A 1,098,494-nucleotide genomic window follows, 5' to 3' on the forward strand; every position below is an offset into this window, starting at 1 on the left:
CATTATGGGTCTGGTAGGCACAATTGTACAGTGATAATAAGTAAAGATCATGGTAAAGTTGTAGAGAGCATGAGAGATAGAAGTATTGAAATAATGGAGTCAGACACGATTCATGGTAGCATGCTCACCTTAGCTCCGCTTGGTGGTCCACGTAGAGGGAGCGAGTTTAATGCTAGCCCAGGCTTTTTATCTTCTCTGGGGACATGCAAGCCCCCCAATTACAGGTGAGAACATACGTCACAGGAAGGGGCTGTGCTATAGGTAATACAGTAATGAGAGGGGGTGGTCTAGGGACATATACGCAATAGGAAGCGGGATTGGGGGTATACAAATGGCAAGATGGATGGATCCTAGATTTAGGATGGCAGCTTAACCTTGACCTGTTCTCTGGATCTCCATAGGAACCATTCTCAGTAGGGTGTAAACCCCACCCACAGGAACCAAATACATGACTGCAGGCATCCATTGTCATAAGATTTGTAAGAGAACAAAAAAAAAAGATTTGTAAGAGCCCCCCCCCAATAAATGATAGAAAAAAGTCACCCCCCACTACCATGACCACACTACTGATTCTCAATTCAGACTAGACCAGAACACGTACACAGGTATAGAAAAGAGATGGGGCTCATGACACACGGAATCCAGAAACAGGAGTGGGAATAGCGATACCAGAAGGGTAGGGATAAAGTGGGGGAGAGGAAGGAAGAAAGGGGGAATCGATTGCAATGATTGACACATAGCCATATACCCCTCTCCAGGAGAAGGAAGAACAGAACACACGGGAAGGGAGACAGCGGCCAGTGTCAGATATTAAAATAATAATTTATAATCTACCAAGGGGGTATGAGGGTGGGGTGGGGACAGAAAAAATGAGGAGCTGATACCAAGGGCTCAATAGAAAGTAAATGTCTAGAAATGAATGAAGGCAACATATGTACAAATATGCCTGATGAAATCAATGTATGGATTGTAGAAAGAGTTCTAAGAGTCCCCAATAAAATTATCTTTAAAAAAAAGTGTTAATAGATTTTGTTCAAAGGGAATTAAGTGACTCATAAAAGAAGTTAAATGTAATTTTCCCCAAAAAACTTAATTAAAAGTTTGAAGCATTAAAAAAAGTGTTTATAGTAAGGAATGTAAATTTGTGATTTCTACATTGGGCAGCTTCCCAACCACCCACCTCAGAGAGGGCCCTGATTTAAAGCGCCATTTTAACAGCTGGTTTGCCAAACTTAACAGCAAATTAAGTATTGGTTCTGCCCAACCAATGTGAGCTGGCTGAATCCCATGACTGCTTGCAAGGCTTTATCACCCTACTGAAGCCTTTCGATGGGTCGTCCATCGATTCCTGGATGGACTAATGCTTTCCGTGCAGCTTGACATCCTTCCTTCAACGCCACTGGTTCTTGCTCATCATCTGCTACACCTCCTGAAATGGTGAAATGTCAACTAGGGTTTTTTTGGTGCAGTAACTCTGGGCATTCTTTCCATATTGTTTTGATACTTCCTGCATCATTTACTATTTTATCCATAGAATTTCTAAAAATTGCAACTCGAGGCTTGAATTATTTTCTAGAGTTCTGTCAGTTTAAGATGCTGAGTTTGTTCCTCCGTTTTGGTTTTCTAACTATAGGTCTTTTCACATTTCTTTATTGTCTTTTTTAATTGGTTTATTAGGGACTCATACAACTCTTACCACAATCCACACATACATCAATTGGGTAAAGCACATTTATACATTCATTGTCCTCATCGTTCTCAAAACATTTGCTCTCCATCTAAGCCCCTGGCATCAGCTCCTCATTTTTTCCCTCCCTCCCCTCTTCCCCATCCCTCATGAACCCTTTATAATTTATTATTTTGTCATATCTTGCCCTGTCCTAAATCTCCCTTCACCCACTTTTCTGTTGTCTGTCCCCCAGGGAGGAGGTCACATGTAGATCCTTGTAATTGGTTCTCCCTTTCGAACCCACCTTTCCTCTACCCTCCCAGTATTGCCACTCTCACCACTAGTCCTGAAGGGATCATCCACCCTGGATTCCCTGTGTTTCCAGTTCCTATCTGTACCAGTGTACATCCTCTGGTCTAGCCAGATTTGTAAGGTAGAATTGGGATCATGATAGTGGGGGAGGAGGAAGCATTTAGGAATTAGAGGAAAGTTGTATTTTTCATTGATGCTGCATCGCACCCTGACTGGCTCGTCTCCTCCCTGTGACACTTCTGTAAGGGGATGTCCAGTTGCCTACAGATGGGCTTTGGGTCTCCACTCTACACTCCCCCACTCATTCACTATGATATGATTTTTTTGTTGTTCTGATGATTCCTGATACCTGATCCCTTTGACACCTCGTGATTGCACAGGCTGGCGTGCTTTTTCCAAGTGGGCTTTTTTGCTTCTGAGCTAGATGGCCGCTTGTTTACCTTCAAACCTTTAAGACCCCAGATGTTATCTCTTTTGATAGCCGGGCACCATCAGCTTTCTTCACCACCTTTGCTTATACACCCATTTGTCTTCAGCGGTCCTATCATGGAGGTGGCACACAATGATATGATATTTTGTTCTTTGATGCCTGATAACTGATCCCTTCAGTACCTCATGATCACACAGGCTGGTGTGCTTCTTCCATGTGGGCTTTGATGCTTCTGAGCTAGATGGCCGCTTGTTTACCTTCAAGTCTTTAAGACCCCAGACACTATATCTTTTGATAGCTTGGCACCATCAGCTTTCTTCACCACATTTTCTTATTCACCTGCTTTGTTTTCAGTGGTTGTGTTGGGAAGGTGAGCATCATAGAATGCCAATTTAATAGAAGAAAGTATTCTTGCATTGAGGGAGTACTTGAGTGAAGGCCCAATGTCCTCCTTCTACCTTAATTCTAAACCTATAAATATATGCACACAGATCTATTTCCTTCTTTATTGTCTTTTATGTTGTTGGGAAAAGGTATTTGCTGTGACCAAGTCATTGATCTTGCAAAATTCTCTCATTTGATCTCCAACTTTGATTCTGTCACCAAGAGCTTATGTTCCAACTCTTGTTCCTTTTTCTTTATTTCCAACATTTGCATTCCAATCTCCAATAATTATCAATGCATTTTGATTGTATGGTTGATCAATTTCAGACTGAAGACGTTGGTAGAATTCTTCAATTTCTGCAACTTTTATAGTTGGTGCATAAATTTGAATAAGAGTTGTACATAAGGCCTGAGAAGTCACCAATACCAGCTAACATCACACACCTCACCAGAGAAACAGGTCTAGCCAACACATTAGGGGTGAGTTAATTAAATGTTTGACCAGTATAGCTCATAAATGATGTTCTAAATATCCAAGTAGCCCTTGGCAGAGAAAAGGTTTCCCACCCCTGGAAGAATGTAATTGTTCGCTCAATGTCTCAGAGGTAGTAAAAGACAGAAAGCATTAGAATTTAACCTAAGTCACACCACTGCAAACGTTTTTTGCATCAGGATTGATGAGGCAAAGAAATTGCACAATAGTTGATACAAATTCTTTTCTGTTAGAAATGTATTCTTACTCAAACACTGAATAGGCATTTCTAATCCAGGAATATCCTACAAGTAAAACAATGAGAAGAAAACAAAGAAAAAACCGAAGAGCTCTCAATTCACACATTCTTGTGGAGGAGAGAGGCTCACAAAGAGGTGACGCTAAGTTTAGAATATGAAAGTAAAATTGCCTTAGGTAATTAATTAAGTATTAAGGAGGGAAAATGTCACTTTGAGGACCAAGGTGCACCTGACCCAAGCCATGCTCATTTCAAGCACCTCGCATGTACGTGAAAGTGGGACGGTGGCTAAGGACCCCTGGAGGACTGGTGTCTATGAATTCCAGTGTTGGTTAAGAAGGCTGCATCGACAGGGGCTGCAAGAAGAGCACATGCATCTGCATGGGATAAGCACAGCTAGAGCGATGGGGAGACGTCTGTTTATTTGGGCTGACTTTCAGAATCTCTCTGGAGCCCCGACCCTGCCACGCTCAAATACATGGGTGGATTCTGTAGGAAAATTGGCAGCGCCAAGGCAACTCTGCACATTGCTACCTTTCCTAGAAGTCTCATTGATTTGTCAGTCTTTCAGTATTGTAACCTGTAGCCTGAATTTTTTTTTTCTCGAGTTCTTTCAGTTTGCTGAGCAAGATGTGCTGAGCATGTTCTTGCTTTTCGGTTTTCTAACTCTAGGGGCGTGCACATTTTATGATAGTAGTTTGCTTTGTCTTCTCAAGCTACCCTTTGAGACTTTCTGTTCAGCTCTTTGCCGTCATCATTTTCCCCTTGCCTTCGCTACTCTACAATTAAGAGCAAGTTTCAGAGTCCCTTCTGACATCTACTTTGATCTTTTTCTCTTTCGTTCCTGCCTTTTGAGTTACCTTTTTGCTTTCTTGGTGAATGATGTTCTTCATGTCCTCAAACAGCTCCTCAGATCTTGGGTTATTAGCATTCCGTGCGGCAAATGCATCCTTGAAATTATCTCAAAACTCAGGCGGGGTAAACGCAAGGTCATATGTGACTATAGACTTGTTTGATTTTCTTCAGCTTCAACCCAAACTGACTTATAAGCAATGATTATCTGTTCTACCGTTGGCCCCTGGCTCTCCATCATCTCTTCCCACAGATGTAGTCCATCTGATTTGGGGGTAGTTCCTCTGGAGAAGTCCATGTGTATAGTCATTGTTTGTACTGTTGAAATAATGGCACGTGTGATTATGAAGTCGTTCCTCTTGCAAAATTCTATCATGTGATCTCCAGCTACTATAGAAATGAAGCTGCGATCACTAAGGCCATATTTTCCAACTCCCATTCCTTCTTTGTTTCTAACTTTTGCATTCCAATTATGAGTAATTATCTATGCATCTTGAATGCATGATTGATCGATTTCAGGCTGAAGATGGTAGGGGAAAATCTTCAGTTTCTGCATCACTAGCTTTCATGGTTGGTGCATGAAACTGAATAAAAATTGTATGACGAGACTCCCTTGTGTGCAGATTGATATTATCCTATCACATACAGCGTTGTACTTCAAGCTGAGTCTTGAAATGTCCTTTTGATGAAGAAAGCAACACAGTTCCTCGTGTCCTTCCATATGATTTTCTCACTCAAAATGGCCAGTACCAGTCCATTTCAGCTCATTAGTGCCCAGAATGTTGGTTTGTAGGTCTTCTGTTTAATTTCTGACAACTTCCAATTTTCCAAGATTCACATTTCATACATTCCAAGCTCCAATTATTAATTGATGTTTGAAGCTGTGACTACTCATCTTCAGTCATGCTCCAGTAGCAAATGAAGTTCCTCAGGCTCTGCTCCATCCCCATCATTACGGTGGACTCTGCTTTAAGAAGGCAGCTCTTCCTCAGTCATATTTTCAGTGCCTTCTGACCCGACGAGCTCATCGTCTGGCACTGTCTGTGACAACGTTCTGCTTCTCTTCATGAGGTTTTCAAGGTCTGACACTATTTCAATGCTCTCCATAAGAGTTTCAGTGGCTAGTTCCCCAGAAGTGGACAGCCTGTCCTGTTCTTTGTCTGGAAGCTCTGTTGAAACCTCTTCACTTTGGGTGATCCTGCTGGCATTTGAAATACCAATGACCAGCTTCCAGCAACATATAAGCTACCACAGTGTGACAAACTAACAGACAAGCGGAGGAACCCTCCAAGAGGCTGGAGGTTCAAACTGACCAGCCGCTTTGTGGTAGAAAAATGTGGCAATCCATTTCCAAACAGATTACAGCTTTGGAAACTCTATGTAGGCAGTTCTACTCTGTCTACAGGGTTCCTATTAGTTAGAAATAACTTGGTAGCTAAAAAAGAAAGGGACTTGGTAGCAATGGGTTTGGCAAGAAAGAAAGAAAGAAAGAAAGAAAGAAAGAAAGAAAGAAAGAAAGAAAGAAAGAAAGAAAGAAAGAAAGAAAGAAAGAAAGAAAGAGACTTGGTAGCAATGGGTTTGGCTTTTGTGTTTTGTTTTCATCCACTCTCCCTAGAAGACTCTTACTCCAAATCTTCAAATAATTGCCTTCAAGTCTTTGTTCAAGTCCTCTCTTATCTATAAGGCATACTCTGACTACCATGTTGGTAGGAGCCCTGGTAGTGTAGTGGTTACATATTGGGCTGAGAAGAACAGGTCAGTAGTTTGAAACCACCAGCTGCTCTGCAGAAGAAAGATGAGGCTTTCTACTCTTTGGATCCAGGAGGTTTCTCCCTGGCACCAATTCCCATACTAAGGATCCACAGAGCTCAACTGAATGGGAGATCAAACTGTGTAGGGCAACAACTCGTGGCTTGCAGTTCGAGGTGGAACTGTACTTGAATAGACTCCTCATACTGACAATGCCCAGAGTGTCATGTCATTGGGAAAATTGACGAGGCTATCAATGAAATCACCTTATACCCCAGGGGGATGATTGATAATTTTTACTTATTTGTGTCTATGGGATTTTTGTTTTCCTGCTTTTAGCTTGTTGGTGGTGGTGTAGTTGGTCTTAGGGGGGTTTGATTTTGTCAAAACATGACTGCTAAAGTAAACCTGAGCCATGTATATCCCATAGACAAACATGTAGATTCTGAGCTCCCACTAAACTCTAACCCAAATCCAAGAACAGTTAGTACTGATAACATGGCCCTGCTCAACACTCACCATCATGAAATGATCACTGAAGATAAGGGTGCTACAGTAAAGTGTGGTGAAGAAAGCAGATGGTGCCCAGTTATCAATTGGAATAGTGTCATTGTTATGTTTGGGCCCATTGTTGCGACTACTGTTTCAATCCATCCATCTCCAAGTTTGCTATGATCCACACAGTCAATAAAACATGAATAAACAAACAAAAGAACTGATTCTGATTACCCAACTCTTTTAAAAGTGGTTTAACTATGGGGAGGGAGCTGTTCAAAAATTCATTTTGGTAATGATTATACAATTCTGCTTGATATGATTGATCTATTGAATTGTATGCTATGTAGATTACATGCCAATAAAGCAGGTTTTTTTAATGGGAAGAAAAAAAGAGTTATACTCTCAGAAACCCATAGGGGCAGTTCTACCCTGTCCTATAGGGTCACTATAAGTCAAAATCAACTCATGGCAGTGAGTTTGGTTTTTATTTTAAATGATCTTATTTAAATCTGTAATCCCCCTTCCCCCTCCCCCCACCATGACTCTCAGCATTTACAATTACCCTATCCCTATTTTGCAGATAACCAAAGCATAGAGAGGGTAATCTCTTTGTCCAAGCTCACATGGTTGGCAAGTGAGTTAGGCAACTTTTGCAAAGAAACTGTACTTAAGTTAGGCTATATTCTCTAAAACCCTTATGGAGTAAGGTGGAACTTTACGTAGTAAATCAATGAATCTATCCCTATATAAGATGTGAAGTGGCAAGAACATTACAAAAGGAGTAAATAGTCTGGACAAAAAGTACAAGAATAACAGAGGGAAAGGCAAGTGGTGCAGAGTGCCAGAATGAAAGGGGAAATGGAGGGTATCCGCAGGATAGAACGTTGGAAAGGTAAAACGAGGTCTTCAAGAAAGAGCTGATGAGCCGGCTATCAAAAGATAGAGCATCTGGGGTCTTAAAGGGTTGAAGGTAAACAAGTGGCCATCTGGCTCAGAAGCAACAAAGCCCACATGGAAGCACACCAGCCTGTGTGATCATGAAGAGTCAATAGGATTAGGTAACAGGCATCAAAGAACAAAACATCATATCACTGTGAATGAGGGAGAGTGCGGAGTAGGCACCCAAAGCCCATCTGTAGGCAACTGGACATCCCCTTACAGAAGGGTCGTGGGGAGGAGACGAGTCAGTCAGGGTGCAGTGTAGCAACAATGAAACATACAACTTTCCTCTAGTTCCTAAGTGCTTCCTCCCTCCAACTATCATGATCCCAATTCTACCTTACAAATCTGGCTAGACCAGAGGATGTAGACTGGTACAGATAGGAACTGGAAACATAGGGAATCCAGGCAGATGATCCCTTCAGGACCAGTGGTGAGAGTGGAGATACTGGGAGGGTGGAGGGAGTGTGGGGTGCAAAGGGGGAACCGATTACAGGGGTTCTACATATAATCTCCTCCCTGAGGAATGGACAACAAAAAAGTGGGTGAAGGGAGACATCAAACAGTGTAAGATATGACAAAATAATAATTTATAAATTATCAAGGGTTCATGATGGAGGAGGGAGCGGGGAGGGAGGGAGAAAAATGCACAGCTGATGCCAGGGGCTTAAGTGGAGAGCAAATGTTTTGAGAATGATGAGAGCAATGAATATACAAATGTGCTTTACACAATTGATGTATGTGTGGATTGTGATAAGAGTTGTATGAGCCCCCAATAAAATGATTAAATAAATAAAAATAAAGAGCTGATGAGAAACAAATACGTAATTGTATTGTTATTGTAAAGGAAACAATTTTTTTTTCCAACTCAAGCATTCTTTGAAGGAAAATAACCCCATACAATGAAAACCTGGGCAGGAGGGGTGTGTGTGTGTGCTAATTTGAATTCACACACAGGTGTGGTCTCAAAATTAAGTTGTTCACTTAGATTTGCCTTTACTTTCCCACTGCAATCGACACCAGCACAACGTAAATCATTTTCAGTAAGAGGAAACTTTTCTCAGATTGAAGTAACTGGTGGCTGTGAGGTCTGTAGTTCAAGCCCACCAGGCACTCCATAGGAGGAAGGTGAAGCTGTTTGCTCCTGGGAACCTCTGGCTAGGGTTGATGTGAGTTGGAATCGCCTGGGTAGTAGTGGGTTTAGGGAAGTTTCTGAGCCTAAAGAAAATGGTGTTATGAGAGGCTAAAGCCAAACACTGCCTTCCATCTCACAGACAGAGAGCATGAATAAGGAAAAGGCTGTCCTTAACTGCTTCCTTTGCCCTTGGAGGACTCACTCTCTGAAACAAAACAATGTAGGGAAGGATGGGGGTGATTTCTTCATCATCCTCTGCAACGCTCTGCATGAGAAGGATAAACCTTTCTGCGCCTTTGCTCTGTGAACACACAGTGATTAGGAGCGTTATTCAACAAATGTCTCATGACAGGCATCCTAAGTGAGCCAGATACAATAAGAAATGCAGACTTCTCCTTGACTCAACTTTTTTAGAGCTTATTCTACCCAGTGCCTTTTTGGTGTACTCAGTGCTTTCGCAAGTCAACCAGCTGCTAGTACGCATTATGATCGCAGCATTTTCCCCCAAAGCCAAGGACAAGCCTCAGACTCAGCAATCCTATAACCCAACACATCTTTCTGTGTGAGGAATGGTGGGTAGGCAGAACTGAGCGAAGTGGGGATTTGAGCTGCAAGTAACTTTCTTGAAATTTGGGTTTATCAGGCCTAGGTAACCCAGCAGTGCAGGCTGGAATTCCAAAGGAGCTTAAACTCCAAGAAAAACTAATGACATTCATTGGCTAAGGGAGGAAGCAGCATCTTTTCCCACAAGTCATCAGAGCTGGTTTGAATCTTATGGTGATCCGGAGCGTTGAAAGGACAATGGTACCTTCCTCTTCCCTTTCCACCCCACACATACTTCTCCCCCCTAACACCTAACTAAAAAAGAGGACAATGAATGTCAAGCCCAATGCTTAAACATTCGACTGCTGGCAGAAAGGCTGGGAGTTCAAGCCCACCAGCAGCTCTGCGGGAGAAAAGACCTGATCATCTGCTCCATGGAGATCACAGTTTGGGAGACCCTCTGGAGTGGTTCGACCAATAGAGTTGCAGGTCTAATCTGATAGGGCTGTGAGTCAGAAGAGACAGCACAGAACAATTCCAATAATGTGCTTCTTTCATAATGAGAATAACTCCAATACTTGATTTTAAGTGCCAAATATGGTATTATTTCCAAATAAGGAAACAAACATTTACAGTTGCTCCTCTGACTTTGTTAGTAACTTCAGCATCTGTTGAACACATCATTTGGGTAAACTTATCAGGATATATCAGGAACTGATGAAAACCCCAATGGCGAGATTCCCCTAACTGGCTCAAATTTGCTTAGGGCTCAAGGCTGCCCAGTGAACTTCCTAACCACAGAGGGAGTCCGATTGTGGGAGTGACAACCTGCGGACCAAGAAAGCTGAACATCTTCAGGCAGGGGGCTTCCTCATGAAGTGAGGGTGCCTTCGGGTACTTATTGTCAGTGCTGAAGAGCTTTGTACCACTTGTCCAAGCAGGGGAGAGGCTAAGTTAAAGAGCTAAAAGAAGCCAGTCTGTGGGTAGTCAAAAAGCTGTCCTGACTGAAGAACTGTATCTTGAGTTGCTCTTGATCCTGAATTGTAACCTGTTACTTCCCTAATAATCATTCCTCTCTTCAAGAAGAAAAAATGGATTTGTTGCAGTTGGTCCACAACCAAATATGGTGACTCAAGTGGCCAGCCAATTCTTGATGAATCCCAATTCTAACCTGGCCTATTCAACATAGTCGATACAAAGGATCAGAGTCCATTTTAGAAGTCTGTCTGTGAGATGGTAGAGAAGGGAGAAGACACTCACTACCATAGCTGTGATGCATTCTTCGCTCAACATCCAGAAGCAACAGCCACCAATACTGGTTGCTAATACCTATTCTGAAACCCAAGTGGAAGGTGAATTATGAGAGTGACGAGTGCAACGATTGTATAAGGGTGCTTTGCTCATTTGATGTATGCACAGATTGTGATAAGAGCCTTATGAGCCCCAATAAAAAGATTTAAAAAAAAAAGAAAGAAAGCGGGGATTTCTACTCCTGTAAAGTTGGAATCTCAGAAACCCATAGGGGGCAGTTCTGTCTTGTTCTATGAGTCAGTATCCACTTGATGGCAGTGAGCTTGGCCTTCGCTTTTTTAAATACCTATGCCCGTCAAGGGCTAGACAGGCCTGAGGATTGAGGAGAAGCTGCCTATTCTGAACCAACACACCAATTTGTTGCCAATGGAAAGGCAGTGTTACAGCGGGAGAGATGCTGGGCTGACTACTGTGACTGGGGGCAAGGACACCATGCCAGTACAATCACCAGGCTGGTGGACAATACCAAAGGAATGACTAGCACTGTGAAGAGCACCAAGTCTTTGGCCGATGGGAGCCTTAACAGAGTCTTGGAAAATCAGATGATGCAGTTGGTGAACCATGGAATGGAAAATGCATTTACTAAACCAGAACTACTGATAGACCAGAATCTCCCTCTCGCCCAGGAAGAACCAGAAAGAAAAAAAAAAAAGAAGCGAAAGGTCAAAGGATTTGATATGGTTCAGAAGCTGAATTGTTACATTAGATCAAAATGCCTTGGAAATAAATGACGGCTTTGGTCCAGATTCTCGTCCTCACTCAAGCGAGCGCTATCTTTCACCTGGTGGTCTTCCTGCCGGCCCTGTGCCGTAAAATGGGGGTCCCCTACTGCATCATCAAGAGCAAGGCCCGGCTGGGGCGTCTGGTGCACAGGAAGACCTGCACCACCGTTGCCTTCACACAGGTGAACTCGGAAGACAAAGGAGCCTTGGCTAAGCTGGTGGAGGCCATCAGGACCAACTATAATGACAGGTTTGACGAGATCCACTGCCACTGGGGTGGCAATGTGCTGGGCCCCAAATCAGTGGCCCGAATTGCCAAGCTAGAAAAGGCCAAGGCCAAAGAACTCGCCACCAAGCTGGGCTAGCTTGTGCATGGCTGGTTTTTGTACATAATAAAACTAGTCCTTCAGAAAAAAAAAATTTCTGTCAACCATACATCATTTGCATGTCCACTAGCAGGGTTAAAGAAGCTAAGCAAAGCAGTCAAGAAACCATTATCAACTCTATTCTATTAACTTGATTAGATTGATTTTGCCAAGAAGAATGTGCATGGTGATAACAAGATATTCAGGATGGATGCTCAAGGTAAGTTCTACCTCTTATGGATGACATGGTAGAGAAGCATCAACCATGATACCAGTGAATCCCCCTGTGCTGAGCACATCAAGGTCTCTAATCTTGCTATAGCCCACACCTGACTCAGCAGCCCCAGACCACCTGTTACACCCTCTTAACAAACAGCCAAGGGTTACCTTGGGAACATTCAAGATCAAGCCAACAAGCATCAATGGTGCCTCCTTCTCATTTCTAGTAAGGGGCAGCCACTTCTCGTAAGGGGCAGCTGCAGAAGATGAAGGTGTCTTTAGGTGGTATCATGTATTATTTTGTTAACAACATGCCATTCAGCTGGCTGGTCGGCCCCTTTCATCCTCACCTAACTGCATCTCAGAAGGCCAAGGACCCAGCTGCAAAGTAGGACAAAACCGGCCAGTAGGTCCAGCAACCTGATCGTCCTGTTGTTTTTAGTGCCAGGGAATTGGTTCCGACTCACAGAGACCCTCTGCAGAGTGGAAGAAAACACTGCTCAGTCATGCCCATCCTCAGAATCGTTATGTTGAAGCCCATTGCTGCAGCCACTACGTCAGTCCATTTCTTTGAGAGTCTTTCTCTCTCTGCTGACCCTCCACCTCACCAAGCAGGATGTCCTTTTCCAGTGACCGGTGCCTCCAGACACTATGTCCAAAATAAGTGAGAGGAAACCTTGCCATCCTTGCCTTCATGAAACATTCTGACTGTACTTCTTCCAAGACAGATTTGTTTGTTTGTCTGATACTTTCCATTTTCTTTGCCAACACTATAATTCAAATGTGTCCATTCTTCTGCACTCTTCCTTATTCATTATTCAACATTCAGGTGTGTACGGGGTGAGTGAAAAAAGCATGGCTTGGGCCAGGCGTACCTAAGTCTTCAAAGTGACATCCTTGTTCTTCAATACTTTAAAGAGGTTTTGTGCAGCAGGTTGACCCAATGCAACACACCATTTGAATTCCAGGCAGCTGCTTCCATGAACATTGATTGGGGATCCAAGCAAGACAAAATCCTTGGCAACTTAAATCTATTCTCTATTTATCATGAGGTAGTTCATCGGTCCAGTTGTGAGGCTTTTGATTTTCTTTCTATCGAGTTGTAATCCATACTGAAGGTTACAGTTCTTGATCTTCATCAGCAAGTATTTTAAGTCCTCTTCGTTTTCAGCAAGCCAGTTTATGCCATCTGTACATCACAAGTTATTAATGACCTTCCTCCAATCTTGATGCTGTATTCAGCTTCTTGGATTACTTGTCCATCATATAGATTAAATAAGTATGGTGAAAGGACACAACCTTTCTGATTTTAAAGCACATAGTATTCCCTTGTTCAGTTTGAAAAACTACTTCTTGATCCTTGTACTGGTTCTGCACAAGCACAATGAAGTGTTCTGGAATTCCCATTATTCTCAATGTTATCCATAATTTGTTATGATCCACTTAGTTGAATGTCTTTGCATAGTTAATAATATATAAGTAAACAACTTTCTGGTGTTCTCTGATTTGAGCCTAAATCTACCTGATATCAGTAATGTTCCGTGTCCTCTTCTGAATCTAGCTGGAATTTCTGGAAGCTCCCTATCAATATACTGCTCCAACCACTGTTAAATTAACTTCATTAAAATTATATTTGCATAGGATATTGATATTTCTCAATAATGTCTACATTCTGTTAGGTGACTTTTTTTTAATTGGGCAAAAATATAATCTGACCATAAAACACACTAAAAAAAAGCCTGACCCTGTCATCAGTGCATATTACAGCCAGCTAAATGACACATCCTATTGTTGAAATTAACCTGCTAGGCAAATCTGAACTGGGTAATCAAGTAACTAGACAAAACATCCTTTATTGTAGTTACTTCCATCAGGTTTAAAATCTAGTGGGTTTGAACCACAAGCCTTTCAGTTAGCAGCCAAGAGCTATAACTACTGTATCACCAAAGCTCCTTGCTGTTCAGGGAACAAAAGAAAAGACCACTGCCATTGAGCCTTACTCATAGTGATCCTAGGGACCCTACACAAGGTTTCTGAGGCTATCAATCTTTCCTGGAGCAGATAACCTCAACTTTCTTCCCAGGAGGGGCTGGTAGGTTTGAACTGAAACCTTATGGTTAGCAGCCCAGCGCCTAATCCACCATGCTACAAAGAGGGTCCTGAGTCAAGGAATGCGAGGCATAATTACACCCAATCAATTCTGTGACCGAGTCTGCCTTTGATAAAGAAGACTGTGCTGAATACTTACCCATACAGTGGACATATGCAATTTTAATACTGTCATAGTCTGCATTGGCAGGTGACATTAATATGATACGATTCTAGCAGGAGCTGAAGTCATAGGCCTGAATTTCTGCCCCTATCATTTTACCAGGCGTGTTAGTTGTGCAGCGGTTAGAGCACTCTACTGCTACAGGAATATGACAAGTCCTAACTGACCAGCCAGCTCAGTGGAAGAACGATATGTGGTCTGTTTCCACCAAGATGGACAGCCTTGGAAACCCTGGGGGCCGGGTTTCTAGAGAGTCACGATGAATCAGAATCAACTCAATCATAATGGGTTTTTTGATTAGTATGTGATCCTTCCCGACACCTTTCATATCTATTAGCTAACCTCTTTATCAGCCTTGGCGAGAGAATAGAGTCCATGGTTAGTTGCTGCTGACCCTTATGCTGAGGCCCTGTGCCAGCTAGGAGTCTGCCCCTGGAGTTGCTATGGAAACTGTCCCCTTCTTCTGCCTACAACCTATATTGTGGCTTTCTGCTTCCCCATGGACTGCAGAAGAGGAGACCTACACATCTCCCTGTACTCCTTTTGATTCAGATCCACAATCGTGGCACAGGGAGGTGGAGTGGAACAGGGCCTCATGTATCATGTAGGGTGAGGGACCCCTACTATGTGAGGTTCTGCCAGGCCTCTTATCTCCCTCTTTGTGCTACAAACAAGATTTTCAGGGCTAGAGCTGATCTGGTTGCAGAATGGACTAGCTGTTTCACTAAGACACTCTGTGATAGGGACACATGCTCTGTGGTCCTTAACATGCAGACAACAGCCCAAGCCTCCTCAGAGCCTTCAGGGAGAAGATGGGTCAGAAGGTGGCTCAAAAGTCACATTCATCCCCAAAGTGTCAGGCAAATGGGAAAAAAAAGGCAAATTGTGGCTGGAGTCCTAGGGGGACAGACAGACTATCCGACACATACATGAACACCATGTCCCTGGTAAAAGAAGCTCCTGTAATGCAGACTAGGGTGTGGGGACACAGGGAGCAGGTGTGTGGGGGAGGTGTGGAGAGGGGGTACCTTTATAGCACCATTTTCCCAAGGATATTCCAATCAGTCATTTAACGGTGCCAGAAAGTCTCAGCCCCTGGTCCTTGGGCTTTGGGAAGGTCACCCGCTTTTCTGGTTTAAACATTGCCACCTTCCTGTGTTGAGTATTCTCCAGGGGAAGCAAACATGTTTCTCAAGGTTACACATCACTGGGAGTAGGGAAGGCATTTCCTGGGTTTTACTCAAATTCCCCCTTGCTGCAGTCTGAGCTCATTGCGCTGCAAGAGATGGAGACTGGCCAGCCCACTGCTTTCAGAATTGCAACTCACTAGGGACTCAGGGCCGGAAGGTCACTCTGTCCCCTCCAATACCTTCCCGAGCACTCCGAAGGCCAGGGGCAAGGAGGGTAGGAAGCCAAGGATGGAGACCAGGGTCTTGGCAAGCAGTGGGGAATACGATTTCCGCTTCAATTGAAAAAGAAAAGAGGCAGCCGGAGATGGAGACAATGATACGAACTTGGGAGACACCGATGGACAAGATGGCTCCCCTCCGTTTTAGCCAAACCGTGGAACTGCAGGATGGCACAAATCGAAGTGACATCCTAACTAGAAGCTTCTTCCGGCGCCGAGCGAAAGTCCTCCCCTCCGCACCGGGCCCCGCAGAGGCCCACCTCTAACCAAGCAGGAGTGCAAGCTCCCCGGGGGACTGGGGGGCTGGGGGGCCGGGGGCGGAGAAGCAGCCTGGAGCTGAAAGGGGCGGTCACCCACACGTCCGCGGCCAGCAGGAGAGACCGCAGCTCCGGGGCGTCCCCCCTCCAGCCCCGCCCCTGCGGCGCCTGTGCTCCGCCCCCCGGCAGGCAGCAGCCAATGACAGGCTTCGGCCGCCGGCCTTTAAGAACGGCGCGCACTCTCCCTGCAGCGGACGGTGCCGGCGTAGCCCTCCGTGGGAGTTTCCATGGAGACCGAGGCAGGGCCCGGGCTGCCTCGCAGCGTTGCCATGGAGACAACTCTGGGACCTGGGCTGCGGAGCCCAGACGCCGCTCCGCTGCCTCCGAACCCTGCGGAGCAGCTGTGCGAGGCCGGAGCCGGCGTGGCCGCGGCTCGCTGGGACCAGCGGAAACACTCTTTGCTCATCGTGATCGGTGATATCGGTACTGAGAGTCAGCTGAGGGCCGTGCGGGCCCACCTTGAACAAGGTGAGCCGCTGTCCTGGCTGGGCATCCTTCCTCCCGTGCTTCACCGCCATCTGCATTCTCCTCTCGGTGCGGACGTCTGCATTCTGCATCCCTAATGTGCGTTCCCTGAGAGCCCCCGGTTGAGCTCGATCATCAGCCCTTGTCGCCTGCATCTTCCATGCCATAGGTCCATATACTCTCTAACTACTCACATATCCTATCCTTCCCCGCACAGCCCTTGGCATCCCGCAGTCTCCCAGGAGGGTGGCAGTTCTGTACAGCCCCTGGGGGCCCCTCCCACCACTCTCCTCTTTCGCTGTGTCTCAGGGAGAGATGCTGAAAAGCCCTCACCATTCCCTGGAGAGTCCATGTTCCCTACCTTACAGTGTCTTCTTTGGGGGTCCCTGAACAGGCCCAAGGTACTTTCTGAATGCCAGGAACGAGTGCTGGCGGCCAAACTGAGGGAGTGACCTTCGTGGTCACTGACTCCTCAGTCCTCACCTCCCTCCCCAGTTGCTGCGTCTGGTCTGTGGCGCAGTGCTGCGGAGCCACCTGCGGGTGGAAGCTAGCTGAGGAGGGATGGAGGCAGAGGGGAGGCATGAAAGCTCTTGGGTGTCATTTCTCCCCCAATCAGTCAATTCTGCAAGAAAAGTCCTCTCTATGAACAAATTAATGACCAAGTTTCATCTAAATTCTGACCTTTTCCCTCTGGCTTAGGCAAATTCCAGGGAAAGAGGCATCTTTGAGGTTGTTCATGATTGTTGCCAGCCCTTTTCCTCCCCTTCCTTTTCCCTCTGTATTCCCGGCAGTCTGACCTTCCTGGCCTTATCCAGAGCCTTCTTTGCTTCTCTTTCTCTCACAGGGATTCTCTCCTGGAACATTGACTTATCATCCTTTGACCTGAACCAACAGTTGAGACTCTTCATCACCCGGCACCTAGCTCACTTCTCTTCAGAGGTCAAAGGTTAGGACTAGTACCATTTGTCTCAATCCTCTGGGTAGAGCTGGTCACAGAAGAGCAGAGGTTCCCTCGCTGGCAGAACTAGCCTTGTGGGAGGTTTGGGTAAGAAAGAAGGGAGGGAAGTCTTCAGGGGGTGGGCAGTTGCAGAGCTCCACAATCACCCCCAGAATCATGAGTACACTTTGCAGACAGATGGCATGATGGTGGAGGGAGCTTGGAGAGCATAATTTTCAACCTGAGAAGAGGGTGGTTTGTGGACAGCTACTGATGTGCACTGAGGGAATGAGGTACTTTGCTGAGTAATTGTCTTCCATGCAAAGACACATTATCTTCTTTCTGCATCCTCCAGCCTTCGCCTTTCCCTTTCCAGAGACCCCCAAATCTCCCACGCACCTTCCCAGACCTTTGCTTAGTGCTCTCCCTTAGGCTGTACACCCTACCTACCACATTTCAGGAGTTCTGGGTTTCTCCTTTGGTTCAGCCAACAGATCTTCCCAACAGAGCAGTAGCCTGGGGCCAAAAGTTGATAAGCACCCCCAAATCCCAGGTGGAAAGCAAGAGCCCGGATTTACTGCTACAAGAGCTAGTTACATTCTGAGGCTTGGCTTTGAGGTCAAAGTTTACAGGATATAGTTTACCATTCTGCTGGGTGGGAAGAAATAAGTTAGAGATTTTGGAAACTTCCATTTTCAGAAACAATCATCCTATGAGTGTAGGTGGCAGGATATGTATGGCAAGACTGCAGAAAGCCCTCTATCCCAGTAAAAACATCAGGCATCTGGTCGTGTTATCGATAAGTGCTGACATAGCAATTCATGTACCAATGCCTTTTATGGACGATGAAATCCACCCAGCTACAGTAGTCTCTGCCGCCAAATGATGGAATTCATATCTTATGCCAATACCTCTACATTATCCAGTATGATAGATAGTTACCTCTTCTTCACGTTCGACTCTTTGTCCTAACTGCCAGATCTTTGGTCACTTCACTGATCACTAGTTTCTATGGAGATGCTGCCCTCAAGAAGAGGAGACAAAGTTCATATGATGAGTGCTCCATTGTCCTAGGAATATGTGCAGCAAGTTTAAAAATGTGAGGCTGGCCTCTTCCTGACGTGCCCGGCTTCCTATAAAGCTAATCACTCACTGTTTTACGTCGCCCTTCTCAAAATTACTCATCACGGCTTCCTCCATGCACACTGATGCGGATAAATCAGCAGGTTTACTACTGAGCCCTCCTGCAAATTTGTTTGCAAGGGTGGATGTGGGCACGACAGTATATAAAATTAATGACTGAATTCATGTTTGGGGGCAGGGTATATCTGATATTCATAAGTCACTGAATTCTCTAGCTTGACCATTGTGACCAGAGTTGGCTGGAGACTTGGGTGCCTTTTGGAAACATATAAGACCTAAAGAAAAATGAAATCAAGGTGCTTAGCTAAACTCCAGATAAAGATGCAGGGATGCTTAGCAAGGTGCTTACAGGGAAATGCATAGTTACTCTCAGGCACTTCAGATAAATATCCACTGGACCTAGTCAAGGGGTTTTGTCAGAGAAATTAGGGCTACGCACTTCAGATCAGGGTTTACTTTGGTAAACGGATTTCTATTTTATTATTTTAGAAAATTTCATACTGGCCTGTCTATGTCTATAAGGATAGAGAAGATGTCCTGGAAAAACCCACATGGCTGAAGATAGCCCAGACCCACCCCTGCTTGCTCCTCTTTCAATTGTCCCCACAAATACTTAGTGGAGAGCAACTGCAGACACTGACCCTCCCTTCAGCCTCCAGTTAGCGGAGAGGCAAAGGAAATGAGGAGACTGGGGTGGGTTCAAGGGAATAGTCTAGTACCCTGTGATCTCATTCCTTCTGCCCATTGTACTGACTGGGCCATTATCCCTATCACCTGCCCTTGATCCCTGGGCAAAATTCTGAGAAAGATGACAAAAATGTACAATGATGAGAATGCAAGGAAATCCCACAGCCACACACCCACACATAGAAAAGAAGAGACAGTCTGATAGAGAGTTAGTGGTCCAGCTCCTACTCATGTTCAAGGCTTGGTCATGGTTATAAACAATGGCTTTTGCACCAGGGGGTCATCAGGGGTGACTTGGAATCTAGCCTTTTAACTCCTGCAAAATAGCTAGTTTCTGATGATAACACAAACCCAGAAACAATTAGAACAGTGCCTATAGGGGAAGGTGGGGCCTTATCATTTATAACTGGTATACGGGGACGCTAAGGAACATAGACAGAGGCACCAGTTTGATGTACTCAGAAAGTGATAGCTACTTCTACAAACATGAAATTAATAGAGAAGCTCTCGGGTCCCTGGAACTGGGATTTGCATGCTCTGAAATGGGAAAGCAAGGACATGACAAGTACTTCAAGTCCCACCCTGAAGTCCTCTCCATCTCTGGGTTCACTTGGAAGCTAAGGGTATGCTGCAGCTGGCTGGTGTGAGATTCTGACTTAATTAAGAAATCCCTGGACACCCAGATCTGCCAGGATGACCTCTCAGAAATATTTCGCCAGAGACAGAGTACCAGGGGCATCTGTGCACGAAAGACGTAGGATTCTAGGACTTAGACATTTGTTCACCCTTTATGTCAGTCTTTACCGTATTGTTGGAAGACGATAGGTCTGATGTCAATGACACTCACTTTCTAGTGCAAAGCCTTCGAGTGGTTAAGTACTTGGTTTGTTTCACAGCGTAATTTGTAAAATGGTGGAGCCATGTCTCTGCTGTCGCTTGTATCTGAGCTCAGGGCTCGCTCACTCTCTGTTCCCCTGTGGCATCACACCATTCCCTGCAGCAGAGCCTGGGAACCCAGCAGCTGGTGGTGGGAGGTGGCTGTTCCGAGGATGAGGGATGAAGGAAAACTCCGCTGCTAGTTGGAACCATGCCTGGCCTCGGGTGTGGCTCTTGGGGTGGCAGCTGAGCTAAGGGTGGTCTCTGCATTGGGCCGAGAAATGTTATTTTGTCCTCAAGCCAAATGTCTACTCAAGTTTCCCTAACTCGCTCCAGAGAGCCATAGAAAGCAGAGCGGAGACTGAAGACTGGAGGTTGGAGGGAATAACTATGAGTTTGCAATAAGGAGGTTTTCCTTTTTGTGTACTCAGACCCCTGCGTGGTCTGTGCTGGGTAGCTCTGCAGATAGATGGCTTCTAGTCAAAGGGCGATGTTGGACGATGTTGGATGTTGCCGTCTTGCTCTCTGCATCCCCTGATCTGAACAAGGTTTCCTCCTACCCTCCTGCCCCAAACCCCCTACACACACACACACACACACACACACACACACACACCCCGGTGACTCAGCTCCTCTTCTCCTCTGGCTGCAGTAATGGGGGGAGGAGGATGCTGAGAACAGAGACTATTTTGGCTTCTCTGACCTTCAATGCAGTTCTTGGCAACCCAGGCCAAGGGTGGAGCTGGTGCTCGCTCCTGAGTGGGATGGATGCTAATGTGAGGAAGGCATTAGGAGCTGGCCAGGGCTTGGGGAAGATTGGAGAAATGAAAGAGGGCCGAAAGCACGCCTATCACCCGGCTGGAACTGAGCCCTGGACCGTTCCAGATCCACCCTTTGAGCCCTGGAGTGCTTCACGAAATCTGAGCCGGAGTTAGAGACTAAGAGAGATAGGGCCAGCACTAGAAGAATCAAGGGGGTATAAGAGATGTGAAAAAAACGGCAGCGACAAGGAGAGGTAATGGGGACTCGACCATCCTATGAAGTCAGTACAAACCCAAAGAGTACTTCATGTTCTAGTCATCATTGATCTACCATCAGAAAACCCGGCTCAGGCAGGAGTCCTGAAAGTGCTCTTTGGTCTCTGTTAACCCCATTGTCACTGAAAGGCAGAAAGCCCCCTGGCCAGTCACCGCAGTGGGAGACTGCCTCCTCACACCCAGTGCCTACGTAGTCAGTGCCTGTGTGGTTCGGGTGTGGTGCTGCATTGGCACAGGGCTGCATGCAGTTCCCGGGCCCCTGTTCTCTGCCCAGCCTCCCCACCACAGGCCAGGGACTTGTTTCTGCTGCTGTGACCTGTAAGATGACCAAACTCGAAGTCATCAAGTCCTCTCTTTTCTGAGGCCATCAAGCTTTAAGGGAGTACCAAGCCTAACTGCTCTCCCACGGAGCGGGCTCCCCTAGAAGTCCAACTTGTAACTGACCTAGCAACGCACCTCCCCAACCCCAGCTTTCTTCTCAGGCATCGCCTCCCCCCAATGACACCCACCCTTTTAGCCCCCAACCTCTTTCCTGTTGTTCCTCTGGGGACTGAAGACCCCTCCCAGGGTCTCTCTGAGGGGACGGGCAGAAGTTGGTTCCTCCGGAAAAGGGGGAGAGTCCAGGCAGCCCACGCCCCCCTACCTACCCACTTCTTGCTTTGGGCTGGTATTAAATGGATCTTTCTTAACTAAGCAGGGCTGGGGAGAAGGGTCTCTAACCTGTGAACTGCTAGCGATCCCCCTGCCCCCCGTGAGCGCCTAGCTGACTCCTCGGCCCCACACAACTAACTAGACAGAAACGGCACCAAAGCCCTGACAGAGTGCAGGCAAAGAAACAGTTAAATCTCCAGTGGCTCGTCAGGGACCAGCCCTTCTTCCCCGCCCTGGCACCGCCCTCCCCATCAAACGCCCCCCCCCCCCCTTCCACCCCAAGTGCCGCAGACTCTTCCCTGAAGCTGCCAGCTGGGGCCAGAGCCACCACCTCCATGAGGGGCTCCCTCCCACACCCCAGGGTAAGAACCCACCCGGTGGGCTTCTGGTGGGGGCTGGAGGGCCTTGTGATAGAGAGGCAGAGCGGGGCTAACTAGACAGACCCACTGGGTGGGTGCTCCTCCTTGGGTGCGATGGAGCCAGCCTAGCCAGCGGGCAGGCTAAGGGTGGGAGAGTGCGGACGCATATTCCCAAGAGCGGAGCCTGCCTGGCCCAGAACCAGGCAGCGCCCTAGAGGGCCCGGGCAGCCCGTCCACTCCTGGCCTGGGCTGGGCAGGGCTGGCTTGGGGTGGGAGACACTGGCCGCCTGCCAGCAGCGGCACAGGGTGGTGACACTGGCTCCGCCTGGCAGCCTGGGGTGCTGGAGAAATCTGGGGCCGAATCTCTGGCTGGGTGGAAGAATCCGGAAGGATGGGAGGCTGGGGGAAGGGGGGGCGGGTGGCGGCGGCATGAACGGGAATGTGCCTAATGAGAGGGTCCCCGGGCGTCAGCTGCTGATGGCTCAGCGGCTCCTCTGCTGTGGGTAAGCGGGGCAGCGAGTTTTGGCCAAGTAAGGGAAGGTGGGGGACCCCGTGAAGAAGGGAGGACAGGGTCATCAAGACGTGGCACCAGTTTGCAGTAGACCCCCCCCCCCATTCCCTGAGGCTGGGACTCTGAGACACCCCCCCCCCTTTGCCGGCCCCCCGGAGGCCACTCCAGACGTGGAGAGGCCTCCCTCCCCAGCAGCTGCCCGCATTCCCAGTCCCGTCAAGCCTTCCAGCTCCCAGCCCCACCCCCACCTCCCCTAGCCTTCTCTTCCCAAGATGGGGGCCCTCCAACAGAGGAGCCAGTTTCTTCTCCCTCTTTGCGTCCCCCCCCCGCTCCCTCCCCCCCCATGCAGAGGCAGCCAAGAAAATGACTTGTCATGCTGGGGTGGGGGGTGGGGGCGGAGCGAGCACCACGCGCACACGCACTGCGCGTTCACACACACTGCGGCAGACTGCAGCTGCCTGAGCCGCCCCCACCCCCTCTGCAGAGACACCTGCCCTCCTCCCCGCTCAACCTCAGCACCCTCCGCCCGCCCCCACCCCAGCTCTGGCCAGGGATAGTGTCCCTGCCTCCCAAGATAAGCCCCTCCAAGGATAAAGGACAAACCAGGCAATTCCCACCAGAGGAGGGATCTGGGAGCTGGGGGTGGGGTGGGGGGAGCCGAGGAAAAGAGAGACCAAGGGCTTTCAAAAATCCCAGGCCTAGAAGAGACCGGCAGGATTGAAACCTTGTTAAACTTTGTAGCCGCAATCAAAGCTGGAGAGTTTGTAAGTTCTATTCTGTTCTGTTCTGCTTTGGGGGTCTTGGACCAGGATAGGAACGGGAGGCCAAAGAGTCTTGTGTTTATAGACTGGCTAGGAGGGATGGTATGCTTGTGGGGAGAGGTAGATAACAAAGCAAATTGGCCTGTACCACATGTCATGACCCTCTTCCTGACCCTACTGGTTTCCACATGTGACCTCGTGTGAGAGAGCGCTTCTAAATTTGCCCTTCTAAATTTGAATGTGGGCTGGCTGCTCCCTGAACCTTAATGTCCCTCACCTACCCAAGCTCTGCCCTTCCTGTCCATGAGGTGGCTCATATCCTCAAAGCTGACTCAGAGCCTCCCTCAAATCCCAAATTAACAGAAGAGAATGCCTGCACTCCTCTTGGGCGGTACCTACTACCCTGCATAGAGTGTGGTCTTCTAACACCATCCATAGTTCATTCTCCGGCAAGTGCACCTGCAGCCCTGGGCCGCCACATCTGCCTGACCCTCCTACCATGGCTCTGCATCCACACGAAAGCCCTGGCCCCATGCTCTTTCTGCTGGGGGCTCAGAAGGAACAGGTAGACTTGGATCACAGAAGAGGGTCCAGGGGATTGATTATGAACCCATCTCCAACAGACCGCCTACGCCCAAAGCCATCTTTTTTATCCTCTGTAAGGTTACTCCTCCCAAAGTCATCTTTTTCATGCTCTGTAAGGCAACTCCTCAGTGCCCCCCTCTTCAGTTGGAGGCAAGGTAGGGGGAAGAAGGCCCAAGCGAGGGATGGAAGTGCCCGTCAGCACGTTCTATTGGACCTATGGCTTTCTTTGCTGAATTGTGTGATGTTTCATGTGAGGTTGCAAAAGGGAGATAGGAAATTCGGGATGTCTTGCCTTTTTCTATGACCTGGGGAATTCTCTCAATGTCTTCTTCCTGATTTATGGACCTCTTGTTTGTGAACCCCTAGGCCCCCCACCTCCGTGGTAGAAGGCTGGGATGAGAGGAGAAACAGTTGACAAGGATGTGTTGTGGGGTAGTGAGCCTGGAGAAGAGGAGGTGGGAGAGGGGGCTTTGGGAGGGAACATTAACTGGGCGCAGGCATAGGAGTACAGGCTTGGACAGAGAAAACTGTTCCCTGTGGTTTCTAAGACAATCTTTACAGCCTCATCTTTCTCTCATGGAATTGCTGGTGTGTTTGAATCACTGACCTTGCTAGTTAGCAGCCCAGTGCTTAACCCACTGTATCACCAGGGCTCCTTCACAGGGGCCAGAGAACAGAATAGAAAGTTATAACTCTCTTTCTACTCTTTGAATTGTAAAATCCCTAGGGTTAGATAGCACGCAAGCCCCTCTGAGCCTCCTGGAATGGGGATTGTGGCCTTGGATCGAGGGAGAGGAAAAGAGTAGAGGTGGGAGGTGTCTGTAGACACAGAAGCCTCCAGCTCCTTATTTCCAGGTATTCAGCTGGCATGGAAGGCCAAGACAGTCACAAGCTAGTGAGAAAGCCGAGGGAGGATCATGGTCCCAGGAGCCCTCCCTCCAGCTGAGCCCCTCATCCCCAGGCAGCACCAGGAGCTTAGTGTTCGAGAGGGACAAAGGCTTCTTGTCAACAAGGCAAACTGAAGCAGAGTTCTAGGCAAGGGGGGTGAGTGGGCACTGGGTAGGCAGAGGGTGTGGCAGATTAAGGGAAGAGGAAAGACGGTACTGGAGAAACTAAAACAAAAAACAAAAACAAACTTACTGCCATCAAGTCGATGCTGACTCATAGCGACCCTATAGGTCAGGGCCGAGCCGCCTTTCTGGGTGTCCAAGGCTGTAACTCTTTACTAGACAGAATGCTACTGAGTGGCAGGTGGTTTTGAACCGCTGACCTTATGGTTAGCAGCCCAACATGTAAACACCAAGGTTCCTCAGTGTGGGAGAGGGGAGGTGGAAACCCCTGAAAGGGAAGGGCTAGAGGAGGTGACAGGGTCTAAGGAGAGCCAGCCCTCTCTTTCCCAGGTCTCAGTTTCTGCTCCTGCCTTCTTTCCCCTCCTGTCCCACACAACGCTTCCCCATTTTAGTCCACACCCATTCCCTTCTATACAAATTCCGACATCTCTCCCTCAGGCCAAAGGACCCTCTGCCACCAGAGTGAGACCCTTGAAACCGTCATCCTGGTAAACCCCAGTACAGACAGCATCAGCTCTGAGGTAAGGCTGGGGCCTAGGCTTAAGTGGGCATGCTGGAAGGACGGTAAATCACCCTTGTCAGCGCTACCGCTGGAAGGGAAGAACTCCTCCACTTGGCTTAGAGCTGCCTCCTTTCTGCCATCTAAGCTACCTTACAACCCCCAGCCCCGTTCTGGGAGTGTTCAGGGAGACTCCAGGGAGGGGCGTGTCTTTGTAGCTCTGAAGGGGTGCAGGTATGTTCCTCTCCCTTCCTAGGTTCCCCCACCACTCTGATCACTCCCCTCCATCCGTTCTAGGTTCACCATCTCCTTCGAAGCCCATCTGCGCACAAACTGCTGATCTTGAGTGGGCAAAGTGTAGAGCCAGGGGGTGACCTCATCCTCCAGAGTGGCACCTACTCCTACCAAAACTTTGCCCATGTCCTTCACAACCCAGAGGTACGTTCAACGGCCGAGTATCGGGGAGCGTGAAGGGGACGTGGGCAGCTGGCAGTGTGGGAAAGCTGGCCGAGAAGGGAGCCCGTGTCTCGCGGGGCTCTTGGAAGCCCTTCCAGAAAGATAGGAGCTCACTTCCACAAGCCCCAGTGACCTGATCAGGCTTCTATCTCCCGTTCCTCTAGATTGCCCAATTGCTCAGCAATAGAGACCCTGCGATCCAGGCCTTCCTCACCGTGTCCTGCTTAGGGGAGGGTGATTGGAGCCATCTGGGACTATCCAGTACCCAAGAGACCCTGCACCTCCGGCTAAACCCTGAGCCCACGCTGCCCACCATGGATGGTGTGGCTGAGTTCTCCGAGTACGTCTCCGAGACCGTAGATGTGCCATCCCCCTTTGACCTGCTAGAGCCCCCCACCTCGGGGGGCTTCCTCAAGCTCTCCAAACCTTGCTGCTACATCTTTCCTGGTGGCCGCGGGGACTCTGCCCTCTTTGCCGTCAACGGTTTCAACATCCTGGTGGATGGTGGCTCCGATCGCAAGTCCTGTTTCTGGAAGCTGGTGCGGCACCTGGACCGCATTGACTCTGTGTTGCTCACCCACATCGGGGCGGACAACCTGCCAGGCATCAATGGGCTCCTCCAGCGCAAGGTGGCGGAGCTTGAGGAGGAACAGTCTCAAGGGTCCAGCAGCTACAGCGACTGGGTGAAGAACCTCATCTCTCCCGAGCTCGGAGTGGTCTTCTTCAACGTGCCCGATAAATTGCGGCTGCCGGATGCTTCCCGGAAGGCCAAGCGGAGCATCGAAGAGGCCTGCCTCACCCTGCAGCATCTAAATCGCCTGGGCATTCAGGCCGAGCCTTTGTACCGGGTGGTCAGCAACACCATCGAGCCCCTGACTCTCTTCCACAAAATGGGTGTCGGCCGGCTGGACATGTACGTCCTCAACCCTGTGAAGGACAGCAAGGAGATGCAGTTCCTCATGCAGAAGTGGGCAGGCAACAGCAAGGCCAAAACAGGAATTGTGCTGGCCAATGGGAAGGAGGCTGAGATCTCGGTGCCCTACCTGACTTCGATCACTGCTCTGGTGGTCTGGCTGCCAGCCAACCCCACTGAGAAGATTGTGCGTGTGCTTTTCCCAGGGAACGCGCCTCAAAACAAGATCTTAGAGGGCCTAGAAAAACTGCGGCACCTGGACTTCCTGCGTTACCCTGTGGTCACCCAGAAGGACCTGGCTGCTGGGGCTGTGCCGGCCAGCCTCAAGCCCAGCAAAATTAAGCAGCGGGCCGACAGCAAGGAGAGCCTCAAAGCCACGACGAAGACAGCCGTGAGCAAGCTGGCAAAACGGGAGGAGGTGGCCGAAGAGGGAGCCAAGGAGGCCCGGTCAGAGCTGGCCAAGGAGTTAGGGAAGACAGAGAAAAAGACCAAAGAGCCAGCTGACAAGCCCCCCGAGAAGCCTGCCAAGCCAGAGAGGGCGAGGACCGAGTCCAGCGAGGCCCTGAAGGCAGAGAAGCGAAAGCTGATCAAGGACAAAGTGGGGAAGAAGCACCTGAAAGAAAAGATCTCAAAGCTGGAAGAGAAGAAGGACAAGGAGAAGAAAGAGATGAAAAAGGAGAGGAAGGAGTTCAAGAAGGACGAAGGCAGGAAGGAGGAGAAGAAGGATGCGAAGAAGGAGGAGAAGAGGAAAGACACCAAAGCTGAAGTCAAGAAGCTCTCCAAGCCAGACCTGAAACCCTTCACCCCCGAGGTACGGAAGACTTTGTACAAGGCCAAGGCCCCTGCAAGAGTCAAGGCGGATAAGAACCGAATGGCCCGTGCAGAGAAGGAGAATTCTTCCTTGGAGCCGCGGGCACCCACAGCCCCAAAGGGTTCTATCCCAGTGCCGCCAGTCACTGGGCAGAGGGAGCTAGCCCTGTCCTCACCAGAGGACCTCACGCAGGACTTTGAGGAGATGAAGCACCAGGAGAGGGGGCTGCTGGCTGAACAGAGGGACACAGGACCAGGAGAGAAAGCACTCCTTCCAAGTACCGACGACGAGGGACCCCCAAGCTCAGCCACCCAAAGAGCACTGCCCTCTCTCTCAGGCCCAGAACAGCAAGAGCCCGTGCTGGAGAACGAGGTGGTCCCCAAAGTCCTTGGGGAACAAGGCGGCCAGGCCCGAGGTCCAGACGCTGGGGCTGAGCTGGAAGAAAAACAGCATGCCTGGGAGGAAAAGCAGCAGAGGGAAGCAGAGGGGCTCCTAGGCGAGGCCAGAGAGGAAAGTGAGCCGGAGGTCAAGGAGGATGTGATAGAGAAGGCGGAGTTAGAAGAGATGGAGGAGGTGCACCCTTCCGATGGGGAGGAAGAGGAGGAGACAAAGGCTGAGAGTTTCTACCAGAAGCATATGCAGGCAGCCTTGAAGGTAACCTCAAGGGGCAGAGAGGCTCTCGGAGGCCGGGAACTGGGAGTCCCGGGTAAGGTCCCTGAGAAGGAAGCCTCGTCCTTCCTGAGCAGCCTGGCCACGCCAGCAGGAGCCACCGAGCATGTCTCCTACATCCAGGACGAGACCATCCCCGGCTACTCGGAGACTGAGCAGACCATCTCAGACGAGGAGATCCACGAGGAGCCCGAGGAGCGCCCGGTCCCACCCCGATTTCCCCCAAGTCCGTATGACCTCCCAGGACCTGAAGGTCCAGGCCCCTTGGAGGCCCGTCAGCCTGCGGACAGGGCTGCTCCGGCCGCCCCCGGCCAAGGCTATGGAGCAGCGGAGTCTGAACTCCCCTGCCCTCCCAACATGGTGGCTGCTCCGCTGGCTGAAGAGGAGCACGTGTCCTCCGCCACCTCAATCACCGAATGCGACAAACTGTCTTCTTTTGCCACGTCTGTGGCCGAAGACCAGTCCGCCGCCTCTCTCACGGCGCCACAGACTGAGGAGACCGGCAAGAGCTCCCTGCTGCTCGACACGGTCACGAGCATCCCTTCTTCTCGCACTGAAGCCACCCAGGGCTTGGACTACGTGCCGTCAGCCGGCACCATCTCGCCTACCTCCTCCCTGGAAGAAGACAAGGGCTTTAAGTCACCACCTTGTGAGGACTTCGCTGTGGCCGGCGAGTCAGAGAAGAAAGGAGAAACAGGGAGAAGCTTGCCTGGAGGGCGAGTCTTGAGAGGGGCAGAGGAGCGAGCAGATGGGGGGTTGTCTGAGACACTTCAGAGTCAATATGGACCCTCAACGTTGGGTGCCCCCGGGCATGCCCTACTCCCCGGGGAAGCAGCCCTCGGCGAGGTGGAGGAGCGCTGCCTCAGCCCGGATGAAAGCACAGTCAAGATGGCCTCTCCTCCCCCGTCAGGCCCACCCAGCGCCACTCATACACCCTTCCATCAGTCTCCAGTGGAAGAAAAGTCTGAGCCCCAAGACTTTGAGGAAGCGGGCTCCTGGGCAGATACGAGGCGAACCCCGGGAGTTGGCGAGGAAGAGGCTCCAGGGGAGACGGCCAGGCCCACACCTGAAGAGGACGCACTCAAGAAGGAGGAGGAGGAGGAGGAGTCTCTGCCCAGGAGTCCCCAGGCCCAGGAAGCATCTATCAGCATCGTTGGGGGGCACGCAGGCTGTACCATCCAGCTGTTGCCAGAACAGGACAGAGCAATCGTTTTCGAGACGGTGGAGGCACGAGAGCCCACAGGACTCGTTCTGGGAGAAGCAGCCCTTTCCAGAGACGTGAAAACATCCCTCCAAGAACCCAGAGAGTCTCCGAAAGATGAGGGGCTCCAATTTTCCGACCGAGGCCTCTCCCCTGAAGATGCAGACTCCCTTTCTGTCCTTAGCGTGATCTCCCCAGACACTGTCAACCAAGAGCCCAGCCCTAGGTCTGCCTGTGGCCCAACAGAGCAGCCCCTACACAAAGACCTCTGGCCAGAGATGTCCCCAGAAGACACCCGGTCACTTTCCCTTTCCGAAGAGAGCCCCAGCAAGGAGACTTCTCTGGATATCTCTTCGAAGCAGCTCTCCCCAGAAAGCCTCGGCCCTCTCCAGTTTGGGGATTTAAGCCTTGGAAAGGAAGACAGGGGACCTCGAATGCCAAGTGAGGACACTTCTCACCAGCTAGCCCCTGAGTTTGGTCAACAGCCCCATCCAGCCACAGTGGCACTTCCTACAGATAGGAGCCCTGGGGATTCTTCACAGCCAGACATCATGGATGGGGGCCCTGGCAGAAAACCACCTGCTGGCTCCCCCTCTCGCTCTGCACTCTCAGGCGATGAGAAACAGTCCTCCGGAGTGACCACGAGCCCCGGCGAACACATTCTGACACCTGATAGTTCTCTCACGCAGAGTCCCGAGTCTCTGCCAAGTCCTGTCACGGAGGGCATTGCCATGGAAGGGGAAGAAAAAGTCCCGGGGTCACAAGACCAAAGAACCCCAGAGCAGGAGGACAAAGTATGTAAACCAACAGCCGCAGCACCACAGCAGCAGGACAAAAGCCTGGAGCAGAAAGATATTTATGTAGAGAAGAAGGATCTAGCCATCAGTCAGAAAAACGAGACCCAGGAAGAACAGGACAAGACAACGGAACAGCAGGAGACAACATTAGACCAAAGAGACCGAGACCTAGAGCAAACCAACCAGGCTCCGGATCAGACAGAGAAGACCCTGGAACCCAAAGACACAGACTTAAAACAAAAAGACCGAGACTCAGAGCAAAAAGACGCCTCCCTGAGACAGAAGGATGAGGCTCTGGGACCCAAAGACACAGACTTAAAACAAAAAGACGAGGTCCTAGAACCAAAGGACAAGACATTGGAAAAGAAACAGGTAGACTTGGAACAAAAAGAAGACAAGGTCCTAGAACCGAAGGACAAGGTCCTGGAAGAGAAAGGCCAAAAGCCAGAGCAAACCGCCAGAGACTTTGAACATAAAGATAAGGCTGCAGAAGACGAGGTCCCGGAGCCAAAGGGCCAGGCCTTTGAGCAGACAGAGGCGGCTCAGCAGCAAAAGGACCAGGACTTACAGGAAACATATTGGGCCTTAGAACAGAAGGATGAAGCCCTGGGACGAAGCAGTATGGACACTGAACAGAAAGACAAGGCTCTGGAAGTAAAGGACGCTATCCGGGGACAGGTGAGTCCAATGCAGGACGACACAACCAGCAAACCAGAGGAAGCAGCCCTACCTGGGAAACTCCCAGCAAAGGTTCAGACCGCAGAACAGGAGGGCCTGGAAGAGATCCCAGTGCAAAAGAGCCTGGCTGGAGAGCAAGAGGAGAAATACCTGCAGGAGGAGGAAGGGGGTGTGGTCCCGGAGTGGCAGCAAACAGCTCTGAGCAGGGGGGAGCCGGTGGGAGAACAGAAAGAGCCTGCCCAGGCATGGGAGGCCGCATCTCCTGAGCAAGAGAACACATACTGGAGGGGCAGAGAGGCCGTGCGCCAGGAAGAGGACACGTACTGGAGGGAGCTGAGCTGTGAAAGGAAAGTCTGGTTCCCTCATGAGCTGGATGGCCAGGGGGCCCGCCCCCGCTACACCGAGGAGCGGGAGAGCACTTTTCTCGATGAGGGACCAGATGATGAGCAGGAAGTGCCCCCGCTGGAGCACACCCCCCGGAGCCCTTGGACATCGGACTTCAAGGGCTTCCAGGAGGCCTCCTCACAGAAGGGACTGGAGGTGGAGCGCTGGCTTGCTGAATCACCAGTCGGACTGCCACCGGAAGAAGACGACAAGCTGACCCACTCCCCCTTTGAGATCATCTCCCCACCGTCTTCTCCACCCGAGATGGGTGGACCCCGGGCTCCTCCAGCCCCCAGACAAGAAAGCCCAAGCCCAGAGTCTAAGCCCTTGCCGCCGTCAAGGAAAGAGCCCACCACTCCCTCCTGGCTGGCTGACATCCCACCATGGGTGCCCAAGGACACGCCCTTGCCCCCTGCACCTCTCTCTCCAGCTCCAGCTCCTCCCAGCCCTGCCCCAGAGCCACTCACTCCCGCCCCCTTCTCCTGGGGCACAGCGGAGTATGACAGCGTGGTGGCAGCCGTGCAGGAGGGAGCAGCTGAGTTGGAAGGTGGGCCATACTCTCCCCTGGGGAAGGACTACCGAAAGGCTGAAGGGGAAACGGAAGAAGAGGGTGGGGTTGGGGCTCGTGACCGCATCCCTTGCAGCTCAGAGAGCCCGGGGGCTGTCAAGAGCCATGCCACCAAGGAGCCTGAGCCCACTGAGCAGGAGCAGCGAGAGCCCACGCCCTACCCTGATGAGAGAAGCTTTCAGTACACAGACATCTACGAGCAAATGATGCTGACCGGGCTTGGCCCCGTGTGTCCCACTAGGGAGCCTCTGCTCGAAGCAGCCAGGGATTGGCCCCCACGCATGTCAACCAAGGAGGAGGCTGCCGGCCGAAACACATCTGCCGAGAAGGAGCTTTCTTCTCCGATCTCGCCCAAGAGCCTCCAATCTGACGCTCCAGCCTTCAGCTATGCAGCCCTGGCGGGACCCCCTGTGCCCCCCAGACAGGAGCTTGAACCAGGGTCTAGTGTGGAGCCCAGTCTCACACCGCCTGCAGTGCCCCCTCGCGCTCCTGTCTCCCTGGACAAAGGCCCAGGCCCCTCTCTTTGCGATGACATCCTGAGCTGCTGCCCAGATAGGAGGCCCCTGCCCTCCAAGGAGGCAGGTGGGGGTCCCTGGGATGACATCACTAGCGACTCTGAGCTGGAGAAGGGGGCTCGGGAGCAGCCAGAGAAAGAGGCCCAGTCTCCAAGTCCCCCCCACCCTGTCCCTGAAGGGCCCTCCACTTTGTGGTCTACCAGTCCTTCCTCAGGCTCACCCCCAGGTCCTGCCCGGCCTTGCCTGGACTTCCCTGCCTCAGCCTTTGGCTTCTCCTCCTCCTTACAGCCAGCTCCCCCACAGCTGCCCTCTCCAGCGGAACCCCGCTCTGCCCCCTGTGGCTCCCTTGCCTTCTCGGGGGACCAAGCTCTGGCTCTGGCTCCGGGGCCCCCCACCAGAGCCCGGTATGACGAGTACCTAGAAGTAAGCAAGGCCCCCAGCCTGGACTCCTCACTGCCCCAGATACCCTCACCCAGCTCTCCCAGGGCCCCCCTCGTCGCCAGCCTGCCCCGCCCGGCCTCGCCAGCCCTGTCTGCAGGCTCTTCCTCTGAGGCCACCACGCCCGTGATGTCCAGCGTGGCCGAGCGCTTCCCTCCAGGCCCAGGTCCACAGGCGACTGAGCAGGGGTCTGAAGAGCTAGTGTCAGGAACGGAGCCCGCTGCTCACAGTCTCTGGGACCTCCCTCCTCTGAGCCCAGCAGCCCCAGCTTCACTGGACTTGGCCCCAGCTCCAGATCCACACCTGCCTGGAGACATGGCCGATGGCACCTTACCCTGCCGCCTGGAGTGCCCGGGGGGAGACGCCAGGAGGCCAAGCCCCTTCCAGGGTCCCTCTGGGGATTGTGCAGCCAATGGCCCAAGTGGAACCAGCACCAAACCTTCAGGGCCTGGCCTGGCTGGGGACGAGAAGGAGGAGGCTGGGGCCTGCCCTGCTTGGGAACGTGGGGCCTGGCCTGAAGGAGCCGAGAGGGGCATCAGGCCCCACACGCTGCTGTCCCCTGAGCAGCCACTGTGTCCCAGAGGGGTCCCTGAAGACCGCCTCAGCAGTGTGTCCCCTGAGCCTGAGGCTGGGCCCCAAGGATGTGCTGTTGAGCCCCGACCCCACCGCGGAGAGCTCTCCCCATCCTTCCTGAATCCCCCGCTGCCTCAATCCACAGATGATGGTGACCGCTCAACTGAAGAAGCCCGGCTGGTAGGGAGAGTGGGGAGACGCCGGGCGGGGGGCCCAGGAACCACAGGGGGCCCATGCCCTGTGGCCGATGAGACCCCCCCAACATCAGCCAGTGACTCGGGCTCCTCACAGTCCGATTCGGACGTTCCTCCAGAAACGGAGGAATGTCCATCCATCACAGCTGAGGCAGCGCTCGACTCAGATGAAGATGGGGACTTCCTGCCTGTGGACAAAGCTGGGGGGATCAGTGGAACCCACCATCCCCGGCCAGGCCATGACCCACCCCCTATACCTCAGCCAGACCCCCGCCCATCCCCTCCTCGTCCTGACGTGTGCATGGCTGACCCCGAGGGGCTCAGCTCAGAGTCTGGGAGGGTGGAGAGGCTACGGGAGAAGGAGAAGGCTCAGGGGCGAGTGGGGCGCAAGGCCCCTGGCAGGGCCAAGCCAGCGTCCCCAGCACGGCGCCTGGATCTCCGGGGGAAACGTTCACCCACCCCCGGTAAAGGGCCTGCGGACCGAGCATCCCGGACCCCACTCCGACCACGGAGCACCCCAAGCCAGGTGGCCCCCGGGGAGGAAAAGGATGGCCACAGCCCCATGTCCAAAGGCCTAGTCCATGGACTCAAGGCAGGAGCCGGTAAGTCAAGGAGGGAAAGCGGAGGAGTGGGTGGTGGGCTGGGTGTGGCAGGTCAGAGCCCAGGAGTCGGGGGAGGGGAAGGCTGCCACAAGTGTTCTCCCTTCTACAATGAGTGCTGGCTTGTCTCTACAGCAGCCTTGGGTTCCAAGGGTGGCTCTGGTGCCCCTGTGTATGTGGATCTCGCCTATATCCCGAATCATTGCAGTGGCAAGACTGCTGACCTTGACTTCTTCCGACGAGTTCGTGCATCCTACTATGTGGTCAGTGGGAATGACCCTCCCAATGGCGAGCCAAGCCGGGCTGTACTGGATGCCCTGCTGGAGGGCAAGGCCCAGTGGGGGGAGAATCTTCAGGTGAGTATCAAGGGGCCACAGAGGAGGTTATCTGGACAAAGCTTGCTCAGAGGCAACAGGGGAACACACTCCTGAGGACTGGACCCCTCCCACGGGCAGCAGTGTCTGGGGAGACCGTCAGGTGCCCTATCTCCTTCACTCCCCGTTCTCACTTCAGGCCTGTCTTATCTCCCTCCTAGGTGACTCTGATCCCTACTCATGACACAGAGGTGACTCGTGAGTGGTACCAGCAGACTCATGAGCAGCAGCAACAACTCAACGTCCTGGTCCTGGCTAGCAGCAGCACGGTGGTCATGCAGGATGAGTCCTTTCCCGCCTGCAAGATTGAGTTCTAAAAGAACCACACGCCCTTCCCCAAGGATCCTTCCCCCCATCCCCCAACTCCCTTAGAGAATGGCTACTGCTGAGGCCTTTGGGGTTGGAGGAAGTGAGAGCTGGCTGCGGTGGAGGGCAGGGGGATGCCTTGTTGTGAACACTTGGGCTGGGCTACATGGGAGGAATTCTCTCTCCCCCTGAGAGGGGGTCTTAGAACCAAAGGTAACAGGACTAGGATGGGAGGAGGGCACAGAATGAGGACAGACAGCCATCTGATGCCTGAGAACTCCTGGTCCCAGCACTGCCACACGCTGGGATTGGGTGGAGAGGGAGGATGGGCCGCAGAAAGCAACCTCCTCCCGGGTGGAGGGTGATCATATCCCCAACTCCAGGGACCTTTCAGTCTCTATTTACTGAGCATCCCAGGAAGGATTTCTAGTAGTAATGTATGTGGCCTGGGGTAGGATACTGTCAGTGAGGTGCCCAGAGCTGCACCCCTTCCTCCATCTCCCAGGCCTTCACCCACCAGGGGCTTGGTTCCAGCTGAAGGCTAGTGGTACACAGCTGCTACACTGTCCCACTGCTTCCCTCCATCGCTGAATGTCTGCATCCCAAACTTGAAGCTCTTTTGACCAACAAACTGGTAGGAGGAGAATGAAACTTACCTTCTCTCTCAGCCCTGTTTCACACCGTTCACCTCCCCAGGGGTGTGTCCCGACCAGGCCTATGGGCAGCAGAAAGGGGCAAGGAGAGCCCAGCCCCAATTCCAGAATGGTTCCAAACTTCCTGACCCCTTGCCGTTGTTACCCACCCCATTCCCATTATTCTGACCCCTTCTCATCCATCCCCTGCTTGGCTTCTCTGCATGTGGCCATCTGCTGTGGCCCGGTGTGTGATGGATTAAAAATAAGCCACTGCCTGACATCCCCACACTTGACACCCCAGCAATGTGTGACTCCCCAACATTCCACCGTTGCCATCCTGCAGCTGAAGTGGGAACACTGGCTGCCTCTCCCACCCCCAAACTCTTCGAAAGGGGATCTGGGACATGGAGGCCACGCCAGAGGACTTGGGGAAAATGAGAGGGAAGAAAGAAAAGAGGAAGGTGAAGCTGAGCTAAAGCTTAGAGCCTAGAGAGTAAAATGGAAACAGGCTGAGCATACCATCCCATGGAAGACTCTGTCTCAAGCGAGCCAACGAGCAGCCAGATCACTCTGCTGCCAACCAAGAAACCCAGGTACGGACAGCCATCTGGGCCGGGCTTCTCTGCCAAACGGTGTGGATACCAAAATGAGCCCGCCTTGTTTTCTTCCCAGCAAACACCCTCCCCACGCTGCTGTGCTCTGCTCCTTCCCACACTTCCCCGCAAGATTCCCAGCTGTAATGGAGCCGCCTCCAACTCTTACCAATAAACCAGTTCATTGCAAATGCCGTAGTGCTGGTTAGGCTTTTTCTGACTCCATACATTGCTCAGTCGCTGGGCCTCGCTTCTACCTCTCTGCTTCTCCCAGCATTGTCGTTTATCTAGGAGGACTTTGATGCCTTTGATAATGGGAAGCAGTTCTAAGACCCAGTAGTATCAGAGAACATAGGCTATGTGAAGGGAGAACAAATTATGGGGAGTCAACCTGATTTCTGAAAATGAATGGGAATCTGTGAGGGTGGAATGGAGAAAGGAGCCTAGGATGGGGACCTATGTTTGTTTTGGAGAGGGAAGAGACAAGAGGCCTGGGGAGGGGGATCTGCATCCATGGAGTCAAGAGCTGAGGAACAAAGAACCAGTATCAGATGCTATGGATAGGGGAGCACCAAAGACCTAAGGAGTTGAGGGACCCTCCCGAGGTCCAGCAAACCTATTGCCGTAGAGTCAGTTCTGACTCAAAGCAACCCCATAGGGAAGAGTAGAACTGCCCCTTTCGGTTTCCGAGAGTTTAAATCTTTAAGAGCTGACCGTCCTATCATTTTTCTGAGGAGCGGCTGGTGGGTTTGAACCACTGACCTTGTAGTTAGCAGATCAAGGCATAGCCCACTATGTCACCAGCGCTCTGTAAGAGATCCAGAAGGACCCCACATGGGGCAGCCCTATAAGGTCACTAAAAGTCAGAATTGACTCAATGAAAGTAGGTTGGATTTGTATTTCTAAAAGCAATCCAGAGCCTATTCGGTTTGGAAGCACCTGTAACTTAACTGTGCAGTTAAGGTTTTCTAGAGTGGCGAGTGGCATTTTTCCCCTCCAGTGAAACCATCGATTCTCCTATATATGTCAGGAGTGGCTAGGTTGTGGATATGTGCATATGGGGTGGGGGTGGGTGCAATTCTAGCCCTCCCCATGTTCTGGGATCTCCCTACATAAAGAGGTCAAGGAGATGCAGGGAGGGAGAGTATAATCCCTAAAAGCATTCGAGTAAAAAATTAAAAGTGTGATCCTACGGAGCAGCCATGTACTTTCTGGTAAGAGGGTCGGGGGTGGGGTGGGAGAAAATCACCCTCCCCACCCCAACACTCATCAAAGACCTTCTTGGATGGTTGGCTGACTACCATACGGATCTTCCTGGGATGCCTGATCTCTGTGTTTTCATGGGCACCTCGAGGGGTGTCTGCTCTCTCTGTTCTTATAGCCCATCTTGGTCGGCTACATTGGCTTTCCACTGGTTCAGAGGAATCCAGTTGCAAGTGGACACGCTGGATCCACACATGTATTTAGTATTCCATTCACAAAGGTGTCATCACCAAAACGTAGCCTCCCCCACCGCCGAATTTACAGTGAAAAATAAAGTTATGTTAAAAAGACCTCATCACCACTACTACTATCATTCTCATTATTTGAATTTATTGAGCACTCATCATGTTGTCCCCCCCACCCCCCACTTGAATGACTGAATTACCTCTCCTACCCACCCCGATTTCCATCCTCAGATCTTTGGGTAAAGCTTCATAATCACGCCTGGCCCTAAAAGCACAATGATAGGAGGATAAATATCTCGGGAGTGTTTGGTCTTTGGCCAGTCTGCCCCTGACACCACTACAGAAGTATGTGTGCGTGTGTGTGTGTGTGTATATATATATATATATATTAAATCTTTGCTTATGTCTGTACAATATTGATCTCTTCTGATTGCTTAAAATAGAACCTGATTCTCTACTACAGCATTGCCTAAGTCAGACAGCCCCACAACAGAGGAGGACTCAGCTTTACAGATTGGCCAAGAACCCCCCGACGGCATTTTAAGTAGTTATTCTGAAATTGGTACAGCAATCTACTACCCATTTCTCCCAAGGGCTGTTGCTCACAGGAATTGTCCTAGGGCAGAGGGGCCCTCAGCAATGATGTGGGACACCCACAGGCCCAGTCTAGAGATTCATGGTCATGATGGAGGTTTGTTTGGGAAGGGGGACTCTTTTCCCCCCAGATATTTCAGATGTCCATCCAGGACCCACCTGAGGAGCAAAGGCAAGAGTCCCCCTGAATGCACATATGGTCTCGGGGTACCTTGAAAACTTGTGACTATTTCTCCAGAAAAATATCGTGTCTTCAGCAGTTAAGTGGCATTCCTTTAACGATTTGGGAGGTTGGGGGATGATAAACCAGCCCGCACCAAGGAAAGTCCTTTCCAGTCTGAAAGCTAGGTGGGGAGCCAATGAGTGTTTTGAACATAAAAGTGGCTCTTCCCAAACCCGGCCCTGACACAGGTATGCTTCACACCAAGAGGAAGGACTGCTTCCTCCGGTACATCAGGTGAGAGCCAAGGCCGCTGGCAAGGGAGTTAGCCAACAGAAACGTTGGCTCAAATGGCTGGTATAGTGTGACACCACGAATGAGACCGTGATTAATCCCATGTTGCTGGTGGAAAGGGTGAGTGCTGGTCATGGTCTTGAGGCTGGCTCTGAGGGTTTGGAACACTGGAGGGATACTGGGCTTGTGAGACATCCTCACCAGGAAGTTGGTCAGTCACTGCCGAAACCACCCAGGACTGCTGAGGAGCCTCTTCGGGGAACCCCAGGGCCTGCACATCCTCTCCAGCGCACTCTTGATATAACTTATCGACCTCAGGGATGTTCTGAGACAACAGACTGATTGCAGAATACTCATGGGCCAACCTGCCAACCTCTACAGAGAGCCCCTGGCATGGCTGGATGACCTCTTCCAGGACCACTTGGGCTGGTCTACAGACCGGACCACCAATTTCCACGGGCTCTTCCAGGCATGGCTGGCTGATCTCTTTAGAGTTCTCCTGGTGAAGCTGACAGATGTCCTCCGAGACTTGGCTGGTCTTCTGGCGAGGCAGGGTGTTTACAGGGGTCTCCTGGCATGGCTGGTTAACATTGTCATGGGCCTCCAGGGGTGGCTGGCTGATCTGAGGGATTTCCCAGCATAGCTGGCTAATATCAGGAACTTCCTGGCATGGCTGACTGTCCTCCTCAGGGACATCCTGACATGGATGGCTGGTCTCCACAGGGGGTTCCTGTGGGGACTGATTCGGTTCAAAAGTTTCTTTCTCCCCTTCTATTGGCTCTTGTGCTCCATTCCCAGTAGTCTTCTGGGGCTCCCCAAGGCTTTGACGTTCTTCAGTCACCCGTGAACTTAGGGAAGATTGATCACTGAAGCCAAAATGGGTGTTACCATCCACGCCAGTGGGAGAAGATGGACCAGCACTGGACACAGTGCTGGACGGGCCACTGCTGTCTGTAAAGCAAAGCCAGGAGACTGAGTCAGAACAGCTGAAAATGTAGACTTCACCTTACACATGTAGTTCAAATATTAGAATGGGCGGCTTTTGCTACTCATGTCTTGGGAAAATAGGGTCTGAATTTCTCTTAAGTTAGGCAGAGACTCTGATCAAGTCAGGAATTGTAAAAGAGTACACAAAGGTGCTTCAGGAGGGAATGCTGGGGCCCACCTCATCTTGTTCTTTTAAGTATCTGCACCCCAACTGTAAATTGTCCTGGTTCTTCACTCCTACTTTGGAAGCATATGAACATTTTAACCCAATGGCTCATAATTAGGGTCATATAAAAATGTTACCTAAGAAGTTTTGTTTTTCAAATATAGATTTCTAGGTTCCATCTTCAAAGATTCTAATTCTATAGGTTTAGGATAAAGATTGTGGGGAAGGGTGTGGGGGCGGGGAGGGGTGGAACAGCACAATTTCATTTTGTTTAAAATATGTTTAATTAATTCTGATAGCTTTTGTCAAGAATGCCTTCTTTTACACTGCTAGTGCTTTGTGAAGTGGTCTTGTTGCTTACTATAACAAGCAATAAAATCCATTTTATCAAAAAAAGAAAAGAAAATTGAACTTTTTATGTGATCAAAGGATGGCTGTGCACTATTCTCATGGGGAGGTGGGTCCTGCATCTATGGGACAATGGTAATTACTATTTGTAGCCCAAGAGATAAGCCATACAGAAAAACCTTGTAGGGCAGAGAAATAGGAAAGAAATTTATTTCTCAAAGCTAGGGTCTCCAAATAGTAGCAGTTTTTAATGAACCTTTCAGGGGTTCAGACACACTTAAAGCTATCATGAAGTTATAGACCATCTTCCCTGGAAAATGTGCATACTATTGTTCAATAATTTTTACATGTAGTTCCTGGAGCTCACAGACTACCCTTAAACCTATACATGGATCCAAGGTTAAGATCCTCAGTGTTACAGGCTTGTGCACACAGAGAAAATATCCAATGAATTTCCTAGATCCAGACAGTAGTATAATGAAGACTTCAGAGTTTTAATTATCTTGTGTAGTGATTCCTATCCCAACCTCCATGTCGCCATTCACCTTTAATGGGAGACTCACCCACTTTTCCCTTTGTTAAGACTATCTCCACTGATGTTACTGTAATGTTTAATCCATTCTGCCATCAACAATGCTAGCTTCTGAAACTCGTGAATATCAACAGCCTATCATCGAAGAGCTGGCCGCCTAGGCCTCGACGAGCTGGATCAGTGATGAGGTCTAAGGGGGGCCAGCTCTTCTCCTTTGTGAAGGCTCAGGAGGCAGGCTTCCGGCAGAAAAACACAGGTCCATGATTTTTGGCTAACGAGGCTTTACGTAATAAATGGAGCCTACTTCTGTGCAGATAGAGCCCAAAGAAGGTAATGACCAATGAGGTCACGTGCCTGATAGTAAGTCAAATGTCTGATTCTAGATTAAAAAAAATAAGACTGTAACCTGAGCTTCAACCAAGGGCAGAGGTAGCCTTAAAATTCAGCTCGTGATTTGATTCAGGCAAATAAAAAAGATCAGACAAAAATAGAAGAAGGATGAGCTTCTGGGGCACAAAATACTAAATACTAAAGTCGAGAAGTAAAAAGGGCAACAATAGGAAGGGGAGGATAATCTGAAAGTCAGGAGACTCCGTGGTGTCAGGGAGGAAAGTTCCTTTTTCTTACAGAAAACGGGCAAGATTCTACAACTGTGAACCTCATGCTAAAACCATGACTCCTCTATGGAATGTTAGGACATCTGTAACAGCTCCCAGTAAAATAATTAAAACTAAGAAACAACAAAAAAACAAAACCATGACTCTCTGTTTCAGTCCTAAAACGAGTAAAATAATGGAAGTCATGTTTGATTTCAGTTATTCCCTTGAGGTAAAGCAAACCAGGAAGGAAATTCCCATCATCGGTGTCTCAGTTCTGATTACCACAGGTATCTCTGCTTCCTTACCATCACACTGAGAACCCTGGTGGGTGCCCTGTTCACACTGTTACCAAGAATCCTTAGAGACAGTATTGGCGAGATGGGAAAGACTATTGTCAGCTTGAATTATAACTGATACCAGACAACTAGAGAGAAGGCACATGGAGGTCATAGACTAGATTCTCGTTTCCTACTCCCAGCTTTTCCATTTCTCGACTTTGCCTCCCTAGCCATCTTTTCCTAATAAAGCTACAGAGATCATTTCCACCCTTATGTGTTCCCAGGGGCTCCTAGGTCACTCCTTATGAGCTTCTCCAGTGAGACAGAAGGCAGCAAATGAGACGGCTTCTCTGCCTAGATATTCCTGGTCTCTCAATGCTCATCTTCCTGCCCATCATCCTACAGGGCCTCCTTTCGCCAAACCCTCACCCCCTCTTGCCCTTTGGCTAGGCAGTTGTAAAAGAATCACTTACACCAGGGGGGCTTCTCAGAACGCTGTCGCAGTTGCAGGGGGGGTGAATGGAGAGCACGGGGTGGGGGGAATGGACTGATTGAGGAGGGATTGCCGTGCATCGAGTGAAAGAGGGCTGGGTAGGTAGGAGAGAAAGGGAAGAAAAAAATGTATATACATGAGGAAGGGTCCAAGAGCCAGAAATTCTCAGCAAACATCAAAATCAACTTATATATCCTCAGGTTGAAAAGTAACCTTTCTTAGGGATTTTTCCCCCTAATCACTTTCAGTTTTTAAAGTTTTACATTATAAAGATTTTCAAATATTCTTTTCAAAGCAGTTGAAAGACTAGGACAATGATATGCTCATCATCTCCTAGAGCTACCAAGAAGACATTATTAAATATCCTACCTATAAATACTTCAATGTGCATCTCTAAAATATAAAAAAAATTCCATGTACTGCTAACATACTTACCAAAATTAATAATTCTTTCACATCATTGGCTACCTAGTCTATATTCAAATTTCTCTAGTTATTCCTAAAACGTCTTTTATAACAAGATTCAAACATGAACCATACATTGCATTTTGTCAGAGTAAAGTGCTGGTGAAAAATCTTTTCCAATCACAGCAGATGGGTTTTACTGTATTTTATATTTGCTTCCATTTGTGTAAGACTATAGGCTCATGGATTTCACTTCAAACAATTATAGTGATTATTCTTTTTAATACTCAAGTTGTTCCCATTGCAGCCAGTGGGAACCCCCTCTGTCCTCATTGCCTACTTCCTTTCTGCTACGATGCTCCAGGACCAGGTTCTTGTGCTTTCCTTGGCCCAGACCATCCATCCTCAACTTAACTGGTCCTTTACTAAAGTGAAAAACACAAAAAACTTAGATATTACAAAAGCCTATGGCCATGTAAAAGGTCACAGCACATACACAGGCTTCTCAAGTATGTAATATGTATGGTATTAAACTTCCCATGGGGTGGAGTGAAGAGTGGAAAAGAAGAAGAGTCCAAACTGACTGTCTGGAAGCGAGCACGAGTCATTTGCACAGGGCGCTCTCGTGCTTTCTCGTGGAAAATGTTACGTAGAGACCAAGATCGCGGCGCTACGGGGCTCGTTATTATTGCTCCTGCCGGAGTTTCATAAACTAGGTTCACATTGATATTGCCACATCCTCACTGGCTCAATCTTGTCTAGGGGTTTTGTGTTTATTCTGAATTACCACAGTCACACCGTGGCTGTTTGGAGGTTCCATAGAGTTGGGTCCAGATCATCAGCAACCCTGCACCCACCAGAATGAAACACTGCCTGGTCGTGCACCATCCTCCCAGTGGGAACAAAACGGTATCACATTGTGGTTTGGGTTTGCATTTTCCTGATGATTAATGATGCTCAGCATCTTTTCTTTCTCTTTTTTTTTTTTTGAGCATTTTTTCATGTGCTGGTTGGCCAATCTGTGTATCCTCTTTGGAGGAAGGGTTATTCAAGTTCTTTGCATATTCTTAAATTGGGTTGTATGTCTTTCGGATGCGGAGTTATAAAGCTTGTGTACTCTAGATTTTACAATCCTATCAGTAGCATATGAGAATTCTAATCTCTCTACCCTCTCACCAGCATTTTCTCCTTTTGATATTATTGAACTGTGCTATTATTGCTGGGTCTGCATCCTTCAAAGACCAAATACACTATTAAGATAAACTCAGGACTTCCAGCAAAGATTCAGCCTAGGCAAACAGGCTGCACCAACCCTTTGCAATAAAGATGTGATAAAAACAGAGAGGAAGAAAAAATCTGAAGCCCTGAATCTCTTGATTTATGCATAATGGTTTTTAATCTTGATGAAGTCCATTTATATGTTTTTAAATTTTGTTGCTTATTCTTTTGGTTCTTATCCTAAGAATCCATTCACAAATCCAAGATCACAAAAATTTACTCCTATGTGTTCTTCTAAGAGTTTTATAGCATGAACTCTCTTATTTACATCCTTTGAATACATTGAAGACAGTTGCTTTAGAATTTGGTCTTATAAGTCCAATGTCTATGCTTTCTCCTAGACATTTTTTTTCTCTAAATGAGTCAGTATTGGGTCAAACAATGACAAGAGTTTTGTGTCCATCCTTTAGATTTATAACAGATCAGGATAAGTTCTGCTTCTCTGAAAGCAAGACTCAAGGTCTAGCCTTGAGAAAGCAGACTGCCATCTACAAGACCACGGCCAAGTTGGGGAGTGAGGAAAGAACATGGCCAATAAAGATGGTGCAATAAATAAATAAAAATTAAAATGGTGCAAAGCTTTCCTACAGTTTTTAAATTGTCTTTTTCTTGATTCAGCCTTTGCTTCTTTGCTATAAACCTTTGACTATTTTTAAGCGTTCTGACAAAGTTGATTTGACCAGTTTTGGTTTGATGTGTGTGTGTGTGCATGTGTGTGTGTGTGCGTGTGCATGCGTGTGTATGTGTGTTCCTCCAAAAGAGAAGGCCCATAGAGCTACTATTCCAGTATTTTCATTACATGGTTTAATTCTCATATTTAGATTTCTGACTCCTATGGAGTTTGGACTCAGTTTTTATTTTAGTTCAATGGCTATTGAGTTCCCAAACTCTATTTATTATAAAGGTGATCTTTTCCCTAATATTTTGACATCGTAACTTCATTAGGAGTCCTGGGTGGTGCAGAGCTAAGTGTTCAACTTCTGCCTGAATGACTGCTGGTTCAAACCTCCCCAAAGGTGCTCCAAACCTGGAAAGAAGCAGCTGGCACCTACTTCTGAAAGGCGGCAGTCTTGCAGCCCTGCGGAGAACCGCTCTACTCTCCGACACGTGAGGTTACTGTAAGCTAAGGTGACCAGATTTTCACATTGGTCAAGTGGGACACCATTGATCAAACTCAGATCCTGGCTAAATACCCACATGGCAGCCGAAAACCGTATACCCTAGCTTGTCGTGCAGTCTTTCCAAAAATCGGGACTTTAAATTGCTGTGAGATGCGGGAAAAAAATTGTTAAAAATTGGGACTGTCCCGCCAAAAGCGGGACATCTGGTCACCTTACCTGGGTTTATAATTTGAAATTCATCCATTTCTAGATTTTCTATTTTGTTTCACTGGTCTCCCTGTCTAATCATGTACGAACACAATACTGTTTTAATTATAGTAGTTTGATTTTTAAAAACCACTTTATTATAAGCTAATCCAGACATTATACTATTCCATAGTTCAACCTAATTATACAAGTTTTATAGTATGTTTAATAATGTTAGCAATAGTACCCACCCCTTAATTGTCTTGTGGGATTTTTTTTTTGTCATGTAGGAATTTTCCTGGCTCCTTTTACTTATTTATCTTTTATGAGACCTTCAGAATTGATTTGTCTTACTTAAGAAAAATAACAGTATTTCTATAGGTATCACATTAAATTTATAAATTAACTTGGAGAGGAATAATATTTCTATGATGTTGACTTGGTCTATGCAATTAAAAATTTTCCCCCAAGTCTACTTTTGTGTATTTTAGGAGCATTTATCTTTAATGATAAACGCCTCGTGCTCTAGGAAGCATGGGAAGCAGGAGTACAAAATGAGAGTATTCTTCATACCTGCAGATGCCTGGGCCTGGGCATCAGGGTGGTGGCGCTGGCACACTCTACTTAAGAATTCACTCACTTGGCGCAAGGAAAGGGCATTATGCAGTGTTTCCAGGGGGTAAATGGTAGGCACCATGGAGCATCCTTCAAATCCTGTTAGGTAGAGACAGATGGCGTCAGTGTTATACCTGCCACAAGTACCACAGCTGGCCCGGGCAGCATGGAGAGTGCCTGAGAACCATCAGGAGAATTGGAGCTTTTTGGAGTACAGAGTATCCAAGATTCTCAGGGAAAGGAGCTCTTCAGAGTCCCTAGGGGCATCTTTTCATTTCACCTCCAACTTACCTAAAAACTCTACCTGCTACGGCTCCTGGTGAATCAAATCACCTCTCTTAACCTACCTATGGAGAGCCTGTAACGTCCCATCAAGAAAACAGAACCCCAGTAGGCTAAGTACCTACATTGCTTCTACAGCTTTCTGGGGAATAAGACAAGTGTTCCGAGGTAAGGGGTGAAATTGTAGGGTCTAACATGAGGTAGGGAGGTCACAGAGCTGGGAAGAAACAGCAGATTTCAGGGATCGTGAACAAAAGAACTATATTAAGGAGGAGGAGGACATGGAATCTGAAAAGGGGTTCATGCAGATTTAGGATGGAGGTAGAAAGGCTAAAATGTTTGGAAGCAAGCTGGAGAGCATGCAATACACATGAAGCTCAGCCCAGGAAAACCACATGCATGATCAGGCGTGGGAATGGATGTTCTTTCTTGGTCATTTCCATTACATTAAAGCTTGTCCTTTCTGATCTCACTGGAAGATCCCAGACTTGTTAGGATCTCTCTATTGCATCAGGAAAATGAGGCAAGCCCCCTAAAAAATAAAGAATCCTGTCTCTGTTCTCTAAACACAAACCTTCAATGTAGGTCCACCAGTCGGGGAGGATCGAGGACAAACCTAATATTAAGGACTGCTGATGGGAAGAAAATGTCCCATCTGAAGATCAAGAAACACACATTACCAGTGACTTCTCCCATCCCCAATCTTTCCTATGCTTCCATGGCATCTCCTAAAGGGACTACAGGTAGGCAGAAGAGCAGTATCTATGTAATACTCAGCCTCTTGTTCACCAATAACTCAAATGGAATTATCTGAGCAGCTTCGAGCTTTTGGCCCTTGTTTACCTCAAAGATTCAAGAAAGGGCCTATAAAATCTCTGTGCCTCAGTTTCATCCTGCGATCACATGGGAAGGGGATGGGAGGAGTCATTTGTAGCTCCTCAGAGTGGATAGAAAATGTTTAGATTGGAAGATGGTGGTAGTAGAGGATTTTAGAGATAAGAACAAGTCCAAGGGCAAGAGATTAATTCCTAAAGTGAAAAGACCTGGGAAAAGATAACGTTAGCATGTGGTAAGGAAGGAGACTAGGAAGGAATGAGCAGCCAATGCTACAGCTACGAAACAGTCTGGCGCCAATCTCATTCAAGCTGCTAAATGCAAGTCACATCACTTTGGGGGAAATAGAAAGGCACAGGTGGGCACTCCTGCCAGAAACACCACGATAAGCGAAGCAGTCAGTTCCAGCCAGGGCAGTGGCAGCAGCCAGCTGGGTGGCAGGGGGTACCGTAGAGGCACTCGGGGTCATCCTGGCCTGAGCGCAGCCAGTTCCGGAAGAGGCGCAGGTGGTAGGAGCACTGGTGCAGGTGATGCGCCAGCGTGGCATCCAAGGAGACTGGCCGGCCCCCCGGGCAGTCAGAGGAAAAACTGCGCAGCAACTGGACCACAGGGTGCTGGTCATCCAGCAGCTCTGGAGGGGTTGGGGGGGACCACGGCAGGAAGCACAAAGATAAAGAAAGAGAAGAGGGAGAGACAATGAGGAGGGCACTGACTAGCACAAGCACACTGGGAGGCGGGGGCTGCTTAGCTCCAATGTGAGCTAAGAGAGAAGCAGAGCCACTGGGCATCTATGTAGGCAGACAGTGTTGGCACGGCGAAGTGAGTCTTAAAGAAGGGGCTGGTGAGACTGCATGATACAGCAAAGCTCTCCCTTCTACCTGGGGCACATTCAGTGAGTCTGTAGACGAGAGCAGCATTCGTTCTCAGCGGGGGTGAACTGTCACTTCTGTGCTGGGGAGCCTTGTGTAGAGCTCCTGTGTCCCTGATCCTTCATGGGCTAACCTAGCTGAAGGGGGCTTCTCAGGAAAATGAACTTAAAAAGTTGGGACAGAGATGAAAGGTTTCATAATCACCCCGAGAACAGGACCAAGAATGGTATAAGGTATCAAGATAAAGTCAGAAGCTTAAAAATTATCCTGAAGGTTCAGATCAGGCCCTCTGGACCAGGTTCTAAGATAGCTCCAGAGAGAAGTGGTACTGGGCAGCTGGCATAGCAGGTTAGCAGACCAGGTTTAGGGTTCCTTTAAAACAGAGCATGTTTACATATATATATTAACATGTGTTATATATATAATGTGAAAATGCCACAACTGGTTAATCAACCCTTTAATTTACTCTTGGTAAGCAGATTTTTTAAAATGTTGGCTTATATGTCAGAACTTGGGCAACAATGAATCCAGATAACCAAAAGTTGGATCATTTATGTTTTCTCCCCACTGCTGATGAATCTGACTGTGCTTTGTCCAGTTGGTGAGTGGAGAAATTTTGAGCCTGTACCACTCTTTTTTGATTTTTGGCTGCTTGACAACTTCTGTGGGCACTTACAAATCAGTTGCAAAAGGCAATGAGGGACCAGGGTAGGAGTGGGGAAGCTGTTGGAAAACCCGTTTAGGAAAGGTCTCGACGGGGAAGATATAGGACCTTGAGGCGTGATGGGAGAGTGGGTAAGAAGGTAAGCACAAGTAGACCTCATGTTACTGTGCTTCCCTTTCCCATAGATACTGCTGCTGCTTCTTTTTTTTTTTTTTTACAAATTGAAGGTGTGTGGGCAACCCTGGATCCAGAGATTCTATCAGTTCCATTTTCCAAGAGTGAGTGCTCACGGAATGTCTTTGTACTGCATTTTGGTAATTTGCACAAGATTTCAAACTCTTTCAATAACGCTCTCGTGTACTTAACATAACTTTCTAAGTATAACATGTATATGCCCTGGGAAATTAAAAATTCATGTGACTCATCTCATTGCGACAGTCACTTTACTGCAGTGGTCTGACTCCAAACCTGCAATGGCTCTACTGTTTGTCTCTTCAAGAGATTGGAGCAGAAATATCCACTACAGTGGTTCAGCAAGGTAGAACCCAGGTATCTGAGGATAACAGCTCAGAGATCGCAGAACAAAACTGGTCCCACAGGATGATCCCACACGAGGCTATGGATCCCAGAGATAATTGTTTGGATGTCAGGACAGATTCCAGCTCTACTCAGGCTAGTCTGGCAACACTAACTGTGCTGACAGTCGCCTCGTTGTGTGGATCCCTAGGAGATGATGGGACTGGATATCCAGTGGGCGCCGTCTGGGTGAGGTGAGCCACAGTCTCTCTCCCAGCATGTTTCCTTTGGAGAGTTTAACACGCGGTTTAGTAACAGTCCATATGTGGGTGATTGATGTAGTCAGAGGATATGACAGAAGCTTATCGAAAACCGATGCACAGACGTGTTGAGGGCTACCTTCCCAACAAGCCAGGGGCAGCCTTGCCTGCTTTCCACGGCTAGGCCTAGTTTTTCCATTTTCCATTTCAAAGCTGGACATCGTGGCAAGGAGACGGTGATGACAGGGCAGCAGGCTGACACACTGCTGTGACTAATTTTCCATAAGCATCTGCAGATAGAACATCCACGCTATAGTTTCTAGGTCAGTTAAGCAAGATCTTAACCATGGACTAGAGCCCCTCATATTGCCCTGAGGGCCAAATAAATCTAGATAATCTTTAGCAAGAGACAGAATAGTTCCAACAGGAAGTCCCAGATTCCGGTTTCTCAAGCCCTTTTAGCCTTCAAGCTCAAGAAGAACAAAGGAGGCCAGAAGTCTCCTAAGGAAGAATTCAGGGTATTAGGAAAAATCTTGAATGGCCTCTACACCATATCTGAATTATCCAGGCTTCTCTTTCTTTCGTCTTTCTGTTAGGATTGGTTTTTTTTTTCTTCAACTGGTAAGGCTGTTAACCAAGGTATCAGGGCTTGGAGGTACATAGTTTGAGTATCTGTTTTATGAACATGGATCTTTTAGCATTAAGTCTTCATACCAGGAGATCTTTGATTGAATTCTGTTTTCAAGTTTCCAAGCCCTATTAACACATTGTGTACCTTAAGTAATATGTCTCTTCAGTACAAGTACTAGGCTCTGGGATTAGTACATCAGGTTGTACTTCAGAGAGGATTGTAGCACATGAAAGTCAGAGAATGTCAATTTAAATGAGTAGGCACAGCTGTGCTACGCTGACTGGGAGTCTGTGAGGAGGGGGATAGCCGGGGTAGTGCAGCCCAGCACCCAGGGAAGGATTCTGGCAGTGCCTAGTGCAGATGCATGGCAGGACTGAGCTAAAATCCAGCAGATGCCCCTGGTTAGGGTGCAAGAGATCGGCACTTGGAGGTTTCTCCAGCTGGGAAACCAGACTAATGTGACCTCCCTTAGAAGGTCTTAGCTGCTGGACAGAGAAAACGAAGTGTCGTGACATCCGATTGATCAGATAAGTTGCAATGGCGAGAGAAAGCTAAGGACACGGAGGATAAACCTTCAACAGGCAGTGAGTCTGGTTCCCCTATCATACCTATCAAGACAGTTCAGCCCTCTGGTTTTTGCTTTACTCAGTCTCAGAACTCTCCCGCCATCCTGCAGACAGAATGAGTTCTTTAATGCTCTTTAAAAAGTTATTAATTCCTAAACTCCCTTAAGAGTCCCCAGAAGGTGTCCACCTTCACTTGTAGCTGCTCTGTGAAAGCAGTGCCCTCTGTCGGCGGGGCCACAAGAAAACCACCCTGAGAAACTCCACGTACAATCTGTTATCCTTTCCTGACCGCCCTACACCCTTCTTTTTCTCTTTCGCCCCAAGTCAACTTAGGCTCCTGCTTTCTAGGCCCAGGTACTAGGTTAGTAGTCATCACAGAAAGCAGATGTCAGGTGCACAAGAGCCACACAGAGCACACACAGTGGGAATGTGAAGAGGAAAACCGGACTCGAGACCGATACCCTCGGGGAAGGCCTGGGAACTGGGGACTGCAGCGCCGTTCCAAGAGAGGAGCAAAACTGTCATTCCTCCCCAAGGAAAAGAGTTGCAGTTAAAAACCAGAAAGATGAGAATTATATGAGCTGAGCGGTAGAGGAAAACTGAGAAGAAATGGTGATCTGGGAAATACTATTCACTTGGACAGTCTGGCAGTCATGTGATGGAAATGGGCAAGGCTCAATCCATATTCGGGGGTGGTGCTGACAGAAGTGACCCAATGGGGATGACAGTGGCTATGGGAGTAAGACCTTGAATTGCCACAGGGACGGGGCAGCTGGGCTCTGGCCAGCGGGCGGTTGCCACAAGGGAAATGCCCAGGAGGGACACTTAGTGAGGGGCTCATTCAGAGGCAGCATGGTGTCAGCACAGTGGCAGGAGAGACAGATCAGTGTCAAGACTCGGAGGTTCAGTGCCTGGAAATGAGATGATGAGGAGGAATGATGTTGAGTCAGAAGCAAACGTACCGTTAGTCGGATGCTTTGCAAACGACACAGAAAATCGTTTTACGGCCGGGACAAACAAGAGCTCTGGGGAGAAAAGACATCAGGGGGGTTATACCCACTCCTGCGCCCACCGTCTACTCCGGAATCTGCCCCAAATATATTCTGCAGGCTGCTCCTCACTGTTAGTTATTGGAAATACTCCCATGCCCACCCTTCAGCTTTATGCTTATGTCTCAACATTCCCCTGGGTCTCACCGCCTCTGAGGAATCTGTATGTCATCTCCACCTCAAAACAGCCCCACACACAGCCCTAATTTAACCACCACATCCCTTTTCTGGTCATTCGGACACAAAGTCTTTCTAGAAGCTTTCGTCCCAACCCCCAATCTCTTTCCATATCCTCTTCCCTGCCTTGGCTGCTGAACTTCCCCATTCTTAAACCTGACCCCCTGGGTTCTCTTGAAGGCTCCCCTGCATTCCTGCTGACCTTCATGGTCCTTACCCTACAGGCCAGAGTCCAGGAAAGAGTACAAAAGTGAGGTACATTGATATAGCAGCGCTGTGCGAAGGGATGAGCGTACATAAGTGGTGTCTGAATGGTAAAAGGAATGCAAATGGAGGGGGGGGGGGTCCTGGCTTCTCCTCCCATCTATAATTGATGAAGGAAATTTCTGTTATATGGTCGATGTCAGTGCCATCGTAAGCATGAATAGCTCTGAGCTGTGTCCTCGATAGAGGACAAATGAAAATAGGAATTGCCCCCCCCAAAACCCACCCACATACCATCTCGGTGCTTCAGACTGGCAGGCGGTAGCTTTTTGCCATGGCTGCAGGCGTAGTCCTGTAGATTCGGGGCACTGGAGGAGCCGCCCAGCACGGTGGTGCTGAACAGCCCCGTGCACTGTGAGCCTGCAAGGCCGGGAGTGCGTTAGTAGCCACACACGACTGCCACTCCTACACAGACGTGCACACGCTTCACATGACAACGTCAAGACACAGACACAGGCACCACACGCAACCACAAATAGCTTTTACTACTGTCCAGAGCCAAACTGGACAAGCAGAACAGGGGTTCCCCTGAAGAGGCTACAGGCAAAGCCAAAAGGCAACTACAAAGGCAAAGTTAGTCATATTAGGAGAATCAAAGCTACTTACAGACTAAGCTCACTCTCAGGAATGCCAAAAAATAAGGAGAGCCCTCTAGGTTTAGTGTAATGCCTCTTACCCTGAATCTAAGGTTTGAGGAATCCAGAAATCCATTCTTTTTTAAGTTTAAATGTCAACAGCAAAACAAAGTAAAAAGCTTTGACTGAAGCTTGAGACTAGGTTTTGAGTCCTCAGCTGGTACCCTTCCGATTTTTCCAAAATTCTTTATCCGGTGTCCCCTTCCTTCTCTCTTCTTCCAGGCCTCTTACCTCTCTCAAGAAAGCAAATTCAAGACTCATTGAATTTTTACAGCTATGAAGGACTCGGAGATTATCTAGCTCAATGTTTTCATTTTATAGATCCCAAAGGTATCTCATTTGCTCACGAGATGACTGCTTAGAAGCTAAACGGAATGAAAATCTGCTCTTCTGACGAAGAGGACCAATTGTGCTCAGAAAAAAAAAATTCTATTTTTCATCAAGAGGAAACAAAGCATTGATTCTGAAGACAAGACAGACACAAACTGAATAATCAGATGATTACATGTAGCGCATGCCTACTATGTGCTAAACACCCTACTAAGGAGGAAGGCCCAGTGGGCAAGAAACAACAAAAATGATCTGTTTTCTAATCTCAGAAGTTTGCTGTCTTGTAAGGTCTATTTCAAAATCATAGGCTCACATACAAAAATTCAAAGAGAGAAGAGAATTCCATTGCTAATCAGAAGAATAAATAAAATAACTCTGAAGAAAATTAACCAGGTTTGTATTGTTCTTAGAATCTCATACAAAGTAGGGTTAGGACTCTATTGGCCCGTTCTCCAGCTATCGTTCACAGGCCGATGCGGCACATAGAAATGAAGCTGACACCCAAGGTCGTGGGATTTGCCCTTCTGCTTCCAAGCCCATCTTAGAGCCAAGGCCCTAGGTTTGACATGGGGCTGTAACACTCACGCACGGGGGAGCTGGACAGAGGGGTAAGAGCCCAATTTCCTTTGAATCCACAAAGAAGACACCATGATTTTAGGAGCCTGAGGATTTTAGGGTCACTATAGAACTTAAGAAATCCAAATGACCAGTAATCTCCATTCTGGAGTTTCTCAGTGCAGGCACTTTCCCTCCCTCTCGTGGTCACACAGGCTCTGGAATGACGCTCCAGAGAGTAGAGTTGGCTCTATCCCAAACCACCCGAAGAGCTGTTCTACATGTATTTCCTGCTCTGAATAATTTCCAGGCATAGTCCTGCTGACCGTGATTTGCCCAGCCCTTGGAACATCTCAGCGGGTAGCCTCTACCTGACCACTACCATCTGTCAACCAGTCGCTGGCTCACACCGCTCCCTTGTTCTGGACAGTACCTCCACTTAACGCCAGGTACATATACTTCTTCATTTTTTTCCCATGCTATCATAGTAACCTATTCTTTTGGGGGACTTATAAAAAGAAAAATTTGTATTATAGATCTATAAACATGTTTATCATTTATTTCTCAGATCCCAAATAATTTACCTCATTTCAGGATTCTGAAATACTGCCTGGCCATATAAAATTAGCCTGGAACATGAAAAAAAAATTCTTTTTCCTGTTAGACTACATGCTGACCCTTTGGCAGGGCTTGGGGTGGAATTGTGTATCAAGGTCAAAGGTCAAATATAACAAAAACAATAAGAGGAGCCACATAGAGAGAAGTATAAGAAAATATGATGGAAAGCATCAGGGGAACCAAATGCAAACCCCACACAATTGTCTCTAACCTTCCATCTACTGATTCACAAGGCACTCTGCTTGAGGATAGCCCCTTCCAAGGGCCACCTTCTCACCCAAAGAATACGGCCTCCTCTGAGGCTTGTTCCTTCGTACAGTCTGTATTCTCAGGAAAGCTTGGCTGATGCTCCCCAGCTTCTCTAGGGATCAAGAATATCAAAAGATATTCCCTCAAAGGTCTGAGACAAGCCTCCATTGCTAAAGAAGTCTCAAGTGTCCCTTTGCTGTTTAAGAAGGAAAGGGACAATGTTATAGGATTAAGAGAGGGGACGGGGGGAGGGAGGGGGGGCGAGGGCTTGGAGGAGGAGGGGCCAGAGCAGGGATGGGAAAGCATAGGTTTCAGAGGAAGACGGAACAAGTCTTCAAATGAGGAATATGACACTCACAGGGTCACAATACCTCTCTTTATAGCTCTGTCTCTGATAACTCTGAAGGTTCAGAGTCTCCATGGACCTTAAGCTCTGGCATAGACTGGGGGGACAGATAAGGAATGAGCAGGGAAGGCAGGAAACTGGCCTTCAGCCAGAGAATTAGGGGTTGGTGTAGAAAATCAAAATGACAAACACCTTCCCGGAATGGAAACAACCATCTGGGACCAAAGTTTGCACCTCCATTTGGCTTCTCCCGTTTCACCCTCCCTGTCCCCGCCTGACAATCCTGCCTACTAGATGACCCCAGTTTCCATGACTAAGATTTCCCACCATAAAACTATTAAAAAACCAAACCCAGACAGACACCCTTTCTCAACACCGGGTGAGAAATGTCGGAAAACCATACCTAGGCCACTCTGCTTCATCTCTGTTGGTGGCCGTGAAGATGAAAAGAGCCGATAGCCGCCAGGCCTCGAGGAGGATGTCTCAGAAAGCACCTGCGGAAAAAGGACTCTATAATCACCGTTTTTCTAGCTCAGCCCCACAATCTAACGCCTGGGTCCTGAACTGTCGCCCCTACAAAGCCAAGCAGGGTCAGGAAGTTTAGAAGAACCAAAGGACTTCGATGGGAGAAGAAGAAAGCAAAGAGAACAGAGTGCACTCGGAGGAGGAAATTGCCCACGTGTTCCTTCTCTACTAGAAGGCACTTCTATTTCCAAGACGCCTCGGATGTCCCTTAGTCTTCTCATCCCAAATCTGAAAAATCACTACCCATCCCATCTAGTTCTCAGCAGAGCAAGCATCCTAATTGTTACCTCTCCCTCCCCAGGACTCAAGAACACATCACAGTCGTGTCTGGCCACCCTCTCTTCTCTCCAGGGACAGCTGTGGCTATGGCAGCCACGTTCAGTTTCTTATTGGGACTCAGAAGTCTTCCCTCCAAATATCTCACTAGTGGAGACACGAAACACATTTCCAAAAAGCCCATCAGGCAACCCCCAACATACACGCACCCCACTTAGATAGTGTTCTGAGTCCTAGATCCCACAAAGCAAGCACAGAAGGCAGAAGAGGAAGGGAAGGTAGGGAGGGGACACCTGTGTGCAGGATGCCAGGTGAGTGGTAGACACAGCCCGGGGCTGTAGGCCGATGGCTGGGGAAGGCCGGGGGAGGTCTCCTGACCTCCGGCGGCGCCGTCCCCTCAAGGGGATCAGGTCCAGGCTCCCCGTACACTGCATGTTCATGACCTGCAATCAGACCGGGTGGAAAGCCGGTCACGGCTCCTTTAACCCCCAGGCTCCCAAAAGCCCCAGTGCCCACAGGGCAGAGCTAGTTACAAGGACAGAGAGGATGACCATTCGAGGCATAGTTGTTATGACGGTCACAGGTTTTGTAATCTAAAGAACCACGCCCAAAAATATGGTGATAAGAGGAAGAGAGATGGGGGAAGGGTTGCAGATGGCAAGGATGAGCTTGACTGACACCTACATTTATAGAGCAAGGAGAGGCTATATTAACATCACAGAGCTGTGTGACCAAGAAGCAGAGAAAGAACTTTCTTCAAAGCTTAGGAGCACATTCTAGGCAGCCATCATTCTAGATGACCAGCACTAGTAACTGAAAGGAAGGAATGAGATGACCAGAGGAAGTTTTCTGTAGACCTCAAAGGAAGAAGTCAATCTCTAGTCAAAGAGATCCTACAGAGACGCTCCCTTTTGCCCTGTGTCTCTTGGCTGCTTAAGCCAGGAGATCAAAGTGGGGGCCAAGCACACGAAGCTGAGGAAACTATCAGATGTACGGGCGGACGTTTAGAGGTGGAGGGAGTCTGTTGATAGAAGACTGTGTCCTTCTGCCCATTTGATCTACTTTAGGTAAGCCTGTATTTTGTACTACTAAGTTCCTATGGGTACTGAATTACACCTGTACCTTAGAGAATAATACTTATCTCAGTTAAAGGAACTCTACAGATTCCTAACTTCAAGTCCATTTAAAAATAATCGAGGAAGCAAAGGATGAGTCGTCCAGCTTTAAGTCTATAGATGAATACGTCTAATTAAAAGAGTCTTCTAAGGTATCCCTAGAATGGAGGTGGGCTGGGGGCAGGGCAGCAGCTCCTCCTAGTCCGAGAGAGAGGACAGATTTATCAGGTCACAGTAGGACCCAAATGAGAGGGTCCGAGACAAAAAGAAATCGTGGAGTCAAAAGGAGTGCTGTTGGGCTGAAGCGAGAAACAATCTTTCCAAGGAAAAAAAAGGACCCGAACAACTAAAGAGCCAGATCCAAAGGTAGAGACCAACTTCGAGAAGGGCAGATAAGCCTCTGTGACAGAACAGAAAGACAGACCCCCCGACTGCACTTCCTTTCTGCAACGACAGCACACAACCTAAGGGATCAGGTATCCATCAAGGGCCCTTGGTGGCACCAGGGATCATGCACTGGGAGGCCAGCCACGAGCTCAGTAGTCTCGAACACCCAAAGGGCTGATCAACTGACTGTCAGAGTTGATTTGAGTGTGCAGGGATTAAATTAAAATGCCAGGGTTTTTGCCCCCACCAAAACTATAATTCTTACTTAAGGCAACAAAGAATGGGAGAAAGTCTGGCTTTTTAATATCAATAATACTGGTACTATAGTTACTGCTTAATGAGTGCTTACAAGGCAGATATAATTCCTATTTTACAGATGAAAAAAGCTAGAGACTTGGAGAAGTTAAGGTACCTGTCTAAGGTCACACAGCTTCTAAGACCAGACTGGAATTTTAGCCCAGGGCTGTCAGACTACAGAGTTCAAGTTATTTTTCTTGTATTTCCATTTGAAGAACTGTTTTTTTCCATATTTATGTATAGATCTCCTCCACCATCTCCTATCTTAATGACCTTATCTACCAGGGACCCCTCACTGACATCTCTGTAACCTCAGAAGTAGAAGCCAGTATAGAAGTGCCCAATTGGCGGTCAACTGTGAAAGAGAGATTAAGTAAAATATATTCATTAGGGCAGGAAAACTCAGCTCCCAAGAGTGGTTTCCTAGTGGCAGCCTAAGAAGATTCAAAGAACACAGGGATATTAAACCAGGAGCCCTTCTACCCTTTCCAGTCTTTGTCCCAAGCCCCTCCCATTACCTCCATGGAACCAGCTTTGCGGTTACGAATGAGAGGTGATCTCCTTGGGAGGCCAGGGCCCTCGAAGGGCTGGGGTGAAGTCTGCAGTGCCCGGTCTGGCTCATCTGATGCCTTCCCAGGGCACAGGTTCTCCATGCTGCCTTGATCTGTTTTCATCTCTTCATTCTGGTCAAGAGAACAGAGGAGAGGCACTGACGTCCTCCAGCCTCTCACATTCCGACTCTCCCCATTCTGTTACAGTCCTATTATTGTTTCCCAGTTTCACATCACTAGCGTCCCACGTCCTCTGGTCCCTAGTCAAGCACCATGACCCACCTCAGAAGAAGCCGGGCGGAATCCATAGCCAGTGGGGGCACTGCCTTCTTCCTCAACACCTTTCACTCCAGGGCTGAAGTGCAGCTCCACATGGAATCGCTCCTCTGAGAAAGGATCCTAGGGGCACCGTGAGATGAAAGAGCAGTTGGCAGAAGCTGGATATGGTGGTTGAAGAGCTCCAGAGAATATACTCTTCCAGGATTGAGGTGTAGTGTTTTGCCTCACCTTAGGGCCGATCTGCTAGAGCTTTAACCAAGGCATACTATTACAGAACAGCTCTGGAGGTAAGTGCCGGAGTGCCTGCTAACAGCAAGGTCAGAGGTACAAACCCACCAGCCACCCAACAGGAGAGAGACGAGGCTGTCGCTTCCACAAAGACTGACAACCTTGGGAGCCCTCTATAGGGTCGAGGGTAGTCAGAACCAACCTGATGGCAATGGGTTTGGTTTGGGGGCTTACTGGCACCCTCACCCCGCTGTTTCTAGCTCCCCACTCCGCATGACTTTCCAACATGCAGTCCTGCAGGCCTTTATCTCTGCCCTTCACAGTACCTCATCTTGTCTACAATGCATACAGCAGCATACTTAAAGACACCTTTGTGGAATCAGCTGATGAAGTTGTACATGTGACAGTGTTTGGAGGGCAAAGGGCTCATTGTAAGAAGGGTTCTAAGGAATACCATCCCTAACTCTTTATCATACCTAATACCAGAGCTAAATTCTAAGGTGTGCTCTAATTTTGAAGGTAAGGATTTCCCCGCTCCTTAAAAAGGCATGGAGGTAAGAGATTAGGGACCCTCGCCTCCCTGCACCCTACCAGCTTCTCACCCGTGTGTTGTCCTCATAAAGCATGATGACAATCTGGGTCATGTAGTTGAGCTCTGAGATGGCACTGAGATAAGCCAAAGCACGCTGCCATTGCGCATCCTGCGTCTCCTACCAAACACAAGGAGATGGGAGCCAGGTCCAAGGATGAGAGTCGGGGGGTGGGCAGGGACACAGAGAAAAGAACATAGAACATGCTTGCACTTCACACACACACACACACACACACACACACATCAAGGTCCAAGGATGAGAGAGTCGGGGGATGGACAGGGACACAGAGAAAAGAACATAGAACATGCTTGCAGTTCACACACATACACACACACACACACACACACACACATACACTGTATCAGAAGGAACATCAAAGAAGGCTGAGAAAGAGGCTCAGACGGTTGACACAGAACAGGACCCTTACATCGAGAAGTCCTCCGTAACGGAAGACACTGAGGAGGGAGTGGACGTGGCTCTCACTGGTGAAATAGAGGCGTGTTCGCACGTGGCGGCCCGGGGAGAGCACCCCTCGAGAATACCTGAGAGAAGAGCTACGTCGTTGCCCACACTGCCAGGCGCCCTCTTTCCACCCCTCCACAAAGGCTCTCCTCCCAACCACAGCGACTTCTCTTCCCCTTTCTCTCCCAGCATGGTTCCACCATGCTCCTGACACGCCCGCCCTCCAGCAGCACCCCGCCCAGCCCTCCCTCACAAGGGATGCAGCTTGTTGACAGACTCATCCTCGTGGGTTCTCTGCAGGTCAAGCAGTATCTTCCTTAGCAGTGGAAGACAGAAGCCGACGGCAATTTCCAGTTTCTCCTCTCGGCTGATTCCGTATTCCTGTCACAGACCAGAAATAAGTACCTCCATAAGTCTTCTTTTCCTCTTGCCTCATCCTCCCCGGCCCAAGAGCATGCCCGTCTTTACCTCAGGTCTAGGGTTCCTCTCGTATCAACTATATTCTCCTCTCCACGTTTATCCAAAGTTCGTCAGAGCGTACCTTGGGGTTTGTATCGACTCGCCTCATTTCTTCAGTAAGTTTCCCCTGCATCTCACACCACCCCTCCTTATCGCCCCTGCTCTGCTTCCTTCCACCGAGATATTATCCCTTCCCCAGGCCAGATTCCTAGAGATCTAAGAGAGAATGTTATCTGGCCAAAGGAGATAGGCTTCTAAAATTGTGTGTTGTAAATCTAGATTCTATGCTTAAGGTTATTAGTAAGGCAGAATTGAGAGGTGTCTTTAATCAATCTCTTTTGAAGCATAAAGAGGTTAAGCAAGGCAACTCTATAGACAGTAAGTACATGAACTGACGGTTTCTTAGGGGTGTGGCGGGGGAGGCGGGGGAAATGGGGAGCTAAACACAGTGAGAACATGATGGAAGAAAATGTTCTAAAATCGATTGTGGCCATGAGTGCACAACTCTTCTTAGTATGATTGAACTACTAAGTTATATGAGGTGTGAATTATATACCAAAAACCTTTTTTTAAAAAGGCTGAACAAATGAGCAAGTAGAAGAAGAGGCACGATAGATTCCAAGGAAGCAGAAACTGAAGTCCCAAGGCCCGTCCTCCTGAGCTGACAGAAAGAAAGCCGTGTCCCAGCGTCAGCACACTGAATTCGAACTTCACCTCGGTTTGTTAAAGCCACCCACTGGCGGAGCCTGTGCAGCAGCAGCACGACGTCACTAGACAGAAGTCGATACCAGGGGGGTGAAGTGCGGCTCTGACAGACACCTACACTCTGCAGGTGGTTTGGGAAGTCGGCAATGAGCAAAGCCTACAAGAGTTTTAGGGTGCCCACGAGTAAATGCCTAGGGTGACCTGGTGTCCTAGTAGGTTAAGCATTGGGCTGATAACCTCAAGGTCAGTGGTTCACACCCACCAGCTGCTCCATGAGAGAAAGAGAAGGCTGCCTGCTCCTGTTCAGATGGACAATCCTGGGAACTCTGTCCTCGCTCTCAGTCGGAGGTGACTGGATGGGGTGGGTAGCAGCATAAGCCTAAATTGCCTTGAGAAGACTGCTGGTAGAATTGGGGCCATCACAGGTAATTTTGGTGCGGGCTCCGAAGGAAGTGAGGAGAGCGAGAGAGAACATTTGTATCGTCTTAGGGAATTCCGCCAGCAAGAGAATGTTGCTAGAAACGTGGCCGTTCAATGGGCCTCTTGTAAGGCTTTTGGAGGGAGTGATGGACACGCAACAGGGCTTGTCGGAATTATGTTGGAATGGTTGGTGGAAGGTAAGACTGGTAAGTGATGAAACTGCATATTTGGCTGAGGAGATTTCAAAGGAGGATCTTAAAGGGGTCACATGGTTCCACCTTGCTGCTTTTAGTGAAATGTTAGAGGAAAACGCCGGGCTTAAAAATGAACTGTGAAAAATGAAAACAAAATATTTGAAAATTTAAACTAACAACATGTGTCCTTGAATTTTCACCAGGGACAAAACTACATAAACTTTGGTTAAAGACATTAAGCTTGTGACTGATGGAGCTAACTCACACAGCAAAAACCTATTGGCTTAGGCTAAAGGGGAAACAAAACAAAAGGAAAAAGATTATTGTCTGCCTTTTAGGATTCTGCAGGCAGGAAAAGAGACCAAAGAAGCTACATCTGCTGTACACCAGTCAAAGAGAAAAGGTCTTTGGAGAAGCTCAGAGATCAGCAGATCTGCCCAAAGGACCACGGGGAGTGGAGCTCTCTAGGTCTCCACGGGCAACCTCAACCACGGTCTCCTGGTTCTCCAAGGTAGGACCACTGCCTCCTAGGTTTCCAAGAGTTGGAGCTTTACCAACAAGTTCTGGAGTGTGGAGCGATCCTTAAGGTATGCCAGGAAGATGGGGCCACCACCCAAAGCTGAGGGGTCAAGGCTGCCATGCCCAAGAGGCAGAATGGGCTCTGCCAGGGCTGAAGGACTAGCTAGCATTGCCGCTTGAACAGACTAGAGAGGAGTGCCGTCTCAGTGGGCCTAGAAGGCCGTGCTCAAGTCCAGGGCCAAGGGCTTCTCCCATTTGTAATGAGAATACCTACCTTGTACCCATTCCACCATTACAGTTTGGAAACACAACCTGTAGTCCAGATTTTACAAATTCACTGATTAAGAACAATTTTGTCGCTGGATGGCATTACACCTAAAATCTTACCAATATTTGACGTAAACAATTCAACAAATGAGATTTTGGACTTGGAATTGATTTAAGACTTTTGGAGATGATCTGATGGGGTGGATACATTTTGCATGCAGGAAGGGTGCCAAGGGAGGAATGCTATAAATTGTGGCTCCCAAAATATATATGCCTGTGGTTATAACTCCATTTGGGAATGAGTTATCACCGTGATAAAACAGGAATAATGTAGGGTGTGCCTTAAATCAATCTCTTCCACGATATATAAAAGAGGTTAGGTGAGCAGAAGAGAAATGGATAAGAGAGATGCCAAGATACATGGAAATCTTGAAGGAACCAGGGAGAAACCCTTCCAGAGCTGACCGAGAGAATGCCTTCCCTTCAAGTCAGTGCTCCAAACTCAGATGTCTGCCCCCAAACTATGCAAAAATACACTTCAGTTTGTTAAAGCCATCTACTGTGGTATTTCTGTTGCAGCGGCACTAGATAACTAAGACACCTCGTATGAGGCATACCTGGGGAATGACCACATCGGCCAGTGCCTTCGAGAGACGGAGCAATTCTGCTGTGCCTTCAAGTCCCAGACTTCCATTGTGCTGCACATCATACTTGACACAGTCGTAAATATCAGGGATCTTACTGATGTCATAGCGCCCACTCTTCTGTCGGAAATCACGCTCCAGCTTGCTCCAACGCTGCAGCATCAGCTCCAGTGTCTCACTGTGGTAGAGTTGCAGGTCTGGAAGGCAGGTGGGCAGAGGAAATGTTTTACCTCTATTCTGAGACGGTGACCCTTAGACACTCTTTAGGCCTAGAACTGAACTCACTTCCATGCCTCGACTTTCAGCCAAGTGAAAGACAGGCCTGTGAGGTGAAAATAAACCAAGGTGGCATGCATTCTGTCGAACAGTCAGTCAGCATTTACCCAGAGATAAGCTCAGCGGCAGGAAGAGATAGGACAGGAGTGGAAACAGTAAACACGGGGAGGAATTGAAATGAGTATGATATATTATGGAGACAGCAATCAATATAAAACCAAAATGTGTATGAACTGTTAAATAGCCAATTTTCATTTAAAACTTTTGTCCAAATCACAATTTGAGAAATTAAAAAATGAGAAAAGAAAAGATTTTATTTCTAACTAAAGGCCCTGAGAACTCGGAAGTAGAACCAGAAAGGTAAAATTTTCTTGTCTCTGATACTTAAGAGATGAGACAGAATACCTGAGAAACACATTCATACCTGAGACCCTGAAGGAAAAGAAAGGTAGCAATATGCATACCCACCTACAGAGTTGGGGTCCTGCATCCTTTCCCGGATCTGGTGGGTAAGGTTTTCAATCAGGGCAAATACCTGATCACAGATTTTTACGGGATTCTGGATGACCGCCATGGAGTTCAGGAGGGACGTGCTGCCGGTGGGAGCCAGCTACGGGAAACAGAGAGAAGAAAACCACTGCGGGCTCAGTGACAGCTGCCCGGGCTCCCGTGAGCTTATTACAACGAGCTGTGGGTTGGCTCAGTATCAGGTCACTGGGAATACAGTAGCTCAGATGAGAGGACTGCTTTAGCAGTTGAGAAGCTGATGTTAGAAATGTCTGGGAGTCTAGTGGTCTTTTCTCATCAGAGATTCCAAAATATACATGGAAACACTAGGGAATAAGGACTAAACCAAAATTTCTCAAAACGACCCTAAAATGTTGTCACGGATGCATGTTAGAGACAAGATTTTCCTGTTCCTCTGGACAAGAAGATAGCCTGAACCTAGAACAGAGGTGCTGTCACAGAACAGGGCCCCAGGTGAAGCTTTGGGGGCCTCCACAGTGCATGAAGGGCACCACCACATGGGGAGGGAAAGAGGCTAAGCGTGAAATACGCACATTCTATGTAGGTTCTAACAAGCGCCATTTTTGCTAGCAAAGGGATTAGGGAGAAAGGGAAAAGTGCCTTGAAAATAAAATCTGGTCCTTTATCAAGCCTTCTCAGAGGCCTAGGCAATGACTCATCAGAGAATTGTGGGTAGAAAGCAATTATCTAGCAAATGATCTCTTGTCAATCATGGCCTGGATCATTCTCAGTCAGATCCACATGATGCTGATATAAGGCTAAGTCTGAATTCTAGGATGGGACCTGAAATAAGGAATTTCCTCAACATCCTGGAGTTGGAACAGCTCCCTACAGGAAAAAAGGAATGTTCTTGAACTTGTGTAGACACTCATCCATTTCCCTGTTAAAGCCCTAAAAGGCTCTGGGCCCGTTCCCTATTCTAGAGGGGAAGGCCAGGGAACCTCACGCTCAGCAATTGCTGAGAGGTACACAGGAAAAAGGATGACTACATTGGGTGTCGGCATCCACTGTGATTCTTACTGTGAGCTACTGCACTGAAATAGTTACAGCCTGATCTGCGGAGTCAAACTCTCTGGGTTCACACTATCTGGTTCACTTTAGAGAATGTTGCTTAAATTCTTCTGAGTTTAGGATCCCTCAGCTGTAAAATAAGGGGAAAGTTGTAGAGGTTCCTAACCCTTGTTCTGGATTAAAAAGAGCCATTGAGTCTTTGTCACCCTCTAATCTCCTTGTTATCTGGGCTAGCCCAGTAACCGCTTCCCCAATAAAAAGTAACAAGAGATACGTGACTCCGTTTTCAACCAAAAGAGAGGTCTGTGACATGAACAACAACACTTGTGAAGTATGCACCTTGGAATAAGCAACCATTTGCAAAAAAAGAGAAAAAGGGGCAGCATTCGCCCAAGGACAAAGTTAAGAAGGAAAGAAAGAGAAATGGAAACAGGAAACAGAGAGAGGAGATGGAGTAGGCGATGTTACATTAAAGGGACTGTAATGAATGAGCTGAAACAAAATTGTTCACTGGAAAAATGAAGACTCGTTCTGTAAATCTTCACCTACTTCACAATAAAAAGGTTTGTTTTGTAATGAACACAGACAAACAATGTTGTGAGGTGCTACTTCTGAGCCTATACTTTAAGGACTCCTGGAAGTTTCTGCATTTGTGGTTTGGGAGAACCGTCAGCTACCATCAGAGAGACCTGGTGACGCTGCCGGCTGACTGTTAAGCAAGGCCAGTGTTCAAATGGCTCGAAACCGCCATGTCCTCCACGGGAGAAAGATAAGGCGACCTGCCCCTGAAGAGAAAGACAGGTAGCTGTTTATATATTTAGATAGATAGAGAGATAGATAGATATGTACACATATATGACTGCTATGAGCTGAGTCATCTTTTTTCCCTGCATCATCTTTTTTTTTTTTTTAATTTTTTTTTTTTTTTTTTTCCCTGCATCATCTTAATGGCCGTTGGGAAGTACCATCCGGAGCGCTGGTGGCCCCGTCGTTAAGAGCTTGACTGAAAACCCAAAGTCTGACAGTTTGAAGTAACCAGCCTAAAGGTTACAGCCTTCGGATCCCGATGGGGGAGTTCTCCTCTGTTGTGTAGAGTTAGAGTTTGGTTCGGGAAGCTGTCGTGTGGGAGGAACCACACAGAACAGGAAACAGAGGGAGAGGAGGGACTCTGAAACTACGTGGAGAGCATCGAGAGAGAGAGAGACAGAGAGAGAGAGAGAGAGAGAGAGAGAGAGAGAGAGAGAGAGAGAGAGAGAGAGAGGATATTCCAGCATCCCAGTGAAGCCTCTGGATGCTGGTCTGAATCAAACCTCATGAGAGACCCCAAATTAACTTAAAACTACAAGCATTTTATTATCTCTCACAGTCCTCGGCTCAGTTGACCCCTTCCCTATGAGAGATAATAATATTATTCTCTTTTTGAGGATACTAAAACTTTAGTTTTTTTAGATGGCTGTAGGGAGCATTCTTTTCTTCAAAATCCTTGGAACCAGCTGTGTTTGGGAACTGAGAATTTTTTGGACTTCAGCAAGTTAAAACAACACATAAAATAGATATGTACTTCTAGCAGGGTCCAGGGCATGATCAGCTACACTAAAATTTCTACAGCAAAATACGTGACGACACTACGTGGGATAAGAATAAAATTATAAATAGCCCCGGGACAGGAGAGACCATGCCAGGTTTTGCCACCAAGTGAGCTTTGATGTCAAACTTACAAATATCTGTTCAGTTTCCGGAGTCACGGATAAGACACGATCAACCTGTACTGACCCCCTAGGACTGTCATGAGGACTAACTGAGATCATGTATGTGCAGCACCCAGAACAGTGGCTGACACACAGTCAGCTCGGTTGTTTTAAACTCCTGGAATTTGGGATCTGGGATATCTGGGGCAGAGACATAGGGAGCGGCTGACCTGGTCGTAGTCTTCAGGGCAAAAGGGTGCATCCTGCTGTAAAATATGGTGCAGTCGAGCCTTCACTCGGTGCTGGCAGCTGCTCAAGGAATCGCTGTCACTGTCCAGGAGCCCGTTCATGTTGGCGCTCTTCACCATTTGTACCAAGATGGGTGTCAACTCTCCTTCTAGAGCCAGAAGGCCCTGGAGGGGAAAGAGGTTTGCTCATGGCCTTTCCAGCTCGTTCCCTTAGACCTTGCAGGTTCCAGCTATCAAAGCAGAACACACCTGGGGAGCTGGAATAGACACCAAGGGGCCTATTCATTCTCAGGAGTATCAAATGGAGCAGGTACAAGCAGAAACTTCTGAGTTGGTATACAACACCCTGAAATTTTCCAACTCATGGTCTAAGCCAGGGGTGGAGATTTTTTTTTTCCTGCCAAGGGCCAATTTGGATATATATATGACATCATTTGTGGGCCAGACCCTGGTCAAACATTTAATTAACTCACGCCTTATATGATAGCTAGAACTGCTTCTCGTTAGGAGGTACGTGTCGTCTCAGGCCTAATATGGTTCTCAGGCCAGACATGAGACTAGGCCCATCCCTACTCTAAACAATGTGTTTTGCTACCTAATGTAAGCTCGGGTTGTACGAGAAAGGTAGTGTGTACCTTAGCAAAGGCAGCAGCAGTCATCTGGACACGGCCCTCATCAGAAGCATAGATCTTGAGGTCATGGCGAAAAGTGCTATGAAGACGAAGCAGCCCACATCCGGGAAAGCCAGCATAGTCACCTGGGCGCAATACAGGGGACCATACATGAGCGGTTATAAATAGCCATATTTAAACATGCATTCCCCTTTAACTCCCCTATTTCCCCCAACTCATTCTCAGTCTTAGTCCAGCTCTGCTAGGTAGTTACCCTCCAAAACACTTACCCTGTCCTCCAGGGTACATGCAGCGGAAAGCTCGCCCCAGCTCCTCAGCCTGCACACGACCAGCAGGAGTCAGTTCTCCACCCCACTTCAGGACCAAGAGTAGAGATGGAGCCGGACTCTCTTGCTGTGGATCTGAGAGAATAAGGGGTGATGAAAAGGTCCAGATCTAAGGTAAATAGTGGGGACATCTAACGTTAAGTCTTTTGAGGAGACCAGAAAGGGGCTGGAGGCAATTGAACAGTTCAAGAATAAAGATGTGAGGGGTAATAGGAATGGGGTATTAATATCTTACCCTGCCCTTCATTAGAAGCTTTTACTCCATGAGGGTAGTAAGTTAACTGCACCTTCCGGTTGATGCCGGAGAAGTGACCATACCTGCAGGACAAAGTCCCCATTTACTGCCTTTCCTGCCAGACAATTCTCACTGTTACTGGCTCCCCTTTCCCATTTCCCTTCTCACATCTCTAGCACAGACTTCAGTTGCTCCAGTTTCCCAGTCTTCTCCTCGATCTCACCACCTGGCTCTTTCTCCAGCTCAGTCAACAGCAGCCGTGTGATGTCCAGCACCTCCTGGAAGAAATATTAGGGCATTCATGTAGGAAGCCAAGCCCTGTGGTCTTCTCCTACCAAGTCTCTAATGGAGGTTTCTATTGCATACACCTTATATTTTCCAATGTGAAGAGCCCTAGTGTCGTAATGCCTATATACTGGGCTACTAACAGCAAGGTCAGCAGTTCAAAACCACTAGTTGCTCCTTGGGGGAAAGAGGGGCCTTTCTACTTCCGTAAAAAGTTAGTCTCGGATACCCGCAGGGGCAGTTCTATGCTGTTCTATAGTCACTTTGAGTCAACATCTACTCAATGGCAGTGAGTTATGTTTTCCATAGCACTGCTCTTCCCAATTCACCACCTTACCTGTAGCTGCTCAGGTCGTTTTAATTTTAATTTCCCTGTCTTGTAGCCACCATGTTTTTCAAATAGAGTAAAAAATCTGAAGAAGTAAGGAGAAGTGTCAGTGTGGGGCCAGACAAAGCCTCTGGGAGATGCCTCTGGTCATCTCCCCACCATCAACATCTATTATCTAACTAGGACATCCTTCCTACCTTGAGTGTGTCACTTCCATCTTCATTTTCTGTTTGGGGGTACGATCTCCATGACGGATAATTGCAATGACACAACGAAGCTCCATCCTAGGATGGGGAATGTGATCAGAGCCTCCCCCACCCGACAAATCTTATCCTATGTAACATGTCACAGAGCAGAGGAGAAACTGAGAGTCAGACTATTGGTTAGGTTGGGGAGAGTGCCAGATTATGCATGGTCAGGAATTTTCCATTGGTTTGTCTGAGGAAGTGCCAAGAGCCTTAAGTAGATTACTCTACGTTTTTACTTTTGCTCACATGGTACCAGATGTGGTAGGAACAATGGGAATGTCCTCAGCCTCTGTTGGGATGGACCATGGGATCTGGAACTGTGGGGCCAGCTCCCGCATTATGGTATTCCTAAAAGGAGAAACACCAACAAGCGAATGAAATTCCCAAATATAACACTAAGTAAAACTAGCAAGATGAGGAGAATGCATTCATGTAATGTCTAAAACCATTCCAAATAAGTTCCACAGATCTACTACAAATAGAAGCAAATGAGCCACCTCAGATTTAGGACCGTGGTGAACTTTGGATAAATGGAATGGAGATATGTAATCAAGGAAGATTAGGACATCAACAGTATTCTTAATATTTTATTTCCTAAGTTAGAAGTTTCAACTTAGATGAATTTATTACGTATTCATCATTCTTCACATCATTTTGAATATTTTAAATGTTCCATGAAATTCTTTGTAAAGTCAGGTTGCACAAAACAATTATCTATAGAATGATCACATGTAGTAAAATGAAACATGTAAAATATAGTTTGTTAACATAGCGATGAAAGAAGCATTGTTGTGTTCAGTTTGTTCATAGTAATTATCATTGGAAGTACAATGCTGGGAAGATGAGGGGCTACAAAATCCTTTCCCTTTTAAAGAATTTTTACAATATTTAAAATAACAGCTTCACAATCTTCCCTAAGCCCATTCTCCCCAGCTCTTACCCTAGAATCTTGGCACAGTCATCATAGTATTTCATCGAGTTCTTAACGAAACTGAAGCCGTTGACATCACACACAAAAGAGTGGCCATTGGCACGAAGAAGGTCAAATCCACAAACGGTTTGCTGCAGGGAAGCGAGGCAAGAAGAAGATAGAAGGGGCCGCTCTTACAACACTCCTGCCCGTCTTTCTCCCTCATCCCACAAACCCCCATGAGCCTTCGGCCACCTTAAAAGCTACGCAGACTTTCCTGGCCACCAGTTTTTCCATGGCAGTCAGCATGACAGGATACCGGATCTCCTTCCCCTCACTGTCTCGCTCCACCTTTCCATCCAAAGCGGGAGACTTTCTGGCTTCCGCGTGAGCATAATCCGGCCCCACTGTATATACCTGCAGGTACATAGCATCACTGAGTATGTCCACAGCTCACCCTGTGTATGAGAAGACAGTATGAGCACTAGCTCTGGACACTAGTTTCAGAATTAAAAAAGCAAAACAAAAAAAACCACAGAGCATTAAGAATGAGATTGACTTTTGTTTTTCCTTCTGAGCACTACTGAAGTATTGTTACGAAAGTTTCTCCACAGGACTCCACGACTATCGTGTAGTCTCTATTAATAAATAAGTTATCAACATTATACCATTTTCTATGTGACCCTTGCCCGTGCTGATAGCAATAATGTGAATGTCTACAACACTCCCTGCTTTATCTTCATCTGAATATGAAAGCCAATCTCATTCACACTTTATTTCTCCCCACGCAGGCATTTGTAAACTATATCCACCATAACCTTGACATCAGTGCCATCTGTCGGCATGAACTCTTCGTAGATGTACGACCCCGTCTTTCGGACACTGCTCTCAGGAGAATACACGCTGCTTCGGCTGCCAATCTTCAAAAGGGAGAGAGGGGGGAAAGCATGTTGCTTCCATCCTCCGCTTTGTGTCTAAAACCTCCAGCTTCCCTCCCTATGACTTCAGCCCTGGCCTTCTACCTCTTTAATTCTTCAAATGCTTCTCTTTGACTCCCCAAATGCTCACATGTCCCCCACCTACCCAGCCCACCCCACACACCTTACGGAAGAGGCGCTGGCTTCCTCCCCCTGCTGAGCTGGGGTAGTAGATGTACACATTGTGGTCCTCGGCACTCACTGGCTTCTCCACAAAAGGCTTGGGAAAGACAGCTCCATTGACCTCTACCTGGTCTTCCCCTTCGATCAGGTTGCATTCTGAAAGTTAAGTGATTACAGAATACTTCCAACTCCTATTCCCCAGAGTTTTAATCTCTGAAACCCTCACATTTCCATTAGCTTATCTTGGTAATAGGTATTACAATATCTTTATTACCAGTCCAAATCTTTGTCCAAGGACCCATGGTTCTAATTCTCCCCATAATCCAGTATTCAAAGTCCCACTTAGATAAATGTACATAGGAAGTGTGTAGAGGCTGAAGAACTGGACTGAGTCATGCACAGCAAGACAGAGAAGGTGGGGGTAAAACCAGGTACTCACCCTCCGGCCGGGCGGGGTCACGATTGAGCACAGCATATCGAGGCAGATCAATGCCCTCTTCCTGCAGGATCCGGTACACCTCCCTCCTGTCACCCCCAAATAAATTAGCTGGGAGAGTTGGGATGAAGGACTAGGGGCAGGGCTGGAGATTATAGTTGCACAGAACCCAAGTGGGCATGGTATAAAAATTAAGCAAGTTTGTTTGACTCTGCCCCTCCCAGAGTGAGTTCCCTAAACATCTCTGGAAAAGACTGGGATAGAATCTCAGAGCCCCGCTCCCCCCTCCCCCGCCCCCAAGCCCACTGGTCAACAGAAAGCTGTACCTATCTTGGATGTAATACTGCATGGCCAAATCATTGATAAGAAAGGGATTTCGAAGCTTGGAGTAAGCAACAGCCTTATCCAGAGGAAATCCTGGGATGAAGAAAGAAACAGGCCACAGAGTGAAAGAGAAAGAACTATTAAACATATTAAGATTACTAGTTAACATTGAGCTCCCACCCATCCGACTTCATCACTAGCCTTCTTACCATCTTCCCAAAAGTCTAGGACAGCCATCAAGAAAAAGTAAGAAGAAATTATTTATAAGTTCCTTCCAGAGACCCAATTCCCTCAGAGACTCTAAGAACCCTACAACTGTCCAAGGGCTAGAACAGGGGTCCTCAAATTTTTTAAACAGGGGGCCAGCTCACTGTCCCTCAGACCCATTGGAGGGCCGGACAATAGTTTAAAAAAAAAACTATGAACAAGTTCCTATGCACACTGCACATATCTTATTTTGAAGTAAAAAACAAAACAGGGCAAAAACACCCGGTGGGTGGGATAAATGTCCTCGGCGGGCCGCATGTGGCCCACCAGCCATAGTTTGAGGATGCATGGGCTAGATCATGGGCTATAAACTACCTCCATCGAGTCCTCCAAGACACAGGGAAAGTAAACCCCTTCACACTATTATCTAGTGTGTCAGGGAGAATTGGTGGCATCTTTATCAATACAATACAGCAGCAAGAACCTCAAGTCCCAGTCTAGCATCTCCAACACCATTCCTTCCCATTCTCCCTCCCAGATCCCAACCTTTGGAGTGGAAAGAGATGAGGCAGTGGCAGGATGGCCAGTTTTCCACAGGTTCATTGAGAATCACATCTTCTCCCAGAATGATAACAGTCAGGTAGTCAAATCGGCAGAGTCGCTCTAGGATTTGGGTCATTGGCTTGGACTTAGATTTCTTGGTCATGGCACAAATGCCGACAATGATCTGTGGTTCGGGAGGCTACAGGAAGGAAGTGTTATCAGGAACTCAGGAACCTCCTACCTATACCAATATACCATCAGGGAACAGTGTCCCAGATTCTTAAGACACGGGGTTGTTCTGCTGGGACTTCAGAACTGTGGGATCATGGTTGCGTCTCTAAATTCAGAATAGGTTGGGGAAGGAATGGGGATTCTATTGCCTACCAAATAGGAGACTTTCCACGATAGAAAATGTGTGTGTTCAGGCAGATGAATGAGAACCAACTATCATGGTTAATATAAGGACGGCACAAGGGCCGGGGTTTCACAGAGATGTCATGTAACCCGTCTCCACCGGCCCTCCCCTTAAGTTAGAGAAGAGCCTAAATTAGAGTTCATGCATTTGGAAAGAATAGAGAGATGTCTTCATCCAATGAAACCTCAACTTCGTCACATGGGCCCCACCACCGGGTTCCGTCACTTCCCCTGGTCTTACCCCTTCGTCCTCCTCATCCTCAAGGAGCTCGCTGTCACTCTCTTCTGACCTCATGCCTATTCCACGGGTGCCCAGTCCTTCATCTCCAGCTCCAAGGAAGAAGTGGGCCGTGGCGCTCTCGCCCTCACTGGCCGGCAATGACCACATCCCCACCGGAGCACCCACTCATCCCGCTCTGTGGAGGGGAGCACACTGTCAGCCTGGAATCTAAGTGTCCTGGCGATGGGTTGAGGATGAGGTAGGGAAATAAGACTCCAAGTGGGAACTACTTGAGGGCTCTAGGGGAAATAGGGAATAAGGTTATGGGAAACAAGCACAACAAGAAAGGAGGCATGAGGGCTATGACTAAAGATCCATAAGAGAAAAAGCAAAGTCTCCTCTCTTCCCATAGCTCCCCGACCTCCAATAGACACTGGTCAGAGGACAAGGGGGATTAATTCTTACAGTGCTGGCATGTCCCTGATTCTGCCAGAAAGAAACAAGTTCACATCCAGCCCCAAATGGAAGAGGCAGTTCCTCATGGAAGGCTCCTGTTGATTCCTGCCCGAAGAGAAGGTCGCAGTGACATATCAAATGTTGAAGGCATCCCAAAATGTTCTTAACCCTTCCCCGACTTACGGATTTCATTAAGGATCAAAGGAGTTAGAGTGCTCAGCTGCCTCTGCCCTTAGCCTCCGGCTTCAACCCTACCAGGGATTGAGTTGAAAAACACTTCTGGGAGGCACTTTACGCTTTAAGCATTATAGCAGATCCTTAAACTCCCATCTCACTTTAAAATTCCCTGTGTGCCCTTTTACCTTAAGAAACAGTTGTCAAAAAAAATAAAAATAATAATAAAAAGGAAAAAAAAAGAAACAGTTGTCCAAGCCCAGAAAATCTATTCAAGGAAAGAGGTCTAGCACTGACTGGGAGGCTGCAATTGCTAGCCCATTCTCAGACTGGATGAACATTTTCTCTACCAGGCCCTGCTACTACAGACCCAGCACTGATCTAGACCAGAGTACCTCCGTTAGCATTAAGAGCCCCTCTTAAAGCTGTCGTCAGTAAGAACATCTTGAGTCCTAACAACCTAATGGGTCTCCTTCTGGATGGGGATAACTAGCTTGGTGATGCTCAACTGGGGGTGATTTTTGCCCCCAGGGACATTTGGTAGGAGGTATTTTTAGTTTCCACAACTGAGGAGGTACTATTGACACCTGGTAGCTAGAAATCAGGGGAAAGACTGGGCATTCTACTCCCATAAAGTTACAGTCTAGAAAACCCACAGGTGGGGGTGGGATGGGGCGGGGGTGGGGGCTCTGAGTCAGCAGTGACTTGGTAGCAGTGAATTTGAAGAATGAGTGGTCAGGGGTATGTCTAAACATTCTACAAGGCCTAGACTACCCCCCATCCCCACAACACACACACCACTAAAGAATTATCCAGCCCACTGTGTTAATAGTGCCGAGGTTGAGAACCCCTGATTGAGAAAAACTCTCCCATATAAGAAGACATGTACAAGGATGTTACTAACACTCTTGGTAATAACAAAAAACAACAACAAAAAACTGGAAACAACGCAACTGTCATTAAATAAAACGATAGAGAAATACAATCTAGTATTTAACAACAGTCTCCAAATGCAGGCTGCAAAGATACATTGTGTATACGTGCAGTACAAATCCATTTGTATGGTTAAAATATTACATACTGTTTATGACTACACACACATGTAGTACTCACTGCCGTCAATGCTGACTCATGGTGACCCTATAGGGTAGGGCAGCACTATCCCCGTGAGTTTCCCAGAGAATCTGTTTACGGAAGTAGAAAGCCCTGTCTTTCTCCCTTGGAGCTGACTGGTAGTTTTGAAATGCTGACCTTTCAGATCACAGCCCAATTTGTTACCACTACACCACGAGGGCTCCTTTCATAAGTAGTAGACGTATGAAAACATGGACTGGAATGACATCAAACTTTTCAAAATGATTACCACTGAGGAGAGCGAAGAATGGAATTGAGTCAGATTCAAATGGTACTTCATGATCTTATTTCTGTTATTAAAAAGAGTTGAAGCAAATATATAAAGGGTCAACATTTGTTAAGACTGAACTGTGGGGTACGGGTATCTGTTATTTTCCAAAAAGAGAGACACATCAGCAATTTTCTGTGGTCTCCCAGAGTTCTCATGAATACACACCAGTAACTTTGTAATGAAAGATTCGAACTCTTTAAGTAACTGGATTTACAGTCTGACGGACTTTCAGAAACAATCTTCAATAACTGCTTCCTGTTTTAATTTAAAACCCTTCCATTACAAATGAGACGTCCAGCTGTGATTAGAAGGTCGTAGTTAGCCTTTATATAGCCCTCGACCTTTCTAGTCTTCATCATGTCTTCTCTTCATTGCGCAACATCCAGGGGGGAGGGGAGGGGCAGCAGGCGCCTCAGACACAGTATTTCCAGTTGTGCACTACGAGTCTAGAGTCTAACAGACTCCTGATAAGTAGGCTAGTTCTTTGAATTAGTCTCTTTAGTGAACTGGCCTGATTTCCCTGGCTTGTGGAGTTCCCAAGATCCCAGGAAAGTTTAAGCAATTCGAATTTTGTTGCACTCTTTATCCTTTCTCCGAATCTTCTAAGATTCCTAAGCTTTTGCCCTTTCTTTCATGAAGTCCTTCCTGGTTGTCTGAGTGAATGGGCAACAGTCAGGTTCCTGAAAATATTATTACGGCTGTATAATAATGGGGGATGGTAAGAAGTAGGGGCAAGAATCTGCTTACAAGTAAGGGGTTGAAGGCATATGAAAGGCCTACATTAAAAGTTAACAAAGCAAACATAGAAGCCTAACAGAAATGTCTATGAAGTAAGCCAAGATTTATTTAGATGTACCTTTAAGAGGTGTTGGGGTTTGATGTGATGTTCCCTGAGGCATTGCTGTTTTCTCTTCCCTTCTCACCTTTTTCCTGTCCCCCAATGCTTAATTGCAAAAGAAAAGCCTCAGCTTCTACACTAGGCTGAAGGGCAGTCTTACTCAGGCCTGGATCAATGTGGGCAAAAATCATGGGCAGAGGAAGAAAAGGGAAAGAGGGAGAAAGAAGAGAAGGCAGCAAGAAAAAGGCAGGAGGGTCATACAAAGACTTCTTAGGAATATTTTTGTTGAATAAGATCTAAAGAAGGAGAAAGAGAGAGGATAAATAAAAGCAACTTCCTCTGTCTGTGTAACTTCTTTATTCCTTCGAGTTGTAAAACCCTTCCAGTTTAGGGCTGGAGTTGAGGGCTGCTTGCAGTAGGCTTCCAATTTCCTACATCGGCGATGCAGGGTGGGGAAACCCTAGAGATTCAAACTCCTCAGGCCACCACCATTAAGTCTCCTTCTCACCTTTGCCAGTGGACCCCTCATTTCCTTCTTGATGCAATTCCTAGTCGCTCACACCAAGCCCAGAGTCGAGTCGATTCCAACTCACAGGCCCCCTCTAGAACAGAGTATTACTGCCTCCATAGGGTTTCCAAAGCTGTCATCTTTGGGGGAGCACACTGCCCACCTTTCTCCCTGAGCAAATGGTGGGTTCAAATGACCAACCTAGTTAGCAGCTAAATGTTAACCCCCATCCCACCCCACCCCCACCCCTGTTCATACTACCAGGATTCCCCAGCCGCCCTATCTACATACACCCTTATTCTGACGGACAGAGCGCACTGCCATCCCTGGGCTGTTATCAGTTCCCTCATACTGACTCCCCCCTCCCCCAATTTACCGTCATCATGCCTCACTGACTCTCCTAATCCAGCTAATCCAATTGATCTTTCATGCACAGATCCCCCAAGTATAAGCAGTCCTTCAAACCCAGACATGAGTCAGGTGACATCTTTTTTCTTTTCTTTGGACCCTCAGACCCTCTTTGGGAACCCCTCCCACCCCCACAAACTGCCCGAGATCTCTCTCTCTCTGTCTCCCTGCGCCTGAGATGCATCCTGTCCTTCCGCACACAACCCCTCTCTGCAGGCTCCATCACAAGCACTCCCCTTCCTCAAGTTGACCCTGCCCACTGCTGATTCCACTCCTCACGCAGAACCCCACTCCCACGCTACTTCATGCAGAACCCCCGAGACACACACACTTCGGCCCTCCCCCGGGTGGCCTTCACCCCCACTCTTCCTCTCACGCTGGCCCTCGCACACCCTCCTCCGTCCGTCTTCGCCTCGCACAGCTGCCGGGCACCAAGACCGCCCGCAATCGACTCCGCGCAACGGGCTCCCGGGGATCCCGACTCTGCCCGCCCCCGCCTTCTCCGCCTCACTCTCCCTCCGTTGACATTGAGGCCTCTCCGCAGGGCCGCTTTCCGAAGCCGCCCCAAGCTCGGGCTGCGGCCGCCGGACCCCAGCGGAGACCCCTCGGCCGAGCCCACCTCCTCAGATACCGCCCCCAGCCCCCAGCCACTCCCCCACCGCCCCCGGCCCTCACTCACCCGCCTCCCTCTGCTGGCGCAGCCGAACCTGCCGGCAGCGACTCCCGGCAGCGGCCCAATCAAAGCGCGACTTCCCTGCGGGGCCGCCAATCAGCGGAGAGCGCACGCCGGACTCGAGTCAGGCTGCGTTGGCCGGCGCTCCTGCGCGGAGGAGGGCCGCCCCTAGTGGCGCGGACGGGAAAGTGCAACCTGATGCCTCCCTTCCTCGGCTTTCCTACTGCGTCGCCAAGGCTCACGCAGACGCTCCGTCTAGACTAGGGGCACTGACGTCCGCGGAATGGAAAAGTCCGCGTTTGTGCCATTGCACGTCCTGGGGGCAAAGCGGAATCTTCTGTTTGTTTCGAAAAGATCCAATAAACGTAGCTTGAGAAGGCCGAACTGGAAACAGGAGTGATAGGGACATGGAGAGAAAAAAGAAACAAAGGAAATCATCACAAAGGTAAAGGACAGAACAGAGTATGCATGGAGGCGATAAGATGATGAACGAACATGGAAGACTAATCAAGTTAATTCCCTGTCTCTCCACCCACACCTTGCTTGCTCTCTACCCTTCCGGATTAAAAACAAAACAAAACCTCAAAACACAAATTGTCATCGAATAGGTTCCGAGTCATAGAGATCCTATACAGAACCCCGTTGATGTCTTGGTTATGCATTGGGCTGCTAATCGCAAGCTAACCTGCAGGCAGCTACACCTGACAGCGGCCCAATCAAAGTGCGACTTCCCTGCCGTTCCAAACCACCAATTGCTCCTCAGGAGAAAGACGAGGCTTTCTATTCTCTTGAAAACCCACAACGGCAGTTCTACCCTGTTCTAGAAGGTCACTATGAGTTCCAGATTTAGAGTCAGACAACTATGACTTTGAATCCCAGCCTTGCCCTTAATAGTTGGGTAGTCTTAGACAAATTACTTAAATCTTCCCAGCTTCCATAATCTTATCTCTAAGATAAGAATGGAATTAAAAGGTACTGAAAACATTTTGTATATGACGGGGTTCAAAAAGTCCTCAGGGAAATGGAAAACATAATGGAATCTTTCCACAAACTTTATGACGCACTCTCAAACATTTTTATTGTCCTTGCTGTCCTCGCATCTTCACTTGGTCAGGAGAAGTGACACTGATCAAAAGTTGCAAGTCCCCAGTCTTCAGGCTTAGGAATCTTGCCAATTTTCAGTCAGGTGCCTCATTACTCTGAGCCCCAAGGCCTTCATAGCCGTTATCCTCAGAACTAGCCTCCCTAATTCATATTCAAGTTCACACACCCCTCTGCCACTCCAATAATTCACACATTATCTTCCAGGTAATTACCTCATCATTCTTGGGGAAGCCTAGTGGTATAATGGGTTAAACATTTGGGTGCTAACCAAAAGGTCAGCAGTTCAAATCCATCCGCTGCAGTCCCAGCAACCTTAAGGAGTTATTCTACTCTATTTTATAGGTTCCCTGTGGTCAAAATGAACAAGATGGCCGTGGTGGGTCACAATTAGCAAATAGGGAGACTTAATCCCTAATCATGTGCTGGAACAATTCAATTCAATATTTATTTTAAAAAACCACACCCAAACTCATTACCACCAAGTTGATTCTGACGCATAGTGACCCAACAAGACAGAGTGGAACAGCCCCCTTTGGGTTTCAGAGATTAAATCATTTTTTTAATTATTTAATATTTTTATTGGGGCTCATACAACTCTTATCACAATCCGTACATACATCAATTGAGCAAAGCACCCGTATACATTTGTTGCACTCGTCATTCTCAAAATTCACCTTCCACTTGGGTTCCTGGAATCAGCTCGGTTTCCCTTTTTTTCCCCCTCCCCGCCTCCCCGCTCCCCCCTTCTCCCTGGTCCCTTGATAGTTTATAAATAATTATTATTATATCTTATCTTACACTCCCCGGTGTCTCCCCTCACCCACCTCCCCATTGCCCATCTCCCAGAGAGGAGGTTACACATAGATCTCCAAGATCAGTTCTCCCTTTCTACACCCCCTTCCATCCTGGCGTCGCCACTCCTACCATGGGTGTTGAGGGGTTCGTCTGTCCTAGATTCCCTGTGTTTCCAGATCCCTACTGCACCGCTGTACATCCTCTGGTATAACCAGGTCCGCAAGGTAGAATTGGGGTCATGATAATTGGGAGGGGAGGAAGCGTTCAGGAACTAGAGGAAGGTTTCGAGTTTCATTGTTACTACACTGAACCCTGAGTGACTCATCTCCTCCCCACTACTCCTCTGGAAGGGATGTCCAGCTGTCTACAGATGGGCATTGGGTCCCCATCACACACTCCCCCTCATTCACGGTGATGTTATTCTCACCACCACCCCACCTTTGTTGTTTGAGACCTGGTCTCCTCTGCCCTTCACGATCACCTATGTTGGTGTGCTGCTTTCGTGTGGGCTTTGTTGCTTCTGGGCTAGATGGCCGCTTGTTTGCTTTTAAGTTCCCAGACGCTATATCTCTCAGTAGCCGGGAACCATCAGCCTTCTTCACCACACTTGCTTATGCACACTTTTGTCTTCAGCAATTATGTGAGGAAGGTGATCACACAATGATTGTTTTTGTTCCCTGGTATCTGCTACATGGTCCATTCAACACCTTGTATTCGCTTAGGCTGTGTGCTTCTTCTCTGTGGGCTTTGTTGCTTCTCAGCTAGATGGCCGCTTATTTGCCTTCAAGCCTTTAAGACCCCAGAGGGGCACCATCAGCTTTCTTCACCACATTTGCTTACACACACGTCTGTCTTCAGTGATCATGTCGGGAAGGTGGGTATCATGCAATGACCGTTTAGCAGGGCGAGGTGCTATTGTATTGGGGGAAGAGATTAAATCTTTACAGGAGCAGTCTCATCTTTCGCCCCACTGAGCAAACAGTGGGTTCAAAAGACCAACGTGTAGCCCACTACACCACTGGGGTTCCTTCATATTTAGAGATATTTTTCTCTAATTGTTGAGTGCTTTATAAAAATTAAAATAGTGTTAATACTTATTGTTATTAAATCAATTAAGTACCATATTATCTCTTCCTATATGTTGTTGGATAGGTTTTTCCCCCCTTTTTTCTTTTAATGAATGTTGTTGCAGTATGTGCCTGTCAGAGTCTCACAGTTGAAAAGTTATTAAGGGCATTACAAAAATACCTGTATTTCCCTAGTGGAGCTATTATTCCGATTCCTTCCAACAGCTACTCTCTAAACCTAAATAATCTCTCTTTTCTCTGGGTAAGTCTAATTTCTAATTTGATTAGTCTCTTTTCCTGTCAGAGTCTCACAGTTGAAAAGTTATTAAGGGCATTACAAAAATACCTGTATTTCCCTAGTGGAGCTATTATTCCGATTCCTTCCAACAGCTACTCTCTAAACCTAAATAATCTCTCTTTTCTCTGGGTAAGTCTAATTTCTAATTTGATTAGTCTCTTTTCCATCCCCCACCACTTAAAAAAAATCATTTTATGGGGGGTTCGTACAACTCTTATCACAATCCACCCATTCATCCATTGTGTCAAACCCATTTGTACATATGTTGCCATCATCATTCTCAAATATGTGCTTTCTACTTGAGCCCTTGGTCTCAGCTCCTCATTTTCCCCTCCCTCCCTGTTCCCCCCTCCCTCACGAACCCTTAATAATTTACAAATTATTATTATTTTGTCATATCTTATATCGTCCAAGGTCTCCCTTCACCCACTTCCCCGTCCCCCTTATATGTAGATCCTGGTAATCTGTTCCCCCTTTCTCCCTCACCTTCCCTCCACCTCCCGGATCCCCCACTTTAATCTTAGTGGTCACCCTGTCAATCAAATGACAGCCCTACTGCTCTGGGGACTTCTTTCATGTCATTACACTCACTCATGCATAGCTACTCCTAGACAACCAGCCCAGCCACACAGATAACATCTCTTTCTCTCTGAGTGGCCTCATTCCAACCATAGACTTTAACCTATTCTCTGATAAACCACTCTCTTAACGGAGGCCGGAGAGCTAATGCTGTACCCAGTGCGCATGAATGAGGAAGGCAGGAGAGGGACACGGAGAAGTCTTAGAACAAAAGAAATGAGAATATGGGGAATGGGGGTGAGGTCACATCAGTGGACTCAAAGGAATTCATGAAGGGAATGTCTCCTTCCCAAATACTCCCTTCGAATATTTCCTATGGATATTCCAGGATCGCTGAAAGAAGAAACCAAGGCCTATACCCCTAGAATTCACTCTCCTTCCTTCCAGGATAAAAAACACCCAGGTCACGCTTGGAGTGGCATGGAAGACACCCTCTCAAATCTGAGGGGAGACGGGGAAGGACCAGAAGGAAGGCAGAAGTTCTTGGTCGCCTGTCTTCCTTGAACTCTGGATTAAACATTAGAGAGCCAAGCAAGGAAAGGATTTACACGTGGTGCCTGGAGACCTGTGCCTACCTGTTCCCGTTCCACACCCAGTCATTGCACCACACCCTTCACTGTATTGTACTTTCCTCGGTTCAGGAACTTGGAGTCACAGAAAGGGAGGGAGTAAAGGGGGTGGGGGTAGGAAGAGGAAGCTAACTATTCCTTGCCCAACCCCTGTCCCACGCCCCAAGCAACCAACAGATAAGCCGGTTTTAAAAGAATGCTCAGTGTGAGTCCTGTGACTGAAGCCGCACTCGGGTCTGAGCCTGGGGAGGACATCAGAGAGAAGTAAACGATCGAAGGTGACTTATGGATGAGTTAGTGAGTGTGTGTGGGGTAACAAAAGTGCGTGTGTGTGTTGGGGGGGGGATTATTGGGATTATGAGAGGAGGAGGCAGGAAATGACAGAGCTTCAGACGTGGGGCAGTGGGGGGTAGGGTAAGGGGTAGCCTACCCGGTAGGGACAAAACAGATGAGGTAGGGAGATAATAGTGTTTCCCGGGCTCTTCTTCAGGAATCTTCCCCCAAGCTTATAAAACGCGAGCAGTGTGGCGAGAGGGTGCTTTGGTCCCCTTCCTGGTTCTAAGGCCAGGGTGACCTTGAGCCGAGTGGGTGTCGCTCCCGGTGCCTGCCTCTAGCTAACCCTGCGCTTTCTCAACGTCTCCCTCTGGTCTCCTGTTTATTCCGTGGTTTCTCCGCGGCTGCCTCCCCTGGGACCTCGGGGGGGGGGGTGTTGCTGGGGGCAGGCTGAAAGGAGAGAAGCGCTTGGGCAATGCCACCCTTTCACAACCACAGGGTAGAGGGCTCCGAGTTCCAATTAAATCGAGAGGATTGGGGGTGGGGGGTGATCGGGTTTCCGCGGGCCCCTTAGGTGCTGTCCTCCACTTGGTGCTGAAATCTGGGTGACCTCATCTCAGGTGGGCCTCGGGCATCTCTGGAGTCCCCTCCATCACCTGGCTGGAGCTGCCCCTCGTGCCCCTGCATACCTCCGGCGCTGGCAGGCGGGAGGCGGAGCCTGCGTGAGCCCCACCCCTGGAGATTGCGGCTCTGCCTCCCTCTCCTCCGCCCGCCCGCCTGCCAGCAGCTCGCTCATTGCGCCTCTCCTGCAGTCTGCTTGGTACCGTCTCCGGCTCCGACTCCGGCCCCCATTTCGGCTGCAGCCTCGGATCTCCTCCGGCCCTCGGCCCACCAGGTCGCATCCTCCCGCCGAGTCCCTGCCCTGAGCCTGCATCTGCTCCGGGAATCCCTGTCGTCTGAGCCTCCAGGCATGGCTGGTCCCTTCTCCCGCCTGCTGTCTGCCCGCCCAGGGCTCAAGTTCGTGGCTTTGGCCGGAGCTGGATCTCTAGCCGCCGGGTTTCTGCTTCGCCCTGAACCTGTGCGAGCCGCCGGTGAACGAAGGAGGCTCTATCCTCCGAGGTATGCGAGTCAGAGGTGCGGGGGGTGGGGGTGGGGGTAGGGTGGGTCATGAGAACGAAAGTGGGGTGGAGATGGAGCCGGGCAATCATCACCCGGGGCCCTGTAATTTGGGAACTGCACAGCGAGGAGAGGGTGGGATCCAAAGCCATAAGGTAAACACATCCCTGAGAACCTGTAACCAGAGGATCCCGCCCCCAGGAACAGCTACAGTCCTGTGAGTTCAGGCTGCACCCACTCTTGCCCGCATTCCCGAACTATCCGATTCGCTCCCCTCCATCTCCTTTCCCTGCTTGCTTTCCCTCATTCCCCTTCCTTAAGCTTTCTCCTCCCCCAGTCGTACTGAGATCTTGTTCATGGGAGGAAACCACTGAACAGATCCGGGAGAAGGGAGCCAGTCAGTCAGAGGCAGCTAGAACTGTTGGGGAGGGACAGATCCTGCTAGTAGTCTCTAAAAAGATTACCGAGGTTTAGCTTTTCCTAATCCCCTGTCCCCACAAGGAGCAAAGCCAGACAAGCTGACAGGACAGCTCCCAGCCAACTGAACTGACTACAGGCCCCCTGTGTCCTCCCCCATGGTTACTGGGTACCCCCTCCCCAGCGCTGAGTACCCAGATCTTCGAAAGCACAACAACTGCATGGCCAGTCACCTGACCCCAGCAGTCTATGCCCGGCTCTGCGACAAGACCACACCCGCTGGTTGGACGCTAGATCAGTGTATCCAGACTGGCGTGGACAACCCTGGCCACCCCTTCATCAAGACTGTGGGCATGGTGGCTGGAGATGAGGAGACCTATGAGGTAGGGGGACCCCAGACTGTCCTGGTGACCCAGTTCATCTCCTCAGTGATCCCAGACCCTTACCTCAAAAAGATCCTCTGCTTCCCCCCAGCAAGATGCTGGGTCATCCACACTCAAGTTTTGTGACCCAGTGTTGTCAACCCAAATCAGAAGCCTGGGGAGGGATCCCCTCTCCTTAAGTATCTTCTCCTCTCTAACACGCCCCTCAGATATTTGCTGAGCTGTTTGACCCTGTAATCGAAGAACGACACAATGGGTATAACCCCCGGACAATGAAGCACCCTACAGACCTGGATGCCAGCAAGGTAAGCCAAACGCCTGGTTGCTGCTCCAAACACTTCACCTTGATTATTTCCTGACTCATGGTCATACTGCTGAGGTTTTAATCTTGATGTAGGGAAAGAATCATATCTTAAGAAACAGCAGATAAGGGGAGAAGGTGGATGAAAAGGGTCATGCACCAAGGCAGGCAATTTGAAAGAAGGTCCACAATGCCCCACCCCCTTCCCTTGGAAGGCTTGCCCAATGAGACCCCATCACCCCTTCTTCATGCATGCTCAGCCTAAGCAGTGGGGAGTCCTGTAATCCCTTGGGTCTCTGGTCCCACCTATAATTCCCCAAGGGTCTAGGTCCCGCCTACTGTGTTTCTGTGACTTACATTAATGTCCCTTGCCTTCCAGATTCGTTCCGGCAACTTTGATGAGAGGTACGTCCTGTCCTCGAGAGTCAGAACGGGCCGGAGCATCCGTGGACTTAGTCTGCCTCCAGCCTGCACTCGGGCCGAGCGGCGGGAAGTGGAACGTGTTGTGGTCGATGCACTGAGTGGCCTGAAAGGAGATCTGACTGGACGTTACTATCGGCTCAGTGAGATGACAGAGGCTGAACAGCAGCAGCTCATTGATGTGAGGGTCCTTAAGTGGGACCTGGGACAAGGGAACCGATGCAAAGATGAGCCAGGGAGGTGGGACCAGATGAGCTGGCTGGACTCTGGAAGGCCTGGGGGCATTAGGATTCTCAACCCAGGCCCCTTTTGCTCTCCCTAGGACCACTTTCTGTTCGATAAGCCCGTGTCCCCCTTGCTGACCGCAGCAGGAATGGCTCGAGACTGGCCAGATGCTCGTGGAATCTGGTAGGAGGCTGCTGCTGCTTTTGTCCTTATCCCCCCATCAATGCTGCTTTTCTGTGTCTCCCCCAGTGCGTGCCTTGCCCTTTGACCCCTGTCCCTCCCTCCTCCTCTCAGGCACAACAATGAGAAGAGCTTTTTGATCTGGGTGAATGAAGAGGATCATACGCGGGTCATCTCCATGGAGAAGGGGGGCAACATGAAGAGAGTGTTTGAAAGATTCTGCCGGGGCCTCAAGGAGGTTGGACAAGGGGAGCCGGGTGGGAAGACTTTATAAAGAGAACAAAAGACAAGCGAGGACAGAGGACAGAGTGAACCGTGTATTTTCTCGGCCAATCTTGGGCACTTCAGAGAGCAGACCATTAATGACCACAGGACAACGGATATAAACCAAGACTTATCTGGACAAATCAGGACACATGGTCACCCTAAAAATAGGAGGAAATACCAAGAACATAAGGAGGCAAAAACAGAGCAAGCAGTTGCCAAATAGTGCCAAGTAGGAGTAACTGATTTGAAGTGGTGGGGCACTGTGGCGTGTTGTATGAGGTGGTGACGTAGGCAGATGGGGAACTGTTTCATTCTGGCTTGACACAGGGGTTGAGAGACTGACGTAGTCAAGATTCTAATGTACCTCCCCAAAGAAGCCTAGTGGCTCTGAGTTGGGCATTGGGCTGCTAACCGCAAGGTTGTTGGTTCAAACCCACCAGTTGCTCTGTGGGAGAGAGATGAGGCTGTCTGCTCCCCTAAAAAATGAACAGTCTTGGAAACTCTATGGGGCAGTTCTACTCTGACCTGTAAGGTCACTATGAGAGTCAACTCAATGGCAGTGGGGCTATAATGGTCCCTGTTTTGACCCAAGGTGGCCCTGACTGTGGAATCCATCATTTTTGCTAAAGGATCATGTTTGGGTTTTAAGTTGAGAGTAGAAGGGAGAGTAGGGAATGTGGAATGGCTTAAGTTCCATAATGGGGCTCTAGATAAGTGCTAAATTCAATGGATTCTAGATTCAATTCTAGAATCCTCAGAAACCCAACTCTCATTGTATGTTCTCACGTATGCTGTTCTATTTTGGACTTGTATGCAGAGAAAGAGCTTTTCTTTAAATACTAGTGAGGAAGTTCTGCTGGTTAGGTTTGGGGCAAGTGGTAGATAACACATTCTCTGGATGTAAATGAGTACTTTTAAAATTATATGCATCTGCTTCCTCATCTGTAAAATTGGGATACTACGATATCCAACTCTAGGTTGTTATGGGGATGAAATGGGATGTTACATGTGAAGTGCTTAACAGAGTACCCAGCCATACTAAGTCCTCAATTAGGGTTAGTTGTTGTGACTCTTAATCTCGATGGGTTTATTCTGGTTGGATGGTGGTCTTCCTGTCAATCACTCTCCAGTTCTAATAGTCATGCTCATGATTGGATGCCACACACAACTGCAAGCCTTTGGCCTTTATGCTCTGTTTTCACCTTACTCTTCTTTCTCAATGTACTCTCAACAACTAATGGAGGCCTCCCTTATAAGGCCCTTACTTTGAGAACTCTGAATAATGAATCTTTTCTCTGTTCCATTTACCGCCTCGGCCGTTCCCTTACATTCCCCCTTAATGCATCCCTGCCTCAAGCTACTTCTTTTCCCTTGACATACCACTGACCTGTGCCATCCAACGTACCTTGTGTGCACTGTAACAACAGCAAACTATTTCCGCCAAGCAAAAGCCTTCTCAGACCCTCGAGTTTCTCGTTGCAGACATGAAAAGGAATACCTGTGCTCTAGCTAAGGGGAGGATCCACATATCCCCGAGCTTCACTAACAGAGCCTTTGTGGACTCAGGTGGAGCGGCTGATCCAGGAGCGTGGCTGGGAGTTCATGTGGAACGAGCGTTTGGGATACATCTTGACTTGTCCCTCCAACCTGGGCACCGGACTTCGGGCTGGAGTGCACATCAAGCTGCCCTTGCTAAGCAAAGTAAGTGAATTGTAGGGTTCAAGGGTGTGGGTGGGTGGGTGGTTACGGAGGGCGAGGGATGGGCATTTTGGAAGGGGGCCAGACCATCGACATTGTGGCGAAAGGAAAAGGTCTGGAGGAAGAGTGGTTCTGTACAGCTCTGCAACCCTCAGGTAATGAGCCTCTGCTTCTATTGACCCTAAGCTCCATCGCTGTCTCCTAGGATAACCGCTTCCCAAAGATCCTGGAGAACCTCAGACTCCAAAAGCGGGGTACTGGAGGAGTGGACACGGCTGCCACCGGCAGCACCTTTGACATCTCGAACTTGGATCGACTGGGAAAGTCAGAGGTGAGATCCTTGGAGATTAGAAAGCAGGGGGAGGCGGGGTGAGTGTGGAGGGGCTGAGATGGGGTGAGTGTGGAGGGGCTGAGATAGGAGAGAATGAGGTGTTTCTTTGTTTTTTGAGAATGAGTTTAAAGAACGTAGTAGAACCTAAAATGAGCAGGGAGGCAACTGGCAGTGAGTTCCCAGTGTGAGAAAGCCAATGTTAGAGCAATACAGGTTATGGGAACCAGAAATCAAAGGTATGTGTTGTGTTCTTCAGGTGGAGCTAGTGCAGCTGGTCATTGACGGAGTAAACTATTTGATCGACTGTGAGAGACGTCTGGAAAGAGGCCAAGATATCCGCATCCCTCCACCTCTCGTACACAGCAAGCATTAACTCCTCCTTGCTAACAGATCACGCGAGATCCCTGGGACTTCTTTCTGCACATTATAAGAGTGGCCAATCCTATTTGTCCCAGACTTGCTTCTACCCTAATAAAGACTCCTTGCTACAGCCCAGTTGTCTGTTCTTTCTTCCTTCTTAATTGTATTACATCATTTTATTGGGGCTCTTACAGCTCACAACAATTCATACATCAATTATATCAAGCACATGTTGCCATGGTTATTTCTGATGGTGGAGTCAGAAGGAAACAGCCTTCCAGGAGAGGAAAGGATGGGTTATTTGTGATGGAAAGAGACTCTGGATATGGAATTCCAGGAACCCTGAGTCTTAGGGTGGGTGGAGAAATTAGCATTTTACCCATATTCCTCTTCAACCTCCTGAGAAAAATTTGGAGACACTTCTATTTGCACTTTATTGGTTATGATTTAAAATTTCTCTCCCAACAGTCTTCCTCCTTAATGTAGACAGTTTCAGAACAGTTGGCCAAGGAGACATATGGTCAATGCTAAGACCCAGGAGGGCTGTGACCAGTCCTGGAGGCCCAAGGCTGTACTTCGACCTATAGTGAGATGAGGGAAAGGAGAAATGTCACAACTCTGCTCCATAGAAGCCATTGGCACCTGAAAAGTCGCTCTTCACTTTCAAGGGTCTCCCTTGGGTAGATTTGAAGTCGGACAACAGCAAGCTCGGGGTCATTTTCGAGTTCAGCTGGTGGAGGGTCAAACTGAGAATTTGGAGGGTCTCCAGTGCAATGGGGAGCTCACCCTGATGTTCTGGGCTTTCCTTCCCCTCGTGCTGGGCCCATGCAACAGCTTGTCGCTGCTCAGGACTCAAAAAGGCCATTTGCTCCGGGGTGACGGAGACAGCTTGGACACTGGTGAGACTAGATAACTGGGTGGGACTGAATACCACCTGGAAGAAGGGACAGGAATCAGTACATCCACTGGAGTCACCACCAGGCCCTGGCTTTCCTGAGTTCACCCTAGACCTAAGTTCACCAGTACGTACAGCAAATTTAGGAGCAGGGATGACCGAAATGGCAAGTGGAGTTAGACCTTGGATCTGCCCCCGCAGCAGTGCTGAAATGGCCAGGTCTGGGATCCCAGCTGTTGAAGTAGACATCCATATCTTATCTGGCCCCTTCTTCAAACTGAGAAACCTCTTTTAATTACTCTCAAAGCACCCTATCCACAGACTTTCCAACATGTCCCCAACTTCTGAAGTAGACCTTTCCTCAGAACCCCCCACCTTAAGAATTATCTCCATCTAATCCACCTCCCTCCTAGGGAGACCAATCCCCGACGGCTAGTACCAGCCAAGTCCCAGACTTTCCACCTGCTATTGTGCCAACTTCAGTGAAGATCTCAGGCCCCCAGTTACTGACTGGACCGAAGCCACCAGGCAGTACAAGGAGCTGGGCCAGCACTTCTAGTTGCTCCTCAGAGCACTGGAGAGGCAGGTGGCCCAGGAATAAGGCTGCTTGACTGTGGAGGAGAAGAACTCAGCTTCAGTGATAGGACAATCGATCTAAAGCAGGCTTCCAATAAGTCCCTCCCATAGCCCCTCCATGACCCTCTCCTGCCTGGTCACCACCTCTAGAACACCACTCACAACCCCCTCCACACGTGACCTAAATTCCCAACTGCTGATAAGCTGCAGCTCCTCCGGCCGCAGTCCACAGAGGGTGTAACCCAGGGCCGTCAAGTGAATGAAGTCCAGGTGGCTCACGTGCCGGCCACTTTGCCGCAGGAAACTGGAGACCACGATCCGGAGCTGCAGGTGCGGGTGGCAAGGAAAATCCACAAGACAGGAAGAAATATCACAGGGAGTTCATGGAAGGGGGAGAGATCAAAGAATGGATGGGTGCCATTGGATGTTTATTATTAAGTCCTGAAGATCCAATAGCTATGGGGAAAGTGAAGACAAAACACATTCAGGAGGCAAGAGGGAGTATTATGTGTGCAGGGCCTCAGAGGGAATAAATTATAGTCCCTCAGGTTACTAGGATAGGGTCTTAGAACAGAAAGAATGGCCAGGTGGGTCACAAGAAAAAATTCCTCATGCTCCAGGTGGCCTGGAGGCATAAGTCCATGGCCATGTTTCTCAACCTGTGGGTCGAAGGACCCTTTCACAGGGGTCACCTGATTCATAACAGTAGCAAAAGGACAGTTTGAAGTAGAAACGAAAATAATTTTATGATAGGGGGGGTCACCACAACACGAGGAACTGTATGAAAGGATCTCGGCAGGAGGAAGGTGGTCTATCAGGTAGGTGCTGTTGGGGAGGAGGCAAGGTGTCACCTGGGCGGAGCTCCAGCCATCTAGCTGTCCCAGGGTGCTCAGCACTCCCCAGTCCACCAGTGTCAGCTCTTGGAGTTCCCGATCTCCTAATCCTATTAAGAGCCGACCCAGCTGCAGGATCTGTTCTGGACGGAATCCTCTGGGGGCACCCCACAACTAGGAGAAATAGAGGAACTATGTGAAGGGAAAAGGCACTTGACTAGGGAGTCAAAATGCTGAGTCTCAGTTGGCCTCTGAATTTTGCTGTATAACTCTAGGCAAATCACTTGCCTTCTCTGGCTCTTTTGTTTCTTCAACTGTAAAATGAGTAGGTTATTCACAGTGTTATTGCAAGACTGTAGAATCTCAGTAGGAAAGAACAGCAAAAGTTCACGAGTCCATGAGGTCTAAACTTGCTGTGCAACAGACTCACACACGATGGGGTCTGATTCCAAAAAGATGCCCAGGGCCCATCCCCAGAGATTCTTACTCAGTCAGTCTAACATAGGACTTTGCATCAGCATTTTAAAAACCTGCTCCCCAGGATGACTTTGATTTACACTCAAATTTGCTTACCTCTCATCGCTCTACCCATTGTACCGGCTCCCTCTCCTCAATCGTCACACGCTTTCTTCCGACTTGCTATACAACCTAATTCTTTATTTCCCATTTCTCCCTTCCTCTCACCAATTCTTGTGTCCCATGCCACCCCCAGCTAGTTTTTTGTTTTTCCATCTCCAATCTCACTTGATTTCTTCATCCCTAACCTGCTTTGCCTTGCCCATGGCTGCCCGTAGTTCCTCAGGCCCAAGTCCTGGATCTGCTGCAAAGAGTGCCAGGCAGTCTTCAAAGTCTGTGAGCTCCATCTCTGCGATCTGGGTTGCAGACCAGGCTGCTGGAAACGTCCCCCGAATATCTGCACAATTTGGCACCGGTTCTGAAGGGGAAAGGAGAGCCACGGAGGGTCAGTGTAGTGCTAACATATGCCCACATTGAGATCAATCCTTTTATATACTGACCACTTCTAGAATGACCGCTCACACATCGTTGGTGGATGGGGCAATGCAGGTAACATAGGCAGAGGGATTATTGTAATGTGAGACTTATAGGACTTGAAGGATGGTAGAACAAGAGGTACTAAAGAGAACAAGTTTCCCTTTTTACAGGTGCGAAGGTTGAGGCCTAGATGTTTCCCAGGAATTTAATAGCAGGGCTGGGATTAGAATCTAGATCCCTAGCTCTTTCCTACATCCCAGGATCTCCCCAGTTGAAGCACTCCTTGTTTAGCCAAGCCTAGACCTGAGCTAAGGAGCCCTGGGTGGCATAGTGGATTATACCAGTAGGCAGTAGGATAGCCCTGGTGGTATAGGGCAGGCTGCTAACTAACTACAAGGTCAGCAGTTCAAATCCACCAGCCTCTCTGAAGGAGAAAGGTGAGGCTTTCTGCTCCCATAAAGAGTTACAGCCTCAGAAAGTCACAAGGGCAAGTCTATGCAGGTCCTATAGACTCCATGGCAGGGAATGAGACCTGTGCTATCTGTCGTCAGGGATACGAGAATAAGAAAAGGAGCATCCTAGGTCAAAAACACATGGGTCATAAACTCCCAGAACTAAGGATGCTGGAACTAGAAGAAACGCTGCAGATTATCCTAACAACTCCTTGCTTTTCTAGACAGAGAAAGAGGTTTGCAAATCTGCTCCAAAGGCACACTGTGAACCCAGAGTCTGGCGTGTGCTGTTGGCTCTTCTTTCTTGGTCACTGCTGGAGGTCTGGGTGATGAGGGCACTACCTGGGAGATATTCTGCAACCGGCCGGACAACCCCAGACACTAGGGCTGCTTTCTTGGGAGCCAGGTCTGGTCCCCCACACAACTGCCCAGCTCTGCTCTGCTCCCAGCTCTGCTGCTCCGCTAGCAGCCGCTCCAGAGTCTCAGGGCCCAGGATCTCCTGCATGACGTGGGGGAGGCAGGATGGGAGACCAGGATCAGTTGCTGCAGCTGTTGAGTCCAAAAGCCTGTCTCTGTTTAGCAGTCTCGCCCAGCTCCAGGCTGCACATTCTTTCCTCCCCCCCACCCCCCTGCAATCCCTATGTACTTAGATCCCCAGAACCAGCTCACCAGTCTCTGGTTATGTTCCTCCTCCCTCCCTGTTCCTGCACCTTACCCTGGGGATCAAGGAAATGGCCTCAGCAGAGAGAGTAAAGACTAGGCGTCCAACTTGTTCTACTTCATCCTGGCTCCACAACTCTGGCTTCCTGGGAGACAGAAAGAAGACCAGGGGCTGGAAAACGAAGGGAACTGGGAGGAACAGGAAAAAGGGGAAGTGGACATGGTAGGATTGGGGACTCAGGGGCCCAAGGGACCTCAAGCACGTGGAAGGAGCTGCCACTGATGGTAACGTTGGAGCGGTTGGGCTTGGGGCAGATTGAGTTGGCATGTGACACTCCTAAAAACCATACCCAAGAAGAGGCTCCTGCAACAACAGCCATCCCAGCTCAGTAGCAAATGACTCTCCCAGGCAGTAGTCCTGCAGCTGACTGAGACAGGAGAGCAAGGTCTGTAGAGGGATCCGTCGTGTGCTTTCTATCCCCAGGAATCCAACCAAGGGGCCCAGTGCGTCCAGCACTTCCCTTGAGACCGGAGTCTCCCCTGGAGCCTGGGAAAGGGCAATAGAACAATGCCACCTCTGACCCAGAGTACCAGATTCTCCCAGCAAGACACTAGTCCCCTTGACCATCTCTTGCCTCTAACTCTCAGCATAAGGCCCTGTGCTGGCCTAGGTCATGATTTTCTTTCTTACATGATGGGCTCCGGCAAGAGCAGACAGAGAGACTAGAAAAAAGCAATCTAAGAGATTTTGTAGAAAAGTACGGAGTAAGAACAGGGAGTATGAAACAGGCTACTGAGTATAACCCAGAAGCAGATCTGAGGGGTGGACAGCAGAACCTGGCTGGCAGCAGGGCATCACCAGAGGGGCAAGACTTGCCAAGGGCAGAAGGTTTGTATTTGGTAAGGGTGGGGGGCAGAAAAGTTATTCCCCAGGTTGTCCCCTCATAATATTTGCCAAACCCAACGTGCTGCTTGCTAACGCGTGGTCAATGGCTAGGTACTTGGAGGTCAACTGCTCAAAGGTTATCTGCCTGAAGGTTATCAGCCATCTAGCGCAATCAGACCCCATAGAGCAGGGGTCCTCAAATATTTTTAACAGGGGTTCAGTTCACTGTCCCTCAGACCCGTTGGAGGGCTGGACTATAGTTTAAAAAAAAAAACTATGAACAAATTCCTATGCACACTGCACATATCTTATTTTGAATTAAAAAACAAAATGGGGCAAAAACACCCGGTGGGAGGGATAAATGTCCTCGGCGGTCCACATGCGGCCTGCGGGCCATAGTTTGAGGACCCCTGCTATAGAGCATAATCTGTCCCTCCCTAAGTAGAACCCATTCCCTTCTAAGGAGGATAATGGATTGTTTCCCTGAAGGAGAGCCCAGACACCTAAGGTCAACATTTTGACTCCAGAGCCCACCCATCGTGTTACACATGTTTTACATATGCGGTTACCTGTAATTAGGGGGGCTTGCACACCCCCTGAGTGTATATAAGCTTGCTTGGAAATATGTTCCCTCTCTCTGCATGGCGATCCCAGAGGTGATCACTGGGATGCTTTATCTTGTCTGATGTCTCCTTAATTCTGCCCCTCGATTACACAACCGCCCCTTAGACCCATTCAATTGTGGGGGCTGGAACCCCACAGATAAGGTAGACAGTTACCAAGCTCTGTAGTGCTTTCTCTGCCAGGGCTGCTCGATGAGGTGGGGTCAGTGCCAGCAGCTGCTCTGGGGCTCCTTGTACCAGATCCACTACTAACATAATGGACTCATTGGTCAGTCTGTCCATTAGGCGGATCCTATAGCAATTAGGTAAAAAGGGCATTCAGGAAACTAACAAAGTCAAGAAGGGATTATAGAACCTTCTATTTCTCAGATAGGAGGTCATACTAACCTGGACCCTGTGGGCCTACACAGGCACTGACATGAAACAATCCCGGATCCTAGTCTAACCTTTGGTGCTTAAAGGGAGAGAACAAAGGACGGAGATATTGCTAGTCTTCCAGAAACATAAATGATAAACAATTCTATGCGATCTAGTTGACTCAAATGGTTGCTTGTGAAGTATCATTCCATGTTCCTCACTTTGTAGACTGAAATATTGAGCTTCAAAGAGAGCAAATAGTTGGGTCCATATTCTCAACGAATATTCTTTCCACAGTACCCTCTTTCCTCTGTCTGTGAGGCAGTTCCCTCTCTTCTGGGTAGAGCTATACCATTGACAAGGAGCCCTGTGGCACCGTGGGTGTTGCATTCTAACAGAAAGGTCAGTGGTTCAAACCTGATAGCTGCAACACGGGAGAAAGACGAGACTGTCTGTTTCCAGAAAGATTTACAGTCTCTAAAACTTAAGGCAGAGGTTCTCAACCTGTGAGTGGAGGCCCCTTTGGGGGTGGAGTGACCCTTTCACAGGGGTTGCTTAAGACCATAGGAAAAGACACATTTCCCATGGTCTTAGGAACCGAAACAGCATTTGTGGGTTAATTGGGGTACTTTTTGTTTGGGCCGGGTCCGAACTAGGCAGCCCTGTTTGGACTAAACTGAAGCAGGTCGGGCCTGCATGTGCTTCCTGCACATCCCAAAGGTCAGCAGCAGATAGATAACCAGAGAAACCAGATGCTCTGGGTTCAAAGAAAGCCTCAAGGAGTGGACAAAGCTAATTGCCATACATTCCTCATCACCCTTTAAAAACCCTTGACCCCAGCTGCTCAGCACGACTTCCCTGACCTATTGGCCTAGGTCAGGAGCTTCCCCTCCTAATACAGCTATTCTGTTTCTGCTCTCCCTTGTCCTGTCAGTTATGTCTGTCCGGCTCCCTCCCTGTACCTCAGTTTCACCTTTACACTTTTAGTACCCCTTTTTTTTCACAAATTAGAAATTCAGACCTTTTGACCTGTGGTCCAGGATCCTCCACTCACCATGGTCCTTGAGATTCTAAATTCTTAATCAACACACTTAAATGGAGTTAAATGACATTTTTAAAAAACTGTACCCATCCTATACTCTGCATTGTGTCTAGGATTGTCAACTCTGGACTTGGGCTAAGTAATACAAGAGCCAAAATCTCTGGAGTGGTCTAGAAAAACGGAAGGCTGGAATGAACTGGTTTTTCCATCCTCCTCTCCCCGAAAGGTGTGACCCTAATCCTTTCCTATTCCAACTTCCAGTTCAGATGGCAATGGCATTGGTGGGGGCTGAAATGAAAAAGCATATGCGTGAGAAGCAGCTCATGAACTCCTAGGCTCTCTGGCTGGATGGAGCCTTAGGTTCACCTAAGTCTCTCTTGCTTCCACCTCGCAGGTTCACCTTGAATCTGCTTTACAATATACCCCTATGGGATCATCAAGCTTAGGAAGAATAGCTACGAATATGGGGAACCCACTATCTAAATTTTCCATACATTGTCCAAGAATCCGCTGTTCATCCATTCATTTCAGTTATGTGCAATGGGATCACTCATAAACATTCAATCTATTTCTTACTTGAGAGCCCCCTCAGGTATTTGAAGGCCCTTAATGTATTTTCACATTTGGGGGTGCATTTTCTCTTTTAGCTGCACCTCTGAACACATTGAGAGCAACCTCCTAAACAGACTACAATCCTCTGGGACAGAATTCGACCACTACATCACTTGTTTCAGAGACTCTAGTAATGTTTCCTAGGCTACTTTAAGATTATGTGGCAATCCTATCACTATGCTGTCACGTTTAGTTACCCCCCCCCATCCCCCCCACCCTCCCACCCCCATGCTGGGGACCGAATTGTGAGAGCCAGTGTGGGATGCAAAAGCATAGTTCCCCAGGTTGTCTGCAGCTTGCTAGCACCAGGTGGGCAATAAACTACTTAGCTGGTTTTTGTCCTTGAGGGCAACAGCCATCTAGGGCAATCAGACACTATTGTCTGTCCCACCCTAGGTGGGGCCGACTCCCTGCTGAGATGGATAGTGGATCATTTCCTTGAAGGAGAGCCCAGAGACAGGTCAAGCCAACTCAAGGACAACCAAGGGTAGGCTTTCACCTTGAATCTAGGCCCGTCCATCTTGTCACACGTGTACTCCCAGTGATGGTCCTTCTGATTGCATGTATCCCACTAGCTTGTCTCCCTTCGATTGATGTATGCCGACTATCCAATCCCTTCCCTTTATGATGTAATCAGGGGGGCTTGAACATCCCCTGAAGTGTATATATACCACGATTGGAAATCTACTCTCTCCTCCTGTGCTCTCTGTGCAGACCTGGCTGCTGAGATCATGACTGTCCCGGAGGTGAGCGTGCTACCATGAATTGTGTCTGGCTTCTGTTATTCTCTCTCCTATCTCCCATGACTTTACCAGGATCTTCATATAGAATAAGCACCGAATCGCACCTACGAACCCCTGGGTTGTTAGAAGCTGGTTTACTCGGACAAGCCAGTCCATATGTACAGCAACTTCGAACAAGTCCTCTGCTTGGGGTTATAAGTGACCTCAGGGAACCATCAGCAGGAAATCACCACCTCTACAGCACTTCTGAAGGGATGGTAGTCTACCGCAAGTTGGGCATTCTGCGGACCTAAGATCTTCAGCCTGAGCACTTACGGTAGATCAAGGAGCAGCCTGGTGTCCAGCGCACTCAGCTCAGGCCCCAGGGCTGTCAACTCTGGCTCTGGCATTGCTAGTCTCCGCTGTAGCTCCTCCCAGATACAGATTCTCTGTGGCACACGGCGGAGAAGCAGGGTCAGGGCAGAGCTGAACATGGACTGAGCACAGGGACCCACAGACCCTGCCTCCCTGCTCCCATTAACCCCCAAGTATCTCCTCTCACCAAACCTCCTCGAACACCAGTGGGCAGTTGATAGATCAGATACACCACTTCAATGAAGTCTGCCATTGAGTTGATCTGCTGCAAAAACTCACAGGACATGCCCCCTGCCAGAGTGCCTAGAGTCCTGTGGGTGTACGGGTGAGCGGGAGTCCATTCAACACATGCCACAGCCTGTCCGCTCCTTGATATCGATGCTCTCAAAATAAGCCCAGATGCTTATGGATGGTCACTTACTATTTGAGCAAGTGCATTTACATAAGTATATAAGTATTCCTATTTGGCTCACCCCAACATTAGTGCTGTTTTTCAGAGGTGTACATTATTAGTTTATTAGCAATAAACTGAGACTAGAGCCCCACAACTTGAGGTTCTGAAGCCAACAGCTCTATTACTGTGGGTGCCTTCTTACTCCTGCTTATTCCTGCTTGGCCAGGAGCTCTGCAGTCCCGCTGAATTAAATTAGCAGCAGATCTCTATAGGGAGCTTGCATCAAGCCAGGCACTCTGTTAAATACCTTACTTGCTTTATCTCGTTTAATTTCCACAATGGCTACCTGTGGGGTAGATGCCACTGTCATCCTCATTCTAGAGAAGGTAAGAGAGTTCGTTGTCTCATGATTATGAATGCGGGTCTTCTGACTCCTAATCCTAAGATTCGGAGAAGATGAGGAAGCATAGGAGCTGGGAGAATGAGTGACCCCAAGGCTGGGACTCTGGGTCTTCTGACCTCGTGCCCATCCTTGCATATCACGTGGTGCCCACACACTTGGTAAGTGCTCAGAAAAGTATTCACTGAATTAAAGTCACTGCTCAATCACTGCTCATCACACGTTACTCACTGAAGCGTTCTAAGGGTTGGGTTGGCGGGCACCTGCATCTTCTTCCAGAGAAACTGTGCCTACAAAAGAAAGAGGACCTTGAACTAACTACAGGCTTTTCTTTCTTGTTGTGGTTTTTGTTTTTTTTTTTGACATTGGTTTTTTATTTTGTTATGGTTGTTTTGTTGTATATTGTTGCTTGGTTTTGCTCTGTCTTGTTTTTGTGCATATTATTATCTCCTCAGGTCTGTAGGCTGGATGAACAATCTGGAGGAGAAAACAATGGGACCTACAGTTCCGGGGGGACATGGGAGAGAGGAAGGTGGGGAGAAGGGTAGTGGTGTTCACAAACCCAGGGACAAGGGAATAACAAGTGATCCAATTTGGTGGTGAGGAGGGTGTAGGAGGCCTGGTAGGGCATGATCAAGGGTAATATAACCAAGAGGAATTGCTGAAACCCTGGTGGGGACTGAGCATGATAGTGGGACAGGAGGAAAGTCAAAGGAAATAGAGGAAAGAGCTAGGAGGCAAAGGCCATTTATAGAGGTCTAGATAAAGACATGTACATATGCAAATATATTTATATATGGGGATGGGGAAATAGATCTATGTGCATATATTTATAGGTTGAGTATTAAGGTAGCAGAAGGACATTGGGCCTCCACTCAAGTACTCCCTCAATGCAAGAATACTTTCTTCTATTAAATTGGCATTCTATGATGCTCACCTTCCCAACACAACCACTGAAGACAAAGCAGGTGAATAAGAAAATGTGGTGAAGAAAGCTGATGGTGCCCAGCTATCAAAAGATATAGCGTCTAGGGTCTTAAAGACTTGAAGGTAAACAAGTGGCCATCTAGCTGAGAAGTAAAAAAGCGCACATGGAAGAAGCGCACCAGCCTGTGCGATCACGAGGTGCCGAAGGGATCATTTATCAGGCATCAAAAAACAACAAAAAAAATCATATCATTGTGTGCTCACCTGCAATATAGGATTGCTGAAGACAAATGGGTGCATAAGCAAATGTGGCAAAGAAAGCTGATGATGCTCAGCTATCAAAAGATATAGCATTTAGGGTCTTAAAGGCGTCAAGGTCAATAAGCGGCCATCTAGCTCAGAAGCAACAAAGCCCACATGGAAGAAGCACACCAGCCGGTGTGATCACAAGGTGTGAAGGGATCAGGTATCAGGCATCAAAGAACAAAAAATCTTACCATAGTGAATGAGGGGAGGAGTGCAGAGTGGAGACCCAAAACCCATTTGTAAGCCACTGGACATCCCCTTACAGAAGGGTCTTGGGGAGGAAATGAGCCAGTCAGGGTGTGATGTAGCAACTATGAAAAATACAACTTTCCTCTAGTTCCTAAATGCTTCCTCCCCTCCCCCCATCTGTCATGATCCCAATTCTACCTTGCAAGTCTGGCTAGACCAGAGGATGTAGACTAGTACAGATAGGAACTGGAAACACAGGAAATCAGGGCCGATGATCCCTTCAGGACCAGTGGTGAGAGTGGTGATGCTGGGAGGATAAAGGGAGAGTGGGTTGGAAAGGGGGAATGGATTACAAGGATCTCCATGTGACCTCCTCCCTGGGGGACAGACAACAGAAAAGTGGGTGAAGGAAAACGTTGGGCAGGGCAAGATATGACAAAATAATAATTTATAAATTATCAAGGGTTTATGACGGAGGGGGCAGCGGGGAGGGAGGGGAAAAAGGAGGACCTGATGCCTGGGCTTAAGTGGAGAGCAAATGTTTTGAGAATGATGAGGGCAATGACTGTACTAATGTGCTTTATACAATTGATGCGTGTTTGGATTGTGATAAGAGTTGTATGAGCTCTTAATAAAACGAATAAAAAGAAAGAGGAACCTCTTCCTAGCAGACATATTGTCCAAAGACCCAACACGCTATGGACCCAGATCTGTCTCTCCGCATTGTGAGCCCCACCAGCCTCTCCCACTCCCCCAAATGCTCGCTCCTCTCAGAAAAACAAAAACCTCACTGTCATTGAGTTGATGCCGACTCATAGTGACCCTAGAGGACAGAGTAGAACTGCTCCTGTGGGTTTCCCAAACTATAACTCTTTACAGGAGTAGAAAGCCTCGTCTTTCTCCCACGGAGCGGCTGGTGGCTTCAAACTGCTGTCTGTGGGTTAGCAGCCCAATATGAGAGAGAAATGGAAGGAAAGAAGCAGAGGTAGAAAGAAAGGAAGGGCAAAGTAAGTCACAGTGTGAGTATAAGGGCTTCAGATGAGATAGATGGTAACATTAAAATGTGAGCTTTTTTGATAGTAATATCATTTAGAAGTAATTAATGCATTATTTGGTGAACCAACATCTTCCAATCGATGTTACAAAATTTGCAACATTTTCACATGTTGTTACTAAAAATCCATTATATGTGAAGGAGAGTCTAGTTTTAAGGTTATAGTACAAAAAAAGTTTATTGATGTGAGTATTCATTTTAACTAATCTTGAAGAAACTATCACTTGTCAACTCAGCTGTATCTGGAATGATATTAAAATCTTTTTCTCCTTAACTGAAAAATACCACCTGAAGTCTCCTTAAGATCAACTTAGCTAGTAAAGACTTCCTGCCTGGGAATTATGCTATTTTAAGACCAATCCATACATACATCAGCTGTGTCAAGCACATTTGTCCATCCGTTGCCCTCATCATTCTCAACATATTTGCTCTCCCCTTAAGCCCTTGGCATCAGCTCCTCATTTTTTTGAAGACCAATCTTTTTGTGATCAAATTGACAATACATATTTGAAAGATTAGATGGGGCGATGAGCTTGTAAATGAGAAAGAGAGAAAAGAAAGAGTGAAAATGGTTGTGCAACATGAAGAATGTAATCAGTATCGCTAAATTGCTCACATAGAAACTATATGTTGCTTTACTAGGTATTCTCTCAGCAAAATAAATTTTTGAAAATCTTTTTCAACTATTAAAACAAGAGGAGGAAAGAAGGCCTGGGTAGTGCTGAAAGAAAGGGGAAAGGAGCAGAGTGAAGGAGGGCCATCGAGAGAAGTGGGGAGAATTACCTGCTGTTCAGACCAGAGCACCTCCCGGTAGCGCCTTCGGTCAGCCAGCAGAGCTGCGGCATCCAGCTGGAGCAGCTTTAATGGGAGCAAGGGAAGCAGACAATCTGGCCAGGTGGTGGCGCTGGGCTGTTGGTGGTGATGGGCAGATCAATGGCGTGGCAGGTGAGAGGGTCTGGACTCAGCCCTCTGAGAAGGGGAGCCACAGGGCCAGGAAGGGACCGACGTTAGGACAGGGTTAGAGTGGCATTTGCCCCTGTAGAAATATGCACACCTGAGTGCCTCGCATTTGGTCAACTGTTTGGCCCAATGGTCCTGGTTTATAGACACCTGATGGATTAAACATCCCTCAGCCTCTCTGAGCCTTGGTCTTTCATCTGAAACTGGGTAGTTGGCCTGGGAGCCTTCTCAGGCCCTTCTGAGACAGGGTGGCTCATGATGCCCTGGGTCTGAGACTGGAGAGCTGCTGGCATCTGGGTGGGTGCAGAGCTAACTCTCAGGGCCACTGCAGGGAGTGCGCAGGGCAGCACCAGTCACAGAAAACTGTCCTGTGACAGGAAGAGGCTCTCGGACAGGAGATCCCACACGTACCTGACCGGGGATGCACACAGCTGCACCGGTGCCTGGTGAACCCGTATTTCTCAGGCCATCTTTCACCTGCACAATAATTGGGAGTCTGTGTGTTTAAGAGACACGGAAAGGAGGCCCTCCCAGGCCTAGGGAAGATCAGTCCCATCCTCCCTGGCACTGTCTTACCCGGAAGCTCTGCAGCAGTGCTGCCCTCTGGCAGGCTGAGAGGCGGGACAGTTCAGGAGCCAGACAGGGACAGGCTGCACTCAGCACTCTTGGAGGGATGGAGTGCAGTGTCTGCGGGCTTAGGCCAGGCAGCAGAGGGTGCAGGGAGCAGAGCTCTTCCAGGGACAGCTGGGGAGAAAGACAAGAGGCACGAAGAAGAGGGCCCGTGGGTGGGGAAGACAGCACACCTGACACTGCAGGGCAGCAGGTGTGAGGGCACCGGAAGGGAGGGAGGGGGCAGGTTGGGAGCCAAGAAGAGGGAGCAAAGCGAGACAGACCTCCAGAGGTCAGGGAGAAGTCGCAGTCACTGTACTCACATCGTGCCTTGGGAGGAGCCGTCCAAGCAGCAGAAGGGCCTGAGGCGGTGGGGGTGGGGGTGACAAAAACAATAGCTCTCAAGCGCCAGTGCCCAGGCCCTTGGCAGAAACCCATCCTCTTTACTGGACTGGCCCAGCTTCCGCTAGAGCAGTGGTTCTCAACCTTCCTCATGCCGCAACCCTTTCATACAGTTCCTCATGTGGTGGTGACCCCCCCCAACCATGAAATTATTTTTATTGTTCCTTCATCGCTGTTATGAATCGGGCTACCCCCGTGAAAGGGTCGTTTGGCACCCAAAGGGGTCGCGGCCCACAGGTTGAGAACCGCTGTGCTAGAGGGACAAGCGTCCGCAACATGTCTCCTAGCGGCCCCTCCCAACAAATGTCCCAGAGTGACAGCTCTCCACCAGTCCAGTGACCAGGCTGGTTCAAGGCCCTTTGTTTGATCTAAGGAAGGTTGGGGGTGAGAAGGGGGTGGGAAGGGGGAGGGGATCCTCCTAGAGGAGGAATTCACCTCCTGTGCTCACCCAGGGCAAGGAGGCCTCAGGGGGGCTGATGACATCCCTGAGTGTGAGTCTCTTCAGTTGGGGGGGATCCAGGGATTGGAGGGTGCATGCCTGGGAGTGGGACAGGTAGGCCCACCTGGGCAGGTGTGATACTGGTTCCCTGCAGGGCAGGAAGCATGGCTCTGAGTTGGGGCTCTGACAGCTCCTGCAGGAATCGGAGGCCCAGCTGAGGAAAGAGAGGGGCCCAGACCCGTAGCTCTGGGGGGCTCAGCACAGTTCCTCCAGCTGAGCGCAACACCCCCAGAAGTTCATACGCCACCTACAACCAAGGAAGGTTTCAAACTGCAGAGAGAAGACGTAAGAACCTTGAACCTCCTCTCACCCTACATCTGGAGTTTGCAGGGCCTGAACTGGTTCTAGCAGGGACACCGTCCATCCTCATAGATTCAGGGGCAGCATGGAGTCTTGTAGGTCAATGCCAACAGGCTTACCCGTCCTTGTGGGCTGAGGGTCCCGTTGGCCGCACATTCCAACAGCCCCCGTTCTACTGGTCCCATCGGGTCATTCAAGGGTACCAGGCTCTGCAGCTCCTCTGGGCTCAGGAAACAGGCGAGGGACCCCAGCCTGTGGAGGACATAAAACTGGCCGTTGTGGGGTCACTGAGGCTTGGACTAAGGCGGGGATCATGTGGGTGCCTGGCATAGGCATTCTGACCACAGAAGTACACGGGCATCACAGAGCAAAGAAGCTTCTCTCTTCGGAAGCCCTGGACTGCCTGGACCCACTGCCTAATCTCTTGCCCCTTCCATTCAAGGACCTCAGACCATTGTGACAGCTGTACCTGCCTCTCTCTTCCTCTCCCACCCTGACCTGGATCCCTGATTCCACAACCACTCACCTGCGTACCTGCTCCTCCCCATCCTGGACACTCTGGTTCACCAGACTGCGTAGCACATGCCGGGCGTGCCCTGGACCAAGGCCTGCCCCGGGCCAGCTATCCTCCAGGGCCTGGATCTGAGATGGGGAAGGTCAGCTCATGGTGAACTACTGTAGGATTCTTGTTGGGAAGGTCCCACAACGAGCCATGCTAGCGCAGTCTGTCCCACCTTGCAGAAGAGAAGCGAGTCAAGCAAAGAGGGGGATTCTTGTACCTGGTGAGGGCTGAGCTGCAGAAAATTCTCCAAAGGGAGGTGGGGAAGCAGAGGCATTACTGCCCACAGCAGCTCCTGGGACCAGGCAGGCACCTCTCCAAACAGCTCCGGGGCCAGCAGTCTCTTTGCCAGAGCCTCCTTCTGTTCAGGTCTCATTTCTGGGCTGTAATCCCGGATAGCAGCCAGGCTAGAAAGAGAAATGGCCCTGTTCCAACCTGCTCTCCTTTGACCTGTTGCAACTCCCTGCTATGAACACTGAGGAGACTGTCTCTGGTTTCACTAGAGAAAGAATTCAGCCAGGGGCTGCAGGCAGCAAGGGACTGGGGACAGAAGCAGGCTGGGTGGTGTGGGGACCATACACAGTGTCGTTGGCCAACAGGGACGGTGGGAAGCGCATCAAGTCAGAGACAGCCAGGAAAGGGATGAGCGGTGACAAGTCAACGAAGAGCTGCGAAGTGAGGCGTGGATACCGCTGAAGCAGCAAGGCTGTCAGACGGCCCAGAGCTGGCTCCTCGGACGGGGGTACCTGTGTGGGCATGGGAACGGATGCTGGTTCCGGAGAGGTTCAGTATCCTTGCCATCACCTCCCTTAAGTCCCTCCTTCCACTGAGGCAACCTCTTTGCACATCAGGTCTAGATACTCTTCAGTGCCAGATTGCCTCTCCATCCTTGTTCACCTCTCCCTCTATGCCTACCTGTAGCTGGGCCCAAGACCGGTGCATGAGTGTCAAGAAGCTCTGAGCGGCCTCCCTCTCTGCTGAAAGCACCAACTGCTGGAGATTTTCTGGGGGCATGTGCAGGTACTCCTAGGAATTGGGAGGGCATGATGGACAGGGACCACTCAGCCCACCCACCTACCCCTCCTGCCCACCCTCCTCCTGTTACCTGCATGAGAATCTGCAGGGCCCAAACACTCTTCTCCCTCTGGAGCAGATCCCACAACACAGGCTGGTGGGGAGATAGACAAGATGCCAAGAAAGCTATCTTCTCTGTCCTTCTGTAGCTTCCCCAGCCACTGCCACTCCACTTGCTAGGACACTTATCCTTCATCTGAAGCGAGTATGCATGTCTCCTCAGAGATCAAGCTCTGGGAGGGGTCAGGAACCACATCTCTAACTCCTGTCCCTTCTCCAATGTGAGCTCCACAGTTAGCTCAATACATGCTTGTAGCTGTGCGTCAGATTACTGTTGGTCCGTCTTATCCCGGGCCTTGAGAAAGGTCGCCTCTCATACGAAGTAAGGAATCTTTATACAGGCCATCCAAACCAAAAATCAAACTCACTGCCATCAGTCAATGCTGACTCACAACAACCCCTGTGAGTTTCTGAGACTGTCACTGATTCCCAGAGCAAGGATTTTACTGAATGGACTACAGAATATACATATTCTAGCCCTTCACTCTACAGAGAAAAAACTGAAACCCAGAAAACCAAATCACTTGCCCAAACCAATGTGTGGCAGAGATGAACCTAGAATGCAAGTCTTGCTCTGTGGTATCCCTGAATTTTTTTTCTTCCATTTGTGTCTTATCCTCCTATCCTCCATCAGCTTCCAATTCTCATTCTCCAGGAATAGAATTAGAGCCCTCAAATTTGACCAGTTATCCCTTGAGCAGAAAAAGGGAGAGTCAAAGAGCCAGAAAACATAATAATGACCTAACTGTTGTGGCATATTTCTGTCCCATGCTGAACATGGTAAAGGGGCTGAACCTGCAAAATACCGGAGCAGAATATTCTAAAGAGAAGCTCGAGAAGACAAAACCTTATCATGAAATAAGCAAAAACCTGGAGTTAGGAAACCAAAACGGAAGAACACACTTGGCATTCTTCCAGTTGAAAGAACTGGGGGGAAAAGAAAAAAATCAAACCTCAAGTTGCAATATTGAAGGATTCTGAGCAAAATATTGAAAGATATGGGAAGCAGCTAAGGAAGATGGGATGGGTTGAGAGCAAATGCTATTATATTCACAATCATGCAGTAGCAAAAATCCACATTATTGCTGATGCATAGATAAACATGCAAGCTGGACAGGGGTGGGAAGGAAAATGAGACTATGTCCATGAACATAGCTAGGTTTGACAGAGGATAGTTCTATGGATATGTTTCTCTGTGCTTCAAATACATCCATGAGCAGGAGTGTATACAGGGAAAAAGTTATGGAAAATTCTTAGTCATAACCAAACACTTTATGGAAATGAGTTGCTGGGTGTGAGGGCTCAGGACCATAGTATTGGGGGACGCCAAGGTCAACTGGCATCACACGGTCCACATAGACAATGTTCTGCCTCCTGCTTTGGTGAGTAATGACTTTGGTCTTAAAAGTTCAGGAGCAGCCATCCAAGGTGCAACTACTGGCCTTTCCTTGTCCAGAGCAGAGAAGAGTGAGGAAAATCGGAGTGGCATGGAAGCAATGAATCCAGTAGATAGAGAAACCACATGAATTTCAGTCTCCACAAGCTGAGGCCATAAATAGATGGTGCCTGGCTACCACCACCCATCATGGAAAGGATCACATTAGAAGATCCTGGGTAGAGTGGGAGAAAAATGTGGAGCAATACTCAGTCATTTTTTAAAAATCCAGCTTACGGGTCATATAGAAAGTGGTGGAATCCCCAAGACAATGGTCCTTCGTCACCCATTAGCCCTGGAACTAAACTGACTCCCTTTGCTGAGTTTTCAGCCAGAAAACACTCACTGCCATCATGCTGAAACTCAGAGTGTCTCTATAGGACAAAGTAGAACTGCTCCATAGGGTTTCAAAGACTTTAAATAAATCTGTACAGGAACACACAGCCTCATTAGTCTCCCACAGAGTAGCTGGTGGGTTTGAACCAGCAACCTTCTGTTAGCAGTCCAATGCTTAAGCGACTGTGTCACCAAGGCTCTAGCCAAACAATAGTGAGGTTTCTAAGGGGAACAATCATACCAGGGAAGTACTCACTCTTCATCGCTTTCAACCATTTGAGATTAAGAGGGCAGCATCTGCACAGGGAGAGAGAGTTCAGAAGCCATAAGGGTTAAGACAAAAGGAGGAATGAACCCAGGGAACGCAGGGAGGAAGTGGTGCTCCATTGTGAGGATGGCGATCAATGATATGAAACCAAAGACGTATGAATTATTGAATGAAGAAGTGATTTGCTCTGTAAATCTTTCCCCGATTCACTATAAACCTGCTTTCAAAAGAAAATAGAAAGAACACCTAGAGTCACTGAACCGAAAACAAATGATCAAGGTCCCACAATTTTAAGAGCTGATGGTGTTGAAGGAAGAAGCCCAAGTTGCACTAAAAGCATTCGTGAAAACCCAGCCTCCGGGGATTGATGGCATGCCAATGGAGATGTCTCACCGACGGAAGCTGCACTGGGAATCCCTCAGTAATCTATGCCAAGAAATTTGGGAGACAGCTACCCAGCCAACCAACTGGAAGAGATTCCCATTTGTGCTCATTCCAAAGGAAAAAATGCAACGGCATGGGAAAACTTTTGAACAATGCCATTCATATCAGAGAAAAGTAAGATTTTGCTGCTGATATATATATTTTTAAATGGTTACAGCAGGGTATCAACAGGAAACTACCAGCAGTTCAAACCAGCTTCAGAAGAAGTTGTGGAATGAAGAATATAATTATTGATGTCAGGTGGATTGTGGCTGAAAGCAGAGAAGACTAGAAAGAGGTTGACCTGTGTTTTATTGACCACGCGAGGGCATTCAACTATAGATCAGAACAAATTATGGACAACATTTTGAAGAACAGAAATTCCAGAATTCTTAATGATGCTCACGCGGAACCTGTGCATACATCAGGAGGAGGTCAGAGCCAGGGGAGACCGCCTCGTTTAAAATCAGGAAAGGTGTACTTCAGAGTTGCAGCCTTTCACGCTACTTGTTTGATCTCAGCTGGGCTAAGAATTTGAGAAACTGGACTGCACGCAGAACATGGCATCAGATTAGAGGAAGACTCAGGAGCACCCGGGAAAACGTAAATGACACGACCTTGCTTTCTGAAAGTGGAGTGGACTGAAAGCTCTTGCTGATAAACAGCAAAACCTTCAAGATGGATTAGGCCCTCCTCTGAGCTGAGCTCTCTGCCCTGAGTGTAATTGGCCCAACAGATCCTGTCCAAGTCCCTGTATGGATTGAACCGGTTTTTCTTTTTCTTTTTTTGGTCTATTTTTCCCATTTTTTCTTAAATTTTTTATATTTCAGTTTTAAATCATTTTATTGGGGGCTCATACAACTCTAATTACAATCCATGCATCCATCCATTGTGTCAAGCACATTTGTACATTCATTGCCATCATCATCCTCAAAACATTTGCTTTCTACTTGAGCCCTTGGTATCAGCTCCTTATTTTTCCCCTCCCTCCCCGTTCCCCCTCCTTCTTGAACCCTTGGTGGTTTATAAACTATTATTATTTTATATAAAAACGGAACGCTTCACGAATTTGCGTCTCATCCTTGCGGAGAGGCCATGCTAATCTTCTCTGTATTGTTCCAATTTTAGTATACGTGCTGCTGAAACATTTAAAAAAAACATTCTAAAGAGAACCTAAAACCAAACTCACGGCTGTCAGTCAATCAAGTTCATTTTGATTCATAGCAACCCTACAGGGCAGGGTAGAACTGTGCCTGTGGGTTTCATAACTCTTTACAGGAGCAGAAAGTAGAAAGCTTGTCTTTTCCCCTGAAGAGAGGCGACAAGACTAAGACAAGAACTTGTCTACAACCACACCTGCTCGCAGAGACTTGTTGAGACATGTTTGTTTGGACTGAACCTCTGCATGTATGAACCGGCTCTCTTCTTTATGCAATCTTACAACCTCCTGAAGCAAGCAGTGCCATTACGCTTCCCAGTTTATAGACTATTGTTCAGGTTAAATAACTTGCCCAAGCTTGGCCACAAGCCTAAACTGTAAAGGGCCCGATTCCAGAGCCCTGTGCTGAAACCACTGCCCTATCTCCCTCGCCTCTCAGCAGGAAGGACTTCCTTTGGCAGTCCCTCCTCAATTCCAGGAGCTTCCCGCGTGGTGATTCACTCACACTAAAGCAGGCCAGCAGCTCCATCTTGCTCACTCCCGAGTCCGGGCTCACAGGAGGGTCCAGGCCCAGTGAGGTCTGCAGCTCCTCCTGCTCCAGGTACTCCCCGACGGTCCGCAGAACGCTCCGCCGGCCCTCTGGGCGGAAGGCGTCCCAGAAGGAACAGTTGTCTGGGAGACTGGAGAGCAGCAGGGCCTGGCCCAGCATCCCCTGGGCCTCGGTCCCTCCTGCCCCTGGACCCAGGAGGAAGGTCAGCAGACGAAGGACATAGTGTATGCGCGTGGTGTGGGCAGGGGCTGGCACAGACGACTGACAGCGGGGCAACTGGGCTAGCAAGCCAAGCAGGAAGGGCCCGGGAGCCAGGCAGAGTGGAGATGGGCCCAGCGGGGGCAGGGAGGGCAAAAGGGGGCCCAGGAGGCCATCGAGGAAGCAAGTGTCGTTGCCTCCACGACTGATTCTGCACTGGCCTGCGAGCCAAGGCCAGAAGGGCACAAGGGCCTCATACATGGTGTCATTGATACAGACCATCACCAGGAAGCTGCCCCCATCTGGGCAGCGCTCCCCACAGGGGCCGGTGCGGCAGGGTGGGAAGTCAGTGATATCCGGAGTGGGGCCCTGGCACACGTGGTGAACCCAAGCCTGGTTGCTGGGGGGTACAGCTTGCAGACTTGCCTCCCCACACATCCGCTCAGCCCATAGAGTCTCGTTCTCTAAGAAGCAGCCCCAGAAGATGTCTGGGGTCAGGGGGACGGGCGGCAGGCCTTCAGGGCAGCTTGTGGGGGGCGGGAGCAGGCCAGCACATAGCTGCTTTACCAGGCGGCGGTTAGCACCCGACAAGGCTGAGAAGGAGAGGTTGCCACAGACGGCCTCAAGGAACTGATCAGGAAACTGGTCATGGCAGGCCTGGAGCCAACCTTGGGCGCCTGGTGCCCAGGAGACAGCATACCACACCGCAGTCTGGCAGATGGCAGCGGTGCTGGGAGGGGGCTGTGGGGTGGCGGGCCTGGCATGCTGGCAGAGCAAGTGGATGGAGAAGTTGGAAATGCTGTAGGAGGGTGCGGGGCCTGAGTGGTTCTCGCAGAGGGCCTCCACAGAGATGGCTCGCCGCTGGCGAGGGCTGATGTGGGCCACAGGCTGGGATGCCCTGGGCAGAGGCACCCCCGTGCTCAGGCAGTGGAGGAGAGCAGGGGGTGGGGGTGGCGATCCAGACAGAAAGCCCAGCGCCTGGACGTCCCAGGAGAGGTTGTGCCGGACGCCCCTGGGTGCAGAGGGAGGAGCAGACAGAATCTGATCAGTTCATATTTCCTCCAGCTGAAGATGCTTGCTTACCCTGGCCCTGAGCCCTGCAGCAGAGCCTGTGGCAAGGTCCTTGGGAGTGCGGTGTCACTAGCTTGAATGGTAGGGGGGGCGCGGGGAGCAAGCTATATCCCGCCAAGGTGCCAGTTGCCTCAGGAGCAGCCCAGATGAAGTCCCTTGTTTCTCCTTCTTCAAATGCTTAAACATAACCTCGGTCGGTCTCCTATCAGGAAATCTGTCTAGCAACTGAATGTGTCGAATTGTCCTCTGGCGCGGTTGGGATGGGACGGAAATATTAAGGGGTTTAGGACTCCAGTCTTGAACTTTCTCCATACCCTTCTATAGCAAAACAATACAATTGCCGTCGAGCGGATCCATCTTTAGTAGCCAATGTTCACTAAGCCCAGTGTGCCAGGCAGTATTCTAAGTGGTTCGTTCATCTAGTGCCCACTCCTTCATCCTTGCCACAATCGGGGAGAGGAAGCAGGGAAAGAGTATGGCTGTCCTGAGTCATGGCGAGGGAGAGCGAGGCAGAGCGGGGACACCCACGCAAGCAGCCACACTCCACAACCACTGAACGCCACTCTTCCCCCTAGTTTTTGATTCAGCTTGGGAGGCTGATACCTTCCGGATTCCCCAGCCCCAATCCTTCCCAACAGGTCCCCTGTGACTTACCAGAGGAGGAGCTGCCGGAGGTTAGCTGGGGGGGTGGGGCAAAGTAAGGCAGATGACTGCCCTGATCCCACTCTCCTGGCCCAGCCACAACCCAGCCCCAGCGCCAGCAGCACTCACCTCCCTGGCACTGCCCATTGGCATCAGGTTCTGGTTGTCCCAGGACGGAAAAGACCTCATCCTGCAGAGAGCGAGTGACACGGAGCAGCCCCTCCTGGAAGGCAGCGTAGAGGGGGGCCCCCACTGTGCGTAGCAGACCTCCCCAAAGAGCCTCCTCAGAGCCCAGCTCCTCTGTCGGTGCGAGCAAACCCAATAGCCCCTGCAAAAGGTGAGGGGCTGGTTCCCTCCCATAGAGGTCTGTGGCATTGAGCAGGTCCACACCGGCCTGCACCTGCACCAGTGCCTGCCAGCGTGTGCCTTCCAACAACACCAGCAGAGAAGGGAGCCAGTCAGCCACCAGGACGCAGTCAGAGGGCCCATCTCGGGTGCATGGAGGTCGAGTAGGGGCCGGAGGACCTCCAGGAATTAAGGCTCCCAAGAGCACTTCTGCGAGTCCGGCCAGCACACCGGCCTGGTGCCCCAGAAAGTCCCGGGGCGTCTGCTCCTGTCCCAGCAGGGCCAGCACATCCCCCAATAGTCCAAGCATTGGCTCCCAGTCCCGGCTGCCTCTCAGTGTCACTAGGAAGTCATGGAGCCGGAGGGCAGGGGGCTGGAGAGGTGGGGGCTCTCCCACTGGACCCTCCCCCATTCTCCCAAGCTCAAAGGATGTAGAAATATTGGCCAGGAACGTAGAGAACTGTGAGCGGCTGAGGAAACTCTGGGGTGCCTGATCCAGGGCCGAGAGCAATGACTTCAAGAGGGAGAGACCAGGGTCCAGGGACCGAGACCCCATAGGGGTCAGAGTCACTGTCAAGAAAGAAACCAGAGGTCATTGAAAGGGTAGAGTTTAGAGGCCCAGCCCTGAGATCCCAGTTGCCTGCCTGGATCTAAAGATGAGGTGAAGGAGCTGGTGAGCTGGGCCCTTTTCTCCCTTAGGACCAACCTCTGCCCCTTGCCCTTGCCCCTTGATTTATTTTTAAAATCGAACCTGTTACCCTCTTTCCAGCACCCATCCTCTTCACCCCCAGCTCTCCTCCCTGCCCTCTCACCGGAACAGGACAGCAGCAGCAGCAGCAGGCCAGGCCAGGGGCTCGGAGCCATGTTTCCAGGGGAGCACCGGTGCTAGAGGTGGGTTCTGGTCATTCTCATCTTGCGTGGGACACAGGCAGCCTGAGGCCCGGCTGACACTGCAGGGTGGACTTTCAGGAAACAGTATCTGTAATCCGACAGCAGCTTTGTCACCTGAGCCACGGACTATCTGATCCTTCGGCTTTAGAGAAAGGTGTGTTGCTGTGAGAGGAATCAGTGATAGGGGATCTCAGGGGGCCCTTGGAGGAACTCAAGACGACAGCTTGCAGTAGGAGGCAGGGATGCAGAGGGGTGGGTAGACAGGGAATTGGAGAACTGGGGCCCAGGGGCGTGATCTGGGCATTGAGAGAAAAATATGAAAAAGAAAACAAAGCAAGTACACAGGTGCTAAGAAGCCATCAACACCGAACTGTAGGATTTAAGGGAACTGAAGAAGAAAGAAGCCAGGTCTAAATATAGCAAAGGAAGGAAGACAGAGGTCTGGGACCAGAATGGAGCATTTGAGAAGAGATTTGGCTTCGACTCAGTACCCAGGACACCAAATGTCAGAGCTAGGGGGGATCCTGATCACCTGAGTCAAAGCTCTCATGTTATGGATGGTGAAACAGACCCAGGGAGGTGTGGCTTGCTCATTAGGCCATTCAAGTCACTCATGATTCCGCCCCTCTTGTCTTGGAGTCTTCCTCCTTGTGCCCCTAAGCACACACTGTCCACTTCATCACGAATGCGCTCTCAGGGTCATGGAATTGTCACGGTGGAAGAGACTGAAGAACTCTGGTAAAATCTTGTGATTTTATAGATGGCAAGGAGGAAACGGTGACCCACAGAAATGGAAGCACTTAGGCCAGGCCACACAAGGAACTGGGGATAGTGCTGCGATGACAAAGGCGAATCAAAGAGTAGGACCGGCGACGTGACCGATTGCATCGTTTTGCCAATGGTGCCCATCAAAAGGTACCACATCGAGTCTGAAAAGCAAAGAGGAGAAAGAGCATATGGCCTTTCTGGTTCCCGTTTCCAGTCCCACCTGCAATTCACCTGTATTTTTCCCTTTATTCTATGGTGCGTCTCTTAGAATACCCCCCTTTTGCTTGTAGTGTGGCCCTGGGTTGAAACCCTTATCCCAGCATTCATTGGCTGTGTGTCCCAGGGCACTTTCAAAGGCTCTCTGTGCCACCATGTCCTTTTCCGTAGGAAAGGAGACACTATTAGTACAGAGCTGTTGTCAGGATCAGACAATTCGTGTGAGGCACCGAGCACCGTGTCTGGTATCCGACAAATATTAAGCACCTGCCCTGTGCCAAGGGAAGTCCTGGTGGAGTAGGGGGTTGCAAAGTGGGCTGCTGACCCCAAGGTCAGCAATTCAAACTCACCAGCAACAACTTGGGAGAGAGGTAAAGAAAGGGTTTCTACTCTGCAAAGATTTACAGCGCCACCCCTGCCCCCCACCCCACCCCCTACCACCTACCCAGGGGGATGAACAACAGAAACCGGGTAAAGGGAGACAGCTATACATGTAAGATATGAAAACCATAATAATTTATAATTTACCAAGGGGACACGGGCAAGGGAGGGGGAAAGAGGAGCTGATATCAAGGGCTCAAATACAAAGTAAAATGTTTAGAAAATGATGATGGCAACATATGTACAAATATGCTTGATACGATTGATGTATGGAATATAAGAGCTGTAAGAGCCCCAATAAAATGATTTTAAAAAAGATTTACAGCCTCAGAAATCCATAGAGGCACTTCTAGTCCATCTAAAGGCTTGCTGAGTCAGAACGGACTGTCTGACAGTAAGTTGCCTGGTTTTGATTTTGTCATGTGTCAGGCCCGGGTACAGAAGAAACATTCACTAAATGTTAGCTATTGCTAATCTACATTAAAATCATTCTATTTGGGGGGGAAAAGTCATAAATAATACAGAAATTGTTACCAAGAAGTGGCATCTTGAGTGAAAGACCTTTGGAACAAATGTGGAACTAGTTGAGTCAAGCCCAGAGGGGAACAATGAGAATTCCCGTCATCCAGGAAGGAATGCTTCTTGGCAATCTGCATATCTAGATGATGCTCTAGTAAGAAGTTAGTTCCGCAGTTGCTAAGGGCTCATATTATGTGCCAACTGAGAAATATTAAAAGTGTTATCAAATGAAGTGAATCCCTTGTTGGATATTTGGGTCTAATTAGTGCAATGTCTTAAGGAATGAGGTGGAATGAAACCTAGGGATTCTCAGAGGTTTTAAACTTATGGATGCATAATTAATTTTTATAATATTAATTAAAAAATAAAATATATTTATATTCAATTTAAGGATATGGTTATACAGACAGATTATGATACAGCAAATTGCTACTGATTTAATAACCCCTTGTTGAATATAGAAAAAGTTACTTTGCTAACACAGTAAATAGAAGGTAAACTATGGCAACATTTATCTTTCTTTTCCACCATAGGAGCCCTGGTGGAATAGTGGTTATGTGTTGGGCTGTTAACCACCAGGTCAGCAGTTCAAAACCACCAGTAGCTCCTCAGAAGAAAGACACTTTCTATTCACAAAAGAGTTACAGTCTCAGAAACCCACAGGGGCAATTCTACCCTGTGCTATGAGCCAGAATAAACTTGATAGCATTGAGTTGGGATTTTTGTCTCCTCTTATTTTTTTTACATAGTTTGTTATAATAAAACAAATGCTATTTTTTTCCTTCCAAGTGAGAAAGCATTAAGTTCTAGTATGGAATATGTGGGTTGTGCAAACAGTTAACATGTTCAAAATGTTTGAGGTTTGAGTCCACTCCAAAGCGTGTCAAAAGAGAGGCCTGGTAATCTATCTCCCCAACAGCCCTTATTGAAAAGCCTCTAACAACAACAACAACAACAACAACAACAACAACAAAAGCCTCTAACACACATGGGACCGTCACGAATCAGAATCAACTTAATGATAACTGGTTGTATTGTACTTAGAGATATGCAATAATTAGAGAGCAAAACAAAAAATATATGTAGAAATTAAATCTTTTTTTTAAGTTTTATTTTCACAGAGTTCAAATAGCATACAATTTAATTATTCAGTCATATTAGGAAGAGTTCTGCAATCATCACAACCAATTTCAGAACATTCTCTTCTTGTACTTATTGCTATTTGCACCTCCCCTCCCCAAAAATCTTCCCCTCCAGTTCCCCTAGGTAATTATTAATCCAGTTACTGTCTCTATAGATTTACCTAGCCTGGATTTCAGATACAGAAAATCATATAAAACACAAACAGGAAAAAAAAAAAAACAGAAACCGGAAGCACACACAAAAAAACAAATAGCAATGACCCAAAAAAACAAACAAAACCAGACTCCCTGGGGGATGGACAACAGAAAAGTGGGTGAAGGGAGATGTTGGACAGAGCAAGATATGACACAATAATAATTTTATAAATGATCAAGGGTTCCTGAGGGAGGGGGAAGTGGGGAAGGAGAGGGAAAAATGAGGAGCTGATGCCAGGGGCTTAGGTGGAGAGCAAATGTTTTGAGGATGATGAGAGCAATGAATGTACTGATGTGCTTGACACAATTGATGGATGGATGGATTGTGATAAGAGTTGTATGAGCCCCTAATAAAACGATTTTTAAAAAAGAAAAAATATACAGAGAAAAACTTCCATTGAAAATAAAAGTAGAAAATATTGAAAACTGAAATTTTAAAGTGGGTCAAAAGATAAGGTGTTCCATCTTAACCTAACTACACCTGCCACAGTTGACTTGACAATGTTCTCTGATAGCAAGGCTGTTTGCACCCCTGACGTGTGTTAGAGGAGTCACTGAACTGAAGCTTCTTTCCCTCCTTCAGATCTAGATTTCATTATTTACAGTCCTTGCTTCACCCAGGCTGGCATGCTGCTTCCACGTGGACTTAGTTGCCACCTTGCTTGGATGGCTGCTTGGTTTAAGAGAAGTCTATAAGACCCCGGATGATACTTTCTTCCTGATAACCAGGCATCTCTGGTTTACCATCACCAGCTTGCTACAACTGCTCAGCTCTTCAGTGATCCTTTCCTGAGGGCCAGCATCCAGCAGGCCCGTGTCATAGAACTGATTGCTCTTAGATTTGGCCTAGAATTGTGTGCAAGCCCACCATCCTCTCATCCATCTATGGTTTACATATGCCTCTGGTTCACCATGGAGACGTCACCATTTTATGATAGAGAATATTATAAATTGTCCCCCTGGGGCATAACGTAATTTTATTGATAGTGTCATTAATTTAGCCAATGGCATAGTATTTACAACACTGTGGAGGAAAGGAATTTATTGTATTGGCTGGTTTCAGACTGCACTACAGGAGTTACTGAACTGTGTAGATTAAACTCTTCAGTGATTGGATACTATTTATACAAACAGTGGGGGTTAATGATAAGACAAAATTTTCAATACCATTCATTCACAAAGGCAGAGCCATGCCTATCAGACTACAATGTCATAAAAAAGCAAGGAGAGCATTAAAATAGTAACTATTTTAATTTACTATGATAGCACCCAGCCATACAAACTATACATGTAAAAAATTTAAAATTCAGTTATATCAAAACATCTAAATCCTAATTTCACTTCCAAAACAATCCTCAGGAATTTTCAAGGGTTACCTGGCATAAAACTTGAATATCTTGTTGATTTAAGGATTCTGGTGAAAGACATAGGAGACCTGTATTGAGAATCAGAGCAAGGTCAAAATGGAAGCCAGAAGAGGTAATAGATGATTTTGCCAGTGGGGACTTGATCCATAGATCTTAGAATACTATCTATCTATCTGTCTATTTATTTATTTATGAATACTTGTATTTAATTTTAAAAATCTCTATTTTTTCCCTCTCTATTTCTTTAACAGCTATTATCACATGACTCTGGGCTACTGGAAGAATGATATGTAAACAAGTGGGAGTAAATCACACCACTGTTTTCATGGATGTTATCAGGTGTGACTTAGTGATCTGAAGGGAATTGGTCAGGAGGAGCAGAGAGTTCTACCTTTGTTCACTGATGCATCCCAAGAGCCTAGATTAGTATTGGCACATAGCAAACACTCAACAAATACTGTGTGTTGAATTAATTTCCATTACAGTGGAATTTAAGCTAGATCATTCTTTGTTCTTCCCAGAAGAAACTGGAGACTAAGAAGCATCAGGCATGGAACATTCCCAGGTGCAGCCAATGCCTCAGACCACATTTTGAGCAGATCTACTCCAAGATGCTACTCAAGGGCATTTACAATTATTTACCTCACAGGAGAGGTGTCGGACCACAAAGAGCATCTCCATTGGGGATAGCACAGGTAGGGTTTGTAAACAGCACTTCCTTACTCTGCTCCATTAAGCTTACTTATATTCGAGTTGCCAGGTTCCGAAGATGCTTCTGGTACTAATGTGACTGGATTATTCTTTTCTTGAAATTCTCTCTCAACTTTAGAAACTAGAGTATAACCTAGACTGGTTACACTCCTGTCTCTCCCCCTCCAGGCACTTTTGCTGGCTCCTCTCCCTATCTTACCCGTTAATTGTTCCAATTCCCCAGGCCCTTCTCATTGTGTAATGAAAACCTTTTGTTATTTCTGATTCTAGTTGATTCCATTAGAGTTTCTAGATCTATTTTCATATCTGAAAATAGCTTTCACTTATTTTCAAATATGTATTCCATATTTCTTAGACAAGGAGAATGTCTAAAACACTAAATATATTAAAGACATATCATGTATTGAAAATCTTGGAAGCCCCTCCGCAGAAGAATGCACTTCTGCGGACAGCTCAGGGAGGTGGGGCGGGTCTGCCCTGAACTCATGGGAGCAAACTAAGAGGGAAATAGAGAGAGAGAGAGAGCTGCATCCTGGGCCCCCCAAGCCCCAAGGCCAATATTCCTTCTCGGAGAAGCCAATGCACAGAGAAGGCCATAGGGCCAACCCCACCACGGGACACAGTGTCCCCTTACTGACTCATAGTGCTACAGGGGACAACACTGGAGACACAGTGCGGGAATTGTGCCCGGTCTGAACCCCACACACCAGGTGAAAGACAAAGGGAGCACAACAGGGCAGCAAGGGAAGCAAAGCATTTAAGTCCCCGAGGAACCCCAAAAATAGACTTCGGGGCAGGGCTTGGCACCTCATCAGACTCGATCGGAAAACATACATAAGAGTCAGCAGACAGATCTGGAACTATTTATAGACTCTTCTCCCTCCCTTTCTATATAAGACAGGTAGGATAAATAATTCCAAGGAGAAAACAATGGGACCAACTGTTCCAAGGGGACATGGGAGAGGGGGAGGTGGGAGTCAACAAATCCATGGACAAGAGATCTAAAATCAATGGCTAGGAGGGCCTGGTGGGGTTTGATCAAGTGCAATGTAGCCAAGAGGAATTACTGAAAGCTGAAAGAGGAAACTAAAGGAAATAGAGGAAAGAACTGGGAGGCAAAGGACATTTATAGAGGTATAAATACAGGCGTGTACATATGTAAGTAAATTTATATATAATGATAGGGATATAGTTCTATGTGCATATATTTATAGGTTAAGTATTAAGGTAGCAGACAGACATTGGGCCTCTAGTCAAGTACTCCATCGATGCAAGAACACTTTGTTCTGATAAACTGGCATTCTGTGATGCTCACCTTTCCAACATGATCAGTGAAGACAAAATGGGTGAAAATGTGGTGAAGAAAGCTGATGGACTTGATGCAAAGGGCTTACGTGCAGAGCAAATGCTTTGAAAATGATGAGGGCAAAGAATGTACAGATGTGCTTTATACAACTGATGTATGTATGGATTGTGATAAGAGTCATATGAGTCCCTAATAAAATGTTTAAAAAAAGAGAAAGCTGATGGTACCCAGCTATCAGTAGATATAGCATCTGGGGTATTGAAGACTTGAAGGTAAACAAGCAGTCATCTAGCTGGGAAGCAACAAAGCCCCCATGGAAGAAGCACACCAGCTTGTATGATCACAAGGTGTTGACAGGATCAGTTATCAGAAGACCCAAAATAAACAAACCATATTGATGTGAACAAGGGGGGTGAGGTGGAGACCCAAAGTCCATCTGTAGACAATAGAATATTCCCTTACAGAAGGGTCACAAGGAAGAGATGTGCAGTGCAGTATAGCACTGACAAAACACAACTTTCCTCTAGTTCTTTTGTTAGATCTCTCTGGAGAGAGAGTTGTACCTCGGTCCTTGGCTCCATGCGAGAAAGAAGTCACACCGAAGCCTGGTTCGTGATCCAAGTGAGTTTTATGAGAGTTAGAAGAAGTTTCAGGTTTACACGGCACCCATAGGACTCCTCCCGACCATGCAACCTGGTGGAAGCTGCTCAGCTTCACGCAGACAGTCTCTCTGTTGACTCTGAGCTCCTGCCTTTTCAAGGATTCCACGGGGAGGTGTGGTGGACGACCCCTGATCGACCCCATTGGTTGAATTGAATTCACCTGGCCCAGGTGGGCCAATCCAGGTGGCCTAGTTGGGCCAATCCAGCTTTAGCGCTCACCCATGCCCATCTGCGGGAAACCTGAATCTCTGAGCATGTGCAGTGCATCACTCCTTGTTCCCGTGCTTGGCTCTCTGGGCATGCGTTAATGGACATTTTTTAGCCCTGCCTAACACTTCTTCCTACCCTCCTCCCTCATCATGACTCCAGTTCTATCTTACAAATGCAGCTAGACCAGAGCATGTACACTGGTACAGATAAGAGCTCTCAACATATGGACTCCAGGACAGAGCAACCCCTCAGGAACAATAATAAGAGTAGGGATACTATGAGGGTAGGGGGAAAGTGGGGGGAGAAAGGAAACCAATCTCAATGATCAACGTATAAACTCCCCACCTCCAGGGTGATGAACAACAGAAACATGGGTGAAGGGAGACAGCAAATGGTGTAAGATATGAAAATAATAATTTATAATTTATCAAGAGTTCATGAGGGTGGGGGAGTAGTGAGGAACTGATATCAATGGCTCAAGTGTGGGGAGAGGTGGTTCCCCAACAAATCATCACGGGTCCGGTAGGCGCAATTGCACAGCGATAATAAGTAAAGATTATAGTCAAGTCATAGAAAGCATGAGAGATAGAAGAGAGATTGAATTAATGGCGTCAGACACCATTCATGGTAGCATGTTTACCTCAGCCCCGCTTGGTGGTCCTCCTGTGGGGAGCCTGGCCGCGAGAGCAGGAGGGAGCCTCAACTTTATTGCTAACCAAGGGTTATGATTACAGGTAACCACACGTCACAGGAAGGGGCAGTACCATAGGCATACACATCGCAGGAAGGGGATGTCTGATAGGCATACGCGTGACAGGAAGGGGATGAGCTCGGGGTGTGCCCGTAGGAATGGAAGGGAGTAGGGGTATACGTGTGACAAGATGGGTGGACCCTAGATTCATGATGGGGGCCTAACCTTGGTCACCCTTGGGCGGCTTGACCTCTCTGGGGTCTCCTATGAGTAAACAGACAACTAGTATCCTTATCACAAGGGAGTGGGCCCTACTTGTGTGATAAACAATGGTGACTGCTTGCTCTAGATGGCTGATAGCTCTTAGGGAGAATAATCTTTGATTTACTTCTGATGACCTCCAAGTCATTCATAAGCAGCTACATTTGGCATATATTTCGGGGAGACAACTTGGGAGAAATCCTTCTGCTTCCCACACTCAAGTAGAAAGAGGTTTTGAAAAGGATGCTGGCCATCACGCCATGAAATGTGCTTGACACAATGGATATCTGGAGCGTTACAAGAGCTGTAAGAGCCCCAATAAAATGATTTATGAAAATTAAAAAACACTTGTTGCCACTTTTTTGGGAAATGGTTAAAATAGTTTCCCTTGAAGTATAATGTTGATCCTTGGTTTTTAGACTAGATAACCTTTACTTAATTTTTTTTGAGATTAAATGCATTTTATTTTAGACAACTTACACGACATTTTTTTCTTTAAAAAAAAAAGCCTCCACTACAAATAAATCAAGGTCAAAAGTAAATGAAGAGCTCACGATGGTATCAGTTCCGTCTAAGTCCTGGTGTCGTGTGGATGAACAGCAGCCAGTCGGGATGAGGCATCGGTCGTGAGTTGCCCACTGTGTTAGCATTTCTCCATCTCTGAGCCATCCTTAAAGAAGATCATATATGGGGTGACACCATCTTCACGGTAGTCCAGCAGAGCAACCATGCCATCTGGATTCATGTTCTCACCAATGAAGAACTGGTAGTTTTTGACATTTGCAAGGATGTTCTTGATTTGTTCTGCAGCACCTGTCATAAAAGGCTTTACTCTTTCTGGTTTCTGTTCTTCAAGTTTGCCTTTGATTGACTTCATGTAGTCTTTGATGTACTTCTTGTAGGCTTCTTTTGTGAAGCTGGTTTCCTGCAAGTGATGGTTCACGACAATACCAACACCAGTGACCACGGTGCTTTCTGCTGCATCACCATCGGGGCCTTCAGCTGAGGCGTTACCCCCAATGAGGGAGTCATCGATGGCACCTTCGGTCCTACTGACCATCTTCCCCTCCACTTCCAGACACCGCCCGTCTGCGATCTCCCGGATCTTGTAGATGTCGGAGAACATCTCATCATGGCTGATGAGGTCGCGGTAGATGATCATGATGGCGGCTGAAGGGAGACAGCAGCAGCGGTGCTAGCTTAGCAGGAGCCCGGAGCTCTGAGTGAGTGCAGTGCGGCCAGAGCGGCGCTGGGGGGGAAGGGGGAGCAGGCGGAAAGTCCTTTACTTACTTTTTATTAATTAATTTTTTTTTACATTTTATTAGGGGCTCATACAACTCTTATCACAATCCATACTTATACATACATCAATTGTATAAAGCACATCCATACATTCTTTGCCCTAATCATTTTCAAAGCATTTGCTCTCCACTTAAGCCCTTTGCATCAGGTCCTCTTTTTTTCCTTTACTAAATTTTAAAATTATTAATTCATGTAACATAAACTTCACCATTTCAAAGTGTAAGATTTTGTGCTTCTTAGTATATTCATTATTGTGTTAGTCTGGATAGGCTAGAGAAACAAATCCGTGGACACACATATGTGTATAAGGGAGAGCTTTAGATAAAAGAGCAATTGAGCATTGAGATAACATCCCAGCTTAGTCCAGATCAAGTCCATAAATCCAACATTAGCCCATAGGTCGGACAGCAAACCATAAAGTCCTCTTCAGACTCATGAAACACATGCAATGATGCCGAATGCAGGACAATCACAGGCCAGTGGGTACAAAGTCTTTGGATCCGGTGGTGTTGTAAACATCTCAGCTCCGGCAGGGTTCTCTCTATGTGGCTTCTCCAGCTTCAGAGGTCTTGTCAGCTGCAATGTCTTCCAGAGAGTAGCAGAGAGAGAAGTGTCTTCGGCCTCCAAGGAGGAAGTACCAGATTTCCCAGAATTCTCAGGAGAAGGTCATGCCCACACAGAACCCTCATTGGCTAGCTCCAGATTGACAGCCTAGACTCCACCCCTACACTCTGAATCCTGAAACTGACACCACAATTATATTGGGCAACCATTACCACTCCTTAATTCCATAACATTTCCATCACCCCAAAAAGGAACTGCATACTCCCTTCCTCCCCACTAATCTACTTTCTATTTCTCTGGAGATAAATTGGACATTCATTTTTATTTTTCCTATTTCGACTTTTTCTAGAGATAATCTTTGGTAATTACTGCTACAGAGAATATCATGTTGTCAGTGTCGTCAGGTGCCAGTTGAATTGGTTCCAAACCATCGTGGCCCCATACAAACAGAACAAAACACTGCCTGGTCCTGCTCCATCCCAATAATTATTGTTGTTTGAGTCCACCGTCGTGGCCACCAAGTCAATCCATATTATTAGGCATCTTCCTCTCTTTCACTGACCCTCAACTTTGCCAACCATAATGTCCTTGTTTCGGGACTAATCTCTCCTAACAACATCTCCAAAGTACATGAGATGAAGTCTTTGCCATCCTTGCTTCTAAGGAGCATTCTGGAAGGACTTCTTCCAAGACAGATTGGTTTCTTTTTCTGGTAATTTGTACTACTTTCAGCATTCTTCGTCAATACCGTAACTCAATGCATCAATTCTTCTGCGGACTTCCTTATTTATCTTCCAGCTTTCACATGCAGAGGAGGCAAATGAAAACACTATGGCTTGGGCCAGGTGCACCTTAGTCCTCAGATTGACTTCTTTGTTCTTTTACACTTTAATGAGGTCTTGTAAAACAACAGACTTGCCCAATGAAATGTGTCATTCGAAATCTCAGTGACATAGCTTCTGGCTTCACACACAAGCCCTCACTATATGACAAGCTGACAGATAAGTGGTAGATGGAAGATTTTAAAATCATTTCATTAGGGGCTCATATAACACTTATCATAATCCATACATACATATAAGCACATATATACATATACGCATATATACACATATAAGCACACGCATACATATTAGCACACACATACATACAAGCACACACATACATATAAGCACACACATACATATAAGCACACACCTACATATAAGCACACACCTACATATAAGCACACGCATACATATAAGCACACACCTACATATGAGCACACGCATACATATAAGCACATGCATACATATAAGCACGCACATACATATAAGCACACACATACATACAAGCACACACATACATACAAGCACGCACATACATATAAGCACACACATACATACGAGCACACACATACATACGAGCACACACATACATATGAGCACACACATACATACAAGCACACACATACATACAAGCACACACATACATTTAAGCACACACATACATACAAGCACACACATACATACAAGCACACACATACATACAAGCACACACATACATACAAGCACACACATACATACAAGCACACACATACATATAAGCACACACCTACATATTAGCACACACATACATACAAGCACACACATACATACAAGCACACACATACATACAAGCACACACATACATACAAGCACGCACATACATACAAGCACACACATACATACAAGCACACACATACATATAAGCACACACCTACATATTAGCACACACCTACATACAAGCACACACCTACATACAAGCACACACATACATACAAGCACGCACATACATACAAGCACACACATATATACAAGCACACACATACATATAAGCACACACCTACATATTAGCACACACATACATACAAGCACACACATATATACAAGCACACACATATATACAAGCACACACATACATACAAGCACACGCATACATACAAGCACACATACATACAAGCACATTTGTACATTCATCGCCCAGATGATTTTATAGTTGCCTCCTTAGCATCCATCCTCTCTCTTCCTAGTTGTCTAGCACTTCTTAAGGCTGGACAGGATCACTTTTTGTCAGTGCTAGGAGAGATTTAGTGATCCCCATTCACCTTACATCTGTGCTGGGTTCAGGAGTGGGTATATGATCGGTCTAGATCCATTCACAGTGGTGCTAAGGACTTTGTATGTGTGTGTGATTGAGGTTTCATTTACACACAGTTAATGCTCAGATCTTGAGTGTACAGCTTGTTGAGTTTTTACATCTGTACCTAACTGTGTAACCACCATGCACACCAACAGAAGGACCACTCACAGTACCCTTCCTTCCCAGCCAGTCTCCACACTTTAAGAAAGACCACTATTCTGACTCCAAACCCTGGCGCTTTGTTCCATGACTGAGAAAGGAGTTGGAGTTTCCCTTCACTTGTATGTGACTGAAGAAATCCCGAGGCCTGGGAGCTACAGGAGACTATCTGGCTACCTGAGCAGAGACAGCCTAAGGATAAAGAGGACACATGGAGAAAAATAACAGAGACAAAGGGCTGCAGAGAAACCAACCCCGTTCTAACAATGGTGACATTCTATCAAATCAATTATGAAGCCCTATTACCTTTGAGCTAACAGGTTACAAGAGGCAGTAATTTTATAATTTAAATGATTTCTCTCGTTCTTGAATGCTTTCCCCACCCCCACTATTATGACTCCAGTTCTACCCTACAAATCCGGCTAGACCAGAGCGTGTACACTGGTACAGATAAGAGCTCTTGACACGTAGAATCCAGGACAGACACCCCCCCCCCAGGAACAATAATGGGAGTAGTGACACCATGAGGGTAGGGGGAAGGTGGAGGGAGAAGGGAGAGAGAGGGGGAACCGATTACAATGATCAATGTATAACTCTCCCCACCCCAGGGTGACAAACAACAGAAACATGGGTGAAGGGAACCAGCAGACGGTGTAAGATATAAAGATAACAGGAATTTATCATTGATAAAGGGTTCGTGAGGTGGGAGGATGGGAGAGGGAGGGAAAAAAGAGGAGCTGATACAAAGGACTCAAGAAAATGTTTTGAAAAGGCTAATGGCAACATATGTACAAATGTGCTTAACACGATGGGTGAATGGATTGTTATAAGAGCTGTAAGTACCCCAATAAATTGATTGACTTAAAATAATAATAATTAAATATTTTCTGCAAGGTTTTTGAAGCTCCCTGGCATATCATCCAAATATCCCAGGCTCTTTCCAACAAAAAAAAAAGACTTTAGTCCTCAACAGTGTGATGGGACCCCTTCTAGACAATGAATCCCCGGGAACTCAAATATTGAGCATCAACTGGGCAATCACTTTCAGTGATGCTGCCTTGATGGGAAATAGACTAATGCATAGGTCCTTTCCAACACTAAACATCTATTGAAATGCTTACTGATGTGGGCTCTGGTGGTGGTGTGGGTTAGGTGTTGGGTTGCTAACCACAAGGTTGGCAGTTCAAGCCCACCAGTCCCTCTAAGGGGAAAAGATGAGGTTGTCTGCTCCCGTAAAGTTTTATAGTCTCGGAAGCCCTACATAGGGTTGCTCTGAGTCGGAACTGACTTGATAGCAGTGGGCCACCAGGAAGCAGAGGCTGCTGGAAGGGTGGAACTAATAAGGAGGAAAAAGTCAGACGCCAGAGCTGTGAAGAGAACAAAAGGCTAAGGGCCACGGGCTCCACTGGCAACTGAACTAATCCTTTGACCGGACCTTCTGCCTTAGCAGGATCCATTAAGTCTCAGAGACAGACCAACGAGCAACCGTAAGCAATTTTTATTTATATTTTGAACTCTTCCTTTCCTTTATTATTTTGTTGCTGGGCCCGAAGATACCGAAGTCATCCATTGTCTGCTTTATTTGTCTTCAAAGTTCATCAGTGCCCTGACTGTAAAGAAACAGGCTGTGAGGCTCCATAGCTAAGAATGTTTACAACATACAATTGTTAGGTGATGACTCCCCGCCCCCGAGGGAGTGGTGCTGAGTTCCCACACATGAATCTTTACTTTAATTGAAGCCATATGATTCTGTCTATGCTTTCCTATACGGAATCAAGTGAGTCCGGGTTAAAGAAGCCACCCTGCTACCTACTTCTTTCTACCAGCCAGGACTCTAAAATCCTCAGAGAACAATCGGGAAAGGCAGGACTGGATTAACCCTAGGCAACACTGCAAATAGGCAAAGTCTGCCCTTTAAGGAATCCTCCTGGTGTGATGGTTAAGCCTTCACCAGCTAACGAAAAGGTCAGGGGTTCAAACCTATTAGCTACTCAGAGGTCTGCTCTGGAAAGATTTACAGCCTAGGGCCCTCTAGGGGCCATTCTGTGCTGAGCAGATTGCACCCAACAACAAAGCCTGCCCCCATTCCAGATTCCAATATTATTAGTTCCTCTTAGTGGCCCCCTATGCCTACTACACACACACACACACGCACACACACACACACACACACACTCATATACCATCTCCCCCTCTCACTTCTAACTTAATTCTTATTTTCATATTGGGTGGATTTCGACTAGTTATGAAGAAGAAAACTCAGAAACACTAAGTCATCTTAAACTGTAAAAAAAATGGTCTTAATCCTTCTAGATTTTTATTTTTAAAGGAAACATTTAGTAATACAAATTAGTCTCCAAGTAGTGAAATTTCAAGTAAAAATTTTAGAAGATTTAATTTTGAGTGGCAAGATTTCAGCTTAAACCAAACCCTACTATTAAATCACCCCACTTCTATCTAGGCTGACATTACCCCCAAAGACATCCAAAGCCCTGCCATTGAGTGGTCTCCCACTCAGTGACTCTACCTCAGTGACTGTCTGTCACTCTTGATGGGGCCAGAGAGGTCCATCTTCCTGCTGAGGAGCAGCTGGGGGATTGGGACCAGCAACCGTGCAGCCCCATGCCTAATCCACACTGCCACCAGCATTTCTAGACACACATCCACTCACTCACTCCCTCGGCCATCTAGTCAACTCCAACTCCAGCAACCCTGTGTAAGGTGTCTGAGTCTAATAGTTTTGAATCACCAATCTTGCAGTTAATACCTGACAACACTACTGGGCTAGTTCTAGGCAGACACTAGAAAGGGGTAAAAGGAAGAGAAGACCACAATTCATCAAGTTCTTTTGGGGACTGGAGACAGTGAGCATTTGTGGAGTTTCTACCTACTGCCTAATTCCCACAGATGCCTACCTTGGAAGTCCCTGCTGTTCAGGTCTGAAAGGTGGCTTTCAAAGATAGGAAATCTATACAGAAGGGGGTGGGCTCCCTATAACCAGCAGGAGACCATTTTGTCCAAATTCCCATCAAATGAAATTGGACACACTCCTCTTGGGAAACAAGATCTCATAGGATTTGTGCGCCCCCTACTGGAGAAGCAGAACGGCCAGGTTCTCTCTAGCTTAGGGGAAATTCATGTGCCAGGCATGTGACACACCAAACCAAGGGTTTGCCTTTTTCAGGTCTGAAGTGGAAATGGAGAAGCTGAGATGCCAAAATAGTGGACACCATCCTTCCTTCTTCCCAGTTATAGCTGTGCTAACTCCTGGCCCCCATCGCTGCCCTAAATCCATACCTGCAAACTCCTGCAATTGCTTACGCTCCTCGAGGTTATACTGAAGCTTTTCCAGTAACTCAAAATAGCGGAAGAGTGAATCTCTGGGCCAAACGACACGTTCTTCTCGATCCATTTCCATCAGCCCAGGCAGATTCTGGTGCACATGAGTCTCCCAGTCCAACATATCTGTGGGAAAGAAGGTTTCTGAAACATATATCTTGATTTGTAGAAGTTGGTCAAAGGCTGAAAAGATTTACTGGGGATAGGGGTTGGGGCAGAGTTGCAAGAGATAACAGGCAGCAAAGGAGGAAAAGGATTTATTACCAAGAAGCTATGTTTTCACAAAGTAAGCTGGGCCTCACTTCCCGAAAGTGAAGCAGAAGTGCACAGGAAATGGAAAAGCTCAAAGTCAGAAATTCAGACCAGGGAATCAGATGGGCAGGGAAAAAAAAGGTGGTTCCAATGAGATAGCTTCTATTAAGATTAGAATGTTTTACAGAGGAAAAAAGAAGTCTGGATTTAAAAAGATGAAATTCTTCCTCTCACCAATATTTTCAAAATCTTTGGAGTCAGAGGAATAGTAGGAAAATTCTGAAAAATGAAAGGACTCTTTTTCTTTTGATGATACCATTGAAGTGTGTTTAGTAATGTTTTGTTTAATCTCATCTCCTTCAGGTTCTAAGTCCACAGATTCCTTTTCAAGATTACTTGGTTCACTGTAAATAAAAAGAGAAATGTTATTGCTTTAAAAAGGAGCGGGCTTCCAAAAGTACGCGAACATGGAATGGCAAAAAGGTAATGGACTTCCCCCCACAAACTTGTGGGCGGTCCCTTGTGCTTATTTCTCACTCTGCCCCTACCCTGGCCCTTCCTGTGGCTTGGACTTCTGGCCAACGAGAGCCAAAGTGCTCTCAAAATCTAAGCTTAGATGCCTCAACCACAAGCATTCCCGTCTGGTACAGCTCCACACTACCGTTCTGTGCTCAGTTCCACTCAGTCCTCTGTAAGCCCATCTGGTCTTGGATCCCTAATTCAAATTTATCTCATAATAATAGGGAACCTGTAGGTTCAGCTTCTCGTTAATCTTTTCTATCCACACTCCCTCTGTTGGTGGCCCCATTTCCTAACTTTAAAATGCTTACTAAATGGCCATTTTAAACCCCTAGTCTACTTCACATCCAAATCCAGACTTGTGATGTAACTTTAGTTTACACAACACCATTTAAATGTCTAATACCAAGGGAATGGTAGAACCACCAATGAAAGATCCCTTTTTCATTAAAATAATAATAAATGTCTAATAAACATCTCAAATTCAACCCAAACTGAACTCTTCTCCCATCAAACCTGTTCCACCTTTACCCTTTCGAGGCCCAACATATTTCTTCATCCTTCTAGTTGCTCAAGTAAAACTTCAGTCTTTTTTATAGTTTTAATTGTTCAATCACATTAGGATATGTGCCAGGTATCAAAAGATCCAAAGCAAGCAAGTATATTGATGCAAAAGAGGAAGGTGGAGTGGAGACCCAAAGCCTATCTGTAGCTAGTTGGACAGCCCCCCACAGAAGTAATGTAGGATTGATTCAACCAAGATGCAGTATAGTGCTGATGAATCTTCCTCCCCTGCACTAGCACAACCCAGTTCTACCTTACAAACCTGGCTAGACCAGAGAACACACATTGGCACACATGAGAGCTCCCGACACAGGGAATTCAGGAAAGACAAACCCCTCAGGAACAGTAATGGGAGTAGGAATATCATGAGGGTAGGGAGGGGGGAGAGTGAGAAAAGGGGAACCCATCACAAGACTAGATATATTGTGCCCCTCCACCCTGTAAAGGGGAGAAATAATGGAAATGTGGGTGAAGGGAGACAAAGGACAGTGTAAGATACAAACTAACAATAACTGTATAATTGATCAAGGATACAGGAGGGTGGGAAGGTGGCAGAGTGGGGGAGGGAGGGGAAAAAGAGGAGCTTATATCAAAGGCTCAAGCAGAAAATGTTTTGGAAATGATGATGACAAACCTATGTACAAACATGTTGATTCAGCTGACGTTTGGAATGTCAAAGGGTGAGAAAAACATTTAAAAGAGTTGTGCGAGCAGCACCCCAATCGATCCCACAGTATTTTCTTCTCCTGCTCATTGATAGGGTCCCATGTCCCCTGCCACGCCCCTAGGACGTTATTAATCCAGTTACCGTCTTTATGGATTTACCTTACTTGGATTTCATATACAGAAAATCATGCAAAATGCAAACAGGAAGCACGTATACACACAACAACAACAACAATGGCTAAACAGAAAAACCCGAATCAAAAAGAAAGCAGAAAATACTAAAAATGGAAATAGCTTTAAAATGGGTCAAAAGGAAGATCAAAAGATAAGGTGTTACATTTTAACTTAATGGACTTCACAATGCTGCTGTCTGATAGCAAGGTTGCTCATGTCCCTGGGTTATGTTCAGAGGGGATTCATCAGAGACTTACTCCATGAGGGGACCCCGCAAATGCAGTTGTTCATAGTCTTCTGCAAACCGGTGTTCACAATTTAAGCTTGTAGAGTCTCCTCCAAGTCCTCGCAAACACCACATCAAAACCACTAAGGAAATCTTGTTTAAGCTAATTTGCTCTGTAAACTTTCACCCAAATCACAATAAAAATGCTTGTTTGTTTGTTTTTTAAAAAAAGGAAAGAAAAGAAAATCCTAAGAAGCACAATTCTACTTTTCCATGAAAAAGAAAAAAAGTTATGTTTACCTTCAAAATACATCTTTTTTACTATCTTACTAGTACCATGCTGGACCAAGCCACGGGCACTTCTAGGGGTGTCGCTCTGCCCCTTTCCTTCATCAACATAGCACGCTGAGTCATTCTTCTTTACATTTTTTTTTACTTTCATAAACCATTTTATTTGGGGCTCTTACAACAATTCATAGATCAATTGTATCAAGCACATCTGTACATATACTGCCATCAACATTTCCAAAACATTTTCTTTTTAATTGAGCCCTTGGTATCAGTTCCTGTCTTTCCCCCTCCCTCTGCTGCCCTCCCACCCTTGTGAACCCTTGATAATTTATAAATTATTTTGATTTTCATATTTTACACTGTTTGCTGTCTCCCTTTACCCATGCTTCTGCTGTTTGTCCCCCTGGGGTGGGAGGTGGTGGGGTTGTCCATTGATCATTATGATCGGTTCTCCCTTTCTCCCCCACCTTCCCCGTACCCTCATGGCATCACTGCTCTCATTATTGGTCATAAGGGGTTACCTGTCCTGGATTCCATGTGTTGAGAGTTCTTATCTGTACCAGTGTACGGGCTTTGGTCTAGCCAGATTTGAAACATAGAACTGGGGTCATGATAGTGGGGAGGGGGGAAGCATGAAAGAACTAGAGAAATGTTGTGTGTTTCATTGGTGCAATATTACACCCTGGCTGGCTCGTTTCTTCCTTGTGACCCTTCTGTGAAGGGATGTCCAATTGCCTACAGATGGGCTCTGGGTCTCCATTTGGACCCCGCACATTTGCATTGAAATGGTTGCTTATTTTGGGTCTTCTGATGCCTGATACCTGATCCTGTGGACATCTCGTGATCACACAGATTGGCGTGCTTCTTTCATGTGGGCTTTGTTGCTTCCATGCTTGATGGCCATTTGTTTGCCTTCAAGCCTTTAAGACCCCAGACACTATCTCTTGTAATAGCCGAGGAGGGGAGGGTGGCACCATCAGCTTTCTTCACCACATTAGCTTATGTACCCATTTTGTCTTCAGTGATTGTGTCAGAAAGGTGAGCATCATAGAATGCAAGTTTATTAGAACAAAGTGTTCTTGCGTTGAGGGAGGACTGGAGTAGAGGCCCAATGTCCATCTGCTACCTAAATACTTAACCTATACATATATGTACATAGACCTATATTCCTATCACTTTATATGAATATATTTACACATATACATGCCTATGGTTATACCTCTGTAAGTGCCTTTTGTCTCCTAGTTCTTGCTTCTGTTTCCTTTGACTTTCCTCCTGTCTCACTACCATGTTCGACCTTCATTCAACAATCTGCACTTCCTCTTGGCTACACTGCACTTGATTGAACTCCACCAGGCCTTCTATGCTCTCCTGGCCACCGACTTTAGATCTCTTGTTGTTCCCTTGTCCCTGAATTTGTTGGCTCCCCCCTCCTCTTCTCCACCCTCCTCCTCTCCCCTGTACCCTAAATTCTTCTTAAATGTAAGTGAATTTATAACACTTCTCTGCTCACCATATCACAAAGAGTGAAAAACTAAGTCCCCACCCTGACACTCATGGCCCAAAGGATTGGGACTCAGCTGGCTCCTATCACTTTCCCACTGCTCTCACGATGGCTTCCTTGTTTCTCAATCAACTCAGCTACGCTTCTGCCTTAGGACTTTTACACTAGCTGTTCCTACTGCCCCAAACACTCTCATATATATATTCTCCTAGCAAGCTCCTCCTCTGCAAAACCGACCTTCAACCCTAGCCCTGCACACCCAATCCTTCTTACGCTGTTCTACTGTTCGTTTTTAATAATATGTACTAATATAGCTTAACAGTAAAAATTAATTATTCAGTAAGTTCATTCTCTCTCCGCCCCACTCCCCTACAAGTATGTAAGCTTCTTAAAGGAAAGCATTATTGTTTATTTTGTTCACTTGCTATATCCCAAATACCTAATAAACATTCAAGAATTATTTGTTGAAGGGATAAATGAATTTCTCAATTCTCCTTCAGTTAGGTTCAAGCTCCCAGCCAGGAAGGGGTGGTACACCTAGGTGGGTGTTACACCTGGATTGGCCCATCTAGGCCAGGTGAATTTGATTCAGCCAATGGGCTCGACCAGTATCATGGACCACGCCTCCCATCGAGGCCCCTGAGGTTTTGCTCTGGCCATTCTCCCAGAGGCTCCGACACACAGTTCAGCGTGGCAATGCCGCGTCCCGCCAACCTTGCCGCAGGCTCTGTCTGGCTTGTGTTCCATTTACTGTAGAACCTGAAACTGCTTTTAAGTCTCATAAAGCTCACTGGGATCACAAACCAGGCTTCAGTGTGAATTCTTTCTCGCGCGAAGTCAAAGACCAAGGTCTATCTCTCCCACGAGAGGGAGAGATCTGACACTTCTGCTAGCTTATTTACTATTCGACTCGGGATTCCAAATACTATCTGTTTCATAGAAGGTTCTTCTTTTCCTAGGGCTCCCATAACAAGTGAACACAAATGTGGTGTCTTTAAAACGACAGAAATTAGCGCTCAGTTCTAGAGCCTAAAATCAGGGGTGGCCCTCGGGAGGCCCTAAGTGGGGCGGTTACTCTTCTCTCTGCCTTCTGATAGCTCTCTTGCAGTTTTTGGATCTCCTTGGCCTATGGCTACCTGGGACCCTGGTGGTTGGGCTGATCTGCATGGTCGGTAGTTTGAAACCACCAGCAGCTCCTTGGGAGGAAGACTGGGCTTTCTACTCCCATAAATAGTTACTGTCTCAGAAACCCACAGGGTGCCACCATGAGTCAGCTTGACTCAATAGCAGGGAGTTTGCTTTGGTTTTCCTGGTTCATTATACTAATCTCTTCCTCTATTTGCACATTACCTTGTCCTCTTCTCTGTGTCTTCCCCTACTCTAGCTTATCAGGATACTTTTTGTTGGGTTTAGGGCCTACCCAGATAACCAGGATGAGCTCCTATTGAGATCCTTAACTTAAAAAAGATCTGCAAAATCCTTTTTGCTAAATAAGGTCATATTACAGGTTCTAGACTCTAGAGGGTTATGATATGGACATATCTTTTGGAGGCACCATTCAACCCACTATAATAAACAGTTACTAAATGAATGGACTCTCTCTCAAACTCAATCTTTATCTTTGATTTTGTATTTCCACCCCAATTCTCGATCTATCACTAACCTGGTATCATTTTTGCTTTGGCTCGACCTTAGTGCGTCTCGGGACTGGTATTGTCTCCTGCAAAACAAAACACGAAAAATGAAGAGAGAAATATAGTATCACTTTAACAGGGATTTAGGAAGAGAAAAGTGGGGAGGGGGAAGCAAAGAATTCAAATGACAACACTAAGTGAGGGAAAAGATTTGTAGTAAAGGGGTGAAAATAAATGGATGGGCCCCAGCTATGGATTAAAAAGTCAGGCTTGCTCTACATTTAGGGAATTTCTAACCCTGGGGCAAATCTTCTGTTACAGGAGGGAAAGTAGGGTCAAGGTCACGGAGCAGAAATAGGGAATGGGATCCAGAAACCCTGGAGAACAGAAGTAGGGCTTGAAAATGGGAAGCAAACCTCTGGATAATCTGCCGCTTGAATATGTCAGCCTTGTGCTGAACCTCCAGATACGTCATCTCCTCATTCAGCTCAGTCCTGATACTCTGGAAGTTAGTAACTGCCCCAAAGGGCCAGTAAGTGTTAAGAGATGGTAATGACTAGATATGGGGAAAAAGACTTAGAGACCGAGTGAAACATCCACCAGGCCCCAAGCCTTCCTGTGACCCCAAGTTCTACCCATATCCACCGACCCCAGCTTTCCTAGCAATTTCTTTCCAGCGATGCCTCCCTTCCAGTTCCGCTTCCTGCATGCTTACCCATCAAGGCCACCATGATATTTCGAAAGAGAATGGAGCCAAGCAACAACCAAAGGACGACATAGATGCTGCTAAAGGTACGGCTGACTTCAGGCACCTTCCAGACGTCTTGAAGCAGTGCGTACCAGTGGTCCAAGGTGAAAAGGATGAACACAGTCACCAGGGAATTTGGGATGTCCCTGGAGATGGTGGAGAAACAGAGACCTTCCAAAACTTAGAGCATCACAAGAGCGTTTCTCTGTGATGTATTTGAAAACATTTGGCTCCTTTCCTAAGGAATCCCTCTCACTGTTCTGACACTTTTTAAAAAATCCGTAAGTAGAATAAGTTTTCTTCCACACTGCTCTGTGGACATCACCTAACAGGTCACTCGCAAACTTCACAAGCACCATCCTCATTTAGATTCTTTAGAGAAACTGATAAATGGGTGAAAGGATGAATGTTACATAAACTTATGTGATCCCACATCACCGTCAAGACATATCACAGCAGGTCTCAGGAAGAACTCTAAATAGACCTGCTTTCCTTCTTAGTCCCCCAGGTACAATGTATTAAAAGCACCAGCGCCTAAGACGAATGGATCCAAAGACTTCCCTCACTCAATACTTCCACAAAACGATCTACTGGAGTCTAAGAAAGATGTGAGAGGTATTGAAAATATGAGATTCAAATTTACAAATAAAATTGTCATTGGCGCTGTTACGTACAGTCGATTCTGATTTATCAACTCAAAAATTCAAACCGATGGCCCTTTAGTCTATCTAGACTCATAGGAACCATATAGGAGAAACCCTGTGGGAGAAAGTAGAAGTGTCCCTGTAAGCTTCTACAGCTAAATATCTTTATCGAAAGAGAAAGCCTCATCTCTCTCCTGAGTGGGTAGTGGGTTCTGATTGATGATCTGGTGGCCCAATGTGTAACCCACTATGACACAGAACAGCACCATTGAGTTTCCTAGGCTGTAATCATGATAGGAGCAACATGTGAAGTCTAGTCTTCTGCAGAGTGGCTGGTGGACTCGAACCAGCAACCATACCCACGACAGATTATCTCCTCCCAATTCAAATAGCCTTTCTGTAACCATTCAGTGCTTTCTCTGTGACGTTATCCAGATTTGACTTTTGAATGAGTAGAGGTAAGTGCATGTATAGTCCCCACACCTAGGGAGTCCATCACAGAATCAGGGACCATGCTTAGGAGTAGAAGTAACATGTACTGATCGCTTGCAATGTGTCAAGTGCTAAGTGCATAAATGCAGACCTCACTTCATCCCTACACTTCTTTGAGGTAGGACGATTATCCTCATTTTTTCAGGTGAGCTAATTGAGGCATAGAAACCAGAGCTTACCCATCAGGATATACTGCCACAATAAACATGGAATTAGCTGCCTCACATTAGAATTCAGATAGTAACCCCACTTTGCTCTTTTCTCCTCCTTATAGTATTCAATTTTATTCTCTTCTATTAAACTATACTTTTTTTATTAATTATATTTTGGATGAGCTTCCCCTTCCCTTTCCCAAATTCTCTCCCCACACCCAGGATTCACCCAGCCTTGCCTACAAGAAGTACATGTGGAACATCAGGTCCTGGCGATTGGAACGGGTGTAACTTTCGAAGAAGTAGACTCCAGCCACACCAAAGATGTAGAAGAACATGAGCAGCAGCATAAAGAGGGGAGTCATGGTCTAGAAGGCACGATCTGCAGTCAGAGGTGGGCCGGACAAGGCTGCTATCCACCCAGTCAAGCCCACTCTGGTAACCCCCAAACCAAACCTGCCTGTTCCATCTTAAACCGAGTCCTCTCCACAGCTTTGTCCCTGGACCCTTCCCAACCACGAACGGTTCCCTGAGTCTTTTCAGCACCTTCTGTGACCCACCCAGGTGTCTGGTTCAACTTAAAACTCCAGTGTTTATCCGCTTTGCCCCCGGGCTTAGCTAAAACAGTCAAATCACCTTAAGGGCCCTGACTAGGGCCAAAATAATGACTCGGATCTGACGGAAGCGCGCAAAGAGTTTGAGAGACCTCAGCACTCGGCAGATTCTCAGCAGCTGCAGCCACACTGACTGGCCGTTGACGCCCACCAGCACCACGACCTCAGGAAACAGGGACTGCGAGAGACACACAGATTATACCCCAGAGCACCCAGGCACCCATGCTCCCTCTTCATCTCATTCTTCTCATAGTTCCTTAGGCGTTATTCTTTGAATAGCATCTTTCTAGGGATTGGTTGTGACTCAACCTTTCTGTACTCAATTATTTAAATTCTGTAACTCAACTAATTAGGATGTGAGAAGGGGATTATAAAAGTTCTATCTCATAGACTTGTTACGGGACTCAAATGAGTTAACACATACTATAGTGTCTGGTATTTAATAAACATTTAGTAGCTGACAGCCGTTAATGTTTAGGGTTAATATTATGGTTCGAGTCTGCCTTACCCCTAATACAAACAATTCGTACAATGATTGCTTTACACTTTTAAGAGAAAAAAGCAAAAGAAGAAAATCAGCTAAATTTACTTTTTCTTTCTGAAATCGAATCATCTTAGTTTTCCTTATCACATGGACACATTCTTCAGCCATCCAATAAATGCCATCAACATATCCACTCTTACCAACATGGTGACAACAAAGTCAAAGACATTCCAGGCATTTGTCCAGAAGAGGAAGAAGTTGGATATCCACATCAGAAGAATCTCCAAGAGGAAAATAAGCAAGATGAACCAGGCCGCCACCTCCAGAGTCAGCTTCAGGGGCAACAGCTTTTGGTTTGTGGACTCCTGCAATTCTGTGAGAGCACACAAAGGAGGGAGGCTAGTTAGCAAAGAGGGGGAAATTAAATGATGGGAAAAGATCAAAAACCATGATATACAAAATAAAAATGAGGAGAGCAAATGCTTTGAAAATGATGAGGGCAAAGAATATACAGATGTGCTTTATACAATTGATGCATGTATATGTATGGATTGTGATAAGAGTTGTATGAGTCTCTAATAAAATGTTAAAAAAATAAATAAAATAAAAATTTTAAAAACTGTTGTCAGTCACAGTTCTGCCTGTTGCTATTCCATTTGTCTCTGAGCTCCTCTTTTTAAACACTGCTATTACCTCAACCTGTGAAATACAGGGGAGAAAATGTACCATTAACAATTAGCCATGGCTCTTCCACCCAGGCAGACAGAAGTGCCTCTGGGTCGCTGTCAGCCGTCGCCGACGGGTACGTCTAGAAGCCATGTCTACTTTGTTTCCCTCACTCTTCCCCTGTGTGACTCAGACGCTCTGGTTAATCTGGATCGGCCCTGTGTGGAGGAGACCCAACTGCAACAGCAGGAGCAGCAGCATCAGGCCTGGCTCCAGGGCATTACAGAAAAGGACAACAACCTGGTACCTACTGGCAAGTCAGCCTCAGAGCACTGTGATGACGAGGAGGAAGAAGATGATGAAGACAGCGAGGAAGACTCAGAGGATGATGGGATATGCAGGACAGGGACGAGATGAATGATTACAATGAGTCACCTGACGATGGAGAGGTCAATGAGGTGGACATGGAAGGCAATGAGCAGGGTCAAGACCAGTGGATGATCTAGGCGCACAGGAGTGACATCCTGGCCAGCCCAACCCACCGTGCACCCCCCGCAGAACCAAGTGGAGGTCCCAGTACCTAAAAGCTGAACCTTAGACACTTCCACGGCCACTGCCAATGCCTAGTCTCCTGGGCCTCTCCCAGGTCATTGGCCTTTCTTGAATCCCTAGGGCCTGCACCCACCCCATCTTCCTGGCCAGTACGTCTCTCCTTGGCTGCCAGGTCTAGTTTAGTTTTGATTCTCTTTAATAAAGACACAGGACTGGTTGACATTAAAAAAAAATTAGCCATGAGGAAATATACAACTTTCCTCTAGTTCCTAATGCTTCCTCCTCCCCACTATCATAATCCCAATTCTACCTTACAAATCCGGCTAGACCAGAGAATGTACACTGGTACAGTTAGGAACTGGAAACACAGGGAATCCAGGGTGGATGATCCCTTCAGGACCAGTGGTGAGAGTGGTGATACTGGGAGGGTAGAGGAAGGGTGGGTTGGAAAGAGGGAACCGATTATGAGGATCTACATATCACCTCCTCCCTGGGGGACGGACAACAGAAAAGTGGGTGAAGGGAGATGTCAGACAATGCAAGATATGACAAAAAATAATAATTTACATATTATCAAGGGCTCATGAGGGAGGGGGCAGCGGGAAGGAAGGGGCAAAAATGAGGAGCTGATGCCAGGGGCTTAGGTGGAGAGCAAATGTTTTGAAAATGATGAGGGCAATGAATGTACAAATGTGCTTTACACAATTGATGTATGTATGGATTGTGATAAGAGTTGTATGAGCCGCTAATAAAATGATTTTAAAAAAAGAAAAATTAGCCATGAGGGAGTTTCACAAAGTTTGTGGAAAATTCCATTAGATTTGAATTTCATTTTCCCATGAATTTTTTGAGGCCATTTCATACAAGTCAAGGGTTGCATAGGCAATTGTTGAAAGTACTGTCAAAGAAAGAAAGAAAGAAAGAAAGAAAGAAAGAAAGAAAGAAAGAAAGACAGTACTGTCAATAAGTTACAAACCTGTTAAAAGTTGAATTGGCAATGGCATAAGTTGTGAGATACATATATTTACAACAAGAAAGGTTTGTTGCTGAGGCTGCCTATGGACCATCAATTACTTCATGCGATTTGGTTCCTTGGTTTAGGGCTGTGATTTCATCAGAAATCCCAGTTAATTTGTCTAAAAATTAGGTGGCTTAGTGCTTCTGTTCCTCTGGCACAAAGGTTCCTAAATTTATTTGGCCTTTTCAGAAAAATAATTACTCAGCACTCCCCTAGCAATTAAAAACTATTTTTTTACTGTAGCCCATACTGCAGAATAAAGTGTAGGTATCTGCTTTTGAAGTCCCCTGGATCGGTGTCAGTCACTTAGGAAACACTGTCCTAGTTTGGTGCACACTGCCTGGGTCCTCACAAGCCTGCCAGTGGCCTTCCCGGGCACACACATTGGTCTTTATTTGCCTGGAACAACAGTGGAAGAAGGAGAGTCGGGAAAGAAGGATATGGAAGGCACCACTCAAGTGCCTCCTTGAACAACCGCTTCCTTTACCATGAGACCCAAGAACATGGATGGCGCCCAGCTACCATTATTCAATGTTTAGATCAAAGATTCTGTAAAAGAATCCTGAAGAGGGGGCAGGGAGGAGGGGAAAAAGAGGAGTTGACACCAAGGGCTCAATAGAAAGTAAATGTCTAGAAAATCATGATGGCAACATATGTACAAATGTGCTCGATATAATCGATGTATGGATTGTTACAAGAGCTGTAAGAGCCCTCAATAAAATGTTTTAAAAAAGAATCCTGAACAAAAGCAAGAAAACGCGAAATAGAATTTAAAATTCTTATGGAATTCAGATTTTCTAGAGCCTTGGAGGCTGGATGAACCCCTAAAATTACTCCCTTGACATAATCTTTCAAATTAAACCAGAAATTACCCTTGACATTGTCTTAAAACTAAGCAATAGATAAGTTTTAACTAGTAAAGGATGTCTACCTTAGGTATTTTGTTCTCTCTTTTTCACTGATTATTTTATTGGGGGCTTTCACAGAAATTACAACAACCATAAATCAATTATTTTTTTTAACATTTTATTAGGGGCTCATACAACTCTTATCACAATCCATACATGCATCAATTATATAAAGCATATCTGTATATTCATTGCCCTCATCATTTTCAAAGCATTTGCTCTCCAATTAAACCCTTGGCATCAGGTCCTCTTTTTTCCCCCTCCCTCCCCACTCCCCCTCCTTCATGAGTCCTTGATAATTTATAATTTATTATTTTGTCATATCTTTCCCTGTCTGACATCTCCCTTCACTCCCCTTTTCTGTTGTCCGTCCCCCAGGGAGGAGGTGACATGTAGATCCTTGTAATCGGTTCCCTCTTTCCAACCCCCGCTCCCTCTACCCTCCCAGTATCGCCACTCACACCCCTGGTCCTGAAGGTATTATCCGCCCTAGATTCCCTGTGCCTCCAGCTCTGATCTGCACCAGTGTACATCCTCTGGTCTAGTTAGACTTGCAAGGTAGAATTCGGATCATGACAGTGGGGGAGGGGGGAAGAAGCATTTAGGAATTGGAGGAAAGCTGCGTTCTTCATCGGTGCTACATTGCACCCTGACTCATCTCCTCCCCTAGACCCCTCTGCAAGGGGATCTCCAGTGGCCCACAAAAGGGCTTTGGGTCTCCACTCTGCACTTCCCCCTTCATTCACTGTGGTAAGATATTTTTGTTCTGATGATGCCTTACACCTGATCCCTTCAACATCTCCATAAATCAATTATATGAAGGTATCTTGCTCTTTTAAACTCTATCTATATGGTATCAAACTCAACAGATTACATAGGAGTTTTAGGGGGCAGTGAGTTGATGTCAATAGAAGGAGAAACAACTCAGAAAAGGTGGGTGAGAATGGTTGCATTATTCAAGTAATGTAATAAAAGTTGCTGAATCATACACGTAGAAAGTGCTGAACTGGTTTATGGTATTCCATGAATACTCAACAACCACCACAAACAAATAAAATAGGTTACTTAAAAAAATCATTTTATTGGGGGCTCATACATCTCTTATCACCATCCACATAATCCATCCATCATGTCAAGCACATGTTGCCATCATCATTCAGAAAACATTTGCTTTCTACTTGAGTCCTTGGTATCAGCTCTTCATTTTTCCCCCTCCCTCCCTCCCTCCCTCCCTCATGAACTCTTGATAATTTATAAATTATTATTATTTCATGTCTTACACTGACCAATATCTCCCTTCACCCACTTTTCTGTTGTCCATCTCCCTGGGAGAAAGTTATATGTAGATCATTGTGATTGATTCCCCCTTCTTGCCCCCCTCCAACTCTCCCACCTTTCCTTTTCCCTCCTGGTATCACTACTCTCATTATTGGTCATGAGGGTTTATCTGTCCTGTATTCCCTGTGTTTCCAGCTCTGATCTGTACCCATATACATGCTCTGGTCTAGCCAGATTTGTAAGGTAGAATTGGTGCCATGATAGTGCGGGAATCAAAGCATTAAAGAACTAGAGGAAAGTTGTATGTTTCATTGGTGCTATACTGCACCCTGACTGGCTCATCTCTTCCTTGTGACCCTTCTGTAAGGAGATGTCAAATTGTCTACAGATGGGCTTTGGGTCTCCACTCCGCACTCCCTTCGTTCACATTAATATGATTTTTTTGTTCTGTGTCTTTGATACCTGATACCTGACCCCACTGACACTTCATGATCACACAGGCTGGTGTGCTTCTTCCATGTTGGCTTTGTTGCTTCTCAGCTAGATGGCCGCTTGTTTATCTTCAAGCCTTTAAGACCCCAGATACTATATCTTTTGTTAGCCAGGCACATTTGCTTATGCACCCATTGTGTCTTCAGCTATCATGTCAGGAAGCTGAGCATCACGGAATAAAGTGGATGTATGGATTGTGATAAGAGCTGTATGAGCCCCCAATGAAATGATTAAATATATATATATTATATTTTATTGAATCTACACTGTCAGCAATGGAAAAATGCACTGCTTAATGGTCAAAAGAAAAATCATTTAAAATTAAACTGAATTTTTACCACTAATTATAAGATGCATCCTGTTATCAGAGATATTACAATGTGAAAAACTTTCTAGTAGAATTAGAGTGATATTTTATGTAAAAATGAAAACTTCTGAAGAAACACATCGTCTGAGGAAGCATGGGAGTAAATAATTCCAGTGGCTTTAAAGAGAGGTTTTCTTATTCTTATTCTTGAAAGGGTTGAATCATGGGGTGGGTCTTTTGTCTTCTCCATTCCAGAGTCAGGATGACTGTAAAGTTCATAGCAGCAGAATGTCAGTTTGACTTTCGTGTCTATTTTGAGTTCAATGGTTTTTTCCCTCTAGCGTTGGGTATACCTCCTAGTGTGAGTTAAAAAGTATTGCTACAAAATCACAGAAGCCTTCATTAAACAAAAACATCAAAAATGTGAACTGTTTCTTGACGTAGCCTCTATTAAGTCTGAATACTTCTGCAGGCATGGTTTCCGTCTCTCTAACCCTTCCTCAAAGAATTCTGTATTCTTTGCCTTATTCCACATCAAAATAGTCATTTTAGCATTCTCAAGGGACTCAAATGTTCTTTGAATGTGGGGCTAGACGTGTGAAGGCCAGGCTGTCTGGTGGATGGGGTAAAGCATCCTAAGAAAATGCTCATGAAACCGCCCTTGAAGAAGGGACAGGCGCATTGTCCCGATGTGAAAACAATTCCTCGGCACAGCTCTCCTGGCCTTTTCATGCCAATGCCGCTTTCAACCTTCTGAAAATTCCCGCCTAATACCCACCCATCCTCAATGGTCCAGTGTCCTTTGAGAAAATCTATCAAAATTACCCTTTGGGAATACTGAAAAATAGTTACCATGCTTTTCTGAGCTGACCTCTCTGCACTGGCCTTAACTGGACCAGCAGACCCCTTGGATGCCACTGTCTTGACTGGACCTTTTTTGGATGGGGCCCTGACAAGATTAAGACAGTGAGCGTTTGTCTGGAGCCATCCACTGACCAGAGACATGTTTAACCATGTATTGTTTGGAATGAAATGATGCATGAACGAAATAAAACCCTATCACAATGTTTTTACTCATCTCGTACATCTCTTAAGTATGTGAAAGATTTGAAGAGGGTTAAATAGACAGTGAGTTAAATAATAGTCATTAGTAAATGCAACCAAGGCTAGAGGGAGCTATAGAATCTATTTGCTTTATAAAACAAAACTCAATTTTATGCAGAGAAGAAAAGAAAAATTTTAAATGGAAGCTAGTAATAGGGAATCAAATGAAGAGTTGTTTGAGTCCCTAATAAAATGTAAAAGAAGAAAAGAGAAAAAAATGATTAGGGCAAAGACTGTACAGATGTGCTTTATACAATTGATGTATGTATATGTATGAACTGTGAAAAGAATTGTATCAGCCCCAATAAATTGTTAAAATAAAAAAATTTTTTAAAAAAAGGGAATCAAATGATTTCTTATTAGAACTCAGTATGCTTCCATGAATCTGCCCCGTTTCTACAGTCCTTTGAAAATACTTCTTATATCATGGTCTTATATTTTCCTTCCATTCGCAAGGTCTGCTGTGGGTCTGGGGTACAGCAGACAGGGTTGGTGGTACTATAGAAAGCAATTCTTAAAATAGTCATTGCTAGCCACAAGGTCAACAGTTTGAACACACTAGCAGCTCCATGGAGCAACTGGTGGCTCGCAGCTCAATATGCTATTCTCTCACCAAGTCCACAGCCCTCTAGTCGATTTCAAGTCAAAGCGACTGAGGTTATAAATCTTTATGGGATAAAATAGGTTCAACTTTCCCCCAGGGAGTGGCTAGTGGATTTGAACTGCTGCCCAATGCTTACCCCAAATCATCACCAGGACAGAAGCCCCCCAAACATTCCTAGGTCTTATCATTTGCACAAATTCTACTGAAAGGGCTTAACATAATTGTCCCTATCACAATATAAGTGACATTGTAAAAACGAAAATTGTCGATTTATAAGAAAAATTACTCCACCCACTTCTTTCCGTGTCAGCTCTCACCTATTTCAACCATCAGTACAATCGTATTTAAAAAGATGAGGAAGATGATAAAATATGTAAAAATAGGACCTGTTTTCTTTTAAGGAAACAAAACGGAGTCATCACTGATGTATATAGTTGAAATAACAAGGGGGTAATAGCAGTAAAAAAATATGAGAACAAAATGGAATTTTGGGAGAGAAAAAGTAAGTTAATTAGGCAGACCATGAAACATGTAAAGCCAGGGGATAAAAATGACAGGTAGGAAGGATACGCTCAAGGACCCATCCGGCCCACAAAGAAAGCGGCGGAGTTTGACTGCAGCGCACCGGAAGCCTGGACAGCAGTCTTCTGGCAGGTGTAATCTGTTCTGTATGACGAGGCTTTATGGAGAGGCGCACCAGCTGGTGTTGATCTCCCAACATAAGTTTCTTCTGATGGGAAGGATCTGCAACCAACATTACAAAGAACAGTAGGTAAATCTAAAGCTAAGCCTTTTGAGGATATGAAAAATAGATAGGGTTGGAGACAGGGATTTAAAAATATAAAAGAAAAATAAATTTTAAAAAGAAGCCTTGTTATCAGACAGAGAACATTGTAAATTTGATTATGGCAGATATAGGTAGGTTAAAATGTCATATATTATCATTTGATCTTTCTTTTGACCCATTTAAAAGTTGGTTCAGTAAAAGTAAAAAGAAAAGAAAAAAGTGAATTTTCTCTGACTATAAAACTAGGAATGTGAATAGTCTTGCTATCATGCAGAATGCATTAGAAACATTATTGTAGATGCAGTTAGGTAAAAATTTAACAGCCTATCATCTGATCTCTTTTGACTCATTTTTAATTTGTTCTAGTTTTTACTACTTTCTACTTTCTTTTCAATTGAAGTTTTCCTGTTTTACTTCATTATTGGTGTCAGGCTTGTTTTGTTTTTTGCATTTTTTATATGAAAGCCAGGATGCATAAATCTATAGAGACAGTAACTGGATTAACAGCTTCTTGGCAGGAGGGCTTGGGGGCATGGAGAGTTAATAACAATGAGTAAAAGAAAGAAGAAAATGTTATGAAACTGATTGTGGTAATGACTGTACAACTGTTCTAGATATATTGTATGGTATGTGGATCATGTGCCAATAAAATGGTTTTAGTAAATAAACAAAACAAAAAACGTGTTGCTTTTCAGTATATTCTGGTTTATGGCAAGCCCAGGTATAACAGCAGAATTGGGCTCCACAGGTCTGATATTTTAAAAGTACATCACCCACTTTCTCCTTGAATGTGTCCACGGATGGGCTTCAACTTTTTGGTTAGCCAGTTACAGCACTCTGGAATTCCAGAGAGCCACACTACTGCTCAGTTAATGGGCCACCTAGGGAGTAGCCTGGCTGTAGCTCCTCAAAGCTTGGAGGGAGGGCGAATGTACTGTTATTGACCAACACTGCTCAGGCCCAAACAAAAGCAGCAGGCTCAACTCTCACAGTTTCAGGCATCTTTAGTAGGGTTTTCCCCAAGTAAGACACGGCTGATAGCTATCCTACACCTAACAGGGTGACAAGGGTTTTATCCCCTGGATTCAAGGGATTTTATTTATAAAACCCTTGATTTATTAAGTTTGGCATAATTTCCAAACCAGTAACCAAACCAACCTTCCTAATTTTCCACCCTTAGATTTGTCTCTCTGCTCTTCTCTTCAGAGCAGGGTTTTCAACCTGTGGGTTTAGAACACTTTGGGTGGGGAGGGGTTGAACTACCCTTTCACAGGGGTTGCCTAGGACCATCAGAAAACACCTATTTCCGATGGTCTTAGGAACTGAGATACCACTTCTCTACTGAGACACCACTCCTCTATCCATCTCCAGGCAGGTCCGCCCACATGCAGATACGCACACATGAGAGTACCCTGGCGTGAAGCCTGTTACCCATGTTCTACCATGCTTCAAGACAAAATTTCATTTGTCATTAGAAATAAATATTTCACATTATAGAATTACATGTTGCTTTTGTGATGAATCATTATGCTTTCATTATGTTCAATTTGTAACAATGGAAATATACCCTGCCTATCAGACATTTATATGATGATTCATAATAGTAGCCAAATGACCATTATGAAGTAGCAATGAAAATAATTTATGGTTACAGGATTTACATATAACCTCCTCCCTGGGGGATGGGCAAAAGAAAAGTGGGTGAAGGGAGACGTAGGACAGTATAAGATGTGACAAAATAATAATAATTTATAAATTATTAAAGGTTCATGAAGGAGGGAGGGGACAAATGAGGAGCTGATACCAAGGACTCAAGCAGAAAGCAAATGTTTTGAGAATGATGATGGCAACAAATGTACAAATGTGCTTGACACAATGGATGTATGTATGGATTGTGATAAGGTTCTACCAGCCCCCAATAAAGTGATTTTTTTAAGATAATAATTTATGGTTGGGGGTCACTGTATGAAAGCAGCATGAGGAAGGTTGGGAGTCACTGCTCTAGAGAGTTTGGGATCAGAGTCTTCAGCCTGGTGAAGAAGAGAGCTGCTGACCAAGTAATTCCCGGATAGTATGCCTTGGAACCGCTTGACTCAAGCCTTGCAAATGCTCGATGAGTGAGAAGGTGTCGATAAGCCGGGACCGAATGGCATCTGCACGGGGCAAATGCATAGACCCTTCTTCGTGATAAGTGGCCATGTCTGTCAAGAAAATGGAGAATTCTTAGAATTGTACCATGGATTCCCAAACACAAACCCATTACATCGCGACCATACAAGGCAGCGTAGAACTGCCCTTCGGTGTTTCCTGGACCGTGAACCTTCCAGGATCAGTCTCATCTTATCTCAGCACAACTGGTGGAAGCAAACTGCTGAGCTTGCAGTTAGCCGCCCACCTTGTGACCCACGAATCCACTAGGGGTCCTTGTACCAGTGACCAGAGAGCATTTTTCCCCACTCCACCTCTGCTCTTGGATCTGAAGAGATGTTAGTGACCTCCAGTTGATTTTGACACAGAGAAGACCCTATAGAACTGCCCCTATAGGGTTTTCTTGGCTGTATTCTTTAGGGGAGGAGCCTGGTCCGGGGTTACAGCGCTAGGTTTGGGGGGTGAAAGGCCCCTTGTTGTTGGGTGCTTCACCGTTGTAGCATCAAGGCTTCTATATATTGGAATTTTGAGCAATTAGGAAGAACAAACGGAAGGTTTTCGAAACGGGAAACAAGAGTGCATGGTCAGGCACCGTGGTTTGGCAGGAGTCGTTCTTAATTAAAAACTGGAAATCCTCAGCCCTAGGTGGGAGCCCCAGGGCTGGACAAAGGAATGTGGACTCTACCTGAACTGAGGTGGGATGGTGGAGGGGCTTAGGGCTGGCATACAAGTTAAGGGCAACTAGGCAAAACCGCCTGAAGGCATGGGTGACCTTTTGAAGACGTGTCCCTGCCCAAGTGTATTGGGCCCCGGCTCCCTTCCATTAGCCTCACCTCCGCCCCGACTCACTTCCGCCCACTCAGCTCTGACTTCACTCCTCCGCCTGCGGCTCTAGCGCCCCCAAGCCCCCCAGCTCCCTTCCCCACCGCCCGGAAGGACCCCCGGCTGGCCCCCGACGGTCAGCGTCCAGTCCTGCCCCGCCCCGGCCGACCCCAGGATCCGGCTTGTGGCCCGCCCACTCCCGGACGTCCCCGCAGGCCCGCCCCTCGGCGCCCGGCCCCGCCCCTCGGCGCCCGGCCCCGCCCCTCGGCGCCCGGCCCCGCCCCGCGCTCCGGCCACTCGGCGGTTAGCAGCTGGTCCCGCCCTCCCGACGCAGGCGCCGCGCAGCCAATCGGCCGGTGCCACACTGCGGCCCGAGCCCGGCTGGGGGGTTGGGACCTCCGGCTGCAGGTCCGCCTGGGCCAGACGCGCGAGCGCAGAGCCAGGGTGCGCGGTCCCCGGCCCGACTTCTGAATTCCCCGCCGAGCGCCGACCCTCCCTCCCGGCCGCCCCCACCTCACCTCGCCGCCATGCGCCTCCGCCGGCCAGCGCCGTTCGGGGTCTTCACGCTGCTGCTGCTGGCCGCGGCCCGCGTCGCCGCGGCCTCCGACGTCCTGGAACTCACGGACGAGAACTTCGAGAGTCGGGTCGGCGACACGGGCTCTGCGGGCCTCATGCTGGTCGAGTTTTTCGCCCCCTGGTAAGGAAGGCCCCGGGTGCCGGAGCCGGGGAGGGAGGCCGGCTGGCGGGACGGTTGGGCCTGGGCAGCCATGGCCGCGGGCCCCGCGGAGCCCAGGAGCCGGGGCTGCTCGCCTGGGTGCGAGACCCGGGAAGGAAAACCTGAAGGCCTCTTCCTCCTCCTCACCCCCCCCCCCCGCAGGCCGCATCCTCACCGCGGCACTCTTGCGGCACTTCCTATTAGAAGAGGGTTTCATATACCCAGCGCGTGCCCCCCCACTCCCCCACCCCCGCCACGATCCGAGCCTTTACAGTTTGTGAGTGAGTCAGTGTTAACGTCCTCGGGGCTGCGAACGAGCCATCCCAAGGCCTTCTCGTTGGGCGTTTCACGACCCCCCCCCCCGGCTCCCCGAGTATTTCATTTCACCCAGCGCTCCAGCTACTGGTTTCTAGCCAAGGTCACTCCGTGGCTGCAGAATGGTCTGAAAGTGCTTTTCGCGAGGCAACCAGTGTACTCGCTTCACGTTGAGCGAATCACTCATTTCCCCGCCCTGGAGAAGCTGGATGACCAAGACTTAAGTCCAACCCTAGCCAGCAGATTGTCCCTTTGAGTTAGGCTTTCCGGGAAATGCCCCAAAGATTCCATGGAGAAAGTCACCACCGTTGGACAGAATATCCCACTTCGGAGTGACTTGATTGAAAATGAGCTGTCAGTTTTTCAGTTTAGAACTTACTGGAAATGAAATCCATCCTGGGGGGAATGGAAAAGGAGAAGGGAGCAGAAAGGACTCTGGACCAAAAAAACATGAGTGTAGCCGGTTGGTTGGTTGCTTGTTAACCCCAATCTTTGCCATGGCAAATAAAAGCTGTCTTCAGTCTCTAGGGAACTAAAAGCAAAAAGCTTGGATGCACTTCCTACATCCATGCTGATTACAGTCCTTAATTTTCCCCTTTGTGACCCATGAATTCTTAATTAAAAGCAGGTCTGTATTCAAGAAGTATCAGTAAAGCATCGTTAGTGTTTAACTTTCACTTCTGATTCTTCTCTTCGCTCCCTAGGCTGGGGCTCGATTGAAGCCCTGTAGCGAGGACCACCTGAATCAGAAGAGGCAGCCAGTTTTCCTTTTCAGCCACTTGAGGTTCTCTGTACAGTATTTGAGTGGCAGTACTGATTACACTCGAACATCTCTGAACGCCTAATTCTTTCTTGGGAAAAACTCATTTTAGTTGAGTAGCCATGCTGTTCAAAGAAGGGTGAGGAGTGGGGAGTTGTCACTGGAATTACAGTGCCTTTATGGAATTGTATCAGAACTGAGTTAGTGCTACAGGCGTTAATTGCTGGAGAGCTATTAGTTTAAAACACTTTGGGATTTGTTTTTCAATCGGAGGTGTTCTTTGAAATTCATGTGCTTCCTCAAAAACTATATATCCCATCATGCACTAAACTTTAGAATTGGGTGGGTCTTAGCTGTGGTGTCTGCTTTCAATTGGCTAGAAGGTAAACTCGTCCTCCACAGCACCAACCGGAGAGGTCAGTTTTCCGAATGAATAATTTGGAATCAAGGAAGTCTGCTATTGATAGCATCATATCTTCACATTCAGCTATTTTCATTTACTAATACATAAGCTAGAAATGCTTTCTAATGCCTACATTCTTCTGTGAGAAGCCCTGCTGGTGTAGTGGTTAAAACACTGCTCCTGCTAGCTGAAAGGTTGGTATTTTGAACTCAGTAGCCACTCTATGGGAAAAATCTGACAGTCCACTTCAATGAAGATTTACTACCTTGAGGCAGGCAGTCTTTGCCCTGTAGAGTTTCCAGGAGTTGAAAGTGACTTTCTACTCTTTTTTTTTAACAATTTATTGGGGCTCATACAATTCTTATCACAGTTCATACATATACATACATCAATTGTATAAAGCACATCTGTACAGTCTTTGCCCTAATCATTTTTTTCTCCTCTTTTCTTTTTTTACATTTTATTAGGGACTCATATAACTCTTATTACAATCCATACATATACATACCTCAATTGTATAAAGCACATCCATACATTCCCTGCCCCAATCATTCTCATAGCATTTGCTCTCCACTTAAGCTCCTTGCATCAGGTCCTCTTTTTTTTTTTTTTCCCCTCCCTCCGACTTTCTACTCTTGTATAGATGTATAGCCTCTGAAACCCACAGAGGCAGTTCTTCTCTATCCAGGTCAGTATGAGTTGGAATCAGCTCAATGACAGTGACTTTTTTTTTTTTTTGAGCTTTGGTTGTTAGCACTTAGTATGCAAACATCTATTTACATTGTAGATTTAAATTATTTTCCAGGTAAGTAGTTGTTTCTTCCTTTCTACTGGTTCCTAATTTTACTGTCACTCCTGCGAGACTGATGTGGGTTGTTCAATGGCAACAACCCACAGCCTTGTGTGTTACTTTTTAAAATTGTAACAATTTATATAACTTGTTCTGTGCCATTGGTTACAATTTTTCAATGTGTCTTTCATTTCCATTCTGTTTGTTCTGTTTCCATTTATCTTATTTCTCTGCCCCTTCCTGGCCTATTTTGTTTTCTGGCTAAATGTTGACTTATTTTTTAGTGACCTTATAGGACAGAATAGAACTGCCCCTGTGCGTTTCTGAGAATAAATAACTTGACAGTAGTAGAAGCTCCCAACTTTCTCTCCAAGAGCTGGCTGGTGAGCTGGTGGTTTCAAACTGCTGACCTTGTATTAGCAGCCCAATGTGTAACCACTTTGCCGCCAGGGCTCTATAAGGTGATATCAATTAGATGGCAGTGAATTTGGGGTTTGGGTTTTTATTTGGGGGTGGGTGTCTGGTCTTATATTAGTTAATTGCTTAAGGAAGCAACATTACTCAAGAATGATACTGTTTATAACCCAGTATATTGTTTGGCTGAAAGATAGCCTGCAGAAATAGCTTCATATTCAAACAGTCTTAGGGTGTTAGTAACAAGAGTTCCTGTAATTTCTTTTGGTACAGTAAGTCTGGCTTTTTTTTTTTTTAAAGGAATTTGAGTTCTACATTTTTCTATCATTCTGTTCAGGATCCCCTATTTGTGTTCGTTGTTAATCCTGATAGATCTGTGAAACTAACTCTGAGTTCCATTCCAGATGGACTTGGGGGAAGAGAATATTCTCCAGACTATTGAGACTTGTGAAACAGGTCAACCGTCTCTTTTTGCATGTCATCACCTCGTGCATATTGCCAGTGCTTTGGTTTTCAGTCCTAGCCTTGGGCGCTCGTGCGCTCGCTCTCTCTCGCGCTCGCTCTCGCTCTCTCTCTCTCTCTCTCTCTCTCTCTCTTTCTCTCTCACACAGATTTTTTCCTCTCTATTTTCTAGTTTCCTTGAAGACTCCCATCCACTAAGCTCTCCAGAGGTTTTTTTAATGCTTCATGGGTACTTTTGATTAGTATGTAGAACATCATTACACTATTATAATCACAGGTTTTGAGGTGGTTGAAATGAAGTGATTTAACTCTTAATTGTCATAGCACCACTCTGGTCCAGATCTTTATTAACCTTCATTACCTGCCATGTGGAAGATATTATTAGGTGACTTTTTTTTTTTTTGGTGACTTTTCTATATCTTTTTTTTTTTTTACATTTTATTAGGGGCTCATACAACTCTTATCACAATCCATACATATACATACATCAATTATACATACATCAATTGTATAAAGCACATCCGTATATATCTATTTTTTTCACCCTTTCTGTACACCATTGATTGGTGAAACCTTAATGCACATATACACACACTTATTCTGAAAATAAAGACTTTCACAGTTCTCTGAATGCACTGTTCTCATTAGTACTCCTATCTTTGTTCTATCACCTTTATCCAAAAGATTCTACCTTTCCTCTCTGATGCTTTAAATCTTTTTTCTTTTTTTTAATAAATCATTTTATTGGGGCTCCTACAACTCTTATCACAATTCATACATACATCAATTGAGCAAAGCACCCTTATACATTCGTTGCCCTCGTCATTCTCAAAATTCGCCTTCCACTTGGGTTCCTGGAATCAGCTCATTTTCCTTTTTTCCCTCCCTGCTTTAAATCTTGCGTGACCAGATCCAATTCTTACTTATCGCCCTAATCTTCAATCTTCTCTGAACCCACAGAGCCCTGGTAACTGAAAGGTGGGCAGCTCAGACCCACCAGCCACTCCATGGGAGAAAGATGCAGCAGTTTGTTTCCACAGAGATTTATAACTTGGCAAGCCCTATGGAATGGTTCAACTCCATCCCATAGAGTTATGAACCTGAATTCAACTCAACACCAGTGAATTGTATTTTATCTGAACTCTGACTGTGCTTATGTTCTCAGCTACATAACTCAGTAGAGAAATCACAGCTGGTCAGCGCAACTGAGGAGTCCGTGGAAAGAATATGTAATTTATATCCAAAGGAAGCACACATTAAATGCATGTTGAAATGAAATGGCTGTAGTTCTAGGATGCCACGGGATGTACAACTGCTTAACTTATTCATGTAAATGGTTTCTCTCAATGTGAGTGACTTGTAGTGCACTGTGTTCTCTAGTTGGTGTTGGGTAAATGTTCTCTACGGCTGGGATATGTGGAGGGCTTGAAGAGCAGGACCTCATTGAGACGCATCTATCTGAACATGAGAACTGTTGCCCAGATACGTGTCATTGAGGAGCCCGAGTGCTTTTACATGTTGGGCTGCTAAGAGCAAGGCCTGCAATGTGAAACCTCCAGCCACTCTGAGGGGGAAAGAGTAGGCTTTCTACTCCCATAAAGAGTTTGCAGTCTCAGAAGTCCACAGGGACCCCTGGAAGCCCCGTCCATTCTGATCATTATGCATCAGAATCAATTTGATGGCAGTGAGATTGGTGTTTTTTGGGTTGCCATTGAATTGATCCCAACTCATACTGACACACTAGACTGACTAGAACTGTCCTGAAGGGTTTCCAAGACTTTTACGTCTTTGTGGAAGGCGATTTGCCATATCTTTCTCCTGTGGCTCAAAACTACTAACCTTTCAGTTTGCTAAGTACTTAGCTATCATGCCTCGGGACTCCTTAAGAAGGATAAAAAAGCGGAGCTGATTTTTTCTCATCGTGACCCTTCGGGCAGAGTAGAGCTGTCCCATAGGGATTCCAAGACTAAAATCTTTACAGAAGCAGACAGTTAACATCGTTCTCCCACGGATGACTTAGTGGTTTTGAACTGCTAACCTTTCAGTTAGCAGCCAAGTACTTAACCACGGTGCCACCAGATTTCCTTAACTTTTAAAGGCATTAAGACTACAACAGAAACCAGAGGGGAAGGGAGACGGCCGTCCGAGTGAGATTTGAAAATAATTAACAATCTACAATCTATCAGGGGGCTATGAGGGTTGGGGGGAAGAGGGAGGGGGAAAAGGAGCCGATTCCAAGGGCTCAATGGAAAGTAAATGTCTAGAAAAAGAACGATGGAATGTATGTGCAAACATGTCTGATACAATTGATGTATGGTTTGTAACCAGTTGTAAGAGCCCCCAATAAAATGATTTTTTTTTTAAAAAAGGACTACAGTAGGATCTAGGCCCAGTAAGAATGAAGTTTCTGACTTTCCTTATGAAAGACTGTATTCGTAAAAGTGGGTTTCCCCGGCATTTGGTTGTTTTCTTATATTAAATCAGTTGTAATTTGTATAGTTTGGTTAGAGTAGAAGTACAATAACTTTTAACTATTATGCAAGACCAAAGGAATATAGAGTACAATGATTAATTCCATATCTCAAACGCATTTAAGGCGTTACTGGTTGTGAGACTATTGAAAAGCACCCAGCTCTGCCCAAAGAACGAACACACCTGTGTGGGCAGAAGTACAGCCGGAGTGCTCCTTAGATGGAGAGAGCTCATCTCCCAGACTTTGGACATGCTCTTAGGCAAAACCAGTCCTTGGAAAAGGCCGTTATGCTTGGAAAAAAAGAAGACCCTTGTTCAGATGGATTGACACAGTGGCTGCAACAATGGGCTTAAGCCTAACAGTTGTGGGAATGGCAGGACCTGGTGGTATTTTGTTTGTTGGGGTCTCTCTGAGTCAGAACTGACTAAGACAACACCTAACAATCAAAAAGAAAAGCTGCCATTGACACCGATACATACAAATCACATCCTGATTTCAGATGCAACAAATTGTGTATACATGCATTATGGTATAAGGAATAGCATTTACCGTATATACTGGAGTATAAGCCAATGCAGATATCAGCCAAAGCACTTAATTTTTTAAAAATCATTTTATTGGGGGCTCTTACAATTCTTACCACAATCCATACATGCATCAATTGTGTAAAGTACTTTTGTACATTTGTTGCCCTCATCATTCTCAGAACATTTGCTTTCCACTTGGCATCAGCTCTTTTTTTTCCCTTCAGGCACCTAATTTTACCAGAAAAGCTGCATTAAAAATGTGCTGGGAAACTTGGCTTATACATGAGTATATACGGTATTTACTACCTGCACTACACTAAGAAATAAGCTCATGTATTTGTAATGCCCTGAGTACTCCCTCCCCCTTCCTCATTCCCCCATCCTGATTTGGGTGTCTTTATCATTTCATCCTTTTATATTTTGATATGTATGTGTCTGACATGTACTACTCTGTTTTCATTTCACTGCTCCATTTCAACTTACTATTTTTGAATAGGACACTAAGACATTGAAGAATATGAGCTCATATAAGTCTTTGCTTTAAATATGTTTTAGGAGTAGAATATTTGCATGCTTCTTAGCCATCATTGCTTACATTGAAATCAGTTTTGAGACTGTTGGCAATGAAGTACATCACTAGAAGTTTCTTCCCGTCTTGTTTCTATTTCTTTCTCTTGCGGTCCATGGGGAGGTTACAGAGCTCCTCACCTTCTCAAGGTGATCCCTCTGCAGCCCTTTGGCCTCTGAAAGGAAGATGTACAGCTGGTGCTAGCTGTATCCTGAGGAGACGTGGATCCCCGCCCCTCTGGTTGCATGTACAGTGTGCCTGTGAGGCTGTTAGGTCTTTATGGGCAGAGGAGCAGGTGTTCCTGGTAGCCCTTTGGGGAACCTATTCTAGTTGACAAGATTTTAATTATAGTTTCCTCATAGCCAAATGAACTGTGTAGCTCTGAAAATCAGATGCCAACGTTCTGTCGTTATACTGAAGTTGAATGAAGCTTCCAACTTGCTTTTGGGATTCCTATTCATAACAAATGAGTGCCTTCTGAGCTTGATTACACTACCCCCTCAAACGAGATTTCTGGTCACATACAGCCATGCGCAAGGGATGGAGAAAAAGTAGTTGATGGTGATTCTGAAAGAGTTAATACACTGTACTCCTGGTCAGGTGCTACCGGGAGTCGGACTGTGCTTTCTGTACTTCATTTTAGCCTTATCATTGGAATGAAAGGACTTGAACCCATTCCCTCTGCCACTCAACAGTACACAACAGCATACTTTTGATTGTGACCTCAGGGACCCAATTACACTTGTCACTGAGACAAAAATACTCCAAGACGGAGCCAGTCCTTCAGTGTCACGCTCAGGCTTGAGATAGGAGCGCTACCTTCTGAGCACTCTGGTTCACATGATGGCTTTCTTCTGGAAGCAGCTCCTGTTTTAAAAGTAGAGTAATATGAGAGTCTTCTAAATGCAAATAAAGTAAGCAAACAAGGATTACTAAGAGTTTGATTTTTTTTTCTATATATAGGTGTGGACACTGCAAGAGGCTTGCCCCTGAATATGAAGCTGCAGCTACCAGATTAAAAGGAATAGTACCGTTAGCAAAGGTGAGTGCAAATGGATTCTTCATGCAAGGAAATGCAGTATTTTAAACAGTAGTTTGTAAAACTAATGTTCACTGTCTATAATGGTACTAAGAAGACAATACTAATTTCTGGGCAGTGATACAACAGACTATAGAGTTTCAAAGATTATTAAGTAGTGAAACTAAGGGAATGATTGACATAAGGACAGACTATGGTAAATAAAATCTCAGAGGGAAATATGGATAGTAAATGATATGTATATATAATAATACATGTAGACCAGTAAAGCCTAGAAAATTGTCACTGAGCCCATACAAAACTGCTATGTGATATTCAAAATGAGAAATAGAAAAATGTTAGGAAGATATTGATATGTCACCGATAGCTTACTTGTGAACTTGGCATTTGTTTTTAAAATCAAGTAATCAGCTAATGCTTCCAGGGTATTGTCATTATTCTTTGATCAGCCCTTAGCTTTTCCATTCAAAAGCTCCCACCTTGGCAGCCTCTCATAAATAGCATGTGCGGGTGTGTGTTTCGAAAGAACTTTGAATGGTGCTGTGAAGCCGCATGCTACAGGGAAAAAGATCACTTGTGATTCAGTATCTGCCTCACATAACTATAGACAAATTAATTTTTTGGATCTCAGTTTATTCACTTACAGCATTTGGATTATAACATTTTCAAAGTGCCGTAGCATTTCTTGGTTTGGAGAAAATGGTTAAATAGATGAATCTCTTCCTGATCTCACTAGATACGTTATGGTTTAGTCCAGAAAGTAGATATAGGTACTGAAGAGGATAGCCTTTGTTAATAACTATGTATTGTTTGCCAAAGTAATATCCCACACCACCTAATAGTCATCAGATTAACTCACAGCTGTTACTGTAAGTGATTTATCTTTCACATGTTGTTAGGTACCAATTAGTTCCAACTCAAAACAACCCTCCAGGGTTCACAGGGTGAAACACTGCGCAATCCCGCATGACCCTCACACAATTGCTATGGTTAAGCCCTTTCTTTGCAGCTAGTGTATCCCACGTATTCTCCCATATACTGAGGCAGAAAGCATATGGCGACTGACACCATATTGACCCGGGGCAGAAATAATAGTCATATGCCTTTTTTTATATATATTATATATTTTTAAACGTTTTATTAGGGGCTCATACAACTCTTATCACAGTCCATACATATACATACATCAATTGTATAAAGCACATCCATACATTCTTTGCCCTCATTTTCTTTCTTTTTTTCCCCCTTTTCTTTTTTTACATTTTATTAGGGACTCATACAACTCTTATCACAATCCATACATATACATACATCAATTGTATAAAGTACATCCATACATTCCCCGCCCCAGTCATAAGCCTTTTTTAAACAGTTTTATTGGCATTTCATCCACATATCTTACAATGTAATAGTTCAGTCATATAAATAATTGTAAATGCATTTTGAAACTAAGCCCCAGAAATGTGAGTTTCAAAGAGCTCCTTTCGTGATTATTTAGGTTGACTGTACGGCCAACACCAACACGTGTAATAAGTACGGGGTCAGTGGCTACCCGACCTTGAAGATCTTTAGAGATGGGGAAGAAGCAGGCGCTTATGATGGGCCGAGGACTGCTGGTAAGGGTCCTGTGGGAACAGAATTTATTGACTGCCTTATTTTTTGCCATAGCACATTTCCCTTGGCTACATGTTTTCAGTCTTAAAGATTCTTGACCTAAGGATTTATATCATTTGGTAGATTAGAAAGAACTTCTAAATGAGCAGGGTTACTCATTTGATAAATAGCTACTGTGCCAGATAGATATTTTCCAGTGGTAAGATATTGAAATGGGGTTATAATCAAGGTGGTCAGGGAAGTAACCTTTGAGTCCTAAGAGATAGGAAGGAGCCTTTCCTCAGACTCTCTGGGCCAGAACTTTCCAGGCATAAAGAATGAAAACTGCTGTTGACTTAATTCCCACCCTATAGGATGGTAGAAACCTCCCTAAGGTGTCTGAAGCTCTAAATCTGTACTGGGGCAGACAGCCTTATTTTCTTCCCTTGTGGTGGCGGATAGGTTTGACCTGCTGAACTTCCAGATAGCAACCTGGCATGTTGTAACCAGTTAGCTGTGCCACCACGGCTCTCAGGCATACAGAGCAAATGCTGTGTAAGGCCCTTGGGGTGTGTTCAAGAACTGAATACTGAACTGTAACTAGCAAGGATGAGAGGTGGTGTTAGGGTAAGTGGGAGCTGGATCCTGAAGGGCCCATAGTTGTGAAGCGTAAAGGTGAGAATACGTCCAAGAGAAAGTAGAGAAGGGCAGCTCATCTGTCCGTGGAGAAGTAGCACTTCCCCCAGCCCTGAGCCGTAGTTCCAGAGAGGAGGAAGTGAAGGTCTGCCAGGCAGGCTTGAGGGATGAGCATGGCTTCTCAAGTTATCTAAACCGTTGGACCTTAAGAGGGATATGATTTGGGATGAATCCTATATATAGCACAATCTAGCCAATAAATAGTAAAACTCCTCTATAAATTACATATTCCTTTTTAAATGTAGCATTATAGGTGACTAAACATAAGGGATTTATTTCATTTACTTGAAAAATAAATTATTTTTGTGCACTATTCTAAGGAAAGCAGACAAAAATCTATTTGGTATATGCTTCATAGTAGTAAGAGAAATAGAGTCACATCGTGTATAGTAAAGGGTGAAAAGTGTAGAAAATTCAAAAAGGAAAGGAGTGTCAGAGGTTGAACTGTTCACTTAATAATTTAAAAAATAATGATTGGTCAGAGAAAGGCCCATTGAGAAGAAGATAATTTGAGTAATGTGGTGGGGAAAGAATATTCAGAACAAAGAATAGGAGTAAGTATGATTTAATTTGTATTCTTACAAGCATCTAAGCACACATTTGGTCATATTATAAATAGATATAGTATTTTTGGAAGCCAGCTTAACAATTCTAAGTTCATCCATCCATTGACTTGTTGACTTTGCTTCTTGAAGTTTGCCGTGCTCTCACTTGTCATGTACAAAATGGCACCTAGTACAGGTAGTTTGATACAGGATCATTTGTAAGAGCAAGAGATTAAAAAAAGTGTTCGTTAGCAGTGGCTAAGGCTAAATAAATTGTGGTATAAGTCATGTAATAAAACATAAGGCAGCTATAAAAAAGATTGAGGCGGTTCTTTTAACTAAATTATTGCAGATATTTCATGATAAACATTAAATTGAAAAGTGCTTATGTATGATGCCGTTTGCATATGAAGGAAGGGATAATAGCTATGACTTGATTTCTTGTATACATAAAATGTTTGGAGGTTGTATAAGGAACGGGACTAGGAACAAGGAGGGGACAATGACTGTTGTATACCTTTTTGTACCTTTTGCATTTGAATCATAGTTAGCATTGTCGAATAACTTCTAAAACATTATAATGAATGGCATTGCAATAAACATTCATCTTCCTCCTAAGATGGGATTGTCAGCCACTTGAAGAAGCAGGCAGGGCCTGCTTCAGTTGTTCTGAAGACTGAGGAAGAATTTGAGAAGTTCATTGGTGATAAAGATGCCTCTGTGGTGGGTAAGTCACAAATATGTATTTGTCCTCTCCATTACCAACTCAGTTGTGTAATCCTTCTATGGCTGGAAAACAGCACTGTGAAAAGTGTAGAATGCTTAGGGGCAATTAAAAAGATAACTCACAGGGTTAGAATAATATGGGGGAAATTGGTGTTTCCCTGGAATGTCTTTGTGTTTGTTTGGTTTTTAAAATCATTTTATTAGGAGCTCATACAACTCTGATCACAGTCCACACATGCATCAATTGTGTAAAGCACATCTGTACACTCATGCCCTCATCATTCTCACAACATTTGCTCTCCACTTAAGCCCTAAGCATCAGGTCCTCATTTTTACCCACTCCCTCCCTTCTCCCCAATCCCTCATGAACCCTTGATAACTTATAAATTATTATTTTGTCATGTCCTACATTGTCCGAAGTCTCCCTTCACCCACTTTGCTATTGTCTGTCCCCCACGGAGAAGGTTATATGTAGATCCCTGTAATCAGTTCCCCTTCTATATCCCACCCTCCCGGTATCGCCACTCTCACCACTGGTCCTGAAGGGATCATCTGTCCTGGATTCCTTGTGTTTCCAGTTACTCTCTGTACCAGTGTACATCCTCTGGTCCAGCCAGATATGTAAGGTAAAATTAGGATCATGATAGCGGGTGGGGAGGAAGCATTTAAGAACTAGAGGAACATTATATGTTTCATTGTTGCTACACTGCATCCTGACCGACTCCTGTCCTCCAGCGACCCTTCTGTAAGGGGATGTCCAGTTGCCTACAGACGGGCTTTGGGTCCCCACTCCACACTCTCCCTCGTTCAAATGATAAAATTTTTTGTTCTTTAATGCCTGATACCTCATCCCTTTGACACCTCGTGATCACACAGACTGGTGTGCTTCTTCTATGTGGGCTTTGTTGCTTTTGAGCTAGATGGCCGCTTGTTTACCATCAAGCCTTTAAGACCTCAGATGCTATATCCGACACCTCGTGATCACACAGGATGGAGTGCTTATTCCATGTGGGCTTCGTTGCTTCTGAGCTAGATGGCCACTTGTTTGCCTTTAAGACCCCAGACACTATATCTTTTGATAGCCAGGCTCCATCAGCTTTCTTCACCACATTTGCTTATGCACCCGTTTTTTTCTTCAGCCATTGTGTTAGGAAGGTGAGCATCATAGAATGCCAGTGTAATAGAACAAAGTATCCTTGCATTGAGGGAGTACTTGAGTGGAGGCCCAATGTCCATCTGTTACCTTGATACTAAATCTATACAGATATGCACATAGCTCCATTTCCCCATCTTCTCATATAAATATATTTACATATGGACATGCCTTTATTTAGCCCTCTATAAGTACCCTTTTCCTCCTAGTTCTTTTCCTCTGTTTCCTTTTACTTTCCTCTTGTTCCACTATCATGCTCAGTCTTCATTTGGGTTTCAGTAATGCCTCTTGGTTACATTACCCTTGATCACGCCCCAGAAGGCCTCCTACACCCTCCTCACCACGGATTTTGATCACTTGTTCCCTTGTCCCTGGGTTTGTTAACACTACTTCCTCTCCCCCCCCCCATCTCCCCTCTCCCATGTTCCCCAGAACCGTTGGTCCCGTTTTCTCTTACAGATTGTTCATCCAGCCTATCTTATTTAGACAGACCTGCAGAGATAATAACATGCACAACAACAAAGAAAAGCTTGTAGTTAGTTCAAGGACTGTCTGTTGGCCTTTGTAAGTGTTTTCTGGTCGAGTCTGTTGGCGAGCCAGACCCTACCCCCAAAGTCTATTTTTGGTATTCCCTGGGGACCTCATTACTCTGTTCTCCTTACTGTTCAGTTACACCCCCTTAGTGTTTTGCCTCGGTGTTGTGGGATCAGATCAGGCGCAATTCCCACACTGTGTCTCCTGTAGGGCTATGGGTCAGTGAGGGATGTCGTGTCTCATAGTGGGGCCGGCCATTTGATCTTCTCTGTGAATTGACCACTCTGGGTGGGAATATCATCAAGGCTTGGTGGGCCAGAATGTGCTCCACTCTCTTCCTCCCTCTTCATTTGTTCCTGTGTGCTCTGGTCAGACATGTCCCTCTCCCTGAGCTGCAGCTTCAGTGCTGTCCTCTGAAATAAATTCTTCTGGGGGGATGTCTTAGTGTTCTTATAGGTAGATCTGCATGTTTAATTTCAATGAAAGGATTGGAATAAGAAATCACCTCCACTTATTCTACCACTTACTAAATTCTGACGTTAAACTCATGATAGAGTAATTAAGACTGAAATAGGGTAGGGTTTCAAAGTGAGAGGAAACATTACTAATAAGTAATAAATATTTTCCTGGAAATTGGGAATTAAAATTGTTTAAAGCAGATTGCTAGAATTTGCCTAAGTTTTTACAACAATCATTGCTTTCTTGGGAGTTTACTGTATTTAATTTTATCCTTAAAATAGCGTTATCAGCCAACTCGACACCTTCTACATCCTAGGCTTGTTTTTTTATATGATATACGATGCATCTGATTATAAAATAAATTTATGTAAGTATTCTAGAAAGAGCAAATGTTCTGTACCGTAGTAGTAATAAATACATGTTTATAAGTCATGTGTGTATATTTATTGACCTGTTAGAAAATTGCTATAATGAAACTAACCAGCAATAGAAGATTGTTTTCTTTTTCATTTAAATTTGACTAAAAGCCACTTCTTACCATTTGAAGCCTACTAATGCTGTATATTTTACAAGAGGTTAACCATAAGCAGGCATTTAGTAGTTATGTTTTAGGCCCCTTTTGTAGATTCGGGGTTGAAAAGAAAAGCACAACATGGACAGAAATGTGTGGTAAAATGCTTACATTCATAATATATTTTGACAAACTGCCTTATTTAATTTTTCTGGCACCTGAAGTAGTTTCTAAAACTCATAGAGATTAAACTGTTTGTCTAAGAAATCTTCCTTGGATTTCCCAAATGTGTTTATTTAAAGGATAAGAGAAAGTATTCTCATCCCAAATATTTTGTCCGAGAACCTAGGTAGAGTCATGTTAAAGTCTAGTAGACGGTTTCTTTTACTTATGCTTTGCTTAGCCACGATTGAAGGCTGAGAAAAATAGAAGAATTTGAAAGCTTTGAATATGTGTCAGAACTTAATGGTTTTTCCTTATGCTTGCTATTTTCTATATAGGTTTTTTTGAGAATTTATTCAGTGAAGCTCACTCTGAATTCCTAAAAGCAGCCAGCAACTTGAGGGATAACTACCGATTTGCACATACCAATGTTGAGGCTCTGGTCAACAAATACGATAATGACGGAGAGTAAGTGACGGAGACGTATGTCCTCTGTAGTATTATCATGATGCTTTTTTTTTCGATGGAAGTTTTATGCAAGACTATTTTACTCAAAAAAAAAAAAAGACTATTTTACTCTTAGTTCATCTGATTGTTGCTTGCAAATAAGTTTTGAGAGAGGGTTAGTTTTTCTGATAGTTGTTTACTGAGACTTGTTTTGTTTTCCTTAAGGGGAATCACTTTGTTTCGTCCTTCACATTTGATGAACAAGTTTGAGGACAGAACTGTGGCATATATGGAACAGAAAATGACCACTGGCAAGATTAAAAAATTTATCCAGGAAAACATGTGAGTACCTCTTTATACCCTGTCTAGAATTCCCTGGCTTCGTTTTCATTTGCTGACCACAGTTATTAAGCAGAGCGATGTTTTGGTGTAAATGACTTTATTCAGGGGATTGTGACCAGCTGGTAGTGTATATTAAAACAGTAAAATGTGGGTACTCGAATGCCTATTGTATTACTGGATGTACACAGTATTTTGCTTAGTAACCCCCAGCCAACAATTCTGGCTCATCTCAACCTTCTATAGGGCTTCTAAGACTGTGCCTCTTTAGGGTGCCTCATCTTTCTCCCTGAGAGTGACTGATGGGTTTGAACTGCCGGCTTTGCAGTTAACAGCCCAACCTCTAACCCACAGTGACACCAGGCCTCCTTTTATAGTGCTTAATCTTAATCCTAACCATTAAAAACTTCTTTATATGCGCTGTCAACTTCTCTGTTAAGTCCACAGTATAACTATCAACCATCTGAATTTGATAATGGATTATTTCATTTCAGTTTTGGGATCTGCCCTCACATGACAGAAGATAATAAAGATTTGATACAGGGCAAGGACTTACTTGTTGCTTACTATGATGTGGACTATGAAAAGAATGCTAAAGGTTCCAACTACTGGAGAAACAGGTATAGTTTACATAATTATTTTTAAAATATTGGGGGCTCTTATAACAATCCATACATCCATGTGTCAAGCACATTTATACATATGTTGCCATCATCCTTTGCAAAACATTTCCTACTTGAGCCCTTGGTATCAACTCCTCTTTTCTTCCCTCCCTCCCCACCACCCCTCCCTCCCCACCACCCCTCCCTCATGAACCCTTGATAATTTATAAATTATTATTATTTTCATATCTCACACCAACCACTGTCTCCCTTCACCCACCCGAAACAGAGTGTTTTCCTTTTGTAAACAAGTTGACTCTGTGTGTAAACAACTCCAAGTGTTATGTGAGGTCAAATAAGCATAGGAACAGTTGACTCTCCAAAACTACACTTGAATTCATAAAGACAAGTAATAAACTACTTTCAAAACATGTTGGGCATGTCATTGCCTTGTTTTATTTTCCGGTCAGATAGTATGATTGCAGTAAATAGGTTTCACAGATAATACAATATAGCAAAATTTGTTGGGAATGGAGCATTTGATTGATTTTCCATTTAAGCAATTAAATGAGTTGAGACATTGGAGTAGCATGATCTGGTGCCAGTGCGCGAGAACACAGGTTTAGACTGAGTGCAGAGAGCTGCCTGGCTTGTAGAAGTTAGTCTTCCTTCCACCTCCTCTGGTTCTTTGCTATTCAACGTGTTTTAGCGCCTTTTATAATCTTGGCACAAACACCTCTTGCTTCCAACAGAGTGATGATGGTGGCAAAGAAATTCCTGGATGCGGGACACAAACTCAACTTTGCTGTGGCTAGCCGTAAAACGTTTGGCCACGACCTTTCTGATTTTGGCTTGGAAAGCACTGCTGGAGAGATCCCTGTTGTTGCCATCAGAACTGCTAAAGGAGAGAAGTTTGTCATGCAGGAGGAGTTCTCGTGAGTTGCAAGTTACTTAGATTTCTATTCTTCAGAGAGACTGTTAGAACTTTCTACACTGCTGAGGATTTCTAAACATTGGAATGTAAAGATATATCTTTTAGTCAAGACCAATTAATTGTAGGAACTTCAAACCCTGTGCTCTTTAATGGATTCTGACAGCTGCAGAAGGATCTCATCTTGTAATTCTTAAAATTGTTCCTGTCCCATCACCAGAAGTAGCAGAATACTAGCTTTAGAAGCCAGTGTAATTTCAGACCACCACACCCCCTCCCACCCCCTGCAGAAGGAAAGCCGTAGTATGAAGGCATTGGCGTAAGTAAATAAAAGGAAGGAGAGAGATTAAGACCATAGACAGATGTTTTACTCAACTGCTGCAACATCACGGGGGATCAGGCAGAAATGGAAATCTTCCTTGTGAGCCAGCCAGGAAAAGATAGCAGTTGATCAGGCACATTCTCCAGGGCAAGACGGTCTTACCTTCCATTATCTGATTGTTTCTCCCCATTAACATAAGATTGCTGCCTCCTAAATTTCTTATCTCGTCTTTTTAGTTGCTGTTGTCAATTTGATCTCATCATTCCCTACCTTTCTAATCTGCAAATAATATGCTAGCAATAAATTTATTGGTCAGTTCTGGTCAAAAGCCATTTTTTCCCCCCCTGAATCCCAACTTCCTATCTTGAAATTGAAGCTAAACTCTGTAAAAATCTTTTAAGGTACTGCTTTTACTCTCACTTTCAGTTTCACCTCTCGAGTGTGAAAATAAATGAACAAGCCTGATCCTTGTCTTTCCCTCCGTAGGCGTGACGGCAAGGCTCTTGAAAGATTCCTGCAGGATTACTTTGATGGCAACCTGAAAAAATACTTGAAGTCTGAGCCTATCCCAGAAAGCAACGATGGGCCTGTGAAGGTGAAGTGCTCAGAGCCTCGTCACACCTATGAGTGGCTCTACCTTATTTCTCTGTTCCCTACCTGTGCTAGCTAAATTAGGGTTTCCCGGCGGCCCTGGCATGGTCTAGGCATGCTGCAAGCACAGAGACCTACATTTTATATCCTAGATTATGGGCTCTCGTTCAAAAGTTTTTAATTGCAAAAGGGGCACTGAGTAATTTTCTTTTTCTTCCCCTGGAAAGTGGTCACAAGTTTGGGAACCTGGGTGGTCTAAATGATGACCTTGTTAACTCTCTTTTTTGTGGTTTGTTAAATCTTGTCACCTCCCTGAGTTGTAAAGAAACGTTGGCAAGCCTCATAATATTTAATAGGTGTATAAAACCTTCATAGGATTTTATGTGTGAGTTAAATTACCCTTTGGGGTAGGACAAGCTAGCCCTAAAAAATAGAGTTTAAAAGATTGTTATGAGATTGTTTTAAAGAAAAATTGTGCGGCACTTATACTTTCTATGACCTACTGAGCATAGCTAGATGTTTGACAGACATGAAACGGAATTCGTTTCTGGGGAATGCCAACATTTTACATGTAGTCTTTGGATACGAGTGGGTTTCTATGACTTATTTTCAGTAGCAGCATGACAAATTTGAGACGGAGTAGGCCGAGAGATAAATAAGCTCATGAATTTATCCTTCAGGATGCCTTACCAACTAAAGAATCTTCTGTGTGTTCTAGGTAGTGGTAGCAGAGAATTTTGATGAAATAGTAAACAAGGAAGATAAAGATGTGCTGATTGAATTTTATGCCCCTTGGTGTGGCCACTGTAAAAATCTGGAGCCTAAGTATAAAGAACTGGGAGAGAAGGTAAGTGTGAACCCTAGTCATTGTTTAACCCTGTTCGGAAGATTAGGATCCCTGGTGGCACAATGGTTATGCTGTGCGCTGCTCACTGAAAGGTCAGCGGCTCACCCCCAGCCATCCCCCAGGGAAAAGACAGGCTTTCTCCTCCTGTGAAGAGTTGGAGTCTTGGAAACTCACAGGGACAGTTAGCTGCACGGCCTGCTCTGTTGGGTTTCTGTGCGTCAGAATTGACTGTGTGTCAGGGAGTCTGGGTTGTTTGAGTATTCAGAAGATTAAATGTAGAAGTTAATCTCAATTCAGTATATGCCTTATTTGTAGGCTTTTAAGAATCCAGGGGTTTCTGAATTTTGGTATAAGGATCCATTATTTCCTTTAGTTTAAAACATCGAGTTTAACGTTTATAATTTCTTATTTGCGCTGAGTCAATTTATTTTTTATTTATTTATTTTAAGCATTTTATTAGGGGCTCATACAACTCTTATCACTATCCACACATATACATACATCAATTGTATAAAGCACATCCGTACATTCTTTGCCCTAATCATTCTCAAAGCATTTGCTCTCCACTTAAGCCCTTTGCATCAGGTCCTCTTTTTTTTTCCCCCTCCCTCCCCGCTCCCCCCTCCCTTGACAATCCACAAATTGTTATTTTGTCATATCTTGCCCTATCCGGAGTCTCCCTTCCCCCGCTTCTCTGCTGCCCATCTTCCTGGGAGGAGGTCACATGTGGATCCTTGTAATCAGTTCCCCCTTTCCAACCCACTCACCCTCCACTCTCCCAGCATTGCCCCTCACACCCCTGGTGCGCTGAGTCAATTTAGAGATGGCAGAATATAGAGTCTTAATTACAGGAGCCAAGAGCTATTTTACATCCTGATTTGATTACCTTATTTTAATGTAAATGACATGTTATTGGGGCCCCTTGCATGTTAGTATCTGGTGTGTTGCATGTGAAAATATGGTAAAGGGTCCTTGGTTGCTGAAAATTTGATATTTAAACATCTATTTTATTAACAGCTCAGCAAAGACCCAAATATTGTCATAGCTAAGATGGATGCTACAGCCAATGATGTGCCTTCTCCATATGAAGTCAGAGGGTGAGTAGATTAAAAACGGAGTAGGACGTTTAGGCACTAGGTAGGAAAAGTAAACTACCAAGAAACCATTTCTTTACTGCTCATGGTTCTGGAGGTTTTCATACTCCAATTAAGGATAAAACTAATCCTTTCTGCAGTGTGGCCAAAAGTTTTGTGAGCTCCCTATTCTTGAGTTTTGGGGGATATAATTTAGCCACTAATGGAGGTGTAGTAGTTGATAAGAAATCATGAACGCAAAACAAAAGAAGTTGTGAATGCTAGTTTATTCCCATAAGCACTTCTTGAGGAAATATGTCAGAATTACTTTAGAAACTGAAGCTAATGAACTCTTTATCTCTCCCTAGTTTCCCTACCATCTACTTCTCTCCAGCCAACAAGAAGCTAAATCCAAAGAAATATGAGGTAAGTGCATTGTTCCATCCCTCTAAATATACATATATACAAACTTGGACATGAAGGGGTTTTTGAGTTTGAGTTGAGTTTATTGACTGGAAGTTGTTTCCACTCTCTTGGTCAGTATATATTGTCATTTTTGAGTTTTTATAAACTTGAAAGTCTTCCAAGTGGGGGAGGAAATTCAAGGTTCTAGAAAATACACACTTTTCAGAGAAATCTTTCTGTTTTCAGGGTGGCCGTGAATTAAATGATTTCATTAGCTACCTACAGCGAGAGGCTACGAACCCCCCTGTAATTCAAGAAGAGAAACCCAAGAAGAAGAAGAAGGCACAGGAGGACCTCTAAAGCCGCAGCCAAGCCTAATGTTTTGTAAAAGGACTCTTCCACGAGAGATGGGAAAACCTCTTGGGAGGACTGGGACCCACGTGGGGATTATTCTGAAAGGACAGAATGGTTATAATCTGAATCCTATTCATTTTTCTCTAAACTTTTCTTAGCTGCACTGTTTATGGAAACACCAGGACCAGTTTATGTTTGTGGTTTTGGGGAAAATTATTTGTGTGTGGGAGGGTGGGGGGATTAAGTTGGGGGTTGTTTTATAATTTTTTTTTTAACATTTGAAAAGGTAACAATAAATGAGCCCCCTTTAAACTGTCTTCTTCCATGGGCTAAAGCCCCCAACTTCTCCTGTCCGACACTGTCCCAATAGATTTTCTACAGTGATGGAAGTATTCTGCCCTCTGCTCTGTCCAATACATGCAGCTAGTGAGCATTTGAAACGTGGCTGGGCACGTGTTAAAATTTTATGAGTTTACATCTAAGTAGCCATATGTAAGGCTAGTGAGGCTCTAGAGCAGTGGTTCTCAACCTTCCTCATGCTGCGGCCCTTTCATACAGTTCCTCATGTGGTGGTGACCCTCTCTCCCACCCCCAACCATAAAATTATGTTCATTGCTACTTCAGCACTGTATTTTTGCTACTGTTATGAATTGGGCGACCCCCAAAGGGGTGGTGGCCCACAGGTTGAGAACTGCTGCTCTAGACCAAGTAATTGGATTCAAAGCTGTGATTACAAGTTTGTCTTCTCTTTTTACCCTTACCTATTTATTGCCCAAGCTTCTGGCCTAATGACTACAACAGGGCTGTTTGTGGCCCTGCCCATGCCCAAAGGATGGGTTGCTATTTATCCTTGTGGTGCAGCTGAGCGTTCTGCGTGTTTATGCCTCCCAGGGGCTGTTGCCTGCCTCTGAATGCCCTGTATGTGGGTGTGGCCTCGGGTTGAGGTTCCACCTAAAATGTTCTTGAAATTGCTAACGTTACTGGGTGCCTGTCTTCCCTCAAAGCCTAGGGTGAGGCTGTTACTTTTCCTTCTCCAGTAGAACCAGGAAAGTGTCACATCCACTTTCTTCAACTTAGACGATATACCTCTTTTCGTGTGAGTAAAGCCAAATCCTATCAAAATTTTATTTCATTTTTACCAGTCATTAGGTAATTCCAGATAGGAAAGCCCTAATGGTAGGTGGTGGATTTGGTAGGAAAAACACACCAAGATAACTCCTAGTGCTTTGAGAAGGTGCCTATGCCACAATCCTGGGGGTTCGATTACCCAAGTCTTAGATGGGATTTGGCCCCTAGAAAGCCCCCGGGTGGTTCAAATACATAGCCAGGCATAAGATCCACAACCTAGCCGGACTTAAAAAGAGCGCGTAGACTTGTACAAAGGACACAGAAGCACTCAGTTGTTCAGGCATGTTTGTAAAAAATGTTACTTTGGGTACATGTCAACAACCCAGCCCTTTCCCTTTAATGAGATCGTGCCCATTACATTCAGCTGTGCTACAAGGGCTGTTAGCTTGGGACTACTAGCTGCCATCGACGTTTCCTTAGGGAGACCACCAGGCTAAATTCACTGAAATCCCGAAGGTACTCTGGCCTGCTGATGGTGTCATTTTTCGGGATGTGAATTTGATTGGACTCAAACTAAAGAAGCCAATTATCTGACACTTCTGGGCACAGCTGTGAGTCTTGGCACTTTGCCTAGCCCTAAAACTTAAAACGTGGCAACAATCAAAATCAACCCTCAAGAACCTAGAGCTGCCCTCCTAGCGCCAACATGGACTCCAGCGGTCAACAATAAAGGAAAGCAGACAGTTGCACTCGACTAAGTTCTCGGCCGCATTGTTCCTTCACAGCTCCTAGGGCAGAGGATCCAGGAGCCCTTGGGTGGCTTTAGCTGCCCCTGTTCTTTTCTTCAAATTCGAGGATGAGACCTTTGATGTGGGATAACTTCTGGTGCAGGTATTCACAGCGATGTTTGTCTTCTCTGTAACCTGGGTACCGCTGCCCAGAAAAAGCATCCATGTCAGAAAAATAAAAGTCCTCATTTTGACCTTTTCTTGCTACCTCTCCCAGGCCTTGTCTTACCTTCCTGAACTTTTTATATTCCTTGACTATCTTGACTTCCAACATCTGAAACCAAGAAAATGCCAGTTCAACACAGAAACGACCTCCGGTCAACTTGAGAGAAATCATTTCCCTTCTCATTCTTTACTATATGACACAAGCATGCTCAAAATTGCACACAGTTGTTGCCCTGAAGAAACTCGTTTCTAAACAGTTAAAGCAAACTCTTTACCATCCAGTCGGTTCTAACTCCCAGTGACCCTATTTAGGATGTAAATCCTGTTGAGGGCAGATTGCCTTCTCTCGCCTTCCAAGGGGGCTGGTGGACTTGACCTGCCAATATCAACATTGGGGCTAGCAGTCCAGTGCTTAATCCATAGCACTACTAAGGCTCCTAATGGGCAAGTATGGAGTTATGTCAGTGGTAGACTTTTCACCTTCCATGTGGAAGACCCAGGCTCAATTCCCACGTAGTACAGCCACCACCATCTATCAGTGAAAGCTTCTGTATATGCTATGACATGGGACAGATTTCTGCAGCTAACAGACTAGGAGGAAAAGTATACCAATCTACTGAGAAATTGGCCAGGAAAAAGCTCTATAGATCTTCTCGTGTACAGAGTCACCAAGAGTTGGAGGACCAACCTGGTGGCAGCTGACAACAGTAATGGCCAGTAGAGCTGAAAGCCAGCCTAACCCAATCTTTACCTTGTGTTCTGGAGTACCTCGCTGAACTCTCTTGATCTCAGCTCCCAACTCTATGAACCTTTGGCTTGCAGCTCCAACTTGAGCGTGTAGGACGCGATATTCAGCATAATCTGTCTCAAAGTCCTGCTCATAAGCATGTTGCTGTTCTGCACTGTGGATGGTCCTATATTGCCTGCCAAAAAAACCACAGAAACTCACTACCATTGAGTCACTGAGACTCGGTGCACCCTATAGGCCTTGGTAGAACTGTCCCTCTGGGTTTCTAAGATGAATGTTTTATAGGAGTGGAAAGAGTGGTTTTGAACCACTGACCTAATGGCTCACTCAATGTGTAACAACCACTAGGGCACTAAGGGCTGCAGTTACATTGCCTGCCAGGGGCAGAGAATGACCCTCAATTTCAGTGTGTCCCCGGGGAGTTTAATCTTGATGTGAGGGGAGGAGAGCTAGGGCCATATGCACAAGGATTGAGGAAATTGGAAATGGTACTCACAGGAGGTAATCCGGTACCTCTTCTGGGCTTGGTGATTCAGAGTCTAGGAAGGAAGCAGAAGAAGACCCAAAGGTGATTTTAGGTACGTGGTCCATCAAAGTTTGACCTCTCTCTCCTGAACTCACCTGCTTGAGCTGTGGGACTGTCCTCCAGCCTGGGGCCCAGGTCTTCATTTTCTTGTTCCCAGTCTTCCTCTTGTAGGTCCTGACCTGGGAGTCCTTGGAGGGGACTTTGAGCTAGGGGCAGAGCTCTGAGTCTCTTTTCTTCTGGTTCTGTAGTGGCTGTAGATGATGGGCGTTTCTGTTGGGGGAAATATTGATCACACAGCCCGTATCCTATTCTGCCCTTCTCAACCGTAACCTCCCATGTGATGCGTTCCCAGAGCTACAAAATGAAGGCTTTGACCCAGGTTTTTAAATCCAGGGCTCTCTGAAAGTCCCTGCTATTACAACTTACCTTGTCCAGATGTTTCTGGCTGGCAGAGGAAGGCAGTCTCTGATCAGGCTCTCTGTTTGGAAGATGAGTCTGGTTCCTAGGATTTGCAAAGAGAGAATGAGAGAAAAGCCCAGGGTGGGGATGGGGCTGGCTCTCATTACAGCATTTTAGGGTGGAGAATTGGAAAGGAAGACAATTCCTGAGCCTCTAGAGTTACCCCACCCTGCCCCCAAGTACCTCACTTCCCACTGTGCCATGTGTTCCCTGGAGGATCCTGGGAGTGACTGTCCTTGGTTGCTTGCCAGGTGATCTGGCACCTGGCGGGGAAAGTGGTAGAGGCACTTGGCTTGCTGGGCATCAGGCTTTGCCCCCACCTTATCCCCAACTCCTTGCAGTTTTTGGCCTTACCTCTTCTAGTGCCACCTGTGGCTGTGACACGGACTCTTCTTCAGAATCATCTCCAGTATTCTGCCAAGTGTCTGGATCTCTGGCTGCTTCAGTCAGGATGTGCCTCTGAACTAGGGACGGGGCTGGGATAGAATCCATGGCTGCCCAAATGGTGAGGCGTTCCCTGAGCGGGCCCAGGCAGTAGAGGCGGTCAGGCGCCGATCTAGAAAACGGCGGTGGGAAAAACAACCGGGAGGGTGGAGGACTTTACAACCCTTATCTCCCAACCACCTCCACGCATCCCAACCCAAACACCTTTTTTTACCTGCCCAACCTTTGGGACACAAGATCCAGGCCACCACCAAGACTCTCCTGGCCACACTGCGACACTACGAAGGAGAAGAGGCAAGACCAGCCAGGACCTGGGAGCCTTAGGTACTGGGGGTGGGGGGGAAGGATGGGAGGAGACCGTAAGCCCCATGAAGTCTGTCCCTCCCCCATCTGCCTACACTATTCTCCCCGAGCCAGCCCAGAACACAAGACACGTCCCACGGGGCTCGTTAGCACGCCAGGTGCAGCTGGGCCTGAGTTCCCCCAGGAGACCCAGACGGCACAGGCTCCCCGACCACATCCTCCTGGGGCCGCCAGCCCAGAAGCCCCTCGGTTCTCGGAACTGCCTCGGACCGTGACTGCTTCCCTCCGCTGGGCCCGGCCCCGGCTGCGCGGGTCCGCCCGGCCGGCCTCTGCCCCAGCCTCCATCAGTGGTCCCCGCACCTCCCGCCCCACCGCGGGCGCGCACTCACCCCGCGGCTGCCCTGGAAGGCGATCACCGGCCGCACCTGCGGGGAGCACACGGACACGCGCTGAGCTCCAGTGAAGACTCGCCGTCGGGGACCCGGGAGCGCCTGCCTCTCAGGGTTCGCTTGGCGAGGCTGGCGCCTGCGGATGCCGCCCCCTCCCCGGGTCCCTGTGCCCGCGGGCGCCCGGGGTCCCGCGCCGAAGGGGCCGGCCGCACCTGTTGCCGCTGACAGTCCCGCAGCGCCCGCAGCGCCGCGTCGTTGAGCCTGAGCAGCAGGAGGCTGGTCCGCGCCGCCGCGGGGGGACAGCAGAGCCGGAGCTTCCCGCTCAGCGGTTCCTGGGGTCCTTCCATGGCGCCGAGGACGAGCTCCAGGCGAGCGGGGCCCCGGGCGAGGGCCACCTCCGCTGTGCCGGCTGCGGCGGCCACGCCCCGCAGCCCAGGTCGGCCCCGCCCCGCCCCGCCCGCGCCACCCCGGAGGGCGCCCCGACGCGTGGGCGGCGCTTGGCACTCCGGGGCCGTCGGTCCCCAACGACCCCGCCGCCGCCTCGCCGCGAGCGGGAGCGCACCGTGCGCCTGGCCTTGGACTTTCCAGCGAGCCTGCCCGGTTCCGGGGAGAGAGTCTGCGCCCAGCTTCGGGGCGCGCGCCCAGCCAGCTCTTAAGTACTGCTCCCCCGGCTGCTCCCCGGAGGGCTTCGCGAGGGAGCGCCCGCCCTGGGGCGGGGAAGGGGGCGAGGACGACGGGGGAGAATGGCAGGACAATAAAGGGACGGCTCCATGGATTCGCAGAGCTCACCTCCAGAGCTGAGAAAGGGGGCGGGCCCGTTCCCTTGAGAAGTTCAGTGCGCCCCACCACGAGCAGCCCTAGGCTGGGCCTTAGGCGCTTCCTTCCCCTGGTTTGAATGTTTCCCAAGATCCCTGATGTTGTACTCTTTTCCTTTTTTCTTTCTTTTTGTTCTCTTTTTCCCACCAAGGGTCCCTTTGCGAAATCCCATGGCGCTTCATCTCTTCCGGTCCCAAATGACCGACACATTTGTCAAAACTCACCCCAAGGTACATTCAAACATGTGTATGTTGTATGCAGATTGTACCTCCATAAACTAAACTTATTCTTTTGAAATTGATGCGATAATGCTCACTTTAGCACCACACATATTGGAACACCACAGAGGAGATTGGGATGTAGAAATGCTAAAGATCACAGGCACATTTGGGAAGCGATCAATATTTTTGTGAAATTTGCCACATCCAATGAGGATGCAGTTATGGGTGCAACAAGCCTTTCATTCCAACAACGGAAACATTTCCTGTTCCTCTCTTCAAGGTTCTCTGCTTCTCTGGGTGACAATTTGCTACTCTGAAAAACAGATGTGATAATGGGTCTCCCAGGCCTCCTGTTTTCTTGGATGACATCTGCGGCCATTGGAGGATTGTCCTGGGTTTGAATTCAAAGGGAACACTAAACTGTAAACTTTTCAAGAGGGGTCCAGGGAGGGCTGGCTGTAAAAGCAGGAGTCTGAGAAAGCTAGAGAGGAACCTAACAGTTATTGTGTGCCCATTGTGGGCCAGGAGTTTAGTATGTTGTAACCCCTACAGCACCTTTTTAGAATGGGTATTTTACGCACAATTTTATTCACTCAACAAACATGTAGCAAGCACTTACTCTGCATAAAGCATTGTAATAGATCCTTGAACTACAAACAATGAACTGATTCTTGCTTTGACATAGTATGCATTCTAGAGGGAGAGGGAACAGATGATAAATAATGTGATAAATAAGCATAAGAAATATTATAGTGTATGTTAGAAGGTGGTAAGCACTATAGAAAAAAAACCAGAACAAAGTAAGAGGGCTTGGGAATCAGGGAGGGAGGGAGAGTTGACTGCATATCAAATCAGGTGGTCAACCAAGTCCTTTGGGGCAGCAGTTCTCAACCTGGGGGTTGAACGACCCTTTCACAGGAATGGCCCAATTCAGAACAGTAACAAAATGACAGTGATGAAGTAGCAACGAAAATAATTTGATGGTTGGGGTCACCACCACATGAGGAACTGTCTGAAAGGGTCGAGGTATTAGGAAGATTGAGAACCACTGATCTGGGGGAAGATGAAGATTAAGAAACACCCCAAGGGAGGTATGTGGATTGGCCCAATTGTACTGCTGGCAGAGATACCTTATAGGCAGAGGGAACAGCCTTGTAAACTCCGGACGTGTGCCAGGGTGGGGGGTGGGGGTGCGGGCAGTGTTGAGCCAAAGTAGCTTAAAGGGAGCTAGAACGGTTTGGTCCACGGCAGTAAAACAAAGGTTCGAACTCATGTAGCCCAACACAATCATCAAGGATTGAGATTCCTTTTGCTTCTTCCTGAGGCTGGCCCCCTTAAGTCCAAAGAGTAAAGCTGCCAGGAGTTTTAGGGGCTACATGTGTCTCTGTCAAGTCAGCGAGAGAGAGGATGGCAATGGAACACAAACCTCTTTAGTCTGATCCAGGAGAAAAAGGAGGCTGTCTACTCCCATAAAGAGTGAACGCTCCTGGGAACCCACATGGGGCAGTTCTGCACTGTCCTATAGGGTGGCTAAGAGTTGCCACTGACTCTGCGACATGGCAGCTAGTTAGTTTGATCAGGCTAATTTGGGTCATGAACCACTGAACCACTATGACCAAGTAAATATCATACAATTGGCATAGGCCTGGGTTCTTAAACCAATCAGTACTCAGAGGGATGGGTTTGCCTGATTGTCTTGTCATTTAGGCGTGCCCTTGAAGCACAGAGAGGAAGCGGAGATCTTCCCTAAACCGCCGTGCTCTTCCATAATTAAGGACCCATGTTAGGAACTTTGGGGATTCAACTGCACTGCCCGTGATAGGCTGCAGCCGTATTTTACTTTCCCTAAAACTAGTTCCTTCTCATCCTTCACGCCTATGTTAAATGTCAGCACAGAAACGGGGATAGATTAGTCTTTACCCTTCCACTTCTCTCTCCTAACACTTAGCACGCGTTGTAATTATATGCTGAGTGGTTTGTGCACTTGTTTACCCGTGTATCTTCAGTCTCCTCTCCTAAAGCGTTCCCTTCATGAGGTCAGAGGTCATGTCTGTTTTGTTCGCCACTGGATTCCCAGTGCCTGGCACACAGATACAATGAATATTGTATGAATGAACTGGGAGAGCAACAATATCTTTCTCACCATGACCGCTCATCCAATCGCTCGCTGAACCTCCAACACATTTAGAAAGGCTACTGTTGCCCTTCCTGGTGGCTCCGCCTCAGTCTGAGTGGCTCTCTGCTGTGATGGGCATCCGTTCTCTGGAAGGGTCCTTTTGAGGGGGTGGGGGTACCAGGACAAGCTCCTCTTCTTTGAGGAAATTGCTCTTCTCCCATGCTAATCATGGGCTCTGGTGGGGATCTAGTTAGGGTAGAGGAATCATGTCATCTTATTTTGACTCACACCCACTGCACCACCACAAAAGTGGGCATCTGACCCATCGCAAGCCCTGTCCTGGAGTTTTTTAAAAAATGGAACTAAGAGATCTGGGTATCTTAGACAAACTGAGAGATGAGGGCAGTGGTGGCCATTTCTTGTCATGTAAAGGAATCTTGGTCTGAAAAAGTGGAACCAGAGGTAAGGAGGCATCCTGGAGTGACAAGTTCTAGTTTCCCATATGGCCAGTTACACCCTAGCCCATCACCAGTTCCCTCCCCCAGCCCCTTTGCCAAAATCAGTCTGAATTTCATTTTACTCTTAGCAGATGAGGCCTAGTATCCAGGATGCCTGTGATGATCTCCTGACTGGCCCTCCTGCCTCCATCCCTCTGCTCGAATTCATTCCTTACCCAAAGAGTGAGCTTGTCAAAATGTACACCCTGCTGCTGCTAATGAAGAAAGAGTACGGGCTGGGTTAGACTCCCAGCTCCACCCTTCATTACCTGTGTTTCTTTGGGAAAGTTATGTAACCTCCTGATGTCAAGGTTTCTAAATCAATAAGAGATGGATAATACACCTCAAAAGGTCACTGTGAGGCTCAAGTAGGAACAGTTCACTTAATGTCCCTCAAAAGCACTGGCTTCATGTAAGCTCATAGTTATATCCGCAACAGCACCCCAATCAATCACTTCACGGCCCTACCTACAGCTGACCTAGTTTCACCATAGGGATCAGTGACTCACCATCTTGGTGGTTCTTGCTGGAATGGCCTGGGGACAGCAGGGCCTTAGGGCAAAGCTTCACACCTGCTGTTCCCTCTTCTGGGGCGTTCTACTTACCCTTCCTCTCCTGACTTGGCGACCTCCTCATTCGTAGCTCACATGTGAGCTGCTTCAAAATTAGAGACTGAATATGTTCTTCATGGAACTAGCTATTCTATTCGGCTAGCTCCTGGCAGCCGGGGCAGGTAGAAGAGGCCTTCATCTCTTGCCTTCATTCCGATTATATTCACATGCTTTGATGGGTAGGTGTCTGTGCTGTACTGCCTGTTAAATCGTTTTCATAGCACTCTTGCATAGAATTTGCTCTTTTCTTTAAAAGCAATTATTACAATCAATTTAAATAATATGTATATCAATATGTATAATATGAATTTTCTTCTTTTTTAAAAAAAGAATAATGTTATTGGAGGCTAATACAGCTCTTCTCACAATCTATCCATCCATGTGTCCAGCACATTTGTACATATGTTGCCATGATCATTTTCTAAACGTTTTCTTTCTACTTGAACCCTTCATATCAGCTCATCCCCAGCCACCTTCATAATATTTATTTTCATATATGTTTCTTATAAAATCAAACCAAACTCTATTAAATTGGCATTCTTTTTTTTCAATCATTTTCTTAGGGGCTCCTACAACTCTTATCACTATCCATACATACATCAATTGTGTAAAGCACATTTGTACATTCATTGCCCTCATCATTCTCAAAACATTTGCTCTCCACCTAAGCCCCTGGTAAACTGGCATTCTATGATGCTCACTTTCCCGACACAATTGCTGAAGACAAAGCAGGTGAATAAGTAAATGTGGTCAAAAAAGCTGATGGTGCCGGCTATCAAAAGATATCATCTGGGGTCTTAAAGGCTTGAAGATAAACAAGCGACCATCTAGCTCAGAAGCAACAAAGTCCACATGGAAGAAGCACACCAACCTGCGCGCTCATGAGGTGACAAAGAGATCAGATATCCGGCATCATCAGAACAAAAAATCATATCATTGTGAATGAGTGGGGGAGTACGGAATGGAGACCCAAAGCCCATTTGTAGGCCACTGGACATCCTCTTACAGAAGGGTTGCTGGGAGGAGATGAGCAATGTAGCAACGATGAAACATACAACTTTCCTCTCCTTCCTAAATGCTTCTTCTCCCCCCCAGTATCATGATCCCAATTCTACCTTACAAATCTGGCTAGACCAGAGGATGTACACTGGGACAGATAGGAACTGGAAACACAGGGAATCCAGGATGGATGATCCTTTCAGAACCAGTGGTGAGAGTGGCCGTACCGGGAGGGTGAAGGGAGGGTGGGCTGGAAAGGGGGAACCGATTACAAGGATGGACAACAGAAAAGTGGGGGAAGGGAGACTTCAGACAGTGCAAGATAAGACAAAATAATAATTTAAGACTATGAGGGAGGGGGGAGCAGTGAGGGAGAGGAAAAAAATGAGGAGCTGATGCCAGGGCTTAAGGGGAGAGCAAATGTTTTGAGAATGATGAGGGCAATGAATGTACAAATTGCCCTCAAGTCAATGCTGATTCACAGTGACCCTCTAGGACAGGGTGGAGCTGCCCCTGTACGTTTCTGAAAGTGTAACTGTCTACCGGAGTAGAAAGCCTTAGATTTCTCCTTTGGTGCTGCTGGTAGCTTCCAAATGCTGACCTTGCCACTCATAGCCCAACAAATAACCACGATGCCACCGGGGCTCCTATATTTCACGTATATGTGTAGCAATAGTATTGCTACTACGGTTCCAGATTCATACATGCTTGGGTTTACACCAAACACAAAGTGTTGAAATGTGTCTCTGTGATCAGTGGATTGCTGCAGCCAAGTTCTCTCAGTAATACACTTGTCTCCTTTGTCTCCTTAGGGTCCAAGGCCAACAGAGGCTTCCAAGAGCATCATTAGGAGCCAGTTCAATTCAAGGCAGAGAGGTCAGCTCAGATGCTAATGCACTGAGTTATTTAATACGGCCCTTCTAGCCACCCTCTTTCTTCCTCTCACCAAATGACTTCTCCCTGATGGCTCTGGCTGGGAAGGTGGGGAAAGTTAATGATTGTATTAAATGAGGCAGCTGTGAATGGTTGCCATTCTGCTGGATACAAATCAGTCATCTCAGAAGCAGGCAGGAGGATTTCACTACCAACAAGGGAGAAGAGGCAGAAGTGGCATGTGTTCTTTAGACTCTGACATCCCTCTGCAGGGAACCTCCTTGATCTAGGAGTCACCTTTGACCTCTGAGGAGAAACAGTGGTAGAGGAGCAGCCTCAGAACCAGGCGCCAGAGCAGGAATCAGAAAGGTGGAAAAGAAAGAAAAGAAAGACCAATCACAATGATCTCCATATAACCCCTTCCCAGGGGGACACACAACAGAAAAGTGAGTCAAGGGAGACATTGTTCAGTGTAAGACATGAAAAGACAATTTATAAATTATCCAGGGTTCATGAGGGAGGAAGGGAGTGTGGTGAAGGAAGGGGAAAAAATGAGCTGTTATCTAGGGCTCAAGTAGAAGAAATTGATGACAACATATATACAAATGTGCTTGACACAATGGATGGATGGATTGTGATAAGAGCTGTATGAGCCCCCAATAAAATGATTAAAAATATATAAATAAAACAATTAAAATGTCAGATTAAAAAATACAAAGAAAATGATGGCAATGAATGTACAAATGTGCTTGACACAATGGATGGATGTATGGATTGTGATAAGAGCTGTATGAGCTCCCAATAAAAGGACATTTAAAATAAGAAAGAAAAAGGATAGAAAGATGGACTTATTCCATCCAGCAAACTGAATGTCTTCAGTCAAGAAGTTGACTTGTGGAGTGGAGTGCCTCTGGACACTTAATTGGGGGAGCTAGGTTTGCTGACCAATGAGCTGGAACTGGGTGCCATCAACTGAGGCTTATGGTACAACGCCATGTCCTTTGGGCATTGATCAGCAGCCCTAGAAGGGCTTTGTAACATGTCCTGGCTGAACAACTGTATCTTGAACATGTCTCATCTGAACTGTAACTTGTTTACTTCCATAAAAAAACCGCATAATTGTGAGGATCTCTTGTGAGTTCTGTATGGTCAATGCAATTAATTACTGAACCAGGCCGCAGAAGTAGAATGCAGTGGGAGGGACTGTTGGTTTCAGGGTAGGGTCAAGGGGATGGAGGGGAGACACATGTCTGACCCCAGCCTCATAGAGATCTGCCTTAGGAGATCTTAACCGAGTTAGATTTTCTTTCCCCCTTGCATAGCTGGAGCAGGACAGATGCCACCCTTACATCATTTTTCTTCGCAACTATTTTTTTATTCTAAAAGGGTAATCTTGATACATTTTCTTAAAGCACACAGGACAGTCATGAAGGCTTATAATTAAGAAGTTTTAAGAAAATGAAAACTACACTAGTGAGAAAAGGACCAGGAGAATTGTGCCAAGGAGAGGGGAAGGTGGGGGGAAAGGAAGTGGTGTTAACAAACCCAGGGACAAGGAAACAGCAAGTGATCCAAATCGGTGGTGTAGAGGGTGTAGGAGGCCTGGTAGGTGAGGAAGGTGTAGGAGGCGTGATCAAGGATAATGTAACCAAGCGGAATTACTGAAACCCAAATGAAGGCTGAGCATGATAGTGGGATAAGAGGAAAGTAAAAGGAAATAGAGGAAATAACTAGGAGGCAAAGGCATTTGTAGAGGTCTAAATAAAAGCATGTACATATGTAAGTATATTTACATATGAGGATGGGGAAATAAATTTATGTGCATATATTTATAAGTTTAGTACTAAGGTAGCAGAAGGACATTGGGCCTCCACTCAAGTACTTCCTCAATGCAAGAATACTTTGATCTACTAAACCGGCATTCCTTGATGCTCATCTTCCCGACACAATTGCTGAAGACAAAGTGGGTGCATAAGCAAATGTGGTGAAGAAAGCCGACGGTGCTCGGTTATTAAAAGATATAGCATCTGGGGTCTTAAAGGCTTGAAGGTAAATAAGCGGCCATCTAGCTCAGAAGCAACAAAGCCCACATGGAAGAAGCACACCAGCCTGTGTACTCATGAGGTGCCGTGATCAGTTAACAGGCATCAAAGAACAAAAATCATATAATTGTGAATGAGGGGGAGTGCAGAGTGGGGACCCAAAGCCCATCTGTAGGCACTAGACATCCCCCTATGGAAGGAAGACGAGCCAGTCAGGGTTCAGTGTAGCAACCTTAAAACTTTCCTCTAGTTCCTAAATGCTTCCTCATTCTCAAATGTGTTGAGAATGATGAGGATAACGAATGTACAAATGCGCTTTACACAATTGATGTATGTATGGATTGTGATAAGAGTTGTATGAGTCGCCAAGAAAATGATTAAAAAAAAAGAAAAAAAGAATTGTGCCAAGGAATTTTTTCCCTTTATGATAATGCATCTGTTCACTCTTGGAGGACAGCAAGGGCTGTCCTCCAAGCGTTCCCATCAGGATGGGTTAGGAAAGAAAGAAGAATGGAAACGGGAGAGGACACAGAATTAGTGACGCCGTACAGCGAGGGCATTGCAATGGGTGAGTTAAAATAATATGTAGCAGAATTGTCTAACACAAAGTCAATTATCTGCTCTTTAAGCTGTCACATAATTCACAATAAAATCCCCTTACAGAGGGTCACGAGGAAGAGACTAGCCAGTCAGGGTGCAGTATAGCATTGATGAAACACACAACTTTCCTCTAGTTCTTTAATGTTTCCTCTCCCCCACTATCATGACCCCAATTCTACCAAATCCGGCTAGACCAGATCATGTACACTGGTACAGATAAGAGCTGGCAACACAGGGAACCCAGGATAGATAAACCCCTCAGGACTAATAATGAGAGTAGCCCTACCAGGAGGGGAAGGGGAAGGTGGGAGCAGTGTCATGAGTGGTGAGATCAATGATTACATTACACTCTTAGATATTTTCAAATTCTTGGTTTATTCATTTCAAACACACACCAAACAGTGTAACATACTTCCAATTTACTTAAGTATTAACTACGGGGTAAACATTACATCTGTTAAATTCATTATCAAGTCATCAATCATTAGCCCTTAGTCCCATTAAGCACTGCCTTCATCGGTGTACTCACCCAGGTAGAGTTGGAGAGGGTAGATGATGTCTCCTCCTTGGTTCCTAGCTCTCTGAGTTCAGTCTCTCTACTCGGGCCTTTTATAGCCATCTTGCTGGCTCCTTGACGTCATTTTGGAAATTCCAAGATGCAAGGCTTGAGTCCCTTGAGGATGCTAAAACTGCCATTTGTAAATTGTAGAGCACAGTATTCTTTGGTAGGAAGGGTTAGAGATGAAAACCCTGCCTTCAGAATTTTACAGACCTTCATGTAGGCTATGTCGAGAAACAATAGCTTGACATTTTGTTATTTTTAAGAAAGGTTTCTGTGACTTTGTAGCCAATAGATGTGGATATATTTTTCACTTACCCTCATGTACTTTGTAGCCAATAGATGTAACTATCTTTTACTTACCCTTATAAATGTATAGAGTGAGCACTCGCTAAAGCAAGTGCTATTTCCTCTACTCTATATTTCTCAGAGATAAATGTTTTCTTCACCATGGGATATCCAATGTCTAACAGTTGGCACACATTTAGCGTGCAATTACTATCTGTTGAAAGAATATGCAAATCTCTCCAAAACCTGGAAAGATTAGACTGGAGGTAAGGGGATCAGACTGGTTAGGCTAGGATTGGGAATACTCTCCGGGCCAGGGATGGTGTGGGGTGACTTGGTAAGAGGTGGTCATGGTACTGCTCCACTTTCCCCCATCTGATAACTTCCCTCCACGTGTGCTTCCTTTGACTCATCTCTTAGCCTAGTTTAGTTTTTTCCACACGGCTGACCGACTCCGTGGGTTCTGCACATGCAGCAGGAACTGCACGCCATCCACGGGGATCTTGCCATTGAGAAGTCAGTTAGTCCAGCTTCTTTTTAGGTTTACAGGTCTAAGTCCTGTTTCCTCCTCTTCTGCTCTATATGCAGCGTCCCTGGCGGAGTCTTAGAAAAATAATGGAAAAGGGAGAGAAGGGGGCGTCCCTCGGTGGTTCCATTGCCGATCTACTTGTGAGCAGTTAGTCCACCACCACGAGTTGGCATCAACTCCACGGTGGGTGAATGGGATGGTTTGCGAGAGAATGGGTTTTGAGGGAAACCTTAGCTTCGAGCTCTATCAAACAACCTGGTAAAAGCGAGTATGGCTGATCGCGACAGTCCAGGGGCAGAAATGGACATATGGTGTGTTTCCCCCAATGTCTCCCCCTCTCCTTCGTGTTTGTGGAGTCCTTCAATACTTCTGCGCTGCTACTGCAACTTTGTGCTGAAATGATCTGGGGGATAAGGGAGCAGAGCCAAACACACTGGCCTCGAGTTGACCCCAAATCAAAGTGACCTTGCCTACAGGGCAGGGTAGAAGTGCCCCGGGAGTTCCTTGAGAAGCAATTTCCTTGGAAGGAGGAGTGGTTCTAAAGCTGCAGAGTTTACATCAGATGGAGAACACTTCGTGTGCAAGAAGAGGAGGAGGAAGGGGAGGAGGAGGACCCCTGACTAACGGGCCCAAATTTAGTCTGTGTCCCTGTGGGCATTCTTCCTGCGCCCACAACTGCGTTCCCTCTGGGCGCACAAGTTAGCGCCCTAAACGGTCCCTAAGTGAGGTCACTCTTTAGTCACGTGCTCGGGCCCGCGGGAGCGCCACATCGTCGGCCACAACCCTCCACGCCGTCGTGCCCACGTGACCCGGTCTAGTTTCTACGGGCTGGAGAAGCCCCGCCCCACGCTGCGCGCTCCGCCCGCGAAGCTCCGCCCCTTACCCGCTCCGGCTCGTGAGTGGCCCGCAGCCCCACGTGCTTCTTTCTACCCAATGGGAACAGTCGCCTCGGAGAGAAGAGGCGGGGAGGAAAGGGACGGATTGTGACGTCGTAGAAGGGGGCGGGGCCTGCAACGTCAGCCAGAACGAGGGGACGCAACCTAGGCAGGCCGGAGCCGCTGCCGTCGCCATGACCCGTGAGCACCGAGACCCCCTCCTCCGGTCCTTTCCTCCCTGTGCACCCTGCACGCGGCCGCCTAATCGTCGGCATTGACCTCCTCGCAGCTTCCCCGCCGAGCCCTTTCTCAGAGCGTTCTTTAGCGACCCTCACATTTGGAGCCCGGAAATGGAGACTTTTCGCCCATCGATACTTCTCGAGAGCACCCCCCCCCCGTTAGGCATATACCCGCCCCGGCCGTCTGCATTGAGGGGAGACGCCTTGTGCCCTGTGATGGGCCCAGAGCCCCCTACTTCAGACCCAGCCCCTCCCCCCACAGAGACCCAGCCCCGTCGGTGCATCACCACCCGTCCTGGACCCTATGCCGTCCCGAAACCCTACACCCCTTCGCCGGCTCCTCGGGACAGTCTTTCCCCACCTCTGCCCCCCAGCTTGACCCGTCCATGCAGCTCCACTCCCTCCCGCCCCTAACCCTCCTGTCAGCAGCCTGGACCCCGAGGTGGGCGGGTGTGGGTCCCGGAGGAAGTGTAGAATCTCCCGGGGATCCTGGGGAGGGAGGGAGAGTCGCCTGTGTGTGGCCCGAGCGGCCCCCAAGTCTCACCTTTTACCTCTTTCTTTCAGGCGGTAACCAACGCGAGCTTGCCCGCCAGAAGAATATGAAAAAGCAGAGCGACTCGGTTAAGGGAAAGCGCCGAGATGACGGGCTTTCTGCTGCTGCCCGCAAGCAGAGGTAGCCCCAGGGAGGGGAGGAGTGGGCGGGGACTCGGGGAGGAACCTGGGTGAGGTGAAGGGTTGTACCTGGAGAGAGAGAGAGGGACTCAGGGCTCAAGCCTGGCCTTGTCGTGAGGGGCAGAATGCATTGCTTTCTTCAGGGTTTTATTTCCTCCCTACCCTCCAAATGGTTAGCTCAGAGTCTGACAGGAAGAGACTGGGGCGTGTGCCTGCCCTCAGTCTGGTTTCCCTGGAGCAAGGGCAAGGGCAGGAAGCTTCCCATTTCAAATCCAGTCCTGGTGATGAGAAAGCCCCGAATTTTTTGCTCCTTGCTATTCTTTGTTCCACCTCCCTTCTCCCAGCCTTCTCACTGGTGTTCCTGGGTGTGGTACTCAGCAGAGTAGAGAGCGTAAGCCTTGGGCCTGTGAGGCCAGACTTCTGACCTTTGGGCCACAGCCAGATGGAGACTGGCTGCCTTTTGAGCTTCAGCTCTCTTCCTCTTTGTTCTCCTAGGGTGGGAATACAGCAGTCAAATGCTGAATTTTGTCCCATCCACTTCCATCTTATCCTTTGTGCCCTCCATCCCCCTGCATCTTGTCCTTTTTGCCCTCTGGTACCTCCCAGTGCCCCATCATCTCTACCCCCAGGGACTCGGAGATCATGCAGCAGAAGCAGAAAAAGGCAAACGAGAAGAAGGAGGAACCCAAGTAGCTCTGTGGCTTCGTGTCCAACCCTCTTGCCCTCCGCCTGTGTGCCTGGAGCCAGTCCTACCACGCTCGCGTTCCTCCTGTAGTGCTCACAGGTCCCAGCACCGATGGCATTCCCTTTGCCCTGAGTCTGCAGCGGGTCCCTGTTGTGCTCCCTTCCCCTCAGGTAGCCCCTCGCCCCCTGGGCCACACCTGGGGGGTGAGGGGGTTACCCCTTCCCAGTGTTTTTTATTCCTGTGGGGCTCACCCCAAAGTATTAAACGTAGCTTTGTAATTCCTTGAGCGCCTGGTTTGACTGGGGTTTGGGGTGGGGGGGATGGGGATGGAGGAATGGCTGCCCTTTCCCACCAAAAGGGGAGATAACTTTAGACTCCTAAAAGGTTGTGGGTGTGTAGACTGATAAATGAAACATCACCGAAAGAAAACTCTTTTTATTATACTATGGCAATCAAATAAGTACTGTGGGATGCAGTCGAGGAATCTTCTAGGAACTTCCCTGATTTTTGTGCCACCCCCAACTTGGAGACTAGCTTAACGATGGAATTGCGAGCCTAAGTGGGAAGGTTCTGGGACCTAAGTTTATGCCCCTCTTTCTCATTCTTCCTCAGTCTGCCTGCCTGCTTGAAAGTTGGCTAAAAAATCTTGCTGCTCTCAAGTATTCACATTCTCTTCTGCTCTGTCATTTCTCAAGGAATTTCGGTAGTATTTCTCGCCTTGACCTTCATGTGAGGATTAAAACCTGGGGTAAGCCTTGTGCTCCTTTCATCTAACGTCCTGGTTTTGTGGTTCTGGGCATCTTTCATTCCTGGGCCCAGGATTGAACTTATTTTCTTTTTAGCTCGAAGGACAGAGCCAAGTCTTTAGTCCCTGTTTGTGTGCCCATCCCCCTTGGCCCCCCAGCTCAAGAACCTGGTGAGGGCTGGTGCCACTCTCTGTTGGGATCAGCACTGGTGCCTGGGTTGCTGACTTGAGCTGGGATGAAGATCTAATGGCAGCATCCCCGAGTCAGACTCTCTGCCAGAGCATTGGGACGTATAGGACTACATCTTCCAATTCAGACATAGGGCTGTCTAACTTAAAAGGAGTTAATTGCCTGTTGTGTCCTTGAGATAGTGAAACAAGGCTCTCCTGAGTCAGAACTAGGGGTAGAACCTCAAGGCGATTTCAGCTTATGAACCCAGACTAGAGGCCAGGAGCAGCCCCAGATAGAGGAGTACACAGGCCCAGCATGAGGCAACCTTGACCCAGAAGGTAGCCCAGCTACCCCTGGTGAATGTGTCTTCCAGTTCCGCTTCCTCATAGCTGTGAAACCAAAGGCTCTGGTTAGAGAATATGCAGCTCTTAAGCTTTTCAACTGCCCTGTCTTCCCACCAAAGAGTAGAGCTGATTGGTGCGTGTCGCCTGAGAAGCCTTAGGAATGGCCTTGGTTTGTTCTTTGCCCCAAATAGCCACGTGTTCCAGAGCATGCATGCCCCTGGCCCAACTCCATCCTACCTGAACCAGTTGGTAAGGGTAACCATGATGTAGAGTGATGCAAGGAAGAAGACAAAGTGGAAGGCGGAATAGCTGTAGGGAAGGTGCTGGGCTTGAGCTGCAGCTGTTTCTTGGTCACTTGGCCTGACAGCTCTTGCCCTTGGCCCTGGAGAGATGGAAGAACTACTGGGAACAGTTTGACTATAAAATACCTCTTCCTGCCCCTGGCTGCTTTCCTGGAGGCTCCCCAGGGCTCTTTGGCACTTTACGGAAATGATTGTTTCTTAGGGATCCTCACTTGACAACTCACCTTCCTCTGGCTCCACTGTTTGGGGGCAGCAAAACCAGAGAGAGGGTTTCTGCAAAGAGAGAAGGCGGCATGTCTTGGAGGGAACGGAAGGGCAAAGTAGGAAACTCCCTGTCTTTGAAAAGGTTAGTCTCCTGGAAAGGGGCGGGGTGGGGGGGGGCACGCCTAGGTTCAAATTCCAGCCCTATTACCTAACGGACCATGGGACCTTTGGTGTAAGTTGTTTCACCTGTGCCTTGATTCCTCCATTTGTAAAATGGAGCAAGTACCTACCTCACAGGGTTGTTGTGAGGGTGAAATTAAATGAGATTATGTATGTAACGTAGCCAGTGCCTAGCGCATTGTGGGTCCTCAATAAAAGGTCTTGACAGCTAGAATCTGAGCATTCTGGGTAGAGGCTGGTAGGATGTGTGTGGGTGTGTATGGTGGGCGTGTGCTGGTTTGCAGGATGAGGGGTGGGATCTTGAGCTCTCCTCACCTGAAACTCATAGCTGTAAACCTTGATGATCCACAAGGGCCCGAATACCTCCGCCAGGTAGGAAGCCTCATTGCTGAGAAAGGAAAGAGTTCTAAGCAGGTCCAGGCTCACCTTTGGGAGGGTTGTTAACTGCTCTCTGAGCAGCTCCTCCTCAAAATGTATCCAGAGCTCACAGGGATTTAGGAATCTTGTATCTTGTGAGGGCCCTAAGAGCTTTATGTGTATTTTTAATTCTTGAGTCTCCACCCACTGCCCCAGCCCCGCCCCACCCCCTCATGCAGATCATCTGACAAAACGCTATTCTTAGAAAGTGTCCCTGTTCACGGGGAGCTTTCCTCTAGTCTTGCTTTAGAGTCTAAATAAACCACTGACGCGGGCATGACCGTCTCTCCCTCTGGGCGCCCTCCCTCCTCCCATACCTCTCTCTCCTGACACCTTGACGCACGCACCAAGCAAAAAGCACACAAGCATACATGATGCCAGCACTCAGCACAGCCAGGGAGCTGTCCGGTGTCTGGGCTCCCACGTTCCTCAGGCCAGGTCTGCAAAAGGTGTGATTCTGCCCTTGAAGAATTACTGAGAAGTTATAACGGAAGGGTGGTAAGAAGCAGCAGCTGGGTATTTGACGGGGGCAAAAAAACCTAGGAGGGGACTGGAGTCTTGTCCTTACCTCTCTCTGGAGGACGACTGGAGAGTGCAGAGAAGGTGAGGTACACGACATAGCAGCTGATGATAGAAGCTTGTAGAAGGCCAGAACGAGTTTGCTCTGGGGAGAATGGGGACCATTTGTCACAGCAGGGGTCCTCAGACTTTTTAAACGGGGCCAGTTCGCTGTCCCTCAGACCCGTTGGAGGGCCAGACTATAGTTAAAAAAACTATGAACAAATTCCTATGCACACTGCACATATCTTATTTTGAAGTAAAATAACAAACAGGGCAAAAACACCCTGTGGGCTGCATAAATGTCATGGGCAGGCCAGATGTGGCCCATGGGCCGTAGTTTGAGGACCCTTGGCCTACAGGGTGGTAAACTTCCTTCACTTCTATATTCCCACTCCTACTTCTGCCTCCCCACTCTCCAGGGAAGCAGAGGTTCTGTCAGATTCTTGCATAGAGATTTGGTAAGTGAGTGAAATGTGCTACCTAGAAAGCCAGCCCCCAAGATGGAATGTTACAGGGCGTGTACCCACTGAGGCGGATGCAGGGAGCGATGGAGAGGAAGGAGAGGAGGCCACAGAAGCAAAGGTGCAGACTGAGCAGCATCTTGTTGAGCAGGCAGCCAGCCGGGTGGGTGTAGTGGCGGAACAAGAGTGCAGCTCCCACACCTGCCATGCTGTAGAAGCCCAGGGTGGCCAGCAGCACTGCTGTGAACCAGCCGCAGTTGTGAGCTGCACCTCTCTCCCTAAAAGTGGGATGTGGGCAATGGCTGGGAGCGCCACCTTATTCTTTCTGCCTCCCGCCCTTTCTTTTGGTATGACTACCCACCCAACTTGGGCCACAGTCATCACATTCCGGAGAAGCTGTGCAACCCTGACCTGCCTGCCCTCTGTCCCCGCCCCACTCCCGGCATGTCAATGCCAGGCAGGTCTCCCCGGGAAAGGCCTTGGGGTTCTGTGCTTCTTACCAGCTCTTGTTCCAGGATTGGGCAAAGGCTGTGATAAGTACCAGTTGCAGTAGGATGAACATGAAGCCTCCACCAATGCCAATGTAATGCCAAACTGCAGGTGGGGAGAGGGAGCTGGTCACATGGCTCCCAGCCTCTTCCTCCCCTTTCTTTGACATGGAATACCTTTACCCTTTCTCTGCTGGAGGGGGGGGGATTGGGAGGGGGGGAGGTGCGATGGTGTGTACCTGGGAAGAGATGCTCCTCAGGGAGGCAGAAGGCCACAGCACAGAGGCTGAGCAGCAACAGCAGCTTGAGGAGCCAGAAGCTGTTTTGGCGGGAAAGGAAACCAGACTCAGAAGACAAAATGAATTATTAAAACAAAGAAAAGGCAAAGGACAGCGAACAGTATCTACAGGGAAAGATGGAAGAGATGGCAAAACAGGTTAGCGGGTGGAGAAAAAAACTAAAAATAGAAGAAAAGGTTATTCCACCCCTTGGATACCATTGATTTTTGCTTATAATCTCACTGTTAATGGTCCATTTTAGAGACTAAAAACTCAGATTAAATATCTGGCTTATGGTCACACAGCAAGTAACGGGAAGCAAGGGCCTTAAACCCACATTTCTTGTCTTCACAGTACGATTAATTTTTACCCTTGAATTTCCTTTACTCAACTTGTGCCTCCATCCCGCCTTCAGTCCGCCCCTCCTAGAGAGTACCCACAAACCTATTGTGCAGCTGTGCCCGTGGGCTGGCAGGGGAGTGGAGGTGGACCAGCAGCACAGCCTGCAGCAGATGGAAAGTGGCAGTTCCTGCACAGACTCTGTACACAGCCCCAGAGCCAGTGAGCACTGGACAGTCAGCATTGCCAAACAGGTGGACACACAGCCCAAAGGGCATCTGGATCTAGAGAGAGGGGGCATGTGTGAGAAATGGGAGCGAAGGCATACAAGGAGAGGGACCTACTCCTTGCTGCTGGGTCCACTTACTGGCCACTTCCAGCAAGGCTACATCTCTTGGAAGGTTTTTGGTTTTTTATAATTATTTTATTAGAGGCTCATACAACTCTGATCACAATCCATACATACATCAATTGTGTCAAGCACATTTGTACATTCATTGTCCTCATCATTATTAAAACATTTGCTCTCTACTTAAGTCCCTGGCATTGACTCCTTATTTTTCCCCTCCCTCCCCGCTCCCTCCCTCATAAACCCTTGATACTTTATAAATTATTATTTTGTCATATCTTGCACTGTCCGACGTCTCCCTTCACCCACTTTCCTGTTGTCCGTCCCTTAGGGAGGAGGTTATATGTAGATCCTTGTAATCAGTTCCCCCTTTCCACATCACCCTCCCGGTATCGCCACTCACCTGAAGGGGTCATCTGTCCTGGATTCCCTGTGTTTCCAGTTCCTATCTGTACCAGTGTACATCCTCTGGTCTAGCCAGATTTGTAAGGTAGAATTGGGATCATGATAGTGGGGGGGGGGGGTGCAGGAAGCATTTAGGAACGAGAGGAAAGATGTGTTTCATTGTTGCTACACTGCACCCTGACTGGCTTGTCTCCTCCCCTCTTGGAAGGTTTTTTGCTTTCAGGATCAAAATATGGGGCAGCCCATAGTCTAACCCAATCCCTACCCACTTACCCCGTGCCCCTTGCCCCAGACCTTGTCCACGACTGCCTGTGACAACAGGAGGCAGCAGGCTGCTGAGGCTCCCATATGTAGGAGGATGTAGAACAGGCGGCTACAAGTGGCCTCTCTGAGAGGGGCCCACCTAGAGTGGCAGCAGCTGGCACATGGCACAGGACCACAGCAGGACACCTGGAGGTGGAGCAGAGGCAGGACAGCAGGGTGGACATTGACCGAGGAAAGGCTTACATTAATGTAGGTGTGAGGTTAACCCATGAGATTGGATTAAAAAATGTATTCTAGAATTTTCAAGGTCTACTTCCAAGGTACTCAGAATGGCTTTTCATCGGCAACTTTCTCCTGAAGACTTTCATCATAAGAGCTTAACTGCAGGGGTGAGGAAAACTTCCTAAAAGGCTGTTACACGTGGCCTCTGACATTTCCCTACAACTAAACATCTGGGGCTGAGAGAGCATGGGAGAGATTTACTACTCAGTAATTTTAGAGACAAGAAATCCCAGTGGTACAAGAGGTTAAGTGCTGGGCTGCGAATTGTGGTTGGTGGTTCAGACCCAACAGCCTCTCCTTAGGACAATGATGAGGTTGTCTGCAGCTGTGAGGACCTGGCAGTGTAGCACTGAGGGGTGCAAGAGTTAATGGCAACGGCGACAAATACCGTTATACACATAGTCCTGCAACGGTGGTGGTCTATGAGTAGATGCACAGGTGTGGGAGGGAGAGCCGGACTATACCCATAGATGTCTGGAGGTTTGATAGAGGATATTTGTAAATGTTTACCCTGTTGCAAAGATATCCATGAATGCGGTGGAGTAAAGATGAAAACTCAAGACATAATAATTAAAAAAAAAAAAGACAATCAAACACCTTGAGGGCTACCATGGTCACAACAAGGTTGGTCATTTGTCATAACACAGTGTTTTGGTCAGTAATGACTGGGGTCCTAAAAGCTCCTGAGCACCTATCTAAGGTGCAACTCCCCTCATCTGGAGGCAAGAAAAGTGAAGAAAAAAAACACACAGGGAAATAGTCCAATGGACCACTCAAACAGCAGCCTCCAGGACCCTGAGACCTGAGTAAGTAGATTGTGTGCGGCTAGCATGACCAATTGCTATGAAAAGTGTCACGTGAGAAGGTGCTGGGATGGAGCCAGGGAAAAGGGTAGGACCCAACTCAAAACCATCACAAAGACCAGGCTTACTGGTTGAGTGGATACTGATGGAACCCCAGGGACCATGGCCCTTGGTCACCCTTGAATCTGGAAATGAACCTCACCCCCATGACTCAGCTTGTAGGGCAACAGTAGACAGGGAGAAAGGAACCTTGGTGCCTAGTGGTTACAGACAGGTTAGACCTCTAACTGCAAGGTCAGCACTTAAGCACAAGCCACTCCATGGGATAAGGATGAGGCTCTTTACTCTCTGGAGAGTTAACAGTTTTCGGCACCCCAGAGTGGCAGTTCTACCCCGGTTCTATAGACTGGAACAATAAAAGGTTTGTTTACTCAACCTGGAACAATGGAACCAGGTAAGATGGAAAGGGCAGCATTTGCCTCAGGACAAAATTCAGCAAGTAAGGAATGGAAACATTACCATAAAGATGTGATGTTACATTGTTAGTGTTGCAGTCAATGACATGAAACAAAATGATGTATAAATTGAATGGGAAAACTGATCTGTAAACTGCCCAATTGATAAAAATTACAGTTTCCTACAATTACCATCGTGGAACCCATATACAGCCGCTCAGGTCTGCCCTATCCGAATCGACTGTAACGGGGTTTGGAATTTTAGAGGCAAAGAAATAAAAGGTGTCGGGAAAGGAAAGCCTGTCGCCTCGATTGGGTTGCTTTCATTTTCCTCCTAAGCTCCAGCTGCCCTTTCGTTGTTAATTTCGATCAAGGGAGCTTTCACATCTATTTGCCCAAAGACGTCTCACCTGGTAGAAGGGGGGATTCATGGTGGCACTGCTGAGTCCACTGCGTTGCTGTGGCAGGCGGAGGGAGGTGCTGGGGCCTGCAATAAGCTGGGCGCCCACCGTCCTTTTCCCGGTAATGAGGCCCAGGTGCAGCAGTGGGAAAAGAGCGGCTTTATTTTCTTCTCAGCCCATCCGACTGCATCAGGGGTACAGCTGGCCTTCCAGTGGAAGGCGGAAAGGCCCGAGCATGGGAAACATTAAGGAAAGTTACCTTGGTGTGGTCAATACAAATGCCCCTGTGAAGGTGGTTTCTTTCCAGCGGCCCATGCTAAGGCTGTCCTTCCCCAGAGGAAGGAACATTTGCATATCTGGCCTCCCCTGGATTAGCAGTCCTAATTGGTTTAGGATTAGAAATGCACCTAGGTTGAACAGATTGTGTGTCTGTGTGGAGGAAGGATGTCGGTTGGGACGTCCTGCTTAAGAACATGGTCCGTGCGGGGTGAGGTGTTGGCACGTGGTAGGTCTGGGAGACGGCCTTGCAGAAACCGAGCACGACGTTCCCCAAAGCAGCCTTTCCCGTGGGAGCGTGATGGGGGCGTGGCCGGAACTAGCCCCGCCTTCCTCCGCCCCGAGCGGAAGCTGCGAGGCGGCGCCCGGAAGTCGTGGTCCCGCAGAGCGGCTGCGCGCTGGGATCGCTATGGCTACCGAGGGGGACGTGGAACTGGAGTTGGAGACTGAGACCAGTGGTCCGGAGCGGCCTCCAGAAAAGCCCCGGAAGCATGATAGTGGCGCAGCGGACCTGGAGCGAGTCACCGACTATGCGGAGGAGAAGGAGATCCAGAGTTCCAACCTGGAGACGGTGAGGTCGGCCGCGAGCGTGTCTGGGCAGGCGGAGCGGGAGAGGGCCCCCGAGGTGGTAGCGGGCAGCCCAAGTGCCAGGACTGGGTCCCGACCACATGGCAGAGGTTAGAACCAAGGGAAACTGAGCTGCCAGCGGGAGCTGTCCACTTAGCGAAGAGGTGGATGGAAATTGGATTTAAAGTGGCCCAGGATTGAATGTCTTTGGGTCCTTTGACACACTTGTCTTCACGAATAGCTGCATACTCCGCGTAGCTTTGGCTTTTTGGATCATCGGGGACTGCGGTAGGCAGAACATGTGGCAATAACGAAACCCGCCTTTTCCATAGGCCATGTCCGTGATTGGAGACAGACGGTCCCGGGAACAGAAAGCCAAACAGGAGCGGTACGTTCTCCACATGCATCCAGGCCTCCTGTTTCCTTCATATAAAAGAACACCTATTATTGTGTCGGGTTCCTGCCCATCTAAGGCTTACAACACCTTGCTGTTGGTTATGAAGTGGAGAGGGTGGAGTCATTTTCAAAACCAAAACTGTCATCTGGTTCTGATTCATAGGGACCCAGTTGGACAAAGTAGACCTGCTTCTGTGGGTTTCCGAGACTCCACATCTCGAGGGGGGTATAAAGGTGGTTTGCAAGGCACCGCTGGGACTGGTTCTTCCCGGGAGTTTACGGTGGCGGTAGATTGAAGACTAATGCGCCGGCATGTTTACAGGGAGAAGGAACTGGCAAAAGTCACCATCAAGAAAGAAGATCTGGAGCTGATAGTGAGTAGGAATGGCGGTGCTAAGTGGGCAGGGGAGGGTGCTTTGCTTAAAAGTAGTCAGCACATTTGGGTGACAATTGATCATCTTCCTGCAGATGACTGAGATGGAGATCTCCAGAGCAGCAGCGGAGCGGAGCTTGCGGGAGCACATGGGCAATGTGGTGGAGGCTCTTATTGCACTAACCAACTAATCTGTGGATGTCACTGGATTAATTTATTGCAATAAAGATGCTTTTGTTTTATTATCTGGGACCAAGTACAATGTCTGTTATATTACACTGTTAGATGTTGGAGTGTAACTGAGTCTATGTGTGCCTCATCATAACCTATCCTGTGTGAAGGGGTCATACAGGTTTTCTTTTGTACTCTTTGTTGAGTAAAGGCCTTCAGGTGGTCAAGGCTCACTCATCTGACTAGACATTTACTCAGTTGCACTCCCCCATGGTATAACTGGATTCTCAGCAAAGGTACTATACTCCATGGTATGTGGCTCTAGCAGGGCTTTGAATCTTTTTAGTCGGATCCTTGTTTCCATCTCAGATCTACTGAATCAGAATTTACACTTTAACAAGATCCCGGAGGATTCTATAAGCTTAGCTTATGAGTAAGTTACCTGCCAAAGACATTGTAGGTGTAAATACCAATTTACCGTACATTCCATTTCCTATTGCAGAGAAGATAAATTATACATTCAGTTTATTAAATTTGGCCAAGTTACCCTTGCTGAGCATTTGTTTCAACTGTAGAATAAATAATAAGGTTTTAAGTATTTCATGATCTGGTTATGTAAAATGCATGGACTTGGACTTGCCATCAGAGTGGACACTTGGAATGATGCCAGCTGCAAACTTTGAAAAGAATTCCCAGGCCTAAATTAATCTTGGCTTTATAATTTTTTAAGATCTCTCCTCCAGCACACAACAGTGACGTGTATTTGTGTTCATCTTTATGTGCTTACTTTATCACTGCAATTATTTGTACTCATACTTTTATTCTGGGACATTAAAAGATGTTTTTGTGTGATTCTCCAAGTGGGCATTTACTTAAAGGATGCCTGGAAGGACCTTAGTCTTAATTTTTTTGTGCAGTAAAGAAATAGCCTTTCCACTGATGAAATGTCTTAAGCCAGGCCCTAAGAGTTAGTGCTCTGCCTTGTTCAAATGGTGGTTATAATACAGGAAAAAAAGTATTGACTTGATTTTAACTCAGGCAGGCTATCACTACATTGCCTCTTGTAAAGTCCTAGTGCCCTCCTTGATAATATGAGCTGGGTAAGAAGATTCTAGTAGGTACTTAATCCTTGGATTCATTAAAATGGATGCCCATTTCAAGGGTCAATTTTTGCTCCATGTACAACTAGAGATCTGGGAAAACCAAACATCTGTAGCTGCTCAGGGAGCATGGTGGCACAGTGGGTAAGTGTTTGGCTGCATCTGTCAGATCAGCAGTTTGAAACCATCAGATGCTGAGAAAGATGGGATTTTCTCCTCCTGTAAAAAGACTGTCTTGAATCAGCAGGAAAAGGACATTTATAGAGGCCTAACTAAATACAGGCATGTACATATGTGACTACATAATGAGAGGGGAACAGAACTATGTAATATCTATGTTAAGAATTAAGATTGCAGATGGTTGTTGGGCCTCGACTCAAGTACTCCCTTAACACAAGAACACTTTGTTCTAACAATCCAGCATTCTGTGATACTCACCTTCCTGACAAGAGCGCCGAAGACAAAATGGGTGCATAAGCAAATGTGAAGAAAGCTGATGGTGTCTGGCTATCAAAAGATACAGCGTCTGGGGTCTTAAAGTGGCCATCTAGCTGAGAAGCAACAAAGCCCACATGAAAGAAGCACACCAGCCTATGTGATCATGAGGTGTCAATGGTATCAGGCATCTAAGACCCAGAGCAAAACCATATCCAAGGCGAATTGGGGGGCATGGAGTGGAGACCCAATGTCCATCTGTAGACTCCCCTCACAGAGTCTCTGGGAAGAGATGAGCCAGTCAGGGAGCAAGAGAGCACCGATGAAACATAACTTTCCTCTTGTTCTTTGGTGTTTCCTTCACCCCACTATCATGACTTCGATTCTGCCTTACAAATCAGATTAGACCAGAACATGCACACTGCTAGAGGTAAGAGCCCGAAACACAGGGAATCCAGGATAGATAAACCCCTCAGGGCCAACAAGGAGTAGAGATACCAGTAGGATTAGGGGATGGTGGGGTGAAAAAGGGGGAATCGATCACAAGGATCTTAGAACCCCCTCCCAGGGGGACAAATAATGATGGAGGACGATATAAGATATGGAAATAATAATCTATAACTTATCAAGGGCTCATGAGGATGGGCAGGGGAGGGAGGGGGAAAATTGGGTAGCTAATATCGGGTTCAAATGGGAAGAGAATATGCTTTGAAAATGATGGCAGGATATGTGCAAATATGCTTGACACACTGGATGAATGTATGGATTGTGAGGAGATGTAAGAGTCCCCAATAAAAGTAATAAATAACTTACTTAAAAACAGTGGTAAGAAGGAAATTAAAATAACAATGGAAAAAAGTTTTGAGAGGTATGACTTAAAGTACGGTGATCATTGAAGGTCATCATGAAGGTGCCTTTGAGAAACTATCTGAAAGATAAGCTCCATCTTACTATCTGGGGTCATGTGCAGGCAGGGGAAACAAGTGTAAAGATCCTCAGGCAGGACAATGCCTGTTAAGGGCATATTCTAGGAAGAGTAATCTACCTACAAGGAACGGTGACGTGAGTACAGGAGTCTTAAGTGATGCACTCTCAGAAGGACGGAGGTGTAGTAAAGGTAGACAATGTGTGGATGCTACTGTCAGGACTCTCACTCTGAGTAAAACAGGGACAGCTATTGCAATTTTGAACAGGGACGTTAACATGCCGACAGCACTGCTCTGTAATGCCGTAAGTACGTCTTAAGATCAAATATGACCGAAGGTTTGATCAACAGAATACGTTATCATTTGATTTCTTGACTGCTGCTTCCATTGGTATTCATTGTGGATCCAAGTGAAATAAAACCCTTGACAACTTTAATATTTTCTGCATTTATCTTGATGGTCCCTATTTATGATAGGCCCATAAAAGAAAAAAAAATACTGTCTCAGAAACTCATAGGAGCAGTTCTGCTTATGAGATCAAAGATGATCAAAAGGTGAACTACTGCCTAAAAACGTCCTGAGGCTTTTGATTTTAGTTAGCAGGCAGACACTTGTTAGCCTATACGTTTTATTTCCCGTACCATGCTAAGAATTCTTTTGTGGGATTCTTTTATTCCTTAATTATATAAATGGGTCAAAAAAGCATGTTTCATCTAGAAAAAAATTATTCCAACCATGAAATGCTAAACAGGTTTTCACTGAGCTTAGATTTCCTGGTATGTTAACTCTAGCCCTAGGGCAGAAGTAATAATTGTCCATTTATGTGCCCACATTTCTGACTCAAGTTCAGGCTCTGGGAAAAAAAAACGAAAATGAACAATCTCATGTGATTATGGGAAGTCTCAGCGGTGAGGAAATCTAAAATTTCTCACAAGTTTTCTGTGGGTGGTCTCTAATCCTACCTGGACATTGCTTTTCTGTAGGTTTCTCTGCATGAGTCCAAACCTCACAAAGCACCTTCAAATGCTGGGCTGCCCAGTGTCCCACATATGGCAATAGTTTGGATACCATATAAATACCATCAACTCAAGACCCAAGTGCTGTGATTCCCCCGTGTGTCCTCCAGTCGGTAGACTAAATAGCTGGACTTTAGGTAGTTTTCCGCTTCTTGGCAGATGGCCGCTCAAATACATCTCGGACTCCAGCTGCTTTTTGTTTAAAGAACTTTGTGTTCTGGGCGCTCTCTTGACCCCAAGCTGAGTCGAAGGAGGTGGTGTCTTGATCCACAAGGTGGGTGTATTTGGTGCGGCCTGAGCGTCCAAAGTTCTTAACCTGAGGAAAGGAGGGGTGATGAATACCCCACGTAATGACCATGCCCCAGCCCTTTCCTGTTAGTGAGGCCCCACATACCTGCATGACTTTGGGAAGAATGGTTTTATTGAAATGATCTTCTAGAGTAGGCGCACTGAAATCTCTCTTGTATACTTCTTCATCTTCATCCTGGAGAAGATAATCTTATCAGTTTCATGGTTTTATTTTCCATATTCTCAACTAAAAGTTTATTAAATGTGGGAGACAAAGAAAGCAAAGGCTATTGGACATCGTCTAGTTCGGGAGAGAATGCTTTTCCTGTTTCATCTTCCTAAGCACTGACATATTTTGGAGGCTACTATCCTAGTTCCATTCAGTCACACCTGTGACTCCCCAACCCAACTCACTGCTATGGAGTCAATTCTGACTCAGAGGGACTTGTAAGGACAGAGCAGAACTCCACACTGGGTTTCTAAGGCCTTACACACGCAGACAGCCTCATCTTTCTTCCACACAGCAGCTAGTAGGCACCAACTGCCCACCTTCTGATTTGCAGTTCAGTGTTAAACTGGGCACTTCAAGGCCTCTCAAATCCCTTTCCAAATTTGCCTCTTCTGATTTAAATTTTTATTAACAGGACCAACAGTTTCTCGCTGAAAATTGAGCATTCTATGCACACAAAGGGGCCACATTTTTGTTAATCTTATCCCTGGGTTCTATTTTTTCGTCTGGAATCAGCCTTACACTTGCTGGATTTATTTCCAAAACAACACATTACGTAATCTTGCTAAAAAAGCCTTCCACTCATTCTCTTAAATTAGCACAACTCCTCACTAGCTAGCAAGGCCGACTTGCTTTTTTTATCTTTCCTTGAAACTTCCTCTTACAGCTGATACTTAAAAAAATCATTTTATTGAGGGCTCATACAACTCTTATCACAATCCATAAATACATCCATTGTGTCAAGCATATTTGTTGCCATCATCATTCTGAAAACATTTTCTTTCTCCTTGAGCCCTTGGTATCAGCTCATTTTTTGTCCCCTTGCTCCCCCACCCATGAACACTTGATAATTTATTTAAAAAAATTTCATGTCTTACCCTGACTGATGTCTCCCTTCACCCACTTTCTGTTGTCGGTCCCCGTGAGGGGTTTTATGTAGATCATTGTGATCGGTTCCCCTGGCTTCCCCTTCCCCTCCTGGTATGGCTACTCTCAATACTGATCCTGAGGGGTTTATCTGTCCTGGAGTCCCTGTGTTTCCAGTTACAGCTGATACTTTCTGCCTCAGTTCTTGCTAGTCTACGCATCGATATCTTGTGTCTTCTTACCACTGAATGCTGTCTTACCAATCCTTTTCACTCTTTTGCCAACTACACCATTTCCCTCTTAAGAATTTGCAGTTCTTTACGCGCCTCCTTATACTGTGCATTTGCCTTAGCCCCATTTCAAGGTCGTGAATCTTCTGATGGCATAGATTATGTCTTTTCTAGGGTGTTAACCTGATCCTTAGACAGTAAATGCTCCAAAGATTATTTACCCAATGAAATCTAAAATGACTACTGAGACTAGTTTCAAATAAACACATTAATTAGCAAGAGCACATTATTATGATACAGATCATAAGCAAATATACATAAGAAATCAAAAATTGCACTGTCATGTGAAGGAAGGCTTTACGGAACTGCTGAGTCCCTGGTACAATGTGCTTTGGTAATATTCTTTTCCCGTCATGTACCAACATCCAATTTAAAGGCTAGAAGTTTAATTCCTAGGAGATCTACCATCTGGTTAGGGCCTGAAACTCCTCCTTAATCTACAGAACCTATTTCAACTTCACTCTTAGGCTCTCCTGGCCCAGATGCAAAACACCAACATTTGAGGACCCTTTTATGATGTATGTTAGCCAGCCATGCACTGCTGCTCTGAAAAAGCCTGCTGAAACCCTTCCGTAAAAATACTTCATGGTTGCTGAAGCAGTGTAAGAAAGAGTTGATAATCTCCACTGGTTTCAATCAAGCAAACTGCCTGGCCGAAAGGGATCATAATGTTTCTGTTGATCACACGGACTGAAATTACTTTCGGAAGGGAATAAGGAAATCCCCATTAAAATCTGCTTTCCACATCCTTGTCTTACCATGAAGAAGGCGCCCCGGTGGTAATATTTCTGGAGGAACTTGTATTTGCCCTTGACAGCTTTGTTGGTGATGACTTTGCCGTTTGCCCGCAGCTCAGCTCTCCTCTCTTCCTCAGTCAGGTTCCGCATGCGTTCAATTTCTGCCTTTTCTTTCTCGAGCCTGGCCAGGGAGTAAGATTATTTATTAGCATATTATTCCAGCGTCAAAAAGACCCAACGATCTGAAAATAACACAATCCCATCTTACTGCCTATTAGGAATCAACACCAGGAGTTCTTCAATTAAAAAGGTAAGGCAGACAGACATATGTTTGGAAGTTGTTTTCAGCTTTTGGGGGGTTGAAGCACACGACTACACTTCACTTTTGCAACATTAACTATTCCTCTCATCTAAAAATCTCTTTTGGTTTAACAACAAAAAAAAATCAAAGGAAATTTATAGTAATCAGTGAGACCGCTGGTATTCTGTTAGAAACCATGAATATACTTACATGTCATAAATCATTAATTTGATCGCAGTAATTTTCTAGCCTTTGATTTCTTTTTGCTCACAGCTTTCTCCAGTAAGATGAACAGACCCAGACTTTGGCATATAACCTTATATAACCTTACAGCGTGCACAGATTTCTTCAGGCCCAGAATAAGTACGGAACCCTAGAAATGCAAGCTGAGGGCAGAGTTACCTGCTGAGAGCATTATGTTCTCATTCCAGCCATTTGCAGAAATGGACGATGGTGCACAGAAACAATTCTGTTCTAACACAGTGCACGCAATACATTACACCTAAGGGCCACAAATGCTTCCTGCCGTAACAATGCATACCTTTTTGCAATTTAACTGTGGGGCTTCTTTTCAGAGGTAAAGTTTAATCTTCTTCCCCCTTGAGCCCAAGTTGGCCTTGTGACTCACTTTGGCCAATATACGTGAAAGAAACAACGTGTGAGTTCTGGAATCTAGGCCCCGGCAAGTTCCCACTTTGGTTCTTCGAATGCTGCCCTGAGAGCGCTCTGAAAGGGCGTGTAGCACTGTAAGGAAGCCCAGCAACAACTGCACCTTCTCGCTCAGTCAGCCCTCCGGCTGGAGGCAAGTGCAAAAGCCCGGATGAAACCCACAGAGGAATGCTCAGCTCCCTAAGCTGTGGGAATAACACATTGAGGTGCTACACACCCATTACCAACTAGTTGCAGCCACCACTCACATTTACAAATAATCCTATCCAGTTATTGTATGCATTAATGACCTATCTTTGGCAATCATGAGTGCCAAGGTTTAAGGCTAGACAAACGCTGGCTGTGATAGTTAAGGTTAAATGTCAACTTGGCTGGACCATGTGGCCCCATGGTGTGATAGTTACATGCTAATGAAACCTGGCAGTTTTATGATGATGTAATCATCCTTTCCTTTTGTGATCTCATGTGGCCATCCCTTATTTCCACACAACACAGATTTCTGCCTGACCGACCTGGTCTTTGGTAGCTACCATGTCAATAAGTGAGGATTGAGCACCGTAAATTGTGTGTGTCTGACAGGAAATGAAAGGGAGTATTAGCTGGCACTCGTACCTTGGAGAAAGACTGGGTCAGCGTGTGTGTTACTTTTACTTGATTTCATAGTGACAAGAAATCTCTAGTTACAGGAAACTCATTTAGTCCACGGACAAGAAAACAAAGCCTCCTGCTCATGGCGACCCGTCAGAGCGGAACTGCTCCATAGGGCTTCCATGGGAGCGACCTTCACAGGCGCCAGTCGCTCGGCCTTTCTTCTGCAGAACCAATAGGTGGATTTGAACTGTCCACATTTAAGCTAGTAGGTGAGTGCAAAAGGTTTAAGCCAGTGGTTCTTAACCTGTGGGTCATTTGTAGGCTGAATGATCCTTTCACAGGGGCCGCCCGATTCATAACAGTAGCAAAATTACAGTTATGAAGTAGCAATGAAAATAATTTTATGGTTGGGGGGGGGTCACCACTACATGAGGAACTGTATGAAAGGGTCGTGACATGAGGAAGGTTGAGAACCACTGGTGTAAGCCATCCTCACCCAGCCCAGGACCCCCAAGAAAGTGAGACTGAAATGCAGTGGTTGTTTCAGACCTGCACTATCAGGAGCCTTCCTGATTAACAGCATTGACTTTAGGTTCAGCTAATACTCACGCTTCGCGATCCTCTCTGTCCCGCTTGATTCTCTTTAACTCCCGAACTTTCCATGCCTCATATTCCTCCTCATCGTTTTCGTCATCAGTATTGAGCGCATCCAGCGCAGCCAGGGACCGCTTATTCTCTTCCAGCTCCTTCTTAGTCTCTTCTTCTACCATCTGGACAGGCAGAGCACCTCACTTACCAGACTTCCTATAATTCTCTAACCCCATCGCCCGCTCGCCCCGCCCTCCAAGCCACTCCTCCTTCATGCCTTCAGGGTGTACTTGCGTCTCTCCTCAGCCATGCGCTTTGCCTCCTGCTCCAGCTCCTTCTGTTTCAGTGCTTCGGCCTCACGCTCCTGAACGGTCACTCGATCCTTCCTACAGCACAGAGGTCATGTCAGTGACCAAAAGCCCTGAAGAAGACAGCTCCTATATGATAGGGTTTTCCTCTATCCAGTCTCATCGGTTCAGAAACCAGCAATCAGTCTCTGGTTCTGTTAGACTTTCAAAGAGGCAGGGGTTGTAGGGAGGAGAGATGGGAGTCATCTCAGGTCTTTGGAACAGCAAAATTACTCATCTCAGAGAAGCGCCTGGATAGCCTCGAGGAGCTACTGGATTGTAGTAGCAGAACTCGAGCCGCTGGGAGAGGAATAGGACCTTGCTCTTGAGTTTAATTTTGTGCCTAAAATCATGTGCTATCTGTCTTCTCAGACAGGGGCAGATAGTGGCTCTGTAACGGGAAGGGCGGTGCGGAAACAAACCTAGGCTCTTCACTAACACCAGGCAACCCCAGGGCTGGGGCACTCACTGGGTGTAGGGCTTTCTCTGCGTGCTCAGGCTTCAGAAGAGCACGGGATAGAGTAAAGAAGCCCGTCAAGCCGGCTCATTCCGGGGTGGCTGCCAGGATACTTACTTGCGGATGAAGACTGGCTTCAGGCGGGGCTCCATCTCATCTTCACTGTCGGTGTACTCTTCGTACTCCGACTCTGACCCCGACTCCTCCCCAGAGCGCCCCTCGTCCTCCACCTCCATGACCTCCAGCTCGTCAGTTTTTCTCTCCTGTGCTCGCTGCCGCATCAGCCCTCGGCGCCGTTCTATTTCCTGTCAAGGAACACGTCTCAGCCAGTTCCTCAGAAGGCCGAGGCCCTCCAAGTGGCCTTTTGTTTTTCTCTATTCACATCCAACGAATTCTGATCTGGGTAAATTCAAGCCATCACCACTGTTTTCCAGTATCTTCCCAGCAATGACCCCCGACCTTGTGTTTCAGAAAGAACTGCCTCTCTTCCTTTGAACCTACCTCATCATCAATTTCTTCCTCCTCCTCTTCACTGCTGTCTTCTCGATCCACTCGCCAGGCATCTCCTTCTACTTCTGAGTCACTCTCTCCTACCACTTCAGGCTCCACTATTTTCCGATGTCGAGCCAGTCTGAAAAACAGTCATCTCTATGTTCACCAAATTTCACAAAAATGTGGGGCATCAACCCCACTTCCTTAGTCACGGAGCCCTATGCATGACATTGTATGGTTTCATTAATACTGAAGCCTTGTGATGTGGAAACTGAGGCACGGGTAAAAGAAATTAAACCAACGCATCAGAGTGCACAGTCAATTTGAGCCCTAAACAAGCTTAGGCTGTGGGTATCTCAGGCTCTCACAGGCCAGCCCGCTTTTGTGGTTCCCAAACCGTGGGTGCACCTGCCCTAGGTAACACAGCAAACTCAAGGGGCACCGTGGGACTTCACATCCTTTCACTTCCTTACATTTTATTTTGTTGGTGAGAATACACAGTAAAACATACACCAAGCAACAGTTTTACCTGTATGTTTAGTGGCACTGATTACACTCTGAGTTGTACAGCCATTTTCACCCTCCTCTCTCGAGCTGTTTCCCCCTAATTAACTCACTGCCCCCTAAAGATCCCTATCCAGTCTTTTGAGTTGCTCTGGTCTCATCTCCCCCCGCTGCCAATTCTGGCTCCTCATGACCCTAGTGGACAGAGTGGAAGCCCTGTGGGTTTCTGGACTGTCACACTGAACAGAAGTCAACAGGCTTGTCTTTCTCCCTCAGAAACAGTTAGCAGCCTACCATGCGGCCCACTATACCACAGGTCATTCTCAGCAGCATAACGCTCAAGGCGGAGCTTCCTAGTTAACCTAAACTAAAACATTATTATGTTTTAAAGACTAACTCAGGACACACACACACACACTCTCTCTCTCTCCCAAACTTTTATTTGTGAGTTATGTGGGGGTTTGGAGCCCTGGTGGCACAGTGGTTACGTGCTGGATTGCTAACTGCAAGGTCAGCTGTTTGAAACCAACAGCTGCTCCATGGCAGAAAGGGCTTTCTCCTCGTATAAAGAGTAAGTCTCGGAAACTCACAGGGGCAGTTCCATAGGGGCCTTTGAGTTGTCCTGTAGGATCACTGTGAGTTCGCAGAGTCTCCACGGCAGTGCGTTTGCACTTCAGATCCTCATTTATGTATTCAACAATTTAGACAGGCTATCAAATCTCCCAATAGCTTGCCCTATTTACCCTTTTAAAAGCTTCTCCATCTTATACAGCGGTTCTCAACCTGCGGGTCGAGACCCCATTTGGGGATCGAAGGACCCTTTCACAGGGGTCGCCTAAGACCATCAGAAAACACGCATTTCCGATGGTCCTAGGAACCGAGACACCACTCCTCTATCTGTCCCCAGGCGGGTCTGCCTACATGCAGATACGCCCACCTACGTGTACCCGGCGTGAAGACTGTTACCCACGCTACACCATGCTTCAAGACAAAATTTCATTGATTTGTCATTAGAAATAAATATTTCATAATAGGTAATTACATATTGTTTGTGATTAATCACTATGCTTTAATTATGTTCAATTTCTAACAATGAAAATACATCCTGCATATCAGATATTTATATTACGATACATAACTGTAGCAAAATTAGTTATTAAGTAGCAACAAAAATAATTTTATGGTTGTGTGTTCCTCATACAATATGAAGGGTCGTGGCATTAGGAGGGCTGAGAACATCACTTTCCCCTTTACTCTCGTGACCACCTGTCTACCCTCTAGCCTTCTCTTTCCCTCCCACCCTGGTAGCCATCAAAGGCTGTTTCTATTGGAAACCAAGCCCCGCCGTGATTCTTTCTAACAGCGCTCTCACACAAGGTTTACCCGCCTCACTCAGCACAATGTCCTCTAACCATCCCTGTCACGAGGCGCTTCAGTCTCATCTTTCGGTAACCATGTGTAATGTTCCACTCCATGTACCAAACTTAACTCATCCATTTTTCAACTGTGAGGAATTTAGCTTGTTTCCATCTTACCACTACCGTGACTAGTGCTACGATGAACATGGGTGTGCATTTATCTCCTTGTGCTACATCTCCTTCTCTCTCTAAGGAAGGGGGGGAACCTTTCTTCTGCCAATGATCATTTGGATCTTTAGAACATCATTTGTGGGCCATACTGGTCAAGATTTGAATGAACTCACCCATAATGTGATGGCTGGAATGGCTTCTCTTTGGTGAGGTGGGAATGATTGTGCTGGTCTTACACAGCCCACAGGCTGGACATTGCTCACACCTGTTACAGGGCGTGCTGGGTCTCAACGTATTTCTATCTCCAGCTGTCTATGTCTATGTCCTATCAGCAGTCTATGTGGGCTCCAATCTCTCCACACCCTCTCTAGCACTTACTTTGAACTTTGCTGCCAATGCTAGTGTGAGGTAATATTTCATTGCGTTTGGAACTGCACTGTTTGGATGACAAGCATTTCTTCAAGTTTATTGGCTACCTGTCTGTTCATGTCTTCTGCCTATATTTTAGTTGAATTACTTGCCTTTTTCTCATTGAAGGGTTGCAGTTTTCTATAGATTTCAATGATAACAGTCCTTTGATATACCATTGCCATATATATATGTATTACTGCACGTAAGTGTCTTAGTATTAGGAGGTCTCAGTCATCCAGTTTGTCTTCTGTGTTTTTCTTTATGTTTGACAGTGTATTTATGACATGTTTTAGGGCTCTATATTTTCATTGATCTTTATGGTTCTAGGGTTTACATTTAGTTCTTCAAATCGTCAAGTTGGTTTTTTATAGAGTGAGGAATGGGTCCTGTTTCATCTTCTGCTAATGGAAATTCAATTTTGTCAGCACCATTTGTTGAAATGACTACCTTTCCCCCATTTAATCTTTCGGTAAAAAAAGCAGTTGTCGTTAGGTGGATGGATTGATTTCTGGGTTCTCTGTTGTCTCACTGGTCTCTCTCCTTGTACCAGTCTGAGGCTGTTCAGACCACCATAGCTGTGGAGGAGGTTTTGAGGAAGGGAAGGGGTCTTTTACTCTTGCTTATATAGAGTTCAGTCCTTATCCCGGGTCTCTCTCGTTTCCATATAAAGTTGGCGATCTAGTCTTTCTATTTCTTTAGAAACAGATTAGAGCTGTGTTATCTTTACACAGATTGCTTTAGGTAGTACTGATATTATCCAAATGTCTTCCTATCCATGAACATGAAGCTTCCTTCCTTTATGTGGGTCTCTACTAGTTTCTTGCAACCCTTTTTGTACTTTTCTTTGTACGTCTTTCATTTCTCTGGTTAGGATTTTCCCTAAGTGTTTTATCTTGTGTGTGACTATTGTACAGTATTGTTTTCGTGATTGCTTTGCAGAGTTCTCTTCATTTGTATACAGGAATTCGATAGATGTTTTGGTATTTTGATTTTATACCCTGTCACACTGTCAACGCTTTCAATTATTTCCAACAATTTCCTTATCTTCTCTCTGGGGTTTTCTACATATAGAATGCTATCATTTACAAATAGTTTTATCTCTTCTTTGCTAATTTGGATGCCTTCTTTCTGTTGTCTAAATAGAATGAACAAGCACTCTAGTACAGTGGTTCTCAACCTGTGGGTCGTGACCCCTGGGGGGGGTTGTCGAACGACCCTTGCACAGGGGTTGCCCAACTCCTAATAGTGGCAAAATTATAGTTATGAAGCAGTAACAAAATTTTATGGTTGGGGAGTCACCACAACACAAGGAACTGTATGAAACAGTCTTGGCATTAGGAAGGTTGAGAACCACTGCTCTAGTACAATAAGTGTCTAAGAGGGTATCGTGGTTTGGTTCTAGTTCATAAGGGGAATGTTTTCAGTTTCTTCTCATTAAGTGAGATGTTAACCATTGGTTTTGTGTGTATGACCTTGAGAATTCCCTATTTTTGCTAAAGCCCCACCTCTCTCCCAACCAGGCATGGGTGTTGGATTTCATCAAATGCCTTTCCTGGATCAACTGATATAACCATGTAGTTTTAACTTTATTCTATAGAGTGGATTATATTGATTGTATTTCTAATGTTGTTATTCTTGCATACCTGGTGTGAATCCCACTTCTTTTTTTTAAATGTATTGTGGTAGTTACATAAGTCAATCTGAGAGTATTAAGAATGAAGGGGTAGAGACTAGCCTGTTAATCAGGTCACAGCCTGATGGCCTCATTTGGAGGCACTAAGGAGATAAATAGCTTGCTGGAGGCAGGACACATGCAAACTCCCTGCGAGACATTGCGGACAATGAGCCACATGGAGTTACGCTGATGGCAGCCAGAGTCCTGAGAGCTGGAGAAGCCACGTGGAAACCCCTGCCAGCACTGAGATGCTTCTATCACTACTGGATCCACAAGACTTTCCATCCATGGGACTTCCTGCATTTGGCATCATTGCATGGCTGCATGAGTCTAAAGAGGAATTTATGGACTAGTATTGGACATATGGGTTAAAGTAGGACTTATGGACTTGATCCGGGCTGGATTGTTTTTTCAATATCTAATTGCTCTTGTATATAAAGCTCTTTCTTATACACATGAGTGTCTATCTGGATTTGTTTTTCTAGTCAACCCAGGCTAACACAATTGTTTTAAAACTGTTTTGTTGGATTTTATTGAGAACCTGTACATCAATGTTCATAAGGAATACTAGTTTGTAATTTTCTATTCTGGTAATGTCTTTGCCTGGTTGTAGTATTAGGTGTAGTATTGTAGTGATGTAGAATAATACCGAAAATACCACGACCACTAAAAGGACAAACCATTTGTCTTGGAAGAAATACTGCTAGAGTGCACTTATAGGCAAGGATGTTAAGACTTCGTCTTACACATTTTGGATATGTTGCCAGGAGAGACAGTCCCTGGAGGACATCGTGTTTGGTAGAGGGGCAGCGAAAAAAAGGGAATGCCCTCAAGGCGATGGACTGCCACAGTGGCTGCAACAATGGGCTTAGCAAAGGAACAATTGTGAGAATGGCGCAGAACCAGCCGGCTAGGGTTTGTTCTTTTGGGCATTGGGTGACTATGGGTAGGAGCTGGCTTGATGGTAACTAACAAGCATAAATAAGGGTTAGGCACACTTCACAAAATAAGTTTGGGAGCCTGCCATCTTTTTCTATATTCTAGAATGGTTTGTATAGAAGAATTGGTGTCAATTCTGCTGAATTCCCTGGTGCACTTGTCTGGTCCCAAGTATTGTAGCTTGAGGGTATTCATTGGGTACATAGCTATTTATTATGGTTATATCTTCTTGTTCAATCGTCTCTCTAGCTATACATAAGACCCTTCTTTCATGATGGATTTTGCCTTCAGATCTATCTTACCAGAGATTAATGGTCACTCTTGCTTTTGCTTTTAAATTGGTACTAGCTTGATACATTTCTTTCACCCTTTGAATTTTAGTCTATTTTTGTCTAAGGTGTGTTTCCTATCAGGAACAGAGTGAAGAGTCCTGTTTGCTTATCCATCTGTTACTCTCTCCCTTGTGACGGATGCATTTAATCCATTTACATTCACTGTTATCATTAACTGGTATGAATTTATTAGTGTCATTTTGCTTTTTTTGATGGTATTATTGGTTTGTTTTTCCTTATAATTTTCTGCAGAGTTTTGTCTGTCTTTGCGTGTCATTTTCACTTTGATGTCATTATAACACTTACATAGGTCTTTGTGCTTACCTTTTAAAATTCTGGATGAGGTTTCCCCACATTTTCTGAAGCTGTCTTATTATTTTCCTCCCAAGTTTGAGAAAGTTTTCCCTCTTACAAACAACTCAGCTTCCTCTCCATTAGTGTTTTGTGTCTACACTATTCCTGAATTGTCTTCAGTTTGGAATGATCTCTGGCTCCCTATTTCTGTTCTGGTAATCTTGCTTTAGTGGTCTGATTTCTGGATGGGCGTGTCCTGTATGCTGATGTCAGGGAGACATCTGTTGTTGAGTCGGTGTCCGCAGACGTCCCCCAGCGATCTCTGTCAGTCTAGTCCTTATCTCCCCCACTGAGAGCACCTGACACTAGCTTTCTGAAGTCCTTTTCTGACCACTCTAGTGCTTCCTTCTCCAGGGGGTCCTCCGACTATTAGTCCCTTATTTGTGGCAATTCTGTCTTGTTTCTCTGCATGAACACAAATTGCTGTCTCTAAGACACTATGCCGTTTGTTATTTTTATTGATTAGGTGGAAATGGAGTGGGAAGTAGTTTCCACCTGCTAGTTTTAGCTATAGAATGTGAGGGGGTGGGCTGGATAGCATCAGGACAGTTGGCTCCATCAGGTGGTTTGGGAAAGAAATAACACCAAACCAAACCAAACCAAACGTGCACACCAATAACAAGACCCACCTCCCTCAACACCCAAGCCCGAACCTACGCTGCTTTCTCCTTTCTAATCACCAGTGTGTGCTTGTCAAGGGACTGACCGGGGTGCCCCAGGAGGCCTGCAACCTTGGGTATACCAGGATGAGAGTTGCTAACTTATTCTGGTCCACAGAGGTCTGAGGGGAACAGGAGCGGGCTCTATCCCTACTGTCCTGTTGTCTCTCCACTTGTGGTTTACCCAAACAGCAAAGAAAAGGGAAAAAGCCAAATACCGAATTCCAAAATCAGAACAACTAGATGCTTTTTCTCAAGGCCCCCTCCTGCGGTGAGATCACTCTGAGGTGGCCAGGGGTCGTGGGCACCAGGGATGGTTCTACCCTGTTTTGTGTTGTCAGCCAAAAGCAAGAAGGGAAAAAAGAAAACAAATTGCAAGAAGGGATAAAAGCAAGATGAGGGGAAAATCAAACAAACAAACAAAACCCTGTCACCATTGAGACTGCTTTAGCCCCAGGCTGCCGCTGTCCTGAGCCTTTGTGGGAGCAGAGGCGGAGGGGGAGCTGGATTACAGCTACCACCACTGCACATGGTGTCCGAGCGAAGCTATAGGCCCATATCCTCTCTGGGCCCCAGGGAACTGTGGGAAACCTGTTCTCATTCAGCCACGCTTGTATTTGCTGCCTGGGTTGGGTGGTGGTCTCCACTTTCGGAGCTCACACACTGCCCCGGGAGTAATAGTGGGGAGTACTGTCATCTTATCAGTGGACTAGGTCAAATCTCGGGTATTTCTTTGTTTTACCAGTCAGTTCTTCTGGTCCCATAAAGAAGGCAGTCTACACATGGCCGCCCCACTATGAGACATGGCATCCCTCACTGACCCATAGCTCCACAGGGGACAACACTGGGGACACAGCGTGGGAATTCCACCCGATCTGATCCCACCACACCGAGGCAAAACACTAAGGGCATGCAACAGAACAGCAAGGAAGTCCCCAGGGAATACCAAAAACAGACTTTGGGGTCAGGGCTTGGTGCCCCATCAGACTGGACCAGAAAACACTCCTAAAGACTAACAAACAGTCCTTGAACTAACTACAAGCTTTTATTTCTTGTTGTGTTTTTGTCATTTGGTTTGTTGTTTTGTTTTCTTTTGTTGCTTGGTTTTGCTCTGTCTTGTTTTTGTGCATGTTATTATCTCTGTGCATGATATTATCTCTGCAGGTCTGTCTAAATAAGATAGGCTGGATGAACACTCTGGAGAAAACAACAGGACCGACAGTTCTGGGGGGACATGGGAGAAGGGGAGGTGGGGGGAAAGGTAGTGGTGTTAACAAACCCAGGGACAAGGGAACAACAAATTATCCAAATTGGCGGTGAGGAGGGTGTAGGAGGCCTGGTAGGGCGTGATCAAGGGTAATGTAATCAAGAGGCATTACTGAAACCCAAATGAAGACTGAGCATGATAGGGGGACAAGAGGAAAGTAAAAAGAGGAAAGGGCATTTACAGAGATCTAAATAAAAGCATGCAAATATGTAAATATATTTACATGAGGATGAGGAAATAGATCTATGTGCATATATTTATAGGTTTAGTATTAAAGTAGCAGGTGGACATTGGGCTTCCATTCAAGTACTCCCTCAATGCAAGAATACTTGGTTCTATTAAACTGGCATCCCATGATGTTCACCTTCCCAACACACTCGCTGAAGACAGTGCAGATGCATAAGCAAATGTGGTGAAGAAAGCTGATGGTACCCAGCTATCAAAAGATATAGCGTCTGGCGTCTTAAAGGCTTGACGGTAAACAAGCAGCCACCTAGCTGAGAAGCAACAAAGCCCACATGGGAGAAGCATTCCAGCTTGCATGATCACGAGGTGTCAAAGGGATCAGGTATCAAAGAACAAAAAATCATATCATTATGAATGAGGGGTTGTGCAGAGTGGAGACCCAAAGCCCATCTATAGGCAATTGGACATCTCCTTATGGAAGGGTTTCAGGTAGGAGACGAGCCAGTCAGGGTGCAATGTTGCAAGGGTGCAATGTAGCAACGATGAAAAATATAACCTTCCTCTAGTTCCTAAATGCTTCATTCCCGCCCCCGCCCCCCCCACTATAATGATCCCAATTCTATCTTACAAATCTGGCTAGACTAAAGGATGTACACTGGTACAGATAGGAACTGGAAACACGGGGAATCCAGGGTGGATGACCCCTTCAGGACCAGTGGTGAGAGTGGTGATACTGAGAGGGTGGAGTGGAAAGGGGGAACCGATTACCAGGATCTACATATAACCTCCTCCCTGGGGGATGGACAACAGAAAAGTAGGTGAAGGGAGACATCGGACAGGGCAAGATATGACAAAATAATAATTTATAAATTATCAAGGGTTCATGAGGGAGTGAGGGAGGAGCGGGGAGGGAGGGAAAAATGAGGAACTAATGCCAGGGGCTTAAGTGGAGAGCAAATGTTTTGAGAATGATGAGGGCAATGAATGTACAAATGTACTTGACACAATTGATGCATGTATGGATTGTGATAAGAGCCCCTAATAAATGATTTAAAAAAAAAGAAAGCAGTCTAGTCTTTCATGGAGGCAATTAGTCCTCCATGCCACATCCTCTTTTCTTGTTCCAGGTGAATAAAGGCCAGTTATTGTGGCACTGGAGTATTTTTAAAAGCTCAAGGCTACCCACAATTTCAGTATTAAGTCTCACTACATTCTTTCAATTGTGCTTTATCTTCATGAAACTTTTTTGTAAACCAACATGGCATAGGAAATGAGTGGGGGTATCCAATCTGATTCCAAAGTTTTGAGTATTTGAAACCCAATCCAACCCAACCCACAGCCAGCAAGTAGATTCTTTCTCATAGTGACCTTGTAGGGCAGGGTAGACCTGTCCGTAAGGGTCCCAAGGCCGGACTCTATATTAGAACAACGTGCACCCCTTCTCCCATGGAGTGGCTGGTGGGTTCAAACTGCTGACATCTCAGATAGCAGCCGAGCACTTAACCACCGCACCACCACAACTCCTTTGTATCCAATAGGTACTCAAATCCTATTAGCTAATCACTGTGCTATTAATGAATAATGACTCGAAACAGAAAACACATGGTGGAAGTGGGATAAGCAGTGTTCCATTGTGGAGCTTACAATCAATGAGTTGAGACAAAATATGTATAAGAATTGTTGAATGGAAAACTTTCCTGCTCTATAACCTTCACCCAATTCAAAATAAAAAGGTAAAAAGATAATGAAATAATTTGTCCTTTTATGTGTATTTTTTCCCCCAACGACTATATTGTTAACACATAAGTACCTAGGCAATTAATATTTTGAATCTAATTACAATTAACCCTTGAAATCTGCAATGTGGACAGAAGGGTGCTCACCTCCCCTCATTGAAAAACACAGAACCATCTGACTGAACTGACCAGGTCCACTCATGCGGTGTGATGGTAATCACCCCCACGAGGAGCTGTCTCTCCAGCACAGATAGCTGCTCACATGGAAATGATCACAATCCATACAGACCTTAACGGTGTCAATCCATACAGACCTCAACGGTGTCAAGCAGTGTACATTCACTGCCCTCATCATTCTCCAAACCCTTGCTCTGCACCTAAGCCCCTGGCATCAGCTCCTCCTCCTCACAAGGTGTTTTAAGCAGACATTTTACAACACTGGAGCTCATTGCAATGGCAGTAGGGAAGAGTCCACATGCTAGCAGCCCATACCGTTCAAACTGTGTTGTTTAATAGTCAACGCGACGTACTTAAATGGGAATATTCTGGCCAGTGTGTACTGAAGAAGCTTGGAACCTCTGGTTTACTCTGTAAGGCAGTGCCTCAGTCAATATATGAAATATGAAACCTTCTTTGGGAGCTCTCTCCTACTGGAGACCATATATCTGGCATCCTTCTACTTCATTTTACTTTCCTTTCAATAGCCTTTAGAAACAAGAGATAAAATCAATGACTCACATTTTATAAAACGTCTTACAACAAAAAACAAATCCCAACAAATCGACTAACGGTCTGTTTCCTAGACCTTTAGTGAATTAAATAAGACCTTTGGGCCTGAGGTCACCTGGAGTTTTCTGAAGCTGCCACCTACCAGCTATATCGTTTTCACCATGCTTTTATTTAATCCCTTTGTGCCTTAGACACCCATGTTTAAAAGGTAACAGTATCTACTTGCTAAAAGGCCACAGCATGGATTAGAAGTAGGACTGTAATATACTTGGTATAGTGCCCAGCACGTAGTTAGTATCTCTAGGCTTAGCTATTCTTCTTCTTCTTGGTTAGCCTGTAGGGGTTCAAGTACAGCAAAATACAGCCAAAGTCATTACCTTTCTTCGACATCTTCACTAATACGGTTCTGCAAGCGCCTCAGGCGAGGATCACTGGATGAATCTTCTTCCTGTTCCTCAGGCTCTGCCTCTTGTTCCTTGGCTTTCTTAATGAACTGAAATTCTTCATCCTCCTCATCCGATGACTCCATAGGAGCATAGTCTGGCCTCTTTCCTGACACATAGCGTTTCACCTTCACTTTTTCCATGGAAATCTCACCTGCGTGACAAAGATAACATTATAGTTCACTAGTCTCTTTCCCAAAGTCCTTCAACCCTGGGCTTCTACGGGCAGAGGCCAGTATTCTCCGTAGACAAGGGTCTGAGCAGAAGAGGAGAGCTCGTACATCATCTGTTCACCTAATGGTGTTTTCCTACCAAACTAAGTGGAGAGAGGGCATCGCAGGGAACACCAACACGAATTATAATAAGGCCAGCAGGAACACAAGGAATTGGAGGAAAATAGGCAGATAAATGGCTTAAAAAATAAATAAGACCCCCCACAAAGTAATTAAATAAGTCATTTAAACAACCAGATGGCTATTATCTTACGCATACTATTTTTTGTAGCAATGCCCGGCCCTAGTGAGTTGAGTAGGAGCATACAATTAAAACGCTGCTTGGTCATGCTTTCAGTTCTCTCTGTAATTTTTCACGGCAGTCTTTATAATATATGACTGCAAAACTCAATCTTTATCAAACCTAAAAGAGTAGGTGATCTATTATTACAAATAATTTTAATGAACAGAAAAAGAATTAGATTGAACCAATTCACTTTATGTGTATAACTTGATGGCTAAACTGATCTTTTTAAAGAAAAACTTTGGGTGGATTTCACTTAAGGCCATACACACAAAGGTTCTACACTTGATCTTAGCCAAAAGACCGAGAAGCGATTCACACAAAGGTCCTAAATTTCACAATTTATCCTAGCAATGTTAAAAAAAGAAGAAAGAATAAATGAGAATTCCCAAGCCATCATAACTTGGTAGAATTTATTAGCCCAGGACTGAAAGGATGGCTTAACCTTATAAAAATTGAAATGCCATTCATCATACTAAGTAACGGCATGTATTGCTTTATGTATCTATTACTTAAATGTTAGTTTATATGTAATGTTCCAATCCCTAAAGGCAAATAAAGATTAGATGAAGAAAACATAATTTGTACACTGGCTATAAAAAATTAGAAAAGTTTACAGATGTAATTTACAATAGAACTGAATCTCCAATGTACCTAGAGATAAATTCAACAATGCTTCCTTTATGAGGAACAATCTCAATTGTACTGCAAGATAAAAATGAGTTAAATAAATGGGGAATTTCACTAGGTCCACGATGATGGCTGTATTGTATTGAGTTAATCTAAAAATCTACTCATGTGTAATTTGAATGCAATGACATTAAGTTTTCTCCAAGATGATTCTAAAACCACAGAGAAGATGAGAAGCTGAAGAAAAGTCAAGATAATTCTGAAGACAAAGCAGGAGTGGTGTTAGAATGATTTAAGCAGTGTGTCATTCACTTAGGTACACAGAGACCAAGAGAACAGAACAGAGAGCAGAAACACAAACCCACAGGAGAACTGGGTAGATAAGTGACATTAAAAATGAGAGGCAAATAGATGGGACTAGTCAACCGGAGAAGGGACTACCAGCTAATTTTAAAGTAGAAAGTAAAATTATAGTCTAACTCACTAACCAACCCCAGCCCCACATCAATCCATTAATTTGAGAACTATATTTTAAACATTTATATCCCCTACTGGATTTTAAACTCTGCAACTTAAATCCTGCTATATATAACTGCATTCAATTCTATTTCAAACAAACAAAGCCACTCACTGCCATCTAGTCGATTCCAACTCAAGTTGGTATAGTGCCCAGCATGTAGTTAGGTAGAACTGCTCCTGTGGGTTTCAGACAGTGAGGTCTCTATGGGAGTAGAAAGCCTCATCTTTCTCCTTTGGAGAGGGTGGCTGGTGGTTTGAACTGCTGACCTTGAGGTTAGTAGCCCAACTTGTGCCTCCAAGGGCCCTTACACAAACATTTAGACGTTAGAAAGAAACTTTATAACCTAAACAACTGTGTGATTTCAAAGCAGGAAAACTTTTTTTTGAACAATACAAAACTCCCTCACAAAATATAAAAGAGCAGTAAGTTGGATTAAGTTAAAGTTAAAACTATGTAACCAAAAGCTAAGACTTGATCATTTAAGTCAAGACAGTAAAAAAATAGTTGAAAACGGGGGGGGGGGGGGGGGGGCCGCGAGCGGGCGTGTAGAGGAGACTCAAAGCCTATCTGTAGACAATTGGACATCTCCTTACAGAAGGGGTCATAAGGTAGAGAGGAGGTCGGTCTGGGGGCAGTGTAGCACCAATGAAACATAGAACTTTCCTCTAGTTCTTTAATGCTTTTTCCCCCCACTATCATGACCTCAATTCTACCTTACAAATCTGACTAGACCAGAACATGTACACTGCTACAGAGAAGAGCCTGCAATACAAGGAATCCAGAACAGATAAACCCCCCCAAGACTAATAATGAGAACAGAGATACCAGGAGGGTAAGGGGAAGGTGGAGGGAGAAAGGGGTAATCGATCACAAGGATTGACATATAACCCCCTTCCAGGAGGATGAACAACAGAAAAGTGGGTGAAGGGAGACAGTGGCTGATGTAAGCTATGAAAATAATTTTTAATTTATCATTAGGGAGGGAAGATGGGGAGGGAGGGAAAAATGAGGAGCTGATATCAAGGGCTCAAGTAGAAAGAAAATGCTTTGAAAATGATATTGGCAACATGTACAAAATGCTTGACACAATGGATGAATGTATGGATTGTGGTAAGAGTTGTAAGAGTCCCAATAAAAGTATTTAATTAAAGAAAATACGGGAAAATACATTGCAGGTTAGGAATGTAAAAGATACAACTAAATAGTAAAGGGGCAAAGAAGAGGAACAAGTAACAAACAAGAGGAAACCCAGAAAGCCAATAAACACAAGGACAAGATGTCTAACCTGGGACGCACTGGGAAACAGGGAAATGTACATTAAAATGAGATACTGTCTCACACTTGTCAGATTGGGTACAAATTTTAAAATCTGATTATAATCAACTATGTGGATATACAGGTAAATACTCATATTCTAACAACCGACTTAAAAAATTTAGAAATAGGTTATAAAGTTAATGAAGAAATTTTAAGTCTGCTCTACTAAACTCACATGCGTATTCTAAAGAGATTTATTTTAAAAGTATATTTGCTCCACATTGTTTGCAATAGGAGGAAAACAAAAGAACACAATTGTCCCTCAAGAGGGAATAGATTAATTGGTTTAATTATAATTCTCAAAAGCAACGTTTTCTTTTCTTTAAGACATAAAAAAACACAAACAACAAAACCCCACTGCCATCTAAGGCATAGGTACTGTAACTTTTTAAAACAAACAAAAAAAGTATTCTAACATCTTTATTGGAAAAACTTGACTGCCATGTTTCTTTTTCCATTTGCACGCATTGTAATAATATCCATACTTTATGACTCAACTTAAATCCAACCTTTTTCTTTTTCTAAAAAAAAAATCATTTTATTGGGGGTTCATACAATTCTTATCACAATCCATACATACATCCATTGTGTCATCTGTACATTAGTTGCCATCATCCTTCTCAAAACATTTGCTTTCCACTTGAGCCCCTAATATTGGCTCCTCATTTTCCCCCTCCCTCCCCGCTCCCCACTCCTTCATGAACCCTCCATAATTCATAAATTATTTTGTCATATCTTACACTGTTCCACATCTCCTTCACCCACTTTTCTGTTGTCCATCCCCCAGGGAGGAGGTTATATGTAGATCCTTGTAATCGTTTCCCCCTTTCTACCCTACCTCCCCCTTCAGCCTCCAGGTATCGCCACTCTCAGCACTGGTCCTGAAGGGGTCATCTGTCCTGGATTCCCTGTGTTTCTAGTTCCTATCTGTACCAGTGTACACTCTCTGGTCTAGCCAGATTTGTAGGAATGAATTGGGATCTTGTTAGTGGGGGGAGGAATCAAGGCATTTAAGAACTAGAGGAAAGTTGTGCTTCATCATTGCTACCCTGCACCCTGACTGGCTCGTCTCCTTCCTGCAACCTTTCAGTAAGGGGGTGTCCAGTTGTCCACAGATGGGCTTTGGGTCTCCACTCTGCACTCACCCTCATTTACAATGATATGATTTTTTTGTTCTTTGATGTCTGGTACCTGATCCCTTTGACACCTCGTGGGCACACAGGCTGGTGTGCTTCCTCCATGTGGGCTTTGTTGCTTCTGAGCTAGATGGCTGCTTGTTTATCTTCAAGTCTTTAAGACCCCAGATGCTATATCTTTTGATAGCCAGGCACCATCAGCTTTTTCCACCACATTTGTTTATGCACACATTTGTCTTCAGTGATTGTGTTAGGAAGGTGTGCATCATGGAAAGCCAATTTAATAGAAAAAAGTGTTCTTGCATTCAGTAAGTACTTGAGTGGAGGCCCAATGTCCATCTGCTGCCTTAATACTAAATCTATAAATATATGCACGTGGATCTATTTCCCCACCATCCTGTATAAATGTATTTACATGTACATGCCTGTATTTAGACCTCTATAAATACCTTTTTGTCTCCTAGTTCTTTCTTCTATTTCCTCTTGAACCACTCTCATGCTCAGCCTTCATATGGGTTTCAGTAATTTCGTTCAGTTACATTGCCCTTGCTGAATCCCTACCACACCTCTCACACCTTCCTTGCCACTAATTTTGAGTCACTTGTTGCTCCAAATCCAACCTTTTCCAAAAAGCCTTCCCTGAAAATAAGCGTCTAAAACAAAATGTTGTCTCTGATTAACCCCTCTGAAGTGATTTCTTTCTCTGCCTTCCTAAAAGGCTCGCCTTATACCAGGTATGACAGGTACACAGGGCTGAAAGACTATCTGCATACTACTTGGAATGTGCCTTTTGCACGCTTTTCCTCAAGACACGAACTAGAACTGAGTAGGATGCTTATGGGCACTGTCTTACACAATTCTGTATTCAACTTAATAACCACAGTCAGTTGGTTGAAAGGCTAAAAAGTTGAATAAGATACTGATCCTGTCCCAAGAAGGAGGGGAGATAACTATGTTGATGTATTATAGAAGCTTAAACACTGCTATGAAGACCAAGACTGCAACCCGCCTAAGTGCCTGCAAAAAGTGAATTCTTGGAGGTAAGGGGCCGCAAAAGCCACAGGAACAAAACCAGACGCCAAGCAGGTTCCCTGGTTCCATCTCCCCTGGGTGAGTTCAGGGTGGGACAAATGGCGGGTCAGGTGTTAGGGGTGGAAAGGAGGAGGGGTTGGGGCGGTCGGCCAGGGCATGTTTGCAAGATGTTGGGGCAGGAAGAGGGAAAACGCCACCGTAAGGGGAGTCAGACAGTACCTTTCTCATTGCGGACTGGGACGGCCCCAGCCGTAGACTGAATAGGTGGTTGTTTCATGAGGGCGCTTGGGACCGACATGTTGAAGGCGGTGGCGGCGACTCCTTAAACCCGAATGATTCCAAACCGTGAACGGCAGCGTCAGCGAACAGAAAAAATCCTCTCGTTCCCCACAGCACTGGAGACAGCTGCGCGACTTAGAGAAACACTAGCCAGAGATAGACAAACCGGAAACGGGTGTTGAGAGGATTGTGGGAAGTTGGAGGGCGGAAGGCTGAGTCTGTTACTGCGCATGCCCGAAGGCTGCAGTCACGTCCTCGTTCTCGCAGGATTTGGAGCCCGCTTCTGGCGGGAAATTGCGAAGCCCAGCGGCGGCGGAGGTCCGAAGTAAAGTTTCGCTTGTTAGTTTGGTTTAAAGTCCGTGGAATGGTTTAATGATGAGTGAGAAACTGGGGAAATAGTTAAGATATTTTGTATTGTTGAAAGCCCAGAAGGATTAGGGTTGGCTCTGAATAGAAATCCTGTGTAGGTCCGTTGATGTGGCCAGGATGGGCGATGGTGTGGCATGGGGGGTAGTGATGTAGGCCCTAGCAAGGAGTAGATAAAAACTTCCCAAGAGACCTGTGTTGTTCCCTAAAATCTAATAATTCAGTTTTAGGCTTTTTTTTTTGTAAAGCCAGAAGGCTGTTTATTTTTTTAAATCATTTTTATTAGGGGCTTATACAACTCTTAGCACAACCCATACATCAGTTGTGTAAAGCACATCTGTACATTCATTGCCTTCATCATTCTCAACATTTGCTTTCCACGTAGTCCCCTAGTATCAGCTCCTCATTTATCCCCCTCCTGTCCCGCTTCCCCCTCCCTCCAATTTAGACTTTAACGTTAGTTTATGGAAGTACATTTTTGAGATGCTCCAAAGAAAGGCCTGGTGATCTAATGAAAAATAAATTACTGAAAACCTTGTGGAGCACAGTTGTAATCTGACATGAGGCACTTCTTGGCAACGATTTCTCCCTTGCAGTGTTCAGCCAGTTTATCACTCTGTAGAGTATGGCAACTTGATGAAAGGCTTATGTTCTCCATCTTGAATTCTATTTAGGAAGTCTTTAATAAGAACTTATACAATCACAACAGGGCAGTCCCAATTTTCTAGTTGGGGTCATGTAATTGAAGTTGGCCTCCTAGTTGAAGTCAGGGAAAAAGTTGAGGCTTTCTACTCCAGTAGTTACAGGCTCGGAAACTCATGGGCAGTTCCACCCCGTCCTGTAGGCTCACTATGAACTGGCATCGATTTGATGACAGTGTTTTGTTTCTTTTTTTAATTGGAAGTCGAAAACTTTTTACCAAAGAAAGGACATTATATGATGTGATGAGGGAGAGGGAACAATATGAGGAATGTCTTGAAGGGTGATGTCAAACAAGGACTAGTGAGGACCAAGTAACCACACAAGGGAAAGGTTGGGGCTAGAAAACAAGCTTAGACTTAGAATTCCCCCCACCCCCATGGGGTTTACAAGGTTGTAAACCTTGACCACAGCGGAATGGCACATTTCTTTTCTGCAGTGGTTAGTCACTCAAATGACCATCCTTTGGCTTTCCAGCCCAGTGTTTAAGCGTTTCTCTCAAGCTATAATAGACTTTTTTACCGAGTTTGTCAGCTCAAAGAATTATGCTGTTCAGCAGTGAATATGGTGGTAAGGTGATTGTTTTGCCTCGTGGTTATCCAGAGACTGGAAAAAAGGTTTAGTGAGGCTGTGACTATAGGAAATAGGATGTGCTAAAAACATATCTGGTTATTTTGTGATACATAATCTCTTTTTGCCAGGCTTAAGGCCATTTGATGTCATCATTAGGATCTTAGTTCACAGCTGGGCAGATGGTCAGGTCAAATTTAACCCAGCTTGTCAGCTCTTGGGGAAAAAAACGAAAATACTTCCCTTTCCTAGGAAGATGCCAAAGTAGCAATAGGGCATAAATCTCTGGTAGTGGGGTTAAGGAACCACGCAAGGCGGAAAAAGAGGCTGCATGCTGATTTCTATTCCTTTCCCCCTCCATTCTGTACCAAATCGAACGGAGTCTGAATGTTTTCCAAACTCCCAGCGCAAGGCAAGGTGCGTTTCCCGCAGTAGAGAAACGCCAGTTGTTTCTGAAAGTGAGATTCGGTCACCACGAACATTTAAAAAAAAAAAAAAAAAAAGAGGCTCCAAGGTACAAAAGTGGTTTCCACTACAATTAGCGCAGCCGCAAAGACTTTGCACGCTGGGGGGGGTGGGCGGGCGAGGGGGCGGCGGAAGGGCACGCTGGGGGGCGGGTCCCTCCGCTTTTAAGACAGCGCGTAACTGCACGCCCCCGCGGGCCAGCTGCGAGGGCGGCTGGGACTTCCGCCTCTCGCTCCGCACCCCGCCCCTGCCCCGCCCCCGAGGCACCGCCCTCCCCTCGAGGCCCCGCCCATCGCCTCGAGGCCCCGCCCCCCGACTCCCGCCACGTCTGGGCGGGAAGGTGCCGGCTGCCGAGCGGCGGCAACATGTCCGACCCCTGCTCCGCGGTCGTGGGGAAGGCGGCTTCCAGACGCAGTCTCCAGGTGAGCGTGAGAGACAAGGTGACACTCCCGGTGTTCGGAGCCGGTCTGAGGGACCGCTGGACGGTTCTGCCCGACGCCGACCCGGGAAGGCACGGGGCCCTTCGGGACTCTTGCCCCCTCGGACTTCACGCCGTTTGCCGGGCTTTTCGGGGGTGTTGCTTAAAAACAAACAAGCGGGGGTTCCCGCTGTGGTTTTCCTCTGTGGAAAACTAGGTCTCTTGCGTGGAGGGAGAGTTAAAAAATTTTTTTTTAAAAATCAAGTTTCAAGAACCTTTGAAATACGGTAGCAGGATCGTCTTAGAACTCCTTGGACTGGCCTGTCAGTTGCTTTTGCAGCAAATTTTACTGGGGAGTCTCATAAGTTATAGGCTGAACCTGGCAAACTTTTATGGACGAGAAATGTGTCCTGTATAATAAATAACGAATAAGCACCGGAATTCTGTTGAGCTTAACGAATGAGAGAGCTAGATTTTGGAGGTTTCCCTTATCGACTGTCAGTTTGGATTTCTGTTGGAATCACAGATTTGTTTACAGACCTCTGTTGGGGACACTGAGAAAAGCCTTAGGATCTGAGATTCTCATACTCGATTTTCCTCTTGCTCTGACTAGGTACTTGAATATAAAGAAAATCAAAACATCCCTTACGTCGCTCTGAGACCAATACCAAGGACACTTTTAGAAAAAACAGTTAAGAAGCACCTTGCTACCTTTTCACTCAGTAATGACAAGCTAGACCAGTTTAAGCGCCCCAGATACGTATTGGAAGAGGAGAAGTCTATCAATGTCATGCTGGGAAAGAAGATGGAGAGAAATAAAACTTGCAGAGGGATTTTAACCCTGAAGATGGAAACCGCAGCTACTGGGGCAGGATCCACTCTGCAGCTAACACCCTTAGATGCTTATTCTGAAAGTAAAAAGTCACAGTGCAAAAGCGCTTCTGAGGCAGCAGTTCTCAGCGAAGATGGAGAGAGCGATGACGATGCCCCAGCAGACCTGGTAAGAATTTAGTAGCTTATTCTAGGGCTTATCTATCAGGAGTCTCTGTAGCTTAGGTTATTTTATCTAAGTTTCCTTGAAAAATAATTTTTAAAATTTGAATACCTTGGTTATTAATGTTGTACTTGGTTTTTAGGCCTCAAGGACAGAATTGACAAAATCTCCACTCTGCTTCCCTTTACTCCTCAGCCTACGGCATAAACGTTTTCTCTTAAGGCAATATATATATATTTTTATATATTTGACTTTATTTGTCCTTCATTGCATATATTTTTGGGTTTGCATGTTCTTTTTTTGGTGCCTTGCGCACCTTTTGGGACAAAGAGCATTTGAGTCACCCTTGACTGCTAGGATAATACATTGTGTTAATGTACTGGGTAATACTTCCCTTAAACCACAAAAAGGGAACAAATAACACAATAAAGAAGATAAGCAGAGAAGCACTTACCATAGGGTATTAGGTTTATGTTTTATTGCCCCAGAGCTAAGAACCAGGATGTAGGCTGAGGCCGGAAACACTCAAGTGCATTTAAGTCAATTTCAACTCTCATTTGTGGGTTTCAGCATAGGATTTGCAAGACTAAATCTTTACTATGGAGCAGACTGCCTTTCTCCTTTGGAGTGGCTGGTGGGTGTGAAAGGCACCTAGGCAGGGAAATTTGTGCCTTTAGGCAAATCACTTCTGTTAAGTTCATACATTAGCCTAATTCTGCATTACCAAGAGGGCTTTTAAAATACAATAGCTAGGTACTTGTGAATACAGATGAACTTGGCTGTAAGAGAAGTAGCTATGATTTGGACCTCCCAAGATCGATTACATTTTTGGTCCTCCCCACCCCATGCTTCTGCTCTTTTTCTACTTTCTAAATTTCTTGAACCCTTCAGTGAAAATAAGATTTCTGTTATTTGGGACTGGGGAATAGCAAGAGATCTAAAATTGACTGTGAAGACGGTGTAGTGTTCCTGGTCATGTTTGATCCATTGAAATGTATCCAAGAGGAATGAATTACTGAGACGTGAATGATGAGTAAACATGATGGTGGAGCAGGAGGAAAGGAAAAAGAGGAAAGGACAAGAAAGTAAAAATTTTATATATATAGGTATAAATATAGGTATGTATATATGTGAATATATAATATATAAAGATAATAAGGGAGCAGATGGACTTTGGGCCTCTACTTAAATCTTATGGTTTGTTCTAATGTGGCAATGTATGACATTTACTTTACTGACAAGATTGCTGAAGACAAATGGGTTCATAAGTAAATGTGATAAAGAAAGCTGATGGTGCCTGGCTTCTAAAAGATACAGTGTGTGGGGACTCAAGGGCTTGACGTTAAACAAGGGCCCATCTAGCAGGGAAGCAGCAAAGCCTACCAGCCTGTGTGATCAGGAGGTGTTCATGGGACTAGGTATCAGAAGTTAAAAAAGCAATCAAATTGACATGAAGGAACGAACGTTGACAAAGTGGAGGCCCAAAACCCAGCTGTAAGATAATTGGACAGTCCCTCTCAAAAGGACCACGTGGAAGGGATGATATACCCAGAGTGCAGTGTAGCACTAAGGAAACATAACCACCCTCTAGTTCTTTAATATTCCCTCCTCCTACTGTTATGGCCTTGGCTTTACTTTATTAATCTTGTTAGACCTGTGTATGTTCGTTTGTATAATTAAAATTGTTCATTGCATGAAAGCCAAGATAGATAAACCCTTCAGAAATAGTAATGATTCCTTGAGGATATGGGAAGAGAGGGGACAGGGACTGATAGCAATCAATGATGACCGTGTAGGGGAACAGATACATTGTATACAGTCACACACATACATACACACACACTACTAAGGGTTCCAGGGGGGGTAGTAGGATGGAGAGGGAGGAAATAAAGGAGAGCTGATATCAAAGAGTTCAAGAAGAAAGTAAATGTTTTGATAATGATGGTAGCCCTACTTGTACAATTATGCTGGTATCTAATTGAATTATGGATGTTCTAATGTCTGTAAGAGCTTCCAATATAATGGTTTAAAAAAACCGATTTCTATTATTGAAGTCTTTTTGTTCTTTGAATTTTCGTGTACGGTAGTATCCTGTTTTTATTCCATGAATACAACACTTCTTTGATATCTGGGGCTATTCTTTACTAGTTTACTGTCATATTATGGAAGGAACTTTGTTGATGCTGTGGATGACTAACCATAAGTTGAGTTGGGCTCTCCCAGCTACTCAGTGGGGCAGAGGCGGCTGTGGCTCCTGTGAAGATTTGCTCTGTAGCCCGTGGATTCCACCTCAGGGTTGCCAAGTCAGCCAGTTCAATGGCAGTGAGCATTTCCCCCTTTCTTGAGTCATGTTATTGGATTTTTAGGGGAAGTAGAGACAGCTGCTCTACCGTGTTCAATGGAAGTTCTTTTTGTTGAACAAGAATACCACTTTTAGAAAGCAACCAGTCATTTCCTTCTTCAACGTGCCAACCAATGTTTTCAGTAATTGTATAGCGAATGGCTCCTAGGACCAGTTTTCTTCTGTTAGGTTATACCAAGCTGCTTCTAATTCCAGATCACGTCTGATTGTAAACACTATACAAATGCCTTGTGATGGGCCCCTATGCAAATATTCTCTGTCTTACATAGCAAAATTACGTGCTGTTTGGTAAGACACCGTGGAATGGAGCGGGGGTGGGATTTGAAGATTTGGAGTACAGGGTTTCCTTAGAATGAAAGCCCTGGTTTGGTGACGTGCTTTTGCCATGGCTTATGTCTAGTAACACATTTTTTTCTGGTGTGTGTGACTTCCTAGGATGATTTCTCAGGATTGTCACCGTACGAAAGGAAGAGGCTTAAGAACATATCAGAAAATGCGAACTTTTTTGCTTCTCTTCAGTTGTCTGAGGTAAAGCCAAGAAGCGATTATAGATCACTCATAATATTGTCAGATGAGGGAGGCCAAAATTGGAGTAAGTTTTGCTCACTGTAGATTCTAAGGCCCCCCTGCCCCCATATTTAATATTTCTAAAGTTGACATCTTAAAAGTATGATTGCAGTCCTCTGCCTCCTTTTCTTGGTGACAACATAAAATAACATCTTTTGATTGGTTGTCTTGGATTCAAAGAAATAGGGGCTTTAACTAGAAGATAAAGGAAGACAGATGTGAGTTGAAGGAAGTGCAATGCAGGAGGAAGGGGGCAGCTTTTTTAAAAAAAAATTAAATTTCGATCCTTGGAATAAATAAATGAGAATAGTGTTTCTATAGAGAGTTTTAAGAATAAATTGCCAGATGCATGCTAATGTTGGATAATCATGATAACTAATGTTATCATTTGTATGCGGTTTAGGAGGGGCCCCCTCCTCCTTGTCTCCAGAAATCCCAAACCCTTAGGACTTTATGAGATAATTTCTCAGAAGGGCAGTGTCTCAAAAAAGTATTTATATCTTAGGGAGAGAGAGGTAGGGTGAGTTACTTGAACTATATTGTTGTCATTAACAATTGAAAATCCATCAGGAAACTTGATAAAAGTATTTCCAATTTGGATTTTAATTCACAGGATATGAATGAGTTCTAGAAGTGTAACCTAAAGCTTTTGGGAAATAAAGTAGGTTAGCCTGTATTAGCAGTTAAACCTTTTAGTTCATAGTAGTTTGTATAACTAAAAAGCATATTTAATCATGTAAACTCATTAGCAACTTGTTTCAAGGTACCCGGATATTAGCATATTAGATAGTATTAAATACTTACTTTATTGATACTAGAAAGGGGCTTCACAAAGTTCATGGGGAAAATGTATGTTTAACATATACATCCACTACCAAAAGCGGCTATTCTATTTTAGTTCAGTGCATGTATAGTAGTAGATATTTAATATTTTGAAATGTAAGTTGTGTCGCTATAAAATAGCATGTTTTGTATATTGCAGTCAGCAGCTAGACTCCGTGAAATAATAGAGAAGAGACAACCTGAATCCAAGAGGTAAAAGAACTGGTTTGTAGCGCTTGGGCCATGATATATTTCTGTGCTGTTTGTAACTTAAAATGTTTTCATATAGTAGGCTAATGAAGAAGGCAGACACCGCAGTTAAATCTCTATGGGGTCTTATGAGGGAAAGTTACTTTTTAGTACAGGGGGGTTTCAAAGTGTTAGTGGGAAAATTCCATTATCTTTTCATTCTGTATTTCCACACTTTTTGATGTTCTTTGTGACTTTACAATTTTCTTAAAGGAATGTAGGAATTCTCATAAAGGAATCTCCAGAGCTGAGTTTTTATTATATTTACTCTTCTGCTAATTGGAGGGAAATCTTTATTTCTACCAGTTAATTTTTTTCCCCTGAGTTTTTACTTTTTATTGTGAATTGGGTATTTTCTACCCAATTCTGTTTAATAATTCATATTCATATAGCTCGATGGCATTGACTGTACTCCCTACAATGTAGCATCACTTATCCCTCTACCTCCTTGTACCATTGGGATTCTTATCTGATTGTGATCTTTTTTTTTTTTTTTAACAATTTATTAGGGGCTCATACAACTCTTATCACAGTCCATACATATACATACATCAATTGTATAAAGCACATCTGTACATTCTTTGCCCTAATCATTTTTTTCTCCTGTTTTCTTTTTTTACATTTTATTAGGGACTCATACAACTCTTATCACAATCCATACATATACATACATCAATTGTAAAAAGCACATCCATACATTCCCTGCCCCAATCATTCTCAAAGCATTTGCTCTCCACTTAAGCCCTTTGGATCAGGTCCTCTTTTTTTTTTTTCCCCTCCCTCCCCTCTCCCCCCTCCCTCATGTGCCCTTGGTAATTTATGCATCGTTATTTTGTCATATCTTGCCCTATCCGGAGTCTCCCTTCCCCCCCTTCTCTGCTGTCCCTCTCCCAGGGAAGAGGTCACATGTGGATCCTTGTAATCAGTTCCCCCTTTCCAACCCACTCACCCTCCACTCTCCCAGCATTGCCCCTCATACCCTTGGTCCTGAAGGTATCATCTACCCTGGATTCCCTGTGCCTCCAGCCTTCATATGTACCAGTGTACAGCCTCTGCCCTATCCAGCCCTGCAAGGTAGAATTCGGATCATGGTAGTTGGGGAGAGGAAGCATCCAGGATCTGGGGGAAAGCTGTGTTCTTCATCAGTACTACCTTGCACCCTAATTAACCCATCTACTCTCCTAAACCCCTCTATGAAGGGATCTCCATTGGCCGACACTTGGGCCTTGGGTCTCCACTATGCACTTCCCCCTTCATTTAATATGGTATATATATATACATATATATACACATATACATACATACACACACATATATCTTTTTTTTTTTGAGTCTGGTCTTTTTTTATGATTTTTCTTGTACCCCGTATCTAGGACCTTCTAATGTGATCCTGTTCTGAGCAGTTGGTGGTGGTAGCTGGACACCCATCTAGTGGAGACTGATATTTGCATAGTCAATTGGACTAATTATTATCTTGTTTGCAGTTTTGTCACTCTTCTTTCCTCTGGACAGGGAGAAACCATTAATTGCACCTTAGAGGACTGCTCGTTTGCTTTTACGACCCCAGACTATACTTACCAAAGTAGCATGTAGAATATTGTCTTTGTGGACTGTGTTAGGCCAGTTGACCTTGATAAACCCCGGAGAGTATGTTCTCAAGTCCCCAGATCCAATGACTCATTAGCTCAAGTTGTTTAGTTATGTCTAAGATGTTTTCATCATTTTGCCCACTGTATGCTCTACCACATTCATGGATAGATCTGTAGCAAAGGTAAACACACATTTGAAATATCCTCTATCAAGTTATACTCTCCCACATCTGTCCAACTTGCATGTCTATCCATGCAGTTTCCTGTTAAATTTTTTATGGTCCTAAACAGGACAAAACTAAAACTCACTGCTACGAAGTCAATTCCAACTCATAGTGACCCTGCAGGAGCAGGAGTGGGGCCATGATTGGGCTATGTGCATTGTGGTAGACAGAGGAACTTACAAGATTGGGCCAGGAGCCTCCTAAACACCATCAGTCAGGGCATGATTCTCATGTCTAGATGCAGTTACCTCTTAGCTTGATTTTTTTTTCAAATTGCATTTTCACCGTGCTTATGTGCAAATGAAGAAATTAAAATTTTCAATATCATTAGGTCAACTGATGGGTTTGATTCTATTATAGGTCAGTTAGCTTGAGAAAAGCTAAACCTATCATCATGACAATGGACTTTTGAGAGTGAAAGGGATGTCACTAACGGGAAAAACAGTAGCACTGGCCCTGGTGCCAGTTTTTATGTGCATATTTTCATTAGCCAAGGTTGATTGGTTTTCTGTACTTTAATGCAGCGTTATCATGCTGCTAATGTGAGAGTTATATAGAGGAACGAGCTCAGCCATTGTAACTTGACAACTTGAGTGCAAATTTTGACTCAGCTACTTGCAACTCTTGTTGATCCTTAAGTGATGTGTCAGTCTCTCCTCATTTATAAAATGGGTACTATGCTAATCCAAAGGGATATTAATTTCTTTAAACTATTAAATAAATTACATCTACAAAAGGAGTACATAGCACACATTTGTATAGTTGAAAGGGGAACCCTGGTGGCACAATGGTTAACCACTCAGCTGCCAAACAGAAGGTTGGCACTTGGAACCTACCAGTGACTCCCAGGGGGAAAAGACCAAAGATCTGCTCTTGTCAAGATAAAGAGTCTCCTCACAGGGAAGGCATGAGTCAATCAGGGTGTGCAGCAGAATATAATGTCATCCAGAGTATAATACTTTAAATAAATTACAGCTCTTACCGTTTCTCGGCCTATTGGCTGAGATCAAGTGTCGTATCTGTTCTTAATCAGTTTAATATCTGATACGTCCTCTATCTGAGGACAGCGTATTAAATGTATTTTTGCAAGTAGCAGTTGGACTAGGAGCTTGCTCCACCCACCCCACACATCAGCCTGGTATTGCAGTGCTTCCAGGAATGGTGCAGCCCCCTGGAGGCTTTCAAAAGGAAGAAAAATAAAATAGAATTATAACTCTTCGTCTTGGCGGTCACCAAGGTAAACTGGCTTAACAATTCACAAAGACAGTGTTCCTTATCCTACTTGTGAACGGCCATCTAAGGGCAACTCGATCGGTCCCGTCTGGAGGAAAGAATGATGAAATTGGAAGGCCGTACGGAAATAGTCAGTCGAATGAACTAATGGACCAGGCAAACATCAGTCTGCATGGTCCTGCTGGTGCCCAGTTAAGATCACCAGCTGCTCTGAAAGGTCCTGGATAGAGTGGAGGGAAAAAGGTGGAACAAACCCCCAAATCGTCAAAGAGATCAGGCTTTCTGCACAGACTGGTGGGCACCCCCCCCCCCCACCGGAGTATGGCCCTTAGTCACCCTTCAGGTTTGGAACTGAACTGGTTCTCATGGTAGAAGAATCAACCGTTTCAGAGTAGGAGGGCAGCATGTTCCTAAGAACAAAGTACAGAGGCTTACAAAGAAGCAGAAATGGAAACACAAAAGGAAGTGGGATAAGTGATGCTAGGCTGAGGGGATTGAAATGGATGAGTTTACACAAAATGTGTATGAACTGTGGAATGTAAAACTGATCATTTGGCCTATAAACCTTTACCTAATACACAAGAATAAAAAAACTCAGACCTCCTGCCATAGTCGATGCGGACTCAGCAACCCTGTAGGACGGGAGAACTGGCTCCTGTGGGTTTCCAAGACTAACTGTTTACAGGAGTAGAACTCCTCCTTTGCAGGCTTCAGTGCACCGGGGGCGGGGGAGGGCGAAGAAAAAATGAGCTGATACCAAGGACTCAAGTAGAAAGCAAATGTGAGGATGATGACGGCAACAAATGTACAAATGTGCTTGACACGATGGATGGATGGATTGTGATGAGTTTCACGAGCCCCCAATGAAATGATTTAAAAAAAGAAAGCGTCTCTCCCTTGGAGTGGCTGGTGGTTTCAAACTGCTGACCTTGTGGTTAATAGCCCAAAGCTATGCCAGCAGGTCCAGAATTCATGGTAAGAAGTTTAAAAAAATAGATGTTACTCATTGTTCTCAACTAATGTGGACTGTGAGTTAAGTGTAGGGCTACGTGCCAATAGGGGGGCAGTTCAAACCCACCAGCTAGTCCATGGGAAAAGATGGGTCTGTTTGCTTTCATAGAGAGAGCCTGGAGAACCCTATGGGACACCTCTATTCTGTGAAGCTGCTAGCGCATGAAATTGGCGAGGGATCTGCTTTTTAAAAACCTATGCAGCGGTTGAGAGGCTTTTTAAAAATAGATTGCTGGGGGAGGGAGGAGTAAAGGGGAGCTGATATCATGGAGCTCAAGAAGAAAGAACATATTTTGAAACTAATGGGTAGCAATTGTACCATACTGCTTGATATGATTGAACTATGGAATGTTAAAATATCTAAGCTAATAAAATGATAAAAAGTAAAAATGAAAGCTTTATTAAGGCTTGATGTGATTTTAACTGGGGAACTGCATGGGGCACAAGAAGTAAAACCAACTCAGGACCAATAAATGAAAGCAGTGATAGCATGATGGTAGTGGGACAGTGGGGAGATTTGTGGGATACATTTCTAGACACTTCACGCCGCAATATACATAAATACATTTCACTTTTCTGAGGATGAGTTTTGCCTTCTCCCCACTTTAGGAAGAAGCCCAAGAAGAGAGAAATTGAGATTGGCTGTAGAAGGTCGATGCGGCTACTGAAAGTAGACCCTCCAGGAGTTTCAGCAGTAGCAGCTGCCACCCAGTCAGCTTTAGAAGAAGAAAATGTAAGAAAAAGTAAATACATGTAGTAATACAATGCCGAGAAGATTATACTTGAAGCTGGACGGAAAGTTTATTAAATTGTTTTTTGTTTGTTTAGTTTTCAGTTCATTAATTTTCGAAGGTTGTATAGTTTAGGTCAGAAGGTAATTTCAAAGTCATAAAAACCAAGGCTCTATTTTGTTACTTCTGCTGGGCTTACCTGCAGTGCGGTTGTGGGTAAATCTACCTCTTTGAGCCTTCGTCTCCCCATCTTTAAAATGGCAGCAAGTAATACACATCTCATAGGGCTGTTGTGAGCATCCAATGAAATAATAGCTGTAAAATTTTCTATATTATGCTAAGGACTTCATAATAGCAGTTATTAATAAATGTGAGGTAAAAGTGATGGGAGGCTTGCTGTAGTTTCATATTAGTAGAAAGTTTTATCTAACACAGAGATTATAATTCTATTTTTAATTCAAGCGCACTTTAAAAAATACCTTAGGTGAAACTTTACATGGTCAACTACTCTGTCCTCATTTTAGAATTTTTATACAAATTGTTTCATGACATCCATTGGCTATCATGTCACAATGTGTCAGCATTCTCCTTATTTCCATTCTGTTTGTTTGGTTTCCATTCCTCTAACCATCTTTCTTCTCCTTACCGCCTTGGCTTTTGACTATTTTGGAAATATGTGCTGCTCACACAAACACATACCTACAAATACACCTAACCCGCATGTGTATTTAGTTGCACATGCCTTCCGGTGCACATACACGCAATCAAACATACCTTTGTAGCCACACATAATTTGGACCGATGACTCGTATATATACTTTTTAAACATTTTATTAGGGGCTCATATAACTCTTATCACAATTCATGTATATACATACATCAGTTGTATAAAGCACATCTGTACATTCTTTGCCCTCATCATTTTCAAAGCATTTGCTCTCCACTTAAGCCCTTTGCATCAGGTCCTTTTTTTCCCCTCCCTCCCCGCTCCCCCCTCTTTCCTGAGCCCTTGATAATTTATAGATTATTTTGTCATATCTTGCCCTATCCGGCATCTCCCTTAACCCCCTTCTCTGTTGTCTGTCCCGCCGGGAGGAGGACACATGTAGATCCTTGTAATCGGTTCCCCCTTTCCAACCCACTCACTCTCTACTCTCCCAGTATCGCCCCTCACACTCCTGGTCCTGAAGGTATCATCTGCCCTGGATTCCCTGTGCCTCCAGCCTTCATATGTACCAGTGTACAGCCTCTGCCCTATCCAGCCCTGCAAGGTAGAATTTGGATCATGGTAGTTGGAGGGGAGGAAGCATCCAGGATCTGGGGGAAAGCTGTATTCTTCATCGGTGCTACATCACACCCTGACTGACTCATCTCCTCCCCTAGACCCTTCTGCAAGGGGATCTCCAGTGGCCGACAAATGGGCTTTGGGTCTCCACTCTGCACTTTCCCCTTCATTCACTATGGTATTTTTTTTTTTTTGGATGATGCCTTATACCTGATCCCTTTGGCACCTCGTGATCGCACAGGCTGGTATGCTTCTTCCATGTGGGCTTTGTTGCTTCTGAGCTAGATGGCCGCTTATTCACCTTCAAGCCTTTAAGACCCCAGACACTATCTCTTGATAGCCGGGCACCATCAGCTTTCTTCACCACATTTGCTTATGCACCCGTTTGTCTTCAGCGATCGTATCATGGAGGTGTGCAGCCAATGATATGATTTTTTTGTTCTTTGATGCCTGATAACTGATCCCCTCGGGACCACGTGATCACACAGGCTGGTGTGTTCTTCCATGTGGACTTTGTTGCTTCTGAGCTAGATGGCCGCTTGTTTATCTTCAAGCCTTTAAGACCTCAGACACTATCTCTTTTGATAGCCGGGCACCATCAGCTTTCTTCACCACATTTACTTGTTTACTTGCTTTGGCTTCAGCAGTTGTGTCGGAGGGTGAGCATCATAGAGTGCCAATTTAATAGAAGAAAGTATTCATGCATTGAGGGAGTGCTTGAGTAGAGGCCCAAGGTCCTTCTGCCACCTTAATGCTAAACCTATAAATATAGACACATAGATCTATTTCCCCATCCTCACATATATATTTGCATGTACTTGTCTTTGTCTAGAACTCTATAAATGTCACCTAAGTCAAGGGAAATAGAGGAAAGAGCTAGGTGACTTGTATATGTTACAGCATTTACCAGAATTATCTCTTGGCTGTTTACTTCTTAGTATCTTTCTTTACCTTGGTGAAGGTGTTTAAGTTTTACCTATATTGGGCATTGCTTTTCCCATCACCAAAAATAAGGTGAAAGTGTGCCCTTCCTCTTTACTCTCATCTCTGATAATCTTCAAAAGCACTGCTATTTTTAATATTTTATGTCTAAGTGCTTAATTACAAATTGGAAGATGGCACTAATTAGGCTGGTGCTTTTGGAACTAATTGCAAATGACAGTGTTATGGAAAGATGCACAGAAGAATAGCTTTCAGTTTTTTTTTAAGCTTTGGCTTACAGTGAGAACCCACAATAAAACCTGTGTAAAACAGAATCCGTATAAGGTAGAAACTTGCCTGAGTAGGAAAATTCAAATATTTGACACTAAGTTGAGAGATAGGAAAGTAAGAGTGCTGTGTCATAGGGGGAAAACTTGTGAGGCCCCAGGAAACAGGGCAGGTACATCAAGTTCCGGCTCACAGGTTTCATGGTACACACATTGCTACCCATTACCCACATAATTGAAACCAAACACTTGGTGAAACCAAGTTTAGTCTTCAAACGATGCACTTTGGTATTTTCTTCAAGTTTTATTTTTTTATTGGGAACTGGGTGAGGGTTTACACAGCAAATGAACAGTTATCTATTAAACAGTTTATGTACATTTTGTTACATCCCATTAATGGCGATCCCCACAGTGTAGCATCAGTTATCCCACTTCCTCCCTGAGCTTCCTGTTTCCATCCCTGCTTCTTTCCTAGCCCTTCTGGACTTTGTCCTTGGGTGCATGCTGCCCTCTTGAGTTCAGATAGTTGACTGTTTTAAGGTGTACATACTGTACTGTTCCTGTTACAGACCTGTCTGTTGCTTGACTGGAGGAACCTGGTAGCTTAGTGAGCTCTACTTCAGACCATTAACCATAAAATGAGCAGTTTGAAACTACCAGTTGGTCCATGGTTCGAACGACGAATCTTTCTGCTCTAATGAAGACTTAGTAGCTCCAGAAAGCTACAGGGACAGTTCTGCTCCGGACCACAGGGTCTCTGTGAGGCAGAATTGACTTGATAGCAGTGAGATTGCTTGGCTGAAAATTCAGCCATGGGCGAGTTTCAAACCTGAAGACTGCCTGAGAGCCACAGGCTTGGGGGTTCTAAGAATTTTACCAGAGCAGCAAGTCTGATCCCTTTCCAAGCAGCTGGTGACTGGGCACCATCAAGTTCTGGCCTCTCTGGGTTATGGGGATTGCTGCTCACGTGGTCCATTGGACTCATGGTTCCTGTGTGCCTCCTGTTTTCATCATCGTTCTTTCCAGGACAGAGAGCCCGGCAGTTGGATCTTAGGTGGCTCGTCTTTTCTGTTTCATTGTCATGGCTTCGACAGATGCTAGCTGCGTTGCACTAAATGATTGCATGACCCACTAATGAGTTTGGTTTTTTCTTCTCTTTTTTTTTTAATAGACTCTGCTGCCTTCTGGGCCTTTCGAAATGACTCCTGACAATCAAGGTGATGACAGTGAACTATTTAAAGGATTTCTGCAGACCTGGACAGCAATGGGCAAGGTATCAGTAGGGAGGGCTGTGGCTTTTCAAGGCATTGGCTGAGGGACTGTTCAGTACAGATATTAATATCTTACTGTGGTCTTTCCCAATGTTTCAGACAAGTAGTAAGACTACTAAGGAGTCATCTAACCTCGAAAGGTAAGCTAAATTCCTTGCCTTTCTTTTAAATTTCCTAAGATCTTTGAGTTCTAAAGACTATATGCCATTACAGAAAGTTTTTTTTTTCTTTTAAAAAGTGAGGTTTATTGAGGTATAAGTTGCCTACAGTAAAACTCATCTCTCTTGCTTGTACAGTTCTATGAATCTGGACCAATGCATTCAGCCAAGGAACTATCTTACAGAAAGTTTTTTAAGTGAAAAAATTGCTTACGGTATTTCCATGCAAATGGTTGGTTTTGTTTTCGGGTATTTTAAGTGTTGGCTTTACTACCACTACGCTTGTTTTCACGAGGGCAAAGATTTTGACTCAGTAACCAAAACACAGCCTAGGATATGTCTTCACTAAATGTTGACTAAAGCATGTATAATTTTGAATTATGCTTTTATCAGTTAACATTGTAATTACATATTACTGTAACCTCAAATTATTGAATGATTTCATAAGATCCTATTTAGTAAATATTTCACATTTTACCTAATCTCTAGCCTCTGATATTTAAGGTTGCTTTCTATGTAGTGTATGCATGTTTCTGTGGGCGCACGTGTGTATTTCTCAGACAAACAGACAATGAATTATTGTGACAGACTTCTAGAAATGGGATTAGCAAGTCCAATACTATTACTTTGGTAATACATGGTCAAGCTCTTCTCTCCCCTTTTTCCCCCCCTGGAAACATGAACTTACTCTGCCACTAGCAGTATAATGAGTAATTGAAGCCTACTCACTTTTGGTGTTACCATTAAGATTATCAAGGATAATTTTTAAAAAATCATTTTATTGAGGCCTCTTACAACTCTCATCACAATCCATACACACTTCTATTGTATCAAACACATTTGTACATTCATTGTCATCATCCTCAAAATATTTGCTTTCTACTTGAGGCCTTGGTATCAGTTACTCATTTTCTTCCCTCCTTCCCCGCTCCCGCCTCCCTCATGTACCCTTGATAATTGATAAATTATTATTACTTTGTCATATCTTACAGTGTCCGATGTCTCCCTTCACCCACTTTCTGTTGTCCGTCCCCCAGGGAAGAGATTATATGTAGATCCTTGTAATTGGTTCCCTCTTTCTACCCTCCCAGTATTCCTCTACCCTCCACCCTCCCAGTATCGCCACTCTCACCACTGGTCCTGAAGGGATCATCTGTCTTGGATTCCTTGTGTTTCCAGTTCCCATCTGTATCAGTGTACATCCTCTGGTCTAGTCGGATTTGTAAAGTAGAATTGGGATCATGATAGTGGGGGTGGGGTGGGGCCACAGGGAAGCATTTAAGAACTAGAGGAAAGTTGCATGTTTTATTGTTGCTACACTGCACCCTGACTGGCCTGTCTCCTCCCCACAACTCTTCTGTAAGGGATGTCCAGTTGTCTACAGATGGGCTTTGGGTCCCCAATCTGTACTGCCCCTCATTCACAATGATAATGATTTTTTGTTCTTTGCCTGATATCTGATCTCTTCGACACCTCGTGATCGCACAGGCTGATGTGCTTCTTCCATGTGGGCTTTGTTGCTTCTGAGCTAGACCCCAGACATTATCTCTTTTGATAGCTGGGCACCATCAGCTTTCTTCACCATATTTGCTTATGTACCCATTTGTCTTCAGCGATCGTATCGGGAAGGTGAGCACACAATGATACAATTTGTTTGTTTTTTGATGGCTGATACCTGATCCTCCAGGGTAATTTTACAAATGAAAAAAAAAGTACCTTGTAAAAGTAGCTGATATCAAGGGGCTTAAAAGTAGAAAGAAAATATTTTGAAAATGATGATAGTAGCACCTGTACAAGTTCATTTGATGTAATTGATTTATGGATTATTATAATATCTGTAAGAGCCCTCAATGAAAATATATTTAAAAAAATTCAAGAATAGGCTCACACTTGAAAAATAACACTTAAAAAATGTACCTCGCCATTTGATATTCTTGGTTACCAGGAGGATGAATATTTTTCCATATTTATTTATTAGTTTTATTCTTTGTTTTTTTTTTAGTTGTAATCTTTGTTTGATTTTATTTTATTTTGCCTATTGGTGTTGGTTTTACTTTTAAAATTTAACTGTTTAATTTTCTAGCTACCAAGCCAATTTAAGTGGCATGGTCATTAGTGAAGATAATATTTGTAAAGTTACCAGTGGCGCAGTATTCTCTGTGGCTCTCCATCCATCAGAAACTAGAACATTGGTGGCTGCTGGAGCCAAATTTGGGCAAATTGGACTTTGGGATTTGGTAAGTTGTTAAGTTTTAAATGTTAAAATGTGATGTAAATGGGAAGAAATTAGCCTGGAACCATGTGTTTATGAATATTCTTTGAGATTTTTGAATTTGGGGTTAGTTTAAGGTGACCAGACGTCCCGCTTTTTAATAATTTTTCCCGCGTCCGCGGCAATTTAAAAAGTCCCGAGTTTTGGAAAGACCGCACAACAAGCTAGGGTGTGCGGTTCTCAGCTACCATGTGGCTATTTCGCCAGGATATGCATTTTATCAGTGGTGTCCTGCTGGTGTCCCGCTTTACTAATGTTAAAATCTGGTCACATTAGGTTAGTTGCTTCTAAACTTTAGGAATCTGAAAGAATTTAAGGTTTTATTTTAATAGAGTTTTAGCATCCTTATTTTGCTTGTCATTAGCTAACTGGGTATAGATTAACTGCTAAGAAACGTAAGTATCTGTAAAAAGATCACACAAAGCCCTCACTTTCCTAGTTATGTTTAGAATATGCTCTCCAGTCTGGATTAAATATTTTCTCAATGATTTGCTAAGATGATCCTAGTCATCTTTTGGTAGTTCAGAAACATAACTGACTTGGCATTTATTGTGCATCATTAAGTGCTTTTAGGGATTACAGAATTGAGGGAAGCCAAGGTAATGGTCTTTGAGTTTATTTTATAATTCAAGAAGTAGAACAAAGCCATGAGCAATTAATGGAGGTGAAGAAACAGTGGTGACTTGAAGGTGATTTAGGAAACAGATCGGATCTTGGGCGGCATAGGCTTTCCCTTATTGGGAGGTAGAAGGATTGACCAAGCAAACAAGCAGAGAAGTGGTAGGAGAACCAGAGTAATGGGAAGTGATGAGCGAGTCTCAAGAAAGGAAGCTGCCAGGGCCCCCATGAGCTAACACCAACTATCCACCACCACTCTCATGTCTTTGCTGCTGGCTACAGACAAACCCTTAAAACTCTCTTTATTCAGAAGCTCCGAGGGGATAAAATAAAGGCACCAGATGCAATGCCAAAGCATCAAGATTTTATGTTACAGCTCTGATTATGGACAGTTATTTAACCAACACGAAAATGAGAAATGCAGGGCACCTGGTCAGGAAAACCCAGCATGCAAAAGATAGCAAAAAGAAACATCGCTCATGAAAATGACGGAATTCTTAGCAGTTGCTTTAGGTAATAATGTCTGAAGGAAAGAAGTGTGAACTTAGAATACTTTACCCAGCCTAAGATGTGCTTGTAACATAAAGGCAACAAGTAGTATTCTCACTTGGGAAAAAAAAAAAACTTAGGCCATTCAGGACTAAGGAACCTCTTGAAAAACTGCTTATAACTGATGGTGTCTGGCTGTCTAAAGATACAGCATCTGGGGTCTTGAAGGCCTGAAGATAAACAAGCGGCCATCTAGCTCAGAAGCAACAAAGCTCACATGGAAGAACACACCAGCCTGTGTGATCATGAGAGGTTGATGGGATCCGGTATCAGGCCTCAAAGACCCAAAACAAAAACAAAAAATCATAACAATGTGAATGAGGGGGAGGGCAGAATAGAGACCCAAGGCTCTCCAGTAGTTAATTAGACACCCCGGTCAGCAGGGCTACAAGGAAGAGACGGGCCAGTCGGGTACAGTATAGCACTGATGAAACACACAGCTGTCCTCTAGTTCTTTTTTTTTTTTTTTTCCATTTTATTAGGGACTCATACAACTCTTACCACGATCCATACATATACATACATCAATTGTATAAAGCACATCCATACATTCCCTGCCCCAATCATTCTCAAGGCATTTGCTCTCCACTTAAGCCCCTTGCATCAGGTCCTCTTTTTTTTTCCCCCCTCCCTCCCCATTCCCCCCTCCCTCATATGCCCTTGGTAATTTATACATCGTTGTTTTGTCATATCTTGCCCTATCCGGAGTCTCCCTTCCCCCCTTCTCTGCTGTCCCTCTCCCAGGGAGGCGGTCACATGTGGATCCTTGTAATCAGTTCCCCCTTTCCAACCCACTCACCCTCCACTCTCCCAGCATCGTCCCTCACACCCTTGGTCCTGAAGGTATCATCCACCCTGGATTCCCTGTACCTCCAACCCTCATATGCACCAGTGTACAGCCTCTGTCCTATCCAGCCCTGCAAGGTAGAATTCGGATCATGGTAGTTGGGGGGAGGAAGCATCCAGGATCCGGGGGAAAGCTGTGTTCTTCATCGATACTACCTCACACCCTAATTAACCCATCTCTCCTAAACCCCTCTATGAGGGGATTTCCATTGGTTGACACTTGGGCCTTGGGTCTCCACTCTGCACTTCCCCCTTCATTTAATATGATATATATATACATATATACACATACATATATACATATACACATATGTACACATACATACACACACATATCTTTTTTTTTTTTGCATGATGCCTTATACCTGGTCCCTTGGGCACCTCGTGATCGCACTGGCCGGTGTGCTTCTTCCATGTGGGCTTCTTTGCTTCTGAGCTAGATGGCCGCTTGATCACCTTCAAGCCTTTAAGACCCCAGACACTATCTCATTTGATAGCCGGGCACCATCAGCTTTCTTCACCACATTTGCTTATGCACCCATTTGTCTTCAGCGATCCTATCATGGAGGTGTGCAGTCAATGATATGATTTTTTGTTCTTTGATGCCTGGTAACTGATCCCTTTGGGACCACGTGATCACACAGGCTGGTGTGTTCTTCCATGTGGACTTTGTTGCTTCTGAGCTAGATGGCCGCTTGTTTATCTTTGTCCTCTAGTTCTTTAATGCTTCCTCCTCCCCAACTATTAAGACCCCAATTCTACCTTACAAATCTGCCTAGACCAGAACATGTATACTGGAACAGATATGAGCTCACAGCACAGGGAATCCAGGACAGATAAACTCCTTAGGACCAATACGGGGAGTAGCAATACTAGGAGGGAAAGGGAAGGGGGGAGTAGTAAAGGGGCACTGGTCAGAATAATTGATGTATGGTCCCCCTCCTGGGGGATGGACAACAGAAAAGTGGGTATAGGGAGACAGTGGTTGATGTAAGACATGGGAAAAAATTTTAAATAATTTCCAAGGGTTCATCAGGGAGGGAGGGAAAAAATGAGCTAATACCAAGGGCTCAAGTAGAAAGAAAGTGTTTTGGAAAAGATGATGACAACATATACAGGTGTTGTGACACAGTGGATGTATGTATGGATTGTGATAAAAGCTATAAGAGCCCCCAATAAAGTAAAATTAAACAAAAAGAAAAACTGCTTAACAGCAAATACCAGCTAGTTAAGAATTAATCACAATGAATTCAGGAATGAAGAAGTTTTAACAAAAGGATTGGTGAGTACTGACTCCGTAATAAGACATGCATTACAGTTACAGAACTGAGTGTGAATGTTATCAACTTGGACATTTTAGAGCTTAGTAAAGTAAGGAGATGCTGGCAAATGTAAGAATAATTTCTCAAGCGATAAGGATTACCTAAAATGGAGATGCTCCTGTAGTTAAAAATAATTAGAAAACACAATAACTGTAGCCACTTTGGTGTTTATTTTATATTTTTTCCATTTTTTAGTCAATTTCTTTTGCGTATGAAGAAATAGTAGGTTTAGAAATTAACTCACTGATTTTTCTTTTATCATACTGTGAAGTATAGTTAAAATCAGTACTATTAAAGTGATAGATGTATTTCATGGTCTACTTTTTTCTGAATTTTGGTTTTTTGTTTCTAAATTTTTAAAAAGTTTGGTTGGCATATAATTCACAAACTATACAATTCAGTAGTTCCATCATAACAAGAAGAGCTGTACAATTGTATTTTTTCTGAATTTCTCTCTTCCCCTCTCATTCCATCTGTATAGGCTCATGCAGGTATCTGTAGTGATCACTCTCTCAGTGATCATTTTGGGTTTGGGGTGATGTTTTAAATACTTAAAAAAACACTTTAATCTTTGTGTAATCTGCATTGTTTAAATTCTTATTAACAAGGGAGAGAGGGTTATTTTTTTTCCTATAAGCAAATATGTCAAGCTGTAACAGTGGCTCACCCTGGGTCAGAGAAGAACTGTATATTATTATAATGTTGTCCTTTTTATTTTCTTCCCCTTCTTTCCTTTAAAAAAATCTATTCTTACAAAATAATAATAATTTATGAACTATGAAGGGTTCATGAGGGAGGGGGAAAATGAGCAGCCTTGAGTAAGGGCTCAAGTAGAAAGCAAATGTTTTGAGAATGATGATGGCAACAAATGTACAAATGTGCTTGACACGATGGATGGATGTATGGATTGTGATAAGAATTGTACGAGCCCCAGTAAAATGATTAATCATATCTAGTCTTTATTTAAAAGAGCATCCAAATTCTTGAGTATTGCAGAAGAGCCTAAAAGCACGTTTGGAAGTAATAGTTGTCCTAGCTTATATGACATGACATAGAAATACAATAGGGGCTTCACAAAGTTTGTGGAGAAATTAGAATTAAAGATAGGGAATTTTTGAAGCCCCCTTTTGAAGCTTGTTCATATCTGAAAATTTACTTTTTAGAAGTTATTGTAACAGTTGTAGAAAAGAATAATTTTTAAAATGTGATAATAATTCAAATTATTGGTTAAGTAAAAACGAATGCATTTTTAAGGTCTATTTTTTGTTTTGTTTTTGTTTTAAATCATTAGGGGCACATAACAACTCTGATCACAATCCATACATACATTAATTGTGTAAAGCACATTTGTATATTCATTGCTCTCATCATCCTCAAAACATTTGCTCTCCACTTAAGCCCCTGGCATCAGCTCTTTATTTTTCCCCATTTCTCCCTGTTCCCCCTCCCTCATGAACCCTTGATAATTTATTGTTTATTATTTTGTTATATCTTAGACTGTCTGACGTCCCCCTTCACCTACTTTTCTATTGTCCATCCCTCAGGGAGGAGGTTATATGTAGATCCTTGTAATCGGTTCCCCCTTTCAACCCTACCTTTCCTCTACCCTCCCGGTATCGCCACTCTCACCACTGATCCCGAAGGGATCATCCGCCCTGGATTCACTGTGTTTCCAGTTCCTATCTGTACCAGTGTACATCCTCTGGTCTAGCCAGATTTGTAAGGTAGAATTGGGATCATGATAGTGGGTAGGGAGGAAGCATTTAGGAACTGGAGGAAAGTTGTATTTCATTGTTGCTCCATCGCACCCTGACTGGCTCGTCCCTGCGACCCTTCTGTAAGGGGATATCCAGTTGCCGACAGATGGGCTTTGAGTTTCCACTCTGCACTCCCCCTCGTTCACAATGATAGGAGTTTTTGTTCTTTGATGCCTGACACCTGATCCCTTCTACAGACACCTCGTGATCACAGAGGCTGGTGTTTTTCTTCCATGTGGGCTTTGTTGCTTCTGAGCTAGATGGCCGCTTGTTTACCTTCAAGGTCTGTTTTGAGGACAAAATATTGACCATTTTGTGCTGGAGCCCACCATCTTATAAAAATTCTGCGAGTGCTATACTAGTAATGCTACATAGAAGTATACTTAGAAAGCAGAGTGATCTGGTACTGATTACATCGTCTTTGGCTGTAAGGAATTATACTGAGTAGATTTCTCATTTCTTGAGAATATCATGAATTGCAGTTCAAGTGAACATTTTTTCCTCTGGGTTATTAAAAGATCTAGTGTACTATCATTGGCTTTGAAAACTAGTGAAAAATAATTTAGTGACAGTGTAAAGTGTTCAGGTGTGACTTTCTGAAAATGAGGGTGGATACAATTATAGACTGAGAAGAGACAGTATAATCCTGATGTAATGGTTTAATGCCCTAATGACAGTAAATATTACTACTTTTCACCATTCTCTGTCTCCTATACAAACTCTTCCAGAGCCAACAGCCGAAAGAAGATGGTGTGTATGTTTTCCAGCCCCATAGTCGGCCAGTTAGCTGCCTGTACTTTTCACCTGCCAACCCGGCCCACATACTGTCGCTGAGTTACGATGGCACAGTACGTTGCGGAGATTTTTCCACAGCTGTATTTGATGAGGTAAGCGTTAATATGATTATGTTCTGGTTTCAAATGACTCTTTTTGAAATTGTTACTGATTTTTTAAAGACACGAATGATTATTTTATCAGTCAGATGGGGAGGACATAGTGTAACGTAGCTACTTTAGGACTACTCTGCCTAAGTTCAGATCCCAGACCATCAGTTACGATTTTGTGTGAGTTTGGCTAATTACTTAGTCTCTATGCCGCAGTCTCCATAGATGGTTGTGAGGGTTGAATGAGCTAATGCAAATTCAGTGCTTTGAACAGTCTGGCACGTGGTGAGTGTTGGTTTTTATTATGATTATATTGCAAAGTGGTGAAATGCAGTACTGATTTTTAGGCTGAAGACTTGGTATTTCTATTTCATTCAGGGGAAAAAAAGATTAGAATATTGTGATAATTGTGTTCACCATTCCTGGTCTTTGCGGACTTGAGTCTACGACTTGATAAAAAGAGACCAAAGAAATTCATCACATAATGGTTATATGTTGTTGGGTGCTGCCGCTGTCTGCTAGCGACCTGATACACAGCAGAATAAAGCACTGTCCTGGGCAGTCCTCCGACAGCCAGCCACGATGTCAGTCCATCTCTTTGAGGGCTTCCTCTTGTTTTTGGTAAAGTGGCAGCGAAAAAGAAGGCTCTGTATTACACATGCCTAAAACTTTGGCTTGCAACATAAATAGAAAGTGTGTATTCTGGTTTTCTGTAACCTTTCAACTAAGACATCTTTTAAAAAAAATCATTTTATTAGGGCCTCATACAACTCTTATCACAATCCATCCATACATCAATTGTGTAAAGCACATTTGTACATTCATTGCCCCAACTAAGACCTCTTATATAAGTCGTTATGTGCCATAGAAGATGCACTCAGCTTCCGATCTGGGGAGTTTGGAATGAGAAACTGCTATATAATTATACCCAGGCAAAGAATGGCCACCTATGGAGATTTGTTTAGAAGACTTCAGGCCAGGCTTGTTTGTAACCACTTCTTGAGGATAGGTCTTTTCCTGTGCTGGTCTAACTGGCAAACTGAAGTGAGTCCAAGTCTGTTTAAGAACAGCTGAAGGATCTTTGGCCTACACTACCCTTCCTTCTACCTAGATCATAGACAACTCGTTGGAGGTTTCCTCATCCATTTGGTCTGTGGTAGAGCAGGACAGACACTTTCAAATCCCGGAGTCCCCTTCACTGTATTGGTCTGGTGAATGCTTACAGTGAACATTTGGTTGGGTGTTCAGATTTGTGTAATCACTTTAGAGTTCCTTAAGAGAATCCTTTCAAACTTTTTTCTTTTTCAGTATGAATTTAATCTTTGAAATTTAGGATAGTCAAGATGTACGTTTTTATTCTTTATTTTCACTTTAAAATTTTTTTAGAGGTCCTCAATGTAAGTAAAATATCTATGTGATTAAATAGTGAAGAGAAGAGGACACTTGGCACTGAGGTTGCTTTGTAAGGACTACTTATTGATGATCTAATTTTTGCTTTAAGTTGTTATCAAAACTCGCACTCAAAAAGAACACATGATGATGTCTTTGTAATAATTTTAAATATTCTGCTTCATAACTACTTTTTAAAAGGTTTACCAATCATTATCTTAATTTTGGTATAGTATTTCACTTCTTGTTCTTCACCGATGATCTTGCTTATAATTGGAGGTTTTTGCTTCCTGCTGAGAGTTAGTAGTTTTTGATTTTTTTTTTAATTTTAACAATTTATTAGGGGCTCATACAATTCTTATCATAGTTCATACATATACATACATCAATTGTATAAAGCACATCTGTACAGTCTTTGCCCTAATCATTTTTTTCTCCTCTTTTCTTTTTTTACATTTTATTAGGGACTCATACAACTCTTATCACCATCCATACATATACATACATCAATTGTATAAAGCACATCCATACATTCCCTGCCCCAATCAGTCTCAAGGCATTTGCTCTCCACTTAAGGCCCTTGCATCAGGTCCTTTTTTTTTTTTTCCCCTCCCTCCCCTTTCCCCCCTCCCTCATGTGCCCTTGGTAATTTATACCTCGTTATTTTGTCATATCTTGCCCTATCCGGAGTCTCCCTTCCCCCCTTCTCTGCTGTCCCTCTCCCAGGGAAGAGGTCACATGTGGATCCTTGTAATCAGTTCCCCCTTTCCAACCCACTCACCCTCCACTCTCCCAGCATCGTCCCTCACACCCTTGGTCCTGAAGGTATCATCCACCCTGGATTCCCTGTACCTCCAGCCCTCATATGTACCAGTGTACAGCCTCTGTCCTATCCAGGCCTGCAAGGTAGAATTCGGATCATGGTAGTTGGGGGGAGGAAGCATCCAGGATCTGGGGGAAAGCTGTGTTCTTCATCGGTACTACCTCGCACCCTAATTAACCCATCTCCTCTCCTAAACGCCTCTATGAGGGGATCTCCATTGGCCGACACTTGGGCCTTGGGTCTCCACTCTGCACTTCCCCCTTCATTTAATATGGTATATATATACATATACATATAAACATATATACACATACATACACACACTTATATCGTTGTTGTTTTTTTTGCAGTTTTTGATTTTTAAGAGAGGCTTATGTGAGGTCTGTCTTCAAGCAGCCCTGGTGCAGTGGTTAAAGCAAGCACGCCACTGCTAACTGAAGTGTTGATAGTTTGAACCCACCAGCTGCTCCGTACTCAGGTGTTACTGATCAGACTAATGTAATTACTGAAAATTAGAGGAAACAGAGATCGTTTATTTGATACTTACCTATGTCCTTTTCCCCTCTTGATAATTGTTGTGAAAACCTCTTATGAATCGTTAGCTGGTAATACTGGATAATGTTACCCTCATGTAACTTGAAAATACTGAGGCAGAGAGGTTTATGAATTTGCTTAAGGACATAAGTGGTCGAACTAGACTTTGTGCAAGTCTGTATGACTCAGAACCCATGTCCTAGTCACTGTAATATGCAGACTGGATATCTCAAATTTTGTTTGTATTTGGGATATTTTGGGTGTGTGATACCAGCGCTATATTAATCTGTTTCTACTAAGACTGTTAAAGTGAAGAATCAGCTGCAATTCATGATTCAATAATATGAATGGTATTATTTTCTCTTACCTGGTGCAGGTATTTATTTCTGATCATTATGCTAGGGGGCTTCAAAAATTCATGGAAATATTCCATCTTTCTGCAGACTTGTTGAAGCCCCTGTACATGCTCATGAGAAAATATCTGCAGTACATAGAGTATGCTGCGTCAGTCTGCCTTCCCTTTCCCCACTCTCTAGGGGTAAAAGATTGTTGTAGTTCCTGAGTCTGTCTCCAGAAAGTGACGGTCTACTCACAAAGCATGCAGATACCTAGAGTTCCCCCCTTTCTTTGGTTCATACTGATGGGTTCATATTATAAACACACTCTTGCAACTTGCTTCTTTACTCTCCTAGATAGTCTACCTTGGACAGGAAGTAATACAAGTCTACCTCATTATTGTTAGCATTGTATAGACTTTCAGAATAGATACATGTAATCAAGCCAATTATTTAGCCAGGTGTTTTTTGGTTGACATTTAGGTGGCTTGCTGCTATTACAAACAGTCTTGGAGTAGACATCCTTGCGTATATCTTAGTGAAATTATTAAAATCAAGAGTATAAGTATGATCAATTTCGATAGGTATAACCTAAGTAGCCATCAAAATATAAATTTACACTTCAAGAGTAGACGAGCACTCAGCCTTCTGTATTGTATTTTATTGGTCTTGTTTCTTGATATAGTAAGATACAATTTCATAACCACAAGAGGGCGGGACTGGGCTGGAACTTCAATGGGGTGTGTTTTGAGGAGACGTGCACCCACATAGAGTGGTACTGTGTAACTTTTTAGGATTACATTGCATCCAAGCAAAGAAAAAAAAAGATACAATTTCAAGTTTATAAAATTTAGATTTTATTCATGGTCTTGTAAGCTTCACAGGAAGATCTGGAACAGAGGTTTATTTGTTTCTAGAAATTTGGGCTGTGGCCCTGATGTAGGACCATGCACCACTGAGTGTTGACAAATGCCGTTTCTACCAGGGGCTGTCTGTCCTGTGCCTTTTGTATGGGATGGTGGGAGCATAAAGGTTATTTGTGTGCACGGTTTGCTGTATTAATACAAACAAGCTCAATTGTTACTTTTATCCCTAGGTCTATAGAGATGACAGCAGTGCCTTTTCTTCCTTTGACTTCTTGGCAGAAGATGCCTGCACTTTAGTCGTGGGCCACTGGGAAGGGAACGTGTCCATAGTGGATAGACGAACACCCGGAACGTCTCATGAGAAATTTATCCAGTGTTCTTTGGAAAAAATAAGAACTGTTCATGTCCACCCAGTGCATAGACAGTATTTTGTTACTGCAGGATCGAGGTATGATTTTGATCATATTTTAAGATTTGGGCCCATTAATGCCAGGAATACATTTTTACCTGAGTTTTCAAAGACCATCTGACTTTTGTGATGCCTAAGGGGTAAATTTTTTTTTTATCCACTGAGTGAAAGGTTTGTTGTTGTTTTTAGTGTGTGTGGTCACCTGAATAGTCAGGGAACATTCACCTATTTCACTGAGATTTTCACCTTTTCAAATTTTAACGAGAGGCTTAATACAAGCACTAGTTTACTCCAAAGGAATTAGGATCACTCCGATTTACTCCCAGTAAGTAGGCAACCTTTACACAAAACTTCTCGTCATTTAAATAGGGAAAATGAGAGGAATTAGTGGGAGGTGAAAGATGGGTAAATGTAACAGTGGGATATGGTGAGGGAGATATATGTGTGTGTATTTGTTTAAATATGTATATGTATGCATACGTAACAAGGAAGCAGACGGACTTTGGGCTTCTACATAAATCTTGCCCCAGTACAAGAATGGTTTGTTCTAATGTGGCATACTCACCTTTCTGACACGATCGCTGAAGACAAAATGGGTGCATAAGCAAATCAGGTGAAGAAAGCTGAGGTGCCTGGCTATCGAAAGACACAAGCATCTGGGGTCTTAAAGATTGGTAATTAAACACTCGGCCAGCTATCAGGGAAGCAACAAAGCCCACATGGAGGAAGCACACCAGCCTGTGTGATCATGACGTGTCAACGGGAAGAGGTATCAGAAGTTCAAAAACATACAACCAAATCGATGTGAAGGGCTGTGGATGCAATAGAGACCTCAAATCCACCTGCGAGATAATTGGACAGTCCGCCTCAGAAGGGCCACAGGGAGCTAATGATCAATCCAGGGTGCGGTATGGCATTGAAGAACCACTTAACTATCCTCTAGTTCTTTTTAAAGATTTCCTCCCCTTATTACGAAGGGCTTTATGTGTTTTACCTCATTAGTCATGCTAGATTTGTATGTGTTCATTTGTAGATTTACGAACACTCAGTACATGGAAGTCAAGCTAGATGACCCTCAGAGTCTGTGACAGGAGTAATGCTTCCCTGGGGGGACTGGGGAAGGGGGGGAAGGGGAGCTGAAAGCACTGATGATTGTATAACCCCACCCAATGGGATTGAACAGCAGAATTGTATGTGAGTGGATATATCGGAATGTGTAAGATAAGTCAGTAAAAATAGTACTAAAAAAATAAAAGGTAAAAGGAGGGCAAACAAGCAACTATATAGTCTTTTCCTGTGTTCATTCCATAAAATGTGCTCTGTAAGATGATGTAGAAGAAACCTGCATTTCTGCACAACTCAGGGAGGTTTTTAAAAAAATACGATTTTCATAAAAAGGAAATTCTCTTAGGTTTAATAGTAAAATTATTGAAACAGATACATACATACTTTTGTTTTCCTTGGTATCATTTATGAATTTTTAATCTTTAGGGAAGAAAAATAAATTACATGGCCCCTAGCTTTTAGGTTGGTCCGTGGTAACTTTATTTTGGAGAGACAGGAAAACCAAGTAGAAAATTAACTCTCTATCCACTGGTTACAGACAGCTGTTACAGTTTGGGATTTTCCTAATACTCTATTGTTTTCTATGTCGATGTTCACAAAATTAATACAGACAATGAGAGAGTTCTATCTTAAATGTTCTCCAGTGTAGCAAGTAACTAAATGTGTCTAACTTATGTTTAGCCCTACACTAGAGGGCAGCTCTGTGTCTTATGGCAACACTGATCATTATCCTTCCCATTACAGGGATGTACATATTTATGATGTAAGAAACCTGACTCCCAGGGGAAGCCAGCCTTTGGTTTCTTTGACTCAGCATACAAGGAGCCTCGCCTCTGCCTATTTTTCAGCTCTAACTGGTAACAGAATACTGACCACGTGTGCTGACTCGAATCTGAGGTAAATTTGGAAGGCAGAAGTATGTATTAAGGAATCTAGCTAGCCTAGCTATTGTGTCAGGAAACCAGAAGCTTGGTGTATTGCTCCCAGTGTAGTCACTTCCTTAGGATTCTCAAGTCTATTTTGTGCGTTTTTATTGAATAGTCCAGCTTCTCAGGTTCTTTGCTAAGCACTGTTAGTAAATATATTGAAAGGGTACAGCCTTGACACACACCTTCCTTGATTTTAAGCCACGCAGGGTCTGGTTTGGTTCGGACGACTGCCCCTTGGTCTGTGTACAGGTTCCATATGGGCACAGTTCAGTGCTCTATAATTCCCATTCTTTGCAATGTTATCTCTAATTTGTTATGATTCACATAGTCGAATGCCTTTGCAGTTAGTGTTCAGCAGTCTGAGCATCACCAGGTGGTGCATGAAGAGAGCTCACCACCAAATGGCAGCCCAGCATCCACTTTCCACTCATGTTATGTTCTTTGTCTCAAGCACTACCCCTTTGTCCTCCTGCTCACCTACATTCTTCTCCTGTTCCATTAACCGTTAGTGACTTGGGTTTCTTGTAGTCTGACTAGACGATAGGTTCTCTTGTTAAGAAACCGTGCCAGAACAGCTGAGCATTGGGAGAAGGTGGTGATCATATGGTTAGCTTCCTTCTGCCAGGGTGACCAGTAGAGGCTCCTGGATTCTTAGCCAATTGCTTCCATAAGAACTAACCTTGATTCCTGGCCTTTTATCTCATTGGCTCTTGGAGATGACAGTGTCAGACCCCCGGGTAATGAATCTAATGGGGAAATTGCTCTTGATCCATGCAAGTTTTGGAATTTATTCATTTCAGTCTGCATCCCTCTTATATGTCCCTTATTAGAACCTAGATATAGTTTTAAGTCCAGATTTCCCTTATGATGTATCTTTTATATCGGAAAGGAGCCCGGTGGCATAGTGGTTCAAACGCTGTGCTGCTAATGGGAAGTTTGGTACTTGAATCGCACCAGCCACTCTGGGCGAAAGCCGTGGCGATCTGTTTCTGGAAGATTTACAGCCTTGGAAGCCCAGGGCAATTCTCCTCCCTCCTTTTAGGTTGTTTTCAGTGGCAGGGGGTTCAGATTGGGTTTTAAGTGTGGAGTAATAATTTAAGAGTAAATTCCAGTAATTTCCACATGAAGCCAAACTTTATAGTATTTCCTTGTAACTTTTTTTGTTGCTACATGTGTTAGCTGAGATTTGTTAGAACGTCAGCCTTCTTATTTAAAAATAAGTCATATTTCATGTCATGAACCATCAGGAAGCTTGTTAAAATACACTGAGGTTATTTCAGAAGACTTTCAAAATATAACAAAGAATTTGTTGCTTTTCCTCTGATGTTTATGTTGCAGGATCTTTGACAGCAGCTGCCTGACTGCCCAGCTTCCTCTCCTCACCACCATCAGGTAGGTTTCCATTTGTCCAGCCGTGTAGACCCTGGTGGAAGTGCAGGTGTGCTGTGTGTCAGAGAGATGGACCAGGCCTGCTGTTCGGGGTCGCGGAGCTGGTTCCGATTCTTAGTGACCCTGTGTGACCCTGTATGCACAACAGAACAAAGCACCGGGCCAGGCCTGCTTCATTATAATTGCATTGTTTCTGTGGCCTAGTTTCTGCTCAGAAGGGTTCTTTGTTTTCAGAGGATTTTTACTCCTAGGCTCCCTGTACCTATAGAGGGTTTAATCTCTGTCAAGTTACTGTGTTGCTGAGAAGATGTTTTTGGTTAAGGTTATGATTTTAGTTAGTCCTGAATTACTCATGTCATCTTCTGATCTCATTCACAGCTTCTTGTCTGAGCTGTTTTGAATGCATGTGTGCATGCTTCATGTCAAACACAGATGTTTACTCCTTGACTTGCCCATAGTATCCCTTATGGTCGGCATTTATGAAATTGGCAGGGTGTGATACTATGAGGGGGTACCCCAAAAAACCCCGGAATTTTTCCTCAAAGTTATGCATGTAAATTTTTTACAAAACAACCTTATCACCTTCAAAATACTCTCCATTACACTTAATAAATTTGTCAAATCTGCGAACCCATTCTGGAAACACTTTTCAAACTCATCTTTTTGGATGGCTGACAGCACCTCACTTTGTTTTTTTCTTCACCTCTTCTCTGTTGTCAAATCACTGTCTTTTCATGTCCCTCAGCATTAGAGGAAACGAAAGGAAGTTGCACAGAGCGGGGTCAGGTGAGTTAGGTGCATGGGGCATGCTGTTTTTGCCAAAAATTGGCACACAGATGGCTGCGTGAACAGGTACATTGTTGTGGTGGCAAAACCAGTTTGCAGCGACCCTTCTCATTCCCAAATCTTCCATTAAAACCCGCTAACCTGAACTCCAACATGGTGTAGATAACTTCCCCATCTCTTTAATGGTCTGTCGTAGGTCTCCAAGCACAATGCACAAATTTTGTCATCCGTTGGGGAAGTTGATGGACATCTAGAACGAGGTTTGCCTTCAGTCAGCATTTCGCCTTTTTTGAAATGAGAAAACCGCTCACCACCTGAGTGTTTCCCGCAGCGCTGCCCTTGTAAACTGTGGTGAACATCACAAGATCTGCTGTGGTATTTTTTTCCTCAGTAGGAAACAAAATTTCACAGCCGCTCACTATTCTCTTAAATCAGCCATCACAAAAAGTGAGGTTCGAGGGAAATTGCTTTTATGAAAAAAATTACCGACCAGCAGGAACCTTCCCAGGCGATGCCACTGGGTACACTAACTCAGAGTGAGTTGCTCGTTGCTCACCTAGCAGGAAAAATGCATACTACGGAAGGCCCAGTGAAGCTTTATTCTGTTGTGGTGTTTTTTTTGGGGGGGGGTAACTCCCTAGCATTTGACGGTTGCTTCATGAGTTTTAGAGCTTGAAATATGTTAGTCTCTTTTTCAGAAGTTTTCCACCTTTTAAAAATTTAATTTCAAACTCTTCACTTCAATCTTTCAGTTTCTGATGTATTTCTGTTTCCAGAATTAACGAGAGTGATGATTGTTGTGTCAGGAATTTTTATTAAAGATTGGGTGGTGGAAATATATTTCTATAGTCTGTGCTAGCTAGTACTATTATGATAGGATAAAAGTGAGCCCTTATGTTTTTGCTTTAGAGAGCTGTGTAAGACCCAACATACATGTATTTTGGACTTTAATGTTGTATGGATGATAGTTTCAGGCCTCAGTTGCCAGGGGAACACGGACATGGGAAACAGCAGGCCCTGTCCAAACGGCCACCAATAAGCTAGACTGCAGATTTTTTTATTTCTAAGGCAGCATGTTTGGGTGTGTTAGAAAAGGGATTTGCCCTGGGACAGTCCTGGCCCCTGCATTGGCCATTGAGCTAGGAAAAGAGCAAAATGAAGCACCATTTCAACCGAGGGAACTGCTGTTGTGCACTAACCACTGGCCAGCTCAGGAGAAGGCTGCTGCCGCCTCTCCCCTGTAATAGTGCAGTGGGGAGGAGAGAAAGTAAATGGAAATTCAGTGATTTGGGAGGAGGCTTAGCAGAGGAAACAAGCATATGTGGGACCATTGTCTTCTTTACCCCTGTGCGGTACTGTGGAGTTATTTAACATTTCTTTTGAAAGATACTGTTGTTGTTTTAAAATCCCCTAGGCATGATACCAACTCTGGGCGCTGGCTGACCAGGTTCCAAGCCATCTGGGACCCTAAACAAGAAGATTGTGTTGTCGTTGGCAGCATGGCCTACCCGCGGCGGGTAGAGGTCTTCCATGAGACTGGAAAGAGGCTGCATTCTTTTCTTGGAGAATCCCTTGCCTCTGTGTGTTCCATCAATGCCATGCATCCGACTCGGTTTATTTTGGCTGGAGGCAATTCCAGCGGGAAGATACATGTGTTCATGAATCAGAATGATGCTGGGTGTTTGGTTTAGCGGCATAGATGTGTTCATATTAATCAAGGCCTAAGGACCCTGTGAAGAGAAAGTCGAAATCATGTAGCTTAGTTTGTTGGCTTGGTGATAAGAATATTCCAATGGGGGGAAAAACAAAAACATACTCTAATGAGCACAAATTCCTGTTGGTTAGGGAGCCCTGGGGGCCTGGTTTTTCTACAGGGGAGGAAGGGCCATGAGGACAGGCTGACACACCTTTAGTGCTGTTACTCAGCCAGTATGTCAAAAGATTCAATTAATATAAAGCTTTGAATGGTCAGTATTATGTTTTTGTGGTCCAATGATACTGTTTTGAATCTAGAGTGAAATTTTGATTTGTGGTTTATATTTTAGCTTGGTGTATTTTGAGACCCACACAGTTGGGGGTGAAAAAAACCAACAAGAAAAATCCTTTGCCATCGAGTTGAAGGGGTCAGGAAAGTCCATTCAATAATTTTGAAGCTTCGTTTTTGTTTTGTTTTTTAATTGAAAACTCCCCCCACCCCCTAATGTGAAACTGCAAGGTTTGGTGGTGGTGGTCGATGTGGGGTAGGGACTGGGTCTCTGTGCTGAGCCTTTCTCTTACTCCCTCTTTTGGATGGGGTCCTGAGACATCACCAAGACAACTAGGCCTCTTTGGCACACAGACTAGATCTGTATCCCAAAAGGATTGCCTTAACAATCATTAACTACAAACTCAATGGTCACAGAGAGTGCTTAAATAAGTGAGAAATAAAGAACAGTATTGTGAAACTTGTTTCATTTGCTTATATCTATGTAGGCGTGTGTGTGTGAGATTATGATATAAATTTATTTATCGCTGTTGAATTGTGAGTCAAGGGTAAGCAAGTGAAAGCTGTAGTCTTCCTTAACTCTGTAAATGCGCCAGGAGAGATTGAATAGCTTGTTAAGTGAATACGTTCGTTCATGTGGTGGAAATGTCATGGAATATTCACAACTCTGTATTTCTTCACTGAGCTGCTTCCTCAGAAGCTAAGATGATCTAAATGTGGGGGTTGTGGGGAAAGGGAACGACAAGTCACTTTACTAATATTACTGACTTTACCGTCTAACTGGAAATGCTTTAAGTTTTATGAAATATTTTTTCATAATTGTAACAAAAATAAAGTGATACTTATAATTTCTTTAAAGGACAGTTTTCTAAATTTTTCTGTGATTGAATGTTTTGAAGACTTCATTTTTTAATTAATAAGTTGTAGTAGGTGTTAAGGATTTTGCCATTGAGTGCTGTTGAGTTGATTCTGACTCGGAGTTGTCCATCCTAAGGTTCCTTAAATTGTAATCTTTTTTGTGGGGTGGGGTGGGCGAGTTGAGGAGATTTTATTGGGGTGAAGATTTACAGAGTGGATCGGTTTTCCATTTTCATTTAACAATTCATGCATACTTTCCTCATGTTGTGGATCACAAGTCCACTTCTTCCCTAGGCTGATTCCCATTCCTTCTCCTTTTTTAACTCTCTGAACTTTGTCATTGGGCAAATGCTGCCCTTTGATCTTAAATGGTTGATTATTCTTCCACTTACAAACCTGTTTGTTGTTTGGCTGAAAATTGAGCCATGGGAGAGAGAGAGTTTGTTTTTAGACCGGAAGTCCCCTAAGGGTCCCTCCAGTCTTCATTCAACCAGTAAGCCTGATCTTTGTAATGATTTTGAGTTTTGTCCCAAGTAATAAAGGTGTAATCTTTCAGAAACATTGCCAGGTGGTTTTCCTGTGGAGCCATTGGATGAGCTCGAACTAGCAACTTGCCCATTCGCAGCTGAGCACTTAACCATGATGACATCAGGGTTCTATATTTCTCTGAGTGTTAAGAGTCCAGGAATTGGTAAGATAGATAGTACATTATGAAATGGAAGTTTAAGCTGCAAGGTTGTTAAATAAATTGTGCAAGAAACAGTGAGGGAAGCCTCTCCTTCTTAATCTCTCAAGTTCTGGAGTGGCTACTTCTATGACAGTTCTTTTTTCAGTTGCTGAAAAATACTTTTGATCTAATTAGTACCATCATTTACGCTTTGAATACTGGGCAGTAATCGCCTGGCTTTTGCCTTACATTTTAGCAAACGCTTGACACTTCTCTCGTTTATGGTTCTGCCCCTTATATCCAATTCCACTTAGTAGTGTTATGTCTTGGGCTGTTTCAGGAAAGGGCGAGTAGGAGCTTCTTTGGTGATAAGCTTTATAATGCATTAATTGTTTAAATCTAGAAAGCACTTGAAGGAAATTGTCTCCCTTAGGACATTCTTAACTGTAGCGAAAGGTATGTTTTCCCCGAGACTCCTTTAAAATTGTGTGTGTTGTAGCTCCCTCCCTTCCAGATAAACCTTTTTTACATAAGCTCCAGATTCCACTTGAATTATTTTGGGATGCCTAGCCTTTTCCCCACCCCACCCCAAAACATGACTTGCAGGAAGCAAACAGTTCTCATGCTTAGTGGACAGAGGCTTAGACTAGGAGAGAGTTTAAATAATTAGAAATTCATAGTCTGGGTGCTTTAAACCCTATTAGTATTCTCTTGTTGTAAGGTTCCTGCCCAAAGAAGACTTTGCAAAGGCAGTGCACTAGGAATTTGGGGAGTGCTAGGCTGTAGATTCAAAGATTTAAATCCTATCAGCCAGCACACAGAACACAAGGGCAAAAGGGGCTGAGGCAGGCAAAACACACCTGCGCCGCCTCTGTCAAACCCAGGAGGAAGTACATGCCCTCTAAATTAGTCAGCTTACTATGCTGGGAATGACAGCTTCAAGAGGAATGGTGTTGCATTCATCCAAAAGGATTTTTCAGCATCTTAAAGTACAATGTATATAATGGGATAAAATCTAAATACAAAGAAATCCAGTCACTGTAACTCTTAAAATCTATGCAGCAACCACTGGAGCTAGTGATGAAGAAATTGAAGAATTTTACAACTTCAGTCAAATTGATCAAACATGCTCTCAAGATGCATTGATAATTATTGACAATTGGAGGATAAAAGTTGTAAACAAATCGGAAGGAATCGTAGTTGGAAAATAAAGTGGTGATAGAAACAAAGCTGGAAATCGCATGACAGAGTTTTACAAGCCCACTGACTATATTGCAAATAACTTTTTCCCAACACAAAAGACAATCACAGATGTGACTTTCTCCGAGAGGAATGCACAGAGATCAAATTGACTGCATCTGTGGGAGAAGACAATGGCGAGCTTCCATAGCAGCAGCTAAAACCAGGCCAGGGACCAAAGCAAATTCTCATATATAAGTTGAAGGAAATGAAATCAGTCCCATGAGAGCCAAATAGTGACTTTGTCTATCTCACCTGGATTTTGAGTGCATCTCAGAAACAGATTTGGTACAGCGAATACTAGTAACAAAAGACTTGAGCTGTGGGGTGATACCAAGTACATACACGAGGGAAGCAAAAGGCTATTTAAAAAGGTCCTTGGGCCTAAATATTGATCTGTGTGGCTGCAAAAATAACGGGGCGGGAAGACAGGAAAGAAGAAGAAGAAACTGAAACTTGCTCTTAATCGTCGAGTAGCTAAGGCAAACGAAATGCTGAAGTCAAAAATCTGAACAAAATTTCAAAGGGAAGTTTAAGACAGGAAAAAATGAAAACCAAAGAAAATGCAAAGAAAACCTGAAAGAATAAACTCTGCATATCTTAAACTGAAAGAGTTCAAGGAAAAAATTCAAGCCTCGAGTTGCCATATTGAAAGATTCTATGGGCAAAAGATTGAATGGTACAGGAAGCATTAAAGAAAAATGGAAAATGCCGAAGGGATCCGTTATCAGGCATCAAAGAACAAAAAATATCGTGTGCTCACCTCCATGATACAATCTCTGAAGACAAATGGGTGCATAAGCAAATGTAAAGAAAGCTGATGGTGCCTGGCAGCATCTGGGGTCTTACAGGCTTGAAGGTAAACAAGTGGCCATCTAGCTCAGAAGCAACAAAGGCCACATGGAAGAAGCACACCAGCCTGTGCAATCACAAGGTGTTGAAGGGATCAGGTATCAGGCATCAGAACAAAAAAAAATCTTACCATAGCGAATGAGGGGGGAGTGTGGAGTGGAGACCCAAAGTCCATTTGTTGGCTACTGGAGATCCCCTTGCAGAGGGGTCTTGGGGAGGAGACGAGCCAAATGGTGTGTGATGTAGCAGCGATGGAAAATGCAACTTTCCTCTAGTTCCTAAATGCTTCCTCCTCCCCTCACCCCCCACTATCATGATCCTAATTCTACCTTGCAAGTCTGGCTAGACCAGCGGATGTACACTGGCACATATAGGAACCAGAAACTGAATGCAGGACGGATGATCCCTTCAGGACCAGTGGTGTGAGTGGTGATACTGGGAGGGCATAGGGAGGGTGGGTTGGAAAGGGGGAACCAATTTTAAGGATCTACATGTGACCTCCTCCCCGGGGGACAGACAAGTGGGTGAAGGGAGACATAGGACAGGGCAAGATATGACAAAATAATTTATAAATTATCAAGGGTTCATGAGGCAGGGGGGAGCGGGGATGGAAGGGGGAAAATGAGCTGATGCCAGGGGCTTAGGTGGAAAGCAAATGTTTTGAGAATGATGAGGGCAATCAGTATACAAATGTGTTTTACACAATTGATGTATCTATGGATTGTGATACGAGTTGTAGGAGCCCCTAATAAAACGATTTAAAAAATGGAAAGAATATACAGTCACTTTTTTTAACAGCCAATTTACTAAAAAGAACACTGGCATTCCACCATTTCAAATGGTAGCATACAAGCTAGAACTAATGCATTAGTTCAAAACAAGCATTAGTTGAAAGCATTAGTTCAAAACAAGCCTTCAGGAATTGAAACCAATTGAAATGTTTCAACAAGCTGATGAAATGCTGGAAGCACTCATTCCTCTATGCCAGGAAATTTGGAAGACAGTTCACCAACTGAATAGAAGTGATCCATATTTACACCCATTCTGTAGAAAGGAGACCCAATAGAATGTGCAAATTATAGAACAGTATCATTAATATTACAGGCAAATAAAGTTTTGCTGAATGTCCAACAATGGTTGAGCAACGGTACATTGCCAGAGGTTCAGACTGGATTCAGAAGATGTGGAACAAGGGATAGCATTGCTGATGTCAGATGAGTCTTGGCCGAAAGTAGAGAACACCAGAAAGATGTTTCCTTGTGTTTCATTGACCATGCAAAGGCATTCATCTGTGGATCATAACAAACTGGATAGCCTTGGGAAGAATGGGAGTCCCCAAACACAAAATTGTCTTCATGCAGAACCTGAACATGGGTCAAGAGGCATTTGAGTGCCCAGAACAAAGGCATACTGCAATGTTTAAAATTTGGAAAGGTGTGCATTAGGGTTGTGTCCTGTCACCATACTTACAAAATCTGGGCTGAGTAAGTCATCAGAGAAGCTGGGCTATATGAAGAAGAATGCAGCATCAGGATGAGGGAGGCTGATCAACAATCTGCAATAGCAGGTAAGACAATCTTGCTGAAAGTGAGATGGCCTTGAAGCACTTGCTGATGAAGGTGGGGTATTGCAGCCTTTGACATGAATTACAACTTAATGTAAAGATGACCAAGATTCTCACAACTGGACCAGTAGATAACACTAAGAAACAGAGATCCATGGCTCATGGAATCGTTAGGTAAGATATCAAAGAAGGCATTGCATTGGGTTAAACTTGCTGCCCTAGATCTCTTATAAGTATTGAAAGGATGTTAATTTGGGGGACTAAGGTGGCCCTAACCCTAGTTTTGGTGTTTTCAATTGTCTCACATGTGCGTGAAAGATGGACATCGAATGAAGAAGACTGAAGAGGAATCTGCATTTAAATTAGGGTGCTGGTAAGAACACAGTACTATGGACTGCCAAAAGAACATACAAATCTGTCTTGGAAGATAAACAGCTTGAATGTGCTTTAGAAGCAAGGGCAGCAAGGCTTTGTCTGGCGTACTTTGGGTGTGTTACCAGGAGAGGCCTGTTCCCTGGAGAAAACGTCATGCTTGGTAGAGGGGGCAGCAGGGAGGAGGGGAAAACGAGGAGCTGACGCCAGGGGCTTAGGTGGAGAGCAAATGTTTTGAGAATGATGAGGGAAATGAATGTACAAATGCACTTTACACAACTGATGTATGTATGGATTGTGATACGAGTTGTAGAAGCCCCCAATAAAATGATTTTAAAAAAGTGATTGGCTGTGATTGAGGATCCTTAAGGGAGTGGACACTAGAACCCCATACATTTTATAGGGTTTTAGAGTCTAAAGGTATATGCACAGGTGAGTTCTTGATTTGGTGCCAGCTGGAAGGGAGGCTGCTGGGACTGTGAAGGGTCTTGTGGGACCACACAGGTTCAGGCGTTCTTGGGATACATTGGTAATGGGAACCACAGTCAGTTTTGAGGTAATACTCCCTGACTGGAGGGCAGGTCGTCCTGTGGACCAGGCCCTTTATTGACCTTTGTAGCCCGTAGAATTTAGAAGACCATTACCAGTTCTGTAGTTACAGGGTTCCATAGACAGCTGGGAGAATGTCACAGAGTTCCCGGGGGGGGGGGGGGGAATCCATTCTTTTCACTCTCTGCTTTGAAGAGCCCCCTCATATGAATAAAAATGAAAAATAGGAGCTTTGTTGCTGTAGTAATAGCGTGTTCTTTTCATTTCGAAGGAAGTGCTGTCTGCTTTGTGCTCAGGGCTTCAGTAAGAACACTAGATAGAAGCTGATCCGTCAAGGTTCTAGTTTGGGTTTTAAAACGAAGTAGTTAACCTTGGGGTGGGGGTTGGGGGTCCACCTTGGTTTTCCTCACCAGGAAATGAGACCCATTTTATTTATAAATTAGCCCCCCATATTTCTCAGTTTCTAATAGCATATATATTTGGTGGGAGGTTGAAAAACAAAGCAAAAAATAAACTCACTGCCATCGAGCCAAATCTGACTCACAGTGGCCCTATAGGACAGGGCAGAACCACCCCGTGAGTTTCCAAAACTAATAGAAAATCTTTCTCCCTTGGACTTGGCTGGCGGTTTCCCACCACTGAACTTGTCGTTAGTGTAACGTGTCACCATGATGCCACCAGGGCCAAATAGTGGCTATAAGTAAAGTGCTTGTTTGGAATGATCCCTGCCCTGAGCAGCAATCAGGTTGTGTGTGCCCACTGGTATTTTTAATGGATGTGTTTTATCTCTTAAGGGGAAGAGGGACTGTTAGTGTAGAAAGAAAGAGCCCACTCTTTTCTATGGTATTTAAATATTTATTTAAGTTTAAAAATAATCTTCATGGCACCAATGAGTTTATGCTAACTACATTACTGCATATGTAGAAAAAAGTACATTGCTTGGAAGGAAAAATGTAACCTAGCATTGTTGGCACACAAAAGGTTAACAACGATTACTTTTTCAATGAAACTAAGAAATTCACATTTGCAGGTAGTTTACCCTCTACTGCGTTACAGCTGCAGTACACTGTTCGTTAGTAAGAATGATTTCCTCTGATGGATGAAGCTATGGAAGTCATTCTTTTTCCTACAATGAGATCAAACTAATTTTCAGAGAAAAGAGGAGACACAATGGAACACAATCAAATCAGGGTAAAAGCTCTGAACAATTTTAAATGGTAGGGAGAATCCAAAACAAGATTGGTTGCCATCAAAGGAGGTGTGTTAATTCAAGCACTATTTAAAAAGCAACGTGAAGGAAACTCCTATCCATCTCTTATGAGATGAACCCTGGGAGAAAACCCCCATCCAACCCCTACATTTCTGTTTAGAGAACATAATTCAGCTGTTGGAAGGTGGGATGGCCTATTGGATGTTTACTACTCTGGACACGAGTAACACAGATCAGGGAATGGAATCCTGCATCTTTCTTCAATGTGGACATGAAAGGTCGAGGGTTGAGGCTATGGCTCACTGCATAGAAACACCATATTCTACAGACTGAGGTAGGAGCACTACACTAAAAGATAATCTATGTTGCATAAGACAGTAGATACCCAGGTCAGAACTAGCCCCCTATCTCCTGACAGCCTTTCCTCTCTGTCTACTCCCTCCCGCCCCGTCTACTTTTCAATCCAGCCCTGCCCTGAAGGAAGTCTCCCGTGGAGATGACAAGTGGCAGTGACCGTTGGTTTTCAGGGATCCTTCGTTTTTATCAGGATCTCCGTTTGTTTGTGTCACATGGGAACTAGATGTTGGTGGCTCTGCTCAAATCATTGCTGGTATGGAAATGATCAGCTCAGCCCTCTTCCCGTGTAGATTCCAAGGCGTGTGAGCAATCCGTTCTTGGTCTTGCTCATGGTGGTTCCAGACATCTCTCTGCTGGTTGGTTGTTCAAGCACCCGTTAAACAAGCAACCCCGGGGCCTCCACTGGCCAAAGGGGGGCGGTGTCCTAGATCTCTAAAATGTGTTGGAGCCGAAGCAGATCCAACCCCCTCTGTAGTCCATACTGTGAAGAAGCAAGTTTTTTGTGTGTGTGTTTAGATCTAGGTGGGCAAATCACGACCTGTGCGCCAAACTGAGCTCACCGCCTGTTTTTGTAACTAAGTCGTGGGCCACAGCCAGGCTTGGCTTATCTGTGACTGCTTCTGTGCTACCAACGGCCACAGAGTTGAATAACTGGCAGGGAATGGCCCGGAAAATCAAAGTTAAAAAGAAAATTACCTGCTGGCACCTTGCAGAAGTTAACCGAACCCCAGGTCTAGCTGAAAGAGTTCTCTCTTTAAAATCTTCCCCACCCCAAAAACACCTGTTATATTCTAAACGTGGGCTTAAGTCTACTGTCTTGGGACAGGCTGGGGGTTGCGCCTATAAATGATTCATTCTGCTCAGCCTTTGGGCTGCCCAGCATCACGGGTGTCGCTGACCACAATTAAGAGGCGTCTGCAGTCCTTCACTGTGGGTTGGGTCCCAGGAATCTGTCCACTAATAATCCTTAAATGAGTCGTTGGGTCCCAGATGGCTCAGACACCCGTCCCTGTGTTGAAAACAGGATTTTGTGTGTGATTGGTGATGGGTTTTCAGCGGTGCTTGGGCCTCAGGCCTCCCACTCATCACAGGCTTCCTTCCCTACAAGGACGGCTTCCCTTCGGTTAGAACTTGGTTTCCTGGTGCAGAGGCTGACCCTAGAGGGCAGTCTTTCTACATCTAAGCGTCCTCTCTTTGCAACGTCTTTTGTAGCCATCTCTTAACAATCCTACTTAGAGGGATTCTCTTCTCGGTCCCTTCCAAGCCTGTTTGTCGATCTTGGAAATTCTATTTTCTGAAGCTTTGCGTTCTCAGGATCAGTTTCTTTTCTTGCATCGTTTAGTTCATCAGGTGCTATTTTCTTAATCCATAAAGTAAAAACAAAATAGGAATTGATAAGAAAATAATATTTCGTTGTTAAAATATAAATTGAAATAGTCTTTTTTTTTTTTTTTTTGGTGTGTACAAAATAAGCACTGCTCCCTGACTCGCAACAGTGTCTCAGGTAACTTTAGCTCTGATGTCTGTCAGCCACACCTTGTCAGTACTTCTGTCAGTACTCTCTCTGGCACCACGGAATTCAATTAATGCCACCGAAGCACTAGAAAAATCTTGAGGTTCTTTAGAAAAGGGAAAAGAAAAATAGAAGAGGAAAAAGAAGAAGAAAATCCACCACAAAACCACAGAAGGCTACAATTTCATTATACACAACTCATGGCGATGCCCTCCCGGCTCTAGTCTAAGGGGACAGACTTACCCCACCCCTGCTGCTGCTGGCTGCTGCTGTAGCCGTGGTCCCTTCAGATGCCCACTCTGCTCAGATTTGAAAAAAAAAAAAAGGAAAAGAAAATCCAGCTCAGACCATCATAAGGAGCAAACGTTCCATTTAATCATTCTATACGGGTGATCACTTGTTAAAAAGTTCTGCCTGGCGAGAACGGAAAACAATCCCCGTTGTCCAGCCCCCTGGCCTGGCCTGGCCCTCTGAGGCTGCGGCGATGAGTCTACCGGATGTGCCAGTAACGCCAGTAGGTAAGCTCCCGTAGGACACACAAGACAACCAACCGCTCCCCGGCCAGTCTTCAACCAGTGTCCCACTACTGCGATCATCAGTAATCATAGTAAAATAAATGATCTTTATTCGATACTTTCAAAATAATACACATCTATGAAACAAAAAAACCAAAATTGAAACCCAAAAATTCTGCAAATTGGAAGGATGAGAAAGAGAGTCACGGAGCCTTTCTTGAAAGAACCTCTGAAGAAAATAGCTTCTCCCAGTTTGTTGAGACAGACAGAGCTCGGGCCTGTGCCTTTCTTCTGGGAAACAACCCTCCCGGGCTGCAGTGGGCTTTGAGTCATGAGAGGAGGACTTGGTACATGTGCCGATGGTTCCGCGGTGGGTCCCTTTGCTGGGAATGGGTAGCCCGGCTCTCCTGGGTCCACCTGGCTACTTATTGGGAGGAGTCAGGCCTTCTCAGGTGTCAATGAGCAGGCCCACCACTGAGCGGATTTTGCAGGCAAACCATCGCCTGAGGGGACAAAAGTATTGATAGTGGAACTGTTCAAACTCGGGGGTCTGGCGGATATCTCGGAAAAAGGCAATGTCAAGGTCAGACTCGGTAAGGACGATCAGGAGGAGGAGCAAAACAAAGAGGAGTCCCATGGTCACAAGGAGCAAACGGAGGACACTTAAAACAAACTTATTCACCTGTTCCTCCTCCGGCCTGCCGTGCCTGTGACACAGGGCCCTCAGCTCTCCCCCAAGGGCCTCCACCTGGGCCGCCGTCGGGGTGCTGGCCTCAGACTCCCGCTCCTCCTCGATGCTGCGGGTGGCGCCGTTGATCTGCCGGGAGAGCAGCATCAGCTCCAGGCTGCGCTCGGCCACGGGCGTGGGCAGCACGCTGTCTGCGGGGCTGTAGGCCTCGTCCGCGATGACGGCCACGCGCTCATTGCTGTCGGCCCGGCTGCTTCTCACGTGAGGCAGGAAGGAGTCCCCGTGGGAAGAGGAGCGCACCGGCGTGGAGTGGGCGCTGTCCCGGAGGGACTCGAGGCCTGGTGGGGGGTGGGGGAGACAAGAGAAACAGGAGTAGGCTTTCCAAGGCACAACACACCCTGCTGTTTCGTTTGGCCCCTATGTTGGGAGAGGATGCTCCCTGCACCCCTCCTCTGGCTGGACCAAGTGGCCGCTGCACGCCACTCTAAGGGGTCAAGAACAGGACAAGGGTGGCCGAATGGCCATGACTTCTGGCTTTGGAAGGGAGTGCACATCGCAGCCAGAGCTGAGGCCATGCTGCATGAGAGGCAGGGAGGGGACAAAGCGTCTGGGGCTGAGAGTCCTTGAGCCCGCCCAGCATGCAGTTCCTCAAGGGCATGGGGTCAACCCGCTGGGATTCTGCACTTGCTGGTCCCAGTTCAGGGATCCTGAAAACGTAGGTTAGAGAAAACCCAAGCCGCCTTTCCTGAATGCTTCCCGATGGAGTCCGGCGAGTCCTGGCCAGCCCTTGTTCCCACCTTTGAACCAACAGACCCTTTCTGGGTCTAGAATAAATGGACAGATTATAGCTTATAAATGGAGAGATTGAGACTCCTGAGATCAACACAGTCTGAGAGGATCTTGTTCTCTTGGGGGGCTGGGGGGGCGGGGGGAGAGTTGAGGTATTCACCTATTCTTGCCAGCAAGCTACCTATCCTATGAATCTTTTTTTTTTTTTTTGCTGAGGGATAAAAACATGTTCTTTTTTCCAGCACCTGCAAAGGGCTAAAGGTATGGCAGGGACCAGCAACACTCCAGACTAGTGGACTTGGGCTCACAGGCTTTGAGCGTGGCCTACATCGCAGCTGCCAGGAGCGGCTGCCTGCTTCAGGGTCCACGTGGGCATTGCCCACTCCTGACCTCTCTGCGCTGCCTCAGTGGCTCTCCCTGCCTCTCTAGCCTAAGACAAGAAAAACCAGTCCCACTTCCGTTGCTAGGAAATAGATCTCAGGGTTCCAAGATGGAGCCAGATTCCCAGGCTTCGGGAACGTTCCGACTCAGGAGGGCAGAGTAGGGAGTTTGTCACTGTTCATCTTTAGCCACAGGCCCAAGGGTTCCTGAAAGGCATCTGTAACCTTGATCAGTGTCACATGCTCCTCGCCTCCTATGGGATGACCCAGGTGGCCTTGTCCCAGCAGCCTCTCGGAGGCCAGCTGAGGTTCTCCAGAAGGTGCACCCTGAGAACCAGGTATGAGCCAAGGGGAGTGGGGCGGGGCTGGGGAGGGGAGGCCAGACACCTGCGACTGTTGCCTCGCCAGGAAAATATTTCCCACAGCTCCCAACCTCTGCTCTCAGACAGCTACGGTCCCAGCTCTATTCTGTTTCCCCGGTGCATCGATGCTAAAATCTTAGACGAGGATGTTTTCAACTTTCCAAACGTGCAGGGAATCTTTCAGCAACTCCACGCAGCAGTGAGAGTGCAAGATTCTGGAACTTGCCTGAGGTCAAGTGGATCGCTGGTACTGGCAAAGTCAAGGTCAGAAGCCAAGGCTCTTTCTAGTTCACAGTGCCGCTGTCGGGGCCAGCCAGCATTTAAGTCAACAGTCTGCCCCTGCCTAAGATGGAATTCTCAACTGCTCAAGAACTGTTGTGAAGTGCCCTGGAAGAGCCCCTGCCCACCTTTCTAGCGCTCCTGATGTCCCTCTGACCAATACTTCCTTTGTCCAGGATTCTTTGCTGAGTCACACATGCAGTGTGAGGAGTCTGTAACGGTGTTATGAGTTCTTGACAGCTGCAGTTGTTCGCTCGGCTCCCTCCCCAAGCGCTTCTCTAGCCCCACCCCAACCTCAACCTCAGCCAGGTGCGCAGGGCACCCGACAAGCCTCCCAAGGGCCCCCCACCACAAGGACAGCTCTGATGGGCCAGCCTAGCTGCCACCAGTTGGCTTAATCCAAGTTTCGCTTGGGTTACATTTCAACTCCACGGTTGCTGGGGAAGGCGTAAGAGGCAGAAGTGGTGACATCGGAGAAGAAACGACGGACACCGAAGCCACATTCGTGGTGGGTGCCCTCAGGAAACAAGAGAACGGCCAGGCAGGCACTTCCAGTAGACTCCCTGACAGTTACAATTAGGCAGTGCACGTCAATCTCCCTGCCACAGAAGTTAGTCCGGCGCTGCTTAGAGCCTGACAAGCAGCATCCTCTTCACTCTGGTGGAAGCCACCACCCGCCCTGTCCTGTCCTCACCCCCTCCCTTCCTGTTAGGACATTTACCTTTGGAAGGTTCCCGCTGGCTCCCTGGCCCAGAGGTGGCTCCCGGAGGGTTGAGGGGCACAGCGGCCAGGACCCGACCCCGGAGCCGGGGCCCCATCCTCAGGATGCGCACACTCAGGGGCCGAGCGCAGTGATTAGTCACCCGCAGTTGAACGTGGACTCTGGTGTGAATCTGAATTAGACTCTTTCCCATCGGGGCCCCCCCGGGAGGCAGACGCTTCTTCACGTAAGCAGTTCTCTTCGTGAAAGCCGGCCAGGTAGGGGCGGTGTGCAGAGAGGGTAGGGACAGAAAGCCAGCTAGGGACACAGGGTGTCAGCTGATCTCGGGGTACCGGATCCCCATGACAGTGTCTCTGTGCTGGAGAGAGGAGGCAGCTGGCTCCCGGGCCTCGGAGCTGCAGGGAAGGAGCAGCTCTGGGAGGCCGCCTTATCAGGGGACCGGACTCCGTCAGAGGCACACAGAGCCATAAAAAGGAACACGCGCCCAGCCTGTAGCTCTATCCCCGAGACTCGTGTAAGGGAGCATGAGACCCAGCACAGGGAACAGCCCCAAGGTCGTTGGAATCTGGTATGTCCCAGAAAGTCCCCAAGACACGGGACTCTATCGCGGCCGTGTATGGTAGAGGTCAGGCCATGGTGTCGGTGAAGTCCCACTGTCACCACTAGGCTTGGGCTGAGTGGCTCTACGTTGTGAGGAGTGTCAATGAGTTGAGGAGGCTCTGGCATGGGAAATGGGCGGTGACCAGCGCCCACTGGACTCTACACGATTGGCTCCCTGCTACTGGGTGGAACAGGGCGCAGTGGGTGGAAGTCACGGACACACCCCAGGGTCCTTTCTGGGTCAGCCCTCCTGCTAAGAATAGGGCCAGCCCAAAGCAGAGTCCTTCTCTGAAGGGTCCCGGTTTATGGAGGCGACAGTGTTTTGTTCAAACTAACCTGGTGTTTTTATGCACCTCCCCAACCATGTGCAGTCCCAGAGACTGTAAATAAGGCCGTCCCCTGGAACCTGATAGTCCTGTGCCGTACTCAGGGGACGTGGAGTCTTGCACTGGGAAGGTAACACACCAGGCAGTCCTCAATGCACACCCCGATGTCATCCCAGGAGAATAACCGAGATGTTGCCTTCTTAACCCACAAATTCATTTTCACTAGCAAGCAGCGCTCTGATGGAAAGGGCAGAGGGCGCTCTCTCCCGCAGCCTCAGACCTGCAGTCCCCATCCCGGCCCGCGTGATACTCCCCAGTGCCTGAGAGATCATTTGCAACCCCTGGTGGAGCAGCGTGTTAAGCACCGGGCCTCGACCCACAACGTCGATGGTTCAAATCCACCAGCCAGCACTTTGTGGGAGAGCGGCGAGGCCATCTGCCTCTGCGAAGATGTTGGGAACCCGAGGGAGCCCTGTGCTGTGTCACAGGGTGGCTCTGAGCTGGATCGGGATGACCGGCAGTGGGGTTGGTTTGGTGTCGCTCCGGGGAGGAGCCCTGAAGGCATGTCCAGGAAGTCACGCTCACCTTCCATGATGGAGATGTGCACAGCTCTCCGGCGGGTCCTGGGGACGCTGCTCAGCCTGGGGCCATGGGTGATGGAGGGGCAGCTCTGACTGGGGACCATCCCCGCCCTGAGTTACAGGATAAAGAGAACCCCGTTAGTGCCATGCATGTCTGAGATGCTCGGGACTCGGATTCCAACCCCAGCCGCGAGCGCCATGGCATTGAGTTTGGTGTTGGCCTGGGGGTGCCGTGGGTGACACACTGGTCTGCTACGCGGGGGCAGCGGTTTGAAACTACCAGCCGGATCTGTGGGTCAAGGAGGGCACTTTCCACTCCCGTAAAGAGTTCACGGTCTTGGAAGCCTGCGGGGAGGAGATTGACTCTGGAACTATCTGATGGCAGTGACTTTGGTCTTCCGATTTGGTTTAAAAACTTTTCATCCCATGTCTTTGCCTCTGTCTTCAGTTCTCCGTCAGCAACACTGGCTCAAACTTCTGAACCTCCTTCTATCCCAGGCCCACCTGAACATGTCTTGCATCCCACTGGTCTCCGGGAGGAGAGGCCCTGGATGAGCAGGGATCCAATACCGGCAGCCTCCCTTGACTGCCGCCAGAGCTGCTGGAGGCAGGGGATGAAGCTCCCGTTCTCAGTGGTGAGGGCCGGTGGGGGACTCTGAGTCCTGGCCAGTTATGTTCTAACTGAAATTTGCCAGGCCAAGAACACAGTGGCTGCTGGATCTGTAAGTAGCTCTCCCTCCCTCCCTCCCTCCCTCCCTCATTCTCCCTCAAGGCCTGGGGAACACCAAGGTGAGAGACTTACACCCCCACTTTCCTGCCCTGTCCACCTGCCCTTCCTGGTCACTGCCATGGTCAGGAGCTCTGCAATAGTCATGCTCTTGAGAGTCTGAGATCTGGGCTGGAACTGGTTTACATGGGGGTGGAGGTGGGGGAGCCCCCGGCAGCCTACCTGTGGATCTCCGGTGGCTCCCGCTTAATCTTGGCACTAGACTCCATTACCTCCTTCGCGACTCGGCCACTGTAAGTGGTAGAATAAAGTCCAGCATCAAGGAAGGACTCAGAGTTCCTCAGGGCTCCTCTCCAGGGTCTCAGAGGCTTGGGGTGAAGCAGGAGGTGTGGGCCCTTGGGCCTTGTGGTTCCTGAGAGAGGCTTGTTTGTTGGGGCAAAGAGTCCTACAAGATCCTGGAAGCCTGGCTTAAGAGGGTCTAGCTCTGGCATCTTTGGGCCCCTCCATTCCCATTTGGGAATGATTGTCCAGGACAGCATCGCCCAGATAAAGAGAACTAGAATCTGACAGTGAGTCAAAAATAGACTCCCCGGGCCCGCTCGTATTTGTGGCTGTGAGGAGAGAAGGGAAAAGGTAGAAAAGCGTCAACCCCACAGGGAAAGGAGGGAAAAGCAAAGGGGCGAGGAGACAGGAGTGTTGCCTAGCAACCCGAGGCTTTTCTGGGGGTCCCCCAGTTTCTTTGTTCTCGAGGGCAAGGGCCACTGAGCACCTGTACCCCAGAGAGGGGTCTGAAAGTAGATGCACAACGTCTACTTACTGTCACTATTTACCTGTATCGGAACCGGCTCCCTTTGAAGAACAAGTTGCTGCTGGACACGGTGCGGACCTGGCTTGACTTCTCCAGCCTGCAGCAAAAGGCAAAGTGCACGGTGATGGGTGGCCAGGTGCTTCCCCGGCCTTGGCTAAGGCCCTGTGTCCCCCGCTCCGTCCAAAGGCTCCTTCTAGGGAACTCGACTGAGGAAAAGCCTTCCAGAGCCCACACACATCTCTGCCCTTCCTTTAGCGTCCACACACTGGGCTCTTGCCCAGTGGGCCTCCTGCCTCAGGGTCAGGGGTCAGCCTGATCAAAACACATTTTAAGGTCAGGAGAGGGGAGGTACCCCCAGAACACTTCATGGGGCCATCACGGAACTGAGTGAATTCACATTGGGGATGATGGTCTGGGGGCAATAACAGAATGACACGTTATCTAAGCCCAGGCAGGCCACTTACGTGCAGTGTGGCCTTGGGCAAACCTCTTAGCCTCCGTCTTCTGATCTAGAAAGTGATGGAGCTGGAGCTACTGGACCTCGTGGTCCCCTCCAGTCCTAGCCTCTGGCAGCTTGTGTCAGCCCATGCCTGGGTAGGGAAGAAGCTGTCCTTTCTACCCCGTCTCCCGCTTGGAGAATCTCAAAGGGTTAAATTTCAAGAACGTACATTTAAGCTCTTCAATGAAGAAACTAGCTTAAGGTTTTCACAGAAGCTCCCTTGATTTCAGGATTTTAAGTTGGCACCATCCCTCTTGAGATGCCTGTGGTGGTTGTATTGGGCTTTGGGTGAGAGTTGACACGGCAAGGTCGCTCGCCATCCGATGACTCTGGCACACAGCCCTCCACGCCCTTAGCTGCGGCCTTCAAGGTCTACGGGTGCGCTCCTCATTTCCACCCTGGGGCCCCCCTTGCCATCTGTCTGGGTCCCTGCCACTCCCTCCCGGCCTCCTCGGCTTTGTTCTGGGCAAATGGTGCCCATCAGGTCTGTTAGCTGGCTGTGGGGCGCGCATTCCAGATGGGCATTGTTCCTTATTGTACAGCCAGCCTGCTCTGTGGCACAGAGGCTGCCTCTGGGAGAGGCTTGAGTGCCACATTAAAGGGGTCACAGAGGGCGGAATCTGGGGAGTCTTCCAGTCTCTCTCAGACCAGTGAGTCTTATTTCCCCCCTGAATTTGGATTTTGTTCTACATTTTTCCCTCCCATACTAACCAGTACTTTCTTTCGTGTCTCTGGCCAGAGTGGTCATTGGTGGTTGCCGGGCCTCACCTGGGTCTCTGGTCTCCGGCTACCGAAGGTTGTGGCTCATGTGGGTCGTTAGTAATGGCTGTACCAGGCTAAGCATTGGGCTAACTGAACAGTTGGCGGTTCGAACCCACCAGCTACAGCTTTGGCTAATTACTTCCTTGAATCTTTGTTTGTATATATATCTTTTCCCCTTTCACTCTCCTTGGCTCTGGGAAGGAAAAGACCAATAGTTCGTTCCTAGATGGCCACTTGTAAGTTTTGAGAAGACACAGTAACATCACTTTCGGGCTCCGCGGCTCCGAGGGAGCCTCTGTGAGCTTTCCACAACATGGTCTCGGATGACTCCTCTATCCTCTCTCTCACACTTTGGAAAGAAAGTTTGGTCAGAGCTGCCTGGAACTTGTCTCCCAAGATCGGACAGACCTTGTAACATCCTATTACTAATCCAGCCAGGAGTCAGACCTTTGCCAGGCGTGGGCAGCATTTCGGAAGCTGACCACGTCATTCATGAACGCGGTTCCCTGGAGATAACATCTCAACCCATCTTTGGGCTCCAAGAAGTTCTGAGCCACTGGTCTTCCTGCCAGAGTCTGTTCTCCAAGTCCAACCCAGGTCCCTTCAAGGCACTAGGCCGGGGGCGGGGAGCATCAGCCCTCCGACTCTGCGGCCTGGGAAATGTCAACACCAGCTAACATCACACGCCTCCCTAAAGAGAAGCAGTCTCAGGGATCACATTATGGTCAGTTATTTCAGTGCTTGACCAGGATGGCCTGAAAATGAGGTTATAAACACGTAAATGGCCCTTCTCAGCAATAGGACTCCCCACCCATGCATACAGCGAGGCAGGAGAAACTGCTGCCAGAGACTTGGCGTAAACCGAGGACCTGGCCCAGCAGAGATTTGAACACTCAGGTAGAATATGGAGGAGTTAAGGGAAGATAGTGAAAAACGTGCTCTGTTTTGGTGGGGGTTCTGGCAAGACTGGCTAGGTTTGGGGATCTGTTCGTGGAAGAACTCAGAAATTGAGTGTGTGGTTGCAGCTTCAGAAACATAACTGCTTCCGTGATATAAACAGAGAAACACAGCAGCCTTCAGAAACGGTGCTGGAGGCAATGCAAATACAGGGAGGCTGCTGTCATTTCTATTAGATCTTTGCCCCGAGCAGGGGAGGCTGGGAGTAATCAGGGCACTGTCCGCTAACACCTTCTTCCCTGCTGGGAAGACCCAGGGGACTCGGTCCTTCCTGCTACTCTCTGGTCCTACAGGCAAGAGAGTTTCCATCTCAAGAGTCTCTCTCCGGGTTCTTCTCACTAGCCAACCCTGGGCTGTGCCCACAGGGGAAGGGAAGGTGCTGACTGTAGGAAAATAAATGTTTTCTTGGCCTTGCCTGGATAGGAAGTATTGACCAGGCAAGAAATGTGACCAAATCTAAGGCCCTCCTGTTTCTTCTCCCTTAGGAGACAAGAGAAGATGCTGAGGCTGGTAGTTTGGCGGTCCATTCAATTCATCCTTGATTGTAGTGTCAATTACATAATGACTCTTAAGTAGTTCAGCGAGTCTCCCTCCAAGACCACGTGTGGAGTGGAGGCCTAGGTCAGTAGGAGATCTGTTCTGCTGGCCAGCGCCCCCTTGCGGGCAGCAGGCAGTGGGGTGTCTGTGCACTGGAAAGGGGGTTGGTGCCCACATAGGTCAGAATAATTCTGCTTTCTCTAGGACACGCTGGAGGGGAAGCTGGTGACAATCTGGGGACCACAGGGATCACGGTAGACACTATGGGACATACTTTGTCTTGTTTCCTGTTTAAAAGACAGCTTGGTGAAGTATAAATCAGGACGTTCTATTTTAGAGACGCCCAAGAGGTCTAGTGGGACAAACTTTGTGTAGCAAAATCCCAGTTTTCCCAAGGGGCCATTTCTTCGCCTCCTAATGTTTTTATCGCCATGTTCTTAATAAAAAATTGAACGCACAAAATCCCCCAACCGAACCAACACAGTGGAAGACTCAGATGCTTGACAACATCTTTTAGTAAGTGAAGTTCTTGCCTTTAGCCCAAATCTGCCTTCCCCTTACCAGGCTAGCTCTCACCCCACCCCCCACCCCCCCACCCCCACCCCGGGTTCCCGGGCTCCTAGGTTCCTGGCCTGTCACCATGATCCCATTGGCAGCGATGCATCTGGAGGCGCAGCATCAACCTCAGTTTAGCAGCAGACCACTCCTTGGAAAGCTGGGAAGCGGATTCTAGTGTCTCCCAGCCTCTCCAGGGCTGGGGCCTGGTGCTAAGGAGTCTATTTTGATTGTAGTGAGACCTCTATGAAGCTAGGTATTCCAGGACTTCCCAGGACTCGAGGGGACTTTGTAAGGGTGGTTGGGGTATGTGAGGTACCCATGGGTTTCTTCTGACTGGAGATTGCCCAAGTACATCCCGAGACAGGCTCCTTGAAACACACCCCCAGAGCTTGTCTGTACCTCCAGAGAGGCAGATGCTCAGGGAGGGCCCTGAGGTTTACAAAGAAGCCAAGCCTTGCCATCTCTTATCTCCTTTCTCAGGGCATCCGTGTGCCGGCTCCCCGTTCCTCCGAAAGTCGTCTCAGTGACTTGGGGTCTGATAAAGACACTCCCCGTGGCCCGAGTCCACTTACTTGTAGAAGGCTTGGTTCTCAATCCCACATTTCCACAGATGCTTGCAGGCTTCTGGAGTTGGAGCAAAATATGTGAGAATAATTTTCTTTTCCTACAAGAGATTTCACATAGGAACCGTTGAGTGTGGACAGAGAAACGACGGGTGAAGCAGATCAGGATGCTGACGCCTGAACTGTGGAGGGTTCCCCAACATATGGGGCAGGGGCTGCCCAGTTAGAAGAGAAAGTCTGCTAGGCCCACTGGGCAGAGCTTAGCTCAGTAGTAATTCCCGCCTTCAAAGTCCAACCAGAGTCACTCTGAGTGGGAACAGACTGAACCAAGAGCCCTAGGTACTCCCACTTGGGGGTTCACATGGAGTCAAAGATTCTTACTTTGATTCCAATTCCTGGAGGCAGCGTTCTCTCAAATGGAAGCTTTGGCTGTCACCAGCACCACAGAGGTAGCCAGTCTGCTGTTCCAGGGCCCCGCCACCCCTCCACACCTCACCTCCAAGTCTTGATTTTGGTCGGGATGTAGCATGCAGAGCTGAGCTGCACCTAAGCCGCCCAGGCTCAGCCCCGGCCCTCCAGAAGCATCCCAGTGCCCCCGCTCTCCCTGAAGAGAAAGAAGCCGTTACTCACCTCTTTCTGACTTACGTGTAAATAGAAAGTCTTGCCTTCGAATTTCAGCTTGGTCACCTCGTTCCTAGAAGCACAAAGAGCGTGCCTGTCAGCTTGTGGTGGGTTGCCTGTCCACAGCTCAGTCCTGTAGATGGACAGCCCACCCAGACTGGAGGGGGCTCCAGGCACAGACACAATTTTAGCCAAAGTCAGAACTGAAACAAGACAGCAACGCCGGGGCCTTGGAGAGCAGTTGCTGGGGAAGTTCAAGTCCCCAATGTCCTCCTCCACCGCAGTATAATAATGGGGGGGGCAGGAGGATGGGGAGGTGGGGGCCCATTGACAGTGGCTGCCAAAGGGACACCCTGCATGGGAAGTGAGTCTAGGTAGAGTGTCCACGGTCATTTCAGGGTTCATGACACAGGCGCATTGTCTGGATGGGACTGGCAAACGGAAAATGCCACAGGTAGCTAATGAGGCCAGAGTTCAAGGTACAGCAAATAATGGAAAACAACGCGACCAGGTTCTGAGGGGGCTGCCTTTCAGGTGACGGTGCCACTGGATGGAGAATGCAACTGAATGCAGACAAATGTCACAGTCTCGGGGAGGGGGCGGGGTAACAGACCAAGAGAGAGAACAGATTACATGGAAGAGTCATGCAGCGTACTGACCAGGAAAGGGGCTTAGGGGGTTTTGTAGAAAAATCCTTGAAGCCACCAGCCCAGTGAATGGCTGCAGTAAAAGAGGCAAACAGGAGACTGGGGTGCGTCACCCGTGGGACAGACACAAATCAGAAGAAGTCACATGGTTACTGGACACGGCCCGGCTTAGACCTCACCTGCACCTACTGCTCGTGGCCTTGGTTACATTTGCAAAGTGGAAACATTACCAGGGTCTCAGGCGGATCTCCCTGAGAGCCAGAAATCTAGGCCTCAGCACCGGCCATGCCTCACTCTCCCCCACCCCCCTCTGCCCAACACAGCTGCCCTCTGGAGCCCCAAGGCCCTCTCCACCTCACTGAGAAGGGAGTCCTTGTTTTTCTACCCAACGGGGACCCCGGCCTGGCCCAGGGCATCTGATCATGCATGTCTGCCTCTGTTTGGCTTCTTCCTCTTGGTAGTCTAGGGAGATTTACTAGGAAGTAGCAGAAAGACAGTGAGAACCACGTGCCCAATTTACCAATGGACAAAACTCAGGGGCGAGCAGGACCTCGCTTGCTTTCTGTGGTCCTGATGATCACACTGGGTCAGGAGGAGAGTTAACAATGTCTGACAACCAGTCTGAGTTAATATGCATCTCCTGGTATTCCCTGCCCTGCCCTATTCCCTCTCAAGTAATCACACACACACACACACACACACACTCACACACACACACACAATACAAATAAACATCAATTGATTAATAGACAAGCACAGGTCATCTAGGCTCCAACAAGCAAGAAAGAAAAATAAGGGGGTTTGGGTTGTCTTGAGAGCAAGGTTAGGTCCACCTCCATGATTAAATGCGGAGACACGGGGACAAAGGGACTTCCCAGCAGAGTAGTACTTGAAGGGAAGCCATAGGAGGAGCAGGGTCTGGGAAGACCTGGTGCAAATCATAACTTAACAGGTGTGCTAACAGGTGTGTTCTGCCTGTCTGCTGCTGAACATACCCCTTCCAGGGGCCTTTAAGAATGTGGTCCCGGATTTGGCCCCTCTATGCTGCGTCAAGGGCTCTGCATGTGGCCAGGCTGCAAGCATCCCTCACCAGGACAATGAGCCCGACCCCACGCATGAGCTTTTCGTGGAAAGGATTTTGTTGGGCAGGAAACCCAATCCCCCACCATCTTTCTTCCGGGAGATCCAGGAAGTGGGCCAACTTCAGAAAGCTTGGGAAATGGGGGTGTTGGGTATACACTGGTAACTCCAGTGCACCAGCTTGCTTGCTTGGGACCTGGTCCTGCCGGGTCCGAAGAGCCACTTCCCTAGCGCTTTGGTCGTTCGTCATAATGCTGTTCTTCCCAAGAGCAGTACGGGGTGGGAAGTGCTGTCTATCCACAGCCTCAGTAGAGGAGGAAGAGAGCCTGCAGCACTATGAGCAGGAACTCCCCAAGAGGTGAGGCTGTGCTCAGGTACCCCGGTTCCCAATCAGAGCAGGCAAAGGAACCAAAACATGGAGCAGGGCTTGCAAGCAAGGCTTTCTTGGGCCCAGAGCAGTCACGGGAGCTGCTGGACAGCATGGACTGCGCAGCCCAAGGCCCAAGAAGGTACAGAAGTCACTGGACCTTGGGAGAATTTGCCAAATTCGAGGATGAAGATGAAGGATGTGTGTGAGGACCAGCAAAAGTCTCTAAGATAGCCCAGCATCCATCAGCAGATGAGAGTCTTTGCTACCTCCTAGCTCTCAGGAGCCAGGCAGCAGGACAGCCCCTCACAAGACAAAGGCCAAATAGGGGAAGGGTAGCTGCAGCCAGTGATTCTTGACTGACAGAAGTAAGGGGGCAGGGCGTCTGATTCCTAGAGCCTGCAGCACTTAATCCCTACGGAAGGATCAAGGAGGGAGACGAGACGGCAGCATGTCAGTTCTTGCAGAGAGAATGTTTGCAGTGGGGGACTTGGATCTATGCCAAGGGTCCTTGTATGTGTTGAGCCCGTTCCTGGTTAGGAGCACAGAGATGCCCCAGAACAGCCAACTCAATAGGGCTGACTATGCCCTCAGGGGTGATGGTCCTCGAGACTCAGTTATTAGGGGGGGCTTGGCTTTCCTGGCATTGGACCCAGCCTTAGATCTCTCAGCTTCTGCAATCAAGCCTCCATCAATCCTTCTGATCTCTCAGGAACAGCCCTGGGCAAGAATGAGGGCCATCACCCAGGGAAAGGACTGCCGTCCATGGTCACTATGCTCGCTGGTCACTATGCTCGGTGCAGGGCTTTAGCGAGGCTTCAGAACCCTAACTGCCCGATCATACACAAAGGTCATGGGGACTGTGGCCCCTTCCCAGGGGGTAAGGCCTAACGAGCCGAGTTTGGAAATGAAGATACTCACCACTTAATGAAGTGGACTCTCTTATTTCCTTGTAGAACAACAAACCCGGAAGGAGTGAAGGCCAGGAAGGCGGCATTCCCTGACACGTCCTGCAACACAGAGAGACTGCTCCTCAGGGTGATGCGGGCGCCCAGGGCAGAGGACGGGAAGTCTAGGGTCGGTACTTGACGGTAGGTCACTGAGTGCAGGGTGGGGTGTCGGGACTGGGGAGTGACTGCCACATGCAGGTCTCTTTTTGGGGTATTGAAGATGTTCTAAAATTAGTCAAGGATGGTCGCTACCCAATGCACCAATATCCCTGAGCTCTGTGAATGGGTGTGGTCGTGTCATAATCTATCAACTTGCGAAGGGGTGGAGTCTAGCTTGTCAATCAGGTCATAGCCAATGAGGCCTCTGTGTGGGCGAGGCCTTCTCCTGAGGAGTCTGGGAATCCTATATTCCTCCCTGGAGGTGGGACACACACTCTCCCTGTGAGACATTCCTGCTGACAAAGCCGCATGGAGCTACACTGATGGGGCCAGAGCCCTGGAGCTGAAGGAGTCACGTGGAGACCCACACCAGTGCAGAGATGCTTCCACTGCCACTGGATCCACAAGACTTTCCATCCACTGGCTTGTGATCTTCCTGCACTCAGTGTGATTGTATGTATTGCATGAGTCTGAAGAGGAATTTAGATTGGTACCAGACATATATCGTACTTATGGACCTGATCTGGGCTGGGATGTTTTCTTAATATCCAATTACTCTTTGATAAAAAGTTCTCTATTACACATATATGAGTGTCTGTGAGTTTGTTTCTCTTGTCAACTCGGACTAACACAGTGGCTGGCCTTATGGTATGTGAGTTGTGTCTGAGTAAGAGGTTATCTAACAAGAAAGAGAGAGAGAAAAGATGATATTTATTATTGCCTGGAACGTCATAGACCTCTAGTCTCCCTTAGGCACGTTCAGCTGAAGAAACAGTCAGAAGCAACTGGTCCAGTGAACAGTGGTCACCAGCCCCGCAGTGCCCAAGAAGACCTCCTGGTCACCTGTCATGATTAGCTTCTAAGCAATAGGCTAAGCAAAGTGGGGGAAGAGGCGGAGGTCACTCTTCCCTCATAGGGAAACCAGCTCCCTGAGGACCCGGCCTGCGCTGGGACAGAGAAGCTGGGTGGAAGGGTTAGGCTCCCTGTGGTGGGCTCCCTTAGTGGCCTCTGCCAGGCCCCACGGAAGATGACTGAGTCAGAGTGGGTTAAGGTGGCCAGAAAATGATGCCAGGCTACTGGTCAAATGTCCTCCCAGGATAGTTGTCTGGGCCACCCCCCACCTGGCTGGAGGCCTATAAGGGGTCCCCTGGCTGTGGGCCAGGCCAGCCTGGGTTTAGCTCTCCTGTCCTCAGAGCTTGCCTCCCATACCAATATTTAGCTTGACCAGGCCCAGGCGGAGCAGGGCCTCCTAAGCCTTGCCTGGAGGAAAGAGGCAGTTTCGCCTTGAGGCTGTCTCTCAGCGTCAGGGCTCCCACCGTGAGTGTCTGGGCCCAAGGAAAAGACTAAGCATACGTCTTGCAACGTCTCGATGAATATGTTTTCCTTATTGTTCTTTTCTTTGGGTCTGTCAGGACCCAGCCACTTGGCTGGAAGCCAATGCCATTCAACCCACAGGCATGGGACAAAGCTGTTTAAAAATAACCTGGATGGAGATACTGCCAAGCCAGAGGGCTGGATTTCCTCTCGCCTGTCATCAGTGCTTAGCAGTGGTTATTAATATCTGAGCACCAGGCACTGAACACAAATACTGTTCCTGCCAGGAAGCACAGGGCTGAGCTGGCAGACTTGGCTGAGTCGGGGGGAGGGCAGGGTGGTCTCGTGGGGGGACAGTGGTGAGGGAGGGCCCTGCTCTCCCTTAGATGCGGGGTAGGGGGGGACATCTTGAGGCCTCTTGCTCCCTGTGCAGACAGTGAGCTCCAAGGAGGTGCGGAGCCTAGGCTTCCAAAACCGAGCCTCGAAGGTAGAGGCCTTATCTCGAAGGTCTGGGACAGAGCGGCCAGCGGGGACCGTTTATCAGATGAATGCTTGAAACAGGGAGGTGGGTCCTGGGGACCAGTTTGTCAGCAGTGTAGGCAGAATACATATGAGCAAGAAGGAGGGGAGAAGACCCAGGCGGGTGGGGGTGGCCACTGTGAGAGTGAGGGAAGGAAGGACAGCCATGGAGGGTCAGGTCTGCAGGAGGACTGTGGACCTGAGGGAACGGGGAGAGAAGTGGCCAGGGGAAGCAGAGGGCAGGCCCGGAAGGGCGGACTCAGAAACAAAGTGGACGGAGCAGCACGGCGCCTGCGCGATCGTCACAGTGGGACGGGCTCTGGGCTCAGACCACTCAGGTCTAGGGCTGGCTCTGACTTTTTTGCGTGCGCCGCCTTGGCTGAGTCCCTTAATCCCTCTGCCCTACAGACTGAGTCCTCATGGTGAAATTCACGTGGAAAGAGCTTCTCTCGCACAGGTCGCTGTGCCGACACACGAGTGTACACGTACTCAAAACCTACGAGCCATAGATGTTCTAGCACGTTGTCACCTGACTTCAAGTCAGTCCCAACTCAGAGCAACCTGTCCAACCGAGGAGATCGCCCCGCTCGGGCCTCCGGGCTGGCACCTGCATGGGGGTAGGATGCTCCGCGTTTGCTCCCCTGCAGAGCTGCTACTAACGCAGCAGAGTCTGTTGAGCTTAATACCACAAAACCCTGTAAAAACAAAACCAAAGAAACATAAAAACCCTGCCACTTGGCTGCTGTTTTTTTCTGCTGTTGGTTTACATTTTGCCAGTTAGGAAATGCAGGCCTGGCAAGCGGGGGCAGGAGAGGGGAAGGCACTCACAGCCGTGGGAAGGGGGGTTTGGGAGTCACATGAAACGGAGTGAGCAGAAGGGGAGGGGTCAGAGGCGGCAGGGATGCAGTTAGGAACCTTCCAGAAGAACCCATCCCAGTGACAGGCCTTCCTCCTGCTGGCGCACAGGGACACAGCTGGCCCTGGGGGGCCCTGGTGTGCAGACCCTCCAGGATTGGCCTCAGGGTGGATGCCGCTGTTAGAGGGGCCACAGCGCCCCCTGACCAGGATGGCTGGTTTGGAAGTGGGTGCAAACTGGGAGCCCTGGCCATGTAGTGGTTATGGCTGGGCTGGGATCCACATGGTCCAAAGTTTGAAACCTGCAGCAGATCCTTGGGAGGAAACTGGGCTTTCTGCTCCTGTCAACAGCTACGATGCCGGTAGCTCGCTATGAGTTAGCATTGACTCGATGGCAGGCAGAGCGAGCAAGGACCCACATCAGAAACATCGCGATTTCGTGGTTCCGTGCCTGGCTGCCAACGGAGAGGTTAGCAGTTCAGACCCACCGAGCTCTCTGTAGCCGAGAAACCCACGGGACCAGATCTCCTTTGTCATATGGAGTCACTTTGAGTCAGAATGGATTTGAGGACACCTACAAACCACCACGAAGGACCCCCCATCCTCCCACTACGTGCTCAGAGGGCCTGGAACAACCTCAGTCCCAGCTCTCGCAGGAAGTAAGCAGCTCTCTAATCTTCCTGCTTAATATGCAACAGGCACGGATGCAGGAGGCTGCCAAGCTCCTCCAGGTAAGCGTCCAGAGGGGGCGGGGCCAGCTGGACCGTTCACTCTTTGCCTATAAGGCTCTGCACACTGTGATCAGAGCGGGACTTGGCTCGGTGAGAAATCGCACATCTGTCCTGGCAGGAAAACGCAGTTGGGCAGCCTCACTGACACTTCCTCTGGAGCGCTCCCACAACATGTCATTCTCCTTGTGAGCCTGCCCTTGGGAGTTGTGTGCAAATAACAAGTTCTGTGACCAGAAGGGAAAGAAATGAGGACGAGGAACCAAGTGACCCAGATGGCAGTAACCGGGTTCTCAGCTCTTTTCCTCCCGTCCCAGTGAACTCAGCATCTGTGGGGCAGAGGCTGTAGGGCATTTCGGGGTGGGGGTGGGTGGGCTGAAAACATGGATCTTGATAGGAGAGATCACCAGTCCGACTCTGTGGGTGAGATCAGAAGGCTCTGGCTCACGGTGACGGTTGTGAGTTCAAATGAAAACAATAAAAAAAGTTTGAAATGTTCCATTCTTCTAGAAAAAAAGCTTCAGTCTTAGTTTAGTTTGCTCTGTGACTTAGTTCTCTGAAGCCCAGCTTCTGGCTTGTATAATGATGATAGTAAGATGTACTTCAAGGAATACAATTTCTATAATGCCTTACTGCCCAGACATGCCCAAGGGGGCTTTTTTGGGAGGGGGTGGATTTGCACTGAGGATTCACACATTCACTTGGAATCTGTCACCAAACGGTATCTGTTCACCCTCGGTTCATCACTGCCCACCAAACAGGTCTCTGGATATCACAGCACCAATGGGTTCTTGGGAGTAGGGGACCCTGACTCTCTTTTCCCAGTCCCCACAGATTCCACCTCTGGTTACAGATGACATCAGCTCCTGTCTGCTGCCCCTCCAGAGGCCATCCTGAATGCGACGGAGTCAGGAGCTTGGCATTCCTGGTGGTCAGGTCTCTTGGGATCCCCAAGCCCCCTCTCTGGGGCAGGCCTTTGATAAGTTCAGTTGGGATGGATGAGTCTCTTCTTGTTCAAAAGGCTTGGGAAAGATGAGCTTACATGCTCTCCCAGACAAGTGTCCATGCCCGGAGGTGCTCCCAGCCGGACACCTTTATTAACACGAACTCACGGATGCCATGCGGTTTCCATGGACTTGACCATGACCACAAGAAGCAGGGGTGGACTGGGGACACATTCACGATCAGAGGCCTGCAAGCACAGGGTGGCTTCAAAATGGGGATTCTAGGCAGGCGTTTGCATCAGACTGGCCTTGGTCTTGTTCTTCATGTTGACCATGAATCGATGCCCTCCTGCCCAGCACAGCCATGGGCCCAGCGGAGGATGAAGGGGAGCTCTCACAGAGCTCCTGGCCTGTTTCAGTGGCCCGGGCCACTGAGCTAGATGGGAGGGGAGCTCATCTAGAGAGGTGGCCAGGCGGTTGGATTGGAGCGTCGCGGTCTGACGTTAAGGAGAAAGCACAAACATGTTGATATTTTGTTGATGGCTGACCTCACCTAGATACGGCTGACGTCAGCTTTCCTCCTGGTCTGTGCAGAACAAATATAAAGGCGGCACAGAAGGGATTATGATTTTATTAAAAATCATTTTTTGGGGGACTTGTACAACTCTGATCACAATCCATCCATCCATCCATCCACTGTGTCCAGCACATTTGTCCATTTGTTGCCATCATCGTTTTCAAAACATTTTCTTTCTACTTGAGCCCTTGGTAGCAACTTCTCATTTTTGCCCCTCCCTCCTTCATGAACCCTTGATAATTTATAAATTATTATTATAGTTTCATGTCTTACACTGACTGATGTCTGTTGTCCATCCCCTTGGAGGGGGGTGGGATTGTGATTTTGTACGCAATGATTTTGGTCATCTTTGTAGGTCTTTTGTCCTCTCTTGGGGACAAGCGGCCATGACTCCTGTTGTCCCCAAGTACACATTGCCTCTCCCGGAGGAGGCCTATGCCCCAGGATGGAAAGGGCACAGCACAGGGGCCAGGTGGAGTGGGCTGAGTCCCGCAGCATCCTTACAAGCACCTGTGTCCGTGCTGGTCAGTGCTTGGGAGGCTCAGCACGCTCGTGTTCAAATGGGGCCGAGAGGGTCATCGTGGCCCAGTTGTTGCGTGCATTAAGTGAGATCATGTGAGTGTGTGCCTGGCACTGGCCAGCTCTCAGGCAGCTGCATTACGCTCAGGCTGAGTCCAGGCTGGCTGCCTGTTGACAGGCTGGACTAGCCCACGAACCCTGAGAAGGCAACCCCATTGGCCAGGCCCAGGGGAGGACTGAGTGTAGTCACTGACTGGGCTGCAGGAGACTCAGGGCAAGTGACCAGTATCGGGGCGACCTGGATGGAACACGCTGTGGCTGGAGAGGTGTCAGGACTGGGGACAAATGCAAAAGTGGGCGGGAAGCCCTTCGCTTCATTCTCCTCTCCCAGCTGCTGCCAGCTGGGCTGGCTGGGCTCCAGGTGAAGGGAACTACGGACTTAACATGGCCTGTTTAGCGATGCATGGGTTTGTGACGTCTGCAGAGTGAGTGGGTGGGGTTATGCAAATAAGGGGTCTGTGGCTCATGGACGGGATTGCACAGCTGGCTGATCATGCAAACGAGGTGCATGACACCCATGTGGGGGAGGGACCATGAAAAAAAGTGTATGGAACCCTAACAAAGCTCCATGTTGCCATCCCTCAAGGCTCAGAAGGAGAGTCCCCTCCCCCAGATGTAGGAAGGGGGAGGCTCATGAGCATGCAGTAAGAAGAGTTGGGAGGGGAGCGCATCCTTTGGACCCAGGGTCCCAGAGCCAGATGTGGGGTGGGTGGAGAGTGAGCTGTAGCACTGGAGGCTGGGAGGGGGCGAGAAGCAGAAGTGGTGCCTAGTGGTGGTGTGGTGGGTTACTACGCAGCGGGCTGCTGAGCTTCAGGTTAGCAGTTTGAAACCATGGGAGAAAGATGAGGCTTTCCGCTCCTGTCAGGAGCTAGTCTCGAACGCCCACAGGATGGCTATGAGTACGATTGGCTCCCCAGCAGCGAGCTGTTTGTGTGGGTGGACATGCGGAGCAAGAAAGCTGACAGTATTTGAACTAAAGAGCCTTGTCACCCTTGATCTAGCAGGGCACAGGCCAGGCTTAAGTGGGGCCAAGAGTTGAGAGAGGAAGCCTGAGGAAGCCTTAAGGGGGTGGGGAAGGGGAGGCGCAGAGAGACTCCCTGCCTACTTGCCTCCTGATCCTAAGCTGTAACTGAGTACTTCCTTTAGTAAATCCCATAGCAGGTGATTATGCTCTGGGGTTCCATGTGACCATGGCAATGAATGACAGAATCCAGTTGAGAGGTAAAAGGTGCCATGGGAGGGGCGGCTGGTGTCAGAATTGGCAAAAAGCTTGGCGGAGGTATGCCTGGCTGCCATCTTGGGCTGGTGTGGACTTGTCCTCTCCTGGACTCTCATGCAATCAAAAGAGGTCAGTCTGCCCCTTCCCCCTCCCCCCTGCCATTTTTACAGGGTTCCCCTGGGAGCTGGGAGCTGAGGGATGAAGCAGAATGTGCAGAGAGTGTTGTGAAAGCTCAGGAGTTAGGAGTGATTGCAAGCCAGCTGGCTCAGGAGCCCTGTCGATAGCTGTCCCACCCAGGGTCTGCGGGATCTGCCGGCCTGGTGCCAGAGCTGTGCCCAGTGCAGGAAACCCACAGTGTGCCCAGGAAGAGCAGCAGCTCCTTCATCAGTCCACAAGAACCGAGCCCGGCTGAAGCGCTGTTCTGCTCCCATTTAATTATCAAAATGATTCCTCTTCTTCTGCCCTCCCCAGAGCTGCATGTCCTAGATTCCCTGGGCCCAGTAATTGCCTCTCTGCTAATAGAAATCACCTGTATTTATTACACCAAGTGCGCCGGCTGATTTCGGCTCTCCTTGTAGCAACATTAAGGCGAGTGCTAGGTGACTCTACTTAACGACAAGAGTGAAGTTCGGCTCCCTAACTGTTCCCTTTCCTTGGGAGGGCTGAGGAAACTGTGAGCTGGGGACTGAGAGGGGACCTATAGGGCCTGGTGTGGGGTCTGCAGCGGGGCCTTGGCAGGACCTTGGGTGAGCAGGAAGCACTGTTGAGGTGACCACCTGTCCCCTTACCTAAAGTAGGTCTCCCACATAGGGGACATAGTGGAGGCTTGATGTGAGTTCAGATTCTTCCTCTTCCAGTAAGGCCTGGTGAACTATGGCCTCCTGATACTTCAGACTTCACATGTATAAGGCAAGGACACAAATGTCTCCTTCCCAGGGCCGGTGCCAAGATTGAATGAGAAACTAATACAAATCCACTCCACTGGGTTCACCATGGACGGTGTCCCACAAATCTCCCTCCCTCCTTCCTGCTTCCGTCTAGAAGTGATTGCCGTGGGGGTGCAATGACATGACAGATGAGACTGGGCCTCACAGTGCCTGGTATGAAAGCCGGTTCCTTCTGGCAGCTTCCATACCCTGTGGTTGATGATGGGCTTGCTCACAGGTAGTTTGGTCGTGGGTAGCCTGTGGGTTTGGGGTGGACCAGGCTGGTGGCAGTGGGTGGGGGTGGTGGGTGGGAGGGCTTCAACGATGGCTGTTATGTATGATTTAGAAAGCATTGCCAGTTCATTTGTGGGTACCCACATGCCAGTTCTCTGGCACGTACAGGCCTGAGTGTGTCTTCTGACCGCGGGCCCCCCAGGAACACGCGGCTTATCTGGCAGGAGGCTGTGTTTGGTGAAGAGGGAGCTGTGGGATACGGGGAGGGGACCAGGGTTCCGAGCCTCCGAATGTTCTCAAGGGTCACATGAGAAGTGCCAGCATGAAGATCCAGGCAGGAACAAATTGAACAAATCACCACCTCACCAAGGGACCAGGGAAAAACCTCCCTCTGCCCGCGTGACTCCTTGTCCTCCCTTTGGTTCCTTTGAAACTTCTCATGGTTCTCACGCAAAGCCAGTTTCCTGACTCCACACACAGCCCCCCCCCCACCTGCTGTTTCAGAATCTGCTGTCTTGGGGTGGGGGGGTGCCAGAGCCCCTTTGGTAATGGAGAGACTGAAGGGCAAAAAGATGGAGCAAGGGAAGCAGAGCCCAGGGATGTGGAGATGAAGCAGAGGGACAGGGACACCGCCCAGACAGGACAGAGGGAGGGGTTCCACCCTGCAAGCCCCCACCCCACCGGCGGGTCTCTGCAGTGAGGCAGCTGCCTGACCTCATCCCCCAAACGCCGCCCACCGCCCACCGCACCTGAGTAGAGGGTTGGCTCCCCTTCTTCTCTCGCAGCCACATAATGGAATTAAATGGGGCTCCACCGCAGTTCCGCGCAAGTGACTTATGCCACCACCGTCAATAAAACCCACTCTTGGAAAGGAAGTTTATTACGGGTCAGGGAAGGGTGGGCGGTCTGCTGAGCTGCTTCCGATCGGTCCCTCTTGGGGGTCCTCCATATTCCTCCTCTTCATTTCCACCAAATTACCCACTGAGCCGCCAAAGTGTTCCCCCCTCCACCCTTTCCAGATCTGTTATTTAGATCAACCGTGCCTTCAGTCATTGCGCTTGCGTGTGGAAGGCTGAGACATTGGGGGGAATACTCATCTTCCTCGGCATCTGCCACTGGAAGCGCCAGTCAATTCAGATGGCGAAGGGGGCACTGGCCTTTTGGGGCCTCCTGCTCAGTGCCTTCGTCAACCACGGGAGCTTACCTTACACGGGTGGGGATCCACCCCATAGGTCTCCAGGGTCTGCGCCTTCCTTAGAAAGTTCAGCTCTGAGCTTGCTGGTGTTTGGCCGCTGGAATAAAGAAAGCGAGATGACTTCAGGACTTCCCACAGGTAGGTCCCTGTAGGCTCCACATATCCCACTGGGGTAAAGGGCATGTTAAAAGTGCTCAGGTGGCTGCAGGGTGGAGAAAAGTGTGTGTGTGTGATTGCTTATGGAATATTAACTTTTGAGTTATGGGGATAAAACAATCACATCGATTAAGCGCGGGGTTGTACAGCCGTCAATGTGTTGCGCACCTGTAAAAAGCTGAATTGGCAAAAGTGTGATAGACACATTTACAACAATGAGAGAGAGAGAATGAGTGAGGTTGCTTATGTACGACTAAACACCTCCTGGGGTTTGGTTTCTTGGTTTGGGAGTGGAGGGTCCTGGTTTCCTGGGCTGTCTCAGTCAATTGGCTCAATCCCATGGTTACTGCCTCTGCGCTACTTCCTACGTTGAGGCCTGGGGTCCTACAAACTTGCAAGAAGTCATGCCAGGCACAGCCATTGGCCCCCTTCACCTGGAACACTAGAGGGAGGAGAGTCAGGGACAGGAGGAGGGACTGGAACGTGTGTCTGGGTGCCTCCAGGAACAACTGTCTCCTTTGCTGCGAGACCAGAAGGACTGCACGGTGCTTGGTACCGTGACCGAATGTGTGATCCAAGATTCCATAGAAGAATACTGTTCACAAGTGGGGGATGTAGAACGAAATCCCAAATCCTCATGGACTGTGGACTTTCTGGAGTTATGGAGGCCGGAGGATCCCTCTTTAAACTGTACATGCAAAAAATGTCTTTTTAACTCATGTAAGAATCAAACAGAAGTTTAGCTTCACTAGTGACAAATGTCTGCCTGAAGATCATGCCTGAGGTGGTTAATTGTGCCAACCTGGCCCATAAACACATGTAGGGTTCATTGAAGGGCAGAGGGATAAATGGCTCGGTGAGCCTCACCTTGCTAGTTCTTGGGTCCCTTGCTTTCTGATGGTCGGACCAGGGTGCAGCTACCTTAGCCTTTCAGCTGGCAAGACTCACTTCTTGCAAGACATCCCCAAGGAGAAGCTGCATGAATCTACCCCCATGCAGCACTGGGTGCTGGAGCAGCCATGTGGAGACCCCTGCCAGTGCTGAGATGCTTAGACATTCACTGACGTGGCTTTCCTCCTGAAGTCGGCATTGTTGTGTCTGTTTTGTGAGATGGAGGAGGACTTTGTGGACTGGTTTTGGACATATGGGTTAATGTTGGACTTGTGGGCATGGGCAGCACTGGGTTGGGATGTTTTCTTGATGTGCACTTACCCTTTATATAAAACTCTCTCTTATACATGAGTTTCTGTGGATTTGTTTCTCTAAAGTACCCAGACTAGCACAATGCCCATTAAAATCTTCCTCCAGAAAAAAAAAAAAAAACCAAACCCAAGTCAAAACACAACAAACTCACTGCCATTGAGTTGATGCCAACTCAGAGTGAGCCCTCTGTGGGGTTCCAAGACCATAACTGTTTATGGGAGGAGAAAGCCCCATCTTCCTAAGAAGTGGCTGGAGGTTTCGAACCGCCAATCTTGCGGATCGAAGCCCAACTCATTACCAGAATTAAGGTGACACCAGCGATGTGAGGGGTTAGAAAGAGTTTTCAGGGGCAGTGAGCTCATGTTAATGGGGGAGAAAGCACGCAGAGGTGGGAACAGTTGTACCATGTGGAGAAGGTATATTTTCAATGGCAGCAAATATGTCATCGAAGGAAGGAGATGCGGCCGAGGAGAGCACTGCCTTCCCCGGCCCAGGTTTGCCCGCACATCTTCTGCGTTGTTCCAGGACTAACTTCGGAGGCTCCTGCGTGGGACCAGCTGCGCTCAGGGCTGGTGCGGGCTGTGGTGCCACACAATGTGACCTGTGGCAAAAGGTCGATTCCCTTCTGCATCCAGCGGGCCCTCAGCTCTGACTTGGCAGTCACGTGGGAAGGTGGGGCCCAGAATGGCTAGATGGCTCAGTTTTTTTGTTTTTTAGGAGAAGGCAGAGATATGGATCTTTATGTGACACTGCAGGATTTAAAGAACTCTGGGCGGGCACAGTGGTTGAACCCTCAGCCGCCAAGAGGAAAGTCGCTGCTTAGACTCCAGCAGCGGGAGAAAGATACAGTAATCTCCTGCCAGGAAGGCCTGGGAACCTTGTGGGACAGTTCGTCTTGGGCTGGAGGGTCTACGGGATCGCAGTGAATCAGAATGGGCCGGATGGCTTTAATTTGTCAATACGAGGAGCCAAAGAAACCCAGCGGCAAGCTGCTGGAAGCCCGTGGTGTGTCCTCTGTAATCTAGAGCAAAATACCAAGAAGGGGTCTGTGTCAAAGGTGACATCGAACCCCCTGGGTGGGTGGGTCTACGAGATGAGGAACAGAAGAGATCGGGGGGATGCCTCTGACCCAGCGCCACTCTGCTCGCCCACAGGGTCCTGCACACCAGTGAGCCCAGCTCTCGGCTGGCCGGGGAAGCAGGGGCTGGCTGCCATCACCCTTCCCCTCCTGGCAGCCTCTTTAGCAGGTGTGCTGAGGAGCTCAAAGCAGAGCCAGTGGGCCTGTCACCATCCGGCTTGCGAGCCCCAGGAAACCCAGTGCACTGCTGTAGACGTGGGACTGGGTCCAGCGTGTGCGGCGGGCGGGCAGCTTGTGAGGTCAACCACAACTCGGATGGCGGCTCATCTTTTGCCTCAAGTCAGATGTCAGGGCAGGGAGGTGAGGCTGGATTCCTGGGGAGCTCTTTCGGGAGAGACTTGTCAACCAACACCTCCTCTACATGCCATTTTCTCTGCTGTTGCCGCTCCTCTTCGGTACCTTTGAATAAGTTCCAACTCACAGCGACTCTATCTATACACAACAGGACGAAACAGGACTCTATCTATATACAACAGCCCGCTCTATCGGACAATGCTGTGCTGCTACTGATGAGGTTTTCAGCGACGAATCGCTCAGAAATGGACCATCTAGCCCTTCCTCTTGGTCTGTTCTTAGTCTGGAAGCGTCACTACCATCTGTCCACCGTGGGTGAAGCTGCTGGTCTTTGAAATACCAGTGGCATAGCGTCCAGCATCCCAGCCACCTGCAAGCTACCACAGCACGACAAACTGGCAGAGGGCGGGCCGTCTTTGTGGCTGCTTGTTATACAATAGATACTCCACATAAGGAGACCGTGCACAGTCTGGGCCTCCAGGAGCGTACCGCCGAGGGGGAGGAAGGAGACACAGCCACCTGCTGAGACGTGAAGAAGAGGCTGAACCTGTGTAGGTCATACCTGTGTCCACGGCCATCAAGTCGATTCCCACACACAGTGACCCTATGGGACAGAGCAGAACTGCCCCCTAGGGTCTCTGAGATGGTAAACCTTTTGGGGAGCAGAGTCTTATCTTTCCCCCCCAAGCAGCTGACCTTATGGTAAGCAGACATGTAACCCATCGGCCTTTGCTGAAGGTGCCCAGGTGGGGCAGTGGGTTATGCACTGAGATGATAACAGCAAGGCCAGTGGTTCGAACCCACCAGCCACTTGAAAGAAAGCTTCCTACTCCCATAAAGATTTACACCCTCAGAAGCCCATAGGGACCCTTCTGCGTTGTCTTATAGGGGCACTAGGAGTCAAAAGGAACTTGATGGCTGTGAACTTTTTTGGAGGCAGGTATTATTGTGGAAATCCAACGTCTGAAAGGCACCAGAGCACCAAGACACAGAGGAGGTGTTTGTAAAACCCCTGTAGAATGCAGAAAGGCTGTCCTGTCAGTGCGGCCCCGGGCTGGGAACCAGAAGTGGCTGGGGCACAGGGTCTTTGATAGGAAGATTTCTCATTGGTGAGGTGTGCTCTCTGAGGGGTGGGCTCTGTGGGCTCCAGAGGTGACCCACAGGGCCCTCAAAACAGGCATCATTTCCTTGGGCTGCCCTGCCTTGAATCCGCTGGGCAGAGCCTTCTGATGGGCAAGCACCAGTCTCTCCAGGCTGACCCATGCATATGCTGGTCATAACCACAAGAGGGCACTATTCCCCAAGAGCTCTGGAGGAGCCCTGGGTCAGGTACTGGCGATGGCGGTACCTGCAGGGCCAAAAGGGATGGGAATTCCACTTCCGAGCGCTGCTACTTTACTCTGCGAAGGTGGAGAAGTAGTTAGTTCTGCAGAGAGACTTTGGGATGTATTCATTGGTAGGACGGGAGCTTACATGGATTGCTGAAATTCTTTGTGGGAACAGGAAGGTTTGTATTTTGCTGTGGGGTGGTGTGGTAGGGTGGGTTGGGTAGAAACTGCTGTGAGCTTACTATTATTGTTAGAAACACACATAAAAACAAACATACATATATTTGTGCCCTAGTCCTTCTCTAGCAAGGAAGTGATGCAAACATTCACAAAGTGTCATGCATTACAATGGTGGTATTATGCTTAACTTGTATGTGACTCTTCATAGTTTGTTTATCAATTTGGGGGAATTTGTGCCACAGAAGGGGAACTCAAACACTCGGTTGGCAGTTTTTGTTTGTTTGTTTTTACATTAGTCTGTGTAGAACATCACATTTCAGACAGGCGAAAAGATGTGTTAACACTATTTTATGAGATTCCGAATTTTGTGGGTGAGCTCCAAGGAACTGAGGCCAATAAACCTCCATGCTCCTTGCTGCTCCCTTTGCAGTGTGCAGGGCTGTGGGCAGCGTGTTTGTGTGTGTGTGCATGTGTGGCGGTTGAGCTGGACATTGCTGAGGACATAGGCCCCGACCAATGTGTTCTCAGGGCACCCATAAAAATCAAGTGCAAAAAGACAAATAATCATAAAATGCACACAGGACTTGAAACTATATTTCACCAAGGAGGACATTCAAGAGGCCGTCAAAACATGCGAAGACCCTCAGCAGAAGAAGTCATCAGAGAGATGCAATCACCGTGAGCTACCATTCACCCCTCCATGGATGGCGAAGATAAAAAGAAAATAACAAATGTTGGCCCAAAACGAAAACCCAAACTGCCTCCCAGCGAGTTGAGGCCGACTCACAGTGACCTGATCGGCAGGGTAGACCTGCCCCCTCTGAGTTTCTGAGACTGTAACTCAACAGTAGAGAGCCTCGTCTTTCTCCCAGGGTTGGCAAGGATGTGGGAGACCTGGAAGCCTTAGCCCTTGCTGGTAGGAATGCAAAATGGTACAGCCGTATGGTTGTTCTTAAAAAAACAAACAGGGAACTATCAAAGGAGCAATTCCACACCTAGGTACATACCCCAAAAGGCATGAAAACGGACACTCAAATGGGGACTATTCCAATGATCATTAGTTACAATGGTCAGAGGGGAGAGCCAACCTTAATGCCCATCAGCAGGTCAGTGGATAAGCACAATGTGACATGTATATAGGAGATAGGAGAAATGAAGTCTTGATACACGCATGCTACTACATGATGGGACTGGAAGACACATAGGCTGAGAGAAAGAAGTCAATCACAACACGTTGCATGACCTCACTTACCGTATATAACAAGACAAGGAAAGGCAAACACATACAAAACAAAGTTTAGCCAGTGATTACCAGGGGTGGGCAGGGAGGGTAAGAGTTGTGCATAACTGTGATAGAAGTATCGCAGGGATTAAGGGCACAGCTATTCATTGTAATTGCTGCCCGTAAATTGTATAAAAGGTTGAACTGGCAGAAGTTGTGTGATAGACCCATGTACAACAATGACGACAGGCAAACAGAGTCGCTGCAGGGGCTGCTTATGTACACAAAACACGCCAAGGAGTATGATTTCTTGGTTTGGAGGCATAGGGTCATGGTTTAACTAGACAACCCAGTCAATGGACTGAAAGGTTAGGTCGCTTAATGCTTATATTTTCCTAGTCAATGCATAGTGCCTAGGGTCTTAAACGCTTTCAAGGGGCCATTGAAGGCGCACTGGTTGGTCTCTAATTGCCGGGAGCAATAGTGGAAGAAGGAGAGTAGGGAAAAGGAGGAAGTCAGGGAATGTGTGGCTAATGGTCTCCATGAACCACTGGCCCCTTTGCTATAAGACCAGAAGAACCGGATAGTGCCTGCCTACGATCACTGAACATTTAAATCGAAGCGAGAAGAATCTTGACCCAAAGGGGACAAATGCAGAGCTGAATTTCAAATTCTCACGGAATCCTGCCTTTCTACAGTCACGGATGCTGGATGAACCTGCAAAACAGTCTCCTTGAGATCATCTTGAAGTCTTAAGACAAAAATATTCCTTGAAGTATTAGAACTAAATAACAGTTCAGCTTAAATAGTTAAAAAAAAACATGCATCAAGATGATGCTCTTTCCCTCCCTGGGGGACGGACAACAGAAACGTGGGTGAAGGGAGACAGCGGTCGGGGTAAGACATGAAAAAAACAATATATCAATTAATAAGGGTTCATGAGGGAGGGAGGTGGGGGGAAGAGGGAAAATGAGCTGATACCAAAGGCTCAAGTAGAAAGAAAATGTTTTGAGAATGGTGAAGGCAACAAATGTACCAATGTGCTTGACACAATGGATGGATGTATGGATTGTGATAAGAGCTGTACAAGCCCCCAGTAAAATGATTTTTTTAAAAAAAGATGATGCTTTTTAAAGAACTGGCTATATAGGATCAACTTGACAACAGCAATTTGAAAGAGTAGAAAGGAAGCTTGTGGGGCACTGGATTTATATTAATGGGGAGGAGTGAGTCAGGAAAAGAGAGTGAGTTTCACAACCTGAGGAATGTCGTCAGGGTCACTAGATGGGACATGTGCGCACTGTCGAATTAGTTCTAAAACTAGCATGTGCTTTTGCTGGGGATATGCTTAGCACTAACAGAATGAACAAAAGGATATATGTTTATATATAGGAAAGGAGTCCTGGCGATGCAGTGGTTATGTGTTGGGCCGCGATCTGCAAGGTCAGTAGTTCAAACCCACCAGCCGCTCCGAGGGAGAATGGTGAGGTTTTCTACTTCTGTCATGAGGGACAGGCTTGGAAGCCCACAGGGGCCGTTCTATCCTGTCCTCTGGGGTTACCAGGAGTCAGAACCGACTTGATGGCAGAGTTGTGTGTGTGTTTACATAGCCAAACACACACCAACTAGTTGCTATCAAGTTGATTTTGACTCCTTGTGGCCCGCTGGGGGTCAGAACACAACTGGGCTCTATGGGGTTCCTGACGGCTGGCTTTTCCGAAGCAGACCACCAGGACACTTTGTCTGAGGTGTTCAGATTAGCAGCAGTGTGTGTCTTACCATTTGTGCCACATCGGACTCAGGGCATCCAGAGTGCTTATGAGTCAGGACCAGTCCTGTGCCCTCCCATTGGGGACCCAGGAACCATGTGTCATACTGTCACCGCCTGAGGGCAGGGGCTTGCCCTCTTTTACCTTCCCATTCAACCCTTCCCTTTTCTTTGATCATTTTTCCTGCTTCTTTTATATTTTTCTTTTCTCCATTTTATGCTTTTCCTCCCCTGCCTCTTTATTGGGGAGCCCTGGTGGGAGAGTTGGTTACAAGGTGGGCTGTGAACCACAAGGTCAGCAGTGCAAAATCACCAGTTGCTCTGTGGCGAAAGGATGAGGCTTTCTACTCCCGTCAAGTGTTACTGCCTCAGAAACTCATCGGGGCAATTCAACCCCGGGTCACGATGAGTCAGAATCAACTTGATGTCCATGTGACTTTGTTGTTTGTTTTTGGTCTCTCCGCTGATCTCAGTGAAGTGAATAGCGTTGAAAAGCCAGCCCTTCTCTGAGTTCCCTGCAATCTCACCTTTCCCTTGCCTCAGCTAGTGCTGTCAGTGGGTGACCAGATTTTAACATTGGTAAAGCGGGACACCATCGATAAAACTCAGATCCTGGCGAAATAGCCACATGGCAGCCGAAAACTGTATACGTTAGCTTGTCGTGCATTCGTTCCAAAAATCAGGACTTTAAAAAAATGCCACAGGATACGGGAAACATTGTTAAAAATCGGGAGTGTCCCACTCAAAGCGGGACGTCTGAGCCCTGTGCACAGGCTGTGGGGCAGGCTAGGGTCCTGGACCTGAATGGAGTGCCACCTACCTGAGTTCTGTCTTGTGAATCTCGGCGATCTTCCGTTCCAGCTTCTCCGAGTGCTTCGGGAAGAACTGGAACTTGGAGCTGTAGCCTTCGGGGTGTTTCCCAGGATCGTAGTCGCCAATCTCCGCTTTAACAAGGAAGGCAGAGGGAACGAATTGTGGAGCAAGGCACAGCTTACTGGCAAAGCAGCCAGGAGAGTAACACAGAAAGAGAAAGCCAAAAAGCACAGGTGGCATTTACAAAGAACAGGGGTTCCTAAGCCTGGTTCTGGGGGGCAGAGGCACAGGGCAGGAAGGCAGACCAGTCCAGAGCACGCCCATCTTTGTCTTCCTCCCCCAAGTGCACTCTGGGCTGACTTCCCAGGGAAAACACACAGAGAACAGTCTTGCCCGGTGTCCGGAAGTCATCATAAATACATGTCTGACCACAGAGTAAGAGCCTGTGGCCCGTCCTCATCCATCATCCATGAACAGAGGCCCCGAGCGATTCTCCTTGCTAGCCACACAGGACACGGCGCGCTCGACAGGGAAGACAGAACCTCTGGAGGCTACGTCAGCTCGGCTATCTTTTAGCAGCGAATTGATGACTGAGCCATGATCCACACTCAGAACTCAACTCTCAGTTGAAATAAAATCAAATCAATAGATGCTTTGAGGGCTGATGAGGTGCCAGGCACTACTGAGAGAACTGCCAAGCTGTAATCAGAGAATGTCGGAGACCAGGGTCCCCAAGCCCCATAGTGGACTCCCCAGTCCTCTGCCTGGGGTGACTTTCTCCTCTGATGACTCAGAACGAGTCGAACTCCAGTGTCCCACTGCTGTGGAGAAGGCCATGGAGCCAGGGTGCTTCCCACAATGCATTCTGGGTCAACCTCCATCATTCTCCACATAAAGATGGGGCAGTTGAAAACTCCACATTTCTTTCTTCTTGGAAACGAATTTCCTTATGCCCGCAAATAGAAATGGCGTGAATGAATTTTTCGGGTTTGTGCCCTTTCACCCCAATTGCTCATCACATGTCCCCACCCCCTTCTACCACCCACCACTCACCACTGTCATTGAGCCCATTCTAACTCATAGCAACCCTGTAGTTCAGAGTAGAACTGCTCCTTTGGGTTTCTGAGACTGTACCTTTTTATGGGACTAGACAGCCTCATCTTTCCCCCAAAGAGCAGCTGGTGGTTTTGAACCGCCAACCTTGCAACGAGCAGCCAATGCGTCATCTGCTCTACCACCAGGGCTTCTCACAATTGCTCAGAGTTTCTTCCAAAATACGTTGGAAGTAAATAATTGAGCAAGTGAATAAAGGCTTCCCAAGTCTGAACTTCATAATGACCTTTAAGTTACAGAGCCATTGATTATGATTTTCTTCAAGAAAGTCCCAAACAGAAAATCTCAATGTTTATCATCAAGTAGAAACAAAACAGCTAAGTCCAATATGATTGTCAAGGTCAAACTGAAGGAAAGTACTGAGTTGCAAACTTCACTTAGACTGGGCTAGGCTTTCTTGTTAAAAATGTTCAAAGGCATCTTTGCATACTTTGGAGGCAGCAAGCTCCGTCTAGACGCAGAGAGGTCTAAGAAGACCAGGTTGCAATGGACTGCCTTCCCATTCCAACACAGTTGGGATCTGTCTCTTGAAGAGGGACTTTAGTTTCTCACTGACTAAAAGCTTCTAGTCTGGCTTTCCAAAACAGCTCTTGGGACTTCTAGACTTCCAACTCTGAGTCGCGTCTTTGATGGCAACGCTGTGATTTTAATGTTAGGCCCTTAGTGATCCCATGGTAACGAGAGCTTCAAGTCTCAGGACTGAGAGAGCTGGAGGAAGGGGCACGCCAGGAAAGGCTCACCTGTGAAGAGCGCATATCAGGTTTCTCCCGCAGCTTTGCCAACTGCCAGTCTGGGTACAGGCCCAGCTCTTCATTATTAGGAGGTGAGGAAATGGGCTTGTTCCTTGGGAACAAGCTTAACTTGGTTGGTCTCTGACATAGAGACCCGAGGCTTCACACGTTGGAATGTTCTTGAGAGGCTAGGGGAAGATCAATTCAGATGAGGGTCTCAGTAACCTTAGCAACTAAGGATCCAGAGCACATCCTCCAGACAGAGTCAAAGTGACAGACTCTGGAGTAAGACCTTAAGCACGGTTTTGGGTGATGTGTTGAGGGCTTTCGGCTCTGGGGGAGCCCAGGGAAATCCTCTGTCTTGGACTCTGCTTTGCGTTAGATGCTGTCTGTATCCAAGAAGTAGTCAGCTGTGGCAACTGCAATAATGTAATCTGTACTTAGCACGAAAAGCAAATCTATCCTGTCAAAAGCCATTACCTTGCAGGATATAGGCTGCTAACAAGGCAGCATCTGATGTTTTACAGAGGAGGCGCCCGTGGTAAAGATCTCTTTTGATCTGTAGAAAGACCAAGTACCTGGAGAGAAAACAGACAATGAACTTTAGAGGATTTCTTCGACGGCTTTGAAGACATAAATAGGTAATGTAGGCCAATTAAAATCTTGATCAGGATTCTGACAACTACACTTTAAAAATCATTTTATTAGGGGTTCATACAACTCTATCACAATCCATACATACATCAATTGTGTAAAGCACATTTGTACATTCATTGCCCTCGTCATTCTCAAAACATTTGCTCTCCACCTAAGCCCGTGGCATCAGCTCCTCATTTTTTCCCCCTCTCTCCCCTCCCCCTGCCCTCATGAACGCTTCACAATTTATAAATTATTGTTTTGTCATATCTTGCCCTGTCTAACGTCTCCCTTCACCCTCACCCACTTTTCTGTTGTCCATCCCCCAGAGAGGAGGTCACATGTAGATCCTTGTAATCGGTTCCCCCTTTCCAACCCACCCTCCCTCCACCCTTCCAGTATCGCCACTCACACCACTGGTCCTGAAGGTATCATCCGCCCTGGATTCCCTGTGTTTCCAGTTCCTATCTGTACCAGTGTACATCTTCTGGTCTAGCCAGACTTGCAAGGTAGAATTGGGATCATGATAGTGAGGTGGGGGTAGGGGGAAGGAAGCATTTAGGAACTAGAGGAAAGTTGTATTTTTCATCGTTGCTACATCGCACTGGCTTGTCTCCTCCCCGAGATGTCCAGTGGGATGTCCAGTGGCCTACAGATGGGCTTTAGGTCTCCACTCCGTACTTTTCCCCTCATTCATTATGGTAAGATTTTTTTGTTCTGATGATGCCTGATACCTGATGCCTTTGACACCTTGCGATCACACAGGCTGGTGTGCTTCTTCCATGTGGGTTTTGTTGCTTCCAAGCTAGATGACCACTTGTTTACCTTCAAGCCTTTAAGACCCCAGATGCTATATCTTTTACTAGCCGGGCACCATCAGCTTTCTTCACCACATTTGCTTATGCACCCATTTGTCTTCAGCGATCGTATCATGGATGTGAGCACAAAATGATATGAGTTTTTGTTCTTCGATGCCTGATAACTGATCTAACGACTACGTTTTTTTTATGACTATGTTTTTAAGAAAGAAAAAACATCTCAAAAGATACCATAGAACAACAATAACAACAACAAAAATATTTTCTAATTCCCTGGAGACTCTTTCATGTGATTTCCTCTTAGCTGATTTGAAGTTCAATTCAAAAAAGCCTGTCGGTTTCCTTCTGCAGCTCAAAACTGAAATGGTGTTTTCTGGTGAAGGCATTGCCCATCAGCTCTGGACTCTGGAAGGAGCTCATCTCCCCGCTCTCCTCCCCCGGTCAATACAGGACCAGAAACAAAAACCGTGCCTTCAGAAAGGGGTAACCTGGGCTCTCTCTCCATCTTGGACTTAGGTTCCTTCATAAGGAGGGGGATGGGGGTGAAGGGACTAACTCCCCCAAGCTCGGTGAACCATGGGAATCTGTCCATGTGGAGGAGTGGTCATCTTCTTCTTGGCAGAGGTCAGCCAGGCCTCTCGGAATCTGAGCTAGGTGTAAGAGGAGGCCTCAGGGAAGGGAACCCAAGCAGAAACCTGGGTCCCCCCATTCAAGCACGCAGGTCGGAGCAGTTTATCAAGAGGGAATAGTGGCTGACATACATGTCTTGAGCCCTTGTTATCTGCCAGCCCAGGTGTTACATGCTTTACATCCACTACCATAGTCGCTCTCATGTGACGCTTTAGAATCTCCCAAACCCCTTGCTGTTGAGTTGATTCTAACTCGAAGTGACCTTCTAGGACAGAACTGCCCCGTGCGGTTTCCAAGGTGTTGAAGCAGATCTCCCCTCTTTCTCCTGCAGTGCTACTGGTGGGGTTGGACCATTGACCTCTTAGTTAGCAGCCGAGGGCATTTTGAGATAAGTCCTATTAATACCAGCCCCTCCTCCCTGTGTGCCTTCCCCCACCCGTCCAGATAAAGAAACTGAGGTTTAAGTGATTTTCTCTTGGACACACACCTAAGAGGTGGCAGAGCCAGGATTCAAATTCAGGTTGTCAGGCTCTTGAACTTGGTTCTTAATCATGATACTCTATAATCACTACGTGGTAGAAGCTAAACTACCAGTAGTTTATTTAAAAATAATTGTATGGGGGGGTTCTTACAGCTCTTATAACATTGCATACATCAATTGCATCAGCATATTTGGACATAGGTTGCCTTCACCATTTCCCACGCATTTTCTCCTTAAGCTCCTATTTTTCCCCTCCCTCCCGGGCCTCCCACCCTTATGTAGCCTTGATCAATTATATATTGTTATTTTGGATCTTACACTGTCCATGGTCCCCTTCACCCACATTTCTGTTTTTCATCCTTTTCGGGGAGGGGCGCCCTATATATCCAATCTGGTGATTGGTTCCCCCTTTCTCCCCCATCCTCCTCTCTGACCATCCCCCTACTGCCAGTATTTTAAATGCCAGCAGGATCAGCTTGGAAGACAGGCTTCAGCAGAACTTCCAGACTAAGACAGTCTCGGCAGTAAGGCCTGGTCATCTACTTATAGAAATTAGCCAACGAAACTCTATGAATCATGTGAGAATGTCGTCCTCTGTAGTGCTGGGTGACACGCACTCCCCTGGGTTGGCAGGCGCTGGAAGGACACGGGGCTGCAGCAAGGAACTCAAACACACCAATGATGGTGAAGGTGGGGCAGGACTAGGAAGCATTTCATTCTTCTTCTTTTTAAAAAATCACTTGATTGGGGGTTCATGCAACTCTTATCACAATCCATCTATCCATTCATTGTATCAAGTACATTTGTACATATGTTGCCATCATCATTTTCAAAACATTTTCTTTCTACTTGAGCCCTTGGTATCTGCTCCTCATTTTTCCCTCTCCCTCCCTCCCTCATGAACCCTTGATAATTTATAAATTTTTATTATTTTTTTTTCATGTGTTACACTGACAGATGTCTCCCTCCACCCACTTTTCTGTTGTCCATCCCCCTGGGAGGGGTTATAGATCATTGTGATCAGTTCCTCCTTTCTCAACCCACCTTCTTTCCCCCTACCCTGCTGTTATTGCCACTCTCAATATTGGTCCTGAGGGGTTTATCTGTCTTGGATTCCCTGTGTTTCCAGCTCTTATCTGTACCAGTGTACATGCTCTGGCCTAGCCAGATTTATAAGGTAGAATTAGGGTCATGATAGTGGGGGGAGGAAGCATTAAAGAATGAGAGGAAAGTTGTATGCTTCATCGGTGCTATATTGCCTCCTGACTGGCTCATCTCTTCCTTGTGACCCTTCTATAAAGGGATGTCCAATTGTCTACAGATGGGCTTTGGGTCTCTATTCCGTGGCCCCCCTCATTCACATTGATATGATTTTTTTTGTTCTGGGTCTCTGATGCCTGATACCCGATCCCATCAACACCTCATGATGACACAGGCTTGTCTGCTTCTTCCATGTGGGTTTTGTTGCTCTTCAAGCCTTTAAGACTCCAGACGCTATATCTTTTGATAGCCAGGCACCATCAGGGAAGCATTTCTTTCTACTGTACATTATTCACCATGAGTTGGAGTCAACGTGTGGTATCTCGCAACAGCAACAATATCCAGCCCTTCTGACACTGTGGTGATAACTGCTGTATAGCCTCACCTGAAACCCAACCCCATCCATTGCTGTCAAGTCAACTGAAGCTCATTGTGATGCTAGCAGACAGAGGAGACTGGCCCTGTAGGGTTTCCACCGCCACTTGTCTGTCGTTTGCCAGGCCGTGGCGGCTCGTGTGTTGCTAGAAGCTATGCCACTGGCATTTCAAGTGCCAGCAGGGCCACCCAAAATGAAGAGGTTTCCGCAGAGCCTCCAGGACAAGAACAGGTACAAAGAAGGAATAGGCTGTCCACTTCTGAGAAATTTGTTGCCCAAACCTTATGGATAGCATGGAAACATTGTCGGATACTGAAAACTCATGAACAGAAGCAGAATGGTGCCCAACGATGAGCCCCTCAGGTCAGAAGGCACTAAAATATGACCAAGGAAGAGTTATCTCCTTAAAGTAGAGTCTACCATAATGACACCAGGAAGAAAGTCTTGGGGACTTTTCTTGCTGATAGGGCATGACTCAAAATGCGAGGAAGTAGCTGAAAGCATCAATTAATACTCAGAATTCAGAATGTACTAAGTATGAATCTAGAACAATTGGAAGTTGTCAAAAATGAAAAAGGATGCATCAAGATCGATATTCTAGGTGTGAATGAGTTGACGTGACTGATATTGGCCATTTTAAACCAGAAAATCATATGTAGTGTATTATGCTGGGAGTGACAGATTCAAAAGGAATGGTGTTACATTCATCCTCAAGAAGGACATTTCAAGGTCTGTCTTGAAATACAATGCTGTCTGTGATCAGATAATATCTATTTGCATATAAGGAAATCCAATGCATAAAACTATTATTCAGATTTATGCACCAACCACTAAAGCTAGTGATGCGAAATTAAAATCGACCAAACATGCAATCAAAATGCATCGATAATTACTGATGATTGGAATGCAAAAGTTGGAAACAAAGCGAAGGAATAGTAGTTGGGAAATAGGGTCGGAGGGTGGCACAAGACTGGGTAGTGCTTTCTTCTGTGGTCCATGGGGTTGCCAGGAGGCAGACAATAGGGTCTCCAAGGTGGTCACCCTGACAGAAGAGGACTGGCACATCTGTCTTCTAAGGAGTGGCTGGTGGATTCCAACCACTGACCTTTGGGTTAGCTCCATCCACCGTGCACTGAGAGGCAGGATTTCCATTGCTCATAATGTGGCAGTACCACAAGAAGAGCAACAGCCAGGAGCATCAAAGCCTGCACGGTCAGCTCCACATCGGCTTCTGGACCAAGGAGCAACCATGGTGGCTTGGGAAAAGTTGCTGATTTTTGTATGGCGAGTTTGCTTCCTCCCCTTTGAATGCCAGTGGGATTGCATGACTCACTTGTAACAGAGAGAAATACAAATAGTGACTCACTTCGAACAAAATACAGCTACAAAGGTCAAAGAGATAGTGTCTGCCTTCGAAGATGCGGTCATGAAGATGCGGAAGTTGTCCTCTCTCTTAAGTCACTCATTCTGTTGAAGGCACTGAAGCAGCCCTCTAAAGAGGGGTCTCTTTGGCAAAGAACTGAGGGTTTTTGCTAATTGCCAGCAAAACCGGACGCATTCTGCCAAGTGGCTTGGAAGTGGTTTCTTCAGCCCCAATCAAACTTTCTGATGATTAGTCACGGCCAACTTCTTGACTACCTAAGCCCGAAATACCCGTGTCAGCTAAACGGCTCCTACATTTCCGATAGTAGAAACAGTGAGCAATCAATGTTTACTTTAAGTTTGGGAGTAATTTGTTATGCACCTATTATTCTTCAGGGAGCAATGGGAATAATTCCCTTAACTATGCCAGCCAGTACCAAAAAGAGATCGGGGCTTCCCTTGAACAAATGGTGATTCCATTGCTTCTGTTTTCAGGCTGAAGAATCAAATAGGCCAGGCGATGCTCGCTTGATCATGTGAAAATGTCCAAGAGGAGGAGAACCACTGACCGTGTAACTTCTGAACGGAGGTGAGGAGTCAGACCAACAGATGATGTTGAGGGTCTTCAGTTTGGTGACACAAGTAGTGAGCAAGCAGAGATGAAGGAGTAAACAAACCATCTCAAGGTCTTGCTACCCGAAGAATAACTGAACAGGAGAATCAGCATCACGGGGGAGCTTGTTGGGAATCAGGCCATTCCTGATGCGTGGAATCACAAGCATACCTAGGTGATTCGTCTATAAATTTAAGAAGCACTGTTCTAAGAACACAGGGGAAAGATGTGACGGTCTACGTCTGTAAAGATCCACATGCCTTGGAGGCTGGGAAGCCCTCTGAGCATCTCTACTCCGTCCTATTGGGTCCTGTGAAGCGGAATTGACTCCATGGCGATGGGTTTCCTTGGATCGGTTCTAAGGAAATTCGAAAGCATGCTTCTGACCACATCAAGGTAGAGTGTCTTCCTCATACCAAAGGGAAGCTCAAGATTGCCATGTGGAAGTTAATAAGGCCCTATCTTTTCCCTTCCCTGACTCTGCTCCAAGGTTTGCTAGGAGAAACGGAAGGAGGAAGGTATCCTGCAGAGTGAATAATTAAGATGGATCTACCAAATCAAGTTTGTCATCACATCAATTCCCACAGTGAAATGCCACACGGTGTGTGGGAGAGAGATAGCACTTCTCTGCCTTTCCCGGTTCCAACTCCCACCTTCCGCAGGCTTTGGTGGGATGTAGATGCAAACCTTTCACCCCTTGCTCACTGGTCACTCCCTGGGCCTGTGTTCATGCATTGCCCCTCCCACACTTCTCTGCTTGTGGCTAAAATTCAGGGGCAATCTCTACTGGGCTGGAGGTGATACTTCAGTGGGCTCCCGGAGCCCTGGACAGTGATTCTCGCTGTGCTATTGAGAGGACTGTCCCCTGGGGGAGCCTACTAGAATCTCTAGGAGGTGCACCTGAACTCTGAAGAGCTTCTGACTTGCTGTCCTGGCCCTCATGGGGACCATCTCCTCCACACACTGAGAGCCATCATGACTGTGGCCCACATGGCAGGTGACCCCGGTGCGCTAGGATGGAAACAAGTCTGTGCATTGCTGGGTGGAGTCCCTCTAGATGTCTGGTGGCAGAAGAGCTACAGGACACCAAGGAGCAGTCTCTGGCAATGGCATAGCAATGAGAGTGCAGGGAAGAGGTAACGAGGGGCAAGGCAACACCCTAAAGAAACCCAGTACAGTCTTCAGAGGACAAGGAGAGATGCGCTCATGAAAAAGAATCAACTGACAGCTCCCAAGGGGCAGAGCTGCATGCCCGCCCCCCAACACAGCACAGCATGTCCATTATGTTTTGTCTCCTGTTCACTTACGGAGGAAACCAATGACTGACTCAGAATTGATGGTGAGGAAAGGCAACCCACATGACGCGCGGCGATGCATTCCCAGGACACCCTGGCGTGGTTTCTCCTGACCCATGTGGGAGGAAGGAAGACGAACTTTTTGCCAGAGGCCCTGTTGCCAGGGTCACTAGGTGCTGCCTCCTGGGCCCCCCTGGTCCAGCTGGTTCCTGAGGAGCAGGCTAGCTGAGCTACCCAATCTTAGCCCTTCAGATGAGGCAAAGTGTTTAGCGTCCCAGAGCCCAATGCCCTCCTTTCTTAACCATCTCAAGCCCAGGGTCGTAGAACGACTCGTCTGAGGTGACACTGTGATCAGAATCGGGGACTCTCTACCCCCACAGCACACCAGTTACGCATCTGTCTGGAGACCCTGCTGTGAAAATCTAATGAGAAACTCACAAGAATGGTTAAGAGATTTAAGGCAGGTCTCTCTGACTTCTTAAGCCGGTGGTGACACACGACAGGCTGCTGTCAGAGTTTCCAATACAATTTTATTGGAATGCAGCCATTCTCAGTCACGTCTGTATCATCGGTGCCTGCCTTTACACGACGCTGTCAGCAGTGAGCCTTTGCAAGAGACCACTTATAGCCTAGGAAGCTTAAAATACGCACTCTGGCCCTTTCCAGAAAAAAGTTTGCTGATCCATCTTAGTCTAAGCTGCTAACCGTTATATAACCGTTATATTAGACTCAACTGATATTCACTGAGTTTTGTTTAGTTTTTTTTGGTCATTGGCTTTTTGTGGTGATTTTGTTTTCTTTTGTTGCTTGGTTTTTCTCTGTCTTGCTTTTGTGCATGTTATTATCACTGCAGGTCTGTCTAAATAAGACAGGCTGGACGAACAATTTGGAGGAGAAAACATTTGGGACCGACAGTTCCGGGGGACATGGCAGAGGTGGAAAGGGGGAGGTGAAGGGAAAGGAAGTGGTGTTAGCAAACGCAGGGACAAGGGAGCAACAAATGATCCAAATAGGTGGTGAGGAGGGTGTAGGAGGCTTGGTAGGGCTTGATCAAGGGCAATGTAACCAAGAGGAATTACTGAAAACCAAATGAAGGCTGAGCATGATAGTGGGACAAGAGGAAAGTAAAAGAAAGTAGAGGAAAGAGCTAGGTGGCAAAGGGAATTTATAGGGGTCTAAATAAAGGCATGTACATATGTAAATATATTTATATATGAAATTGGGGAAATAGATTTATGTGCATATATTTATAGGTTTAGTATTAAGGTAGCAGATGGACATTGGGCCTCCACTCAAGTACTCCCTCAATGCAAGAACACTTTGTTCTATTAACCTGGCATTCCAGGATGCTCACCCTCTCAACACGATTGCTGAAGACAAAGTGGGTACATAAGCAAGTGTGGTGAAGAAAGCTGATGGAGGCCGGCTATCCAAAGATATAGTATCTAGGGTCTTAAAGGCTTGAAGGTAAACAGGTGGCCATGTACTCAGAAGCAACAAAGCCCTCATGGAAGAAGCACACCAGCCTGTGTGATCACAAGGCACCAAAGGGAACAGTTATCAGGCATCAAAGAACAAAAAATCATATCGTTGTGCGCTCACCTCCCCTATATGATAGCTGAAGACAAATGGGTGCATAAGCAAATGTAGTGAAGAAAGCTGATGGTGCCCAGCTATCAAGAGATATAGTGTCTGGGGTCTTAAAGGCTTGAAGGTAAACAAGTGGCCATCTAGCTGGGAAGCAACAAAGCCCACATGGAAGAAGCACACCAGCCTGTGTGATCACAAGGTGTCGAAGGGATGAGATATCAGGCATCAAAGAACAAAAAAATCATATTATTGTGAATGATGGGGAGTGCGGAGTGGGGACCCAAAGCCCATCTGTATGCAACTGGACATCCCCTTATGGAAGGGTCACGGGGAGGAGAGGAGCCAATAAGGTGCAGTGTAGCAATGATGAAACATACAACTTTCCTGTAGTCCCTAAATTCTTCCTCCCCCCACCCACTATCATGATCCCAATTCTACCTTACAAATCCAGCTAGACCAGAGGATGTACACTGGTACAGATGGGAACTGGAAACACAGGGAATCCAGGACAGATGATTCCTTTGGGACCAGTGGTGAGAGTAGCAATATCAGGAGGGTGGAGGGAGAGTGAGGTAGAAAGGGGGAACCTATTACAAGGATCTACATATAACCTGTCTGGGGAATGGACAACAGAAAAGTGGGTGAGACTCACTCTCACTCACTCACTCACTCACTCACTCACTCACTCACTCACCCACTCTCACTCTCTCACTCACTCATTCTCTCACTCACTCACTCTCTCACTCTCTTTCACAGTCACTCACTCACTCTCTCTCACTCCCTCTCACAGTCACTCACCCACTCACTCTCTCTCACACTCACTCACTCTCTCACTAATTCAACCACTCACTCTCTCTCACTAATTCACTCACTCACTCTCACTAATTCAAGAAAAAAAAAAGAAAAAAATACTATTTAATTTAAATGAAAGAAAGAATGCTACAGTTAGCCTTGAAAAAGTTTCTGGTTAAAATTCAAGGAGCAAATTACTTGTAACTACTCAGTGATTCTCAACTTGTTCATGTATTTGTTGTCGTTGGTAGGTGCAAGAGAGTCAGCTACCAGAACATTGTGGACAACTGCATCAATACACCTCAATGAGGGCCTTCCTCTTTTTCACTGCCCACCCCACCCCACCCTCTCTTGCTGATTTTGCCAAGGGTGATGTCCTGCTCCAAGGACTGGGTTTCCTGATACAAAAGAAAAAAAAAAGAAAAGTGGTGAAGGGAGGCATTGGACAGTGTAAGATATGACAAAATAATAATTTATAAATTATCAAGGGTTCATGAGGTAGGGGGAGCAGGGAGGGAGGGGGAAAATGAGCTGATGCCAGGGACTTAAGTGGAGAGCAAATGTTTTCAGAATGATGAGGGCAATGAATGTACAAATGTGCTTTATACAATTGATGTATGTATGGATTGTGATAAGAGTTGTATCAGCCCCATTTAATGATAGAATGATTTAAAAAAAAGCTCCCTTCATTCATGCACCCATATCCATTCATTATTTTAACTTTCTTTGTTGAGCACCTGCAGTGTCAAAAAAAAAAAGTGTTTCCTTGGGAGACGGGACCCCAAACTGCCCTAGTTTCTTTGTATTCATCTTTCCCAAATGTTCCCATATCTGCAATCCTGTTAAAAGGTAAATCTGGTGCTTGCTTCGGCAGCACATATACTAAAATTGGAACGATACAGAGAAGGAAAAAAAAAAAAGGTAAATCTGGTGCCTAATTCCCATTTTCTAGGCCTTGTCTCTAGCCCTGGCAAGAAAATGTATTTATTACTTTAAAACACGACAAAAGAGATTGATCAGAATTTGGCAACTAAATTCATCATCTGGGAAGAGTCCAAGAGATAAATTGAAGCATAGTTCTTGATTCCCCACTTGTTCATCCTCTCCTTTTAGCCTGGCTTTATGGGCATGGCTGAGACAGGGGCAAAATTTAGGACCCACCGTGCCAGGAAAAAGCACACTGACAGCTAAATTAGTTTGGCAGCAAGGCGGTGTGGAGGGCTCCAAGCCAGAAAGGAATTGTGGGTAATGAGTGAGAAGGGGTGGTGGTGTGTGTGTGTGTGGGGGGGATATGAGTAAGGGGGAAAACGCAGCTAGTCCTAGGTGCTCAGCAGAGTGCCTCTGGGAGGGGAGACGCAGAAACTCCTTGGGCCCAGGCACTGCAGGGCTGCGAGTCCTGAGGATGCGGCCTGGCAGGGAAGGGAAGCTCATGGTGTGGAGAACAAGGGGACACAGTGCAGGCGGTTAGCACAGGAGACGAGCTCATATGCTTGCCGGTGTCTTTGCGATGTGGTGCTGCTATCGCTGGCCTGGCACGGGTGGGAGGCGGAAGGACAAACCCAACCTCACTGCCATCGGGTCAATGCAGGCACATGGCAACCCTTGAGGGCAGGGTAGACTTGCCCCTGTCGGTTTCTGAGTCTAAATCTTTGTGAGAGTAGAAAGCCTCATCTTTCTCCTCCAGAGCAGCTGGGGGTCTCAAACTGCTGGCCTTGTAGTTAGCAGTCCAATGTGGAACCCACGCCGCCACCAGGGCTCCTTTGCAGACATACATGTATTTTCCCACCGTGCAGGAGGCTTGAGGTTTCAATCCAGGCACCCTCTCTACAGGAAAGTTTTCTCTGCCGGTTGGTTCTGGAGGAAGGTCCTTGTCTCTCGAAGCTTCTGCCCCTGGATGATCGTCACGTGGCTTCGCATGCACTGTTCTTCTCACTGCTCTCTGCTCATGTGTAACCTCGCTCACGTCTCACCCAAGGAGAGCTCCATATCCAGCTCACACGAATCCTGCCTCATTCACATCACGAAGTCAACCCCGTCTGGAGTGGGGTTATAACCACTGGCACACAGGCCAGGGTTCCCCGCACTGACTGGGGGCGGGATCACAATGCAATCCGTAACAATGTGGGTGAAGTCTGCTGACTTGGTGAGCGTCTTGGCATGGTTCGAATACTCCACTGGAATGATACCTGAGCTGGCTCTCTCTCGCTCTCAAAAGTTAGCTGCTTCAATGGTAGGAGTCTCGTTGGTGGGGAAGGAGCCCTATTGGTATAGTGGGTTACATGTGCGGGTGCTACCGGCAAGGTCAGCAGTTCAAAACCACCAGCCACTATGAGGAAGAAAGACAAGGCCTCCTACCCCTGCAAACCTACAGAAGGGAGTTCTTCTCTGGCCTCTAGGGCTGTTATGAGTTGGAATCCACTAGATGGCAGTGAGGCTTTGTCGGTGGGGACAGAGGACTGAGCCAGTGTCTCCCCATAGATGGGGGGTGGGAGGGGGGGGAGACACTGTCCCTATGCTCTTTGTGGGGCCCAGGGGTTTGTTGTTGCTGCTGTGCACTCAGTCCCTACTCAGTGCGACCCCGTGGACAGCAGAATGAAACACTGCCCAGTTCCGCATCACCTTCACCGCTGTCCTTGTACTTGAGTCTGCTGCTTCAGCCACCGTGTTAATTGTGATAGTACGCTACCTCAAAATGGCTGCAGGGCCACCAGTGCTTGCTGCTAGAGTGGCTGTGTATATGGCTTCCCTCTTCTTTCAAGGTTTCCTGCTCGGTTCAGCGTTTGTCTTAGGGTTTATGAGTCCTGTCGGCAATCTGCTGGCAAACAGTCCCTTTGGCAGCTCAAGGCTCACTGTAGAGCGCATTACGACAGTCCAATTGTCATCCGGTGGATCTCGACTCCTGTAGACTCCATGGGTGTCAGAGTGGAGCCGTGGAGACAGATCAACAAACCTCTCTTCTGACGTGCCTTTGGGGAAACTAGAACTGTTCACCTTTTGGTTACTAGTCTTAACTGTTAGTGACACCCAACTGCTTCCATGAAGATACCCAGGACCCTAGTGGAATGGTTAATTTTCCCAACCCTTGTCTGATGTAGATATTACAATCCCTAGTTTATATCAGTGGGCGCCCTGGTGGTGTCGTGGTTACTTGTTGGGCTGTGATCTGCATGGCTGGCCGTTGGACACCACCAGCAGCTCTCAGGGAGAAAGGCTGGGCTCTCTGCCTCCGTAAGTTATAGTCTTGAAAACCGACGGGGAGAGGGGTCGCTATGTGTCCCCATTGTCTCCACGGCAGTGAGTTTGGTTTTGAGTTTTATTTTATAATCAAGGAGACTGATTGTCAGTCTCAATTGTTCGATATTGTGTCGAAGGCCACACAACTAAGAAGGGAGAGAAGATTCGAGCTCCCAGCTCTATGCTGCTTCTTGGGTAAGAGAGTCTGTAGACTTGCTATTTTGTAGTGACATTTGATCTAGAACAGTGGGTTTTTAAGGGACCCTCCTAAAGGCCCAGGCAACCTTATGCTTTTGTCTTCAAGAAACAAGAACACCACGTGTCATGGCTCTGTGACTAGTAACTCACTAGGTTGTGTTATATCAACTCTTACTTTCCACTGTTGATCCAGGTGCTGGTGCTGGTCTCTCAACAAAGATGTGTTACATTTGCCTGGTGTGTGAACAGCAACTGTGGACTTCTGGGTATTCCCTGCCAATGACACCTCTTTCTACAGACAGATCGCAGCTCAGTGCTAAGGCACACAGTCAGCAGGTGGTGAGCAGGGGACGCTAGTATTTTGCTTACACTCATGTCTGGCTCAAACCCTCCCTCAATGCAAGAACACTTTGTTCTAATGACCTGGAATTCTGTGATACTCACCCTCCTGGAACGATTGGTGAAGACAAAATGGGTACACAAGCAAATGTGGTGAAGAAAGCTGACGGTGCTTCGCTATCAAAAGATAGAGCATCTGGCGTCTTAAAGACTTGAAGTTATACAAGAAGCCAGCTAGCTGAGAAGCAACAAGTCCACATGGAAGAAGCACACCAGCCTGTGCGATCAATGGGATTCAGTAACAGGCATCAGAAGACCCCCAAACAAAAAACAAACAACATGTTGCTGAGAACAAGGGGGTCAGAGACAAGACCCCCAAGTCTATCTGTAGACAATGGGACATTCCTTCATAGAAGGGTCACAAGGAAGGCATGAGTCAACCAGGGTGCAGTAAGCACCGAAGAAACGCACAACATTCCTCCGGTTCCTTGAGGCTTCCTCACTCCCCCAATGTCATGACCCCAACCCTGTCTTTCCCTGTGGGCTAGGCTGGAGCATGTATACAGGTGTGAATAAGAGCTCATGACACACGGAATCCAGGTCAGAGAAACCCTTCAGGAACAGAAATGGGAGTAGCAATACCAGGCTGGATAGGGGGAAGATGGGGAGAGGAGAGGGGAAGTAATCTCAGGAGAAGGGAGACAGCAGTCGGTGTTAGATATGAAAATAATAAAAATTTTTAATGTATCAAGGGTCATGAGGATGGGAGGGGGAGACAGAAGGTAAAAAGAGGAGCTGATACCCAGGGCTTAAATAGAAAGTAAGTGCTTAGAAAATAATGATGGCAACCTATGTACAAATATGCTGGATACAATTGATGTATGGATTGTTATAAGAGCCCCCAATAAAGTGATCTAAACAAACAAACAAACAAACAAACAAACAAACAAACAAACAAACGCCCGAACCTGGTCTCTGTTTAAGAACACAGTGAAAGCTACAGGGTCCCTCATCAGTAGGAGGCAGCTACATCCAGTTCCAGGCTAACGAGCGGAGCCTGCGGTTTCCACGCCGAGCAAGGAGTAGGGATCCTTTCTAAGCCCACTGCGCTCAGTGTTTCAGTGGAGGCGGGTGTGTACTGTCCTGTGTAGCTGGGAGCCATGGCTCCTGGGTCCTTGCGATGCCACCAACTCCCACGGGCGCCCCTAGGAGAGAGCCACGTCACCCCTTCACTTCTTGGCTCCCTTTGTACCGCTTCTTCTTGGTCCTCGCCATCTTCCTTCCCTGTTTCCCTTGTGGTGACAGAAACTCTTGCTCCTCCGGCCTGACATACAGCTCCTGGCGTGCTCTGTAGAGCACACACTCACTCACTGCCACGGAGTCGATTCCCACTCCCGGCCACCCTGGGGGACAGGCTAGAACAGCCCTTGTGGTTTCAGAGACTGTGACTGGTTCACGGGAGCAGAGAGCCCACTTGTCTCCAGAGGAGGGTTGGGGGCTTTGAAGCCCACGTTGCAGTTAGCAGCCCGGCATGTAACCACTATGCCACTAGGGTCCTTGCTCTTCAGAACAGGAAATGAAACTAATTCCCGGGTTGTTCCCCTCCCTCTCTTTCCTCCTCCTCCTCCTTCTTCCTCTTCTCTTTCTTTCTAAGCAGGTCAGTCACTCAGAGTGAATCACTAAACCTTATAAGAAAAGCAGTTTCTATGAGCAGCAACGACCTGCGGGCCATCACTAACGCTTTAGAGAGAGGCTGACAGCCGGCGCCGCTGTCTCTTCTTCAGCTCTGGGATGCTCCGGCACCATCTCTGCACTCTCTATGTCGGGGTCCTCAAACTTCGGCCCGCGAGCCACATGCGGCCCACTGAGGACATTTATCTGGCCCGCCAGGTGTTTTTGCCCCATTTGTTTTGTTTTACTTCAAAATAAGATATGTGCAGTGTGCATAGGAATTTGTTTAAAGCTTTTTAAAAAAACTATAGTCCGGCCCTCCAACAGTCTGAGGGACAGTGAACTGGCCCCCTGCTTAAAAAGCTTGAGGACCCCTGCTCTACGTGGTAACATCAACGGTTTGGTCTTTTCAAAATGAAAACCCCCAGCTGCAGTGGAGCGGACTGGCATACGTCGACCCCTGTGTGTTGTCAGACTGGTATTATGCGCCACGCAGTTTCTTTGGGGGGATGTTTTACGTGCAGACGGCTTGCTCTTTCTCCCAAGGTGCTTCTGAGTGGCCTTGAACCTTCAACCTTCCAGTGAGCCACTGGGCACCCTGACCATTTGCGCTACCGAGGGATTCCATGTCAAAACCAAGTGTTTCTAATGTAAAGACCAGGGCCCTGCTTTGGAGCGTTCCCGGATCTGCCAGGCAAGACTTCCCGTGTGAATGTGGCTCAGATACAGTCAATGCCCGGGGAGGGTTGAAGCACCTGTTCCCGACCCTCTGGTAGGCGGCTGGGGCACAGAGTTTTGTTTCCTCCTCAAATGAGCCTGTGTGATACAGGATTTGTTCCACACTGCCCGCCTGACACGGGACCATGATCCCCCACAGCAAGACCTGGCCACGGGACACGGGCGTTTCCCATCTGAACTTAAAATCCCCAGTGTCTCCCAGCATCTCCCAAATGCAACGTCTGGATCATTGACATTCCTTCTTAACATCCCAGATCCGCAGAACTAGTGACCGTCCCTCGAACGTCCACAGCGGCCACATCCTCTCTTAGCAGACACCCCCACCCATGGGTGGCCTTAGCACACTGAAACCAGAAGGCTAGATGTCTTCATTCCGGCTGCTGACGCTAGGCGGAAAGCCTCAGGGGATGAAGGTCCATATTCCTTGGTTCCCTGGTGATCTTCGTGTGTGTGTGTGTGTGTGTGTGTGTGTGTGAGGTCTGTCTTCCCCCACCTGCTTGCTGGTTTAATCTCTTTATTGTCACCAAAGAGATGGGCTTAAAACACACCCTCCCCAGGCAGAAGGATGGTATTTACAGCACACACACACACACACACACACACACACACTTCCAACCATAACGATCAATAGAAGAACAATGGGTTTGATGACTTGAGCTTCCGGAGGGGGACCAGCTTAAGATGCAAGTCCTCATACGCCTCTGGAAGGAACGGCTCACTCGGCTCCGAGACCACCGAGCGTGTGAGCCAGGCAGTCAAGTCCAGAGACGTGAGGTTATCTCTTTTGGAGCACTTCATTGTCTGTAAGAGGAGCTCCTACATTGGAGGATCTAGGACAGGGCAGGGGGAATGTCCACAGCCTGCGGGCCCTAGGAGGCCTGTGAAATCCTTCTTGGTACCAGCTAACGTCACAAGAGAAGCAGGGCCAGCCATCGCATTCAAAAAAATAACAACGACACAAAAACTCCTTGCCATCGAGTTGATCTGGCCTCATAAGCACCCTACAGGACAAGGTGGAACTGCCTCTGTGGGTTCCCAAGACGTCACTCTAGGGGAGTGCAAAACCTCATCCATTCTCTGTGTTTCGAACTGTCGACCTTGCAGTTAGCAGCCCTGTGGGTGACCATGACGCCACCGGGGTTCCAGCCATCGCATTGGGCATGAATAAATTAAACGTTTGACCAGCTTGACCCAGGAATTATGTTACAAATAGCCAAATGGTTACTCGGCAGAGAAAAGGTTCCCTGTGCCTGATCTACGAGGTCGCGTTGTCCCTGCCCCATCCCCTTGAATAGGTGTCCGTGGCTGGGGGCGGGGGCGGGGGGTATTTAGGCTCACCTGGTTATTTCTTCCTTCAGGGCAGCAGGGTCTGCCGGGTAAAACTTCACACGGAAACACATGGTGAATGGAGGCTGGGCTGCGGAGAAACGGAAGTGCCCATCAGAGAAGATTACTCACCGAGAGATGAGTGGGTCTCCCACTCTGGGCCATCAGAAGGAGATGCTCCTTTGCTCAGAGCAGTGGCCCATTGCAGATGCAGACCGAGGCTTGTGATGTGTGGGAGGTTTTAACCCACCACCAAGGGTGAGGTTTTAGTCTTCTCATGGACAATACTTACATCTCAATTGCTTCACAACCGACTTCGTAAACTCCAACCAGTGCTGAAACAGAGAACACAGAACAAGAAAGGCCCAGTGAGAAGAAGCAGAGTCAAAGAAGACTTGGCTTATCCCGTTTAAATAATGAGAGATCGTAGCGCAGGGTGAACGCGGCCCCAAAGCTTGTGAGATGTAGGTTTGGAGATGAAGGAGTGATAGGGGGGTTTGAAATAAGCTCCCACGGGACCAGATGGGAAAGGGGGGTGTGGGCAGTTCTGATGACTTCAACTGTCGTATCTGTGCTTTCCTGGAGATGTCTCCTTCCAAAGCCGGGGGTCAAGGTCCTGAGCCCTGCTGGGAGGCACAGGGTGTGCATGCAGGAGTGTTGGGGGCAGAGCCCCCATGTGACTCGAGGAAGGAAATGCTGGCGTTCATGGGCAGCGGTCGTTTGTGTGATGTGCCAGCTCTTTTTGACACAAAGATGGGCGCAGAGGTATCAGTGGCATCAATCTGGAGTCATTGACAGGCATAACTCCAGGAATGAGGCAAAGGCAGGCTGGGTGGCTGGTGGAGAGATGCGCTTCTTTGGTTCAACAGCGCAGACGGCCAGCCTTTGCGGCAGAGGCTACGCACTCAGGACGGACTGCTCGTCGTCCCAAACCCACTGCCAGCGAGTCGGCTCCCACTCAGAGCGCCTGACACAGGGTTTCTGAGGCGGTACATCTGGAGGCGAGTAGACAGCCTCAGCTTTCTCCCGCGGAGCAGTCGGTGAGTCTGAACTGCTGACCTTGCGCTTCGCAGCCAACGCTTCTTTGGCACCTGAGGCTGTTTAAAGTCTGCCTCATCAGCTATCTGACCCCAACCAATGTGTGGGATTGGTGAATCATCCTTTTTCACTGGAGCCATCTCTCTCCTACACCCCCGCCCCCTAAAGCACATGGGCTTGTGGCAAGGAAGCAGTGAGGTCACTCTAGAGCCGTTTCCTAGTTGTACGTGCGTGCTTTATAAAAACGCCTTATTGATTTGTATGGCTTTTATGCTAATACAGAAACGTCCCACTCCGCAGAGAGCTAGAAGGACTGTGCTTTGGGGCTTGAGTACAGCCATCAGATGTTTGGGGAGGGCAGAAAACTTGTCTGTGGTAGTTACTGCTGCTTTTCCGTGCCCGGCATCGTGGGCACCATGCGGCTGGTGGGTGAACGAGGAGAACTGGGTCCAGGCCACCTTCTTGCCTGGCTCTTTCCAATGCAATGTCTTGGCTGAGTCCTCCCTCTGACAGGAAGACAGCCAGGGCCAGCCGGGCAGCATCCTGGCCTCCCCTGGTCCCCGGCTTTCACCTTCTGGGCTGGGCCTGGGTCATGTGGTTAAAGCACCCACTGAGAGCCAGTTCTTCTGTCAGCTCCACACAGATCGTCCACATTGACTTTCTGCTTTCTTGCTTCCTCTGATCTGCGTTCCCACGAGGCTGGCAACTCATTATAGCCACTCACTGTGGTTAAGAGGCCCTGCTCGCATTACACAGCCTACTGAGGCGTGGCTTCGCAGGGAAGGGAAGGCAAGAGAGGAGACAGCCCAGGAAGACCTGGGGTGCCAGCCTTGCTGGTGAAGGTGGCAGAAGCCTGTTCTGAGCCCGCTGGACTTATGTGCAGGGAGGAGGACGTAGCCAGTGTCTGAGACCAGTCAACGAGGGAGAGGAGTGGTGGTGAGGTGCATCATCAGTCGAGGGCAGAGGAAGCTGAGTGACTCAAAGGCCGCTGGTACCCTTGGCAACAGCTGCAGAGTTTTAGCGTGCACAGTGAGTGCTCTCGAGAAAGGGTTGATTTGAGGAGATTAGGAAGAGTCTGGGAAGGGAGTGGAATGCTGCCAACTGCTCGCCCAAGAGACTATAAGGATCTGCTAGAGAAATCGCGAGGCTCTCCAGAATAGGGTGGTGGCTGGAATGACCTTTTGCGGCTCTCTGGCCCTGTCTGGGTCCCAGGACCACTCACAAACTGCTAACAAGGGGTCTGGGAAGAGGGGTCAGGCGAAGAGACGAAGATGATTGGGTGAGAGGGGTTCCCGTTTTTCCTTGGGTGAATGCTCCCGGGGACCCCACTCTGGGGCATAGAGGGGTACAGTGGGAGGCTGCGAACACTCTCCCCTACTGCTCCTGAATCTGGAACATCAGGAGGGGCCGGCGAGGGCAGCTCCCCAGGCTGGAAAAGGGAGTTCCCAGAGACTGCCAAGGGTCTTGCAGAGGAAGCAAGGGTGTGGGGTTGAGTGGGAGGCTGGGTGCAGACTACCTGGTGACCGAGGGGGGCAGGTTTATTTCAGGGGTGCCCAGGCAGCTTACCTCCTCCGTCCCTGCCATGAATGAGTGGGTCTAGGATACCATCTCCTTGAGAGGTCCACTTCCCCTCGACACTCAGGACCTTGTCAAGTCACCTGCTCCCCCCCGGCACCCAATCTTACACCTCAGGGGCTCCCAGGTCTGAGTCCAGCAACCACACAGGCTCTGCAGCCAGAGAGGTATGTCCCTGTGACTTACCTTGGGTTTGTCACTTCACCCACCTGAGGCTTCATTTTCTCATTGGGAAAATGGAGCTTATGATTGTGGATTCCCATCCCGTTCGTGGTCAGAATGAACCGAAATAACACACGCACGCTCTGTCTGGCACAGCTCCATGCTCAGGAAAGACCAGCCGAGAGAACGGGGCGCTTACTTGGTGCAGAGCCTGGGCCACAGTGGGTGTGCGGCCCAGGCTTACTTCTCCCTCTTCCCCATTGTCAGAGCGCACTCTGCGTCCTCACCTTGGGATCTTTCTCGTTTCCTACCCATACACTTGCTATTCTCTTTGAGCACTCTCTGACCTAACTGAGAAATAACCACAGGACGCACTGTGCCCTTTGGAAAGTTCATGCACACCCCCCTGGGGGATAAAGAGGTCTGGGGTAACTGCACAGGCAGCTCAGGGCAGAAAGAACAAAGGCAAAGCCACTGTGAACAGAGTCCATCACCGCACGGGAAATGGGCCCCGACAGCAGGTGAGGACCTGGGTTTGTTTGGAAGATAGTCCCACGCTAAGGAGTCTGTCTGTGTGCCAAGACACAGAAGCCTACAGGGTGAGGGCCTGACTCCTGAGGCTAAGCTCGGAATATGAAGTGCCAGTTTAAAGCCTCAGGCCTGCTAATCCTGCCCGCCCTTTATGCTTTGAATAATGACTTACCCGCTGCTTATCCGGGTCCACAAAGCGGATCCCAAAATAGTCTTTCTCAAGTAGGTTCAGGTGGTGGCAAAGAAGGTCGAACAGGTACTGGCCTTTGGCATCTCTCTGCAGAGAAAGAAAGTGCCACTGAGAAACGAGTGGGATTGTTTTCATCATCATTAAAGAATGGTCTGTAACAGCAGCACAGGGAGAGGGAATGGGCACATAGCCAGACCCGTGCCCTCCCTAGTGTGATGTATTGGGTTTGCAGTTCTCTGGAACCAGAGACTTTCAGCACTCGAAAGCAGCCTAAGCTTGATCAAAGGCAATGTCACTGAGAGGAATTACTGAAACCCAAATGAAGGCTGAGCATGATAGTGGGACAAGAGGAAAGTAAAAGGAAATAGAGAAAAGAACTAGGAGGCAGAGGGCATTTATAGTGGTCTAAATCCAGGCATGTACACATGTAAATATATTTATATATGATGATATGGAAATAGATCTAAGTACATATATTTATAGGTTTAGTATTAAGGTAGCAGATGGACATTGGGCTTCCACTCAAGCATTCCCTCAATGCAAGAATACTTTGTTCTATTAAACTGGCATTCCATGATGCTCACCTTCTCAACACGATTGCTGAAGACAAAGTGGGTGCATAAGCAAATGTGGTGAAGAAAGCTGATGGTGCCCGGCTATCAAAAGATATAGCATCTGGGGTCTTAAAGGCTTGAAGACTAATAAGCATCCATCTAGCTGAAAAGCAACAAAGCCCATGTGGAAGAAGCACCCCAGCCTGTGTGATCATGAGGTGTCAATAGGATCAGTTATCAGGCATCAAAGAACAAAAAATCATATCATTGCGAATGAGGAGGAGTGTGGAGTGGAGACCCAAAACCCATCTGTAGGCAATTGGACATCCTCTTACAGAAGGGTCTTGGGGAGGAGACGAGCCAGTCAGGGTGCAGTGTAGCACCGATGAAACATAAAAATTTCCTCTAGTTCTTTAATGCTCCCCACCCTCCAACTTTCACGACCCCAATTCTACCTTACAAATCTGGCTAGACCAGAGCATGTACACTGGTACACATAGGAGCTGGAAACACAGGGAATCCAGGACAGATAAACCCCTCACGACCAATATTGAGAATAGCGATACCAGGAGGGTAAGGGAAAGGTGGGGGAGAAAAGGGGAACCGATCAAAATCATCTACATATAACCCCCTCCCAGGGGAATTGACAACAGAAAAGTGGGTGATGGGAGACATTAGTCAGTGTAAGACATGAAAAAATATTTATAAATTATCAAGGGTTCATGAGGGAGGGAGCATGGGAGAGGGAGGGTTAAAAATGAGGAGCTGATACCAAGGGCTCAAGTAGAAAGCAAATATTTTGAGGATGATGATGGCAACAAATGTACAAATGTGCTTGACACAATGGATGGGTGTATGGACTGTGATAAGAGCTGTATGAGGCCCTAATAAAAGGATTTTAAAATAGAAAGAAAGAAAGAAAGAAAGAAAGCAACCCAAGAACACTTCCCCTCACAAAGCTATCAGAGCCTTGTGCAAGCAGCTCAGTCCGGATCCCTAAGGAAGTTCGTGGGCATGCGCACTGTCAGCATGGAGTGTCCCTAGCGCACATCTTGAACCCACCCATTTCCCTGCGGCTCCGTTACCGACCCCATAGGGCAGTCAGTCACATTGTCTCTTGACTGGACCACTGCCAGTCTTCTAGCTGGTCCCTGCTTCCACTCGCACCACTTACAATCCATCCCCCCACAGCAGCCGGCGTGATCGCACACGGAGTCCCTCTTTTTGAATGAGTCGTGCACACACACCTGCAAACAGTACAAAAGAACAGAAGGAGTTCTCCCTCCCTCAATCATCCTATGCTCCAGCTTCCATCTCCAGAAGCAAGCCTTGTTCCCCGTTTCTTGTATAGTCTTGATACAGTTCTTCAGCACGCAGGCGAGCCTAGACACACACCATTGTGAATCAAAACAAACCAGTTGCTATGGAGTTGATTCAAACCCACAGCGACACCATGTGTTTCAGAGAAGCTGGCGCTTCGCGAGCTTTCCAATGTGGTTTCCCTTCGAAAGTAGATCACCAGAGAGAGAGTGCGATCGAAATGCCAGTGTTGGGGTCAGTAGTCAAGCACTTAACTATTGGTATCACCAGAAACTCATAGACCTGCACATTTCTCTAAAAAGAAAAAGGATAGAATAACATACTATATCCACTATTCTGCTACCTGTCCCCCGCCCCACCAACTTATCATAACTTACAAATTCTCCCGTAGCAGGCATGATGCACGCGTCACAGTTTTTAACTGCTAGGATCCCTTCCTAGCCCAGTCCACGATGGTCAAGTCCACTCTGAATCCTAATGACCCAGTAAGACAGAGAACAGCCGTCCCATTGGGTTTCCAAGACTGAACCTGTATGGAAGCAGGCGACTTCCACGTGTTTCTCCTGCACAGTGGCTGATAGATTCGAACTGCTGACCTTTCGATTAGCAGCCAAGTGCTTAACCATTATACCACCAGGGCTCCTGGCATACCATCCAACGAGCCTGCCTTTCTTTACCCAGTTCCTCCTCGATGGGATTTGTTTCAGACAATGCAGCAGGGAGCATACCGGGACCTTTAGTTCTGTTTCTATTCCTGCTTCACCTTGCTGGTTGTTTGCCTTTGCCCTCAGGATAAAACCCAAATTATGTTCATGGCTTCCCGGGGTCTACATGACCTGGCTCCAGCCTCCTTCCTGACCTTTTCTCAAATATTCTTCTTCACTACTCTGGAGGTCTACAGTCTCTCTACTGCTGAACACCCCAGGGCTCTTCTTCCTCTCCCTGCAAGGCTCTTCTCCGTTTTCCCCCAAACTCCTTCTACCCTTGAATCCCATCTGCAGAAAGGTCTCTCCCCTACAGAATGGCCTTTCCCTGCTTATTTCTCACAGCATACAAGGGCTAACCACCCCCCTAAAAAACCCGGCTGTGATGTGAGGAACATAGTGCATTTGGTGTTGGTTCTACCGGGTCAGACTGTTTATCAAGCTTTCTATATAGAGGTGCTGAAAAGATTGCAAACAGTGTGCACCAAAAAAGGCCTGATTTGTGGCAGATGGGGGATTGGTTCTGCCACCCCAACAATGCACCTGCTCACCCAGCCATCTCAGTGACCCAGTTTTTGGCAAAAAACAGCATGCCTCTCTTTCCCCACGCACCTGACTCACCTGACCTCACTCCCGTGTGACTTCTTTTTGTTTCTGCTAATGAAGAGGGACATGGAAGGACAGTGATTTGACTCCATAGAAGAGAAGAAAAAAATGAGGGAGGTGCTGCCAGCCATCCAAACAGATGAGTTTGAAAAATGTTTCCAAGAACGGAATTGCAGATTTGACAAATGTATTAAGTATAACAGAGCGTATTTGAAGGTGATATGGTTGTTTTGTAAAAGAAATATAGATTTTAAATGCATAGCTCTAGGGATTTTGGGGGGTACCCCCTCGTACATGCTGTTATGTGCCGGGCCCAACTCACAGCGGCACTACTAGGAAACAGGACAAAACGCTGCCTGACCCCGTGTCATCACAACGGAGCTGTTTGAGCCCATGTCTGTAGCCACTGTCAATCTATCTCAGGGAAGGTCTTCCTTTTTTTCGCTGGGTGGTGTCCTCAGGGACTGGTCCCTCCTGGTAACTACATCCGAAACACTTGCGACAAAGCCTCCCCACCCTCGCTTCTTAGGTGCCTGCTGGCTATAGTTCTCTCCAGACAGATTTGCTCCCTCTTCTGGCCGTCTAGGGTGAATTCAGCACACATCACACCTCCAATGCTGTCTTTGGTCTTGCTGCTTCATGGTTCAGCTTGGGAATGCATACGAGGTGATGGGAAATGCCATGCTTGGGTGAGGTGCATCTAACTCCTAAAAAGTGACCTCTTTGCTTCCTGGCACGTTAAAGAGGTCTTTGGTAGCAGCTTTGCCCAATACAATATGCACGGCACAGCGTGCTCTGGCATTGTCTTGTGGATCTATTTGTTTACTCATTCCTGTTCTGCAGGGCAGCAGCCTTCTGCACAGACCTTCGGCCATGACAGGGAGCTCCTCTATCATCAGTTGTTGAGTAAATCAACGACTGAATGGCTAGGACATACAGGTTTCACAAGATGTTAGAAACCTAGGCTGCTTCTAACCACAACCTTCTCCTCCGAGACCCACTTAGCCATGAGAATGAGATGGGAAGAAAAGGACTTGCCCAGCAAATGGTCAGACTACGGGGGGCCCCCCCGCAAGGCCTGTCCCCAGGGGTCTTTGCTGGCTTTCTTCTCCCATCAAGAGTGACAGTCTCAGAAACCCACGGGGGCAGGTCTACCTGGGCCTGTAGGGTGGCCGCGGGTCATCATTGACTCGATGGTGGTGAGTTGAGTCATGATTCAGCTGCGGGTGGCTTGTCCCTGAAGGCTGCCTCAGGCCGCTCCACCGGTCTCGGTGAACTGTCCCAGTGGGCGCTTGGCAACGGGTGACAGCTTCCTTTCTTTGTTGAATCCCTTAGCACTTGCAGATGTCAAGTTTCCTATGTCCCAGGGATACCCTTGGACCCTGCAGTCTGGGGGCTGCTGGAATGTGCCATGGCAGCCAGCCAGTTTTCTCCTTGGGTGGGATGGGAAAGCCTAGCAACTTCCGTCTTCTTTTCCCTTTGCCTGAAGCTGCCCTGGTGCTATGGCTCAGCCCTGTGCTGGGCGCTGAACGTGCTGCCGTGGATTACAGTGGAGAAACAGGCCCTCACGCTGACAGGGGATTGCTATTCCATCCCAAAGGCAGAGAGCTCCAGGCCTGAGGACATTTATCTTTAGGACTAGGGAGCTGCTGCGGAGAGAGCACCACATCCTTACCTCCCCGCTACACCCCCGAGGGTAGGCTCTTTACAGAGACACGATCGAGGCGAAATAACTTACTAAGCACCCATAAAAAATAAACGTATACTTTATAACCCCCCCGCAGCACCTGCCCATATTTGGAAATCATGTTACACACAAGTGCAACCCATTTCTCCTCTCCCTGTGGCACATACCATGATCCGTGAACCCCTTCGCATCGCCCTGCGTGCCGAGGGTGGGGAAATTCCCACTTGTGCCTATCCATGCCTTGCCAGGTTCTGGTTCTCTACGGGTTGGTTGACTTTTTAGGGAAGGACAAAGGCAGCAGGCATAAACAAACCTGAGCCAGTGACCTGGACCATACGGGGCTGACCGCATCTTTCCGCCTAACATTAGTACCCTTGATCAGGAGCAGGACTTTGAAAAATGGGGCCCCCTGAACTAAGCAAAGCCCCGGGGAGATCTGATAAGTTTTTAATGCAAAAGGATGATCGGATATGTAAGCCCTCACCTAACTCACAATCAAAAGTTGAAAAATATATATTAAACCCATGCTGGAGTCCCTCCAGGGCCTCGGGCATTATGGAGGAGGGTTCACATTTGTGGAGTTCCTAGGGGGATGGGGGATGCAGCCCTTTGGCCCCATCAGAGGGAGTGACACCCCAAAGACCCAGGGTCCGCTGTGTCACCACCCCACCCGCTCCCAGTCAGGGTGCAGGCAGGTGGGCAAGAGCTGAGGGAGGTGGGCTGGGGAAGAGGGTGGGCTTGCTGGATAGCTTGCCCAGAGAGGTGCGGGGGGCTGTGGTGTTTCCCACTGTGAGTTATGTCCAGGGCGACCCGGTGGTACACGTAGGAGTTCCTACTCATTAGCTGCCTACCTGGGCTGCAGGAGGGCTTTCAGAAGAGCTTGTCCTCCCTCAAGGTCATGGGCAAGAACAAGCACCACTTTTTCACATCGTGGGCTACTTTACGTGCTGCTCAATGGGAGCTGGCGGGGTTTCGTGGTCCTTGAAGAAGGCAGAGGTGAGCTGGGGGGTGGGGGTGGCAGAAAGTAGGTGCACATGGGCCTCACCAGGCGTCCTCAGCGGAGGCCTGGCAGGGAAGGGGCAGTAGGTCAGGTTAACGTCCTACTTAAACTTCCTGTAGACCAAGGATGTCCTTGTTTCCCTTAGCGACGTCCTTCTAAGGGCACGGACGGGTGGACCAGCGCTTGAAAGCCACATTAGCCCAGCTTCCCGGGGCAGGGCACTGGTGAACCAGCAGAGACCTGTGAATTAATTACTAGGAAGCGGTTCCTGCCCCCCATGTTCACACCACAGCCCACCCCAGCTTTCCCAGGCACAGAAAGAAGAGGAGTACAAGGGCTAACAGCAGGGCCCCACATTTCCTAACTTGAGCACCCTCGGCTCTCATTTGCATTTGCGTTGAAGGGAAGGAACCCCTGCTGAGTGCCTGGCCCAGGAGCCCACTCTTCTTGTTTAGTCTTAAACCAGCACCATTTGTCCTGGAGCTGCTGAGGTGGCAGCCAGAAGAGGAGCTGCCAGCGCACCCTGGGAGAGGGTCAGGTACCCACCCCAGGGGCATATGCAGAGATGCCCAGTTCTCAGTGATCTGGTGCCACGGGTCTCCACAAAAGCAGCAGGGCCACCACGCTGGACCCTGCCCAGGCAGTCCCTCCGCCTGACTCCAAGGAGACAGACCCTAGAATTTAGCATGATCGAGCAGAATCGCGCCCCTCTTGGGGCTGTCCATGTTGTTGTTGTTGCAGTGAGGTGGTGTCTGCATGGTGCTGGGGGGAGAGGCAGCACTCTATGTGAATTTGTGCCATTCAGAGAAACCACAGGCCAGGGGTCAGGCCCTGGGACAGACCTCAGAGCCCTGTCTGCTGTGACGGACTTCTGGGACCCCCTGGCCATTCTTCCAAGAGAAGTAGTGTAACTGGCCTGTCTGGGGAGGTAGTGGCTGGGTGGGAGTGACTGAGTATGTGCTGGGGACCTTGGACTTCTGAGCAGAGAGCTGTGGGCTCCACTTACACACCCCCCCCCGCCCCTTTACCCGTCGGCATGAGCAGCAATCACCTGGGGATTTCAGAGAGAGGACTGGGAGGCCCCTAGAGCTGTAACCCCAGAGAGAATCAGTTCTGTTTTCTGAGGGAGGTTGAGACTCTGGGTTAATTTTGTGAAATACATTTTACCAAATCCTTTTCCCTTATAACCCATGTGTGTTAGTCTGGGTAAACTAGAGAAACAAATCCACAGAAGCTCATCTATGTATAAGAGAGAGTTTTATATATAGGGCGAGTGTACATTCAAGAAAGCATCCCAACGCCATCCAGTCCAAACCCATAAGTCCGACTTAGCCCCCATGTCTGACACCGATCTACAAAGTCCTCCTCAAACTCACAAAACACACAATGACACTGAATGCAGGAGGAGCACAGGCCAGTGGGTAAGAAGCCTTTGAATCCAGTGGCAGTGTAAGCATCTCAGCGCTGGCAGGGGTTTCCACATGGCTTCTCCAGCACCCAGGGCTGCATCAGGGTAAGGCCATGTGGCTTCTCCTCAGGGAAGTCTCACAGGAAGTGAGCCTTGCCAGCGAAGGCAGCCACTCACTGGTCCGACCATCAGAGAACAAGAGACCAAGAACCAGAAGGGCGAGGCTCACTAGCCATTGATCTCTCTGCCCTTTAATTAATCCCACATGTGTTTATGGTGCAGGTTGGCACAATAATTTCACCATGTGAAATCATTAAAATCATTCAAAGGTCTTCTGAAACGGCACCTTAGCTCATTCTCCACCTTATTCAACTCCTCCTTCCCCAGTGTGAGGAGGGCCTCGTAGAAGCTCCGCTTTCCCCTCTGTGCCCCTGAGGAGAAGCTGCCACACCGTGTGTGTGTGTGTGTGTGTGTGTGTTGCACCGATGGCACGGATTGCCTGCTATCCACTCTTCTGACCCTGCCTGGGGAAAACAGCCCCGTGGTAAGGAAAAGGTGCCAGCCTGAGCTTTGAGAGCCCTGTGGGGGCAGACTCCCAAACTGGCGGCCATCCTCACAAGCTTGGGGACGTTGCCCTTGTGACCATGTACCAGGGCCCGCCGGTGTGCTCTTTGCTCTTGTCCAGAGAGGACTGACGGTCAGTCATGGAGCGCAGAGTCTCATTGCCACCGCTTTCCCTCCTTCAAGTTCATCTAGCTTAAAGGAAGGAGATGGGGGAAGTTGGTAAGAAAAATACTCAGGGTTCCTGTGCATGGGATGCCTTTTGTTTGGGGGCCGCAGAGTCATGCGAGAGCTGCAATATTAACCCTGTTTTACCGATGAGGAAGCTGAAGCTCAGAGAGACCAGGGATTGGCCTGAGGGCACAAGCTAAGCAGTGGCAGAGAAGGGTCTTGATCCATGATCCATGCTCTTCCCAGTGTCTTTTCCCCTTTCCCAGATTCTTTCTCCTCTGCTTCCCATGCAGCCACCCCAGTGGTATCAGGACTCAAAGATCCTCACCCCTTTCATTTACAGGATGGGCCCAGCTCAGAATCTATCCCATGGCTGGTGCTGGCTGATCAGCTGTTCCCGCCTCTGCATTCCAAAAGGACAGACAGGGCTGAGGGGGGAGGGAAAGTGGAAGAACCAGTGAGGGTGCTGTGTTCGGCAAATTTCTCCTGACCCTGGCCACCCAAACCACTCCCTACAGTCCCAGATCTTCCCAGATCTGCCAAAGAACATGCACATTTGCCTTCTGCATGGAGGGGAGGGGGCAGTAACACGAGTTGTCAAAGGAGACAGGGAAACGTTCGTGTGCCGAAAACATTCGAGACTTTGTTCACACGTCATCTGGAGTGACATTGTATGACAGGGTGCGCGTGTGTGAGAGGCAGAGACACAGAGAAGAGCAGGGAGGGAGGAAGGGAGAAAGAGGACAGAGAACAGACGAGGGAGAGAGAGAGAGAGAGAGAGAGAGAGAGAGAGAGAGAGAGAGAGAGAGAGAGAGAGAGAGAGAGAGAGAAAACAAGGGAGAGAGAAAACAAGCATCACACAAATACCCAATAATGAGGCTTTTTGTAACAAGCTTGGCTGGGTTTTCAGTAATTTTGCAGCCGCTCCATGACTAGTCCACTGAGCTATTCAGAGCCGGCTGTAAAAAATTACAACCAAAATGTATTCAATCAATAGTAAGAAACGGCAATGCTTCTAAGAGTCGCCTTGCTGTAAGGGGCTTTGCCGCAGGGAGACAGAAGCAGTCTGAGTTTCTTCGAGCCCAGTTCTGTCGTTTTCTCTCCTGCGTGTAAGGAATACAGGTAGGGAGAGGACGCCTGGAGCTTGCGGCAGCACCATTGAAATTTCAGTAAGTCTAGCTCTCTCCTTAGCCCTGCCCTACAAGGTCTCCACTGCCCTGGTTGAATCTGGTTTGGGCCAACTGCGCCGACAGGACACTGGATCCTCCCTCCCATGGCATCTGCTTGTACCGAGTGACCTCTGTGTTCCAGATGTCCCACACCGCGTGCACAACGTCTGCATGCAAAAATACCATGTGCTGATGAGCTAAGCCGGTCCTCTGACCCTGGGGAGGACTGCCAAGAGGACTCCCTGAGGCACCAAGCTTGGCATCTGACCCCACAGATTTCTACTTGGCATCATACCCGCCCCCAAGCTCCCTCAACTTGTGTGGGGAGGGGGGGCTGTTGGGGCAAAGAGGGTGCAGCCTTTATTAGGGATCAGGCAAGGCCAGTGACTGCAGGAGTCTACGTGAGCAGGGAGCCCCTCGCCCTCAGGACGGATCCCATCCATTTCGGGTCTGGCTTCTCCCCCAGGACTCACATGGTCACCTCCTGGCACTACAGTCTGGATACCAAGTGGCTGCACAGGTCCCCTGAGGGGCGCTATGAGCAAGGTAAGCCTGTGTTTAAGAGGAAGGCCCTCAAGGCAGGGTTGACAGGGTGGCTGTGACAATGGGCACATGCCTCTGAACAAGTGCCGGATGGGCAGCATTTCATTCTGCTGCGCACAGGGTCACGGTGGGCTGGAACTGACACGCTGGCACCGAATAATAACAATCTGTAACGACGAATTTCACACGGACTTGAAAAACCCACGTGAGGTCGTTCCCTACTGTTTAGGGAGTAAGTACAAGCAGAGTCCATGCTTACTGTGCTTCCTGGGCGATCCGAGTGAGCTAGCTATGGTCCCACAGGGGCATGGAGAGATGGCTGGCTGGCCAAATGCTGAGTTCTGGGAAAGCTCTGGGACAAGTCCCTAGTCTCCCGTCGGTGGCTGCCCCGGTGGTGGGTGGCGGCGAAAGGTGCAAGTGTGGAGGAGACAGCGAGCGCACCCAGAAGGTCGTTTCCTTAACACACAGCAAATGTAGAACCACACCAGGACCAGACGCCCCCGAGCCCGGGGGGAGGTGGGGAGTCAACACCAGACTCTGCAGCTTTGTTCATTCCCCCACTCCTCCATCTAGAAGGCTGAGAGACACCTGGGTGATTGTGGAGTCTCCCACAGGCAGGGAGGAGGGCTCTACCTGAGCCAGGACTGAAGGGAGGCAGCACAGCTCCAGGGAAACCCATTCCCATGGGCTACCTGGCTTCCTCAGCCCCAGTTCTTCCCACATCTAACCTACAGCCTCCGCGCTGCAGCTCACTCCCACTTCAATTGCTCTCTTTTGGGGGGAGGCGTCATGTCTTAACACCTGCTGCACAAATCGGATGCAATTATATGAAGATTAAATAAATATGATACATTCACTAAAAGATGAACTCATTTGACAAGCGATTCGCTTTTGAGATACAGCCTGATACTCGAAGACCCAGCGGAATGTCATATTAAAGCCAAATTCAGCTGACATAAAACATATAAGTTCAATTTTTCAATGCCTATCCGATTTGAAGATCATTAAGGATTTGGGGACACAGTCTTCTCTCTCATAGGAGACTCGAGCTTGGACTTTTGATGGACCGTGTCCATCAAATAAGTGAGACAGAACTCACGGTGCCCCCCCAGATTCTAGGAAGTGATGCTGCAGCAGAGTTCTCGAGCAGGATTTTAATCTTTCTGAGACTCAACTCGTATCCTCTATGAGCAGTGGTTCCCAACCTTCCTAACGCACGACCCTTTCATACAGTTCCTCATGTGGTGGTGACCCCCCAACCATGAAATTATTTTCATTGCTACTTCATCTCTGTCATTTTGCTACTGTTAGGAATCGGGTGACCCCTGTGAAAGGGTCGTTTGGCCCCCAAGGGGTCACGACCCACAGGTTGAGAACCACTGCATGAACTGATGAACTGGAGCTAATCATATGTACCAGGTTGCGGGTTTATTGTGAGGATGACTACTGCATTACCGGCACAGAGTGGACATGCAGGACAGGGCACCTTAGCTTCCTTTCCTCCTCAGCAACTTGGGAGCAGCTGCCATTTCCCTCAAGGTCACAGGCTCATCCTCCTCTCTCTGATCTCATGTGCCAACCACCTGGGCCACTCAACGCTCTTACTGCTAACCCTCCTTGCCGGTCCTCACGGGGACACTGGTACCCAGGGCGTGTGCTCATGGCGCACAGCCTGGTGCCTGAACACCGTTTCCTGCAAATGTTTGTTGATTACTGCCAACTGAAAGGAGCCTGGTGGCCCAGTGCTTATACTGCGAATCACAAGGTCCCTGAAGCGTTGCAGTCTCAGAAACGTGCAGGCGCAGTTCTACCCCGTCCTATAGGGTTGCTATGAGCCAGCACCAACGCGATGGCAGTGAGCTTGGCTTTTGCTTTGTTTACTAACTGTAAATAGGCAGGACAGTAGCTGAAGAGTAGCAACCAGCTAACTTCCCCCAATGAACCCTGCCCTCCTAAATCTTCAGCTTTTAGAAATCCATCCCGGCACCTCTGACAAGGCCTTCCTTGGGCTTCAGCACCTGAGCCCAACGGAGAAGTAAGGATAATGCAGGACTGGATATCTGCCTTATCACGGGTCTTAGATCACGTTCCGCAGGAAGCAGCGTCTGGGAGGGAGCCTAGCAAGCAGGATGCTTATTAAGGAGTATGCAGGGAAGGGAGGGAAGGGGCAGAAGCTGGAGGGAACCTACTGCAATGCAGGCTAGGCCTGGCTTGGCTGAACCGTGCGGATCCTTGGAGCTAGTCTTTCAGAGTTGTTTCAAGTTGAGCTACGATAGCTAGGCTTTTTCGTATAAAAGTATACACTACTTATTGGTCCGTGGAGGTGGGTCACTGTCAACTGCATCCCCAGAGGGATCTGCCTGGCACATCAGCGCCCAGCACACTGCTCTCAGACCGAAACACAACACATATGCCTATTTCTTTTTGTCTGAATAAAAAATGATTAGTGCTTTTTTTATGTGGCCTTCTGCCAATTACAATTGCTCTCCATCTACAATGATTTTTTTCTCCCGCTCGGGCAAGACACAGTCAGTCAATAGGTGGATGGAGTTTTTACCCAACAGTCTGTCATCTCAACAACCTTTGGTCTCTGACATGGTATAGTTGCAGTGAATATGGTTGAACTAAAACAAACTAATAAATAAAAGCCCAGATGTCTGGCTGGAGGATTGAAAGGGGTAACGTCAATGAACCAGAAAGTACCAAGGAGAGCCATGTTTGTAAGAAGCTGCGGACAGTGGTCCCATCACATTGTTAGGAACTCCTGGGCTCACCCTTGAGCTATGCACACATGAACTTGATCCTTAATAGCATATCCTGAACTCTGATAATGAACAAGAGATAAGCCACCTCCCAGGTCCTCAAATGGCCACTGGGTAGCTCATACACAGGACAGATCAAGGACACTGCAAAGGCTTTGAAAACGGAAGTGCCATTGGGAAAAACCTCACAGAAGATTGGTCAGAACTTAAGGTTTGATTGTAACCAAGCCAATTACCCCACAAACCCAAAATAAGGTTATCTGTAGGATTGAAATAAGATCAAGGGTTTCTTAATATCATATTCAAAATATCCAGGATACAAGCTAACATTACTCAGCATATTAAGAACCAGGACAATCTTAACTGGAACGAGGAAAAGCAATGACCAAATCCTAAGACCTAGAGAATGCAATCCTCTTAAAACAAAGGAACACTTAGTCCTAGCAAGGAAACAAGCTATAAGGAAGAACCAGATGGGAATTTTAGAACCAGAAAATTCCAGGACTTAGTTTAGTGACAGAAGCACAAGGCCAGGGTTGCTTTGTCTTGCTCTGCTTCCAATAATCCAAGCCATTGTGAGGATACAGATGCAGAGAGAGAGAGAGAGAGAGAGAGAGAGAGAGAGAGAGAGAGAGAGAGAGAGAGAGAGAGAGAGAGAGAGAGAGAGAGAGAGAGAGAGAGAGAAAAGGACCCCACCTCTTCTATTTTGGGTGAGAACCCCTGGTTGCACGAAACATGGACAGCTAAAAGCTGAAGAACCTAAACTGTGCTGCACTCGGCTCCTCCTTCTGGGTGCATTTTTAATTGCCAGGCATATTTATCTAGTACTTTATCTACAGTGCCCTTGACACACATTATCTAATTATCCCTTAGAACCCCAAAGGGAGGCAGGTAGTCATGTTCATTACAGTACTTTAAAATCGAGCCCCTCTCTAGAATCACTCCTAGGCACAGTACTGCCCTGCTGGAACCATTCCCGTTGGACGTAGTATGAATGCTGGACCCTCCATAATGGTACACAGAGGATACCAGTAAGTTCATCAACAGCATTGGAAGATGTGAAGTAAGTAAATAAGCTGCATTTAAAACTAGATATCTTCCTTTTTCCTTAAAGATCTGTTTTGTTCAGAACAATTCCACCTGTCTACATCCTAGGGATCAGGGCTCAACTGGCCAACTAACCTCAAATCTCTCAGACTGGGACGCTGGGTTCTGTGTCCATTAGGTACAAGCCAGTGTAACGTTCGAGGTCCTATCTCACGTTTCTATACTCCCGAAGAATGTTACAGTCCTATTCTTTGTGCATTCCTGATTTCCCTAGTCTTCCTCCTGGCATGCACGGGTCACAGGACGTCCTTGCCCTCTGCCTTAGCTAACAAAGCATCATTAGCAAATTTATTTGGCCCCATGGGTCTTGCCTTATATGTTGTTGTCTGGCGTGTTCTTTTTAATTTGTCAATGGTGCTTACGTGGGAAGGCATGGCATCAGACCATGTGTTGTAGAGTCAACAGAAGAAGCTCAAAGCAGCCTGCTCAGTGTATTCAAGCCACCCACCCCCAGTCTCCAAGTAAGAATCCCTTTGAGGCCCTATTACTTAAACTTATTACTCCCAGAGAATAGGAATAATGGGTTGATTCCCTCAATTTTATATTAACTAGAAGCAGAACCTCTTTTGGGGGAGGAAAAAAAATCTTTCCAACTACAGTCAGAAAGTATGAGTCACAACTGAGGTACAGGGGTAAACTGGTGGCGGAGAGCCTTCTGGGGAGACTTCAGAGCAAAAGTGACTTGCAAGTTGAGCCACGAAAAATATAGAGAAGCTTTTTGGTCTAGGAATGGAACCTTATGTGCACAGCAGGGCATGTTCTGGGAACTTTATTTTCGCTATGCCAGGTAAAAGGAAGGCTGTTTCAGGAGCCCAATATGGAGAGGGAGACAAGGACCAGATGGTGAAGGGTCATGTGTGCCTTGTTGGGGACTTTTACTCTGCAGCTAAGGAATGGAAAAGTTGTAACTCAGAAAAAGATTTGAGTCGATTTTATGTTGGAGGAAGAGGAGGACTGAAAGACCAACTCAAGGTCAGTTGTGAAGTCCTTGTAACAATTCAGGTGAGAGCTGATCTGGTGGCTTCGTGTGTTACACAAGGTCAGCAGTTCAAAGCCACCAGTCAGTCCTCAGGAGAAAGATGAAGCTTTGGATTTCCCTAACGATTCTTTTTAGCCTCAGAAGACCACAGGGCCGCTCTGTTCTATCAGAGAGACAGGAGTAGGTGTCGACTCGAAGGCAGTGAGTTTGGTTTGGGTTAACTTTTTAAGATAAAGGCAGTGAGGATAGAAATGTGATGGATTAAGTAACCATTCAGTGGCAAGACAAACAACAGCATTTAAGTGTTCAATCTGAAGCACAGGGCAAGGGAATTAGGAATGGAAATTTTCACAATTTCCGTTCAGCAAGGAGGCTAGGAGTACAGGCGAGTGGAAATACATGTTAAAAAGCTATCTCTAAATCGAGCATTATCATGGTGACTTTGGTGAATGGGTCATTAATTCCTTTAATGCTCTGACTACTGAATTAATTAAGGAAATAATTAAGATTTCTTAGATCAGTCATTACACTGACTTACTTTAGAGCATATTGTTTTGGCAAATCTCATCTTTAAAATATATTTGCTCCTTCTAGGCACTGAGGTTGAATTCAATGATCAAACCATAGAAATCATACTTGTGTAAACAGAGACTTGCATATTTCCTTAAATCAAGCTTTTTATATCGGTCCTCTGAGCATCCATTGCTCTCTGGGTGTAGTCTCTCTCTCTCTCTCTCTCTCTCTCCTCTTCTCTCTCTCTGTTATAATCATGTACTAATTGGTCATGGTGTGCAGGTGGATGGAATAGGAACCTTGTCTTACTTCTCTTGGTCTCCCTAATCCTTGCAATGAAGTCCCTGGGTAGTACACACGGTGAATGAACTTGGTTACTAAGTGCAAGGTTCACGTTCAAGCCCACCCAGAGGCACCTTGGACAACAGACCTGCTGATCGACTCCCAAGAAATCAGTTGTAGGAAACCTCTTTAGAACACAGTTCTATTGACACGAGATTGGCAAGCGTTAGAATCAACTCAATTGTAACTGGTCTATCTGTGGTGTGTGTGTGTGTTCTTGAAACACAATGGGCACTCAAGATATTGATCTACTGAGTAAATGGAAACAAGCAAACTAACTCAACCTACTGCTGAGTCGGTTGTGACTCATACTGACACCATAGCACGCAGCAGAACTGCCCCATAGAGTTTCCAAGGCTGTGAATCTTTACAGCAGCAGAGTGCTGTAGCTTTCTCCTTAGCAGTGTCTGATGGGTTTGAATAACCAACCTTTGGGTTAGTCATCAAGTGCTTTAACCACTGCACAACCAGACCTCCTGTCTACTGAGTCAGAGTTCTAAAAATAAAATATAGAAAAGAATGTCTCACAAGTTCCATTCAGAGTGCCCTTTTCTCCCCGACTGGCCAGCAGAACTGAACAGTTCTGCACAGAAAGATAAGAAGATGCTTTAGTTGATTTGGGCGATTTCTCAATACTCTCTCAACACCGCTTTTAGAGCAAGAAGAGTCGATTCCGGGCATATGTAATGCAAGACAATTGAAGATTCAGCCCATCCAGTAGCCACTTGGGAGGCAGTACTCCCCCTCCCAAACTTCCAGATTCTTATTCAAGAAATATAATAAGAGAATTAATGGCACTCCTATTTATGATCAAATTAGCTATGACAGGTACAAAATATTTCTGCTTGAGTTTACACCCCAAAGCTTCATTTGAATTTTTTTCTAACTTAGGGATATTGTTAGAAAATGCTAGGGTTGCTGGTATAGGCATGGTAGGAAAGAGAAAGAGAAAGGAAGTTTCATCTTTGAATGTCTGGAGTTGAGTTAAATATTTTGAACTAATCTGTCATAAGGGATTTGTCCATAAATTACAGCTGCTAATAATGGACCAACTTAAGAATTTATGAAGGTCAAATAAACAAACCATATCTATTGCTACCGAGTCAATTTAGATTCATAGTGACCCTGTAAGACAGAATAGACTGCCCTATAGGGGTTCCGAGGCTTAAGTACTTGGGGGAGCCCAGTGGTGCAATGGGTTACATGTTGGGCTGCTAACTGCAAGGTCAGCAGTTCAACTCCAAGAGCTGCTCCGTGGGACAAAGATGAGGTTTCTGTTCCTATGAAGGTTTAGTCTTGGAAACCTTATGTAGGGTCATTGTGTTGGAATCAAGTCAATGGTTGTGGGTTTGAGTCCAATCTTTATGGAAACAGACTACCACAGCTTTCTCCCACGGCACTCCTGGTGGGTCAGACGGCTGGCCTTTCAGTTAGCAGCTGAACACTTAACCACTGCTCCACCATTAAGAAGCTCCTTTATAAGAAAAAAAAAAAAAAAAGAAGCTCTTTTATGGGTTCCTTTAAGAAGGTAAGGAATGTGGAATTTCGACTAACATCTGAAATGATAATATTTTGAGCTATCCAGTACTAATACAACAGAAGTACCACAAGTGAACGGCTTTGAAAAACAGACATGTATTCCCTCACTGTTTAGGAGGCTAGAAGTTCAAATTCACAGCACTAGCTCCAGGGGCAGGATTTCGCTCTCTGTTGGTTCCGGAGGAAGATCCTTGTCTCCTTCCAAAGAGCACAGATCTTCTCTGTGGGGCTTGGCATCAGTCTTCCTCTGGGCCTAGGGGCTTCTCAGCAAAGGGACCCTGTGTCCAAGATTGTACTCGACTCCAGGTTCTTCTTTCCTGGTGGGATCCAGGTCCCACCATCTCTGCTCACTTGTTCAATCTCGTTCAAGGCTCTAGAATGGTTGAATTATGATACAACTTAATCCTGTCAATTGTATTCTGCCTCATTAACATAACCGCCTCCAATCCTGCTTCACCAGCATCACAGAGATCAGGATAATTACAATGAATTTCAAAATGGAAGATAATCACACTAGAGCACAAACTTGAGCATAAATACATAACACTGAGAATCATACTCTAGCCAAATTAACACGCATTTTGGGGGTCCTAATTCCATTGCTAACAGGTAGCCTCAAACACGAGCATCCCTAGATACCTGTCCTCTCCCTTTTTTAGAGCAATCTAGTACAAGGGCCGCTGCTGAGAAGCAGACATTTCCAAATGTAACAACACTGAAAGTCATTATGAGTGGTAACAATTGCTTTCCAGAGTCTATGGGGCTCTGACGGTCTAAATTTAGGTCTGCTTAATGGAGTGACTTTGCTTAAGAAAACAGATTTTGTCAAGGGCCTTATATCCCTGCTCTGCTCCAAATACATTTAGTCTTACTCATTTGGAATCATGGAAGGGAGGAAGGGATAGAGAGCTATTCAGTAATGCCTTAATTTATAATCAATGTTTATAATGAAATTAAGCTTTTGTTGCTTTTAATGACAACATCTATAAAAATCCAAAGACAGATGAGTCATGAGTAATTAGGGACTAAGAATCATAGCATATAATATGCTTTCAGAAATAATGACATTCTATAAAACAGAATAATATTTACGGATTAACTAAATCCAGAACTTTATGACAATGAATGCTTCACAAGACCTTTTACTCACTTCTTCAGGGTGAATGTTAAGTCCCACTTTGTCCATAAAGCCTTTCCTCACCAAACCTGGTCTTTGTGACCTCCCTTCCGATTCAGAGCAAAGCAGACTTCTGTCCCTTGCACTTGGGGCTCCTCAGAACTTGTCACTGATTTATCTTTTCAAAGTCATCCCCCATTAGTCACTCCCCTCCACATTCCCAGGCTGCCACACATTTATTGTTTTGGTTAAGGCTTGTTATGTAACACTTCCCAGTCCATCTTGACTTTCCCACCTCCATGCCTTTGGTCACACTGTTCCCTCTCCCTGGAATGCCTCCTCTGGTCTCTTCCTGCCAGAGTTCTAGCCAGTCTGCAACGATCAGACCACATGCTACCAACTCAATGGAGCAATCCTTTATTTTTCCCACCATAATGAATTTTTCCTTTATTGTATCATCTATCATATACCACATTAGCACTCTCATGCTGACTGTTAACTCTTTAAGGGCAAGGACGATGTTGAATTTTCTTAATTCCTAAGGCATGAGCGCACATGGCATTGGAAGTGGCGATTTATTATTTAATCATTTCATAAATGTTTGTGCTGGCTCACAGTGATATTTAAATCTTTTAGCACACAGTTGACCACCAAGAAGGCAAGCCAAAAGTCAGCTCTGAAATAATACCCTCAGCCTAGAGCTTTTAAGGTCTCTTGGTTGCTAAGTCCTAAATTTAGTGCCAGGTAATTAAGAAAATAGAGGAGCCTTGGTGACACTTTGGTTAAACACTTGGCTGCTAACTGAGAGGTTGGCGGTTCAAACCCACCAGCCGCTCAGAGAGAGCAAACTCTAGCCATCTGCTTCTGTGAAGATTTACAGCCTGGAAAACCCACGGGGCAGTTCCACTCTGTCTGTGGTAGATATATAATCCTTTGTCAATTTGAGGATTGAGAGTGAAGGGGTGGAGTCTAGCTTGTCAATCAGATCAGAGCCAGTGAAGCCTCTGTGTGGGCATGGCCTTCTCCTGAGAATTCTGGGAAATCTGATACTTCCTCTTTGGAGGTGGGAGACACATCTCTCTCTGCCCCCACCCCCTGGAGACATTGCAGCTGACAAGATACATAGAACTACGCTAGTGCCCTAAGTTGGAGAAGCCACATGGACCTACCCTGACGCAACCAGACCTCTGAAGCTGGAGAAGCCACAGAGAGACCCTTGCCAGCGCTGAGATGCTTACAGTGCCACTGGATCCAAAGACGTTCGATCCACTGGCTTGTGATCATCCTGCATTCGGCATCATTGCATGTGTTTCGTGAGTCTGAAGAGGACTTTATATATTTGTATTGGACATATGGGCTATTATCGGACGTATAGACTTGATCTGGACTGGGCTGGGATGCTTTCTCAATGTTCAATTGTTCTTATACATAAATCTCTTTCTCAGACACATGTGTGTGTCCATGGACTTATTTCTTTAGTCTACCCAGACTAACACACTGTCCTATTGAATTACTATGAGGACAAATCTACTCGATGGTGATGGGTTTGGAATACTTAACAAAATAAGAGTATTTTTGCAAACTTAGTTCCTAGACCAAGAATTTATTTTCATCATTTCAAACACAAGATGGTACTTGGAAATGATGTAACCCATCATTTATCATTCCCAGTTCTTTTAGGTTTGGAATCTGTTCATACACATAGGTAAGGGGTCAGCCAGAGACTTGGGCAGAATTTCTGAACAGAATGTGGGACTCCTCTCACCTGCCTCTCTCACCTGCCTCTCTCACCTGCCTCTCTCACCTGCCTCTCTCACCTGCCTCTCTCACCTGCCTCTCTCACCTGCCTCTCTCACCTGCCTCTCTCACCTGCCTCTCTCACCTGCCTCTCTCACCTGCCTCTCTCTCTCCTGGAGTTTTCCTTCTCACTTTCTTCCCCCCAGGCCGATCTCTGTGGGTCTGATACAAACGGTGGGCTTTGCTGAGTTGGATCTGCCTTGTCGTTGTTGGTTAGGTGCCTTCGACCCCCCCAGTGACTCTCTGTACAACAGAATGGAGGGCCACCTGTCCGGCGCCGCTCACACAATTGTTCTGTTCGGTCCACTGTGGCAGTCCATCCAGTGTGTTTCAGGCCTGCCTCTTTTTTGCTGACCCTGCACTTTACCAAGCAAGCACTGCCTTAAGTGACTCCAAATGGGCCATGTCTTCAAGCTGAGGGTCATGGAAGTATGAGAACTCATGGACTGTTGACCGCTTCTCCCAAGCGTACACCCCGCTTCAGTTTCTGCTGGCTCTCGATCATCTTCTTGCGTCTTGTCCAGTGTCTTCAGTTGTGGTTATGATCTTGGGGCGCTGGATCATGAAGAGTAATTATCTCTGACAAGAAGTGGGACCTACTCCATTTCGATAAAAATACTTGGTGTCATGTATTTGAAATCAAAACCTTTCCTGAACTCAAAGAACTCGGAAGAGTACTAATGAAAACCTCAGCCGTAGTCAGGTAGAAGCAGAAGAGAACTGATCACTCGTTCATTGCCATCGAGTCAGTTCTGATGCAGAGTGACCCTATAGGACAGAGTAGAATTGCCACCGTGTGTGTGTCTGATATTATAATTCTTTACAGAGTAGAAAGTCTCATCTTTCTCCCAAGGTCCAAAGCATAACTCAACTATGCAGCCAGAATTCTTTCTTATTATTTTTTTCATTTTTGAAAATTTAGTTTTTTATTGTGAATTAGGAGAAGCATTACAGAGCAGATCACCAGTTCTACATTCAATGATTTGTACACATTTTGCTTCATCTTATCAATTGCAAAACCCTCAGTGCAACATCCTAGCTCCTCCCATTTTCCCCACCTCTGCTCTTTCACCCCTAAGCCTTCTGAACTTTGTCCCTGGGCAAGCTTCTCTTAGTTTTGCAAAGACACGTATATTACTGGCTGAATAGGTTTATAGATATGAATATAAACGACAGCTATTGCATTATGAATGGGGGCGCTGGTTAATTTTAAAAATACCGTTGGAAGATTTCCATATTTTACCTGAAGAGATTACAATTGATTCAAGATAAATACTGTAATCTCCAGAGCAATTACACACACACACACACACACAATCAAAACAAATAGCACAATGGCATACTTAAGTAAGCAGACATTATTCCCCTCTGGTGGTGTAGTGGATCCATGATGGATTGGCAATTGCAAGGTCTGCAGGTGAAAGCACCCACCACTCTGTGGGAGAAAGTCAAGGCTTTCTACTCGACTCAAGAGGTGCAGTCTCAGAAACCCACAGTGGCAGTTGTACCCTGACCTATAGAGTCAGAAGTGACGTGATGGCAGTGAGTTTGGGTTTTTGGTTTGGTTTAAATGTCTATTCAGGAGGCCTCGATTTATTACTTCAGAAATATGAACTTACTTGCACCCATCACAGTCGGGTTGCATGATGAGTGAGGTGATCTTGGGGCTCTGAGCCATTGTGTGCCTGCCTGGCTCGGTCTGTGCCCACCGTGAGGACACGATTCCAAGACCATGACTCCAGACAGACTGCAGAGTAAGGCAACCTTTGTGAAGATTTCCCAGGGCACGAGAAGGAGGAACTGCAGGCAATGACCAACATTTCCCCCAACTTCTCCCCCAAAGTCTCCCGTCTTCTGGCAGCTATTTAAATTTCTCCACTTTCCCCGCCCATTCCATTCGGTCCCCTTTGGGGCTCTCTTGCTTATAAGGCAAAGCCCTTCTAAACACTCCTCGTGGTAAAATACACGGAAACACTGTCATGTTACCCATCGAAGCGCACAGTCTGCAATTTGGTGACATTGCCGACACTCACCGTCACCACTGTCCATCCGCAAGCTTCACTACATTAGCCTTGTCCATCCCTCCACGTGGACACGTCAAGGTCCCGGGGGGAGCAAATGGCTTATGTTTGGGGACTCATAGAAAACGTGATTTGAACCCACCCAGCAATGTCGCGGAAGAAAGGCCAGGCGGTCTCTCTCTGTCGGAATCCCTGTGAAATCCAGCTCTCCTCTGTAATCCGGTGGAGTTGCCGTGAGTCAGAAGGGGCTCCATGGCCCTGGGTTTGCTTTTGTGCTGGTTGCTCTCCCTACGGCCTCTTCTCTTTCTCAAACTCTCCAAGCTCAATATTTTAGAGAGACCTCTGAGCGATGACTTGGCTAACGGAATTACCAAAGCGAAAGCAGACGCTGAAAGGGAAGTGTCTACGGCAATGTCAGTCTCTACAACCCTGGGTCACCACTTCAAACCACAAACGACTTTTCTCGGGTTGCCCACCAGCTGGAGAATGAGCAGTTCTTCCGTTCCCGAACAACTGGCCCACTGTGAGGTGAACGGATGCAGAGGGAAAAGCAGACAGAAAGATTTCCCCTGTGCTTGGAGAAGTGGCCAGTTTTAAAGCTATGACTCGAAGCAAGAGAATTTAATGATTCCTGGCAATTGAGTCCTGTTTCTTTCTAAATTTCCCAGTCGAACTGTCTGGACTAGCTCACTCAGTCCACGTTACACAGGAATTCACCTCACAGCCGACAGCTCTACCTTGGACCCTGGAGTGTATGTCTATTAGCTGGGAAACACCCTACTAGCTGATAACAAAGAGCCACGTGTGGCTACACACATCCCCACGTCTCCTGCGCTCCAACCTTTATATATTTAGAAGCTGTCACTTCAATTTCATGCTCGGGGAAAACTGGCAGCTACAACAGTCTTCCTAGAGGGCTTCGGTATTTGTTTTTATGGAAAACCATTTCCAAAACAAAAGGCACTTAAAGTTAAGAATTTTGATTGTTTTTTGAAATGATGCTTAAAAAGATGTTTGAATCCCTGGTGTCGCCATGGTTTCCAGGCATAGGAAGACGGGTGACCCAACCACAGTGGAGACGGGCCCAGAGCAAGGGGCCGAGCTGCCCAGTGGCCAAGGTGAGAGAACGACAAAGGCGCACCTTCCCCAGGAGCGAGCACCGCTGCGCAGTGTGGCTGAGGGCGAGTCAGTAGAGCCCAGCGAAAGCTTACGTTTTGACCAATTCAGGTTTCCTGGTAACTGAGGAAGAGCTGCTCGGAGACATGAACATGACCCGATAATTCAAGCCATCACCACATCTTAAGCGCCCGCAGTACTTAAAACCTTCTACCCCAGAGCATAGCTTTCCCCCAGATCCTAGATGCTTCCTCCCCCCAACTACCATGATCCGAATTCTACCTTGCAGGCCTGGATAGGACAGAGGCTGTACACTGGTACATATGAGGGCGGGAGGTACAGGGAATCCAGGGTGGATGATACCTTCAGGACCAAGGGTGTGAGGGACGATGCTGGGAGAGTGGAGGGTGAGTGGGTTGGAAAGGGGGAACTGATTATAAGGATCCACATGTGACCTCTTCCCTGGGAGAGGGACAGCAGAGAAGGCGGGAAGGGAGACTCCGGATAGGGCAAGATATGACAAAATAACGAGGTATAAATTACCAAGGGCACATGAGGGAGGGGGAAAAGGGGAGGGAGGGGGAAAAAAAGAGGACCTGATGCAAGGGGCTTAAGTGGAGAGCAAATGCCTTGAGAATGATTGGGGCAGGGAATGTATGGATGTGCTTTATACAATTGATGTATGTATATGTATGGATGGTGATAAGAGTTGTATGAGTCCCTAATAAAATGTAAAAAAAGAAAAGAGGAGAAAAAAATGATTAGGGCAAAGACTATACAGATGTGCTTTATACAATTGATGTATGTATATGTATGAACTGTGATAAGAATTGTATGAGCCCCTAATAAATTGTTAAAATTAAAAAAAAAAAAAACCTTCTACCCCAGAGGTTTGCGAAAGCTGACAAGTGACCAGACTGACAGTGGAAATGGGGAATGTTCCTTCCTGTTCTTCCACAGGTGGGGACGTCAAGGAAGCAAGTGCGGAGGGAAGAAGACAGCAAGCCAAGGTCGACGGAGTGTAGACATGTGTCAGGAACTGGTTAAACCCCTCGTGGGTCTCATTTAATCCTCTGTAATCCTCGTGACCACTCCCTGAGGCAGGTCTTATCACGATCACACCCATTTTACAGATGGGAAAGCTAACGCACAGAGAGCAGGTAGGTAACTTGCTCGGCGTCCCACAGGAAGGACGCGGCTGAGCTGTGAACTAAACTTAAGCAGTTTCACTCCAGCCAGGACTCAAATCCATAAGCATTGTGTCATATGGCACTTTCTAAAATAACCCCAGATAACGAAGCAGACAGTACGGGGATGGAAATGTACTGCCCGCCGAGCAGCTAAGGCCGAGCGGTGAGAGGGGAGACCAGTTGGCAGAGTGATCGAGGTCCCAGTCCTCACCAGGGCCAGTCTCTGCCAGCTGATCATTATTTTTAAACCCGGAAAACAAAACGAAAACAATCCCCCAGACAATTTACCGGAAGCCAGCCCCTTTTTTTCTAAGTTCAAATACAAATCAATTAAAGAATTTAAAAAAAATCTGTTTTGGATTTTCGGCATAGTCACTTCATTATATTAAAATTTCTACTAAATGTCAACCACTCCTTGAGGGGGACATTTCAGCCAGTTGGTGGTTGAATCATGTGGCAATTAGCAGCATTGCTTCTAAAGTCGCCTCCATCAAGAGGGTGTAATTTTTTCCCAAGTATGTATAAATGCACACACCAATACTCTCTAAGATATCTTCATGTCAAGTTAATCTCCCCACCCCAACATTCCATGTATATGTTGCCAATTTAAAAGAATGCTCAGAAAAGGCCAGGCCAGCACTGTCCCCTCACTAACATCCCATCTGAGCAAGAGCCCTCACCCGCTCCCCACTTTTTTCTGCCACACATGACCCCAGTAGTGGGGTCATACCAAGGGAGAGTTCATACTAAGGGAGGGTTCATACTAAGGGAGGGTTCATACCAAGGGCTGTGATGATATTAAAATGACCAAAATGTTTAGTCACCACCTTATCCTATTCTCCCTTTCCTATTTGCCACCTCTCCACCCTCACTGGGTTCCAATCACGTTGGGGACCTGTCCAGAGAGCACTTCTGTTCCACGACCACCCGAGTCTAGAGTGCAGTCTCTATTGGCTGGCAGGCAAAACCCGGCAGAACAGTGCTCAAAAAGACTCACTGACGGGGACACTGCAGGCACCCAGGTTTACCATGTCGATGTCTCGTGCAGGTGACTCAGCACGATCTTACAAAGACCTGGCAGCTCTTTGCTCCCTGCGAGTTCTTTGCTCCCTGCCATTCTCTTGTCCCATCTCCCCCTGTCTGTAGTCACTGGTCATAGTGTCTCTCTTCACAGTGGACCTCCCAGCACTTTTCTACATCAGTCTTCGGACCACCCCACGCAGGTCATAGGAGGACTGCGCAATGCCTGACTTTCCAGAAGTGGATCACCAGGCCTTTCTTCCGAGGCACTGCTGGGTAGGCTTGAATCTCCTCCTGTTCAGTCAGCAGCCGAATGCATTAGTTATTTCACCACTCCAACACCGGCCCCAAGACTCCTCTAACTTTCCAGCTGGTGCTCTTACTCATGAACACACTCTTTTCCCTCCCGGTCTCGCGCTTCCACCGGCACCTACTCCTCTCTTCTGGAACTCGTGGAATTGGGCTGGACTAGATGCTCCAGCAAGACTGAAGGAGGAATGTATAAATTACCAAGGGCACATGAGGGAGGGGGGAGTGGGGAGGGAGGGAAAAAAAAAGAGAGGACCTGATGCAAAGGGCTTAAGTGGAGAGCAAATGCTTTGAAATGATTGGGGCAGGGAATGTGCTTTATACAATTGATGTACGTATATGTATGGATTGTGATAAGAGTTGTATGAGCCCCTAATAAAATGTAAAAAAAGAAGAGAAAAAAAAAGAAAATGATTAGGGTAAAGAATGTACAGATGTGCTTTATACAATTGATGTGTGTATATGTATGGATTGTGACAAGAGTTGTATGAGCCCCTAATAAAATGTTTAAAAAATAAAATAAAATAAAAGACTGAAGGAGGATCCAGTCTCTGAAAAGCAAAGGACCCCATGCAGCTCAGTGGAGAGCACAGGCCTGGATGGGCCCTTACGAGCTCAGAACGTTCATTCCTGCCTGACGCTAGCGTTTGTCGAGATCATGCTTCACAAGCGGATGGTCATTTCTCTCCGTCTTCTTGGTGTGCTTAGCAGCGTCCCACAGGCGATGCATCCGATTAGGCCACGATTGTTCACACGCACATCAATCATGCATTAGGAGCCATCAATTGAACACAGGGAAATACTTTGAATGCAAGGCATCCATTACTGACGGGCGAGCTCTCATGGCCTGCTGTGCGTATATTTGGAAGTGCACCTCTGGGGGCTCTGCTCCCTGAAAGAGGAGGAGGGGAGAAGAGAAGGTATCCGCATGCCGTGTGGAAGTCTCTTGGCTTGGGAGGGCTGCTTGTCCGGCCTGCAGAGGCTTTGGGGTTTGTGCTGACAATCACCACAGAGAGCCGCTCGACACAGGCAGGCCTCGGCCTCTCTAATTCGCTCTTCTTCCTTTTGGTGTGCAGGAAGGCGAGGGGGGTGTCCCACACGGAGTCAGGGTAGGATCTGATTAGAAATACAGGCCTACTGTGCTGGGGCCTCAGGCCTCTCTGCTGAAGTCCCAGCAGTTAGCACCCCAGCTTAGAACTCCGGACCAGGGGCCCTGAGTCCTGAATGTACATCTGCAGAACAGGGTGGTGGGCGGGGTAAGGGTAGGGGAGAATTCGATCAGGCAGGAATGTGGACCCTTTTTAAAGATCTCCAAATCCGGGCAGTGAATCAAGAAGACTGGAGCAGAATGGAAGCAGTTAAATGATGGTTTGGAGAAGAACCACGGACTTCCAGAACAAACGGATCCATCTCGGGAGAAGCACAGCCAGAAGGCTCCTTCGAAGTGTCTTTGGCAAGACTTCTTCTCAGCTACATCGGACCATACTTGATCAGGCGAGGCCAGTCCCTGGAAAAGGGCATCATGCTTGGTAAGGCAGGAGACCAGCCAACAACGAGGAAGATGGTCACCACGATGGACTGACACTGTCACTGCAGCAATGGGCTCCCACACAAGTGTGAGGATGGCCCAAGACCGGACAGGGTTCTGTGTCTATGAACCAAGAGGCCACTCGAAGGCACCCGGACAACAACAAACCCATTGCCAATCTCCTCGAGAGAAAGAGGTGGTCCTAGTCGGGGGAGGAAATTGGCTTCATTCATTAAAATCATAACAATGAGAGAGGTCGGTCCCCGCAGGTGATGTTTCTGTGTCCGCTCGCCTCAGCTCTCCAGACCGCTCGTCACATCTGCACGCACACGTCCCTCGGGGCAGACACATGACTAGAGCCACCCCCCGAGCCTCTCTTCACCCACAGCTTCGGGATGAGGCAAGCAGGGGCCAAGTGTTCCCATGGGAGGGATGGAAGTCCCCAGAGGGAGCTCAGCCTGGGACCCTGCATCCTGAGATGATAAGAGAACCAGAAGAGCCAGGCACAGCTGGGGTGCCAATCCAACCTCGGGACTCTCCGGCTGCCCGCCTTGGCTGTTTTCATGGCCAGAGGGAGAGGCGGTGCTCACCCGGACCAATGCTCCTTCCACGTCCACGTCCCCTGGCGCCTGGATTACAAGTGACGCTGCCTCTGAACCAGAGCGAGTGGCCTTTATACCATCAGGGCCTGACTCGGCTTGGTTTTCTTTCCTCGGAGCACGGTGTGAGCCCTGATTGTAAGAGTCTCACGGGACAGTGTGAACCTCTAGAGGGAAAACATTTAAAAAAAGTATAACCATCATTGGAAAGGGGGAACTGATTACAAGGATCTACATGTGACCTCCTCCCTGGGGGACGGACAACAGAGAAGGTGGGGAAGGGAGACGCCGGATAGGGCAAGATATGACAAAATAATGATCTATAAATTATCAAGGGCTCATGAGGGAGGGGGGAATAGGGAGGGAGGGAGGGAGGGAAAAAATAAAGAGGACCTGATGCAAAGGGCTTAAGTGGAGAGCAAATGCTTTGAAAAATGATGAGGGCAAAGAATGTACGGATGTGCTTTATACAATTGATGTATGTATATGTATGGATTGTGATAAGAGTTATATGAGCCCCTAATAAAATGTTAAAAAAGAGTAAATTTTATCAACAGCTTTGTTCAAATAGTATAGTATGTGTACATATCTGTACATAACTTGAATAAACATGCAAATCATCAAAAAGGTATAACCATCTTTTTTTTTTTGCAAGGGTATAACCATCTTATGACTGAGTGTACAAAAGTGCATAAGAAAAAGGAACAGAAGGAAGTAAGGCCCATGACATCAGTACATGAAAGAGAGAACATCAGTACATGAAAGAGAGAACATCAGTACATGAAAGAGAGAACATCAGCACATGAAAGAGAGAACATCAGCACATGAAAGAGAGAACATCAGTACATGAAAGAGAGAACATCAGCACATGAAAGAGAGAACATCAGCACATGAAAGAGAGAACATCAGTACATGAAAGAGAGAACATCAGTACATGAAAGAGAGAACATCAGTACATGAAAGAGAGAACATCAGTACATGAAAGAGAGAACATCAGTACATGAAAGAGAGAACATCAGTACATGAAAGCACTGAAGTGAGGTTGCGTGTGTTTGCCTTTTAGCTTCTAAGTATTGTAAACGCACCAAGTCGTGGTGCTCTTAAGCACGCAGCACTGTGTGCTCTGGATCGTGGGACCTGGCGCACCCAATTCTCCTGTGAGGGAAAGCACCTCATCGACGGTACACCGGTAGAAATGGCTTAGGTAGGGGTGCACCTCGATGCCTGAGCAGTGTGCTGCTATGTGTGCAAACAGTTTGAGTTACTCGGGTTTGTCGTGGTGAGTAATAGTCAGCATGGTTGAAGGGACAATTCGTACCGTAACAACCTCAACTATCCTTTTAGCGAAAAGAGAGCTTACCCCATGTATCCTGTTGAAAACCAAGGACAAGTTCTATCCTGGTCAAGCTTCTCCCGGAAAGTTACACTTGCTAAGAGGGAACATTTCTTTCTTTCTGTTTTTTTTTTTTTACATTTTATTAGGGACTCATACAACTCTTAACATAATCCATACATATACATACATCAATTGTATAAAGCACATCCGTACATTCTTTGCCCTAAGCATTTTCAAAGCATTTGCTCTCCACTTAAGCCCTTTGCATCAGGTCCTCTTTTTTCCCCCCTCCCTCCCCGCTCTTCGCTCCCTCATGAGCCCTTGCTAATTTATAGTTATTTTGTCATATCTTGCTCTATCCTGAGTCTCCCTTCACCCCCTTCTCTGCCGTCCGTCTCCCAGGGAGGAGGTCACATGTGGATCCTTGTAATCAGTTCCCCCTTTCCAACCCACTCACCCTCCACTCTCCCAGCATCGCCCCTCACACCCCTGGTCCTGAAGGTATCGTCCACCCTGGATTCCCTGTGCCTCCAGCTCCCATATGCACCAGTGTACAACCTCTGTCCTATTCAGTCCTGCAAGGTAGAATTCGGATCATGGTAGCTGGGGGGAGGAAGCATCCAGGATCTGGGGGAAAGCTGTGTTCTTCATCGGTACTACATCGCAGAGGGAACATTTCTCTAGGATGAGTCTATGTGTGCGTGTGCGTGTATGTGTGTGTTTCTTTCTGAGTTGTCACATGTTCAGACTGACCCAGAGTGTCCCTTCCAAGCCGGCAGGTGGCTCTCTCAGGAGGAGTAAGGCCAAACAACAATTTGCTCAGCACAGCGCCCAGCTTCCTCACCAGGTGGGAACATCTGGGGCTGCCCCAATACACAGATTTCCCCCCGCCCCCAGGCCCCACCTAAGGAGATGTTTCACTAAATATATTTTCCAAATATATCAGGAAGCCAGGCAAATGCTCTATTATGTGGATTATAGTCAACTGGAATAAAATGAATATTCTCCACCACAACTCAATTGTTCTTTATCCAGCTTTTAATGAGATTCCGCCCCGTGTCCCAGCAGTACTGATGTAATTACTCCATATAGCTCTGCCAGAAGAGGAAATGGAATCTCCTTATCAGGGTATTTCAGCAAAGTGGCTCTGCTGGTGCCCTGCTGCATCCAGAGAGTCTGGGGGTGGGCCACCGGGTAGAGGACTGCAGACTGGCTTCACGGACGGAGACTGCACTTGCTTGGAATTTCTCAAGCAAATAATAGAAAACGAATGAGAATCTGCAGCTTCTGACCGGAGCCTTCTTTAATTGGAATGGTTGATGGGACACATGTGGTCAGTGTGCAGTCAGGCTGCTGGCTTGCAGCCTGCGTCAGAGCCTGGGGCCAGAACGCTGCGACCATCCTTCAGGGAGGGTAGTGAGCAAGAGGAAGGTGGAGAACGAAAAACAGTTTCTTTGGCTCCTTGAGGAAAACTTCTAAGTCAGTAGAAAGCAGAATAAAGAGAGGGAGGAAAAAACGGGCAGCCGAGAGAGGTTCCATCTGGTCTTAGGAATTTATATATGCTAGCAAGATGGGCCTCCATTCTCCAAAGTGGGGCCGGGTAGGTGGGGGGTGGGGGAGGGGATTTCCACAAAAACCAAGGGCTAGACCTTGGGGGGAAAACTCATGGAGACTGTGTCCTGCGGCTCTAGGAGTGACGTTGTTCTCTACCCGGATTCTGATCCAGATTGTAAGAGAGGAAGCACCAGGCTGATGATGCCCAAGGCTGTACAAACTCTGAGAACACAGCCCCGGGACTCCACCACCGGATGAGGGAATTCTGACAGGAGGACAGAGCAAGACAAGGGCTTCTCTTGTTTCTCCTAACGAGGTTCTAGAAACTTTTCTAGGGAAGCCAAACTCCACAGCCTCTTGCAAAGTTGACCAAAGAAGAAGGGGCCGGATCCGCACATGATCCGGGCCTGGAAGCGGCTTTCGGGGCTTCCCTCTGATAGACTCCTGCGCGTGAGGCTGATCAAGAGGGAGGGGATGGACAGAGAGGAGAATTAGGAAGTAAATACCTCTCTTACTCCACAAACAAAACAAGATCAACAGGAAGAAGTGGTCCTGGTTCATTATCAATGGGGAGACCAAGATGAGATTCAGACTCCAATGAGCTAGACCTACAGACTAAATAGACCCTTCTACCAGGAAGACTTCACTCATCGACACCACGTCACTCACCAAGACTTGTAGATCTTTCCTTGTTCCTGAATTCCCAGCCCTGTATGAACTTCCCACTTCTCGCCTCCCACCATTGACACCAACAGGAACCTCACACCTTTGCTATAATTTACACTCCTTTTGTAAACAGGCTGCTTAGCAAGCTTGCACATTGTACCTTTCATTATTTGCACTTAGGTGTGTTAATAGTAGACTCTCCTAATAATAACACCCAACACATTTTTAACCCTTCAAGGGTGTTCTGAGTTATGATGTGATTTTATAGCCTCAGACACAAAATCCAAGGGCATCAGTAGAATGGCTATTCTTAGTGTTTTACAAACGAGGGACGTATAATGAGTAGATATTAAGTGACTTGCCTAAAGAAGATGGCATGGTTGGAAATAGTCCCCAGGTTTCTGAATCCTTACTCCAGGACCCAGACTATGAAAATCCTCTGTGCTATCTGGGTGGAATGAGCTTTATGGAGGAAATTCGACAGTGCAGCACTACACACATTTTGGGAAGAAAGCTACTTGGCCAAGACTATCAGTGCTCAGTTCAGAGAGTCGACAGCTTAAGCACGTCTAATTTCTCCTGCTCTGGAGACTGGCATGGAGCCACACAGGATGGGCATTCTTCTTCTTTTTAAAATAATTTTATTGGGGGATCATACAACTCGTATCACAATCCATACATGCATCAATCGTGTAAAGCACATTTGTACATTCGTTGCCCTCATCATTCTCAAAACATTTGCTCTCCACTTAGGCCTTGGTATCAGCTCTGCATTTCCCCCCTCCTCCCTCGCTGCTCCCTCTCCCTCATGAACCCTTGATAATTTATAAATTATTATTTTGTCCTATCTTACATTGTCTGACGTCTCCCTTCACCCACTTTTCTGTTGTCTGTCCCCTAGGGAGGAGATTATATGTAGATCCTTGTAATCAGTTCCCCCTTTCTACCCCACCCTCCTTCCACGCTCCCATATCGCCACACTCAGCCCTGGTCCTGAAGGGATCGTCTGTCCTGGATTCCTATCTGTACCAGTGTACATCCTCTGGTCTAGCCAGATTTGTAAGGCAGAATTGGGATCATGATAGTGGGGAGTGGGGTGGGGAGAGGAAGCACTTAGGAACTAGAGGAAAGTTGGATGTTTCATTGTAGCTACCCTGGCACCCTGACTGGCTCGTCTCCTCCCCGCCACCCTTCTCTAAGGGGATGTCTAGTTGACCACAGATGGGTCTTGGGTCCCCAATCTGCACTCCCCTCACTCACAATGATTTGATTTTTTGTTCTATGCTGCCTAATACCTGATCCCTTCAACACTTTGTGATCACACAGGCTGATGTGCTTCTTCCATGTGGGCTTTGTTGCTTCTGAGCTAGATGGCCACGTGTTTACCTTCAAGCCTTTAAGACCCCAGACATTGTCTCTTTTGATAGCTGGGCACCATCAGCTTTCTTCACCATATTTGCTTATATACCCATTTGTCTTCAGCAATCATGTTGAAAAGGTGAGCATCATGGGATGCCAGTTTAATAGAACAAAGTGTTCTTGCATTGAGGGAGTACTTGAATGGAGGGATGGGAATTCTTTTAGGTCAAAGACTCCTCTGTCCATAGCTTTCCCAGGAGATAAGCAACATGAGACAATAACTCAAATATTACAATTATAGTTGTCCTATGTGCTTCTCCACCCCAAGGACAGAGGCAGAATGAGAAGGAAGAATTTGGGAGTCAGAAGAAACCCAATCACTATCAAGTTGACTCCAACTCATGGCAAATCCATCTGCTGCAGAGTAAAGCTCTGCTCCATAGGGATTTGTGACCTTTGAGAAGTAGGTTGTCAAGTCTTTCTCCTGAGTCACCACTGGCTGGACTTGAACCTCCAGCTTTTTGATCAGTAGTTGAGTGCTTACTCATTTACACCACCCAAGGACTTCTTGGGGGCCAAAGTAAGACCAGTAATATTAAAGGGCAGGCATAAGAATGCCTCAACACTTGTAAATGGGTTGTTTTTTTGGATGCAATCCCCAAGTATGTAGGTGGGGAAGGGGGTTGGCTTAACCTAACTTGTCATATCTGAACAACAATCATGGCATTTCATAGTATTACTGTAGCATCTCTTTCTACAGAGCTGGGCACTTGCCACATGCATCTTCTCTTGACTTAGTGAAATAGTCTTATTCAGCAGGAATCAGACTCTTCCCTTGATCTTATTTACCACCATCAAGCAAAGCCCACAATAAAATTTATCTTTCTCCAAGAAATCTTCCCTGACTCCAATTAGATATGGTATTTCCTACCTTTAAATGCCCAAATTCATGTTTCCCAGACATTTGTGCAGAAGTCTCATTGCCCCAGTTTTTTTTTTTTTCATATCATGTTCCTTAATGGAAGGGACAGTGTCCCATCTGCTGCTTATGGGTTTCAAGGCTTGGCAGTAAAGCCTTGACCTTAATGAGGGCTCTGTAAAAACTGGTTACAACTAGGATTATTTCCCCCCAAATTTTAATGTGGGGTCCTCTCACAGTTGCATGCTATCGAGTAGATTTTGATTCCCAGGGACTCCAGGGGGGCGGAGGGGGGGGCGTAGAATAGAACTGTCCCACAGGGTTTTCCAGGCTGCAATCTTTGCAGGGCAAATTACCAGGTCTTTGCTTCCCCAGAGCAGCTGGTGGGTTCACACCGCCAATCTTTTGGTTCCTAGTGGAGCGCTTAACCCTTGTCTCGTTGAGGCTCCTCCTCCTACAGTCCTCCCTCAGTAGTCTCCCAGGCAGCCTGTGAGTATTCACTTTGATGGAGGTCACTAAGCCTTGCTCTCTGAGGCATGTGGTGCAAGGAGAGCACAAACTGACGGGCCCTCGGTAAGGAAGGCCGATTGCTGAGGTTCCTTCTGATTCCCAAATGCTGTAATTCTGAAATTGTGACTAAATGAAAACAAGAGGTTAGTGAATTAGTGCAAAGGGACGTGGGCACATTGTAGGTCTAAGAAAATATTGTACGAAATATTTAGGAAGGTTATCATTTAAGACACTCTGTGAATTATGGGAAGACCATTTCCCAGGTGAAGCAGGGTATGCCTAATCATCTCGTTTAGGAAATGTCTTTAAAGGAGAAAAACTAATAGTTAGGATTATAGATGTTGAGCAAATCAGACCAAGGGCAATGGGGGTAGTCTGAAACAAGCGGGAATCTACAAAGACAGTGAGCTCAAAGGTGCTGTGTCTATACGGGTAGGTAGGTTGGTAGACGCCGTACTATAAAATACAGACGTTAAGAGCAGAGAGAATCTTGGATCCAATGCCTACTAGCTGTATGGTATTGGGCAAGTTATTCAACATAAGTCTTAGTTTCCTCGTTCATATCATGCAGATCATGCATGAAGGAAATGCATATGAAGTGCTTAGAGAAGCTCCTGGCACTCATTGATCTAACCTGCCTTTCCTGAGTTACCTCTCAAATGCTGAATAACATGCTAAACAATCCGAAAACGGAAGTTGCACTGGTAGCTCCTTTTCCAAATGATGCAACTTTTGATTTCCAAACGCAAAAGAAAGAATGACATTTTATTGGACCCGCGAGTTATTTATTTGCCTTTGGTACATTGTGCTTACAAACAAAAACAAAGCCCACAAGTTCCAAACATCGGAAACCTGCCCTTAGCTTTAGGTGCACTGTGAATGCTGCCAATTAAATAACAAGGAGTTTTCTTAAACTGCCAACTCTTTAAAACACATTCACGCTTCTGCGCACACAGGTGTGATCAGAGGGCCAAGCACAGAACTGCCTCCCCTGAATCCCTGCCTTGGAAAGTAAGTTCCTGACATGGTACCCAAAGAGGCATATTGAAAGGGACACGCACAGTGATGTGTCCCCTCTCCAGGGAGAGTCTTCTCCCGCGGATATGAAACAGGCTTCGGCAGCTGCTCAGTAGCATTAGACCAAGGGCAAGTCAACTGTTCTCCCAGGCTTAAAATAAGGTCATCATCTCAAACCAGAAATACTTAGCATTGGACCAGGAGCAGAACCACAGTGGAGATCCACAGTCATGAAGAGGAGATGCTTGTTGATCTCATGTAGTCGCTACAGAGAAGACTGGAAAGTTTGATTTGTATGTATGGGTGGATGTATTTTTTTAAGTATTCTAGCTCAATATATACACCAATTCAGCAGTTTCTACACGTACCGTTTAGTAACAATGATTGCATTGTTAAAATTGTGCAGCCATTTTCAGTCTCCTTTATGGAATTGTTCTCCCCACTTTAACATAAATTCACTGCCCACTAAGGTTCCTATGGAATCTTTCCGGTTGCTCTTGCCAGTTTGATCCCAGATAATTCTTAAGAGAGGATAATGTGCAAGGCAGGCTTTTCCATTTTTAAAACTAATTAAGCTAAAACTATTGTCCTGTTTTAAGAAGACAAGGGGCCCTGGTGACATTGTGGTTACCTGTTGGGCTGCTAATCACAAGGTCAGCAGTTTGAAACCACCAGCTGCTTCATGGGAGAAAGATGAGGCTTTCTATTCCTGCAGCATGACGGTTTTGGAAACTCACAGGCACAGATCTCCTCTCTCCCTCTAGGACAGAGGTCCTCAAACTTTTTAAACAGCGGGCCAGTTCCACTGTCATTCAGACCCATTGGAGGGCTGGACTACAGTTAAAAAACAAACAAACAAAAAACTATGAGCAAATTCCTATGCACACTGCACATATCTTAATTTGAAGTTAAAAAAAACCATAAAACAAATGGGGCAAAAACACCCGTTGGACTGGATAAATGTCCCCCACATGTGGCCCGCAGGCCACAGTTTGAGGACCCCTGCTCTAGGGTCTCCATTGACTTGATGGTATTGAGGTGAGGTGAGGTGCGGGAGGATTTTTGCTTGACGTTTAAGGTGATCTCAGAGCAGTATTTTTAGGATTCATCCAAACTTTATGACTACAGGAAGTCTGGAGTCCATAAGCATTTGCAATTCTGTTCTGCAATGCCCCTGTTTTGATCAGAATTCTACGGTCGAATCTTTGATCAGAATGTCCAGTGTTAAATGCCGGACACCATCCAGTTCTGGTCTCACAGTAAAGGAAGCAGTAGTTCAGGGAGACAATTACCAACACACCCATGCTCTCCTCTCTTCCTGATGCTCTATTTCCCTCTATTGTTCCAGGCAAATAAAAACCAATGGCCGTGCCTTGTGTGGCTGCTTGCAGACTTTTAAGATGACAGGCTCTACATGATGAACTAGGAGGTAGAACTGAAGCACTAAGTACTTTTAGACCAATGACCTAAGATGACCCATGAAATCATGAACCTAAGGCTACAGACCATGAAACTAAATTCTGTAAGGTTTTTTAAAGCTGTCTCAGCTGCTACTGTTGCCTTTTTTCTCTTTTTGTCATTGGTAACAATTCCAGCCATCACCTGTGCAACCTTATCCTTTATCAACAAGACATTTTTAATACTGGCGAGCCTCCCCCTTCACCGTCTCTGATGGTGCAGCAGGTTAAGCATTGGGCTGCTCACTGCAAAGTTGGCGTTTAAATCCACCAGCCATTCAGCGGGAGAAAGGCAGGGCTGTCTGTTCCTACAAAGACTGACGGTCTTAAAATCCCCGGGGAGTAGTCTACTCTGTCCTACATGGTTATTGTGAGTTCGAACCGACTTGAGGGCAGTGAGTTCTTGTTTATTTGACGACTAATGATGCTGAGCATCACATCATGTGGTTGGTGGGCCATTGAATATCCTCTTGGCTAAACTGTCTATTCAAGTCTTTTGCCCATTTTATGATCAGGTTGTCCTTTTGCCTTTATGTTGTATGTTTTGGTTACTAGCTTCTTGTTGGATATATGGTCTCTGCAGATATTCTCCTACTTGGTCACTTGTCTTTTCACATTTTGGGAAAAGTTTTTTTTTTTAACATTTTATTAGGGGCTCATACAACTCTTATCACAATCCATACATATACATACATCAATTGTATAAAGCACATCCATACATTCCCCGCCCCAATCATTCTCAAAGCATTTGCTCTCCACTTAAGCCCTTTGCATCAGGTCCTCTTTTTTTTCCCCTCCCTCCCCGCTCCCCCCTCCCTCATGTGCCCTTGGTAATTTATACATCATTATTTTCTCATATCTTGCCCTATCCAGAGTCTCCCTTCCCCCCCTTCTCTGCCATCCCTCTCCCAGGGAGGAGGTCACATGTGGATCCTTGTAATCAGTTCCCCCTTTCCAACCCACACACCCTCCACTCTCCCAGCATCGCCCCTCACACCCTTGGTCCTGAAGGTATCATCCACCCTGGATTCCCTGTGCCTCCAACCCTCATATGTACCAGTGTACAGCCTCTGCCCTATCCAGCCCTGCAAGGTAGAATTCGGATCATGGTAGTTAGTGGGAGGAAGCATCCAGGATCTGGGGGAAAGCTGTGTTCTTCATTGGTACTACCTCACACCCTGACTGACCCATCTCCTCTCCTAAACCCCTCTATGAGGGGATCTCCATTGGCCGACACTTGGGCCTTGGGTCTCCACTCTGTACTTCCCCCTTCATTCAATATGGTATATATATACATATACATATATACACATACATATATTCTTTTTTTTTTTACATGATGCCTTATACCTGGTCCCTTGGGCACCTCGTGATCGCACTGGCTGGTGTGCTTCTTCCATGTGGGCTTTTTTTGCTTCTGAGCTAGATGGCCGCTTGTTCACCTTCAAGCCTTTAGGACCCCAGACACTATCTCTTTTGATAGCCGGGCACCATCCGCTTTCTTCGCCACATTTGCTTATGCATTGGGAAAAGTTTTTTGATGAACAAAAGTTTTACATTTTTATGAGGTCCCATTTATTTATTTATTTAGTCTTTTGCTATTCGTGTATTTACTACATAATCCATCGTTGGAAGCTAGGCCTGATTGCACTACCAGCTACTTGTTCTTCTAAGAATGTTATGGTTTTAGTTTTCATCTAACTAACTTGGTCTTGTGTTTTGTGCCCTGAACCTATTTTGAATTTGTTTTGGGGCTTGCTTCATTTTTCTACATGTGGAAATTCAATTTCCCCAGCACTATTTACTGAAGAAATTCTTCTTGCCCCATTGAGTGAATTTAGCACAATTGTAAAAAAACAGCTGATCATAGATGTGTGAGTTTATTTTTGGAATCTCAATTTTATTCCAATGCTCAATATATCTATTGATATAGCAGTGCTAGGCTGTTTTGATTATTGTTTTAAAATTAGGAAGTATGAGTGCTCCTATTTTTTCTTGCTTTCAATATTGCCTTCTTTGTTCAAGGCCTCTTGTCATTCCAAAAACAATCAAGGAATGATTTTTGCATTTCTTTAAAGAAGGCTATTGGAATTGCATTGAATCTATACATTACTTTGTGTAATATCAATATCTTAACAACATTAAGTCTTCCAATCCACAAACCTGGAATATCTTTCCATTTAGTGAAGTCTTCTTTAATCTCCTTCAGCAGTGCTTTCTAGATTTTATCGTGCAAGTACTTTATGTCCCTGGTTAGATTTATTCCTAAGTATTTTCTTAGTTGCTATTGTAAATGAAAGTGTTTCCCTAATTTCCCTTTCTGATTTCTCTTTGTTGGTGCATAGATAACGAATTGATATTTGTTTGTTCACCTTGTACCATGCAACTTTGCTAATGTTTGCTAAATTCCCCGACTCTCTTGAGATTTTCTATGTATAAGAGCCTACTATCCATGTAAAGGGACCATTGTTCTTCTTTCTCAATCTAGGCGTCTTTCCTTTCTCTTTCTTGTCCTATTGCTCAGGCTAGGATTTGGAATATGATATTGCAAAGAAGTGGTAAGAGTGGGCATCCTGTCTTGTTCCTGAGTTAAAAGGGAAAACCCTCCGTCTTTCTCCATTAGGTGTCATGTTTGCTGTCAGCTTTTCATATTTGCCCCGAATCATATGGAGCAATTTCCATTCTATTTTAATCTTCTTTAGAGTTTTCATCAAGAAATAGCGTTAGTTTTATCAAAATATTTTGTGCACTCTCCACCTTTTTTGGTACTCTGAAGAAATTATTGAACCACGAATTCTGCAAGGTTGTGTAGAAGAGAAGCCATCTGAGCGAATGTGGCTGGCTTCTGCTAAGCACACAGTTTCCTATTACATTTCACAGAAATTACTCTCTAGGAGAACTATATCAGCCTTCAGTAAAGGCAAAACATTCTTCTTCTACATGGCCTACTTCCATGACCCCTCCCCACCCCTCAGTGGGCTGTCCTTCTGTCTCTACTCTCAGAATAAAGTTAGTCCTTCAACGACCATTTTCTTGAGTCTTTGGGCTGTGTGAGCTAACCAAAACATTCTCAAGAGTTTCAGATAGATAGTTGGGGATCTATAAGGAATTCAGGCATTTTGATGGTAAGTTCCCTACGCATCAGGATCCCAAGTGGTTTAAGTGCTTGGCTCCTACCTGCAAGGTTGGAAATTCCAATGTAACTAGAACCAGTACCTACAAACAAGGGTTGTTAAAAAAATCACTGAAAGCTGCACATATCTCAGATAAGGCGAAGGGAGGCCAAGTGCTCACCATTTAGCTAATAATTTGAATATTATTCCATCCTACTAAGCGCCAATTCATTTCCAACCCAATGCTTGTTTTTCTCTAGTCCTGTTTATTCTTAATTGATACAATACTATCTAGACAGGGTAAGATATTTTCTCTCATAGATCCGTAAACCTTTATTCAATTGCTTCAAATATCAAGTATCTCAAGGGATTTAATCTTAGAATTTATTCTTCTATTTTTGATGTTTAATCCAGACCCATCCCCTCCTCCTCCCCCTCCCCGAGGTCCCTTCAAGCATTGAAGGGACTAAATTAGCTCTTATGCAGTCAGCTTGTCAGAAGAGAAATCAGAATTTTCCTTTCCATTTAGCTCTTTAAAACTCAGCTATTTTGTGGGGAAGCGTAAAGAAAGAAGAAAAAGAAAATCATAGCAATTAAAATACACATGATGTGAAATGACGTATTTTCTGCTCCAACTGTGTTTTTAAAAATCACAGTTACTTAGAAGCATCTTCTCAACTAAGGAAAGTAAATGGGATGAAGCAATTTCAGAAAGTCATTCAGCCCATGAGCTTGCTTCTAGGTCATATGTTAATATGTAATTGGCTATATTAGTGTTTCTTATCTTCCACAACGCAACACGCCAAGCATCAAACAAAATAAATTTCAGATCATTCTATTAGTTCGAGATGCTACTGGCCATTTCCTACTGTGTGTGTGTGTGTGTGTGTGTGTGTGTATGTGAGAGAGAGAGAGAGAGAGAGGGGAGAGAGAGATAAATGGAAAAAAGTGGAAATGATGAGTCTATAATTTTCAGAAGAGGAACAAGTGAAGAAGAGATTACTAATGTCCATTACTAGCTGGATATTTTAAAATATATTTATTATGATATTTAGAAATTTTAGTTTTTCCATCTGCAACATTGATCCTACTGCCAATCCCCTTTACTTTAATTCTGTTGTCTGTGAAAATGATGAATTAGGGAGGAAGAGGGAAAAAAGGAAGAGCTGATTCCAAGTGCTTAAGTGGAGAGCAAATGTTTTGAGAATGATGAGGGAAACAAATGTACAAATGTGCTTGACACAATTGATGTATGTATGGACTGTGATAAGAGTTGTATGAGTCCCCAATAAAATGATTAAAAAATAAAATCAGGAAAAAAAAGAAAATGATGAATTATCCATCAGCTATCCCTCATTTATTATTTAGCTATCTGTATAGGCAGTTAGATCAGTCTTTTCTGGGGGGAGTAAAAATTTTCCTCTCATCATACCTTTAAAACACTGATCTGCATAGATTTTGTAATTTGCAAGGTACTGTTCCCCCCCCAAAATCTGAGAAATTAAACAAACATTCTGTTTTTTACAAGTGTGGAAACTAAGTAGGTTATGTGTCATTTATGAGAAAAAAATCGATTATTTCCTACTTAGGTGGCTAGAAAACAGTGAATAGGGCCTTAACCTTAAATTCTTACCTCTCGCCCCTCTGTTCTTATTGCCCTCTCAGAGTTCTCAGTGCTTTTAAGCCAGGCAGCCCCAAATGAAGTAGTGCTCCAATGATGCACAGTGAAAGCATTACTACTTTGATGCTGACAAAACCTTTTAAAGTAGCCGCATATTGATTGCTAAGGGGGCTCTAGTGGCGTTGTGGGTTAGGCATCACACTGCTCACCACCGCACTAGCCACTCAAAGAGTAAAGTGAAGCTGTCTGTCCCTATAAAGATCTGTAATCTCAGAAACATTAGACAGCGTTGCTATGAGTCACAATTGACTCGAAGACAGAGGATTTCCTGTTTTGAGGAGTTTATTGATGATTAATTCATCCACCAGGCTGCTTAAAGGAGCCCTAACTGTGTAGTGGTTACTCGGGCTGCGAGCCTCAATGTTGCTTGCCTCTGAGGGAAACAAACTGGGCTTTTTGCTTTATGTTCTACACTTGGTGAGTTTTTCCTGGTCCTATTACCTACAAGCCTTTCTCCCCTCGTGTGGTGGTCTCTGTGACCGCAGTTAGCAGGCCGAATGGCTCGGTAGAAACATAAATAGCCCCTGTGCCACTTCGTGGGCTCTTGTAGGAATTTGTGTCATTCCAACTCCAGCAGCGCTGACGTCAACTTTGCCATCCTTTCTGAATTGAGTAGAAAAAAAGAGGCCAATCCAAAGCCTAATCCCCCACGACAGACTACTGTGGCTGCTTGCAAATTCAAAACAACCTTCAGTGACTAATTACGTAAGGAGTCTCTCTCCTTGGACCTCATAGCTCACCGCCTCAATTCCGCCAAACAGAGCCATCTGTTAGCCAAAGGCTCAACAGCAAAACATTCTTTGATGAGTCACAATTAATGACAAGTACAACGTGAGCACTGTCAGCATGATAAATTTAACCCGACTCAAACAGTCATCATGGACCAAATAAAGAACCGCTTAGGTTTGGGAAACGCAAGAGTTTAAGGCTTAACATTTGGTTGGCTTTTAAAATAAACCAAATCCAATCCTGGTAGTCACAAAGAAGTCAGTTGGAACGGAGGTAGCGTTTGGGAGCAAAGTGGACATGAAGTGCCTGAAAATAATTATGATTGATTTTGCGAGTTGACATGGACAACTTTGCAAATAGAGTAGAAGGCGGGAAAAGCATGGCGGGAAGATGCCGTCAAGAGACCTGGGCCAGCCTGAACCAGGAGCTACTTTATGTCGCTAGATGAACTGATCACCAAGCCATCCAGCCAGAGCTAGTACACCCTCATCCTCTGAGCAGAGGGCTGCCTTTCCGATTCCAAGAGGACACCACTGGCTGAGCCATTTTCTGTGCTGAGATTCCTGACACCTTGAGATGTTTTCTGGACACTCTCTGCGTGTTAAAAGACTTGCAAATACCCACAGTAGTTACTCAACATTTCTCTTGCCTTTTACTGGGTTCCAGTTGGCAGGGCATCGCTTGGTACCACTGAGAGAAAAAGTTATTTAGAGGCATATTGAATTTCCTCAGATGCTTTTGTTTTTTCAGTGAGAGCTACATGATGGGAACTAAGAGTTCTTTGGTCTGTTTTGCAAACAAACAATAACAGATAAAGAAGAAATAGTTTAACAATAAGAAACAGTGAGAGAGAAAAAAGAAACAGTGAAGAAATAAATAGGAATTTAGAATTTTTGAGCTGCGAAAGTAGACAAGCCTTATCTTGTGTTTTGAAATGTAGCTTATGTAGAACTTTGATTTTAAAAGCATTTGTGCATGTAGTTTATGTTCTCACTGTAGATTAAGTGAGACTAATTTCAAGGAGGTTAAATGCAAGGGAGCTGACTCAAAACCAGTATCCACATCCTAGTCAGATCCACAGGGAAAAGTCCTCATAAATAATAGCATGGTTGTCCCACGATTCTGTTTTCTCATCCAGTCTTTGAAAACTAGTGCTTTTGTGGCTATGATCCTGATTATAGATCTATATATCTATCTCTCCCTTTCTTTTTCAAGAGCAAAACAATATAATATTAAATCTTGAAAAATTTCACCAGAATGAAAGATTCCTGACCTCGAAGATTTTTGTTTTTGGTATACTATATTTCAGTATCTTTCACTGTCTATTCTTTTAAAAAATCATTTTATTGGGGGCTCGTACAACTCTTATCACAATCCATACACACATCATTGTGTCAAGCACATTTGTTGCCATCATTATTTTCAAAACATTTTCTTTCTACTTGAGCCCTTGCTTTCAGCTCATTTTTCCCCTCTCCCCCCTGCCCTCCCTCCCTCCCTCGTGAACCCTTGATAATTTATAAATTATTTTTTCATGTCTTACACTGACCTATATCCCCTTCACCCACTTTTCTGTTGTCTGTCCCCCAGGGAGGGGGTTATATGTAGATCATTGTGATCGGTTTCCCCTCTCTCCTCCCACCTTTCCCTTACCCTCCTGGTATCGTTACTCTCATTATTGTCCCTGAGGGGTTTATCTCAGTGTACATCCTCTGGTCTAGCCGGATTTGTAAAGTAGAATTGGGATCATGATAGTGGGGGTGGGGGTTGGGTGGGAGGAAGCATTAAAGAACTAGAGGAAAGAACCAGAGGAAAGTTGTATGCTTCATCAGTGCTACACTTCACCCTGACTGGCTCATCTCCTCCCCGCGACCCTTCTGTAAGGGGATGTCCAGTTGTCTACAGATGGGCTTTGGGTCTCCACTCCACACTCCCCCTCATTCACAATGATATGATTTTTTGTTCTTTGATATCTGATACCTGATCCCATGGACACCCCATGATCACACAGGCTGATATGCTTCTACATGTGGGCTTTGGTGTTTCTCAGCTAGATGGCTGCTTTTTTTATCTCAAGCCTTTAAAACCCCAGATGCTATATCTTTTGATAGTCAGGCACCATCAGCTTTCTCCACCACATTTGCTTATGCACCCGCTTTGTCTTCAACAATCGTGTCGGGAAGGTGAGCTTCACGGAATCCAGGTTAATAGAACAAAGTGTTGTTGCATTGAGGGAGTGCTGTCACTCTCTGTTCTCATGTGTAAGTCAGCCTACATTCATGTCTTCCCTCAGTGGAGAGAGTTACTACATACAGGGCTACTCCAGAGGATGATACTTCTCTTGTGACCTCACTTTCTGACTAGTTTTATGTTCTTGAGTACTGGCGACATTGTGCTTTGTGACTGAAGTCAGTCTATACCATTGCTTTGGGTCTTAGCTAGAAGAGGCAACTTTAGGTCACTGGATAAATGGAAAGACGATGATTTCTGTAACCCACAGGTCAGAACACACAGAGTTGGCAGACCCAACGTGACTGTAGCTTTAAGTACAATTCATCATGAAAGTTGCTCCCAGATAGCAAGGGAGTAAAATATTGAGAACGCAAATTATTCTTTTTCAAAAGGGGCCAGATAATGTGCTTGCTACAATCGATTTATGGATTGTTATAAGAGCCCCCAATCAAATAATTTATTAAAATTATTTTTAAGCTGAAACAGTAGAGAATAGAGGCCACCCTGGGCCAATCACCCTCAGACATTAGTTAGACCTAGAACAGAGCCTGTCCCCTGATATCACCCGTTAGCAAAATAGCAGAGGGGCACGTAAGATCAAGGCAGATTGGTACCCGACATGAAAGCCATCAGTGGGAGACCAAAAGAGCAACCATGATTCCAGAGCAGAGAAGGTAAAAGAGCAGGGATACTAGAGCCCTGGAAAGCAAACAAGGAGCACACAGTTGAAGAGAAGGTGGGCCCCCTGTGATTCCTGTACCTAATGCCACCCAACCATCGGTGTGGAAACTATCTCAGGGGCACCAAGCTTGTGCGTAAACTTTCACCAAAGAACGCAATAAAAGGTTGCTCTGTAACAGAGGGTCCGCGCTGCTATCAAATCACGAGCAAGCGAAGAAAGAGGCCTTGACCAAGCTGGGTCTGGGCTGGGGAGGAGCCGCCAAAGAAGCATGACGGGAACTTCCTCGTACAGAATAAAATGAAGAATGACTTGGGGACCTAATCCATGATTAGGGAGTCCAGTTGTATCTAGTTCATAGCCCCGAGGGGCTGCGCTATACACAAGCAAGTGCAGTGCACAGAGGCTGGCTTTGGAGAAGCGGCATAGACTTTACTGACTCTGTCCTGTATTTGTTGCATCCTAACTCCCAAGTGATAGGACTATGATCTTTCCATTTGACAACCTGTCCATCAAGATAATGACATCTGCCTTTGTCTTTTATTGATCATGTGCCAGGCACTATTCAGCTATTGTATCTAACTGTGCACACGTAGGATTATCACTGAATCTCCATATTACGACTAAGGAAACTAGGGAACAAAGAGGTCAAGGATACAGCCAGGATTTCATAATGCTAATATGTCTTGTTTAAGACTTGATCCCTGGTCCGTGTCGCATCGAAGGCTGAATTTTCCCACTATGTTACTCGGTAAGGAACTAGGTAAAGAGATTAAAAATTAAAGTAATTTTTATGTTCCAAAGAAGTGCACATTATCAGTGAGATCTGATGCGGAAACTCCATTGGGTGAACTGGACTTTACCTCAGGCACATTTGTAAATCAGAAAAATTATATGGTGTCTGAGGGAGCAGAAGACAGATGTACCAAGATCGATGAGCTGTTGGTAGGCAGACAAACATGGTCTTGTTCCATCAATGCCCTGCATGCTATATTAAGATATGTATTATTTTAGCAAACCTGTGATGGCCATTCCCAGTGAATATTATGGTAAATCTCCCTGACAATTAAACCCCATTGTTTGTGTAACTAGCATCCAGCCAGGAAAGGATTGATTCTATACAAGTGAATAAGTCAGGTACCGTGACATGGAGTTAGCCTGCATTGGCCCAATATCCCTCTCTCAACAGGGCTTTAAAAAAATAAGTACCAAGGGTTAATCAAAGACAATATTAATGGAAGATCGTTATGCCCCAGGGGGATGATTAGTAAGACTCTCTACCATAAATTAAAAAGGAGGTTTTGAATGGGAGCTAAAGGCAGATAAAAACAAACAAACAAAAATATAGATCCAGGAATGGGTTTGGGGCTCGAACTAAATACCATCTCCAATTTAAGAGCAATTAGTTCTTAATCATGGCCCTGCTCGATACTTGCCCTCAGGAAGGGAACACAGAAGATACGGGTGCTATAGCGGAATGTGGCAAAGAAATTACATGGTGCTCGGCTATCAGATAAAGTAGCATCTGGGGTTTTAAAGGTTTGTCTACAAACAAGCAGCCATCTAAGTGAGATGTCAACTAAATCCACATGAAAGAAGCAGCCATCATCAGTCACTGAAGGATTATAAATCATATGATCATCAATGACTGAAGGATTATAAATCATAGGATCCAAAACTCAAGGAGGGATTCGTATCAGAGACTAAATTGTGAGAATTCGGTTTGCAGAAGGCTATGGGTGACAGTGGGAGCCCAAGATACATTTATAGGATCTACAATGGTCATAAGTCTCCAGCGATCTCCCTCTGTCCATAATTGAGGAATGGGAGGAAATTGATTACTAAACAGAATGCATTGAAGAGATGAGTATAGAAGATCAAAGGCATACACCTGACTTGATGTGATTGAACTATGGAATGATATATGTATTAACTCCTATTAATAATCCATGTTTAAAAAGAAGTTCAAACTAGGGTTGTGTTAATATGGCCATCACATACACAGAAATGTCAGCTCGGTTTAGATTACATGCTCTCACAAACATCAGTAAAACTGTTGGTTACATGCAAAGCCTCGGACCATTAAGAAATCACCGCCATCATATCAATGCTGACTCACAGCGACCCTGTAGGGCGGAGGGGAACTGCCCTTGTGGGTTTCGGAGACTGTATTGATGGGAGCAGGCAGCCTCGTCTTTTTCCTTCACAGCGACTGATGGGTTCCAACTGCGGACTTTGTGGTTAGCAGCCCAACACATAACCCACTACCCCACCTGGGCCACCAAGTCGAGAGATTTACAAACCATCCTGCTAGTTTTCTATGAGTTTACGAGAAGGGCAGTTAACTGCCGAATACTCAAAAGAATATGTACTTAATTGTCAAATCAAAGATATTTAAAACCAAGGAAAGGGACACATTTTACAATACTGGAAAGGGCGGTGGCGGCGGTGGTGTGGTTAGTAATACTTCTTGGCAGATGAGAGACTAAGGCTGATTCTTGAGGGATGCGGGGGGAAATGGACAGAGGGAAAGGGGTACTACCTTCCAATAGGAGAAATGGGCAACAAAATAACACCGAAGAAACCTCTTGCTTGGAATCAGAGGGTGGGGAACATGAGTGCTTGTGAGGAGGTGGAAAAGTAGGGCAGAGACCAAAGGTTGGACACCGGATGTTCGGAGGATGGTTTAAGGCGACCGTTGGGTGATGGGGATTCAGAAATATTTTCTGAGCATGGGATCCAAGTGGTGTTCTAAGGGATTTCTCTGGCAGACGACTAGCGAAAGAGCAGGGTCAGCCGGCAGGCAGGATAAGAGTTGTAAGACAGCAGAAGAAGTCATGGAGCCGGGCAAGGAAGAGGAAGGCACGTTTTGTTTCATTCTGATGTTACTGGTTTAGAAAGCTACAGACTTGGTTCGGTTGGAACCAGTTTTACTCAGTGTAAATTTGGGAGAAATAAAGCAAAACCAACGTTGGATAGATTTATAGTGCAAGTAAAACTCATCTATGTTCACAGTCTTGGATCATTTGATGGTCATACAGCACTCTCAGACACATCCACTCATCTAGGGAGGAACAACTCAGAAGACGAGAGAATGGTCGCACAACTTGAGTGGACTCAACATAGAGAATGGTACACGTAGAAACTGCTGAACGGATGTATATTTTGTTGTGTATGAGTCTCAACCACAGCCAAGTAAGTAAAACATTCACTCACGTATCTTCCTAATGCCCTTATTGCTAGCAGGTGCCATTGAGTCGGTTCTGACTCACAGCAAAAAAGAAGCAGGTGGAATGGGCCATCTTCACAATCATCCTTCCGTTGGAACCCACTGTTGCGACCACTGTGTCAGTCCGTCACCGAGTGTCTTGCTCCGTGTTGATGACCCTCCACTTTAACAAGATGCAGTTCGTCTCCAGGAACTAGTCCCTCTTGATAACATGACCAAAGGAAGTGGGGCAGAGCCTCACCCTCCTCAGCATCTGGCTGTACTGCTTCCAGGACAGATGTGTCCATTCATATGCAGTCCATGGTACAGCTGAGAGTCTTCATCAACACCCCCTAGTTCAAGGGCATTGGTTCTTCTTGGGACTTCCTTATTCATGTACAACTTTTGCATGCCTGTGAGGTGACTGAAAATACCCTGGCTTGGGTCATACTACCCAATGAAGTAGATAAGACCGGCGATGCTTCTATTTCCAGAGTGTGAACTGAGGTTTGCAGACCTTCAGTTGCTAACTCAAGGCCACATTGTTAGTAGATTTTTGTGACGGGCACTTGTACACAGTGGTTTCTGATTCAATATACCACTCATTTGCTCTCTCACACACAAATCTCAGAAGATAAGGGATTTCAATTCCATTTTATAATATATCATTAAAAAATTTTCATGAAAAATTTTCAAGCATGCTGAATAATAGAGAGAACAATATAATGACTTGCCATGTACCCATCAGCCAGCTTCAATGAAGAATGCACAACACATCTTATTTCATCGGAATCCCACTTCACATCAATTATTTGAAGTCAATCTCCCAAATAATGTAATCATTTTTTTTAAGTTAAGGCCTGGATAATATTTTAAGAGCTTCAAGTCAATTATATTCCTGACCAATGGAATAGTCCCTATCATTGGCTGTCACTGAAAACTGAGGAGGCTGCTTGCCGCCCGACAGAGCACTACTCTCCTCGCCAAGATCAGAGAAAGCGAGGAGCAAGCAATTAATCCCCCCACCCCCCACTTTCAGAAGAATTTCTTGGGAATGTCGTTTTTTAAAGCTACATCTGGCACATGAAAAATGCAATACATTTCTTTTGTTCTTCTGATTCCTAGTCTGTATGTTTCCTTTTCCCACGCTGGAGCGATGACAGCCTGGTTATTGCTCACGAGGCGCTGCGGCCTTCCTCAGGATGGCTGTCATAGAAGGCCTGGCGTCTATCTGCGTTATTCTACGGCGCATGGCTGTGTGTGGCATATGCAGGGCGGCTACACTGGCGAGTCTACAGGCGTTTTCCTTCAGTTTTGTCCTCTTTGTACCTGAAGGGAAAACACATCCCTCTGCTGAGCAAGCACTTCAATAATTGCAGAGGCGTCTTTTCCACGTCACAACCATTTATTTTTACGTTTTCTAGGAATCAATTCCAATTAGAATAGTTAAGGTGAATAATGGACAGTAAAAACATCGTTGCATGGTCGGGAGGCTGCGAAACCGAAAGTGTCGCATGCGGCCGCAGGCGCGTCCCCTTCACCTGGCCCGAGGCTTGGCGGAGCCAGCTGGGAAGGCCGAGGAGCGCTCAACATGAACGGAAGAGTAGGTTATTGGTCCTGTGAGGAAGAGATCAGTCTGACCAGGGGACCCTCAGGGCTGGGCTTCAACATCGTCGGTGGGACAGATCAGCAGTATATCTCCAACGACAGTGGCATATACGTCAGCTGTATCAAAGAGAATGGGGCTGCGGCCCTGGATGGTCGGCTCCAGGAAGGTGATAAGATACTCATGGTGAATGGGCAAGACTTAAAGAACCTGCTGCACCAAGACGTTGTAGACCTCTTTCGAAATGCAGGCTATACTGTGTCTCTGAGGGTACAACACAGGGAACAGGTGCAGAATGGGCCTGTAGGACACAAAAGTGAAGGAGAGTCAAGTGGCATTCCCGTAGCCATGATTTTGGTGCCAGTGTTTGCCCTCACTGTGGTTGCAGCCTGGACCTTCGTGAGATATCGACAACAACTTTGACAAGCCTGCTTTTCTCCAGTGCCTCCCGGCGCGGAGACATTCTCTCGCCCTCTCCCTGCCATCGCTCTTCCCTGCTGTCTGCACAGTCAACACGTGCCTGCTGTGCACACAGAACTCTGCTGCTCAAAACAGACTCTCACCCTCACACGCCAAATGGGAGAGTAGTATTCTCTGAAGAAAAGCGGAAGAGAGGACATGTTTAGAAATATCTGTCTATCTATATTACTAAGTCCATCGCTGAGAGTTTAGCTACCACCCAAAGAGGGAAAGGCCCAGTCTTCCTGTCATGAGTGATACCCTTTTTTAGCTGACACGCTTTAAAGGCTAACTGTATAAGCTGAGAGGAAAATGGGATGTTCTTATTTATGATTTTTTGAGGGAACATTTTTGCGCCCTTCATTTAATCTCTTCCTAACTACGTACCGAGTTGCCTATATTGAATAGAGAACAATGAGAAGAACATTTGTACAACAAAGCAAAATTCAAATGCATACATACCTATACACACACACTTAGACATAAACACAGGGAGAATTCCAGAAGGCAACCCTGCATTTCTGTGTCTTACCTAAGGGACAATCTTAACTGACGAATTTGAAGAGGTATTTTAAAGCACATATAATGAGATTGAGCCTTTAAAGAGGACGCCTAATCTGAGTCATAAAAAATTACAAAATTTAAGAGCAAAGCAACCACTCAAAAAAAAAAAAACATCGTTGCTTTCCTGATGGTGCCCAGCTATCAAAAGATAAAGAGTCCGGGGTCCTATAGGCTGCAAGATAAACAAGGGGTCATCTAACTGAGAAACAACAAAGCCCACATGGAAGACGTACAGCAGCCTGTGAGATCACGAGGTGTGGAAGGGATCAGGTGTCAGACATCAAAGACCAGAAAAAGAAAAGGAAAGCAACCCATAGCTTTGTGAATGAGGGGTGTGCGGAGAGGGGACCCAGGGCCCGTGTGTGGGAAATTAGAGACCCCCTTGCAGAAGGGCCACGGGGAGGAGATGAGCCAGGCAGGGTGCAGTGTAGCAAGGATGAACAATACAACTTTCCTCTAGTTGTTGAATGCTTCCCCCCTTCCCCTTATCATGATCCCAATTCTACCTTACAAATCCGGCTGGGCAGGAGGATGTACACTGGTACAGGTGGGAACAGAAGACACAGGGAATCCAGGACAGATGAACCCTTCAGGGCCAGTGGTGAGAGTGGTGATACCGGGAGAGTGGAGGGAAGGTGAGGGAGAAAGGGGGAACAGCTTACAAGGATCTACATATAACCTCCTCCCTGGGGGACGGACTGTGGAGAAGTGGGTGAAGGGAGACGTCGGACGGTGTAAGATAAGACAAAATAATAATAATTTATAAATTATCAAGGGTTCATGGGGGAGGGGGAGCGGAGAGGGAGGGGAAAAATGAGGAGCTGATACCAAGGGCTCAAGTAGAAAGCAAATGTTTGAGAATGATGCGGGCAACAAATGTACAAAAGTGCTTGACACAATGGATATGTATGGATTGTGATAAGGGTTGTATGTAAAATGATTAAAAAATGATTAAAAAAATAAACAACCAAAAAAAATCTTTGCTTTCATACCAAAATGCTGCACTTAAAAAAAAGCATTCTGAATTTGTCCCTCAGGTGACACTGCTTTATGTTTATAAGGGTGAGACAGGACTGTGGGTGAACAGTATTTGATTATGTCTGAGTGCTACACACAGATTTAGAGGAAGGATTTCGTTTTATCATTCCAGAATTCCCCAAAGAGACACTTCAATTGCCTTGATATATTTATGTCACTTCCATAGTCATGCAGATTCAGTTATTCAATGGGTGCTTATGGAATATGTATTACGTCCAGACTGCACGCATGGTTCTAGAATACAATCCGCCACCAAAGAGTTAGGGTTATTTTCCCAGGAGCTCACCATTTCTGAAATTTCTTCACATAAATAGTACACTCTTTTGACTCCTGAAAATTGTCACATACACTAGAACACAAAGGTCTTCTTTCAAAGGATATATACTTTAAAATCGTAGTTGATAACTGTGAGCGAAACTTGAGTGTATTATATGTTGTCTATAACTAAAATCTGCAGGAAAGAGATGAACTAAAATCTGCAGGAAAGAGATGGCGCTTTTTGCTCCCATAACCAGTTCAGCGTCAGAAACTGACAGGGGCAGTTCTGTCCTGTCCTACAGTGTTGCCATAAGTGGGCATCGACTTGACGGCAATGAGGGTGGCTTCTTCTAAACCGGGAAGGCACACGACAGCTACACGTGCTATTGATCTATCTGTGGCTGTCGTGTAGTGGGCTACAAATTGTGCTGCAGATACAAGGTCAGCAGTGTGAACTCACCAGCCATTCCGCAAGAGAAAGACGCGGCTTTCTACCCCCGTAAAGAGTGACAGTCTCAGAAACCAACAGCGGCGGTTCTACCCTGTCCTATGGGGTCACTACAAGTCAGAATCGACACGCTGGCAGGGATGAGGGTTCAGGTGGCCTGTGCCACTGAACAGGTGTCCCTGTGTGGTATAAATGGTAAAGGCACTTGGCTGCTAATGAAAAGATTGGTGGTTTGAGTCTCCCCAGAAGTGCCTCAGGGAAAATGCCTGGTGATCTACTTCCCCAAAATCAGCCACTGCAAAATGTATGGAACACACACACACACACACACACACACACACACACACACACACACACACGGTGACCGTGAACTAGAACTCATTCCAAGGCAACTGGTTATGGTTTATGCTAGTGCTGTGTGTCCGTTTCAACTCATAGCAACTCTACACAGCAGAACACACCCTGCCCAGACCCATGCCAGCCGCACAAGTGTTGCTTGGTTTGAGCCCATTGTTGGAGCCACCGGGTCGTCCCACTTCACTGGGTGCCTTACTCCTTTGTACCATCCCTCGGCTTTACCAACTTTTTTGGGGTAAGAAGAGATAAATGACACTATGCTTCTATCCAGAGATTTTTCTGGAGGTAAGAACTTTAGAGATTTTAAATATGCTTTCTGGGCGCTACGGAACATTGTTCTGTTGCCTAACAGACGCATCCTCTTGCTTCACCATGCCTGTCATTCTGAATCTTGCCAACTGGCTGTAATTATTGCCATTTTCCCCCTGCCCCTTCCTGATAGGGAAGGTCCTTTTTCAGTGGGAACCTGTGGGGGGAACGTGTGGCAAACGTCTGTGCTGGCAGGATCCTAGCAATCAAAACATGCCCTTTCATGGGGGAGGTGTGCTGTCTGCATCGTGCCAAAGCAGGTTCCTGCACGCGCCGAGAGTCACGAGGTCAGGCCTGGCTGAGGCACAAATTACCCCTGACAAAGTGCTCACCACAAAAGGGAGGGTAGAAGGAAAGAGGCGGAAATTGGAGTGGGCACTAAATTTTCTCCAATGAGTACATTGTAATGAGATTGATGAACTAGATCATGAGAGTTCTAAAATTAAAATGAGCACCAGGTGGAGCTTTTTTAAAAAGAAAAAGACAAATGTCTGTTCCCAGAGACACCACTAGACAGGCCAGGCTGCCAGCCTGATCCTTGCTGCCCAGGTGCTGGCAGGACTTGTGACAACCTACTCTTGCTAAGGCCTCGCGGCTCCCATTCTTTGCCTGCAAAAATATTCCTCTCCCAGCATTCACTGGACTGGAGACAGGCCATGGCTTCTGAGAAAGAGTGCTTGCTTCCAACGCATGCCTTCCCCGGCTCTGTCTTGCATGGAATCTGGGGAAATTCACTCTTCCTGGATGGCCCCTTTCCCCCCGTCTGTTTCTGAAACTCATTTCCAGGAGCATGTCTTCAGTACACAAGGTGTCTTCTACCCGCCCCCCCCCAAAAAAAACAAAAAGATCTTGATTACACTCGGTCTGTTTTGATAGCATGTGCAGTAATGTGATAAAAGAAGCGAGAGTGTAAAAGGAGTGAATCCCAGTAGTGAGTAAGCTGCTGACAGGGTGGGTGGATGAGAGCTGGGCCTTTAGAAATATGACTTTCTGTGTGTTTCTAGGAAGCTACTGTGCTTCGAATATCAACCTAGACATACCACAGGCAACTTACTGCCCTGCCCTGACCCGTTAGCTCATTATTACAGGCAAAGCTGTGTCATTTGAAGAGAGAAAGAAGAGGACATTTTTTTCCCTCCTAGAAGGTAATCTGAAACACTTAAAAAACAGAAAATACAGTTTTCAGGGTGGAGATCACCTACAATCCATCCTTCAAAGATTGAGTCTCTATTAGTATTTTGCTGTCTTTTGTTCAGGAACATTTCCTATACAACATGGTTGAAATGATAGTATACATACAATTTTATATCCTGTTTTTAAAACACCATTTAAAGATCACTTTACCGGGGGCACATACAACTCTTATCACAATCCACAGATACATCAATTGTGTAAACTACATTTGTACATTCGTTACCCTCATCATTCTCAAAACATTTGCTCTCCACTTAAGCCCCTGGCATCAGCTCCTCATTTTACCATCTACCTCCCCGCTCCCCCTGATAATTTATAAATTATTATTTTGTCATATCTTACACTGTCCAATGTCTCCCTTCACCCACTTTTCTTTTGTCCATCCCCCAGGGAGCAGGTCACATGTAGATCCCTGTAATAGGTTCCTCCTTTCCACCCCACCCTCCCTCCACCCTCTCGGTATCGCCACTCACACCACTGGTCCTGAAGGGATCATTGATCCTGGATTCCCTGTGTTTCCAGTTCCTATCTGTACCAGTATACATCCTCTGGTCTAACCAGATTTGTAAGGTAGAATTGGGATCATGATAGTTGGGGGAGGGGTTGGAAGCATTTAGGAACTAGAGGAAAGTTGTATGTTTCATCATTGCTACCCTGCACCCAGAGTGGCTTGTCTCCTCCCCGCCACCCTTCTCTAAGAGGAGGTCCAGTTGCCTACAGATGGGCTTTGGGTCCCCACTCTGCACTCCCCCTCATTCACAATGATATGATATTTTGTTCTTTGTTGCCTGATACCTGATCCCTTCGACACCTTGTGACCACACAGGCTGGTGTGCTTTTTCCATGTGGGCTTTGTTGCTTCCCAGATAGAAGGCCGCTTGTTTACCTTTGAGCCTTTAAAATCCCAAACACTATATCTCTCGATAGCCGGGCACCATCAGCTTTCTTCAACACATTTGCTTATGCACCTGCTTTGTCTTCAGCGATCATGTCAGGAAGGTGAGCATCATGGAATGCCAGTTTCATAGAACAAAATATTCTTGCATTGAGGGAGTACTTCAGTGGAGGCCCAATGTCCATCTGCTATTTAATACTAAACCTATAAATATATTCACATAAATCTATTTCCCCATCCTCATATATAAATATATTTACAAGTGTACATGCCTTTATTTAGACCTCTATAAATGTCCTTGGCCTCCTAGCTATTTCTTCTATTTCCTTTTACTGTCCTCTTGTTCTACTATCATGCTCAGCCTTCATTTGGGTTTCAGTAATTCCTCTCAGTTACATTACACTTGATCATGCCCTACCAGGCCTCCTACACCCTCCTCACCACTGATTTGGATCACTTGTTGTTCCCTTGTCCCTGGGTTTTAAAACACCACTTTTAAATACAGTACTTTTCCGCGGAAAGCATTCGAATAGTTCTTTGTCTCCAAAGATATGACAGGCATTGAGTATGTCTGAATAATATCTTGTTATTAAGAGGCATCATCAGGGATTACCCTCAAGAAGAGATCAAGCGGGGGCTGCAGTAAAGCGTGGTGATGAAAGCAGATGATGCCTGGCTATCAGAAAGAATAGCATCAGGGGTTTTAAAGACTTGTCTTCAAACAAGCAGCCATCTAAGTGAGGTGTCCACATGGAAGAAGCTCACCAGCCAGGGTGATCCGAGGATTATAAATAATAAAATCTGATTCTGAAGGAGGGAATGATATCAGAGTTTGAATTGTGAATACCCAGTTTGCAGAGGGCTATGGATGACAGTGGAGACCTGAAATTCATTTTCAGGATCTCTACATGGTTTAAACCTCGAGTGTATCCCCTCTGACCAGAGTTGAGAGACGGGAATAATCTGCCTAATAGACAGAGAGCCTTGTAAACTCAATTATGACAGATGTAGTGAGGTTAACATATAATACCTTACCATTTGATCTTCCTTTGGACCCATTTTAAAGTGATTTCACATAAAAAAAATAAGTGAAGGACAAATCCACATGGACTGTTCCTCCAGTGAATTCCCTCTGGCCACGGATCGGGTGCGAATAACTTTGCTATTGTGCGGAGTGTAATGGAAAGCGGATTGTTGTAGCAACAGGTTAAAAATCTAGCATCTTATCATGTTATCTCCATTTTGACCCATTTTAAGTTTGCTGTTTTTTGATATTTCCTGGTTTCTTTTCAATTGATGTTTTTCTCTTGTGTATTTTATTGTTATTGTTGTTTGGGGGACATTTTCCAGTGTATGAAATCCATGTCTAGGGAGACAGTAACTGAATTAATGGCTATTTGGGAGTGTGGGGTGGGGAGGTTGGCGGGAAGTGGGAATGGGTAGCAATGGGTGCAGAAAGGGAGACAATGTTCAGGAACGGATTGTGCAACTCTTTATGATATGACCTAGTATTAAAGTGCATGCTATGCAAATTATGTGTCAATGAAATTATTATAATAAAAAAATAGAAGACCATCCAACCCTCTCTCTCTCAAGTCTCTTTTGTCATTCCACGGTCAGAAAGCCTTCAAATGCATCAACGCACTGCAGGACCTAATGAAGGCGTGTTCCTTGAGACAAAATAAAATACGTTACACTAGGTTCTTCTTTATGGCTAAGGAGTAATTAAATGTACTTGTGAGCATAGACTAGCAGACAAGAAGAGTTGGCAGTTACTGGTCTGATTTCTCACCTGATGAGAACCTGTTTCTATCTCAGGAAGCTCTTCGGCTAATCCTGGGGGCTCCTTTGGGTGAATTATAGAAAAGTGACTCTCCTTGACTCTCCTCTGGGTGACCCAGTCCAAGACCTGTGACATAGTTATTGTCATGTGGTTGGATTTCAGTACTGCGTGCACCCTTGGCCAGGTGCCCTTTTGCATTGACTAACCTGTATAACTACCGTATATAGCCTTGAGTTCAGGCACATGGCTTTCTAGACTCTACTTCAGGGACAGAGAGCTCACCACTTCCAGGTTGTCCATTTCACCTTTGAAAAGCTCTCCTGGGTCAAGTTCTTCTTAACAATGAGAAGAAATGCCCTCCTAAAACTGATCTGATCCTAAGGGAACTGAGATCAACTCTGTCTTGGTTTCCATGATCCCTCAGATACTTGATACTACTATACTGTGTCTTCCAAGTCTTCTCTTTCCCTGGCTGATATCTAATTCTTCCAACTGAATTTCCATAGGGCTTATTTCTAGATCTTGTTCAATGTGCTGTGTTTTCTATATTCTAATAGAGATATAAGTTGTATGGTATTCAATTTTAGAAAAACTAGTCACATCATTGGCTTCTATTCAACTTGGGGATATACAAAATTCCATGTCAAATATGTTCTTCCAAATATACGAGGGGGTACCCCCCCAAATGGATAAAAGCTCTGCTGGGAAGAGCTTTTGTAGTACACATTTTTCTGAGACACTTGCTCTGAGTTAGTGCACCCAGTGGCATCACCTGGGAAGGTTCTCTCTGGTCAGTGAATTTTTTAAAGGCAGTTTCACTTGAAACTTGTTTTTTGGGATTCCCAACTTAAGAGAACAGCATGCAGCTGTGACATTTTGTTTCCTGCCTTGGGAAAAATGCTGCAGAAACTGTTGTGATAGTGAACACAGCTTACAAGAACAGTGCTATGGGAAAAACTCAAGTGTACGAGAGGTTTTCTCATTGCAAAAACGGTGAAATGTCAAGTGATGACAAGCTCGATTCTGGACATGTCAACTTCCTGAACAGATGAAGACATCCACTCATAGTGCACTTGGAGTTCGTTCCACCTGGTCAGACTGTTAATCAAGTTTTCTATTTAGAGATTAGGAAAATATAGTGTAACAGTGTGTGACCATAAAGGCCTGATTTGTGGCAGATGGGGGACTGGTTTTGCCAGAATGACAATTCACCTGCTCACACAGCCACATCAGTGAGTCAGCTTTTGGCAAAAACAGCATGCCTCTCTCACCCCACACAACTGCTCACCTGACCTCACTGTGCAACTTCTTTTTGTTTCTATGAATGCAGAGGAGCATGGAAGGGCAGAGATTTGATGATGTAGAAAAGGTGAAGAAAAAAACAAGGGAGGTGCTGTCAGCCATCCAAACAGATGAGTTTGAAAAATGTTTCCAACAATGGAGTCACAGATTTGACAAATGTATTACATGTAATGGAGAGTAGTTTGAAGGTGATACTTAAAAAATTAATATATAGCTTGTGGTGGAAAAATTTAAAAATTCTGGGTTTTTTTTTTTGGTATCCCCTCATAGGTCTCCTCAATCCTCTATTTGCACTTCTGACTGCTGTAACTAAATGCAGGATGTATGGTGCCAGGTACAAGTGATTTTAGCCTACTTTTTTCACTCTGCAGAGATCTTGATAGAGCTTATCAAATTAACATTTAAGAAAAGAGGCCTCCCTCCCCAAAAAAGAAGGCCATTCCATTCCTGTCTCTAGCCTTCCTTTTCTGTCTCTTGTTGCGGAACCAGTGGAGCCACTTAGCTGCCACCTACATTTCCTTTCTATATGCCTTTCATTGCAGGTTGTTGAACTGTGAGAAATGAGAGCAGATTAGTTGAGCAAAGAGATAAATGAGGCACTGCCTGAGGACGTTGACAAGTGAGGTGACCTCTTGCTTTGCTCTCAAATTAGAGTTCTCAAAAGTCATCCGAGCTGGGACCTGCCAGGACACCTGCGAGGCATCAGACATTCCCATTGGCAGAATACAGGAGAAGACAAAATTAGCAAGGAGAGAAAACATGTAAAGGAGTATTTAGATAACAGCTCAGGGTTCGAGAACTAAATAAAAAAACTATCTTAACAATAAAAACAAAGAAATAGATGCGAAAGACAGACCATAATATGACCCCAACAGTGATATCCCTGGCCAACAAAATCCAGGTCAAATATGTAATGACAAATTATAAGGACATAAAAACAATATCTTCCTAATATAAAAAGATGGGCAAAGGCAATAAAAGTAATCTACAACTTCCACATGCATTCTTATTTCTCTTCCTGTCTCTTCATGTAATCTTATTCCAGTAGGAAAAGTTTTCATCATCTTTACTTTCTCCCCCTCTTACTCTTCACTCAGCTTGTAAACACAAAAAAGACACAAATTTGGGCAAGCACACCTAAGTTCAGGTCTAATGATATGACGATGTCATCAATGACCACGACAGAACTACCTCTTCAAGCAAAGACAGACACGTGAAAAATTAGGGTCCCTTGCAAAGCCTTTGAAAATGCCCCCAAGTCTACTTCAGAATCACTCTGTCCATCATCCTCCAGTTATCATGCTGTTCTAGACGCCCCCCCCCCCGATAATCTACCTTTCATTAAGTATAACACCCAAAGTAAACAAAAAGTATACATAATTCAATTCTTGCTTTCATTTTTTACCACCTGGACTATAAATACTTATAAAAATTGCTTAGGCCATTTTTCCCCAGGAATTTCAAGAGCAAATCAACCCACATCCTAGTCAGTAGATGTCTTGACTACAATCGGAAGAGTAAGGGAACTTTAGTGATAACTTCTTTTACGTAATAGATTTTTGTTGAAATTTTAAAGTTGACTTTAAATTAACTTAATAATTTAAAATGTGCTTGGAAAATGGACACAATAAGGAAAAGGCCACGGGTAAGCCGGAGCTGGGCTTCTGGGGTGGGGCCAAGGCCAAGGCCAAGAACTCAAACTGACTGCCATGTACTCCCCTCTGACTCACAGTGATCTATAGAACAGGGCAGAACTGCCTCTGTGGGTTTCCGAGAAGGTAACTCTTTATGGGAGTAGAAAGCCTGGTCTCTCTCCCACAGAGCGACGGATGGTTTCAAACTACCGACCTTGTGGTTAACAGCCTAATGGGTAACCACTACATCACTAGGGCTCAAAGTCATTTTTATGTGATGACAAAGGTGACGTTTGATTTATAATAATTTCTTAAGCCAAGCAGTTTGCTTATGCGATTTTCTGTACGTGTTTTTCATTTTGTAATAAAAAATGTTTTAAAAACCACATCAGAGAGCTTGGTTTTTGAATGAACACCTGTGTTAACGTTTCTTTTTTCCAAAACAAAAAGTCCTTTAGTCCCCACTCTATTGGCTAAATATGAATTGTTATTTTTGTTTTTAAAAGATAAGACCAATAAGGCCAACATATTGTCTCTCCACCTGTCCCCCGCCAAGCTCCTATAAATAAAACTTTATTTCTGAGGACAACGCAGTCATTTTAGACACTGTAGAAACTGCTTACACAAAGGTTCAGTTTGCTTTCCACGGCATGTTCTTCTGGGTCCTGCAGCCCTGGCCTCTTATAGGGAGGCATGAGCCCATGATGATTTGAATTCCATTCCCAAGGGTCAGAAAAGGCCGTTGGGGTACATTGGTGAGGCAAGGGGCCAGGACTTGAACTCATTCTCCTAAGGCTTAAAAGAGGCAACCTTACTGAAATGTATAATTAAAATGGCAACTCTTATCTTATTACTACAGTAAAAAAAATGGAAACAATCCTAAGTAAAGAAGAAAAGGAAAAATCGGCAATCGTTTCTGAGATTCAGACAGACTTTACTCTCCATGGATTGGGGCAGAGCAGCGGGAAGGGAGAAGATGGGGACTCTGTTGACTAGAGAGGAACCTAGGTGAGAAGTGGACAAAACTATTGGGTGATTTCTTTTTCTCCAGTCCAAGGAGTGCATGTGGAATGCCAGAGACATCAGTGGAAATGCTCTGAATATTCTGTATATTTGTTATTCCATGATACAAACAAACAAACGTTTATTTGCTAGTCCATTACAGGAGCCCTGGTGGCAGAGTGGTTACAAATAGTGCTGCTAACTGCAAAGTTAGCAGTTCAAAACCACCAGCAGCTCCTTGGAAGAAAGACTGGGCTTTCTACTTTCATACAAAGTTACAGTCTCGCAAACTCACAGGGGCAGTTCTACCCTGTTCGACAGAGTTGCTATGAGTTGGCATTGACTTGATGGCAGAGAGAAAGAGAGAGCTATTCCATTAAGAATTTCCAAAGTGCCAGGGCGTGGTGCCCCAACAGACTGGACTGGAAAACGCTCCTAAGGGCCAGCAAACGATCCCTGAACTAACTACAAGCTTTTCTCTTGTGAACTGTTTTATTCTGTTCTTTGTCAGTGGTTTGTTTTTGTTGTTTTGTTGTCTGGTTGTATACTGTTGCTTTGTTTTCCTTTGTCTAGTTTTCGTGCATGTTAGTGACTCCACAGGTCTGTCTGAATAGGACAGGCTGGATGAACTATCTGGAGGAAAAACAACGGACCGACAGTTCTGGGGGGACTTGGGGTGGGGGGTTAGGGGGGTAAGGAAGTGGTGTTAACAAACCCAGGGACAAGGGAAAAACATGGGACCCCAAATGGTAGAGAAGGGGGAGTGGCAGGCATGGTGGGAAATGATCAAGGGTAAGGTTGCTTAGAGAAGAGGTATATTCTAGCCCAGGTGGCGATGAAGCATGGTAGTAGGGCAGGAGGAAAGTCAAGGGAGATGGAGGAAAGAGCTAGGAGTCAAAGGGCATTCATGGAGGTCTAGACAAAGACATGTACATGCAAATATATATAGGAGGATGGGGAAATAGATCTATGTGTCTATATTTATAGGTCAAGTATTAAGGTGGCGGAAGGACCTTGGGCCTCTACTCAAACACTCCCTCAATGCATGAATACCTTCTTTTATTAAATTGGAACTCTATGATGCTCACTCTCCCGACACAACGGCTGGAGCCAAAGTGGGTGAACAAGTAAATGTGGTGAAGAAAGCTGATGGTGCCCGGCTATCAAAAGAGATAGTGACTGGGGTCTTAAAGGCTTGAAGATAAACAAGCGGCCATCTAGCTCAGAAGCAACAAAGTCCACATGGAAGAACACACCAGCCTGTGTGATCGAGTGGCCCCAAAGGGATCAGTTACCAGGCATCAATGAACAAAAAAATCATATCATTGACTGCACACCTCCATGATAGGATCGCTGAAGACAAATGGGTGCATAAGCAAATGTGGTGAAGAAAGCTGATGGTGCCCGGCTATCAAAAGAGATAGTGTCTGGGGTCTTAAAGGCTTGAAGGTGAACAAGCGGCCATCTAGCTCAGAAGCAAATAAGCCCACATGGAAGAAGCACACCGGCCAGTGCGATCACGAGGTGCCCAAGGGACCAGGTATAAGGCATCATGCAAAAAAAAATATAAGTGTGTGTATGTATATGTATATATGTGTATATGTATATATGTATGTATATATATGTATATATATATCATATTAAATGAAGGGGGAAGTGCAGAGTGGAGACCCAAGGCCCAAGTGTAGACCAATGGAGATCCCCTCATAGAGGGGTTTAGGAGAGGAGATGCGTTAATTAGGGTGTGAGGTAGTATCGATGAAGAACACAGCTTTCCCCCGGATCCTGGATGCTTCCTCCCCCCAACTACCATGATCCGAATTCTACCTTGCAGGGCTGGATAGGACAGAGGCTGTACACTGGTGCATATGAGGGTTGGCGGTACAGGGAATCCAGGGTGGATGATACCTTCAGGGCCAAGGGTGTGAGGGGCGATGCTGGGAGAGTGGAGGGTGAGTGGGTTGGAAAGGGGGAACTGATTACAAGGATCCACATGTGACCTCTTCCCTGGGAGAGGGACAGCAGAGAAGGGGGGAAGGGAGACTCCGGATAGGGCAAGATATGACAAAACAACGATGTATAAATTACCAAGGGCATATGAGGGAGGGGGGAATGGGGAGGGAGGGGGGAAAAAAAAAGAGGACCTGATGCAAGGGGCTTAAGTGGAGAGCAAATGCCTTGAGAATGATTGGGGCAGGGAATGTATGGATGTGCTTTATACAATTGATGTATGTATATGTATGAATTGTGGTAAGAGTTGTATGAGTCCCTAATAAAATGTAAAAGAAGAAAAAAAACCCAGCCAATTTCTTACACACAAAAAAAATACTTTTATAATTTAGAATCACAGTGAATATTAGCATGATTTTTTCTTCATAAGCATGTCTTAATATTTTATATCACCTAATTCTTTAAAATATATTTTTAAGTTTGGTTGATATATATATTCACATAACATACAACTCAATGGTTTAAATATATTTTTTCAAGTTTTGCAATGATCACTGCAATCCATTTTAGAACTATAGTATGTCATTCTTTACCAATGGGATAACTCCCTTGCCCAAAGTTTTCAGAATAAATATGCTTACAATAGAAAAAAAAATTTCCAAAGTAACACAGGGAATCCAGGACAGATGAACCCCTCAGGACCAGTGGTGAGAGTGGCGATACCAGGAGGGTGGAGGGAAGGTGAGGGAAAAAAGGGGATGGACAGCTCAGAAATGGGTGCAGGGAGACGCCAGACGGTGAAAGATATGACAAAATAATAATAATTTATAAATTATCAAGGGTTCATGGGGGAGGGAGAGCGGGGAGGGAGGGGACAAATAAGGAGTTGATACCAAGGGCTCAAGTAGAAAGCAAATGTTTTGAGAATGATGATAGCAACACATGTACAAATGTGCTTGACACAGTGGATGTATGTGTGGATTGTGATAGGAGTTGTCCGAACCCCCAATAAAAGGATTTAATTATATAAAAAAATAAAAAGAATTTCCAAAGTAATCGTGCCTTACTTTTGCCCACTGTTCCTCACAGATGAATGACAAGCCTGGGAAGGGTCCTGGAATGGTCGGAGGGTGAGAAAAGCATTCCGCAACAACCCAGAAAGGCTACATGGGGCTGGACAAAGCGGTGACAGTCAAGGCCAAGGTTAGTGGCGGAACAGAGTAAGGGACGCAAGACATATCAGACTACGGTTGAATTCCAAGTCCATCGTGGCTGCTCAGAATCCCAGATGTTCCATCTGAATTCCTCCAATTTCCACTTTGAAATACTGGTCTATAAATTTAATTGGGTCTAAGCATGATTGCCCAAGATGCTTGTTTACGCTTTTAGTGTAGTTTCATATTGCTTTTAATAAGGTAGCCAGCCCTACAAAGTATGTTTAAAAAGAAACACAAAGCTAATTCACTACATTTAACACTTAAGTGCTTCTCTCAGTCAATAAAACCCACTTCAGCTTAAGTACTTGTAGAACCAAGATCGTAGTCACCACCTCCCACTCCTGAGAAAGTCCTTCCGAAAATGGGCAAGGCTGCTTGGGCACCAGCGATAACCTTGAGATGACTGTGATTAGAAAAACAAATGGGCTTTCATTGATGAGAGTACCTCACTCCCTCTAACGCACTAACCGCTCATTAAGTCTTTATACTAACATTCCCCTATTTACCTCCTAAAGTCTTTTCTGCTACCATTAAAAATCATCTAGTTCCTTAAATGCCCCCCTGCCTCTGATTTTAATTAGCACCGGCCCCTAGCTCTCTTAAAATACCCTCTGGCGTTGTTGCTTCTTCTTTTCTGCAACTCCTCTTGTCTCCTGACCAGTTTCCTTGTCACATAGCAATCAGAGCCGTTCCTGAAAAGGAGCCCTGGTGGTGTAGTGGATTGCACGTTGGGCCCCTAGCTGCAGGGCTGAAAGCACCAGATGTTCAGAGGAAGAAAGACAAGCCACTTCTGACCCCAAGTGACCCTCTAGGACAGGGGAGAACTGCCCCTGTGGGTTTCTGAGACTGGAACTTTGACCGGAGCAGGAAGCCTCATCTTTCTCCCAGGAAGCAGCTGGTGGTTTCGATCTTGTGGTTAGCAGGCCAACATGTAACCCAGCACGTCACTGGGGTTCCCTTTGGAAATACCCTAGGAGATTGAACATTTATGTTATTTTAATATAAAAGGATTTTTAATAAAGCTATACAAGTTGCCTGTATTTATTATATCCTATGTGTAAAAGGTATTTGTTGATGTATTTTTAAAAAAAATACACGGGCATTTCAAAGAGTTCAGGGAAAAAGGGAGTTAAAAGACGAAATTTTCTCACAAATTTTTTGAAGCGCCCTCATATTTATTGGGCACCTATCAAGGGAAGCCATAAAAGAGTCAATGCATTATTATGGTACTCGGGAAGAATATTGAAAGCATTAGAGACTGCCAATATAACAAACAAACCTATCTTGGAAGCAGGGTAGCCAGAATACTCCTTAGCAACAAGGAGGGTGAGACGTTGGCTCCTATACGTTGGACCCGTCGTCTGGAGACCAGTCCCTGGAAAAGGACGTCGTAGTTGCAAAGTAGCAGGCCAGCGACGAAGAGGAAGGCCCTTGACCAGGTGGATGGACGGGGTAGCTGCGACGCTGGGCTCCAACAGAACGACAGCTGTGAGGACAGTGCCGGACCGGCAGACTGCCATGCTGTGGTGCATGACGCAACAATGGACGCAACTAACGGCAACACAGAGAAGCCTGTGTGCGTGGCTGCCGATGGAGGGGCGTTTAAAATGGTATAATCTCTGCCTTAAAAAATGTTACCTTAATAACCCACAAACAGACACATTCTCAGATCTACTATACCAGTGCTGTTGGAGAAACACAGAAGGGGTCTAGCAGAGCACATGATGGGGAAATCCTGATCTAGTCTGGGGGTTAGGGAGGCTTCCCGCAAGTGCTGTCAGACGCAGAAGTGAAGGTGGGGTTGGGAGGGTCCAGGGGTGGCGGTGGAGGGAGGAAGGGCCCGCAGGGCAGAAAGACCAGATTTGCAAACGTCTTGACTCAGAAGAGACTGACGTACATTCAAAGAACCCCAAGACCACAGTGATTGACAACGGAGTGGACAGGTGCTAGGCACGTGAAAGAAGAGAGAGCTACGAGAGTGCGGAAACTTGTGGGTAAGGGTGCGTGGTATTCTCCAAAGAGCAATGGAAACATTGCCAGGGAGTGACGGATCCGATGGTGAGACCCTGCAGTGTGGGGAGGAATCGAGTTGGAGGCCCCTTCAATGACCCTGAGGGGAAATGAGGTGAGAAGGGAACGTATCTCCGAGCACTTGAAGAGCTAGGACGGGGTGATGGCAGGATGATGCGGGAGAGTGAAGCAGGTGTTCCACTCGGGGGTAACTGGGTTTCTGGCGTGGTCCGCTGGATAAGATGGAAGTTCTTTTTACTGGGCCAGCACTTGCTAGCTCTGCCTACAAGCACTTCGATAGAGAAGTAGTGGTGGTGGTGGGGCTCCCACATGGCTTCATTTTTCAGGACAGAATCACCAACTAAGGCTTATTCAACAAGTTTTAATGAATATGAGCCTGTTACATTGATACTAAGATTACAGAGCTCTTAGAACCATCTTGCGTGAAGTGGAGGAAAGAGAAAAGCATATTACAGCCGGGGAGAAGTGATCTGATAAGGATGTCAGAGAATTTTATAAAATGCCACATAATCCACCTCATCAAGAAAGGACGGGTCCCAAGAGTTTAAAGTCGTGGTGAAAAGGTTTTTTACCTGCAGCAAAATTAAATGCTTTCATTTAATACAAAACCAGGACACCCCGGCTCTTAGTCTTATCTATTTTTCACTTACGATCTTTTTCCCCTGAGAAAATGAAAAGAAACACTAGAGGGTCTTTAAACGCAGTTGAATTTAAAGCTTTCCTGAAAGGCATCACTTAGAGGAAAACAAAGTTAAATGAACCCCGATGCTCACGACAAAGTGAAGCCCCTGACGGATACTACTGTGGCGCTCTTGAACAAGCTATTGGCTAAAAATATCAAATAAGACTGATGGTCTCTGCTTAGGCCAAGCCATGTACAGGATCATGACAGAAAACTGCTGGTATCCAAAGATAGCATGGAGATTGCAGAAAATGTAAGACAAGACAACCGAGGATTGCCTAGGGCTCACAGAGCAAATAAAACCAAAAGAGCAATCCCACGGGCAATCCTGGTCCGACAAACAAGGAGCCGGGCAGGAACCCTTGCTTTCTGTTTGGAAGACTCAATGTATTACTTGACTCGTGAAGAAACAGAACTTTAGTCACTGTACTCAGAAGTGCTTAAAGGATATTTTGGGTCTTCGTATATTATATTACAAGTTTCGTTTTTCATTTGGAAAATAAATAAATACGTACTTTAGGATGAATTTTGATGTGGTTCTAATGTACAGTTGGCGCATCTCTTTGTTTCTCAGGGTGTAGGATTTAATGTTTAGAACATTTATTATTGTTACCAGGTGCAAGCAAACGGCTTCCAGCTCATAGCAACCCGGTGTACCAGAGAGCGAGACACTGCCCGGTCCTGGGCCATCCTCACAGTGTCGCGATGCTCGAGCGCACTGCTGCGGCCAATGTGTCAATTGTTGATTTCATCGAGGGTCTTTCTCTTTTTGGCTAACTCTACCAAATATGATGTCCTTCTCCAGCAGCTCACCCGTAAAAGCCCAAAGCGCACGAGGCCAACCATTACCATCCTCAATTCTAAGGCGTATTCTACTGGTATTTCTACCAAGACGCATTCCATTCATTTTTCTGGCAGTCGATGGGATATTGAACGTTATTCACCAACACCCGTCTTCTCCAATCTTCCTTCTTCGTCGCTCAGCTGTCCCAGGCATGGGAGGCACCGGAAAATGCCATGGCGTGGGCAAGGTGCCCTTACTCCTCAATGCGACATCTTTGCTTATTAACGCTTTAAACAGACCTTTTACAGATGATTTTCCCAATTCATCACTTGATGACACAATGGATGTATCTATGGATTGTGATCAGAGTTGTATGAGCCCCAATAAAATGATTAAAAAAACAAAACCAACCCCCCCCCCAAAAAAAAAACAATACATCATTTGATTAATTGCCGGCTGCTTCCATGGACATTGATTGTGGATCCAAGTAAAATGGAATCCTCGACAACTTCAATCTTCCCCCCATTTATCACGATCCTACGTGTTGGCCAGCTGTGAGGATTTTCATCCACACGTGAGGCTGTTGTCTTCAATCTTCATCACTAGGTGCTTTGAGTCCTCTTGGTTTTCTGCAAGTATGGTAGTGTCGGCTGCCTGCTGCATGCTGTCCACTTTCTCTGATCTCGATGCCACGTTCTTCTTCGGGTAGTGCAGTTTCTCAGATCATGTGCTCAGCATGCAGGTTGAGTCAGCATGGCGAGGGGATACAATGCTGACACACACACGCCTGCACTGATTTTAGACCACATAGACCTCCTTGTTCTGTTAGAATGGCTGCCTCCCGGTCCACGCACAAATCCCACAGGAGCGCAATGAAGGATTCTGGAATTCCCATTCCTCTCAGTGTTATTTGCATAGCCATTAAAACACAGTTAAACACCTTTCTGGTTTTAGCCAAAATCTATTTGCTATCAGCAATGACATCCTCTTCTGTATGTGACTTGGATTTCTAGCAATTCCCTGTCAATGAAACTACTGAAGCTATTTAGAAGTTATTTTCAGCAAAAATTTACTTGCATACGATATTAGTGATATTGCTCAATAAATTTACACTTCTGATGTTTTGCACTTTTTTGGAATGAGCACAAATATGGGTCTCTTCCAGATGGTTGGTCAGGTCATTCGCTTACAAATTTCTTGGCATATTTGCTAATTGAGGCTAATGGGAATCTTCAGTAGGAAAGAAAACGCTGGGCATTTATCTGCGAAATCATTGTCCCTAGGTTCTTTTAAGATGGTCACTTTCTTCTCATTGTCCCGGGATCTGATACATCTATATAATAGCAAATAGGTTGTGTTGCTTTAACATTTTGCTCCGTCTTTAAGGTCAATTTTAACTTAAATCAGTAATTGAACTTTTCTGGTATGAGCAGAGCCTCTGAACATGTCAAAAACGAGGACTTGTAGATAATTCCTTGTTTTCAGTCTCGCGCAGACAGGACAATCTCTGAAAAGGATTTTCTGAAATCTTAAATCATGTCAAAGAACACGAAGCGTAGGACCTGGTACTTTAATACCATCACAGGTTCTGTAGTAATGAGTGATTGCATTGTTAAGATCAGGATAAATCAGAGATGGAAACACAGCAGAGACATGGAGATGCCGCTGCTGCAGAACCAATTCTTCCAGAAAGCAAGCACGACTGTCTGTCCAGGCAACTGACTCTCAGGGGAGCGCGCATTGCGCATTTCCAAGATGGGCTGTGCTTGTTCATCAGCTCCCGTACAGAGAGGGAAAAACAGACTGCTGGAAAAGGGGGATAACCACCGCGAAAGAAAACGCAAAGAGCTCAGAAATATTGGCAGTAAATACGCAACGCAGACAATCAACTGGACAATGAAAAACACCCTCCCAATGACTCTGCTCACAGGACAATTTCCTCCTTTATCTCTTCAAACATTTTACACTTATCTTAAAATTCCCCTCAGATTATTTTATTATATGTAGGCTTTATGTCTTCTATCTTGGATGGTTTTTATTTTACACGAGCTAATCTTTAGTTGGAGATGCCTTCTGTGATTCTTTTTGGGACCCCAGTTTGAAAAATGATAGTGGGGAGGCAGCGGATGCCTATTTTTTAGGACAGGGGTGGGATCAGTTTTTATGGGTTTCCAAATTTTATAAGCAATTAACATTAGGTGTCAACCCCAGTTAAAGCTTTTGTTAGGACTCTGATTTTTCAAAGATTATCCCTATAACCACCTGTCTACACGAGCTGTCCCATCTGTGTCCCATTCCCTGACCCCCGAGGGCACTCTTACCACAGGCTGAACCACCCCTTTCTGGTCCATGGCCTTCTGGTCTTCAGGCAAAGACTCTAGCTCCATCTTGTAAGCACTCACACCGACCTACTGTTTCAACATCCAAGATACATTCCAAATGGAATCCTTTAAGTAGAAGGGTATTTGTCTGGTTTCCCTAGTTCTAAAAAAGCACTCATCTCCTCCATAGGTTTGTCTCACATAAAAAACTTCACAGTCAAATTAAAAAAAACAAACAAACGGCCAAATCATTCGTGTTTTGTGTCATCGAATGATGTCTGAAATGCCTTTGGTTGTTGGTTTTTCTGTCAGCCTCTCGTGCAGTCAAAACCATACTGACCTGCGGACCAGGAGATCTGAGCTCTAGATTAAGTCCAGGCCTAGCAAGTGATGAGACTGTAGCTAAGTTTGCTGGTTACTTTTGACCTCAGTGGAGAAAAAGGAAACTTTAGAAATGAAACAGAAGAGAGTTTACATCTCATCCAGCTCTAAGATGCCATGATTTTATTACACATGGTTTCTAATCTTCGGGAGGTCTAATGGGAGGTAGGATGTGCTTGATCCCAATCCCTGGATTACAGGATATTCTCCCTTTGTGAGGGCTATCAGACGTATTAGGATTTCAAATACTGCGAATGCCCATCACAGGTGAGCTCAGGAAAGATTATCTGTGGTCAGCAAGTCAATACTGCTCAGAGTGACCCCCTATAGGGTGCCCGAGGCTGTAACTCTTTATGGAAGCGGATGGCCTCAGCTTTCTCCCTCAGAGCAGCTGGTGGGTTTGAACTACTGACTTTGAGGTTAGCAGTCCAACTCTTACCCAGTAGTGCCACCAGGACTCTGTCAGGAAGCAAACATCTGTTTTGGGTTTTTTCCATCGAGGTTCAGTCTGTAAACATTGACTGTTCATATAAACTAGTCAACATTCCCCATTCATTTTGCTTTCTTTTAAAATCATTTTATTGGGGGCTCATACAACTCTTATCACAAGCCATATATATACATCAATTGTGTAAAGCACAATTGTGCATTCATTAACCTCATCATTCTCAAAACATTTGCTCTCCACCTAAGCCCCTGGCATCAGCTCCTCATTTCCCCCACTCCCTCCCTGCTCTCCCTCCCTCATGAACTCTTGATAATGTATAAATCATTATTTTGTCATATCTTACACTGTCCGACGTCTTCCTTCACCCACTTTTCTGTTGTCCATCCCCCAGGGAGGAGGTCACATGTAGATCCTTGTCCACACCACCCTCCTTCTACCCTCACTGTATCGCCACACTCACCACTGCTCCTGAAGGGATCATCTGCCCTGGATTCCCTGTGTTTCCAGTTCCTATCTGTACCAGTGTACATCCTCTGGTCTAACCATATTTGTAAGGTAGAATTGAGATCATGATAGTGGGGGGTGGGAGGAAGGAAGCATTTAGGAACTTGAAGAAAGTTGTATGTTTCATCGTTGCTACCACACACCCTGACTGGCTTGTCTCCTCCCGAGGACCTTTCCATAAGGGGATGTCCAATTGCCTACAGATGGGCTTTGGGTCTCCACTCCACATTCCCCCTCATTCACAATGATAATGATATTTTTGTTCTGATGATGGCTGATACCTGATCCCTTCCACATCTTGTGATCACACAGGCTGGTGTGCTTCTTCCATGTGGGCTTTGTTGCTTCTGAGCTAGATGGCTGCTTGTTTACCTTCAAGTCTTTAAGACCCCAGACGCTATATCTTTTGATAGCCAGGCACCATCAGCTTTCTTCACCACATTTGCTTATGCACCCATTTGTCTTCAGTGATTGTGTCGGGAAGGTGAGCATCATGGAATGCCAGTTTACTAGAACAAAGTATTCTTGCATTGAGGGAGTACTTGAGTGGAGGCCCAATGTCCTTCTGCTACCTTAATACTAAACCTATACATATATGCACATAGATCTATTTCCCCATCCTCATACATATATTTACAGATGTACATGCTTTTATTTAGACCTTATAAATGCCCTTTGCCTCCTAGTTCTTTCCTCTATTTACTTTTACTTTCCTCTTGTCCCACTATCATGCTCAGCCTTCATTTGGGTTCCAGTAATTCCTCTCGGTTACATTACCCTTGGTCATGCCCTACCAGGCCTCCTACACACTCCTCACCACTGATTTGGATCACTTATTCCTTTGTCCCTGAGTTGGTGAACAGCACTTCCTTTCCCCCCACCTCCTCTTCTCCCATGTCCCCCCAGAACTGTCGGTCGCGCTGTTTTCTCTTCCAGATTGTTCGTCCAGTCTATCTTATTTAGACAGACCTGCAGAGATAATAACATGCACAAAAACAAGACAGAGCAAAACCAAGCAACAATACACAACAAAACAACAACATGCCAATAAAAAAAAACCAAACAAAATACAACAACAAGAAAGAAAAGCTTGTATTTAGTTCAAGGCCTGTTGGTTGGCCTTTAGGAGTGTTTTCTGGTCGAGTTTGATGGGGTTCCAAGGCCTGGCCCCAGAGCCTATTTTTGGTGTTCTCTGGGGATTTCATTGCTCTGTTCCCCTTGTTGTTCTGTTGCATGCCCTAAGTGTTTTGCCTTGGTGTGGTAGGATCAGATCGGGTGGAATTCCCACACTGAGTCTCCAGTGTTGTCCCCTGCAGGACTATGGGTCAGTGAGGGATGTGGTGTCTCATAGTGGGGTCGGCCATGTGGTCTTCTCTGTGGATTGGCTGCTCTGAGCGGGAATATTGTCCTTAAGGCTTGGTGGGCTAGGATGTGCTCCACTCTCTCTTCCTCCCCCTTCATTTGCTCTCGTGTGCTCTGATCAGACATGTCCCTCTTCCGGAGCTGCAACTTCAGTGCTGTCCTCTGAAGTAAACTCTTCTGGGGGGAGGGGCAGGTGTCCACGTAGTTGGGATTGGAGCCGGCCCCTCAGACCTCTCCACTGGTTCCCTACTCCACGCCGGCATGTTGCATTCACACCTTGGTCCCCATTCGTTTTTCATGAACTCATATAACACATCAAAGGGATGGATGCTTCCCTCCTTAGTACTTCTCTCAGAATCCCAGACAGACTCGCTTTACTCTGTCAGCAAGCCTCAAGGCTAGACTCGTAGTTTAGTTGTGAAAATAGTTCACGGAGATAGAACAAGTTTTACAGAATAGTACGTTTTCTCCCCTTCCTTTCTTGTGTCTCACCAGGCAGCATGTAATCACACAAATAACCTCTGGAAACACGTGCCCCGTAACAGGCCAACCAGAGAGCTAAGCTCGTCGATGGAGTGTAGTTTGATGCTGGGCAGGTACTGTCAGGTGCCGGCCCATGACATTCCCAGAACCAGCTGACATCGCACGACCCACCTAAGAGCAGTTCCTGCCATCACACTGGGAGTGTGCTACTTACATGTTTGATCAGATGGCTCTGGATATTATACATCTACCAACTGTCCTTGACATTTGGAAAACGGTTCCCCACCTCTAACCGGCAGAGAATTAAGCACCAAAGCAAGACTGAATGGAAGTTCCCAGAGCTGCTCCCGGGCCCACAGACCTCAGTGGCTTGAAAATCTCAGCCATAACCGCTTTCCTGGTCACTACAGAGAAGCGACACTATGCCTCAAGCCCATTCAAATGCACAGGAGCAGGCGGAGGAAGGTCATGATAGGAGAGCTTACAGAAGAGGATGATAGTCCGTGACCTTGACTGTGTTCTGGACAAGGGGAAAGGCAGAACGAGCACTGGCTTTGGAGTTTGGAAACCTATAGGTTCTAGTAGTTCTTTTCTAAGTCAGTAGCCGTGAAACTCTGGGCAAGTTATATGACAGCTGTGATTCTTAGTTTTCCCATTTTAAAGTGAGTAGACTTGACAAATGATCTCTGCTATGTCAGTTCTAAAACTCTACCAGTCTGTGGTAAATTTAACAAAGCATGGCTTACGTTACAAACCCAAACGAGCAGATTGCATGGTGTGTGTGTGTGTATGTCAGGGGGAGGGGAGGAGCATTCCAATATATAGATTCCTGAGCCCCACTCCAGGACTCTTAGGGGGCTTGAGAGTGATGCAGACCAAAAACATCACAGGCTGGAAATTCTCAGAGATCATGATACATAGAGTACAACAGACAAAATGCTGGAAACGGATCCAAAAAGAGAATGAAGCATGACAATTCACCAAGACAGAAAACGTGCTTCCTTAGAATCATAAAGTATACCTTGGGAAGAAAGCAAAACACTATTTCTTTATTTGTATTTTCAAATGGAGCACAGATTTAATATGCAAAGTACGTTTCAGTCATGAAGCAGGTCACTTCACGACTTGAGGTAGCTGGCCGTGTCCAGGGGGATGGCATTGACTTTTACAGAGGCTGTGTAGTTGTACACCATTGGCTCATTTCACCCCTTATCCTGTTGCCCCATTGGCCCTTATTCTTGCCTCCCGATTGGTCCTTATTCTAGCATAATGGTTGGTCTCCTAATCCAAGGGAAAGCACTATTCTGGATATGTTAAAAAACAAAAAGACTTTAATTCTAGGTTTATAATAGTTTGCAGCATACTAAATAAATATTCATTTTACTTAAAAATTTTTATAACCTATAGTAAGAGAGTTAAAGCAATAACAACAAAAACCTTTAAAGGCCACAGAACCATTGTAGTACGCCCCCTCCCTGATTAAGAACTTCATGATCCCAGCTTGCATGCTCATTTGCAGTCTTTAAGCTCTGTGCAGAGCCAAAACGACCGGTGCTTAGGGACCATGGGGTGAGTTTCTCAAGATGCTGTGTAATCGTCAGATTATTCTCAACACAAATCCCAGTCCAGAGTCTTCGAGGAAACAGAGGTTAATGCGGCAAACGTCAAAGCCAAGGTGAACATACTAATGACAAGAGGCCGAAAAAGCAGGACTGGGAAAAAAGTCTCTGGGGCCCCAGGTTGTTAGCCATTGAAAAGTGTTGGGGGAGTGAATTTCCTACGGCTGGTCTCAAGTGGCGTGACCCACAGCAGCTGACTGGTCACGCAGAACTCCACTCAAGACTGAACCAGAAAAACTAACCCTGACTGCCATCTGACGAACCTGAAGAATGAACTTAACCACAGAATGAACTTGGCAATGATAGAGGTGGATGCTCCATCCCAAGACATTTCAAAGAGAACTGTGCAGTTTTCTTTCTGGCATGGAGTCTGGAAATGTGGAAGCTGTTCTTCCCTGCTTAGATTACGATTTGACGATAAAGCAATGGAAGGTGGATTGTGTGACCTCTCAAGGTCTCTACCCGAGCTAAGCTGCTAGGCTTTTTCCCGTCATGGGGCCCTATCTGACCCGAACCTGCCAATTATTTCTGAGTACCGCCTTTAAATTGTTCTTTGCTTTGTACGTTCAGCTCTCTTGCCCCCGTCCCCGTCGTTAGAAGGCATTAGGTTAGGGAGTGGAACTCTAATGGGAAAGCAAACCTGGAGAACCATCCTGTTTTCCACAAGGCTGCTGATGAGGACCGCAGTGGCTTTGATGTATGCAGTTCCCACTGCACCAGCGCATCCATACGGATGAGCCCGGAGTGCCTGGGAGAGGCCCCAGCTGCTGCTGCTGCTGCTGCTGCTGCTGAGGCTGCAGCTACTGCACCCTGTGTGGTCGGACCAGTGAGCTTCCGAGCACCTGCTAGGGTTTGAAGTATGGACTTCAGAGAAGGGCATTCATTACAAAATGCATCGCCAAGCCAGGCTTATCAACGTCCTCCCAGGACAGGCATTTACAGTGAGGACAAAGACAGACTCCTGGAGTTCTCTTCCGATTGGCAATTCTTAAATGAGAATCTAGGCAATGCTTGCCACAAGAAACCCACAATTTCTGCTCTGTTAGGAATCCTCAGGCCTGGGCCGGCCCCAATCCCAACTACGTGGACACCTGCCCCTCCCCCCAGAAGAATTTACTTCAGAGGACAGCACTGAAGCTGCAGCTCTGGGAGAGGGACATGTCTGACCAGAGCACATGGGAGCCAATGAAGGGGGAGGAAGAGAGAGTGGAGCACATTCTGGAATACCAACCCTTGAGGATGATGTTCCCGCTCAGAGCAGCCAATCCACAGAGAAGATCACATGGCCGGCCCCACTATGAGACACCACATCCCTCACTGACCCATAGGCCCGCAGGGGACAACACTGGAGACTCAGTATGGGAATTCCACCCGATCCGATTCCACCACACTGAGGCAAAACACTTAGGGCATGCAACAGAACAACAAGGGGAACAGAGCAATGAAATCCCCAGAGAACACCAAAAATAGGCTCTGGGGCCAGGGCTTGGAACCCCATCAAACTCGACCAGAAAACACTCCTAAAGGCCAACAAACAGGCCTTGAACTAAATACAAGCTTTTCTTTCTTGTTGTTGTATTTTGTTTTGTTGTTTTTTCATGGGTGTGTTGTTGTTTTGTTGTGTATTGTTACTTGGTTTTGCTCTGTCTTGTTTTTGTGCATGTTATTATCTCTGCAGGTCTGTCTAAATAAGATAGACTGGACGAACAATCTGGAGGAGAAAACAGCGGGACCGACAGTTCTGGGGGGACATGGGAGAAGAGGAGGTAAAGGAAGTGGTGTTCACCAACTCAGGGACAAGGGAACAAGTGATCCAAATCAGTGGTGAGGAGGGTGTAGGAGGCCTGGTAGGGCATGACCAAGGGTAATGTAACCGAGAGGAATTACTGGAACCCAAATGAAGGCTGAGCATGATAGTGGGACAAGAGGAAAGTAAAAGGAAATAGAGGAAAGAACTAGGAGGCAAAGAACATTTATAGAGGTCTAAATAAAGGCATGTATATCTGTAAATATATTTATATATGAGGATGGGGAAATAGATGTATGTTCATATATATATATATATATATATATATATATATATATATATATATGTATTTAGTATTAAGGTAGCAGAAGGACATTGAGCCTCCACTCAAGTACTCCCTCAATGCAAAAATACTTTGTTCTAGGAAACTGATATTCCATGATGCCCACCTTCCTGACACAATCGCTGAAGACAAAGTGGGTGCATAAGCAAATGTGCTGAAGAAAGCTGATGGTGCCTGGCTATCAAAAGGGGTCTTAAAGACTTGAAGGTAAACAAGCGACCATCTAGCTCAGAAGCAACAAAGCCCACATGGAAGAAGCACACCACCAGCCTGTGCAATCACGGGGTGTCAAAGGGATCTGGTATCAGCCATCATCAGAACAAAAAATCATATCATATCATATATCATATCATTGTGAATGAGGGGGAGTGCAGAGTGGGGACCCAAAGTCACCCCAGTGGCAGCGGATCCCATCAAACCCGTCATTATAGTTGGTCCTGATGGTTCCACCAGCTTAGCCAAGGCTCCTTTGTCTTCCGAGTTCACACACATCGATACCTCATAATCACACAGGCTGGTGTGTCTTCCATATGGGCTTACTTGCTTCTCAGCTAGATCGCCGCTTGTTGATCTTCAAGCCTTAAGACCCAAGACGCTCTATCTTTTGATAGCTGGGCACCATCAGCTTTCTTCACCACATTTGTAAGACTAAATCCATATGAGAGTAGATAGTCTTATCTTTTTCCCACAGAGTGATTCGGGGTGGGGCGTTAACTGATTGCAGTAAGCAATCTGTTGTTTACCTGACACACCCCCAGGACTCCGTGAGACACAGGAGGCCCTCACTTAAACTACAGGCCAGAGGATAAAATGTCTCCTGTCAAAAACAGTACTGGTGTACTCTGCAAACCCCACCCAATTCATAGTAAAAAGCTTCAAATAAAACACAACAGTTGCTTTCTGTTCTAAATTAGTGTAGTGGGTTACAGGTTGGGTTTCTAACTTTCAGGTTAGCAATTTAAAACCACCTGCTATAGATGAGGCTTTCTGCTTCCATAAAGAGTCATATTCGGGGAACCCCCGCCCCAAGGGGCAATTGTGTCTTATTGGGAAGCTACAAGTCAGAATCAACTCAATGGCAGGGAGCTCTGTTATAAATTTGGATTTCAGTATAGAGACAGCAAATATTCCCCAGTAAAAAGTCTCACCGCAGCATTGAAATTTGTTCTTGCTGTACTTCTCCAGGTGGAGATTATTCAGTTTGTGTTTATTTGATTTAATCTGACTCGGCATTTCAACTTCAGAACTGCCCTGCTGCAGACGTCCCTGATTCTGGTTGGGCATTCATGAACATGGATAATTATTTCTTGGAGAGCAAAGTTGTAAATTCTACAGAAAAGAAAAACAAAACCTTAAACATAATAAGAGCTCATGTTCCATTTAAGCTGAATGTTGAAATTAATACATAGATTTCATCAAGTACTTTTAGTATCAGAAAAGAGGCATTTCGGCCTCCTCTCTGCTTCCAGTTTCGAGGCAGGTAGTCTACCCTTCAAAAAGAATGGAGACACCGAGGAATCCAAGCGTTTTTTTATGAACCCAACTGTGAGGATGGTAGGACGGGATTGTCCGGATGATTATATCCAGGGGTAAAACAGTAACTATTACAGTCTGCCCACCTTTAGGTTAAATTTGATAGTTTGTAAAAAAAAAAAAAATAAAATGAAATTTGATAGTTTGTAGCTAAGAAAACAAATCTAACAGTCTTTGATAGCAACAACCACTCCTTTGTGCATTTGCGTATGTATGTGAAACCTGGTACTGCTCTAGAATTTGATCTTACAATAGAACTTTCTGTGATGATAGAAGCCACTAAACATTTGTTGCTCACTTGAAATCTGGTCCAGGCAATGAGGAACTCAATTTTCAATCTTCTGTATTTTTAATTTAAAAATGGTTAGTGACTACCATATTGTACACTGTAGCTTTTAAATTAAGGTTCCCAAACTTAATGAAATCACCAAAGATATCCAGGTCTTTGTTTTTTATCTTTTAAGGATTCTTATTTCATTAGTCTTGATGTCAGCATTAGTATTGTTAAAAAGATTCTATGGTTGAGTGTGTGTGTGTGTGTGTGTGTGTGTGTGTGTGTGTGTGAAGAACTTAGAGTTTGAGAACCACTGTGTTAGAACTTTGTTACTTAAAACTGTCTCCATCACCTGGGGTGCAGACTGCAGAATCTAAGACCTCACCCTGGACTATTAAAATTAGAATCTGCATTTTAACAAGTTCCCCAGATGATTTATTTGCACATTAAAACGTGAGGAGCACTGCTCTTGAGTCCTATTGTCAACTTTGGCTGCCCATTAGAATCATGGGAGGAGCTTTTAAAGAAGAAAATGGTAACATGTATCAGTATTCCTATAAAGCTTCTTATTGTTTCTAATGTGGGCTCAAGGCTAGAAGGTACCAACACCAACAATGACTGCTGGGATCAACTCCGGTCATGATGAGCAGAGAAAGAAAGGTGGGCTAGGCTCTCAGCCTCAGGAGGAGAGAACTGGGGACCCACCTTCCCAGAAGAGTGCCGTCAGCACCCGAAGCAAAGGGTCTTTAAGACGATAACGATTTAGCGAGTAATTCTCAAGTTTTATTTGGCTCTCAAGTTTTATTTGGTTCTCATCCAAAGTGGATTCCCTTAATGTCTCTTCTCTGCAGCATCCTTTCTCCAGATCTCTAAAATCAACCTTCACTGTTGCTCTATTTCCCTCTGGCTATCCATCTCCCAGGCCAAGCCAAGACTGTAGTCTTGAGGGTCCTCAAGAAAATGTGACCTTGGTTCTAGAGTAGAATGGCCCGGCTCAAAAGGAATTCTCCCAAAGCACGGATTCCGACCAGTCCATTCTCCCGTGGTTCATTCCACTCCCTCCAGGACGCCTGCTGGCAACGTCTCTGAACGCCAGAACTGCATGACAGAACCGTGTCTTTCCCTATGCAAGAAACGGTCGCCTGGTCTATTCCCAGCCTTCCATGAGGTCCATATGTAGTTCTGCTGCCCAAGTACATGACTGTGTTCCTCCGCTGGGCTTGATTTCCAGTGTTACATCTTTATCTCACTGAAAGCACTTTCCTACCTGTAATCTAGAAAATACTCACAAATGATGACAAGAAAACGTATTTTCCATATTTCCACCCTTTACAGAAACATCAGAATGCTAATTAATACACAACACAAGAAACAATGAATACCTTCCAAATGGTTTCTGTTGTATACAAAGAACAATGAGAAAACGACACCAATGGATCTAAACTCACCCCAGCATGAGTATAATCAACCATCAAGGTCAAGAGGGCAACGCTTACCCAAGGACAAGGGTTAGAAGGGGGGGGGGGGCTGGAAACAGGAAACCTTGGAAGGGAATGGGATAAGCGATGGGACATTGAGGGGATTGCAAGGGATGAATGGAATCAAAATGTGCAGGAATTGCTCAATGTAAAGCTAGGATCTGCTCTCTAAGCCTTCACTTAATTCACAATAAAAAGCTTTTTTAAAAAAGGGTGCTCGAAGCTCATGAGATAGAGGCATTCCAAAAGTTTTTCTCTTCTGTTTTTTTGTGTGGGGTACTTCCCACATCACACTGGAGAGAATTTATTGGCAGAATGATTAATAAAGCTACAGTGCATCTACTGGTTCACTGTGACAACTCAGGTTCTGTCGTGCCAATTCATCAATGGGAGCACTTGAAAAGCCTTCCAGTTCCCCCGCAGCTGTTTTTTGGTGACGCAAAGTAACTTTAATTGGGCTAGTTGTTTTAGCTTCTTTCGGTATGTTTCTTTAAATACAAAATGGGGATCATATGATCTCCTTCTAATCATCTGTTGCGAAGAGTAAATGAGATGACGGATATAGAAGTTCTTGTCCGTTACAAAGCTCTGTTAAGATTTAGATATGCTTATGGCTCACTGGTGGGCAGCCCTGGTGGTGAGATACACGTTGGGCTGCGATGCGCATGCTCAGCAGTGCAAACCCACCAGCAGCTCCGAAGACGACGTAAATGGGCACAGTCTCAGAGACCCGCAGGGGAGCGTCGACTAATCAGTAGGAGAGAGTGCTGTTTCCTGGAAGGTGAACACAGAATTCATTCCTAGCATACCAGCAAAAGTATAGACCAGGCTACCATGACTGGGCATTTGAGGAAAGATTCTATAGAATGATTCTGCTCAAGAGGGGCCAAACCAAAGGGCTGGAGGGAGGAGACGAGTCAGTCAGGGTGCAGCGTAGCAATGATGAAACATGCAACTTTCCTCTAGTTCCTAAATGCTTCCCCCTGCCCACTATCATGATCCCAATTCTACCTTACAAATCTGCCTAGACCAGAGGATTTACACTGGTACAGATAGGAACTGGAAACACAGGGAATCCAGGGCGATGATCCCTTCAGGACCAGTGGTGAGAGTGGCGATACTGGGAGGGTGGAGTGGAAAGGGGTAACAGATTACAAGGATCTACATATAACCTCCTCCCTGGGGGATGGACAGTGGAGAAGTGGGTGAGGGGAGATGTCGGACAGTGTAAGATATGACAAAGTAAGGGTTCATGGGGGAGGGGTGAGCTGGAGGGATGGGAAAAATGAGGAGCTGATACCAAGGGCTCAAGTAGAAAGCAGGTGTTTTGAGAATGATGAGGGCAATGAATGTACAAATGTGCTTGACATAATTGATGTATATATGGGTTTTGATAAGAGTTATATGATAAAAAATATAAGGGAGGGAAAGTTTAGGGGTGTGTGTGTGAAGAATGTAATCAATACTGAAGAACTGTACCTGCGGAACTGGTGTGTTTTGAGCATATGTTTTCAATAGCAATGATAACAAAAGAAAAAGAAACAGGGTTTGTCAGAGGGAAAACAAGTGTGAAAGGGCAGCTGGGGTTCTTCAATAGCAAAATCTCTGTTCCGGTGACCAAGGGACCTTTTCTAATTTCTTGTGAAAGGTTAGCATCAACACTACCTGTGACCATGGATATTGGTTTTAAACAAACTGACCAACCCAAAGCATTCACATTTGTGATCCAGAATTTCCATGGCTGGGAGGTGGCAGCATCTGTTATGGCTTTCTATGACTCCCTCACATTAAGTGCAAAGCTCCAGTAGCTATTCATCCTGGCAGGCTATGAAGGCCAACCCACTGAAGGGAGAACAAGGGGTGCTCTTTTAGAACTAATAGTGACTGGCTAGGGGGTTCTAACTCTGGCAGTATAGCCATTTTCTACCAGGAAACTGATTAGATGGGATTGCGGGATAGTGGCTGATTCAGCAGGCAGAAGCTTTGCTGTGACTTGAACTTGAGATTGTCTGCACTCCCAGGCTCTGTCCTGTCGTGAGATAGGCGCTCTTATTTCTATCTAGCTGCAATCAGCCAAGCAAGATGACGTCACGTTTCAGAACACAGACAATCTCTCTGGACAACCTACTGGCAAGTGCGCACCGAACCTTCTGGCAAAAGAAAATGAGCTGAAACCATCAAATGCTGGAGAGAGGACACAGACAGAAGGCGTGGCTGCTCACAATGTTTCCTCTCCACACTTGCCTTTAAACAACCCAAGATCTGCATCTTCGTTGACTAAAAGTAAACTCAAGACCATTGCTTGAAGGAGATAGAAATAGTGAATGCTAGATTATTAGACTATACCTAAACTCAATCCTTTAGTAATCTGGCTCAGTCTCATAGCATGAGATATCATCGACATGCAGACTCTAACTTTTACATCTCTAGGCCCATACCTTGGGGGCCCTGATAGGGCAGTGGGTCACCTGTTGGGTTGCTAGTTGTAAGGTTGTCAGTTCAAAACAACCAGCCACTCTGCAGGAGAAACATGAGGCTTTCTATTCCTATGAAGGTTGACAATCTTGGAAATCCACAGAGGCAGTTCTACTCTGTCTTGTAGGACTAGAATGCCTTGGAACGGAATCCACGGGAGTGAATTTGGTGTTTGAATTTGAGTCCAAACCGTTATTCTCAAATTTCACAATGTGAGCACAACTACCGACCTAGCATCTCGGTCTATTGCTTCTTGGCCTTTTGGCTAAGATCACATGTAGTATCTCTATCTAGATGTCCAATAGATATCTCAAACTCTATAGGTTCAAGATTGAACTCGTTTTTGTCATTAAAAATTTGAATAAATTTATTTTTATTTTCTTTATTTTGTTGTGCTTGAAAATATACACAGTAAAACATACACGGAGTCAACAGTCTCTATATAGACCATTTAGTGACTGTGACACAGAAAACTGCTCAATATGGCCCTCCAGCCACAGGGCTTGTGACTTCAACACAATAATTGGGTTGAGCTAAGGTGCTTGTGGTCCACCAAAGGGAATAGATAGTTGGCTTTAAAATATATATATTTTATCTCACTTTTTAAATTAGCTTTATTTGCACATAATCTATTTATCATACAGTTTAATAGTTCAATCATATCAAGAAGAATTTTACTATCATCACTAAAATCAATTAAAATTGTTTTCATGGTTAATTGCTTTTAAAATGAGTTGTGTAATCACAGTCAGTTCTAGTGCTCCCTCCTACCTCCTGCATACATTGTTTGCTCCCCAAATCCCCTCACCTTCCCTATCTCCCACCCAATAACCCCACCTCTCCTGTGAACTGCTGCATCAGTAATTATCTCTGTGCATCTACTGGAAAGCCCAACAGAAGCAACAAAAAACAAAATAAAGTGGCAAGGTTTAATAATATAAAGATAAAAATACAAATAATGAGTGAGAAAGGAAAGACCACCATCAGTATTTAAAACGCCAGGGAAGAAATTTTTGTCACGGAACAAGCAAGAAATACTTGCACCCAGAGCAAATTCAGGTTGGGTCAAGAGGAAAGTCAATTGACTAAGTATCAAGTTCGATCCAGCATAATAAAAATTACAGGGGAGAGAGGGGGAAGGGGAAAAAAAAAAGGAAAACGAGTTGATTCCAGGAACCCAAGTGGAAAGCGAATTTTGAGAATGACGAGTGCAATGAATGTATAAGGGTGCTTTGCTCAATTGATGTATGTATGGATTGTGATAAGAGCTGTATAAGCCCCAATAAAAAGATTTATTAATTAAAAAAATTTAAAAAAAAGAAACTCCAGAAAAAAATTATTTTCCTTGCCACTCCATAATTGTAATTTTGCTACTGTTATGAATCACAATGTAAATATCTGATATGCAGGATATATTTTGATTGTTAAAAATTGAACATAATTAAAGCATAGTGATTAATCACAATAATATGTAATCATATATTGTGAAATATTGATTTCTAATTACAAATAAATGAAATTCTGTCTTTAAAAAAAAAGAAAAAATGTTTTAAAACTGATTGTGATAGCAATTGTACAATTCTACTTGACTTGATTGAAATATGGAATGATATGTTATATGTATTAAATCATCACTAATAAAAAATTAAGTGTCAAAAAAAAAGAATTGTAAGAGCTCTCAATAAGGTGATTAAAAAAATTACAACAATTTCTATCAGATAGGAAAGCTGTTTTGAGACCCTAGCCTGTGGCTAGAGGGAATCTGCCAGCAGCTTAATCTGACTAGATCCTCTGCAGAAGGGTTTGGGGCCCCCACACTCCTCCATAGCTTTCTACAAATTGAGTGTTCACAATTTAAGTTCTGATACTTTCCCCTTGGTCATAGTTGAATCTTGTTTTTGTCCTCTTTGGATCAGACAAGCTGGTGTGCTTCTTCCATGTGGGCTCACTTGTCTCCTCACTTAGATGGCTGCTGGTTTGAATACAAGTCTTTAAGACCCAAGACACTATTCCTATTGATAGCCAGGCACCATCTACTTTCTTCACCACACTTTGCCATAGCACCCTTATCTTCAGTGATCATTTCATACTTGGGGAAGACAGTTCGTTTTTAATGAAAATAAGGTATATGGAGTGTGTGCAGGTTAAGGTGTGGGTCAACTTGGCGGGGCTACGCTTTTGAGTGGTTTGGTAATTATCATTCTCATTGTCCTTTGTTTTGTGATCTGATGTAATTATCCTTCATGTTGTGATGTTCTGTATATCTTAGCCTCTATGTCTATGACCATGATCCCCTGGGAGGGCTGGTGGTGGTAAATTGTCTGTTACCTTAATGAGGCAGGATCAGGGTGGGTTGTATCTTGAGGCCACCATCCTTACCACCTTTATTCAAGCCAGAACTCTCTTGTAACCCCTTGCTCAAATAAAGGGAGTTTGAGGGGGATGGTTTTCATTCAATATAGAGAAATGATGAAGAAAAGTTCTCTCTCTTGCTTTGGGATCCAGTTTCTGGCTTATTATCATCTGACCTTTGGTGCTTGAACCTGTAGCCTATCGTCTGACCTGTTAACGTGGGACTTGGAACCTGGTAAACCAGAAGCCGCCAATTTGTGAGCTGCCAGCTGTCCCAACCCTGTGAACCATTTCCTAGATGGCTTGTGAGTTCTGTGAGATGTCGCAGCAATTACAGTACCCAGATACGGGAGGAGAGTCCTGAGTGGAGGTGAAGCTGATGTTGGAGTTGATGGAGCAGTACTGCACTGGGGAAAAGCCAGGTATCTGGGACATCTTTAACCTCCTCTTCACAGCAACGCGCTTGACGCTGATCCTTATAAAACAATGCTTTCATCCAGTGATATTAATCACATTCATTGAGTGGTTTAGCTCCCTCAGCTTCCTTTGTGGAGTTATTCCTCCCCATTACCATAAATTCATTGCCCCCTAAGGTTCCTATCAAAATTTTCAAGTTACTGTTGCTTGTTTGGTTACATATTAATTCTTAACTCTCAGAATACTCAAGGCAGATCTAGTTAAGTTCAGCTATTGTTTGGTTTTAAGAAGGCTTGAAGGGATAGTTTTGGTTAAAGATTATTTTAGGGCAATGGTTACGGTGGTTCATCCCAATCATTAAAGAAATCTGGAATCAACAAGCATTCAAAATTTCATTCCACACTTCTCCCATTTTTGATCTGGAGTCTTCTATGGAATCTTTGATCAAAATGTTTAGTAATGGTAAGGCAGGCAGTATCCAGTTCTTAAAACACCCCATCTCTTTCTATTCCTGACTTGCCTTCATCCTCTGTTACTCCAGAGGGGTAAAGACGAACGATTGTAGATAGCTATCTGTAAGATTTGAAGATGGGGCCCCAAGTCCCTTTGCCCCAGGCATCGCACATGAACTAGGGGATAGAACACCATGACTAAACATTAGGCCAAATTAACACGGGTGTCTTATGAAACCATGGCTCTAAACCTCCAAATCAAGAAAGCAAATTCCATGAAGTTTTTGGTTGTACATAAGCAGCCTCGGTGGCTACTTTTTTTTTTAATGGGGGTCTCTTACAGCTGTTACCCATCCATCCATCCATTGTGTCAAGCACATCTGTACATATGTTGTCATCATCTTTTTCAAAACATTTTCTTTCTACTTGAGGCCTTGATATTAGCTCCTCTTTTTTTCCCTTCCTCCCCTCCCCACCTCCCCCATGAACCCTAAATAATTTATCTTTTTTTTTTTTCATGTCTAACACCGACCACTGTTTCCCTTCACCCACTTTTGTGCTGTCCACCTCTCTGGGAAGGGGCCAAGCGTTGATCACTATGATTGGTTCCCCCTTACTCCCCAACCCTTCCCTTCCCTTCCCTTCCAAGTATTGCTACTCCCCTTATTGGTCCTAGGGTTTATCTGTCCCAGATTCTCTGTGTTTTGAGCTCTTCTCTGTACCAATGCACATGTGCTGTCTAGCCAGATTTGTAAGGTAGAATTGGGGTCATGATGGTGGTGGGGAGCACTAAAGAACTAGAGGAAAATTGTGTTTCATTGGTGCCCACTGAACCTTGACTGGCTCGTCTCTTCCTTGTGGCCCTCCTGACATGGGATGTCCAATTGATGGGCTTTGGGTCTCCACTTTGCCCTCCCCTTCATTCACATTGATATGCTTTATCGTTTGTTGTTTTGGGTCTTTGATGCCTGATAGCTGATCCCATAGACACCTCATGATCACACAGGTTGGTGTGCTTTTTCCATGTGGGCTTTGTTGCTTTTCAGCTAAATGGTCACTTGTTTATCTTCAAGCCTTTAAGACCCCAGACGCTATATCTTTTGATAACTGGGCACCATCAGCTTTCTTCACCACATTTGCTTATGCACCCATTTTATCTTCAGCAATTGTACCGGGGAAGGTGAGCATCACAGAGTGGGAGGCTACTTAAAAAAAATCATTTTACTAGGGGCTCATACAAATCTTTTCACAATCCATACACATATCATTTGTGTCCAGCACATTCATATATATGTTGCCATCATCATTCTCAAAACACCTGCTTTCTACTTGAGCCCTTGGTATCAGCTCCTCATTTTCCCCTCCATCTCCCCTCCCCCTCCCCCTGAACCCTTGATAATTTATAAACAATTATTATTTTATCATATCTTACACCATCCGATGTCTCCCTCACCCAATTCTCCACTGTCCATCCCCCAGGGAGGAGGTTACATGTAGACCTTGTCGTCTGTTTCCCCTCTCTCCCTCACCCTCCCTCCACCTTCCCGATATCACCACTCTCACCATTGTCCCTGAGGGGCTCATCTGTCCTGGATTCCCCGTATTTCCAGTTCCTATCTGTGTCAGTGTACATCTTCCAGTCCAGCCAGTTATGTAAGGTAGAATTAGTATCATGATAGTGGTGGGGAGGAAGCATTCAAGAACTAGAGGAACATTCTATGTTTCATCATTGCTACACTGCACTCTGACTGGTTCATCACCTCCCTACAGCCCCTCTGCAAGGGGATGTCCAATTTCCCCCAGATGGACCCTAGGTTTCCATTCTGCACTCCTCCCCATTCACAATGCTATGATTTTTTTTGTCTTTGATGCCTGATACCTGATCCCTTCAATGCCTTGTCATCTCACAGGCTAGTGTGCATTTTCCATGTGGGCTTAGTTGTTTTTCAGGTAGATGGCCCCTTGTTTATCTTCCAGCCTATGGGACCCCAGATTCTATATATTTTGACAACTAGGCACCATCAGCTTGCTTCACCGCACTTGCCCATGCACCCGCTTTGTCTTCAGCGTTCGCGTTGGGGTAGGCTGGTGTGCTTCGTCCTTGTGGGCTTTGTTGTTTCTTAGCTAGGTGGCCGTTTGATTGTCTTCAAGCCTTTAAGACTCCTGATGCTATAGCATTTGATAGCCAGACACCATTAGCTTTGTTCACAACTTTTGCTTATGCACCCACTTTGTCCTCAGCAATCAAGCCAGGACAGGCCGGTGTGCTCCTTCCATGTGGGTTTTGTTGTCTCTCAGCTAGATGGCTGCTTGTTTATCTTCAGGTCTTTAAGACTTCAGGTGCTATATCTTTTGGTAGCTGGGCACTATCAGCTTTCTTCACCACATTTGCTTGTGCACCCATTGTAAACGGGATGACAGTTCCGGGGGTACATGGGGGTAGGGATGGCGGGAGAAAGGAAGAGGGTGTTAACAAGCCCAGGGACAAGGGAATAACAAGTGATCCAAAATCAGTCTCAAGGAGGCTGTGGGAGGTCTGGCAGGTCTGGCAGGACTGGATCAAGGGCAATGTAATCGAGAGGAATTCCTAAAACCCAAATGAAGGTAGAACATGATAGTGGGACAAGAGGAAAGTACAAAGAAACAGAGGAAAGAGCTAGGAGGCAAAGGGTAGTCATAGAAATTTAAATAAAGAGACATAAAGATGTAAATATATTTATATATGATGAGGAGGAATAGATCTATGTACATATATTTATAGGTTTAGTATTAAGGAAACAGATGGACAGTGGGCCCCTGCTCAAGTACTCCCTCAACACAAGAACACTTTATTATAACAATTCAGCAGGCTGAGATGCTCCCCTGCCTGGCACAATTGCTGATAACAATGGGTGCACGGGCAAATGTGGTGAGGAAAGCTGATGGTGCCCGGCTACCAAAAGATATAGCACCTGAAGTCGCTGAGGCTACTTTTTGTGTCATTGTAAATACATCTATGGTACACATTTTGCTAATTCAACTTTTTACAAGTTTGCTCTGTTGCCAGCCACTACAATAATTGGCTGCGCAATCCTATACTTAATCAAAGCAATATTTCTACCACTGTTAATCCCCAGACCCCATCGCTCCTGCCTCTGGCAGCCACTAATAATCTTTGTCCTCTCTCTATCTGCCTTTTCTTGCTTTTCATATAATGAGGCAAATACAATCGTCTTTGTGTGATTGACTTATTTCACTCATCCTGATGTCTATCGACTCAATTCACATCGCATCACGTACCAAGACTTCACTTATTCTACTGACCGCACAGTGTTCCATTGCATGGTCTTTCCTGTGTATCCACGGGCTCTATATCTGGGGCCCAACCAATAGTAGATTAAAAATATTTGGGGCAAAAATAGAAAAGAAGCAGTTAATGAGAAAAAGCAATCCCTCAAAGGCTAAGAGGCAACACTAAGTCCTATTTACATAGCATTTACATGGAAATCGGTATTATAAGTAATCTAGAGATAATTTAAAGTACACAGGAGTAGGCTATATGCAAATAATAAGGCATTTACTATAAGGGCTTTGAACATCCTCAGTCCTAGACTTGATCTCCTTTGAAAACCAAAGGATGATTGTGTGTGTACCACATTTTGTTTATTCATTCATCTGTTGATGGGCATTTAAATTGTTTTCACCTTTTGGCTCCTGAGAATAGTGCTGGAGTAAACAGTGTTTTACAAGTCTCTGTTTGAGTTTCGGTTTTCATGTCTTTGTGTCTTTAGTTTCATGAGGGACCGCCACACGGTTCCCACAAGGGCGGGACCCTTTCAAGAAACCCGGATGGAATTGCCATGCGTCAGCATCGACTTGACAGTAATGGGTCTGGTTTGGCATCACCTTCTATCAAACCATATAATTTACCCATTTATTCTGTTTATTGTTTATTACCTATCCCCTACCCCTTGCTCTCCACTTAAAATTTTATTTCTGCCAAAAAATGGATTTTTCAGTGGTGAGAGTGGCGATACCAGGAGGGTGGAGGGAAGGTAGGGTAGAAAGGGGGAACCGATCACAAGGATCTCCATATAATCCCCTCCCTGGGGGACAGACAACAGAAAAGTGGGTGAAAGGAGACATCAGACACTGTAAGACATGACAAAATAATAATAATTTATAAATTATGAAGGGTTCATGGGGGACGCAGGGAGGGAGGGGAAAATGAGGCACTCATACCCAGGGCTCAAGTAGAAAGCAAATGTTTTGAGAATGATGATGGCAACGAATGTACAAATGTGCTTGACATAATGAATATATGTATGGATTTGATAAGAGTTGTACGAACCCCCACTAAAATGATTTAAAAACAAAAAAAGAAAACAAAAAGGAAATGGATTTTTATCTGCTTTGTTCACTGGTGTATCCTAAGTATTTAAAATGTCTGTTTTACAGTAGAACTCAACAATGATTTGTTCATATTGAATGAATGAATTCTTGCCGTTGGTGAAGAATATTAAATACACCATGGGCTGCCTGAAGAACAAACGCATCTGTGTTGGAATACGAACAGCTAGACTGTTCCTTAGAAGCGAGGATGGTGGGATTTCGTTTCCTACACTGAGGACAAGTAACCAGGAGGGGCCAGTCGCTGAAGAAGGACATCATGATTGGTAAAACAGAAGGTCCGTGGGAAAGAGGAAAACTCTTAATGGGATGCATCGACACAGGGCTGCAACAATGAGCTCAAACATGGGAGCGACTGTGAGATGGGGCAGGACGGGGCCGAGTTTGGTTCTGTGGTACACAGGGTAACTCTGGTTTGGAGCTGATTAGATGCCACCGAACAAGAACACCTCAACAAGGACATCACCTCCTGCTTTGGCAGCACAGTTTGACTAAAACTGTTCTCAGAAAGTTTTATCTTTAAGCTATATCAGCAGTGTTGGCCACTGTCTCATACGTATACTTCAGGTCAGCAATCTCTCAAGCAGAAAGCTGTCCTCACCAGAATTTAATAACGTATCCATACGGACGAGCCAAGGTGCTGCAAACGAATGTGAAATCAAAGTTCCAACGAATATTCTGTGGTTTTTGTATAAACCGTGTGTGTGTAGGTATATGCACATGGACATGCGGGGCGTCTGCTTTTACTTCCTAAGACATCGTGAGTGCCGGCACTTCCATTGGGAGTTAATGACACAGTTGGCAAACTCATCCATTTTGAGGACACTATTTCTGAGCCTTCAGTTGCTCTGGCCATGGATCAACACGGAGATGAATATCCCAACACACTTTGTATTTTCCTAGTAGCTACAAGGCTAGGCATTCTTAACCGAGGGTACACCCATAATTCTGCATGTAAAATGCTGTGTCTGTATAGTTTTCAAGGGTGAGAGGGGAAGCCCAGACTTTCATCAGCTTCCGCGAGGAATCTCTTGCCCACAAACGGTGAAGAAACATCGCACCAGATTGCTTAGGATGCCTCTCTGTAACAGTAAAGGAGCTCGGGTGGACTGTTCCTTGGGAGAGAATGGAGGCTGTCTGCTTCCATAAAGATTACAGACTCTATAGTACAGAGGGTCCCTATGCATCAGACTCGAGTCCATCACAGTGGGCTTGGCTTGAGTTCTTTAACAACAAGCTTCCCAAGGACAGAAACCGTGTATTTTCCCCTCATCAACTGTCAAGGTCTCGCAAGTGGTAGCCAGTGAACGTTTGTGGGACAACAGATGAATAAAGAATGAACGAGTGACCAATTTACTGCCTCAGCACATGTGCTTTCTCAGGGGCTGGCCCACTGACGTATAGTCATCAAGGACATCTGATTGATAATGATTCATAGGGAAAATAAGAATTATAATGCATAGCTATTAATTGATTTGGATGGAGGAACCTTCACAGGAGTGGGAGAGAATGGGAAAGACCTGGGAATTTAAGAATGGGAAAGATTTTGGGCTTTTGGAAGCTTTTGTAGTTGAAGGCTCTATGGAGTTTTTTGAGGCATGAAACTCTTGGGGGCTTTGGAGACTTTTTGTACTTCTGGGTAATAATAGGCTCGAGGAGGAGGACCAGAATATAGGCTGTTTAAAGTTGTTGTTGGTTGTGGGAATCAGAAGGATTTCTCCCAAGTTGTCTCCCCCAAATAGATGCCAAACTTAGCTGCTTGTGAATGACATACACTTGGAGGTCATCAGAAGTAGATCAGGGATCATTCTCCCTAAGAGCTATCAGCCATCTAGAGCAAGCAGACACCACTGTTTATCCCACAACACTCCCTTCTGATAAGGATAGTTGTCTGTTTCCTTGTAGGAGACCCCAGAGAGGTCAAACCCGCCCAAGGTTAGGCCGCCATCATGAATCTAGGGTCCGCCCTTCTTGTAACATATATACCCCTAGTCCCTCCCCTTCCTATCATGTGTACACCCCTAGCTCATCTCCTTCCTGTTACGCCTATGCCCATTGTACATCCCCTTCCTATGATGTGTATGCCTATTGTACTGCCCCTTCCTGTGACGTGTGGTTACCTGTAATCACGTCCCCCTAAGTAGATATAACCCTTGGTTAGCAGAAAATGGGGTGTTTTGAGCCTCCTGCTGGGTCTATGCCCCACCTTGCCTTGGCCCATGCTCTGCCGGACCTGGCTGGTAAGATCATGGCCATCCAGGAGGTGAGCGTGCTACCATGAAATGTGTCTGACTTCTTTATTTTACTCTCTCTTCTCTCTCTCATGCTCTCTATGACTTTACTATAATCTTTATATATAATAACCGGACAATTGTGCCTCTCGAACCTGTGATTAGTGGTGGGGGGCTGGCACCCCCTCCAACTGCACTAGGTCCCAGACTGAAGGGAAAAGGCAGATGTTGCTTAATTTAGGCTCCCTCCTAAGTTGTTCAACCCAGTTCATCAGGGTAGGCAAGGTGCTAGAAATTCAAATAAGATGCTTATACAGGAATAAGTATTGTGGATTTATGCTGTTATGTTTCTGAACTTCAAAACGACTTTGACATTAAAACAATTAATGAATAAAAATTGGGGGGCTCTTACAGCTTTTATAACATTCCATACATCAATTGTATCAAGCATATTTATATATATGTTGCCATCATCATTTTCTAAACATTTACTTTCTATTTGAGCCCTTGGTACCAGCTCCTCTTTTTTCCCCTCCCTCCCTTCCTTGTGAACTCTTGATAAGTTATAAATTGTTTTCATATTTTATACCAATTGCTGCCTCCCTTCACCCATGTTTCTGTTGTCCGTTCCCCTGGAGTGGGTGGGGAGGTGGTAATGTGATTGTTCCCCCCTCTGCTCCTCCTCCCACCTTCCCCCTACCTTCCTGGTATTGTTACTCCCATTTCTGTTTCTGAGGGATTTATCTGACCTGGATTCTGTGTGTCGTGAATTCTTATCTGTACCAGTGTACATGCTGTGTTCTACCCAGAACTGAAAGGCGGGACTGGGGGCAAGATAGTGGGGGGTGAGGAAGCCTCAAAGAACCAGTTAAATATTGTTTCATCAATACCATACTGTACCCTGGTTAACTCATCCCTTCCTTGTGACCCGTCTGTGAGGGGATGTTCTATTGTCTACAGACAGGTTTTTGGGTCTCTGCTCCGACCTCCCTTGTTCTCAACAGTATGTTCTTGTTTTGTGTTGGGTCTTCTGGTGCCTGTTACCCAGTCCCAAGGACACCTCATGATTGCACAGGCTGGTGTGCTTCTTCCATGTGGCCTTGTTGCTTCTTTGCTAGCTGGCCGCTTGTTTACCTTCAAGCCTTTCTTTAAGACCCCAGACGCTATATCTTTTGATAGCCGGGCACCATCAGCTTTCTTCACCCCATTTTCTTGTACACCCATTTTGTTTTCAGCCATCATGTCGGGTGGGTGAGCATCACAGAATGCCAGGTTGTTAAAGGATTTTAACATTTTTTTTTAGCCTTTTGTTACATCACGCTGGCCGTAGAGAAGCATTTCTATTTATGTGAGAATGTTCCACTGAGAATGATCAGGCTATGGCTGAAGGCATTCACTCTCTCGAGTTGATGGCATCTGTTTTGCTGAGGGAACATTCTGCTTGATACATCTGCTGTGCTGAGGAGACTTTCTTCCAGAGGGATTGGCTCTTATTACCAGGAATACTTAGCGGGACAGTGAGTTGCCTTCCACCCCCACTTGACACTCAGCAGAAGACCCAAGTGCTGACAGACACAGTGAGTTGCTTGGAAACAATCAGTGGCCAGAAGCTCAGATATCTAAACTAATGGCTAACTCCAGAGATTAAGTCTCACAACAAGCTTCCAGTTAAATCAGGTCCACAAACCCTGCTTCCAACAAAGAAATGGAGTATTTGAGGCACAGAGAGAAGCCAAAGGGAAAAGGTCAACCAAACACACATAGAACAAGGTAATCTTCCACTACCACTTATGTCAGAAAAAAGCAGAAGCTGTAGGCAGGAATTTGCATCGTATAGTTCCCGACTCGGTGTTTTTATTAAAAAGTACTAATTGAGTCTTTGCTATGCATTAAAGCCTAGTGCAGACATAGGAGGATGAGATAAGCGTCTGCGATCTCTGGGATACCAGAGACAAAAGTAGAGATACAGACACACACATGCTTAGAGACAATGGACTGGCAGAGTTGGAGATCTGTTGGTGGCGGTCGGTGGGTCCAGTAAGGAAAGAAAGAACATTGTGGGTCTTGGATCCAATTTCTTCCTTCCTTTTTCTCACTTAAAAACAAACAAACAAACAAAAAAACCCACTTTGTATCCATGAAAGTTTGTAGAGAGAGCTGAAGATGCTCAGAACTGGTCTTTGGAGAGATTCTCAGGCCGGAGTCAGGGCTGGAGCAATGGGAATTGGAAGTCAGTGAGACAATAAGTATTTAGGACATAAAAATGATAGGCCTAGGCAATGGGTTGACTCACAGCTGACGTGGGCAATGTTGGTGTCATTCAAGAGCGAGTCCCCAGGAGAGAAACAGGAGGCGCTGGAGAGAAGGAGATGGTTGGGGACACACACAGAAGTCTAGTGAAGCTACCCGACAGGTTGTTGGGAGCATGAGACAGAAGGCCCGGGGAAGGATATGGATTTTCAGAGTTTCAGATGTAGTGCTCTGCATAGAAATGAGAGGCAGCACCATGAAAATGGATGCGCTCACCCAGGGGATAAGTTTAGGAGGGGAAGAGGATGAAGTCAAGGGCAAAGATCTTTGGGAATGCAACTTTTAGGATGAGAAGAGCCAAACCCAAAGGAGAAGTAGTTAGACCACTCATCTGAGCATCAGCCCACTATTGTCATGGAAAACAAAGGAGGAAAGAAGTTCAGGAGGGACTGGGGGGGTGGGGGTTGTCATGATGCTTTAACTAGAACACTTTGCTATACAGAGGTAAAAAAAGGGGAGATCAAAACATACGGCACCAGGTGCAAAGGTCAAAGAATTGCTGTCTAGTCCATCTTTGTGGTCATCCTAGTGTGTCTTTAACTCTTTTTCTTAGCTGAACTCACCTTTAACCCACGTTCACTACCATGTACAAGTTTCTAATGCCTTTTCATTTTAAGGATTCAATAGACACTAACAAATATGGACAAAACGAATGAATACGTCACTAGGAACTCCAGGCTCCTAAAAGGATGATTGCTTCCCTTGTTTTGTTCCCCAAGTAAAGAGATATGAAAGAAAAGGCAAACGAAGTGGCTTATTTTCATGGGCTACAAAGTCTGGTGATCTGAGTTTAAATTGCTGTCTTCTGTCACTTACTGGTTGTGTGATTTCTACTGGTGTCAACTCTATAAAGTATATAATAATAGTTACCATCTCATAAATTGTCATGAGGTGTAACTGGGAGGATGTACACAATGCCTAGTACATAGTAAAGGCCCAATAAATTGTATCTCTTTCTATTGTCATGGAGACATTGTGGTCAAGGAATTACTTAGTCAATAAGTATGAATTATTTTAGCAGTAATAATAAATAACAGAAGCTCAACTCACTGCTATGAGTCAATGCCAACTCACAGTGATCCTTTAGGGCAAAGTCAAACTGCTCCTGTGAGTTGCTGAGACTGTAACTGTTGACAAGAGTAGAAAGCCCATCTTTCTCCCACAGAGTGGCTATTGGTTTCGAACTGCTGACCTTTTAGTTAGCAGCCCAATACATTACCACTATATCACCCGGGCTCTTCAGTAACAGAAAAGAAACATCTGAAATATAGTTTCTGGCCTCACAGGGATTTACAATTTCCTTAGGAGGCTGACAGCGGCGAGGTCATGAAAGGACACCTGAGTAGTAGTGCTACGCGGTGTGGTAACCAAGCTAAATGGAAAATTGGCAAGAGACAATGATCACTGGAGCCTCAAAACAGAGATGGGATTTGAATGGTTTTGTTTCGCACGTGGGCAGGGATGGGGAGGGCGGGGGTGGGGGGTACTGAAAAAGATGGGTGAATGTGCAGATATGGAAATGCCTGTGCAGGTGTTGTAGTCACTTAGAGACCAATTTCGCAGAAGTGGAGGCTAAGCGATGGGTACTCGCTGGAGATGGGGATGGTTGTGTTGGGTGGGCCTGTTGAGACTTCAGCACGGCAGCAGTTTCAGGGCTTGGGAAGCCTGGGCTGTTTGCTGGGACGTCTGTGCAAGCTTCTATGGAGGTGCCTAACATCGTGTCCAGTTCTGGGGAAAGGTCTGCCAGACATTACATCAATATGTCAGGGGAGCATACATTCCCAATGAGGTCACCAGAAAGGGGCACAAGGACCGCGAAAGAAGTGCTCGGTAGGACGTCTGTAGTCTGAGCTCATACCTAGGGTCATACCAGTCATAAGCCCAGAAGATTAAATTAATACCAGTCAGGATTGGAAGAAGACTCATGTGAGCCTGGGCTTGCTTCTCATGATTCATTAGGCTTGAATCTTGAGCCCACAGGTAACGGAGAGCCCCAGAGAGGACTGGCACAGAACCATGGCAAGCAGGGACTGGCACCTGGGAATGAAGAGTCATGCACGTGTGCCCATCCCCAACCTTCTTGGGGATTTCAGAGATGCAAACCCTTTCTAAGAACTCCGTGAGCACTATGCTTTGGACATAGTGTAGCGATTTCAAGTTTGTAACAGAAAATGGCATTGAATGGTAACGTTTTCCTACTAAATTACGGGTAGTCATTTTACTCACAGGTGAAAGAACATACCACGTCTTGGCCTGCCTTTTGTTAAATCAATGTCCAACTACCCAAACACTTGCGCTGAATAGATAGGATGTTGAAAAGTGTTGGAGAGGCCTGAAAATGGTACTCAATAAATAGGATATACACTTGCAGGCATGTAATAAACTCCAGGATCAACCCAGTAATCTTTTGGTTTGCCCAAGCACCACTGGTTACTGAGCAAGTTATATTTTTACGAGTCAATTCTCACGCTAAAACGTATACGCATTGATTTGCAAAAGCCTCTATTTTGGAGATAACCTTTCTAAACTAATATATATATAATGTGTATTGCGTTTGTGTGTGTTTAAGGGGAGAGTTTAAACAACAAATTAAGTTCTAATCAACAATCCCTACACAAATCATTCAAAGGATGTCACGATACACACTATTTTGTCTGGTCATACCATTTTCAGAGCTCTATTGTCCTTGCCTCCGTATCTTCTCATTTCCTTACCTTCATTTTTAACTTCTTAGCTTGTTTCAAACACTTGCAGTTAAGCATATCATTACTGGCAATACCTAAACTATATATAAAAAAGGTGTGTCCCCACATTCATCAGTCATGTAGACACTTGGAAATTCCTCAGCATTTTTCCATGGATTTCATGCTATCAATAAAGTCTTGCAGCTGAGCTCATTCATACCTTTCATTCAGAGTATTGATTTGCATTCCTGTAAGTCTGGGCACTTTAGAGAAACAAATCCATAGAAACTCATGTATAAGAAAGAGTTTCATATAAACGTTAACTGTGCATCAAGAAAACATCCCAACCCAGTGCTGCCCAAACCCACAAGTCCAACATTAACCCATATGTCTGACACCAATCCACAAAGTCCTCCTCCATCTCACAAAACAGACACAATGATGCCGACGGCAGGAGGAAAGCCGAGTCAGTGAAAGTGTAAACATCTGAGCGCTGGCAGGGGTCTCCACATGGCTGCTCCAGCACTCAGGGCTGCATTGGGGTAGGTCCATGTGGCTTCTCCTCAAGGATGTCTCACAGGAAGTGAGTCTGGGAACTGGCTAAGGCAGCTGCACCCTGGTCCGACCATCACAAAACAAGAGACCCAAGAACTAGAAAGACGAGGTTCACAGAGCCATTTATCCCTCCAGCCTTCAATCAACCCCACCTGTGCTTATTGGCCACGTTGGTACAATAAACGAACTACCTCACATATCATTACTGGCAATACCTAAACTATATATAAAAAACGGTGTGTCCCCATACTCATCAGTCATGTAGACAGTTGGAAATTCCTTGGTATTTTCCCATGGATTTCATGTTATCAATAAAGTCTAGCTGCTGAGCTCATTCATGCCTTCCATGCAGAGTACTGATTTGCTTTCCTGAAGCCCTTATCATGCCTGCCACATGGTGTTCTTTTGCTGAACCAATGATTCAGTGTATCAAAAATTAACTAAGAAGAGGCCTGCTGCTTTGAAAACAAACACAATCTAAGAAAGCTAATTACCACCCACATAAACATGTTTCTTCTGAAAAATGTGCTTGAGTTCCACCCAGGGTCCCTGCAATAACCCCTCTCCTGGGGTTCATCACCCAAGCGGGATGGCCAAATGGCACTTGCTCTGCCAGCTCCGAAAGGGAAGTCGGACTAAGCATTAGCTAGTCTGATGCTCAGCGTACACTGGGGAGACCCTGTAAGGAAAGTTAATGGAGGGAAAGAAGGGGGTGAGGAGAGAGAGGAATGAAGCAAGCCTGAGGACACTTCCAATAGAGATGATCATTAGGGCCAGTCCAGCCAATCCCATCAGCACATGGTCCTCACTAGCCTGCCTAGAGCAACCTGAGGAGAGCACTTGGTGTGGGAAAGGGGTCCAGGGAGCAAAGGGGCCAAGCAGGGCCAATACTGAAGAAGAGAATCTTCCAGTGGATACCTCTCTAAGGTTGCTGTTCCCCAAGGGAATAAGACTATAACAGCAGTTCAGTGCCAGGACTCCGGAGTCAGGACTTTGTGGGCTCAAACCCGAGGTCCCCTGCTAACTAGCTACGTCACCTTGGGCCAGTTACTAGGTAGTCAGTGAATGCTGAACATAGAAAGCGCCTCCAAGTTGCTGCTTACATATGATGATGAAAAATGTAGTATATCTTTCCTATTTTAAACAGTTCTATTTGTACTTCATCCATATATCACACAACTTAATAATTTGATCATATCAAGAAGATTTGTACAATCACTACCACTCTCAATTGTAGAGAACTTTCTTCCCTGTACTCATTGTTATGCATGTAATTATTTTTAAATTGTGGCAAAATATACACAACAAATCATTGTCCTATTCAACATGTCTCAAAAGTATGATTTAGTGCCATTGATGAGATTCTTCATTACGGCTAATCAGCTAACACTATAGCATTTAACATTGAAAATTCTACTGAAAAAAAAACCACTGCCGTTGAGTCCATTCTGACTCATAGCACCCCTCAATGGGATTTCTGAGACGGTAAATCTTTACAGGAGCAGAGGAAGACAAGGAAGCTTTCCCCACCGAAGAAGCTTTGGGGCTTGAATCGCTGATTTTACAGGTAGCAAACCGATGCCTAACTCCCAGTGCCATAGGGTTCCTTTGGACCCCAACAGGCTTCTCTACAGAGAGAAAGAAGAAGGGCTGTTAAACATCAGTAACAACACACACACACACACACACACACACACACACACACACACACACCAGACAGAGGAAAAAGTTGGGTCTCATCTCTGTGCCAAATCATCACCTAGGAATCAGCATTTGAAAAATGGCACTCTGCCATTCCCAGGGAGAAGCAAGTACTTGTTATTGTGGAGACGATTTAGGAGTGCTTTCCCCCCTCTGATGGTGATAGAAAAGAATACGTCTGTCTTGACAGCGCTGTCCTAAGAAAAACTATGCAAAATAGGTTCCATTAACGAGGACCTCTCATTTCACTAAGTGGACTAAGGTCATCTTTTTAATTTCAGAAATGTCTTCGCCCAGACAAAAGACAAATACCACGTGAACCCTTGGTGCCGAAATTGCAAGAATTCTTTACACACAAACTTGAGGGTCGGGTTTCCAAGTCTACACGCTTCCTTCCATGGTATGCCTGCTCAGAGAGTCACTGCGGGGGATGCTTGCAAAACGAACAGGGTCATGTCATGTGGAAGGACTGTGTACTTAGGCAGGGTTCGCCTGCGCCTAGTACTCAAGACTTGGAAAGACTGCCATTTCCTCTTTTCTTACAGGATAGTTCTTTTAAGTAAATGAAACGTTGATTAATATGGGCAGTACAGAGCAAAAGTTCAGAAGACAATATTCTCATCCAGTGGGTGCCTAGAGGTGGAGAATTTCCCCATTTACAGAGACTCTCTAACCTGGGTTCCCACCAGTCCTAGGGACCCAAAGAAGCTTTCTTCTGTTTTGCTTCAAAAGCCAAGCCACTTATCAGCTTTGCTAGTGGATTTCCTGGTTCTCTCACCCTCTACGGAGCAATCGAATTAAACAGCAACACCTGTAAATCCAGAGTGGTGACAAATGTGGCAGAGAAGTGGGAAACCATTAAAAACCACTGACTCGAATCAGAACATTTAGATCCACTGAATCAAGCAACATAGTAGATCTGTGTTGTGCCACAGAAGTGCATAACCAAGACACGATTATAGTCCTTCCATTAACAGAATATATGTTTGTTTGCACATAAAGAGCTTAACAAATGTCCCAAAATGATTGATATAGACACAGCATGGTGTTGTAAAATCACATAGGTCCCAGAGTGTGAAGACTTGGGCCAAGTCGAGTTCCACTATTTATTAATTGGTGGCCTTGGATAACAAGGCCTGTAGTAACACTTACTAAATACACGCCAAGGAGCCCTGTTGGTGTTGCTGGGGAAGCTCTGGGCTGCTAACTGCAAGGTCAGTGGTTCCAACCTACCAGCTGCTCATTAGCAGAATGATGTGGCTGTCTGCTCTTGTGAAGATGTACAGCCTAGGAAACCTCATGCAGAGTCTCTGTGAGTTGGAATAAACTCCCCAGAGTAGTAGATTATAGAACCCCAGCACACCTCTGTCACAGGATTTAAAAGAACAGAAGAGATGATGCATCTTGCAAGTATTTTGTACCCTGTTAGGATTTTCATTTGTGAATACACTTGACTGCTTATTTAATCATTGTGGATCTTAAACAGAGTACATTGATAAATCAATGGCATGTGTATGTGCTGATCTGGGGCAAGTCCTTGCTCTAAAGTCACTGAATCCCTTGGGAAGGTAAGCACAGCTTTCAAACTGCTGAAGGTCATAGAACAAAGCCCACCATCTTGGAAAGGCTCAATGTTTCACTGTTCTGTGTCTAAAGGCATCTATATTAGCATTTAAAGCAATATTTTATCTGAGACTATATTAGGCAGCAGGATTATTTAGGTTAATACTAACTGCTTGAAATATTTGTTCAAAGCACAGGCTCCCACCAAATCATTCAATATGATTTAGATCAAAGAATTAATATTTTTCAGCTTAGTGGAAATACACTTCAAAAGGTGCTTTGGGCAAACATTAACATAAATGGAATATATAAATGTAAAATAACATTTTTTGTCTCAAAGAAACAGTTAGGTGGTAAAGACAAATCTGTCTGCTCCCTGGCTCCGTGGGAATTACAGATCAAAGCAGGGTGAAGGACAACTCTTTTAATTCAGTGGGGAGTTGCCTCAGTGGCTGTCTGCATAATGTGATGAGGAACAATTTGCTGATCGTTGGGTATATGAGTAATTAATTTTGCATCTAGAGCCTTGAAAAGAAAGGAGAAAAAAAACCTTTGTGGGGCACAATAATTAAAAACGATCTGTCACCAATTTCTCAAATGATTCACCTGTTCAGTAGCAAGTTCATAGGCAGAGGCCTGGGGCTGCTTCCCGGAGAATGCCAGTCTGATTCTCCACAAGGGGAGGGCAGGATTTCCTTGGCAAAGTATGTAGGTGTGGGAGGAGAAGGCCTAGCTTTCCACATCCTTAATTCCCTTTTCCATGATTTTTTTCTTATTACTTTTTTATGGTTTAATTGTGTCTTTACTTCATTATCCCGTTAGCACTGTCCTCCTCCCCCCTCCTTTTTGTTTGTTTGTTGGTTTGGTTTGGTTGATCATGTGTGTCCAAGGAAATCAGTTTTGGAAGATGAAAAATGACAATTAAGAAGGAGAGATGCGAGATCCCCTCACAGAGAGAGGTCTAGAGGAGGAGATGAGTCAGTCAGGGTACGACGTAGCACCGATGAAGAATACAGCTTTCCTCCAGTTCCTAAATGCTTCCTCATCTCCCCCTCTCCCCACTACCATGATCTGAATTCTACCTTGCAAGTCTGGATAGAGCAGAGGATGTACACTGGTGCAGATAGGAGCTGGAGGCACAGGGAATCCAGGGTGAATGATACCTTCAGGACCAGGGGTGTGAGGGGCGATACTGGGAGGGTAGAGGGTAAGTGGGTTGGAAAGGGGGAACCGATTACAAGCATCCACATGTGACCTCCTCCCTGGGGGATGGACAACAGAAAAGGGGATGAAGGGAGAAGCCGGATAGGGCAAGATATGACAAGATAATAATTTATAAATTATCAAGGGCTCATGAGGAAGGGGTAGCGGGGAGGGAGGGGAAAAAAGAGGACCTGATGCAAAGGGCTTAAGCGGAGAGCAAATGTTTTGAAAATGATTAGGGCAAAGAATGTACAGATGTGCTTTATACAATTGATGTATGTATATATATGGATTGTGATAAGACTTGTATGAGTCCCTAATAAAATGTTAATAAATAAACAAATAAAAGCAGAAATCCATTTCAAAAAAAAAAAAGGAGAGATGCATGTACATGCTTCTAATGTACCTGTGCTTGCTTATTGCTCCCCCACCCCACAAACAGGCCATATTGCACCCAACTCTGTCAATTCTAGACTTGATATTCTGATTTTTGCAGCTACTATATACTGTGAACATCTAATAACTGCTCAAGGATGATGATCTAATGCCACCATCCAAGATGTCCTGGACAAGAAAATCTATGATACAGGTGCTCAAAGAAGAGTTTTTCTGATTGAAAAGCCTAGGCGAGATATCATTAACATCCTATTACAGGAAAAAAGAGAGCAAACATTAAAATCCTGGGCAGAGTGTGCAAACACCAAGCGTTTATCACTTTATTATGTTCTGTTCTCGAAGTTGGAATTGACTCATCAGCCCATGATGACGACAACAACCAATGTTTTATGCAAATTATCATCATGAGCAGATGATAAACTCTTGGAGCTCAAGGAACATGTTTCTCTGGTATTTTTCAGAGTACTTAGTGCTGAGCCAGACAAAGGAAGAGAATGCAGAGCATTTAAGGAAATAAAGGAACATAGGCTTTCTTGGGGGGAAGCAAATGATCTCTCTATAAAAATTCTTGGCTCATTAAAGAATCACTTAACCCACCAGCACATGAAGAAAATATAACATATTCAATATCTTAACAAGACCACCTTGTGTTCACAAAGCACTTTCAGCTTCTCGATCACATTTAATCTTCCCTCACCCCTGTGGGGTAGCAGCTTGGGGTCTACTTTCCACAATTTGCAGATGAGAAATTGAGACAATGAGAAGTTGGTTAAGTGTCAGCATTTGCTCAATAAGCACCAGGCACTTTCCTGGCTGCCAGGTGGGCAGTGAGGAGCAAGACAAAGTTCCTGCTCTCCTACGGCTTACTCAGTAACTAACTAGCTGTCTACCCTTCATCTGAGTGTAGATTTACTATGCCTGTATGAATTGACTTTTTCTCTTACTTTAATGAGTGAGATGAAACTGAAAGCAAGAGTCATCTATGACAATGTCATTTGTCGATGATGCCAGTGGCTTCTTTGCTAACGAATAGTTCTCAGAGACCAAGGAGTTCTCAATATTTTTGTGCTGTTCGCAATGTCTCAGCTCCAGACAATGAATTCACATTCTCTTCATCATTTTAACTATAGACAATCAATAAAACAATAAGGCAAGCCCTGATTTGTAGTGTTCACCTGTGTCTGTGGCGGAAATACTTTCACATTAGCTGGGGTTATTGATAAGAAGTCACCGAATGCAAGATCGGAAAGCAACCCACAGCAGAGGACTACTGCACTATTGAATTTCAGGTAGCACAGAGTGGTCCTAGTGCTATTTCCACGGGACCTGCTGGCCTTCACATCAGAGTAGTGCTACAAAGTGCTCCACTGGATGCAGGGAAATCAGAAAAATGACCACGCCACTTAAACGCCATGAAGATAATGATAAAGGGCACTAACCTACCCAAGGGGAGGGTATTGTTTAGATCTCCACAGGGAAAACGGGACCAGACTTCAGCCCACTGCTCCAAGATTTGAAGCCAGCATACTGGCATGAAGCAGGGAACCAATAGAGAGGTTTGAGGAGTCAGCCCCAATCCCAACTATGTGGACAGCCTTCTCTCCCCCCAAAAGAATTTACTTCAGAGGACAGCACTGAAGCTACAGTTCAGGGAGAGGGCCATGTCTGATCAGAGCACATGGGAGCAAATGAAGTGGGGGGAAGAGAGAGATTCCTGCTCAGAGCAGCCAATGCACAGAAAAGACCATATGGCCGGTCCCGCTATGAGACACAACATCCCTTCCTGACCCATAGCCCTACAGGGGACAACACTGAAGACACAGTGTGGGAATTGTGCCCAATCTGAGCACACCACACCGAGGCAAAACACTAAGGGTGTGCAACAGAACTGCAAGGGAAGCAGAGCAAGAAAGTCCCCAGGGAATACCAAAAATAGACTTTGGGACCAGGGCATGGCACCCCATCAGACTTGACCGGAAATCACTTCTAAAGGTCAACAAACAGACCTTGAACTATTTACAGGCTTTTCTTTTTTTTGTCATTGGTTTTTTGTTGTTGTTTTGTTTTCTTTTGTTGCTTTGTTTTTCTCTGTCTTGTTTTTGTGCATATTATCTCTGCAGGTCTATCTAGATAAGCTAGGCAGGATAAACAATCTGGAGGAGAAAACAACAGGAACAACAGTTTCAGGGGACAAGGGAACAACAAGTGATCCAAAATCGGTGGTGAGGAGGGTGTAAGAGGCCTAGTAGGGCTTGATCAAGGGCAATATAACTGAGAGGAATTACGGAAACCCAAATGAAGCCTCAGCAGGATAGTGGGAGAAGAGGAAATTAAAAGGAAATAAAGGAAAGAACTAGGAGGCAAAGGGCATTTGAAGAGGTCTAAATGCAGGCATGTACATATGTAAATATATTTATATATGAGGATGGGGAAATATATCTATGTGCATATATTTATAGGTTCAGTATTAAGGTAGCAGATGGACATTGGGCTCCACTCAAGTACTCCCTCAACACAAGAACACTTTGTTCTGTTAACCTGGTATTCCCTAATGCTCACCTTCCTGAGACCATCGCTGAAGACAAAATGGGTGCATAAGCAAATGTGAAGAAAGCTGATGATGCCCGGCTCTCAAAAGATATAGTGTCTGGGGTCTTAAAGGCTTGAAGATAAACAAGAGGCCATCTAGCTCAGAAACAACAAAGCCCAAGTGGAAGAAGCACACCAGCCTGCGTGATAACAAGGTGTCAATAGGATCAGGTATCAGGCATCAAAGAACAATAAAAACCATATCATTGTGATTGAGGGGAGTGTGGAGTGGAGACCCAAAGCCAATCTGTAGGCACCTGGACATCACCTTACAGAAGGGTCGTGGAGCGGAGACGAGCCAGTCAGGGTGCAGTATAGCACCGATGAAACATACAACTTTCCTCTAGTTCTTTAATGCTCCCCGTCCCCCACTATCACAAACCAAATTCTACCTTACAAATCTGGCTAGACCAGAGGATGTACACTAGTACAGATCAGAGCTGGAAATACAGGGAATCCAGGACAGATAAACCCCTCAGGATCAATAATTGAAAGTAGTAATACTAGGAGGGTAAGGGAAAGGTAAGGGGAGAAAGGGGGAACCGATCACAAGGATCTATATATAACCCTGTCCTTGGGGGATGGACAACAGAAAAGTGGGTGAAAGGAGACATCAAACAGTGTAAGACATGATAAAATAATAATAATTTCTAAAGTATCAAGGTTTCATGAGGGAAGGGGGGCAGGGAGGGGGAAAATGAGGAGCGCACACCAAGGACTCAGTAGAAAGAAAATGTTTTGAGAACGATGAAGGCAACAAATGTACAAATGTGCTTGACACAATGGATGTATGAATTGTGGTAAGACTTGTATGCGCCCCCAATAAAATGATTTTAAAAAGAAAATAAACACAAAAATAAAAATAAGCCTTGGGGGGGGGGATAAATAAATTTAAAAAAAAGATAATGATAAAGTTAGAGGCCCAAGATCTTATCTGCTAGATCTACGAGAGTGCTCCAAAAATTCCATTATCTCTCAACTCCATTTTCCTATCAACGTTTGAGTCCCTCAGATAACTATACAAGAAAGTGGGAGAACGCGAAGAGCCTCTTGTCTTTGGTCCCATTAGCTGTATTTTTAATTTGAGGGCAGGTGTTTATTAGAAATGTTACTGACTTTCAGTTGGACACTTCTGGGCAATACAGCTAGACAACAAATGGGTGTGGTTGGGATTCCATGATAGAATTCCCAATTTCCATGGGGCAAACTTTGGTTCAACTACTGGTCAATATGCCCCAGGGGCAGGCACCACAGTCTCACTCAGTGAACACTCGTGTACTGCTATGATGCTAAAAACACTCCAGCAGAGCTTCCCGACTAAGACAGACTAGGAAGAACGTCATCTTCTTCCAGAGAAGTTGTTTCTTTAATGAAAATACTATGGTTTCAAATAGAAGAAGAAAAGAAAGAAAATACTATGGATAATCACAGCCCGTGGGTTGGGGCCTCACAACAAAAGACAACAGTTACCCAAGGACATTCTTCTCTCTGTTAAACCTCCTGAGGGTTCGCCAAGACCTCTCATTTAGTCGTTGTCATAGATGCAAACAAGGTGATAACAGTGGTTGGCTGACAAAGGAGCCTGAGCTATGATTGGAGAAAACATTTCAGTCAGGGGAAAGGCAGGTGTGGGGGGGGGGGGCAGGAAACCTCTTGACTACTACAGGGAGACCGTTGGCCAAGACCTCAGTTGGGTGATGAGGAACTTGTCCCTTTGGGAAAAAGATATACTGTTTTAGTACAAACAGCTTCATTCAATTATTTAGTTTCCATAAAGATGTTCCTCCTTCAACTTCCTAACATCTAGGTTTAAAAATTGTACAGGGATTTTAGAAAATCATTTTGTTGGGGGCTCATACAACTCTTATCATAATCCATCCATTGTGTCAAGCACATTTGTACATTTGTTTGCCTCATCGTTCTCCAAACATTTGCTTTTTACTTGAGCCCTTGGTATCAGCTCCTCATTTTCCCCTTCCTCCGTGCTCTCCCCTCTTTCATGAACCCTTGATAATTTATAAATTATTATTATTTTGCGATGTCTTACACTGTCTGATGTCTCCCTTCACTCACTTTTCTGTTGTCTGTTCCCCAGGGAGGTTATATGTAGATCCTTGTAATCAGTTCCTCCATTCTCCCTCACCTTCCCTCCACCCTCCAGGTATCGCCACTCTCACCACTGGTCCTGAAGGGATCATCTGTCCTGGATTCCCTGTTTCCAGTTCCTACCTATACCAGTGTACATGTACAGGGAGTGTTTAAATGTTCTTTTACCATGATTTGGACTTATTTGTGTTCCATACACATCCTTAACAGATCTGCGATCCTTTCAGCAGCCTAAACATGAAATTCTAAGGATTCTCAAATATAAGCGTCTTTGAGCATGTAAAATGGACAGTATTGGAATTTCACTCTCTATGAATATTAAATTGAAGTGTTTTTGAGAGCTCGAGTTAATTTTTGATAAGAAGTTATGGAGTTAGTAATGCTTTCAAGACACACTCATACTCACTCACTGACGCTGAATGGATTCCGACTCACAGTGATCCCATAAGACAGGATAGAACGGTTCCTGTGGGTTTCTGAGACTAACTCTTTACTGGAGTAGAAAGTCTCATTTTTTCTCCCGAGGTACAGCTGGTGGTTTTGAACTGCTGAGCTTGCAGGTAACAGCCCAATGCGTAACCCTCTACAATACCAGGGCCCCACGCAATGGATTTCTAGGATCAGCAAATTATCAAGAAAGGAGGTACACTTTACCTCCCTGGACCTCATTTTTCTCATTTAGTAGCTGCCCTAATGGTATCTACCGTCCTGCCTTGCGGAATCCTTAGGGAGGGGGTTAGGAGAATATGAAGTATCTGAGAATTTCAAAAAGTGCATGGAAAACAGATGGACAGATAATGGAATCTTATGACGAACTTTTTGAAACTCCCTCATATACTCATATAGGCCTACTCGTGGGTAGTAAGCACCGAGTAAACTGTGGATACTGTCACTGTGCACATACATGTTTTAATTCAACAAACATTTATTAAGCATTGCAATAAGAGTATATTGCCTGGAACCTAGGTTTTCTATGTTTCATCTTTTTTTTATTTTATTGAGGCAGGGAAAGAACTCCCGGGAGAGAAGGGAGAGCAGAGAAAGGGATGGAGGCTTCTTGAGCCCCTGGGTGGGTTCCAAGACCCAATGAGTTAGGTCAGGGAAATTGCCTCTGTGTTTCATCTTTTATTTTGTTTTAAATTACGAAATATTTCGGCAATAGAGAAAAGTACAGGAAATAAATAACAGATGTCTGGCAGATCATTTGTTTCAACTCTATGATTTTTCACTGTATGAAAACACCATGATTTAGCCATTCTCCAAAGAATATTGTATTGAACACGAGTCCTGGGGGAAGTTCTTCAAAGCAGAGCTCTACTTGTGGAACTGCTGGGTCACTGGGAGAGAGAATCTTCAACTTAATTAGGCATAACTAGATTGCCGTCCAGAGTGATAAGCCATTTCCATTTTGCCCCAGCATTACAGAACATCTCTCTTATCAAACACTAGCTATTTTAATTTTTGCCGTAACAGAGCCCTGGTGGGTTAGTGGCCCAGTGGTCATGTGCTGGGCTGTGATCCACCAGGTAAGCAGTTTGAAACCACCACCTGCTCTGAGAGAGAAAAACAAAGAGTTCTACTCTCATGAATTAGTCTCCAAACCTCTCCAGGGAAGTTCTACTCTGTCTTACAGGGTTGCTATGAGTCAGAACCAACTTGATGGCAGTGAGTTCACTTTTGTTTTTTGAGTATGAAGTGCATCTCATTTTATATATCTCGTAAAAACTGAAGATGTTGAGCATTTCATGTTTTCAGTTATTAGAGGGTTTCCCTTCTGTACACTTCAAGTATCTTATCTCTTCCCCATTTAGGAGAAGATAGGAATCCATAAGAGGGAGAAGAGATATCAAAGGAGAGGGATAGGGGAAACTATTGGGGGTTTTGATAAGTAGTTAAAATTGTTGAATGCAACAATCTGAATGATGATCTGAAATGTAAAACCTCCACTTATTTCACAATTTTAAAGATGGTTATAAAAACGGTATTTTATTTTCATTGTTGTTATTGGAAATATACACTCTGTGGCAGTTACATAATCTCCTGTCAATTTGTGAAGGGGTGGAGTCTAGCCCGTCAATCCGGTCACATCTTGATAACCTCATTTGGAGGCGAAGGAGATAAATAGTTCACTGGAGGCCAGATACACTCTCTGCTACACCTTCCTGTTGACAAGCCACATGGAGCCAAGCTGATGGAGCCTGAACCCCAGAGCTGGAGGAGCCACTGAGAGACCCACACTTCCACTGCCACTGGATCCATAAGACTTTCCACCCACTGGCCTGTGATCTTCCTGCATTCAGCGCCATTGCATATGCTGTGTGAGTCTGAAGAGGAACTTACAGACGTATCAGACATGTGGGCTAATACCGAACTTATGGACTTGAACTGGACTGGGCTGGGATGTTTTCTTAATATACAATTACTCTTTGATATAAAGTTCTCTCTTACACACATATGAGTGTCTATGAATTTGTTTCTCTAGTCAACCCGAACTAACTCACACTCTTACCCAATTTGTAAAAGTAGGGAATTAAATCTTTTCCATGTAGATTTATGGCACTTTTTAATAGACACTTAGCTCTCGCTTATTATCGGGGATATTACATTAACAACGTATATCTGGTAGTAATGAATACTGAGGTGAGAGGCAAAGGGCTAAGGTTATGTGTCTCAAGCTTGGTGAGCAGTTTGGCAGCAGGGCCCTTGGTGGCACAGTGGGTTTGGGGCTGCTCTGCCAACCACAGTCAGCAGTTCAAATTCACCAGCTGCTCACAGGAGGAAGATGAGGCTGTCTGTTCCCATAACTATTTACAGCCTTGGAAGCCTAAAGGGTGGTTCTGCTTTGCCCTGTGGGTGACTGTCAGTTGGCATGGGCACGATGACCGTGGGTGATCTGGCAGTTATGTGACGACACAGTCACCCCTCCACTTGTGATCATCCTCCATTTTTGCATACCACCTGGTCTTTGGAACTTAATCATGTCGATAATTGACGAGACTGTGTATTCCGACTCCCAGTTCCTCCTTTGCCAGTTATGACTATGGTGTTCGAAGTCTATTGATTGTCACTTTAAATTGGCTAGTTGGCTTTTCTCATAGGCAAAAAAAACGAAGAATCTACCTGAGAACTCTGAGTCAAACTTCAGAAAGTGATGGAATCCGCAGCCTTCGTGCGTCTCCTCCATTTCCCTCCACGTCCTCTCAGCCCATGTTCACCAGGAACTTCTGAGGTGAGTAAAGGAGGAGTAGGCGAAACCTGGGTGCCGAAGGCGGGGGTGGGGTGGGGGGGTGGGCTTGGTTTTGAAGCTCTATGACCACTGCCTGTTCTAGCTTGCTCTCCCTTCCTTCCTTCCTTCCTTCCTTCCTTCCTTCCTTCCTTCCTTCCTTCCTTCCTTCCTTCCTTCCTTCCTTCCTGAAGTGAGAGGAGAGCCCCTCGCTCACAGAGTTACGTCTGTGGAATGAGGAAGAAGGTGCTGCGTGGGCCACCCACCAGTGTCAGTGTCCCGGGGTAACATGATCAACTGCTCGCTGGAAGGTGGGTGGTTCAAGTCTACCCCGAGGCACCTCAGAAGGAAGGCCTGGTGACCTGTTTCTCAAAACCAGACACTGAACACCCAACGGAACACAGTGGCACTGCCACCAGGGAGCTGTCATGCATGAGGGTCAATGACAACTGCTAAAAATGTTTTTTTTTAATGTTTTAAAGTCGCTGGTAAATAGAAAAATCTAAACCTATGGTAGCTCCTATCACCACGTCATTATTCGAGGAGGGAAACATCCATGCAAGTAATGATAATTCTATGGTAGAATATCAAGAGAGCTCTCATGAGCACCTAACAATTCGACGCTCTCAGAAGGAAGACGTGGCAGAGAGAATTTCCACCTGGGGGTGAGGGGAGCGTCAGGGAGGTTTCAGAGGGGAAATGCCACGTGCAGGGGTGTTGGAAGGAGGCAGAAATAAAGGGACATTCCAGCAAAGGAAACAGAGCCACCTACACTCACACTCATGCTCCGTTGTCACTCAAGGCCTTCCTCCTAGCGACCTCACGCATAATAGAACAGGGCACTACCTGGTCCAACGCCATCCACACAGTTTTGCATTATCTGAATCCATTGCGTGGACCACACTGTCACTCCATTTCGATGATGGTCTTCCTCTTTTTGGCTGACGCTCTTCTTTACCAAGCATGATATGTACATACAAATACAACAGCTAGGCGGCTGACACGTGTGTGTGTCCCTAAGTTGCGAGATGACCGGGAAGTAAATATTCGTCTTTCAGCTATCAGAGCGCTCACACAGTCACGGCAGTACTCAAAGGGTGTAAATATTGAGTGTTGTTGACTTGGGAATAAAATCTTGTGCACAAGGATCAGGAGAGGAATTACCCAGAAGCAGAGATAATAGGAGAATTCCACGTGACTGATGGAGGAGCCCTGGTGGTGTAGGGGTTACGAATGGAGCAGCGATTCAGAGGGTTGGGAGTTCAAAACCCCAGCAGTTCCTCGGGAGAAAGACGGGGCAGTCTACTCCTGTAAACAGTTATAGTCTCAGAAACCCACAGGGGGTCGCTATGAGTCAGCATTGACTAGGTGGCAGTGAGTTTCTTTTGGTAGCTTTGGTAGATAAAACTAATAGTTGTACATGCTAAATGAGTGATAGGTCAGAGGCCTGGGACTCAGTCAGGCTGGTGGCTGCTCACCTACTGCCTTTCGGGGGACCAGCAAGGTATGCTTTTTTTTTTTTTCTCAAATAGGATCAATCTCAAAATCTGATCCCAAAAAGGCACAGACTTTTATTCAATGGCTTCAGCCCAGAATCGTTGTCAACCTATTTTCTTTTGAATGCAACAGATTTCATTCAGGATGTTTTGTTTTGAACCAACATGTTCTACTTATCCACGTTTGTCATACCCGCCCTGTAATGTAAAAGAACACAGGACTCACTTAAAGCAGACTGGGATAGCTATTACTGCATTTCCCGTGTCCCATCTAGTGTCCGTCGCCTCCCCCCCCCCCCCCCCCCGCAAGTCTTATAGCAAGGAAGAGTGGCAGGCAGCACAATGGGTGAACTCCCAGCTTCCTACAGAGCAGTCGGCAGTTGGAATACCCCAGCAGCTCTGCCGGCAGCAGAGACCACAAGCTGGAAAACCTGATGGGGCGGCTCTACTCTGCCGCATCCGGTCACTACGAGTCAGACCCCGCTTACGGCAGACAACCACCACCACAATTTTTAGAGCAACGATCAAGCCCTTTGGAAATGGCTGGGGCTTACATTACTGGTTCTTAACACCTAAGAAAGTTAATTTCTTTTCATGTGAGAGCACTGGCCTCCCGGTGCGTTATCAGATCTACCTGCAAAACACTGTACCACAATGCACCTGAAATTAACCCTTAATTTTTTTATTAGGCCCAAGTCTTGGGGAAATGGTTTCTGGCAAACAGAAAATGGCAGACCGATGCCATTTCTGGATGCACCACCAGAAATGGACCATTGTCAGTAGGGAAATTCCAGCCTCTCGAATCCAGAGCCAATCCCAAGCATTTCTAAAGCAAGCAGCTAGAACAGATTTCCTTCTTTTTCCAAATTTTACTTTGCTCGTGGTGAGCATCACGTGTGCATAGATGTAGCTAAAACGATCAATGTGGGACCAACAGTTCTTTCCTCCTTGTCTACCAGTTTGTGTTCATCTCGCTCATGAAGGAACCAGAAGGTGTAGGCAATATGAAATAAAGCTGACACTTGCTAATTCCTAAAACACAGTGGAATCTGAGCTACATCTCTCACATCAACACACACAAGAGCAGAGGGGCTCCAGGTCCCACCAACCAAGACCCGGGGTTCACAATTCAAAACGTATCTGCAGCCAAAGGAGGGGACTATGGCTTCCTATCTCTTCTGTTTCCATCACCACGCCATTATCTTAACATGATACTCTTTGTTCTTTAATAACCACTTCCTAATTTTCACCCGGATTGTTGTTTACGTGGCATATGCCACCATTTATTTGCATAATGATAATTATATCCTTCTGTTAGAGTAAAGGCAAAAACAAACTAACCAAAAAGAAAACCCCGAAACAAAACCCCATCACAGATTAAAATGCTTCAGAAGTTCCTCTCTTCATGTAAGGGGGTAATCTTTTGTGGAAAAGAAAAAAAAAGGAAGATGCCTTATTCTTTTGCCTTTCTGAATGCAGAAGCGTCACCCTCGCTGGCCGGAGGCATCCACCTGCCTGGGGAGAGATTCCGATGTATTGAGCAGAAAGACAAACAGAATGAAGGAGGTGGCATTTGGCTTCGATTTACCCAACATTATGGAGTGGACTGGTCAGCTTTGCCCCAGGGGCTCCCGGCCTCTGCGGTTCAGAGCAGCGACAGTTTGGCTGCAGGCCAGTGGCAGCTGGGCAGTGGCGGCCAATCTTCTCATCCTGGGGCCCAGCTCCAATCTTGGCCATGCCGCTGTCGTGGCAGAAGGAAAGAGCCGGAGACGGCAGGGCATGGCATGCACTGAGTCTCACAGCTTCGGCTCAGATGTGGCTCCAGCACATCCACTCCCACGCCCATGGTCAAAGAAAGTCACGTGGCTACGTCCAACCTCACCGGCAGCAAGAATGGCACTTCTCTCACAGGGTCCTGCCAGCTGCACGGTGACAGAGAGGGAGCAAGCTGCGGACCGTTATGGGCAGGATCACCCACATGCCGAAGACGAGCGGCTAGCAAGCCACGTTGTTGTCCTAAAAGATGTCCCCCAATCCTCCCTTTTTTCCCTTCACGCTATCAACCAGTAAGTCTAAATGCCAGTGAGGGGCAGAGCTGATATCCCACCCAACTATGAGAGCCACACGAGTGTCCCGTGGGAGCACAGCGCACGAGGGACTCCCAGTCCTGCCGGCCTCTGCGGAGGGAGTGGGAGGCGCAGCACCCCAGTTTCTCAGCACTGCTGTAACGTAAATACCACCTGTTTCTTGTCTCAGGCTTTAGGAGGCCGATTCAAGACGCCGACTCAGGGGCAGGTTCTCTGTGCTTGCTCTGGGGGAAGGGCTTCATGTCCTGCGACCTGGGCTCCTTGGCCACCTGCACGCGGTAAGTACCTTTCCCTCTGCTGGGGCTTCCTAGTCTGCTTGTTAGAGCTCCAGGACAATTGTTTGAAGACATGCTCTACCCTGATAGGGTCTCATGGACATAACAAGGAAAGTCCTCTCCCCAACTGGGATTCCTCCAGAGGTGTAGGAGCGTGGGATTCACAACACACTTTTGGAGGATGGAATTCCATCCCCAACGGGCAGCCAGGCAGTACTGACTTCCCCCGCCAGGAGGGACGGTGGGGCATTACAGAAGCGAGAGTGAATCTAAGGTTGCGTGCCTGCCCTCATGTTTCGGCCTTTACCTCGAGGCCAATTCTCAGGTGCCTCCCCACCGCAGGGGGCACAGAGTGACTGGGTGTTTTGGCAGGGCTGCTACAGAAGAACCGGGGTCCAGCTTACCTGAGCTCACACAGAACCCCGAGTCACAAGGACAGGGGCTTCCCAGGTGACGCACACCTGCACCTGGGGGGTGAACCAGACAGAATGCTGCCGAGACTCGAGACTGGGGGTGGGGGGGGAGACCCCAAGAGAAGTCGAGGGGAGGCCCCGCCAACCGGAGTGCTTCCAGGTTTTGATCATGCAGACAGAGTTCAGACACAAAGGCCAACAGGCCAGCAGCACGTGCATATGTACCCAAGTCCACTTATCCACCCTTCCGCAGAGAGGCACGTAGGCGGTTTCCGTTTTCTTGCTATTGTGAATAAGGCTGCGAAGAACACGGGAGTACACGGGTCTGCTCCTGCTCGGTTCGTTGTTTCTGTAGAGTGTACACCCAAGCGGCACTGCTGCTGGGTCCTACGGCACTTCTGGTCCCAATGATGTGAAGAAGCGCCATATGCTTTCAACGTCCCACCATCCCAGTTAACGTGCATTTGGGTACCTGTTTCACAGTCTCTTTGGGCAGCATTGCTGTATCATGCGTCTGCCCAATAAAAAGCAGCAAACAAACACAAACCGAACAGCGGTGCAGAATATTAACCTTGCCGATCACAAGACGGAGGCAGCTAGAGAACTTAGGGAGCTAGACCGGATGATGACTAAACCAATAAACTGACTTGGCCATTTCCTGGCAACGTGATCTGAACCCTGCCCCAGGGTGACATCTGTGTGGGAGCTGCTGAGCCTGTGAGGCAGCATGGTGGCCAGGAGTGGAACACAGAACATCCGAGGAAATGGCAGAAAGCCCGGGAACTGGAATCCGAGGCTCTTCAGAACTGAGGTGGAGCTATGTGCTGATGGAGATACTGTGCCTCCCACAATAAACACCTTAGCTCGACATCAGAGGCACCGAGCTTTACAGTCAAACAGGGACCTGGAGACTCTGATACTGTCATCTACGATGGGGCCAGGGCACCGATAAAGTTTAAAAGCTCCACAGAGGACTCCGCTGCCTAGCCGGCACTTGATGCACACGAGCAGCAAGTGCTGAATGAATGAATGAATGAATGAAAAGGCATCCCGGCATTATACATTCTTCAAGAGCATAAACGATGTCTTACTCATCTTTGTTCTTCAGCCTCCAACGTTCTTGCTGTGAACGAATAAACAAATGAATCATGAATACTCTGCCGTTGGAGCCTGATGCTTTCAAGGAGACTTGAATACTGTAAACAACAATCGTGTTGTTTTTTTTAAGCAGATCGCTGATGTTTGTGTAAGTTTGTGCTGCCTCAATACAATTCCTGGGACAATTTTGGACAGACTAAATAAGAATTCGCGTGTGTGATCATTATAGAGCTGATTTTAAAAGACTAGATTGGAACTCAGTTTTTTTTTTTTAATTTTAACAATTTATTAGGGGCTCATACAATTCTTATCACAGTTCATACATATACATACATCAATTGTATAAAGCACATCTGTACAGTCCCTGCCCTAATCATTTTTTTCTCCTCTTTTCTTTTTTTACATTTTATTAGGGACCCATACAACTCTTATCACCATCCATACATAGACATACATCAATTGTATAAAGCACATCCATACATTCCCTGCCCCAATCATTCTCAAAGCATTTGCTCTCCACTTAAGCGGAACTCAGTTTTGTGGTATTGGGCAGGGGGGCAGAGGAAACTGGTACTATTGTAAGAATGACAAGATGGAATCCCACACGGAGAGACAGAATGTGAACAAAAGCAGCATCTCAGAGCCACCTCTCTTCCAAGTCCTGATTCAGCCATCTACTGCTTGTTTGTCTTTATATTTATGTATCCTTGGGCATAAAGTGCCCCGGAAAGCACCTAGCGCTGCTGATCTGATGTAGGGTGTAATTTAGCACTACTTTGGGGGAATAATTCGATTTAGCGCTTAAGATGTTGATGAGGCCTGAGCTCTGGCTGGATGAGGCGAACAAGGGCAGACTCAGTCAAAGCCCCAGCTTCTCAAGTGGCGTAGAAAGGAGCTCCACTGCGGAGGCAAAGCAAGCTGCCTCCCAGTTCAACGCTATCCTTGCAGGCATCTCCCCCTCGCAGCCCCGCCAGGCGGCACCAAGGGCCTTCCCCCAACCCCATGAAAGGGGAGGTGAAAGAGGAGAGGAAAGGTTGGCTCCTCATAGCGTGGGGGGGTGGGTGGACGACACTGCAGTTGTCACTCACTTACAGGGGAGGCTGCATGAGGAAGTCTGACACACAAAGGCCGGGGAGAGAGGACAACGGACTGGGGCCAGATTGCAAGAAGAAGTCTGCTCCCTCAGGACGAGGTCACCCCGACATTCCAAAGAGCTCAGGAAGAGAAGCCCCGGAGCACTGCATGGAGGTAAGGGTGCCATGTATCCCAATATTTAGCTACCAGGAGCCCTGCTAACCGAAAGGCCGGCAGTTTGAAACCACTAGCCACTCCGGAGAAAGATGGGGCTTCCTACTCCCCTAAACAGTTAGCAGTCTCGGAGACTCACAGGGCAGTGCTACCCTGTCCTGTAAGGTTGCTACAAGTACGTGTGGATTGTGAGGCAGTGAGTCTGTTTGTCTGTTTTGAGCTCATATTTAGCTGCTGCTTCTGTGGTATTTCGCCAGTCACCTTGGACCAGAACGTTCAGATTATCTGAATGTCCCAAAGAAGGTAGCCTTTTGCTCAGATAATTGTCCTACTCCCCACCGCCACAGGTCAGTTGCTGTTGATGGCCACCGAGTTGGTTCTGTTGAAGCTAAGAGACATTATGCAGAGGCAACAGCGGCTGTAAAGTGAAATTAACCAAGGATGCAGGCAACGCATGGAGAAACCGTAAGGTTGGAGGGACAGTGCCTTGAGGGCTGTGTAACAGACACTAAGAGGAGCCGGACAGATGGCGTGACATTGTACAATAACTGGTGAAAACAATAAAGCCTAAGCCTCCATTGTTTTCCACACTGCAAACCTCTTCTTCCTGAAAGGCTGCGTTCCAGTGGTTTAAGACACACACACAGCAAGGACACGGGGGACCTAACACAGCAGTTCTACCACAATCCCAGGATTCTAAGGAAGAATTGAGGTGCCATGCCTATGCCAAGTGCCCCACATGCCCTTGCTCCTGACTCCACCTTGAATTTCCAGGCTTCATTGTGACCCAAAGTCCCAGACACCCAGTGAAAGAAAGGGGCCAGGAGAGAGCTCATAAAAGCCACATGACTGCACGAACTGCTGAAACCAGAAACCAGGCCCCAAGAAAGACAGATGGATTCTTGCTTAAGAGAACAGCCCTACAAGAAATACTTCCTTTATACATTTGAAGAGACGCTGTTGCCTAAGGGGTGTCTGCCTTGCGGGTCATTATGGAGATCTGGTTGTCTATGATGCTCCTCCCTATCTTTTAACATATGCCTTAGCACAATTTTGGCTTTCTAGTCTTTTCGCCCATGCTCTCCAAGAGCAGTTTCTCATCTCATGCTGAGCCCATGCAGAGGGAAAGAAAGGTTTCACATCCCCGTGATCATTGGCCATGATCATCCGGAAGCGCTGCTGGAACCTGCTCAGCCTCCTGCAAGTCTCTGCTGGCAGTTGTGTTGGCTGAGACTTGGACCAACTGGGTATGGAGCTGGGTCTTGGCAGGCAGGTGGGAATGTAACCACTATACCACCGATGCCACCTACCAGCTATCTAACCAGAAGCAAATCTTTAGGGACCAGGTCTCTTGGGTGACATCTTTAAGATTCCAGCTGGCCCAACATCGATCATTAAAGTCTTCAAATTGACAATAAAGGAAAAATTCTCTGTTAAGTCTAAGTAAATATCACAAATGACTGTCTTTTTTTGGTTAATGTCTCTTCCTTAATAGGGAACGACTGGGCTCTGCGATCAATATTTGTATGTATGATTTTCATCATGCACACTGAATTCAGGGTTTCAGTTATTTCCACTTTTCATTTATTCCCACTTGCTATGTAAGATTTTCCCCTTGGAAACACTACTAGTAAAAAATTCTAACATTTAAAAAGTTATTTTAGTCCTGAGTTCATTTCCAAACTGAGAAGAGAAGGAGTGGCATCATATAATGATTATAAGTTAAAAAAAATTCTGGTTCTGACATCTAGTAGCTGGGTGACCTTGGGCAAGTTACTGTCCCTCTACTTCTCAATTCCACTATAATACAGGAGACAAATAACTTGTTCCCAAATAGCTGAGAATTAAATAAAATGACTCATGTTTGAAACTTAGCACTCCTTGCCATGACCATTGAACTGATTCCTTCTAGGACAGAGTGGACCTTTGGGGGTCAGAGACGCTACGCCTTCAGGACAGCAGAAAGCCGTACCTTTCTCCCACAGAGTGGTGGCTTCAAACCACGGATCTGGTAGCAGCTCAGTGTATGGCTCACTATGCCATCAGAGCCCTGCGGACCAGGCACACTGGCTGCTGGCTCTGGAGTATTCCATCACGGTGGCGATGATTCACTGTGACCCATATGCTGATCTAGAGCTTCAAATGTCCCAGGTAGCCCTTGTAAGATGCAGGAAAACACATGCATTACAGACGATGTGTCTAGAATTGGTGGTCAGAAAGATGCCAACAGTTTGGCTGTCCCAGAGGGCTCTGGAACTTAGCCGGGCTGGAAATTAGTTGAAATTATTATTCTTGCTTCCTTGGCAGTAATTCAGCCATGAAAAATTTTGATCATCAAAAGTCAGTGAGAAACTATGCTCTTCAGGCAGGTGTCTAATTGCATCGGTCCTACTTGAAAAGCACAATGATATGGTTTATCATAACAGGGTCTTAAAAGATCACAGGTCATGCAGGCACTGCGACTGTCCATTTGATCATCCTTTTCCAACAAAATAATTTTTAAGGCCTTTTGGTTAGAATTTGTTGATTTTCTATTTATGTACAGGCTTATCACTTAAACTTAATAATGTCTGTGTGGTTTTCCTACAAGTCTATAGTTCAGAGGTCAAATTGACAAACTTCTCCAGGAGTCCTGGTGGTGCTGCTGGGTAAACGTTGGGCCGCTAACCATAAAGTCAGTGGTTCAAATCCACCAGCTGCTCCATGAGAGATCTGCTCCCTTAAAGATTCATCATTTCGGAAGCCCTATATAGGGTTGCTGGGGGAGGGGGGGGCGTCTTCTAGATAACAACAGTTGAAAGTTGCTAAACTGAGGGACCGTCCTCTCATTTTTCACCTGCACTAATGTCTATTTCTGCATCCGTTAATTTTGCAGCCAGGGAAATCATATTAAAGAAGGGAAGTACTATTGTCTTTCATACCTCCTTTCTAGTTAACGGGCTCATTGTGTATCTATTGCAGGAAAATATTTCTGCCTTCCCAAGTGTTGAGATGGGAAAGTTTAAAGTCAGCCTGGTTCCTTGCCTCTGCCACCTCTCCACTCACACGTCAACCTCCACACAGATTCCCCAGCCTTTAGCTTTCGAGTTTAACTCTTCATTTAAACTTTACAGTAGTCCAAAACTTGGGTGCTGAGGTGGTAGAGGGGATTTAAGAAGCCCTAGTTCAGGGCGACTCAAGAGGAGAATGAAGTTTTCGACTCTGGTAAGGATTTACAGTCTTGGAAACCCTCAGGGGCAGTTCTACCCGGTCCTATAGGGGCAATAGGAGCCAGAATCAACTCAATGGCAGTGAGTCCAGCCCTCTGCTAGGAGTCTCAGGGTGATACAAATAGTTAACACTCGCACAAGACTGGGACTTTGAATCTACCCAGAGTAGTCACAAAAAAAGGCTGTTGATCTACTCTATAGAACCAGTCATTAAAAACCCAAGGACGTATGGGTCATCATGAGTCAGAACCAACTTGACAGCAACTGGTTTGGAGAGAGATACGGGTGAAACCTGCTTGAACCAAGCAGCTGGGTGTTTGTAATGAGACCTTCATGTTCCCAGGACTCAGGTTAGCGAACAGTAGCTCAACCTTGTCCACTTGCATCGTCTGCTTCAGTGGTTCTCAACCTAATGCCGCGACCCTTTCATACAGTTCCTCATGTTGTGGTGACCCTCCAACCATAACATTATTTTTGTTGCGACTTCATCACTGTCATTTTGCCATTGTTATGAATCAGGTGACCCCTGTGAAAGGGTCGTTTGACCCCTTGAAGGGGTTGTGACCCACAGGTTGAGAACCACCAGTCTACTCCCTCTTGATTGCCGCCATCAAGTTGACATCCTGGAACACTGAGAGCTGCTGGCTCCTAGAGTTCTCCCATTTTCACTTCATTGGCCTATTGGATTTCGGTGGGTTCTTGTGAGAACCCTTCTCCTGCCCATTTCATTATTTGCTGAAGGCCCTACGTGGGCATCCAGACTTGCTGAATGAATTCTTCCCGGGGCCTGCAGCAAGTTCCAGACGTCAGCCTAGCTGCAAAGAGCCTCCAGCCACACTGCCGGCGTTGCCTCTTCATGGGCTAGCCTGAGTACAAGCCATGGCACCTACACCCCAAAGAGGCTGTGGCTTAAAAACTCTTGGCTTCTGGTCATGCCACTCTGGCAAAAGGCCATTGAGGCTCTTGAGCAGTCCAATCAACTTTAAAAAGTGCGGCATATCACTATACCTGATCTGAGCTCCGATTTCAAAGTCAAGACCTACACACCTGGAACCCCGCCCCAGGTGCCTCCTACTCCCGAAACTGCGCCTAAATCTGGCTGGCTGTGGGCCAAGCACACAGGATCCTGGCCGACAGCTAACTTTGGCATTTGCTAGCGTGTTTTTGCCAGATTCTTCTGGCATTTATTTGAACGTATCGCAGTGTTTTGCCTCCCAAAGGATATTTGATTTTCTTGCCTAGAGAACGCCTGCTGACTGATCTGCCTGCTTGTGTTGGTGCGCGATCAAAGCGGCGACATTGGAGCCACGTGGGGCTCGCCTCTGTCAGCAATGTGCAATTATGTAGATGTTTCTCTTGTTCGGGGTTGGTATCTGCACTTTTCCTCTTGGAATCAACTGTCAGCGGAACAGCGTGGATCGTTTATGTTTTTCTCCCCCTAAATCTCTAGTTTTATTTTTTCCTGTTTCTGCATCATGAAACCCGAGCAGCCTCAGTTGCTATTCTGAGGTCCCTTAGAAAAAGGTGATGTCAGCCAGGGACTTTTTATTCATCGGCCGAGCTTTTACTTTGTGCCAAGCTAACTAAATAGAAGGACTTAAAAAAAAAAAAAAAACGTTGCCTACTGGGCTCCTGACAGACCTTCTCCACGGTCAACTCTCTCCAAAGGCACCGCTTGGATGAGCCAAGTGAGAAATGCATGGTGACTGAGAGAGGCCTCTGGCCAGAGAAACTGCGGCACATGTCACAAGAACTATCGAAGCGCTGCTTAGGACGCGCAGTCAGAGCATGCTTGTCAACAAGACTAGCCGGGTACCCGAGATGCCTACTGCAGACCCTGCAGCCTCTCTCAGACAGAATAACCTTGAGCTAGAGTCGGGCAAAGAGGGATCAAGGTTAAATGCATCTCTGGTTTTTGGTTATTTAAAAACAACTCTCCCCCAGAACCAAGGTTCACCAATTAGTCCCGCTCTTCCTCGTCACTCACATATCTGCTCAAAATTCTCCTATCTTTTTCTTTGAATGTTATATTATGGGGGGACCTCCGCCAGCCCCCCCAAAAGAAAAAAGCTCCACTGGGCAGCGCTTTCCTAGTACACATTTATCCTGTTGGGCGAGCGACAAGCAACTCGCTCCGGGTTAGTGCACCCAGTGGGGTTGCCTGGGAAGGTTCTCTCTGGTCACAGTGAATTTTTTCATAAAAGCAGTTTCTCTTGAACCTTGTTTTTGTGATGGCTGATTTAAGAGAACAGCGTGCAGCTGTGAAATTTTGTTTCCTGTTCCATAAAAATGCGGCAGAAACTGCTGTGATGTTGAACACAGCTTACAAGGACAGCACTATGGGACAAACTCAAGTGTATGAGTGGTTTTCTTGTTGCAAAAAAAGGTGAGGTGCTGACAGATGATAAACCTCATTCCGGACGCCTGTCAACTTCCTGAACAGAAGAAAATGTTGACTTGTAGTGCATTTGGAGTTCATTCCACCAGGCCAGACTGCTAATCAAGCTTTCTATTTAGAGGTTCTGAAAAGATAGCCTAACAGTGTGCGACAAAAAAGGCCTGATTTGTGTCAAACGGGGGAATGGTTTTGCCACCATGACAATGCACCTGCTCATGGCAAAAGACAGCATTCCTCTCTTAGGCCACATACCTGACTCACCTGACCTCGCTCCACGAGGCTTTACTTTGTTTCCTTTAATAAAGAGGGGCATGAAAGTGCATGGATTTGACGATGCAGGAGAGGTGAAGAAAAACAAGCAAACGCGGGAGGTGCTGACAGCCACCCAAACAGATGAATTTGAAACATGTTTTCAGGAATGGAATTGCAGATTTGATAGATGTCTTATGTATACTGGAAAGTACTTGGAAGGTGACAAGGTTGTTTTCAAAAAAAATTTAAATACATAACTTTGGGGAAACCCTATGTAACCATTCAACAACACACGTGTGGTTGTTATGACTGCTGTTGCAGGACTGCAAGTTGCTACATGTAACATAGATGCACAGAGACCATATAGAACAGGGTAGAATTGTTCCTTTTGGCTTCTGAGACTTAAGCCTCTTTTAGAGTAGACAGCCTCATTTTCTCCTAAGAAGCGGCTTGTGGGTTCGAAGTGCTGACCCGGTGGTCAACAGCTCATTGTATAACCCACTACCCCACCAGAGGTCCTCTAAGCATTGACCACAATCATCTTTATTCTTGCCTACCTCTGTATCTTCACTACCTTAGTCACTTTTCTATTTCAGTCTGCCCCCTCCCCCCCGCCCGCGGCCACTATGTGAGCAAAAGGCTCCAGCAAAGATGACTGGTGACCTGCCCATCAGTGTCCAACGGGGACTCTAATTATATTCCTTGGCTGTTAGTCACTCCACATTCATGACTACATTTAAAGACAAAACCAAACTTTGGCCTCCTTTGATTCTCAATACCTTTAACTCTACATTCATCCCTGACCTCTGGACAGTCCAAGACTCCTCTGATAACTACATAACCTCGGAGTGTCCCCTAGAGGTAACTGCAACACACAATTTAACTCACTACAATTCAGATGTGGGAACAAATTTTTAAAATATTTTTCTAGCCTCAATTTCAATTCCCTTCCAAGCCTATACAATATGGACAACTGGAGAAAACAGCTAAATGCCCAAACCATTTGAAGTGCAGTCTTGATCCAGAGGAACAAAAACCCTGTTAAGTAGAATTCAGGTTGAGGGGCTGGCCCCAATCCCAACTGCCTCTCCCCCCAGAAGAATTTACTTCAGAGGACAACACTGAAGCTACAGCACAGGGAGAGGGATGTGTCTGAAGTAAATGCAGGTGGAGGAAGAGAGAGTGGAGCACATCTGGTCCACCAAGCCTCGAGGGTGACATTCCCGCTCAGAGCAGCCAATCCACAGAGAGGACCATATAACCGGCCCCACTATGAGACATGACATCCCTTGCTGGCCCATAGCCCTACAGGGTACAACACTGGAGACAGTGTGGGAATTCCGCCTGATCTGACCCCATTACACTGAGGCCAAAACACTAAGGGCGTAGAACAGAACAGCAAGAGGAGCAGAGCAAGGAAGTCTGGAGGGAGTACCAAAAATAGATGTTTGGGGCCAGGGCATGGCACCCCAACAAACTCAACCAGAAACATTCCTAAAGGTCAACAAACAGACCTTGAACTATTTACGGGCTTTTCTTTTTTTTGGTCTTTTTTTGTTGTCATTGTTGTTTTGTTTTCCTTTGTTGCTTTGTTTTTGTGCATATTATTATCTCTGTAGATCTGTCTAGATAAGATAGGCTGGATAAACAATCTAGAAGAGAAAACAATGGAGATAAGGAAACAACAAGTGATCGAAATCGGTGGTGAGGAGGGTGTAAGAGGTCTGGTAGGGTTTGATCAAGAGCATGATAGTGGGACAAGAGGAAAGTAAAAGGAAATAGAGGAAAGAGCTAGGAGGCAAAGGGCATTTATAGAGGTCTAAATGCAGGCATGTACATCTCTAAATATATTTATATATGACGATGGGAAAATAGATTTATGTGTATATATTTATAGGTTTAGTATTAAGGTAGCAGATGGACATTTGGCCTCCACTCAAGTACTTCCTCAATGCAAGAATACTTTGTTCTATGAAACTGGCATTCCATGATGCTCACCTTCCCCATACGATCACTGAAGACAAATGGGTGCATAAGCAAATGTGGTGTAGAAAGCTGATGGTGCCCAGCTATCAAAAGATATAGCATCTGGGGTCTTAAAGACTTGAAGGTAAACAAGCGGCCATCTAGCTGAGAAGCAACAAAGCTCTCATGGAAGAAGCACACCAACCTGTGTGATCACGAGGTGTTGATGGGCAACTGGACATCCCCTTACAGAAAGATCGTGGGGAGGACATGAGCCAGTCAGGGTGCAGTGTAGCAACAATGAAACATATAACTTTCATCTAGTTTTATAATACTTCCTTCCCCCAAATATCATGACTCCAATTGTACCTTACAAATCGGCTAGACCAGAGGATGTACACTGGTACAGATAGGAACTGGAAACACAGGGGATCCAGGTCACATCATCCCTTCAGGACCAGTGGTGAGGGTGGCAATGCTGGGAGGGTGGAGGGAGGTGGAGCAGAAAGGGGGAAACAATTACAAGGATCTACATATAACCTCCTCCCTGGGGACGGACAACAGAATGTACAAATGTGCTTGAGAAAACAAAAGTAGAGCTCCTGCTCTCTGGCACTACCCAGTTCGAGGTCCCAGAATGCACTTGTTTTCCACAGCATGTCTGAGTAATTAGCAAATTCCATCATTTTTCTTAGATATTTTTCAATTTGACCTTAGGTTTTTTTAGAGATGATATTTATGGCCAGGACTCATTTTCTTGTCATGCCTCCCCTTCTAAGAGACGAGAACTGGCTAATAAATCATGACAGCTTCACTTTCCCCTTTGGGGTAGCTTGTCTTCCTGACTAGGCTTAACTGATTCATTCCCAAAAGTTGCTCAACCTCCATCAACCATAGTTAGATCAATTAAAAATGACAAAAAGAGAATGCAAAGTAAAAAAACAAAGTTGGCTAGGCTCTGCCTGTGGACATAGGCATGTCCTTTAAGTTCAGCAGGGACGATCAGTCGATTTGTTAAGAAATATCAAATGACCACAAAATTAGCAGTAAACTGTTTTAACATGCAGTAATGTGGGGGGAGAAGCAACACAAAAGGAGATACGAATGGCCAGAAAGGGTCCTCAGAGCTTAAGGAAAGGGCAGAAAATAAAAATAAAAGAAGTGTATTCTTCACCCATTCCACCCTCGCACCCCCACCCTCATACACGTGACTTCAACGCTTTCATGTTCTGAGCGAGACCAGCTGACTTTAATATCAGGCCAAGGCGCCGTCTCACTAATGTGAAATATAGTCATTCCTGTAGTTCATGATCAGTGCTGAGCAAAGTCTGTTGCCATTTGTCACTCTGTCACAAAGAGTTCAATAGAATGATTCTATTTCTCCCTCCTGCAGCAGCAGAGTCTCTTTGCTGCTGTCATCATTCAGAGTACTGCAGTGTTACATTAAACTATACTTCAGAACGAAGCCTGGCAGTAACCTCTTGGCCATTTAAGAAAGCCCAGCACCTAGCATAACGCCTTGCACAGAGCAGGTATTCAATAAATAATTCCTGAATGCATAATTGACGTTTTCCTTCCACGTACAAAGGGAGGTGACATGTGTTATTTTTATCTTCTTAAATATGCCCCCAAAGGAAAAGGTGTTGGCATTCTTAAAGTTAGCTCTGTAAAGTGGGCGAAGGGAGACAGCAGCCGGTGTAAGACATGAAAAACAATTTTTTTAAAATAAATTATGAAGGGCTCATGAGGGCGGGAGGGGAGGGGAGGGGGGGAAATTAACCTGATACCAAGGGCTCAAGTAGAAAGAAAATGTTTTGAAAATGATGATGGCAACATATGTCCAAAGGTGCTCGACACAATGGATGGATGGATGGACTGTGATAAGGGCTATAAGAGCCCCAGTCAAATGATTTAAAAATAAAATAAAAGCAACTTAACTATGAAGAAAAATACCAAAGCTAGCTCTGTATAGAGACTAAGAGAGAAATCAAAAGAAAATAAATCACTATAAAAGTGCTAATACTACATTACGATGGAAGTCGAGGAACAATATACTCAGCAAAACAATGTTGAAGATAATTTTGAAATCTTTTATGAGATTTTCTCCTCCGAGGATATTTCCAATCTAGCCTGTATTCCACTTTAAGCTTTTAAGGTTAATACCACATCTAATTAGGAAATCGGCAAACAGTACTGCACGATGAGTCACAGACAAAAAATATTGTCTTAAGAGGCTACTATTAATTAATTTTTCCAATTTCCCTTTCCAGCCGCTTATCTGATATTTGCTCGCTTACTCTGACATGTATTGGTTGGTTCTGGAATTGAAACACAATGTTGGTGTGATTCCGTCTCCAAGAGCAGCTGTGGTCACTACAGTTTTTCTCAGCAGTTCCTGATGTTTTCACACTTCTAGCGTTGGCAAGTTCTTGGAAGCAACACATCACATACATTTAATACATTTGGAAGTTGTACTCAGGTTAGCCTAACCGGTTTATTGGCATTTCATTCCCGTATCAGACAGCTGGACAGTTCAATCATATCAATAAGAGCTGTACAATCTTTACCAAATCAGCTTTAGAACATTTTCTTCCTCCTTGCACTCATTGTTGCTCATGTATTTTTTTCAATTGTATCAAAAATATACACAACAAAACATTCTCCAAATCAACAACTTCTACAGCCATAATTCAGCACCATTGATTCTACTTTTCGTGTTGTACAATCATGACAGGTAGCTCTCTCCAAATGGTTCCAGGACTAACTAAACTCAATGCCCCAATTCAGGAGCTCCTCCTCCCCCATGAGGACCAGAGGTTAAGTTTGGGTTCTTTTTTAAAAAGTAATATTCTTGATATAATATTTATATAGCATACACTTCCATGGTTAAATCACTTTACAAAAGAGTTGGTCTATAAGTTTCTATGTCTGACATGAGCTGGAAGCATTCTTAGAAGATAGTTATTTACATTTGCTCAAGGCCTCTAGCTTGAGGCTCCTTGATGCCAGCATCCACCAAGAAAACAATCCAATTCTTGGAAAGAACTATACATCCAAATTCGTGTAAGCTTCCTCTAACAAATTACCAAGACAGACATGGAAAACCTTTGGTCTTTTGTCTGAGTTGTCCTTTCGGTCAATAGACCCATAAAAAAAGGTGTTTTGTTTTGTTGTGGCAAAAATATACATAACAAAATGTTTTCCATTTCAACATGTTGTATGTGTATAATTCAGTGACAGTGATGATTACATTCATCAAATTGGACAACCATCACCACTAACCATTTCAAAAAATTTCCAATTATTCTGAGCAGAAACTTGGAGACCACCTTAAGCAATGACTGTGTCTTGATCCCTCTCTTCCACCTGTCATAACCAATAATCTTTGGTCTCTATTGGGTTCACATATAACAATTGTGAAGATGGTGCAGGACCAACAGCATAGGGTTGCTGAGTCTGGACTGGCTTGGCAGCATCTAACAACAACAACAACAACAACAACAACAAATATTCCATATAAGCGGATCACATAATCGCTATCCTTTTGTGACATAGTTATTTCGCTCAGCCCAATTTTTTTTCGAGATTCATCAATGGATGAATCTCATTGTGGTATGTACCAGAGCTTCGTTTGTCTTTATGGTGGAGAAATATTCCACTGTATTTCCCCACACTATCTTTTTATATGCTTATTGGTCACTTGCCATTTATACTCAGATACCTTCTTTGGAGAACTGTCTCTATTGAAATCCTTTGCCCATTTTTAATTGGGTGATTCATCTTTTTATCCAGCTGTTCACATGTTGAACACAAGACCCTTATGAAGTACACGATTTGCTAATATTTCTCTATTATACGGGATGCCTTTTCACTTTGATGGTATGTATCAGTTACAGCACAAAGGATTTTTCTTTTGATGAAGGATCATTTATGCATTTTTTTCTTTTGTCATTTGTTGTTCTTAATATCCTAAGAATTACATTAGTCTTTAATACATTTGTATCCCCAGAAATTCACTGCTACATTACTTTGCAGTTACTGAGGGAAAGGAAGTATTCATATTGATATTGCTTATAGATTAAAAACAAATTACAATCGTGCAACCGACAAGGACACCCTCCTAGAAGTGTCTGAGATGTGCCACGAGCCATCTTTTAATTATTGCTGGTGGGACGTGGGCGAGAACCCAAACAATTCAAATCCACAGATGACAGACATTTCTTATTTTGAACATGATTGAAACTTTTATGACCTGAGGGGCATATAGCACCCATTTACATTGTCCTCCTCTGGGGTTTACTGGGCAGCTGCTTTCCCACTGACAGAGCAGAAGCCAGCACGACAGGACCTGCATAACTGTTTTACACAGAAGGAATGGGTTGTGCTGCAAACTTCCGCTTTTCCAGAGTTTTGCATGAGGCGATGCATCCTGGAGGTGTGATTTTGAGAAACTTTAGTTTCTTTGGGGTTTTTAATGGGCTATAAGCCTTTGTAAACATATTTTCCAGTTCTTGTCCATATTTGGAAGATGCCTTTCTTACAATGATTTCATGTTTCCATAAATGTCACATTTTGAGGTGCCCTAAATTGTACGCACCAGTCAAGGGATCTAGAAGGTGGCACGAGGTCTAGAGGGGCATGTGCGCCACATTACCCTACCCCCATCGTCCAGAGAGATAGATGTCCTATATAATTTGTATAGCAATTCATCTTGCATCATACATTTTCGGTAGTGCTCTTGGATTCAACATGCCTTCCATTAATGAAAATACATATTACCAATGAAAATTTCAAAGTGGGAAAGAATTGGATCATGAAGAGGTTCACCCTTCTCCCCAGACCCCTGATCAATGTTACTAAGCTGCCCACTCATTTGACTGTTTTAATCCTCCTTGTGGAACTTGGTGGAAATTCCCACAAGCCTTAAAATAGCCCAAAGAAGGAAGACACACAAAGTGAGTCCTAAGAAACAGACACGGCAATTGAATAAAGGGTTGATTTTGCTCTTACATTCCAGATCTCTGCCACTGGAAAGTCATCAGAAAAGCCATTGTAAGTATATTTACAGAGAGTATTTGTTATTACACAGAATATTTTCCGTGCAAAAATGGAAAGTGACAAACTCAGTAATTACCAACTATAGAATCAACTTGGAAAAATAACAGATAGAGATGTTCATTTCATATCATCCTGTGAGCACAACAAGGAAGACGGGACCGTCTCTCTCCCTCCTGTGTACGCCTTCATAAATCCTCCAGGGAGTCAACAGAGGGTGCTAAACACCCACTGTGTGCTAGGAGTGCACACATTAGTAATACATAATCTCTGACTCGGATGCTTCTGTAAGTATTCAATGCCAAGTCAATTTATTACTTCCTGATGACGCCTTCTCAGAGCCAGCCAATGTCGGCTGCTCTCCTCCACGACTGATCTCTCTCAACACCTCCACTTGAAAGCACCCACTCTCTGTTACAGTTGTTTGTAAACACACCTTATCTCCAGTGGTAAACTGTAATCACCTATGGCGACTTACTTCCCTGACCTCCATATCATTTGCTATGTGGACAGCCAGCAAATTATAGTTAAATGAATACAATTTTTGCAAAATTGGGTTTAGGAACATCAGTAGAAGATTAATATGTAGCACATCTTTCATAAAATTTACAGTCATAAATTGTTAATGCAGAGCTTATTACCTCAGTCTGGAGTACCAGCTATTCTAGTTTCCAGCTAAATGATTTCTTCTCATCTTTGGCAGCGCGTGAAAAAAGAGTTATTAGAGTTTTATAGCTTTTCAGCTCAAATGCCAGAGACTCAAAACACTAGAAATATATATATTTTTAAAAGCATGGGAGAGTTATATGTTAAGGTTATCTGATGACTGAAGAATATTTTTCTTTTTTCTTGAATTTAGAACAATTTTCCTCAAACCCACCTAAAATATCTACCCCACATGGGTGCTAGAAAAAACAACAGAGTAAACAATTAGATCTGAAACAATTTCTCAATGATTCTGAAATTTTATAGTCCTCAATATTTTTATCTTTTACAATTAATTAACATATGCAATTGGCCATTTATTTTCGAAAGTATTTGTATAAAAGTTGAAAAGCTAGATCCTCACTCTCTCCCTGATACTGAGGTGATTCCAACTCATAGAAACCATGTAGGACAGATTAGAAGTGCCCGTGTGGGTTTTTCAAGATGGTAATTCTTCATGGGAGTAGAAAGCCTCGTCTCTCTCCCCAAATATTAGATAAGTCTTAGAGATATGAACAATTTGTGAAGATAGTACAGAGAGGTCTCACATGTCTCACAATCCATTTCCTCTCTAATTAACATCTTACATGTGTATGTCTCATTTGTCAAAATTAGTGAACCCTACCAATACATCCTTTTGGACTCAAATCTACATGCTATTCACATTTCCATAGTTTTAACCTATTGCCCCTCTCCCCAAGCTGTCACACCATGTTTTGTAGTCATATGTCCTTTTGCTCCTCTTAGCTGTGTCTCAGAAGGCTTTTCTTGGTTTATGATCTTGGCAGTTTGGGGGAGTATTTGAGGACTGCTCCTGCACTGGGGTTTGGCTGATGTTTCTCTCATGATTGGAGCAGGGTTGTGAAATTAAGCTCTGGGAGATGGGGAGGCTTCATTTCTAGGCTGGAGATGATTAATGGCTAGCCCACCAGTCTCTATCTGCTCAGCAAGTCTGTTTGTTTTATAATGATTTTGAGTTTTGTTTAGAATGCGATGTATTTTTGAGATAGTCCAACGAGTTCAAAGCATTGATTGGATAAAGAAATATGGAGCTCAGATTTCAATTTGGCTAAAGCACCAGCCTTACAGCTAAAGCCATGAGCCTAATGTAGTCTGGAAAGACTAAAGAACATAAAGTCAAGTTATCTACAAAGTGCCTGTTTCACAGATTATGTTTTAAAAATAAACTCACTGCCATCGAGTTGATTCCAAGTCCTTGTGAATCTATGGGTCAAAATTGAACTGTCCCTGTGGGTTTCTGAGGCTGTTAGTGTTTATGAGTGCAGAGAGCCTCTGCTTTCCCCTGAGGAGCAGCGGGCGGGTTTAAAACCCCAACCTTCTGGTTAGCAGCCTGCTCATCACCCACTATGCCAACCATGTACCTTTCACAGAATTATAGTCAGGATTAAACCATGTTGCATACACAAACCAAATCAAACCACACCAAACTCATGCTCACTGAGTCAATTCTGACTTACAGCTACCCTTTAGGATAAGATAGTTCACAAAGTCAATGTTCGATGTCTTACATTATTGAGTATTGACTAGACTAGGGTCTTAACAGGTCATGAACATTCGCCTAAGGTGCAAATACAGGTCTCCCTATCTCTGGAGGAAAGACGAGTGATGACTATCACTAGACATCTGGAAAAAAACAATACAAGGGACAAATGGGCTACACAAACACCAGTATCTACGATCCTGAGACTAGAAGAACTAGATGGTGCCCGGCTACCACTACCAACTGCTCTGGGAAGGATCACATTAGAAAGTCCTGGACCAAGTGGGAGAATAACCTGGAACAGAATTCAAAGTCATGAAAAAGACCAGCCCTCTTGGTTGGGTAGAGACTGATGAAACACCCAAGACTATGTCTCTTAATCTCTCTTCAGGCTTGTAACTAACTCACCCATGCGTTAGAATAACCGACCATTTAAGATCAAAAGGGCAGCATTTACCCAAGGTCAATGGGTTAGGAAAGGAGGGGAAAATAGAAACAGGCAACACTGGGAAGAGGTGGGACAAGTGATGTTGCATTGAGGGATTGGAATGGATGAGTTGAAACAAAATGTGTACAAACTGCTCAGTACAAAACTGATCTGCTCTGTAAAACTTCAGTTAAATCATAAAAAGATGTGGGGAGAAAGCAACAGCAGTATCCCCCAAATGACAGGTACATGAGGATCTGCTTCCAAAAACTCATAGTCCTCAATCCAACTCATAGTGACTCTATAGAAGAGAGCCATTGGGTCTCCAAAGTTGTAATCTTTAGAGAAGCAGACTGCTACATCTTTCTCTCACTCTGTGACTGGTGAGTTTGAACTATGAACCTTTCCATTAGCAGCTGAACTCTTAACCACAGTGACACCAGGATATCTGGTCACTGGGACTGATGTTCCCCTCAAGCCTCTCCCAAAAAGCTCTGTGACAAGAGCAGGGCTAGAATAACTGACAGAAGACAGGGTTTGGGGCCAAGTACAAATCCTCTAACCCATACTGAGACCGTGAACAAAGATTTTTGCTAGGCAGTGAAGCAACTGCAAAAGGATGTCGAGGCGGAAAATCAGCTTCCAATAAAATCAAGACAGAATAAGTCTTAAGTAATATCAAAGTGAAAGATGAAACCAAAAAACCTCAAACTCATTGCAAACGAGTCCGTTCTGACTGCCAGTGACCTTGTAGAACAGAGCAGAGCTACCCCATGGGTTTCTGAGACTCAGTCTTCAGAGGCAGAGCAAGCCTCTTTCTCTGGAGGGGCAGCTGGTGTCTCTGAGCTGTGCATCTGGTGGCTCGTTGCCCAACACAGAACCCATTAAGCCACCATGGGACCAATGGAAAGACAACAAGGTAAATATTGTGTGAGTAAACACTAAGAAGCCAGAACATCTCTCAATATGGGCTAGAATGAGTTCATCTTGAAAGAAAAATACGCTAAGTACAATGTTCTCTAATTTTGTCCATGGCCTGTGATGTTTAAGAGAGTTATCGTTGTTTTTTTACTGATGCATAAAATTCCACCGTATGAGTGTTCCAGAGCTTGTTTATCCATTTGCCTACAGTTGAGGTTTTTGCTTGTTTTTCTGCTTTTGTTATTAATGGAAATTGCTTCAATAAAATGTGCATGTGTCTGTGCGTGTTATATTCTTAATGTCTTTGGGGCATATACCCAGTAGAGATCACTGGATTATAATGTACATGAATTTGCATTTGTTTAAGGAAATGCCATCCTAATTCCCAACTGATTCTTAACGATCTAATATAGCCAGGGTTCTCACAGATCCTGGGATCATAAGCCCTGCCTCAGGCTCTGGTATCTAGGGAACTTCAGGTTAAAGTAGCAAAAGCCCAAAAAGAAGCAGTGCAAACAAAGAGCCTTGGACTATGCAGTAAGACGCAAAGTATCTCATATTACTATAGTTGTCTCCATGAATTAGCTATATGTCCTTGAATAGTTTACACTGCCAAATGGGATGGTAGTGAGAGACAGACAGACTGTGACTGCTGGGCCTTTTCGGCTCCATCATTGTTTTATGGATGTGTGGATGACACAACCTTGCTTGCTGAAATGGTGGAGGACTTGAAGCACTTGCTAATGAAGATCAAAGACTGCAGCTTTCAGTGGGGATTGCAATTCAGTGGAAAGAAAACAAAAATCCTCACAATTAGACCAAGAGACACCATCATAATGAATGGAGAACGTTGTCAAGGATTTCATTTTGCTGGATCCACACTCAAACTCGTGGAAGCAGTAGTCAAGAAATAAAATGTATTGCACGGAGGGGTGTGGCAGTGACATAATCTCCTGGGTGGAGTCTATCCTGTCCATCAGGCCATAGCCAATGAGTCTTCTTTGTGGGCATGGCCTACTCCTGAGATTCTGGGAACTCCTGTATTCCTCCCTGGAGGTGGGAGACACACTCTGCCTCATATTCCTTATGACAAGCCACATGGAGCTACGCTGATGGAGCCAGAGCCTTGGAGCTGGAGGAGCTGCGTGGAGACCCACGCCAACTGAGATGCTTCCACCGCCACTGGATCCACAAGAGTTTCCACCTACTGGCTTTTGGTCTTTCTGCATTCAGCATCATTGCAGGGCTTTGTAAATCTAAAGAGGAATTTACGGACTAGTATTGACATATATGGAGTAATATCAGACATATGGACTTGATATGGGCTGGGCTGGGATATTTTCTTAATGTATAACTGCTGTTTGATAGAAAGTTTTCTCTTACACACACGAGTCTTCCTAGATTTATTTCTTTAGTCTACCTGAACTAACACAGGGGGTGTCTACTGTACACGACCTCTTTAAAGTGATGAAGAGGAAGAATGTCCCTTTGAGGACTATAGCGTACCTGACTTATGCCATCATATTTTCAATAGCCTCCTATGCATGTGACAGCTGAACAACGAATAAAGAAGACCACAGAAAAACTGATGTAGTGAGTTATGGTTTTAGAGAAGATTCCTCTCTGACAACAGAGCGTTATTAGGAAGGGTTCTCAGTTATATCTTTTAAAAGTCTCTGGGAGAACAAGCACACAGCGACTTTACCTGGTTTCTGTTTGACAATCAATTTTGCCAAAGGGCAGAGTCAGACTTATTGGAGAACATAGTACAGGGAGGAGTCTAGGAAACCGAACCTGGCAGAGGATTTTTAAATGTGAGCAAGTCCAAGCTGACACACGTGGGCTGGGCTGGGGTGAGCTGAGGTGGAGGGCTCAACTAGGAAACAGCTGTCCCAGGAGGCAATCGCTGTCCTCCTGAGGGACTTTCTTAAGAGCTGGAGTAAACAGGAGACTCTAACAATGATCATCATGAGTTCCCACCTTCTCTTCTACTTTCAAAAGCCTCTCACCGAGTAGGAAGGAAAACACACACCGAACGAGGCCAGCCAATTGGCACTAAAACAGCTAAGGAGGCTTCATGGAAGCCTAGGGCATGGTTGACCTTCGCAGCTTGTTCCTGAGATTATCAGCCCCGTATGCCGAGGCACAGGCTCCTGGGTGGCACAAACGAGTGGACACAGCTACTCACGGAAATGTAGGAAGTACAAACCTTGGGAAGGAAGGCCTGGTGATCTGATTCCCAAGATCACAGCCACGAAACCCCGACGGTGCGACACACGGGGTCCCCGTGAATCCGAAGAAGTCCACGGCCACTGGCTGTCTTCTGTGCTGCCGGAGAGGCCCCCTGACTTCACTCAAAAGCACCCTCCTGTTTCTCCCGGTGTGTAAGGTTCCGAGTCAGCCTCGCGGCAGCTGGCTACACACACAGTCACTGTGGTGACTTCATCGGATGGCCATTAAAAAATTATCAAGCACAGAGGAGCAGAGAGAAGTAAAGGAGGAGCGGTGAGCGAAGGGAGCTGTCCCACTTCAGGAGCAGAGAGGAGGAACGACGGCAGGCCAGGTAGGCAGCCAGGGTGCCAGCAGCAGACGACCCCGGCGGTGAAGAAAGCCAATGGGAAAGAGGACGACGACGGCAAACTCATTGCGACAGTCTGAGGGGAAACAGCCACTGGCTCATTCATGTACAGCAGGGAAGAGCTGCTCAGGATGCGCATCCACGCAGACGCCTGCCAACCAAGGCGGCGCACGTGCAGGCTGCACCAGGCAACGCGTTCAATTCGCGCCTCAACCCGCGCGGAGGGGGCGCCACAGGGTGGGTAGGAAAGTGCCCTTACGGGATCATGGCAAGTCTCCAGAAACGTTTGCATCTCTCTAACCACTACACAGGACACCAGCTGACTGTCTTTACCGTGTCCTGGAATCGAGGGAAGAAGGGGTTAAGGCACAGAGTCTCTGTTTTCAAAAAGCACCCCGTAGAACTTCTTCTGGTCACAATTAAAGTTTAAAATAATGGGGGCATACCTGGTCAAGCTTATCACTTTTCTGTCCCCCAATGACCTAAAACAATAGAAATTTCAGTCCATAATTCAAGAGGTCAGCCAACAGAGAAAAAGGATAATTAGATGACAATATATCGACTTTTAAAGATAGGGTCAGGAACCATTTAACGACCTAAAAGAAAAGAGAGGAGAAAGAACGGAGGGAAGATGGGAGGGAGAGGAGGGAAATTCGCTTGCATACTAACTTGTGGTTCAAATCTGAATCTGGAAATACTTGAGCTCTAAGGGAGGAACTGAGCGAGGTGTGGATGTCCAACTTCAGGACGGTCCCTTAAAGGCAATCAGCTCCCCGAAGGACAGTTTCTCATTTCTCACCCTTCCTCCAGCGCACTGACCCAGAGCGCCTTATACACCATCTATACCAGGAGTCCTCAAACTTGTTCACTGCCCTCAGACCGCTGGAGGGCCGGGCTATAGTTTAAAAAAACTATGAACAAATTCCTATGCACACTGTACATATCTTATTTTGAAGTGAAAAACCAAAACGGGGCAAAAACACCCGGCGGGCTGATGAATGTCCTTGGCGGGCCACATGTGGCCCAAGGGCCATAGTTTGAGGACCCCTGATCTACACCATCGACAACTAGAGCTTCTTTTACTCTGAACTAATTGCTGCTTTTGATTAACCTGGCCCTATGTATCTATATATTTTAATATATGAAATGCATCAATGTGGCGTTGTTATTAGGTGGCATCGAGTCGGTTCCGTCTTACAGTGACCCAAAGTACAACAGAGCCAACCCCTGCCTGGTCCTGCTCCACATCTTATGTTTGAGCTATCAGGACAATTTTGGCTTATCAAGGTGATGATTCTAAAAACTCCACTGGGGAAACCCTATGTTCTTTTCTGCCTTTGCCACTCCATGTGATTTACAGATCCACTGATGGGATTTTATCTGTATGTTGCTACGACCGCTATTCCATGTGATTTACAGATCCACTGATGGGATTTTATCTGTATGTTGCTACGGTCACTATTCCATGTGATTTACAGATTCACCTATGTGATTTATCAGTATGTTGCTGTGGTTGCTTTTCCTCTCTAAATACCTTCACGCCAGACATAACCCTCTTCTCTCAGTATCAGAGTTACTTACCCCTGGATTCTTCCCATCGAAACTCCAGGAGTGGATTTCTGGGGCAGATTTCAAGGCATTTGGGAGAGATTAGGGTGTCTAGCGGGGCTTAAAGTAGACAAATTGTCTTACAGAGCCCCTGTATGTCTTACAGAGCCCCTGTAAGGCTCTGTGTAAAGAAAAAGTGTAAGGTAATTCTGGGCTTCACTGAGATTAAGGAAAAAAAAGAGTGGTCAATGCCCCCCCCTCTTAGGCTGATGCTTTGGAGACAATTATAGGGGACTCAATAATCATCCTTAGTACCTTAACTGGTTCAAAGCTTCCAGTAGGTCATAATAATATGACCATTCATCCCGGTATATATTTTCTGTCAAAGAATTCCACACATTTTGATACTGGAACCAGAGTATTTACTTTTCAAATATATATATTTTATTCATTGCATTCATATAAATTGAGTTGTGGTGGGGGTGGGTTTGGCAGGCTCTCATTTTGAAATCCATACTCTGCCGTGGTCTGGTCTAGGGTGTGATGCAGACATACATGTCCCATATGTAAAATCAGAAAGGCAACCAACAATCTACTTCCCCAACCATTCCATGGTAAAAATAATATCTCCCTTCCCAAGACCATGTACATGATGCGTGCAGATAACAAAGTGTATACAAGCACAGTGGCCTAGCACCCACTTATTACTTTCTGTCTCAGGGTGGGGGCAGGTCAGAAAAAGTACTAGGCGGTGCTGCCCTCCCCACTCCCAATCATCTAGAGTAAAAGAAAACTTCTCAAATTGATGGTGTTGATTATTGCACACCTCTTTTTAAAAATATGTTTAAAGCATTGAATTGAATGATGTGTGAGTTTTCTGTCAATAAAACTCATCATTTATTTGGGTTGTAGTTGAAAATATACACAACCAAGACACCAAGTGCAGTTTCTGCGGGCGTGGAAACATTCGCACCGTCCTTGGCTGAGCAATTCCTCCCCCATGAAAATGAACTCAGTGCCCCTGAAGGTTCTTGCGCAGTCTTTTCCAGTTTCTGTCGTCAGTCTGAACCCGCAAGGAGAGAAGTCACACGACACACAATTCAATGCTTTAAACGTATCAAAATGTTCAAGGTAGGCTTTTTTTTTTTTTTTAACTATTTAAGGGAAACGATGGTTTCGTTTTTACGATTTCAAGGGCAGGTTTGGGTGTGAGGTTTCAAGAGCAATGGCTTCAGGGGTCCCTCCCACCTTCCTGGCTTCAGAAAGTCTGGAGACCATGAGAATTTTCATTTCTGTTCCACATTTTCCTGCTTTTGATCAGGATGATGATATAAAATCTTTGACCAAAATATTCAGAAATGGTAGCCGAGCACCGTCCAGGCTTTCTGGTCTCCTGGCAAAGGACACTGTTCTTCACTGAGGCACTTAGCCACACATTCCCGATCCTCCTCTTGTTCCGAATGTCCTCTTCCACGGTGGATCAGAGACCAGTTGTTGTGCCGTCGATGGTTGCTTGCCCGCTTTAAGACTCCAGGCAAGACTCAGTGTATTAGGAAGTAGAACAGAAGCGCAAAATCGGTTATTAAGCTAATTAACTGAGACGATCTAGGGAACCACGGCCTGAAACTTCTAAACCAAGGAATCAAATCCCTTGAGGTATCTGGCTGTTCCTAAGCAACCTCAGTGGCTACTCCCCCCTGCTCCCCCCTTGTCTTTGTTGGGTCATTGTTATAAGTGTATCTGTCACACACATTTTGCCAATCCAGCTTTTTACAGGTGTACAATTTACTGACAGCAATTACATTAATCAGCTGTGTAACCCTGCCCGTATGGCGATCTTTCCACCACCATAATCCTAAGCGCAAAGCCCCGGTGGTGCCGTGGTAACTCATTGGGCAGTTCGAAACCACCAGATGCTCCGACGGAGAAAGATCAGGTTTTCTACTCCTAATAAGGGTTAGCACCTCAGAAACTCCAAAGGGGCAGTTTAATGCTGTCCTCTCGGCGTGGGAACCAGGTCCATGACAGTGACCGAGTCTTGCCTCCTGAGCTCCGTACTCTGTTCCCAATGACTTCTCTTTCCCCTTCTCTCCCCCTCCAGGAAACCGCTAAGAAGGAAACGTGGACCTCGAAACATTGGCATGATCTTTTCCTGTTACACAAATTGGGATCACACGATAGTTGTCCTTTTGTGCTTGTCTTGATTCACTCAGCTCACGTCTTCGAGAACCATCACATGCAACGTGTATCAAGATTGCATCTTTGCCCTTGACTAAAGGGTATTCCACTGTATGCACACACTATCGTTTGCTTATCCAACCACACCGAGAAGAAGCCACCTGCACGAGCCATTTTGCTATTTGTTGTTTAACTATCTTAAGCCTTCTTAGACTTTGCCCTTTACGACAGCTTGCTTTTTGGCTTGCTGGTTTGACGGCGGAGGCCTTTGTCATTCCCAACGTTGCCTCTGCACATGCACTTTGGGTATTTTCATAGTGACAACATGAATATCCCATGTAACAGCCGGGAGTGGCAACATCCTAGGGGAACATGGCACAGACTTCAGTAACACTGGAAATGCTACACCACGATTATTCTACCCATGTCTAACTATGTCTTTATATTTCACATACCCTGTAGCTTATGTTTATACTTGCTTTTTAAAAATCATTTTGTTGGGGGCTGGTACAACTCTTAACACAATCCACACGTACGTCCAATGTAGCAAGCGCTATACTTGCTTTCTATCATGCTATTAAAAATCATAAACAAGGAAACCAGGTAACTCTAAATTGGAGTTATGCATGATTGCTTTATTACTAGCCCTTATTTAAAATGAGGCTTTCTGCTGCCGTGCAGACTTGCCGGCTCAAAAACTCCCCGGGATAGTTCTAGGATGCTCTATGGGGCTGATAAGAGTTGGAATTGACTCAGTGGCAGTGAGTTTTTGTTTTGGTTTCAGTTTGAGTTAAACTTGGCCAAGCAGCGCCCTGTGCTAAGGATCTCCCTTTCCGTTACGGCTTCAAAGTCCTTCCTTGCATCATTTCCCTTCCATCTGCAGAACGCCCACCAGTCTGTTCAGTAGGGAATGTCTGCTTGATATAAAGTCTTTCAGCTGAGAGGTGCTCTTTCTGTTTAACAAAATAACATGAACATTTTCTTTGGTGGAACATATTTATCCACTAATTCTGTTTAATAGTTACATTGTATTGCGTTACATGGATACCTAATAATGTATTTAAAACTAGCAGGAGAAAATTGGAGAGCACTTTTACTTGAAGATAAAACAAATTTTTAGGCAACGTTGCTGAAGGGACTTAGTGAAACCTGAATGAAGGCTGAACATAATAATGGAACAAGAGGAAAGTAAAAGGAAATAGAGGAAAGAGCTAGGAAGCAAAGGATATTTATAGAGGTCTAAATACAGACATGTACATATGTAAATATATTTATATATAACGATAGGGAAATAGATCTATGTGCATATATTTATATGTTAAGTAATAAGGTAGCAGATGGATATTGGGCCTCTCCTCAAGTACTCCTTCAACACAAGAACACTTTGTTCTAATAACACGGCATTCTGTGATGCTTACCTTCCCAACACTATTGCCAAAGACAAAGTGGGTGCATAAGAAAATAGGGTAAAGAAAGCTGATGGTACCCAGTTATCAAAAGATATAACATCTTAGGTCATAAAGGTTTGAAGGTAAACAAGCGGCCATCTAGCTCAGAAGCAACAAAGCCCACATGAAAGAAGCACACTACCTTGTGTGATCACAAGGTGTTGATGGGATCAGGTATCAGGCATCATCAGAACAAAAAAGCATATCATAGTGAATGAGGGGGAGTAGGGAGTGGAGACCCAAAGGTCATCTAGAGACAATTGGACATCCTCTTACAAGGAAGAGACACAAGGGTCACAAGGAAGAGACGAGCTAATCAGAGTGCAGTATAGCACCAACGAAACATACAACTTTCCTTTAAGTTCTTTAATGTTTCCTTCATCCCCAATTCTACCTTTCACATCTGGCTAGACTAGAGCATGTACACTGGTACAGATCAGAGCTGGAAACACAGGGGATCCGGACAGATAAACCCCTCAGGACCAATAATGGGAGTAGCGATACCAGGAGGGGAAGGGAAAGGTGGGGGAGAAAGAGGGAACCGATCACAATAATCTACATATAACCCCCTCCCAGGGGGACAGACAACAGAAAAAAAATGGGTGGAGGCAGAGGAGTGGTCTGTATAATACATGAAAAAAACATTAAAAAATTATCAAGGGTTCATGATGGAGGGAGGGTGGGGGAAGGGGGAAATTATCTGATACCAATGGCTTGAGTAGAAAATGTTTTGAAAATGATGATGGTAACATATGTACAAATGTGCTTGATACAATGGATGGATGGATGGATTGTGATAAGAGCTGTATGAGCTCCCAATAAAATGATTTAAAAATAAAGATTCCTTAGAAAGTCTTTACATTTTTTGTTTACTTCTCTCATCCAAGAAATTTAATGACACTAGAAGGAAACACTTAAAGAGTTTGAAAACAAAACAAAAAGTGTTCTCTCTTCTTCCTCTTGGAGCACGAGAAATAAATCACTTAGAAGAAGTAAAGCACAAAAGTCCTGGTGTAGTAGTATCAGAAAGCACATTGTAGTCTTTCAGTACTTTCATCTGAAATCCAACTTGTGAGGGGAAAAAATTGGGATATTCAAATAATAAATCCTTTTAAGCCCCAGAATTTAAAGATCACTGAAGAGTGAAAATTATGTAATGCCTTCTACCCAGGATACTCCGAACATTATTTTTGAGTTCGCACACCATTATCATTAGCTGATTCCAGCTGTGGGCTCTTGGCATCCTGGGCATGTTACACAATAAAAACAGACAGGCTGGCACCGCACATATGTCATGTATACAGCTTGGGTCTAATGGGCCTCACTGTGAATGTACGTTTGTTGGGGAACACAGTGTGCGACTGGGAGCGCAGCCCCTGGAGTCTGAATGCCTGGGTGCCAGTTGGAGCTCAGCCACCTATGTAGTGTGTGACTTTGGGAAATTATTTATGCCCTCATCTTGTCCTCTGGAAAGAAGAGAAATGTATGTTTGCCCTGAAAACGTTAAGAAATGGAGTCTACATCCTCTCCTCACGTATCAACTATCTTGTTATCTGACTTTTTAAATGGACGACAAGAGTCAAATAGCCACTGTCCATCTATTCTTCACACTAATGCTGTGCACCGGGTGGCAGTGAGTGCCGAGGTGGGGGCCAGAGTAAGGGGGGCAGTGGTGGCTGAAGGTTAATGAGACTGGGTCATGACTCTCAATCATTTGGCAGTTATTTATTGATGCAATTTGGAAGTTACATAATGATAACACAGGCCATTCTGCAATAATATAGTCACCCTTCATTTACTGAACTGACGGGTCATCCTTTCTTTTGCACAATGCCTATTTCCACCTAAGGACCTGGCCTTTGGAAATTAACCAAGTTAAAAAGTGAAAAGAGGGTTATCCAATGTGTAGAATAGTTCCTAGCTCTTTGTAAGCACTCCATCGCGGTTGAGGATGAGGATGAAGACGACGGCTCCTGAATAATTACAATACTAAAGGGATGCTTTTAGGAGAAGTCACAAAACACACAGGACAACTTGCTTGCTTGAAAATAGCTTCCTGCTTAGTCGTCATTTCAAAGAGTTCAAAAAGGCAAGATTAAATAAAGAGCATCATTTTCTCACGAGCCCTGGTGGCACAAACAGTTAAGTGTGTAAACGTTGGCAGACTGGACCTGTCTAGTGGCTCTGCAAGGGAAACACCTGGTGATGGACTTCTGACCAGCAGGGGTGGGGAACATCTGGCCCACAGGCCACGAAAGGTCAGATGCTAGCATCTCATGCCTCACCAAAGAGAAGCAGTTCTAGCTTCCACATTAGGGGTGAGTTTAAATGTTTGCCCAAATAATAGCAGCCTAATTTTTAAAAATATAATAATTTTTATTAGGAACTCTTACAGATATCATAACATCCCGTAGTTCCATTACCTCAAGCTGCATTGTACAATTGCTACCACAATCAGTTTCGAAACTGTGTAAGGCTGGGTAGACTAGAGAAACAAATCCATAGACACTCATATGTGTGTAAGAAAGATCTTTATATACAAGAGCAGTTGAATATTGAGAAAGCATCCCAGCCCAGTCCAGATCAAGTTCAAAAGTCCAATATTAGTCCATATGTCCAAGGCCAATCTATAAAGTCCTCTTCAGACTTTCAAAACACATGCAATGACACCGAATGCAGGAAGATCACAGGCTAGTAGGTTGGAAGTCTTGTGGATCCAGTGGCATTGTAAGCATCTCAGTGTTGGCAGGGGTCTCCACGTTGCTTCTCTGGCTCCAGAGGTCTGGCTCCATGAGCCTCTCTCCTTAAGTCTTCTCAACCAGATGTCTTGCAGAGAGTAAGCCTAGTCAGTAGAGAGTATCCAAGGGAGTGAGCAGAGAGTGTTTCCCAACTCCAAGGAGGAAAACCAGAGTTCCCAGAATCTTCAGGAGAAGGCCATGCCCACACAGAGGCCTCATTGACTATGACCTGATAGACAGCCTAGCCCACCCCATTCACGCTGAATCCTCAAATTGACACCAGATTATGTAACTACCCACAAAAACATTTTCTTTCTTATTGAACTCCTTGATATCAGCTCCCCTTTATCCCTTCCCTCCCTCACCCCGTTCCCCAGGAACTATTGTTATTATTATTGTTATCATTATTTTTTCCATGTCTTTCACATCCAACATATCCATTCACGTACAACTGAATCCCATCAAGTGGGATTATACAGCCATCAAAGCTACCAGTTCCCCATTGTGCCCCCCACCCCCTAACCCTCTTCCCATATTCTCAGGGAACCTTTATTGCTGTCATTGTTTCTGAGAGGTTATCTATCTTGGCTTTTGTGTACTGAATGATCTTAAATACACAAATGAACATACACAAGTTTAATATGATTCATGAGGTAAAACAAATAGAAATCATCATAGTAAGGGAAGGAACTATTCAAGAACTAGAGGATAGTTGTGTGGTTCATCAGTGCTACACTGCACTCTGGATTTGTCATCCTTTCCGTGTGGCCCTTCTGAGAGGGACGGTCCAATTATCTTACAGGTGAGTGTTGGCTCTCCACTACATCCACACCCTTTCACACCAATTTGGTTGCTTGTTTTTGAACTTCTGACACCTTTTCCCTTTGACACCTCATGATCACACAAGGTAGTGTGCTTCTTCCAGGTGGGCTTTGTTGCTTCCCTGCTAGATGGCCGCTTGTTTTACAAGAGCAGGCTACACTTTAAGTTAATAATTTTGCATGGCCTTGGAACCATGTTATAAATATCCAAATGGCCCTTTGCAGAAAAATGTTCTCCATCCCTGCTGTAAAGATTACAGCCATAAAGATCTGATGAGGGAATACTACTCCGGTGTCATGTGGGGTCTCTGTGAGTCAAAGTGGACAATTGCATTCACAGCAGTACCTGGACATGAATCAAAGAGAGTCACTTCTCAGCCACCCAACCAGAACAGGTAAATATTTCAACTATTTATACCTTATGTGAGTACTCGAAAGAGCCTTGGTGGTGTAGTGACCATGCACTGGGCTGTCAATGGCTAAGTCAGCAGTTCGAAACCACCAGCTGCCCCATGGGAGAAAGACAGTGACCGTGTTGGAGACTCCCTGGGGCAGTGCTGTTCTGTCCTATAGGGTCGTGATGAGTCAGAATTGACTCGAGGGCAGTGCATCTGTTCTTGCTTTTTTGGTGAGTACGCCACAGAGTTAGTGACACTCTGTGTACAGTGCTCATGTAAAAATACCCTCTGGAATCCAGGGTGGCCTAGAGATTTTTTGCATGTAAATAGGATCGGGTTTATCCTTGCATATACACTGGGTTGGATGGAGACAGTGATCTGATGAGGAAACAAACCCACTGAGAGTGCTGAAAGAGTCAGCTGAGAAGCCAGCTGCCAGTCCATGCAGAGCGTAAACTGAACCAGATTTTGTTGCAAATATGTTTAAACGTTAAAAGCCAAGCTAACACACAAGGCTTTCCAGTTTACACAGTCCCTGCAACTCGCTACGTCCCTTCTCTGTAACTGGGAGGTGAACATGACCCCCTTCAGAGCAATTCAAAAGCCTTCGTTCAGAATGGGGGCTACAATCTGTCAGATAAGGGGACTGCACACCATTAATTGCACTGTTCCACTCTCATTTATTATTAGTATCTTTCCCTTCAGAGTTTGGAGAGTAATGAGTATAAATAGTATGCACAGTCATTTTTAAAGGCCAAATTGGCATTCAGAAAAATGAGGCTGTAACTAGAGATGTTTTTTAACCTACTCTAAAGCTAAGAGCGATGGTCAACCCCCCATAGCAAACCCACTGACGATGATCCAATTCAGACTCACACTCTGCCAGACAGGACAGGATGGAGCGTCACCTCCCCAGAGGTTTCCAAGACTGTAACTTTGCACAGAGCAGACTGCCACACCTTTCGGCCACGAGTGCTGCTGTGTTCTATTGCCAATCTTCCTGTGGATCCAGGAGACTTGCCACCGCGGGGACACCGAGGCGCCTCGCATCCCCACTCAGCTTCATCTCTCACTTTGACACATCTTCTATTTGGCTCTTTTCCAGATTTTCTTTAAAAATTTGGTTGAATGTTTGAAATAAAATTTTGTCCTCAGTTGAAATAAAATCCATTTGAGAACCGCCTGTTCAGAACGTACTGGCTCTACAGCCTTGGACTAGTTGCTGGAGAGGATCCAGACATGGACCAACCACATGCCTCTGCCTTCGGAGAGCTTGCCGTCTGCATTACAAAGCAATAAGCCATGGACAAGGCAGAAAAATGAGGGCAACACAGAAGTCTGCGCTGTGATGGGGATTTAAGGGTTGGAGCGCGCCCTCTGGTGGAAGGGGTAAGGAGAGGGTCAAAAGGGACTTTTGAGCATTTGAGTTTAATTAAAAAATTTTTTTTGCATTTGAGTTTTAGACAGAATAACTGTGTAGAGATAAAGTGACTCTATCATTTTATACTTTCATGCTAAAAAGATAGCCCCCTGTCTCCCCAAAGCATACTCACGCCCTGCTGCTGAGTCAATTCCAACCCATCGAGGCACACAGGGCAGACTAAAACTGGCACTGTAGGTTGCGGAGGCTGTCAGTCTTTATGGGTGCAGAGTCTCGTCTTGCTCCTGAGGGTCTGAACTACCAACGTTGTGGTTAGCAGTCCAATGCATAACCCACTACAGCACCAGGGCACCGAAGTCAGCAAACTAGCCCCGAAGCTACCTAGATTTGAATCCCAGTCAGGTGGTTCTCCAAAATGAGGGTAAGTCCAAAAGAACTATTACTAGAGTTCTCCTGAGGAGTGGCTGTGGGTTTGAACCACTGACCTTGCTGTGACCAAGGCTCTTGGCGATCTGTTAAGCCAGTTATCGTCAAGGCAGAATGGTCCACTCAAAAGGTGAGGGCAGCTACTTATTTTTGGGGTTTTTTTTGCAATTCCAAAGGGGTAAGCTTGATAGAATTCAACAAAGAACACAGGATAATCATGGAGGCTTAATATGAAGAAGTTTTAAGAAAATTGAAAACTGCATTGGTGAGAAAAAGGCCAGTTAGGGTGAATTGAAGGGGGTGGGGGGATCATCTCCCAGTTCACCCCTGTTACAACACCGTTGCTTGTTCTTTGAGGGCAGAAGGGCTGTTTCATAAACATGTCCTGGGGGTCTTACCCTCTCCATCCTGCAGCCTGGTCTTGTCCATCACACTGCCTTTATCCCCCACAGCTCAAAAATACTGAGAGGCACACTGAGTCTTCTTTCCAGGATGCCATCTGCCATGTTGATGAGCTACAGACTCGAGCGGAATGCTTCAAGCAAGGGTTAATGAAACACTGCCTTTGGAAGGATATAGAGGTGCCGGGGAAACAAAAAGAACCATATAGACTTGGATGGAAGCGAGGCTGAGAATCAGCAGCTTCACACATTTTGAGATTTTTGTTTAATAAAGGATGCTATGATTTTTTTATAGCAATACTTTTTAACTTACCCTCTAAATCAGTGGTTCTCAACCTGGGGGTCATGACCCTTTGGGGGGGGGTCAAAGGACCCTTTCACAGGGATCGCCTAAGACCATTGGAAAACACATATTTCCGATGGTCTAGTTCACCGAGATACCGCTCCTCTATCCATCTCCAGGTGGGTCCATCCACAGGCAGATACACCCACCTATGGGTACCCAGCACGTTACCCATGCTACACCATGCTTCAAGACACCATTTCGTTTATTTGTCATTAGAAATAAATATTTCACAATATATAATTACATATTGTTTTTGTGATTCATCACTATGCTTTAATTATGTTCAATTTGTAACAATGAAAATAGATCCTGCCTATCAGATATTTACATGATGATTCATAACAGTAGCAAAAATGAGTTATAAATTAGCAATGAAAATAATGTTATGGTTGGGGGTCACCACCACATGAGGAACTGTATGAAAGGGCCGCGGCACGCGGAAGGTTGAGAACCACTGCTCTACACACATCACTGATTAATCAGTGTGCCCGCCACGTATCTGTCCGTTTATCACACTGCGGTGACTTGGGCGTTGCTGGGTTGCTAGAAGCTGTGTCACAGGTTTCTCAAATACCAGCAGGTTTCCATAAAGCTTCCAGACTAAGACGGGGCAGGGAGAAACATCTAGTGACATGCTTCTGAAAACTAGCCAGGGAGAGCCCATGGACCACAACTGAATACTCCCAATACAGTGCTAAAAGATGAGCCCACTAGGTTATGTGGCAAGCTTACCAGCTAACTTAAAACTCCGGGGTCTCTCCCCCACCCCCGCAGAAAAAAAAGTCTTCTCCATCTTACATACCTACAGTTGATTAATGGAGCCTGAGTTCAGAATTTGATATCTATTTTTGTTTAATGTCACCTTTGTTCCACCATTGCAGTCAATGAAGCCTTGCTTGAATTTTAATTGTGTTATTCATTGTACTAATCAAAGGATATTTACCACCAAAAATATTTTAAAATTTTCTTACTATTTCATTATCTACATTAACTCACTACCATTGAGTTGCTGCCAACCCTATATGACAGAGTGGAACTGCCCCTTTTCCTGACACAGTAACTCTCTATGGGAGTAGAAAACCCCATCCTTTTCCCTTCCAGCAGTGGGTGGTTTTGAACTGCTGACCTTGCACTTAGCAGGTCAACTCATAACCTCTATGCCACCAGAATGTTGTCCCCAAACTGGCTTCCTTACTATTAATGGTGACTTTGAGAAGACAAAAACTTTAAGACATTCCTCAAGAGTTCTGCTTGTACAGAAAGGCGGAAACCATATTTTGGACCTTTCAAGCTCACCAGTTCTCTCGTAATGATTCCAAATCCAAGTGTGACTTATAACAGCTCTCTGGGTGTTGAGGCTTCCCCTTCCACTCCCACACTCCCCGGTAAATGTTGGCACCACTCTTGCTTCTTGTCACTCCACTGAGTGAAGGAGTCTCCCTTTTTAATTTAATAGCGGATTTTGGAACATAGCGTCACCTTGTCCTCTCAAAGTAAAAAAAAAAAAATCAAAAAGACTATGATGGAAATTTGCTGTCATAAACCACTTAACCAAAGATCCTGAGTGGTGCTGTGGATTAGGCTGTTATAAATCTTAACCTCAACATGAATTAAGTATTGGGCTGCTAACCACAAAGGCAGCAGTTCAAACCCACCAGCCACCCCACAGCAGAAAGAAGAGGCTGTCTGTAAGTCCCATAAAGATCCACAGTCTTGGAAAATCCTCAACAGCGATTCTATTCTGTTCTATGAGTTCACTGTGAGTTGGACTGACTCAGTGGTGATGGGTTTACATGTCAGTGAGGCAGGATCAGTGTGACATAAGCTAGGGTGATTTGAAGGTATGATTTCAGCCATAGTCTCACACTGATCCATAACATTATTTTCGCTGCTACTTCATCACTGTCATTTTGCTACTGTTATGAATCATCATGTAAATATCTGATAGGCAGGATGTATTTTCATTGTGACACATTGAACATCATTAAAGCACAGTGATGAATCACAAAAACAATATGTAATTATATATTGTGAAATATTTATTTCTAATGACAATTAAATGAAATTTTGTCTTGAAGCAGGGTGTAGCATGTGTAACAGTCTTCACGCCAGGTACTCGTATGTGGGTGTATCTGCATGTGGCGGACCCAGTGTTTTCCAATGGTCTTAGGCGACCCCTGTGAAAGGGTTGTTCAGCCCCCCCAAAGCGGTCTTCACCAACAGGTTGGGAAACGCTGCTCCAGGATATTCTCAGCAGAGGGACCCTGTGGTGAGCTCTCCCTCCCTCTGCTCATTCCTCTGTCCTTTTATCACTTGTGAGATAAAAGGTCTGATTCGAGCAAGGGTGTGACATAAGCTCTTTTATTATATAAAATTACACCTCAATAAAATTATTAATAAAAAATAAAAATTGAATTCTCGGGAAAATCTTGAGATTTCTCTTTCCATTGCATAATTTCCCATCTATTTGCCTATGTCAATTTCTTGATCCTTCTAGCAATTCCATACACAAAAATACGTGTATAAAAACAAACACCATATTCTGCCCAAACACCTGAAAATATGTTAGTCACACTTACAGTAATGTACATATTGATCATAAGTACTGTCTGTGCATGCTCTAGCAAAGGGATTTAAACTGATTTACAAGATGGTTCACTAGATGAGCAGGGACTGTGATTAATGCTATTTTTGGAAGAATCAGATTTTAATGGCCTCCTATTACCATATTGACACGTGAATAATAGTAACAAATGCAAAACACTGTGAAACAAATTGGGAAAAAAAACTTTACTGCCTTTGAGTCAATTCTGATTCATAGTGACCCTATAGGACAGCGTAGAACTGCCCCTGAGGGTTTCTGAGACGGTATCTCTTTACAGGAGTGGAACGCCTCCTCTTTCTCCTGTGGTGTGGCTAGTGGTTTCGAACTGTTGATCTTGTGGTTAGCAGCCCAAGGCACAACCACTATGCCACCAGGGCTCCCCTGCAAAACATTATAGGCATTAGAATTCTGACTCGCTTCAAAACTTGGACCCCGTAAGGGCAAGAGTCACCCCTGGTTTTCTCGGTAGCTCATGTAAAGGCTGGTCTCACTGCCAACAGAGGCCATCCGCGATGGCTGCCCTTTACCTGACCTTGAGTCGTGGGATGAACCTTCCAGTCTCTCTCCTCCCGCCCAGACAAGCCAGTTTCTCTTTGATAGCTACTCCTAGTAAACTTTTTTTTAACGTGGTAGAATTTGGCAATCTACAGTAATAAGCCATTAGTATGAACTGTGAACTAGATCATGGGGAAACGCAGTATTTTTAGAACAGTTTGATTGGCATATACTTCGCATATCATACAAGTCAATAATTCAATCACATTAAGAATAGCTGCACAATCATCACCACCATCAATTTCAGGACATTTTCTTCTTTCTTGTACTCATTATTTCCTCCCCATCTTCCCTGCCAACTTTAAGAAACCTTTAATCCAGCATAGATTTACCGATCCTGGATTTCATACCCAGAAAAACATACCAAAAACCAAACCCCAACATCAATAACAAAGTAAAACAGAGAAAAACCTCAAGGGAAAAGAAAGCATAAATATGAACAACTAGACCAAATTTAAAATGGGTCAAAAGGGAGATCAAATGGAAAGGTTTTATCTTTTACGAGGGAATGTGATAATTTTACATGTAAATAGGCATGAGAAAATATACGATTAGTTAAAATGGATGCGTAGACCAAGGATTTCCTTTTACTTGAACCCGCAATCAACACGGATGGAAGCAGCGATCAAACACCAATGCATTGCATTGGGCAAAACCACTGCATAATACCTTTTGAAAGTACTAAAGGGCAAAGATGTCATTTGAGGACAAAGGTGTGCGTACTAGACCATGGTATTTTCAGTTGCCTCATGCATGTGAAAACTGAACAATGAATAAGGACGACCAAAAAGGAACTGAGCAGTTGAATTTCAGTATTGGCAAAGAACTCTGAAAGCATCATATCCTGCCAGAAAAAAACAAATCCGCTTTGGAGGACTTCAGCCAGCAGCGAGCATGGTGAGACTTGGTCTCATGTACTTTAGACATGCTATCGGGAGAGACCATAGAAACAAGCTCACTGCCATCGAGTAGATTCTAATTCATAATGACCCTATCGGACAGGGTACCTCCCTGTGGGTTTCCAAGATTGTACCGCAGCCCGACATCTAAGCACTCAGTCACCAGGGCAGCCCCTGGAAAGGAACCTCAGGCTTGCAAAAGCCGATGGCCAGTGAGAGGGAGGAAGACCTTCACTGAGATGGATTAACGCAGCGGCTGTACCAATGCGCTCCGACAACGCAAGTGTGAGATGCCACAGGCTGAGCGGTACTCTATTCTGTTGTCCATGAGGTCACCTAACAACATCTAGAAGACCCACTCCTAGTATCCAAGTACCTAGAAGACAAACACCATCCAGAGCAGCGGTGCTCAACCTGTGGGTCGCGACCCCTTTGGGAGCGGGGATGTCAAACTCCCTTCCACAGGGCTCGCCCGATTCCTAACAGTAGCAAGATTATGGTGATGAAGTAGCAACGAAAATAATTTTGTGGTGTGGGGGCGGGGGTCACCACAACATGAGGAACTGTGTTATAGGGCCGCGACATTGGTAAGCTTGAGAACCACTGAGCTAGAGATGCCGACTCACAGCACACCTGGAGAACAGGGCAGAACTGCCCCCGAGTCTCAGAAACTGGAACTCTTTATGAGAGGAGGGAGCCGCATCGCTCTCCCATGGAGTGGCCGGTGGTTTTGAACTGCTGTTCTTTCAGATTGCAGACCAACTCGTCACCACGATGCTACCACTCCTACCAAATGACTGGGCAAGAAAAATCAAAGAAGTATATGGCCACCAGACGTGGACATTGGACAGTTTTGCCATCCTTGTTGGATTTTTTTTTAGATGAGCCTCTAAGAAGCAGAAGGGGGATCTCACTGCCATGAAGAAGAGCCAGAAGGATAGCATGTCTTTTGGACCCAGAGATTCCCAAACTTCCTCGCCTAGGGGACGCAGAGCTGTGACACTGGAGGAGTGGCAGAGAAATGGTCAAAGAGCCACAGTTGCAGGACCAAGAGCAAGAGACGGAATGAGTGAATGTGGGAAGCCGCAGCTCTTGCCGCCATTACAAGATGGCGCCGGGCAGTCAGGGCGGTGGCCCAATTAAGTGGTAAACAACCACTTAGAGCATGCGCACTGCTTAGATGACGTAGTCATAACTCCACCCTGGAGTATGCTAATAAGGGTTCTGGCGAACGCACCAATCAATGCACAGCACGTCCCCATAGAGCGCATATAAGCAGCAGTAGTTTGGGGCTTCGGGGTCTTTTTCCGCATCTGCAAATCGAACCCGCATTAAACGCCTGTGGAAGAATCCTGTTGTGGCGCGTCCTTCTTGCTGGCGAGACTGAATGCGCGACAAGTGGTGCCGAAACCCGGGAACGACCACCTCCGGCACGAGCGGAGACCCCCTGTCACTAGGGAGGATTCAGAACCGCATGGCGTGGGAAGAAACGGTAAGTTCTGAGAGACATGAGCCTGAATGATTGTTAAGCCGCTTGCTGGTGCTTGAGTGTCGGCGTGTGAATACTTCCGCTTTCGGTTTTAACGGCGAATAGCCAGCCGCCTTTTCTTTATCGCGCATAAATCGGGTGTAGATAAATCCGTGCGCGCCCGTGTGTTAAGTCCTTGTATACATAAGCAGGCAACATGGGGAACGCGGCAATAAAGACTATGGTTACGGCTCTCGATGCCCTATTGAGAAAGAGAGGATTAAAAATTTCAGAACAGACTGTGTAAATTTGTAAAAAACATAGATGAGATAGCACCATGGTTTGTTTCCACAGGCTCGCTAACATCCGCGAGCTGGAATAAGCTAGGGCGAGACATAGACCGAGCTGCTGAAGCCGGACGGCTGAAGCCGGGGATTAGACCCATTTGGAAGCTAGTGAAAGCATGCATTGAGGACAAAGAGTGTGAGCAGCCATTGCGCCAAGGGCAGCAGGCTTTAGAAGATGTTCAGGAGAGCATGTCAGAAACAGAGCGGGAGGAAGAACAAGGAGCTCGTAGGAAGCAGCACAAAGCTGTTAAAAATGAGGAGGCTGTGCAGTTAAAATTAAAAGAGGAAGTTGATCAACAGAAGAAGAGCCGTGCCCGCCATTCGGAGCCCTTGTACCCGTGGCGAGAACTAGAGCTTCTTGAGTTAGCAGAAAGAATGAAGAGGACAGCGATCCATCCAGCGCTACTATTGACGCTAATGGTGATATGAGCCCCGGTAGCACAGGGAATTAAGGACAGTATTGTGTCTCAAACCGCTGAAGCATTACTGCAATGTCAGTGTGTGGATGCCCATCTGACTTCTGGCATTTTATTATTAAATTAAAAAACAGATTTGCTCCAGCAGCAAATCAACCAGCTTACCACTATGGTACAATTAAGCTGTGTCTCTTCCACCACAGCGCTTTGCATCACTCCAGTGTTATATGATAATTTTAGTGCATTGAGTGCTAATATTTCTCAGTATCTCACAGGACAATGGACCAAAGAGTTGAACCAGCTGCAAGAAGACCTCCTGAATCAAGTTGTCTGATTGAATGGAACATGCGTGGAACCCCTTACCCTTGAAAATTTTTCTTCTTGGCTTTCAGCTGCATTTTCCTACTTTAAGGAGTGGGTGGGGGTGTTTACATTTGCTGCAATAATGTGCTGTGGAGGAGTGTTGTTGCTATGGTTGCTCTGCAAACTTAAAGCTCAGCAAAGGCGTGACAAGGTCATCACTGCGCAGGCGCTCTTAGCGATTGAGCGCGGTGGTTCCCATGATCTTTGGCTTTCTTTGTTAAAAGAAAACTAACCCCCATAAGTTGTCAGCTCTCGCACCCCAAGGGGAATACCCCATTGCACTGGGAAGAGTGACAGAAATTGGATCTTGGCCAGCCCTTGCACCATGCGGAGCTCTGCTTATTGCACGCATCAGGGTGACCAGATTTGGGTTCTTATATCCATCTTGATCTCCTGGGGCTGCTGGAGGCTCCGGGATGGATCGATGGATTAGGCCTAAAATAAATAAGAAAGGAGGAGATGTGGGAAGCCGCAGCTCTCGCCGCCATTACAAGATGGCGCCGGGCAGTCAGGGCGGTGGCCCAGTTAAGTGGTAAACAACCACTTAGAGCATGCGCACTGCTTAGATGACGTAGTCATAACTCCACCCTGGAGTATGCTAATAAGGGTTCTGGCGAACGCACCAATCAATGCACAGCACGTCCCCATAGAGCGCATATAAGCAGCAGTAGTTTGGGGCTTCGGGGTCTTTTTCCGCATCTGCAAATCAAACCCGCATTAAACACCTGTGGAAGAATCCTGTTGTGGCGCGTCCTTCTTGCTGGCGAGACTGAGCGCGCGACAAGTGAAGCTGAATGCCTTCAGACAGAAGGCTCAGGTGGGAGGTAGAGGGCCTGAACCTGGGGAGCTAAATTTGCCAACCTATGGAACTACACCGAGCGCCTGTGGGGGAGTGTATTGCCCTTTGAATAGTGTCAGCCGCCCTAGAAAAGCTTGGTAACACTGCCCCAAGTAAAACAGAGGCAAGGAGTCACGGGGTTAAGAGGCTGAGGACCAGAGAGAGAGAGAGAGAGAGAGAGAGTTGTGTCTGAGGTCATGACTAAGATGCGGCACTCCAGGCTGAAGAACTGTATTCTGAGCATTTCTAATCCTGAATTCTAAACTGTTGATTTGCTTCATAAATCCTATAATCATGAGTATGGTCTGTGAATTCAGTGTCGCCACCTCAATGAATTATCAAACCCAGCAGCAAAATAGATTAATGGTGTCAAACTAGTAAATAGATTGCAAAATAGATTGCAGGTGTCAAACTGGTAAAGACGGCTGCAGGGTGAATGTGTGTGGGCCTTTCTTGCCCCTTGTGAAGTTAGAGGAGGCCAGGCACCTTCCCCAGACCCCGCTCACCACATTTTAACTGGACGTTTAAAACGGGGAACTGAGAATCAATTAGCCTGACTCTTCAGGTAAGTCTTTTCACTCTGCCTCTTTTGAGCATTGGTCCCGTAAGCTGTAAAATGAGTGGGTGAGGGCAGATCATGGATCTGCAGGCTATGTGCTCCGACCCAGAGAAGACCCCCCAAAAAGGGAGTGACTGGGACTGGAAACTTTATTTCGAAAACATTTTACTGTACAACCTAAATAAAATGGGAGGTGTGTCTCTCTTAGATGGAATTATGGTACTAAGACAACTTTTTTCACATTGACCAGAAGTCCTAGTTGGTCTTAGGCAATAAAATTAGGAAGCAAATGAATTATTACTTGACAACTACAGAAAAGGAAATCTTTCAAAATATGGACGTCATGGGAAAACAGAGAATGGGAAAGATCTTTGGTGAAGAAATGATAGGAAGTCACCAAGCTGGAGCATTGAGTTTTTCTTCCAGCTGACAGCCACGGTACTTCCGCGTGCCAGGATCTCTGGTGGGCCTCAGGGCAACAGAAGGATATTGAGACATTGGTCACAGTCCAATGAAGAGGATGACCTGTTAGGAGCCTTCAGCAACAATGCGGAAGGCCTGAGTTTTATGTTAATTTATGAGTTTCCTCTTAACTCCAGTTAGAACTGTATTAAACTTTCTCACAAGAGGTACAGTCCCCAATGCCTGTTTCCATAATGGTGTCAGTGTTCGTGCCATGACAAAGCATTTCCTATGTCTACATTCCAGAGGTCTAGAACTTGTACCCTCAGCACCAAAGAAAACTCTTCATGGGGAGGGGGCGCAGCTCAGGGTGGTGAGCAGCCACCCCAAAGCCTAAGCTCTTTCTAGGGCAGCTGCTGGTACAAATAACTCCTGTTTGCTTCATGCCCTCAAGTCATCCATTCCAAAAGACCACATGAGCTTTGAAAGGCTGTTACTGCGTACTGCTGGCTCAGTACAGAGCCATCACAAGTAGACTCAGAAAACATCATCTCTCTATCTAGGAGATCAACAATTTTAGAGTCTAGGATGGGAAATGAGGTCTTTGCCAAGTAGGCTTCAACTGTAAATTCTAAAGTGGTGCCAATTTTAATAGAAAATAAGTAAATTGCTTCCAACAAGATGCTGTCTCTCCCTAGAAGAGTCGTAATTCATCAAAGATATTAAAAGATATAAATTTCTTAAGCCTCTGTTTCCAAGCAGAGAGTCTGCTCAGCGTAAAGCAAAGAGTTTTTCTTCTTAATTTAAGTGGGCACTGTCCCAACCTTCTATTTTGATATTTATTATTTTAAAAATTCAATGGTAAATACTCACATGGTGGCATACATAGAGCACACCAATGCCTTATTTTAGATAGACGGATTTTTCTCTTACACAGCTTCCAGCACAACAAAGAAAACAAGTTGTATGCATCTGTGTACACACTCAGAGTTGCTTCTGCTGCATGTTCTATATTTGACTCATTTCTTCTATAGACGTTCCATATGGAAAGAGGGTGGGTTTTTAAAAAATCATTTTACTGGGGGCTCATATAACTTCTATCACAAACCATACATACATCAAGTGTATAAAGCACATCTGGACATTCGTTAGCCTCATCATTCTCAAAAGATTTGCTCTCCACATAAGCCCCTGACATCAGCTCATTTTTCCTTCTCCAGTCCCCTCTCCCTCATGAACCCTTGATAATTTATAAATTATTATCTTGCCATATCTTACACTGTCTGACGTATCCGTTCACCCACTTTTCTGTTGTCTGTCCCCCAGGGAGGACATTATATGTATAGATCCCTGTAATAGGTTCCTCTTCTCTACCCCACCCTCCTTCTACCCTCCCAGTAGCACCACTCGCACCACTGGTCCTGAAGGGATCATCTGCCCGGGATTCCCTGTGTTTCTAGTTCCTATCTGTACCAGTGTACATCCTCTGGTCTAGTCTGATTTGTAAGGTAGAATTGGGATCATGATGCAGGGTGGGGGAGGGGGGAGGGAGGAAGCATTTAGGAACTGGGGTGGGGAGGAAGCATTTAGGAACTAGAGGAAAGTTGTATGTTTCATCATTGCCACATTTCACCCTGACTAGCTCGTCTCCTCCCTGCCACCCTTCCGTAGGGGATGTCCAGCTGCCTATGGATGGACTTTGGGTCTCCACTCTGCACTCCCCCTCATTCACAATATGATTTTTTGTTCTTTGATGCCTAATACCTGATCCCTTCGACACCTTGTGATCACACAGGCTGGTGTGCTTCTTTCATGTGGGCTTTGTTGCTTCCCAGTTAGATGGCTACTTGTTTACCTTCAAGCCTTTAAGACCCAGGATGCTATATCTTTTAATAGCTGGGCACCATCAGGTTTCTTCCCCACATTTGCTTATGCACCCATTTGTCTTCAGAGATCATATCGGGGAGGCGAGCACACAATGATATGGTTTTTTGTTCTTTGATGCCTGATCCCTTCTGCACCGGAAAGAGGGTGTTTAACATAAAAAACCAAAACAACAATATTCAAATTCAATTGTCCCTACCCTTTTTGAAAGCAGGGAATTTATAAGAGCAGGAGTCTCTAAGGCAGAAGGAAAGACTCAGAAAAATGAAAAGCGGTATGAACAAATAGAGAGATTTCCTGGTTTCTGGGGTGAAAATCAACCCTTTATGGCTTCTCTCAAGGAGCCCTGGAGGTATCATGATTATGCATTGGGCTGCTACTGGCAAGGTCAGCAGTTAGAAACCACCAGCCACTCCAAGGGAGAGAGATGAACCTTTCAACTCCCAGAGAGTTACAGCCTCTGAAACCTGCAGGGGGCAGTTCTCCTGTCCTCTAGGGTCATGATGAGGCAACGTGGACTCGATGACATTGAGTTATAAGGTATCTCTCAACCTGAGATGTCCAGAAATGGGTATCTGAGAGTGGCCCAGGGTTGTCACTGAGAAGAAGCTTAATTCCAATGGCCAAATTCATCTGCTTAGCTGACACAGGTTCGTTCTTGGATCGAGGCTGCTGTAGGGAAGCACTATGATGCCTGGCACCGCAATGATCTTACCCCGATTCTTTCTCAGATAGTGTTCCTTTTGGACATTGTCACGGAACATCTTCCCTGAGATCTAGAAGTCAAGGTTAATGAGCATAACACAGGTTAACAGAGAACTGAATAAACCTTAGGTGTAAACTCATGGCTCAACATTCATGGAACTCAAAGAAAGCAAGCTCCACCTGGAGCACACGTACGATTGTTCTCCCTTTCTTCGCAGGAATGATAGGGTACTATTTTGGAATGGAAATTCCTAGTGCACTTGGGGGGTTTGTTTGTTTTTTCTCAAGACTGTTTCTTTGGGAGCGAATACAGATAGCACATCATTCCATAGTTCAGTCCCAGTAAGCAGTATTGTACAAATGCTACCACGACCAAACGTTCTTTCTCTTCCTGAACTCCTTGGTAGCAGCGCCTCTTTACCCCAGCCCTCCGCCATTGTAATCCAGCCCCTGCCCCCCAGGAACCCTTATTTCACTTGCTGTCTCTATAGGTTCATCGATCCTGGGTTTCATATACCAAACCCAGAAAAATATATAACAAACATTCAAGAGGGCTACCCCAAAAATACATCAGAGCTAATCCTCAATGTGAAAAACAAAACCCAAACCAGAAAATGCTGAAAACTAGATCAGCCCCAATGAATGTGTATTGGGGAGGTGAGGGGAAATCAGCTGACAAGGTTTTCACCTTCAAGTTAGGTGTATCATTTTGACCTCCTATCGTTACCTCTCCAATCTATTCTGTTTTGTAATCAATGTATAGTGGGAAATCACCAGAGGCCCATTTCACAAATAAATGTATCTTGGGCTCCCACTCTCATCCTTAGCCTTCTGCAAACCAGACTCTCATCATTGGGCTCTGACACTCTTCCCTCCTTCGGCTGCAGAGTATATGATTTACAGTCCTGCAGTCACTGATGCTGGTGTGCTTCTTCCAGGTGGATTCTGTTGACATCTCACTTAGATGGCTGCTTATTTGGAAACAAGCCTTTTATTTTGTTTGTATTTAAGAAAAATTATTACACTGAAATGGATATTTCTTGAAACTGTACTTAAATATACAATAAAATGTCCAATTGCATTAATTGTCAAAAATATGAATCGAAACTATAAAAGCTTTTAAAAATTATAACAGACCATTTTTGACAAGCAGATTATCAAGATTCAGAGAGGCAATACTCTACTTGGTACATCCTTTGTACTGGGCATTTTGGGAGTATGCACCAAACATTTTACATGGTTCATAACCTCTGGCCCAGAAGCTCTATTTTTATCATTTATTATGTGCAAATAATCAAAGCCATGCATAAAGATCTTTACATATAAACGTTCATCTCAAAGGTTTTTATAATAGAAAATAATGGTGACAAGAGTCTCTGAAGATTTGAGCTACTTTGTAGAGCTTGTCTATTACATACAATGTTACATATACTCTGTAAAAATTTCCCAAGCTTACCCATTTTCAAAGGAAAAAAGAATATGATTTTTAAGACTATAGGAGTGGGGGATTGGATTGAGGAACGGAATCTAAATTCTGGTTTAAATAGTGAATACTTGTTTTCAACATAATGTTTTTTAAAGTCAGAAGTCTTTGTTTCTTTGACTGTGTTTTTTCCCCCACGGAACTTTAAAAGTACCAGACAGCTCTGTATTGGCCCAAATAACCAGACACCCCCACGTATCCTAAATTCAGATGAGCTAGAGAGGATAACCACAAAAGATGTTTTCACATGAAAATGTAATTGAGAACGTCCCTTAAGAGATTTCAAAGATGACAAAAACACGTCACGGAGGAGGTCAGAAACAGAAGAATGACAAAGTGAAATTTTCTATCTTCTTATTTAAAACAACTTTTTTAGAATTTCTAAACCCAATTTTAAATGATGATTTCACATTCATTGTTTTGCATGCAAAACGTGGCAGTACTCTATTTTAGATTTTGTTCTATTTTAGGGTTTGTGATAGTTAGGTTTTGTGTCAACTTGGTTATACCTATGGGAAGATATGGGTGAAGTCCAATCTCTCAATCAGGACCCAGCCTAATGACATCTCCTTCGGGGGTGGGGGGTGGTGGTGGTGGTGTGTGTGTGCTCTATTTATAAGAGACACTATGGAGAACTTGTCTCTCTCTTGCCTCATTTCTTTAGGCTTGTTTGGATCCTACATCTGGCTTCTGGGTCCCCCAACCCATGTGGCCTGCCAAACTTGGGAGCTGTTGGTGCCTGGCCATGCTTCTGCTAACCTTGGGTTCACATTGGCTCTGCACCTACCAGCTTGTGACCTCCCAGCTTCCTGCTTCGTTAGCCTGCACCTGCGTGAATTTGGCGGGGCCTCCAGCCAGCATCTGACCCACAGACTCGGGTTGCACTGGGCTGGGCTGCCTTCTTGACTGACATCATTTTCTCTTTTTGTGGACATCATTTTCTATCTTGATACAAAGTTCTTTCTTATACATATTTGAATGTGGCTGGTTTTGCTGCTCTACAAAACCTCATCTAATCTAATGTTTATGTGTAAATGTGATTGCATTTGTCCATGTATCCAATATCATTTCCCATATACTCCTAAAACATCTAAATTCTAATTTGCTGCCTACATAAATTCAGCTTTGGGAACCACTCCATTGTGCATGTTTGTGTGTATAGGTTTCCGTCTTTGAAGTACTCAGACTGAAAGTTTTCATTTCTTCTATTCAACAGTTGATGGGAGAAGTCAAACACACAGTTGACTATTCAAATTGGGGGTCGAAAGGCAAGATGGATGTGGTTATTATATAAGCTGGTGTCAAATTGAGACTACTAAGAGTCAAGGGGTGGAGTTTAGCCTCTCAATCAGGTCACATCTTGATGACCTCATTTGGAGGCGCTATGGAGACAAATAGCTCACTGGAGGCTAGATCTACACTCTCTGTCTTCCTGTTGATAAGACACATGGAGCTACACTCATGGAATCAGCACCCTGGAGCTGGAAAAGCTCCATGGAGACTCACACCAGCCCTGAGATGCTTCCACCACCACTGGATCCTTAAGACTTTCCACTCACTGGCCTGTGATCTTCCATTGCATGTGTTGCGTGAGTCTGAAGAGGAATTTATAGGCTGATATCAGATATGTGGGCTAACATTAAACTAGTTGATTTGTTGTGGACTGGGCTGGGATGTTTTCTTCATATACGAATACGCTTTGACATTAAAATTCCCTAGTACACACATATGAATGTCTCTGAATGTGTTTCTCTAGTCACCCTGACTGACACAATGGGTTTGAACTATACATTTAGAAATCTGTCAGAAAACTACTTTATACCATTACATGGTGTGCTTATTATTTGTACACTTGTCCCGTGCTCCACAAGAGACTATAAACTCACAAAGGACAGAGGGCGTGTTGTACTTTCATTCTCTGCATCACATCACCTCTAATGAAACAGGTGCTCAGGAAATACTTTTAAGATGGCCCTGAATCTGAGCACCAGCCAGAGGACCTTCAGTCTTCCGCCCTCTAGTAGTCTTCACAGACTTGACTTTGCATGAGATTGCCTCTATGTCTTGGCTAAGCATTTTGGCTCACAGGCAAATTAAAAAGTCCTAAGTTTGTAGCTGGACCATAACACATATATTTTGGTCTCTATTATACTACATGAACATCATTCAATAAAAAATACAAGCCAGGATCTACTCCTTTTTTTAAAGTTCCTTCAGCTCCAGCCTCCCGTTGCGTCCCATCTCCCTCTGAAGATCTTGGCACAGGGCTTTGTATTAAAAAACAAGGCACAAGGTTGAATCGTACTCCTCAGGTACGGAGGATATGTCCTCCCTCCCATTTGGAAACCCTTCAACTAACCTTGTTTTAGTTTGACTGCTTTGCCTCATTTCTGAAATACTTTATTATACTCATAACCCTTCCCTGGATGCCCTAGTTAATTACGTTTACATAATGTGCCTACTGATTAGTTTTGAATAGCTTGCTCCGGATTTTCTTGCTTTTATTTTTCTGCCTTTACTGACTCCTTAAGCTCCTCAGCCATGAGCTTGAGAAAGTCTATGTGGTACCACAAGGTTCATAACAAAACATAAATCAATGCTGGGGTTTTCTAGGGGGGTGAGAGCGTTGTCTGCGGCACGGAACAGATTGTTCGGTGGAACCTAATAAGCCAGCAATCATGCACATAAAGAAAGGGCCTAACCATTAGCCATAGTCTTTTACGCATAAAAGCAAACTGCAAACCACCTCTACCCACATAAAACATTCCACAGCTACTGAGGTCCTATGCGATTCTACCTCTGTGCTTGGGAACCTGGAGGAATGATGAAAGTAAGCATTAACATGCGCTTAAAAACTGTTGCTCAAACTTATTTACGATTGTCCCTCCCCAATCAAAGTCTGAGCTGGCAGTTTGGTTGTGTTTCTGTGCCAGATCTGGCTTAGAAAAGCAGTTTAAGAACCCATTGATTTTGCTTGTTTTTGTGGCTGATATGAATGGTTACAAAATCATCCTTTCTAATCATAATAATCGTGTGATTTAGTGGGTCAGCTGTGCCCCAGGCTGGTACATCTGCAGCCACGGACAGCCCCAGAGGGCAAGGAGGAGGCAAGAAGAGCATTGACATCAATGTCCTAAGACCTTTCACGGTCCCAAAAATAGCAGTTGGCTTCGAAATTACTCCGAAACCTGCTTTTCCCATAAATTCTTTGACTTGGTACTCCGAGAGCAGCATCATTTCTTTCAACGACTGTCATTCTTAAGATGGTCAATGTTTCACACAAAAATGTTATTTTCCTTGTGAACTCTACAAAGGAAAGCGTGGGGTTGCTTCTTGCACTAGGCCACGTCAGAACCCAGAGAAAAGAGAGGTTCAAGGTGTGGCACGTCTCCTGGCTTCACGTCCACTCCATCCACCAGCCAGGAAGAAGCCAGGATGGCAAATTCGAAAGTACTTTCCAAAAGTACTCTCAGGTAATCCCCTGCCCCAGGTGGTCAGAGGCCCTCCACCCGGTACAAGGACTTATGCTACCTCCACCAGGATTCTTTTCAGGGGGCAATCAGCCCTTCCCCCAAAGGGATAGGGGTGCTTCATCTCTAGTTACTTTGTTCATAATCGCCAAATGCCCTGACTTCAGAAGCACTCTATTCAAATTCCATATCCGTGTTCTTTTCTGCCCGTTAACGGCTACATTGTTTCCTAGGCCAGGAAACACTGTGAGGTAGAAAGTGTCCTTAAATGTTGCTTGAAAAGATCAGCCTCCACATAAGAGGATGAGTCAAAAAGTATTGCTATAAACCATAGAACCCTTTATTAAATTAAAATATCAAAACGTGACGCCACTGTTTCTTGGCAGAGTCTCCACCTAGGGCGTTCCACCTGGCTAACTCTCTGCAAAGAATTCTGGGCTCTTGATGTAACTCACACCCAAAGGACAGTGTGGGCCGGTTTGTGCTCCCTTTAAATGTCTTCTTTGAGTGTTGGGAACAGAAGGAAGCTGGAGGAGGCAAGGTCGAGGTTATTGGAGAGAGGGGTTTCCCACAACATTCTCATAGCCAGCCCTGGCTACTCTCCAAGAATGAGCAAGTGCACTTCCACCTTCCCGACCAGGGCAGTTTTCAATTTCTTCCTAAGAAGTGTCCATGACCTCAGAAGCAACAAAGCCCACATGGAAGAAGCACACCAGCCTGTGCGATCACGAGGTGCCAACGGGATCAGGCATAAGGCATCATCAAAAAAAAAATCTTACCATAGTGAATGAAGGGGGAAGTGCAGAGTGGAGACCCAAAGCCCATTTGTTGGCCACTGGAGATCCCCTCACAGAGGGGTTTAGGGGAGGAGATGAGTCAGTCAGGGTGCGATGTAGCACCGATGAAGAATACAGTTTTCCCCCAGATCCTGGATGCTTCCTCCCCCCCAACTACCATGATCTGAATTCTACCTTGCAAGTCTGGATAGAGCAGAGGATGTACACTGGTGCAGATAGGAGCTGGAGACACAGGGAATCCATGGTGGATGATCCCTTCAGGACCAGGGGGTGAAGGGCGATACTGGGAGAGTAGAGGGTGAGTAGTTTGGAAAGGGGGAACCGATTACAAGGATCTACATGTGACCTCCTCCCTGGGGGACGGACAACAGAGAAGCGGGTGAAGGGAGACTCCAGATAGGGCAAGATATGACAAAATAATCTATAAATTATCAAGGGTTCATGAGGGAGGGGGGAGCAGGGAGGGAGGGGGAAAAAAGAGGACCTGATGCAAAGGGCTTAAGTGGAGAGCAAATGCTTTGAAAATGATGAGGACAAAGAATGTACAGATGTGCTTTATACAATTGATGTATGTATATGTATGGATTGTGATAAGAGTTGTATGAGTCCGTAATAAAATGTTTTAAAAAAAAGCGTCCATAAATACCCTGTGCCCTATAAGGGAATTCATCAAGATTTTACCTTCAGAGTCCCCTCAGGTCAGTCACCCTAACTCTCTGAGCAAATCTCTCTGCCTTGAATTCATCTGAGTGCTTCCTGACCTTCCTTAAATACTTGATGCATCTGAAAACGTCCGTATTAGGTGAGGCAGCGCATGTCTACACTTAAAGCTCCAATGATAAATGCAGCCCTCATCATTGATTTGTTGTCCCCCCTTTGGCGCGCGCATGAGCACACGCACGCACAGACACACAAATTTAAAGGTACCCTACTGAGACTAATTGGGAGCGAGAGAAGGTTTTCTAGTTCCGTAAAGAGCTAGGGTCTCAGAAACTCACATGGGCAGTTCTACCTTGCCTGGCAGGGTCACCAGGAGTCAGAATTGATCCTATGATGAGTCTGGTATGGAAGGAGACTCACAGAGTCCTGGTGGCAGAGTGGTTATGTGTTGGGCTGCTAACCACAAGGCTAGCAGTTCGAAACCACCCGCTGCTCTGAGGAAGAAAAGATGAGGGTGTCTACTCATGTAAAGAGTTACAATCTCGAAAAGTTACAGTCCTATAAAGTCACTATGCATTGGAATCAACTTGACAACATTGAGAGTCATGAGACAAGTATATTACTGTTCACTGACAGCAGCGACATGGCTAAGCATGCTTCAAGAGAAACTCGGCATGTATGAGCTAGAGTACTCATAGCAATATAGTTTTTACTCAACCTGTACAATCTGAATTATTTTTTTGCTTAGACATATCTAATCACTTTCTAAGGGCATGGTTGAAGGTCCTATTATGCAGTGATGAGATATCGAGCCAAGCAATACGTACATTTCAATTTACAAGCTCACAAATAAGTGTCGGTACTTAGAAGAAAAAAAAATCATAAGTCTCAGAATTTAAGATAAGATGTGGAACACGTATTTGGCCAGTTCACAAGGATAGTCTCTCCTTGAAACAAGCATAATTCCCATTATGATAAGCACTTCACAGGTATACTGCAGGAAGGAGAGATAAGGTTTGGCAATTAAGCTCATGTCTTCCCAACTGAATTCTAACCTCAACGACGGCACTCGTGGACTGTGATGCGACCAGGAAATACATTTCACAGGATTTTGTGGCTGAAGATACTTTGCAGCTGACTCACAGGAAGTGCTCATAATTTAAGATGGAGGTCTCCAACACTTTCTGATGATGCGCTTGGAAAAATGTTTAAAATACCCTTCTTTTACCTTTGGTTAAAAACAGGCAGATCCGTGTGTGTGTGTGTACACATATACATGTACGTCTATAAGCCCTGGCATTTACAGGTTGGACTGCTCACAGTGTGGATCGTTGGAAACCACCAGTGCCTCCGAGGGAGAAAGGTGGGACTTTCTGCTCCCATAGAGTGAGGGGCTCGGAGACCCAAAGGGGCAGTTCCACCTGTTCTCCAGGGTTGCTGTGAGTTGGAACAGGGACACACACACACACACACACACACACACACACACACACCATCGTAGATGTACATATATGTCATCTACATATAAAATGCAGAACATCTCCTGTGATAACAGACCAGTGAAAGGACACATGAGAATATGCAAAATATCCCGGTACTCGCCATATGATGCTATGGAGAAGAGTCAGGTGTATGATCCACACAGAAAGGCAGAAGTTAATCATCAAGATGATCCCAACTCCCCCAAGCAGTATCAGTTCTAAGGGAAAAAAATATTTATTTAACAAACTTTTAAAAAATGTCATTGTAATCTGGGTGAATGTTAAAAGCAAGATCGGTGGGGTCTAACTAGGAAAGTAACAGAGCCTTCAAAAACAATGATAAAGGCACACAGAGAGAAAAACATAAAGCCATTGATGGAACACAGCTTACAAGGCCATACTGTGTCAAGTCAATGGCTCATTCAACTCAGCAACCTCTCTGACAGCGACACCAGAGTACGTTTTGTGGCAAAGCTTGTCATTCATTCCCTCTGATTTTTGTCCACAAAAGGCCAGAAAGACACCTTGAATATACCCAGTTTTCACAAACAATGCACGAAAGATATAGCCACAACCTAGTCTTAGAGTTGTTCATGGTTCCATCTAGTAAGTTCATTGTTAAAATGGACCGTATCTTTTGGTCTTAAAACAATAGTGTTACATTTTAGCCCAGATCCGGCTACTAACTGGCTATTTGACCTTGGGAAAGGCAAACGGCTTCTGTATCTGAGCGTCCCCATCCGTAGAATCAGGGAACACAGATGGAATGACCGGTGTCCTCACTGCCCTAAATTGTTCTGATCTGACCACCACATTCCAAGAGGAGGGCAACCCTGCCGCCTTCACAGCACACGCACTTGCTCTTCTGCAGACTATCGCTCATTTTCTCTTTCTTGCGTTTCTGTAGACTTTAAAGAATCTGGAAAAGGCCTCAGAAATCATGTAGTACAGCCCACAGGACGCCTGAATCGTTTTTATAGAATTCCCTACTACTAACCCTCATCTTGTTCTTATTTGAACACCATCATTGATGGAGCATTTTATGAATTCTCAAGGCCACCCACTTCATTTCAACCGACTCCAATTGTCAGAAATCTTAAATGAATCCAGATACAAATTCAGATAGAAAGCTTTCTCTTTTCAGCCTCCTAGTTCCTCTCTCTGAGGAACACACCACAGATCCAAACCTTTTTCTACGCGATGCATCCTCTAATTCTGGAAGCAACTCTTCCGTATCACAGGGTTTAATCCTTTCAGGGGCTGATCATCTGTGACCAAAGTCCAACTGGACCATGCTTATCTTTCAGCATCGCACCCCAGCTGGAAGCTAACAGTCAACTCTGGATGGTAAGTACTCAGGACAAAAGGGCCATATGCTAGTCTGTTCTAAACATTACACCTATTAACATAATCTAATGTTCCTATTAAATTACTACATTTGCATTTTAAAATATGTCAATGCAAAAATAAAAATTAAAAATGTATCCCAAAGCATTGCTGTTCAGCCACATGTCCCCCTATGTTGAGAAGTCGAGTAACTCGGAGGGAGTATGGCTGCTGTGGGGAAAGGACACAAAACTGATCAGCTGGGAGACCTTGGGCATATAGTTCCAGGTGTTTGTCCCCACGTTTCTTCATTTCTAAAATGAAAATGATAATAATTCTTCTAAATAACGGTCTGAAATGCTGAAAGGATAAATGGGTAGATGCAAATATTATCTTTAAAGTTGCTATCAGATGACCCAGCAATTCAGCTCCTAATTACATATCCATGGGAGATGAAAGCATGAGGATGCACTAAATTTACACACATATTTGTACAGATGGATGATTTATAATAGGCAACAGGTGGAAACAGCCCAAATGTCCACCAACTGATGAATGGATAGATACATTACGGGATAGCCACACAATGACGTATCATTCAGCGACGGAAAGAAATGAAGGACGGAACACGGATGAATCTTATACGAAGTGAAAGGCCAAACCCCCAACCACTACCATCCAGTGGATTCTGACTCACAGTGACCCAAACTACAAGAGGCCAGCCAAAAGAGACCATCTGTGGGATGACACGGAATGACTAGGACAGCAAATCTGCGCAGTTAGAAAGCAAACGAATGGTCGCGGAAGGCTCGGAGGAGGAAGGGGCTGGGAGTGACTCGTGAGAGGATGGGGTTTCTGTAGGAGTGATGAAGACTTTCTAAAATTGATCAGGATGATATTTACACAACTCCGTGAATATGCTAAACGAAACGCGTTTTACACTTCAAACGAGTGCATTGTCTGGTGTGTGCTATATCACTACAAAGTGGCTAAAAAAGCATTCTAGAAAAGTTAAGAGGCTCTATTAATCATCGTGCCATCCCCAGTGAATACCTGGCAGCCGCTCTAAGACTATGTGCCTGAGTGGTGATGTAAAACAGAGAGGCCATCATTCCCATGGGAAATTGTATTTATAATTCTACTAAAAGAATGTGCTGTGACTACACAACCTGGGGACAAAGCCTGTGTAAGCCACGTCGGGCATGGGCACAAGGGGATTTCCCGCGGAGATCTAACAGGGCTACCGCAATGCTCCCATCGGCATGCCTCCCGCAGCTGCTGCCATTCCAGCCGATTCTTATTTAACAACTGCAGCCATCAGCCTTTGTGAATTTTAGAAAGTGAACAGGTTGCTATTCAAATAAATAGAGAGACCTGGAGAACACCCATTCACTCGCTCAATAGGTATTACATAACCACAATAAGATCTAAAGATGAACTGAACCCCAAGCTAGCGCTAGAGGAGTTTTGTGTGAGGTCAAAGGGAGGGCAGCAAATGAAACTAGCAAAATACAGAAAGGATGCTCCCTTATTGGCTATGGGATAGATCCTTCTAATAGCTAAACTAAGATCTCAAAGAAACAAGGGAATACACACCTCAGAGGTAGACAGCAAAACTGAATAAAAGGCAGAAAAGCAAGCATCTATCTGATGCGACCCTGGGAACAGGGGGTGGGGTGAACATCGGTCTTGGGACTGCATGGGACAGGAGAGACCAGATGAAGTGGGGATTTCAAACCAAGCAAAACTCAGGAGTTTAGACTGTGTCTTACAGCCATAGGAAGGCGGAAAGGATACAGGGTAGAAAAGCATCATGGTCAAAAGTGCATTTTGGAAAAATTATTCCAGTATCAGTATGATTAATGTAGCTGAGGAAACCAAACCTCTGAAAGACAGGTTCGGAGACTATTAATAACTGCCAGGTGGCATTGTGGGAAACGTGTTGGGCTGCTAACTAAAAGGTTGGTGGTTCAAACCCACCAGCCGCTGTCTGTTCCTCTAAGGATTTACAATGTCAAAAACGCTACATAATGTCATGATGAGTTAGAACCGACGCCCTGGCAGTGGTTGGGCTTTGGCCATACGCATATGTCAGCACAAAGCTAAGAGCTGTTTATGTGGCACCTCACCACCGTATAACAGCTCTCTGTCTAGCTTCTTCCTCATCTTATGAATATGTTACTGTTAAATGACAATAACAAATAAAATAAAGAACTTAAATAACACATAGCAACCAATATATTAAGAGTCTGTAGATAGTTAAAAAGGAAGTGGAGAAAAAGGATCATGTTTAGGAGATACTTAGAAAGTAGAACTGACAGGACTGCTGACCAATTATCTCAGGGATGAAAGAAAGGGCGGAGTGATACGGCAATTCAAGTGATAACATCTGATGGGCGCCATAGCATCAATATGCAATAGCGAGACTGGTCTACTGAGAGAGCACTTCCATGGAGCTATTTAGACAGGATGAGGGAGCAAAATGAGTGTTACTAAAGAGTAAGAGTTACATAGTTTATAAAGCACCTCTATTATAAAAAGGTTATAGATCTCAATACTACACTACTGTGGAGTGAAGAAGCCCTGTCGGCACAGTGGGCTACAGAAAAGTCAGTAGTTCAAACCCACCGGCTGCTTTATGTGACACAGATGTAGTAATTGATTTATATGGAGAATTTCTGCCTTGATAACCCTACAGGGTCTCTAGGAGTCAGGGATGACTTGATAGCAACCGGGTTTGTCGGTTTTACTATATTGAGCTCTACATACAAAACCGTCATTCGTGCACTCTTTCAACGTGATGAAGGCACATGCACAAAATGAGCTAGTCTCGTGGGGAAATAGATCTGTGTGCGCACATTCATAGATTCAACAATAAGGTGGCAGAGGGACATTGGGCCTCCACTCAAGTACTTACTCAATGCAAGAACACTTTGTTCTAGTAAACTGGCATTTCATGATGCTCCCCTGCCCGACATGATCACTAAAGACAAATGGGCACATAAGCAAATGTGGTGAAGAAAGCTGATGGTGCCTGGCTTGAAGGTAAACAAGCGGCCATCTAGCTCAGAAGCAACAAAGCTCACATGGAAGAAGCACACCAGCCTATGTGATCACGAGGTGTTGAATGGATCAGGTATAAGGCATCAAAGAACAAAAAAAATCATATCATTACAAATGAGGAGGAGTGCAGAGTGGAGGCCCAAAGCTCATCTATAGGCAACTGGACACCCCACTACAGAAGGGTCTCCGGGAGGAGACAAGCCAGTCAGGGTGCAGGGTAGCGATGAAACATACAACTTTCCTCAAGTTCTTGAATGCTTCCTCCCCCCATTATCATGATCCCAATTCTACCTTACAAATATGGCTAGAGCAAAGGATGTACACTGGTACAGATAGGAACTAGAAATACATGGAATCCAGGACAGATGATCCCTGCAGGACCAGTGGTGAGAGTGGCGATACCTGGAGGGTACAGGGAAGGTGGGATAGAAAGGGGGAACCTATTACAAGGATCTATATATAACCCCCTCCCTACAGGATGGATAACAGAAAAGTGGGTGAAGGGAGACGTTGGACAGTATAAAACATGACAAAATAATAATTTATAAATTATCAAGGGTTCATGAGGGAGTGGGGAGTGGGAAGGAGGGGAAATAATGAGGAGCTGATACCAAGGGCTCAAGAAGAAAGTAAATGTTTTCAGAATGATGATGGCAACAAATGTACAAATGTGCTTGACACTATGGATGTTTGTATGGGTTGTGATAAGAGTGTATGAGTGCCCAATAAAATGATTTTTTAAATGCACATTTTCGTGCACAGTGCTATGCAGTCATCACCACTATGTGTCTCCAACATTGTTCATCATCCAGAAAGAAACTGTACCTGTTACGGGCTCCCTCCCCACTTTGTAGCCTCTAAATAGCTGTCTTTATAAATGTGTTTATTCCTGGTATTTCATATAAATAAAATTTATTCTTTTAGGTCAAGTTAAAAAAAAGAGCTAGTCTCCACCCTCATGAAATTTGGAAACCAAGTTGGTAACACCCAATGAAAGGCTGGACAATACACTGATTGAATAACAGGATCGATAAATATTTAAGAGCAGGAAAGTCAACAGACGTTATGAAGTCAACGTAGGGAAGCAACCAGTTCAGGATCCTTGGAAACATATGAAAATAAAACATTAAGGGGCACCCTAGTGCAGTAGTTAAAAGTTTGGGTGACACATTAAGCTTTGGCTTCACAGCTTACTGCCCGTGTGACCCTGTACCCGTTATTTACCTTCCCTGAGAACGCAGGATAATGGGAGAATCTGCCCCAAGTTAATGACGGGGATCCAATGAGTCCATAAATATTTAAAACACTTGAACCATGAACAGGTACATGGACACGTGTTTACTATAGCGATTTCCACAGTAGCAGCACCATGGAAACAATCAAAAGATCCAACTAGAGAGGAATGAATAAATAAGCTCTGATAAATTCACAAGATGGAATTTTATGTATCAATAAAAACATCGACAACTCTCTTAAACACTGCAAGACATAGACAAATCGAGAGAACATGATGCTTAGCAAACTCAGTCTTATAAAGATAAATACTTAATATCACCTTTGTTATAAAGAAAATCAAGGAAGAATAAACATGGTTTCCACACTAATGGACAAGACTTTCCTGACAATGAGGAAGCCAGGGATGGGGCAGGAACAGGGAGAGGAGACAGATGGTGGTGAGAGAAACAAAAGAAAAAACTAGGAGAGTTTTACAGGAAATTGTTGTTGATTTCATTTCTTGAGATGGGCTGTGTAATGTACATGTAGTGTGTTTCTTTCAAACCCACTCCTCCCTGCCTCCACCCCCAAGTCCCCCAGATTCCTTATCCTCAAACCTAAATAGTCATTTGAGTGGCTTTAAAATAATAAAAATAAATTAAAAAGAGGAAGAAAAATAAAATGGAAATGAACTTGGAGTCTTTAGTGACAAACAAGTTCATCTCAAAGAGACAAACAAAGAACGTCTCAAACCACGATTGCGTTTTTGCTGACGAGTTAATTAGGACTCACAAGAGTCTAGAGGCAGAGTCCCCGCCATCAAGTCAACTCCAACTCTCAGGACCCTACCGGGTGGACAGGCCAAACCTGCTCCCTAGAGCTTCTGAGGCTGTCAATCAGTACAAGAGAAGAAAGCCCCCACGTGTGCAGAGCTGCTGGCGGATTTGAACCATAGACATTGTGGTTCGCTGTCCATTGCTTAACTCACTGTGCCACCAGGGCTCCTTGCCTGGGACCTAAGAAGTATTTAATAAACAGTAGTCAGTATTGTTATCTTTTATCATCATCGTCATACCAAGCACTGTAGAGGGAGGAAATTGTATTCAGGAATGCAATTCCAGGTTGCAGCTTAGAGAATTTCCAACTGGTGGGTGTGCAAATAAAACCAAATAGTTACCAAACGGAAGCACAATCGATACAACTGAAGTGACTTTTATGTATGGAGATTCACACCATGTGGTCTGGACACTGCACAGCACTACCCCGGGGACTCATTCATTAGTCAGCATGTGTTGTGCTCTCAGCTATGTGCAAATGCTGGGGGGCGGGTAGGGCATGGAGGGGGCATGTTGAGGATGAAAAACCTAGGTCCTGTCCTCCACGAAGGATGCGTTCAGTTCATGAGACAGGCAAGGATGTAAGCATTTCTTAAAACAGGTTTGCTGGGCTGGCACAATGATTAAGCATTTGGTTAGCAACTGAAAGGCTGGAGGTTCAAATCTACTTAGAGGGTCAACAAAAGAAAGAGCTGGCCATGTGTTTCCATGAAGGTGACTGCCAAGACACGCTCAGCGTCGGCTCAACACAGGCACATTAGGTCTCCATGAATTAGATAAACTAGACAAGCACCCAACACTGGGATACAGGTCACATACCATACACTTGATCCAGGTAGCCTGTGCAGTTCAATCGCTTTTAGTATATTCACTGAGATGTGTGATCACTGTCACAATCAACTTTATAACATTTCTACCATTCTCCCCAAAAAACAGGATCCATTCGTAGCCACCACTCTCCATTTCTCTCCCTTTCCACCCAATCTACTTTCTGTTGCTACAGACGAGTCTGTCCTGGGTATTTCATATAAACAGTCATACAGTATGTAGGGAGAATCCAATGATTTTAATACAACTTCATAATACTTATGCTATTGCCTCACTTAAGTAAATTTTGGCTCAAAAGGAAGACATGAAAGAAACGGTGCTGATTTTTCTTCTTTTTAATTCCACTTGTGTATCTCTGGTTGGTACCAACGATTCCAAGTCATATTCCAACTCATCCTTCTTGCCTCTTCGTTCTTTACCCCCGACCTTATGAGTGCAGAAGGGTAATGAGCACGGCTGTGAAGAAGGCGAGCAAACACCACCACACCACACACTAAGCACACGCACATTTTCTTTAATTGCCACACTAACTCTGAGAAACAAGAATTACTATCGTCTCCGTTTTATACAGGAGGAACCTGAGACTTAGAGAGTTTAACCAGCATGCCCAAAGTCACACTCAGTAATGTTGTTTTTTTAATCCCTTTATTGGGAATTCTTACAGCTCTTATCACAAGCCATGCTCTATCCATTGTGTCAAGCACATTTGTTGCCCATCATCATTTTCTTTCTACTTGAGTCCTTGGTATCAGCTCATTTTTGCCCCTCCCATCCCTCTCTCATGAACCCTTGATAATTTATTATTTTTTTCATGTCTTACACTGACTGATGTCTCCCTTCACCCACTTTTCTGTTGTCCATCCTCCTGGGAGGGGGTTATATGTAGATCATTGTGATCTGCTCCCCCTATCTCCCTCCACCTTACCCTTACCCTCCTGGTATGACTACTCTCAATATTGGTCCTGAGGGGTTTATCTGTTCTGGATTCCCTGTGTTGTGAACTTTTTTTAAAAAACATTTTAGTAATCATTTTATTTAATCATTTATGGCTGCTCTCAATATTGGTTCTGAGGGGTTTATCTGTCCTGGGTTCCCTGTGTTTCCAGCTCTGATCTGTACTAGTGTACATCCTCTGGTCTAGCCAGATTTGTAAGGTAGAATTGGGGTCATGATAGTGGGGGGGGCATTAAAGAACTAGAGGAGAGTTGTTTGTTTCATCCGTGCTATACTGCACCCTGACTGGCTTGTCTCTTCCTTGTGACTCTTCTGTAAGGGGATGTCCAATTGTCTAAAGATGACCTCCCCCTCATTCACAGTGATATGATTTTTTGTTCTAGGTCTTTGATGCCTGATACCTAATCCCATCAACACCTCATGATCACACAGGTTGGTGTTCTTCTTCCATGTGGGCTTTGTTGCATTTCAGCAAGATGGCTGCTTGTGTATCTTCCGGCCTTTAAGACCCCAGACTGTATCTTTGGGCACCATCTGCTGGGCACCATCTGCTTTCTTTACCACATTTGTTTATGCACCCATTCTGTCTTCAGCAATTGTGTTGGGAAGGTGAGTATCACAGAATGCCAGGTTATTAGAACAAAGTGTTCTTTTGTTGAGGGAATACTTCCGTAGAGGCCCAATGTCCATCTGCTGCCTTAATACTTAACACATAAGTATATGTACATAGATCTAATTTCCTATCATTATATAAAAATATATTTACATAAGTACATGCCTTCATTTAGAACTCTATAAGTGTCTTTGTCTCCTAGTTCTTTCCTCTGTTTCCTTTTACTTTCCTCTCAAAACAGGAGAGTGACAGTCTCAGAAACTCACGGGTGCAGTTCTTACCCTAAGGGGTCACTATGAGTCAGAAATGACTCAATGGCAGTGAGTTTAGTTTGGGTTTTCAGAACGATGATTATTATCCTTATTGTCATCATGTTAAGCACCAAAGACAGAGTACGTTGTATTGAGGAATACAGACGATAAACACACATGCCGTCTTGCCTTTGAAAGGTTGCTCACTTTAACAAGCGGCCTTTTATTTGGGTGGATAGCTACAGTCAGAACAAGCAGCAGGGGAAGAACTGGGAGGGAAGGACTAGGAAGACTGCCACTGGAGGGGACACAAACCATGCACGAGATCGGAAAAGGTGAGACACTAGATGTCTAGGCCTTACCCATTGACCCAATTGCCATCAAATTGATTTCCAACTCATTTCGACCCCATATGTTTCAGAGTAGAACTGTACTCTATTGGGTTCTCAGTGGCTATGTTCTTTTTTCTTCTTTTTTCCCAAATCATTTTCTAGGGGCTCATACAACTCTTATCACAACCCATACATACATCAATTGTGTAAAGCACATTTATACATTCATTGCCTTCATCATTCTCAAAATATTTGCTCTCCACCTAAGCCCCTGGCATCAGGTCCTCATTTTCCCCTCCCTCCCTGCTGCCCCCTCCCTCATGAACCCTTGATAGTTTATAAATTATTATTTTGTCATATCCTGCCCTGTCCGACATCTCCCTTCACCCACTTCTCTGTTGTCCATCCCCCAGGCAGGAGATCCTTGCAATTGGTTCCCCCTTTCCAACCCACCTTCCCTCCACCCTCCCCGTATCGCTACTCACACCACTGGTCCTGAAGGGATCATCTGTCCTGGATTCCCTGTGTTTCCAGTTCCTATCTGTACCAGTTTATATCCTTTGGTCTAGCCAGCTTTGTAAGGTAGAATTGGGATCATGATAGTGGGGGGGAGGAAGCATTTAGGAACTAGAGGAAAGGTATATGTTTCATCGTTACTACATCACACCCTGACTGGCTCCCCGAGATGCTTCTGTCAGGGGATGCCCAGTGACCTTCAAATGGGTTTTGGGTCTCCACTCTGCACTCCCCTCCCCCATTCACTATATAATTTTTTGTTCTTTGATTCCTGATACCTGATCCCTTCAACACCTCATGATTGCACAGGCTGGTATGCTTCTTCCATGTGGGGTTTGTTTTTTTTTTTTGCTTCTGAGCTAGATGGCTGCTTGTTTGCCCCCATGGCTATATTCTTAAGGAAGTAGATCTCCAGAGCGAGCTTTCTCCTGTAGCTGCACTGATTAGATTAGAACCACCGACCTTTCAGACATTAGTCGAGTGCAGACCGTATGTTCCACCCAAGGACTATTTTGGTTAGGCCTAAAGGAGTAATACATTTTTTTCCCTTAAAGAAAGAACACAGCAGACATTGGACACTGCTCCCTCAGCAAGTACACACACACATACACACACACACACACACACACACGTCATGCTAACCTCCATCACTCACTTTGCCCAAACTAAATACAGAATTTAAGGAACCCCTACTACTCTGGTCCCCACTTTAAACTCAACTATTTTTCAGTTCAGGCCGGAGGCAAAGCACAGTGATGCCAGGAATTTAAACCGCTTTGGTATAAGTAACTACCAGACACACCTAGGTGCAATTTTAGACCCCACTTAGGAGCTTCAAGGCCTCGGGCAAGTTGCTTAATCTTTCAAAGCCTCAGCTTGCCTATCTGTAGACAGAAATACAGGCCTCTTTAATAAGGGAGAGTCTGAAATGATGTCGATAAAATACCTCGTGTGAGTATTGCTCTCTTTAGATGCCCCTTATCTGTTCAATGGGAATGAAGCATGTAAGGCCAAATTTTGTATTTTGGTTGATAACTATATTTCAGCATATACAATCAAAGATAAAATGCTGTGGAAGCCTTCTCTGAATTACCAGGAGGATAAATAATTGTAAATGTCTCTTGAAGGTGGGTGTGTAAATTAAATCTTATTGTACTCGTTTCCAAAGGAAGTGCTCTGTTTTAATCACTCAACCTTCGTTTTGAATTTTTAAAGAAAATTACTAGGAGTCCTTACCATGACTACTAAATGCCTTCCATTGCTTATGACTGTAAATATGCAGGCTGAGAAAATGGGCAATTTGAGATTATCTAACACCACCAGCTTGGGGACCTTGCACAAAGCACTGTAACTATGGAAACAGTTGGCAAAAGAGTTACAACATAAATCAAAGCACCGGTTTCATTATTCAAGTACCCAGCATTTGAGATCAATTTATAGCAACTGTATGCTATTAATACATGTATCCTATTTAATTTGTCAAACATGATTTTCTCTCTCAATGAGATCTTTAGGAAATCCCTCAGTGTTTTTCTTCAGGAGAAGAAAATGGTAAATTAAATCCACTTAAATGGTGTCGAATGCATGACTGGTAGTTTATCCATTCATGAAAACAAACACTTGGGTATTGTGCACATACTATAGGATTTACTTCCTAAGTAAATACATATGTTAAAAGCATATAAATATATAGCCTGCTTCCTCAAGTAGGATTTTAAGGTCTTTAAGGGTAGGAAACAAGCAAAGCCTCCGTATGACCAATGATTAGCTGAGTGCCCAGGATGAAGTCCAGATCAAATGTTATCCTAATGTAGCACCTCTACTAAACACAGGATGCTCTGGAAGAAGACAAACCACAGCCTGTTAATGGGAACGAGATTTTGTGATGGGGAAAATGAGAATCAGTGACTGGAAAAGCCCGACAGCTTTAAGTTCTAAAAGGGTACCTTCAGGAGGCATACAGCCTACACCCTTATAAACATGGTGGTGGGTTTATTAAATTCATTTTACCCATAGAGGTTTTTAAAAAGGGAACTCGAGGCCACTGCTAACTCTTATATTAACTTCCTTCTATCCACAGCGTGGAGTTCCATAATCTCCTGTCAACTTGAGGGTATTAAGGGTGAAGGGGTGGAGTGGCCTTTCAGTCAGGTTGCAGCTTGATGAGCTCATTCAGAGGCGCACCAGAGATAAATGGCTCACTGGAGGTGGGGCACACTTTCTGCTTCGCATGCCTGTGACAAGCCACATGGTGCCACACTGATGGCAGCCAGAGCCCTGGAGATGCTTCCACCACCACTGAATCCACAAGACTTTCCACCCACGGACCCTCAGGATAAAATTCACTTTTCCGGAGTTGGAGAGTAAGAGTGTTGTAAATATAAAAGAAGGGAAGAACTGGCTGCCCTCGCCTGATAGGAACTGCAGCACTAGTAACTTAACTCAGAGGCGCCCTAGCAGGCCTCCCTCGCCTTCTGCAACTGTGCTCTCAGGAGATTTCTGGCAAGCCGTCTGGGCTGCAAAATTTATTGGAGGTCAGAAGGAGCTCCTAGAATGATGGGACTATGGGAGCGTCCAGGTCAGGTAGACAAGAAGGGGAGCATCCATCAGCCTGACACCAGTGCTGCCCTTGGAAGAAGTGGAAGGCTTTGCCAACACAGACCACAGGAACGCACTGGGTTTGCCATGACTGCATGCAAATATTTGCAAAATCAGTGGCGTGGACAAAAGAAGTCTGTCAAGCTGGTGGCTCTTTAAGGAGAGCAATGTGGCCCCAGGGGAGGCTTTGCTCTCGAACTGCATTATCTACATAGAGAGGTGTGTACACACACATATGCACACACACATGGGTTTTCTATGTCCTGGAGATTCAGACTGCTTACCTATCTAATATGTGTGTGCAAACTCCAACTGTGGACAGAAGGAGGGCTACTGTGTACCCAGATGGTTACATGAACAAACTATGTGTCTCCAACTTCAGAACACCCATGCCATAACATTCCTCCCAAACAACTGATTTCAACGTGCTCTTGTTTTCCTCCACCACCAGCCTGACAGACTCTTCTGTCCAGGCCACTGATTTCTCAAACATTTGCATGCAGTCATGGCAAACCCAGTGCGTTCCTGTGCTCCCGGAGCTGCGGGTGACCTTGGAATGACAAGTGTCTTGCATCCTGATGTGAAATGCCATCATCGTACAGGACAGGAAAGGGTCCCTACAGCAGCAGACCTGAGCCCGGCCCTGTGGAGCCAATTCCCCAAGCACCAGGAAAAGAAATGCCATGCTCCCGAAAACTCCAAACAAAACAAAAACCCAGCCACCGGGCAGAGTCACATGTCCAGGCATCAGTGTCTATGCGGCTCTCTGGTCCCTGAACAGAGAGAATATTTGCTACTGGAAGGCACAGGACTACCTTCTTAGAAGGCAGTGTTTACCACAGCCTTGGGGCCTTCCTCACCCCAACAGCTAAAGTACTGCACACACATGGATCACCAAGCTGTCCTTTCGGTTGCCTCTGAAAGACACCCCGGCACAGCTCCACCCCGGCACAAGACTAGGAGACTGCGCCGCACCTTACTGCTGCTGCGCCGTCATGCAGGGGAGCTGTCACAGGCACACAACGACTTTCACCTTTCTCCAACACAAATTTACAAACTGCGATGCAAAGCAAAGCCGCATTCCAAAATGACCTTTGAGTGTCTGAAGTGGACCGTTTTCTGTTTATAGTAAAGATTCAGGTTTTGCCTTCTAGCCGCGTCTATGGAAACCCAGCAGGGCCGTCGTGGAGATCAAAAACAATGCAACCATTGTGATAAGAGTTGTATGAGTCCCTAATAAAATGTTAAAAAAAAAAAAAAGAAAATGATGAGGGCAAAGAATGTACAGATGCGCTTTATACCATTGATGTATGTATGGATTGTGATAAGAGTTGTATGAGCCCCTAATAAAATGTAAAAACAAACAAACAATGCAACCTTATCCCGGGGCGAAATCATCAAAGCAACAGATGCTGGGTGTCATATGGCCTGGCATGAAACCCCATCACCCCCTTGCCCCATATTTACACCTCCCTCACTCCAATATGTTTCAGTTCTAGTATGTTGTAACTTCACAGCTATGCTCATGAGCCAAAGAAGGCTGGAAAGTACTGTGCTAGTTTTAACATGAACATAAGCCTCAAGCTGCTGGTCCTGGATGGGGCAAACGGTTGGACGCTCACTTTGGCCCCAGGTACCTCTGAAAAAAGCCCTGACAAACGAGCCACTGAAAATCCAGCAGAGCCTAATCCTATTCTGACACACACGGGGTAACCATGAGCTGGAACCGACTCGAGGGTAACTGGCTTTTAGGGGTCCCTGGGTGGTGCAAACAGTTAACATACTCAGCTGCTAACCGAAAGGTTGGACGTTTGAGTCCACTCTGAGGTGCCTTGGATGAAGTGTGTGGTGAACTACTTCTGCAACACCTCCCGTTGGAAACCATCAGGAGGATAGTTCTACGATCACACACGCAGGGCTGCCATGAGTCAGGGACAACGTGACCACACTGGTCACAAGTTCCCAGAGGACATTGGTTCTTCTGATTCCTGACTACATTTTGAGTAGCAAGGTCATGGCCCATGATCTCCCTGGGGAGTCCTAAGTACTTTCTCTGACACACATGAGTTAATTCCGGGGAGATAACCATTTAAAGCAGTGGTTCTCAACCTGTGGGTCCGCGACCCCTTTGGGGCCGAACGACCCTTTCACAGGGTCGCCTGATTCACAAGAGTAACAAAATGACAGTTATGAAGTAGCAACGAGAAAATAATGTTATGGCTGGGGGGGCGGGGTCATCACAACACGAGGAACTGAATGAAAGGGTCGCGGCATGAGGAAGGTTGAGAACTACTGATTTAAAGAAAGTCCTTAAAGCACAGAGAAATCGCAGTCCTCCATGCCAGAGCATGAGAGGGAAAACCAAGTTTGGGATTCTTGGAGCTGATCTGTTTCGCCTTCCATCATCCTTCTATTTTCCTTCCTCAAAGCTAGCTTGACCTTCTGCCTCTCTCAAGAGAAATGGGGATGGCATGCTGACAAGGGGTCCCCGGATCCCAGGCACACAGGGATGATCCTTTTGTCTTGCGACTCCCATGCCACTTCTGTCTGGCACGAGGGTGGTCTCAGGTTTGTCATGGAGGCAGTCATATGACTGTTTCTGGCATCAGAAACACATGTAAAGAAGCCTGAACTTTCTGAAAGAATCAGAAGGAGATTCACGACACCCTAAAAGATAACCTCGTGTAAGCTTCATCCAACGATTCCGATCAATCAATTCTGGTTGTCTTCTCCTTTTCCTGATTTCAAGTTTGCAACGACTACTCCGGTAAAGGGCTCCCCCAAACCCCACGTCCAGGCACAGCAGTACAACGTCGGAGCACACTGAGACATTTTCACGTTCAACGACGCGGGGCAGATGGCAAATGTTTAAATTTGACACATGCGAGCCGAAATCCCTTTATACTGACTGCCTCCGATGCCTCCTTAGCCATAATCTGACATGTCAAATATTCACACTGACCCATGAAACCCACTAAGAACAACTAAGGCACAGCAACCTGCTCATAGATGCGTTAGAAGCATGGATAGCTAGAAAAGGGCACATCCTACGAATACAATATGCTTCCCTCCGTGTACGGCATTTGAAAACATAAACTGCGGGCAAGTTCCTCCTCTGAACCGAAAACCACAGTGATGAACCCTTGGATTAGTGACCTCCCACTGCATCCCAGGTCACTCGTGAGAGGAGAATGCCACGGCCGTGGCAATGAGACACAGCACGGAAGAAGATATCCCCCAGGACAGAGGGGAGCTACAGGGAACTGGACTCGGGACCTAAGACTTGTTTTCTCCACTTTCCCAAGAAAATGCTGTATGGAAAGAGTCCTGGTGCCTCTGTGTAATCGATTCCGATCCATTAGGCTAAAGAGCTTGCTCCTGTAACTAGAACTAAACCAGTCCTTCATGCCTTGCAGTTCAAAGCTGGAGGAGCCAGCTTTGTCTTCCAACGGCTACTCGCCTGATTTTCTAAGGGATTTCATCACCCACCCACCTACCCACCTTGCAGGGGAACACCGAGAAAGCTCGCAGCTAGCAGGCAGTGTCTGAAATTAGACAAAATCAAGTCAAACTATTAGAGACGACCCATGTCGCCACCAAAGTGTAGGCATAGTGAAGTGTCTTACACGATGCAAAATAATACTCACCCCATAACCTCATTAACTAACCTACTTACTATATATTTCTTGCTGCTAACCCCCGTGGGTGCCTCTGCATGCCACATCTCTGAAGCGCCCGTGAAGGTGAAAACAGACCGACAGTGAGAACCATCCTGGCCCCTCTTTGCGATCTCGCTGTGACGGGACGGTAATGGATGGATTTGCTCCCAGCGAAAGGATAAACAAACATAAGACGCTGAGTACTGTTGTTGCTTCAGAAATAGATGCACTCCAAGGGCTGGGGAATTTACACTCTATTTTTTCATATTACTACTCGTTCCTCCTTACTCTCAAGGAACGTGGCCTCTAAGAGAGGAGGGTCTCGCGTTGCTTCCTCCAACACCGACGCCTGAGCTAACCACATCACCATCATTTGGGTGTTTTGAAAAAGTGTCCCGGGCCCCACTTCAAGGAAGTCTGAATCAGGGTTTTGCGGGTGTTGGGGGGCAGAAATCCATCTTAACACATTACCCTGAAAGGATTCTGAGGTCTCTGAAGTGTGAAGGCCCTCTGGCTGGCCTCACTGCAAGGCTGCAAAGCTCTGCGCTACTGACTCCGTGAGACCTTGTTGACCGATTTTTATGGTGACGGCCATAGTACAGCCAGTGACAGAAGGGCTTCCTTTAGCGCTGTTATCCATTCTCTGCAGCTACTGCTGCCCTCTTGGACACCCCGGCCCCCCAGGTGTTCAACAGGCTTCCCAATCCACAGCCTCCCCCAAATGGCGGGTTCGAGCTGGACTTAAGATCTCACTGACTCCCTGTGAGAGCTCTTGGAAAGACAGTGGGACTAAGACACCCTCTGTACTCCCAGGTCCAGCTGTCTACTTGGTGCTCCTGAAAGACCGCAGTGCACAAAGCAGGAAAGCTGTTGCACCATGGCTTAGAGACCGGAAAGGAATGAAGATGGGAAGGGGATAAAATGAGTCGATGTTGGAACAAAGGTCTTGCTTACACTCATCCCCTAGGATACTGGAAGAGAAACAAAGGAATTCCAACAGTCATGGCTGGGAGATTTTCCTTCCATTGTTCAAAAACAAAGACACAGCGAGGACAACAAGCCATACACGGTCAACCACGAAGAACAGCTTCTTTGTGCCTGATACACTGCCTGCTTTGTCTTGGCGCCATTTGCCCCGATGAAAGTATAGCCTTGGGAACAAGACCAACATGGGGGCCCCTTGAGTCACTGACTACACCAGTGCTGGTCTCCGAGAGCTTGTCAGGCTCCCACATTTCTCCAAGGTTTTTCCAGAATAGAAGAAGATAGAAATGAAATATTAATAAAATGGTCAGAAGACAGAGAAGGACAAGCATCCTTCTATTCAAGTTGTGAAGCCATTTTATGACATAGTTTTGGTTAGAGATATGTTGGAAAATACAGTATTTGACCTTGTACCTCTCTTCATGGCATGCATTTTCTGACTTTTCAGTATTCATCTAATTTCTCTGATGGTTGGTAGATAGGTGGGTGGATGGATAGATAGGCAGACACTCGATCTATTATTTATCTGCTTTGTTGAGGTATATTGGCATCTCGTACAATCCATCCATTCGAAGTGCGCAGCACAGTCATGGTTAGCTGTGCCACCATCACCACGAGGAGACCTGGGGGCTGTCCACTGAGCCACCCGCCACACGAACAGCGTTTGAACCCTGCTCCATGGAGAAAGATAAGGTGGTACGTTCCCATAAAGACGGGCAGTCTTGGAAACCGACAGGGGCAGGGCTACTCAGTCCTCAGAGTCGCCATGAGTCAGATTCAACCCAATGCAGAGAATTGGGGAGTTTGGAACCATCACCACCGTCAATTTTAGAACACTTTCATTACCCAAAGCGAATCCTCAGTATTAGCCACTGCCCATTTCCCAACATCCTCCAAGCTCAGGCCCCCCCGTTTCTGTTAACCTACTTTCTTTCTCGATGGATTTGCCTCTGTTGGACATTTCATATAAATATAACCTGTGAACTGTTTGATGAACTTTTTCCACTTATCATAACGTTTTTAGGGCTCGCCATGTTATAATTTGTACAAACTCTGTTGTGGACTAATATCCCATTGTCTGGCTATCCCATCTTTGATTTGTTCACTTCTCAGTCGATGGGTGTTTGGGTTGTCTACTTTCTTAGCTATGATGAATAATGCAAATAATGCTACAACTTGTGTACTGGTCACACAAACAGTAGCGAAGAACTTACTCAAATCACTTCAGAGTCTCACCAAGGCATTTTAAAAGAAACACAAATGTGCTCATGGAAACTGCTGGATGTCGTTGGCTGTAAATTTTCTAAAATGAGTAGATGTGCTATTCTGCTGGTCATTCCTGAGTGGGGCATCTAAAGGTCTGGGGTCATCTTTCCACCCTTTACTTATTACTGGTTGCTTTTCCCTTCCTGGGTACGGGACTGCTTTTAGTTCTAGCAGTTTTCAAGCCTTTCCAAAAAACCTGGAAATACCTTTTACATTCATTTTCTTTAACAAGAAAACACATCATTATTACTACCTATTAGAGCTAAATGGATGGCGAATATTTACCACATCGTTTCTTCCTGTTAAGCCTGTCATTATGTTTAGAAAGCTACAGTTAAAGTCTGTTTCACAGAAAAAAAAAGTTAAATGTTTTCCTGAGCAAGACCATGAACTTACAAAAATGTGTTTTCAATTAGGAATAACACAACTATGTACTACCATTTCCTTTCCCACTTTTTTTTTTTCCCCTTCCAAAATAGCACAAGGGCTATTAGGAGCGTAGGAGAAAGCACTTATTAACTAGCAGAAATTAAAGCAGACTAAACACTTGATTATGCACCCAAACCATGAATCAGAATGTGTACAGCACCAAGGCCAATGTATATTGAAAGGTCGTGGGAGAAAGGTCTGGAAGAACATGAAGTTCCACCGTGACATGGCACAAGCTTGTGTGACACACATCCACGGCAGAAATCTTCAAAGTCAATGTGTAACCAAATGCAGGGGAATGACCCAACGTACGCCTAGACTTCAGAACCTCCACCGAACCGCTCCAGAGGTCAATGCCACAGAAACCTATTAAGAGCGCCATTTGCTATCTATCAACAAACTTCAGCCGTAGGGCTGTATTGTTAGAATGTAAGTGAGAGAGTAACTTTTATTATCTGAGTGATATGTATACAAGCTTTGTGAGGTAGGCGGACTCCCATACTCAGAAGGATGGAGTCCAAGTTCCTAAAATACCAAGATGGCTCTCTAAGATCTGTCCCCTGCCACCTCCTCATTTCTACTCCTTGCTGAGATCCACTCTTCCTGCAGCAAAACAGGTCGGCTGTGCTTCCTTGCACTGATTGCTCTCTTTGTTGTTCCCATGCTACTGCTCCTGTTGCTTCCTCCAGAAGGCATTGCGTTGGTCTGGGTGCTTTAGAGAAACAAATCCGCAGAAACTCATGTACAAGAGAGAGTTTCATATAAAGGTTAAGTGCACCTCAAGAAAACATCCCAATCCAGTGCTGCCCAAGTCTACAAGTTCAACATTAACCCCTATGTCCAACACCCATCCACAAAGTCCTCCTCCATCTCATAAAACACACGCAATGACGCAGACTTCCGGAGGAAAGCTGAGTCAGTGAATGTGTAAGCATCTCAGCCCAGGGCACAGGGCTGCATCAGGGTAAGTCCATGTGGCTTCTGCTTGGGGATGTCTTGCAGGTAGTCAGCCTTGCAAGCTGAAGCAGGGAACTGCTAAGGCAGCTGCACCCTGGTGCGACCATCACAAAGCAAGAGACTGGAGAACTAGAAAAGCGAGGCTCACTGAGCCATATATCCCTCCGCCCTTCAATTAACCCCACGTGTTTATCAGCCAGGTTGGCACAATAAACTAACTAACTCAGCCTCCCACCACAGTCCCTTCATTCAAAATCAGTGCTCCAGTGGTTGTGTCCTCTAGCAAAACTTAACAGATGTGGCACCAATTGCTCAACGGATCCCTCTGCCCACAAGCGCTGTAATCAGGGGGTGTCTCTTCCACTGAACTCCCCTGGTAAATAAGAACTCTACAGTTCCTGCAGCCAACTGTCCTTAGTCCTTTAGAAAGCTGGCTTCACCTTTGAACACGATCTTTGAGACAGGGTCTCTTATTCCAAGGGGTTAGTACTGTGCATGAAAAGAGAAAGATGCTTAATCAGTGATTGCTCATTCGGTAAATCAGCTGGTCCCAAACTTTGGAGTCTCAAGATAAATATCAGTATTTGCCATATAAAACAAAGTCTGCAAAGTCTATGAAAGATGCATGAATTCAATAAGAGCAAGTAACTCTTAATATAATGATGACAATAGGTGTGACTCTCTGGTAGGGTCTCAGGAGCCTCCAGATGAAAACACAGATAAAGTCGGTTTTCTGTTTTGCTTCTTACATTATAAATGTATTTCCATTCATAGGCAATGTTAAGAAAGGGAAGACGGATGAAAATATGTAAGAAAGTCAAGGAGACAGAACCCAAGCCATAGCAAGAAAAATTACTGGAGACAGGGAGGTAAAGAAAAAGAAGAGAGATTGGAAGGTACAGCTAGCACCCATCTGAGACAGGAGGCATTATAAAGAAGCTTCAGGTGATTCTGCACAAACAAAACCACAAAGAAAAAAGGGTGACGTCAAAGACCAAACCTTAATTACAAGTGGATCCTTTAGGTATGAAAAGCACTGCTTTGACCAGTCTCCCCCTGTCCCTCCCATTGTTTCCTAACCTCATTCCCAATCTTCACAGGCTCTTTTTTTCTACCTCCCCCTGCTTCTCCTTCTGACTTCTCTCTTGCTTCAGAGTCAGCGCCTGAAAAATGCTGTTCAAATGTCATGTGATTAGAAAGGAGGGAGAGTGACAGCTCTGATGAAGCGGCATGATTGGAGTCCAACTGGTAAATTTTTAAACATTCTATTAGATTATAAAAAATGTTAATAAGATTTTAAAAATAGGCAGGCTGACGTTATTTTTACATGTTGAAAATCTATTAAAAATCAGTGTCCTTAAAATATACTGCATGAAGGCCGGGACTGGAAAGAAATATGGATCTGCCTATGTGTTAGGGCAGTAGAATTATAGATGGTCGAATTTAGTTCTTTAATGTTGTTATAGGATTCTTTCTACAGCCACAAAAGCCATAGAAATATAACGCTTATTCCTCAACTTGGGTGCTGAGAGTCTTTCCTGGAGACTTTTTCAGGGGTATCTGGTTGGCCTGGGTTTTACTAGGTAGTCATATTGGTTGAGGGAAAAAACTCAAGGTCATCCCCAGGGATGACATGTTACATGCCCAGTCAAAATCCAACCTGAAGTTACATTACAACCCTTAAGCTAAGAATGGTTTTAGCATTTTTAAAGGAGAGAGAGAGAGAGATGATGGAAGGCAATAAAGAGGAGTAGAGATGAAAGAGTGAGGGGAAGAAAAGGGGAAGGGAAAACAGGGAAGAATTCAGTAAAGAGACTGTATGTGATCTACAAAGCCTAAAATACTTCTACACAAAAAGTTCTCTGATGTTAGATATCAATCAGTCAGCAGAGGGCCCCGTCCATAATATGTTCATCAACAAAGATTAGCTACTTTTGTTAAAATGTCGATATTATTGTTTCTATATTTTATTGCCCTTATTGATGAGGACAGCATGCTTCATGGTTCTGTCAGTCAGACTAAGGCAATATAGGGCACGCCCAAACCTGATCACTTCCAAGGGAGCTATTAACATGGGGACTAAGAAGCTGAGATAACAATCGTCCCCCAGAACCGACAGAGAAGTCTTCCCTCAGAGCTGGCACCCTGAATTCAGACTTCTAGTCTCTTAATCTGCGAAAAAAGATCTGTTATTTAAAATTATCTACCTCTGATATTTTTGTTACAGCAGGACTAGGTGTGGTCACTGCATAATTTCGGGTCAAATGGAAGATATCAAAGTGTAAGGGTGGAGGATAGCCTGTCAATAAGGTCACAGCCTGATGGTTTCTACTCCTGGGCACAACTTCTCCTAAGAAGGATCCTGGGAATCCCCCCCACCCTACCCCCTCCACATCCACCCCCACACCCACACCCACCCTCATCTCCCTTCCTGTTGAGGAGCCATGCTGAGACCTGTGCAAGCCCAATGCATCTCCCACCATGGGATCCACAAGACTACACCCACCGGCCTGTGATTTTCCTGCATTCTGCATCACTGCGTGTGATTTCCTGAGTCTGAAGAGGGACATATTGTGTGGGGAGGTCAGATGCTCACAGGCATCCTCCCTGAGGGTGATCAGTTGCCAGACTACAGTAGGCCCCCCTCCCTGCTGTTAAGGCCAATGGACGCCTGCAGTCATCTATTTGGTTCCTGTAGGTGGGGTTTACACCCTACTGATAATGGTTCCTATGGAGATCAAGAGAACAGGTCAAAGTTAAACTGCCATCCTAAATCTAGGATCCGTCCTATCATGTCACATGTATACCCCCTATCCTTCCTCTTCCTATTGCATATACATCCCTAGACCACCCCCTCTCACTGCTGTGTAACATAGTGCAACCCCTTCCTGTGACGTAGGTCTTTACCTGTAATCAACCCCTTCCTGTGACGTAGGTCTTTACCTGTAATCGTTGGGCTTGCACGCCCCCCAAGGTATATTGGCCTGGGTTAGCGAGAGAGAGAGAGAGAGAGAGAGAGAGAGAGAGAGAGAGAGAGAGAGAGAGAGAGAGAGAGAGCTCTCTCGCTGGTCTCTCCCACTCCTCGCTCCTCCGCCCCCTCTCCTCCCATTTCCCTTTCCCCTTGTCCTCCTTGCCTTCCCCCTCTCTACGTGGACCACCAAGTGGGGATGAGGTGAGCATGCTACCATGAAATGTGTCTGACTGCATTATTGTAATGTCTCTTCTATCGCTCATGCTCTCCATGACTTTAATATTTATATATATCAACCGTACAATTGTGCTTATTGAACCCGTGATTTGTGGTGGGGGGCTGGCACCCCCAAACTCATACCACAACATATGAACTATTACTGGACTTATGGACTAGTATTGAACTTACAGACTTGAGTTGGACTGAGCTGGGGCGTTTTTTAGATATATAATTATTTCTTGATTTAAAGCTCTTTCTTATACATATACGAGTCTCACTGGATTTGTTTCTCTAGTCAACCCAGCCTAGCACACTAGGAAACTAAAGTATTCATAGTTCTTTCATAATTTCCTTTCTTCTTCCAAGCTATCTGACACATATCATGTCCAATGTCATTATGCACCAAGAACAAGTTTGGGCCACACAGTACACAGCCTTTGACAACCATAGGAAAGTATGTATCGATTCTGATGTCTTAAGCTATTTGAAAGCTGCTAGTTTTGTTACTCAGGAAAAGCAAAATCCTAAATCATACCTATCTTTTGTAGGAACTCGTGTATGTTACAACTTCAGAACAGTTCCCAATTTACTTCCATTCAACACAGTAGCTTACACATACAATCCTTGGGCAACTCCTTCCCTATCAGTGCTTTGAACACAGCATGAGGACAGAGTATCTCCTTTTTCCATGCTAGCCCATCGGGTCTCTCTCTTTGAAACTCTCCAAGGGATAACCAGTTGACCTCAAGTTGGCTCCTCTTCATAGTGATGCTACAGAATAAGCCTGGCCCAGAGAGTTCCCAAGGGTGTAATCTTCACAGAAGCAGGCTGCCTCATCATTCTCCTACCGAGTGACTGCTGGGTTCGAACACCAACTGTGGGGTTGGCAGCCAAGAGCTTTAACGACTGCATTACCAGGGCCCCCTCTCACGGAGTTACTGTTGTTGCATGCTGCTTGGTCCCTTCCAACCCACAGTGGTCTTTAGGACAGAGTAGAAATGCCCTGTAGGTTTTTTCTGGCTGTAATCACTACCAGAGAGGAGAGCCAAGTCTTTGTTCCCATAGAACAGTTGGTGAGTTCAGACCACCACTTAGCACCACATCACTTAACACTCAACCATTGTGTCACCAGGACTCCTTAGTCAATTAAGTAGATAGCCTCTATGTTTTGGCAGGAAAACCATTTAAATCTATAATTTCCACTCAAAATGTCCTTTTCAGGAATGCCACGTACTATAAACATAAGGTTTTCATGTACCCTACACAAAGGATGTTTATTTCAATCACCATGTACACATACACATAAAGGTAGTGTACTTGTAAGTACACCTTCATCTGTTTAATTTTTACACATAAATGTAGTATACGTGCGAGTACATACTCGCGTGTGTACTTTTACATACGAGCCTGATGACTGGTGGCTGGCCATGCACGTCTGGCCTTCCATCTGCACCGCTGACTGTGCCAGGTACTGCGCTCAGTGCATTTCTTCTTGGACAGGCTCCATTACCTACTCATGTATTTCAGACTCAAAAAAGAACTAAGCAAATGATCTGATGGTTTGGGAAATTATAAAACCTTCCTGCCAGCTTGCATGTTTAGCAATTGTCAAAGATACTCCAGCGTGTTAAATTGTTCCTGTAAGGCCCCGGTAAATTTATTTTCCCTGATCTTTAGATTTCACCCTGCTTACAAACAAAGCCTTGGAGACTATGCTGCTGCAGCTGCGTGCAGTATCCTTGGGGTGCTGACTGGGCACGCGTCTCTTCATGACAATCAGACCCAAGAGACTCCACAGAAGGCCGTGTCTTTCGACGTCGAAATTTAGCAACATTCATGTCCATGGGACACTTCTCATGGGTGATGATGTGTGTTTCTCTCAGTAGCATTTGGAAATGCATCGCTGCAGCCACATCCTTGAGAAGCCCTCCCAGCAGACGCTACCACTGGTGCCCAGTTGGGGGACGACTGCTGTCACTGGCAGGAGCACATACATCCTCAAAGCAACAATCGGTGCCTGAGGACCATGCTCCCTCCTCCGTTCTGAATCCCGTGGCCTCTCTCTGATGCTATGTGAGTGTCTGGGTTCCAGACAGCTTCTTAATCTTGAAAGTCAGAAGACCTCCGTGTCATTCCCAGCCCCACTGCTTACAAACTTCCAGACCTTGAACGAGTCACTTCCATCCTCTAACGCTCAACATCTCCATTTTAAAAATGGAAATCATGTTACCCTCTCTCAGAGGACTGACCCAGGATGATGGAGCGAAAGAACATGATAGCTGTGAAATTTAATTGCAAAAGGATGAAATATTAAACAAACGCTCGTGGAGCACATAAGAACAACATGTACCCAGAACCTGGAAAATAAACCTGAGCCTGAATCTTAAAAGGACAGACCTGTATTAAGGACATCAGCTATCTGTAAAAGCCATTCACCTAATAAATAAATAAAAAGCCATTTGGATTCTTCTGCTGTAAGTCCAATACGGTGATTCGATACCTCAGCAAAACACGATTGGCTTCCAATAAAGACCTAACCTAACAACATTGCAATTTGTATGAAGAAAGAACATGCTAACAGGTGGTGGCAGTGGGAACAGATTTTTTTTTCGATAGGAGGAGCAGAGAGAACAAGAATTTGGCAGTACTTGACCAGCAGTGTCCAAGGAAGATGACTCGGCAGGCACAATGAGTTTGAGAGACAGATGTTTTCGATTATGAACCAAGGTGAACACACACATGGGATGAAATGTCGTGGAAGACTACTTGGGATTCCTTTATTTTGGTTCAATATTCACTCAGTCACCTTTCGATTGCTGCAAAGATAAAGACAAGACCTGATGGGAAACCTAAAAGGAAGCCGGAGAGTTCGGCCACCTCCTCTTATGCCAACGCTGTCAAAGTTAGGGGCTGTGGAGTTGGCTGGAGTTGGCTCGACTCATAGCAACCCTCTGGACCACCGAGTAACGTCCTGCCTGCTCTCGTGCCTTCTTCGCTGCTGCTCTGCTTGGCCTAATGTAGCCACTGTGTCAATCCATCTTGTCAAGGGCCTCTGTCTTTGGCTGATGCTCGGCCTTCCTGACGTCTTTCTTCAGAAACCGGTCCCTCCTGAAAACATGTCACAAGTCTGTGAGATGAAGTCTCCCCATTCTTGCCTTTAAGGGGCATTCTGGCTGTACTTCTCCCAAGATAGCAGCGTTTGTTCTTCTGAAAGTCCATGGCAATGATTAACGTTCTTTGCCAACGTCACAATTCAAATACGTAGATTCTCTCTCAGCTGTCCTTATTCATTGTCTAGCTTCTGCATGCACATGAGGTAATTGAAAGTCCTGCGGTTGGGGGTAAATTAGTCCTCAAAGCGACATCTTTGCTTCTCAACATGTTCAAGGTCATGTGCAGATTTGCCCCATATAATATGTTCTTTCATTTCTTGACTGCTACCTCCCTGGGTATTGATTTTGGATCCAAGTAAAATGAAACCCTTGATAACGTCAATATGTTGTCCATTTAAGACGAAGTTGCTCATTGGTTCCGTTGGGAGGCTTTTGTTTTCTCCATATTGAGATGCGTCCATATTGAAGCCTCATGACCTACAACTTTCACTCACTCCACTGTCATCAAGTCAACTTCCGACTCACAGAAACCCTCTCGGACAGGGCAGGGCTGCGTCTGTGGGCTTCTGACATTGCCAACAGTACAGGAAGTTAGGCTGATCTTTTTCCCTCAGAGGAGCTGGTGTTTTTGAACTGTTGACCTTGCAGTTAGCAACCCACTACACCATCAGGGCTCTATCTTAAACACTGTTGTTGCGGTTGTTGTTAGGTGCCACTGAGTTAGTTCCAACCCAGAGCATCCTTATGAACCCGTGCTGGGTCAGTCTCACAACTGATCTTATGCGTGAGCCGCTTTTGCAGCCGCTGTGTGAATCCACCTCAAGAGTCCTCGTTTCTGTTGCCCCAATACTTTACCAAGCATGATGCTCTTCTTCAGGGGCTGGTCTCTCCTGACAACATGTCAAAAGTAAACATTAGCTAGTCTTATTGTAGAGATATTTTGCATACTTATAGAAAGCCAGGCAACTATTTTCATTTTTTGATTCTACTCCTGCGTCTAAGGAGGGCATACTTCGATATGAAAATTATGTTCATAAAATCAAAAGATCACAGCATTATATATACATTAGGACAAAAGGAGACAAAAAGCAAACTGATCATTGTAATACTTTTACTCTATGAATATTTCATGATAATTTCAAATAATGACTATCTATTACTGCAGTGTACACAGCAGTAGTCAAATGCCAACAAAAGCAGACAAGTAACAAAAAAGACAAGAAAACCAGATTAACAGATAATAAAGAAAGATGATGATTTGGGTGAACTGCTAGTTAATAAGGACAGTCACTACTCAGCGGCAGTCATTTATTGACACAAGGAAATGTGGCTCCCCTGTTACTAAAATTCTGACTTTTGTCAAGAGAAGCTGAAGTCTGGATATTTTAATGAAATATCTTTACTTTCACAGATTGGAAATTAATGCAATTAAAACAAAAAGCCCTGAATGAGCAAATATAAAGGCTGAAGGATTTGGCCTGTAGACCATCCGTTGGGTCTCTTCTCAGCAATATTGAAAGAGTGCTTGTGTTTTAACATTAGGGGGAAAAGAAGAAAACACACTACTGGACATAAAGTCAAATTATACAAGCGAAATGCATTCTTCTCATAAACAGATATATCTAAAACTATCCACATATGTCACATGCAATATAAACTAGTGAAACATTTTGTTATCAATGTCAGCTTTCATCTCCATGAAAACAGTAGTTGTCAACTACACTCAGACATTTGTCACATTGCACTGTATGCTTTTAAATCTCGGGTTGACTTGCAAAGTCCACTCAGCATTGTCTATACTTTTTAATATACCTGAACTAGAAATGTGTTTATTTCTAAAAAAAGAAAATGATAAACAATGTTCTAATTTTTAATAACATTTTGAGCCAATCACAAGTGGAATGGTGATATAAAACAAAACCACACACGTGTATGCATGTATGTTAAAAAGACCAACAATAAAAACAAACGCTGGGTCAATAAGTGCATTCTCTAAACTTCTCAAATCCTATGAAATGTAAGAAAATCAAAATCAACTTTAAATCAATAAATGCAGAATTTCAAAGAAAATGTGCTGTAAGAAAGTCACAGGTGTTGAGGATGTCTCAAAGGATAGAACGCAAGCAGAGTCAGGTCAGACAAACAAGATTAGCAAAACTTGAGTTCAAAACCAAGCAAACAAAAACCAAACCAGCTGCAGCATGTAGGTGCCAACTCATGGCGACCTCTTGTGCTTCGGTGTAAAACTGAACTCTGGTTTTCCTGCCTTCAGAAGCAGACCATCCGTCTTCTCTTCCAAGACACCGCTCTCCCGGTTCAAATCACCACACTTGTAGTTAATAGCCGAGCACCTGACCATTTGCACCACCCACAGGCTCCTGAGTCCGTAACACTTTTTTGGGGGGGGCGGTAGGGAGGGATGTCATCTCTAAGGGTAGATTCTGTGTTAGAGATTCCAGCCTTAGCTGGAAATAGATGGACAGATGAATCTAGTCAGATAGATGGAGGCCCTGGCCCCGTCACATGGATAAAGACGTACAAGATAAAGGTAGATTGGTTCTTTCCCGCTCCGGATTATGCTCCCATCCACTGCCATGCAGTCGATTCTGACTCTCAGTGATACCACACAGGGCTGCTGAGGCTTCCATTCTTTAAGAGGGAAGATAGTCTCATCTTTCTCGCTTGGAGGGGCTGATTGTTGGTTTTGAACCTCCAACCTGTGGTTAGCAGTTCAACTTTTACCTGACAGTACCACCAGGGCTACATTAGATTAATAAGTAAGGAAGGAACTAGTGTGACCTTTTTCTTTTCTTTTTCTAAAAACCAAACTAAACAAATCTGTCTTGGAAGATGTACAACCAAAATGCTCCTTAGAGGCAAGGATGGCTAGACTTCACCTCATATTCCTTAGACATGTTATCAGGAAAGACTAGTCCCTGGAAAAGATGTCATGCTCGGTAAAGGAGAAGGGCAGTAAAAAGAGGAAGAGCCTGTGTATTAGACAGGGTTCTCTCTAGAGACAAACTCAGAATACTAATTATATATAGCTAATGCTATATATATTTATACAGATAGGTAGATATGTAACATAAGAAATAAACAGCTAATTAAAGTATGCAGCAGTACAAATGGCTCAGTGCAACTCACTCCCATAAGACAGTTGTGAGACACTGGAAGTCCTTCAAGTCTTGAGAGCCTCCAGGTAGTCCTCTGTAGAGCAATTCAGGCTATCGGGGACAGGCAGCAAACAGCAAGGCAGGTCACCAACAGTCAGCCAGATGACAGGGTCTGACAGTCCCCAGCTCAAGAGATGTACATTCCAATGGTGTCACAAAGCAGGTCTTGAAGGAACCTCAAATTACAGTGACACAGTCCATGGGTTAGGTGTCCCACAGATAGTGTAGCTTGCAAATTGAGGCACAGAACAAGCAAGGCAGCAGCGCACTGGTCCGATGATTGAAGAGCAAGATACAAGAAAGGCGAGGCTCGCCGAGTCATTTATCTCACCACCCTTCAATTAATCCCACTTGTGCTTATCAGCCAGGTTGGCACAATAAACTAACTACCTCAGCCTGGATGAGCTAGATGGCAACAATGGGTTCAAACACAGCAGCAATTGTGAGGAGGGCATAGGTCTGGGCAGTGCTTTGTTTGGGTGAACGCATTGTCATGATGAGTAAGAACGAAGTCGGCGGCATAAACTATTGCTTGTGGATAATCAGATCCTATGAATGAAGAAGAGGAAAGATGATTGATTAGGGGAGATGGACCAATAATTGAGGCCATAGTTCTTTGATTTAACAACGGGTAAAGCCTGCATCTCACTTTAGGGCAGCAATAGCCAGAGGAAGAACCCTTTTAAAAAATCCTCACAAATCCCTCTACACACGCCAATCAGTAATACATACTTTCATGACTCAGCCAGAAAGTTAAAGAAGGAGCAGGTGTGGGCAGCTAAATGGGTTGGGAGACCGGGCGAGCCAGTCAGCACTCTTTCCTTTGTGCCTCTGTGTGCCCAGCTGCTGGGTACAGTGCTCGTCTGTCTATAAACACCCCCCCTCCCCGCCCCTTGGGGCCACAGACCTAGAATTCTTGGATCCTCATTTTGCTTTCATCCGCTCCACTCTCTTCTTCCACCTCAACCTTTTCTGGACTGCCTACTAAGACGTTTTGTGATTCAGAATCAGGAGGATGCGCAGGACAAAAGCAGGGCTGGGGTTGGGGGGGCGGGGGTGGCGCGCAGGGAGATGGGTAGGAGAGAAAGAGGGAAGACCCCTGCTAGCTCTGTCAACTTTTGAACTCACCTTTGACTCTGAGCAATGGGCAAGGAATAGAGAAAAATAAGACCATAGGCTGGGATGACTAAGTTAATCCATCGACTCAAGAGTTGGGGAAGCGTTGAGTTAAAACAAGCAAACAAAATCAGGCTATGATAGCAAGAGAGGGGGTTGCAAGCAGCCCTAGGGTGAAAGAGAATTGGAGAGAAAAACTAAGCAGATTATGAAACACATTCCTGAGTGAAAATTCATATTTTCTAATCTTTATTTTAAAAATAACTTTTAATTGTGAAGTTGGCAAGTGATCTACATTTCAGATAATCGATTTTTCATTCAACAACTAAAATGACTTATGAAATTCCCCAGTAGCTTGCCCTGCCCCACTCCTTTTGATTTCTTCTTCCTTGCCAAGAATACTCTCTTTTCCAAGTTAGTGCCTGTCTACTTCTCTAGGCCTGGTAGTGAAATGAGTTACATGTTGGCCTACTAGCCTCAAAGTCAGCAGTTCAAAACCTCTAGCCACTTCTCAGACGAAAAATAAGACTTTCTACTCCCTTAGTTACAAACTTTGGAAACCCGCAAGGGCAGTTCGACTCTGTCTTTTGGAGTCGCTATGAGTGATGCCTTAAAGCATTACTGCTTAACTAACAAACCAACATTATCATATATCCATACCCATGCCTGGTAGCCATTAAAGTCTGGTTCTTTGGTTATGAAACCCTTTATCTTTTTGTCCTTTGTAACAAGTGATCTTATACAATAGTTGTCCTTTGGGGATGGACTCATTTCACTCAGCAGAATGTTCTCCAGGTCCCTCCACGCCATGAGGTGCTTCTCATTTGCAGCGTCACTCTTTGGCAATGCAGCGCACCATTCCATTGTGTGTATGTGCCACTTTCCTTATGCAGTCTTCCACTGTGGACACTAAGGTTGTTTCCATCTTCTTGCTTCTGTGCACAGTGTTGAGATGAACATGGGTGAGTACATGCTATGGCTCTACTGTCTTTAGCAAAGGGATTGATGAGTCACATGGGATTTCCAGTCCCTGCTTTTGAGACAGCTTCATACTGCTTTGCACATGGTTGTACATTTTGGCAGTCCCACCAGCAGTGTAAAAATTAGTATTTTCTTAACATTCCTTGAGAGAAACGAGTTCAGGCTTTTTAATTCTTTCTGATTCCTTCTAAATGCCTTCTGAGTGCTAGACTGTGCTTCACCAGGTTCAGAGACTGTTCACCGGGGCTCCTTCCACCAAGACCTTCAGACCCCTTCCCGTTGAGGTCAAGAGCACTGGAAAGGATGGTGGTATAAACAGCTGTGTGTTCCTTCTTGCCTTGCTCAAAATACAGGTGTCTCAAATGTTAAAAGTAAAAGAACCTCTAAATATAGCACTATCTTTCCATCACTTATAAATCTTCTTCCCTCACCCTCCAATATAGACACAGCTTTAAGGATCTGCTTTGAGGAATTAGAAGGAATAAAAATTAGTCAATAAATCTGGACTCGGTTTCATTTTTTTGCCACTGTGCTTTACAGGGACAAACACCTCAAAGATTAATGCGACAAACTAGAGGTAGTAGTTAGGAGGGTTCATATATTTCAGTAATTCTCCACCTCTGATTTAGAATGAAACTAGGAAGAGGAGATTAAGAAAGCAATTATGGAAATTTCTAGACTTAAGCTTATTTAAAAGTCCACAATATTAGTCTTAGTTCCAGGACAGAGCCTACCAAGGGCCAAATTTCAAAGTAGAATAAACTCCTTTACACAGAGTTAAAGGTGCTTTCCCCTCCCGAGCCAAAGACATCTTTAAAAGAAATTTCAGTCTTTAGTTGTGTGTTAGGCGGGGTTGGCTAGAGAAATAAATCCAGTGACATATACGTGTAAGAAAGAGCTCTATATCAAGAAGTAATTACACATCATTAAAACATCCCAGCCCAGTGCATATGTCCGATACTCGTACAGATTCACAAAGCCACATGCAATGATGCAGAATGCAGGAAGGTCACAGGCCAGTGGGTGCAAAGTCATGTGGATCCAAGGTTGGTGGAAACATGCCAGGGCTCTGGCAATTCTCAGGGTCAGCAAGCAGGAATGGGAAGGCAGACAGAGAGGAGGAGGCGCCAGGCTGTGACCCAATTGACAAGTTGGACACCTCCCGACCCCCACTCTTTTATACATCTCCAAGTTGACATAAAATCATCTAGCTGTCACAGGAAGTCACAGAAAAAATACTTTCAGGCAGAAAGAGAGACCTTTCGACGCTCCTCAACTCCAGAATATGTTGATGGTCTCCTCTGACTATGACAGAGCTTAATTCACCTGTATTATTTTATTGAGAGTCCTTCATTTACCATTTCTGCCATATTTTTGCCTCTAAATTAAGTCACTTTCTTGGCCTAGCTCTCAAATACATACTTTCCATGAAACTGTTCTTTCTTAATTTCTTGCTCAACCTTTTAAAAAAATCGCACGAACTCTTCTGAACTCCATGTATCAGAGCCATTACATCTCTGCTCCAAACTCAGCTCTACGGAGCAGATGCTTGGCAGACACATCAGGCCCAAACTCAGCTTCAAACAGCCTGTGCCTTCCCCACCCCATGGGATTCACAACGGTGTCATAGAATGCTCTGTATAGAAACGGTCCTCCAAGAACAGTTTTTAAATTACTGTCACTGATTTCCTGTCGTTTATGACATTTATATGGCACATTTCCTACAAAATGGCTCACCAATTTTCCCAAGACCCAAGACAAGGAAACCATCTTTTTTCTCCCCAGCAAATGACCTGGAACGATTAAGTAGTAGTGTGCGGTGAGGTTCTTCATGAAATCAAATTGCTCTACTAAACACTGATGGCCGCCGACTTGGGACTTAGAGTGACCACCCCACCTAACCTAATTGCTACTTCTATTCTAAGGCATGTTGTCTTTTTTAAAAATCATTTTATTGGGGGATTGTACAGCTCTTATCACAATCCATCCATCCATCCATCCATCCATCCATCCATCCATCCATCCATCCATCCATTGTGTCCAACAGCAGTGTTGTGTTTTGTTCAATATTAACACTATTGAACATGCAGATCACGCCAAAATTAAAACTCAATTTTGTGCAATTTGTTGCTTACAATTCTCCAAGTGTAGGTGTGTGTCTCTTGACTTTCGGGATGGACTATCGCTGGGAGAAATACTACTTTAAGGTCTCACTTTTCTTATCTATGGATAAGTTTCGGCTCCTTTGTGAGAGAGCAGGCTTTGACATGTCTGAGGGAGAAGGTAGTTTGCTCGTTAGCTGTGGTGTCCTCTCCTGGGAAGGCTATGGGAAGACTTGCTCAGGACAAAAAAGATGAGTCACGAAAACAGGAATTCCTGCCCATTTTCTTCATCGCCATCTCTAGCATCTAACGCACAGCAGGTAGTAAAAGTAAATAGTTATTGAAAGGACAAGTGAGCTTCTCAGAGGAAGAACGCAAGCAAAAAAGGAGGAGAGGGTATTTCAAGGGGAGAGACTAGGCAAATAAGTGGCAGCCACTGAGAAAGAACATGGTCCAGAGATGTGCAGAGTTCAGTTTGGCTGGAACATAGAACACCCGTCAAAGAACAGAGGGACCGGATCCTGAAAAGATCTATACCTCACCATTGCTATCAGGTAGATTCCAATGCACAGTGACCCTACCGAACTCATTTCTAAGACTGTAAATCTCTACAGCAGCCGACTCGCATTTTCATCTCACAGAGTGGCTAGTGGGTTCAAACTGCTGACCTTTGGGTTTGAAGCTGAGTGCTTAACCACTGAGCCACCAGGGCTCCTTAAAGAAACCTATACTCGCTGCCATCAAACAGATTTCCCCTCAATGTAACCTTACAGGACATGGAAGAACTGTGCCTGTGGGATTCCGAGACTGTAACTCTTTGCGAGTAGAAAGCCTCGTCCTTCACTAGCAGATCAGCTGGTGGTTTTGAACCGATGGCCTTGAAGGTTGTAGCCCAACATGGAACGACTACATCACCAGGGATCACTGTCATCAAGTTATGCTGCCTCATAAAAGAACCTATAGACCAGGCTTAATTTTGAAAAAAGATACCAATGGTGAAAGATCCTATGAAAACAATACAGCTAACAATTCAAGAAATATTAAGGATAATAGTGTTAAAGCATCGCTGCTCAACTAACAGACCACAATTATAAATCTGATATTGGCTGAGCTGCACTTTAGTGACAATATTCATTGGTTCAATATCCCTGCAAAACCATCAGGAATGCATAGCAAGAACTATAACTGTTCATTATCTTTCTCTCAGATAATTCCACAGGGCAATTAAGAAAGACAATGAACTATTCAGTACCCAAATGGAAAGGAGAGGGAAGGAGAAAGGAAAGAGTATGTATCAAGATGTTTTCAGATGCACTATTTAAAATAGGAAAAACTAGAACTCTTCCCCCAGTAGGAGAGACAGAATTCAACCCAGCAATTAGAAACACATTTAATAAGAAAGGCCAGCAATTCATTTGGAAGTGTGTAAACAGAGTTTTCTTATCACCGCGTCCCTGTTTTCTGGGAAGCTGAGTTCATGAAAAATGGTGCCAGGAGGCTGCCACATGAATCGGAATCAAAAGCGTACGGAAAGAAAGAGGACTCCACTCTTTCACCCTTGTCTGTGAGTCTTTCAGTCGAACAGAACAGGCAATGGATCTGACATGACCAACTTTCAGAGAGTCATTTTGATTACTGCCCTAGTACCTTGTGCCCTAGTACTGATATCAAGGTAGGTGTTTGATGATTTGTTCCCATTGCCTTCAAAACGCTGAAGTGAAGCGGATTTTTTAATTCCTTTACTTTAGAGCTCTGGGCTTTTGGAATTGAGGATAAGGCTTCAGCCATAACCTCTGAAATCCTTAACTCCTTAGACATAAGAAGAGAGAAGAGTGGTCTGATGAACTACTTTCGTTTGACATTCAGATGAAATAAAAACGATGCTGGGAGAGTGGGTTGGAAAGGGGGAACTGATTACAAGGATCCACATGTGACCTCTTCCCTGGGAGAGGGACAGCAGAGAAGGGGGGAAGGGAGACTCCGGATAGGGCAAGATATGACAAAATAACGAGGTATAAATTACCAAGGGCATATGAGGGAGGGGGGAATGGGGAGGGAGGGGGAAAAAAAGAGGACCTGATGCAAGGGGCTTAAGTGGCGAGCAAATGCCTTGAGAATGATTGGGGCAGGGAATGTATGGATGTGCTTTATACAATTGATGTATGTATATGTATGGATTGTGGTAAGAGTTGAGTCCCTAATAAAATGTAAAAGAAGAAAAGAGAAAAAAATGATTAGGGCAAAGATTGTACAGATGTGCTTTATACAATTGATGTATGTATATGTATGAACTGTGAAAAGAATTGTATCAGCCCCAATAAATTGTTAAAATAAAAAATAAAAAAAAAACTCGTTTCTCAAGAAATAATAGGAGAGGGATAGAAGGTAAGGAGAATCATTCTTCCTCGCCAATCTTCAAAATTCCACCATCTTTTTCTGTGACCTCACGTGTGTGGCATTTTGTTCTGTTGCAGTGGTCCCGATGGAAGAGCCCATCGCCAGTCTCGACCCCGTAGTGCTCCTTTTACTACTGAGAACTGACCCCCGGCTACCCTGCCAGCCCAGACTTCAGGCTGAGCACAACATTAACAGTGATGCCTAGGGCATCCTGGCCTTTCCTGAGTGTATCTAAAGGCAATAGAAAGCTATTTTAAATGTAAGTACTCTTATCAGTCAGTTCCTTAAATTACCTTTCACTTGAAGAAATTCCCACAGAGCTGTAATCAGATGGTATCAAAAACCCAATATAAGTCAGGTCAGCTACTTCAATGGAGTTTCTGGACAAATGCACAATAAGTACACCGAAGTCTCATTAAAAGTTCCCCTCTCTGAACCTCTTCCCAACTGATAATCAACACCAGGATCCTTTTTCTCCTCCTCTCTGATATGTGTTACCGCATTAAAATGGCCCAAGCCAGCCAGCTTGGTGAGTTAAAAAAGGAGAAAAAGAATTTCAAGAAATATCACTTCAACGGACCGTTTTAAAATGTAGGCGGAATGTTAGAGATACTGCCATTTCCTGCGATGGGGGCCCCTGTCCCCAGAATTTGACTTACACTTTTGACCACCTCAATTATCTTAGCTCACACTGCATGATCACAAACACTAAGAGGCATGAGTGAATAAAAATAAGGCTTTAAAACAATCTAGAGTTGCATGTGAGCCTTCTTAATGCATTTGGTGTGAGACATGCCACAGTTTCAGAGACCATGGCAGATAGAAATGAGTACCATGGTTCCTAATCAAATGCAGGGGTCTGTAAAATAACACTTGGTCTTTCTATCTTTACATTTACACACCTTTGGAAGTCTTCTTCTGTAAGCCTTTGCAAGAACCTCATGCCATCCTAATGACCCTGAACGGACTCCTCCATCAAACGTTGCAGGTTGTCACAATAACTCCAGGGTTTGCACCTTTTCTCGCTCTCACGAAGACCCTTTCCTCACCGGAATATCGCCAGTCCTCATTCTTTTCACCGGCTCACCATTCTGCCCTTGCCTTTGGCTCTCTCATATACTATTGTCCCTCCCTATCTCAGCCGACCAGTCCTCCAACCTCCCGTCACTGAAATCACTGTGAAAGTCATCCTCTTCACAAAAACCTTCCCAAGTAGCTAGAAGTGAGGGGAACATGTGAGCCAAAACTATTATCCTTGCTGTCATACTTAAATCACTAGACACAATGGCATCCATGCAATCTGAACATATTCATATGTGCTTGTCTAATGTTTGTACATTCTAATGTACATTTATTCTGTGATTGCTCACTTTAAATGACAAACATTCAGAGAGGGGTAATTCTCCGTATATGGTATACAACAGGACATGTTTTTACATAGAACCAATTAATAAATGCTTTTATAGTATGAAGTCATCAAGAGAGAACTACCCAGATCTTAATCTAAGTCTTCATGATTAATTTCAGAAACTGAAAATCAATGCCCAACCATCAGCACTCCCATTTTTGATGGCTATTGAACAATCTCAACTTTCATTGTTATTGGCTCCCCTTTCTCTTGAGTAAACCCATTAATAAAAATTACCAGATGTCAATGTCATTTTAGCAGAACAAACATTTCATAAGAAGGACACAGTCTGACAAACATGACTCTTCTGCTCTGCTCATTTTTGTTTATATTTTAATTATTTAATTTCTTCCACAGCTGTGCTCTGACTGAACAGATGAAGTCATCGCAGTCACCTCTCACTAATTCTCCTGAGAAGGAAGGGGCACGTTTCAAAAAAAGGAATGCCCAAGGTAGACAGCTATTTTTACTTCCACATTATGTAGCACTACAGAAAGTGTACAAATTAAATTCCAAAAAGAAGCATCCTTGAAAAAGCAAGGTGATGAAGTGAAGATATACACTCAGCATAAATAACTAGGATTTCAACATTGGCACACACCATGGAGCAGGTGAGGATATTACTAAATGCGAGCTTGTGGAAGCAGACGGTGGCATTTTCAACAAGAGTATCAAAGAAAATAGATGTACGACATATAATCGGATTAACCTCCAGGGTCTCCTCTACCTCCCCAATACAACTGCTCGTCTTAACATGGTAAAAATCAAACTGAATTCATTTAAGAGTTTCACATTTGGACAAGGGTGGTGAAAGGACTACAATGGACAAGGGGAAACCGCAACAGTGGCAAAGTGGTGTAATAAAAAGTCTCTGAGCATCAGTAAGGGTTATTTTTGAAAAAGGCAGTCGGTGTTAACCAAAAAGTAACTAAGATTAGTAGAGGTCTGAAGCTCTTAATGGATAAAATTAATAAGACTGGACATAAACCATTTCCATACTATAAAAATCTCAGGCAAGTTCTACTTCAAAAGTAGACAATGTTGCAAACACTTAGACCATAGCATAGGTAGAGACTAACCTTAGTGAATAGGACTTTCGTTGCCACTGTCATTTGTTTTAGAACAAGGTACAAGATACTTTTTTTTTAGACAAAGCTCTAGAAAAAATTTTAAATTTCTTTAATAAATCACTTTATTGGGGGCTCGTACAACTTTTATCACAATCCATCCATCCATCCATCCATTGTGTCAAGTCCATTTGTACATTTGTTGCCATCATCATTTTCAAATCATTTTTTTTCCTACTTGAGCCCTTGGTATCAGTTCCTCATTTTTCCCTCTCCCTCCTTCCTTCCTTCCCTCCCTCCCTCATGAACCCTTGATAATTTATAATTTTTTTTTCATGTCTTACACTGACCGATGTCTCCATTCACCCACTTTTCTGTTGTCCATCCTCCTCGGAGGGGGCTATAGGAAGATAGATCCCTAACTTACAGACCATTGTGGTCTTATAGAACTCATGCCACTTTTAAAGGCAATTCAAAATTCTCCATGTAGTAAAATATAATGTTGTATCTAAAGTCGAGCTCTAATTTTGTACACTTTAATAAACATTTCATAAACCTAAAATCTGACCATTTTGACTTACTGGAAGTCAGACTCTACACGTACAAGAAACATCGCCCCTAAAATGTAATACCAAAGGAATCGCAGACATCGTCCCCAGGGCAGTGGAACTATAGCAACCGCTTTGTTGTGTGACTGAAAAATCCAGGGAACAGCGAAGGCAATTCCTCTAATTGTGTCTTTACCCTGCCATCCATACCTCAGAGGCATTTTTTAATTTAAAGTAAACAAAAAGTGAAAGTAATCCTTAGAGATTCCTGGCAGTCCCTAGAGGATGTTATAACTCAGTTTTCCGCTTCAGTATCCCATTATCTCCAAACAAGGAAAGATAGCTTAAAGTCATTTCCAAGGGCATCAAGAGATGCCGCGGGATAAGCATTTAGAGTAAAGCTCCTTGTAACAATCCGTATCACAAAAATAGACCCAACCAGGGAAGAAAGAACCTTTTCCTCTCCAATTTTCACAGTCACTGCTATTCTTTGCGCAGAAAGGTCACTCTAGATTCTAGAAGCTTTGCCTTCCAGCATCTCCCCAGACTGGAGCCTAGGACCCTTCCTGTGATTGACTTCTGGCAAGGAACAAAAAGCAAATGAGAGAAAGTGAATGAGTCAGCAAACTTCATTCTCATGGGTGCTGCCCAGAGAACATCCTCCTGGAGCAGGTCAACCGAGGAAGTATTCCCATCCAAATGTCAGCTAAGATATCCCTCTGTGCTCTCACCCAGACAAACCCTTCTCTTCCTCTGAAAGATGCTGAGTTGGCTCACTCCTCCGCGATGAGTAAGATCCCCCTTACTGCGGCCGCCAGCAGTACTCCCAAGTGGGCTGCACCAGTATCAGAACCAACCTCTCCCCTTTAAGCCTGCCATGTCTCAATGCTACCACTGATTAGCATTGCCGCAGTTATGCCCCTATGCAAGATGAGGTTGGCATCCCTGGGGGGAACAGAGGACTTGCCCACGGGACTAGGATGACTGCGCTTCACCTTCAAGGCCTTCCGTTCCACGCTGGCAATGTCAATAGATCCCTCTCCCACGACCCTGACTGCATTCCATCCCACCTCTTATTCCAAAGAGTGTACTTCAGCCACGCTACCCCAGGGTAGTTTCAAGTGAGGCAGCACTGCTTATTTACCATAAAGGGAGTTACTCCTGGGTAACTGGGTAACTAACGGAAAACAGATAAGGTGAATGTTATTCTGTGGCTCTAGAGACAAACCTTTCCACAATAACCACTATTTGTTGGAAATGTGAAACCCCTTTGGAGGAGATTTGCAAGCTTGGCACTTCAGAAGGTACATAGATTGCTTTCCAATGTTGAGTAAGTCACAGCATAGGCCCTCATTTGCAGTTGTATGGACGAACTGGGGAAAACCAAGTAATGAGAACACAGCTCCTCAGGTACAACTTTCCATTAATGAGGACTGCAAAGCCCAGGGGACACAGGTTTAAAGATGTACTTACCACCCTGACTCGGTCAAGCAGAAACTGGGTGGGTATTACTTCATTTGGTGTTAATATAGAAAAGTAATTCCTATTTCCATTCTAGTTAGATAAATAAGGACTTGTTTCTTTGACAGGGATGACCTCTACTGACCAAAGTATGAATCAGAACCAGGCCAACTTTTATCTCAGCAGCTTCACCCAAAATGCTATCTGGTCAAAAACCACTGATAGGAAACCAACCAGTCAATAATTATCCTAATCGTATAACGATAACACCAAGTGCAATGTTTTTGTAATATTTAATTAAATGTATATATTAATGTACATTGATAACTACGAAAATAAAGACTAAAAACAAAAATTTCCCCCTGCAATTAACAATTCAGGTGTTATAGGGCTAAAATTAAGATGAGAATGTATGGGGGTAGGGAATTTAGTGTAATGAAAAGAAACAGTCAAAATAGAAGCAATGAAAATGTTTACACATTTTGGAGAATTTAATCAATGGCATCCAAAAACTTGTATAGAAATTGTTGAATGGGAACCTAAACTGCTGTAAACCCTTTACCAAAAAATAATAAAATATTATATAAAAGAAGTGGGAAAACTATCTGGGTAAAATTTTTAACCTTTCAATTGCTATTCATAAACTTACTACCCGTTATCATTTGCTAAGATGGTGATACCCACTTTGATTCAAATGAACCTCAAAAATAATTCAAGAGAAATCTCTTAAACTACCTAATTAAAGAATATAAAGAGAAATTAATAATGGAAATCAAAAGGAATAGAGAACTGTTAAATAGGAGGTTGGCAGTATGGAAGTGATAAGAATCTCAGAAGAAAAATTGTATATAAAACTCAAGTCTAATCACACACACAAAAGATAACTCTAGTTATATCAGACATGCACATTAAAGTTCAAGAAAGTGGATTGCAAAAAGTTCTGAAAAATCAACTATAATCCATCAGCCAGACACTATTTCAAATAAAAAAAGAAGTTCTAGGGGTCTAGAGACTGAAAAATATCAACATTTTTAACTATAGAGTCACAGAAAGAAGAAAGAGGAGAAATCTCTAAGCTGATATGGACAGTATCAACCTAGGGTGGAAAATGCAGAAGCTATTGGTGAGTTTCAATAATCAAAACAAATGAAAATAAAATTACTAAAAATTGAGACATCAGTGGGGTAATGTATTTAAATATTTATTTTAAATAAAAAACATAAATAAAAGGACAAGTCATTTAGCATTAGTAAATCACCACTGTAAGTGGAAAATAGGTTCAACAAAAACAATAAGGTATCAACAATGATACCTTAAGAGTACTATTCCCTGAGTTCAATCAAATATAAAGAGTTAAAATCCTTCAAAACTGGATCCCTCATCATCATCCGTATCCCAATGCAGAGCTTCGGCTGGTGTGAGGTCATCATAGACGCTGTCCTCACTGAGATCGCTGTCATCACCATCACTGCTGTCATTTTCATACAAAGTGCAGTCTTCACTGCCATCCATAGTGTTACTAATACTACATTTCTGGAAGGCACGTCGCACCATGTCTTCTGGAATGTCTTCCCATGCATCTCGAGCCCACTTTGCTATTAACTCTATGTCAGGCTTCATGAGATCTCCTCCTTTTGTTAGTTGGACTTGGCCAGATACCATCCATTCATGCCACATCCTTTGCATATGTCTTTAAAAGGCTTATTCAAAGATACATCCTGAGGCTGCAGTACAGATGTAAGCCCACCTGGAATAACGGCTAAAGTAACTTTACTCGATTTTGCCAGTTTTTTTATGTCATCTGATAGGTGGGTTCTGAACATATCCCAAACAAGAAACGATGTCTTTTTCTTTAAGGCTGCTCCTGGTCGTCAGTTCCAAATTTCTTTGAGTCCTTTTTTGTTCCGTCTTCATCCATCGAGCCTTTAACATGGGCACGCACAGTAATTCTTGGTGGGAAACGGATCTTTTTAGGCAAGGCCTTTCTTTTAAAAATAATGACAGGACACAGCTTAGTTTTATTAGCTAAACATGATAGAACAACTGTAAAGTGGTTGTTTTTTTTCATTTCCTGTGGTTTTGAGAAAAAATTTTTTCTCCTAAACTTGCCACAGTTCTGTTGCTTGAAAGATCAAAAGTCATGGCAGTTTCATCCATATTCCCAATATCTGCCAGGTCACAATTATAAATCCTTCTTTGTTTTATAGTAGATGACTGGAATGATATAATTTTTTCTTCAAGGTCTTGTGGCAATTTCTGGGAAGTCTTTGTTCTTTGTCTCAAACATAGTAGGCCAAATCTATTCATGAAGCGGGTACACCATCCTGCTGATGTAGCAAACTTTTCAATGCCTGGTGCTTTATATTTGTCATCTTTAGCCATTTGTAGAGCACGTATGCAGATTCCCATGCGTGTTACGCAGTAACCATTTTGACGACACTCCATAACCCATTTATGCAATTCACTCTCTAGAGCCCCATAAAAAGACGTTAAACCATGAAGAGCATTTTTAGCTTTGGGAATCTGTTCCAAGTCAGCCTTCATTTTCCGCCACTCCCTCACTTGCTTTTCGTCAACACAGAATTCCCTACTTGCAATACTGTTATTGCTCTCTTCTGCTCTTGACACAACCTTCATTTTTAAACCAGCCTCATATGACTGGCGTTTTTGTTTTGGTTCAAGAGTATCCATTTCTAATAGGATAAAAAAACAAGACTTTGAAAAAGAACTTTCATGGTAATGCACCCCCCCTCACTGCGACGTGTTAGCCAGAAGGAGGTGGGAGAGACTGTGCCGGCGGGGAATGCAGGATGTGAATTAACACAGAGACAGAGGGGAGAGACGGAGCGCAGCCACAGACACATCCTTACCAGTTCAGCTGCCTGTGTAAGTGAATCACTACAGGTGCTTCTGTGAATTGGAGCCGTCCACGTCATAGACCGGCTCGGATTGGTTAGATGTGAGTAAACAAACATTCAAAACCCTGCAGTGTCAGCGGGGCTTTGAATGAACAGCAGAGAAATGGCAATCACCCGTGAGATAATAGGCGCTCTTCCTGTTACCTGGCGGGGGGAGGCAAGCAAAATGTTATAAAATCAAACCCCATTTTTTTCAGCACATTTACGGTACTTGACTAAAGTTAGTCATTCAGTGAGCACATGGTATGGCCCAGGTTCTGTGCCAAACACATGTAACAGGGAACAGAGCAGACAAAGTCTTTGCTTTCATAGAACTTACATTAGAGCGTGGGAGCTAGAGAATAACTGAATGCAGACAGAATACAGGTTAGAAGATGATGATATTTTAAAGGAGAGTAAAGCAGGATAAGGCTTCTTTGGGAAGAAGGCATTTGAGCAGTCTTGAATGACATTAAGGTAGGCTCATCAAGCCAGGAGGGAAGGTCCATAAATCCTAAGGTAACAGCAAATGCAAAGGCTCTGAGTTGGCTGGCAGGATGCCCAAGTTGAAGAACCATCAAGAAGACCCTGGAAGGAACAAGGGAAAGGGTGACAAGAAATAAGGTTGGAAAGGTGACTAGAACAAAAACATGGAGCTCCCCACAGGCTGTCGAATACGGGGAGATGGAAAACTATGGAGTGTTACAGTGGAAAAGACACAAGATGTGATCCAGATTTTGAAAGCATTACTCTAGATGCTGTGTGGAGAGAAGAAACAACAAACATAAACACAGGCAGACGACTAGGAAGCTACTGCAATACAGGATGAAGTGGCTACAGTGTGAGGCCCAAAAACTACATCTCAGGGAACAAAAAAGATGTACCGATATGTCCTTTACACAACCGCTCTCAACAATTTCTTTCCAACTTTCAAAAACGAGAGTGGTGCCAGAACACTGGAGATAAATGTTTTCCCAGTTTTCACAAATGGAGGAGAGAAAAAGCAGATTACAGAAACCCGGAGTCAAAACAAGCCCAACTGGTTCTATTTCCTCTAAGAAAGCATCAACTCTTTCCAATTTTAAAAATTTCCTTCCACTACATAATTTTTCAAGTTGTAATTATAATGTAGGCACATTTTCATTGCCTAATTGTTTTAAATTTCACTGTATCGTAAGCATTTCTCCATGTTGTGACTGGCATAATTTTTTAAATAATTGCTAATGGAAGAGAACAATGAGCTGTTTATACATGAGGCATGACATTTTCAGGATATTTTTGTTTATTTCCTGAACTGAAGTCACGGTATTATTTAGATACAAGGTAAGGTTTGGGTGGGAACAAAGTCAGAGAAGAAAAATTATGAAACAGATTACTTCTTAGCAAATAAAATTAATATTTTTAACTAAAACAGAATGTCATAAGTCTAAAGCCCTTTCACAGAGATGGCAAGAATGAATACTTATTTTATCCCATCAATTCTAGAAAAGAGATTCATTTTTCTAAGTCAGTGCAGAGCTAGTTATTACAAAAAATTTAAATAGTAGCCATCAAAGTGAGGCCTCAGATAAGTCTGTACAGAGGAAGCACATTAGCTTGTGTGACACAAGGATTGCAAATAATAAAATCCATATCAGGAGGAGGGAACAGTATTGGAGCCTAAATTCTGAACAATTGCTTTTGCAAAAAGCTGTACATTACAGTCAAATTCCAAAGTCCATTTGCAGGGACTCTACCGGGATTAAGTATCGGGTGAATCCCCTCAACCGTGGACCAGGGATAGAATGATCTTGTCATCATACAGAGGGCCTTGTACAGTGTGTTACCGTGGATGTATGTAGTATGCTTAAAATGTGATACATTGTCATCTGATCTCCCTTTCGATCTAATGTATATCTAATGCTCCAGTTTTTAACATGTGCTGTTTTCTTCTCGATTGAGGTTTCTCTCTGTTTTATTCTGACCTAGTTGTTGGGTTGTTCTGGTTTTGTATGTTGTTCTGTGTATGATATTCAAGGTAAGTCAATCTATAGAGATAGAGTAATGGTTTCCAAGGGGCATAGTCGGGAGGATGGCAGGAAATGGATGGGGGGAGGGATGTTCTAAAGTTGTTTGTGGTGATGATCACACAACTCTTTTTAATATGATTGAACTATGAGAATGGATGAGATGTGAATTACACGTCAATAAAACTGAAAAGTCAAAGCAGAAAGAAGAGAGAATCGGATTTACTGGGATCCGTGGTTAGATGCTGTAGAGTCCGTTCCAGCTGGAAGCAGCCCTGTGTACAAAGAACACTCACCGTCCTGTGCCACCGACACAGGACGGTGTCGGTGGCACTGCGTGCGCCCACTGTTGCAGTGGTGTCACTTCGTCACCTGGAGGGGCTTCCTTCTGCTTTGTTTTTCTAATAGAGGGGCTTATTTATTCGAGGCTCTATTTTATTGTTGACTGCACTCAGACTCAGAGGTGGAAGCTCTCAGCGAGGACAGGCTCCTCTCTTGGCAATCTGTCCCTGCCGTGTCTCTCTGGCCTCCTGCGTTCTCTTGGCCCAAAGCTCGGCGTATTCGGCGGCCTCCTCCTGCTTGTTCTGGGTGCGCAGCTTCTTCAGGGCAATGCGCCAGCCTTGAGCTGCAGGACGCGCGCAGTAACAGATCCTGAATCTCGGGCGTTTGGGTCCTCAGTTTCTTGCCTTCTCTGTTCAGGGGCTTTCTTCCAACACACTGGCGGATGCCTTCTTCTTTAGAGAGATGGAAGAGTTTGTGGGTTCTGCCGGCTCTTTGGGGCCCCTGGTGACGAGGCACAGTTGTGTCATTCAGTCCTGGGATCTCTTTCTCCCCTTTCTTTACAATGACCAGGTTGAGAACGCTCACATTGGCACCCACAGTGCGCCTCCTCTCCCCGGTTCTCCTCGGTCTGCATCAGGAGTGCCCTTTTCTCAGCAGCAGGCGGGCACCTTGCGCATGGGAAAATCTGCTGGTCGTTCCACCCTAACCCTTCCATTCATCGCCCAGCGCCTCAGCTGCGGCAACTTCCACAGCCATTCACGTGTCATAAAAGGTGCGAAGTTCGCGTTCATCGTCCACGTCAATGAGTTTCTGGCAGCCAGTGGCTGGGAAAATGTTCAGCTTCAAGGTGAAGCAGCCTCTGCGATGCCAAGGAAAAGCGGGGGCCTTCCTCTTTTTCACCCATCCTCTACTTTACCACGCATGGGGTTCTTCTCCAGGGGCTGGTCCCTTCAGACAGCATCCGACGTACATGAGACAACGTCTGGCTCTCCTCTGATAGCTAGGTGGCTGTATATGCACTACCACCATCCTCACGACAGATCTGGAATCTTGAGTTACCAAGTGGAACCAGATGGCAGCAGCCACAGAACCACAATACAGTTTAGAAGAATATGATACTGATAACAATCCTCACTCAAATTAGCTTCCGCACCAAACTTCCAACCTACCTGAAGGGAAAGGATGCCACTGATGGCCAACAAAATCAGATACTGGGAAGAGAATTAGGTTAAAATGTAATACCTTGTCGCTTGCCCTCCCTTGTGACCCATTTTAAAGTTTGTTTCTTCATTTTAATATTTTCTGCTCTCTTTTCAATTGAGGTTTTTCTCTGTTTCATCTAGTCATTGTGGTTGGGTTGATTTTATTTGTTTTGCGTTATGTATGATTTTCTCTATATGACATTCTGGACAGACCTATAGAGACAGTAGCTAGATTAAGAATTTCCTAGGGGAATGGAAGGGGAAGTTGGGGTGATGTGGGGAGCTAACCACAATGAATATGAGAAGAAATGTTCTGAAACGGATTGTGGTGACGATTGCTCAACTCTTCTTCATATAATTGAGTGATTAAATTGTATGATAAAGCTATTTTTTAAAAAAAGAATAAAGATCAGCACACTTCTGGAGGGAGGGGGTGTGAATGATCAACCAAAACAACAATTAGACTTACAGCAGATACTTCATCAGCAATTATAACTGTCTGGAAGACAATGGAGTGCTAATGCTCAAAATGTTTAGAGAATCAAGCTAGAATTCCACGGCCAGCTAAGTGATCATCAAAAAGAAAGACAAAGTAGACATTTTAAGACCTACAATGACTAAGAGTTTTCCACTCACAGAATCACATTAAGAAAAGCCCACCATACAGAGGACAGCACTAAACCTACAGGTTGAGGAGAGAGGCCTGCCTGCCATACCCACACGGAAGCAAACCAAGAAGGAAAAAGAGAGGGATGGACTAGACCCCATATGGGCACACCAAGTCTGGAGGACGACATCCCTGCACGTTGCAGCTAAGACACAGAGAGGACGGTGGGGCCGACAACAGCTCAAGACTTGATATCCCCTCCTGGGAGGACACCGCAACAGAAGACAATACCGGGTACACATGGCGGGGAGGGAGGCAGGTCTGAACACCCCACAGCGGGGCAAACCAAGACGACAACATAAACAGATCAGCAAAGGGCGCAAAGCCAAGCCACAAAAGCCCTGTGAAGTCCCAAATATAGACTTCAGGCTAGGAGAGGCAGCTCCCAGAATTCCCCCAGGACCAGTGGAGAGACAGTCATAAAGGTCAGCGGACAGAACTGAAATTATGTATAGTTTTCTGTTCGTTTGTTTGCTAATTATTATTACGGTTTTTCCCCCTTTTCTCTTTTAATTCAATCTTTTGTTTTCTTTTTGTTTGGTCTCTGTTATTGTTGGTTGGTCTACTTATATAAGATTGGACTGGGAAGCAAGCTTGAGGTGAGAGGGAATTTGGGGGAGAAGGAGGCAGGGGAAGGGAGCGGCGAACAAACAATGCCGCAGACAGGAGAGTAACCAGGGAATTAAAATCAACAACGAGGAGGATATAGAGATCCTGGGGATGTTGGAGCAACAGTCATCTAGTTGAGAGGAATGACTAAGTGGTAGAAGAAGGGCGAGCATGATATTGGGGCAGGAGGAAGGTAAAAGGAAACAGAGGAACGATCTAGGAAGCAAAGCTACAGATAGAGGTATAAGCATAGGTGTGTACATATATAAATACATTAATTCATAAAAATAGAGGTATTTATATTTTTTATATTTATAAGGCAATACACAGAGGTAGTGAATGGACTTCGGGCCTCTGCTCATGCCCTCCCTCAATGCAAGAACACTTTGTTGTAACAACCTGGCATTCTGTCGTGCTCACCCTCCCGGCACAATCGCTGAAGACAAAATGGGTACATAAGCAAATGTGGTGAAGAAAGTGGATGGTCCCCAGCTATTAAAAGATATAGCATCTGGAGCCTTAAAGGCTTGAAGTTAAACAACCGGTCATCTAGCAGAGAAGCAACAGCCCACATGGAAGAAGCACACCAGCCTGTGTGTTCATGAGGTGCTGACGGGATCGGGTAACAAGCATCAGAAGACCCAAAACAAACAAATAAATGGAAAAAATCAACCACATATTGTTGAGAACGAAGGAAGTAGAATCAGAGACCCAAAACCCATCTGTAGACAATGGCACATTCCCTCACAGAAGGGTCACAGGAAGGGATGAGTCAACCAGGGCACAGATGAAGCACACAATATTCCTCTGGGTCCTTGAGGCTTCCTCACCCCCCACTATCATGACCCCAGTCCTGCCTTTCACTGTGGGCTAGACCGGAGCATGCACACTGGTACAGATAAGAGATAAGGGCTCACCACACATGGAATCCAGGAACAGGAGTGGTAGCAGCAATACAAGGAGGGAAGGGGGAAGGTGGGGAAAGGAAGGGAGGAAGAGGAAACTGATTGCAATGATTAATACATAACCACCACCCCAGGTGGATGAACAGCAGAAACCATGGGGGAAAGGGAGACAGCGGTCGGTTTAAGATATGAAAATCATAATAATTTATCACTTATCAAGGGAACACGAAGGGTGGAGGGAAAAAAGAGGAGCTGATACTAAGGGCTCAATAGAAAGTAAATGTTTAGAAAGTAATGATGGCAACATATGTACAAATCTGCTTGGCACAATTGATATATGGATTGTTATAAGAGTTGTAAGAGCCCCCTATAAAATGACCTTTTAATAAAAAAAGAAAAGCCTAACAAAAGATGTATATGGTAAAGATGGTATACTTTATGGTGTGTATGCAGGTACATACATCTATAATGTCATCATTATCACATGTGCAGAAAAGGCAAATCTACAATGCATGTTATTGTTGTTAAGTGCCTTCAAGTCAGTTCCGACACAGAGACCCTATGCACAACACTGCCCGGTCCTGGGGTGCCACCCTCACAATTGTTCTTACGTGTGAGCCCACTGTTGCAGACTCTGTCGATCCATCCATCAATCACTGCCCTTTGACTTTACCAAATAGGATGTCCTTCCCCAGGGACTTGTCTCTCCTGGCATCATGTCCAAAGTACAGGAGATGAAGTCTCCCCATCCTTGCTTCTGAGGAACATTCTGCTGTACTTCTTCAAAGGCAGATTTGTTGGATCTTTTGGCGGTCCATGGTACTTATCAATATTCCGCAGCACCACCATAATTCAAATGCATTGATTGTTCTTCAGTCTTCCTTGTTCAACGTTCAATTTTAAGGTGCATGAGGTGATACAATCTACTAGCTGCCTAGGCCTGGGAGTTGGGAGGATGAGAAAAATGACGAATGACTGCTAATGCGTATGATTTTCTTTGGAAGGGATAAAAATATAAAAATGTGCTGTTTGCACAACCCAATGAGCCTAATTGTTTTTTTAAAAAAACAGACATTAAATTGCACACTACATCGGTCAGAATTTTCCAGAGAAACAGAACCAAGAGGACATATGAATATGTGTAGCACATAATATTATATTGTACTATGGCTTATAATAACTATCAGCCAATTCCCTTAGATATGAGTAAATGTGTGTGATTTGTTAGTGGAAAATGGAATTAAAAATAATGGAATTTCCCCATGAACTTTTTGAAGCCCCTTTGCATCTATCTCTTGCTAACTTCTGTGAATTCAAGCCTGAGTTAGTTTATTGTGCCAATCTGGCCGATAAACACATGTGGGATTAATTGAAGCTCGGAGAGATAAATGGCTCGGTGAGCCTCGCCTTTCTAGTTCTTGGGTCTCTTGCTTTGTGATGGTTGGACCAGGGTGCAGCTGCCTTAGCCAGTTCCTGCTTCAACTTGCAAGGCTGACTTCCTGCAAGATATCCCTGAGAAGAAGCCACATGGACCTACCCCGATGCAGCCCTAGGTGCTGGAGCAGCCGTATGGTGGTCCCTGCCAGCATTGAGATGCTTGCACATTCACTGACTTGGCTTTCCTCCTGAAGTCAGCATCACTGTGTCTGTTTTGTGAGATGGAGGAGGACTTTGTGGATTGGTGTCGGACATATGACTAATGGGTTAATGTTGGACTTGTGGGCTTGGACAGCACTGGGTTGGGATGTTTTCTTGATGCACATTTAACTTTTATATAAAACTCTCTTTTATACATGAGTTTCTGTGAATCTGTTTCTCTAAAGTACCCAGACTAATACAAAGCCAAAAAGAAACCACCCACACGACCATTTCCATCAAGTCAATTCTGACTCATAGAGACCCATAGGACAGAGGAGAACTGATCCAGATGGGTTTCCAAGACCATAAATCTTTCTGCAAGCATCAATTAACTACTGTGCCATCAAGGGTCCTTAATTCTAAACCAATTCCTTAAAACAAAGATCTTGACAATAAACCAATCAATGACCGTACAAGAAAATTAAACTCATTCTAATGTATGCTTATGGATTAAGATATTTTTTATAATTTAGTATTTCCCATCCAGTTAATGACCTAAATGCCCAAATAGGGCTTTATCCCACGGAATGCCAATTTCTTCAACATTAGAAGACGATACAATTCACTAAAATATCAGATTAAAGAAACACAAACACACACATCCAATCATCTTAATAGACAGATGAAGTCATTTTAGAGACATCAAACATAATTACCATAAACGATCAAAAAGCTTTTCAAAAACTGGAAAAGAAGGAAAGCTCTCTTAACCTGATAAATGATATTAACTGAAATCTTAAAACATATCATACTGCATGGTAAAGCATTTGAAACAATTTCTGTTAAATAAAGACTAGGATGAACATGTCTACCACCACTGTGTCTAGTCAACATGATTTCATTCCCATCCAACCGGTACATTAAGTAAGAAGAAGGGTATACGAATAAAAAGGAAATATTAAAACTAAATTACTTACATGCTATCACTATGCTCATAAAAAATCCAAATGAATCTGTAAACTATTAAAGTCAATAAAGAGAATGCAGCAAGGATGTTGCTACAAGATCAATTTATTAAACATTTGACAGTGTTCTTACATGCTAGCAAATAACCAAAAAAATACAATTTTACAAAAGAAACCAATTACAGGAGCAACAAAGACTACAAGGTCACTGGAAAAAAGCTCAACAAAATATGCAGAAGACTGCCATAGAAAATTATAAATCTATATAAAGGCTAAAAGAAGAACTAAGTAAATGGATAGATCTATCATACTATTATGTCTATAAATAGAAATATTTGATGGGATGACCAGATCAGTTCTGCTGATGAAAACTAACACAATTTCAGTAAAAATCCCATAGAGAATTGTTTTGGAACTTGGCTAGCTAATTTAAAAATCCACATGGAGAAAGAAGGGGCTGGGAATAGCAAACAATTTTGAATGAAATCATTAAAATACTGTGCTGCTGTCCCAGGGATAGACAGAAGCTTGATACTGGACAATGATGACATTCCAAATATGGGGGCACCTCTTTAATAAAAGTTGGTAAGATCATTGGCTCAGCACATAGGGAAATGAGATCTCTCTCACATAGCAAAATAAAATGGATGAAGGGAGGGAGAAATATGAATTTTAAAAAGCAAAATTATAGCACTTTCCAAAGGAATTACAACATTGTGGGTCTTTTGACGATTCCTTACTTGACGTAGTTTCTAGGCTCTAAACAGTCTCAGTTTTCTCCTCAAGGGCATTCACTGCTCAGAACGGAATTCTCCTCGTAACGAGAATGCTGCCAAGTAGGAGGGGTGTCACTCTCATGCTCCTGGCTCTTAGACTTATGGTAACAGCCTACCTACCCAACGACACGCTAGCTTTCTTTTCTGGCTTTTTGGTTTGGGTTTCGGTTACCACAAAACAGTACTGATGAACACTTCACTCGCCATCCAATACACCACACTCGCTTTCACGCCTCCTACTCTGAAACCGGGTCTTGGCATCCTGGGCTCATTTGTATAGGTTTCGTTGCATCTATGTGTTTGTTGTTGTTATTTCCATTGTGGTCTGGGTAAAAGTGTACAGGGCAATTCCGTTTTCATCCATACATTCTCTCTTGTCATGTCAGTTCTAATGCCCTCAATGGAGTAACAGTCTTCCCCATCTCCCTAGGGTACCGCCTTTCCGTTCATCCTTCTGCCCTTTCCTGCCGGCTGAGCTGTGTTTTGGAACAAGTGCTGCCCTTTGGGCATTCTGAGTATGTTCCTTACAAGCATTATCATCCTCTTGTCTTGTTGTTGGACTGGAATGCAGTCCCCAAAGGTGAGGTGGGCTCCAGGCTTGAAGGGTGAATAAGAAGCATAGTCCTGCCAACCTCGGGGGAAGCAATCCTTCGCTTGACAGCTCTGCCAGGGCATTATCTTGTATAGGGTCTTTTATTTCTCCACGCACAAGGTTTCCTCCTTATCTCTGTGCCATGCTATCTTTAAATTAAGCCTTTTGTCTTGGTAGTGAACTGATCCGCATCTCCTTAGGTCATCAAATGTATTCATCATCCCTTCCCACACCACGGCATTCACAAAGGTCAATAAAACATGTCTTCCATAGAAGGCTTCATCCACAGAACTGACAAAAAGTTGATCGGGAAGTTCTAAAAAGAGTGTGCTAAGAGGCATGGTGACAGAAAACCTCTGTTGGTGCTAATTTCCATGAGTACTAATCCATTTAACTGTATTAGCCATTAGCTCATCTTTCTCCATCTGGCCCTGACAAATATTATGGTATGGGATCAAATGTCCGATTGTGGCTTGGGCTAAGCCCTGCTTATTACATTTCCACCATCCGTCAATCTAATATCCCTTTCAGAAGAAGATGGGGGACCAATCTGGCATGACTTGGTTTTAGTGAGCCCACGGCAGCATTAACTTCTGCTACTTCTCTTAGATACTCACAACCCGTTGACTGGTTTTTCTAAGTACATCCATGAGAAATTAGCATAGATTACAGGGGACAAAAACATGGTGACTACACACACATCTAACATCATTTGTGACTACAGTCTTTATTGGGATCATGTCATTATGAAAATGATTGAACTATCTCTATAATGTGCCAGCCAGACATTTTCCCTGAAGGCTGTCACCCGGGGGCTGTGCTGGTAACTGCCAAAAATGGAGTCCGTGAGGGGAAGAAGGCATTTGGAGAAGGCGATGAGCGAGTGGGGATAAGTGAGTCCGTAAGTATTCCTCTGATGATTTACGTTAGGAGCAGGTAGATATGGACTACAACCGGGCACATTCTGTCTTCTTCCCAAGAGGTGTGTTAATCCATTAAGAAGCACGGCACCAGTATTTGCTTCCAGGGAAGTAAAACCAGTGACCCTTTATGTGTTTGTCCAGAGAGAGGCATTTCTATCAAGACCTGGCTGACACCGCTGTAGAAATAGGTACCTCCAGTCCGGTTCGAGTCAGGCTGCTCTGACTCGTGGAAGCTGATGGAGCCTGATGATAAATCAGAGACAGCAGGGGATGGGGCACCACCGGCTGGTACATGAAGGGGTCATCTGAATCCTTGGGCAGCAGTCCAGCAACGGCCCTTGGGATCAGGAGGCAAACCAACAGGAGACGGAGGACGATCCTAAAGATCCAATCCAACAGAAGGCAAAGGACCAAAAACTGTCCAACTCCTCTCTCTCTCTCTCCCGACATCCGAGAAAACGTCAGCAATTAGTTAGGTTGGACTCTGCCCCTTAGCCTGACTCAGGAGTCACAGAGGGCAACTAATGTGTTCCAAGTCCAGAAAGAGTGAGAAAATTCAGTTCCAAGAACACAGGAAGTGGGGTGCCCCACCTAACCACCATGATGCACCACGCCCAGTGCTCCCCAACCACTGATAGTGAAGATCCGAAAATATCCTGACACCCTCATGAGGCCAGCTCTCCTCCTTTGATCTTCCTCTTGAATTTACACGTGAGCAGGTGTGCTTCTCTCTGTCTCTGTCTCTTTCTCTCTGTCCCCACCCCACCCCGCCCCTCTGTGCATTCCTCAAACAGACTGTTCGCGTCGGGACTGGGAGACAGCTATCTGTAAAGAGGACCTTGTATCCTGAGGTGGGTAACACAGTCAAACATTTTTTTCACTGACCACAAAGAACCATAAACTAGAAGAAATAGCTTGCTCTTCAAAGCACCTTTCCAAGAGTTCCATTAATAAGCAAGGTATTAGTAGAGAATTAAACTGCAAAATCCAACTCTGGAGATTAAAAAAACATTAAAAAATTACATTTCCAAAGAGGGATCAGGCTGCATTACTGGATAGTAGACAATTTTTATCTTTGCTTGAAGCTCTTTTTCTTGGTTGTAAATGAGAAATGGAAAGATGGAATGCCTAACAGCTAAAAACTAGAGCCAGCAACTACTGCATGATTTTGAAAGTCCCTTGGGGCCTATCTGTGTCTAATACAGCTAGCATCCAATTTTTTAAAAATTTTGTCTGCCTTCTGCAGTCATTTCCTTTCCATCAGGAACTGAGCAAAGGAGACCGAATCACATACCTTTTGTGATTGCCATCAATAATCCATGATTTTAGAAACACAACGCAACCATCTAAACCAGTGCCTCCCAAAGTGGGCAGTCCCCCCCCCCGCCCCTCCCCCCCACCCGCCTGGGGCGGGGCAACTGGACTGATCCAGGGAGACTGTAAAAGCAGACACCAACATTTTCTCCTGGATCACGGACTACAGCCCGGAGGTTTTTTATTGCCAGGAGGGCACTACATCTATTTGTTTGTTTGTTCCTGAAAAGGGGGAAGTAGGCCAAATACATCTGGGCACCTAAGATCTGTACTTTATAGAGAAGACAGAGGCCCAAAGAGCTCGAAAGTCCACGCTCACTGTGCGTGGCAAACTGGAATTTGAACCCAGCCCCTTTGGGTCCACGGGCATGATTGCATCCTCGGCCCTCGAAGGTCTCTCTCTCTCTCTCTTCTGAGTAAAAGCAAAGCCGTGTCCATCATTCGACTTTGACCCCGGCTGACCCCACCGACGTCAGAGCAGACCTGGGCTACGCAGAGCTGCATTGACTGCTTCTTCCGACGTCCGTCATCAGGGTTGTCTCTCTGAGGCCCCTCCGGGTGAACTCAACGCACCACCTGTTCATACCATGCATGGCCTTTCTCTTCTGAAGAAGCCGCCTGACTGTTCCTCTTGCTCAGACATCACTGGCCTGCACCAGCCCCTGCCCGGCCATTTCACGCAAGCCTGACAACTCCGGGAAGTGCAAAATTCATCAAGCTCCTCTGTGCATTGGTTGTATTTTGGAACTGGAAGAGTCCTTGAGATTGCCCCTCCATGCCTCTGTCCCTTATACGTGAGGGTAAAGCAGTTGCACGAGCCCCCCACCCCCCAAATGCAGCACCAAGTCGGAACTGGCTCTCCTGATTCCCAGACCAGAGTGTCTTCTCTTTTTGTTTCTCCGCCTCCTCCTCCTCCTCCTCCTGTTTTTAGAGCACAGTTTCTGCTTTACACCAATAGTTTTCTACGTCAAGGAATGTCCGTCTATAAAGCAGATAAGATTTTTATTGATATGCCTTCTCTTTTCAGGTAAAACCCTTCTGGAAGAGAAATGTGTAAATAAATAAATCATGCACCTTTGGCCGATGAGTCTATCAGCTTATGGGCTAACTGTTCCTTGTCTGCTTCTTATCCATTGGTAACAACTAAGGTGGTGAGAAGAAGAGATATGATGACCGGATGGCAAGGAATCCATGCGCAGGAGAGGGAATGTGCCCAGGAGTCTCCCTTGAGGTTAAGCTACACAATGTCCTGGGCCCAGAAGTTGCCGTGACTCGAGCATCTAGGGTCCTAGATTATAAAAACAGGGGTGTCCTGAAGGCACTAGTTTCTATAGATGAGCCTGGAAACCTAACCACAATTTAGACCAGAGCATCAGTTCCCTTCCAAGCCCTTTGACTACCATCAACTGACATTTGAAAATGTGTATCATTAAGTATAAGCAATGGTATACTTAAGACATTCCATCCCTTTTCTCCAGACAAAATCCCTCTGGGAGAGAGAGCTTGTACGAGTCGGGTGCATGTGACAATGAGGAGATGGGAAAGCCTGAGCTTTTCCCCTCCTCTGACAGGACACACAGTAGACTGGTCTCTGGTGCAGGGTGAGTCTGGTGGAGGGGGCGTAGGGAGTAGAGAGAAGCAGGAGAGGAAAAGGTCCTCATGGAAAGCAGGCCAGACCCCACCAGCACAGACTTCCTATCGCATTTGTCCTGATAAAGTGTTCTGGAGAGAAAAGGCTTTTCTTCTTTTCAGTCCAGGATGATTTAAAATCAAAATTTCTGGAGGAGTATCCCAGGGGTGTATATAGACTACAGCCGTCTATTTCTCCATTTTTTTTTTCTGCTTTACTACTGATTCGCCTTGACAGACCTACCTATAAAAGCCTCTTGGAAACATTTGTCCTGCAGTCCCAGTGCTCCAGGCCATCGGAGAGCTGGCAGACAGCACAGCTTCCAGGCAGACCAGATACCGTGGGCCAAAGTGGGAATGGAAGACGGACATCGGTCTGGCTGGTTAGCCTGGTCATTAGACACTTAACTCTCTGCACTCCAGCATCTCTTCAAAATCAGCTTTAAGGAATGTATCCGTCTTCCTCATTATATGTCCTTGAACTGTGTTTCATAAATGCATTCCCTTGTCCCTCTCCTAGCAAAACTACCATGGCTGGCACTCGTAGGAGGATTTGAGGTTAGAAGGAAATGTAGTTCTTAGCATAAAGGTTTGGCAGGAAAATGCCAATGAAGACTCTTCGATGAAACACACATTCCCAAACAGGAAATTCAGGAGTAAAATCCACTTCAGTGTAAAACTCATCTGGAAAGGGTTCCAACTCTAAGCAATGCAACCTTAGTAGTTGCTATTCGGAGCCCGGAGTCTGTTCACATCGGACTCACTCACAGTTACCATCCTGACTGCACACTCGCAGTTCAATTATGTTTGATAAGCAGCAGGGACACACGTTACTTAAGGATAATTCTGCCAGACTCAATGAGAAAGTTCAAGACAGCACATGCGATGTAGCGAGCGCCTTTGGTCACTGATACAACATCACTGGCCCCTTGTCTTTCATTCCGATTATCTTTATTAGCAGAAAAACACACCATTCGAAAGGAGTCGGCCATATGGAACAGTAACTGAAAAGTCAGTGCTCTATATTTTAGAGCAAATGGATACATTATGGAGTTACGGGGCGAGAATGGGTCTGAGCTTTCACTTTGCAAGAAATCTGTCTGTTAACATAATTTAGAAAACAGGTGTTAACAATGATCGCTCAATGCACAAGTTTACTTTTCCCTAATCACCATGTTACTTCTTTCTTCCCTGGTGTGTTTGGGAAAGAAGCTTTTTCTTTGGATTAATTCGGTTTATAATCCTACTCAATGGTATGAAACGGTAGTTATAATTTATAGTCAGAGTGCGCTTACGAGATGCTCCTGAGTAAAAACTGCTTTCTCTATATACTGCTAATTTTTAGTGAACTATTTTAACTGCAAAACAGACATTTTATTGGATAAAGTCTTCCTTGCAACTACTATATAATGTCTTTTCTATTTGGTCTGCTAATTCATGCTCTGAGGCATTACAAGGCGTCTCTATATGAAATAAGTTCGACGTGGTCGCCACAATTTCAAAAGAGAAAGAGTCCTGGATACTTTGCAGAAAGGTTCTAGACCCGACACAACGACCTCCTAGTTGATGGACCGAGTTCATAAAATGCGACTCTGTTCTCGAGCCCCTTCCAAGGAGAGATACTAACAAACAGTGATGGCCGCAGTTCCTTCAACTCTAAAGTTCAAAGAGAAAACCGAAAAATACTACCATGCAGCACTTCATATGTACCCCTCTCTGCTTTCTGGGTCACTCCCTTCTTCTCCGTGCGTCACATTACAATGCAGATCATGACGCCTAGAAATCTTCCTCACATATGCTCCTTGGAACACGGGTAGAGCACAAACATGCACATTCAGCATCAGAAAAAGATGCTAGCAATACTTTTGAAGATATGTCTGAAGTATATGTCTAGAAAAAACATTGAATTCCTGTTGTATGCAAACCTGTCCTGAAATATGATGCCCAGCCCACAGGAAAACATGGTCACACAGATTTCATATGCAAACATTTATAGAAGTATTATCCATAATAGCTACCAGTGGACACACCCAAATGGCTAACCATTGATGAAGGCATGAATCAGACGTGGCACATTCCCACACATGCAGAACCTGTACTTGGAGCAGGAGGCAGTCATTCCATCAACACAAAAGAATACTGTACAGTTAAAAATCCTTTCACTATACTTACAATCTCAATGCTGATCAAATAACCTGCAGAAATGATCTTTTAATAAAAACAATAATAAACAACCCGAGGAGCTGGATTAGAAGTAGGCTCCTTAATGACCTTCAATATTCAAATGACACAACCTTGCTTGCTGAAGTGAAGAGAACTCGAAGCCCTTGCGATGAAGGTCAAGGCTGCAGCCTTCAACATGGATGGCAATTCAATGTAAAGAAAACCAAAACCTTCACAACGGAACCAATCAGTGCATCATGATATAGAAAAGATTGAAATTGTCGAGGATCTCATCTTAGTTGAATCCACAATCAATACTCATGGAAGCAGCAGTCAAGAGATCAAACCAGCCACTGCACTGGGTAAATCTGCTGCACAAGAACTCTGAAAGGGTTCAAAAGGAAGGATGTTACTTTGAGGATGAAGGTGCACCTGACCTAAGTCATGATATTTTCAAGTGTCTCATGTTCATGTGTAAGTCAGACCTTGAGTAAGGAAGACTGAAGAAGAATGGATGCATTTGCAAATCCCACATGGAAGAAGCACACCAGCCTGTGTGATCACAAGGTGTCGAAGGGATCAGGTATCAGACATCATCAGAACAAAAAAATTATATCATAGTGAATGAGGGGGGGAATGTGGAATGGAGACCCAAAGCCCATTTGTATGTAGGCCACTGGACATCCTCTTACAGAGGGGTCTTGGGGAGGAGACGAGTCAGTCAGGCTGTGTTGTAGCAACGATGAAACATATAACTTTCCTCTAGTTTCTAAGTGCTTCCTCCATTCCCCGGCCCCTACTATCATGATCCCAGTTCTACCTTACAAATCTGGCTAGACCAGAGGATGTACACTGGTACAGATAGGAACTGGAAACACAGGGAATCCAGGACAGATGATCCCTTTAGGACCAGTGGTGTGAGTGGCCATACTGGGAGGGTATAGGGAGGGTGAGTTGGAAAGGGGGAACCGATTACAAGTATCTACATGTGACCTCCTCCCTGGAGGACAGACAACAGAAAAGTGGGTGAAGGGAGACGTTGGACAGGGCAAGATATAACAAAATACTAATTTATAAATTATCAAGGGTTCATGAGGAAGAGGAGAGCGGAGAGGGAGGGGAAAAATGAGGAGCTGATGCCAGGGGCTTAGGTGGAGAGCAAATGTTTTGAGAATGATGAGGGCAATGAATGTACATGTGTGCTTTACACAATTGATGTATGTATGGATTGTGATAAGAGTTGTATGAGCCCCTAATAAAATGATATAAAACTATTTTTTAAAGCTACAGGTAGAATGATACTGATATGTATATCGTTTGCATGTGAATTAAAACTAAGATCCTCTTAAAACAGAAAAAAAAGAATTGATGCATTTGAATATTGAAAGTACCATGGACTGCTAGAAGAACAAGCCATTCTGTCTGGGAAGAAGTACAGCCAGAATGTCCCTTTGCTTCATGTACTTTGGACATGTTATCGGGAGAGTTCAGCCCCTGAGAAAGGACAGGCTTGGTAAAGTGGAGGGGCAGCGAAAAAGCAGAAGATCATCACCAAGATGCACTGACACAGAACTATCACTGCGGGCTTCTGTGTAACCACAGGGAGGAGGATGGCGCAGAGCCTGGCAGTATTTCGATTGGTTGTATGTTCAAACCCACCAGCCTCTCCGAGGGAGAAAGGTGAGGCTTTCTGCTCCTCTCCTGAATTACAGCCTCTGAAACCCACAGGAACAGCTCTACATTGGCCGATAGGGTCTCTGTGAGTTGGAATTGACCAGTGGCAGTGACATGAGGATCAGAGTAAGTAATCACGCTCTTAAAAGCAAAGGGCAGAAAGGCACAAAACATTGTTCTCACTTTCAGTGCTGTTGTTGGGTTCTATTTTAAAACCCTGAGCCTCCAAAAAAACTATGAAGACAGTTTTGCTTTATCTTGCAAATCTTTATTATTCTTTTTGCTCTTAATTAAGCATTTTACTTGTGCAATTGAGACCCTGTTACAGAAAAGGAACAGAATCAAATTGTAATAATTGCTTGCAACTAACTCTTTTTGTAAAAAACAAGTTTGCTATATTTTATTGCAAGTATCAACTATGCATCTTATGTGTTCTTTAATACATTTTTTACATTTAATATGTTCCATGGACAATACGTTTGGTAATATTCCTATGAAATTCAAAATACTCCTTATACCTGCATGCATGATCACCAGCTTCTATAGTCTTTAAAGGTAACTTTTAAAAAATTCAGTCTTCACTAATCCAATTCCTCTCTGGTTTTTCTTTTTCTTTTAGTGGCCCTTAGCTAAGTGAGGGCAGGGGTACCACAGACATGCTGGACGTTCTCCCCAGGGAACTGCTGCACCAGGGCAGCTGCTGGTCTTATAAAAGGCACAGGGTCATAGCAGCAGGACCACTAAGGAAAGCAGGCAAGTCTTAGGGGCATTGAGAAAGATGGATGTCATCAACCTGCGTAAGCCCGTCGGTGATGAGCCCAATTTTGAAAAATAATAAATATATATCATATAATATATATTTCTAAATTTGTCACTAGAGGTCATCGAGGATTGTGCTTTTCAAAGTAAGGTAAATAAAGATCAAGGTTTCTGTGGTTTTCGCACTTCAAACTTCCCTTTAAGCGCGTGACCTAGTGTTTGATAGTCACACATTTGATTTTTTTATCTCTCCAGAAACACATCAGGTATAAATTTTGGGGACTGGCTGTAAGATTCAGATAGGCGGCTGCTTCTAAGGCATTCCCTTTCCATGCAGAACCTCTAAATCTCATCTCTAACCTACCACGTGAAAGTATGAAAATAAGATCTGACATCCATCTTGACTTACACCCACTTTATGTCTGGTACTGTGATAAACAATAGAAATATATCTTTTAAATTTCCCCTATACATATGGAAGAAACTAGTAACAGCAGTTGCCTCTGACAGGGCAAGCTGGGTGTGATGAATTGAATTTTGCACCCCAAAACAAGTATCAACTTGACTGGGCCACAACTCCCAGTATTCTGTAATGATCCTCCATTTTGCGATGTGATGTAATTAATCTATGTGTTGTAAATCTTAACCTCTATGATGGTACTGAGGCAAGATTAATGGCCGTTATGTTAATGAGATAGGATGCAATCTACAGAACTAGGTGTATCATGGGTTCATCACATGTGAGGTATAAAAGACACTAAACAAGTGAGCAGAGCTCTCCTGCCACGACCAAGGAAGAGCCACGGCTGGAGAGCATCTTTTGTAGGCAGGCTCCTGCGCTATAAACCTCCTAGTCCAAGAGAAGACTGATGCTAGGATACATGGAGATCTCTAAGGGACATCAAGGCCACAGATGCTGAGCAAAGACAAGAACTTGCCCCCAGAGCAGACAGCGGGAAGCCTCTCCCTAGCACTGGGGTCTTGAATTCAGACTTTTAGACTCCTAAACTGTGAGTGAGTAAATTTCATTCTATTAAAGCTACCCACTTAGGGTATTTCTGTGATAGTAATCTAGATAACTAAGACATCAGGAGAGTGGAGATTGGGGATGAGACAGAGATCATTTTTTATTCCACACATACACATTTGTTCTGTTATCAAAAACATTAAACCAAATATTTCCAATGAAAAAAAATATCCACAGAACTACAACTTCTACACCATTTTAATACACACGGGATTTTAAAGACATATATAAATTAATGTAGAGCTGAAATAGAAAACCCTCTGGATAATTTATTCTTAAATTTCGGGATCAGAGCCTCCTTATGACCCCACCGTCAACCTTTGAAACATAGTTCATGCACATCAACACTTAACTAAGAACATTTAAAAGGTTTTCTCCACTGACCAAAAGTTCAAGAATAATCTATCAATGTCAATGCAAGAGTAATATTTGTGGCCTATGAGATATCCTCCCTTAGGAATTGAGGCTTCAGATTTACTCCCTTTAAATTACTGTGGATCATCTGAATATGTGAAAAAGCCTTCATATTTGAGGAGCAAAAATCAGTCACTCAATCAATATACATGGTGACCTTAAATTATGAATACATGAGACTCAGGGCCATGAGGCTATTTGGACTCAGCAACCCTGTCGGACAGGCAGAACTACCTCTGTGGGTTTCCAGTGCTGTAACTCTTTTCAGGATTGGAAAGCCTCATCTTTCTCCTGCGGAGTGGCTGCTGGTTTTGAACTGCTGACCTTGTGGCTACCAGCCCAACTCGCATCCCAGGACAACACTGGGGCTCCCTACCCCTGCAAAAACTAGCCTACAATTTCAGAGGCAGACAATTAAAATGAACCATATGGCTGTTTTATCAGTATTTAAGTTTGGGAGATAAAGAGGAAACAGACAAAACAGAGCAGAAGAATCTTAAATACTGGTGATGACTGAAGTTCTAAGAGGTAAATCACACTATTCAGCCACTACTTTGTCAGCATGTGTTAGAATAGAAAGTTTTTATTGTGAAGTGTGAAACGTAACTATAGACAGTCCCCAGGTTACAAGCATGCAACTTATGGACAACTTCTATTTGCCCTCAGCTTGAACTAACGAATCAACCCCTACTCCCAACAAATTCTTCAACAGAATCACCTTCATTTGCTGCAAGCGCAGGTCTTAAACCATTGAAAAGGCTCGAAGCCTTACTTCACGCTAACCCCCAACCAGACTCACGGCCATCGAGTCAATGCAGATTCACAGTGTATCCCATGGTACACGGTAGACCTGCCCGGTGAGTTTTTGAGACTGTAACTGTTTATGGGAATAGAAAGCCCCCTCTTTTTCCCAAGAAGCTGCTGGTGGGTTTGAACTTTGGATTGTAGTCCAACGTGTACCCACAATACCCATAGGGTCCCACTTTGTGCTAACGTAAAGCTAAATAAGAACTGCACGCACCGTTGTAACTTCATTACAAATCCTTAAAGACACAGGGGGCTGGTCTCATTTGTAACCTAGGGACTGCCGTGCCGATAAATTAGTTTATATCATAAATTGAAAATAAAAAATATCACTGTGTAATATGTAAATTTACAATCTAGCTTCACCTTAAATTATTTTCTCTTCCTTTCTTCACTAGACCCCAGATGGGAGAGAAAATGAAAGAGAGCAATCCAGGAGCTGAAAGAACAATCCATGAACCAAACAGGCCTGTATGGCTCTCGTGTCAGTTGCAAATTTCTGATTTCAAAGCCTTTTAAAAAGAAATCTCCAGGGCCTTTCAAATTATGGTCAAGTCATGGGCCTGAGTAGATGACTGAGCCGCTTTGCTGGACTACAGGGTTTTGTTTTGTTTTTTTTTTACTTGATTCATATCTCTTCTCTCACAGCCACGGCTATGTTTGTGCAGTGTCAATGGAGCGATTAAAATTGACCTTTCACAAGGAGCATCTGGATGAACCGGGTTTTAAATGGTGTGCTTAGGACTTTACCTCACTCCGTTTAAAGCAAATGGAACGAAAGTAAAAGCTGATTAATGATTTAAAACACACACACGCAAACATTACCATCAAATTGATTCTGAGTCAGAACCCCTTCAGGGCAGAGTAAATCTGTCCCCATGAAGCTTCCAAGCCTGGAACCTTTACGGCAGCAGAACGTCACATCGCTTCCCTTTGGAGAGGCCGGTGCGTTCGAACCACTGACCTCACCGTTGGCAGCTGAGCACCTGCCAGGGTTCCTGTCATGGAATGATAGTCCTACATGTCTAAATTTGGGAAGCTCTGCTTAATCCCCTTTTTGACAGATTCAGCATCCCACACGAGGGAGGGAGAGAGCCAGAAGTAAGCTGGTGAGAAATTAGGAGTCTCCAGAATCGACTTAGGAGCAGTTCTGTCTTCGAAGAATTGTTCCCATCTAGTTTCCTGTTCTCAGAGGAGGATATCAAACCGAAGAGGAAAAAAGAAATTGCTGTTCCCTTAAGCCCTGCCTAATACCTTGGCCCCTTCCAATATCTTTTCACTTAAAAAAAAAAATCCAATACCACCAAAATAATAAGACACCCATTTCCTTCTTTCTTTTGTTCCTCATAACTTGACAAATAACACCGTCTGGGACCCTGGCTGCTCCGGATATTACCATACACGTTTTCAGCATTTTGTAAAATCTCTACACTCCTCAATCCTTTCCCCCACTGCCCCAGGTTGCTCTGTATACTCCTGGCCCCACCCATCACTCACTAAAACAATGAACACAGAAGCTTATGGGTAGCTGCCTGAAAAATCACACACTCAAAACAGACTTCAAAAATAAATTTCCATGAATGCCTAGCAGAAAGGGGAAAAGCTTATCCTTAGGAATCTTTTTTCTACCTACTACCTGATTTTTATTCAAAGCTGGTGATGGGAGCAAGCGGTAATTTGCATAGCGGATAGGGGACTGAGTCCAATCACTTAGTCTCAGCAGGCCTGGTGCAAGAAGCTCGGGATGCAGGAGGCAGAGATAAAAGACTCAGACAGACCCTTCACTCAAAGACCAACCGTTCTCGCGGAAGAGTCACATAAACCTACAATCACAATATTACCGTGAAGTGTCATGATAGGAATATGCCCAGTGACATGGGATGACAAAACATACACACACACACACACACACACACGCACGCACGCACGCACCTAACTCAGTCTAAAAGGACTGGAGAAAGCGTCTCAGACAAGGTGGCATTGAGACCCAGTCTTAGGAAGATTATTGGGGAGAGAGTGGAGAGAGAAGTCATTCTATGTGGAAGAAGCAACATGTTATACACACACATATAGACCCACCCACTTGTGTATGTGTGTGTCTGTGTGTGTGTACACAGGCAGAGAGAGAAATTCCGAGGAGGTTACAGAGGAGCACTCGTTGGACGGCTGAGCACAAAGTTGATGGTTCAAACCCATCATCTCCGCTGCTGCACACGAGAAAGACAAGAAGATGGGGAATCGCTCCCATAAAGATGGACAGCCTCAGAAACTAGAGGATCACGATTAGTCGGAATCCACTTGGTAACAGTGGGCTAGGAGGGTGGGAAACCTGCCTTCGGTTACCGGGAGTAAAAAGAAAGAGGGCGGAGAAGGCTCACACCAACGCTAGCTAGAAAGGGCTTTGCAGTTCATGCTGAGAGCACTCTCTTCCTCGCTCTGCCATCAAGCCAGTTGACCCACCGAGACCCTGTAGGACAGGGTAGCGCTGTCCCTGTGAAATTTCGAGACTGTGACTCTCCAGAAGCTGACACCCACATCGTTCTCCCCAGGAGTGGCTGCTTGTTCCAAACTGCTCATCTCACAGGCGCAGCCCAGGTCGTAATCCAGCACCCCGTCGGGGATCCCCGGTCCCCTACAGAAGGGCGGAGGCCAAATCAAAGAGAAGGAAGATGGACGAGACACTGCAAGAGCAGTTACAAGACGGGTCAGAAATGTGGGGATTTTCAAGACTCAAGGAAGATGAATGAAGAAAACTTACAGGATAAGTGAGAGGGGGGCAGTTTCAGATGCCTCAGGAAGCAGATGACGGTGCAATTCACTCACACAGTGAAAACAGGTGTTTCAAGCTGTTTCGAGGCCCTGGCGACGGAGATCAGGGCTGAGAAGGAAGCGGTTTTCCATCTCTGAACAAAGCCCAACACTTCTCTGTGACCCCCCCAAACCAGAGGCCTTGAGAGACCAAGGAGGCAGCTTCTCCTGAAGATCCTGGTGTCCTCGGCAGTGCCTTCAGTGAGTCTCACAAAGAGCTACATCTAGCAACAAGGCTGAGACAAAATCTTAACATGGCTGAGACTTCATGGTGACCATTGCTGACAGTTAGGTCTCCCAGATAAAACAGGGGCTCTTTTACAGGATGACATGGAATCCGATAGATCGGGGTAGGGGCTGAAAGTATTATTATCCTTTGGAGAATTCATCCAGGCTACTATTTTATTCTCCCAGGTTACTGAAGCTTTGTTAACCCATTTAATACACTTTTTACCCCAAGTGAAACCATGTCATTCATATTATTTTGTAGGCTGTCCTTTTACACAACACTACCATGTACATCTTTCTGTCATAATATTCTTCTACAATTTCATGTTTAATGTTGAATAGTATCTGATTATGAGACTACCATGATTTACTCAACCAAGACCCTAATGAAGGAGATCTAGACCAGAACAGAGCTGGTCAAGCTAATTTTAAGCATTAAACCAGTCATCACCAATTAATCAAATTGTTCTAATGGCATCTAAGAATACGTAGGTGCTTTTTATGAAGACTCCTGGTCCTTAAAGTTACCTTTAGGCTGCCATAAAAATAAGCAAACTATAAAAAAGGGCACCCCCCTCACCACCCCAGTCCTGTGCCTCTTCACCATCACGCTCATTTCTGAGCTCGCCGTGGCAGCCACGGAGGCAATCCAGCTTTCCAAGAGTCTGACTCTTTTCCACGACCCTTCTGCTTTACCAAGCATGGTGTCCTTCTATCGCCCGAGAACTTGTGCAAAGGACATGTTATCAATAAAAAAGAAAGCAAAGCCACTTGCTAGTCCTGGTTTTATAAGAACATAGTCAACTGCTCATTAATTTTCCCAATCCACTAGCATACCGAGCTGTAGATTGGTGGAGGTGGGTCATTCCCTACAGGGCACCTTGATGGCACAAAAGAATAATGCGTCTCCAGTGGGCTGATCATGTGCTCTTTGTCAGCAGGATCAAGTATAATGCTTTCTACCTCCCTTGTCATCCCATGGATGCGTCCCATGCCCCCACCCCCTGAGTTAGGAATCAAGCAGGCAGAAATGCCTCTACTTCCCCATGCTATTTCTTCTACCAGTAATGTCCTTCAGCTCCCCCAACTTCTATGTCCAACCAGGGCCACTCAAAATGGTCCAACTTTACGTCCTGCAAATAGCTTCCCTCGGCCACCCTCCTCGTAAATGAAGCGGGCCCGGCATGTGCTGCATACATCATAGGACGCGGCATAGTTCGTGGCAGGTTGATTGGACGTCAACTCTCCAATTCCTACACCTCCGTAGGTTGCAGCGTTGCCTCTCCCCGGAATACCCTTACGAACTAATCCATGGCTTCATGAACTCACTACCGACACCTCTTTCCTCCAGCTGCCCTCTTCCCGGTGTGAGGTGCCCTGGTGGTGCCCGTGTAAACCCTGAAACTTCTTCCACCCTTTCTAAAACTCACTTGGATTCCAAAAAAAAAAAGATTGCCGAGAGGAATACTGTGATTTCTAGAGCACCACGAAGCCTCACCTGCCGTAGATATCCGGTCTCCGCCCGTAGTGGGTGATGTGCTTGATAAAGCAGAGGGGCAAGGGACAGGAGGAAGGGCCTCCACAAGAGGGACCGATACAGCGGCTGCGTCGGTGGCCTCAGACATACAGAAAGCATCGGACCGGGCAGCGTTTCGTTCTGCTGTTCCCAGCGTTGCTCTGCGTTAGAACCAATGCAGCAGCACCTGACAACAACTACACCTGCAAGGAGTTAGATGCCCGAGTGGTGCTGTTTTAGTAGCTATGAAAGAGGAAGGTCCGTGCCTGGTGAATAACGACTTCTGCAGGGTCTCGGGCCAGGGCCAAAAGCTGCTCCCTGCCCTCCTCCCTTCTCTCTGCTCTGCTAGGATTTGGACAAGGACCGCTCCTGCATCGTGCGGAGAGGCTGCAGTCGATTAGAAGCCTCGTCAAGTGCCTCCACGTCATCCCAAAAAAGTCAAGTGAGATGTTGATAGGTATCATCATCATCATCATCATCCGCTTTTAACCCTAAATTCTCTGTCCCTGCCTTCCTTCCAACAAGCAGCTGTGTCTCAAACCTCTGATCAATGTGCTTCTGCCCTTTAACCGCTATACCACCTTCTAGGAAAACAGGACATAAAGAAACAGGACAAACTAGACAGGAGGGTCCCCGCCTGGAACACCCACCTGTCATTTCTGGTTCTCACTGTCCTCCCTCCTTCTCCTTTCCGGAGCCTGTTCCTTTCCAGACAGTCAACATGTTCTCTGCGGTTTCTCTGAGCATCTTTACTTACAAGTATAAGTGATCATCTCAGCAGATGCCAATAAGGTAAGGTCAAGATTGTTTTCATTTGACCTTTGATGTTATGTAGTGTATAACTCCACCTGCCAGGGACAACCTACCCTGTGGTTACTCCTGCTTGACCCTACTGTACTGTTTATTTTCCTATCTTAAGCACTCTTTAGCATTAACATGAAAACACACTTTTTAACTTTTGTGTATTTGAGTAATTAGCATGTTCAAAGCATACATTACTGTTCATCTTTGCCAGATTCAGAACGACTGTTTAAAATAAAATTTAAATTAAAATCAGAGATCATACAAGTAAAACATAGTCATAGACAGTGCAGTACAATAATGAAAATTAATAGGCCACTAGCCTACTCAGTAACAGGATAATGATACAGAGAGAAAACTCTGAAAGTTGGATTTGAACCAGCAGTCATATTTTCAGGGATGTATGGATACCCCCTCCCTGGAAGAATGCACAAACTACAGAGGACAGCATTAAAGATACAGCCCAGAGAGGGGGCGGGTCTGCTCAGAACACAGGGAGCAAGCTAAGAGGGAAGGAGAGAGGGGGGGGGGACTGCATCCTGGCCCCCCAAGCCCTGAGGATGACATTCCTCCTCGGAGCAGCCAATGCACAGAGAGGACCATAGGGCTGGTCCCACCATGAGACATGACACCCCCTCACTGACCCATAGCACTATAGGGGACAATGCTGGAGACACGGTGTGGGAATTGTGTCCTGTCTGAACCCCCTCACCTGCCTCCCCCACTCCCTTCCCCCACCCCCACACAAACACACTAGGACAAAACACAACAGAGTGCAACAGAGCAGCAAGGGGATCAAAGCAATGAAGTCCCCGAGGAATCCCCAAAACAGACTTTGAGAACAGGGCTTGGCACCTTAACAGGCTCGATTAGAAAACATTCATGAGGATCAACAGACAGGCCTGGAAGTATTTATAGGACTTTTTTGAATTTTCCCACATGTCTACCTATATAAGATAGGCAGGATAAACAATCCCGAGGAGAAAACAACGGGACTGACGATTCTGAGCGGACAAGGGAGAGAGGGAAGTAGGGGAAAGGTAGAGGGAAGCCAACAAACCCAGGGACAGGGGAACAACAAGTGATCTAAATTCGATGGTGAGGAAGGCATAGAATGCCTGATGGGGTTTTATCAAGTCAATACAGCCAAGAGGAATTGCTAAGAGCTGAATGAAAGTCAAACATGATAGTGGGACAGGAGGAAAGTAAACAGAAATAGAGGAAAGAACTAGGAGGCAAAAAACTTTTATAGAGGTTTAAATACAGGCACATACATATGTAAGTATATATTTTATGTAACCATAGGGAAATTGGTCTATAGACATATATTTATATGTTAGGTATTAGGATAGCAGACGGACATTGAGCCTCTACTCAAGTACTCCCTCAACACAAAAACACTTTGTTCTAATAACCTGGCATTCTGTGATGCTCACTTTCCCAACAAGATTGCTAAAGACAAATGGGTGCATAAGCAAATGTGGTGAAGAAAATTGATGGTACCCAGCTATTATAAGATATAGCATCTGGGGTCTTAAAGGATTGAAGATAAACAAGCAGCTATCTAGCTGGGAAGCAACAAAGCCCACATGAAAGAAGCACACCAGCCTATGTGATCACAAGGTACCAAAAGACTCAGGTATCAGGCATCAGAAGACCCAAAACAAAAACAATCGTATCGATGTGAACAAGGGTTAGCGGGGAAGGGGGAGTGAAGAAATAAAGCCCAGCTATGGACAATTGAACATCCCTCACAGAATGGTCACAAGGAATGGACAAACCAGCCCAGGATGCAGTATAGCACCGATGAAACATACATTCCTCTAGGTCCTTAATGCTTCCTTCTATCATGACCCCAGTTTTACCTTACAAATCCAGCTAGACCAGAGTATGTACAATGGTACAGATAAGAGCCTGGGCACTCAGAATCCAGGGTAAATAAACCCCTCAGGAACAGTAATGGGAGTAGCGATACCATGAGGGGTAGGGGAAGCTGGGGTGAGAAAGGGGGAACCTGGGGCAACTGACATATAACATCCCTCCCCCCGCTCCTGGGCCGGGGGATGAACAACAGAAACATGGGTGAAGGAGACAGCAGACAGTGTAAGACATAAAAATGATAATAATTTATAATTTACCAAAGGTTCACGAGGGTAGGGAGGAAGGGGGAAGGGAGGAAAAATCACGAGGAGTTGAAGCCAAGGAAGGGCTCAAGTAGAAAGAAAGGGTTTAGAAAAGGATGATGGCAACATATGTACAAATGTGCTTGATACAATTGATAACTGGATTGTGAAGAGAGCTGTAAGAGCACGCAATAAAATGATTCACTAACATTTTTTAAAAGAATCCCTTTTTGTTTGACTCAGCATGTGAATTGAATTGAATTCTGAGTCTTGGTGGGAGATAGTACAGAAGCTGACAGTGCCAGATACATACTTTCACAGCCTTGGCTCCATCCCTTGTACATAGGAGAAAGCATGTGACTTGGGCTTAGCCAGCAATTCCCACCCTAGACTTCAACTCTTAAACTGTGGCAGCAAAAGGCAGAGACTCCGGGGAATTTAGTCGGACCATACAGAGAGAGAGGCCTGGTGGGTTACCTGTTGGGCTGCTAACCGCAAGATCAGCAGTTCGAAACCACCAGCCACGGCACAAGAGAAAGACGAGGCTTTCTATTTCTATAAAAAAAAAAAAGTCTCAGAAACCGTTCTACTCTGTTCTATAGACCCTCTCCGAGTGGGTCTGGGCTCCATGGCAGTGGGCTTGGTTGTCTTATTGAAACACAGAGATGGCTAAGATATCTGCAGCATCAACATCAAGTGTGCATGGGGCAGATTGTCGCAGCTCAGCACTGGTGCTCAGCGTCTAGTGTCCTTGGTGAGTCGAACAAGTTGTGGCATCAGAGCTCAGAGGCAGAACAGTCTCTCCACACTGACTCTGTGGAGTAATTGTGGTCATGGTCAGGTGTACCCCTAGCTTCCCATGTTCGTTTCCCAAGCCTACTTCTACACACTTCCGTTGGGTCAGACATGAGTGACCCAACATTCTTTCAATAAATTTCGCTTCTCTTAAAATCAGCCAGAGTTTGTTTCGATTGCTTGTAACTAAATACCTGGATAAAATGAGCTGGTGGCGTCAGTAGCAGATATTAGACTCATCTATCCACAACAAATTGCTAATATTTCTGGAGCACCCGCTTGCTATATCATACCTTTTTCCCCTCCAGGGGAGGAGGAATCAATTGACTGCTGTATGATTTACAAAAAGTAAAATTCATCCTTTTAAAGTAGTGTGTTTGGTAAATGCACACAGTCATCTAACCGTCACCATAATCAAGATACAGGATATTTCTATCATCCCCAAAAGTTGCCTAATGTCTTTCTAAAATCAACTCCTATCCCCCATACCAGCCCCTAGCAACCTTTGAGCTGATTTCTGTGCCTATATGCTTGCTTTATATAGAATGTTACATGTATAGAATTACACAGTCTGTAAACCTTCATTGCATTGGTCAAAAGGGCTTAAAGAGACCTGCTGACCATGTTAAAGAGGAACGCTGTCCTTCTGAGGAGGAAGATGCACCTGGCTGGAGTCATGATGTTTCTAATCACCTCCTGAAGTTCACCTCATGTAGGCAAACACTGGACAATACATAGAAAGAGCAGAGCAGGGCGGAGGCAGTGAAGGACATTGGCAAAGCCTGTTGACTGTGCCATAGATGGCCAGAGGAATGAACACATCTCTGTTGGAAGGAGGGCAGCCAGAATACTCTTAGAAATAAGGACGGTGAGGCTTCACCTCATGTACTTTGGTACTTTGGACACGGTTACCAGGAGAAACCAGGCTCTAGAAAGAATATCATGCTTGGAAAAGCAGAAGATCATCGACAAAGAAGACCATTCCCGGCGGGGTGGACCGACACAGTAGTAGTCATTGCAACAACAGGCTCCCACAGCAAAACCGTGGGAGCATGGTGCAGGCTGGGACAGTGTTGCTTGAAGTTGTCTATGGACTCACTCTGAGTTGGAACCGAGTAACAGCAAAGTGTTCGTAGCTGTCTTCTGAGATGAACATGATACCTGAGACCCATCCATGCTGCACAGAGTGCTAAGTCCCTTTATATTGCTGAGTAATCTGCTTTATCACCATGTTGCTGTGTGTACCCATTCACCAGTTAATGGGTATTGGGACCATCTCCCAAAATGCTTTTTAAACAGAAATTTATCAAAATAGTTACACTAAGCCCAGGATTAATGAACCTACAAAAACAGCAAGTGGAATAACGGTTTCTGGGTGGAAGGGGATACAGTGGGGGGGGGGGGGGTAAAAGAGAGACAATGTCAATAAGTCCAGGAAGGAAAAGAAAGTTTGGAAACTGATGGTGATAACAATTGTACAATACTGTTTGATGTGATTGAACTATGAAATGATATATGATGTGATGTGATGGGATATGATATATATAGATATACCAACTCCCAATTAAAAAAATAGCTTTACTCTACCTTCTAGGCATTTACCTAAAGGTAGAAATCTTAGGACAGTAAGACATTCTCTCTAGTTAGTATAAAACATCTTGTTCTACTTTAAATCTGATACTCAGATATATTTATGTAATTTTCCTCTGATTATTCTTTTTTGGCATACTTGCAAAAATAAAGAGATCATTATCTCCAAGATCAAAGGGAAATTATGAGAAAAATTCTGAAGGGGGAAAAAAATAAGAAATGCAAGTGGATGTTTGGTTTCTCCATCCCTCTCATTCTATGCAATGCAGTTGAAAGCAGAGCACTACTTCCGGGCCACTCCTCTCTGAAACCAGCCCCGGGCCTAACTCAAGGGCCATCTGGTCCTGCGGTCTGATTCATCCTGCAGGAGCTCCGTCCCAGTCCTGCTTCCATCTTTCTCTAGCTTATGAGTGTGCTTCAGTCTCTGACATTAAAAGAGAGAGTAAACATGTATGTTTCTATGTAGAAAAAAGAATAGTTCGGGGGTGGGGAGTGGGGGGGAAATCATAGCAGCCTCTTTCTGAAACTTAGAATTCCAATTCCACTGATATATTCTGAAGACAGAGGTTGGCCGCTGTATCTCCACTCCTTCATACATACTCCAAATAAGTATCCATGCCAGATTCTTAGATTCTATTATCTTTTGTAAAAATTTTTGTTGTTTTCAAAAATTATACATTTGTTTGACACTACTACTTTTCAGTCACTTTTCAAGCATACCCCTCATGCCAATGGACATCAGTCAAAGGCATGATTATAACTATAAATAAAGGTTAAAAATGATTTACCTATATACTCCTGGATAAGCCGAGTTTTTCAGCACATTTTTAATGCAGTTTTCGTGATATAATTAGGTGCCTCAGCTGATATTCGGGTCAGCTTATACTTGAGTATAAATTGAATTTTAATTAATTAAAATGCCTAGGCAACTGGGGCACATACTTATCTATAATAAGGAAAGTTGATTCAGTCCACCTAAATAGCTTTATTAGTAAAATAAGACCATTCTGGATGAAATGTATGGATATCACCTAATGTATATAAAACAGGAAGAAAATCGGATACTGTAGCATACAACATACCTCAGAGATAAAACTGTGAACTTGACTACATCACATTTACTCCTTGAGACAGGAGGTTTTCTTGCTGTTACAATTTTGCCATAAAGTATAACATGAATTTTGGAAAGGTTCTCTGTGACCTTCCAAAGGCCAACTTACCCTTTAGCTAAAGGATAATAATAATAATTTAAAGATGGGAACATCACCCTATAAATGGTTCTTTACATAGTCCCCATGATGGTACACCAGTTCTCCTGTTTGTTTATCAACTTGTTAGGGAAAGGACTTGAGAGGTTAAAAAGAGGAAAAGAAAGGAAGGAGCCATAGAAGGAGCGAAATATAAATATTGGTGACAGAAATCTTCAGCTAGATGGGCAATGGGAAATAATCGCAATAAAATCTAAATGACCCCATGACTTGGAGTATGAAAACACTATCAATAAATAGCAGGAGTTACAATTGATGTATGTATGGATTGTGATATAAAAGTTGTATGAGTCCCTAATAAAAAAATTTTTTTTAAAGAACTAGCAGGAGAAATGAGTCTGTGAGATCCTACTGGTACCTTTGGTTGAAACCCAGTTAAACTTTCCTATATTTAAATCTTAAAGCTTTCCAAGGTGGCCATCTGTCCATCAAAATGAAATGGGACACCTTCTAAACTTTAAAAGTAAGACAGAGATGAGTGGAGGATGAAGGTAAATTGAAGCGGTTACTAATATAAAGGCAGAAGTTCTGAATTTTTTTTATCAGTTCCCCCTTTCTACCCTACCGTCCCCTTACCCTCCTGGTATCGCCACTCTCATGATTGGTCCTGGGGGTTTATCTGTCCTGGGTTCTCTATGTCTCCAGCTCTGATCTGTACCCATGTACATTCTCTGGTACACTCAGATTTGTAAGGTAAAATTGGGATTATGATGGGGGGTTGGGAGGCCATTAAATAACTAGAGGAAAGTTTTATGCTTCATTGTTGCTACACTGTACCCTGACTGGCTGGTTTCCTCCCCGCAACCCTTCTGTTAGGGGATCTCCAACTGCCTACAGATGGGCTTTGGGTTCCTATTCCGCACTCCCCCTCATTCACAATGAGACGATTTTTTGTTCTCTGATGCCTGATACCTGATCCCATTGACACCTTGTGATCACACAGGCTGGTGTGCTTCTTCCATGTGGGCTTTGTTGCTTCTCAGCTAGATGGCTGATTGTTTACTTTCAAGTCTTTAAGACCCTAGACGTTATCTTTTTTGACAGACGGCACCATCAACTTTCTTCACCACATTTGCTTATGCACCCGCTTTGTCTTCAGCAATCGTGTTGGGAAGGTGAGCATCATGGTCCTCTCTGTGCATTGGCTGCTCTGAGCAGGGATATCATCCTCAAGGCTTCATGGGCCAGGATGTCCTCCACTCTCTCTTCCTCCCCCTTCATTTGCTCTCATGTGCTCTGATCAGACATGTCCCTCTCCCTGAGCTGCAACTTCAGTGCTGTCCTCTGAAATAAATTCTTCTGTGGGAGGGGCAGTTGTCCACGTAGTTGGGATTGGGGCTGGTCCCTCAGACCTCTTACTGGTTCCCTGCTTCATGCCGGTATATTGTGCATCAGTTATTTCTTATTGATCAGAAGTTCTAGCTGAAATTTATATATGCCGTTCACTAATTAAAATGAGAAAATTAATTACTATGAAATATAATTTAGTGGGTAAAATCTTTCAAGAGATTTTATGGGAGGAAAACTAATACAAGAATTCTGTTTAAATGTGCTTGTATAATATAACTTAAAAATAAAATGATCATCATAAAACTGGAAAAGAGAGAATGCTCATTTCTATGTTTGTTAATCTCTTCTGAATAGCGAAGCATATAAAACTGATCATCAAGGAATCCAAAAAAGCTTAAATCATATCTGCTACAGTTCAAGAGGAGCTTGGGAGAGAATACTGTTTCTCTGAGTCTTCCTGGAAGACGGCGGGGGTTAAACAACATAAAATTTAAATCCTGTCTGACACACTGCCCAGAGTTAGCTCACCATTAAAATTAATTAGGCAATAGAAAAAGAAGAGTGGGAAAACCAATACATTTGAATCATGGTATTGGTAAATAGTAAGTAGGTAGATAGGTAGGTAGGTAAATAGATAGATAGGTAGGTAGGTAGGTAGATAGATAGGTAGGTAGGTAGGTAGGTAGGTAGGTAGGTAGGTAGGTAGGTAGGTAGATAGATAGATAGATAGATAGATAGATAGATAGATAGATAGATAGATAGATAGATAGATAACACCAAAAAACAAATCAGTCTTAGAAGAAATTTAACCAGAATGGTCCTTAGAAGCAAGAATGAAAAAGACATGCGCTCATTTACTTTGAACACATCTTCCGAAAAGACCAATCAGTACAAAAGGACCTCATGTTTTGGTAGAGGGTACGTCAAAACAAAGGAAACTCTCGATGAGATGGAGTGACACAAAAACCTCACAATGAACTCAACACGCCAACCATCAAGAAGATGGTGCATCATCGGGCAACCTTGCATTCCGTTACACATAAGGCGTCGAAAAGTCATTGCCAATTCCCAGGCAATTTTCTGTAGTAAGCTAAGGAATTGCTTCCCGCTGTATCAGATCTAATCCCTGTAACCTGTAAATGTTACCCTCTATGGACCAGGGTCTCTGCAGATGCTATTAATTTAGGAATCTTGAGACAGAAATCGTACCTGTACTATCCAGGTGAGCACTAAATGCAATCACAAGAGTCCTTTGAAGAGGAAGAAAAGGCAGGAGACCGAGACTGTAGCGATTTGAGTCCAACCCAGCAGGCACCGGAAGCTGGAAATAAAGGTAGATCCTCCCCCAAAATTGCCAAGGGAGGCACAACCTTGCCAGCACCTGGATTTTGGCTCTTCGTACCAGAGAGCCTCTAGCATCAGGCCTCAAGCACTGTGAAGAAATGAATGTCTGTTGATTTCAGCTGACAAGTTTGTGATGATTTCACAGCAGCCACGGGCAACTAATCCCTTCAAATATTTTTTTAGGAGTCATTCAACATAAGTCAAGCTGCAAAATGCATTTACGTGTTTAAAACTATCTTGTGAAAGTCCTTACATGTGTGAACCATAACATATATAGTTCTATCGTCCGCATCGCATAATTTATTTAGCTTTTCCTGTTTTTTTTGTTTCCATGTAAAATCAGCTTTGCAAAAATAATATGCAATACCCTAATGAACATCTTCATACAGAAATACTTTCCTGGCTTACAGTTATTTCCTTCGAAGAATCCTATGGATGAACTTGCAAATCTTTACAGAAAGGTTGTACCAATTTAAACTCATTGCCAATGTATCTTTTTTTTTTTAATACTCTCACTGGGCTCTCACATCTCTTATCTTCATAGCTTTTAGTTTTTGCTAACTTAAATAATAAAAATTGGTATCGTCTGTTCTGTTATAGCTTTTTGCTTACAAATGAAGTTGAGAGAAACATTTTTCTTTTTTTTTCTGGAAAGGCTTTATTACTTTGGGGGCGGGGGTGGGTGGGTAACGGCACTCAGTTCTTCTTGGCAGCGGCCTTCCTCATGGCGGCCAGCACGTTGCTCAGCTCCTCTCTCTTCCTCTTGGGTCGGGTATGTGTGCCCACCCGCTTCTTGATGAACTCAAGTGCCCGCTTGTCCTAGGAGACCTCGAGCAGCTCCTTGGCCCTTCGCTCGGAGGGTGCGAAGCAGCACACCTCCCGGATCCTGACCCGCACGAACTTGGTGTGCTCCGTGAGGCGCCCGCGCCGGGGTGGCTGTGGCTCGGCTTCCTCACGTTCTTGGTCACCTGTGGCCCTTGTGGAGGCCCAAGGCCATAGGGGAGCGCACAGCCATGCGACTCTTCGATGGCTGCCGCAGCAGAAGGCGAGATAAACATTTTTCATGTATTTCTTACCAATTGTACGTCCTAATTACACTAGCTGACCATTCAGGGGCATTTCCCCCATTGTGCTATGGGGTTCTTTCTTAGTATTTATACAGAGTTTCATTGTTTGTCTTTTTGTTTTTTGTGTGTGTTTGTTTTAAGGATAGTCACCTTTTGCCATTTTGCTTGCAGATTTCCCCCCACCTGGATTTTTGCTTGCCTTTTAGCTTTGTTTTTGAGCTAAAGAATTTTCAGGTTTCATATGCTACATCTATTGCTTGATTGTAATCTTTATGATTTCTTCTTTAAGCTTAAAAAGTTCTCCCATGCAAGGATTAAACAAATGCCTATATTTTCTTCTAGTGATTCCTAATACTGCCTATTTGGAAATTGAGGTTTATCCAAGTGAGACACCACGTCTATGGAATTTTGTATTTATCCAAGCTCTGACCGTGTTTCTGAAAGTCAATGAATCCTTTCAGCTAAAGCAAATGACAAAAGATTTTACATCTTCGGCACTGTGTTAGCCAGGGTTCTCGAGAGAGACCAAACCAGATTGCTGATAATGATAGATAGATATAGATAACACAAGAAATGAACAATTAAATTATAAACAGATAAATAATACAAGAAATGAACCGTTAAGCTATAAACAGATTGATATATAACACAAGAAATGAACAGTTAAATTATAAAGCAGAACAAATGGCTCAGTGCGACTCACTCCCATGAGAGACTTGTGAGACACTGGCAGTCCTTTAAGTCTTGAGGGCCGTCAGGTCGTCCTCTGTAGAGAGATAACTAGGCTATCCCAGCACAGGCAGCAAACAGCAAGGCAGGTCACCAACTGTCAGTCCTCAGCTCCAGAGATGTAAATTTCATTCATGTGGTCTTAACGGGACCTCAACTTACAGCGACAGTCCACAGGCTAGGTGTCCCACAGGTAGTGTGCCCTTTAAATTGAGGCACAGAACAAGCAAGGCAGCTGCACACTGGTCCAGTGATTAAAGAGCGAAAGACAAGAAAGGCGAGGCTCACCAAGCCAGTTATCTCTCCACCCTTCAATTAATCCCACTTGTGTTTATCGGCCAGGTTGGCACAATAAACTATCTCAGGCATCTTAAAATTCAACTAGCACCTGCATATCTAAAGTTTTTCCTAAGAAATCTGTCTTTACCCATTGAGCTTTTAAAGACAATAACACTAAAGTGGATGGCCAATGGGTTTCACCTCCAATCAATTCATTTCCTCCAGCCCTGGACTTAGCAGAGAGAAAGAGAACCTGTATTAGTGCTGTGGGCTGTGGAAGACAGCTGCAGTGGAGTCGGTTTAGATTCATGGGGGGTCTGTGTGTATCAGAATAGGACTATGCTCCAAAGGGTTTTCAATGGCTGGGTTGTTTTGTTTTTGGTTTTGTTTTGTTTTGTTTTGTTTTTAAGTAGGTTACCAGGCCTTTCTTCTAAGACACTTAAATGGATGGATCCCAACCTCCAACCTTTGTTTTAGCAGTTGAGCATGCTAACCATTTGCACCACTGAGACCCTGCTACACTCTAGGAGCCCTGGTGGCATAGTGGTTATGCATTGGGCTGCTCACTACAAGGTCGGCAGTTCAAAAACCACCAGCCCCTCCTCAGGAGAAAGATTGGGCTTTCTACTGACATAAAGGGTTACAGTCTCGAAAACTCACAGGGCCCTTGAGGGTTGGCAACGACTCAATGGCAATGAGTTTGGATTTACAGGGGACGCAGGAGGGACAAGCAGCAACACACAGGTTTGGTTTTTTTTTTTTGGGGGGGGGGGCTGCTGTTGTTCTCTCTGCCTCAGACTTTCTTTAGGGCAGAGACTTCTTCATTCTTCATCTTCTGTATCTGGCCTAGAGTCTGGCATATAACAAATACGCAGTAAACATCTTCTGAGTGACGGATGGATGTCATGTAAATGTTCCTTCAGGAGGCATTTCATTAACACAATTTAGCTTCAATTGTGTATGGTCACTTAAGGAAAGCGTATGTTCTGCGAAACAGAATATTGTTGCTATTTATCTTCTGTTCAAAGAGACATTGATACTAAGATCAATTAACAGTACAAACAGCCTGCTAATCAGGTAAAGTGGCTACCAACTCTATTACCAATTCAATGAATAGACACAATCCTTCCCTGAAAAACAGTTATTTACCTGTTGGGATAATTGGAAGAATGAATCAAATTGCGTGCTTGGGAAAGCATATCTCACTAAAGTAGACAATGTGAACATAGTACCTAGAATGGATGTGCCATAGTTGATACAACGATGCAAACATAAGTCTCACATGCTCAGGGGTTTGCCAGCCAAGAAATTAATTTTATCAGGAAAAAACGCCAAGATTTTTCATCTCTACAATTCTCTTTTTATTGCTGTTAAAATATGTATAACACGGCATTTGGCAATTCAGCGTTTTCCTGTGTGCAATTCAGTGACACCAACAACATCAATCATGTTTGCAACCATCGCTAATATCTGTTGTCACGTTTTTCATCACCCTTTCACAGAAACTCAATGCTCCTCAAGGATTCTTCCTTTTCCCCCTTCCTCCCGCCTCTGGTACTCACTATCAAACATTGATCCTTGTACATTAGCCTAAACGAGGTCCTCCATGAAATGTTTGTCCTTGTGTGATTGACTTACTCCACCCTCAGCTTCACGTTTTCAAGGTTCATCCATGTTGCAGCAAGTATCAGGGCTTCATTTCTTCCTTTGTTTTTAGTGGCTTATTGGCATTGTCGATACGGAGGCTTCAAACAGTTCATGAAAAGTATGAAATCAGAAAGTAATGGAAGGTGTGGAGACCTGCCGAGTTTGAAGGGCCTTGAACATGCATGTGCTCCAGCCCAGCCCACAAGGCCTGGCCTCTGAGGGGTGGGAGGGAGCCAGCGGGGTCTTACAGATACAACTGATGTATGGATTATTAGAAGAGCTGTAAGAGCTCCCCACCTATTCCCAAGATCTTTTAAAAAAATAAGGAAGTAATGGAATTTTTCCCATGAACTTTTTGAAGTCCCTTGTATACTACAGTACACTACATTTTATTTATCCACTCATCTGTTGGTGGACATTTAGGTGGCTTCCACTTGGGGGTTATTGTGACGAGCATCCTGATGAACTCTGATGTACATGGATCTGCATGCATCGCGGCTTTCCAGTCTCTCGGGTTAGGTAGCTACAAATGGGATGGCTGCGTCACGTGGCGGTACAGCAGGTCCAAGCTGCCGGGAAGCTCTGTGCAAAACTTACTGAGGAACCACTCCCCTGTTGTCCAAAGCTACTGCACCATTTCACTTTCTCACCAGCAATGGAAGAGCGTTCCGACATCCCACATCTTCACCAACATTTCTTATTTTGATCTGAGCCATCCTAGTTGGGGGTGGGGGTGTGTGAAATTCTTTCGCACATAGAAGATTACCTTTTTGATTAAATTCACACAAGAAGAGTGGAGGGAATGATGTGCATATATTCTTGCTCACTGCCAAATAAAATAAAATTTAGAATTCTTGTCATTGATTCTTGTGCCAATTTTATTCTGGGTGATAAGCATAACTGAAACTATAACAGAAATGTCGAGAACAGTTACTGAATGTAAAAGCTTTTTAAAAATGACTTCCACTATCTAAAACTGTACTTAAACTGTATCTTAACAGCCCATGCAGAGCCCAGGTATCCATTTAATTGCATGCTGGAGTTAAAAGTTAAAATTGTATGAGCAATTTCATTTGCAGGCTGGGGCAATTTTTTCATTTGAGTTGATGAACTTTCCCGAGATAATTTATTTTCCATCCTCACCCACTGCCCCCCATCTATTCCTGAGCCTTTTCTTCCATCGTCCAGATTGTATCTTTTTTTTTTTCCAGATTGTATCTTTATCTCTACATATTCTCTTTCTCTCTTCTGATTCCCTCCCCAGTGCCAGTCTTAATAATGCCCGGCTCCTCTTCTGCTGAGCTAAAACAGTCCCATCCCATCCTAACGTCTGCCTGCTGCTACCGGCCTCCTCTACTTCAAATGTTTCTTCTCTCCCTGTGGTTCCGTAATCAATACCATCTCTGAATCGCCTAGGCTACTCCGCCCCAGCTCTTACTTCTTCAAATTGCTCTATTTTGCTCTCTCCTGTACCCACAGGCTCACAATCAGTGGTCGCGGAAAGAAAACTCACATGGCAAATGTGCGGGCCCTAGATGAACGAACACTCTTGAATCTTCGTCAATGGAACCTGTACCCTGAGCAGAACACTGAAGGCTGCCTCCTCTATGACACTTGGTTCACCTTTCTTCTCATCTGGCATATGACTCTTCTTCAGGGAGGAAAATATAAACTGTCCCCTACACAAAGGTTACACTTATACTTAACCAAATGACTGCTTTGCAACTGCAATCAGCCCCAGATGTTGGGAGGTTTATATGGAGGTATGGATACACACATATGTATGTATGTATGTGTACAGAGATTTAGATATGTAATATTTTAAGTTTTATGTTATATTGTGTGTATATATGTACACAATATTCATTATGTAAAATACATATACAACCTAAGATCAGCCTTAGAAACTCACAGGGGGAGTATTACCCTGTCCTACAAGGTGTTATGAGTTGGCATCAACTCAGTGCCAGTGAGTTTTGAGTTATGTACATACACATATATATTAGAAGGTTTTGTATAAGACTTCTTATATATAACATATTTGAAGGTTTTATATATAAAAATGTTTTTATATATTATATATGAAACCTGAGATCACTAGGTAAAAGGAGGTGGAGGAGGAGAATGTGGAAAGAAGTGGAGTTCCTAAGAAAATGAAGTTGACATCCCCACCCCCAGCCAGTCCTGGGGCTTTGGGGCTGGTTCAAGGGGAGTCCCTCTGGGACATGGGGATACAGTGGATGGTGTGACCCTTTACTGGGCATGCCTACACAGTAGGGTACGCTGGGCCCCTCTAGGGTTGCCCTTATGGGCTCCAATAAATTTCTTCCCTTTTGCTTAAAAAGGAAGAAAGAAAGAAAATGAGGTTGCAAGGAGAAAGGAAGGTTGGCACAGGGTGTCTGAGAATGGAGTTATCCTGAAAATCCCCGACTACACATCTATCCCAATAGGAGCCCTGGTTACATGGTGGGCAGCAGTTCGAAATCCTAAGTCACTCCTGGGAGAAAGATCAGAGGTGCTGGTCCCCCAAAAGTTACATACACTCTTGGAAATCCAAGAGGCACTTCCGTCCTACGGGGGCAGAATCAATGAATGGCTGTGAGGGAGGGAAGCTACCCCTGGACCCATGTGGTCAGGTTTTAGAGACATTTACTTGAGATAGGAGCAGATTGGGGAAGAACCTTTACTTCATCATTAGTCATCAAAACAGGTGAGCTCCAATCTAATGATGCAACAAGACAGTTTTTAGCCATATGATAGCAATTTTTTAAAATCATTTTATTGGGGGCTCGTACAACTCTTATCACAATCCATACATCATGTCAATCACATTTGTGCATTTGTTGCCTTCATTATTCTCAAAACATTTTCTTTCTACTTGAGCCCTTGGTATCAGCATCTCATTTTCCCCCTCCCTCCCTCATGAACCCTTGATAATTTATAAATGATTATTATTTTGTCATTTCTTACACTGTCTGATGTCTCCCTTCACCCACTTTTCTGTTGTCCATCCCCCTGGGAGGGGGTTATATGTAGGTCATTGTGATCAGTTCCCCCCTTTCTCCCTCCACCTTCCCTTACCCTCCTGGTAGGGCTACTCTTACTATTGGCCCTGAGGGGTTCATTTTCCCCGGATTCCCTGTGTTTCCATCTCTTCTCTGTACCTGTATACATGATAACAATTTTTTTCTAAAAACTACAATAACTATATCTTTCCCCCTACTTAGATATGAAATATTTTTCTATATGTTATGGGGAAAGTGTTGTCATAACTAAAATATATTCAGAGATGGAAGATAATGTTCAATCTCCTGCTAGTACCTTGTGTATAAAAATTATAAGCCTCTTTAATCCTGGAGAGAAGGTAATATAATCATATCAGTTCTTCCTTCTGATTTTTAAATAATACTTTTTGCAGTTTTCATCTCAAGTATAGATTTCCCAAACCTACTTTTCCTACTTGGAAAAAACACTTGACATATCAACATTTTTTAAGTGTATAATTCAGTAAAGTTAATTAAGTCTGCCATGTTGTGTGGTTGTCACCACTAGTCCCATTTTTTGTTAAAACGACCTAATCATTCAAGAATTGATTATTTTTAATGTCCGGTATATGCTAGTGAACTTTTTTGGTGTAAGTGAACATTTTCTAAATACAAACAACATTGTTATCAGAGGAGATAAGCTAGTCATTGTGCAGTGTAGCAACAATGAAACATGCAACTTTCCTCTAATTCTTAAATGCTTCCTTCCCCCCCCTTCCCCAATATCATGATCCCAATTTTACCTTACAAATCAGGCTAGACCAGAGGATGTACACTGGTACAGATAGGAACCTGAAACAGGGAATCCAGGACAGATGATCCCTTCAGGACCAGTGGTGAGAGTGGTGATACCAGGAGGGTGGAGAGAAGGCGGGGTAGAAAGGGGAAATCGATTAGAAGGATCTACATGTAACTTCCTCCCTGGGGGATGGACAACAGAAAAGTGGGTGAAGGGAGACATCAGACAGTGTAAGACATGACAAAATAGTAATAATTTATAAAGTATTAAGAGTTCCTGAGGGAGGGGGGAAAATGAGGAGCTGATGCCAAGGGCTTAAGTGGAGAGCAAATGTTTTGAGAATGATGCTGGCAACAAATGTACAAACGTGCTTGACACGATGGATGGATGTAGGGATTGTGATAAGAGTTGTACGAGCCCCCAATAAAATGATTTTTATTAAAAAAACATTATTATCACAAAACGATGAACCTTTTAAAGACTATGATTTAATGCACATATTTTTTTCAAAAGGTACTCTGGTGGCACCAAGGGTTAAGTGCTGGGCTGCTCATTGGAATGCTGGTGGTCTGACCCACTAGCCACTCCACGGGAGAAAGAAGAAGCTGAAAATGGTCTACTCTGGAAAGGTCTACAGACTGAGCCGTCCTATGGGGCAGTTTCACTTTGCCCCATAGAGTTGCCATGCATCAGAATCAACTCCAGGGCATTGGGTTTGGGTATTATTTTAAAATGTAAAAACTGTACTATAGCTGTAACCACAATTAGGTCTGGTGAATGCTATTTTAGAAAAGTCTAGCTATTTTTAGCCAAAACCATTGTTCAAGCTCTCCAAACTGCCTAATCTTACTACTTACGAATCTCTTCAGTCTAGTGAGTAGTCAATGTTATAAGATTTTGATTGTAATTGCAAGATTATATTTAGGGATTATATTTAGGGATTTTCTTTGCAAATAAACTATCAAAGGAGCCCTGGTGGCATGGTGGACTAAGCATTGGGCTGCTAAATGCAAGGTAGGTAGTTCAAATCCACCAACTGCTAGACGGGAGAAAGTTGAGGCTATCTGTTCATAAAGATTGAGTCTTAGAAACCCTAAGAGTCAGTTCTACCCGGTACTATAGGGTCACTAGGGTTGGAATGGACTCAGCAGCAGTGGACAAAACGTACAATGATGTACACCAATAATGCTGCCCCTACAATAAGTTTAGAAACCAGATTTTTCTAGCTCAAGATATGACTTTCCCAGTACAATCGACTGCATGAGAACAAAAAGGCAGCATGTGTCCACCAGCACAGCTCCGACGGAGGAGGGGTCAGGAAAGAAGGAGGAAGGGAAGCAGGCAGTCTGGGCAGAGCGAGACAAGTGCTGGCACACGGAGGGCACTGCAATTCATGTCAGGAAGCACATGTGTGCGCACTGCTACACGGAAAGAGAAAGCTATCAACCACACTAAAATGAACACAGCCATAAACCCAACACTAGACTTGGATTTTAAAAGAGATGTTTTCTTCCTCTATGTGAATGGTTAGAGTACATGCCAATCTTTAGATTGCCCATGAGCGGCTGAACCAGTACGGGCGACTCCATGATCCCTTTCCATGTTTCGTCTTGCACCATTCCTTGAAAGATGGCTGTGAGCAGAATGCCTCTAGTTCATCCTTATGAAGGAAAGACTCCTTAAGTAAACATGTGCTGGCTTTTAACCCAGCATGACTCTAAACCTTTTCATTTAACTACGAGAATAGTTTATCTTCTGAAATAACAACCACAAGCCCAGTAGTAACTCTAAATAAGTTATGAACACATCTGTATTTGTTATTTCCTTTACTTTAATTTAAAATAATCATGACTTTCTAAAAACTATCCTCTACTTTTTAAGAAGGCTTGATGTTATTTTCAAAAACATTACTCCAAATGATGAAAGCAGAACTAACAAAAAAGCATATGTAAGCCTCCTAAGGATAAAACATGATCCTATGATAAGCATACTTATTAAATACTCCTTAATTTTCATTCTATTTAAGATATATTCCTTTCATTTTAAACTACCTTGAATTTTTTTTATTTTAACAATTTATTGGGGCTCATACAATTCTTTTCACAGTTCATACATATACATACATCAATTGTATAAAGCACATCTGTACAGTCTTTGCCCTAATCAACCTACCTTGAATTTTTTAAAAGTTGATATGATAAAAAATAGCAACTCTGAATGACTTTGAAAATCATATAGTATAAAGTAAAAATAAAACCCTTTTCCTCTCTTCAGGAAATCCAGGCCGGGTGATCTCTTCAGGACCAGTGCTGACAGTGGCGATACCGGGAGGATGATGGGAAGGTGAGGTAGAAAGGGGGAACCGATTACAAGGATCTACATATAACCTCCTGCCTGGGGGATGGACAACAGAAAAGTGGGTGAAGGGAGGCATCAGACAGTGTAAGACATGACAAAACAATAATAATTTATAAATTATCAAGGGTTCATGAGGGAGGGAAAAAATGAGAATCTGATACCAAAGGCTCAAGGAGAAAGCAAATGTTTTGAGAATGATGAGGGCAACAAATATGCAAATGTGCTTGAGACAATGGATGTATGCATGGATTGTGATAAGAGTTGTACAAGCCCCCAATAAAATGATTTTTTTTTAAAAAAAACCTTTTCTTCTCTTGGCCAAGAAGAAAATTTTAAAAGACAAAATTGAAAACCTCATCAAGTTTCACCATCAGACAAGGAAGGTACATCCATTTCAGCAACAAAAGAGTTGTGTGCGAGCATCTGCAGTGACGAAGGGCTAGTTGTGTGCGAGCATCTGCAGTGACGAAGGGCTAGCAAGGTCTCCGGGCTCCAATCAGACACGGAGGTTAAACCAACAAAGGACATCTCTGCTGGTCCGTATTGGAGTCATTGGGAAATATGACCCTGCCATTCACATCCACAAGTTTATCCTGATGAGGTCTGTGAACTCAATTACAAACAAATGAACTTGACCAAGTAAAGGCATATTAGGTGTCAAACACATCTAGAAGAAGGAAGAACCCCAGAGAAAAGACAAGATAGTTAACAGCCACAAGGAAGGGAAAATTAATACTAAGTATGAACACCTACATGTGGCTTAAAGGTTTAATACGACAGCCAAGCAGCTTATTAAGCTAAAAAGCTGCATATAAAATGAAAAATCAACTCACCTTTTCCATAGGAAAAAAACAAAATGGTCATTTCTTCTAATAAACCGAAATGAAGAAGGGTCACCTATTTGAAAGAAGGGGTGGGGTGTGTGTGCTAAAGACAGAACAAAATTTCCCTGAAAAACTGAAGACGTGGGAGAGAGACAATAAGAATGCAAGCATACTATGGCCAAATATGAGGAAGAAAAAGTCATGTTTAAAAAAAAAACCTTTATATCAAACCATAGTAGTTATGCATTGGGCTGCTAACTGCAAGGTCAGTAGTTTGAAACCACCAGCTGCTGAGTGGGAGAAAGACGAGGCTTTCTGCTCCAGTAGAGTGACAGTCTTGGAAACCCAGCGGGGCAGTTCTTCCCTGTCCTACAGGGTTGCTATGAGCGGAATCAACTCAATGGCAGGGAGCTTGTCCTGCCGCAGTTATAATTAATAATAAAACTATAGCTGAATAATGCTATTAAATTCACAAGGTACTTGCACATACACTTTCCCTTTTTCCCCCTCCCTCTAAATTTCTGTGAACTGGGGGTGGGGAGAAGGGCAGAAACTACCATCATTTCTTCTGACTGATATTTTTTAAAGAATGAAAAAACTGAAACTCAGAGAAGCTAACTAACTCATGCAAGGTCACAAAAGCAATATGAAGCAGAGCCATGGCTTAACGTAGTTTTCTGAGTCCAAATATGATGCTCAGTTCACTGTACCATTATTAAATAAAGCGTCTACTCAAATCCTCCAAAGGCCTTCTAATAAAATTCTGCTCAGTCTAACCATGCACTGCTTACTCATCAATCCCGCAGCCAAACTCCAAATTGTGGATGCAGACCTGCTTTCACACTCTGGTAATTTCTAGAGAAGCCGCAATAAAGGAAGGATTCCAGGACTCAATCCCCCTTGTCAAAAATAACTTATTCTAGCCATTATGGTTGCATCGAACGAACTCCATTTAACCCTTTCGACATTGATCAGCCATTGCCGGTGTGTGTCAAAAATGATCTCAAAATATATTGTCTGCTCCCCCCCCCCGCCCCCCCGGCAAATCTCTGCCGGTTCCCTCACCTATTTCCATAATGTATTGTCATTTATAACCTCTGACAGCTGTGCCACGTTCCCTCCACTACTTAGAAACCCAGTGCAGTAATTTTAGGCCTGGTTTGTAGCAGAAATTGGTTTCCTGAAGCAAAGCTAATCCCCATTTTTTTCAGTCAGGGCAGTAACTCGTGACAGGCGACTTCAGTTCCCATGCCCTGTGCTGGTTTAAAGGAAACTTTTTAAAAAGCGTCTTATGTTTTCAACCAATCTTAATCTGTAGGCTTTTTATCAGAATTCTTCCTCAGGCGAAAGCATACTGGAATTCGGAGGTTACGGCAAGATCGTCACAACGGAGACTAGAGGACACGGTGCAGGAGCATGACTGGCGATGTGACCTTGAGCGTGTCCATTTACCTCCCTGAGTCTCGGTTTCAAAACGGCCAGCGCTTTGTTAGATACATTTGGCTCTAATTAAGATATAACTCACACGACATAAGATTCAGCACTCTTCAGTGGACAGTTGAGTTGCTGTTAACATATTCAGAGTTGAGTTATGCACCCCTCATCACTAGGTAACCACCTTTTAAAGTCTCCGTGGCACGAGGCCAGCAACGCACATGCGCTCATTCCGTTCACCTATCTAGCTCATCAGAGGTGCCTTTACATTGGCATGACTGGTAGTTCTCTTTTGCACAGCCAACATTTTGTACACTTCAATCAGCCTTCCTTGAGCCCCTGAGCGGCACCTTCCATACTAGATATAATCCTCTGCCCTTCAAACAGCTAGTGAGAAGCAAACATGCGGTTCATTAAAATACTGGACTACTCCCTTACGAGATGGTACATCTTTGGTGCTCGAAGTGCTACCCTTCTTGATATAGTTAATGATTCTTGTGCCAACCTGGCTGATAAACACATGTGGGGTTATTGAAGCTCGGAGAGCTAAATGGCTCGGTGAACCTTGCCTTTGAGTTCTCGGGTCTCTTGCTTTGTGATGGTTGGACCAAGGTGCAGTTGCCATAGCCAGTTCCCCGATTCAGCTGGCAAGGCTCACTTCCTGCAAGACATCCCCAAAGAGAAGCCACATGGACCTACGCCCATGCAGCCCTGGGTGCTGGAGCACCCGTGTGGAGATCCCTGCCAGCGCTGAAATGCTTACACGTTCACTGACTTGGCTTTCCTCCTGCAGTCAGCATCATTGTGTCTGTTTTGTGAGATGGAGGAGGACTTTGTAGATTGGTGTTGGACATATGAGTTAATGGGTTAATGTTGGACTTGTGGGCATGGACAGCACTGGGTTGGGATGTTTTCTTGATGTGCACTTAACCTTTATATAAAACTCTCTCTTATACATGATTTTCTGCGGATTTGTTTCTCTAAAGTACCCAGACTAACACACTTCCCTTCTCAGGGGCTAACCCCACCCCACCTCCCGTGATTCAGCACTGAAGAGGTAGGGTCTGGCCCACAGAAGGCCCCCACCCAGTTCCAGAGCTCCCCTTGCCGTTTTAGTCAATGAGGACTCGTTAGTAGGAATAAAAACCCCAAACCCCAAACTCACTGCCGTCGAGTTGATTCTCATCAGAATAACCCTACAGGATAAAGCAGAACTGCTCCCTCGCCCTTCCAACGCTGTACATCTTTATGAGCTCATCTCTCTCCCAGAGTGGCCAGTGAATTAGAACCTCCAACCTTGCAAGTAGCAGCCCCCAAATTAACCTATTACACTACCACGGCAATCCCACACAGAGTGACACTATACAACAGAGTAGGCCTGCCCTTGTGGGCTTCAATGGATGTAAATCTTTACAGGAGTAGAAAGTCTCATCTTTCTCCCACTGAGTGGCTGATGGTTTTGAACCGCTGTCCTTGTGGTTAGCAGCCCAACTTGTAACTTACGATGCCTCCAGAGCTCCTTTAGTAGGAATAGAACCAAACCCACTGCCATCAAACCAGTTCCAACTCATAGCAACCCTAGATAAGGCTTCGGAGACTGCAAAACTTTACAGAAGCAAGTGGCTCATCTTGTTCCTTCTCAATATGGCTGTTGGATTTGAACTGCCAAGCGTGTGGTTAACAGCTCAGCACCTACCCACAACTCCCCTCCAGAGCTTTATTTTATAAGACCACATGGATCTAATTTATGGCAAGACAATATATTATATCTGTCTTTCATTGTGCCCCCAATAATAAAAGTTAGAGTAAAGCAAATGTGTTCCCTTTCACCACAAAATATTACTAGAAAATTATTCTTAAATGTGTATTCTGCACTGCGGTTATTCATTTACACACTGTCTAAATTATTTAAAGTGTATTTAAAAATAAGCAAAGAAAATGTGTGTGTGTGTTGTTTTGTTTTGCAGATCAAATGGGCTGCTTACAAATAAAATCTGACTTTGCAATTGTTGGTTCTGTTTCTCACTCAATATGCTCTGCAACTATGCAAAACAAACACCCATCCTCCTTTAAAAAAGCTATCTCACACGGACTAGATCTGAAACACGGCATAGTTTGAAGACTCTGCATTCTAGTGCTGAGACTAACGTGTGTTTTCATCTCTCTTTGCATGGGGTAACTTTTGGGTGGCCTCAAAAAGAAGTGATAGAATATTCTGTTGAGCAAACAAATGCTCATTGTGAAATTACAGACTCAAGATGCCTAACCATGTATCCCCATCTGTGGAGTCTTTCTGACCTACAAGTCTCCAAACCCCAAGTAATCCTGGGGGCTTCTAGATGGTTCTAGAGGTGAAAAATTTGAACCAGCATGCCTGAATGCCTTTTCTAGCCTAAGTCAGCGCTAGATGTACATGAGATCCTTTGGCAATTTGGTTAATTCTGCTCCCTCATGTTCTCATCCATGTCTGTCTCCTTGGCTCTGGACTGGAAAAACTAAGACACCTAATGGCATCTCCTTCCTAGAGTCTCTGTGATCCTCTGAGACTCCACAAGCCAACTCTCCCACTTAAGTGTCTGTAGAATTAGGCTGGGGCCCAGACTCAAGGTGAAAGAAAGAAGGCCGGCCTGAAGCTCAAGGATGGTGTGCCAGATGACTGAAAGCCTGAGCGGGGAGCCACACAGGGAGGGTTCCTAATGACTTGGCTTTTTCCTACTGCAAGTTCAATGGAAGGAGCCATTTATTTGAGTGTTCCCTAGGGGGTCTGCTCTTTTGATGTACCTCTGTTTCCTTTAGGTGTTGAGCCTGTGGGCCTTGGCTAATTTATCTGGCTCCCATAATACCACTTCACAGCAAGTCCTTTTAATTGCATCAATAAAGTGGAGTGCCTATATTGTCAGCCATCCCCTATTCATCTGTCTTCAGAAGACGCCCCCTTCTCTTTCTCCTTTTCCATGGCAAAATAACTTATTAGCATTGGCATTCTGCCGGATCACTCGTTGCCCAAATGCTCTGCCTGCTTGTTTGGATGTTGCCATCCCCAAAGCTTGAGCCTGGCATTGCGCTGAGTGCTAAACTTGCATGCTACAAGGGAGCTATTTTTGGTGGTCACATACAGAAATGGGAGCAGAAATGCTGAAATGGAACTTTTAAGGCGCTACGGTCACATTTCTTAGCTGTTAACAGTACCATTGAGGCCAAACGGTATCCGTCAAAGGATTTGCAAATATCAGCTAAATGCTGCAATCTGATGCCCTCTTTCGTTCTTCTCCCTTTCTTGCTTTCTTTCTTTCTTTCTTTCTTTCTTTCTTTCTTTCTTTCTTTCTTTCTTTCTTTCTCAGCTGATGCAAAAGAGGTCCCTTAGACATGATATTCACATGCCGTTGCTATCGTCACAGAATTAAGATGGAAATCTAATCCACCTTTTCTGGAATAGGATTCTCTTGTTCTGTTAAGAACCTAAATTTGGGTGATACATTTTCAGAATTCCGTTTAATGCAACACCAGCTTTTGGTGTTTATTTTAAGTTTAGACCGACTGCTCTGAGCATGTCAGTGATGATTGAAATTTGCCAGCATTCATTCCCCGCCTCCCCTGCTCCCCAGGCAAGCAGATTGCTATTATTTGACTCCACAGTACCAGAGAAAGTCGGGTAAGCATAGTAGAGGAAAAAGGAATTGCGTTTGGTTTTACATTTTTAGCTCTTCCACCACAGAAGTAGCCTGCTGTTCCCTCAGCCTAGAACGTTTTAAACCCATCCCCACATCCCATGTTCTGCTTTTGGCAATCGTGCATGACCTAGTTCAAATCTCACCTCCTTTGAGAAATATTCATTCTGAACCACCCCTGCCCCAGCAATCCCTCCTGCCTACATGATGTTTCAGCATCTCACCTTGTCTTGGCCCTGAATGTGACAGCGTCTCATCGTTTGCATTTAACGTATTCGTAGTCCTTTTCGAGATTGAAAGCCTTTGAATAGCAGCGCCCTTTCCTCTTTTCTGTTCTTTCCAAAGCCTTCAGTTATAAAGGAAATCTCTTTGAGAAGCCATATACAAATAGAAAATGATCACTGATTTTAAGTCAGAAGAGGTGACGATAAGCTAACCCAAATGTGCGATAGCTTCAAACTGGTATTAGGTCTATCATAGGATTCTAGAGTCCTGCCCACTTGAAAATGGGTGTAAAATAGTTTTTAGCCTGCAAGGGTAGAGAATCAATGAAGGCTATTCGGGGAGGGATAGAGCGGAGGACCTAGAAATGTGAGTTGCGTTCATCAGCAACACACATCAATTGTACCTACTAAGTAGATGTGTGATCCTGTAATAGTGATTAACAAACGTTCACCAACAAGAATCACCTGAAGCCTTGTTAAAACAGCTCCACCCCCAGAGTTTGAGACTCAGCGGGTCTGGGCTGGGGAGTGCTAGGCGGCAGTGGTGACACAGTTAGCGGCTAACCAAAGTCAGTGGCTCAAACCACCGGCTACACTCCTTTGGAAGCAGAAGGAAAATGTAGCCGGCTGCTTCTGTAAAGATTGTCAGGCTTGGAAACCCTACAGGGGGGAATCAATGCAACAGGTTTTGTTGTTGTTGTGGTTGTTGTTGTTAAGGATGGAGGGGTATTCAGGAGGGGGCTGAAACTGCAATCTGACAAGTTCCTAGATGACTCTGATGCTCCCCTCCTAGGACCACACCTGGAAATAACTGCTTGAACTCATCCCTGACTCTGGACTCCTGGCTTTTCACAGGGTTCACAGTTTCTACAAAAGGAAAGGAGCCTCTAAAGCCATGACACAGTCACATGGCCCGGATGAGGCCTGAGGAAAGCCACCTCGGATCCTGACCTTGAGTGATTTTCCCTGGTACTGGTTGTCCGGGGCTCTGAAATGATCCCAACACACAGGAGTAAGTTTCTAGAGTGGTGCAGGGCCCTGTACATAGGGACCAACAGATGAGGTCAGGCTAATGTGGGGAGTCAGGAGTAGAGGATGGGGAATGAAAGCTTGAATCACTGTCAAAAGGGTGTTTTCTGCAGACGAGTGAATGGAGCGATTGTACACAAACCCCGCGGTTGCCAAGCATGGGGTCCAATTATTGTGCTTGTGCGAGCATGGCACGGAAGGCGCTCTTGAGAGGACTTGATGCCACAATTTCCTGCTTAGCCCGAGAGTAGCAGGCAAAAGCCAGGAGAATTTGGGCCAAAGAGTCTTCACGTGTTCTTGCCTTCTAAATATGATACGATGAATTTGGAAAGATCACCACGGTAAAGCACCGTCCTTAGAAATAGTACGGCAACTGCAATTGGTAAAAGAGTAATAATACAAGGACCTATCTTGACCAAAATATTAACTTCAATAATGAAGGTCCCCTGGTGGTCTTGGAATGCCATATTTTAAATCCAGAGTTCAGCCTCCCAGAGAAACTGAAGATTGGAAGTGTGTACACTTAGCCCTTCTGTTCTCTTCATCGAGTCTATTTTTAACTCTACCTATATTTAAAATAGGATCCCTTAGCAGCACAGTGGGTTACAAGTTGGGTTGATAGCCAAAAGGCCAGTAGTTCAAACCTACCAGCCACTCCTTGAGAGAAAGATGAGGCTTTCCACTCTCATAAAGATCTATAGTCTTAGAAATCCACAGAAGCAGTTCTACTCTGTTCCATAGGGTTGCTATGAGTTGGTATCAACTCATTGGCAGTGAGTTTGATTTTCGGTATTGAGGTAGTTAGTTTATTGTGCCAACCTGGCTGATAAACGCATGTGGGGCTAATTGAAGGACAGAGGGTAAATGGCTCAGTAAGTCTCGCCTTTCTAGTTCTCGGGTCTCTTGTTTTCTGATGGTCGGACCAGAGTGCAGCTGCCTTAGCCAGTTCCCTGATTCAGCTGACAAGGCTCACTTCCTGCAAGACATCCCCAAGGAGAAGCCGCATGGACCTACCCCGATGCAGCCTGGGTGCTGGAGTACCCGTGGGGAGACCCCTGCCAGCGCTGAGATGCTTACACATTCACTGACTCAGCTTTCCTTCTGCAGTCAGCATCATAGTGTGTGTTTTGTGAGCTGGAGGACTTTGTGGATTGGTGTCGGACATATGGGTTAATGTTGGACTTGTGGGCTTGGGCAGCACTGGGTTGGGATGTTTTCTTGATGCACACTTAACCTTTATATAAAACTCTCTCTTATACATGAGTTTCTGCGGATTTGTTTCTCTAAAGTACCCAGACTAACACAGGTATATTGAAAGTGCTGGTAAAGATTTAAAGGTTTATATTGGCCACCAAGGTTTAATGTCTTAAAGGAATGGAAGAACCACCCACCTGCTGGCTTCAAGGACTAGGGTGAACATGTGACTAGACATTTTGTACTTGGGTGAACCACCATCCACTCTACAATACAGAAATGAGATGCTTTCTGAAACGTCACTTTTCTCAGCAGCATGGAAAATCCACACAGGTGATTGGCCTGACCTCCAAGGCTCAGGACTGAAAACCAGTGGCATAAGAGCTGCGACCTGGTCCTCTTGCGAGCAGCCCTGTCCTCCGTGAGCAACACAGAAGCGAGACGCAGACACTGCCACCAGTCCCCTACAATATTCACATCTGTTGTCCTAGCCCTGGCCGGGCGCCCTGGAGGAAGAGCAACCCGCTGAGGTTCCTCTAGGACACTGGGTCTGCAGGGTCAAACAGCACGTGACAGTTCAGGGGGAGAATGAACTCAGGTTAAAATACACATACTGAGTAACTGGTTGGGAAACGTGGTCCCATACCTAGTGGGGTGAGAGGTTAGCAAAATGACGGCCTACGTCCCATTTTACGAGGTACTGACCTAGGAGAGAAGGGTGGGGGGTGTCTATGTCAGTAATGATCCCTCCTCTCAATAACCGAATTCCGGCAGACCTCTACATCCCATGAGGCACTGATTATGCACAGTACTCATTTGATCTAACTCATCTAAACCTGCAGAGAGAGAGAAAGAAAAAAGGGGGGAAATTGTTTTTTAAAGCTGAAAGTTGTGAAATCCTAAGAGACGAACCAAAAAGTCACAGGAGCTACAGAGTAGTGTTCTACTAATTCAACAAAGGATAATCGTGGAAAGTTATCAGAGATCTCAAAGGCGCCATAAAATACCACATTTACATACTGCTCTTCTCACCGGGGAGCAGGGCTGCGGAGCAAAATGGTTTGCAATGGGCTGAGCAGAAACGGAATGGGAATTATAAAAAGGGTTCTACAGTTGTTAAAAAATGTTTATTGTTTCAAGCATAAGAAAATATCCAGTGTTGGAGCTCATATAGCAATTGGGTAGCACAAACAAGTCAGAACAAATGTTCATTGAACTATAACAATGTGAGGCATGAAACTTGGGCACTATGATTCTTAGGGTTTAGGGGAAATTAAAATAAGTAAGCTTTCACTTACCCCTTCCTGTGTAAGTCTACTGTGAAGTGTAATCTACCTTAAAATGTTTTAATAATTATATCATTGGCAACGTTCTCCTACAATGAATGTTTTTCTTTTTCTTCCTTTGGGTTACACTAATATCCACATGTACAAGCCAAAAAAACCAAACTCACTGCCACCGAGTCGATTCCCACTTAAAGGACCTTAGAGGACAGTCAGAGCTGGAAGAAGTATGGACAGTGTGCTCCTTAGAAGCAAGGCTGGCAAGACTTCATATTACATGCTTCGGACATGTTGCCGGGTGAGAGCGGTCCCTGGAGAAAGGCATCATGCTTGGTGAAGAGGAGGGGCAGTGAAAAAGAGGAAGGCCCTCAAAGAGATGGATTGACACAGTGGCTGCAACGCAGGCGCGGGATCCTAACAGGAACGGTCATACAGGATGGCGCAGAACACCAGAACCGCCTCTGGGTTTGTGAAAATGCAGATCTTTACGGGAGCTGAACGCCTCGTCTTTCTCCCACAGAGTGGCTGGTGGGTTTGAACTGCTATCGTGACATGAACAGCCCAGCTCAGAGCCCACTATGCCAGCCGGGCTCCTCAGCTACATCTAAATCACTGTGAAGCCATACCACAGTGACTAGAGAGCCACATACCTCATTTCGGTTTGGTACACCTTTTTGAGGTGTGTTGGTAATAACAGCGCTGACGTGATAAACGCGTCTTTGGGCGATGTCGGGAAGGACAGGATGCAAAAGCCACACGCTCTTTTATTATACACTGTGTTCAATGGCCTCATCTGCTACATTCATTCCAAGTCGTTAATAGAATGCAAATTCATTCAAATACCCATGCGTAAAATCTGTTGTGGTGAATGCTTCGCGATTTCTGTCGGATGCCACGGATCAGTCCTTCCTCGGGATTTTTTTTTTTTTCAGAAGGAAAGAAGGCTAGCGCGATGCCATATCTAGAATTCACCTCTGGACGGAAAGGGTTGATTTGCATTAGTTTTGCACCACTCGGGCTTCATTTAGAAATTAAGGAACAGAAAGCCAATGCTTCTAGGATTCTACAGGGCTCATTTTGGAACGGTCTTAGTCCCAAGGGTTGGGCCCTGACTGACTTGCTATTGTAATACAGAGCCCTGAGACAGCATAAATACTTTTAAAAATAAAGTTCAAAAATTCAATATTCATGAAAATACAACAGCCTGTGTTTTTCCTATGAATAAAATTATCTTAATTTTCTAGCATCCCTTTTGCATAATGAAATTGAGGATTCTGCTTACCAAATAAAAAAGAGAAATTCTTAGAAAAGACGTATCACAATCCAGGTAATCAATGCCCCTCTAGTCAAACACTGGTAAGGCGCAAAGGAAATCTAAACTCTTTAGATTTTTTTCCCCAATAGTTCTAATAAATTGGGGGGAAATTTTTAAAAGTTTAAAAATTTTCTTTAAAAAATTTTCCCCAATAGTTCCAGTAAAGAATCCAGTTTACCCCAGCCTGGCATTTCATAATGTCTTTCAAATAATCAAAAATTATTTTAAGTGGTCTTAGGACTAAAACTGTTTTCCTAAGGTAAATAAAACATTTCCCAATTATATTTTTATTTGCGTGCAATAAGAGGAAATATAGATACAGTTTTATTAGTCTGTTTAGATGTCCTTATTTGTAATGAGATTTCAAAATCATTTTCTCCTCACTATCCAATAAGTATAAAACAAAGCAAACAAAACAAAAAAATGCCCACTGCCATCATGCCAGTTCTGGCTGTAAATCTTAATGGGAGCAGGGCAGCCTCATCTTTCTCTCCAGGCAATTGGTAGGCTTGAAACATCAACCTTGTGGGTAGCAGCCCAACACTTGCTTACCCAATGGCACTGCCAGGCTTCCTTATATGAAAGCATTCCTTATTTTTTTCTTCAGGTGAGAGACTAAGGTACATAGAAGTGAAGTGACATGGGAGTCAGAATACAGACAAGAAATAAAAATGGGTTTTGAGATAAAGACCTAGCGTTCAAATGTGGTACCGCCGCCCGTTAGCTTTCAATAAGTTCCTTTGGCTGCCGGGCCTGTTCCTTCACCTGTCAGAGGGAGATATAAGATCGCTTTCCTCTCAGACGGGAGCTGCAAGGTGTGAGCAAGCACCCACCAAAATGACTAACACCTAGTTAGCCATTCAACAAACAATGCCGCTCCCACCACCCACAGCCTCAGTTTCTTCGTCCAGGACAATGGGTATCTAATCAGTCTGTAAAGCTGTTGTGAGCTCAGTGCGATACTACTGCATAGAGAGTGCCCAGCAAGCAAGCACAGGGTGCAGGGCCTTTGTTCTATCCTCAAGATTCCCTCTCTTACCCGAGGTCTTGTAGCTACGAAGGAGCTGAGCTACAATCCAGTCTAAACCTTGGTGGCACTAGAGAGCTGCCTCTGCATTCACATTTTATCTATGACAGTGTCTTATTGAATGTAAAAGTTCATTTAAACCTAGGTGCTTCAGGAGCTGTTATTTTTATGTGTTCATTGCAAAATCAAGTTCATTTCTAGGGTAGCCTTCCCTTTCCAGAACCACCACCCTGGCCAAGAAAAAAGCAGTTACTATTTCTGACTTGAAAATATAAATTTTTTTCTCAATACATATTTCAACTGGAAAATCTGCAATATATTGTCTTAATAGTTTGTAAGTAAGCTATTAGGATGCAAGAGATGGTTTTAAATGCATCCTTTGGGCTAATACATGCCAAAACACTTGCATGCATTTAAATAACTCCTTTTAGTGCAATTGGGTTCAAAGATTATTAGGTAGCCTTTTCATGTTTCCTATTTTCTCCCACATGAAATACCAAAGTAAGGCGTCAACGATGGTAAATAAATATAGCCAAGCACAAATAAAACAGAGGAGCAAAAATTATGGACCAGGTCTGCATTTATGAGGCAATGACCTTCAAAACTGTCAGGGAGCTGTTAACAATGTTCTTCACAGGGGGAGCAGTTATACCACCACCTTCCTATGTATGCTTTCATTCCTCATAGCCTACAAGTACATTTTCATACCAGAAAGAATGGGAGAATGGCCTGAAAATTGTGGCAGCCTTCATGGAGAGGATCTAAGGCATTTTTATTACCTTCATAATGACATCCGAAATGCCAGCGCGGAACTGCAGCAATACGAAAGGCTAGCCCAGTACTTGGACAGCATTCCCTACTAATTTCTTACTGAAATTTATCAACAGTGGTTATTCTAACTGGAACCCAGTGAAAGCCATTTCTGATTTTGGAATACCCGAAGTGGTCTCTGATTACCTCAAGAGGTAATTTTTAAATAGCTGCTTCATTTAAGTAAAAAACATGGCCTACAACACTTCAAAGGAAACAAGCTCATATGATCACCAGTTTTTGGTAGTTTTGCTGTAACCTCGTAAGAATGTCACAGTTCTTTCTCATATTGCTTTCAAAGACCCTGGTCTGGTAGTTGGCAAACATACGTGTGTGTGCACACACCCATCTCATAGAAATGTAAAAGTGGGGGGGTCATCCCCTAAGAAAAACTCAATCTCCACAGGCTCCCCAAACCTCTCTGTACAAAATATTACTCTCACATAAACTAGTCTTTTTTTAAAACATTTTCTCATGTTTGAGTAAAATCAAAAGCACTTCGCAGGAGTGACACCAATGAATGGCAATGCTATGTGGGCTTTAGACTCCCTGTTTTTAGATTTCACGAGAGAATCAAAGTGCCCACTTAGGAGCATGTGATCATGTTACTTACATACACCAAACTTCACTTTTTTTAACGGTCCAAACTGTTTTGTAACGTAATAATTATAATAAAATAAGACAAGCGGGAAAACAAAATAGCATCCACAAATGCAGTATGCCCTGCTGAACTTAACAATGTTCTTTTCCTCAAAGGTAATAAACACTGCCCATCCCAGTAATGCCAGTCAACCGACCTCAACGGTTTCACTGAGTGGGAAGTAGAACTAGTCCCCTTTAGTGTGGGACCTGAGATCCACACTAGTGAATGGTGACAGAATGGGTTTCATATGTGCTCTAGACATGGTAAAAAGTCAATGACCAGCTCTAGAATGTTTATTTCACCATTCCCCCTGAAACCTCCCCCCCCCCCAAAAAAAAGGTTTGGGGGACTTGTGACATCTAAATCTCACACTGCCCTTGAAATGGTTATTGTGTAAAGACACAAAGAATGGAGACGTTCAGGGTTCTTGATAATGTGCCCAAATGGTGAAGATGCCAACTCAATGTTTTCTCCTCCCCCACCACACACACACACACACACACACACACACAGTAGATGGCTCATCACCGTACAGTAGAAACAAAAAGTAGCCAGCTCCATCGGTAATTACTACACTGCATCTGACTATCCTACTCAACTCCGCAAACCCTTTCCCTCGCTGGCCAGCATCTTTATGACTGCTTAATCGGTGCAACTAGTTAAATGGCCTTAGAAGGGGATTCTGTGCTTTCTCTGCCCTCACGGGTCTTTAGCAGGAGTCGGCACTCAAGCCCAGAGCTGGGTTTCGGGGTGTGTGGGGGGGAGTGAAGAGGAGGCTGGACGGAGTCAGCAGAGATCAGCTGCTCCCCCACACGACCCACCCCGCCTTTCTCGCGCGCGCACCGCTATCTCCCTCTCCCGAGCATTGTCAGCGAAAAATAAATACATAAGGGGCGTAGGGGGGGTGAGCGAGGGAGACAAAGAGGGTCGGACCCTTTTTTTTTTGTCTGCCACATCTGAGCGGAAGAGCCCCTTCTGGTGTCTCACTGCAAAGGCAACGAAGGGAGCAGGTGAGACCCTGCGGGTCCCACTCCACGCCGCTTCTCCGGAAAGCGCAGTTTCCGGCGGGGAGCGCTGGATGCTCCCGGACGCCCGCCGCTCGGTCGCTCTTCCCCGCCTCGGACTTCGGAAAGCCGGCGGCCGCGACCCCTGGCCGGAGTGGAGACCCAACCCGGGACAGACCCCCGGCTGGGCGGATAGGAGGGTGCAGCCTGCTCGTGCTGCCGGCTTGGTTTGCTTTTATTGGGGTGGGTTTTTTTTTGGGGGGGGGAAGTCACCGATTCTTTGTCGCCACCTGCACCCCCGATACCTCTTGGACTTGTTGCTAGATCCAGACCTCACGCCCCCCACCCCACTAACTGTCCATCACCGTCCGATGCTGGGGGTGGCGGGCGGGGAGCTGCACCTGCCCAGCCCGTTGGGCCGGGCTCTCTCTCCCGCACAGGCCACTCCGGCCGGGCTGCGCGTTCACTTCTACCTTCTGAGGGCTCGGACTCAAAGGCCGGGGTGGGGGAGGAAATCATGACATAGACCTGTGTCTTCCACCCAGAGCGACAGCAGAACAGCCGGCCGGCCCGGCCTCACCCCCCGCCCCTCCCCCGGCCCCCGACGGGGCGGCCCGGGGACCAGCCTCCCTCCCAACGCCCGCGAAGCGGCTCCCCGCGCGGCGGGCCGCCCCCCACCCCGAGACACGGACGGGAAGGAGTTGGGGTCCGGGTGTGTGCCCGTCCCCCCCGCCGCCCCGCCCCCTCGCAGGGGCTCCCCGGGCGCCCGGGCCGTCGCCGCAGCGCCGGGCGGACAAAGCGCGCCCCGGGCCGGGCTGGGCAGCGTCGGGGCGCGCGGGGCCCGCGGGCGGCGCGCCGCTGACCTGGATGGTGCAGGTGTACTCGCTGTCGTCCAGCAGCCGCACGGTGCAGCTGTACTCGCGCTCCAGGCTCCGGCTGCTGCCGCTCATCAGCCTGCTCAGCATCTTCCCGCCCGCCCGCCCGCCTGCGCCCGGGAGCGACGCGGCGGCGCTGCGGACCCCGGACCCCGCACCAGGCGCTCCTCAGCCGGGCAGCTCCGCGCCGGCCCCGGGCACCTGCACCATCACCCCGGCCTGCCGCCGCCGCTGCCTCCGGCCGGTCCCGCCCTCCTCCTTCTCCTCCTCCTCCTCCTCCGTCGCCGCCGCCGCCGCTTCCCCCCAGCCCGAGCGAGCGCCCCGCTCTCGCCGCGGCGCCCCAGCGCCCGAGCCCAGCTCGCGGGGCGGAGCCTCAGCCGGAGGGGGGCCAATGGGGGTTAGCGCGGCGGAACCGATTGGCGGCCGCCACAGCCAATGGAGACGGAGCCCTGGGATGATGGCCAGGGTGGGCGCGCAATCACCGGGAGGCCAGCCGACCGCCACCGGCGAAGCCAGCCCCCTGGCGTCCCAGACCGGGGTCCTCTCCTCCCCGCGGTTCCAGGGGGGACTGTTTCTCCTCCCCCGGGCCAGGTGAGGGCACCCGGCTGGATCCACGTCGGCCACCTGGAGGACTGGCTCCGCTTCCCGGAACCAAATCCCCCTCCGCTCGGCAACGCGGGGGTTGCAGCCCTCTCTCGGGAGCCCGGCGGCCACATCGCCCATCCCTGCACCTGCAGAGCGCGGGGCGCCTCTGCCCGGGACCAGGCAGCGGCCCCCACCTGCGCGTACCCCAAGTCTGCGCCAAGGCCTCTGTCCCCCAGCCCTCTGATCTGGGGGAAGCTGTGCACTACAGGAGCTATTTAAGTTAAAACGGCATGGTCCACAACGGTGCTTGAGCACCCGTGTTTAACCCCTTCCTGACCCTCCACTCAACACCCCTTTGAAGACAAAAGGAGAGGCTGAGGCGTGCTCCATCGTGTGGTGTGGAGCGGAGGGAGAACTGGGTCCTTTCCTTGCACTTTTAGAACTATAATCCTATTTCAGGCTTCATCCACAGACCCTCACACAGCACATCAGCGGAATGACACAGAAGGGCACAAAGAAGGGCAATGCCCCACATCTGAAGATTCCCTAGTTCTTTGTGTAAACTTCTCTAAGGGAGGTCCAACATCCCCCCACCCCCCAACACTGTTGTCAAGCTGCTTGGATGTTTGATGGGAGAAAATGTTCTAAAAGAATCACATCAACACAAAATATTGACGCTGTGGTAAGTAATTTTTAAATGATGACAAACTGTGCTTAATTTCATGTTGCCTTTGTTGATACTTGCTCTGGGTATAGTGCATTAAGAAAAATAGAACCCTTTGCTAGCCTGGAACACGATCCACTCTTTACATTATGATCTAAGGGCGCCCTAGTGGTGCTGTGGTCGAAGGGCTTGGCGCTGGCCACAAGGTCAGTGTTTCAAGCTCACCAGCCCCTGGAGAAAGCTGTGGCTGTCTGCTTCCATCAAGACTGTCAGCCCTGGAAACCCTAGGGGACAGTCCACTCTATCCTGACAGCTAGAGATATCTAGCTAGGGTCTTTGAAGTTCTGCTTCCTCCCCACCAAAATTTTTTTCTTAAATGTTTTACGTGAGAGTTCCCCATCCTTCCCCTCAATAACCTGTATTGCATTCCTTATTGGTTGCATGTTTGTTATATTTACTAAGGATAGGAGTAGGTCCCTCTTATCAATGCAACCCTGGTGGAGTTAATTACAGGATTGGAAAAATGAAGCTAGTAGGTATGCTCCCCTCTACTTTGTCATTCCCAATGGTAGCAGGATGCTTGCAAGATCGTATCAAAACAGCCCAGTTGTTGTGAGTACATTCAGACTCAAGGTGACCTCTGGGGGCCAGAGCCAAAGAGCACTCCATAGAATATCCAAAGCTGTCACCTTTCAGAAGCCGGTCACCAGGACTTTCTTCCGACGTGTCCCGGGGTGGGTTCATGCCGCCAAACGTTGATAGTCAAGCACAAAGCCATCTATTTTCACCACCTAGGGACTCCTGCTACACTGCAAGCCTTCAGTAATCTTTGCTGAACTGAAGCGAATGGAGTTGATACAGCTCTCGTACAGCACCTAGCTCCCAGGGGAGTGCTTGCACGCCAGCCAGGAGGATTGAAGGGACGAGTCAAGCCATTAACATGCCCAAGTTATATTCTACAAAGATCAGCTTTGTTGTGTAGTTGGGGGGAAAATAGAGACGATTTCCGAAACGCGGAACTTTCGTTGAAGACAGAAGTTGCTATTTGTTATTGAGTCTCTAAGAGCAAGGGGGTAAAAAACGTCCAAGAAGCAGAAGGAAGCCCATTAGTGATGGTAGGAACTCGGCGTTAACAGGTTATGCAAATAAGCAGCTGCTAAAATAAAAAAGGCAAACACCATAAATCCAGAAAGGCTCTAAGGAGCTGAATGCAGTCTTTTTCCAAAGTACAACTGTAGATGCAATCAACAGAGCTGAGACTGTGGCTGCTGGGCCAGTCTACTAAATAGCAGCCCAGGGAAATGGTGTCAACGGAAAGCTTCGGCTTAGTGAAAGGCCAGTTAGCTTTATCCATCCACGATTACGCATAACATCCAGAGAAAGCCTCAAACTATCTCTTCCTTTCTGGACACTCTTTCAAAAGAATGGGGGGTGGGGAACAGAGGGGAAAAACAATGGAAGGCAAGAAGAATCTCTCAGATGGTTCTGAGTTAGATTGTATGGTTGTAGCTGAAGATATTGTCGGTGTCTGCTACGTCAGAGTTAGATGTATGTGTCTACAATAAGGTTCAAGGGCAGAAGTCTAATGGGAAAGAAGAAAGGAATCATATAAATAAAATGGAGGGAGATACTTTGTTTATCCTTGTTTTCCCCAAGTCTAATGAGCACGATGCCCAGAGTGGGGAAGATTTGGTCACGAAAAGGCCTCCTATAACCTTAATAACCAGAATGTCACAAGTCTCATGAATCTTTAATATAAAGGAGTCATATTTAAAATAAAACGCCAAAGCACCATGGCTCTGAGCCCCCACCTGCAAAATTAACAGGATCTTAGAATCCCCTAGAGTTTTTGTCCCCTCTCTACTATGAGAGTGCCCTCCACTTTGGGAGGTATTGTCTCCCACTTATGTCTGCAATAACTGAACTACTTCCATCTCTGCTTCAGATGCCCCCTACACTGATGACCATTCCTTGTGGTTCGGGAAAGTTGATTTCTTTCTAGCCCGTGTGACCTTCACTATCTACCTTGGGACTGAGCCTAAGGGGCCACTGTCCGGTCAGGTTCATCCTGAACAAAGGTGTCTCCTACCCAATTCTTTTCACAGTACAACTAACACCAGACTGTAGCATCGAACACTATTTGTTGTTGTTGTTTTTAAATGCCATCAAGCTGATTCCAACTCATTGTGACCCAATGTACAAAAGATTGAACCACCACCGGGTCCTCGGCCATCCTCCCCGTTGTTATGTTTGAACCCATGGTTGCAACCACTCCATCAATCTTGGTGAGAGTCTTCCTGCTTTTTTATAGTCTTCTACCAAACATGACGTACTTTTCCAGACATTGATGGTATAATGAGTTACTGGTTGAGCTTCTAACTGCAAGGTCAGCAGCTCAAAACCACCAGTCCCTCCACAAGAGAAAGATGACCCCTTTGACTCCCCTAAAGATTTACAGTCTTGAATACCCACAGGGATAGTTCGACTCTTCTACAGAGTTGCTATGAGTTGAAATTGACTCGGTAGAGGTGAATGTGGTTTCTTGGTTATGAATCTCTCCTTATGACATGCTCAAAGTACTTGAGACAAAGACTCATCACACTCCTAAGAAATTAGCATTCTGGCTGTACTTCCTACAAGACAGACTTGTTTGTCCTTCTGGTGCTTTCAACATTCACAGGTATTGAAATGCAGGAGTGACATGTCTGTTCTCAAACCCCCGTGGCCCCCCCGACTGCCTGGCTGTGGAGCTTCCAGCCATGGTGCATTTGGCTCAGAATAGTGTCCTGTCTGCAGAAAGAGTTCCCCTGACGCGGTGTTAGACATCCAAACCCATCCATGGTGACATTTAGAGAAGAAAATCCGAATCCAGGTTAAGAGCTACATTCAAAATCAGGCTTTCTGTCCCAGGCTCTGCCTCTTCCTACACAGGAATATCTACTCCCATTAGGGGAACCTCCTCTTCATCCTCTGACATGTGGCCTTGACCGCTGGCCTAATTGAACCAGCACTTTATATCTTATGGTGTGTTTCTCAACAAGTAAAATCAGTGCTATACAGAGACAGAGAGAGACTTGTCTCAAGGAAATGCCTCCCTCGATTATAAAAACCAACCCAAACTCATTGCCATCAAGTCAGTGCTGAGTCACAGTGACCCTGCTGTGTATTTCCAAGACTGAACTATTTACTGGAGCAGAAAGCCCAATCTTTCTCCCATGGCTATAGAGGCCGGTAAGTCCCAAGTCCATAGATAAGGCATCAGCCTGGAGGCTTCTCCAGAGATGCAGCTTCAGGAACAGACAAACTCGATCAGCATGTCAGACAGCAGACTGCTGACACAGGCTGCAGAGGTTGACAAATATCAAGAGCTGGAAGTCAAACGATGGCGAACTGGATACAGGCTTCAGAGCAAACCAGAGCCTGGTTCCAACAACCATTTATTATATACTGGAGGCAGGCCCTAGCCCCAAGAAAAACCCCTTTCTGCTGACAGACTGTTCTCAGCAGGGATCATCATTTTCATTCTATCTGAAGTAATCATGGAAGTGATTACATTATATTATGTCACAAAACGGGTGATGACTACACCATTGCATAACTGCCAATCAACTGAGAATCATGGCTCACCAAGTTGACGTACAACCTTAGCCATCACACCTTAAAACATTAATGGTTTAATAACAACACATTTCTCATAAAGATAGAGGTATTCGGTCTTTGTATGTCGGTCCAAGTACAGCCTCTCCAAAACGAGTCCAGTCCCTTCACAGGTTTATTCTCCAGTAAATTATAAGGATCCTACCTGCCTGTGTCTTCCTATGTCCCTGGGTCTCAGCTCCTGCCCTCTTAAGAGCGGGATTTGAACAAAGACTCTCGCAACTATCTATTGGCAGCAGTGTAAAAACAATAATTGTCACCCCAGCTTATGGTGACACCATATGTATCAGAATATTGTACTTCTGTGACTGCAGCGGCTCATTGTGTATAAGTATATAAGAGAGCTTTCTTCCAAGGTGCCTATGAACTCGAATCTCCAACGTTCCATTATCAGTTGAACATGTTAACAGTTTGCTCCCTCCAGAAACTCTTACGTAGGAGGCTAAGTCGAAATGTATTGCTACAAAATCATAGACACCATTATTTTTTTAAATGATCAAAATGCAAAACTCTTGTCTCTCACCCCATCCTCCATCTAAATCTACACACTTCTTAGGACTGTGCTTCCACCTTTCTAACTCTTCTCCAAAGAATTCTGTGTTCTTCAATTCTCACCTCGTTAGAACAGCAGTCTGGGCATCCTGGAGGGATTCAAATTGTGTTCCCTTTAAATGGTCTTGGAGTTTTAGGGACAAAAAGTTCTGAAGGGGGAGATCAAGCAAAGAGGGTGGGCAGGGTAGCCTTGGACTATGAAATTCCTGTAGGACAGTCCTTCTGCCCTCAAAGAATGAGCAGGGGCATTGTAGTGATACAAAAAACACCCCAAACCCTCAGCACACCTTCCCTGCCTTTTTTTTGCCAATGCAGTTTTCAATTTTCCTAAAACTTCTTGATAGTAAGCTCCATGATTGTCTGTGTCCTTCAAGAAAATCTATCCAGATTACACCATGAAAATTCCCCTGAAAAATCCTCATAACCTTCAGAGCTGACTTTCCTTCACTGGATATAAATGACCCCAAAGATCCTCTCAGAGACCACTCGATTTTATTTTTAAAGGCAACTGAGTGATACTAAGATATATGTGTTGTTGGGTGCATAAGCAAATGCGGTGAAGAAAGCTGATGGTGCCCAACTATCAAAAGATATAGAGTCTGGGGTCTTAAAGGCTTGAAGGTAAACAAGCGACCATCTAACTGAAAAACAACAAAGCCCACACGGTGGAAGCACACCAGCTGTAGACAACTGGACATCCCTCGCAGAGGGGTAATGGGGAGGAGATGAGTCACTCGGGGTTCAGTGTAGAAACAATGAAACAACCTTCCTCTAGTTCTTTTTTTAAAAATCATTTTATTGGGGGCTCGTACAATTCTTATCACAATCGATAAATACATCCATTGTGTCAAGAACATATGTACATTTGTTGCCATCACCATTCTCAAAACATTTGCCTTCTACTTGAGCCCTTAATATCTGCTGCTCATTTTCCCCCTCCTTCCCCACTTCCCCCTACCCCGTGAACCCTTCATCATTCATATATTACTATTATTTTGTCATAAATTACACTGTCTGACGTCTTCCCCTGCCCTCTTCTCTGCTGTCCCTCCCCCAAGGAGGAGGCTATATGTAGATTCCTGTAATCAGTTCCCGCTTTCTACCCCACATTCTCTCCACCCTCCAGGCATCCCAACTATCATGATCCCAATTCAACCTTGCAAACCTGGTTAAACCAGAGGATGCACAGCGGTGCAGTAGGGATCTGAAAACACAGGGAATCTAGGACAGACGAACCGCTCAGGACCAACGGTGTGAGTGGCGATACCAGGAGGGGAGTGTAGAAGGGAATCATCGATCTCGAGGCTCTACATATAACCTCCCCTCTGGGGGATGGGTAACAGGAAAGTGGGTGAAAGGAGACACCGAGCAGTGTAAGATAAGATAAAATAATAATTTATAAATTATTAAGGGTTCATGAGGGAAGGGGAGAGAAAAAGGAAAATGAGCTGATTCCAGGACCCCAAGTGGAAGGCGAATTTTGAGAATGATGAGGGCAATGAATGTATAAGGGTGCTTTACTCAATTGATGTATGTATGGATTGTGATAAGAGTTGTATGAGCCCCAATAAAGTGATTTTTTTAAAAAAGAAAGAAAAGACCAAAGTGGATGTCAGAAGAAACTCTGAAACTTGCATTTGAGTGGGAAGTAGCTACAGTGAATGGGAGAAATGATGAAGTACTAAGAGATGTGCAGCAAATGTCAAAGGACAGCTCAAGAAGACAAAGTCAGATGTTACAATGAAATGTGAAAGACCTGGGATTAAAAGGCTACAAAGGAAGACTGAAGATGGCGAGAGTTTGTGTCACACACTTGTAGCATATTGTCAGGAGAGACCAGTCCCTGGAGAAGGACACCCTGCTTGGTAGAGGGTCAGCAAAAAGAGGGAGCCCCTCAAAGAGGTGGGCTGCCACAGTCGCCCCCACAAGGGGCCCAAGCAGCAGCGATTGTGAGGACGGCGCAGGACCAAGAAGGCTCCATTCTTTTTTGCACCAGGTTGTTATGAGTCAAAACTAACTCAGTGGCACTAGAATATGTCAGGCATGATCCAGACGCCAAGAAGCTTGCAATCTAGGTGTCACATATATGTGCAATATGCAGAGCATGAGCAAAGTACTACAGGAACTCAACAAATTGCGCGCATATTTATTATTTTTTAATTAATAGATTATTTTATTGGGGGCTCTTACAGCTCTTATAACAATTCATACAGCAATTGTATCAGGCACATTTGTACATATGTTGCTGCCATAATCATTATCAAAATATTTTCTTCTCTGTTTGAGCCCTTGGTATCAGCTCCTCTTTTTTTTTCTCCCTTCCCCATCCTCCCACCCTTGTGGACCCCCAATAAATTATAAATCATTATTATTTTCATATCTTACACCATCTGCTGTCTCCCTTCCCTCATATTTCTGTTGTTTGTCACCCTGGGGGGGGGGGTTGCTATACACTGATCATTGTGAACAGTTCCCCCTTTCTCCCCCTTCTTCCCACACCTTCCCCCTACCCATGGTATTGCTGCGCCCATTATTGTTCCTGAAGGGGTTATCTGTCCTGGTTTCTGTCTATCGAGAGCTCTTATCTGTACCAGTGTACATGCTCTGTTCTAGCTGGATTTGTAAGGTAGAACTGGGGTTATGATAGTGGAGGGGAGGAAGCATTAAAGAACTAGAGGAATGTGTGTTCCGGGGCTGTACCTTGACTATCTCATTCTTTTCTTGTAACCCTTCTGTGAAGGAATGTCAGTTGTCTACAACTGGGTTTTAGGTCTCCAGTCCAACCTCTATCATTTGCATCAGCATATCTGCTTTTTGCGGGGGGGGGGGGGGTGTCTACTAATACCTGATCCCATCAACACCTCATGATCACACAGCCTGGTATGCTTATTCCATGTGGGCTTTCTTGCTTCCCTGCTAGATGACTTTAAGACCCCAGATGCTATATCTTTTAATAGCTAGACACCATCAGCTTTCTTCGCCACATTTGCTTGTGCACCCATTTTTACTTCAGAGATCGTGTTGGGAAGGTGAGCATCACAAAATGCCAGGTTATTAGAACAAAGTGTTATTGTGGTGAGGGAGTACTTGAGTAGAGACCCAATGCCCATCTGCTACCTTAAAACTTAACATTTAAATATATGTACATAGACCTATATCTCTACCATTATATTAATATATTTACATAAGTGCATGCCTAGATTTATATCTCTATAAATGTCTTTTGCCTTCTAGCTCTTTCCTCTATTTCTTTTTACCTTCCTCCTGTCCCACTATCATGTTCGACCTTCATTTGACTCTCAGTACTCTCTCTTGGCTACATTGCACTTGATCAGACCCCATCATGCATTCTATGCCCTCCTCACCATCAATTTTAGGTCTCTTATTGCTCCCTCGACACTGGGTTTTTGGCTCCCCTCCGTTTCTCCCACATTCTCCTCTCCCATGCGCCCCACCCCACTCCAGCCATCAGCCCATTGCTTTCTCCTCAGGATTGGTTATCCTGCCTATCTGATATGGATAGACATGAGAAAAAGGGAAAGGGAGGAAAAAGTGGGGGGGGCTATCAATAGTTCCAGGTCTGTCTGCTGACCCTTCTGAATGTTTTCCAACCAGATCTGGTAAAGTGTCATGCCCTGCCCCCGAATTCTGAGGTCTATTTCCAGGATTTCTTGGGTATGTCCTTACTTTGGTCACCTTGCTGCTCTGTGTGTCCCCTTCGTTTTTTGCTCTGGTTTGAGGGGGCGTCAGACCGGGCTTACTTCCCACACTGTAGCCATGTGGGTTAGTGGGGGGGCGGTGCTGTGTCTCATGTTGGGACCAGCCCCACAGTCCTCTCTGTGCATTGGCTGATCCGAGCCGGAATGAGGTTCTCGAGGCTTGGTGGGCCAAGTTGCGGTTCTCTCTCTCTCTCTCTCTCTCTCTCTCTCTCTCTCTCTCTCTCTCTCTCTCTCTCTTTGCTTTGCTTTGCTTTGCTTTGCTTTGCTTTGCTTTGCTTTGCTTTGCTTTGCTTTGCTTTGCTGTTATTTCACTGCTTCATGCTGGTATGGTACTCCGGGTTGAGGTCTGGTCCCTTTCTTGCTTTCCTGTGGAGACATGAACAATACCCTCCTCCTGTGTGTTAGTGCCCTTTCCCCTCTGTCCAGGGAGACCAGCCCCTAGCAATATCATGGGTCCGTAGGCACAAATGTATGGTGATAATATATAAAGATGATAGTAAAGTCATAGAAATAGGAGAGAGAGTAAAATAAAGGAGGCAGACACATTTTATGGTAGCATGCTCACCTCTTGGATGGCCATGATCTCAGCAGCCAGTGTGGGCGGAGGAGAGGGTAGGGGAGAGAGATTTATTTCTAACCCAGGCTTATATATAGTTGGGGGCGTGCAAGCCCCCTGATTACAGGTAGCGACATACGTCACAGGAAGGGGCAGTGCACAGGCAGTACAGCAATGGGAGGGCACAGTCTAGGTGCACATGCGGTGGGAGGAGGAGGGATTAGGGGCCCACACAGGACAAGATGGAGGAGCCTAGATTTAGGATGGCAGTCTGACGGTGGTTGTCACTGAGCGGGTGTGAGCTGTGCTGAGCTCTCCAGGGAACAGTCACTCCCCCTGGCAGTCGGGGGTGAGCCCCACCAAGGTGGACCAGACAGTAGTCTGACTGCTCTGGGTGGCTGATGCCTTCAGGGAGAATATCGCCAAACAGCTGACCTCTCACCATGTGCTGGCAAGCAGCCTCTTAGGTTTGGCATATATTTGGAGGAAAAAAATTGGGAAAAGTCTTTTTGTATCCCACACCCCACTATCCATACCCCCCCCTTTCCTTCCTTTTTTAGTTGGCTGCCATATGCATCCCTGGGTTAGGTCCGACCCATACCAGAGTGCCTGGACAGCACCCCAGGAATTTCTGCATTTGGTGGCTTTTCCCCTATACCCCTTGTGCTTTTTAAGCTTACCTCAGCAGACTCATGCTGTACTTGTCCGTTTGTGCTTGGCTTACTTCACTTAGCAGAATTTCCTCCAACTCTTCCCATGTGGCGAAGTGCTTCATACATTCATCCCTGCTTTTTAGGATGCATAGTACTCCACTGTATGTATGTACCACAGATTTTTAATCCATTCATCGGTTAATGGAAATTTAGGTTGTTTCTAATTCTGTGCAATTGTGAACTGTGCTGCAATGAACACTGGAGCACAGATGTGTGGTTGCAGTCTGTTTATTATATGCCCTCTCGTGGGATTGCTGGGTCACATGGTAGCTCGATTTCCATTTGTTTTAAATATCACCATATTGATTTCCATAATGGCTGCACATACCTACAGAACCACCAACAGTGGATAAGAATTCCTATCTCACCTCATCCCCTTCAATACTTGTTGCTTTCTGGTTTTTAATTTGGCTATCTTTGAGGGTGTTGGATAGTATCTCATAGTTATCTTCATTTGCATTTCCCTTATGACTAATGATTGGGGACATTTTCTTATAATGTTTGTTGGCCATTTGTATTTTGCTCTTGTGAAACTTCTGTGCAGGTCTTTTGCCCATCTCCTCGATGATTAATTGTTTTCTTCTTATTGTAGCTAGCAGAGTATTGTAGATTTTAGTAATAAGGCCTTTGTCTGATGTGTCATTGCTAAAGACGTTTTCCCAGTCTGTGGAATCTCTTATTACTCTCTTGGCGATGTCTTTCGATGTACACAGGTGTTTTATCTTCAGTATATCCCATTTGTCAATTTATGCTTCCTCTGTGTTTGTGTCCTTCCCTATTTTCAATAGCCTACATATTCCCTGCATCAAAGTTCCTAGATTTGTCCCAATTCTCCCAGGGTGGCCCTAATAGTTTGGGGTTTTACTTCAAGGTCTGTGATCCACCTTGAGTTTACTCATGTGCATGGAGTGAGACAAGGGTCTTGATTCATTTTTCTGCAGGTAGATATCCTCTTTTCCCAGCACCACTTGTTGAAGAGGGCATCCCACTTCCCATTTCATATTTTTGGGCCCTTATCAAAGATCTGTTGTCTGTATGCTGATGATTTCATTTCTAGGTTTTCAGTTATTTTCCATTGGTCTGAATATCTGTCATTATACCAGTACCATGCTGTTTTGACCACCGTGGCTGTATAGTAGGTGCTAAAGTCAGGTAAATATAGCACTCCAACTTTGCCCTTCTTGAGGCGTTCTCTGCTAATTCTGGGCTTTTCTGTACAGTCATTTAAGTGTGGACAGCAGTTAAGTCTTCACAGAGAAGAAGACAGTGGAGTTGGGTCCTGAGGAATGGAGTATTATGGTGGCAGGTGAAAGAAGGAGAGAAAAAGGATATTAGATGAGGAGTGGCATTTTAAATAGAGGAAACAGGTAAGCAAAGAAATAGAAGAACAAATGTGTTTAGCATGTTCCAGAAACTGTTTAGAGCCCGGGATGGCTAGCATGTGGAGTATATTGCCTGGGGAGAGGTGAAATGAAGTCAGATTGTGAAAGGTTTTTAATGTCTTTCTTAAGAATTTGGACTTCATTGTCCAAATAAGAAAGAAACAGTGGGGGTGTTAAGCAGAGAAGAGATAAGATCAGATCTGACTTCAGAAAACGATCATCTTGATGGCAGTGTGAAGGATTAAATTAGAATAAGAGGAAATTATTTACTAAGGAAAGATGGATCCTGGACACAATAGAGTGGCTTTATTGAGGCATCAGAAGCATTTATAATAGGTCTTTCAAGTGTGGGTGACAAGCTTTATCACATTATCCACTTCTGGATCATTTCCCTTATATTTCCAGCTAGTGTTCAGCCATTGTTCTAGCAACAAAATGTGTAAGAGACAAAGAAAATTAATTCATTTATTCAGAAAACATTTACTGACAGTCTACTATGTGCAAGTCTCTGTGCCAGGTGCTGACAGAATTCAGAGATGAATAAAACATAGTCCCAATCCTCAAGGAATTTACAATCCCATGCAATCTGCAAAATGACTTCAATAACATTTATTAGGTATTCAGTTTATGTAGATTACTATTCAAGACACATTGGTTTAAAAAGGGTCTGAAGAAGAAAGGCAACATTAATATGAGAAATAGCCCAAAGATTATGGGCAAAAAATATATACAAACAATAGGAAATTAGAGAACCTATATTTCTTGATTAAAAGTGTTAATTGACTACTTGCTCTAAAATGAGATCATTTGCATTCTTATTTTCCACACTACAACTCCTAATTTTTGTGACTTATATTATTCCTATTTTTTCCATGATTTATAATATTTATAGCTCCCCATAACCATATTTCTTCTAATTATTTAGTCTTAATTCTATGTTCAAATGAGTTCAGTGCTTATTGCTAATCCTTTTATTTTAGCATCATCATGCCTGGGTTTTACATTTTTTATTCACATATTGGTGGGTGGGATCTTTGATACATAGTTTGTTCAATAATAGCCAATGTCTGCATTCCCTGAGTTATTCAGTTCAATGGCAATAAGTTTAATATATCCCCCTCACATGAAAAAAAAAGAGCATCGTCTCTGATCTTTGGTTTGGGAGTGCTTCATATTTTGACGTGTGCTTTCATCTCAGTCAGTCAGAACACAAAGCACAAATTTCACAGCGACCCTTCTCATTCCCAAATCTTCCATTAAAATTCACTGAACCGAGCTTCAAGATAATCCATATAACTTCCCCCATCTCTTCAATGGTCCCTCATTAGTCTTTGAGCATAAGTGCACGAACTTTGTCAACATTTTGTTCTGTTTAGGAAATTGACGGACATCCAGAACGAGGCTTGTCATCAATCGACATTTCACTTGTGCTGAAATCATAAGACCACTCATACACTTGACTTTTTCTCATGGAGTTGTCCTTGTAAGCTGTGTTCAACATCACAACAGTCTCTGCAGCATTTTTATGAAGCAGGAAACAAATTTTCACAGTCACACACTGTTCTCTTAAATCAGCCATCACCAAAAAACGAGTTTCAAGCAAAACTGCTTTTACGAAAAAGTTCACTGTGACCAGAGAGAACCTTCTCAGGCAACACCACTGGGTGAATTAAATTGGAGTGAGTTGCTTGGTACTCATCTAACGAGAAAAATGCATACTACAAAAGCTCCCCTCGGCTGAGCTTTTTCCTAGTGGTTTGGGGGCACCCCCTCATATATGGTTTCTGAGTCTGTCAATCTTTGCAGGATCAGACAACCTCATCTCTCTCCATCGGAGCCCCTGGTTTGTTTGAACCACTAATCTGTGTTTAGCAGCCTGTTGTTTATCCCACAGTCTCACCAGGACGCCTTGCGTTAAAATACTATTTGTGGCTAGATGCTCTCAGTTTAAGCATTTGCCTCCTAATCACAAGGTCTGTGGTTCAATCCCTCGAGTCACTGCAGAAAGAGAGGCTATCTGCTCCCACAAAGATTTACACCCTTAAAGGCTCAACGTATAGTAGCTATGAGTCAGAATCAACTCAGTGGCAATGGGTTTGTTGGGGGGTGGGGGTGGTTGTTTGTCATATTTTCTTATTTTTATTTTCCTTCTTTCTCTAAAAATCTTGTGGCTAGGGTTTCTTTTTCTTCTTTTACTGACATTTGCTATTGAGAAGCCTGAGGTGAGTCTGTTTTCCTTATAGATGATTTGTTGGCTTTTTTGTTTTTGTTTTCCTCTTGGATGTCTGAAAACTTTATTTTAGTAAACCTGAAGTTCAATAACTTAGTCAGAATAACTCTCTGCTTATTGTTCTGACTCAGTTTTCTCTGGTGTAAAATAATAGTTTTCCTCATAATATTTCATTAGTAGCAAAAAACATGATTGTAAAAACACAGGTGAAGGGAACAACCTAAGGAAGTACATTTCTTATGAATATTTTGTGCTATAGACTCAGTAAGAAATTGAATTCAATTTAAAAAAATCCAGCTAAATTTGTTGCATTTTCTTCCTGAAGGACACCATTATCCCTATGTTGGATCACCTTTGACTTGACCATATTTTTAAATTTCTCACCATTCTTAACTCTCTTTGCCCTTTTCCTCTCCGTTCATGGTGGTTTTCTCAAGTCTTTCTTCCATGTCATTTTCAGTCAAATCTATTTCATTCCTTGATGTTGTAAATTTATTGATCTGATCTGTAATGGTGTTTTGTTTCTCGTTTATTCCATTGTTCTTGATAAAGCATCTTGAACATCTTTTTTTAAATCATTTTATTGGGGGCTCATACAACTCTTATCACAATCCGTACATCCATACATTGTGTCAAGCACATTTCTACATTTGTTGCCCTCATCATTCTCAAAACATTTGCTTTCTACTTTAGCCCTTGGTATCAGCTCCTAATTTTTCCCCTCACTCCCCACTCCCCCTCCCTCATGAACCCTTAATAATTTATAAATTATTATTATTTTGTCATGTCTTACACTGTCTGACATCTCCCTTCACCCACTTTTCTGTTGTCTGTCCCCCAGGGAGGAGGTTATATGTAGATCCCTGTAATTGGTTCCCCCTTTCCACCTCACCCTCCCTCCACCCTCCCAGTATTGCCACTCTCACCACTGGTTGGACATCTTTTATTTAATTTGATTTCTTACTGAATCTATAGCACAAAATATTCATAAGAAATGTACTTCCTTGAGTTATTCCCTTCACCTGTGTTTTTAAAATCATGTTTTTTTCTACTAGGTTTGAATAGTATATGATATAGGGTTTCATCTTGCTCATACTTAGCAGAAACAGACTTTCTGAACTTTCTCTTTGCTCTTAGATGTACCAGTTTTCATCCACCAGTTCAAGAATGGGGTGTTACTTTTTAGCCAATTTTCTTTAAGGTAAGGTTTCAAGATAAGAACAAGAAAAAGAGCTGAGCTGAGTTTCCATATTGGTGTCTGCTCTCTTGTGAGATAAAATTAAGTGACCTATCCCAACCAATCCAGACAGCCAGGGGTGCATTACACTTCTTTGTGCTTACATCAATTCCTCTGTTCCACTAAGTTCTCTAAAATACGGAAAGCCCTAGAGTCCCTGCCATCTATGCCGAGGCCTCGTGGTGGTATACAGAGGCTTTCACACTAAGACATTTCCCTTGGTTCCGGTGTTAGTCTGGGTTGATTAGAGAAACAAATCCAGAGACACTCATATACGTGCAAGAGAGAGCTTTATATCATGAGTAATTGTGTATCAAGAAAACATCCCAGCCAAGACCAAGTCCATAAGTCCAATATTAGCCCAAATGTCCGATACTAGTCCATATATTCTTCTTCAGACTCATGCAGCACATGCAATGATGACAAAAAGCAGGAAGATCACAGGCTAGTGGGTGCAAAGTCTCTTGGAAACATCTTAGTGCTGACGTGGGTCTCCATGTGGCTCCTCCAGCTCCCTGAGTGTGTGTCCTCTGCAGGAAGGTGAAGCAGAGAGTGTGTGGTCCTCCTCCCAGAAGAAAAAGAAGAAATTCACAGAATCCTCCTTGTGGGTGTTACCTTGTGACCTGATTGACAGGCTTGACTCCACCTCTACATTCTATTTATCAAGTTGACATGAAATTACGTAACTACCACAGTTCCCCTTTCCCATGTCACCACACACACACACACACACACACACACACACACACACACACACACACCTAGGACTGCTTATCTATACCTTTGGTATTGTGGTAGTTACATAATATGGTGTCAACTTGTAGAGGGGTGAAGTCTAGCCTGTCAATCAGGTCGCAGTTTGATGACCTCATTTGGAGGCACTAAGGAAATAAATAGCTTGCTGGAGGCAGGACACATGCACACTCCCTGAAAGACATTCCTGTGGACAAGACACATGAAGCTTCGCTAGAGCCCTGGAGCTGGAAGAGCCACATGGAGAACCACGCCAGTGCTGAGATGCTTAAACTGCCACTGGATCCACCCACTGGCCTGTGATTGTGATCTTCTTGCCTTCAGCATCATTGCATGTGTTTTGTGAGTCTGAAGAGGAATTTATAGACTGGTATTAGACATACGGGCTAATATTGAACATATTGACTTGATCTGAACTGGGCTGGGATGTTTTCTCAATATTCAATTGCTCTTGTATATAGAGCTCTTTTTCATGCACATGCGTGTCTATGAATTTGTTTCTTCAGTTGACCCAGCATAACATAAATATACTTCTTCACAAATTAGTTAAAATATTAATAAGGTTTCTCAGAATGTTGTCAACTACTCCACTCTACCCTGTCCCCACTCCCTCTTAATCTGCTTCTGCATAATAGGGGCAGGGTGAGGAGACATACCAGATTATTGTGGCTTCTATTGGCCATTTTAAAAATCAAATTGCATTTTTATGTAAGATGCTGCAACTTTTGGTCTTTGCCAGTGCATTTTATTGTGGTTCACTTCATGAAGTATTTGTGGAGAGAAAAACTGTAACCCTATGTTAATTCTTGTGTGTGTGTGTGTGTGTGTGTGAAAGGGTGTTGCTATAAAATTATAGAAGCCTTTCTCAAACAAAATTTTCAAAATGTGGAACTATTGTTTCTTTGTATATTCTCCATAGAGGCCTATACGCTTCTTAAACTTCCTGTACTCTTCAATTTTTACAAAATCAAAACAGCAGTTTGGGCATTTTTGAGAGACTCAAATCATGTTCATTTTCAATGTTCTTTGAGTTTGGGAAACAAAAAGAATCCTGAAGGGACAAAATCACAGCTGCAGATGGATTAAGATTTCCCAGGGAAAGTTCCATAGAGCAGCTCTTGCTACCCTGGAAAATAAGCAGGTGCATTGTCATTGTGGAAAAACAAAACTCCTCAGTGCCTCTTTCCTGGCTTTTACTCACCAGTGCAGTCCTCAATTTCCTTAAACTTTAAATAACCCTTGAGATCATCCTGTATCCCTTCCGACAATCTATCCAGATTATCCCTTTGCAATCTCACCCCGCCCCTGGCCGAAAAAACCTGAACTTCTTTATTTATTTTTAAGGCAACCTAGGGTAAAACAAAATAAGTGTATCACGGAAAGAATTTGTCTACAGCCATCCACTGACAGCAAAGACATTTTAAAACAGGGTTTGTTTGGTATAAACTACTGTATGTATGAACTGGAATCAAAGTAGTAATATTTTTAATTTACCTCGGTGTGTATGTGTAATACTCTACTGGTTACATTTTACATCATGTATCAGCATTCTCATTATGTCCACTCTGTTCCATTTCCATTAATCTAGTTTCATTGTCCTATTTCTTACCTTCTCCCCTTTTCTTTGGAGTAAATGTTGGCCATTTGGTTTTGTCTAGAGCAATGGTTCTCAACCTGTGGGTCGTGACCCCTTTGGGAGTTGAACAACCTTTTCATATGGGTCGCCCAATTCAGAACAGTAGCAAAATTACAGTGATGATGGGGCAAGGAAAATAAATTTATGGTTGGGGGGGGGTGTCACCACAACATGAAGAACTGTATTAAAGGGTTGTGGCATTATGAAGGTTGAGAACCATTGGTCTAGATGATAATTTAAAGGAATATGGTATTCCTGGGTGATATTGTTCATTTTATGGGACAATTTATTATTTATTGGAAAGGATCTCTAGGAGTAACTTCAGTTACAAACTCAAAGGGTAATATTCACAGGAGTTTCTCTCATTTCTACTGTTCCAGTAAGTCTGGCCTTTTTCAGAGTTTTGAGTTTTACTCTTCAATTGTATGCCATTCTACTTGGAAGCACCTATTGTCCCTGGTTAAAATGGTCAGTAGTAGTAGACAAGCACCATCTACCTAGTTCTTTGGGTCATAGGATAGAGATCATTGTTCATGAGAGCTGTTAAATCAATAGACTACTTTATTAAATTTGTTTTTATTTCATTTTCTTGCTCCAGATTAGTACAAACTAATAGATGTTTTTAGATGATCACTTGAAAGTTTATAAGACCCTAGAAGATATTCACTAAACTAGGATAGAGAACATTATCTTTAACCCAGCCCTACAAAATATCCTTGCCAACCCAGTATGAGCATAAGAACAGCACTCACCAAGCACAAATAAGAGACTGCCACATAGAACAACCCCACCCAGAGGGCAACAAAGAGAAAACAGCCCCCAAGATAGCACTGGCTCAAGGGTGAAAAGAAATCAAGAATGAAACGCACACACACATGCACAACACGCTGATAACAAAGGGAGGTAGGAAAACATCCAACACAAAAGGTATAAGATGACATCACAGAGTCCACATATGAACGTAATAACTATGAATATCAATGGAATGAACTCCAGCATTAAAAGAATGAGGCTAACAAAATAACTTAAAAAACACAACCCATTAATCTGCATCCTACCGGAGACACATCTCAAGATTACAGACAACGTATGTATGTATGGATTGTGGTAAGAGCTGTATGAGCCCCCAATAAAAAGATTTTTTAAGATAACAGTAAAAAATAGGCTGAGAATCAAAGGCTGGAGAAAAATATACCAAGTAAATAGCAATTCAAAAAAAGCAGGGGTTGCAATCCTAATCCCGGATAAAATTGAACTCAAAGTGCAAACCATAAAAAAGATGAGAAGGGATACTATATAATTCTCAGGAGAATGGTAGACCAAGGATCCATAAGCATTTCAAACATATTCCCCGAACAAGAGACCCACAGAATATGTCAATCAAATGCTCCAAAAGATGATAAAAGAAATCACAGGCTCATTAATTATAGTAGGTGACTTCAATACACTGCTCTATTAGAAAGATAAATCACAGGGAAGGAAATTTAACAAGGAGGCTACAGATCTAAACACTATAATTAGACTATTTGACCTGATAGATAATTACAGAGCTCTCCCCCAACTACAAAAAAAATCACATTCTTTTCAAACCCACGTGGCACTTATTCGAAGATAGACCACACGCTGGGGCATAAGCCAAATTTGCATAAATTTAAGCACATGGATATCATATAGCCCTCTCTCTCGGACCACGGTACCATAAGGCTGGAAACGAACAAAAAGAAGATGAATAAGACAAGGACAAACAATTGGAGGATGAATAACTCTCTATTGCAAAAGGAGTGTGTATGGATGGGCCCAGATCAGAGATGAAATTTTAAATTTCTAGAAACCGACCAGAATGAGAACACAATGAAGGAAAACATATGGGACAGAGCAAAGGTAGTCATCAGAGGAAGTTTCATAGCAATACATGCACACATGAAAAAGGAAGAGAGATTTATGACTGATATGCTGGCACAAAATTTACAGAAACTAGAGCAGCATCAGCAGGACAATCCTACTAATAGCAAAAGAAAATAAATAATAAAAATCAGGGCTGAGACTCAAGAGAGGAAAAATAATAAAACTGTGGAGGAAATAATGCTGCCAAACATTGGTTCTTGCCCTTTCGGCGCTGCAGCCGCAGCCATGAGTACGCTCAGGCTTCAGAAGAGGCTCACCTCCAGCATCCCCGCTGTGGCAAGAAGAAAGTCTGATTAGACCCCAACGAGACCAATGACATTTCCAATGCCAACTCCCATCATCAAATCTGGAAACTGATCAAAGATGGCCTTTTATCATCCGCAAGCCTGTGACTGTCCATTCTCGGGCCCAGTGCCCCCAAAACACCCTAGCCTGTCAGAATGGCAGGCATATGATCATAGGTAAGCGAAAGCCGATGCTTGCTTGCCCGAGAAGGTCACATGGGTGAGGATGATGATGATTCTGCACTGGCTGCTCAGGAGACACCGGAGTCAAAGAAGATTGACCACCATATGTATCACAGCTTGTACCTGAAGGTGAAAGGGAATGTGTTTAAGAACAAGCAGATTCTCATGGAATACATCCACAAGCTGAAGGCAGACAAGGCTCACAAGAAGCTCCTGGCTAACCAGGCTGAGGCGCACAGGTCTAAGATCAAGGAAGCACGCAAGCACCAAGAGGAGCGACTCCAGACCAAGAAAGAAGAGATCATCAAGACTCTGTCCAAGGAGGAAGAGACCAAGAAATAAACTCCCCTCTCTTCTCTGTACATAGTGGGCTTGGCAGTTCTAGTGATCAGTCACTCAATAAAAGCAAGCCTTATTGACCTGCCCCTGAAAAAAGAAAAAAAAAAAAGTTGGCTCTTTGAAAGGATAAACAGAATCGATAGACCGCTGGCAAACCTAACCAAAGAAAGAAAGGAACAAATTTCAATAGCAGGATGAGGGATGAAAGACGGGATATTACAACAGACCCTAATGAAATCAAAAGGATAATTACACAGTACTACAAAGGCCTGTGCTCAAATGAATTCAATAACTTGAAAGACATGGACAAATTATTGGAAAAACAATCCCTCCCTAGACTATCCCCCATGGACGTAAAGAATCTCAACAGACCCATAGCAATAGAAGAAATAGAGAAAGTTACCAAGGGATTGCCAACAAAATATCCCCTGGACCATTCAGGGAAGAACTAACACCAATCTACACAAACTCTTCCAGAACATAGAAAAAGACAGCAAATTCCCAAGCCCTGTCAATGAAGTTAGTATAATTCTGATAGCAAAACCAGGCAAGGATACCATAAGAATTGAGAGCTACAGACTGGTATTCCTAATGAACATTGATATAAAAATCCTTAACAAAATACTGGCCAATAGAATACAAAAGTATACTCCCAGAAGAATTTATTACAGAGGACAGCACTGAAGCGGCAGCTCAGGGAGAGGGACATGTCTTATCAGAGCACACGGGAGCAAATGAAGGGGGAGGAAGAAAGAGTGCAGCACATCCGGCCCACCAAGCCTTGAGGATGATATTCCTGCTCAGAGCAGCCAGTCCACAGAAGACCATATGGCTGGTCCACTATGAGACACGACATCCCTCAATGACCCATAGCCCTACAGGGGACAACACTGGAGACAAAGTGTGGGAACTCCACCCAATCTGATCCCACCACACCAAGACAAAACACCAAGGGCTTGCAACACAACAACAAGGAGAGCAGAGGAACAAAGTCCCCAGGGAATACCAAAACTAGACTCTGGAGCCAGTGCTTGGCACCCATCAGACTGGACCAGAAAACACTCCTAAAGGCCAACAAACAGTCCTTCAACTAACTACAAGCTCTTCTTTTTTTTAGTTCTTGTATTGTGTTTTGGGGTTTTGTTTTGTTTTTTTGTTTCTTGTCATTGGCTTTTTGTTGTTGTTGCTGTTTTATTTTATTTTGTTGCTTGGTTTTGCTCTGTCTTGTTTTTGTGAAGGTTATTATCTCCACAGGACTGTCCAAAAAAGATAGGATGGATAAACAATCTGGAGGAGAAAACAACAGGACTGACAGTTCTGGGGGGGCTTGCGGGGGGGAAATGAAGTTGTGTTAACAAATCCAGGGACAAGGGAACAACAAGTGATCCAAATCAGTGGTGAGGAGAGTGTGGGAGGCCTGGTAGTGCATGATCAAGGGTAATGTAACCAAGAGGAATTACTGAAACCCAAATGAAGGCTGAGCATTATAGTGAGACAAGAGGAAAGTAAAAGGAAAGAGAGGAAAGAGCTAGGAGGCAAAGGGCATTTATAGAGGTTTAAATAAAGGCATGTACATATGTAAATATATTTATATATGCGGATGGGAAAATAGATCTATGTACATATATGTATAGGTTTAGTCCTAAAGTAGCAGATGGGCATTGGTCCTCTACTCATGTACTCCCTCAATGCAAGAATACTTTGTTCTATGAAACTGGAATTCCATGTATGCTCACCTTCCAGACACAATCGCTGAAGACAAATGGGTGCATAAGCAAATGCGGCGAAGAAAGCTGATGGTGCCTGGCTATCAAAAGATATAGCATCTGGGCTTTTAAAGGCTTGAAGGTAAACAAGCAGCCATCTAGCTCCGAAGCAACAAAGTCCAAATGGAAGAAGCACACCAGCCTGTGTGATCACGAGGTGTCAAAAGGATCAGGTATCAGACACCAAAGAACAAAAAATCATATCAGTGTGAATTAGGGGGAGCACAGAGTGGGGACCCAAAGCCCATCTGTAGTCAGCTGGATATCCCCTTACAGAAGGTGGGAGGAGACGAGCCAGTTAGGGTGCAGTGTAGCAACAATGACACATACAACTTTCCTCCAGTTCCCAAATGCTTCACCACCCCCTCACCACCACTATCATTATCCCAATTCTATCTTACAAATCTGGCTAGACTAGCGGATGTACACTGGTACAGATAGGAACTGGAAACACAGGGAATCCAAGGTGGATGATCCCTTCAGGACCAGTGTCAAGAGTGGCGATACCAGAAAATGGAGGGATGGTGGGGTAGAAAGGGGCAACCAATTACAGGGATCTACATATAACCTCCTCCCTAGGGGATAGACAACATAAAAGTAAGTGAAGGGAGACATCAGACAGTGTAAGATATGACAAAATAATAGTTTATAAATTATCAAGCATTCATGAGGGAGGGGGAAGGGAAGGGGGGGTGGAATGAGGAGCTGATGCCAGGGGCTTAAGTGGACAGCAAATGTTTTGAGAATGATGACAGAAATGAATGTACAAATGTGCTTTACACAAATGTACAAATGTGCTTTACACAATTGATGTTACTATAGATTGTGATAAGAGTTTTAAAATTTTTTAATGTGCTTTATACAATTGATGCATGTATGGATTGTGATAAGAGTTGTATGAGCCCCCAATAAAATGATTTTTTTTAAAGAATACTAAAGTATATTAAACAAATAATACACCATGACCAAGTGGGATTCATACCAGGGATGCAGGGATGGCTCAACATACGAAAGACCATTAGTATCATTAGCCACATTGACATAAACAATTATAAGAACCACATGATAATATCGATAGATGCGGAAAAAGCATTGAACAACATCCAACGCCAATTCCTGTTTAAGATACTCAATAAGATAGGAATGGAAGGAAAATTCCTCAATATAATACAAGCTATATATGAAAAACCAACAGCCAACGTGGTGGTCAATGGAGAAACGACAAACACTATCCCACTGCAAAGGGGGACCAGACAAGGATGCCCCTTGTCCCCACTTTTACCTAACATTGTATTGGAGGTCTTAGATAAGGCAAATAAAAGACATCAAAAGTATTTGTCTGGGGAAGGAAGAGGTGAAACTATCGTTATTTGCAGATGACAAGATTTTATATATGGAAAATCCCAAAAGCTCCACAAGGAGAGTACTGGAATCAATAGAGGAATATGGCAGAGTGGCAAGATACAAGATCAACAAACAGAAGTCTGTCGGACTGCTATACACATCAGACAAGACCACAGAAGAGTGGTAGTACCCTTCACAATAGCCAAGCACAAACTGAAATATCTAGGGATATACCTGATTAAAATAACAAAAGATTTGTATGAGGAAAACTACAGAACACTATTACAAGAAACCAAGAGTGACCTCAGCAAATGGAAGAATATTCCGTGTTTGTGGATAGGAAGACACAATATAGTAAAGATGTCAGTTCTTCCCTAGGCACAATATAAGTTTAATGCTATCCTGATACAAATACCATCATCTTTCTGATTACCAACTTCATATGGAGAAGGAAGAAGCACAGAATTAGCAGAGAACGGCTCAAGAAGGACAGAGTGGGAAAGCTTCCTTTACTTGACTTTAGCACCTACTATACAGCCACAGTGGTCAAGACAGCACAGTACTGGTACAGTGTCAGATATTCAGACCAATGAAAAAATAACTGAAAACCCAGAAATAAATTCATCAGTATACAGACAACGGATCTTTTTTTAAAAAAATTCTTTTATTGGGGGCTCTTATATCTCTTATGACAATGCATACATTTCTCCAGTGTGTCAAGCACATTTGCACATATGCCGCCATCATCATTTTCAAAGCATTCTCTTCCCACTTGAGCCCCTAATAGCCACTCCCCATTTCCTCCCCCACCCTCTCCCATCCACCCTCCCTCACAAACTCTTGATAAGTTATAGATTATTTTTTCCACATCTTAATATCATCCTCTATTGCCCCTCACCTACTTTTCCATTATTCATGCCCCTGGGAGGGGTTTCTAAATTGATCCTTGCAATCGGTTCCCCCTTTCTCCCCTCCCCTGCCCTCTCCTAATCCTCCTGGTATCTCTACTCTCCTTGTTGGCCCCGAGGGGTTTATTTATCCTGGATTCCCTGTGTTTCGGGCTCTTACCTCTAGCAGTATGCATGTTCTGGTCTAATCCAATTTGTAAGGTAGAATTAAGGTCATGATAGTGGGCTGAAGGAAGCACCAAAGAACTAGCACAGCTCTTCCCTGTGACCCCTCTGTAAGGGGATGTCCCATTGTCTACAGATGGGCATTGGGTCTCCACTCCATGCCCCCACCACCACCACCTTGGGTATGGTTTTATTCTGGGTCTTAGATGCCTGATACCTGATCCCATCAACCTCTCATGATCACACAGGCTGGTGTGCTTCTTCCATGTGGGCTTTGTTGCTTCTGAGCTAAATAGCCACTTGTATATCTTCACGCCTTTAAGACGCCAGACACTATTTTTTATAGCCTGGCATCATCAGCTTTCTTCACCACATTTGCTTATGCACCCATTTTGTCTTCAGCAATCAGGTCAGGAAGGTGAGCATCAAGGAATGCTGGATTGTTATAACAAAGTGTTCTTGTGTTAAGGGAGTGCATGAGTTGAGGCCCAATGTCCATCTGCAATTGTTATTCTTAACATATAGCTATGAGTACACAGTTCTATTCCCCTCTCATATATATGTTTGCATATATACATGCTGTAGTTAGGCCTCTATAAATGTCTTTGCCTACTGGTTCTTTCCTCTTGTGTGAGTCTAGGTAGACAAGAGAAACAAGTTCATGGATACACATATGTGTATAAGCAAGATATTAATATACAAGGACAATTGAACATTGAGAAAACATCCCAGCCCAGTCCAGATCAAGTCCATAAGTCTGCTATTAGCCCATATGTCCCATACAAATCTATAAAGTCCTCTTCAGACTCACGAAACACATACAATGACACCAACTATAGAAGATCACAGGCCGGTGGGTAGAAAGTCTATGGATCCAGTGGCATTGGAAATATCTCAGCACTGGCAGGGGTCTCTGCATCGGTGTGCGTCCATGTCTTGTCAGCTGCTATGTCTCCCACGGTGTGAGCAGAGAGTCTCCCACCTCCAAGGAGGAAAATACCAGATTTCCCAGAATTCTCAGGAGAAGGCCATGCCCACACAGAAGACTCATTGGCTCTGATCTGATTGACAGGCTAGTCTCTGCCCCGACATTCTTACTCTGCAAATTGACAAATAATTATATAATGACCACCCCTCTATTTCCTTTTTACTTCCCTCTTGCCCCACCATCATGTTTATCCTTCATTCAGGTTTAGTAATTCCTCACTGCTACATTGCCCTTGATTGAGCCCCACTAGGCATTCTACAGATTTCCTTACATTGATTTTAGTTCACTTGTTGTTTCCTTGTCCCTGGGTTGGTCCTCCCTCCCCTTCCTTTCTCCCCCTCCCCTTCTCATGTATCACTCCCACCCCCCAGAACCATTGGTCCAATTCTTTTCATCTCCAAATTATTTATCCCACCTATCTTATCTAGATAGACATACAGATACAGTAATAAGTGCAAAAACCAGGCAAAGTCAAATAAAACAACAAAGGAAGTCAAAACCAACAAAACAATAACAACAACAGCAAAAAACAAATATAAAATAACAATAACAAAAAGAAAGCCACTGGCAAAAATGGAAAAGCCTATAAATATTTCAAGGTCTGTTTGCTGGCCTGTACGAGTATTTTCCAGTCGAGTCTGATGGGTGCTACACTCTGTCTCCCAAGTCTACTTTTGGTATTCCCTGGGGGTGTCAGCAGTCTGCTCCCCCCAGACAACTGATCTTTGATAAGGGCCCTAAAGATATCAAATGGGAAGCAGATACCCTCTTCAACAAGTGGTGCTGGAAAAATGGATATCTACCTACAGAAAAATGAAGTAAGTTCCTTATCTCACTCCATGCACAAGAATAAACTCAAGGTGGATCACAGACATCGAGGTAAAACCCCAAACTATTAAGGCCATCAATGAGGGAATTGGGACAAACCTGAGAATTTTGGGTCAGGGAATACATAGGCTATCAAAAATGGGGAAGGGCACAAATATGAATTAGACACAAATTGATAAGTGGGATATACCTAAGATATACTTGTGTACATCGAAAGAACTCACCAAGAGCCCACAGACTGGGAAATCATCTTTAACAATGACACATCAGACAAAGACCTTATTACTAAAATCTATAATACTGATACCTTTCCCCCCACCAAAAAAAAAAACAAAACTAATTGCCCACTGAGGAGGTGGGCACAGGACCTGAGCAGAAGTTTCACAAGGGCAGAAATTCAAATAGCCAGTAAACATATGAGAAAATGTTCCCAATCTTTAGCCATAAGAGAAATACAAATTAAAACAACAATGAGATACCACCTAACACTGTCAAATATAGCCCAATTCAAAAAATCAGAAAGTTACAAGTGTTGGAGGGGCTGTGGTGAGATATGAACTCTCATCGACTGCTGGTGGACCTGTAGGTATGTACAGCCACTATGGGAATCGATCTGGCGATATCTAAAACAGATAGAAGTTGTGCTACCATATGACCCAGCAACCCCCCTACTGGACATATACCCAGAAGAGGCAAGAAACAAGTCACAGCCAGACATCTGTGCTCCAATGTTCATCACGGCCCATTTCACAATTGCAAGGAGTTGGAAACAACCTAAATTTCCATCAACAGACGAATGGATTAAAAAACTGTAGTACATACATACAATGGAGTACTACACATCACTAAAAAGCAGTGATGAATGCATGAAGCACATCACCACATGGGAAGAACTGGAGGAAATTATGCTAAGTGAAGTAAGCCAAGTACAACATTAGTCTGCTGAGGTAAGCTTAAAAACTCAAGAGACATAGGGGAAAAGCTACTGTATACATACATTCCTGGTGTAAGGTCCAGGTAGTATGTCAGGGGCCAGACCAAATCCAGGGATACATATGGTAGTCAACTTAAAAGGAGCGGAGGGAAAGAAAAAGAAATGGGTAGCAGGGAAACAGGACACTAACCCACCCAAGGGGAGGATATTGTTTATATCTCCACAGAGAAAGAGGTACCACAATTCAACCCGGTGTTCCAAGTCATGAATGCAACATGCCAACATGAAGCAAGGAACCAATAGAGAGATCTGAGGAGCCAGCCCCTATCCCAACTACATGGACAGCCCTTCTCTCCCCAGAAGAATTCAATTCGAAGGATAGCACTAAAGAGCACACAGGAGCAAATGAAGGGGGAGGGAGAGAGAGTGGAGCACATCCTGACCCACCAAGCCCTAAGGACGATATTCCTGCTCAGAGTTGCCAATGTACAGAGAGGACCATAGGGCCAGCTCCACCAGAAGACACGACATCCCTCTCTGACCCATAGCACTATGCGGGACAAGACTGGAGACACAGTGGAGGAATTGTGCCTGATCAGACCCCACCACACTGAGCTGAAACACTAAGGGCGTGCAACAGAGCAGCAAGGGGAGCAGAACAATTAAGTCCCTGGGGAATATCAAAAATAGACTTTGGGACCAGGGCATGGCACCCCATCAGATTTGACCAGAAAACACTCCTAAAGGTCAACAAACACACCTTTTTTTGTTGTCATTGGTTGTTGTTGTTGTTGTTGTTTTGTTTTCTTTTGTTGGTTTGTTTTGCTCTGTCTTGGTTTTGTCTATATTATTGTCTCTGCATGTCTATCTAGATAAGATAGGCAGGATAAACAATCTAGAGGAGAAAACAACGGGACCAACGGTTCTGAGAGGGACATAGAGAGGGGGAGGCAGGGAAAGGAAGTGGGTGTTAACAAACCAGGGACAGGGAACAACAAGTGATCTAAAATCAATGGCAAGGTGGATGCAAGAGGCTTGGTAGGACTTTATTAAGGGCAATGTAACTGAGAGGGATTACTGAAAGCCAAATGAAGGCTGAACATGATAGTGAGACAAGAGCAAAGTAAAAGGAAATAGAGGAAAGAACTAGGAGGCAAAGGGTATTTATAGAGGTCTAAATAACGGCATGTACATATATAAATATATTTATATATGGCCATGGGGAAATAGATCTATGTACATATATTTATAGGTTCAGTATTAAGGTAGTAGATGGACATTGGGCCTCTACTCAATTACTCCTTCAATGCAAGAATACTTTGTTCTATTAACCTAGCATTCCATGATCCTCACCTTCCTGACAAGATCACGGAAGATAAAGTGGGTGCATAAGTGAATGTGGTGAAGAAAGCTGATGGTGCCTGACTATTGAAAGATATAGCCTCTGGGGTATTAAAGGCTTGAAAATAAACAAACAGCCATCTAGCTAGAAGCAACAAAGCCCACATAGGAGACGCACACTAGCCAGTGTGATCATGAGGTATTCATGGGATCAGGTATCAGGCATCAAACACCTAAAATAAAAAATCATATCATTGTCCATGAGGGGGAGTGTGGAGTGGAGACCCGAAGCCCATCTGTAGACAACTGGACATCCCCTTACAAAAGGATAACAAGGAAGAGATGAGCCAGTCAGGGTCCAGTATAACACCAATGAAACACACAACTTTGCTCTAGTTCTTTAATGCTTCCTCCCCCCCACCCCACACACACTATTAGGACCCCAATTCTACCTTACAAATCTGGCTAGACCAGAGTGTGCACAGGGGTATAGATTAGAGCTGGAAACACAGGGAATCCAGGACAGATAAACCCTCAGGACCAATGTTGAGAGTAGCTATACCAGGAAGGTAAGGGTAAGGTGGGGGTAGAAAAGGGGAACCTATCACAATGATCTACATATAACCCCCTCCCAGGGGGATGGACAAGAGAAAAGTAGATGAAGGGAGACGTCGGTCAGTGTAAGACATGAAAAAATAATAACAATTTATAAACTATCAAGTGTTCATCTGGGAGGGAGGGGGAAAATGAGGAGCTGATGCTTTGAGAATGATGATGGAAACAAATTTACAGATGTGCTTGACACAATGGATGGATGTATTGATTGTGATAAGAGTTGTTCAAAGCTGTATGAGCCCCTAATAAAATGTTTTTTTAAAAAGAGCTGTTCAAACCCCCAATAAAATGATTTTTTTAAAAAGAACATTATCTTTATGAGCTACATAATGGAAAGTGACCAAATTGTCCCATGAGATTTTGGTCCTAAGTCTTCAAATCCAGCAAATTAATCCCTGAGATGTTTGCTTCTATCTAGGGAATACCTATAACTGTGCCCCTGACCCCGCTTGACCTCATCCTTACTCAGAAATCTGTCAGTTAAACTCAAGTGTTGATCAAAAAGTGGTTGTTAATGAAAACTATTTTCACAAAAAAGGTTCAAATAGAAGATAAAGGAAGAATAAACATTCCACAATGCACATGCTAATTATTCAGTAAATGTCTACAGAATTAATTTTTAAGTTTCCCTGGACATAGTCTCGTTAATTAAAACTGCAATGCATTATTGCATCTTATCAGTTCAGTTTTTCCATGATAGTAAGGGGGCACTGACTCTGTACCAGAGACAGTACTGGATACTTTACATGTGTTCTCTCATTGAATCCTGCCAACAGTCCTGTGAGGCTCTGCTATTGTCATGCTCCCCATTTTTGTAGATGAGGAACATTCTGCACTGGGACACTAACAGCATGCTGAAAGAATACCGCCACTAAGAAATAAAAGACAGGCTCATACCCATATCTTTTCTGCAAAGACGTTGCTTTTAACAAGTACATTATCCTGCCTTCTTTTTCAGAAAATTTAATGGAAAGATCCTTGAATTTAAAAGTCAGAAGACCCCGAGTTCAAGACCCAGCGTCTTTTTGGCAAATCACTGAAACTCTGTTTCTCAGAGAGTCACAATGCTTCTCCTTTAAAAAAAAAAAAAAAAAGATATGTTGGCTATTAGACCAAAAAGGCAGCATTTGTCCCAAAACAAAGTTCAGAAGTCAGGAAGGGGCAGGACAAATGGATAAATAGAAGTGGAAAACCCAAAGGGAAAGTGGGAAGACTGCTGTTACATTGAGGGAATTGCTATTAATTTCACACAATAGAATGTGTGTCGATTGTTGAATGGGCCACCAACTTGCTCTGTCAGCTTTTAGCCAAGCCACCACAAAAATTTCTAAAGAAATGACAATTCAGCACATGCATTTATTTACCTTTACCTTCGCTTTAAATCCGTTAAAACAGCAAATGATGTTTTAAATGCATAAACCTGCAAGGTCAATGTGAGAGAAGAGCAACCACAGGTACAACATTTTGAGATCCAGAAATGAATGAGGAATAGTTGACTCAGTAGATCCAAGAAAGCTACTGCAAACCCCACAGAGAGAACCTTCCTAATTTACATGGTAGAACCTACCAAATATTTAGAAACTCATGTTCCAGGTGCTTTGGGAGGTGAAGAGAACTGAAAACAGGAGAATGGTTTGAAAATCTTCTTAAGAAGTATTTGCTAGAGATGCGCCACGGCTTCGGTAGCGAAGGCTCTCGCTGTGTTTGAGCCGCTCTAACCCCTCCCCCAGGACAGTCGCAGTCGGCTAGTCCGCGCTTCACGGTAACCACGTGCGACCGGAAGGCCGTGATCAAGATTGCCGACATGTCGGAGGAGATGCAACAGGACTCGGTGGAGTGCGCGACTCAGGCGCTGGAGAAATACAACATAGAGAAGGACATTGCGGCCACATCAAGAAGGAGTTTGACAAGAAGTACAGTCCCACTTGGCACTGCATTGCGGGCAGAAACTTTGGTAGTTATGTGACACATGAAACTAAGCACTTCAGTTACTTCTACCGGGGCCAAGTGGCCATCCTTCTGTTCAAATCTGGTTAAAGCATGGATTGTGCCCACACATCCAGTGCTCCATCCAAAACCAAGGACTGCCGCCTCAATTCCAAACCCCAGAGACTGGACTCTTCAGCCTTGCTAAGGGAACACCTCCACCTTTGAACCTTTGTTGTATTGTTTGGTACAGGACCTCCTCTGTACTCCTTTGTGGTTATAAAGCAATTAGCAAAACAGCTTACATTTGTATTTATTTTCTATTCCATACTTTGCCCTGCCTCATGTTTTTTTTTCTTTCCTCACAATTCATGCTTTTCCAAAATAAATAAATAAATAAATCTGTTGGAGATGTGTGCATTAAAAAAAAAAAGAAGTATTTGCTAAACCTTAAAACACAAATATCCCCAGAAGCCATATTAACACCATAGTTTAGTTGAACTACCCTTTTAAGAACTCTTTCTATGGTATCAAAACGATAACGGCAAGTTCAAAGACTCTATATGGGAAGAGCAAATCCAAAGAGCCTATATTGTATCAAAATCAGGACAACCAGTCTGACGATTATCTAGGAATCTCAGGGGGGAGGGAGTTCATGTTCATGAGGACTGGAATGACACAGACAAGGAGGGTCAGAGTGGTGATTTGACTCAAAGGATGTAGTCAGCATCACCAAATTGTGTATGTAGAAACTTGAGTTGGTGTACTATTTGCTGTGTGTTCGCAACAACAGAACAAATAAAATTTCAAAGGAAAAGGTAATTGCCTTCTCTGGCTCTACGTAGTCAAGAAGCTTCTGTTTTGCTACTCAGTCAGAAGACTGGCGAGGAATGCACCGGAGAGAGTTAAGTCTAAACTCAGGATGGGTGCGGACCATCTATAGTGGCAAGGTGGGCAAACTCCATAATCCTCCTCTCCTTTTCAGCACCCACAATATTGATTGTCTGACTTATGCCCTGTGGACAGAAAATTATGAGATTCTTCTCTGAGGAATCGAACTAAGTTTTTAAGGGACATAAAGATATTGAAACCAAGAGTTCCCAAATTCCAGCCAAATCACAGAGATCCAAGTTGATAAGTGGCACTCATATATAGAAATCTTCTGGTCATCTTTTTGTATCTTACTCTTAAATATGACCGGGAAATGAGGTCACCAGAAATTGAAAAAATGCCTCCAACACAAAATGTTAAAGTGTCAAAAATAAGCAAGAAACAGAGAGGTTGGAGGACAAAGATACTAAGCAGGAAAAAGGAAATTTTCAAAAATGAAGCTATTGATTAATATTCTCATAGAAATAGGGGGAGAAATTGCATTAATGTAGGTCAGAGTATTCTAAATCGGAAGTGTCATTTAGGATGTCATTTTAAGAAGAAAGGGGAAAAGCATTCAAATAATAAATTTGCAAAAGCTTTATAATAGGGAAATGGAATATTAAACTGAATAGAAATAGAATAGAAAACTAGAGGTCAGGAACATATTAAAAGCTTAATTCAAGAAAATTATCCGTAACAAAGGTTATTAATTTCCTGATTTAGCGTATGTTCCAAGTGTTCCGCACAGTGGATAGAAATAGGTCCATACCATGACACACTCCAGTGAGATTTCAGAACACTAGGGACAAAGATAAGCTTTTCAGAAAGAGAAAAAGTTACAAGCATCTGAATTACACTGGATTTCTCAACAGCAGTTGAGCATCAAAATAATAGCTCCATATCTATTAAAAATGAGGAAAAAGTCTTTCCCCTCTAGAAGCCATTATCCTAAATAGTCAATTATGTCCAAAGACATTTGTAGAACATGAACATCTCAATAAATGTAACTCTTTGTACCTTTTCTTAGGAAGCAACTCAAGGACCTGCTTCCCCCAAATGTGTAATGTAGGAAGATATAGTCCCGTAGGTTGATTGTATTATGTGTTCCAAATACTCCCAATCCTGGGTGGCCCTGGGAGTCTTGCTACCCTTTGGTCTTGTTCGTACAGTGGGGATAAGGCTCATCCCCCTCTCAGAGTTGCTGTGCGGACGAAAGCAGAGTGCCCGCACAAGGAAAACATCCAGACTGTTTTGAATATTAGGCTCCCTCTCCTCTGCTCTGGAGATTAATAGGTACTAAACGGGTGGCTGAAAGGCAGTCAGTAGAAGGCATAAAGCAAAACTCTGCTATGACACACAAATTGGAGAGCCAGCTCTGAATAATGGAAGCTGCCTGTGCACTGTTGTTGCCTCAGAGTGATGGGAGCTGGCAAGCCAGTTGCCTTAGTGCTGTTTCTTGCATTTCTCCATCCTTTACCCACCCCCTTCCCTCCTTCATTCCTCACCGGTGTCTTCATCTTCATCATCTTTTGATGCTCTCTAAGCATCTCGTTCAGTAAGTATTCACTGGATGCCTGATCCGCTGCTTTTAGTTCCTGGTTCCCACGTGTTCAGTTAATCTACAGATGTAAGTTAGACAGCAGGTTATGATGATAGGTTTGAACAGGATTATTTTTCTGAAACAATAAGTTGTTATGGTCGGTGATAGTAAGGAGGCTTATTAGTCTGAGAGCAACCGCAGGGATATGTGAACGGTGTCCAGCCCTCAGTGAAGACCATTTTTCCCTTGCAACGCACGCTAGTCTGACTCTCTGAAAGCCATTCTGCTTCCCTAATCTAGTCATTACAAGACATGATTTTTCAAATTACACTTTTATGTCATGCTAAATAAGCCCAGTTCTTCTTTGCGGGCCAGGAAGTGAGTGTTTCAAGGACATAAAAGAGAAAGAAGAAACTTCCAGTCTCATACAAGCTTATTGCCAAGAGGAAAAACCTAGGAGTCTATGTGAAATGTAATTATGTTTTGTTTTGTTTCAGATTTTTTCCCTTACCCATCAATCAGAGAGGTTACCAGGCCTAGCATGAGGCATTCTATTTTTCTTTTTTGAATCATTTTTATTGGGGGTTCTTACAACTCTTATCACAACCCATAAATACATCCATTGTGTCAAGCACATTTGTACATATGTTGCCATCATCATTTCAAAGCATTTTCTTTCTACTTGAGCCCTTGGTATCATTTCACCCTCACCTGCCTCCCCCCCACTCCCCGCTCACCCTTCCTCCCTCATGAACCCTTGATAATTTATAATTTTTTTTCATGCTTTACACTGATCTGGCTCCCTTCATCCACTATTCTGGTGTTTGTCCCCCTGGGAGGACATTATATTGTGATCGGTTCCCCCTTTCTCCTCCCACTTTCCCCTTACCCTCCTGGTATGGCTACTATCATTATTGGTTCTGAGGGGTTTATCTGTCCTGAATTCCCTGTGTTTCCAGCGATTATCTGTACCCATGTACATGCTCTAGCCTGGCCCAATTTGTAAGGAAATTTTGGGTCATGATAGTGGGGGCAGGGGGGAAGCATTAAAGAACTAGAGGAAAGTTGTTTGTTTCATTGGTACTACACTGCACCCTGACTGGCTCATCTCCAACCCATGACCCTTCTGTAAGGGGATGTCTAATTGTCTACAGATGGGCTTTGGGTCTCCCCTTCACACGCCCCCTCATTCACATTGATATAATTTTTTTTTGTTCTGGGTCTTTGATGCCTAATACCTGATCCCATTGACACCTCATGATCACACAAGATGGTGTGCTTCTTCCATGTGGACTTTGTTACTTCTCAGCTAGATGGTTGCTTGTTTATTTATATTCAAGCCTTTAAGACATCAGACACTATATATTTTGATAGCCAGGCCCCATAAGCTTTGTTCACCACATTTGCTTATGCACAGATTTTTTCTTCAGCAATTATGTAAGGAAGGTTAGCATCACGGAATGCCAGTTTAATAGAACAAAATGTTCTTTCATTGAGGGAGTATTTGAGTGGAGGCCCAATGTCTGTCTACAACCTTAATACTTAACATATAAACATATGTACATAGATCTATTTCTCTATCATTATATATAAATATATTTGCATATGTACATGCCTGTATTTAGACCTCTATAAATATCCTTTGCCTCCTAGTTCTTTCCTCTATTTTCTTTTACTTTCCTCTTGTCCCACTCTCATGTTTGGCCTTCATTCGGGTTTCAGTAACTTCTCTCAGCTACATTGCCCTGATCAAGTCCCACCAGGCATCCTATACCCTCCTTGCCATCAATTTTAGATCACTTGTTGTTCCATTATGCCTGTGTTGGTTGATATTTCCCTTTTTTCCTCTTCCTCCCCCTCTTCTTTGCCCCCTCCTCCCAACTGTCGGTCTTGTTGTTTTCTCCTCCAGATGGTTTATTTCACCTATCTTATCTAGATAGACATGTAGAGACAATAATGAGCACAAAAATAAGACAGAAGAAAAGAAAACCAACGACAAAAAAACCAAAAGGCTATAAATAGTTCCAGGTCTGTTTGTTGAGTGTTTCGGAGTGTTTTCCCAATGAGTCTGAAGTCTATTTTTGGTATTCCCCAGGGACTTCATTGCTTTGCTCCCCTTGCTGTTTTGTTGCATTCCCTTAGTATTTCACCCTGGTGTGGTAGCTTCAGATCGGACACAGTTCCCACACTGTGCCTCCAGTGTTGTCACCTGTATGGCTATGGGTCAGTGAGGGGACATTGTGTCCCATGGTGGGGCCGACCATAAAGTCCTCTCTGTGCATTGGCAGCTCTGACAGGAATATCATCCTCAGGGCTTGGTAGGCAAGGATATGTTGCACTCTCTCTCCTTCCCTCTGTTTGCTCCTGTGTTCTTTGAGCAGATACACTCCTCTCCCTGAGCTGTAGTTTTAGTGCTGTCCTCTGAAGTGAATTCTTCTGGGAGGGTGGTGGGGGGTGTCCACATAGTTGGTATTGGGCCGACCCTGCAGACCTCTCTACTGGTTCCCTGCTTCATGCCAGTATGTTGCATTCAAGTCTTGGGACACTGGGTTGAAGTCTGGTCCCTCTCTCATGAAACATTCTTAAGGATCATCATTCCTTCCTTGAGAGAAGGCTAGAAGTTATAGGGTCCACTCAGTGATTGACTCAGTTTATAAAATAGAAAGGAGGACATACGCTAGTGTCTTCACACTGCCACAGTTAAGTACTGTCCCACACATGGAGGCTTACCACAACAGAAGTTCATTCTCCCACTGATCTGGAGGCAGGAAGACCAGAGTTAAGCAGTTGGCAGCATACTATTTCTCTGAAGCCTCTAGGAGACACTCCTTCCGTTGTCTCTTCCAGCTTTTGGAAGTCCCAAGTATGCCTGTGACAGTATGAATCCATCTCAGGCTCCATGGTCACAAGACCATCTTTCCATTTCTCCTCTTCTTAGAAGGACACCAGTCATGTTGGATTTAGAACCCACCATTCTACTCCAGTGGATGTAACTAATTACATCTGCAAAGATTCAATTTTCCAAACATGGCCACATTCTGGGGTTCCAGGAAGGACTTGAATTTTTGAGGGACACTATTGAACCTAGTAAACTCCCTGAAAGACTGTTTCACTACCTCTTAGACATCCTGGTATGTTTTTTTTGTTTTTTGTTTTTTTTTCCCCTGGTATGTTTTTGTTCTTCGCTCTCTCAGCCTTTTAATCCACCCAGCAATGTGCTTTGGATCTGGAATCTCCATCCCACACATCCTAATGGTCCCGAATTGTCTTTCTCTTACCACCCAATGTCAACTTTCCATTGCTCTATCGTTCTTTTAACATGCTTTCAACAATTATAACACAACATTCTGCCTGATTCTGGGGCTAGCCACCTTTTTCTTTCTGGAGTCTGAGTTCTTTACTTCATATACGGGGTCAAAAATGCTTTTACTAGTTCCCTCTGCACAGCTGCTATTTGCAAAGGGCCCTAACTCAAACAGCAGGTTATCTATCTGGATCTCTGAATATTCCTTCCCTGGGCTTACCCAGCACTCTATTCTTCAATTTAGAAACACTCTGTAACTCCAAATTATTCCTCCTTCTTGCCAATACCTTCCTTGGGTTATTCTAGCTTGCCAATTTCCAGACCCTTCTGATTTGTACCAATGACTCAGTACTTAATACCAAGACTTGAAGAAGGATTCACCTTGTACCTATCCTGACCCAGTGTGATAGTTTGGGTACTTTAGAGAAACAAATCCACAGAAACTCATGTCTAAGAGAGAGTTTTTAAAAAAAAGATTAAGTACACATCAAGAAAACATCCCAACCCAGTACTGCCAAGCCTACAAGTCCAACATTAACCCATTAGCCATATGTCCGACACCAATCCACAAAGTTCTCCTCCATCTCACAAAACACACACTATGACACCAACTGCAGGAGAAAAGCCGAATCAGTGAACATCTAAGCATCTCAGCGCTGGCAGGGGTCTCCACACGGCGGCTGCTCCAGCATCCAGGGCTGCATCGGGGTAGGTCCATGTGGCTTCTCCTCAGGGATGTCTTGCAGGAAGTGAGTCTTGCCAGCGAAAGCAGGAAACTGCTAAGGCAGCTGCACACTGGTCCAACCATGACAAAGCAAGAGACCCGAGAACTAGAAAGGCGAGGCTCACGGAGCCATTTATCCCTCGCCCTTCAATTAACCCCACATGTGCTTATCAGCCAGGTTGGCACAATAAACTAACTACCTCACCCAGTTTACCCTGTCAACCTAAAACAACAGGAGCATTCATCTGACACACTGGACAAAGTGTGATTTTCTTATAAGGAATCTGGAGGCCCGTGTTTTAAGATCAGGACACCTTGTAGCTGCATTATTTTAAATTCCTCGGCTATATGCTGATGACCTTACTTTTGAGTCACTGAATGGGTCTGAAAGGATATTATGCTAGAGTTATATTAGCTAACATTTTAAGAAAATATAAAATTTTACACCAAGGTTATAATAGCTAACATTAATATGCCACTTACTAGGTCCCTGTTGATAATTGCTGGTAATTAGAATGCAAAAATTGGAAACAAAAAGAAAGAAACAGTAGTTAGAATATATAGCCTTAGTGATAGAAATGAAGCTAGAGATTTCATGGGTATGATTTTACAAAGCAAACTATCTCTTCATTGCAAACATCTTTTACCAACAACCAAAACAGTGACTGACTGCACCAGATGGAAAACATAATAATCAAATTGATTAAGTCCATGAGAAGAGACCATGGAGAAGCTCAATATCATCTCATAAAACAAGACTAGGGGACAGCTGTGGAACCGCTCTTCAGTCACGCATATGTAAATTCAGGGTGAAGATGAAGAAAATTAAAACAAGTCCAGGAGAGCCAATATACAACCTTGAATTTATCCCACCAAAATTTAGAGAACAGATCAACACATTGATCACTAATGAAAGAAGACCTGACAAGCTGTGTGATGACGTCAAGAACATCATATATGAATAAAGCAAGGAGTCATTGAAAAGACAGGAAAGAAAGAAAAAACTAAAGTGGATGTCAAAAGTGACTCTGAGAGTTGCTCTTACTATAGGGTAACTGATGTGAGTGGAATAAATGGTGAAGCAAAAGATCTGGCCAGAATTTTTCAAAAGGCAGCCCAAGAAGACAAAGCAAAGCATTGTTAGAAAACCCAAAGGCCTGAAGTTAGAGAGCCAAAAAAGAAGAACATGGTCAGTGTCTCTCAAGCCGAAAGAACTGAAGAAAAACTCAAGTCTCAGTTGAAACACTGAAGGATTTCATGGGCAGAATGCTGAACAATACAGGAACCACCAAAAGAAGATGGAAAGAATACATAGAGTCAATGTACCAAAAAGAACGCATCAATGTTCAAACATTTCAAGAAGTAGCGTATGATCAAGAACCAATGGTACTGAAGGCGTTAGCCAAAAACAAGGTTCTAGGAACTGAAGAAATACCCATTTAAAATGTTCAGCAAGATGATGAAGCTCTGGAAGCATTCACTCTTCTATGCTCCCTGGCCAACCAAGTAGAGACATCGATCTCTGCGCCCATTCCAAAGAAAGGTCGCCAAACTGAGTACATATATTATATAACAATATCATTAATATCACATGCAAGTAAATTTTTATGAAAATCATTCAAAACTGGATGTAGCAGTACATTGACAGGGAGCTGCCAGAAACTACAGCCAGAATCAGAAGAGAATGTGGCATTAAGGATCTCATTGTTGATATCAGATGATTTCTTGACTGAAAGCTGAGAGTACCAGAAAGATGCTTATTTGCACTGTGTTGACTATGCCAAGGCATTTGCCTGTGTGATGATAGCAAAACTATGCATAGCATTGCAAAGAATGGGAATTCCAGAACTTTTCATTGTATTCCTGTAGAACCTGTACAAAGACCAAAGGAGAGTCATTAGAATAAAAGAGGATAGTTGTATTTTTAAAATCAGGAAAGGTGTGCATCAGGGTTCTGTCCTGTCACCATTTGGAGAGACACTAGTTAACACTCCAGAATGATGCAGGCATTCATTCCCTGTGTATCCATGGTCTCATCTGGACAGCTCCCCTATATGTAGCCAGGACAGAGCACAGCAGACACATGGTGAACACTTCTTCTTCTCCACTTAGCACAAAGATAATCTAACAATGAGTTTCAAATGGTTTCAGTAGCCTACCTCACTCAAAGTTGTATAACCAGTATAAAAAGAGCACCCAAAACTACAGGTTTATTGGTTATTTCCTGTCCAGCTGGCCACTGATGAATGCAATACTGCCTCCCCAGGCTGTAAGTCCCCGAATGCAATTAAACTGATGTCTCTTAGATTGGCACCAGGTCAGCTCTTCAGTCTCCCCCCTTTATTGGAATTGAACCCAAACCCTATACTTATTTAAACTGTATGTTGAGCAAATAACCTGAGGAGCTGGACTATTTTGAAGAAGCTGGAAGGAAGGCCAATAACAACCTGTTGTGGGCAGATAACATAACCTTGCTTGCTGAGAGCCAAGAAGATTTGAAGCACTGCGGCTGAAGATCACCCTTCAGCATAGATATCCTCTCAATGTAAAGAAACCCAAAACCCTCACAATTGGACCAATAGGCAACATCATGAGAAATGAAGAAAAGACTGGAATTGTCAAGGATTTCATTTTACTTGGATCCATAGTCCATGCTTGTGGAAGCAGTAGTCAAGAAATCAAAGGATGTGTTGGCCAAATCTGCTGAACAAGACCTCTTTAAAATATCAAAGATCAAAGGTATCAGTTTGAGGACTAAGGTACACCTGACCCAAGCCATGGTATTTTCAGTTGCTTCATATGCATGTGAAAGCTGACCAACTAAGTACTGATACATTTAAATTATGATGTTGGTAAAGTATGTTGAAAATACCATGGATTTTCAAACCAAAAAAATCTGTCTGGGATGAAGTACAGCTTAGAAGTGAGAATGCATTTCATGATATGCATGGCCCTGGAAACCATTATACTGAGCAAAGTTAGGCACACATGGACAACTGTTATAAGGATAAACATCAAGACAAAGGCAGGCATCTGTTTTCAAGTCATGTAATCTAATATGGTCTCTCAAGCAATGATATGGGGTGCCTGCCTAACGCTCATGATCCATATATCACCCCCTTATTTATACATCTTAAAAACCACTTTAACACAGGAGGCTACACCTCAGCCTGGGTCAGAAAGAAGATCAATCAGTTCCTCCATGTAACATTGTCCAAATCATGGACACTCCATGGCCACTCCAAATCAACAAACAGCCCTTCTGTGAAATTCAAGTCCAGAGGTGGATGGAAATTCAAGTCCAGAGGTGGACTTGATGGAAATTCAAGTCCAGAGGTGGATGAGGATATTTCTGTCTCAGAGACAACTCTTTCATTTCTGTTAGTGGATAAACCAGGTAGGACAACCAATAGGAAAAATTCTGAACATTATTTATATAGACCTTCAATACGACAATAAGCCTGGGACTATGTTCTTAATCAGGCATTTTTTACTGAGTTTCTAGTCAGCCCTTGGTGACCCAGTGAGTAGGATATAGACATTAGACTGTCCTTTTGAGGTACACAATATCCATCACAGGCCATCTAGAGGGATCCAATTTGTAAACCTCACTAAGAGAACTGGACTTTACCTTAAAAATACCTGTAGCAGATTAAAAGAAATAAAATATTCCCTTGGGGTTAAGACTGAAATATCCTAAATGTGAGAAGCAAATGATTACTATCCTAAGGCTATGGATATAGAAGTCACTGGACTTTGGCTCAAATATCTTATTTTGAAGGTACCCAAGAAGTAGCAGTTTAAGGCTACCATATATTTTCTAATTTCATACTCTCTACATTTTTATGACATGTTAGTCCAGTAGGCATAGTTACATATTTGTGAATCAGTGTTATTGAAAGTTTTGCCATATCTCTAGCCTTTGATATTTGCTTAGTGTCCAGTCACTTAAGTTTTAATCTTTTCGACTAAAGCACACCAGGACTTCTGGGAAGATGTTAATGGAGTAACACATACCAGAGGGACTCTTCAGAATTCAGCCCAGTAACTCTCAAGAGGAGCATAATAAATATAGTAGGCACAGACCCACAAGGTTTTGAGGGGCTGGGGATTTTTGGCTTAACATAGTGGAGGCTGGCTAGGGATTGACCTTAGCCCCACCACAGTCTCTGCTGGAGCCAGGACCATTTGGAGTCTGCAAGGGGGCTTAATCTCACCACAGCCACAGTTTGCCGCCACCTACCTTGGGGCAGGGACTAAACACTTGCAGCTCCATGGGAAGGACTTGGGGTTCAGCTACATTGTTACTTTTGTTTTCCTCTCTTCTCTTCATCCCCCCACAGTCTCGGTGGGCAACGCAGGGGCTTTTTCTCAACACAGCCGCAGCTTGCCGCCAGCTCTGGGCAGGGGCAGGGACTAAACCCTTGCAGCCCCAGAGCAGAGATCTGGGTTCAGCTACATTGTTACTTTTGCTTCCCTATCTTCTCTATATCCCCACACAGTGTTGCCAGCTTACTTTTTAATTTTTTTCTCCTTTTTGTCCGTTTCCTCTTCTCTCACACTCCACTGCTAACCTCCAGACCACTCCCCTTAGCCTGGGGCATTTATGCCTGTGCCACACCCAGCTAGGGGAGCTCAACCCTGTGCAGCTAGCCCGAGGCAGGGGTAACTCCTGCCGACCTCCACCAGGGGATACTCCACCCAACTTCTTACTGGGGAATTCCTGCCTGTGTGCCTGGGAGACTAAGGCAGCTCGGCCAACACTCCACTATGCTGCAGGAACCTCTGCCCAACCTCTGCAACACCAAAGCAAGCAATCCTCAAGCCTTCTGGGGTACTCCCCTGAGAGGGAAGCCACAGGAGGATATAGTGGTAGGTCAATTCCATAGTGAAATTAGCTGTAGGCAGTTCGAAGAAGCATTCCTACAAGTCTCCCACAGACAGCCAGTGCTCTTCGACTCCCTGGAAAATGGCACCTGGCTCCTCTAAAACAAGCCAATACAAACAGACATCAACCCGATGACCTCAAAGAAAAAACAGGAGAAACAAAAGGCAGTGGCAGAAGATGTCCTGAACCTAACGACATGTATAGAAGAAGCAGACATTGAGCTGCCACAGAAAGAAATATTCAGAATGCTGCTTGTAGTCATATAGGATATGAGGGAAACAATACAGAAAAAGGATCAAATGATAGAGGAGATAAAGGCCACACACCAAAGGGAAATATAAGAGCTTAGGGAGGAGATTACAAAAACCAGGAGCAAACTCACAGACCTCGAGAATCAACTGGAGGAAGTAGAGAACCACATCAGTGATTTGGAGGACAGCGAAACAGACTTTAACAAACACGAACAAAAATCTAATAAGAATGTCAGAGAAACTGAAGAAAACCTAAGAGCTATGTCTGATGCTGTGAACTGAAACAATATTAGAATTTGGTTTACCGGAGGAAGACACAACAAAGAAGTCATCTGCAACAATAGTGAGAGAACCCTTGGAGGAAAACTTCCTCAGGCTGAAAGAACACCAGCTAGACTGAATCCCAAGAAGTCACCAAGGCACATAATAGTTAAACTATCCAACTTTGAGGAAAAGGAGAAAATCATGATTGCAGCTAGGGAAAAGCAAACAATAACATATAAAAGTTCCCAAATAAGAATATACTCAGACCTACCAGCGGAAACTATGAAGAAGAGGAGAGAGTGGAGTAACATATTCCAAATATTGAAGGAAAACAAGTCAAATCCAAGAATACTCTACCCAGTCAAATTATTGATCAAGAAAGATGGAGAAGTAAGAGTCTTCCAAGACAAGGAAAATCTCAAACAATATGTTAGAAGAAACCCAGCCCTACTAAAGATCCTTGCAGACCCAGTATGGTCAGAAGAACAACACTCACCAAGCATAAATACGAGACTGCCACATAGAACAACCTCACCCAGAGGGCAGCAAAAAGAAAAAAGACCCCAAGATAGCATTGGCTTAAGGATGGGAAAAAGTCAAGAATGATGCATGCACAACACACTAATGAGAAAGGAAAGAAGGAAAACACCCAACACAAAAAGTATAAAATGACATCATAGAGTCTGCAGATGGAGATAATAACCCTGAATATCAATAGCCTAAACTCAGGCATTAAAATACTGAGACTAGTAGACTGGCTTAGAAAACATAACCCACCAATCTGCTGCCTACAGGAGACACATCTCAAGGCTACAGACAAATATAAGCTGAGACTCAAAGGCTGGAGAAAGGCATACTAACAATTTAAAACAAAGCAGGGGTTTCAATCCTAATCTCGGATAAAATTGACCTCAAAGTGCAAACCATAAAAAGAGATAAGAAGGGACACTATACAATGCTCAAGGGAATGGTAGACAAAGAACCACTAAGCATTGTAAACATATATTCCCCAAATGAGAGACTTGCAGACTCAAACACTCCAAAAGATGAAAAAAAGAAATCTCAGCCTCAACAATTGCAGTGGGTGACTTCACTACACCACTCTCTGAGAAAGATAGACCACAGGAAAAGAAACTCAACAAGGAGGATAGAAATCTAAACACTACAATTAGACAATTTGACGTGATAGATATTTACAGAGCTTTTCAACCAAATACAAAAAGTTCACATTCTTCTCAAGCCTACATGGCACATATTCAAAGATAGACCACATGCTGGGGCATAAGGAGATTTTACATAAATTTATGCACATTGATATCATACAGACCTCTCCCTCAGAACACTGTGCCATCAAGCTGGAAATCAACAAAAGGAAGACAGAGAAAACAATTGGAGGATAAATAACTCTCTACTGAAAAAGCAGTGAGTTCTGCCACAGATCACAGATGAAATTAGGAAATTTATAGAAATCTATGAGAATGAGCATACTACATACCAAAACTTATGGGACATAGCAAAGGCAGTTATCAGAGGAAGTTTCATAACAATACATGCACACCTGAGAAAGGAAGAGGCTCATGATTGATATACTGGCACAAAATTTACAACAACTAGAGCACAGTCAGCAGGACAATCCTACTAATAGCAAAAGAAAAGAAATAATAAAAATCAAGGTTGAGATTCAGGAGAGGGAAAATTTTTAAAACTATGGAAAAAATTAATGCTGCTAAAAGTTGGGTTTTTGAAAGAATAAACAGAATCGATAGACTGTGGCAAACCTAACCAAAGAAATGAGGGAGCAAATGTCAATAGCAAGAATAAGGGATGAAAGAGGGGACATTACAAAAGACCCTAATGAAATCAAAAGGATAATTATACAGTACTACAAAGGATTGTACTCCAATTAATTCAACAACTTGGAAGACATGGACAAATTCTTGGAAAAACAATCCCTCCATAGACTATCCCTGATGGATGTCAAAAATCTCAACAGACCCATAGCAATAGAAGAAACTGTCAAGATTATCAAGGGATTATCAACAACAAAAATCCCCTGGACCAGATGGCTTCACTGGAGAATTCTAGCAAGCATTTAGGTAAGAACTAATACCAATCATACACAAACTCTTCCAGAACATAGAAAAAGACAGCAACCTCCCAAATTCCTTCTATGAAGCTGGTATAACTCTGATGCCAAAACCAGGCACGGATCCCACAAGAATTGAGAACTACAGACCAATATCCCTAATGAACATCGATGCAAAAAATCCTTAACAAAATACTAGCCAACAGGATACAAAAGTATATAAAACAAATAATTCACCATGACCAAGTGGGATTCTTACCAGAGATTCAGGGATGGTTCAACATACAAAAGACCATGAGTATTATTTGTCACACTGACATGAAAAATTATAAGAAACACATAATAATATCGATAGATGCAGAAAAGCATTCGACAATATCCACCAACGCCAATTCCTGTTTAAGACACTTGAGAAGATAGGAATGGAAGGAAAATTCCTCAAGAAAATACAAGCTATCTATGAAAACCCAACAGCCAACGTGATAGTCAATGGAGAAAAGACTAACACAATGCCCCTGAAAAAGGGGACCAGACAAGGATGACCCTTGCCCCCACTCTTATTTAATATCATGCTGGAGGTTTGAGCTAACAGCATAAGGCAAACAAAAGACATCAAAGATATTTGTCTGGGGAAAGAAGAGGTGAAATTATCATTGACAAAGTGGAGACCCCAAACCCACCTGTATGATAATAGGACAGTGCCTCACAGAAGGACTACACGGAAGGAAGGGGTGATATATCCAGGGTGCAGTAAAGCACTGATGAAACACACAAATATCCTCTAGTTCTCTAATATTTCCTCCCCTTACTATTTTGGTCTTAGTTTACCTCATAAATCTTGTGAGTCCTATGTATGTTCATTTGTATAATTAAGGTCGCTCAATGCATGAAATCCAAGATAGATAAACCCTTCAGAAATGGTAATGGGAGTAATGATTTCCTGAGGGCCCCAGAAGAGAAGGAGATGGGGAACCCACAGCAATGATGACTAAATAACCCCACGCAAAGGGAATGGATAACAGAATTGTAGGTGAATTGATACATTGATGGTGTCAGATAGGGTATAATGATAATAATAAGGGTCCTTAGGAGGTAGGGTGAGAGAAAGAGGGCATAAAGAGGAGCTGATATCAAGGAATTCAATAAGAAAGAAAGTGTTTTGAAAATGATGGTGCCATCAACTGTACAATTATGCTTGATCTAATCGAATTACGAATTGTTACGATATCCATATGAGTTCCCAATAAAATTATATTAAAAGGCGGGGGGAATGAGCACGCCTGCACGCTGGCTGGCCTTTTCCCATGTTCACGTGTCTCCAGATGGGATTGCGGGTCTCTTCTTGCAGCGCCAGAGCAAGAGAGTAGTTGCTGCCACCATCCGAGCATCCTGCAAGGGAGGCATTTCAAAAGTCTCCTCCCCTCTTTGACCAACTATCGATGGAGAGGAGTGCCACTGAAACTGTAACCAAAGGAGGCACTACGCTTCCAGAAAAATCTCGAGGGAAAGTCCTGCAAGGAACAGTAGTAGCTGTTGGGTCCGGCAGGAAAGGAAAGGGTGGAAAGATGTAACCAGTGAGTGTGAGAGTTAGAGATAAACTTCTTCTCCCTGAATGTGGAGGCACCAAAGTAGTCCTAGATGATGAGGATCATTTCTTATTCCGAGATGGTGACATTCTTGGGAAGTATGTAAACTAGAATAAACCCCTGTTGAAAAGGCATCATGTGAAGCTGCCTGGCCACTGAAGTTCTGAAATCTTTCATCATGTAAATAATCTCTATGTCTCCCTTTTATAATAAACTCATGATACACGGTGTCAAAAAAAAAGAGTGTCTTAAAACAAGCAGCCCTCTAAGTGAGGTGAGCTAAGTAAGTCCACATGGAAGAAGCACACCAGCCTGTGTGAGCCAAGGATTGTAAATAATAAAATTCAAGCCTGGAGTACAGAACGGTATTGGAGCTTAAATTCTGAGTTCTGAATTTGCAGAATGCTATGGATGACAATGAAAACTCAAAATCCATTTGCAGGGTCCCCATGTGGGTCCAGCCTCTGGTAATCCCCGCTGACCACTGACTTGGAATATGGAGCCTTACTATCAGATGGAGTGTATTGGTAAGTAGTAGATTAATGCAGATGTATTTAGGTTAAAATTTAACACTTTATCATCTTTTCTCCCTTTTGACTTGTTTTAAATTTGTTCTAGTTTTTATTATTTTCTGCTTGGTTTTCAATTGAGATTTTTCTCTCTTTTATTTTGTTGTTGTTGTTGGATTCTTTTTGCTTGTTTGTTGATTGGTTGGTTGTTTTTGTTGTCTTGTTTGTGTATGTTTTTCTTTATATGAAATCCAGGATAGGTAAATCCATAAAGACAGTAACCGGATTAATAGTTTCTTACAGTTATGGCAGAGGAGTTTTCAGTGAGCGGGGGTGATGAGGAACTAGTAAACATCAGTGCAAGAATGAAGAACATATTCTAGAAATGTGTTATGATGATTGTACAAGTCTTTGATATGTTTAAGCCATCAAATTGTACATGGGAATTATATATCAATAAAACTGTTTTTTTTTTAATTTAAGTGAGGAAATTCATGCTACATGCTTTGGATATATTTTCCGAAGAGACCAGTTTCTAGAAAAATGACATCATGCCTAGGAGTGGAAGATTTTCTAGGACAGGGACTGATACCCTGACTACAATGTCGAGTCAAGCGTAATAATGGTGAGGAGTGGGTAGTGTTTCCTTCTGTTGTACATGTGATCAGTCAACACTGGAACCCACTTGATACCACCTACCAATCACATGTGCTAGGTAAGATATGCTTCACATGAACTTGCTCACTTGACCTCATCACTACCCATGGAATCCACTTCAACGCATAGTAATCCATGGGCCAGAGCAGCACTTACCAAGAGCATGTCCTATGTTGTCATCTTTATGGGAGCAGATTTACCAGGTCTTTTCTTTTTTTCTTTTTTTTTGCTTTATTATTATTTTTTTAATTTTTTTAAACGTCTTATTAGGGGCTCATACAACTCTTATCACAGTCCATACATATACATACATCAATTGTATAAAGCACATCTGTACATTCTTTGCCCTAATCATTTTCTTTTCTTTCTTTCTTTTTTTTCCCTTTTCTTTTTTTACATTTTATTAGGGACTCATACAACTCTTATCACAATCCATACATATACATACATCAATTGTATAAAGCACATCCATACATTCCCTGCCCCAATCATTCTCAAAGCATTTGCTCTCCACTTAAGCCCTTTGCATCAGGTCCTCTTTTTTTTTCCCTCCCTCCCCGCTCCCCCCTCCCATATGTGCCCTTTGTAATTTATACATCGTTATTTTGTCATATCTTGCTCTATCCGGAGTCTCCCTTCCCCCCCTTCTCTGCTGTCCCTCTCCCAGGGAGGAGGTCACATGTGGATCCCTGTAATCAGTTCCCCCTTTCCAACCCACTCACCCTACACTCTCCCAGCATCGGCCCTCACACCCTTGGTCCTGAAGGTATCATCCACCCTGGATTCCCTGTGCCTCCAGCCCTCATATGTACCAGTGTACAACCTCTGCCCTATCCAGCCCTGCAAGGTAGACCAGGTCTTTTCTTCCAAGGAGCGGTTGGTGGGTTCAAAATGCCAACCTTTCAGTTAGCAGCTGGAGTCCCTTATCTAAATAGAGTGGGTACTGCTAAAATCCTCATTTTATAAGTGAAGAAATTAAAGCACAGAGAGGTTGAATAATTCACCAAAGTTTAATTGTATACTAGCTGGACACAGCTAGTAGAACTAGGCATTCAACCTAAGCAACTCACTGCCATCAAGTCAATTCCAACTCACAGTGATGCTATAGGACAGGGCGGAACTGTCCCTGTGGCTTTCTGAGACTGTCACTCTTTACAGGAGAAGAAATCCTCATCTTCCTCTGAAGGACAGGCTGCAAAGGGCTGACCTTGCAGTTCACAGCCCACACCTTAACCATTACACCACCAGGGTGCCTTGGGGGCCAGCTTTACCACACTGCTGTGTTGCCTCTGGGAGGCTATGACAGTTACAGTGAAGGCTCTTTAGCTTTGCTTTCAGACTGGATTTTTAAATCTCGTCTCTGATTACTCTCCAGTCTCAGAAAGTCCAGACTCTGATTATTCAGAGTGTATCAAAAAGGCAACTCCCCATGCATTTGACTCCATCTCCATAATGCATTCGTCCATGTAAACAGGAACGCAGCCAATGGCTAGTAAAGTGTGTTTTGTATTTATTAAGCAATACTATAAAATTCTGATGAAAACCCCCATTGTGAATTCAGACTTCGGGTTTCTGTTGATGCTCAGAAACTGGTCCAGCTGTTTCCCCAGCTGCCTTGTAATCCACAGGAACAAAGTGAGTGAAGCAGCTCACACTGGAAATTCTGAAAGGGACAATGCCTTTCCTTTTGTCTTCATAAGACACCTACATTTAAATGACAATGCAGAGGCAACCAGACTCTGCGTGAGCAAATTTACATAATTGATGTCAGGGGTCTAAAGCAGAAGCAAAAGGGGGGCAGGAATGGCCAGAGCTGATAGAGTTGATTATTCTATCCATCTTCGCATCTTTTCAGAGCTCTTTAGAATGGCACGTTTAACTGCTATGCACATCTCCTTTAACTCTGGCTCCAGTATTAGGACTTAACTGGGTTAAGGAATGAAAACGCTACCATAAGGTTTTCCATGTTTGAGTCCATACTTTTTTTTTTAACTTGTATGGTAAAATAAGTGCCCATTTCTGCAAAGATCTCATTCTATTCATCATGTCTTTGGGACCCATTTGCTCACAAAGCTTACCACATCTGTTGTACTAAACAGCCAATTCATCCACCGGAAGGCTAATCTTGGTAATTCAAGCAAAAATTTTAAAAGCTGAACATCTGCGGTAATTGTGGCCTATATACTTCATAGATTTTAGTCATTCTGTGTGGAAAAAACACTGACTTCATTAGGGATCATTGTTTGCCAGGAACAGAAGCCCACTTAAAGTAGCTCAAGCACGAGGAAGTATTACTTATTGGAAAGCTACAGGAGGATCTTGGGGACCACAAGCCCTGGTGGCATGGTGGTTCCATGTTGGCCGGCTAACCTCAAGGTCACCACCCTCTCTGCCAGAGAAAGACATGGCGTTCTGCTCCCACAAAGAGCTACAGTCTTGGAAACTCACAGGGATCCCTTTAGGATCGCTATGAGTTGAAATCCACTCAATGGGAGCGAGTTTGAGTTTTCAGTATCTTGTGGATATGTGATCAGGAGAGACTAGTTCCTGGAAAAGGACATCGTGCTTAGGAAAGTTGAGGGGCAGCAAAAAGGAGGAGGACCCCTGACAAGATGGATCGACATAGTGGCTGCAACAACGGACTCAAACAGAAGAAGAGTCGCAAGGATGGCATTGGTAGATGGGCCAGTGTTTCTTTCCATTGCCAATAGGGTCCCTGTGGATTGGAACCGACTCAACTGCCCCTAACAACAATCCTGGGCAAACAAGCTAATGAGAATGTCCAAGTTTCACAAGGGATTGAAAAGTCATAAACTGAGGGTCATTTCTTCATTTCTTCTAAACCCCCAAATCTTCTCTTTCTCTCTGAAGATTGGCCTTTCCACGTCTCCCTCTCCTTGGTAGAAATGGCAGCTCTTCATCACACTCACACACCAGGTCCCAGTGCCCCTATATGTAACTATAGACCCCTCATCTCAATTCTAAGAAGAGAAAAATGTAATTAGTCCCTATTAGTTCAGGTGTTCGATTTTATCTAATTAGCTCTGGCCAGGGGAGTAGCATCCCTTGAATATTGGGTGGCCCACTCATTAAGCTGAAGGGACTGAAGATATTTTGAAAATGAATTGCTACGTTGTTATGATTCTTGGAAAGGAGGCCATGGTGTACTCTAGCTGGGTTACCATTTAAATCCCCTTGGATCCACATTTTGTCAAACCCACCTCTTTCCCTAATGAAAACCCTAAATACTTGATATCCTCATTTCTGCATCTGCCAAAATCATCCACAAAGCATTGACCAGCTAGTTGTGAGCCTTTGTCAATATGGACAGCTCTCCTGGAGAGTTTCCTGGAAATCTGATTTTTGTGCTTCAAGAAAGTTCACAAGTAATACCTGCAAAGAGCTTACCGTGAGGAGAAGTGCTCAAGGACCAAAAATAACATCAGGAAAGCCAATCTACACCTTTAAAACCTGCAAATAAACAAGGCCCGTGAAGATGCCATCTTACTGTGAAGAAGATGTATGAAAGGGAAATACAAAGTGACATCCCTGTTAATTAACACATTATAATTTGGACTTCCTACCTGAAAATGGAATCATTTCATTAAAAGACAGCCATAGCATTGTGAATTCCAAGTGATATTTCAGAAAAGAATAAGTGGTGATCCACTGAATAACCAAGTTCAGCCATGATAATCCCATGTCACCAATTTCACCAGATCAAATCCCCTGTCTATTCGAAGGCAGAAAAAGTAAGTGCTTTACCTCCTTAGTGTTTCTTTTGTTTTCTTCACTTTAACTTTGGAAACCTACTTTATGTCAAAGTCCCCCCTTGGGCATCAGGAGTTTCCCCGAATCTAAAAGAGCCTATATTGAGTTGCTTTTTTAACTCACTCAGTAAGGACTTAGGCTTTTAGGAGCTGAAGATAGAGATCATTTCCAAACTGTATCTGTGCTTAAAGTGCTGACTTTGGGTCCTAGTCTAGGATGCACCGCAGCCCTTTCTGTCGTCTTGTGTTTTCTAAATGAGTCATAAAGGACCCCTTGCGTTCAAACAGCACCTCGTGAAGTGGGAAGGACAAACTAGAGAAACAGGGCATTGGTGTCTCTTCGTGATGAATCTAGCTTTTTGTTACCTAGCATGAGGTTGGACTACCCCATCTAAGCCAGGGGTGAGTCACACTCCATGCCTGTGTTTCCAAACCTCGGCTTGTTCTCGGCCTGGGAAGGCAGTGCTGTTGTGTCTTTAAGAACGTCTGGCCTAGTCGTTCTTAACCCTAATTTGAGTTACCTGGGAACTCTAAAAGAATAGCTGTATGTAGGCTCCACCTCCTAAATTAAAATCTGGACAACTAGACTTGGGGACTATACTTGGATCAGGATTGGTTGTTTGGATCAGTGTTTTTAAAAAGATCTCTAAGTCATTGAAAAATGCCATCCATGTTGAGAATTCCTGGATTCGACTGATGATGGCAACCTGCCAGTCACATTTTGTCAAACATATTTCATTATCCCATGCGCCTCCCACTAAGGAACCTCTGGAGGCATTTGTTCTGATCATCCTCTCACCCTCGTGGCATCTTGGTGCCGCAGATATGTGGTGGACCTGTCTGTGTAGTGTATATATGCCTCATCTCTCTCCCATCCCACAAAAGAAAAAAGAGAGACTTTGTTTTCACTCTCAGAGCTGAATGTTGCCTCTTTAGAGGACAATTTGTTCATATTGAGCAAAATATTGTGGAAGGAATGAATCAGTCCAGTGGATGGGTAAACGGTGCTGTCATAACTAACAACCCCACACACCAGTGACCCTAACAACCCAGGCTCACACTTACTTGCCTAAACCGTGAGGTCGATAAGAGTTTATGCTCCACACAGCCTGGCCCACCAGGCCGTGAGGATGATGTTCCTGAGTAGAGCAGCCAGTTCACAGAGAGAACAACATGACTGACCCCACTATAAGAAATGATGCCAATCAGTGACTAAGGGCGATACAGGGGACTGCACCGGAGACACAGTGTGGGAATTGCACCTGACCTGATCCCACCACACCGAGGCAAATCACTGGGGGAGTGCAGTGGAACAGCAAGGGAATGGAGTGGCAAGGTCCCCAGGGAATGCTGAAAGTGGACTTTGGGGCCAGGGCGTGGTGCCCCAACAGACTGGACTGGAAAACGCTCCTAAGGGCCAGCAAACGATCCCTGAACTAACTACAAGCTTTTCTCTTGTGAACTGTTTTGTTCTGTTCTTTGGCAGTGGTTTGTTTTTGTTGTTTTGTTGTCTGGTTGTATACTGTTGCTTTGTTTTCCTCTGTCTTGTTTTCGTGCATGTTAGTGTCTCCACAGGTCTGTCTGAATAGGACAGGCTGGATGAACTATCTGGAGGAAAAACAACGGGACCGACAGTTCCGGGGGGACTTGGGGTGGGGTTAAGGAAGTGGTGTTAACAAACACAGGGACAAGGAAACAACATGGGACCCCCAAATGGTAGAGAGGGGGGAATGGCAGGCCTGGTGGGAAATGATCAAGGGTAAGGTTGCTTAGAGAAGAGGTATACTTTAGCCCAGGTGGCGACGAAGCATGGTAGTAGGGCAGGAGGAAAGTCAAGGGAGATGGAGGAAAGAGCTAGGAGTCAAAGGGCATTTATGGAGGTCTAGACAAAGATATGTACATGCAAATATATATAGGAGGATGGGGAAATAGATCTATGTGTCTATATTTATAGGTTAAGTATTAAGGTGGTGGAAGGACCTTGGGCCTCTACTCAAACACTCACTCAATGCATGAATACCTTCTTTTATTAAATTGGAACTCTATGATGCTCACTCTCCCGACACAACGGCTGGAGCCAAAGTGGGTGAACAAGTAAATGTGGTGAAGAAAGCTGACTGATGGTGCCCGGCTATCAAAAGAGATAGTGACTGGGGTCTTAAAGGCTTGAAGATAAACAAGCGGCCATCTAGCTCAGAAGCAACAAAGTCCACATGGAAGAACACACCAGCCTGTGTGATCGAGTGGTCCCGAAGGGATCAGTTACCAGGCATCAAAGAACAAAAAATCATATCATTGGCTGCACACCTCCATGATAGGATCGCTGAAGACAAATGGTTGCATAAGCAAATGTGGTGAAGAAAGCTGATGGTGCCCAGCTATCAAAAGAGATAGTGTCTGGGGTCTTAAAGGCTTGAAGGTGATCAAGCGGCCATCTAGCTCAGAAGCAAAACAGCCACATGGAAGAAGCACACTGGCCAGTGTGATCACGAGGTGCCAAGGGACCAGGTATAAGGCATCATGCAAAAAAAAAAAAAAAAGATATTTGTGTGTGTATGTATGTGTATATATATATGTATATGTGTGTGTGTATATATATATGTGTGTGTGTGTGTGTGTGTGTGTGTATATATATATATATATATATATATATATATATATATATATATATATATACCATATTGAATGAAGGGGGAAATGCAGAGTGGAGACCCAAGGCCCAAGTGTCGGCCAATGGAGATCCCCTCATAGAGGGGTTTAGGAGAGGAGATGGGTTAATTAGGGTGCGAGGTAGTACCGATGAAGAACACAGCTTTCCCCCAGATCCTGGATGGTTCCTCCCCCCAACTACCATGATCCGAATTCTACCTTGCAGGGCTAGATAGGGCAGAGGCTGTACACTGGTACATATGAGGGCTGGAGGCACAGGGAATCCAGGGTGGATGATACCTTCAGGACCAAGGTTGTGAGGGGCGATGCTGGGAGAGTGGAGGGTGAGTGGGTTGGAAAGGGGGAACGGATTACAAGGATCCACATGTGACCTCTTCCCTGGGAGAGGGACGTCAGAGAAGGGGGAGAAGGGAGACTCCAGATAGGGCAAGATATGACAAAATAACAATGTATAAATTACCAAGGGCACATGAGGGAGGGGGGAGAGGGGAGGGAGGGGGAAAAAAAGAGGACCTGATGCAAAGGGCTTAAGTGGAGAGCAAATGCTTTGAGAATGATTGGGGCAGGGAATGTATAGATGTTTTTTATACAATTGATATATGTATATGTATGGATTGTGATAAGAGTTGTATGAGTCCCTAATAAAATGTAAAAAAAAGAAAAGAGGAGAAAAAAATGATTAGGGCAAAGACTGTACAGATGTGCTTTATACAATTGATGTATGTATATGTATGGATTGTGATAATTGTTGTATGAGCCCCTAATAAATTGTTTTTTTTAAAAAAGAGTTTATGCTCCATTGCTGTCCCCACTCTGGAACCTCGACTCCCGAGCAGCCTCGTCCTGGAACACTGCTCGTCATCCTGGCAGGGGGCAGAGGATGTCCTGCTTCTTCAAGCTTCTGCCAGAAGACCCCTTCAGCTTCCACCTCCATTTCGCTAGCCAGAGCAAGTCACATCATGACAGCAAGTTCTGCGGGGCAGGAGTGTGTGATTCTCCTACAAGAAAACCCAAAAGCTCACTGCTGTCTGATCGATGCCATCCCACAGCGACCCGGTAGAGCAGAGGTTCTCAGCCTGTGGGTGGCGACTCCTTTGGGGGTTGAACGACCCTTTCACAAGTGTCGCCCGATTCATCACAGTAGCAAAATGACAGTGATGAAGTAGCAATGACAATACTTTGATGGTTGGGGGGTCCCCACCACATGAAAGGGTCGCGGCGTCTGAAAGGGTCGCGGCGTGAGGAAGGTGGGGAACCGCTGCAGTAGAGGGTTCCACGGCGCTGTAATCCTTACAGGCGTGGACAGCCTCACCTTTGTCCTGTTCGACTAGAAAGACACCCACATAGTGGTGACTATTAAAGCAAGCAGTCTTCTCAGACTGCGCTTGAGAAGTAGACACACGACACACACACTCCTGGTGTCTTTGGCCTGCGACAGCATCTCTCCTGGTCACTGCACACCTGGCTGCAGCTGAAGGTAGGACTGAAGAAGGCACTGGTGACACGGTTGTTTTTGATGCCTGTCCTCCGATTTGAGCTCAAGTGAAATTACCGAATTCAGTAGGCATGCTAAAACAGTTTTTCACTTTAGCAATGAGCATTATTAAAAAGAATACTTTGGGTGCATTCTCTTAATATACCCTTGGAGCCAGGAGGTTGATCTCACTGGCTTTTGACCAGGTTTCATATTTCTGGTCTGAACTTTAGGCGTCCTCATGGACTAGATTTTCCACCCTGTGTCAAACTTACTTTAGCTTCAGTCTCAGGAGATGCAGCTCTACTGCCTGTATCTTTATTGCTATCTATCAATAAAAGTTCTATTTTGTGTACAGTGTACAATGCCCAAGTCTGCTGAAGGAAATGATTAGAATTTCCCTTTGCAAATCTTTATGACTAGACACATTGCCAAGGAACCACAACAACAATGAAGTCTGGGTCTAGCACACTAAAAGGGGTGTGTATGTGTGTGTGTGTGTGTGTGTGTGTGCAACTGCATAGTTAAAATCAAGAACTCAAACTAAAAACTCGCTGTCACATATAGATTCCAACTCATAGCAACCCTACTCTTGGAAAGGATTTTAGCATAGTTTTTTTTGAGTTACTAAATTACCACTCCAACTCTTTGACATGATACCTCACTTAATTCTGGTTACATAACTACTTCCAAGGTTGCCAAAAGACTTACAGAATTACAAAGCTTCTCCAAGAGCTTGAATGTTCTCAGGAAGCCCTTTGAATGTGATGAAGTCTGGTGGTGTAGTGGCTATACATTCATTGAGCTGTGATCTGTATGGTTGGCAGTTCAAAGCCACCAGCCACTCACTATGAGTTGACATTGATTTGATGGCCATGAGCTTGCGTTTTGATGACGGGAGAGAATGGGAGCGAGTCAGAGTCTCCATCTCTATGTCCCTAGAGAGTTGAAAAGAAACCCTTTACTACTAAGACTTCTGTACAATACATTATAATAAACCCATACTGCTTAGAGTTTTATCGCCCACATTCCATGACATGCTTCACACATGCCTCTTTTTAAGTTTGTGTGGCTTCACCCTGAGAATGCACCTCTACTCTTAGTAACAGTCTGTCCCTTGTCGCTGCCTCTGCCCATCTGCAACAATCTCAATCCTTGGAAGAGATTAGTGTTTTATCAGTCCAAGATTAAATCACATATTACTTAGTGCTTTTTTCTGCTCCTCCCAGCTCATTCAGTAGCCTGCTCCTTAATGTCACAGAAGGATCATGCTCCTGGGTTCCTAAAGATGTCACTGGTGATGAATGTTTTATTCTAATAGATAAGTGATCATACAGAATAAATCTAAAAACTCCTCTCACACCACATGTCTCTAGAACTTAACCATGAAAATTGGAGCATCTGTCTTGTTTTTTGTGCATATTGTTATCTCTGCTCATTTATTTAGATAAGGTAGGTGGGATAAATGGTCTGGAGGAGAAAACAGTGGGACTGATGGTTCCAGGGGGACAGGGGAGAGCGGGAGGCAGGATAAAGAAAGTGGGTGTTAACAAACCCAGGGACAAGGGAACAACAAGTGATCCAAAATTGGTGGCGAGAGGATGTAGTAGGCCTGTTAGGCCTTGATCAAGGGTAATGTAACCGACTGAACATGATAGTGGGACAAGAGGAAAGTAAAAGGAAATAGAGGAAAGAACTAGGAGGCAAAGGGCATTTATAGAGGTCTAAATACAGACATGTACATATGTAAGTATATTAATATATGATGATAGGGAAATAGATCTATGTGCATACATTTACAGACATTGAGCCTCCACTCAAGTACTCCCTAAATGCAAGAATGCTTTGTTCTATTAACCTGGCATTTCATGATGCTCACCTTCCTGACACAATCACTGAAGACAAAGAGGGTGCATAAGCAAATGTGGTAAAGAAAGCTGATGATTCCTGGCTAGCAAAAGATATAGCATCTGGGGTCTTAAAGGGTTGAAGGTAAACAAATGGCCATCTAGCTCAGAAGCAACAAAACCCACATGAAAGAAGCAAACCAGCCTGTGTGATCACCAGGTGTTGATAGGATCAGGTAGCAGGCATGAAAGAACAAAAAATCATATCATTGTGAATGAGGGGGAGTGTGGAGTGGAGACCCAAAGCTCATCTGTAGTCAGCTGGACATCCCCTTACAGAAGGGTCATAGGTTAGAGACCAGCCAGTCAGGGTGCAGTGTAGCACCAATGAAACATACGACTTTCCTCCAATCTTTTAATGCTTCCTCCCCATCCCCCACTATCATGATCCCAATTCTACCTTACAAATCAGGCTAGACCAGAGGATGTACACTGGTACAGATCAGAGCTGGAAACACAGGGAATCCAGGACAGATAAGCCCTCAGGACCAGTGGTGAGAGTGGCGATACCAGGAGGGTAGAGGGAGAGTGGGGTGGAAAGAGGGAACTGATTACAAGGATCTACATATAACCTCCTCCCTGGGGGATGGACAACAGAAAAGTGGGTGAAGGGAAACATCAGACAGTGTAAGACATGAAAAAACAATCATAATTTTTTAATTATCAAGGGTTCATGAGGAAAGGGGGAGCAGGAGGGAGGGGAAAAAATGAGGAGCTGATACCAAGGGCTCAAGCAGAAAGCAAATGTTTTGAGAATGATGATGGCAACAGATGTATAAATGTGCTTGACACAATGGATGTATGTATGGATTGTGATAAGAGTTGTACAAACCCCCAATAAAATAATTTTTTAAAATAATATTAAAGGAAAAAAAACCTTAGGACCAATAATGAGGGTAGTGATACCAGGAGAGGAAGAGGAAGGTGGGGGAGAAAGGGGAAACCAATCACAAGGATCTACATATAACCCCCTCCCTGGGGGGGCAGACAATAGAAAAGTGGGTAAAGGGAGAAATCAGACAGTGTAAGACATGAAAAAATAATAATTTATAAATTATCAAGGGTTCATGATGGAGGGTGGGGGAGAGAGGGGGGGAAATGAGGAGTTGGTACCAAGGGCTCAAGTAGAAAGCAAATGTTTTGAGAACGATGATGAAAACAAATGTGCTTGACACAATGGATGCATGCGGATTGTGATCAGAGTTTTACTAGCCCCCAATAAAATGAATTTTTTAAAGCATTTAAATAAAACTTTATAGGAGAAAGGAAAAAAAACTTTATGGGAGAAAGGAAAACTGGAGCATCTTATCACCCCATTCCTGACTGGAAATTGATCAAGTTTGGGAGACTGATGTGTGATCTCTCCAACTCATTTGGAAGAAGGGCCCCATGAAAAGACCCAGGCTTGGTTTAGTAGCCTCGATATTCCCAGAATTAATAGGAGATACTGTGGGAGCCTCAACAGCCGCACAGTATTGTGAGGGGGAAGATTTTGTGCATGACCAAGTTGTGAGCACATTTTCACAAAACTAGACCACTGTCCTTCAAGGACTCTCACAGGGACTGAGGACTGACAGCAAGAGGTCTCCAGACAGCCCTCTGCCCCTGCGTTTCTTTTCGTTGTCTTACCCTCTGACCTTTGGGTGACCATTTCCCCGGCCCAGTTACAGCTCTGTCAGATGAAGGTCATTGCTCAGTTTGGGTTTTCCTCATGAATGATGAGTCTGGCTTAGACTTGAAGTATTAGTGCCAGTGCCATCCTGTGACTGTGAAGACTTCGCAGCTGACCCTCAGAGAAGTGTCCGGCTTAGTGAAGTTGCTAGAGGAAGCCATATTTAGGGGCCCTGGGGACGTAGTGGGTCATGTTAACTTGCCGGTTGAAACCACAGCTAGTCTGCTGAAGAAAGATGAGATTTCTGCACCCACCAAGACTTAACAGCCTCAGAAACTCACAAGGCCAGTCCTACCCTGCCCTCTAAGGGCGTCACCACTGACTTGATGACAGTGAGTTGATTTTGGTTAAGCTCTACTTTGCATTGGAGGTCACTTGACAGTACCTAACAACAAGCAATACTGCCACCTTGTGGGAGACAATGGTTATCATCCTAGTAGCAGCAATGATTGCAGGAAAAAGGAATCCAAGTTGAAATCCATGAGGGCAGAGATATTTGTTTTTCATTTTGTACCGTTTTTGCACTGTTTTGTCATCTGCATGAAGTGAACTTGTTACTGCAGTAGTAAACAATTTTTTATTGTAAGTAATTAAAACGCAAAACCATAACAGTTGCTATGGAGAAGATTCAGCTCATGGCCATCCCAGGTGGTTTTGTTTTGTCACGTTTTCACTCCGATTCGGGTGAAAGTTCGCAAAGCAAACTGGTTTCCCACTCAACGATTCATAGCCATGTTGTTTCATGATCTTGATTACAATCGCCTCTTCCCACTTCTTCCCAGTGTGGAGCGTTTCCATGCCTCCTTCTGTCTTCCCCCTTCCTGCATTCCCAGCGTTCTCCCTGGGCAGCTACTGCCCTTTTGCTACCCTATGGGCGATTGTTCTAAGGAGGGTATATCTCCCAGTGCTTTCCAGCATCTTACTGTAAGATTCTTACAGGCCTGTCGATTACTGGCGGATAGTTAAGCTGATAGTTAAGCCTTAGGGGTGAATTTGCATCCAGGCTTGAAAAGTACCTCCAGGCCACAGTTTTAGGGAGTCCACCAGTGTCCATCACAATAGTAAGCCTAGTCTTTTCTATTATTTTGAGTTTTGTTCCACCTTATCCAGGACCTCCTACTGTGACCTCTTTCGGTGTAGCTGGGCACCATCTAGTTCTTCTGGTCTCAGGGTCATGGAGTTTGTGGTTTACATGATCCATTAGTCCTGTGGACGAATTATTAACTTGCATCATTGATTTCCTTTAAGCTTTGCATCAGAAAGGAAGAGATCGGTAGTGACATTTTAAATGGTTGTTCACAAACTTTTAAGTCCCCAGTCACTACTCACCAAAGTAGAATGGAAAACATTATCTTCGGTTGGATGCCAATTGACCTCAGTGACCCAGAGATTATGGTCCGGGGACTCCCATCCTCAAGGTGTTTGGTTATGGCTAATCGGTTTTCATAACTTTGCCCTGTGTTTGCTTTATTACATTCATGGATATATTTGCAGCTCATAAATGCATATGTAAAAATATTGTCTGCCATACTTACGTACATTCTTGGGTATTGTCCCATTAGCTTTTCCATATCTGTTTAGCTTGTATGCCTATCTATGTATCTTCTCAGAATATTTTTATTACTATTATTGTAGAATTGTGGAATGTAATATGTATATTTATTACTTTTAATGCTTGTGTTTCTCTCATGTCTTTACCTTGTGCTGACCTCTCCCTTATTATATATTGCTTTCCCTCCATGCAAATGAATATATATCTAGCCTCCAGTTACTGATTTAAGATGGCTCTCTGGCCATAGACTTTATCATCCCCACCATATGACTAGGTCTACCCACTGCCTGTGTGAATGTGCGGTGCGTGTGGCCTACAAAGAGGGCTGAATAGTTGTCTAATAATGTAAATAATGTACACGGCACTCTTTTAATGCATGAAGTATATGGAACCCTAATGTGGGGTAGGTCAGTTTTACCGTTCTGCTAGGCTTAAGACATGAGTCATTCGGGAAAGGGGGGTCTCATTACCATCAAGAAAGAAGAGCGAGGAGTGGAGTGTGTCCTTTGGACCCAGGAATAAAAGTAACTCTATCTCTATATTAGCAGCCAGAACAAGCCCAGGGGGTCACTGTGGAACAGACCTTCCATTGCTTATAATCAAGTTCAAGTTGAAATGGAAGAAAATTAAAACAAGTCCATGACAATGCAGCCTTGAGTACATCTTATCTGAGTTTAGAGTCCATCTCAAGAGCAGATTTGACACATTGAACACTAATGAACGGAGATCTGGCAAACCATGCAATGGCGTCGAGAACAGCACACATGGAGAAACCAAAGGGTCATTTAAAAACAGGAAAGAAAAAATAAGACCAAAGAGGGTGTCAGAGGAGATACTGAAACTTTCTCTTGAACAGAGGGCAGCTCAAGTGAGTGGAATAAATGAAAATGCAAAGGAGCTAGACAGAAAACTTCGAATGACAGCTTGAGAAGACAAAGTGGTGCATGCCAATGATATGTGCAGAGGCCAGGAGTTAGGAAGCCCAAAAGGAAAACTACCTCAGCATATCTTAAACTGAAAGAGTTAAGGAAGAAATTTGAGTTGAAATATTGAAGGATTCCATGGGTAAAATATTGAACAATACAGGAACCATCCAAAGAAGATGGAAAGAATACGTAGAGTCACTGTACCAAAAAGACTTGGGTGACATTCAATCATTTCAAGAAGTAGTATATAATCAAGAGCCAATGGTCCTAAAGGAAGACATTCAAGGAAGACATTCAAGCTACAGTGAAGACATCAGCCAAAAACAAGGCTCCAAGCATTGAAGGAATACAAATGGAAAAAATTTTGCCAGATGATGAAGCATTGGAAGCACTCACTCTTCTGTTCCAAGAAATTTGGAAGACAGCTACCTGACCAACCGAGTAGAAGAGATCTCTTTGTGCCTATTCCAAAGAAAGGTGACCCGACAGAATAAATAAATTACCAAACAATTTCAGTATCACAAGCAGGTAAAATTTTGCCTACTCCAATTAAAAATGGATGCAGCAGTGCACTGACAGGGAGCTGTCAGAATTCAAGCAGGATTCAGAAGAGGAAGTGGCACAAGGTATGTATCTCATAGCTGATATCAAATGGATCTAGAGTGAAACCAAAGAACACTAGCCTCCCTGGCGGTCTAATTATGTCAGTAATTTTGTTAGCTGAAGGGCAGAGAGATAAATGGCTCGGTGAGCCCCACCTTTCTTGTCTCTTGCTCTTTGATCATCAGACCAGTGTGCAGCTGCCTTGCTTGTTCTGTGCCTCAATTTGCAAGCTACACTACCTGTGGGACACCGAACCCATAGACTGTGTCACTGTAATTTGAAGTTCCTTAAAGGACTTCTCTGCAGTGTAATCCAGAGTGTGGCTCGGGGTTACCACTTCTGACAGTTAACATTTACCTCGAGTCACACTCGTGATTACCACCAGGGATGCTAGAAAAATGTTACTGGTAATTTATTGACTATGCAAATGCTTACAACTGTGTGAATCAGACCAAACTAGGTATAACACTGGGGGAAATGAGAATTCTAGAACATTTCCTTGTGTTCATGCAGAACCTGTACATGGGCCTAGAGGCAACCATTCAAACAGAACAAAGGAATTGTGTGTGCTTTAAAATCAGAATTGTGTGTGCTTTAAAATTATGTGTGCCACAATGCTGTGTTTCCACCATACTTATTTCATCTGTATGCTGAGCAAATAATCTGAGAAGCTGGACTGTATAAAGAATAACTCAGGATCAGGATTGGAGTAGGGCTTACCAACCACCTACAATGTACAGATGACATTGCTTTCTGAAAACCGGGAGAAGCACTTGCTGATGGAAACCAAAGACTTCACTCTTCAGTGTGGAATGCTACACAAGGTAAAGAAAACCAAACTTCTCACAACTGAACAGAAAATAGGGAAGCTGTAAGAAATCCCTTTTTGCTTGGAACAACAATCAATGCCTATGCAAACAGCAGCCAAGAATTCAAGCAACATATTGCAGTGGGCAAATCTGCAGGTGACCTCTTCTAAGTCTTGAGGAGCAACACATCACTCTGAAGACAAAGGTGCACCCAACCCAAGATATGGTATTTTCAATTGCCTCATAGACATGTGAAAGTGGGACAACAATTAAGGAAAAACAACAATTAAAGAAGTAATGATGCATTTTAATTAAGGTTTTGGCAACTAATATAGAAAGTACCAGGGACCGTCAGAAGAACACACAACATGTCTCAGAAGAAGTGCAGCAGCCAGAATGCTCCTTGGAAGTGAGGATGTTGAGACTTTGTTCTGGACATGTCATGAGACATGTCATGTTTGGGACCTGTTATCAGAAGAGACCGCTAACCATGAAGTCAGTGGTTCAAACCCACCTGTCATTCATTGGGAAAAAGATATAAGGCTGGAAAGATTTATAGCCTTAGAAACCCTATATGTCATCACTACGAGGCATATTTGGTTCCATGACAGTGAGCTGGGTTATTTGTTTACTAAAAGAGCTCTGGTACCACGGTGGGTTCAACATTGGACAAGTAACTACAATGTCGTTGGTTTGAAATTCAGCAGCTGCTCTGACAGAGAAAGACAAGGGTTTCTCCTCCCATAAAGATTTACAGTCTCAGAGACCCTACTGGGCAATTCACTCTGTCTGTGTTATGCTGGATTGACTAGAGAAACAAATTCACTGACACTCAACTATGTGTAAGAAAGAGCTTTACATCAAAGAGCAATTGTATTTTGAGAAAACATCCCAGCCCAGTCCAGATCAAGTCCATAAGTCTGATATTGCTCCACAAGTCCAAAACTAGTCTGTAGATCCCTCTTTAGACTCACCCAGTCACAAGCAATGATTCAGAATGCAGGAAGATCACAGGCCGGTGGGTGAGAAGTCTTGTGGATCCAATGCGGTGGAAGCATCTCAGCGCTGGCGCGGGTCTCTGTGTGGCTCCTTCCGCTCTACTACTGTCTCAACAGCAGGAAAGTGAAGCAGGTGGAAGGGATCCTCACGGGTCTCAGCAAGTCTCTCTGCAGCTTGTCAACAGGAAGGCAGAAAGAGAGAGAGGAAATTCCCAGAATCCTCATGAGAAGGCCACACCCACAAGGAGGCATCATCAATATATGACCTAATTGACAGGCTTGACTCCACCTCTTCACTCTTAATGCCCTCGAGTTGACACAAGATTATGCAACTACCACACTGTCCTACAGGGCTGCTATGAGTTGGAACTGACTCAATGGTAGTGGATTTTTTTAAAACCTGTTTTGGCAAGTTTATCAAAGGAGTCCTGGGGGCACAGTGACTAAGGGCTCCACCAATAATGGAAAGTCAGTGGCTAGAACCCACCAACCAGTCTATAAGAGACAGATGCAACAGTTCGCTTCCATAACATATAGCCTTGGAAACTCTAAGGGGCAGTTCTATTTGGCCCTGTACAGTCTCTAAAGGTATTAGATTAGATAGCAATGGGTTTGGTTTGGTAAATTTACTAATGAGCCCTGGTAGTGCATTGGTTAAGTGCTCAACTACTAAATAAAAGGTCATTTTTAACACACCAGCCACCTTGCTTTCTTCCATAAAGAGTTACAGCCTGGAAACCCCTGTGGGGGCAGTTCTCAGTCTGTTAGGATCACTATGGATCAGAATCAACTCAATGGCAACATTCTCGGTTCTGTTTATTTATTTTGAAAGTTTACTAAATTACTAAGACTACTCTAACTTTGCTTTATATTTTCCAATCCTTCTTTCACCAGATATAGCAATGAAGGTGCATGCAATTAATATAATAGAAAATGTGGAAACTCCAATAATGAAAGTTAAGTCAAGATAAGGTCTTTCCACCTAGTGGTTCTCAATCCTGATTGCACATAAGAATCTGTCTGGAGAGTTTTAAAAATTCCACTTTTAGTTCCATCCCAGACCAATTAGATCAGAATCTGTAAGAGGAGAATCCCCCAACAGGCATCTCTTAAAAGCTTCTCAAATAATTCCAGTGTGTAGTGAACATTGAGAACGACCGCTAATCAACCAGTGTGGTCGTCTAAAAACATCTTACAATTCTATAACCAGTTCTTTCTCATTTGGGTTAGTGATTATCCTCTTTTCAATGCAAATGTGTCCGTGGAGATTAAATCGACCCAGTGGTTTGATTTAAATTAGTTTAGCAAGAGCGCTTTCTTCCTAACACCTAGCTAAGTTCAGCCCCATGAAGTGATTGGTGATTTCAATAGAATTAGCAGGAAAAGATAAGACATTTGGGAGTGTGTCTTGTTAGATCTGAATAGACTGCAGGAAAAGAAGCTATGAACTAATTATCAAAAGCCATCATGACGATACTGGGAAGGTGAGTACTGAAGAGAATAATCCAGAAAGCACCAGAATAAGAGAGAGAGTAGAGTCAGCCATAGACAAATCACAACTCCTTCAAAATGCACCCAGGAACACCCTGTCATCAAATCCATGATGCAGTCATCTCTAATGATTGCAAATCTTTCCAGTGGATGCACAAAAAAGAACAGCTGTGTAGAGCATTTGACTGTTGGGCACTATGGTAAGTGATGTTTTTTATATTTTCATATATTAGCTAGTTTATGTATTTGTTATTCATGTAAATATTATTCATTTAATATTTATTTATTTCATTTAACATTGTTTTATTTCATTCTAACAGCTTTATACCAACAATTAAACCATTGAGTCAGAGCCTACAGGAGAGAGTAGCGCTGTCCTTTGAGTTCTCAGACTTTAAAATCCTCGTGGGAACAGACAGGCTCATCTTTCTCTTGTGGAGTGATGGGTAGGTTTGAACCGCTGATCTTGTGGAAAGCAGCTTATTTCATAACCAACTATGCCATCAAGGCTCTTTGACAAGTCCATAAGAAGAGGTATTGTCTCCATTTCACAGATTTCAAAAAGATGGGTTTGAAGAAATTAAGATCAACATTTCTCATTTGGTCACAATGAAAAGAAATTTCCTTCAGAGATGATTACCCTTACATGTGTAAGAAGGGGTGCATGTCTATTATAATGTACGTATCTACAAATATAAATCCCAACTACCCTAAATGACTATCTGTTCTTTGTTCAACATTTTAAAATTAATTTATATTATAATTACACTTGATATTCATTTCAAGGTAAAAACGTGACAAAGAAAAGAAGTACGTTGATCTTTGTACTTCCTTGTCTGATGATCCATGACTATCTGGAAATTTTAAAATATTAAGCATAAAAATGGTCTAAAGCAGTAGTTCTCAACCTTCCCAGTGCCGCAACCCTTTCATACAGTTCCTCATGTTGTGATGACCACCCGCCCCCAACCTTAAAATTATTTCGTTGCTACTTCACAGCTGTCATTTTGCTACTGTTATGAATCGGGCGACCCCTGTGCAAAGGCCTTTCGACCCTTAAAGGGTTGCAACCCACAGGTTGAGAACTGCTGGCCTAAAGCAAGATTACTAAATATCACACCTACATTGCTTTTCTAACTTACAAAAAATACAAATCATAGACTGTTGTTTTCATGCCATAAACCAAGGGAAAGACTTTATTTCTATATTTTGAAGCTTTAACAACCAAAGTTGGAGACAACTAATGAGAAAGAATGAGACTGAGACAAATGTCTACCAGGACTTCACAAGTGACCTTTCCAAGGATGTTTCCCATAAAAGCAGGCTAACAGTAGTTTGAGCGACAGCATTTTTCTCCCTGATACAGAATCTTCAGTAGCCACCTGGGAAGCATGGTTTCCCTGTAATAAATGGATCCTAAGCCTTCAGAACCGGGAGATGAATGCCCAAGTGTTTAAAATGCTCTTTTGACCAGTGAAGCATCTTAGCATTTACATGTGATGGATCAACTAATTTATTTTAGTTCATGGAGCATTGATTAACTATACTGGATGCAAGTATACGTACTCAATTATAGAGCTCTAGGAACTGAAGACAATATTCTCTCATCTAGATTATTGCAAGCAAACAAACAAAGAACAAATAAAATCATACTTGTACCCATCAAAAAAAATCCCCCCTCCCAAATACTTTGTTCTTCCCGCATATGCTCGTGGGTTTTTAATATGTTCTTTATATTTCAACAAGTGTACACTTTGAAAACACAATTGGAACCACATCACTCCCCTGATTAAAGCCCCCAGTGACTTCCTGCTGCGTGATCCCTGCTTCTATAGCTTCTCTGGTGCCATATTCCCTGTGATAATTAGGTTTTGTGTCAAATTAGTTGAGTCGTGGTTCTCCATAGTTTGCTAGTCATTCTCCATAATGGAATCTAACATAACGTAATCAATCCCATAAGTAGCCAGCAGTTGAGATGTGACCCTTGAGCAGGTCACAGCCCTGATGCAATTAAAAGGCAGCCAGCCTCCTCTGGGATGTGACCTGCCTCTTGTTAAGCAGACTCTGTGGGGAAACTTGTCACTTCTGCTGAGCTGGATCCTGCATCAGGTTCGTGGGCCTGCTGCAATGATGCCTGTTGATTCCAGGAAACATCAGTGGACTGAACTTTGGATTCATTCAACTCTGTATCCACCAGCCTGTGTTCTTCTTACTTCGTCAGCCCTTGCAGCTACACAAGTCAGGAGAAAGCTCCAGCTTAACATCTGACCCATACACTTGAACTGGACTGGACTGACCCACTTCAACAACTGTGTGAGCCACATTCTTGACACAAATGTCTTTCTATAGACACACATATAAGCACCACTGGTTTTGCTTTAGAGAACCCAGCCTAAAACACACACCACTAGTTAAACCTCCACAATCCTAGCTTTTCCTAACTGACTGGAAGTGCCCAGGCCAAAGGAAGGTGACCCAAGAGAATGCTCAAACGATAGAAGGATATCACTGATATCACAAATAAGTAAAATTTTACATAAATCATCCCACAATGGTTACAGCAGCACAGAAGTTCAGAGCAGATTTCAAAGAGGACGTGAAACAAGGGATATAATTGCTGATGTCAGATGGATCTTGGCTCCAGTAACAGAGTACCAGGAAGTTGTTTACTTGGGCTTCACTGACTACACAAAGTCATTTGATTGCGTCATTTGATAAGGAACTGAAGAGCCTTGAGAAAAATGGGAATTCCAGAACACTTCATCATGCTCATGCAGGATTGGCACATGGATGGAGAGGCAGTTGTGAGAACAGAACCAGGGAAGACTACATGGTTTAAAATCAGGGAAGGTGTGCATCGGGGTTTTATCCTCTCAGCATACTTGTTCAAGCTGTGTGCTGAGAAAATCGTCAGAGAAGCTGGATTCTATGAAGAAGAGTGTGGTATCAAGACTGGAGGAAAACTTATTAACAGCATGTGGTATACAAATGACACAACCTTGCTTCATGAAAATCTCTTGCTGGAGGTAGTGAAGCACTTGCTGATGAAGATCAAAGATCGTAGCCTTCAGTGTAGATAACAATTCCATGTAAAGAAGGCCAAAACCTTCACAACTGGACCAATAGGTGACATCATGATAAATTGTGTTAGTCTGGGTAGATTAGGGAAACAAATTCATAGACACTCGTGTATAAGAAAGAGCTGTATTTACAAGAGCAATTGAATACAGTAGAGCTCCAGTGTGGAGTGAGGAGGGTCCCCCACAGATCATCACAAGTCAAGCGATAATAAGTAAAGATTATAGTAAAGTCATAGAGAGTATGCAAGCTAGAGGAGTGATCGAAATAATGGAGTTGTAAGATTTCTCTGGAGCTAGAATTGCACCTTGGTCCTTGACTCCGCGGGAGAAATAATTCACACCGAAGCCTGGCTCGTGATCCAAGTGAGTTTTATGAGAGTTAGAAGAAGTTTCAGGTTTACACGGCACCCATAGGACTCCTCCCGACCATGCAGCCTGGCGGAGGCTGCTCAGTGTCACGCAGACAAAGTTCTCTCCCTCTAGACTCTTGGCTCCTGCCTTTTCAAGGATTCCATGGGGAGGCGAGGCGTGGTGGATGACCCCTGATCGACCCCATTGGCTGAATTGAATTCACCTGGCCCAGGTGGGCCAATCCAGGTTTAGCACCCACCCATGCCTACCAGCTGGAAACCTGAGCCTCTGAGCACGTGCAGTGTGCCGCTCCTTGTTCCTGTGCTTGGCTCTCTGAGCATGCGTTAATGGACATCCCATCCCTGTGCTAGTCTGCCTAACAGAGTCAGACACAATTCATGGTAGCATGCTCACCTCAGCCCCGCTTGATGGTCCATGTGGAGAGAGGGCGAAGGGAAGGAGGGCAAGGGAAAAGGGAAACAGGGGAGAGGGAGCCAAGGAGAGAGGGGGGAAGAGACCAGCGAGAGAGGCCTCTATTGCTAACCCAGGCTTATATACCTTTGGGGGACCGTGCAAGCCCACTAATTACAGGTAAAGACATACATCACAGGAAGGGGTTGCGCTACAGGTTATACAGCAATGAGAGGGGGTGGTCTAGGGACATGAACGCAATAGGAAGAGGAGGGATTGGGGGCACACATGTGACAAGATGGGACGGATCCTAGATTTAGGATGGCAGCTTAGCTTTGACCTGTTCTCTGGATCTCCAGAGGAACCATTATCAGTAGGGTTCGAACTCCACCTACAGGAACCAAATCAATGACTGCAGGTGTCCATTGTCCTTAACAGCAGGGAGTGGGGCCCACTGCAGTCTGGCAACTGATCACCCTCAGGGAGGATGCCTGTGAGCATCTGACCTTCCCCCATACCCCAGTACTTAACTGCATCACTAGACATAATCAATATTGTTGATGATAATTTAGTAAACCCTTTTAGAAAACAATTAAGGAAATGTCAACAGCAGACCACATTGGACAGATTTTTTTTTTGGGGGGGGGAGTGTTGTGGGCCTGGAGGAGAAAGCCAGCCAGGTCCTAGTGAAAAAAGGCAAAGAAGGGAAAAAACTCCTGAAAAGCAGCTACCAGTTGATTTTATGGAAGGGGATTCCCCTTCTGAACAATGACTCTCTCTGCATACCTCCCCTCCACATCCATGTCCACAGATTCAGGTCCTCATCAATCTCAAGGTATGGGCCGCACTATGGTTGTTAAAAACTTTTTAATGTTGTGTTTCTTATTTAAATTATATTATTTAACTCTGAACTTATTTGCTTTAAAATTTCTGTGTAATGTTTTATATAAAAAGGCAAGGTTAGGGTATAAACTTGGTGGTCAAGGACAGATTAATCCGTTTTCAGTTATTTCTTATGGGAAAATTGATTCAGAACGCGACTGCATCGCATCTTCTAGACTGGATTAGCGTTGAGGTCTAGGGTCCTACTGTAGTGAGAAAACATCCCAGCCCAGTCCAGATCAAGTCCATAAGTCTGATATTAGCCATATGTCCAACACCAGTCTATAAAGTCCTCTTCAGACTCACGAAACACATGCAATGATGCCAAATGCAGGAAGATTACAGGTCAGTGGGTGGCAAGTCTTGTGGATCCAGTAGTGGTGTAAGTATTTCAGCTCTGGCAGGGGTCTCTATGTGGTTCCTCCAGCTCAGGGCACTAGCATAGTTCCCTGTGTCTTGTCAGCTACAATGTCTCCCAGAGAGTGAGCCAAGAGAGAGTGTCTCCCATCTTCAAGGAGGAATTCAGGAGTTCCCAGAATCCTCAGGAAAAGGCCATGCCCCCACAGAGGCTTCATTGGCTATGACCTGATTGACAAGCCAGACTCCACCCCTTCACTCTTAATCCTTTCAACTTGACAAATGATTATACAACTACCACATAAATGAAGAAAAGGTTGAAGTTGTCAAAGTCGGGGGCTTACTTGGATCTACAATTAATGCTCATGGAAACAGCAGCCAAGCGATCAAAAGACATATTGCATTAGGTAAATCTGCTATACAAGATCACTTTAGAATATTAAAGAGCAAAGAGGTTACTTTGAGAACTAAGGTGTGCCAGATCCAAGACACGGTATCCTCCATGGCATCACATACATGTGAAAGTTGGATGCTGAATAAGGACCGTAGAAGAATCGATGCATTTGAATTGTGATGCTGGAGAAGAATATGGGAAGTACCATGGACTGCTAAAAGAACAAACCCATCTGTGTTGGAAGAAGTAAGACCAGAGCTCCTTAGAGGCAAGGCTGGTGAGACTTCTTCTCACGTACTTTGGACATATTGTCAGGAGAGAGCAGTCCCTGGAGAAGGACGTCATGTTTGGTCAAGTGGAGGAGCAGTGAAAGAGAGCAAGTGTGGGCACCAGGCCTTGCTGTGTAGCCATTAGCTCTCAAGCATGGCATAACTGGCTAGTCTTTAACAAAACCAGCTCTGGCTTCCACATGATAATGGGTGACGCATTTGCAGAATATGAAAACTCCACTACTGTGGAGGCGAGAGGGGATATGGAAACCTGTGAAGTTATGAGTTACTGGCATGTCGTTGCTGACAGACTCAAATGGCTCAAATGTCAGGGGCCACATGGGAAGGTGTAAAGAAACGACACTGTAACTATGATTGATTGCGGCCCCCACGGAAAGCTTCTAACTAATTGCTCAGAGGAATCCAACATCACCTCATGTGATTATGTCAGTAATTGTGAGTGGCACAAGACCCCTGATGGCATTGCCACTCCCAGGTCAAAGCTAATGGCCTGGCATGAAGGAGGCCTTGCGCCTCCCGCCCCAGGGTCCTGAAGCCTGAGACTGACCGGTGGGATCTGTGGAAGTTACCTCTTGCCACTAAGCCTTTAACAGGCTACACAGGAAGCTGTGCTGGCACCAGTCAATCTGGCTATACGTATGCTTTTCACAAAAATGAGACTCGATACATAGTCTCGTGTGTAAAGCTGTCTTATGTGCTCGCTGTAGGAAACATCATCATATTGAAACCGCATGCAGTGCCACTTGCCAATCATAAATTGTTCACTTGCATGAACCACGCTCTGCTTACAAACCTCTCTAAAGACAGCCCCCTCATCCTAAAGAGCAGGATGGGGGTGTGGCTCCCGGTGGAGATGAAGCGCCGATGGGAGAGCAGTCCGGAATCGTCTCCATGATGCAAGTGGTGTCGGAGATGCTGGAAAGACCTCGATGATTCGTGGGAATGGTCATCACAGTCATAATCGGACTCATAGCCATTGCCACCACTGCTGCCGTCGCTGGGGGAGCTCTGCAAGAGTGCACCAAAACTGTGCAGAAGTGGCGAGTGGACTCACGTCAACTCTGGGCCACTCAGGCAAAGGTGGACGATGAACTGGAGTGGGAGGGGGGATTTAGCGGAGCTGCAGCAAACTGTCCAGTGGTTGGCTGGGAAATCAAATTATGGACTTGCAACACCAATTAATGCTGAAATATAATTGGAGTGTAACTGATTTTTGTATAACCCCTGACCCATATAATGAGACATTGCATAACTGAGATTTGATTAGAAAACATTTGCAAGGGCTTAAGGGAAACATTTCATTTGCTATTAATGAGCCAAAAAAAAGATATTTTTCTATACATTCAAAGACAGACTCGAGGCGTCCCCTGGCTCTGATCTGATTAAGCAATTGGTGGACGGCATGGAAGGACTGGACCTGTGCGCTTGGGTTCAAAGTATTTTTCATAGCCTGGGTTCCAGCCTAACAGTGCTGCTCATAATTGTAATTTTTGTCCTGGATAGATATCAAGGGTTGCTTCTATAGGAAGCTAAGGCGTGTGAAGAAAAATCATACGGCTTCCCCAGCCCTTTTGAACTTTGTGCATCAAGCAAACACTGTGGGAGCAAAGAATGGGAAGAGAATGTTTAAGGATGAGTCCTTTATCCTCACGCTAAGAAGCCTGGCCGGCTAGGTTTCTAGAGGTGGAGAGGGACCTCCATCCTTGTGAGTTGTCGGTAAGACCTAATCCCATTCTCATGATATTGTTCCCCATGTTTTTCTCCTATATGGTGCTGACTTGAAGTCATTCTCTTACAAGCACATAGCTGCCGGCAGCTCTAACTACAGAAGCAAACGTTCTTATTGGCTCTGTCTATCCGCTGTGGCATCCAACCCCTCTCATACCTTCCTCCAATAGCAGATGGGCATGGGGAGACTTTATCCTCCGATCCCGGGATTCAAAATATTTGTGATAAGCCTGAATTTTTGGCTTGGCTATATTAATTTGGTCACTAAACTTGCCTTGACAGCTTTTAATGTATAGAAAATAGCTGTGTAGCCACTGTGGCCCTTTTGTATTTGATATATAAAACAAGACAGGGAATAATGGGAAACAGAAAGATTTCTCCCAAGTTGTCTCCCCCAAATATATGTCAAATCTAGCTGCTTGCTACACATGGTGAATGACTATACACTAGGAGGTCAACGAAAGTAGGTGAGAGGTTTTTCTTCCTAAGGGTTATCAGTCATCCAGAGCAAGCAGACACCATTGTGTCTCACAATAAGTAGGGCCCACTGCCTTCTGATAAGGATGGTAGTAAATTGTTTTCCTGAAGGATAGCCCAGGGAGGTCAAGCCCACTCAGGGTGAACAAGATTAGGCCGCCATCATGAATCTAGGGTCTACCCTTCTTGTCATGTGTACACTTTTAGTCCCTCCCCTTCCGATTGCATGCACACCATTAGCTCATCCCCTTCCTGTTATGCTTATACCTAGTGTGAATCCCCCTCCTATTGCTCGCATTGCCTATTGTGCAACCCCTTCCTGTGACGTATGTCTTTACCTATAATTAGGAGGCATGCACAACCCCAAAGATTTATAAGCCTCGGTTAGCAATAAATCGCTCTCTCTCCTGCAATTCCCACCTTCCACATCCTGACATGCACCACCAAACTGGGCTGAGATGAGCATGCTACCATGACATGTATCTGACTTCATTATTTCAATCACTCTTCTATCTCTCTTATTCTCTATGAATTTACTATAATCTTTACTTATTATCGCTGTGCAAGTGCACCTACCGGACCCGTGATGATTTGTTAGGGGCTGACTCCCCTGACAAGCAAGGCCCTCAAGGAGTAGTTGCATTCCTGGGCTCAGGCGTGCGAACAGCTGTGAGGACAGTGCAGGACCATGCAGTGGTTTGTTCTGTTGTGCATAGATCACTGTGGGTTGGAGCAGACTCCAGGGCACCTACCAACAACAACACCTTTTCAGTTACAACTGCTCACCCTTTAGAAATGGGTTTAAGTGGAGCATCTTCCAGGATACCTTTCCTAATTCTCCATAATAGGTTATGTCCCAAAATGTATGCTCCTGTTTCAACTTCAGTTTCTCCATCATAATGTTCAGCACACTAGAAATTAGTTGTTACTATCTGGATTTCCTGATTGATGAAATAAAGGTGTAAATATAACAGAAAATCCAATTACATTGACTTGACTTAAGCACATGTGTGTTAGACAGGGTTCTCTAGGGAAACAAAATCATAATGATAATACTTTTATATATTTATACAGATAGATAGATAGATAACATAAGAAATAAAGTTATTTAAATTATAAAGCAGTACAAATGACTCAGTGCAACTCACTCCAGTGAGACAGCTGTGAGACACTGGCAGTCCTGCAAGTCTTGAGGGCCACCGGGTAGTCCTCCGTAGAGCAATTCAGGCTATCTGGGCACAGGCAACAAACAGCAAGGCAGGTCACCAATAGTCAGCCAGATGACAGAGTCCGACAGTCCCCAGCTCAAGAGATGTATATTCCAATGGTGTCGCAAAGCAGGTCTTGAAGGAACCTCAAATTACAGCAACACAGTCCACGGGTTAGGTGTCCCACAGGTAGTGTAGCTTGCAAATTGAGGCACAGAACAAGCAAGGCAGCCGCACACTGGTCTGATGATCAAAGAGTGAGAGACAATAAAGGCGCTGCCATTTATCTCTCTGCCCTTCAATTAATCCCACATGTGTTTATTGGCCAGGTTGTCACAATAAACTAACTACCTTAACATGGAAATGTTTCCACTTCCAATAACTGATTAGACTAAAAGTAGCCAGCTGCTCAAAGTTGCCACCAGTACTCCCCTCCCAAACAAAACCACTGCCGTTGAGGCTGCCCTGACTCATGGTGCCTGTACGGGTTAGAAGAAGGCTATAAATCTTTACTGTTCCGCCCCATGTTTCTCAGGAGCAGCTATGGTGGGTTAAGACAGTGGTAAGCAACTTCATGTCGTGTGATACCAAGGCTCTCAGCACTATCCCAAGCTCATGGTATCGTTAATAAGACCCACATTTCATAGATGGTTTCTTTGTTCCTTTTTTTGTTCCTCCTGATCCCAAGTTGACTCCTGTACTTCCCAGGCATCGTGTCAGTATTCCAGGAAAGAAGAAAGGACCAAGGGACAAAGAGGGACCTGCCAGTTGAGTTTGTTCCTTTTACCTAGAAAGCACGAGGTTTCTTTCCTAGGAGGTATATCCAACCAACATCCTGTTGTGCCTCATTGGCTACAATTAGGTCACATGGCCAAGTTTAGAAGAATGAAAACACCGTGTCTGATGTAGGAGAATTGGAATTCATTCCACATGGCCAACGTCAGGGGCCTCCTCTTCCAAATGTCCAAAGACTTTTACTTATATCAATTTGGGGTTCTGTTAGTGCCAAAAGTGGCATCCTGATGGAAAGAATATTGAGTTGGTGATGGTTAATTTCTACAGTTGAGATTGACTCTTACTTGGAATTTTATGACCAAACAATTCCTTCCTTCCCTTCCCACTGGGTCGACAACTTAGGGTCTCTCAAAATCAGTTTCTTAGTCTGTTCTGGTTTCTAGTTGAGGGCTAGACTGCTGGAACTTTCTGCTATGCCTCCATCAGCCTTCTCTCGATTACTCAATTAGCCCATAACTGCCTGCCATTCCCACAACCTGACACTTTACGTGCTGGCAAACCTATCCTATATCAAATACATAGTTACTATCAGAAGCACCCCCCCCAAACTATCACAAATCATTTTCATCCTGCAGATCAAAATCTGAAGCATTAAAGAGTCATTCCTTGTCTTGTAAAAGGTTATAAAATGGCAGAGTGATTGGGAGTCACAATGAAGAAATAATCTGGTGGCTTGTGCTTATCTGATTCACTTACTTTGGTTCTTTTTTTGTGTGTGATTTGGGCGGGCATTTACAGAGAGAATTAGTTTTCCATTCCACAATTTATACACATTTTGTTTGTAACATTAGTTACAATCCCTTCAATGTAGCAGTTCTCTTCCCTCCTCCTCCCTGGGTTTTCCATCTCCATTCATCTGTCCTGCCTGCCCTTTCCTGCCTTCTGAGCTTTGCTTGGGGGCTAGTGATGCCCCTTTCGGTGTCCTATGATTAATTTGGTATTTTATGGACTTGTAGGAATGATCATTTGTGAAGAAAGTCCCGCTGGCTTCAGGAGAGGATGTTGCACGCAGACATCACCGCTGAAATCAGGTGGATCTTGACTGGCAGTACTGACTATCAGAAAGATGCCTACTTGTGTTTCATTGACTATGCAAAGGCATTTGACTGTGGAGTTCATGACACACTGTGGGGAACATGGGAAAGAACGGGAATTCCAGAGCACTTAATTGTGTTCATTCGGAAGCTGTACATGGGCAGTCATAAGAATAGAAGAGAGAATAATACACAGTTTAAAATCAAGAAAAGTATGCATTCGTGTTTTATCCTCTCAGTGTGCTTACTCAACCTGTGTGCTGAGCAAATAATTTGAGAACCTGGACTGTATGGTGAAGGTGTCATCGAGATTTGAAGAAGGCGTATTAACAGCCTATGATAAGGAGATGACACAACCCTGCTGTGGAAAGCCAGGAGGGCTTGAGGCACTTGCTGATGAAGATCAAATACTGCAGCCTCCCACATGGATTGCAACTTGATGGAACAAAACCAAAAATCCTCACTAGTGGACCAGTAGACAACATCATGATAGATGGAGAAAAGATAGCCATCATCAAGGATTTAATCTTGCTTGGATCCCTAATCAATGCTCATGGAAGCAACAGGCAAGAAATCAAACTGCATTGGGCAGTTCAGCTGCACAAGACCGTTTTACATTGTTCAAGAGTAAAGCATGTCGCTTTGAAGACTAAGCTGAGCCAGACCCAAGCCATGGCATTTCCAATGGCCTCAGAGACATGTGAAGTGTGAACAGCAAATAAGAAAGACTAGTGACATGTTGATGAAGTTGAATTATGATGCTGGTGAGCAACATGGGAAATAGTGTGGACTGCCAGAAGAACAAAGAAAGTATCTTGGAATTACAGCCAGAATGTTCCTGAGAATCAAGGATGGCAAGACCAATGTGTTAGTTTGGGTGGACTAGAGAAACAACTTCATAGACACACATATGTATACAAGGGAGAGATTTATATATAGGAGAAATTGAACATTGAGAAAGCATTCCAACCTTGTCCAGTTCAAGGCCATAAGTCCAATATTAGCCCATATTTCTGATATCAATCTATAAAGTCCTCTTCAGACTCATGAAACACATGCAATGATGCCAAATGCAGAAGATCACAGGCCAGTGGGTAGAAAGTCTTTGGATCCAGTGTCATTGGAAACATCTCTCCGCTGGCAGGGGTCTCTCTGTGGCTTCTCCAGCTTCTGATGTCTGGTTGTGTCCATGTGGCTTGTCTTCTGCAATGACTCCCAGGGAGTCGCAGAGAGAGAGCAGTGTCTTCCACCTCAAAGGAGGAAGTCCCAGATTTCCCAGAATTCTCAGAAGAAGGCCATACCCACGCAGAAGTCCCATTGGCTATCTCCAAATTGACAGCCTAGACTCCACCCCTACACTCTGAATCCTTAAATTGACACCAGATTAGGTGACTAACACAACTGGTCTCACACACTTTGGACATGTCATCAGGAAAGACTAGTCCCTGGAAAAGGACATCCTGCTTTGTAAACTGGAGGGAGGGGGGCTCAGCAAAAGGAGATCTTCAAGGGGACAGATCCACACGGTGACGGCAACCCTGGGTTCAAACCTAATGACTGTCATGAAGGCTCACGACCAGACAGGGTCTCCTTCTGTTGGGTGGAGGGTTGCTCCCAGTTGGAACCACCTCCCTGGGGCCTGACACCCACAGCTGAATTAATCATTCTGAGGAGACCATCCTTGGCAAGTGTTTTTGTTCATTTTATAGGCGGACCTGTTATTGGGCTGCAAGGTGAGCCCTTGAGGTGAGATTAGTTCCAGGTTTGAAGAGTTGAAGAGAGCCCCCAGTCTCTATCAGACCAGGAAGTCTGGTCTTTATGATTTGGGTTGTTTCCTCTCTCTCTCTCTTCATTTTCTTTCCATTCTCTCCAGGATTTTCTGTGATCCCACAGTTGTTGACAGTGGTAGCTGGTACCTTCTAGTTCCTCTGGTTTCAGGGTAGTGGAGACTGTGGTTCACATGTTCCTTTCGTCCTTTGGATGAATTATTTCTTTTAGTCTTTGATTTTATTCACTATTCTTTACTCCAGATGAGACTAGACCAGCGGTTACATCTTACATGGCCAATCACTAACTTTTAAAAATGCAGTTACCACTCACCACAGGATGTAGAATGACCCACTTTCTTTATCTTATGTGAGATGAGCTAAGAGAGTTATTCACTTCCTGTCTCTCTCCTGAAGTTTCCGTATTTAGATATACTAAATAGATGGTGCCCTCTAAAACGTCAGCACCGTCCATTTGTAAGCTCAACAGCAAAGCCAAGTTTCCCAGGCACGTGGCCAGCACTCTTGTGAGGATTTGTAAGTCTTAAGACCATTGGGCATCTGGCTCCACTTAGTGCTAAAATGTCATAGTGCAGCCTGGGGACTGCTCCACAGCATAAAATCCAAGGCGGCTGTCCTGTTTAATCAGAGCACGTGGCCATCATATTCCAGCTGAAGTCCTGCAGTTCCGCTCCACTGGTGCTGGTGCTGCAATGAGTGAAAATTAGGGGCAGGACAAGGGAGACCAGAGTTAGAATGAAAGTAGAGAGAAGGGGCTGTGGCCACTACGTGGTGACTCAATTTCCATCCTAGTCCGTGTGCTTTCTAGACCTTGAAGTCACCAGCACTATCGCACGATTGCACACCAAGGAAGAAACCAGGTCCGGAATAGGCCTCCAATCAGAACAGGGAGGTTTTTAGGAACTCAAATTCGGGGTTTACTGTGGGCAAAAAGCTTGGTGAGCAAGCAATAGACCATTTCGCGGGTTTCCAACAGGTTGTTAAATGTATACAAGGGGCTCCGGGTGCTTCCAGCAAACTTTTCTTTTTGGGACAAACGATGCACTATCTCGACATCTTTCAAATGCTGCACCATGCAACATCTGCTTGCTCTCCAGGGCCAATCTCTGGAGCTCAAGTCAAACAGTGATATTTGAGGTGGACAACGAGACACCGAGAGAAGGAGAATTCGGGAAAGAAACCATTAAAAAGGAGAAGAGACCACTCTCTGCAGGTCTTGGTTTCCTGCCCACTTTGTCCCTCCGTGGTTTCCACATCTGTTCTCCCTGGAGTCACATGGCACATGCTCACAGACGCTCCTGATCCTGCTTCCCGGTGAGACCGTCGTGCAAAACTCCCCCTTCCTTCTTCAGCTTGTTCCAGAACTTGACCCTGAGGAGGTTTTGTGGTCTGCCTGCACAGGTTCGATGTCTGTCACTTCCTGGGTCGTTGCTACAGCAGACGCTCCTTGTCTGTAGTGGGTATTTCTGAACTCCAGTCTCTGAGCCCAGACGCTATGACCTGAATTGCTTCCACAGGACAGTTTATGTCCGTTTAGGAAACATATGGTAGGACTTAAAGGGGGAAAATAATTTGATCCTGACAATATTTTATTTGAATAGGGACAAAGCTTTCATTTTATGTTTGAAAGACAGAAAGGTCATGCTTATTACCAGTATAATCCTTGGGTCTTCTGAATGAATAGAGTTATAGAAATGACCTTGCATCTGAGTAAATACATTAATCAGGCTACAGGCTCACTCTTTTAGTGAATATAATTTCAATTGTTCTTTGTACTTCCTTGAATAGGCCTCTCTGTGTAACCAGAACATTTTCTTAACAACCATCAGCAAATAATTGAAAGGATAGGATACGAGTATAGTGCCCTTGTGCTATGATAGACTTGACTCAACAATATAGCATTCATATAAAAATGTATTATTAACAAAATACCTTTTCGTTTTATGGCACTTAACTCCTTCAACCCTGATGAGCCTTTGAGGGAACCGTGATGACTACTCTCACCATTTTATAGATGAGTAAACTGAGACTCAGAGAGGCTCCGTGTCATTTAGGACAACCATAACGTTTAGCTAATGCAAGTAAAGGAAGAAAAAGGTAAAATGTCAGCTGAATAAGCAAAGAATAATCATAAAAGTCTCCTTGGTGACAGGGTCTATGTAGGTATGTGTAATAGATAGATAGAGATAGATAGATAGATAGATAGATAGATAGATAGATAGATAGATAGATAGATATAGCATATGCATGGAACCAGAAAGGAAGAAAGCATCTCCTTTTACCCCAAAAAGAAAAAGGATGGGAACAGATCAAAGCATAAACACAGGCACCAACCTGAAAGAGCTCCCATTGACCAAAGCTGGAACAATGGGAGCATCAAAATCAAGCACAATAATTTTCTATGAAAATATAATTGCACAGCATAAAATAGGAACAACCTAATAAATGTCCATAAGTCCATACTGATGGATATAATGATTGAATAGATCAATAAGCAGAGGGTAAATTGAAGAGACAATTCTTTCTCGTTTTTTAAATTTAAGAACATTGATTAAATCTTAAAAGAGGCAAAGACACAACCACATCATGAGGATTGGGGAGGCCATTAGCGCGAGGTTAAAAATGGCATACAAGGCTTCCCAATTGAGAAGCTAGATAACATGGGATGGGAGGGCAAAGGAAACTGCCACAGAGCAGTATGTCACAACTATTGGTGGGACTATAGCAGGAATGGGACCACACTTGGGACACATACACTGAGATACACAAGGGCTTGCAAGATTGGTCCAGGGCCTTCCAACCAGTACAGTCAGGGAAAGTCTCATAGGGCATGACTCATGACTATACAACTCCCTATCCTGTCCCCAGTCTGGTGACTTCCATCAAGGACACATCTAGGCAAGTCCCTACGAGAGAGACTGCCCTCCATGGGCTGGCCAGAGGAGGGTGGAGGCAATCCACTCTCCAGGGCATTCTGCCCGGGGGCAAAACTGTGGAGATAATGGTTTCTTACAAAAAAATTACAATCAATAATGTAGAAGGAGTAAGGTAATTTAAAAATCCCCATTAGAACACCACACCAATAATTTATTATAGGCAAACAAAAAAGATTGCTAAAATTAGGTGTGAACATTTAAGGAGAAGCAAGATATTTGCATAAACCCCCAAATATCTATGAATGCAGGAGGGGAAAAGCAACCATCTAATGGAGAAACCAGGCAGATACCACCATAAGCAAAGTTACACATGAGTAATCAAGATTTCGATATCATGAGCCCTTGAAATGATGCACTAGGAAGAGCACCCGCGAGGTTCTTCCCCATAACCCCAAACCTCAGTCTCATCATCAGAAAAACATCAGGCAAATCCAAATTGGAGGATGTTCTACAAAATACCTGATCGGTAGGCTCCAAAAGTGTCAAGGTCATAGAAGATGGGAGAAATGTTGGAAACTGAAGAACACAAAGACGTTGTAATAATCAACTGCAATGGAGGATCCTATATCAGATTCTGGAAGAGAAACTGTGCATGGCAGAGCAACAAATGATAGAGAAAGAACGTCTGTGTTTTATTCAGTTGGTTTTTCCACTGCCATCAAGTGAATGCCGACTTGTAGCAACTCTATAGGGCAGGTAGGACCGCCCCTGTGGGCCGAGACGGTCACTCTTGCCAGGAGTGGAAAGCCTCATGTTTCTCCTGTGGAGCTGCTAGCTGGAGGTATCAATTGCCCAGCTTGTGATTAGTCTTTAGCCCACTATACACACTCACCCACCCAAACCCTCTGCCATCAAGTGGATGCCGACTCATAGCAATGCTGTAGCACCGAGTAGAACCTGCGCCCTGGGGTTTTGGAGACTGTGGGTCTTTAGGAGAGCTGTTTCATCTCTCTCCAGGCTCATGTCTGGTGGTTTTGAACACTCAGCCCTGTGGTTAACAGCCCAGTGCTTAACCCACTGCCCCACCAGGGCTCTTTAGACATGCAGGCACATCTATAAATATGCAAACACGAATACAAGCATTGCATTTAATATAACATACAACCGCAATGACAAAAAACAACTAAACATGCAAATATAAAAGTGCAGGTGCATGTAGAGAGAGGTGGGGAGAGGGCCATAAAAACCTGAGTGTCCCCAAAGTTGAAGGGTCACACTAGGAAACGAAACATTCCATGACATGAAGGAGCATTTTGTAAGCTCAGACGCTGTCAACCCTCCGTGTTTTTCTCCCTGATAAGCTTTTGGGCCACGTGACAGAATGCACTTGCCTTTGTCACCTGGGGACAGGATTGCTGTCATAGTCGGGGCTGACAGGCTCTTCACTCTCTTTCTCCTGTGAGACTCCTCCTACAAAGCTTTCAATCAAAGTTCCCCGCGTCCCCACGAAAGAGCATCCCTGGGATGGCTCCTGAGAGTTGACAGCCGTCATGGAGTCGCTGAAAAGGGAAATCGTGCAGCGGGAAAGAAGGGGCTGCTTTTTCACATACCCACTTTGTCTCCAACCCAGCATGAAGCAAGAATAGGAACTAAAGTGGGAGATGAATACCAGAGTGAGCATTTTGTCCAATTTTTCAGTGATGGACAAGAAAGGACAGATGGTACATGGATCTGAGGCGAGCTGTTTTTACCTCTTCTTTTTCTAGATGTTCTCCTTTCCTTTATGTCTGTCTGAATATGGATGCAGGAGAGAGAATGTGGGGAAGAGAGAGAGAGAGAGAGGAGAGAGAGACTGGAAGTCATTTTTGAACGTGTCTAAGGAGGCCATACGCAGTCACAGTTACACCCAAGTACTCAGAGGTGTAGATAGAATTGGAATTAAAACTGCCCGCCTGCCAACTTTTCCTAAGTAAATATGTTCACAGATTTCATAGCATTAATGAGCTGAAAATAATGACATATTGAAGCTGAATGCAGCTGTCTATCCCAAGCTTGAGAATATTTTACGGGAATATTAAACGAATAATGGGATTAAGAGAAGGCAATTTCTCAAAGGTGTTTAAGCAGAATGCTTACATAAGACACCACAAACAGGCCTGGCCCCATCCCAACCACGTGGACAAATGTCCCTCCCCCCAGAAGAATTTACTTCAGAGGACAGCACTGAAGCTGCAGCTCAGGGAGAGGGACATGTCTTGTCAGAGCACACGGGAGCAAATGAAGGGGAGGAAGAGAGAGTGGAGCACATCCTGGCCCACCCAGGCTGGAGGACAATATCCCTGCTCAGAACAGCCAATGCACAGAGTGGACCCACTATGAAACACAACGTCCCTCGCTGACCCTGTCCCTACAGAGGACAACACTGCAGACTCAGTGTCGGAACTGGCCCAGTCTGACTCCACCACACGGAGGCAAAACACTAAGGGCGTGGGGCAGAGCAACGGGGGTGGGGGGTGGGGCGGGGGAGCAGAGCAGGTAGATCCGGAGGGAGTGCAAAGGATAGACTTTGGGGCCAGGGTATAGCACCCCATCAGGCTCAACTGGAGGACACTCCTAGAGGTCAACAAGCAGACCTTGAATTATTTGCAGGTTTTTCTTTTTTATATATTGATTTTTGTTTATTTATTTCTTTGTTGGTCTTTGGGTTTTCTGTTGTTGTCAATGTGTTTTCTTTTGTCGCTTTGTCTTGCTATGTCTTGTTTTTTTGTGCGTATTATTATCTCTGAAGGTCCATCTAGATAAGATAGGCTGGATGAACAGTCTGGAAGAGAAAACAATGGGACTGATGGTTCCAGGGGGACATGGGAGAGGGGAGGTGGGGGAAAGGAGGTGGTCAATGGAACCAACCCAGTTAAAAGGGAACAACAAGTGATCCAAAGTTAGTGGCAAGGAGGGTGTGAGAGGCCTGCTAGGGATTGATCGAGGACAATGCAACAAAGAGGAATTACTGAAACCCAAATGAAGGCTGAGCATGATAATGGAACAAAAGGAAAGTAAACGGAAATAGAGGAACTAGCTAGGAGGCATAGAACATTTATAGAGGTCTAAATACAGGCATGTACATTTGTAAATATATTTATATAGAATGGTGGGAAAAGAGATCTACGTGCCTATATTTATAGGTTTGGTATTAAGGCACCAGATAGCCATTGGGCCTCCACTCATGTACTCCCTCAATGCAAGCACACTTTGTTTTCTTAAACCGGCATTCCATAATGCCCACCTTCCCAACATGATCACTGAAGACAAATATGTGCACAAGGAAATGTGGCGAAGAAAGCTGAGGGTGCCCAGCTATCAAAAGATATAGCATCTGGGGTCTTAAAGGCTTGAAGGTAAACAAATGGCTATCTACCTCAGAAGCAACAAAGTCCAAATGGAAGAAGCACACCAGCTGTGTCACCACGAGGTGTTGAAGGGATCAGGTATCAGGCATCAAAGAACAAAAAATCATATCATTTTAAATGAGGGGGAGTGCAGACTGGGGACCCAAAGCCCTTCTGTAGGTGATGGGACAGACCCTTACAAAGAGTCGTGGGGAGGAGACTAGCCAGTCAGGGTGCAGTGTAGCAACGATGAAACATACAACTTTCCTCTAGTTCTTAAATGGTTCCTCCCCACCCCACCACTATCATGAGCCCAATTCTACCTTATAAATCGGGCTAGACAAGAGAATGTACACTGGTACAGATAGGAACCGAAACACAAGGAATCCAGGACAGATGATCCCTTCAGGACCAGTGGTGAGAGTAGCAATACTGGAGGGTGGGTGGAAGGTGGGGTAGAAAGGGGGACTCGATTACAAGGATCTACAAATAACCTCCTCCCTGGGGGACGGACAACAGAAATGTGGGTGAAGAGAGACATCGGACAGTGTAAGACATGACAAAATAATAATAATTTATAAATTATCAAGGGGTGATGAGGGAGGGGTAAAAAGGGAGGGAGGGGAAAAATGAGGAGCTGATACCAAGGGCTCAAGTAGAAAGCAAATGTTTTGAGAATGATGAGGGAAACAAATGTACAAATGTGCTTGGCATACAATGGATGGGTGTATGGATTGTGATAATAGTTGTATGAGCCCCTAATAAAATGATATATTTTTAAAAAGACACCAGGAACAGGGGAGGTACACATGGTTGGGATGTGCAATGTTAGTTTCATAAGTATTCATTGTAATTTTGAAATCTGTGTTTCAGAAAGAAGTGTTTTGTGAGGTTAAAAAATATATGTTTGAGGGAATATGATAAGAAGATAAAGAAAAAGCCCACATGGCTCTATAGGCAGCTACAAATGTTTAAAGTCAAAAAGATAAAGCACAAACTATAGTTGTGGTGAGTAGGGAATGACACCTACTCAGAGCTGACTGATACCTCATCTGTGGCACTGTCATGATAGATTTGACACACTTCTGAGCTGGACTAAGAAATATTTCTCAGATGCCAACATCCCTGCGCAGTGATGGATTTTCACCCCCAGCCCCAGCCTGACAGTCTATTGCACTGAGCATTCTAGAAACAAAGCTTACATCACCCCTGTGCCTTTGAATTAATGCTGATCTTACAGCAGGAGAACAAGGATGGTGAAATGGAACATGAGCATCCTCACAATTGTGATCCCAGCTGAGAAAAATGCCCAGCTCTGTTAGGTACGAAATAAATACCTTAAGCATTACTTAAAGAGCAGTCGTCTCCTACTGTATGTTTCTGACAGTAGTCATGTTTAGATAATATATATTTAAATAAAAATTAAGTATTAAAGTGAAAAACCATGTTTTAAGTGAGGGTGAAGTGAAACTGGTACACGGCCTATGCCTTTGGGATATGTTAAATCTCTCTGGAGAATCAATTTGGTGACATCTTTCATGAGTTGAGAAGATGTTTATGTTCTCTGGCCTAATTATCCCACTCACGAAAATCCTTCAGAAATGTACAAAGGCATATGTTTAATGAGAAAGAAAAATCAAACCAAATGTTGAACATGGGGATGCTTCAGTTAAAATGGCCTGTGAAAATAAGTGTTTTATCAGGGGCCGGCCCCAATCCCAACTACAAGAATCTTGTGAGACGGGGAAGAAATGTGACCTTGAACTCATATCATTAACACAGAGCAATTCTAAGTTTGAAAGAAAAAGAAGAACAAAAAAAGCATGCTAATACAGATCATCTTCCTGATCTTGGTGCTGGAAGCACCTTCTACAAGAGGACACCTAAATTTAAACATGGATAACTTTGATTCGACTCGATTAAGAACTTCTGTTCATCAAAAGTCGTCCTTAAAATAATGAAAAAAAAATACCACAAAAGAAGAAATGTATTTCATATATAACTGACAAAGGTCATGAATCCAGAGTACATAAAGATCTAGTATAATTAGTAAGAAATAGATACCTCAATTGGAAAATAGGCAAGAGACTTCAACAGGCATTTCACCAAAAAGGCTATCAAATAACCAATAAAGCTATGAAAATTGTTCAACCTCCTGCGTAATCAGGGAAATGCAAATTAAAGCCCCAAATGGATAACACTCCGTCTCCAACAAAAATCAACTCGCTAAGATGAAGCAGACTCGCAGTGATATCTGTTGGCAAAGACATGAAGCTTTGGGATGCTCTCACACCAGGGAAAAGGCAGGGACGACCCAGCCACAGTTTGAGTTTCCTCCCACAGCTAAAGACACGAGTCAGCACCAACGCAGAGCGACCACAGGGCAAACAGAGCACACGCTTGCTGGTCTGGTGCCACCCTCAGCACCGTTGCTGTGTTTCAGCCCACCGGGTCCATCCATCTGATCACGGGTCTTCCTCTTGTCACCGGCTCTCTGCTTAACTAAGCCTGGCGTCTTGAATGGTGTCCACAATACATGAAGTGAACTCTCCTCATTCTCGCTTCTAAGGAGCGTTCTGTCCATACTTCCTCCAAGAATTTTCCTCAGCTACGATGTGACCGTGCACACGAGCAGTTGGTGAGAGGCTGCTCCACAGTGAGGCCCTGACTTTGGCTCGGCTGACGGTATCTCTGCCCACCGATGTAGTCAATTTGTTTCCTGTGAATTCCACGTGGTGAGGCCCACATGAAAGTTGGTGTTGGAAAAAGTCACGTGCAATGAAGAAGTCTCTAGGGTTGGAAAACCATATCATGTGATCTGCAGCTTCATTTCTATCACCAAGAGCCTTCCTCTTTATTTCCAACTTTTCCCATTCCAACCGACAGTAATTATCTATGCATATTGACCACATGTTTGGTCAATTTCAGGCTGAAGAAATTGGTAGAAATCTTCAGTTTCTCCATCACTGGCATTAGTGGTTTATGCATAAATTTGAATAGCAATCGTATTAACTGGTATTCCTTGTGGGCACATAGATAATCTCCTGTCACAGACAACATTGTGCTTCAAGGTAGATCTGGAAATGTTCCTTTTGACCATGAAGTTGCCATTCTTGTCATAGCAAGCCATGCCATTGTCTGATTCAACATGGCCAATATCAGTCTATGTCACCTCATTAATGTCTAGCATAGCAATCATTCTTCCATTAGATTTTTCATGACTTTCAGGTTTCCTACATTCGTGCTCTGTACCATCCATGTCCTGATTATGAATGGATGTTTGTACCCGCTTCTTCTCCTTTTGAATCATGATCCATCAGCAAATGAAGGTCCAGGAAGTTTTGCTCCATCCATGTCACCAAGGCTGACTCTATGGAGGAACACAGGAGACCGTAACTGAGAGAGGGGTGCTGTCATTTTGTTGGCTTTGTTTTATTTGAGCTCAGTGGTAGCTACATAGGTGTTTGCTTTGTGATCATTTGTGTTTTTGTATTTTGTATTGTGCGTGGTGGTTGAGAGTTACCTTTCAAGACAAAAAAGGTTTTTTAAAACGGGGGGGGGGGGTGCAGAATCTTTTTCTCATTCAACCATGGTTAAAACACAGGAAAAGTAATGGATACACTTGCATGAGGCTTGGTGCTCCTGGGGTCAAGAGGAAGCTGGTTACCGAGCTGAATCTCCTTTCTGGAAGAAGCTTTCGGTCATAGGGATGAGTGATATAAAACGAAAACAAAGGAAGGTAGAATCCAGTAACAAATAAGTGCTAGTCTGCCATGGGCACGAGCTACCTTTCACTGAAGCCTCACGGATCGCAAAACTGCCTTTAGAAGCTCTGGGCTTTTCCATGTTCATTATCTTAGTGCGACCTGAAGTTTTCTAAGTCTATATATATATATATATATATATATATATATAATTTATTTTTTATATTTTTTTATTTATTTCTTTTTTTTCTAAGTCTTTTTGTGCTATAGTTTATTGTGCCAGCCTGGCCGATAAACACAAGTAGGATTAACTGAAGGGCAGAGGGATAAATGGCTCGGTGAGCCTCGCCTTGCTTGTTCTGTGCCTCAGTTTAAAGGAGTACACTACCTGTGGGATGCCTAGCCTGTGGACTGTGTCGCTGTAAGTTGAGGTCCCTTTAAGCCCACACGGTTGGAATGTTCATCTCTGGAGCTGGGGACTGACAGTTGATGGCAGTTGGGGACCTGCCTTGCTGTTTGCTGCCTGGGTATATATAGCCCAGCTCTCTCTACAGAAGGGGACTGGCACCTGGCAGCTCTCAAAACTTGAAGGACTGCTAGTGTCTCACACTGCTTTATAATTTAACTGTTAATTTCTTGTATTATCTATCTGTATATTATTTAATGGTTTATTTCTCGAATTATATATCTATCTTTATAAATATATCTATATATAATTACTAGCAATCTGGTTTGTCTCTCTAGAGAACCCTGTCCAATACAATAAGTTTTAAAATCTTAAGAACATTGACTCTAACATTATGAAACCCAGCAGCTCCGTGATATTGCATGTGTTAAAATAATAATAATGTATTGCCTTTGATTTTTGCCCAAGTCGTGGCCTTTATTTACCTAACTCCGCTCAGTCCTGTCATTAAGCAAGCATTTCTTTATTGCCTTCATGTACGTTATAATGATACATTGGGCGCAAAGGTGATAGAAATATCATGCAAAAAAAATTCCCGCCTGGTTCAAAGCATTAAGCATGAATAAGAGACCCACTGAGCTGCCCACCTTTCTTTCAGTCTTATGTAACACCCACGCCTGCTCCTGGGGGCTGGTGTCATAGACCCTACGGCAGTCTAGGCACTGTGACTCGCGCACCTGCGAATTCAATTACATCCAGTTTGCAATATCAAGCCCTCTGTAGGTGAAATGCCTGTCCGTGCAAGTTGCTATGGAAACCTAGAGAAAGAAATGTTTCATTTCTCTTTGAAGGCCCAAGGGGATTAAAAGTTTAGGGAACTTTGAAGTTCACATTTATCTGGATTTTGCTAAGGAGAGAGTCTGCAGGTGTAGAAGAGGCAGAAGGAGCCTCTGGGCACGGAACACAGCATGAGCAAAGGTAGGACGTATTGCCACGAAGGGCTAGAGGAACAGACATTAAACGGACGTGGCTGGAACCTAGGGAGTCTGGAAAGCCAGCTTTCAAAAACATAACCATTAATGCAAATGTGTGTTCATCTTGTGTGTAGAACTTGTGTGTGTGTGTGTGTGTGTGTGTGTGTGTATTAGAACTGGCATCTCTTACTGCCTGACGATGGATGCTGCTGTCACTTAGCAGACTGCATGCTTACTGAGAGGCTTTCCTCCCTGTGGAGCCGCTTTGCTGAGTCTGATTCTTATCATCTGCAAATGTTGTGTGTGTGATGATCCAATGACATGGTGCTATCATGATCATCGGGGCCTTGGACTGCTAACTGCGCATTCAGTGATTCACACCCACCAGCGGCTCCCCAGGGAAGTTTGGGCCGTCCCCTGGCAGAGGTGGGGAACTGTGTTGTCCTGTCTGGGGTCATTTGGCTATTTTGTAACATCATTTGTAGGCCATTGGTCAAACATTGCCTGACCTCCCCACTAATGCGATGGCTGGAAAATGTTGCTCTGGTCAGGCCTGTGATGTCAGCTGGTATGGACGGCTTGCAGGCCGGACGTTTCCCATCCCTGCTATAGCCCTGGAAATCCTCTAGGGCAGTGGTTCCCAACCTTCCTCATACCGCGACCCTTCAATACAGTTCTTCATGTGTGGTGACCCCTGACCATATTTTCATTGCTACTTCATCACTGTCATTTTGCTACTGTTCTGAATCGGGTGGCCCTTGTGAAAGGGTCATTCGACACACAAGGGGTTGCGGCCCACAAGTTGAGAACCGCTGGTATATGGGGTTGCTATGAGTCAGAATCAGCTCAGTAGCAGTGAGTAAGCTATCTTCATTAGCCATGTCCCTCTAAAATAATGGTTATATACAAAAGACCCTGGCAGTCTGTTATAAAAAATATCAAAGTAAAGCTTCATATTTGATATCTTTGCTTAACAAAGGCTCCTCTCGGGGGAACCGATTACAAGGATCTACATATAACCTCCCCCCACCCCCCGGGGACGGACAACAGAAAAGGGGGTGAAGGATGACCTCGGACAGTGTAAGACATGACAAACTAATAATCATTTATAAATTATCAAGAGTTCATGACGGAGGGGTTGTGAGGAGGGAGGGGAAAATGAGGAGCTAATACCAAGGGCTAAAATAGAAAGCAAATATTTTAAGAATGATGATGGCAACACATGTACAAATGTGCTTGACACAATGGATGGATGGATGGATGGATGGATGGATGGATGGATGGATGGATGGATGGATGGATGGTGTATTGGAAAGGGTTCTCTAGAGAGACAAACCAGATTGCTAGTAATTATATATAGATATATTTATAAAGATAGATATATAATTTGAGAAATAAACCGTTAAATAATATACAGATAGATAATACAAGAAATTAACAGTTAAATTATAAAGCAGTGTGAGACACTAGCAGTCCTTCAAGTTTTGAGAGCTGCCAGGTGCCAGTCCCCTTCTGTAGAGAGAGCTGGGCTATATATACCCAGGCAGCAAACAGCAAGGCAGGTCCCCAACTGCCATCAACTGTCAGTCCCCAGCTCCAGAGATGAACATTCCAACCGTGTGGGCTTAAAGGGACCTCAACTTACAGCGACACAGTCCACAGGCTAGGCATCCCACAGGTAGTGTACCCCTTTAAACTGAGGCACAGAACAAGCAAGGCGAGGCTCACCGAGCCATTTATCCCTCTGCCCTTCAGTTAATCCTACTTGTGTTTATCGGCCAGGCTGGCATAATAAACTATAGCAGATGGATTGTGATGAGTTGTACAAACCCCCAATAAAATGATTTAAAAAAAAAGACTCCTCTGTTTTTGTGACAGGGCTTTTTGACTCACCTGTACATAACAGGCGTGCATGTACATGTGAGCATATATATTTGTATTTGGGTGTTTCCATCTCTCTACCTTTCCCTGAGCCATTCTGTCCTCTTTGATGACTTATACCACGTCAATATGGCAATTTGGCATCTTCAAGGGACACAAATTGTGTCTCTTTTCAATGTTCTTTGAATTTAAGGGTCAAAAAGGGCAGCCTCAGGTCTGTAGGGGGCATAGGGTAAGGTTTCTCAGTGAAATCCCCACAGAATACCCTTTGCTGCTCAAAGAATGAGCAGATGTCTTGTTACCATGGGAAAAATCTTGAAGTAGTCAAGTTTACACACACACACACACATACTCACGTTGGAAAGTATTGTGACAACTCTTCCAGTTAGTACATGCACGGGCTGATTCCAAACAAACTGTGCTGAAACATGTCTCTGAGGTCAGTGGCTGGCTGCAGACGGATTCTCTCGGTCATACTCGACCTTGACGTAGGTGTGTCAGGAGGCCTTCAACATAAGGGTCACATTAAAACAATAACTCCTAAGAGGATCTGAGGGGACAATTAATTCAAGACAGAGAGGTCAGCTCTGAAGGTAGGACAACAGTTTTGGGGGACTCTTAAGGAGTCATCTTGATAAGTCTTCTCAAAGGACACAGGACAATCACAGAGAAATCTGAAAACAACATTGGTATAGTAAAAAGGCTAGGGAAATTGCACTGAGGAATTTTTCTATCATGACAATGCCTGTGCTAAATGTTTGAAGGGCCCAGGGATGTCCTATGAGAATTTTGTTGGGGGAACTTTATCCTGTCCACCCCATAGCCCTGATCATGCCAAAGGAAACACAATCAGAGTCCCTCTTGAATGCCCACCTGGTTTTTTTTGCCATGAAGGAAACTAAAGAGCACAAAACTCTCCCAAGAAGAGTTTGAGATGGAAACACTGCCTTCAGGAGTGGACAGATCTAGAGGATCTGTCGAGAAAAAAATAGCTTGACATTTCTTTATTTTGTTTAATAAAGGCACCTATGATTTTGCATCTATCCTCAAGGTGATAGATGTACAGCTCAATAAATAAACTAAAAAAAAATCACACACATAGAATTATACACTGTAAATGGATGAACTTTATCATATGTGAATCTCAATAACATTTTGGTTACAAGTTAATAGATTTCTTCATTATACAATTTCTCGTAATGTTTAGTATCTTAATGTGGTTTGTGGCACAGAGAACAAATGGACTCTCAAAGACGGAAATTGAGAAGGAAGAATTCCCCCAAGGATTTGTTCACATACCCAACCCTACTCAGCCCCCATCATTATTGTCACAAACGCCCCATGGAAATGGTGTTTCTACATATCCATTTTGGAAAACACTAATCTAAAATATAAGCTTATGGCCATGATAACCTAAGATACACACAATCTTTAAAGGAGTCCTGTAAAAAGGTGGCATCCTCATCTAACTTCCAGGGGGAAAGAGAAGAATCACCATCAAGAGCAAGGCCAACCATCACTCCACCCTTGTGTTAGTCTGGATACTTTAGAGAAACAAATCCACAGAAACTCATGTATAAGAGAGAGTTTTATATAAAGGTTAAGTGCGCATCAAGAAAACATCCCAACCCAGTGCTGCCCAAGCCCACAAGTCCAACATTAACCCATATGTCCAACACCCATCCACAAAGTCCTCCTCCATCTCACAAAACAGACACAATGATGGTGACTGCAGGAGAAAAGCTGAGTCAGTGAATGTGTAAGCATCTCAGCACTGGCAGGGGTCTCCACATGGGTGCTCCAGCACCCAGAGGTGCATCAGGATAGGTCCATGTGGCTTCTCCTTGGAGATGTCTTGCAGAAAGTCAGCCTTGCAAGCTAAAACAGAGAACTGGCTAAGGCAGCTGCACCCTGGTCCAACCATCACAAAGCAGGAGACCCAAGAGCTAGAAAGGAGAGGCTCACCGAGCCATTTATCCCTCCACCCTTCAATTAACCCCACATGTGTTTATTAGCCAGGTTGGCACAATAAACTAACTCAACCCTTCCACCTTTTTCTCCATTCTGGGACCATCTGTGCCTCCCACGGCACTCTGTACTTCTCTGCTGAGTTAGATAATTCATGGCAGTGGGCATACGGAACTCAAAAAGACCATATTCACCATTGATTAAGAAAATATCATAGCAAACCTATGTACAGAATAAAACAATGCCTGCTCCTGCACCATCCTCTCCAAAAAAAGAGAAAGAAAAGAAAAGAAGAGGGTATCATTTCAGGATCCAGATCAACTTAGAAGAAGAAATTACCCAAGATACAGTTCTTTGCGAAGAACAGCTTCTTTTGTAGGTACTCCTCTGCCTCCAGCCCCTGCTTGGGCATGGACTGTCCCCTGTTCAAGCAAGTGTTGCAGCTGTTTAGCTTGCTAGTTAGTGCTTGGAGGGATTTCCACTCTGCCTGAAGTGCTCAGTTCCCATGCTTCCTGAGTTAGCGAGCCCACTGTTGTCATCTGCTGGTCTTGTGCCACGCTGTACTGTGCTGCCACTGTGACAGTCTGGGTATGTGATAGCTCTCCATCTCATGGGTCTAGGAGGTTCTTAGTGCAGGGCCTCTGAGTCTCCTCTAAAGGAACCCTCTGCTCCTAGTAACCTATAGGATTGGCTCTTTTTAAGATTAATGGGATGATAAAACTGACCAATGACCTACAAGGGTTCAAAACACCTCCTGTACATTAGCATGGGTTCCACACATCTTATTTGCATAGTCTCAGTCAGTCATTTGATGGAAGTTACAAGATCATGGCTAGAAGGATCAGATAAAAGCAATTCACTGGACTGAGAATCCTACGCAAGAGCTAGAAGCGACTGTCAATTCTTAGATGGATTTAGGTGAGATGTGTCAGGCCCTGCTACGTTAACCAGAGTTATGAATGAATAATATAGCAATTAATATATATTCTAATCATCCTCAACATTGGAAGGAGAATGGAGGAAACAGAAGTGATAAGAGATCTCCTGGTCCAAGTATTGTCAGGAGAGTTGGCATAAATCTTGCTAAAATGGGTTCTTCTTGGGAAATAAGAGGCAGGTCTGGGTGTGAGGAACATCACGCCTGACGAACCTTTATGGACTCTGCTTACTGTTTCACGCCTAGGGTGATGGTATGAAAGTGCAGGGTGTCATGCCGTGTTATAGATCTGGGTGAATGATTATCAGGAATCTTGTTTTCATTTCCTGGGGGGCCGTTTGTTTCTAGCACCAAGCAGCCATCCTAATCTTTTCTGGAAGAGAATTACAATCTGCAGAGATGACTATTCCCCTAAAAACAATGGCCCAAGGCAATAAAGGAAAGGGACACAGGGTTGGAACATACTTTGTGAACTGTTTATCAAAGGAAATGTTAGTATATTCCTCGATAGAGCTCTCATATATTGGCAGGAAGAGATGAAAGGATGATATGGCACTCAGTCAAGGAAGCTGAGTTCACGTGACAGGGAATAAAGCCAGAGAAGTACAAGCCAACCGTGCAGCTTCAGACTCAAGACAGGTACCTCCCCCTCCCCCAGCACTTGCATAGAATGTGAGACTGTCCAGTGATCGGAGGGTGTCAGAGGAAGATCTTCTAGGATTCAGTGAAGTGATAGGCACTTTGCCTCAACAACAGAAAAGTGCCCGCAGTTATGGAAACAGCTGGAAATTCATTGACAAAGAAATTTCCCATCAGTTCTCCAGGGATCCCTAGAGACCCCACCATTGACCCAGTTGTCCAAGGTAAAAACTTGACTTGCTTCTATCATTTCCCAGCTGATTATTGCTGTAGTGTCCTCCTTAGTCTTCCTCCTGCCTACGGGTTTGTATGGGAGAAAATGGGGCTTTCTACCCTGTAAAGACTTACAATCTCCAAAACCCACAAGACTAATTTCACCCTGTCCTACATGCTCACTATGAATTGGAATCAACTTGATGGCAGTGAGTTTATGGGCTTAGAGGTACAATTACACTTAGCTAGTTCATAAATCTGATTGTGTCACTCCCTTTCTTAAAAACTTTCCATGGCTTCCTGTCACTCTCAGGTGAATTCCAGACTCTTCAATACGATCTGTGAGCCTCTGCATGGTCTGGTTGGGAACTATGTCTTCATCCTCATCTCTTGTCATTTCTTCTCCACTCTCCACACAGAGAATCCAGAGTGGAATGTATAAAAGCATCTATTGGGTATGAGATGAAAATAGTTGAACTTTTCACTGACCGTAGGACACAGAAGCAGGGCAAAAACTAAAAGAGAATCATATTTAGTATTTGAATCAAGTCAAGTCAGAGCTGTCGCAAATGGAAGCTAAGAGGCACTAAAAACTCTAGGAAAACCGAGGATATTAGGGAGGTGTGGAAAGAGGGGATAGCGAGGGTTTCTAACACTTGTGGTAGGTTTCTAACACTTGTGTTCTGATGAATGGACTTGTAAATATGTTCAAGAAGGCAAGTTCTTCATATCATGCAGCTTCTCTGATTATTTGCTCAGCAGACAGATTGAACAAGTATGGCGAGAGGATACAACCCAGACATATATCTTTCCTGATTTTAAACCATGCATTGTCTCCTTGTTCTGTTTGCACAACTGCCTCTTGATCCATGTGCAAGTTCCACAGGAACACAATGCAGTATTCTGGAATCGTCATTCTTCTCCAGGCAATCCATAGTTTGTTATGATCCATACAGTTGAATGCCTTGGCATAGTCAACAAAACACAGTCAACTTTTTTTTTGTATGCTCTGCTTTGAGCCAAGATCCATCTGACATCAGCAATGACATCCCTCTCTCTACATCCTCTTCTGAATTCAGCCTGAATCCCCGGCAGCTCCCTGTCGACGTACTGATTCAACTGCTGTTGGATGATCTTCAGCAAAGCTTTGCTTGCGTCATAATAGTCCCTCGTTTTCTTGAGGCAATTTGAGTGAGTCTTCTTTTCTTTCTCCAGTTAAACTAGGTTGATTATGTAAAAGTTGGGATTGATATGGGGACCTTCTGATAGAGTGCTCTGAACTTGAGGATTTGATCCTGCCAGATTCTACTGATCCACTCTCTCTATGAGAAGCACTGTCGCCTCCCTTCTGAGTTCATATCCTTCCTTCCCTGAAGATTCTACAGGACCGAAGTGAAGCAGCCCTTGGAAGACAAAGCACGGTGGATTTAAGAACCGGGCGCATCACTCCACAGAGCCTCTTTAGCTCCATAATGAAGAGTGTCCCAGAAGTGAGGCCGAATTGCAGAGCAGGACAGCAGGGGACGCCAGACTCACTGCACACACATCAGGATTTGCCCAGTGCATCGCCACAGAGATCAAGAAAACGTGGCTGGGAAGGATCCTTTGAGTTTCTACCGAGAGTGAGTCTTCTTTGCCTCTAAAAAACATCTTGAGAGATAAAAGTCTTTGTTTCATACAATCATTAGACCCTAGCTAAAATATTTAATGTCCACCTATGGATTTACTGAGTTAATATCTAGTGTAAAATTTATTGACATAGAAGTTATCTATGAGTTACTATTAAGGAGAAAAATCATATCACGAAATGGTATATGTAATATTCCAGTTTTTGTTTTATTGTGTGTGTTTACTGTAGAGAGTACAAAGTCTATTTTTAAATGATATGTAATAAAATATACCAGAAGTTTTACCTGCAGAGGCATAGAGGGGTTATGAGTGATTGTCACTTTCTGATTTCCCTTTCTTATCTAGGTTTTTGTTGTTTTTGCTATGCATTTCTTTCAGCATGCATTGAGTTCAGAAGTTTTAAAAACTATTACATTATTTCCACTAAAAAAATAAAAACAGAAAAATCCAGAGTTTTAGGGTTCTCCCTATTTGTGGTAGGAAAACCAAGGATGAAAGAAATCATTTCCATTCACTTATGAGGCATATTCCATGCCATCCTTAGTGCTAAAACTGGAATGATAAATGGAACCGTCCTGTTTTTAAGACTCTCACAATCTAGCAGGATGATAGGTCTATAAACTAATAGCTCCAATAGAAGTGTGATATCAGATCTATACATTAGGTCTAGGAGAGGTACAAAGAGAAAAAAAATCCAGTAAAGACATGCAAATGGTTCTTAAAGAACTTCAAGGATGAGAAGAGAGTACATTCTAGGTAAGAGGAACAAAGAAAAAGCGCAAAAGCAAACCCACTGCTGTGGAGTTGACTGTAATTCACAACAACCCTAAAAGACAGAGTAGAACTGCCCTGCAGAGTTCCCAAAGCTATAAGTCTTCCCGGAAGCAGACCACTTCATCTTACTTCCTTAGCGCAGCTGGTGGGTTTGACCTCCTGACTGCTTCATTAGTGGTCGAATGCTTAACCCACTACACCATCAAGGCGAGGAGGCATGAGAGAGCACAGCGTATGTATGAATACAGTGTCGCTTATTTGAGATTCACACTTGGACACAGAAATGAATAGATCTTTTTCTTTAAAATACTAGTGATTTTATTATATATATATATATATATATAAAAAATCCCAGCAACGCCCAGAAGACAAAAGAAACAATATTGTTCATACCAATATAATGTTAATAAGGAAGTGCTCTCAAATGCCAGTATTTCTTTTCTTTTTTTAAAAAAACATTTTATTAGGGGATCATACAACTCTTATCACAATCCATACATATACATACATCAATTCAAATGCCAGTATTTCAAAATGATTACACCATTCTCCTAGAAAATGTGATCTTTGCACACCGCGACTTCTCTTTTGTCTTGGCAAGCAGTGGACTGTGCATCTCTCGGGTCCTGACAAATTGAAGCATAGCGCCCGAACAGGAGCAGCGAGGTGAGTTCGATCCATCATCATGTTTACTTGATATGTATCAGGGGATTGCATTGCTGAAAACAACACAAACTACATGCTGACATGGACAGAGTTAGTGAAAAGCTATGTAGGTTAAAAAAAAGGCTTTAGCTTCCACCTAAAGCTCAGATGATGGACAAACTAGGATCTGCTTAAAGGGCACTCCATGACACATGAGTAGCTCTGCGCACCACCGTGTCTTCTGCTCGGCAGCGAGGGCAGAAGGACTTACTGTGATGCCCAGGGAGCATGTGCAGCGGTACACTACCTGGGAACGAATGCGTAAATAAGGACATATTTGTAAAATTACGACGATCATTTACAGCCATTCCCACATAATGTCCCACTCCACTAAATGGGGCCACGTTTAACTGAGTCACTCTACAGAACAATGTCTAGCAGAGAATGCTACCAAGAGCTAGCGGTTAGGTGAACTGCCCTGCAGAAGACAGGAAAAAATAGGGCAGAAACCTTGGGCGTTCTGCCAAGTCCAGAAAAATACATTGTTTCAGACAGTGCCCAGAATCTAAGTCTGTGTTGCTGTTTTTTATATTTATTATTATTTTTTAACATTTTATTAGGGGCTCATACAACTCTTATCACAATCCATACATATACATACATCAATTGTATAAAGCACATTTGTACATTCCCTGCCCCAATCATTCTCAAAGCATTTGCTCTCCACTTAAGCCCTTGGCATCAGGTCCTCTTTTTTTCCCCCTCCCTCCCCGCTCCCCCCTCCCTCATGTACCCTTGGTAATTTATACATCATTATTTTGTCATATCTTGCCCTATCCGGAGTCTCCCTTCCCCCCCTTCTCTGCCGTCCCTCTCCCAGGGAGGAGGTCACATGTGGATCCTTGTAATCAGTTCCCCGTGTTGCTGTTTTTTAATGAGAAAGTAAATAGAGGCAAAATGTGAAGGAGTAAGAATTACTGGGAAGGATTGGTGAGAAGTGGTAATGGATCAGTCGAGAATATATTTGTTGAATATCTACTCCGTGCCAATTAGGTTACCCAGTACACAACTTCATAATAGCTGAGAGCTAAGGAAACAAAAGTAAATGTGACAAAAGCCATGCCAATCTGGAGTTTCTAGAGTCCAGACTCATCCACGTGGAAGAGGGTGAATGGCAGCAAATGGCAGAATTGTACTCTTTGGTTAGTGTAAAAGATGATGCAGTATGTGGATACGAAGTGCAAAGTATGTGGACATTAAGTGCAAAAGAAACGACAAGTGAACTGAACTGGGCCTGTGCAGGAAAGTCCTACAGAGGAAAGATGGATGCTGGATCTTGAAGAACCTTTGGGTTCTTATTCCGTCTGCATTTACCCGGCAAAATAGAACACTTGAATAAGCCCTATTGCTTCTTAGAACCAAGTAATCTCTAAATTCCCTCCCTGCTCTAAAAGTCCACAGTTCTAGGCTAAAGGGGGGTGGGTGGGTAGGAAGGAAGGTGTAATGTGAAAGAGAGTAGTCAAAATTATTTCATACAAATCCAAACAACTTGGGAAAGAAAAGAGCAAGCAGTCATTAGAGTAGGGAAAGAGTGCAAACAAAACCACAGCCCTCTCTGTGTCACCTAGTAATGTGGTTCTGCAGGAAAAACATCTACTAAAGGTCTAGTAGGAAGCAAACCTGTCCCACCAAAAATGAATGTGCGTGATGAAAATCCAGAGGACACAGAGAGGCATGGTGAGATAGTGAGGTTCTTTCTGTCTCTGTACCCTCTCACCTTCTACCACCCACAACACTGCCTGGTACACAGCCAGCTCTCAGTACACAGTTGATTAATTATTTAACTATCTAAACATGATAAGACCTCAACTAACATATGCGTTCAACAACACAGTGCCATATGAAAATGAACGAATTAGTTACTTTTTATAAATTAGTTGAGGAGGTTACATTTTAGATCATCAGCTTTATATTCAATAGTTCAAATTACCAGTCAACACCCTGAAGAGCTCACCCTTCACCAACTCCTTGATTACTCTTCTCCCTCTTGAGGGTTACCGCCATCCAGTAAATCAAAGTTACCACTCCTCCCCTTTCTCTTCCAGCACTTTCTCTTCCCTCCCTGGCCCTCCAGTCCGTGGCACTCTCCAAGTCTATTCCATTTGATATGAATGTCTTTCTCTTGTTTTAAGTATATACTTATAATAGTGATAACATATAATACTTGTTCTTTTGCGATGGAATAATTTCATTTAGCATGAGGTTCTTCTGGTCCACCCATGTCATGAGGTGCTTCACGGTTTCATCTTTGTTTTGTATTTTTTAGTCATGCACGCTATGCCATTGCGTCTATGTGCCCAGGTTTCTTTACCCATTCTTCTGCTGATGGGCATTGAGGTTGTTTCCATCTCCTTGCTATTTCTAACAGTGCTGCACTGAACATAGGTATGCAGCTATAATCGTGATGTTAAATTGTTTTATGTAAAGAGATTACTCAATAATAACTTTCCCATTATATATTTTCTCAACCAAATCTCATGTTAACAGTATAATTGAGGAGAAATGGGTAACCGATCACAATGATCGATGTTTAATTGGCCCCCCTATCCAAGGGGGAATGAACAACAGAAATATGGGTAAAGGGAGACAGCAGTCGTATAAGATATGAAAATAATAATAATTTATAAATTATCAAGTGTTCATCGGGGAGGGTGGGAAAGGGTGGGAAAAAAATGAGGAGCTGATACCAAGAGTCCAGGTAGAAAGAAAATGTTTTTAAAAGGATGAAGGCAACATATGTACAACTGTGCTTGACACAATGGATGGATGAATTGTTATAAGATGTATAAGAGCCCCCAATAAAATGTTTTTTTTGGCATTAAAGATATTTCGATCCCACACTGAATCATGATGCCACGGGAACGGCACTGGAGACAGTGCAAGAATAGTGCACGGTCTGGCCCCATCATGCTGGGGGGAGGCACTGAGGGCATGCAACAGAGCAGCAGGGGGAGCACACTGATTAAACCCCAGAGGAATACTAAAAATAAACTTAGGGGTGAGGCACCCCATCAGACTTGACTGGAAAACACTCACAAAGGCCAACAAACAGGCCTTGAACTGTTATAGGCTTTTCCATTTTCGTCAGTGACTTTCTTTTTGTTATTGTTATTTTGTGTTTGTTTTTTGCTGTTGTTGTTATTGTTTTGTTGGTTTTGACTTCCTTTGTTGTTTTATTTGGCTTTGCTTGGTTTTTGCACTTATTAATGTATTTGCATGTCTATCTAGATAAGATAGGCGGGATAAATAATTCGGAGATGAAAAGAATTGGGTTAATGGTTCCGGGGGTGGTGGTGGTGGGGATATGGAAGAAGGGGAGGGGGAGAAAGGAAGAGAGGGGAGGGAACCAACCCAGGGACAAGGGAACAACAAGTGAACTAAAATCAATGGAAGGAAGGTCGTAGGATGCCTAGCGGACTCAATCAAGGGCAAACCCGAATGAAGGCCAAACATGATGGTGGGACAAAAGGGAAGTAAAAAAGAAATAGAGGAAAGAACCAGGAGGCAAAGGAAATTTTTAGAGGCCTAAATACAGGCATGTACATAAGTAAATATATATACAATGAGAAGGGAATAGAACTATGTACTCATATCTATATGTTAAGAATTAAGGTTGCAGATGGACATTGGGCCTCAACACAAGTACTCTTTTAACAGAAAAACACTTTGTTCTAACAATCCAGCGTTCTGTGAAGTTCACCTTCCCAACACAATCGCTGAAGACAAAATGGGTGCATAAGCAAATGTGGTGAAGAAAGCTGATGGTGCCCAGCTATCAAAAGATATAGCATCTGGGGTCTTAAAGGCTTGAAGATAAACAAGTGGCCATCTAGCTCAAAAGCAACAAAGGCTACATGGAAGAATCACATCAGCTTGTGTGATCATGAGGTGTCAATGGGATCAGGTATCAGGCACCTAAGACCCAAAATAAAATCATTCCCAGTGAGTGGGGGAGGGAGAGCAGGGAGTGGAGACCCAATGCCGATTTGTAAACAACTGGACATCCCCTCACAGAGGGGTCACAGGGAAGAGATGAGTCACTCAGGGTGACGTATAGCACCAATGAAACACACAACTTTCCTCTAGTTCTTTGGTGCTTCCTTCAACCCACTATCATGACCTCAATTCTACCTTACAAATTGGATTAGACCAGAACATGCACACTGATTCAGATAAGAGCCCACAACACAGGGAATCCAGGATAGATAAACCTTTCAGGGCCAACATGGAGAGTTGAGATACCAGGAGGATTAGGGGAGGGTGGGAAGAGAATAAAGAAAGTAGGAACTGATCACACGGATCAACCTAGAACCCCCTCCCAGGGGGACAAGTAACAGAAAAGTGGGTGAGGGGTGATGGAGGACAATGTTAGATTGGAAAAAATTATCTATAACTTATCAAGGGTTTGTGAGGGAGGGTAGACAGGGGAGGGAGGGAGAAGAAATGGGGAGCAGATATCAGGGGCTCAAGTGGGAAGAGAATGCTTTGAAAATGATGATGGCAGCATATGTGCAAATGTGCTTGACACACTAGAGGGATGTATGGATTGTAATGAGATGTTAGAGCCCCCAATAAAGTATTTTAAAAAGAAAAAAAAAGATATTTTGTACTTTTTCATTCCCGTTGATATGCTTTTTGTGTGTCTTGTTTTGGGTCTTTGATGCTTGATACCTGATCCCATCAACACCTCATGATCACAGACTGGTGTGTTTTTTCCATGTGAGCTTTGTTGCTTCTCAGCTAGATGGCTGTTTGTTTATCTTCAAGCCTTTAAGACCCCAGATGTTATAACTTTTGATAGCCGGGCACTGAGGTAGTTAGTTTATTGTGCCAACCTGGCCAATAAACACATGTGGGATTAATTGAAGGGCAGAGCGATAAATGGCTCGATGAGCCCCGTCTTTCTTGTCTCTTGTTCTTTGATCATCAGACCAGTGTGCAAGTTAACAGTGTTCAAGACTAATTTGCAAGCTACACTACCTGTGGGACACCTAACCCGTGGACTGTGTCACTGTAATTTGAAGTTCCTTCAAGACCTACTTCGCCACACAATTGGAATTTACATCTCTTGAGCTGGGGACTGTCAGACCCTGTCACCTGGCTGACTGTTGGTGACCTGCCTTGCTGTTTGCGGCCTGTGCCCAGATAGCCTGAATTGCTCTACAGAGGACTACCTGGTGGCCCTCAAGACTTGAAGGACTGCCAGTGTCTCACAACTGTTTCATGGGAGTGAGTTGCACTGAGCCATTTGTACTGCTTTATAATTTAATTAACTGTTTATTTCTTATGTTATCTATTTGTCTATATATATATATATATATATATATATATATATATAATTGTTAGCAATCTGTTTTTGTCTCTCTAGGGAACCATGTCTAACACATTTTGGTACCAGGCGTGCTTCTGGAGAAATAAAAATCATAAATAGGGGCTTCTTAAATTGGCTCTCCAGCTTGATTAGTCTTAGCAGCACTAATAATGCTACTCCAATGCCCTGAAGCATGTATACGTCTGCTACTCTTACAAATCCATGGTGTGAAATAGCAAAGCTAATATCTACAGTAACACCACCGATAGACGAGGTGCTAGTGAAAGGAGAGGCTCTGAGTGATCGTATCTTTGATATTTTCCAGGAGTTTTATGAAGATGACAAGTATAGGGAAGCTGGTTGGCTGGTCCTTCATACAATGGAAAGTGTGATTAAGGCGAGAGAAGCAGACCCAGGTACAGACTAACAGATTTGAAAGCTTCCGTCTGTGCTACAAAGGAGAGCCTTCTCTTCTCTAGTAATAGAGCTGACATTGTTGAGAACCAGGTCCAGAGTCTCATTATGCGAGTGGCTGGATTACAACAGCAGCTAGATTGCAGATCTAGAGCAGTATCTGATACCAAAGTGAGGGCATTGATCGGGAAAAGTTGGGACCCTGAAACATGGGATGGGAACATATGGGCTGATGATCCAGAAGAGGAGGATATTGAGCCCCTAGAAAAATTGACCCACACCAGTCAATAGATCTACCCCTCCCAGGGAAAGTATTAATGCACTATCAATAAAACAATCCACACCTGAGCAGATTAGCCAAACTGTTCAAGTTGAGAGGCCAGGTGGGGCTGCATCAGTAGCATTGCCTGAGGGAGATGCCTTACAAGATATTGCTGAGAGCACCCAGGAAACACTCTCACCACCCATTATTTCCCCTAGACTTGTCACTAAAATTAGTCTCAGAAATCTCCTAAAGGTGAGGTTGAGATGATTACCCAAGAAGAAGCGTGCCATACTCAAAAAGATCTGCCCAGGTTTTCAAATACGTACAAGCAGAAGCCTGGCCTGGGAAGGGCTACTAAGGGTGTGGGATAGTGGTGTACAAAATGTAATATTAAACTGGTCTCCGTTTCTGGATATGGGACCCCTAAGCACAGACTCTTCTTTCAATGTTTCTGTGAGAGAGGCTAAGAAAGGATCTAATTCTTTATTTGGTTGGTTCAATGAAGCACGGACTGCCAGATGGTCTAGATTAGAACAACTTGAAGTACCTGACCTACCTTGGCACACTGTAGAGGAAGGCATCCAAAAGCTTAGAGAAATTGATATGTTTGAATGGATCTATCAGGATATTCCCATAGACCCAAAAAGGGGGTGTCCTGAGGACATACCCTTTACCACAGCCATAAGGAACACGTTTGTGAAGTGGGCCCCAGCATTTCTTAAGACTCCTGTAATTGCTATTTTATGTGCACCAGGATTAACAATGGGCACTGCCCTAAGCAAACTTTGACATTTGCCCACAATGGGGCTGATTGATCCCAGTGATGGTAGAGGGCAGTGTCAACACTGAATCAACAGAGATAGGGTGGGCGTGGTTATAATAGACAAACAAGGTTTCTGTACTAATCAAAGCAACCTGTCTCACGTGGAATTATGGCATTGGCTACTTAGCCATGGTGTCCCTAGGAATGAAATAGAAGGGAAACCTACTAAATATTTACATGATCTATACAGATGAAAGAATGGTAGATCAAGTGACCAGAATAGACAGTCATGATCGCTTAATCAATTCCCAGACCTGAGCCAGTTTACAGACCCACAACCCCTTGAATGAAGGGGAGGCCGGGTCCCTTTGAAGGAGGACCCTGCTACATCACTGAAGGTTTATACTGTTAGTCTTTCTTCTAGCCTTCCCCAAAGGGACCTGTGGCCTTTCACAAGAGTGACTGTTAAAAAAAAAAAAAAAAGAGTGACTGTTCACTGGGGGGAAAGGAAATAATCAAAATTTTCAGGGATTATTGGACACTGGCTCAGAACTGACACTAGTTCCAGGAGACCCAAAGTGTTTCAAAGGTCCACCAGTCAGAGTGGGGGCTTATGGAAGTCAAGTAATCAATGGAGTTTTAGCATAGGTTCGCCTCTCTGTGGGTCCAGTGGGCCCTCAGACCCATCCTGTGGTTATTTCCCCAGTTCCAGAATGCATCATTGGAACAGACATACTTAGTAATTGGCAGAACCCCTATATTGGATACCTGAAATATGAATAAGGGCTATCCTGGTAGGAAATGCCAAGTGGACACCATTAGAACTGCCATTGCCTAGGAAAATAGTAAACCAAAAGCAGTACCGCATTCCTGGAGGGATTGCAGAGATCAGTGCCACCATCAAAGACTTGAAAGATGCAGGGGTGGTGATTCCTACTACATCCCCATTTAACTCACCTATTTGGCCTGTAAAGAAGACAGATAGATCCTGGAGAATGATGGTGGATTATTGTAAATTTAACCAGGTGGTGACTCCAATTGCAGCTGCCGTTCCAGATGTGATTTCACTGCTTGAGCAAATTAATACTTCTCTTGGTGCTTGGTATGTAGCTATTGATCTGACTAATGCCTTCTTCTCAATACCAGTCTCGAAGAACCACCAGAAGCAGTTTGCCTTCAGCTGGCAGGGGCAACAATATACTTTCACAACTCTTCTCCAGAAGTACATCAACTCTTCTGCCCTGTGCCATAATTTAGTCCGAAGGGATCTTGATCACCTGTATATTCCACAGAATGTCACACTGGTCCATCATATTGATGACATTATGCTGATTGGACCCACTAAGGAGGATGTATCAAAGACCCTAGATTCATTGGTACAATATCTGTGTACAAGAAGTTGGGAAATTAACCCATTGAAGATTCAGGTACCCTTCACCTCAGTAAAATTCTAGGGGTCCAGTGGTGTGGGGCATGTCAAGATATTCCTACTAAAGTGAAGAATAAGCTATTGCATTTGGCGCCTCCAATGACTAAAAAGGAGGCTCAATGCCTAGTGGGCCTCTTCGGATTTTGGAAGCAACATATCCCTCTCTTAGGTGTTATACTTCGACTTATTTATCAAGTGACATGAAAAGCCTCCATTTTTGAGTGGGACCCAGAACCAGAAAAGGCTCTTCAACAGGTTCAGGCTGCCATGCAAGCTGCTTTGCCACTGTGACCATATGATCCAGCTGACCCGACAGTGCTAGAGGTGTCAGTTGTAGATAAAGATGCAGTGTGGAGTCTTTGGCAGACCCCCTATTGGTGAATCACAGTGAAGACCATTGGGATTTTGGAATAAAGTCCTGCCATCCTCTGCAGACAACTAACTACTCCCCCTTTGAAAAACAGTTGTTGGCCTGTTACTGGGCCTTGGTGGATACTGAACGCCTCACCATGGGCCACCAGGTCACCATGAGGCCTGAACTACCTATCATGAACTGGGTATTGTCTGACCCACGTAATCATAAAGTTGGACATGCGCAGCAACACGCCATTGTTAAATGGAAGTGGTATATACGAGATCGGGCCAAAGTAGGACCTGAAGGGACAAGTAAGCTGCATGAAGAAGTGGCCCAAATGCCCACAGTCTCCACTCCTGTCACATTACCTCCTTTCTCCCAGTCTGCACCTATGGCCTCCTGGGGAGTTCCTTACCATACTTTAAGTGAAGACCAAAAAAGTCATGCTTGGTTTACGGATGGCTCTGCACGATATGCAGGTGCCACTCGTAAATGGACAGCAGCAGCACTACAGCCCTTTTCTGGGATCTCCCTAAAGGCAGTGGTGAAGGGAAATCTTCCCAATGGGCAGAACTTCGAGCAGTGCACCTGGCCATTCAGTTTACATATAAGGAAAAATAGCCAGATGTGAGACTGTATACAGATTCATGGGCTGTGGCTAATGGCTTGGCCAGATGGTCAGGGAATTGGAAGGACCATGATTGGAAAATTGGTGGCAAGGAGGTGTGGGGAAGAGGTATGTGGATAGACCTCTCTGAATGGGTCAAGAAAATAAAGGTAATTGTATCTCATGTGAACGCTCACCAAAGGGTTACCTCTGAAGAGGAGGACTTTAATAATCAAGGTGGTGGCGAAGAAAGCTGATGATGCCCAGATATCAAAAGATATAGCATCTGGGGTCTTAAAGGCCTGAGAGTAAACAAGTGGCCATCTAGCTGAGAAGCAACAAAGCCCACATGGAAGAAGCACACCACCTGTTGCGATCACGTGGTGTCGAAGGGATCAGGGATCAGGCATCATCAGAACAAAAAATCTTACTATAGTGAATGAGGTGGGGAGTGCAGAGTGGAGACCCAAAGCCCATTTGTAGGCCACTGGACATCCCCTTACAGAAGGGTTTCAGGGAGGAGACGAGCCAGTCAGGGTGCGATGTAGCAGCGGTGAAACATACAACTTTCCTCTAGCTCCTAAATGCTTCCACCACCACACCACACCCCCACTATCATGATCTCAGTTCTATCTTGAAAGTCTGGCCAGACCAGAGGATGTACACTGTACAGATAGGAGACAGAAACACAGTGAATCCAGGGCGGATGATCCCTTTAAGACCAGTGGTGTTTTGGGGGGGGGGTACCACCTCATATATCCTACACTCCTGTTCCACTATTATTACCCAACATTAGTATGGTTAATAATCAATCAATGAACAAATATTAATATATTATTATTCACTACAGTCCATACTTTCATCCAGTTTCCTTAGTTTTTATCTAAGGTCTTTCTGTTCCAGGAAACCACACAGTATTTCATTGTAAAGTCTATTTCATTGTCAAGGCTCCTTTTGGCTGTGAACGTTTGCACATTTTTCTTGTTTATGACAACCTTGGCAGTTTTGAAGAGTAGTGGTCAGGCATTCTCATCCGGGGTTTGTCTAACACTTTTCTCAGGTTTACACTGGGACTAATACAGTTCTGGGAAGCATTTCTAGGATGCCATTCTCATCCCATCATTTGAAAGGTACTTGCTATCAACAAGAAGGGCCTTTGTGGTGCAGTGGTTACACATTGGGCTTCTAACCCCAAGGTTAGCAGTTCAAAACCAGACGCTCCTCAGGAGAAAGCAGGGCTTTCTACTCCCACAAAATGTTATCGTCTGGGAAACTCACAGGGGGATGTTCTAACTTGTCCTATAAGATTGATATGAGTCAGAGTTGCCTTGATAGTTTTGAGTGTTATCAATAAGATTTATCACCATTGATGCTTAGTATTAAGAAATTGAATTTTACTTTACTGTTTAATCCAGACTGCCTATAGCAAAGGCACTTTTATATTGTTTTGCTATTTGGATTGGGCTCATTAATTGGGAGAGGTGACTTGCTATCTCCCCTCCTGAGAGCCCTGGTGGTGTAGTGGTTACCCATTGGACTGCAAACTACAAGGTCAGCAGTTTGAGACAACCAGCTGCTCCTGGGGAGAAAGACAGGGTTTTCTATTCCATAGAGAGTGACAGTATTGGACCCTAACAGGGCAGTTGTACCCTGTCCTATAGATAGTGTGGCTATGAGTCGCATAAATTTGCAGTTTGGCTTTTGTTTTTGAGAGAAAATTGGCCTTTACATTTCAACCCCATCACTTACATTATGTATGACTTTGGGCAAAGCATTTGTGCATCTGTCAAGTGAATAGTGCTATCAAAGAGCTCTTTTCAGCACTTAGTGAACTCATGTATGTGAATATGTTTGGTACATCAGTATTCTTTTAGATCTGCCACAGTCCCTTCTAAAAATGAAAGCGCTTTTAGGAGGAGGAGTCTCTTAAGCAGCTACTATCAGTGTATAGAATAATTTTCACCTCCAGTATCCTGAGACCAGAAGAACTAGATAGTACTAGAAGAACTACCACCTCTGAAAGTTCTGAAAGGAATCGCATTAGATCCATAGACTGGGGAAAAGACAAGGTTTTTTATTCCCACCAAGAGTTACAGTCTCAGAAACCCAAGGGGTCAGCTCTACCCTATCCTATAGGGTTGCTATAAGTTACAATTGACTCAATAGCTATAAGTTTGAATAGACTGGGAGGAACATGTGGAACAACAATCATAAAAAAGACCAGATTTATTGGTCAGATAGAGATTGGTGGAACCTCTATTTATTGTCCTTATTAATCTTCAGACATGGAAGTTGAGATCACCTGCGGCTCAATTTTCAGCCAAACAATAGACAGGTCTATAAGGTGGACAGTAGCACCAGAGAGGCATGCACACCTTAGAACAACCATCTGAGATTAAAAAGGATAGCATTTATTCAAGACAAAACTCAGGAGGCAGGAAAGACTAGGAAAGGAGGAGGAATGGAAATGATAAAACTCAGGACGTGGGGTGTGTCATTACACTGAGGGGATTGCACATAAAACAAAATGTATATGAATTATTGAGTAAAAATGGATTTGCTTTTAAACCTTCAACCAATTCACAATAAAAAGTTAAAAAGTTTTTTTCAACTACAGGCTGAGCAGTACTTGAATAAATTGAGGAAAGGAGAAGAGTAAAAGTTCATAACTGTGATGGGAATTTCCTAGGTCTTACAATCCCCAAAGAGCTGGTTTGATATAAATTAAATATTAATATTTTTGGACAGTATTTATTTTTATATACAGTATCTGTGAAAGATATTTGCTCTTTGGGACTGTAATCATTCATTTAGACTCTTCTATGACAACTAGGAGCTCTGGTAGCATAGTGGGTTACACGTTGGGCTACTAACTGCAGGGTCAGCAGTTCAAAATCATCACCTGCTCCCATGGAGAAAGACGAGGCTTTCTACTCCTGTAAAAAGCTCCAGCCACAAGTACCGTTCGAGTTTGTCCTATAGGGTGGATGTGAGTCGGAATCGACCTGATGGCTGTGAGTTGAGGTTAGGACCATTAGGTAAGAAACTTTATTTTTTAAATGGTCCGCAAACTTAGAATTGTTCAGAGACCACAAGGCTTCCTGTCTTAAAACCATGTCACTCTAGTTTAAAAGTAAGTATCAGAGTTTTTGCTCTCTTACGGTTTTATATTCATGCAATTTCTTGAACTTGAGGTCTGAAAATTAAAACAACTCCATTTTCTCCTGAAGCTAGTTAGAGCTATTAACATTTAAAATTTTCATACATAGGCAAAGAAATGCAGGTAAAAGAGAGGAGGCTTGTTCTGAAAAACTATAGTTACACTGAACACTAATACAATTTAACCTGGTATATGCCACCCAGAAAAGGTTTCAGAGTCTAGTGATCTGGCCCTAAGCCTAACTTTGTCTCAAAGACAATATGGGACTTTGAGAAAAGTTCCCAAGTATCTTTGTGCCTAGACTTCACATTGTAAAGCGGTGTGCTGAGCGGATTGAGACAAGGTGTACAAAAACAATCTTGAAAAAAAAATCTAAAGTGTCCTACTGGTGCAGTGGTTGTAGCACTTGTTTCAAACCCACCCGCTGTTCTTTGGGAGAAAAGTGTCTGCTAGATTCACAACGTCTGAAACCTTATGGGGTAAGATTACTTTGGCTTAGCGATGCTGCCCTATAAACACTGACTCAGAATCAAGTCCATGGCAGTGGTTTCCTTTTTCCTAACCCCAATACGGTCCCTGCCCTTGGCAGCGCATTAGTTATTCATTGAGGGTAGCTTCCAGACCAGCTAACGGCGGGCTTAATTTGAGAGAGGAGGAGCACACAGCACCCCAAAGTTCTTTCTATTGGTGAAAGCTGTAACCTTGGAAACCAGGGTGGAACAACACCCTTTCGGTTATAAAAGCCCAATTTCTTCTGCTTTTCTCTGCTATGTTTGTGGCACCACGGTATTACGATCCCACTCCGACTCCCCTCAACGCATCAGCAGAAACAAGAACCACCCCTTCTATTGAAGGAAATATAAAAATCTTCCTAGTTGCCCGTGGTGGCCTGTGTAAGAACTGCTTCTCTTACAAAGCGGTCGCCCGGATGTCTTCAAATCTGAAAACTCTCGCGAAGTCAAGGGCAGTCTAGGAACTCTCTACGGCTCAGGTCAAGGGTAACGCGCAGGTACACCTGATGGGACGCGGGCCCAGGTAACCAGAAAACCTGGAGCACCTAGCTAACCCAACACCCTGGCTGGCCGAGATAAAACATCGCGAGATAAGGTTGAAAGAGGCGAGAAAAAGCCTTCTTTCTCGCGAGAAGAGGGGGCGTCGGCGGAAACTAGGATCTGGCCCCCTAGGCGACCCAGACCCAGCCGGTGGGCGGGGCCAGTGGTAAATCCGCCTCCTTCCGGCTTTCCCCCCGCCCCCAACCCTGAGGTATTGGGCTGGGGTTCGGGTGGCTAGCGAGTCCGCGTTTCAGCCGACGGGGGCAAGGTCGGGTTCAAAGCCTCCGGAACGCGCTTGGGCCTGATTTGTGGAGAGGGGGCGGGGAGGGGCGCGCGGCTTGCGGCCCCGCCCCCTTCTCCGGGTAGCCGGAGGGCGGGCGGCCCGGCCAGCCTCCTCCTCCGCCGGCCTTGGGCCGCTTCCCGCGGGCCGCTCAGCCGCCGAGGCCTGAGCTGCTGCTCGCGGGTGTCGGCGGCGAGGGCTCCGGGGCGCAGCCCAGGGCGGCCCCATGGTGGGGTTCGGGGCCAACCGGCGGGCCGGCCGCCTGCCCTCGCTCGTGCTGGTGGTGCTGCTGGTGGTGATCGCCATCCTCGCCTTCAATTACTGGAGCATCTCCTCCCGCCACGTCCTGCTTCAGGAGGAGGTGGCCGAGCTGCAGGGCCAGGTCCAGCGCACCGAGGTGGCCCGCGGACGCCTGGAGAAGCGCAATTCGGACCTCCTGCTCTTGGTGGACTCGCACAAAAAGCAGATCGACCAGAAGGAGGCCGACTACGGCCGCCTCAGCAGCCGGCTGCAGGCCCGGGAGGGCCTGGGGAAGCGATGCGAGGATGACAAGGTGAGGACCAGCCCCTTGCCCTGAGCCCCCCAGAACCCGCTCGTTTCTTTCCGACCGGCACGCGGGCGGACGCCGGCGCCAGCCCGCCAGCCGCTGCCCTGTCCGCTCCCGGGCGGCAGCGCAGGAGCGCTCCTTTATCCCCATCAACCCAGGTTCTATCAGACTTTCCCCATCTTGTCGCCACCACCCTTTCCTTCATCGCTTCATTCTCCAGCCCCTCCCAGACGGAACTGGCTGCACATTCTGGTTCTCAGCAGTGGGCAGTGTGGCCGCCACCTTTTCGCTAAGGTCAGCTGCTGAGCTGGCACTAATAACCGTTGGCCTATGTGGCTGCTGTACATTCACCAACCCCCTAATCTGGAGGCAGCCAGGCTTGGTGTGAGTATTGTCGCTTCGTCTTTATTCCGTGCACACCGGTCGATATTCATTTCGTTCCTTAGAGACTGGAGCTCCGTCGTCATTCGGATGAATCTGGTGGAGACCCTATCTTTTTAAAGCAATATGACTTTCTTAAATCTCTTTAAGCCTGAAAGTTTAAGGTCATGTGTTAAGTAATTAAAGAGTCAAACATTACCGCCTTCCTGTGGTAGATATGTTTTGATACGTGGCCCCTGCGGCCATTTATGAGCCTCACTTATGACTTGGACATAGTTAATTCATATTTACCGGCATGTGTTTACTTTTGAGTTGTTAAATTATCCCAGTAAGTAGAGCCAAAAAATTTTTTCTAACAAGATAATCTCATGTAATGCCTTTATTGTTCTTCAAAACGAAATAAAAATGAAAGTTGGTGTGCTTACAAATGTTTTATGCAGATACAGATGGAAACTCGGACAAAGTTTTACATTTTAAAAAGTTTAAAGCCGGGCTTTTACCAGACCTGCTAGTAAAATAGTCTTTGTTTTCCACAGCATATTTGGAGAGCTATTAATAATTTATGACTCTCTGCAACTTCCGTTGGTAGAGCAGGGGTGTGAAAACTTCTGGATGGGATAGTAGATGTGCACCTCACTGGTGATCTTCATGGTGTGTGTGTATTATAATGACCAGTTTTGTTTGTTTTTGTAAATCATTTTATTGGGGCTCGTACAACTCTTATCACAATCCATCCATCCATCCATTGTGTCAAGCACATTTGTACATTTGTTGCCACCATCATTCTCAAAACATTTACCTTCTACTTGAGCCCTTGGTATCAGCTCCTCATTTTCCCCCTCTCCTCCCCCTCCCCCCATAATGACCAGTTTTTACTTTGCCTGTTCTATCAGAATCATTAATAAATCATTATAAATGAAAACTTCACTAAGCTTACAGCTTCCCTGTTGTCACTAGCCATTGCTTCCCATTGTATTTCTTCACGAATGAGGCCCTGAGGTAAGTACTTCCCTGTAAGCCCTTCTCTTTAGCACGATGTAGACATCCTTGAAGAGGCCCAGGGATCCACAGGTTGAACCTTGAAGACTGCAAAACTCTGGGTAGGAGTAGGCAAAAATCCACGAAGTTTTGGAGTATTCAAATGAGCTCGCCATACTGGATGACCTCAGCTCACCAGCCACTCCAGAGGAGAGCGATGTGGCGATCTGCGTTCAAAGGACAGCAGCCTTGGAAACTCTGTGGGGCAGTTCCACTCTGCCCATCAGTGGGCAGCAACGTGGCAGCAGTGGGTTGGGTTTGGCTTCATAAAGCCCTCTAACCTACCCTTCACAACAGTCAACTAATTTCTTTTACAATACAACTGTTGAGCTCTAATTTTTATTCTGTAGTCTATAAGTGCTTCATCTACTACTACTTCTTTCAGTCCCCTGTTAATCTTTTTTTTTTTAATTGTCTTCCATTCTTTTCTAAGGCTGTTCTCTTGAAGATCACAGGTAGTAGTCCTAGTCAACCCCCAAAATAGTTTTCTATTCTCCATCTATTTAACATCTCTGTCATTCCGTCCTGCTGATTATCTCGCACTTTTTTTGAAAACTACTCATCTCCTTTCTTCTGTAATGCTGAACTCTCCAATGCTCTGCCTACCTTCCTCACTTTTTTTCTTGGATTTTTTTTCCTTCCCCTTTAACCAGTTAGTAATGGGGTTTCTGCTCTTTTGCTTTCCCTCTTAGTGCAGTATTTCTAAAAGTGGTGCTAAACAAAGTAGAAATGAATGTAGTTCATAGGTGGTCTGGAGAACAAAGCAAAGCCTTTTTGGAGGGAAATACGAAGTAGTGATTCCTCATTTTGGGTTCATAATGCCTGATAACATAGAAAGGGTCTGAGAAATCCATTATTAAAGCAGCCTATTCCATTTTGTTGAGTCCAAACCACAGCCATTGAGTCGATTCTACTCTTTCTCAGTTAGTTTGAGCATAGATAATGATGGTGATGCTTACCCACCTGTTACCATGGCACAGAAGAATGTAGCAAAGCACCCAGTGGGAGAAATGCTGCCTTACCTGTCTTTAACATTTAGAAGCACTTGACTAATATTGTGTGCAGTTGACTCACAAATTTCTGTCTGTTATTTATATGACAGTTTCATGTTTTGAACAAGCTATGACATCTGTTTGAGGGGCTTATAAATGCCTACCCTTGAGGTCAATGAAGAGGCTCTGAAAGACTTAGGTTAATAGAAGGAATAGTCTTGATCTAGCTGAGCTATGGCTGAAAATTGCCTCCCAGATATGTTTCCTTTGTGTGGCCACTCCCTTAATATACGGAGAAGTAAACAAATTAAAAACACATAAAAGATTTAAAAGCTGCCGATGTAATTATAGCTCAGTGTCTTACAGTGTGAGATTGGGACGGATTATTTCACCTGGGTTTCATATATCGAAAAACAGGGGAAAATATCTAACACAACTTCAAAAGGGTGACCTCCAATGACTGCATCATTTTTGACAATGGGGAAAAACATTTTCAGTGAAATTTTCGTGGCCTTTTTCTCACCTGTGCAGTGTCAGTTATCTTATAAATTCTTCATAATAAGCCCCCTGTGACCTGTGATTGTCCTTATCGTCAAGAAAATCTCCTAAGAGTACACTTTCTAAACTCCCTGCTATTGAGTTGATGCCAACTCATAGTGACTGTAGGACAGGGTAGAACTGCTCTCATGACTTTCTGAAACTGTAGCTCTTTACAGGAGCCTTGTCTTTCTCCCACAAGATTACCCCTTTAGTATCGTCCTCTCAAAAATGACTATAACCTTTGGAGCTTACCCTGATGCCTTGAATTCAAGTGGTCCAACCAATCTCCTTATAAGCCATTGTTGGGGCCTTTTTGTTTGGTTGAAGGTGATAAATGTATTACTGGGAGAACTTGTCTGCAGTCGTCCACTGTTCACAAAACAATTTTTTTTTCAGAATAAGCTCATGTATGAACTGGAACCAGAGTATCAATATTTTTTGTCTTACCCTTTCTTGTAAAAGTATCAAACTTGATACCCAAAATCATATTGCGGGGTGGAAAAAAAACCAAATCCTGGAGCTTCCTATTGTCTAGAACTGATCTAAAAGTTCATCTCTGTGGGTGGAGGACGAACAAGTAAATTTGGCAATTAAATTGTGTCTCTTCCTTTTTAAAGCCGGTTTATGAATGTGAACTCGGTCTTTTCTGAGCGAAGTCTCCAGCTCTCAGGACTTTTACCAGTGGTAGATCCCAGTGGTTGACTTAGGCAACAGCTATGCATACTCCATCTTTGCTGACAAACTACCTGTGAATCCTGATTGATCCTGGTTCAGGAAAAGGGACTTAGGGTCTGGTCTGTGAGTTATGAGGAAGTCTCCTGGGAAAACATTACTTGTTCCTTAAAACAGTCACACATGTACTCTGAGGGATTCTTTCCCGCAAATTTGAAAGTCCCCCTCTAATTACGAGAAAGCGTCAGATGAGTCCATTTTGAAGCACGTTCAACAAGATCCCAGGCCAGTACTCTTCAAAAAGAGCCACATTTGCAGGGACGGTCTCTTCTGCTAGTTAGTGTTGCTTCTGTATGTCACCTGCTGTTGAGGTAGCCAGAGGGCCAGGAGATGGCTGAGACACTGGAGATGACAGGAGAATACTTGTCATTGTGAGAAAAATTGTTTCTTTAATGTTTAAGCTAAGGAGCACTAGTAGCATAGTGGTTATGTGTTTGAGTCCTCAAACTTTTTTAACAGGGGACCAGTTCACTGTCCCTCAGACCCATTGGAGGGCCAGACTATAGTTTAAAAAAAAAACTATGAACAAATTCCTATGCACATATCTTATTTTGAAGTAAAAAACAAAATGGGGCAAAAACACCCGGTGGCCTGGACAAATATCCTCAGCGGGCCACATGTGGCCTGCAGGTCACAGTTGGAGGACCCCTGTGACTGCAAACTGCCAGGTCGGCAGTTTGAAACCAGGGAGAAAGAGAAGGCTTTCTACCTGCATAAAGAGTTCCAGTCTCAGAAACCTACAGGGACAGTTCTACCTGTCCAACAAGGTTGCTGTGAGTCAGAATTGACTCCCTAGCAGTGAGTTTGTTTTTTTTAGTTTATTGTTTGAACTAGTCAAGTTGGGGTTCCCTTAGTTGCAGTCTTAAAGTTCCTGAGTTCCTGTTAGCATTCTCATTGCCAAAATGAAGATGGAATTTTTTTCTGGGAACTTTTTGAAGCCCCTGTGCACATCCCTAGAGCAGTAAGGCAGTGGACTCAAATCTGCAGGCGTGGATTGTTGGTTTAGTTCAGCTAAAAATATCAACACAGGTTTGGAATGCCTTCCCACTTAATTCCTCTCAGCTTCTTAGAGACCAGCATTCTATGGAATGTGGCCCTCCTCCCCGTACCCCACATTAAAAAAAATCATTTTATTGGGGGCTCGTACAGTTCTTATCACAATCCATACATACATCCATCGTGTCAAGCACATTTGTACATTTGTTGCCATCATCATTCTCAAAACATTTGCCTTCCTCTTGAGCCCTTAATATCGGCTCCTCATCTTCCCCCTCCCTCCCCACATTTCTATTGCAAGTTCCCCACCACAGATCCCTTTGCCTCGCTCAGCCACCTTCGGAGGGTGTGTGTGCGTGTGCACGAGGGCGTGCTTCATGTGTCTTTCTTCAGGTTTTTTGTTTGGTTATTTAAAGTAAATTTTAAATTTTAGAACAGTCTTAGCTTTACAGAAACATTGCTAAGGTAGTTCGGCGCCCCCACAGATCCCACTCCCACTTTCCCCTATTTTTAACATTTTACACTCACAGGGCAGCGCTGTCACAAGTAGTTAACGTTGTCACAGCGCTGTCACAAGTAGTAATTGATACGTTATGGTTAACGCTTCCTTGTTTCTCATGACCTTGGTGGTTTTAAAGACTTCTGCTTAAACATTCTGTAGACTGTTCCTCATCTGGGATTTATCTGACGCTTGACTCACAGACTGAGGAAATGAGTTTGTTCAGGGAGAAAGACCATAGAAGCAAAAGACCATTGTCATCACATCATTTTAAATGTGTCGTTCAACTCATTGCCTTCGCGGTGATGCCAACTCAGAGTGACCCTGTAGGACACACACGGTGAAGTGCCCCCTTTGCGTTTCTGTGACTGCTGAGTGGCTGTGCTTTTCAACTGCAGACTTTATAGATCAAAGCCCAACATGTAACTATTATCAATATGATTTATCACTGTTGATGTTGATTACCTGGCTGGACGTGGTCCTTGGCAGGCGTCTCCATTCTAGAACTATTCTTTGCCCCTCTCTCTTTCCACACTGTACTCTTTGGAAGAGTGGTCAATGATGCTTTACTCCCTTACGGGGAAAAGAGTTCCCTAAGCTGCATGTCTTCTTCATGGGAGACTTGTCTATGCCTCTCCAATTTATTTTCAATAAATACATCAGTATAGACTCATGGCTTACTTTATATTTTGGGTTATAACCATTTTGTTCCCCAAATTGTTCCAGCATTGGCCTTTGGGGTGCTTCCGGTTGGCTCCTGTACCCCTTTGATAGGCCTCATCATGATGTTCTGTTTTGATGATAATTAAAACACTTTCTGAAGCGCTGGCAGCCTAAGATCCTCCAGACTCATGCCATATGTTTACTTCGCACCTTGTCCTAGAATCAGTCGCTTCTCCAAAGAGCCCTGCCCCTTTAATTGGGAAATGGTGTTGGTGCTAGGTGGGCTATTGTCTTTCAGTTCTGGAAATCTCTGCGCTACAAGAAACAGAAAAGTGATCTCGGGCCTCTTCCAGTTTACCTTGCCATCCTGGTATTTTTAGGGTGCTACGTGGGGCGTTAGAATGCAGACATTTTACAAGGGAGCTTGAAATTGCCATTTAGGATCCAGAGAAGCCTCACTTCTCTGGGATCCCCCCAAATTTTATTTTAAAAAACCTATTCCTTAAACAGTTTCTGCTTAGAGGAGGAGCCGTGACACAGACTCTGCCTTTTTTCCCACTTTTTACTAGAAAGGCTCCGTTGTCTGTTTCATGGGCATAGAGCAGTTCCCTTCTCTTACCTTGAATTCTCACTACCTATATTGTTGCTTGTCGTTAGGCCGCGTCAAGTCGATTCTGACTCTGTGCCCCTGTCTGACAGAACTGCTTGTTTGTAGGCTGTCATCTTTGATGGATACAGAATGGTTGTGGGAGTGCAGACTGCCATCCGTTCGGTTAGCATCTGAGCACTTAACCATTGCACTACCAGGCTCCTTGCCTACTACCTATAACTTGGAGTGAAGCTATGTGGTTTGGGTGGACCAAGTCAAGCTCTCCACGCACTGTTTTGTTAAAGCTTATTTCTCTTGAAAAGGAGCTGTTAGAATTTTAGGAAAACTCCTCCCCCAAATTGTTACTATAAACAAAAAGTCAGTTTTGCTGTGTGAAGCTGAACACTAAATGACCTCTTCTTTCTTTTTTTTAAATCATTTTATTAGGGGCTCATACAACTCTTACCACAATCCATACATACATCAATTGTGTAAAGCACATTTATGCATTCATTGCCCTCATCATTCTCAAAACATTTGCTCTCCACCTAAACCCCTGGCATCAGCTCCTCATTTTGTCCCCTCCCTCCCCATTCCCCTTCCCTCATGAACCCTTGATAATTAATAAATTATTATTTTGTCATATCTTGCCCTGTCCGACATCTCCCTTCACCCATTTTTCTGTTGTCCGTCCCCCAGGGAGGAGGTTATATGTAGATCCTTGTAATCAGTTCCCCCTCTCTACCCCACCCTCCTAACACCCTTCCAGTATCACCACTCACACCACTGATCCTGAAGGGATCATCTGTCCTAGATTCCCTGTGTTTCCAGTTCCTATCTGTACCAGTGTACATCCTGGTCTAGCCCGATTTGTAAGGTAGAATTGGGATCATGATAGTGGGGGAGGAGAAAGCATTTAGGGACTAGAGGAAGGTTGTATGTTTCATCGTTGCTACATTCCACCCCGATTGACTCGTCTCTTCCCTGAGACCCTTCTGTAAGAGGATGTCCAGTGGCCTACAAATGGGTTTTGAGTCTCCACTCCTCAATCGCCCCCTCATTCACTATGATATGATTTTTTTTGACATCTCGTGATCGCACAGGCTGGAGTGCTTCTTCCATGTGGGCTCTGTTGCTTCTGAGCCAGAGGGCCAACCTCTTCTTTCGTTAGCAACCACAGTCTCCCTGAGACAGTCCACACCTTTGATTGAATATGGCAAAAGTCGTGTGCCATAATGAACGGTGGAAAGCACATTAGGTTGTTTTTTTTTAAAAAAAAGTGTCGTGTGTGTGTGCATACACCACCACTCCTACACAAATATGTATATGTAAAAACCTTGGCACATAGTAGGTGTTCGACTGGTTTAAATTTTGGTTAGGCCATTTACCATGTGTAGAACTTTGGACAAATTACTTCTGTGTCTCCATTTCCTCATTTGTAAAATGACAGTAACAGCAATCTTGCTCACATATTCTTGTAACATTTAAAATAATAAGTTTATTACAGTGCTTGGAAAAATATCTATTAAATAGACTTAAGCAGATGAATATTTTTAAACATATTCACTAAGTATTAGCAATTATCATTGAATACTTACTATTTCTGTCCACTCGTCTCTCCAGAATCAGGGTCTGTCTGGATTCCTGCTCCACACCCAGTCCCAGCCTCACTCTTTGCTCCTGGAGTTCAGACACCACCCACTACCCCACCCACCCACCCCACATACTTCCCGGCCCACTTCCAGTCAGGCTTACCGTAATTGGCTCATTTCATGGTTGACTCCCTAGAGCCTGCCTGTTCCTTCATAAGTTGAGAACCAGCTCTCTACAGTTTTTCTAATAGTGATCATTCCTGTGCCTCTGCATCATCAGCCATATTCTGGCCAAATTCTAGTATTGCCACCTCAAATTACTCATAAACGATGCAAAGCTCCTACCTACCTGTCTCTTCACATGCTCTCTTTCCTACTGCTTGCCTCCTGTAAGTGATAGAATGCAACCCTTAGGACGGAAGCTGTTGGAAAAAGGTGTCCAACCACCTCATCAGCTACCTTGTGGCTTCATCAATCCAGTCTCTTCTATCGGTATTGCCCTTCTGCAGTCTGTTCTCTGTTTGGTAACTAGCCACACCAGACTCTCTGCCATTGAGCTGGTTCAGACTCAGAGCAGCCTGTAGGAAAGAATAAAACGGCCCCTGGGGGGTTCCGAGACTGTGCATCTTTACAAAAGCAGAAAACCTTGTCTTTTTCCCATGAAGCAACTGGTGGATTTAAACTGCTGGCACAGTGTCTTTTACTTAGTATGTGCTCAGTAAATGTTTTTCTTATGACTGGCAGATGGGATTAATGCATAAGCAAACTTAGTGATTTTTTCCATAGACAGAAAAATAATTTATTCCAGAAGATGGCAGAAATAAGAAATTCATTCTAAAAATATAGTTCAGTTTAATTCTGTCACTGTGGGACAGATCTTCCCACTGAACAGTCTCCTATTGCTCCAGTGGAATCATTTCTGGGCAAATCTTAACTTTTTCTGATGTTGACAGAATGAGCAGGCAGGAGTCATCTTCAGATGCACAGATTCTAAGAAGACAAGATGTTTCTCTAAAGAATAACACTTTCTATTTCAGAAGAGTCCATAAACACTTAGTATAATATTTGGTTAGGTTAAGTAGGCATAAAACTCATCAAAGTATAAAATAAGTGGCAGGAAGACATACTGATTTTCAGAATAAGATGTTCATATGTGAGGTGAATATTTAAGCTGCTGATGTCTAAACAGGCGAGTCAAGGAAGGTAGTTTGGGTTCAGAGGTGATTTTACATTGAGATTAATGACAGGCACTGTGTTCCCAAGAGAGGGTTAAGTTTGGCCAGAACTGCAATGGGCCAAAAGAGGTAGCAGCAAACTGAAGAGGTCACCACACTGGTGATGATAACTCCACCCTCACTTCCAAGTTGGTTAGGGCCCTTCATGATGAACCAGACACTAAGAAGCCCCAGAGCTTGGTTGTCACCTTGAGAAACACCATGAGGCCATGGGTACCCCATGGTTGTCACTTAAACTGAAATTGAGTGAATTTTCTTAGTAGACCAAGACCAAAAATTTTGTTTCCCCAGGTGTCCTACTTAGCAGGTACTCAATAACTACTTTCTAAATGACTGCAGTTAGAAATAATAACTGCTAAAATCCTTGCTTTTTCTCTTTAACAATACAACTGTGGTATAGATCACACTAGAACTTGATTAAAGAGAGACCACAATTCTTTACTAGACTGAGTAATAGTTGCAAGGTTGTCTGAGTCTGGGTTGACAGGAGAAACAAATCCATAGACAATCATATGTGTTTAAGAAAGAGCTTTATAAAAAAAAAAGAGCTTTATTTCAAAGAGCAATTGTATATTAAGAAAACATCCCAGTCCAGATCAAGTCAATAAGTCCAATATTAGCCCATATGTCCGATACCAGTGTATAAAGTCCTCTTCAGACTCACACACATGCAATGATGTTGAATGTAGGAAGATCACAGGACCAGCGGGTGGAAAGTCTTGTGGATCCAGTGGGGGTGGAAGTATCTCAGCACTGATGTGAGTCTCCACGTGGCTCCTCCAGTTCCAGGGCTCCAGCTTCATCAGCATAGCTTCATGTATCTTGTCAGCAGGAAGACAAAGCAGAGAGTGAGTTCGTCTGGCCTCCAGTGAGGTCATCAAGATGCAACCTGATCGAAAGGCTAAACTCCACCCCTTCACTCTTAATATCCTCAAGTTGACACGAGATGAGTTACATAGCTATGACTATTAGTTATGTAACTACCACAAGGGTGTTTGGTATATTGACTCCTTTAAATATGTGAAATGTAAGTGTAGTAAGAAAAACCTACCAGGAAAGTCTTGGTACAGTAGTTATGAACACAAACTTGGGAGATTACCATGAATCTGCTGTAGTTCTAATGGGCTCAGACTTTCCTCATCTGAGAAATGGAGACAATGATTGTGCCTGCTTCGTAAGTTGGTTTTGAGAATAAAATGAGGTGACTTATAAAATACAGAGCATAGGCTCTGGCACCGAACAACAACGAGTCAAATGTAATGCCCACTGCTGTTGTTAGCTTTTGCCTCAGCAACCCTGTGTACACGCTAGAACAAAACACTGCCGCCACGGCATCAGTCCACCCTGCTGAGGGTCTTCCTCTTTGTTTGCCGACTTCTGACAAGTATGGTGACCTTCTCCAGGAACTGCGCCTTCCTGGTGACATGTCCAAAGTACGTGAGATGAAATCTAGTCACCTCACTTCCATGGAGCAGTAGCGTAATGATCTATATTATACTAAAATAGTAATAACTAATACCCATTAGATAGTATTCATGGTATTCTGTTTTGATACCAGCTGGTATAGGTGCCAACCAAAGACAATCAAATTGCTAAACCTGGCTGCCTTTCTGAGTCTCTTGAGCTTTTTAAAGATTCCTAGGCCAGTCTCGACTACTGAATCACTTTGTGCAGTGGGGAGGCAAAAGTGTATTTTTTTTGAAGCTCCCCAGGTGATTCTGAGGATTGGTCAGGTTTGGCAGATAGGTTCCAAGAGACCATTGTCTGCTGAAATCATCTGAGGCTGAGATATAGTCAAGAGAAATACTCCCAATGTGGAGAAACAGAAAATAGAGACGACATCTGTGAAAAAGCCAGTCGTCTCTACCTTTGGGGGAAGTAGTTCTGGCTGTGCTGATTGCCCAGAACAGGTGATCATGAAAGTGCAGCAGGCACAGCGGAGCCATTTTCCAGGTCCCCACCTGAACAGCGAAGCAGATCCACTAAGCCAGTGACAGCTGTCCAAATGGATTTAGAGAAGCCTCATGGGCTGGGGAAAGCATTGAGTTTCGGAAAGAGGTGGTAGAAAAATGAAAGGAAGATTAGTGAAAACTAGATCAAATAGCCACCACCCATCTCATCCGTCAGTTTGTTGAGCTGTGGTGGTTTGTGTGTTGCTAGGAGGCTGGAAGCTCTGCCACTAGTTATTCAGTTACCAGCAGGATTCTCCATATTAGATGGTTTTCAGCCAGTCTTCCAAACCAAAATAAACTTGGAAGAAAGACTAGGTGATCTACTTTTGAAAATTAGGCAGTGAACCCCCTATAGATTACAACGGAATTTTATCTAATTTAGTGCTGAAAATGAGTACCCTATGTTGGAAACACACAAAAAAAATTTATGGAGAAATTCCATGTCTTTTAATTCCATTTTTCACAGACTTTCCCAGTTCCTATATATATCCATGTATATATATATCCAGGGACAAAGATAAGACAACTTATTAGCCATACCCAAACACTTTGAGGGACTAAGCCAGTGTTGTTCGAGGTTGAGGGTCACAGTCTTGGGGGACATCTAGGTGAGTTAGCACAAGATAGTTCACCAAGACAAAGCTCTCCATCAGTTATGGTGAGTAGCTCCTCTGGTCTTCAGAGCTAGTGACTGCCTGACAGAGGTCTCTCCGCATCCGGAAGAAAGAACTCAAAGACTCAAGGAACTAATTAGTGAGTCAAAGACTCAAGGAACTAATTAGTGAGGACGACCAATGGATCTCTGAAACCACAGCCTGCAGAGAGCACTACCCAGAGAGCAGCAGAACTAGGTGGTACCTGGCTACCACTACTGACTGCTTTGATTGGGCCCACAGAAGGTCCTGAACAGACTGGGAGAAAAAGGTAGAACAGAATTCAAAGCCATCAAAAGATATGGTCTGATGGAGATGGATGGAATTCTCAATTGTGGCCTGTAGACACCCTTACACGTGCAGCTGAGTCCACCCCTGGAGATCACTTTTCATCCAAACTGGCAGGCCTGCAGAGAACAGGAATACTTGCGAGGTCTCCTCAGAGCAATTAACCACAAGAATAAAAGGGCAGCATTTGCTCTAAAAAGCTCAAAGTGGGAAGGTAGGACAAATGGGAACCCGGTGTGGGAAAGAGAAGCATGCGGTTACATTGAGGAAATTGCAACTAGTGTTACTAACCAGAGGTGTATAAATTATGGAATGGAAAATGTATTAGCTCTGTAAACTTTGCTTCAAACCACAATCTAAAAAAATTCAAATAAATATCTGGAAATGAACAAGAAAGTATCAGGGAAGAGCTAATTCTTACCCAGAAAAAAAAGACATAAAGAACACATCCCTCAGAAGAGAAAATGCTGACGTCTACGTGGAGGAAGGGAAGAATACATGAATTTTATGTCAATCTGGAAAAGGCCAAAGAGAGCAAGGATGATCAGCATGGTATAGTCCCATGTAACCTGGAACTTGAAGTCCCAGAGACACCTAGAGAAGTCCAGTGTAGCATAAGGTAATGGAGGTGATAACAAACCAAACGCATTTCCATCAAGATGATTCCCACTCCTAGCGACCCTGTAAGGCAGAGTCGAACTGCTCCTGGAGGTTTATGAACCTGTCGAAAGTATCATTTCCTGAAAGTTCTACCAAGAGGAAGTAAAGGAGAAATTCATAGGAAGTCTTGAGGGATCATTAAAAATACGTGGACAAATAAATATGGATAAAGGACAATGTAAGGAAGGACAGTGGAATACAAATAGTGGGGATATGAAATGTCAACAGACATTTATTGAGTGTGTACAGGTGGCAGGCAGTGTGCCAGGCAATGGTCACAGGGCTGAGCACAGATGTAGTTCCTATTTTCGAAGGAGACTCATTTCCAATAAGCCTTGGGGGTAGCAAGGAAATAAGGGACATTTTTATTGGAAGTAAAACTGCACATGATAAAGGAATGCTTAATTTTTGAAGACTGAATATGTCTTCCCAGAAGACTCCAGAGCCAGGCAAGGCATTTTGAGCATTGTGGACTTTTTAAGGATATATTGAAATCTGGCTTGAAATCTCTGACTATAGATATAAATTAGGCAAGAGATAGGGATGTCATTGTGACTATTTATGCTTGTCTCTCATCCCCAAAGAAATATATGAGGTCATTTTTGCATATTTCAAATAACCTTAGGAAGGGATTTAATTTTTCTTAGGAAAGCTCTTAAAGTAACCAGAAAAGGACCAATGAACCCAGACAAGAAGAATCCTTGTATAAAATAAGAATTGTGTTTCTTGCAGGGGGTATGCTGTTACGCCTGCCTGGAGTAGATTCAGGAAACAGTGTTCCTTCAGCACCAGTGGCTCCGTAGGGAGGATATGCGATCAAGGGAAGACCCCGCTTTCTAAGCATGCAGTAGTAGTAACTCACATTAATTCTCAACAGCTGGGACGTTTGGCAGTATCATTTGGAAGCTAAGCAGATTCCCTGTTAGAACACTAGGAAATTAAAACTAGGGGGGATGATGAGAAGGGAAGTCAAGCTTCCTTTTGAAGGTGACTAGCAATTGTTGCGGCGTTAAAAGATGTGAGAGCTCTGAGAAGGGGTAAAGTGCCAAAGAGCCCTATCTGTGTGCAGACCAGAGGAATGGAAATTATACAAGGAAAGACATAGGAAGTGAAGAGACTGAGTAAATATTAAAAGTGAAACAACATAGTAAGACATGTTTATACACTGACCCGAGAGAGTAGAAAACATAAGGTTAAGGGCAACCATTAAGTCCTGAGTGCTTTAAGATGTGAGGGAATGTTGTAGGCTAAGACACTCAGCTATCCTCCAAGGGGTGATGGGGGATGTTGGAGGCACCCTTGATCAAACCATTTCGGGACCGAGATAAGACTTTCCAGGAGGAGGGTGTGAGAGCTCTGAGAAGGGGTAAAGTGCCAAAGAGCCCTATCTGTGTGCAGACCAGAGGAATGGAAATTATACAAGGAAAGACATAGGAAGTGAAGAGACTGAGTAAATATTAAAAGTGAAACAACATAGTAAGACATGTTTATACACTGACCCGAGAGAGTAGAAAACATAAGGTTAAGGGCAACCATTAAGTCCTGAGTGCTTTAAGATGTGAGGGAATGTTGTAGGCTAAGACACTCAGCTATCCTCCAAGGGGTGATGGGGGATGTTGGAGGCACCCTTGATCAAACCATTTCGGGACCGAGATAAGACTTTCCAGGAGGAGGGTGTGTGGAGCGAAGGGGTCAGATGGCTATTAAAAGATGAACAGAGAATTTAGCAGCAGCCGTCCAGGTTCCGGAAGTGAGCAGCATAATAAAATTACTGAAGAAGGAAGGGAGCTTGTGGTTTGATGTCCTGCCAGCTGGCCTCTGTTAAGATCATTGAGCAAATCCTTGGCACCGCGGTTCAAAGGCATATGGAAGGTGGTGTGACCAGCACAATGAAATGGCTGTTAATGGGAAGTGAGAGTAACTGGCAGCTTGTACCTACTGATTACACTAAGCACTGAATATAAGATTTTTTTGAGAATCTGCTGAAAAGATTGACAGGAAAGACAGAGAGTGAGCTACCAAGGGCAACAACATGCCATAAAGGAGATGTGAGAAGCTAACTGAAAAAAGCACTCTGCATGGCAAAGGGATGAGGTGGGAAATATATTTTTATGCTTGGATTAAGAAAAAAATTCTATGTAGACAAACTATGTTCTCTCTAATGCCATGTAAAATATATTGCTCCACAGCACATTTTAAAATGGGAGGGCTTTATATACAAACCATTGGGATTTGTGTTTTCATTCTCAAGAGGGCTAGCTGCACAGGAAGACTAAAGCATACTGCTCGTCTAACTGACCCTCCGTCTTATTAATTCTGATACTTTACTGTGTCTTAGGTAAAAGTGTACATAGCAAATTAGGTTCCCATTGAACAGTTTGTACAAATAAACACTGGTTATATATTGTTTGTAATGTTTCACCATTTTCATTACTTCCATTCTGTTTGCCCCGACTCCAGTTATCTAGCTTACCTGCCCTTCTGTCCTGTGTTCCCTTTGCTTTGGGGTAAATGTTGACCATTTGGTCTCGTATAGTTGAAGGTTTAAGGGAGCACACTCGTCCTGGATGATATTGTATAAACCAGTCTATGTATTAATGAAAGGGGACCTTCGAGAGTTCAACTTAGAAGAGCTTATAAGGTGATAGTCTCAGAGGTTCTTCTAGTCTTAAACTGTCTAGTAAATCAGATTTTTATTAGCAGTTTGAGTTCTGTTCTGTGTTTTTCTCCTCTTATATCCACATCTTCTATTGTGTCTCGTCAGAATAATTGGTAGTGGGCACTATGTAGTCCTTCTGGTCGTAGGCGAGAAGAGGCCGTGTTTGTGTGGGCTGAAGGTCTAGTCCTAGTTCGTCTTTGAGTTTTTTCTTTCCATCATTCTCTTTCACTCCAGATGGGAAGAAACCAATGGTTGACTCTTAGATAGTGTGTCTTAGCTAGTTACTCATGTCACACTTTATTTTTGTGGTCTGATTGAATTTTCCAGCCTCCTGCATTCTTTTAAGTGTATAAGGATATAAAAGAGGTAGTCTAGGGAAGCTCAGGCTGCTCAGAGCAGAGTTTTGAAGAATAGCATCTAATGTGACATTTTCAGAAGCATTTTTAAAGTGAAGGACACGAGAAGCTAGAAGTTGTTCTTCGCTGTTGTGGAGTAGGTTCCCATTCATGGTGACACATGTACAACCGAATGAAACCTGCCTGGTCCTGTGCCATCTTTCCCGTTGTTGCGAGTCCTTTGCTTTACAAAAATGAATGAAAAGCAATTTATAAATTATCAAGGGCTCATGAGGGAGAGAGGAGCGGGGAGGGAGGGGAAAAATGAGGACCTGATGCCAGGGCCTTAAATGGAGAGCAAATGTTTTGAGAATGATGAGGGCAATGAATGTACAGATGTGCTTTACACAATTGATGTATGTATGGATTGTGAAAAGAGTTGTATGAGCCCCCAATAACACTACTTAAAAAATGGGTGAAAAGCAAAAGAATTCAAACTTGTTTTCACGAGAATGGTTATATTCTTTGGAGCAGTAAGAATTGCAAAAAGAAATTGAATCTTCAAAGTAGAGAAAGTAGACATGGAGCTGAGTTTTGAATGGATTTGCTTGGTGTTTATTATCCCATTAGCCCTACCTTTCTTCCAGTGTCTCCTTTTCTGTAATGGAAATCCTTACCTTGTGCCTATCATTCACTATGGAAACAGATTTTGTAGTCCAGATTTCATAGGTTCACTGATAACAAATTTGCCCTAGAATGGAATATGCCTGAAACCTCACTCGTATTTTATTTAGATGATTCAGAAGGTAAGAGTTTCTACTTGGAGCTAATTTAAGATTTTGGGGGTGGTGTGATGGGGTGAATGCGTTTTACATGTGCCAGAACCATGAAATTTGGTGGGTCAATGGGCAGAATGTTATGGATTGAATTGTGACTCCCAAATTATGTGTTATAATTCCTAATCTCAATGTCTGTAGCTAAAATCCCATTTGGGAATGGACAAATGCTACCCTTTTGGACTTCTTTAGTTCGTTATTCTGCAGAATGTGTTCTTCCCTGGCGTTATTGTTCACTTTATAGGCCTGCTATTGTTTGGCTGAAAGTTGATCCATGGGGACGCCTTCAGTTCCAGGCTTCAAGGGCATAGGCTCAAGGTCATTTTATTTTCTTGACTTGCTTCCATGGGCATTGATTAAAGGTCCGAGTAAAATGAAACCCTTTACATCTTTTAATTTTTTTTCTCCTTTATCTTAAGCTTGTCTGTTGATCCACTGTGAACCTTTAAGTTTTCTTTATGTTAAATTGTAACCCATACTGAAAGGCTTTGCTCTTCATCAGTTAAGTGCTTCAAGTCCTCTTTGCTTTCAATAAGTAAGGTGGTATGAGCTGCATATCAAGGTTGTTAATTCTTCATATTGTCTAGCTTCTCAGATCATTTACTGAGCATACACATTGGATAAGTAGGGTGAAAAGAGACAGCCCCTGACACATACGTTTCCTAATTTTAAATCATGCTCTGTCTCCTTGTTCAAACAACCTATTGATTGGTCTTGGGCATGGGTTCTGTGTGAGCACAGTTAGGAATCTGGGATCCCATTCTTTGCAGTGGTACCTATAATTTGTTATGATCTGCATAGTCAAATACTTTTGCATAGCCAGTTAAACACAGGTAATTATCTTTCTGGAATTCTGTTTTCAGCCAGCATGGTCTGGCAATGATAGCTACATTCATTCCCCATTTTCTTCTGAGACGTAATGTTTGTTTTTATAACTGTATCTCATCAATTCATTATTTTACTTTGTTATATTTAGTTTAGACCAGTATTGGAAAACAAGGGTTTGTTAGTAAAGGTTTCAGACCTTTCAGGCCATGTGGTCTCTGTCCTGATTGCTGAGCGGCAAAGGAAGCATGCATAACTGGGTGAGACTTTTCCGATAAAACTTTATGGACCCTGAAATTTAATTTTCATATCATTTACCTGTCATAGAGTATGATTGTTTTTATCCCCCTTTACCATCTAAAAATATAAATACCATTCTCAGCTTGGCAGCTGTACAAAAGCAGGCATCACGCAGCCTTTGCCATCCCTTATTGAACATTTCCTCTCACCTGAACTACCGGATAGTGAGATGGCAGATAAGTGAGGTGTAGGTATATCCATAATGATGTGCAGCCATCACCACTCCTTAATTCCAGACCATCCTTATCACTATAAAGAGGGGCCCTGTGTCCATGAAGCATTTCTTCTTCTGTTCTTCCCCCTGGCAACCACTAGTCTCTTTCTCCATAGATTTGTCCATTCTGAGCATTTCATATAAATAAAACCATTCAATAGATAGCCTTTCTGTCTAGCGTTTTCACATAGTGTAAATAATATTTGCAAGGTTGTCCATGTTCAGCATGGATCAGTGTTTTCTTCCTTTTTGTGGTTGGATGTCAGGTTGGATGTTAAGCTTACTTTTTCAAAGCTCCACAGTACTCTAAGGGAGAAGAAAGTGCGAAGCCGTAGACTCCCACACCTGCTTCAGCTAGACCAGTTCTGCTTTCCTCTGCTATTTGTGTATACATAAAATTTGAAATTGGAAAGTCACTGGCTTTCATATTGAAGTATGAGGGGCTACCCCCCCAAAACCGTAAAAGGCTCTACTAGGCGGCGCTTTCATAGTATGCATTTTCCCTCCCTAGGTGGGCATCAAGCAACTCGCTCTGAGTTAGTGCACCCAATGGTATTGCCTGGGAAGGTTCTCTCTGGTTACAGTGAATTTTTTCGTAAAAGCATTTTTGCTCAAATCTTGTTTTTTGTGGTGGCTGATTTAAGAGAACAGCATACGGTTGTGAAATTTTGTTTCCTACTTGGGAAATTTTCATAGAAATTGTTGTGATGTTGAACAAAACTTATAAGGACAAGTGCTGTGGGGAAAACTGAAGTGTAGGAGTGGTTTGCTCTTTTCAAAAAAAGGAGAAATGTCAATTGATGACAAACCTCATTCTCGATGTCCATCAACTTCCCAAACAGACAAAAATGTTCACTCATACTGCATTTGGAATTTGTTCTACCAGGTCAGACTGGTAAATCAAGCTTTCTATTTAGAGGTTCTGAAAAGATTGCATAACAGTGTGCAACAAAGAAGACCCGATTTGTAGCAGACAGGAAACTGATTTTGCCACCATGACAATGCACCTGCTCATGCAGCCATCTCATTGTGCCAGTTTTTGACAAAAAACAGCCAGACACACCTTGCCCCATGCACCTGACTCTGTGCAATTTCTTTTTGTTTCTGCAAATGAAGAGGGACATGAAAGGACAGCAATTTGAAGGTGTGGAAGAGATGAAGAAAAAAACGAGGGAGGTACTGTCAGCCATCCAAACAGATGAGTTTGAAAATGTTTCCAAGAATGGAACTGCAGATTTGACAAACGTATTCAGTGTAATGGAGAGTACTTTGAAGGTGATAAGGTTGTTTTGTTAAAAAAATTACATAGCTTTGAAAAATAAAAATTCTGGGGTTTTTGTTTTTTTGGGGGGGCATTACCCTCTCATATAGACTATGCTTAGAACTGATGGGCCTACCTGTAGGAAACAGAAAGATTTTCCCCAAGTTGTCTCCCCCAAATATATGCTAAACTTAGCTGCTTGCTACACATGGCAGGTGACTATGTACTTGGAGGTGAACAGAAATAGGTCAGGGGTTATTCTCCCTAAGGGTTATCAGCCATCTTGAGCAAGCAGACACCACTGTTTATCCCACAACAAGTAAGGCCCACTCCCTTCTGGTAAGGATAGTAGTAAATTGTTTCCCTGAATGAGAGCCCAGGGAGGTCAAGCACACTCAAGGATGAACAAGGTTAAGCCGTCATCATGAATCTAGGGTCCACCCTTCTTGTCACATGTATACCTTTAGTCCCTCCCATGTATACACCCTTAGCTCATTCCCTTCCAGTTACGCTTTTGCCCCTGGTACATCCCCCTTCTATTGCTTGTATTGCCTATTGTACAGCCCCTTCCTGTGACATGTGGTTACCTGTAATTGTGCCCCTCAGTAGATATAAGCCTTGGTTAGCAATAAAGTTCCCTCCTGCTGGCTCTCTCCCCTGCTCGCTCAGCCTGGCTGGTAAGATCATGGCCATCCAGGAGGTGAGCATGCTACCATGAAATGTGTCTGACTTCTTTATTTTACTCTCTCTTCTCTCTCTCATGCTCTCTATGATTTTACTATAATCTTTATATATCTTAACCATACAATTGTGCCTCTCGAACCCGTGACTAGTTGTGGGGGGCTGGCCCTTTCTCCCACACCTACCATTGTCTTTTTTCCTAAGATTAATTCCAAGAATGCTTCCTTTACCTCTAACTGAATTCTCAGACACACTACTTTGGTGGGGTTTTCAAGGATACCTCATGCTTTCTTGCCTCTGTGCTTATGTCATCTCCCATATTGAAATCCTCTCATCAACCTGTTGAAAGTTTTACGTAGCAGCCACTCCCTAATTTGCATACAATCCCTAACATACAGAAATTGTACTGGTCATCCCAGCTAAAAGTCATCTTGGAATTACTAGAGTTATAATATTACTACAGATGCTACTTGGCCTACTAATTCCTTGGTTGTGCTCAAGTTTTCTTAGCTGTTTTGTATGCTGTCATTCTTTACTTTAACACAGTAGGGGTTTTGTTTTTGAGTTTACATGTATTTTACTTGTAGACAATCCACATGATTTTTTTTCTCATAAAGACACACTAATCCTGATGCCTCTACTAGAAATAAGCCACGGTAAAATAATTGAAGAGCTGAAGATGACATCAGTTCTATTAGTCTAAGTCTTGGTATTGTTTGAATGAAAAGCAGCAGCCCATTAGGGTGACAGGTGACATCCAAATAATTTGTAAATTTGTTAACACTTTCATTTCTAAAGCATCTATTTCAGCCTGAGTTGTCCAGAGAAACAAAACCAGTGACACGTACTATGTATAAGAAAGAACCGTGTATACATCAAGAAGTAATTGTGTATCACGCAGGCAGCCCAGCTCAGTTCAGTTCAAGTCTGAAAGTCCAATGTTAGCCAGGGCCCTTTTCAGACTCCCATAGCTGTAGGCCTATGACCCTGAAATGTGAAGTGGGAATAATAAGGGGATCACAGGCTGTGGGTGCACATGGGGCCACCTCAGGTGGCAGACCCAGAGTCCCAGTGAAGTCCCAGCAAGGAGGAAAGCCAAGTGGCGGAGAGGAATTGTCTCTGTTCCCTCTTGCTCTTATACAGAAGGCCACACACCCAAGGATTGACATGTTGACCTCTGTGCCTAGCTGGGAGTGTCCACTTGACATAATATCTTAACTTTTTAAAAATCATTTTATTGGGGGTTCTGACAGTTCTTATCACAGTCCATATACACGTCCATTGTGTCAAGCACATTTGTACATCTTTTCGAAACATTTTCTTTTTACTTGAGCTTAGTAGCAGCTCATTTCCCCCTCCCCTACCTTCCCTTCCTCATGAACCCTTGATAATTTATAATATTTTTTCTTGTCTTACACTGACCGCTGTCTCCCTTCACCCACTTTTCTGTTTTCTGTCCCCCTGGGAGTGGGTTATATGTAGATCATCATGATTGGTTCCCCCTTTCTCCGTCCCACCTTCCGTGTCCCCTCCTGGTATCACTTCTCTCATTATTGGTCCTGTGGGGTTTATCTGTCCTGTATTCCCTGTGTTGTGAGCTCTAACTGTACCAGTGTACATGCTCTGGCTATCGGATTTATAAGGTAGAATTGGGATCATGATAGTAGTGGGGAGGGGAGGAAAGCATTAAAGAACTAGAGGAAATTGTATGTTTCAATGGTGCTATACTGCACCCTGACTGGCTTGTCTCTTCCTTGTGACCCTTCTGTAAGGGGATGTCCAATTGTCTACAGATGGGCTTTGGGTCTCTACTCTGCTCTCCCCCTCATTCACATTGATAAGATTTTTTGTTCTGGGTCTTTGCTGCTGGATACCTGATCCCATTGACACCTCATGATCACACAGGCTGGTGTGCTTCTTCCATGTTACTTCTCAGCTAGATGGCTGCTTGTTTATCTTCAAGTCTTTAAGACCCCAGATGCTATATCTTTTGATAGCTGGGCACCATCTGCTTTTTTCACCACATCTGCCTATGCACCCCCTTTGTCTTCAGTGATTGCATTGGAAAGGTGAGCATTACAGAATGCCGGGTTGTTAGAACAAAGTGTTCTTACGTTGAGGGATTACTTGAGTAGGGGCCCAGGGTCTGTCTGCTATGTACATGGATGTAGATGGATCTATTTCCCTATCATTATATATAAGATATATAAATATATTTACATATGGACATGCCTATATTTAGACATCTATAAATGTCCTTTGCCTCCTAGTTCTTTCCTCTATTTCCTTTGACTTTCTTCTTGTCCCATAATCATATTCAGTCTTCCTTCGGGTTCCAGTAGTTCTTCTCAACTTCATTGCCCTTGATCAAGTCCCACCAGGCATCCTATGCCCTCTTTACCATTGATTTTAGGTCACTTGTTGTTCACTGTCCCTGGGTTGGTTGGCACACCCCTACGTTTCCCCCGCCTTCCCCTCTGGCAAGTCCTCCCCCTATCTTATCTAGATAAACCTGCAGACAATAATAAGCACAAAAACAAGGCAGAGCAAAACAAAACAATACTAAATAAAAACAAAAAAACAATAATACCGACAAAAAAAGGAAAGCCTATAAATAGTTTGGTTGCTGACCTTTAGGAGTGGTTTCTGGGTGAGTCTGATGGGGTGCCACACCCTGTCCCCAAAGTCTATGTTTGGTGTTTCCCAGGGACTTCCTTGCTTTGCTCCCCTTGCTGTTCTATTGCACACCCTTAGTGTTTTGCTCCGGTATAGTGGGGTCAGATCAGGCACAATTCCTGCACTGTGTCTCCAGTGTTGTCCCCTATAGCGCTATGGGTTAGTGAGGGAGGTCGTGTCTCCTCTTGTGGTGGGGCCGGCCCTATGGTCCTCTTTTTGCATTGGCTGCTCTGAGCAGGAATATAATCCTCAGGGCTTGGTGGGTCAGGATCCCTTACTGTCCTTAAAGAAAATCATATATGGGGTCACACCATCCTCACAGTAGTGCAGAACAACCATACTGTCTGTATTCATGTTTTTATTAATAAAGAACTCTTTGTTTTTGAATTGGCAAACGTGTGTTTGATTTGTTTTGCAGCCACTGCCATAAAAGATTTTATTCTTCCTGGTCTCTGTCATCTAAGTTTGCGTTTGACTGATTTCATGAATTTTGGTGTGCTTCTGTAGGCTTCTTTTATGAAGTTGGTTCATGATAACGTTGACATTAATGATTGCTGACTTGGGTTCCTCCATTGGAACCTTTAGCTGAGGCATTCCACCAATGAGCACAGTCATCCATGTTTCCATTTGGCCTAATGACTATCCTCCACTCTACTTCTAGGCATAGCTCATCCTCAATCTCCAGGAATTTGTGAATAAATTCCAGAGAACATTTCATCATGGCTAAAGAGGTCCCAGTAGATAACCTTGATGATGACTAGGGGAGACAGCCTTGGCATTGAGGAGTGTGGTGTGTGTGTGTGTGTGTGTGTGTGTGTGTGTGTGTGTGTGTGTGTAGGGGGGGAGGAGGAGGAGGAAAAGCTGCCTTTGAGCTTCTTTAAGTCTAGTTGAAAATAGTATGGCACTCTGGAAAAATAGTGTGGCACTTTCTTAACCCTCTTGCCACCCATGAGATATGAAGTGCCCACCTATATTTTCTTCCTCTGGGGTTTAGTGGGAAGCTGGTTTTCCACTTTTAGTGCATGCTGCCATCTGGTGGGTGTCCTGTATAACCAACCACATGAATCTGAAGAAATGGGCCTTATTCCACCAGTCCCCAGTAACAGAGACCCCTCAGAACACATGTCCCATGAATTGTTTCAAAATCGTATTACCTAAAACAGAATTGTTTTTATTTCATTCAGGAATACCTCCTTTAGAACACATGGTTTCAACAAAAAACTCAAAGCAGAAAATAATTCTTTCTTGGAAGCGTTTTAAAAAGAGTCATATTGGCGATACAATTTAGCACTTCTGGACATTTCTTTTAAGGTCACAAAAGTCTGTACATGTGTGCAAAGTGATATGGTGCTTCCTGAACCAACTGGGAATAGGTATACCATATGGCCCAGCTGTAACTATGCTGGGCATGTGACCCAGAAAAGTAAGAGACAGAACACGAGCACATATACTCATTCCAGGTTCATTGCAGCACAGTTTACAATAGCAAGAAGCTAGAATCAGGCCTACTCGATATGATTTCGTTCATATAGCATTCTTTAAATAATAAAATTACAAACAGAATAAATTAGTGTTGGTCAGGATGGCGAGGTAGGAATGGAATGTGGGTAAAGGGATACAATGAGCAAGATCTTGGTGATGATGGAATGAATAGTCCCGTATCTTGCTTACTCTGTGCTTGAATCTATATATGTGATAAAATAACACCAAACTATACATGTATATTGCTTCAATGTTTCCTGATTTTTGTATTGTGCTTTAATTACGTAACATGTACCCATTTGGGGAAATTATGTTAAGGGTACATGGCATCTCTCTTTGCTGTCTTTAACTTTCTTTGACTCTTCAATTATTTCAGAGTCGAAAAGTTTCAACATTCTTTAGAGGTTGAGGTGGTATTTTTCCGAGTCATTTCCCCTCGCAGTGCTACTTTTGATCTGCATGAAACCGGGTAGCCCTCTCAAAGTAAAATTACTTTTGAGCTAAATAAGATAACCCATTCATAGAGATTTTATTTCTGTTGTATTTTACAATTAAGTCAAACCTGTTAAAAGCAAGAACTGAGAAACAGTAGTCTTTTTGTCTTATAGGAAGTCTTATTTAAATGGAATGGTTGGAGCATATTTGGTATGTTCCTAATGTGTTTTGTTTTGTCTTGAGTACAGTGACCAAATCTCCGAGGCCACTTAATGAGAGTTTTAAAGTATTTACTTACCTTTGAGTCAACATTCCTAAATAGTAATACAGAATTAGAGTTCTTTTCTAGTAGGATTTTGAAAAACATATTAAGCAATATTTAACTCTGTGTTAAAAATTTCTAAAAGTTATTACCCTGTATACCAAATAAGATAAATATTCTTGTATACATTTAAAATGAGCAAAAAATTAAATGAATAAGTAAAATGAGAAAAATCAGATTTCTTTGGGGGAAAAGGTACTGCATATACTTGCGATAAGCCGACCCGTATATCAGCCGAGACACCTAATTGTACCACAAAAACTGCGTTTGTGCTGGAAACGGCTTATACATGAGTATATAGTATATAGAAATAATCAGAATTTTTCTTTTGCATTTGTAATCAAGTTCAAAGTACATTTAAGTCAAGATAGTAAATGTAAGCAAATTGCCTTTTAGTAAAATGAAAATTTAATCTTTTTTTCAGGTTAAATTACAGAACAACATATCATATCAGATGGCAGACATACATCATCTAAAGGGTAAGAAATCTTAATTACAGGTTAAAGATGTTAATAATGAAAAGGTTCCATTGAGCTGATTCCGACGCATGATGGCCTCATATCTGTGAGGGTAGAACTGTGCTCCAGAAAAATGTTTTTTGTTTTTGTGAGGTTTTTGTGTGTGTGTGTAAATTAAGTGACAGTTTACAGAGCAGCTCATAGTTTTACATTCAACAACTCCTTAGCATTTCTCTTCAACTCATCCATCGCTATTGTCTCCATAGAGCAACTTGCTGAACTTCGTCAGGAGTTTCTTCGACAAGAAGACCAGCTTCAAGACTACAGGAAGAATAATACATTCCTTGTGAAGAGGTTAGAATATGAGAGGTAAGATAGTAGATGCAAAACATTTATGAATCAGAAATACTTGAACAACTTTTAAACTTAATTCATTTCTTCCTTTCTGGTTTCTCGTTTCCTTTTCTTTCACTTTCTTAGGCCTTGTGTCAAGCACTTCAGTACATTTGTTTCTCTCATCATTCTCAAAACATTTGCTTTCTACTTGAGCCCTTGGTATCAGTTCCTCATTGTTTCTCTTCCCTCCTCGCTCCCCCCTCCCCCATGAACCATTGATAATTTATAAATTATTATTATTTTGTCATATTTTCCACCGTCTGACATCTCCCTTCACTTACTTCTCTGCTGTCCGTCCCCCAGGGAGGAGGTTATATGTAGATCCTTGTAATCTGTTCCCCCTTTCTTCCTCACCTTCCCTCCACCCTCCCAGTATTGCTACTCTCACCACTGGTCCTCTCACATCTGTCCTAGATTTCCTGTGTTTCCAGTTCCCACCTGTACCAGTGTACATTCTCCTGTCCAGCCAGATTTGTAAGATAGACTTGGGATCATGATAGTGGGTCGGGAGGCAGCATTTAAGAACTAGAGGATAATTATGTTTCATCATTGCTACATTGCACCCGGATGCCCAATTGCCCACAGATGGGGTTTGGGGCCCCACTCCACACTCCAATGCTATAATTTCTTTTTTATTTCTTTTTTGTCTTTGATGCCTCACACCTGATCCTTTAAACACCTCATGATCTCACAAGCTGATGTGCTTCTTCCCTGTGGGCTTTGTAGTTTCTCAGTTAGATGGCCACTTGTTTATCTTCAAGCCTATAGGACCCCAGATTCTATATCTTTTGATAGCCGGGCACCATCAGCTTTCTTCACCACATTTGCTTATGCACCCCCCCCCCCTATGTGTTTTTATAAAGCAGAATGTGATAGCTTCAGGCAGCTATTTTCAAATATATAAAAGCATCTTTGATTGTTTGATGTATCATTTAAAAGGATACAAATAACCTGGGTCCCAAACAAATCTACTATTCCAGAAGGCACAGTTCTTCCGGAGTGTTTCTATGTAACCCCCACCACTTCACAAGTCCTGTTTCTTTGTTTGTACGCTTTTTATTTGTTAAATATCATGCAAAAAATATATCTTACAAGGTATATTGAATCTGTTGTGTTGCAGGGTTCACTGTGAGATAGAAAATCTGAAATGCTCTGAGTTTTATCAAATTAGATGTGGCAAAGAGTAAAAGAAGACCCAGTGGTTCTTATGGGGCATCCAGGAAAGGAAGCCAGCCTGGGAGGTGTCCCAAGAATGAGAGTGAGCTTGAGCTACGGCTGCTGCTTCTGCTGCCCCCTGGCCCCTGCTTACATCCCTGTAGTCAGTTGCTGATGAAGTTGGAAAAGCTCCTAGTTATCACTCTTTTAAATCTTTATTATGTCTTTAATCTCTGTTATGGTTAAAGATGGGTTTTACATGTGTGCACCAAGAATTAGAAAGAATTACCATATTTTAAAGGACCTTTATGAGGTGCTTTATCCAAAAAATGGAATTTTTTTTTTCCAAACTATGTATTTAAGTTTTTTACAAAACAACCTTATCACCTTCAAAGTACTTTCCATTACACTTAATACGTTTGTCAAATCTGAGGTTCCCTTCTTGGAAGCTTTTTTTCAAACTCATCTGTTTGAATGGCTGACAGTACCTCCCTTGTTTTTTTTTCCATCTCTTCCACATCTTCAAATCGCTGTCCTTTCGTGTCTCTGTTCTTTCACAGAAACAAAAAGAAGTTGCACAGAGCGAGGTCAGGTGAGTTAGGTATGTGGGGCAAGGTGTGTTTGGCTGTTCTTGCTAAAAACTGGTGCACTGAGATGGCTGCGTGAGCAGGTACATTGTCATGGTGGCTGAACCAGTCCCCGGTCTGCTGCAAATCAGGCTTTTTGGGTCACATACTATTAACACTATCTTTCCAGAGCCTCTAAATAGAAAGCTTGATAAGCAATGACCTGGTGGAACAAACTCCAAGTGCATCATCCCCCTCACATCAAAAAACAAATGAGCATCGACTTGAGCTTTGATTTCACTTGACAAGTTTTTTTGGGGTGTCTTCCACTAGCTTGCGTGATGTTTGCTTTCTGGTTGTAAGAATGGCACCATGTCTGGTCACCAGTAATGAATGACCTGAGAAAAAAAGTCTAGGTATCTTTGGAGCTGTTCTTTCAAAGCACGGAATGTTTCCACGCCACGCTCTCTGTTTTGCTTGTCAGTCCGGACTGAGGTATAAATTTCACAGCGAGCCTTCTCATTCCCAAATCTTCCATTAAAATTGGTTTACCTCCAAGATAGTCCAGACAACTTCCCCATCTTTTCAGTGGTCTGTGGTCAGACTTCAAGCACAAGTACACGACTGTTGTCGACATTTTCATTCGTTCGGGAAGTTGATGGATTTCCAGAATGAGGTTTGTCATCAATTGACTTTTCACCTTTTATGAAAAGAGAAAACCGCTCCTACACTTGGATTTTTCCCATAGTGCTGTCTTTGTAAGCTGTGTTCAACATCAGAACCGTTTCTGTGACATTTTTTCCTTAACAGGAAACAAAATTTCACAGCCTCATGCTATTCTCTTAAATTGGCCATCACAAAATATGAGGTTCAAATGAAACTGCTTTTACGAAAAAATTCACAGTGACGAGAGAGCACCTTCCCCGGTAGGTCACTGGGTGTACTAACTCAGAGAGAATTGTTCTGTGTTCACTTAGTGGGAAAGGTGCTTACCACAAATGTTCCACCTACAGAGCATTTTTCCTTTTGGGGTGGAGGGTACCCCTCATATTTCTCACAAAGTTCATAACGTCTTAGGTGATCAATGTACATTTACACTTGAGAGTCCTTCAGAAAGTTTGTGGGAGGATGGAAACAAGTTTTCTGATGTTCTCTTGTAGGGGTTGCATATGTATTCAAGATTCAAAAATAACAGTATTCAATATCTTTTGTGCGTGGGTTTGTTTATTTTAGTAAAATTTTGTTCAGATGTGAAATTTCCAATCATAATAAAAGTTATACCACAAAGAAAGATTTGGGTTTGATTTAGACAAACAAAACGATTAACAGCACACATGTGGCATACTCCCCCGCCTAGCTGCCCCACTGGCTATAGGATTAAAGATTTCATGTGTTTAGAGGTAACATGTTCATCTAGACCAGCAGTTCTCACCCTGTGGGTCCCGACCCCTTTGGGGGTCAACCAACCCTTTACAGTGGTCACCCAATTCATAACAGTAGCAAAATGACAGTGATGAAGTAGCAATGAAATAATTTTATGGTTGGGGGTCACCACCACATGAGGAACTGCATGGAGGGTCGCGGTGTTAGGAAGGTTGGGAACCATTGATCTAGACTAATAATGTACCAAACCTTTACTCTCACAATGTTCGGAGCCTTCCTATTCTCGGAGTAGAACTGTCACAGCAATACAAATCTTTATGTAGAAGGGGTTCTACCTTTTTGAGTTTTTTCATTAGTGTCATTCTCAAATTCTGGAGAATGCTTTATCAGTTTTGTTCTGATAGCATAGAAGAAAGATCATTTTTTTCTTCTTAAATTATTTTACTGATTTATAATACAGATATTTTCCCTTAACCTAACCAATTTTTTTATAATTCTAATGTAATTTTGCTAATATAAATATCAGATATACCACAAGTATAGATAGGAAGTTTAATTTACATTTTTAATGATGAAACGTGACATTTTTCTTTCTTTTTTTTAATAAATCATTTTATTGGGGCTCATACAACTCTTATTACAATCCATACATACATCAATTGAGTAAAGCACCCTTATACATTCATAGCCCTCATCATTCTCAAAATTTTCCTTCCACTTGGGTTCCTGGAATCAGCTCATTTTCCATTTTTCCCTCTCCCTCCCTCCCGGCTCTCCCCTCCCTCATGAACCCTTAATAATTTATAAATTATTATTTTATCTTATCTTACACTGCCCGCCGTCTCCCCTCACCCACTTTCCTGTTGCCCATCCCCCAGAGAGGAGGTTACATGTAGATCCCCGAGATCCCTTTCTACACCCCCTTCCCTCCCGGTGTCGCCACTCTCACCGCTGGTCCTGAGGGGTTCTCATCCGTCCTAGATTCCCTGTGTTTCCAGATCCCAACTGCACCGCTGTGCCTCCTCTAGTCTGGGTCCGCAAGGTAGAATTGGGATCATGATAATTGGGGGGGGGGGGCGTTCAAGAACTAGAGGAAGGTTTTGAGTTTCATTGTTGCTACACTGAACCCTGAGTGACTCATCTCCCCACTACCCCTCTGCAAGGGATGTCCAGCTGTTTATAGATGGGCATTGGGTCCCCATCTCGCGCTCCCCTCATTCAGAAAGGTGACAGTTTCTATGGATTTATTAACCATTTGTTTCATTTTACCAGAATAGTCTTGTTTGTCACGATATTTATCTATCTTATGCCCTTGTGTTTCTTCTGACACTATCTTTATTACTTTCTTTTATTACCGTTGTCACCCTTCTGGTTTAAGCATTTTTGGTGGGGGCAGGTTTAACTCTTACCCTAGTAGTCAGCGTGCTGTCGGATGTATCCGCTGCCATTCCTCCTCGTCTCTCAATTCTCGCTGATCTCCCCAATGTTGTTTTCACGTTACTTCATATGGTGCTTATGGTTTTTCCCTCCTGCTGTACTTTTCTCTTAAAAGTGGCTCCGATGCTTTCTACTCTGTAAGTAGAATTTATAGAAAAGAAGACAAACTTTCTAATTTATGGATTTGTTTTCCTTCAATTATGAGCCTTCTCTGTGAAAGACTCAGAGAGATAAAATTTCTCATTCTCTGTTCGTTGCCCTTCTCATCCTATTTTCCTCTGCTAACTAGGTGTGTTATCTTTGTGAATGTATGCCAACTTATAGAAAACTTCGGCAGTCCAGTCAAAGATAATAAAACCTAAAAGAATGACTTTGTAATTTAGTTTTCAGTGTGGACAACAGATCAAGGAATTAAGAACACAGCATGAAGACAATATTAAGAAATTAGCAGACCAATTTCTGCAAGAACAAAAGGTAATTATAAAGAACACTCAAGCCAAATATGTTATATGTTTCTGTTATATATATAATTTTGAAATTTAAATATGTACTTTTATATGAAGTATTATATTTTTAATATGCTTAGTATTATAATCTGCCTTATTCCAACATGATATGCAGTGGCATTATTGCTGAGGAAATTAGACATTTGTAAAAATATAATTTCGATTCTTAAAATTAATTTTGAGTTAAAATATCTGATTTTTAAAAATAATAATATATTTCCTAGATTGTGAAATGGGTAACATTTTACAGAAAATCAGTTGCTTTTTACACAGTTGGAAACGGGACTATTTTCCTTAATTGTCAATCTCTTTATTTAGAGATTCCTTCCTAAAACACAGAAATAAAATACTAGCAACTGTAAACAATTTTTAGTAGTACTTGGGCGAAGACCAAAAATTATTTATTAATTTATTAGTTGATATATTATGGAAGTTCAATTAAAATAGAAGGAATTTACCTGAAGATTACTACCCATTGAAGATGATCCATTTTCTCAACCCTTTGATCTCGTGATTAGGCATGGCTTGCTCTAAATCTTCTGATGTAAAGGAAGGAAGAAAGGTTTACTGCAGCCATTGTGCCAGCATAAGTCTAGTATACACAGGTTTACCCTTCTCTCTGAAAGTAGAGAATTCCTATGAAACCCTTCATAAGCCAGAATGATGTAAAGCAAAGAAACAGTTACCATTAATTTTGTATGGAAAGAGTTCTGAGCATTCCCAAGTCCCCAAAATAGCCTACCAGATAATGTATAGAACTTAAAATGACTGCTATTTGTAAAGTTTTCAGTGGCTGATCTAAACCATGGTATTTTCCCTTTATATTCCACTACATCCTCCATCTTCAGACCTTACCTATGACCGCCTTCCTCATCCAACCCCTCTTCACATCTCTTCAAGGTAGACCACAGACAGGTGGCAGCTATTATGCTTATATCTTCAAAGAATGAAACAAAACAATGTCCTCAGTATCATATTATAAAACGATGAGCTAAGAAAGGAAAACAAAATTTTGTGAAGTTTCTCTTTCAGTCCTTTAAGTAAGATGCTAACCAAGTACCACACACCTTTCATTATTTAATTTGTCTTTACCTTTAATTTGTTTGGCACTACCGTGACGTAGCTAGGAAAGCAATTTTAAACGACACGAACACACTGCCGTGAAATTGACCCTGACTCATCAACCCAATACAGGGTTTCCAAAGCGGTAAATCTTGGTGCGAGTAGACAGCCTCATCTTTCTCCTGCAGATCAGCTAGTAGGTCTGAACTGCCAACCTTGTGACTGACAGTCCAACACTCACCCAACAGCAACACCAAGGCTCCATTTCAAACTATAAAACATGAAGCACATATTTGTTGCTGTTTTGTTGTTGTTACTATTTTGTCTGTTAGGTACACTCGGCTATCTCCACCTGATTACCAAAGCACCCTTTCTTCTCTTCATTGTAACCATTCTTTTTTTTTTTTTTAAACATTGATTTCAGTTTGGTTGAAAATTTACAAACTAGTTTCCCATGTAACAATTTATACATACCTTATTTCATGCTATCAGTTGCAATCTCTGCGGTGTAGTAGCATTCTTCCTTCTTCCTCCCTGCATTCCCCATTCCATTTGCTGCCTAACAAGCTTTGTTATGGGGAAACTGCTGCGCTTTGGGATTCGTGTGGTTAATTCTATGTTCCTTACAAGTATTGTTCACTTGATAAGCTTGTCGGTTATTTGGCTGAAAGATGATCTCTGAGAATGGCTTCAGTCCACACGTGAAGGCTGTCTAAGGGTCACAGTCTCAAGATTCCACCAGTCTCTAGCAGACCAGCCAGTCTAGTCATTTTACAGTTCTGAATTGTGTTCCACATTGCTCTCCCATTCTGCCCAAGATGTCCTGACCACAGCAGTGGTAGCTGAGTTCCAACTAGTTCTGCTGATCTCAGGCTAGTAGCGGCTGGTTCATGTGGTCCATTAGGCCTTTAGCCTCGTTGTTTTCTTGAGTCTTTGATTTTCTTCACTTTCTTTTTTGCTCCTGACAAGAAGAGGCCAATCACTATATGGTAGCTGTTTACTCACGTACAGGCCCCAGGCATTGCTCATTAAAGTGGGATATAGAACATTGTCTTTGTGAGCTGTGTTGACATTGACCTAAATCACCTAGCTGTCCTCCAAGACGATGATCCTAAGCACCAAGTACACTGTGGCTCATTCCTCAGAGTGTTGGTTTGACAAAAATGTTTGCATGACTTTGCCCCTTTTATGCTCTAAAAAGTTTATGGGAGACTCATATTTTAATTCAACTTTTCAAAGAATTTTTGAGCCCCCCTTGTATATACCTAGATTTATTTGTAGCACATACAAATGTGTATATAGAAATACCCTCTGCCAACTTATATTAAGGAGCTTCAAAAAACTCATGGGACAATGGAATTAAAAGATAGTGGAATTTTTCTATAAACTTTTTGAAGCCCCCTATATTATGTTGGTGGCTGTTCTCCCATATGCCATCTCAAACCTAAGCAGTCTATATAGCTACATATGTGTCACTCATAGATTATTGGCTTTTGCTGTTGTAGATTATTGTTTTTATAGGATTGCCTATGCAGTGGTATTTACTATTTTTGCCTTTTCTGTACCTTCCAGTGTCTTCCTTTGTCCTGGTCATGTTGAACTGACGTCCTTACTTTGTAGTGCCTTTCCCTTCACCTAAGTTGCATACTAATACATGCCTACTATCCAGTTAACGATCTGTCCTCCCTCCTCCAGCCAGCACTGGTACCCTTTGAAATGTTTCCTTTTGCCCGTAAACAATTTCTTGGCTTTTTACAGTCGGAGTCTCATACATTGTTTGTCCTTGGTGTTTGGCTTATTTCGTTCAGCACAGTCCTCCAGGTTCATCCACGTTAGATGTTTCTTAGCTTCATCATTCAGTGTTGCATAGTGTTACACTGTGGGTGTACCGTAGTTTGCTGATCCATTCATCTGTGGATGGGCACTTAGGTTGTTTGGATCTTTTTGCTATTTTGAATAATACTTTGATGAGAGTGGATGTGCACCTGTCTATGCCACACCTCTTACTTCTCTAGGCTACTTATCTCATAGTACAATAGACACCACTGGATCATCTGGTGTCACTATTTCCAGCTTGTTAAGGAGCCTCTAGACTGTTTTCCACGGTGGTTATACCTTTTAGAACTGCACCTGCAGTGCATGCGGGTTCCAGTCTCCCCACATTCTCACAGTATTTGAGGTTTTCTGGTTTTCCAGTCATGCCATCATTGTTGGGGTGAGGTGATAGCTTGTTGTTGTTTTGATTTGCATCTCTCTGTGCTCAGGCATCACACACATCTGTATGTATCTGTTGGCCCCTGAATGGTTATCTTTTGTGAAATATCTGTTCATTTTCTTTGTTCATTTTTTACGTGGATTGTTTTTGTTACCGTTGTTGAGGTTTTGAAGTAGTTTATACATTTTAGTGATTAGTCCCTTGCCAGATACATTATCGCCAAATATTTGTTTGCAGTCTGTGGGGTTCTCATTTTACTTTTTTGATTCTTGTTTTTCTAGATTTTCAAAGTATTTTTGTATGCGTAAAACTATTATCACACTATATGATATTTTAGAATTTACAAAGCATTTGCAGATGGATTAAATATTAACTCAGACCACCACTGCCATCAGTCAATTCCAATCCATAGTGGCCTTATATAGGGGTTTTGAGGGCTGTGAATCTGTATATAGGAGCAGGTGGCCTCATCGCTCTCCCTCGGAATGAGTGGTGGGTTTGAGGTACCAGCTTGGCAGTTAGCAGTGCAGCGATTGCCCAACAGTGTAACCAGAGCTCCAGGTAATTAACTAGAAGGCCCCATTTGGCAGCCAGCTGTGTGCTCTTGATGCCTTGCCTTTCCAGTTTTCCATTCATTTTAGAGAGGAAACCAGCTCACCGGTAATACTGAGTCAGTCACATATGTGAAGATTTAAGTTTCCAAGGAAAGAAAATGAGAAGGAGCCATCTGGAAAGGGAAGATTGACCTGCATCTTGTCTTGCCTAAACTTACTTGGTATGCTTGGGTAGCCAGTTCACCTAGGAAAAAAGTTGTCTCCTTGGAGCAAAACTTAACAATCTCAGTAGTTGTCCTTCAACCTTGATGACGTACCCAGGTTCCAGCCTCCTATCTGCCTTCCTGATTGATTCTAGCATATGCCTATAGAGAACCGCCCCCCGCCACACAGCCCACAGCATACTATTCAACTGTATGCCTTACAGTGACCCACACTGCTCCGTAGGCTGCCTTTCTTACAAGTCACTCCATCAGGAGAACTCAAAGGAATGAACTCTGCCTGGTATTTTAGACCGTCTGCGGAATTTGAGGCTTTTTTTTTTTTTTTTTGGAATTTGAGGCTTTAAAAAGCTAGCTGATTTTGTTTCTTTTTAATTCAGTCTCAGATACAAAAACTGAGTACAAAATATCACACGCCACATTTTCACATGGTGAGAATTGGGACCTTTGCCACATCATTAATAATTGAATCCATGGTTTAACATTTTGAATTAACAAAATATTTATTGCTACAAAATCTTTGTATGACAGCAAGATGCCAGCAAGATTCAGTCAAAGGATGGGAATGAATTGGGTGGAAATGATCATGAAGTCCCTGACAAGATTCCCAAAGTAGCTGAGAATACTGCAGATAGGAATGAGGAGCCCTCAAGGAACCACACTCCACATGGGAAAGGTATCGTTTTATTGTAGCTTGGGAATAATTTTGAATTGAACATTTTCAACCATACAATCAGTTTGCTCGTAGTTCTGTTTGGTTTGTCTGTTATTTCAAATGTGGATCGTTTGGTAAAGGAGGAGCAAGTTGTTTTAGCTGTACCTGTATCAAAAGCAAACTATTGATAAATGTGCTGTCACGCTGCTTGAGCACATGTCTAAGTGCATAGGATGGGAGGGAGACTTGGGAGTGATGTCTATGTGTTGTTTGCACAGATCAAATCAAGCGAGGCGGTGATGCGGGGATGCCGGGGGTAGAGGAGAATGACCCTGCGAAAGCGGACGATCTCCCCACGTGTGAGTAAAAGTTAGAGAATTCAACCAAAAGGCTCATGCTGTTTCTCACGTGACTTTGATGCTCCTTGTTAGTAGCACTGGTAAAAATCACAGATGTTCAGGTAATTGAGATTTCCAGCTAATTGGTCATTAATTGCCAAGTGTGTGTTTGGGTACAGCTTTAATGAAAACTTTTGCTAGAATGTTTAACTTTGTTTCCCCTTGATAAAAAGAATGAGTCAACCATATTTTGATATTTTTAATGACTAAGGGTTATTGTTTATAACAGCTGTATTGCATTAGTTATTTATGTTTCCTAAAAGACTAAGTGGTTGAGAATGATGAGGGCAATGAATGTACAGATGTGCTTTACACAATTGATGTATGTGTGCATTGTGATAAGAGTTGTATGAGCCCCTGATAAAGTGATTTAAATAAATAAATGGATCTTTTAAAAAATCATTTTATTGGGGGCTCATGCAACTCTTAGCACAATCCATACATACATCAGTTGTGTAAAGCACATTTGTACATTCGTTACCCTCATTCTCAAGACATTTACTCTCCACCTAAGCCCCTGACATCAGCTCCTCATATTTCCCCCTCCCTCCCAGCTCCCCACTCCCTCATAAACCCTTGATAATTTATAAATTATTATTAGTTTCTCATATCTTACCCTGTCCAACATCTCCCTTCACCCACTTTTCTCTTGTCCGTCCCCCAGGGAGGAGTTTACATGTAGATCCTTGTAATTGGTTCCCCTTCTCTGCCCCACCCACCCTCCACCGTTCCAGTATCTGGTCCTGAAGGGATCATCCTTCCTGGATTCCATGTGTTTCCAGTTCTTATCTGTACTAGTGTACATCCTCTGGTCTAGCCAGATTTGTAAGGTAGAACTGGGGTCATGATAGTGGGTGGGGAGGAAGCCACATTGCACCGTGACTGGCTTGTCTCCTCCCCATGACCCTTCTGTAAGGGGATGATGGATCATTTTTTTTACTTCCATTTGTTTTATTATTATTATTTTAATTAAAAGATCATTTTATTGGGGGCTGTTACAGCTCTTATAACAATCCATACATATACATACATCAATTGTATAAAGCACATCTGTACATTCTTTGCCCTAATCATTTTCAAAGCATTTGCTCTCCACTTAAGCCCTTTGCATCAGGTTCTCTTTTTTTCCCCTCCCTCCCCGCTCCCCCCTCCCTCGTGAGCCCTTGATAATTTATAAATTATTATTTTGTCATATCTTGCCCTATCTGGCATCTCCCTTCACCCCCTTTTCTGTTGTCCGTCCCCCAGGGAGGAGGTCACATGTGGATCCTTGTAATCGGTTCCCCCTTTCCAACCCACTCACTCTCTACTCTCCCAGTATCGCCCCTCACACCCCTGGTCCTGAAGGTATTATCCACCCTGGATTCCCTGTGCCTCCAGCTCCTATATGCACCAGTGTACAACCTCTGCTCTATCCAGACTTGCAAGGTAGAATTCGGATCATGGTAGTTGGGGCGGGGAGGAAGCATTTAGGAACTGGAGGAAAGCTGTATTCTTCATCTGTGCTACATAGCACCCTGACTGACTCATCTCCTCCCCTAGACCCCTTTGTGAGGGGATGGAGTCTTTTTTTCAACAGTTTTATTGGCACACAGTTTACTTATCATATAATTGAATAGTTCAATCATTCAGTCCTATCAAGGGGAATTGCACAATCAGCATCACATCTAAGAGCACCCCACCCCAATGTTAAAATGAGTGGTGCAGTCAGGATCCGTTCCAGTGATTCCTCTTTAATACTTTGTTTTCCCAGATTGCTGTGCTATGTGGGTGCTTTCACATGGCCAGTGATATCCTTATAGGAATTATTTAGGATTTTATGTCTCAACTTGCCCTATTGTTAGGTTTCTCGGGTGGGAAATACCTTAGTTCTTGGCCTAGCATGAGAAAGAATTCATGCCAAGCCTGGTTTGTGATCCAGTGAGTTTTAATAAAGGACGAAGACGTTTCAGGCTTTACCGTTCTTTGAGGGAAGCGTGCCAAACCTCGCATACGTTGCGCGTGGGCTCCCAGCTGTACCCGAGCGACCTCGTGGGCCTGCTCACCCACATGTGGTGACCTGAGGACAGAGAAACCCAGCAAGGCTGAGCCGCTGCAGGAGCAGGGTCCCAGCAGAGGCAGAAGGCTGAAGAAGAAAAGAAGGGGCTATTGGGGAAAGGGGCCACTTCAGTTCCATTACATGAAGGGTGGTTAGGGCCATAGTCTCAATGGTTCCACTGGGGTCTATCCAGATCAGTAAGCCTGGTCTTTTTTGTGGTTTTGAGTTTTTTCCAAAATTTTCTCCCATTCTTTCTAGGACCTACTACTGTGATCCCTTTCAGAAGAGTTGTTAGGGGTAGCTTGGTACCATCTAGTAGTTCTTCTATTTCCACAAGTCTTCAATTTTCTTCCCTCTTCTTTTCTCTGGACACAGAGACCAGTAGTTGTACCTTAGAAGGCCTCTCATGCTGCCCCTCCCCCCAGAAGGATTTATTTCAGAGGACAGCACTGAAACAGCAGTTCAGGGAGAGAGAGACATGTCTGATCAGAGGACACAGGAGCAAATGAAGGGGGAGGAAGAGAGAGAGTGGAGCACATCCTGGTTCACCAAGCCTTGACGACGACATTCCCTCTCAGAGCAGCCAATCCACAGAGAAGACCATAAGACTAGCCCCACTATGAGACCCGACATCCCTCATTGACCCATAGCCCTTCAGGGAACAACACTGGAGACACAGTGTGGGAATTGTGCCCGATCTGATTCCACCACACCGAGGCAAAACATTAAGGGCGTGCAACAGAACAGCAAGGGGAACAGAGCAATGAGGTCCCCAGAGAACACCAAAACTAGACTTTGGGGCCAGAGCTTGGCACCCTATCAGACTGGACTGGAAAACACTTATAAAGGCCAACAAACAGTCCTTGAACCTTTTCTTTTTTGGTTGTTGTTGTGTTGTGTTTTGTTTTGTCATTGGTTTTTTGTTATTGTTGCTGCTATTTTGTTTTCTTTTGTTGCTTTGTTTTGCTCTGTCTTGTCTTTGTGCATATTATTATCGCTGCAGGTCTATCTAGATAAGATAGGCTGGATAAACAATCTGGAGGAGAAAACAATGGTACTGACAGTTTGGGGGGAACAAGGGAGAAGGGCAGGTGGGGGAAAGGAAGTGGTGTTAACCAACCCAGGGACAAGGGAACAACAAGTGATCCAAAATCGATGACGAGGAGGGTGTAGGAGACCTGGTAGGGCGTGATCAAGGGTAATGTAGCCAAGAGGAATTACTGAAACCCAAATGAAGGCTGAGCATGATAATGGGACAAGAAGAAAGTTGGAAATAGAGGAAAGAGCTAGGAGGCAAAGGGCATTTATAGAGGTTTAAATAAAAGCATGTGCATATGTAAATATATATATATATATGAGAATGGGGAAATAGATTTATGTGCATATATTTATAGATTTAGTATGAAGGTAGCAGATGGACATTGGGCCTCCACTCAAGTACTCCCTCAATGCAAGAATATTCTATTAAACTGCATTCCATGTGGCTCACCTTCCTACACGATCGCTGAAGACAAAGCGTGTGCATAAGCAAATGTGGTGAAGAAAGCTGATGGTACCTGGCTATCAAAAGATATAGTGTTTGGGGTCTTAAAGGCTTGAAGGTAAACAAGTGGCCATCTAGCTCAGAAGCAACAAAGCCCACATGGAAGAAGCACAACAGCCTGTGTGATCACGAGGTGTCGGAGGGATCAAGTAGCAGGCATCAAAGAAGGAGAAAAATCATATCATTGTGAATGGGGCGGGGAGGAGTGTGGAGTGGAGACCCAAAGCCCATCTGTAGGCAATTGGACATCCCTTATGGAAGGGTCATGGGAAGGAGACGAGCCAGTCAGGGTGCAGTGTAGCGACAAAGAAACATACAACTTTCCTCTACTTCCTAAATGCTTCCCTTCACCACCACCCCCCCGCCCACATGATACCAATTCTGCAAATCTGGATAGACCAGAGGATGTACATTGGTACAGATAGGAACTTGAAACACGGGGAATCCAGGGCGGATGATCCCTTCAGAACCAGTGGTGTGATTGGTGATACTGGGAGGGTGGAAGGAGGGTGGGTTGGAAAGGGGGAACAGATTACAAGGATCTACATGTGACCTCCTCCCTGAGGGATGGACAACAGAAAAGTGGGTGAAGGGAGACGTCGGACAGGGCAATATATGACAAAGTAATGATTTATAAATTATCAAGGTTTCATGAGGGAGTGGGGAGCGGGGAGGGAGGGGAAAAATGAGGAGCTGATGCCGGGGACTTACGTGGAGAGCAGATGTCTTGAGAATGATGAGGATAGCGAGTGTACACATGTGCTTTACACAATTGATGTATGTATGGATTGTGATAAGAGTTGTATGAGCTCCCAATAAAATAATTTTTTAAAAGCCTCTCACAAGCTTTTTAGATCCCATGAGTCTTGTGCTGAGTCTTGTGCTGGTGGTTATCGAATGCCTCATATAATCCACCCATGTTTATAATTGTTGACAGTCAGCCCAATACTAGTGATTATGCCATGACAAGCAGTGTAAGTTCATGTTGTTCTTTACAGTGAAATAAATGTACCTCCAAATTTGAAGGAAGCTTAGTTCATAGACTGGGTCTTAGGAATCATTTAAGAAATTACTTTATTGCTTTCATAGCTAGAGACCTATATTTCTCACTGGTCATAATTTGAGTCATCAAAAGTTTCTTATATTTGTTTATGCAGAGCAAAGTAATATTATTTTGTCACACTATTAGTTTCTATTTGAATTATGCTTCAGAGTGATTAATATTATTTTTTGTTTGTTTTTATGGGCAATTACTGATCGTAAACTTTCATAGGCTTTCTAAGTATGAGCAAATTAAATGCCATCTTTCCTCAACCTGAATCTTTTTAATATATTTTTAATCTAAGAATGAATATTTAACTTTGACACATTTATCTACTGCAGTAAGTATTGAGTACCTATTATTTGTTGAACTTATTTCTTAATCCATTGGCCAATGTTTTCGCTTTGTCCCCATATTGATCTTGCATGGTAAGTGGTTTTATCTCTGTTTTTCACATAAGGCGTAAGGCTTAGGGAAGTCAGAAACTAACCCCGAGTCACATAGTTAACCAATTGCAGAGCTGTCATTTGAGCCCTGGTGTGTCTCATTCCAAAGTCCATGCTATTTATTCTTTGACTGCACAATAGAATCACCTGGAGAGCTTTTAGTGCACTATGGGTGAAGCCCAGGCATCTGGATTGTTAAATTTTATTTAATGGTCTATCTGTAACACTAGACTGCAGCCATAATTGAGGATCACTGCATATTAGTGCTGTATTTATTCTCCTAAGTCCTGGACACTGGATTGTAAAGCCTGTAAGGCAGGAAACCAGACCTGTGAACCTAAAGATGCAGTTCTATTGTTGGAAGAAGAAATGGAGAGGAAATGACCTCAGCACTGCCTTACAAATCTGGCTAGACCGGAGCAGGCACTGCTACAGATAAGAGTGCTGGACTCTCACAATTCAGGACAGATAAACCCTTGGGAACAATAATGGGAGAGCCAAAACCTTGAAAGGAGGAGGAAGGTGGGAGGAGAAAAAAGGAACCGATCACAATCGATGTACAGCACCCCTCCCCCTTCACACCCCTGGGTGGCAAACAACCGAAACATGGGTGAAGGGAGACAGCAGTTGGTGTAAGACATGAAAATAATAATAATGTATAATTTTTCAAGGGTTCATGAGAGTTGGAGGGTGGGAAGAAAAGAGCTGATTGATAGAAGGGCTCAAGTAGAAGGCACATGTTTTGAGAATGGTGACGGCAACATATGTACAAATGTGCTTGACACAACGGATGTATGTATGGATTGTGATAAGAGCTGTATGAGCTCCCAATAAACTGATTTATTAAAATTAAAGAAAGAAAGAAATGGAGAGGAGAAAGGGAAAGACTCTCTTTGGCTCTCCAAGGAGAAGCTGCAACTGAAAGCAACGACCCACGTAAAGGAAGAATAGCTCTAAACCTCCTGGTACCTTTTATAAGCATCTCAGTGACTTTTATTCATAATTGACTAATTGGAGTTTCTAAATCAAGTGAGAAGTATGTCTCATCTCTACTCTCGAGCTTGAGGCCCCTCGTCTGTGAAATAGGTGGCACAAGATCAATGCTTGGCTCATAAGAGCCAGGGCAGGGGGAGCAACTGTGATAATCCTGGGACTCTTGCCATCGTGACTGAAGCGCTGCACTGTTAACCACAGTGTTGGTGATTCAAGCCCGTGAACCACTCACTCTGGGAGAAAGAGGAGGCAGTCTGCTCCTATGAAGATGGATAGCTTCGTCAGACCTGTGGGCAATTCTTCTCCACCATTTAGGGGTGCATTGCTTTGGAATTGACTTGATGGTAGCGGGATTTTTTTTGTGGGGGAGGGGTGGTCACAGTGTTATAATCACTGCTATTATTGCCTTCTTAGGATTACCTTGTTCCTCACATGCTTTATACTGCTGGGTCACTAATCGGGCCCTCTTCGCTCTTCTCTGGCCTGATTTTCTAGTTCTTTCACCTCCCTCCTTCCTTGACCATTCCTGCCTCAAGGCCGTTGCACTGCTGATCTCTGTCTGAATAGCCTTTCCCACCTGTTGTTACTCCGCCCCTTATCACCTCACAATTTATTCCCCTAAACAAATGATCTAAAATAGACCTCCTACTTCGCTATCCTATTTTAATTTGTGCATAATACTTATTATTCTTGCATGTACAGTATATCTGTATCTTTTTATCCAACAAACCAGAAGTTCTGCACGGCAATCCTGGTCTGTTTTCACTCCTCTGTTCTCTTTCTCCCTGCCTCTTTCTAACCACATAAACTTAATCTCTATACACTTTCCTATCATTCATATGTGAATGTCTTCAAGATTTAGCCACGTTGTAGCATGTACCTTGACTTCATTCCCTTGTATGATGAATCATAGCTCGTTAAGTAATTTCTCAGGGGAGCCGTGGTGGCGTAGTGGTTGCACGTTGGGCTGCAATCTGCAAAGTCAGTAGTTCGAAACTGTGCTCCTTGGGAGAAAGACGGGTTTCTCTCTCAGACACGCACAAGGACAGCTCTTCCCTGCCCTCTCAGGATGCTGTGCGGCAGTAGAGACTCAATGGCAGTGAGTTTGAGGTTTTTGAGCTTGACTATCTCATTGTGTGTATTACCACATGTTATTTATCTATTGATGGACATTTAGGTTGTTTTTACCTTTTGACTCTTGTAAATAGTGCTACAGTGAACACGAATGTACAGGTTTCTGTTTTTGTTCCAGCTTTTAGTTCTTTTGGGGGGATAGACTTAAAATTGGAATATTTGGGTCATATGGTAATTATATGTGTAACTTTTGAGGGACCCCCCACACCGTTTTCCACAGTGACTGTATCATTGTGTATTCACATTTGTAATAGAAGATCCTTCCTCCCTCCTTTCTTTTATTCATTTTTGTCCTTTAGTGAAAAAAGCCGATTACAAGAAAACTTACATAATATAATCTCATTTTTGTGGAAAAAAATTATAAAGAAGAGGAAGCTTCCAGAAGTTCATGGAAAATTGGAATTAAAAGATAATGGATATGTGTGTGATTACACATATATAGGAAGATTCCCTGGGTGGTGCAAATGGTTAATCACTCTATTATTAGCTGAAAGGTTGGTGGTTCGAACCCACCTCCCCCCAGAGGCAAGCTGGAAAACAAGTCTGGTAATCTACTTTAAAAAAAAATAGCCTCGCGGCCTTGCAAACCTCACGCAGCAGTTCTAGTCTGCACATAATTGGTTATTGTGAGATGCAATCAGCCTACTGGCAATGCACAACACTGTCCATCGACAAAAAGCCTGATGGACCCTGTGCAGAATTGTAGCGTGAGGTCCGCATTTTCCTCAATCTTTATTGGGTTTAGTACTCTCAAATATAGCTACTTCCTTTTGGCTCTTGGGAGTGCCTCTCTCATTTGAGGTACGATAACTCACTTACCTTTCCTCTTAGTTCAACAACAACAAAAATGGCTGGAGATTTTAAAAAATAAGTGTTTCAAAGAAATCAAGCAAGAAGTCAAAGTATAAAAGAATAGAAAACCAGACTATTTATAGAGCACCCATTGCTTTTTCCTAAACAGGGAGTCTGTCTCCCAAGCATTATACTGACTGACACAGTGGCAGGGACTCTGAAGGCTCTATTTACCCAGCTCTATTCGGTGAGCCAAGCCTGTGAGGTTTGGAGTTTGAGTTCAGCTCTATTATTCCAGGAATGTTGTAGAGAAGAAATTGAATGACGTGGAGACATATCTATAAGAAAGCAAATCCAGTCAGATTATAGTATGCACTGTATGATCCTAATTCTGATAGTCTAGTACATGATGTTAAGTGCCCTTAAGTCGACTGTGGCTCATAGCAACCATGTGCACAGCAAAACTGAACACTGCCTTGTCCTGTGCCGCCCTCACAATTGTTGTTGAGCCTACTATTGCAGCCACTGTGCCCATCTCTCTCGTCAAAGGTCTTCCTCTTTTCCGTCGACCCTCTGCTTTACCAAGCATGACTTGCTTTTGCAAGGACTGGTCTTTCCTAAAAATGAGTCTGAAGTGTGTGAGACAAAGTCTTGCCACTCTCCATGGACTATTTCCAAGACAGATTTGTTGTTCTTCTGGCAGATCCTGGCACTTTAAATACTCATCAGTACCATAACTCAGATGTATCAGTTCCTCTCAGGAAGAAAGAAAACAGCAAACGTTGGCTGGGTTGTTGGGGGTATTGAACCTCTTTGAGCATCACTAGTTGTGTTCATCTGGGTACTTTAGAGAAACAAATCCACAGAAAGTCATGTCTAAGAGAGAGTTTTTTTGTAAAGGGTAAGTGCACATCAAGAAAACATCCCAACCCAGTGCTGCCCAAGCCCACAAGTCCAACATTAACCCATATGCCCAACACTAATCCACACAGTCCTCCTCCAGCTCACAAAACAGATGCAATGATGCTGATTGCAGGAGGAAAGCCAAATCAAAGAATGTGTAATCATCACAGTGCTGCTCCAGCACCCAGGGCTGCATCGGGGTAGGTCCATGTGGCTTCTCCTTTGGGGATGTCTTGCAGGAAGTGAGTCTTGCCAGCTGAAGCAGAGAACTGGCTAAGGCAGCTGTACCCTGGTCCAACCATCAGAAAGCAAGAGACCAGAGAACTAGAAAGGCGAGTCTCACTGAGCCATTTATTGCTCTGCCCTTCAATTAACCCCACATGTGTTTATCGGCCAGGTTGGTACAATAAACTAGTGGTAGAGGAAACTGGCAAAGCAAAAAGGTGGTTCCTCGAAAAGTTAGAAATACTTTATGATCCAGTAATCCCACTTGTAGGTATATTTCCCCTAAATATAAGAACAGAGATTCTATTTATTTTATTTACTCACCAAATCATTGTTGTGCCCCTATAGTGCGCCAGATACTATTCTGGGCCTTAGGAATATTGTGATGAACAAGACATGGTGACACAATATATCAATTAGTAAATATGAATAAATTAATGTATTCATATTAGTATAATATAAATAAATTCCTGATAATTTGTTTTTAGATACCATACTATCAGTGTGAATAATCTGGACCTATTTGTTTTTTTCCCTTTCAGCTAAGAAGTCCTCTGGTCCAGTTTCTCACCTTGAAAATCACCAAGCAATCTCCCACCTTTCAACTGGACAGCCGCTCTCTCAAAATATGGCTCTAGGTATGAAATCTTATTTTCAGAATTCCACTTGAAAATAATAAATTATTTTAAATAATAAAACATGCCATTTAGCAGCATGGTGAAGTGCCGTCCCATTCCAGTTAGTGTTATCTGTTTTTCCATCGCTAGTAAGAGCTCAGGACGATACCGTCTCTGTAAAGTAGACCAGTTCTTACTGACGCTCTGGGCTGCGCGCCCTTCATCTCGAGCCCCTCTCGATACTTTTATTTATCTTAAATGTGTTCACATTTATCGTACAAAGTCTTCCATGTTACACTCACTACCAAATATATATGGCATTTCTATTTCTAACCTTTTTTTATTCTTATAAATCTTTCCAGCAGAATACCTATTCAATTTAAAAAAAATCATTTTACTGGGGGCTCGTACAACTCTTATCACAATCCACACATCAATTGAATCGGGCATGTTTGTACATATGTTGCCCTCATTCTTTTCCAGACAGTTACTTTCTATTGAGCCCTTGGTATCAGCTCTTTCACCCACTCCTCTCTCTCCACACCAACCGCTGTCTCCCTTCCCCCATGTTTTCTGTTCTTCTTCTCCCTGTAGAGGGGTGTATGGTTATGTGTCGATCATTGTGATAGGTTCCTCTTTCTCTCTTCCTCTCATCCCCTACCCCCTATCGCTGTTCCCACTCCTGTTCCTGGACTCTGTGTGTTGTGAGCTCCCATCCCTTTCTATGCCTGTGTACATGTTCCAGTCTAGTCTAAATTGAGAAGCCGCACTGGGGTCATGGTAGTGGGGGGTGAGGAAACCTCAAGGAACCAGAGGAATATAGTGTGTTTCATTGATGCTTTACTGCACCCTGGTGACTCATCGCTTCCCTGTAACCCCTCTGTGGGAGACTGTTCCACTGTCTACAGATGGGCATTAGATCTCTGCTCCAGCCCCCTTGTTCTCAACAGTATGTTTTTGTTTGTTATGTGTCTGCTGATGCCTTTTACCCGGTCCCCATGACTCCTCACGATTGCACCGGTGGTGTGCTTCTTCCGTGTGGACTGCTGAATGGCAGCTTGTGTAACTTCAAGCCTTTAAGACCCCAGATGCTATATCTTTTACTAGCCGGGCACCATCTGCCTTCTTCATCACATTTGCTTATGCACCCATTTTGTCTTCAGCGATTGTGTCGGTAGGATGAACATCTCAGACTGCTGATTGGTTAGAGCAAAGTGTTCTTGTATTGAGGGAGGGTATGGGCAGAGATCCAAAGTCCATTCCCTCCCTCAGTGTACTGCCATGTAAATATATGTACATGGACCAGTACCTCTATTTTTGTGGAATAATATATTTACATATGTACACCGCTATGTTTATATCTCTATCCTTTGCTTTGCTTCCTTGGTCCTTCCTGTTTCCTTTTACCTTCCTCCTGCCTCACTGTCACTTTCCCCTTATTTTTGCCTCTTGGTACCTCCTCTAGTTAGTTTGCTGTTGCTCCGACACCACCCCCACCTGCCTCGGGTCCCTATCTCCTCTTTGTTATTAACCTCAACACCCCAGTTGTTCCCCTGTTCATGGCGCAGCCTGCTGCTCACCACCCTCTTCCCCTATCATCCTTACCTCCCAGGTCTCCCCGGGACTGTTGGTCCCACTGCTCTCTCCTCAGACATGCTTCCCATGTCTATCCTACATAGGTAGGTATACTGACTGTGACATAGCCCAAACTAATTTTTTAAAATGAAAATAGTAAATAAATAAGAAAAAAATTAATTTTTATAAGATTTGAATCAAGGCTTTGATGAAGAAAGAGATTTTATCCAGTAGGTACTGATAAGAAAGAATGAATTAATGCTTGTGAGTTACTATGTAGATGAAGATGACATAGAGATTAAAAATTCCAGAAACCTTTCTAGATTTTATAAATCACTGACAGCAATATGGAACTTAGAGGAAAAGACACAGATACAGTTATATGTCCCTTGGGAAAGTGGGTTTCTATACCATTTTAGAGATTCCTAACCTGGGTCTGATGAGTAAACTTCTCACAGTTGAAATGACACTTGTTACTCTTGGATTATTAAGTAAATGAAAATAAAGCTCTTAAAAAAGAAATTAATCTGATAAAAGTGTATCAGCTTTTTGAAGCAGCCCTTATGAAATGCTTCTGTAAAACATGACCTTAATTTAACATTTTTTTGTTTAATTTTTTTCCCCACTCCCTAAGATTCACACATAAACCTCAATGGAAACCCTGGTACTTCAAATCAGATACCTCCCAATCGTCTTCAGCCTCTAATCCCGGGCCCAAACTTGGAGAATGAACCCAGAGTTCAACCAGATGTGTTAAAGCAGGCTACCAAGGACAGAGCTGGTGACTTCCATAAGTTGAAGCAAAGTAAGAATCGGTTGATGAATAGTATGTTAAAAGATTTGTTTAAATATAATATGCTCACAAGTCAGAATTAGGGTCTGTATTATTATTAACTCTACTGAATAACAAGTACGTGCTTGAAAGAAGTGTGATGGTGGTAAGTTTTTAAAGAAAATAAGGTTGTAAATCGATAGACACGATGTTAAAGAACACTTTTAAACTTCTTGTTCTTTAGAGTTGGGCCGATGTTTTCAAAACATGCTATTAATTCCTGTCACTAAATTTCTTGGGAGAAGTGAGTGAAGATACCTGGGCTTACGCCAACGAATGAAAACATTGACTGTGAAGGAAGAAAGGCAAATATTTTCTAAAAATTGGAGCGTTCTGGGAGAAACCTAGATCTGGGGAGCTACCATGGTGAATTGGTTCTGTCTTGCTTCTTTCCGTTCCTCCCAATTGCAGTTTGCTTCACTCATGAAGGTGTTAGGAGCAGAACAAGCAGGTAGCATAAATGTGTAGCACAGTGGTTCTTAACCTGTGGGTCACGACCCCTTTGGGGGTCGAATGCCGCTTTCACAGGGGTCGCCTAAGACCATCGGAAAACACACCTTCCCAATGGTCGTAGGAACCGAGACACCGCTCTTCTGTCCCTCTCCAGGCAGGGCTGCCCACATGCAGATACGCCCACATACAAGTGCCCGGCAGGAAGCCTGTTACCCATGCTGTATACCATGCTTCAAGACAATTTCATCTATGTCATTAGAAATAGATATTTCACAATATAGAATTACACACTGTTTTTGTGATTAATCACGGTGCTTTAATTATGTTCCATTTGTAACAATGAAAATACATCCTGCCTATCAGATATTTACCTTACGATTCACAACAGTAGCAAAATGACAGTGATGGACAGCAATGAAAATAATTTGATGGTTGGGGGGCACCACCCATGAGGAACTGTCTGAAAGGGCCACGGCACGAGGGAGGTTGAGACCCACTGGTGTAGCACTATGTGATGAAGTCTTGCTGACTAACTGTTGAAGGTGCACGGTAACCTTCGTAACCCACTGATGGCAGCTCCTCGGGAAGGTGCCGTGCATTTCTGGTAGGAGCAAATAATCTGAGCAGGGCCTGCCCTGAAGGTCAGTTCTTTAAACAGCTTGTCCGTGCTCCTGCTTACTTTCCACAGCGTTTTTCCTTCTACACAGGCAGAATCCACAATCCCTTCAACTGCCTTTGCTTTTTATGATGGCAGCCAGGTTCCAGCAGTTTTAACGGTTATTTAAAACAGCTGCTTTCAGAGTGAGGACTGTACGGTATTAACATTTGGGATTTTAGTCAAGGTAATTGTCTTGGTCTTAGAGTAATTCATACTTCTACACTATATGAATGTGGTTTTCAGACCTTTTATTATTTAATTGATTTTTCTTTGATATTTTAAAGCAGTGTTATTGACTAAAATGTTTTTTGAAACATGTTCCCCCCCCCCCGAAACATGTTTTTTGTTTGTTTACAAGAATATGGCAAGCATTTAAAATATAATGTAAAAGTGTTTTCTCAAAATGCTACAGGGGTTTGCCCTGAAAATTTTGATCTCAGCAAGAAAAAATGTTTAAGAGTATAATAAAATACAGTATCTTAATTTGATATTTAATTTTTTTAATTTGAAGTGTTCTATCCATAAACTATTTTACTGTTGCCTTACCAGTTTTTTGGGAGTTTTTTTCCTTTTAACCAATCTTTGGGAAAAGAATACGATTGGAATGTAACTGTTAGAGAAATACTAATTTTAATCTTGATTTATTTTCAAAAGAGCCTATTGAGTTTTAAAGTCTTACACCCAATTATTTGCCCTTCATTAATATGTATATTGAGTTAAAATTAATGCCTGTACTATTTTGTGCTTACTTTTAAAAATTGACATTATTTCTTAAGTAATTTTATCAGATAATTATATATTTGTCTTTTGAAATATGTACATATGAAGGGGTAACCCCCCCCAAGATAGAATTTTCCCCCAAAAGCTATATATTAAAATTGTTTTTACAAAACAGCCTTATCACCTTCAAAGTACTCTCCATCACACTTTAATTCATTTGTCAAATATGATTTCATTCTTGGAAATATTTTTCAAACTCATCTGTTTGGATGGCTGACAGCACCTCCCTCGCTTTTTTCTTCACCTCTTCTACTTCATTATCAAATCACTGTCCTTCCATGTCCCTCTTCATTCATGGAAGCAAAAAGAAGTCCTGTGGAACAAGGTCAGGTGAGTCAGGTACATGGTGCAAGAGAGGCATGCTGTTTTTTGCCCAAACCTGGCACACTGAGATGGCTGTGTGAGCAGGTGCATTGTCGTGGTGGCAAAACCAAGTCCCCCTTTCTGCCACAAATCAGGCTTTTTTTGCTGCACACTGTTATGCAATGTTTTCAGAACCCCTAAATAGAAAGCTTTATTAACAATCTGACCTGGTGAACAAACTCCACAATGCACTACACGTCGACATTTTCATCGGTTTAGGAAGTTGACGGACAACTATGAATGAGGTTTGTCAGCAATCAACATTTCATCTTTTTGGCAATGAGAAAACCACTCGTTCACCGGAGTATCCCATAGCGCTGACCTTATAAGTTGTGTTCAACATCAGAATAGTTTCTGAGGCATTTTCCCCAGCAGGAAACAAAATGTCACAGCCACACACTGTTCTCTTAAATCAGCCATCACAAAAAAACGAGGTTTGAGTGAAACTGCTTGTATTAAAAAATTCACTGTGACAGCACTGGGTACACTAACTCAGTCCACCCAGTGCTAAACAGAGTGAATTGCTCAGTGCTCCCCTAGCAGGCAAATGCGTGCTATGAAAGCTCTGCTCCCCTAAGGGCAATTCTGGGGTTTTTGGGTACCCCTTGTATATGCACATAGCTGTACACGTGTGCATATACATAGATTCTACTAGGTCTAGGTACTAAGAATAGTTCATTTAGCTATGGTATATTCTTTTTGTGTGTGTGGCTATTTTCTTAATTGAATGTTTAGATTACTCTGATTTTTCTCATTTTAGTGGTTTTGACTATACTTTTTTTCCCTCTAATTTATTTCATGTGCCTTCTACTTGGAACATTGAAAAGTTAGTCCATCCCTAAACTGAAGTAGTATAGTCCCTCACTGAAAACTATAGTCCTTAAACTGAAATTACTAAGTGAAACACTTGATTAGTTAGTGTTACATATTGCTTGATTATTCTTTAGACCGGTTTTACAGTGTTACTGGAGATGGTTAAAATATATAGTTATAGCCTGACTACGTGAATCTTATCTTTTTGTAAGATATTTAGAATATAATGATTCTTTAAATATGTTTTAAAAGTAATTTGCTATAATATGGTGACCTTGCTGTTTTTGTGAGAGATTTTACTATAATTGTTTCATGGCATATAATCTGTTCATCAGTTTGAATCATTTGGCGTGAGAACTTTGGAAACTGGTCTGCTATCTTTGCATCAAGTCTTAAAGTAATTACTTTTATCACAGTTTCCGCCTCTGTTGCTTTTTCTGGTACGAAACTTTCTTAAGTAAGCTATCTTAACTTCTTTAAAATAATTTTGTGAAGAAAAATTTGTGATGAAAAACACATAATATAAAATCACCAAAGTAGACTATTCAGGGACATTTAGTACAGTACAGTATTGTGCAGCAGCATCGCTGTCATATACCGTCATCACCTCCGAAAGGAATGTCTCACTCACTAAGCAGTCACACTCCACCCCCTCCACCTGCAGTCCCCAGCAACTGTTAATCCATCTGCTCTCTGCCTCTGTAGTTGTACCTGTTCTGTGTATGACACTTAAATGAAATTATTCAATCTGTGGCCTTTTTTCTACTTAGCATATTGCTTTCAGAATTCATCTATGTTGTATTTATCAATAGTTTATTCCTTTTGTGTAACTGAATAATATTCCTTTTTCTGGGTATACCAAACAAGCAAAACAGAATTTACTTTCTACTCCTGGTGACCCTGTAAGACAAAGTGGAACTGATCTGTAGGGTTGCCAAGACTGTAAATGTTTATGAAAGTAGGCTGCTGCATCTTTCTCTGAGGAGTGGCTGGTGGGTTTGAACCACAGACTTTTTCGGTTTGCAGCTGAGTGCTTAACCCCGGCACCAACCAGGGCTCCTTTGTATGGATGTACAACATTTTACTTACTCCTTCATCCATCGGTGGGTATTTGGGAGGTGTTCATCTTTGGCTGTTATCGTGTGCTGCTATGAATATTTGTTAAACACCTGTTTCTAGTTTTTTGGATATGTCACATGACAATTATGCTTAACTTTTTGAGAAACAGCCAAACTGCTTTTCACAACATCTATATCAGTGTGCATTTCTATCACAATGAATCATCTTTGGTAACATTCATTATTTTTTGTTCTTGTTTCATAACCTTTATAATGGGTCTAATTTAATTTGAATTTCTCTAATGATTTTGAGATCTTGCCATATGGTTGTTGCCCATTTGTATGCTTTAGTTGAAATGTTTATCCCAGTCCTTTGCCCATTTTGGGGGGAGGGGGGATTATTTGTCTTTTTATAGTTATAATAGCTCTTTATATATTCTGGATATTAAAATCTTATTACGAGTTTGATATGCAAATATTTCCCCCCAATGCATGGGTTGCCTTTTGACTTTCTTAGTAGCATCCTGTGATGAAATCTGATTGTCTATTTTCACTTTCCTGCTTATGCTTTGAGTGTCATATCTAAGAAAACGCCGCCAAATCCAAAGTCATGAAAATGTATGCTGTTTTCTAAGTATTTTATAGTTTTAGCTTTTGTATTTAAGTTCTTTATTCAGTATCAGTTCATTTTCATAAGGGGTGTGAGATAAGGGTTCAACTTTATTCTTTTGCATGTGGACCATTTATTGAAAAACTGTTCTTTCCTCATTGAATGGCCTTGGCATCCTTGAAAATCACTTAATCTTAGATCTATAGGTTTATTTCTAGACTCTCAATTCTATTGCATTAATGTGGACTTGTATCCTTCAGCACCATACTGTTTTATTATGGCTTTGTATTAATTTTATTTTATTATTATTTTAAAAAATATTTTTATTGGGGCCTCATACAACTCATCACAATCTATCCATCCATCATGTTGTCAAGCACATTTATACATTTGTTGCCATCATTGTTCTCAAAACATTTGCTTTCTACTTGAGCCTTTGGTATCAGCTCCTCATTTTTCCCCCTCCCTCCCTCCCTCACAAACTCTTGATATTTTATAAATTATTATTATGTTTTCATGTCTTACACTGTCCGATGTCTCCCTTCACCCACTTTTCTGTTGTTCCATCCCCCAGGGAGGGGGTTATATGTAGATCATTGTGATCAGTTCCCCTTCACTCACCTTCCCCTTCCCCTCCTGGTATTGCTACTCTCATTATTGGTCCTGACAGGTTTATCTCCTTGGATTCCCTGTGTTTCCAGTTGCTATCTGTACCAGTGTACATGCTCTGGTCTAGCCGGATTTGTAAGGTAGAATTGGGATCATGATAGTGGGGGGGGGGGAAGCATTTAGGAACTAGAGGAAAGTTGCATGTTTCATGGTTGCTATACTGCATCCTGACTGGCTCGCCTCCTCCTCATGATCCTTCTGTAAGGGGATGTCCTGTAATTAATTTTAAATCAGGACATGTGAGTCTGTCAACTTTTGTCATTCATTTTCAATTTGTTTTGGCTAATTGAGATCCCTTGCAATTTTATATGAATCTTAGGATCATCTTGTCTATTTTTAGAAAAATAACAGGATCTTCATAAATATTGTGTTGAACTTATAGCTTTTTAAAAAAGTATTTTTATCATAACAACATTCAGTTCTAATCCAGAACACAGCATGTCTTCTCATTTATGTAGTTTATCTCTTTTTCCCCAGCAGTTTTGCACTTTTCAGGGTATAAACTTGTACTTTCTTGGTTAAATTCACACTCACCACTCTGCTGGTGAAAGACCAGGCTACCTGCTTCCATAAATATTTATAGCCTCAGAAACCCCATATCAGATTGCTCTGAATCAGAAAATTATAGAATAGGTTCTCTAAGGCACATGAAAAAGACCCTGAACAAAACACTAGCAAATCAACCCGAGAGCTGTATAAAAAGGCTATAGATAGTGACCATGTTAGGTTTACTCTGGAAATGAAAGCATAATATCTGAAAAGCAATCTCTATCATTCACAACATTAAGAAAATACGTTAGGAAAATAGTCATCTCAAAAATGTCAATAAGGGTATTTTACACCCATTTATGACACGGCAAACAGCAAACTTTAAGGAAACCAGAATTCGAAAGTAATTTCTTTAATCTGATAAAAAGAATTTAAAAATTTTTTCATAACAAGCAATATATTTAATAGTATGATCAAAACTCCCCAATGCTTACCCCCATCCCGTAAGATCCAGAAGATAAGGCTACTGTCACTAGTTGAAAAGGCAAATACAGAAACTGTTGTGCTGTTACGTTGATTACAAGCCGTAATCACATATGGAGCAGAGTAGAGCTTCCCTGTCAAGTTACAGGAGCAGCTTGCTGGGGCTTCTTTTGGAGACCCTGCTATGACTCGTACTCACTGCCATCGAGTCAATGATGACTTCCTGGGACAGTGTATAACCAACTGAGGTAGACAGCCCCGTCTTCTCCCACAGCGCAGCTGGTGGCTTCAACTGTGGACAGGAGGGTCGCAGCTCAGTGCACAGGCACTAGGCTCCTTCCCAATGATACTTCTCTCACACTCTATTAATGCCAATGGAGCACCTGTTGGGTTCAGAAGACCAGGCCTCTCAGTTAGCAGCTGAGTGCCTCTCTGTGTGTGCTAGCAGGGCGCCTTGAGAATGGGGAGTAGAAAGGAAGAAATAAAACTGATTTTCTGTATAGGAAAGTTGATTTTATCTGTTGAAAGCTTAAAACAATGTACAAACTATTAAATAAATTCATTTAGTAAAATTATGAGGTTGATATACAAAAATCAGTTCTATTTCTTTAACCAGCAACACATAGAAAGTGAAATTTTTACCAAAGAACTATTTGTAGGTGATGAAAAAAATTAGAAATGAATCGAGGTGATGATTTCACGATATAGTGAATATAATGTCACTGAACTGTACATATAAAGATGGTTGAAATGACAAATGCTTTATTGTAGAAATTTTTTCTTCCATAAAAAAGAACTACTTATAATATGAAAGACATCAGATATCTTGAAAAATCTAAAAGAAGATATAGAAAAGTTCTATAAACTATGAATATGGTAGTCTACAAATAAGTAAAAGGAAATACCATGTTCACTGATTGAAATATCAATTCTCCCCAGATTGATTTAGAATTTCAGTGCAATCGCATATCAAGGTCTGAGAGGGGAAAAAAGGATTAAATTTTTAAAAAATCTGAGCAGGCTAGTTCTTGTGTAAGGCAATGAACTGAATAAAATTTGTATGGAAATGTAAAGGACTAAGAATAGCTAATACAATCAATAAGAATAAAGCTTAACAACTTCTACTACCCAGATATCGAAACTTATTATAAAGCTATTATTGATAAAGTAATTAAGCCGCTGTGTTATTGGCAAAGGACCAACAAATAAATTAATGGAATGGGGTAGAAAATTCAGGAATTGACCATATACTTATGGTCACTTCATTGATGACAAAATTGATACTGTACACCAGTGGGGGAGAGGCTGATCTTTCTCAGTAAATAGTACTAGGTCAATTAGCGAGCCAAATGGAAAAATGCATCCATCTTGACCCACTCCCTCACACAATAATCAAGACTATATGAGATGGATATTAGATTTCAGATTTAAAGAGAAACAATAAAACTTAGGGTAAGTAAAGGATTTGTAACTCAAATACAAATAATAATAGTAATTATATTCATAAAATACAGAAATAATAAATTGATTTATTTTAAATTAAGGGCCTCCTTGCATTGAAAAGGAACCCTGGTGGACTGTTAGTTGGGCTTCTGACTACAGACCAGATGGCTCCAACCCCCGCGGCCCCTCCGTGGGAGAAAGCTGAGGTTTTCTGCTCCCATAGAGATGTCCAGCCTGGGAAACCCACAGGGGCCGTGTGTCTACCTGTGGGGTCGATAGAATCAGAATTGACTCCCTGACCGTGAGTTCAGGTTTTTGTTTGTTCATCAGGAAGGACCCTAAAAGAAAAAGAAACGACCGACCTTGGTGGCGCTGTTGGGTAAGATTTGAGCTAGAGGCAGTTTAAATGCCCCAGCTGCTCTGCAAGAGAAAGAAGAGGCTGTCGGATTCCATAAAGATGTTCAGCCTTAGAAACCCTGTATGAAGTCACTCTGAGTTGGAATCGACTCAGTGGCAGTGATTTTCGAGTTTTTATCAAAAGACCAATAGGAAACATAATGTACATATCCCATAACTCAGCACCTCATGCGTACCCACACATATCCTCAGAAATGCCCGGATGGTTCAAAGAACAGCAGTGTCTCTTTACAATGTGTGAAGGACCAAAATGGGAGAACAGGATGAGGCCGGGAGATACAGTATGGAGAGCTGAGGAGTGGTTTGCACTGTCACAACAAGATAAGTGGGTGGATACGACTTTTAAAATGGCGCTGCACGGATCCTGTACAACAAGCTAGGAGAGACTAAACGAAGCAGATACAGTGGTCATTCTGCAGCCCTAACCTCCGGAGCAGAAGTCAGAGAAGTGGATTGAATAACGACTAGCAGGAGAAGCTGAACAAAATCAGCAAGAGCGAAGACAGGTGAATTGCCAACAGGCCTGACACAAGCCATATTGAATTTCTGCAAGCATCATTTGATGAAGACAGTAGCCTGGCACACCAGTGATTGGCCATCAGAAAGATTGGATCCTCCCTTTTCCCAACACCTTCTTGGTGACAAGAAGCATGGCCAGCCCCAACGCTCACCCACCCCACATCCAGGGACCCCTCTCCTTCCACCTACCCCCATGACTTATGCAATATCTGCTCCGAGGTCAGACCCTCGCCCTCATGGCTAGGGTACTGGGCACACCACCCTCGCTTCTAGAGTTGCGTGAACTCCACCTCCTCAAACTAGCAGAACATGCGGTGAGGGGTCCCTGACCACCCTGGGCAAGCAAGACCTCCTTCCATAACCAGCCACCCTGCCCTCAGCTGCCCTATGGGCTTGAAAGCATTCCTTTTAGGAGCAAGCATCCCAACCTCAGCCACCATCTGCGTCAGACTCCTTCCATGTTAGGTGCCTGACCCCAGACAACTACTAGATTGGCAGGAACTCCACCTAGGACAAGGGTGTACTACCTCTTCACCCCGACACCACCCTTGAGCTCCTTGGGGACCGATGATACTGACCCAGACTGAGTACCCTTCCCCCGAGCATTTTCACCTATTTTCCCTTCCTTTTTCCCTTCCCCCTTTTCTTCTTCCCTTCTCTGTGTTCCTTTTTTTCTTGTTCCTTCCCATTTTCAGTTTATTTTTTTACTATTCTTCCTCCCTAGTTTTGCTTATGTTTTCTTTCTTTTCCTTTGTTTTTAATTTCCTTCTTTTTCTTTTTAGTTTTTAAAATTCTTTTTTTGTTGCTCTTGTGTTTTCTGTATTTTCTTTTTTGCTGGTGTTTGTTTTCTTGTCCCATCTGACTGGAGTCAACAACTCTGCCCACACAACTCAGCCACAGTCTTACCTGTGCAGCCCTACATACTGAGTAAAGGCCAACACCTGCTCCTGTCCCACCTGATCATTCACAGACAGCAGCCAACACAAACCAAACCTGCCCTCAACTATGCTGCTTAAACAGTGAACTGTGCACATACTCACAGTGTTCCATCCACCAGCAGTCAGGGATGTCTAAGAATATACCAATATACAATTAAACACAACTACAATAACACCTAATGTCAGAAAAATAAACCAGTTTCAGCCCACATGAAGAACAAGTGATCAAATCATGAAGCCAGAAGACCTTTCTGAAGAAGAAATGGTATTGGAACTACCTATTAAGGAAGTCAAAAGAATGATACTAAGGTACCTTCAGTGGACTAACAGAAGAATCAAGAGAGCTACATATAAAAGCAAGGAAAACAGAAAAGCTGTAAAAGAATTCAGGGAGACCCTGCATGAACCAAGTGATTAATGAAAAATTAGAAACAAAACCAGGAACTAGTAATCCAGGAGATTAATATTAAGATTTCAGAAATAGATATGTGTTGAAAGGACAAAGGAGCAGAAGTGAGTCCAGGGAAGGGTGAGCTAGGAGCTTGAAGACAAAAATCTCAGTACGAGTCTTTTAGAGGAGTAATCAGGAATAAAAATTTTAAAATACTGAAAAAGGTCTAAGAATTATGAAAGACACTACCAAGAGAAATAACTTACAGGTGATTGATATTCTAGAACAAGAAGACATTAAACAAACAAAAATTGTTTGAGTTGTTGGAAGAAAGCTTCCCTAGGATCATGAGAGACAAGAAAAGATGGCCTTCAAGAATCTGAATAAACCCCAAATAAGATCGATCCCAAAGAGAAATCACCAAGATATATCCCGAGAGCAGCTTGAGTAAAATACAAGTTACCTTACAAAAAGAATAAGATTTTAGCTCCTGTTTTGCAGCAGAAATCATTGAAGCAAGAAGGCAATTGGATGACAAAAGATTTGGAAGAAAAATATTGACAATCAAGTAGTACACCTAGTAAAATTGTCCCTCAAGTACAATGTCAAAATTAGAACACTTCCAGATAAACATAAAGGAAATTTGTAAAAACCAGAGCAACCTTACTAGAAGGAGTCCTTTGGCCAGAAAACTAAAGGCATTGTACAACAACCTGAGATGAATATACATGACAATACCACTCAGAAGTCGACCCAGTGAAGTCTCCAAAGTTAAACCTTGCATCTGAACATAAGGAATCAGAGATAGTCAGTTTGTAATGAAAACGGGAAATGTAGTTAGAGAACTTCCAAAGGGAAGTGAAGGAAATTTCAAGAGCTTAGGTGAATTGTACAGCATCATAAAGTAAACTGGAGGTTAAAATAAAAATGAGACCAGAGAAAGGCACTGGAAGAGCTAAAAGTAACAGAAGCACGAATAACTGTTCTACACACCCTGCAGTAACAGTGCTCGCTCTAGAAGTAGTGAATGGACAGATGTGCAGGCTGAACAGGTGTGTAGGAGGGACAGTGGGAGAATACTCACCAGTATCTCTAGAGGAAAACCTAGCGGTTACTCACGCCTGGGTATTGGCTTTTGCTGTAACTATATCGTGCCAAACCAAAAAAGGCTACAGCCATCAAGTCCATTCCAACTCTTAACGACTCTGTAATGGTCTCTGATAGAATAAATCTTTACAGGAACAGGTAGTCTCCTCTTTCTCCTGTAGGGGGAATGGTGGACTTAAAGCTGCAAACCTTGTCTTAGCAGTCCAACTGCAAACCACTGTGCCACCAGGCTTCCTCATGCATGGTACATATCCGGGGAGTCCACTCATTTTCCTACTAATGAGCATGTAGGAGAGAATGTTTTGAAAATGTCTTAGATATAACCAAACAGTTGAGGGACTGAGTTGCTGGGCTTGAGGACTCAGGACCACAGTGTCAGGCCACCTAGGTCATTTGGCTCAACATGGTCCTCAGTCTGCATCCTACTTTGGTGAAAAGCAGCTATCTAAGGTGCAACTCTTGGTTTCTCCCTGTCCGAAGAAAGAAGAGTGGTGAAAATTGAAGACACATGGAAACAATTAGCCCAACGGACTAAATGGACCATGGGAATTTCAATGTCCACAAACCTGAGACCCTAAGAACTAAATGGTGCCCTACTACCACTACCAGGTACTCTGATAAAGGATTGAGTAGGACAAAATGTGGACTCAAAATCATGAACGAGATCAAGGCTGCCGATCAGACAGAGACTAACTATAGGAATTCCGAAACTCTGACCTTTGGTTCACCCTTCAGGGTTGGAACTGAACTCCCTGCACTCACTGAACCCCTCTGGTCTGGTCTTGATTTTCAGCCACACAATAGGTAGGTCTATAAGGGGAGCAATAACACTGTGGAGGTGTACATTCTTTAAAACAACCCACCATTTGGGGTCAAGGAGGCAGCATTTACCAAGGGCAAAGTTCAGGAGGGCTAGAAAAAGGAGGCATGGAGACAGAAAATTCAGGATGGAGGTGGGATGGGTGATGTTATATTGAAGGGACTACAGTGAGTGAGAGGAAACATAATGTGCATGAATCGTTGAATATAAAACTGATGATCTGCTTTGTAAACTTTCCCAATAAGTTTTAAAAATAAAATAAGTAGATGGAGGCGTATACACAAGAAGTTGGCTATTACATAAAAGAAGTAATTTAAATGCTAGCCATGAAGATATGAGGCACTAATATGAGAATGAATTACATACAGTATGTGTACCATGTATAAGGAGCCTTGGTGGCATAGTAGGTTATGAGTTGGGCTGCTAATGGCAAGGTTGGCAGTTCAAACCCACTCGTCACTCCACAGGAGAAAGACGAAAGCATCTGCTCCTATAAAGATATACAACCTTAGAAACCCTACGTCAGAGTCCAACTCAATGGCTGTGGGTGATTGTGATTTGGTACCACACACAATAGAATAATATACAATATTCATTCAAATTAATGAGTAAAGCCCACGGTGCATGAATAAATATCAAAAGTAAAATGTGAAAGGAATAGAGTGATTGATAAATATATAAAGACCAAGACCACCTACAAGCTTGAAAATTTACTAGACTTCACAGGATCCAGAAGAGCTAGTATATTTGTGGTTCTTGTTTATTATAGAGGAAGACAAAAGAATAATATCAACAAAAGGAAAAGGTCTGTGGGGTCAAGTTCAGAAGACCAGGCACAGCTTCTAGTTGTCACGTCCTAGTGGAATTGTGCAGGGACTTACTTAATACCTACAACAACGTGTGATAACCTATGAAGTATTGCTAATCAGGGTAGCTCACTGAGGCCTTGACACACAGGGTTTTCTACTTGAGGTCATTTACTTAATGACGAAGAGTAGCTACTCAGACTGCAGACCCCTTTCCCTCCCAAGCAGTAAGTACATTGATATAAAGCACTTTGTTAAGGGAAATTAATTGAACTAGGACCTCATTGCCCAAGACATCTGTTATACAAGAATATAGAATATTCCAAGGGCTCTGAGATTCTTCTCAAGAGCCAACTAGGAGTCACTCCTGCGAACCAGCTTTTCTTTGGATGCAGAGTTCGAGCAACCCAGGCATACTAAGCTGATTCTTTCCTTCCCAGATGTCATATGTAAAGTTTAACGGCCTATGAGCCTGTACTATTGCTATATGAAAACATAATTCTTATATTTAGCATCCATTCTTTGAGATTTTAGGCGGGGAGAGTGGTAAAGAGATACTATGGAAACTAATTGTAGATGTGCTTAATTAAAAAAATCATTTTATTGGGGACTCCAACAACTCTTATCACAATCCATGCATACATCCATTGTGTCAAGCACATTTCTACATTCGTTGCCCTCATCATTCTCAAAATATTTGCTCTCCACTTAAGCCCTTGGTATCAACTCCTCATTTCCCCACCACCCTTCCTGCTCCCCCATGCTTAATTTCTTTAAAAATTTTGAAACATACCAGGAGGGTGGAGCGAAGGTTGGGTACAAAGGGGGAACCAATTACAAGGATCTACATATAACCTCCTCTCTGGGGGATGGACAACAGAAAAGTGGGTGAAGGGAGACCTTGGACAGAGTAAGATATTACAGAATAATGGTGAGATAGTTTATTGTGTCAGCCTGGCCGATAAACACAAGTGGGATTAATTGAAGGTCAGAGAGATAAATGGCTCAGTGAGCCTTGCCTTTCTTGTCTCTCGCTCTTTAATCATCGGACCAGTGTGCGGCTGCCTTCCTTGTTCTGTGCCTCAATTTAAAGGGTACACTACCTGTGGGATGCCTAGCCTGTGGACTTTATCGCTGTAAGTTCAGGTCCCTTTAAGATCACACGATTAAAATTTACATCTCTGGAGCTGGGGACTGATAGTTGGTGACCTGGCTGACAGTTGGTGACCTGCCTTGCTGTTTGCCGCCTGTGCTGGGATAGCCTAGCTCTCTCTACAGAGGACGACCTGGCAGCTCTCAAGACTTGAAGGACTGCTAGTGTCTCACAACTCTCTCACGGAAGTGAGTCACACTGAGCCATTTGTACTGCTTTATAATTTAACTGTTCATTTCTTGTGTTATATATCTAACTATCTTTATAAATATATATATGTAATTATCAGCAATCTGGTTTTGTCTCTCAAGAAAACCCTGTCTAATACAAATGGTAATTTATAAATTATCAAGGGTTCATGAGGGAGGGGAAAAAAAAAAGAAAAATGAGGAGCTGATTTCAAGAACCCAAGCAGAAAGCAAATGTTTTGAGAATGATGAGGGCAACAAATGTATAAGTGTGCTTTACACAATTGACATATGTATAGATTGTGATAAGAGTTGTAAGAGCCCCCAATAAAATGATTTTATTTAAAGTCCAGAAAAAATTTGAAACAAATATGGCAGAAATAAAATTTGACAAAGCTCTGAGGACATAGATTTAAAAAAAAAATTCTTCCTACTTCTCTGGATACCTATAAATAATTAATAAGAAAATCTTTAACCTTCTATCAAATGTAAACCATAATACTGTTTATTTTGTCAGTTATTGCCTTATCTATTCTATGTATTAAAGAATTCTTTAAATACTGAGGTTCACATGGAGAGTCCAAATGCTTAGTGTGCATATGATTAAATTACACACTTTGAGTATATATGTTTAGCTCTCTCTCCCAAGTGCAGTTGCTGTATCTGTTTGATGTATGTTATGTATCAAAAGAAGCAAATTACCTCCCACTTCAGGCCCTTCGTGTACTGATACTAAGATCGACCTAACTGGGTTGATAAAAGACAAGAAGAACTAATTACATTCAAGTCAGTCAGTAGTGACCCTCTATATTGTCTGACGAGGAAAGCCTAGAGTAAGATTTTTATCCCAATTTGTATACCCCACCCTCCGGACACTCAAAATTTTAACTCATGTCTCAACAGATTTCAGTTTGTCTAGTGTCATGAGCCCCGAGTTTACCTGCGTAGTCAGAACTATAGGTGCTAAATTGAGTAAATGCTAAGGGTCCATTGAATGTGTTAGTGAATGGTGACGAAGTGATGGAAGCGAGAAAAGAATGAGACGAAGTGAACCTTGAAGCATAAAAGTATTGTGGTGTGTTTTTTATTTGATCCATGATAAGAATTAAAATTCATGATTTAGTTTCTTTTGACTGAAATACCTTCTTGTGCTTGAGAAATGTCCTACAGGACATTATGCAAATTTGCCTTCCCTTTGAAGTAATTGAACCAACTCCTCCAAACTCCAACCTCACTATCAAGTTGCATCAAGATTGCAACTCATGTGTGGGGGACCAGCCTCCCCACAACCAAATGGGTCCAAGGGGAGGTTGCGTAATTGAGGAGTAAATTAAGAAGATATCAGACAAGATAGAGCATGCAAGGGGCTCACTTCTTTAGTTGTGACCAGGTGCCAGGTTCGAGCGGGGGGGGGGGGGGGGGGGGGAGGAGTAATCTCACGAGCTTATATAATTTCAGACATGCAAGAACATACATTAACAGGAAGGGCGTTGTGCAATAGGCATACATGTAACAGGAGGGGGACAAGCTAGATCCTCCCCCTCTACCTGCCTCTGACCAGGAGCAGGGTAAGAGAGCATCCAGACCAAGCTCTCTGCCTTTATTCTAGCCCACCCCCTGGCTGTGGGAAGGTGTAGTTGATGGTATTGGTTGACCCCATTGGCTGATTTATGCCCACCTGGGTGATGTCATGAGCCTAGGCCTAGTTTGGCTCACCCAGGTGTATCTCCCACCTGGCTCAGGGCTTGAGTACAAGCATGCTCAGTTTGGGGTTTTCATAGGTTGATTTCTTTCCAACCTCCTCTATGGGGGTCTTTGCAGGGATGGGAGAGACACCTCCCTGTCCCTAAGCCAGCTGCCTAACACGTCCATCTCTATTCCACCAGTAAGCCTAGCTAGACTAAACATTTACATGAACCTTCAGCCTCATCTTTCTTCTTGACCATGACTAATGAGTTTAGACTGCCAACCGGTGGGTAGTAGCTTGGTGCTTAGCCTGTTGTATTGCCAACAGACTAAATAGGAACCATATGCACCTGTGAGATTTAAAGACATACCTAGAAACAGATCTTGTTCATAACCTTGATATTGTCTTTAGTTGTTTGTCACCTTTTAAAAAAAGTATTTAAAGTTTGTAATCTGATACTTGAAATATATCTTAATATAACTCTTAAGTTCAATTTTTCTAAAACAATTACTTACCTTCTCATACTTAATCAATCTTTATGCTGAGCAATTCATCAGAGAAGCTGGCTTATATAAAGAATGTGCCATCAGGCTTGGAGGAAGGCTTATTAACAACCTGTGATCTGCAGATATGATAGCCCTGCTTGCTGAAAGGGAGGACTTGAAGCACTTGCTAATGAAGATCAAGGATTGCAGCCTTCAGTGTGGATGACAACTCAATGTAAAGAAGACCAAAATCCTCACAACTGGACCAACAGGTCATGATAAATGGAGAAAACATTGAAATTGCCAGGCATTTTGACTTGCGTGGGTCCACAATCAGTGCTCGTGGAAGAAGCAGTCAAGAGATTAAAAGACGCATTGCATTTGGTGAATCTGCTGCACAAGACCTCTGGAGTGTTGAAAAGCAAGGATGTGACTGAGGACTAAGGTGTGCCCGACCCCAGCCATGGTATTTTCAATTGCCTTATGTGCATGTGAAAGTTGACCATTGAATAAGGAAGACTGAAGATGCTGCAGACTGTGCTGCTGGAGAGGAATCTTCAAAATAGCATGGACTGCTAAAAGGACAAACAGATCTGTCTTGAAAGAAGTACATCCAGGGTGCACCTTGGAGGCAAGGATGGCAACAATTTGTCTTGCATACTTTGGATATTGTCGGGAGACACCAGTCCCTGGAGAAAGACGCCAGGCGTGGTAAAGTGGAGGGCAGCGGAAGAGAGGAAGGCCCTCAGTGAGATGGACGGACACAGTGGCTGCCGCAGTGGGCTCAGGCGTAGGAACAATTGTGAGCATGGTGCAGGATGCGCCATGTTTTGTTCTTTGTGCAGAAGGTCGCTATGGGGAGAAACTGACTCAGTGAAACCTAACAACAAGTGCAACCTGCTTTTGAATATATACTGTCATATTGAAACAGTGCTCAATGTGAAGTTTATCTGCTCTCCCCAACTTGACTGGCCACTTTGTGTGGTTGACTCTATAATACATTTTACTATCATGTGTATGAGCACTGGAAACAGTAAAGATGTTGCTTCTTTAAGAAACAGATATTATTTATATTGAAACTTGCTAATTGAGGACCTATGTGTTTAAAGAAATGATGTCCTACAGAAAGCAGTTCATACTTTAAGGCATGAAAAGATTGTAGGTACTCTGATGCCCGTTTTGTATAATGGGGGAAAGAAAGAAAAATACGAGCATCCTTGAATGGACTATCCTGTAGATTTCTATGAAGATGCTGGCAAATACATTTAAAAGTTTTTCAATAAACCCTGGTATGGTACAACTAGGTTTATTTTCGTTTGAACCCAGTATTAAGGCTTTAGATCCTGGAAATTTAGCAAAGGTTGTGATTTAACAAAGAGCAGTTGTGTGGTCATCCACTTTTGTTACTAATTATTATTTGCATATCACTAATTTTAGAATTGAATTTTTATGGTTGAATTCACATTGGTTTCATCTGAATTCTGATAGAGAATGAAAAAATTTTCTTGGAGTAAAGAATATTTTGAAAAACTTACTGATAACTATCGTATTAAAATGTGTATATACTTAAAGCAATAGTTTTACATTGCATAAAGATAATTTAAATGTGCCAGCTATTTTATCTACACGTAAATACTATATGTTGACGAAAAGAAAATACCACTTATGTTAAATTTCCCCTTTTCCTGTTTACATTGCCATAATTTATTATTAGGGAAAGACAAAATAATAAAAACTATAATGATGTTCATTTTGTATTATATTAGGAAACATTAGCCCGGATTTCTCACAAATAAACTCATCTTCTCAGCGTTGACTTCTCTTGTTCCTTTTTTCCTCCTTCTCATATATCAGTTTCTTTTCCCTGGCTCTATTTTATCCACTTTCCCATTCATTCATTCATTCAAGTACCCCAACCTTATTCTGGAATAGATTCATGATGAGTTTATGTTCTTTTTGTTGGCCCCAAATACTTTAGTCTTCTGTTCCTCTCTGCTTTTAAATGCCTAAGTGTTGCTTGTTTTTTAATTATTTTCTTGATTTATTTTTATCTTTACCCAGCAGTTAGAAATATATTTATTTGGTGATGTGGTATAGAATTGACTAATACTTCCAAATTTCCCCCCCATACTGGCACTTAACCTTCCTTTCCAAACAAAGGAAACTTTTTATTTTACTTAATGAATGCCCCATTTCATTGAAAATTTTTATCTGATACATAAAAATTTTATCCATTAATGTTTATTGCCAAAAATAGTTATATATTGGAAGTTAAGAATTTAAAATAGAATTTTAGTTATATATTCGCTAGGAAAAACTAATTTAACTGAAAATGAAATTAGTAGTAGTGAAATTGTAATGAGTAGTAAAATCAACAAATTCTTACAGTTTTTAAAGCTTTTAAATCTTTGCATCACCAAAAAGTTAATGTCATTTGTGTTTTAGGGATTAAAATGAAATTTGTTTTATGCTAATTATATTTAATGTCAAAATAATTGTATTTAATGTTAAAAGAGTGCTTTGTGTGTGTTTATGAGTCCCATCTTAGAATGCCTGATATCTTTAGTTTCAATGTCTATTTGCTGAATATTGCTCTTCTGCTTGATTTCTTGTTACGAACACGTACAGCCTCATGCTGGTCAGTTTTCATAAATCTTTCCCGGTGACCTTAACCTGGTTTGGGAAATGAGAAAGCTTAAAGCAAAAGTACGTGGAATGTTTAATCAAAATATCATACCTCTTTACATTCTGCTTTCCTCTCTGCCGTCCTCCATGGACATTGACACTGTCCCGCGTCACTGTGCCTGAATGAAAAGATGCGTTAGGCCACAAAAAATGCCGAAATTGGGGGAAGTTTTTTATATGATGTTATTGATAATATAATAAAAATATTCTCTTCCTTTCCTTTTGAAATTATCTTAGTGTCCAAAATGAAACTACTTTGTATAATAGTTACTTTTTAAGTAATAAAATTTATTCCTGTAATGAATGGCTATTTATTTCAAATATGTATTGTGCCTAGCCATAAAAGGATACATTCTTCAAGTAGCGAGTACTAAAATTAACACAAACGTTAAATTCTTAAGTAAAAGTTGCTTTTAGAGTCTTCATTCTTACTTTTATCTTGGATAACCTTCAGAAAATGTACCTGAACGTTGCTAGGTTTCATTTGTCTACTTTTCTGGTCTGCCTTCAGTGCAGGTCCCTTCTTTTCTTCTCCCTTTGCTCTTGAATTAATCCTCTACCTACTTCACAGGCCGATTCTTTGACGAGAATGAGTCCCCTGTTGATCCGCAGCATGGCTCTAAACTGGCAGATTATAATGGGGATGATGGTAACGTAGGTGAGTATGAGGCAGACAAGCAGGCTGAGCTGGCTTACAATGAGGAAGAAGATGGTGATGGTGGAGAGGAAGACGTGCAAGGTGAGCGTGGGCCTGGCCTCCATGCTGTGACCGTGAAACCCACCTCTCAATTTGTGGTTGAATTTGTGTAGACTTGTCCCCAGTTATTACTAGCAGGGCACCCTTATTAAATCAAAGAGGCTCTCTGACGTTTTCCCATTTATCTTGGGAACTATCCTATGATAGGGGCATTTATAGACATATTTAATGATTTAAATTTTAGGTTTTCTTTTGAGTATCTTACAATGCATTACAAAGGAGCCCTGGTGTCTCAGTGCGTTGTGCAGTGGGCTGCTGACCACAGGGCAGCAGCTTGAAATCGCAGCTGCTCCGAGAGAGCAAGATGAGGCTTTTCCTCCCACAAAGAGTGCGTCTGGGAAGCCCACAGGGGGCAGTTCTACCCTGTCCTAGAGAGTCGCCATGAGTCAGACTCGCTGGTAGTAAAACTATACTGATATATGTGAAATCTGTATATGTCTCGTAGATGCAGTTAGAATTTGAAGCTCAGAGTCTTCAGGAAATTTCTCTTAAGTGTGTAAGAAACTACATATGATATAAGGCAAATAGTCTCAGAGAGTGTTTTCCATTTCCTCATCTGAAAATACTGCATTATTCTTGGTCCATATATTGCCCAGGTAGATTTTTTGTTATAAAGGAAGCCACAAAGGGAATGGTTTCCTCCACATTGAAGATTATTTGACTATTAATAGTGTGGGAGAACTGTTTTTAAATTTTCACTGAGAGGCTCAACATTTATATTTAAAAGCCAGTTTGAGAAGATCTATCGTTTACATGTAATACACAGATTCAACATGTTACCTCTGAACTTTTTGTGAAAGTTCAGAATCTGTGTGCATGCTGCCCTACCCATGCATGTATATACGAGTTTGTTGCTTTGCTGCAAGTTTTTGGCCTGTTTCTGTCTGCTTATATTGTCTAGCAGTATTTGTGGAGCTTTATCTGTAAGTGTTGATTATGACCTTAGTATGTGGTGTGTTCGATTTTTGTAATATGATGCATGAAAGTTTTCAGTGCAGTTTGTTTTGACTTTAATCCTTAGCTCTTTTTAAAGTAACTAAAATTTTATTTAGATTCATGGTAAACCTCAAAAGAAAAAAAATGTCCTAGAATACTTAATGGGGAAAGGGCAAATTAAAGACTGACTTTTAGTTAGGCATTTTTTTCATTGTGAATTTTGTTAGTTTGCTTTAATACAGTTAATGGGACTAGACAAAGATTAATGTTAGGAGTTAAATATATATGAATGGGAACTTTCTCAAGCATTTTTTGGTAATACGGAATAAATTATACTCATCATAGACTCCCATCCCGTTTTCAGAGTTTTGTCATTTTTTCCGTCATTGCTTTTGTGATTTGTTTGGATTATATTTGTTTGCAATTTTTTATAATGTTGTGTAAAGGATTTTTCTTGCATCTATGTCATATTGCTACTTAGAGTGTAAGCTCTTGGAGGGCAGGGGCTTTCTTTTATTTTGCCTTCTATTTTGTTTGTATCCTCCTCTGCCTCCCTACCTGCCTCCATAGTATTCAGCATACACAGAGCCCCAATAAATGTTGTTAACTGATAATTCTATGCTTTTCTCATTGTGCGTTTATTGTAACTGTGGCTAAAGTAATAATTCCTTAACTTGTGGTTTATAAGCTTGCTTGGTTTATGTCTCTAATTTTTTTCTAAAGGGCTTCTAACATTATGTTGGGTCATTTTGAGCTTTTTATTAGAACAATGAATTCCAACCATGATTGCTAATAAGTTTTGATAACTTATAAAATTTTAGCTTAATATTTTTATCTACATTCAGCTTCAGTCCCTCCCTTCCCACCTGTAACCATCCCCCAGTTCTCATTGTCACTCAGGTGCCCATTACCCTCACACTGCCCGCCCTGCCTTTCCTTTTACTTGATCAATCCATTGTTGCTAAGGAACCTAAGAAAATGATATTCTGATTGTAGGGAGGTGTTGTTAGATTTGTTTGGGGTATTTTTTGTTTTGTTTTGCTTTCCTTGGTTACAAATGAATCGTTCTTGAACTGGGGATTGACACCTAAAATCTTATTTCCACTTGGTTTGAGGTAGAATTATTACCTTCCTAATAGAAGACCAGGGTTTGATTCCTGGCCCATGTGAAGCCATCATCATGTCTGTTAGTGGAGGTGTGATATGATTCTGAACAGGTTTCACTAGAGCTTCCAGACTAAGACAGACTAGTACGAAAGATCTTGTTATCTAGTTCCATAAATTATCCTGTGAAGACTCTGCGGGCCATCCACAACCCACCGTGAGGATGGCACGGGACTAGGCAGAATTTCCTTCTATGTGCATCAGCCAGGGGTCCCAAGATGAAGTATGCACTTCAGAAGTACTGCTGAGGTTCTGGCAGTGAGGCCTCTGTGCTCTGGTGAGTAGTAGGGGTGCTTTCTCCAGCAGTGAGCTCCTGAAGAGTGGAGACTCCAGCTACATAACTGAGGTTCTCACTTCAGCTAGGGACACTGCTTTTGGTCTCAGAAATTCTGGATGGTGAACTGAGAAGTGTTTCCTTGTAGAATTCTGAATTAGCAAGGCTTGTCTTTTCTGTGACTACGATCATGGTTTATTTTGATTTTAAAATGCTATTGTTTTAAAGTATCCTAAAGTAAATAACTATTTTTATATTGATGTTAACAAACAAAAGCAATTATATTAGTGACCCAACGAAAAGATTAACTCTGAAAACATTACACATCTGAAGAATAATGTATCTTTTAATTTATAGATTATTGTAATAAGATGGAATTTATTTTAATTCCATCAAAAATAAAATTTCCCCTATTTTTATCTTTAACACTGTAGAAGTTCCAGATTTTCTTACTAGAATATGGGACGCATGCATATTACTAAGTATATCTATGAGTGGCAACTTAATATAGCAATTAAGTGTATGGATTTCAGCCAGACTGCCTGGTAGCTCTGTCAACTTAAGCAAGTTAGCTAACCTTTATGTCTCAGTTTCCTTATCTGTAAAATAGCAATAAACATTGTATTTAATGCAATAGGGACTAAATGACAATTTCTTAAGGAATTAGAATGAGCCTTTTCCACTATAAGCACTAGATAAGTATAGTGTTTACAGGGAAACTTTGTTGACTTAGCCCCCTAAGAAGTTTTGACTTGGTAGAGGTTGCTTTATGAACGTAGCCCTCTCTTGTTTTCAGAATGAATTTAATGAATTTTTAATGGATTTCTAGTTTTTGTACATTGATAAGTTATTTATAGACTTTACTGCATTTTAAAAGGGACTAAAATATTAGTGTCTACAATTATATGGCAGAACCTAAAAAATGTGTTGTTGTTAGGGTGCCTACCTGGATAGGTCTCTTACAAAGAAAGCGTGTGTAAACATGTCTCTGTGACCTGTGAGGGCTGCAAACAAGTTCGTCTACGGATACACGTATCTTAGTCCTAGGATGCCTGTTTTTCAAAAGGAGATTGTTTTCATTTTTTTAAAAAATTAGGGGCTCATACAACTCTGATCACAATCCATACATAAACATACATCAATTGTATAAAGCACATCTGTACATTCTTTGCCCTCATCATTTTGAAGCATTTGCTCTCTACTTAAGCCCTTTGCATCAGCTCCTCTTTTTTCCCCTCCCTCTCCGCTCCAGCCTCCCTCATGAGCCCTTGATAATTTATTAATTATTATTTTTATTTATTTATTATTCCAAAAGGAGATTTTTATGCCATTGAGGAGGGGAACATACTTTTGAGGTCTGGGTTAATATAAATATTGTAACAAAACTCAAGTAGGCATCCTCCCAAATCATGTGTGCTTCGCAACAAACTTACAGGAATGCTGCGGCATGTAAAACAACAGTGTTTAGAGGTGTTTTAAGTAAGGGAGGTCAGGAAACCTCCAAGATTAGCCAAAGGAAGGAAAACTGTCCATGTAAATGAAACTGGGGAAAAATAAACAAAAATGTATAAAAGAAACTGGAGAGAGTCCAGAAAATGGTGGGAGACCATAGGGTTGCCATTGATGTGATTGCTTCTGGATTTAGAATCTTACATAGTTTAGCATTTTCGTGTTTCAGCAAGCATCTTGGCCTCAGCAAGCTTTTGGCTAACTCAAAGAGTTGACCTTTCCACCAGACTCTTAAGCAAAAGCAAAGCTATGATGACAGTTTTATTGACCAAATCAAAATGGATTGTGTTTTAGATTTACCAGTAACATCAGAGAGCAAGGTCCAATCAGACCAGTGGTTTCTGAGGGGATCTTCTGGTCCAGTTAAACTCAAGGAAGAGAAGTCAGCTGGAAGGTCATGGAAACTGTATTTTGGGTCTCCCAAGGGTTAATCTTGATAGATTTTCTCAAAGGAAACAGGCTGGTCATCAAGGGCTTACTAGGAAGAAGGTATAAGAAAATGGAAAACTTCTCTGGTGAAGAAGAGAAAAGGGCTGGGCTGAGGAATATTTTTGGATCAGGACAAGGCACCTTCTCATTCTTGAGGTTAGCAAGGGCTGACCTCTGAAAATGTAATTGGGAAAGCTCACCCATGGACCCTATAACCATATCTTCCTCATCAGACTTCTTTTTGTTCCCCAAACTCAAAGATCATTTACTAGGAACACGATTTGAGCCCCCTGAGGGTACCAAAACTGGTGCCTTGATGTGCTATATACGGAGACATACAGACTTCTCAGGGACTGGTTAAAGACATGGAAACACCACCTTCACACGTGTATGGACCTAGATCAGGGTCGGGGACCCCTTATCTCCCAAGGGCCATTTGGATATTTATAGCATCCTTCACAGGCCATACTAGTGAAACATATCATTAACTCACCCCTAAAGTGATGGCGGGAAGAGCTTCTCTTTGATGAGTGTGATGTCAGCTGGTATTAATGGCTTCCCGAGCCTTGTGTGGCCCCCGGGCTTAGATGGATGATTGATCAAGAAGCAACAGCTTCACAGTTTGATATTTTTGTTCAATAAAGGTTTCTATGATTTTATAGCCAATACTTTTTGACTTGCCCTCATATTTAAGATTATCTGTCATTCTATATCAGGTTTGGTCAGGAAATTTCATCCTATTTTACAGATAAAAGCAAAGATCTTAATAGAAACATGAACTATAAGTAGAAGAGCTACACCAAAAATGGACTTCAGTTAATATAAATGATAAATTAGTGTTAAAAAATTATAAAAGTTATGCTATGAAATTCTGAAAAAAATGTGAAGGCACTGTAATAAAACTTTGCTGGAAAGTATAAATGAATAAAACCAAAAAGCTCCTTATATTTATGTAGAATTTACAATTAGGTAATGCATTTATACTCGTTATTATATTTTGAAGAAAGGTAGTTGTTACCCCTATTCAACTGAGAAGTAATGAGAGGACTCAAGTGACTCAGTAATTAAATTATATATATATATATTATTTTTTCTTAGACCTTTTCTGTTTTGAAGCATTTTATTGAGGGCTCTTACAACTCTTGTAACAATCCATACATTAATTGTATCAAGCACATTTGTATATATGTTGCCATCATTATCTCCTAGACATTTAATTTCTTTTGAGCCCTTGGTGTCAGGTCCTCAATCCCCCTCCACACACATACACACCCTCCCTCATGGCCCCTTGATCAATGAGAAATTATTATTATTTTCATATCTTGCACCAACTGCTGTCTCCCTTCACTCGCTAAATTATATTTTTGAGTGCGTAAACAGGACTAGAATTCAGTTTTTCTATTCCAAGTCCTTTGTTGCTATCGCATTTTCTCTTTACTTTTATTCATTTAAAAATCTCATAACAATTTTACTTCCTTTAAATTTCCTGCTAAATCTCTAGATAGTCTCCTTTACAGTAAGTAGCTTTTTCTACTGTTACATGGAGACTAAGCCTTTGTTTGATTCCTAAGACCTTAAAGATGTGTTTCTAGCCATAAGGTGAGGCCACATAGCATGGGTCCTGAGGAGAACTTTCTGGAGAGGTGCTGGTGATTATTTTCCATTTTAAAATAAAGGAAAATCTTTTAATAGTACAGAGTTCTTAAATAATAAATTGATTAGTATATTTTCAGAACACAGTAGTGGCATGTTTATAATTTTAGCTTTAACACACTATAACAGATTACGTTTGTATACTAAGCAAATGATACTATTGAAGATAGAGATCAATTTCTTAAGAATTTTGGTTCAGAATGGTTGGTTGCCTACAATTCTAAATAAGATTTTCTAGAAGATCAAGAGGAAAGTTATTGGAAGGAAGAAGTTGGTTTACTCGGCATTTTTAATGAATGAGCACACTATTATGGAAAGTTATAGTACAGTAAATACCATATGGCATCTTACTAGAACAAAATCTTACATAGCATGTACTGGAGAACCCAAGAATAAAAATTAACCCTAAAGGACTACATTTTAGTATACATGTAAATTTGGATTCTAATACTTGTGTCTTTATGCTATATTAAAAAACATTTTCAGACAATTATTCTTAAAGTAATGTCTATGAAACAACTAAGCTATTGTAATTGTAACTATGAACTAGGAAGTAAGAAAAGCCATTTTTTAATGCTTCTAAAAAGCCAAAAGGGGTCATAAGAAGAGTCATGGACTCAAAAGGGAGCCTCACAGGCTGTGATGAGACTTTTCGTTCTAATTCCGACATCATTTTAATGTTCTGATTGATCTTACTTTGAAACCTGTAGTTTGTAGCAAAATTAGAAGGAAAGAATCACCATTGACAGATAAACTGACAATAATGTGAAATGACAGCTGTTTGCCAGGAAGGAACCAGACAAGTCTGACAATAGCCGAAAAGAATTCAAACGCCAAAGCACTCTCTGGGGCAATCTGATGTAGTTACTCATAGTGCCTTTGAGAATTTTATTGTGTAACGATAGTATATAATGTTTTGCTTGGCCAAGAAAAGGTGAATTTTTCATCAGTATATCTCTTTTAGGAAGTCAGGGGTAAATTAGTCCCAGACGCAAGGAAACTGTCTAAAAGGTTAAAAGTTTGCATCGTGAGTGAATTTCTCTGCCCTGCCCCCCCCCCCATTTTATTTAAAAAATTTATACATGATGAGTGTGCACACCTTTTATAATTAGAAAAGCAATGCTTTTTAAAAGCATGAAAATGTATGTAGAAAGGTTTCTATCAAAGCTTTACTGCATTTCCCCCACTTATAACACCCACATAAATAATGTACACACATGTATAATGCCTTTAGCATGCATAGGAAAGTTTTTTAATTAATCATTTTATTGGGGGGGCTCTTACAAATCTTATAACAATTCATCACTCCGTTGTAGTAAGCACCCTTGCACATATGTGGCCATCAGCACAGGAAACTCTTAGGGGAGGGTGTGAGGTTTGTTAAAACATGTGGCATGCACCTAAACAGACAGTATTTTAAAGAATAAGCCTACCTTATCTTACTCCTACATTATATAAATATTTATGTGAAAGCTCACCTCTTCCTGTTTGAGGGTTCCTAAAGCTTTTCTAGCTATATCTATCTAGCACTGTTTATATCTTATCCACGTGGCTTTGGGAGAAAGGTGAGGCTGTCGTCGCCCATAAAGAGTTACAGTCCCAGAAGCCCACAGAGGCCGCTCTTCCCTGACCCACAGTGTCACTGTGAGTTGGAACCAACTTGATGGCAGTGAATGAGATCTATGTACCTTTAACATGTATAAAAATTAAATAATCTTCCAAGACCGGTAAAAATGTTTGCTCTTTAGCCAAGCAACTAGGAAATACAGTGCATGGATGCATAAGGTTTAAAACAACAAATAGAAAGTTCTAGCGATAGCTGAGAAAAATTGAGACATCATTTAATTGGGTCTCTACAAATGATTTAAAAAATAGTATTCCTGATATATAATTCTTTTACTTGCAGATGACGAAGAACGAGAGCTTCAAATGGATCCTGCCAACTATGGGAAGCAACGGTTCAATGATGTCCTTTAAATCCTAAGGGAAGACTTCAGAAACCCTAAAGTGCTGTAAAATGGAATCATTTCCACTTTGTTGTTTTTTGACTTTTGTTGTAAAGATCTGTTGTATCACTTGTAAAGATACATTGAGATAGATTTAAGTAAACACTTTGATGGAGGAATGTACATATGTGAACTTTTTTCATATTGTATTATCAAAGCAGAGACGTTTTTGGCTATGATACAGTTGAGGCAAAAACAAAGAAGCAAAACTGTAATCTTTGCATTTAAAGCAAACTAATGTATATTTAAAATTTTATTGAGCCTAATTCTTTCCACAAATGGACAAACATGAAAAACTGTACAGTTTATATGTTGCAGTTAGCATAACCACAGTGAGAACAGTTATTTGCTGAAAAACTTTTTATATACTAATATATTCTTATTAGCACATCCAAGGTTTCTGTTCCATCTACCCCGCATCTCCTGCTCTTCATGAAGTCATACCTAGAATAAACCCCACAACCAAACCCAGTGACTCGATCTCGTTCATAGCCCCCTGGATAAGGGTTTCCATGGCTGTAAACCTTAAAGGAAGCAGACAGCCTCCTTCTGAGTAAATGGTGGCTTTAAACCATTGGCCTTGCCCAAAGTCTAACCCACAGCACCACCAGGGCTCCCCATACCTGGAATAGTTACATAAAATGGGGGAAATTGGAAGCTGGGCAGCATGTGTGCAAAAATCACTTCCCTATTTCTTTTATCTTACATGAGAGCTAATGTGTTTTGGCAGAAGCCTGATGGAAGTTAAGATAGCCTGCAAAGACTTACCAATATTTGTGAGTCACACCTTACTAAGTTCATGAAATTATGGAATGCATGATTGACAATGTAGTTTCGATTTTTATTTTTTCACATAATACCTGTAGTGCTTAACTATAGCCAGCACTGGCTAACATTTTTATATTTTCAGAGTTCAGATTGGTGAAGATATGTGTGATATAATGCCAGATCTAGAAAGGGGTTAGCTCACCTTGGAAATGAAGCTGCAGTCAGTATTTCAAAGCTTTTCTGGTAATCTTTAGTGATCTTATTTGAGTAGACTTTTTCAGAAGTACTAAATAAGGAATTTTAACAGATGTCGTTATTAATGCACAGATAAGTACAGTGAGGTGTACATCCATTTTATTAAAATAGCTTAAAAGTTTGTAATAAAGATGAAGGATGTTTATAATTAATATATTAGTGAAGAACCCATCAACCTCATATTTGCTAGACTTGCAAATTATTTTAAATGCATTTTTCTTTCTTGACACTCTGCAGTAGAATGTGTAACATAGCTAATTCTTGTTTTCTGATTTAAAGTACTTCTCCTCTTCCTCCAAATAAAGAGTTTTGATCATAAGGGCCAATTGTTAACTCTGTTTCCCAGAAGGGCTACTGTTAATTGCATATAAACAAATGCTTTTCTTTTTCTGTACTCAGGTTATAGTCAAAATTCAAATTTACAGAGATAAAGAAGCATGATGTTCATTTGTTAAGGGTACGAAAGTTATTTTGTGACCAGGAAAAGATACAATAATTACAAACACTGTTTTTTCATAGTATCAAAGTAACCAACTCATGCCTTTCCTTATTAGTAGTAGCAGCCTAACAATGAATTGATATGATAGTTCACAGACTTTAAAAAATAGAGTTCAAGACAATTGGTTAGATTTTTTTGAACATTAGTTTTGGGGGAATTAATTTGAAAAACACAGCATTACTTTATTTTTAATACTGTAAGATCTTTATAAATGAAAAGTATCTAATTACCTGCTTTAATTCTTTTGGCATAAAAACAATCATTTGCTTATACAGTAGCTATCTAATTACACAGCAAAATTTCTTCAATTAAAGCCTAGCTATTTTATAAACTGAGAAACCTTTATCCAATTGGTAAAATTTCTGTGTTAACATTTTAGTACTATAAAATACTATGTGAATCTCTTAAAAGTCCGACATTCTATAGTCTGCATTAGACATGCTGGTTTTATAATGTTTTCCTTCTGCCTTAAAATTTAGGTTGTAAAAATGTACTTTTGCCCTGGATTAAGTGTTAATTTGATGGAAACTCTGATTTTAAAAAAGTCATCACTTACTGGGTTCTAATAAATTAAAAATTAAACTTGTTTCACTGTTGTGGTGGTTCTGATACATCTAGACACATCACACTCATGTGATGCTGTTTAGTCACACATTGACACCAAAAGGTGAGTAAATTTTGCACTCATTTTAAGTTAAACTAAACTTGAATAGCAAACATTTTTTATTGCTTTAATTGTAAGCTAGTAAAAAAAAATTGTAAGCTAGTTCACTCAATAAATACTGAATGCCTACTGTGTGCCCAGCAGTGGTCTAGGTAATAAGGGAACTGCAGTGTACAAGATAGACAAAGTTATCTGTGCTCCCGGAGCTGATTTTCAATCAGACAACACCCAATTAAGCAAATGAATCAGATCATTTTAAACAGTGATAAAAGCTATTAAAATAAAACACAGTGATGCTACACTGACCATGAGAGCTACTTTAAATTGACCAGAAAAGGCCTCTCTGAGGAAATGGTGTTTGAGTTGAACTTGACTGCCATGAAGTTTCAGCCATTCTGACATCTAAGGGATATCCGCTCGTTATACGGAAAGGGAATGACATGCACAGACACACTAAGGCAGGAGCAAGTTTGGTACGTTTGTAAAATGTGCTCGAATACAGGTATGTGGTTGAAATATACTGATTAAGGCAGAAAGTAGTAAGATGAGGTCAGTCATTCAGCAGATATGAATTGAATGCCCAGAACGTGCTAGGCAGTGTTCTGAATGCTCAGTGTATAATCGTAATTATAACAAACAAAAGCCGGTAAGTTCTCTGCTGTCATAGAACTTCCATCCTAGCTAAGACAGGTAAGAAATGGCAAAAATAAAACCATTGTAGCTAGCGAAACATGGTTAAGTAAGAACGCGTTGCTACAAAAGTCTAGAAAATGTTATTAAACAAAAATAGCAATGCGCCATGGTATTGTTTTTCAGCATAGCCTTTATCTGGATCTATATGCTTCTAAAGGCAGTCCTGCCATCCCTAACCTGTCCCCCATTTGCGCCATGTCCAAATGTCACTGGGGGCATCCCTCAGGGCCTCAGGTCATCCCTTTGAAATGGCCTTTGAGTTTGGCAAATAAAGTCTGGATAGGCAAGATTCAGGTGCAAGGTGATGGTTTCCCAAGGAAATTCTCGTAGAACAGCTCTTGATACCCTTGAAGTATGAGCAGGTGCATGATGATAGAAAAAAAATAAAATTACTCCATTCAACTTTCTTGCTCTCTTCTCCAGTAATGCACTTTAAAATTTTCTTTCTATTTTTTTTGTTCAGAATTTTTAAAAAATTTAATCATTTTATTGGGGACTTGTACAACTCTTATCACAATCCATACATACACCCATTGTGTCAAGCACACTTGTACATTTGTTGTTCCCATCATCATTCTCAAAGCATTTTTCTATTTGAGCCCTTGGTATCAGCTCCTCATTTTACACTCCCTCCTTCCTCATAAACCCTTGATAATCTATAAATTATTGTCATATCTCACACTGTCCGACGTCTCCCTTTACTCACTTTTCTGTTGTCCATCCCCCAGGGAGGAGGTTATATGTAGATAATGGTAATTGGTTCCCCCTTTCCACCCCAACCTCCCTCCACCCTCCCAGTATCGCCACTCTCACCACTGGTCCTGAAGGGATCATCTGTCCTGGATTCCTTGTGTTTCCAGTTCCTATCTCTACCAGTGTAGATCCACTGGTCTAGCTGGATTTGTAAGGAAGTGGGGGGAGGAAGCATTAAAGAACTAGAGTAAAGTTGTATGTTTCATCGTTGCTATACTGCACTCTTGACTGGTTAGTCTCCCCGTGACCCTTCTTTAAGGGGATGTCCAGTTGCCTACAGATGGTCTCCACACTCCCCCACATTCACAATGATGTATCTTGTTCTTTGATACCTGATCCTATCGACATCTCATGGTCACACAGGCTGGTGTGCTTCTTCCATGTGGGCTTTGTTGCTTCTCAGCTAGATGGCCGCTTGTTTGCCTTTAAGACCCCAGACACTTATGTCTTTTGATAGCCGGGCACCATCAGCTTTCTTCACCACATTTGCTTATGCACCCATTTGTCTTCAGCGATTGTATCAGGAAGGTGAGCATCATGGAATGCCAGTTTATTAGAACAAAGTGTTCTTGCATTGAGGGAGTACTTGAATAGATACCTTCATAAATGCTATGAAGAAACTAAAAATTTAATATAAGTGCCTACTTTACAAAGTAGGAGGCCAGAGAAAGCCTAAGAGAATACTAAATGATAAAAAGCCAGTTATACAATGATCTGAAGGCATTTTCCAGACATGTAAATAGCAAGTGCAAAGTCCTAAGATTAAAATAAGGTTAGCATGTGTACCTAGAATGTAGCTAATAGGGGCAGAAGAGTGCAATGAGCTAATGTTGGCAAGCTAGACAGAAGCCTGATTGTAGAGGGCCTTGCAGGCTTCAAAGATGGGTGTGGATTTTAAGCACAATGGTCTATCTGTAAGGATGGTCTTAGCTTTTCTGGCTCTCCAAGTTTCCAGATAATCAGGTTTTCAGTCAACTGCAACATTGCTGTCGTGCTGCTGGCGTGTAATGAGGGGGAGAAAGATGAGGCCAGCGAAGTAGGGAGCATTATCAGGACAGACCTTGTAAAATGCACAGTGGATAGACTATTGTTACTACGATGAAATATCATGGGAGAGCTCAGTTTCTATTGTTTCAGTGATCACATTGGCTATGTGTTGAATGGATTGTGGGACGGGAGAGAGGAAACAAGATTGGAAACTCTGAGATTAACTGGGAAGGGATTGCATTGATCCCACTAAGAGATTCTGGCTTACAGCGGCTGTCAGTGGAGGTGGAGAGAAGCAGGCATGGATTGGATATAGGGTCTGAATGAAAAAACCAAGGACATCTCGCCTTTTGAGTTGAGCAACTGGAAAACACTGGAAAGGGCTTGCAGAGAAAATTGATCGTGCTTTAAAACTACCAGTTGCTCCCATAAAGGTTGAAGGTCTTGGACACCCACAGGGACCGTTCTACTCTAACAGGGTTGCTACTGTCAGAATGGACTCAGTGGTGGTTTTCTGGCTTTGTTTTGGTCATGCCAGTTGTCTTTTGGACATTCAAATAGAGGTAGATAGCTGAATATGAGAAATAAGGATTGGGAAACATTGGGGAGTCAATGGCAAAAACAGATGCTATTTCAAGCAATGGGAGTGGAGGTAATTCCCAGAACAGTATAAATAGACCTGGGACAGAGCCTAATTGTCGGGTGTTGTGGAATCTGTCCTTTTATCAACCCTACATACAACAAAACAATGCCATGTCCTGGGCCATCCTCACAAACTTCTGTTTGAGCCCATGTTGCAGCCACTGTGTCAGTCCATTGAGTGTCTTCCTCTTTTTCGCTGACCTTTTCCTTTAATAAGCATGATGTCCTTTTCCAGACACTGCTCCCCAATAACATGTCCAAAGTGTCTGAGACAAAAATCTTCCATCCTCACTTCTGAGAAGCATTGTGGTTGTACTTCTTCCAAAACACCTTTGTTTGTCCTTCTGGCTATTCATGGGTATACACAGAGGGTACGTAAACAGGCTCAACCAGGAAAATGGAATACTTTAGTATATTGGAAGTCAAAGGAAGAGTGTTTTAAGAAATTAGGAGGAAGTAGCTCGTAGTCAGAGAAGTGACCTTTAGATGTGACAGAAGTGACAGAATGGAAATGAATGCGTTGACTATAGACGAGGTGAAGACAGCAAGCACAAGTAACTCTTTAGAGAAGTTGTACTGTAAATGGGAGGAATAAAGAGGCAATTACTGGAAAAGAAATTCAAATCAACACACGTTTGTTTTTCCCATGGATAATGGGGCATGTTTACATACAGGATGGATATGATCCCCAAGTGATGGGGGGAAATGGATAGTATAGATAGATATAATTCTTTATGATTTGGGCATAGGATCCAGAATATAGGAGATCTCTGAATTACAGTAGAGACATTTCATCTATTTTAATGATAGAAAAAATAGAGTATGGATCAGATATAGATTTGGTGGTCACATATGAGATTCTCCTGATTACTTACATTTTCTTTTCTTTTTTTACCCTTTCTTTTGATTACTTACATTTCTCAAGAGGCAAAGTGCACTTGTCATAAGAACAATGAAAAGAACATCGCAGGTTTGAAAATAAAAGGTATACTATAGCTGTTTAACAGAGCTAGCAGTACCAACATTCTGGGAATTGCTGAGTCACCACCCAAGATTTATAGGCATCAATTTAAAGTGAGACCAATTGAAAAATACTAGACATGAAAAAGAACAACAACTAGACATGGGCCAGATGGTATGGCGCTTTGTAAATCACAATATGGGGCTTGGATTTGATTCCCATATATGAAGAAGTTATTGGAGAATTTTAGGTAGAAAAATGACATGATCTGCTTTGTATTTGATAAATCTCTCTAGTGCCCACTTCAGCAGCATATATACAATCATTGGAAATGAGACAGAGAAGATTAGCATGGTCTTTGTGCATTGATAACATGCATGTTTGTGAAATGTTCCAATTTGGGGGGAGTGGAGGGATGCGTTGTATGCACATGTATATGAACCAGAGTCTTCATTGAGTTTATGGTTCAGGAAAAAATGGTAACATCTTGATTTTTGTTCATTACAATAAAAGCCCACTGAAACTATAAAAACAAGCAAAGCAACCCAGAAACTGGCTGCTACATGGGGGATGGGTTAGAGCATGGGGGAGAGGCAGGGGGGGAAAGCACACTGTCCATTAAGCAGTTGCTGCAGCAACCAGGTAGGACATGGGAGCTGGAAGTACAGGAAAACAGAGAAAGAATACTTTTATTTGTTGGTCAGAGATAATAGAAATATGTTGGGGCTTCAAAAAAGCTTGTGGAAAAATGGATTTAAAAGATAATGGAATTTTTTTTCATGAACTTTTAGAAATCTTTCATGTATCTCAAGATAATGGTAAATATAACTAAAATTAGTCAAAAATTAAGTGTTTTCCTCAAGTGAAACCACATTCATGATTCAGGGAATCTGCTCAGGATCTTGTCCTCAATCCCACAACTCAATCTATAAATGCTGTATGTATATATTGGACTAAATTCAGCCACTGAGAATCACCAATAAAGGAGGTTGCAGAATTTAACACAGACACAATAAAATGATTTTTTAAAAATATGATAGGAAAATGTGACTATAACTTTAAAATATTTCTACAATACTGTCACTTTTTTATCTTAGAATTATGACTTTTGGGGGCCTCATTTTACGTCCATGTAAAAACAAAATTTGGCTAATTGTAACAAAGTGTGTGAAACAAAGAATCTCACATACTTATGAGATTGCGCAGTCACTTCCTAAAATGACTAACCCTGGAAACTTCCATTCTACCACATCTGCCCGATGGCTCCAATACAACCATCAGTGTGCCGTTAATGCCAGGGAACCCATCTGAGCCCTCAAGTTTAAACTCAGTGCCATTGTGGTGATTCTGACTTGTAGTGACCCTGTAGTAGAGGGTAGAAATACCCCTGTAGGTTTCCAGGGCTGTAAATATTTACGGAAACAGAAAGCCTTTTCTTTCTCCCTCAGAGCAGCTGATGGTTTTGAACTACTGACCTTTCAGTTACAGCGCAACACACAAATCAGTACGCTATCCAGGTCCAATGTGTCTTCAAATTTTCTAGTAGTCCCATTTTTTAAAAGTAGCGGTGAATTTTGCTATTTAACCAATAAAACCAAAATAAGTGCGTCTTAAATGGCATGCTTTACTTACAGAGTGAAGGTTTCAAATAACCACTACTTGGATCTTTTTATTTTTCTGATGAATATCCCTATTTTTACCTAATTTTAAAATGACTACTGTAATCAATGAAATAATTGGTTTCTATACGATTGTATAATCAGTGATTTATGTATTGGTTTCCAATTCAGGAATCTGTTATTTTGTGGGCTATTAGCAGTTCTGTGGTTGTACACAAATGGGCTCTCAGGGTGTCATTCAGAGCGTTCTTATCCTGGGAAGACTTCAAACAAATGAACTGACAGGATCAATTCAGATCCTTACTAGAAAGCTTTGAGAAGACAACCTGCCACTTATCTCTGCCTGCCACTAGCCTCTTTTCCCCTAACTCATTTTATCCCACGCAAACAGAATTACTTCCTAAACTCACACAATCTTGTTTTGGGGTTTTTTTCATGGTAATTCTCCACCTAGACACTCTTCCGTCGAAACGCCAATTCCTTTACATTTCATTTGGACATTATCTCAGGAAAGCCTTCCCAGACTTGCACCCTGCCTATGCTTCTAACAAAGCCTGTGGCCGCACTCCTCCTAAGCACTTTCTCACACGATCGGCCTGTTCTTTGATAGCACTCTGGAAGGCAGGGTCCGCGTCCGTCCCGCTCATCACGGTTGCATCGCTGGCACCTGTAAGGTCCTGAATACCTTGTGCTTTTTCAATAAATACTTTCCGATCGAGTGGTGAGAGGGGCTTGGAGTTTTAGTCCAACGGTACTGGTTTTCCAACCACTTGGCTTGGTATGTGATAGTCCAGTAGATTTGGACTGGCACTGGACGCAGGGCATTGATTCCTTTTCAGTCCGCGAAACCGACCGTCCGCTGAGCCAGGTGTGATGCAAGTGCTCCGCGGGCAGACGCACCGGGTGACTCGAGTGACAGACCCGAGAGCAACTGCCATGCCCTCTAGGCAGGGAGCCAGGAAGACACTCGGGGGCCGCAAGTAGAGCAGCAAAGCAGGGCGGTTCGCCTCCACCCCGTCGGTGCGACTGCCTGTCTCCCCCTCCTGCGGCGCGCCAAGCCGTTCGCCCCGCCCCTCCCGCTCCGGCCCCGCCCACCGGCGCGCTCCCGGCGCCTGCTCGCTTTCCCCGGGCGCGCGCGCGCGCCGACGCTCCGCCTCTAGGGCCAGCACTCCCCCGCCCTCCTCCGCCTAGGCAGTTCCGTTAGCGGCGGGAGGAAAAACCGTCCTCTGAGCCCCCGCCTCTCCCTCCGAACGCTCCACTCGCTACTCCCCCTGCCACCAGTACCCCGAGCGCTACGGAGGCCCCCAAAGCACAAATATCTCCCAGCCCTGGCGTCTCCTGATAGGTTTTGTCCTTGCTACTCCCGGTCCTAAGGCTCCGGTTTCAGTTTTTGTTAGGAATTCCGATTCGCGCGTTTCTTCTGGCGGCGGGAACCATAGCGCTCTTCACGGAAGCCAAAGGTTTTTTTTTTACCCCCCTCAGGGTTTTTGGGTTTTTTTTGCCGCTGTTGCCGCCCGCATTCCTCCCCTCCCACCTCGCGGAATTGTGGCGGGAGGGGGAGGAGGAAGTTAAGGCGCCTGCGCAGAGAGGCCGCTTTCCATCCGGGTCCCTGTCCGTGCGGTGCAGCAGGTCGGTAGGCGGGAAATGGCGACTGGCTGAAGGGTCTGGTTCTGTTGCTGCTGCGGGCTTAGCGGGGAAGACACCACACGCTGCGCAGTCGGGAGCATCACCGGGGCTCGAGGACACTTCTCTGTCGTCACAGTGAGGTAATAGCTCCCGTCCGGACGCTGCCGCTGCTGCCGACCTCAGTCCTCCTCCTCTTCCAGGGCCCTCTGCCGGGCGGGATCTCCTCCCCTTCTCCACCGGGTCCTCCCGCGGCTCTGGCGCCTCGGTAGGCATGCACTGGTGGCGCCGGGTGCGTCCGCTGCCCGCGGCCGCTCTCCGCCGGACTTTCCCCCGGGAACCGGAGGGGCGCTCACTTCCCGCCAGCTTTAGCGCTGAGGCTGAGGCCTGTGTTGTGATTTCTGGGGTTAGATTTCACTTTGCTACCCACCCCCACCCCCCCGATCGCACGTTCCGAGCCCCAAACCCTGGGATCCCGCCGGCCAGTCGGTGTCGAAGATCAGCTTTTCTAATACCTTTTGGTCTAACTGATGTTTGGGGCATTTCATTCTTTCCAGCAGGATGCTTTTGGGGGGCGGGGGGGCTTTGCTCTCTGTATCAGGTTTTGTGAGCACCTCTCTGGAGGATCTGGAAGTCGAGATTTTGTTAAGTTGTTTATCTTCTGAACTGTTAACATGTTGACTTGACATTGTTACTTTTTCAAGTCTAGAACGCTGGTTGTAGAGAACGCGTGGAAGGCCTTTGATTTCGGTTGTGGTCCAGAGTGATCCTTGCTACCTTAGGTTCACCCCTCTTTCTTTGAGTAGTAAATGCCTGTGTGTGGTTGTTCACTTTCTCATTCTTGACTGAAATTCCGCGGTAAATAATTACATAAGTAAACCTTGTTTATTTACTTCTCACCCTAGTGGTGGCTGGATGTGTGAATGATGTTAAGCACTTTAGCGTACCTTGGGGAAGCCTAAAGAGATACTGCTCGTGAACTGCCCTGGGAGCCTGAAATGGAATGTACTTAGTAGATGTGCCTGCAAGGCAGGGATTTATTTTTTTAATGCTAATAAAACATCACGGAGATGATTGCCCATCATGCATATACAAATTAGTGATTTGAAATTAAGATTTATCTGTGTAATTTCCAGATTGTAGATTACTTATATTTCATCCTACCTACCGTTCCCCGAGTTCCTGCCAAGTTTTAAAATTTGGGTTGTGGTCCAACTGTTGTGCTTATAAAATCGAGGAAATGGCAAATTAAAGCTAGTTTTTCCTCTTTTTCCCCCCTAGTCTTTTTGAATGTGGAGCTCTTGTTGGGTTTTTGTTTTTACTGATCAGCTTTCAAAAATCTGTGGTTCAAGTAAAACAACAAGTTGGTATTTGTAGCTCAAAAGCTTTCCAGCTCTCTGTACAGATGACTTAAAGAACTTTGCTATTGTTAGGATGATGTTGGGGTTATGTAAATTTCAACAATAGGAATGTCAAAGGACCATTGCAGTTCCATTTAGGAGACTTTGTCCAAGGTCATAAAGAAAGTCAAGTGAAAACAGCGCTTATGTGAAGCAAATCTATAAGTATGAGATAAAAGAACATAAAATCTGAGTGGTGTGGTCCTTAAAGCTTTGTGGATTTGTAAATGGAAACCCCAAATTCTGCTGTATAGAAATACCAATCGTTGATAGGTTTTCAATATCTTATTCTATGTATTGTTTCTTGAACAATTTAGTTGAGTCAGTTATTTTTTGGTTACTTTTTTTGCTGTTGAATAATTAAGAATTGTTTTCCCCCCCAAAATTCATCTAGTTGATCCCAAATTTCTGATCGCTGCTTAAGAGGTTTCTTCGTAAGACTAGCAATATAATAGAATCCATCCAATGCTGGTTAAAGAAACTTTAGGCTCTAGTCTTACAGGAAGTTAATTGTGGATTGTGTAAAATAGCACTGTGTTCATTTTTTAAGAGACCCATTTGGATTAACAGGATTATAAAGCAATGTGTCAGAATTTAAAATAAGCATAGTTGTTCTTTAGTAAATTAATTGTGAACGCATAAAGTAGAAGATATACTTTAAACTACGTGTGTGCTGTGCTCTTAAGTAATTTTTCTGATTAGGTTAAAAAGTTAGCCGATGGTTTTAATTGGCTTGACTACATAGACTTTTTTTGGTGGTGGTGGTTCTTGAGAATGGGGAATTTAACAGATTTGGAATCTGTATTAGAACCGTTCTGTTTAAGCTTTAGTTTCCACTGCTTGACATTTGCCAGGAGGCATGTATCTAAGCCAGACATGTATTTACTACTGCCGGAATGATGGCATTACATTCTAATTTAAACTGTAATTGCACTCTACCTACAAATTGGCTAACCAGTTGGTTGGCTTGAGAATTACCAAAGCCTGATTTTATTGTACCTCTCCTGAATGTTAAGGATTATTTCTGAATTGCCCAAATTTATTTAAAGTCACAATCTAGAAAGAGATAGTGATTGTGGTTACACAACATGAACGTAATTAATGACAATTATACATGTAAATGACAGGGAAATGGCAAATGTCTTGCTGTATATTGTACCTAACTTGAAGGAGCCCTGGTGGCACTGTTGGGTAAGTCGGGACTCCTCACTTTGACAGTTCAAAGCCACCAGTGGCTCTGAGGAAGAAAGATGAGGCTGGCCGCCCTGTGAAGATTTACACCCTGGGAGCCCTGTGTTAGACTTACACCCTGGGAACCCTGTGTAGATGACTAGGAGTTGGTGTCAACTAGGTGGCAGTGGGCACTGGATAGATATACTGTGATTTTTTTAACCGCCAACATTTTCTGACAAAAAACTTTAAACTTTTTTATTGATAGCATTAATAATTATTTTATCAAATAAACTTGCTGTTAGCACTGGCGAAGGTTTGGAGATAGTAAAACAAGATCTGTGTGAGGAATAAGAGCGTTGCCTAAGGAAGACTAACCTGGTAGATGGAAGAGGCATAATAAGAACCTTAGTTCTCGTGGAGCCTTTGGGAATTGGGAGTAGGGGTGGTGGTGGAATTTGAGTGAATTTCAAGAGTCCTAGGAGATTAAGAACAAATAGGGCTTATAGTCTACCCTTTAGGATCACTATAAGTGTGAATTGACTTGATGGCAGTGGGTTTAGTTTGTGTAAACAATCTTGGTGGTACAGAGGATACGCACTAGGCTAGCTGCTAACCTAAGAGTTAGAGGTTTGAGCCCACCTGGGGGAGAAAAATATGACAATCTACTTTGGTAAAAATTACAGCCCTGGAAGCACTATGAAGTAGTTCTGCCTGCCCTGGTCAGGTCACTATGAATTGGAATTGACTCAATTTGGGTACAATTAAAGTAGTGGGTGTTCATTGGGTGAGGTTGGCAGTTTGAAACCATCAGCCAGCTGCTCTGTGGAAAGTGGCTTTCTACTCCGTGAAGTCTCTGAAACCCACAGTGGGGCAGTTCAGTTCTGTCTCGTCCTATAGGGTCTCCGTAAGCCGGCATCCACTTGATGGCGGTGAGTTTGGTGATTTCTGGTGGTTTTTTATCTCATTTTTGTGATCCTTAATTACTATGGTATTTTTTTTACAAAATGATGGAAAAACGAAAATCCCGTTTTAAAAAAGCATGTGAAATACTTTTAACGATTTTTAACTTCAAAGAAAGGTCACAATTGGTCAGTTGACGATATTTGGGACCCCATATTTTATAATAAACACCAGAGGTTCTCAACCTGTGGGTCACGACCAATTTGGGGAGGGGTGTGTGTGTGTGTGTGTGTGTGTGTGTGTGTGTGTGTGTGTGTGTGTGGAAAGACCCTTTCACAGGGTCTTCTGATTCATAACAATAGCAAAATGACAGTGATGAAGTAGCAAGGAAAATAAGTTTATGCTTGCGGGGGTCACCACAACATAAGGAACTGTATTCAAGGGTTGCCTCATTAGGAAGGTTGAGAGCCACTAATATACACAGATTAAATGTATTAATTAGATTGAAATGGAGAGTATCTAGCCTATGCACAAACCTGTGCATTAATGCTTCCACTTGGGAGTCTAGTAATCAGGCTTTTCTAATAACTAATAATTTTTAGGGCTAGAATGATTTAGGAGCCCTGGTAGCATAGTGGTTATGTGTTGGGCTTATAACTGCAAGGTCAGCAGTTCAAAACTATCAGATGCACCAAGGGAGAAAGAGGAAGCTCACTACTGCTTTAAAGAGTTACAATCTCAGAAACCCCCAGAAGCAATTCTACCCTGTCCTTTAGAACCACTGTGAGTCCCAGACAACATAATGGCAACGAATGAGTCAGAATGGTGTACTGCTCTGGTTAAAGAAGCAAAGCAGTGTACTAGTAGAAGATATTTTATTCGAGTAGAAAGCCTCCTCTTTCTCCCTAGGGAAGGGCTGGCAGTTTTGAACTGCTGACTTTGTGGTTAGCAGCCCAATGAGTAACCACTATGCCACCAGGGCTGCTCTAGTGGAAGGTACTTTAATGCTTGAAATATTTTTTTAACAATTTACTAGGGGCTCGTACAACTCTTATCACAGTCCATAAATATACATACATCAATTGTATAAAGCACATCTGTACATTCTTTGCCCTAATCATTTTTTCTCCTCTTTTCTTTTTTTACATTTTATTAGGGACTCATACAACTCTTATCACAATCCATACATATACATACATCAATTGTATAAAGCACATCCATACATTCCCTGCCCCAATCATTCTCAAAGCATTTGCTCTCCACTTAAGCCCTTTGCATCAGGTCCTCTTTTTTTTCCCCAAGTGCCCTTGGTAATTTATACATCGTTATTTTGTCATATCTTGCCCTATCCGGAGTCTCCCCTCCCCCCCTTCTCTGCTGTCCCTCTCCCAGGGAAGAGGTCACATGTAGATCCTTGTAATCAGTTCCCCCTTTCCAACCCACTCACCCTCCACTCTCCCAGCATCACCCCTCACACCCTTGGTCCTGAAGGTATCATCCACCCTGGATTCCCTGTTTATCCAGCCCTCATATGTACCAGTGTACAGCCTCTGCCCTATCCAGCCCTGCAAGGTAGAATTCGGATCATGGTAGTTGGGGGGAGGAAGCATCCAGGATCTGGGGGAAAGCTGTGTTCTTCATCGATACTACCTCAAACCCTAATTAACCCATCCCCTCTCATAGAGGGGATCTCCATTGGCCGACACTTGGGCCTTGGGTCTCCACTCTGCACTTACCCCTTCATTTAATATGGTATATATATATATACACATATACATACATATACACATACATACACACACACATTTTTTTTTTTGCATGATGCCTTATACCTGGTCCCTTGGCACCTCGTGATCGCACTGGCCGGTGTGCTTCTTCCATGTGGGCTTTTTTGCTTCTGAGCTAGATGGCCGCTTGTTCACCTTCAAGCCTTTAAGACCCCAGACACTATCTCTTTTGATAGCCGGGCACCATCAGCTTTCTTCACCACATTTGCTTATGCACCCATTTGTCTTCAGCGATCCTATCATGGAGGTGTGCAGTCAATGATATGATTTTTTGTTCTTTGATGCCTGGTAACTGATCCCTTTGGGACCACTCGATCACACAGGCTGGTGTGTTCTTCCATGTGGACTTTGTTGCTTCTGAGCTAGATGGCCGCTTGTTTATCTTCAAGCCTTTAAGACCCCAGTCACTATCTCTTTTGATAGCCGGGCACCATCAGCTTTCTTCATCACATTTACTTGTTCACCCACTTTGGCTTCAGCAGTTGTGTCGGGAGAGTGAGCATCATAGAGTTCCAATTTAATAAAAGAAGGTATTCATGCATTGAGGGAGTGTTTGAGTAGAGGCCCAAGGTCCTTCCACCACCTTAATACTTATCCTATAAATATAGACACAGATCTATTTCCCCATCCTCCTATATATATATTTGCATGTACTTGTCCTTGTCTAGACCTCCATGAATGCCCTTTGACTCCTAGCTCTTTCCTCCATCTCCCTTGACTTTCCTCCTGCCCTACTACCATGCTTCGTTGCCACCTGGGCTAGAGTGTACCTCTTCTCTAAGCAACCTTACCCTTGATCATTCCCCACCAGGCCTGCCATTCCCCCCTCTCTACCATTTGGGGTCCCATGTTTTTCCCTTGTCCCTGTGTTTGTTAACACCACTGCTTGAAATATTTTTTATTGAAATTTATCAATGACTGGTTTTGGAAGAATGTTTTCTCCCTCTTTGGACTAAGTCCTTCTATATTGAGAAGTTGTTTGGGAATTTGAAAAGCAGGAAAGTACTGAAAATAAGTAAGAGGAAAATTAGGACCCTGTTAGCAGCAGTGTCTCAGAGATTTCTCAAGTTGACTAGTTAGTGTTGTTTTGGTTTGTTTGGGGTCTTTTTTCGAGCTAGTCTTTAAGTAGAAATTTTAGGAGTGATTATTTGTTAAACAAAAATATTCAGGATACATACATATATACTTTTTTTTAGTTGAGGAAAAACTATGATTGTTTGCTTTAGTTAGTAATAATTGCATTGTTTTATTTCCCAAATATGTATGTTTGAAGATAACCTCTCACAGGCCTTGCAAAGACCTACTTTGGTATATTTTGATAAATTACGATAATTATATCATCCTTTAATTTTCTGATGTACTGATAAAAAGATTCACTGTTGCATTCCAAGCCATCATTGTGCAGTTTCTCAATTGGCAATATACCTTCCCCACCCCTTTTTCGGTAGTAGCAACAAACAAAAAGACTGTTCTCAAGAATTTTGATTAAACTTAATGGTTGAGCATTATGGTGAATGAAACTCACGAGAGCAGGAACTGACAGGACAGTTATTTTGGGGAGTCTTGTAAATTTTCTGTCTTTGGGAGGGTACAGGCTTACTACTTTTCTCTTGATTGTTTTAGTGTAAAATATTGGAGATTTCCTTCTTTGACAGGATTCTACCTTTCACAGTAATTTAAATTGATTTGCTTTTCGTAAACCTTGTTATTCTAGTTACTGCATGGGAAAGCCAAACCAGACTCCTGCCATGGAGTCAATGCTGACTCATAGGGACCCCCTGTGAGGTTCTGAGACCAACAGTTTACAGGAGTAGACAGCCGGTCTTTGTCCCTCGTCACTCTTTAGCTGATATGATGACACCACGCAATACCCTTCCAGGCATTGTCCAACTGCATGTGTAGCTGTGGTTTGTTAGATAACAGTAAAAATCAAAAGCACCAGACTCTAGTGGATTCTGACTCTTAGCCAAGCTGTAGTGCAGAGTACAACTGCCCTTTGGGGTTTTCAAGGCTGTACATCTCTCTCTACAAAAGAGGATTGCCACAGCTTTTTCAAGCAGGGCGACCGAAAGGCTCCAACTGCTGTTCTTTTCATTAGTAGTCAGTATTTGTTTTTAAATCATTTTATTGGGGGTTCGTACAGAAAGCAGCTCTTCTTTTTTTTTAAAAAAATTGTTTTACTAGGGGCTCATACAACTCTTATCACAATCCATACATACCTCAATTGTGTAAAGCACATTTGTACATTCATTGCCCTCATCATACTCAAAACATTTGCTCTCCACCATAGCCCCTGGCATCAGCTCCTCATTTTCCCCTCCCTCCCTGCTCATACAGCTCTTATCACAATCCATACATCCATCCATTGTCAAGCACATTTTTACATTTATTGCCCTCATCATTTTCAAAACATTTTGTTTCTACTTGAGCCCTTGGTATTGGTTCCTCATTTATTTTCCTACCCTCCTTTTCCCACCCTCTCCCTCATGAAGCCTCGCTAATTTATAATTTTTTTTCTTGTATTACATTGATCAATGTTCCCTTCACCCACTTTTCTGTTATCCTTCCCCCTCCCACTATCCCTTTCCCCTTCCCCTTGCCCTCCTGATATGGCTTCTCTCGTTATTGGTCTTGAGGGGCTTATTTGCCCTGGATTCCCTGTGTTTCCATGTTTCCAGTGCTTATTTGCATGCTCTGGTCTAGCTGGCTTTGTACAGTAGAATTGGGGTCATGATCGTGGTGGGGGTTCTGGGAGTAGCATTAAAGAACTAGAGGAAAGTTGTATGCTTCATCGTGCTCTACTGCACCCTGACTGACTGGTCTCTTAACTTCTGTAAAGGGATGTCCAGTTGTCTGCACATGGGCTTTGGGTCTCCACTTGGCCCTCCCCCTCATTCACATCGATAAGATTTTTTGTTCTGGGTCTTTGATGCCTGATCCGTGATCCCATCTCTACCTCAGGATCACAGGCTGGTGTACTGCTTCCATGTGGACTTTGTTGCTTAGTAGCAAGTGTTTTAATCACTACTACCAGGGCTCGCTCCTAGGGTTGTAGCGCAGTTCAGAAATCCTGATTGGAGAACAGATAGATCACTGTGAACACAGCCGTTTCCCAAAGGGACACAACTTTGTATACAAAGCAGCTGCACTGCTAGGCATTTAATGGTACAGTATACTTTACAGTATATGCTATCTAAAAGTAATACATGTCCCAACGGCCAGAATAAGTGTCTATCTTACTGGCTTCTTTTGTATGTGCTATAATGTACTTCCATCTAAAAAGTGTGCCATGTAACAATGTGTGTTCTGCTTACAGAGAGCAGCATCCAGTGTTGTGAGTCTCATGTGTCTAGGTCAGTGGTTCTCAACCTTCCTAATGCCGTGACCCTTTAATAAATACAGTTGTGGTGACCACCCCCCCAAGCATAAACTTATTTTCGTTGTTACTTCATAACTCTTAATTTTGCTACTGTTATGAATCGGGTGACCCCTGTGAAAGGGTCGTTCAACCCCTAAAGTGGTCACGACCCATAGATTGAGAACCACTGTTCTTAGGGTGTTGTTTTTTTTTGTTTTGAGTGTTGTAGTTTTCTCTGTTTTAATTTTCTTTTGACAATATTTCTATGAAATGCATCATGGCTCCCAAATGCAGTAAAGCCAGTGCTAGTGATTGTAGCAGCAAGAAGGAAAGAAGTTCCAATAAGGAAGTGAAGCAAAAGGTGATTAAAGACCGCTGTTACTTGCGACTTAGACATACTGAACTGCCACAATGAAACTCAAAAACACAGATGGACCTCTCCAAGCTGTTAGAAGACGGGCTCTCTTGAAAGATACAAGACTCTGATACCAAGGGCTCAAGCAGAAAGCAAGTGTTTTGAGAATGATGGTGGCAATAAATGTGCTTGACACATGGATGTGTGTATGGCTTGTAATGAGTTGTCTGAGCCCCAATGAAATGTTTTTTTTTTAAAAGAAGAAAGATATAAGACTAACAAAAATGCAAGGCATTTATATCAGATACAGAAACATTGCTAATGATAGGATTTGAGGACCAAGCACAATCTGGATTGTGGACCTCCTTGGATGTTAACAATTACTGCTAAGACTTGAAGCATATTCAGCGGCACTCAATCTGTGGGTTGGATTATGATCACTTTGGGGGTCGAATGACTCTTTAACAGGGGTCGCCTGATTCATAACAGTAGCCAAATTATAGCTATGAAGTAGCAATGAAAATCATTTTATAGTTGGGGAGGTCACCACAACATGAGGAACTGTATTAAAGGGTGTGGCATTAGGAAGATTGAGAACCATTGCTCTAGATGCTTAAAGAAAAAGTTGGACCAATGTCCAAAAAAGCATAGGGAGTGGATTGGGGACAAAACCTAGAGTTTTACTTAATGAGTTTGAAGATTTCTAGTTACTGTTTTTCATTTTTGTCAATATCTCACTAATGTTGACTATTAAATTATGTCCTAAGTGTTCCAGATTTCTACTAACCTGTGAGTAGTTTCAATATAAAATTAACTTCCTTTAAGTAGAAGTAGTTAGCAAAAGATATAAAAGTAAGTACATTTCTACTCTTGCCCACTGCTAGGAAAATTGTGCTAAAATTAAGATTTCTTTAATCTTTATAATTTCTATGTTAATGTACTCAGTAAGTACATATTAACATTTTTATACAGTTAGCCTCAGCATATTTTTAAAATTATTTTTAACAATTTCATCCATATACAATTCCCATGTACATTTCAGTAGTTCAGTCACATTTATGAGTTGTGCAACCATCACCGCAATAAATTCCATGACCTTTTTTCTTGCACTTGTTGTTAGCGCCCCATTCCTGCACGCCTTCCCTACCACGTCCCTTTGAATTTATTAATCCAGTTGTTATCTCTGCAGGTTTCCCTAATCTGGGTTTCATATATAGACAGACAACAAAATCAAGACAATGGCTCAACAACAATGATAGAATGAAATAGAGAAAAACCTCAATTGAAACAAAAGTATTAAGAGTTTGGATGAGAAGGGCAATGATCAGCAAGTGTTACTAAGTGTTGGCACATTTCATAGAAATGATAATAGGATGATGAACGGTGGCCTGAGTAAAGTTTTCTATGAGCTTGTTGAGAATAACACATTGTGTTATATTATTGGTATGATTTTTTAAAACATGAAATAGAATGTTCTTTTTACAAGATTTTTAAATCATATTTAGGGAAGTCAGTTAAGAATTAAAGCCCTCTCCAAGTTTTGTTCTTTTACAGCTTAGGTAAAAAAATCTTAACTATTCTCATTTTGTTTGTAACAAATACTGATTTTGCCCTAATGGTTTTTCTGAGAATATAGAAGGTTTAAGTTGGTGTGTTAATGGCAGTTTTTAATACCTACATCTGATTGACTACTTCATTACAGGTATTTTTGGTGCTTAATAAACTGGATAGTTCCATCTTTTACAAATCAACTTAGGGTTTTTTCAGAGAGCGTTTTGGACCATCCAGCAACCCCACATATTTTTTTTATATAGGAAAATTTTATAATTATACGGAAAAGGCATTCTTTTTCGTTGTTCATGAAGAAACTGTTGTTGTTTCAATAATTAAATAATTTTATTGGGGGCTTGTACAACTCTTATCACAATCCATACATACATCCATTATGTCAAGCACTTATGCATTTGTTTCCCTCATCCTCAAAACATTTGCTTTCTACTTGAGCTCTTGGTATCAGCTCCTAATTGCCCACCCTCCCTCCCCGCTTCCCCCTTCCCCATGAACCCTTGATAATTTACAAATTACTATTATTTTGTCATATCTTAACACTGTTCAACTTCTCCCTTCACCCACTTCTCCACTGTCGGTCCCCCAAGGAGGTGGTTATATGTAGATCCTTGTAATCAGTTCCCCCTTTCTCCTTCACCTTCCCTCCATTCTCCTAGTATCACCACTCTCAGCAATGGTCCTTAGGGGTTCATCTGTCCTGGAGTCCCTGTGTTTCCTGTTCCCACCTGTACCAGTGTACATCCTCTAGCCCAGCCAGATTTGTAAGGTAGAATTGGGATCATGATAATTTTGGGGCGGGGGTGTGGGGAGCATTCAAACTAGAGGAAAAGTGTATGTTTTATCATTGCTACACTGCCCCCTGATGGGCTTGTCATCTCCTCCCCCCCCCCCCCCCAGGGTCCTTCTGCCAGGGGATGTCCAATTGCCCACAGATGGACTCTGGGTCCCCACTCTGCACTCCCCCTCATTCACAATGCTATGATTTTTTTTTTTTTTTGGCTTTGCTGCCTGGTACCTTATCCCTTCCACTCCTCGTGATCTCCCAGGCTGGTGTGTTTCTGCCATGTAGGCTTTGTTGTTTCTCAGTTAGATGGCTGCTTGTTTATCTTCAAGCCTATAGGACCCCAGACTCTGTATCTTTTGATAGTCGGGCACTATCAGCTTTCTTCACCACATTTGCTTATGTACCCGCTTTGTCTTCAGTGATATTGTCAGGACAGGCTGCTGTGCTTCTTCCATGTGGGTTTTGGTGTTAATGAGCTAGTTGGCCACTTGCTTATCTTCAGGCCTTTAAGTCCCCAGATGCTACATCTTTTGATAGCCTGGCACCATCAGCTTGAAGAAAATGTTTTTAAGGAAGAAATAGCTCCACTATTTCATTTATCAGCTTAACTGAGCAACTTTAATTTTTGTAGTTTCTTTGCACACGTTCAAACTATAAACTCACTACCCATTGCCATTGAATATGACAGAGTAGAACTGCTCCTGTGGGCTCCCCGGACTCTTAAGTATTTGTAAGTGCAGCCCGGCACGTAACCCCAGTGTACCACTAGGGTTCTTTCCTGGTCTTGAAGTGGAGGGGGTTAAGTCAAAAAGTATTGCTACAAACATTTGTAAAGCTACAAAATTATACAAACCATTATTTAAAAAATTAAACCCAAAAATGAAGCTATTGCTTCTTGACTTATCTATCATCGGGGTCTATACATTTATGAAAGCAAAGCTTCCATATCTCTAATCGTTCCCTGAAGAATTCTATGTTCTTCATTTTACATCATGTGAAAACAGCAGTTTTGGCATCCTTGACAGATTAAAATTACATTCCTTTTAAATGTTCTTTGATGGGCACATAAGCAAATGTGGTGAAGAAAGCTGATGGTGCCCGGCTATCAAAAGATATATTGTCTGGGGTCTTAAAAGACTTGAAGGTAAACAGCGGCCATCTAGCTCAGAAGCAACAAAGCCCACATGGAAGAAGCACACCAACCTGTGTGATCACGAGGTGTTGAAGGGATCAGGTAGCAGGCATCAAAGAACGAAAAATCATATCATTGTGAATGGGGGGGTGGAGTGTGGAGTTGGGACCCAAAGCCTATCTGTAGGCAACTGGACATCCCCTTACAGATGGGTTGTGGGGAGGGCACTAGCCAGTTGGTGCTGTAGCAACAATGAAATATACAACTTTCTTCTAGTTCTTAAATGCTTTCTCCCCCACCCACTGTCATGATCCTAACTCTACCTTACAAATCTGGCTAGAACAGAGGATGTATACTGGTACAGATAGGAAGCGGAAACACGGACAGATCCCTTCAGGACCAGTGGTGAGAGTGGTGATACCAGGACGGTAGAGGGCAGGTGGGGATAGAAAGGGGGAACCAATACAGGGACTTACATACAACTTCCTCCCTGGGGTACGGACAACAGAAGAGTGGGTGAAGTGTAAGACATGACAAAATTATAATAATTTATAAATTATCAACGGTTCATTGGGGGGTGAGGAGCTGATACCAAGGTCTCAAGTAGAAAGCAAATGTTTTGAAAATGATGATGGCAACAAATGTACAAATGCGCTTGACACAATGGACGGATGGATGGATGGATTGTGGTAAGAGTTGTATGAGCCCCCAATAAAATGATTTTTTTTAATGTTCTTTGAGTTTGGGGAACGAAAAGAAACCCTCAGGAGCAAAATCGGGTGTAGGTTAGTTGTGATAAGGTTCTCCATTGAAATTGTTGAAAGACAATGTGCTAACTGAGCAAATTCATTTTCCTCATGGGATGAAATCAGCATATAAGGACATTGTAAATACCATGATTTAGTCCGCAAAGTAATGTATTTTTAACACTTTAAATAGGTCTTCTGCAGCAGATCTGCACAATGCAGTATATCATTTGATTTCCTGACTGCTGCCTCCATGGGTGTGGACTGCAATTCTAAGTAAAATTAAATCCTTGACAACTTCAGTCTTTTTCTTTTATCAAGATGGTCCAGTTTTGAGGATTTTTATCTCTTGATGTTGAAGTATAATTCATTCTGAAGACTGGAGGTTTTGATCTTTATTCAGTATGTGCTTTGAGTTTCCTTCCTTTCAGCAAGCAAGGTTATTTTGTCTATTCTGTTAATGAATCTTACTTCAATTCTGGTGCCACATTCTCTTTATGATCCACTGTCTCAGATTATTCAGCAAATAATGTGAGTGCATATGGTGAAAAGACAAATGGAAAGTACAAGTTGACAGTTACAATTCTTGAAGCTATTGATGCTTCATTAGTCAGGCTAGAAATATAGATGCTGCCACTTTTGAAGATGTCATTTAGTGTCACCAAAGACCATGCCTCTTAGTGTTTCCTTTCATTAATATGAATTTAATAATGATACCATTTGCAAGGTACAATATAAGTTAACACCCACATTCTTCTAGAGCTAGAAGAGCCCAGAAGGGTCATCTGGGTCAATGATTTGTAGACGATGAAATATTCTGAAGACTTAATGTGTTAAATTTTTTTTAAGTAAGATGCTGCAAGATTTTTAAAAAATCATTTTATTGGGGCTCATACAGCTCTTATCACAATCCATACATACATCAGTTAAGTAAAGCACCCTTATACATTCGTTGCCCTCATCCTCAAAATTCGCCTTCCGCTTGGGTTCCTGGAATCAGCTCCTCATTTTCCTTTTTTCCTTCCCTGTTCCCCCTTCCCTCATGAACCCTTAATAATTTACAAATTATTATTTTATCTTATCTTACACTGCCCGGTGTCTCCCTTCACCCACTTTCCTGTTGTCCATTCCCCCAGAGAGGAGGTTATATGTAGCTCCCTGAGATCGGTTCCCCCTTTCTACACCCACTTCCCTCCCAGTGTTGCCACTCTCACCGTTGGTCCCGAGGGATTCATCTGTCCTAGATTCCCTGTGTTTCCAGATCCCATCTGTACCACTGTGCATCCTCTGGTCTAACCAGGTCCGCAAGGTAGAATTGGGATCATGATAATTGGGAGGGGAGGAAGCGTTTAAGAACTAGAGGAAGGTTTTGAGTTTCATTGTTGCTATACTGAACCCTGAGTGACTCATCTCTTCCTCACTACCCCTCTGCAAAGGATGTCCAGTTGTCTACAGATGGGCATTGGGTCCCCATCATGTGCTCCCCTCAGTCACAATTATATGATTCCCCCACACCCCCCACCTTTGGTAGGTGCTGCAAGATTTTTATGTTATGGGAAGATAAAAAAAAATTCATTTAATCACTTCTCCCCATTTTGACAGCTCATTATTTATCTTAGGTAAAATTTATGTGCAGTGGTGTGCAGACCTAGTGTCCAGTAACTGCTTTTTACTATTGAGGAAATGACATGAAAACAATCAAAGCAGTTATGTGGTCACTGAGTTGGAGTCAACTTGATGACAGTAGACCTGGTTTGGGTTTGGCACTTTATTAGCAGGAATTATTTACTGCAGGGATTATTGTTTCATTGATGTAGTTTCATGTCCATTCTTAAGTCTTGTTGAGAAAAATGAGAAAAAATATGGTTCAAAGATTGGGCTGGCCTGGTCTGTGCACTGGTAAACAGAAACTAGATTGGTCTTTAAGACTACTTTTAATTGCTTCTCGGACTTTTGGCTAAGATCAAGTGTAGTGAAGACTACTTTTATAGTCAGGATAGTGTAAATAAAGATACATAGATTGTTTCAATGTGATTTGTTTGAAAAGCTAGAGATAACAAGTCTTACACAGGCCTGGGGTTGGGGGTGGCAGTGATTATGACCACTTGTTGGCAAACTTGTGATATTTGAGCTGAGTTTTAATGCATGAGGCAAAGAGTTAGTTGAAAGAGAACAATGAGATGGAAAACAAGTAAGCATAGTGTGGGCAGGTTTCTAGAGGTTTTTTTTCTTTCTTTTTTTAATCAGGTTTCTGAAGTTTTGACGGTGAGGCAGCAAATAGCAAGGAGTAAAGGCTGGAGAAAGGTCATTTACGGTTTGATATACAATACCAGAGAGAGTTTGTTTTTTATTTTGAAGGTAATTTAAGGAAATTCTGGTGGGAAAAATAGATTTGTACAGTACCGAGGAAGGCTTTAAAAGAAGTTATGAACTTGAGAAGGGAGAGGCAGAGGCTCTTTCGTAAAGACTTAGTTTATTTTGAGTGTGGACTATACAAGTTACATGCTTATTGTAAAACAATATATATATAATAATAAATTGAAAGAAAGCATTCACCACCACCATTATTAACCTGTAACTTATCTAGTTTAAAAATAAAATTGAGAGAAAAATCAAAGAGGAGGAACAATGTAGGATGTTTAAGTGACTTGTAAGTTTCTGGATAGCTTGACTCCGTTTTCTTGAATTGTAGGTCAAACATGGGGTCAGACAATTTTGGCAACAGTAAAGTTTTCCTAATGCACAATGATCAAAATCAAGCACATAAGGAATCTGAGGTGTTTCTGCTAGCATTTGCCCATGCTGCAGATTTTTTAGGCAAAAGGGGGCTCATGAGTGTAAAAAGTTTTAAGATACCTTGGGCTAGATCATGATAGCGCTATCAAAATTATAGTAGGAAGAGCCAGTTTGGGCATGAAGTAGGATGGGGAAAATGAATTTAGTTTTGGGTTAGTTGCATTTGAGGTATCATGTGAAAGTGAAATTCAGAAGTGGTAGAGAAAATGTAAGGTTTAATATTTGTGATTTATAATAAACTTTTAGAAGAGACTCATTCCTCTTCCACCCCACCCCCCATCCTATCTTATAACTGGGCTTACAGGTATGTAGAAAGCAATTGGATTTGGCGGGTTTTAGATTGTGGGGCAATTAAGCTTCTGATTCAAAAAATTTTTTTAAAGTAGAATGCTTTGATTGTTGTTTCCTTCAAGCCAATTCTTCTGACTCATTATACTCTGTTTCAGTGTCATGAATCCTTAGTTTAAAATGCATATTCTCATTGCTGTGTTTTATAATGTAATCTACTTAATTATATAATTTGCATTCACTAGGTCTATTTCCTAGAGTACTGATTTCCCAATTTTTTTTTCAGTTATTACTGATAGTAATGAAAAGAACTTGGCTAATAAAGGAGCTCAAAAGAACCTACAGGATGAGCTAAATTATTCTAATGTACATAGGGTTATGTATGTGTTTATTTATTTATAAATCATTTTATTGGGGGCTCCTACAGCTTTTATCACAATCCATACGTATATCCATTGCATAAAGCACATTTGTACATATGTTGTCATCGTTGTTTTCAAAACATTTTCTTTCTACTTGAGCCCTTGGCAACAGCTTCTCATTTTTTCCCTCATGAACCCTTGATAATTTATAAATTATTATATTTTTATGTCTTATAGTTACTGATGTCTCCCTTCATCCACTCTTCTGTTGATGTGTGTGTATTTAAAACTCCCCCCTTTACATTTAAGTTTATATAATCAAATTAGGTTATTACAGATGTTGCATAGGCATAATGCAGGGCCTAGGACTCACTGAGTTAAGGAGTCTAGGGGGCTGGGGTTAGAAATTTGGACCTGGGCTTCCTTACATTGCTGCAGACTGGTTTCTGAGCCACACGCAGCAAGCAGCTGGCAAAAGTGGACTTGGGTCTCAAGATGAAGATCTGGTGTCTTAGTCTTAAGATACCTGGGTGCCCCAGCCCATGGAAGAGACATACGCAATGCAAGGCCTCAACAAATGTTAACCAAAGTATACTTTTAGTTTGTGGGTTTTTTTCCTCTTTTTATTCTTAGTTGTGCTACAAGTTTATCAATTTTACTAATCTTTAAAAAAAAAAAACTAAACTTGGTGTCATTGCTTTTTCTGGATTTTTCCCCCCATCAATAATTGGTTTGAGGTTCGGTTCAGCAGTTCCAACCTAGCAGCCACTCCACCAGAGAAGGATGAGGCTTTCTGCCCCCATAAGGATTTACAGCTTTGCAAACCCATAGGGGCAGTTCTACTGTGCCTGTATTGCTATGAATCAGAATCAACTCCATGGTAGTGAGTTTGGAGTTTTGGAGAGGTGTCATGAATAGTACATTAAAGACTGGGTAAATAATGTTTATACTTCAAAATTGTATACCTGTACCTTGAGTGTAGGGGGTTGAATCACTTTAGTTAGTTAGGAGTTGTTTATGGTTGCAAAGAATACCTTAAGTCAGTGGTTCTCAATCTTCCTAATGCTGTACCCTTTAATACAGTTCCTCCTGTTGTGGTGACCCCCAGCCATAAAATTATTTTCGTTGCTACTTCATAACTATAATTTTGCTATTGTTATGAATCGGGCAACCTCTGTGAAAGGGTCGTTTGACCCCCAATGGGTCACGACTTATGGGTTGAGACCGCTGTCTTAAGTGCACCACTGGATAGGGTTTTTAAACAAAAACCATTGTTCACCATTGGTTTTGATTTCTACAGTTCACTTTGTATTTAGCTGAGGGATTACAGATTAAGAAGGTATATCTACCATCTATGTTCCTACACCTCTCCCAATGGTCAGCTGTTGGCTAGATGTGCTCACTTGATGCTTGTTAGTTTGATAGCCTGGTCAGGAATGGATCTGTTGACCTGATCCAGGCTCTGGGTACATGGTCATCAGAAGTGGGGCTCTCAGTACTGTTTACCCCCCTCCACGGCAGCCAGACCATACCATGAGTCTTTGTGGGCCTTATGCAGAAGAGTCTCTGTCCCTCACCGCAACAGTAGGGAGAGCTCTAATGGCGTTTGTATTAAGATCTTAGATCCCAGGCTTTTCCTGCCTCGAGTGGTTGAGAGTTTATCTCACCGTGACCAGTAATAATAGTCTTCCCCTGTGTCCTGGGTCTGACGAGGCTTGTTGACCTGCTTCCAGGGATTTAACCTTCCTGCTTCTAGTTGCCTTCAACTCTGCTCCAATTCTATGGTTAAAACCCACGGCCATCAAGCTGAATCACACTTAAAGCAGTCCTGTAGGACAGAATGGAAATGCTCCTTGGGATTTTCGAGGCTATACGTCATCAGTGGAGTGAACCGCCTCATCTTCCACCCAGGGAGCAGCAGTTGGATTTGAACTATCACTTATCCTAACAGTCCACTACACTACCAGATTTCTAACTCATAGTACCCACTGCCATTGAGTTGATTCCAAGTGACCCTCAGAATCAGAGTAGGACAGAGTTAGAAATGCCTCTGTGAGGTTATAAATCTTAAAAGCAGAAAACCTCATCTTTCTCTCAAAGGAGTGGCTGGTGGTCTCAGACTGTTGACCTTGGGTTAGCAGTCCAATGCATAACCCACTGGGGCTCCTGTAGGGCTTTGTATTTTTCCGGTATGAAGCTTGCTCCCTCCTCCAGCCCTACCCTGAAGAGACTCCCTCTAGTTTCCTATTCGTTTTCATTATGATGATGATCTACTTGGTAGAGGTCTATACAGAGGATCCTGCAAATGAATTTTAATTCCTCATGTGGCTGTGGTACCCAGAGAGTACTATGGATCCTACTAGCCCTATTTACCCATTAGCAGCCTATTAACGGTTTTAGAGAAATTCGTTTTCATGGTGTCACTTTTTCCTTTCTTTGCTCTATCATAGTGCTTACATGCTGTCCCTTCTCTAGAAGGGCTGTCTTTTCTTGCATTTGAAGTCATTTGGGTTTCTCTGAGAGCCCAGCACTCTGGTTCAAGGAAAGCTTTATTAATTAATTTATTTATTTAGTAAATCCACGTGAATTTTTATGAAGGAAAGTTTCAGGTATCGCTGTCTCAAAAAGTACCCGCTATCTCCGGAAAGCACGCCGGGCTGCATGGCAGGGGTGGGGAAAGTTTGCAGCTGAATGTGGCTGTTTCATGGGAGGAATACCTGAGCAGGAGTGCAGAACCAGCTCAGGAGCCACGGCAGGAACCTCCAAGGGCCTCACCCTCCACTTGCAGAGCACATGAATCGGAAAGTTTTATTTTGTAGTTTATTCTGTTTTTTTGTTTGTGTTTTCTTAAGAGTGACTTTCTAGCCTTTAATCTTGGCTGTTGTTGTTAGGTGTGTTTGAGTTGGTTCCAACTTATAGCTACCCTGTGTATAAAGAACAAAACACTGATTAGTCCTGTGCCAGCCTCTCAATCGTTGTTGTTTGTGGCCGTTGTCTAAAGTGTCAGTCTCCATTCTCTGGTGGCTAATGTCGCCATGCTGCTGTAAGCTATGACACTGGTATTTCAAGTACCAGCAGGGTCACTAAAAGTGAACAGGTTTCAGCAGTGTCCAGACTAAGAACCAAGGCTGTGAAGAAGGAATAGGCTGTCCACATCTGAAGAATTAGACACTGGAAACCTTAGTCTCGGGGGAACCCAATCTATGTGTAAGAATGAATCTCCAGACAAAACGCTGCAGTTGGTCTGAGGAATGGCTCCCTGTTTTCCAGGAGAATATTCTGGGCTTGATATGAGGTGAATTTGGAGATTTTAGTGTGGCCTGGGGTATGGTGATTTCCTGGGCCTCAAGTTTCTTGGGTTTCAAGCTCTTGCCTTACCCTTGGATTGGATGTAAGAATACTATTCAGATTGGCTAGAAGGGTAGTAAGGAAAGAGGACAGTTCTTCATCTGGAAAACATTGTGTTTTCCTCTTCCCTAAGCACTGCACTTCCCTCCAAAACCTGTAGTCAGCTCCTTCTCTGCATCTTTTTCCAGACGCCCTCTCTCTTCACCACCTTGCTTTTCCTTACATTCCATTTCTGGTTTTGAAATATCCAAGGAAAACAAACAATACCAATATGCTTTTTGCATTTTAAAATCCAAAACTTAAATGAAACATTTCAGTATTCTGTAAACTTCACAGTCCCCTGCTTCCACTTTTTTCCCATTAATTTTTCTTTCCTTCAGTCAGGGAAAGACTATAATTGTACTTTATTTTTGTTGTTGTTGCCAAATGTCTTCTTTTTAAAAATCTGTTTATTTATTTATTTATTTAACATTTTATTGGAGGCTCATACAACTCTTATCACAGTTCATAAATACATTATGTCAAGCCTATTTGTACATTTGTTGCCACCATCATTTTCAAAACATTTTCTTTCTACTTCAGCTCTTGGTATCAGTTCCTCATTTTTTTCCATCCCCCCCTTCCCTCACAAACCCTTGATCATTTATAAATTGTTCTTATTTTTTCATGATAATTATACTCTAATATGGCTGCTCATAAGCTTTCATTTTGTTTTGTGCATTTGAATTTTGGATTGGGTGGAGGTTTACATAGCACATTATCAATTTTACATCCTACAATTCATAGCATTTTGTTTCAGTTTATGCATTGTGATCTTTTCAGTGAACTCTAACTTAGCACACTGTCCCACTTCTATTTTTTCTTTTTCCATTTCCTTATCCTTCCTTTACCCTCTGAACTTTGTCCTGGGGTAAATACTGCCCTTTTGATTTTAAATAATTGATTATTCTAACATGGGGTGAGTTCTGTGCCAGAACTGAGGGGTACCTAAGAACCATAATTTTGAAGGTACTACCATACTAGTCTCTTTTTGACCAGTAAGACTTGTAATTTTTTATTTTCTACATTTTTTCTCACTGTGTAGGATCTTCTCATGTTACCCTTTTCAGTGCACTTGGTAGTGGTAGCCAATCGCTATCTAGTTCTACCAGTCTCGGAGATGGGGAGATGCTTGCGTGGTTCATTGGTTCATTAGACCAGTGTTTCCATATGTCTTGGGGTTTTCATCACCTTTCTTTCCTCCCAATGGGGAGAGGCTGCTCACAAGCTTTTGAGATCCCAGTTGCTACTCACCAAAGTGGGGTATAGAGCATTGTCTTTGTGAACTGTTCTGTCAACTGACCTTGGTGCTCCCCCTCAGAGACCATATGGCCTATCCCACAGGCTCAGTGACCCCCTAGATGCATATATTTGTGGCAATGGTAAACACAGATAAATCTTTCAGATCTATACTTATTATGGGTGTACTCCCACTCTCTTCCACCGGTGTTCCAGCCATGTGCCTTACCAAGCTTCTCGTAGATCACTGTTACTGTAGGATTAGGTATATTAACAGTTTTTTACCTCTGTTGCCTTTAGCTCTTGCAAATCTCCCATTGACTTCCCTTGCCTCCATCATTTTTTGCCAACCTCTGTCTAATTGTAGATGGCCTTTCTCTTTTACCCAAGTTAACACTTGTCTACCTTCTACCCAAAGGAGCCCTGGTTGCATACTGGTTTCACATTGTGCTATGATCCAAAAAGGTCCACAGTTTGAAACCACCAGCCGTTCCTTGGAAGAAAGACTGGACAGTTGTACCCTGCCCTACAGGGTTGCTATGAGTTGGCATGACGTTTCCCTTCCCTTCTCATCCCTGGGAACCATCAAAGAATGTTTCTTTTAGTGTGAAAACCTTTTATTTTACAACAGTGGTTTTGAACACTATGTGTCCTTTTGTGATTGACAAACTTCACTCAGCATAACGTCCTCCAGTTTCATCCATGTTATGAGGCGTTTCACAGATTCATCATTAACCGTTAAAGTTGTGTAGTATCCCATTGTGTGTAAGTACCAAAGTGTATTTAGCCATTCTTCACCATTAGGTTGTTTTCTTCTTTTTGCTATTTTGAATAATGATGAACATGAGTGTGCACTTACCCATTCATAGTTTGTATTTCTCTAGAACAGTGCTTCTCGACCTGTGGGTCACAACCCCATTTGGGGGTCAAACGACCCTTTCACAAGGGTCGCCTGAGACCATTAGAGAATACACATTTCCAAGGAGGGAGGGAGGGAGGAAGGAAGGAAACATTCCGACAGAAGGAAGGAAGGAAAGAAAGAAAGAAAACACATTTCCGATGGTCTTAGGAACCGAAACACCGCTCTTCTATCTGTCTCCAGAAAGTCTGCCCACGTGCAAATATGCCCACATAGGATTACCCAGACTAAAGACTGTTACACATGCTACACCATGCTTCAAGACAACATTTTATTTATTTGTCACTAGAAATAAATATTTCATAATATATAGTTACATATAGTTTTGTGATTAATAACTATGCTTTAATTATGTTCAATTTGTAACAGTGAAAATGCATCCTGCATATCAGATATTTACACGATGATTCATAACAGTAGCAAAATGACTGATGAAGTAGCAATGAAAATAATTTTATAGTTGGGTGGTCACCACAACATGAGGAACTGTATTAAAGGGTTGTGGCATGAGGAAGGTTGAGAACCACTGGTATAGAATATATACCGAGTAGTACAACAACCATCATTTTTATGCATAAGTAATGTTAACATTTTTCATATGAAGTAACTATTCAAAAGCAGAGAAGAAGGGCAAATTTTGCTTACTTCTTTTGTCTCTTCTTTTCCATATCCTTTGTGCCTATTCTATTTCTCTCCTATTCTCAGTTGTTTCTTTAAAATTTTGTTAATTCATTCCAGAATTTCTCTCACTAGAAATCTTTGCCTCCCCACTACCATTAGCAATTTGGAAAATGTAATCTATAGTGTTACTACATGGAATGTAGTTTTTCATGTTTTTGTATAATGGGTTAGTTTTTTGAGTATTTGTAATAGGATTTACTCTGTGGGTCAAATATGCATAGAAAAGTAGCCCCTTCCCTCCCCCCCCCCAACTCATCATGAGGCAGTGTGATCCCATAAAGGTTTACAAAGCCTGAGAAATCCTGTGGAGGGGTCTGTGAGGCGGAATCAACTAGCTGGCAGTGAGTGGGATGTGTTTTTATGCACTTTATTTATGTTTGTGTGGCTTGAAGTAGTGAGCTTCCTACCTCTAAGCTGATCAACAGAATCTAAGCTAACTTTTGTCAGGTTTACAACCTGAGAGTAATCTCCTTGTTTGGAGTAGTTAAACTAAATTATTGTTCAGCTTCACATTTCAGATTCTTGGTGGGGGGGGCATTAGAAATAAGAATAAGCAGGCAGTTAACAAATTGGAAACTGAAATGTCAGTAAATAAAATACAAATTAAGTCTTACTTAAAAACCAGTTGCTATCCAAATGTCAGCTCCATGTACATCAGAGTAGAATATCTGGAGCTAGGTCAGATTTTTAAAGTTACAGGACATCGTTCTTCAGACTGCCCAATAGGTGGACACAGCCACAGACTTAGAGTCCCCCTGGCTCTCTTAACTCCTGACCTGCTGGCTCCTTCACCCTCTTAGGGTTTGATAATTTTCCTGGAATGACGCACTACATTTAGGAAAAAATGGTTAAAAACAAAGTGGTGACTCAGGATAAGATCTGGGAGGGTTCCCAACACTGTGCTTCCGAGAATTCCAAATGCCAAGCTACATTCCCAAGTGCATGGGTTATCTTTCATCATCCAGGAAGCCCGTGGAGCTTCCTTATCTAGAGCCTTCAGTGGCTTCATTACGTGGTTCTGTATGGAGATCCGTGTGGGCTAGAACCGACTTGTACTGAACACCAACGGTTAACCCAAGGAGCCTTCGGTGGCATAGTGGTTAAGTGCTCCTCCACTAAGCGAAGGCCTACGTTTTCCGTTGCATCAGCAGCTCTACAGGGAGAAAGACTAGGCAATCTGCTCCCAGGAAGATGTATTGTGTAAGCAACTATGAGGCGGTTCTACTGTAGGCTAACTATTGGTCTGCTAACATCACGGTTGGTGTTCAAACCCTACTTAGGCTGCTTCCCAAGTGAGAGATGAGGCTGTCTGTTTTCATAAAAATTTTGTCTCAAAGGAAAGCGAGCTGATTCCAGGAACCCAAGTGGAAGGAGAATTTTGAGAATGACGAGGGCAATGAATGTATAAGGGTGCTTTACTCGTGCTTGCTTCGGCAGCACATATACTAAAATTGGAACGATACAGAGAAGATTAGCATGGCCCCTGCGCAAGGATGACACGCAAATTTGTGAAGCGTTCCATATTTTTTAAAAGAAAAAAAGGGGTGCTTTACTTAATTGATGTATGCATGGATTGTGATGAGTTGTATGCGCCTCAATAAAAAGCTTTATTAAGTTTTTAAAAATTTGTCTCAGAAACCCTATATAGTATCACTATGAGTTCAAATCAACATGACAGAGGGTTTGGGGATAAAAACAAAAGATACAGGTACCTCGTTGGATTGTTATATAATCTTAGCACAGGATAATCAGTGCACTTCCTCCTTGAGTTCAGATAATACTTCCTTGTGTGTCTCATAATTCTTATTGAAAACTGGCCCTTTTAGATAAGATATTGCTGCCAGTCTTCATTAAGATTCCCTCCCCCCTCTGTTATTATTTCGTTATTTAATTACTATATTACATAAACACCCATAGGCAGCCACTGGTGTGTCTATTTAGGCTTTTGTTTGTTTTTAATTCTTAGCTTAAAGCCTGATTTACTAGAAGTCAGTTGTACGTGTTAATGTATAGCTTTGTAGTCAGCCAACGATTGGACAGATATGTCCTTGTAAGGGGGCTTTAAATAGTTCATGGAAAATTTCTATGATCTTTTCTTATTTTCCATTGACTGTATTGTTCCAAAAAGTGTGGATAGCTTGAGCCCACTCTCGTCTCTGCTGTGCCTGTGTGCTGCCTTAACCAGGAATGTTTCTCTGAACAAGCTCTGCAACGTTAGGCTGGTAGAGGTGCTGACTCTTCCAGCTCACCCGCCCCAGAGACCACCACACTAACTAACAACACTCCTGTGTGTGGCGGTGCTGGACTTCTCCAGATCATACGAGTCTCCTTCAGTGATGACCTTCAAGCTGCTAGTCGGCTCAACTGCCATGTGGTTGCGGGTGAGAACAGCAGCTCCAAGCAAGGTTGGCACAACATCCTAATGTTCTTACCCATTTGATAAGGCTTTTCATCATCCCTTGGGTTGATTTCCAGAGTCCTGAATGGTAGTTTTGCCATTTTGCCCAACAGGTTAGTAATGTGGGGAAAAGGATTCGTTGACCTCTTCACTTGTCTGTAGTCATACTTGAAAGCCCTTGAATAGCACAGTTAACATGCTTGACTGCTGTCCAAAAGGTTAAATATTGCGTCTATGCAGCGGTGCCTTGGAAGAAAGGTCTGGTGATCTCTCTTCAGCCCTTGAAAACTTTATGGAGCACAGCTCTGCTCTACAACACGTGGGATGGTCACAAGTCTGAGTCCATTGCACCTAGTGGTGGTATGTTAACATCTGTGGTTTTTTGTGTCCTACTTTTTAAGAAGTACAAAATTGAATTAGAACTCTAAATACTAATTAGATATATCTCACTACAATCTCAGAACAGCAACAATGCTACCACCATCTGTATTAATGGAAGCCATGTGTGTATATGAAGAGGCTTCTAAAGGTTCATTAAAAAAACTCTGAATTGTTTATCTTTAAGTCTTGTGGTACAATGAATTTCTTAATTTGGCCCATATAGCTTTGGCTTTTATGACCCCTACACAGTGATTAGGTGGGGTCATGCAAATAGGTGTATGGAACCTATGGTGTTTGAAGTTACGTATCAACTTTACTAGGTCATGATTCTTAGCCCTCTTTTTTTGTGGTCTGATGTAATTATCCTCCATTTGAAGATGTGGATGGATGTTGTGGTTTACTGTAAATCCTAACTTCTATGCCCATGGTTATGTTCCCATTTGGGAGTAAGTTGTCTATTTTGTTACTGAGACAGGATTGGGGTGGGCTGTCTCTTGAGTTCCCATGTTTGTTCAGGGCACCACTTGTCACTGCCTATGTCCATGCTTTAGTCACACCTTTTAACTTAGACGAGAAAGGACAGAGAAGTGAACAGGGGGAGACTGATTGATAATCCACAAATAAGAGCTGAAGGTGCAGTTTGACTTTGGGGCCCAGGATTCCTGTGCTGAAAACCTCCTTGACTTTAGGAGACAAGAGAGAGTGAGCTGTTCTAACCAGAGATAATGAGAAGCAGTGGCAGAGAAGTGGTGGCCATCAAACCAGGAGATTGACAACAGAGGGCCTGTTGGTCTTCCTGGCCCGTGAATTGAGAAGGCTGATTGCCTTTAGGCAGGAGTGCTTCCAGGTATTTGCTGACCCAAGGAGATAGATAGACCCAAGCACCTCTGGGTTGGTCATTTACAGGTAGAGCTAAACTAGCTTTGTTATACTTGCCACACCTTGCAGGAAGCTGAGGGCTAAGCGCTGAGAAAGGCCTACGGAGGGCACAGTGGAAAAGAAGCTGTCCTGTCATTCCTGAGTCTGAATAGTAACCTTTACTTCCCTCCTAAACTCCGGATCTGTGAGTGTGGTCTGTGAGTTGTATGTGCCAGTGCAACCAATGATCACATCCAGCATGAAGCATTAAAGTACCATAGGAGGGACTGTTTGTGTCCACATTGGTACAAAGGTGGGAAGGTAGAAGCACGTCTGACCTCTCTCTACCTCATGATAATCGTCCTTGGGGTGTTGATGTTGACCCAGATGCCTCTGATGTGCCATTTTTACTACTCTGTATTTCCATTGTCAGTTGTTAGTTGCCATCTAGTCTGCTTGACTCCTGGCTGTTCCATGCATAACAAACAAGATGGTCTTTGCATTCTTTTTTTTTTTTTTTTGCATTCTGTACTCTGTCCCTTTTTGCTTAGTTTAGAGAAATAATTAAGTGTTTTTTGTCATTATATATGTCACATGTGTAATGTGTACCACCAGTTCTTAGGTGCATATCTCTGTGGTAGATTTCTTAGGAAAGGTTTATAGTCCCAAAGCCCTGGATTGGAATTTTGATGTATTTTTTTGTGTAATTTGTGTGTGACCATTACTTTTGAAAGTTAATTTTGTTAGGCCTAAATTCCTACTTTCTATGCACTGTTTTAAAAAATAAATTACTACTTAATTTAAACAAACTGCTCCTATTTTTGGTCTGGCTTAAGTTGTTACTGAAATTGAGGGAAACACTTGTCGGGTCATCTGGTGATCTGTAGGGCTGTCTGGCTGATTTTGGAGGCAGATTGCCAGGCTTTGCTTCTTGGTCTGCCTTAGTTTTAGAAGCTCCACTAAGTTGAACAAGAGGCGGTCTCCCACTGGCACCTGTGCATATGTCTCTTTGGACCAAAATGAAGTGGGTTAGACTGGGCAACTACTACTCACAAGCTGGGCAACTTGGGTTTGTTAATAAATAAGTACAATCTTAATGAATACACCCACACCTCATTTACATACTGTTTATGGCTTCCTGAAGGAGCCCTGAGGATGCAGTGGTTGAGCGCTAATACTTTCAAACCCACCAGCTTGCTCTGTGAGAGAAAGCTGTAGAAGCTGCTACAGTCTGCTGCTTACAGGTGTCAAGCCTTGGGAACTATAGGGCTCTCCTCTGTCCTGTAGGGTAGTTATGACTTGGAGTCGCTGCAACTGGGACTCAACAGCAGCTCGTTTGAGGTCGCTGCTTTTGCCTTATAAGGCAGGAAAGAGTGAGTATGGCTGTGAACACTGATATTTAAATTTCATGTACTTTTCACTCTATTGTCGGCAAGCCTAAAATACTTATTAACTATTCCGTAAGGAAAAGTTTGCCAGCTTTTGACCTAGATGCTGATGGCATTTTTCCCCTTTCTTCAAAGTTTAGTAGTTTTACTACAATGTGTCTACTTATTCTGAGTTGCATTTCTGAAGTATGCCTTCAATGCATAGATTTTAACATTTTTATTTTTGGAAAGTCTTTTTGTGTTTTTGAGTATAGCACCATGTAGCCACATCTGACCTGGGTACCTCTGACTGCATGTGTGTCTGTGAGTCCAGTAATAATGCCGATTACTATATTAAAATTTTGAGGGACTTATAAAGGGTCATAATAACAAATGAGTGCTTTGTGACTCTTATTGAGACACTGTCTTTATTATTGTAACATTGTGTTGAATTTTTAGCATATCTAGGAATGTTTCTTTAGTGTTTTTTATGGATTGAGAACATACACTATCAACTAAGACTGACGTTAGATATGAACTGTAAAAACCCATATGCCTTTATGATTTCAATGCTGTCAGATTGAGACTTGTTTTGTGGCCTTAACATATAAATTCCCCCAAATTGGAATTCTTTTTCCTAAGCTAGGTATTTATAATTTTTTTTTACAAAACAACCTTATTACCTTCAAAATACTCTCTAGTACACTCATTACATCTGTCAAATCTGATTCCATTTTTGGAAAGATTTTTCAAACTCATGTTTGGATGGCTAATAGAACTCCCCTTTTTTTTCTTCACCGCTTCTACGTGCATTGCTGTCCTTTTATGTCCCTCTTTATTCACAGAAACAAAAAGAAGTCACATGGAGTGAGATCAGGTGAGTAAGGCATGTGGAGGAAGAGAGGCATGTTGTGTATTATTATTATTATTATTAAAATATTTTTGGAGGATTCGTAGCTCATAACAATCCATACATCACTTCTTTCAAGCATATTTGGACATATGTTGCCGCCATTATTTTCTAAACATTTACTTTCTATTGAGCCCCTAGTATTAGCTTCTCGTCCCCTCCCTTGTTTCCTCTTGATAAATTATTTTTTTCATATCTTACACTGACTGCTGTCTCCCAGCATGCTGTTTTGCCTAAAACTGGTGCACTGAGAGGGCTGTGAGCAGGTGCATTGTAGTGGTTGCAAAACCAGTCCCCCTCTGCCACAGATCCGGCCTTTCCTGTCACACACTACAATCTTTTCAGAACCTCTAAATAGCTTGATTAACAGTCTGACCTGGTGAAACAAACCCCAAATGCACTATCCCCTTCACATCAAGAAACCAAATGAGCATTGTTTTTTGGGGGGTATCCCCTTATATGCGTGGTCGTATGCTGGAGAATGTCCCTTGTATACTTGGGAAGAGTGTATTTCTATTGTTGGTTGGACAGTTTCATGCATGTTTGTTGGGGTTAGTCAGTTTGTAGTTAGTATTTTTTATTTCCTTGTTGATCTTCAGTCTAGTTCTAGCCCAGGGGTTCTCAACCTGTGGGTTGCGACCCCTTTGGGAGTTGAATGACCCTTTCACAGGGGTCGCCTGATTCATAACAGTAGCAAACTTACAGTGATAAAGTAGCAACGAAAATAATTTTATGGTTGGGGGTGTCACCACAACACAAGGAACTGTTTGAAAGGGTCTTGACATTAGGAAGGTTGAGAACCCCACTGTTCTAGCCATTACTGAAAGTAAGTTGTTGGAAGTCTCCGGTTATTGTTGACAATCCTGATGAATTGTGTATGCTTCAGTTATATAGTTTTTGCTTCGTGCCTTTTGGTAATTACAGTAAGCAACATGGGAATCATGTCATCTCAGACCTCTGGTTTCCGTATTGCCGGGAGGCAGAGGTCAAATAAGTCTTCACCCTCCATTCTTCCTTACTTTATTCTGACACCAACCATTCCTCCCATAGCCCTCTACTTCTGTGCAGTGTTTGATAACTCATTGCAGTGGCCATGCAGAACTCACAGCTCACACAGTTGAGATTTTATTAGGGAAGTTGGAGCCCTGGTGTGCTAGCGGTTATGCATTGGGCTGCTAACCACAAGGTCAGCGCTTAGAAGCCACCAGCTGCTCTGCAGGCAAAAGATGAAGCCTTCTACTCTGAGTCATAATTGACTCCATGGCAGTAGGTTTCGTTAGGGGTGTTGATGAAAGTGAATAGGTTACTACAGGCAGGATGAGCACACAGTAAAAGTACACTTATTGGTCCATAGCAACATCTTTCCTCAGGCAGCAGCCAAGTATTCCAGTTCCTATCTGAATCAGTTTACATTCTCCTGAATTAGTATACATTCTCTGGCCTAGCCATATTTGTAAGGTAGAATTGGGATCATGATAGTTGTGGGGGGGGGCATTTAAGAACTAGAGGAAAGTTGTATGTTTCATTGTTGCTACCCTGCACCCTGACTGGCTCATCTCCTCCCCGAGACCCTTCTGTAAGGGGATGCCCAGTTGCCTACAGATAGATAGGCTTTGATCCCCCACTCCGCACTCCCCCCTCATTCACAATATGATTTTTTGTTCTTTGATGCCTGCTACCTGATCCTTTTGATACCTCGCGGTCACACAAGCTGGTGTGCTTCTTCCATGTGGGCTTTGTTACTTCTCAGCTAGATGGCCACTTGTTTACCTTTATGTCTTTAAGACCCCAGACTCTGTATCTTTTGATAGCCGGACATCATCAGCTTTCTTCACCACATTTGCTATTGCACCCACTTTGTCTTCAGCAATCCTGTCTGGAAGGTGAGCATCAAGGAATGCCAGTGTAATAGAATAAAGTGTTTTTGAATATGCACATAGATCTCTTTCCCCATCATCATATATTTACATATGTACATACCTGTGTTTAGACTTGTTTCTTTAAGCCACACCTTAGAGCCTTAAAGAGGAAACGAAGGGTTTGACATGGTTCACACCTTCTGCCAAGGTCAGGACTTAACCCCACCTTAAGAACTCTCTAAATGTCCTTCATAGCCACAGGCATTGAGTTCAGAATTAGAACATGTCGCTTGAGGGAATTAAGGCCTAGAAGGGCCTTATTAACTGACTATGCATATCAGGACTGTATTATTAGGTACATATATATTTATAAGTATTATACCAGAATAAATCCAAAAGTCTTGCTTCTAGGATTCCAGTGTTGATATACATATTTTTCTTCAAGTCACAACATGTTTAAACATGTCTTTGTGATTGATGGGTGGTTACAGACACATTCTCTTTCTAGTATACTTGTCTTAGTCTTGTTGTGGTGCCTTAAAAAAAAAGGCCCAGTCCAAACAGTGGCTTCTCAGGGAATCTGCTGGGCCAGTGAAGTTCAAGACAGAGAGGTCAGCTCAGACGATTAGGGCAACTGTTTCTGGGAGTTTATCTGGATAGATTTTCTTAAGAGGAATCCGAATAAGACAGTGCCTTATGGAAACTTAATTGGTGAGAAAAAGCCAGGGAATAATTCCAACTTGGCAGTGCACTTACCTGCTCATTCTTCAGGAATTTCTTTGAGAAACCATACCTTATCCATCCTACAGCCTCAATCGTACCCCCTTCAGATTCTTTTTGTTCTCCAACCCAAAGAAAAAAGGAATCGGATTTTAATTCCTTGAGGTTGCTAAAACTACCATTTTGATATGACACAAATTGAAGAGCATGGAATTCTTTGAGTAAGAGAGATGGGAATAGGGCTTGAAGGATATATATCAAGAAATAGTAGCTTCCCATTCTTATATTTTTATTTGATAAGGTGTCTGTGATTCTGTGGCAATAGTTTATTTGCCCTCATACAGTGTAAGGATATATACTTAATTGCTAGATTTTTTTGCTGCTTGTGAGCAGAGATTATCTTCCGCTTGCATTCTGGTAGCACATGCCCAATAGGTATCTTAAATTTTAATGAAGTGACCCATAAAAGATTGGATTACCTTATAGATCTTCATTTAAAAAACCTTTTTAATAATGGTATATATTTCAGTAAAATTCTGTCGTTTCCATTTCATGATTCTATGCTTCAGATAGGTTCACAAAGGTGTTTTTGAAATGTTTTTAATTATTAAAAATTTATTAAAATGCTTTTTTAAAAATCTACATATTTACTAGTTGGCAAGTTCTCTTTTTTAGAAAACAGAAATTAGTCCAAAATTTGTTTACTATCAGTAGAGTTACTGAATAGATACTTTTCATGATAAATCTCTTTGGAAGTGAATGACTCTAAGAAATGTAAAAATGGTGTTGTGTGTGCATTGTCTGACTTGCTGTAACTTCAGGAGAGGAAATGGGCCTGAATCTCCAGCCTTAGCCCAAAGCTGATTCCTTTGAGATGGTCAGAGACTCCCTTGCTCCAACCTTTTTATCAGCACTTACTATTTCTCTGCAGGGTTTGGTAACTGGCCACAGGTAGCTCACGGGTGATACAACTAAGGGGTTCCTTAGGAAAGTAACAGGTTACAATTCAGGGTGAGGCGCAACCCAGGAGACCACCCGCTGTTCCACAGCTGCTTCCCAGTCAGGCACCTCTGTTTGACCTTTGACTTCTTAGCCTCCCTTCTGCCCTGCTCTGGCAAGTCTTTTTTGTTTAAGTTTTATTAGAACTTCAACAACATAGCATACAATTATACAGTCTTTACCACAATCAATTTAGAATATTTCAGGCAAGCTTGATAGATTTTTTTTTCCAGCTCTACCAACAGGTGCTCAGCTCTTGCCACGTTGCCTATAGTCTTGGAAGCCCACTGTGACAGCTTGTCCCAGTTTTCTGGTTCTGCCGCCACGGTTCCTCTGCTGCCACTTATTACTATCAAGAGCTATTGTCAATGTCTACAAGTTTGTAGCTTCTGGTGACGTAGTGGTAAAGAGTTGTATTGCTAGCCAGTGCTAACCAGCACCATGTGCTGTATGGGAGAAAGGGCTCTCAAAGAGTTACAGTCTCAGAAATGTATAAGGACAGTTTTACAGGGTCTCTATGAAATGGAATCAACACGATGGCAGTAAGTTTGGAGCTTTTGAGAGCTTCTAGGTCTAAGAGGCCAAAAGACACATTCCACTCCTGGCTTTTTCAGGGTGGTAGTGAGGTCCTCTTGTTAAAAGTTCCATACACATTGTTTGGGTTGTCCCTGCCCCGTAGGGGTTTATTTATGCACCCTAATTTCATTTTGGAGGGCCCTGGTGGTATATGGTGGTTATCAGTTGGGCTGCTAGCCGTGGGGTCAGCAGTTCAAAACCACCAGCTGCTCCTTGGAAGAAAGATGGAGCTTTCTACTCCTATAAAGAGTGACCGACTTGGAAACCCACAGGGGCAGTTCTACCTTGCTATTTATAGCCACCGTGAATCTGAATTGACCAGAAGTTGTGAGTTTGTTTGGTCTAATGTCTTTATTAGCTAGCTAGCTAGCTAGGTAGCTGTCCAAATCTCTTGGTTGATCACAGGCACCTTATTGCCACACTCCTATCCAATTAGTTTGTTGTAACCACAAAACCATGACTAGAAAGGTGATATATAACCAGTTTATTGCACCATAGGGGAAAAGGTAATGTTTATTGGTGGGAGGTGGTTTTTTGGAACTTTCTTGGTGGAGTGGCCACTAGGTTTCTAACTTTTGTATGTGCATGACTTTTATGTTGAATTAATAAAAACACAGCTTCTGGGATTTGGTAATTGGACCTTGAAAATAGGAGTTTCTGCACCTATTGGTTCTTAAGATTAGATTGGTCTCAACATCCACTCATTGTATCTTGATCATCCTTTGTATTGTATAACTTTTTCTAATACTGTTTGCGTCTTGAGCCTCAAGATTAGGTAAACATTTTCTCTATAAAACCAAACCCTTGCCATCGAGTTTATTCCAACTCACAGCAACCCTGTGGGACAGTGTAGAATGACTCCTGGAATCTCTTCCTCGGGGTTCATGAGGGAGGGGGAACGGGAAAATGAGGAGCTGATGCCAGGGGCTTACGTGGAGAGCAAAGGTTTTGAGAATGATGATGGTAACGAATGTACAAATGTGCTTTACACAATTGATGTATGTATGGATTGTGATAAGAGTTGTATGAGTCCCTAATAAAACGATTAAAAAAGAAAATCTCTTCCTTGGAGCTACTGGTGGGTTTGAACTGACAATCTTGCAGTTAGCAGCTCACCACTTAACCCACTACAGGTGACTATAACTTAGCTATGAGTGATGTAGTATTCATATCTCTTGACCCGGTTTAATGGTCTTTGTTGTGTTTAACAGGTTCTAAGTCAAGGTATTTCCTTAACTATTTCTAAATGTTTGGGCGATTTTACCAGCCATTAATTTTCTCATCTATAAAATGAAATAGTTTAAGAAGACAGTCTCTTTTTCTCTGATGTGAATTTCATTCTAAAGTAGCATTGTGTGGTTCTCAACCTTCCTAATGCCACAACCCTTTCATACAGTTCCTCGTGTTGTGGTGACCCCCAACCATAAAATTATTTTCGTTACTACTTCATAACTGTAATTTTGTTACTGTTATGAATCGGGTGATGCCTGTGAAAGGGGTCATTTGACCCCCCCCAAAGGAGATGCGATGCACAGGTTGAGAACCACTGTGCTAAGCGATCTAGTCACTCTTGCTACATAATTATATTGTGAATTGAGAAGAATTTGTGCACATTGAAAGTCATTCTTAAAGGGCATCTCCCACTACATTATGAGTGAAGGCAAAATCATCCCTATCTTGTTTACTATTGTATTTTCAATGTCTTTGTAGCCATTGTCTGTAATTTGATTATTGGTTCAGTAAGTACTTTAAGTACTTGAGAATGAGTGATAATGTCAACACAGATAGAGGCAGCCTACAAGGGAGGCTTTAAAAAGCTCATGGAAAGTTTCCATGTGTTTCAGTTCCATTTATCCATGAGCTTTTAAAAAGCCCCCACTGTACTATAGAAAACATGCTGTATATTTTATCTACTTTAGATCATAAGATATATTTTAGATGTTGATAAGAAGATTACTTGGGATTATATATAACAGAGTGCCTTCTACTGACAATGTTAGTTTATTTCAATCCCCTAGAAACCTACTTCTTTGTAACCATTAGGTTTTTATTGTACAAACTAGCATGTTTTTTCAGGTTGTGAATATTTTTTGCCACCTCTGGTGGTGTAGTGGTTATGTGTCAGGCTACTAACAAACAAGGAGAACAGTTTGAAGCCACCAAACTTTCTACTCCCATTAAGAGTGAGAGCCTTGGAAACCCACAGAGGCAGTTCTGCGCTGCCCTGTAGGGTTGCTATGAGTTAGAATTGATTTGGTGTGGTTTTTTGTAAGATGAGTGTTCTTGTTGCCTCCATTGAATTGGCTTCTAATTTATGGTGAACCCCACAGACTTTGTTATCACAGAGTAGAACTGTATCGTAGAGTTTTCTTAGCTGGATCCTCACCAAAACAGCTCACCAGGCCTTTCTTCCACAGAGCGAATAGGTGTGTTCAAACTCCCAGCCTTTGGATCAGCAGCCATTGTCATGTTCCTATAATAGGAGTACACTACTAGGCTTAATTTTAATATATGTTTTTTTTTTATAGTTTTACATGTGGCACCCATAAAAGATGAGGCTGAGAACAAGGAAAGCTTCTCAGCAGTCCAATCCCATCCAAACACAGCGTACTGCCAGAGCAAAGAGGAAATATTCAGAAGTTGATGACAGCCTGCCTTCAGGAGGAGAAAAACCACCCAAGAATGAAACGGGCTTGTTGTCTTCGATTAAAAAGTTCATTAAAGGAAGCACACCCAAGGTAATGGTTTTACCGTATACTTACATCCTTCGGAGGGAAGCGTAGGTTGTTCTTTTGAATCATGTGAAGATGAGAAATCAGATGTTACTAGTACATGTTTTAAGAGGATGCATTGGTGTTTTTGTACTTGTTTCAAAGTATGGCTTGCAAAATCTGAAGTTCCTTTTCATTTTCTTTTATTTAAAAAAAAGTTTGTTAAAAAGAAATGTTAAAAAGTTTGTTTCCTGTTAATATTGTGAAAATGTATTACTTTATTGCTTCATCAAAAAGAAAGCAAAGACTTCTTTTTTTAATTTAATAATAAGAGCCAGAAATCAGGGGTTCTAGATTTGTATTCTACCCAACTTTAGTGACCGATGTAAAGTTTTTTTGTTATTCCTCTGAACTTGAATAAGACAGTTTGTTAGCATCCTATAGTACTGTGGTGCATTGTTATAGTGAACCAATGTCGATATAGTGGTACTAATTAATAGTTACTAAGTATATATTGTGCGTAAGGGTTTGTTTCCTGTAGAATTGTGAGTTTTGATGGATACTTAATGTCATGTCTCTACCACTACAGTATCATACTGAACAGTTTTTCAATCTTTTTTAAAAGCCTCCTGTGCTTTATCTTCATTCCCTTCACAGAACCCCTTTTATTCTGTCTTTGGCTTTGCTTTTTATGAAATATGTAGTTTGCATGCACAGCCTCGGTAAGGCTTTCAGATTGCCCTCTTTACTGAAGCAATATGCACTTAAGGTTCCTCCATGCCTTTTGTGGCTTGATAGCGCTTTTCCCTTTTGTTGGTAATCACTGAATAATATTTCATTTATGTAGATGTACCTCTGTTTATCCGTTTATCTCATAAAGGGCACCATTATGGCTTCCACGTTCTTTACAGTTGAGTAAAGTTGCTGTAAACATTTATGTGCAGGTTTTGAGGAACTTCACATTTTCCACACATTTGGAGAAATACCTGGGAATGCAATTGCAGGGTGGTTGTGTGGTAAGCCTATGTGTAGCATTGTAAGAAGCTGTTACAAAGTGGCTTTACTATGTGCATCCTGCTAGCAGTGGATGAGAGTTCTTACTTACTGCCCTACATCCTCACCAGCATTTGGTGTTATCAGAGTTTTGGTTTTAGCCATTCTGAGAAATATTCAAAGCCCATTGATTAAGCACTGCACTGCTGGTGACAAGGTTTTCAGTTTGAACCTTTTTAGCCTCTATGGGAGAAAAACAATGACGGTCTTCTTCCATAAATATTTACAGTACTGGATAGGGCATTTCTACTCGGCCCTATGTTGTTTTAATGTGCTGGTCCCTAATCATGTATAATTGGAATCTTTTTAAAAAATTTATAATTAACTTGGAGTTAATACATATCATTCCATAGTTCAGTCACATCAAGCAGTATTGTACAATTGCTACCACTCAGTCAGTTTCCAAACAAGAATCTTTTTCATGTGCTTATTTGCCATAAGTCCCAGTCTACATTCCACAAAGGGATAGTTTTATGAAGACTTTGTCTGCACCCGTGCTCCTCTATTCTGTGATGTTTCAGATTAGTGACCTGTGTGGACTCGACCTATGCATGGAGCACACTTCTGCTCTGACACTGAGGGTCCTACTGAGTTGCAATTACCTGATAACAGCAGGCTCATCTAATGGGTTTGGGCACCTCCGGGTTCCCACCTGTCTGCCCCATGTGGAAAGAGCAGATTTCCATTCCTTTTGTCTTACATTAGGGAAGGGAAGTGTTCCTCAGTCAGCTAGTTTCATAATGTGTGCAGGCAAAGGAGACACCACTTTGTATAAAGCATGCCCATTTTTGTTCAGACTCCCAGGTTCACCATTAGTTGGGAGCCAGAGTTGGTTGGTGAGTTTCAGGAGTTCACAAGAGTTGACTGCTTCAGTCATTTTAGTTCTCACACGGACGGACACCTTTGTTACATGTGTTTCATCTGCTGTTTTTGAATTGGCCTGCCATAATTTCTGATAAGTGTACCTGTCAACGATTTGGGGGTTCTCCAAAGATGAGGATTTTTCTGCTTCTGTAAAAGAAATACAGTGTCAGAAACTCACAGGGGCAATTCTGCCCTGCCCTGTCGGTTCACTATGAATCAGTATTGACTTGATGGCAGCATGTTTGATCAGCAGACACTCAGTTGCTTCCCTCATTTCTTCTGTACTGGTTGATAGCTCTCAAGTGGTTTAGTTCTCCGTAGTTTGCTCTCATCCACTTGCTTCTTGGGGTTTGTGGGAATAGCCTTGTCTCCTTGCTTTGTTGCAAATACTGCTTTTAGTTTTTGTTGGCTCTCTAGCATAGTGGGTTACGCAATGGGCTGCTAACCTCAGGGTCAGCAGTTTGAAACAGCCAGTCTCTCTGCAGGAGAAAGAGGAGGTTTTCTACTCCCCTAAAGAGTTACAACCTGGGAAGGCTACAGGGGCCATTCTACCCTACCCATAAGATCCCCTGTGAGTCAGAAAATCTACTAGATGGCAGGAGTTTGGTTGTGCGATTTGGCTAAAGTATTTGAATGTATCAGCTGACTGCAGTATATAGTCCGCTTTAAGGGTCCTTGGTGGTGTCGTGGTTAAGTGTTGAGCTGATAACTACATGGTCAGCAGTACAAAACTGCCAGCCTCTCCGTGAGAGAAGGGGAAGGCTTTCTGCTCCCCTAAAGAGTTATAGCCTGGGAAACCCACAGGGCTGGTTCTGCCCTGTCATATAAGATGGCTATGAGTTGGAATTGACTTAATGGCAGTGAATTTCGAGTTTTTATAGTCTGCTCTGTGACAGTGTTATGTATCAGTTAACTTGTATACCACTGGTAAATAGAAGGATAATGTCAGTATAACATGCTATATTATACATGGTTCAGACATGATTTTTCTACAGTCAAGGGGGTCCTGAGTAATGAACATTGAATTATATACGTGTTGGAAAGTGAAAAACTCTCAGCTTGACTGCAGTGTAAGCAAAATCCCTTTCACCTATCCTTAAGGGAAAGGGGGACGATGCTTCTTGTTCACCATTTTTAAATAACAAGGTAATAAACATTAAAATTGAAATAATTTTTAATTAGATCGCTCAGGCATTATATTGTGTGGTAAGATGCCATATTTTATCAGGACACCTATAATTAGAAAAACTACTGAGTAAACTTGTAAAATTCCATATTAAGTAGTATTTGTAGTGTGTATCTTTTTTGGTTTTAATTCAAATAAGGAAATGGATGTTCGGACCATTTATAATACCAGGGGTTGCTTCAGAGATAACATAGCAATATTCAACCTTCACAAAATGCACGATAATATATTAGTTGTGTTCAGCAAAAGCAGAGAATGCAGAGCAGAGAAATTATACCTTTTGAATAAGAATCTTGGTTATGCACATAAATTAAAACAGCAAGGAGTTGTCAATTAAAGGAACTGTAAGACCTATACATCAATACAAAAAAAATCACTCACATTTTAGAGAACTTTGAAAAATTTTCAAATGAGAGAAAATTAGATTTATAAGTGGAGAAAATAATTGAATTCAAGCTATCGCTTGGTATGTACTATTTTAAATAATATTACTGCAAGATTAGCATGGTCATGTCACCTGGCCCTCTAGAAGGCAGTGAATAGAAAGCTTTGTTTTGAGGTGTCTTGTCAAAGTTGGCAGTGAGCTGTGGCAGACCTTATTCTCTTTGGCGCCTGTTTGGTAACGTCTTATTCTGTTGATTTGAGGCCAGCAGGTTCCAAATGGGCTCTCCCGCCTACCCTGAATGCATGTGTAGGCAATCTCCGTTCTTCAGTGAAATTCTAAGAATAACGAGAAATTTGCTTAAAATTCAGTGCACATTGTATGATTAAATAGTATGGAAATTTAATGGACCCTGGGGACAGACTATGAGTTGTGGAGATGCTGTAATTATATTTGTGTATTGTAGAGTACATTAATAAATACTCTCAAAACACTGTCAAATTTTCTTGTGTCTTCTGCTACTATCGGATATTAATGGCATTTGCTTCTCCTATATAAGAAAAACAAATTCACTGTCATCAAGTCAATTCCTACTCATAGTGACCCTATAGGAGGGTAGAACTGCCTTTTGGATTTCCATAAGTCTTTGTGGAAACAGAAGCCTCATCTTTCTCTCTAGGAGCAGATGGTGTGTCTAAACTGCTAACCTTGTGGTTAGCAACTTAAGTGCGTAGCCCACTACACCACTAGAGTTCCTTTATGAAAAACAAGCTGATTACATAGATCTTTTTTTTTATTATTACATATATCTTACCATTAAAAAATGTAACCTCTTGGTGGAGAGCAAATGTTTTGAGAATGAGGGCATTGAATGTGCTTTGCACAATTGATGTATGTATGGATTGTGATAAGAGTTGTATGAGCCCCTAATAAAATGATTAAAAAATAGACAGAAAAATGTAACCTATACATAAAAAATTAACCTATAAGGCAAAATGACTGTGCTCACTGGGCTTTTTTCTTCTTAATCTCAAGGAAGAGAGAGAAAATCCTTCGAAGCGGAGTAGAATTGAACGTGATATTGATAACAATTTGATCACTTCAACACCAAGAACAGGAGAAAAGCCTAACAAACAGATAGCTCGAGTAAGACGGAAAAGTCAAGTAAATGGAGGTTTGTTAATATTTAGATACTGTTTATTTAGGTATGTGATGGATGTTTCATGGTGAATATTTAGCATGACAATGTACATGAAGCAGTAGGTCTGTCTAATTCATTTCTTAAAACAATAATGGTGACTTGATTGAAATAAGTCAAAGAATTTCTTTTTGGATTGTGGGATTTGGATCACTCACTCGTGCTAGTGGTCCGGAGGAACATTTCCTTTGGGACATTTCCTAGTGTCTGGAGACCTGATTATCACAGCTTAGGGGGAGGGATTTGCTACTGGCATCAAGGTAGAGGCCAGGGATGCTGCTGACTCTCCTGTTTGCACAGAATAGCCCCAAACGTTGGTTGTGCTGTGATTGGTAAACCTTATATTAGGTCATTGTTGATATGACTGAGTGGTTCCTCGAAGTCAGAAAGAAAGAGAAAAGCGTGAGCAGAAAGGACAAGCAGGGAGTGGAATAAAGAATAACTCTGCGGAGCACGAGGTGTGCTGCTTTCCGCCAATGTTGTCTTAAAAACAACAGCATTAGCAATTCTCTCCTGGCCACACGTATGCAGGCCTACTGCCAGTGCTGTGATGTGTCGTCGTCTTCTTCTTTTTTAAAAAAATTAAGTTTTTATTGTGAATTAGGTGAAGATTTACAGAATAGACCACCATTTTTTACAGTGATGTATTGTTTTAACAGAAGTGACTACTGGAGAAAATGGAGATTGTTGAGGAAGATAAGAAAAAGAAACAGCAGGAAAGAATATTGTAGCTAACAAGTAAAAGTTGCAATTCAGAGGATGATTAATCAGAATGCTTGGTTTTATTTTCTAGAATTTTATGAAAATTTATTGAGACATAAAAACAACTGGTTTTCTTTTCAGCCTCTCTGAAACCACAACATCGGCATCTACACGCAAGTGTTGAAATGGCTATGCCTTCCAGTTTAGTAGAGCGTGGTTAGCTGTGGTTCATTAGAAATACATGAGGGGAAAGGGATACAAAGTAGGAAGCATCTAGAATGTAAATAAACACAAACAGTCTTTCATTTGTTCTGCAAATATTATTAACTTACTTGCTTTGCGTACAAAGAATTTTCATTTTCTGTTACATTCTGTTGATTTGAAGCCTTTCAGAAACTCTGTCTATATAGTATTAGATAAAACTTGTCTTTGAAAAGAAACTCAGTAAGGTTTGGATTTATAAAGCATGAATACATCTGTTAGTAAAGATCATTGGCTTTATAGATCATTGATATGCCAGAGGATTTCTTAAAGATGTTCTGAAAATCAATCTCCTTTTATGAAGATTTTGAAGAAAAAATTATTTTGAAAATGAATGATTTACAACACACTTCTTAAAGCCAGTGTTTTCTAGATGGTAACATATTTCCCTCTGTTGCTTTCTTAGAAGCCGGTGGTTATGAAATGACAAATCAACATGTCAAACAAAATGGAAAGTTAGAAGATAATCCTGCAACTGGCAGTCCCCCACGGACTACATTGTTGGGGACCATATTCTCTCCTGTCTTCAACTTTTTTTCACCAGCAAATAAAAATGGTGAGTATAAGCCATTAGCTACAATTTGATTGTTAAAAACTCATACCTTTAAGTATATATATTCATACCTTTTTAAAAAGTTTTAAATTTAGTTGTCTATTTGTCAGTGTCTTATATATGTTTTTCTTACACCAATGGAAATGACTCTTAATAGACATCTCTTTTTATTGACTGAAATAAACATTGGTTATGTTTGATTTTATTGTAGTGAACTCTATCTGAAAATCTAGGTGATAAACTTTTGTCTGGAATGAAAGCTTTACTATTTCTGTGTTGAGATAACCTGTGTGTGCAGAGGAGGAATCTACATATGTCTTCAGTAGTCTAGATTAGCGTTTGCCTGGAACAACTCGGGGCCTGCAAGCAGCTGCCTATCCTACTTTATCCTGGATTATGAGCTGTCGTACAAAAGCTTTTTAATTGCCAGGGAGGCTCTGAGTTACTTTTTCTGAAAAGGGTGGTAGAGCAAAGAAGTCTGAGCTTTATGGGCTAGATCGGGAAAAGAGAATTTGTTAAATATTTCCAAATAAGCTGAAACTGAGTGAATTTTTTAAACTATGTTTATTAGTCTCTATATTACTTCAGGGCAAAACTTTGTCTTAGTTTAGCATCTACCATGGTATTAGGCATAATGTTGGTATAGAAAGAGGATAGTCACTAAATGCTTTTTGCTTAATTATTTAAATTTTAATCTTTTATCTTAATTATGTTTCTAACAGTACAATTTTTAAAAAGCAACTCAACAGGTCTGGGAGGAAAATATAATGTAGATTACTATAGTAGAAACAAAATTAAGACAAAACCAGTACTACTATTTTTTTAACAGTCTGAAGTTTTGTTTTATTTCTTTTTGAATACTTTTACTGATATGTAATTCAGTGATTTTATTTATATTTATATATAAACTATTCAGGCAAACTTTAATGAGAAATCTGCAAGTTAAAAGTAGTATAACTTAAGCTGAGAAGATACTAAAGAAAAAACAAACAAAAATAACCCACTTGGGTTACCAGGGTGAAGGTTTTAATTCTGGATCATTTGGTTCCTGCATTTGAATGAGGAGCTGATGTGGAAGATCATGTCAAGGGACTGCGACACTGGTACCCCAGCGAGAGCTAGGGGCGGAGTACCTGGGGCCACCGCCCATGTAAGTGCTGCTGCAGTAGCAAGGTTTGAATCACATGGTGCACCTGTAGCTGGCCCAAGATAATGCTCCGGCTCTTCAATGGGCGATCCTTCAGTTGAGGATGAGGTCCCTGGCGATTGCTCCTGCTCCATTGGTGCTAAAGGAACATGATCCCCACCACCATTGGAACTGGCCCAGGATGGTACTATAGTTCTCCAACAGACTGTCCTTCTGGTTCAGGTGTTGGAGGTGGTGGTGAGGTCACTGGTAATGGCTCCTCTTGCAGTAGTAACATAGGAACAGCACCATAATCACTAACTGACAGTCCTTGGTGATTGGTTGCACTGAGCACTCTGTGGCTCTCGGGCCATGAGCTCTTTCAGTGGCTCTTGGAGACTCAGCTGAGCCAAGAGAAGGTAGGAACTGTCAGTCTGGCTGGGTCACAGTGACTTTGAAGTATTCCACCAGGAATTTCAGAGAGGCAAACTCTGGGGTACTGATGGAAAATCAGTCTTGGATAGAAAACGAGTCACTTTCCACCTAGGTGCCCAGGATGTACAAAATGGCTCAAGCACAGAACAGACACAAACTCCATCCACCATCCTCTAAATACATTTTTTAAGTTATATGATCGGAAGGGATGAGCCAGCCAGGGTACAACATAGCACCGACAAAACATACAACATTCCTCTAGTTCTTTAATGCTATATTCCCCCCACTATCAGGACCCCAATTCTACCTTACAAATCCAGCTAGAGCAGAGCATGTACACTGGTACAAATAAGAGCTCTGAACACACGGAGTCCAGGACAGATAAAACCCCCTCAGGACCAATTAATGGGAGTAGCAATACTATAAGGGTAAGGGGAAAGTAGGGGGAGGAAAGGGGAACTGAACACAATGGTTGACGTACAACCACCCCACTCCATGGAGATGAACAGCAGAAATGTGGATGATGGGAGACAGCGGTTAGTATCAGATATGAAAAGAATAATAATTTATAAATTATCAAGGGTTCACGAGGGAGGGGGAAATGAGATGCTGAGGCCAGGGGCTTAAGTGGAGGAGAGCAAATGTTTTGAGAATGATGAGGGCAATGAATGCATAAATGTGCTTTACACAATTGATGTATGTATGGATTGTGGTAAGAATTGTATGAGCACCTAATAAAATTATTTTTTAAAATTTAACAAGGGTTTATGGGGGAGGGGGCGGTTGTGAGAAGCTGATACCAAAGGCTCAAGTAGAAAGAAAATGTTTTGAAAAGAATGATGGCAACAAATGTACAAATGTGCTTGACACAATGGATGTATGGATTGTTATAAGAGCTCCCAATAAAATGCTTTTTTAAAGTTACACAATCATCAACAAAATACAGGAACAGAAGACTGAGATATCAAAAAACAGATTGGCCATTTCTTCCGAATGCTGGGAGTGGGTTGATGGCTCACCAGACATCATAGAAGTGCTAATTTTTTCTATGAATAAGCTATACTTTAGTATTGGTTTACTTTTTTGTTTCTTGTTTTTATTTCTCCTCCAATATTGTTGCAATATAATTCACATATCATATCCTTCCATAGGACACTTGTGTTTAAAATGAGTTGTATATATATAACCACAATCAGTTCTAGTGCACCTCCCTCCCCTACTCATTATTTGCCCCCAATTCCCCTCAGCACACCCCCTCCCCATCCTCAATAAGCTGTTACATAAATTATTGTCTCTGTATAGCTGTCTCTTCCATGTTTCATAGACTGGGAAACATACCAAAAGCAAAAGGGCAAAAGAGAGAGCAAAAACAGTATATCTAAAATAAATACACAGAGAGAAAACCTCAATCAGGAAGCAAGCAACAAATAGCAAAGCTAAATCCTAAAAAGTAAGCATAGGATTCCGGGAGCATGAACAAAAAGGCTTTGCACCAGGAAACAATAGTGTATTTGAGAAGCTGCCCTTAGTCTGTCACGAGGAAGTCTGGATTTGAGGAAGGTATAGAAAAAAATTTTAAGACACCAGATTCCATTTGAACTTTACTCTTAGACAGTGGGGAACAAATGAAAAGTTTTAAAGTAGTGTTTTATAAAGTTCTCTTTGACAGGAGTATGTGAGCTAAATTCCCAAATGTAGAAATTAAAGGCAGAAAGAACCGTGACTAGACCTACAGTCGTCCTGGTGATACTTGGTGAAAATTTAATTATGACCCAGAGAGGTATAGAATAAACAAATGTGGGGCCCAGATTGATGGGAAAGAGAAGACGCCACAGGGTAGAACATTTAATTTAAGAGGAAGAGATCACATTTAGGGTTAATCTGACCACGGTACGTTTTGAGGTCCCAAAAGATGACCCAATAAAGTCTAGTAGCAGTTTGTTATTTTGATGTAGAGCTCGGAAGAATTCTGGATTTAAACAATTTATTATGGTGTCACCAGTTTAGCTGTATTAATTAGTAGAAACTCTGGAGTAAGTGAATTCAGCAGACCAAGTCCAGAATCTTGAGGGAACACATTTCAGGGCTAGAAAAAGTAAGAAGAGCTGACAGATGAGATGTGAAGGGACCAGGAGAGACTTTGTGTAATAGAATCCAAAGAAGAGAATATAAATAACCAGGGTCAAACAATTATAAAAACAGAAGGTAAGGAAATGAACACTGACAGTGCACCACTAAATCTGGCGTTTTCCAAGATCATTTGTGTTTTCTTTGTTTGCCTGGGCAGTTCCTAAAGCGTGAGTAGTCCGCCCTGCTGTCCTGGGGTGAGAAGAGCACCACTTCTTGTGAGGAACTTGACTATGAAAGAAACTGCAGTGGGGGTGGGGCCATGTAATCGAGAGGAGGAAGTTGAAAATAGATGAGGGAAAGGGGAATGACGATTGGAGGGGGTTTCTTGAGACAGGATTAGGGCCAAGAGAACAGGTAGGAAATTGGCACTGAAACAGGGAGAAGACAATCTTCCAACCTCAAAGAAGCTGAGAAGGAGCATGCAAAAGTAATTGTTTGGAGGAAAAGATGTCTTTTTTTTTTTTTTTTTGGTCACCTAGGTGGGGGGGGTGTTACATTTTAGAGTATCAACTTGATATCATTCCAGAGTGGAGTAAATGCTAGCAGGGGCGGCAAGGTAATATAGCTCAGTATATGAGGAAATAAACTTAGCTTTTTTATAGGGCCAACAGTACTCCATGCTTAAAACATAATAGGCCCCTACTAACTGCTGCCCGTTATCCGTTAATACAGAGATCTTTAACGAGCAGTGGCAGTGGTTGCAAACTGGAACAGGTGAAACCCACCCATGGCACTGTGGGTGAACCTGACAATCTGCTCCCCAAAAGATTGCAGCCTAGAAGACCCTATGAATTCAACACCACATAACAATGGAGATACTTGAACTTGAGGATGAAACGTTCAAACTGGCTGTTACTAAGTATAAATGGAGACTTCTAAAGTATTTGAAGCTCCTAAGAAAAACCTTTTCCCTAGCTATACTATGTAAATTTTCCATTGTGTTACTTTTGGAATAATGACTATGAATGTGCTGAACCATGATTTCAGGAACATCAGGATCAGATTCCCCAGGACAGGCTGTGGAAGCGGAAGAGATCGTAAAACAGCTTGATATGGAACAGGTGGATGAGATCACTACCAGCACGACTGCTTCAGCTAATGGAGCCGCTTACGCAACTCAAGCAGTTCAAGTGAGATCATCGATAAATAATGGTTTACAAGAAGCTGGAGAAACCGTTAATCGGGATATCCCACCTCTTACAGGTAGAGACAAGCCTATGTTTTATTCATCTTTGTAAGTAGTTTCTAAAATTAAAGTCTCTTCCTATTTTTCCTTATTTGGGCAGTTTAAATACCTACATTTTTCTTTAATGAGGGGATGGGAGAAGAAAACAAATTTTCTCTGAAAAATAGAACCACTTTGAAATTGACTTTTTAAGTAAAAAAGAAAGATTTTGGTTTATTTTAATTTTACCAGTTTTAGTCCGTTCGGGATGTGGTCCCTCCCTAGAAACATTCTTACACTTCGTGTTTGTGTACTTCCTGTGTGGATGACATCCTCTGTAAAGGAGCTCCTGATCCTGGATCTCTTCCGTACACTATCTAGCATAGTTGCTGGGACCCTGGGACCAAGGAATGTGGAAAGACAGGAGATCAGGGATGACTTTCCTCTAAGGATTGTGCTAGATAGGAAGATGAGATTGTGTTCGTGGATTTTAGGGCATACTTTTAAGCAGATATAAAACTGAGGATGGCCATTGGATTTGCTCCTTATAACCAATTCTTTAACATTTCAGGTCTCTTATTCTAAATTGATAATAACAAATTGATCAATTAAAAATACTTAAACCAGTTGCCACTGGGTTGATTTGACTCAGGGGGAAACCCCTTATGTGTCAGAATGGAGCTGTGCTCTGTGGGGTTCTCAGTGGCTGATTTCTCAGAAGTACAACATTGGGAGGCCTTTCTTCCACGGAGCCGCTAATAAATTCCGACCACCAATTATAAGTATCCAAGGGAATTTCCTGTTGGTGCCACGAAGGGGGCTCCTAGTTACATGAATAATTAATTTAAAATACATGACAATTACATACTATATTAGTTATAGGAACAGTACTAGGGCTGTAAAGGCTGAGATTAAATATGAAATATATTTAGCATATTGACACTCAATAAATGTACATCTTCTTTCTGAAGTTACTAGAGAGTCAAAATAGTAAAGTGAATAGAAGATATGTCTTTCATTATCTTGTGTCAGTGCTTCATAAAGTCTACCATAACTAACAAAAATCCTGCTTCACATCAAATGTCATTCATTGAACATAAACATCAATACTCTGTCTTCATGAGTCAAAACCTTATATATGACAACAGCAAAAAGGATTAGTTTTTGCTACAGAAAATTTTGGCAATTTTTTATTAGATTCCATCTTAGATGTTGTCTTTGGGCAATTACCTATTTCATTTGCAGATAATCTGTACTTTCTTCCAGTTTGAGTTGTAGTTATTATCTTAGAAAATCCGCAAATAATTTATGAAGTCCTAACAATTGATGTATTTGAACTCAAACTTAGATTTGGGGATGGAATATAGGATTGTTTCTTGATTGTTCTTTAATTGATTATAAATCAGAAATAAAGTGATAAATCTTAAAAAGTAGTAACTACATTTTGATGAAGGGAGGAACATTTTCTGACTTCTGAAGGACATAAGATAATGTATATATAACTTTTCCCCATAAGTTTTCTTGGGATTTGTGGCGATCCGGGTTATTAAAAACTGTGTGTCGGTCAGTTTGCCTCCATTTACTGTTGGGGTGTCTGAGGCCCTTTGTGAAGATATCAGTCGCTACGAGAGCCCACAGAGTGTCTATGGTTATTAAATAGAATACAATCCAGATGGAATTAGACTTTTGTGGAGTATATTTTCCTAGGCATAAGTAGTAAATTTTCTCTTAGTTGATAGGAATTTTAAATTCAGCTACCATGACCTATGACCTACCTCATCATTTTGTCTTTGATAGTAATTTTTTCATTTGGATCTGGAACTAATGTTCTATGTTAATAAAAGTTCTTGTAAGCACTTTGCAATTTATTTATATCTTTAACCTAAGTTACACAGGAGTTCAGGAATAGCTTTCATTATAAATCTACAGGGGTGGGCGGGGAAATAATCCCCTGCCAAAACGGAAAAGGCTCTGCTCAAATAGTGCATTTGAGGTTGGTTCTACCAGGTCAGACTGTCGGTCAAGCTCTCTATTTAGAAATTCTAAAAAGATTGTATAACTGTGTGACCCAAAAAGGCCTGATTTGTGGTAGACAGGGGACTAGTTTTGTCACCATGACATTGCACCTGTTCATGCAGCCATCTCAGTGCACCAGTTTTTGGCAAAAAACCAGCATCCCTTCTTGCCCCATGCACCTTAGTCACCTGACCTCACCCCAAAAGGACATTGATTTGACAAGGTAGAAGAGGGGAATTAAAAAATAGAGAGGAGGTGCTGTCAGCCATATAAATAGATGAGTTTGAAAAATGTTTTCAAGAATGGAATTGCAGATTTGACTAATGTATTAAGTGTAATGGAGGATACTTTGAAGGTGATGAGGTTGTTTTGTGAAAAAAAGTTAAATGCATACTTTTGAGGGGGGGAAATTCTGGTTTTGTGGGGGGAGGAGGGTACCCCCGTATATACTATTTAGAAATATTAAGTAAAACTAACACTTTTTTCTCTTTTAAAAATCAGCACCAGTAACTCCAGAGAGTGGTTATGCATCAGCCCATGCAGAGGCCACCTATGAAGAAGACTGGGAAGTATTTGATCCGTGAGTCTGGACTGTCTTTTTTCTTGGAGCAGAGAAAGTGCATGTGTAGAGGGGCGGAAGACTGAATACTAGTATAGAACAAGCATGGGACCTGTGGGAATTAATACTTCTTACGAGTTACTAATTTGTACATTTCCACTTTTATTTAGATGTTTTAGACATTTGATTTATGAGTTAAACGTGAATTCTTTAATAAATCTGGAGCTAGACTTAGTCATCTGTTTTATGCTTATAAAACTGGACATTAAATTTTTTAAATTTGATTTATAGATACTACTTCATCAAGCATGTTCCACCACTAACAGAAGAACAACTAAACCGGAAACCCGCTCTTCCATTGAAAACAAGAAGCACACCAGAATTCTCCCTAGTGTTAGACTTGGTGAGTGCACCTGTGGCTCCGGTGACATAGTGGTTATGTGTTGGGCGGCCAACAGCAGGATCAGCAGTTTGGAACCACCAGCCAGATCCGTGGGAGAAAGATGAGGCTTTCTACTCTTAAAAAGAGCATCCAGGGCACTTCATATCGTATCGGGTCTCACTAGGAGTTAGAAAGGTTTGGTTTGGGGAAGTGTATTTGGAAAGGAGATTTGTCTGCCAAACCAAACCCATTGCCGGCAAGTAAATTTCTGACTCATATGGATCCTGTAGAACAGAGAACTGTAGTCTGTAATCCCCGTAGTGGTGGTGTGGGTTACCCATTAAGCTACTTTCCCCTAAATTGGCATTTTGAACCTTCTAGCTAGAGGTGCCAGTGGAGAAAGATGAGACTGCCTGCCCCCATAAACATTCAGAGGCTGGACATCCAACAAGGCAGTGGCTCGGCTCTGTCCTGTAGGGTCACGAGTCGGTTGACTCCATGGCAGTAGGTTTGATTTTTGGCAATCTGTAATCTGAAGCAAGCTGTCCCACCTCTCTCCTGTATATACAGTTAGTTGTTGGTGGGTTCAAACCACTGCACACTCACCAAGGCCCCTTGTAGATGAGAATGCAAATTTAATATAAATGTGCTATGGGTGTTCTGAAATCTTTATTTGTGTAGGCTTTAATGGATGTTTTCTTAGTTTGGATGGTATCAGTTACCCTTTGATATTTAGATTAGTTCTGAAATCTTTGTTGTTTAGTTTTTAAATCTTCAAAGAAATCCTAATTTAATTTTTATTGGAATCATGCCTAGATTTTAGATTTCTCCTTTGTTAGGATCATGTTTTCCTAAAGGACCACATGTCATCTGAATCTCAGTTAAGTTTTCCTTGCACAAGGCAATACTATTTATTAATAAGAGTTCCAAAAGTATGATCTTTAATGCTGACTAATAAAACCTTTATTATCCTCTCAGTGCAACTTAAAATTTTTTATTTCAGATAACCTGAAGCGTTTTGAAAATGGGAAATCTTTTATTTCTTGTTAATCACATTTAATACATGATCACAGCATTTAATAGTAGCGTAGTTTCCTTATATTAGCAAAAATAAATCTATCCACTGACTAATACATTCCATTATTTAGCATTTGATACTGCTATCATATAACTGAGGCTATGATCGGGTTCTCAGAAATTTTACCTTGCAGTAAAGCTTATTCTTTAAAAAAAATCCTAAATATCTTTAAGATATAGTAACAGAAGATAAGTAGAAAAAGAAAAAAGTATTTGAAATTATGAGTCGTTTCAATTTGATGTGCAAACAGAAGCGGAAAAGGGCTTTTGTTAGATTTTGATGACGTGGTATGACGTGGTCAGCAGAGCATATTCAGCCTTAATGGGAAGCTAAATGAGGAGTTAAAAGTGTTGGTTGGATACAAATGTATAACTTTATAGAATTAGATGAAGAATGATTAGATTTTAGATGTGTTGTGGTGGAAGTATCAGGGTTCATAAAAATATATCTTGAACTTGTCCATTAATACTACTAAAAGAAATTAGGCGTATCTTGATTATCTTTTTTGTTCTTTACCTCCCCAGAGTTTAATTTAGATTAAAAGAAATACTCCAGCAAGTTAAGATGTAGAATATGTGGGGGTGGCGGGGGGTGTTTGCTTGTTTTTCTTCTTGTTGTTTTTTGTTAATACGTGTTTTTTAAATTGAACATAAACATAATTTTAAAACTTTTAAGTAGTTATTAGCCACCTTATTTTAAAAATAAATGTTTTAGCACTTAATGAAAATGTTAGCCCTATTTTAACCTTATAAGATTTGAGAAAAATTTATTTTAAAAATTTCAAAAAGGATATGAGAAATGTAAATAAGTACATTAGATTGCTTGATCCTTATTCTCTTTTACCCTCTTAAGGAGAAAACAAAAGTTTAGTAATCATAGATTAGCCTTTATTGATAGTTAATTTAGTTCAGCAGTGTTTATATATGTGAGATGTATTCATCAGATTCTGAAACATCTCTTATTAAAGTTGGATTCTTTGCAAAAGACTTGGATAAGGCATTATGACCATAATACAAATATATGTGTGGTTGTGTATATATATTTGACAGACTCTAAACTTGCATTCAGTTACCCATTTAAAATATTTTAAAAACAAACTGCATGCATGTGCTTTTTAAAAATGAAAGTTGGTAAATGTAGAACTCAGAGCAGGGGTTGTCAAATTTGAGCACATATCAGAGTCACCAGAAAGGCTCATTGAGACATTGATTGCTGAATGCTCCCCCTCCCCCACCCCCAGTCCTTGGTACTCCACCCCCATCCAGTCTTGGCTTCATTAAGAATGGAGCTCTGGGGAGTTTACATTCCTAGCTGGTTTCCAGATGCTGAGATTACAGAGATTACCCTTTTAGAATCAGTGACTTAGAAAGTTCTATCTCAAATTGCTATGCTGCGTGTGATTATGGATTATAAATGTAAAACTTCACATATGAATTGGTGTTTCAATAAATGTGTTTTGTACTCATGAATGCATAAAGTGACCACTTGAAGCTTCCTTTGAGTGGCTTGATTTATTCAGTATGTGCTTTTTATCTTAAGGATGAAACCCTAGTACACTGTAGTCTGAATGAGCTAGAAGATGCAGCACTCACTTTTCCAGTCCTTTTCCAAGATGTTATTTATCAGGTAATTTAAAATTTTATTTTAACTTGATTTTTGGCCTTTTAGATAATGTTCTGAACCGAGAAATCTTTTGTAGTTTTGTGGTTGTTTTCATAAAATAATACATGTTTTTCTGAATACCACCTAATGGATTTCATCAATATTTTAATGAGTTATTAACACCCCCCCCCAAAAAAAAGCACCATGCTAACTATATAAAAACAACATTTATTTGTTACATAAAATGCTAACTTTGTAACCAGTGATCTTTGTTAGCTTTATAATCTATTTGCCAGCAGGTGGAGGCAGGAGCACTGACACCACAAATCCCCAAAAGGAACCAGCCAGGCTAATGCCTGGTGTCTTGTGGTTTTTTCCCCAAAACTATAATTAATGTAAAGAAAATTCATTTCTTGTTGGTCATTTTCTTATTCCTCTAGTAATAGGTCTGTAGATGACATTTGGATAGATGTGCTCTATGTTAGTCCAGAATTCTACAACACTCTTCTGGCTTTGCTTAAGGACTTGTGTGTAAGCTTTTCTCCCTCTATGTGCTGAAGGACAGGTAGCATTATGAAATACAGATAGAAGCATTTGGCTATGGATTCTGTGTTTTGGCTCTAGGTATTATTTTATGCTTGTTTGAGACTTTTTAATCATAAGATTTAAATTAATATGAGTACATTTTGAAAGCTGCAAAGTACCGCTCTGTGGTGGTGATGCTATTTAATTAGTGTTTTCTTCATACGTACTAGTTTTGAAGGGTTGCTGAAAGGTCAAAAAGTTTGTTGTCTGTCAAGAGGAAGCTAACGCAAGGGTTACTAAAAAAAGCCACAGAGCATTTACATGTGGATTATAAAAAGGTATTTATAGTTGTTTATATATTCTTAATAGGTGGTTGGAATGAGGTCACAGTTTAGACAGATGATATTTATTATCTCTTAGGACTCATGAAAGTTTAGAGTTAAAAAGTTTAGTTGAGGACCTACTATATGCATTTTATCTTGTATTGAGTCATTAAGAGGATTTATTGCAGCAACTCTGGTTTAATCTAGATAGGTACCATAGGTCTGGTAACATCTGGATTTTACATTCCTTCCCTTTTATGTAAATGGATTTTCGTCTTGATATATAGCCAATGGAAGAGCAAAGTGTACATGAAAATAGGGATTTTGAGGCTTTCTATTCTTTTATTACTGGATATTATTTGCTTCAAGAATAATCTTTTTCTTAATAAAACAATCTCTCTACTGGAAACGTACAAAGCTGCCAAATAGATGTGCATGTTTAGTGTACCTTCAGGGAAAGCAGTCTTGTGGCAAATATAAATAATACACTATTTTAGTTCTCTGTTAAATTAGTAATCTTGCCTTTTCTTTAAAATTACACCTCTAAACAATGGCTTTAGTGCTTTGATTTTGGAATAGAAAGCTGTTACTTGAGAAATATAGTCAATAACGAATGATTCCTTAAGCTTCCATATTTGAAATTTATGTCTTATAAATAGCTATTACTCTGTTTATGTGAATTCAATAAGGAAATTAAAACTTAGAAGTAGATGAGTTGATTCTTCCCTTTTGTGAGCATTTCTTTTCAGTGTGACCATAAAATTGAATTTTTCTGATTTCTTCTACCATTTCTACTTTAACTCTCTTCATAAAGTTCTTTCATTTTATGTGGATCTGGATAGTTGGCTTAGTGCAGTGCATACGATTAATACTTACTAAAACCATATTTGTGCTGCATCTCTGGAATTGTAAGGGCCTTAAGTTATGCTCGCTGAAACAAAGATAATTGATTGAGCATGAATTGTGAGCAATAAGACAGGAAGCTTGGATTTTACAAAAAATAGAGATGATTATATATGAATATGATTTAGTTATTACATCATTAAAATCATGATACATAATTACTTCATGGGCAATTTTTAGTAGTAAATTTTTAATGATGTCCATGTTCTATATTGGGTATATTCCTTTGGATTTCTGATTTTGGCATAGACATTTTTATCTGCTTTTTCTTTAAAGTAGCTTTGAAGAAATCTTTGGGTTAGGGCTTCCCCAGTTTTTCAGACCAGCAAGCTCCCTTTAAACAGGGAATGATGTCTTTTAAACTTTCAGTGGTGTTGTCTCCATCTACTGGCAAAGAAGAAATATACACAAGGGTCTGGGATGATCTAAGAGATTTTGGAGAAACAACATTAGGTAAGATGTAACTTAAATATTTAACCACTTCAATATAATGTGGCCCACTTAAAAGTAGAAATCTGTAAAATACTGTATATACTCTTGAACATGTCAGAAACTAAAAATCAACAAGCAATATTAGATGGATCAGGGATTCCTTCATATGAATTAAAGCCAGATAATTATTCTTTATGTGGTAACTTGGATAGCTTGCCTATATATAATTTTAATTCTACATGTCATTTCTCTTATTTCAAAATAAATTATCTTACATATGTTTTAATAAATGTCTCTGTTGGGCTTGCAAACTTTTTCTATAAAGGGGGACAGATATAAGCTCTCTGTTGCAACCTCTTAATTCTGCTATTGTAGCCTGGACGCAACTATTAATGGTATTTGCTGTGTGCCAGTAAAACTTATGAAAATAAGTGGTGGGCCAGACTGACTTCCAGGCTGTAGTTTGCTGACTACTGGTCTAATAGTTATGAGAGTATATATAGTAAATTTACATATACAAATTCTAATTAATCAAACGTTCAACAAAATCTTATTAACATACAGAGAAAATTAGATCCACTAAAATCTAGCTGTGACTCTTAAATTTTTTAGAACAAAGTTTGAGGAAAATTAGAAGTTGTTACTCACATTTTAAAGATTACTTGATTATATAATCCATACCTTATTTTTTTTATTGATAAGTAGAAACAAACTTGGTTAATATAGCTCTTAGAATTTACAAGAAGATAGATTATCCAACCCTAAATGTAATACTTTAAGTATATTATATCTCTAGGAAATAAAATCTTAAAAGATCCATCTCAACTTAGAGGTTGACCTATTTAATACTACATTAAATAGAAGAGATTATAGTTTGTGTATTTGAAGAACAAGTCATTCGAAAGAAAATCTGACAAGGGAATGACGCTCACAAGGAGAGAAGCACATAAGTTTGTGTTTGAGTGGGTCTTTTTTTTCCCCCTTAAACTGCCTCCCCATATTGTTTTATTAGTTAGTTGAAAAACCTATTTTTTCATTCAATGGTAAAATGCATTTGATAACTGAAAAAACAAGTGCATGATCGATTTGAAAGCACATGTTTAATCTTTATATGTAGGTTATATTGACACATTGTCAGGAAATCCATCTCGTGGTGTTACTCAGTTAAGAGGTCTCCACTGTATTTAGTTTCTGTTCCTGCAGATCCACCAATTCAAGACTCTAGGTCATCTCACTCCCTCTTCCATCCAGAAGATGACTTCTATCCACAAGCAGGACTGAATCAAAAGACAGATTATTCACTTAGCTCTTGAGCTGAACCACCTCCTCAATGACCTTCCTCTGTCTCCATCAAGAACTGGAGCTCAGTTTTTGAAGATGTAATAGATCTACTCAGCCCAAACGTGGCTGGTTGAAGACAAAAAGAAGATGCCTCATATGTGTCACCACAGTGCAGCCAAACGTAACTGTGTTGTCCAACTCCTCCTTCTGTAAAGTATGTCAGGGGCATCTGATTTTTGATTCTGTTCACCAGTAAGACTTTAGCCAGTCAGTGGCTTTCTGAAGATCAGTAAAATCAACACACTTTGGGTCAGCTGACCAGAAATCAGATTGTGGTAAGCACTCCAGGAGTGATAGGATTCTGTAGGGAGCTATTTGCTAAAGGATGCGTATTTTGATGCTTTTATGGGGAGAGTTGGGGGGCGAGGTGGGTGGGAAAACATGGTTATAGCAAAGCTTAGTCCTTCCCACTTTTATTACAGGGTTGGTTGGTTGGTTAGGGTGGGGGAGGACCGTAGAACTTAGAATAATGATCATACGCATCTCAAATATTCTCTAGCACACACAAAGAATGAAGAAGGGTTATGACTTCTATCTCTTCTTTTTGAACTTCCCTAGGAAAGTTGGCATTATTTTGTATTTGATTAAGGATGAAACAATCACTTACCTGAAGAGTTTTGTTGTGAATACCTAATAAAGCTTTTCTTCCTCTCAAGTTCTTAAATTGGTAATGATGTTGTTAAAGCATAACTTTGTTATACAGAAGGATGTATGCTTACAGCCTAAAGTAGAAATTAAAGTATTGAGGAAAGTAGTGATATTTTACCTGAGAAGGGAATATTATTTCTGTAGTTAATCTTAGATAGATGTTTTAAAAGATGAATTATCAATACTTTTATAAATATTTTTAAGACAAGTTATTGTAAAGTAACTATCTTACTCTTTTATTATATTTTTAAAATCATTTTATTGGGGGCTCGTCCAACTCTTATTAACTTGCTTATTCTTAGTAGTAGAGTCCTAGCCAGTAATTTTTCTTCAGAATTCATTGTTAACTTTTAGTTGAAAAGTAGAGATGGAAATGACTTAAAAAAAAAAAAAGCTGGACAATAAATAAGCAAAAAAAAAAAAAAGTAGAGATGGAGCCGAAAGTTACCAATTTATCAAAAGTAGACTGTTTCATGGAGGATTCTTTGTTTACAAGGTATCCTAAAATTGAGAGCATGTCGTTAAATATATATATATACACAAAGATTTTCTGCTTTTTTGTTTTTTACGAATGTTCAGGTTTGGTTTTGTTTGTTTTTCCAAACTTATACAGGGCAACTTGATTTTCCATTCAGGAATTTATACACATTTTGTTTCATGACATTGTGATCATCCTTATAAGGAAAGTTCTTGTAACACCTGAAAATGTTCTGTAACTTGAGAGATGACAGTTAGTAAGCACATTAAATTGAAGAGTGCTCATTTTAAAGTTGATAATTTCTTTTAAAAGACAATGTTTTTGTTTTGTTACAATGGCCAGTTTTCACATAAAATTATGCTTCATTACTATCTTTTAATATAGCATCTATCCAAATACAATAAGATGTAATTGATCTCATTTGGACTCTAAAATTTTTCCAATGTATTATTATTTGATAGAGAGTTGTAAGATTTTGCAGGTGCTTTTTGTTTAGAGATATTTTTAACACTAGTTTTGATGTTGTAGGATTTACTGCCTCTCCACCCCAGCAGCCATCTGCCTCCTTTTGGAGTTGTGTGGATCAAAGGGTGACTAAAATCACTGGGCTTGCGGCCTCCACAGGGCCTGCTGAGCACCTCTCTTTCCTTGGAAAGGTTTGGGGTTTGTCGTAAAGGTCTGGGTATTGTTACTAAGAAAACACCAATTTAGATATGAGGCTGTCATTGGATACAGTTCATTCTTACCTGCCCATTCAGAAATAAAGATTCTGTTCCTAGGTCTTCCTCTTGGCCATTTCTGTCGCCTGGAATCATCATCCAGACTGATTGCTCTTCAGTAATGGAGTAGATCATCATAAATAAATTATAAAAACTGTTTAGCTCGTCACTTTTCAGTGTCACATACACTGTTCCAGGTGCTTTCCTTATTTGTGTTACCTAACTCTTACATTCAACTCTATCAAGTATCTATTTCATAGGTAAGGAAACAGGCAATGAATGTACAAATGTGTTTTACGCAATTGATGTGTGTATGGATTGTGAAAAGAGTTCTATGAGCCCCTAATAAAACAATTTTTTAAAAGGGAAACATACACAGAAGCCATTGGGTTTTCAGTAAGGTTTTTTCAATTGTAGCTTGCTCCAGTATTGGTGATTTTTAATGCTTTAAATCCTTACTGCTGAATAAATAAGAAATGACACTCACAAATTGTTTTTTGTTTTAAGGGAAATGTGTCACACTCGTAAGTGATTGAGCGCTACCAAATTTGCCATTTTTTACCTATAATAATGTAGTTAAAGTTATCTTTGATAGTAGGTTAAGATTCAGTGAACTAAGTAGATATTAGCCCATATAGAACTTGAAATTACATAATTAGGTAGGAATTTGAATATAAACAGTCTTTGTGATGGACATTTAAATGCATTAAGTAGGTTACAATTTTTTTTTAATTTTTTTTTTATTTTAACAATTTATTGGGGCTGATACAATTCTTTACACAGTTCATACATATACATACATCAATTGTATAAAGCACATCTGTACAGTCTTTGCCCTAATCATTTTTTTCTCTTTTCTTCTTTTACATTTTATTAGGGACTCAAACAACTCTTACCACAATCCATACATATACATACATCAATTGTATAAAGCACATCCATACATTCCCTGCCCCAATCATTCTCAAGGCATTTGCTCTCCACTTAAGCCCCTTGCATCAGGTCCTCTTTTTTCCACCCCCCTCCCTCATATGCCCTTGGTAATTTATACCTCGTTATTTTGTCATATCTTGCAGGTTACAATTTTTATGATTACATTTATTGACTCTAGTTCTGTTAAAACATTTCCAGCCAATTTCAAAACCAAATACAAAATTTTAAAAAAACAGAAACAAAATACTCCAAACCTGTTGCTCTCAGGCTAATTCTGACTCATGAGCAACCCTATGGAACGGAGTAGAGCTGCCACCTCTGTCTCCTGTGCAGCAGTTGGTGGATTCAAACCAGTGACCTTTTAGTGTTCAGACAGGTGCTTAATAACCATTGTACTGCCAGGGCTCTTTATTTGGACTATCTACATACAATTACAGGGAAATTTCATTGTCTTACTATCACAGAAAGAGCGGTCTCACTGTCCACCTTTGTTCATATCAAGTGGTGGTATTGATGTGTTCTGCTATAAATTCAGTGCTTTTCTATATAAAATTTAAGTTAGTAAAAATCAGTCTGCAACACATTATATACGGTTAGTTCCATTTATGACTGCTTAACAAATATTCAGAGATTACATAGCAATTTTATGTAGTGAACTATGGATATATTGTTTTCAAAATACCTATGTTGTAGTTCTCAGGTGCTGTCAGTGTGGTTCTATAATGACCCTTTGATAGCAGAGTGACACCTTGTTTGGTCCTGCACCGTCCTCGCCATTGTTGGTTTGAGCCCACTGTGTTACTCCATCTTGTCGAGGATTCTCTCTCTCTCTCTCTCTCTCTCTCTCTCTCTCTCCTCTCTCTCTCTCCTCCCTAAAAAGTGGTTAAAATAATTGCTTTAGCTTTGGAAAGAGCACGATGAAATGAGGCTTTAGCCTATTGTATATTTGAGAAACTACATAGTTTTGAGGAGTCGCAAGTTTGAGAAGAAAGATGGGGGCAAAGTATGAAATAGAGACAAGTATGGATTTAGGAAATAGGAACTAAGCAATTTAGGTCAGGAGACTTTCTGAGCATGCAGTTGGAAAGAGGTGGGATTAAAGGCGTCTCTGGAATGGGTGTTTTCACCGGTGTGTTTGTGTGACCTAACAAGGAACTGTCGTCTTAAGCCCATCCTATTGTGCTTCTTCCACGTGCTCGTTGTTCCTACGGAACGTTTTGGTGCTTCTTGGCCTCTGTGTTTCTGTTCACACCGACCTTTAACATATCCAGTGACGTTCTTTGTTCACTCGCCACCTCTGTCTTTGCCTGTGTCTTTCATTTCTGAAACACCTTCCTTTTTGCCTGAATCATGGCGTGTTCTGAGAGCAGAACTTCTATAGTCAGCAATCATTCTCTTGTCATTTTTAGGAAATGCTCTTCGTTACCCTGGGGACTACCTTCCACCCCCGATTTCAAGACAGCACATTTGGAAACCAGTGTCAAATTTTAAGATGCGTCTTATGTAGTCAGAGCAATAAAATGATGAGTGGAGTTTCAGGTGCCATGTAATCTGGAAGTCACTGTTCAGTAATTTGGAAATTATCACCTATGAAGATGTCTGGAGAGAGTGGTTCCAATTAAGTTGTTTACATAAAAATTTAAAGTCTTAAGAAGTGTTCCTCTAATATGAAAGGTACACTGTTTATAGGGGGAAAAATAAAAAATTCCTAAGACCCCATTTTACAATCCAAAAGCAAGTGATAACCAGGTTACTGAAAGCATACACACATGCCCCCAAATTAATTTTTTGTTAACTGAATGCATTTCACTGATAAACCTTTTTAGCAATAAACAGAAGGCTCTAGTGGTTTATCATCCTCCTTGGAAAGTGCAATTTGGGCAAAAAATTTTGGCAGGATTAATAGGAGGCTTAAACATCAAATATCCATTTTGAGAAGACCCAGTGAAAACAAATGATATTGCCTGTGTAATGGTAATATATCTAAAATCTGTCATTGTTTGGCTTAACCAAGTACAGTACATATAATGGTCAGCCAAGCCCACAAACTATAGCACATGTTTCAGGGTTCAAATGTCAAGATTAATTAGAACAACTAAAATAGTGTCAATAAAGAATTGTTCATATTAAGGCAGTCTGTAGCCTATTTTTCTGTGCATATGCTCTTCCCACACTTTATAAAGTAAAAGTGTTATTTTTTAAGCCTTAAAATAAGTTTGAAGTATGTATATTTTTTAATCTTCATACAATTCATTTATATTAACAGTTTTTTATCATAAACAATGTTACAGGTAAACTTTTTGTTAGAGCTATGTTTATTATTCAAAACAGCTCAAGTGAACTATAAAAATTTTTACTTCGTTCTGAACAATTCTAATCGTACTATGACTTAGGCAATTTATATTTGGTGGGATGCTGGATGTCTGGCTTTGTTTTTGATTAGTCAGGATATTAATAAAGAATATTAAAAATAAATCTGGATTAATAGGATTAAAAACAAAGTACCATATATACTTGAGTATAAGCCAACCCGAATTATCAGCTGAGGCACCTAATTTTACCACAAAAAATGCATTAAAAATGTGCTGGGAAAACTTGGCTTATACTTGAGGATATACAATAAGCATTTATCATCCTAGCTTGGAGATAATGTTACTAGCATATCTAATCATTTGAAATTCATCATTCACAAGTAATCAATCCTAAGTTCAATAACTGTATTTGAGTCGTCTTCTCTATTTGTTAAATGAGAGTTTATCGTGAGACTTTTATGTTCAATAAGGTTATTTGGTTTTTTTTTAATCCAAAAAAAAACAACCCATTGCTGCTGAGTCATTTCTAGAATGAAAACTAAATATCTTAAAGACCATAACTAATTTCAGGAAGTTTAATATGTATATAACTTCTGAAAAAAAAACTTGGTATAAAATAAGGGGTGTGTGTGTGTGTGTGTGTGTGTCTGTGTCTGTGTGTCTGTCTGTCTGTCTGTCATTAAGCCACTAGAGCAGCGGTTCTCACCCTGTGGGTCGTGACCCCTTTGGGGGGTTCAAACAACCTTTCACAGGGGTCACCCAATTCATAACAGCAAAATTACAGTAACTATGGTTGGGGGTCACCACAACATGAACTGTTATGAAAGGGTCACGGCATTAGGAAGGGTGAGACTCACTGCATGAGAGCTTTGGAAATTACAAAGATGGGTTAAATAAAGTCTGATTCCCTGAATAGTTTGCTGACTTGCTTTTGCCTCAAACATTCCGTGAACTGGCTTTTTGTCTTCAGGATATTTTATGTAGATGTCAGAATTCCCTCCATGAAGCCTAGATTTGAATTTGCCGCCTTCCCATTTGGTTTTGTTTTTTGACTCTGAGGGCAATGCCTCTGGTGCCCATCAATGCCCTACACACTGTACACTGTGTGGAAACTGAGGTTAATATTAATAGTCGCTGTTGAATGGAGTATTCACTAGGTTTTTTATGAAATACTGTCACAAAGTGAGTATTAGAGAAGGTCAAATTTCTTGTAAATGACTTTCAGTGGTTAAGCTCATGACACATTTCTGTGCTTTTTGAATGCAAGGAGACTTGAAGAATTTTGTGGAAGAAAATTGTACTATCTTTCAGTTCAATTTTTCCATGAAGTCTGTGAAGGCCCCAAGCATTGGTGTACATTACAAAAGTGGCATTAAGTGTAGGCAAGGAGATCCCACGAGGTAGATAAAATACTGCCATCTTTGTCATATTGACCATTTTGCGAAGTGATGTGTTTGGCTACTGTATTTTAGTCTCGTGCTCAATAATGCTAATTTAGATGCCACATCTTAATTGGTAGATGTAGACTTCCGAGAAAACTTGGTGTAAAATAAAGGTGTCATGAGTAGGTAATTGTTGAAAAGAAACTCTGAGTAGCTCTTGAGGAAGGTCATTGAGACAGGTTAGTAGAGGTGGACACAGCCCCTGCCTGGTTTTCAGATGGATGCTTCCTTACCTGGCTGGAAGATGGAGCTGACTGGTGGATCAAACTCTCAGAGGGAAATCTTCTGATTTTAGTTTGTTTATTAAAATTCTATTATAATGAAGTACTATTGTATGTTGTGATTTAACTATTAAAGGTTAAATGATCAACAGTGATTATTATTACCCTGCCAAGAGTTTTATCTGTGAACTATATTTTCAGTGGTCGTCTTGTAAACTGTGTATGACTTTAAAGTGTGTACTCCTTAATTGTAGTACATCCAGAGTTAGAGCACAGCATAATATCTGAATGAGGGGTTTTCATTTTGTGTTTGTTGAGGTCTATCTTTATATTTCTTCAGGTTTATGTGAGGTTAAGACCATTCTTCAGGGAGTTCCTGGAACGAATGTCTCAGATGTATGAGGTAAAAATGCTTAAGCTAAATATTTGTTTGTTTTTGCTTTGTTCTGTGTACTACCCATATTTAGATCATGTGTAATGGTTATTTCCTTTTCGAATTTGTAGATCATTCTTTTTACTGCTTCTAAGAAGGTGTATGCAGACAAGTTACTGAACATACTAGACCCAAAAAAGCAGCTGGTCAGGTAAATTTAATTGAGGGAGAGTGGGAGTGTCTTTCACGTTGATCTATGAAAGTTATTATGGTTCTGTCTCGTTTTAATGGCCATTATACATTGGCTTCATCTGGAGAGAACTGTTTTCAGTGGTGACAATAAATTAAATTTTTGACCCCTAAAACTCTTCAAACAGCTAATAATGATAATACCGCTCCAGACAAGGGTTCTTTCAAAAAAAAAACAGAGATTGAATGTATTTATTCACCGGGCCATCTGTATTCTCCATTTCTTTGGGAACTGAGAAGAGAGTCTGGGTGTGTGAACCATTGTGCACGTGATGTTTTCACTGTACGTCTCCCAGGTACTGAAGTCTCATGGTACATCACCTTTATAGTTAATTTTTTAAAACATTTTATTAGGGGCTCATACAACTCTTATCACAATCCATACATATACATACATCAATTGTATAAAGCACATCTGTACATTCTTTGCCCTAATCGAAGCATTTGCTCTCCACTTAAGCCCTTTGCATCAGGTCCTCTTTTTTTTTCCCTTCCCACCGATAGTTAATTTAACAGAATGGACTGAATCAAGTTTGTTTGCATTTTTCAAGAGCAAATTTATTTTTCATGAAAAGAATATATAACCTGAACAGTAACTGGAAATTACAAAAGCTCTCCTCAGTAGTGAGGTGGTTCTAATCTGGACTCCGTTCTTTGTGTGTGCCCTCGAATGTGTTTGTCCTGAGATAGTACCTCGGTGATTTTCAAGTTCCGTAGTCAGTCCGTCTCCTGTCAACTGAAGTCAGAGGTATCACCACTGGAGCAGTCTTGCTGACTCCTCTGTAACTGAAGGGTTACTCTTGGAGGGGTGACTAGAGCTGGGACAGATGCCATAAACACTTTAGTGGCTAGATTTTAATTTTCTCCCACAGTAGCTCACCTAAAGTTAATTTTCTACTCTTGATAAAACAAAGCAACTATTGAGCGCATCGCCGTTAAGTCCATTCTGACTCGTGGCAGCCCTGTTGGGCGGCGGGAGTGCTGTCGCTGTGGGTCTCCTAGACGGTGAATCTTTACACAGGGCTCCGCCTTCTGCTGCTTAATGCCTGTACTGGAAGGGGTTACACTCCTTTCTAGTTTCCACCGGTAGGAGACTTGGTGGTGGTTTTCTTGCTCAATTCAACTGGAATCTCTTTAAATTAATTCCCCGAATAGTCCCCATTATACCTTCTTTATGTATAAGCTGCTGAGACACACATGAGAAATGGCATTTTCTGTTCACAGAAGTTTATTGTAATGTATGCCCATTTTACCTAACTTTAATAAAAGCATACAAATTGCTTTCATAACTTCATTAATCTGAAGGTTTCTATTCAGCACCTCTAGTATGATAAGGAATGAAAACTTCCTTCTTAGGGAGTTTGTTAAAATTCTTTATAATTTAACACTACATTTTGGTGATGAACCAGTTTGTTAAAGCATGGTAATATTTGGCTGTAAGGTTTAAACAATTGCTAATAATTTGTTTAGTCAAAAGGTAGCCCTAAGTTTGGACCCATGTTTGTACGTATTCTCATAATGAGAGAAAACACTTGATTTGTAAATCTGTGGTTGGTATGTACATGTTTCAGTATATGCTGTATTTTTTAGTGATTTTTTTAAAAATTATTTTTATTTTTAGGCATCGACTTTTCCGTGAACATTGTGTTTGTGTGCAAGGAAACTATATAAAGGACTTGAATATCCTGGGAAGAGATCTTTCAAAAACTATAATAATTGACAACTCACCACAAGCCTTTGCGTATCAGGTAGGAAAGGGTTACTCATATTGGGACAAAAATTCAGTGAGGATAAATGCTGCCAAGCAGACCGTGATACGGGAATAGGCTTTTTACTGGTTGAATATCTGTTGAGTTATTACCCTTTCAAAGGAAGGTACTGTTAACTGTATTATAAGTGCTAAATTGGTAATAACTCTTAGAAGTTTTACTTTAAATGAAGTACAACCTAAATGAGTGAAAAATCTGTGTAAGACCTAACTGAGATATACTTCCTTCATTAACAATGATCTAATCTTAAAATTTACCATAGACATGTTTGAGATTTTTTTTTAATTTAATCATTTTATTGGGGGCTCGTACAACTCTTATCACAATCCATACACACATCCATTGTGTCAAGCACATTTGTACATTTGTTGCCATCATTATTCTCAAAACATTTGCCTTCCACTTGAGCCCTTGGTATCAGCTCCTCATTTTTCTCCTCCCTCCCCACTGCCCCTTCCTCGTGAACCCTTGATAATTTATAAATTATTATTATTTTGTCATACCTTACACCGTTCGACGTCTCCCTTCACCCACTTTTCTGTTGTCCGTCCCCCAGGGAGGAGGTCACATGTAGATCCTTATAATCGGTTCCCCCTTTCTACCCCATCCTCCCAGTATCGCCACTCTCACCACTGGTTCTGAAGGGATTACCCATCCTGGATTATCCCTGTGTTTGAGAATTATAAAAAGCTTAGCCAATGTCTTAGGCTATGGTCATTTTTTTTTTTTGCTATGGTCATTTTTATTTAACACTTTGAAAAATTTTTCATAAGCCTTTAAAGAATTTTTGTGCCTTTAAATTTTTTTTAAATAGCTATAATAGGATGAACCATCCTTACAGGGTATACTGTACCTGATATAAATATGTTCATGTGGTATATTGTCTGGAATTTGCTTCAGAATAAACCAGTGCATTTTTAGAGTGGGAGAAAATGGAGATGAATTGAGATATACATAAAATAGCATTGGTCCTATCTCTATGTGTGTTTCAAAATGTCCCTAATAAGTATGAAAGGAAATATGCATTGTTCTTAAATGTGTTACATTAGGACACTACTTTTTCTTTTTTATATTTTAAAATAATATTTGCAGTATTTCATCTTGATTCCTAGACAGATGTTTTCAAGTCGTCCATCCAGTGTTCAGACTGTACAGTGAAATTCCATTGAGTCAATTTGTTAAGCACCTGCCATGTGTCAGGTTATTGACCTTGTAGCAGTGCAAGTACATGATTTACAACAGTCTTGAGTGCTCCCCATTGAGACAGGACCGAGCATCACTGGGCTAATGGTCGACCTTCTCTTGAATAATGGAACGTGTCTAGTTACGCGATAGTGTTTAAGACAGGGTCGCTCTTGTTCGCTGAGTGTTATGTTGTACCAGGAACTCCATTAGGCGGCACTGCAGTCTTTAGTCTCTTATCCTATGGAGTTGTCATGGAGTGCAGCACCATAAACTCTGAAGCGAGGAGCCTGTCTCTTTACGCAGGACCCCACAAGGGGGCAGCCTATGCTAAAAATAAGACAGTGTTCTGCTACTCCAGGTGGGCAGCCTTTGTCCCATGGGTCACAAAATGATTAAAACTTTCTTTATAAAACTTTACCAACAAGGCAAACTATAAGTAAAAGGATTATTGAATTATTACCGTTTTAGCTTTCCAATGGAATCCCAATAGAAAGCTGGTTTGTGGATAAAAACGACAATGAACTCCTAAAACTGATTCCATTTCTGGAGAGGCTTGTAGAACTGGTAAGTATATCATTTTGGGGTTGTTTTTCTTAACACTTTTCTTCTTTTTAGCCCAACTATATTGAAAGAAATCTCCTTTATAATTTATTTTGTATACTGACTAAATAAATTGGGGGGATTAAGGAAAAGATGTGTACAATTTTTAACCTTATAGATTGTACTAAAATTATACTTCTAAAAATTTAAGACTTCATAACTTGAATGCTTTAACATTAATGTGTTAGTGGGTTTTCTCCTACAAGTTCCCCAACAAGTTGTGTCAGAAATAGGGTACAGTTGCTTACACTTCATACTCGGGTCTGGAACTAATGCTTATATTAATTACACTTTATTCTGAGGATTTTTTCCCCATGTACTCTTAGATCAATTTTAAGACTGTTTTATAAAATAGAAGTGAGTGCCTGTAATCTCTTTTCTCATTTCTTGGTTTGGCCTTTTATTGCTTAATTGTTCTTACAAAATTAAAACTTCCAAAAAATTTAATTCTGTGTGGTATCTTTATATTTGGCAAACTGGCTGTGATAGGTTTCCTCTGCAGAAGAGTGCTGTGGGTCACACATGGGAGCTTCATGATATTTTCATTTCCTCTGCTCTAGGAGCTTTTTGAAGCCCCTTTATATCTTTGAAATTGTGTGGCTTTTAATGAAATACTGTCTTTTTTCCATACAGAATGAAGATGTCCGACCTCACATCAGAGACAGATTTCGCTTGCATGACTTGCTGCCCCCAGATTAAATACAAAGACTTGTCAGATCACTGAAGGGGGAGAGAATGCAGAACCCTTTTGGACTAAGACAAACACATTGCCATTACTGTTGAAATTTTGCATTTTTGTACCCCGTCTTGCTTTTCTTATCTTCGGTGCCCAATAATAATCAAGGGTTACAGAGAGAGACTTTATCTCAAGATTGAACACATGCAGTAGGCAGGCTAAAACAGAAGAGTCTTTAGAACTAGTGCAACTCCAGTGAAACTTTTTTATGTACAGGACACCTGCAGTTTATAAAGAATTCTGTTTCTGCCACCAGCAGCTCGACCTGCAGTCACACAGGATTTTATGATAATGACAGAGATGAAAATGGACTTTTGTTTTCTCTCTGTTTGGTGCTCTAAGTGGGTTTGTAGCCACTTTTCTGTTACTTTTAAGATTCTCATTTCAACAGGAATGGCCAGTAAAAGTTGTTTTGTTTTTCCTGTTAAGGTTTATAACCTTTTTACATTTTTGACCTGTCTGAGATTAGATTTTCATTATGCAGTCCTTTTAGTTGAGGCGCTTCCTAGTTTTCTGGAAATAGCTTTTAGTTTTTTATTATACATTTGGATGGCCGTTTCCCTGCTTTGTCTGCCTGCATATTGTATATTTGTTTAAAAATATTCTCTTTTAGTCCATGTAAGTTTCATTTAGAAAGACCTGCATTTATATTTTGTTTCTGTAATATTCTACTGTAGGTGAAATCTTTTCCAAAATCAAGAGACTGGGTAGATATGAATATATGAATGACTAATATTCAAAAGATGTAAACCATTGTGATAGCATGTATTCCAAACGGTAATATCTCGCCATGGCACACCGATTTAATGGATAAAGGTATACCTCAGACTTCACTGTGCTCACCAGTCTTTGGGGAGATGGAGTCGGGTCACTGTTGAGCTTGGTGTGGTGACTGCTGCCTTTGGTCTGCCCCAGGAATGAAGTATTCGGCACAGTGGCTCAGTGTTTTTCGTTATTTTGCATGGACTGGTCGTACCTCTGTTATGCTCTGGGTTACAATCGATTCAAAACTCTGTGTAACAGTCTTGGTACCGAACAGTAGCCATGCGTCATCCTGTGGCACAGTGCACTCCCCGGCCACCAACACAGTTACTATGTGCGCACAGTGGTTTTCTATGCTATATGAAAATGGTCTCTAAGCCTTGGCTCTCTCATGCAGCTACCGTAAAGAGGTGGATATTTTTATAGTGGGGTGTGATCTCCTTTCCGGGAGGCTTTTTATGGAAGGTAGAATTTGTAAAGGTTCGTATGCTTTGCCTCTCTGCTGCATTAACCTGCCACAGGCTCAGACTGTTCTTGTGTAAAGGATGTCAGAGAATGGCACTTTTTCTAAAGAGAAGTTTGATATTTTGTATGCTTGTTAAGAAAGTACAGTATTGGAAATTAAAGGTGGACAACTGATAATTGAGGAGTATGTCAATTAATTTTTTATGTATATTACCTGTTTACTTGTACAACTTTATTGTACAAATTACATGCAGCTTCATTTTCAAATGAGTCCTTAAAATAAGGAAATCTTTTTAGGAAGACATTTAATTTTGTATTTTTGATTTTAAAGGCATGAGTTACGTCCATTTTCAGTGTATTAATGAAGATTTTAACTTTTCATCAGGTTGAGTGTTTTCTTCCTATATTATCTGTTGTGTATGTAGTTAGCATATTGTGTCACTGAACTGTTTAAAAAATTAGCATGTAGAGCAAGCTGTTTTGTGGAAAATCCTTATTCATTAAAAAAATAATCATGGCAGATTTTCTGCAAAAAAAGCATTTGCAATTCAGAATACTGATTTTTTTTAATTATTTAAAGAAAGGTATTTTGCTTGCAGGAAAAAAATACTACAGATTCATTTTAATGAGAATCTTTGAAAATGTATTTATCTTTAGGGCATCTGGGCATTTTTATGCTGTTTGTCTTCTGTCTTTCTTGAAATAAAATGTACATAACGTTACCTTTACATATGCTCTTGCTCAAGATTGTGAACCTGGTTACATTCTCCCTGCTCTCTTCCTTTCAATGCTCAAGCAAGCAGACCCCAACCCAGTCAAGGTTTGTGCTTTCCGCGGGCACTGTAATTGCTGAAAGTCGGTCTCAAAGGGCTTTCCCGTACTCCGAGGAAAATACAAGCCTATGCACTGTGCCTGCGCGCACTTTAACAATGAACACCAACCTTTAAACTAACCATCGAGTCAACGGGAAAGCGGTTTTTCAGTCCCTTGAAAGGAGAGCTAGAAGTCCACTTAGAAACGAATCACACACAGCGTAGCTTCTGCAAAGACACGGAGGGATTTTATATGGCCCGAGAACATCCGACAGTGATTCCGTTTTTTTCTTCATTACTTTATTGGGGTCGTTTTAAATTCGTTAATGCAAAGCTTTAAATTACTTTTTCTTATTTAAAAAGAGACCATTTGTCCAGCTTCCCTCCACCTATATAAATGCTTCATCTTTCCAGTTTTTTCTTTTTTGGTGCATGTTATCTTAAACACTTCTATTTAATTAATGTAACTATATATTTTATAAATTGAGATACGCCCGGCCCTGCAGCTCACAAAGGACACGTGAACTGTTAAGAGACTGACTAGTAAATGCAAGAGAGATGGCTAACACCTGATGGGACGGGACACAGCAGAAGTGACCTGTATACACATGACCATTCTCAAGTACATATTAAAATTGTGGTATTTCCAATGAGAGATGTCTGACTTTTAAGACATCCTTTTAAATATTTGTATCATTGTTAGGGTGTTCTAATCAGTTGTTTTTTAATTCCATGTAATATATGTAGCTTTGGTCAGATTATATCACAATATTTCTCCTTGGGTCCTAAAAGAGAGTTATGACAATTCGTAAACTTAAATTGTTTTTATATTAGCTAGTATATGTATATTTATTTACCTGATGGCTTTATCTGTTTCCCAATATTTGTTTGGGATTGTTGAAACCATTGTAACTTCTATAAATGGCTATTTTCTTGTAATTGTCAGTGAAATGAATATGTACATTGTTTGCTTTTTTATATTTTTCTGGGTTTTTTATTTTTGTTTTAGGGTTAAACATAGAATGGTTTTAAAACAAAATGCCTTTGGCCAATGACTTTTTTAGCTAGACGTTACTTTCAACCTTGTACAGAAAGTCATTTTCATTGTTCTGTCAACTTACCTGAAAACAGAGACTTCATCTCATCCATGAAGAAAGCATTTCATTGTTTCTACAAGTCTTTCCGGCGAGCACACAGCTCTTCGTAAGGACCAGATCCCTCGCACGTCTGCGTCACTGGCGTACGGCTGAGATGGGAAGGGCCCGGAAGCCCTCGTGACTGTACTGATGCGATGGTGTTACACTGCATGGAGAGCGGGTTGCGGTCCTGCCGCCCGGCTTCTCTTTGTCTTCCTGGGTATTTATTTGTTCGTTATCTCGTTTAATCTTGTCTGTCAAACTTAGTTAATAGTTACCCACCGAATAACTATGCCAAGCAACTAGGAGAGAGTGTGTATTTTATTTCCCCTTATAGGGGAAGAGCGGACTGGGAACAAAAATGTATGGGCCAAAAGGCCTTAGGCTGTTATTCCTTCGCTTTCTTATTCCTCTGAGCTATATTTGAATATAGTATTTTGTCAGTGCTGATAGGCTTTTGTCATTACTTGGATGTCTTCCCCTGAGTTCAAAGCCTGCAAAAGTACATTCTCAAAGTTCAGAACAAGAACCACAGAACCCAATATTAGTATTTAGATGCTACTTAAATTATTGGAATCCAAGTATCACTAGGCAACATTTTTATAAAATGTTTCTCTGCATCTTGAACTGCAACTGCCCGGAAGCCAGAGTTCTGGGGATGTAACATGTTTGGTGATCCTTTTTAACAAGGGGGTGAAAGCAACAAACATCAATAATTAGTTTGAGAATAAAATTTTGAAACCGGTATTTTTCATCAGTAGTTCCCAACCCTGTGAGTGAGGGTTACTTTGAGGCCCACCTCATGGAAGGAAACGTGTGTCACTGAGCCCAGAGGGGGCCTGGGAGGTAGGCGCCTCTGAGGCCCAGGTGTGGAAAAGCACTTTTAAATCACATATTGTAAAAGCTTACCAGATACCTATCTCTGGTAGTTTAGTTTTGCTTTTTTAAAAAGAAACTGGGACCAGGTTTCACAGGATCTAGTCAAGATACATAGAGGAATAATAAAATTGAGGCAACTGCTCACTATCATTTTTGTCATATTGAAAAAAATTTTTTTTTTTTGCATTTCTAGCACTTGAAATAGCTGATCATATCTACAGTGGAAGGACATGTCCCTGAATGAAACCATTATATATATTAACTGTAAAATATTTCACTATTTTTTTATTTTATAAATCTTTGTAGAAATAAGCAGTGGAATACTACTTTCGTCTTTTGAAATGGGGTTTTTCAAGGCACTGTCCCTTTGGCGTTAAGGTAGGGGGATTTGATATTTCCTCTACTTGTTTCCACGAAAATCAATCTAAAGTCATGGACATTTAAAAGTCTCAATTTAATTTCTACGTACTTACTATGCAGTATAGCCGTGAACAAGTAATGTAGATTTAGGTTTATCATTCAATGCCCTGCTCCCCCTACCTCACAGGGTTGTTGTGGGGATAAATAAAACTTTCATGGAAGCACTTTTCTTTGATGATATTTTATCAGCCCTTGGAAACAATATAGTTTCTAACAACTTATATTTGTACCATGATCTTTTTTGTGTGACAAGTCTATAAATAAGTTTGCTTTTAATGTTGGTCTGTAGGACCAACATCAGGCACGTGGAGTAGGTTCGGAGATCAAGGCAGAGCATAAGTCAAAGAGGGAAGGCTACCCCGAAGTATAGGGTATGGAATAGGGGGAAGGAGCTTCAATCTAAGTAGTCTTTGCAGCATTTTGGAATGCCTTCATATTCTTGTGTAATTACATTTATCAACCAATGTGATCAGCCAGTGATCCATGTGCTAAAAAATATAAAAGGTACAGAAACACACTGCAAACATTCTGTAGTTTTTACTAAGAAAACTTGAACTTCTAAGTGTGCTGCTTTTACAGATTAGAAAATCTAGAATCCAGGTCTCGTTGTTGCCATCCTGCAAAACAAGTGCTTTTGAAAGGGCATTTTTAATTTCTGGAACTGCAGTGATCCCAGGGAATGAGATGACCCGGCCCGGGAAGTAGAAATAAGGTGGTGAGACTGGAGAAGTCGAAAGAAGCTGGGAGAGCTGTGCTGGATACAGTAAGTGAGATTTCACTGGAGCCAGGGTAGCGATTGTAGCACTCTGGACCCACCTCAGTGTGAATCCCAGAGACCCCGGTAGCCTCACCCAGCTCCAAAAGTTTGGTGCACTCAAGAGACTCACTGCTCTGAAAATAATTTTAACTAAAGGGGCTTCTGGTTAGTGCACATGATCAGTGCAAGCAGCATTAGTTGGAGTCATGTCCTGAATTTAAATCCCAACTGTCACTGCACTAGTTCTCCGAGCCTTGATTTGGTGATCTGTGAAGTAGCTGGGCTGGGGGTGAGGGTATGCTGTAAACCAGAGGCAATATACTCGGAACAGTGGAGGTGTGTAGTGTGAGCCGGAGAAATAGGACTGTCCAGGGCTGGTAAGGAAGAAGCTGGAAGGAAACTGAAGAGTATTGAATGGTCTGAGAAGTTGCTATTTGCAGCAAAGCTTTAAAATAATGGTGGTAAGGGGAAGCCCTCTAGCCGATGAGCCACATCGCAGGGGCTACCATACTACAAAACACCGAGAAGTTCATGGAGGAATTCCATATCTCCATTTTTCCATGAACTTTAAAAACCACCTCATCGTAAGCTTTAGAGTTCTGAGTTAACACTGCCTCCCAATAGTTCAGATACCATGTGACTATCGGGATGACACGAAGCTGGCCTCGCGTCCATCCTTTAGTAATGGAGGTTGATGTGTCTGTTAGGTTCAACAGCTTTGACGGCTAACACAATCGAGTTCTTGGGGCAATGTAAAAGCTTCCCAGTCGCTCCCTGAAAGATTGGAGGTTTGAGTCCAGGCAGAGCTGCCTCAGGAAAGGCCTGGCAAGGTGTTAGAAATTGAACCATTGAAAACAATAGTTCTATTGGTTATGACATAATCAAGTGTGGGCATCAGGTGGGTTTTCTTGAAATGTGTCATTTAAAATCCTGAGACTATCAAAGGGATCTCAAGTCAGGTAATGGGGGTGAGGGAGTGAATCTAGCAGGGAAGTAAATGATGAGGTTTGTCTTAAAAGCCACTTTTCTGCGACGGTAGGGATGTGCAGGAAACCAGCGATGAGTCAGGTAATCCTGCAACTTTCCACACTCTCTCGAAGATGGGTTTGTGCCTGTCATTGGTATCACAATGGATAGTCAGGTCTGGAGTCTGAGAAACTAATAAAGTTCTGGAGGAGTGTGGCTGGTCTAGTTTCCCAATTTGTGTGGATTTGGGGCACTCCTCAGTGTTTGTCCCATTGTTTGTCCCATTGGCCAGACCAAAATGGGAACGTATTCTCGGATTTTATGGCTTCCTGTAATCGTAAGTATGCAAAACGGGGGATTGACGGAGGTGGATGCGGTCTTTCTTTGTCTTGTAAGATTCTTTGGTACATAGAGGTTTTGTTTAAATTAGAAAAAAAAATATCTCTGGCTAAGGATCTCTAAGAAACATGGGGCTTTCTATTCACTGAGTTACAGTCTCAGAAACTCATAGGGGCAGTTCTGCCCTGTCATCTAGGGTCGCTGTGAGCTTGGTTTGGGTATTCGGTTTACATATATGTATATATTTTTGGTATTCAATTTACATGTATGTGTAATTTAGTGACTGGGTTTTAACCCGGCTATGTTTGTGATTGAGGAACCCCGGTGCTGTAGTTGTGAACTGTGTTGAGAACCTCATAGTTCTTGGGAACCATCAGCAGCCCCAAGGAAAAGACTGGGCTTTCTCCTCCTGTACATTATACAGTCTCTGAAACTCAGAGGTAGTCTCTCTGAGTCAGCACTGAGCTTGGCTTTTTGTTTATTGAGGGGTCTTTTTTGGGGGGGTTGTTTATATTTGTGATTAAAATTAAGGTCTAGAGAAGAGACACAATTCGGTCAATTTGGGTTGCAAACAGCAGTTTCTTTCTTGATTGGGTGCAGACAGACTGAACTGCATCAGCCCTGTGCTCAGGGATTGGTGCCCTTATGTAATGCACAGAAATGAGGAATGGGCTTGGCCCTTCTGGGTTGAAAAAACTGCATGTTAGTTAAAGTCTTGTGGATCAGTTGCCATCACGAGACCTCCAGGTAGTCATTTTCGGTCATCAACATTTGTGGTTCGCTGATTCATTCATGGTCATCACTGTCCTTGGGTTGCTGGGTTCTGACAAACGCCCACTCTTTCCGGTTTGGGCAGAACCTTTTGGGTGGACTCAGGGGCAAATATGGAGCAACTTTGGTTCTTAGCAGACACTATTAAGCCTTACAGAAACCCCCTTATCACTCCTGCCCGCTTTCATCTTTACGAGATGCCGAATCTGATGCTGAAATGATACTTCCATTTGTAAAGCAGCCACGTGCAGCTGGGCTGCAGAGTCGCCGCTTCCTGCAGGTCTAGGTTTCAGCGTTCACTTGTCCAACTGGTGGTTACTGATCACCTACTCTGCATACTCGTAAAAGTACGTCACATAAAGCGTAGGAATGGGATGCAATTGTTAATTACCCTTATGGGGCTCCCCTAGAGGCAAGCACACGAATCACCGGTTTGTTTTAAGAACTGAATGCAAAAACAAAGGGGGGGGGAGGTTAGCACATACTTTTTTCCTGCTTTTATTAAACATTATATATACATATGCCATGCTCAAAATAAAAAAAGACAGGATCAGTAACGTTCTAACGTCTGCTTCAAACCACACGCTGAAGACAGCCGTATCTTCTTTCACCCAGCGCTGTCGACCCTCCCTCTGGTGCGGCATGTGGCTTCACTAGTGTTTCTGTATTCGCAGAACCCTAGGATAATAGTGGGTACGTAGTTGGCACTTGACAAGTGTTTATTGAGTGATGGAAGGCTTCGATGAATCCACATATCCAAACCAAACCCACTGCCATCAAGTCGATGCTCACTCGCAGCGACCCTACAGGACGGAGTAGAAGTGCCCTGTGGATTTCCAAGACACTACCTGATTACAGGAGTAGAAAAGCCCAGTCTTCGTTCAGTTTATCCAAACTGATGAACTCAAGAAAACTAGTTCCCACTAATCAAACTCAGAAAATGAAGATTAAGCCAAATTTCAACTTTATTCACTTACTATCAGCAAGTTTCCTTTTTTTTTAAGAGTTTTATTGGCATATACCTCACATGATACAATAGTTTGGTCACATCAGGAAGAGTTGTACAATCATCACAATCAATTTTAGAACATGTTTTTCCATTCTTGCTCTCTTCATTATTAGCTCCCTATTTTCCCCTACACCCCAAGGAACCATTGATCCAGTTACTAACAATCGATTTGCCTGGGTCCACAAATATCTGCAGAGACAAAATCCTTTTCAGACCTACTATGCAGAGTCCCAGTCTCAAAACCCACAGGGGGCGCTGTGCGTTTGCGTTGCCGGGGAGGCAATCTGGAAGACCGCACGTGGCTGCTACCTGGAGACCCTGAGGGAGCGAGCTGGGATCCGGGAGCAGCCGGGAATCAGGAGCAGAGCTCTTGTCTTCCCTTGACTGGGATAGTGAGCCAAGTCCTTGTCTGAGGGTATCCTGAGCCATGGCAGCAGAGTGAACAAACCGCCCGCCCTCACATCCCCTCCCAACCCCACACATCAGAAATACAGTCAAACAAAATTATGTACAATGTTTATAATTTCTCTATCCTCAAAACAACCCATAAAATACCAGCAAATCCTATTCAGAAGCGTGTTACTGCAAGGTCAGAGCTGGAGTAACATAAATAGCACATTGATGATACCAAGTCACCTAGATGCACTCATCTCTGCTAGATAAAGGGATGCATTCTATAAAGCCCTTTGATCAACACCCAACTGCATATACAACTGTGGCCCCATGAAGATTTCTTTTTCTCCCAGCAACTAGAAGGTATTTATTGAGGACCCTAAGTGCCAAGCTGGGTGTCTGTTTTGAAAGGTGGACTATCAAAATCTTGTCCTTGACCTCACCTTACCTGCACTTGCCTGTTAATATTTTGCTGTGGTTGTTTACACCGTCTTCAAACATCTTCAGTGACAATACACATGACTACATTACCACATCAGAAATATACAGTGTTGCTTTCCTGAGACTGGACCTGGGTGTAGTTGCTTGGGGCTGGCATCTTCATAGATATTTTTTTCTTAATGCCTGGCTCAGGTTATTGAAGTAGACTTGCTAGTATATCTTACAATAAAAAAGCTTCTTTCTTTGGGATCAGAAGTATTTCTTTTGAGACTACCTTTCCTGAAGAGAAATTTGCTGGCCTGATTGGAAATTTACTCATGTAATCCTTCAAAATTAGTTATTAAATGCCTGGTGGCATAGTAGTGGTTATGAATTAGTTTGGAGCTGCCAACTGTTCCGTGGGAGAAAGACAAGGCTTTCGACTCCTATAGTCAGTCTCAGAAAACCAGTGGGGTGGTTCTACCCTGACCTATAGGGTCACTGCAAATCGGCATTAGCTTGATGGCAGTCAGTTTGTGTTACGAAATACAGACTTAAGTATTGTAAGGCATTGAGTCTCAAGATTTCTTGTTTGCAGTTAAAATGCATTAGAATGTTCTTGTTCAGATTTTTGTCTCAGACCAAGAATATTATTTATTGGCATGATGCTAGAGTATCTCCAAATATCCCAGAAGTGTTGGACAACTAGGCCTCCGGGAAGGCACAAGAGAACAGGGTGGCTTGGGAAACTCACTGAAGCAGGAGCTTGTGGGTTCTCCCCAGTGCTCTCAAAAACCACAGAATTCCCAAGTCCTGGTCATTTTGAGTTCGCAAATCTAAAATCTGGGAGAAATATTCACTTATCTATTGCTGCATGATCCATTCTAAAACAGAGACTTAAACACTCTCCTAGATTCGTGTGTCACCTGGCCTCAGATGAGCAATTCGCTCGGGGCTCGTCTGGTTGTATTCAAAGGTTGTGGTTAAAAGATTTTACTTTTAAAAGCAGGAAGTCACTAAAGCAGTGGTTCTCAACCTTCCTAATGCCATGACCCTTTCATACAGGTCCTTATGTGGTGGTGACCTCCAACCATAACATTATTTTCGTTACTACTTCATCACTGTCATCTTGCTCCTGTGATGAATCGGGCGACCCCTGTGGAGTCACGTGTGTGCTAGTCTTCCAAGGGACAACCTTGTTCTCCAACACTTAAAGAGGCCCTGTACCAATCTGCCCAAGGCAACACGCCACTTGATCTCTAAAAATTTGTTTTATTAGCATATACTTCATATCATGCACAAGAGAATTATGAAATCATCACAATCAATTTCAGAACACTTTCTTTGCATAATCACTGCTGAGAGCTCCCTATTTACCCCCATCCTCCCTGTCATGCCCTGAGGTAATTATTAATCCAGTTACAGTCATTCAATCTCGTGACTGCCCCTTTCAGGAGGATTGATTATGATGGGTCCAGCTCGATGAACTCTTCGACAACGCCGATATGTTCTCCACTTACCATCGCGTTGTCCATCGGCACCACCGTGTGAAGATTTTTGTCTTCTGTACATGAGTTGTAGTCCATATTGAAGGCTGCAGGCTGTGATCCTCCTCCGCGAGTGCTTCAAAGCCTCAGCAAGCAAGGCTGTGTCATCGCTTATCATAGGTTGTTCAATCTTTCCCCCAGGCTGATGCTGGGCTCATCCTCATGCAGTCCCTCCTCTCAGATGGTCCGCTCAGCAGAGAGCTGGTCTGGCTCCACAAGCTCCATTGAAACCTGTTCACTTTGGGTGACCCCCGGCTAGTAGTTGACATACCAGGGACATAGCTTCCAGCATGACAGCGACATGCAAGCCATCAAACGTTCAAACAAGTGGTGGAAATCAAGGCCAGCTCCTTGTTTTTTTCCCCCTTGAGTCGCTTGATGGGCGTCGCCACCACTCAGCTCTCTGAAGGCAGCGTCCTCTCCCTGGCCTTTCCCTCCCTCATTTGGATGGTTAGCCAGGAAGTGCTGTGGATGCTGACCTCGAAGGTCTCAGATTGCTTTGTCCTCTCTGACACTGCCATAATTCATGTGTGCGCTCTTCTCGTTTAATTTATAAAATATTGACTCTGTATTAGGCACTGTGCCAAATGCTGGAAATATGAATGGCACGCAAGCTTTCCCGGCCTCCTCCTAATCCAGCTTTCTCAGTGAACCCCTGCAGATCACCGCTTCTCACACTTCTATGTGCGTGCAGAAAAGTACCCCAGAGCCTCTTGTTATAGGGCTGGCGGACTTAACAGGTGTGGTGTGTGGCCTGCGAGTCTGCACTTCTAGCTGGCTTCACCGGTGGGTGAACACCCTTCCGTATCAGGGCGGCCAAATCTCTAGAAACACCATCTTTACAAAAATGTATTATTTGTAGACGTTCCCTAAAGGGATACATCCACAATCCGGAATAAGATGCCCATGGGAAGAACAGCGACTGGTCACTGCATACCCTTTCATAAGACTTGTGTTGTCACCAAGAAAGCACATTATGTATTTGAAAACAGAAAGACAAACAAGACAGAAACTAACTACCAGAAACTTGCGAGCAGTTGTGTAGTTGCTTCGGTGTGTGTAAGCCCCCTTTCGGCCGAGTCTGTTAGTGAGCGCGGCTGTGGGCTCTTCATCCTGGACGTGGACTTGGGTAAAGTCCCCACGGGGGCAAATCCCAGCGCAGGGCAGCACCTCCCACGGGGAGATGTGCCTGCCCCTCTCAGGCACACCGGCGAGAAAGTGATCGCTTTACGTTTAACCTCAGAATGCCCCTTGGTGTTCCATTCATCCCACTGCAGGGGAATTTGTTTACGGGGTGCTCTTTGAGAAGCAGGCAGGCGCTTAGGTCTAGCGCAGAACGAAGCCCTGTGCCCCCAAGTGGATTCTGACTCCACCTGCACGCGGTAGAGCCGAGTAGAATTGCCCAGGGCTATCTTTTCGGAAGCCCCCGGCCTCTTTCTCCGGCTGAGTGCACCGCCTACGTTTTAAGGCGCTTCACGCTCTGCGCCCCGGGAATCCTAGCCCAGAATGAGGGGCTCCCTGGAAGGAAGCCTCCTGGAGGGCTGGGGGCTTCCCTTCCGGCTCCGGGGTGCGCGGGCTTGAGAAGGCAGCCAGGACAGCGGCCCCCGCACTCGCCCCTCCTCCGCGCGCGGGCGCCCCGCGCACGCCGGCTTCCCGCCCCCACGACCGGGCGCGGCGCTAAGGAGAGGCGGGCTCTGCGCGGGGCCCGCCGCCGGCCCCGGGCCTACCCGCGAGGCCGGGAGGGGCGGGCGTACACGCCGAGCGCTCGCGGTCGGGCGGGGCCAGGGCTGGTCGGGGCGGGCGGCGAGGGCAAGCCCAGGCACGTACGTTTCCTTGCTGGAACCCAAGATAGGGAGCCGGGCTCCGGGCCGCTCCCTCTCCCCTCGCCCCGCCCGGCGCTGGAGCCGAAGGGCCGCGTCGGCGCCTCCGGACCCGCCCGCCCAGCGAACCGCCTCCCCCGACCCCGCCCACCGCGCCGCCCGGCCAGCCGCACTCCACGCCCCCTCCGGCCCGCCCGCGCGTGCGTGCGTGCGCGCGTGCGTCCTCCGGACGGCCGCCGGAGGGGGCGGGGCCTCGACCTCCGTACCCAGTCAGCCACGGTCCCAGCCTGCCCCGCGCCGGCCATCGAGAGCAAACCTAGTGACTCACCTCCGCCCCGCTAACTCCTCACTGGCTTCCCCCTCGCACACGCTCACACCCGGGCCGAGATGGCGGCGGCGGCGGCGGGGGACTCCGATTCTTGGGGTGAGGAGAAGTTCCGGGGGGAGGTTGCGGGCCCGGACCGGCGCCGGCGCTGGCCCCCGCCGAGACAGGCACTAACGCGGCTGGCTCTCTTCCGTAGACGCGGATACGTTCTCGGTGGAGGACCCGGTGCGGAAGGTGGGGGGCGGCGGCGGCGGCGGCGGCACTGCCGGCGGGGACCGCTGGGAAGGCGAGGATGAGGACGAAGACGTCAAGGTGGGTGCGGGCCGGGGCACGAGGTGGGTCGCCGCTGTCGCAGGCGGAGTTGCCTGCCAACGGGCGGCGGACTCGGCCCTGGGGCGCTGCCGGGCCTGCGGGCCGGGGCCCCGCGGCTCCTCCTCCGCGTCGGCTCGCCGGCTCTGCGGGCCGGAGACGGGCAGCGTGGCCTCGAGAGACTGCGCCGAGCGAGCGGCGACGGCCCGGCCGGCTTTTGAGGGCGCGCCGGCCGGGGTCCCTTCTCACCAACTGGTTTCGGGAGGTGACAGCAGTTCCCGGGCGGCCCACGTGCACGCTTTGCTGCCTGTCGGCGCCCTCGGGGAGGGAGCTGGGAAGTTCAGGCTTGAGCCTCGCGGCTTATCCCATATGGAAAGTCTCGCAGCCTCCTCCCCTGTCTTTTAGGTTAGCTCCGGCCCGTTGTAGCAGTGTGTTGAGCGTTACATGGGTGAACGCCTCCTGCGCGTCAATGTCACCCTTTCACTACCCCCCGGCCCCCAAGACAAATAGAAAGTGTCAAGTGAACGAACTTTCAGCCCCCCTCCCCCCACCGTGTGGTACAAATGATGACCTGAGCCCCGAGACTCCCAGCAACTAGTCAGAAACGTGTTCAGTCCACACAGGGAGGGACATGCTTACTGGAGAGGGGCCTGAGTGAATTGTTACACCCACAAGGATGTGATGTGGAAGATTTGGCGATTGGGGACCAGTGCTGGTCACCCCCCCTCTCCTGTGCCTTGCAGATTGAGCCGGGCTCCTATTTACCTGTGTTGCTTGCTTTTGAAAACTTCCCAGGTCTCCCATGCCGTCAGATGACATGACTTTTGTTTTTTCAAGTAGCTACAAAGATCCCTCAACCCCTTATTAACAAGGTTGTGCAGATGAAGCTTTGCTTGTAATGAAAGAAAAAAATTGTTGAGGTGGGGTTGATTACCATAGTGAATGTTTTTCACTCTTCACCTTGCGAATGTTTCTGTTTGGCTGGAAATATATTTATTTATTTTGGTTGGAAATTTAAAGCTAGAGAATCACCATGAACCTAGTAAATAGTGTACTTGCTTACATTTTTTCTCTTTTCTCCCAAGTCTGATAGAAGTATATGGGTAATTCTGAACAGCCTGACATCTATGAGTAAATAGCTGTGGCAGAAGATGCTTAGATGCTTCCTAACTTATATAGACAAGGTTGGGTACCAGCCTCTTTGCAAGGTACTAGTAACCCTTACCATGTAGTAGATTACGAGTTGAACTTTGAATTAAAGGTTGTTCTTTCGCTTTTCTTTGTATACTGGTTGTGGAAATTTAGAGATCTGTTAGGAAAATTTGGTTAAAGTTAACAAATGAGAAGAAAAGATTAGAGAAGGTAGGATATGAGTCCCAGGAAATGAAGTTTTAATAAAGCATTATAAACTTACGCAGTATCATAAAGTAACCTGTCTGTAGTTCTAAGACTGCAGTGTGTTGATCCTTCGACATTTCTGATCTCTAGAAGATTTCTGATCTCACCCATTGTGAGGAGCCCAGGGGCACAACAGTTCGGCAGCCTGCTCACCGACTGGCTGCTCTGTGGGGAAAACGATGGCAGTGCCGTCCTATAGCGATTACAGGCTTGGAAATCCTGTAGGGCAGTCCTGAGCTGCCTTATATGGTTGCTAAGAGTTGAAGTTGACTTCATGGCAGCAGTTTAAGGACATCTTACCCAGGCATTTTTTTCAGTCATTTCTCTTTTCTTTTCTTTTTTTTATATTTTATTAGGGGCTCATACAACTCTTATCACAATCCACACATATACATACATCAATTGTATAAAGCACATCCATACATTCTTTGTCCTAATCACTCTCAAAGCATTTGCTCTCCACTTAAGCCCTTTGCATCAGGTCCTCTTTTTTCCCCCCCTCACTCCCCGCTCCCCCCTCCCTCATGAGCCCTTGATAATTTATAGATTGTTATTTTGTCATATCTTGCCCTATCCGGAGTCTCCCTTCCCCCCCTTCCCTGCCGTCCATCTCCCAGGGAGGAGGTCACATGTGGATCCCTGTAATCAGTTCGCCCTTTCCAACCCACTCACCCTCCACTCTCCCAACATCGCCCCTCACACCCCTGGTCTTGATGGTATCGTCCACCCTGGATTCCCTGTGCCTCCAGCTCCCATATGCACCAGTGCACAACCTCTGCCCCATCCAGTCCTGCAAGGTAGAATTCGGATCATGGTAGTTGGGAGGAGGAAGCATCCAGGATCTGGGGGAAAGCTGTGTTTTTCATCGGTACTACATCACACCCTGACTGACCTGTCTCCTTTCCTAAAAGTCATTTTTCTTTTATATAAATCACATTTCTTTTACATGAACTTTGATGTTGATCTAGGAGGAGGAAGCTGAACTTGCTCATTAATTCTTGTGTGGAATTACTGGTTGGTTTGTTGTTGAGCTTCTCCAAGGTAGGATATCCAGGGAGTTATTTTCACTCAAACATACCTGAGCTTATATTAATTATTGCCTTAACATTTTCTAGAGTTGGGATTGTCAGTCAGCAAGTTGTTTAGTCTTTTTATTTTTTTAGTTCTCCCATCTATAAATCGTCATTCTTACGAAGTAACTGCCTCAAACGGTGATTTTTTTTCTTTTTTAGATTATAGTTTATGTGAGGTAACATGTCAAGCACTAAGAGTTACCTGGCACAAGGTCGGCTCTCAGTACCTGTTAGCTTTCTCTCAGTGGGAATCTGCGTAGGCTGTTTGGGGCAGGTATCTGGGCCTTGTTTTGTACCGTGTTGTTTTATGTTGTCCAGAGCCCAGAGGAGGGAAGGCTTTCCATCGTGCCTGTTTACTGTGAATTTTATGTTTTGAATGAAATGTCCAGAGCTAACAAGCAAGTTTTTGTTTGCTTGGAGGTTACTGATCTAGAGTTGAATCTTGTCACCTTGGGGGGGTAGTTAAACAATCAAATTTTGGAATTCTGATGTTTAAAATAGTCTTTTTTGTAAGGATACCTGTAAACCAAAACAATAAAAAACCAGAATTGCTTATGAGTGCATTCTGACTCATAGTGACACTGTAGGACACAGTAGCGTTTCCCCGCAGGGTTTCCCAGGCTGTGGCCTGTGAGGAAGCAGGCTGTCACAGCATTCTCCCTTTCAGTGAGCAGCTGAACACTTGACTGCTGTGCCATCAGGAGGCTGTAAGACACATAACCAGGTGTACTTTAAAGGAGGGTGACTAGTTGTAGTCCTTAAATGATACAATATATACATTTAAAAAATACATTTTAAAAACAAGATGTATAGCAACATTAATGTAACTTCAGTTTCTGTTAGCGTCTAGCTACCATCTTTGAGAATTTAGGATTCACATCAGTTAAGTCTAGTGCATTCACTAGACATAGCGTTTTGCTGGCAGGAATGAATTTAGATTAAACTAGAACTGTTAATATCCAGAGGGTCTAGGTTATGATTCTTCAGTTAAAAAGGTGGAAATTCCACCCCCCAACCCGGCTTGCTTTTTACCTTTCTCGCTATCTGAGGGTTGTGTAGGGACAGTGGGAGGGATGGCTTGCTTGATAGACTTACTACCTTTTGGTCCGAATGATGTGTGGATTTTACCGAGACAGTAGTGGATGAATACCTCACCTGCCACAGCAAGCAGGCACTGCAACTTTTAGTTCAGTAAGACGGGTTCGAAGTTAGATTTATTCAGACTGTAATTTGTTTTAAGGAGACTAAGGGCATTTTCCACTATGAGAGACTGCTTCTGAAGAAAGGGTCCGTGTTTCAGAGAATAGATGGGCACTTTGGCAGGAAATGGGTTATCTTAGAGTGTTTCACTTTGTGTTATGAAACGTTGCAAACATATGGAAGGAGAGAAGAGAGTTTCATTAACCTGTGAGCAGTTGTCTTTCCTTGGTATCCCCACTTATTCCTCTTTTCCAGCTACATTCTTTTAAACAAAATCTGAGTCATGTTTTAGACCTTGATTTTCATAAACTAGCAAGTTTTTAATTAAAAAGCATGTTTGTTATTGGAAAATACCTTATTTTTTATTCTGAATCATTGAAAATAATCAAGCCATTTGTTTAGTGTTCAGTGTCTTCAGCTTGATCTTGGTTAGCCAGGAACTTAAAGTAGACTTGGTTGATAAAACGGTTTTGGATATGAGACAGGTAGGCACCGACTACATGGAATTCAGCTGAGCGCTGAACGTAATTAACTGAGAAAACACAAACTGGCTGTCATCAAGTCAATTCCAACTCAAACTAGCTAGCACAGCGTAGAACTACGCTGGAGATGGAGGTTTCCGGAGCAGACAGCCTCAGCTTTCTCCAGTGAAGCTACTGGTGCTTGTGAATTGCTGGGCTTGCAGTGAAGAGCAATGCGTGTAAAAAGCTTGGAAATGAAGTAGAGCTTGATAAGGCAGGTATCTTGGCTTCCAGAAACCAACCTAGTTATGAGGTGACAGAAGATTTGAACTTCTTTTAAAAACTTAATTTTTCTGAGAATTCTAGCCTTGCCACAAACTCATTGCAGAGTCCCGAGACCTGGAGCAGTGTGCCCAGCTCACAGAGCACCAGTGAAACACTTTCCTGCACGATAGTGTGCTTGTCTAAGGAAGCTGCTTGGCAAAAAGAAGGGAAGAGGAAGGAGTTTGTGTTAATAGGCTGCTACTTTGGGGCATAAGAACTCGACTGCTCTCTTGAAGCTACTCCTGTTTGATGGTCTATAAATATACCTTGCTTAAGTTGGAAAGCATTTTCAGCCCTAAATGTGTTCTCTCATTGCATGTGACATTCCGTAGCTGTTATAAAATGACAAAAACCTGCCAACCGCTGGCCACGTTGTTAGAAATAAAACTGAGTTTTCACATTTTTGTGTTTTTTTTTAACGCACATTTTTGTTTTGATGTTAGTGCTACTCAAGTCCAACTGGGAAACAGGTTTTAGACTTGAAAAGCAGCCGTCATTTAGACAAAAGGCACAGAGTGACGGTGGATGTGCATTAACAGGGCCAAAGCTATTCAAACAAGTAGCTTATAGACAGCCTCTCTTCTAAGAAAGCTCGCTGTTTCCAGAAAACCACTTGGCTGATTCTTTTGAAAATAACATTAGCTATTGATTGTAGTTGGGAGATTTATTGCCTACCAAAAATAATTAGGGATGTAAATTGGACATTGATAGGTAGTGTCTTAAACCAAACAGCTATTTAAAGAGAAACTTTGCCAATTCTGATTTTTAAGTGTTAATTTTAAATGTTTTACTAGGAATCTTTTCTAGTTTATTTTAAAAGCTACAGAAATTTTAGTAGGTTTTTCTGAATCACTGTTATAATCCACCGTCCATTTTGAGTATCAGTTGATTTTATAACTAAGGAAATAAAACCTGTTGGGGAAAGCTACCTGAGCTGCAGCTTTTGTGAGCACCTCTGCTCCTTCAGGGATTTGGTACCGAGATGGTGGCAACTTCCGCACAGGCTTTCCTTCCATGGCCTTTCTTTGAACCAAGGGGCCTGTGTCTTGCCTCTCCCCAGAATTAGTTCGTAGGAGCCACAGCTTTTGGTGCTGAAACCTATTCTGTGATAGAATGGAGGACCTCTAAGAAGCCTTCTTTTATCTGCATTGATGGGACAATTTAATTAAATTGCCTGGGATAAGATTTATGTTTTGTGGGGAAGGAAAGGATAGGTATAGAGTTGGGATGTACATTTGGTGTAGATAAGATACTGAGGGGAGGCGTTGATGTGGGAGGGATGGGGGGGTGGTTTCCGGAAGCATTGAGAATCGTCTTTGAACAAAATGTTTTTTCTGTGTTGTCTATATGGGGAATGTTGGGTTGGGACTACTTGTTATCAGCCATGCCCTTCCCTTCTTGGTCTGTTAGTGCCAGGAGTTCTTGTACCAATTTCTTAAAATTAGTAGAATGCTACCACAGGCAATTTGAGGTTTGAAGGTGGGTAACTGATTTAGATAGCTGGACTAGACATGCTTAGTATGCTCCCTGCCCGTTGTCTTAGATGACAGTCCTGTGATCTCAGGGAATCACATAACAGAACTGAGTAACAGAACAATGGGGAAAAAATGTACTGGCATATAACTCACATCCTAGCCATTTATCACTTCAGTCCTGAGAAGAAGAGTTACGCAGTCCTCACCACCATCAAGTTCAGAATATTTTCTTGCTCGTATTCATTGTTGTTAGCAACCCCTGCTATCCTGCCCCTGGGTAATTATTAACCCAGGTACTGTCACTATAGATTTCCCGGTTCTGGATTTCACATATAGAAATTAATTTTTTAAAAGAAAAAGAGCCCCCCCCCCAAAAAAAAAATTTAACAGAAGAAAAACCAATTGAAAAGCAGATAATTTTAAAAACAGAAACAACTTCAGAATGGATACAAAGGGAGGTCAAATGATGGTGTTACATTCTCGATGACTACCTCTGCCACAGCTGAGTTTACGGGGCTTTCTGGTAGTGAGGCTGTCCACGTTCCTGGACTGCAGTCAGAGAGGATGCACTGGAACATAATCCCTGTAGGTAGGGACCCTGAAAATTGATTTGGCCTCCCACTATTATCATCCATAGCCTTCTGTAAAGTGGGTGTTAAGAATTTAAGCTCTGATTTTACTCCTCTGGATTTGGATTTTAAAATAAAATCCTTGTATTACATAGGCTAATATGCTTCTTCCATGTAGATTTAGTTATTGCCTTACTTAGACGGCTGCTTCTTTTAAGATTAGTCTTTAAGACTCCAGACACTATTGAAAGAACAAATGTTGGTGGGGATCCTAAGTAGGGGGACTTAAATGCCAGCTACTCAGTGCCATCGAGTCAGGGTTGACTCATAGTGAGCCCCTGTGGGTTTCTCTGTTTATGGGAGTAGAAAGCCCAGTCTTTTCCTAAGGAGGGGCTGGCTGGTGGTATCGAACTGTCAGCCATGTGCAGTGCAGCCCAACGCGTAACCACTACACCATCAGGGTTCCTTAGATACCAGGTTGTCATTTTAAATTTCAGGACTCAGAAGTCATGTTTTAAATGACACTTTAACAACTTTGGAACTTCAGGACAAGTTCCTTCCCTTTTTATTTCTTCTTCCCACTGAGACTGGAATAGTTATCTCTGGGCCTCAGTTTCCATATTTATAAAATGGGCAAAGACATATCCTACTTTCAGGATAATTGTGAGGATTAGCTTGCTTGTTGTGTGCCACCACGTAGCCTCCAATTCTCAGTGACTCATGATAGCCCCCATGGGGTTGCTTAGGCTTTAACCTTTATAGAAGTACATCACCAGGCTTTTCCTCTTGTAGAGGGACTATGGGTTCAAACCGCCAACCTTTCAGTTAGCAGTCTAACACTTAACCACTGTGCCACTAAGGGCTCTTTGGGAGTGCCTAGTGTACAGTAAGCTCTCAGCTAACTATTTGATTACCCCCTGCCCCCTCGTATTGTTATCAGAAGGAACCCAGGTGGCACCAGAAGGCCCCTGGGAGAAAGATGTGGTATCCTTCTGTAAAGATGACAGCCTTGGAAGCCCTGTGGGGAAGTGTTTTGTCTTACTGGGTCACTGTGTGTTAGAATTGACTTGGTGGACACAGGTTTGGGTTTTGGGATTTTTATTAGCAGAGTAAGTCCCTGGGTGAAGCAATCAACTCCTAGTTGAAAGGTTAGTGGTTTGAACCCACCCAGAGGCCCCTTGAAATGAGGTCTAGTGGTCTCTGGGCCAGTTCTGCTGGGCACCTGGGGGGTTGTCATGAGTCAGAAGCAAGCAGATGGCCCTCCTATCTGAAGCACTGCCTAAACAGTGTGTCACGCACAGACCCAGCCGGCCTGTGTTCGGTGAAGATTAAGAACAACAAAAACGCCTAGTAGCTAACTTGTATTTTTAGTTCTCTGGTTCCTTTTGTGCTATTATATATTGATCTAACCCTGCAAGGTAATGTAAACATTTGATCTCTAATTTGTAACTTCAGTACCTTAGATAGCCAATGACAAGCTGATTTACTTTAAATCTGTTAAACTGAACTGTGGGTTGAATTGCCAAAGTAAGAGGATCATAAAATGTATTGTAGACTTAAGTGTTGTGTAGATGTTTTTTACACAAAGCTCCCCTTCAGAATCCCGTGCAGCCTTCATCAGGAATTTTATTTATTTATTTTTTAGATCATTTTATTGGGTTCATCGGGACTTTTAAATGGAATTTTTAATTTCTTTGGTGGATTTAACAGGTTTAAGAATAAATACGTGATTAGTTTATCTACCAAACGGTCATGCTTAAGATCCATCTTGTAATAAAACCAGAAACGCGGGGTCACAGGTGTAGCACCTTAGTCAGCCTCTGCCACTTCCTCAGGGCCTCGTGGTTTTCATGTGGCCTCCTATGGCTTGGCTTCAGATGATATCATAGTGAGCCTGGTGGTTGCTGAGACAATTGCCAGGCTGCTCATAGATTAGAGTTCTATTCACACAGAGCTATATGTGTGTCTACCCAAATAGGCTTGACCTTCCCAACATCTGTGGAGTCTTACAAAAGATTTTGGCTCGTTTTTAGCTTAGGAGGTGCACGCTGACAGTTACAGATAGGTGTAGCTCTGAAGAACATGACTTACGTACTTAAGGAGTAGTTTCCATGAGGATTTAGATTGGCTGTGGCTGATCACTTAAAGATTAGGTTCATTCAGTTTCACATTTGGGAAAGTAAGAAGTGTGAAGGCCGGTCAAATTTTTTGTTTAAAACAACTGTGAATTATTTTAAGAGAGGTTTGTTGGTTTTGGCCGGCCTCTTTTGTTTTGTTTTTAAATGCAGAATTTTTTTGTCTGCGAGGAGTTAAAAGTTTGTGTGGAAAAACAAAAATGCAAGAATGGCCAGAGAAACACTGAAAACCCACAAAGTGGGGCAAGTCCTAGCAGACATTAAAACTGACTCTCAGAATCCCTAATAGGAAGAAGAAAAAAAGTACAAAGTAGTCTAGAAAAACACAAGTACATCGGGAAATTGGGCATATAGTAAATCACAGGGTAGAGACAGGTTTTTTTAATGGTGCTATGACAACTGGGGAGCCATTTGGAAAAAGATAATATTAAACCCATATTTTACACTATACACAAAATAAAATTCCAAATGGATCCAGGATCTAAATGAAACAAACAAAACAATACTGAAATCACACTCTGGAATAATAACAATCTGTTGTTGAGGCATACCTGTCTGACCCCACCATACTGGGGCAAAATACTGGGGCATGCAACAGAGCAGCAAGGGGGAGCAAAGCAATGAATTCCCCTGGGGAATACCAAACTAGACCTTGGGGCGAGGGCATGACACCCTATCAGACTCGACCTGAAAACACTCCTAAAGGTCAACAAACAGACCTGGAGCTATTCATAGGCTTTTCTTTTGTTGCTGTTTTGCTCTTCTGTTGTTGTTTTTTGGGTGCTTATTGTTTCCGCATTTCTATCTAGATAAGATAGGCAATAAATAAACCGTCTAGAGGAGAACACTGATGGAAGAGGGATGTCAGCAAACCCAGGGACAAGGGAATAACAAGTGATATAAAATCGATGGGGAGGAGGATGTAGGATGCCTGGTGGGACTTGATCAAGGGCACTGTACATGAGAGGAATTACTCAAACCCAAATGAAGGCCAAACATGTTAGTGGGACAAGAGAAAAGTAAAAGGAAATAGAGGAAAAAACTAGGAGGCAAAGGACATTTATAGAAGTCTTAAGTACAGGCATGTACATAAGTAAATATATTTATACATAACAATAGGGAAATAGATATATATGCATATACTTATATATATGTTAAGTATTAAGGCAGCAGACGGACATTGGGCCCTCTGTTCAAGTACTTCCTCACAAAGAACACTTTGTTCTAATAACCAAGCATTCTGTGATGCTCACCTTCCCAACATCACTGGACACAAAATGGGTGCATAAGCAAATGTGGTGCCCCGGCTATCAAAAGGTAAGAGTGTCTGGGATCTTAAAGGCTTGAAAATAAATAAGCAGCCAACCGGCTAAGAAGTAACAAAGCCCACATGGAAGAAGTACACCAACCTGTGTGCTCATGAGGTGTCGATGGGATCAGGCATCAAAGACCCAGAACAAAAATTCATATCAATGTGAATGAGGGGAGGGTGGAGTGGAGACCCAAAGCCCATCTGCAGACAATTGGACATTTCCCTCACAGAAGGCTCACAAGGAAGAGACGAACCAGTCAGGGTGCAGTATAGCATTAATGAAACATACAACTTTCCTCACCCCCACTATCATGTTCCCAATTCTACCTTACAAATCCGGCTAGACCAGAGGATGTACACTGGTACAGCTAAGAGCTTGCAACACAGGGAACCCAGGACAGATAAACCCCTCAGGACCAATAATGAGAGTAGGGGTACCAAGAGAAGGGGAAGTTGGCAGAAAGGGGGAACCGATCACAATGATTGACCTATAACACCCCTCCCCCAGGGGGAATGAAGAATAGAAGAGAGGGTGAAGGGAGAAAACGGACAATATAAGATAGGAATATTATAATAAATAATTTCTCAAGGGTTCATGAGGGAGGAAAGGGGTGGGGGTGGGGTGAAAAAAATGAGCTTATACCAAGCGCTCAAGTAGAAAGACAATGGTAACCAATGTACGTATATGTTTGACAATGGGTGAATGAGTGTATGGATTGTGATAAGAGTTGTAAGAGCCTCCAATAAAATGATTTTTTTTAATTGTCGAGGCATAAAAATTGGTAAAGATGTTTGCTCATCATTTGATAGTATAGCGGAAAAACGAGAACTAAGAAATGAATTTACACAATAACCAGAGCACATCACAGTAGGAACATTTCTATTTAAAATGGCCAGACTGGAGAATAAATATTTAGGAGTAAGCCTAACGAGAAATGTTTGAACCTCCGAGAGGAAAGCTTGTGTCCTGAAGACATGAAGGAAGGAGGCTTGGATAAATGGAAAGACAGCCTGACTCTTGGCTAGGATGGCTCATCATTATAAAGAGGTCCATTTCCCCTATGCTAATTTACTTTCTAAAGTAAGTCAATCCTAATTAAAGCGTGGTAACTTAATGGTAAAGTTCCTATGGAAAAGCAAACGTGTAAGATTAACAGGCCTTTTTCTTCAGGATAACTGGGATGACGACGATGAGGAAAAAAAAGAGGAAAATGAAGAACAAACAGGTGAGCCACAGGGGCACTTCCAGTTTTGGTGTTCTGTCTTGGTGAGCGTCTGATTTATACATTAAGTCAAATGACAAAATGCTGATAAATGGAAGCTTTGGTATTTCGAAAGTCAGCGTCCTTCTGTTCCACCGATTCTCTGTTCCCCCAAACATGGGGAGGGGCCTGGTTGGCTTGAGGCACTGAGTGCTGGGTGTGAATGCTCAACAGGACGGAGGACAGAAATTAACCCTCCTCCTAACTAGGCTTTAATGACCCAAGTCCTACTTAAAGAAGTAGAGGAATCAGAGAAATACTGGGGTTTTAGGGGCCATATTAGCAGGAGAAAGCAAGGGTCCCTGGGCTTTTCCAGGAAATCACCATAAAAATTTGGAGCTGGGGAGAGGTTTAGTCTCTTGAAGTGTATATATATATCTGCCTCATTTATAAACTGGAAAATAGTCTAATTATTGTGATTAAGGTATTTCTTTACTTCTAGAAGTAAAAGTTTCAGAAAAGAAAAAAATAGCAGAGAAGATCAAAGAAAAAGAGCGGCTACAAAAGAAGAGGCAAGATGAAATTAAAAAGAGGGTAAGTGATATTTAGAGTCCTTGTGTTCTGTGGGCAGTTCATGGCTCACGTGCTGACTGGCAGGCCACCATCCCAAGTCTGCCCAGAGGGGCCTCTGAAGAAAGGTCTCTGGGGGGGTGGGGTGGGGTGGGTGAGCTTGGAAAAGTGGCCTCATTTTAGAGAGAATTCTCCCTCCGTAGTGATGAGAGCCGGGTGACAGTGACTGCTACAATTTGAAGGGTTCTGTGAAGATGGTTAACAGGGGCAACCCCCCCCCCATGTCCCCTTCCGTGGATCCTGAAACATGGCACTTCTGATGGCTTCCCCTCCCCACAAGCAGAACCTAGAAGCTTGAGAAGTGCCCCTGTTCCTGCCATGTGCTGTATAAGTTCTTTGTTTATGTGGAGCAATCAGGAATATTAAGCTTGTTTTGCTTTTTAAAATAGATAATGTATTTGTTTTCAAATTTCAAAATTAAAACAATATTAAGTCAGTCAAACCTTCATTTACTTAGCCCAATAATATTGGGCTTGTTGGGGTATATTTTGGTTTGTTGGTTTGCTTTGTCGCTCCAAAGTGTCTTTATACCAAATAGAGTTATATATTCTTATTCCTGTCCTTTGTTACCAAGCTAGTTTCCATCTTGCTTGTTTTAGTTAACTTGTTATGGGAATTTTTCCTTCCTAGGCCATAGGGTTTTTGTTAATGTTTTGACTTTTTACTAAGGAAAATTTCAAGGATAGCACAAGAGAGAACAATGAACAATCATATAAATATCACTCAAATTGGATAGTTTTAATAGATTTTGCCTTTTGGGGTTTTTTTGTAAAATAAATAAATAGCATAGTGACATTTTACCTCTAGACTTCATTATGCATCTCTTAAAAAAAAGACGGGTGGTTTCTCACTTGATTAAAATAGCATCATCAAACCTAATATAATAGTCTCTTTTTAAATGAATTGACTGTTGAAAAGACAGGGCTCCTTGTCTTGTCGAATATCCTACCTTCTGGATTTGTCTTGTTGCTCCATGGTTGCGACTCCCTGTTGTACCGGAAATCCACAATATCAGACTCTGCACAAGTCAGGTTAATAAACCCTTTGAACAGGATAATAAGGTGTGATGCTTCGTACCTCATACTGAATTACAATTAGGAGTTATGTAATGTCTGTCTTATTAATAATGGTGCTAAAATTAATTGCTGGGTTAAGGTGTGTTGACAGCTTGATCCTTCTACTGTAAAGTTATATTTCCCCCCAAGTAATCCAGTTTGTGTCAACCTTTCAAAGCTCATATAGTATAATATGAAAAATAAGTAGATAAGACTGTCTGATATTTTGTCATGGGTTTATCGTAATTGAACTATTCTGTTTGAACATCTAGTTATCTTTAATTTACTTGAAGTTACTGGCATATACTTAACATCCACACGTTATGTGGAGCAGGATTCATGTGGTTTGACCATTGTGCACATGCCATGTCAAAGCTGGGAGCCCATGAGAGACATGGGATGGACTAACGTGTATCAAAACACTTGTAGACTTGGCACCAAGTTGTTCTTCAGAAAGTCTTCCAGTTTACAGTTGTAGTAGCTGCATGTAAGTACCGTGTACGCCTTGTTGAAAATGAATACCTATCCTTATTTGGAGGGGCAAAAACAAGGCCATAGAATTAAATCTAGTCTTCCTGGCTTTAAATCTCAGCTCTGTTACATGACCTGCGTGTATTACCTTGAGCAGATTAAATTTTTTTGCCTTTTTATTTGCAAAATTGAGACCCCCAGGCTTATAATCTGTATTAATATATCTAAATTGGTCAGAAAGATGCTTGAAATGCAGTTAGTGCAAGGGCTTGCTATGTATCTATTGAAAATTTGATACAATACAGAAATGTCACAGGTCCATCATAATCACTGTCCTTTCAAATCTTCATGCCTGTCTGATTGCAGTTAGAAGAACCTGAAGAACCTAAAGTGCTAACACCAGAAGAACAATTAGCAGACAAATTGCGACTAAAGAAGTTACAGGAAGAAGCAGACCTCGAATTAGCAAAAGAAACGTTTGGTAAGATGGATGTGTTACTGCAGTGCATTGATGCATAGGCCAGACAAAAACTGCCTGTCTTACTGCCTAGGAAGACTCAGAAAGCATCTTGTGAAGAAATAAGACACGAGCTAGCTTAGGTAGCATTTTGCCTTTTTAATTGTTGTAAATAATGTCAATATTTGGCAACTCAATATTTCTCAGGTATACAATTGAGTGACAATCAGCAAGTCATGTTGTATAGCCGTCACCCAGAATCCCTGCCAAGTTTCTCATGGCTATAAACAAACTCACTGCTAAAAAGCAATTTTTAATCTCTTTTTTGGTAAACTGGAGATTTACCACACAGTAAAGTGAGGTACATCTTTAGATTTTTTTCTAGTGATTGTTTTGGGTATCAAGATTAAGATAAAAATGACTGATTCTAAATAATGTGAACTTTATATTTTTGCCTTGACTGTATTAGTCGGGTGCAATGTGAGTATGCTAGCTTTGAAATTTACACATTGAACCAGTTGTAGGTACTGGTATGTCTTCTTTTTACAATCTGGGTAAGACTTGGGCAACATGTGAGCTGTGTCACTCTGTGACCCTGCCTAGAGGGCTTCCGTTCCTGTGTTGGGAGTGTAACTGTGATTAGCGAGGTAAAAGACAGCATGTGATGTGTAATGCTCTTGAGTATTCCTGGGTATGGGCTGCAGAATTGAAATCCAAGTCAGTCCTCCCCACCCCAGCCCTAACTCCCACCCTTCCCGCTCCCTTAAACAGAGATGAAGCAGGCTGGCTAGAGTGGACCCCACCCCCCCTCCTTACAGGAAACGGCCTCTCTCCATGGGCCCTGAGCAATCTGGAGTTGCTGTGGGTGCCCCTGTGCTTCAGTGTGGGTGGCATTTCTATACCTCAGTCATCTAATTAGGGAACATGATACCATTATCATGTCTTCATGGCTGGCAAAAGCTGCCCAAGGGTTTATTAAAGAGTTTATGCAAAGTATATAAAGCCATAAGTACAGTATACTTAGATTAAAAAGTAAAAACCTTATGCATTCGTAGTCATTGTTTTATTAATAGGATATTAATGTTGTCATACTAAAATCAGTGGCTGTTAACTAATTTACTTGACTTGAGAAAGGACATAATAGCTTATTTGTCTCAGCTTAGAATCCTTTTGCATTAATTTTCCTCTTGGGATTTAGCTTCTGGGATAGCTGATAGGACCCAGCTTTCTTTCCTGTGCTTTCTCCCCTTCTCGGCCTACTTCCCTCTATGGACAAGCCCTGTAGTAGTGTTGGGGGCTTCCCATTTTGTGTTATGAGCTCCTTTGGCAGTATGAAACCTGTGGGTCCCTTTTTCATGCATGAAGTAAAATAGAGGGTTTTATTTGCAAGGAAGCCTGCTATACTGAACTTTTAAAGTAAATGTGTGATGTAATATGGGCTTCTTAACACATTAACGAGATCTAGTGGCCGATCTAAGAAGTAATTTGAAAGTAAGACCTGAACACTGCTTTGAGATACCTGCAACAGCTGCAGCGTGATATGGAAAAATGTGCGCTCTAGGGGTGAGTCAAGCTTTGCCAACACCACTGTGCTTTGTTGTCTGTCATCCAGGTGGAAGGAAATGCTAAATGAGAGTAGTGAGCATGACGAGGTAGATGTAACTTTGGTTCTCGTCCGTATTCATAGGCCTCGTGATTTCTGTCCAAGCCCAGCGGACCCTGGTTGGGAGCCCCTGCTTGATGATGAAGTAGGTTCATGAGGAGAGTTAAACTCTTAACTTCCTGACATTGTTGATGTTCCTTTTTCTTACAGGCGTTAATAATACAGTTTTTGGAATAGATGCTATGAACCCATCTTCAAGAGATGACTTCACAGAATTCGGAAAGTTACTAAAAGATAAAATTACACAATATGAAAAGTCACTATATTATGCCAGCTTTTTGGAAGCCTTAGTTCGAGATGTGTGTATTTCATGTAAGTAAATCTAACCTCTCAGAACCTCGTGGGGTGAGTTCAGTAAGGACACCATACTCGGGAGGGATGGAAGTGACTTTGCTTCTACAATGTAGACTCGGGATTTGCGCTGTAGTAATTGCCTTGGGAATGTTGTTCTGCACGTACTGTAGGTTTGATGTTGCTTTTCTTCCCTTTTGAGGCTGCCTTGTTAATTGTTTTTACAGTGGCTTCCCAGACACCTAGGCTTGCCAGCCCAACAGCTTATAAAACACTGGCTTCTTTTTATCGATAGACCCGTTTCATTATTGTGGTAAAGTTAGTAACAAAAAGTTTGTTTGCTGTTTCAACCTTTCTAAGTGACATAATTAAACCACTGGGTTTTGCTACCATCATCCCTATCCAGTTCCAAATGTATTTCTTCATCAGAAACAAACTCACTATTCAGTAGCCTTATTCCCCACACTTTGGGTCTCTTGTCTGTTTTAGATATTTTGTCCAAGTGGAATTGTCCTCTCTATCTGCTAGAATCTAGGAACTATTGCTTTGTGGAAAATGATTCTGGGTACATAAATTTTAAAGCTGGCACCTGGGTCCCACCTGAGTCCTTGGCAATGGGGCCAGGCCCTGGGATGAGTCAGGCTTTCAGGGCAGAGTCTATGGGACCTGCCCTAACAACCAGCACGGATGTGGAGAGGGATAGGATTTGCTGTTCTTATGAGTCAGAAAAACGAATCAATCCTGTGCAATTTGAAATTAGGTTTCTCTGAGAAGTTACCACTGTGTTGGGAGTTCTGATTTTGACCAGTAATGGTCTAGGTTCTTCTTTTGTTCCACACAATACTAATTTTTCTGACCAAAGCATGGAACAGTTTTTGGTAGCTGAACCCTGGTGTTGTTTCTAGTTTTACATTTTTATACGGATGTGAGGATGTTTGCTTCTCTAAGTAGATCCCTGGGGGGTGGGGGGGAATCCTTTTAAATCAGATTAATTTTCTGATTAATACCACAGGTTCCAGAGACATCCACCAAATTCATCCTACTTTATGTGTTAGAAGATGGGAGTGCCCCAGGGGTCCGTCATTTTGGAGTGAGTTAGGAAAGGGCATGGCCATCTCCCTGTGCCACAAAGCCTGGGCCAGAGGGAACCGGCTAGCACCCCAGATAAGCTCAAAGTTTACTTTTGCCCAGTTGATGGGTGCCTCAGTGATAGGTCATCAAAGTTAAAGTTTTGCCACCGAGTTTGCAATTTTATCTAAATAGGGAGTTCTGGTTCGTGAGACTAGCCATAGACGAAATGTTTTTACCACCTTAAGTTTAAAGAAAAATTCAAGTCATTCTAAAGTTACTGCTGAAAAAAAGTTAGATTTTTAACACTTTAGGAGAAATGTATATTTCCTAAAATGCTATAAATTAAAATCAAGTGGTGTGTCCTCTCCCTACCTTGTTTTTTAGTGGAAATAGATGACTTGAAAAAGATTACCAATTCTTTGACTGTGCTTTGCAGTGAAAAACAGAAGCAAGAAAAGGTAAGTGTGCATTAACCTTAATATGGGGTTATTGGTAGGGCAGAAATTTTACACTGAGAAAGGTCAGGAGCAATACATTATTTTCCTCAAATATGGTAAGAACCTGAACTAAGAAACTTAAAGGCAGGAAGCTACCCGAGACCATTTAAGTGGGACTGCAATAAGAGCTAGGGGCCATGCATGCCCTTCTTTTAGAGACATGTGCATGTAAGCCTGGGAATTCCCTTAGAGAACTGGGACCTGAGGGTTAGGTGTCTCTGGGAGGATGGTTAATTGGGTTAAATGCTTAGACTAGATGAAACCTCACAAATGAACTCTTTCTTGTCTTTAGCAAAGCAAAGCTAAAAAGAAGAAGAAAGGTGTGGTTCCTGGAGGGGGGTTAAAGGCGACCATGAAGGACGACCTGGCCGACTATGGTGGTTATGACGGAGGGTACATACAAGACTTTGAAGACTTCATGTGACAACGTTTTATCTTCTCCTGGTGTCTTCTTTCTGTTGCCCACAATCCCTTCAACATGTAGCACAACTTCCTTTCCTTTCAGTTCTGCCAAATGCTACAATCAGAAGTGCAGTATCTTTTGTGCTGGTCATTTAACCCCTTGACTCTTAGGTGCTAATGTGCAAATGAGGGAACTTGGATCTTGCTGCCAAGGGGTTAAAATCGGGAACCTCAGTTGCTACTAAATCATAGTAAAAAAGAAAAATCCCAATAATGTTGTCATTGTTGCTATCTGATTCCATAGCAGCAGTCACGAAATTGGAAACAAGGTTGCAACGTGACAAGAAACTGTAGTATTTACCAGCACCATTCAGTAATACAGCCTTAACCATACCTCCTTGAACTACTTCATAACCTGTCAAGAAAAGCAGTTTGCAGCAAGGGCATGTGGTGTGCACCTAGTATTAAAATTGCTTTGTCTTAAAATTGAGCTTGAGGATATTATAAAAAAATACGTTGTGAAGAAGACTGGTTGTCTCAGATTGAAGATACTGCAGCTGAAAAGCCACTAGTTTGCTACTTAAAACATAAATGACCAAAACCCTCCAACTTTGAAACCGAAGAAGGTAAAGCCTCTCCATTGCATTTCAGGTTGTGGAATCGCAAGTGCAAAGACTGTCTAGATTATATTTATCGGAATATTTCTACAGATGGAATGCTTTGGAGGGGGAGGGAAACTTTGCCTGGTTTAGATCTTGAACATCCCCGTGTTTCTTCGAGGCAGCGACGGAACAACTACAGCGGGGTTTTGGCCTTTACTTTCTAAAACATGCTCAGCAAACTGCACCCAATAACTACAGTTTGGTAAATTGCTAGGTTAACAATTATGACATCTGCAATGTTTTATAAAGCAACTAATTTAATAAAATCACTATTGTGAGGACTTAATTTTTTGTGTTACCTCCCAAGAGGTATTTTTGGAGAGTGCAGAACAGCTCTTGGGACTGAGTTCTTCCCTCTACTTACTCATGTGCTGCTCAGCACATGGGTGACTGATAGCTACAGCTTTACCACAGGAATGATTTGTTCTTTCATAGTTAATGTCACCCCTAGGAACAACAACGGTGTAGGGATGCCTGCCTTGTATTTATTTTGGGAAATAAGTTTTTGTTTAAATATCTAGAGCTAATTATTTGGAGTGACTGAACCTATGGTTTCAGGGGGAACATTGAGGGGATGAATGTACACTTAGTCATCCTGAGTGCACAAGGTTGCCGCCTTTATTCTAGTATCACATCTGAAGCTATTTAACCAAATTTGTCACTGTAATCTTTGTTTTACAACGATCATAGAATAAAAACATGGGGGAGGGGTGGTGGTGATAATTTTTCCTACACAGGAAATAGGATTTTCAAATCAGCTCTATGAACTACTATGTGAAAGACAGGGCTTTTTAGAGGAAGAAGCAGAGAGCGCAGAACAGCCCAGCAATAAGTTTAACACAGGGGGTTTTAAGGCAGGTAAGGCCAGGGAGTGCATTAGGGTTAATGGCGTACTGCTTTTAAAGTCTATTTTATTACAGAGAGATTGGTTTCTAACTAAATGTATCACCTGTTCCTTAACTGTGTAAATAATATTAAATTCCTTTGAAACTGGAATCTGCAGGCACAGGTATTCTTTAATCCATGAGAAGCTGTCCTGAGGAAGATGACGTTTTTGGTTTTGATACTAATGGCCACACAAAAGAGGTGTACATGAACAATCACTTTTAAGTAGGAAGTTCACTATGAAAAGTCTCTCATTCTTAGCCTGCTACTCACAAAGGACTTGGTGTCATACGGTCCCCGGATTTTACAGCGTGGACTTCACAAATCTCCCAGGGCGTCCCAGGCCTCTCAGACCTGCTTTCAGTACAAGGAAAGGCACCTTGACTCCAGCTAGCCTGCCAGCATGTCTTTCAGACAGCACCCTGTCTGGGGGTCCTTCAGAAGCCCGTTTACAACGTCATAAAACATGTGCTCATATGCCAACTTGTAGTAGAGGTAGATGTCTTCACAATACGTGAGTAACTTCTTAAGATTTTTCACCATCGTGTCAGTAGGCTGATGTTGTTTATACCTGGACAAAGAGATGGAAGAGAGTGCAGCTAAGACTTAGGATCTTGTCCCTTGTTGAGAGTGCTGTTAGCACTGACACACGTCGCTGCCCCTAGGGAGGGCACTCCCCTCACTGCCAATGGAGTTCATTAGAACTGCACCAGTGGGTTTCCGAGACTGGTTCTTTGTGGGAGTAGAAAGCCGCGCATTTTCTCGAGGAGCAGCTGGTGGTTTCAAACTGATGGCTCTGCAGTTAGCAGGCCAAGATGTAACTGCTCTCCCACCAGGGCTCTTGTATTGAAAGGATCCTGGGATCTGGGAAATGGTCTCCCGCTACTACGGGGAGGCACCCCCAAATGGAGTTACTTCAGCAAAAATGATCGTAATGCTCACCACATGAGAATAAATTCATGGCTCCAGATGGCACCTCGAGCAAATTGAGTAGCCATATTCCCACCTTAAAGTACAAGTGCCGTAAGATGAATCTAACAGATGCAGAGATCTGTTAAGGTCGCCACCAAAGTATGCTTTACCAATCTTTGCCTTCTCGCAGGGCTGCTAGTGGGACGTTGTGAGGCAGACAATTCTTTCTTAGGCCTTACCTCAGAAGCAGAAGCAAGGAGAGATGCTTGCAGTCAATCAGTACTCACTTTTTGGATATCTCTTCAAACATGCTGGGTCTTAATAACTGCTGCTGCTTCAGCTCTTCCAAGTAATTGAAATCGCCTTTAAGAATCACTCGTTGGTACAGAATTGCAACCCAATCTGGAGCAAAGTCATAGGCCTGGGCCACAATAGAAGCCTTTGGAAGGGAAGAACACCACCGCCATATAAGTATGTGATATAAAATGGAGGGCAGGATGTCCCAAGACATAGTATACTGGAACCGTGCATGTGGTCATTAACCATTATGTGACAAGACTAGGGACGTCAGGGTTGATGAAAAGTCTGGGGTTGGACACTTCTCCCTTAAATCCCTAGCACTGTCTTCCAACAATGGCTTAAAACCTGAGAATGGCTTGATGAAACACCAGCTCACTCTGTTGGAAACTGAAAAGGTTGATTCCCTAATCACCCATCCCTTTTCTTTGTTCAAGGGCTAGATGGGCCTCCCATCAGCCTATGCTAACCTGGGCGAGCCACTCCACCCCTGGGGCCAGGAACTCCTTGCAGGACCACTAAAAGGCGGGTGCTGCTCACTTCCAACTGTCTCAAAGCCTAGGCATCAGCATGGGGAAAATGAGTCAGTACTTGTCCTGATTCTCCAACACCTTTGTCCAAAAAGTAAGTTAATGAGAAGGCAGTACTCAAAAAAAGGCGGTATGGTTGGTTATGAGAACTGGAGACCTTGGACAGATCACAACATCAAAGTGCTGGTTAGCGCTTTCTTACCTGGTAGAACCGAGGTAGGGCCATGATACAGTCCATCAGCCTGTGTGGGCCCAGGTTGATGAGCATCGTATTCTGGCCAGTATTGAGAAAATGAATCTGCAGAGTTATCAACTTGGTGAGCTTGTGACAGCGCAGGGCCTGTCTCACGCAGAAGTCCTGGGGGAAGGGGTGAAAGGGAAGACAGGCAGAAAAGAGGAGTCGCCCCTCGCTGGCGTGCTGGCTTTACCCTCCAGCAAACGACAGAACATTGGCAGACAGAACTCCCTCCCCAGCTTGGAAGAGCCCAGGGACAAAGGATTCCTTCTATAGATACAATGCCCCACGGCTGCTCGAGGGTGAGCTCTGGTCACCTTGGCGTAACTCTCAGCAGCATCCAGCATCAGTGTCAGGGCTTTCAGCAACAGCTGCTTCAGCTTGTGCCCATCCTTGAGGCTCTCCTCTGCAGGGAGGGGGGAGAGAGGAGGAGGAGTCAAGGCTGTTGTCACCCCATGCGGCTGTCTCATGTAAAGGCTATTGGGCCAGAAGCGCACATAGTGGGAGAGCTAAACTTCAGTCTGCAGTAGAGTTTGATGCGCTCTCTAGTGCCCCCTATCCCGAAACATTAAGGAAGGCTCCCAGTGGACATCACCTGATGCCTAAGTTCCTTACGGGTGATAGCGGGGATGCAGAGGCTATGTATGAATCCCAAGAGGTACACGATGCCTTCCAAGACCCATCCTCTCCTATCCACCCAGCGGGGGCCCTGCTGGATTACCAACATCCACCCCAGCCTCGACCATCCATTCTCCTGAGCTCTTTCCTGCCTGAGCCCTCAGATCCCTCGTTGGCGAGCATCGCCGCCCTTGGCTGCTGCTGTGACCTCTGCTCACCCCACGGCTGAGACTCGATCAATTTCAGCTGGATGCACGCAGCCGCCTCGTGGTTCTCGCCGATCTCGCGGCACATGCTAAAGCACAGGGCGATCATGTTGTGCTTCTCACTGTCCCCGGGGCGGCAGCGCTTGATGTACTCAAGCAGGGCTGTCTTCAGGGTGCCGCTCTACAGGAAGGAGGGACACAGTCTCAGGCAGGCAGGACCGGCATGCTGTCCTGAGGACGAGGAAGCAGACGTGCTCTGCAGCGGACCCGGTCGGTAAGCCCCTGCCTTCCAAGGGCACACGTGCTTGCGTCTAGCAATCCCACTCCTATGGGCAGAGCAGCGCAAAGCACCGAGAGGCTGTTCACAGACGACTGCAAGCAGATAACGGGAAACGATTCAAATGTCCAAAATGAGGGCAAAAGGATGGAATAACTGGTGACTTAGGAAATACTCATGATACTGTTAAGCTTTAAAAAAGTTCTTATCTGCACTGCGTGTTTTGTTATGATGTTTAAGTATGTATGTGTACATGTTTACGGGCACATGTATGAACTGAGCAGGGGCTCTGACATGACAATGGACAGACATGACTTTTTTGGTGGTCCATTTTCTAAGTGTCTTATATTGAATATGTGTTAAATTGTAATAAAAAATAAACAATTGAATATTTAAGCGCAAAAACAAAACTGCCTGAAAACGATTTTAAAAATTTGGGGGTGGGGGAAGGGGAAGGTAGTGGCGTGGGGCTTCAAGGTGCAACGATCCCAGTGTCCCCCTTCGTCCTGCAGGCTCTCTCCTGACAGGCCCAGCATGGAAGGGCTTCATCGGCTGCTGGGCCCAAATACCCATGAGCCGAAAGTACACTCTTTGGTTTGTCACGCTTCAGAGGGGAAATAAGCTAAAGCAGTGTCCTAGTGAATGACTTGCAAAGAAGCTGTCTTTGTCCCAGTAAGCGGAGCCCTGGAAGCCTCCCAAGTAGCCCCCAAGGTGCTCCTGGTACAGGCCTATGCAATCAAGTCCTCTCTCAGCGGCTTTTCGGGTGCATGAAAATCCCTCTCCTGCTGCCTCGCTAGGTCATAGAAAGGTCCACCAGCCTCAGCTGGACAACCCAGTGTCAGCAGTCAGAAGCTAACTCTAACCCTAAGGCACTGGGTCAACAGTGTAGGGCAGGCGTCCTCCAACTACGGCCCTTGGGCCACATGCGGCCCACCAAGGACATCTATCCGGCCCACTGGGGGTTTTTGCTCCGTTTGTGTTTTTGCTTCAAGATAAGATATGTGCAGTGTGCATAGGAATTTGTTCATGTTTCGTTTTTTTTTTAAGCTACAGTCCAGCCCTCCAACGGGTCTGAGGGACAGTTTAAAAAGTTTGAGGGCCCCTAGTGTAGGGTTATTCCTGAGAAAAATAGAGACCCTGCAAGTTAAGGGTCCTCCCTGTGCTGCTAAAGCCTCAGACCTACCGGATCCAGCTTCTTCCTCATCAGCACCTCAAAGTAGTGCTTCTTATGCAGCAGATCAAATATGTATGTCATCTCGTTGTACCTTCCAATGCCAGTAAGGAGACGCACCTGAGGATGGAAGGCAAGGCAACGTGAGCATCACCTGGAGTTGCCCAGAGCCGGCCCACCACACTCAACACACTGCCTGCTTCTGGAAGCCCAGTCCCAAGTTCAGCGGTCTCCCTCTCATGGGTGGACTGGAGGCCGCTCCCCAAAGGCTGAAGTACCATCCTCCAGGGTGGCACTCCTGCCCCCATTACATCTTATTAGGTCAGTTCAAGTCCAGAGAATCTGGGGAGATGAGGCTTGAATTGTTGGCTCCTTTCGAGGGAGGTGTGAACCTTGTTTGGGGCGATGCAGCTCCCGTGGCCCTCAGAAAGTGAACCTCCATCGGGGTGGGGGGGAGAAGGGGGGGGTGTCAGTCCCAAGCATGGCAGGCATCCTTTCTGCTCTTCAGTTTGAAATGGAACTTGTATGTCACTAAAGACTTCGAGCCCACTTCACGTTTCCTTTTCTCCTTTTTTGACCAGATTAACAGTTAGGTCTAAGGGGTAAGGGATCTGCAGGGTTTTGCTTTGCTTTAATTATTTTTGTTTTATTTTCCACCGTTTAGCCCTCCCATTTCTTTGTAACCCCACTCCCATCCTCCCCCTCACCCTATTCCGACCCTGTCCCTGCCCGCCTTACAGTCATCAGTATCTTGTCTATTGGTGCCTGGACCACATTTACTCTGTTTTCCTTATAACAATGATAGAAAGTAATCCAACTTTGTAAGATTGACTGAGTTTGCTAAGCATAATGTTCTCTAGTTTTGTCTATGTCTTGTGGTATTGTAGAGCATTATCTTTGTTTCTTATTGATGCATGTAATTGTCATAGCATGACTATACCATAGCTCTTTTATCCATTCTTCTATGGTTGGAGTTTTTAAGTTGTTTCCATGTTTTTGCTATTGTGGAAGTTGTATATATATGTCTGTCTGCGAGGATAAGCTGACCCGAACATCCCCCGAGGCATCTAATAAAAAACTGCATTTAAAATGTGCTGAAAAACTCAGCTTATACTCGAGTAAATCTGGTATATGCCCAGTATTGGGATCCTGGATCACAAAATACTTGGATTTGCATTTATTTAAGGAAATGCCAAAAGCTTGGGGGTGACATGTTATCTTGTTTTAATTAGTATTTCTCTTATTGCTAATGATCATAAACATTTCTTCCAATTGTTGGCCACCTGTAAATGGTCTTTGGTGAATTGTCTATTCATGTCTTGGGCCCATTTTTTCATTTGATTTGTGAATTTCTTGTTAAGATGTTATAGTTTTCTATACATTTTGGAGGTGTATTTATTTGATTTTTTATCACTCTTTTTTCCCAATCTGTGGGTTCTCTTGAGTTTTTTGATGAAGTCTTTTGTTCTGCCTCAAGGTCCAACTTCTTTGTTTTGTCTTCTGGAGGGTGGATATTTCCCTATGTTCTGGTAATGTGTTTATACCTTGTATTAGGAGCCACGTTTGTCCCAATATTTTCATTGATGGTCTTAATAATTCTCTGTCATATTTAGATCTTTGATCCATCTTGAGTTTGTTTTGGTGCAAGATGTGAGATATGGGTCTGGTTTCATTCTTTGACATCCATTTGTTAAAAAGGCTGCCTGTGGCCCACTGGGTGTGCTTTAGTTCTTTGTCAACAATGAGGTGGTTACAGGTACTGGGTTGCACTTCTGGGTTTTCAAATCTTACTCACTGGTCTTCACATCTGTTGTTGTACCACTACCAGGCTGTTTTGGTTACCGTGGATGTAGGTTTTATGGTCTGGTGTGGGGGGAAGTCAGCTGCTTACAGACATCCTCCCGAGGGCAGTTAGTCACCAGACTATAGGTTAGGCCTCGCTCCCTGCTACTGGGGACAATAAACTATTCCTCCCTGAGGCCTGTGACCGAGCGTTCTCATCCTACCAATAATGCTCTCTAACAACTGAGTCAGGGAACAGGCCAGACTGACTCTGTGACATCCAAAGTTAAGTTATCCGCCCATCTTATCACATGTATACCTCCGATCCCTCCTCTTACTGTTGCATGTATGTCCCTAGACCACCCCCTCTCATTACTGTATTACCTACAGCACAACCCCTCCCTGTGATGTATGTCCTGACCTGCAATTAGGGGGCTTGCACGTCCCCGGAGAACATAAAAGGCATGGGCTAGCATTAGAGCTCTCCCTCCACGTGGACCAACGAGTGGGGTTTAGGTGAACATGTGAGCATGCTACCATAAATCGTGTCTGACTCCGTTTATTTCAATATTTCACTTCTATCTCTCATGCTCTCTATAACTTTACCATGATCTTTACTTATTATCGCTGTACAATTGCGCCTACCGGACCCGTAATGATGTGTTAGGGGCTGGCTTCCCCTGACAGTCTGGGAGAGAGAGATCTTTTATTTTGTTTTTAAATATTTATTTATAGTGTTTTACTTATTCTAGGTTTTTTCCTTTGCATATAAAGTTGGTAATTAGTTTTTCCATTTCTTTAAAAAATTATGGTGGGATTTGGATAGGAATCTCACTAAATCGCTAAAGTAATTTGGGTCATTATTGACATGTTCACAATATTGAAGTCTGCCTTTCCAGGAACAAGTTGCCTTGTTCCATTTATGTAAGTTCCTTTTGTTTTCTTGAAGTAGTATTTTGTAGTTTTCTTTGTAAAACTCTTATTTCTTTGGTAAGATTTACTCCTAAATATTTCATCTTTTCTGTAGCTATTGTAAATGGTATTGTTTCTTTGATATCTTTTTTTCCCAGTACCATCATCCTTAATGTACAAGAATCCAACTGGTTTCTGTAATGTTGATCTTATAGCCTGCTAAGCTGCCAAGTTTCTCAGTCAGTGTGGGCAATTATTTAATTGAATCTTTGGGGGTCTCTCTTTATAGGACTGTACTGTGTGTAAATAAAGAGGTATTTCTTCTATGCCTCTGTGGATAGGTTTAACTTCTTTTTGATGACCTGTGGCTCTAGCTAAAACTTCCAGTAGAGCAGGTATCCTTTTGCTTTGTTTTTTTGGGGCAATCAGGCTCTGAAAGACCCCTGGAACAAACAGATGGTTGACTAGACTCACCCTCCCAGTAGGTGACCGTCTCTAGGTAGACAGCTATCTAACCCTGCACTGAGGCCACATCAGCTCTGAGCTGATCGCAGCCTGTCTGCTCCTCTCAGAAGTGTCCTCAGGATGGAGGTGGGAACCGAGGGGCTACTTACCACCAGTCCGTACTCCTCACTGGGAGCCAAGTGGCTGTCAGTGAGCAGCCGGGCGGCCTGCAGGACTCGCATAATGCCCTCCATGTGGCAAGTCAGAGTGAAGCACTGATGGGCCAGGATCAGCAGCTCTGTGGCTGGGGAGGGGACGGAGGCACAGTTACTCTTCGTACAGGATTGTGAGCCTGCGTCAGTCACTGTCTGAGAGAGAAGGCTCTCACACCGGAGTCCCTTTTGGAATCCCTGACTTCAGCAGTTCTAGCTCTGGACGGGCCCCCCATGTTGTCTAATGTACAAGTTTCCCCCACTACCTGAAAGCAGAGCGTTCTTGTGAAATCTTTCTAAACAGAAGTGAAGTCGAGCAAAGAAACACTCACCCTGAACTGAACATTGGAAAATTCCCAGAGCTAAAAAAGAACTTGGCCAAATTATACCCAATAACACAAAACCTACACTATCAATAACACATGGCAAACGCAGGAATGGTATAAGTACACAGCCTCTATGTGGAAGAATTCTACTGCTTCTTAGTTAAAGCCCCGAATACTAAGCAGAAACAACAACCTGGGGACAGCACTGATCCCGGGAGAGAGCCTGGCAATGTCACACTCTGCGGGGTGTGTGTTGCCTCTTTAAGAGCTCGCTGTCAAACTACCTCTGAATGCTAGTGTTATTTTTCGTAAAAGTGAAAATCCCTTTGGATTTCTTTCCAATAACAAATTAGAGGCTAATGCAGGGCTTTTACAAAACTGGTGCAAAGTGAACTTTTGCAAAGCAGGAGGCAGCTGTCGTCTCAATGACAGGGATTAGTTCTGTCCTCAAAGAGAGTCACACGGTGCCTGCACAGGCACCACAAATGAGAACAGGGGCTTGTTCTGTAGAGAAGCTGGTAGGGGAGTGAAGGGTGCCCCGGCTTAGAGCTCAGCAGAGGGTCTTGGCTAACCCAGTGCCCGATGGGACTGGGCTAGGGACAGGTTTGAGACCATGACACCCTTAGCAATCGCTCTAGGTACAAAAGGAAAGACAGACTGGGGATAAACCCAATGTCGAGGACAGGAAAGAGGCTGCCATCAAAGAACCGACCTACGTTTGGGATTCCTCACTTCTAAAGCAGACAGTAATAACCATTCTGTAGGGCTATGTGGGAATAGAATACGATAACTGGGAAATATGAAAAGGTTACCTTTTTGTGTGATTGAGAGTGTTTCCCCTTATTTCCTAGAAGTTCTTCAATGAACCTATTGTCTTTTACCAAGAACTTACAAACTGGGCTCAGGGGAGGGACAATGATCCCCAACGAGTTGGGGACCAACTGACTCTGGAAACTGTTAGGAGCTGGTGCAACTCGTAAGAAAACGGCCAGCAACTTACTGCAAGACAGTTCGCCGTGGGGCACAGAGGAGATTTTATCCAGCAACTTCATCCCCACGAGGGTGCGGTCTTGGCACAGCATGGTCAGCTGCAGGAACGGCTGGCTTTCCTCCGCAGGGCTGAACATCAGCTTGTGTCCTGAGTGGAGAGAAATGGGGAAGGCACTGGTTCGGCCATGAGAGCGGTTGGAGAGAGCTGAGAGCCCCTGCCAGACATCCCTGTCAGACCTGAGTCAGGTGTTCCTTGGTGTGCCCTGTGGTCACTGACAGGGCGGCAGGCCTTCTCAGGCTCAGAGCAAGGCACAGTTACTAACACAGGCTGACATAATTAGAAAACACAAAAGCCACCAAAAAAGGCAAGGTGCTCACTTTTCCCAGTGTCACCTGGATATGAGGGCACCTGACAGGAAAGCCAGGGGCCTAGCACCCAAATCCTGAATGTTGAGAACCTGGGAGACTGGGGAGCCCTGGTGCAGGTCACCTGCTCCTGATGGGGTCAGCAGCTCCCGCGTCACCTCTTCAGCCACGAGTTCAGCCACAGTGTCCGGCTTGAGGCCCTGAGTGCTGATGAAGGCCTGGGCTCGCTTACATCGGTCAGGCTGCTGAGAGGTCAAGATTGCCCGGAGCACGGACTCCCCATCCTGGGTGGCAACCTCTGAGTAGGAACAGCCCAGCTCCTAAGGAATGCAAAGGTTAGGGGGTTAGGGGGGCGGCAGTGAGCTCCAGACAGCCCTTCTGAGATCTGCTGTGGAGACCCCATTGTTCTCTGAGCAGAAGGATCTTGCCCAGGAGCAGAACCCCTAGAAGAACAAGTCCTATTCCTAATCCTTTCCATCACTTCACCCGGGAGCCGAACGAACCCAAGCATAAAGACCTTCAGAAAGCAGCCGACGATGCTCCTGTTGAACAATGAGCTCTCCAAAGCCCTACAGGAGGAGTGCAGAAACAAAACAGAACCAGAAGCCAAAGCCAGCGCTCCTCCTCCCACCGCACGCAGCGAGGTCTCTGTGCTCAGCCAAGCAAAGGGTTTCACTGCTCGCCTGTTACCGTCCCCAGTCGCTTTCCCTCCCAATTAGCCTGCAATTTTCTCCCCTGGCCAGTGCCCAAATTCCATTTTATTTGCTGAAACATTTGTTGGGGGTCTCGCAAAGGGAAATAAATCATCGTGGTTATCTCAGGGCTGGAAGGACCCTCATGGGCAAATCGCCCTTCACAGACGAAGAGCCAGAGGCTCACAAAAATCCACTGCCTTTCTAGCTTCTGGGTGGTGAGATGCAGCCAAAAACACCGGCCTGTTACCCAGGTGACCCAGTGACACCACCACTGCCCTGAAGTGGTGTAGGGAAGCAGCTCTGGGGGGCCCCCAATCCACCTCCTCTGCCCCACCCCCGGCGCATACCTTGGCGAGTTCATGCAGACACAGGACCCGGCGGCAATAGTTCTTCCCGTGCACGCACTTGCCAGTCAGAGTTTCCAGGTCAGCCGCCACTCTGTCACTGGGAGGCGCCATCACAAAGGGCTGATGGCCCAGACTTGAAGCTGGAAGCATATACAGGACTGAGGGGAGGCTAACCTCTGCCTGCCTACCCGCTCCCCGTGGCGCCTAGCCTCGAGGTGTGCTCTGAGAGCGAACTCTGCCAGCGTCCCCCTGTGGCTTTCTTGTCCCAGGACAGCCCAGCCCCAAAGATGCCCACCTCCACGCGCCGCCCCCATCTCCCGTCATTTCATATACATCACCAGGTCTAGCCCTGCCCTGCCGGCTTCACTCATTAGCCTGCCTCCCCACTCAGATCTTCCTAAAGTGCAGAAATTGAGGGCTGTCCCAGTGCATGCCTTAGTAAAATTAAAACCCTGTCCTAATTTTTAAAAACATAAATGTATAGCAACAATGAATTTCTAAATACAGCATGGGATTGCCATACAGTACAATATTCTGCACTGTAGAAATGGTCAACCCAATCCACAGATGGGAAAACAACAAATAAGCTCGTTTTATCAAGAATGGAGAGATTGTGAGCCAGCTGCCCCAGGACTTGGGTTGAGGTGGGATTGACCGACTTTTCCTTTTTACTTTATGCACTGCTGTGTTGTGCCATTTGTTACACTAACCTTGTAATTTTTTACATTTAACGTATTCAGTGATAACAAGAGTTCTTTAAAGATCAAAAAGTAAAAGGCAGCTCAGACATCTCCCTGCTTTAAAAGCCTTCTAGGAGCCTCAGTGGCAGGCATGGTAAGATGGAGCCTGCGCTCCCTCCCCACCCACCCACGGGGCTTGACCCCGGACCGGATCAGCATGTTCACAACTGCGGTGCCCTGGGGAAGACTCCAGATCTTTGAGTATCCGGAAACAAGCAATTTTACCACTTTGTTCCCCCTGCCCTAACCCTGGGCCCACCGAGATGTCAGGAGTTCAGAAGACCCCGTTATACTGGCTCAGGAGCAGGAAAGGCGGTGTGCCCAGTCAATCCACTGGTGGGCGGCAGAGGCCACAGCACAGACCGCTGAGAGAAAGACAGGCTCTTCTGATTGGAGGCACTCTGGTCCCAAGATAGTGGAGGTAGCCCCCCTTAAGTTTCAGCTCTGAGTTTCCATCAGATACTAAGGAGGCCCAAAGGAAGTGATTAACATTTTTAAAGTGCTAAAGAAAAGAACTCATGTTTGATCTAAAAGAACACCCTTCAAGAGTGAAGAGATGAAATTCAGACATGCTCTGACAACTTACCACGAAGAGGGTGTGCTTCCAGCATCACTGAAGGAACCCTCCCGCCAGAAGGAAAGAGACCTGGAAGACACCCGGGACACCAGCGACGGAAGAAGAGCACCCACACTAAAGATCTCCATAAACATATGAGGCTATTCGTCTTTTGAGTTTTAAAACGGGCTTTTCTGTGGAAAGCATCAACAATAGCAGAGATACTAACAGAACCAGACCAAAAATCAGGGGAAGGTATAAAGTGATCTATATGGTGCCAAAGTTTCTATTTTCCACTCCAGGTAGTAAAATATTGAGTCTTAGTTTATAAAGAATGGAAATTGCAATCTCCAGAGCAACCAATTAAAAATACCATGCAAAAAAGAAAATTGTGGATAAAATAATTAATTAATGTGGTGAAGAAAGCTGATGGTGCCCGGCTATCAAAATATATAGAGTGCCTGAGGTCCTAAAGGCTTGAAGGCAAACAGCAGCCATCTAGCTCAGAAGCAACAAAGCCCACATGGAAGAAGCACACCAGCCTGTGTGACCACAAGGTGTCGGAGGGATCAGGTATCAGGCATCTAAGAACAAAAAATCCTACCTTTGTGAATGAGAGGGACTGCAGACTGGGGACCCAAAGCCCATCTGTAGGCAACTGGACATCCTCTTACAGAAGGGTCTCAGGGAGGAGAGGAAGCCAGGCAGGGGCAGTGTAGCAACGATGAAACATACAACTTTCCTCTAGTCCCTAAATGCTTCTTCTTCCCCCCCACTATCATGATCCCAATTCTACCTTACAAATCTGGCTAGAACAGAGGATGTACACTGGTACAGATAGGAACTGGAAACATGGGGAATCCAGGACAGATGATCCCCTCAGGACCAGTGCTGAGAGTGGCAATACTAGGAGGGTGGAGGGAGAGTGAGGTAGAAAGAAAGAACCGATTATAAGGATCTACATGTGACCTCCTCTTGACAACAGAAAAATGGGTGAAGGGAGACGACAGACAGGGCAAGATATGACAAATAATAATTTATAAATTATCAAGGGTTCATGAGGGAGGGGGAAGGGAGGGGTAAAAATGAGGAGCTGATACCAAGGGCCCAGGTAGACAGCAAGTGTTTTGAGAATGATGATGGCAACAAACGTACAAATGTGCTTGATATAATGAATGTATGTATGGATTGTGATAAGAGTTGTATGAGCCCCCAATAAAATGATAAAAAATTATTAAATGCTAAAAAATGTTCACATAACCCCAAAAAGGAATGAATAAAAAAGTTCTTCAGGGAGGGGGGAGCGGGGAGGGAGGGGAAAAAATGAGGAGCTGATACCTAGGGCTCAAGTAGAAAGCAGGTGTTTTCAGAATGATGATGGCAACATATGTATAAATGTGCTTGACACAACTGATATAGGTATAGATTGTGATAAGAGTTGTACGAACCCCAATAAAATTATTTTAAAAATGAATGAGGGCAACTCATGTATAAACATGCATGATTCAACTGATGTATGGATTGTGATGAGTTGTATGAGCCCCCAATAAAATGATTTTTTAAAAAGAGTTCTTGAAAACCCATAACCAAAAAAATACCAAAAATTCACTCAAGGTAAAATAGTCCTGGGTATTCCTAGAATCATTCAAGAAATTGAAGTTAACAGCCTGCCCCAAATGTCATTTCCTGGCTTATTTTTATTGGTAAGTTCTACTAAATATTCCATACCGCATTTTCCAGAAAATATAAAGAGAGAATGCTTCCCACCTCCTTTACAATGAAACCAGTATTATTGATACCAAAACACAGAGCAAAAAAAGAAACGCACAGCAATATCCCTCGTGAACGTAGATGGAAAATCTTCACCATTTAGCAAGTTGAATTCAGAGATACATAGATATATATGCCACAATCAAGTGCTGCAGGTCAGGTTTGATATAGTTAAAAAAAAACCAAAGTAATCCATCATCCTAACAGTCTGATGAAGAACAACCACACGGTCATGCCAACGGACGCAAGAGAATCATTTGACAAAATTCCACACTCCTGACAAAACTTCTCAGCAAACTCAGAATAGAGGGGAAAATCTTAAAAATGATCAAGCACACCTGCAAAATATTGCACAACTAATATTCGTGATGTTGAAAAGCTGACCGCTTGCGCCCACTGCAGCCACTTCAGTACAAAGACAAGGGTACCTACACTCACTTCTCATCCAACATGAAAGTGCAATGAAGTAAGAAAAAGACAGATTGGAAATATGGAAATAAATGGTCTCTATTTGCAACCAGCATGATTATATCTACTTAGATCATCCCACGTCATCTACAAGAAAACTACAAAGTGTGAGTTTAGCAAAAACCAACAAAACCCAACGCACTGCCCTCAAGCCTGTTCCAATTTCACGGGCCCTGCGCAGGGTTCTGAGCCTGCAAAGCTTAAAGCGAACAGAGAGCCTCATCTTTCCCCTGTGGAGCGGCTGGTGGATCTCAACTGCTCACTAGTTAGCAGCCCAGTGCTTTAACCTAGACTATCCACCAGGGCTCCTTGGGGTAAGCAAAGGCACATTTCCAGATACTACCAATGGACAAGTGGAAACACGCTTGAACAGAGTAAATTTCAGTGACAGAGCTGCAAGTCAGAAGGCTTCCCATTAACTGTGATACATAGCTACTTCGTCAACTGGTTTAATGACCTAGTTCACAGATACATGGGACACAGCCCCCGTGCCCTATGTCAGGATAAGCATTAGCGCAGATGGGGCCCTTCCTCCTGGGGGAGAGTGTCAACATGGCCTTCTGAGCCTCAGGCCCCTTAACCCGCCTTCACTTACTGCTCTGGACTTTCTTCGGGGGAAGGCTGTCCTCCTCTTCCTCAAGCAGCTCCGGCCTGTGTAGGCAAGCGCGGACCTCTGGGTGCAGTTCATCCACACCTGCCTCCCCTGCGGCCAGTGCTCTGCAGTGCAACACCAGGGAAACATCTTGGTTGTAGAAACGAAAATACCGGCAGACTCTGCTGGCTTCGTGTACACAGCCTTCATCCAACAGCTGCCCAATCAAAACATTCAGAGACTCTGCCTCTTTCCAATCCAGTTCATTCTCGCAGGAGCCTTTGGATGGAAGACCATTGAGCTCTAAGTATTTTGATGTGTTCAAAGCAGGCAACTTGGAGAAGGCAAACTCACTGGCTAAGCTATCAAAGGAGAGTTCTCCACTGGCGGGGAGCTGCGGAGAAGCCCTGGGGTCTGGTTCCTCCTGGCTCCCTCCCACTGTGTGCTGGCTGAGGCGGCACAGCCAGATCTGCTTCTCCAGCTCCTCCAGCTCGGCCAAGGGCACCGGGGCCTCCTGAGCAAGCCAGTGCCCTGCCAGGGTGAGCAGCAGATGGCGCTCCTCGGGCCCTGGTGGGGACACACTCGCTACGAGGGCCTGGGATGAGAAAAAGGACGAAGCAGCTTTGCGGGAAACGCAATGTTTCTTAAAATTCTCATGGCACTTCTTCCAGAAGTCAACTCTTTCCTGGGTAAGGGACCACTGTTCGGTGTGTTTTAGAGTCTGCATTTCCTGAGTTATCTGTGAAATGTAAACAAAACAAAATTTAGCCAAACTTTCCTGGATGAAAAGTACCGTACGTGCTAGGGCTGAAGCACAGCAGAAAATAGGGGGCTTGGCAATAGAAGCCACTTGACCCTTCCCCATCATCTGGGCCCGGGGGCATCGAAGACGTTTGGAAGGCAGACTTTGAGACGAGTGAGTTCTCTTTCTGGTTCCCCGAGTGTCAGAAAAGCTTAACCTAACACCCCTGGAAAGTGAAGGCAAACAACTGTTGACTGAAGTGAAGTTAAGAGTCCAGTCACCTTACATCTAGTTCTAGTTACAGGAAGAAAACAGCTAGAGCAAATTCTAACATTAACCTTCTATTTAAAACACACACTCTCCCACACTGGGTGTCCTACACTCATCACCTGCTTCTGAAGGGACATGTGCATCAAGAGGGAAAGCGCTTCACTCCTGTAGACTGCATGACTCTCTAACTCTGGTTTAAAGGACACTATTTTAAATAACTTAGAAGAGTGCACATACCTCTTCAATGACCAAGTTGTCCACAGGTAACTCAGCTACTTCTGCTACCCTCCTGGCCAAAGCAAACTGTCCATCTGCCTGAAGTCTTTCCAAAACCGATCTGCACTCATGCTGGAAAGTCTCGGTGCTGTAACTGGTGATCACTGCACGGTTAATGGATATAGAGGTATCCCTCAATATTTGGCTGAGGTCACAAAGCTTCTTCAAATCTGGACCTGTGCCAGGAGAAGAGGATACGAACATTTAACAAATAAAATATCACGGTGGTATTTCAGGAGTAGCTAGACATCGAAATACGTATGTCTGTTTAATGTACTATAAGGTTAAAGGTCAAGAAAAAAGTCCCACAAAACTCTTTTTCTATTCTGGGCGATTCGACGGGGAAGCATCCAAGGCAGTTCCTGTGGTGCCGACAGAGAGGACTGACAGTCTCACGCACTGCCAAAAGAACAAGCACACCTCTCACAGCCAGAACGCTCCTGGGAGGTCTCTTCTCACGTACTTTGGGATTGCACTCAGGAGCGACCACTCCCGGGAGATGGACATGGTTGGTAAAGTTGTGGAGCAGCTAAAGAGAAGACGACCCTCACTGAGACCCTTCATGTTGACACAGTGGCTGCAACAACACAGCAACAACTGTGAGGAAAAGAACTAAGAGTCGGGCCCGGCAGTGTTTGGTTCAATTATACATCGGGTCGCTAAGAGTCAGAACCAAACAACAAGCACATACATGCTGCAACACAAATATTCATGAAAGCCAATACCATTTAATTGCGTGAATAAAAACATTTTAGTAATGGTCAGTAATGTAGTCAGCCCTTTTAATTATCTAGGGACAGAATAACCCAGGCACCCCAAAAATCTGGAAAAATTAAAATTATTACAGATCAGTGAAAATAGCTTTATATGGCTCTACTGCTCAGTGCGACATGGTAACTGACAGGTGCCAAGCTGAATTCACTGCACTTTTCAATGCCCACTCTCTTGACTTCCCCAGGCCACAGCCCACACTGGCCCTGGGCCCTGCATTCTGTCAGTGCACTGTGCAAATCTAAGCTCCGCAGTTAGACCTCTGGGAGGAGTCTCAGTGCGGCAAAACAGCCCAAGGAGTGAAACTATCAGAAGCTTCTGTAGAAGAAGAATAGAGCAGTCGACAAAGACTTGCAGTTGTCAGACAAGTGGGAAATGGGGCAAGGCAACATTGCTGAGCTAATCGGCCAATGTCTGGGAAAGTCTGCAGAGAGCAAGCACAGTCTGTCTGTGAAGCTCCCCAAATGGATTACGTTTGTGACCCTGGGCACTGATGGCATGTGCAGGCAATTTTCCAGCAAAGAGAATTCTAGTGACAGGGTAAGGCAGAGGCCAGGGGGACAGGGGAGAGGGAGGGAGAGGGACTCACTGAGAGCTGCTTATTTGAGAAGCTAGTTGTTTGAGTCTTTAAGGCCTGTGATAGATAGATATAGATAAATTATACCTATATAATGCTTTAACCATGATTGAAAAGCAACCTGTGCATCTTCTTCACACTCAGTTATGGACTACAAATATAAAGTTATATGAGGGGCTGGGGTAGTGGAATTTCTTCATATGGCTCTCCTACCCAAGTCTCTGTAACTCCCCTCAGATGACTGGGTGGGACTAAGTCAACAGGGCGTGTCAGTTTCCGTTAAGGCCCCTTGGGCTAGCAGGATGAGCCATCTCTGAGGCAGAAGGGAGACACTGAGGGCCTTGGAAGGGCATGTTCAAGATCAGTCTGAAGTGGCGGAGGCTCCAAGACCAGATACACCACAGACTGGCATGGCCATTGAGAGGAGCAGCACCAAGACCACGGGCCACTTCTTCCTCATCTGGCCTGAGGCTGTGTGACTGTGGGATAGAGCGGCAGGTGGGCTGGCTTCCCGGCTGATGGAGGCAAAGGCCAAGGGGCCATGTGGCTGAGAGACTAAGGACTGGAGAGAGACGTGGCTGCTGGCTGAGGAGATCGATGACTGTAATGTTACCGAATACTAATCCTGACTTGTGGCAACTTATTCACTTCCCTAATAACGCCCCTTACTTGTGAGCACTGTCTGTGGGCCCTGTGTGGCCATTGCAGTGGATTATCGACCCCAGCCTCGCTGTGGAGTGGTGTGGGAGGAACAGTTGATCACAGGATAGGTAGAGAAGGATGGACCACAAAGGCCTGTCTGGCCCCTGCCTTGTAGCAAGCGGGGAGCCAGAGGAGTTCAGCGATGGTCCTGTTGCTGTTTATCGCAGGGGGTTCAGAAAACTCACAGAAAAATGGAATAGAAAACCAGTGGCATTTTCCCATAAACTTCATGAAGCTCCCTTGTATATTATTGCATTATCAGTTCTTTCTTGACTACTTTTCCAAAATAGTTTCATGATTAAGGAAGCTAACTTTTTAAAAGGTACGGAACTATCAGGCCGGTCTTACCATCAGAGAAGAGATGCTCCAGTCCAACGAGCAGCTGTAGGAGCCTCTCCAGCTCGTACTGGGTGCCACACTGCTGCAGCATCAGCTTCAAAAGGACACGCCCCTGCTCCCGCAGCCAGGAGGCAGTGCTGAGAGGATGGGCCTTTAGAGCTGCTGCTTCAAGCTATGAAAGCAGAAGACAGGGTCAAGGCAGGTGGTTTCACAGGAATAGCCTATCAGAAGCTCCAATTCTGAAAACACCTACGGAAACCACAAGACCGTCAAAAACGTCATCTCCTGTCACAGAGGAGGAGTCTTGGTGACATACATAGTGGGCTGCATGTTGGGCTGCGAACTCAAGATCAGCAGTTTGAAACCAGCTCCTCCTGCAGTTACAGAAACTCAGAGAGGTTCTACTCTGTCCTACAGGCTTCCTACGAGTCAGCATCAACTCAATGGTAGAGAGTTTGGTTTGTCATAAAGGAGGATAGGTATTCCGTCTCCAATTCTCTTCTTCCCACAAGATTCATTCAGTGGAGGGGCAAAAGCCAGGCATCCTTAGTAGCTCTCTACCTTCTGAGATGCCCAGTACAGAGAACTTATGTGTGGAAGTCATAGCTGGGCAAGAGTCCTAAAGCTGAAACCTAACAATGACGGGGACCAATATTGACATCTCTCCCGCGAGACCTGTGAGACACCTAGCATTTCCTTTCGTGCCAGCTCCTGAGTCTAGATGATTTTCAGGTCACAGAAAACCTCGTTTGCGTCCAGAAGGCACTCGCTTACACATAGCTGAGCTGCTGGGGTCGTAGGTTATGCTCTCATTAGAGAAGCATCTCGATTAAAAGGCGCCGTGAGCTCTGTCTTTTCAACCCGCTGCTGACAGTATTAAGCAGAAGATCGAGGACCCCAGAGAGCAGGTCCATTCTAGGAGCAGGTGAGGCAGGGGCACCTGGACCTTGGAGACACAGGGGGGCTTTCCCACATGCTGCTGCTGTCTGAACTTGCCCCCTGGTTGTTTGTGTCCTTCACCTCCATCTTCGAGGGCGCCTACTTTGTGGCCCTTAGTCACTGTAGTTCTGTTTACTCTAGACTTCATACAATGCAATCATCAGAAAAACATTGGCTTTTTGGTATAGAGAAATTTCTCCGCTTTCATAAATATGGAATATGTGCTGATAAAGCCCCAAATAGGTAATTCATGATCTCTTTCCTTGCCTGGATCAGGGCTGAGTTTTGGCTCCCTGCTCCTAGATATGCCTGACGACACTATAAAGGTCACTTTCAAGGTAAGCCGAATATGCAGAGGCTTCCTGTGATGTCGATGTGAAAAGTCCACATCCTTTTAGAGGGTGTGCCCAAGAATGCCAACATCTTAATTCAAACGTGGCATATAAAATCCTCTGTCCTCCTCAGGAACAATAAAGGGAGTAACGATACCAGGAGGGAAGAGGGAAGGTGGGGGGAGAGAGAGGGAACCGATCACAATGATCGACGCATAAGCCCCCTCCCCACCCACCCAGGGTGACGAACAACAGAAACATGGGTGAAGGGAGAAGCAGACAGTGTAAGATACAAAAATAATAATAATTTATAATTTATCAAGGGGTCATGAGGGTGAGAGGGTGGGGAAGGGAGGGGAAAAAATGAGGAGTTGATACCAAGGCCTCAAGTAGAAAGCAAATGTTTTGAAAAAGATGATGCCAACATATGTACAAATGTGCTTGACACAATGGATGAATGGCTTGTTATCAGAGCTTTCAGAGCCCCCAATAAAATGATGAAAAACAAATCCTCTGTCACATTAATTACTGCTGTCTTCCTACCCTACCCAAGATTTCCATCTCTACTCTCTTTCCTACAGCCTCTGGGCCTCCCCGTCTCCTTCTCAGTCCTGCCCAGCTTCAACAGGGCTCTCTCCTGGTGGCTCTTAGCTGCCATTGAGCCGGCTCCAACTCGTGGCAACCTTATTCCTGACAGAGGCAATACTGCCTGGCCCTGTGCCCTCTCGGTGACCTTGGATGTTCGCGCCCATTGTTGACACTACTGTGTCACTCCAACTCATTGAGGGGCTTTTTTGCTGATCCTCTCGTTTACCAAACACACTGTCTGGCTAGAGATTAGGCCCTGCGATCTAGCTTACAGAAAGCCCACCCGCCTCCCTGCAGAGCATGTAAGCAGTTACTCTGAGAAATAACAACATTGGGAGCCAGCTACGTACTCTTGCTTGCACATCATTACTGAGTGGTTCTGATAACCCTTCTGACCAGACTCTGATGTTAGAAAAGCCAGAAGAGATTTAATGTTTCTATTTTCCATTCTTTACCCTCATCTCAGAAACCCTAGGTAAGGTCCCTACGAGTCAGAATTGGCTCGAAGGGAGCGGGTGTGGGTTCTGAATTAGGGTCTTAGTTCTTAGTCTTTCTCTCATTACTTATCACTTGATCCAGTAGCTCTAAGCAGAGGGACAACAGTTAGGAGACTGAAACAGATCAAATATTTAAATGGCCGGCTGTGGGCACTCAGACAGGGCAAATGCGTCCCTTGCACAGAGGCCGGGGTGGGGCAGTCAGGCGGGAAGGAGAAGGCTCCTGGCAGAAAGAGTAAGAGACAGGCGAACACAATCTTTAGTGCTTTGGAAGCCTCCCGTGCATCTGCATAGATCATGCAGTATTTTCAAAGCCTCTAACCTGGATGGGACACTTCATTACAGTTCACACTCAAGTGGGCAAGGACACACGCCTGTACCAAAGTCCTGCTGTGATGTAATTGTTGGAATACTGTAGTAGTTACATAATCTGGTGTCAACTTGAAGACTTAAGAGTGAAAGGGTGGAATCTAGTCTGTCAATCAGGTCACAGCCAATGAACCCTCTGTGTGGGCATGGCCTTCTCCTGAGGATTCTGGGAACTCCTGTCTTCCTCCCTGCAGGTGGAACACACACTTATGCAAGGCATTTCCTGTTGACAAGCCACATGGAGTTATGCTGATGGAGCCAGAGCTCTAGAGCTGGAGGAACTCCGTGGAGACCCATGCCAGCGCTGAGATGCTTCCACCACCACTGCATCCACAAGACTTTCCGCCCACGGGCCTGTGATCTTCCTAAACTGGGAGTCATTGCACGTGTTGTGTGGGCCTGAAGAGGAATTTATAGACTGCTATGAGCTAATATCGGACTTAAGGACTTGATCTGGACTGGGCTGGAATGTTTTCTCAATATACAATTACTCTTTTATATAAAGCTATTTCTTATACACATGAGTGTTTATTAATTTGTTTCTCTATTCAAACTGGACTAACAGACATATTTTTTACAGATTCCTTTTGGGACAGAGAGGGCAAAAGTGCTGAAAACCGTAGGCATGACTAAGGCATAGCATAGTCCCTTCTCCTTTCTTCGAACTTAGTCCTCTTTTGCCTCCTGGGTTAATAGGCTTCCCATGACAAGCAGGCCCTGGACAAGCATCTGCAATGGTAAAGCCAGGCTCAGCCTCACTGGGACAAGGGGCCCTGGGAGCATGGTGGGAAGAGATGCTCGTCTGTCACAGAGAGCAGGGCAGCACTGCGCATCTGCACATACATAGTTGCTGGTGCTGTCTTCCCTGGTAAACGTGGCCCCCACACACGGCCGTTCCCCCTTCTCACATGAAGCCCTTTCCCACCAAGCTTGGCTGAGGCTTTGGGGGCGGGGGAGGAGGGAGGGACACACCACCCATGTGTGGCACAGTAAATGAAATTTCTCTATCAGCTCCGCTGCTGAGAAGCTGCTGTGGGTAAGACCAGGACACTGTTGTCCTGGCCGACCCACCCCCAGGATAGGAAAATGAAGCTTGATCTGCAATTCTGCTGCTGCCCCATCCTGGTCACTAGCAGGCTGGCTAACAGCAAACCAAAGAGAAAGGGCACACTGGCTTCCACTCACCATCTCAAGGCTCTCCTGGAACTCCAGCAGTTTGGCGCTGGCTTCCTTGTAGTTCTTGAAGAACACACACAGTTCATATGTCTCCAGCATCAACAAGAGGGGGGAATCCTTTGAGGAACGGTTTGAACAGAATTACTAAGTCTGGAACTTAACCAATACATTTTTTCCCCAATCAATTATATCAATCTAACAGGTTAAAGTACAAATCTATTTGTACAAAAGTACAAACAGCTTAAAAACAAATCTATTAATAAGAGCTCTGTAAGGGATAAATTGTATATGTTGAAGAGGAGTAAAATTTGTATTTCCTTTTGGGGACAGACACTCAAGTTGGCTACACCTGCCCATCAATCCGCTTTCGGTTTCTTCTATACGTGTTCCACTGCAGAGGAGCCAGTGGTCCACTAGGCGGTGCTACGGCGCTGTGAGCGCTAACGTGCTCCCCTGGATCAGGGCACCTTTCCATCACTTCTGTGGGGCTTCTATGGCCAGGGGAAACAAGATAGTGCAAGGGGCAGCAACAAGAGTTTGGGGATTAGAAAGGATGGGTTAACTAGTATGCAGTTTACTAAAACCCTTTGAGACCTTGGGCATCTTACGTTCTGTGAGTCTTGGCTTGTTTAAAATGCAGACAACAGTACTTTATGATGTCATCAATAGTTATGACTTAAGCGTATTGGGGTTGGGGTTCAGACCATTGCAATAAAGCAGGTATCACAATAAAAGGAGCCACACATTTCCTGCTTTCCAGGGCCTATAAGAGTTAGAGTTACAGGCATATCTAAGGAGCTTCTGTGGTGCTGTGGGCTGGGCAGTGGGCTGTTAACCACAAGGTTGGGAGTTCATACCCAACAGCTGCTCTGAGGGACAAAGATGGGGTGAGCTACCCCTTGTGGATACATCTTGGAAACCCTAAAGAGGGTGACTGGGAGTCAGACTGACTTGAGGGCAGTGAGTTAGGCCAGGTTATAGTCTATCGCGTACGCAATAACATCATATAAAGAAGTTTCAAACAGCGTGAGAATTACCAAAATGTGACAAACACACAAAGTGAGTGCACGCTGTGGGACGGGCTGACAGACTTGCTGGACACAGGGCGGCCGCAGACCTTAACAGATGCACTAGCTGCAAAGTGCAGCACAACGAGACAGGTCTGTAGAGTATCTCTGTATACTACTTTTGTGAGAAATCAAATAAAGCATCTAATGCACTTTGCTAAATAAAACATAGCTGTTACCAATGGAATCACCATGCTGCTGGCTATAAGATCCCAGGGGCGAGAACGAAAGGGACTACCGCTACCTGAACGAAGAGCTGGAAGCCTCTGATCAGAGTTTTGCTCTTCTGCTTGGCTAGCAGTGTTCTCCAGGCAGCTGAGAGGTCCCCAAGGTCCCAGGAATGGCCCTCGATTGAACCTTGAATGTGGTCCATGGCTTCAGCAGCAACACTCTCCTCCACAGAGGTGATGATCCAAACACAGAGACAAGAAACAGCACTGGCATCCTGCATTGGACAAGAAATTTTAAAATAAGATAACTGGACCTGGACTGCCTAACAGAAGCCGTCTGCTACGGCAACAGACGGACATTTCCTGGTAGGGCAAGTCACCTCGAAAGGCCTTCAAGCCTACAATAGGCTCTCACAGGCAACCGAGTGACTGGTGGAACCTCCTGCCAAGGGCGGCAGGTCAGAAGGCCCAGGAGAGATGAACGAGAGGACAGGGCTGCCTCCTCTGGTCTGCTGCTGAAGGGACTATCTGGAACTGCCCGTCTCCTGCTAAAGACGGAGCTAAAGGAGCAGTGGGGGTCACGCCACCAAAGCTTTCCTTTTCTGTGTCTTCCAAGCAAGGACCAAGGCTCTGACCACTGAGCTCAGTGAACGACATAGCACGAGGGAGTGCTCTCGGGGGAGCCACAGCCTAGGCTGGAGTCACACAAAGAGCTAACAGGAAACGCATGAAGGCTCTCTGCACTCCCTGATGAGCAGTCTGCGCTACCTCTCACCACTTTCCCTCCTGCTTCACGATCCTCACCTGGAGACAGGAGGCCAGGACACTCAGGATTGGGGCCTGGTGTCTTATTGCTTCTGCCAGGAGCCAGCACCACGAGTCTGGCTCCTCTGAGCACTGGAGCAAAATTCCAAAGAGATCAGTCATCTGTTCTTTGTTTTCACGGAGCCTCACTGGGGATTTGCTGGAGACCTGATCACTAACCACTCCGGAATTGAACTCTGAAGGCAAGTTCTCAAAAGCCAGTGTCAAATGGTCTTCAAGGACTGGGCTGAAATACTGGAGAAGGGCTTTCACCTAGAAAACATATAAGAGTATTTGCTTTTAAGTAAACTTCATGTTGTATCTCAAGCCATAACAACTACAGCTCCTCAGTATTAATGACTCGCCAACCCATTGAAATCTTAGGAAAAATAACAGCATCGTAGCAAACAAGGGCCTATGTCTACAGAACAGAAGGAACGTGATTCGACTTCTGAGGAGTGTCCCTGTTTCCTCTTCTTGAATAACTCCCAACCATCGGGGGTCTCACCTCCTCCGTCGGGTAGCTATGGAGCTGACTATGAATAATGAACTGCAGCCAATCGTTTGCTCTGGCACACTCTATGAGATATGACGCACTCAGTTTCATGTGGTGGAGTCTGCAAAACTGTACCACTAACGCCCACTGGCTGCCAGCTTCACTGGATAACCTGTGATTAGAACAGAGGGGAGAGTGATGGAGGGAAACGCTTATTAAGCATAGCTTTAGTCTGAAACTGGCAAACGGGCAGATACACACACTTAATATTAGACTACTTTTTACAAAACTAGACTCTTTCATAATGCACAATAGCTTTCCCAGTATCCTGGAGCAATCCTTCCCTGCGTTGAGCCATCAACCATCACAAAACCGTACTGAAATCAGTATTTAAAATACTGTGGGCCAGAAATAGACACCAGAACTAGACTGTGCCGTAAGTTAGAAGATGCAGAGAGTCCTACACACATGGCACCCAGAGCAGAGGGGAAGGGGCACTGGGCCTACTTGCCAGTGCTGGTGCTTCCCGCCCCACCGGAGGGGAAGGCGGAAGTCTAGCTAAGGGTCTGGATGATCCCAGGTCTGCATTGTTTTCCTAAATGGAAAAGGTGTCTTTGTTGTTTTTTTTAACTATAGAAGTAACATGTACTTGTTAGCTAGTTCAGAAATTACAGAAAGTTACAAAAAAAATAAGAAAAGTAACTCTAATTGCACTACCCGTCTTTACAAACATCACCAAGGTATGCAGTGTGCGGTTACATGTTTGCTTGAGTATGAATAAATAGAAACATCTTATTTCTAGATTCAGCTTATAACTTGTTCGTATTTTTCATAAACATGGGCACTTACATCATCTACTGTTTACAGTGTCAGCAATGACTATAACTAAACCCTCGTGGGAGAACAGGCCGCGACACTACTCACACGGGCTCTCAGCAAGCAGACCCACACTCCGAGAACAGGCTCTGCGGCACGAGGTACAGCAGAAGATGGTGTCCTCCAGTCTGGGGTCCCTGAGTCAGCCTCACGGGTGACACAGCATGGGTGAGTATGGAGAGATGCCTTTGAGGGCGACAGTGATCGCCCCAACTGACATGGATTAAACTCAGTGCCACACTGTCAATACTGACTCTCAGCAACATTAAAAGTCTTTCCTTAGAGTGACACACACCCTTTTCAGTCTGAACTATATCAACCTGTAGCATTTAGAAGGCTTCTCTGCCCAGCAGGGCAGTGAAGTTCCTCTCCATCTCTTGGTAACTCTACCTCACAAAGAGGAAACCACCATTTTCAACTTTTTTATTTCTTTCTTTCCTTTTTAAAAAAAATCGTTTTATTGTACAACTCTGATCACAATCCATCCATCCATCCATCCATCCTGTCAAGCACAATTGCACATCTGTTGCCGTCCTCCTCATCACCTTCTTTTCAAAGGTATCAAGATGCAATTGGAATCTTTATCCTTTCATTGATTGGCCATGATGGGCTAGACAAACGGGAAGAAGTGCCCTGGGGAGATTGGTGAAACAACTGAAGGGCGAGGAGAAGACCAGGCAATGCCCAGGCTCACTATATTGCACCTCACAAACCTCTTCACTTCCTGATGCTGGATACTATTCCATGTACCTTCTTCGACAAGAATAAGCAATTCTTCTGTGGCTGCCTTTTCACCATCAACCAGTTTGGATAGTTTTTCAGCTGCAAAAAAATATGAACAACAACATTTGGTCAGGAGAAAAGGTTAGGCACGTTGTATTTCTGCTTGAATAGTTCCCGAGCCAGTTAAAGGACCCAGCAAACTGCGACAAAGAACAACTCCTAAGAAAAGACGCAACAGGAAGATAACTGTCTCTTTCCCAATTGGCCTCACAATCCATCCCACCTCTCTACACAAAACAATGAAGCAATGAAGAGCAGGTGCCGTACCTAGGGATTCTCGGATGACGTTGTACTGAGCATCTTCATTTCTACACTTGTAGCTCAAAATCACATTGGCCACTTTCATATCAACTCGGAGCTTGAGGCTGTCAAGGCCAAGCAATTCTAAGAAACAGACACAGGTAGCTCCTATTGAAGGTAAATGGAAGAAGGAGAGCCCTAAAACATAGGCTTCACGGCCCACCTGCTGAATCCTGAGGGGGTAAAAAAGGAATGAGTATCATTATCAATAATCAAAATGATTAACTATAAAAAAATCAAGTGAACTTAAGAGCAGGCCATAGTGGAGGAACCGTAGCTTACGAAGGGTTAACTGAAAGCCTCAAACCAACACATTGCCCCTGGTCCATCCCGACCTACAGGAGAAGTCCACACCCTCCTCTAGGAGAGAGCACCACCACCTCTGTGGAAGCACAGCCTCCCCTTTCTCCCAAGGAGTAGCGAGTGAGCTTAAACCACCAGCACTGCAGTTAACAGCCCAACGCTTAACTCGCTGTGCCAGTATGGCTCCTTTGAAATGGTCCAACACACACGCACACACACACACGTGTCACAGTGAAATGGGCGCTATTCCAGGAACAAATGGGTGGTTAACATGAGTCAATGTTGCCACACTGACAGGAGGAGGCAGAACCGTCGGATCGTTTCAAGTGGTGCAGAAAGGGACTTGACAAAACCCACACCCTCCCAGGGCCACTCGGAAAAGCACACACACTCACTACCCCAATGTGAGCACTCTGAACTAACTGTGGGGTGTTTCCAGGATTTCCTCAAGTATTTTCTCCAAATAGATGTAAAACATGCCTTTTTAGAATATAAATTATGGTTTAAATACTCACAATTGCTTGGGAGTTTTGCTCTTGATTAATTCCTGGACCAGAAATGTACCAAATGCAAATGATGGTCGTCCATTATGTAAGTAATAAGCAAAATTCAGACGCTCCATTATAGCATATTTATTAACGAGGTCAGGCCTAGAGAAATGTGGGAGATCACCTGATGTATCTGGTGGGGGAATAAAGTAGCATTAGCACGCAGCATCTCCTCACCATTAATTTCAGATGTCCACCTAAGCAACTTGGCTCCTCGGTGGCAAAGAGACGGCAGTTGTTATAACCATTCTGCACCACCCAGGATATCCTCACTCTGAGTCTAGCAAACCCAGACCTGGACCCGGACCCAGACCACTGCTGGTGAGTTGATTCCAACTCACAGAAACCCTGGGGGACAGAGCAGAAACGCACCCAGGACTGTCATCTTTACAGGAGCCAAATGCTGCCTCTGTCTCTCGGGAGTAGTTCAAAGCACTCACCACTGTGCCATACGGGCTCCTTGAACCCACCCCAATGTCATCATTCTGGCTTTGCTTCATTATATAAAAGTAGTCTGCAGTCTATTTTTTTTAAATGTACAGTTGAGGAGCTACATAAGACTCATAAAATTGTGCTTTTGTTTCTCCATTAAATTTACTAAAAAGTTTAGGTGATAAAATTTGCCGATCTGTTAGGCCCACAAGAGCAATAATCAATAGCCCTGCAGCTACAAACTAATAAATGTCTCATGAGCTACAAAAGCAGCGTTTCGCTCATTTATGCAGCACATTATGAAATGAAATTCTCTCAACATCTTTGAGTCCTCTATTGACCAAGGCCAACTCGCTGTACCAACAAATACTAATTATTATTGAGTGGAGATGATTTGCTCCATATTAATATCCTCCAATTGTCCTCTTTTGCTCTCGCCAACGATACTTCATGATACTATATTCACAAAGTGACTTATTACCTACATGATGGTACTGCTTTTCCAAGACCAGCAGGTAGCTCAGTTTAAAGTTCTCATAAGCCCAAGAGAATATCAGATCATACATATTTTACTTTGTGGAGAAATTGAAAGCCAGAGATATTTGTATGAGAAATCGCCAGTCTGGTCAAACCCTGATTTCTAACTGTCTCTTAACCACTTACTAACTAACTGTCACTTAACCACTTACTATGAGAGAAAAAAGTGTGATAAAATAGTATATGTGAACTGTTTATTTGTTCATTAAACACCTGTTCAGAGCTCTACTAGGGCTTGAACCAGTGATTTTGAAGTTTTCCCTCCAGTAAGATGCAGGCTGGAGCTGCGTGAGGAGCAGGGAAACCTTCGTGTGGCCTCTGCAGAGGCCACCTACCATGGAGGTCTCTTACCCCTTTTCCATACTAAAATCAGATGCATTAAGAGGTAAGCCTTCTAATAAAATATCACTCAAGTTTATAAATACTATGTTTTCATGAAAATAGTATCATCTACTCCATATTTAATCCCTTAACTACATCTTAAACTGCTAAAAACCAGACAGGAGACAGGCCTGCAGCTTTTGTGTCCCTACTGCCCACACTGGAGGGCTGAATCCTCAAGAGGGGATCACAATGCAGGCTAGGCGGTGGAGGTGGGGGTCAGGGGAGATGGGCTTCTTTCTACCCTCAGTAACTTCACGGAGGGAGACTAGAAAGCACGCGCACATCTGAAAATGCAGCAAGCACGCACTCACCAATGGTCACCAAACAGCGTTTACCGGCCTGGGGCTGCACTGAGCTCTAGGCGCCTATTAAGTTCAATGTGTCAAAACTCGAACCTATAAACCTGACACATTGGCAAATTCGCTTTTATGTATGACAAGTGCTTGCAGGGTACATACTTTGTGCAAAGTAGGAGCTTGAAGCTGGAATGAGTAGCACCACTGGTAAAATATTAAAGGCTAACTCTGAAAGGAAGAGAACCATTCCAAACAGAGATTGAGAAGGACAAAAAACCCAAAATGCCTTTGGTCTGCAGAGGACAGCAAGGCACCTGCTTCTAGCACTTCCATTGTACTGGGAACTGAGAGCTTTCAAATGCCTCCTCCCCTCCATTCTCCTGGTCTGGTGTGGGTGTCCTTGTGACTGACCTTTGTCTAGGACAGTGGTTCTCAACCTTCCTAATGCCGCGACCCTTTAATACAGTTCCTCATGTGGTGGTGACCCCCCCACCACCCATAAAATTATTTTCATTGCTACTTCATCACTATCATTTTGCTACTGTTATGAATCACAATGTAAATATCCAATATGCAAGATGTATTTTCATTGTTACTAATAAACATAAACATAATTAAAGCATAGTGATAATCATAAAACAATATGTAATTATATATTGTGATATATTTAAGTTTTTTCTGATAGTCGTTCAACCCCCAAAGGGTGTCACGACCCACAGGGTGAGAACCGCGGGTCTAGGGAATCAATCATCTAAGGGCCCATCGCTGTCACGTGGCACAGCCAGGGTTGGTCTACTGCCATCGCCGTCTACCTATACTCATATTCTTTCTACTACAAACAAGAACACTGAGCGCTGAGAAAATAGAAGCAGGCAGGTCTGCATGCCACTTCTCAGTGGAGACAGCACCAATGACCTACTGCAAGGATTAAGCCACAATAGATTTCAATTTCATCTTCTCCAAATGTTTTAAAGGTGTCTTTATTTTTAAGGTGGAAAGCAGTGAAAACCTGGCTTGGCATGATCTAATGAGCACTTACTGTCCCACACTGCCAAGATGCATCCAAAACAAGAAGGACCTCTACTGACTTACCTCCTATCGCCAGCGTGTTGGCAGGCTGCCAGCCAAACAATCTGCTGGGCTCAAAGGGCGATAAGGACTAAAAAAGGAAAAGTAAAACTTATTGTAATGAAAAGCTACCTGATTCTAAAACAAACATTTTACAAAAGGATTGATCTTTCTGGACATCAGCACTCTGGACACACCTAAAACAAAAACAAAAGGAATGTACGGACCACTTTCCTGTGTTCACTTGGCTTTGTTCCTTTTAAAGGCTCGCCTTCAATCTGTACCTTCAATCACTGCTCTTGGTAACACCAATGTTAATTATAAAATGGGCTTTAAAAATGGTTGGGAATCAGAAAGCAAGGGGACAGAGACCCTCTCTTTCTGGCACCCTTTTAAAGGATTCTTTGCCCTGAAGACGGCTAAAAACCACCACAAACGCAGGCTCAAGTCCCTGGGAGTGGTCAGAGAGTAGGTGCTCGCGCTGGGGCAGCCTCTGGAAGCAGCAGGGAGGTGTGCTAGTCTGCTCTCTGATCTACTTCTTACCCTTCCTGTTTGGTGGGGAGTGCCATCTCCACACTCCCTTATCCATGGGCTATGAGAGTTTTACTCACAAGAGACCACGGGAAGTTAAGGTGGGAGGAGAGGAAAAACCAAGATCATTTTTCACCACTCTCTTTTCTGGGGCACCTTCTCTAAGCTTCTAGCCCTACCATGTAAGGTCCCAGCTCCCATTAGGCCACTGTTGAAAACTCAGGTCTCAGAAGATGGTTCCGGCATCTGGGTTCTGATTGATACCACCTTCTAGCACTGTGGGTCCTGCCTTAGGGGTGCTGATCATTCTCTTCTTGCTAAACTTTGGGTTTTCTCACCAACACATGCTGGGCTTCTCCATTCCTCCATTGCTCTCTGGAAGCAATTAAACTGCCTCCATTTGAAAGATCTGGAGTGGTTTCTGTTATCCAGGATAAACCCTGACGGGTCCATAGGGCACCTAAGTCCCGTACCTGAATAAGGTGGTATAGTGTAATATCGTGTGGCAGGACACTAGGAGGTGTGCCCTGTGGGAAGAGAGCAGATTTCAGCTTGGGGTAAGGAGTCAATGCCATCTTCAGGAGCTGGGGGTCCACTTTCTTCAAAGAGTTCTCATTGTCTTCATTCTGAACCACCTATGTAAAAAGACGGCAGAGTTTAGAGTAATGCTTTTCTCTTCTCAGCATTGAAGTTGCTTTTTTATGGGCACCTCCTACAAGATGAACTTGGGTATGGTAGTGAAAACACCACTGGACAGGAAGTCAGAAACCAAGCACTCTAGTTCTGGTTCTAAAGCAGATTAGCTGTGTGACCAACTTGTCCTAGAAAATTCATTCAGGCCTCAGTCTCCTCAAATATAAAATTATAAAAATTGAGCTGGGTGATTGGTCTTTAAACTGTATATAAAGAAACTACTTGAAGAGGTTCTACTATAATGTTTAAACACTCTTAGAGTGTATGATTCCAAGGTCTTTTCAAGTTATTCTGTGACTCTAATTTGTGACAAGTGATTAAAAACAGAGAATGACTTATTCAACTTATGTTTTAAAGCATACTACAAAAATCTAAAAGATTAAGCTAAAATTAATCTAATGATTAATTTGGTTCTGGTGGAATCATGGAAGTAAGTGCAGCTGGCTGCCTCTCAGCCTGGAATATTTAAACCTGGGAATTCTCAGTTATTTCTTACTGTGCCTGTAAAAATCCCATGGGGCCACTTCTGCTTTTGAGGGTGGTACTACATGCTTGATGGAGTGATGTCATTGGCCTGGGACAGGTCTGTTTCAGAGGGCACAGCTACCTCTGTTTTTGGAGGCAAAGTCACAAGCCTGACCTGCTGACCTTGAGTTCTTCTGCACCTGCAGCTTGCTTGGTTTCTGCTAACCTGGCTTCATCAACCACCGAAGCCACTCAAGAGAGGCCACCAGTTTAACATCAGCACATGGACCTGAAACAACTGGATTTACACACTTCTACAACTGTGTATTTTCCTGATAGAAAGCTCTATATTTTGATATAGAATGAGCACCAGGTGTAAATTTTTGTGTGTAAAATACTCTATTAATTTAAAAATTAATTTTCTACTAAAAAATAATAAAATCAATGATTTCTGAAGAAGTTTAACAGCGTTCTTAAGTTTCCTCTGACAAGGCAGACTACTTAAAATAAATTCCCTCTCTGCCCCTCAACAGAGTTTCTATGGGCAGTCAAAAATACTAATTCCCTTTTTATATAAGAGGGCAAATAGTAGAGAATACTTTCCAAACCCTAGATCTGAAGTACCTTTACTCTCAGAAGCAAACAGATGCTGATTCCATCTGGAATTAAGGGGGAATAATGAGTCTCTATAACATTTTAGTCCACTCATTAGAAAGTTTTTAAATTCAACTACTTTTAGTTATTTAATCTAATGAAATACTTGAATGCTGCTGTATTTTAGTATCATCTGAGCCCCAGAAAGTCCACAGGTAAATCTGCTAAATTTAAAGCTAGTCCTTCTGCACCCTAAGAGTAAGGTGACCAGACGTTCCAATTTTTTAAAAATGTTCCCACATCCTAGGGCATTTTTTAAAAGTCCCGATTTTTGGAAAGAATGCACAAGCTAGGATATGCGGTTTTCAGTTGCCATGTGGCTATTTCGCCAGGATATGAGTTTTATCAATGGTGTCCCGCTGGCGTCCCGCTTGACCAATGTGAAAATCTGGTCACTTTATGAGGGGAAAGAGGCAGTCGTACCTGGCTGACCCCACCGGGAGCATACATCGTGGTAGCAAGAGCCAAGAGGGTATGTCCATCCAACAGCATGCTGCTCACGCTGGCTGGATTGCTAGGAATCAGTATCTGAGCATTTGCAAGACTCGCCTGGAAGATCAATTTGGGATCTGGAAAATGAAAGAGTATGTTTGTCTTCTAAGAGTGAAAAATATTAAGAATTGCATAATTCTGAAAAAGACAAATTTTTATTGATTATTTTATTGAAGGCTCTTACAAATATTATAATAATCCATAAATCAATTACATCAAGTGAATTTCTATTGTGCTTTGATTTTTTTAAATTAAAATTTAAAAAATCATTTTATTGGGGGCTCATATAACTCTGACAATCCATACATATATCAATTGTACATTGTACATTTGTTGCCATCATCATTCTCAAAACATCTGCTCTCCACTTCAGCTCTTGGCATCAGCTCATGTTCCCCACTCCTTCCCTGCTTCCCCCTCCCCATGAACTCTTAATAATTTATAATTATTGTTTTGTCATATCCTACACTGTCTGACATCTCCCTTCACCCACTTTTCTGTCGTCCGTCCCCCAGGGAGATTATACATAGATCCCTGTAATCGGTTCCCCCTTTCCACCCCACCCTCCCAGTATCGTCACTCTCAGCACTGGTCCTGAAGGGATCATCTGCCCTGGATTCCGTTTCCAGTTCCTATCTGCACCAGTGTACATCCTCTGGTCTAGCCAGATTTGAGCCCAGCTATCAAAAGATATAGCATCTAGGGTCTTAAAGGCTTGAAGGTAAACAAGCGGCCATCTAGCTCAGAAGCAATAAAGCCCACATGGAAGAAGCACACCAGCCTGTGTGATCACGAGGTGCCGAAGGGATCAGGTATAAGGCATCAAAGAGCAAAAATTCATATCACTGACTGAGGGGGAGTGCAGTGGGGACCCAAAACCCATCTGTAGGCAACTGGACAATCCCTTACAGAAGGGTAGCAGGGAAGAGATGAGCCAGTCAGGGTGCAGAGTAGCAACAATGAAACATACAACTTTCCTCTACTTCCTAAATGCTTCCCCACTCCCACCCCTACCATCATGATCCCAATTCTACCTAAATTTTAATTTTTTATCATTTTCAAAACATTTTCTTTCTACCTAAGCCCCTTAATATCAGCTCCTCTTTATTCCCTCTCTCTCTCCCTACCACCCTCATGAACCCTTAATGAATTATATATTATCTTTTCCTATCTTATATGGTCTGATGTATCCCTTCACCCATAGTTCTGTTATTCACCCCCCTCGAGGTGGGTTATAATTCCATCATTGCTATCAGTTCCCACACCCACAAGAAATCATTACTATCATTACTGTTTCTGAGGAGTTTATCTGTCCTGGATTCCATGTGTCCAAAGCTCTAATCTGTACCAGTGTACATACGCCAGTCTAGCAGGATCTGTGGGGTTGAACTGGGGCCGTGATAGTGAGGGGAGGAAGCATTAAAGAACTACAGGAAAGCTGTGTGCTTCATTGATGCTACACTGCACCCTGGATGAGTCGTCTCTTCTGTGCATCCCTTCTGTAACGGAGTTTCCGATTATCAGCAGATGGGTGTTGGGTCTCCACTCTCACCCCTGTGCTTCACAATAATATGATTGTTTCTGATCTTCTGATACTTGATTCTGTTGACAACTCATGATCACACAGGCTGGTGTGCTTCTTCCATGTGGACTCTGTTGTTTCCCTGCTACATGGCCGCTTGTTTAACTGCAAACCTTTAAGACCCCAGACACTATATGTTTTGATAGCCGGGCACCATCAGCCTTCTTCACTACATTTGCTTATGCACCCATGTTGTCTTCAGCGATCATGTCGGGAAGGTGAGTATCACAAAGTGCCAGGTTATTAAAACAAAGTGTTCTTGTGTTGAGGGAAGACTTAAGTAGAGGCCCAAAGCCCAGAAAAAGACAAATTTTAACTCTATCCAAAGAAAGTAGGACTTTCTAAGTTTAAAAATAAGAGGGAAAGATCATGAAGGGAAATACAAATGGACAGAGTTTTATTAAAACCAAGAAAATAGAAAGCTATCAAATGAAAATAACAACAAACACAACCTACAAATTAATAACCTCAACAAAGAGCTCATAAAAATCAGCATCTCATACACTGACTTCTGCTGGTAAATGAACAAAGGAAAGAAATAATCAATTTACAAGGGAGGTACTAAAAGTGTCTGGCACATAAAAAGGATCTGCTTCCACACATGTTACAGCCTAGAAAAACATGTGAGGAGGTAGTTCTGCTCTGTCTTACAGGGTTGTCATGGGTTAGAATCAACTTAACAACACACCAGAATAAATGCAAATTAAAACTGTAATTAGATGTCATACATCACCTGTGCCAAATAACACCCTCCCCGCCCCACACACACAGTAGATTCCCCACCCCCACCCCATCTGGCACTTATTCCAGACTCAAGAGCAGACACCTGGAAGAAAGACAGCTATTTCTTCAGGAGGTTTCAATCTACCAAAGAGCTGACAGTCTACTGTGAGAAACTGGTGGAAAGGAAAAATCCCAAGAGCATAGCGCATGAGGCTGTGGTGTAGGGGAGACACAACCACTCAATCTCTCCATTTTCTTGGTTGGGAGGGACAATGCTTCTTAAATAATGTGAGCCTAGATTATAATAAAATATTTCACTAAAGCCAAGTCATTTATTTCAATGCCATTATACAGATCAGTTGGTGATACAGTACATCCATACCTGTTAAGTTGCTGGGAACTTGCCGACACTGAACTAAAAATTCAAACCAGGGGTGAGCTTCATGCAGTTCTTTTTTTTCCAAAAAGGGACAATTTGAAGGACTAAGTCTGTATATGAAACAAAACCTCAGATGATTACCATGCAGAATAAGACAGTTATAACCGTCTTTGCTCAGCTGATAACTAGAATGGGGCCTTAGAATTAAAATGTACATGGATGACAAAATTTTCCGTGCTTGTGTTTTAGATATCCCTTGTGATCTGGAAATAGAGAATTTTTAGAGCCAGAGATAATATTACTTAAAATGCACTTGCGGCCAAGATGCTTCTTCTTCTAAGACCATGATGCAATCTTACCAACTCTGTGAAAGGCGAATTAACATACTTCATATCTTACCAGTTTTTACAAAATACTCTGTCACATTTTCAAACTAAGAGGTTGAAAAACAGAAGAAAACAAACTTTACAACTGAGGTGTTAAGGATCAAACATGGCTTAACCACATGGCCTTTATATCTGTTCTATTATCAAGCAGCTTTGGGGTGAGCATTCTATGTCTAACTAAGCCTCAGGCACATGAACCAGAAATAGTTTCCCTTCCAACTCCTAGTCTTTGTCAAAGGAAATAAAAGTTTGTTAGTGGGTAGCTACGGGCTTTGGAATGAAACAGAAGTAAGTCTGGCTGGCACTTAGGAGCCAGGTGCCTGAGGCAGGTTTTGATTGATGACTCTGCCAATTCACACTAACCTTGCTTGTAATTCCAAAATCAATACTCATGGTGCTATCACAGCTCCAGGCATATGTACAGAGCGGTGAAAAATTTCAATCACTGACATGCGTGTTCCCAGCTGAGGTCGAACAAGGTGAAGTTTTGCCCTCTGGTTTCTGCTTCCCTATGTAATAGTGTTCTTTTTGCAGTCTGTGCCAGACTTTTGCATTTTTGAGCTTTTTGTTAGCAATTTCGCTGTTTGAAATGGCCGCTCGATGCACAGTGAGGGGCCTGACTGAGCAACGATGTCAGATTCACTTTTCCTTCCTTCAGACACTGTTGGCTGTGAGTTCAAGTGAAGAATCAACTACGGAGATTACGTAAAGTGTTTTTAAATAGAAACACACATCAATCATAGGCTTATGCTGGCCAGATGATAAAAATGCACACCGAGGATTGTAGGAGACCAGACCCTGTGTTTCTTCTAGGAGCACAGGCTCAGCTCTTGCTACTTCAGTGTTCATGGCAATGTCCTAGAACTTAAGCACGGCAAATAACGAGAGACTCGGCTGCACTTGGTCTCGACTGAAACTCCAGTGTGCTCGACTGTGAAAGGGAGAAGGGAGTAGCTGCCCTGCAAGTTTTTGTCAACAGTAAAGAAGCTAGAGCTTATAAAGCCCTTAGCCCAGTGTCAGGGACATTGTAAGCCCTCACATATTAGAGCCTCCCATTAGTATCACTGTTGTTCTTTTTGCTGACCTACTAGCAGCCAACATTGGCCTCAGACAGATGTAAGTCAGAATGGCCTGAGCAGCAGTGAGTGATTTTATATCTATATATATCTATCAGTGTTTACCAAAGTGAGGCAGCACTGGAATGGCTCAGAGGGGCTGCAGAAATCGACAGCTACACTTGACCCTGGATGATGAGCGATATCACAGATGTTTTTAATTGCCAGGGGGCACAGTAATTTTTTCCTGAAAAGGGGCAGTCAGCCAAGTAAGTCTGGGAACTTCTAATAGATACATGTTGTCCTACATCTGAAACAAGTTGCAGGGTGGCTGTGAAATCATGCGGGTTTAGCATTCTCCTTACAAGCAAAGTATCAAACAACTCCAAGAAAACTTGCAGAATTTTCCTATCTTTAAAACTTTCAAAGCACACCTTTCATGCTCTTTTGTTCTCGAGTTATTTAAAGGTTACAGAAGTAATATATTACAGAAGTTATGTAACTGAAAAGCATGTGTTAAACAGCTTTGAACTGAAAGACTCCGTGTAGGGATGGGGGAGACAACTTCAAAGGGTCAGCATTCCTCATCTGCATGCTACTCTCCTAGTACTGAAAGAGGACAGGTGAGAACTTGCTTTGAGCACTTACCTGTAGAAGTCGAGGTAGACATACAGAAGATGCTGCAGGCTGTGTTCCAGACAGTAGAGAATGAAGTGAGAATGGAAATCCCACCCTTCTTTGGTCCTGTAGTTTTGAACAGGCAGAGTATCCTGTAGCACGCCCCCAATGCGGCTCAGTCTTAAAAGGAAGCGGTCAAAGTCTTCTAGCTCAGATACGAGGAAAAGTCCGCTCCTGTTGGGCAGGTTTGAGGAACGGCAGTGAAAAAGTTGTCCGGCACAGAGCAGACTAAATCACCGCCACTGTGTACATTTCAGCCACTCAAAATCAAGTCTTTACAAATTAAGGTTGCTAGTTCTCACTCGATCAATCTCCTCTGAGACACACACACACACATTCTGCTAGTTCCCAAGGACTGTTTCTGAGCCTTGGGAGCGTTTAAGTGCAGTGATGGGGTCTTGAGGGTCTTCAGCGTAAGCTGTCTGTATTTGGTTCTGACTGACACTGTACAACTCAGTATGGAGATGCGCTGACCACCGGGAAATCCACTAAAATATCTTAACAAAACCATGAAGAAGCTAAAGTATATTAATTTATCTAGGCCTACTAAAAACTAACAACATTACATTTAAATAATATTTTACAAATTAGTTTCATTTTACTGCTTAAATAAATCATATCATCCACTAAAAATGTAAAGAAAGTATGTAAGATGTAGAGTTTCAAGAGCCAGCATTTGATTGCCAGCCAGATTAAAAACAGAGCCAGAGGCCCCTGCGTGCCCCATGAGGTGCCACCAGGCTGGTAATTAAAGGGTAGGAGGATGTGGCTTATGCTCTGCACATCCTCCCTCTGTCCGGCAGGGCCCCTGAGTCAGACTCGACCCGACGGTATCTCGTTTGGTGGTTTTGAGTGTCGCCCTCCCACCGCATGTGCTTCACTTCCCTCAGGTGTAACTGGTCTTTTGTGATAACCAGTCTTACCTTCCTTCAGCTTAATCACCCATGTAAACAACCCCAAACAATCTATGTTTGGTTTTGCCTATTTTGAACTTTATATATAAATTTTTTGCCTTGTCTCTTCTCAATGCTGTACTAATTCATTCACTTTGCCACACTTGTGGCAACTGGGTGTTTCTTCTCATTGTTACTTAGTATTTCATCAGGTGACAAACTACATTTATCCACTCTCCTTTCGGTTGTGCCTATATTTTCAGTAGAACTAATTTGTATTTTAATGATTATTAATGAGGAAAAACATCATTTCATATGTTTTATTGGCCCTTTGTGTCTTTTCTTATGAACTACCTATTTGTGCTAGATGTCATTCCTCTCTGTAAAAGCTCTACTCTGCACCGCCCTGTCCTGCCCTTGGTGGCCCACCTGTATGGGGTGCACCAGGAAGCTCCTGGCTGGCATCCATGAGGTGTTTATCACTGGCGCACTCTACTACGGGTGGGGAGCGTCTGGCCCCTGTGAAGGCCTGTGAAATCATCAACACCAGCTAACATCTCAAGCCTCACCAAAGAGGTGCAGTTCCAGTCATGACACTGAGGGGAGTAATTTAAGTTTGACCGATATGACCTGTGAATGATGCTATAAATATCCAAATGGCTTTAGGCAGAGAAAAGGTTTGGTCCTACTGGCTTAGCCTATGTTAGCTGACACCCTCCACAAAGGGTCCTAACTCTCACCTGTATGTTTCCTCCTCCTGCCATAGGTCTCCTCTTGAAATGGTTGACGGTTGGCCAATTCTTTCTGGCACAGCGACTTTGGGCATTCCTTATACTCCTTTCACACTCTCTGAATCATTCCGTATTTTGACATTAGAAGCCTTCTAATGAACGCACTGGAAACATGGGTTTTTATTTCTTTCCATTTGAGATATGCTGAGCATGTTCCCATGATTTAGGAGGTCCAATTTAATTTTCTACCTCCTTAAGTATGTTACTAGCTAGAGACCTCATTTACTGGAAAGACCTTTCTCCCTCACTTTTGCAGTGTCACCGTCATACATAAAGTGGCACACATGTATAGGTCTCTTACTATGTTCATTTCTCTGCTCTCCTGCTCTGTTGGTCTATCTCTCTACCAAGAGCCCACGGCATTACTTAATCTAACTTGAGAATACATTTTGATATCTGGTAAGCAAGTTCTTCCTCAGACCCTGATCCTTTGCATATCAATCTTTAGAATCAGCCCGTCAAAACCCACAAAGAAATCGATGGGACTTTCTACTGAGATTGCACTGAGACAAAGATCCACAGTAACTCTGTACAGAATGCATGCTTGTCCCTTTCTAATTCCCAAAGAGACAGCTTGTGATGGTTCATGAAGTAGAATGTTGGCTGGAAGGCTTTTGTTTAATAATCCTTTGCAAATTAAAAGGAACCCTGGTGGCATAGTTGGGCTACTAACAGAGAGGTCAGCAGTTCAAACCCACCAGCCATTCCATGGAAGAAAGATGAGGCTGTCTGCTCCTGTCAAGATGTACAGCCACAGAAACCCAGGGGGGCAGTTCTACTCTGTCCTATGAGTTCAACGGTCTATGAGTTGAACCGACCCAATGGCAGTGAGTTTGGTTTTGGTTTGACTTCAAGTTGAAGGTGTTTCTTCCATCTAGTCTTACTTCGTTAAAATGATAAAAAGTGGGTTTGAATTTTATCCAATACTTTTTACTACATCTATCAGGATAGTAATGATTCCCTTCCTTTAGTTTGTTAATTTAAGTAGATTTTAATATTTATGCTAATCCATTAAACAAGCCAAGATATTTTGCCATCATATTATAAATTGTTATCTTTAGTGCACTGGAAAGAGAAGTGGCGAGAAAGAATAAAGGGCTCAGGTCTGGACCGAACGGGTGCGGTGAAGCTTTAACTTCTCTCCCATGCAGCTACTCTTCTCCAGTAAGCAAAAGGAGGAAACAAAGGCAGGGGAAAGCAATTTAACAGCTCAGCAAGTACCATATGTGCTTTCCTAACAGCTCCCACGAAGCAGACTCCGACACGGGGTGGCCCGATGGCATCGGAGGAATTGTGCTCCTCAGTGGCTCTCCTTTCCTAGGCTGATTTTTGGAAGCCTGTCCCCACACCTTTCAACAAACTGATGGGTACAGTCTAACCTCCAACTTGTTGGGTGGAAGCTGAGTGCTTCAATATTCTGTTATTATTAATAGCTTAGGAAGACAGATGAGGTTGATTCACATTTTGACCTAAACAAATAATAACTTCCCACGGTTTAACCTAACAGGAATAAATTAAGAGCTTAAAATACTCTTTATTTCAAGGGTAGTGCAAACAGTTAACACATTTAGTTGCTAACTGAAAGGCTAGAGGTTGCTCATGTCCACTTACAGGCATTCAGAAAGAAGGGCCTAATGATCGACTGTTGAACAGTCGAGCCCCGATGACCCTGTGGAGCGCAGTTCTCTGGCACACAGTCACCAGGAATCAGAATCAACTCCGTGACAACTGGTTGCTGGTTTGGATTTCAAAACCACAAGCACAGGGGTACAACGAAGATACTGCAAAGAGGGAGAGATGACTACAGGATATTAAGGTGTCCGCATCGTAGCTCTTGTAATCTTACTCACAGATCAGCATGTCTACACCAAAGCACATCAAATGTTTGGGAAGAACCCACAAAGAAAATAAGAGAGTCCAGTCTCAACTAGATGATGTTTAATGCATATGATTTCAATACCTCCGCCTATGATAGAGCCCTTCCATTTAAAATGACACGAAATAATGCTCACTGGATTGATGTCATTTCAAAGGAAAGACTGCATCGCAGTTTCTTATTGTTTTATCTTTTTAAATTCTAAGGAGCACTTACAATACCTGGCCAGCTCGTCTAAAATGTCGTTCCTCATGTAGTTGTTGCAGCAGGTGTTCTGTTCAATAACATCGACAGTCAGAGGAGGCCATTTGTTCTGCTGAAGCGAAGCCCCGCTGTCCTGGCTCTGCAATTCTCCGATCCATAAGCTAATGTTTAACCAATCGTGATGAGCTGTGAGGCGTCTCCAGAGGGCTTCCGGAGAGTAAGATTTGTAGTCTACATGAAGAACAAACACATTTTAAACTAGCAGTGAATTGTGATTACTGACGTGCAGCTCAATAAGGAGTTAACTACTGAGTAAATACAAGAATCCAGACAACTATTTACATATGGATTACTCAAGGCCTCTGCTTCTTTGAGCATTTTCCTCCTTTGCCTTATGTTATAGAAATGAAGCCAATGGAAGAGCAACATGTTGCGTCTTGTTACTGTAGCAGTCAGAAGGAAATCTGGGAAGAAGCTGTGTGTTTCACTGATCTTTGCAATCCTCTGAATCCCTTTTCCCCACCTTAGTAGAAAGTTTTAAAACTTTGGACCCCATACAAAAAGGAGTCTAACGTTCTGTAAATGCCAGATGTACCACTGCTAGTCAATCCCCTGAGCCCTCTTGTGATAGACACCGCCCCCCCCTCGCCCCCCCTGAAATACACACACAGCAAGAAACGCAAAGACCATCTGGAAAAACAAAGAATGCTACTCTGAGACTGGGTAACATTTAGCCTTGAAATTTCCATTCACGGCTTGGCCAACTGGACCCATGCCTTTTCTCCTTCACTATCACACCACAACCCTTCACCGATCGTACTGCACAGAAAGTGGTCTTAGGCAATGACTTGTATTTTAAAGCAAGGAAATGCATTTTCCCTCAAAAAAGGAGCTCTGAGCTGGAGGCCCACCAAACACATTCAAATATCGATACTTAAAGTAATCTATATTCAGCATGTTCAAATTCCAGGTTGACTTGCCTTCTGTACTTATCCTGGGAAGAAGGATGGATTCTTGTGTTTGTTGATCCCACCACTGAGCCCAATTTAACATCATTCGAGGGTCCTGTTTGTTACATTCATCTTTATTGCATTTCAGGACCGAGTCCAAAACAGATCTGTGCTTGGATATATCTCGTTCCTTTATCCAGTACCTAAAACAATGATATAAATTTCTTTCTTATGCGTTTAAGAACTTCTACTCCTTTGTAGGGCATATTCCTAATTTTGTATTTAATATCTTAAAATTATATTTGATTATGAAAATATTAAAATAGAAAATTCCAAGTCCCTTCTGTATGATAACATATTTAGATACAAGATTTATCTTCACAGAAAATGTAAACTGAGTTCCATATAATAAAATCCATGTTCTCCAAACTGCTACAGAGACGAGCCCGCAACACAGGGAAATCCAGGACAGAGAAACCCCACAGGGCCACCAAGGAGAATAGAGTTACCAGGAGGATAAGGGGAAGGTGGGGGAGAAAAGGGAATCGATCAACAGAAAAGTGGGCGAAGGGCAACAGAGGATGATTTAAGATATAAAAATAATAGTCTATAACTTATCAAGAGTTCATGAGGAAGGGTTGGCGGGGGAAGGAACGGGAAAAAAAGAGCTGCTATCAAGGGCACAAGTAGAAAGAAAATGCTTTGAAAATGCTGATGGCAGCACATGTACAAATGTGCTTGACACACTGGATGAATGTGTGGATTGTGATGGGAGATGTAAGAGCCCCCAATGGAATTTTTTAAAAATCCACGTTCCCCAACAATTACAAACGAGGCTTTAACTGGAATGCATTTCCTACAATACCACACAAGGGTTCATGGGCTGACTACCTGGGAAAGGGCTGGATTTGTTTACTTTCTTGGGACTGTCCCGAGTACAGCTTCTCAACTTGATGCACAAAATCTATTGTTCTTTTTTCATTTTCAGAAAAACAATGTTTCTCTTTTAAAATTTCAACCTTGAATTAAAAAAAAAAATCATGAAAGCGGTGACCTCAAAAGCACCTAGCACATATGCGAATCAAATCTTCAGACATGGTCCAATATAAGGAATGTATTTAAATTTATGAGCTAACATGTACAGCACACACAAATTTTAGTTGGTCACAAGTCCAAAGTAATAATTTAAAACCACTTCTACTTATTTAGTGCCGGTTACATAATATGAAAATTATTTCGCTTGAAGTGTCATCAAAATTCTCTATTACAGATAAGCAACCCAGTCTCACTGATACCTACCAAAAAGTCCCGTGTACTTTTATCAGCTGTATAGAAACATATCTTGAGCAACTGGTCTTTTACATCAAAACCCTAAAAATAAACAGAAAACAAGAAACAAACAAACAAAGTCATACAAGTTGTAATGGAACATTTTGGAAACCTCTGTTAGAGGTGTGCATCTTGTTACAGCTCCAGAGCTTTTCTGCATTTGCAGACATTCCGTTGCCTACTCGTAACAAGTATTCACTGCCCGTCCCTAGGCTCCTTGAGCCTCTTGCCCACGAGTGAAGACAGCATAATTTAAGATAAATGGCAACTTACCGGAGTGCCCAAGGCACAGGAACCTGCTGCCATGACTTATGTGAAAACAGAGGTGAACTAAACCCTTTGATAGTTCCATTCCGGTGCACCTACAGCAGTGGTTCTCAACCTGTGGGTCGCGATCCCTTTGCAGGGTGGATGGGGGGTCAAATGACCTGACCCTTTCACAGGTGTCACCCGATTCTTAACAGTAGCTAAATGACAGCTATGAAGTAGCAACGAAAATAATGTTATGGTTGGTGGTCATCACAACATGCGGAACTGTATGAAGGGGTCATGGCATTAGGAAGGTGGAGAACCACTGACCTACCGAAGTCTGCCTGTGCAGGACCCTTATCCATGCAGATTTGGGCCAGATCTCAGCTTAGTTCACAAGCTCTACCTGAATGACTGCCTCTCCTCAAATGAATTAAAACCATGGGGCATGAAGCCTCAGAAAAGGCCTAATATACGAGAAATGGTCAGAGTGGAGATGGAAGGGGTCACACGAACAAGATAGAATGTCCCCGATGAATGGCATGCTGTACATACTTTATGGGAGTCGTGGTAACAAAGAGGGTTATGCTTTGGGCTGCTAACTGCAGTTCAAATCCACCATTTGTTCCGAGGAAGAAAGATGAGGGGTTTTGGCTCCCCCAGATTGGCAGCTTTGGAACCCAAAGGAAAGCTCTATTCTGTCCTGCGTGGTGGCTGAGTTGCGATCAACTCCATGCCAGGGGATAGCGCATGCTCTGACAGGTTTGAAGTCTGCTCTGAGAAACACTGTGTCCTGCTAACCAAAGTGCAAAGTCTAACAGAGAGCAGACAATGGGAAAGGCATTTAAAATCAGCTTCACGCAAGTTCTCAGGACCAAAGACCGTTTCTCTGTATTAGTACTCTTATGGTTCCCTCGCAAAGGCTACCAAATTACCGACTGTGGCAAAACTCTAACTACAACTCAATTTTGATACCAACTTTAAAGATTGCCCTTAATGACGTACACAGCACCTCAAAGGGTATGTGCAATGGATGTGCCACTCACCATATTCTTCAACAGCTCAGAGGCTTCCTTTATGTTGCTCTTGCTTAGATTGTCAAAGACCAAGTCTAGGCCAATTTTAATCAGCTCATCCAGTCTTTGAGCAGAATGACCGCTCATCCTGAGGAAGGTTTGTGCCTCTGGGATTCTGTTGTTTAAAATGGCATTGGCAATAACTTCCTAGGAAAAGGGAAGAAAAACACTTGCCTTCTTTTAAAGTTCCTTTCTAATTTCCTTATTATAATTTTGTTCATTTGATCATGAAGATAGCAACATTTCATTCAACTACATCTACTATTATATTTTGAATGAGACACAGGGGATGTAAAGTTAACTAAACCCAGAATCCCCTTTCCAGGACTCACTGTGTAGTAAAATTACAGCGGTAGGGCTGTAACAAATCTGTTCCTGGGATGTTAGGGAGGAGGGTCCTGGGGGACAGAGAGAAAGACAGAGGACGAGAGAGCAGGTGCTCTGGAAAAGGAGTAAATATTACATGCAGGGGCACAAAGATAAGACATAGCATCACGTCTTCAGGGAACTCAAAATTGCTCAACATAAAACAACAACAACAACGAGAGAGCTGACTAGAAGAAAAGGCTGGAGAGCAGAGCAGAGCGAGCAGAGGGACGCTTCTGATCAGCTCGGCTGAGCTCCTACGGCGTCTGTCTTTCCCGTGTCAGCACCCTCCACGCAGGCAGAGAGGTGCTTCCAGCCCTGGTCATGGCACATTCCGACTGCACTACCCTCCCTCCTCTGCGGAAAGCAAAGCCAAAGAGATGAGGCAGAAACACAAGCTGGCTTAATGGATAGGGTGTCTTAACTCGCAACTGAGAGAGGACTCAGCTCAAGCATATTTTCAAGCAGGAATGTCAAGACATCAAAACGTTTCCTAAAATAATTCATGTACGCAGTGATCAGACCCCAACCAGTACAGAAGGAGCAGGAAGGGGCACATGGTGTCCACATGGTGTCACGTTGGGGACTTGTCATCAGGTGTGCAGACAGATCTGACATGAATAGGGACTCTATTTGTGTTCTCAATTAAATAAAAAGCACTTGTAGATGTAAAACAGAAGCTATGTCCAGACGCCAAAATCTATAAAACCTTAGCCAAACATTCAGAACAATTACAGATCCTAAAAAGTTGCGTTTCTTAAAATCCTCTGAATTTGGCAAACCAAAGAAATACTATCACTCAAACTGACCTTAAAGCTGAGTTTCTCCCATATATTGCTCTCCTCTACTTTGGGGACATTTTCATTTACACCACATCCATCCAAAGTTTTTGTTTGCTTCCAAGGAAACTTTATCAGGAAGGTTCGAAGCTCATTAATGTAGCTGGTCAAAATGTCCACTCCTTTCTGCAGATGGTCATCTAGCTCTGTGGAAAATGCCAGGGGCCAGTTCGGAGAGAAACACAGAATAAATACCTTGCACTGTTACACAGAGTTCAGAAAAATGTCAAAACTTCAACTCTATTTTCGAATTTCCAGTAATAAGTGTTTGACCTTTTCCCTGTTTGCATCTCTCTGTTTTAAGACCTCTGTTCCACTATCTGCGTTATGACCGGGGCTGGAGCTTTCTCCCAACTGCCCCGCTTTCATTGCACAGCTGCAGACTGGCTCTGCCCCCCACCCTTAGGTAATGGCCTCCGCTGGCTTGTACTCTCGCACACACAGGACCGCCAGCGAACACCTCAGTCCTGCCCTAGGAAAGATACCATTCTCTCCCCCTAGCTGCTATTCTTACCTTCAGTGTGAACAAAAAGCTCTTTTATTTGTTTGTTAAGGAAGGTCAGTGTAAGATTAAGCAATTGTTCTGAAAAGTGTTTGCTTTGAGTCTCAGAATCACTCTCTCTAATTGCTGAGCAAAGTAAATCCAAAGCTGGTGTTAGTTCTTCCACATCTGAGAAAGAAAAAAAAACACATAGTGGGTTACTCTCAATAAAATATAAATATATATAATACTTTTCTTGCAATATAGTATTTAAGTTATAAGAAGTAAGGAGAATTGATACAGAAAAGCTCACAGAACTTTTACATAGTCTTATACCAGCAAACTTCATATGCTTCTATTTAGTATTTCTTACTACATGCTTTGATTATTAACTACTATTTTGCTGATTACCTGCTATATCTTTTTCCCCCCTGCTATATCTTAAGTATTATACTTAAACCCCAAACCAAGGCCACTGCCCCTGAATGGATTCTTGTCCACAGGAGCCTCTGTAGTGTTTCTACAGGAGCAGAGCGCTTCACCTTTCTCCCTTGGAAAAGAGTGGCTGGTAGACCTGAACTGTTAGCCAGGAGGTGAGAAGTCCACTGACTAACCCACGGTGCCACCAGGGCTCCTGGTATTACACTTCTCAAACAAACACCCAAAACAAGACTCAATGCTATTGAGTCATGTCCAACTCATGGGGGCCCTATAGGACAGGGTAGAGCTGCCCCTATGGGTTTCTGGAACTATTACTCTTGACAGGAATAGAAAGGAGCATTTTTCTTCCTTTGAGCAGCTGGTGGTTTCAAACTGCCAACCTTGTAGCTCAATGTGTAACCCACTATGCTACTAGGGCCTCTGGCACTGTACTCGGGGTCGATAAATGTCACCACATGTATCCCTTACAGAAACCTAAGGGCTAGGTGTCATATCCTTTCTACAGGAGAGGAAACTGAAGTTGAGAGAGGTTAAGTAACTCATCCAAGCTAATTTGGAAGGTGAGTGGCAAAACAAAATTTTAACTTCGCTTGTCTGATGCTCAAACCCTCCAGTGAATGCCTAAAGTCTGGGCTCTTTTACTTCCAGAGCCTGCAGGGTCTGTGTGAGTGAGAAGAATGGGGAAGCAGCTGAGTTACCTAGTCTCCTGTTTCTTCCCGCCTCACTGCCCCACCCTGCAGAGCAGAGCAGCCAGGAGGGCAGTGAAAAGAAGTCGCTGACTACCAGCGGCAGTGGATCATGACCATGGAACTAACTGGTCACCTCCACAGACCCAACCTTTCCCTCTAAACTCAAGCACATTAAAAATAAAATCTGAGCATTAAAGTGTGTGTGGGGGGCAATCCAAAAGAAGGAGCCCAAACTTTTCACCAAAGCATGAGGACATTTAAAACTGAAAACCCTCAATTTCAGACTCGTAATGAAAACTAAGAGGACAGAAGCCAAAGGAAAAAAGTAAGCTGTCATTTTCTCCACATAATTAGGATACAAATTGGCTGAACTTTCCTGGGGGTAACTTATCAAAGCGTTAAAGAAAACAAACACTCTGGCCTGGAAATGCCACATCTAGAAATGTTTTCCAAATAAATACCTGTATGCAAGAAATCGATCTCTCTCTCTCTCTCTCTCTCTCTCTCTCTCTCTCTCTCTCTCTCTCTCTCTCTCTCTCTCTCTCTCTCACACACACACACACACACACACACACACCATTACTAGCACATTGGCATCGACTGTCACAGAATCAATTCCAATTCATAGGGACCCCGCAGGAGAAAGTAAAACTGCTTCTGAGAGTTTCTAAGACCGAATCTTTCCCAGCACAAACCACGTCAACTTCCTCCTTCAGAGCAGTTTGGCCACTTACCTCTTGGCTAGCAGCCCACCTAACCCATGCCCCTTCTTTAGCATATTGATGGCGACAGGAAAGAGTGGGGCCAATAGAAGAGGCTAATAGTCATTTGACTGATAAAATGCCTCCATAAACAGTGTATCAACCAGTAGTAATGTATGTTTTCAAGAGAGAGCAGTTGATAAAACTGTATGTACAGAAGAAAACATACTTTATGGCCCTACCTCCCTAAAGCATGGCTATTTGGCTCAAGAATAAAAGCTAGGTTTCCTGTTTATTACAAAGAAAAGCCAAAATCTTTAAAAGAAACTTTGGTAAGCAGAACATTCAGGCTAAAATTTGTCTAACAAGTCCCAAGACACAGCTCAGTCAGCTGGCAGTTACTACACATATCAGACAGTTTCTAGGGTGGCAGTATTACCAATGAATTGTATCCCCTTGCTAATACCTTACATACTAAAAATGCATGGTACGGTATAGGATATGAACAATAAATACCTCATGTAGAATGAGACATTTATAAATTCTTCCTACTTTCTCAAGTTTCCATAAATACATAAAATGACTTGACAGAATTTTGGCAAGTAAATATGTAAGTCATCAAAAAAAATTGAAAAAGAAAAGTACAAATGTAGAAGCCTTTAGTCTACTTACTTCTTAAATATAAATCAGATGGAAAGCGATCAAATTGACCAAGCACAGAAGAATCTGAGGATGGATTTAAAAGATTTTCTTTGCTCTTCAGAAAGAAATCTACTGTGTCCAGCTGACGATTTCCTATCCCAGCCTAAAAGGGGTTGGGGTGGGAGGTAACATGACAGAAAAGGGGAATAAGTCAAATGCAGTGTTTTGGTTAGAACTTAAATGAGCTGCAATGAAAGGAAACACAACCGTCTTTTTATTGTCCACAAGGAGCGGGATTCCCACAGGGACTACTGAAGTGATGGGCGGCAAGTCCTTCTAGCTTTCCTAAACACAGTCTCCGTGTCAAGACCATAAAACCCGTCCACTTCTAGAATTCTCACATCACTCAAGGAGAGGTACTTCTTACAGTTTAGTCCATGTGCGTTAAAATGTTAGCAGCAAGATAGAATATTAACTGAGAAAACAAACAACAAACAAAAACCCTGACTCTTAAGTCTTGCCTAGGCATCTTGAGAAACTTTTTAATACAGAATCCCTAAAATTGTGGGTTTAAATATGTAGGGTCTCTATGAGTCAGAATCGACTTGAAGGTAGTGGGTTGGACAAGAAAGGGATTACAGTTCTAGAGGACAACAGGGAGGAAATCCAGAGACGTGCCAGCCTAAAGCTACCTGGAGAAAGGTGAAAATCTCGGATGACTTTGAGGAGGGAAAGGAATTTTGCCTAAGGACTATGAGCCACTTCAATGGTTTGCTCCAAACAACGCATAATTTGATTTCTGGACTGCTGAATCCATCCATGAGTGCTGACTACAGATCCAGTAAAATGGAATCCTTGACAACTTCCAATTTCCTCCATTGATCACAATGCTGCTTACTGGTCCAACTGTGAGGACCCTCGCTTTCTTTAGGTGGCAATGTAACCCACGCTGAAGGCAGCTGCAGTCTTTCAGTGAGGCTTCAAACCCTCTTCACTGCCAGTCAGCAAGGTTGTGTTGTCTGCAGGTTGTTCAGGAGGCCTCTTTCAATCCTGAAGCCACATTCTAGGAGTCGAGCTTCTTAGGAAATGTATTGTGTGGCTCTGATTCGAGCTCTGGTTTTGTCAGCATGGCTGGCAAGGCAGCTAAAGTCGTTTAACTGTTTGAACCTACGTTTCTTCATTGTGAAGAGAGATTGAAAACAACCCAACACATCTCATGGGGCACTTTAGGACAAAAATAGGTAATGTATCTAAAAAAGCATATGTAAATTGCAAAATGCTCTATCATTCAAGTTATTTTATGTGCCTTTGACAGCTGGGTTCGAAGAGCAGGGGTACAAGGTAGGAACAAATCACCCTTCTTATTCAAGCTCTCCATCACTTGCTTTCACTTTTTGTAGTTTCAGCTTTTTGTTGATTCTATTGCCTATAATTTAGTTCTCATATCTGTTAGTCCAGTGGTTCCCAACCTGTGGGTCACGACCCCTTTGGGAGTGGAATGACCCTTTCACAGGGCTCGCCTGATTCATAACAGTAGCAAAATTACAGTTATGAAGTAGCAACAAAATAATTTTATGGTTTGGGGGGGTCACTACAACTGTACTCAAGGGTTGTGGCATTAGGAAGGTTGAGGAGCACTGTTTAGTCAAACACGGTAGATGCTTAAGTAGATTAAGACAATGGGACAAAACAGAACTGAGCCATGGACGGGTTAAGACAACTTTTTGTTCTCCTTGTCACTAAGTTAAATAAATTCTCCCAAATTGAGGAGCTGATGCCAGGGGCTCAAGTGGAAAGCAAATGTCTTGAGAATGATGAGGGCAACAAATGTACAAGTGTGCTGGACACAATTGATGGATGGGTGGATTGTGCTAAGAGCTGTACGAGCCCCCAATAGAATGATTTGAATAAATAGATAAAATGATTTTTAAAAAAATTCCTACCAAATCCTCACGTAAGAATATGGGCTATAAAAATAACCAAGCAAAGTGAGACAGGCATTTAAATCTGTTACCTCTAGCGCATGGATGGGGATGGAGCACCTCCCCCAAGCATTGAGACGGCAAAGGGAGTCCACGGAGCTGGCACTTCCGTGCATCATCAGCCTATTTAAAAACTCCTCTTGAGTCAGACCAAAGAGAATCAGAGAGAGCCCACTGTCTAGAAGAAAAGTAAATGTTAGCTATAACAAAGGACCGAGATGTATGTGAAGTTTTGAATTGCTTACTACTTCGGCACTATGATTACAAATCAATTTACTGCACACCATACACTATTAGGACTTTAATTCATTGCCATTTTTCAAAGGTTTGTTTTGTAAACACTGAATACAAGGCAATCCATAAGAACAACACATCCTACGAAACACTAAATCCCCCAGTTCTATTTAATACTGTCTTGTACCTTCAATACCTAGATTTAAAAAATATTTGTAGAAGAATGGATTCCTGTGACAAGACCATGCTTGTGACATAAAGAAATACATGGCTGCCAAAATGTGGAGACTGAAACAGCAGCACACACGGTTAAGTTCAGTCACAACCTTCCGTCCCTGTGCAGAACACTAAGACAAAGGTGAAAGAAAGGCCTATCTGACGCACGTCAAACCCCAATGGCCACAGGGGTCAAGTAGGTGACAAGCAAAGTAACGAGAAAACCTAACTGGAAAGAAATGGTTCCTCTAAAAGGAACAACTGGCATCCAAGCCCAACCATGGACGTACGCGTACTGCCAGATCTAAAAAATGCTGGAGAGCTACGCTTGCATGTGAAGTTCTTTATTTGTATGTTTATACTGAATCAAGTCTATAAAAGGTGTTGAATGGGCCTGGGTCGTACAAGCCAAATGAATAAGCATGCAGTTCAGCACATGGACCACGAGTAGTCTGTGTGTAACCTCTGTTTGCAACAAACTGAAATCACATGAAGACCCTCTAGGCTGGAAGCAACTCTTACTACTCTTCTTTTTTTTATCTAGTAGCTTTGTATTTAGTTGAACAGAATCTCATTAAAAACTAAACATATGAGACAAGGTTACCAAGAGTAACATCCCAAGCTTCCTCAACAAGAGACGACAGCTTAAAGGAAACAATGGGCAGCAGCCCACCAGGGCAGCAGAGGTAAATCCAGTGAAACCTGTAGAAGCCTTGTTCTACTGGGTCTCAAAGTATCCTGCCTTTGACGGTGTCTGGCCTTAGCACTGCTCTAGCACATGTGTTAGTGGAAACATGCTTGAGTTTTCCTGCTCTGACAGGATTCCACCTATCACCGGTTTGTCTTTCACAGATTCTACTGTACACGCTCAGCAATGGCTTTCAGTCAGACATCAGGCATTCTCACCTGTCAAAACAAGGCACAGTTGCTGTTCTCCATTACTCTCTACAGGGATACATTTTCGGCCAACGTCAAAGCCCTGCATGCCCTGGGTCTCCAAGTCCCAGAGAACGATGGTGCAGCCTTTCCTCTGCATCACCTGAATAAACAGTGCAGTAAATCCTGTCACAGACAGACATTCCAACTTTGTGGATTCCTCGTGTTCATTGATCTGCACTGTCTGCCAGGCCCTTCGTGGACCGCTGGTCTGACTATCACCATCTTTCTGTGGGAAAGTACGGCCACACGTGTTCTGTAGAAGGCAGGCCCAACTTGGTGAGCTGGTGCCGGGGTTGGCACATTCAGGAGATTCCAAATGCAACAGATCCTGGAACCACGGAGCCCAATGGGAAACCTCCAGTTGGGAGCTCATCATTGTTTCATTCAGGGAGGATAGCTGGGCTTTCCAAGATCTGGGCAGACAGGATAGAACACATGCCTGTTACAGAGAAAGGCGCTCAGTAAAATATTCAACCAGGGCAAAAACACTTTTTTTCTAATCCCTTAAAAAAATAATTTTTGAAAATCCACCTCTGTAAAGACCTTTAGTGAAAATGGACTAAGCCCGCATAAGAAGAATATTATAAATTAAACCCTAAAAGGTTGTTTCTGTACCTGTCAACCTGGAAGGAAAATTTGGTCAGTTTCATATTATAATCAGAGTTAACAGGATCATCTTCGTCTATTCCTTTCGGTCCTTGAATAGGAAAATCTTCTAGCTTTCTTTCACACAGCAGGTGTCCTGGATGTTGCCTATGTTTTGAAAATGACATGAACACAAAATGATGATTAAACCCAAATTCATGCATGTTTTTATTGCTCCTGGTAAAGTGGAAAAGTGGATAGCTATGGACAACTAGTTTTCACAAAGGTGCTTAGTCTGTCCAATGGGGGGGGGGGACTAGTATTTTTAATAAATGGTGCTGGGAAAATTAGATTTCTCACACCTCACGCTATACACAAAACAATTAAAAATGGATCAATGACCTAGATGTCAAAATTGAAACCATAAATTTCTAACAAGAAAATATAGAAGCATTGCTGCGGGTGTATGTTTGAACAATAGATTATCATATACAACGAAAGTGCAAGCAGCAAAAGAAAAAAAACCCAGGTAAATACATAAAAACTGTCTCTCGGGCTCCCCTCGTGGCCTCTTGTCATCTCCCTCTCCTCTCCCACCCTCGCTCCCTGTTCCCGTTCCCCTTGCCCTCCTTCCCTTCCTTCTCTCTCCACATGGACCACCAAGGGGGGCTGAGGCTTTCTCCAGAGGTTCCTGCAAGGACAGTCTCAGTCAGAGACCTAAGATTTCTCCCAAGAACCTTGAAGGTACTGCAGGTGCTGCAGCCACACGTATCTCTGCACTCATCACCCAGAGGCATGGCTTGAAAGGCCTCTCCAGTATAATTAAGGCTGGTTTGCTTCCTCCATGTGGGCTTTGTTGCTTCTCAGCTGGATGGCCACTCATTTATCTTCAAGACTTTAAGACCCCAGATGCTATATCTTTTGATAGCTGGGCACCACCAGCTTTCTTCACCACATTTGCTTATGCACCCATTTGTCTTCAGCAATCATGTCAGGAAGGACAATGCAGTGGCTGTCATTTATTTCAAGCCGCAACACCTATAGCTCTGCATGCAACAATGATGGATTGACCTGCCGTCACTCCTGTTTCTGCTCCGGTTTCCTTCGACCCCCATGTTCTTCTACTTAAACCTCCCAATCTCTCTAATCCATCAGACACCATTACAATCTCCGGCTCCTAGTCTGCCTCATCTGAATGATGTGCCTTTGTCTTGCCTGTTCATGTCTAAGTCTAATCAGTGCTCTCCTTAAATTATATTTGAGTTTTTGGGTCTCCCTTGGACTCTAAAACATTAAAATAGAAAAAAAAATCTTTCTCAAACAAATTGGCCTTCAACTACTCCTGGAAATCTTTGCATTGTAAAATGTATATAAAATAAGCAACTAAACTCACACCAAAAAAAAACACCATAAAAATTAAAATCCCAAGATACTGATAATAAAAGGCAATAAAAATGAAAACTAAAGAGCACTGTCTCAAAGAGGATATCCCAACAGCCAACAAGTCCATGAAAAGATGCTCAATCTCACTCCTTAGTCATTAAAAAAACCTAGTGCCATCAAGTCTGACTCACAGTGACCCTACAGGAAAACTACCGCTCCACATTCCCAAGACTACAGTAATCTTTTGTTAAAAATCATTTTATTGGGGGCTTGTACAACTCTTATCACAATCCATACATACATCCATGTGTCAAGCACATTTGTATACTTGTTGCCATCATCATTTTCAAAACATCTGCTTTCTACTTGAGCCCTTGGTAGCAGCTCATTTTTCCCCCTCCCTCCTTCATGAACCCCTGATAATTCATAAATTATTATTATTTTGTCATTTCTTACATTGTCCAATGTCTCCCTTCACCCACTTTTCTGTTGTCTGGCCACGGGGAGAGTGTTATATGTAGACCCTTCGCCTCCTGGTATCGATACTCTCATTATTGGTCCTGAGGGGTTTATTTGTCCTGGATTCCCTGTGTTTCCAGCTCTTATCTCTACCCATGTACATGCTCTAGTCTAGCAGGCTTTGTAAGGTAAAATTGGGATCATGATAGTAGGGCGGGGGAGCATTAAAAAACAGGAGGAAAGTTTTATGTTTTCATCGGTGCTATACTCACCATGACTGGCTCATCTTCTACCTGTGACCCTTCTGTAAGGAATGTCCAGTTGCCTACAGATGGGCTTTGAGTCTCCGCTCCACACTCCCCTTCATTTACAATGATTTGTTTTGTTTTTTGATAACTGATACCTGATCCCTTCAACACCTCATGATCACACAGACTTCTCAGCTAGATGGCTGCTTGTTTATCTTTAAGCCTCTTAGACCCCAAACACTATATCTTTTGATAGCCAGGCACCATCAGCTTTCTTCACCACATTTGTTTATGTACCCGCTTTGTCTTCTGCAATCGTGTCGGGAAGGTGAGCATCATGGAATGCCAGTTTAATAGAATAGAGTGTTCTTGCATTGAGGACCAATGTCCATCTGCTACCTTAATACTAAACCTATAAATATATGCACACAGATGTATTTCCCCATCGTCATATCTACATACATTTACATATGCACATGCCTGTAGTTAGAGCTCTATAAATGCCCTTTGCCTCCTAGTTCTTTCCTCTATTTCCTTCTGCTTTCCTCTTGGCAAGGCTATAATCCTGACAGCATTCGCAGAAACAGACCGCCACACACCTCTCTTGCAGAGTGGCTGTCCTTCTGACCTTTCAGTTAGCAGCTGAGTGCTTAACCCCTGTGCCACCAGGGCTCTTTAACCAATAGGGAGATGCACATTAAAACGACAGAAAGATAGCACCCCATCTCCATCAGAAGGGCAATGATTTAAAAAAAAAAGAAAAACTGTGGGTGAGGGAGACGTCGGACAGTGTAAGATATGACAAAATAATAATTTATAAATTATCAAGGGTTCATGAAGGGGGGGAGCGGGGAGAGAGGGGACAAATGAAGAGCTGATACCAAGGGCTCAAGTAGAAAGCAAATGTTTTGAGAATGATGAGGGCAACAAATGTACAGAGGTGCTTGACACAATGCATGGATGGAAGTATGGATTGTGATCAGAGTTGTGTGATCCCTCCAGGTTCCTTCGCCCTCAAACCTAACCTGCGGTTTGAGTGGCTTAAAGAGAAAAGGAGGAAAGTGAACTGAAATGGACTTGGAGTCTTGTGACAAACAAGTTCACTTCAAACAATAATACACACACACACAGTTGTACAAACCCTCAATAAAATGATTTTAAAAAACAAAACAAAACACAAACCCCAAACAAATGGAAAACAACAGATGTTGGCAAGAATGTGGAGAAACTGGAATCCTCATCTATTGCTGGTGGGAATATAAAATGGTAAAGCCCACTGTGAAAAAGAGTTCGGTGGGTTCTAATAAATCGAACACAATTAGTGGATTACCAGGATGGGAGGAGGAAGCTGAAAAGGGAGTTTGCTTAGGGCACCCTGAGTTTATGTTAATAGACTGGTTCAGAAAAAGATAGTGGTATGGTGGCACAACATAACGAGCGCCATAAAATCAATGAATCATACACCTAGAAATTATTCAATTAACAGATGCCTTCCTGCAGGTAATTTCACACAATAAAACATTCAAAATAACAACAGAAGCAAAATAATCAGAGAAGGACTACATAGACAATTACATTTCCCTAACCAGAACTCCTTATTTCCACTGCTTATAATAAAGTGATAAAGTCAGTATCAAAATTTCAACCCATTATTGACTTCTTTATTTGGACTGAGAGAAATATCAAGAAAGCAATAGAAGAAATCAAGGAAAAGACCAACAACAAATAAAAAATTAACAACCATCCACAAACAGCAAATAGAAATACAGAAGATTAATACTAAAATTTAAGAAATAATAATTCATTGAAAGAGCAAAAGCACAGAAGTGAGTCAATGGAAGGGTAAATTAGTGAGCTTAAGGATCGATCTCTCAATATCAATCTGCCAGAGGAACAATTAAAAAAATAATAGAAAAAGCTAAGAAAGCCTAAGAATTATGTGAGACACTATCAAAAGGAATAACCTACAGGTGACTTAAATTTTACAAGAAGAAATAACAAAAAGCATTGAGAAAACTGTTTATGAGTTATTGAAAGAAAACTTCCTTAACATGAATGATGATAAACTATACATTCAAAAAACTAAATGAAATCCAAACAGAACAAACTTCAAGAGTATCACCAAGTCATATCATAATCAAACCTGCCAAAACCAAAAACAAGAACATCAAGTTGAGAAAAACAAAAAGTTATCTATAAAAGTGAGCCAATGAGACTTGATTTCTCAAGCAAGAATCATACAGGCATAAAGACAATGGGATGACATACACAAAACTCTAAAAGAAATTTCCAACCAAGAACTACATACCCAATAAAATGTTCCTCAAATACAATGGTGAAATTAAAACATTTCCAGATAAACAAAAACCAAGCTTATAAGGACTACCTACCAAGGAGTGTTCTTTGGACAAAGAACAACAACAGACAACAATCTGAGTGCGACAGACATGATGATACCCCCCAGAGGGCAACCCAGATATAGAAGTATCTAAAGTACAACAAACCTGTAAGAATGAAAGAAGTCAGAGATCTCAGTTTGTAATGAAGACATTAACCATGTCATAAATAGAGAAAAAAGCTACAGAAATTGCAAATGGAGAGGAAGTCAAGTAGATTTCAAAATAGAATAAACTGTTTTATACTTGGGAAGAAATTAATAAAAAACCGGATAATCTAAAAGAAAATTAATAAACCTCATCAAAACAAAAAGGGGGAAAATCATAAAGATCCAGTACAGCAGTTCCCAATCTGTGGATTGCGACCCCCCGATTCATAACAGTAGCAAAATTACAATTATGAAGTAGCAACGAAAATAACTTTATGGTTGGGGTCACCACAACATGAAGAACTGTATGAGAGGATCGCGGTATCGGGAAAGTGGAGAACCACTGCTCTAGTAAACACCAGAACAACAGCAATGAAGAAAATGACAAGAAAACCCACAAATAAAATGAACTCACATAGAAAATTCCATGGGAAACGAAACCAGTAGTAGTGAGCCTCTCTCTGAAACACACACACACACACACACACACACACACACACACGAGAAGAACAATGCATTTATACCTTCTACAATTACACTGAATGCCAACAGATAGTCTCTCAATGACTACGAAAACAGGGCCCATTAATATATACAAGAGACACACCTTAGACACAAATACCAAAAACAGACTAGAAATCAAGGGTAGGGGAAAATATGAAACTAACAATTAAAAAAAAGATAGCAAGAATGGTAATATTAACTTCTGTTAAAACAGACTCTCAGGAAAAACCCAGTAAAAAGAGACAAAAAACAAAACAAAAACCAAACTCACTGCCTTGGCGTCAACGCTGACTTTCAGTGATGCCCTGGGCCTGAGAGACCATAACCGTTTAAGGGAGTAGAAAGTTTCTCCCCGGAACTGGTGGTGGTTTCCAACTGCAGACCATGCCAATGGCAGTCCAACGTGTAACCACTACATCACCAGAGCGCCATAAAAGACAGGGAAGAGATAATATAAAGATTGAAGAGTCATTTTAAGAAGATATAACCATAAGGAATATTTATGCACCAAATAAAAGACCCTGAAATTACATTAATCAAAGTCGTACATACTGAAGGGAGAAATATGCAACTTGGCAACAATGCTTCACTTTCAATGAAGGACAGAACTTGAAAGAAACTTAACAAAGACACAAAATAACTAAATATAATCAACTTTACTTCATAGATATGTATGAGCAATCCATCCAACAGTACAATGTACAGTCTTTTTCAGCACATACTACATATTCTCCAGAATCGATCATTTGCTGGGCCACAAACCAAGCTTCAACAAATTAAAAAAACATTAAAATGTTAAAAGCATACTCTCAATCTAGAAATGCTAAGAAATTAACAACAGGAAATTCAAGGAAAAATGATCAAATAAATTGAAATTATTAAAATCCTACTTAAAAACTACTGGGTAGATGCTCACCTTCTTGACACGATCAATGAAGACAAATAGGTGCATAAGCAAATGTGGTAAAGAAAGCTGATGGAGCTTGGCTATCAAAAGATCTAGCATCTGGGGTCTTAAAGGCTTGGAGATCAACAAGCGGCCATCTAGCTCAGAAGCAACAAAGCCCACATGGAAGAATCACACCAGCCTGTGTGATCGCAAGGTATCGATGGGATCAGGTATCAGGCATCAAAGAACAAAAAATCATATCATTGTGAATGAAGGGGAGTGCGGAGTGGAGACGCAAAGCCCATCTGTAGACAACTGGACATCCCCTTACAGAAGGGTTGTGGGGAGGAGACAAGCCAGTCAGGGTGCAGTATAGCAACAATGAAACATACAACTTTCCTCTAGTTCTTTAATGCTTTCTCCTCTCCACTATCACGATCCCAATTCTACCTTACAAATCCAGCTAGACCAGAGGATCTTCACTGGTATAGATCAGAGCTGAAAACATGGGAATCCAGAACTGATAAACCCCTCAGGACCAATAATGAGAGCAGAGATACCAGGAAGGGAAGGGGAAGATAGGGTAGAAAGGGGGAACCAATCACAATGATCTACATATAACTCCTTCACTGGGGGACAGACAACAGAAAAGTGGGTGAAGGGAGACATCAGACAGTGTAAGATATGACAAAATAATAATAATTTATAAATTATCAAGGGTTCGTGAGGCTGGGAGGGTGGGGGGAGAGAGGGGAAAAATGAGGCGCTAATACCAAGGGCTCAGGTGGAAAGAAACTGTTTTGAGAATGATGATGGCAACAAATCTACACATGTGCTTGACACAATGGATGTATGTATGGGTTGTGGTAAGAGTTGTACGAGCCCCCAATAAGATGATTTCAAAACAAAACAAAACAAACAAACAAAAAACTACTGGTTAACAGAAGAAATAAAAAAAATCAAATAAAAAAATTTCATTAATCAAATGAGATTGTAAACACAATATACCAAAACCTTTGAGTCACAACAAAAGCAGTACTCAAATTTATAGTAATAAATGCACACATCAAAAAGAAGGCATCAATGCCTTAAGTCAACATCTCTAATAATTAGAAGAGTAATAAAATAAACATACAGTCACCAGAGGGAAAAAAAGAAATAAAGATTAGAGCAGAAATAAATGAAATAGAAAGAATCAACAAACCACTTACAATTTTAACAAAGGGTAAGAAGATGCAAATTAAAAAAGAAAATGAGCTCTGTCACACCAAAAACCAACTGAAATTAAAAGGATAAGAACAAATCACTGAAAAGAACCGGACTCATACCCACCTTCCTGACATGATCACTGAAGACAAACATGTGCATAAGTTAAGTGTCGTGAAGAAGGCTGTTGCTGCCCGGTTATGGAGAGATATAGCGTCTAGGGTCTTAAAGGCTTGAAGGTGAACAAGCAGCCATCTAACTCAGAAGCAACAAAGCCCACATGGAAGAAGCACACCAGCCTTTGTGATCACAAGGTGTCGAAGGGATCAGGTATAAGGCATCATCAGAACAAAATCATGAATGCAGGGGATTGCAAGGTGGGGACCCAATGCCCATCTGTAGACAACTAGACATCCCTTGCAGAGGGGTAGTGGGGAGATGAGTCACTCAGGGTTCAGTGTAGCATCGATGAAACACAACTTTTCATGCCTTTCTTTACCTTGTTTATCAGTTTTCTGATAAACCTAAAGACACTATTAAACAAATAGGATTTTTTTGGGTGACCTTTTGTAGTTACTTTAATTTACAGACCATTTTGCTAAATCTCTTCATGTACGTGGCTATTTGACTTTGGAATCTGACATGTTAGGTATTCAGTCATCTATTGCTTAAAATGTTTTTGTTACAGTTGCTCTACGGAAAATGTGAGGAAACCTACATTATTGTTAATTCATTTTGCCCTCTTCTGGTCCTATATTTCTTTCACTGTTTTAATAACTGAAGTGTTCCAAAACATAATTTTCCTCCTGTACTAGATGGCTAGGATTCCAGAAAGTGAATTATAAAATATTTTCAATATTAAAAAAAAAAGAAACACACACCTTTCCTCTGGTTCTTAAATGCTTCCGCTGCCCCCCACTATCCTGATCCCAATTCTACTTTACAAACCTGGTTAGACCCAAGGATGTACACTGGTACAGACAGGAACTGGAAACACAGGGAATCCAGGACAGATGATCCCTTTAGGACCAGTGGTGAGAGTGGCGATACCGGGAGGGTGGAGGAAAGGTGGGGTCGAAAGGGGGGACCTATTACAAGAATCTACATATAACCTCCTCCCTGGGGGATGGACAACAGAAAAGTGGATGAAAGGAGACGTCAGGCAGTGTAAGATATGACAAAATAATCATTTATAAATTATCAAGGGTTAATGACGGAGAGGGACCAGGGAAGGGGGAAAGAAAAATGAGGAGCTGATTCCAAGAGCCCAAGCAGAAAGCAAATGTTTTGAGGATGAGGGCAATGAATGTATAAGTGTGCTTTACACAATTGAGGTATGTATGGATTGTGATAAGAATGGTATGAGCCCCCAGTAAAATGATTTTTTTAAAAAGAAGCACTGTACTCAACAGATGTGAAAACCTCCAAGGTCAAATTTCTGGAAACACTACACTAACACCATCTAATCAACATGACTGAAGTAGAAAACCTGAAGGGGTCCATTAAAAAAAATTGATCAGGCCAATAAAAAACAACAACAACAAAATCTGGGCCCAGATGGTTTCACCGGTAAATTATTCCAAACATTCAGAGCAGAGCTGATACAAATTCTACTCAAATTATTGCAGAAAAGAGAAAAGAATGGACGCAAAGGTAGTGAATATTTAATATGATTATTTTAGCCAGAATCTCTTAACTCCTACCAAGAGATTGTTCCCTGCATGAATCTGGTAGGATACTGACAGGATTCACTGTAAGGAATTGTGAACAGGACTCACTGGAGTGCCATCCTGTTTCGTATAAAGCAGGAGAGGGAACTCTCGTTACCAGTAAAGGGGCAGGAGTGGAGCACATCCTCTGGACCCCGGGATCCCAGTGCAGTGAACTTCCTAGATCCAGAAGACAGCTCTGACACTAGAGGAGCAGCAGCAGCAGCAGGACCGATAGCACAAGGACATCAAGCAGAGTGGTGGGCTTCCCAGACCCACTAAGTAAAACTGAATGCTTTCAAGCAGGAGACTGTGTTGTGGAATTGTGTCCCTGGGCATTTAATTGGGGGAGCTGGGCTTGCTGACCCATAGAAGTGGAGCTGAGTAGAGTTGGGTGTCTCTGGGCACTAATTCAGGGAGCTGGGTTTCCTGACCCTTAGAGCTTGAACTGAAGAAACCTTCGCTAAGCAAAGCACTAAAGAATAACAAAGTAGGAGGCCTCTCACTTGATCTCAAAGCCTACGACATGGCCACAGTGGTGAAACAGTCTGGTACTGACACACTGATAGACACATGGGCCAATGGGACAGAATTGAGGACCCAGAAATATTATTAAAAACATTATGAAATTTCTATGCAATAATAGATCAAAGGTGGGACATATGGATTTATAGGGATATGAAAATTTCTAGTTTTCTCAGGAGTGCTAAGCTGCTGGGTTTTAAGCAATGAGAAGGTATCACCCACAGCTGGGATTTTCCAGGTCAAATATTACCAAACTAGCAACCAGAGTTTGGGGTACATTGGAGAAACCGACTGAAATGAAGAATCGTATTCTGTATAGTGGAACAGAGGGAAGTGACGATGGATGGGAGTGGAAGGTAATGGGTTGGGAATTCCAATGAAGTCAGGCGACAGGTGAAGTGGGGATACTGAAGTCAGCAAGCTGAAAAGGATGAGAAACTGTGGCCAGAGGTTAAAGCAGTGATTTGGGGAAAGGGCAGTTTCAAATAGGGAATGGCTACCGGCATGGGCAGCTAAGGTAAAGTACAGGAAAAACCACTGACAAGGAAGTGAAAGAACCGACCACGGACAGGAATTTACAGGGAGCCACTGACATTGCATGAAAAATTAGGAAAACATAAGACTATAGAATTAAGTGCTACACTTGGCTTAGAGTGATACAAAAAATTCAAGGAAGATGAAAACTATAAACTGGGTATAAAATTACAGGTAGACGGGGTTTTAGTAAGGAAAACAGCCCTAAAACAAACTCCCTGCCCTTGACATTCTGACTCATAGTGACCCTAAAGGGCAGAACATGTGGTAACAGTGTAGGGTAAGAGGTAAGTAGATAATCACAAAAAATCAATGGGGGAAAAAAGGAAGAAAAACAAATTCTACCCAAAACAATGGATTTTAAAACTGTGCTTGACTGAATTTTTAGATGATGGTATAAATCATATATAATAATACAGATCATACAAAATACAAACTCTGAAGTGAATCCAGAAATAAAAGCGTGGCCAGAGAGTATTTGTACACATTACTGTACCATATCAATCTAATAAGTAGTGGCTAGAATGTCAGTTAGGTTAACAGAACATGAAACCTGCTTAAAAAATAAAAGTAACTTATTTAAAGGATAAACTTATTAACTTCTATGGCTCTAACTGGCCTCCATTCAAAAGTGCACTAATGTACGTACCTGAAGTACAGATTTAAGTTGAGCACAAGGGCAGAGCTGGAGGAGCTGATGATCACAACCACATCCAGGTCCTGAGACACTTTCATTGACGTAAAGGATGACGCCCTGGCTGGCTCCTCCGGCTGCTCACCGCACGTCTCTTCTTTGTGCAATGCCAAATCCACATCAGCTACGTGGGCACCATTCACAGTGTCAAAAATATCTTTTGAGTTAGAGTTAAAGAAATCTTGATTTTAAATATGGCTAATTTAAAACCCAGGACCATTGAGAGCTTAGGCCCCATCGTTCTAACAGCAACAGAAGGAAGGCTGGCAGAGACCTCTCTGTACAGAATAACGTGGGGTACAATAAACTTTTGACTGTAAATTTTATGAAGTCAATATGAGGGGGCTTCAAAAATGTTGTGGAAAAAACATGTTGTGGAAACATTTTTACTTCTTGACAGAGTTCATTCAGTAACATGTGATGCCCTAATCTGTGCCAGCCCTGCAGTCCTCACATCTCCTACTACCATTCTTCAATAGCACCGACCAAGAGAAAGGTCACGGAAACCGCATTTGTACCTGTACATTTCCCAGATGCTTCATTAAAGTAAAAATAAGCTGCTGAACTTTATTTTAATATTTGTAATCTATTATAAAAATGCTATCTTATAATCACTTATAATCACTATAAAAGATTATTCATAAGGTAATTTGCATTTTTTTAAAATACCAAGTTTTCAAAATTGGGTATATATTTTACACTTGCAACACATCTCAATTTGGGTGGTAAATTTTTTTAAAATCATTTCACTTGGGGCTCTTACATCTCTTATAACATTCCATACATCAATTGTATCAGCATATTTATACTTATGTTGTCAGCATCATTTCTACGACATTTTCTATTCGAGCCCTTGGTATAAGAGCCTCTTTTTTCTCCTCCCTAGTGTGGGTAATAAATTTTCATCAGAAATATCTGATTTAAATGAGGGGGCCTCAAAAGTTCAGGGGAAATATGGAATTAGAAGATAGTGGAATTTTTTTCACATTTTTGAAGCATCCTCATATTCATACTTCATAAAATTGACAGTCAAAAAGTTGGGACAACCAAAGTTGCTTCAAACATACTTAAATCTTTCCAATAGCTGAACAGAATGTCAATTTTTAAGGAAAACAAGTAAGTAAATAAGATGCGGGTCAGTTTCAGTAGCACTGAGTACAGTTCAAGTGCTCAACAGCCACTTGTAGTTAGTGGCCGCCAAGGTGGATGAACAGTGTACTTCTATAATCTGAAAACAAACATGGAGTTAATTCAGTATGATATTTTTAAAGAGAAATTTTAATACAGAATATGATTTAGCAAAAACATAAACGCTGTTCCTTTAGTTCAAAATGAAATTCAAAATTTATATATGGGGCATTTTTTAAATCTTCAAAATAATTTTGCTAATGACCTACAGATCTGCTAGAAATAAAGAAATCAAAATATTATCCAGAATCAAATTGAAATAAAGTAAACCAGGCTCATTAATATGATGGAATACTTGTGAATTATTAATGATTATATCCAGAAATGAAAATGAATGCTTAAGTGAGAAAACCATCCATCTATAACCTTGCTGAAACAATATACATTAGATTCAATAAGTATCTTTTGAATAAGAGTTAAAGCAGAGTACATACAATTTTAAAAAGAACTCAAATTTGTATGGCTATGATGATTACAACTATAAAAACATATGCACAGACTGAAAAAGCCAGATAAGATATAAAGCAATAATAGTTGGATATTTTATAAGTACTTGAAGAACTTTTGCCCTGAGGACTTTTTCTGAAAACAATTTAACCACTTTCCCTAAAAAGAAAAGCCAAAGGTGGCTCATCTTTCTACGTACCTTCCCTCTGCCTAGCAACCAACATTTTTATCATTAAGGATACAGATCCAGCCTAAACTGTTCAAAACAAAAAAAATTCCTCGGCATAACTGTGTGTCAATAATCCCATCCACTGCCTGTGCAGGCAAAGGCAGCGTGAAAATGCTGAGTACTCTGATGTTGGCATCTCTTTCTGGAAACGCAATGCGTAGGACGATACAGCTGTTGATGAATAATAATGATGTGCTATTGTGAAATGACAGAATCCTCAAGGATGATATGGAAATACCTATGGGACAAAAGGATATTATTTTAAGCTTAGTCACAATTTTACAAATGGTGAATTTGATTCTGTAACTATAAAACAAACAGGCAAAACAAAAGGGGAAGGCTGAATTAAATGCTAGACCAGCGGTTCTCAACCTGTGGGTTGAGACCCCTTTGGGGGTCAGATGATCCTTTCACAGGGGTCGTCACCTAAGACCATCAGAAAACACATAAATATTTCACAATATATAATTACATATTATGTTCAACTTGCAACAATGAAAATATATCCTGCCTATCAGACTTTTACATTACGATTCATAACAGTAGCAAAACTACAGTTATGAAGTGATAATGAAAATAATTTTATGGTTGGGAGTCACCAACCACTTAATCCAGCTGAGAAACTGTATTCACGGGTCACGGATGGCATTAGGAAGGCTGAGCACCGCTGCTCTAGGCAGAACTGCTCTAGGCAGCCAACTGAACAGTGGTGGTTGGGAAGAGGCTAAAGGATGACTATGGAAACCACAGTAGCCCCGATTCTTCAATTTAGGGCCACAGTCTGAAGGCAGAGTAGAAGAAATATCCAAAAAGAAGACGATTTACCCTGGGGAATCCCCAAGAGCCAACCAACACACACACACACACACACACACACGCCCGCACGCATATACATACACACACTTCCTTTTTTTTTTTTAAATAAAAATGAAACTACTCTGATTCCAGCTTCCTGCAGTCATGAGACTGACAGAGTCAACTGTTCTATAAGCAGTCTATATCAGAACTTCCCAACAGAAAATATCATAAGCCAGATATGTAATGCAGTATCAAAAAAGTAAAAATAAGTAAAATTAATTCTAATACATAGTCTAATATACCTAAAGTAACCATTTCAAAATATAACAGAAAATCACCATATTTTACTTTTTTATATACTAAGTACATGATATATACCCAAAAAAACAAAAACATACTGCCACTGAGTGGATGCCAACTCATAGAGACCCAATGCATTTTAATTCAAACAAACAAAAGAACAACGGCTCTAGCGCCCCATGTAACTCATAGCTATTGCACTGGAAAATGTGAATTTAGAATCAGGGATCCTCAAACTTTTTAAACAGGGGCCAGTTCACTGTCCCTCAGAGCTGCTGGAGGGCCAGACGATAATTAAAAAAACAAAACAAAACTATGAACAAATTCCTATGCACACTGCACATGTCTTATTTTGAAGTAAAAAATAAAATGGGGCAAACACACGGCAGCCTGGATAAATATCCCCGGTGGGCCGCATGTGGCCCGCGGGCGATGGGTTCCCAGGGCCTATTCTTCCTTTTAGGGAAAAAAATTACTCAGCCACCTCTTGTCAATTAAAAACTGTTGTACTATAGCCCACAACCCAGTATAAAGCGTGGGTATCTGCTCTGAAGTCCCCCAGGATAATTTTAGGTGTAGTGAGTAACATGTTGGACTGCAAGTTCAGCATTTCAAAGCCACCAGCCATTCTGTGGGGAAAGGCAAAGCTTTCTCCTCCCAGTGCTACTACCTGGGGAACCCTCGGGTAGTTCCACCCTCGTCCTGTAGGGTGGCTGTGAGGTTGTGTTTTGAGGATCACTCTAGCAGCCTCCAGGGGGCAGTATCACCCTTTTGGCAAACACGGATCTCTCCTTGACTCCAACTGTACAAAAACTTTTACAGCAATAATCACAATTACCCAGTAATGTCACAAGAGGCGAACATGCAGAAATAGCCCCTGCAGAAACTTACTGGTACTTTGATCTTCCACGACCTTCTGTAACATCTCCCTGTTGCAACTGTACATAAGGGCTGCATCGCATCTTCCATCTTTCAAATTGAATTCATAGATGCGCAGTTCATACTTTTTACTAAGAACCAGTAATTTAGGCTTGTCTGCAGCTGTGCTGCTGGTAGGAGAATTCTCCCATACAAATCTAAAAGAGAAGTTTAGATTACGCATTATCTACGCACAGGAATATTCACCTTCAATAGTGAGGGGGAGAGGGAACAGCTCTTCAGTTCATCAGAGAGAATTCTACACTCCAACTTCAGAGACTAGGAACCATTTTAGGGCCTTCTCCCATCTCCCTCCTCATTTCTCTCCCCCGCCCCCTAACTTGTCCACCCCAAAGCAAGAGTATAGGAGTAAGTGGGAATAAGAAAGGAACCTCTTTTTCGTCATCTTAAATGCACAGTATGTTTTCAAAAGAGCTGTCACAGAGAGATGAGGGAGGGGAGAGGGTAAAAGTGAGGAGCTGGGCTCCAAGGGCCCAAATGTACAAATGTGCTTGACACAATGGATGGATGTATGGATTGTGATCAAGTTGTACGAGCCCCAATAAAATGATTAAAAGAGCCGTCACAATAGCAGTAATTATCAGCAATGTAATGTGTATATTATTTATAAGAGGTGTTCACAGTGAACAAAATTTTGCTAGTTTAAAATGCTTTCAAAGACTTTAACAAAGTATGTGGAGACTTTGAAATGGACTTAAGTTTTCCAAAACAGTACATTACAGATGGTAAATGTGCTCTGTATCTGCACTGTCTAATGAAAGTTGGCTACTGAGCACTGGAAATCTAGGTAGGATTATTGGGAAGTGGAATTTTTTACTTTACTTCTATCAGCCACCTGTGGTTAATGACTCACATACCAGACAGCAGTACAGTTACAGAACTTTGAAAGCACTAGACCATCAAAATACCAACACTGGCAACAACACAAAAAACACCAACACTGGGTACCAGGATGAGAAAAGACTACTGATGCCACAGCCACAGCTTCTAAATAAATCATGAAATGGATTCATTTTTAAAAGAAGGGCCTCAAATCTTAAAGCAACGGAATGGAGAGAGCCGGGCTAACAGGCTGTTTAAAAAGTTCATGCTTCTTCAAAGTGTTTTTCTACAAGTCACCCTCAGAGTGACCCTAGGACGGAGTGGAGCTGCTCCACAGAATTCCCCAGACAGGAGCCTTGACCAGGGCTGGTTGCCTCACCTCACTGCTAGCAGCCCAAAACTTAACCCGCAGCATCATAGGTCCTTTCAGAAGCACTGCTAAACGTTACGCTTTATATCAGACTCAAAAAAATTTGGACATGGTACCATTATGCCCTTTTAGAGGAAAAAAGTAGATCGACACACTTTACACGTCTCTTTATACTTGAACTGATGATTTTTTTGTCAACACCTAATTCCTGTCTACATACATGGAAAGGAGCCAAGTGTCAACTATGTAAAAGGCTACGCAAACTAAGATATATTTGAAAGGTTGAATACTGTAAAAGCATTGAAAGCAGCACACAAACTATACTGGCACAAGGAGACAGGACCTTTACAATGAAAAGAATATCAACGGTATAAGACTTTGAACAGTTAAAAAACCCCAAACCATACTGAGAAATAGAGGAAGAAACTCTGGATGTGATAAATTTGTTCTCTGGGAAATACTTGAATTTAACTTTCCATTCAAATAAAAAGAACTCAGAAATCCTGTGGTCCCACTAGCTTATGAATGCCCCATCATGTTATGTACATATGTCAACTATCTCCTGCTAGGCTGAAGAGCTTTTGGGGTTTTTTTGTTTGTTTCTCCTTCCTTTATATTCACAAATTATTTTCCTAGCAATAGAGATCAGGAAGACACAAGACAAACACAGTGCAGATGAAAGCATTCACTCACACGATGACAATTCCTGACCAAGAAGTGGAAAGTAGTGCATTAGAATGCTATTAATTTTTTTTGGCTCATGTGAGCCCTCATGGGTAAGAACTGTCCCGCTCAGCTTTGAGGCGCTGCTCCTAGCTTACTATAGGGGAAGTCGTAATTTGAAAGCGAGTAAGCTTTGGACTGCTTATCCCCATCGGCTGCTCACAGTCTCGGAAATCCTGTCGCTAAGAGTTTGAATTGACTTGAGGGCGGTGTGTCTGGTTTTTGGAATGGACCAATTAGGCTCTGTATTTGAAAGAAAACAAAACACAACTTCCCACGTGAGTGAGAGCAGTTTCGGGGACAAGAAAAAGGTCACACGGTGACTCAAATGAGATGCCCCTCGGCTGGCATCTGTAGTCTACGAGTGTGGTGCCCGGCGGAGACAATCAACCTGTGTCCAAGGACTACAAGCATCAGCGCCGGGGTCGGTGTCCATTCAAGGGTTCGCCTCTGCCTCTCCGGAAGCAGGGGGCAACAAGCTTGACCCAGAAAAGTCAGAGGGAAGTGGGTGCGCGCCTGCAGCTGTACCTGCGGCTGTCACGCCCCTCCAGGCCCCTGGCTAGGTAGGGGTGACTTCTTGGGGAGGGGCCGGCTGGCTACGGTGCCAGGCACTCCCCAGGGTGCCCTCCCCTCGCGCGGCACTTACTGCCGGAAGGGCCCTTCGAGGCAGCAGGCGGACTCGCCGCGGGCGCCCGGCGCCAGGGAAAGCACCCGGAGGCTGCCCGCAGCCGTCAGGCTCCCCAGAACCTCCTGCTCTCTGTGCAGCTGTGCCCGCGGTCCCAGCAGCCCTGTTGCCTCGGCAGCAATCGGCACCAACAACATGGGTAGAACCCGCTCGGTGCCCGCGGCACTGCCGCTCCCGCTCGCGGTAACGACGCCGCCGGGCGGCTCGGAGGCCGCCATCTTGGCCCAGCGGCTGCCGCCCGTCACGTGCGCCGGAAGCGCGCGGACCCTCTGCGTGCGCAGGAGGGCGGTCCTGGGCATGCGCGTCCGCGCGTCTGCGCACGCGCTGCCTCGTGACCCGCGGGAGGGGGGCGGGACCGGCTGTCTACGGCGCCGCGGCGGCCGTAAAGCCCCGCCCCGGAGCCGCTCGACGAGTCCTGTTGGCGGGGAGGGTTACGCGTTCGAAACCAAAGGCCACTCCGCGGCAGAACGCGGAGGCTTTTCACTCCCGTTAAGGTTTACTCTGCCCTAGAGGGTCGCTGCGAGTCAGAATGGACTCGATGGCCGTGTCCTTTACAGTGGTTCACCAGTTCAGCAGGAAGCTCCCCAAAGCGAGCCCTTGGGTGTTTTGAAATGGAATTTATAGGTAAGTTGAAACAGTTGGCGTAAAGTTCCTTACCCTTTAAAGCTCACGGGCAGCAAATGTCGGCGATTGTGAATTTGTTTCGAGCTGGGATTGGCTCAGTCGTGTCAAAATGCCCCGAAGGGAGACTCGGGTAAGATCGAGCCAACCTGTATGTAGTTTTTGCCATTTGGTCACTTTAGTTTTGGTCAAGTGTGCTTGCCTGAGCCATCGGGGTGTGCGTTTAGTCTAACTAGCCCACCTCTCCAACCTGGCCAACTGAGTCCGTTTCCGGCTTCGACTGTAGCAGAGACCCACTCATATGGATCCTGAAATAGTTGAAGACCTGGAGGGCCCTGCTGCTGTTTCCCGTGGGATTATCTTTGGCCTTCATTTAGATGCCTCCTAGAACCCTCCACCACCCGTGCCCTGCCCTTTAGCTGTTAGTTTTCAGGCTTTGAGGTCTAGGCAAATTCCCTTGGTAAAATAAACCACCTACCGCCATCGAGTTCAATTCTGACTCAGTGGCCTTGTAGGACAGGACTGCTCCTTAGGATTTGTGAGACCATGAGTCTTTATGGGAGCAGCCAGCTTCATCTTCCATAAATGCCAATCGCCATTCTAGCATAGACTTAAGACTTAAACCCTTTTTAGTTGATCGTTTATTAAACCCTTTTTAAAGAGGCTGCCCTCTCCACCAACCCACCAAAATGGTTCCATGCCCTTGGAGTTTCCAGGGATCCCACTGTTACAGGCAGTCACTCTCTCTGCCTTCATACCAGCTGTTAATCTCGTCACAAAATACTTTCAACTTCAATAACACCACTTCCCTAGCCTTTCTACCAACCTCACGGGTAACTTGTTTCCTAGATTTGCTTTTCTTCCTACACTCCAATCTTTAAATATTTACATGCTGATCCATCCCTTTCTTCGTACGTATCCCCGACCTTTATTTTATTTTTTTGTTAACCATTCAATAATGTCTTTTATTACATATGGGGGTCCCCCCCCCAGTATTCCCTTAATCTCTCCATACACAGGCAAATTTAAGGGTACTGTTGAATACATTTTAACTTGCTGACCTGATCATTGCCTAGAGAAGGGATACGTTTCCCTGAAAGCATGCTTAACCTGGAGGCCAACTCATCTGCCGACCACCAAGAACATGCAGATGGACGTGATAGACAGACTGTCCCCCATCCGAACCTTCATTCACCACCATTCGATATCCCTTGTTCAGGCCCAGGTCAGCTGCACATTTCTTGCCAACAATCATTTAATGTCCAAGGAGACTTTCATCATCTTCTGTGACAGAAATCTGGGAAACGTACTTCTTCGGTATCACCAGAAAATGTGTTGGTGCTTGTGGGAAAATGTCATGAAAAGCAAGGCACCGGTCATCCTCAAAAATGATCTTGGCTGGGATTTCTTTGCGGATGATCTTCCCGAAGATTGTGTCGCCGCCAGGCCACCTGAGCCTTGGCGATCTCCTCAGCCATCTCGACCTCTGGGCGCGGCTGGGGAGGGAGCCCGACCTTTACTTTAAAACCACTACCTGAGGGACTCAACTTGGGTTGCCTACAGGTCTCAAGTTTCAAGGGTCTAAAACACTGATGTTTTAACTGTCCACCAGTCAGACTTTCTCCTTAAGGACCACCCATGATTTACTCTTGTGACTTTAGCTAACGTCCTGGCATCATCCCCGATTCTTAACCACCCTCTTCTGGTCCATCAACAATGCCTGTCAAACTCTCACTTCCAAGACAGACTCCAAGCTTTTTTTGCCCTCTATCACTACTACTGCCCCTCCCCACCCCTTTGGCTACTAAACTTTTCCCCCTTGACTTCTTCTCTTACTCCCTAACAATTCAATAAACCACTGCCATTGAATAGATTCTGAATCAGCAATACTAGCAGTGGTCCTCAACCTTCCTAATGCCATGACCCTTTCATATAGTTCATGTTGTGGTGACCCCCAACCATAACATTTTTGTTGCTACTTCATAACTAATTTTGCTACTGTGATGAATTGGGCGACCCCTGTGAAAGGGTCATTCAACCCCCAAAGGGGTCTCAACCTGTGTATAGTACAGAGGGTTTCTCAGGTTGTAAAGTCTACAGTAGCAGAGAGCCGTCTCTTGTTGGGCTGGCTTGCGGATCTTGCTAACAGTTGAACGCCTACTGGACAGTGCCACCAGGGCGCCTTAACAATTCAGTGAAGTGACGTAAGACCATCATCACATCATGCCCGTGACTTCCAGTCACAATTTAAAATCCTGATTTATTATGGATGGCAGATCTAGTCAGTCTCACCTCCTCCATTCTTAACTTATTTGTGTGTAAGATCAGCAGCACTTTCACTTGCCCCCACTTCTTGCCTGTGGGTTCACGTTCATCTCAGCTTAAATATCACCTCCCTGAAGAGGCCTTCCTCGACCACTGAGCATGGTCTTTTGCCATGCTCATCATGCAGCATTTGTTTCCTTGTGCCTTCCCGTGGTGTGCATCACTGGTCCTTTGTGTCAGTCCCTAGCCCTTCAGAATACACCCTCCAAAAGAGCAAGCACTTGGTGGTGCTCACCACCCCTACTCTCAGACCAAAACAGTGCTTGCTCATACGTGCACAACCACCTTCATCTAAAATGAAACGGAACACTTTCTATCCCCAGGAAGACACTTATATGCGACCCTCTTGGCTCAGCTACTTCCTCGCTATGTAAAGAATGGCAACACTGAAACAGTTTCCAAGGGCATGCTTTGGATGGATGTCACAAGACCTCATGTCCCCTTAGACGAAACACTTGGAGCATGCACACATAAGAAAGCAGGTGGCCTTTATTGGTAGCTTCTTGCAAACAAGGCTCAACACATGGTTCAGTTGTCTCTTTAGTTAGGCCTTCTTCGCCATGCCTGCTCTTTTGGCACATCATTCAGGGTTTTGAAGAACATAAATGTTTGGGGCAGGTCCTCCAGTGGATCAAGGCATTTAGAAATGTCTGAGATTCTTCCTCTGGAACTCTGTAGATACAGCTCACACAGCTAGTGTTTGACAATTAAGTTTCTCCCCCAAAATGGGTATTCCAGAGCAACCAGCTCAGTAGGTCCAGTCAAGTCTATAAAAAGAATAGGCGTCATTGCAAAGACAATTCCATTTTTAAAAACAACCAGCATATTGTGTAGTTTCTTGAGTCAATTCTTACCTTCCAATAGCTTAGCATGAAAAACAGCCAAAGTGCCTGGAAATACATGAATAGCCTTGGCTTTAGGACCCTAGCCTGGGTCAGATTGGTTATTCGGGGGTAAATCCTAGAGTTCCTAGGGTGACTTTCTAAAAGCAGGTGACCCTCCATAGTTCAGAAGGCAGTAGTAGGGAGGAGAGGGACACACCTAAGCTTAGACTTGAACAAGGGACCGTGATCCTGCTTCTCCCACGACTTACTCCATCCTGGCTTCCAGCTGTTCTACCAATTGTTTGTCCACGTGGTGACAGAACAGGGGGAGGAGGTTGCTGGGGAAGGCTAGGGGTTCAGCCAGAGAGGCAGTTGGCATCTGAGCTATTTCCCAGGCAATCAAAATCACCATGTTTGTCCTGGACAGCAGAGAAGAAATATGTTAGGCGTGAGTAACATAGACTGTCTTTCTTTATTCAGCCTTTATACAGTGAAGCAAGAACCTGAGACACAAGGCAAAGGTTCTTTATTACCCTTGCTATTAGGTCACAATCTGAACTTAAAACAGAAAGCAAACCACCAGTCCCCACCCCTGTAGCAATTAAGACAACATTTAGTTGCATGTTTGGTGTGGGCCAGGCAATGCTTAGTGCTTTGTTTAAGCCTAAATGCCATCTGTATTCACAACTGTGAAGGGTTAGTTCAGTCAACTTCGTGGAGAGAGGAGGAAACAGGCTAAGCCAAACTTGCTCAAAAGAGTTATACTGCTAGGGACAGACCAGAATTTAAACCTAAGTCTGTTTGACTTTACAGATTGGCCTCTTAATTACAAAGTTATGCCACTTGGAAACCAGCACTCCAGGGGGTGTGCTGTTTCTCCCTCCAAGGGCTCTTTGGGACCTTACCAAGCTGTATGGTCACTGTTGGATTCCTCTACGGAAGAGTCCAGAGACGCCAGCTGTTCCCCGTGACTCAGCAGGGCATAGAGCAGAGATATTCCAAACTGCCAATGAGATGTACAGAGTCCGGGGTAAAAAATAAAAAATGAGATCACCCGAGGCATGCAGCGCTTCCCCAACTCTGCTGTCTTAAAAGGCGTACACCATCACAAATGTCTGGAGACCTCTGCTCTAGAGTGGTGTGGTACACACACCAGTATCCCCAGGGAGCTTGCTGGAGAAGCAGATGGACAAGCCCCACCTCAGACCTGCTCAATGGGAAACTCTGGGGCAGGAACTGAGGAAGCCACATGCAACGCGCTCTCCAGGTGAGCCTGTTATGCACTAGAAGTGGACTGCAGAATTTGGTAAGATTTGTGGAGCGCCAAGAGAACCTTCCCTCGGTTATGACTTACCAACGATACCACCTGGAGGCCATCTAGGGAAAGACTAGCCTCTCAGGTGGGTTACCTGATTCTGAAGCACCACTGGGACAGGCCTTTCTGAGGGAGTTGGTAGCAACATTAGTCCCTGAAGTCCTTGCAGGAGTTCTTGGAAGGTCAAATGACGAATACACTTTCCCAGAGGTCTGAACAACAGTTGCAGGGCCTGCAGAAAGGCCCGGGATGCACAAGTCCACTTCACCTCCTCCTAACTTGCCTCCAACCAACTTCCCCCTTCCTGATCTGCCTCTGGTGTCGTCCTGCTCAGGCCACTCACCAGACCAAATGCCTTCAATACCCACTTGTTCAGAAAGCCTTCCCTGCAGAAAGATAGGGGCCTCAACACTTACCAGGGAGTCCTGATCTTCTCAAATCTCCACCGCCCACTAGCTCTCGTGAGCACTCACATACCCTTTCTCAACAGGTGTGTGTGCGTGTGTGTTATCCCCATAGTGATAGGTCCTGCAACTCCCTGATGGTAGCAGGGTTAGGAAGACACCCCCACTCCCACCCCCTTCCCTTCTTAATGACCTGCACCTTTCTCTGGTATCTCACCAGTAGGGATTAGAGAGAAGGTAAGATCCCTACCCCTCAAAAACACCCTCCTTTCCACTCCACTCCATAGTACCTGATCAGCCACATCCCTCCGGACCAGGAAGGGCAGATTGTGGGTGATAGCCAGAAGAAGGCTAACCGCTTGGTGATGGGGCAGGAAGGGAAGCAGCCGGGCCACCAGGGCTTTCCCCTTCCTCACAGAGAGCACCTGCAGGAGGCCATCTGCCACCTCCCTAAAAGCAAGGCAGCATGGCATTGTCAGAGGTCTCCAGAGATGAGAGAGGGGCAGAGGCATGGCTGCTGCTTGGCTCATCGCCCTTCCCTTCCTGCGCCCGAGGGGTGCTGCTGCCATACTCACTCCAGGTTATTCTGCTCCTGGGGCATCAGGGTCTGGAAGAGCTTCTTGGCCTCGAGACCCTTCTGCTCAGAGGACCAGGGCTGTGGAGCCCCATCTTTCTGGCCTTTCTCTATCTCTAGCAATTGAAGGAACATCTAGGAATTTGACAGTTAATAGAGAAGAGGAGAGGTACATTTGAGCAATATCCCAGCCTCAAAGGAAAGCTAGGCATCGCCCCTCAAGGATTTGCTAATCTCACCTTCTCAATGCGATATAATACCCGGAGTCTCTGCCCGTTTGCAGCCCCCGTGTCCTAGGAGGAAAGAGGCCCCAGCTATCAGCCACACTTCCAGAGCTGCAGCCCAAGGCCCCACGCAAGGGCCAACTGAGCTGGAAAGGCTAAATACACAAGGCGGTTCCTGTGTCCTTGTTCTTAGGTCATGATCTGAACTCCAAGCAGGAGACCTTTCCCCACACAGGAGCAAAGTGGGTTGGAGAATATGCTGTGCCTACCTGCTCTTGTGTTCCATGGGGCACGGCGTCTATAGCTCGGCGAGGGCTAAAGCAAGTGGATATGGCTACTTGGCCCAGGGAACCCTCAATTCGAACCACTACAAGAAAGAAGTAAGGTATATACCCTCTCTCCTTTCACCCTGAGCCCCCTCCCCAGCCCTTCCAGCCTGGCAGATCAACCCTGGGTCCTACCTGACTCATAAGCCTCTGCCTTCTGGACGTAAGGAGTGACCAGCTTGAGAGATTCAACTCTGCTCCTTTGCCCAAGTAGCTCTTCAGCTGCCTGCTGCTTCTCTACTTTCTGATAATATTCCTGGGAATCCGTGGGAAAGGAAAACAAATGCCCGCCTTCTGCTCTTCGATTTCAGCTTCTCAGATGCAAGCTCTTCAGAGGCTCTCCTACGGCACTCATTTCCGAAACAATCCTAGAACCTTTAGACCCTCGCAGCAGTCATTCCGCATTAGAAGCACCAGGGCCCCAGTCACCTGTCTTGAGGTTCCCAACCCAAATATTGAAGGCGTGAGACATCACCACCAGGTCTATTGACAGGAGCGAAGCGGAGGACCAACTCCAAGAAAGCAAACCTCCACAAGCTGCAACCTTCTAGGTGGTTGGCATTTACACCACGCGCCTGCTATCCTGCCCCCAATCCCAATCTCTTGGTGACATCCTACCTGTGCTTAAAAAAAAAAAATTAAGAATTTCAGTATGAAGCCTACCAGCTGCTCGAGGTACAGAGCTAGCACCTGAGGGTGTATTTGTCAACCAACCTTTAGACCAGTTTTATATTCCTGTGGATTGGTTCGCCAGCTCTGCATCTTAAAGAAAGCTGACCCGCCCGCGCTAGAATGACGCTGCCAAGAGTCAAACAGACTTGCATAATGCTTCCTTCTCCAGGAAAGGCAAGAGAACAAAATAGCCTAATTCCACTTAGAGTGATCCTGGCAGGTAGAGGAGAGTATTTGAAGCTTAGTGGAAAGAAATAAATACAGAGATCATGATGGGGGACCTCTCTAGGGGGCTCATGGAAACTGAAAAGTGAAACCACCTAGACAAGCAAAAAAAAAAAAATGACATGTGACTCCTGCCCCCTACATAAAGGGGAAGTAGAAAGCAGGGGGGGGGAGCCAAAATGTGTAATTTAATAAGTTGAGCACCATTACTTATATTTAAGATGGAAAGAAAAAGATGCAGTGGCCATAAGGAGGGATTTCTGTGCCATCAAAGTGTGTGGAGGGAAAGTCTGTATTTTTAGGCTGAGCAGGGCAAAATGTATCAAGAGGAGGGAGACAAAACCACAAGGTGTGTTTGGGGAAGAATAATCCTACCGGACTGAAATTTGGAGAAAGTCGGGGGAAGCCTGGGATGTCAGCTTTAGAAATCTTGGCCCTGTGGTGCATGCTTGCCTCCTTCAGAAGAGGAGGGCAGAGTTCAGGGCCACCCTGAAGCCAAGCCCATAGGCTGAACAGAGCACCCTGGGGCTCACCTGATAATAGTAGTCATCCAAGCAGGGGGTCTCACTTTGCAGCTGGACCATTTGCACTTTTATCACCCACTCCTTCTCTTTTCCAGTCATGAGGTTCGCATAGGGGTCTGGCTGCTGAGACCAAGGCTTCTTGGCTGGAGGACTTCAAGCCAAGAGGGGCATCCCCTTTAGACCTACCCACCCCTGTCCCGATTCCCTTCCTACAGTGGTGAACAGGGAGTGGTGTCCTCAGGAGGATGGGACAGAACACTGGTGGGCTACTCGAGTAGGGGCTTTAATTGGCAGTTCCTGCAGGGGGAGACATCTGGCCACAAGGGAGTGCCCAGCACGCAGACAGAACCCCTCCACCTTGCCCCTTGTCCAGGCTTTACCTCAGCATTTGGCCATGCTGCTGCTGCTGCTGCTGCTGCTGCTGCTGCAAGATCCGTTGGTGCCACGGATGGAGCTGGGTCACATGACTAGGAAGACTTTAATGAAAAAACAAACACAACCTTGGGCAGATGGAAGAAAGCTTTCAGCTGTTCTGAATTCATTGGGCCTGTGATTGTCTCAGCAGGACATCTAAGGAATGTCCTGTCTCTATCTAGGTGCTTTCCCACAATCAGCTCCATGAATCATAATCCTAGTTCAACGGCACTCCCATTCCAAGAAACCTCCCTGGCAGAGTGAGAAGCCTTCTGCCCTAGTTGACAGGATTCGGAGTTGTAGTCGCAGTTCTGACCTTGGTGATATATTTTTTTAAATCTCCTTTGGTCTCTATTTCCTCACCCAGGAGGGGAGAAAAGATGAAACTCCTGTTAACCGTTAAGTATTTTCCTGTGGAAACTGTAGCGTGGCCCCACCCACCTCAGCTGCTCCTTCAGGAGACTTCCAGAGAAGAACTCAGCCTGTCCTGGGACCTTGAGCCCATACCTGAACCTAGGAGACCACGAGGCTGGTGGGCTGGAGTAGAGAGACGGGTCTTGCGAGGGCAGTCGAGGTCCAGAATGCTGTGCTGGAGAGCTGGCACTGGGCAGCGTAGGCCGGAAAGGGGTTGGTGATGGGAAGTCCAGGGTCTGAGAGAGGAGTTAAGAGGTTTGCGTAGCGCCATCTCCAGCACAAGTGCTGTTCTTGCTGCCAAGCCTCGGTTCCTTTCCTGCCTTGTCCTTCAAGGACTCCACCCAGCATCTTGCCTTCCTGGAGTCCCTCATGGCACCTCATAAAGGAGGCACCCGACTGCGGTTCCTGCCACTTTTTAACAGGGTTGGTGTCTGCTCAGGGATCAGCTGTGACAAGTGTATGGGGCATGTGCTTTTTCAACGCTTTGGTGATTCCCCAACCCTCCGTCTTCCCTCTGTAATGACCTACTGAAATGATTGTCGTGTTTAGCTACTTGCCTTTCACTTTCCTGACTCCTTTGAGGCCCTCCCTCCCTCAGAGCTGTGTCTTTCCATCTTGTTTTCCCTGCATGATTTCCTGGTCCCTCCATTCCTCTCTACCTCGACCCATGGTCTCATTCTGTAGTCATTTGAAAGGCAGGTGCTCTTTCTTAACCTTCAGCTCGGTGCTACTCATCTGAGAAGGTGGGAGCGGAGATTTTGTTTGGAGTTTGTTTTCACGTGAATGGCCACAGAGCCATCCACTGAGGAGTCTGTCATGTCGGCTAGCACAGCACCGCCGGCTGTGGCTAAGCTGCCCTACATCACAGCACTACTCCCACCTCCCACACCTCGCTGCAGGTACTTCATTGCCGAGCAAGCATAGGAGCAGGTTGAGCAGAACAGAAAGGAAGCTCTGCACCCTCAAGGATGGAATCCTCGGTCACCTAGTCACCATCTTCGAGGATGGAGAAGAGAGGGTGGCAATGGAGCAGACTCACCTGCCACAGGAATTGCAAGGAGGCAGATGACATCCCCAACACACCAGGAGCCTTGACTCTAGAGGACCCAGGAAGGCCTCTCTGAAATAAGAAGGAAGATGCAGGCTAAAATGAGCCCCAGTCGGGTCTGCCGCATACCCTCTGGGCTCATGGATGAAGAGGGAGAAAGGAAAGTCAGGAATTTCCAACACCCAGGACACCAGCAACTTAACCTTCTCTCGTATTCTGACTCAACTGGAATAGGATTGCTTGCTTTCCCTGGCGAGGAAGGGGAGGGGGAGCATTTGCAGAGAAGACTGAAAGGTAATTGAGTGGCACCCCCTTCACAGCATGCGAGTCCTTACCACACTCCATTGGTTGGGGGAATCCAGGAGGGGTCTAATGGCTGTCAGAGACACAGGGGACTCAGGGTCAGACAAAAATGCCTTACTTTCAGCACCAAGTAGCAGAGCCACCACGTAGGGGGCCAGGCACAGCCGTGCTAGGGCCTGGTTCTAAGGCGAAGACAACATCCGAAACAAAATGGGAGCCAAGGGGGATGAGAAAAGAAAGGAGGCAGAGAGTAACTAAAGTTCAAGCTGAAATAGAAAAGTTGGGAATCCAGAACCAGGAGACACCTGGGTCTTTTGGACAGCACTGAGGACAGCTGGGTCCCTGTGGTCATTCTCTTCCTCCTCGAGGTCTGGGGCCCAATCCGGATCCAGATCCTCTTCCCCCAGTTGCTCCTCATTCTCTTCCTCCACCGCTGTCTGAGAGGTAGACACCGGCTCCTCCTGAGGAGCCAGTGGGCCACAGGGCTTGCTCGGTCCCAGGTTTATTAAGTGAGGGCCTGTGGAGGAAACAAGGTGGGCACTCAGGTGTGAAGAGTCACAGCTAGAGAGGCTGGTGCTTCTCAGCAAGCACTTTGGTTCATAGGCATAGCACCACCTTCAAACAATACCTCCTGTTCTTTGGGTTTGCCCCAGACCACCTCCACCACAACAAGCAAACCATTGGCGTGTACCAAACAGCTTCACTTGCCACTGCACCTCATCAGTGGCCCGATTGGTTTCTCCTCACCCCCCAGTCCTTTCTATCGTTAGGTGATGTGGAGCTGATTCCAACTCACAGCCATCCTTCATACGACCGCACAGAACACTGATGGGTCCTGCACCATCCTCCCTCAGTCATAGCTGTGTGTGAGCACAGTTTTTGCACCCACTATAGTTCCATCTCATGGAAAGTCTTCCTTTTCCCCTGATTCTCCATCAAGTATGATGCCCGTCTCCAGGCACCAGTTCCTGGTGATAACGTGGTCCAAGCACATGGGAAGCAGTTTTGGCATGCTTGCTTTTAGGGAGCCTTCTGACTGCTCCATGTCAGACAAACTTGCTCGTTCGTTTGGGCAGCCCACGGCACATTTCATGTCCTTCACCAACATTATTCAAAGCAGCAATTCTTTCACAAGCTCATGAGACTAGAGCTTAAACAGGCCTCATGGTCTCTCTAATTGACCAAGTTCAGGTTATTCTGATTCATTATAACTGACCCTGCCACGTGCGAGGCACTTTTACATGTTTTAATTCCGTTAACTCTCAAAACAACCCTGTGAAACTGTCAGTGTGCAGATGAGGAAGATAAACCCCAGAAAAGGGATGTCTCTAGCAAGTGGATGAGGTCGGAATCACTCTCCGTTCTCTGAACGTGGACAACCAGGCCCATTTCCATTCCGTGAACCAGGCCAGCCAGCCCTCTCCCCCCCGACTGGGTGATACCTTCGAGGTATTTCATCTTGGTAGATGGGCAGACATCCTCCATGGCTGTTTCCTTCAGCAAGAACGCACCGCCAGCCTCAAGAAGGTGAACCTGGGACAAGGAAAGACAGCCAGAGACACCCTCCTCCTCTGCAGTGTTAGCCAAGTATCTCAAGAATAGAGCCCCTAGGCCCTCAGCCTACTGTAAACCCCTATCCTCCAAACTCTAGCCAAGCTCCAGGACAAGGTCGTACAAAGAAATAATGGACAAGACAAGGATTTGGAGCAGCTCACTCTGGCACCCACCAGTGCTGACGAGAGAATTTCACAAACTACCTGGTTGCTGACACCCACCACCTGACTGCCGGTGCTCTTCCTACTTAGTTTATCCTTGGCAGCCTGGGTTACTGGTTGGGTTACAAGCTCTGGTTTTAAGAGTCCTAGCCCCTCCCCTGCTCTCCTGTTAAAGGGCCAGCACCTTTTGACCACTGCATCTTCATAGAAGCATGAGAACACAATTTGGGTAAGAGAGAAAATCCTTGAACTGAGAATAGAAAGAAGCTGCATAGCGAATCTTCCAAAAACTGTGCAACACTATTTGTTGGTTTAAAAGGGGTAGTAGGATTTGGGACTGCAAATTACAGTGACAGTGCTCAGTTTGAGACCACCAGTTTTAGTATTAAAAAATTCTATGGGCAAAATATTGAAGGGTGCAGGAAACACCAAAAAACAAGGGGAGGAATGCACAGAGTCACTACCCAAAATAACTAATTAACATTCAAACATTTCATTAGGTAGCATATGATCCAGAACTAATGATACTACTCCTGAATGCAAGAACACTTTGTTCTATTAAACTGGTTCCATGATGCTCACCTTCCCAACACAATTGCTGAAGACAAAGCGGGTGCATAAGCAAATGTGGTGAAGAAAGCTGATGGTGCCCGACTATCAAAAGATATAGCATCTGGGGTCTTAAAGGCTTGAAGGTAAACAAGCGGCCATCTAGCTCAGAAGCAACAAAGCCCACATGGAAGAAGCACACCAGCTTGTGTGATCACGAGGTGCCAAAGAGATCAGGTAGCAGGCATCAAAGAATAAAAAATCATATCATTGTGTGCTCACCTCCCTGATACTATCGCTGAAGACAAATGGGTGCATAAGCAAATGTGGCGAAGAAAGCTGATGGTGCCCGGCTATCAAAAGATATAGTGTCTTGGGTCTTAAAGGCTTGAAGGTAAACAAGCAGCCATCTAGCTCAGAAGCAACAAAGCCCATATGGAAGAAACACACCAGCCTGTGTGATCACGAGGTGTAGAAGGGATCAGGTATCAGGTATCAGGCATCATCAGAACAAAAAATCATATCATTGTGAATGAGGTGGGGGGAGTGTGGAGTGGAGACCCAAAGCCCATCTGTAGGCAATTGGACATCCCCTTATTGAAGGTTCTCGGGGAGGAGACCAGCCAGTCAGGGTGCAGTGTAGCAACAATGAAACATACAACTTTCCTCTAGTTCCCAAATGCTTCCACCCCCATCTCCACCCCACCCCCCACTATCATGAACCCAATCCTACCTAACAAATCTGGCTAGACCAGAGGATGCACACTGGTACAGATAGGAACTGGAAACACAGGGAATCCAGGACTGATGATCCCTTCAGGACCAGTGGTGAGAGTGGCGATACTGGAGGGACGAGGGAGGGTGGGGTGGAAATGGGGAACCAATTACAAGGATCAACATACATATAACCTCCTCCCTGGGGGATGGATAACAGAAACGTGGGTGAAGGGAGACGTCGAACAGTGTAAGATATGACAAAATAATTTATAAATTATTAAGGGTTCATGAGGGATGGGGGAGCAGGGAGGGAGGGGGGAAATGAGCTGATGCCAGGGGCTTAAGTGGAGAGCAAATGTTTTGAGAATGATGAGGGCAATGAATGCACAAATGTACTTTACACAATTGATGTATGTATGGATTGTGATAAAGAGTTGTATGTGTTCCTAATAAAATGATTTTTTATAAAAAAGAACCAATGGTCTGAAGAAAGAAGTCCAAGCTACACTGACGGCATTAGCTAAAAACCAAGACTCTAAAAGTTAATAAAGCACTGGAAGCACTCACTTGTCTGTGCCAATAAATTTGCAAGACAGCTACCTAGCCAGCCTATGGAAGAGAGCCCCCTTTGTACCCACTCCAAAGGAAGGTGACCCAACAGAATGAGGAAATTATTGAACACTATCATTAATAGCACATGCAAGTAAAATTTTGCTGAAAATTATCCAACAACAATCACAGCAGTACATTGACAGCAAGCTGCCAGAAATTCAAGCTGGATTCAAAAGAGGACGTGACACAAGGGCTATCACTGCTGAAGTCATGTGGATCTTGATTGAAAAGCAAAGAATACCAGAAAGCAATTTCTTTGCATTTTAGTAACTGTGCAAGGTGTTCAGCTGTGTGGATCATTATTAACTATGGGTAACATTGACAAAAATGGAATTCCAGAACCTCTCATTGTGCATACGCAGAGCCTGTACATGGAACAAGAGGCAAGGAAACACTGCATGGTTTCATATCAGGAACGGTGTATGTCAGAGTTGTAACTTTCCCCCAAACATATTCCCTGTGCGTGCTGAACAGATAATCTGAGTAGCTGGCCTAGATGAAGAAGAATGTGGCATCAGAATTGGAGGACGGTTTATTAGCAACCTGTGACACGCACATGACACAACCTTGCTTCCTGAAAGCAAGGAGGACTTGAAGCAAGTGCCGATAAAGATCAAGGACTGCAACCTTTAGAATGGATTGCAGCTCACTCTAAAGAAAAGAAATCCTTGCAATTGGACTAAAACAACATCATCATAAACAGAGAAAAGTTTGAAGGTGTCAAGGGTTTCGTGGATGCAGCAGTCAAGAAATAAAATGATGGATTGGGTCAATCTGCACAAGACCTCTTGAAGGTATTAAAGAGCAAATATGTCACTTTAAGGATTATGGTCCGCCTGACTCAAACTATGTTAGTTTCATCTACCTCATATGCCTGTGAAAGCTGGACAGTGAATAAAGATCGAAGAGGCACGGATACATTTGAACTGTGGTTCTGGGCAAAGAATACTAAAAGTACTAGGATGGCCACAAGAACAAGCAAGTCCATTTTGGAAGAAACAGAGCCAGAATGCTTCTTAGAAGCGAGAAGGGCAAGATTTTCCTTTAAGCACTCTGGGCAGGGACCAGTCTCTGGAAAAGGACATCGTGACTGGGAAAGCAGGACAGGAGGAGGAAGACTGTCAAGGCAATGGACTGACACAGTGGCTGCAACAATGGACTCAAACACGATACCTGTGAGCAGTGGTTCTCAACCTTCCTAAGGCCGCGACCCTTTAATACAGTTCCTCATGTTGTGACACCCAACTATAAAATTATTTTTGTTGCTACTTCATAACTAATTTTACTACTGCTATGAATCGGGCGACCCCTATGAAACGGTCGACCCGCAGAGGATTCGCGACCCACAGGTTGAGAACCACCGACTGTGAGGGTGTTATAGGACCAGGTCGTGTTTTGTTCTGTTGTACAGAGAATCGCTATGAGTAGAACTGACTTGACCTGATATCGCCTAACATCAACATTTTAAAAGAGGAGCCCTATTTACCACATCCTTCATAGGAATTTTGTGAGGTTGTATAACATTTAATTCCTAGGCTTTGCTCCATCAAAATGGGATAGGAAAGACCTGGGTGGATCTTGAAAAGTTGCCCAGCAAGCAAGTACTTGGTGCTCAGGGTAGGGCCCTTGTGGATCCCTGGATTCCACCTGGGGATCCTTTCCCTCGAATGGGTCTTGTTAATGTAAGTCAACTATTCTACTCTCATTGTTGGAAATCCATACGCATTTACAAGCCAGGTCTTTAAAATAAAAGACTTTTGCTTGAATTGTTCCAACAATTTTATATTGGAATATAAGATTGGCTCCTCTAGTGGAAAACTGGTCCAGAAGTGCAGGAGTAATAGCAAAATCAAACCAATGTAAGCAAGCTGCTGGCAATCAAAACCAGAGACACACGTGAGCCTCATCTAAGCCCTAAGTGAGCCTGGGTTCTGTGCCTACATTCAGCTGAAACCCACAGATTTTGTAGAGCTTCTAAATAAAAATGAAAACAAAGATAATTTTTTCATATCAAAATGCGAGTTAAAACCTTACTATGGTTGGAGGGCTATGATTCTTGGTATACGATTCTTTCTCTAAAAGAAAATATTTGTTTCAAAAGTTTTTCTGTAAGACAGAAACATGTGAATGGGAGTGGGGAAGGTTCTCTTGAAAGTTACTAAAAATCTTCTAAGATCTGAATTGGCTTCAGGTCTTTTTTGTTAATGTTATTCAGCTGTTTCCTTTAAGAATATCCTGTTACTTTGGCATTTTAACAAAAGGACCAACCGTGAATTGCAGTATTCCAGAAGCTATCTATCTATCAATTTATTTATTTATTTTAAATACAAAGAAAATATCTTTACAGAAGTGATTTATTTATTAAGTTGTCATAGAGGTCAGGTCTCAGGGAGAATCATTTGCTACATGAAGATTTTCATTCTTCTTTTTAAAAAATTGATCATTTTATTGAGAGCTCTTACAGAAGTCATAACATTCCATAATTCAATTAGATCAAACATAATTGTATACTTGCTACCACGGTTTCAAAACATTTTCTTTCCCTGGAACTCTTTGATATCAGCTCCCCTTTATCCCCTCCAAGATTTTCATTCTTAAGGAAATTCCTGTACCAATTAGTACCAAGGCAGGTGGACGAGGAATCAATCAGTCTCTAAGACCATAGTTCCACTCTGGTGATTTGAACTTTCACTTGGGACCTCCTGGTTTTGTGAAAGATACCTGTTTTTGTCTACAGTCTCACATGGCCCCTAGATGTTCTGCTCGCTTAGGTTTGGGGGTACAACAGTGCATGAGACAGATTCCACCCATGGCCAGTTAGATCTCACTACAGGGTAAGAAACAGCAGGTCAACAGGATTGTTTTATCAGATCTTAAAAATACAGTAAAAATGTTTTCATTTGTCAAATCAACTTGTAAGGACTATCTTCCTTTTTGGGGGTAGGTTTTTAAACTTTTATTTCACCTTAAGGGTTGTAATTTTATTTGGTCTTCAATTTCTTCTTGAGGATTTTTTTTTAGTTAAATGTCTTCTAGGTATTTGCTCATTTCTTATAATTTTCAAATTTGTTGGCATGAAGTTATTCATTGAATAAAAGTATGTTTAAAGTCCATACTATATCTCTCTTCTTTCCCATATATTCCTTAGAATCTTTTTTCTTCTGTTCAGAGTTGATCATACCAGTCTTTTCAAAGAACCATACATTAGTCAGCCCCTTATACACCCACCCTGTAGGAAGTAGACAGTAGACTCTAAACAGGATAATCTGGGTAGAATTTAGTAAATGAGCTTTTTCTAAAAGTGTGGGGAAAACAGTGAAATCTGAAGCAAGTGTCCCTTTCCGAGGGCTGGGAATGGGTAGTCATTACGCATAGAGGGCAAGGGCAATCACATAGATTGATCACCAAAACCTGGGGACGGAGATGGCTATCATCTCATCATCTGTGTCATTAGCATCTGTTGATTTTTTTTTTCATTTAAGTTGAGATTTTCCTGGTTGTTGGCATGGTGAGTGATTTTTCTATTGTTTTCTCGAGACTTTGGACATTATGCTACGAGACTCTAGGTCTGATTGAAGTTTCTGCTTTCCTCTGACAGCCTAACACAGTGGTTCTCAACCTTCCTAATGCCGTGACCTTTTCATACAGAGCCTCATGTGGTGGTGACCCCCCCAACCATAAAATTATTTTTGTTGCTACTTCATAACTACAATTTTGTGACTGTTATGAATCGTAACATAAATATCTGATATGCAGGATGTATTTTCGTTGTTACAAATTGAACATAATTAAAGCCTAGTGATTAATCACAAAAATAATATGTAATTTAATATTGTGAAATATTTACTTCTAATTACAAATAAATGAAGTTTTGTCTTGAAGCATGGTGTAGCATGGGTAATAGGCTTCATGCCGAGTATTCGTAGGTGGGCGTATCTGCCTGTGGGCAGACCTGCCTGGAGACAGAGGAACAATTCTTAAGACCATCGAATGGTCTTAGGTGACCCCTGTGAAAGGGTCTTTCGACTTCCAAGGGGGTTGCGACCACAGGTTGAGAACCGCTGGCCTAACAGCTTAGAGGAGAAGGAACCAACTTGTGACCACCAGGTAGTAACGAAGTTCAGGATCTCCATTCAGCGGCAGGGAGAAGGGCAGGGCAGTTCACTGGTACCATGCAGGAGGAAAGGTTCAGGTTCTTCATGTGTGCATTCTTTTCTGTGTATTTGGCTGGATTGCCAGAAAGGGTTCTCTCTTGCTAGGTGTCCCTTTCCCAGCCTTTCTGCTACCGTACTCAGGTCTACTATCTTGGGGGCTCTTAGCTGCAGCCATCAATATTTCCAATCTGTGGGCTTCTCTAGCCCCAAGTTCAGTATAGGTAGCAGGCAAATTGAAAACCCAAGGAACTCACCACCTGTTTTTACCCTTTTTTTAATTAAAAAAAAAGCCATTTAGCCCCCTTTCTTAGAATAACTTTTAAATTGGGGTTGGATGCTAGAAATTATGTATTCTGTACATTCCTAGGTAGAAAATCACCTTCCTCTTGCTAAGACTTGTTTTTAACTTTCTGCGGGTTAGTTTGTTTCCATTTTGCACTTAGTCCTGGGAGATGTGGCTCATCTGGAGCCTCAGCTGAGAGGCTGCTGGGTTTGTTTTTAAACCAGGGCCGCTCCACCTTGGGGGGGGGGGGGCTATGCCTCCCAGCACAAATGGCTAGTGGAATCCGAGACACTCCTCTCCATGGAGCTTCCCAAATGATGCTCAATGCATTAGACTCTTTCCTTGGGCGTGCACAGTTAAGGAGAAACAGGATGGAGAGCTGGGGGGCTCGTTTTCCTGAAGTTCCTTTCTCTTTGTGAGTTTGTTCCTGCAGGGCAGCACTTGGGTAGGCTAAAATCTCCCTTCCCTCTCCTCAGCCCAGCCGAGTTCTGCTTCCTGCTCGGGGAGTTCCCCCTTGCCACAAGTTGGGAACTATCCTCTGGAAAAATCCATGGTGAATGCGGAGCTACCTTTGTTGTGCTTTCATCTCTCAAAGGTGAGAGCCCCTGAAGTCTTGCTTGCATTAGCTGTCCTGCAACGCCTTTACATGGTTGTCTTGTGGATGTTTGCTTTGCTTCTATCATTTGCGCGGCTGTGTGTGTATTAGAGCTCATTTAATCCAAGCGACTCCCACATGGCTGAAACAGAAAATTCCTTTTCATGATATTTAACTGAAATTATTTGCTTGAGCATTTATTTTCCTCCATGGGCTTTCTAGGTGCACAGTACTTGTCTTAATCCTTTTTACATCATTAATACTTATACACTGCGTTCAGCTGTATTCTATAAAAAACAGATATCACAGGCTCAACCAAACAGAGGGTTATTTTTAGAGCGTGGCAATCTAGGACCAGTTCAGTAATGCCTTAAGATCACCAGCATCTCAGGCTGCTTCTGTCTTTCTGTCCCATCAACCTTAATAGGGATCTTTATCGTCATGAGCACAAGATGGTTATGAGATGGCTCTTCTACCCCAAGCCTCCCATCTTCACTCTAAGCAGGAATAAGAAGGCATTACGAAGAATTGACAAATTTCCCAAAAGTACTCCAAAGACTTCTACTTATATTTCAGGGCCCAGATCAAGTCACATGCCATCCTTTAATTGTAGAAAAAGTTAGGAGATCTAGCTACCTACCGACTTACCTACCTACCTAACCTACCTACCTGCCTGCCTGGGTGCCTGCCTGCCTGCCTGCGTGCACGTGTCCCTGTTATAAAGGTAAAGGAGAGGACGGCTCCTGCGAGGCAAGTAGCAATGGCCGCCACTATTCCTTCAGCACCGGGCAGGGTACCTGAAACTTCAAAACACCCTGAGAACAGTGGCACTCGGAGTCCCCACTCGATGCCATTTGGTTACAGAGAGAATACTGGGCTGCAGAGATCAGGAGTCCATGTCATCACGCTTGATCTGCCTTTAACCCAAAGCTCAGAGAAAATCTGCCCTTTGGTGGCATCTTATCATTTTCAAGGCACATTTTGAGCAGCTACTCTGGCGAGGCAGCATGGGGGGGGGGCGGGGGGAGGACAGCTGCATCTCTGTCCAACCCAAGAAAAGCCCAGCACTGAGTCACGCTTACAGATTCCTCCCCTGCCCTTCAAATAGCGCTGTTAGAGGAGTTATGGAAAGGAAGCTACAAGGCACAATTGAGAGGAGCCTGGCATTGGAGGAGGTCAGGTCAGCCTGGGGTCAAGTCCTGGTTCCATCACCTACTAAATTGGACAAGTTGGGTAATTACCATGATCTCTCCATTTTCTTCTTTGAAGATGGGTAAATGTGTTAAGAGAAATAACGTGGGACACATTTAGCATGATGTCTAGCAGTGCTGAGTGCTGAGTAAATCGCAGGAGTTGACTTCACAGGCTTGGTCTCTGGTAGCGCAGCTGGGTGAGCAGAGGATTGCTAACTGCCAGGTTAACATGTAAACCCATCAGCTTCTCAGAGGGAGAAAGATGAAGTTATCCTGCACCCATAAAGACTTGCAGCCTCAGAAGCCCTACACAGACCACTACTAGTCAGAATACACTCAATGGCAGTGGATCGGGTCAGTGGAGTCTCTAGAGCGTAGAAATGGCTAACACACTTGGCTGCTAACCACATGCTTGGAAGTTCAAGTCTACCCGAAGCTTCTCAGGGGGAAGCTCTGGCAATCTGCTTACCCCCAAACAGCCACTGACAATTCTGTGGACACACACTGGGCCACCATGGGTCAGAATCGATGACAACCCGTGGCTAGCGCTGGGTCAGCTCATTTTCCCTTCTTCATGATGCTTGCTACCCTGGAGACTTACTTTGTCTATTTCCATCACAAGCTGCACGCACACTAAGCAGAGTTTGGCTATGCCAATGCTTTCTGGATCCATAGCCAATGTATCAGTGCCCATGTCTATTTCTTCCTGGGCTTGCACCTATTTGCCCATATTAACTTGAGGCAATTCTCGACTTCTTGACTCTATAGGACAGAGTAGAACTGTTCTTTTGGATTTCCAAGGTTGTAAATCTTTGTGGGAGCAGAAAGTCTCATCTTTCTCCAGTGGAACTACCCGGTTGGTTCAAACTGCTGACCCGAATCCACTATGCCACCAGGGGAAATGAGTATGCTATTGGCAAGAGTTATTAACTCGGGGCCTGTGGAAGTTTCACAATGTGTGGATATTCACTGTACGATGGGATATAGATATACTCCCCAAACATCACAGGCAACAATCTAAACCCACTGCCCTTGAGTGGATTCCGATGCGTTGGTCCCATGTAGTGTTTCTGAGGCTGTAAATCCTTTGGGAGCATCTAGCTTTCTCATCTAGCTTCCCGAGGATGGGTTGGTAGGTTTGCATGATCAACTTTGCATTAACAGTCTTACCAGATGTGTCACCAAACAAGATTGAGTGAACTATCTATTCATTTAATGAAGTATTGTGGAGGCATAAAGCACTTTTAAAATAACCCCACACACAGATCAGTCATCTTGGGTTGATTCCAACTCATGGAAATTCCAGGTACGTCAGAACAAACTGATCCAAACCCGCTGTTTGCGGGTAAGTAGATTGCCAGAGCTTCCCCCTGGAAAAGGACATTATACTGGGTAGAGTGTCAGCAAAAAAGAGGAAGCCCCCTCAACAAGACAGACTGACACCGTAGCTGCAACAATGAGCTCAAATGTAACAATTGTGAGGATGGCGAAGGACTGGGAGTGCCTTGTTCTGTTGTTCATGGGTCGCTGTCAGAACAGAATAACAACACCTGACGACGATAACAAACAACAAAGGACATTTTCCCCCATTGTGTCAAGAACATTTGTACATTTCTGGCCATAATGATTTTCAAAACATTTTCTTTCTGCTTGAGTCCTTCTCATTTTCCCCCTGCCTCCCTCATGAACCCTTGATAATTTATAAATTATTTTTTCATGTCTTACACTAAACGATGTCTCCCATCACCCACTTTTCTATTTTCCACCCCCCAGGGAGGGGGTTATATGTAGATCACTGTGATCAGTTCCCCCTTTTCCCCTCTACCTTTCCCTTACCCTCCTGGTATGCCTACTCTCAGTATTGATCCTGAGAGGGTTATTTGTCCTGGATTCCTTGTGTTTCCAGCTCTTATCTGTCCCCATGCTCTGGTCTAGCCAGATTTATAAGGTAGACTTGGGATCATGATAGTGGTTAGGGGGAGGAAGCATTAAAGAACTAAAAGAAAGTTGTATGTTTCATCGGTGCTGTACTACACTCCAACTGGCTTGTCATCTCCCCACGACCCTTCTGTAAGGGGATGTCCAGATGGGCTTTGGGTCTCCACTCCGCACCACCCCTCATTCACAATGATAAGATTTTTTTGTACTGGGTCTTTGATGCCTGATACCTGATCCTATCTACACCTTGTGATTACACAGCTGGTGTGCTTCCTCCATGTGGGCTTTGGCTTCTCAGCTAGATGGTCGCTTGTTCACCTTCAAGCCTTTAAGACCCCAGACACGATATCTTTACTCATACAACTCTTATCACAATCCATTCATATACATACATCAATTGTATAAAGCACATCTGTACATTCTTTGCCCTAATCATTTTCAAAGCATTTGCTCTCCACTTAAGCCCTTTGCATCAGGTCCTCTTTTTTTCCCCTCCCTCCACGCTCCCCCCCCCACGATATCTTTTGATAGCCGGGCACCATCAGCTTTCTGCACCACATTTGCTTATGCACCCGCTTAACAACAAAGGACTTCCAACAGTTCACCAGGCTTTTCTTTCTGACTCATCTCTGGGTCGGGGTTTGAAGTGCCCATCCTTCAGTCAGTAATAGCAAAGCATTTAGTCATGTCTGCCATCCAGGGGTTCTTTTAAAGAAATAGATATATTACCCACCATGTCTCATTAAATTAAAAAAGCAGTTTGTAGAGAGATAGGTGCGGAATTATTTCATATTTGTAGACACACATCTGTGAATATTCATTTAGATGAGTAGACAAAGTCTGGGAGTAAACAAGAAAACACTAACAGAGGTGGTCTTTAAGAAACAGGATCATCGATTTTCATTTTTGTCTTTATTTTTACCTAGATTGCCTGAACCTTTTAGTGTTTTATAATTGGGGGGGTGGGGTGACAACTAGTTGAAAAGGTGGATTTTATTTGTTTTAATCAAATGATAGATCTAACTGCAAGGGAGGAAACTCCGCCTCCATTGGCACCTGCATCGGGTCTAAAGGGTAAAGTCCACATTCTGTTTGTTCCTTGGCAACCAGCGTCCCGAACAGCCTTCTGTCCTCCTCAGTCCCCTCCACACACCCCATACTCCACCCCGCCCTGAACTTTCTTCTTTCCCCTAGCCCATCAAGCCATCTTCCTCTGCCACGCCTGTCCTTCCAGGCCCCCTCAGCCGGGACACTCTTCAGCCACTACAACCACCCGCACTGTCTCATTTTATTGAAAGCGAGTCTTGCCCTTCCAAGGAGCCTTGGTGGCGAAGTGGTGATGCACTGGGCTGCTAACCACAAGGGGGCAGCTTGTTAACCACCAGCAGTTCCAAGGGAGCATGAGGGGGCTTTCTGCTCCTATAAGCAGTGACCGGAAACTCACAGGGACAGTTCGACCCTGTCCTATCTGGTGGCTGTGAGTCGATGGCAGTCGAGTTGCAGGTGCAGTCAGTTGCTTTCCTGACCTCACAGTGTCTCTAAAGGCCCATGAATCAGAGTGTGTGAGCTCTTGGTGGGAGGCCCTTTCCCCAGGGCTAGCCTCGGGCCCGGCACTAGGAGGCACTCCAGAAGCATTTGCAGACTGAGACTGGATGGGTAGATTGGGGCAAAATTATGCTATCTTCAAGGCCAGGTAATAAAGGAGGAAGTCAAAGCTTTGAAAATGATCCCCCTTATTATGCTCATTCCCCCTTTAACGCCGGCAACAGCAGGTAGAGGAGGTGGCTTCAGCAGGAGGTCGAAGGTCAGAGGATTTTGGATCACTGCAGCGCTAATCTGTGCAATAGTCCAGAAGAGACCGTGCCAGAAGGACGGTGGCCTGCCATTCTCACAGGTGATCCGCCCACATCACTTGGATGGACCTGAGTCCGTGAGGACAGACATAGAAGGAGCAGGACAGAGGCTGCTGACCAAGCCAGGCCTCAGCCACACTCCTACCCCAACGCTGCAGGCAACCGCTCAAACATGAGTGTGCCTGCCACCCCCTGTGCAGTCGCAGTGTGATCCAATCAAAGCCAGACCGGACTTTGAAAAACAAATATTTATGCTCAGTGAGGATGAATGGGCTACTGGTTATCACGGTCCGATGTGCAGGATTCTGGTAACAGGGTCATGTTAGTTTTCTACGGCTGCATCTCGAACCCACTTTGCTATTAACTCTATGTCAGGCTTCATGAGATTTCCTCCTTTTGTTAGTTGGGCTTGACCAGATGACATCCATTCATGCCACTGACGTGTGTGTAAGCTGAACCCCAGTTTTTCAGCACATTTTTGTGCTGAAAAACTTGGCTTATACACGAGTATATACGGTAACTTTCCTCTAGTTCTTAAATGCTTCCCCCCCCCCACCTTGCAAATCTGGCTAGACCAGAGGACATACATTGGTACAGATAGCAACAGGAAACACAGGGAATTCAGGACAGATGACTCCTTCAGGACTAGTGGTGAGAGTGGTGATGCTTGGAGGGTGGAGAGAATGTGGGGTAGAAAGGGGGAAATGATTACAAGGATCTACGTATAGCCTCCTCCCTGGGGGAGGGACAGCAGACAAGAGGGCCGGGGGTGGGAGGAGACATCGGACAGTGTAACATGTGACAAAATAATAATTTATAAATTATGAAGGGTTCATGAGGTAGGGGGGAGTGGAGAGGGAGGGGGAAAATGAGCAGCCGATATTAAGGGCTCAAGTAGAAGGCAAATGTCTTGAGAATGATGATGGTAACAAATGTACATGTGTGCTTGACACAATGGATGGATGTATGGATTGGGATAAGAATTGTACGAGCCCCAATAAAATGATTTTTAAAAACCCATCTATTTTGGGCAGTACACAATTGAATCCATAATACCTCCACAAAGTGTCTGTTTAAAAAAGGTAATTCATACTGAATATGGAATTTTTGAAAATCTCAGGACAACAAAATAATTATTACTTCATATTTATGGTCTCCGAGTCGGAGTAATAAAACCCAATAGGACAAACGAGTTGCCCAACAGGATTCCCAAGGCTTTAAATCTTTTTAAAAGTTTTTTTTAATCTCATATTCATTCTCACTATTCAAAACACGACACAATTGGAAATCCAAGTAAGATACAGGAATTCCATACATGCAGAAATGGGAAGAATTAAACAAAAAGACTTCTTTCCCTTCTGTGCATCATTTTCTGATTCTTAGACGGCTTGAGAATAAGTAAAAATCTCTTTAATACGTTTTACATGAGGGGAAGGGGACGGTGGGGGAGAAAGGGAGATCTTCATATAACCCCCTCCCTGGGGGACAGACAACAGGAAAGTGGGTGAAGGGAGACATCAAACAGTGTAAGACATGACAAATTTATAAATTATCAACGGTTCCTGAGGGACGGAGGGGAGGGGGAATGAGGAGCTGATACCCAGGGCTCAAGTAGAAAAAAAATGTTTTGAGAATGATGACGGCAACAAATGTACAATTGTGCTGGACACAATGGATGTGTGTATGGATTGTGATAAGAGCTGTATGAGCCCCCCCCCAAAAGTGATTTTTAAAAAGACATTTTGCATAGAGTATTTCACTGATACATAGTAAGCAAGGGACAAGGTGGGGGGAGGGGGAAAGCCCTGCCTCTCCTGTAGGGCATGAGACAACAATTCAACACTAACATGTCAAATCTCTAGAACTACCAGGGCTCCTCCGCCTCCACAGTGGATATCATTAAAGGTCCAAGAATCTGGAAAAGAAACTGAGAAGGCATTTGTCATGCCCTTGAGGTTGCACAACCCCACCTCCTTCAACTGAAAACCTTGGTGATTTCCACCATCAGCTACCTCTTCCCACCCACACGGTCGGCTTCCTCTTTTCACTGTTCCTCAAGAAGGTTGGTGAGGGCCCTGACTTGCCGCCTAATGGCTCAAAAAAAAAACCCAAAACAAAACGAAACACCTCACTGCCATCGAGTTGATGCCAACTCATAGTGACCCTGTAGAACCGGGTAGATTTGCCCCTGGGAGTTTGATCTTTCCCCCAAGGATCAGCTGGTGGTTTTGAACTGCTAACCTTGTGGACCACAGCCCAACAGATCACCACTGTGCCACCGAGGCACACAATTACAGCCCTTTATGTTCTCCAGGTGGCGGGCTTTCTTAGTGAGCCCACATCTCATTCTCATATTTTATAGTCAATAGGTTTAATTTTCTAAACTGGGCCCAGAGGCCATAGAGTCACAAACAAAACACCCAACCCTGAATTGCTACCGTTTATCTTCCAAGTGTCTATAGCGCTTCCAAGTGTCTTCGAAGTGACTCCAAAGTGTCTAAAGTGCCTTGGCCTTTGTATTCCCTACCCACAAAACGGTGCAACTCGAGCCTCATAAACGTGTGGTCAACACTAGCCCATTACACCATCCATTCCATTTACCAAGTGCCTACTACCTGCTAGGTACCAACCATTCCAGTGTGCTTAACTCTGCTGCTATTACTAACTAGTCATCTCCACGAGTCACCAGCGCAAAAACAATTACCTAAACAGCAGAAGGAAGAGTGTCTTGACCCAGAACTTTACAAAAAGAAAATTCTCCTTGAAGAGATTCAGGAAGCAAGAAGGTCCGGGTTCCTTCTGGATGCTTCTCGGAGCAATCCTCGGGAGCTCGGAGGTCTCTGGGAGTCTCTTCTTGGCCGTGGAAATCTGAAAACGCTGCGAGCGCATTCCTAGGCTGGGGTTCTAGTTCTGCCCAGAACTCTTCCTCCTTCATCACCACGCTTAATCGTTCAGCACTTGAGTTCTGTCGAATACAATCGACCGGTTTGGGGCCCCTAAGTGGCTGGGGAACAACCAGCAGGCGCGACACACTTAGCATCTCCTCCGCAAGGTCAGACGCTAGATGGAGAAGCTTCCAGCTCAGAGCCTTCGGATGGGCAGCCCGTGCCCCAAGCTCAGCCGGACGCTGCAGATTGCAGGGCTCGAACTCACGGAGAAGCAAGATCATCACGGGACTTCAGCGAAAATGAAACGGATAGTGGGGGGGAAAGTCCCTCTTGCTAACCCGATGGGGCGCTGAGCTCTAGGCAACCGGTGACCGGGCCGCGGGTCGGGCCCTGATTGGCCGGGCGCGCCGCGAATATAAGCGAGCGCGCGCGGGCGGGCGGGCATTTCGGTGTGTCCCTGGCGCGGCGGTGCTGGTGGAACGTCGCTATGGCTCCCTTCTTCGCCTTGGCCCTGGTGGCCCTGTTCTCTCTACCCTGCCTGGATGCCGTGGAGCGTGAGTGTCCTCTGCGCATCTTCTCGTCCTCGCCGCCTCCCCCTCGGGCCTCTCCGGGACCCGGGTTCTTCTTCCCGGGCCGGGGCGCTGGTCCCGGGATGGGGAAATGACCGGAGGCAGGGGAGGGAGAAGGGGGGCGCACGCCCCTCGCCCCCTCCGCGGACAGTGGGGAGGGGGCCCGGCCGGCCCGAGCTGGGCGAGCCTGGACCAAGCGTCGGGGTGCTGAGAAACTTCAGCGGGGGGGCAGCGGGGAGGCGGGGAGGGTTTCTCTTTCGCTTCCGCGAGGAGCCCTAGTTCCCGAGGCGCAGCTGCAAGGGGAGCGGGAGGGCGTGGAGTTAGATTGTCCCCCAAGGCGCGGGGCTGCGCAGGAGGGGGGTGACTGTGATTGGGAGACAGGTGTTTGGGGTTTTGAGGACGCCCCGCGGGTAAGTGTGCCCGCGGCAGCTCTGCCGAGCGGCTCCCCTTCCCGAGGCCGGGGCGTTTTCCGGGCGCTTCCCCAAGCGCTCCTAAGCCACGGCTCTGCACGGGATCGAGCCCTTACTGCGCCTAACAGCTGCCCCACCGTTACCTCGTTTGCCCGTTTCCTCTTTTAATAAGCAGCGTCACAGCTAGCTCGGTATCGAGGGCTCGCTGTGCCCGGGACGTTAGAGCCCGTGTGGCAGGAGTCTCGGAAGTGCCCCCAAGGTGGTCATCTACACAATTTGCAGTCGAGGAAACAAAGCCCCAGAATGTTAGTCTCTTCAGCACACAAGACAATTGCAGATCATTCGGGTCGAAGTGCAGTCTGACCGGAGTCCGGGTGCCTTGGTGGTTGTGTGGACTGATAACCGCAAGGTTGGCGGTTCAAAACCACCAGCCCCTCGTGTGTCAAGCGTTGCAGCCCTACTCTGCCCTATAGGGTCCCTTACAGTCAGCATCCGCTCTTGTTTCCTTTCCTAGAGAGCAAGCCAGGCAGCCCGGGGGTCTCTGTTGGCTTTCACAGTTTGGCCCCTGCACTTGGTTCTTTCTGCTTTTACTTTCGGTTTTGAGAAAAGAAAAGCTTCATCCGACTCAGGGAGGTTGTAAAACCCGTGATAAAGAGTAATCCATTATGGTGACCAAGGCGGTCAAGGACGCTGTCGACCTAGGCCGCTTCCTGGGTGCCCTGCCCAGGATCAGTGCGCTGGGCCTGCCAAGGGAGGTGGTTTTTACCCCTCTGTCTTGAGGAAAATATTTTAAATGTAAATTACTCCTGAAGGGAGTCCTGGTGACACAATGCTTACGTGGAGGTCAGCGGTTCGAAAACACCAGCCACTCCTCTGGAGAGCGATGGGGCTTTCTGTTCCTGTAAAGAGCTAGCCTTGCGCAGTGGATGGATTGTGATAAGAGCTGTACGAGTCCCCAATAAAATGTAGTTTTTTAAAAAACTACTGATAGTAGAAGAAATGAAAAATGAAATAATAATAATTTTTAAAGTTCGTCTTAGAAACTCAGGGGCAATTCTCTCTCCTATAGGGTTGCTATGAGTCAGAACTGACTTAATAGCAGCGAGTGAGTTTTAATTTATAAAACAAAGCTTAAAACATGCATCATCACCATGATTGAAATTTCTTTTGATTAGATGCCATTTAAAAGAATAACTCCAATTTTTTAAAATGTGTTTCAATGACCAATTCAAGATACACAAGAAACCAGTAAGGTGATTGTCGCTGGTGGTGATGTTTTCCCTCCTGTCTGGTGTACGGGTTCTGTTTGTTTTACCAAACGCAGACATTTATCAGTTAAACTGCAGACACAGACTTTCACTCTTGGTCCCTTGATCTAGTTTTAAACGAATCTAACCCAAGTGAACTCTTGTGGCAATTTTCATTTGTGTTTCTCCCATGTTCCTCAGGTACTCCAAAGGTTCAGGTGTATTCTCGTCACCCGGCAGAGAATGGAAAACCGAACTTCTTGAATTGCTATGTGTCTGGGTTTCATCCACCCCAGATTACGGTTGATCTGTACAAGAACGGCCAGAAGATCACAGAGAAAGTAGAACGGTCCGACTTGGCCTTCAGCAATGACTGGTCGTTCTACCTTCTGGTCCACACCGAATTCGTTCCTAACGGGAAAGATGAGTGGGCCTGCCGTGTGGAGCACGTTACTCTCAAGGATCCCAAGATAGTTAAGTGGGGTGAGTTTTTTCACACTCTTTCTTTAACTACTGACAGCTGTATCTGAGTGTCGGCATGGCAGAAAGAAGCTGCCCTGATATTTTTTTAAACTCTGCGCACTTGGGTGATCAGGAAAGGTTATTGGAATTCTGATTAGGTACCAATAACATCCTGTGGATTCAGATCCCTGACCCAGTACTTTCCCTGCAGCGAGAACACTCCCAAGGTGCTTGCAGCCTGGCTCCTCCAGGCTTTCTTCACCGATGTGTAGATATGTAAGGGCAACGGACTGGCTTCAAGAGTATTTGTTTTGTAAGCCCAAGGAGTCCTGGTGGGATAGTAACTTATTCGTTGGGCTGCTAACTGCAAGTCAGCAGTTCAAACCCAACCCTGCTTCGCCTGAGAAATCTTTACTCCTGTAAAGATTTAGTCCCAGAAACCCAAAGGGACAGTTCCACCCTATCCTTGAGGATCCCTATGAGTGAATCCGACTCGATGGCAGTGGGTTGGGTTTTGGAGTCTAATGCCCGGACAATCCTGGACTCCTCCAGTGCTCTCTGGCTGGATTGGATCCCAGTGCATAGTTCGAAACAGTAGCCTACCTTGCCAGCCGTATTTAGGTATCTGCTATTACACAGTATTTTAAAAGTAACCGAGTTTATGTTTTGTTTCTCCCCCCTCCCCATTTTCATTTTCATAGATCGCGACAACTAACCAGAAGCAAGAGGTGAGTTTCCGACTGGGAGAAAAGCTTGTTTTGTTTTACTCTCCCTGGAACTAGAGACAGCTCTGACATGATAACGCTTCTGTACTGGGGGGTGAGGTGATACATTACTTGGGTTAGCATTTTAACAGGAAAGAAAGATCTGTGGGGCCCATCCCTTCTCCTCTGGAGAGGCCTCAACAAGGCATGTGTCCCCAGGGGTGGCCCTTCCAGCATCATTCCCCTCTCAAGGAGGACAGAGGAGCTACTAGTGTGAAGTGGAAGGCCTGAGGCAGGCAGTTAACCTGCCAGGGTTTGTTCTTTGTCCTGCCTTTTCCATGCTGGGCACTTCTGCTAAGAAGAGGGCCTTTAAAATGTTGTTGTTGCTCTCTTCCCGTGCATAGCAGTTCCTTTATTTTTTAGTCAGAAGAGTGACATGGTTCTGTAGATGTCCTATTCCTCCCTTCACTTGTTCAATGTCTTGTCTCAGTGTGGGCTCTATGGTGGCCCTCTGGAGGCTCTCAGCCCATGGGGAAAGGAGAGAAATGGAAACATGGTTAGAACTCTATGCACTGCTTTACTCTATAATGTCTCAGCAAGTTCTAAAGGGCATGAAAAGATTATTTGGGCTCTATCATCGGCAAAAGCCAACTTTTCAGTGAAATCCTCCAGAGTGCCTTGATGCTGAAAACCCGGTCCTATCTCCTATCACACTCTTAAGCCTGGGACATTGGTTTGAAAGCACAAAGAGGTACTGCGGTGACCTGTTCACTCAAAGTCACACAGTTACTGAGACGGCAGACCCACAGAACGCGAAAACCAGTATCTTTTCTCTTAAGGTCGGGGGGGCACCAATGGGATCAATGAATGGGATATGATTGTTTGTCGTTCTGGACAATGACCTGCAGCTCCTTCATTTATAAATGATGAGTTATATATACAGCAAAATGTAGCTAGTCAAGTTTTGGTGGTGAGACCTGTACTCCAAATAGAAAAAAAATGCATTCTTTGCTAATAAAACTTATTCTTTCTTTTTTTTTCCTTTTTAGCATTTAAAGAAACCCCATTTCGATTGGACTCATATCAGTTTTTTCCCTTCAATTTTATAAACTGTCCTCATGCTTTATACGGAGATCATCTTTCTTTGGGAGCCCCACTCCCAGGTGCGGGGTGTGAGAAAGTAGCGCTAGCAACCTGGCAGCATGGAGTTGGGAAAGAGAAAATTCAACACCAAGTTCCATAGTAACCTCTTGACCAAATCTGAGCTCTGCTATTCTGCACTCAAAGCTTGGCAATAAGGCATTTCTGTGTATTCATAATTAAACTCACATTTGCATGCTCTGCTTAGAAAAATTGACCCAAATTTAGAAAAAATGGCCAGAATTTTAGAAATTTGTAATAGTGGTTGAGATGTATCACATAAAACTCGTCTGCAAGTAAAAATTGGCAATGCATACTTGTATTTTGATTTTGTTTTACTAATAAAAAGCTACTCAACCCGATGCGCTCATTTTTATCACTCTCTCCCCCTCTTACCTTTTTGCTTTCAGACAGGGAAATGGTCGTTCATGTCACTTGGAGAAAAGTGCTGGCAGATCAGGATTCTGCCTTGTAGGCAGCAGTCTTTTTCTCTGGGTCAAGGCAGGAGTGTGCAGATTCCAAGGTGAGGGGTGGGGGGGGGGTCAAGCAAGTCTCCGAAGGGTCAAGGATTTCAGCAAGGGCAGAGGTGCAATGAAACAAAATACATCCTGACAAGATTCTAACAGGTATACCCAAAAAATAGGGTGGTAGAAAAATGGGTTCAGATGGTAACAGAAAAGCTTATGCACACACATATATACATACACAAACATATACATGGCCAAGGCTAGGAACAACTGAGCTAGAACGTAGGAAATGTCAATTATAACATTTAACAGTTGTTTTATGAAAAGCTACTTCGTTGCATGCTTTAGGCCCCTTTTGGGAGAGTCTGAGGAAATACAGGAGCTACATTAAGCCAATCACTTCACACTTCAAACTAAAATCTCTGCTAGTAATCAAAAAGAAGGTATTTTATACGAGGTGGCCATGGGGGAAATTTCATTCTCCTTCCATTCCATTTTCACACCAACTTTCTGAAGCATCCATGGAAGAACTGCTGAAACACAGTCACTTTCAGGAAAATACTCCCGACCCATTCATAAGCCTGTAAGAGCGTGCGTTATCTATGTACTGGAGCCACACACAAACTAGGGAGGAGGGGAAACCAGAGAAAGGTGATAGTAATTTGATGCAGGTGCTAGACTGCAGAGGCAGCTGGGAGGACCGCATATGTGATCTGACTAGAAGCGAAGACAGTAGGGAGAAGCTGGCCAGTCCCAGCCATGGTGTCGGGGAGCTCACCAAGGCCAAGAGGGAACATGAGTCTTGAGAGAGTTCAAAGATAAGCAGAAACGCAAAATTAGAACCCAGCAGTTTTCATCTAGAACTGCTCTGTTGACCTAAGGAGCTACAAGGAAAAACGAGATGAAAATGTGCCTGCGACTGGTGACTTCTGAGTAAGAATGGTGATCAGATCTTGACAGCTCTCACAGTCAGCCTGTTTACCCTCACCCCCCACCTTGGGCTTTCAGAACATCGGCATTTTCCTAGCTTCGGCCTTCCAGGTGCTGCTGACAGGTGTTACTTCTGATCCCACGTAGACGTGGAGACACAGAGACATATCTCACAGATACTGGAGCCCTGATGACACAGTAGTCACAGGTCGCGCTGCTATAACCACAAACCAGCAGTTTGAAATCACTGGCACCTCCACAAAGGGAGGAGGGAACGTTGTATCATTGTAAAGAGTTACAGTTCTCTCCTGCCCTCGAGAGTCACTATGAGTTGGAATCAACTTGATGGCAGTGAGTTTGGTTTGGTGCGCGCGCATGTGTGTGTTTAAAGCAAACTTTATCAATCTTTTTTTTCAGTCATAATTCTTTTTTTTTAACATTTTATTGGGGACTCATACAACTCTTATCACAATCCACACATACATCAATTGTATAAAGCACATCTGTACATTCTTTGCCCTCATCATTTTCAAAGCATTTGCTCTCCACCTAAGCCCTTTGCATCAGGTCCTCCTTTTTTCCCCTCCTGAGCCCTTGATAATTTATAAATCATTGTTTTGTCATATCTTGCCCTATCCGGCGTCTCCCTTCACCCCCTTTTCTGTTGTCCGTCCCCCAGGGAGGAGGTCACATGTAGATCAATCTCTTAAGGATTTTTTGTTCACAACTTCTCCAACCAGCCACCTCCCCCTCACCCCACCCCACCAAACAAGAAAAGGACCGGAAGGGTACACAGAAAAGCTTTCACAATGTACACCTAGGGGGATGGGGGCAAAATGGCAAGAGACAGACGAGGGCAAACTTTTCATTCCATTTGATTTTCATCTTAACGATAGACATATATTTACATTTTACTTTTGTATAGAGCTTCTATTGCAGCTGTAACAAATTTAATTACCACACATTGAATAGCTTAAAACAAGACAAATATATTATCTTACAGCTCTGTAAGTTGGAAGCCAGAAACAGGCTAAAATTAAGGCATTGATGGGTTGGTAGTCCCTTCTGGATCATCATCCTCAAAACATTTGCTTTCTAGTTGAGCCCTTGGTATCAGCTCCTCATTTCTCCCCCTCCCCCTCCCTCACAAACCCTTGGTAAATTATAAATTATTTTTGTCATGTTTTACACTGTCTGATGTCTCCCTTCACCCACTTTTCTGTTGTCCTTCCCCCAGGGAGGGTGTTATAAGTAGATCCTTGTGATTGGTTCCCTCTTTCTCCCCCACCGCTCCTCCCCCCTCCCAGTATCACCATTCTTACCACTGGTCCTGAAGGGATCATCTGTTCTGGATTCCCTGTGTTTCCAGTTCCTATCTGTACCAGTGTACATCCTCTAGTCTAGCCGGATTTGTAAGGTAAAATTGGGTCATAAATGGGTGCATAAGCAAATGTGGCGAAGAAAGCTGATGGTGGCCGGCTATCAAAAGAGATAGCGTCTGGGGTCTTAAAGGCTTGAAGGTAAGCAAGCGGCCATCTAGCTCAGAAGCAAAAAAGCTCACATGAAAAAAGCACACCAGCCTGTGCAATCATGAGGTGTCGAAGGGATCAGGTATAAGTAATCATCAGAACAAAAAAAAAATCTTACCAGAGTGAATGAAGGGGGAAGTGCAGAGTGGAGACCCAAAGTCCACTTGTTGGCCACTGGAGATCCCCTTGCAGAGGAGTCTAGGGGAGGAGATGAGTCAGTCAGGGTGCGATGTAGCACTAATGAAGAATACAGCTTTCCTCCAGTTCCTAAATGCTTCCTCCCCCCCACTCCCAACTATCATGATCCGCATTCTACCTTGCAAGTTTGGATAGAGCAGAGGATGTACATTGGTGCATATAGGAGCTGGAGGCACGGGGAATCCAGGGCGGATGATCCCTTCAGGACCAGGGGTGTGAATGGCGATACTAGGAGGGTAGAGGGAGAGGGGGTGGGAAAGAGGGAACCGATTATAAGGATCTACAAGTGACCTCCTCCCTGGGGGATGGACAACAGAAAAGGGGGTGAAGGGAGACGTTGGACAGGGCAAGATATGACAAAACAATGATTTATAAATTATCAAGCACTCAGGAGGGAGGGGCGGGGGGAGGGGGGAAAGAGGGGAAAAAAGAGAACTTGATGCAAAGGACTTAGGTGGAGAACAAATGCTTTGAAAATGATGAGGGCAAAGCATGTACAGATGTGCTTTACACAATTGATGTATGTATATGTATGGATTGTGATAAGAGTTGTATGAGCCCCTAATAAAATATTTTTTAAAAAAACAATACAGATTAAAAAAAATAACACAGAATGATAAATCATAGGAAACTTTAATGAACTGTAATGACTGAATTATGCCATGAATCATCTTTTGTATTATTAAAGTTATTATTATGCATTGTTTTCGTTAGCAAACCATCCCATGACAATGGATCATGTAGAGAAGAATGTTAAGAAAAGAAAATATAGTGAGGATTTTTATAGTATGGTTTCACATATATCATTACAGCAGGAATTGAGAAACTGCAATGTGTTATTTGTTGTGAAGTTCTAGCAGCTGAATCTATGAAGCCAACAAACTAAAAGGCCATTTTGATAGCAAGCATCCGAGCTTTGCCAGCAAGGATACCAACTGTTTTAGAAGCGAAGCTGATGGACTCAAGAAAGCCAGACTTGACACTGGTGGCAAGTAGCACAAATAAAACGTAGCAGCCATTGAAGCTTCAAAAAAAAATTGGGGTCATGATAGTGAGAGGGGGAAGGAAGCATTTAAGAACTAGAGGAAAGTTGTAGGTTTGGCTCCTCTGCTTCCCATGACCCTTCTGTAAGGGGATGTCCAGTTGCCTATAGATGGGCTTTGGGTCTCCACTCTGCATTCCCCCTCATTCACATTGATATGATTTTTTTGTTCTGCATCTTTGATGCCTGATACCTGATGCCATCGACACCTCATGGTCACGCAGGCTGGTGTGCTTCTTCCAGGTGGCCTTTGTTGCTTCTCTTTGGCAAGTATTTTACCCCAATCTCCTTATCTATAAAATGAGAATAATGCAAAAAGAGCACCTGATGCAAAGGGCTTAAGTGGAGAGCAAATGCTTTGCAAATGATGAGGGCAAAGAATCTACAGATGTGCTTTATACAATTGATGTGTGTATATGTATGGATTGTGATAAGAGTTGTATGAGCCCCTAATAAAATGTTTTAAAAACAAAAAGAAGAAGGAGAAGGAGAAGAAGATATATTTAAGGCCTAGCTCATGACCTTGAAGAGCAGATGCTGAACAGCTGATCCCATGCTGGATGGTGAGCTTTCTGAGGAAAGGGGCTACCTCATTATGAATGAATAACTGTTTGCTGAACTAAGTTGTTTGTTGTACTAAAAAAATGAGAATAATGCCTATCTTCTTGGTTCTGTGGACTGAATCTCAAACTTTAATGTACATATAGATGAGCTGGAATCTTGTTAAAATGCAGATTCTGTTGCCAAATCTAGGGCGGAGACTGAGAACCTGTATTTCTTATGTCCTTGCTGCTAAGTTCAGTATCACCCTTCAACTAAGTAACAAGAAATTAGATATGCAATGTTTGCAAAACCCTGACACAAATATCCTTTTCAGTGTGAACTCCTACCTTCTCCAGGGAACCAGATTTTCTATGCAGATGAGCCCATTTCTCACTAAGCTGCGGAACACCTAGGTTTCTTCTGCTGAATTTTTCCACTTGAATTTCTTCTTATTTTTTTAATGTGGCCTATAGTTTTATTTTATTTTAAATTTATTACTAATTGGGATTTAATACATATATAATATCATCCCACAGTTCAATCACATCAAATAGAATTGTACAAATGCTACCACATCAGCTTCCAGACATTCTTTTTCTATACGGACTCCTTGACAACGACTTTCTTTTTTTAAATAGTTGTATGGGCCCATAATCCACATATTATACAATTCAAACATTCAATCATATCAAGAAGAGTTGTACAATCATTACCACAATTTTAGCCCATTTTCTTCTTTTTTGCATTCACTGTTATTAGCTTCTTACACTTGAATTTATTCCATACTTTCTCCCCCCCTTAACTTCCATTTTCCCCATTTTCATTCTCGTCGTCTTCTTTTTCTTCTTGAGGGGGTATAATAGCAATACCAAGCCTCTGTACTTTTAGCAGTTATAATTTTGAGACCATGCTCCTCTGCTGTATTTATTTACAATCCCGTGGTTTAAATCCATGACCACAGTCAAGTTTACAACAGTCTTTCATCCTTTACCATCGTTATGAGCTCTTTGTCACTCCCAAGCCGACTCTGCCATAACGCTAGGAAACTATTAGTCTAGTCACTGTGGATTCCCTGTCTTGGATTTCATCCGTTGCTTTAAAAGAGGAAATTCATATAGGCAGAAAGAGACAAAATAAAACAAAAATCACTTGTGAATCCCAGTTGTCTGGGAAGAAATCCTTATCTCGCTGTTCATTTTCTGATGGGTAGTTTTGCTGTGTTTTGTTTTTAATTTTAAATCATTTACTTTATTTTGCTGTTTTATATAAGCAAGCTCTCATTAAACCAACCACAGATCCATCTTTATATTTTAAGAAATTTCATCTACACAGTGGCATTGAAACATAGTTATCACACATTTCTTCATTTAATGCTGTACAGACAAAGTGGTAACTGGTGGGTAGTTTTTTTTCAGATTTTTGTGGTATACATACCCAAGTTTCATTATTTTAAAAAGGCTATTATTATTATTTATTAAAGAAATAACCTTAGAAATAATTCTCTGTTTTTTCACTATCTAATGATAACTTTATAATCATCATTTTTCACTATCTAAACATAATTGTGCGTTGATGCAGGACTGGGCGATATTTCACTCCATTGTACATAGTGTCCCTATGGCTCAGAGTTGACTCAATGACACCTGACAGACGAAAAATATCATAAATGAAAGTAATTCTGAGAACTGGGAAACACGTTGCCTTTTCTTATCAACAACCGGTTTTGCAGTATATCTGGGCTGTTGCTCTTTAGTTGTCTTTCTCATATTATAAAAGCCAAGGTTTTAAAATATAGATCTACTTAGTCTTGCCTCTCCCCAGACTCTAGATTTTTAGAGAGAGACAGACAGAAAAAATTGAAGACAAACATTCTGGGTCACAGGTATCCTAAAAGGTCACAAATAAACTATTTATGAAAATCCCTGGAGGTGCAAACTTAAGCAGGAAAACTCTCCTGGTATTTTGAAGTTCGACAAGAGGGGTGAACAAACTAGTAGGTGTCATTAAGAGGAACCGTTGCTCATCCGTGCCCCAGTTACTCTGCTTTAAATGCTCCGCAGCCATCATCTCCTCTTTGACCCTCTCAAAACCAGAGGTGATTAAAAAGTCTTCACGTAGAACCTACAACGGTTTCTTTTCAAGAAACGGCGGAGCTATTTCTTTCTGGGGATGCTCACAGACCCAAGTGAAACCCATAGTGACGGTCAGGATCGCTACCGCCCAGTCCCCCAGAGGCCACTTCCTCTTCTTACTGTTTTCACTTAGAAAACACCAGAGAGGACTCCTGCTGCCACACAATGACACAGTGCTGCTGCTGTTGTTTTTAAGTGGTCTTCCAGGTAGCCTTAGCTCTCTGCAGGTGGTGCATTTCCACTGGAAAGCCCATGAATATCTTAGGTTATAAAAGCAGGCCCTGAGACAACTCCAGGGGGGCCAGGACATAGTAAGAAAGCACTCCAGAAAAACCAGTAAAGGACAGGGGGAAGCAGGACAGGGAATGGGAAGTAAGTCCCCCATTCCGTTGGCTCACAAAGGGCGTTCTAGAACCAAAGAACACACTTCCAAGTTTGTTCTGCCCCCACAGTGAAGCCTCTGTGTTTGGTACTCCCCATCAAACTCTGGGGCTGTAAGTTGCCAAGGTATGGAGGATGGTGTGACATCTAGAGTCCCCAGAGGCATGTCCAGTTTTCTCTCAGGGGCTGAGGTGATCTGCAAAATATGCAAAAGTTGTACACTGGTGCCAAGCGCTGCTACCTGGGTGGGGCAGCAGTCATCGACTGTGCGTTTCCTGTTAACTGCTTGTGTTAGGCCCACAGCACAAGCAACCCCCAGTTCCACTAAAATGTTACATGACGGAGGGCTTGGTATCAAGGTTTGACTGCCATTGGACTCAGAGCTGAGTTTGAGCCCTAGTTCCATAAGAGGAATTGGAAAAGTCATTTTACTACCTTGACCTTTTGTCACCATACCAATAAAATGAGATAAATATTCTTATAGCCATCAAAATGTGTTCAGTTAATCAACCAATCATTTATTCCTTCATAAACATGGATGGTCTGCTGTGTGCCAGGTCCTGTCCCGGGGCTATTGGAGATGGCAATGAGAAGGTCCCTGTCAACTATAAAGTGTTTTTTTTTTTATTTTATTAGGGACTCATACAACTCTTATCACAATCCATACATATACATATATCAATTGTGTAAAGCACATCTGTACATTCTTTGTCGTCATCATTTTCAAAGCATTTGGTCTCCACTTAAGCCCTTTGCATCAAGTCCTCTTTTTCCCCTCCCTCCCTGCTCCCCCTCCCTCATGAGCCCTTGATAATTTAGAAATTGTTATTTTGTCATATCTTGACCTGTCCGATATCTCCCTTCACCCCCTTTTCTGTCATCCATCCCCCACTGTAATGGTTTTTCACTCACAGCATTGTCAGTAGAAGAAAGAAATTTCCCCAAAGCCACAGTAGAAAGACACCGTAAAACCTGCAAAAGTCATAGCTAGTGTAAGGCAGAAATCTGTCAGAGATGAAAAATCAAATATTATCCATTCACATTAACCATACATCACACTTAATTCTAGCCCCAGTTTAAGAACAGGTAGTTCTGATTACAAGAATCTACGTATAGCCTCCTCCCTGGGGGAGGGACAGCAAAAAAGAAGGCGGGGGAGACATCAGACTAATATATGACAAAATAATAATATATGAATGATGAAGGGTGAATGATGAAGGGTTCATGAGGTAGGGGGAGTGGGGAGGGAGGGGGAAAATGAGCAGCAGATATTAAGGGCTCAAGTAGAAAGCAAATGTTTTGAGAATGATGATGGCAACAAACATACATATGTTCTTGACACAATGGATGGATGTATGGATTGTGATAAGAATTGTATGAGCCCCCAATAAAATGATTTAAAAATAAATAAATAAATGAAATCAACCAAAAAAAGATGAAAATCAATAGCATAGCACAAAATGTTATGAAATATAGAAAGAAAATGGAATTTATTGTATAAACACAATTCACAATAAAAAAGTTTTTAAAAGTAAAAAAAAAAAAGAACAGTTAGTTCTTATTACACGGCCCTACTTGATGCTTGCCCTCATGAAGAGATCACTTGCCCTCATGAAGAGATCACTTGATGCTTGCCCTCATGAAGAGATGGGTGCTATAGTGAAGTGTGGTGCCAAGTTATCAGAATAGTGTCTGAGGTCGTAAAGGCATGTCTTCAAGCAAGCAGCCATCTAGGTAAGGTGTCAACTAAGTCCGCATGGAAGAAGTATACCAGCCTGTGTGATCTAAGGATTGTAAATAAAAATCCAAATCCAAAGGAGGGAATGGTATCAGACCTTACATTGTGACCACGTTAGTTTTCAGAAGGCCATAGGAGACAGTAGAAGGCTAAAATCCACTTGCAGGGTCCCCACATGGATTAAGTGTCTGCTGAATCTCCTCTGACCGCAGTCCAGCGATGAGAACAGCCTTGTTGTCAGACAGACAGCTTTGTAAAGTCCATCACGGCAGATGTAGTTGGGTTGAAATGTAATGCTTTATCATTTGGTGTCCCCTTGGGCCTATTTTAGGTTGTTTCAGTTTTTAGTATCTTCTGCTTTCTTTTTGGTTGAGGCTTTCTATGTTTTGTCTTGTCTTTTTTGTTTGGTTTGGTATGGTTTTCTGTGGTGGAAAAAGAAAAAGAAACTAGGCAAGAGGTCTTCATGCTACAGGAAACAAGATTCAATCTGGAGGCAGAGCCCTCTTCGACAGCCTCAGGATTCCTGGGAATGATCTCCTTATTGGGGGAATTAATAAAGTTTAATTGTATGCTCAGGAATTTCCAGTTCTGTTTGAGTCCCAGTTCATCCACTTTAATTTTCTCTCTTAACTTCTCCTGGCCTCAGTTAGCTACTGGATTGCCACAATTTGAGAAGGGAGTACTCAAGGTCAAACTTGGCCAACTGAAGGGCCAGACTCCATCTAGACGTACAGTGTGGGTTAGAGGTTTCAACTCCACTCAAATCCAATGCCCTCCTTTTTATGACAACTTGCCCAGGGCCTTTCTAGACAGGTGGCAGCAATCGAAGCCGAGAGGCTTGCTGTGTTGGTGGTGTATTTAGATCTAGCGTTGCTGGGAGAAAAATGGGGCTTTCTACTCCCTTGACGTGTTGCCCCGGGGGGGGGGGCAGTTGTGTTCTGTCCTGTAGCGTGGCTCTGGAATGGACTTGATGGCAGCAGCGAGAGCTTTTATTGCTGGTTTTCATGTGATTCTCTGAAAAGGTGAAACTCTTGAGGCTTTCCAAAACCAGACAAACAAAATACCAAAATACACCTTTCTTTGATTTGCTTGGTAGTGGTGCTTCTGGAAAATTCAGTGTATGTAGACCTGCCACATAATAATCCTATTGTCATTAAGTGGTTTCACTTCTTAGCAACATGATAAGACACAGCAGAACTTCCCCATAGGGTTGTTGTTGTTTTTGTTTTTTTTTAGAAAGCAGACTGCCACATCTTACTTCCCTGGAGTGGCTGGTGGGTGTCAATGGCCCCTCTTTTGATTGGATGCCGAGCGTTTTGACAACTAGGCCTCCAAGGCTCATAGTAGCTGGTCAATAAATATTCAAGCAAGAAAACACCGGAAAAAGAAAGCACGTTTTTATATGGGACTGTAAACCCACATTATAAGCAGTTTTTCATATTAGTGGATGGGGGTGGGGTGGGGTGGGGTGGTGGAAATCTCTGCCCCAGAAGAGATTTAGGTGGTGCCTGCCTACCACAACCGAATGCTCTGAAAAGGGTGACATGAGTGAGCATGTCCTGGCTTGAGCGCGAGAAAAGGTGGAACAGAACTTCAGACTCTGAAAGAGACCAAGTTCCCTGGTCAGTTAGAAACTGGAGGACCCTCCACAAGACTGTGGATCTTAGTCACCATTCCAGTCTGGACATGAACTCGACTCAGCGCTCCATTTTCAGCCACGTAATACTGTGTTACACCCCGTGGAACTAGCAACCATTTGAGGTCCCAGGGGCAAGCATTAGGCCAGGACGAAGTTCCAAGTTCGGGAGGGTCAGGAAAAGAATGAGGACGATAACAGGGCAGGAGGAAGCGGGCTAAGGGAGGGGCTGCAGGAAACGCCCTGAAACAAGCGCATGATTGTTAGAGACCCAAACCTGACCATCAGTTCGGCTACCCTTCACCCAATTCAGAAGGAAAAGTTTTTCTTAAGTGTCTCCCCTGCTTTCTGTCCTCTCCCCGCACCGCCTTTTCCTCCCCCGCCCCTCCCCCACCGCCCTGAGTGTGTCAAAGTTTTGGGTCTCTTGGCTCCAAACACTGGAGGGGACACTATCCTAGGAACGACTAGCAATAGCTCCCTACATTTCCCAAAGTGCCCCTAGGTGCTGATTCCCTTGAGAGCCGCTAGTCCAGAAAACAGGCGGCCCAAAGGGTGGGGTGTCGCTCGAGGTCGCGCCCCGGGAGCAAAACAAAGCCGGCCCCTCCCTTTTCTCGGAAACCGCCGGCTTCGCGAAAAAGGAAACTAAGCGCAGGGAGGGCCGTCGCTGAAACTAAGCGCTGGGAGGCCCGTCCCTAACCAGCGCTGCTGCCCGGAGACTGATGACGAGCCATCGGAGCGCAGGTTGTGATTGGGCCGCTGAGAACCGTAAAATCGGGGGGGGGGGGGCGGGGGGCACCCAGAGCTTTGCGTTCTCCTGTCGGTGGGCGTTTGTGCCACGACGTCCTCTTCGTGGCGTTGGCTCTGCCCATTGGCTTGCCGCCACCAGGCCGGGCGTGACCACCGTGAGTGTCCCCTTTCTCTCCCCCCACTGCTTCTTCCCGGTCCCTAGCCCCACTGGCCTGGCCTGGCCCAGTCCCGGTCCCGGTCCCGGGTCCGGTGCGGCCGGGCCCTGGGTCCGTCTCACTGGGCTCCGCAGAGAGGCCGCTGGGGTGTACGCTCCTGCTCTCACCTCGCCGAGGCCTGTGGCATCCACTGGGCGGAATCGAACCAAGTATCTAGGTCCCTGGTGAGCTGGGGGTGGCTGGGTGAAGCAAGGGATATTGCTTTTCGAGACTGCCCGGCCCAGGCCTTCTCTCCCTACTTGGCCTTTCTGGGGAGCAGCGCAAGGGAGGAGAGGCCAGCAGGTCCCGGAAGGCCAAAAGTGATCCTGTCGGAGGCAGGTGTTGTGGGGTGCCGTGGAGCATAAGTAGGTCAGGTCATGTGGGGGGAGGGACGGGGTGGCTGAGCCCCTAGCACTCCTCCAGGCTGCACCCAGTTCGCTCCCAGCCTGAACCCTTCTGGCCAGATTCTAGGGATTGTGTCCAAATTCAGACAGTTGTCCTAAGGTTTTCGATAACATGCAATGGCAGCTCATGCGCTTGTTTTGTTAATTGCCTTATGGAACTTTTTGCATGTCATATGACTCGCCCATTTAAAGCATACAAGCCAGCTGTCTCTAGTATGTTTACATGTGGGCAATCATCACCGAAATTTATGAATATTTTAACCACCTCAAAAGGAGATCATGGCAATGCTCAGAGGAAAAACTACAGCTTTAAATGCTTAAATCTAAGAAGAAATATCACAAACAGCTTAACTCAACAATTCCAAGAACTATCAAAAAGGAGAGCAAAGAAAATCTAAACCTAAAAATAAAAAAAATAATAAAAAAAAAAGAAAAGAAAATCTAAACCTACCAGAAGAAAGGAAGTAAAGAGAGGAGCAGAAATAAAAACAAAAACCCTGCAGGGCCAGTGAATAATATACTGTGGCTCTTCCAGTCCAAATCTCTAACTCCCACCAAAGGACCTTTCCCTGCCTGGGTCTTGGGAAGAAGGTGGGGATAGATGCAGATAGGATTCATCTAGCAGTAATTGGGAACAAGATTCCCTTGAGCGGCATCCTGTTGAGTGTCATTTTATAATGAAGCCTCTGAAAAGCAGGAGGGACCTCATCAGCAAGAACTAGGAGCGAAGTGCATCCTCTGGACCTGAAATCCCTGGGCAGTGAACCTGAATCCAGATGACAGCTACATCAGGGGAGCCGCAGCAGAACCAGGAGCCAGAGCATGGAGCAGAGTGATGGACTTCCCACCCCACGGAGTAAGTAATGATGCTGTGTGCTTGGTGCAAGAGGCTAGCCTGTGAAGTGGGGTGCTTCTGGCTACTTAATTGGGGGAAGCTGGGCTTCCATGGAAGTAGGGTGCCTTTGGGCTGAGGCTTTCTGGAGTGGGTGCCTCTGGCCCTTAATTCGGGGAGCTGGGTTTGCTGACCTTTGGAACCTGCGTTAATGCTTTCACATTGAAACTTTCCAGCAGAGTGGTACACCCCTTTGAGCATGTATTAGCGGACCAGAAACTTTGTAACATGTCCTGGGAAACTACCCTGAGCATTTTCATTGGCATTACAATGTAAGTTATCCAAGAAACCCTTTAATCATGAAAAACAAAAACAAACTAAATAAAACCCAAACCAGAAAAATAAAAGAATCAAAGTCAAAAGTTGGTTCTTTGAAGAAATCAAGGAAGCTGGCAGACCTTCAGCTAGATGGAGGCAAAAAACTGAAATAAATGAAAGAGAATAATGTCCGAATATTATGAACTACATGGAAAAAACTGGCAAACCTAAGTATTTACTGCCCCTGGGTCAATTCTGGCTCACAATGACCCTGTAGGACAAAGTAGAGCTTCCCCTGTGAGTTTCTGAAATTAAATCTTAAGGGGCAGAGGAAGTCTCATATTTCTCTTACGAGTGACTGGTGGTTTTGAACTGCTGACTTTGCAATTAGCAAATTGTAACCACTATGTCAACAGGACCCCACGGATAACCTAAATAGAATGGACAAATTCTTAGCAGCATAAAACCTACCCAAACGGACTCAAGTGGAAATAGGAAGTCTCAACAGAGCCATAGGGGTATGAAGAGATTGAGTCAGTGATCAATACCTGCCCAACAATACTGTATACCTCTTCTTAATATGATTGAACTGTTGAATGGTATGATGTGTGAATTATAGGCCAAGAAGACTTCAAAACAAAAAAGCTGCTTCTCAACAAGGCCAACAAACAATTGAACTAACTACAAGCTTTTCTTTCTTGTTGTGTTTTGTTGTTGTTGTTGTATATTGTTGCTTGGTTTTGCTCTGTCTTGTTTTTGTGCATGTCATTATCTCCACAGGTCTGTCTAAATAAGATAGGCTGGATGAACAATCTGAGGGAGAAAACAATGAGACCCACAGTTCCGGGCGGGACATGGGAGAGGAGGAGGTGGGGGAAAGGAAGTGGTGTTAAACCCAGAGACAAGGGAACAACAAGTGATCCAAATCGGTGGTGAAGAGGGTGTGGGAGGAAGCCTGGAAGGGCGTGACCAAGGGTAATGTAACTGAGAGGAATTGCTGAAACCCAGGTGGGGACTGATCATGATAGTGGGAGAGGAGGAAAGTCAAGGGAAATAGAAGAAAGATCTAGAAGGCAAAGGGCACTTATAGAGGTCTAGATAAAGACATGTACATATGCAAATATATTTATATATGAAGATGGGGAAATAGATCTATGTACATATATTTATAGGTTTAGTATTAAGGTAGCAGATGGACATTGGACCTCCACTCAAGTACTCCCTCAATGCAAGAATACTTTCTTCTATTAAACTGGCATTCTAGGATGCTCACCTTCCCAACACAACTGCCGAAGACAAAGCAGTTGAATAAGCAAATTGGTGAAGAAAGCTGATGGTGCCCGGCTATCAAAAGATATAGCATCTGGGGTCTTAAAGGCTTGAAGATAAACAAGCGGCCATCTAGCTCAGAAGCAACAAAGCCCACATGGAAGAAGCACACCAGCCTGTGTGATCATGAGTTGTCAAAGGGATCTGGTATCAGGCATCATCAGAACCAAAATCTTGCCATAGTGAATGAGGGGGAGGTGTGGAGTGGGGACCCAAAGCCCATTTGTAGGCCACTGGATATCCCCTTACAGAAGAGTCTCAAGGAGATGACCCAGTCAGGGTGCGATGTAGCAATGATGAAAAATACAACTTTCATCTAGTTCCTAAATGCTTCCCTCCCCTTCCATTATCATGATCCCAATCCTACCTTGCAAGTCTGGCTAGACCAAAGGATGTACACTGGTACAGATGGGAACTGGAAACACAGGGAATCCAGGGTGGATGATCCCTTCAGAACCAGTGGTGTGAGGTGATACTGGGAGGGTAGAGGGAGGGTGGGTTGGAAAGTGGGAACCAATTACAAGAATCTACATGTGACCTCCTCCCTGGGGGATGGACAACCGAAAGGTGGGTGCAGGAAGACGTCAGACAGGGCAAGATATGACAAAAGAATAATTTATAAATTATCAAGGGTCCATGAGGGAGAGGGGAGCAGTGAGGGAGGGAAAAATATGAGGAGATGATGCCAGGGGCTTAAGTGGAGAGCAAATGTTTTGAGAATGATGAGGGCAATGAATGTACAAATGTGCTTTACACAATTGATGTATGTATCGATTGTGATAAGAGTTGTGTGAACCCTTAATAAAATGATTAAAAAACAACAAGTGTCTTAGAGCAGATGACTTCACTAACGAGTTCTGCTAAACATTCAGAGAAGAACTGACACCATTCTATGTAAATGCTTCCAAAAGAGCAAGAAGAAAGGCATTCATTCATTCAGTTTATGAAACAGACCTAACCCTGGTACCCAAACCAACAGACACCCCCCAAAAAGAGAAAAAAAGCTACAAGCCAAGAGCTCTCTCTCTCTCTTTCCCCCCCCCAAGATCTCTTTTTAAAGATAGATGCAAAAATCCCCAGAAAATTTTAGTGAACAAGATTCCACATCATTTTATGTTTTTTTTTCATTTTTCAACATAAAAATTTTAAAGAATCATATAGCCTAACCAAGGGAGTTTGCTCTATAAATGCAAGAATGGTTCAACATTAAAAAATCAATCATTTATCAATATATCATTCATATAATATGGAATATCAATAGAACAAAAAGACAGAACTATGATCCTCAATGGATATAATAAAAGTATTTGATAAAATTCAATACCTTATCTTGATAAAAACCCTAAAGAAGTCTGGGACAGAAGGGAAATTCCTCAATATGATTCAAGGCATATATGAAAATCCAGCAATCAACATTATAGTTAATGGAGAAAGACTTTACCCTTGAAGTCCAAAGCAAGACCTGTAACTGTGGCTGCTTTAATCACTTCTATTCAATATTGTATTAGAAGCCCCAACCAGAGCAAGGAAGTGAAAACTGGAAAAGAAGTAAAATGGTGACTATTCATGGATGAGATTATCCTATACTTCGAAAACTCCAAAGCACATGTGCGCACTTACACACACACACACACACACACACAAACTGAGGAATTTAGCAAAATTTACAAGGTCAAGAAACAGAAATCATTTGGGTTTCTATACACCAGCAATGAGAACTCTGAAAGGGAAATTAGGGTAACAATGACAATACCATGGAAGAGAATAAATATATATAGGAATAAGTCTAAGCAAGGATATGAAGGACTTATGCAATAAAAACTAATAAAACATTGCTGAAAGAGATTAAAGAAGACTTAATAGAAAGATGTTCCAAATTCATTTCCTGGAAGACTCAATGTTGAGATGTCTGTACAACCCAAAACACTAGCGATTCAATAAAATGCTGGGGGGGGGGGTCGGGAATAGAGATAGGTTTCAAAAAGCTCACAGAAGAATTCTTTTTTCATTCTATTTTTCCATGAGAATTTTGAAGCTCACTCATACATAAAATTTTGAGAACAGAAAGACAAATATAGTCCAGAGCATAAAATGGGCAAAAGCCTTAAATAGGCATTTCACTAATGAGAGCATCTCAGTGGCCACCAATCACACAGAGAGATGCTCAGCATCATTAATCATCAGCGAGAGAGATGCAAGTCAAAACCACAATGACAGACCATCGCACTCCCTGCATTGTTTCCAAGGTTGTAATCTTTATGGAAGCAGACTGCTACATCTTTCTGTGGAGAGGCTGGCGGTTCAGATTGTTTGGTTGCTTAACCATTGTGTTACCAGAGCTCCTAGAATGACCACAAACCCAAAACACTGCCATTGAGTTGACTCTGACCCAATGAACCTATACAGGCTTTCCGAGTCAGTACATCTTAGTGGGAGTAAGTCTGCTCTTTGTCCTGAAGAGCAGCTGGTGGGTTTGAACCACAGGCCTTGTGGTGAGCAATCCAATACTTACAATGCCCCAGGGCTCCTATAGAACTATGACCCAGACATTCCATTCCATTCTAAAAAAGATTTGAAAGATTTAAACAGAGTCTTGAACACCAATGTTCATTGCAGATTATTCACTAAATGCCTATCAACAGGTGAGTGTGCAAACAAAATGTTGTACATATTTTTAATAGAATACTACTTAGTAGGAAAAATGAAGTCTTGATACATGCTATAATATGGATGGAGCTTGAAGTCATTATCCTGAGTAAAATACAAATTAAGGCAGTCTTATAACAGCAAATATTATATGATCTCAAGTCTATAAAAACACAGCAAAAGGCAAATGTGTAGAGATCCAAGTTTATTAGTGGTTGCCAAGAAAGGGAGGGGAGATCATAAAGGGGGCTAATGTTGATGGGAAAATTGCACCGAATAAGGGCACTGTTGCACCACTGCCTCTAGCTGTTAGTAAATGGTGTACCTGAAAATGTCACATTGGTAAAAGTTGTGTGATAGGTATATGTGCAACGACCTAAGAAAAAGGACTCGCTGCTGAGGCTGCTTCTGGACAACCAAGCACATCCTGGGGTGTGCTTCTTTATTCTCGACATTGAGAGCATGGGTTTATGGGACATCCCACTTAATTAGTCTGAAAATGTGCTATCTGCTTCTGTTCTACTTCCTAGTTGGATGGGGACTGCCTGGGGTCTTCAAAATTCGCTAGTGGCCGCTTAACGCAAAATTGATCCCTATTCTTTTTTTTATTTAATAAATCATTTTATTGGGGCTCATATAACTCTTATCACAATCCATATATACATCAATTGAGTAAAGCACCCTTATACATTCGTTGCCCTTGTCGTTCTCAAAATTCACCTTCCACTTGGGTTCCTGGAATCAGCTCGTTTTTCCTTTTTTCCCTCCCCCTCCCTCACCCCTCTCTCCTCCCAATTGATCCCTATTCACCTGGAACAACAGAGCTAGGAGAGTCAGAAATGGAAAGATGATAGGAAATGTGTGGCTAATTGTTGGTTGAGAATATACACAGCTGGCTACCTGGCTACCATTACTAAACATTTTGATAAGGAATGCCATAGAAGAATATTGGCCCAAAAGGGGGAAATGCAGAACAAAATTTCAAATTTTCATAAACTCCAAGATTTCTGGAGCCATGGGAGCAGGATGAAACTATTCCCTTAAATATATCCCATAAAATTTTCATAAAACTGAACTAGTAAAAACAAAACAAAAAACCGAGCTAGCAAGAACAGGTCTTCCCTGAGCATTATGTTCTTTGAAGAACTATCTACTGGGATCAAACTGACAACAGCAACTTGGAAAAATAGATAGGAACCTTAGGGGAAGTGAGTTTATGGTAATGAGGGAGGAACAACTCAGAAAATGGGTGTGAACATGCTTAGTCCTTGACAAAGAGTGTAATCAATGCACTAAATTGTACATCTAGAAATGGTTGTGTTTTGCTGTGTATATTCTTGACCAACAAAATGAAAAATATACAGCATAAATAAAGAGGAAATATTCCTTTGGAAGCCCCAATTCTGTAGCCCTAAGGTCGTTTTCATATTCTGGTTACTTATGAATATGGGGTCTTTTGTGACTGGCTTCTGTCCCTTAACACGTTTTCAGAAGTCATCATTGTTGTAGTATGTATTGATACTTAATCCCTTTTTATTCCTGAAAAATACTCGTAGTATGGTCTACCATATTTTGCTTATCCATTCATCACTTAATGAGCATTTGGATTCTTTCCACTTGGCTATTATGTGTAGACATATGCTTCAAATTTCCTTAGCTATATTATATGTGTGTATATGTACATATATATATATATATATATATATATATATATATATATATAGCCAGGTCATATGATCACTCTGTGTCTAACCTGCGTGGTCTAACCCCACCTTCCCTCCACCCTCCCAGACTTTAAATCTGTACAAGAGTAGACAGCCTCTTCTTTCCACTCTGGACCAGTTGGTGGGTCCACACCACTACACCCCAGAGCTGCTATAGGCAGCCTAGAGCGTGGGAAATGGTATCTCATTAGGGTTTTGATTTGCATTTCCCTAGTGGTTAGTATCTTTTCATGTGCTTGTTGACCATTTGTATGTTTCCTTTCTTTATAAATCATGGTATTGGGGGCTCTTAGAGCTCTTATCCATATACCAATTGTATCAAGCACATATGTTGCCGTCATCATTTTCAAAACATTTTCTTTCTACTTGAGCCCTTTGTACAATTGTATATTTTCTTTGGAGAAATAATCTGTTTAGATCCTTGACTTGTTTTCAGTTGGGTTATTTGTCTTTGTGTCATTGAGTTCCTTATATATGCTAGATGCCAACACTAGTTGCTGTCAGGATGATTCAGAAGCCTGGCAAACCCAGGAGTATCAGAGTAGAGCTTTGCTCCATACGGTTTTCAGTAGCTGTTTGTTTTTGGAAGCGGACCTACAGGCATTTTCTTGGAGGTCGACTCAAACCCCCAACTTGTCCATTTACAGCAAAATACCTGAACCGTTTGCCCCACTTGGAAACATATTCTGGATACAAGTCCCTTATCACCTATATGATTCCCAAATATTTTCTCCCATTTGGTGAGTTATCTTTTCTCTTTTTTTAATTGTTTTATTAGGGGCTCATACAACTCTTATCACAATCCATATATAAATCAATTGTGTAAAGTACATTTGTACATTCATTGCCCTCATCATTCTCAAAACATTTGCTCTCCACTTAAGCCCCTGGCATCAGCTCCTCATTTTTTCCCTCCATCCCCGCTTCCCCCTCCCTCATGAACCCTAGATAATTTATAAATTATTATTTTGTCATGTTTTGCACTGTCTGACATCTCCCTTCACCCACTTTTCTGCTGTCTGTCCCCCAGGGAGGAGGTCACATGTAGATCCTTGTAATCGGTTCTCCCTTTTGTCTTCCTTGATGATATATTGCTTGCCTCGCAAAGGTTTTTATTTTTATTTTGATGAAATCCATTTTTGGGTGTGTATCCTTCATACTTTTCATGTCCCATCTAAGATAGTGCTGTATGGTCCAAGGTTATAAAGGTTTTTACATATTTTTTTTTCCTAAGAGTTCTTTTTTTTTAACTTAAAAATTTTTTTCCTGAGAGTTCTATAGTTTTAATTTTTAATAGGACTTTGATCCACTTAGAGTTAATTTTTGTATACAGTGTGAGGCAGGGGCAGTTTATGGCTTACAAAACTCTTTTTTTAATGTTTACATATATTTAAATCATTTTATTGGGGCTCTTACAGATCTTATCACAATCCATCCATCCATCCATCGTGTCAAGCACATTTGTACATTTGTTGCCATCATCATTATCAAAACTTCCTTTCTATTTGAGCCCTAGGTATCAGCTCACTTCCCACAGCTCACTTCCCACTTCCTCATGAACCCAATAATTTATATAAAAAAATTTCATGTCTTACACCGATCACTGTCTCCCTTCACCTACTTTTCTGTTGTTTGTTCCCCTGGGAGGAGGTTATTTGTTGATCTTTGTGAATGTACCCCCCTTTTTGCCCCCACCTTTCTCTTCCCCTCCTGGTATTGTTAGATCTCTCTGGAGATAGAGTTGTACCTCGGTCCTTGGCTCTGCGCGAGAAAGAATTCACGCTGAAGCCTGGCTCGTGATCCAAGTGAGTTTTTTTTTTTTGTTATATATCCTGTTGCTCATTGGTCCAGTTGTGTGAATTTGTTTGATCCAAGTGAGTTTTATGAGAGTTAGAAGAAGTTTCAGGTTTACACGGCACCCATAGGACTCCTCCCAACCATGCAGCCTGGTGGAAACTGCTCAGCTTCAGGCAGAATAAGTCTGTTTCTCAACTCTGGGCTCCTGCCTTTTCAAGGATTCCACGGGGAGGTGTGGTGGAAGACCCCTGATCAACCTCATTGGCTGAATTGAATTCACCTGGCCTAAGTGGGCCAATCCAGGTGGCCTAGGTGGGCCAATCCAAGTTTAACGCCCACCCATGCCTACCGGCGGGAAACCTGAGCCTCTGAGCATGTGCAGTGCACCGCTCCTTGTTCCCGTGCTTGGCTCTCTGGGTAGGCATTAACGGACATTCCCCATCCCTACGCTAGAACTACCTAACAGTGTGGCTACTCTCAATATTGGTCCTGAGGGGTTTATCTATCCTGGATTGCCTGCGTTGTGAGCTCTTATCTTACCAGTGTACATGCTCTGGTCTAGCCAGATTTATAAGGTAGAATTGGGGTCATGATAGTGGGGGGAGGAAGCATTTAAGAACTAGAGGAAAGTTGTATGTTTCATGGGTGCTATATTGCACCCTGAGTGGCTCGTCTCTTCCTTGTGACCTTTCTGTAAGGGGATGTCCAGTTATGTACAGATGGGCTTTGGGTCTCCACTCTGCCCTCTCCCTCATTTACATCAATGTAATATTTTGTTCTGGGTCTTTGATGCCTGATACCTGATCCCATCAACACCTCGTGACCACACTGGCTGGTATGCGTCTTCCATGTGTATGGGAAACAAGGATTTCTCCCAAGTTGTACCCTCAAAATAGATGCCAAACTTAGCTGCTTGCGAATGACTATACCCTTGGAGGTCATCAGGAGTAGATCAGGGGTCATTCTCCCATAGAGCTATCTGCCTTCTAGACCAAGAAGACACCACTGTTTATCCCACAACAAGTAGGGCCCACTCCCTTCTGATAAGGATAGTAGTTGTCTGTTTCCTTGTAGGAGACCCCAGAGAGTTCAGACTCACCCAAGGATGACCAAGGTTAGGCTGCCATCATGAATCTAGGGTCCACCTACCCTGTCACATGTATACCCCTAGACCTTCCCATTCCTATGGGCACACCCCTAGCTCATCCCCTTCTTGTCACACTTATGCCTATCATACATCCCCTTCCTACGATGTGTATGCCGATTGTACTGCCCCTTCCAGTGACGTGTGGTTACCTGTAATCATGCCCCCTAAGGAGATATAACCCTTGGTTAGCAATAAAGTGGGGGCTCTCTCTTGCTCTCGCGGCCAGGCTCCCCACAGGAGGACCACCAAGTGGGGCTGAGGTTAGCATGCTACCATGAATGATGTCTGACTCCATTATTATCTCTCCTCCACCTCTCATGCTCTCCATGACTTTACTATAGTCTTATTGTTGTACAATTGCGCCTACCAGACCTGTGATGATTTGTTGGGGACTCTCCTTTCCCCACACGTGCGGGCTTTGTTGCTTCTCAGCTAGATGGCTGCTTGTTTTTAACTTCAAGCCTTTAAGACCCCAGGACCTATATCTTTTGATAGCTGGGCACCATAAGCTTTCTTCACCACATTTCTGTATGCACCTATCTTGTCGGGAAGGTGGGCATCACAGAATGCTGGCTTATTAGAATAGAGTGTTCTTGCATTGAGGGAGTACTTTAGTAGAGGCCCAGTGTCTGTCTACAACCGTAATACTTAACATATAAATATATGTACATAGATCCATGTCCCTATCGTTATATATAAATATATTCACATATGAACATGCCTGTTTTTAGACCTCTATAAATGTCCTTTGCCTCCTAGTTCTTTCCTCTATTTCCTTTTACTTTCCTCTTGTCCCACCATCATGTTCAGCCTTCATTTGGGTTTCAGTAATTCCTCTCGGCTACATTGCCCTTGATCAAGCCCCACCAGGCATACTACACCCACCTCACCACCGGTTTTAGATCACTTGTTGTTCCCTTGTCCGTGGGTTTGTTGGCAGCCCCCACTTCCCACAAAGCACTTTCTTAATTCATGAACTCATCTGCTCACATTTCATCTCCTTGCGGTAGAAATAAGGAGCCCTGGTGGCTCTATGGGATAAGCATTGGGCTAGTAACCATAAGGTCTGCCCTTCAACCCACTAGTCACTCCTCAGGAGAAAGGTGAGGCTTTCTCGAAATGTTAGTAATGAAAACCCTGTATAGTGCTGTTATGAGTCAGAATCAAATTGATAGCAGCGGATGGCAGTAATAAAAATTTGTTCTCAGAGAACTCTTACCAGGTGCTAGAGGCTTTCCATGTTTTACATTATTTAACTCAAAGATTCTCATCCGGAGCCCTGGTGGCATAATGGGCTGTTAAGTTTGGAACCCGAAATTTCTACTCTCATAAAGATGGACAGTCTTGGAAATCTACAGGGGCCGCTCCACTCTGTCCTGAAGGGCTTCTTGGCGTTGGACATGACTCAATGTCAGCGAGTTTTTGAGTTAAAATTCTCATCATACATTCAAAGGGGAAAATTGAAGCTCAGAGACACTAAACACATTTCATAGGACCATAAAGGTTTTGTTTCAAAGGCAGGCTTGATTCCAGAATACAGAGTGCACACCCAGGGTTTCTCTGTTGAGCTGCCTTTGGCGGTGCTTGTATGTGCCTCGGAGGTTTGTAAGAAACCCACAAGCCTCCTGATGTGGGTCTTCTCCTTGGGGCACTTCTATAGACTAGGCCTCGGTGGATGGGACTGTTAGTAGCTTGGTTCTTTTCGTTGGGAATCTGTTAGCTTCTGTTCTGGGATTGTCTAAAACAATAATTTTTTCTGCTTTTATAGCTTAAAAGGTGAAAGCTTACAGGGATGGAAAAGCCATAAAAGTCAGTGACTAGGGTGATTGAAGACAACTCCCAAGGTGGGGGACCGATCACACTTGGTGGTTGAGTGTCTACTTTGTATCTGCCAGTATCCCCGCAGCTTTCAGGTTATCCTCACGACTTCCTCTGAGGTTCGGGCTTTTTTTCATTAAAAAAAAATAGAAATAGAATAGAGTGTTTGATTTATTAAAATATATTTATCCAGAAGAACGCAAAATGTAGCTTAATGCTAGTATTGATGTGATTGGTGATTGTGAGCTCAGTTTATGATCACGAGGCTGAATATGAAGCAGAATTTCTATTTTGCAGTGTTTTATACTGAATATCTTTGCTAGATAACACAGTAAGATGGCAATGGTGGTTGCCTCTGGGGAAAATTGGAGAACCGGGCACCCAAGGTGGTAGTCATCCTTTCACTGTGATTTAAATGCAAAAACATTTACATACCTTGTTGTTTTAATTATTAAAGAAGCTGCTTTATTTATTTATTTGGGGGATTTATTACATGTATCCTATCATTCCATATTTCAGTCTTATCAAGTAGAAGTGCTACCACAATCAGTTTCCAAACCTTCTTTTTCTACATGGACTCCTTGACATTGTCTCCCTTTGACCCCACCATCACCCTGTACCTCTCTCCCCGTGATCCTCTTATTCTACTTGCTATCCTATAGGTTCACCACAGCTGGTTTTCATACACCAACACACGGAAAAGCATATAACACAGAAGTTGGTTTTATGGGAGCACAGCCTCATCTTTCTCCCAAGGAGCCATGGGTGGGTTTGAACCACTGGCCTTGTGGTTAGCAGCTCTAGGTGCAGCCCACTCCTCCACCAAGGCTCCTCCAGAAGTTGTTTTTAATGAAGGCTTTACATGCTACTGTTTTGAGAACTTACGTAACTTTCCAAGTCACACGCCCCAAATGCACACAGCCCAGATTCAAACCATATCTCCCTGTGTGACTCATGCTCAAACTCCACCTCCTCTTTCCCAGAACCGAATCTAAGACGAGATGCTCTGAAACGCCACTCTTGCCTGTGCTACAAAGGAATCCTGGGCAAGCTGCACCCCGGTGTGTTCCGAGTGGCTCATTTCGTATTAGAAACGTGTTTCTCTGTTTACCCCCAAACAAGTACTTCCTTGAGGTTCCCATAATGGATGCAGTGTGTCTTCCTTGGTGCCTTATGCTGTGCTTCTCTTTATGTACATACCCCTGCAGGTTCTCCCCACTAGTTCAATCAGGAAGTGGAGTAAGGAGGGGCACTCACTCAGCCGCATATATCGCTATTTCACAAACAACCCACCGCCCTCAAGTTAATTCCTGCTTCCAGCGACCATATGTGAGGCGCCCTGATAGTATAGTGATTACATGTTGGGCTGTGATCCTCAAGGTCAGCAGTTCAAAACCACCAGCTGCTCTTTGGGCCAAAGATGGGCTTTCTACTTCCATAAACAATTACAGTCGTGGACACTCACAGGGGCAGTTCAACCCTGCCCTATAGGGTCTCTATGAGTGAGCACCAATTCAACGGCAGTGAGTTTTGATTACTAGAGGAGAAAGCCTCATCTTTCTTATACAAAGCAGCTGGTTGGTTTGAACTGCTGACCTTGTAGTTAGCAGTCAAACACTTACCCAACAGCACTACCATCATTTCCTAATCTATACAATGATTTATTACTATTAATCTTACCTTAAATACTACTAACACTTGACTTTCCACTCACTTTTTCAGATTGAAAACTCAGATTGAGTCATCTCATCAGTGGCTCCCAGAAAATTCCCTCCTCCGTGGGAGCACAGCCGTGGGAGAAGTGAAGACAGAGGACTGGCACCGGGATCTGAGTTCAAAGGTCCAAGAAAATCTGGGCTCTAACCTCTTATGTAAACCAGAGAGTGACTTAAGACAGTTGTGAGACATTGACGACGTTAACATTCATTGTACATTTGGGCATAAGTCATCTGGATCCAAAGGAGCGCAATGGATACGAGAGTGTGCTGTGGTGGACAAGCCCCCAAGCCAGCTGGGGAAAGAGACCCAGCCCCAGAAACGGCCTTGGAAACAGAACTGATAGAACTAACGGAAAGCGATGGGGAGGAAGTCGTTGACCTCACCTGTGAGCCTTTAGAGCCCGCGGTGATTGACCTAACTCACAATGACTCTGTTGTAATTACTGGAGCGAGGAGGAGACGAAGGAGAAACGCAGAACCAGGGGCAGGTCAAGCAGGCGACTGTGTGGCGAGCTGTGATGAGGAGGGGCAGGTGCAGGATGGAGACGTCTGTGTGGTCCACGGTGCTCCCCACAATGCCCTGGGAGAAGAAGCTTCCAGCTGCCCGCCACCTGGCTATATCTGGTGTCGCATTTGCATGGATGGGTATTCAGAGATTGAGCAAAGCAGACGACGCATCTATTCTACGGAATGTGGCCACATCTTCTGCAATCAGTGCCTTTGCAGTTCCCTGAAATACACGAAGACGTGTCCGGTGTGCTGGAAAATTATCCGTGGCCATCAGTACCACCGCATTTATATATAATGTTTGCTCTGCTGCTGAGGGACAGACAGACAGCTTGCCTGGTGCTAAGGATAATTGACATCCAAAGCTGTGCACTCCGAAGGCCCGATTTTGTTCATCTGCTGTCTGGAATATGTAAGAAACCCTTGTTTCTGCCCACAGCAACACCCCTTTGGTTTCTCTTTGGTTTTGTGCGGCACGGCTGGACCTTGGTTGTCTCAGTGCACCAGCAACAGGTGACAGTCCTTAAAGCGATTTTCTCTTTCTTTCTCATGGTAATCAATGTTTAGTTATCGGCATGTGACCACACGGGAACATATCAAAGAGGTACACTACCTCAGAGGTGGTAGAACTGAGGCGGAAGGAACGGAGGAGATGGATAACTTTACAGAGGAGAGCAAGTTTGGACTTCGTGTATGAAAAGAATAAATCTCACTCTTGTCTAAGCAGCCATTAGATTGGGTCTCGGTTAGGTAAATGGAAACCACACTGAGTCTAATGGATTAGGCAGGGTGCCGCTTCTGGATTTACTGACTCTGTTGGAAGTGTAAGTCAGTCTGTCCTCTCTGGCCTCCAACCAGCAGAGTGAAGGGGGTATACAGGCAGGCAACTGCCCTGCTGAGTCTCCTAGCAGCCTGTAAATCCAGCCTTGACACACTGAAATAAGGAGGCCATGGTTCTGTGCTGTCTGGAACCTACTGGGCCAGAAGAGGGTTGCTGCATCACCTTGGATTTACAGTGGTGCCTGCCTTCCACCACACTGATCAACACGCCTTCACGCAGCTCTGTGAACCAACGAGCCCACGCCCCACTGTCTCTGCTGCTCCAGAGGCCCGGCTTGGTCAGAGGTCCTGGGACGAACCCTCCACTGTCTTCCTCTGAGAGACTTGCCCAGGGCACACAGTTCAGCCTGCTCTTTAGAATTGGAGGGTGGTCGTTGCTGGGCAGAGGAGCCCTGGTGGTGTAGTGGGTTACACATTGGGCTGCTAACCGCAAGGTCAACCGTTGGAGACCACCAGTTGCTCCTTGGGAGAAAGATGGGGTTTTCTACTCCCGGAGAGAGTTCCAGTCTTGGAAACCCAGAGGCACAGTTCTCCTCTGTCCTACAGGGTCATGAGGAGTTGGAATCCGATCGACTCAATGGCAGTGAGTGCTTGGTTTGGTTTCTGTGCCCTCCCTCTTTCGCCCAGAAGGAGATCTGTAGTGAAGGAGATCTCTATGGTTTTAGCCAGCTTGCTCCTCTCCATGGAGGCCTCGTTTTGCCAGCGAAGGAATGTCCATTGTGCCAGGAAAGCAATGCCCGGGCCTGCCTACTCCCTGCATTGCCTGCAATGTCACCCATGCCCCTGATCTCAGTTGTCCTACTTGGGGTAAGATACGCAAGGCCAATGTGATATATGCCTTTATAGATTCTGTGGGTCTCTTTATATACTCTACAATAACATGAGACAAAAAACATGAAAATTTAAAAAATCTATTTTGGAAATATTCTATTAGCTGTCCGTGTTTTACTAGATCATCTTGGGCACATCGCGGTGGAAAACTATTCATTGTCCTGTGGCGTAGCACAGTATGTCGCAAACCTGGCTAATGTGTTTTGGTAAACACCCTGATCAAAATAGACAGCATTCTCGTGTACGCTCTTCCAGGTAACCACTGTTCTATTTAGTATTGTCATTGGAGCCCGTTGACTTCTATGACTTCATTGTCTAGCCCAGCTATTGGGGAGGAAACCGAGATAGGGATCTGGAGTGTAAGCATTAGGAGGGGATGCTTGTTCTTTGGTTGGTAGGTGCCATTGAGTTGGACTTGGCTCCAACCCATGGCAACGTGATGCACAACCAAACGAAACCCTGTCCAGGCCTGTGCCATCTTCACAAGCCCTTCTTCATGTTTTCTGCCCTCTGCCAAACACGATGCCCTTCTCCATGGATTGCTATCTCCTGACAACATGTCCAAAGTGTGTAAGACGAAGTCTCACTATCCTTGTCTAATAGGTTTGTTTTAAAGGGAAGATGCCTCACATTGTGTCTTAAGGAATTTAAGCAAGAAGGAATTAATAAGGAGACCTGCTGTGTGCCGGGCACAGTATGGAGCCTGCTGCGTATCATTCGGTAGAGTACAGACCCGGCAGGGGGCACATTAACAGGGATAGTTTGGTGTGACTTGTACACGGTTGTGGGAAGAAAGTGAGAAGTTTAAGTTGGGAAAGATGACTTAGGCCATCCACATCATGAGTGGGCCGTGTTATGCAAGGAGTGTAGATTTTAGTCTATTGTGGCTAAGGAACTATTCGAGGCTCTTGAAGAGAGCCTCCAGAGAAAGACTCCAAAGATACAGCATGATGCCAGGGACCGCTACAGAGCCTGCTTAAAAGCTAGTGAGGTCAAGGGGGGAGGTGGAAGTAAGAAAGATAGATTCTGTTGTTGATCTTCCAGAATGCAAGCGAGTTAAAAGATGTGGCTGAGAAGACAATTAAACAGGCTTGGTCCTTGGTGCTGAACTAGCACACTTGCCCTCAATGTCCAACAGCTTCGGGGTAGCGTGGCCAGCAGGGCTTTGGAAGCCAGAAGACAGCGGAGACAGGTTCTGGGGGGTGGTTGTTGGTCTGAGGTGGCAAGGATTGGCGTGCAAGCTCAGGGGTTGCAATGCAGATTTCATTCCCAGGTAGCTTTTTGGAAAACAACTGCTGGGAGTCCGTTCCCACTCCTACGGACCCTAGTCGACAGGGTTTCTGAGTCTGTGCAGCCTTACGGGAGCAGTCAGCCTCATTTCTCTCCTGCAGAATGCCTGCGGGTTTGAACCGCTGACCTTGTGCTTAGCAGCCCCGTGTTTAACCCACAGCGCCAGCAGGACTCCTCCTCTTTTGAAAAATGGAAGCTGATTTGGCTAGAGTGGAAATGGAATGAGTGAGGTGGACCATCACACTTCACAACCAGGTGTACCAGCTAGCTTTAGACCAAAGAACCACACAAGGAAGTCATCTGACAATGTTCATGTCTTTTTCGGATGTTCACAAACATTTCACCCAGAGACTAGAAAGCCAGGCTTCTTGGGTTTAGATTGAAACAGCTTTTCTTTTCTTTTTCTGAAACCGAGCTTTTCAAGAAGGAGTAGAAAATTCACAAAGTGAAAGGAGTGGGGCCTGCCTTTCACCAAGGACTGGGCTGTCTCTCGCCTGCCCCACACTGAATTCATCCCGACGGCAAATATTGACTACACCTGCCTGGTGCTCTCCAAGTGCCTCAGAGAGGTGGTGCTGTGGGTCACACCCACCAGTCTTTCTGTGGGAGGCAGACGAGGCTGGCTGCTTCCATGGAGATCCCGTCTCCGAAACTCCATGGGGCAGTTTGACTCTGCCCTGACGGTGTCTGTGAGTCAGAATCTGCTCGATGGCCGTGAGTTTGCGTTTTCATTTCCTCTAAACAAGTGGGAGCCCCAGGGACGGCATCAGCTTTCAATTTTTAGGGCCATTATGTCCTCTGCTTTGCCGCTAAAATCAGCATCCTGAGATAGTCAGGGGGTGTTGATCAAGTAAACTAGGTTCCAATAATATCAATAACCCAGTGTCTGTGCGCAAAACAGTCCTTCCCCGGAGCAAGCGCAGGTGCCGCAGTAGGAGACGTGTTGGCACAGCCGCACACATTCCCTCTGAATGTATATTGCCTGTTCTTGGACTTTTCGGAAAGGCTCGTGGATACTTGGGACCAGCGAATCTCCAGAAGGCCCCGGCCTTTCTCTTTAAGCCCTGCTATCAGCTGCTGCCCTTCCATCCTGGACAGTTCTAGTGCTCGGGGGCTAGGTTGGGTCCCCGTGTATCTCCAGGGTTGGGAACAGCACGCTAGCCTCACAGCCTTGTTCATACAGGTTTTAGACATTGGTAAATACCCAGCAGTTTAAACGGAAAACTCCAGTAGCTTTCCTCTTCCATCTTCACTTGCACAGTCCATCTCCGTGGCGTCGTGCAGGTCGGTTTCTCACCCCCTGGCCCAGGAACTGGGCACGGAGACAGCTCTAATTTGCTAACACCCCTCGCTGAAGGGAGTTGGGGAGGGGGGCTGTCAAAAGCGTGGCGTTTGCTCTGAGCTCTCTCCTGCCTCCTAGCTTTCAGCAGGCAAAAAGATCCTAGGGCACCTTCCCTTCTGTGGGGTGCCATGCAGGAAGCACGTGGCCCCGGGTGTGGCTCTGCAGGATCAGTGACACTGAAGGAGTCACCCAGGAGCTGCCAGCACGCAGCAAGGAGTGAGGCACCTCACCTGGCTCCCCTGCTGAGAAGAGATCTTTAAGAATCCTCTGTGGAGCCCTGGGGCCCTGCAGGTTGGGTGTCAGATGGCTCACTGTCTGCTCGTGGGAAAGTGGACGACCTGGGAGACCGCAGGGAGCAGTTTTACGCTGTCCTATACATCCACGGTGACGCGGAATCAACGATGCCAGTGGGCTGGAGATTTCAGTTCCTCTAAACAGGAGACCCGGAAACAGCAGCTCTGCAGCTGATACATTGCCGGTACTGATTCATCCGTGCGCTCATGCATGCTCTCATTCATTCACTTAACCAGTGTTTACTGCATTCTGAGCGTATGGGAGGGCCTGCTGGTGAAAAAGATGAACCAGACATTCCTTTCCTCTGAGAAGCTCATGACTAGTGGAAAAAAGATACGAAAGAGGAAAAAAAAAAGGCAAGCAAAAATATAAAGAAATAATGCAACGGAATAAAAACAAAATGTCCACAAGGCGCTACTAAAGGACAGAGAGAACTTGAGGTTCTGACTCACCAGCATGAAACACGGCCTGGTCCTGCGGTCACTGTTGAGGGTCTTGCTGGTTAGGGCTCAAGCTCCAATGAGAATGATGCCCTGCAGAGACTGGCCCCTATTGGTAACAAGTGCAAAGCAAGTGAGACCGTCCCACTGTCCTTGTTCCTCAGGAATACTCTGAGACATATTTCTTTTGTTCTGGAAGTCCGTGGTGTGTTACTGGATATATTCTTCACTGTTAGTCTGGGTAGACTAGAGAAGCAAATCCACAGAAACTCTTATGAATATAAGGGAGTGTTTTATATAAAAGGTAAATGTACATTAAGAAACCCAGTCCAGTTCAACCCCATAAGTCCAACATTAGCCCATATTCCAACACGGATCTACAAAGTCCTCCTCAAACCCACAAAACACACGCAATAACACCAACTGCAGGAGGAAAGCCAAATCAGTGAGCAGGTAAGCATCTCAGCGCTGGCAGGGCTCTCCACGTGGCTGCTCCAGCATCAGGGTAGGTCTATCTATGTGGCTTCTCAGGGATGTCTAACAGGAAGTGAGCCTTGCCAGCTGAGGCAGAGAACTAGTTAAGGCAGCTGCAGCCTGGTCTGACCATCAGAAAACAAGAGACCAGAGAACAAGAAAGGCGAGGCTTCAAGCATTTCTCTCTCCACTCTTCAATTAATCTCACTTGTGTTTATCGGCCAGGCTGGCAGAATAAACCTTAACTATCACATTCACCAGCGCCATACATAATTCAAGGACTCAATTCTTCTTTAGTCTTCCTTATTCGTTGTCCAAACATCACCTGCATATGAGACCACTGGAAAGATGATAGCTTGAGGCAGACGCAGCTTATTCCTCAAAGTGGTATCTACGTTTCAATAATTTACAGAGAGATTTTGCAGCTACTTTGTCCAGTGTCTTTATTTACTGTTACGTCTACGGTAGTGATTATCAATCCGAGTAAAATGAAACCCTTGTCAATATCAATATCTTCTTCATTTATTATGTTCGTCCAATTGTGAGGATTTTCTTTTTTTTTAATTCCCATTCAGCCAAGATGGCCATCAGCCATATCCTTTTCTGAATTCAGATTGCCTGAATGGCAGTTCCCTGCCCACGGACTGCTGCAACCATGTTTAAATATCTTCAGCATTTTACTTGCATGTGATATTAATGCGATTGCTCAACATTGCTTGCTTTCTGTTGGGTCACTTTTCGTTGGGATGGGCACATATATGGAGGCCTTTCGGTCAGTTGGTCAGGCAGCTGTCTTCCAAGTCCACTGGCATAAATGAGTGAACATTCTCAGTGTTGCAACTTCTTATTGAAACATCTCATTGGTATTACATCAATCCTTGAGTATTGGTTTTTTTTTTTTAATTTTAACAATTTATTAGGGGCTCATACAATTCTTATCACAGTTCATACATATACATATATCAATTGTATAAAGCACATCTGTACAGTCTTTGCCCTAATCATTTTTTCTCCTCTTTTCTTTCTTTTTTTTTTTTTAATTTTAACAATTTATTGGGGCTCATACAATTCTTTTCACAGTTCATATATATACATACATCAATTGTATAAAGCACATCTGTACAGTCTTTGCCCTAATCATTTTTTTCTCTTTTCTTCTTTTACATTTTATTAGGGACTCATACAGAGTATTGGTTTTTTGCCAGTGTTGTCAGTGAAGCTTGGACTTCTTGTTTTAGTACTATAAGTGCTTGATCATATGACACCACCTGAAATGGTTGAAAGTTCACCAGATTTTGGGGGGGTGTACAGTAACTCTTTGTAATCCTTCGATTTTCTTTTGACGTTCCTCTGTATTGCTCCATATTGTGACCATCGAACCCTTCAGTATTGTAACTCGTAGCTGGGATTTTTCGTTCACTTCTTTGGGCTTGATAAATGCTAAATCTGTTCTCCCTTTTTGGTTTTCCCACTCCAGATCTTTGCATATTTCATTATAATATTTTGTATTTTATTTTTTTCTTAATCATTTTATTAGGGGCTCATACAATTCTTACCACAATCCATACATACACCAATTGTGTAAAGCACATTTGTACATTCATTGCCCTCATCATCCTCAAAATATTTGCTCTCCACTTAAGCCCCTGGCATCAGCTCCTCATTTTTCCCCTCCCTCCCTGCTCCCCGCTCCCTCATGAACCCTTGATAATTTATAAATTATTTTGTCACCTCTTGCCCTTTCTAATGTCTCCCTTCACCCACTTCTCTGTTGTCCATCCCCCAGGGAGGAGGTCACATATAGAACCTTGTAATCCGTTCCCCCTTTCCAACCCATCCCAATACTGACCCTCACACCTCTACCCTCCCAGTATTGCCACTCACACCACTGGTCTTGAAGGATCATTCACCCTGGATTCCCTGTGTTTCCAGTTCCTATCTGTACCAGTGTACATTCTCTGGTCTAGCCAGACTTACAATGTAGAATTGGGATCATGATAATGGGGGGTGGTGGGCAAGCATTTAGGAACTAGAATAAAGTGTATTTTTCATCGTTGCTACATCGCACCCAGACTGGCTTGTCTCCTCCCCAAGACTCTTCTGTAAGGGAATTTCCAGTGGCCTACAAATAAATGGACTTTGGGTTTTGTTCTTTGATGCCTGGTAACTGATCCCTTTACCACCTCGTGATCGCACAGGTTGGTGTGCTTCTTCCATGTGGGCTTTGTTGCTTCTGAGCTAGATGGCCGCTTGTTTACCTTCAAGCCATTAAGACCCCATATGCTATATATTTTGATAGCCAGGCACCATCAGCTTTCTTCACCACATTTGCTTATTCACCTGCTTTGTCTTCAGCAGTTGTGTCAGAAGGGTGATTAGAAGATAGTATTCTTGCATTGAGGGAGTACTTGAGTGGAGGCCCAATGTCCTTCTGCTACCTTAATACTAAGCCTATAAATATATGTGCATAGATCTATTTCCCCATCCTCATATATAAATATATTTGCAAATGGACATGTCTTTATCTAGACCTCTATAAATGCCCAATACTTTGTATTTTCAAACCACCCTTTGAAATGTTCTGTTCAGTCATCTTATGTAACCATTTCCCCCCATTTACTTTCACCACACTACATTCAAGAGCATGTTTCAGGGATTCTCCTGACATCCATTTTGGCCTTTCTTTCTCTCCTGTCTTTTAAACGATGTTTTGCTTTCTTCGTCTATGATGTCCCTGTTGTCATCCCACAATTCATCCGGTCTTGAATCATTAGTGTTCAAAGAGTCAAATCTGTTCTTGAGATGGTCTCTAAATTCGGGTGGGAGATACACAAAGTCATACTTAGGCTATGGTAGACTGAATTTTCTTGAGGTTCAACATCACTGTCTACTGCTTATCCTCTCCTTCCCCCATGCTCATACCCGTTGTTTTAAAATAGTACAAGAAAGACTTGAAGTGCCATTTGGTAGAAATTGGGATCTTTTGTGATATTAAAACCCCTCTAGTGATAGAAAGGGCTCTTAAGAATTCATATTTTACAGATGGAGGAGTGGGTGCCCAGAGGAGTTAAACATCTTAGCCAAGGTTACTCAGTGCTCTGGTGGGAATAAGACTTAACGTTTAGGCCAGTGTTCTTGCTCCAGCCATAAAGATTCAAGAGTGGATGATCTAGGATCTAGTCCAGTCATCTATATAAAACACTAAAAATTTAGCCCATAATAAGATAAAATTAATTTTTCTGGCTAGGGTTTTAGATGTTTACCAGCATCCCCTAGTGATTTACTTGACAAGGAATTAAATCTGATGAATGTCATTCACAGTCAAGGTGAGCAAAACACAGCACTACCCTGCAGTTGTTCACAACTCACCAGTTGGACAGATACGTCATCAAAATACATTGTGTACAGTCAAGGGTGCAATAGAAACATATACAGCAGTGGCTCTCAACTGGGAACAATTACTCAGATTTCCCCAATGTCTGAAGTCATTCTAATCATCACAATGGGTACCACTGGCCTCTTATGGCTGGAGGGCGGGGCTATCTACCCGGCACAGGGCAGAATTACTTGGTACAAAATGTCAGTCGGGTTGAGGTAGGAAGTCCCTATTGTAGAGAACACAAATCATTGTGATGGGAGATGGGCGAAGATAAAGCTTGAGGGGTGGTAAGGGAAGAATTTACTGAAGAAATAAGGTTTTGGAGTGGGGTAGGTGAGGATTATGGAATGGCATTAAAGGACAGATGGGTACAACCACAGAAATAGGCATTTTTTAGTAACCCTTAACCTCGGGAGAAGAGTTACGAGAGGGCTGGATAGCTAGGCAGAAATGAGAAATTAAAGAAAACATACTGATTTGAAAAAAAAAGTACTTTAGAAAAAGTTGATGGGCTCTAGGATGGCTCTCTGTTCACTACTCAGAAGCCCAGTCTAGGTACCTAAACTTGAAGGAAAACTGAGATGAGACTTGTCTTCACCTTCTTTCTTTAGTGTGGAGTTTTCTGGGCCCTTGGTACTTTCTCAGAGATGCAGTAAAGGGCTGTCTCCATGGAATGTGAGTAGTTCAGTGAGGCTAAATAGCTCTTTATTGATAGTAACTGTGTCCTAGTGCTGTGATGGAACCACGGGCAGGGCGAAGCGGTTATTTCCGAGGTGTTAAGCTTAGAGTCCAATGATGAAGCTTATTTCTTCTTTCATAGAGTAGCCTTGTCCAGAGTTGTGGATCTGTGAACCTTAAGATCAGACCACCGTCTCTAATCTAAATAAGTTCAATACTCACCACTAATGGGGTGGTTAATCCTTTCAGGGTTTATCTTCCTCTGAAGCCAGGGATGAGCACAGCAACTGACAAACTGTCACGGAATCTGCCAGACTGCACTCTGGCCTCGCTCCTTCTCCCCAGCACCTGAACTCTTCCTCCTACGCCGTACTCTGAGTCGGCTCCAAGCAAGCAAACAGGCCCCCTGACTACTGTCTGCAGCCGTCCCGGTGGTCGGATCCAAGTGCCTGCTCGTGTCCTCTGAGCCTGCTGACTGAGTTTCATGGAGGTGTGCTACCTGTTCTGACTTGGCGTGTTTCCTAGGCGTAGTGTGGACAAGCAGATCATTGGGGGTGGTTTGGATTTTAGATTATTAAAGGAACTTGTGATAACTTGTAACGTCTATGCTCTCTGCAGGTCTAGGAATAACTGGGGATTTGTCCTCAAAAGGCTGGTGGGAAAGTAATGAAATCCACTATGAAATTTTGAGAAAAATCAGACTAAATGCCAACCCAAATCTACTTTCCTCATTAATGAACCTTATTCGTTTTAGATGGAAAACATATTATGTATAACTTGTTTTGCTCCTTATAGTATTGTAATTTGATATTTTATATTTAAAACTGACTTGATTCTCACAGATTTAAAATGGAATGATTTCGTTTATTACTATTATTATTTTGTTTTTTGGATGATTTCTTTTAAGATCTCTTCAGATCTAAAATAAAGGACACTATTCTTTTGAATTTAAGGTTTTCAGTATCATCAGGCAGACATATGAACCAGCTTATTTACTCCAGTAAAGCTCTGAAAAAAACAAACAAAAAAACCTCAATAAAATTTATCAACAAGAAACTTTAACATATAGGTCCTTATGCTCTGAGATATCATCATTTCAACTAGTCTCCACTTATAAGGTTTCATGTAATTCCATATATAAAAATTAAATTCAGATTTTAATTTCCTTGATCATGGGCCCTTGAGAATTTCTCTCGCTCTTCTCTCACCTTGGCTAAAGAAGCCAACCAGGCTATAAACATTTGGTTTCATAATTTCTAGAGGATAATATTGGCAGAAACTCCACCGACAAATTCAATTATAATCAAATGATAACTAAATGATTAAATAATGTCAAGAAGGAACATTAAAATTACATACATAGCATGTTAAGCGTTCACGGGGGTGGCGGGGTGGCGGAGGGAGGGAAAACAGAGGAGTTGACATCAAAAGGCCCAGGAAGAGAGAGAGTGTTTAGAGATTGCTGACGCCAACAATTGTACATGTCCACTTGACATCATGGACGTATGGACTGCTCTATCTAAGAGCCCCCCCACAATGAATTATTTTTTTAAAATAACACTAAATATTTATTTTCACACCACAGAACCATTCTTTTAAAGCGTACATTTAAGCATATCCACAAACTTATGCAACCATCACCACTATTTGATTCCAAAGTTTTTAATCGCCCTCAAAGAAATCCTCACTCCCCATTTCCCTGTCACCCCACCTTTTGTTGTTGATGTTAGGTGCCATCGAGTTGGATCCAACCCTAAGGATCCTGCGCACAACAGAACGAAACACTGCACGGTCCTGGGCCATCCTCTCAATTGTTTCCATGCCCACTGAGGCAGCCACTGTGTCAGTCCATCTTGTCCAGGGCCTTCCTCCTTTTAGTCTCTGCCCCTCCACTTTACCAACCATCATGTCCTTCTCCGGGGGCTGGTCTCTCCTGACAACACATCCACAATGTGTAAGACGAAGTCTTGCCATCCTGGCCTCTAAGGAGCTCTTTGGACTTATTCTTCCAACACAGGCTGGTTTGTTCTTTGAGCAGTCCATGGTCCTTTCAATATTTTTCACCAGCACCACAAATCAAATGCATCGATTCTTCTTCGGTCTTCCTTATTCCATGTCCAACTTTCACATGCATATGAGGCAGTGGAGAATACCATGGCTTGGATCAGGCACACCTTAGTCCTCTGCAATACTCTAAAGAGGTCTTGTGCAGCAGAGTAACCCAATGCACTATGTCTTGATTTCTTGATGGCTGCTTGCCTGAGTATTGATATTGGATCCAAGTATGACAAAATTCTAGTAACTTCAACCTTTTCTCCATTTATTGGTACAGTTGTGAGGAATTTGGTCTTCTTTATACTGAATTATAATTCATATTAAAGGCTACAATCCTTGATCTTCATCAGCAAGTTCTTCTCCTGAGTATTTGGCCAAACTTCAATGGGCAAGATTAGTAATTAGACAACAACCAAATAACATCAAGAATTAATCAATGACATTAAATGTAGAGTCATATGCACTCTTATTTTTAAATTGATCACCTTTTTATATTTGGGTAGTTCATTCAAATGTCATAAACTGAAAGGTAATAATAATATATAGATTACTCCATTTTTTTGCACTCAGTTGAATGGACAATTATGTGGAATTGTCCACCCTCCTTAAACTGCTAATCTATATTAAATATATCTTTTAAACACATTAAATAAAATTGCTAAATGACTTCTACTCCCAAAAGTGCAACTCTGGTAAGGCAACTCTCATTCTGAATCATCTTCAGTTCATCAGGTTCTCCCATAAATTTTATCCTTCTCAGAAGACATCTATTTCTTTTACATTGGCTTAAAGTGGGATTTTTTTTTACTCACATAGTCCTTAATGGGCATGTTTTTCTGGGTTCAGTGTTCTAAGCACATATTGAGAGGGTAGACAATAGCCCCCTCATAATCAATCAATCGATAAATAAATAAGGATATGATAGCTAGCATTTATTGAGAATTTGTTTTGTAAAATATGGGGTTGCAACATGTTGCAAGAATTCTGAATTAAGGAGACATTTTAAAAATTATTTTAGTATTATTATTTTAAAATGTTTTATTGGGGGTTCATACAATTCTTATCACAATCCATCCATCCATTGCGTCAAGCACATTTGTACATTTGTTGCCCTCATTTTCTTTTTTTTCTACTTCAGCCTTTGGTATCAGCTCCTCATTTGTCCCCTCTCCCCTCCCGTCCCTCATGAACTCTTGATAATTTATAAATTATTATTTTTTCATGGCTTATACTGACCGATGTCTCCCTTCACCCACTTTCTGTTGTCCATCCCCCTGGGAGGGGTTTATATGTAGATCATTGTGATCGGTTTTCCCTATTTCCCTCCACCTTCCCCTTCCCCTCTTGGTATGGCTACTCTCAATGTTGGTCCTGAGGGGTTTATCTGTCCTAGATTCCCTGTGTTTCCAGCTCTTATCTGGATCAGTGTACATCCTCTGGTCTAGCCAGATTTGTAAGGTAGAATTGGGATCATGATGGGGTGGGAGAGGAAGCATTTAGAACCTAGAGGAAAGTTGTATGTTTCATTGTTGCTACACTGCACCCTGACTGGCTCGTCATCTCCCCTCATCATCTCCTCCCTGCAACCCTTCTATAAGGATGTCCAGTTGCCTACACGTGGACTTTGGGTCTCCATTCCACACACACCCTCATTCACAATGATAAGATTTTTTGTTTTGGGTCTTTGATGCCTGATAACTCATCCTATTGATACATGATCACACAGGCTAGTGTGCTTCTTCCATGTGAGCTTTGTTGCTTCTCAGCTAGATGGCTGCCTGCTTACTTTCAAACCTTTAAGACCCCAGACATATATCTTTTGATAACCGGGCACCATCAGCTTTCTTCACCACATTTGCTTATGCACCCGCTTTGTCTTCAGAAATTGTGTTCCGAAGGTGAGCATCATAGAATGCCAGTCTTTGGACAAAAAGAGATAAGAGTCTCGGTGTTAGATGAGAGCAACAGAAGTAGTTGTTATGGCGAATGGGGTCTGTTGGTGAGACGAACATGTTTAGCTCTGGCTAGAATAGATCTGAATATAAGTGGACCTAAGCCCATAAGTACAGACAAATGCAAACTGCAAACTTCAAAGTGGGAATAAGTCAAACCACAACGGAACTGAATGCCTTTGTTTGAGTTGATGCCGCCTCAGAGTGACCTCATAGGGCAGGGCACAACTACCCTGTGAGTTTCAGAGAGTGTAACTGTTTTTCTATTGCAAAGTGGCTGGTGGTTTCAAACTGCTGCCCTTTGGGATCGCAACTGAATATGTAACCACGATGCCAGCAGAGCTCCTTCAAACTGAGACTAAGGGGTTAGAAATGAGGATAAACTAAAGCAGATCTAGATCAGGTAATCCTTAATTTAGGACAGGTGTCTATTCTGGTACTTCTGTGCTGATGTAAATGGAAAACCTAATTTTTCTTTTCAGGTTTCATTATCCTTATCTTTTATTATCAGTCTTTATAAATCTGATCTTTGTGGGGGCTGGCATGAGGATGAGAGCATCCTGTCATCAGCAAATTGGGTGCTGTAACACTCCAGGTAGCACACACAGAAGGACAGTCGTAAGTGTGACTCATCAAAACGCGAGTACATTGTAAATGGAGGACTACCTGTACTCAAGCCTCGCAGGGATGGACAGCAGCTCTTGCTCAGGGTTGGAATTCTTGGGATTCCTCTGATTCTACTACTGGCTTGAGTGTTAGCAGAAGGTCCTAAGACTCTGAGCTTGAGCTTCCCTCTCAAAAGCAGAATATTAAGCCCTGGACCAGCCTGACAGATTCTGTTTCTGAATGACTTTTTTGTTTCCATTTGTTTTTAGATTTTCAATGTAGGAGGAAGATGATATAAAAATTGTAAAACAATACACACAAAACCAAAACACCTATTCCTTTCTTATCAACATGGTTGGATTCCAAAGACCAAGCTGTTAAACAGAAATATGCATTATGTGAAAATAGAGCATGCGCATATTGTTAGGTGACTGACAACCACATCAATATCCAACTGCCAAATTATTTCATTACATAACTGCCAAAGCACTGAGACTCATGACCCAGCCAAGTTGAAACACAGCCTCAACTATGACCACCAGTTACTCTTGTCTCAAAACGACGGCATTTACTGCTAGAGATATGTCATCAATGAGCAAACTAGTCAAAGAACAGTTTTTTTTGCTATTGTTGGAAATGTAGAGTGTGATAAAGAGACAGTTGATAGGCATGCACATTTCTTTTTTCTCCTACAATAATCTTTCTCTCTTTTGTCTGCCTAAGTTTAATTTTTCAAGTCTCATATTCAGCCTTCCTCTTAGAAGCTTCCCTTGACCACACTTCCTCACCAAAAGCCAGGGGCTGGTTTATTATGCTTCTTCTAAAGATAAACTTGTAGAGGGTCCGTGAAAAAAGACAACGAGCCTCAATGAGAGAGACTGACATGGTAGCACCGACACTGGGCCCAAACTTAACAATTGTGAGGATGGTGTCGGGCTGGGCAGGGCAGTGTGTTGCTCTGTTGTATAGAGTGTCACTATGAGTGAAATGGAACTGAGTCGATGGCACCTAACAATGACAACAATAGCAACAAAACCTGCTTATCTCCATCATCAATCTATCCTATTTCGAGGAACTACCTCTCAGCCCCATTTTGCTTCCCTGGACCATTGCCTGTTAGCTTTAGCGTCCAAGGGAGGGTCAAAATTATTGGGGCATGCTAGGAGAAATGGATGGTTCATGATACGTTATGACAATGACTTTGAGAAACCTGATTGATCTTTCAATATTGAGTATATGATCTGTAGAAAATAAAAATAGGGAGAAACAAAACCCAACAACTTTGCAAATGATCCTGGAGAAAGTGGGGAGCTGGAGGGAAAAAAATATCTTCCTTTGAGTACTCATTCTGCCCCTGCCTTGGCTCTCTAGTGAAATTTAAATAGTATTGTGAGTAATAATTAACTGTGATGCTAGGATTGATGCTTTTTACTCTGGCTGCTCCGATTTTCAGCTTCTTTAGAAACAGAGCCCATGATCCTGGTTTGCTGAGATACGCAGCAAGAAATAGGAACTGACTTGAGCTGTTCTTTTCCAAAGGTATCCTCCTACTCCTCCTCCATGGATGCCAGCAACTTTGTTGAGCTGAACGACACAATAACCCAGATATACTCAAAAGCACAGATCCAAGATATCACTCAGGAGCTACACTGTCCACTGTGCCATGACTGGTTTCGTGACCCCCTGATGCTAACTTGTGGTCACAACTTCTGCCAGGCCTGTATCCAAGATTTTTGGAAGAAGCACATAAAGGAAACCTTCTGTCCCGAGTGCAAAATGCTATGTCTTTATAACAACTGCACATTCAACATCGTGGTGGAGAAGCTGGTGGAGAAGATTAGGAAGCTCCCCTCGATCAAGGGCAATCCACAGTGCCCAGAACATGGCGAGACCCTGAAGCTGTTCAGTAAACTAGATGGGAAACTAATCTGCTTTCAATGCAAGGATTCTCGGCTGTCTGTGGGGAAATCGAAGGAGTTCATGCAGATCTCCGATGCTGTCCGGTACTTCATGGTGCGTGAGTCCTGGGCCTTGAGTAATCCTGGAGAAAGCTGGGGGAAATCTGTTGGATGGCTTCTTTCTCGTCCACCCCACCCCTTTACTCAAATAATTAGAAAGCTCCCAGTGTTCCAAAAACACCTGGTATTGTGCACAGTTCTTTCTCTCCAGTTGCAGAGTGTGGGAAAGAGGCAGTGGAGGAACTCAGGTCTACTCCCAGCACCAATCAAACATTTACCCAGCCCTGCCATGAACACGCTCGCTAGGCACTGGAAAATACAAGGAGGCTTCAAAAAGTTTGTGGAAAAATTCTGTTGTTTCTTAATTCCATTTTTACGCGAGCTTTTTGAAACTCCCTTGCGTGGATGTGTAAGATATCGCTCTTGTTCTCAAAATAGAGTCAAGTTTACAATGAATAACCGTATATCCAATATGAGCTAGTAAACCACGGAGAGCAAAATATGGGGGCATCTGTCGTTCCTCAGTGTTTAGAACTTCCGAGAAGATTTTTGGCAAAACTCAAATTTGCTGCTGCCAAGCTGATCTTAATCATAGCGCCCCTATAGGACAGAATGGAGCTGCCCCTGTGGGTTTCCAAGACTGAAGCTGTACAGGGGTCGAAAGCCTCATCTTTCCCCTGCGGAGGGGATGGATGTTTGGGGCAGAAAGAAGAGAGGAAGGTCCCAAGGACAGAGCACATTTTGAGGCTAGCTGGTGAGGCCCGTGGAACTAGAGTGGAAAGCTGTGTGTCAATCCAGTCAAGCTCCTGTAGGTAGTCATGAGGGGGCCAAACTATGTTTTCCACTGCTTGTCATTATCTTAATCCTCAAAAGATACAGGAATTAGGATTCAGAGAAAGGGAAAGGCTCTCCATGTAGAAGTTCTGCATTTCCCCCGGTACCTGGGGCTTTGGGAGAGGATAATCTCCACTGAGCATTCTTAGGGCCTTGCTTCTTCCAACTGGGTTGTGAACTAATTCGACTCGCTATTTCCAGGAGGAGCTTACCACCCACCAAACTCAGCTGGAGGTAACCCACAAGGAGCTCCAGGCGCTCAGGAACATGCAGAAGGCTGCGATTGCTGATTGCAAGGTGAGGAGAAGGTAAAGGGGTTGTAATCTAGAATGAGTCTTTGTAACCTTAACTAGGTGGGAGGAAGGTGGATATGCACATTTTATCATTTGCAGTTCCTCGCGTACCTGAGTGACAGAATTAGCAAACTGATGGTGTAGGGTGGGAAGGCAGATGGAAGTGGAGCAGGTGCCCAGTGATTGTGTAGACAAAGAGAACAGATTGACTGTAACCTCAATATCCTGATTCTATGTCTCAATGACAAGGTGATTGTGTGGGATTGTTATCTGTCTGATTCTTCTTCTTTTTAAAAAATCTATGCTAATATAAAGAACGTTTAAGAAAAGTCGATGAAAGATCACTCTGTCCAAAGAAATATACAACTTTCCATTAGGTGGAACACCAATATTCGGACCAAAATCTCTAAGTTGCTGGCTTTTCCCATTTGATCTGATTTCTTTGTAACTGCCCTCAAAGTAAATAAGGCTATTGTGTAACTTTCTACTTTACTTTTTTGTAGCCTCAAAATAGACCTTTCTTGTCTGCAGTTCACAGAGACAAATAGATATGATGCAATTATAGGTTTGGATTTTTAAATAATAATTTTATTGTAAATTAGGTAGGAACTCTAGGACAATATTAGTGGTTAGGGATTTGTTAAATTGGTTTCTAATTAGGAAGTCTAAATTGGTAGTTCTGTTTCTTCATTCATTATTCTATAGAGGAGATTTCTCTGACATTTGGCATCTGGAAGAAAAATGTAGGTAGAATGAAGGAAAGAAGAATAGGTGGAAGAAAGGAGGTCTCCAAACAATCTTGTAGCCATTTTAAGAGTTCCTAGGTCAGCTATTAGTCAACATTACTCATTCATCAACTATTTATTGAGGGGACCAAACATTATATAAGGGGATGTCAAAAAGTTCCATGATCTTTTCATATTTCCATGAACTTTTGAAGCCACCTTGTATTAGGTCCTGGGGATGGGTGGAATATTAAATAATCCCATGGCTAACAATAAGGTAACAACCATGCTAAATACCACAAAGGTATTTGTACTATGAAAACATGTAAGACCCTAATGATGAACCTAATCTAATCTAGACTGGATGTGAGGCTTGTCCCCGAAGAAGTCACCTTCTAAAAACTGAGACTTGAAGGATAACGAACTTAGTATAGGGATCAGGGAGGAGGTGACCTGGAGAAGACCGTTCTAGGAAAATCGAGGGCAGGAAGCTAGCTGGTGCATGAAACAGACAGAAAGCCAGTAAAATTGGATCCAGCACCATGAGTGAGATGAAATTGGAGAGGCAGCCACAGACCCGATTGAGCAGGCCCTCAGAGGGGATTTAAAATTCACTCTGAATAATGAAAAGCCATTCAAGCAGGACATGGCTTCTTCTCATTTTGAAGACACAACAACACACTCCCAGCTCTGTGGAGAATGCACTGGGAATGATAAAGGCAATGGTTAGGAAGATACTGTAGTCAACCCAGAGAATGGTCCTGGTAGCCTGGACTAAACGGGTACACAGAGAAACAAACCACTGTACATCTGCTTCCGAGATAAACTCCCCGGACACATTGGTTGGTTAGATGAGAGGGTTGAGCAGAGATGGTAAACGGGCCGCCATCTATAGGAATCTAGAGGTCAGAGCTTGGTCTAGGTTGGAGATAAAGGCAAGCTATTGATAAGAAAGAGAGTATAATATGGCAAAGGAAAAGAGCCCAGGACAGAGTATCAAGTAATATTTAGAGCTTCTAGCAGTAGGTGGAACCAACAAATACGATGGAAAGTAGTGATGTTGAGAGTAAGAGTGAACCCAAAAGTGTGAGCTATAGGAGGGGGGGTATTTCAGACTATTTTAAGAGTGCAATTATAATGATGGATCATGGAATCCAAGCTAGACAAGAGGGGGGATGAAGAGAGAAGCAGGTAGATAGGCAGGATAAATAAGCTGTAGGAGAAAGCAATGGGACCAACAGTTCCAGGGGGACATGGGAGAGGGACAGGTGGGGAAAAGGAAGTGGTGTTAACAAACCTAGGGACAAGGGAACAACAAGTGAACCAAATCGATGGCAAGGAGGGTGTAGGAGGCTGGGTAGGGCTTGATCAAGGGCAATGTAACAGAGGAATTACTGAAACCCAACTGAAGGCCAAACATAATAGTGGGACAAGAGGAAAGTAAAAGGAAATAGAGGAAAGAATGAGGAGGTAAAGGGCATTTATAGAGATATAAATATAGGCATGTGCATATATTTATATATGATGATGGGGGAATAGATCTATGTGCATATATTTATAGGTTTACTATTAAGGTAGCAGAAGGACATTGGGCCTCCACTCAAGTACTCCCTCAATGCAAGAACACTTTGTTCTATTAACCTGGCATTCCATGATGCTCACCTTCCCAACATGATCACTAGAGACAAAGCGGTTGAATAAGCAAATATGGTGAAGAAAACTGATGGTGCCTGGCTCTCAAAAGATATAGGTTCTAGGGTCTTAAATGCTTGAAGATAAACAAGCATCCATCTAGCTGAGAAGCAACAAAGCCCATATGGAAGAGGCACATCAGCCTGTGTGATCAGGAGGTGTCAATAGGATCAGGTATCAGGCATCAAAAACCAAAAATCCTATCACTGTGAATGAGGGGGAGTGTGGGGAGTGGAGACCCAAAGTCCATCTATAGACAACTGAACATCCCCTTATAGAAGGGTCGCGGGGAGGAGACGAACCAGTCAAGGTGCAGTATAGCAATGATGAAACATACAACTTTCCTCTAGTTCTTTAATGCCTCCTCCCTCCGACTATTAGGATCCCAATTCTACCTTACAAACCTGGCTAGACCAGAGGATGTACACTGGTACAGATAAGAGCTGGAAGCACAGGGAATCCAGGACAGATAAACCCCTCATGATCAATAATGAGAGTAGGGATACCAGGAAGGTAAGGGGAAGGTGGTGGGGGGGAAGAAACAGGAAATCGATCACAAGATCACAATTATCTACATATAATCCCCTCCCTGGGGGACAGACAATAGAAAAGTGGGTGACGGGAGACATCAGTCAGTGTAAGACGTGAAAAAATAATAATTTATAAATTATCAAGGGTTCATGAGGGAGGGGGAGAGGGGAAGGAGAGGGGAAATAAGGAGCTGATGCCAGGGGCTTATGTGGAGAGCAAATATTTTGAGAATGATGAGGGTATTAAGTGTACAAATGTGCTTTATACAGTTGATGTATGTATGGATTGTGATAGGAGTTGTATGAGTCCCCAATAAAATGATTAAAAGAAGAAAAAGAAGCTAGAAGCAGGTAACGTGAAATTGAGAAGTTAATGAGATCCAATAATTGTTTCATTGGGGATATGTTATTCTGGAGGTTGTGCAGTTGCTGGGAATGAGGAAACCCACGATGAGACTATGGATAAAAGCGGGACTTTTTAAGAGCGGAGGAAGATGAGAAACTAGGAAGGCAGGCTGTTAGGTGGCTCACCAGCAAGGAGCGCTAGGGAGTGTAGCAGTTCTCTATCTGGGTGCATGACACCGCTCATCTCCTGCCACCTCTGTATTGTCTTGACATCAGGATGGTATTCCCTTACTTCTGAGCCTGAGATTAGGACTATTCTCGATGCTCCTTATGTCGCCGCAGCCTAAGAAGTACTGGTTCTCGCTGCCATTGAGCCAGTGCTGACTCATAGCGACCCTCTGTGGGTTTCTGAGACTGTAACTGTCTATGGAAGTAGAAAGCTCAGAGGTGTAGGTGGTTTCGAACTTGCGACCATGCAGCCCGACGCGTTAACCACTGCACCATCCGGCTCCTTAAGGAGTACTACTTGGTAGATAACTTGTTTGTACTTTTGGATAGCAGGCTATTATCACTTATTCTAGAATGATTAATTCCACAGCTTTGTTTAATCTGGCGTTGGTTACCACCCCAGGACCACACTAGGAACCTAGTAACCCCTTCATTTTAACAAAATATTTCATTGTGGTTTGGGTGAAAGTTTACAGAGAAAATCAGTTTCCCATTCAACAATTTTTGCACTTTTGTGTGTGTGACATTAGTTGTAACCCCTTAAACATAGCAGTGCTCTTTCTACTTCCTCTCTACACTCCTCATTTCTATGTCCCCATCTTTCCTACCCCTTCCCGTTCCCTCAATTTTGTTTTTGGGCAAACCCTGCCCTTTTGGCCTAGTGTGGTTGATTGTTCTACGGATCATGTTTCTCAGGGGTGTTATTATTCATTTTATAGGCTTGCTTGTTTGGCTGCAGGAGCCTTAGTGGTGTAGTAATTAAGCATTGGGCTGCAATCTACTAGGTCAGCAGTTCGAAACCACCAGCCTTTCAGTGGGAGAAAGATGAGGCTTTCTACTCCTGTAAAGAGTTACAGTCTCTGAAACCCACACGGGCAGTTCTACCCTGTCCTAGAGGGAAGCCATGAGTCAGAATAGACTTGAGGGCAATGAGTTTGGTTGGGTTGGGTTGGGTTGGATTTAGTTGGGCTGGGTTGGGTAAAAGGTGATTTTGGGGTATGAGCTAAGTTGCTCATGATATGAAGAGTGCCTAAGGGGGGTTACACCAACTCTCTCAAACCAGTAAATATGGTCTTTTTGATGATTTTGAATTTTGTTTTACATTTTTCTCCCAGTAATCTGGCCAGGATTTTCTGCTGTGATTCCAATGGGGAGGGGAGTAGTATTTAGGTTAGTAGAGCCTGTGGTGTGTATGGTCCATTAGCCCCTTGGACTAATTGTTTTCCTGCATATTTTATTTGAGTCACTTTTATTTGCTCTAAACTGTAAGAGACCATTTGTATCTTAGATGGCACTTACCAATTGCAAGAACATTGCCTTTCTAGATTATGTTAGTTGACCTAGACGTCCCCCAGGTCTAGTTGACCTAGATGTCCCCCAGGTCTATGGTCCAAAGCCCTCAAGCCCAGGGACTCACCCCTCAAGGTGTTTAGTTATGGCTAAGAAGTTTTCATAACTTTGGTCCCTGTATGTTCTTCTACATATCTGTATATATTTGCAGCACCTCCAAATACATAGGTAGAAATATCCTCTGCCACACCGATATATGCTGATGGATGTACTCCTATACACCATCCCGCATCTGTTCAGCTTGCATACCTACTTATGCATCCTTTTACTAATTGTTGTTTGTATTGCAGGATTGCGTGTGTAAGAGTATTTACCGTTGCTACCTTTCCCTCTTGCAAGCCTCCCAGTGTCTTCCTTGTCATGGTCATGTTGTGCTGACTTCACCCTTATTGTGTATTGCCTTTCCCTCTACCCAGCTGCGTACCACAAGGTCAGCTGTTTGAATTCACCAGCTGCTCCAAGGGAGAAAGATGAGGCTGCCTACTGCGATAAAGACTTAAATTCTTGGAAACCCAAAGGGACAGTTTAATCTGTCCTTTTTGGTCCCTGTGAGTTGGAATCAACTCAATGGCAGTGAGTGAGAGTCAGTGATTTTTTTCCCTCCTTCCTTTTTTCACCCCTGGTAATCATTAAAGAATATTTTTTTCTGTGTGTAACCCTTTTTCTAGCCTTTCTATAGTGGAACCACACAATATTTGTCTTTTTTTGTGGTTGACTTATTTCACTCAGCATAATGTCCTCCAGGTTCCTCCATATGGTGAACATGTTTTGTGGATTCATCATTATTCTTTAATCTTGTAGTATTTCTTTGGTTGTTATGTATCATAGTCTGTTTACCCATTCATTCATGGACACTTGGTTTGTTTCCATCTTTTTGTCATTGTAACTAGTGTTTCACTGGAATAGGTATGCATTTATTTATTGATAGCATGACTCTTAGTTCTCTAGGATATTTAGCTAGTAGTGGAATTGCTGGGCCGTGTGGTATTTCCAGGAGTCTTGGGGGATAGGGGTTATGCATTGGGCTGCAAACTGTGAGATCAGCAGTTCAAAGCCACCAGTCACTCCACAGGAGACTTTCTACTCCTGTAAAGAAGTTGTCTCAGAAACCCCTTGGAGGCAGTTCCTACCCTGTCCTATAGGGGTGCTATGAGTTCGGATTGACTCAGTGGCAGTGAGTTGGTTTTTGAGATGATAGCTCCATTTCTTGCTTTTTAAATAAGCACCAGACCATTTTTCCACAGTGGTGGTACCATTTTACAATTCTTCCAGCAGAGTCTGAGAGCCCCATTCTCCCCATACCTTTACCAGCCTTTGTTTTTTTTTGGGGGGGGGGTTTAATTTTTAAATATTAAATCATTGTAACTCATGCTGGAGTGAGATGATGTTTTAATCTGTATCTCTCGCCTGCTTGACTACCTGCGTGCATTTTCCGTCTGCCTGAATGTCTTTAGTGACGACTGCTGTTGAGTATTTCATCCTGAGCTGTTAAAGATTGTTGAGAAATGAGGAGGAAGTCCCTCTAAAATAGTTCACTGTTGGTACCTAATAGTCACTTCAATGTATATCCCCCGTGTGATATTTTCTAAATTGTGTGAGTGTTGGTATGAGCCCCCATTCCCAAGTGCTAATCTCAATAATTACCATGGTGATGATCCCTGGAGGTTTCCAGGAAAACAAGCTTCATCTGCAACAACACATCTCTTTGGAGTTTCTAAAGCTGCATCAGTTCCTGCACGGCAAAGAAAAGGATATTTTAAGTGACCTGCAGGAAGAGGGGAGAGCCCTCAACGAGGAGATGGAGCTGAATCTGAACCAACTTCAAGAGCAGTGTCAGCTGAACAAGGAGATGCTGGGGAGCATCCAGTCCCGGATGGAACAGCAGAACTCCTTCGACTTTCTCAAAGTGAGGCTCCAAAGCAACATGAGTTATGAATATTCTCGAGTGGGGAAAAGGTGCCAGGGTGGCAGAGTTGGGTTACCCATTGGGTTGCTAGGCACTCCCCGGGACAAAGAGGAGGCTGTCTGCTCCCGTAAAGATATACAGCTTTGGAACCCAAAGGAGGCAGTCTGTTCTACCAAGACCAAGGGGGTTGGAAGGGGCCAGAGCTGGCTTTTCAATGCCACGCTCAAGCTAGGGTGGGAAAACCACCGTTACTGTGGTTTCACGCTTCTCTAAGTGTGAAGCAGGAGGCTTACTTTGCCATGTGCTCAGTAGGCTTTACTTCACCCTCCCGAAGAAGGCAATAAAATGTATTCATAGTACAGGCAGTTCCCTATTGACAGGGTTTCTGCATTGATGATCAGCCACACGCTGTGGGCTTTGGGGACACAGTTTATGTTAGTAATATATAATGCTGCAGCATGTAATTTGCTGATGCTTTTATTCTCCTACCAACCCCACGTGGAACATTAAGAGTGAGTTGATAAAGACCCTGTTAATAAAAATCAACAATAATGAACACAAAAATGAGATCCTTGACTTATGGCAGAACGAAGTTACGATGCAAGGGGAGTAGTAGAATGCTCTTGTAAGTCAGGGATTGCCTGGATAGATTATTAAAAATTGTTTTCAGAAGGAAGGAGAAGGGAAGCTTTATTTCTTAAAAATGAGAATATTGCCACCATAGCTGTATCTTCTATTGGCCCTCAGCAATCACAAATTGATCTGTGTAAGAAGCTGCGAGCCAACCTTGGCCACCTGCAGCATCCCCTGTAAAGTGTTTAGTTAGCGAGAGTGAGGGAAACTGGCCTTAGGGGTGAAATATTTACCGTGCTCTTCTTCTGAGACTACATGGCAAAATTTAGGTTAGCTTCGATAATTGTCCTGTTGACGTCTCTCTCATTCCCTGTAAAAGGGAACTTTAGACAATCAGATTAGAGGTGAGACTAGTGTGTCCTGAGCCGGATTGGGGAGTCTCGGTGTTCCCAATCAGAAATGGAAGGCATATGAATGATAAGAGGAGTTGGACATGGATGGGGCCCTCTACCCAAGAGCCCGGTATTGGTCAAATTATGGTAGTGGCCAATAGTACCAAAGGGGTTTCCGGAACTGCTGAACAATCATCTGACTTCTCTATTTCCCCTTCCCTCTTCCAGGACATCACAGATTTCTTAGATAGGTAAGTGTTGCCCTATGGTATTCTTAGTACTATTCCTTCAGTCCTTGGAGAGGTCTGGTAATAAATGATTTCTGTCTCCTGCAGCTTGGAGCAAGGAATGAGGGTCCTGGCACCCAGAGAGCTTATCACCAGAAAGCTGAACCTAGGCCAATACAAAGGACCTATACAGTACATGATATGGAAGAACATGCAGGGCACCCTCTCTCCAGGTATTGGTCGTTAATATCTATTGACTCCTGGAATTGATGTTTCTTTAGTGGAATCTATTTTGTGGCCCTAATTAGTATTTCAGAGTCAGGATTGAGTTCAGCCAAGAAGTAACAGAATAACTTCATAATCTGTACTTACATTGGATTGTTTAATCAATTTTGGCAATAGCCAAAATATCCCCTTTTTTGATAAATAATTTATATAGATCCTTATGGTTTCTCTGTCCCCCCTCCCCCACGAAAGGAAGTTCCTGTGGGAACTGTTAGTGTGTACATAGAGTTGCTAAAGGTGCCCTCGGACTTGATATTCAAAACAGAATATAATATTTTAGGAGATTAGTGAGAAATCTTTAGTGATCCAGGGAAAAGCCAATTATGCCAATATGTGTGTCTAATGGGAACATTAAGTTTCTGTGTTCCTATAGATACCTAAAGACTCAGCAGGAAAAACCCCTTAAAATGGGATATATCAAGAGTATTATGAAGTTCTAAGTAAAGATTTTATAAAATACATAGTTCTAAATAAAGTTATTTATAGAATCCATACAGACTCAACATTATTATTTGTAATTACTGATTTAACAAAAACTTCAAAGCTAAGTCCCTAATAATACCACTCCACCCCCACCAATAATTGACACTGAAGTATCCACAACCAAACCAAACCCATTGCTGTCAAGTCAGTGCCGATTCACAGTGTCCCTTCGGACAAAGGAGAACTGCTCCAAAGGGCTTCCAAGGGAAAGTTCCATCTTCATGGAAACATCTCTACTTTTCCTCTGTGGAGTGGTTGGTGGCTTTGAACTGTTGACCTTCCGGTTAGCAGCCAAGTGCTTTCCCCCTGTGCCACCAAGGCTCCTTCATTGAAGTGCAATTCAGGAAAATTCACCAACTTTCATTGTAAAATCTGATGAGTCGTGACAAATCGAGTAAGTTATGTAAACGTCTTCAAAATCAAGATACAGAGCATCTTTTATCAACCCCCCAAATTTCTCCATGTCCCTTTGCAGCCACACCCTAACAAGTGCTGATCTGTTTAATGCTAGTTCGTTGTCTTTTCTGAAATTCCATATAATAGAATAATGTATGTTGCCAGCTCTCCTGTCTGACTTTTACTTACTCCGTTACTGTGTTTTGAGATTCACCCATGTTTTTGCTTGTATCAACCCATAGTCGTTTTTAAAAAATCAGTCAAGAGTCATTTATTTTTTATTCCACTGTTCTTCATCATTTACCACTTATGAAAATCAGGCTGTTTTCAGTTGGGAGCTTTTGTGAATACAATTAGTTGCCTGATCATTTGTTATCAAATTTCATGTTTTCATTTGTGAGGGTGTGTGTAAATATCTAGCTGTCGGATTCCTGGATTGTGTGCTAAGTGTATGATTAACTTGATAAGAAATTACCAAATTATTTTTGTAGAGTAGACTTACCATTTTCTATTTCCCCATGAGTGAGAATGCTAGTTATTACACATTTTCACTAAAATGTGATAACGTCAGTCTTTTAAAATTTAACCACTATAGCAGTAATTCATTTTTGGTTTTAATTTCTCTAATGATTACAGATGTTGAGTATCTTTTTATATGCTTAGTTGTTATTTGTGTGTCCATTTTGATTGTCTTCAACCTTTCCTCATATTTTTATTGAGCCCTTTTTATTATGAATAAGTTGTAAAGGATAATAATATTTGATTAGACATAAATTTGTAGCTGGTAGTTTCATTTTCTTAAAAAGTCTTTTTCCAAGAACAATAGCTTAAATTTGAGAAGGGCCAATTTATTAGAAGTATTATTGTTTTAGCTCTCATATTTAAGCCTATGATCAATTTACACTTAATTTTCATAGGTAAGTGTGAGGTAATGAACAAGGATGCGGATATCCAGTTGTTACAACATCATTTATTTTAATGACTATTATTTTGTCAACGAAGTATGAAATAACATTGGTATCTCTGTAAAAAAATCAACTATGAGACGATTTATAGAGTCTCCTTTCGGTGCCAATTATGAGTATATCTCATCTTACACCAATAACCCACTGTCTTGTAGCTTTTAAAAAATTAATAAGTCATTTTATTGGGGGCCCTTACAGCTCTTATAGCAATCCACACATCAATTGTATCAAACACATGTGTACATATTGCCATCAAAATTTTCAAAACGTTTTCTTTCTGCTTGAGCCCTTGGTTTCAGCTCCTCTTTTTTTCCCTCCCTCTCTTTCCCTCCCACTCTCGTGGACCCTTGATAAATTGTAAATTATTATTATTTGTATATCTTACACCATCCACTGTTTCCCCTCGCCCATGTTTCTGTTGTTCACCCCCCTGTCTTGTAGCTCTATAATAAATCTTGAAATTAGATTGTGTGATTCTCTCAAATTTTTTCTTTTTCCAAGATCATCTAGTTTATTCTAGGTCCATTGAATTTCCATAAGCATTTTAGAATCAGCTTGTCAATTTCTGTAAAAAAATATTGCCAGTATTTTGATTGGAATTGCTTTGATTTGACAGGCCACCTTGGAGAGAATTGACATCTTAATCATAAGAGTTTTCTGATTCATAGATATGGTATATTTGGTATATTTCTCCATTTATTTATCTGCTCTTGAAATTATCTCAGAATTTTTTTGCATGCACATATTTTTTCTAGAATTGATACCTAAGTATTTTGTGGCTTTTTTATACTATTGTAAATAATACTTTGAATGTTTTAAGTTTCTAATTGTTCATTGCTGAACTCTATAAATATGATTGGTTCTTGAGTAGTAACTTTGTATCCTGTAGCTTTCAAGATAACTTACTGGTTTTATAGATCCCTTCTATGTAGAGATTTTTCTATGTAGACATTTTTTATGTAAATGATCATATCAAAGGTAAAGACTTTCATTTATTCTTTTCCAATGTTTATGCCTTTAATATTCTTTGTTCCACAACTAGTACTTTTTTTAGCAGAAGTGATTAGAACAGGCATTTTCTTATCAAACATAGAAAAGAAAGATTCATGTTTTCCCCACCATTCATATATTGTTAGCTGTAGGCTTTTCATAGATTCCTTTAGAATCTATGAGAAAATTGAGACATTTTCTTTTAATATTAGTTTTATGAATTAAAAAATCCTAAGTAGGCGTTCCAGTATCTCAAATACTTTTTCTGCATATATTGGGATGATTATTCAGGGGTTTGTTTCTCTTTTGGGGGTGGGGCGTGGGAATGGGTGGGACGGGGATCAAAATCAATTACACTGAGTTTTAAATGGTTAACTATTCTTGCATTCTTAGGGTAAATCCCACTTGGTATTGATTTGTAATTCTTTTATATAGTTGATTGGGTTAGAGTTGCTAACATTTTATTATGAAGTTTTATGTTTATGTCCATAGGGATTATTAATCTACAGTGTTCCTTTCTTGTAATGCTTTTATTTGGTTTTAAATCAAGGTCATGCTAATCTCATAAATCCCTCCTCCTATCTTCTGGAAGAGTTTGTATAAAATTGATATTCTTTCTTTCTTAAATATTTAAGAAAAATCACCAATGAAGCCATTTGGGTCTGGAGTTTGACAATAAATTTAATTTATTTAAGTGATTTAGGGCTATTTAGTTCATCCGTTTTTAGGTGAGAACTAGTCAAGGGGTAGCATATAATTACTAAGTGATGGTACTGAAGGAGGAAGCCCAAGCTGCACTGCAGGTATTAGAGGAAAACAAAGCTCCAAGAATCGACAGAACACCGATGACAACGTTTCACCACACTGATGAAGCACTGGCAGGACTCACTAGTCGATGCCAAGAAATTCGGAAGACATGTACCTGGCCAACTGACTGGAAGAGATCCATATTTATATCCATTCCAAAGAAAGGTGACTCAGAATGTAGAAATTATTGAATAAGATCGTTAATATTACATGCAAGTAACATTGTGCTGACGATTCTTCAACAACAATTGCAGCAGTACATTGGGCTGAAGCTGCTAGCAATTCAAGCCAGATTCAGTAGAGGGCGTGAAACCAGGACTATCATTGCTGACATTCAGGTGGATCTTGGCTCAAAGCAGGGAAATGCCTGCCAAGGCATTGACCGTGTGGACCATAACCAAGTATGGATCACATTGAGAAGAATAGGAACTCCAGAACACTTGTATCCTTTCACAGTATTTATTCAAACTGTGTGCTGAGCAAATAATATGAGCTGGACTATATGAAGAAGAATGAAGTATTAGGGTTGGAAGCTTTATTAACAACCTTTGAAATGCAGATGATGCTACCCTGCTTGCTGAAGGTGACTGAGACTTGAAGCACTTGCTAATGAAGATCAAGGACTGTAGCCTTTACTATGGATTACAACTTAATGTAATAAAAACCAAAATCCTCACAACAGGACCAATGGGAAACGTCACGATCAAGGCAGAGAAGATTGAAGTTGTCGGGATTTTGTCTTGCTTGGATTCACAATCAGTGCTCATGGAGGCAGCAGTCACGAGATCAAAGGACACGCTGTGCTGCACACGACCTCTTTAAAGTGCTGAACAGCAAGATGGCTGCTTTGAGGACGTAGGTGCGCCTCACCTAAATCATGCTATTTCTAATGGTCTCATATGCGTGTGAAAGTGGGAGCTAGACTAAGGAAGACGGAAGAAGAGCTGATGCACTTGAATTGTGGTGCCGCCAAAGAATGTAGCAGTACCCTGGACTGCTAAAAGGACAAAGTGGTCTGTCTTGGAAGAAGGATGGCCAGAGTGCTTCTTAGAGGCAAGGATGGCAAGACTTCCTGTTACACACTTTGGACGTGTCAGGAGATACCAATTCCTGGAGAATGGCATTCTGTATAGTTAAGCAGAGGGGCAGCAAAAAGAGAGGAAGGACTCTCGATGAGCTGGATTGACACGGTGGCTGCAACCATGGATCTCAAATATAACCATCGCGAGGATGGGGCAGGAGTATGTGGTGTCTTGTTCTGTTGTACATAAGGTCGCTATGAGTTAGAACTGCCTCTATGGCACGTAACCACCGCCCCACCACCATCACCACAACAGTTACTAAGTGAGCTTTGTGTCTTTTTATATTATAATTAAACACTTTTAAAAAACATTTTATTAGGGACTCATACAACTCTTATCACAATCCATATATATACACACATCAATTGTATAAAGCACATCTGTACATTCTTTGCCCTAATCATTTTCAAAGCATTTGCTCTCCACTTAAGCCCTTTGCATCAAGTCCTCTTCCCCCGCCCCCTCTAATTAAATACTTTTTTATTGGAGGCTCTTACATCTCTTATCACAATCCATACACTCCTCCAGTTTGTCAGACACATTTGCACCTATCCTGCCATCATCGTTTTCAAAGCATTCTCCTCCCACTTGAGCCCCTGATATCAGCTCCCCATTTCTTCCCCTCCCTTCTCTGTCCACCCTCCCTCATGAACCCTTGATAAATTATAGATTATTATTTTCATATCTTACATCATCTTCTGTTGCCCTCACTCACTCTCCTCTTGCTCGTCCCCCTGGAAGGGGGTTCTAGGCTGATCCTTATGATAGCTCCCCCTTTCTCTCCCCCCTCCCCTAATTCTCCTGCTATCTCTACTCTCATTGTTGGCCCTGAGAGGTTCATCTATCCTGGATTCCCTGTGTTGCAGTGTGCATGTTCTGATCTGATTCAATTTTTAAAGTAGAATTGAGGTCATGATAGTGGGGTGAAGGATGCACCAAAGAACTAGAGGAAAGTTGTGTGTTTCATCGGTGATATACTACACCCTGACTGGCTCTCTCTTCCCTGTGACCCCTCTGTGAGGGGATGTCCAATTATCTACAGATGGGCAATGGGTCTCCCCTCCTTGCCTGCCCCCCACCTCCATTCACATTGGGTATGATTTTGTTCTGGATCTTAGATACCTGATACTTGATCCCACCGATACCTCATGATCACACAGGCTGGTTTGCTTCTTCCATGTAGGCTTTGTTGCTGAGCTTTGTGTCTTTTAAAGAATGTATCTGTTTCATCTAAGTTAGGACCTTTATTGACATAAAGATGTTAATGATATTCCTGCGTTGTCTTTACAATTATAGTAGGAGCTATAACGTAGGATCCATAAAGGAAGAGATCCATATTGGTACCCATTCCAAAGAAGAGAGACCCCAAAGAATGCTCAAATTATAGAACTATATCACTGATATCACATACAAGTACAATTTTCCTGAAGGTTATCCAACAACGGTTGCAGCAGTACATTGACAGGGAGCTGCCAGAAATTTTAGTGGATTCAGAAGACGACATGGAACAAGGGACATCGTTGTTGATGTCAACTTGATCTTGGCTGAAAGCAGAAAATTCCAGAAAGATGTTTACTTGTGTTCCATTGACTATGCCCAGGCAGTTGACTGTGTGGGTCGTAACAAACTATGGGTGGTCTATGGGAATTCCAGAACACCAGATTGTGCTCATGGGGAACCTATACCTGGATAAAGAGGCAGTTGTTCAACCAGAACAGGGACATAGTGGATGCACACCAAGGTTGTATCCTCTCACCATATTTATTCAGTCTGTTTGCTGAGCACATAATCCAAGACCCTCGATTACATAAAGAAGAATGCAGGATGGTTGGAGAAGACTTATTAATAACCTTTGATAGGCAGATAGCACCATCTAGCTTGCTGAAAGTGAGGACTCGAAGCACTTCCTGATAAAGATATAAGATTGCTACCGTCGGTGTGGAATTACAACTCAATGTAGAGAAAACAAAATTCCTTACCACTAGATAAGTGGAGAAGAGATTGAAGTTGTCAAGGATTTCTTTTTCCTTGGATCCACAATCAGTGTTCATGGAAGAAACAGCTGAGAGATCAAACAATGAGCTGCATAGGGTAAATCTGCTCTACAAGGTATCTTTAGGGTATTAAAAAGCAGAGAGACTACTTTGAGGACTAAGGTGTGCCTGACTCAAGCCATTGTATTTTCAATGACCTCATATGCATGTAAAAGTTAGACATTGATTAAAAAAAAGGCCAAAGAATAAACAATGTGTTTGAATTGTGCTGCTGGGGAAGAATATTGGAAGTACCAAGCACTGCCAAAGGAACCAACACATCTGCCTGGGAGAACTAGAGCCAGAATGCTCCCTAGTGGCAAGGATGTCGAGACTTCATCTCGTGTGCTTTGACATGTTGTCAGGAAGGACAGGTTGTCAGGAGGTCTTTCTCCAGTCCCTCGAGAAGGACATCACATTTGGTAAAGGAGTGGGGCTGCGACAAAGAGGAAGGTCCTTGACAAGATGGACGGACACAGTGGTTGCCACAGCAGATACAAACATAGGAACAAATGTGAGGCTGGGGCGGGACCGGGGCTTGTTTAATCTGTTGTGCACAGGGTCGCTATGGGAGGGAACAGATTCTGTGGCACCTAACAACAGAATGATTTTCCCTCGTTCATCCAGATATGACCCTTTTTCCCCGAACATAAGACAATCTGGTATCTTATATTAATTTTTGCTCCCAAGGATGCACTAGGTCTTATTTTCAGGGGATATCTTATTTTTCCATGAAGAAGAATACAATACACATGAATTGTTGAACAACCAAAAAAAGGAAATTTATTACCTGTATACGGTACGGTGGTAGTCATCATCACAACCCAGCATCACCAGACAAACGGTGAATCCTCCAGGATCAAGAATTTCTTGTTGCTACCATTATTTCCATGTACAACAATCTATGGTACATTGACTCATAATTTATGGTACATTCACTTGCACTTCCTGTCTGCTCTGGCTGCGCTGTGGCCAACAGTGAGCTGCGTGGCGGTGCTCACCACTACAGTCCAGAGTTATGGTAGCTTCGGGGGGGCCCTTATTATCGGGGAGGTCTTATTTCTGGGGGGATCCCTTATATTTCAGCGAGAGGCAAAACTAAGTAGGTCTTATTTTGGGGGCGTGTCTTACTTTCGGGGAAACATGGTAGCAAAATATATGCCAAGTTGACAGTTTCTACAAATCCCATTATCTTTTAAGCCATTTATAAACACTGGACCATTGTTCTCTAAACTCTTTCCTAGTTAGTTCAGTCTTACATGCTTCTAGTAACCAAGAAGGCCTTACCATTTCTCATGATTTACTGTTTTTAACTTATGTTCCCCTTTTGTTTGCTCAAAGTAACCCCGATATAGCTCATGTGTATTAAAATGTCCTTATTTTCCACAGAATGTTTTTGTGTTATCATCTTTAACCCGCTTACCATTTCTGTGTTGTTATACTTACTATGAAAAGATTTGTATTATTTTATTTACTAAAACATACTTTGCATACCAGAAAAGTTTGGTTTTTACCACAGATATAAAAAAAAAGTCTGAAATTCAACAATATGGATTCCCCAGACAATATTATGTATATAAGTAATTTACTCACTGACAGCCCAAGAACACATGGGCATTGAGGGACTGGTGTCTATAGAAATTGTTGTCTATAGAAAGAGTCTTAAAAAAAATTTTTTTAATTTCTTGTTTAGAAAGAGTCTTTTATTATGAGAATTTACATTCAACTCTTTTCTCCCATGCCCTACTTTCTCTTTTTCACAACTAGGCTTATCTCCACTAACTTTGGACCCTAAAACCGCCCACCCAAATCTAGTGCTCTCCAAAAACCGAACCAGTGTGTGGCATGGTGACATTAAGCAGACAATGCCTGATGATCCGGAGAGGTTTGACTCAAGCGTAGCTGTGCTGGCCTCCAAAGGCTTCAAATCTGGAAGGTGGTACTGGGAAGTAGAAGTGGCAAAGAAGACGAAATGGACCGTTGGCGTTGTCAAAGAATCCATTATTCGGAAGGGCAGTTGTCCCCTGACTCCTGAACAAGGATTCTGGCTTTTACGACTAAGGAACCAAACTGATCTAAAGGCCCTAGATTTGCCTTCCTGTAGTCTGAAGCTGACAAACAGCATCGAAAAGGTGGGGATTTACCTGGACTATGAGGGAGGGCAGTTGTCCTTCTACAACGCTGCATCCATGACCCACATTTATACCTTCAATAGCACTTTCACTGAGAAACTTTATCCTTACTTTTGCCCCTGCCTGAATGATGGTGGAGAGAATAAAGAGCCATTGCAGATCTTACACCCACAGTAATTCATCACACTATTATATTAATCCAGAGTGTTATTAAAGAAGGTATCAAAGTAGTTTACCAGTCTCACTAGTTTCTCTTCTCAATTTACGGCGAGTGACGACTCAGGAAAAGAGAGGCTCGATTGCCCATCTCAGGGTCCTCAACAGGTCTCACCAGGGTCTTTTAAAATGTCGTTCTAATTCTCTGGGGTCTTTTATAACACAGCAGTGACACCACGAGAGTGTTCACACTGGAGCAAACTTCAACTTGAGTCTGTGAGGCTCAGGAATCCTTCACAAATGTGCTTAGAAATTCTAGCGGTCATTCCCAAATGCACTGCCACAGTCAATTCCCACTTCCAGAGACCCTATAAAAACAAACAAACAACAAACTCACTGCCATCGAGTCGATTCTGAGCCAAAGCGACGCTCAAGGACAGGGTTGGAGCTGCCCCTGTGGGTGGGTGTCTGAGACTGTAGCTCTTTATGAGCGTAGAAACCTGGGCGTTCTCCTGTAGCTGTCATGAGTTTCCAGAATAATGATTCTAAGTAGATGATTTGCCCCCTGTATGCTCTCTTCTTGTTCTTTATACTAGTTTTGCATCTCATTGTTTTTCAAGAGCTCATGCTGTGACTTTAAAGAATTGCTGAAGGGCTTTATACAAAAATGCTTTATAAAAAATGAAAAGGAGGAAATGGTCTGATTCCATTTAGAATCTTGTCTTGACTTCTCTCAAGACTCGTGAATCTCTGACTTTCTCTTTTCTGTCTCTGGTTCTTTGCTCCTGTCGAGTCCTTCTACAGGGTCGCCTGTCCCTCGTATTCAAATATGTTTAAGCATCTCCATTAACTTCTTTTGTGGTAGAAGACTTTCATTTTTTCTGCCTATAATTTAAATATTAGTGTTTGACATCTTGTCCTCTGAAACTTGCCTTCTCCCTCCAAGTTCTTGGCATCTTTGATCTCAAATGCTGTCTTAGGATATCCCTATTTCCTTTTCTTGGGAGCCCTTTATAACTGTCTCTGACAGCCTTTTCTCTCTCTCTCAAAACTGTGAAATGCTGGTTCTCAAAAATTACAATTAGCAGGGCTCTTTGACAGGACAAGCACCCCCTATCTAGAAGAGAGATAATATAAAATTTGTCACACTAGCTATTTTTAAGTGTGTAATTCAGTGGCTTTAACTGTTTATACATTCAGCACCACTATTTTCCCCCCATCATTCCAAACAAGCTTTCTATCTATCAAGCAATCGCTCTCTATTCCAACACCACCCTAGCCCTTGATAACCCGTGATCTACTCTCCACCTTATGAATTTGCTTACAATGTCTGTCCTTCTGTATCTGGCTTATTTCACTTGGCATAGTAGGTTACCTGCTGGGTGGCTAACAGCAAAGTCAGCAGTTCAAAACTACCAGCTGCCCCATGGGACAAATATGTGGCTTTCTACTCCTGTAAAGAGTTATTGTCTTGGAAACTCACAAGGACAGTTCTCTCCTGCCCTGTATGATCGTTATGGATCAGAATCCACTTGAAGACAGTGCGTTTGTTTGGAATGTTTTGAAGGTTCTTCCATGTTACATAACTTACTAGAATTTGATTTCTTTTTTGTGGATGAATAATATTTTATTGTATGTATATCCAAATTTAATATATCTGCTCATCTGTTGATGAACACTTGAGCTAATTCTATCTTTAGGCTTTTTTGGATAATGATATAATGGACATTGGTGTATTAGTTTTCTGTTTTGAATTTTGAGTATTTAAGTAGACTTTCTGTGTCATATGATAATTCTTTGTTTAACTATTTTTAAAGAACTGCTCAATTGTTTTCCACAATGACTGTATAATTTTACAATCCTATCAACACGTCAGGAAGTCTGGCGATGCTGTGGATTAGGCATTGCATTGCTCACCTCAAGACTGGTGGTTCAAATCCACCAGCTGCTCTGTAGGAAACCCTCTATAGGATCACAACGAGTTCAGCTAGACTCCAGGGCAATGGATGTTTTATTTGTTTGTTTGTTTCCAGTAGTGCATGGAGTTTCCAATTTCTCTACATTCTGACTAACACTCACTGTTTTTCATTTTTTCTTATAATAACCATCCTGGGGGGGGGTATGAAGTGGTATCTATCTCATTGTGCTTTTGATTTGCATTTTCCTATTGACTAATGTTATTGAATATATTTCATCTACTTATTTGTCATTTGTAGATATTTTAAAAATCATTTTACTAGGGACTCATACACCTCCTATTACAATCCATACATACATCAATTGTATAAAGCACATTTGTACATTCATTGCCCTCATCATTCTCAAAACATTTGTTCTCCACCCAAGCCCCTGGCATCAGGTCATTATTTTTTCCCCTCCCTCCCCACTCCCCATTCCCTCATGAACCCTTGATCATTTATAAATTATTATTTTGTCATATCTTGCTCTGTCCCACATCTCCCTTCCCCCACTTTTCTGTTGTATGTCCCCCAGGGAGGAGGTCACATGTAGATCCTTGAAATAGGTTCCCCTTTTCCAACCCACCCTCCCTATTCCCTCCCAGTATCACCAGTCACGCCACTCACTGGTCCTGAGGGGATCATCCGCCCTTGCTTCCCTGTATTTCCAGTTCCCATCTGTACCAGTGTACATCCTCTGGTCTAGTCAGGCTTGCAAGGTAGGATTCAGATCATGACAGTGGGAGGGGGGGAAAGGAAGCATTTAGGAACTAGAGGAAAGTTGTATTTTTGATCGTTGCTACATCGCACCCTGACTGTCTTGTCTCTTCCCCAAGACCCCTCTGCAAGGGGACGTCCAGTGGCCTACAAATGGGCTCTGGGTCTCCACTCCACATTCCCCCGCTCATTCACTATGGTAAGATTTTTGTTCTGATGTTGCCTGATACCTGAGCCCTTGACACCTTGTGATCGCACAGGCTGGTGTGCTTCTTCCATGTGGGCTTTATTGCTTCTGAGCTAGATGGGTGCTTGTTTACCTTCAAGTCTTTAAGACCCCCAAACATGATATCTTTTGATAGCTGGGCACCATCAGCTTTTTTCACCACATTTGCTTATGCACCCGCTTTGTCTTCAGCGATCAAGTCAGAAAGGTGAGCATCATGGAATGCCAGGTTAATAGAACAAAGTGTTCTGGTATTGAGGGAGTACTTGAGTGGAGGCCCAATGTCTATCTGCTACCTTAATACTAAACCTATAAATATATGCACATAGATCTATTTCCCCATCATCATATATAAATATATTTACATATGTACATGCCTGTATTTAGACCTCTATAAATGCCCTTTGCCTCCTAGTTATTTCCTCTATTTCCTTTTACTTTTTTCTTGCCCCACCATCATGTATGGCCTTCATTAATTCCTCTCGGTTACATTCCCCTTGATCAAGACCTACCAGGCCTCTTACCCTCTCCTCGCCATTAATTTTGGATCACTTGTTGTTCCTTTGTCCCTGGGTTTGTTAACATCATTTCCTTTCCCCCACCTCCCCTTCTCCCATGTCACCCCGGAACTGTTGGTCCCATTGTTTTCTCCTCCAGATTGTTCATCCAGCCTATCTTATCTAGATAGAACTGCAGAGATAATAATATGCACAAAAATAAGACAGAGGAAAACAAAGCAACAAAAAGAAAATGAAATGACAAACCAATGACAAAAGCAAAGCCTGTAAATAGTTCAAGGTCTGTCTGTTGGCCTTTAGGAGTGTTTTCCAGTCCAGTCTGATGGGATACCATGTCCTGACCCCAAAATCTATTTTTGATATTCCCTCTGGACTTCCTTGCTCTGCTCCCCTTGCTGTTCTGTTGCACGCCCTTAGTGTTTTGCCTCTGTCTGGTGGGGTCAGATCAGGTGCAATTCCCACACTGTGTCTCCAGTGTTGTCCCCTGTAGGGATATGGGTCAGTGAGGATGTCGAGTCTCGTAGTGGGGCCAGCTATATGGTTCTTTCTGTGCATTGGATGCTCTGAGTGGGGCTATTGTCCTCAAGACTTGGTGGGCCAGGATGTGCTCCACTCTCTCTTCCTCCCCCTTCTTTTGCTCCCATTTGCTCTGATCAGACATGTCCCTCTCCCTGAGCTGTAGCTTCAGTGCTGTCCTCTGAAGTAAGTTCTTCTGGGGGGAGGGAGGGCTGTCCATGTAGTTGGGCTTGAGGCTGGCCTTTCAGACCTCTCTACTGGTTCCCTGTTTCATGCTGGTATGTTGCATTCACATCTTGGAGTACCGTGTTGAATTCTGGTCCCTCTTTCCCTGTGGAAATATAAACAATACCCTCCCCTTGGGTGGGTTAGTGCCCTGTTCCCCGGCTACCCATTTCTTTTTTTTTTTAGTTGCCCCCTCCCCCTTCTTTAATTGGCTACCCTATGTATCCCTGGATTTGGTCTGGCCCTGCCATACTACCTGGTCCTCACCCCAGGAATGTTTGTATACAGTATCTTTTTCCCTATGCCCCTTTTGCATTTTTTTTTTAAGCTTACCTCTGTGGGCTCATGTTGTACTTGTCCTTTTGTGCTTGGCTTACTTCGCTTAGCATGATTTCCTCCAGTTCTTCCCATGCAGCGATGAGCTTCATGCGTTCATCACTGCTTTTTAGCGATGCATAGTACTCCATTGTATGTATGTACCATGGTTTTTTAATCCATTTATCTGTCGTTGGAAATTTGGGTTGTTTCCAACTCCTTGCGATTGTGAATTGTGCTGTGATGAACATTGGAGCACAGATGTCTGGCCGTGGTTTGTTTCTTGCCTCTTTTGGGTATATGCCCAGTAGGAGAAATGCTGGGTCGTATGGTAGTTCAATTTCCATCTGTTTTAGATATTGCCAAATCAATTTCCATAGTGGCTGAACATACCTACAGGTCCACCAGCAGTGGATGGGAGTTCCTAACTCACCACAGCCCTTCCAACACTTGTTGATTTCTGATGTTTTGAATTGGGCTATCTTTGAGAATGTTCGGTGGTATCTCATTGTTTTAATTTGCATTTCTCTTATGGCTAATGATTGGAAACATATTCTCATATGTTTATTGGCCATTCAGATGTTTGCCCTTGTGAAACTTCTGCCCAGGTCCTTTGCCCACCTCCTCAGTGGGCAATCGTTTTTCTTTTGGAAGCTAGCCGAGTATTGTAGAATCTAGTAATAAGGTCTTTGTCTGATGTGTTATTGCTAGAAATGTTTTTCCATTCTGTAGGCTCTCTTATTACTCTGTTGGTGAAGTCTTTCACTGCACACACTTGTTTTATCCTCAGTATATCCCACTTGTCAATTTGAGACTCATCCGTATTTGTGTCCTTCCCTATTTCTGATAGCATATGTATTCCCTGTGCCAAGGTTCTTGGGTTTGTCCCAATTCCCTCATTGATGGCCCTAGTAGTTTGGGGGATTGCTTCGAGATCTATGATCCACATTGAGTTTGTTCTTGTGCATGGAGTTGATATAAGGGTCTTGCTTCATTTTTCTGGAGTGTGTTAGTCTGGGTACATTAGAAAAACAAATCCATAGAAACTCATGTATAAGAGAGAGTTTTATATAAAGGTTAAGTGCACATCAAGAAAACATCTTAATCCAGGGCTGCCCAAGCCCACCAGTCCAACATTAGCCAGTATTTCCAACACCAATCCACAAAGTCCTCCTCCATCTCTCAAAACACATACAATGATGCCGACTGCAGGAGGAAAGCTGAATCAGTGAACATGTAAGCATCTCAGCACTGGCAGGGGTCTCAATACGGCTACTCCAGCATCCAGGGCTGCATCAGGGTAGGTCCATGCAGCTTCTCCTTGGCGATGTCTTGCAGGAAGAGACCCTTGCCAGCTGAAGCAGAGAACTGGCTAAGGCAGCTGGACCTTGGTCCGACCATCACAAAGCAAGAGACCCAAGAACTAGAAAGGTGAGGCTCACTGAGCCCTTTATACCTCTGCCCTTCAATTAACCTCGCATGTGTTTATCAGCCAGGTTGGCATAATAAACTAACTACTTTATGGAGGTAGATACCCTTTTTTTTTCCCCAGCACCACTTGTTGAAGAGGGCATCTGCTTCCCATTTGATATTTTTTGGGGCCCTTATCAAAGATCAGTTTCTGTATGATGATGATTTTATTTCTGGATTTTTAGTTGTTTTCCATTGAGTATCTGTCATTGTACCAATACCACGCGGTTTTGACCACTGTGGCTGTATAATATGTGCTAAAGTCAGGTAAAGCAAGCCCTCCCACTGTGTCCTTCTTCTTGAGGAGTTCTCTGGAGTTGTACGTCTTTACCACAATCAAGTTTAAAACATTTTATTTTTCCATTTGTATAGCTTATTTCAAGTAATATCTATTCAAGCCCTTTGTCTTTTAAAATTGGGTTTTATCTTATTGGGGAATTTTAAGAGTCTTTCTATATTAAGCCCTTCCTTGATACATAATTTGCAAGCATTTCTCTCGTTTGGGAGGTTATTTTTAACCCTTCTCTTGATATTAACCTTTGACTGTGCCCCTTTTCAGTTTCTCTGCTTATAATTTAAATATTAGTATTTGCCATCTTGTCCTCTGTAATATGTGCCTTTTCCCTAAGTTCTTAGCCTCTTTGGTCTCACATGCTATTTTAGCATGATCCCTATTTCTTTTTCTCGGAAGTCCTTATAATGGTCTTTGTATCTGACAGCTTTTCCTTTCTCTTTAAAGGATGTGTCAGAAATTACAACTAGCAGGCCTCTTTGATAGAACAAGTACACCCTATTCCACCTATTATAATTGGAAAAATTAGTGCATTTGCTATAATCAATATCCATGTAGCTTTGTGTGCATGTAACAATAATATGCACATATTTATAGCTAGGTGGCATGATTATGGCTACATTTAAGAAATGACTTACATCTTAATTCATTAACAGTTAAAATTTAATTGGGACATGTCTTGTTTCTGAAAGCTTGCTGTTCTGTCGAAGGAAATCGAAAAAGTATAAAAAGGGGACAGGAGATATTAAGGAAAAACATGCAAATAGGGGAGGAATGTAGTCTGACTAAGAATCCACTCTTAGTTAAGGTAAGTAAATGCTGAATGATAATATTCTTATGATGCAGTGGCTGCATATTAAGTTCATCTGAGGGGCGGCTATTTAAAAATTAGATTCCCGGACCAATTATCAGAATATCAAGCTTGTGGGGCCCACCTATTTGGAGTTTCTGAAAGCATTCAGGTGATTGAAGTGTTTTCCAGATAAAATAATTAAAAGGTTCAGTGGTTCTCTGCCCTAGCCATAATTAGAATCATCTGTAAATTGCAGATTTATAGTGAACTTATGTATTTGCACAATAAACTCCCATACACTTTCCACATAGATTCACCAAGTGTTAACATTTTAACATTTTCCCTTGGTTTCTCTCCTCTAATTCCATCCTATTTAAATATGTGTATATAATTATTATTTATGCTAAACAACTTTGTAGGTGTCATAAACCTTTACCCTTAAAGATATAGTATAAGCAATGATCTTCTCTTAACACAAATGCATCCTATTAACTAATATACAATCAATAATAAATAAGGAAATATTTTTAATGGCATGTTCCACACTGTGGTAAAGAATGTCAAGTAGTATGGTCACGAGTATGGGAGATATAAGAGAGCCCAAAGGAGCCGTGGGGCACCGAATAGGAGTTGGGCTGCCCAACCGCATGGTCAGCAATCGGAAACCATCAGCCACTCTGGGAGAAAGTTGGGGCTTTCATAAGTTGACATCTAAAGTCTGGGTTAGAGATAGACAAGAACTATAGAGTTCAGAGAAAGGGAGATCAATAGTCACCAGAACAGGAAGAGACAATTCTAAAGAAAATTTTTGACAAAGTTGTACAGAGTGTAAGATGAATAAGAATGAATATGAATTCGAATCAAAATAGGAAAATACACATTTAAAAATGTTTTGTGGTAATGGTTGTATGACTATATATTTACTTACAGTAAGTGAATTTTAGAAAAATTACATTCGACCTCAATAAAGCTATTAAACAGAAAGAATTTTTTTCCTGGATCATTTTGGTGAACAAGAATAGGCCACAGTTTTACACATGCACTCACATTTCCCATGGTCTATGGGGTCCATTTTTCTCAATGTAGATGACACAAGTTTATTTTCCACTTCCCCCAGGTAATTGAGTGTTCTATACTGAACAGGTACAAGTATTCCTCTTCTTAGAACTCAGATCATAAGTAAAGGAAAAAATCTTACTATTTCTAATGCACCAGTATGAGATGGCTCGCCCAGAAGTAGACCCTGAATGGCATTCGCTGAGCAGCATCACTGAGCCTATCTGTTTGAAAAGATAATTGAATTAATTTTGTTGTTGTTGAGCATGCACACAACTAATCCAATGGATCCTAAGTGTGCAATCAATGACATTGATCATACTCTTTGAGCTTTGTTACCATGCTCACCCTCCTTTGCCCAGTTGGTCTTCCCTCATTAACATAAACCCATTGCCCTCTAAGGCTCATTTGTAATCTTTCCAGCTGCTCTTGTCATTTTGAGCCCATGTAGATTATTCTTGAAGAATGTTCAAAGCAGATATTTTTTATTAGTTAAGTGAGACTCTTGTTTGGTTTTATAAAATACCTGGAAAACCTTAAGCTACAGGGACTGAGGCTCACAGCAACAAAAACATCCTTACACGAAGTAAAGGGTAAAGAGGCCCTAGTCACTGAGGTGAGAACCTGAAATATCTTGCACTTTCTCTGGACTAAAATTTCAGAAGAGCAGTTGTCAGTTGAGTGCACAGTATACAGTTTTATGACATAGCTGGGCTACAGGAGGAGAATAAGACCGTAACCTTGGATTACCAGATGAGGACATAACTAGTCAAGGTCATATATTTAACGAACTAATGTAGATAAAATATTCATAAGGCGGGTGCATAAGCAAATGTGGTGAAGAATGCGGATGGTGCCTGGCTATTAAGAGATATCGTGTCTGGAGTCTTAAAGGCTTGAAGTTAAACAAGAGGCCCTTCAGCTGAGAAGCAACAACCCTACATGGAAGAAGCACACCATCGGTGTGTTCAGGAGGAGTCATCAGGACCAGGTGATAGGCATCAGAAGACACATAACAAACAAACAAAATCATATGGTTGAGAACAAGGGGGTGTGGAGCAGAGACCCAAAGCCTATCTGTAGACAATGGAACAATCCCCTCACAGAGGGGCCACAGGGAAGGGATGAGTCAACCAGAGCTCAGGTAAAGCATTGATGAAACACATGATATTCCTCTGGTTCCTTGAGGCTTCCTCACCCCTCACTAATCATGACCCCAGTACTACTACTCAATTCAGACTAGACCGGAACATGTACACAAGTATAGAAAAGAGATGGAGGCTCACGGCACATGGAATCCAGGAACAGGAGTGAGAATAGCGATTCCAGAGGGTAGAGATAAAGGGGGGGGGGAAGAGGAAGGGAAAAAGGGGGAACCAATTGCAAAAATCAACAAATAATCATACACCCCTCTCTAGCAAGAGGAACAATAGAAAATATGGGGAAAGGAGACCGTTCACAGTAAGTTATGAAAGTAATACAGTCATTTATAATCTACCAAGGAGGTATGAGTGTGCCACGAGGAGCGGAAAAATGAGCTGATACCAAGGGTTCAATAGAAAGTAAATGCCCACCGAGGAAAAATAATAAGGGCATGCAACAGAACAGCAAGGGAACAGAGCAACAAAGTCCCCAGGGAATACCAAAAATAGACTTTGGGGCCAGGGCTTGGCACCCCATCAGACTCGACTGGAAAATACTCCTAAAGGGCAACAGTCATTAAACTAACTACAGGGTTTTCTTTGTTGTTGCTGTTGTTTGTCATTGGCTTTTTGTTGTTTTGTTTTCTTTTGTTGCTTTGTTTTGCTCTGTCTTGTTTTTGTGCATGATATTATTTCCACAGGTCTGTCTAAATAAGATAGGCTGGATGAACAATCTGGAGGAGAAAACAATGGTACCGACAGTTCTGGGGGGACATGGGAGAGGGGGAGGTGGGGGGTGGGGTGGGGAGGAAGTGGTGTTAACAAACCCAGGAACAAGGGAACAACAAGTGATCCAAAATTGATTGTGAGGAGGGTGTAGAAGGCCTGGTAGGGCTTGATCAAGGGCAATGTAACAGAGGAATAAAAGAAACCCAAATGAAGGCTGAGCATAACAAGAGGAAAGTCAAAGGAAATAGAGGAAAGATCTAGGAGGCAAAGGGCATTTATAGAGGTCTAAATAAAGAGCATGTACATATGTAAATATATATATGAAGATGGAGAAATAGATCTAGGAGCATATATTTATAGGTTTAGTATTAAGCTAGCAGATAGATATTGGGCCTCCACTCAAGTACTCTCTCAATGCCAGAGCACTTTGTTCTATTAATCTGGCATTCCATGATGCTCACCTTCCTGACACGATCACTGAAGACAAATGGGTGCATAAGAAAATGAGGTGAAGAAAGCTGATGGTGCCCGGCTATCAAAAGGTATCACGTTTGGGGGGGTCTTAAATGCTTGAAGGTAAACAAGCAGCCATCTAGCTCAGAAGTAACAAAGCCCACATGGAAGAAGCACACCAGTCTGTGTGATCACGAGGTGTCGAAGGGATCAGGTATCAGGCATCAAAGAACAAAAAAATCATATCATTGTGAATGAAGGGGAGTGCTGACTGGGGACCTAAGATCCATCTGTAGGGACTGGACATCCCCTTACAGAAGGATCGCAGGGAGGAGACGAGCCAGTCAAGGTGCAGTGTAGCAACGATGAAACATACAACTTACCTCTAGTTCCTAAATTCTTCCTCCCCTTCCGCCCCCACTATCATGATCCCAATTCTACCTTGCAAGTCTGGCTAGACCAGAGAATGTACACTGGTACAGATAGGAACTGGGAACTCAGTGAATCCAGGACAGATGATCCCTTTGTGACCAGTGCCAAGAGTGGTGATACTGGGAGGGTAGAGGGAAGGTGGAGTAAAAAGGGGGAACTGATTGCAAGGATCTGCATATAACCTCCTCCCTGGGGAATGGACAACAGAAAAGTTGGTGAAGGAAGATGTTGGACAGTGTAAGATATGACAAAATAATTATAAATTATCAAGGGTTCATGAAGGAGTGGGGAGCAGGGAAGGAGGGGAAAAAATAAGGAGCTGATGCCATGGGCTTAAGTGAAAAGCAAATAGTTTGAGAGTGTTGAGGTTAGCAAATGTACAAATGTGCTTTACACAATTGAAATATTTATGGATTGTGATAAGAGTTGTAAGAGCCCCTATAAAATGATTAAAAAAATATAAAATTTTTTAAAAAACGTAAATGTCTAGAAATGAATGAAGGCAACATATGCACAAACATGCCTAATGTAGTCAATGTATGGACTGTAACAAGAGTTGTAAGAGTTCCCAATAAAATCTTTTAACTTTTTAAATTTCATAAATCAACATGTTTCCCTGATTATATTTTAAAAATTCAATTGCAAAACATTTTCCTAAGAGTATGTGTAGTATGTGAAGAATAATATATTTTTTAAATCACTCACTTATGAACCACAGAGCACCAAGGTGCTGGATCTAGAACAACACCAAACCTTTCACGACCTCTCTATATGTGTCACATCATACTGAGGCAATCACTTAATCGATGCTTTTCCTGAACTTTTTTCCCTTAAAATTTTTACATGTTTCTCCTAAAAATGTGCTCATTAATTTTTTTCTATACTACATATGTATAGAAATATGACTGTCAGCTTTGCGCAGTGGCAATATCGCAGCCACTGAGGTTTATCCGAGGCGCGATTACTGCTAATTGAAACAGAAATATGACTGTGGAACTTCAAATGATTGGAATCATGTTGTATGTCTTCCTTGGCTTTTAAAAATAATGTTGCATTTCGTTGTATGACAAGAAACAAGAAAACCCACTCAAAGGTGTATCCATCAATGTCGTGGAGACTCCATGTGGTCCAGAGTAGAACTGCTCCTCTTAAGACGGCAGATGGGCAGGGTTTCTTCATGATGCTGGCTGGGGAGATTTGCGCGGATACTTATTGATTAGCACCTCATCACAAACTGCTTGTGCCATGCAAGGACTTCTTCTGTATAACAATACCATCATTTAAATATCCAATCTACTTTTGATAGATAAAGGTTGTTTCTAGTGCCTTAACAAAACAAAACAAAAAAACCCCACAAAACTATTAGTAATAATGTTGTCTTAACATGCGGTGTCTGTCCACTGGTGCATGGAAACAAGAGTGCCTCTAGGGATCCTAACTAAAGTTACTGCCATCAAGTCAATTCCAACTCATGATGAATGACTCCACGTGCACCATCATCCTTCCTAAATAATGCTGAAATGGTCAGTGATGGAAATCCCCAGGAACTTTGGGGGTTCTCATTAAGCTGTGTCTTTACCAATTTAAGTATCTCATTGTCGTTTTAGTTTGCATTTCCCAGATTATCCTTGTAGTTGAATAGATTTTCAAAAATGATTCGGTTACTGGAGTTTATTTCCCTATGAAATGTTATTCACATGTTTGCCCATTTTTTCTATTGGAATGGTTGTCTTTTACCGGTTCCTGAGGTGATATATTCTGATTACTGATCCATTGTTGGTTATTGGTGTTGCAAGTATGTTCCCTCAATTTGTGACTGTTTTATTTTTCTTCTTCACTCAATTATGGTGATTTTGGTGTATAGTGTATAATTTTAATGTCATCAAGTTTATTTTTTCTTTCATGGTTACTTCTAGAATGGCTTGTTTTAAAAACATCCTTCCCTACACTGAGGATGTTTTCAAGAATCCCAAATGATCCATAGGTTAAAACAACAACTTATTGGAAATGTGAAAATATTGTTAATTAAATGATAATGAAAACTTACATCTCAAAAACTTGCAGTGAAGACTGCAGAGTGAAATGTATGACCACTGTAAGGTTGGTGATGTGAGTTCACCAGGAGTGCCTCGAAAGAAAGACCTGGAAATCTCCTAAAAGATCAGCAACTGAGTGGGGAAGAACAATAGAAACCAGAGAGGAAGAGAGACAGCAGTCGGTGTGAAATATGAAAATAATAACAATCTATAATCTATCAAGGGACCATGAGGAGGGGGGCAGGAAAAGGAGGAGCTGATCCCAAGGGCTCAATAGAAAGTAAATGCCCAGAAAAGAACGATGGCAATATATGTACAAATATGAATGATACAATTGATGTATGGATTGTAACAAGAGTTGTAAGAGCCCCAAATAAAATTATCTTAAAAAAAATCACCCATTGAAAACTCTATGAAACAGTTTCCCATGGGGTTGCCATGAATATCTGACAACCGGTTTCATTTTTGATTCATGCACACATATATTAGAAATAAAGGCCGGACAGGGCAAGATATGACAAAATAATAATTTATAAATTATCAAGGGCTCATGAGGGAGGGGGGAGCAGGGAGGGTGGGGTTAAAAGAGGATTTGATGCAAAGGGCTTAAGTGGAGAGCAAATGCTTTGAAAATGATTAGGGCAAAGCATGTACAGATGTGCTTTATACAATTGATGTATGTATGGATTGTGATAAGAGTTGTATGAGTCCCTAATAAAATGTAAAAGAAGAAAAGAGAAAAAAATGATTAGGGCAAAGACTGTACAGATGTGCTTTATACAATTGATGTATGTATATGTATGAACTGTGAAAAGAATTGTATGAGCCCCAATAAATTGTTAAAATAAATTTAAAAAAAAAAGAAAAGGGGGCTGCTGTCAGCTATCCAAACAGATCATTTTGAAAAAATGTTTCCAAGAATGGAATCACAGATTTGGCAAATGTATGAAGTGCAATGGATAGTACTTTGAAGGTGATAACGTTTTTTGTTTCTAATTAAATATGTAGCTTTGAAAAAAAAAAGAGTTGTAAGAGTCCCCAATAAAATGATCTTTTAATAAAAAACCATTCCATTGCAAAAAAAAAAGAGTTGTATGAGTCCCTAATAAAATGCTAAGAAAAAAACCAAAAACAAACAACCCCCCCCAAAAAAAGGTTGAAAACCAATCATGTATTTCAATAAATTAGAAAAAGAACAACATAAATCCAAGCAAACTATCAAAAGCAGAAATTAATGAGAAAGAAAAGAAATACATAAGCGTATCAGCAGAGCCAGAAGTTTATAGTTTACTCTTTGAAAATATTAGTAACATTGACCTCTAGTGAGACTACAACACAAAAAGAGAGAAGGCACAGATAATAACAGAAACGAAAAAGGAACTGTCACTACAGACTCTTGGACATTAAAATGGATAGTGAAAGATTTTATGAAGGACTTTACATGAAAGATCTTGACATTTTAAATTAAATGGAGCCAACACTAGAAAAATATAATTTATCAAAATTAATGTAAGTGAAACAGGGTGGGCTGTAAAAAAGATAATTTTGAGAAATTTAGAAATGTGGACACGTGATATTTTACTTTGTTAAAGAATTATTGTTATTTAGGCGCAACAATGGTATGGTTCTGACTGTTGGTGAATCATCTTTAGGAGGTTAAAATGGAAACATGTGTAACTGAACTGAGAAAGGAGTCGGTTCAAAACATCGCGGGCACTGGATGCTGTCGGCCCGGTGGCCATGGTAACAGTGGTTGGTTTGCCACGCAGAGCTGAACGCTCACACGTGGGGGCGAGGCGGTCGTCGTCGTCTGGTAGTTCTCGCTCGCCTCAGTGACTCGGCCTTTCCCGCCTCGGCTCTTAAGAACCAATCAGCGAGCTCGGCTCCAACCTACAACCAATCAGCGAGCTCTGCTCCAACCTGGAACCAATCAGCGAGCTCCGCTCTGCCTCCCTGTCCCCGCCGGCGTGCCCTTCGGTGAAGGCGGGCGCCATGTTCCGAGGGAGGCGGGGTTGGTTCTGCCGCAGCGTCAGCGCGGATCTGAGGGCGCTTTGGGGTAGGAGGCTGGGTTGAAGGGGAGGGAGAGGTGGTGAGGGAGCCCCCTCGCCTGTTGGCCTCCAGTTGCCTACGCAGCTCATCATGTGCTCTTGCCTCCGTAGTGGCCGAAGGGGGGACCATCAGTGGCCCGGAGGCCGCCGACTTTTTATTCAGCTGTGACGCCTCTCACCCAGACACGCTGAGGTACCCGAGAGCCCCCTGGCAATGGCCCTTGTGTCACGATGAGCCAAGAATGGGGGGAGGGGGGATGGAATTTACGGGCTATCAATAAATATTGGTAATCGGAAGAGATTGGAAATAAGGTTCCAGCTCCAGGTGGGGGCGGGGGACATGCTGCTGGAGGGGTTGGGAAGATAACCTTTCAATGACCTTGGGCCCTGGTTAGCCCTAGGTTCTCTTCCCGTGTTTCCAGCTGTCTGATGGCATGGCATCTTGGCACCTGGAAGGCTCCCAGACTCCGGATATTTGAAATAAATCTCTCTATGGCTCTGCACCCGGACTCAGTACCACCATCTTAATAGGCACCCAAATGATGTCGAATGCCCACCTAGGACCACCTGATTCATGCACCTGTCTAATTGTTACCTTTACACAATTCAGCGCCAACCAGCATCCTGATTGTCCCTTTCTTTTGATTAGCCACAGATTGAGTCCAGTCAAGCTGAATTCAGATCACTAGGTACTTATGCTTTCCCTTCCTTTTTATTTTTCAGAGTTTGGGAAACAAAAATAAAATTTAAGGAAGTTCAAATAACAATAGCAAACAATTTTTTTTAAATAGCAAATCCTTGAGTATTCACCCAGATTTGACAGTTGTTAATGTTTCCTCAGTTTCTCTTCAGTGTAAGATTTAGTAGATACTAGTAAATTGTTTTTAAAGACAAAAACCCAATGTAAACCTAACAAAACCTTTGTCTTTAAGCCTAACAAAGTCAGTGTCTTTCGATCCCAGATTCATTCTCTCCCACAAGCACTGTTGCTATGAATTGTTTCATTTAAAAAATAAATATCCTTTTATATGCATGTATACATGGATACCCTTAAAGAGTAACTTGTGTTCTTGTGGGATTGTTTTGTAATGAGCAAAAATTATATTGAACAAGAGGGAGCTTCAAAAAGTTTGTGGAAATATTCTATTATTTTAAAATTCCATTTTCTATGAATTTTTTGAAGTTCCAGCAAAAATTATAAATACAATTTGATTTTTCTAATCAGTGTGTTCAAGTGTCACTTATGTTGATACAAGTTGCTCTGGTTCATTTTTTTTAAATCGCTTTATTGGTTCTTATATCTCTTATAACAATCCATACATCAGTTATATCAAGCTTATTTGTACATATGTTGCTGTAATTTGGTTCATCTGGGTTTTTTAATTCATTCTGTTTTACTGGCTTTACATTATAGGAATATGACACTTTGGGCTCACTTCTGTTTGTAGACATAGATTTACAATTTTTCTCTTATAAACAGTGCTGAAAAAAATATGGTCTTCATATCCACAGTACAGTTATATGGGCAGGGAACAGTGCTGAGTCTTAGAACATGTACATTTTAAAATTTAATAGATACTACTAAATTGTCTTCCAACATCTCAGTGCTATCAAGTCAATTCCAATGCCTGGTTACCCCATAGGACAGAGCAGAACCTCTCCTGCAGGTTTTAGAGAGTATAGAAAGTCTCATCTTTCCAGGAGTGACTGGTGGGTTAGAACTGCTGACCTCTAGGTTAGCAGCCCAACAAATAATGCACTAAGCACCAGAACTCATCATACTACACTCCCAAAAGCAATGTATCAGTTCTAGTTTCTTGAAACCTTTACTAGTATTTGAAATATCAGTCTCTTAGATTATTGCCTTCTGAAGGATGAAAAGTGTATTAGAGCTTACATTCTGAGCACCCCGTTTGCAGAAGGTTGTAGATAATAGTGAAAACCCAAAATTCATTGGCAGAGGCCCCACAAAGATGAAGCCCCCACTGAATGGCTTCTGATCATTAGTCAAGGGTAAGCTTGCCCTCAGGCAGTGTGCCTTGGGAAGTGGATTACCTTCAGGCCTCTCCAGCCAGCCCAGGTAAAGGCAGTCACTGGATGGGCCTTGCCTGGATGTGTCCTTGGTGCCACTTAGGGTACCATAGGCAGGAGTCGCGCCCTATCAGTGTTCTCTGACTGCCTTGGATAGACCCTGGCCAATCTTATAAACTCTTCTATCTGCAATGTACGTGTCCCAATCATGATCCCAATTCCTGATTCTGTAGTCCTACTTGCCACTACGGTGTATCGATCTGCCACCAAACATGAATTTGTAACAGTTTCCTTTATTCTGTGCCTATTTAACTAGCTTCCTGACTGAATCCTTGGACACTGTTATCACCTCGTGCTAATGGCCTCCCTTCATCCAGATGATGTTTGTGTATTTGTCCCTTTTAAGACTTAATGAATGTCCTCCTTAAGTTAGATTTGAGATAGGGTGTCTTGTGTAGCCTAAAGCAGAAGTGATTCAGTATTAGAATAAAGTTTACATTATTACTAGAGGGCTTCCAAACCTTTCACTTTTTCATGAGTGTGCCTTCAGGCATACCTTAGGCGTTTTCTTGTAATATCTCTCCGTTTATTTCTATCATTTTTTTCCTTTAAAAACTACGGAAAAATATTGCCTTCTGTGTGAAGGCTTCCTTGATCGCAACCCTTTCTTTCACCAAAGAATTAATGGATCTCTCTTTGTACCAATGACTATGGGTGAAACTCAAGGGCTTTTGATATCTAGAAGATAATACTGTTTTGTCGTTTCTAAAGTCATATGATCATTAACAACATCTCTAAAGCTGATATTTGCCTAGACCTAGACCAAAAACTAATAATACCATTGTGGGTGGGGGCCCACAGGGATAGGGTCAGGCAGGGGCTGGGACTGGAGAGGGAACAGTATAAATGTGTATAAGTTGAGAACAGTTCTCCCTTAAGTGACTTGATAGGTTGAGTATATTCAAGCTTATTTCTAAAACTAAAAGACTTTCTTTATTTCTCCTAGAATTTACCAGAGCCTTGATTACATAGAAGATAAAGCTACCGTTTTTCATGCCTACTATCTCTCTGCAGTAGCTCATGCTGACATGAAAAACTCAGTGCCTTTAGGCCATTTCATCCTTCCTCCTGCCTGCCTGCAAAAAGGTTAGCAAGGCTATTTAACCAGTCCTTGTTAGAAGGTGTAGTTCAGCTATAGGTTCCCAATTGGTGCTCTTTGGTCTCAGTCATAGATTAATATCATGTAAGTGGAAAAAGCAGACTTTGGATCAGGTTGACTTGGGTTTATATCCTGACTTTTGTTGTCATTATTATTGTTAAATTATTTATTCACGTACTCATTGAACTATTGTGTAACAAATCTGAATTTAGATGCAGACCTTGGCCTTACAGTGCTCACAGGCTAGGTGGGAGCCAAAACTTACTACTTTGAGACCATTAGCAAGTTATTAAACCTCTAGGGTTGTTTTGAGGACTAAATGAAATAACATCTGAAAGTGTCTGAAGTGATGAGTATTTATGCTCAGTAAATGTGTTTTATGCTAATTTTAAATTTTTCATTATTTTTATGAAATTCTTCCAGTATTTAAAACTGTGCTATGATAATAAGCTTATATATTTATACTGGCCTTTAAGCTCTTGAAAGTACTTTCATATTATGCCAACACCCCTGCCAAGTAGGAAGGACAAGTCCATACGGAATCTCTGAAACGTGTTCTTCTAATTTCCCTTGCTTGGAACACTCATTCTTATCCAGCTATATTGTCGAGGTTTTGTCTGTATTTTATGGCCTAACTTTATAGACCAGTATTTTGCCTTATGTAACATCACTAGAAAGAGAGACTGGGAGATGGGAGATAAGGGAGGGTTGGGATTTCAGGAGCAAACAATGAGTGTGGGAGGAGGGAGGAAGTATTAGAACTGATTGAGATTGGGGGGGTCGGAAAGAAAATGTTCAAAAATTGATTGTGGTAATGCTTGTACAGTTCTTGATATTATTGAATTACTGAATTGTATGAGATATCGATTATGTGCCAATAAATCTGTAAAAAAAAAAAAAGAAAGCTGAACCTGAGTTCTCAATAAACAGTATAACAAATAATACTTGAAAATGTTTCCATAAAAGGGCTTTTACTTAAAGATTGAATTCTGTCTATGGTTGATGTGCTGGTAAGGCATAATTATGTAACTGTGTTAAGTGCTTATGCAAATAAATTAGTGACTAGGTGGGAGAATTGATTTACTCACTTTTTTCACGTATAACATGCCTACATAAATCATAGCATGTAAGAAACTAATGTGCAAAGGGGTATCTATTTTGAAGTATATGTATATACATACATATATCATAAAAGAGTTATTTGCATAAAAGTCTGACAGTTCCTATCTTTAGGAAGCTTATATTATAGAATATCTATCTGATATGATTTTGAATTATGGTCCTTATTTCTGCCATTGAGTTTACTATCTTACATTAAAATATATTTGAAACATTTTAAAACATGATTTAAGTGGAAGCCTGGAAGCATGCTTCTTAAAATTAAAGAAGTACATATCTTTTTAATCCACCTAGAGCCACATACTGTTTAGTAGAAGTGTAAGTCATAAGTGAAAGGCATATATGTAACTTTAAGTTTTCTACATTAAAAAGGATATAATAAATAGATGAAATAAATGTCAAGCGTCACATTTCAAATGCTTGGTTTCACATGCACCCATGGCAGCTCTATTAGACAGCATAAGCAGAGTGGTGTTACATTTTTGTTTTCCGGTAGGCTACTGTGGATACACTTCTGAGACCATTGACATGTAATGATGGTACAGTTCTGTGCTTAGTAGGCATGTTACCCATTCTTCCACTTTTAGGAAATTATTTTAATTCTTAAAAACCTCTGCTCTACCAGTTCAAGAATTTAACGATTTTTACTTGGACTATATAGTTGTTTTCCTTATTAATGCTTTGCCTAAAGACATTGACATCTGATAAAAATATGTATTCCAGCAGGAAAACTCTACACAGTAATTCTCATGCTGCCTTAAAATTTTCTGAGGAAAAAAAATTTTTGAGGAGTTTCTTAGAAATCCAAATTACTGTCTCCTCAATGATCTAATTCTACATTTCAAATTAGAGTCTGCATTTTAAATAAGTATCATAGGTGATTTTGATGCAAGCAAACAACAACAAACTTCGAAAAAACACCAGCCTAGAAATTCCAGACTTTAAGGGAAATTCAGAAAATTCTTCAAAGTTGCCTTTTTAAAAAAAAAATTGTATTGGATTTGTTCTTACTATCACAGAAATAAGAAGAAAGATTGGTAAATTTATTTGGGAACAAGACCAACATTCCTCGATAGAAAAGGTAAGAATGAATTGGCATACTTGATTAGTATCCTCATTTTCTTTTTTTCCCCAAATTTATTTTATTTATTTAAAAAATAATTTTATTGGGAGTTTGTATAGCTCTCATCACAATACATACATACATACATTGTGTCAAGCACATTTTTACATTTGTTGCCATCATTATTTTCAAAACATTTTCTTTCTACTTGAGCCCTTGGTATCAGCTCCTCATTTTTTCTCCTTCCTCCTTATCTCCCTCCCTCAGGAACCCTTGAGCATTTATAACATTTTTTTTTCATGTCTTACACTGACCAATGTCTCCCTTCACCCACTTTTCTGTTGTTCCATCCCTCAGGGAGGGGGTTATATGTAGATCATTGTGATCAGTTTCCCCTTTCTCCTCCCACCTTCCCTTTCCCCTCCTGGTGTTGCTGCTCTCATTATTGGTCTTGAGGGTTTTATCTGCCCAGGATTCCCTGTGTTTTCAGCTTTTATCTGTACCTGTGTACATGTTCTGGTCTAGCAGATTTTTAAGGTAGACTTGGGTCATGATAGTGGGGGAGGAAGCATTAAAGAACTAGAGAAAAGTTGTATATTTCATTGGTGCTATACTGCACCCTGACTGGCTCGTCTCTTTCTTGGGATGTCCAATTGTCTGTAGATGGGCTTTGTGTCTCCACTCTGCACTTCCCCTCCTCATTCACAATGATATGCTTTTTTGTTCTGATGATGCCTGATACCTGATCCCTTCGACACCTCGTGATCGCACAGGCTGGTGTGCTTCTTCCATGGGGCTTTGTTGTTTCTGAGCTAGATGGCCGCTTGTTTACCTTAAAGCCTTTAAGACCCCAGATGCTATATCTTTTAATAGCTGGGCACCATCAGCTTTCTACGCCTCATTTGCTATGTACCCATTTGTCTTCAGCAATCGTATCAGGAAGGTGAGCACACATTGATAAGATTTTTTGTTCTTTGATGCCTGATAACTAATCCCTTCAGCATCTCATGATCACACAGTCTGGTGTGCTTCCATGTGGGTTTTGTTGCTTCTGAGCTAGATGACCGCTTGTTTACCTTCAAGCCTTAAAGACACCAGATGCTATATCTTTTGATAGCCAGGCACCATCAGCTTTCTTCATTACCTTTGCTTATGTACCTGCTTTGTCTTCAGCAATTGTTGGGAAGGTTAGCATCATAGAATGCCAGTTTAATACAACAAAGTATTCTTGCAATGAGGGAGTACTTGAGTGGAGGCCCAAAGTCCATCTTCTACCTTAATACTAAACCTATAAATATATGCACATAGATCTATTTTCCATCCTCATATGTAAATATATTTGCATATGTATATGCATTTATTTAGACCTCTATAAATACCATTTTCCTCCTAGCTCTTTCCTCTATTTCCTTTGATTTTCCTCTTGTCCCACTATCATGTTCAGTCTTTATTTGGGTTTCAGTAATTCCTCTTGGTTACATCACCTTTGATCACGCCCTACCAGGCCTCCTTACACCCTCTTCACCATTAAGTTTGGATCACTTGTAGTTCCCTTGTCCCTCGGTTTGTTAACACCACTACCTTTCCCCTCTCCTTCCCCTCTCCCATGTCCCCCCAGAACTGTTGGTTCCATTGTTTTCTCCTCCAGATTGTTCATCTAGCCTATCTTATTTAGACAGACCTGCGGAGATAATAACATGCACAAAAACAAGACAGCAAAACCAAGCAACAAAATAAAATAAAACAGAAACAACAATAAACAAATGATGAAAAACAAAGCAAAACAAAACACAACACGAAAGAAAAGCTTGTAGTTAGTTCAAGGACTATTTGTTGCCCTTTAGGAGTGTTTTCTGGTCCAGTCTGTTGGGGCACCAAGCTTTGACCCCAAAGTCTATTTTTGGTATTCCTTGGGGACTTTGTTGCTCTGTTCCCTTGCTGATCTGTTGCACCCCATTAGTGTTTTGCCTCAGTGTGGCGGGATCAGATCGGGCAGAATTCCCACACTGTGTCTCCATTGTTGTACCCTGTAGACCTATGGGTCAGTGAGGGATATCGTGTCTCATAGTGCGGCCGGCCGTGTGGTCTTCTCTGTGGATTGGCAGCTCTGAGCAGGATTATCATCCTCAAGGCTTGGTGGGCCAGGATGTGCTCCACTCTCTCTTCCTCCCCCTTCATTTGCTCCCGTGTGCTCTCATCAGACATGTCCTTCTCCTGGAGCTGCAGATTCAGTGCTGTCCTCTGAAATAAATTCTTTGGGGGGAGAGGCAGGTGTTCACAAAGTTGGAACCGGCCCTTCAGACCTCTCCACTGGTTCCCTACTCCACGCCGGCATGTTGCATTCCCATCTTGGAGCACTAGGTTAAAGTCTGGTCCCTCTTTCCCTGTGGAGATATAAACAATACCCTCCCCTTGGGTGGGTTAGTGCCCCGTGACCCCGCTACCCATTTTTCCCCTTTTCCCACCAGAAGAGTATATTTTTTATGAGTTGCTTACTAAGTATTAAGAAGTAGAGTGACATGGTATCTGCAAGTTATTTTCAGATGGTTCAGCAAAAATAAAAAGTGAGAGAGTGGCATGCAAAGTGCCAAGAATATTTATACTTGATGAACCATTCTACTGGGTATAAAGTGAGTCGCTAGAGATTCTCACAACTATCTAGAAAGAAGAGCCATAAATAAAATGATTTTTTTAAAATAAGAAGAGCCATGAGCAAAGTGCCATGGCAGGGGCAGCAGTGGCAACATCAAAACCATGAGACAGAGTGATGGGCAGGAGACGGACTCACCGATTAGGGTGTCCTTAGGGCATTGTTTCAGTGCTAAAAGAGATCTGTAACACTTGCCACAGCAGAGCAAAGGCCAAGAGGCTACTAAGTCAAAGACCACAGATCAGACAGTTAGTCCTCTGATACTACCTTATTGGAACTTGTTAGGTGCCATGGAGTCGTTCTGACTATAGGGACCCTGTACACAATAGAACGAAACACTGCCTGGTCCCGCACCATCCTCACAATTGTTCCTGTGTTCGAGCCCATTGTTGCAGCCACTGTCAGTCCATCTCTTCTTCTTTTTTGCTGTCCCTCCATTTTATCAAAGAAGATGTCCTTCTCCAGGGGCTAGTTTCTCCTGACAACATATCTAAAGTATGTAAAACGAAGTCTTGTCAGCCTTGCCTCTAAGGAGCACTCTGGCTGTACTTCTTCTACGACATCTGTTCGTCTTTTTAGAAGTTCATGATACTTTTAATATTCTTCTGCAGTACCACAATTCAAATACATCAGTTCTTCTTTGGTATTTATTCAATATCCAACTTTCACATGCATATGAGGCAATGGAAAATACCATGGCATGGGTCAAGTACACCTTAATCCTCAAAGTAATATCCTTGTTTTTTAATACTCAAAAGAGGTCTTGTGGAGCAGATTTATCTAATGCAACTTGTCTTTTGTTTTCATGACTGCTTCTTCCATGAGTACTGATTGTGGATCCTTAACAACTTTAAGCTTTTCTACGTTTATCATGATGTTACTTATATTAGTCCAGATGTGAGGGTTTTGGTCTTCTTAACATTGAGTTGTAATCCCTACTGAAGATTGCAGTCCTTGATCTTCATCAGCAAGTGCTTCAAGTTCTTTGCACTTTCAGCAAGTAAGGTTGTATCATCTGCACCCTGAAGGTTGTTAATAAGCCTTCCTCTAATCCTAATGCCATACTCTTCCTCATATATGCCAGCTTCTCTGATTATTTGCTCAGCGTTCAGCTTGAATAAGTATGGTGAGAGGATACAACCCTGACACATACCTTTCCTGATTTTAAACTATGCAGTGTTTTCTTTAGTTCCCACAACTGCCTCTGATTCATGACAAGTTCTGCATGAGCACAGTGCACTGTTCTGGAATGCCCATGCTTCTCAAGGTTATCTATGGTTTGTTATGACCCACACAGTCCGTTGCCTTGCACAGTCAATAATACACAAGTAACATCTTTCTGGTAGTCTCCACTTTCAGCCAAGATCCATCTGACATCAGCAATGATATCTCTTGGTCCACATCCTTTTCTGAATCAGACCTGTTGTGACCATTAGATGATCTTTAGCAAAATTTTACTTGAATGTGATATCAAAGATATTATTCTATAATTTGAGAAGTCTATTGGATTATTTTTCTTTGAAATGGGTAGAAAAATTGATCTCTTCCAGTCAGTTGGCCAAGTAGTTGTCTTCCAAATTTCCTGTTATAGATGAGTGTTTCCAGTGCTTCATTAACCTGTTGAAGCATTTCAATTGGTATTCCATCAATTCAATCCTCAGAACCTTGTTTTTGGCTAATGCTTTCGGTGCAGCTTGGACTTTTTCCTTTAGCACATATGCTACCTCCTGAAATGTTAGAACATTGATTGGTGCTTTTTGGTACATGACTATAACTTGTCAGCTTCCCTAATAAACCTTACATTGTGAGCGTTGCATTGACTTTGAGTTCAGTGTGCCCATTGCAATAGATAAACTGAGCAGGAAGAAGGATGCTCTGGGAGGGCTGGCTGGTACCAGAACAGGGTAAAGAAGATGGAGGGTGGAGATCTGACCTATGGCTGGTGATTCTCCTCCAGAATTCAGACAATGCTTCCACGTCACTTTTGTAAGGACTTCCATTTGCTGGTGGGGCATGATTCAAAAAGAGAAGAAACCAGAATGTGGAATATATATGAAGTATGAATCTAGGAAAATTGAAATCCCACACACAAAAAGAAATCCATGAAGATCAAACAAAGGTGCCATGTCCCTTATATACATTTATTAGTAAGCTATCCAGTCCCTGTGGTGGGCCACAAAAGCCTCATATTTACATAGTCCTACCACATCACTTGGTGAGATTGACAAAAGGCTATGGTTGGATGGTAATTTATGGCACTGCCCCTCTACTTTAATTCTGAAGGGGAAAACATCATTTGTACAGCATGCTTCATTTTCATTTGTAGCTCTTGGGACGTGTAAAATTACTTAAGAATTTTTTTAAAGTTTAAATTACTAAAACTTGTTTCTCATTATTTTATTTTATTATCTCATTATTTTTTAAGGACTAAGAAAAAGTTTTCCTATTTTAGGGAAAATTCCACAAACTGGAAAGAGAATAAAATAAAAACTTTATTTATCAATACACCATAACTAATACTTTAAAAATTCTGATCTTTGTTCCTCATGTACTACTGAAGAACATAGTATTGTGTATAAATTATGTGCATATAACATTTTCTAAGATTTCCCCCCCACAAAAGTGGGTTGAATAAGCTTGATTATATAAAATTTTTATGGTTTTGATGTAAGTCAGTTTACTTCCTGTCTTTATTGTTTTACTATTGTTGGTCAGATCATTGGTGTGCTGATTTTTAAATGTGATTTCTTTTGTCATCCACAGCATAATGAAGTAACACCCAATGAAAAAGACACCATTGAAGAAAACTGTGACATAGTAAGAGAGCATAACAAAGAAGTATCCAAAAGGTATTAATAACATACTTCATTGCTATTCCATTCTGATAAACAGTCTTTGATAATTGACTTCATGTCTGGCATCATGCGAAGAACTGTTGACACTGAAAGTCACAAGGCGTTGGTGTTATTTTTTTAAAACATTTTATTAGGGGCTCATACAACTCTTATCGCAATCCATGCATATACATACATCAATTGTATAAAGCGTATCTGTACATTCTTTGCCCTAATCATTTTCTTTCTCTTTTTTTTCTTTTCTTTTTTTACATTTTATTAGGGGCTCATACAACTCTTATCTCAATCCACACATATACATACATCAATTGTATAAAGCACATCCGTACATTCTTTGCCCTAATCACTCTCAAAGCAGTTGGTGTTATTTTTAAGGAACTATTCACTCTTGAAGAAAATAGATGCATAAACACAATGCAGCATGACGAAGAATTAAAAATAAAGAGAATTGTTTCTCTACAAAACAGTATGCATTACTAAAAGCTCTTGTGCTGTGCAGAAAGCTCCCTAAAAACAATGAAAGGACTTATGGGGGAAATAGGGTTGATAAGAAGTCTATACTAAGTCTTTACATGGTTGGTTGGTTTTTGTAAACTGAACACTGAAAACAACAGTAAAAACTGTGATACTACTAATACAATTTTCGAAAGATGTGTTAAATTGCCAGTAGCAGGAGTAGAAGAGCTAGCTAGCTAATAGTTGCCTATAAGAAAAGCCTGAGGCTTCAGAGATAAGAGTCTACGTAGCGGTGATCATGAGGCAGACAAGTAATTCCAAGATAGAGCGAGTGGCCACGCTGAAACTGAAGGCGGAGGCTGAGAGTGCAAGGCTGAGCATCAAGTAGAGATTCTACCAGCATTCTGCCACAGTAGCTTGTTACATTCAGGCATGATAATGGACTTTGATGTAGCTGTTAGTTCTTGATCATCAGAGTGGTGTGCTAGGAAAAATCATGCATGAACCATCATCATGTTCATGTGATGCAGATGTCATTTACAAATTGTATGTGAACAGATACATGCTGCAAAAAAATGTACATTGTAGCAGGATAGACTATTTGTGTAAAATACAGAAAGAACATAGAGGAAAAGTCTGAATGTTTCCCTGACAGAACTTGTCACTTTTAACATCCAAACTTTATAAAACACCTGTGGGCCAATGAATTACTTATGGTTCTTCTAGCCATAGTCTTTTTCACTCACACCAAGTGACTGGAGAGAACTATGCCAATAGGAGGTGCTTGTGGCCCAGTAAGGGGATCAGATATCATGCTGATCATGTAAATAAGGTGAATGACACCCTCATGGGATTAGACAAGTAAGGCATCTAGAACACTAGCACAGGAATTGGTCGTTGCCCTTTCAGGCTTAAACTGATCCATCCCAGAGGTAGAAGAAAGGTCTTCACCACCATCCAGAAAGAAAAGCCAGCGGAGAGCATCCTTTGGAGCCTGTGCTGAACTACTCGATCTAGGAGACAATTGTAACACTGAAGACAGCAAGAAGCAGAAGCAGGGGCAGCAGAACCAAGAGGAGAAGACTGAGCAGTGGGCTTCCCAGCCCATGGAACAAGAACACTTAGTGTCTTTGGGCAGGAGGTTTGCTGGTAATGCCTCTGAGCACCTATTAACAGAGTTAAAAGAGCTTCGTAACACTTGTCCAAGCCAGCAAAGGGACAAGCCCAGGGGAGAGAAGTATGCCTGTAGACATGACTGAAGGGAGACTGTTTTGATTGAAGAACTGTATTCTGAGCATTCCTGACTGAATTTTAACCTGGTCCAAACCAAACCCATTGCCATAGAGTCAATTCATACTCATGTTGACCCTGTAAGATAGAGTAGAACGACTTAGAGTTTGTGACACTGTTAATTGTTATGGGAGGAGACAGCCTCACGTTTATCCTGCAGAGTGCTTGGTGGGTTTTGATGGCTAAACTTGTGATTAGCAGCTCCATGCACAACCCACTGTGCCATCAAGGCTCCTTTGTAACCTGTTACTTCCTAACAAACCCTTAATTGTGGGTGCGGTTTGTAAGTTCTTGAGTGACCCTTGCAACAAATTGTCAAACCCAGCAGAGTAGTAGAGAGGGATGGTTGGGGTAAGAATTAGTAAGAATTTGGAGGATGGAGGCCTATTTGAACTCCACCTTAAAGGAATCAACCTTGGGTGGCTGATGCTGATGATCTCGGTCCTCCTTTTCCCCGCGTTTGAAGTTACAGAGGAGGCCGATGCCAACGTCATCCATGTTTAACACATGCATATTTCCCAATATAACCTTTCTTGTCCAATACTTACTGAGGAAGATTTATATTTCTGTCCTCCAAACTCAATATGTATGTAACAAAGTGCCATGTGAGGAAAAGGTGTCGTGGATTATGCATTGGGTTGCTAACCCTCAGGTCAGCAGTTTAAAACCACCAGCTGCTTTGAGGGAGGGAGGGAAAGAAAACAAGACTTTCTACTTCTGTAAAGAGTTCGAATCTCAGAAACCTACCAAGGGAGTTTAATTAACCCTGCCCTGTAGCCTCACTGTGAGTCAGAATTGAGACTATGAGGGTTTTGTTTTTTTTTTTGTAGGAAGCGTAAGAAGCCCTGGTGGAGTATTAGGTTATGCTTTGTACTGCTAACCATGGGGTCAAAAGTTCAAAGGCACCCACTGTTCCACAGGCGAAAGCTGTTTGTGCCTGTAAATATTTACACTTCTCTGTCCTACAGGGTCAAACACAACAGCATGAGTTGGAATCTGCTCAAGGCAATAAATTATTGGTTTAATTGATGACAGTAAGTGGTTGATATGCAGTTTAGGGAGAAAGAGAAAGAAATGTCTAGGACAACTCCCAGTATTCACCTACTGTAGAAGATCAAGTAGATAATGGCACTATTATTTACTGAGGTAGGGAAACTGAAAGAGGTGTGAATTTCTAAGAGAACATAGTGAATTCTATTTTGAGCATGTTGAATTTGAAGTTCTAATTTTAAGAATAAATAATGCTGCGCATTAAGTCCACCCATAACCTCTCTTAAAAGTCACTACCTCCTCCTTGGATCCTTCAATCAGTAGGAAGAGTGGCTGACTCCTGCCCTACCTCAGTCACAGCTAATGAAGTAACAGACCTAGGGACAACTTCTCCAATCAGCAGGCCAGCACACGATAGCTTGGCTAAACATGAGTTGAGCTAATTCTCTTGAAATTTATATGAAGAAATATGGAAAGAGTTTTTAATTAGTTATAAGCTTAGCTTTAGAGACAGTCAAAGTCATATGCAAGCTACATAGGGAACAACACCGAGGAAACGAAGCTGCTGGACCGAGGAGAAGGGAAAATGTGTGTGACAGAAAAGCAAAGGCCACGCAGCCCCTGAAGAAAGAGAGAGAGATGCCATGCTTTATGTTCTCTTAGGATCCTCCGCCAGGGACGCTGAGGCAGTCTCCCCAGGTAACTTAAGTCTATCTTCACAACCCAAGAAGCCTAATGTAGAACACACCAAATGACTGGTTTTGTCCTTTAATGTGCCAGGGTAGGTAGTTAAATGGAAGATGAAAAGGGACACACATTTCCAGCACACATTTTCTTAAGGGTTAAAATAATCTGTTTTGAAAAAAACAAGTCATAAAGGAAAATATTGATAAACACGACCACCAAAAATCACTTGTATTTTTAAATTTGTGTGTGGCAAAAACAAACAACCATAAGCAAATCAAAAATATAAACAGAAATATATGACAGAGGCTAATTTCTTCAAAATACTAAAAGTAATTCTAGGGGAAGTATATCTTAGCTAGAACCAAAAACAAAAGAGGGCCCAAATAGAAAGTAAATGTTTAGAAAACAGTGATGACAACATATGTTCCATACAAGTGATGTATGGATTGTTATAATAGCTGTAAGAGCCTCCAATAAAATGATCTTATGAAACAAACAAAACGGGACAAAAGGTGTGATGAACGGTGTCTACCTAGAACGCTTTTCTTTATGGAACCACCAGAGGGTGCTGTGTGAACATAGATAAAGTAGAAGTTGGCCCTACCCACCTTTGATAATTTATCTTGTTGGCATACTACTGGTGATAGTGCTTAGTGATATTGAATACTTGCGTGTTCCGTGACGAATTAGTTATTGGCCACTTGCCAAAAAACACATACTTATGAGTCAAACAGTTCACATCCAGTATTTCATTTGATTTTTATAACTTTTTGCAATAGATAATATCATTATCCTTATTTTACAATAGAGGAAACAGGTTCAGAGAGCTAAATAAATACTTTGCTTACTAGTATTCAAGTAGTAGAGTTAACTTTGAACCCAAGTCTATGTACTAGCATATTCATATAAATATACCTTCTCTTCTTTTTTTCACAAGTAGTACAAAATCATAAACCCTTTTCTGCATCTTGCCTTATTGTAATAATTCACCTAAATACATTCTATACCATTGCATACACAGCTTTTGAAATTTCGTACTATATAGTATTGTTTTTGATTTCTTAAAACTTATTAAATAAGTATAATTTAAATTCATTTCTGTTTTGCTATCAACTTCAGAGTAATCTTGTAATCATATCATGTTGCATGTGTGTATCTTGTAAGGTAATTCCTTAAAGGGGAATTAGCAGGTCAAAAAGTATGTATGTTTATATTTTTGATAGTTTTGTCACAAAGCCCCCAACTTCTTGAGACTTGTTTGGAGGTTCTAGCAGGGGAGCGCAGCTACTCGTATACCCTTGACCGAAGGATGGTCTTCCTTCTATTGGGGAAGGTCGTCCTCTTCAACCGAGCCCGCAGCTTTGGGAGGGACGCACATGGAGCGGTGAGGGAGGAAGGGGACACCCGCCTAGCCAGCCAGATCAGCCGAATCAACCCTGGCGATCAATGGGGTGACAGATGTCGCAGCCAGATCACCCTCACATCCAAGCCCCCAATTTCTTGTCTTGCTGATTCCTTCTATTGTTTTTCTGTTTCATGTGTTTCTGCTCTAATCTTTATTGCAAGAATACGTTAAAAATAGTTCTATAAAATCATAGAAACCCTTATTTTAAAACTATCAAAATGTAAATATTGTTTCTCGATATATTCTCCATCTAGGTCTATACACTTCTGAAGGTGATATTTCCATCTCTCTAACCCTTCCCACAAAGATTTTGGTACATCCCTCTTGTGTTCCTTTTTAAGCATCTTTGTATTTGGGAAGCAAAAAGAAGTCTGAAGGGGCAAGCGCAGGACTGTATGGTGGGCGGGATAGGGTTTCCACAATTCTTATAGGACAGACCTTGCTACCTTTGAACCTTGTCATGTGGAGGAAAATTTTTCTTGAGCACAAATTGCCTAACCTTTTTTTTCTCCACCAATGTAGTTTTGAATTTTCTTCAAACTTCTGCATAATAAGCTCCCATGAGCACCCTATGACCACGGCCACAGGACAACTTGTCAATGTGGATTAAAAGATAGCACCATAGCATTCTGAAAGAGCCCTGGTGGCACAGCGATTAGGCTTTAGGCTGCTCCCTGCAAGAGCAGCAGTTTGAAATTCCCACCTAGCTCTGAGGGAGCACGATGACGTTTCCTACTCCTGTAAAGGGATCCAGTCTTGGGAAGCCCCAGGGGCAGCTCTGCCCTTGTCCTATCTGCCCTGTCTGAGTTGGAACTGCCTCAATGGTTCACCCAGTGAGCCTCTCTGCTCTAAATGTACTGCTTCAGCTGATGGACCCTTGGTGGCACTGTTGGATAAGCTTTGAACTGATACCCACAGGAAAGCGGTTCAAAACCACCAGCCACTCTGTGGGAGGAAGATGAGACTGTTTGCTCCTATCAAGATGTATGCCTTGGAAACCCTGTATAAGATCACTATGCATCAGAATTGATTCTGTGGCAGTGATTTGTCTGTCTGTTTTGATTGGCCCAGCAGAGCATTTGGGAAGCCTGTTTGAATATTTTTTTTTTAAGGCACTTTAACAAGACTGAGGCAAGTGTGTTTCTGACAGAGCTGTCTGCAGTCATGTACTGATTACAGAGCCGTGTTGAAACACGTTGTATGTTTTGGAATAAACCTGTGCATGTATGACCTGGAACCCTAGTAACAATACTTTATTACTTACCCTTGTAGGCTCACAGATTTTTTTTGTCGTATTTCTAGATATTGGTGTTTTTTTTGTGATTACAAGTTGGATCACTTTTTCCATTTTGGTTGCTACTCGTTACAGCTGGCATACATGAAAGCTATTGAGTTGAGGAATATTTGTTTTCTATGTACCCACTTGGAATTCTTTAGAATTCTAGGAATATTTCAATTGGTTCTTGTTTTTCAGGGTGAATAAATGTACCATGTGTAAATAATGGAAGCCTTCCTGCTTCCCTTTCACTAAGTGCTTCTTCCTCCACCTCCACCCCGACCTCCACCGGCATCTCTTATCTCTTAACCAGAATTTTTAGTCAGGATAAATTATTATTATGATGACGTGTATCTGTGCTTTAGTCCCTGACTTTAATGGGAATATTAATTTGCTTTATATAAAGGATTCCATTCTAACTGAGCCATAGTTTCTCTTGAAAGAGTTTAAATGAATTCTAATTGTTAAAACATTGAAAATAAAACCTTTACTATCATTCAGTGTAATTTTATACTTTTCAGAAAAAAATAACTTTTCATTATTAAAAATTTTAATTTGTATGCATTTGTATTATAATATATTATCAGCTATTGGTTATATGTCATCTAGATATAGTCAACATTATTATTTGGTACAGTCAGAAAATAGAAGATTCAGTAGTTCTTGCTCCGCATTCTTCTTCTTCAAGATTTCTGATAAAATACAAAATGACAATATAACTTTCCTTTCTTCCATTCAATGTATCCAAACTTTTCTGTCATTTATCTGAGCATCGGATGATTCCAGGAATAGAGACAGATTAATTCTTAATTTCCACCCTTATGCGACTATTTAAGAAGATAGTGGCAAGTGATCAAGAATAAAACAAATGACATAAAATTTAAAAAAAAGAAAATAGGATATTCCCAGTAAAGATTACTTAACATTTTAAAAATTATTATTAGTGTTCATTGCATTACACAGCCAAACTAAACATAATTCACTCTTTTAATAAAAACCTAAAAGGCAACTTCAGAATCTTATTGAATTCCATGGTTTTCCAAGACATCATTTATTCCTTGTTGTGGCCAAGTATAGAAGTATGCCTTAATAGAGTTCCAATTATTTCCTGCTCGAGGACAAAAAGCGCTATGATCATTTTTAAATAGACTCTAGTATATTTCCTTTTTGGCATATTTAAGATTATCTATGTGTCTTTGTCTAATTACAAGGTTTTATTGAATTATTTTGCTTCCAAGAATATTGAGAAAAAGACTTATTTGCTCAATAAATATTTCTTTGGTGATGTGGCCAAGGTATCAAAAAATATTTATATGCATCCTTACATTACTTAGAAGCACAAAGGAAGTTCATATTCAATATTTTTACCCAATAAGATTGATGTCTATACTTACCTGGCAGGGGAGATACCATGATCACGAAGGTGGTTTTCCCAGGGCGAGGCTTATCCATTGCACTCCAGATGTGCTGACCCCTGCGATTTCCCCAAATGTGGGAAACTCGACTGCATAATTTGTGGTAGTGGGGGACTGCGTTCGCGCTCTCCCCTGAAAAAAAAAAAAAGATTGATGTCTGACAAAGGAACCATAAATTGCTATATATATTGCCTGGAATTTGCTATCATTTGTATAGCAAACAAACCAATATAAACATAATTTTCGGTATGTTTCATTTTACAGCACAGAAAATCATTTTAAAAAGACTCCGCTTGTAGAAAAACAGATGTACTTCCCTCTTCAGAATTATCCAGTGAACAACATGGTAACAGGTATTTTAAAATAAAATATAGAGTAAACCCCGATAAGGAAGAAATAAGGAAATATGATATAGAATAAAACTGTTAATATATTCCAAATGCCTAGCAAGTAGGAGTTTCTTTATTACACATGGTAATGGAAGGGCATCATTTCCATAATAAATAAATTAAACTGCAGAATTGACCCAGTGACAAGTTCCATCCTAGTGGCTTAGTGAATTTTGAGTTTGGCTGCTTACTGCAAGGTCAGCAGTTTGAAACCACCAGCTGCTCTACTGGGGAGAAAAATGAGGCTTTCTGCTTTCATGAAGATTTACAGCCTCAGAAACCAGTAGGGACAGTTCTCTGCCCATAGGGTCATTATGAGCTGAAACTGATTCAGTAGCAGTGAGTTTGGTTTTTTAGGTAAGTGAACACATGTCCCTTTTTGCTTGAGATGGTCTCAGTTTATGCTTCTTATCTTGGTGCCAAGCCTCACTCTGTAGTGCCTCAAGATGGAAGATAAATTATACGGACAGCCCCATGATAGTCTCCTTCGAGAATCTGATGAACCAGTGGCCCTTTTTCCAGCACACAAAAAGCACAAACCAACTGTATAATGTGAAAAGCTCATAGGTGCTCAGAGGCCATTTGTGGATTACCCACAAGTCCACGACTCATTGTTTGGGATTCCCACCTTAGTGCCCTGCACAAAGAGAAGAAAGGTAGCTAAGACTTACACTGAGAGGCTGAAGCCAAGAGAACCAATAACAAAGTGACTACTGGGATTTGTACAGTGCTGACTGGATACTTCTCTCTGGGTAGTGTTCAGTGGAGCCACTGGAAATGATTTTTAAAGTATAGGTTAATTTTTAAAAATATAGACATTAGAAAGCTATAAGCTTTTGAACTATTATTTTAAATGATATGTCATTCTCCTCTTCATTAACTATGTCAAAATTACCATTTGTAACTAGTCTACCAATTCTAGCCATTGACTTATTGTTATTTTTATTCTTGTTCATTTGAATAATAGAAAATAGACTGTAAAAAGCATTTAAAAATCATTTTATTGCAGGCTTTTACAACTCGTATCACAATCCATACATCCATCCATTGTGCCAACCACTGTTGTACATTTGTTGCCATCATCATTTTCAAAACATTTTCTTTCTACTTGAGCCCTTGGTATCAGCTTCTCGTTTTAAAAAGCACTTTTATCAAGAACCTTTGTTTTAAAAAAAGAGAGAGAGAGTGAGCTTTTGTGTATAGTTTGGGGCTGAGATTCAGAGAAACAAAGAAAATTGCTACCTAGCTATAAAGTAGAAAAATTAGTGTTGGAACTCCCAGGAACAATTCTGGACTATGAATAAGGATAATGAACTAAGAATGAACTAAGGATAATGAACTAAGTAGAAATACTTAAATCCTAAGATCAGGAGCTGCTGATTCCTTAAAGCATGGCTTTAGGATATTGCTAGTATTAGATATTAATTTGGACTTACCTAATGTTAATGTTTAACATAATTAAATGATCAGTGACAAATATAAAAATCATATAATAAAGACATGTAGATTAAGACATATAACAGTGCTGCTCAATGTTTTATTGCTAAATAAAAAATTGTTAGAAAAGAATAACAGTATTATATGAAAACAAACTTAAAAGAAGCTAGAAATAATCATTAATCAAACATTTTAAAGTATAATTTTAACCTGTGGTAACCTATTGTTGATTTTATTGGTAGAACTAAAATAAAATGATTGTACTTTTTTCATATTTCTACACTAAATATTTTAGCAATAATTTCTTAGAAGGAAGTTTAATATTTTTAGAAATAATTATCTTTAGATGTGAAGTGACAAGTACTTCCCTTCTTAACACATCCATCTGCTTGTACTGGAAGGCATAATTTCTTGTTGGGAAAAGTCAGCTTGTGTTAATAAAACATTTAGTGAGTGAGAACTCTAATCTGGGCTGTAGTATCAAGTTTTGTGACTATGTCTCTTTCTCAAATAGGTTGGTGTGTCAGTCTGGGTAGACTAGAGAAACAAATTCATAGACACTCATATGTATATAAGAAAGAGCAATTGAACATTGAGAAAACATCCCAACCCAGTCCAGATCAAGTCCATAAATCCGATATTAGCCCATATGTCTGACACCAATTTGTAAAGTCCTCTTCAGACTTATGAAACACATGCAATGACACCGAATGGAGGAAGATCACAGGCCAGTGGGTGGGAAGTCTTGTGGATCCAGTGACATTGTAAGCATCTCAGCGCTGTTGGGTCTCCATGTGGCTTTTCCAGGTCCAGGGTTCTGTCTGTATCAGGGTGGGTCCATGTGGCTTCTCCTCAGGGATGTCAGTAGAGAGTCTCCAAGGAAGTGAGCCGAGAGAGAAGTGTCTCCTGCCTCCAAGGAAGAAAATATCAGGAATTCCCAGAATTCTCAGGAGAATGCCATGCCCACACCGGGGCCTCATTGGTTATGATCTGATGATAGACTAGACTCCACCCCTTCACTCTTAATCCTCTAAAGTCCCAAATTGACACCAGATTATGTAACTACCCCAGTTGGGTTAAGCTTTGAGTGTTAAATCTCTGAAAATAGAATTAATTAATTATAATAAATACAAGTTTGAACTATATGTTTTAGAATAGGAGTTCTCATTTTTGTCACTCTTGACATTATGGGCCAGGTACTTATTTGTTGTGTATTCATATATGTGCATTGCAGGGTGTTTAGCAGCGTCCCTGGTCTCCACCCACTAGATGCCAGTAGAACCTCTACCCCCCAAGTGGTAACAACTCTGTATAGGTCCATACATGTGGGAAGCCGCAGCTCTCGCCGCCATTACAAGATGGCGCCGGGCAGTCAGGGCGGTGGCCCAGTTAAGTGGTAAACAACCACTTAGAGCATGCGCACTGCTTAGATGACGTAGTCATAACTCCACCCTGGAGTATGCTAATAAGGGTTCTGGCGAACGCACCAATCAATGCACAGCACGTCCCCATAGAGCGCATATAAGCAGCAGTAGTTTGGGGCTTCGGGGTCTTTTTCCGCATCTGCAAATCGAACCCGCATTAAACGCCTGTGGAAGAATCCTGTTGTGTCGCGTCCTTCTTGCTGGCGAGACTGAGCGCGCAACATATACAGTGCCAAATGTCACCTACATTATCAAAACATTTGCTTTCTTTGTTTTTTATTTTTTATTGGAATTAGATCCCCTCAGTATGAGAGCACTAGTTATCACCTATCATAAGAGGTTCTGATTGACATGTATGATTGGTAAAAATGACAAAATGATTAGCAATAATTATAAAAATTTACATATAAAACATTTCAAATCAAATGAACCTGATAACTAAGAATTTAGAGACCTATATATTGTATTAGCTACCTATTGTTAAGAAATAGCTGGAAATTTTAAAACAAAAAGTTTTTAAAACAATAAACATTTATTACTTCACAGAAGCCAAGAGCATCCTGGTTGGGTAGTTCTGGCCTAATTTCCACAAGGTCGCAGTCAAGTTGTCAGCTGGGACACTGACAACTTCATTTCAAGGCAAAACTATGACTGGGAAAGTCCCTTCAAAATGTTCTTAGATGCTTTTGGCAGGCCTTGATGCTCTGCTGGTGTTTGGCCAAAATCTTCGACTCTCACCAAAGAGGCCTCTCCATAAGGCCTGCTCACAATATGGTAATTTGCTTTCCGCAGAATGAGAAATCGTGTGTGCTCAAGTCAGAAGCCTAATCTCAGAAGTGGCATGGCAGCATACAGAACAGCGGTTCTCAATCTGTGGGTCGCGACCACTTTGGGGTCAAACGACCCTTTCACAGGGGTCGCCTGATTCATAACAGTAGCAAAATGGCAGTTATGAAGTAGCAATGAAAATAATTTTATGGTTTCGGGGTCCACCACCACATCAGGAACTGTATTAAAGGGTCACGTCATTAGGAAGGTTGAGAACCACTGAAGAAGAACCCAAACATGTAGAAAGGGGGAACCAATTATAGAGATCTACATATAACCTCCTCCCTGGGGGGCGAACAACAGGAAAGTGGGTGAAGGGAGACGTCGGAAAAAATAATATTTATAAATTATCAAGGCCTCATGAGGAAGGGGAAACCGGGAGGGAGGAGGAAAAATGAGGAGCTGATGCTAGGGGCTTACGTGGAGAGCAAATGTTTTAAGAATGATGAGGGTAACGAATGCACAAGTGTGCTTTATACAATTGACATATGGATTGTAATAAGAGTTGTATGAGGTCCCAAGAAAATGATTTTTTTAAAAAAGAAGAAGAACCCAAACACAATGCGGAATAAACTTACAAAAGTGAATGCTGAGAGAGAAGGGTCACTTGGGGCCATTTAGGAGGCTGTCGCAACACGTAGGGGATTGACAGCCAAGAGTCTTTCCTCAGAAACTCTTCTTTCTTCTTCCAGTTTATTTGGAATCATTTTCTAAACCATGGCCCTATCTCTGTCCCCACCCTTCATAACAGCTGCTGTGGGAGCAAACACCTGATATGAACTGAACAATTCGCAGTTCTTTCTTTGAGTGTTTACACATGGAACCAGCAAACCCAGTTGTTCTTATTTAGTGGATGTAGCTCTAAAATATGAAACTTGGCAACTGTTGGCAGTCACTTTCCCCCTACTATATAAATGACGCCAACTAGCCTTAAGAGAGGAACATGAAACTAACATATAGAGGAAAAAATTGAGACCAATATGAAAGCCATGATCGCAGGTTCCAGTTTCCTGAGACCCAGCACTATGATTGTTTTCCTCACCACCTGGTTAACTTTATCAGTGGCCAGTAAATGCACTTGTTGTTTAAGCTCAGCTTGTTTAAATTAGGCTTCTATTTCATTCTAAAATTTTAAGTATTTATATAGCAGTGTTGAACCTGCAGAGGATTTTATTTTACTTGGATCCACAGTCAACACCCCTGGAAGCAGCAGTCAGAGGGGGACGATGTCAAGGAGTTCCAGAAAGATAAAGAATGTTTGGAAACTGATTATGGTAGCAATTGTACAATCCTGCTTGACGTGGTGGAAATATAAGGAATGATGTATGTATTCACTCCCAATTAATAATTAAAGGAAAATACCGTAAATACTCAAGTGTAAGCCGGATTTCTTCAGCACATTTTTTTATGATGTAAAAGCCCCCCAGTTTTTTTGTGGTAAAATTGGGTGCCTCCGCTTATACTCGAGTATACACTGTAAATCAAATGATGTATTGCATTGGGCAAATTTGCTACCAAATGTCTCTTAAAAAAATCTTAAAAAGTGAATATGTTGCTCTGAGGACTAAGATACTCCTGATCCAAGCCATAGTCATTTAAATCGCTTCATATGCATGTGAAAGCCAGCAATGAAAAAGGAAAATATAAAAAGGATTGAGGGATTTGAATTATGGTGTTGGGAAAGAATATTGTATATATCAAACACTTCCAGAGAAATGAACAAATTATGCTGGAAGAAGTACCGCCAGAGTGGGAGGATTACAAGACGACATCTCAATCATGGGCCATGTTACCAGGAAAGCATGCTGGGTCAGGTCAAAGGGCATCAAAAAAGAGGAAGGCCCTCCACCAGATGGAGTGTGGCAGTCATTGCAACAATGGACTCAAACACACTGACTGTGAGGTTGGCACAGGATCGAGTCACGCTTCATGCAATTGTACATAGGGTTGTTATGAATGGAAAATGACTTGATGTAATGTGTTTGAGGGTACAAAAAAGACTCCATCTCAAGTATAATTTTTTTGCTTTTTCTTTAGTTTTTCACAAATTTATTTATTTATTTTTGCATTTTATTAGGGGCTCATACAACTCTTATCACAATCCATACATACACAATCCATACATATACATACATCAATTGTATAAAGCACATCTGTACATTCTTTGCCCTAATTATTTTCAAAGCATTTGCGTTCCACTTAAACCCTTTGCATCAGGTCCTCTTTTTTTTTTCCCCTCCCTCCCCGCTTCCCCTTCCCTCATGAGCCCTTGATAATTTATAGATTGTTATTTTGTCATATCTTGCCCTATCCGGAGTCTCCCCCCCCCCCAATTCTCTGCCGTCCATCTCCCAGGGAGGAGGTCACATGTGGATCCTTGTAATCAGTTCCCCCTTTCCAACCCACCTCAAGTATAATTTAAGGAGAACATTTATTAAGGCTTTAAAGAGACCAAGGCACATGATCTGGATGAGGGAGGCCATTAACGCGACAAGGTCACAATGGTGCCTCAGGGTTTGTTGAGATACAAAGCTTTAACAGCTGTCACAAAAGCATGGTTGGTGCTTCACAATCAATACATCACAGTTAGAGGTGGGACTGAGAATCAGTAACAGGACTATGATTGGGACATGCCCACAATGTCAAATAGAAAGACAAGATTGGTCCAGGACCTTGGTAACGTGACTTCCACCAGACACACCCAGGCAAGGTTTTAAAAGAGACTACCTGTGTCTGGGATGGCAAGATTATCTATATCCTTAGTTAATGATCAGAAAGAATTCCATTGAGGCGTCATCTATGTTCATACTCTGCAAATGGATTTTGAGCTCTTGCTGCCATCCATAGCCCTTTGGAAACTGAGGTGCTCAGAATTTAAGCTCTGATGCAAATGTAATAACAACACTTGTTCTTTTTATTCTTCTCATGCGTTTTTAGAAACTACACAGTGTATATGTGCACTTAGCATTACTACTTTTTGTCCACTAGTTTCTGTTTCTGTGTACCCAGAAGCCTAACCTTAGGCAACGATTATGAGCTCCTGTGGAGTCTAGCAAGAGTGCTTCATGGAATCTTATAAAATAGGTGACTGTGGTTTAAATGTCTTTAGAGATACTGGTCAATCTTAGATTCGTTGTTAATATAGTAACTGGATTTATTACTTACTCTTAGACACAAACTATATAGATACTCTGATGATCTTGATAGTGGAATTGCCCTAGATCAAGGGTAGGCAAACATTTGAGATGGAAGAGCCAATCCTGTCCCTCATAACAACTTAAAAGTCATTTAAGAGTCATAAATATATATTTTACAAACAAATGAAATCACCATTGCCTAATAGTTTATAAATTATCAAGGGTTCATGAGGGAGGATGGGAGAAAGAGGGGGGAAATGAGAAGCTGATAGCAAGGGCTCAAGTAGAAAGAAAATGTTTTGAAAATGATGATGGCAACAAATGTACTTGACACAATGGATGGATATATGGATTGTAATAATAGTTGTATAAGTCCCCAATAAAATGATTTTTAAAAGAGCCTCCAATAAAATGATGTAAAATAAAGAAGAAAGAAATCATCATATCCGAATAATATCCTTTAATTTTTTTTTTCAGTTTTACTTTAGAGCCACCTACACATACCTAAAGAGCCTCATCTGGCTCTCAAGCCACAGTTTGCAGATACTTGCTCTAGATCAGAGCTTCCCAAACTTACTTGGCCTCCCGCCCCTGACAATGATAAACGTTTGTGCTAAGGCCCACAATCCAGAATAAGGTGTATGTGCTTTTGCAGCCCCTCTGGATGGTTCCAGCACAACCCCTTTCCCCCCAGTGGGCAGTATTACCCACTTGGGTAAACATTGCCCTAGATTCACTCATCTTTGAGTTGATTATATCACTCATACAAAACAAACACATGCACTGCCCCTGAGCCGATTTCAACTCATAGCCAGACTCTCTAGGATAGAACAGAACTACTGACTCTTTGGGTTTCTGTAGCTGTAAATCTGTAATGGAACAGAAAGCCTCATCTTTCTCCTAAGGAGCAGCTGGTGGCTTTGAACTGCTGAACTTACATTTAATAGCCCTTTACATAATCCACTACACCACTAGATCTCTTATCTTTTTATATAATATTTGCTTTTTATTTAGGTTTCAATTTCAGTGTCAACCACAAACGCTTAAAATTGCACATAGAATCTGTTGTCAAGTTCATATTGTTTGAAGTCATTGAGCTTTTAATTTCTCCCTATTATAGGTGTTCCTTTTGTTACTCCTCATATTTGTTTCAGATTATCAATTATATCAAAATAATTCACACCTATACCCTGTGTTAATTAAGCAGTAGCATTGATCCCTACCCTGCCCCCACCCCCTTTTTTGGTTTAAGAATTATATCCCAGTGTTAGCAGTACAGTCAAAGTGTTGATTGATTTGCTAGGGATGATGAGTAGTTGGTGCTATTAATGGCTAAAAATAAACAAACAAACAACCCCCCCCCACAACAATAGCCAGTTGAATAATAAGTCTAAGTAACTTTACCTTAAACCAAACACATTTTTCAGTCATTGTGGTCGAGGTAGTTCTGTGCTCTAACCTGGATATCACACTCTCAATAATCAAAGTGATTAATCAAGTATATGACTCTTAAAAAGGGGGTGTATCTATTTACCTGGCAGGGGAGATACCATGATCACAAAGGTGGTTTTCCCAGGGCGAGGCTCATCCATTGCACTCCGGATGTGCTGACCCCTGCGATTTCCCCAAATGTGGGAAACTCAACTGCATGATTTGTGGTAGTGGGGGACTGCATTCATGCTCTCCCCTATAAAAAAAGGGGAGGGGTGTATGGCCAAAGCACAGAGAGGACCATAGGGCCGGCCCCACTATAAGACACGACGTCCCTCACTGGCCCATAGAGCTACAGGGACAACACTGGAGACACAGTGCAGGAATTGCCCCCAATCTGACCCCATCTCAGTCAGGCTAAACACTAAGGGTGTGCAACAGAACAGCAAGGGAAACAGAGCAACAAGTCCCCAGGGAATACAAAAATAAACTGTCGAGCCAGGGCGTGACATCCCATCAGACTCAACAGGAAAACACTTCTAAAGGTCAACAAACAGACCTTGAACTATTTACAGGCGAGGATTAAAGAAAGGTGCATGAATAGAAATTATTAATGGGTTCAAGAAGAATATTCTCCTTGCTTTATTTCTCTTTTTTTCACTTCTTAAGAAATGCATAGGAAACTTTAACTTGAACAAATAAACTGGAAAGTAGGTAACATAATATTTTTTTAATTTTATAGGTTACGTATCAATTGATGCCATGAAGAAATTCCTTGGGGAGCTACATGACTTTGTTCCTGGAAGCTCAGGATATTTAGCATACCATGTTCAAAATGAAATTAACATGTCTTCCATAAAAAACAAATTGAAGAGAAAACACTAAGTTAGATTATCTTTATATCTGGGTACCAGTATTATCTATAAAATGTCACCAAAGATGTGCATAATTTTAAATGCTTCCCTTTGGGACTAGGGGTTAGGAAGATGTGGTAGAATTGTTCTTTTCCTTCCTCAAAATGTATCTTTAGGAAAAACATTTTTTTAAATGTATCTTTAGGAAATTCAGAATCTTTGTGGCTCTGTAACATGTCCACAAATTCTGAGTACACAGTTGTTATGGGGTAATTGTTACTGAAAAATGTTTCACCAAAAAACCCTTATTTTTCCCTTCACTGAAAAATGCCTTTTTTGATATAAATATATTCAATGTTGTATATGCTAAGTTATATGACTCTGGTCATCTCACTTTTAGAAAATTTAGAATGCGATAGTTGAGCTCTTAGTTACTATTTGTGGTTTTTAAAATATGGAGTAATTTCCCCCCTCTATTAAAATGGAGAAGTGTAAAGCATTTTAATAATTCAGAATTCATTTGTGGCTGATTTCTGGTAAGTGGCATCGGCACTAATTTAATGTAAACATGATAAGAATCATACGTCTGAGATGAAGCTACTAGACAACCTAGACTCAACACTGGAAAGGACGTAGAGAACAAGTGCTACCTGTTTGCTGTCTCAGTGGGGAAAGGAAGGCCTTGAGACGCTACTTGTCACCTTGTGGTTGAAGGAGGACCGGCGCATAATTGTCTTGATTGTCCTGGCTGTTGTTTCTTAAGTCTCCCTCACTCCCTCTGGGCGGCAGGTATAATGGTGTCATTGAGTTGCCTCTGATCTGCTGCAGCCTGATGCACAACAGAACAAAACACTGCATGGTTCTGTGTCATCCTTCCATTTGTTCTTATGACTGAACCCAATGATGCAGCCACTGTGTCCATCCTCCTTGAGAGAGAGCCTTCCTCTTGTGGGCTGCCCTTCCACTTGACCAAGCATGATGTCCTTCTCCAGGGACTGCTCTCTCCTGACAGTATGGCCTAAGTACGTAAGACGAAGTCCTGCCATCTTTGCCTCTAAGGAGCTCTCTGGCCTTACTTCTTCCAATAGAGATTGCTTTGGCCTTTTAGTAGTCCATAGTACTTTCAGTGCTCTCCAGCACCACAGTTCAAATGCATCGTTTCTTCTACGGTCTTCCTTATTCAGTGTCCAACTTCACACGCATGTGATGCAGTGGAGAATACCATGACTTGGGTCATGGCTTATGCATAGCTTCAAAGCATTGCTAGGTATAATAAGACAGAAAAATCTGAAAACAGGACCCAGAAACAAAATCAACATGCCTGACTGTGTTTTAATTAAATAAATTGAACTTTTGATAAACTGAGATGTAGTGATTTTTAAGATGGAAACTTTATTTATACAGCCATGTTTTGTAGTCTGGTGGATTTAATTGGTTTTAGACATTTGTAAGTAAAATATTCTTTGTGAAGCTTAATATCTTGTTAGACGTGCACATGCCTCCATAGAATTATCTTTGTAAATGTCTACTTTTAAAAAAAAAAGTCTAAATCCATTGGAGTCTATGTGGACCATGATTTTTCTTCTAGGACTGTAATTTCATAATAGAAAGTTTGAGTACTACCCCAACATCAGCATAAGGAGGGCTGGTGTGAGATGTAGTCAATTACTTATGGGGCCCTTCTATGGACTTCCAGGGTTACTTGGTAGATTCTAACTGAAAGGTTAGCAATTCAAAACTACCACCCTCTCCACGGGAGAAAGATGGTGCTTTCTACTCCTGAAGAGGAGCTCTAGGGGCATAGTGGTTACCTGTTTGACTGCTAACTGCAAGGTCAGCTGTTCAAGACCACCAGCCACTCTTTGGGACAAAAACTCACAGGGGCAGTTTTACCCTGCCCTGTAGGGTTGTTATGAGTCCATATGTACTCAATGTCGGTGAATTTTTGTTTGTTTATTGTTTGGCAAAAGAACAAACAAATATTTCTTGGAACAAGTACAGCCAGATGGTTCCTTAGAAGTAAGTCTGGTGAGACTTCCTCTCTCAGACTTTGGACATGCTATCAGGATAGACTATGTCCTGGAAAAGGAGGTCATGCTTGGTAGAGGGGCAGTGGACAAAAGTAAAACCCTTAACAAGATGGATTGACACAGTGGCTGCAACTGTGAGCTCATCCAGAACAATTGTGAGGGTGGTGCAGGCCAGGAGGTGTTTAGATCTGTTGTACATAGGGTTACTCTGACTCCGAATCGACTTAAGGCACCCAGCAACAGCCATAGTCTCATTTGCCCTACTCATTCTGTGTGATGCTGTACACCAGTGGTTCTCAACCTGCCTAATGCCGCGACCTTTCATACAGTTCCTCATGTGGTGGTGACCCCCAAACCATCAAATTATTTTCATTGTACTTCATAACTGTCATTTTGCTACTGTTATGAATCGAGTGACCCCTGTGAAAGGGTTGTTCGACCCCCAAAGGGGATTGAGAACCTCTGCTGTAGATTCTAGCTTCTGTGCTTGTGGTTTTGATCCTAATTTGGAGGAAGTCCTCTGTTACAGGCTAAGGGTAGGTTCTATCTTTAGACCCTACTTTACTGGAGGGTGTGACTTAAGTCACCATCCTGTATTTTTCTTGGGGGCAGGTCAGCTGAAAGAAAAAAACCACACCTCCATCAAAACCTTCTCTTTTTGGTTATCTCTGTTTCCTGATTGAGTGTTGATAGACATAAGATGACCTGCTTTGACTTTCAGACTTATTTGACTTCTGACTTTGGCTAGCTTCTGTCCGATCTTCAGATTTGGGACTTAACAGCACCCACAATGTGAACGTTTCCTGAGTTTCTGTGGAACGTGCGGCTAAGTACAGAACACCTGGGCTTGAGAGAATATACTAAACGAGGAGTCGGGAAGGGTGGGAATGGAGCAGTGTTACAACTTGGAAAAGTTGAACATTTGGGACATCTCCAGCCTCCAACTCCTTGGGACTAGTTCGGTGTTTTTCTAAAAGAAATTTTTTACCATAGGTGGTGTCGCAGGTTATATGTTGGGTTGCTAACCACTGTGTTGGAGGTTCAAACCCCAAAGCCGATTGGCTGAAAGATGAGGCTGGCTGCAGCCATAAAGATGTACAATTGAGGAAACCCAGAGGGGCCGTTTTACTCAGTCTTAGAATCATCTCCATGACAATGGGTTTGCTTTGGGAGCTTTCAGCACCAGCAACTCAGAGTTTTACTTTCCCCATATGTTAACATTTATTTATATTTACATCTGTGCTTAAACTCTTTACAACTTGTAAATAAAATGACTAGGTGTTAATATTCTCCTGAACTATTATTAAACATTATCTTACAGCACTTTAGAGGTGCCCTTACAGTGCTTTGATGAATTATTCAGCTACTTTCTGAAAGACCAGTGACTCAAACCTACCAGCCACCATGAGAGAAAGTTCTGTTAGGTTTCTGGAGTGGCATACCTCGGTTCTTGCTTCACAATGCTGAAAGAATTCACGTTTGTAATCAAAATGACTTTTATGAGAACAAGGGAGGTTCCAGGTATTTACAGGAAATCCCAGGACCAAGAGCAGAAAATCCCCAAAGAGCTCCCTGAGAGAGGCCAGACCTGGTGGTGGTGGTGGTGGTGTGTGCACCCCTGCCCTCTGGCCTTCAAGAGGGCACCCAAACAAGAGTCATAGAAGAGACCGACAATCTGCCTATGGCTGCTTATATCTCCTCTGGCTGGGAAGGGATGGTTGACAGTACTGACCAACCACATTGGCTGAGTTGAAGTACACCTGCGTGCTGTCATGTGACTGGGCCTAGTCTGTGCACCCAGGTGGACCTCCCACCTGGGCCTCAGGGCTTTGTGTTGGATCTTTCCACAGGTGTCTAATTAATGTGCCGGATTTCTTTCCAACCCCTTTGTTGTGGCCGTAGGCAGGTATTGAGGAGGCAACCCTCCTTAGTCCCTGTTCTGGCTACCTAACAGTTCTAGTAGTTGGCTTCCAGAAAGATTTATAGTCTTTTAAACCGTAGGGGGCAGTTTACTCTATCCTTTGGGGCTACTGTGGATCTGAATTGATTCAAAGACAATAGGCTTAGTTTCAACAGCTTTATCATGGTGTCATGTTCCATTTATCATGCTTCTTATACAGGTGTCAAGCCCTGTTTGTGGGTTTTAATTATTTATACCAAGTTGTGTACATTGGGATTTCTTAAAAAAGAATATTCCATTCTTAGGACATTTTTCTGACATAGCAGACTATGTCTATGGTAATTGTTTTCAAATAAAAATAATTATGTCTCTATAGAAAATCCAGATGCAATAATATAGCCTTGAAATACTGTCAGAAGCAAAGACCTAATTGATCATATAAATTTTTCAGAAATTGAAAGCATATGGAGAAGTAAAGTAGGCAAAAATTAACTATTTTGTTATTTTGTTGTTTTTAAATCATTTTACTGGTGGCTCTTATATCTCTCATCACAATCCATACATTCATCCAGTGTGTCAAGTACATTTGCACTGTGCTGCCATCATCATTTTCTTCTTTTTTTAATCATTTTATTGGGGGCTCATGCAGCTTTTATTACAATCCATACATCCATCTATTGTGTCAAGCACATTTGTACATTTGTTGTCCTCATTCTCAATGTTTATTATCTTAGTAGTTCATGAAATGCAGTATTATTTCAGTTATTGCTTGTTGAAATGATTTTCTTTTTGCCTTGAGTTATCCTAAATTTTTGCCCTAAACTTAAGAAAATATCCCCTCCACTTTTAGAACTTTTGGTTATTTCTCCAAGTGTGTTTCCTCTGACACTTTTAACTACTAGGCCTAATTACTTCTCCTACTGTTTAGTGTATTGTCTGTTTCATAGTATTTATTTCATCCTTTGAAACCAGATCATTGTTTCTCTCATCTCTGGTAGGATTTTGTGTAGTTGGAGAAATTTTTAGGGGCCCTAATGGTGCAGAGAGTGACTTATTGGGCCGCTAACCACAAAACCGATGTTTCAAATCTACCAGCTGCTCCTTGAGAGAAAGATAGGCTGTCTGTTCCCCAAAAGAATCCCTGTCTAGGAAACACCTTATATGACAGGGTTCAGAGGTTCAGGCCTATTCAGAAGAGGATATGGAACAAGGACTATCATTGCTGATAGTAGATTACTGGGAGTAGATGGAACGTGGCTGATAGCAGAGAATACTAGAAAGATGTTTACTTGTGCTTGATTGACTCGGCAAGGGCATTTGGCTGTGTATCATAACCAACTATGGAGAGCCTAGAGAAGAATGAGAATTCTGGGACACTTAATAATGCTCCTGCAGAACTTGGACATGAACCAAGAGGTAGCTGTGCAAACAGAACCAGGGAATACTGCATGATTTAAAATTAGGAAAGTGTGCATCAGTGTATCTTCTCACAAAACTTATTCAGTCTGTATGCTGAGCAAATAATCAGATAAGCTGGATTGTATGAATAAGAATGGGGGTGTCAGGGTTGGAGGAAGGTCTATTGATAACCTGGGATACACAGATGACACAGCTTTACTTGCTGCACATGAGGAGAACTTAAAGTGCTTCCTGATGATGATCGACGATTGCAGCCTTCAGTGTGGATCACAATTCATTGTATACAAAACTAAAATGTTTATTTATCCCAGTCCTTATATTGGGGGCTCGTACAACTCTTATCACCATCTATATATACATCCATGTATCCAGCACATTTGTACATTTGTTGCCATCATCATTCTCAAAACATTTGCTCTCCACCATAGCCCCTGGCATCAGGTCCTCATTTTTCCCCTCCCTTTCCCCTCCCCCTCCCTCATGAGCCCTTGATAATTTATAAATTATTATTTTGTCATATCTTGCTCTGTCTCACGTCTCCCTTGCCCCACTTTTTTGTTATATGTCCCTCAGGGAGGAGGTCACATGTAGATCCTTGAAATCGGTTCCCCCTCTCCAACCCACCCTCTCTTTGCCCTCCCAGTATTGCCACTCACACCACTGGTCCTGAAGGGATCATCCGCCCTGGATTCTCTGCGCTTCCAGTTCCTATGGGTACCAGTGTACGTCCTCTGGTCTAATCAGACTTGCAAGGTAGGATTTGGATCATGACAGTGGGTAGAAGAGGGGGGAGGACTCATTTAGGAACTAGAGTTAAGTTGTATTTTTCATCATTGCTACATCGCACCCTGTCTTGCCTCCTCCCCAAGACCCTTCTGTAAGGGGATGTCCAGTGGCCTACAAATGGGCTTTGGGTCTCCACTCCGCACTCCCCTGCTCATTCACTATGATAAGATTTTTTGTTCTGATGATGCCTGATACCTGATCCCTTCACACCTTGTGATTACACAGGCTGGTGTGCTTCTTCCAGTGGGCTTTGTTGCTTCTGAGCTAGATGGCTGCTTGTTTACCTTCAAGCCTTTAAGACCCCAACTGCTATATCTTTTGATAGCTGGGTACCATCAGTTTTCTACACCACATTTGTTTAGGCACCCATTTGTCTTCAGTGGTCGTGTCAGGGAGGTGAGCACACAATGATATGATTTTTTTGTGTTTTGATGCCTAATAACTGATCCCTTCAGCACCTCATGGTCACATAGGCTGGTGTGCTTCTTCCTTGTGGGCTTTATTGCTTCTGAACCAGATGGCCGCTTGTTTACCTTCAATCCTTTAAGACCCCAGATGCTAGCTATATCTTTTGATAGCCGGGCACCATCAGCTTTCTTCATCACATTTAGTTGTTCACCCACTTTGTCTTCAGTGGTTGGGTCAGGAAGGTGAGCATCATAGAATGCCAATTTAATAGAAGAAAGTATTCTTACATTGAGGGAGTACTTGAGTGGAGGTCCAATGTCCCTCTGCTACCTTAATACTAACCTTATAAATATATGCACACAGATCTGCTTCCCCATCCTCATGTATAAATATATTTGCATATGTACATGTCTTTATCTAGACCTCTATAAATGCCCTCTGCCTCCCAGCTCTGTCCTCTATTTCCTTTGACTTCCCTCCTGTCCCATTATCATGCTCAGTCCCCACCAGGGTTTCAGCAATTCCTCTGAGTTATATTACCCTTGATCATGCCCAACCAGGCCTCCCACACACTCCTCACCACCGATTTGAATCGCTTGTTCCCTTGTCCCTGGGTTTATTAACACCACTATCTTTCCTCCCACCTCCCTGTCTCCCATGTCCCCATGGAACTATGGGTCCCGTTGTTTTCTCCTCCAATTGTTCATCCAGCCTATCTTACTTGGACAGACCTGTGGAGATAACATGCACAAAAACAAGACAGAGCACAACCAAGCAACAATATACAACAAAACAACAACAAAACAATGACAAAAACAAAACAAGAAAGAAAAGCTTGTAGTTAGTTCAAGGATTGTTTATTGGCCTTTAGGAGTGTTTTCCAGTGCAGTGTGTTGGGGCACCATGCCTTGGCCCCAAAGTCCAGCTTCAGCACTCCCTGGGGACCTCGCTGCTCCATTCCCTTGCTGTTCTGTTGCGCCCCCTTAATGTTTTGCCTCAGTGTGGCGGGATCCGATTGGGTGCAATTCCCTCACTGTGTCTCCAATGTTGTCCCCTGGAGGGATATGGGTCAGTGAGGGATGTCATGTCTCATCGTGTGGCCGGCCATGTGGTCCTCTCTGTTGACTGGCTGCTCTAATTGGGCACATCAACCTCCTCCCCCTTCATCTGCTCCTGTGTGCTCTGATCAGATATGCTCCTCTTCTGAAGCTGTAGATTCAGTG

At 43.9% G+C, this 1,098,494-nt stretch overlaps 23 protein-coding genes, 7 non-coding genes and 7 pseudogenes across 60 annotated transcripts; 25 read left to right on the forward strand and 12 right to left on the reverse strand.

Moving 5' to 3' along the window:
* Positions 1 to 11,311: 11,311 nt before the first annotated feature.
* On the forward strand, positions 11,312 to 11,656 carry LOC142425874 (large ribosomal subunit protein eL8 pseudogene; annotated as a pseudogene).
* A 4,412-nt stretch (positions 11,657 to 16,068) lies between these two features.
* On the forward strand, positions 16,069 to 36,332 carry MAP1A (microtubule associated protein 1A). 4 transcript variants are annotated; one of them, XM_075531502.1, is made up of 7 exons: positions 16,069 to 16,324; positions 17,166 to 17,267; positions 25,377 to 25,459; positions 25,735 to 25,875; positions 26,058 to 34,236; positions 34,369 to 34,589; positions 34,769 to 36,332. In XM_075531502.1, exons 1-7 carry the CDS (start codon positions 16,084 to 16,086, stop codon positions 34,922 to 34,924), a joined length of 9,123 nt encoding a protein of 3,040 aa, XP_075387617.1. In that variant the 5' UTR covers positions 16,069 to 16,083; the 3' UTR covers positions 34,925 to 36,332. The 4 variants fall into 4 exon arrangements, with proteins under 4 accessions (XP_075387617.1, XP_075387618.1, XP_075387619.1 ...); XM_075531503.1 differs by having other exon boundaries at positions 34,372 to 34,589; XM_075531504.1 differs by having other exon boundaries at positions 34,442 to 34,589; positions 34,769 to 34,909.
* Positions 36,333 to 37,772: 1,440 nt separating this feature from the next.
* Positions 37,773 to 76,871, reverse strand: PPIP5K1 (diphosphoinositol pentakisphosphate kinase 1). Of its 13 annotated transcripts, none has more exons than XM_075531508.1 (32): positions 76,839 to 76,871; positions 72,836 to 72,931; positions 72,392 to 72,566; positions 71,740 to 71,935; positions 70,989 to 71,079; positions 70,666 to 70,751; positions 70,228 to 70,382; positions 69,945 to 70,046; positions 69,382 to 69,543; positions 69,157 to 69,278; positions 68,463 to 68,564; positions 68,166 to 68,252; positions 67,978 to 68,053; positions 67,524 to 67,633; positions 67,356 to 67,438; positions 67,064 to 67,195; positions 66,798 to 66,919; positions 66,145 to 66,327; positions 63,156 to 63,297; positions 62,385 to 62,608; positions 59,481 to 59,584; positions 59,169 to 59,283; positions 58,751 to 58,858; positions 57,924 to 58,040; positions 57,609 to 57,773; positions 55,585 to 55,734; positions 54,894 to 54,984; positions 51,992 to 52,117; positions 51,230 to 51,292; positions 45,604 to 45,744; positions 42,021 to 42,134; positions 37,773 to 39,588 (listed from the first exon to the last, which is right to left on the reverse strand). In XM_075531508.1, the coding sequence occupies exons 3-32, from the start codon at positions 72,536 to 72,538 to the stop codon at positions 38,732 to 38,734; spliced, it is 4,473 nt and encodes a 1,490-aa protein (XP_075387623.1). In that variant the 5' UTR covers positions 72,539 to 72,566; positions 72,836 to 72,931; positions 76,839 to 76,871; the 3' UTR covers positions 37,773 to 38,731. The 13 variants fall into 13 exon arrangements, with proteins under 13 accessions (XP_075387623.1, XP_075387621.1, XP_075387622.1 ...); XM_075531506.1 differs by having other exon boundaries at positions 59,457 to 59,584; XM_075531507.1 differs by lacking the exon at positions 76,839 to 76,871 and adding an exon at positions 75,752 to 75,934 and having other exon boundaries at positions 59,457 to 59,584.
* A 5,470-nt stretch (positions 76,872 to 82,341) lies between these two features.
* Positions 82,342 to 87,323, forward strand: CKMT1A (creatine kinase, mitochondrial 1A). Its single transcript, XM_075531226.1, has 9 exons — positions 82,342 to 82,636; positions 83,235 to 83,433; positions 83,643 to 83,738; positions 84,114 to 84,335; positions 84,477 to 84,562; positions 84,674 to 84,797; positions 86,393 to 86,527; positions 86,730 to 86,855; positions 87,112 to 87,323. The coding sequence occupies exons 1-9, from the start codon at positions 82,488 to 82,490 to the stop codon at positions 87,226 to 87,228; spliced, it is 1,254 nt and encodes a 417-aa protein (XP_075387341.1). The 5' UTR covers positions 82,342 to 82,487; the 3' UTR covers positions 87,229 to 87,323.
* Positions 87,324 to 87,707: 384 nt separating this feature from the next.
* STRC (stereocilin) lies at positions 87,708 to 111,265 on the reverse strand. Its single transcript, XM_075532299.1, has 29 exons — positions 111,214 to 111,265; positions 110,186 to 110,971; positions 110,069 to 110,093; positions 108,101 to 109,355; positions 103,946 to 104,008; positions 103,756 to 103,866; positions 103,420 to 103,586; positions 103,061 to 103,247; positions 102,808 to 102,923; positions 102,401 to 102,533; positions 102,046 to 102,228; positions 101,404 to 101,442; positions 101,048 to 101,215; positions 100,883 to 100,948; positions 100,295 to 100,420; positions 97,267 to 97,325; positions 96,429 to 96,552; positions 96,203 to 96,315; positions 93,290 to 93,425; positions 91,975 to 92,171; positions 91,680 to 91,770; positions 91,307 to 91,463; positions 90,284 to 90,453; positions 89,538 to 89,693; positions 88,868 to 89,010; positions 88,573 to 88,721; positions 88,246 to 88,343; positions 88,002 to 88,149; positions 87,708 to 87,796 (listed from the first exon to the last, which is right to left on the reverse strand). Exons 1-29 carry the CDS (start codon positions 111,263 to 111,265, stop codon positions 87,708 to 87,710), a joined length of 5,307 nt encoding a protein of 1,768 aa, XP_075388414.1.
* LOC142427007 (U6 spliceosomal RNA) lies at positions 107,482 to 107,584 on the reverse strand. The gene has a single exon (XR_012779854.1). It is a non-coding gene; the product is annotated as a U6 spliceosomal RNA (small nuclear RNA).
* A 9,031-nt stretch (positions 111,266 to 120,296) lies between the features above and the next one.
* On the reverse strand, positions 120,297 to 120,895 carry LOC142425836 (translationally-controlled tumor protein-like). The gene has a single exon (XM_075531249.1). The coding sequence runs from the start codon at positions 120,881 to 120,883 to the stop codon at positions 120,365 to 120,367; it is 519 nt and encodes a 172-aa protein (XP_075387364.1). The 5' UTR covers positions 120,884 to 120,895; the 3' UTR covers positions 120,297 to 120,364.
* A 4,497-nt stretch (positions 120,896 to 125,392) lies between these two features.
* On the reverse strand, positions 125,393 to 146,124 carry CATSPER2 (cation channel sperm associated 2). Its single transcript, XM_075531061.1, has 12 exons — positions 145,980 to 146,124; positions 143,709 to 143,882; positions 143,456 to 143,524; positions 136,410 to 136,582; positions 135,748 to 135,903; positions 135,355 to 135,479; positions 133,791 to 133,969; positions 133,492 to 133,591; positions 133,105 to 133,161; positions 127,732 to 127,901; positions 127,204 to 127,371; positions 125,393 to 125,516 (listed from the first exon to the last, which is right to left on the reverse strand). The coding sequence occupies exons 1-12, from the start codon at positions 146,122 to 146,124 to the stop codon at positions 125,485 to 125,487; spliced, it is 1,548 nt and encodes a 515-aa protein (XP_075387176.1). The 3' UTR covers positions 125,393 to 125,484.
* Positions 137,027 to 137,381, forward strand: LOC142426152 (anaphase-promoting complex subunit 15 pseudogene; annotated as a pseudogene).
* Positions 146,125 to 147,375: 1,251 nt separating the features above from the next.
* PDIA3 (protein disulfide isomerase family A member 3) lies at positions 147,376 to 169,707 on the forward strand. Its single transcript, XM_075531703.1, has 13 exons — positions 147,376 to 147,592; positions 155,286 to 155,364; positions 156,860 to 156,977; positions 158,815 to 158,922; positions 162,079 to 162,208; positions 162,413 to 162,529; positions 163,021 to 163,146; positions 163,881 to 164,063; positions 164,868 to 164,976; positions 165,691 to 165,819; positions 166,837 to 166,916; positions 167,261 to 167,318; positions 167,544 to 169,707. Exons 1-13 carry the CDS (start codon positions 147,423 to 147,425, stop codon positions 167,655 to 167,657), a joined length of 1,521 nt encoding a protein of 506 aa, XP_075387818.1. The 5' UTR covers positions 147,376 to 147,422; the 3' UTR covers positions 167,658 to 169,707.
* Positions 167,685 to 173,529, reverse strand: ELL3 (elongation factor for RNA polymerase II 3). Its single transcript, XM_075532300.1, has 13 exons — positions 173,505 to 173,529; positions 173,331 to 173,338; positions 172,624 to 173,248; positions 172,423 to 172,577; positions 172,064 to 172,176; positions 171,760 to 171,961; positions 171,589 to 171,668; positions 171,373 to 171,448; positions 171,042 to 171,216; positions 170,917 to 170,959; positions 170,424 to 170,595; positions 169,737 to 169,781; positions 167,685 to 169,652 (listed from the first exon to the last, which is right to left on the reverse strand). Exons 1-13 carry the CDS (start codon positions 173,527 to 173,529, stop codon positions 169,542 to 169,544), a joined length of 1,830 nt encoding a protein of 609 aa, XP_075388415.1. The 3' UTR covers positions 167,685 to 169,541.
* Positions 173,530 to 183,634: 10,105 nt separating this feature from the next.
* Positions 183,635 to 185,318, forward strand: SERF2 (small EDRK-rich factor 2). Its single transcript, XM_075531879.1, has 3 exons — positions 183,635 to 183,768; positions 184,371 to 184,479; positions 185,108 to 185,318. Exons 1-3 carry the CDS (start codon positions 183,762 to 183,764, stop codon positions 185,169 to 185,171), a joined length of 180 nt encoding a protein of 59 aa, XP_075387994.1. The 5' UTR covers positions 183,635 to 183,761; the 3' UTR covers positions 185,172 to 185,318.
* A 218-nt stretch (positions 185,319 to 185,536) lies between these two features.
* Positions 185,537 to 189,933, reverse strand: SERINC4 (serine incorporator 4). The gene is made up of 10 exons (XM_075531880.1): positions 189,760 to 189,933; positions 189,277 to 189,356; positions 189,050 to 189,143; positions 188,616 to 188,827; positions 188,096 to 188,191; positions 187,875 to 188,001; positions 187,426 to 187,498; positions 186,951 to 186,999; positions 186,662 to 186,806; positions 185,537 to 186,469 (listed from the first exon to the last, which is right to left on the reverse strand). Exons 1-10 carry the CDS (start codon positions 189,930 to 189,932, stop codon positions 186,337 to 186,339), a joined length of 1,182 nt encoding a protein of 393 aa, XP_075387995.1. The 5' UTR covers position 189,933; the 3' UTR covers positions 185,537 to 186,336.
* Positions 189,934 to 193,242: 3,309 nt separating this feature from the next.
* Positions 193,243 to 194,477, forward strand: HYPK (huntingtin interacting protein K). 2 transcript variants are annotated; one of them, XM_075531876.1, is made up of 4 exons: positions 193,256 to 193,460; positions 193,789 to 193,844; positions 194,175 to 194,226; positions 194,321 to 194,477. In XM_075531876.1, exons 1-4 carry the CDS (start codon positions 193,299 to 193,301, stop codon positions 194,414 to 194,416), a joined length of 366 nt encoding a protein of 121 aa, XP_075387991.1. In that variant the 5' UTR covers positions 193,256 to 193,298; the 3' UTR covers positions 194,417 to 194,477. The 2 variants fall into 2 exon arrangements, with proteins under 2 accessions (XP_075387992.1, XP_075387991.1); XM_075531877.1 differs by lacking the exons at positions 193,789 to 193,844; positions 194,321 to 194,477 and having other exon boundaries at positions 193,243 to 193,460; positions 194,175 to 194,234.
* A 2,856-nt stretch (positions 194,478 to 197,333) lies between these two features.
* Positions 197,334 to 220,113, reverse strand: MFAP1 (microfibril associated protein 1). Its single transcript, XM_075531875.1, has 9 exons — positions 219,864 to 220,113; positions 214,428 to 214,647; positions 203,739 to 203,868; positions 203,355 to 203,542; positions 202,711 to 202,819; positions 202,455 to 202,615; positions 200,306 to 200,465; positions 198,268 to 198,357; positions 197,334 to 198,189 (listed from the first exon to the last, which is right to left on the reverse strand). The coding sequence occupies exons 1-9, from the start codon at positions 219,940 to 219,942 to the stop codon at positions 198,007 to 198,009; spliced, it is 1,320 nt and encodes a 439-aa protein (XP_075387990.1). The 5' UTR covers positions 219,943 to 220,113; the 3' UTR covers positions 197,334 to 198,006.
* Positions 220,114 to 222,339: 2,226 nt separating this feature from the next.
* Positions 222,340 to 256,264, forward strand: WDR76 (WD repeat domain 76). Its single transcript, XM_075531434.1, has 13 exons — positions 222,340 to 222,445; positions 223,055 to 223,441; positions 226,233 to 226,325; positions 227,347 to 227,399; positions 232,102 to 232,225; positions 235,888 to 235,989; positions 236,087 to 236,127; positions 238,229 to 238,382; positions 244,238 to 244,396; positions 248,571 to 248,788; positions 250,559 to 250,711; positions 252,082 to 252,135; positions 254,333 to 256,264. Exons 1-13 carry the CDS (start codon positions 222,389 to 222,391, stop codon positions 254,607 to 254,609), a joined length of 1,872 nt encoding a protein of 623 aa, XP_075387549.1. The 5' UTR covers positions 222,340 to 222,388; the 3' UTR covers positions 254,610 to 256,264.
* LOC142426935 (U2 spliceosomal RNA) lies at positions 230,229 to 230,420 on the forward strand. The gene has a single exon (XR_012779802.1). It is a non-coding gene; the product is annotated as a U2 spliceosomal RNA (small nuclear RNA).
* An 8,058-nt stretch (positions 256,265 to 264,322) lies between the features above and the next one.
* FRMD5 (FERM domain containing 5) lies at positions 264,323 to 588,087 on the reverse strand. 4 transcript variants are annotated; one of them, XM_075531363.1, is made up of 15 exons: positions 587,986 to 588,087; positions 318,433 to 318,537; positions 315,247 to 315,289; positions 314,967 to 315,045; positions 298,076 to 298,173; positions 295,759 to 295,882; positions 287,659 to 287,746; positions 278,372 to 278,460; positions 275,366 to 275,429; positions 274,745 to 274,836; positions 270,882 to 270,956; positions 270,274 to 270,342; positions 269,329 to 269,435; positions 265,281 to 265,624; positions 264,323 to 264,382 (listed from the first exon to the last, which is right to left on the reverse strand). In XM_075531363.1, exons 1-15 carry the CDS (start codon positions 588,085 to 588,087, stop codon positions 264,323 to 264,325), a joined length of 1,539 nt encoding a protein of 512 aa, XP_075387478.1. The 4 variants fall into 4 exon arrangements, with proteins under 4 accessions (XP_075387478.1, XP_075387477.1, XP_075387479.1 ...); XM_075531364.1 differs by lacking the exon at positions 264,323 to 264,382 and adding an exon at positions 265,054 to 265,101; XM_075531362.1 differs by lacking the exon at positions 264,323 to 264,382 and having other exon boundaries at positions 265,047 to 265,624.
* LOC142425516 (synaptojanin-2-binding protein) lies at positions 368,073 to 368,907 on the forward strand. Its single transcript, XM_075530771.1, has one exon. It carries the CDS (start codon positions 368,164 to 368,166, stop codon positions 368,599 to 368,601), a length of 438 nt encoding a protein of 145 aa, XP_075386886.1. The 5' UTR covers positions 368,073 to 368,163; the 3' UTR covers positions 368,602 to 368,907.
* LOC142426948 (U2 spliceosomal RNA) lies at positions 401,299 to 401,480 on the forward strand. The gene has a single exon (XR_012779808.1). It is a non-coding gene; the product is annotated as a U2 spliceosomal RNA (small nuclear RNA).
* A 19,724-nt stretch (positions 588,088 to 607,811) lies between the features above and the next one.
* On the forward strand, positions 607,812 to 608,396 carry LOC142426329 (large ribosomal subunit protein eL19-like; annotated as a pseudogene).
* Positions 608,397 to 619,085: 10,689 nt separating this feature from the next.
* Positions 619,086 to 634,834, forward strand: LOC142426742 (10 kDa heat shock protein, mitochondrial pseudogene; annotated as a pseudogene).
* Positions 634,835 to 700,225: 65,391 nt separating this feature from the next.
* GOLM2 (golgi membrane protein 2) lies at positions 700,226 to 778,663 on the forward strand. Of its 3 annotated transcripts, none has more exons than XM_075532114.1 (10): positions 700,226 to 700,836; positions 726,091 to 726,145; positions 726,391 to 726,493; positions 731,445 to 731,535; positions 736,151 to 736,295; positions 736,553 to 736,633; positions 746,331 to 746,426; positions 748,615 to 748,785; positions 768,399 to 768,485; positions 776,456 to 778,663. In XM_075532114.1, exons 1-10 carry the CDS (start codon positions 700,510 to 700,512, stop codon positions 776,524 to 776,526), a joined length of 1,227 nt encoding a protein of 408 aa, XP_075388229.1. In that variant the 5' UTR covers positions 700,226 to 700,509; the 3' UTR covers positions 776,527 to 778,663. The 3 variants fall into 3 exon arrangements, with proteins under 3 accessions (XP_075388229.1, XP_075388228.1, XP_075388230.1); XM_075532113.1 differs by having other exon boundaries at positions 700,227 to 700,836; positions 768,399 to 768,566; XM_075532115.1 differs by lacking the exon at positions 768,399 to 768,485 and having other exon boundaries at positions 700,230 to 700,836.
* A 4,409-nt stretch (positions 778,664 to 783,072) lies between these two features.
* Positions 783,073 to 783,180, forward strand: LOC142427036 (U6 spliceosomal RNA). The gene has a single exon (XR_012779875.1). It is a non-coding gene; the product is annotated as a U6 spliceosomal RNA (small nuclear RNA).
* Positions 783,181 to 785,590: 2,410 nt separating this feature from the next.
* CTDSPL2 (CTD small phosphatase like 2) lies at positions 785,591 to 854,959 on the forward strand. Of its 2 annotated transcripts, none has more exons than XM_075530530.1 (13): positions 785,591 to 786,162; positions 821,492 to 821,701; positions 826,195 to 826,333; positions 827,727 to 827,876; positions 832,552 to 832,767; positions 835,247 to 835,325; positions 835,596 to 835,707; positions 838,304 to 838,390; positions 848,984 to 849,046; positions 849,148 to 849,227; positions 850,887 to 851,013; positions 852,688 to 852,783; positions 853,453 to 854,959. In XM_075530530.1, the coding sequence occupies exons 2-13, from the start codon at positions 821,516 to 821,518 to the stop codon at positions 853,516 to 853,518; spliced, it is 1,401 nt and encodes a 466-aa protein (XP_075386645.1). In that variant the 5' UTR covers positions 785,591 to 786,162; positions 821,492 to 821,515; the 3' UTR covers positions 853,519 to 854,959. The 2 variants fall into 2 exon arrangements, with proteins under 2 accessions (XP_075386645.1, XP_075386646.1); XM_075530531.1 differs by lacking the exon at positions 785,591 to 786,162 and adding an exon at positions 786,267 to 786,287.
* On the forward strand, positions 810,317 to 810,423 carry LOC142426971 (U6 spliceosomal RNA). Its single transcript, XR_012779821.1, has one exon. It is a non-coding gene; the product is annotated as a U6 spliceosomal RNA (small nuclear RNA).
* An 11,356-nt stretch (positions 854,960 to 866,315) lies between the features above and the next one.
* On the forward strand, positions 866,316 to 886,029 carry EIF3J (eukaryotic translation initiation factor 3 subunit J). Of its 3 annotated transcripts, none has more exons than XM_075530507.1 (8): positions 866,316 to 866,475; positions 866,573 to 866,688; positions 877,804 to 877,858; positions 878,319 to 878,428; positions 880,357 to 880,471; positions 882,261 to 882,422; positions 883,857 to 883,930; positions 884,262 to 886,029. In XM_075530507.1, the coding sequence occupies exons 1-8, from the start codon at positions 866,439 to 866,441 to the stop codon at positions 884,391 to 884,393; spliced, it is 801 nt and encodes a 266-aa protein (XP_075386622.1). In that variant the 5' UTR covers positions 866,316 to 866,438; the 3' UTR covers positions 884,394 to 886,029. The 3 variants fall into 3 exon arrangements, with proteins under 3 accessions (XP_075386622.1, XP_075386624.1, XP_075386625.1); XM_075530509.1 differs by having other exon boundaries at positions 878,337 to 878,428; XM_075530510.1 differs by having other exon boundaries at positions 878,340 to 878,428.
* SPG11 (SPG11 vesicle trafficking associated, spatacsin) lies at positions 881,241 to 956,560 on the reverse strand. Of its 2 annotated transcripts, none has more exons than XM_075530505.1 (40): positions 956,286 to 956,560; positions 953,677 to 953,861; positions 951,701 to 951,925; positions 949,779 to 949,980; positions 939,158 to 939,295; positions 938,510 to 938,955; positions 937,186 to 937,331; positions 935,202 to 935,334; positions 932,732 to 932,887; positions 932,188 to 932,363; positions 930,983 to 931,159; positions 929,658 to 929,729; positions 929,250 to 929,377; positions 928,389 to 928,561; positions 927,426 to 927,639; positions 923,615 to 923,818; positions 921,529 to 921,635; positions 918,773 to 918,918; positions 917,011 to 917,172; positions 916,031 to 916,097; positions 913,257 to 913,422; positions 912,406 to 912,611; positions 912,069 to 912,177; positions 910,492 to 910,651; positions 909,984 to 910,256; positions 909,254 to 909,454; positions 907,952 to 908,059; positions 904,051 to 904,213; positions 901,614 to 901,828; positions 900,368 to 901,103; positions 896,239 to 896,378; positions 895,321 to 895,516; positions 894,841 to 894,978; positions 893,473 to 893,606; positions 890,177 to 890,284; positions 888,729 to 888,897; positions 888,210 to 888,298; positions 887,860 to 888,015; positions 887,118 to 887,269; positions 881,241 to 886,489 (listed from the first exon to the last, which is right to left on the reverse strand). In XM_075530505.1, the coding sequence occupies exons 1-40, from the start codon at positions 956,540 to 956,542 to the stop codon at positions 886,309 to 886,311; spliced, it is 7,314 nt and encodes a 2,437-aa protein (XP_075386620.1). In that variant the 5' UTR covers positions 956,543 to 956,560; the 3' UTR covers positions 881,241 to 886,308. The 2 variants fall into 2 exon arrangements, with proteins under 2 accessions (XP_075386620.1, XP_075386621.1); XM_075530506.1 differs by lacking the exon at positions 956,286 to 956,560 and adding an exon at positions 956,168 to 956,253 and having other exon boundaries at positions 881,242 to 886,489.
* Positions 956,561 to 957,872: 1,312 nt separating this feature from the next.
* Positions 957,873 to 958,423, reverse strand: LOC142425808 (adenosine 5'-monophosphoramidase HINT1 pseudogene; annotated as a pseudogene).
* Positions 958,424 to 959,755: 1,332 nt separating this feature from the next.
* On the reverse strand, positions 959,756 to 964,457 carry PATL2 (PAT1 homolog 2). The gene is made up of 11 exons (XM_075531252.1): positions 964,368 to 964,457; positions 963,073 to 963,193; positions 962,881 to 962,978; positions 962,627 to 962,680; positions 962,389 to 962,522; positions 962,104 to 962,263; positions 961,504 to 961,641; positions 961,000 to 961,097; positions 960,364 to 960,513; positions 960,125 to 960,160; positions 959,756 to 960,037 (listed from the first exon to the last, which is right to left on the reverse strand). The coding sequence occupies exons 1-10, from the start codon at positions 964,455 to 964,457 to the stop codon at positions 960,136 to 960,138; spliced, it is 1,068 nt and encodes a 355-aa protein (XP_075387367.1). The 3' UTR covers positions 959,756 to 960,037; positions 960,125 to 960,135.
* Positions 964,458 to 983,471: 19,014 nt separating this feature from the next.
* B2M (beta-2-microglobulin) lies at positions 983,472 to 987,928 on the forward strand. Its single transcript, XM_075531227.1, has 4 exons — positions 983,472 to 983,588; positions 985,462 to 985,743; positions 986,424 to 986,450; positions 987,476 to 987,928. Exons 1-3 carry the CDS (start codon positions 983,522 to 983,524, stop codon positions 986,435 to 986,437), a joined length of 363 nt encoding a protein of 120 aa, XP_075387342.1. The 5' UTR covers positions 983,472 to 983,521; the 3' UTR covers positions 986,438 to 986,450; positions 987,476 to 987,928.
* Positions 987,929 to 998,976: 11,048 nt separating this feature from the next.
* On the forward strand, positions 998,977 to 1,048,034 carry TRIM69 (tripartite motif containing 69). 6 transcript variants are annotated; one of them, XM_075531961.1, is made up of 8 exons: positions 1,014,629 to 1,014,766; positions 1,023,161 to 1,023,401; positions 1,029,064 to 1,029,537; positions 1,030,518 to 1,030,613; positions 1,037,152 to 1,037,385; positions 1,038,579 to 1,038,601; positions 1,038,686 to 1,038,810; positions 1,047,386 to 1,048,033. In XM_075531961.1, the coding sequence occupies exons 2-8, from the start codon at positions 1,023,396 to 1,023,398 to the stop codon at positions 1,047,925 to 1,047,927; spliced, it is 1,500 nt and encodes a 499-aa protein (XP_075388076.1). In that variant the 5' UTR covers positions 1,014,629 to 1,014,766; positions 1,023,161 to 1,023,395; the 3' UTR covers positions 1,047,928 to 1,048,033. The 6 variants fall into 6 exon arrangements, with proteins under 6 accessions (XP_075388077.1, XP_075388076.1, XP_075388074.1 ...); XM_075531960.1 differs by lacking the exon at positions 1,014,629 to 1,014,766 and adding an exon at positions 1,014,871 to 1,014,990; XM_075531962.1 differs by lacking the exons at positions 1,014,629 to 1,014,766; positions 1,023,161 to 1,023,401 and adding an exon at positions 998,977 to 999,064 and having other exon boundaries at positions 1,047,386 to 1,048,034.
* LOC142426402 (E3 ubiquitin-protein ligase RNF4 pseudogene) lies at positions 999,092 to 1,023,152 on the forward strand (annotated as a pseudogene).
* Positions 1,048,035 to 1,059,658: 11,624 nt separating the features above from the next.
* On the forward strand, positions 1,059,659 to 1,059,772 carry LOC142426956 (U4 spliceosomal RNA; annotated as a pseudogene).
* A 2,997-nt stretch (positions 1,059,773 to 1,062,769) lies between these two features.
* Positions 1,062,770 to 1,091,055, forward strand: TERB2 (telomere repeat binding bouquet formation protein 2). Its single transcript, XM_075531489.1, has 7 exons — positions 1,062,770 to 1,062,840; positions 1,062,944 to 1,063,025; positions 1,065,870 to 1,066,009; positions 1,068,161 to 1,068,222; positions 1,073,618 to 1,073,703; positions 1,081,493 to 1,081,581; positions 1,090,617 to 1,091,055. Exons 1-7 carry the CDS (start codon positions 1,062,777 to 1,062,779, stop codon positions 1,090,757 to 1,090,759), a joined length of 666 nt encoding a protein of 221 aa, XP_075387604.1. The 5' UTR covers positions 1,062,770 to 1,062,776; the 3' UTR covers positions 1,090,760 to 1,091,055.
* Positions 1,081,200 to 1,081,363, forward strand: LOC142426974 (U1 spliceosomal RNA). The gene has a single exon (XR_012779824.1). It is a non-coding gene; the product is annotated as a U1 spliceosomal RNA (small nuclear RNA).
* Positions 1,089,970 to 1,090,133, forward strand: LOC142427102 (U1 spliceosomal RNA). Its single transcript, XR_012779929.1, has one exon. It is a non-coding gene; the product is annotated as a U1 spliceosomal RNA (small nuclear RNA).
* Positions 1,091,056 to 1,098,494: the final 7,439 nt, after the last annotated feature.

Source organism: Tenrec ecaudatus, chromosome 14 (genome assembly GCF_050624435.1).
Source record: "Tenrec ecaudatus isolate mTenEca1 chromosome 14, mTenEca1.hap1, whole genome shotgun sequence".
NCBI lineage: Eukaryota > Metazoa > Chordata > Mammalia > Afrosoricida > Tenrecidae > Tenrec > Tenrec ecaudatus.

Excerpts from the sequence above, each read along its gene's own strand:
- MAP1A (XM_075531502.1), top strand. The coding sequence starts at position 16,084 with ATGGAGACCGAGGCAGGGCCCGGGCTGCCTCGCAGCGTTGCCATGGAG. Across the intron at positions 34,237-34,368 it reads TGGACTCAAGGCAGGAGCCG|CAGCCTTGGGTTCCAAGGGT; the intron begins GTAAGTCAAGGA and ends TTGTCTCTACAG. Across the intron at positions 34,590-34,768 it reads AGTGGGGGGAGAATCTTCAG|GTGACTCTGATCCCTACTCA; the intron begins GTGAGTATCAAG and ends TCTCCCTCCTAG.
- PPIP5K1 (XM_075531506.1), bottom strand. The coding sequence starts at position 72,538 with ATGTGGTCATTGCCGGCCAGTGAGGGCGAGAGCGCCACGGCCCACTTC. Across the intron at positions 67,634-67,977 it reads AACGACCTGAGCAGCTACAG|GAGGTGCTGGACATCACACG; the intron begins GTAAGGTGGTGA and ends TATTTCTTCCAG. Across the intron at positions 58,041-58,750 it reads TTTATGAGGACAACACACGG|GATCCTTTCTCAGAGGAGCG; the intron begins GTGAGAAGCTGG and ends CGGTGCCCCTAG.
- CKMT1A (XM_075531226.1), top strand. The coding sequence starts at position 82,488 with ATGGCTGGTCCCTTCTCCCGCCTGCTGTCTGCCCGCCCAGGGCTCAAG. Across the intron at positions 84,563-84,673 it reads CCAGATGCTCGTGGAATCTG|GCACAACAATGAGAAGAGCT; the intron begins GTAGGAGGCTGC and ends TCCTCCTCTCAG. Across the intron at positions 86,856-87,111 it reads ATCGACTGGGAAAGTCAGAG|GTGGAGCTAGTGCAGCTGGT; the intron begins GTGAGATCCTTG and ends TGTGTTCTTCAG.
- STRC (XM_075532299.1), bottom strand. The coding sequence starts at position 111,265 with ATGGCTCCGAGCCCCTGGCCTGGCCTGCTGCTGCTGCTGCTGTCCTGT. Across the intron at positions 110,972-111,213 it reads GCTGCTGCTGTCCTGTTCCG|TGACTCTGACCCCTATGGGG; the intron begins GTGAGAGGGCAG and ends CTTTCTTGACAG. Across the intron at positions 103,867-103,945 it reads CCCTGCAGATTCTCATGCAG|GAGTACCTGCACATGCCCCC; the intron begins GTAACAGGAGGA and ends CCCAATTCCTAG.
- LOC142425836 (XM_075531249.1), bottom strand. The coding sequence starts at position 120,883 with ATGATCATCTACCGCGACCTCATCAGCCATGATGAGATGTTCTCCGAC.
- CATSPER2 (XM_075531061.1), bottom strand. The coding sequence starts at position 146,124 with ATGGCCACTTATCACGAAGAAGGGTCTATGCATTTGCCCCGTGCAGAT. Across the intron at positions 136,583-143,455 it reads TGTACTGATGGTTGAAATAG|AATTGCAGGAGTCCACAAAC; the intron begins GTGAGAGCTGAC and ends GTGCTCTCACAG. Across the intron at positions 133,970-135,354 it reads ATGTTCCACATGTACTTCTT|GGACATCCCAAATTCCCTGG; the intron begins GTAGGCAAGGCT and ends CACCATCTCCAG.
- PDIA3 (XM_075531703.1), top strand. The coding sequence starts at position 147,423 with ATGCGCCTCCGCCGGCCAGCGCCGTTCGGGGTCTTCACGCTGCTGCTG. Across the intron at positions 156,978-158,814 it reads TGATGGGCCGAGGACTGCTG|ATGGGATTGTCAGCCACTTG; the intron begins GTAAGGGTCCTG and ends CTTCCTCCTAAG. Across the intron at positions 164,064-164,867 it reads GTCATGCAGGAGGAGTTCTC|GCGTGACGGCAAGGCTCTTG; the intron begins GTGAGTTGCAAG and ends TTCCCTCCGTAG.
- ELL3 (XM_075532300.1), bottom strand. The coding sequence starts at position 173,529 with ATGGGATTTCGCAAAGGGACCCTTG. Across the intron at positions 171,962-172,063 it reads GTGTCCCAAAGGTTGGGCAG|ATCGGCGCCTGACCGCCTCT; the intron begins GTAAAAAAAGGT and ends GCCGTTTTCTAG. Across the intron at positions 170,960-171,041 it reads CAGTCCCACAGCTCAAGCAG|ACTCTGAATCACCAAGCCCA; the intron begins GTGAGTTCAGGA and ends CTTCCTTCCTAG.
- SERF2 (XM_075531879.1), top strand. Across the intron at positions 184,480-185,107 it reads GCTGCTGCCCGCAAGCAGAG|GGACTCGGAGATCATGCAGC; the intron begins GTAGCCCCAGGG and ends CTCTACCCCCAG.
- SERINC4 (XM_075531880.1), bottom strand. The coding sequence starts at position 189,932 with ATGCCCTTTGGGCTGTGTGTCCACCTGTTTGGCAATGCTGACTGTCCA. Across the intron at positions 188,828-189,049 it reads CAATCCTGGAACAAGAGCTG|GGAGAGAGGTGCAGCTCACA; the intron begins GTAAGAAGCACA and ends TCCCACTTTTAG. Across the intron at positions 188,192-188,615 it reads CGCTCCCTGCATCCGCCTCA|AGCAAACTCGTTCTGGCCTT; the intron begins GTGGGTACACGC and ends CATTCTCCCCAG.
- HYPK (XM_075531876.1), top strand. The coding sequence starts at position 193,299 with ATGGCTACCGAGGGGGACGTGGAACTGGAGTTGGAGACTGAGACCAGT. Across the intron at positions 193,845-194,174 it reads CAGAAAGCCAAACAGGAGCG|GGAGAAGGAACTGGCAAAAG; the intron begins GTACGTTCTCCA and ends GCATGTTTACAG. Across the intron at positions 194,227-194,320 it reads AAGAAGATCTGGAGCTGATA|ATGACTGAGATGGAGATCTC; the intron begins GTGAGTAGGAAT and ends ATCTTCCTGCAG.
- MFAP1 (XM_075531875.1), bottom strand. The coding sequence starts at position 219,942 with ATGTCGGTCCCAAGCGCCCTCATGAAACAACCACCTATTCAGTCTACG. Across the intron at positions 214,648-219,863 it reads CCCAGTCCGCAATGAGAAAG|GTGAGATTTCCATGGAAAAA; the intron begins GTACTGTCTGAC and ends TTTGTCACGCAG. Across the intron at positions 202,820-203,354 it reads AAGCCAGTCTTCATCCGCAA|GAAGGATCGAGTGACCGTTC; the intron begins GTAAGTATCCTG and ends TCTGTGCTGTAG.
- WDR76 (XM_075531434.1), top strand. The coding sequence starts at position 222,389 with ATGTCCGACCCCTGCTCCGCGGTCGTGGGGAAGGCGGCTTCCAGACGC. Across the intron at positions 236,128-238,228 it reads GAGTCATCTAACCTCGAAAG|CTACCAAGCCAATTTAAGTG; the intron begins GTAAGCTAAATT and ends TTAATTTTCTAG. Across the intron at positions 250,712-252,081 it reads TGTGCTGACTCGAATCTGAG|GATCTTTGACAGCAGCTGCC; the intron begins GTAAATTTGGAA and ends TTTATGTTGCAG.
- LOC142425516 (XM_075530771.1), top strand. The coding sequence starts at position 368,164 with ATGAACGGAAGAGTAGGTTATTGGTCCTGTGAGGAAGAGATCAGTCTG.
- FRMD5 (XM_075531362.1), bottom strand. The coding sequence starts at position 588,087 with ATGCTGAGCAGGCTGATGAGCGGCAGCAGCCGGAGCCTGGAGCGCGAG. Across the intron at positions 315,290-318,432 it reads TGGACCCGGATAAGCAGCGG|CACTGGTTGGAGTTTACGAA; the intron begins GTAAGTCATTAT and ends TCTCTGTTTCAG. Across the intron at positions 274,837-275,365 it reads TACACGTAAGTCAGAAAGAG|GAAAAGAAAATTATTCTCAC; the intron begins GTGAGTAACGGC and ends AATCTCTTGTAG.
- GOLM2 (XM_075532113.1), top strand. The coding sequence starts at position 700,510 with ATGGTGGGGTTCGGGGCCAACCGGCGGGCCGGCCGCCTGCCCTCGCTC. Across the intron at positions 726,494-731,444 it reads AAGAGGTTAGAATATGAGAG|TTTTCAGTGTGGACAACAGA; the intron begins GTAAGATAGTAG and ends TTTGTAATTTAG. Across the intron at positions 736,634-746,330 it reads AGCGGACGATCTCCCCACGT|CTAAGAAGTCCTCTGGTCCA; the intron begins GTGAGTAAAAGT and ends TTTCCCTTTCAG.
- CTDSPL2 (XM_075530530.1), top strand. The coding sequence starts at position 821,516 with ATGAGGCTGAGAACAAGGAAAGCTTCTCAGCAGTCCAATCCCATCCAA. Across the intron at positions 832,768-835,246 it reads GGATATCCCACCTCTTACAG|CACCAGTAACTCCAGAGAGT; the intron begins GTAGAGACAAGC and ends TTTAAAAATCAG. Across the intron at positions 849,047-849,147 it reads GAATGTCTCAGATGTATGAG|ATCATTCTTTTTACTGCTTC; the intron begins GTAAAAATGCTT and ends TCGAATTTGTAG.
- EIF3J (XM_075530507.1), top strand. The coding sequence starts at position 866,439 with ATGGCGGCGGCGGCGGCGGGGGACTCCGATTCTTGGG. Across the intron at positions 878,429-880,356 it reads AAGATGAAATTAAAAAGAGG|TTAGAAGAACCTGAAGAACC; the intron begins GTAAGTGATATT and ends GTCTGATTGCAG. Across the intron at positions 883,931-884,261 it reads AAAAACAGAAGCAAGAAAAG|CAAAGCAAAGCTAAAAAGAA; the intron begins GTAAGTGTGCAT and ends TCTTGTCTTTAG.
- SPG11 (XM_075530505.1), bottom strand. The coding sequence starts at position 956,542 with ATGGCGGCCTCCGAGCCGCCCGGCGGCGTCGTTACCGCGAGCGGGAGC. Across the intron at positions 953,862-956,285 it reads CTCGAAGGGCCCTTCCGGCA|ATTTGTATGGGAGAATTCTC; the intron begins GTAAGTGCCGCG and ends CTTCTCTTTTAG. Across the intron at positions 937,332-938,509 it reads ACTGTGCCTTGTTTTGACAG|ACAGTGGGCTCTCTCTGATT; the intron begins GTGAGAATGCCT and ends CTTTTCTTCTAG.
- PATL2 (XM_075531252.1), bottom strand. The coding sequence starts at position 964,457 with ATGACTGGAAAAGAGAAGGAGTGGGTGATAAAAGTGCAAATGGTCCAG. Across the intron at positions 960,514-960,999 it reads AACAGTGACCATACAGCTTG|GACAAACATGGTGATTTTGA; the intron begins GTAAGGTCCCAA and ends TCTGCTGTCCAG. Across the intron at positions 960,161-960,363 it reads CAGCTGGAAGCCAGGATGGA|GCACTTTGGCTGTTTTTCAT; the intron begins GTAAGTCGTGGG and ends ATGTATTTCCAG.
- B2M (XM_075531227.1), top strand. The coding sequence starts at position 983,522 with ATGGCTCCCTTCTTCGCCTTGGCCCTGGTGGCCCTGTTCTCTCTACCC. Across the intron at positions 983,589-985,461 it reads CTGCCTGGATGCCGTGGAGC|GTACTCCAAAGGTTCAGGTG; the intron begins GTGAGTGTCCTC and ends CATGTTCCTCAG.
- TRIM69 (XM_075531957.1), top strand. The coding sequence starts at position 1,014,658 with ATGGGGTTTTCTACTCCCGGAGAGAGTTCCAGTCTTGGAAACCCAGAG. Across the intron at positions 1,014,991-1,029,063 it reads TCTCAGTTGTCCTACTTGGG|GTATCCTCCTACTCCTCCTC; the intron begins GTAAGATACGCA and ends TCTTTTCCAAAG. Across the intron at positions 1,038,811-1,047,385 it reads GCAGGGCACCCTCTCTCCAG|GCTTATCTCCACTAACTTTG; the intron begins GTATTGGTCGTT and ends TTTCACAACTAG.
- TERB2 (XM_075531489.1), top strand. The coding sequence starts at position 1,062,777 with ATGTTCCGAGGGAGGCGGGGTTGGTTCTGCCGCAGCGTCAGCGCGGAT. Across the intron at positions 1,062,841-1,062,943 it reads GGATCTGAGGGCGCTTTGGG|TGGCCGAAGGGGGGACCATC; the intron begins GTAGGAGGCTGG and ends TTGCCTCCGTAG. Across the intron at positions 1,073,704-1,081,492 it reads AACAAAGAAGTATCCAAAAG|CACAGAAAATCATTTTAAAA; the intron begins GTATTAATAACA and ends TTCATTTTACAG.